The sequence below is a fragment of the Dromiciops gliroides genome, chromosome 3, assembly GCF_019393635.1.
Source record: "Dromiciops gliroides isolate mDroGli1 chromosome 3, mDroGli1.pri, whole genome shotgun sequence".
NCBI classification, from domain to species: Eukaryota; Metazoa; Chordata; class Mammalia; order Microbiotheria; family Microbiotheriidae; genus Dromiciops; species Dromiciops gliroides.
Genome location: NC_057863.1, coordinates 19704873 through 20858305, shown reverse-complemented (window position 1 = coordinate 20858305; position 1153433 = coordinate 19704873). Strand labels below are relative to the sequence as shown.

Genomic DNA, 1153433 nt, shown 5'->3' with positions numbered 1-1153433 from the left:
TTTTATGGCACTGTGTAGCATTCATATTAATCTTCGGTTACTTGGCCTTGCTCCTGAATTTCTTTATAAGATCTAAATTGTTTGATGAATTCCCTGTGCATCTACATCAATCTCTTTAGATACATTTCATTTTTCCTTCTTGTTGAAATTATTTCCTTTTGTGTCATCAGAAAGTCATCCTTGAGTACTTACCACTCCTCCTGGGCTTCATGAGTCCTCAGAAGCATTTTAGCCTCTGGACTCCTACCTATCTTTCCTCTAAACTTTCCCCAAATCTGCATGTCAAACTATGCCTAGATTTCTTCTCCTCTATCACAAAGCCTTGAACGGTGTGTTTACTCCCTACCTAATTTCCCATCATTTCTGTCCCAGTTAGTGAGAATCATATTCCAAATAGAATTTTCTCTTGTTGATCCCCCCACTTTTTGAAAAATGAAATGATCACTAAGCAAGTCAAAAAGTTATTAGTTCCTCTGCTTTTGGCAAAGAGAAAGAGAAAGTTCCTCGGATGTCTGGAGAGTTGAAGTTTTTCCACTACTATATCACTGTCTACTACATGTGCCAGGAATTTGATCTATTTCCCAAATTCCTCATCTAGTTCCTTTTTCAGTCCAGGTGGTATGTAGTTTACTCTGACAATAAAATCACTTCTATTCTCCTTTGCTTTGACCATCATCCTAATATTCTGTCATCCCCCACCCATCAATTTCTGGATTGATGATGACACCCTGTAGTACCTTTTCTCCATCCTGTTTGTTTTGAATGAGTTTGGTCAATCTAGAACCATAGACCAGGCCTGGGGTTCATCCCACAAAGCCTCAGTGATGAATTTTTGGGGTTAGCTTTGCCCATTTTGTTGGTTACCTAAACTTTAGACACATATTTGTAGACATTTGCAGCCATGGGTTTTGTTACTTTCTCTTGTCTTATATATGCCTCCCATGAATTTCTGGATATCTCAGCTATCATTCTTCCTTCTTTGTGACTATATCTAACTTAGGAAATATGAATAAATGATCTCCCTCCTATATCCTTTTTAGTTTAAAGTACTTTTTGGCTGAATTAAAAATTTTGGTGACCTTAGTGATTATCAAGTCCCACTTGATTTGACAGAAGAGGAAACTGAGGACCAGAGAGATTAAATGACTTGTCATACAGGTGGTTAATGAGGAGGAATTTGGATCAGGTTCTCTTTCCAGGGTCAGTGCCTTTTCCTTCTTACCACATTGCCAGATGATGGTACTTGCATTTTCTTGTCTGAGCTCTAGAATAGTAGGGCTCTCTACTGAGGACTAATCTTTGGTTTACCTGAGTGCCTCCTAGATATGGCCTCCGTGCCTGAACACAGAAAATCAGCATTTCCTGTCTTTGGATCCTCCTTCCTCTTCCCTTTGGTTACTCACATACCCTTGCACCAATCTGTTTCCTTTAGAAAACTTGTGGGTGCAGAATCAAGGAGATGCAGTTGAAGTTTGTTGCATCCCATCTAAACCTAGCTTTAAGGGACACTGCTGAGAAAAATTTGTCCAGGCTCCCATGATGTAAGCCAAAGGGATTCAGGCATCTTCTGCAAGCCAGCAGATGCCCAGGCTGTGGTCTATCAGACAAAGTACCTAGAGTTTTCCTGGAATATTTTGATCACTTGGACATCAGTGCCTTCAAATGTACAGAGCCAGTCCCTTTCTCCCTCACTGCCTGTTTGGGTGAATCTTTTCTCTAAACTTGCTTTGCTTCTGTTCCCCTCTTCAGCTCCCCTCCCTCCCAGGGAAGGCTTTGGGAGAAATTAGGTCTGATGTCTATCCTCAGACTTAAGAATGTGGTGAATTCACAAATATAGTGTGGTTTGGACAGGAAGGTGCCTAGACAAACTGGAGTTTGTGAATTGAAAAAGGATTGCCCTTCATTGGGGTTGTAAAAATGTTTTAAATGCATTAACATTTTTTCACAATATTACAAAGGAAACCAAATTCTAGTGAAGTACAGTTATCAAGATATTTTTAAAAAATAGGTTTCTGAACCTAAAGTTTAGAGCCCCTGCCCATAGCAACTGGTGAATGAATTAAAGTTTATACCTCATGGAATTAGAGTTGGAACTCACAGAGTTCTTTAATGAATTTTCAATGATCTCTTCTTTACTGAGTTCAATGAACATTTATTAGGTGCCTACTGTGTGCAAGGTACTGAACTAGGTAATGAGTATGGTAAAATTATTAGGATTCAGCTGACTCATTTGGGAGGGGCCACACCTGGCCCGTCCTGAAGTTACATATGCTACTGAGGTCAGAAGGAGAAGCCTCTCTCCATAGGTGGTTTTTGAAGGACCTCCCCTTTTGGGGGAGAAAAATTGGAAGCTCAGTGAGGGGAGGCTGAGGCTCTTCCAGAGCATGCTCTCTTATTCCCTCTTCCTCTCTTCGGGTGGCGTGAGCAGGAGCAGCAGCAGCCGAGTCATTCAAGCCTGGTTGTAAGTTGTGCTTTCCATTGAAGCTACAAGCTCCAGGTGGTAAGGTACTCTGCTCTTTTGAATAGACTTAGGTTAGAGCTAGGAGGATTAACTGTATTTCCTTTTCCCTATTTCCTTGTCTTTGATTTTATTAATTTCACCTTTGCTGTTTACTTTATTCTTCCTAATAAAATATCTGTGGAACAGAGGCTGTAAAGCTCCTTTCTTATTGGCCTAGGAGAAATATCTAAAAAGGCAGTTTCTGAGGGGAGGGACCTTTAAACCTAGAGGTCCCTCATTATCTCTGGGACCCCAATGTTTAGGCGAGCCACCCAATTAACTCTTCATATATTAAATTTGGCCCCCACATGAGAATTCAAAGATGAAAAGTAATATGGTTCTTGATCTTAAGCAGTTTATAACCCAAATGGGACACAACCTATAGAAATAAGACTATGAGAGAGGCAAACCCCAAGTACTCTATGAAAATTAGAAGCAAATGATAATACTTTTGTTTAGGGTAATCATGGAAGGCTTTGAGCAAGAAGTGACAGGAGTTGGGTCTTGAGGGCAAAGAAGGATTTCAATAAATAGAGATGAAGAAGGAATGTTTTCTAGGTATAGAGACAGAATAGGGCCAACTGGGACAAGATTGAGTAAACAATGAGTTTGGAAAATAGTGTGTGAAGGGGAATCATATGGTATTTATTGATTGTATCCTTTTTCCTCTCATTCCTGGGGCACTCTGATGGGATATTGCAGTGGGACCCCAAGAAATCTAAAATATTCAAACCCCCCAGGCCAAGGGGGAAACAGCTCTCCCACCTCAGGTACGAGGTGTGACAGGACATGACTCTAGTACACTGTAAGCAATAGTAAGGTCTGCAAGAGGATGTGTGGGATATGGATGGATGCCACCCCTCTTAGTTATCTGGCCCCAGTTTTTGCATTTCCTCTTGCTTTATAATTCCCTCCCCTTTCTTTGTTTTGTACATATAAAAGACCAGGTTTTCTCTTACTCCAGTAGGACAATTCTCCATAGTGATCTGTCCTCCAGCCATATGTTACTCTCTTCTAATAAATATCTTTTTATTTTATAAGATTCATGATGAGCCTCTAATTCTTTGGGTGAGTTAGCTCCCACCCCAATCCAGGTCACAAGCACCCCGCCCCCCCAAAAAAAACCAATACCTTACCTGGCTCTGCTCTCTCTAGGCAGTTCCTAGTGTTATGGGGGAAAATGGGGGTATGGATTAGGTGTTAGGGGTTGGGGCTCTTAGGAATTCCTCTTTAAAGAATTACACCCTCTTGCACACAAAAGCAGTTAGAATAAGATGGTAGTTTATTTAGGGGCAAGGGAAGGGAAGGGGGGAGGGAAGGGAAACCATGAAAGAAATCCTTGAACTTCTCATGGGGAGATAGGCACAAAGCAGGAGCATCAGAGGTACCAATCTCCTCGAGCAGGAGACTGGCAGGTACTTTTATAGGGGGCTGATGGGGTGAACCATCTGCCTGTGGAAAGTTCCTTTAGTGAGGGAGGACCATCCCCCACTGGTGGTAGCTGGGGGAATTGGGTGAGGAGTGGAGGACCATCCCCCGCTGGTAGTGACTAGAGGAATTGGGTGAGGGGTGGCTAGGGATCTCTCTTCAGGACACAAAGGCCACAGCCACGCCCAAATTTATCTCCCCAGAGGTAAGGGAGATCAGAATGAAGGGTGGAGATTCCAAAGTTAGCTCAGTCAGATTTGGTTCCACTTATCTCTCTAGGCGTATCTGTCCTCTGGTTTAGTTTCTCAAGGAAAAGATTCCTCAATGTGCCCCAGAGAACTTCTGGGGGACTTTGGTCCCACAACACTAGGCTCCAAAATATCTCCTAACTCTTCCCCCTCTATCAAAACTCCTATTCCCTTAGTGCCCTATTATCAGCTAGCTATCAGAACAAAAATAAACTAAGGTCTATAGGATTAATAACAGATTTGTGTGTTACCTTATCAACCAATTTTAAAAGAGGATGCTTATTAATCCAAAAGAAAAGAATACTTTAACTTTACTCAGAGCTAGCCTGACTCTAGCTCCCCCTCAGGGTTCTCGGGATATTCCTGAGGGTTTGGGGATATTTCTGCTCTAAAGCCCCTAGCTCAAGCTCCCAATCTGGTATGGTCTCTTCACTGTTAACCACCAGAAGTGAACTTTCCTATTTCATTTAGTCAATTAACATTGGATCCCTTTTACAAAGGGATATTTACTTCACAGAGATAGCAAGAATAGAATTACAAACATTTCCTCCCAACACTTGTGGACACAACTCTATCCATACCACCTTGGTTCCTTGAAGGGTGGAATCACACAGCCATTTCTTTTCTTTTTTTAAACCCAGTTTCTAACCCAGTCTTCTGAGGATGACATCATGTGTCTCTTTGCGTTGCCTGCTCCCCAATGGGCATTGCTGCTCCCTGGTGAGCTTTCCATCTCTGCTATTCTGCACTAGATATTGAATCTCTCTCCAGATGGTTTGTAACAATGTAGTTATTTTTCAGTCAGCTCATACCCTGTCTAATATCCAATAGGGAGTAAACCACTCCCTTAAGGGGAGGGCTGCAGCTCTTGTCAGTCACTTTTACTCTCCATTGGGGAAATGTTGTGGTTTGTAAGCTTCTCCCTGCAGTGAAACATTTATATCCTTCCTCAGTTGCTTTCACAGTCAATGGCTATGAAGCACTCCTTAGCCTAGCTAACTACCATAGATAGCAGCTGCATAGGCTAAGGTCACATTTGTTCTTTCACCCATTAAAAACAACAACAACAACAACAAACTAACCTCTTACTCTGTCCACTGAGTTCCTCAGTTCAACTCTTATTTGATTTAGGATCAGAAATCCATTTCAGTCCTTAGGTCTTAACATATCCCCACATAAGCAAATATCCCTAAGGGATATGGTCCTCCTCAAACTGGAAAGAAGCTCTTCTCAAGATGCTCTGTTCTATTCACATTTGCAGAAGGGTTGAGCTGAGCGGAGGCTGAAATGGCTGTTGTCTTTTTCCCAGTTCCCAGCAGGAACAAATCTCTTATCTCTTCTATCTTTCTGGCCTCTCTACATGTACATATAACATTGTTTGTTAATTAGAAAGCATAATTCTCATTGACTTTAAAGTCCAATGGCCTAAACAAATCTCTATCTGTTCGATCTTTCTGGCTGCTCTACATATACATACCTCATTGTTTGTTAATTAGAAAGCATAATTCTCATTGACTTTAAAACCCAATGGCCTAAGCAAAATGGTGCAATGAATCAGTCCTTTTTCTGACCAAGACTTAGATAAATAAGGCAAAATTACTGTCCAAACAATCTAGAGAGCTGTTAGAATTATTTCTTCTGCACAAGTCAAACCACTTTTCAGCTCAAAAATGGCCAGTAACATCCTCCTGATTTTTAAGTAAAATTCGCATTTATTTTCTTGACAATCAGGGTTATTCAAAAACCTAGCACCACCCTAATTTTCCAGCTGTATCTTATGTTATTCCTGTCCAAACTAGACTTCTCTCTGTCTCCTCAATATGTTATGTGCCTCCTGGGTCTTAAGCAGTTTCTCATTCTTGGCATAGAGAAATATTAAACCAGAATGCCCTTTCTTCTCCTCTTTGCCTACTGAATTAATAATAGTTTATATACATATTACATGTTGAGGTATGAGAGAAGGGATTGCTTAATTCTTTTTTTTTTTAACTTATAATTTTTTTTCTTTTTTTGGGGGGGCTGGGTAATGAGGGTTAAGTGGCTTGCCCAAGGTCACACAGCTAGTAAGTGTTAAGTGTCTTAGGGCGGATTTGAACTCAGGTAATCCTGACTCCAGGGCCGGTGCTCTATCCACTGTGCTACCTAGCTGCCCCGGAATTGCTTAATTTTTTATACTTGAGTCACCAGTGTGTAGCACAATGCCTGATCCATAGTAGGTGCTTAATAAATGCTTGTTGTTTCATCGAGAGCAGGGATATTTCCTTGGTTGTCTTTGCATCCACAATGTCTAGCATAGTGCCTGGCATGTAGCAGGCATTTAATAAAAGCTTGTTGATGGATTGAAAACAAGACCTTTCTTCCCTGTATTTTAATTGTCTTCGGAGGTCTTCTGGCTACAACTTTGGATCCATGAAATCCACTCTCAGAAGAAATCTTTCTAAGAAAAGACACCTTTATATGGGACAGTTTTATGACCCTTCTGGAGACAGGCTTGGCAGGGCTTGGAAGGGCTTGGATAGAGAGGAAGCAGGTCCATGAACCTGAGCCGTTGCTGAGAGTCTGTCTCCCAGATGCTGAGGATTAAGCCTGGAAGTCTATGATAAAACCTTGGCTCCAATTTATGAATGTGGGAGCATTTTGGAAGCTTACTCCAAAAAAATTCAAAAAGCATAAACTCATCATTAACTAATAGACATTTCCTCTCTCATAGAAACCTCAGGAATTTTAAAAACTGCTCTGTGGGTGAGAGAAGTTGGAAAAATCCAAGTCTGATTTTGGCCTTTCCCATGAAGTCCCTGTTACATCAGCCGCATCTCATTATTAAGTGTTTTTCTACCCTGAGCTGCAAAAGTCTCCTTGATTTTATCACCAGGATGGAAAAGGCTACTCACTGTTCATCCCTTAGTGTTAGAAGGAATCCAAAATTCACTGGCCTTAGTGGGGCTCTGATAGTTGGAACAGTAATGGGTCCCTTGTGTCTGCTAGACCCCAAGTTATCTTGCAGGAGAGATATACTTTAACTTGGACCTGACCCAGAAATCTGGAAGAATCCATGAGGCAATTTAAGATCTAATGGTAATATGCTGCAAAGACCTTTTGTTAAAAGAAAGGCAGAATAGGTTAGGAAGGGACCCTGGAGGTCATTAAGTTCAACCTAAGGGCCAGAGAAATAAATTGACTTGGCCAGGGTCACACAACTAATTAGTATCTGAGGTAAAATTTGAACCCAGGTCTTCCTAATTCAAAATCCCAAACTGTCTCTTAGGAAACGTGAACTATTTCAAAACAGATAAGTCATCTTAGTGCTAGAAACAGCTAAACTGAGGCACATATCCTGGTCTGATGTAAAGAAGGAAGGCCATTTCATTATGACCTTTCAAGAAAGGATATATACTTACTTCCAAAGAAGTTGTGCAAAGCATGCTCATCTCAGCAAGTTTATATAGGTTTCCTAAATGCAGATTCCCTCTCTCATTTCTCCTATCTGGCTACTCTGGATGCACATTCTTCCAGACACTTCTAAATATGTATCCCCCCCCCCTTCCCTATGGGACAACTAGAATTTTAAAAAAATATCTAGCTTTAGATAACTACTGCTAACTTAGTAGGAAAAGGAAAAGAAATTTGGGGAAGGAGATAAGCCCCTGGGGTTTGAATAATGTAGTCTGTTCTTCTCTGAGAGGAGCATCCTCTAATGGTTAACTATTAACTCAGTAGGAAAAGGAAGGAATGGTGGTGAGGGGGAGAAGCCCCTTGAACAATGTGGAGAGCACATTTGATTCTCTCAAGAGGAATTCAAATGCCACCCCACCCCCCAGATGCTTCATGATGGGCCAAAGCATTGTCCCAAAAGGAAGAAAAGAACAGATATTTTATCCAGCATCATTCTTTTTTGAAAAAAAAATTACATTGCTAGATTTTGTTTTTATATCACTTTAATTTCCCATTATATCCCTTGCTACTTCCACACCCAAAGAGCCAGCAAAGAAGAAAAGAAGAAAAGGGGTAAAGCAGTTGAGCAAAACTAACTACACCAACCAGTCAGTAAAAATTTTTTTTATTAAACTCTTACCAAGAGTGAGGCACTATGCCAAGCCCTGGGAATACAAAGAAAAGTAAAAATAGTTTCTGCCCTCAATGAGATTACATTCTAATGAGGGAGAAACATATAGATAACTAAATACAGATAAGATGTATGCAGACTGGGATTTCAGCATTCAGACCCAGCTGCTCAGACAGGAATAGCCCAGTCCCAGTTGAACTGAGGTCTGTAACACTTTATCCCAAGATGCCAAAGAGGACTCTGAAGATTCAAGGGGGTGGGGACCTGTGAGGTGGAGGTTAGGACAAGATCCCAAGGGAATCAAAACAAGACCAAGCAGGACTGACCACCCTGCCTAAAAGCACAGCAGGGGACAGCCTGGCCCTGGCCCAAAAGCCCCAGTTTAGGAACAAAGGCCGGATAGGACAATAGGCCAAAGAAAATACCCACAATTATAAAAAAAATTGTAAATCCAATTCCATAACTACTTTAAGCAGAAACTCAAAAGAAAAAAATGGATTTTCCATAAAGACTACATGAATTTTACATGAATGAAACCTTGAAACAAGAGATAAAAATGAAATAAACTCTTGAGGAAAGAATTAGAGAATCATAAGTAGATTAGAAGGAGTAGTAAATCTTATTCAAGAAATTGAATCTTTAAAAACTAGAAATCCTTGACTCCATGAGACAGCAAGAACAATTTAAACATTGTAAAGCAAAACAACTTTGACAGATTTAAGAATGCTGAGCGAAACGACAACCAATCATTTCTCCAGAGGACCCATGATGATGCATGTTATTTATATCCTGAGAAGACTCTGGTGGACACAAAGTACAGAGATATGCAATTTCAGACATGGCCACTATGTTCATTTGTTTTGCTTAACTATGTTTATTTATTACAAAGAGTCCCCCCCCCCTTTTTCTCTGGATTAAGGGGATGGGGAGCATGAGAAGAGGGAAGATAGCAGTAATGAGACCAAAAAGAAAGCCACTGTGACATTTAAAAAAAACACACCAAAGAGAACAGAAAGAAGCACAGAAAAGCAGGACAGTTTTGAAAGTAATGTGTAGAATTTATTACATACTTTAAAAAAAAAAAAGCAAGCAGTCTGCGGGGGTGGCTAGGTGGTGCAGTGGATAAAGCACCGGCCCTGGATTCAGGAGGACCTGAGTTCAAATCTGGATCAGACACTTGACACTTACTAGCTGTGTGACCCTGGGCAAGTCACTTAACCCCCATTGCCCTGCAAAACAAAAAATTTTAAAGCAAGCAGTCTGAAATGAAGATTCACTGTTTCATGTGGAATCTTTTTTTGGTGTTCTGCTATGTAGGAAAATATTCTCTTTTCTTGGTGTTTAAATTCATATTTTTTAACAATTGAAGAGATATACAGAAAAATTGTAAGGTAATCTTAGAAGGATAAGGCACTAGCAGCTGGGGGCGCTGGGAGAGACTTCCTGCTACAAGTAAAATTTTAGCAAAGACTTGAAGGAAGCCAGGGATGTGGAGGTGAATGTAGCAGGATTGCAAGAGTGTGTGGACAAGAGTAAAGTGTAAGAAGATTGGAAAGATCCAAAAGGGATAGGACAGGAAAAGCTTTAAAAGCCAGAGGACTTTATAAAATCCTGGAGGCAATAGAGGCATTGGAGTATATTAAGCAAGAGCTTGATATTTTGTGGGCAGATGAGTGAAAGCTGTATTGGAGAAGATATACATTGGAGGAAGCAGAGCAGGGCAGAAAACTATTGTAGTAGTCCAGGCAAGAGGTGATGAGAGCTTGAACTAATCTGTGAGCTGAGTGAGTGGACAGGAGGGAATTGTGAGAAGGAATAAAGCAACCTGCTTTGGCAGCAGATTCCATAGGTGGGGTGAATGTGAGTGAGGAGTCAAGAATGACCCCAAGCCTGGGTGAGTGGATAGTGACTTGACAGTAATGAGGAAGTCTGGAAGAGAGAAAGGTTTGGGGAGAAAAATCAAGAGTTTTGTTTTGGAAATGCTGAATTTGAGGTCCTTAGATGGGACAAGCAGTTTTTTTGTTTTTGTTTTTTATTTTATTTTATTTTTCTCAACAAACATTTATTTTATTTTCCATTTACATGTAAGGGTAGTTTTCAACATTCATTTTCATAAGATTTAGAGTTCCAAATTTTTCTCCCTCCCTCCCTCCCTCCCTTTCCTCCCCCCTCCACAAGATCACAATCAGGTTATATATGTACAATCCACAAGTGTTCTTTTTATCAGTTCTTTCTATAGCAGTGCATAGTATGCTTTCTCATTAGTTCTTTGGGATTGTTCTGGATCATTGTACTGCTGAGAGTAGCTAAGTCATTCACAATTACTCACTGAACAATACTGCTGTCACTGCGCACAATGTCCTCTCAGCTCTGCTCACTTCACCATACATCGATGTTCATTAGTCTTTCAAGGTTTTTCGGGGATCATCCTGTTTGTCATTTCCTGTAGCACAAGTCCATTCCACTACAATCATATAACAGCTTTTTCCATCATTCCTCAATTGATGGGCATTCCCTTGATTCTCAATTCTTAGCCTCCACCAAGAGTTGCTATAAATAGTTTTTGTACAATTTTTCCCCCTTTTCTCTTTTTCATGATTACTATTGTTAACTGTTTCCCTTCCATCCTATTCCCTTCCCCATGATATTTATTCTATTATCCATCTTCTTTCATCCTATCACTCTGCCCTTCCTTCTTTTGCCCCTCTCTCTTTATCCCCTTCCCCTCCTATTTTCCTGCGGGGTTAGAGAGATTACTCTACCCTTTGAGTGGGTACATTAGTCCCTCCTTGAGCCAATTCTAATGAGATTGAGGTCTTTGAGCCAATTTTAATGAGTGTTAGGCTCATTTACTGCCCAGATTAAATAGATTACTCCACACAGTTGGGTGTGTCTATTAGTCCCTCCTTGAGGCAGCTCTGATGAGTTTAAGATCTTTGAGCCTTTTCTGATGAGTGTAAAATTCATTTACTGCCCTGTTCCTCTCCCATCTCTTCCCCCCACTCCATAAGCCTTTTCCTGTTACTTTCCTGTAGGATTTCACTTCTGCCCTTCCCCCTCCCCCAATGAATTCCCTTCACCCCTCAATTTAACCCTAAAGATGTTATCATCTAGTTAAGTGACACAGTGGACAAATCATCACCCCTGGACCCAGGGGGATCCCAGCCAAAACCCGGCCTCAGACACAAGACAGTCGCCCACTGTATGACCCCAGGTAGGGACAAGCAGTTTTAAAGGTACAAAAGGCAACTGATGGTGCAGGATGAGAGTTCAGAAGAAAGACTAGGCTTAGATGGATGGATCTGGGAATCATCTGCATAGAGATGGTCATGGAACCCATAGGAGTTGATGAGATCACCAGTTGAGACAGTGTAGACCAAAAAAGAAAAGAGACAGTATATACGATGAATCATATCCACATTTCCCCATCTCTGCAAAGAAAGAAGGGAGATAAATGCTTCCTTCCTCTTTTCAAGGTCATTTTAATCACTGCATATTTGGTTTCAATTTGTCCTTTCTGTTGTTGCTCCCAATGACACTGGTATAGACCTTGTCTATATACTTGTTCTGGTTCTACTTACTTCATTCTCGGATTGCCCTTCCTTGATGACTACTTGCTGGGCAAGTCTTAGTGGGAATTCCTTTCGTGTACAGGCTAGACTATAGGGTCACTGAGGTCCCTGCTGACTCTTCAATTCTATAATTCATATAAGTTTTCTCCCTGGGAACATTTGTTGTTGTTGTTGTTGCTTGCAGGGCAATGAAGGTTAAGTGACTTGCTCAGGGTCACACAGCTAGTAAGTGTCAAGTGTCTGAGGCCAGATTTGAACTCAGGTTTTCCTGAATCCAGGACCAGTGCTTTATCCACTGTGCCACCTAGCTGCCCCTAGAACATTTTTTAAAGATAAAATTTTATTAAATTTTTTGTTTTCATATCACCTCTTCCCCTTCCTCCTTTCCCAGAGATCAGCTAGTTAGCTCGGTAAATAAAGTACAGGACTCATCAGGAAGACCTGAATTCAAATATAGCAAGTCACTTAACCCTTGTCTGCCTCAATTTCCTTATCTGTAAAATGGGGATAATAGTAGCATCTACCTTCCAGGGTTGTTGTGAAGAAAAATGAGATAATAATTGTAAAGTGGTTAGCACAGCACCCTGGCACAAAGTAGGCACCATATAAATGTTAGCTATTACCATCATTATTGTTATCTCTTATAACAAAGAATTTAAAAAAATAAAAAAGTCCAGCAAATCTAATCAACATATTGAAAAGTTGGATATCATAAATTTCATCACAATAATTTTGTAGCATTCACTTTCAATTGTTTCCTTGTTGTTCTTTCCACTTACATTGTTGTCATCATTGTATATATCACTTTTCCGATTCTGCTTCCTTCACTTTGCATCAGTTCAGATAAGTCTTTGACCTAGGATCATTCCTATAGAAACAAGCTTCCTGTTCAACCAAAGAGTTCTTGAAGTCAGGGATGAATTTTCTGCCCACTTTCCACTGGGACAGAGGACCAAATTACCTGGTAGGCACCAATATCACCATTTAGGACATGGAATTAGATTTCATCTAACCCACTAACTTCAGTGGCAGCAGGAAGAAGATGTGATGGCAGCATATTCAAGCCTCGTCTTATGAGGTCCAGGCTTAAAAGCCTTGGTGAGGAGGTGTAAATGTTCACTCTCACTATAGCTGCAGTTAATTTTGAAAGAAAAAAAAGAAATAGGAAAAAAGTCAATACTCTCCTCTGCTGTTGTGATGTCTCTCTGCCACCCCCCACTTTTCTCCATGGGTTTGTTAGACAAATGAGCCTTGCAATGGAGAAAAGATCCAAGTACAGAAAATCCTCAGAGTTGGATGGTGTGCTGCTTCCTTTAATTTTTTATTCTGTGAGGTTTGCCTCTGATCGGATTCTTTCCAGCTTGGAGATGAGGTGATTGCTTATATAAAGGAGTGAAATGCTACCCTTTATTAGGGTAGCAAGATGGGGGATATGAGAAAGACTGCTCTTGGTCTATCCATGGTGTCACAACCTGGCTTCTCACCCAGTCTTGCCGATGGATGGGAAGTGAAGTTTCCCACCCCCATCTGTTTTTCTAAGTTTCTCTGTCACCCCCCACTTTTCCTTGTGCTGCTCCAGCTCATTGGACTTGTGGTGGAAGCCTCCAGGACTTGAAAAGCACTCCGTGATCCTTCAGTGCCCAAGACCCGGGAGGATAATCTGATATCACAGTACTGACAATAATGATAAAATAATCATAAAAGTTGGCCCCCAGAAGGCAAAATGATGGTAAAACTCAAGTTCCTTCCAGTAGTTAGAGCTTTTAAATAGATTTTATTTATTTTTTTTTTGCTTCTGCCACTGCTATGACTCAGCAGATCTCAAGGCTCTGAAGTCTATTCGTAGAAGCAAAGTTCACATCTGAACTTCCTTGTGCAGAATTGACCACAGACAGACATTTATGGCCAGTTGGGGGGAGTACTGGGCCAGAGCAGGAAAATCCACAGGAACAGACCCCGAATCAGAGAACCATGCCTCAGGATGTTTCCCCACAGCTGGTAGCCAATCAATGTTAACTGATGCCTCTAGAAAATGGCTTCTTGAAGGCTTAGTGGTGGATTGGTTCAAGGGAGACCAATCAAGAGGGAAGGAATTGCCTGTAAAACACTAAATGGATTCAAAGTCTTAGAAAATTGGACCTTATGAAAAGACACCATTTTAGAAATGGGAGAGCCTGTGCTTGTTGTTGGCTGCAATACTAAAAAAAAACAAACCCAAAACACCTTTTTCCCCTTTATATTATAGACTTAATCATAATCAATAACACTAACAGTGATTTGGGAATGGGGCAGTATGGACTAGGCCAGGGATTTCATCAGTGTGGAAAATTATGAGTGAGAAAACTTCTTCTACCTATGGCCCCTGCTCTGGAATTTAGAGTCTTGGAGATCTGCCTGGGGGTTCTAACAGGTTACATGACTTGCCCAGGGTCACCTAACCAGAATGTGACAGACACAGGACATGATCCTAAGGGTGACTCTCCTGATCATGAAGTCACACTGCCCTTCGACATTGAAACAAATCATTTACAAAATGCAATCACTCTCTCTCTCTCTGTCTCTTCTCTTTCTCTTTCTCTTCTCTCTTTCTTGACCTCTTCTCTCTCTCTCCTCTTCTCCTCTTCCCCCTCTCTTTCTCTCTCTCTCTTTCACACACACACACACACACACACACACACACACAGACCTGCAAACTCCAAACATTTGTTAGTTATTAGCATTCAAAAATTTAGCAAGATTAATGCCCAGGAGAAGAAAGTGTAACTTAAATCAATATAAAATCAATATTCTGTAGGAATCATCAAGTAAAAATGCTATTGGCTATAGAAATCCCTTTTCTCCCCACTCCCGAATAAGAGCTCACCTTGCTATAGCACCTTAAAGATGATAAAGCACTTACTTCATAATAGACCTCTGGGAAAAGTGGTACAAAGATAAGGTGGCTCAGTGAATAGAGCACTGGGCTTGGAGTCGGGAAGACCTGAGTTCAAATTCAGCCTCTGATACCTCTTTTTTGTTTTTTAGTGAGGCAATTGGGGTTAAGTGACTTGCCCAGGATCACACATCTAGTAAGTGTTAAGTGTCTGAGGTCAAATTTGAACTCAGGTCCTCCTGACTCCAGGGCCGGTGCTCTATCCACTGCGCCATCTAGCTCTCCCTAGAGTCACACTTGTAAGAAGTATCAGAGAGGGCTGACTCCTGAACTGGGACAAGTCATAACCCTTCCATGGGCCTCAGTTCCCTCAACTATGACTAGATGATCTCTGAGTTCCTGTGCAGCCCTAATCTATGAGGAGTTATCCAAGACTCAGAGAAAGGAGGTTTAAGTCTCTTGCACATAGCCACCGAGCTAATTAGTATCAGAGGTGAGACTTGAATCCAGGTACAGAGCCTTGGCTGTTGATAAATAGCAATTATTTATTAAGATGCATAAATGAAAAAATAATTTGGGACATCTCATCAGAACCATTAAGGAGGAGTTGAAAATGTATGGCTTTTCTTTATTATGAACTCATCATCTTCAATATTATCCTAAAAAAAGAACTTGCTGTTCAATTTGGTTGATGCTCTCCCCACCCTTAGTTAGACTAAGTTTTCCCAACTCCAAGCATCTCTATCCTTTCTTCTTGATGCCTTTCATGACAAATAGAAATCGTTGGGGGTGTGGGGAGGCATGTTGTGTGTGGGGGGAAGATGGAAAATCATTGATCCAGAAAAGGACAAGTCTACTTTTCTTTAAGGGATGTTTTCCTGTGCTTAGATACTGGAGTGGTAAATTAGAATCCTCTTCCATCCTTCAGCGGGGAGTGTGTGTCTGGACAGATAATGGGGATGTTCACTTCATCCCTCCTGTGAATTCTCCATGAAGTTACTCTTTGGGAAAGTGTGCCCAGGCTGGCTTGTAACATGTTTCACTTATAAAGAACTATCCCCATCTGCTGGCTGTAACTAGTAATTAAATGAGTGTTGGACTTCAGGGATGCCTTATTTGGGGGCTGTGTTGGCATTTGAGCAGAGCTCACACTGATCCCTTCCCCCACATCTCCCTCTCCCCTCAAAAGATAATCCTAAAAGTTAGTTCCTAGCAGAGCTTCACAGAGGAGTCCTGATTCATCTTACCTCAGTCATTAGCACTTTGGCTTTCTTGAAATGATTTGGGGTTAGGCTTAGTAATATGTACAGGTTGTATCTTCCTAGGAGAATGAAAGTATTTGGAGGGCAGGAACTGTTTCCCCCCATCTTTGTGTCTGGGGTACCTAGCATGGGGCTTTGCACATTAAAGATTTGTTGACTGAATAAATGAAAACTTCCTCATTGGTTAGTTATGAGTAAACAGGAGCCAAAGTTTGGAGTTGGGTTTGCCACAGGAAAATAGGACAAGAGTGCCCCCTCTTGCTTTATTTGAGTATTCTCTCCAGGTATAGACTTAAATCTCAGAAGACGCACTTCATGTCTTTCATAAAGCACACAGGAGAATCACAGGTGGCAACAAATTAGATATATATGCAAACTAGAATGTTCTGGAGCCAGGTCCTTAACCTGGGACCCACAAAGATCCATAGACTGATTTCAAAGGGTTTGTGAAATTGGTTGGGAAAATAAGCCCATTCTTAATTTTACTAAGCTTTAACTGAAATTTAGTATTTCTGTCATTTATTTAAAAATATGATTCTGAGATGGACTTGAGCAAGCTATTTCCTATTTCTAGACCTTTGTTTGCTCATCTGTAAAAGGAGGCATGGACCAGCTGCTCTGCAAGGTTTTTTCCAGCTCTCATTATGGGAGTCCATGGTCTGCTTGCAGGTGGTGATCATAATGTAATTTGAGAACAAGCACTAGAGAGTAGGAGGGAAGGGCTAAGGGAAGCTGGAGCCATCTTGTATCTCAGGGAAACTCCAGTTAATCTCCCCTGGGACCTGGAACATCAAGACTCTAAAGTGGCACAAAAAAGGGCCTTTTCAAGGCAGACTGTCTCAGAAATAACTTGTTGGAATCAATCTGGGTCTTCCTGTTCTTTGTCTCTTTGGCTAGAGTGGTCTCCAGTATAATTGCTAGTAGCCTATGGCTTTGGGAACCACAGTTGTTATGCAGACCAGATGAATAGAGTTGAGCAATGGATCAGAGAATTGTTCTTGGGGGAAGGCATCGCTAGCAGCTGGTGCTATGTGTAAGGGGCTAAAATTCTAGCTAGTCTGTCTAAAATATCTAATGAGTGGTCGCCAATAAATTATAAGCTTTAGCAACAGTTAGACTTTTAAGCATTTATTAAGGAGAATAAGAATTTGGTGAAGAGAGAGAGAGAGAGGCCTAGATTCAGCTATCTATTAAAGGGAGAGCGCATTCCTAGCTCTACTCTCAACCAGAGTCCTGACGAAAAAGAGCAAGAACACCAGCCTCGCCCCCTCTTCCTTCCACAAGCAAACGTCACTTCCTGATGCCAAAGAGCCACATGTCTTGCCCTCAGAGGCCTTCTCCTCATGGCAGAGCATCCTGCAGTAAATCTCCAGCAGGTGGCATCATTCCAATTGTTACATATGGAAGACTTGAGATTCTTCTGCTGGAGCCAACCCACTCCCCTTTCCATCTATGTGTCTCCATCTCTTCCTCTCTCTTCCTCCCCTTCTTCTTCTTCCCTTCTCCCTCTTTCTCCCTCTCTTTCCCCCACCTCTTTCCCTCTCTCTCCCTCTTTTTCCCTCTCCCTCCACATATTCCTATAACACATATACATACATTATATATCTTGTTCTTTTAAAAATATTTTATTTCTCCCAATTACATGTAAAACAATTATAAACATTTATGTTGTTTTTGTTTTGGGTTTTTTGTGGGGCAATGGGGGTTAAGTGACTTGCCCAGGGTCACACAGCTAGTAAGTGTCAAGTGTCTGAGGCTGGATTTGAACTCAGGTCCATCTTCCTGACTACAGGGCCGGTGCTCTATCCACTGCACCACCTAGCTGCCCCTTATGTTTTTTTTAATTTGAGTTCCAAATTCTATTCCTTCTTCCCTCCCCTCGCCCCTTCCTAATATAGGTTATGCATGTGCAATCATGTAAAACATTTCTATATTAGTCATTTTGTGCAAGAAGAAAGAGGAAGGAAGGAAGGAAAAGAGAGAGAAAGACAAAAGAAAGAAAGAAAAAGAAAGATGAAAATTAGTATGTTTCAGTTTGTATTCAAACATCAGTTCTTTCTCTGGAGGCAAATAATATTTTTTTCATGAGTCCTTTGGGATTCTCTTGGATCATTGTGTGCCTGAGAATAATTAAGTCATTCACAATCCTTCATTGTACTATATTGCCGTTACTGTGTATAATGTTTTCCTGGTTCTGCTCACTTTACTCAGCATCAATTCATTTAAGTCTTTCTAGGTTTTTCTGAAATCATCTCTGTCATTTCTTATAGCATAATATTCCATTACAATCACATATCATAACTTGTTCAGCCATTTTCCAATTGATAGGCATTCCCTCAGTTTCCAATTCTTAGCTACCACAAAAAGAGTTGCTATAATTTTTTTGTACAAATAGGTTCTTTTCCCTTTTTAAAAATGTCTTTGGGATACAGACCTAGCAGTGGTATTTCTGGATCAAAGAGTAAGAGTAGTTTTATGGCTCTTTGGGCATAGTTCCAAATTGCTCTCCAGAATTATTGGATCATTTCACAACTACACCAATAGTTGTGGCCTAGCGCTTTCAACAAGACAACTGGGGTCAAGATTAGGTCAAGCTACTTTCAACCTAGGGAACTTTTTAATAAAAAACTCAAAACCAGTTTTCCCTCCACTCAGGTTCACCTTGGGAACATTAATATCTCTCTTGTGTCTTTATATTTTTTCTGGGGCAAAGAGGGTTAAATGACTTGCCCAGGGTCACACAGTTAGTAAGTGTCAAGTGTCTGAGGCCAGATTTGAACTCAGGAAGTCCTGAATCCAGGGCTGGTGCTTTATCCACTGTGCCACCTAGCTGCCCCCTCATGTCTTACTTTAAAAGGACATGCAGTTATTTTATAAGCACGCAGGCAAACAAAATGTCAACTATAGGGTAGGTTTTATTTTCCCTGGTAGGAAAAAAAAAAGAGCTCTTTCCCAAACCCATAAATGATCAAGTCAACTCTCCTTCTATCTCTCATTATGTAAGCCCACTATCTACCAGTAGGTACTAATCATGATGTAATATGAGATTAAGCACCAGGAAGTAGGAAGAAGAGGCAACTAGACGGTTCAGTGGATAGAGCCTGGGCCTGGAGTCAGGAAGACCTAAGTTCAAATCTGACCTCAGACATTTACTAGTTGTGTGATCCTGGGCAAGTCACTTCATCTCTTTTTGCCTTAATCCACTGGAGAAGGAATTGGCAAACCACTCCAGTAGCTTTGCCAAGAAAACTCTCATGGACAGTATGGTCCACAGAGACACAAAGAGACAAACATGACTGAACAGCAATAAGAAGAGTAGGAAGGAAGGGCTAAGGGAAGCTGGGGCCATCTTGCATTTCAGGGAAACTCCAGTTAATCTCTCCTTGGGATTCCACCATCCACAGGGATTCATAAAGTCCTTTGGATGTTCCCTTTCCCTTTGCAGAAGAACCCCAGGTTACTAAAGAGTCAAAAATCTTTTCCCTTAATTAATCAGTAATCACCTACTACAATGTGCCAGACTCTATGCTAGGTGTTGGAGATAAAAGTTCAAGTACTTGGAAGAAGCCTACAACTAATGGGGGAGATAACAAGTATGTATATAAATATTTACAGCATAGAGATAAAGAGAATAAATAGACGCAAATGCAAGTTAGTGAAAAACTAGGAAGAGAGGTACTCATATGTTTGGCACTTGTAGGGGTCGATACACTAGTACATAGTATCCTACAAGTACCCCAGTATTTGTAACGAGCAGGAAAGGCTTCAGGTTTCAATGGCATCTGAAAGGAATGGAGGGACTCAAGCAGAAGGTCAAGGAAGGAGTCCCTTCCAGACATGTGGGAAGGCTAGTACAAAGACAAGAACATTGGAGATGGCCCACCTGTGTGAGGAAGAGAGATCACTGGGAAGGCCAATTTGGCCACATTCCCCAGTGTGGAGCCATTTCTGATGAAGCTGGAAAGAGAGGATGGGCCCAAATTGAGAAGGACTTTCAAAGCTAAACAAAGGAGTGTGTATTTTATTATGAAGGTAACAGGAAGCCACGGGCATTGAATAAAGGTGTTACATGATCCGATTTGTGCTTAAGGAAAATGATTTTAGCAACATTGTGTGAGATGGAGTAGAATGAGGAGACGTGATACTGGAGTCCAATGAGGAGGCTGGTACAGTAATGGAAGGGAGAGGTCATTAAGGCCTGAACCAAGGTGGTGGCTATGTGAATGGAGAGAAAGGGTTGCATGGAAAACCCCAAAGAGATCAAACATGGATAAAAAGGTCCTATATAGACCAACATCTTCCTAGCAGCACTTTTTGGGATAGAAAAAAAAGAGAAAAATCAAATCAGTATCCATTGATTTAGGAACAGCTAAACAACATACAGTATGTGAATGAACGAGCACATCAAACTTTAAAAAACCCAACATTGATTAAGCATTTATTCTGCGCCAGGAACTGTGTCTAGGTGAAAAGGGAATAATGGAATATCATTGTGCTCTGGGAAAGGACAAATATAAAGAACTTAATGAAACAGGAAGCTTTGTCTGAGTTAATGCTGAGAAAAGAAAAGAAAACTAGGAAAACAATTTATATAATGACTATGACAATGTAAATGAAAAGGACAATAAGATCAATGTCCTGTAATTAGAATAACTGATCTTGGCTCCAGAGAAAGGGCAAGAAACTCTAACACCTTCTGAGTGAGTGGAGGTGATTTTGTTTCAGAGTTGGGAGAGCTCTGCCTGCTGTCAGGCTTGGTGAGAATATTGATTGGTTTGGCTTAAATAGCTGCTTTTTTTTGCTTTGTTATTTTATTTTCTTTTATATTAAGGAAAGGATCACTGAAGATGGAGAAAGGTATATACAGAAATGACTTCGAGATAGGAACACAAAATATTAATTCAACTTTTTAAAGAGATGAAAACAAAAAATAAAAATTCCCACTTGGAGAGAGAGAGCTGCAGAGGTTGGGAGTATCAGATGGTTGCACTTCCAGTTTTGGCCATGACAAGGGCTACATTTGTGGTCTGAAGTTTAGAAGTCCCTTTTCTGTGCCTCTCTATGCTTCCTTTTGGGAAGCTCTGGAGACATTTTGCAAGCCACAAAAATTGACTCTGAGAGTGGAATAACCCCTTTTGCCACATTTGCCTCAGCTAGTCTTCATACCCACAACCTGTGGCCTCTTTATTTCTTATAATCTTACTCCTAAAGAAAAAAAAAACAGTTGCTGAAAAATCAACCTTAGGCACATATTAAAGGTTTCATTGTTGTGGGAATTAAAATTCTTGGCTCTAGGAATGTCTTGAAAGTTGGAATGGCAGCACTGAAGCATTGGGATTTCTTCATTCCATAAAGAATTTTTCCTAAAAAAAATTTCTAAGGAAAAGCAAGTTCCCATTGCTTTGAAACAAGGGTGGCTTTGTGACAAGTCTCTACCAAAAGTCTTCAACAGCAAATGGCATTGTGTGGATGCTCCTTGGACCCATGACAAGGACAACACAAATGCTGGGTTTGTTCCAGGAGTAATACTCTAAAGAGAAGCCTTCTTCAGAGAAAAGGCCCTGTCCATTCAGTCTTCTAGTTGGTAGTTGGTGATGACCTTTCACCCTTCTGAGGGCAACTCAATCCAAAATGACTTTTCTCTTTTCAGGAAAGAGACTTCTTTCTGTCTCTTTTTTGTGTGTTTGGAATTTGAAGACAAAGAGCTCATTTCACAGCTCGGAGCTTTGCCCATTAGGCTGATAGTGTTCCTTTAAATCTTGGCTCTATGCAGCTGGGTTTTCTAAAAGACTGGGCACAGGGAAGCTGTCAATGAGCTATTTCACCACTAAGTGCTGGGAACTTTGTCACAATCCCAACACAGTCCCGATAGTGAGCTGGGATGCCTATTGTTGGGGACCTGGCAATAGGTTGGGATTTTCATTGCTGCCCATCACTGAGCATCAATTCACAGCAGATGGATTACTGAGGCATCAGGAAGGAAAAGTTTCATGAGTCTCCAAAGAAGAATGGGTCTCTGGGGGAGATGGTGTTTATTCTAACTCCTTCCTGTTCTGGAGGAAGTAAACCATCCTGATTTCCAGAGTGGAGAAGAAATAAATTATTAAATTTACTTCCATCTCCACACATGCAAACTGATGACCAACTAGAAACTGTTGTTCATGAAGCCACCAAATAGCCTTGGTCTAAGGGGGTCATAAGCCCTGGGATAACAGATCTAAAGTTGGAGGCTACCTGAGATTTGCTCCCAAGCATAAAGCCATTAAAAAACAAAACAAAACAAAACACGAATGTTCTCCTTACAATGCTGAGTAGTTGCCATCTTGGAGTAGCATAGTCTCCACAGAATCCAAGCTGTGGGTGACCCAAAGGGCAACAGAGAGAGGTACATAATGAGAACAGATTTCCAATGATACCCTGTGTTTAAGAAGTGGCTTAAAGGAATGTTATTGAGGAAATGTATGATGGGAAGAGGAGACGATTCAGTCATGCAGAGAGTGTAAAGAATGAACAATGCCCATGCTCCCCTGGCACCCTCAAATGCTTGATTGTTTGATGCAGGCCCATTAAGTGTCTAGGATTTATTGGAGTATGGTGGGTACTCAAAGGAAGCATCAACCATGATTCCTACCCCCAAGGATTTTTCAATCTCACTGGGGAGAGTAGACATATACCTGAAACAATGAAGCATGACAAAAGAGATTGAATAATCAAATGGCCCCAAAATGGGACACAGACAGCAAGGTCTTGAAGAAGTTACCATCACAGTGAGCTAGAACCATGGCATTCTCCCTTTTGCAATCCATGAGTCAGCTAGATGACATAGTGCATACAGTATCAGATTGGAGTCAGGAAGCCCTGAATTCAAATCTATCCTCAGATAACTAACTGACCAACAATGTGATCCTGGACAAGTCACTTATGGTCTGCTTCAGTTTCCTCATCTGTAAAACTGGGTTAATCATAGTACCTCCCAGGGTTGTTGTAAGGATCAAATGAGATAATATTTGTAAAGTATTTTGCAAACCTTAAAACACTATATAAATGCTGACAGTTGTTGAAGTAATATGTAAATGCTAGCTATTAGTATTTCAGGAGGGCAGAGATTTCATCAATGTGGATATGCCCTCCATTGGTGCCTCCTACTCCTCTGTGCTTTCTCATACTATTCAATAACCCTCCCCGCTTCCCCTGACATATTTCTTCAGAGGCAACTTTCAAGCAGCGGATCCAAAGCTCACCTTGGCAACATCAAGGCCTGGGTTCAAATCCTGTCTCTAATAGAGAAGGATTCTAGCTAAATCCTTTCATTTCTCTGTGAACTGCAGGTGACCTGCAAATCAGCTAAACCTAAACAAGATTAAAATGTAATTGAGAAAAGTTTAACAAAAGAAACAAAAATACAATACAACATAATGTTCATTTGTGGTTTTCTTAAGTCAATTTGTGGCCCACAGGGATCCCTTACTATTTGCATCTAACACCACTACTTTTTTTGGGGGGGGGGCAGGGCAATGAGGGTTAAGTGACTTGCCCAGGGTCACACAGCTAGTAAGTGTCAAGTGTCTGAGGCTGGGTTTGAACTCAGGTCCTCCTGAATCCAAGGCCAGTGCTTTATCCACTGCGCCACCTAGCTGCCCTGACACCACTACTTTTGGCAAATTCTTTAAAACTGTAAGTTGTAGAGAACATACTGATGTGAACTAGTGAAGGGTGTTTCCTCTTCTGAGAGGTCCTTATAAAATGCAGATGATAAATCAGTTTCATTCCTTATTACAGTTCTTTTATAGACCTCCTCCACAGAGGGAGTTCCTTGTCTGAGAGTTCTTGGTAGTAATGAAATTACAGGTCCAGTTCTTAGCCCCTATCCATTCAACTCAAGTTTTCTTGGTCACCCTTCCTTTTTTAGTTTATAGCCCTTTTGATTAGGTTTGGAAGGGGATGTGACCTCCCCCAGTGTAGTAAAAGGTAGAGTCAGGATTTGAACTCATATCTTCTTACTCAAGAGGCAGTAGTGAGTGTCATTCCACTACCCAGCCTTAGACACAGAATATCCATCCCTACATGCTGTATGCATTTGTGCTTGTTGAATTGTAATGAAAAAAGAGAAAATAATGAACAGAGTTCTATGTGAAAAGGGAAGTCGTAAATACACTCTGAAACTCACAAAGATCTTACAGGTGCTAAAAATAACATCCTAGCGGCTGAAGGCAAACCTTGTGCTTTAGATGGGCAGATGGAAAGGTTTAGGGTAGAGGTGCAGAACTCATAAAAATATCCTCCCTTGGATTTGTTTGGAGCTTGTCAAAGCATCTTGTTTAAATGGTTGGTGTTGGGGGAGGGGGAGGTGACATCTGGTATGGCAGGGACATCAAAGGAAGCCCTATTAGTAACAGAATAGGGCATTGCCCCAAAGCAACTTGCTATTGATCAGCTTTCATTACTTCCAGGATAGTTTTCCTTTTTAGATCATGAGAATAGACTGCTTGTATTCTGATCTCTGGCAGGCCAAGAACAGTGGTAGGCAAAGAACAGGTGCTCAATAAATACTTGCTGAGCCAAATTGGTTTTTATACATGGATGGGAAGAATTGGAAGGAAGACAGGGCATGTGGGATTTAGTTCTGGGGCACTAAATGTATAGGGTACAAAAATATGAAATAATAATTTTAATTTGCTACGTTTACATAGAGAGAGTGCATATACTCCCTTAGTAGTCTAGAATTAACTCAGCTTAGCACCTAGCTAGCAGGAATAGTTGCTAAAGCAGGAGGATATCGGTTGGTACACACCAATCCTTGAGCCAGTATAGCAACTTAATCCTGATTGTTGCTCGACTGAATTTGTCTTAATTACTTTTGTATTATTTTCACACTGTCAATTACAAAGTTGATTTGAAGGGCTGGTTTCTCATTTTTTGCTCTGCCATGTTCCTTGCCCAGGACTACACCTAATTACAGCTGTGTACATGTGATCAGTTTAAAGTTGATATGGAAAGGTTAGTGGTGCCCTCTCGCCTTGTTATATCACTGTCTAAGACTGTAATTAACTATAAGAAATGCACACCAGGTGGGAAGTTTGGGTGATGCTCCTGAAGGAAACCATTTGTTGTTGTTGGTTGTTCTTCATTCTCAAAGAGGAGCATGCATGACATGTGGGGCGATGTCATGACTTGCACTGAATTAGATTTAAGTGAGGGAGGACTTTGCAAGGTCACCAACCTTACTCTCTCCTCCAGAGCCAATCTGGATAGATAGATGAGAGAGAGAGAGAGAGAGAGAGAGAGAGAGAGAGAGAGAGAGAGAGAGAAATCAGGAGGACTGGAGATGGCCCCAGATATTTAAGGCAATTGGAATTAAATGACTTTCCCAGGGTCACACAGCTAGTAAGTGCCTGAGGTGAGATTTGAACTCAGGTCCTCCCAACTTTAGGACCAGTGCTCTATCCACTGTCACCTAGCTACCCTCAAGGGAATGGAGATTGCTAGTGGATCATCACTCTGAGGCCTTTAGTGCTAATGAGTAGAGGTAGGATAGTCCACTACACCAAAGGGGCAGGAAGCCAGTGGACCCCTTTCATTTTTTTCATTTTGTCTTGTTTTGTTTGTTTTGTGGGGCAATGAGGGTTAAGTGACTTGCCCAGGGTCACACAGCTAGTGTCAAGTGTCTGAGGCTGGATTTGAACTCAGGTCCTCCTGAATCCAGGGCTGGTGCTTTATCTACTGAGCCACCTAGCTGCCCCTAACCCCTTTCCTTTGAAAGTTACGAAGAGGCAAAAAATTTTGTACAAATTAGAGGTGTCCCAAAGTAGAATGGGCTGTCCTAGAAGGTGGTGAGCTCCCCCTCACTGAAAATCTTCAAGCCAAGTCCAGGTGACTTCTTGTTGGGGTAGAGGAAGTGCTTGTTCAGATATCAGTTGGAATAGGTACCCTCTAAGACCCCTTCCAGGTGAGGTTTTGTGATTCTGGGAACTGGGCAAATGTTTATTTTATTTTTATCCATTATATTGAGCTTTTTTGCCTTGTCATACTCCTTTATCACTCCCTTGTCCTTTCCAGTTGAACCTTCTCTTATGACAAAGAAAAACAATTAAGCCAAACCATCTAAAATGGATACAATATTCTGTTCTGCTAGTCTTGTGTGAAAGAGGAACGAATGAACTGGAGATATTTGGTGAAACTTATCAGACGATGTCCAGTGAAATAGAAATGGATCCCTGCTGCTGCATATTGACTTAGAAAGGCACAAATTAACATTATCCATGTCACATTGTACTTTTCTTTATCTCATTAAACATTTTCCAATTACATTTTCATCTGGGTAGTGTAAAAATATTAACTATAACTAATCTGTAAATTTTATAACTGTGGGCTATATGAAAAATTATATCTATATGAAAAATTACAAGTGGGTCATAAGTCCCTTTGTGGTAGCCATTCAAATGTAAAAATATTTTAATTAACTTGGGGTGCCTAATCTGTGGACTTTTGTCTGGGTATCTGACTGCTAGTAATATAATATGGGCTGTTTATAAAATCCCACACTGCTCCTCCCAAATTGATAAGCAAACAGCCTCTTTTATTTAAAATAATCAAAGCAGGGTTTATTTATAAAAATAAATGTAAACGATAAGGGTAAAGAAATGCAAAGTTATGTGCCCTGAAACTTCGTCTGCTTCCTGGGGTATCTCTCTCGACCCTGCATCTCCTTAGCGTCCTCTGTACCGACCGACCTTCTAGTGTCCCCTTCACTGAAAGGCCCCCTGCTTCATTGCTCTGCTCCTTTCTTCTAACTCCAAGCCCCCTTCACTTTGTCAACCCCGCCCTTACCGTCTAACTTCCCTCTCTGTATTGTAGTGACCCCCCTTTATGGCTTTTCTACTTGCTCTGTCAGTCCCCCTTTTTTCTTCTCTCTTTTCTACCATAGCAACCCCCCCCCCCTCACTGAAAAGCCCCCTGTGTCTCCTTAGCATCCTTGTTCCTCTGGCATCTCTCTACCTTCTCGCTAGCTCTTTCTCCATCCTCTCTGTCAGCCCCTTGAGAACCCCCAGCGTCTCTTTTTATTAATTTCCTCTCTCAGGTGAAACTCAGGCTGACCACCTAAGCTAATTTGCTGGCTACACTAGCGCCCCGGCTGGAGGGCTCAAGTAAGCCATGAGTACCATACCCAGGGCTCGAGGGGGCTGTGCCCCCTGCTGTGCGCTGGGGACCACCAAACAGGCCAAGCCATGGCACACCTGGGGCTTTTTGTCTGCACAGCTTAGCCCGGTTCAGAGACACCCCACCCCCCAGCTGAAATGGAGCGGGAGGGGGAGCTCTGCTCGGGGAGCCTGAGGCTAATTTTAATTTATGTGTCCCCTATGCCTTGAGTTTGACATCTCTGCTGTTTATACATCCTGCGATGGTCCTTAGCCCCTTGGGATGGGTCCTGTAAACTTTGGAGAAGAATCTTTCCAATAATGACCTCCAAGAAGTCAGTCTGGTGTGAAGGAAGAAATCCCAGATTTGGACTCAGAAGACCTGTGTCCAGTTCTTGTCTCTTCTACTTATTATCTAGGAAACCATGGGTAAATCCGTGGGGCTGTTTTCTCATCTGTCAAATGAGGCAATTTTACTAAATAGCCTCTGTTGTCCCTTCCAGTGTTCAGTCTCTGATCCTCTGAGTGCCTTCAGCTCTAGAACGTATGTGGCTAGGGGAGTGAGCGATACTGCTGAGCACTTGGGAGTGGGAACCTTTGAGGCAATGTGATAGAATGGAAAGAATACCAGATTTGGAGATGGAATTCTTGGGTTTTAAGTTTGGCTTCACTATTCATCAATTGTGTGGTCTTAAGCAAATCGCTTGAACCTCCTTGAGGTTCAAGTTTTCTCATCTATGAAACAGAGATAACAACATTTGTCTCCCCTTGAAGAACTACTGCTGGGTCCATAGGAGGTGAGGTGGCCTTTGCCACCCAAGGGGCCCCCTGCCCTGAATCCAGGTATGCAGTTTGGACTGAATTCAGTTCAAGGGGATCCTGACTTCTAATGAAATGAATTGACTTCCTTTTCTCACACTCTTTGACTCATTAAACTTCTACCATGCCACTGTGGGGACAAATTATTTAAAACTTAGTTTAATTCATTGCTAGGCCAAAAGGGAAGCAGTAATAAAAAAAAATAAAGGTAGCTAGTGTACAACATGAATCAGTTATGGGACAGGTAATTTATTCCTACACACAAAAGGAATGTCAAACACAGGACATTCACAGTAGCACATTTCACAAAAAATAAACTGAAGGCAGAGTTCAACAATTTAGCTTATAACTAATGTTATAATTTTCCAGGAAGCTGGTACTTAAACTCCATCAGAAAATAAAGCTGTTTTCATGATTGCTAATTATGCATTCTATATTTCACTCCACCTCTGCAATTTCCAAATAACTTCCAGCACATCTACTGATAAAAGTGGTCATTCTTGGGCCAATCCTTCTTGTCAGTAGCCACCTTCTCCAATAAGAAGCTTTTCCCTGCCAATTACATCTAGTTGTGCCCAATACCTCTGGATTTCTCAAACTTACAAGCCTATACATTGCTGTCTCATGATAGGGTTTCTTAAGATCAGAAAAGAACAACTTACTAGCTGTATGACCTTGGGCAAGTCACTTAATCCTCATTGCCCCACAAAAGAAAAGAAAAGAACAAACACAAAAGAAATAGCCCAAACCCCAGCTCATACCTGACAAGGAAAGGGCATGTGCTTTAGATGCTAATTACTCATGGTTGTATGGAGTCTAAGGGGGGTGGTGGGGTCAGGGATAAGGCCAGTTAGCCAACCCTACCTTCTCCTCAGGAAGCAGTCCTGACCTGATTCACAAATGGAAAGGAAGAAAGAGACTAGTAGGTGGCTCTCTTTTCTATATGCATTGATAAGGACACTCTTTGTCACATCAAAGTGCAAACCCTTTAGCCCTAAGTCACATGATCCCTTTGTAAATTGTAAAGTACTAAACAAACATGAACATGAATTAAATACCAGGGTCAAGGTTGAGTGCTATGTATTCCTGCTTATGAGTGTAGGGGGCAGTATATAGCTTTAGAAGGTCAGTCAGGGACTCTTTCCTGATCAAGCCAGTTTGGTGACAGTGAGGGGAATCAGTGGCAAAGGCAGACATCCTTTTCACTCACTATAGTAGGCTAAACCCTCGTCCTCCCTATTCTCCTTCCTCCTTTCCTCCCCCCACCCCATTCCCACTGAAACCATCTTCTATTGTTAACAAACTCCCTAGAATCCTAGATCATTCTCTTTTACCTTCCTTCCATCTTCTGGAGTATATGAATCCTAGATTTCTTCTGAAGACACTACATCTCTTGAAATCCTCTCTAAGACCAACTTCATCCTGGTGACTACAACAATGGTGGTACCCACAACAGAAAGAGGGGATTTCAGAAGAGGGGTGGGTCTAGCGGGGAAAGATAAAGGATTCTGATTTGACCATGCTGGGTTTGAGATGTCAATACTGAGAGGCAGCCGACCATTTTCTTTCTTTCTTTTTTTTTTTAGTGAGGCAATTGGGGTTAAGTGACTTGCCCAGGGTCACACAGCTAGTAAGTGTTAAGTGTCTGAGGCCAGATTTGAACTCAGGTACTCCTGACTCCAGGGCTGGTGCTCTATCCACTGCGCCACCCAGCTGCCCCCTAGCCGACCATTTTCAATGCCTCTTGCCTCAGCACTGGCAAGAGCCACTTCTGACACATGCTGGCTGTGTGAACCAGGATAAGGCACTTTAATCTCTCAATATTCAGGTGACTTCTAAGAGTATAAATTTCAGGGAACAGTCCAGCAACAGGACCATGCAGTCTCCTCATCCTGGAGTTTCCAATGACAATGAAAACATCCTCTATCTCTATAGGACATACGCTTTGGCCAATGTGAATCTCCCCATCCAGTAAACGCTAAACATGAAATTAGGAAGTCTATCCTCTTCCTCTCTTAAACCTGAGGCTCTTGCTTTTAGTGGATCTTTTTCTGGTTTGCTCGCCTTATCATTATACTAGACTCTCCTGCCCACAACCCTCTCCCCAGAAGGATTCTTACCCTGGCATTTCTGTCAGCTCAGCTCTTTCTGACCTTGCCACTGTCTGCCCATCTTCCTCCCCACCCCCACCCCCTTTAATGCACTCAGCACTTTTGCTGTTCTTTGATATTCTCCAAGGGATAGGAGATTAGAGCTTTACTGAAAATTTGCATCTTAGGCAGAAAAGAGGTCTGGAACACTCTGAGAGGAAAAGGACACAAAGGTCAAAGTGGTTTGGGAACAAAAGAGGAAAGGAGACAGGAAATTTGAATCATGACGTTGGAATAACAGGTTGGAGAAAAGTTTTATCATTTTGTAGCTATAAATTTAAGAAAGAAGAAAAGGTCAGGACAAGGGAGAAAAGGGGAAGGAATTTTATGGTAAGTTGCTTGATTTAAATACAGTAACACAATTCTAGTCAAAACATCCAGCCCCCACTTCCAATAGATAGCTTCAAAGGATGTGAATACATCAGTTTCATGTTTAGCTGATTTGTAGAGAAATCATCCATTTAATATTTTGTCTTAGTAGAGCTCATCAAATGTCCTACTGTAATGGATCAAAGCATCATTTCTCAAGCTAAGGATGAGGTTCCCAGAGAATGAGGCACTTCTGCAGTCCTCACTGAGCTCAGCTAATAATAGCTGACATATTCTTTGTTAAAGAGCTTTGTATACATTATGTCATTCGATCATCATGATGACCCTGGGGGATACTCACATACTAAAAACTGCTCTGTGATCTCATCAATGTGGATATTCCTTCCAACTATGCAAATCAGAACTCATCCACAATGCCTGCTCTTTTCCAATTTCTCCCCTAAGTTCACCAAAGGAGATCCATAGGGAATCTTACAGGGATTGTCCCCAGTTTATAATGAGGAAAATGAGGTTCACGGGGTCTAAGTGATTTGCTCCTAGTCACACAATGAGAAAGTATCAGAGCTAGAATCTCATAATATTACGGATCATTGTATCCTCGATTTAGGGCAGGAAGGGATCCTAGAGGCCATTTAATTCAATGACCTCATCGGCGATTCAGGTCAGATGATTTGTCTGTGGTCACACAGCTAGTATGGGTCAGAGACAGGATTTGAAGCCAGGTACCTCCTAATTCCAAGACCAGTAGAATTTCTGAGCTATGCATCTTGGGCTCTATCTGTGTATGGCCCATGGTCTGAGGTGCTTATCCCAATTCCTGCTCACCCTGATGAGGAAGGTCCTCAAGAGCCTAGCTAGTCTATCCCTCAGGGCTCTAGGAGTACCACTGAGGGGTTGTAGGTCATCTTCACTAGTGTTACAGCTCATGAGCCCCTACTGGTTGTCATCTGCACTTAGGTAGATACTAGAAAGAGATATTAGCTACCAAGGTGGTCTTGTTAGCCCAATGCTCTCTCTGCCCCCGCTGAATGTTTGTCTTCTTCTTCTTCTTCTTCTTCTTCTTCTTCTTCTTCTTCTTTTAGTGAGGCAATTGGGGTTAAGTGACTTGCCCAGGGTCACACAGCTAGTAAGTGTTAAGTGTCTGAGGCCGGATTTGAACTCAGGTCCTCCTGACTCCAGGGCTGGTGCTCTATCCACTGTGCCACCTAGCTGCCCCTTTGCCACATTCTTCTACAAGTGTATACAGAGTCTAAGAGAAAGTGAGCTCAGGCTTAGAAGTAACTTGTAGGTCCTCATCACTTCATGTCCTTTCCTCCCCTCACCCCCATCCCAACCCCACCCTTGTAATGTGCTCAAGAAGTTCCCCAAGAGATTTCTTTGCTGGGCTTTGATAGAGCCAAGGAATTGTATCAAATACGTCCTTGGTTCCTGGTACAGACCTCACCACCAGTTTCTGCTCTCCTAGAAGAGAGATGATAGTATACCGATAGAAAGGAGGGATGGGGGCAGCTGGGTGGCACAGTGGATAAAGCACCAGCCCTGGATTCAGGAGGACCTGAGTTCAAATGCGGCCTCAGACACTTGACACTTACTAGCTGTGTGACCCTGGGCAAGTCACTTAACCCTCATTGCCCTGTAAAAACAAAACAAAACAAAAAATAAAATAATAGAAAGGAGGGATGGTCACCAATTGCTCACTGTGTGGCAGTCCCAGGGTGTGTGTGTGTGTGTGTGTGTGTGTGAAACAGTAGAAGCAAATGTACAATTAGAATGTTCACTTGTTGGCATGTATATTTCTCTATATAGAAATCTATTGGCAGCATACATGTGCTGACAGCAACACTGAGGAAATGAGTGATAGCTTTGAGAATTAAAATGGATATTCGGATTCTCCCACAAGGAAAGGGTCATCTAGGCTGGATTTAGTTAAGATGTGGGTTAGTTTAGAGTTCCAGTCCTTATGCCTACTAGACCATTTGAGTTATCACGTAAATACAGAAGATTAGTTACTGGCCTGGGAGCTCTGTGAAGGCCACAATGATCTGAACTTTGGATCTTCCTCAGCATTGAACACAGAATTCTAAACCCAGCCTTGATACTTGCTTGTTGAATGGATTTCCCAGTTAGGCTGGCAGAGAACTTCTTAACACAGATTCTAGATGCCACTTTACACGGAGGGTAAGACATCTTCAAAAGCTCAAAAATGAAGAATACTTTAAAGGATCAGGAGGGTTTAGTTTTCATTTCTGGCCTTCATTTGTGTTTAGGCTTTACCTAAAATCATGCTCTAAGCCTCCTTGTCATACCCTGTAATTGTGTCAATTGACATAGTCACTATAAACCATATTACAGTTAATAAACAATTCCATAGGAATCATGCTCCTTCACATCTAACTGCATACTGGGAAGGCAAAACCAAAAGAAGGAATTGCCTTTGGATGGTGAGCTATGAACGTACACTTATTAGACACTGGGATTGGGGAAGAGAGGAGTGGCTGCTCAAGGAAAGAGGCAGTAAACTTTGGAAACTCATCAGCCCAAGAGGTTGGACAATCAGGAAGTATTTGTTAAAGACTCCTTGTGTGCCTAGGCCTGTGCTGAGCACTATAGGAGATACCAAGATAGAAGACGTGATACTTACTATCAAGGAGTCGACAACACACGAAGGGAATCAGGAGTAACTAGCTGAAATAATCAAACAATTAAACATGGCACCAGAGGATACATGTTAACATCCAGTTATTTTTAGGCTCTTGCCAGAAGCGGTTATACATTGACAACACAAAAATACAATGCAATCTATTACATTATAACTACGAGACAGTATAATTCAATACAATAACACATAATAACCCAGCTCCCACATATTGTTGATAGAATGTGATTCATTATTCTCCTTCATCTACTCTCTGGTTCAGCCAAAATGCCCGCTTATTAAGGCACTAAGACTTTTGGGACACCATGAGGCATACACATACAAATATATACATTTTCCAGTCATTTTCTATTTATTTATTTATTTGTTTGTCTGTTTAAAGTTCTGAGTTCCAAATTCTATCCCTCTCTTATTCCCTCCCTCCCTCCCCTCCCCACTCCCTGAGGTGGTAAGCAATCAGATATAGGTAATACATTTGCAATTATGTAAAACATTACCATATTAGTCACTTTTTATAAAAAGACTCAAGTAAAAAAAAAGAAACTGCAAAACAGTATGCTTCAGTCTGTGTTTAATCAATATCAGTTCTTTCTCTTGAGGTGGATAGTATGCTTTATCAATAGTTCTTTAGGATTATCTTGGTTCATTGTATTGCTGAAAGTAGTTAAGTCATTCACAATTGCTTATAGAACAATAATGCTGTCACTGTGCACAATGTTCTCCCAATTCTGCTCACTTTATCAGTTCATATAAGTCTTTCCAGGTTTTTCTGAAATCATCCTGCTTGACATTTCTTATAGCACAATAATATTCCATTACAATCATATGCCACAACTTGTTTAGTCATTCCCCACTTAATGGGCATTCCTTCAATTTCCAATTCCTAGCTACCACAAAGAGTTGCCATAATTATATTTTCGTACAATTTTTTTCCTTTCCTCTTTTTCACAGTTACTATTGTTAACTGTTTCCCTCCATCCTATTCCCTTCCCCATGATATTTGCTCTATTATCTAGCTTCTTTCACCCTATTCCTTCTCAAAGGGCATTTGCTTCTGATGTTCAGTCATTTTCAGTTGTGTCCAAACTCTTCTATGACCCCACTTGGGGTTTTCTTGGTAAAATACTGGAGTTGTTTGCCAATTCCTTTGCCATCTCATTTTATAGCTGAGGAAACTGAGGCAAATAAGATTAAGTGACTTGCCCAGTGTCATACAGCCAAGTGTCTGTCAGATTTGAACTCAGATCTTCCTGACTCCAGGTTCTTCCATCTATCCATTATACCACCTAGCTGCCCCCATATATACACATAATATACATATATACTTATGTGTATACATACACACATATATACATTATATATATGAAATTACATAAAAGTAGAAAGATGACATGGCAACAGGCAGAATACGTAGGGTGAATACAAGTGAAGCTCGAGTATGACACTGAATTCGTGAAACCACCTGAGTTATAATCTTGTCTCTGACACTGGGCAAATGACTTAACCTCTCAGCCTCAGTTTCCTCAGCTTTAAGTTAAGGGTATTGCACAGTGTGAGTATAAGGTGGCTGCCTGCCCTAAATACATAAGTTTATGACCTATGACCTTTCTTTGTTAGCCTTTCTCATTAAGGTCCCTAAATGACTTTCACTAGTCTATGGATTTGGGGAAGTCTTCTGCCTACCTGGATTAAAAAAAGATTCATATTCTCTGAAACTTCAGCCTTGTTTGTTGTAGCAAAAATTGGGATTCCTCTCCTCCCCCTGCAGGCACTAAATAGCAGCAGGACAATAGGCAGGTCCATGCCTTCTGTCTGGAGCTTAGAGTACTTAGGGGAAAGGGGAGATCCAGTTGTGTGGGGTCTTAGGGTGTCTTCAGAGTGATTGTAAATAGCAATTGTTTCTGTTTAGGCCGGAAACCCTGAGGGTCTCCCTCTCCCAGATTGTTTTTTTTTTTTTTGAGTAGGTAAAAGAGGCCATTCTTTGCCTCTTTCTATTTATTTATTTATTTTAATGTATGAGGTATTTTATTTTTTCCATTACATGTAAAGATAGTTCTCAACTTTTGTTTATACATGCTTTGCAATTTCAGTTTTTTCTCCCTCCCACCCCTCCCTCCCCCCTCCCCTAGACAGCAGGTAATCTGATATAGGTTATATCTATATATCTCTATACATATACATATATATATATATACACACACATATATATATACACATAATAACATTAATTCTATTTCTGCATTAATCCTGTTACAAGAGAAGAATCAGAGCAGTGATGCAAAACCTCAAATAGAAAGAAAAAAAAACCAACAGCACCCAAAACAAAAGAAATAATATGGTTCAATCAGCATCTATACTCCACAGTTCTTTCTTTTTTTTTTCTTGGATTTGGAGATCCTCTTCCATCATGAGTTCCCTGGAACTCTTCTGTACCATTGCATTGGTGAGAAGAATATAGTCCATCACAGTAGGTCAACACTCAATGTTGATGATACTGTGTACAATGTTCTTCTGGTTCTGCTCATCTCACTCATCATCAGCTCATGTAAGACCCTCCAGGTTTCTCTGAACTCCTCCTGCTCATCATTTCTTACAGCACAATAGTATTCCATTGTATTCATATACCACAACTTGTCCAGCCATTCCCCAACTGATGGGCACCCCCTCAACTTCCAATTCCTTGCTACCACGTAAAGAGCAGCTATAAATATTTTTGTACATGTGGATCCCTTTCCCCCTTCCATGATTTCTTTGGGCAAAAGACCTAAAAGTGGGATTGCTGGGTCAAAGGGTATTCTTTGCCTCTTTCTTATCTAGCCTAATCATAGAACGGCACGGCCTCAGACAAATGGAGAACTAGGAAAGATGTTAACTTTTAAAAGCCAAAGTCTCCCATCATCTGGGGTCATCTCCAGCTGTCCAGATCCATATCTTGCCACTGGACTCAGATGGCTTTAGAGGAGAGAGTGAGGCTGATGACTTTGCACAGCCCTCCCTCACTTCAATCCTATTCACCCACAGGTCCAGACATAGCCTTCTTGACGTCATTGAAGGAAGGACAAACAACACCACTGCCATTGAGACAAGGAACAGCTATTCTTCTGGAGGTATTGAGGAGTACCTTGGAATAACCTCAGGACAAGTATATATTGATTGGCGTCCAGGATCAGAGCCGTGAAATCATAGCTTGGGAGGAGGCACTATGGTACTGGGGAGAGTTTGTTCCGAGTATGAATGTGGAGTTCAGGAGCTATGCTGATGTCCTTGGGAACTGGTGAAAGAACAGCGGAAGTGGCCTGTGAATGAATGTGAAATAAACATTGTGTGGAGGTCGGGATAACCTTCATTCTGAGGTTGCTATTGCCCTACAGATGGTATTTACCAGTATGGAATACACCATGAGACTGGATGTCTAAATTAGAGATTTCTGGTCCACTTCAGAGTTCTCTTTTGGATAAATACTGCTTGCCCAGGAAGGTGCCAGGTGGCCTAGGGCAGTGGGAGATGTGATACTTCCTCCTGTCTCAGCTACCCCTGACTTGACTGTGGGCTCATAGTTGAGACATATGGATTTGGGGGTCATTCCATGTTGTGGTTATAGGGGAATTGATGAGCCCTTTGAAGAACAACATAGAGGTTCCTGGCCCATAAAAGGCGCTTAATAAATGGAGGGAGAGAGAGAGACAGATAGAGAGAGACAGAGAGAGACAGAGAGTATGACTAGAGGATCAACATATGCCTTGGGAACAGCAGCCTTGCTTCCCAGGAATCCCCTGCAGCCATCAAGGGGAGCAACCCTTGTGGAGGAGTGTCCCACCACCACCACCATCACCACTATCACCACTAACTGCTAACCAACCGTGACCAGAAGAAATCCAAATGCTCCTTTCAGAAGCCATTTTCTCAGCCAATCATTCATTTCCCAAATGTCTTTCTCTCCCAAATACCTTACCTTCATTTGTCAGCATTGAGAAATTCACAAACTATCATGTGCCCCTAATGCCTTTAATTTCTTTCTGGTCCAGGACTTCATAATCTCAAATATTGGAAGGTCCCAGAAGGGTAAAGCACTTATTGGAAAACCCATGTGCCTTGGTGAATTTTACTGGGAGACAACCTCTTTCCTATTAGTTGTATTAAAATCTGGCCTTGGAGTCTTACTAGCTGTATGTGCATTTACTATCTTCCAGCAATGTCCTACCTGGAGACCTCATGATTGCATGGAAGTGACCCTGGATTCTTGAAGAGAGGTCCAATACAGCGTAAACTTGAATGAGTAAAGGTTTTAAGGATAGGTCTGACAAAGGACCATGTACCTGGTGTCTGATGGGCCAATGGAGTTAAGTTCTAAGAGGTTCACTCTTAAGCATTTGTCAACTACAACAACTTGTGAAAATATTCTAACAAGGCATTGAAGGTGGCAATCAGGGTTAGTGAATGAAGTGCCTCCACTGATGAAATAAGGATGAAATATTGACATTTATATTGAAAGACATAGGGTTTAGAATCAGGATCCTTGCCTTCTACCACTCACTTCTACCACTAATGAATTAGCCATTGGGACAATGGACAAATTGTTTGCCTCTCTGGGCCTCTGTTTCCTTACCTGTAAAATGCAGGATTTGGACTAAAACATTTTTTTCCTAATAAGATCCTAGCTCTAGAGTTGGCAGGGACCTTAGGCACCATCTAGCAAAACCTCCTTTATTTTACAAAGAAACTGAGGTTTTGGGGGGTTGTGACTTGTTCAAAGTTCTATAGCGAGCAACCTGGTTCTCTGACTCCAGAGGCCGTTAACAGCCTTTCCATGGTACCACACTGTGTCTACCTTATCCCTTTTACTTTTTCTGGTTGCCCACCGAAGATCTGCAAGCCATCCTATTGTCTTTTCCCCAGCATGGCTCATTCCTGTGTTTTGGCCTGAGCCACATTTCTATCCAGCTCTTCCAGTTGCAGGTTCTAAGGAGCATGCTGGGAATTAACTAATGAGATGAAGGTTGTTCATCCTCTCCCCCCGACCCCCAAGGCACTTTGTTTTAAGCTGCCACAAATCAGAAAGTTGGGTAAAGGGAGTGAGTGGACACAGTTAGAAAGCAATCTGGCATCCCCCAAAGGGCCTTGGAATATGGATAAACACAGCAGCTGATTCTGCAACATGATTTCTAGTGAACTTTGGCACCTCTTCAGCATGAGAGCACTGGCCTCGGTTGACTGGTTGTAGATGAGAACAGTTTGCTTTATTGTGGGTCTGTTTCCCCTCCCTCGACAAAGCTCTCCTCCTTGGGTTGTTTATTTTCCTCCATATTCTGTGAAATTTCTTCCATAGCAGTGGCTGCTGTTCTTTTAGGAACCAGAAAGAAGAGATTCTTTCCTGCCAAGAGAAGGAGAATGAGGACATAGGTTAGTGACTAATGTCTTCAACTCTTCCTCCTAAGTTGGAGTGTCCAGCAGCTGGACTTCATTTGCATCTGCCAGGGAAAATTCCCACCCCACTTTCTCCCAGAAGGTGGAAGGTCATTGGACTCAGCTGCTCTACTCAGGGGTTGTTTAATGCTGTGCCCATTCACAGCATCATAGGAGAAAAGAAAGCAAAAACTGAGCCTTGAGAGGGAAAGAGGGAAGGAAGGAAGGAAGGAAGGAAGGAAGGAAGGAAGGAGGGAGGGGGCAAGGGAGGGAGGAAGGAAGGAAAAGAAAGCAGGAGAGATAGAGGAAGGAAGCATTTATTAAGTTCTTACTATGTGCCAGGCACTGTGCTAAGCACTGGGGATATATGTATGTGTATGTGTATGTGTGTATATGTGTATATGTGTGCCAGACCCTGGCTAGGCACTGAAGATACAACGACAAAGACAAAAAAGTCCCAGCCTTCAAGGACCTTACATTTTAATAGGAGATAGAACATGCATATGCATGTGTGTTTGTATGTATATGTATGTGTGTGTATGTGGACATGCGTGTATACAAAAAAAGATACCAAACAACCTCAAGGGTGAGGCTGGGCAGAGTGTGCCACTTTCCCCACCACAATATACCATTTTCCCTCCATTTTCCCAAGTAAATTTATCCCAAGGGTGGAACAAAGCAGTAAAAACAACCCACCATAATAAGAAATTCAAGCCTCTTGAGGCCACTTGGGACCAACTCCCTGCTGGGTAGAGCTCCTGTTCAGATGACGAATTAAACCTTTTGCTATTATAGTATCTCCTGGGGCCGGACTCCCACTGGGGCAGTGCGCCTACTTGGAAATGACTCGGCCCAGCATGTTGTGGGGGCCCTCTCTACATTCTGTCACTTTTGTATGTGTCTCGTAACAATTCCCTGGCTCCATTGGTGAATCAATCATCAACAAATAAATATTCATGGGGCAGCTAGGTGGCTCAGTGGATAGAGCACACCGGCCTTGGATTCAGGAAGACCTGAGTTCAAATCCAGCCTCAGACCCTTGACACTTACTAGCTGTGTGACCCTGGGCAAGTCACTTAACCCCAATTGCTTCACCAAAAAAAAAAAACAACCCCAAAACAAAACAAAAAAAAACAACAAAAAAGAAAAAGAAAAAAAAGGAAAAAACAAATAAATATTCATGTCTACAATATGCCCAGAACTGTGCTGTTCCATAGATACAAGAGGAGGAAAAGACAGTCCTTGTCCTCCATAAGTTTACCACCTAATATGCAAACAAATATATACAAACAGGCTATTTGCAGGATAAATAAGAAATAATTGACTGTGAAGACACTAGAATTAAGAGGGTTTGAGGAAAGCTTCCTGTAAAAGATGGGATTTTAAAGGAATCCAGGGAGGTCTGTAGGCAGAGTATTCTAGTTATAGGGAGAGTATTCTAGCCTTAGAAGACAGCCAGAGAAAATGCCCAGAGCTGTCTTTTTTTGGGGGGGTGGGGTGGGGCAATGAGGGTTAAGTGACTTACCCAGGGTCACACAGCTAGTTAAGTGTCAAGTGTCTGAAGCCAGATTTGAACTCAGGTCCTCCTGAATCCAGGGCCAGTGCTCTATCCACTGCACCACCTAGCCGCCCCCACCCAGAGCTGTCTTGTTCATGGAACATCCAGGAGGTTAGTATCACTGGATTGAGGAGTAAGGTATAAGAGTGGAAAGACTACTAGGCCTGTACCCCAAGAGAAAAAAAGAGAGGGAAGGGACTTGTCTGTACAAAAATTTTATAGCAGCTCTTTTTGTGGTGGCAAAGAATTGGAAATTGAGGGGAGGCCCATCAATTGGAGAATGGCTGGACAAGTTATGGTATATGATTGTGATGGGATACTATTTTGCTATAAGAAATGACATGCAAGGGCAGCTAGGTGGCACAGTAGATAAAGCACCAGCCCTGGATTCAGGAGGACCTGAGTTCAAATCCAGCCTCAGACACTTAACACTTACTAGCTGTGTGACCCTGGGCAAGTCACTTAACCCCAGCTGCCTCACCAAAGGGAAAAAAAAATGACATGCAGGATACTTTCAGAAAAACCTGGAAAGACTTAAATGAACTGATGCAAAGTGAAGTGAGCAGAATCAGGAGAACATTGAACACAGTAACAAGAATATTGTCCTGTGATGAATTGTGAATGACTTAGCTATTCTCAGCAGCACAATGATCCAAGATAATTCCAAAAGACTCATGATGAAAAATGTTATCCGCCTCCAGAGAAAAACTGATGAAGTCTGAATGAAAATTGAAGCCTACTATTTTTCACTTGACGTTTTTCATGGGTTGTTTGTGGGGAGGGGGTGGTTGGTGTTTTCTTTCACAACATGACAAATATGGAAATAGGTTTTGCAAGATTGCACATGTATAACTTATATCATATTTCTTACTATCTTAGGGAGGGAGGAGAAAAGGGAAGAAATAATTTGGAAGTCAAAATTTAAAAAAATGAATGTTAAAAATTGTTTTTACATGTAATTGTGAAAAAATAAAATGTTATTAAAGAAAAGTAGAAAGAAGTTATAAGGATCTTGAATACCTAAAAGGGGAAAATTACTTCACTCCACTCTAGTCTCTTAATAACATGCAAAAAAAAATCTGCCTTTGCCTTCATAGATTAATCATAAACCAGACATTCTTTATTTACAATTAGATCTTGCCTGATTGGAAATGAGAGGATCACATTTCCTTTGGCAGCAATATTGTTATTCAGACAGAGAAAGGAAAAAAATGTTATGATGAAAGGGAATGTTAGAACTTTTGCTAACATTCTACTAGGAGGAAAAAACAGGATCAGGCCAAGGGAAATTAAGTTAATCCTGTTATCTAGAATTTTTTTTTTTGCTAGACAGCTCCTTTCAACTGTTGCCTAATTGAATATGAAACCATTAAAGGACAGAGTTAATTTATAATTTGAATGAAGGAAACTCAATTTGTTTCTAGAAATGGTCCACTAAAGTCTACCACTTTAAATACTCTAAACTTGCTCCATTTTCCCAAGTAAATTAAGCCCAACATTTTGGACTCTAATATTTCTAGCTCAGAAAAGGGTTGGGGGTGGGGGAGAAGGTTGAAAGTAATTTGGTTTAAAAAGAACCATCAAGTGAATCTTAAACCTTTCTAGTTCTATTGTGTTTTTTTTATTGGATTATTTGTAAATCTCTCTCCTCATTGGATAGAAAGATAGCGATAGAAGGAATGTCAGCAATAATTTAGGACGATGTTCACTGAAATAGGCATCCCCTCTACAGAATCCTTGGCAAGTGGTTACCTGGCTCCTACCTGAAGACTGCAAGTGATGCTAGGGCTCACGATTCCCAGAGGAAGCCAATCACACTCTTGGACAGCTCAAATTGCTCAGAAGTTTTTCCTTATATCTAGCCCAGATCTGCCTCCCTTAAATTTACTAGGGTTCAAACTGAAGGAGATTTTTGATGGCATTCCAGAAGCAGTTATAAACCATGTGAAAACATCAGAAATTTAGGAAACTGGAAATTGGCAGGGTTAATTGGAGTTTGTTATTAACTTTGAGAGAAATCTTAGTGTGATCATTATTAAACATGGGTTTTGGCCTGAAATCAAATCTTTATGGAATTATGCAATCCTTTGGGGTTCCTTTTTCCATCCCTTTGTTACTCAGTCGTCCAACCTTGCTTAGAGAACACTCTTTTTCATTTCTGCATTTATCTTTTCTAACTACTACAGATGTGAATCTGTTGGGTGGAGGGGCTATGGCAGAATATGCTACCACTGGCAGTCTCCTCTGGTGAATTCACTGAAACCACCAAGGAATGGATTGACTGCTCTTATGTTGGCTCCTCCCCAATCTGAGTCCACAGCTTAGCTCTGTGGTCCATTCCACATCCTTCTTTTCTGCTAAAAGCTCCAAATCCTAAACTCACTGTAAAGAAATTACTTTTATTATGGACTTAAAAACATCAACAAACATGCTCTTTCCATGTACAAAAACCAAATTGTATATGAAACCATGAATCTCTGTTATTTCAGGGTTTGTTTTTTTTTTTTTTTTGCGGGGCAATGGGGGTTAAGTGACTTGCCCAGGGTCACACAGCTAGTAAGTGTTAAGTGTCTGAGACCAGATTTGAACTCAGGTCCTCCTGACTCCAGGGCCGGTGGTTTATCCACTGCGCCACCTAGCTGCCCCCTATTTCAGGTTTTTAAAAGCACGTTATAGATTTAACATAGTAATTCTAATACTGTCTTGCTAGTCTGTCTCTTTTTAAACTTTCTTTTGTTCTCATCTATTTATTTCATGATTTTCATTGACATTCTTCCTTCCTTCCTTCCTTCCTTCCTTCCTTCCTTCCTTCCTTCCTTCCTTCCTTCCTTCCTTCCTTCCTTCCTTCCTTCCTTCCTTCCTTCCTTCCTTTTTTCTTTCTTTTTCTCTCTTTCTTTCTCTCCCTCTTTCTTTCACCCCCCTCACCATCATTACCTCCTCTTTCTAGTTCTATTGTGTTTTTCTACTGATTGTGAGTCTCTATCCTCATTGGATAGAAAAGTTGGATGCTGGGACTTATTTCCATCAACAATGAAGAAATGAATGAATGAAAAAACATTTATCAAGTGCTTTATTAAGTACCAGACATTCCTGAACTCTAGGGGTAGAAAAACAAAAGACGTCTTTCCCTATCCTCAAGAATCTTACATTCTAACAGGAGGAGAGGATCCATATAAAGGAAGTTGAAGTCCCCTTGCCCCTTGACTCTCAGTCTTCCCACAAATGAATTCCCTCTGGTAACAATAAGTAGAGTCAAGCAAAACAGATCCACACATTGGCCATCTCTAACAACATATTGCTCATTCCTCTATCAAGAGGAAGGAAAGGGTGATTCATCATCAGTCTTCTATACTCATGGTTGTTCCTCAAATGGATGAGTTCTGAAGGTTTCCAAAGTGGTTTTCCTTTATGATGTTGTAGTCATTGTATACACTGTTCTTCTAGTTATTTTCATTTCACTCTGTATCAGTATATTCAAGTCTTCTCTGATTTCTCTGAATCCATTTCATTTGTAATTTCTTATGGAGCAATTTGGAGCTATTTTCCATATTTCATTTCATTAATTTACGACTATTTTATGATAAACATTTATTAAGGACCTCTTTTGTGCCAGGTACAGTGTTAAGCACTGGGCGGGGGTGGGGGGGTGCATATTAAAGAAAAGAAAAAGAAAGGCAATCCCTACCCTCAAGGAGCTAACAACCTAATGGGGGAAGATAATACACAAAAGGAAATGGAGGAGATGGGATGTCAGAGCAGAAAGAGGGAAAGGAGACCCACAAGGGACAAAACAGAGCAGCTAGTGGCGAATAAATTCTGTCAGCATTCTCCATTTGCTGGGACATCTTTTTTAGGTTTTCAAAGTTTTTTTCTAGTTTTTTTTTCTAGTTTAAAGCTCTTTGCTAAACATAAAGCACTGCCATAAATACTCTTGTCCATGGGTCTCCTTTCCCTCTTTCTTTGATCTTTTTGGTGCATGACTCTAGTAGAAGCATTTAGGTCATCCAGTGGATACAGCACTCAGCCCGGAATCAGGAAGATATGAGTTCAAATTGGCATCAGATACTCACTAGCTGTGTGACCCTGGAAATGCCATTTTAGCCCAATATGCCTCAGTTTCCTCATCTGTAAAACAGGGATAATAACAGCATCTACTTCCAGGGTTGTTGTGAGGCCCGGATGGAAAATAAATTTGTAAAGTGCTTAGCATAGTATCTGGCACATAGTAGATGCTATGTGTTAGCTGGTAGCAGTAGCAGCAGCAGCAGCAGTAGTAGTAGTAGTAGTAGTAGTAGTAAGGCAAAAGGTACCCACAATTTGGTGATTGGTTTTTTGGGGAGTATGGTTCCAAATATGCTATATTATATTTTTATTTGTTTTGTTAAACATGTCCAAAATGGTTCCTGTATTTGCTGGGCTGTATGACTTGGACTCTTCTGGTCTGGATCACAGAAAGCTCAAGTGATTTGTTGTTGTTGCTCAGTCATTCCAATTATGCCTGACCCTTCATGACCCCATTTGGGGCTTTCTTGGTAAAGATACTATATTAGTTTGCCATTTCCTTCTCCAGCTTTTTTTTTTTCCCTGCAGGGCAATGGGGGTTAAGTGACTTGCCCAGGGTCACACAGCTAGTAAGTGTCAAGTGTCTGAGGCCGGATTTGAACTCAGGTACTCCTGAATCCAGGGCTGGTGCTTTATCCACTGTGCCACCTAGCTGCCCCAAACTCAGGTCCTCTTGAATTCAGGGCCAGTGCTCTATCCACTGCACCACCTAGCTGCCCCTCCAGCTTATTTTATAGATGGGGAAACTGAGGCAAACATGGGTTAAGTGACTTGTCCAGGGTAACATAGCTAGTACATGTCTGAGGCCAGATTTGAACTAGGGAAGATGAGTATTCCTGACTCCAGACCTAGCACTTTATCCATTGCACCACCTAGCTGCCCTTTTATTTGTTTGGGGGACAAGGATAAATACAGAAATACATATATCCCTGTTAGTTTCACAAATCTGGAACACGACTGGTAAATTCCATGTGCTGGAAAATCCCTATACCTATTATGTGCACACAGTTCTTTCATCTGGAGCTCAGGACTCTCAAAGAACTTTAGTTTGGAAGTAAGATATCATGGTTTGGGTATTTCACTTCCTCTTTTTTCCCCATAAAACCTTTCACCAGAACTGCTTGCTAAATCTTACAGCCAAACTGTGTTGTTTACTTTTTATTTCTTTGGCCCACTGGAATGGTGCCAAAAAGCAGTGTAATAACAGATGTCCAACAAAGGAGGATCCCTGAGGAACTTGACTGACCCACAAACCAACTCTTGAGTAAGTGACGGTTATGTGTATTCAAAGTTATTTTCAGCCATAGCAGATGAGAAATGGACCTCTTGTCACTTCCCTAGCAAAATTATACATACATACACACACACATAACTCATACACATGGGTATAATGGGTATATATGTGTACATATGTGTATATATGGGGTGTGTGTATTCTTTTTTTTTTTTTTTAGTGAGGCAATTGGGGTTAAGTGACTTGCCCAGGGTCACACAGCTAGTAAGTGTTAAGTGTCTGAGGCTGGATTTGAACTCAGGTACTCCTAACTTCAGGGCCGGTGCTCTATTCACTGCGCCACCCAGCTGCCCCGGTGTGTGTATTCTAATAGATTTTTTTTTAAGATTTTTTTTTTTTTGGTTTTTGGTGGGGCAATGAAGGTTAAGTGACTTGCCCAAGGTCACACAGCTAGTAAGTGTCAAGTGTCTGAGGCTGGATTTGAACTCAGGACCTCCTGACTCCAGGGCCGGTGCTTTATCCACTGCGCCACCTAGCTGCCCCCTAATAGATTTTTCTAGAAAAAAGTTTGCTTTGAAGGACTCCCTGTTTTAATATTGTAGGTGTTTCATTGACTGAGATCTCAGTCCTTCCATTGTTGCTGATCCTGAAAAATTATTATTCATGTTTCCTCTTAAATGTAAGGGGCTAAAATTCTAGCTATGATATCTAAAATCTAATGAGTAGTCTCCTTAAATTAGAAAACGTATCCAATCTTTGGGCATTTAGTATTTATTAAAGTACATTAAGGGTTAGTAAAGAGAAACATGTGGATAAAGAATTAGATCTGCTTCCTCTCCCTAATCTGCCTCCCCTGCCGCCCAGCCAAAGTCTCCAACCCCAAAGGCCTGCTTGCTCCATGGCTTCTCCCAGAAGCCTCCTGAGAAACCAGAAACAGGGCCGTACACACACACACACAGTTCCAAGCTAATTGGCTGGTAGCTCTGATTGACAGGTTCCACAAGTGGTTCTATTAGATGTAACTTCCAGACGCTGGGCAACTTTTGGATGCTAAAGTCACATGGTTTCTAAATCACATGCTTCCTCCTCATGGCGGAGCTTCCCTGCAATGCCTTTCTCAACAGGTTGGTAGTGCTCTAATTCTCACATAAATGTGCTATGGAGGATCTATTCTCTATGTTAGCAATCTTTCATCAGATTCACTAGTCCATCAGGAGTACTAGTATATTACAGAATCCCCAAATTCTTTGGCCGGGATCCCAGAGGTCAACTTTTCTAGCCTTTACCTGACCAAGAACCCCCTTTGCTACAGCTGTGACAAGCAGTCATGCAACCTCTACTCATAAGCGTCTAGTCAAGGAGAACCCATCACCTCCAGATATAGCCCATTCCACTGTGGCTGCCTTTCTATGACATCAAGTCTCTTTGTAACTTCCATGAGTTGCTGCTTTTACTTTGGATCTCTGGAGCCAAGCCAGAAAAAGGTTAATCCCTCTTCCAATGGACAGCCAGTTGAGTGCTTGTACAGAACCGATATTCTCCTTGAGTCTTCTTTCCCCCCAGCGAAATATCCCTGGTCATCATGGTGTGGGTGCTAGACTCTTTGGCATCCTGTCTGCCCTGTTTGGATACTATCCAACATTTCATCACCCTTCCTAAACTGTGGCACCCAGAATGGAACCTAATACTCTTTGGTCAGGGTAGCGTGAAATAGGAAAATCACCTCTCTATTCCTCAGATCTCTGCCTTTCTTAACAATGGCCAAGATTTCATTTTCTAAATATACATACCAATGATCAGGTCTTCGACTATTGCTTCTCCAATATAGGGTGCATGCTGCTCCTGCCTATTCATTCCTTCTTCACATCTTTTCATTTCCCTATGAAGCACCTGCCATTTTGAGTCTTCTGGGATGCTGCTGCCCCATGGTCCCAATCATATACCATCACTGGGCAAATGTGAGAATGACTTTTTCAATCACAGGACATTTGGGATCATTATGATACCTGATAAATTCTACATAGCAAGTAAACTCAAGATAGATCATTGTATATCCCAATCTTACCCTTATTTAATGTATATGTCACCCTTGTGTCTCTCACATTCTCCTGACAGAAAGGGCTAAGTATAGCTTGGGGGATTCTTTTGTGTCTTATGGTCATAGGAACAGATTTAGATTTGAAAGGGAACTTTGATACCGTCTAGCCCAAGCACCTCATTTAACTGATGAGAAAACAACATCTCTCTTCAAAGAGATTCATAACTTGCCCATGGTGACATGGCTAATAAGTATCTGAGGCAAGAATTGAATCCAGCTTTCTCCTGATTTCAAGGTCAGGACTCTACTGTATCATGTTGCCTCTTATGTGTTTACCTTCAAGAAACCTTGGAAACTCTCTGCACGGCACCCCTAGTATACCGAGGCCCACTCCCTATTTAAGTAGAGGGCATATAGTTTTCCAGAAAGTAGGAAATTGGAGCTCATAAATTACAGAAGGAAGCAAGTTTTATTGCATGAATAAAGAAAAATGAACAGAACCTTTGGGAGTAGGGGACAGAATCTCGCCAATGAACAGCCTTCTCCCACAGATCTGTGTAAATTTCCAGTCCAAATACAAGTTTCCTGTCTGTGGTTCCTAGTTAAGTGCCTTTGGGGGATGCTCTCTTCCCACTGTACTTAATTGTCCTATGGCAGCTTGGGTGCTGTGGTTCACTCTGCACTTTCCTCTGTCCCCCAGCAGAGGTCACTAAGGTTCACTCTAATCTATGCCTTCAATGGTTTATCTTTATTTTTGCTACCAAAAATCTTTCTTTGACCTGCCCTGACCCTTTGAGCACCAGTAGTTTTTGGTCTCTCCTGAAGGAGGATTCTGCTCATTCATGAACCAATCGTTATTACAATTACTAGTAGGAATAACTGATTTCATTGGTATAGCTAATTCCCATTGAGGAAACTCCTACTACCAATGCAAATTATAATTTTTTGCAATTTACAATCTTAGAGAACTTACCTTGGGCACAAAGAGGCTAAGTGACTTGCCCAGGGTCACACAGTTTGTATGTGAAAGCTACAAGGTCAGCCCTCTCTGTCCAAAGTGCCACTATACCTCTCTCTTAATAATAATCCCATCTCTCATTTACATAATAGTTTGCAAAACCTTCTGCGTACTTGATCTCACTTGATCCTTACAGCGACTCTATGAAATCGTACAGATATTATTGTCATTTTATAAATAAGCAAACTGAGGCTGAAATTTAGAGATGTACCCTACTAATTATTAAGGATTTTGGTTAGGATTTGAATCCAAGGATTCCTGACACAAAGTTCTGTGTATCCCATGTTAAAGACACAGAACTTGGCACTGGGGACTAATTCCCTCTAAGGGGTGAGGGGCTAGTGGATCAAAATGTTATCCCTATCAGGAGCAATTGCCATTTAAATTAAATGTGTAGCTAGTGGATGGAATGCAGGACTGTCAATCATAAAGACATGAGTTTGAATTCTGTTTCAGACATTTACTAACCAGGTGGATGTGTGACCCAGGGCAAGTCACTTGACTTCTCTGTGACTCAGTTTCCTCTTTTGTAAAACAGGGATAATAATAGTACCTACCTCACAGAATTGTTGTGAGGTGCAAATGAGTTCAGATATGCAAAGTAATTTGCAAAACTTCAAGGGCTACTTAAATGCTATTATTATTATTGTTATTGTTATTAGTGGTGGTGGTAGTGGTGTTGGTAGTAGTAGTCGTAATACTAGTAGTAGAAACCCGAAGTCATGACTTTCTTTTTTTTGTTTGTTTTTGTGAGGCAATTGGGGTTAAGTGACTTGCCTAGGGTCACACGGCTAGTGTTAAGTGTCTGGGGCTGAATTTGAACTCAGGTCCTCCTGACTTCAGGGCCAGTGCTCTATCCACTGTGTCACCTAGCTGCCCCAGTCATGACTTTCTTAATGGCATGGTGCCTAGGTAGGGAAATTATTTTTTAGATAAGGTGTCTTAACTTACCTTAAATTATCCCACAGAGGTGACTGCCTCCATTGCTTATGGGTAAGACTGCCGTAGAATTTGGACTCAGTTAACTCTGCCACTTAATAGCTGGAGACAGAGGACTTGGGATCAAAACCTATCTCTGTCACTTAACTAGCTGTGTGGCTTTGTCCAAATCTGTTCGTCTCTCTGGGCCTCACTTTGCTCATCTATAAATTGAGGGGGTTGAACTAGATGATGTAGAATACTTTCATGTCAAGAGTCAGTCAAGAAGCACTTTCTAATTAGATGTTAGTGTAATGATTGGAATGACGCCACCTGCTGGAGACTTACTGTAGAAAAGCTCCTCGATGAAGTGAAGGTCTTTGAGGGCAAGACCAGGAGTCTTTTCTTTGGCGTCAGGAAGTGATGTCTGCTTGTGGGTGGAAGAAGGGAGGAACCTGGCGCTTTGACTGGGTCTCTTTCCTGAGGACGCTGGTGGAGAAGGGAGCTAGAAATACACTCTCCCTTTAATAGATAGGAATCTAGGCATTTTCTTCTCTCTTTACCAAATTCTTATTCTCCTTAATAAATGCTTAAAAGCCTAACTCTTGCTAAAGCTTATAATTTATTGGCGACCACTCATTAGATATTTTAGACAGAATAGCTAGAATTTTAGCCCTTAACATTAGTTCTATTCTTTGGAAATGGAAAATAAGCAAGCCTGGGTAGGAAATAGAATGATTCTGTCTGGGGGAAATCACTGGAGAAAAGAACATGGGGTTTGTGGGAGGCAGCGAGAGGCAGAGGCAGCAAATATCCTGAAAAGCATTTGCACAGTTGGGAATTGTCATTTTCTGCTCAGAAGGCTTCCTGTGCTATTACAAGAGGTTTGAGTATCATACATAAGTCAAGGCAAGACAATCCCTCAAAATCATAGTGGCCAAGATATGGCATGTCAGTTCTGAGCAGGATGCCAGGCTCCAAAGGAAAGAATAACATTTGATATTTGGAGAGTGTAGATCGATTGGTGGTATGTTAGGGGCAAAACCAACCCCAGTGATGAATCTGGCCAAGATTTAAGGGAAGGGAAGGAAGGCAATGTCAATAAGCACAAGGTGGACGTGGTGCTAAGTGTGGTCAAATTGTTTTCAAAATTGACTGAGACCACATATCCCAAATAGTTATGGATGAACAGATCTAAGGCAACAGGGTTATTTTCAACAGTTCCGCTGGAGTAGAAGCTATGCTGATGAAACTGAGCATAGTGGATCCAAAAACAGTGAAGCGATTGGAAGCACAGGGTGTGCTCTACTCCACAGACTCCTCCAAACAGACCTAGAAAATGCACCGGATCAAATCCTAATAGGGAAATCTAAAAAAGGTCACAGTGAGTCATTTGTACCTCTTGTCTAGATTCTCTGAGGCATCTCTACCCAGCCATCCCACACTTCCTGACTCCAGGCCCGGCACTATCCCTATCCACCGCACCACGTAGCTGTCCCATGGAGCCAAATAGACAATATTATATATGCTTGCTTAGCATAGCACCTTGCACAGAGTAGGCACCTAATAAATGTTTACTGAATTGAACATGGTCTTAGATTGGGAAGTCATAATTAGGAGTTGATTGGATGGGGGAGGGGGGTGTAGGGGGAGTGACCTGTGCTTTAGGAAGATCTAATTGACAGCTAAGTAGAAAATGGACTGGAGAGGGGAGAGACTTGAGGCAGAAAGACCAACCGGAGGGGTAGGACTTACCGACTGATCAAATATGAAGGGGTGAAAGGGGTTGAAGAGTTCAGGATGGCTTCTAGGTTTTGAGCCCAGGTGGCTGAGAGGATGGGGGCACTCTATATAGTAACCGGGAAATTAGGAAAAGAGGAGGATTTGGGAAAGAAAGAAAATAAATTTCATTTTGGATAGATTGAGTTTGGATAGATTCAGGTTGCAATGTCCAATAGGCAGTTAGAGATGAGAGACTGGAGGTCAGAAAATGGCTTAAGGCTGCACAAACAAGCCAGAAAATCATCTGCATAGAAATAATAGTATAGAGGTTGCAGGAAAAGGATTCAGGACAGAGCCTTGGGGGACATCCATGGTCTATTAGAGTGAACTAGATGAAAATCCATCTGTGGAGCTTGAAAAGGAATGGTTAGAGGGAGGAGGAGAACCACGGGAAAGCAGTGTCATGGAAACCTAGAAAGAAGAGAGTACCAAGAAGGGGGTGACCAACCCTGTTGGAAATCAACAGTATCAAAGGCTGCAGAGAGGTCAAGAAGGATGAAGACTGAGAAAAGGCCGTTGGTTCTGTTGATTGGGAAATCGTGGGTAACTTTGGAGAGAGCAGTTTCTGTTTAATGATGAGGTCAGAAGCCACACTACAGAGTTAGAAAGGGAGTGAGAGGAAAGGAAGTGGAGGTATGGTGGGAGACACTTTCTTTTTTTTTCTTCTTTTTTTTTTGCAAGGGGCAATGGGGTTAAGTGACTTGCCCAGGGTCACACAGGTAGTTAAGTGTCAAGTGTCTGAGGCTGGATTTGAACTCAGGTCCTCCTGACTTCAGGGCTGGTGCTCTATCCACTGCGCCACCTAGCTGCCCCGGGAGACACTTTCTTAAGGAGTTTAGCCAGAAAAGAGAGAAGAGATACGAAATGATAGGTAGCAGGGAAGGATGGATCAAGTGAGATGGAGAGACATGGGTGTGTTTATAGGCAGTAACAGGGGTGACAGAAGGTAATAGAGAGAGTGGGGCTGATGCTGGAGAGGTGGGATGGGATGTGATCATTTGTGCATATAGAAGAGTTTGCAAGGAGGGCTATCCCTTCACAAGAAACAAGAGGGAAGGAGGAGACGGTGGCAGATTAGTGATAGGAGATGAAGAGGAGGGGAGGATAATCATAAATAGTTAGCATTTCTATAGCACTTTGATGTTTGCAAGTCATTTTTACAAATATCTCATTTTTTCCTCACAATTGTGGGAGGTAGGTGCTATTATCCCCATTTTACAGATGAGGAAATTGAGACTGATAGCAATTAAAAGAGTTGCCCAGAGTCACACAGGTAAGTGTTTGAAGTAGGATTTGAACTCAGTTCTTCCTAAGTCCAGGTCCCATGCTCGATCCACTGCCCCACCTACCTGCCTTAATTTTTTCACTGAAGTATGATTTAAGTCTCTTAGCTGAAAAAGTTGGGGGTGGGAGGGAGGTGTGGAAAAGGCATAAGATGTTTGAGGAGAGATGAAAAGGATTGGGAAAAGCTGCTGCATAGAATGAGAATCAATAAGGGAGATGTAAGAGAACTGCCATGTTGTAGTGAAAACTCTAGTTGAGATTACGTAATATAAATCTGTAGTGGCCCCAAGTCAGCCAGTTTGTGTGAAGGAGCAAAGGCAGCAGCTGTGGGAAATGATGCAAGACCGAGGCATACCAGGGCAAAAACGATAATGGGAAAAGGGGGGAAGGGACTGGAGAGAAGAGGAAAGTGTAGAATTGAACTCGTTTATCAAGGGATAAAAATGGGGAAAGGCGGACAATGTTTAGGTTGAGCTAAAAACAGAAATAATCATAACAACAAAAAACATGTCCTATTATTTTGTCCTACACAACCAATGGTGGTTAAACTGCATTCTTTTTTATTTGTTCCTGTCATCTGTGTCTTTGGAGTATTGGACAATGTCCTCGAGGGATTTTTTTTACTTCTCAGTCTATGGTCTGGTGTGGGCAGTTAAAAGACCCTAGGGGTAGGAGCTGGCTAGTTTTATAACTTTTCCAAGAAGAGCCCTAAAACTTGAACTTAGGGCTCACCTAGATTTTCCCTGGAAGGATGAGCCTAACAGAGCCCCCGGTGCCACTGAACATGTGCCATGGTGCCCTGGTATCCCAGAGGAAACATTCTACTGCCTTGGAGGGAAGAGGCAGCTACAAAAACTTCTATCTCAGACCTAGTCCTGCTGGCAAGGTCTTCGAGGATTTTTACCTCTTCTCCTTTGTGGCTGGGAAGAGAAAATGAGGAGAGCACCTGCAGACAATGCTCCCCAGGGACTCCTCGGATTAAAAAGGTCAAAAATAAAACAAACAAGTAAAAACAGGAAGATCAATAAACAAAAGGAAAAGGGAAAAGGAAACTAAGCTTCCTTCACCAGAGGGAAAGTCCAGTACCAAATCAGCTCACAAGACATGTGCAACTCTCTCTGTGTGAATTTGGAGCTTGGAGACAAATGGAGGCTAATCCTTGGCTCTCGAGTGAAAAACCCATTTCTTCCAATGATCTCTTTAGTACCCGAAACAATCCAAACTAGAGATCTCAAGGGAAACTGAGGTTGATGGGAACACAACAGCTTACCCTCTGGTGCTAAAGCTTCTCTCCCCAAAGAGAAAGTGCTCAGGATTACTAGGCCATCAGGGAAGCCCCATTCTATGGACTTGAAATCCATATAAATTATGGAAAATAGGTGCTATTGTTATCCCTACTTTACTGTTTTAAGAAACTGAAGCAAAAAAAGCTAATAACTGTCTGAGGCTGGATTTGAACTCAACTCTTACTGACTCCAAGCTCAGCCCTCTTTCCACCGAGCCACCTAGTTGCCCTTAGTTTTATAGTAAGTAATTTTTTTCCATATCTGACTTTTGTTTTTCGTTTTGCAGAAATTTAACTTTAGGCATAGAGAATTGGACCTATGATTTCATTAGAATAAACAACACTCGTTTTTCTTTTTTGAGGTTTTTCCTTTTTGCTCTGATTCTTCTCTCGTAACATGGCTAATGCAGAAATATGTTTAATGTGATTGTATATATATAACCTATATTAGATTACTTGCTGTCTTGGGGAGGGGGAGGGAGGGAGAAAAATTTGGAACTAGAAATCTTATATAAACAAATGTTGAAAACTATCTCTAAATGTAACTGGAAAATAATAAAATGTTTATATGGAAAAAAGAATAAACAACACTTTGGTAAGGAAATTTCCTCTGCTAAAACAGATTAATTTCTTTTCTGCCCCTTAGTTTCAGGGTAGCCTGGGAGCACTGTGAGGTTAAATGACTTACCGAGGGTCACACAGCCAGGAAGTGTTGGAGGCAGGACTCATTTTATGTCCACTGAACCCTGTGTCTTTAACTTTAAGCATATAATCTATATCTAGACCAGTGTAGTACAATTGGAGATCCTTATGATCATCAATCCTGCCTTTATTCTTCTTTTGGAACCCAAGGGTCCAGCATAGGGGGTACAATGGACACGTCTTAAGTGTTTATTAAATATTGGATTGATGGATTAATTAATCCTCTGCAACTGGGGGTGTCGTTTTCTGGTTATGCTGGAATGAGTCAACTAGAGTTAATTGCATGCCTACCAAATAGATAGTTTTACAGGGCATTTGGGGTGATTAAAAAAGGTAGAAGAATTGGTCCCTACCCTCCAAGATATTATAAACTTCGGCTCATGAGTGTTTGGGGACAGTGACTTGTACAAGTGAGAAGAGAGAGAACACAGGAGGGGAAACACAGAGGATTTCCTCTTTTTCATTTGGGACAGTAACCTCCTGGCAGAAAAACAATGGGAGAATCAAGGCCGCTTGGTCAATGTTTCTAAGTGTTCAGAGGATGTTAAGCTGGAGCAAAACATAGAATTGGCCTGGGTCTCTATAAAGCAGATGGCTTGGTTTAAAGAAATCTTGTAATAAATCTTAATTTATCTTAAGCCAGTAATGAATTGTAATCATCTGTCCAGAGAATTTAAGTGTTTTCTTTGCAAAAAAAAAAAACCAACTAAAACCAATGAAATAGAAACTCAACACATCCTGTGTGAGTTCAGAAAGCCAGAGAAGATGGGGAGATGGGCTGTTTAGAATATATTGATGTCGTGAAGGAAAGGAAATGATCCAAACCACTACTGATTTCAATCTTCTCTTCAACCAAAAAACTAAACCAAAACCAAAACTTTTGTGGGAGGAGAGGATGCAAGGGGGGGGGGGGGAGTAGGGAAGAGAGGAATCTATACCTTAGACATGTTTTCCTATTCTTTCTCTCTTTGTCTTCCTTTCCAACCCAAATATACCAGCAAAGAAAAGACTATTGGTGTGTGATGCACTAAATGGATATCCATAATGTCCATGGAGAAATCCTGCCTGTTTCATATTGAAGGGTCATCATAATTTATAGGCTCCATTTTAGACAAGGGAGGGAGTGTAGTGTTTGGAAAAGCATAATGGACTTGAAATGAAAATCCATGAATGTGAATCCCAACTAGCTTGGTTGAAGCTGTGGGAGTCAGTAACAACTTCTGTAAGGAAGCCTTAGTATCTTTATGAATAAAATGAATATTACTCATGTGACCCATGTTTCCAGTGGAAAGGAGCCTAGACTCCTCTCCTCTTGGCAGATGGACTAAGTTCAATCTTGGAAAACTACCCTCTAATAGCATGCCCCCACCCAGAACTCTGGAAACCATCTGAATCTCGTTCATTTCTAGGTCTCCCTAAGGGAGGATTCATTGCTCTCACTCCATCCCCTACATAAAGCAGATCTAGCAAGAATGTGATTAACCTAAGTTGAACTTGTCCCCAAGTTTAGTTGGCAAAGTCACGGCAAAGTCTAATTCCTTGCCTTCTCTGCCATAAACAAACCTCCAAAAACCAACAGATGAGGTCCCAGCAGAACACGGGATATGGAGGAAGGAATTCTTGAGTTTAAATCCAGTTTGAGACACTTATTATTTGTGTGAAGTTACTGAAGCTCTGTATGCCTCAGTTTCCTCAACTGTAAAATGAGCATAATAAAAATACCTTTGTTCCAGGGATTTTGTTAGGACGAAATGAGATATTATCTGTAGAGTGTAAAGGACTATATGAATGCCAGCTATTATTATTATTATTATTGTTATTATTATTATTAGATCTGGAAAGTGAGGTGCAGGATCCTCCTCTCTAATGGCAACTGCTTCCTCAAGGAGTCCACTGGAAGCTTCAGCCTGTATCCAACTATCATCACCTTTTAGCAAGTCAATTGTTGACCTGACCTCCTGCCTTGCTAAATTCAAGAAATACCAATACAAGAAGGAAGAAAAACAATTCCTGTCCTCAAGGAGCCTCCATTCAAATGTGGTAAGATAATAATACATCAAAGAGAGAAAGGGGTTGGTTGGGGTAGACACGAAGGTGCTGGAAGCCTAGAGAAAGTCCTGTGGAGACACAAGTGCCCCAGGAAGAGGAATGAAAACATCCTTGGTCTTTGCCTCGTCCTCAAAATGGAAGTTCTTAGACAATCCAGTCAGAGGGAGAGGCTGAGAAGGGAGGGTACTTCTAATGTGGGAAGTAGCCTAGGAGTAGAATGAGCTTCCAGGGTGAAGAGCTTTCTAGAGTATGGTGGAGCAGGTCCTGTTCAGAGATATGTAAGAGGAATGCAGATATAAATGAGCTGGAGGTTTGGGAAGAGCCAGTCAATCCGAGGGAGAGACTGGGAAGGAGAAGGCACTTCCAATACCAGAAGCAGCACAGGGGTGGAGGGAGCTTCCACAATGGAGAGGTTTCTAAGGCTTGGTAGAGAAAACCCTTCAGAGATGAGTCAGGGCAGGCTGAAAGAAGAAACAAATCTCGGAGTTGGATGGAACTTCAAAGGTTCTCTTGGCCAACCTTTACCTGAACAAGAAGATCATCAAAATATATCCAACGAATGTGTATCTAGCCTGTGTTACCCACTTCTTCCAGAGACGGCTCATCCTACTCTGGGATGGCTGTAATTGTTAGGTAATCTTTCCTTAGGTGAATCCTACATTGGTTGATTCCACCATCTGGGGCCAAGGAAATACCCATTTTCTATATGACATCCCTTCTAATCCATGATCTGAGCCATCCTGCACCTTATCAGTCTATTCTTCTACAGGTTAACCAGCCCCAGGTCCTTCACCTGATCACTTCATGATTCAACATGCTCATTGTTTCCTACTTGGCCTCCACTGAGGCCTTTGAGTGGAGACTAAAGCTGGGGTATGAATATGGCTAGGCCTCTCCCCAGATCCAAAGAGAATGGGGTGTGGCTGAAAAATGACTTGGAGCAGAGGGCAGAGACGTACATCCAAATTTCTCTGTATTGTTCATTTATGATTAATTTAATGATTAGATAATTAATGATATTTTACATAAAACTATAACCACTCATAGTTTTCCCCAGCATCTGGGCATAGGGTATCTCACTAGCAACAGCACTTCTCATGAGCCTAGTTAGAATATAGGTTCTTTACCTGGATCCCTTGAACTTGTTTTCTTTCTTCTTCTTTTTTTTTTTTTTTGGTGAGGCAATTGGGGTTAAGTGACTTGCCTAGGGTCACACAGCTAGTAAGTGTTAAGTGTCTGAGGCTGGATTTGAACTCAGGTCCTCCTGACTTCAGGCCCGGTGCTCTATCCACTGCGCCACCTAGCTGCCCCAGAACTTGTTTTCTTAATCCTTGAATAATTACGTCTCATGTGTTTCAATATAATTTTTTTCCTTTATAATTCTATGTATTTTACTTTATGTATTTAATGATCATTTTTATTAATGATTAATTAATAATAATAACACAGCTCCCATAGCACTACAGTTCCTAGACTGTGCACTAATGCACCCCAGGGCAACACAGAGAATCCATAGAGGTACAGAGGGATAAAAAAATACTTACCTAACTACTTTATACAAAGAACTGTTAGGTATTTATTTATTTATTTTTTGGTGGGGCAATGAGAGTTAAGTGACTTGTCCAGGGTCACACAGCTAGTAAGTGTCAAGTGTCTGAGGCCAGATTTGAACTCAGGTCCTTCTGAATCCAGGGCCGGTGCTCTATCCACTGTACCACCTAGCTGCCCCCAGGTATTTCTTTTGACCTAGGGGCACTATAAAAAACAACAACACTGAGACACTAGAATGCTTTGAACTAAGATAAAGATTTTTTCCTTTCAATTTTAATAGTATTTTTTCCAGTTACATGTAAAGATAGTTTTCAGCATTTATGTTGTTAATATGATTATATAGATCACCTGGATTTAATGCAGGTCCCTTATTATCCAAAAGGAGTTTTATGAAACCCTGCATTAATGGGAGTAATAGGAGCAAAATGTCCTTCAAATGAACTCCAGGCTGAGCTCAGATAGTTAGCAGATAAAAGACCCTACCTAGTGACTTCTTTTTCCTCAGAATAGTAAGTCTCTATCTTGTGGTAACATCTGAGTGTCCTCATCCTTGCCAAACCCTCTTTTGGAATCCTGTAGTCTTATCATGATGCTTCTGTGTTTCCTGCATACTTGTTATAACTGAAATTGTTAAACTGCTTTTTGCTTCTGGGTTGATTTCTGTATCATACTATTGAAACTGACAATGCCCTGTAATCAGTGAACTAAAGCCATATATACCCTTAGAAATGGGGAGTCCCCCAATCTTCTCTCTTAGGAGGGAAGTCTCCACATGATCATGTGTTTTGTTATCTTTCTTTTTGGGACAAAAATATATTAAATTGATATTATGTTTTTTCTGTCTGTCTCTGATCTCTTTTCATAGGAGGACAGATATGTTTTTTCTGTCTGTCTCTGATTTGTAGGAGAAATTAAACATTATTTCTCTGATATGTCTGTAGGAGACAGGCAGATAAAAAAACTATATTTTAATATTTGACTATGTTTATAAGATTTTGAGTTCCAAATTTTTCTTCCTCCCTCCCTTTCCTCCCTCTTCCCCAAGATGGCAACCAATCTGATATAGGTTATATATGTATAATCACATTAAACATATTTCCACATAAGTCATGTTGTGAAAGAAGCATCAGAACAAAAGGGGAAAACCTCAAGAAAGAAAAAAAAAAGTAAAAAATAGTATGGTTCAATCTGCATTCAGATTCTACAGTTCTTTTTCTGGATGTGGTGAGCATTTTCCATCGTGAGTCCTTTGGAATTGTCTTGGATCATTGTAGTGTGGAGAAGAGTTAAGTCTATCACAGTCAATCATCACACAATGTTGCTCTTACTATGTACAATGTTCTGGTTCTGCTCACTTCACTCAGCATCAGTCCACTTAATTCTTTCCAGGTTTTTCTGAAATCTGCCTGCTCACCATTTCTTAAAGCAGAATAGTATTCCATTACATTCATATATTACAACTTGTTCAGCCATTCTCCAATTGATGGCCATCCCCTCAATTTCCAATTCTTTGTCACCACAAAGAGAGCTGCTATAAATATTTTTGTACATGTGGGTCCTTTCCCCTTTTTCATGATTTCTTTGGGAAACAGACCTAGTAGGGGTATTACTAGGTCAAATGTTATACACAGTCACATAGCTCTTTGGGCATAGTTCCAAACTGCTCTCCAGAATGGCTGGATTAGTTCACAACTCCACCAACAATGCATTAGTGTTCCAATTTTTCCACAGCTTCTCCAACATTTATTATTTTCTTTTTTTCTCATATTAGCCAATCTGATAGATGTGAGGTGGCACCCCAGAGTTGGGTTTTTTGGTTTTGTTTTGGGTTTTTTTTTGGTGAGGCAATTGAGGTTAAGTGACTTGCCCAGGGTCACATAGCTAGTGAGTGTTAAGTGTCTGATGCCGGATTTGAACTCAGGTCCTCCTGAATTCAGGGCCGATGCTCTATCCACTGCGCCACCTAGCTGCCCCCAGAGTTGTTTTAATATGCATTTCTCTAATCAATAGTGATTGTTGGGGCAGCTGGGTGGCACAGTGGATAAAGCACCAGCCCTGAATTCAGGACCTGAGTTCAAATCCGACCTCAGACACTAGACACCTACTAGCTATGTGACCCTGGGCAAGTCACTTAACCCTCATCGTCCTGCAAAAAAAAATAGTGATTGAGAACATTTTTTCATATGGCAATAGATAGCTTTGATTTCTTCAACTGAAAACTACCCGTTCATATCCTTTGACCATTTGTCAATTGGAGAATGGCTTGTATTCTTATAAATTTGATTCAGTTCTCTATATATTTTAGAAATGAGGCCTTTACCAGAAACACTGGCTATAAAAATTGTTTCCTAGGTTTCTGCTTTCCTTCTAATCTTGGCTGTGTTATTTCTGTTTGTACAAAAACTTTTTTCATTTAATGTAATCAAAATGATCCATTTTGAATTTTGTAATATTCTTTTTCTCTTATTTGGTCATAAATTCTTCTCCTCTCCATAGATCTGAGAGGTAAACTATTCCTTCCTCTTCTGATTTGCCAATAGTATCACCTTTTATGTCAAAATTACACACCCATTTTGACCTTATTTTTGTATATGGTATAAGATGTTACTCTATGTCTAGTTTCTGCCATATTCTTTTCCAGTTTTGAGATAGAGTTTTTAAGGTTTGCAAAAAACTTTACTGATGTTTTGTACTCATAATGACCCTGGGAGGTAGGTACTATTATTATCCCCACTTTACAGATATGGAAACTGAGGTAAAAAGAGGTTAAGTGACTTGCCCAGAGTCACACAGCTAGTAAGTATATGAGGCCCAGTTGGATCTCAGGTGTTTCTGACTGCCAAGTCTGGTGCTCTACCCACTGAACAAACTAAAAACATTATTCTGAGATGGGTTTTCATGAATTTAACTGGACTGCCAAAAGGGTACACATCTAATTCTGCAGCAGCAGTACCTACAAAAGGTCAGGATGAGACATTTTCTAACCCAAGACAACTTAAGAGGTGAGCATGAGAGGTCTGTGACACTGGCTTGGGGGTCAGCTGGGAGCGCATATGGTGGTAGGACTATCAATAAGCCTTGGTGGCATCTGGTAAACAGCAGCAGCAGGAACAGCTGGAACAGCAGCAGCAGCAGCAGCAGCCCACAAAAACAACAGCTTCCAGAGCTCTCAGCCCAGAGATGGCAAGGGGATTGGACAACTGGTCAGAAAGAGATTCCAGGAGACCTTCAGCTGGCACTGGGACCAGGAGAGGGTTTTGTTTGGCAACTGCCTTGCCTAAACCCACTTTTGGGTCATAGTTCCAGGGAAGAGAGGAACATTAGCGCTTATGGCTGCAGGAGAGCAAGAACCCTTCCTCAGTAAGAACCAGAGCAAAAACCAGGAGAGAAATGACTACCCCTCTCCCCAGATGGCATTGCTTTAGAAGCAATGAAAAACTTATATCCCTTCCCCCAAATAGTTCTGAAAAGAGCATCACCCAAAAGCCTGAAGCTTGGGATAGTGCCTCCCAACCCCAAGGTGAGCAGAGCCCAACATTAGCACAAGTTCAAAATCAAGAAATGGGCTAGAAAAATGAGCAAACAAGAAAAAAAAAAGAACCTGGCCATAAGAAGCTACTTTGGTGTCAGGGAAGATCAAGACATAAACTCAGAAGACAACAAAGTAAAAACAATTACAAGCAAAGCCTTGGTTCCCCTCACGCAAGTGCAGATGGGATACAAGCCCAACAAGAATTCCTGGAAGAACTTAAAAAAAAAAGGAGCAAAAGTTTCAGTGGATAAAGCACTGGCCCTGGATTCAGGAAGACCTGAGTTGAAATTTGACCTCAGACACTTGACACTTGACACTTACTAGCTGTGTGACCCTGGGCAAGTCACTTAATTCTCATTGCTCCACAAAAAAAAGAAAGAAAAAGAAAACAGGAAAATTGGAAAAGACATGAGAGCAACCAAGATCATTATGAAAAGAGAATTAAAAACCTGTTTTTAAAAAGGCACAAAAAATACTGAAGAAAATACTACCTTAAAAATTAGAATTGGTCAAATGGTAAAAGAGGCACAAAACTTCACTGAAGAAAAGAACTCCTTGGGAAGTGTGCCTTGGTCATTCCTTATGTAGATTTTAAAAGTTTTTCCAAAAAAAATTTTAATGAAAGTTGAGATAATCCAGCTGGCAAAAGTATCTTCAGTTATCTTTTCACTTTACTTTTCTCAAGTGGAGAATTTTACCTCCCAGCTGCTCAGGGTTGGAACTCCATGCTTGGCAAAACTCCACAGTGGCTTAGTCATCATTGGAACTTTGTTCCTTTGGCTTCCTCCCCTGTAAAGTAGGCCTACGGGGACCTGGTTCAAAATGCAAATTCTCCTGGGAATGGTCACACCTCAAAATTTGTTTGTACTCAGATGTCAGATCCAATTTTTGTTTGAAGCTACAGGAGTAGATGAAGAATATAACCAACCCTCTGGGGTCAGGGATGGCAGTCTACGGGTACAAGGTAGCATAAAGAAAAGGGAATCAAAGTGTAGTGAAGAAACGCTTTGCTGACGGCAAATTCTTGCATGTGTAACCACTATCCCAGAATCAGGTTCTCAGGATTCCCTTGAAAGGTCACTGTTGTCCACTATTGCCATCAACTTAAGCCCCCAACAAATGTATCCTCTCCCCCACCCACACTGTTAGCTACTAATGAGTGACTAGCAGTTCCCTTTAATCAATTAGCTCTTTTTTTTTTTGGTGGGGCAATGAGGGTTAAGTGACTTGCCTAGGATCACACAGCTAGTAAGTGTCTGAGGTTGGATTTGAATTCATGTCCTACTGAATCCAGGGCAGGTGCTTTATCCACTGTGCCATCTAGCTGCCCCTAATCAGTTAGCTCTTACAAAGGCATTCTTATTTCCTCAAGATAGCAAGGACATAAGCACAAACATTTGCCCCCAACATCTTAGGGGCATACTCTTCCATACCACCCAATTCTCTGGGGACAACAGGTTCAGACTTAGCATGGTTTCCCCATAGCACTGTTTCCACCAAGTTCACTGTGCAAATGTTTCATCACTATGACTCTAAAGTTGCCCCTCAGTTGGTGTTGGTCTGGCTGTAAAACCCATCATGGACTCAACTCCTAGAATCCTGAACTCTCAGACTCCCAGAGGACTAGTTCTCTTGGCCTTTTGAAGCTCACAGGGTCACAGCCCCCAACTTTCTACACCTGAAACAAAAAAAGAAAAGCTCTGAGGCAGGCAAGGAGTTGAAAAAGTTTCACTAGCAGAGAGCCCAAAGCCTCTCCCTTCATAGCACTGTCGCTCACTCAATGTCATCTTGCAGGAAGGAACTGTTGAGAAAAAAAATCAAACCAAGAGAGAAGAAAAGGCCAGAGCTGATCAGGCCTTTTAAAGGCACCTCTAATTTCAGTTCCTCAACTGCAGACAACCAAAGAGGCTAACATCCACCTTGTGGTTAGCAGATAGAACCAGTCACACAATGTAGATGCACTCCAAGGTCTCTTCAAGGTGTTCCCATTACAGTAATCACGACCTTCCAGAAGCAGGTTCCCAGTATTCCTTATGGGGAGTTTCATCAACATCACTCCAAGCATCTTCACGGGGAGTTGGCTTCTTGACCAGTCCTCTATCATATGTGTTTTCTTTATAAACTTTTACAATGTACAACAAATATCTGAGTAGCGCCGTGCGATAGGTGGCAGGGAAGCAGCACAATACACACTTGGAATCAGGAAACTTGGCTTCAAATCTAGACCCTAAAACAGTTGTGGGATTGTGGTCTATCTGAGCATCACTTTTCCTCACCTGTGGGGAGTATGGGGGATGGGAGGTGATAATACTTGCACAATATACTTCCCCCAAAGTTCTACCCTCTATCAAAGTTCATCTGTGGTTTTTGTTTTTGTTTTGTTTTGTTTGCCTTACTAGCCCTTAGCACAGTAGGAACAGTCAGCCCATAATAAATGCTTGTTGCTTAAATGACTGACTGCTGCCTCACCAACGGCAGGGAGGTGACTGGATTCTCTGAAGTTATGGCTGTGGAATAAAACCTATAACAAACTCTACTAGGCTGGGGAGGCTTTGATATTAATTGAACTGGGAGATCTGCCCCACAACCGAAGAGGAGACGCACTACTATAGAAAGTGAGCCGCCACGCTACTATGGAAACTGAGGCCAGATTCACCTTCTCACTAAAAAGAAATCTGAAGAAATAAGAAAGGGAGGATGACTGAAGTTCTCCTTGGGGTGGCTAATAAAGGGCTTGCATTGTTCACTGAAAGTCAGCAGGAATCACCATTTCATGGGACACATAATCACTTGGCCTTTTAGTGTTCATGGTGTCAGCAGTCAACTGGGAAGCAGGATTGGGTGGCACAGGAGAAAGACTGCTAGATTTAGGTTTGGATCTTAGCTTTGCCACTTGCGGGACCTTAGACAATTTGTTTATCCTTTATGAAACATAATTTCCTTATCTAAAAATGATAGCTAGCATTCATATGACACTTTAAAGTTTATAGAATGCTTTACATATTATCTCATTTGAGCCTTACAGTAACCATGAGAGGGAGAAACTATTATTACCCCCATTTTACAGATGAGGAAACTGCAGTATCCCGAGATTGTGACTTATCCAGGGTCACAAAGCTAGTAAGTGGCTGAGACAGGATTTGAACTCAGGTTTTCCGGACTGAGGTTGGGTACTCCATCCACTATACCACCCAGCTGCCTCTGAGTAGGCTGGGCTAGATGACCTTGGAAGTTCCTTCTGGCTCTAAATCTATGGTCTTATGATGAACTTAAGGAAAAGACCACCATGAAGATAAGTGTAGATTAGCATCAATAATTGTAGAGAATGAAGAAATAGGGAAAGTCTACAATGAACCTGACTAAGGCAATCTCAGAACTTGCTGACTTCAATGTCATAGGGCATAGGGAAGGATGGTAAAAAAACAAACAAGAAACAAAAGTCTCTTGGAAAATGTGCTCCATGATAAAGTGATGAAAGGAAGCCAGAGCCTGCTGAGGACTCGGAAGTTTCTTGTCTATATATCGTGAATATTTTCTTTAATAAGTGAATCAAAAGGTGGCAGACATGATGAGCCCTTGGCATCATCACCGAGGAAGGAAAGCAAACCAAACCCAAACCCAAACCTCAAACAGGAAAGAAAACAACACCCCAAAAACCCCAGGAAAAAGAAACTGACTACATCTTAACAGAAATGAAAATCGGAAATCACTGGTTTCTTGTGTGGGAATTATTCCTGGATCAACTGTATGTGGTCTGATTATCAATTAGAGCAAAGGTCAATATCATATTGGAAGGAAGAAGATTAGAATTTTAATTAATTACTTAGATTATATTGGCTATTATATTAAATTAGAATTATGCTTTTAATATCATTGTAAATTATATTAAATAATAAAGAATAAAAGATAAGAATAAAAGTTTACAACTACCGCATTAAAATCAATCTGACCAATTTAAACAAACTATTGACTGCAAAGTGGAAAATAGACAAAAGAATATATTTTCTCCAGTAATCATCATTTCTTAGAAATTTTAACTGATGTAAAATAGTCACTATAATAGGGAGGTCAAAAGAGGTCAGAAGGGGGCAGTTAGGTGGTACAGTAGATAAAGCATCAACTCTGGATTCAGGAGGACCCGAGTTCAAATCTGGTCTCAGACACTTGACACTTACTAGCTGTGTGACCCTGGGTAAGTCACTTAACCCTTATTGCCTTGTCCAAAAAAAAAAAAAAGAGGTCAGAAGCTGCCTTAGGCAGCAAACATTTATTCTCCTTGCCAAGTAGAAAAACACAGAACTCTTGGGGCAACTTCCATTTGGAACACAAGCTCATTTTAAAACATTATTAGTGGGATGATAGAACACTGAAAGCCTATTATCCATCCTCCATAGCAGCCAAGAAAGGGAGGAAGGGAAAATGGGTGCATAGAAAATTTGGGATGAGAATCATCTAAGCCAGATTATCTCAAGAGCATTTAAAAGTAAACCAGGAAGACAGGCAACAAAGAAGAGCAAAAATGAATGGTTTTTATAAACATTAATATAGAGAGCTATTCTTGTTCATGACAGTTGAGCCACCATATTTGGAATCTGACATTTCAATTCCTAATGTGCTAGACCAGGCTGTGGGAATGGTATGTAAGAAATTGGAATGTAGGAATAACTGTACCTGACCAATTACACAGAAAAGAAATCCATGCCAAAGGTAACACAATTTGAAAATTACTCAAAGATTAATTTCAAAGCTATCTTAAAGAAGAGAACATATCCCCAAATGGAGAAAAATTCACAGATGCTATTATTATACCAGCTTTCCATTATTTGGGGTTGGATTTAGAATGCTTACTACATGGTTCATTGTCTGTGAGTAAATTCATTATAATGCCCCCATCATATTCCTAGCAGCTAGCAGTAGCATCCTTAAGATTGGTCCTGGGTGGTTTCCTCCTCCTCCTCCTCCTCCTCTTCTTCTTCTTCTCTTCCTCCTCCTCCTCTTCCTCCTCCTCCTCCTCCTCCTCCTCCTCCTCCTCCTCCTCCTCTTCTTCTTCTTCTTCTTCTTCTTCTTCTTCTTCTTCTTCTCCTTCTTCTTCTCCTCCTCCTCCTCCTCCTCCTCCTCCTCCTCCTCCTCCTCCTCCTCCTCCTCCTCCTCCTCAAAGTATTCCACTATTTTCTGGTTACATGTAAAAATAGTTCCCAACATCTGCCTCCACAAGATTTTCAGTTCCAAACTTTTCTCCCTCCTTTCCCCTCCTCCCCAAGACAGAAAGGAGTTTTATATAGGTTACATATGTAAAATCATATCAAACATATCTCTGCACTAGTCATGCAGTGAAAGAAGAATCAGAAAAAAGGAAAAAAAAAACCTCAAAAAAGAAAAAACAAAAACAAAAGTAGAAACAGTATGATTCGATCTGCATTCAGAATCCACAGTTCCTCCTTCTGGACATGGAGAACATTCTCCACCATGAGTTTCTTGGATTTGTCCTGAATCACTGCACCGATGAGAAGAGCCAAGTCCACCACAGTTGATCATCCCACAATGCTGCTGCTGCTTTGCACAATGTTCTCCTGGTTCTGCCCACCTCACTCAGCACCAGTCCACCCAAGTCTTTCCAGGTTTTTCTGAAATCTGCCTGCCCATCATCCCCTACAGCACAATAGTATTGCAATACATTCATATACCACAACTTGTTCAGCTATTCCCCAATTGATGGGCATTCCCTTGATTTCCAATTCTTTGCCACCACAAAGAGAGCTGCTATAAATACTGTTGTACATGTGGGTCCTTTTCCCCAGGCTTCTTTCTAACTGCACTGGAGGGTTAAGGTGGAACTGGAAACTTTTGTTCTACATTTCTATGGCTACATTCAAATCTATGCCCTAAGTAAGATCAATCTTCTCTGGTAGTGAGGAACTGCACTCTCGAATTACATCACCAGTAATATTTTAATGCCAGCCTATTTTCTGTTTCATTTTTGTTGTGACTCTTCATGGCCCAATTTGAGGTTTTCTTGGTAAAGATACTATAGTGGTTTGCCATTTCCTTCTCCAGCTCATTTTTATAGATGAGGAAACTGAGGCAAATGTGACTTGCCCAGGATCACATAGCTACAAAGTGTCTGAAGCTGGATTTGAACTCATGAAGATGCATCTTGAGGACTCCCACCAGGAGTGCCACCTAGCCACCCTCTGTTTCCTTACCTAAAGTGCTTATTTGACAAACAAAACCCCTGCGAGGACTATATCATGTAATTTTTCCTCTTTTTTTTGCCTGCCTTCCTGATTACTTTATGAGGATTACTTGGTGACTTGTTGATTTTTATGCTGTTTTATTTTTGGACAGGGCAATGAGGGTTAAGTGAGTTGCCCAAAGTCACACAGCTAGTAAGCGTCAAGTGCCTGAGGCCAGATTTGAACTCAGGTCCTCCTGGATCCAGGGCCAGTGCTTTATCCACTGTACCACCTAACTGCCCCCTATATTGTGTGTTGACTATAAAACCTTTTAGGTGTTTTAATAATACTCATTTCTATAGTCTTATAGTGATTTCCCTACAAAAGCCCTGTGAGGTGGGTAAAAAAATATTCTCAAGGTTCTACTAGAGGCACTCCTCTCTCTCTATTCCCTTTCTTGGTATTCTCATCAGCTGCCCTGGGTTCAATTTCCTTCTGGATACAGATGACTCAAAGAGCTAGCTATACATCCAGGCCCAGTCTCTCTTCTGAGCTTCAGGCTCCATCACCTGCTGGATATCTACATCTGGAGGTCCCAAAGGTACCTCAAACTCAACATGTCCAAAACAGAACTCATTATCTTTCCACTCTACCCTAGCTTCATCCTAATGCTCCAGTTTCTGATGAGGGTACCCTTGTTCTTCGAATTGTCCAGGCTCTCAACCTGGGAGTCATCCTTGTCTTCTCACTTTCATTTGCTCTCCTTAGCCAGTGAGTTTCCAAACCTTATCTCTTACTGTCACGACTTCTCCTAAATCCATGTTCCTCTCTATACACACATGGCCACCAACCTAGTTTAAACCTTCAGTGCCTTTTGTGTGGACTATTGTAATAGTGCCTCGTTTGACTTCCCAGCAACCATCTTCTCCTATGTCCAGTCCATCTTCCACAGAGCTGATGAATTAGTATTCTTTTGGGGTTTTGTTGTTATTGGGTTTTTTGTTAGGGAAGGGGGCAATGAGAGTTAAGTGACTTGCCTAGGGTCACACAGCTAATAAATGTCAAGTGTCTGAGGTTGGATTTGAACTCAGGTCCTCCTGAATCCACTGTACCACCTAGCTGCCCCCACAAATTTAGTATTCTTAAAACATGAGTCTGACTGTGTATGTCATTCCCTTGCACATAAAGCCCTCTGTTGCCTTTAGGATAAATTACAAACTCTGTTAACACTTGAAGCCCTTTACAATCTTTCTGGATTGATTGCACTATATTTTCCCTCATGACTCTATATTTGATCCAAATGTCCTATTTGCTGCCCACCCACACATGATATGCCATCTCCCACCTCCATGTCTTTGCAGAGACTCTCACGCCTGAAATGTTCTCCCTCCTTACTTCCAACTCTCAGAACCCGTATTGCCTTTAAAGGTTCAGTTCAAGGAGCACCCCACTACTTTTGATTATTTTTCCCAGTATTTTTCACTCTTTCCTTAGAAAATGTGGCTGGTAGAGTTCATGACATATCTCTGAAATGCACAAATGAGGAGGAAACCCTAAGTGCTCCTTCCTCTTCAGTTAGGGTAGCTGCAATGAATGTCCCTGATACACTTCCACCTGCTGCTCCACCTGCTTCAGGGGCTCAGCAAAATGTGATCCAAGGTTGGGGGGAAGTGGCTGTTAGGATCCAGGAGTAGCAGCCCTAGCTCAGAACACTTTCCTGGTCCCTACTTTGTCACGGGCCTCCCCTGTGTCCTGGGGACACGAAATATCATCTAGCCAGCAACTCTATCCACATCCCCATATGCTGCCTCAGGATTTCCATGGTCCACTGGGGCCTGGGTGGCGCAATAGATAAAGCACTGGCCCTGGATTCAGGAGGACTTCAGTTCAAACCCAGCCTCAGACACTTGACACTTACAAGCTGTGTGACCCTGGGCAAGTCACTTAACCCTCATTGCCCCACAAAAAAAAAGAAAGAAAAGAAAAAAGATCTCTTAAATAAACAGAGGCCATGCTGCTCTTCATATGCACCCAAAAAAAGAAAAAGAAAAAAGGTAAAAGGACCTGCTGACTCTCCTAGTGTTGTAATTGCTTTTATACATACATACCTATAACCATATATGCATGTATAAGATATCATATAATTATATATATGTCAACATGCATGTGTGTTTATATGTGTAGGTATCTGTGCAAATACACACATACAACACGTGTGTGTGTGTGTCTGTGTGGAGAGAGAGGTGGGAAAGAGACAGAGACACAGAGAAGACACAGAAAGAGAGAGAGAAGGAGGGAAGGAGAGGGAGAGGGACAGAGAGGTGGAGAAAGAATAAAGAGAGGAGGAGAAAGAGAAAGACAGATACAGACAGAGACAGATATAGACACAGACACAGAGACAGAGAGATAGACAGAGAGAGACACAGAGAGAGAGGGAGGGAGGGATTTATCTGTGTCCAGGACCTCTTTGAGGGCAGACTGTTTAATTTTCATGCCTACATCCTCACTCCCTTACACAGTGCATAGGCAGGCACTTAATAAATCCTTGAAGAATCACCATCCCACCCACCCTTTTTTAGGAAGCCAAGGGTTAAGAGACTCGCCCAAGTTTGCATGCTAAGCCTCAGAGACAGGAAGAAGTGCAGGTTCTCTCTGGCCCTGTAGCCGGAGTCTTGCCACTGCCCAGCCCAGCCCCTGTGTCTGTGTCAAATTCATTCTGTCGGGGCTTGGGCGGGCTGTATCTCGTTTCTTACAGTTCTCCATGTTGGCAGGTGTCCCAAATCCAGTGTGTGTGTGTGTGTGTGTGTGTGTGTGTGTGTGTGTGTGTGTGTGTGTCTTTGGCAGGCCTTGGCTTTTCCCCCACCATCTCTCATAACAAACAACTCTCCGCTCCCTTTCCCGCGCTGCCTTTATTCCTTTTTTCCTTTCATAGAAAGGCCCTGTCTTGTCTCTTCCTTTCCTTGCTCCTTCAGCCTTGGCTGCTGCTCCTTCCTGGAGCCCCAACTCGGGCTCTTTTTTGAAAATCGGAGGAGCCTGACCCAGCTCATTTGTGGGGCTCATTTTGGCCAGTGCCCATATGCCCAGTTCTTCCAGGGGAGGGAACTAAACTGGCATTAATTATTTGAAAGTCAGCGACTGGAGCTTTGAGGTATTGTTTTCTTCTCATTCTCCTCAAATTCAGATGGTAGATTATTTGAACTCAGGAAAATCACCATTTCCTTTTGATGTACGTGTTCTTTGAGAGATAGCATTAACGTGGTGGCAAAGAACTCGTTTTGAATCTACCTTAGACAGTCTTTTAAAAAAATTAATCACAAAAGCATTTTATTATTTTCCAGTTACATGTAAAGATAGTTTTCAACATTTGTTTTCATAGGATTTTTAGTTCCAAATTTTTCTCCCACCCTTCCTTTCCTCCCCTCTCCCCAAGACAGAAAGCAGTCTGATATAGGTTATACATGTACAATCACATTAAACATATTTCTACATTAGCCTTAGGCAGTCTTTAGCTGTGTAATCATTGGCAATTCACTTCCCTCTCTGTTCCTCAGTTTCCCCATCCGTAAAAGGTTAATACCAGCACTATTATTGTACCTCATGGGGCTATCATAAGGATCCACTACACTAAAAATATACTTTTTTGAACCTTAAACAGACCTTCTCAATGAGGTGAATCACGGACCCCTCTTTCAATACAGTGAAGCCAGAATAATGATTGTAAATGTAAAATAAAATACATAGGATTGCAAAGGAAAGCAATTGAATCAAAGTGCAATTGTCAAAACTATTTTTAAAAGCAAATTCAAAGACTCCAGGTCAAGAACTACCCCCCCCTTAAAGGATTTTAGAAATGGCAGCTGTGGTGGTTGTAAAAGGCAAATTTCAGGTGCAATGTACAAGTACTCATTTTCTTGGATTTTTAAAGCTCATCTGATTTAATATGTGACCTCTGCAGTCAGTTAAAAATATACTTTGAGATGACCCAATTAGCACTCACCATTTCCCTTATTGTGTTAAGTTGCAGCATTTCCCTCCTCTGGACAAAGCTTAACTTTCCTTATGTGGGAACTAATGTTAGCAAGGCATGAACTTACCATTTCCTAAGAGCCTGTTGAAAGCTTTATGTAAGCTCCACCTCTGAGCTTGAAAAACAAATATGAATCCAACAGATTACAAGATTGCAAAATCATGCCCCAGTTGGTTTGGGCAACTTATTATTCTGCCTTCCAAACGGAAAAGCTAAGACCAACCTCCTATATTTTCTGTAACCTAACTGAAGGCCCTTCCTGTTGCCTTCAGTGCCAGATCCTCTGGAAAAATTTCCTTTAATTCAACATTTAGTAAGCACATTAAGGGCAGAGGGGACAATGGAAAGAAAACTGAACTTGGAGGCACAGGGCCAGAAATTGAATTCTAGCTCTGCCACTGATTACTCCAATGGCCTGGACAAGTCACTTTCTTTCTTTTTTTTTTTCTTTTTTTTTTTCTTTTTTTTTTTAGTGAGGCAATTGGGGTTAAGTGACTTGCCCAGGGTCACACAACTAGTAAGTATTAAGTGTCTGAGGCTGGACTTGAACTCAGGTACTCCTGACTCCAGGGCCAGTGCTCTATCCACTGAGCCATCTAGCTGCCCCAAGTCACTTTATTTCAATGGGCCTCAGTTCCCTCATCTGTATGAAGCCCCTCTTTGTGGGGAGTTAGGGAGGGAGGGAAGGAGGAGGAGGAAGAGGAGGAAGAAGGAGGAAAAGGAGGAGGAGAAGGAGGAGGAAGAGGAGGAGGAGGAGGAGAAGTAGTAGTAGTAGTAGAAGAAGAAGAAGAAGAAGAAGAAGAAGAAGAAAAAGAAGAGGAGGAGGAGGAGGAGGAGGAGGAGGAGGAGGAAGGGAGAGATATGGAGAGAAGGAGGAGGAGAGAGAGGGTGGGGGGGAAAGACACAGAGAGAGAGAGAGACAGAGAGACACAGAGAGAGAACCCATATAGGTTTGGTGTTAATTAAATCTAGAGCTCTTTGTTTAGATGTTTCCCTTCTAGGTTCCCTTTGTCTCCACCACTCCCCCTATAGCATGGTCCCCTCCTTTACAACAAACACTAAAAAGACAGTAAAAATCAGCATATTTTGCTATTGAAATAAAACCCATTCTAAAGGTACTTACAACGAATAAGCAAAATAAGCAAAGCTAGTTTGCCAGGCAGCAGTGAGAAAGAGGAGGGGAGGAAGTAGAGAAGAGATAAATTCACCTGCTCCTAAAATCAAGTCACCAAATCATCGAGCACCTATTCAATGTTTACTCAGAGATTACTATTCTATTACTGTGTTAAACAGGAAATATTATTAAAGCAAAACGAGTCTCTGTCCTCAAAGAACTTACATTTTAATGTAACAACACATAAAAGGGAAATCACCCAGGGTGAGGGGTGGGGGGGTTGGGAGATAGAGGGATTTGGGTTGTGGACAGGTACCCAAATGGGGTGATGGTGGAAAGGTCTGGAGAGTGAATGCTACAACAAATTCCGTCCAGGCAGATCACTATTTACCAGACAAGGCTCCCACTACTCATGATTATATTCAGTTTGAAGTTCAAATTGACCATTGGCTCTGGCTTGTGTCCATGAAGCCCCAGGGCTCCTGACTCCCATGCTCCTTCAGTTTGTCCACCTAGCTGAAAAAAAATTCACTTCCCATCAGCCCACTTGCCAGTAAGAAGACATATATAAAAGGAGAAGGTTGGATTAAATGATCTCTGAAATCTCTTCTGCCAACATAAACTCAAAGTATACACTTAGACACTGTCAAAAGTGACACAGTCTCTCCTAAGGAGTTTACAATCTAACCAGGAGAAAGAGGTAAGTACATGGATAAGGATGATAGAACCAGTTCTAACCAGAAAGCCAATTGTTTAATTTTCAGTGTGAGCATTTATATCACAGTAATTGGCTTGATTTATTATTTTGTTCATTGTTTAGACTTTTAAAAAGTCTTAATATTCATATTAAACTTAAAGGTATATGTGCATACATGTTTCCCCCAGAGAACCTGGTGGTTAAACATTTACTAGAACATACCTTTATTGCTCTATAGACAGTGCATGAACTCAGCAGGAGGATAGGAAAAGGTTCAGGGAATGAAGTCATCACCCAACTGGAGGCCTGGTGACTGAAAGCTATTGTTGTTGTTATAATTGTTGTTGTTGTTGTGTTGTTGTTGTGGTGGTGGTGGTGATTGGCACTTATATAGGGCTTTGTAATCAACAGAGAGAAAGTACTAAAATGAAGAAGGACTGAAGAAGGCCTCTGAAAGATGACGCAGAGCTCAGGTCTGATCATATCACCCCACTCTTCAATACATTCCAGTGGCTGTCTTTCACCTTCTGGATCAAATATAAAATCCGATGGCTTTCAAAGCCCTTCATAACTGACTCTAACCTAACCTATTTATAATCTTCTGTACTCTTCGATCCAGCGACACTAGCCTCCTGGCTGTTCCTTGCTCGACATTCCATCTTCCAAAAGGTTCCATCCACAAGACATGTCCAATCCTGTGCATTTTCCCTGGAATGTTCTCCCTCCCTATCACCACCTCCCAGCTCCTATGGCTTCCTTCAAATCCTGGTGTCTTCCAGAGACCTTCTTCAGTCCTTCTTCATTTTAGGGCTTTCCCTCTGTTGATCACCCCCTCCTTATCCAGCCTAGTAGCTTGTTTGTACACAGTTGTTTACATATTGGGTCCCCCATTAGACTGGAGCTCCTTGAGGGCAGGGCCTGTTTTTTTGTTATAGAGCAATGACTGGAATATAATAGATGTGTTACAAATGCCAGTTGACTATTATATAAATTTCAGAATATATACACAATACACATATGTATTTATATATATGTGTGTGTGTGTGTGTATCTCTATACAAAATTTTCCTATATCTGGGAGTCCTTTGGTGTAATGGAACTTCAGGTAAGGAAACTCCCCTTAGTAACGCAGACCAGCATTGGCCCATAATCTACAGTCTTAGAGTTAGATGGCCGGGAGGAGAATGATGTACACAGTGACAACAATATTGTTCAGTGAAGACTGTGAATGAACTCAACTCTTCTTAGCAATGCAACGATCCAAGACAATCCCAAAGGACTAATGAGGAAGGACACTATCCACCTCCAAAGAAAGAGCTGATAGTGATTGAATGCAAACTGAAGCATGCTATTTTTCACTTTCTTCCTTTCATTTTTTCTTTTATTTGAGTTTTCATCTACAAAATTACTAATATGGAAATGTTTTACATAATTGTACAGGTATAACCTACATCTGATTGCTTGCCACTTCAGGGAGGGGTGAGAGGAGGGAGGGAGGGAGGGAAGGAGGGATAAAATTTTGGAATTAAAAACTTTTTTTTTTGTTTTTGGTGAGTTAATTGGGGTTAAGTGACTTGCCCAGGGTCACACAGCTAGTAAATGTCAATTGTATGAGGCCAGATTTGAACTCAGTTCCTCCTGAATCTAGGGCTGGTGCTCTAACCACTGAGCCATCTAGCTGCCCCAGTACTCAAAACTTTAAATAAAAATGTTTATTTTTTTTTTAAAAGCTAGCTGGGACATTTGAGGGGTTAAATGACTTACTGAAGGTCATAAAACAGCATCTGTCAGAAGCAAGACTTGAACCTATTTGTCTCTCTTTGTGTGTGTCTCTCCCATCCACATACACAGAGATAAATATATCTGTATTTGTATGTATAAATGTGTGTACATGTAGATAGGAGATATGTTAATTATAATAAAATCTATGTGTGGTATATCATACACGTGTGTACACACATGCACATGTTTGTGAATCATGCGCATATACATGTATCTCCTACTGAGTGGACAGTTCTTTTTGGCTCAATCATCAGTCATGTTCAACAGGAAAGTCATGTGAACCAAGGAACCAACTAGGACCTTTTGGTCTCCTGTGCCCTTAGCCAGGGTCCAGAGCATATGTGGCTGACCAAAAAAGGTTAGGGTACAAACTAAAAATTATAACAACAACAACAATAAAGAGCATTTATATAGTGCTTTAAGGTCTGCAAAGTGCTTTATAAATATTGTCTCATTTGATCCTCACCACAACCCTGAGAGGGTGCTATTATTATCCCTATTTTACAGATGAGGAAACTGAGGCAGACAGAATTTAAGTGACTTGCCCAGAATCACTTAATGATTCTGGATTTGAACTCAGCTCTTCCTCATGTCAGGTCTAGAGCTCTATTCACTGCACCTCCTAATGTGCATGCTCTGTGTGATGTCCCCTAATAGATAGATGATCGATGGATGGATGGATATGGAGATATGCATATACACAAGTGTATAATGTTCTCCATTGCTGCTCACATATACATACATACTTACAGCCATACATAGATACATATGCATGTTTATGTAGCAATATGTAACATTATACCCATACATATTATGCTCGGTAAATCTGTATTATAGGGGAATAACTCTTAGGGTGTTTGACCCCAATAGATGTTTTTAACCTTTGCTAACACATTACTTCCATGGCCCCAGCATTCATGACATCAAATCCAACAATTCCTTGCAGCAGCTGCTCAGTTTCCTTGTGTTCCATTGAGAATTGAGTAACTGATCTTTCACTCTGTGACTCAGGTTTGCCTTCACATTCCTCTGGGGCTCATCTTCCTACCCCACAGATCACAGTGTTCCATGCTTCTCAATCATGTAGCTTTGTGAGTGAATATTTGTGTTGGGGGTGTGGGTGGCGTTGAAGCATTGATTAGGTTGAGGTTATCCCAAGTTTTGCACTTTCCCCAAATTCAATTCAGCCCAATCATTCTAATAATTAATATTTCTCTTCTACTTTAGGCTTAAAAAGTATTTTCTCTACAACAGTCCTGTGAAGTAGACAGATAGTACACTTTGAGGTAGTTAAGTGATTTTCCCAATGATCACACAGCTCCTGAGTGTATGAGGTAGGAATCAAACCTAGGTCTCCTGACTACAAGTCTAGTCCTCTATTTACTATGCATACCATGCTATGTCTTTTCTCTTCCTTTTCAATTCTGGGTCTAGGTCAGTAGTAATTCAAGAAATGTCTTGATGTTCTAACTCAAGTGGCCTGGCCACTGAATTGCATCATAACTGGAATAATATGTATCTTTCATCCACTTTGTTTTGTAGTGTATATTGCTGAGCCAATCTTTTTTGTTTGTTGGTTGGTTGTTTTTTTGTTTTTTGGTGGGGCAATGAGGGTTAAGTGACTTGCCCAGGGTCACACAGCTAGTAAGTGTTAAGTGTCTGAGGCCGGATTTGAACTCAGGTACTCCTGACTCCAGGGCTAGTGCTCTATCCACTGCACCACCTAGCTGCCCCCTCTTCAGTGCCATCTTAAAGAGATTTACAGTCCTTTAAGATTGGCTCAGGGACAGCTAGGTGGCACAGTGGATAAAGCTCCAACCCTGGATTCAGGAGGACTTGAGTTCAAATCCAGCCTCAGATACTTGACACTTACTAGCTGTGTGACCCTGGGCAAGTCACTTAACCCCAATTGCCTCACTAAAAAAAAAAAAATGATGGCACTGAAGTGTTCCAGTCAGTCAACAAGCATGTCTTAAACGTCTCCTATGTTCTAGGCACTTTACTAAGTGCTGGGGACATAAGGAAAGATTAAAAAAAACAGTTCTTTCCCTAAAGAAGATCATATTCTAGTGGGGAAGACAACATGGAAAACAACTGTGCTCTATATGTGTATGGATATGCATGTAGACATATACAAATATATGTCTATATTTGCAGAAATATAGACATACATATACAATAGATGGATACTAGCTAAAATGATCACTTTCTTCTGATTATATCTGGACAGGTTCCTTAGCTTTCCAGACTTCATTTTCTTGAGTGCCAACATAGGGCATCAGTTCCCTCGGAGGTAGGATGCAAATGCAACACTTCCCAAACTGTCACTGATAAAAATAGATGGTGAATGGAAGGTTGGTAGGGCTGTTCTCTCTCAGGCCTATTGGTTGTGTAAGTAAGCATATTCCCCTTTTAGTCTTGAAGTGGCCACTTTGGCCAGACCCAAGGGGCAGATAAGAGAGCCAAGGAGAAGGAAAGTGTTTTAGGCTTTAAGTGGCCCAATTTGCTCTTGAAAGGAACAGGTTACAGAGATTATGAGATGTAAGTATCCATTCTTTTCAGACTTTGAGTGGCCAATTTGAGATTTGTAAGGGTACAGCTGGCTGAAAGCCCTCTCAGAAGGGTCCTATTTTCTGAAATGCCACATGAACAATTAGCAAAGACAATGAACTTTTCCCCTGAGCATTCAGGACCTTCTATCAGGTTTTCTACCCACTTAAGTGTTTTAAACCTAGAAAAACCTGAATCCCAGAGCAGTTTGATCATTATTAGTCAAATAGGTACCATCTGGTTTATAGCTTTGCCTTCAAAGAAGCAAATCTCTATTTCTCATAGAAGTCACCTCTCCATTGCAATAGCCACCAGACCCTCAAGGCTTCAGACCTCTGGCCAGACTATCCCAGCAGCCTCCTAACTGGACCTCCTGAATCAAATTTCTCTCCACTTCCATCCATCCTCCATGCTGTTGCTGAACAGATTTTCCTAAAGTGCAGATCTGATCACGTTGCTCTGCTACTCTCCTTCAATAAACAATGGCTCCCTATTACTTCTAGGATCGAAGATAATGTCCTCTATCTGGCAGTTAAAGCCCTTTCCAGCCTGGCCTCTTATGTGGTTCCCTTCCATTCTCTGTGGTCCAGCTCAACTTGCTATTCTTCCCACAAGGGGCTCCATCCCCATCTCTGTGCCTTTAGCATAATCTGGCCCAGCTGGCTCCCTAGATTTACCATAGCCTCCCTCCTCACTTCTGCTTCGTGAGCTGCCTGGGCTCAATCTCCTCTGGGAGTCCTTTCCTGGTCTCCGAGGGGAACCTTGTCATCCCCTATGGATACCTTCCATTTGTTCTAGTCTAAGTTTATCTTGTCTATACTGATATATATGTTGCCTCTTCCATTAGAATGGAAACTCCCCGAAGGCAGGAACTGTTTTTGCTTTTTTTTTTTTTTCTGGTGGGGCAATGAGGGTTAAGTGACTTGCCCAGAGACACACAGCTAGTAAGTGTCTGAGACCAGATTTGAACTTAGGTCATCCTTACTCAGGACTGGTTGCTCTAACCACTGCACCACCTAGTTGTCTGAAATTTTGCATTGTACCCGGCACATAGTAAATGCTTAACAAATGCTTGTTGATTGATTTATTTGGTAAGCTTGGGTCTCTAACTGGAGGGACAGAATTCTGTACCCAGAAGGATAATTGAAAGCTTTATCACTTTGCTAAGATGACTCTGTTCCTTAACATTTCAGACAGCTTGAGGTGTGTGTGTGTGTGTGTGTGTGTGTGTGTGTGTGTGTGTGTGTGTGTGCCTCCAAGGAAGCCAGACCTGATTGAAGGTTGGTATTCTTTCTGAAAGAGCAGGCCAGGAGATTTCAGCCTGCTGGTGATGGAGGCTGCGGCCAAGCCACGTCCAGCAAAGCAGAGGAGAGAGATGCAGCCAACCAGTCCCCAGAGATGTTTACAAAAGGCTAACAAGCCAGATTCGTCAGGAGCAGCTCAAAGATGCAATGGCAGGGCAGAAGAAGAGGGTGCTATTTCCTCAGACATCATTAAGTGCCCTCCTGCTCTGCCTTTGGGTAAGTCTGTCCCCAGTCATGGCAACACCTTGGATTTCCTTTGTTAAGAGGAAAATGACTGACCAAGGTCATGTCAAGATCTGGCCCCAGTCCTCCTCCTCCTTCTTCTTCATATATATATATATATACATATACACATACACACACGCATACACACATACATATATGTATATACACATACATATATACATGCATATACACATATATATACACACACATATATAATTATTATTATTAGTCAATGAACATTTACTAACCACCTGCCATGTGCCACTGCTTCACTAGTAAACTCACAGACCTTTGGGTCTTGCCAGGACAGTCTCAATTTGTCACTTTCACCTCCCAGCTATCTGGAGGTCCTGGATCTGGGGCTCAGCCCCTCTAGGGACCATAGAATGTCTTCATTGGAGGGGAGCTCAATGGCCATCTTTCCCAGCCCATACCTGAACAAGAAGGCAGACAAGTGGCCATCCAGCCTAGGCTTGAAAGCCTACAACAAGGGAAGATCCATAGCCCAGTGGGATAGCCTATTCTTCTTTGGGGTAGTTCTGACTAGTAGATAGGTTTCCCCCCTTTCATATCAGTCAGTAAGCTAGGTGGTGCAGTGGATATCAAACTTGGCTTGGAATCAGGAAGACCCAAGTTCATATCCTGCCTCAGATACTTACTAGCTGTGTGACCCTGGGCAAGTCACTTAACCTCTGTCTCAGTTTTCTCATCTGTAAAATGAGCATAATAGGGGGCAGCTAGGTGGCGCAGTGGATAAAGCACCGGCCCTGGATTCAGGAGGACCTGAGTTCAAATCCGACCTCAGACACTAGACACTTACTAGCTGTGTGAGCCTGGGCAAGTCACTTAACCCTCATTGCCCTGAAAAAAAATTGTTTTAAAAAAGTGAGGATAATAATACTATCTACCTTCCAGGATTATGGTGCAGATCAAATCAGATGATAATTGAAAAGTGCTCAAACACAGCACTAGGCACACAAGTAAGCAATATGTAAACATTAGTCATTATAGCTATCATTACTATAAGCATTTATTAGGTGCCTACTATGGGCCAGGCATTGTCTTAAGCACTGAGGAATCACTGAAAAGCAAGCCTTGATATCCCTCCTTGAGACTCCAACTCCTGCCATCTTAGGCCAGGCAGAACAAGCATCCCCTTCCATCCCCCAAAGGGATGTTTGAAGTCAGAGTCCATCCCCTCCTTTTACAGATGAGAAAACTGCCAACTGTGGAGGAGATCGTCCTGGGTCTGAGGTGGGATTTGAACACAGGTCTTCCTGACTCCCAAGTCCTTTCATATTCATCCCACTGCACCCACCCTGCCACTCCTGTCAGGACCTTCCAAAATTTGCTTTTATAAAGCTTGTTGAGGCTGGCTGCACACTTCCATATCAGAGCCTCTCTACCATCCCCAGTGGGACGTAGGTACTCTCCTTTGTTCCTCTCTGGGCTATGGGCTTCATCCCCTGGACTTCTGGCTTCACCAGGCCCCCAGGTGGGCAGCTTTTCCTCTTTCTTTCCTGTGTTACCTGTGCATTAGAATGTAAGCTGCTGGAGGGTGGGAACTATCCTCTTGCTTTATATTCTAAATATGATAAATATTCTAAAATTCTAAACATAATAAATTTGTGTGTTTAATGCCATTGTACATATATAACCTATATCAGATTGCTTTTTGTCTTGACGAGGGGGGATGGAAGGGAGGGAGGAAGAAAAATTTGGATCTCAAAATCTTATAAAACAAATGTTGAAAAAAACTATCTTTACATATAACTGGAAAATAATAAAATACTTATATGAATAAAAAATAAAATAAATAACCCCTACAAAACCCATAATAAATTTGCTTTATATACTAAACATAATATATATTGCTTTATATATTTGCTTATTTATATTCTTTACAGTTAGCACAGCACATGACACATAGTAGGCCTTTAATAATTGCTTTTTTTGGGGGGGCAATGGGGGTTAAGTGACTTGCCCAGGGTCACACAGGTGGATAGACAGCTAAGTGTTAAGTGTCTGAGACTGGATTCGAACTCAGGTCCTCCTGAATCCAGGGCCTGTGCTTTATCCACTGCATCACCTAGCTGCCCCTAATAATTGCTTCTTTTTTTTTTTTAAATTTTTTTTTTTTTTTTAGTGAGGCAATTGGAGTTAAGTGACTTGCCCAGGATCACACAGCTACTAAGTGTTCAGTGTCTGAGGCTGGATTTGAACTCAGGTCCTCCTGACTCCAGGGCCGGTTCTCTGTCCACTGCGCCACCTAGCTGCCCCCCAATAATTGCTTCTTAACTGAATTGATTGCATGAACAGCCAGGACTGAGGTGATTCCACAACAACAGGGGGACAAGCTCTTTCTTTTTTCTTAATCCAGAGATTATTTTTGAGACAAATTCTAAAGGTTTTTTTTTTCCCCTGGAATCCCAAAGATTTTTGCCTTCTATATATGAAATAAGATGGAGGGTTTTTTTGGAATTTATTTTGGAACTTGGGAGTCTTTGTCGTTTTACTTGTCTATTGGCCTTAATTGGTTGCAGGCTCAATTAACATTCAACAAGTGTCAGCTGCTCCCTCCCCCCCAACACCCCTCTTTAGGAATCTCCTAATTTGCTTTAGCTGTGTTTTGCCAGTATTCCAAATCATCTTCTGGCTGCATATGTGGTCACTGCCTTCACCAAAGCAGACTCCACCCTCCAGATTTCAGTAGATGAGCTCATGAGTTTTTGTGAACAAAAAATAGCCAACTTTTTGGTTATGAGACTCTCTGGACTTTGCTAGGCTGGTCCTTGCAGGGCCTTTCATTACACTGATGCTCAAAGTGTTTCCACATTTGTCTTCCACCGGCATAGTCTTCAAGACCCTGGGGTCATATTCATACCATGATGAGTCATGATTATGACTTTAGCAGTGGTCTATCATGGAGCCCCAGTGTGGTGCAGTGGATGGAGCATTGTACCCTAGAGTCATAAAGACCTGAGTTCATTCCTGCCTCATACACTCAATAGCTATGTGACCTTGGGCATGTCACATAAGTTCTACCTACCTCTGTTTCCTCATCTATGAAATGGAAGATAATAATGGCATCTATGAGTAGCAGGGTGGTTCTTCAGAGGATAGAGTGCCCAGCCTGGAAGCAGAAAGACTCATCTTCCTAAGTTCAAATCTTGACACTTACTAGCTGTGTGACCCTGGGTAAGTCACTTAACTCTGTTTGCCTCAGTTTCCTCATCTGTAAAATGAGCTGGAGAAGGAAAGAGAAAAGCACTCCTGTGGCTTTGCCAAGAAAATCCCAAATGGGGTCATGCATGATGAGTCAGACATGACTGAAAAATGACTGAATAAAAATAAAAACAACAGCTTTCTCTCAAGGTTGTTATGAAGATCAAATGAGGAGCATCTAGGTGGCACAGTGGATAAAGCACTGGCCCTGAATTCAGGAGGACCTGAGTTCAAATGTGGCCTCAGACACTTGACACTTACTAGCTGTGTGACCCTGGGCAAGTCACATAACCCTCATTGCCCTGGAAAAAAAAAGATCAAATGAGATAACATTTGTAAAGCACTTTGCACAGTTAGCATCCAATTAGTCTGTCTCCTTTTAAAATCCCAAGCCCAGAAAATTCTCCACATCCACATGAAGGCTTGTGACTTCAGAAAAAAAGTTCACAAAGCGGAATTTTTCTTGGGCTCAGACTTACAAGGGATTACAGTTTTGAGGAAGTGAGTAGTCAGAGAAGCAGAGAGGGATGGTTGGCTAAGGCACTGAACTTGGCATAAGGAAGAAGTGAGTTCAAATCCTATCATACACTTAATAGCCATGTGACTTTGGCTATATCACTTAACATCTATCTGCCTCAATTTCCTCATCTGTAAAATGGAGGATAATAATAGCACCTATTTCCCAAGGTCGTTATGGGGATCAAATGACATATTTGTAAAGCATTTTGCAAATCTTAAAGCACTATATAAATGCTAGCTATTAGCATTTGAAATTTTTATTGTAGTTTTATGCTTTCATCCCTGAGGATGGTGCTGGGATGTTAAGAGATTTCCCCAGGGTAATACAGAGAGGATGAGAGGCAGTGAAGCCTAATGAATGGACAACTAGCCTCAGAGTGGGGGAAACCAACTCAAAGCTTACTTATTTTCAAGAAGTTACTTTTAAATCAGATATTGGGATTATAGAATTAGAGCTGGAAGGGACCTTAGAGATCAGTTAGTTTAACTCCTGCATTTTACAAATAGGAAACTTAGGCAAAGAAGAATAAAGTGACTTGTGCAAGGTCACACAGCTAGCAAGTAGTATGGCCAGTCCTAGGTCCTCTGAATTGAAATAGAATTATATTTTTTACATACATAGTTAAAGCTCATCACTTTAATTGTTCCTATCCATTTATTTATTTATTTTGGTGGGGCAATTGGGGTTAAATGACTTGCCTAGGGTCACACAGCTGGTAAGTCTTAAGTGTCTGAGGCCGCATTTGAACTCAGGACCTCCCGACTCCAGGGCCGGTGCTCTATCCACTGTGCCATCTAGCTACCACTCATCTCTTTAATTATTAAAAGTTGAATCAAAGAAACCATTGGCAAAGTCAACAGTCAACCTCTCCCCACCCAAAAACCTGATCAAATTTGCAAACTCAGGGTGTCATCAATCAGGATCTGTGAGAGCCAAGCCCAAGATTATTTGTTACTTCCCCTCACTCAGTTGCTAATGCCCTAGACTTCCAAGATGCTAAGCTCTAGACAGATATTGTAGCTTTGGCTTTTACCTTCTAAAACATTCAGTTGGGTAATTAAGAACACAAGCTGGGGTAAAGGTGGCTCAGACCAGATTTTGGCCTTCCATCTAAATTTACTTCTTTGTCCAAATGGAGTGTTAAAAATATCCAGAATCTTAGAAAATAAATCATTCACCAAAGAAGACTAGGACTTGACTCTCCAGGATATGGTACCTAACACCTCATACCTAATACTGTGTGACCTTGGAAAGAGAATAGGACTTCCCTTTAGGAGACCTGGCTTCTAGTCCTGACTATGCTATTTGTGAGTCACTGAGCAAATTGCCTAAAATTATCTTTGGTTTTAGGGGAGAAGTGTTGCCTTTTCCATCCAGTAAAAACCATCTTTGAAGACTAATGGTCGCAACAACTTTCTCCTCTCTGGCTCTTAATTTCTTCATTGTACTAAATCATTTCTATGGTCCCTTTCAGCTCTAACATTCCATGATATTGTTGTTCAGTCATGTCCAGACTCTTCCTGACCTCATACGTGGGTTTTTTTGGCAAAGATACTTGAATGATTTGCCATTTCCTTCTCCAGTTTATTTTACAAATGAGGAAACTGAGGCAAACAGGGTGAAGTGATTTGCCCAGAGTCACACAACTAGTAAAAGTATCTGAGGCCAGATTTGAACTCAGCAAGATGAATCTTCCTGATTTCAGGCCCAGAGCTCTATCTAGTCACCCCATTCCATGACATTTAAAGTAAATTAAGTGTAATATATTATGTAGGCTACATAACTAAAAATTAGTGTCATGAACTTGTAGGGATCTGGTCAGGTGCTTCATTGAGTTTTTCTAACTGAGGAGGTTCCAAGAAGAAATCATTGGGCAGTATCATCATACCCAATTCTATATACATCACGTGTAGTGTTGACGTACACCCTTGCTTCAGAACCCTTTGCCAGTTATCAGAACTCGACTTTGTAATTTTGCAGACTTGCCAGAGGTTCAGGGAGGTTGTGATTTACACAGGGTAATATGGAGAGTATGAGAGGCAGTGATGACAAATAGCCTCCGAGTGGGGAAGAGCTGGGTTTGCATTCTGCCTATATGACCTTTGGGCAAGTCATTGTGCATTTAAATGCCTTCAGACACCTCTCAAAGATTAGGAGTTGCCAAACAGATGCTGATCTGCATTGGCTGAGGGGAGTCCCTTCCAAGTAAAATCCCTACTCCAATAACATTGTAAGTTTAGCCTCTAACAAAAATGTCAGAAGATGGGGCAGCTAGGTGGTGCAGTAGATAAAGCACTGGTCCTGGATTCAGGAGTACCTGAGTTCAAATCCAGCCTCAGACACTTGACACTTAATACCTGTGTGACCCTGGGCAAGTCACCTAACCCTCATGGCCCCCCCCCCTCAAAAAATGTCAGAAGACTTGGGACTTCCTGACTTCAAATGCAGCCTTTCCTCCGGTAGGCCACATTACCTCCAAAGTTCAGGAATCCATGATCTCAGAGTGCTGGGTCCCTTTCTAGTTTTTCATGTTTCTCCTGTAGCGGATACACAGTCCATGGCCTGCCCCTTCTTCAAGTCTTTCCAACTTGGCATAGCTTTCCAGAGCGTCCACAATGGTTGTCAGGACTTGTTGAGTTGAATTCAATTAGCCAGGCAAAATCTGATCAGACCTAAGGAGAGGCCAAGTCCCATCTGACTGGAGATGTTAAATGTTCCAGGAAAATGACTACAGAGGGAAACATCCTGCCTGCTCTTAAACTCAATAATGACTCTGTGGTTATCCAGCAGTCACATTCACTTTCTCTTCTCTCCACCATATGGCAAAATGCTTCGGCAGAATCTTCTAAGCCTTAGCTACATTACAGCCAGTACTTTCAACGGGGGCTGAATGTTTATCCAGTAGTCAGCTCACTGAGGAGTTAGGACAGCCAAGTGGCACCATGTGCACAGAGCCTGGGACTTGGAGTCAGGAAGACACATCTTTGTGAGTTCAAATCCAGCCTCAGACACTTATTAGCTGTGTGATTGTGAACAAGTCACTTACCCCTGTTTGCCTCAGTTTCCTCATTTGTAAAATAAAATGAAGAAGTATACAGCAAAGCATCCCAATATCTTTTCTTTAATAATAAAACTTTTATTTATAGTTTGGGGTTCCAATTTTTAAATGTTTATCCCTCTTTCCCTCCCTCCCCTCTCCCTTCCCTGATGCAGCAAACAATCAGATATGGGTTACACATGTATGATTATGTAAAACATGACCATATTTGTCATTTTTCTGCAAACTCGATTAAAAGGAAAAAATGAAAGAAAGTGAAAAAGAGCATGCTTCAGTCTGTTCCATCAATATCAGTTCTTTCTTTGAAGGTGAATAGTATGTTTCCTCAGTAGTCCTTTGACACCCCACTATCATTGGTAAGAAAATTCCCAAATGGGGTCATGAAGATTTAGATGTGACTGAATTCACAGATCCCTGTGAAGCAGCATTGCATAATGGAAAAGATAATAGCATTAGAAGCAGAGGGCTTAGATTCATAATCATTCCTCTGCCTCTTACTAGCTATTTGATGTTAGGCAAGTCACTTAACCCTCTCTGGGACTCAGTTTCTTCATCTGTAAAAAGAAGCTGGACTAGATGACCTGTAAGATAACTTCCAGTTCTAAATGTATCCTTACTTGGGGCAGCTAGGTGGCACAGTGGATAAAGCACTGGCCCTGGAGTCAGGAGTACCTGAGTTCAAATCCGGCCTTAGACCCTTAACACTTACTAGTTGTGTGATCCTAGGCAAGTCACTTAACCCTCATTGCACCACAAACAAACAAATGTATCTCTACTGGAGCTCCTAAAGGCAGTGATAAATAATGGTCAGAGAACACTCTGAAAAGACCTAAGTTTCAATTCCCCCCTCTCCTGGGCAAGCTGTGTAACCTCTATGAGGCTCAGGATGCTCTCTAAGTTAGATTTTCTAAGTAATAGATGGTTGTATTTTGACTCAGGGAAGGGAGTTCTCACATAGATGAAGATTTGATATAGTGAGCTCCCTGTTACCAGAGGTATTTAAGCAGAGGCTTGATAACTTGATAACTGCCTGTTATTGAAGTTACAGAAGGGATCCTTGCATCAGTACTGGTTAGACCGGATGGGCTCTGAGGTTCTGTGATTTTTCAAATTGGGAAATGTCTACCTCTATCTATGTATCCATCTATCTGTCTATCTATTTATCTATCTATCTATCATCTGTTTCTTCCTATCTATCCATCTGTCTGTCTCTGTCTGTTTATCTCCCTCCCTCTCTATCTATCTAGCCATCTAGTCATTTAGTCATCTAGCCATCTAGATATTTATCCATCGGCAGCTAGGTGATGCACTGGATAGAGTGCCAGTCTGGAGTCAGGAAGACTCATCTTCCTGAGTTTAAATCAGGTTTCAAACACTTACTAGCTGTGTGACCCTGGGTAAGCCACTTAACCTTGTTTGCCTCAGTTTCCTCATCTGTAAAATGAGGTGGAGAAGGAAATGGCTAACCACTCCAGTATCTTTGCCAGGAAAATCCCAAATGGGGTTGCAAAAAATTGGATATGACCCAACTGCCCCAAATAGATTTATTATATATAAGTGTTGTATAATATAGAATATATTGTATAATATTAGTAGAATTGTTACATATTATATTATGCAGCAACATGCATTATAGTATATAGTACATGCACTATATATTATATATGTTACATACTATAATAGATTATCTCAAAGCTTATATATACATATCCTTACTCCCTCTACTGTCTCTCTCTACTCCCTGCAGGATGCAGAGTCTCCCATTCAGGGAGGACTCTGAGGCTTTACTGTGAAGAAATCCCCTCCCCGTGCCTCTCTAACCCTCTGGTAGAAGTCCATGGCCCACACTCCACAAAATAGCTTCACATCTCCGTTGTGTTACCTGTCTCTTGGAGGTAGCAGCAAGTTTGATTTGAAGGGCCACCCAGAGTTTGGACGATATTTGGTTAGACAATGGAAAACTTTACACTTTCGAAATGGGGACGAGGGCTAGATAGATTTTTTAAAACATCTTTTAACATATTAGTTCCCGGCTCCTTTTTTTCCCCCCTGTGCTTAAATGAACAGGGCTTGGGGAGTGAGCTGGGGAAACAACTCTCCTGCCCTGCCCACAATATAGAGAAAATGTATCTTAAAGAAAACAGATGAAAAGCTATTGCTTTTAAGGGACTTCTGGTGTAACGGAAAGGAGATACCAAGTAGCTTTGGAGCAAACAGATTGTGTTTGAGAAGATAAGAAATATTCATTCAGTCGTCCAGAAAATAATTATCAAGCACCTTCTTAGGCAAATGTGCTCAGTATTAGGGAGCAGGGATATAAAAACTCAAGACAATCACCCTCAAATGGACCTTTTTTTAGGAGGAAACAACATGTACACAGATAAATCAACCCCCCACCCCCATTTATTTATTTCTTTATTCAAACAATCACTGAAACATTATTTAGTTAGTTATTTCAATGCAAAGTATTTTTTGAGGGGGAAGGGGACACAGCTTTAGGAAGTAAGGGAATCAGGAAAGACTTCATAGAAGGTGGCCTTTGCTCTGCACTTTGAAAAGATCTAGGTGTTTTAAGAGGTACAGAGGGGAAAGTATTTTAGGAAAGCTGGGCAGTCCATGAAAAGGCTTAGACAAAGGAATTGGAAGGTCTAGTTAGGCTGGAATGGGGACAGTGGGAGAGGGGATGATGTGTGGAAAGGGGGCTGAGGCCCAATTCTGACGGGCTTCATGGGAAATTAGCATTTTCTAGCCACATCGGCCAATGCCCAGCAGATGAAAAGTCCAGACTCATAAACAGAGCAAAGACGGGATCACAGATTTTGAGCTGGGAGGGACCTCAGACTTGGCCCACATATTTCACTTCACAGAGGAGGTAACTGAAGTCCAGAGAGAGGTTACTGTTTCTCCCCCCTCCCCCTCCCCCTCTCCCCCACATTTACTAGCTGTGTGACCCTGGACAAGTCACTTCACCCTGTTTGCCTCAGTTTCCTCATATGTAAAATGAGATGGAGAAGGAAATGGCAAACTACTCCAGTATTTCTGCCAAGAAAACCCTCAAACAGGGACTTAAAGGGCACAACTGAAAAACTACTGAACGGCAAAGAATAGATTACCCCCCAGGTCCTAAATCTATTGTCCTGTGATCCTCAGTAATGCAGATTAGAGAAAGCAGAATCAGAAATATATAGTCATTCAAAATAATAAGAATGGGGGCAGCTAGGTGGCACAGTGGATAAAGCACCGGCCCTGGATTCAGGAGGACCTGAGTTCAAATCTGGCCTCAGACACTTGACACTTACTAGCTGTGTGACCCTGGGCAAGTCACTTAACCCTCATTGGCCCGCAAAAACAAACCAAAAAACCAACCAAACGAAATAATAATAATAATAAGAAGAATGGGGCCTGGCCCTGTGATTTCAGTGATTTAGGGCACGTCCTGGTGAGACAGCTCCTTTGGCCAATGGAGAAGTACTACACTTAGAGCACTGAGACATAAAGTGATTTGCCCATTATTGTAGGAAAGGACTGTCTCAGACCAGTCTTTTGATAGCTGAGGTTTGTTACTGGAATAAAACATGCAATCTGTAGAAGAGCTGAGATGTAACAAAAAGAAACAATCAGCCAGAGCACAGGAAGGATATCCAGGGAGGGCACCTGCTTGCTTCAGCTGAGTCTGCTCCCCTATCTCTTTGTTCACTGTAACAATCAAGCTTCAGGGGAAAGGTCTTTGTCCTATATTTAAAAATTTTTTTTTGAGTCAGGTGACCTATCACATCTTAAGGATGCATTCAATGCTTTTGAAGGAAAAGAATGAGGCAGGGCTCTGGAAAATACTCCTCCCCCTACACCCAGAATCACTTTGCAAGTATGTGTTGGGGAGGACTAGGACCTAGGTCTTCCTATGAGGATCAACAGACAATATTCTAAAGCACTTAGCAAACAAATGCTTGTTCCCTTCCAAAATAGATAATGTTAATTATATAAATAAAACCAAAAAGCTTTTATACGAACAAAATCAATACTAATGCAATTAGAGGAGAAATTATAGAGTAGGAAAATATCTTTGATCCAATCTCACCGATATGTCTGGTCTCTAAGACCTGTAAGGAATTAACATAAGTATTTAAGATGAAGGACCATAAGGATATGAACCATTTTCAAAATAAAAATTGCATACTATCAGCAACCATATGAAAACCTGCTCCAACTCACTCATAAGAGAAATGTGAATTTAAAAAATTCTGAGGTTTTACCTTATACTCATCCAATCTGGAAAGATGACACAAACTTAGAATAGTCAATGTTAGAAGGACTATGGGGGGACACTTATAGAAATGTTAGTGGGATTGCTCCAGGTATTAATTAATATGGAATGATGTAAGAAGAGTGACTAAGCTGTTCACATACTTTGAACCAGCATTCTCATTAAAAAAAAAATTGTTTTTTTTTTAGTGAGGCAATTGGGGTTAAGTGACTTGTCCAGGGTCACACAGCCAGCAAGTGTTAAGTGTCTGAGGCTGGACTTGAACTCAGGTCCTCCTGACTCCAGGGCCCGCGCTCCATCCACTGTGCCACCTAGCTGCTCCAGCATTCTCATTTTTATGCATGTACCTCAAAGTTGTCAAAGGCAGAAACAAAATTCCAATATGTGACAAAAGAATCAGAGCAGATTTGTTTTTTGTGGTCTCCAAGAACTGGAGACAAAATAGGTCCTTGAATGCTGTTTGGGAAATGAGTCAACAAACAGAGGCATTAAAAAACAATAGAATAGGGGCAGCTAGGTGGCCCAGTGGATAGAGCACCGGCCCTGGAGTACCTGAGTTCAAATCCGGCCTCAGACACTTAACACTTACTAGCTGTGTGACCCTGGGCAAGCCACTTAACCCCAATTGCCTCACAAAAAAAAAACACCCCAAAACCAAAAAAAAAAAAACCCCATAGAATAGTATTGCGCAGCAAGAAATAATATGAGGATTTCAGAGAAACAACTGATGCAGAATGAAATAAGCAAAATCATAAAAATAATCCAAACTATTTACAATGATATAAATGAAAAGACCACTAAAAGGAAGCCCAGCTCTGAGTAATTGAAAACCTCAACATTGGTTAAAGAGATATATCTTTCCCAGAGACACCTTCTCCCAGAGGGACAGGGGACAATTAGTGAGTCCTGTCTGACTCTTTGTGACCCCATTTGGGATTTTCTTGGCAAAGACACTGGAGTGGTTTGCCATTTCTTTTCTAGTTAATTTTAGAGATAAGGAAACTGAGGCAAAGCAGGGTTAAATGACTTGATCGGGGTCACAAAGCTAGTGTCTGAGGCCAGTGAAATCAGGAAGATGAGTCCAAGCCCAGTGCTCTATCCACTGTGCCATCTAGCTGACCAATTAGGGCAGAGGTCCCTGTATTGCTGTTTTTGCTTAGCTGGTGGGGAGAAGGCTGACACAGAAAAGCTGGGAAGGAGAATTTCTAGAAATAACTATTATTTATTTAAAAAAATATTAGTCTCCACCCCCAACCAGAGGATTTTTGGATGGGTAGAATTTGAATGGTCAGAGTTTAGGAAAAAAGGAAGAATTCTATATGGCATAGGTAGAAGGCCTGGTACTTAGTAAGAGCTAATAAATGTTTGTTGACATGACATGACATGACATGCCTCAACTGATGACCCTCAACTCTCAGAAATTAATAAAATTTTTAGGCTTGAATGACTATGGCTCTCCTAGTTTTTATTGCCTGGGAAAAGGTTAATTTCTTATCCCAAGCTGTAGCAAATATTTGCTCTTTTTTTTTTTTTTTTTTTTTTGGTGAGGTGATCAGAGTTAAGTGACTTGCCCAGGGTCACACAGCTAGTAAGTGTCAAGTGTCTGGGGCCGGATTTGAACTCAGGTCTTCCTGACTCCAGAGCTGGTGCTATATCCACTGTGCCACCTAGCTGCCCCTGCAATATTTGCTTTTATAGCAGTTCAATTTATGGCTTTCTCTATGTCTTGGCCTTCGTGAAAACACACACCCAACACAGTGGAGACGTTCTTCTAATTCTTTGAATAATTGGGTCCTGTCTTGCTGGGAACCTTAGGGCCTGAATAATAGGCCCCAAGGACACCCAAACTGATGTGCTCAGAAATTGATAATCTCTGATCAAAAGATTAGAAAATATTAAAAAAAAATAAATCCAGCTACTTTAACGCAATTTGTTATCTGTGAGGACAACATTGTATCAACACATGCAAATGACTGGATGAATCCAAATGGAAGAATTTTAGGGCTGGAAGAGACTTTAGAAATCATCCCTTCCAACCCCATTTTACAGTTGAAGAAACTGAGGCCCAGGGCAATGAGGTGATTTCCGCCAGGATGCCCAGACATGTTGTTTTCTTGTTTCTCTTTCTAACATAGAGGCTGTATGGGGTTTTTTTTTTTGTTTGGTTGGTTTTTTTAAATTTTGTTTTGTGTTTTTTTGCAGGGCAATGAGGGTTAAGTGACTTGCCAAGGGTCACATAGCTAGTAAGTGTCAAGTGTCTGAGGTCATATTCAAACTCAGGTCCTCCTGAATCTAGGGTTGGTGCTTTTTCCACTGTACCACCTAGCTGCCCCTGAGGCTGTACATTCTTACAGCTAACACCATGGACCTGTGAATTTAGCAAATGAAATTAACACCAGGGAGAGACACTTGGGCAAAAAACCTCCCAAACCAAAACCCCTATATCTATCTATCTAATCTATATGTGTGTGTGTGTGTGTGTGTGTGTGTGTATATATATATATATATACATACACAAAATATAAAGATTATATATATATATACACACATATACAATCTTTATCTATATTGTGAGAAAATAATGGGTTTTGGGTTGCCCAGAGGCCCCACTCAAGAGGATAATATTGGGATTGATTGGATTGACTTTGCTGACTAACTCACTTAAAGTTGACTTGATTGAAACCATACCTACTTGAGAGCCTGGCCCTCAAGGTGGGTGTGTTCTCTGAACTCTGACCTCAGCATATTCTGCTCATGGATCACCCTCAAGTTCAGTAAACCAATAGACTTGAATGATGCAAACCAATTAGCTTGGAGCAGTGTGGAAGGGTCACCTCTCCTCTGGACCCAGAGGAAGCTTCCATTCTCAGTTAGGCTCTCCGATGAGCTTGTGGAGGAGAACTTGGAGGAAGAAGCAGGCCAGGCTGAGCTCTAGGCTAGATCGGCCTTTTCTTAACTTTTTGAGCAAAGTGTTCTCTCTTTACTAATATTTGGTATGCTATAATAGATGCTTAATGCCCTAAACTGGTGCTAAAGCTTCTAATTTATATATAACAAATATATTAGAAACCCCAGCTAATTTTCCCTAAACTGGGGACAGAAATAAGGCAACCACATACAATTTTAAATGCCACTATATCATCTATATTTGTATCAGCATTTCTCTATATGTATTTGTATCTGTATCTATATATACATCTATCTATATCTAAATCTATATCTGTATCTATATATATCTCCAGGCTTACTGTAAAGGTGATTAGTTGTATATGGAAACATTTTGTCAATTAAAAAGGTAATGGGGGAATTGACTTATATGTTTGATATATTCCACAGAAGTAACTTTTCTATATATTTGAATCTTACCACCCCCAAATGTTGTGTGTACATCCTGAATGATATTTATACTTAATAAGTTCTTGGTTTATTGGAAAGGCAGAAACTGACTGGTGGTGTGCGCACATAGAGAGAACTAGTACTTTAAAAAAATTGGGGGGCAGCTAGGTGGTGCAATGGATAAAGCACCAGTCCTGGATTCAGGAGGACCTGAGTTCAAATCTGGCCTCAGATACTTGACACTAGTTGTGTGACCCTAGGCAAGTCACTTAACCCTCATTGCCACCACCCCCCCCCTGCCAAAATCAAGCACAAATGGGAAATGCAGTAATATACAATACTGAATTTTCCAGATAACAAGTTTAAAGTACCTTTGTTCATTTGTTTTCAGTTGTATCTGCTTCTTCATGAGCCCATTTGGGGTTTTTTGGCAAAGAGGCTGAAATGGTTTGCCATTTCCTTCTCCATCTCATTTTACATATGAGGAAACTGAGGCAAACAGCGGTTAAATGACTTGCTTAGAGTCACATAGCTAGTAAATGTCTGAGGCTAGATTTGAACTCAGGAAGGTAAGTCTTCCTGACTCTAGTCTGGGTACTATATCCACTGCAGCGCCCCCTAGCTGCCCTTAAAGTGCCTATACTTATTTCATTTGAATAATTTTAGATGGCTGCTGTCCTGCCTCAAACAAAGAATAAGTTGACATAATTTCAGCTTTTTTTTGATAATTGTCTTCTTTATGAATATCCATTATCATAGTCTTTTTTTTAAGGCATAGCAGTCAGATTTTTGTGTGTGTGTGTGTGTTTTTTGCAGGGCAATGAGGGTTAAGTGACTTGCCCAAGGTCACACAGCTAGTTAGTGTCAAGTGTCTGAGGCTGAATTTGAACTCAGGTCTTCCTGAATCCAGGGCTGGTGCTTTATCCACTGTACCACCTAGCTGCCCCCTATCATACAGTATTGTGATAATTTTCTGGTGTATTTTCCTTCTGTATCTTCCTTGTGATTCTTTTGTCAATTCTGCTCTCATCATACCTAGATTTTTCTCTAGTCCATGATTTGTTATGATCTGAGGAACCAGGTTAACTGATTTTGATAAGAATTTTGTATTAAGATTCACAGCAATCCTGCTGTGAGTGAGGAACCAAGACCAATTAAATGAAGAGATGCTATGACCACTTTAGGGACCACAAAGGGCTTTTTCCATTTGTTTCCTGATTTCCAGCTATATGTTAAATATTGCTGTGATCTTTTATAATGGAGTCACTATCAGATATTCAGGTATAAAATTAAATTACTTCTAACTAAAGTTGGCCAAAAGAAGAAAAAAAATCCAGCCTTTAATTCTCTTCTCTCAAGGTTTGAAGGTTAATTGGATACAACTCTTCCTTCCTTTTAACTGCCTTTCTGGTGCCCATGAGACCTGATTGAGTAACTCCCTGTTACTACTGAGGGCACTACCCCCACAGCCATCACCTATATTTTCAGCCCTGGACTCCTTCCTCTCCCTCACTCACCACAATTTGTTTTTTGCGAAATTACTTTTCTTCCCTCACAACTCTGGGATATGTCCTGTTCTCTCTGCTCAGACAGCTACTACCCTAGTTGGGGCCCTGCAGTGGCCCCCATTTGGTCTCCCGGATGCAGTTCTCTTCTCTAATCCATCCTCCATGCAACTGCTACAAAAAGTGGAATTCCCAAAGCACAGGTGGGACTGAGCCATTTCCAAGCTCAGTACGCTCCACTGAACCTATTAGCTTTAGTCCTGTGTTTGGCATTTAAGCCCTTTTCAAACCTGGCTCCAACCCACCTTTCCACTGCAATACATAAAACCCCTCCTAACATTCTTCATTTTAGTCAAACTGGCCTCATTCCTCACCAAGGATGGGCTATTTAGCTCTGGTCTCTGGAGCTTGGGCGATCTAGCCCCCAAACTTAGAATACACTGCCTTCTAACCTCCCTCATTTCAGTGGTTCTCTTCTTGATCCCATTAGGTATTTTCTTGGCAAAGATGCTGGAGCGCTTTGTCATTTCCTTTCCCAGCTCATTTTACAGATGGGGAAACTGAGGCCAACAGGGTTAAGTGATTTGCTTGGGGTCACACAGCTAGTAAGTTGTCTGAGACTGGATTTGAACTCAGGAAAATGGAACTTCCTGACTACAGTTTGGCACTTTATCTACGGTGACACCTAGCTCCCTCCCCACCCCTCCCAAGATAGATTTCTTGTAGCCTTTAGATTGTTGCTACTGTTGTTGTCCAGGGATTCTTAAACTTTTCCCACTCACCACCCCTTTTCACCAGAGAAATTTTTACACCACCCCAGGGTGTATAAGTATAGAAAATAGGTATATATAACCTTTTACTATTACCACTTTTTGGCAAACCCCACATTCAGTTATACCACCCCATTTGGGATTGTGACTCAGTTTAAGTTTTGCTTTAGTTGATTAGTCACGTCCAATTATTCATGACCCCATTTGGATTTTTAAATTTTTTTGCAAAGACACTGGAGTGATTTGCCATTTCTCCAGTTCATTTTATAGATAAGGAAACAGAAGCAAACAGGGTTAAGTGACAGAGCTAGAAAGTATATGAAATCAGATTTGAACTCAGGAAGATGAGTCATCCTGATTCTAGGCCTGGCGCTCTATCAGTGACACCACCTAGTTGCCCACCAAGAATTCCTACTTTCCTTCAAGGCTTAGCTTAAGCATTACCTCCTACTCAAGGCCTTATCTGACCCCCCTCGATGCTAGTGCCTCCCCTCCCTTCCCAGTCACCTTGTATTTATTTTGTATAACATTAGAGGTGTATGTGTTTGTGTCCATTTTATATACAACCTGACATAACAGAGAATCTGCCTTGAAATTTATCAGGATATGTGGGATGTGGGGTACCTGAGCAAGGGGAAATTTCTCAGGCCATTCACAGCTGCTGGTCTCCTTCCTCTTACCTTCCCCCTCACCCCAAGATCACCTCCTAGGGGCAGGAGCTGTTTCAAGTATCTCAAATGCCCTTCCTGGTGTCTGCCCTTTGGCACTCTGCAGAAGCCTATGAACCCTTTTGGGCCGAATGGTTTGTCTACATTCATAACTGAAGGAACAGCTATATTTCAGTTAGAGGTTACTGATGAACAAATATGCCATTTTGGGTCCAAATCCAAGTTCAGGGACCCCTGAAATATATGCTAATCTGTTGACTACAAACCGGTACTTTAAAAAGTGTTTGTTGTCCAGTAATGGGAGGGAAGGAGAAAAAGAAGAAAGGAGGGAGGGAAAGGTGGAAAGGTGTGTATGTGTGGGAGAGAGAGAGAGAGAGATTCTCAAATCATCCAGATAAAAGCATTGATCTGTGTTTGTATACTTTTAAATAATGCTTGGCCTATGAGTAATCCAAAGGGCCTATTCGGCAAAGAAGGCACCTGCTTGTATACACCAACATACTCATGAACACACATTTTATTTATGTAGCCATTTGCAGAGTTGGCCCAGTGGTCCAGTGCTTGTGAGAAGGAAGGATGAACACTGGCAGGCTTTGAGGATCATTCCCATCTTCCTGCACTGTAAGCCACAGTGACTCAATGGGGTCTCCAGTGAGAAGTTACAAGTTGCATGGGACAATGGAAGTGTAGGTAGGAGGGTCTAGAAAACACATCTGTTAAGTTCCAGTGAATCAAGGAGCTTCGCAACTGGAAAGGACCTTGGTCTAACGCTTTCATTTTACAGAAGACGAAACAACTGCAGAGCTTTTAGGTGTCTACTGTCACATGATTAACAGGGAAGTAAGGTTGATAGGGCCCACCTTGAGCCCAGGCATTCTCAATTCCAGTCTAGTGCTCTCTGAAATACAAGAAGTCATTCGATAGAATTCAGTGGAAGTCATGCATAGTTAGAGTTGGTATAATGGAAAAAATAGTTCAAATTCCCGGCCTTCAATTTACTCTACTGAGTGGTACCTCCCCTCCCCCCCCCCCAGCTGCATGGTGGCCTTAGAATCCCAAAGAAGTGGGTTCCAGTTCACAGTCCCCCCCCCCCAAGCCTTGTAAATATGGGTCACTACAACTTCTACTGCTCAGGTTGTAAATGGCAAAGCAGGTGCCATAAAGCATTGGGATCCAGCTCCCTCATTTTACAAAGGAAACTAAGGTTTAGAGACTGCGTGCTCGCGCGCAGGTTTCCTCAGCAGGTGATGGAGAGGTGACCAAATCACGGGATTGGTTAAAACCAACAAACAAACAGAAGGTGGGACTAGGTCCCTCCAGGCATAAAACTCTGATTGTGTTCCTAAGGAAGTGGTAGCTGCATTAGAAAGCAAGGCTTGATTGTTGGGGAAGGAGAAATGGAGCCGAGACCTTAGAAATCGGCCATGGATTCTTTCTGTTTTCCGAAATGCATAAAGCCTGGCGCGCTGCAGTAATACTGTGGGCGCGCGCGCGCGCGTGTGTGTGTGTGTGTGTGTGTGTGTGTGTGTGTGTGTGTGTGTGTGTGTAGCGGGGGTTTCCGCTCTGGGCGCCCTACAGCTCCAGATTGGGGCTCAGCACAGCTGTGGATGCACGCCCGCCCCACTCTCTCTTTCATCCCCTCCCTCTTCCCCCCTCCCCTCTCTGGGCTCCTCCGCTCATTTCTCCCTCCCGCCATCCTCGGGCGGACGCAGAGCGGTCTCCTCCGCCAGCATTCGAGCTCGGTTCTCCCTCGCCGTGGCCCCCCCTTTCCCTTCCAGGGGTCCCCCCAGTCCCAGGCTGCAGAGTGTCGGGGGTCAGGCTCTGAGCACCCCCCCCCCCTTCCCCGGGGCAGTAACCATGAGCCTGGAGAGCGAGAGCCAGGAAGAAGTGAGCAGGTGAGGCGCGCGGGCGCCCGGGGCACGTAGAGGGGCACGCGGCGGGCCCACCTGGCTCCCCACCAGTCGCCTGCCCCCCCCCACCAATCGCCTGCCCCCGGGATTGGCCCGGGGATGGGGGAGATCGGACGATGGGGCTGGTGTGGCCGCGTGTGAGGGGGACGCTTTGTGCCCATTGAAGGGGCGGGGGCGGACGGGCAGCGCGGGGTGCTGGGGGAGGATGAGCGCGCCCGGGGCCTCACGGCTGCCTCGATCGTGCGCCCGGTCCCCACACGGGCGCTCTCTTCGGCTCCCGTGGTCCGGGGATGGAGGCAGATCGTTCTGAGGGGCTGCAGGAGGAGCGGGGTGGAGGACGCTTGGTATCCTCCTTTCTCCCCTCTCGGATCCCTTTTACCCCGCCCCCCTCCGCCCCCCTCCGCCCCCGGGTTCCAGCCGGGTGCTCCTACTGCTTGATCTCCCTGGGGTTTGGAGGCGGGGCGTGGGGAGGGGCCTGGCCTGGGCGCCCAGACTTTGTTTACCCTGGCCTTTTTCTCCTCCGCCGCCATTGGCCCGGGGGTGCCGACCCACCCTCTAGTCGGGGCGGGAAAATTAAAGAGAGCGCGCCGGCTCTCTGGACCAGGGATGAGGTTGGGGGTGGGGTGGGTGGGGGTGGTGAGCCAAGGGGCCGGGGCCCCCGAGCTGGCTTCCTGAGCCCCAGGCAGGACTCTGCCGTCACCCTTCCCCCCCCCCTCACACCTTATTCATCCCTACCCCCATCCAGCTAAACCCCATCTTCACTCCCGCTCCCTCCTTCTACCGAGGAATCGCGCTCCCCGCTCAGCTGGGCCCCGGGCACCCTGCGGCTCCCAAGCCACCTCGCCACTTTTGCTGATGGGAGGCCATCCCTGGGATTAGAATCTGCGAGATTTGTTCCCCAAGGGCTAGTAGGGCGCCCTTGATGGCGACCCAAAGTCTTACACTCAGTCTGCATAAACTCTTGCTTGTGAGGCTCCAGCCTTCCTTCCCCTTTTCCTGAGGCTAACCAGGTTTACTCCGACCGCACGGAAACAGCCTTGGCCAGTGCCCCAAGAGAGCTGGTGTTTAAGGCCGTCCTTACAGGGGTTTTTACTTGAAATCAGCTTCCTATTTTCTGTAACCCACAGCATTTCTAAATAGGGAGATTATTTTAAATAGAAAGGCTTTAAAAATTAACTCATTAACCCCTTTTGGATCTAACCTGAAATTTTGTCCTTGTATCCCCAAACGCCTCACTTTTTTCGTTGTTCGTTTCAGTCGCGTCTGACTCTTCCTGACTTCATTTGGGTTTTTCTTGGCAAAGATATGGGAGTGGTTTGCCATTTCCTTCTCCAGCTCATTATACAGATGAGGAAACTGAGTCAGACAGGGCTAAGTGACTTGCCTAGGGTCACACAGCTATCGTCTGAGGCTGAATTTGAATTCAGGTCCTCTTGACTCCAGGTACAGCCTTCTATCCACTGCCACCTAGCTGTCCCTTCACTTGATAAATGCTTATTGAATTGAATTAAACTCATTGGCTCTTACCCTCTTCCAAAATTTTGTGTCTTGGCATGTAATTGTGGATAGCCTATGGGAACATTTGATTTCGGGAAGGCAGTGATCAGTCAACACTTGGCAGGCCTTTATTAAGTGATTATTGTGTGCTAACCTATGCTAAGCATGGGGGATACAAAGAGAGAGTATCATTTAGAGCAGGACTTGTTCATGGAATTTGTATCATGGACCCACTGGGCAGGCTGGTGAAGCCTGTGGACCCATTCCCAGCATCACATTTGTAAATGCATAAAATGAATTTAATAAAATTTAAATTTAATAAAAAATTCATTTAAATATATAACATTACAAAGGAAACCAATTACATCAAAATACAGGTATGACGATGAGGGTGAGGATACCCATTGGACTCTGGGTTAAGAAACTGATTTGGAGGAACCTGTTCTAATTCACCTGTACGTATCGGACCTGTACACTCAATCTGGCACCGCCATCGTTGGCAAACTGTCTTGGCTCCTGAGTACAGCATGTTATTGTGACAGTAGTTTGGATAGTTCACTTTTCTTTTTTCTTTTCTTTTTTTAGTGAGGCAATTGGGGTTAAGTGACTTGCCCAAGGTCACACAGCTAGTAAGTGTTAAGTGTCTGAGGCCGGATTTGAACTCAGGTACTCTGACTCCAGGGCCGGTGCTCTATCCACTGCGCCACCTAGCTGCCCCCCCACTTTTCTTTTAATTGGTTCTTTGAAGTGTGAGTCTTGTCTGAACTTTGTATTTCCTTTTAGGGTCTAGCACCCTGGGAAGGGAAAGGCAGGGTAAGGACAGAAAAGGGTATAAATGTTTTTACGTGGCACCTACTGTGTGTCAGTGGTTAAAGGACATCCTAGGGTCACATAGCCAGTCAGTGTCTGTGGCTAGATTTGAACCCTAGATCTCTCCATCCACTGGGCTACCTAGCTGCCTATATACCTGTTGGCTTTTGAGATGGAATGTGTGTGTACATGTATATAGGATGGTAGATTTGGAGCTGAAAGTTATGGCAGAGACTATCTGCTCCCACCTGTCATTTAATAGATGAGAAAAGTGCCTTGTCCAGGGTCTCCCAAAGGTAGTGTCAGGTGAGATTTGAACCCAGGTCTACCTGACTTCTAGTGCACCCTGTCCTCCAGAGCAGTATATGTGTGCTTGTTGTCTTCTGTCTTTTAACAACAGGGCCAGTTTCATTTTTGCCTTTGTATTCCCAGTACCTAGAACTATTCATGACATACGCTAGGTGCTTAATTCATGCTGATTGATTGATTGAATAACTGTTGAGTTGAATGTCTTCAGACAAGATTCTCCTTGTCATCAGAGGCAGCCTTATATAGCTCTTTCTTCTGGCTGCCCTTAATCTGGAGCATCTCTTGAGAAGTGCATCTCCTGCATTGCAAAGACCCTGACCAAAGCCAGCTTCAGAAGCCAAGAATCTTGACTTTCAGACTGGAGAATTTGGTCACTGCATTGTCTAGGTAAGAGGCCAAAGGAGGCTGAGGCTGAGAACATGGCTCATTGAACAGATGGATTCTCTTGACAGCATTGACACTCTCCCGAGATGGCTTTGGCTAGCTCCTCCCCAAAGAGGGAGAGCCAGAAGCTTCAGCCTTTGTTATTGAGTAGAGCGTGTTTGCTGTGGCTTCTGCCTCTTGGGAGGAGCTCAAGGCTAATGGGATTTTCCCGGATCAACATACACGAGACTTGAAAAGGGAGTTTTTCTGTATCCATAGTGAGATGAGTCATTCTGTCTCTACTGCTAAACTCTGAGGATGTAAAGACCTGCGAAAACAGCCTCTCCCCTCAGAGAGATTATATTCTAGCTGGGAAGATTTGAAGTAAATGACTAGATTCTGAGAGGAGATAAAAGGCAGTCCCAGAGGGGAATTTAAAGTGGGGGCATTAAACAAGTGATAAAAATGTTTGGCAAGTGTTTGAAAACATAAAAAATGACCTAAATATTGTGGTATGTGGTTCACAAAAGCCCACGCTGGTCCCAGGCAGAGTTAGTTAGTCTGTGGTCTGCATCCTTCTGCACCCTCAAGTAGCCAGTGCCTGCTCAGAATTTCCTGCTGCCAGACTTTCCTAACATTTCTGTCTTGAGGACAGAGGCTGGTCATCTTTTGGCCCTTGTGCTCTCAAGACCTATTTAGATCCTTGTTGAATTGAAACGAATTCTTTTGCCCCCCTCCGCCATCAAAATGTATTTGACACATAAATGAAGAGAGCTGATTCAACCACAGGCTTTCTGAAGGCAATGTTTACTTCTTTCTTGGATGTCTTCCTCTAGGGACTTGATCCTTCCTGCTCCTCTCCGGCTGAGGGAGGTACAAGATTATTTGCAAATTCCGGTGAGAGTTTGACTTTGGAGAACAAGGGAGCCTCACGTGGCTTTGGGGAGATAAGGTTGTTGATTGATTTACACCTGCAAAGGATCTCTGGCCCTTTGTTAGTCTCCCCCTTCTATAGAGTGAAGAGGTCATCCAGTTCAATCCTCTCATTTTAGGGGAAACTGAGGCCCCTGGAGGGGAGGTGACTTATCAGTGTCGCAGAGGAGATAAGTGTCAGAGTGAGGTCTTGAATCCAACACAACAAATTTTCTTTCCCACGTAACATGCTGTAGGAAATACGAAGTGAATCTACAGGGTGAGTGGAAGAAAAAACACATTTTTCAGATCAGGATTTGTTTTTTTAAGAAACGGATGCTTTGGTGTACATATTTACCAGAATGAACGTTTATACACAAATAGAGGAAATCTTTAGTTTATCTATGTCCTGTGTATACAAATGGGAGCTGCCCTCCCCTACAGCTGAGGCTGCTGCTGGGGCAGGTGCTCTTGTCTTTCTTTGGCTGCTGTAGACCCTGAGCTCTGGCCTCTTTCTCCCCCCACCACCCACCCTTTTAATCCTCTCTCTGATGATGCCTGTCTAGTGGCAGGCCTGCTTTGCAGTGACAAGGGGAAAAAGGAGGGAAGAGGGACGTGACCAGAACTTCTTCTTTCTCCCCTACTCTCACTTCTATTTCCTAACTCCAGAGCTAGTGGGATTAGCATCCCTAGACACTCCCCTCCCTCCAAAAACAATGAATAACAGGTGAGGTGGTTTGGGAAATAGCATGGGGATAGTGGGTGCAGTGCTTGTCATGGAGCAAGATGGGGCCTGAAGTCAGGAAGACCTAGGTTCAGATGTGGTCTTGGCCAGCAGCTCTGTGACATTTAGTGCTAATAAACCTTAAGGTAAGTAATTTAACTGCTGTCTGCCTCAGTTTCTTCAACTGTAAAATGGGTCTAACAATAGTCTACCTCCCAGGGTTGTGATCATGAAATTACACACACACACACACACACACACACACACTCACACACTCACACACTTTGCTTAGCACAGTGCAAGGTACTTGTTGGGTGTTTAATAAATGCTTATTCCCTTCTCTTCCCATTGGAGTCGGGAAGTACTGGGTTCAAAGCCTCCCTCTCTGGGTGACCATGGACAGTCCATTTAACCTTCCTTATGCTTAGTTTCTCATCTTTAAAAAAGAGTAAATCACACTTCTGGTACCCTCCTCTGGTTGGCTCGGGGGATCAGTGGAGATCATGGGTGTGAAGTGTTTTAGTAAATGTTAAAAGCAGCCCTATGAATGCCATCGACGATGGTGATGATGACATGATGATGACCACTGATGGAAACGAGACAATTTATTCTGGCAGATTTCCAGTTTGCCATAACCCCTCTCTGTCTGTGGCTCCTCCCCCTCCCCCAAGCCCTCATCCTATCCCCTGCCATTCTGTCTTTGTCCACTCCTCCCTCCCCAGTCACACAGCTTGCCTCAGGCCATGGCCTACATCTAGGCCAAAAAGCAGTTTAACAATTTCAGTTATAATAAGTATGGAGGAATGTAGGACTTGGAGTTGGGAGAGTGTTTTTTCCCACTTATTGCCTGGCAGATTGGGGTGTGTGGTTGGTGAGGGACAGAAAGGGAGGATGGGGTAAAGAAGGAACCCCACTGTTCTGTTGCTAGGGCATCATCCCATGGTAGGACACTCGAGCTCTTTTCCCATTAGGCTCTTTAGTGGTAATAAAATACAAGACTTTAGGTACATTATGTTTTCTGCTCCCAACTATGGGTCTGGCCAGTAAGTAAACCCCAGTATGTAGCATGGAAGTATTGGGCAACATGGTTTAAGAAAGACATCGATCAGGTGGGGGGGTGTCCACTGAAGGACAGTCAGTATGGTGAAAGTCTTTGGCTTCATACCATATGAAGATCTGTCTGTTGAAGGAACTGGGGGTGTTTAGCTTGAAGAAGAGAAGACTGGTGGGGAAAAGGGGTGGTGGTGGTGAACGATAGTTGGATCTGAAGACCTGTCTGGTGGGCAAGGGATTAGTTTAGTTCTATTGACCCTAGGGAATAGTCAATAGAAGTTGCAGAGGCAAAGTAGACTTGCTATCTGGCTAACCATTAGAGATGTCCAAGGTAGAGTGGACTGCCTCTGGGGGTGGGGTGTGGATTCTAGCTCCCATGGGTCTACAGAGGCTCAATGTCCACTCATCACTGTCAAATATTAAAATATAGTTTTTGTATCTGTCTGTCTCCTACAAACAGATCAGAGAAATAATGTTTAATTTCTCCTACAAAATTAAGAAACAGATCAGAGAAATTATAATATCTTAAAATATCTCCTACAAAATGAACTAGATCAGAGAACATGATACCTGTCCTTGTATGAAACAGATCAGAGACAGAGAAACATAATATCAATTTAATATTTTGCCCCAAGAAGAAAGATAACACAACATGATCATGTGGAGACTTCCCTCCTAAGAGAGAAGCTTGGGGGACTCCCCATTTCTGAGGGTATATATGGCTTTAGTCCAGTTTCAATAGTATAATACAGAAATCAACCCAGAAGCAAAAAGCAGTTTAACAATTTCAGTTATAATAAGTATGGAGGAAATACAGAAGCATCATGATAAGACTACAGGATTCCAAAAAAGGGTTTGGCAAGGATGAGGACGCCAAGATGTCACCATAAGATAGGGACTTACTATCCTGAAAAGAAGCCACTAGGTAGAGTCTTTTATCTGCTAGCTATCTGGGTTCAGGTTTGGAGTTCAGTTGAAGGACATTTTGCTCCTATTAACCCAGGGTTTCATAACAAATACTTTTGAATAATAAGTTACCTCCATCCAATCCAGGTGATCCATATATTCATATTAACATCACATAGGTTATAGTTGACATTCATTTTGGGCTGTGTTTGGGACTTGGTGGCCACTGGATCCTCTTCAAATTTACCAGCTTTGTTAATTCTGAGGCCTCTAAACTGACCCCCGTCCAGTGGTCCCTTGGAGAGTGAGTGGTCTCCAACGCCCTAGTTATAAGGTGGCTTTGACTCAAATACAGACTCTGCAAAGACATCATTATGGAGCAGATTCAGTGGATCTAATTTACTTCCTCATTTCAAGTTTCGAATCTTTGCAGGCAGCAAGAAAAAAGAGATTACTCAGAGAGCAAAGGTAGTGGCTAAAACAACCAAAGATACTTGGTAGGAAGTCAGGTGACTCCTTCCCCCAGCCCCATTTTATTTCTCCCTTGCTGCCTCATCTTTGCATTTAGCAAATACATTATACAAGTATTATAGAATTATGAGATGGGAACCAGAAAGGATCTTACAAGCCATGGAGTCCAACACCCTCATTTATCATTTCCTCAGATGAGGAAACTGAGGCACAGATGGGTGGTTAAGTGATTTGCCCAGAGTCATTTAACTTGAAATTGTTTGAGGTGGGATTTGAACCCACCTGTTCTTGACTGCAGGTCTAGCCTTCTATCCAGTATGCCATTCTGTCTCATTGAGAGTTTCCCATTTTCAAAATGAAAGTGTTCTACCCTGGGAGGCCAGAGAGTTTCTGTTGCATTTTCTCTCTGTGCAGCCAGGGAAGCTGACAACCTGGATGTGTGAAACAGAGTCAGCAGCTAAACAATTGTGACTGACTTTCTAGATGAAGAGGATTGAAACAACAGTGATGATAACCCAAACATAAAAACCAAAAAGGAGCATTTTCATATAGGCAGCAGGACACAAAAGATGGTTCTATGGGAACCCATCAATCTCTGTTTCAGGCTGCTTGCCTTTATCTATGTTACTTTCAAAACTGTCCTGCTTGACTGTGCTTCCTTCTGTTCTTTTCTGGGCATTTTAAAGAAATGTTACAGTGGCCCTGTTTTTTGACTATCTCTGTTGTTAATTCCCTTCCTCCACCTCTACCCTCCCACTAAAAAACCTAGAGGAAGAAGGAGAAAAAAAAAGCAAACCCTTGTAACAAGCAGGAAAGGGCATTTCACAAACTATATCTGTCGGGAGACTGATGTGGGAGCACTGCATTTTGGTGATGGGATTCCTGGAACTTAAAAAAAAATCCAATGTCTTCATTAATTCCGTTTGTCTTTATACCACACTTCATTTCTGGGGAGTTTCATGTCCAGGTTGAAAACACATAATAAAGAAGAGCAATTCCCCAAATGCACTCACTCAGATTACACATTCTGCATTTGTATATACTGTTTTTTGGCTTTGGTTTTTGCGGGTCAATGAGGGTTAAGTGAGTTGCTCAGGGTCACAGCTAGTAAGTATCAAGTGTCTGAGGCTGGGTTTGAACTCAGGTCTTCCTGAATCCAGGGCTGGTGGTTTATCCATTGTGCCACCTAGCTGCCCCTCTGTATACACTGTTCTGCCCCTGTAGCCCCTGCTTCTCTGCTAGAGGTGGCATTTGTGTTTCTCTATCTGTACTGACACAGGTTTTAAGCTGACCTGTTCTGTACAGATTGTGCATGAGCTATTTGCTCCTTTTTTTTTTTTTTTTTTTGCTGAGGCAATTGGGGTTAAGTGACTTGCCTGGGGTCACACAGCTAGTAAGTATTAAGTGTCTGAGGTCATATTTGAACTCAGGTCCTCCTGAATCTAGGGCCAGTGCTCTATCCACTGCACCACCTAGCTGCCCTGATCCTTCAATTTAAAACAAAAGAATCATTCAGTTCCATTTGTTGCATAAGACAATTAGGGACCAACAAGCCAAGCTGGTACTGGTTGTCATGCCTGGCATCCCAAGATGTCAGAACCACCACCACCATTGATCGAGGTGTGAGTTCAGGATTCAAGGTTGATATTAGAAAGTGAGCATGCTGGTAGTTCTTAGAAATTGGAGTGTGTTAACAAACTTGGGAATCCCTAGGACCATGAAATGAGTCAGTGGTATGCTTCCCCTGTTTGTAGACTGCTGAGTGTTCTCAGCAGTCTCTTGAAGAGGAGAGTGGGGAAGATGGGGCAGGTGAGTCAGCTGCTAGGGCAAGGAAATGTGAGCTTGTGCAGAGTCCCAGAGGAGCAGAGGATAATGGCTTGGCCCTCTCCCAGGGCTTTATCGGTGACCTCTTTGTGGACATCTCCCAATTTCTCCTCTGATCCCCTGGCCAGCATCTACAACTGCCTCCTCAGTGACTCCACCAACTCCTCAAACTGAACATGTTTAATATGGAGCCCCTCATCACCTCCCAGACTTCCTCCCTTTCTGGACCTTCTCTGGGTCTCTTAATGGTGTCACCCAGAACGATTCCTCAGACTCATCTTTGAATTCTTCCTCTGCCCCTCAGTTCTGGTCAGGGACTAAGTCATCAAGTAAATTCTACACCAGCAACATCATCTCACTGCAATATACTCCTCCCTTCCCCCTGTCTTCCCCGCCACCCCCCCCACCCCAACCCCTTCACTTCTTTTTTTTTTTTTTTTTTAGTGAGGCAATTGGGGTTAAATGACTTGCCCAGGGTCACACAGCTAGTAAGTGTCAAGTGTCTGAGGCCGGATTTGAATTTAGGTACTCCTGAATCCAGGGCTGGTGCTTTAACCACTGTGCCATCTAGCTGCCCCTTCCCCCCCCTCCCCTTCACTTCTTAATTCCCTCTTTCTTGGACAATTGCTTGAAATAGCCTCTTTTTGGTTTCTCTGTCTCCAGTGTCTCCCATCCCCAATGGGGCCTTCACCCCCAAACCAAAGTAATCTTCCCAATATATAATGTCTAATTATTTCCTTTGATGTGCACCTCATTGCCTATTTAAATTTAAAAAATTTAATTTTTACCAAAAATCTCTTCCTCCCTCCTTCCCTTTCTCTTCCCCTCCCTCTAGTTTGGGCAGGTGTGTGTGTGGAGAGACAAAGCCATTGTAACAAATACGTATAGTTCATTAAAACAAATTTCCATATTGCCCATGTCTGGGTGTCTCATTCCGTCTATCACCTCTTTGTCAGGAAGTAGTATGCTTCTTCATGGTCCTTGAGTCAGGACTGATAATCATGTCAATTGGAGTTCTTAGAGGGCAGTTAGAGTGGCACCATAGTTCATAGAGTGCAGGGCCTGGAGTCAGGAAGACTCATTTTCCTGAGTTCAAATCCAGCCTCAGACACTTACTAGCTGTGTGACCCTGGGCAAGTTACTTAACCCTGTTTGCCCCAGTTTCCTCATCTGTAAAATGAGCTGGAGAAGGAGATGGTAAACCACTCCAGTATCTTTGCCAAGAAAACCCCAAGTGGGGCCATGAAGAGTCAGACATGACCAATCAACTAAACCAAAGCTTCTTAAACTGTGGGTTGTGACCTCATATAGGGTCCTGTAACTGAATGTGGAGGTTGTGAAAAATTTGGCCGCAGTAAAAGGTCGTGTATACCTGTTTTATGGATCTATGTGTCTGGGGTCGCATACAAATTTCTCAGGTGAAAAGGGGTTGCCAGTGGGAGCAGTTTAAGAAGACCTAGATCAAACAAGAAGAGTTTTAGGTCTTTCAAACACGTATCTTTAAGATGTTGTTACTGTCATGGGGCGCAGAGCACCCCAGAAGTTCTCTGGGGCACACCGAGGAATCTTCTCCTTGAGAAACTAAACCAGAGGACAGATAACGCCTAGAGGAACCAAATCGGACTGAGCTAGCTTGGGATTCCTACCCTTCATTCCGGTCTCCCTTATCCTGGGGAGATAAGTTTGGGTGTGGCCACCCCTCACCCAATTCCTTTAGTCACTAACAGTGGGGGATGGTCCTCCACTGCTCACCCAATTCCCCCAGCTACCACCAGTGGGGGATGGTCCTCTCTCACTAAAGGAACTTTTCACGGGCAGATGGTCCACCCCCATCAGTCCTCTATAAAAGTACCTTCCAGTCTCCTGTTCGAGGAGATTTGGTACCTCTGAGCCATGTGCTTTATGCCAATCTCCCCATGAAAAGTCTAAGGATTTCTTTCATGGTTTCCCTCCCCCCACCCTTCCCTTCCCTTGCTCCTAAATAAACTATCACCTTGTTCTAACTAAGTTTTGTGTGCAAGAGGGTGTAATTCTTTAAAGAGGAATTCCCAAGAACCCCAACCCCAACCCGTACCCATTTTCCCACTATATCATTATTATATACATTATTGTCCTGCTTCTGCTCACTTCTCTCTGCCCTCAGTTCATACAAGTACACTGTATGCCAACTTCATACAGATGGGACTTTCCATCAGTGCTTATGGCCCAATTTGCATCCACACACCAACCGTTGTTCTCCCCCATTTCCTCTTCAAGGGCCTTTCCTGGCTGATTTCTAACCGCCTTTCCTACCTTGGTTCCCGTTCCTATTCTTCTTGTACTCTGATGTTCTGGCTATTTGCCGATCTCGATGCTTCTATGAAAGAGCCCTCCAGAGCAGAGAGGCATTTTCTCCATGCTCTGCCTTTTGGAATCAGATCCTGGACCAGGATAACAAAGAGCTTTGAGTCCCTGCCATGTGATAATTTCTTGAAAGAGCTGGGAATATTTAGAGAAGAGACGACTCTGTGAGACTTGATAGCAGGGTTCAGATGTTTGAAGGGCTGGTATGTGAAAGAGGGATTAGAATGTAAAGTCCATCTTGGATGTCATTTCCCCGGGCAGCCTCTTCTTCAGCCTCCCAGCCAGAAGCGACTCCTCTCCTAGAATCTCTTCTTGTTCCTTGCTGAATTTCTCCCATGTACAGATCACATAACCATTCATTCATGCATGCATGCATGTATGCATTCATTCATTCATTTCTCTATCCATTCATTCATTCATTCTTTCATTCATGCTTTTGTTTAGTCATTCATTTATTAATTCTTTTTAGTTTATTTATTTGTTAATTACAGATTGAGACTGATAGGTACTGGTAGGTACAAGGATCATCTAGTTCACCCAGACAACCAAACAAGCATCTCTGAGCAGCACAGTGACCTCTTCTGGCCACCACTAGCATCTTTATTGTATTTTGCCTACTCATTAAATGAGAATTTGTTGGACTCTCCTCATGTCAGTCAGTAAACATTTATTAGTCACCACCTCTGTGGATACAAAGAGAAAAGATGGTCCCACTCTCGAGGAGATCAGAGACTAACAGGAAGAAAACTCACAGACAATTGTGTACAAACAAACTATAGGACAAATTGGAAATAAGCAACAGATGGAAGGGACTAGAATGAAGAAGAACCAGGAAAGGCTTCTTGTAGAAGGTGATAGGGAACCTCGAGAGCTTATTGAGTTGGTGGGGAGAAGGTGGCATGGTTGGCTCTATCTTTTAGGAAGATCACTTTGACAGCTGACAAGAGGATGTATTGGTGAGAGGAGACACTTGTGGCAAGCATTCCAACCAACAGGGTGTTGCAGTATTCCAGGCATGAGGTGATGAGGGTGATGTGAACGTCAGAAGAGAGAAGGGAGAGTATCCGAGAAATGTTGCAAAGTTAAAATCTAAAGGCCTCGACAGTAGATTGGATATGTGTATGGGGGGGTTGCCAAGAGGGGAAGTGATAAATTGAGGATGACACCTAGGTTTTAAGACCGGGTGCCTGGGAGGATAGTGGTGTACAAAATGTGGGCAGCTTGGTGGTGTAGCGGATAGCACACAGCCTGGAGTCAGAAAGACCTGGGTTCAAATCCAGCTTCAGACACATACTAGTTGTGTGACCCTGGGCAAGTCACTTAACCCTGGTGGCCTCAGTTTCCCCATTTGCAAAATGAGCTGGAGAAGTAAATGGCAAACCACTTCAGTATCTTTGCCAAGAAAACCCTGAATGGGGTCATGAAGAGTCAGACACGACTTAAACAACAACAAGAATGTCAATAGGGAAGTTTGGAAGGAGGGAGGATTTGGGAGTAAGATAGTGATCTTAGTTTTGGACAGGTTGAGTTTAAGGTGCCTATGAGACAGCAGATGTCCAACAGGCAGTTGGAGATGTGAGACTGGACAGGTGAGGGCTGGGTAAATGGGATAAGTATAGTTGAGAATCATTAGCATTGAGATGATTATTGAATTCATGGAAACTGAAATAGTAGAGAGGAAAGAGAGAAGAGAGCCTGGGATGGGACTCCCATGATTAGTGGGCTTGACCTGGAAGAAGATCCAGAAAAGGAGACTGAGGAGGGGTCAGAGAGGTAGGAGGAGAAGCCAGAGAGAGGAGTGTCCTGAAAACCTAGAGAGAAGAGAGTATTAAGGAGAAAGGGGTGATGGCCATTGTCAAAGGCTCCAAGAGAAGTCAAGAAGCATGAGGATTGAGAAAAGACCATTGGATTTGGCGACTAAGGGATCGCTGGTGATCTTGGAGAGAGCAGTGGGAATGGAATGAGGAGATTGGCAGCCAGGCTGTGTTGTACCAGGTGGGACAGTCAGAGTTCTAATGACCTAGAGCTCTGAGAGCCAGGAGTAGAGCAGATAAATAAGAACAGAACAATGATTCTGTATTTGCATCTGGGTGGCTTAATGCAAAAAGTGCTATATTTGGAGGCAGGAAGAGCTGAGTTTACCTCCTGCCTCAGACCCTACAGCTGTGTGACTAGTTAGCCTCATTTTTCTCATCTGCAAAATGGGAACAATAATAAGTACCACCTCTGACTTGTGAAGATCAAATGAGATAACATATACAAAGTGGTTTGCAAACTTTGCAGTTCTGTATTAAATGCTAATTTTATTATCATTACCTAGAATCAAATGATCAGGGACAAGGGAGAGAGTTATGCTATCTCTATAGGTGCTAAAGATGGTTCCCCGGAAACAGTACTGGTTCTCAAATGAGGTCCTGAGTTCAAATCCCATATGACCTTAGGGCAAGTCACTGAATACGCTGTTTCCTCATCTGAAAAATGAGGACTTGAACTAGATGACCTCTGAGGTTTACTCCAGCTCTGGCTGGGAAGAAGGGCAAAACCACTAGGTGAGCAGAAATTCATCTGTTATCTAGAGAGAATGGACGAAAACAAACAAAAAAACCTGTTTCTACAAACATTTCCATAGCTTCTTTATGAGAGTAAAAAATTGGCTAAAACATGATGTGAGCAGGATGTGAGCTGATTACACCCTTAAAAGCAAAAAATGCAGGGATCATCAGGAAATATGGAAAGAAATGGGAAGTGATGTTGGAACGATGTTACTACACAAGCAGCCTAACTAGACTGATTTTTTTTTTTGATTAAAAAAAAAGACATGGCATAGAACCTCTCACAAGCATGTAAAAGGATAGAGACAAAAATATACAGTGAATGTGTTGTTGTTGTCATTAGGTAATTATACTCTGTATTAGATATAGTTCAGGTTATATGGCCACATTGGGAAGTCTGAGGAGGGTTTTTTTTATTGTTGTTGAAATGGTTCAGTTTATAGGTTAAAGAAACCAAACCAAACCAAACAGTCCATCAGGCTAGAAATGCCCTCCACCAACAAAGATTGTATCCCATCTGTGACTTGGGAACTATGCCCCAGGAAGCCGAGGCATACACAGGTTGAGATACTTGAAGCCAGGCTTTATTGAGTCCAAACTGAATACTCTTACCGCTACATCTGAGAGAAATGTATTGGGACCACAAAAAGGAAACAAAAAAAGATTTAGAATCATAGTCATCTAGTCCCAGTCATAAAAAAGTTATTATCCCTAGGCAACTTTTTTTTTTTTTTTGTGAGGCATTTGGGGTTAAGTGACTTGCCCAGGGTCACACAGCTAGTAAGTGTTAAGTGTCTGAGGCCGGATTTGAACTCAGGTCCTCCTGACTCCAGGGCTGGTGCTCTATCCACTGCGCCACCTAGCTGCCCCCAAAAGTTATTACAAGAGAGCTTTGACCTAGAAGAAGTTCCTAGGATTTAGACCTGGGAGATATCTTAGATTGGCTAGTCCAGTCCCTTTATTACAAGTAATAAAGTGACTTCCCACTGCAATGGTGAATGTGTTCTCCAGGTTACTTCTCTTTCCATGATGGAGAGTAATTATTTAGACTTTATTCATTGTTAACCATGTTAACACTCCATTTCTGTGGACCATCCAAAGGAAAACATCTTCTTTGTAAGCAACATTCTTGGTAATTGTATTTACTATTCTGGGAATTTATTTTCAGTATTTTTAGGAAAGCCTGGCTAGGTGGCATCATTGTGCATAGAGTGCTGGGCCTGGAGTCAGGAAGACTCATCTTCCTGAGTTCAAATCCAGTTTACTAGCTGTGTGACCCTGGGCTTCAGTTCCCTCCTTTGTAAAATTAGCTGGAGAAGGAAATGGCAAACCAGTCCAGTATCTTTGGCAAGAAAACCCCAAATGGGGTCTTGGAGAGTTGGACATGACTGAAAAGTGACACAACAAATTTTGGGGAGAACATTTTATAATGGGCATCTTGAAGAGTAGTATAACTATCTCATCTAGAAAACATTCCAATTTAACATCTTCTCTCTTTTCTCCCCAGTTCTAGCTGTTTCTCCTCCCTTTCTAGCGGTTACGAAACTCTCTCTTCACAAGAAAGAGGTATGGTCATTTTAAAGCGATGTGTATTTGTTTGAAAGCTGAAACTGTACAACATCAGTCTCCATCTTTTTGGTAACTGATTTGCTTTTTCTTGGACAAAGACAATGTTTTGTCAACCTGAGCCTATTTGCAACGTCATATTAATATAGCTCCCAACAAAAATGTCCTTTGTGGTTACTTGAAAATTAGAAATGAACAGTCCTTGGTCAATTTTTAAAGATAGAAAGAAATATGAAGTCAACTGAGGCTCCCTAAAGAAGTTGGAAAAGAAACCTGATGAAAAATCAAGTAATTTTTTTTTAAAGGATGCAATAAAAGTGATGGTAGAAATGAAAAAAATCAGTATGTAAAAGTTAGAATAATGGAAATGGGAAATAATATCAAGAGCTGATTGTTTGAACACTCATTAAATAGCTACTTGGTCAGTAAAACAATAGAACTGAGGTGACCAAAATGAACAATGAAAGAGGTGAAATCCCAGTATAGTATAAAGAGTGATGAATTGGAAGTCAGAGAAATGGGATTTGGATTCTGGCTCTGCCACTTATTTACTGTATGTTAATACAGTGACCTTGGGCAAGTCACATCTCTTGTCTTCAGTTTTCTCATCTGTAAAATAATAATAATTTGTATAGTGCCTTAAGATTCACAAAATACTTTACAAATATCTCATTTACTCCCATGACAATCCTAGGAAGTAGGTATTATTTACTCTGTTTTACATATGAGGAAACTGGGTCAGACAGAGTTTAAGTTACTTGCCCAGGGTCAGTTTCTAATGCTGGAGTTGAACTCAGGTCTTTTGGACTCCAAGAGTAAAATGGAAAGTAAGGAAGTTTTGGGACCCTTCCTTAGTGAAATTGATTATCCTAATTTGAAAAATAATAAATACATCTTGTGTCAGGGGTATGCTGGTAAAATTTTAACAGCTGGCTCTCTGATATGAAAAAAATATATGTACAACACACTTTTAAGTTTCTTCATTGTTACCATTTTCCTCATCGATTTCTTAAAATCTAGACAATCAACAATAAATCAAGCCCTGATTGGTTCTATCTGTCAATTTCCAAGGTGGAAATTCTCACACTGAAAACTTAACACTTGATTTTTTTGAGCTTATAAGAACTGATTCCAGAACATCACTATGTTGTTCTCATTAAATTGTCAAAAAAAAATAAACACAAGTGAGAACTCTTTTTTTTTTTTTTTGGTGAGACTATAGGGAAGAAGGTATAATCTGAAACAGCTGGGAGAATTGCTTTTTTTTGGAGGTCAGTCTGGCTGTACAGTAGAAGAGTTATGAAACAGATCTTCTGTAACTCATGACACAAAGATCTCATTAACTAGAGTATATCCTAAGCATGTAATTGAAAAAATTTAAAAATAGCCATACAAAATTTTTCATAATTTATTTGTAAAGGAGGAAAAAACAGATATAAATGTAATATCCAAAGGATGGGGAGTAACAAACAAACTATCCTGAAACAAGTTAGTGGGATGTGACATGCCCACCTCATTTAAAGTGACAAATGTGTGAGGATTTCCAGGGAATATGGAGACAAATGAAATGATCATGAAATAATTCTCAGTAAAGGATGACAAGAGTACCATGAACAGACAGATTTTCTATCTTAAAAAGCAAACAAGTCTATTTATGTATTCATATGTATTTTCACGCATACAGATGTGAAAGGACAAGAGCCCTGAGAAAAACAGAATGAACATGTTGTCGATATTTGTTTATCAAGGAATTTTTTTATTATAAGTCATTCAGGTAAAAAAAAAAAGTAAGCAGCAATTGTAGAACAGTTCGTGTTGGTGGTGGCCAAGAAGGTAGCGCCTTTTCCTCAATGATTCTCCCAAGGATGACTGCAGGGCCCCACTAAAAGCAGGACTGGTGGTATGGAGAACACTACTATTCCCAAGGGTTTGGGGTTTATGGTCCTGGGCTATCTCTATTGGGCTCTAAGAGGCAGTGGTAGTTAAGGTGAAGGGAGGGTGGTTTGACTATCATGGTACATGCTGCCTCAGGCCAGTACAACTACCCCATTGGTGGCAACTGGCCAGAAGCTGGTAAGGAAGAGTGACACCAACATAGGATTCAAGTAGAGTCAGTAGCATGAATTTCATCACAGACCACCTGTGCTAGGTAGCTCAATTTGGATTTTTTAACTTTGGAAAAATGTTTATTTTATTTTAATTTATGGAATAAAGCAAGCATTTTTATAATGTAGCATAATAAAAAAGATTGAACATGAAACAGCAAATCTGTCAAGTACAACTCCCTATTCCTTTTAAATATACATTAAAATTATCATATACATTTCTTGTTTTCCTTTTTTCTTTCCTCCCCACTCCCACCTTAGAGATGGTTAACATTAGACACAGATATGTATATATGTGTGTGTGTATATATAATATCATTCTATACATACTTCTGTTTATTAGTTTCTCTTTGGGTGCAGACTCATCTTCCTTCATAGGTCCTTTGTACTTAATTTGGGTATTTATAATAGTCAAAATTACTTATTCTTTCATTGTTGTTATTAAAGCAATGTTGCTTTTACTGTTAAAAAACCAAGCCATTCAGGTTATATAATCATGTTGAGTTCCTTGGAGATTTTTCGTTGTTATTGAAATGGTTACTTTTGGGTAGCTAGATGGCGCAGTGGTAAAGCATGGGCCCTGGATTCAGGAGTACCTGGGTACAAATCCGGCTTCAGACACTTGACACTTACTAGCCGTGTGACCCTGGGAAAGTCACTTAACCCTCATTGCTTTGCCAAAAAAAAAAAAAAAAAAGGAAATGGTTACTTTTATAGTTTTCTTTTTTTCCAAACAAACAAAAGGAAGCCATCACATCTCCTTGTTGGACCAGTGTATCAAGGATAAACTCCTTGTCAAATCAGGAGTGTTTCCCTCCACATGGTGGCCCCGCCTTATTTGCCCAACCTCATCTTGTATTATTCTCTAGCTGCAGAACAATAACTGTTTTGCCAGCTACCTCAGAAATTATCTAGGCTGATGTCCTCATTTTCCAGAGGGGGAAATTGAGTCTCAGAAAGACTGAACAATTCACTACTAGCACAAACAGTCCATCAAGATAAAAGAGAAAAACGTTGGGCTGATTGTGTGGTTAAATTGGCTGTTGGCTCTGGGCCCTGCCAGACTCTTGGTATAGGAGCTCTTGTCTGCTCTCTAAGTTCCACAATAGGTCTAAAAACAGGTGTTCTTTTGTCTGCTTTATTGCTTCCTCAGTAACTGTGAATGTGAGCTCCAGGCTGGCCACACAAAGCAAACAGTACAGTTTCTTTTGTTTAAAGTAGAGTCTGGTGACTAAGGAACCAAGTCAAACACTGCCCTGCCCTGCCCTGTTGTGGTTTTTTTTTTTTGAGTGTGTGATGATTTTTTAGACTGCTTCTACCTAAAATAATTTCCTTGCCACAATGTAAGCCAACTATATTTTAAAGGCATCAGTTTGAAATCCAAACCTTGTTTTTATGACATGAAATAGTCGATGTAGAGGGTTTGAGATTGGTGTTAGATAAAAATCAGTGATTGGATTCTGAACGTAATAGATGCCATAGTCGGGTTGTGGCTTGTTGGGTTAAAATGACATGAATTTGAGGGTTTATACCTGGCTTACTCATCTTTGTTTTTATTCTTGTATTTTGAATTTTCTTTCTTTCCCAAATTTAGAAAGTATATCAGAGAGTCTTGATTCTTCTGAGGATGCTTCTCCAGAGCTCCAACCAGGTATGGAAGCGACTTTTATTGTTTCGTACTAGAGCTTGCTATAATGGAGGTCAGTCAAAACACCTGAGCAGATTGCTTGATGAGTCCTGTGTTGGGCAGAATTAACCCTACTGGCCCTGGAGGTTTGTTGTGTTGCCTGCTTATGGTTTTATTCTATACTCTGTAGACACAGCCAAAGTGTGACTGTTTTTTAAAAAAGGCAACATTTTGTTACCTGTAAAATGTTTTCAAAGTTACTAATTATAAATCCTTTATTGTGGGCTTGGAATCTATGCCATCATTTGGGACTCACTTCAGAGGCTGCTTCTGGCTTTGCCTCATTGTTTTTGCCCTCCCTACCCAATTACTTTGTATTTTGTTGTTGCATATGCTTCATGTTTTCTTCTCTGTGCCTAGGTTGTATCTCTGCCATGGAACAGAAGTTTCTCTAGGGCAGACATGTTTCCTTTTGGTCTAATTGTTTCTTATTGCCTATAGTAGGTACTGGATTGAATTCAGTTTCCTAAATTGAATTGCATTATCTGCTGTCCAAGCTTTCAGAAGCTTATGCGTGAGTTAGGCCTTTATTCCAGGCTGGCCCTTTCCTTCCAGGAAGCACCAGGCTCACACTTGTGCCTGATGGAGGGACACCAAAACTCTTCCCAGATATAATTGGTCTAAATCCTGGGGTGTTGCTTTGCAAGTAGCCAGTGATTATGCCTGACAAGTCATGATTCAGCATAGCCAAGGCAACAGAGGGTACTGTAATTTCTTTTGTTGGCTTTCTTGTATTGAGGTGGCATAGCCTTAGTGGAGAGAGTGTCGCGTTTCTAGTTAGGAAGATTTGGGGTTCCAATCCTGTCTGTGACACTGGCTGGGTGATCCCGGGCATTTCTGTTAGCGTTTCTGTGCCTTGTGCAGTTTCCTAGGCTTGTAACCTGCCCCAGTATTTCCTCATTGAGGAAATCCCAGCTCTTCCTTGGCACGTGCAAACTGCTTACACTGTGGAAGGGAGGCTAGCAATGAGGTGGCCAAACATCTCTGCAGGCCAGCGTGATTGCATCTATTTTGGAGGTGGCACATTTGCCATTTCTCCCTCAAAAATGATTTTCTATGGTTGGTTGTCGTTTCAGATGGACATTTTATAGTGCCTTCTTTTCCAAGCTCCTAGTGAAATAAAAGGGCTAACAGGTACTATTGAGGTAGTGAACCAACTCTATCCTGGCTGATGTAAGACATGCTTAAAGGGTATGCCCTGAATTTGTTGGGCTAAGTGAAGGATGTTGTTAAAGGGGGAAAATAGATCTGAATAAAAATCTTCATAACAGTGTAATGGCAAAGAAAAGGGAAACAATGCTCAGTAACTGGAGAAGAGCAAATCAGACTGTGGGATTTAAACACAATGCAATATTTTTGCACCTTAACATATGGCAAAGATGAAGGCTAAAATTAAAAATGAGAAGGATGCTGAATTTGGAGCCTGAATGTCTCCTCCTGGCTCTGACAATGACTACTTGGGTAATCTCAGGAAAAACCATTTTACTTCTTTAGGCCTTACTTTCCTTATCTGTAAAATGGGCAGATTGCACTATACGTCCTAAATCCTGTGACCCTCAGTCATGCTGATTAGAGAGGGCAGAATAAGAAGCACAATATAAACAGCGAATACAAATAATAGGGATTGGGCTGGGACTTGTTATTTTGCTGACACTGGGAATGTCCAGATGAGAAAGCTCCTTTGGCCAATAGAAATGAGTACATTTTCCCGAGTCCTTCTAGAGAGTCATCTAGAGCACCAGAGGTTGTAGCTTGCCCATTACTGTAGAAAAAGCAAGAGTCTGGCCAGGCCCTTTGGGAGTTTAGGTTTGATACTGAAATGAAATGCAAAATTTGCAAAAGATTGGACAGTTAACCAAAGGGGATTTAATTAACCACAGCAGGGGAAGGAGACCATTATGATTCACCTCAACACTGCTCCCCACCTCTTTGTTGTCACTCAGTTGGTAGTTCAGCTTCCTGGTAACTGGCAAGAGGACCTAAAGACATATCCCTTGTGGTTTTTGGTTCTCAGGCAACCTGAGGATGTCCTCAGAAACTTTTTTTTTGTTGTAATTTTTTTTTGAGAGGCAATGGGGGTTAAGTGACTTGCCCAGGGTCACACAGCTAATAAGTCTTAAGTGTCTGAGGCCAGCTTTGAACTCAGGTCCTCCTGAATCCAGGGCTGGTGCTTTATCCATGGCACCACCTAGCTGCCCCCTGTCCTCAGAAACTTTAAAGGAAAAGAACTGGCCCAGCATACATACCCGGGATCTCTGACAGTATGTGTCAAGGTTGGTCTTTGAACCCAGGTCTTCCTGACCCTTGGCAAAACAAAATCCTCATGGAAAAGTTATATAGATGAACAAGAACTCAGAAGGTTATGTGAAAATGTTATTAAAATTATAGTAGGGGCAGCTAGGTGGCACAGTGGTTAAAGCACCAGCCCTAGATTCAGGAAGACCTAAGTTCAAATCTGGCCCCAGAGACTTGACACTCACTAGCTGTGTGACCCTGGGCAAGTCACTTAACGCTCATTGCCCCACAAAAATAATATATATATATATATATATATATATATATATATATATATATATATATATATATATAAAATGACATTAAATAATGACATCAAAGAAAGAGGAAGGGGGGCAGCTAGGGGGCGCAGTGGATGGGGCGCCGGCCCTGGATTCAGCAGGACCTGAGTTCAGATCCAGCCTCAGACACTTGATACTTACTGACTGTGTGGCCCTGGGTAGGTCACTTAACCCCAATTGCCTTAAAAAAAAGAAGAAGAAAGAGGAAGCATGAGCATTTGCTTTGCTGCTGGTTCCTACACACCATGGGACTTTTCCAATAACCTTTCATAGTTTTTTTGGCTTGGCAATGGGGGTTAAGTGACTTGCTCAGGGTCACACAGCTAGTAAGTGACTGAGTCCAGATTTGAACTCTGGTCTTTCAGACTCCAGGCCCAGTGCTGTATCCACTGTGCCACATACTTGCCAGTGTTTGGTGTTGGGAGAAAATGGGTTGGCTGTGTCTTGTGCTCCTCCCACCTAACCAGCTTTCTTCCCTTACTTCTTAGCATCAGCTTCCCCTGGTATGCAGTTCAACCACCAGGTGGCACTGCTAGCCACTGACCTGATCCTATTCATCAAAAGACTCAGGCCCTGGAAAGTCCCTTGCATGGTAGTTATGGTCAACTCCCAACGCTACAGGGAGCTGGCAGGAAGACCTAAGCTCGCTATGGTTCTCAAGAACTAGCGGCCTTTAATTCATAAACTCTGTCTTTCTTTGAGGAGCCTCTCTTGACCTGCTATTCTAAAGGATGTGGTTAGTTTAGATTTATGTGATCAGAGTAACTCTGAACCCCGCTTCCAACAGGAAGGCCCACCTTAAATGAGCCCTAGTTATATAAGACTATTGTATAATAACATCTACATCACAAGCAAAAATAGATAAGCTTAACTATAAACACTTCATTGTTAACTCTTTAGTATAAAGTCAATCAAGGAAATGTAATGGGGTCTGACTAACATGGCTCCAGTCTCAATCAGTAAGTCAATAAACATTTATTAATCACCTACTATGTGCCAGGCACTTTGCTAAGTGCTAAGGATAGTGAAAGAGGCAAAAGATAGTCCCTACTCTCAAGGAGCTTACAGTTCACTGGGGAGAGTGGGCTTTTTTTTTGTTTTTTTGCGTGGGGCAATGAGGGTTAAGTGACTTGCCCAAGGTCACACAGCTAGTAAGTGTCAAGTGTCTGAGGCTGGATTTGAACTCAGGTTCTCCTGAATCCAGGGCCGGTGCTTTATCCACTGCACCACCTAGCTGCCCCAAGAGTGGGCTTTTTTAAAAACAAAAATCTTTTTCTCTCCCACCTCCCTGGTCCCCTGCTTCTCCATTGGGAAATTTTTTATTTTTCAGATGAGGTAAATGAGGCCCATCCAGGTGATATGACTTGCTTAAAGTCATCCTGTGAGCAGCAGAGGGGGAGGGTGGGGTCTGTGTGACCCTTCCAGGGTAGAGAAACTGCTTCAGTAGCTTCTCCTCCCAGTGATCTTATTCCTTCCAGCAAAGAGAAAGGGGCTGAAGACAATAGCACATTTTGGGATTGGAGATGGAAATTATCTGGCTAGATAACTAGAGAGCAAGGTTAGGGACTAGTGGAGATAGCCAGCTGGATCTGGTATGCCAGGTTTGGGGGGTGGGGTAGGAGTGGGAGGGGAGAGGAGAGGATAGCCTTAGTTATATATACTCTAAACTTGTACAGGCCTGAGCAATAGAAACTGCCTTTGTAATTCACCTCAGCTGCATATGAAATAGCAGTAGACTGGAGGATCCCAAGCTCTGAACTTTTCCTCAGAGTGGAAAAAAAAAATCAGGGCATGATCTTGGGTTTTTTTTTTTTTGTTTGGTGAGGCAATTGGGGTTAAGTGACTTGTCCAGGGTCACACAGTTAGTAAGTGTCAAGGGTCTGAGGCTGGATTTGAACTCAGGTCCTTCTGAATCCAGGGCCGGTGCTCTATCCACTGCGCCACCTAGCTGCCACATAGGGCATGATCTTGGATGGGAAATGTTTCCTCTATTTTTGCCTTGGGGAGGAGGGAAACTTAGATTATCTTGGAGACAAGATAAGGTGGCACCATTTCATCCAAAGTCATTATTTGAAATTTTGACCAAAGAACAAAGATATTTCTCTCTCCTTGCTGCCAAGGAGTAAGAATTCTTTACAATTTTTATTGATTTTTTAAATATTAGAGTTATTTCTTGATGTACTCTTCTATAGCAACCCTCTATTGTGTTCAAGAAAAAGGGTCAAGCAAAACTATCTATGTATGACCCATTTGGCACCTGCAGTCCCCCACCCCCTTCTCAGCTGAGAGGAGGGAGAGATGTTTTCATCATCCACCCTCTTGGAATAATGTTAGTCATTGCCTTTGGCCAAAGTTCAAAGTTTGGGGTTGTTTTCAGTTATGTTTTTGCAGTCACTGTCTTCTCTCTTCCCACTACCTCAGTTCCTATGAGTCCCCCCTTTTTTTCCCCAGAATTCTTCATATTTCTTCTTTATTAAGTGCACAGTAATATTCAAATTCATTTACATGTCACAATTTATTTTCCTAATCTCCAAACTATGGAGATACATGGGCATACATATTGTTTCCAGTTGTTTTAGGGTTTGTTGTTACCATAAAAAGTTATTGCTATGAAGATTTTGGTATGTATGGGACCTTAGATCTTCTTGGGGTTTGGAGCTAGTTAGTGGGATTGGGGGTGTGTGAACAGTTTAGTGGGAGTCTTCTGTTCTTGCAAGGCATGCTTCTGACTTGTGTAGGAGTTTAATAAACTAACACAACCAAACAGAAAATTTGGCATTAATTAAATGAACTTTAAGTTGTCTTCAAATGTTCTTTTAAAAATTTTTTGATGAATATGTGTTATGTGATTTTTATTTAGGAGAAGATAGTTCCGAGAGCAGTACTGAAACAGAGTCTGGTGAGTTTCAAACGATATTTATGGGGAAAAAACCTATTAACAATAAATTATTCTTAATCAGTTAAATGACTTAATCAAATGACTTTAGATCTTTCAAGACCCAGGGATCCTCAAATGTCTGATACGCAGAGGTGATTGTGATTCCCACTTCATTCTTATTTGATGGACACCATTCTTTTCTATGATTATTCAGAATAAGTGGGCATGCCATCTCTTTTTAAACCAAAGTCATGCCCTCTGGGGCTTACCGATCAGGAGATTGTTGTCATGGACACTTTGCCATCTGGGAAGGACTGTTGGTGTAGGGAAGGCCCTCCAGGGGTTCACACAGCAGATAGGCTTGTAATTGGCAAAAGGAAGTGGCAAAACAGGATGATGCGATGAAGAATGATAGGAAACGTTGCTATGGGAACAGGTAGACCTCTGTTTTTATTGGCCCGTGTTCACAGCGGCCCATGTTTGTGTTTCATGGTTGGTGCCATTCTGAAACTAATTAGGATGTTTTGCTTTTGTAGAGAGTGAAGAGTCAAGGCTGGAAATAGGAAAGTCAAGTAAGTGCACACTGTTTCTTACTTTTATTTTATTTTATTTTTCACTGTTAAAAATAACTAGAAACCTTGAGAAGCTTCAGGCTTAAAGTTTTCTGGTTCATCTGTCATTGTACTGTCATTGTACTGTCATTGACCATTTCAAATGTTTTTTTCATTTCAAATATTTTTTTTTAAGTGAGGCAATTGGGGTTAAGTGACTTGCCCAGGGTCACACAGCTAGTAAGTGTCAAGTGCCTGAGGCCCGATTTGAACTCAGGTCCTCCTGAATTCAGGGCCGGTGCTCTATCCACTGCGCCACCTAGCTGCCCCAACAAGGAGACATTTTGAAGTAATCATCCATTAGTATTTATTAAGCTTTTTCTGTGACATTGTGACTAGAAGGCTGGCTTTGGAGTCAGACCCAGATTCAAAAAAATGGGACACATACTAGGGGCAGGTCTGGGCAAGTCAGGAGGCAACTCTCTAAGCCTGTGAAATGCATAGAAAGTAAGTGACCTGCATTGGTGGAGTGAGTTTCCTCTTCTGGGAGTTCCCTATACTGATGATATCCCAAGAGTGATCGATCCCTGCCCCAGAAGGTCAGGCCCAGTGGATGAGGAAGTATCTTACCAATGGCTGCCATCTTGAGAGGCAGCAAGGTGCCCTGGAAAGAATACTCCATCTGGAGTCGGCCTGGGTTCTAAGCCAGGGGTTGGGACCACAAAGCTCTCTCCTAACTCTGAATGTGTGATCCTACCTGTGTGGCCCAGAGTGAGCCATTCCTTCTCTGAGCCTCAGTTTCCCTAGCTTTAATACTTGCTCTGCCTGCCTTCCTTTGTAGTTGGAAGTTGGATCAAATGAGGTACTATAAATAAATGCCTTTGTAATGCATAAAGGGCCAGGTAACTATGCTCTTATTTTCCTTGTGATAATAGACTCTTTGCCCAGAATTAGCACAGTATGCCATAGTGAGTCAGAAATCAAAAAAAGCATGTTCTTGTTGAGGGAAAACCTTGGCCCATCCCCTGGGGCTAGGCAGTTGAGTGGAAAGAAAGTGGATGCTGGAGTTATAGGACCTGGTTTAAATCCTGGCTTTGCCACTTAATACCTCTGTGACCTTGGACAATGAACCTTTGTGGCCCTCAGGCTCCCCTGAGGTAGAATGTGGAGGTTGGACTCTGACCTCAGAGGCCTTCTGTAGCCTCAAGTCTGTGCTTCGGTGATTCTCTGGAAAACAAGGGACAAGGACATTGGCTACAGGACAGGGAGGTCATTGGGGGCTTAAGAGCAGGAAAGATCTGGAAGAAGTTGAGGAATGATATGGGCAGACCTCAGGCACTTCTGAAGAAGAGCTTGGAGCTGGTCCATGGGACTGAGCTGATGGGAATTCGGGGTGGGGGTGGGGTGAGCAGCACTATGAGCTCTTCATCAGGGAACAGCGATAGCTACTGTCTTCACTCCTTACAAACATGTCATTTATTTGTCAACAATGTCCTACATTGAATGGAAATGGTTGAGGTTTGGTTTTTTTTTGATTGTCTATCTTACATGAAGTTAACTATCTGTCAGGTACCTCTGACTTGGCCGGGGGTGGGGGGGTGGCACAAATAAATTAAATCCACAAGTAATACAAAATTAGATTTTAACCATGTTTTGTACCATTTCCATGGTATAATATTTCCAATATTTTTTGGCTTTTGACTGATTAGAACTTTCATTCTCTATTCTTCTTTCCCCTGACAAAGTAGCCAAAATGCAAGGTACCAAAAAGGAGGGAGCTAGTGTAGCTCCTGGATAGCAAGCTCTTAAGTGATTTAGAACTGATCTTATGATCCACCCTCATTATAATAGTTTTGTATAATGTTGTTGTGTTTCAGTAGTGTCCAACTCTTTGTGACTTTATTTGGAATTTTTTTTGGCAAATTTATTTTGCCATTTCCTTCTCCTGCTCATTTACAGATGAGGCACACAAGGTTAAGTGACTTGTCCAGGATCACACAGCTAGTAGGTTTTTGAGGCTGGATTTGAACTCATGAAGATGATTCTTCTTGATAAGGAGGCCAGTGCTCTGTCCGTGGTGCCACCTAGGTGCCCATAAATATAGTAATCCTTAAACAGTCTTGTCCAGACTTTGCCATCTCCTCAAGCTGTCATCCTGTATCTCTCCTCACCTGAAATCATAGAAGACAGCTGTCTAAGCTTGCTGCCACTTCTTCCTCTTGTATTCAGTCCTTTGCAATTTGGCTTCTGACCTCTTCTGACCTCATTACTTGCCTTCTCCAGAGTTACCAGTGATCTCTTATTAACTATCAAAACTGATGGTCCTTTCTTAAGTCCTCATTCTTTTCAATCGATGGGCTGACACCTGGCCCATAGGAAGGTCTTAACAAATGCTGGTTGAATTGGACCAAATAGCCGAATTGCATGTCCTCATTTAGAAGTAGATGTCATAGTACAGGGATCCAGAGACCAAGAAAACTGACTGACAACAAGAATTCTGGCTGGAGGCAGAGAACAGTTAAGGTCATGTTAAGGTAAAACAGATGGGCAACCACCCAACCATTGTTGACTCAATAGCTATTGCGAAAGAGGTAACAGTGAAGCAAGAGAATCTGTTCTCTTGCTATAAGTGAACTTGGCCTTGACACTCGTTAGCCTAGATAAGCCAGGCACCAGGGTCCTTCTTCCCTGTCACTGTGTCCCAAGGTCCCCTGGGCTTTACTATCCATCTGACCCCTTCTGTACTGGGGGTTCATAAGCTGGGGATCTATGGATAGGGATTTCAGAGGATCTGTGAACTTGGATGGGAAAAAAACAATTCCATCTTAATTTGCATTCATTTCTAAGGGAACTTGTGCTTACATTCTGTATGGAATCTGGGGAGGGGTTCAGGGGTCTCCAGGCTGTCAAAGGGGAGTTGATGACATAAGTTTCTTTTTTTGTTTTTTTTTTTTTGTGAGGCAATTGGGGTTAAGTGACTTGCCTAGGGTCACACAGCTAGTAAGTGTTAAGTGTCTGAGGCCGGATTTGAACTCAGGTCCTCCTGAATCCAGGGCCAGTGCTCTATCTACTGCGCCACCTAGCTGCCCCGATGACAAAGTTTAAGAACACCTTGCACACCTCTAGGCATTGCCACCTGCCCTGCCAATGCTGCCCTCAACCTCCTGAGCCTTGCCATTTGCCCTGCAGCTGCTCCCTCGAGACCACCAGACCCTGCCTGGCCACAGAGCTCTCTTGTATGTGTTGTCTCTCTCAGTCTAGAGTGTGAGGTCCTCAAAAGCAGGGACGGTCTGTTTGACTATTTATATCCCTAGCGCCTGGCACCCGGTAGTGAGCACTTCATAAGTACTTTCTCGTTCATTTTTCATTGGCTCCTAATCTGTACAGCCCTCTGACCCAGCTCTGGGGGCTGCTGTGGCTGGGTTGAATGACACTGGCCTTGCTGATGCATGCTGGACTCGGTCATGGAGATTGCTACTGCCCGATGTTTGATGACTTGCTTGTTGTCCCCACAGGTGAGGAGCACACTGAGTCTTCCACTGAGGAGTCTCCCACTGAGGAGTCTTCCACTGAGGAGTCTTTGTTCTGCCAAGGTAACATGAAGTCCTCCCTTTGCTACCTCCGCTGCCCATGAGGAGCCCTCTTCCTTGGAAGGTTCTGATCCAGAACTTGTTAGGATGAGTGAAACAAGGATTGGGGTTGAGCTTGAGCAGAGTAGTGGAGAGTTAATGTTCCTGGTGGGAGTGGCTTTGGAGAGGGTGATATGGAAAACTGGGTTGCAGAATAGGGTCCGTATTGCACTCAGTCAGTCAGCAAGTATTTTTTTTTTGAGGGGCAATGAGGGTTAAGTGACTTGCCCAGGGTCACACAGATAGTAAGTGTCGAATGTCTGAGGCCGGATTTGAACTCAGGTCTGTGCTTTTTTTTTTTTTTTGCGGGGCAATGGGGGTTAAGTGACTTGCCCAGCGTCACACAGCTAGTAAGTGTCAAGTGTCTGAGGCTGCATTTGAACTCAGGTCCTCCTGAATCCAGGGCTGGTGCTTTATCCACTGTGCTACCTAGCTGCCCTGAGTCAGCAAGTATTAATGAAACACCTACTGTGTGTCAGGCACCATGCTAAGCACTGGGGACACAAGGAAAGACAAAAGACAGTCCCTGTCCTCAGGCTAATGGAGAAGACAGCCTACAAGTGACTCCATACCAACAAGACACATCCAGGATGAATTGGGGGTAATCTCAGGGGAGGTAAGGAGATGGAGGAGAATGGGGAAAGGCTTCCTGCATCAGGTGAGTGTTTGGTGCTAGAAGGAAGCCTGTGAAGTGGGAGGCAGAGATGAGGAAGGAGGAGAGGGTTCCAGGCCTGGGGGCCAGTCAGGAGTCGCCCTTTTAAACTGGGCACATCCTGTACCTTCTTGAGCCTCAGTTTCCCGATTTGTGAAAGGAGCCAAGGGAGCTCAGTGACATAAGGTGGCTTCCAGCAGATCTCACCGACTGTGGACCATAAGGCCAGCTTGTCTCTAGACCAGTGGGGCATGTTGTGGGGCTTCAGAGGAGAATGTATGTGGGAAAGGAGGTGAGGAGGCAGTGTGGGCAGGCAGCAAGCATTTATTAACCACCTACTATGTGCCAGGCACTGGGCTAAGCATGGGGCATACAAATACAGGCAAAAGAGCTTGCGTTCTAAGTGGGGGTGGTGGCAGCATACAAAAGGGAGTTGAAAAGCTGGGCGTCAGGTATCTTTGAGGTACCAAGAGGGTCCAGAAAAACAGAATGAAGGTTGGCTGGCCCCGAGGAAGAAGGTACCAGCGTGGCAGAGGGATGCTCCAGGATGATAAGGCTGCAGGGGTGGAGAGCTGTTCTCCCCTAGGCAGTTTGGGGAGGTCCAGGGTGGGAGGCAGCTGAGGCATGGGGGCAAGGACTAGGAAGTCAGAAGTCAAGAGGGGAATGTGGGACAACAGACAGACATACAGTCAGGACTTGGGTTCAAATGCTATCTCTTTTATTTTGCTGCGTGACCTTGGACAGTCACTTCATCTTCTGGTCTCAATTTTCTCCTCTGTAAAATGGGATTAGAATATCTTTAAGGTCTCTTCCACTTCTAAATCTACAGTTTTACAATGCTTTGTAATCTATAAACTGCTATAAAATAAAAGGTATTATTAAAAAGCAACCATTTTGAAAACTACATTTTAACTTATATCCATGATTGTGATATAGACATTTTTTTTTATTTTTGGACCCAGATCATGATTTTATTCCTTTAGGGAACTGTGAGTATGGAAACTCCCTTCACCAATGTACATCACCTCATGATAAAGCTTTAAGGGATGGCTTGGGTCACTGAAATAACTTGCCAGAGGGTCACATAGCTAGCATGCAGTAAAGCTGGAACCCAGGTCTTCCTGGCTTGAAGCTTCACTAGGTTGCCTGAGATGCAGAATGGAATTCATAGAAATGGTTTTCTGCCATTTGGAGTGACTTGGACATCTTATAGTGGCTGACACCTGTGCCTCAGTCTGCTGACCATTTATCTTTTAATTTAATTTTAATGCATTTTTCCTCCCGTTATGTATAAAAACAATTTTTTAAACATTTTTTCCTTCAAATTTTGAGTTTTCCATTTTCTCCCTCCCCCCCACCATTGAGAAGGCAAACAATTTGACATAGGTTATACATGTGTGATCATGCAAAACACATTTCCATGTAAGTCATGCTGTGAAAGAAAACACAGACCGCCCCCCCCCAACGAAGTTATTCACAGTAGATCATCATACAATGTTGCTGTTACTGTGTACAACGTTTTCTTGGTTCTGCACATTTCACTTTGCTGTCCATTTAAAAACTTGCCATTGTGCTCTGAGTGTTTGATTGTCTACAGAAGCTCTTGTTGGCTTTCCATTTACACGGTATGTTCCTTTACAGTGGAAGACTTTACCAAAGAAGACTTTCAGCCTCCTTTCCAAGAAGGTACGGCCTCAACTTCACAACTGGTTCATTTCACAGAATGTCAGTCACATTCCTAGAAACTAAGCAAGCTTTTCTCTCTGTTTTTTAGAGTTTGGCATTCCTCCCGTGCATTGTGAACACTGCATTGCTGAAAATGTAAGTGGACTCATGATCAAAGGGGCTTTTTTACAGAGGAGCCTCAACCAATGGTTGATCACTGTGCATTTATCTTCTTATCTTTAGAAGCAGAATGAGCAGGTGATGCCCAGGCTGCTGTCCAGGGGACAATTTTTGTAAGTGATCCTGATTGTATATTAGGGCGACTTCATGTTATTTAAGGCTTTTAATCCCTATCCCAAACTAGAGTCTCTAACTACTCATTTTCAGATTGTTCTGTGGTGTTGCATGTGATAGTGAATGTTACTTGAGGGTAGACACTGGGCTGCCCCCTTCCCTCCTCATCTCTGCTTTTGGAAACCCTAGCCCACCTTCAAAGGCCTGCCCAAATGCCCCCTTGCCCCTGAAGTCTTCTCTCATCCTTCCAGCCTAGAGTGATCTTTTCTTCTTTGTGTCACCAGTGGCCCTTTGGGGTAGCTATTTCTCTCTTTAGTCTCATCCTGTCCTGATTCTAGTCTGGTGTGCTCTGTAATTACTCAACAGATGGATCTTTACTTTGCTACCTCCTTGTGAGGCAGCATGGCAGCACAAGAAATGGAGAGGTTGGGCCTTTGAGTTAGGACTATCTCTGTTTGAGTCCAGGGCCTGCCTGCCTCTGACAGATACTGGCTGTGTGACCCTAGGTATGTCCATGAGGCCCAGGTGTCTCTCAAAGACCAAAAGGGACAGAAGAGCTGCCCATCTGTATCACGAGGTTCTTAACCTGGAGTCCGTGGAGTCTCTCTGTGTGTGAGCATGTGGATATGTGTGCCCATATACATGCACATGTGTTCTCTGTGTGTATGCATATTTGCATGGGTCTATGTGTGCACATATTTGCATGTGCACCATTCATTGTGTGGGTATGCATGTGCCTCTGAGTGCACATGCATGAGTGCATGTTCTATTTGTATGTGTATGTATGTGTGTATTTAAATGGGTGTGAATGAATTTGCTTTCTTTCATGTTCCTTTTCTCCATCTAGAAATATTCTTCTGAGACAGGCTCCATTGGCCTCACTGCCCTGTCACAGACAAAGCTTAAGAGCATCAGTAGTAGAGGGAATCTTCACAGTGGGATATTACTTCGCTGACCACATTTCAGGGTCAGATCCCACTTATTCCCTCCCAAATTATCTGCACTGTCAGCTCTGTGAGGGCAGGGACCAGGAATTCATTATTTTGGTACATCTTCTAAGTGCTAGCATGTACATTGAACATAGTAGGTGCTTTTTCTCTGATTATCTCCAGTTTCTCTTTCTTACACTATGGTTGTTTGCTTGTCATCTTCCGTTAGACCATGAGCCCCTCGAGAGCAGTGACTGTCAATTTTTTGTCTTTCTTTGCATTCCCATCACTTAACACAGTGCCTGACACATCATAAGCACTTCATAAATGCTTGCTGATTGACTGACTATTTTGGGTGTGCAGACCATCATTTCATTGATGGGAACTCCCAGTGAAGAAACTCCCCTAACCAGTGCAGATTAGCCCCTTGTGGACTTGGGGTATTGCCTGGACGGGCTCAGAGGTTGTGCCTAGAGTCACACAGCTTGATATTTCAGAAGTAGAACTTGAACACAGGTCTCTCTGACTCTGAGGCTGTCTCTTCTCTACTTTATACTGCCTCTAGTAGGCACTTTGAAATGGCTATGGAAAGGGGGAATGAGACCATTCTTTCTCTTAGTGTTTTTGAAGTAGGTTAAAAACTTCAAGAGCTTTGAAGCCACCATCTCATGAATAATATAGACACAGTTTTAAACAACTCAATGATTAACTTAAACATCTAATGTAGGTTGAAGGTGGACTGTGAAGGAACGTACCAGTGTGTCCGGACAGGCCTGGTCTTTGAAGTCAACAAGAAGACTGACATCAAGTATTCCATCTTGTCCTGGAGCAAATATGCTGACTTGGTGGTCAAGCCCTGGATTGTTGGAGGGCCCTTATTTGATGTGAAATGTGACCCAGCCATTCTCGTCTCCATCCAGTTTCCACACTCCCTTTGCCTGGGCTGTAAGTGTCCTTGAGCCTTCTCTGCCAGCTTAGAGCTCTCCTCTCTGTGCTAGCCCAGCAGCCTCATAATTGTCTCTTTGTGTGTCTTTGCAGACCATGAATCCTCAATGACCTTCAAAGTGTTCCACATCACAAAGTCTGGTCCTGCCCTCGAATCCACCATAGATCACTCTACCACCCATGTCAAGTGGCATGTGAGCTCCCTTTCTCCAGTGGGGCCAGTCATTCAAACCCAGGAAACTGTGCAACATCATGGGGCGGTGATTTTATACAAAGTTATTGATGACCATCCATCCTTGTCCTTTCGCGTTTACGTTGCCACCAATAACGACTCCTTCATCAAGGTAAGGCTATTTAAAGTGTCTTCAAAATTCACTTCTACTTGGCCTTCAAGGGCCCAATTCAGCTTTTAGATGCTACTGTAAAGTTCAGCTTTATTGATTTGGGGCTCCTAATACCAAACCTCTGAGGGAAAGAGGCTGAGTGTCCAAGTACAGAGTCCTTAAGACCTTGGGAAAACAGAGTTTGCTTAGGTGGATTGACATGAAAAAGAATGTAGGGGCAGCTAGGTGGCACAGTGGATAGAGCACCGGCCCTGGATTCAGGAGGACCTGAGTTCAAATTTGACCTCAGACACTTGACACTTACTAGCTGTGTGACCCTGGGCAAGTCACTTAACCTCATTTGCCTCACCAAAAAACAACAAACAAACAAACAAGAATGTGGGCAGTTTAGTGGTGGAGGAAAAGCCCCCCTTTTCTCCAGCCGGGGCATGTTTCATGAGATCATGATCTAGATATTGGTAGGCCTGTGAAAGGGAGTTCTGAGCCAAGTGCCCTCTCTAAGCAGAAGTCTAGGCTCAGAATTTACTGAGTCAGTGAGGAAGATGGCAATGAAAAGCAAACCCAAACTCTTTTACTAGATAAACAACAGCAAAGAGATCCACAGTTTAGGCTACAATTCAGTAAAAGGCTGGATTTTGTCCCTAACTACAAGCCAAAACAGGGAGAAACGTTGGTTGGCATAAAGGTGGCCAGATGGTGCAGTAGTTGGACAAGGACTGGGGTAAAGGAGAGAAAAACCCAGAACTTAGATGCGAGACTGCCCATATCCCTTCAGTTCCCACCAAATCGGAGGCTTCTTCTAACCTGGCCCATATCAAGAAGGGGAAGATGTGAGGCCCTCCTCTCTCTGCAGAGACCACAGAGTGAGCAAGGGAGCCCCTTGTAGAGTTGGTGCCCGTCTAGACCATTGTGGGTGGGTGGCTCCTCCTGCACTCCACCATTATCCTCGGTGCTATTGTGATAAGAGACACATGGATGGGGAGAACAGAAACAGAAAAGATGAGCTGCAGTGCCCAGTAAATGATTCACTGCAGCCAGTATTTCCTTAAAGATGCCCATGTGGGAAATGTGCTCTGCCAGGCTCTTCCTCAGGTCAATTTCACAGATTTTGGTTTCTTCTGTTGTTTCAGTTCTGAATATGTTCTTCCCCTCTCCCCTATCTAGGGAGCTGTGCCTTCTAACAAGGATTAAAAAATAGGGGGGAAAAAGACACTTCAGCACCAATCAGTGGTTCAGTCCAGCCCTGGGGCTTCAGCTGCTCTGACTCCATTCTTGTAGATGGCATCACATTTTAGAGAATATGTGTCTTCCACCCCAGAATTCCTTTGGGCACCTTTGTAAAGTGAGGAGGGGAGGGAGATCTGCTTGCTCAGCTCCTTCTCCAGGCCTAGGTTCCTCATTCTCATACAAACATTCAGTATCATTTGGTTTATTCTTTCCATTGACATGCTTCTAGTAGCATAAATTGTTTTTTTTTTCTGGGGTAGCTAGGTGGCGCAGTGGATAGAGCACCGGCCCTGGAGTCAGGAGGATCTGAGTTCAAAGCAGGTTTCAAACACTTGATACTTACCAGCTGTGTGACCCTGGGCAAGTCACGTAACACCAATTGCCTCACCAAAAAAAAAATTGTTTTTTTCTAATTCTGCTCACCTCGCTTTGCCTTAGTTCAAACGAATCTTCCTATACCTCTCTGAATTCTTCATCTTTTTTTTAAAAATAGATTTTTATTCTTATCTTTTGCTTTTGCATCATGTAGGTTTCTCCTTGTATCCTTCAGTGAGAATCATCCCTTACAAGGAAAAAAAAACACTTAAGAAGAGGGAAAATTCAGCAAAACTAATCAGCCCTCTTTTTTAATCATAAAAGTATTTTATTATTTTCCAGTTACATGTAAAGATAGTTTTCAACATTTGTTTTCATAAGATTTTGAGTTCCAAATTTCCCTTCCTCCCTTCCCTCCCCCCTCCCCCAAACAGAAATCAATCTGATATAGGTTATATATGTACAATCACATTAAACATATTTCTGCATTAGTCATGTTGTGAAAGAAGAATCAGAACACGAGGGAAAAACCTCAAAAAAGAAAAAAAAAGTAGAAACAGTACGGTTCAATCCACATTCAGAATCCACAGTTCTTTTTTTCTGGATGTGGAGAACATTTTCCATCACAAGTTCTTTGGAATTGTCTCGGGTCATTGCATTGCTGAGAAGATCCAAGTCTAGCACAGTTGTTCATCACACAATGTTGCTGTTACTGTATACAGTGTTCTCCGGGTTCTGCTCACTTCACTCAGCCTCCATCCACTGAAGTCTTTCCAGGACTTTTTGAAATCTGCCTGCTCATCATTTCTTACAGCACAATAGTGGAAAGAAACCTGATGGTAGATGCCCACACTCTACAACCACGGGCCCCCAAGTTCTGCCGAGGAGTCAGGAGAGGCGTCTCCTCTTTGGGGCCAAGGTTGTTCTTAACAGTTTCCAGCATTCACTCTCGATGGTTTTGTGGTTCTTGTTCTTTCTGTTTACGTTGTCCTTGTGAATATGGTTTTCCTCATTCCACATATGTCGCTTTGTTTCAGTTCACTGCAGTCTTCCCATGTTTCTTTGTATTCATCATGTTTGTCATTCCTTATAGCCCAAGAAGGTCCCATTACATTCATCTGGCGTCCTTGAGGTAGCCATTCTCCACTCAATGGCTGTTTACTTTGTTTCCACTTCTTTGCCCTCATAGAAAGTGCTGCTAGGGACATCTTCTTCTGTGTGGAGACTGTATCTTTCATCTCCTGCGAGTCTGTGCCTAGCAGTAGGAACTCCCCATTGAAGGGGTTATGGACATTTCATATACTTTTTTTAAAAAAGCATAATTCCAAATGGCTTTCCAGAATGGCTGGGCTCATTGCTGACCCCCCTAACACCTCCCCTACACCCTCCAGTGCCCCCCTTTCCACAGTCCTTCTAGTACTGACCATTTCCATTCTTTGTTTACTTTGCTATATGAAATGCTAAAGACATTTATGAAGCACTCACTGGCCATGAGGCATCTGCCCTCTTCATCACTCATCCTTGATGCATATGTAGCTTTTGTCTTTTTAACCTCTAAATCACATGTTGAAAACCAAACATACTTTTTGTGACAACTGAGGTAAGGACAGGAAAGAAAGATTTGACTTTAAAAACCAAAGCAAACCAAAGCAAAAAGACCAGAATCAAGTGATTTAAGCTCTAAATGAGACTCCACCTCTCTGAACTGGTCTGCCGTTAAAAATATGTTTAAATATTTGTCAGAGCATTATACGTTTATTTTTTTCATAAAAGCCCTACAAAACCATTAAAAGCTCAGTAGTTTAAATGAGACGGGCAATCATATGGATTAATTAAAGATATGAATTATAGACGTTTTCCTTAAAATTGTGGCTTTGGGCCCCATGTAATTATAACAATCAAGTTTTTCTATGAAGAAGAAAACAACTTCTCTCCTTTGCAAAGGGTTGGGGAGAGAAGGTGTGGGACACTGCATGTTTGGAAACTCTTGTCCATCAGCTGGTGTTGATAAACTGCGTTTTTACTCTAATATTCTTTATTTTTATTCTAATAACAATAGTAAAAGCAAGCATTGATATTGTGCTTGAAAATTTGCAAATCACCTCACAAATGTGACCTCATTTGTTCCTCACAACAACCCTGAGAGGTGGGGGCTGTTGTTATCTCTATTTAAAAAAAATTTTTTTTGTGGGGCAATGAGGGTTAAATGACTTGCCCAGGGTCACACAGCTAGTAAGTGTTAAGTGTCTGAGGCTGGATTTGCACTTGGGTTCTCCTGAATGCACCACCTAGCTACCCCCTATTTTTTGCAGTTGAGGGAACTGAGGCAGACAGTGGTTTTTAGTAGGAGGGGAAGAGGAGGAATAGATTTGAGAATGAAGGTGATGTGAAAACAAAAATTAGTAATAACAATTTAAAAAGAAAATAAATGAGCATGTATTTATTAAAAACAACACCAAAAAAGAACATTGTTCTGTTTTTTTCAAGTGTACAAGGTTCTTTGGATTTATGGCTTCCAAGTGTTTCTTTGCTGACTGTCTCCTACTCTCTGTCTTGTACAGAGCTAGTTATTTATGTTGTATACCTCTTTAGAATGCATGCACCTGGAGGACAGGACTTCTGTGTGTTTTGTCTTTCTTGGCATTTCCAGTGCTTAGGACAACGAATGCCAGGTTGTCCAACTGGCCCTTGGTGATTAGGCCTGGCCCTTAGCACTTACACAGATAGTGTGCTAGAAATGTTTTAAAACACTTTCCCTTTTAAATCAGGTTAATGAAGCCAGCTCTGTCTTCTGATTTGCAGAGTGATTTACTCTGGGAATCTTTGTTCTCTGATAACATGGCTGGATACTGCAAACCTTCCAAGGCAGAATTCCCACAGATTTGAATTTGTGACTTTGGGATTAATAAGGTGTTTCCCTAATCATTACCTAAGAAAAACAAGGAAATGAGCCTTTTTCAAACCAGCCAAAGGAAACTTTGATGAAATTGAGGCCCCATCGAATAGAGGCCAACAGGAGAGGTCTGGTTTTTTAAAGGAAGACAATACACTGAGGAAGGAAGTGCCTTTCATCTGTTATTTTTAGGGTCTGTGGTTTGGGGGCGCCCTTTTTTCCTGTTTGACAGAGAGGGAAAGATAGACCTGACCTCTGCACTCAGGAAACCTGGCTGGGTGCTAGTTCTGGCTCCAGAGCTGCCTTCTGTGACCTTGAACCATTTCCTCATTTGTGATCTTGGAATAATAGTCTCCTCTGTCAGCCCCACCCCCTCCCCTCACCCCCAATAAACAGCTAGGTGGTACAGTGAATGGAATGCCTGCTTTGGAGTCAGGAAGACCTGAGTCCAAATTTGGCCTCAGACACTTACTAGCTGTGTGACCCTGGACAAGTCACTTAACCCTGTTTGCCTCAGTTTCCTCATCTGTAATATGAGCTGGAGAAGGAAGTGGCAAACTGCCCCAGTATCTTTGCCAGGAAAACCCCAAATAGGGTCACAAAGAGTTGGGCCTGACTGAAATGACTGAACGACAGCCACCCCCAACCCCAGCCCTTCTGCCAGATATGACAGGAAAATGAAAGGAGAGATCAATTTCTGTTTTTGTTTTTTTTGGGGGAAATGGGGGTTAAGTGACTTGCCCAGGGTCACACAGCTAGTAAGTGTTAAGTGTCTGAGGCCGGATTTGAACTCAGGTACTCCTGACTCAGGGCCGGTGCGCTATGCACTGCGCCACCTAGCTGCCCGAGATATCAATTTCTGAGTAGAAACAGACCCAGAAATAAAGGTAATAGAATTAGTCTGTCTGGTACCTGCCACCCTGAGAGTCCACAGTAAATAGATATTAATCAGGCTGAGAAGCAGTCTGACCCAGGAGAGAAAGAACTGCTGGGCAGCCTGCAAGTCCCTAATGGGAATCTTGCCCCTGACCCATCCTGGCTGTTTGATGCTGGGCCAGGAAGGCCCATAGCATGTCTGGGTTCTAGGCAGCACCTCCAAGATGATAAATTACAGAGAAGAGACCAGTGTGCATTGGGGGAATAGCTCTAAATCACAAGCCTACATGGATCAGAATCAAAAATGGTACCCAATGCTCATTCACTCCACACTGTAGGGAATGAAAGGCTTTCAAAATGGAGACCCAGGGAAAGAAATCAAAGCCATGGGGATAATCCTTCCTTCCTTCCTGGCCTGTGGGCTTGGAGCTCTCCCAAACATCCTTTCAGCAAGCTGAAGATGAGTTTGCATCCCAATACTTTTATCCATTGGCGTCCAGAGAACTGCAGACAGCAGGAATCCCACTGTAATTGCTACTTGCCTGCCCTTGGAGTGTTTCTCTCTAAACTCCACTGAAAAACACAACAACAATGGAGGTAGGATCATGATAATGATAGAGACCATGGTAATGGAATTTTTCCCAGCTCACTCAAGGATATCTATAAATGGCTGTGGTGTCCCCAGGCAGACCCCCAGGGGGATCCTGCTTCTTTTTCCTGAGTTCCTGGTCAGGGTCAGCAGCCTTTCTAACTTCAGAAAATGCAGCTAAGAGCCAGGCTGGTGGGGCAGGTGCCCAATGACTCTGGTCTTCCTTTAGACTTCCTCTCAGGGTTGTCTCTGATGAATTTCAGGTTAATCTCTGTGTTTGCTTCTAGGATATCGCCAAAGCTGTCAAACACTCTTCCAAGAAGTTCATGAAGATCGACAAGCCTCCAGGTTGCCTGAAACTGCTAGAGAATGGGAAACGGTACCGCCTGGTCAGTGAGCCAGAAGTCGAGATCAACCCAGAGGTTGGTGGCACCTTTGGGTTCCATAAAACACCTGAAATGAGCAATGTGCATGGGTCACTTTGGGGTCTGGCATACAATGGGAATTTGGGGTAACTGCTTGTGGCCCCCTCTCCCACAACCAAAAAAAAAAAAAAAAAGATTGCTCCTCTTGGAAAGTTAATTGTTTTGAAAAGCAGAGTGTGAAAGAGCAGACTGAGAGCTGATCTCCAAACCAGGAAGAAACCCTGGGTTTGAGTTCCAGCTCTGACACATTCTGGCTTTGTGTTCTAGGCAATCACATGACCTGGGGGTTCTAGATAATCCCCCAAGACAGGGGTTCTTAGCCTAGAGTTCTTGACTTAAATTGGGGGGGGGGAATTACATCTTTAACTTTTGACTAACCTCTAATGAAAATTTAGCATTTCCTTCCCTTGTGATTCCAAAAAATTATGCTGAGAATGTTACACAGAGGCTTTTAGTTCCCAGGTGAGTTCATTTGTTTAATGCATAATAGAGAATCAATTTCCTTTGGAATCCTATGTATTTTATTTTCTGTATTTTAAATCGGGAATCTGAGAAGAGGTCCATTGGGTTTCCCGGGCTCCTAAAGGGGAGTACATGACACAAAAAAGGAGAGGAACCTTTGTGGGAAAGTGACATGATAAAAAGAAGTGGGACAATGGAGGCAATTTCCTCTCCTAATGACAAATTGTCTTCCTGAATGGTTGGAGCAGTCATGCTCAGCTGCACCCACCAGTTTAATGGGCATTTCTTCCCACAGCCCTACCAGCACTGACTCTTAGCATTTTATCAGCTTTGCTAAAATTCCAGCACTTTGGGCAATGTGCATCTGTGACTCCACGTTTGCCATCTTCTCTTCCTGCTTCATGATGCCCTTGGTGCTAAGGTGTTCTGCCATCAGTAACTTATGCATTATTTTTTAAATCTTTTCTCTTAAAGGAAATTGAATTTGTTGATGGTTCCCTTCTAAAGTTGAAAAGTTACATCGAAGTCTTTTTGGAGCAACCTTTGGAGTTTAAGTTGTCTTTAGTTGAACTGGATTCGGAGGAAATTGTATGGAAAGCCAAACTCCGAGAATGTGAGTGTTCCTCATGTTGGACAAGGTTTCTTTGCTTATGCTGAAGTGAAGTAGTGCTTGTATTAATCTTGGTTCAAATACAGCTCCTGGTGAATACTGGCTGTGTGACCCTGGGCAGGTGACTTGAGTTCTCAGTGTTCTCGGCAGTTCCTAAGATTTTAAGTTGTAGAAAAGGCATTGACTTGCATTGGTGGAGGACATTTCATCACCTGAAAATTCCCTACTCCGGTGAAATGAAAGGCCCTGTCCCTATCCCTGTCCCTCTTCATGACCTCTCCTTGTAATATTTAGAATTCTGGTCTTTAGATGAGGCAATCAGAACCCATCCCAGAGAACATAAATAGCCCTTTGCTTTGAATATGAGTGGATCTGTTGAAAAGGGAATTGGCTTATTTGAGGAGGTTAAGCACTTCTTGCTGGAAGTTGGAGTGGAGGTGAGTGGTGGACAGTAAGCGCTGGACAGGATATTATATAACAGATTCATCATTACATAGAGCTTGCATTTGAGCTTGCATTTCATGATCTCTGAGGCCCCTTCTAACTTGTTAAAGAGTCTGTGATTTTGAGAAAGCAGCCAATTGTGATTTTTAGAGACCCTTCCCTTCAAACCCATGTTTACTGATCAAATCCTTTTATGATACAAAAAACATGAGGTAATTAGTCAACAAACTCACTTCTTTTCGTGTTCTAGCAAATAACCTATTTTTTAACTACTTGGTCTTTTGGTCTTAATTCATATAGCAAATGATTAGAACAATATAGAATCTCTGAATTTCAATTTCTTTTATTTTCATGGACAGTGTTTATATACTCGATTAGTTGATCAGTTGAACACTTGTTGATATTATCGTGAAATCCCCCTCTTCCTCCATAAAGCTATCACTGCCAGCTCTTCGTTAGTTATCTGTGCCTAAAACCTCATGCAGCTTGCAGCACAGGCTGATGCCCTGGATTTTCCCAGCTGAATACAAACAACAGCATTCAGGGGAAGTCTTTTCAAGAGATACTAGGGCTCTCAAAGCCACATTGCTTTACCCTGAAGCTGTTAATCAGGCACTGCCACTACATACAGGCATGCACAGGCACCAAGTCACGATCAGTTTAGGAGTTATGAGTTTTCTTTGTCTACTGTTTCTAGACAGCCCCATGAGGGAGAGAGCCTGGTGGGGGTAGCCCACATAGGAAGTATGACAGCAGCTCCTGCTTTCTTGCTTAAGACGCACCACCTAATTGTGTCTGCATTGCAGAAACATTATGGGTTTTGTTTTTTCTCAAGTGCATGTAAACAAATATTTTTTACATTCATTAAAAAATTTTTTTGAGTTCCAAATTCTCTCCCTCTCTCTTGTAGAGAAGGCAAGCAATTTGATATTGATTATACATGTGTATATTTGGGGCAGCTAGGTGGAACAGTAGATAGAGCACGGGGCTTGAAATCAGGAAGACTCATCTTGAGTTCAAATCCTGCCTCAGATATTTAATTAGCTGTGTAACCTTGAACACATCACTTAATCCTGTTTGCTTCAGTTTCCTCTTATGAAAAATAAGCTGGAGAAGGAAATGGTAAACCATTCTAGTATCTTTTCCAAGAAAACCCCAAATGGGGTGCTAAAGAGTCTGACATAACAGAAATGACTCAACAACAATAGACAAATGTGAAGTCACACAGAACATTGGAAATATGTCATTTCAGTCTAGTTTCAGAACATCAGGCCTGGGTATATAGAAATGTTACTATAAGAAGACATTCTAAAGTCAAATAGCATCAGAATTCAGAGCTAGGGGGGACCTTAGAATTAATCTCTAGTTCAGCTCCCTATATATATATATATATATATATATATATATATATATATATATATATATATATATATATATATATATATATATATATATATATATTTTTTTTTTTTTTTTTTGCGGGGCAATGGGGGTTAAGTGACTTGCCCAGGGTCACACAGCTAGTAAGTGTCAAGTGTCTGAGGCCGGATTTGAACTCAGGAACTCCTGAATTCAGGACCGGTGCTTTATCCACTGCGCCACCTAGCTGCCCCTCAGCTCCCTATATTTTACAGATGAGACTGAGTCCCAGGGAGGTCACACAGGTAGCATCAGAAACTGGGTTTGAACTCAGCTCCTCTGACTCCAGAGTCAGTTCATTCTATTGTACCTCACTGCCTCTGATTTGGGTCTTATATGTATGTTAGGTGAGTGATACTGGTGTGAGTGATTCTCTTCTATTTTTGCAAATAACTCAGTTGATTAATTATACACAGAGCATCTCAAAAGTCTTAGTGCCGTGGGGGGTGAGAATAGAGGGAAGAAGAGAAGTTGGAATACAAAGTTTTAAAAAATTGATGTTAAAATTTGTTTTTACATATATTTTGGAAAATAAAATTCTATTCAATACCAAAAAAAGTCAGTGCCATTTTAAGCTGTTAAAATGGCACTAAGACTTTTTGGACATCAGATTTGTGTGTGTGTGTGTGTGTGTGTGTGTGTGTGTGTGTGTATACAGGGAATATATACACACATATATACATGCACATATACATACAGGCAGGGCATTAAATCCTTCTGTAATTTGTTTCTTTCTGAATATTTCTTTGTGAATACACACATCTCTCTGAACTTAGAAATGGTATAGGCTTTAGTGTAACTGTGGTGATACTCATCAGCCAGCCCTTCACTCTCACAGTTACTGTTTGTTAAGATTGATTAGAAATTGTACACATGTGTTGGTGGGGGGAGGGGGAAGGAAGGGGAAGGTTACAGATCCATGTTTTATTTCTTCCTGGGACCTAGAGGAAGGTGCAGCCCAGAGCTCTGTGCTGCCCATCTCCCTTCCAACTCTTTGGACAGTATTGATGTATGAAAGCCTAGTCCTCACTCTTCCATTCTCAAAGCTTTTCTACAGCCACGACCCACTCTGAGACTTGCATCCTTCAGTTTTTCTAAACAGACCTTGCAAAGTTCAATATTACCAGGCAGAGAAATGTATTGTTTTTCTTCTTATTCCTGGATTTGCATAAGTCAATAAGCCTTAGAGTAAATGACTTTATCATGCAATGCTATGACTATGGAAATAATATGCATGAACCTATACAGTAATAGTAACAATAGTATGAAGAAAAACGATGAGATTTCATTCCTTATTCAGTGGGTAATGGCTTTTAAGTTTTTGCAGGGTAGAGGTAGGGATAGAGGGAACTTGGATAAGACCATTTCTTAATGCTGAGATGTGAACAGTATCCACCCCATTCTTTTTGTCCAAAGTCAGCTCATTCCTAAGGGTTTTCTAAAACTGTTAGGACATTTCTATCAGAAGTACTCAGGGAAAAGGGTTGAATTGAAAGCTTGAATCAAAATAGAATGTCCTGCCTATTTCCATGTGAGAGGCGAAAAGAAATTGAGAATTGTGGGTAAGGGAGTTGGTTTTCAGGGAAATTTCAAAGAAGCAAGAAGGTTTTAGGAGACCTGTTCCAAAAGCTGTTGCCTATATCTTAGCTCCAGATCCCCAAACCCAGCTCCTATATGGTGGCCTTGTCCTTGCAGGAAGGGGCCACAGCCAGGAAGCAGATGACTGCTGAGAGGGAATTGATAAGCTCCTGGAAAATGGAGGCAGAGCATTTCAAGCATTTCATTCCATTTTAGGAATCAAACCAGTTCAAAGGTCAAACCAAGGACTACAGGAAATATCAGATGCAGAGGCTGGGCAGGAAAGTGTGGTCTAGGTTTGGGGGTAACAGGTCCAAAGTCAAGGAGGGGTTCACAGAGAGCAAGATCAAGAAAATGACCCAAGGGGTGAGTGGGATGCTCACTATAACTCAGTTCCATTCACTAGACATTGATGAAGGAGGGCCCACTGTGTGCAGAACACAATGATGCCTGGGTGTTTCCTGCAGAGTCAAGCCAAGGCCAGCTGTGTGGGAGCTATACCCCATAATGGCAATCCAGTGGTGGGTTTCCTGGACATGCTGCCCACAAACCAAGCCCAGATTGTCATTCTTCTGGTGGGAGCATAGGATTACTTCTCTTCCCCTGGCATCCCCTAGTTCTCCTGTTATCTTCTTCTCCAAAATACCTTTTATTTCCCTTTCAAAGATATTCATCTTTGGATGTTTTAACAGGTGACTGGGTCCAACATGATCAGAACCAGAATATTCAGAAAAACAGCAGCAACAGTAAGTTACCACAATTGGCATTTATTGGGCATGATAAACAGAGTGAACCTCCCCCCCCTCAGTCAACAGATTTATATACATTCTGCCACCCTCTGTCTGTAGCTTTTGGTCTTTCACCCCAATACCAAAGCATTTGAAACATCTGTTGAGTTGGGGCCTGGGGTGGGGGTGGGGGGACACTTTCTGCATCTTGAATCATCTGTAGTTTGTTTTCTGTCTGAATATCGACTCTTTCTGCATTCTGGGAGGAAGAAGGGCTGGGGATGAAGATGAAAGAAGTTAAAGGTCATTTGTTTTCTCTCTTCTTTAGTTACCAGAAGAAGGAAAAGAAATGACAGTTTATCTGAAGAGGACTTGTACAGGAAAAGAAAAAAGCAGACTGATACTTCAGGTGTGTAAAATGGTCTGTTTGGTTTTAGTGCCTGTGCTCACACCAGCAGTAGGAGTGCTCACTTAACCTGCCTCCTTGCCTGGAATTCCTCTGTCCATCTCAGGCTGCCCTTCCCACTTCTGCCCCAGTAACCATCAGTCTGACAGTATTCTTTTTCTGCACAAAACCCAGCAGCACCCCCCCCCCCACCACCCTACCCACTGCCTCCAAATACAGTCTGGATTCCTCAGCTTGGCAGTCTAGGCCCTCCACGAGATGGCCCCAGTTTATTCACTGTGGCCCCCACCAGGCCCTGCCCTCTTGCCAGTCAAGGCCCCCACCAGTCCTCTGAGAAATCTCTGCCTTTCTCCTGCTTCTGTGTCTCTGTCTGTTGAAATCCTGCTCTTCTCAAATGCTACCTGTTTCAGAAAGCCTTCTCTTACCCTTCAATCCCCGCAGAGGCTGGCTGGCTGGTTCTCGTTCTCTCTCTCTCATCCCCCCTCTCTCCCTTTCTCCCTCCCTCTCCCTCTCTCCTCCGCCAGAGTTCTCTCTCTCTCTCTATGTCTCTCTCCCCCCCTCCCCTCTCCCCTCTTTCTCCTTCTCCTTCTCTCTTTCCCTCCTTCCTTTTCACCATCTCTTCTCCTGCTCCCTCTTCTCTCTCTCTCTCTCCCTCTCTTTCTTCCACTTCCCACTCCAAATTTCCCACTTTGGGCTCCCCAAGCTCTTTGTCAGTATCTTATGTCTCTTGTGGCGCTTTTAGTTCATTCATTTTGGTCATGTCTGACTCTTTCTGACCCCTTTTGAGGGTTTCTTAGCAGAGATACTATAAGAATGTGCCATTTTCTTCTCCAGCTCATTTTACAGACGAGGAAGCTGAGACAAACAGGGTTAAGTGACTTGCTCAGGGTCACACAGCTAATAATTGTCTGAAGCCAGATTTGAACTCATGAAGATGAGTCTTCCTGACTCTAGACCCCCAAACTCTGTGCACTGTGGTGCCACCTAGTAGCCCACTTAACCAGATTTTATTTTGTGTCAAGGTTCTTTGTATACATCTTTTGCTGATTAGTATCTGAGTCTCTTGAGTAAAAGGGACTTCTTATTTTTTATTTATTTATTTTTTTGGTGAGGCAATTGGGGTTAAGTGACTTGCCCAGGGTCACACAGCTAGTAAGTGTTAAGTGTCTGAGGTCCTCCTGACTCCAGGGCGGTGCTCTATCCACTGCGCCACCTAGCTGCCCCGGGACTTATTATTTTTGTTATTTTATTTTATTTTATTTTTTTGTGGGGCAGTGAGGGTTAAGTGACTTGACCAGGGTCAGACAGCTAGTGTCAAGTGTCTGAGGCCAAATTTGAACTCAGGTCCCCCTGAATCCAGGGTCACTACTTTATCCATTGCACCACCTAGCTGCCCCCTGTTTTTATTATTTTAACAAATAATTCAAGAAACATTAGGAGGTCTAGTCAGTGGTATGCTGGCTCTCTACCTTCCCCGAAATGTACACCTGACAGACTTTAAAGTCTATCTGCATTATTATTTTTTTTCCTTTTTTTTGAAGGGCAATGAGGGTTAAGTGACTTGCCCAGGGTCACACAGCTAGTAAGTATTAAGTGTCTGAGGCCGGATTTGAACTCAGGTACTCCTGACTCCAGCGCCGGTGCTCTATCCACTACGCCATATAGCTGCCCTGCATTATTATTTTAAAAATTTTTTTAAAAAAACTTTTTGTGGGGCAATGAGGGCTAAGTGACTTGCCCAGGGTCACACAGCTAAGATTATCTTCATTATTTACTTATTCTCCATCACTTTCTTAAATCTGGACGATCAACAAAACAAATCAAGTCCTAATTTGTAGCAATTGCCAGTTTCTGCAGTGTAAAATGTTCCCATTGGAAATTTAACATTCATCTCCCCAGTCTGAGCTCACTCCAGCATACCCCTGGGTATAGTGGATTGATTGTCGGATCTGAAGTCAGTAAGTACTGAATTCAGTTCTGGCTTCAGACACTCACTGGCTATGTGACCCTGGACAAATCACCTAACCACCCTCAGCCTGTATCCTTATCTGTAAAATGGGGATTATAGTAGCACCTACCTCCTAGGGTTGTTGTGAGGAGCAAAGGAGATTCAGATGTAAAGTGCTCTGCAAACTTTAATATTTCATAAATGCCACTTCTCCTCCTTGTTGTCTTACTCTTCCTCCTCCTCTTTTCCTTCTACTCCTCCCCTCCCCCTTGTATCTCCCTCCTCCTCCTCTTCCTCTTCCTCCTCCTCCTCTTCCTCCTTCTCCTTTTCCTCCTCCTCCCATGCCTCTACCCTATCCTTTTCTTTCCCCTTCCCCTCCCTCCTCTTCCCCTCCTCCTCCTCCTCCTCTCCCCTCCTCTGCCCTCTTAGTTTGACAAATGGTCTAACTGAGGCTCAGGGAAGTTAAATGACTTTCCCAGCATCACACAGGTCATAATCATCAGAGGTGACATTTGAACCCAAATCCTTTTCACTGGATCACACCATCTTCCTAGATTCATCTCAATTTCTCATTTTTTCAAGATCTCTGGGAAATCTCCATTCTCTTACAAGTTGGTAATACTGTTTGCAGGAACACAAAGAAACGATAGTTGTTTTCCTGTGAATCCTCACATTCTTCCACAGGAAGATCTTCTTTTAATGTGGAGATGTGCTTTGTGAAGATGAGACCCAGCAGTGCTAATGCCTCCATACAAGACTGGGGTGCTGTGGAGGGCAGTTGGACATGCTTGGGGAGAAAGGGACCTAGTGAAGAATTTTCTTTTTGAGTTGAGTTAATTCTTGTTCCCCCCCCCCCCCCAATCAAGTAATCCAGTACAAATGGAAAGAATGATCTTATGGAATGTCTTCACCATTGGAGAGTTTGGGGTTCTTGTTTTCATGATGATTTTATTTTATAGGCTTGGTGTGGTGGGAAGAGTAGTGCATTGAGACTCTGAGAACCTGGAGGCAGACCCCTGGTCTGCCACTTTTTCTCTCTCCTCCTTCTCACTGATCTCTCTGCAGCCTTTGACACTGCTGATCATCCCCTCTTTTGATACTTTCTTTTCTCTAGGTTTTTGGAGCACCCCTCTCTCCAGATTCTTCTCCTACCTCTCTGACCACTCTCTGACTCCTTTGCTAGCTCCTCCTCCAGATCATGCCTTCTATCAATAGATATCCCTCAGGGTTCTGTTCTGGGCCCTCTTTGTTTCTCCCTCTATAGTACTGCCCTTGGTGATCTCATCAGCTCCCATGAATTTAATTGCCTTCTCTATGCTGATGATTCTCATATCTACCTGTTCCTGCCCCAGTCTCTCTGCTGGTCTCCAGTCTCACAACTCCACCTGCTTCTCAGAAATCTCAAATTGTACATCTAGTAGACATCCTAAGCAACTCAACATGTCCAAAGTGGAACTCATTGTCTTTCCTTCTAAGCCTCCTCCCCCAATTAGTGTAGAGAGCAACACCATCCTCCTAGTTCCTAAGGCTCCCAACCTAGAAGTCATACTGGGCTCCTCTTCCCATATCCAAGCTATTGCCAAGGCCTGTCCATTTCACCTCTGCAGCATCTCTTGTAGATTTCACCTCTGCAGCATCTCTTGTAGATTTCACCTCTGGAGTATCTCTTGTAGAGTTCACCTCTGCAGCTTCTCTTGTAGATTTCACCTCTGCAGCATCTCTTGTAGAGTTCACCTCTGCAGCATCTCTTGTAGAGTTCACCTCTGCAGCATCTCTTGTAGATTTCACCTCTGCAGCATCTCTTGTAGATTTCACCTCTGCAGCATCTCTTGTAGAGTTCACCTCTGCAGCTTCTCTCAAATATACCACCTTCTCTCCTTTGACACTGCACCCACCATGGTGCAGACCCTTATCACCTGGATTATTGTCATAGCCATTGGGGCATCTGCCTGCCTCAAGTCTCTCCCCCTCTCAGTCCATCCTCCACTTAGCTGCTAAAGTGATTTTCCTAAAGTGAAGTCTGATCATGTCATGTCTTACTCGATCAAATCCAGTGGCTCTGTATTGCCTTTAGGATCAAATACAAAATGCTCTGGTTGGCATTTGAGGCCTTTTATGACCTGGCTCTCTTACTTAGTACCTATTACTTCTCTCCCCATATACTCTTTAATCCAGTGACACTGATTGACCTCTTGGCTGTTCCTGGAACAAGAAGCTCCAACTTTTGCTTGTTGTCTCCCCCATTAGATAGTAAGCTGCTTGAGGGCAGGGACTGTCTTTTGTTTCTTTTTGTATCCCTAGCACCTAGAAGAGTACTTGGCACATAGTAGGTGCTTACTAAATGTTTATTCATTGATTGCCTTGGGCAAGTCATTTAACCCTGCTGGATCTCAGTTTCCTTGAATATAAGATGTGGAAAATAGATGACTCCTAAATGGTGACTGTCTTCCTATTACTTCAACATATAGGTTGGAAAGCTAATATTCTGGGGAGTCTAGAAAATACCAAGCCAGTGTTTATCTGGTGCTTTACAGTTTGCAAAGAGATTTATGTCCACTTATCATGTTTTATCCTCACAGTAACACTATGAAGTAGGTCCTGTTATTGCCCCATTTTACAGATGAGGATACTGAGGGCCAGAAAACAGCTACACAGCTGGTATCAGAGGCACACCTCACTCCCAGTCTAGTGCTTTTCCCACTGTAGCACAATGAAAGCATTCTCACAGTGACAATGTACCACTTGATAGCTTCCTTTCCCAATTCCCATTTATCCTGTTTACATCTTGTTTGCATGTTGTCTCCTCCTTTAGACTGTGAGCTCCTCTAGGGCAGGGACTGTCTTTTGACTTTCTTTGCACTTGGCACAGTTCCTGGCCCATACTAGACGCTTAGTAAATGTTTATTGACTGACGTCAGAGGTCTCTCTTTTCATTATAAATGATTATAAGTGATCAGATTGCAGTCAGAACTAATTGCCAAAAGCCTCCTCTGTTTTCAGATGCCCCCAAGAAGGACGCGCTATTAGATAAGCAATTGATGAATCTTGCTAAGAAATTCGGGAAGGAGTGGATTCAAGTTGCCATTGCCAACTTGGGATTAGAAATTGCTGACATCGATGCCATTCAGGAAAAGTATGAAGACATCACGGTTTGCAAGTTCAGGATGCTGAAGAAATGGCAAGAGAAAGAACGGGATAACGCCACTGCCAGGAATCTCTACAACTGCCTAGAAAGCGATGCTTCTTTGGAGATCCTTGGTATCTTGAAAGGTATGTGGAAAAGATCCAGAAATTACAGCGATCCCTTCCACATTTTAGGGGGTGGGGTGAGGCTCGGAGCATGGTGGCCAAAAAAAAAAGGATCTAAGAAAATCTTTGTAAAATTCTTTGGTCCTCCCTTTCTATCAGAGAAGAAGTTTGAATTATTCTGATATGAAAAGATGATATGTTGATATTATACAATACCATACATATATTTTATGCATTTCTGAGTTTCTAAACCTTTTCTGTTGTCATCAGCTGACCTTTGCTTGTCATCTGGGTCTTCTGCAAAAATCCCCCCAGATTCTCATTTTATTTTTTTTCTATTTATTTAGAATTTAATTTTTTCCTCAATCTCATTTAATTTCTTATGCTGAACCTGTGATATATCAAAACTCCAATGGGGAAGGTTGCGATGTGGAAGGGATAACTGGACTTTAATCAAAGATCTGACCTCTTTGATCAAACATGACTGGGCTCTATAGGACAGGACATACTGTGGGGTTATAGACATGACATGCATATACACACATATACATACATATTTGTGTTAGTTACATCTTCCTAATTCCTTTGATCTATAGATCATCATGTGGCTTTCTAAACTATGCAGCTCCACCCTCCTCCCCTTTTTATAGAAAAATTGGCATGGCCCTACCTGACTTTCATTACAAATATCCAGAGAGTTTTATGCCCCACTTTCTGGATTTCTTCACCTCACTGACCAGAGTTTTGAGATGCTTCTCCCCGTGGCCACCTCTGCCTATTGGTGAGTGCCTGGCCCGGAGCTCCCAGGTAATGCTCACCTCATTCCTGGGACTAGCCCTCATTCTTGAGACTTCTCTACCAGCCTTGCCTTTTTCAATGCTGTCTTCTCCTACTATAATGTAAGACTCCTTGAGCGTATAGACTGTCTCTGTTTGCTTATATTTGTAATCTTGGCATGTATTCCAGCCTGACAAATGGTAAATGCTTAATAAATTCTCGATCCACACATCCATCTATATGTTAGCTCATCATTTATTCTCCTAAAAATTTTATTACAATGTTCTAACAAACTTCAAAAATACAAGAAAGTCGATATTTATTGACAAAATCCTTTACACTTTTCATATGTTACCTATAAAGATAATAACCATAATAATATTTGTAATGAGATGAATAAGCTTGTTTATGGCACAGAGTGTTTCAAAGCTAATGTTGGTGTCAGAGATCCTGCTAATTCTGCCTCAGCTTATAATTGAGATCAATATGCTGTCTTTTTAAGAGCCAGAGCAGAAAAGCTCATCATATTTGTCCCTGACAAATAGGCTTCTTGTCAGTTCATATTTAGAAAGCTCAAGGTCTTTAAAATAAAATTATAATTGTTGCTATAGAAGCTCTTGAGATGGTGCTGCCCAACCACATAGTTAGTGGGCTCTTTACTTTCTTCAATTTTATTTGCAGGGTAGATCTTTGTAAAATTAGGAAACATAACATTTCATAAATTAATTTTCTTTTCCTACCTTGTTCACAACCATAGAAAAGAGAAAGAAAGGGGGAACGATAGTATGATGAGGTGTGTTGACAACAGTAGCATCAGGCATCAACCCCTGTTCCCCAACCCCAGAAGAAGGCTTCCCAACCAGATGTTTTGAAACTTCGGTTTTAAAAAACATTACATGTATATGTACATACAAGTGCATGATGGATAACGCATACATTAATAGTCAATATCATGCTTTCTTATGTGTTTTAAGTATTTAAAAATATTTCTCTGAGAGCATGTCCATAGGCTTCCCCAGGCTGACTACCAGAACAGTCAAGGATAACCAAAAAGATCTCCTACCCCTGGTTTCCAGTTACAGATTCATCATATTTTCCCTAATTTCCCCTTTATACAATATAGAGTAAAACATTTAGATTAATTACTCCTTTCAATGAAGACAGACCAAAAGATACTTCTCCCCTCACTTACTCTTTTTTGGGTTACATTAGGAAACCAAACAAACATTTCAGGGCCATGTGGTGAGCACCATGTTGCTCCTTCCTTTATTTCCCTCATCTTTGTGGTGATGGATGACGTTAGAGCCATCTGGCCCATTATTTTGTTATTTCATCCTTGGGCACCAAATAGATTTAGAACAGCCTGGTAGTGATGGATCTTGGAGAAGACAGAAGCCTTTCATATCATAAACTAAGTGGGGCTGGGTTTGATTTGAAATTTGGAATGGATTTTTCTTTTCCCTCCAACAAACATGCACTTGAAATTGATCATGTATGTGTACATACATGTATATATTACTTCATTGTTTTCTGCATATGGGTTCTTCAGTAAAGGGGCCCATCTTTGAGTAGCAGGACTTATCTGTACTTCTTCTGGAAGTTAGAAACTTGCCTGGAGCACCAAGGAGTTGTTCCTTGCCTTGGGTGACAAATAGGACCTTGCTGAGGAGAGACGTAAAAGGGAGGGTGGACACTGAATTTAAAAGATAGATAGCTAGATAATATTGTTTTTTTGCAGGGCAATGAGGGTTAGGTGACTTGCCCAGGGTCACACAGCTAGTAAGTGTCAAGTATCTGAGCCTGTATTTGAACTCAGGTCCTCCTGAATCCCAGGGCCAGTGCTTTATCCATTGCACCACCTAGCTGCCCCCGATAATACTGCATTTCAATAGAATTGATTTCTTTTGTGATCCTATTTGTTCTATTTTATACATTTAAAACCTTGGTTCACAATAAGGGTCCATAGGCTTTAATGGACTGACTGCCCAAGGGATCCAGAACACAAACTTTTTTTTAGAAGGCACCTCTGAAGTGGATAATGCATGGGCCCTGAATTCAGGAGGACCTGAGTTGAATACAGCCTCAGATACTTGACGCTTACTAGATGTGTGACCCTGAGCAAGTCACTTAACCCTCACTGCCCAGCAAAAAACAAAAACAAAAAAAGCCTCTCTGAGATAATCAGTCCATTAATTTAAGCAATCCACAAGCATCTGAGCACTAGGACCAAACACTGAAGATACACAGAGAGGCAAAACCATACAAACAACCCTTGTCTGCAGGGAGCTTCCATGCTAATAGGACAAATATGTACATAAAGAGTGATCCAGGCAGCTAGATGGCCCAGTGGATAGAGCACCGGCCCTGGAGTCAGGAGTACCTGAGTTCAAATCTGGCCTCAGACACTTAACACTTACTAGCTGTGTGACCCTGGGCAAGTCACTTAACCCCAACTGCCTCACTAAAAAAAAAAAAAAGTTAGCCATAGTAGATGACAGGTAAGCCTTAGAGGAGTGGGGAAGGCTTCCTGAACAGAATGCCTTTGAGCTGAGTCTTGGAAGAACCCAGAGATGTCAAGAGGAAGAGACCAGGGAGGAGAACCTTTCAGATATAGGGGACAGCAAATGAAAATACAAGGAGGTAGAGGATAGAGTGTCATTAGCAAAGAACAAGAAGGTTGGCATCAGTGGATTGGAGAAGGTGTGGAGGAGGAGGGGGTAGCAAGGAAATTGAAAAGGAGGCAGAGGTCAGACTGTGAAGAGCCATTAATATCTGTGAGGCCACTTATCTTGAAGCTTGTCAGGGTATTTCATGCTGCAGAGAAGGGGCTGGTGTATGCTAATAGGGGGCTCTCTCCACTGATCTGGTATTTAAATCCCATTCATTCCCAGGTATATCCCCAGCAGCACTGGACCTTCCCTTGTAGCCAATAAAAATCATTGGACAAAATTAACCAATACTGTGACCACTTCTGCGGTATGCACAGTAGTATCCCCATATGCTCACGCCTCTCTTCAGAGAGGAAGGAGACATGTTGAAGGAGGGAAGCACATTGGAAAGAGGCGCAGATTGGTCTCTGCATAGTCACTCAGGATTTGACTTGCAAGTCTTGCAGGTATCTCCTCTAGTTCTGTTTTTTTTCCACTCTGTACCATGAGCAAATTGCTTAACCCCGTTTGCCTCAGTTTCCTCATCTGCCAAATGAACTGGAGAAGGAGATGGCAAAGTACTCCAGTATCTTTGCCAAGAAATGATGGAACAACAAAAACCTGTTCACAAAGTCGATTAATTCCTCACATTCACAACTTCTTTCAGTTAATCAATAAACATTTCTTAAGCACCTAGCAGGTCCCAGGCACTGTGCTAAGTGCTTCAGAAATCAAAAGAGACAAGAGACAGTCCCTGCCCTCAAGGAGCTCACAATCTAATGACACAGCTATATTTCCTTGCATTCACATGTGTCTTTCTTTTTTCACAGGTTTCTTGGAGTAGATATGAGGTCTCAGAAGAGGAGCTACAAAAACAGGAACCTCAGGAAGCTTTCTGAAGAGTTTAGACCATTCAAAGTGGCCATTATTTGATGCATTTGTTATTAATGCCAGTAAGAAAGCTAGCCCAAATTAACACAAATGCACCTTCCTTCTGTTATTTAATACAGAACCTGACATGCACTTTGGCACACACTCACACACACTCTCACACACACACACACACACACACACACATGCATGCATACACATGCACACTGTCTCCTATTTGTCCTGGGATTCCTTCTACCCTGGATAGTGTGTATTTTTTAAATGGGATTTCATTTTCACCTGTACCATGGCTAAGCCTTGAGATTGATTGGATGGCAAACAGCCCACTTGCTTTAAATTGTTGAATCGTGTTCATCCTCACTCAGGGTGAATGGAAAGGAATGGAATTCCCTTTTACCTTCATGACCATGTACAGATTAAAAAATGATTTTCTTCTGTCAAAGACTTTCAGGCTGTTTATTTCCAAAGGGTGTGTACAAGTCAACCACTACAGTCACTTAACTTTCAAGCTGAAATTCCTGCCTTGCCAGGAGCAAGACACTGACACCTGAGTGAATCCAAGGAAAAATTGTCATCTCTTCTTGTGGAAGACATTCCCCAAGGAATTAAAGGCCACATTGGCCCTCTTTACTTATTGATCTGTTCTTTTGTGTGATACTATTGCAAAGCCCATTGGCCCTCTGAATCTGGTTATTTGAGGGGTCTAGAGTATTGCCAATTGTATTATCTACAATCATGTGTGAGAAACAGGAATGACTAAGAGATCTTTGGTCTGTATAGAACTGGAAAAGAGGAGGCCAATGTCAACAGGACCTCAACAGAAGTGAAATACGACTTTCACCTACACTGTTTCATACACTGTATTAAAGATAACACTCTTGGCTGTTCAAAAAAACAATTCTTGCCTATGGATCTGGATTATTTTTAATATTCAGGAATCCATTTGGAATCTGTTTCTTTTTGATATGTGATGTAGCTAGAAAACAAGGATGGGGGGCAGGAAGGGGATGGTAGGCTTTTTATACTATGTGAATGGGCTAAGTTTAATTTTTATTTTGAGAGTTTTTTAAATAAACTAAATAAGAAATGTTCATTTGAAGAATGAAATAATGTAATAATTTCCTCTGGTTTTGTCTGCAATTTGTTCACAGATGGGAGAGGAGAAAAATAAATCTGCTTATGTATAGAAGTGTGTGTCTCCTTATTCCCATATATATTTATGCTGATTGTATACATTGGTATTGTAAGGAATTAATTGTGATTTGGAGTTTTTATAACCCCATCTTTGCTTCATCTTGGTCAGACTGAAAAGATACAAGCTTTAAAAGGCTACGAGAAGATGGGTGTGTACTTTAAGAGGTTATAGAACAAACAACACAAAAAACATTTATTGAGTCAAAGTATCAAACTAAGTACTTAAGCCTCATCTAGAAGTTCCCCCATGACCATATGGATGTGGCCAAATTATAATGGGGGGGGGGGAAGGGAGAGAAAGAGAGAGAGAGACAGAGACAGAGACAGAGACAGAGACAGGTGGTGGTGAGTTTGTGTTGTTGAAGCAAAGCTGGCTCATTAAGCCAGCTGAGCTGGAAACAAGTTTAGAGTTTGAGTTAGTTTTTGCCAGACCCAAGCTGTTCTGAGTGGTTGAGGAAATAGAGCTTATTTGAGGTACCTGGGGGCCTTTTTACCCTAGAGATTTAGGTTCTAACTATCTGGGAAGAGGGTAATATTTTTCTCTTTCTCTATCCCCTTTCTCATTGTACCTGGCTTTATTAACTCCACTTGTGTTGTATTATTGTTCCCATTAATAAAACCTGATTTGTTTGTGGAAAAGAGGCTATTAATCTCCTTTCTTATCAGTCTGGGAGACAACTGAAAAAGGCAGTTTGGAGAAGGGGAAACTCTGGACCTAGAGGTCTCTCATTATTATCTGAACCCAATATTACCGTGAGCTGCCCAATTAACTCTCCCCATCCTGAATTTAGCCCTAACAGTATCTAGGTGGTGATGTCTCATCTTTTGCTCCTGTTATTAATGAGAAATAGCATGAAATACACTTCAGAGGGACACAGTTTTGGAGTCTGGAGCAACCAGGTTAAATGACAGTGTGCAAAGTCACTTAACTTTTCCTGACCCTCAGATAATAAACCTTATTGGGATTTGTGATTTCTTTCACATATGGATGCCCTTGGTGAGGAAACTACCTCGATCCACGTAAACAGGAAACGATTCTATAGCTTATCTTAAAGAATCATTTGGGTACTGGAGTTCAATGCCTTACCCAAGAGCACACAGGCAGGAAGTGTCAGTGCCAGTTTTTTGTTTGTTTTGGGATATATATATATATATATATATATATATATATATGCCAAATTTAATATGGGGAGTTAATTGGGTGACTTACCGTAATATTGGGTTCAGAAAATAATGAGAGACCTCTAGGTCCAAGTTTTTTGTTTGTTTTGGGGTTTTAAAATACACACGCGTGTTTTTTACTTCCCCCACCCCAGTTACATGTTAAAACAACTTTTTTGTTTTGGGTTTTTTTTTTTTTTTTTAGTAAGGCAATTGGGGTTAAGTGACTTGCCCAGGGTCACACAGCTAGTAAGTGTTAAGTGTCTGAGGCTGGATTTGAACTCAGGTACTCCTGAATCCAGGGCCGGTGCTCTATCCACTGAGCCATCTAGCTGCCCCGTTAAAACAACTTTTTAACAATTTTTAAAAAAGTTTTGATTTTCAGATTCTATCCCTCCTCTCCCTGAGATAATAAGCAATCAGATAGAGGTTATATGCCTTGTGCCAGTGTTTGAATTCAGATTCTATCACACCTGATACTCCATCTACCAGTCTGTGTTACCTCTTATACTTTCTCACTAACTTTTTTTTTTTTGCAGGCAATGGGGGTTAAGTGACTTGCCCAGGGTCACACAGCTAGTAAGTGTCAAGTGTCTGAGGCCAGAATTGAACTCAGGTACTCCTGAATCCAGGGCCAGTGCTTTAACCACAGCGCCATCTAGCTGCCCCTCTCACTAACATTTAAAAATATGATCATTGGGGGCAGCTAGGTGGCATAGTGGAAAAAGCACCAGCCTTTGATTCAGGAGTACCTGAGTTTAATTCTGGCCTCAGACACTTGACACTTACTAGCTGTGTGACCCTGGGCAAGTCACTTAACCCTCATTGCTCTACCAAAAAAGAAAACCAAACCAAAAATAAAAATATGATCATTTCAAAAACACAAACACCAAAGGATGACTTTAACATAAATTCCTTGGCCCCAGAGTCCAGAATTAGGAATAGTAGCTGAAAGGGCATGGAAGTCTATTGGCTTGATAGAAGGAACATTTTCTTAATAGCCAGAGCTGTTCAGAAGAGGACTGGACAGCAGGCTCCCATTTGCTGGGAGTCTCCAGATGAAGGTGACCGTTTGCAGAAGGCAAACCTGAGGGGGTTATTCTGGATGGCCTGTGAAGTCCCTTCCTCCTCGGAATCTTTGCAATTTGAGGATGCTCAGGTCAGTATGGCTTCGTTGCAATAACCCTGCCCTCCTCCAACTCTGACTTTCGGTGGTTCTGTTTTATCAGCTGTAAATGGGCAGATACTTAGCAGGCCTGCCCACGTTATCTGTGAGGATCAAATAGGAGTAGGGATGGAATGAATTTTTGGTAAACTTTTGTCTTTTGTAAACTTTATGTAAACTTGTTTTAGTAAACTTTTTTCTTTTCTTTTGTAAACCTTAAAGTTATAGATAAAAGTCAGCACTAAATAGTTGTTCCTAATTTATTCATTCACTTCCCTTTCTGGGTCTGAGTATTATCTTTAAAAAGGAGGAGTGTGTGTAGGGTGTGGGCAAATTAACAAAAATTCAGGCCTTATTAACCTGGTGTCCATGAACATGCATGTATGTGTATATGCACGAACACACTTTATATACATACATGTGTGTGCATATGTAGTTTTTTATAATTGGTTTCCTTTGTAACCCTATGTGGTATTTTATGGACTTAAAACATTATTCTCAGAAGCACATAGGCTTCACCAGATTGGCCACCAAAGGGCTCCATGACACCAAAGAAGTTAAGAACCCCATATGTTAGGTGACTTCTTTTCTTTTTTCTTTTTTTGTTTTGCGCAGGGCAATGGGGGTTAAGTGACTTGCCCAGGGTCACACAGCTAGTAAGTGTCAAGTGTCTGAGGCCAGATTTGAACTCAGGTCCTCCCGAATCCAGGGCCAGTGCTTTATCCACTGCACCACCTAGCTGTCCCAGGTGACCTCTAAGGTAATTCCTACCTCTTATATCCTGGGATTTCTTTGATAACATGAGCCACTTTCTCTAGCTCAACTCCAGGAAAGTTATTGTAAACAGTCCTCTGAACATTTATAAAAAGTAGTTTAGAATCTTTTTGTTTGTTTTCTCATAACCTACCCCAAATGCAAGCCCATCTTAGAGATATCTCTCCTCTGTGTCTCAGAGCATGTGCTACTAATTATAAACAGGCTGATGGATAGCTAGCCCTCCAAAGTGCATCTGTCACAAGAGAGTCTCCAATTTATTAGATAATAAATACAAGTTACTTTTCAACATCCTTCCACGACAACTAAAAAAGGCATATAATTAAATATTTCTGAATACATTCAAGTGTTCCACATTTCACATGGCATTTACATACAGAAATAGCTTATAAATGACTTGTTTTTTCTATCAAAGTAAGAGAAAGGAAGATGTTTAGTCAGAACATTCACAGTCATTGGTAATTCTGGTCACGAAAACCAAGATATTCCATCTATTGTAAGCTTAGTGAAGTACACTGATTGAATAGTTCATATTGAGAACAACCATATTCTTCATGGACTGGGCAATGCAGAATGTAAACAAAGGCAATATAAATAGAATAACTTAAGCAAGATGAAATAGAACCCAGACAATCCCACCCCTTCCCTCCTTCCCCAAACCATTCCCAGTAAAAACTGGGAAATTCCTTTGGAATTTCAGTGATGGTGATGGTTTTCAGTATTTAAGCTTTACTCTTTTTTTTTTTTTTTTTTTTTTTTAGGCAATGGGGGTTAAGTGACTTGCCCATGGTCACACAGCTAGTAAGTGTCAAGTGTCTGAGGCCGGATTTGAACTCAGCTACTCCTGAATCCAGGGCCGGTGCTTTAACCACTGCGCCATCTAGCTGCCCCCTAAGCTTTACTCTTAACTCAAAGATCATGAAGCCATTGGGTGATGAGCCAAGTAGTTCATCATTCTATCAATGGTCACAGCCCGGATTCTAAAAGCATGAAGGAGGATGCAGAGCTGGACTTTAGTCTTGTAAAAGTCAGGTTCTTTGGGTGAAGAGGTCAGTGGCACATTTTCACTGTTGAAATTCAGGGCCTAGGACAGTAAAAAACAGAGCAAGACATAGAATGCATCTAAGAGGAAAACAAATCCAACAGGAGAAATGGGAGAAGCCAGTGCTCAGTTCAGATCCTCCATCCTACTTAGCATTTTATAGCTAGAACTGGATGGGATCTGAATCCATTTAGTCCAACTCCCCTCATTTTGTATATAAGGAAACTAAAGTCTAGAAAAAGGAATTGACTTGTTCAAGGTTGTTGTTTGTCCTTCATTCCTGAAGAGGACCATGACATTGAGGTGATGTCATAGCTTGCAGTGAATTGAATTTAAGTGGAGTACTATGCAAGGTAACCAACCTCACTCTCTCCCCCAGAGCCATCTGGGTCCAGTGGCAAGATCTACATCAGGAGGACTGGAGACATTTTCAAGAACGATCCAAACAATGCTGGTCTGTGACCACCTAGGCTGGCCTCAAAGAAGAGGTACCAAAATCCACCCCAACCACGTCTTTGCAGACGTGGGGGCTACTGCTGAGAACATCACATTGGGGGCAGGGAGAAATGTCTGGGTTTATGGAGATGTTTTTTCTTCTTTCTTTCTTTCTTTACATTTTATGATAAGGGCTAACTGTTTGGGGGAAGACAATAGGAAATATAGGTGATATCAAACCAAAATATATTAATAAAATTGATACTAAATACTAGGACTTCTGGGGGGCAGAGGCAAGATAGTGGATGAAAGGCTCTGACTTCCCAGAGCTATCCCCTTAAACCCCTCCAAATTTCTTCAAATAATGCCATAAGAATTCCAGAAGCAGCAGAAACCACAAAAGGATGGGGTGAGAGAATTTTCAAGCCAGAATACTGTCAGACTGATGGTTACTGGGGCAGAAGTGGGAAGGGCAGCCTGAGATGGACAGAGGAATTCCAGGCAAGGAGGCAGGTTAAGTGAGCACTCCTACTGCTGGTGTGAGCACAGGCACTGAAACCAAACAGACCATTTTACACACCTGAAGTATCAGTCTGCTTTTTTCTTTTCCTGTACAAGTCCTCTTCAGATAAACTGTCATTTCTTTTCCTTCTTCTGGTAACTAAAGAAGAGAGAAAACAAATGACCTTTAACTTCTTTCATCTTCATCCCCAGCCCTTCTTCCTCCCAGAATGTAGAAAGAGTCGATATTCAGACAGAAAACAAACTACCGATGATTCAAGATGCAGAAAGTGTTCCCCCCCCCCAACTCAACAGATGTTTCGAATGCTTTGGTATTGGAGTGAAAGACCAAAAGCTGCAGACAGAGGGTGGCAGAATGTATATAAATCTGTTGACTGAGGGGGGGGGGAGGTTCACTCTGTTTATCATGCCCAATAAATGCCAATTGTGGCAATTTACTGTTGCTGCTGTTTTTCTGAATATTCTGGTTCTGATCATGTTGGACCCAGTCACCTGTTAAAACATCCAAAGAGGAATATCTTTGAAAGGGAAATAAAAGGTATTTTGGAGAAGAAGATAACAGGAGAACTAGGGGATGCCAGGGGAAGAGAAGTAATCCTATGCTCCCACCAGAAGAATGACAATCTGGGCTTGGTTTGTGGGCAGCATGTCCAGGAAACCCACCACTGGATTGCCATTATGGGGTATAGCTCCCACACAGCTGGCCTTGGCTTGACTCTGCAGGAAACACCCAGGCATCATTGTGTTCTGCACACAGTGGGCCCTCCTTCATCAATGTCTAGTGAATGGAACTGAGTTATAGTGAGCATCCCACTCACCCCTTGGGTCATTTTCTTGATCTTGCTCTCTGTGGACCTCTCCTTGACTTTGGTCCTGTTACCCCCAAACCTAGACCACACTTTCCTGCCCAGCCTCTGCATCTGATATTTCCTGTAGTCCTTGGTTTGACCTTTGAACTGGTTTGATTCCTAAAATGGAATGAAATGCTTGAAATGCTCTGCCTCCATTTTCCAGGAGCTTATCAATTCCCTCTCAGCAGTCATCTGCTAAGGGCTAGCACATTTCCAGCTACCTCATCTGCTTCCTGGCTGTGGCCCCTACCTGCAGGGACAAGGCCACCATATAGGAGCTGGGTTTGGGGATCTGGAGCTAAGATATAGGCAACAGCTTTTGGAACAGGTCTCCTAAAACCTTCTTGCTTCCTTGAAATTTCCCTGAAAATCAACTCCCTTACCCACAATTCTCAATTTCTTTTCGCCTCTCACGTGGAAATAGGCAGGACATTCTATTTTGATTCAAGCTTTCAATTCAACCCTTTTCCCTGAGTACTTCTGATAGAAATGTCCTAACAGTTTTAGAAAACCCTTAGGAATGAGCTGACTTTGGACAAAAAGAATGGGGTGGATACTGTTCACATCTCAGCATTAAGAAATGGTCTTATCCAAGTTCCCTCTATCCCTACCTCTACCCTGCAAAAACTTAAAAGCCATTACCCACTGAATAAGGAATGAAATCTCATCGTTTTTCTTCATACTATTGTTACTATTACTGTATAGGTTCATGCATATTATTTCCATAGTCATAGCATTGCATTTACTCTAAGTAATAAGTCATTTACTCTAAGGCTTATTGACTTATGCAAATCCAGGAATAAGAAGAAAAACAATACATTTCTCTGCCTGGTAATATTGAACTTTGCAAGGTCTGTTTAGAAAAACTGAAGGATGCAAGTCTCAGAGTGGGTCGTGGCTTTAGAAAAGCTTTGAGAATGGAAGAGTGAGGACTAGGCTTTCATACATCTATACTGTCCAAAGAGTTGGAAGGGAGATGGGCAGCACAGAGCTCTGGGCTGCACCTTCCTCTAGGTCCCAGGAAGAAATAAAACATGGATCTGTAACCTTCCCCTTCCTTCCCCCTCCCCCCACCAACACATGTGTACAATTTCTAATCAATCTTAACAAACAGTAGCTGTGAGAGTGAAGGGCTGATGAGCATCACTTCAGTTACATTAAAGCTTATACCATTTCTAAGCACAGAATATGTGTGTGTGTTTCAATATTCAGAAAGAAACAAATTGCAGAAATATTTAAGAGAAGGTGTAGTAATCCCCCACCTGTATGTATGTGTGTGTGTGCATATATATATGTGTGTGTGTGTGTGTACTAGTTGTACACACACACACACACACACACACAAATTGGATGTCCCAAAAGTCTTAGTGCCATTTTTTTTTTTTATATATAATGAATGGTTTGAAGCAACTAGGGATGTTTAATTTGGAGAAGACATGGGGGAAACACAAGACAGGTCTTTAAATATTTTCAGGGCTTTGATTCGATTAGACTTGCTTTAGATTGCTTTATTTAAGAGTTGGGAGATGAAAGAGATGTGGAACTAACAAACAACAAACTTCCTAATTTCCCTCCCACCTATTTCCCTCAAAAATCTGTTTATGAATATCTGAAATCTTGGTTCCATCCTTCCCTGTTCCATAATACTCCCTGGATATAGAGAGCTCAGTCAACCAACTCCTAGACCTGAAAACAATTTGTTGGGTTCCTCATCTCTCTATTCTCTCACCTCCTCTGCCCAAGGATGGGCTTGCCCTTCAGCTTGAATGCATGGTGGAGCCCAGAGAGGAAACAGGGAGAGGGGAGAATGCATCACCCTCTGTGAAGGGAGCTGGGGAATAAAGAGTAGTGAAATGAGGGCCCCCATAGCTAGGATGACTGAAAGGAGGGCCGGGAGCTAGGGGAAAAGGCATAGGTCCCCCAGGGAAGGACCCAGCTGCCTCAAAATCCTCTCGGGGTGAGTTGCTGTTGCTGCGCTTGCCCTTCTGACGCCGGTTACAGAACCAAACCCGGACAACATCTTTCTCAAGTCCCAGCTCCTCAGCAATATTGCTGATCTGTTGAAGTGTGGGCTTGGGGCACTGGAGAAACATGCTCTCCAAGTTTCCCCGAACTCCGTTCTCAATGCTTGTACGCTTCCTCTTTCTGGCTTGCTGAAGGACTGTCTCAGCCTTGCAAAGCTCCTGAAGGTGGTCATTGTCATTAGCTGCTTCTAGCCACTTCTGTAGCAGAGGTCTGAGCTTACACATGTTCTTGAAGCTGAGTTGTAGTGCCTCAAAGCGACAGATGGTAGTCTGGCTAAAAACCTTGCCAAAGAGAGCCCCCAAGGTTATCCCCACATCAGCCTGGGTATAACCCAGAGTGATCCTCTTCCGCTTTAGCTCCTTGGCAAACTGCTCCAGTTCCTCTGGGGAAGGGGTCTCTTGTGGCTGCTCGTCTCCACTCTCCACCGGCTCAATCTTGGTGACTTGAGCTGTAGCGCCGGGCTCTGGGGAACTGTCCTCGGAAGGGCTCTCTACCCCGGGACCTGTATCGCCGTCGGGGACCGCGATCTCCTGAGCAGGCTGAGCCATCACTCCCACATTGGGCTGAGGTTCACAGTAGACACCTCCTCCCCACATATCGTACAAGGGGTGGCACGGGGCCATTCCCCATCCGTCGGGTCCTGGTCCTGTCCCGGTCCCACCGGGTGGGCCTTGAAAGCCGGGCCAATTCCACGTAGGTTCGGACCCTCCAGCCCCGCCACCGCCCGGCGGGGGCGAATAGTATTCAGAAGCCAGGTGTCCGGCCATGCCTTAGTGCCATTTTAACAGCTTAATAAGTTAAGAGTTCTGCTTTCTGTGGTATTTTGAAGCATTTAGGTTATGGCTTGCAGGTATCAAGGTAGTGGTAAACCTTGTGCCTGTTGTTAATAATGTTTGTTAGAGATAGAATTAGACAAAGCTGTAAACAGTATGGGGCACTCATGTTATAAATTCTTTAAGTTCAGGTAAACTATGAGATCTTGATTTTGATATTCCTCTTATTGTCCTATCATTAATAAGATCAGACCCATAAAGTCTGAGGTAGTTTTTACTGCATGGAATAGTTATTAGGGAAGTAGAATTTGAGAGAGTGTACCAATTTGTATTGAGATCTGTTTTGTAAGAGATTTTAACAGGGACATCGGAGGAGTCTCTACAAGTAATTTGAAACCCGAGAAGTAAATCTACTGAAGGCTTGTCCTGGAGACAAGACATCTTCCAAACTGTCCCCCAAAAAGAGTTCCAGAGACCAGACAACTATATGGGACATCTGAGATCCAAGATGAAACTGCTAACTGAATGGACATTGGGAGTGCGTTACTGAAATTATAAAGAGACTTGATATTAGCTAATCCTGTTAACCATGCTTGATGCTGTAGTCTTTTGGACCTTTTCTCAGATTCCCGATTTAAAATACAGAAAATAAAATACATAGGATTCCAAAGGAAATTGATTCTCTATTATGCATTAAACAAATGAACTCGCCTGGGAACTAAAAGCCTCTGTGTAACATTCTCAGCATAATTTTTTGTAATCACAAGGGAAGGAAATGCTAAATTTTCATTAGAGGTTAGTCAAAAGTTAAAGATGTAATTCCCCCCCCCCAATTTAAGTCAAGAACTCTAGGCTAAGAACCCCTGTCTTGGGGGATTATCTAGAACCCCCAGGTCATGTGATTGCCTAGAACACAAAGCCAGAATGTGTCAGAGCTGGAACTCAAACCCAGGGTTTCTTCCTGGTTTGGAGATCAGCTCTCAGTCTGCTCTTTCACACTCTGCTTTTCAAAACAATTAACTTTCCAAGAGGAGCAATCTTTTTTTTTTTTGGTTGTGGGAGAGGGGGCCACAAGCAGTTACCCCAAATTCCCATTGTATGCCAGACCCCAAAGTGACCCATGCACATTGCTCATTTCAGGTGCTTTATGGAACCCAAAGGTGCCACCAACCTCTGGGTTGATCTCGACTTCTGGCTCACTGACCAGGCGGTACCGTTTCCCATTCTCTAGCGGTTTCAGGCAACCTGGAGGCTTGTTGATCTTCATGAACTTCTTGGAAGAGTGTTTGACAGCTTTGGCGACATCCTAGAAGCAAACACAGAGATTAACCTGAAATTCATCAGAGACAACCCTGAGAGGAAGTCTAAAGGAAGACCAGAGTCATTGGGCACCTGCCCCACCAGCCTGGCTCTTAGCTGCATTTTCTGAAGTTAGAAAGGCTGCTGACCCTGACCAGGAACTCAGGAAAAAGAAGCAGGATCCCCCTGGGGGTCTGCCTGGGGACACCACAGCCATTTATAGATATCCTTGAGTGAGCTGGGAAAAATTCCATTACCATGGTCTCTATCATTATCATGATCCTACCTCCATTGTTGTTGTGTTTTTCAGTGGAGTTTAGAGAGAAACACTCCAAGGGCAGGCAAGTAGCAATTACAGTGGGATTCCTGCTGTCTGCAGTTCTCTGGACGCCAATGGATAAAAGTATTGGGATGCAAACTCATCTTCAGCTTGCTGAAAGGATGTTTGGGAGAGCTCCAAGCCCACAGGCTAGGAAGGAAGGAAGGATTATCCCCATGGCTTTGATTTCTTTCCCTGGGTCTCCATTTTGAAAGCCTTTCATTCCCTACAGTGTGGAGTGAATGAGCATTGGGTACCATTTTTGATTCTGATCCATGTAGGCTTGTGATTTAGAGCTAATCCCCCAATGCACACTAGTCCCTTCTCTGTAATTTATTATTTTGGAGGTGCTGCCTAGAACCCTGACAGGCTGTGGGCCTTCCTGGCCCAGCATCAAACAGCCAGGATGGGTCAGAGGCAAGATTCCCATTAGGGCCTTGCAGGCTGCCCAGTAGTTCTTTCTCTCCTGGGTCAGACTGCTTCTCAGCCTGATTAGTATCTATTTACTGTGGACTCTCAGGGTGGCAGGTACCAGACAGACTAATTCTATTACCTTTATTTCTGGGTCTGTTTCTACTCAGAAATTGATCTCTCCTTTCATTTTCCTGTCATATCTGGCAGAAGGGCTGGGGTTGGGGGTGGCTGTCGTTCAGTAATTTCAGTCAGGCCCAACTCTTTGTGACCCTATTTGGGGTTTTCCTGGCAAAGATACTGGGGCAGTTTGCCACTTCCTTCTCCAGCTCATATTACAGATGAGGAAACTGAGGCAAACAGGGTTAAGTGACTTGTCCAGGGTTACACAGCTAGTAAGTGTCTGAGGCCAAATTTGAACTCAGGTCTTCCTGACTCCAGAGCAGGCATTCCATTCACTGCACCACCTAGCTGTTTATTGGGGGTGAGGGGAGGGAGTGGGGCTGACAGAGGAGAGTATTATTCCAAGATCACAAATGAGGAAGTGGTTCAAGGTCACAGGAGGCAGCTCTGGAGCCAGAACTAGCACCCAGCCAGGTTTCCTGAGTGCAGAGGTCAGGTCTATCTTTCCCTCTCTGTCAAACAGGAAAAAAGGGCGCCCCCAAACCACAGACCCTAAAAATAACAGATGAAAGGCACTTCCTTCCTCAGTGTATTGTCTTCCTTTAAAAAACCAGACCTCTCCTGTTGGCCTCTATTCGATGGGGCCTCAATTTCATCAAAGTTTCCTTTGGCTGGTTTGAAAAAGGCTCATTTCCTTGTTTTTCATAGGTAATTATTAGGGAAACACCTTATTATTCCCAAAGTCACAAATTCAAATCTGTGGGAATTCTGCCTTGGAAGGTTTGCAGTATCCAGCCATGTTATCAGAGAACAAAGATTCCCAGAGTAAATCACTCTGCAAATCAGAAGACAGAGCTGGCTTCATTAACCTGATTTAAAAGGGAAAGTGTTTTAAAACATTTCTAGCACACTATCTGTGTAAGTGCTAAGGGCCGGGCCTAATCACCAAGGGCCAGTTGGATAACCTGGCATTCGTTGTCCTAAGCACTGGAAATGCCAAGAAAGACAAAACACACAGAAATCCTGCCCTCCAGGTGCATGCATTCTAAAGGGGTATACAACAAAAATAACTAGCTCTGTACAAGACAGAGAGTAGGAGACAGTCAGCAAAGAAACACCTGGGAGCCACAAATCCAAATGACCACATGCACTTGAAAATAAGAGAATGATGCTATTTTTGGTGCTGTTTTTAATAAATACATGTTCATTTATTTTCTTTTAAAATAGTTATTACTAGCTTTTGTTTTCACATAGCCTTCATTCTCAAATCTATTCCTCCTCTTCTCCTCCAACTAAATCACTGTCTGCCTCAGTTTCCTCAACTGTAGAAAAATATAGAGATAACAACAGCCCCAACCTCTCAGGGTTGTTGTGAGGTTCAAACGAGATCATATTTGTGAGGTGATTTGCAAACTTTCAAGCACAATATCACTGCTTCCTATTATCTTTATTATTAGAATAAAAAATAAAGAATATTAGAGTAAAAATCCAGTTTAGCAACACCAGCTGGACAAGAGTTTGTCCAAACATGCGGTGTCCTACACCTTCTCTCCCCAACCCTTTGCAAAGGAGAGAAGTTGTTCTTCTCTTCTTCATAGACAAACTTGATTGTTATTAATTACATGGGTCCCAAAGCCACAATTTTAAGGAAAACTTCTTTAATTCATATCTTTAATTAACCCAAATGATTCCCCATTTCATTTAAACTAGTGAGCTTTTAAGAAAAAAAATAGGGGGCAGCTAGGTGGCACAGTGGAAAAAGCACTGGCCCTGGATTCAGGAGGACCTGAGTTCAAATTTGGCCTCAGACACTTGACACTTACTAGCTGTGTGACCCTGGGCAAGTCACTTAACCCTCATTGCCCCTCAAAAATATAAAAAATTAAACTAAATTTAAAAAAAAGAAAAAATACTTATAATTTTCTGACAAATTAAAAAAATATATTTTTAACTGCAGACCAGGGTCAGAGAGGTAGAGTCTCATTTGGAGCTTAAATCACTTGATTCTGGTCTTTTTGCTTTGGTTTGCTTTGGTTTTTAAAGTCAAATCTTTATTTCCTGCCCTTACCTCAGATGTCACAAAAAGTATGTTTGGTTTTCAACATGTGATTTAGAGGTTAAAAAGACAAAAGCTACATATGCATCAAGGATGAGTGATGAAGAGGGCAGATGCCTCATGGCCAGTGAGTGCTTCATAAATGTCTTTGGCATTTCATATAGCAAAGTAAACAAAGAATAGAAATGGTTGGTACTAGAAGGGCTGTGGAAAGGGAGGCACTGGAGGGTATAGGGGGGTGTTGTAGGGCGGGTGGGGGGTCAGCAATGGGCCCAATCATTCTGGAAAGCAAGTTGGAATGATGCTTTTTTTTAAAAAAAAAGTATATAAAATGTCCATACCCCTTTAATCCAGATTTCTTACTGCTAGGCACAGACTCGCAGGAGATGAAAGATACAGTCTCCACACAGAAGAAGATGTTCCTAGCAGCACTTTCTATGAGGGCAAAGAAGTGGAAACAAAGTAAACAGCCATTGAGTGGAGAATGGCTACCCCAAGGATGCCAGATGAATGTTTTGTTTTGTTTTGTTTGTAGGTTAATGAGGCTTAAGTGACTTGCCCAGGGTCACACAGCTGGTAAGTATCAAGTGTCTGAGACTGGATTTGAACTTGGGTCCTCCTGACTCCAGGGCCAGTGCTCTATCCACTGCACCACCTAGCTGCCCCTGGATGACAGATGAATGTAATTGTGCTATAAGGAATGATAAACATAATGAATACAAAGAAACGTGGGAAGACTGCAGTGAACTGAAACAAAGCGACATATGTGGAAGGAGGAAAACCATATTCACAATGACAACGTAAACAGAAAGAACAAGAACCACAAAACCATTGAGAGTGAATGCTGGAAACTGTTAAGAACAACCTTGGCCCCAAAGAGGAGATGCCTCTCCTGACTTCTCAGCAGAACTTGGGGGCCCATGGGTGTAGAGTGTGACATCTACCATCAGGTTTCTTTCAAGAGTGATGATCAGTTTTGCTGAATTACTTTTCCTTCTTCTTATTTTTATTTCCTTGTAAGGGATAGTTCTCCATGAAGCATACAAGGGGAAACCTACATAAAGCAAAAGATAAGAATAAAAATCCGTTCTGAAAAAAAAAAGAGGAAGAAGAATTCAGAGAGGTATAGGAAGATTTGTCTGAACTAAAGCAAAGTGAGGTGAGCAGAATTAGAAAAAAACAATCTATGCTACTAGAAGCATGTAAATGGAAAGAATAAACCAAATGACACTGAATGTTTGTAATGAGAATGAGGAACCAAGCCTGGAGGAGGAGCTGAGCAAGCAGATCTCCCTCCCCTCCTCACTTACAGAGGTGCCCAAAGGAATTCTGGGGTGGAAGACACATATTCTCTAATATATGATGCCATCTACAAGAATGGAGTCAGAGCAGCTGAGGCCCCAGGGCTGGACTGAACCACTGATTGGTGCTGCTGAAGTGTCTTTTCCCCCCTATTTTTTAATCCTTGTTAGAAGGCACAGCTCCCTAGACAGGGGAGAGAGGAAGAACATATTCAGAACTGAAACAACAGAAGAAACCAAAATCTGTGAAATTGACCTGAGGAAGAGCCTGGCAGAGCACATTTCCCACATGGGCAGCTTTCAGGAAATACTGGCTGCAGTGAATCATTTACAGGGCACTGCTGCTCATCTTTTCTGTTTCTGTTCTCCCCATCCTTGTGTCTCTTATCACAATAGCACTGAGGATAATGGTGGAGTGCAGGAGGAAGCACCCACCCACAGTTGTCTGGACAGGCACCAACTCTACAGGGGGCTCACTCACTCTGCTGCCTCTGCAGAGAGAGGAGGGCCCCACATCTCCCCCTTCTTGATTTAGGTAAAGTTAGGGACATTCACCAAGGTGATCTGTTTCCCAGCCAAACATTCTGTATAGTAGTTTGGAACTATGGCCAAAGATCTATAAAACCATGTATACTGTTTGACCTGGGAAAACCCCTACTAATGTAATGATTGGAATGACACCACCTGCTGGAGAGCTATTGTAGGAAAGCTCCTCCATGAGGAGAAGGTGTCTGAGGGCAAGCTATGGGGTCAGGTCCTTGGCGTCAGGAAATGACGTTTGCTCGTGGGTACTGTTAATCAAAGCTATCAGCTAATTAGCTTGGAGCTTTATGTGTGGGGACAGGACATTTCCATTTTTCACAGGAGGCTTGTGAGGCTGAAGAAGGTGTGGCTCACTCTCTTTCTTCAGGACTCTGGTGGAGAGTGGAGCTAAAAATGCACTCTCCCTTTGATAGCTAGATGAATCTAGGCCTTTCTTTCTCTTCACCAAATCCTTATTCTCCTTAATAAATGCTTAAAAGTCTTGCTAAAGCTTCTAATTTCTTGGCGACCACTCATTAGCTATTTTAGACAGACTAACTAGAATTTTAGCTCCTTACACTAAGTTGGTATCCAAAAAGAAATTAAAAAAACAAAATGCAAAAAGTTGAATTTGAAATTGGGGAGATGTCTATCAATTGGGGAATGGCTGAATAAATTGTGGGATGAGATTTTGATGAAACACTATTGTGCTATAAGGAATGATGAGCAGGATGCTATCAGAAAAACCTGGAAAGAGTTACATGAACTGATGGAAAGTGAAATGTACTGTATACAAAATAACAGCAATATTGTAAGATGATTTGTTGTGAATGACTTGGTTATTTTCAGCAATACAATGATCCAAGACAACTCTGAAAGACTTATGAAAAATGCAGTCCATCTCCAGAGAAAGAACTGATGGTATCTGAGTATAGATTGAAGCATAATTTTTTTGTTAGTTCCTTTTTCTAAAGTTTTTTGTCTGTTTTCTTTAATAACCTCACTAATGTAGAAATGTTTTGCATGACTGCACATGTATAACTTATATGTAATTGCTTAAAATCTTTTTTTTTCCTTGAGGCAATTGGGGTTAAGTGACTTGCCCAGGGTCACACAGTGTCAAGTGTCTGAGGCTGGATTTGAACTTACGTCCTCCTGACTCCAGGGCTGGTGCTCTATCCACCGCGCCACCTAGCTGCCCCCAGAATTGCTTAAATTCTTAAGGTGGGGGTTGAGTGGGAAGGTAGGGAGGAAGAGAATTTGGAATACAGTTTTAAAAATTGATAAAATTTGTTTTTACATGTAATTTGGGAAAAAACATAAAATTCTAAATATTAAAAACAACAACAACCTCTCCCTCTCTTCTTAATCGACAGGGACATCTCTATGCCCCATTTTTCAGCCTTGAAGAAGCTACAGAAGATGGACCTTTGCCCCTTTCTCCCCAGAAATAAGATGGGGGAAATGTAGTGGGACACTCAAGAAATTCAAAAGATTCAAACCCTCTTAGCCTAGGGGAAAGCAGCTCTCTCCCATCTCAGGAATGAAATGTGACAGGACATGACCCCAGCATGCTGATAAGCAATATCATGGTCTTCAAGATGATATACAATATATGGATGGGTACTGCATATCTTACCGATGCCCCATTATTCCAAAATCCCCTCCCTGTTGTTGCTTTGTAATGCCCTTCTCTCCCTTTTGTTTTGTAAAGATACAAAGATACAAAGACAGGTCTCTTATTCCGGTGGAATAAGGTGATCTGTTTCCTGGCTCCTAATAAATCTCTTTTTATTAAAAAAAAAAAAAGATATAGGCCAAGTTAGAAGAAGACTCCAATTAGGTGTGAACTGAAAGGATATAAGCAGTCTTTTTTTTTTTGGTGAGGCAATTGGGGTTAAGTGACTTGCCCAAGGTCACACAGCTAGTAAGTATCAAGTATCTGAGGCTGGATTTGAACGCAGGTCCTCCTGACTCCAGGGCTGGTGCTCTATTCACTCTACCACCTAGATACTACCTGATATGAGCCATCTTGAATCTAAGCCCTGGGTTTGTCTCTCCTTTACCCCAGTCCTCATACAGGTACATCAAAAAGACAATCTGTCCTGTCTCAGATTCTGGGATCCAACAATAAACAGAATATAAAGTTTGCCTCTTGTCCCTGGAAATATATCAAACTGCCTCCCAACCCACTGTTTGACTCCTGAACCCATATGACGATTTTTTGCAATCTTTGTTCAGTGTATGGATGTCTTTTTGCTGTTGTTTATCTAGTAAAAGAGTTTGGGTTTGCTTTTTTTTTTGTTTTGTTATCTTCCTCACTGATTTAATCGGAATAAATTCTGACCCTGGACTTCTGCCTAGAGTGCACTTGGCTCAGAACTCTCTCTCATGGGTCTACCAATGTCCAGACCCTGACCTCATGAAACCTGCCCCGGCTGGGGAAAAAGGGGTCTTTTCCTCCACCAGTGAATTGCCCACATTCTTTTTCACGTTGATCCGCCTAAGCAAACTCTGTTTTCCTAAGGGCTTAAGGACTCTGTACTTGGACACTCAGCCTCTTCCCCTCAGAAGTTTGGTATTAGGATCCCCAAATCAATAAAGCTGAACTTTACAGTAGCATCTAAAAGGTGAATTGGGCCCTTGAAGGCCAAGTAGAGGTGAATTTTGAAGACACTAAATAGTCTTACCCTGATGAAGGAATCATTATTGGTGGCTATGTAAACGCGAAAGGACAAGGATGGATGGTTATCAATAACTTTGTATAAAATCACTGCGCCATGATGTTGCACAGTTTCCTGGGTTTGAATGACTGGCCCCATTGGAGAAAGGGAGCTCACATGCCACTTGACATGGGTGGTAGAGTGATCTATGGTGGATTCGAGGGTGGGACCAGATTTAGTGATGTGAAACACTTTGAAGGTCATTGAGGATTCATGGTCTGCAAAGACACACAAAGAGACAATTATGAGGCTGCTGGGCTAGCACAGAGAGGAGAGCTCTAAGCTGGCAGAGAAGGCTCAAGGACACTTATGGCCCAGGCAAAGGGAGTGTGGAAACTGGATGGAGACGAGAATGGCTGGGTCACATTTCACATCAAATAAGGGCCCTCCAACAATCCAGGGCTTGACCACCAAATCAGCATATTTGCTCCAGGACAAGATGGAATACTTGATGTCAGTCTTCTTGTTGACTTCAAAAACCAGGCTTGTCCGGGCACACTGGTACGTTCCTTCACAGTCCACCTTCAACCTGCATTAGATGTTTTATGTTAATCCTGAGCTTTTTAAAACTGTGTCCCTATTATTCATGAGATGGTGGCTTCAAAGCTCTTGAAGTTTTTAACCTACTTCAAAAACACTAAGAGAAAGAATGGTCTCATTCCCATTCATTCTCTCATTCCCCCTTTCCATAACCATTTCAAAGTGCCTACTAGAGGTAGTATAAAGTAGAGAAGAGACAGCCTCAGAGTCAGAGAGACCTGTGTTCAAATCCTGCTTCTGAAATATTGAGCTGTGTGATTTTAGGCACCACCTCTGAGCCCCTCCAGGCAATACCCCAAGACCACAAGTACAACAGGGGCTAATCTGCATTGGCTAGGGGAGTTTCTTCACTGGGAGTTCCATTCATCAATGAAATGATGGTCTGCACACCCAAAAAAGTTAGCCAATCATTCAACAAGTGTTTATGAAGTACTTACAATGTGTTAGGCACTGTGTTAAGTGATGGGATTGCAAAGAAAGGCAAAAAATAATGTCATTGCTCTTGAGGGGCTCACCATCTAAAGAAGGAAACAAGCAAACATCCATAGTGTAAGCAAGAGAAACTGGATATAATCACAGAAAAAGCACCTACTATGGTCAATGTACATGCTAGTACTTGGAAGACATACCCCAAAATAACAAAGTCACAGAACTGATGTTCTAGCAGGAGAGTAGATCATTTGTGGGGAATAAGTGGGATCCAGCCCTGAAATATGGTCAGTGCAGTAATTTCCCAGTGTGAAAACTCCCTCTACAACCGATGTTCTTAAGCTTTGTGACAGCATGATGAGGCCAACGGAACCCTTCTCAGAATATTTCAAGATAGAGAAAATAAAAAACAGTAACATGAAGGAAAGACACTGCATTCAAACAGGTCAATTAAACACACTACATATGCACAACAAATACACATACAAATAGAACATGCACTCATGCATGTGCACTCAGAGGCACATGCATACCCACACAATGAATGGTGCACATGCACATATGTGCACACACGCATATGCACACCCACACACCCACACAAAGAACATGCATGCATGTGTGTAAGACACATATACTCACATATGCAAATGCACCATGCATGCATGCATGTGCACACACGCGCTCACGCACACACACACACACACAGACTCCACAGACTCCAGGTTAAGAACCTCATGATACAGATGGGCAGCTCTTCTGTCCCTTTTGGTCTTAGAGCGATACCTGGGCCTCATGGACACACCTAGGGTCACACAGCCAGTATCTGTCAGAGGCAGGCAGGCCCTGGACTCAAACAGAGATAGTCCTAACTCAAAGGCCCAACCTCTCCATTTCTTGTGCTGCCATGCTGCCTCACAAGGAGGTATACAGTACCAAACTAAAGATCCATCTGTTGAGTAATTACAGAGTACACTAGACTAGAATCAGGACAGGATGAGACTAAAATAGAAGAGAGAAATAGCTACCCCAAAGGGCCACTGGTGACACAAAGAAGAAAAGATCACTCTAGGCTGGAAGGATGAGAGAAGGCTTCAGGGGCAAGGGGGCATTTGGGCTGACCTTTGAAGGTGAGCTAGGATTTCCAAAAGCAGAGATGAGGAGGGAAGGGGGCAGCCCAGTGTCTACCCTCAAGTAACATTCACTATCACATGCAACACCACAGAACAATCTGAAAATGAGTAGTTAGAGACTCTAGTTTGGGATAGGGATTAAAAGCCTTAAATAACATGAAGTCGCCCTAATATACAATCAAGATCACTTACAAAAATTGTCCCCTGGACAGCAGCCTGGGCATCACCTGCTCATTCTGCTTCTAAAGATAAGAAGATAAATGCACAGTGATCAACCATTGGTTGAGGCTCCTCTGTAAAAAAGCCCCTTTGATCATGAGTCCACTTACATTTTCAGCGATGCAGTGTTCACAATGCATGAGAGGAATGCCCAACTCTAAAAAACAGAGAGAAAAGCTTGCTTAGTTTCTAGGAATGTGACTGACATTCTGTGAAATGAACTAGTTGTCAAGTTGAGGCCGTACCTGCTTGGACAGGAGGCCGTAAGTGCCTCCTCACCTCCTTTCCCACATACATTCTCCTCTGAAGCCCCACAACAGGCCCCACTGGCCTTGAGATCAGCAGGCCTTATGGTCCACAATCAGTGAGATCTGCTGGAAGCCACCTTATGTTACTGAGCTCCCTTGGTTCGTTTCACAAATGTCCTCATCTGGAAGATGAGGGGTTTGGGCAAGATGGGCTTATAGCTCTACATGGGGTAAGTAGAGTCTGACCCCAACACCAGGGTCTTTGTATGGATGAAAAGATAGCAGGGTACACAGGGAATGCACAGATGGCCTTAAAATAAAAAAGACTTGGGTTCAAATGTCATTTTTGCCACATACTGGCTATGTGCCCCTGGTCAAGTCACTTACCTGCTCCCCCCCAACTCTTTAAGAAGCAGCACATCAGGTATGAGCTACGTTGCTAGAGGAGGTTCCTCACTGGGAGACCCTTAACAGGGAACTCACAGATCCACCACACACACACACACACACACACACACACACACACACACACACACACACGTGTCCTAAAAGCTTTAGTGCAGTTTTTTTTTTTGGTGAGTCAGTTGGAGTTAAGTGACTTGCCCAGGGTCACACAGCTGGTAAGTGTTACGTATCTGAAGCTTTATTTGAACTCAGGTCCTCCTGAATCCAGGGCCAGTGCTCTATCCGCTGCGCCATCTAGCTGCCCCTTTAGTGCAGTTTTAAGCAATTCAACCTTAAGAATGCACTGAGACTTTTGGGATACCATGTGTAATTACATGGGCACATATGTATGCATGTCTGGGTCTATGTGTGAAGGTATGTGCAGGTATATCCCTATATATGCAGGTCTGTAATTTCATTGGTTGAAGCAGCTCCCACATAATGAATCTCTACTAAATGCAGGTGGGGCAGGGGAAAAGCAGGGAGACAGAGAGACAGAGACAGCGACAGAGACAGAGAGAACAGGCAGGTAAAGGGACTTGCCTAGGGTCACACAGACTGCGTGTATGAGGTGGGATGTGATTGTAGGTCTTCCTGACTCTGAATTCTGTATAGGTATACTTATATGTATACATACAAGTGAAAGTGATTTTTTCACTAACACTATTTAGAATCAATTTTATTAATATATTTTGGTTTGATATCACCTATATTTCCCATTGTCTTCCCCCAGAGAGCCAGTCCATATAAAATATAAAGAAAGGGAGAATGAAGAAAAACATCTCCATAAACCCAAACATTTCTCCCCGACCCCAGTCTGATGTTCCCGGCATTAGCCCCCACTTCTGCAAAGGTGTGTTTGGAGGTGGATTTTTGTACCTCTTCTTTGAGGCCAGCCTTGGTCATCATAGACTGGTGGTGTTTTGAGCATTTTTGAAAATGTCCCAGGTTCAAGTGCAAATTCACTTGCTGAGAATTAAGGAGCCACTAGAGGGCACTGTGCTCTCTTTTATAGCTCATCTTTTCAAAGTTGACCAAGAAGACGGGAAGAAGATTGGCAGCGGGGACAGATGCCCACCTCCTTTCCCCACTTCAATTCCTATTCAGGGATAGTTTTCTACAGAGATTAGTGATGGGGAGTGTCTGATCTTGCTTCCTTTTCATGCTGCAGCCCCCAAGGAAAGTGGATCCCCTTGAGAGTCCCCTGGTACCAACACAGGTTTTAAGGAAAATGACATTGGGAATATCCTTTGGTTTACAAGTCAACAAGCATTTACTTAGTGCCCGCTCTGTGCCAGGCATTCTGGTAAATTCTGGGAATATTGGAGAGCATCTGGACAGAAAGGATGCCACTATGATGTTGCCTTCCTCCACTGTGGCATTTTTCAGATCATGGTGCTCCACAGCTGGGAGGGACTTTCAAGATTCTCCATGCAGGGATTCTTCATCTTTTTGGTGTCATGGATCCCTTTGGCAGCAGGGAGGACTGCAGGAATGTTTTAAAAATATTTAAAATAAAATAAGGAGAGGTACCCAATTATACTAGAGTTACTAAATTTTTTTTTTTTGCGGGGCAATGGAGGTTAAGTGACTTGCCCAGGGTCACACAGCTAGTAAGTGTCAAGTGTCTGAGGCCGGATTTGAACTCAGGTATTCCTAAATCCAGGGCCGGTGCTTTATCCACTCCGCCACCTAGCCTCCCCCTAAAATATTTTTAAAAAATACATTTTAGAACCCCAGCTTAAGATCTTTTGATCTAATATGCCCCTCTCATTTGACAGAGCAGGCAGCATCTCAGCAGACTGGTTGGCCTGATGACTTACTCTCCACTTGGTACAGTGAATTTGTTTCATCCCTGGCACACACATCTGATCTTGTGGTTACCATGAGTGTCTGAGAAAAGCCTTCCATTGCTCACCTAGTGTTAGGTCACACTTGTTCAAAATGCTGGGGTACTACATAGTTGAGGTGACCACCTGATGGGTGTGAGATTGCAGGGAGGGGACTAGGGCAAGAAGGCCTGGGCTACTTAGTCTTGCCCTTGTATCTTAAAGAGGAGCATGCTAGAGCTGGGAAGACCTGAGTTCAAATTCCTCCTCAGGCTCTTTCTATCTTTGTGACCCTGGGCAAGTCAGGCATCCTCTCTAAAACTCTGTTTCCTTATTTGTAAAATGTGGATGAAACTAATAGCACTTACCTTACAGGGTTCTTGTGATACTTAGATGTGATAACAATTATATACATGTGACATATTATCTATCTATCTATCTATGCACGCATATAGTAAAATAGATAAACCGTATGGGATGAATGAACTATAACATACAACATGTCAAACTATATGTAGTATGTATGTTATATAAAAATTGGTATAATATGCAATACATGCTGTGAAGCAAGATGTGTAATTCTGAGAGATTCTCCCAATCTTCTCTCCGCTGTTCAGGCCACTGTATCATATTCTCTCAAGTTCATTGGATTCTAGACCTAGAGCTGGGAGAGGCCCCAGTGGCCATCTGGTCCAACCCCCTCATTTGATAAATGTTCAAACTGAGGCTCAGGGAAGTTAAATGACTTTCCCAGCATCACACAGGTCATAATCATCAGAGGTGATATTTGAACCCAAATCCTTTTCACTGGATCACACCATCTTCCTAGATTCATCTCAATTTCTCATTTTTTCAAGATCTCTGGGAAATCTCCATTCTCTTACAAGTTGGTAATACTGTTTGCAGGAACACAAAGAAACGATAGTTGTTTTCCTGTGAATCCTCACATTCTTCCACAGGAAGATCTTCTTTTAATGTGGAGATGTGCTTTGTGAAGATGAGACCCAGCAGTGCTAATGCCTCCATACAAGACTGGGGTGCTGTGGAGGGCAGTTGGACATGCTTGGGGAGAAAGGGACCTAGTGAAGAATTTTCTTTTTGAGTTGAGTTAATTCTTGTTCCCCCCCCCCCCAATCAAGTAATCCAGTACAAATGGAAAGAATGATCTTATGGAATGTCTTCACCATTGGAGAGTTTGGGGTTCTTGTTTTCATGATGATTTTATTTTATAGGCTTGGTGTGGTGGGAAGAGTAGTGCATTGAGACTCTGAGAACCTGGAGGCAGACCCCTGGTCTGCCACTTTTTCTCTCTCCTCCTTCTCATTGATCTCTCTGCAGCCTTTGACACTGCTGATCATCCCCTCTTTTGATACTTTCTTTTCTCTAGGTTTTTGGAGCACCCCTCTCTCCAGATTCTTCTCCTACCTCTCTGACCACTCTCTGACTCCTTTGCTAGCTCCTCCTCCAGATCATGCCTTCTATCAATAGATATCCCTCAGGGTTCTGTTCTGGGCCCTCTTTGTTTCTCCCTCTATAGTACTGCCCTTGGTGATCTCATCAGCTCCCATGAATTTAATTGCCTTCTCTATGCTGATGATTCTCATATCTACCTGTTCCTGCCCAGTCTCTCTGCTGGTCTCCAGTCTCACAACTCCACCTGCTTCTCAGAAATCTCAAATTGTACATCTAGTAGACATCCTAAGCAACTCAACATGTCCAAAGTGGAACTCATTGTCTTTCCTTCTAAGCCTCCTCCCCCAATTAGTGTAGAGAGCAACACCATCCTCCTAGTTCCTAAGGCTCCCAACCTAGAAGTCATACTGGGCTCCTCTTCCCATATCCAAGCTATTGCCAAGGCCTGTCCATTTCACCTCTGCAGCATCTCTTGTAGATTTCACCTCTGCAGCATCTCTTGTAGATTTCACCTCTGGAGTATCTCTTGTAGAGTTCACCTCTGCAGCTTCTCTTGTAGATTTCACCTCTGCAGCATCTCTTGTAGAGTTCACCTCTGCAGCTTCTCTCAAATATACCACCTTCTCTCCTTTGACACTGCACCCACCATGGTGCAGACCCTTATCACCTGAATTATTGTCATAGCCATTGGGGCATCTGCCTGCCTCAAGTCTCTCCCCCTCTCAGTCCATCCTCCACTTAGCTGCTAAAGTGATTTTCCTAAAGTGAAGTCTGATCATGTCATGTCTTACTCGATCAAATCCAGTGGCTCTGTATTGCCTTTAGGATCAAATACAAAATGCTCTGGTTGGCATTTGAGGCCTTTTATGACCTGGCTCTCTTACTTAGTACCTATTACTTCTCTCCCCATATACTCTTTTTTTTTTTTTTTTGTGGGGCAATGGGGGTTGAGTGACTTGCCCAGGGTCACACAGCTAGCAAGTGTCAAGTGTCTGAGCCGGATTTGAGCTCAGGTACTCCTGAATCCAGGGCCAGTGCTTTATCCACTGCACTACCTAGCTGCCCCCCCCACATATACTCTTTAATCCAGTGACACTGATTGATCTCTTGGCTGTTCCTGGAACAAGAAGCTCCAACTTTTGCTCTGGGCATTCTCACTGACCTTTCCACATGTCTTGAACTCTCTTTCTTCTCTGCTCTGACTACTAACATCCCTGGCTTCCTTTAAGTCCCAATTAAAATCCCACCTTCTGCAGGAAGCCTCTCCAACCCCTCTTAATGCTAGTGCTTTCCCTCCATTAATGACATCTTATTTATTCTGTATAGAGCTTGCTTTGTATATGTTTGCTTGTTGTCTCCCCCATTAGACAGTAAGCTGCTTGAGGGCAGGGACTGTCTTTTGTTTCTTTTTGTATCCCTAGCACCTAGAAGAGTACTTGGCACATAGTAGGTGCTTACTAAATGTTTATTCATTGATTGCCTTGGGCAAGTCATTTAACCCTCCCGGACCTCAGTTTCCTTGACTATAAGATGTGGAAAATGGATGACCCCTAAATGGTGACTATCTTCCTATTACTTCAACATATAGGTTGGAAAGCTAATATTCTGGGGAGTCTAAAAAATACCAGCCAATATTTATCTGGTGCTTTACAGTTTGCAAAGAGATTTATGTCCACTTATGATGTTTTATCCTCACAGTAACACTATGAAGTAGGTCCTGTTATTGCCCCATTTTACAGATGAGGATACTGAGGGCCAGAAAACAGCTACACAGCTGGTATCAGAGGCACACCTCACTCCCAGTCTAGTGCTTTTCCCACTGTAGCACAATGAAAGCATTCTCACAGTGACAATGTACCACTTGATAGCTTCCTTTCCCAATTCCCATTTATCCTGTTTACATCTTGTTTGCATGTTGTCTCTTCCTTTAGACTGTGAGCTCCTCTAGGGCAGGGACTGTCTTTTGACTTTCTTCGCACTTGGCACAGTTCCTGGTCTATACTAGATGCTTAGTAAATGTTTATTGACTGACGTCAGAGGTCTCTCTTTTCATTCTAAATGATTACAAGTGATCAGACTACAGTCAGAACTAATTGCCAAAAGCCTCCTCTGTTTTCAGATGCCCCCAAGAAGGAAGCGCTATCAGATAAGCAATTGATGAATCTTGCTAAGAAATTTGGGAAGGAATGGATTCAAGTTGCCATTGCCAACTTGGGATTAGAAATTGCTGACATCGATGCCATTCAGGAAAAGTATGAAGACATCACGGTTTGCAAGTTCAGTATGCTGAAGAAGTGGCAAGAGAAAGAATGGGATAACGCCACAGCCAGGAACCTCTACAACTGCCTAGAAAGTGATGCTTCTTTGGAGATCCGTGATATCTTTTTTTTTTTTTTTTTGTGAGGCAGGTGGGGTTAAGTGACTTGCCCAGGGTCACACAGGTAGTAAGTGTTAAGTGCTCGAAGCTGGATTTGAACTCAGGTCCTCCTGAATCCAGGGCTGGTGCTCTATCCACTGCGCCATCTAGCTGCCCCAGATCCATGATATCTTGAAAGGTATGTGGAAAAGATCCAGAAATTACACATTCTGGGGGATGGGGTGAGGCTAAGAGCATGGTGGCCAAAAACAAAAAAAAAGGATCTGGAAAATTCTTTGGCCCTCCCTTCCTACCACAGCAGAAGTTTGAATTGTTATGGTATGAAAAGATGATATGTCGATATTATACAATACCATACATATATTTTATGCTTTTCTGAGTTTCTAAACCTTTTCTGTTGTCATCAGCTGACCTTTGCTTGTCATCTGGGGCTTCTGCGAAAGTTTCCCAAAATTCTCATTTAATTTTTTTCCATTTATTTAGAATTTTATTTTTTCTTCAATCTCATTTAATTTCTTATGCTGACCTGTGATATATCAAAACTGCAGTGGGGAAGGTTGCAATGTGGAAGGGATAACTGGACTTTAATCAAAGATCTGACCTCTTTGATCAAACATGACTGGGCTCTATAGTACAGGACATACTGTGGGGTTATAGACATGACCTACATATAGTAGACTTCTGCCAGTTGCGGACGACCATGGATCAGTGCCTTGAAGAGCCGCAGGCCACAGTGTGGCTGTGCAGTCCAATACGGGAGCCGCAGTTCCTGCCGCAAGGAGGACATCGGAAAGTTGTGCTCTCTGTTGCCCCGTCAGTTCCTGCGACTCATTTGTTTTTCTTCCTCCAGAGCTTGAAGGCCCATCTCAGCTGTGCGCAAGCTGCCCCTGAGTACTGAATTCCATCAGGCATGGTCCTTGGCCATCTCCTCCCAGCTGCCGGTGTCTACTCCCAGAGCCCTCAAGTCTCACTTGCATACATCTCTGTAGGGAAGCTGGGGGCGTCCAGCAGGTCTTTGGCCTGAGGCTAACTCGACATAGAGTAGGTCTTTAGGAATGCGCTTGTCTTGGATGTGGTGCATGTGACCGAGCCAGCGCAGCCGTCTTTGTTTCAGTAGTGTGTAGCTGCTAGGAAGTTGTGTACCTTGGAGCACACACATATACACACATATTTGTTTTGGTTACACCTTCCTAATTCCTCTGATCTATAGATCATCATGTTGGTTTCTAAACTATGCAGCTCCACCCTCCTCCCCTTTTTATAGAAAAATTGGCATGGCCCTCCCTGACTTTCATTACAAATATACAGAGAGTTTTATGCCTCACTTTCTGGATTTCTTCACCTCGCTGACCAGAGTTTTGAGATGCTTCTCCCTGTGGACACCTCTGCCAATTGGTGAGTGCCTGGCCTGGAGCTCCCAGGTAATGCTCATCTCATTCCTGGGACTAGCCCTCATTCTTTTTTTTTTAATTATAAAAGTATTTTATTATTTTCCAGTTACATGTGGAGATAGTTTTCAACATTTGTTTTTATAAGATTTATAGTTTCAAATTTTTTCTCTTCTTCCCCTTGAGAGGGACATAGAGATATGGCCCTCCACTGAGATGGATAGTGCCCCCGCCTTTGGCCTAGTGATCTGATCTCAAAGTCTTAAAGCCCCTTAGAGCCCCCTATTTCTCTCTCTGTTTTTTCTCTAGAGAGAGGCAATAACAGGAAGCTAATATCCCCCTTTCTAAATATAGGCATATCAACTTAAAAATTGCTTCATAGGGTCTGTACTGAGACATTAGGTAGATATGATAAATTGTTCCTGAAACAGGAAATTTTGCAAAATAACTTATGGCTGAACCCCTGAGGTTGGGGCACTCTGACCCAGGAGAGAGACTTATCTCTGAACAACCCAGCAGAGAGACTTATTGCTGAACATCCCAGGAGAAAGATTTATTGCTGAACATATAGTATTAACCCAATTACCACATTTTGCTCAAATTAGATGTCTGTAAAGAGTATAAAAACTGCTTGGTTTCTGAATCTCAGTGTGTCACACCTCCTGGTTGTCCCAGTGAGTGTGGTACACTTTTCTTTTGAAAGAAATAAAATCAGTGCTTTGGCCTCCTTTCTCCTCGAGTCTCGATTACAGGGGTCAGTGGGTATACTTCCCATCTCACCCACCCTCACTATCCCCCTCCCGAAGACAGCAAGAAATTTGATATAGGTTATATATGTACAATAACATTAAACATATTTCTGCATTAGTCATGTTATAAGAGAAGAATCAGAGCAAAAAGGAAAAAAACCCTCAAAAAAGAAAAACAGAACCACCAACAAAAGAAATATTATGGTTTAATCTGCATCCATATTCCACAGTTCTTTTTTTCTGGATTTGGAGAGCCTTTTCCATCATGAATCCTTTGGAACTATCTTATACCATTGTGTTGCTGAGAAGAATCAAGTCTATCACAGTTGATCAACACACAATGTTGTTGATACTGCGGACATTGTTCTCCTGGTTCTGCTCATCTCACTCATCATCAGTTCATGCAAGTCCTTCAAGGTTTCTCTGAAACCCTCCTGCTCATCATTTCTTATAGCACAATAGAATTCCATTACATTCATATACCATAACTTTTTCAGCCATTCCCCAATTGATGGGCAGCCCCTCAATTTCCAATTCTTTGCCACCACAAAAAGAGCAGCTATGAGTATTTTTGTACATGTGGGTCCTTTTTCCTTTTTATGATCTCTTTGGGAAAAAGACCCAAAAGTGGTATTGCTAGGTCAAAGGGTATGCATAACTTTATAGTGCTTTGGGCATAATTCAAATTGCTCTCCAGAATTAGCCCTCATTCTTGAGACTCCTCTACCAGCCTTGCCTTTTTCAATGTCATCTTCTCCCACCATAATGTAAAACTCCTTGAACATATAGACTGTCTCTGTTTGCTTATGTTTGTAATCCCAGCATGTATTCCAGCCTGAGAAATGGTAAACACTTAATAAATGCTTGATCCACACATCCATCTATATGTTAGCTCATCATTTATTCTCCTAAAAATTGTATTACAATGTTCTAACAAACTTCAAAAATACAAAAAAGTCGATATTTATTGATAAAATCCTTTACATTTTTCATATTTGTTACCTATAAAGATAATAACTATAATAATAACAGTAATGAGATGAATAAGCTTGTTTATGGCACAGAGTGTTTCAGAACTAATGTTGGTGTCACAGATCCTGCTAATTCTGCTTCAGCTTATAATTGAGATCAATATACTGTCTTTTTAAGAGCCAGAGCAGAAAAGCTCATCATCATATTTGTCCCTGACAAATGGGCTTCTTGTCAGTTCATATTAAAAAGCTCAAGGTCTTTAAAATAAAATAATTGTTGCTATAGAAGTTCTTGAGATTGTGCTATCCAGCCACATAATCAGTGGGCTCTTTGCTTTCTTCAATTTTATTTGCAGGGTAGATATTTGTAAAATTTGGAAATGTAACATTTATTTCATAAATATATTTTCTTTGCCTACCTTGTTCATAACCACAGAAAAGAGAAAGAGGGGGCAGCTAGGTAGTACAGTGCAGAAAGCACTGGCCCTGGATTCAGTAGGACCTGAATTCAAATCTGGCCCCAGATACTTGACACTTATTAGCTGTGTGACCTTGGACAAGTCTCTTAACCCTTATTGCCCCACAAAAAAAAAAAAGAAAAGAGAAAGAAAGGGGGAACAATAGTATGACGAGGTATGGTGACAACAATAGCATCAGGCATCAACCCCTGTTCCCCAACCCCAGAAGAACGCTTCCCAACCAGAAGTTTTGAAACATGGGTTTTAAAAAACATTACATATATATGTACACACACACACAAGTGCATGATGCACATTGTACACATATGGATAAATTCAAATTCAATATGCTTTCCTAAGTGTTTTAAGTATTTAAAAATCTTTCTCTAAGAGAATGTCCATAGGCTTTCCCAGACTGACTACCAGAACAGTCAAGGATAACCAAAAAGATCTCCTACCCCTGGTTTCCAGTTACAGATTCATCATATTTTCCCTAATTTCCCCTTTATACAATATAGAGTAAAACATTTAGATTAATTACTCCTTTCGATGAAGATAGACCAAAAGATACTTCTCCCCTCACTTATTCTTTTTTGGGTTACATTAGGACACCAAACAAACATTTCAGAGCACCATGTTGCTCCTTCCTTTATTTCCCTCATCTTTGTGGTGATGGATGACGTTAGAGCCATCTGGTCCATTATTTTGTTATTTCATCCTTGGGCACCAAATAGATTTAGAACAGCCTGGTAGTGATGGAACCTGGGGAACACAGAAGCCTTTCACATCATAAAGTAAGTGGGAGTGGGTTTGATTTGAAATTTGGAATGGATTTTTCTTTTCCCTCCAACAAACATCCACTTAAAATTGATCATGTATGCGTGCACCCATATGTATATATTGCACACAAGTATATTTTACCTCATTTTTTCTTTTTTGATTTCTGCATGTGGGTTCTTCAGTGAAGGGGCCCATCTTTGAGTAGCAAGACTTATCTGTACCTCTTCTGGAAGTTAGAAACTTGCCTGGAGCACCAAGGCATTGTTCCTTGCCTTGGGTGACACATAGGACCTTGTTGAGGAGAGGTAATAGGGAAGGTGGACGCTGAATTAAATACACACACACACACACAGATACAGAGATAGAGAAAGAGAGAGAATATTGCATTTAAAGAAAATTGATTTCCTTTGTGATTCTATGCATTCTATTTTATATATTTAAAACCTTGGTTCAGAGAAAGGGTCTATAGGCTTTAGTGTACTGACTGCCCAAGGGATCCAGAACACAAACTTACTTTAGAAGGCACCTCTGAAGTGGATAATGCCTCAACCCTGGATTCAGGAGGACCTGAGTTCGAATACAGCCTCAGATACTTGACACTAGCTGTGTGACCCTTGGCAAGTCACTTAACCCTCATTGCCCCGCAAAAAGAAAAAGAAAAACAAAAAAACCCCCAAAAAAGACATCTCTGAGATAATCATTCTATTGATTAAGCATTCCAGAAGTGTGTAAGCACTAGGGCCAAGCACTGAAGATACACAGAGAGGCAAAACCACACAAACAACCCCTGCCTGCAGGGAGCTTCCATTCTAATAGGAGAAATATGTACATAAAGAGTGATCCAGAGGGGCAACTAGGTGGCACAGTGGATAAAGCACTGGCCTTGGATTCAGGAGGACCTCAGTTCAAATCCAGCCTCAGACACTTGACACTTATTGGCTGTGCGACCCTGGGCAAGTCACTTAACCCTCATTGCCCCGCAAAAAAAGAGTGATCCAGTGTAGTTGGCAGGTAAGCCTTAGAGGATGGGGGAAGGCTTCCTGAATAGAATGCCTTTGAGCTGAGTCTTGGAAGAACCTAGAGATGTCAAGAGGAAGAGGCCAGGGAGGAGAACCTTTCAGATGTAGGGGACAGCAGATGAAAATACGAGGAGGTGGAGGATAGAGTGTCATTAGCAAAGAACAAGAAGGTTGGCATCAGTGGATTGGAGAAGGTGTGGAGGAGGAGGGGGTAGCAAGAAAATTGAAAAGGTAGAAGAGGTCAGACTGTGAAGAGCCATTAATGTCTGGGAGGCCACTCATCCTTGAAGCTTGTCAGGGTATTTTACACTGCAGAGAAGGGACTGGTGTATGCTAATAGGGGGCTCCCTCCACTGATTTGGTTTTTTAAATCCCATTAATTCCCAGATATATCCCCAGCAGCACTGAACCTTCCCTTGTAGCCAATAAAAATCACTGGACAAAATTAACTTATACTGTGACCACTTCTCCTGCTATATGCATGGTAATATTCCCATATGCTCACACCTCTCTTCAGAGAGGAAGGAGACATGTTGAAGGAGGGAAGGACATGGGAAAGAGGCCCAGATTGGTCTCTTCACAGTCACTAAGGGTTTGACTGGCTGTTGCTGTTATTTTCATTTATATTATTGCATGTTTCTCATCTATTTTTCACCTAGTTCTGTTTATTTCACTCTGTACCATGAGCAAGTTGCTTAACCCTGTTTAGCTCAGTTCTTCATCTGTCAAATGAACTGGAGAAGGAAATGGCAAAGCACCCCAGTACCTTTGCCAAGAAAACCTCAAATGGGGTTACAAAGAGTTGGGCATAATTTCCTGGGTGAGCCAAGATGGTGAAGGATAGGCAGTGACTCCTGGGAGATTCCCCCCAAATCCCTTCAAATAATGCCATAAGACAATTCCTGGGGCAGCAGAACCTATAAAATGACAGGATGAGATCATTTTCCAGCCAAAGGTGACTTAGAAGTTTGGCAGGAAAGGTCTGTTATACTGGGTTGAGAGTGGAGTGCAGATCAGGGCTGCACCATGCACACCCAACCCCAGTCCCAGAAAATCAGTCCACCAGAACCTTTGAATCAGCTGATGCAGTGGCTACTTCTGCTTCATTTTTTAAATGGTTCTCTAGGGTCTTGTATTTGAAAGTCAAATTTGCTATTCAGTTCAGGTCTTTTCATCCCAAATATCTGAAAGTCTTCTTTTTCATTAAAGTCCCATTTTTTCTGCTGAAAGATAATGCTGAGTTTTGCTGGGTAGGTGATTCTTGGTTGTAATCCCATTTCCTTTGCCCTTTGGAATATCATATTCCATGCCCTCCGGTCCTTTAATGTAGAAGCTGCTAGATCTTGTGCTATCCTGACTGGGGCTCCACAGTACTTGAATTCTTTCTTTTTGGCAGCTTGCAATATTTTCTCCTTGACCTGAGAGCTCTGGAATTCGGCTATAATATTCCTAGGAGTTTTCTTTTTGGGATCTCTTTCTGGAGGTGATTGGTGGATTCTTTCAATTTCTATTTTAGCTTCTTCTTCTAGAATTTCAGGGCAATTTTCCCTGAGAATATCTTGGAAGATGGTGTCTAAGCTCTTTCCTTGATCATGGTTTTCAGGTAGACCAATAATTTTCAAATTATCTCTCCTGGACCTATTTTCCAGGTCGGCAGTTTTTCCCAGAAGATATTTCACATTGTCTTCTATTTTTTTATTCATTTGGATTTGCTTTATTGTGTCTTGGTTTCTCATAAAGTCACTGGCTTCCACTTGTTCTATCCTAATTCTTAGGCAATTATTTTCATCAGAGAGCTTTTGTACCTCCTTTTCCATTTGACTTTTCAAATTGTTGACTTTTTTCTCATGTCTTTCCTGCATAACTCTCATTTCTCTTTCCATTTTTATCTTCAAAGTCCTTTTTGAGCACCTCTATGGCCTGAGACCAATTCATATTTTTCTTGGAAGTTTTAGATACAGGGGCCCTGATGTTGACATCTTCCTCTGAGGGTGCCCCTTGGTCTTCTTTGTTACTGAAGAAACTTTCTATGGTCCCCTCCTTTCTCTGTCGGCTCATCTTGCCTTTCTTTTACTAGACTTTTAGCTCCTTAAAGTGGGGCACTGTTTCCAGGCTGCAGTATCCCAAGCTTAAGAAGTTTCAGGTGGTATGATTTAAGGAGAATCAGGTTCTTCCCTCACCTGGCCTGTTTCCTGGTCCTAGATGACCCCAGACCAACTTGCCAATCAACCAGCTTTGTGTGTTGTGGTTGTCAGCTCCGATGAGCCTGTGCCCCTCCCCCACCTGGGCCACTTCTATTAGAGCCTACCACCTGGTTCTCAGTAGGGGTGTGAAATCCAAGTTCTGCCTTAGCACCAGCATAGACCCGTGTAGTCTCTCCCTTGCCCAGGGCTCAGCCCACTCACCAGACTGTGAGCTTAGTTCCAGAAGACACTGGTGCTTCAGCTGATTCAGAGGCTCTGGGGGTCTTCTTCTCTGGTGAGGACTTCCTGAGACTGGATCTGTGTCAGGATGACTGTGGGGTTGGGCTGGACTCCTGAATTAGCACAGCATCTCCCTTCTTCTGACCTTCCAAGCCATTCTTGGTTAGAAGATGATTTTAGCACATTCTTCTGTGAGTTTTGCTGCTCTGGGCATTTTCCTATGACTTTATTTGGATGTTTTTTGGAGCGATTGTGTCGGAAACAAGATATTCTAAGAGCAGGGAGGAGAGGAGTCTATTCCAGGCATGGGAGACATCCAGTGGAAAGGCATGATGTGTGAAAAACAGCAATAAGAATAATCTGACAGGTAGCAACTAGGTGGTGTAGTGGATAAAGCACTGGCCCTGGATTCAGGAGGACTTGAGTTCCACAGTGGCTACTTCTGGAACAGCTCACAGATTGGTGAGGGGGTTTAGTAGTTGGCTGGGGGGAGATAGCAGGGGTCTCTGCTGGTGCTGATGTGGAACTCTGTTGTGTTGCCCATACTTGGAACCAGGAAGTAGTCTTGAGCGGTGGCCCAGGTTGGGGAAGAGCACAGGCACACTGGAGCTTGCAACCACAGTGAAACAGAATTCTGTTCCCTGGTTAAAGAACAAGCAGGCCTGTGGTTACTTACATACCAGAGCATAGTCCAGGGGAGTGGAGAACATGCCTCTCCTTAAATAGTATCACTGGGGCCCCCCCGAAGCTTGGGACAGTGTGCCCTAGAAGCAGTGCCCCACTTTAAGAAGGAATTAAAAGTAAAAAAAAAAATATAGGCTGGCCAGTGAGCAGACAGAAAAATGCAAACACTAGAAAGTTTCTTTGGTGACAAGGAAGATCAAAATACACACTCAGAAGAAGATAACAAAGTCAAAGCTCCTACATCCCAAAGCTTCTAAGAACATTATGAATTGGTCTCAGTCCATGGAAGTGCTCAAAAAGGACTTTGAAGGTAAGGTGAGAAATGTAGAGGAAAAAATGGAAAGAGAAATGAAAGTGATGCAGGAGGGTCATGAAAAAAGTCAACAGCTTGAAAAGCCAAATGTAAAAGGAGATACAAAAGCTTTCTTAAGAAAATAATTGTTTAAGAATAAGGATTGAGCAAATGGAAGCTAATGACTTTATGAGAAATCAACACAAAATAAAGCTAAACCAAAAGAATGAAAAAATAGAGGGCAATGTGAAATATCTCCTTGGAAAAACAGCTGACCTGGAAAATAGATCCAGAGGAGATAATTTGAAAATTATTGGAATACCTGAAAAAAATAAAAACCTTAGATATCATCTTCCAAGAGATTGTCAGGGAAAATTGCCCTGATATTCTAGAAGCAGAAGGTAAAATATAAATTGAAAGGAGAAAATACTGCAAACAACCAGAAAGAAACAATTCAAGTATTGTGGAGCCACAGTCAGGATAACACAAGACCTAGTAGCTTCTACATTAAAGGATAGGAGGGCATGGGATATGATATTCCAAAGGGAAAATAACTGGGATTATAACCAAGAATCACCTACTCAGCAAAACTGAATATAATCCTTCAGGGTGTGAAATTTAAAATTGGATATTAGATCATAAATCTCCCCTACTTAACTTTTCCCTTAATTTATCTCCCAGACTAGTAAATGGAAGAAGCTTCTGGTTTTCTAGATAGAGCCTTTATTGTATATAAGGTGTTGTTGATTAGAAGGATAGGAAAGTAGAAATACAGTAGAAATCGTCTTAAATCTAGGCTTAGTCTATATTTCTTATAAAAACTCACCAAACCAAAAAGGCCACCTTTGGAGTGAGGGAGACCGTCTGTGCCGCACCGCCAGGAGTCCCGCCAAGCACGCAAAAAGGCCTACCCTCGTTCTCTCCACCCCGGAAGTCAAAAAACCCGGCAGGCAGTCTGACATGCGCAGCAGGCGGACTGTACCCGGCAGGCAGTCTGACATGCGCAGCAGGCGGACTGTACCCGGCAGGCAGTCTGACATGCGCAGCAGGCGGACTGTTCATCTCCTCCCCAAAAGGGTGGTCCTTGAAAAACTGGCGTCTTTCAGTTATCCTAACCGACTGTTAAAAACTTTCATATTTTACCACATTTCCCCCCTTTGCTTCCTCAAGAAATGGAATGTTTCCTTGATGGAACAGTAAAAAGAATATAATAACTTTTGCTGACTAATAATATGCGAACAACAATACAGAAAAAGAAGAGAGGAAAGTTTTGTCCAGAGGGGCGATTTTTTTTTTTTCTTTCCTCATGAACCGACGCTTTGACATTAGTCTTGCAAAGGGAGAGCCTCTGCAGAGAGTACATGTTACAGATAGTATATAACAGAAAGGAGATAGTAAAAGCTAATAAAGCAAAACAGTTCATATAAAGTCTCTGAGTTCTCTTGTCTTCTTGAAGTGGTAAGATGTCATCAGGAGGAAACTGGATTCTGGTCTGGAAAACTGGATTCTGGACTCTGGTCTGGATTCTGGACTCTGGACTCTGGTCTGGAAAGCTGGATTTCTTCTTTAACTGTTTGAATTGCTGTATTTTTTTTTTTTTACTAAACCTTAGCATAGCATTTTGCAATCAGTAACACTTTTTACCACCATGTGTCTGGATCAAAGTCAAATTTAGTATGTGTTCATGACACCTGAAAATGTTATGGAAAGGTTATCATACCATATCTCATGGTTCCGAGACAGCCAGTGATTGTGCTAGGCCACAGGTGAATTCAACTGAGTGAGATAAAAAGATAAGTAAGTTCAGTTAAATTAGGTTAAATTAGGAGGGAGAGAGGATGAATACTGGACTGTGCCTAGTAATTGTGCTCTACATAGTCACCATCATAAGCAAACCATGGACTTATGTATACCTGTCTCTCCTTTTGTTGCACATATATTCTCTCCAGGGCCTGCATCAGAGTTCACAGCAAGTTAGTCTCTGAAATGATAAGTTTCCATATTTCTGAAATCTCATTAATTTCACCAAAGACAATATGATGGTAAAAATGTGTGCTATGCTGCATAACTGAGAATATATTAGTGATATATACAATAATGTGATCCTTTTCCTTAGAGAACCTTGAACCAAGAAATCTGCTTTGGGCATTTTGAGCCTGTTTTGCTAAAAGTACTGGTTGTGCTCTGGTGTTAATTTGGGCTAGCTTTCTTACTGGCATTAATAACAAATGCACCTTCTTTCCATTATTTAATAAGAACCTGGCATGCATGTACACACACACATGCATGCATGCACATGCACATGGTCTCCTATTTGTCCTGGGATTCCTTCTACCCTGGATAGTGTGTATTTTTTAAATGGGATTTTATCTTCACCTGTACCATGGCTAAGCCTTGAGATTGATTGGATGGCAGACAGCCCACTTGCTTTAAATTGTTGAATCATGTTCATCCTCACTCAGGGTGAATGGAAAGGAATGGAATTCCCTTTTACCTTCATGACCATGTACAGATTAAAAAATTATTTTCTTCTGTCAAAGACTTTCAGGTTGTTTATTTCCAAAGGGTGTGCACACAAGCCAACCACTACAGTCGCGTAACTTTCAAGTTGAAATTCCTGCCTTGCCAGGAGCAAGACACTGACACCTGAGTGAATCCAAGGAAAAATTGTCATCTCTTCTTGTGGAAGACATTCCTCAAGGAATTAAAGGCCACATTGGCCTTCTTTACTTATTGATCTGTTCTTTTGTGTGATATTATTGTAAAGCCCATTGGCCCTCAGAATCTGGTTATTTGAAAGGGACTGAAATATTGACAATCGTATTATCTACAATCATGTATGAGAAACAGGAATGACTAGGAAATCTTTTTTTTTTTGTATAGAGCTGGAAAAGTGGAGACCAATGTCAACAGGACCTCAACAGAAGTGAAATACAACTTTCACCTACAGTGTTTCATACACTATTTTTTTTTTTTAGTGAGGCAATTGGGGTTAAGTGACTTGACCAGGGTCACACAGCTAGTAAGTATTAAGTGTCTGAGGCCGGATTTGAACTCAGGTACTCCTGACCGGTGCTCTATCCACTGCGCCACCTAGCCGCCCCCATACACTATTAAAGATAACATTCTTGCTTGTTCAAAAAACTATTCTTGCCTGTGGGTCAGGATTATTTTTAATATTCTGGAATCCATTTGGAATCTCTGTGAGTTTCTTTTTTATATGTGATGTAGCCTAGAAAAAAAGGATGGGGGTGGGTGGGGAGGGTAGGCTTTTTATGATATGTAAATGGACTTAGTTTAGTTTTTATTTTGAGAGGTTTTTTAAATAAATATACTAAATAAGAAATGTTGATTTCAATGAACCTTTGCAGAATGAAATAATGTAATAATTTCCTCTGTTTTTATCTGCAATTTGTCCACAGATAGGGAAGGAGAAAAATAAATCTGCTTATGTATAGAAGTGTCTGTCTCCTCCTTCCCATATATTTTTATGCTGACTGGATATATTGGTATCTAGATGATGATCTCTCATCTTCTGCTCCTGTTATTAATGGGAAATAGCATGAAGTACACTTCAGAGGGACACAGTTTTGGAGTCTGGAGCATCCAGGTTAAATGACAATGTGCAAAGTCACTTAACTTTTCCTGACCCTCAGATAATAAACCTTGTTGGGATTTGTGATTTCATTCACATATGGATGCCCTTGGTGAGGAAACTACCTCGATCCAAGTGAACAGGCAACCACCATTCTACATCTTATCTTAAAGAATCATTTGGATACTGGAGTTCAATGCCTTAACCAAGAGCACCCAGGCAGGAAGTGTCAGTGCCAGTTTTGTTTTGTTTTGGGGTTTTAAAATACACACACACACACACACACACACACACACACACATCTTTTACTTCCCCCACCCCAGTTACATGTTAAAACAACTTTTAAAATTTTTTAAAAAAAGTTTTGAGTTTCAGATTCTATCCCTCCTTCTCTCCCTGAGAAAATAAGCAATCATGTAGAAGTTATATGCCTTAGTGCCAGTGTTTGAACTCAGATTCTATCATACCTCATACTCCATCTACCAGGCTGTGTTACCTCTTATACTTTCTCACTAACATTTAAAACTATGATCATTTCAAAAACAAAAACACAAACACCAAAGCCTGACTTTTTGCTTGGCCTCAGAGGCCAGAATTAGGAATAGTAGCTGAAAGGGCATGGAAGTCTATTGGCTTGATAGAAGGAACATTTTCTTCATAGCCAGAGCTGTTCAGAAGAGGACTGGACAGCGGGCTCCCCTTTGCTGGGAGTCTCCAGATGAAGGTGACCATTTGCAGAAGGCAAACCTGAGGGGGTTATTCTGGACGGCCTGTGAGGCCCCTTCCTCCTCGGAATCTTTGCAATTTGAGGATGCTAAGGTCAGCATGGCTTCGTTGCAATAACCCTGCCCTCCTCCAACTCTGACTTTCGGTGGTTCTGTTTTCTCAGCTGTAAACGGGCAGATACTTAGCAGGCCTGCCCACGTTGTCTGTGAGGATCAAATAGGAACAGGTATGGAATGAATTTTTGGTAAACTTTTTTTTTTTTTGGCTTTTGTAAACCCTAAAGTTATAGATAAAAACCAGGACTTAATGGTTGTTCCTAATTTATTAATCCACTTCCCTTTCTGGGTCTGAGTATTATCTTTAAAAAGGAGGAGTGTGTGTAGGGTGTGGGCAAATTAGCAAAAATTCAGGCTTTATTAACCTGGGTTCCCTGAACATTATCTATCTATCTATCTATCTATCTATCTATCTATCTATCTATCTATCTATCTATCTATCTATCTATCTATCAAACTATTTCAATATGATTGGTTTCTGTTATATTCCTATGTGGTATTTTATGAACTTAAAAAATATTATTCTATGAAGCATATAGTCTTCACCAGATTGGCCACCAAAGGACTCCATGACACCAAAGAAGTTAAGGACCCCATGTGTTAGGTGACTTCTAAGGTCATTTCTATCTCTCATATCCTGGGGTTTCTTTGATAATATGAGTCACTTTCTCTAGTTCAGCTCCAGGCAAGTTAATGTAAGTAGTCCTCTGAAAGTTTACAGAAAAGTAGTATAGAATATTGGGTTTTTTTGGTTTGTTTTCTCATAACCTACCCCAAATGCGATCCTAACTTAGAGACTTCTCTCCTCTGTGTCTCAGAATGTGTTACTAATTATAAACAGGCTGATGGATCTCTGGCCCTCCAAAGTGCATCTTGCTGATTGGTTTCTCCCCATGGCATCAGGGAGTATGCTCTGTAAATTTGCCCAATGTATTCAATGAGAAACAAAATGCCTCCTTCTTGCTTTTTCATGAGGTTGTAAGTTTTCAGTCCATTTTCTCATTAGGAGACCACAGGGTTCACTGATTTAAAAGAATAATCATAATAAAATAAAATAAAGTGTCCCCAAGGGAGAGCTCAGTTTTCAACAGTTGGTGTAGTTTATGTTCCCCATAGCTGGAAATCTCTCTTTGGGGCTAAATACCCATTTAAACATGTCAAATGATTTGCTACTGGGTCTCATCCTGGCAGGATATTGAGGGATTTAGCACTGTAATCATAGGCATTAAGTTCAAAGAAGGGCCCCTCATTCCCATCCCATAAGCTATAGCTCAAAATTGTCTGCTAGTGGTCCCCCTTCTGGTAGGACTAAATACTCGTACTGTGTTTGGATTTCTGGGATGATTTAAGATATCAGTACTGGGGAATACACTTGAGTCCAACCCTATGATTTTTATAGCCAAATAATCTGTAGGAACAGGGATGAGAATCGACTTGTCCAAAGTCACCCAATTTACACCTCTGTCATGACCAATGGCTATAATCTTACAGCCCTTAGAGCAGGATAGGTTTCAATTAAATCAAATTAGTTTAAACTAGACCAAAGTCTTCCTAGAGTGGAGGTGACTTGGTCATTGAAACTTGGACTAGGGGAAATGTAAACTTTTGTTGGTCATACTTTGTCACTGAGTTGGTGCCCAGTGACATGATGTACCTCTTGTCTGACAGGCTCATCATGAAGTTGGCCATAGGATAAGGACATTTTCAGCCACATCAACTCATGAAAACTTGCTCAGCTAAGACATAAAAGGATTGAAATCTCTATTGGTGGAGGGAAGACTAATGCCAATGGAATCCTAGATCTTTGGAGGATTGAAGGAATTTTAATCATTATTTAAGTAACTTCTTCCAATGACTTGATTGGCAAAGTGGAAATAGAGTTATATTTGCAGCCAGAAGACCTAGGTTTAAAGACTCCCTTGACACCTACTGTTTCAGCCTGATGAAGTTATTTTTACCCATATTTTCCTAAAGCAATTCCCTAAGTCAAAGGCATCAAGGTTCTATGGAAGGAATACTGGCTTTGGAGACAAGGGACCTAGATTGAAATCCTGATTTAGGCGTTTCCTACCTGTGTGATTTTGGGCAAGTCATTTTACTTATTATTTCCTCATCTGTAAAATGAGGATATTGGACCAGATGGCTTCTAAGGTCTCTTCCAGCTCCACGTCTGGGATTTTATGGTCCTTTATACCATATTCTTTCTGTCCTGTTCCTTCAAAATAAGTAGCTATTGTCCTTGTAAAAGACAACCTGCAGAGGGGTTTTAACTTCGAAGTTTCTTTTCAGCTCTGAAATTATGATTTGAAGTAAATTATTGTGAAGGCAATCATCTCCAGTTAAGGGAGATGGGGGGAGGCATATCGTATTTGAAGGACAGCAATTACTTAAGTCGTATTTATATTATTTTATTTAACCAAAACAATAAGCTCATAGATTCCAGATCTTTTCTTCCACAAACACATAATTACGTTGAAATGAAACAAGCAAACATGCAATTTTGAATTTTTACCCATTTTAATTATAAGTGGGAAATTTTTTTCTTCAAAGCAGTATTTAACATTAAAACATTATTTCCTTTAAAACATTATTATTTTGGCTACGTGAGATGTTTTTCCTTCAAAAATTAGTATATTTTGCCCATTGGAAATTGAATGTAGTTAACTCAGTCTTCCTCCTTGTTTATTCTTATAATAGAAAAAAAAGGATCTGGGTTCAACTCTCAGTTGCACTATTTCATACCTGGATGATTGTGTAAAAATCACTTCCTTTTTTGCACCTCAGTTTCCTCATCAATCCATAAGAGGGGAAGGTGTTCCACACACCAAACCCTAATTTATGTAATTCTGGGAGGCCTAGATCAGGATTGTCAAAATCAAATAGAGATAAGGCCACTAAGATATAATAAGGATCCTCAGGTTGCATATTGACTTAGAAAACCACATATTAGCATTATGTATGTTCTGTTGTATTTTTATTTATTTTGTTAAATATTCTCCAAATACACTTTAATACAGTTGGGCCTCACCAGGGAGTCTTGCTTGAGTGCCAGCATCTATCTGGGGAAGATGGAAGTAGCAACTGTGAAAAGCTGATTGGTTGGCGTCATCCAAATCCATTGGCTTTGAAGGTGTTCTCAAGTTGAGTTCACAGTCTAGCTTCTGAGAACAATACCTTCTTAAGGGATAGCCAGGTGTGATTACAATCCAGTTAACTTGAAGTAGGCTAATCAGCAGTCAATCACTCTCACTTGATTCAATCAGTCTAGATTAATCTCCAGGTGGGTCTTTGAGTATCTGCTAAATCCCATTATTTCATCACACAACTGGAGGGATAAAGTAAGGCCTCATGTAGAAGGTGGAGCCCAGGCTTTGCTTTAAAGAAAACAAAGGGTTGTAAAAGACAGAGGGGAGGAGTGAACACAAATCTCTCACTGAGACTTGGTTGGATGGGCCCTTCACTGGAACATAGCTCTGGAAGGATGTTTCTCATTCAAAAGAAACAAGATAGGTTATTGTGGGGAGGGGAAGGGTGGTTGCACATCTTCAGAAGGTCTTCTCATGACAAAGTCCAGGAGGGAAGCATGGTGGAGGTCAATGGAAGCAGAAATAAGAGTCATTGTCATTGGAGATTTCTGCAGACCATTTTTACACAAAAGGGGAAAGAACGAGGAGTGCGGGAGATAAATACTAAGCCTGTGTGATGGGAAATATAGTGTTAAGGGACTTCATGTATCCAAATAACTGCCAGAATTCTTCCAAATGTAGAGAAGCTAATAAATGCTTGATTTGCTTCCATGCTGATTTCATCCTTTGAAAGGTGGAGAAACCAACAAAGGGAATACCATTATAGACCTACTCCCAACCAACAGGGTGGAACTGACTGATGGGGTGGAGATGATGGGAACTTTGAGAAGAAGGGAACATTTCATCTAAGAGTTTGTGATTGAGAATGAGAGGAAATCCAGTCTTGCACACATTTGATTTTGAGGAAACATTTCAAAGGATTTGTAGGAAAGATAGGTAGGACCCTATGGATTAAATTTTATTTTATTTTATTTTATTGTTTTTAGTGAGGCTATTGGGGTTAAGTGACTTGCCCAGGGTCACACAGCTAATAAGTGTTAAGTGTCTGAGGCTGGATTTGAACTCAGGTACTCCTGACTCCAGGGCCGGTACTCTATCCACTGCACCACCTAGCTGCCCCTTGGATTAAAATTTTATAGAGGGAGCCAGATAGAAGCTCTCAACAATAAAATTCTGAAATTACAAAGAAAAACGATGCTGATGAGAAGGGAAAATTGGACATTGTCTAAACATATTGATGTGCATAAATAGAGAACACACCAACCAATAGGTCTTTTCTTTTTTCTTTAAAGACATTTTTTGTTTCTTTAAAAACAAGATGGAAGCAAGATTCAGCAAGTAAGGCTGAATAAAGAATCATCTGATCATCCTGTAAGAGTAATGTTAGGAGACTCACAGCTTAGAATAGGAAAACCAAGAAGCCCCAACATAATGGTTTTATGTAAAATCTAATTTGGGGAAATTTTAAAAAAATCAAAGAAGAGATAACAATATTTCTTGGGATGGATAGGATGATAATTAACAAGAGAGACAGAATATCTTCTCAATTTGTATTTTGCTTGTTTACTCTGCTAAGAAAAATTATCTTTGAACTGGGACAGAACAAAGATGGTTAATAGGGAGTTTATACTCAAGCTACAGAAGGGGTACCAAGAGAACATCTAGCTGTCCTTGATGGGTCCAGGTCACCTGATCCAGAAGAACTCCAGCTTTGAGAACTGGAAGACCTGGAAAATGTGATGGCTGAGACACCACCAGCCACTTTTGAAAGACCTTAGAGAAGCCAGTAAGTCGACAAACATTTATTTGATGGGAAAGATACTTCAAGATTGGAGGAAGGGGATTGTCCTGATTAAAAAAAAAAGATTATGGAAATGCTTTGCATAACTGTACATGTATAGCCTGTACCAAATTTCTTGCCTTCTCTAGGAGTGGGGAAGAGAGAGAAGGAGAGAATTTAGAACTCAAAAATTTAAAGAAACAAATGTTAAAAACTTTTGTTTACTTGTAATTGAGAAAAAATAAAATAAAGATTAAATGTTTAAAAAATGACAGAAGCATTCAAAATATAGGTCAATGAACTTGAGCATGATATTTTATTAAAGGGATAGGTTGTGAGCAAATAGGCGAAGGAAATATTGAGCCCGATGAGCCAGTATGGCTTAATCCAATATGAGTCATGCCAGGCTTGCTTGCTTTTGGTGTGGTCACTAAATGATTAGATCAAGGAAAATTTGTAGAGTCAGGCTAGTGGGAATGGACAGATTATATGAGGAGTTTTGAAGATAGGAGAGACCTAGGGATGTATATAGGCAGTAGGGAAGCAGCCAGATGATATGGAGAGAATGAAGAGAAGTGGGACATGATGATAAAGGGCCAATCTGCTGGAGAAGACAGGAAGTAAAGGCTTACTCATGCATGTAGAGAGAGGTTGGGCTTGGCAAGGAGAAGGACCAGTTTTTCATGTGAGATAGGGATGAAGGAGGAGATCGTGACAGAAGGCATCTAGGTAATTTGAGAGGTGGAGCAAGAAGGGAGAAGAGGATCTTTTAGATGAATAGCCCCACTTTTTTCAGTGAAGCATGAGACAAGGTTCTCCGTTGAGAGGGTGGGGAGAAGGGGAACCACAGAAGATTGAGGAGGGATGAAAAAGTTTGGAGAAGCTGCTGTGGTGAGTAGGAGAGTGAGTTCATTGTTATTATATAATTGTTTTTCAGTAGTGTCTAACTCTTTGTGACCCCATTTGGGATTTTCTTGGCAAATTTTTTGGTTTGACATTTCTTTCTCCAGCTTATTTTACAGATAAGGAAGCTGAGGCAATCAGGGTTGAGTAACTTGCCCAGGGTCACACATCTAGTAAGTATCTGAGGCCAGATTTGAACTCGGTTCTTCTTGACTACAGGCCTGGAGCTCTATCCACTGTGCCCCTAGCTAATTAATTTAATTAGGGAGGTGTAAATGAACTGCCTCATGGCAGTGAGGCCCAGTTGGGATTATGAAACAAATTTATATAGGACTCAGATGATTTTCTCCAGCTTCATTCAGTTGAACATGATGAGTAAAATCAGTGGATGATGGGAATAACCCAAGGCTGAGGCTTTTGTAATACAAGATCTTTGTTAGGCTAAGGGGCAAGATACTTGAGAGAAGAGGATGGTATAGAGGGTTTTTTTGCTTTGTCTTGGTTTTTTGTGGGGCAATGAGGGTTAAGTGACTTGCCCAAGGACACAAAGCTAGTAAGTGTAAAGTGTCTGAGGCTGGATTCAAACTCAGGTCCTCCTGAATCCAGGGAAGATGCTTTATCCACTGCACCACCTAGCTGTCCCAAGATGGTATAGAGTTCTAACTGGCTCACCAAGGGGCCAAGAGAGGTAAGGGAGAAGAGCACAGTTAGTGCAGTGGTGATAATCTAGGAAAGAACAGAGAGTTTATGGTATTGGCTGTCATAGTGAGAATTAAGAAGGTTTGAAGTTTCAAGTCCCAGGGAGAGGTGAGAAGATAGCTGATCAGATAACAAAACTTCAGAGTTCATGAACATGAAAGTGGAGCATTTGTGGGTGATGGCAGGGCAAAGGTGTGACCATCAGTCACACAAACAGAATCTTTGGGGTTAGAAGGGGCCTTGGCCACCATCTGGTCCAACCCACACCTAAATTAAGAATAGATTCTCAACGTAGAAAGGCAATCCAGCTTGAAAAGTTCTCCAAATGGAAAATCTGAAGTGAGAAGGAACCCACTTCACCATGAGGTGTGTTTGGATCTATACAAGTTTGGACAGCTCTCATTGTTAGGAAGCTTTTCTAACCTTAATTTGCTTTTTTACTACTTCCAAATAGGAGGACTTCCAGAATATAGTTCTGCAGATGCATAATGGGTCCTGGACTGAATAGGAGGTTGAGGGGAGTCTCCCAAGGGCATGTATGGAAAAGCATGAAGAGCTTCCAGTGATCCCATGGTTCCCTCCAGCACAAAGCAAAATATCATTTTATTTTATTTTATTTTTATTTTTTGCAGGGCAATGGGGGTTAGGTGACTTGCCCAGGGTCACACAGCTAGTAAGTGTCAAGTGTCTGAGGCCGGATTTGAACTCAGGTCCTCCTGAATCCAGGACTGGTGCTTTATCCACTACGCCACCTAGCTGCCCTGCAAAGTATCATTTTAATGCTGGTATCCTTCTGGTGTTCTTATACCTTCCTAGTACAAGAGGTGACATAGAATAATGGAGAAGGCCAGAATACCACTTCTGACACCAATTGTGAGACCCAAGGCAAATCACTGGACCTCTCAGTGCTCTCAGGCATTCCTGACAGCTCTACAAGCTGGTGAGTAGGTGCTGACTAGCATTGGTGGAGGGAGTTTACTTGAAGGGAATTCCTTACACCAATGAAATCAAAGGTCTGGTCCAAAAAAATAAAAAGTAAAAATTATTCTGGTCTAGAGATGGCATGGAAAATGGAACGAGGAAGTTCAAGTCTCAAGATCATAGATTGTTTTATCACTATTAGAGTCCCAGCTAACTCTCAAATCCTGTGCTTCACAGGTGAATTCTGACCTGTATTGATGGAGAGAGTTTTCACAAAGGGAGCTCCCTACAACTTTGAAATCACAGGCTCACATTGCACAAAAAGAAAATATTGCCTCCTGGTGATATTCTATGGCTTCAAAGCACAGGACATCACAATATCTGTATCATCAAAACTTTATTCAAATACAAGAACAAAACTTCACAAGGGTCTTAAATTTATTAGATAATAAATACTTGAATAAATATAAATAAATATAAGTTACTTTTCAACATGCTTCCACAACTTAAAAAGGCATAAATAAATATTTCTAAATAAATATTTCTGAATAAATATTTCTGAATACATTCAAGTGTTCCACGTTTCAGACAGCATTTACATACAGAAATAGCTTATAAATACTTGTTTTTTCTATCGAAGTAAGAGAAAGGAAGATGTTTAGTCAGAACATTCACAGTCATTGGTAATTCTGGTCACAAAAACCAAGATATTCCATCTATTGTAAGCTTAGTGAAGTACACTGATTGACTTAATAATTCATATTGAGAACAACCATATTCTTCATGGACTGGGCAATGCAGAATGTAAACAAAGGCAATATAAATAGAATAACTTAAGCAAGATGAAATAGAACCCAGACAATCCCACCCCTTCCCTCCTTTCCCAACCCCATTCCCAGTAAAAACTGCTATTGGTAAATATCTCATGGAAATTCCTTTGGAATTTCAATGATGGTGATGGTTTTCAGTATTTAAGCTTTACTCTTAACTCAAAGATCATGAAGCCATTGGGTGATGAGCCAAGTAGTTCATCATTCTATCAATGGTCACAGCCCGGATTCTAAAAGCATGAAGGAGGATGCAGAGCTGGACTTTAGTCTTGTAAAAGTCAGGTTCTTTGGGTGAAGAGGTCAGTGGCACATTTTCACTGTTGAAATTCAGGGCCTAGGACAGTAAAAAACAGAGCAAGACATAGAATGCATTCTAAGAGGAAAATAAATCCAACAGGAGAAATGGGAGAAGCCAGTGCTCAGTTCAGATCCTCCATCCTACTTAGCATTTTATAGCTAGAACTGGATGGGATCTGAATCCATCTAGTCCAACTCCCCTCATTTTGTATATAAGGAAACTAAAGTCTAGAAAAAGGAATTGACTTGTTCAAGGTTGTTGTTGTTTGTCCTTCATTCCTGAAGAGGACCATGACATTGAGGTGATGTCATAACTTGCAGTGAATTGAATTTAAGTGGAGTACTATGCAAGGTAACCAACCTCACTCTCTCCTCCAGAGCCATCTAGGTCCAGTGGCAAGATATATATCAGGAGGACTGGAGATGGCCTCAGATATTTAAGGCAATTGGAGTTGAATGACTTACCCACAGTCACACAGGTAGTAAGTGTCTGAGGTGAGATTTAAACTCAGATTCTCCCAACTTCAGGGTCAGTGCTCTATCCACTGTGCAACCTACCTGCCCCTACTTGTTCAAGGTCATGCACATAGGAAGTAGCAGAGCCAAGATTTCAACCCAGATCCCCTGACTTCTAAACCACTGCACTTTCCCCCATACTATGCTACCTTTTTATTGATTTCCCAAATCCCAAACTTGGTCCCCTAACTGACTTCCAACCAGATGGCTAGACAGAAGAGAAGACATTATCCAGGGACAAGGACCATTAGAGAACTTTGAAAAGTCTCTAGAAGCCATTTGGTAACCATCAGTAAAGATGGTATTTGCTACAATTCTCTCTTGAGTATTCTTATATGTGTTACATTAAGAATTATGCTCATATTAGAATCAGAATTGATTCATGTAACTGATCAGAGCTGTCTATCTTAATAATCTCCTGTCACTGGTGATTCTCCATTCAGTTTTTCCCCCAGACTCTTCATCCCATTTCAAATGGCTTTATATATACCTAGTTTTCCTAAGTCAACAAGTCAAGTCAAAAAGCATTTATAAGTGCCTGCTATGTGCCAGGCAGTGCTAAGCACTGAAAATACAAAGAAAGGCAACCCTTGTCTTCAGGGAGCTTATACTGTAATGGTAGGAGACTACATGCCAATAACTTGGCTAGCTTCAAGATTATATATATATATATACATATATATATATATATATACACACACACACACACACACACACACACACACACACACATATATACAGAGAGAGAGAATAATAGAAGGTATTTTGAGAGGGGATGGCATTAGTAGATGGGAGAGTTGGAATACATGTTAAATCCCTTCCTAGTAGTCTACAAGCTCCTTAAGGGCAGGGACTGTTTTGTTTTTGTCTTTGTATCTCCAGTGCCTAGCACATAGTAGGCACTTAATAAATGCTGGGTTACAGCTTAAATGACTTGCCTGTGGTCAATAGCACATAGTAAGCACTTAATAAATGCTGGCTGAAGGGGCAGATAGGTGGTACAGTGGATAAAGCACCAGCCCTGGACTCAGGAGGACATGAGTTCAAATCTGACCTCAGATACTTGACACTTACTAGCTGTGTGACCCTGGGCAAGTCACTTAACCCTCATTGCCCTTCAAAAAAAAAAGAAAAGAAAAGCTGGGTCACAGGCTGAGGGACTTTCCCATGGTTACACAGTTTGTTTCAGAGGTCAGACTCTAACCCACACCACCTGACTGCACAGCCAGTGCTCTTTCCTTTGTACCACACTGCCTTATCTGTTTACAAGTTGTATTCCCTTCCAGGCAGCTATGTGGCACTGTGGTGGATAGAGTCCTGGGCTTGAAGTCAGAAAGATTCATATTCCTGATCAAATCTGACCTCAGACACTAGTTGTTCGACCCTGAGCAAGTCACTTAATGCTATTTGCCTCAGTTTCATCATCTGTAAAACAAGCTGGGAAAGGAAATGGCAAATTGTTCCAATATCTTTGCCAAGAAAACTACAAAATGGGACATGAATGAAAATGACTAAACAACTGAATTCCCTCCCTCCTCCCTAACCCATACCAGTGGACTCCAAGGTCCTTGAAGACAAGGTAATTTTGCCTTTGCACCTTCAGAACCTAGCACAGCCTTGCACATGAAGTAAAAGGGCAGCTAGGTGGTGCAGCAGATACAGTGCTGGCCCTGAATTCAGGGAGACCTGAGTTCAGATTTGACCTCAGGTACTTATTAGCTGTGTGATCCTAGGAAAGTCATTGCCTCAGTTCCTCATTTGTAAAATGAACTGGAGAAGGAAATGACAGACCTCTTCATTATCTCTGTCAAGAAAACCCCTAATGGGGCCATGAAGAGTCTGACATGACTAAAAAATGGCTGAACAAGAACATTGGATGGAATCTTATGAAGACATGGCATTTGAAGTATTTTTCTCCTCTCTACTCCAGTGCTGGGCTCAGCTGAGTATCATTCAATAAATCCCTGTGAGTACTAATATATCAAGGACCCCCGTTCTCTTGTCATCTGTAAGTTCCTGGATGATTAGGGACTGTCTTTTCAGTTTTTGTATCCCCAGAATTTAGCAGAGTGTCTGGCAGGAGTACTCATTTAATAAAGGCTTTTTGACTGACTGACATATAATACAAGCAGATAAACACAAGCAATAAAAAGATTTCTACCTGCATCATCTCATCAACAGAAGCCAACATATTTTGGTCCAGAGAAATCTGCCTTGTGGGGTCCTTTGCAAGAGTTTCCTTGATCGAATTAAATTCAGCCTTATATGTCTCCAGGTCCTCATAGATGCTTCTAAGGCACAATTCCTGCAGGATATAATGTAAGGTTTAAGGAAATACAGAAATTTACCAAGAACTTTAAAATAAAATCACAACAGGGGAGAGTTTCCTGTTTTACCTTAAGTGTCTCTCTGGAAACCAGGCAACTTTCATTCTAGAATGAGAGAAGTCAGATATTAGTGATCAAGTTTTGCCCCACTGGGTTAGAAATTAAGTTCATTGGAAGAGGAAAACAAAAGACAAATGTCATCTCTACCTTGGCTAGTTCTGGGGGTAAGCAGGCCCTCAATGTGCTGGTTCTGACCTCGGTGATGTCTTCATGATCGATTTCTTCCGAAGAACAAGAGTAAAGTTCAAGCTTTTGTCTTGCCTGTAGAAAAAAGGCACCAGATAGATCAGCCTTTCCAAATGACCCATTTGTCGAATTTCACTAGAGCATTAGGGGAGTAGGTCATGGTGGACCAGCTTGGGACAGATCCGACTGCTCTGGCTACCATCCTCTTGCCCTGTTTCAAGTTTTGTTCAACCACAAGAAGCAGCCCCTTTCAGCCATGTGTACCTTCCTTTTTTCCCTCCACTTCGGCAGACATGCTTCTTTCAGTGACATGTTTTCCATTACACAAACACCATAAATCATTTCAACAAACCACGCTAATCAGTACCTACCCTGCTGTGATACTTATGGCAAATAATATTTTCCCCGAGATAAAGCTTTTTTCAAGGGTAACTTTCTTTTCTTTTCTTTTTTTTTTTTTGGTGAGGCATTTGGGGTTAAGTGACTTGCCCAGGGTCACACAGTTAGTAAGTGTTAAGTGTCTGAGGCCAGATTTGAATTCAGGTCCTCCTGACTCCAGGGCTAGTTCTCTATCCACTGAGCCACCTAGCTGCCCCCAAGGGTAACTTTCAAAGAAGGAAACACTAAAATTGCTTTTTTTTTGTTTTGACCGATGATTTCATGTGTGTAGGGAACTTCAGCTATGGAAATTCCCTCCAACGAAGCAGATTGGCATTTGTTTTTAACTTCATGGGATTGGAAGCCAACTGTCAATTGAATCATTCATTTAGGCCTGGAAAGAACCATAGAGATCACACAGTACAGGCGTTTTATATCAAAAAGGTAGAAACCAACTTCCTTTTCAAAGTTACACTGCTGCTCCTTGTAACACTGCTCCAGTGAGTTTGACAAAGTGAATGCTGTGACCAACCTGAGACTGAATACCAGAGCCTTTCCAACCCAATTACTGTTACTCAGTGTAAACTGACAACTCTTTTACTTGGAACATATTTTTCTCTTAACTGGAAACAAAATGGCTTGTCTTGATTGGATTTGGAGAAAATCCAAGCAATATATGATAAATTCAATCAAAACATTTCCTGCTCCCCCCCCCAAATGCTATTGAATACTCTGAAATGGCTAGCATCATTAGCACAGTGGCTAAAACACCAGGCCTGGAATCAGAAAGACTTGGGTTCAAATCCAGCCTCAGATACTTCCTAGCTACATGAGCCTGGGCAAGTCACTTAATAATAGCATCTACCTCTTAAGAGTTGTTGGGAGAATCAAATGAGATAATAATTGTAAAGTTGTGATGGTGCCGTATAAGTATTAGCTATTATTCTTATTTTTATTCAAGTTTGGACTCAATGACAGGTTCACTACATACACTAAGAAATGTTAAAGGAGAAAGCCTGGGTTCGAAAGGGACCTCATGGTACGGAAGTGAGATTGAAAGGCAATTATACAACAAGCAGCAAGAAAATACCCAAGGAAAGGTTTAATACAGTGTCTGGAACACATACAGAAATGGCAGTTCTTCTGCAACAGACCAGATTGAGCACTTCCAAAAAGATATGGCTTGCTCTTGTATTTTAAAATGAGAAATTCAGATATTAAAAAGAGCCGGAGGGGCAGCTAGGTGGCGCAGTGGATAAAGCACCGGCCCTGAATTCAGGAGGACCTGAGTTCAAATCCAGCCTCAGACACTTAACACTTACTAGCTGTGTGATCCTGGGCAAGTCACTTAACCCCAATTGCCTCACTAAAAAAAAAAAAAAAAGAGCGGGAAATAACACTGGAGTGTGTATGTGTATGTGTGGTCTATGATTTAATTGTATGGAAATCCCCTCTGTAGCTTCGAAGCTACAAATTCTAAGTTGGAGAGTCTCTAAGGTCCTCTAAATCTTTTTTCTTTCTTTCTTTTTTCCTTTTTTTTGGTGGGGCAATGAGGGTTAAGTGACTTGCCCAGGGTCACACAGCTAGTAAGTGTCAAGTGTCTGAGGCTGAATTTGAACTCAGGTCCTCCTGAATCCAGGGCTGGTGCTTTATCTACCATGTCACCTAGCTGCCCTAAGGCCCTCTAAATCTTAGAGTTTCATGTCTTAGAAGACCAAGGTCTTCCTTCCTTTAAGGGGCTCCCTCAATTCACTGTGTCTTGATGCTTCTTAGATATATTTAAACTTGGGGAAAACAGGCAATTTCACTTACAAGATTTCCCAGTTCACAGGTCTGATGTAAGTGCTGTCAGCAGGAGACGAACCACGTCAAGGAAACACAAGGCAAAATAGAATTTCTGCTCTGAATTAGCCACCCATGTTGCTGCTGGCCATGAGACATTGCAAACACCCTTGTCACTCTACCTGCCGCTTCCACAATGATAGTACAAATTCAGCAGCACCCTCCTCTTGGCCAATTTCAGGGCAATTCTTAAACAAGCAATTGATCAATTGGTGCTGTTCACTATTCTCTCCCTTAATGATAGTTAACCAATTTCCTAATCACTCTTTTAAGAGTGGGGGAAATGAAAAAAAATTTTTTTTAATCTTGCTGACCACCACCTGGGACTTTGTAAGACTTAAGAACTCTGATCAGAGGCAAGACCAATCGCAATTCCAGAGGACCAATGAGGAAGCAGGCTACCCACATCCAACAGAGAGATGACAGACTCAAGGAGCAGAAAAAGACATTTCTGGACATTTTTTGAAATGGCCAACATGGAAGTGTGTTTTGCTTAGCTATACATGTTATTTATAAAGTTTTGGTTTTCCTTTATTCCCCCCTTCCCAGTGGGGGCAGGGAAGGAGAGAAAGATAAATGTTGTTTTTTTTTTCTAGTTGGAAAAAGTTAAAAACTTTAAACATTATTTTGGCCCATTTAGGTACTGACAAGTAGAGGCACATTTTAAAGCTACAAGACCCTAAATATCATATAGGAAAAGAATCTTTGCTTTACCTTTTGAAGAGTGTTGCTTACAGCCTCCAACAGGTTCTTGGAGCCTCTGAGACAAGGGTGCATGTTGGGTTCAGGCTGAGTTACAGGCAGACTCTTGGCCCAGTCGACTTGGCTGAGGCCAATAAGTGTGGCAAGGAGGAAGATATCTGGAAGGGAAGGTGTTCATCTCAAGCTATCTTTTGCTCCTCACTAAGAGGCACTTGGCATTTGCCTCAGCAGGGAATCTACTTTCATTCTTTTGGACCCAGAGCTCTTTCATACCTTATTTACTACTTCCTTCCCCAACCCCTCCTCCCCACCTCCACCCCTAAACCAGCCGGTTCAGGAAGATCTCTGCCCGGTTCATGTCATTAACTTTCCTACTTCTCTCGCAGCCCAGCCTGCCAGATCTCCTCTTCTGTGAGCTGCCTTCTTTCTATCCCATCTTCCTTTCCCTCGATACTCTCTCCCCTAGCCCCATTCTATTCTTCAAATCTCTTTTCTCCAAAAAAGAGAGAAAGATTCTTTGCTATATGTTTCCCCTGTTAGAGGGGAGCATCCCTGTGGACACTGACACCATGTGGCAAAGTCAAGGATTTGAATGAAGCCGATTCATTTCGGTCTTATTTCCACCCCCCCCCCCCCCCCCCACGATTGGGCTCTCCAGCCAAAGGATTTCGATTTGCTAGGTCCTCATCCAGCTACGGAAGACGTTCAGTCATAGGCTAAGAAAGGATCTTAAAAGGTCATCAGATCCAATCCTCTCATTTTACACACAAGGAAACTAAAGTCCTTTGGAGCTACCTTCAGACTCCGGATCTACCAATCTTTCCCCTTATCAGAAGATCACAGATAAAGAGCCTATCAAGTTCAACTCCCTCATTTCCCAGTTGGGTAAACTGAGGCTCAGGGACATCAAGTGATTAGTCCAAGTTAAGAAGCAGAGTAAGGACTTGAACCCACGTTGTCTCACTCCCGATTCAGCATTTTCCCTAACTCTACCATTCATCAACTCCCTTCCCCCCACCCCCCCCTTTAACAAATAAGGAAACCGAGAGCCCAAAGAGATACCCAAGGTCACATGGATACTAAATCGTGACATTAGAACTCAGCTCTCTCCTATTCCAGCTCCATTGGGGCCCATTACAGCGCCCTGTTTCTGCCATCAGATCTCCCAAATCTCACTCCCTCACCCCCTCCACGCCCGTCCTCTCTGCCCCCTTTGCCTGCCTCCTCTCCTTAGGCTGAAGCCGGCGGGCTGCAGGGCGGGGCGAGGGGCGCGGGTCCCGTTAGTTACTCACGTTGGAGGCTAGCGTCGCGGCGTGGGCCCATGATGGGAGCGCAGCGGTGACTGGCGGGACTGAGCTGGGAGCGGCGGTGCAGGTGGGAGCCGTTTGGAAGGTAGACGGGGGCAGCCCCTTTTATACCGACCATCGGGACTTTCCTGGGGCCCCTGGGGCCCCGGACTCTTCGCGTCCCCCTCCCCCTCTTCTCCTCCCTTGTCCCCCTTGTCCCCTGCTCTCTTCTTTCTGTCATTCTCTCCCAAGCCCCGTCTTTCTCTACATCAGCCTCTCGGTCTCACGTGGAGCCGGCTTGAGCGGGACTCTTTCGGATTAAGTCCCCGAGCCGCCCATCTCACTCATCCCGAGACCAAGCCCAGCTCGGGCCACCCCTCCCCGCCCCGCCTCGTCCCGCCCCGTCCGGTTCTGTCCCGCAGCTCGCCCGGGATCCACCGCCGCCGCCCCCGGGCAAAACCGAAAGCGCGTCCCGGGGTTGGGGGTGGGGCTGGAGGGTACCTGGCTCTGGAGGACACCAGGACACGGAGTCCAGAGAGGGTAAGGCGCTTGCCAGGGGGCGCACAGCTGCTGGGGCCAAGAGCCACCTGGACCCGCAGACTGAAGGGTCTCAGCATTAGCAGTCTCTGGGTCGAGAAGACCTGCATCCAAATCCCTTTCTTAGCCTCAGTTTCTAGGGAGTTTGTGCCAGTTTTAAATCTACGATCCTATTGGAACCTGTAACTGAATTTCATTAGGGGTGTGTGTGGGGAGTGTCAATGAACTTGTTTTTGTTTTTTAATCAAATATTTTGATAACTATTCAATGTAATTGGTCATCTTCGTAATCCTATGTATTTTATGCAGTTAAAACATTTTTTTTTTCTCCTGAGAAAGGGTTCATAGGCAGCACCAAATGCCAAAGGGGCATTGGCAAAGCTAAGAGCAGGTTTTACCCGTTAGACCAACACTTTTTGTTTTGTTTTGTTTTGCAGGGAAATGAGGGTTAAGTGACTTGCCCAGGGTCACACAGCTAAGTGTCAAGTGTCTGAGGTCGGATTTGAACTCAGGTGCTCCTGAATCCAGGGCCGGTGCTTTATCCACTGCATCTCCTAGCTGCTCCCCCCCCCCCCCGCCCCTTTTCCACTTTTTTTTTTTGCCTGTTTTAGACCACTGATCTTGTGGCCTCACTACGTGCAAGGGGGAGGGGGAAGTCAGATCCATATGTTATCGCAGAAGGGTTGGGAACTGGCTTTGTGATTTGCAAATATAATATGCTTATATTGTAGAACAAGGATCCAAAAAGATCTACACTGGCTTTTGGACTGAAATCCAGCAGGCAGAAATGCAAAGGTTGAGGATTAGGTTCAAAAAATCAGCGTAGCAAATTCGAGATGGGGGAGGTATGCTTAGAGAGCAATTGTTTGATACAACAATAACAACATCTAGGGGGTTCATGCACTAAGCTTAATATGAATCATTGGTGTGAATTTGTTGTTTAGTCAAATCTGACTCTTCCTGACCCTGTTTGGGGTTTTCTTGGCAAAGAGCCAAGAGGGGTTTCCCATTTCCTTCTCCTGCTCCGTTTGGCAGATGAGGTAAACTGGGTTAAGTGACTTGCCCAGGGTCACACAGTTAAGTATCTGAGATCAGATTTGAATTCACAAAAATAAGTCTTCCTGACACCAGGCCTGACACTCTGGGCCGATGGCGCCACCTAAAACCCCATTGGAGTACTTCGTGGGTCAAAGAGATCTCGGCTAGGGAGAAGCTGGAACTGTGATTTCATTGGGTAGGGAACTCCTAGATGGGGAAATTCCCTTCACCAATGCAGGTCAGCCCCTTTTCTGCCACTTAGTCTTGGAGAGTGTAGGAGAGGCCACGCGTCCAGAAAGAAGGAAGTGATCGTCTCTGAGTATTTTGTCCCAGTCATTGCACACCTGTAGTCTTGTGCTTCCCTTATGACTGCTGAAGCGGAAAGAGATTAATGAGGGTCGAAGTGTCCAGAGAACGTCAACACGGATGGTTAAGGGTGTGTGTCCTCTAAGAAGCAATCGAAAAGGGATCACGTGGTCCACTTGTGTCTCTCTGTCATGAGCAGAAGGGATTCCTTGGGTTTTGTTTGAGTTGGGAAAGCAGAACCCGTAGCAATTATGAAAAGACAAATTGAGACTTAATTCTAGGAACAACTTCCTGCCAAATTGAGCTGTTGTGGGAGGTGGAGGGCTCACCCCAACTGGAGCAGTGGGTGAAGGACCCGTCATTGGGGGATTCCTTGGGGCAGATGGGTTGAACTGGAAGGATACTGCTATTCCTTCCAACTCTGACTTGCTAGAACTCTTCAATATACACTATCTCATTCCAAGCCCTGGAGATAGGGACTTACTGGTGTCTTTATCCCCATCTGTGAGCTGGAGAATCTGAGGCACACCCTGGTGAGGTTACTTGTTGTGGAGCTCACACAGTGGTCATAGAGGTAGCTTGAGGCAAAGGCAGGCCTGGAACGCCCCCAGCTATCATGCTCTCCACTCTGCTAGGTGACCTATCCTGTTTTCTGTGTGCTTATAGTCTAATAGAGGGAAGGGCAAGTATATATCAAAATATAGAGGCCAAATATATGTTAACAAATATATATTTGTGTGTATAGAGAGAGAAAGAGGGGAGAGGGAGGGAGAGGAAGAGGGCCAGGTTACAAAGGACAAAAGGCAGCTAAGATGGGATGCTGGTTTAGAGTCAAAGGTCTTGGTTGTGAATTATTTAGGCTCTGCCATTGTGTCAAACTTTGGGCGAATACCTGGAATGATAGTTGTTGGTCTATTTTTTGTCCTTCTATCTCGAAGAGCCATGACACTAGGGCAATATCATGACTTGCAGTGAATTGGATTTAAGTGAGGGAGGATTGGGAAAAGTCACTAGCCTCACTCTCTCCTTCAGAGCCATCTGGGTCCAGTGGCAAGATAGATATCAGGATGACTGGAGATGGCCCTGGATGTTTAAGGCAATTGGGGTTAAGTGAGTTGCCCAGGGTCACACAGCTAGTAAGCATCTGAGGTGAGATTTGGATTCAGGTCCTCCTAACTTCAGGGCCAGTGCTCTATCCACTGCATTGTCACCTAGTTGCCCTTACCTGGAAAGGTATAGTGCAAAGAAACCTCCTTTTTCTCAAGTGTAAAATGAAGAGTTCCGATGAGCCTTAAAGTCCTGTGGGCAGCTCTTAATGATCTAGGGCTTGGATCATCGCGCTGTTTGGAAGAGTAACAGGGGCTGCACCTGTGATCTCATTGGTATGGGAAACTCCCAGATGAGGAAAGTCCCTCTACCAATGCAGGTTGACATTCTTTTTGCCATTTATAGTCTTGGAGCACTGGACATTTAAGCATATCCAGTGCCTAGAGCACTGAGAGGTTATGTTCCTTACACAGTATCACATAGCAAGTATGGGTCAGAGGCTACCTCTCTATCTATTACACTATGTCGCTTCAAGGTACAGTGAACACACACACACACACACACACACACAAACACACATTTGCTTAGTGTCTCCTAAGTGTATTGCCAGGCACTCAGTTGACTCTAGAAGGATTTTTTTTAGTGGGGCAGTAAGGGTTAAGTGACTTGCCCAGGGTTACACAGCCAGTGTCAAGTGTCTGAGGCTGAATTTGAACTCAGGTCCTCCTGAATCCAGGGCAGGTGCTGTATCCACTGTGACACCTAGCTGCTCCTGACTATAGAAGGATGAATGCAACATCATCCTTGCTCTCAATGGGGAAGGGAAGGGAATGAGTATTTAGCTATTACCTACTATGTACCTAAAGAGGATGAAAGTATGAGGAAATAAATGCCTTCCCCGCCTTTGTTTGCAGGGGTGGGAACCTATGGTTGGGGAACACCATTCGTGCTGTGAGACTTGGTTACGTTTTGTTGAACTCTTTTTTTCCATCTTTCTTTTTTATTCTTTGTTACAAGAGATGGCTCACTGTGTAGAGGGAGGGGAGAAATCCATCCAGAAATGAAGATGTAAAAACAGAAGATGGTGCCAATTAAATTGAAGTCCCCAAAGACAAGGTGTGGTGAATTCCACTGTCATGGATGTTCTTATCGGAGGCAGTCCCAGAGAAGCCTACCAAGAGCTGGTATTCAGAAAGTGGATGTACGGCTTAGCTACAGCTCTGGGTGGGCTTGGGCGCTTGTCCCACAAGGACATTCTGCCCAGCTCTACTTTCACAAGCTGATTTCATTTTCTCAGAGCTGGTTGTGTGTTATCTCTCCTGGACTATTCCCTTCCCTTTTGGCAAAGGTCGGCCTAACTCCTCTAACCTCAATATAAGAGAACCTAGACTCTTTTGAACCCTGCCCCCCAAATTTTGAAGCTGGCTACCATGTCCTTGCCCCACATTGACTCTCCTCTCTACTAAATACCCTCAATTCTTTCAAGCAATCTACATATGTCAAGGTTTCAAGGCCCCTTACTCTACTAACTTTTTTCTGGATGAAATCAGAGTGTCCCCTAAGGTGTGGCACCAGAAAGAAATGCAATATTCAAGAAGTGAGCAATATGACTATCCCCTCCATTCTGGATACGATGCAGCCTATGATTGTGCTAGTAATTTTAAAAAAGCTATTATGTCTGGGGGGCAGCTAGGTGGTGCAGTGGATAAAGCACTGGCCCTGGATTCAGGAGGACCTGAGTTCAAATACAGCATCAGACACTTGACACTTACTAGCTGTGTGACCCTGGGCAAGTCACTTAACCCTCATTGCCCCACAAAAAACAAAAAGCTATTATATCTGGAGAGCAATTTGGGAACTATGTCCAAAGGGCTATGGGGCTGTTCATACCCTTTGACCCAGTAATAGCACTACTAGGTCTGTATTCCAAAGAGATTATAAAAATGGAAAAGGACCCACATGCACAAAATATTTATAGCAGCTTTCTTTGTGGTGGCAAAGAATTGGAAATTGAGGGGATACCAATCAATTGAGGAATGGCTGAACAAGTTGTGGTATATGAATGTAATGAAATACTGTTGTTCTATAAGAAATGATGAGCAGGCAGATTTCAGAAAAAACCTGGGAAGACTTAAGTGGACTGATGCCAAGTGAAGTAAGCAGAACCAGGAGAACATTGTACACAGTAACAGTAACATTGTGTGATGATCAGCTGTGATAGACTCAGCTCTTCTCAGCAATACAATGATCCAAGCCAATTCCAAAGGATTCATGATGGAAAATGCTCTCCACACCCAGAAAAAGAACTGTGGAATTTGTAAAGGAGAGTACCTTTTTTTTTTTTTTTTTTTGGTGAGGCAGTTGGGGTTAAGTGATTTGCCCAGGGTCACACAGCTAGTAAGTGTTAAGTGTCTGAGGCCAGATTTGAACTCAGGCTCTTCCTGAATCCAGGACCAGTGCTCTATCCACTGCACCACCTAGCTGCCCCCAAGAATTGTGGGATCTGAATACGGATTGAATCATACTATTCCTACTCTTTTGTTTTTTGAGGTTTTCCCTTTTTGTTCTGATTCTTCTTTCACAAGATGACTAATGCAAAAATGTGTTAAATGTGATTGTACATGCATAACCTTTATCAGATTGCTTTCTGTCTTGGGGAAGGGAAAGGGAAAGGAGAGAGGGAGAAAAAATTGGAACTAAAAATCTTATAAAAACAAATGTTGAAAACTATCTTTTCATGTAACTGGAAAAATAAAATACTATTAAGATTGGAAAAAAGCTATTATATTACATCATTGACTCATATTGAGCTTTCAGTCCACTTAGACATCCAGATCTTTTACACATCGACTGTTGTCTAGCTAGTCCCTCAAATCTCATCTTGTTTTGTGATTGTTTTTTGGAACCCAAGTACATGTATCTCCACTAAACATAATTTTTATTAAAAACAGGACAGTGTTCTAGCTTGTGGAGATCTTTTTGGATTCTGAGTCTGTTATCAAAGAATTAGTTAATTTGATAGGTTATGAGTATCTCCAGTGATATATCCAATTAAGGGAAGGAAAGAAGAAAGAGACCAGAGATACAACAATGATTTGGCAGATATCGTTGGGAGTTGATTGTTTAAGAGCCCCATTTTTCTTCATGCTAAAAATTCTCCCTCCTTTTGAATGAATATGACCTAATCTTTTTTGAACCTAAATATAAACCAAAAAAATCTTTTTCAGATTATAATGCATTTAGCAACATAACATAGAAAAGCAAAGACTATATGGAGTTCACCTTTGCCTTTAAAAAATTCGGCTTGTGTTAGTTCCAAAAGTTTTCAAAGCATGTCTGAAGTTTTGCATATTAATGATGATCCTTATTTAATATAGAAGACAGATAAAATCTGAGTTTAAATCTACTTTTGTTACCAAATAGCTATTTGACCAAGGTGGGGGTGGGTGGGAAGTCACAACTCCTATGGGCCTCTCATTTTCTTATCTAGAACTCTAGGATTGAAAGGGTCCTGAACTTTGGAATTTGGAAATGATGTGCAAACATGTAAAAAAGCTAATGGATATGGATGACACTGGAATTTATAAATTCTAAAATAAAACCTGAAACAGTTTTTTTAGAAAAGGGGAATCAAAGGCATCCTTAAGAATTACCTTGTGTGATTATGTGACACACAGAGAGGCAACAGGCTGGGGTGGAAAGGGAGCTGAGTTCTGGTTCTTTGAGCTCTGTCACTTTACTGTCAGTTACATTCCTTCTTTTTGAGGGTGTCAGGGTACTCTTTTCTTTAGGTATGTATAATTAGAGAATTTTCAAATAGCCTTATGGGGCAAAGGGACATGGTTTAAGGAAGGAATGAGAACCTCTTGTGTGCAATCTAGTTCCAGCTCCCAGCAGGAGAGCCCTCTCTGGGCCATCTATGGTCTATTACCTTGGTCTATGGCCAACAAAGACCAGAAAAGAAGAATTTAATACAACTAACCCATTCAGAGTGGCACCTACCAGGCTTAAAGGTCAAGACTGTATTGAAGACCCAGCATCAGCTGTTAGTAAACTGATGACAATTTCCAAGAGCAGTGATAACTGATTATCCTATTTTGACATCCGTGACTGAGTGAACCTTAGAATATATGACAAAAGCAATTTATTTTGACTGATATTCAGCATTATCCTGAGCTAAATTCACTTTGCCCATTTTTCTTCCTCTCTTCTTTTGTCTCCCTCTCATTTTCCTACTCTTTCTGTCTATGTCTCCTTATTTCTCTTCTCTTCTCTTTCTTTGGCAGTTTATTTATTCTCCCTCTCCTGCTCCTATCGGATTTTTTCCTTTCCTCCTTTCTCTCTCTTTTTTTCTCCTGTTTCTTCTTTTCTCTTCTGTTTCTCTGATTAGCTGGTCCCAATTTGCAATCAGAATATATTAAAAATTATTTGTTGTATTTTGAATAAACTTTGTTTGATATTGTGAATTTTAAAATGAAATTTTATCCTTTGTCTCTCTCTGTCTTTCTCTTTCCGTCTCTCCTTCCTTCCCCCCATACACACACACATACACACACGAATGCATGTACACACACACACACACATAACTTTAGTTAATCTCCCTCAAAAAAATGCTGATGAAATTAAATTGCTTTTAGCTTAAACTGTAAAAGGCACTGGTGGTAATTTTTGTGTGTATGTGTGAGAGTCCATATCCAGAGTTTTTTATTTCCACATTTGAGCTACTCTGACAAAATGTATTGGCTACAGAGAAATTTGGTTAGTAGCTAAATTTTTGTTTGTTTGGTGTTTTTGGTGAGGCAATTGGGGTTAAGTGACTTGCCTAGGGTCACACAGCCAGTAAGTGTTAAGTGTCTGAGACCAGATTTGAACTCAGGTCCTTCTGACTCCAGGGCTGGTGCTTTATCCACTGCACCACCTAGCCGACCCTCAATAGCTAACTTTTTAATGAAACTTTCATTAAATGTCATCCTTTATATTGAACACACATATATTCCTATATTATTTCCCTCCCTTATTTAATTGGTTGTATAAGTTTATTTCATGCTGGATTATTTTTTTCCATAAGGAAATTGGCATAGTTTTCTCTAGACAATATTATCTTCAGTAACCAAAGACCAAAGAAAGAAAATATTTTTTGGAAATTTTTTATCATAAACTTAAAAAATACCACCTTTATTTCAAAATCTCTCTCCCCTCTCCCTGCCTCTTTCCAGAAAGCCATCCCTTGTAACAAAAAACAAAAAGACATCTTTATAGTTCAGCCAAACCAACCTATGTATCAGCCACATGGGCAGTGTATACAAGATTCCAAGCCCATAGTTGTCCACTTGTGCAAGGAAGGGACGGAGGTGCATTTTTCCAAATTCTTTTCCAGGACTGAGATTGGGCATTCTAATTTGCAAAATGTTGTTTTCTCTTTCTTTTTTTCTTTCATCCTTTTCCTTTGCACTGTCGTGGTCATTATGCATCTTTTTTTCCTGCTTTTGCTTACTTCATTCTGCCTCCAATGATGTAAGTTTTTCCGTGTCTCTCTGAATTCTTCACATTTGTGGCTTCTCTCAGCACAATGATATTCTATGACATTCATGGACCACAAGGAAGCACGTGTTCTCAAAACTCTGCGGATTGATTCTTTGTCAAGAGAAATGAGAATCACCTTTAAGTGACTTCCCCTTCTTTCCAGCCATCCCACTCTCTGAGGTGGCAGAACAGAAAAAGGAAAGAAACTTGTGGTTCAGAAGGAGTTTTTGTTTTTATCTACTTCAAGGGAGGAGAACAGTGTATATTTCTGTGTATACATTTTCCTTCTCTTATAGGAGGTAAAGTCCTTGAGGGCACGTTCTATTTTATCTTTATCTTTACCTCTCTAGTGTTTACCACAATGCAAGGCGTAAGGGAGATATTTATCTATTTGTTTATCTATTTACTTATTTATTTGTCTATCTATCTGTTTATCTATCTATCTATCTATCTATCTATCTATCTATCTATCTATCTATCTATCTATCTATCTATCTATTTGCAGGGCAATGGGGGTTAAGTGACTCGCCCAGGGTCACACAGCCAGTAAGTGTCAAGTGTCTGAGGCCAGATTTGAACTCAGGAACTCCTGAATCCAGGGCCGGCGCTTTATCCACTGTACCACCTAGCCGCCCCCATAAGGGAGATATTTAATAAATACTTATTGATTGATTAGTTGGTTATTCAATCCTGGTTTAGGTTAATTGCTTCTATTCAGGGTGACTGCTTTGAAGCTAGTTCAGAATGGGTACAGCAGTAGACAAACATCAGAATAGGAAAGAACATCAGAGGTTATCTAGTCCAACCTGTGCTTAACCAAGAATCCTGACAGACAAATGGCCGTGTAATCTATGCTTGAAGACCCTTGGTAGAGGGAATCCACCCCCTCCTGAGGCAGCCTGGGCCACTTTTGACAACTCTGCTATTAGGAAGCTTTTCCTGACATGTGGCTAAATTCGCTTCTTTGCAACTTTGAGGCAGTAATTTATGATTTACCTCAGACACATTTCCTTACTTAATTTATGGGTATCATAGTAAGTTCAGCTTGTTGACCAAAGTAAATGCCTCCACCTGAAAGGATGCAGTTTAGAAACCAAACTTCTTTAGCCAAAGTAGCTTTTGCTATATGTATCTCCCTAGAAAAAAAAACCACGTCCTTTTTGCTGACTAATCATCAATTAACGAAGAGTAGCTTTGCTTACGCTGGAAAATATAGGAATGAGTCATTGTGGTTAGGGAATACCCTACATACCCATTGCTCTGGTTAAAACTTTAGCTAATTTTAAACTGATTAGAGGAGTGCATAGCAAACAATAAGATGCTTAGCTGTCTGTTTCTGATTCATAGGAGATAATATTTAATATTTGGCCAGAAATTCCTTACCCAGAAATGATAAATTGATCACAATAGCCAAATAATCTTGGCTTTATTCTAAGACCAATTCTTTTTTAGGCATTTAAGTAAAAATCTTGAAGATTACAGAAAGAAATTTGTAGCATTTCTGTTAGCATGTAGTGAATACATTTCACCCAATCACATATTCTACTAAACATTTAAAGTAATTGTAACATAAAATAATAGATAAGTTAAGGGTGGATAATTTTTAAAAGTCTAGGTCTGCCGGCCCATGATTAATTGAGAAGCACACAATAAAAATGACTTTGCTTCTTTCATCTGAGTATTTTTTCAATAATATGTGTGATTTCATTGGTCTAAGGAGCTCACATTGTGTAAACTCATTTTACACAGATAGACCTCCAGCTGTTCTGGAACTCAGTCTTACAAACTTGTCTGGGGCACTGAGAAGTTGTCAATCAACAAGCATTTATTAATTGTAATGTGCTTAGCAATGGCAATGCAGAGAAAGGCAAAAACAGGGTCCCTGCCCCCAAGAAACTCACATTCTAATGCAAATAAGTATATCTATAATGATAATTACATATAGCTGTATATTCATATGTATGTGTGTGCATATATATATATATATATATATATATATAGAGAGAGAGAGAGAGAGAGAGAGACAGAGAGAGAGAGAGAGAGAGAGAGACAGAGACAGAGAGAGAGACAGAGAGAGAGAGAGAGAGAGAGAGAGAGAGAGAGAGAGAGAGAGAGAGAGAGAGAGAGAGAGCCTAGTAAAGGCCTCTTGAAGAAAGTAGGAAGTCAGTAAGTGGAGGTGAGCAGGGGGGACATTCCAGCTATAAGAGATGGTGAAAAGGCTCAGAGTTGGAGTGTTATATGAGGGCTACAGCAAGAAGGTCAGTGTTTCTGGATCACAGCCAAAGTGGAAGGGAGTAAGGGATGGGAAGACTGGGAGGGAGGAAGGAGCCAGGTTGAGAATTGAGAAAGGCTTAAAAACCCAGGGTATTTCATATTTGATCATGGAGGTAATAGGGAATCAATGGAGTTTTCTGAGTGGGAGAGGGAGATGTTGGGGGTTGGGAGTGTAATCTGCTCAGAGCTGTACTTTAGGAAAATCACTTTGGAAAGACTTGAGGCAGGAAAACCAAATAGAAGGCTGTCATAACAAGCTATGCAAAAACTAATGAGAGTGTACTTATGTAGTAGCTGAGTGAGTGGAGAGACAGGGATGTATACCAAATTTGGCATAAAGATAGAGATGACAAAACCCATCAACACATTGGATGTATGGAGTGAGTGAGAGGGGAGTCTAGGGATGATTGGGAGAATACTGATGGCTTTGACAGTAACAAGGAAGCTAGGAAGAGGAGGAGGCTGGAGGAGGGGAAGATAATGAGATATCAAACCAATCAACAATTATATCAGTAGGCTTCTGCCAGTTGCAGACCCATGGATCAGCACCTTGAAGAGCCTTGGCCATCTCCTCCCAGCTGCTGGTGTCTATTCCCAGAGCCCTCAAGTCTCACTTGCATACATCTCTGTAGCGAAGCTGGGGGTGTCCAGCAGGTCTTTGGCCTGAGACTAACTTACCATAGAGTAGGTCTTTAGTAATGCGCCCGTCTTGTATGAGGTGCACATGACCGAGCCAGGGCAGCCGTCTTTGTTTCAGTAGCATATAGATGCTTGGAAGCTGTGCGCATTGGAGCACTTCTGTGTTGGTGATCCTATCTGACCAAGATATGCCAAGGATGCACCGAAGGCAGCGCATGTAGAAGCTGTTAAGCTTCTTCTCTTGTCTAGTGTATGTAGTCCATGTTTCGCTGCCATAGAGTAAGGTACTCAGGACACTTGCTCTATAGATGGCAAATTTGGTTTGTCTTGCCAGTTTACTGTTTGCCCAGACACGCTTTTCGAGCATGGGACTCTAGGTGGTGCAGTGGATAAAGCACCAGCCCTGGATTCAGGAGGACCTGAGTTCAAATTCGGCCTCAGACACTTGAACAATTATACCAGATATGAAAAAACAGAGCTTCTTAGTGAACCATTGGAGAGACAGACTACACTATCTCCTCCTTTTCTCTCTTCTCCCCTTCCCACCTCCCCCAGATATTTTTGTTCAAGTGAAATCAGACTAAAATGAAGTTCAGGAACACTTGAAAGGAGAAAATATACCACAAAATCTTGCAACTTAAGGATATGTGTGTAATAGACAGGGTGGGGAGTCACTTCCATCTTTGCTGTTGTTGATGGTGATCATGATGGTATTTTTAAGGGCTGAATTTTGTTGCTTATGCATCTCCTATCTTTTCTTAGTCTTAGCTATTGAGCCACTGCCAGCCTTCTTTCTAGCTGACATTCTGATTCACTGCCTGTTGGCCAGGAACATGATGCCTCAACTCTCCAAATTGTCGGATCTAGGCAACCACATAAACTCATTGTATTTTACATGTATGTGAACCACACGTACAAGCATGCATACATGGTGTGCACACACAATGCACAATATACATTACATGTATGTGCTTTACATATATTTAAATGTGTATGGATATAGATACACCCTTGTGCATATTATCTTTCTCCTTTCCCTGAATTTATCTGACTCTCTGACATGCCTAGTTTTTTCCCTCCCATTCCCATTTCTTTTTTTCTCTGTCTTTACTGATTATAACACAGTATAATATATGTATGTGTATATTCTGGATCCTGTTAAATTGCTCTGAGGCTCAGAGAAGCCTAAAGAAAGCCCTAGAAGAGATAAGGGAAGGAGATGGGTAAGGCATGTGACTGCTGCCACCTTGCTGTAACAATGAAGGCTCATGTCCTCAATTATACAACGCGCATATACATCCATGTTATAATATACAAGTATATACAGACATACTCATGAATGGTAGCAACTCATCAAAATAGAATAATAGCCTTGGAGTCTAGAAGATCTGATTTGATGCTCGTCAACTCTGTGTAATCTCATCTGCTTGGCCTTATCCCAGACTTCACGTTCACCTTCATATCACATTCCCAATCTGTTGCCAAGTCTTGTCATCTCTACCCTTACAATGCTTCACAGATCTTAGCCCTTCTCTCCACTCCCATGGCTATGGTCTTAATCCATTCTCTCATTGCCTCCTATGAAGATTATTGCAAGAGCCTTCTCAGTGATCCCACTGACTCAAGTCTCTCCCCACTCCAGTCCTTCTGACATAAAAAATGCCCATCATTTTTCCTTAGGTTCAGAGCTCTGTGACTCTTTTTTTTTTCTTTTGCAAGGCAATTGGGGTTAAGTGACTTGCCCAGGGTCACACAGCTAGTAAGTGTTTAAGTGTTGTGTCTGAGGCCGGATTTGAACTCAGGTCCTCCTGAATCCAGGGCTGGTGCGCTATCCACTGCGCCACCGAGCTGCCCCACTCTGTGACTCTTATACTTCAAAACTCCCATTGGTTCTCTATTGCTTTTAGGATCGAATGCAAACTCCTCTCCTTAGCTTCTAAAGTCCTTTAAAACCTGGCTCCAACTTAATTTTTTTCTCCACACACATACACAACTATATATATTATATATGTCGATATGAGCACATATAAATATATGTCTATATCGACTTTATATTTATTCTCTCTATATTTTTGTACTTGCCTCTCCCCATTAGAAGGTAAACTCCTTGTGAACAGGGATTGCTTTATTCTTTTTACTTGAATCCTCAGGCCTGTACACTTAATAAATACTTGGATTGATTGATGTAACTAACCTCTGAGTGCCTCAGGTAACCCCCTATGCCGCAATCCATTAAATCATAGAGGGTTTGCTCTGCAGCGGTGAACTCCTTTTGGGATTTCCCAACACAGATTGGCAGAAACTTTAAATGCTGGGGAGTTGCCTCAGGCACAGGGAGGTGAAATTGACTTTCCCGAGTGGTTCAGCTGGTAAATGTCAGAACCTTAATCTTCCTGCCTAACTTAGCATTTTCTCCATAGATACTCACCCTCCTTCCCCTCCCTCTCTTCCTTTAAAAATAAAGTTCATGGATCCCAGCCTAAGAACTCCTGAGTGTTGTCGTTGTTCACCCAGGGACCGGGTGGCGATTTGCTTGTGAAGTGGATTTAAATGAGGTAGAATTATACAAAGTCATCAGCCTCACTTTCTCTTCCTGATTCACTGAAGTCCAACAGCAAGACAAAGTCAAGACAACTGGCTATGGCCCAGGGTGCAGTAGATAACCTTGATGTCTATGATGTCTGACCAAACTTTAAGCACTCCACAGCACCCGATTCATCTGCCTTGATGGCTGCTGGAACAAATTGTTCTCATTCACCCATTCCACTGGGGGACGTCTTCACATTCTTGGGGTAGACATCCCTCTAACTAATCTAATCCAGCAGGGTTTTGGACAGTTGCCACCAGCTTCCCTTTTTCCTCACCCTCTTTTCTAGTGCTTTCCTGAGGTCTCTCTAGGCTTCAACATAATTTGAAGGGCCTTATCTTCATTACTGAAGTGGGGGTGGGAGATGGTAGGAGTTGGAAAGGAGAATGGAATTTAGTAACTCTAATGGAGCTAGGAGTTCATTCATTAGTTCATTTATTCATTCATTATTCATTTGTTTATTCATTCATTCATCCATCCATGATGAAGACCTATTCTAATATCTCATGATATTACATGAACAGATAATGAGATCATACATTGGCATATTTTGGGGAAGGAGAAACATGGGCCAGGAAATATTTTTATTCTAAAGAACCTTCATTTGAAAAATCTAACTCCTTAGTTTTACACAGGAGTAAACTAAGGTTCAGATCTGTAAAAAAAATCACACAGAAAGTGAATTCTTTTGCCTGCCAAAAACCTGCATGAAATAGAATCAAGGCAGTGTCCTAGCATTTTCCAGAGGAAGGTTCATGTAGTTAAACAGGATTGGATTGCCAATCAATGATATGGAAAAGCATCAGGGTAAAAAGCTTTTATGTCAGTTTTGATTATTTAATCTCTGCCATTTCACAGGTGCATCTTCTCTGTCATGCTGTTGATAAACAATGACAGATGAAGTGACCTGAGAGGTTCCCACAGCTTTTGGAAATGAAAAGAGAGAAGCTAAAGCAATGGGAAGAATAGCAATGGACCATGGCTGATCTTCACATTGGCTTCTAAATAAAGATGTTGTGGCCCAAGAGTGCTACAACACCATGTGTCTTCTGGATCCTGAAAGTGTCACATGGATCTGGCCTTGCTTGTGATGTCACAAGTCCTTCCACTCCTCATGTTTCATATGCCTTTAGACAAGATGGCATTGGGGGTTGGGCATTTTCCTCAAATTATACCTTTTGTGTTATATGCCTCTTCTCCAAAGGGAATGATTTCTTGTCAACTTCTTGAGGGCAAGGGATGTTTTGGTATTGTCTTTGCTTCCCTGGTGCCTGGCATACCGTAGGTGCTTAATAAATGTTGATTGTTTCATATAGTGCTCCACATATTTAGTAGTATGGTGGTAGTTGGATTTAGACCCTGGTGTGACTAATTGAGTGGAAGTCGCTTAACTATGCTGGACCTCAGTTTCCTCTATGAAAAATGAAGGAGTTTGCTTTCAGGTGGTGCTTAACTGTCTCTGATAGAATATACTTATAACAAAAGACATGTTTGGTCAGGGTTCAGTAGATTATTCAGTCCCCTCCTTTTACCACCTATATTGAAGTTTTGTATTTATTTCATATATTTCCTGTCCTGTTATTTCAAAGAAAGACCTAAATTCTTTCTGAAGTATTATCTAGTGATTTGTTTTTCTCCAAGGGACTTGTAGGGGTAGGTTTTTTCCCCATTAGCCTTAGTTGATGGTAACGCCCAACCAGGTTGGCATAACTTAATTTCCAGTATTATGGGCTCCTTTGTTGTATGTTCTTGAGTGTTGATTTGTGTTTTGGACTAATAGAGAGAAACTCTGCTGCCTTAAAATCCAATAAACAGTTGAATATTCTCTTCAAAAAAGCAAAAAGGAGGGTGTTGGACTAGATAACTGGATAACCTTCTAACTTTGGTTGGAAGATAACTGGATAGGTCCTTCCAACTTTGATATTCTATCATTAGAAAATTAAATTCAAAGAAATCTTTAATTTGGTTAGCAACTCTTGGGAGGAAAGAAGGAGCACTGGGTTGGGGTCAGAGAACCTGAGCTCAATCCTTAGCTCTGCAACGTCTCATTTGTGCAAAATCGAGCAAATCTCTTCCCGTTTTGGCTTCAGCTTGCTCATCGATAACAGATACACTTAACAACAATAATAATGCTGGCATAATTTGACTTTTTTAAAAGCATCTGGGTCATAATTATGAATATAAATGAGTATTCAAAATAATCATTTTAGCATTTTCTGTCTAACAAGATAGAGAAACAGCCTCTTAGTAGAGGACTTATGGAATAAGTTGTAGCTACAGCTAATGCGATGATTTGTTTTGTTTGATTACTTCTTTGTTGCTTTTATTTTAGGGAGTGTCATTGGGAAATAACAGAAATTTGAAAAAACACACACCCAGTAACACAATAATAACAACAAACTATTTCATCCCATATCCACCATCCTCCATGACCATCACCTTCTAATCTTAATTTTTTTAATTCAATTATCCAGAATTTCTTCTTTCTTCCACTCTGGAAAAAAAAAGAAATACAAAGTCCTTGTTACACATGAGGATAGTCAAGCAAAACAAATTCCCACATTGGCCATGGTAAAAAATGTGCATCTCTCTTTGCATATTACTTTATCATCTCTTGGTCATGAAGTGGGCATCATTCATCATCAGTCCTTGGGAATAATGGTCTTAAATTTCTGAGAATTGCTTGTTTTTATGATATTGATATTATAAATTAGTTTCCCCATTCTTCTCACTTCACTCTGCATTGGTTCATAAAATCTTTTCTGAAAACATCCTTTTCATCATTACTTACAATACTATAGTATTCCATTATATTTATATACCATAATTTGTTTATCTATTCCCCAATTTATAGTCGCTTCCTTAATTTCCAACTCTTTACTAAAAAAGAGTGCCGTTATAAATATTTTTTGTGCACATGGGTTCTTTAACTTTTCCTTTGATCTCTTTTGAGTACAGGCCTAGAAATAGTATCTCTGAGTTAAAGGACATGTTTGGTTTAGTAACCTTTTGGATATAGTTCCAAATTACTTTCCTGAATGGCTGGACCAATTCATAGCTCCACCAACAGTATCTCTACTCTTTAATCTCTCTCTACTTACTGGATCTGACAAAGAGAAATCCTTGAGGGGGAGGGAAGAAAGGGGGGGGGACAGTGGTCCTACTTTCAGAAAGTATTCTTCAGTGGTTATGTTTCTGTTCATACCACAGACCATGACTTTGCATGATGTCCTCTCTAATTTCTTGTTAAAGCTTGTCAAAAGACCTGAACAGGGCCATCCCTATTTAGGAGATGTGACTATATCATGACCATTAAAAGTAAATAAACAATCTCAAATACTTGGAGTAGAGGAATTGTATTAAAATCCCATCTCATACCATTTAATAACATATGATCTTGAGTTAGGAATTTCATGTCTCTGGGCCTTAGTTTCCTTCTCTTTAAAATATGGAATTAGATGATCTATCATCCCCCCCCCCACACCTTTTGCTCTAAATCTATATATGAGGACATGTCTTATTCAAATGAGAACTGTGTTAGAAAATTTCAGATCACAGTATTTCAGAGATAATCAAGAAAATCAGACTCATTCCCTTACAGTAAGAAAAAACAATTTAAAACCAAACCAGCATTAGTTAGCTTCACTGTCCATTTTATTTATCAGATGACCTCAAATGACTTTTGGATGTTCCCATGGAGTGAAAATATTCAAATGATTGTATTGCATTGCAGGCTTGGAAAGAAGTTTTCAAAGGGAAGTGTTAAACATGCTTTAAGCAATAGCAAAACCTTTAAAAAGGCATCTAAAATATAACTATATAGAAAGTATGTAAAAAAGTCCCCCTTTCAGGGACTGCCTTGAACATATCAACACTCATTTGATGTACAAGAATGCACGTTAACAAAAAAATGCACACGGCAAAGGGAGTCATCACTGATATGGTTTTGTTCAGAAGGTTGCCCCAAAGCCAAGTAGGTCTAAACGAAATCTCCATAAGCTTTTCTGGAGACCCAGAAATTGGTACCCTTTGAATCAAGCCTTCAGATTAAAGTATTATTGTGAGGATTTGAGAGAGTGCTTGTACAAAATGGTTGGTAAACCACAAAACTATATAAAATGGCTATTGTTATTCTTTGAAAGATACTGTAACAAAGATAACTTTGAAGATTAAATTGTTATGAAAGCTATAAAACAAGGTGTACTCTGTTGTCATGAAGGATGTCCAATGCAGACTCAATTTTTCAATTAAACATTTATTACATGTCTACTATGTACCAGACAGTTTTAGGAGGTAGGGATACAAATGCAAGGACTCAAAAGGAACTTACATTTTATGGGAGATTTGTACATATACAAATATATACACCATAAATAAGTAATATGGTTGACCCAAGCTTGACTTTCTGAAGCTCAGGCCAATTTGAAGACACCGACAGTTCCTTCTATTCATTCTGCTAATGGAAAGACTCCTTCCAGTTGCATGGTAGGTCAATGAAGAATGTCCACTCATACTCCAGTCCTTGTGATTATCCCAGAAACAGCTCTCTAGTATCTTGCAATGGGTAATACCTTCTTTGCAAACAGATGGTATTTGCACATTTGCCAGACCCCCAACACTCTTCCCCATGTGAAAAATTTTCCATCACTGGCAAATAGTCAGGGGTATACTTTGGGCTTTTTTTCTTCTGAAAATTTATGATTTATTCTGCAGCCAACAGCCTAGCACCCTCTGCTAGGAGGCAGGAACCAAATATTTAGCCATCAGTCCTCTGAAATAATTATTGAAAACTTGCATGGATCCAAGTCAGGAAATCCTTCATTGTTATTTTCCTTCTTTAAGAAATAGTATTTTATTTTCCCCAATTACATGTAAAGATAGTTTTCAACATTCATTTTTGTAAGATTTTGAGTTCCAAATTTTTCTCCCTCCCTCTCTATTCTCCCCCTCCCTAAGACAGCAAGCAATCTGATATAGGTTATACAGCATAATCATGTTAAACATATTTCCACATTAGTCATGTTGTGAAAGAAAAATCAGAACAAAAGAGAAAAACCACAAAAAAGAAAAAAACAAAAAACAAACAAATAAAAAATGTGAAAATAGTCTGCTTCAATCTGCCTTCAGACTCCATAGTTCTTTTCCTGGATGCCAGGAACATTTTCCATCATGAATCTTTTGGAATTGTCTTGGATCATTGCATTGATTAGAAGAGCTAAGTTCATCATAGTTGATCATTGCACAGTGCTGCTGTTACTGTGTACAATGTTCTCTTGGTTCTGCTCACTTCACTCAGCATCAGTTCATGTAAGGTTTTTCTGAAATCCACCTGATCATCATTCTTATAGCAGAATAGTATTCCATTACATATACCAAAACTTGTTTAGATATTCCCCAGTTAAATGAACATTCCCTCAATTTCCAATTCTTTGCCACTACAAAGAAAGCTGCTATAAATATTTTTGTACATGTGAATCCTTTCCCCCTTTTTATGATCTTTTTGGGATATAGACCCAGTAGTGGTATTGCTGTGTCAGAGAGTATGCACAGTTTTATAGCCATTTGGGCATAGTTCCAAATTTTCATTCAGGATGGTTGGATCAATTTACAACTCAACCAACAATGCATTAGTGTCCCAATTTTCCCACGTCTTCTCCAACATTTGTCATTTTCTTTTTTTGTCTTATTAGCCAATCTGATAGGTGTGAGGTGGTACCTCAGAGTAGTTTTAATTTGTATTTCTCTAATCAATAGTGATTGAGGACATTTTTTCATATGACTATAGATAGCTTTAATTTCTTCATCTGAAAACTTCCTGTTCATATCCTTTGACCATTTTTCAATTGTAGAATGACTTGTATTCTTATAAATTTGATACAGTTCTCTATATATTTTAGAACTGTGGCCTTTATCAGAAACACTGGCTGTAAAAATTGTTTCCAAGCTTTCTGTTTTCCTTATAATATGGGTTGCATTGGTTTTGTTTGTGCAAACCCTTTTTAATTTAATTTGTATTTCATAATGTTCTCTATCTCTTATTTGGTTTTAAATTCTTCCCTTTTCCATAGATCTGAAAGGTAAACTGTCCCTTTGTCTCCTAATTTGCCTATGGTATCACCCTTTATATCTAAATCATATACATGTTTTTGACCTTATTTTGGTATATGGTGTATGGTTGTATGGATGTTGGTGTAAACCATGCCTAGTTTCTGCCATACCATTTTCCAGTTTTCCCATCAATTTTTGTCAAATAGTGAGTTTTTATCCCAGAAGCTGGAATCATTTACTATGTCATTTACTAGTCATTTACTATGGTGTCTTGTGTGCCTTGCCTATTCCACTGATCTGCCACTCTATTTCTTAGCCTGTACAAAATAGTTTTTAATGATTGCCACTTTATAATATAGTTTATTTTGTTTTGTTTTTTTGTGGGGCAATGGGGGTTAAGTGACTAGCCCAGGGTCACACAGCTAGCAAGTGTCAATTGTCTGAGGCTGGATTTGAACACAGGTTCTCCTGAATCCAAGGTTGGTGCGTTATCCACTGTGCCACCTAGCTGCCCCTATAATATAGTTTTACATATGGTATGGTTAGGCCACCTTCTTTTGCATTAAAAAAATTAATTCCCTTAATATCCTTGACCTTTTGTTCTTTCTGATGAATTTTGCTATTTTTTTCTAGCTCTATAAAATAATTTTTGATGGTTTGATTGGTATGGCACTGAATAAATTAATTTAGGTAGAATTGTCATTTTTATTATATTAGCCCAGCCTACCCATGAGCAATTGATATTTTTCCAATTGTTTAGTTCTGATTTTATTTGTGTGAAAAGTGTTTTATAATTGTGTTCATATAATCCCTGGGTTTGGCTTGGCAGGTAGACTCCCAAATATTTTATATTGTCTACAGTTATTTTAAATTGAATTTCTCTTTCTATCTTTTGCTGCTGGGCTTTGTTGTTCATATATAGAAATGCTGATGATTTATGTGGGTTTATTTTTATATCTGGAAACTTTGCTAAAATTGTTATTTATTTACTTTGTGGGGCAATGAGGGTTAAATGACTTGCCCAGGGTCACACAGCTAGTAAGTGTCAAGTGTCTGAGGCTGGATTTGAACTCAGGTCCTCCTGAATCCAGGGCTGGTGCTCTATCTACTGCTCCACCTAGCTGCCCCTAGTTGTTAATTGTTTCAACTATTTTTTTAGTTGACTCTTTAGGACAGGGGTATACTTTGAATACAATCTAGAATAGTCTTCTTGGGTCTCTGAAGTTGCATAAGCCTTGTTCTTTCATTTGATTCACCAGTGTCATACAGGAAAGTCTAATTTTCCACCTGTCTGCACATCTCTGAACTTCATCATGATCTCTGGAGTCTCATCATCCCACAAGATTACATCACCTTGAAACTTATGCCTCATCACTACCCTTTGCCCCAGGGCCCCTTCCTGTCTCTAATTGGAGAGGGTGGAGGCTGGAGAGTGGAGAGCTCCTCCCATATCATCTCCCCTCCCCTTCTTTTCAGTTTCATTCTACATGTCATTTTCCCCACTAGAATGTCAGCTCCTTGAGGGCAGGGACTCTCTTTTGCCTTTCTTTGCAGCTACAACACCTACCATATAGAGCCTGGAACATAGTATGCACTTAATAAATGTTTATTGACTGACTGACTGAAAACAGCTGATGGAGTGTGAACTTATAAGCAGTCCCACATATTTTGGTGAAAATCCCAATTATGCCCCCAATAAGAACTTTTGCAAGTTTGACAAAAATGATTTACCAAAGATTACTGCTTGCTTGGTAATCAACAAATACCTGATTTTGCTTGAATGGCCTTTCTCAGGCCAAAAACAAAAAAGAAAACAAAAGAAAAAGCAAAGATAAAGAAAATCTATTTTCTGTCTTAGAAATCCAGAGCTTCCCAGACCAAGTGGAATTCTGCCCACAAGGATTTAAGACATGGAATTGACTAGGCATCATTCCCTTTCTCTGAAATAAGAAGCCAGCTATCTTGGGTAGAAACTCTTCCATCATTTCCTTCATACATAAGGCCATGAAAATGGGGTCTGAACAACATTTTCTAGGGATTTTTACATAGGGTATGCCAAAATTTCTCTAGAAGCACCTGTACCATAATGCAACCTTCTAAGAGGTGCAGGCGAATTTCCCCTGGGTCCTATTCCAAAGGGTGCCTCAAATTTCTTCCAATAAATTCCTGCGATTTCAGGGTAATCTAAATAGAACTGCAGGTTTACCCAACAAGTTCAGTTAGGAAACTGACAAAGTCAAGTTCTTGGAGTTTCTCAGAACATAGGCAGACTTTACTCTATGAAGATTTAAGGAATATTGGTTTCACAATAGGATAAGCAGTGTAGGTCTGTTTAAATGTGAAAAGAACCGCCCCCCCAAATTTCTCAACCAGGCACCAGAATTCTAGTGATACAAACTCCATATTTCTCATATTAGAATCTATATAAATATTTACACAAGATTAATGAATATGGCAAGTATCACTCAAGGAATCAATAAATGGAAAATTTACAAAATTACCTTGATAGAACTAGATTGAGAGGGAACACATCCTGGTATAATGATAGCTAACATTTATATAGCACTTTCTATGTAATGGGCATTGTGTTAAGTGCTTTATAATTATTATCTCATTTGATCCTCACAACCTTGGGAAGCAAGTGTTATCATTATCCCCATGTCACAGATGAGAAAACTGAGGCAAAGAGGTTAAATAACTGGTTCATGCAACTACTAAATGTCTGAGCCTGGATTTGAACTTGGGTCTTCCTGTGTTCTACACTCTGTGCTACCTAACTGCCCTAGGGGAAAAATCAACTGTACAATTATGGTCTATTTTTTCTGGTCAATTTCTCACAAATTAGGATATCAAAAACTTCAATTCCAAGGGAGAGCATCTTTCTAGTCAACCTCTTAAATATAAAGGGCTTAATTTTATTTTGCAGGAGACCCCACATGTAACATGGTTGACTGGTACCATTCTCAGAGAGCTGGGGAGTTATATCTTACCATAGGATTCTCAGGTATCCTGAAGGATCTGGGGTCTCTCTTTTCTGTGCCATCATTTAAACTCCCCCCCCACCCTTGGATGTATCCTCTCATTTTTAGGGGCTCAGTGACTAGCATCCCAATTCCATTTAGCCAATTAGTATTGGATCACTTTTACAAAAGAATATTTACTTAGAAGCTATAGCAAGAACAAATATACAAACATTCTTTCCATCACCTCAAGAGACATAATCCTCAATCTATCCATATTTACATTGTCTAGTTCTTCTTGGTTACAAATAAGTTGATGTAGGCTGTGTTATACCAGGAGAAAAGTTCCCTCACACCTCAACGAGCTCAACCCTTTGCTAATCCACAGGCTCCCAAGAGTGAGTTGTCTGCAGAAAGGGGGAGGTCTGTCTTTAGTTACCCCTTAAAGAAGTCCCCCAAAGCCTGATAAGTGGAGTCATGCATTATACATAGGGGACTTATTTCAAGTCATGCATTTAAAATAGGCATTAAAAATACAACCTTGACTCTGTTTTCTTCGCAGCCAGCCCCAGGAGCTCACCATCACAGAAGCAAAATGGAGACTGATTGATTTGGGTTGGAGGCATTTACATAATGGGGAATTTCTCACTGAACAAAAAGCCAATCCCATAAAAACAGATGGCTCCTAGCTGACAGAAACCAGACTCAACTCTCAGATGACTCTCTTGGATTTCTCCTCCCTGTACAAGCACTGACTGACAAATTTCTCATGCTGGTTTTCCCAGTCCTGGCCTGTACTTCTATTCTATAGGCTGGAAAATGGAAGTTAAGTGGCTTGCTGAAGCCTTCAAATAGAAGCAGAGGAGTTTCAAGATCTATCTCCTTCTATCACACCCTACTGAAGGTGCCAACAGAAGCTAAAATCTTTTGGTGCAATTCTCCACTGGATACTGGTGTCACCATATTTTTTGGGGGACACATGAATGACATTCTGTATTGATGTGAGATTCCCTTTCAGCACCAGTGAGACCTAAACACGAGGGTGCATTAGAAGTGTAGATACCAACTGAAACTGAAGGAGCCAAGGAATAGGATGACAAAGACTCTAAGACCAGAGAAGACTCCATGGAGTCACCAGATCACTAAACTCTGCAAAAAAGGCAGTCATGATAAAGCTTCAGTAAATCAAATTGCATAACTTCTATAATGTATCTACCCATAATTTAACCAGTAGAAAATTTTCCTTCCATATAACTTAAAATCGAGCCGTCTTCTGTCACTCAATCCTTAATGGAAATGGAAACTGTTAAATTGCCCTTCTTATACTAATACTTGACAAGATTTCAGAAAATCCTGAAAAGACTTGTGTGAACTGATGCAAAGTAAAATGAGCAGAACCAGGAAAACATTGTACACAGTATCAGCAACACTGTATGGTCAACCAGGAATGACTCAGCTCTTCTCAGCAACACAATGATCCAAGACAAGTACAAAGGTTTCATGTAGGAAAATGCTATCCACATCCTGATAAAGAACTGATGGACTCTGAATGCAGATTGAAGCATATTCTTTTCACTTAATTTTTTCTTTTTCATGGTTTGTTTCCTTTTGATCTGTCTTCTTTTACAACTGCGATTAATATGGAAATATGCTTTGCCTGATAGCACAAATATAATGCATATCATTTTGCCTACCAGTTTTGGAAGAGGGGAGGGGAGGGAGTGAGGGAAGGAGAAAAATTTGGAACTCAAAATCTTGTAAAAATGAATGCTATGTGACCTTGGGCAAGTCACTTAAGCCCCATTGCCCTGCCAAAAAATATTAATGCTAAAAATTTTCTTGTCATGTAATTATACTATAACAATAATGTCTGACATTAGATTGTAAGTTCTTTGAGGGCTGGGACTGCTTTTTAACCTTTTTGTATCTCTAGCACTTATCTCAGTGTCTGGTACATAGTAAGCACTAAATAAGTGCTTATTGATTGATTGACTGATATTTATATATGGACATGTTCTACAAGTCCACGTCTCTAGAATCCCTTGCTACCCTTAGGTTCAATGACTATCTTTGGAGTACTTTTGCAGTAGCTCAAAAGAAACATGAGATGCACAAATTTAGACATCCATTTTAAATGATCATATGAATTATTTGTGCCTGACCTGTGGTAGATCCTTCTGAGCTCATACTGGTCTGATCAACCACAGTCACACTGTGTCTGACCCTGATATAGTGATGTCATTTTGGTTCTCTCGGATTACAAAGTTCAACAACCATCTTGGGAGTAATTAATTATGTAATTTATGACTTGAGTCCCCATCCAATAGTTCACTATTTCCAGTCAGATAAACCCAATGGCAAAAGCCTTTAATGAAAATGATGTAAATAACAAGGAGGCAAACACAGATTCTTGGAACCTATACCCTATACCTCCAGAGGAGTTATAATCAAATTTCCCTTTAATCCCTCTGATTCCTCAGTAGAGAGGTAAGATGGAGTCACTTCAGAGCTCACAGACAGTGGTAAGTGCTTAGGATATCTGCCTCTTAGAATTTCTTTCTAGTAAGTCTGGTAGAATACCAGTTGAACTAGCTAGCCTGCTGCTTCCCCTGCACTTTTATGTAGACTGACACTTCTGCCTCTTGGAAGCCTCACATTAAATTCCACTTCCTCCAAAGGCCTTTGCTGATTTCTCACCCCATTCATTGTTGATCCCCAGCTCTCTGAAATCACTTTGTATTTATCTTGTCTATATCTTGCACTTATTTTTCTGTGAAGATAGTGAATTCTCACCATTAGAACAGTAAGCCCTTTGAGGAGAGGAACTATTTCATATTTGGTATTTACACCTAGAAGTTAGCTCATGATAAATAAATAAGTAAGTAAGTAAATAAAAATTAAAAAAAATAAATAAGAATGGCTAAATCCTCTCCCATCTCTGGAGTCATCAGGTTCTAATTATAGTTCCTGGGTTCAATTATTCCATGGCCACAATGTTCCACGTAGCCCTCTTCTGACTGAATACTCAACCAATCCCTTCCACTCACCCAAACACTGTGGGAAATAAAGTCCTAAGGCCAGCCCAAGTGCATCACTAACTTTACAAAACAACTTACATACATCAACTTATTCGATGCTCTAAACAACTCAGCACGAAGGTACAACACTTCGAAGGTGCTTAACAAAAGTTTGTTGAATTGAGTTGCACTTCACGACCAGCCTCAGTCATTGCAATTAATCTGAGCTTAGATGTTTCTCTTTTTGGGGGTCTGTTTGACATTGTGGTAGACATTGGGAATATCCTTTCCTGGTTCTTTTTTCTTCATTATATTTTTTCATTCAAGTTTTTTTTTTCAAATCTCATTTTTTGGAATTCTGAACATTCATCATTTCTTCCAGTGCAACGATCCCATGCCATGATTTACTTAGTGATTTCCTAATCAGTGGGCAACCATTTTGTCTCCAGTTTTGCTACCACAAAATATGCTGCTCTGGATATGTTCGTATACATGGGACATTAATGGTGTTTTGAACTGACCTAGAGTGCCAGAATTTATGTGTCAAAGAGTGAGACCAGTTCAGTTGCTTCTAAGATGATTCTTTAGGGCTATAGGGTTACTACTAGAAGACATATTCTTGGGCTAATTCCAAATTGTTTTTCAGAAAAGAAAATGGACCACTTCCCCATATCCTATTTTATTGATTTGCAATCTTTTCTGAGTTGGGCAAACTTTGTGTTCTAGAGAGTCTTCCAGCACCTCTGGTGATTTCTTCCTCTATATTTGACATCATGAATCTATTTTAGAAAACAGAATATTCTCATTTTACAGTGAGGAAATTGATGTCTGGATAGAAGTGATGCCTAAAATCCAAAATCCACTAATGGATCTAAGGTCTGAGTCCATGTTCTCTGAACCCAAATTGAGGACTCTTTCCAATGCTCAGCACAATGCATGGTAATCATGAATGCCTAAGAAATGCTTGTTGACAAATTCGACTCCCTTTTCCTAAGCTTATTGTATATTATTCACTTAAGACAACTATACTTGGGAAATAGGATTTAGAGTTAGAAAAGACCTTAGAGATCCCCTAGCCTGGTGTCTTCATTTTATAAATGAGGAAACTGAGGATGGCAATTGTCCGAGGATCAAGTAAATGACTGAATTAGAATTTGAACCCAGGTCCTATTCTCTGCCAAGTGAAATGAGTGCAGAGCCTCCGTTTTACATTCCTTTCTATTTCTGCAAGAAGCTGGTCCGATGCTGACTAGATGCTTACTCCTTCATGCTCTTTATTCTTCTGCCCAGAGAAGGATGCCAAACCCAGTGCATGCATTAAGAAGGCACCAACCTGCTCCCAAACGGGGCTGGGCTGAGATTGAGGGATGTGGAGGCTGAGAGGAATTCTCTGAGGGGGCTCTTTCCGGGATGTCATCAACTTGCAAAGTACTTCCCCTATAATTTGTGGTTGAGAACATTGTGTGAAGTCACTCTTAGCCAGAATTGTCATGTAAAAAGGAAAGTGCTGGATCCCCTTCCCTCTCACGAGCCCCATTTCAACAAAGGACTTGTCAAGAGTCTGGTGGTGGGCAGTTCCAGACCTACTGACTGAATCCCAAGCGAGGGAGGTAGCAGGAGGTCAAAGGATAGTTTCTGGCTGCTCTTGCCTGGGAGGAATGAGGACAGCAGCCTTTTGTGTCTACTAGAATAAAAACTTCTAAATGGGCTGTCTCATCTTTGACTTTCCTTAGAGTCTAGTGGGTTTTTCTTTTCCCAGCTAGCATAGAGTTCCCCCGAGCTAGCATAGAGTTCCCCCAACCTCCACCTTTTTTTAAATGAACAAATTTATTTTCTCCTTCTTCCCCTTCCCCTAATTGAGCAACAACAAAACCAAAAGATAAATAAAGCCTTTGTAACAAGTAAAGAAATTCTTGTGTCAGCCACATCCAAAACCATAATTCATTCTACATCTTTGTCAGGAGGTCATCTTCTGTCCTCCAGAATTGGGAGCAGAAGTCTCAAACCTTTCAAAATTGTTCTTATTTATAATGTTGCTATTGTCTACATTGACCTCCATGTTATTATTTTTTAATTCTTTATCGGTTTTCTCTGAAGCTGCACATTTCATCATTTCAAATAGTGCGATAATATCCCATTATATTAATATACAGTGCAGCTAGGTAGCACAGTGGATAGAGCACTGTGCTCGGAGTCAGAGAGACTCATCTTCATGAGTTCAAATCTGTCCTCAGACACTTACTAGGTGTGTGATCCTGGGTAAGTCACTTCACCTGGTTTGCTTCAGTTTCCTCATCTGTAAATGAACTGGAGAAGGAAATGGCAAACCACTCCAGTATCTCTGCCAAGAAAACCCCAAATGGGGTCATGAAGAGTTGGACACAACTGAAAACAAATGACTCATATCTCTATACCATCATTTGTTCACTCACTTTCCAACAGATGGGCACCTCCTAGTCTCCAGTTCTTTGCCACTGTGACAAAGAGATGCTATAAATATTTTTGTAAAGGTCAAAAGGAAAGCAGTTTCATGACATTATGGACATAGTTTCCAATTGCTTTCGAGAAACCTAGCCTAATAGTGTGCATATAACAGTTGCTTTAATAAAGGCTCGTTGAATGAATGAATGAATGAATGGGCTGAGCAAAAGTTAGCAAAAAGAGTATGTTATAGAGGAGACCAATGGTAGAAACTCATCTCAATCAACCAACTGGAATAGGAACTAGATCTGTGATTTTATTGACATAGGGGATTCCCAGATGAGGAAACTCCCTCTACCAATGCAACTGGGCACCTCTTTGGCAGCTTATTTTATTTTATTTTTTTAAGTGAGGCAATTGGGGTTAAGTGACTTGCCCAGGGTCACACAGCTAGTGTTAAGTGTCTGAGGCCGGATTTGAACTCAGGTACTCCTGAATCCAGGGCCGGTGCTTTATCCACTGCGCCACCTAGCCGCCCCGGCAGCTTATTTTAGAGAGCTTCCTAGACTCATACTGAGAGGTTGACTTGCCCAAGGTCATCCGGACAGTGTGTGCTAGGGGCATCACTTGAACCCAGGGGATCCTGGCTCCAAATCTAGTCTCTATCCTTCATGCCTCTCAATTGATGAATTAACGATAATTTTTAAGCTCCTTCCACAAGCCAAAGCACCATGTAACACCCTCCCTCTCAAAGGGGGAGAGACAAAACCTAAAGTGAAACATTCCCTGCCCTCTAGGCTCTTGTATTCTTTCTTACTTACTGCTAGGCGACTGGATGAATCATGGAAGAACCCTGAGCATTTGTTTCTTCTTCTGTAAAATGGTGCCAGAAGTCAGGCCCTTTCTTTCCAATTGATCATTGCATCTCCAGGATCTGATGAATAGTAGGTGCTTTTGTTTTGTTCAGTCATATTTTCCAGTTGTGTCTGACTCTCCATGGCCCCACTTGGGGTTTTCTTGGCCAAGATACAGAATAAACTCTTAATGCTTCATCATTTGGATGAAAAGAAGCTCCTAGTTTCATAGACTCAAAGCTCTGGGGCTGGAAGGGCTTGCAGAACCCAACACGCCACATATGCCAGTTTTTTATTATTGATAATAAGTTTTCCTAGGTGGAAAAGGCAGGATGATGAAATGATTTCATTTGACTTGGTTGTGGCAAGGAGAGTCGAATTGACTTTCAGAAGACGGTTGATTATTGGGGTTATTTGAGGGAAGGCGGTTTGGTACATCCTTCAATTTAATTCAAATTAATTCAATAAATGTTTGTTAAATATGCCAAAAAAGGAAAGGCTCTGCCTTCAGGGAAGTTATAGATTTGAGTTTATTGCCTATTGCAAGACCCTGAAGAAATGGAATTTTGGGGAATAGGGGTGTGAGGGAGGCTCCAGGAGTGGGGAGGTCTCAGGTAGGGAGATGGGAGGATCATAGAGATGCCCAGAACTCTCCATCTTTCAGCAAAGGCCAAAGGAGCAGGAGAACATCTTCAATGAAGAGGAAGTTAGAGTCCTCACTGTATGTATGTTACATTAAAGCAAACCAACCAACCAATCCTTCTGATAAGCGAAGGCTCTTGGCTTATTTCTGGGGCTGGAAGAGTGGAGAATGCTTGCTCCATCTCATTAATAACCAGCCAAATGATCTTCCTGCTGCAGCTTAGTTTAGAGTGTGAATGCTCAAGATAACCTCCTGACCTCTTCTTTCTCCAAATAAACTGTGGGAGCTGCCATAGATATAGGGCTCTCCGGGGTAGAGATAATGACAGTCCAATTTGTTTGTTCACATCTCCCCGTAGCCCCAGGAAGCTATCACTTTTCTGTCCAATGTTGACAATTACCCATTGCAGGCAACTTGTTGGAGGGCTGTGTGATATTTCAGATAGCGTGTGCCATTCCAGACAGTATGTCAGAACTTGAATGTTCCCTGCTCCTCCCGGGGCCAATTCCTGAGAAGCACTCCCTACCTCCCCATTCCCAGTTCTATCTCTTTGACAGATGAGAGGACAGGAAGAACAGAAGCCACCATTAGGATAGGAAAGCGGCCAGAAGGAGCCATGAAGATGAACTAAGAGGAAATCAGCTCATGGGAAGGGTTTTTGTTAGTGGTCAATTACACTGTGAAGGAAGTCAGTGGTAATGGACCAGTTTGTCATTGCTGTCTCTCCTCTGTATAAGAGGAGAAGGCTGGACCAGATGAACGCTAAAGGCTCTTGCAGTTCTTAGCCTATGATGTTTGATCCTGAATGGATAGAGTTCCTTGAATGGGAGCAAATGGGGATTAACATTTTCCCATTGCCATGCAATCCAAATCTATAGGCTTCTTCCCATTTTCTGAGTTTATTGGGTTAACCTAGGTTTACAAAGTCCTTATGTAATACAGTTCTCTCTTCCTCTCTGTCACTCCATGTTCATCACCTTCAACCCTACCTACCCTCCTTTGAAATCTAGCTCAGTCCAATTTGAGAGTCTGCTGTGTACAGAACACTAGAGGGATGAGACAATAAACACCATTGAAGTAAATCATTGGGAGGTCTTGGGGAAAGAGGCTGTAACCAAACTGGAGGCAATCAGGGAAGTTTTCCTGGGAAAGATGCTCCCCCTGAGAAAGGTGGAGCAAGGACATTATAGGCATGGAAAATAGCATCGTCAAAGATTTAGAAGTGGGATATCTGGGGACTGAAGGTTGACTGACTGACAGCTGGCCTTTTTTTTTTGTTTTTTGGTGAGGCAATGGAGGTTAAGTGACTTGCCTAGGGTCACACAGCTAGTAAGTGTTAAGTGTCTGAGGCCGGATTTGAACTCTGGTCCTCCTGACTCCAGGGCCGGTGCTCTATCCACTGTGCCACCTAGTTGCTCCCAACAGCTGGCCTTTTCATACGCTGTTGAGCTATAACTTCTTCAGACCTTTTCTAGAGTCTTCTTGCTTCCTTGACATCTCAAAGGTTTTCTTTTCCTTTACATTTCAGTGTCTGTCTTTTGCCCCTTCCAAACTTCAGCTTTATTTTTAAGGCCTGTGCAAAACTGGAGACCACCTCTGATGATTGCTTTCTGGATTTTTATGAATGGAGTTTGTTAAGCAAGAAGGAAATGAGGTGTTGACTCAGCTGTTTATACAGTTATTCCTTCCACATTACGACTTTCCCCATTGTGATTTTGATATATCAAAGGTCGGCATAAAAAATTAAATGGGAATTCTTTGGGAATTTTGTTGGACCCTCAGATGTCATGTGAAGGTTAGCAGATGATACAGAAAAAGGTTAGTAACTCAGAAATGCTTAGAGTAGAGTATTCTATAATATCAAAATATTTTCTCGGGCAGCTAGGTGGCGCAGTGGATAGAGCACCGGCCCTGGAGTCAGGAGTACCTGAGTTCAAATCTGGCCTCAGACATTTGACACTTACTAGCTGTGTGGCCCTCGGCAAGTCACTTAACCCCAATTGCCTCACTAAAAAAAAAAAAATTCTCTTTTGATACCATAAATATACGCAATTTCTTCTTTGTAACAAAGAGAGAGCCAAAAAATTTTACACAGATTTTCCAGATTGCCAAGGTGCCATGTCCCTAACCCCCACAATGTGGAAGGTTTAACTGTACCTTAAGAGAGCTTAGTCTGATGGATGGAGCACTGGGCTTAATGTCAGGAAGACTTGGTTGCAAATCTTTCTTGAGACATTTCCTAGCTGTGTGATATCCCTTCACAATTCTGGGCCTCAGCTTTTTAATTTGCAAAATGAGGGGAGGGGGGCGGCTAGGTGGCGCAGTGGATAGAGTACCAGCCCTGGATTCAGGAAGACCTGAGTTCAAATCTGGCCTCAGACACTTGACACTTACTAGCTGTGTGACCCTGGGTAAGTCACTTAACCCCAACTGCCTTACAAAAAAAATTTTTTTTTAAATGGGGGGCGGGGGCTTGATCAGCTCTGAGGTCTCTCTCAGTTCAAGATTTGTGATTCTTCTGACCAGCTCCTACAGATGTTTGGAAAGCAGGTGAAATTACAGATGTGGTCAGCCATGTTTTGTTTGGGTTACTTCAGTTACAAAATAGATGTAAGGGAATTTTCGCTTAGATTTGGCTAATGGACTCAAATCACAGTTATGGACATTTTATATACCAGTGACATTTTGCATTCGATCTCTACACCTATTGCTAACTCCTTCTTGGGCTTTCTAGTTTTCTTTTCTATGAACATGCTCGGTGTTAATATGTCTGTTTCAATATAGAAATGACAGGAAGGCAGATTGGGTTGCTGAGGAAGTTCTAAATTTCCTTTCTGTCAACTTGCTTCCTTTAATTCTGGCATTTCAAATCCCTACATTAACAAGATTCTTTTTGACTGAGTAATCAAACCTCGGAGATGCCCACTCCTGTATTTGCAATGTGTATTTTCCAGACTCCTGCCATCCCCCTTCAAGTACATCACACATAGCAGAGTGTTGGTGGATGTGCTTAGAGTGTAACAGCAGAAACTGCTGGCTCCTCGGGCCTGGGTTGCTCATCCCCTCTCACTAAGGGCAAAGTCCTAAGTGGGGCAGCTAACCTCCAAAGAGAGGTCAGGGTCCTTTTCCTTATTGTCTGTGGCTGTTTAGAACCTCACCATGGAGTCCAAATTTAGGTTTGGCTCAGATGTACGGTCTCCCCTAAAGGGAAGTAGAAAGGCATCAAATATATGTCTTCTAGGTATACTATAGCTATTTATTTCCTCCACAGAAGAAAGGCACACACACACACACACACACACACACACACACACACACATACACACACGCAAACCCCATAAGTGCACATCCCCAAAGACTTAAATATGAAGTAGCTGCTTATGCCTATTATTATACTCTCCTGGGAGGAGAATATGAAGCATTTAGTGCTACTGTTGAAGAGGCCTTTGGACTTCATCTTGGGTCTGCATTGCCCCGCAAAGTCAATATCTTCTGGCAAGCTAGCCCGGGATCTGGACTTGTTCTTTTTGGTTGGTTTTTGTCTCCGCTGAGGTAGATGTCTCCCAAAGCTCAGCTGGCACTGACGGAGGAGCTCAGCAGGTTCGGAGGGAGCCCCTCTCGAAAAGGCCTTAATTTTTTATTTTTTAAAGACTGCTGTCCTCTTGTTGTTCTCATCCCAAAGCATTGTCTTTCAGCACTGAGCCACCACACCTGGCCCATGGGAAAGCGCCAAGGCAAATGTATCACTGGAAAGGCCACAGACCTAAGGACAGACAGCACATGTAACATTGGAAGAGGCCCAACTTCAGGCACATTCCAGACTTTAGCCTGACCTGATCAGTCAGTTAATAAAGGAGGTAAATAAGGTAATATATTACCTCACTCTTCTGAGCCTCTGTTTTCTCATCTATAAAGTGAAGAGGTTGGACTAGATGACCTTTTGTGTGTGTGTGTGTGTGTGTGTGTGTGTGTGTGTGTGAGAGAGAGAGAGAGAGAGAGAGAGAGAGAGAGAGAGAGAGAGAGAGAGAGAGAGAGAGAGAGAGAGGCAATTGGGGTTAAGTGATTTGCCCAGGGTCACACAGCTAGTAAGTGTTAAGTGTCTGAGGCTGGATTTGAACTCGGGTCCTCCTGAATCCAGGGCCAGTGCTCTATCCACTGTGCCACCTAGCTGCCCCGAACTAGAGGACCATTGAGGACCTTTCCAGTTCTAGGTCTTAAAGGACATTATACTTTGTAGAGAGGAAAGAGACCATTGGAAAAAATTTCCCCCTAACATATTATTTAACCAACTTTTCTCAGCCCCATAGTTTACTCTTCAGAAAACCTTCATAGAATCATAGAATTTGAGAGTTGGAGGGGCCTGCAGTGGCTACCCAGTCCAACCTCCATGTGAAAAGAACACCAATCTATAACCTACCAACAAGCCTGTGTTTGAAGACCTCTGTTGTAGGGGAGCCCACCTCCTTTCAAGGCATCCCATTCCACTTTGGGATGGTTTTAATTATTAGGAAGTTTTTTCCTGACATCTCTCAGAGGCTCTCTATTCCTTAAACTTTGACATTTTTTGGATTCTCTGTTGAAACAAGATTTCAAGGAAGAGTTGTCCAAATGGGACCTTTGAAATAGTCAGGGAGAAGTTTCACAAAAATGTAAGTAATTGAAAGGGAGGAGATTCCAAGAACACTGAACTTGGAGTCACAGGACCTGAGTTTGAATTCCAGCTCTTTAATTTACTACTGTGTGACTTTGGTCAAATCATGGCACCTCTCTAGATCCTAGTTTCTTCATGTAAAACAAGAGTGTTGGAACCAATGTATTTTAAGGCCCCTTCCAGTTTTAAATCTAGTTCTAGGAACTAGACGGTTTTTGGAGCTGTCCGGATGGAGAAATTACCTCAGATGCCTCAATAGGATTATAGCCCTGTTACACTCCCTTGAAAATGGTGTATTAAGCCCCAAACATCTAGGAAAGTGATGTCCTTCCTTGGATGACTCTGGGTATTTCAAGGATAGTCAAGAAATTCTCTCAGTGAATTAACTAAAAAACTACTTGAAATATTTAACAACTTCAGCAAAATTGCAGGATATAAAATAAACCCAAAGAAATCATCAGTATTTCTGTATGTTACCAATAAAGCCCAGTAGTAAGAGATAGAAAATGAAATTCCATTTAAAATAAATATAGACAATATAAAATATTTGAGAGACTACCTGTCAAGACAAACCCAGGAACTATATGGATACAATTATAAAATGCTTTTTTGCACAGATAAATATCAATTGCTCATGGGTAGGCTGAGCCAATATAATAAAAATAACAATTCTACCTAAATTAATTTACTTATTCAGTGACATATAATCAAACCAACAAAACATTGTTTTTTAGAGCTAGAAAAAAATAACAAAATGTATCTGGTAGAACAAAAGGTCAAGAATATCAAGGGAATTAATGAAGAAATTCTCTTAGTGCACTTAATGACCCAAGTCCAGAATTATTGTGGGGATCAAACAGCATGATATTTGTAAAGTGTTTTACAAACCATAAAGCTTCATATAAATGTTAACTGTTATTCTATGGCCCTTTGAGGTCTGTCCTTTCAAGCCTGGGGTTCTGTGATTCTCCCAGCAAGGGTCACAATGCTAGTAAGTACCTGGGGCTGGAGCCTAGGTCTTTATATTTTCTATCTGGTGCTCTTTCTATTCTCCTGCCCCTGTTTTTTTTTGGGGGGGGCAGGGCAATGAGGGTTAAGTGACTTGCCCAGGGTCACACAGCTAGTAAGTGTTGTGTCTGAGATGGATTTGAACTCAGGTCCTCCTGAATCCAGGGCCGGTGCTCTATCCACTGTGCCACCTAGCTGCCCCCTTGCCCTGGTTTTGAATGTTACTGCAGTATGTATCAGGTTGGACTGTGGAGCCTGAAATGTTCCCCCATGAGAGCCAGGGATCGTGATACTGTATCCCCTGGGTTTTGCTCACTATCCCACAAAAGGGAAGGCTCTTGCAGTCAGCCTCCCTCCACTCCAGGCTAATCCAATTAAAAGGGTGCTTAGTTCTCTGCTCTCATACTCACACCCCAGTAGCATAGCACCAGGGTTGGAAGCAACCTCAGAGGTCATCTAGTCCAGCCTCCTAATTTTGCTGACTGGGAGACTAAGGCCCACAGAAATAATGGGATGCTCCAAAGGTCACACGGTAGTAAGTGGCAGAACATAGGTTTTCTCATTCTAGATCCAGTGCCCTTCTCGCTGCATTTGGTTAGTAGAAATGCCTCAGATCTGGCGGAAGGAAAATTTTTCTTCTACTCTATAGTATGGAAGGACAAATATTAAATATACATATGCTGTATTTTTCTCTTCATTTACAGGCATCCATATTCCCTTCTCCATCTTTCTGAGGATGCATAAAATGTAAACATTAGGGCAAGCTATGAATGAATTCATTTCTCTCTGATCTTCATTTTCAGGAAGTCAGAAGACCGGCTGCTTCTGCTCTCAGAAACTATCAGTCAAGTGCCGTCTTGCTCTGTGGGAGACACTTCCACACTCTGGTGGTGTCGAACTCACACCTGGGAAAATTTCTCAGCCTACACATTGCTGGGTGTTTCAGTACAAGTTGTCAGTGAGCCGATGTGAAATCTGAATAGGAACAAAAGGAGAGGGAGCAAAACGGGGCAGTACAAAGCTGTCATTTCAGAAGAGATTTCTGTGACATCACAGAAATTTCTCCTCTCTAGAAGATGCCAAATTCTGTGGAGTTGTGTGAGCCCTCCCCCACCACCTTAAAGAGAGAAAGAGGAACAGGTAAGGGCTCAGCTGGATTCTCCAGAGCATTCTGGAGAAGTCTTGAGGATAGTCCACAATTTCTAGAGTTGAACTTTCACAGTGGTATTGGGAGGCATAAACAAATTTTTTAAAAAAGTATGTCTTTTGTTTTCACATAACCTTCATTTTCAAATATGTCTTTTTTCCTCCCACTACCCAATGAACCATTTCTTGTAACACAGGCTATTTTTTAAAAAGAGAGGGAAAAAAAGCAATTTAGCAAAACCAACCAATACTTCGACTGCATCAGATACCATATGCAATAGTCCACACCTGTAGTCCACAACTTATGCAAAGAAGAAAGAGAAATTAATTTAATCAACTCTCCTCAGGGCCGAGCTTGCTTAATAAAACTGTAGAGTGTTCAGGTTTCGGAGGGTCATTCTTCCCATTTACATTGTAGTAGTCATTGTGTGCATATTGTTTTTCTGTTTCTGTTCACTTTGATTCTCTTCATGAAAATCTCATATTTTTTCTGAGTTCTTCATGTTTATCTGTGTGTGTGTGTGTGTGTGTGTGTGTGATTAAGGAATATTCCTTTATAACATAATTAGTTTTGCCATTCCTCAAACCTTGGGCATCTACTTCATTTCTATTTTTTGGTTAACATAAAAATTTCTGTTATTATATTTCAGTATATATGATACCTTTCTCTCTTTGATCTCCATAGGCAAATATATCTAGTACCTGGAGCTTTGGGTCAAAGATACTCTTGTCACTTTTTAAAGCATAATTCCCAATTGCTTTTCAAAGTGGTAGAACTAATTCACAGCTCCACTATCAATACATTAGTGCACCTGTCTTTCTATAGCCCCTTCACCATTGACTATTTCCATTTTTTGTTATCTTTGCTAATTTTCTGGGTATGAGGTGAAATAGAGGTTAATTTTTACTTGGGTTAAAGCTGTGTATTTAGTCTGTGAGCGGATAATTCTTTTTTCATCAGCAAGACTGAATCTCAACTGGTGTTAGGTGGTACTAGTCCATTGTCTTATGTCATGCAGTGAATAAATTACAAATACTATAGTAAGATTCCCAGGCAACCCCAAAATAGCGCTCTGAGACTGAAAATAGTTTGAAGTCTACTCTCCTTGTTTAGCAGAGAAAAAACGCAGTTTCAAGCTAACAACCTGCAACGATTCAGAACTCAGTTCTAAGTTCTATTTAGAAGTGACTCCATTTCTAAGAGTAAGCCTTAAAAATAGGCTATACCCTTTGAAGGTATGTTATTTTAAAGACATATTACTCTAGGCTTCTTAGGGTCATAGATTGGGGGCTGAAAGGGACCTTAGAGGTTATCAAAACTAAACCAAACATTTTATGGTTCACAGGATCAGAGATGTAGGGCTGGAAGGGACCTTAGATATCATCTAGTGCAGTCTCTCTCATTTTACAGATGAAGAAACTGAGTCTCAGAGAGGGAAGAAAATGACTTGTTGGGTGATGGAGAGTCAGGATTCAAATACAGGTCATTGTGACTCCAAATCTAGGGTTCTGATCTAAGGCTCAAATCTCATCCTGGAGACTTATTATGTGACCCTAATAGACAAATTATTTCATCCATCTGAATTTCAGTTTGCTCATATGTAAAATGGACCTAATAGTAGTACCTACTTCCCAAGGTTGATGTGATAATAAACTGAGATAATGTACATTTGTTGGTAACCCTTAAGGCACTAGAATGTGAGTTTGTTTTTCCTGATATTCTTATTGTTCTCTCTCTTTTCTTTCTATATTTGATAGGTTGTAGCTATCCTGGGACATGTTACCTTCCTATTATTATTCTTTTTGATCTAATGTTCAGCAAACAATTTCACAGTGGCTAAAATGTTGTTGTTGTTGTTGTTTTATAATTGAATAAAAGTGCCAAGATATAACTTAATAATAAAAACAAGAAGTAACAGTAATAAAACAACCTCTGACATAGACTGGTGACTTAAGTTCTTGATGCCCCAGATAACTCTCTAAGACTGGAAGTTGCAAATAGACATTGGTAGAGGGTATTTCCTCTTCTGTGAGTTCCCAATACCAAGGAAATTACAGGTCAGGTCTAGTCCTGATGCTTTTCTATTCTTTTCTCTAAACTATTCTGTCTGTTCCTAGCTGGGAGCCAGATTCAGGGGAATATAAAGTGTTAGAGGGCAATGACTCCTGCCTGCGGGGTCCAGCTTCCTTATAGACCTAGGAGATATTTCATCTGTAATAGTTCAAGCAGGGAGAATGTGTCTAATCCAAAACTCAGGGTCAGAGGTGAGGCCCCTCTGAACAGCCAGGTGATTTTGAAATCAAATAATAGCTTTGAAGATCTTGAGAACAGGAAAGGTAATTAAAACTCAGCTGTTGAGGCTATACAAGTGCTGGGGTTGGAAAGAAATGTTTACCTTAGGGCACCAAGAGCTGAATTGGTTATTATTTTTTTAATGGTTGATAAAGCATGAAGCATTGGCCTCAGGGGAAGCCCTAGGAGATGAATCAGCATGAATATAATATAATTCTCAGGGCTTCCTGGAGATCTTAATTCATCCATCCATCCATCCATCCATCCATCCATCCATCCATCCACCCATCCATCCATCCATCCACCCATCCACCCATCCATCCATCCACCCATCCACCCATCCATCCATCCATCCATCCATCCATCCATCCACCCATCCATCCATCCATCCATCCATCCATCCATCCATCCATCCATCCATCCATCCATCCATCCATCCATCCATCCATCCACTCATCCATCCAATAAATACATACTTACTTCTTCCAAAGTACTTGGAATACAAAGTAAAAAATGAAACATTTTCTGTCCTCATGGAGTTTGTATTCTACTGGGAGAAACATCCCATATAGAAGCCAGTCCAAAATAGAACATTTCCAAGTAGAAAGAGTGCTAATACCTGGGGTGGGGGGAGGGGAAGACATCTGCTAGGTGATGACAACTGACCCGTGCCTCCAAGGAAGCTATAGATTAATTATCAGGCAAAGGTGAGGAGAGAGATCACATTGTAGACATAACCAAATGCCTGAGGGAGAGACTTGGATGGGAGATGGAATTTCATGTAAGGGCAACAATACATAAGGCAGTTAGATGGGAATGGAGAATTGTAAAGGGGAATAAGAAGAAGTAGAAAGGCAAAGACAGGAAGGACTGTGGTTTTGTTTTTTTGCAACACAATTTCAAAATCCATGTAGGGTCTCATATAATGCTCCCATTGGGCATCCTTTAAAAATGCCGCCAGGGTTTTAATTGGTATATTTTGTTTTGCCATCACCTTAATTTCTACTTTTTCCTCACACTCCTCCCTCTTCTTCTCACCCTAATTTTTTTCACATCAAGCTTCTTTTCTTGTGTTCAGACAGAACACAGATGGTTCCAGTAAAGTCATCTCATGGTGCTGAGTCTGACTGTAGATACTTGACATAGTGAGACCTTTCCAACTGCTTTTTTTCCCTCTTCCTCCTTGGGTCTCTCATCATTCATTTATTGAATGAAGGACGAGAGTTTTACAATAACAAGGAAGAGAAACTCTTTGCAGGGGACACGTAAGCTAATGTGCTAGAACACAGATTTCCCATAAGTGTTTTCATTCAAATTTTCTTGGGGGCTGCCCTCTCTGTAAGAGATTATTAATGACTAAATTGAGGTGTTTTTTGCCTTTCTTTGTAGTCTGAGTCCTTAGAACATTGCCTGGCACATAGTAAGCACTTAATAAATATTTGTAGCCTGACTGATTAACTGAACTATTTCAATACCTTTATGTCTTCCAATATTTGGATCAAATGATATTAATTAGGCCCCAAATTCCTATTATATTCAATAAGGATTGAATGAAATAATTCATATTTGAATATTCTATACAAATAACATTTAACAGATTTATTGAGTACCTACTATGTGCTATGGGCACTGTGTTAGGTGAATGAATAAATTCAAATGTTTTCTATGTGCCAAGCCCTGCAAAAGCAAAGATGGTCATTGCCCTTAGGGAGTTTACTTTCTAAGAGGGAGATGACACAGAGAGAAATGGTGGGCAAGGAGGTACACTAGATATGGTGAAAATATCTAGGGGAGTAGCTTGATACAATCCTTCCTTCCAGGAGCAATGGATGAGTTGATTTGGTCCTGGCTACAGAACCGGAAGTGGGGTAGGGATAAAGTAAAGAGTAAATCTGAAGTGGCAAGGCAGTTGGTGAGAAGATGGGCTGGGAGCAGTGAGAGTCCAAAGCACAGTCATTCTCCAATACATTATAAGTTCCTTGTGGGCACACTGTTTTTTTGTTTGGTCTTTATATCTCTAGGGTCCAGGAAAATGCCTCAGTTTTTAGGGGGGTACTCTGAGGGGTCCCTAGACCTGTGTTTTCAGCAGGATAGGTAACTTCTGTTGTGGAAAGTCCCTCTACTGACACAGATCAGCAACGTCTCCCTAACTTTTGGATTTAGGGAGATGCCTTTGGGAGGGGCAGCGAGGGGTAAAATGACTTGCCTGTGGTCACATAGCTAGTAAATGTCAGAAGCAGGATGTGAAACTAGGTGACTCCCTATTCAATATACCATACTGCCTATCTAGAGAGCATTTAATAAATATATATTGGATTAGCTTGATTCACCTATAAGGGCAAGGTTGAGGATTGCATGAAGTTATAAGATCAAACCTGCAACCAAGTTGAGATAAAAAGTTTAACAATAATATGTCAATAACGCAATGTCTTCATGAGCTCATCCATGTCAGTATTTCCCTCCATTGGTTCATATAGCAACTTGGCTATAGTTTTTTTATCCTATTAAACAATCAACAAACATTTATTAAGAACTTACTAGTATGATTACTAGTACCATTAATAATAGCTAGCCTTTATATATCACTTTAAGGTTTGTAAAAATGCCTTACAAATATTATATCATTTTATCCTCAAAATAACTCTGGGAGACAGGGTTATTATTATCCCCATTTTATAGATGAGGAAACGGTGTCAGTTTATGAGCATTTATTAAGTGAGACAGGGGCAGTCAGGTGGCACAGTGCATTGAGCACCTAGCCTAGAGTCAGGAAGACTAATCTTCCTGAGTTCAAGTCTGGCCTCAGACACTTACTAACTGTGAGACTGTGGGCAAGTCACTTAACACTGTTTGCCTCAGTGTCCTCATCTGTAAAATGAGCTGGAGGAGGACATGGCAGACTAAGAAAACCCCAGATGGGGTCAGGAAGAGTCTGATGTGGCTGCAGATGACTGAACAAGAACAACATGTGTCAAGAATTGGTATAGGGATATTGGTATATTCCTGGGGATACAAACAAAAGGCAAAAGCTAGTCCTTGCTCTTAAGGAATCCATAGCCTAATGTGCTAGGTAACATGAAAAGAACTATGTGTAAACAAGGTATAAACAGGAGAAAATGGAGGAAATCATCAGAGGGGAAAGGACTAGCATTAAGGGGGATGAGGAAAGGTTTCTTTAACTCTAATTCTGAGGCAAAGCTGCCCAGGGTCACACAGATAGTAAGTATTTGGGATTGAATTGGAATTCATCATCCTGATGCCAGGCAAAGTGCTTTACTTACTGAGCCACTGAGGTATCTCTGTGTCAGGTACTGTGCTGATTGCTGGGAATATAAAGAAAACTGGATTTCTTTTTCCTTTTACCTCCAAGCCCTGAAAGATTTATCCAACGTGGTTTCAGTCTTTAGATCTTTGTACATGCTGTGGGCTTGGTTGAGGTAGCCTCTGAAATCCCTCTCAGTTCTAGATCTAAGAACTTCTGAACCTTTCTACTACCCCATGATTAATTCACCTTCTCTTCTTATCATTCATTTCCTAGATGACATCCGTTGTGTAGGGCATTGTTGGAAAGTTGTTGCAGCTGGCTCACACTCACAATGTGTCTCTCCACTGCCTTTTTTAACCACCTGTAAATTTGATTCTCTGTAGACTTTGGTATTCTAATTGAATGAAATCCACCAAATATTTATCAAGTACATACTTTGTATGTAAAGCAGTATGGCATAATAGAGAACTGGCCCCTGAGTAAGAAAGATCTGGGTTCAAGTCTTCTCTCTGACACATACTATGACACTTGGCCTGTAAGTGGACAATTCTTGAAGTCTATACATTGTAAACAGGTACCAATGTGCAATGATAAAGGGAATTTCTTCACTTGGAGCTCCCTATACCAATGAAATCACAGGCATAGTTCAAAGGGGAAAAAAAGATGCAAGGCTCTATCCCAGGTGCTGAAGGTACAAGGACAAACTGCAAAGCAGTGGCTGCTCTCAAGAAGATAACTGGGTGATTTACAACACTAAAATGGTTAAGTATATGCATCTCTTGGTCTGGGAAAGTCCATTCTCAGGTCTTTTTTTCTCTGACCTGTGCTCAGAAGAGGAGGGGAGAAGGTAAAAAGTGGCTCAGATTTTAGGATACACAACCATATGACAGAAAAATAACTAAAGAATATGAAGAGGGTTTGGTATGAGTGCATGAGTATCATTAAAAGCCACGTGCAACTGAATTTTTCATCCCTTTTGTTTTTCCTTTGTATATTGTTAGGCTGCTCTCTTGTGAATTGCTTTTCTTGGGAATGAAATGATTGAATCCTTTCCCATCTAATCTTTTGTCAGTTACCAACATATAGTAAAGAGACTGGTTTGATTTATCTCATCTGATGGACATGCCATTAAATAGTGAAGTGGCCAAAGGTGGTCATTTGGAAGGAGAAGGGAAAGGAAAAGAGGAAGAATCACTTCATAATATGGACAAACATCCAGATTGAGACATGGTAGTTTGTTCAAGCTGCTACATGATACTACTGGGTAGAACCATGGAGTTAGATTTGCTTTTATTTGTCTACTTTCCTATTGACAATGAAAGCCTTCAACCAAAAGGCTTTGGATGGTATGAAACTTTAGCGAAAGAAAAGCTAGTCCTGAACTAAGCAGATTCATTCTTCTATTGAAAGGTCACACGTGTGACCTTTCAATAGAAGTGTATTATTTCAGCTGGCCTTGGAGATGGACATCCTTTGGACTGGTCCTTGGATAATCTCTAATGAAGGACTATATGTATGGGTGTGTGTGAAGTAAGGTGGACTGTGGCTATTGCTTGAGGGAATAATACAGGTCATCCGTACTGGTTTCATCTTAGGAAAAGGATGAGTACACCCGAGCTTATGAGTGTTCAGTGTTTTCTACTTGCCTTTTTCCTTATTGTTATAACCTGTTTCGTCTAAACAATTTTCACTATGATCTATTGGTTGCATAAGGATAGGTCGAACGAATTGGGGATATTTATTCTGCTGCAGCACAATAGTTGCTTTTAAGTCTTTGAATGACTGTCACAGTAGTGAAGAATTGGACTTGTTTGGCAAGGTTTCTGAAGCCTGAACTTTTCTGAATAAGAGTTGAAATTGAAAGATGTTAGGCTTGACATAAGGAAAAATTTCCTCAGTCACCTTCATGGCTGTTGGAACTAATTATTCTCATCTACCCATTCCATTGGGGGAATTCTTCACATACTTAGGATAGATATGCCCCTAACCCACCAAATGGTTTGAGGACCATCAGTTCCCCTCAACCTGACTCAGTCCATCTGCCAAGATGATTTTACTGGAGTGTGGCTGCTGCACATCTTACAACTTCTTGGAGCTTCAGGTGAGAGTTAAGTGCCAGGTGGACACCAAGGGTGGATATACAGCCTTGAAAAGGGTTCAGCCCTCACACCAGAGCTGCTAGTCTTCCTTGGACATCCATACACACCTGGTCTTCAAGTAGAGGCCAGCTGACCACCTTTAAGGATGTTCTGGTGGGGGTCCTTGTTTCCTCATTCAAGTAAGTGTTGGACATGACCTCTTTCCAGCTTTAATATTCTATGAATACAGTTCACCCCACCTTTCTTCACTCTTCAGGTGAGCAGTAGGAAAAAGGAACTTCTGAGTAAGGATAGAGAAGGTCTGAGTACTAAAAGTCAAGCCACGTCAACAATCATTTATTAAGTGCTAACTATATGCCAGATTCATAGATCCCCTTGAAATCTAGGTTAAGGATTTCTGATAATTAAGGAGAAGAGAAAGGAACTTATGATGGGGCCTTAGGAAATGCTTAGTGGGTAGGTCATAGATGAGGAAACAGTAGACTAAGAAAGAGCATTTGAATAGTTAAGAGAACTAAAAGAGAGCAGTGTTATGAAAACCTAGTGAGAGGAAACAGTATCTAGAAGAAGAAGATGACCAGCCATGTGCAATTTTGTAGAGGGGTAAAGAAGGATGAGCATTGAAAAAGGTCCATTGGATTTGGTAAATGAGAAAATGAGTAACTTTAAAGAGAGCAGTTTAATTTGTTTGTTTTTGGTTTTGATTTTTGGGCTGGGCAATGAGGGTTAAGTGACTTGCCCAGGGTCAAACAGCTGGTAAGTGTCAAGTGTCTGAGAGTGGATTTGAACTCAGGTCCTCCTGAATCCAGGGCCAGTGCTTTATCCACTGTGCCACCTAGCTGCCCCCTTATTTTTTGTTTGTTTTTTTGTTTTAGAGCAGTTTCATTTGAATGATGATATTGGAAACCAGATGGCAGAGGGTTTTTTTGGGTAGTATTTTATTTCTGATTACATGTAAATATTGTTTTCAACATTCATTTTTGTAAGATTTTGAGTTCCAAATATTTCTCCCTTCCTCCCTTCTCTCCCCTTTCCCCAAGATGACAAGCAATCAGATACAGGTATTATATCTATCTATGCATATGTATGTGTATAAGTTGTATATGTATATGTATGTATAACATAGTTATATATATATATACAATCATGTTATACATATTTATATATTAGTCATGTTACAAAAAAGAATCCGAACAAAAGGGAAAAACCACAAGAAAGAAAAAAATAACAACAAAAAAATGAAAATAGTATACTTTGATCTGAATTCAGACTCTATAGTTCTTCTGGATGTGGAGAGCATTTTTCATCATAAGTCTTTTGGAATTGGCAGAGGATTTTGAAGAGAGTGAGTGAGAGATTGAGTCACGGAAGTTTCCTCTGCTAGTATCTGAAATCTCAGGAATTTGAAGGACTTGGGATTTCAGGGACTTTTTAGAGGAGACTTTTCCCCATGCCTCTCAACCACATCCTGACTCTGATATACATCTTTCCCTGGTATTTACATATGCGTTACCTTCTATCCATAAAAAATACATTTCATTGCCTCTAACATCTCATTGCAAAGGGAAAATCCTTAGGATTGGAGCTGGCTCATGAAAAGATCTCTTTTCCCCACTTAACTTAATGAATGATACATTCAGTTCAAAAGGCCTGGGTCCCACTCACCATCCTTCCCTCCCATAATAGGGTTCCACTATGAGTCAGTCCAACTTATTGTTGCTTCAAGTGGTTTGTTTGTCTTGGCTACGCAAAGCGAAGAAGAATGATTGATTCCGCATCTGTGAACTGCTCATTGGCTTCAGAGGGAAACTCCCAAGCAATGCCACTTCAGATTTTGGGGGGTATTTCCTTGGTATAGCACCAGTCATAATATCTGGTTTTGGAGCTTCTGTGGTTTGCAATCCAGAAATACTGTTATCAGAGCTGAGATCGAGTGTGCCATCCAGGCTTCTCTGTATTTTCATTTCTCCTATTCTCTAGGCTTCTTAGGAAACACCCTAGGTACCATGGGTTGAAGTTCTTCAGCTTCTTTAGGAAGTGTCATTTCAGGGTCTGGAAACTGTTTAGGTGATTATTTTAGTTATTCCCCCAACATCATCACAACACAGTACAGGTAGTTCCTGGTAGAGGTGAAAAAATTATTATCAAATAATACACATATAATAATGAACCATAGACTGGGAAGGGACCCAAAAAACTTAAAAATCTCAGAAATTGAGAGTGGGAATGGACCATCTGGTCCAACCTATACCCAAGGAATCCTCACTATAACATATCCAGCAAATGGTTGATCAGCCTCTACTCGAAGGTCAGGGCACTGAGGATGGCTGCTATTGTTAGGAAGCTTTAGCAGATATCAAGCAAACTTAAGTTTTCCTCTTTGGAATTTCCACTCATTTCTTCTGATCCCACACTTTGAAACCAAAGGGCGAGGATTTGGCACTTAAAGGCCATCACAGTCTTCTTCCAGTTTACCTTGGCAGGTTTTTCCCATGACCATCCCTCAAAGTCTCTATGCTCCAGGCAAAGTGGCTGGGTCAGTGTCCACCTCCTGTCTTGGCTCTTTTGCACAAATAGTCCCCCATGTCTGAATGTCCCACTTCCTATTCACCTCCAGCTCTTCAATTCTCAAACTTTTTAAAGTGCAGCTTAGATGCTGCCTCCTACATGAGGCTTTCCATCATCCCTCCAGTCCTTAGCAATAACTTCCTCTTGAAATAATTCTGTATTACTTTGTATACAAATTGCACTCACTGATCTCTGGACTCATTGTATCCACTTAGTAGAACATAAGCTTCTTGAGGTCAGGCACCATTTTATCATTGTCTTTGAACAGTCTCCTGAACAAAAGTCCATCTGTCAGATGAGCATTTATTAAACATTTTTTTTCTGCCAGATCATGTGCTCAGTTTTGGGTATTACAATGGGAGACAAAACCAGATGAAGCCCCCAAGGAGTTTACATTCAAATGGGGCAGAAAAGATGAAAAAAATTGTATATACATGCTAGATTTCAAGTAGATGGAAGGCAATACCAGAGGGAAGGCACAGGTCAGGATGGATATAGGAAAGGCCTTCTGCACAGGATAGGATTTGAGCTGAGTCTTGAAGAAATCCAGGAAAGCTAGGAGGTAGAGGTGAGGCTAGAGAGCATCCCTGGAAGGGAGAGACAGCTAATGCAAATGTCTGGAGTCTGGAAATTTAGTGCATGTTCAAGGAATGACAAGTAGGCTGGTGTCACTGGATGGAAAAAAGGGTAAGAATCTTCCTACCAAAGAAGGTAGGAAGGGGACAGATGGTAAAGGGCTTTAAAAGGAATTAGAGGGTTTTATATCTGATCTTGGTGGGAATAAAAAGCCACTGGAGTTTTTTGAGTATGGCAACAACATCACCAGTGCATGAGTGGAAGATGGACTGGAATGAGGAGAGACTTGAGGCAGAGAAGGCAGAAAGAAGCCTATTGCAATAGTCCAGGGAAGAGGTGATGAGACTCTATATCATGGTGGTGGCTATGTGAGGACAGAGAAGGGGACAGATAAGAGAAATATTGTGAAAGTAAAAATGAAACAATATGGCAAGAGATTGACTATGTGAGGTGGGTGAGAGGCAGATGATGACACCAAGGGTATGAGCTTGGATGATTGGAAAAATGATGGTACTCTCAACAGTAAAAGAAATATTTGGAAGGGGACATGATTTTTTTTGGAGAGAGGAGGTATTAAATTCTGTTTTGAACATGTTGACTTTGAACTGCTTATGTGAAACCAGCTCAATATGCTCGAGAGGCAGTTGGTGATGCTGGAAAGAGGCTAACTGAGGAATCGTCTATGTAGAGAGGGTAGTTGAACCCATAGGAGTTGATGAGGTTGTCAAGGAAGATAGTGTAGAGGGAGAAGGGAAGAGTACCTAGGGCAGAATCTAGGGGGACAACTATGGTTAGTGGGGGCAACCTATATGAAGATTCAGCAAAGGAGATTGACAAGGATCGATCTGAGAGGTAAAAGGAGAACCATAAGAGAGTAGAGTGACCAAAACCTAGAGGGGAGAGAGTAGCGAGCAGAAGAAAATGATCAATAGAGAAGTCAAGAATAATGAAATGAGGATGGGAAAAGGCCATTAGAATAGGCAATCAAGAAATGATTGCCAACTTTGGGATTTGGCAGTTTAAGTTGAACTATGGGTGCAGGGTGTTAAGAACCAAGGGAGATTGTGTACCATATACCCACTTACCATAGTGTTGTGATTTTTTTTCTAGCCTTCAGTGGCACTTGAATAGGAATAAAGGAAGAAGATTGGGGAAATATTTGGGATTTGGCAAAGCATGATTGGAGACCAAGGGATAAGAGGGTCATGTGCAGAGGTTAGTGTAGAGTTGAACTGGTCACCAAGGGGTTGAAAAGGGGGAGGAAGAGAGTAGAGCCAGTTCAATGTGTTGACCTGGGGATAGACAGAGGATTGGAGGGATTAGAGATCATGAGGAGGATGAAGAATATTTTGAGGGGTCATAAGGCTGAGTCAATGATGCAACAATAAAAAGTTAGGATCAGATAAATGAAGTTCAGACTTGATGAACAGGAAGTGGAACACTTGTGGGCAGGATCAGTATATGACCATCTTTGTATGTAGTTGGGGTGGAATGGAGAAGGAGGACAAGGTAATTAAGCAGATGGAGGAACCTGGAAGTCAAGGGAATTGAGAGTGTATCGGTGTGTATGTTGCAGGACCTCAGTATGGTGGAAGGAGTTGAGGTAACAAGGAATTCTGCGAGTCACAAGTTGAATTCAATGAAAAAGAAAGAATACTGGGGTTCCAGTTAATAATAACTGCCAGTTGAGTGATAAATTTGGATTGACTGAACTACAGAGGAGGAGAGATTGCTGAGTGATAGTGGCTGAGGATCCCAACTTACCAACCAAGACCAGACATTTGCAGGATGAGTGAAAGTGCTACCAGTATTAGAAAGGGTAGCCCAGAAAGTTGTGTCATTAGGTGGCACCAGGTCTAACCAAGAGCCAGAAGATCAAGGGATTGACAAAGGAAAGGGTTTAAGATATTTGTTACTTAAGGTGAAGACATTGCATAGAAAGATCAGGAAGAACTGGAATGGAATAATGATAGCAAGAGTTGAGGGAGATGGGAGTTAGAGATGAGGCAGTAAAGCTTGAGCAATGCACTTTATATAGTGACGGTCAGGGGGTTTGAGAACCCTTAGAATCCAGAGAGTAAGAGAAGGTGGGAGGATACTAACCTATGAAGAAAGGCTTGGGCAGAGGTCATCAATTTTGGACTTCATTTATCTAATCATAACTTTTTATTGTTGCATCGACTCAGCCTTATCCTTGGTCTCCAATCATGCTCTGACACATCCCAACTATTTCCCCAATCTTCTTCCTTTATTCCTATTCAAGTGTCACTGAACGCTAGGAAAAAAAACCACAACACTATGGTGACTGGGTATATGGTACACAATCTTCCTTGGTTCTTAACGCTCTGCACCCATAGTTCAACTGAAACTGCCAAATCTCAAAGTTGGCGATCATTTCTTGATCATTTTCTTCTGCTGGAGAGACATCTATTGCGGGAAGCATAACAAATACCATCCAAGCACCTACGACATACAAAGCATTGTGAAGATTTATTTTACAAAGAAAGAAACTGAGGCCTGGGGAGGTGAAATGATTCCCCCCAAGCCACAGAGCTAGGACTCAAACCAGAGTTTTTGTATTCAAAAACCTTGCTCCTTCCACTATGACATACTGCTTCCCCAGCTGCCTAAGAACATCAAGAACGGAGCCCAAGGTCTATTGGTGAGTAGCTGAAGACCAGCATTTCACCTCCTTCTCTGTGGTGATTTCTCCCATGCTTAGCATGGCTAGTCCTAGTCAGGTTGCGGCAGGAACGAAGTTGCAGCTTTTCCAGTGCCTTTGGACTCACCTGAGCTTGTGCCCCACTGACTTCTGTCTGGGTGAGTGGGATGGTGGAAGGGGTCTGAAGTGGGGAGGAAGGATTTGCTTTAAGGTCCTTGAGCTTAAAAAAAGACCAAAAATGCAGCTAGCTTGGCCGCAGCCCATATTCCTTTTAGTCCCTAGATATGTCAGATGGCCATTTACTTCTATTTAGCCATAATAAATGAGAGAATCAAATGAGGTAATACTGGTAAAGCTTTTAACACTGTGCCTGGCACACAGTAGTCCCTATAGAAAGGTTTGATGAATGCTTGTTTTGTTATATGAAGGAATTCTTTGGAATGTAGACATCTACTAGCTCAGGTGTGAAGGAAGGTTGGATTTCTAGGTTTCCTGTTTTCTATGGCGTCCTTTTTCCTGATCATGTTACTCACCTCTCTGAGTTTGCTTCCATCTGGTGCTGATAATTTTAGCAAAAGGGGAAGAGGAACAAAGAGAATAAGCATTTTATAGGGACTACTATGTGCTTGGCCCTGCAATATACCACCTGTGTGACCTCATTTCTATGAGCCTTGGTTTCCATATACTGAGGAAACATTGTGGCACAATGGAAATAACCCTGGGGAGTTAGGGATTAGAGCAGACGGTCTCTGTGAGACCCCCTCTACCTCTAAAATTAGGTTCCAATGAATGTCACAGAATGCAAGATGACCCAATGATCTGACAAGCCATGTTGCATTTAGGAATTCAAGAATAACATTTCAGTGATAGGGTTACCATATCCTATTGTGTATAGATGCCTTATTTTTGATAGAAACATTTCTGCTACTGGAGTGAATATGGGGACAAAGCTAGAGTATATTGGCACAAAATCCTTGTTAATGCTTCATCATGTTTATAGAACTCCTCTCCTCTCCTCTCCTCTGGAGAGAAGCAATTGTCCTATGTAGTAAGAAAGAAATCATAGATTTAGAGCTAAAAGGAAACTTGGATTCTATCTAGTCCAATCCCTCCATTTTACAGCTCATAAAACTGAGAGCCAGAGAATTGAAGTCTCAGGGGTCACCCAGGTTAAGTGAATGGCCAAGGTGGAATTCAAATTCATGTCCTGTTTCCAAATCCAGCAATCTTTCCACTGCCCCAAGCACTTCTGGGGTTTTTTGGGTTCCTTTTTCTTCTTACAATTGTTATGACTCTACCAGGTGTGAGATTTGGGCCACCTACCCTTCTTGATTGTGAATTCCAGAATGACTGTCCAATCTCACTATGACTTAGAAATTCCAATAGAAGCCTCATTGACAAGGGGCTCTGGTTGTGGGGGTGGGGCTGGATCCCTGCACTCTCCATAAGCACATTGGCTGAGGAATGACATCATAGGTCTTCCCCCTCTCTCACTTCTGGCACTCGTTACCACCAAGTCTCTTTGGCATTTAAAATACATAGATTTTTAATCTATTGGTCACATTTTCTCTTGAGTTTCATTTCATGGAATCTTAGACTCAGGGCTAGAAGGGTCCTAAGAACCTGACATTTCACAAAGAAGAAAACTGAGGCCAAATCAAGGTTACCCATTGAAAATACCTGGAGTTGAGCTAAGTTTCCTTCTTCCATGTTGCATGGGTTTCTTGTGGAAGTAATGTTTCTCTGCAAATTCTCCAAGGTCAGGTACTGTCTCATCTAAATAATGCTCTGTGGTAAATGGTTGAATGCTTGTTTTTGTTATAAAAAGTTATTTTATTTTAGGGTATAAATACTCACTGGTCCAGGAATGGAGAAAAATCAGATCTCCAGGTCTCCTCTTGTCTATAGTGTCCCTTTTCCTGATCATCTTACGAAGCTCTCTGAGTTTGGTTCCCTCTGGTGTTTATCACAACAGAACAAGGCCATTTCCTGTAGCTTGAAGCTAATCTCATTCAGTATGAAGCAGCAGCTATTTACAAAGATTGATTAATTCAGGGACAAAAATAATCTTTTTCATAGTCTTATGTCTTCTAGGAAAGGGGGCCTCTCACACACCCTCTAATTTGTCCACAAAGCTTAGGAGTTAGATGAGGTCAGAAAGGGTCAAAGGTAATGGTGTATTTTTTTAAACAAAGCACACTCATGGAATTGGCATCTCTTCCCCTTTCATACTCCAAAGTGAAGTGTAGGGGTGGGGAAAAAGAGAATGGTAGTGGGGAGAGAGACGAGATGGACTTTTCCCACTAGTGAGTAAATGGGCTAGGTCAGAAGTACTACACAAGGAGAGAGGAAGAGCATACAGGTTTCTCTCTCTCTCTCTCTCTCTCTCTCTCTCTCTCTCTCTCTCTCTCTCTCTCTCTCTCTCTCTCTCACACACACACACACACACACACACACACCAGCCAGGCACCAATCCCTCAGTCTTGCTTTTTTGATGCCAATTCCATGAGTGTGCTTTGTTTAAAAAAATACACCATTACAAAGGATGTGATGGGGGAGCAGGGACAGTGGCCAAATAGCACCTAATGCTATCTATCTGCAGAGCCCATTATGCCTTAGTAGAGATCTGAAGAAGAGTACCTGTATTATGGGTCTGAACATTGACCCCTCCCATTACACCTTCTCTCCAAAGGCTTTCTTTTTAGTGTGTATCACAGTGCTGGGCACCTAATAAGCAAATATATAATAAATGTTTGTTGACTTGTTATGAGGAGAAAAAACCTTGCCAGATTTTCACAGGAGCACATTGGAAAGGACTGAGCTTTTAGGTTTTGGCTTGCCTGGTTTGTGTGTAGTAACTTACATGTTACTTACTTATGTAGTCAACTTCCATGTTGTCTCTCCTATCATAATGTGAGCTCCCTCAAGACAGGGAATGGATTTGCATTTTTTTTGTATACTAATTTCTTAGTCTGGCACATAGCCAAATGCTTATTGGCTAACTGTTAATTATCTCCAGTTTATCTTGTATTTAACTTGTTTGTACATAGTTGTTTGCATGTTGTCTCTCAGATTAGATTGTAAGTTCCTTGAGGACAGGGACTGTCTTTTGACTTTCTTTGCATCCTTAGCACTTAGGACAGCACCTGGCACATAGTAGGTACTTAATAAATGTTTGTGGACTGAGATGATCTGAGAAAGGTATCTTGGAGGAAGGGAACAATTCTTTATTAAACACCTACTATGTGTCAATTATTGTGCTAAGGGTGGTGAGTTTGGAGGCAGGAAACCTTCTCTGGATGGACCTTGGTATTATTTATTTTACTAATTTCCTACATTTTGATTAAAGTTTATACAACATGTCCTTGAGTTAGAGGTGAAATCAATGAAGCACTCAGCCAGTGACATAACAAAGTAGAATTTCCCTAGCAGGATGGAGTTCAAGACAAAATTATTGGGTAGTCAACACAAATTAGCCCAAGACTAATGAGAAGAGTAATACTACCTACCATTGGAAATAATTTAAAGGGATAGAGACAGTCAACTCTCTGAGAATCAGAGAGAGCTTGATGTTTTCCCCAGATCATTTTCTGACATTTGGTGCTAAGAATAGCAAGGAGAGATGTATGTCTATGAAAGTACTTTACTACTGAATAGGGTTAGATGTCTTCCTACAAAGGCATTTAGGATCATGGTATTTCGGTGGGTTGGGAGGAACAGAATAATTAGATGGTCTGCCCAAAAATGATTTTGAAACTAGGAATGCACAATACAAATCTTCTGATACCTGATGCTTATTCTTTCCTCATTCATCTGTTTTTGAACAATAGGACCTGCTTTGACCCTATCTCACCTTTGACTTTTTTTTTTTTAGGGAGGCAATTGGGGTTAAGTGACTTGCCCAGGGTCACACAGCTTGTAAGTGTTAAGTGTCTGAGGCCGGATTTGAACTCAGGTACTCCTGACTCCAGGGACGGTGCTCTATCCACTGAGCCACCTAACTGCCCCTCACCTTTGACTTTTTAAATTGGTAGAAATCATTTATCAATTACAAAAGTTTCTAAATCTTTGGAGTTGACTCTACATGAAATTGCCTTTGGAGCTACCCTAGGAACTCAGAATCCTTTTCATTTCACTGAATATTGGCTCTTGGGGAACAAATCTTGCTTCAGATCAATCACTCAGTAGACTCTTCAGTTTTGTTGTCTGCTTTGGATCCTAGCTAATCTAGCTAGTTCCATGACCCCTTATCTCGACTCCACACTGTACTCCTTTTTGTTTCCTCATGTTGGTTTTGTGAAGGCAGAGATCCAAAGGGGAAATGGTAACTAAACCTGCAGAGAAAAGAACTAATGACAATCTCTGTGGTCCAGCAATAGGCCAATTGGCATTGGGCCAACTGGCTTCATAAACTGGGTAAAGAAGGATATGCTATTAAACACTTGAGCAACAGACAAGGCTACAAAAATGAAGTTAGGGCTGCTCTGTAAAGGTGCATGACAGTTTCATTGGGAGAGAGTAACATAGGCTATGGAGCTTGTGTCAGAGAATCTGGATTCAAATATCAGTTCTTATTTTCTATGTGACCTTGAGCAAGACACTGTACTCTCTGGGCCTCAGTTTCCCCATTGATAAAAGAAAGGATTTGGAGATTACCTTTAAGGCCTCTTCTGGCTCTTCTTCCCAGGACCCTATGAATTTAAGAAGAGTTTACAAATCTATAATTCTGCTTTGAAAGAGTACAATTTGATATATACAAACTATATCAGACTGCTTTCCACCTTGGGGAGGAGGAAGGGGAGGGAGGGTGGGAGAAAAGAAAAATTTGGAACTAAAAATCAAGTGAAAACAAATGTTGAAAACTATCCTTATATGTAATATATAACTGGAAAATAATAAAATAAAATAAAATAAAATAAGATAATAGTGTAACCCCCCCCCCCAAAAAAAAGAAAGAGTACAATTTGATTTTATATGTGAATAGCCTAGACTGGTCTTTGGTTTACCACCTAATTGCTTTTTCATTTGTCTTCCAGAGCTGCATAGTTACAATCCTCAAGAGGGAGGATGTTGGGAGTAGTCTTCCTAGTCTGGCTTCATTCATTAAGCCCTTCCAGGGAAGGGGGCATTAGAAAAGAAAGAACAAAGATTGTCATGAACACTAAGGGAAGAGAACATGCATAGCTCCCACTCTAATGATAATGACTGTCTATTATAGATCACCATTAAGAGTATTGCCACATACTTTATGTGTGGTATCTCATTTGATCTTGATAGTGGTTCTGTGAGGTTAAATGCTATATTTTTATCACCCCCATGTTGCTCAGAAAGGTTCAGCAGATTTCCTGTCATCACACATACAAGAAGGGTCAGAGGCAGGATTTGAACCCAGACCTCTCTCAGGGTTCTGGCTTGGGCCCTATTTTCCATACCTTTATACTATTTCATTTGGTGATCTCATCAGACCCCATGGATTCCATGATCACGTTTTTTCAGATGACTTGCATATCTCTTTATCCAGCGCTAGTCTTTTTCCTGAATCCTTTATTACCAACAGCCTATTGGACATCTTGAATTCAAAGTCTCTCAGCATGTCTGAAATGGAACTCTTTATCTTCTCTTCAAACCCTTTCTCTTCCTAGCTTCTCTATAACTGTTGAGGACAGTACCATCTTCCCAAATGCCCAGACTCCCAACCCAGGTGTCATTCTCTCTGATTCAATGATTTGCCCTGCCTCTCTTTCATCCCCTCATATCCAATCTATTGCCAACATTTGTTGATCCTACCCATTATACATCTTCCATATGTGCCCTCTTCTTTCCTCTGACAATACCACCCTAATACAGGCCCCCATCCTGTTATTTCTTGATTATTATAATAGCCTTTTGGCTAATGTCATTCCTTTAAGTCTCCAGTCTATTCTCCTCCACTCAGCTATAAAAGTGATCTTCCTGAAGTATGAGTTTGTCCATATCCCATCCTTGTTCAATCAACCAAAGTGACTTTCAGGATCAAACACAAAATTCTCTGACTTTTAAAGCCCTTCCTGACCCTGCTATTTCCTACCATTCTAGGCTTCCCTCCATAGAGTCTAAGATCCAGTGACTTTGGGCCTCCCTGCTGGTCTTTGCACAATACACTCCATCTCTGGACTGCATATTCACTTGCTCTCTGGAATACCCAAAATTCTCTCCCTACTTGTCTTTGCTTCCTCCCAACTTCCCTCATTTTCTTCAAGTCTCACTTAAAATTTTACCTTCTACAAGAAGCTTTTCCCAGAATCTCCTATTGCTAGTGCCTTCCCTCCGTGGTTATCTTCAGTTGATCCTGTCCATAGCTCATTTGTCCATAGTTGTTTTCATGCTGTCTATCCAATAAGACTATGAGCTCCTTTAGAGCCTGGATTGTCTTTTGCTTTTCTTTGCATCTCTGGCATTTAGCACAGTGCTTGGAACACGAGTAAGGACTTAACAAATGCTTGTGACCTTTACCATTACTTCTCTGCCTGGCTTGGTAGAGAGGTAGATTAGTACTAAATATTATCATTGTGTGACCGTGGAGTAAATCATTTAACCTATTGATGCCCCAGGTAAGTCTCTAAGACTTAACTTTAAAAAAAGTTGGAGTCCGGTTGTTCATTTGCCTGGTGGAGAAAATTTTTACACTGATACATTGATGAAATCAAAGGCCAGGACGCATTCCTCTAAACAAAAGTGAAGTTCACAGTAAAAAAAAAATTAAAAATTACCCTCTGTGGTCATAGGATTTACTCCTGCCAATTCTTAGATAAAGGTTGGATCTTGAATAAGAGCCTCTGAGTGGTGCTTTTCATCATAGTCATCAGACTATCCTAGGTGAGACAATTGATTATAGGGTAAGAAGGGATGTGATTTCATACGTGGAAACTAAAGCAGCATCAAGGGATGTGTAGAAACTTTTTCAGTGTTTTGGGATCTATCGTTTCCCTGGCTGAGTGTGTGACTTTGTGTGTCTTTGTTAGAATCTAATCAACTGGATTTGGTTCACGAAGACGTTAGTCATTTCAGTTGTGTCCAACTTCATGACCCCATTTGGGTTTTCTTGGCAAAGTTACTGGAGCAGTTTGCTATTTTCTTCTCCATTTTGATGAGGAAACTAAGGAAAATAGTGTTATTTACCCGGGGTCACACAGCTAGTGTCTGTTTTTAGGGCAATGAGGGTTAGGTGACTTGCCCAGGGGTACACAGCTAGTAAGTGTCAAGTGTCTGAGGCCAGATTTGAACTCAGGTCTTCCTGAATCCAGGGCTGGTGCTTTATCCACTGTGCCACCTAGCTGTCCCCATCTTGCACTTGTGGAGTTGATTTTGTGAACCTGTAAGGTAACATTTTTATGAACAGACCTGAGATTTCATTGGTACATAGAGTTCTCCATGAGAACCTTCTTCTACTGATTGCATATTATCAACCATCTTTCAATTTACAGTCTTAGGGGCACCTAGATGGTGCAGTGGTTAAAGTGCTGGCCCTGGATTCAGGAGTACCTGAGTTCAAATCCAGCCTCAGACACTTGACACTTACTAGCTGTGTGACCCTGGGCAAGTCGCTTAACCCCCATTGCCCCGCAAAAAAAAAAATAGAGTCTTAAATCAGGGCTTCTTAACTTTGGGTCTATGAGTTGTTTTTTTTTTTAATCTGGATAAGCATATTTCAGCAGAAATGGGTTTTTGTAATCCTTTATATTTTGTTTTAGGATTTAAAAAAAGGCATTTTGGGGTGAGAAGTGGGGTCTTTAAATTGCCAAAGGGATTTAAGACACAGCCATATCTTAAAAAACTGCCTGGGGATACTGAAAGGTTAAATGATGTGTCTAGGATCACACAAACAACATCTATCAAGTAGAACTTGAACTCAGGTCTTCCTGACTCAAGTATGTTCCCTAACTACTATATCACTTGCCAAGATGACTCAGCCTATTGGATTATTTCATCTTATCAGGGTAGATGAGATGTCTTAGTCCTTGTATAGACTTTGAAATCCTTAGTCTATCATCCGACTTGTTATCTCCTTCTCCAAGATTTAACCATCTGCCTTTTAGGTCATACTTTAAGTCCTGACGTGTTTGGGAACAGGGACAGACTGGAGGATGGCACTGCATGTTCTCTTGAGCCTGGGAGGAGTGGGAGGTTTCAACATTCAACATCTTCTTTTCACACTCATTCCATCTTCTGGTCCTCATAGAAGCCTATATTCTTCTGGAAGGCAGCCCATCACTTGACATCTGCTTGAGAGCTGGGCACTCCTTTTCCTGTTGTACAACCCCCTGGATCAGGAGGAGGAGCCTGCATACTCTCCTCACTCCTCCCCTCCACGACTGCCACCAACTTTCATCTATCTCTATTCACTCTCTCTATGTCCTTGTTGCTCTCACCTCCCAGAAACCAAGCCCTTCTCTTCCCTTCTTTAAGGAGTTCAGGATTTGGCCCACAGTCTTTCGCTTTACCTTTGCCTCTCCTGGGGGCTTCAATATTGATAATGAACCAACCCAATAAGGTCTTTCCTAAGGAATCCAGAAAAGTCCCACAAACCAAACCAATTTGCCTTCAAGGCCTTATAGTCCTGTATCCTATGATCCCCTCACCGCCAGTACTCCTTTACTTATCACTCCCTTCTCAACCTCTTGGAATCTGGCTCCCGATTCAGCCATTGAGTTGAAGCTCTTCGCTTAACAGGTTACCAATAAATCAGTCAATCAGTGAGAGGCATTTCTTACATTGCTACTATAGGCCAATCCCTGTCCAGGGTACTGAGACTACCAAGATAAAAATACCAAGAAAATACCTGCTCTCAAGGAGTTTATATACTATTGAGGACGCTTGTGTTGCTACGTGAGATATTTCTTGCAACAAATATCTGCTACTTCTAATTCAACCATCGACAATAATAACAGCTAAACTATCAGCTTAGCTAACAGGGATGCATCACCTATTATGTGCCAGGCACTGGGCTAAGCACTTTACATATTTCATCTGATCCTCACATGTACGTTCTGTTATTATCCTCATTTTATTAATGAGGAAACCGAGGCAAATAGAGGTTGTGACTATTATATGCCTACTCTGTGCCACATACTGTACTAAGCCTCAGGGATACAAAGACAAAAATGACACATTGATCTTTTCTTTTTTTCCCTTTTTTTCTTTTTTCTTCTTTTTTTTTAAAGGGCAATGAGGGTTAAGTGACTTGTCCAGGGTCACACAGCTGGTAAGTGTCACATGTCTGATTATCTTTTCATCTGATCAGTTTTTCTAAAGTCTCATTATCCTTGATCTTTATACCATTAATGACTCTAAACAGGACACCCTTAACCTAAATATTCTCTCCCTTGGTGGCCTCTGTAATGGTGTCCTTACCTGTTCCTCATCCAAACTGTCTGACTGCTCTTTAACAGACTCTCTCCCCACCCCTGCCCCCAGATTAATACTCTTATTCCTTTCCCCTAAGTATTTTTCAATTTCCATGACTTCCTTCACCCTACTGATGATGTACTATTACCCTTAGCTCCATTTCCTCCATCATCTTGGACTTGTCATTTCCTTTCTTCCTTCTCCCCTTTTCTCCTATTTTTGTTGAGATCATGATCCTGCAAATCACCCAAGCTCACAGATTGGTAAATCCTCTTTCCTTTCATTCACCCCCTCATATCTAAGCAGGCACCAAGTCCTGGTGATTCTCTCTTCCCTGGCACCTGTCTCATCTATTTTCTCTTGGCTCACTCTGTCACTGCCCCACTTTAGGTCCTTATCACCTCTCATTTGGACTATTGCAATAACTTCTTAATTGGTCTCTTTGTTACCAGTCATTCTCTTTCTAATCTGTCCTCTGTGATACGCCAGAAATACTCTTCCTAAGGTGCAGGCCAATTTTCTTATTAAAAACAATGAAATTGGAATTGTTTATCTGTCAGATTTATGGGCAGAGGAAAAAATTTAGAACCAAAGAAGATATAGAGAGCAAAAAATATATAAAATAGATCATTTTGATTATATAAAACTAAAAAGGTTTTACACAAACAAAACTAATGCAACTAAGATTACAAGGAAAGCTGAAAACTGGGAAAGAATTTTTGAAACAAATATCTCTGATAAAGGTCTCATTTCTCAATTATATGGAGAACTAAGTCAAATTTGTAAAAATACAAGTCATTCCCCAATTGATAAATGGTGAAAGGATATGAATAGGCATTTTTTTCTTTTTTTGGTGGGGGGGGCAGTTTTCAGACAAAGAAATTAAAGCTATCTACAATCATATGAAAAAATGCTCTAGATAACTTTTGATCAGAGAAATGAAAATCAAAACAACTCTGAGGTATCACTTCACACCTATCATAGTGGCAGATATAGCAAAAATGGAAAATATTGGATGTTGGAGGGCATGTGGGGAAGCTGGGACACTAATCCACTGTTGGTGGAGTTGTGAAAAGATCCAACCATTCTGGAGAACAATTTGGAACTATGCCCAAAGGGCTATAGAACTGTGCATACCCTATGATACAGCAATACCACTACTAGGATTATATCCCAAAGACATCCCTAAAAAGAGAAAAAGACCTCTCTGTGCAAAAATATTTATAGCAGCTCTTTTTGTGATGGCTAAGAATTGGGAATCAAAGGAATGCCCATCAGTTGGGGAATGGTTAAACAAGCTGTGGTATATGATGGTGATGGAATATTATTGTGCTATAAGAAATGACAAGCAGGATGATTTCAGAAAGGTCTGGAAAGACTCATATAAACTGATGTATAGTGAAGTGAGCAGAACCACGAGAATGTTGTGTACAGTGACAACAATATTGATGAAGAACTGTGAATTACTTAAGTATTCTCAGCAATACAATGATCCAAAACAATCGCAAGGGACTATTGATGAAATATACTATCCACCTCCAAAGAAAGAACTGATATTGACTGAAGCATGCTATTTTTTATTTTCTTTCATTTTTTTCTTTTATTCAAGTTTTCTTATACAAAATGACTAATGTGGTCATGTTTTTCATAACTGCACATGTATAACCTATATCTGATTGCTTATCACCTCAGGGAGTGGGGAGAGGAGGGATAGAATTTGGAACTCAAAACTTTAAATAAAAATGTTCATTATTTAAAAAAATAAAGTGTAGGTCTAACCATGGCATGTCCTTGATGAATAAATTCCAGTGGTTCTCAATTACCTCCAGAACTAAATATAGCATCCTTTGTGTGACTTGGAAGTCTTCTCACAATTTGGCCCTTCCCTACCTTTCCAGGCTCTTACCCTTTTCCCCTCATTAGAATATAAGCTCCCTGAGGCCAGGGATTGTGCTTTTGCTTTTCTTTCTTCCCCCTGGCTCTTGGCACAGTGTAATGGCAACTAGATGGTAAGGGAGACAGAGTGTTGAACATGGACTCAGATAGACCTGAGTTCCAATCCAGCTTCAGGCACTTACTGGATGTTTAGCTTTGGACAAGTCACTTAGCTTCCACCTGCCCTGGTTTCCTTATGATAAGGATAATAATGGTACCTACTTCCCAGATTTGTTGTGAGATGTAAATTAGACAGTATTTGTAAAGCAATTTGCCAGTCTTAAAGTGCTCCATAAATGCTGTTATTGTTAGTAGTAGGGGCTCAATAAATGCTTGTTGGTTTATGTAGAACAGACCACTGACTGTTCCTTGAACTTGACCTTCTATTACTTCCTGCTTCTTCTGGGTGTGTTCCTGAAGGCTTGTTGGTCCCCATTTCTGGGTGCCACTTGATGTTTACTCCCTTTTCCCAGCTCCAGAATCTGGTTTTTAAACTTTGACCTTTGGCCCAGATACCACTTCTGCTTGGTGTCCGTCTTGTTCCCTCAGACATAAACATTCTCCTACCAACCCCCTTTGTCAGCTCTCCCTTTCACTTTTTAATTACACTTAATGGTATAATTTTATAACCTGTACCCTTTCCAAACTATTTGAGAGCAGGGACCGTGTTATTCTTCCATCACCAGCACCCAGCAAAGGGATTGAACTTCTGGAGGAGATGGGGTTTCCATTCCTGAGATTTTCATGGGTTAAGGGACTCCCAGAGGGGGAACTTCTTCTCCTAATGCTGTTGGCAACTCATTTTAGAAAGTTGTTTTAGAAAGTGAGAGGTGAAATGATTTACCCATGGTCACACAGCCAGTATGAATCAAAGGTGGTGGTGAGGAAAGATCGCACATAGTAGGCACTCAGTGAATACTTGATGAATTCCTGTCAGCTTTGCCAGGAATGATCAGGACAAATACCCCTTGGTGCTGCCCAGGTGTGAATGCCAATGGAGCTAAGCAATGGTAGATATCTACCACATGGTGGGAGGTCCTAGGTGAAGTGCCTCCCATGAAAGAAGGGTCTGGTGTTCATGGGAGCTGGGTGTAAAGGTGGTGTTCAGCCATGGGGCTTTGCCTCAGCATCTCCCCAAGTTTTGGGGGGGTGATTGTGGTGCTCCACTAGTGTGAATAAAAAATTAAAAGGGCCTGAAGTGGGGGAAGAGGGTGTTGTATTGCAAAAAAATGAACCAGAATGAGCACTTAGTTTATTCCCCATCAGTGAATGGCTCCCCAGGCTGGTGTGTGGCTCTAAGATAAGCAGACAGCCAGAAGACACTCCCAGGAGAGAGTAGATTTGGCAATGCCCATTTGGTGAAGCACGGCGCACTTATCAGGGGACTCAGAGAATCAAAGGCAGACTCCTTCCTGGCCTCCTCTGGCAGCAGGAATTGGCTGATTAGATTTAGGAAAGGGGTCAGGAATTTCCCTTGCAGTAAAAGCTCAGGGGTTACCTCCAGAGTGATATCTATCTAGCCCAGCCTCTACAGGGGCCCCTGAGGCAACATTCACTTTACTGGTAAACTTACTATTGGCCCAGTTGGAGTGTATGTGTGTCTGAGAGAGACGGAGGAAGAGACAGGAGGACAAAGACAAAGAGAAAGAGACAGAGAGAGACAGAGAAAGAGAGTCAAGGAGAGAGGGTTTACATATGTATGTTTATGTTCTTGTGTGGGGCAGGGAGGGAGGGAGAGGGAGACAGACAGAGACAGAGAGACAGAGACAGAAAAAAAGGAGACAGAAAGATGGAGACAGAGACAGAGAAAGGAAGAGAGAAAGTGAGAGTGATTGTATGTGTGTTTGTGAGATATAGACAAAGAGAGAGATAGGGAGACTGAGACAAAAAAGAGACAGAGAAATAGGGTACGTGTGTGTGTGTGTGTGTGTGTGTGTGTGTGAGAGAGAGAGAGAGAGAGAGAGAGAGAGAGAGAGAGAGAGAGAGTCAGAGACAGACAGACAGACAGACACAGACAGAGACAAAGGCAGAGAGACAGACAGAGAGACAGGAGACAGACAAAAAGGAGATAGAGAAAGATGTAGACAGAGACAGAGAAAGGAAGAGAGAAAGTGAGAATGCTTATCTGTGTGTATGTGAGAGAGACAGAGACAGAGAAAGATAGATAGGGCGACAGACAAAAAAGAGACAGAGATCGTGTGTGTGTGTGTGTGTGAGAGAGAGAGAGAGAGAGAGAGAGAGAGAGAGAGAGACAGAGACAGAGACAGAGAGAGACAGAGACAGAGAGAGACAGAGACACAGAGAGAGAAACAAAGACAGAGACAGAGAAACAAAGACAGAGTGACAGGAGACAGACAAAAAAGAGACAGAGATTAGTGCATGTATGTGTGTGTGTGTCTATGAGAGAGAGAGAGAACTGGTTGTTTATCATCATGTCTCATGAGCCCCCTGGATCCAATCACCAGAAATGTCCCTCCCCATCTGTTTCCTTTTCCTTCCTCAAATCTCAACCCTAACCGGAGATTGATGGCTTATTCCTTCAAAGTCAGGAAAAGGGCAACCGAGGCCCCGGGCCTCTAGAGGAATAGACACAGAGCACAGCTGTCAGGAAGCACAGTTGTCTGTCGAGCTGTTCTGTGTCTTTGGGGACTTCAGTGTGACTTCAGAAGTGCATGGAAGCCATTCTCTCTGGCTGATCACAAAATGGGGAGGGGTAGAGAGGGGGACTGAAGAAAGCTCCGAAATGTATCAACTCCTTTCTTGAACATACATACATACTCTGGATCTGTTGGGAGTATCTTTGTGTTCTAGACCAACGAGGAATTAGGTGTAGGGTCCAAGATTCTGGTAAGTGATTCTGGTTGTTGAGAACCACATCTTGGGTTCAAGAAGAGATGCTCTGGCTTTTAGGATACATAGCTAAACTTTGGAACCCTGGCTGTGAGCTGTCATTCATTTTTCTATTCATTTCTATTCATTCACTTTCGAGCTTCCTTCAAAGCCCAGCTCAGTCACATCTTCCCATATTAGGCTTTTCCTGATCCTTCTAGTACTCCCTCAAAATTGCCTTGTATTGAAAAAGAGAAAGCGGCCATGGCAGGCTGAGAAGAAGCCCAATCAGCCCCTGGGCCATGCTGTACCTCGAATAGTGAGTCCTGGAAGCAAAATTACCTTGTATCTACTTTGTATATTGTTGTGTATAATAGCAATAAGTAACATAACACATTAAGTTTTGTAAAGCACTTTACAATTATTGGGGCAGCTAGGTGCAGAGGATAGAGTACTAGGCTTGGAATGAGGAAGATTCATCTTCATAAATTCAAATCCAACCTCAGACACTTACTAGTTGTGTGACCCTGGGCAAGTCACTTAACCCTATTTGCCTCAGTTCCTCATCTGTAAAAAAAAGAAATGAACCGGAAAAGGAAATGGCAAACTACTCCAGTATCTTTGCCAAGAAAACCCCCAAATGGGTCACAAACAGTTGGATATGACTGAAACAACTCGATGACAATCAATTACAATTGTTCTCTCATTTCATCCTCACAAAAATCTAGTGAGGTAGGTGCTATTACTGTTATCCCATTTTACAGATAAGGCAACTCAAGTTCAGACAAGTTATGTTACTTTCCTGTGCTTCCACAGTAACTATCTTTCAATAAATGTCTAAGGCAAGATTTGAATTCAGGTCTACCTGATAGCAAGTCTAACACTCTAGCAATTATGCTACCTAAGTTGATACTTATATGTTTGTATAGAATTATAGAATCAGAATGGGAAAAGATCTCAGAGGCCATCTAATTCAGTCCTCTCATTTTACAGATGAGGAAAAATGAGACCCAGAGACATGAAGTGATTTGAACCCAAATTCTTTTGACTCTGAACCCAAATCCAACATTCCTTCCATTTCACCAAGCTGAAATTTATGTAAGCTCCAAAGGGTGGGGACCATTTTGCATTTTGCCTTTGTGTCCTCAGTACCTTGCATTGTACCTGATATGATAGGAGCTTATTACATTTTTATTTATTTTTGCCAAAAATAAAAATAAAAATGAATGGGGTTGAGCCAGATTTGGATACAACTGAAAATTGACTGAACAACAAGGAAGTGAATTATTCAGTCAACAAGCATTTATTCAGTATCTACTGTGTGTCATAAATTGTGCTAAGCCCCAGGGGATACAAAGAGAATCTACGAATTTCCCCCAACATGGGATCTTGTGTCCTTTCCACCACAATACCAGCCCACCCCACCCCACCCACCAACCTGGTTGAATTTGTCTTAAAATGTTGATTTGAGGATATCTTTTATATGACATTTCCCAGGTGACTCAATTGCTCATTAGGAATCTGGAGTCAGGATGACCTGAGTTCAAATCTGGGCTCGGACACTTAACACTTACTAGCTGTGTGAACCCAGCCTCAAAAAAAAGGGAAGTATGTAATTATAACAAGTTTTCATGTTCTCCCCACCTGGTTTTCTATCTGGCTTTCCCTTTTTTGCTTCCCAACTCCTTGCTCACCAGCTTCTTCTATGCTCCTTAGTATAACAATGTAGGCAAAGCCAATATCAGTTAGAGTAAAGGGAGATTTGGATTTTCTTCCTCCCGAAGCTCAGTTCATCCCACAAGAGTGTCACAAAGTCAGAGAAAGAAGCAAGAGAAAGAGAATTTGTGAAATGAGACATATAACTTTGACTCTAAAGACTCCAAAGGAGCAAAGACATAACTGTTGCCAAGAGATCCCCTGACTATGGATGATAGGGCTAATCATGGGCTTCCATCTTGTCTAGGTGGACCATACTTGGGAAGAGAAAGCCCCTCTCCTTCCCTCCAATTCAAAAGTCTTTTTTTTGGGGGGGTCTATGAATAGAATACAGCCCTTGATGCTTAGTGAATGAAGAAATGAATCAGTAGGTGAATCATCTACGAACAAAAATACTAAAGTGGTTTGCCATTTTCTTTTCCAGCTCATCTTATGGGTGAGGAATGGAGGCAAATAGCAATAAGTGACTTGCCCAGTATCACACAGATGAGTGTTAAGGCTAAAATTCTAGCTAAACTGTCTAAAATATCTAATGAGTGGTCGCCAATAAATTATAAGCTTTAGCAAGAGTTAGACTTTTAAGCATTTATTAAGGAGAATAAGAATTTGGTAAAGAGAGAGAAAGGCCTAGATTCCTATCTATTAAAGGGAGAGCACATTTCTAGCTCCGCTCTCCACCAGAGTCCAAAGGAAAGAGCACGAGACTGAGCGCCAGTCTCTTCCTTCCTCCTCCCACTAGCCCGCGTCACTTCCTGACTCCTGGTCTTGCCCTCAAAGACCTTCGCTTCATGGGCAGAACTCTTCTACAGTAAGTATCCAGCAGGTGGCGTTATTCCAATCGTTACAGTCCCCCCTGTTGTTCCTCAAGAAACAAAATGTTTCCTTGACGGAACAGTAAAAAGAATATAATAACTATTGCTAACCAATAATATGTGAACAACAATATAGAAAAGGAAGAGAGGAAAGTTTTGTCCAGAGGGGCGATTTTTTTTTGTCCTCATGAACCGACGCTTTGACATTAGTCTTGCAAAGGGAGGGCCTCTGCAGAGAATACATGTTACAGATGGTATATATTATAACAGAAAGAGAAAAAAAACAACAAAAACAACAAATCAAAACTGTTCATTTAAAGTCTCTGAAAGTCTTTTCTCAGATGTCCTCTAGGTGTAGTCGTGGAATGGAAGTCTTTTCAGGGGTTGAGGTGTGGATACTGGTAATCAGCCAGGAAATTTCCTACAAAATTGAGCTTAACACAACTTTAAAATAGCTTTGTCAATAATCAAATCAAACAATGAAAGTTCTCAAAAACATGTCTAAGGGAATTCATAATCTTAGTTGTTACACATGAAACATATAATAAAACAAAAATTGAAACATTCTTTAAAATTATAATATTACTATAGTCCCCCCTTATGGAGGGTATTTGAGAAGACAATTGCTGTGATATTAATTTTTAAAAATAATTTTTATCTTTGTTTCATCACTTTTTGCATCATCTGCCTAATTATCCTCATGCCATTATGAGAAATTAAAAAATCTAATATAATTGGTAACAGGTGTCAAGGCCAAATTCAACACTGTATTTATCATGACACCTGAGATAATTATGGGGGTTACCATAAAAGAACAGAGAAATGATGGGATATGAGTATTCCCACACTTGAGCAATATGTACTGTCCATGCAGTATGCCAGGCTTAAAATAGGTGGATGGAATATATGTCCATGCCACTGAACACATTGGAGGAAACTGAGTCAGACTTAATCAGATGCATGGGATTGAGATGTCCATGGCATCAGGCATATAGGAGGGAGCATAGAAGCCAGATGTAGGAGTGAGATGGGTGGGATGGATACTTCCAGCCATCTGTACAATATTGTGGGGAAAAATAAAATAAAATATTAAACCAAGAGAATCCAACCTCAACATTTGTCAAAAGCCGTTCCCTCGGCCATACCTTGACTTCATGCATGTCTCCCCTCATGTGACAGTTCAGTGTCTGCTCTTGCATGTATTCCTCTTGTGACTGGATGGCATCTTGGCCAACTGGCATCTGATAACTCAGAATAAAGGCAATTAATGTCTTAAATGATAAGTTCCCATAATCCAAGTCTCATATGGATTTAAAAATTGAGGATAATAAATGATTGCAAAAAATGTGAATACATCTTAACTCAGAACAATATATAATTATGCAACAATTTCAAATAATACCCCTTTTTTTAAACTTAGTATACAATTACTTTTTTTGAAAATTCTGAACATATTTAAATACAAGTTAAAGCACAACACAATCTCAAAGAAAACTTTTACAAATGTTCCCCTCTTTTTTTTTTTTTGGAATATGCTTATCAAAAATAATACTTCTAGAATCAATTTACACTTGCCATGGCAAACAATTTGCCAGGGAAATGCTTTAAAGAGTTTGATCAAATAATCAGTTGAGAAAAAATAACAAAAACAAACAACTCAGAATATGGGAGCACAATACTCCTAGAATTAACATTGTATTATGAAATCAAAACCATGTTTCAAAATTAGATAGATGAATGAATAGAAGAAAATACACGTGGAACAATAAAAGACAGTGAAATTCAAACTAAGGAAATCTAAATGAGCATGAACTTAATATTAATAAGAGTACTATAAAATATAAACTTGATCACATGACTATAAAAAGCTTTTACAAATATTCTCCTTGTTTTAAAAACTAAGCATGACACAATCTCAAAAGCATGAAAATCTCTATGAAAATAAACCCATACCATTAATTTCAAAATGTATATGTAATAGCATAGAAATCCTATGTAACCTCTGAACTGATACTATTACTCTGAGTGAATTCAGAACACTTTTGATTCCGGTATCTAAAATCCCCAATACTCATATCAATACCTTGCTGCTTACTTCTACATTTCTGTAAAATATATACCCTTCCATGGCAAAAGAATCGGAGTCTTGAACTATGTTGATGATTGTCATTCTTATTCGGCTTAAGTTTTTCTTCTTTAACCCCTCTATATTGTCTGTCAGTCTTTTCACCATACAAATGCTTTATAAGATTACTAATTAAAGACAAAAGCAGGTTAGCAAAATTATGAACAAAACGAGCATATCTGGAATTTAAAGGGCTTTTTAAGGTTGTCTCAGAAGCACAGCCAGGCTGGGGAAGGGCTGAGCCTGAAGCTGCAAATGCAGGTAGAAAAAGTTGAGCATGCGCATTAGATCTTTGGACTTCCCGGGCAGGGGAAGCAAAGGGCTTGGCCATGGGAGGAGTAGAGGGTGGGGTCTGGAGAGGAGGGGAGGGACCAGCACAATTTGAATCAGACTTGATTTTGAACTCAGGCCTGGATTCCTCTTCCCCCACTTTGCCTCCAGGTGCTAGGGGATTAAAAGCTTCTAGAGGGTGGGTCATTGCCTCCAGGCATGCAAAATTAAAGCAACAATTAGTGTTAGAACTGGGAAAAGCTGCGGGAATCTCTTCAGGTTTCTCTGAAAAAGCATGGTTGGGAGAGGGAGAGATATTTCCTTGTGTGAGTAAGTTGCTGGCTCTTTTAACAAAAATAAAAAGAAAAATAGAAAATCCACAAAAACAAAGCATTAACATGATCTTATCTCCCATTTGTCTGGTTAAACAGACTAAAATCAAAAATAGGGTAATTAGGGAGTTTAAAAGGTCCATTCGAAAAAATTCAAAGGAGAACACAGCCAGTACTTAGCAGTTAAAGGGAGAGGGAGGGGAAATTTCTTACCCAACCAGAAGATCAGAAGAAGACTGAGGGTTAGCTTTCCTCTTCGTGGTCAGCCATCTGTTAAGGCTAAAATTCTAGCTAAACTGTCTAAAATATCTAATGAGTGGTCACCAATAAATTATAAGCTTTAGCAAGAGTTAGACTTTTAAGCATTTATTAAGGAGAATAAGAATTTGGTAAAGAGAGAGAAAGGCCTAGATTTCTATCTATTAAAGGGAGAGCACATTTCTAGCTCCCTTCTCCACCAGAGTCCAGAGGAAAAGAGAGCGAGACTGAGCGCCAGTCTCTTCCTTCCTCCTCCCACTAGCCCGCGTCACTTCCTGACTCCTGGTCTTGCCCTCAAAGACCTTCGCTTCATGGGCAGAACTCTTCTACAGTAAGTATCCAGCAGGTGGCGTTATTCCAATCGTTACATGAGCCAGATGTGAACTCAGGAAGATGAGTCTTCCTGACTTCAGACCCGGCACTCTATCCACTGTGCCACCTAACTGCCCAAGATTGGCTGCACCTTAGGGCAGACCTGGGCCAGGGGAAAGCTCACCTGGGGTCCCGGTCACCAGGAAGAAGAGGACCATCTGATAGCTTTCTATTTTAACTAATTGTACGTGTAAGTTAGGTGCTAAGCTTAGTTGTTTCTATCTGCCGAAGTGCTAAGAGAAAGCTGGTCTTCTAAGCGCTAGCGTTTTCTGTAGGGGGGATCATTGTGAAAACCAGAGTAGGGAGCCTAGAATCCCATCGCCCCATCAAGAAGGTTCTAAAGGATTTTCTTCCACAACAGTCTATAAGGGAGGGGAGGAAGACCTTGATTCCTTCCTGGACCACTGAAATGTTAAAGAAAGAGAAGGGTTTTCCAGATCAAACCTCCTCCCTACAGGAAAGTTCCAATTCATCAATACAGTGAGGTCAAATACAAAGTCATCACTGATCTCCCTCAAGTTCAGGTCTGGCTATTTCACCTGACCTCCCCCTATCCCCGCCCCACCCCCCAACCAATTCAGCAAACTCCAGTGCCTCTCTATTACCTCCGAGATCCAATATAAAGTATTTTTTTGGCTTTTAAAGCCCTCCTCCGCCTGATGGCTTCTTACCTCTCCAGAATTCTTACGCCTTACTCACCTCTTGGCTCTGGCCATTTTCTCTGGCTACCCCTCCCCCACCCATGCCTGGAATGCTCTTCCTCCTCATCTCCACCTCCTGCCTTCCCTGGCTCAATTTCCCTGCATGCTAATGCCATCGCCCTGACTTACTTGTTTGTACATAGTTGGCTGGATGTTGTCTATCCCATTAGACTGTGAACTCCTTGAGAGCAGGGACTGTCTTCTGCCTTTCTTTGCACAGCAGGGGTTTAATAACTGTTTGTTGATTTAACAAGGAAAGTGAAAAGTGACTTGCCAACTTTGGGGCAAAGTTCTCATTAGAACCAGGATGGGAATCATTGGATTGAGAGTGGGAAGGAACTTCATGATTTTAATTCTGGGGTTCTTGATTTTTTTGCCTGTCCTGGACTCCTTTGGCAGTCATATGGTGAGGCCAATGACCCTTTCTTAGGATAATGTTTTTAAATTCATAACATAAAATATGTAGAGTTACAAAGGAAACCAGCTATATTGAAATATAGTTCATTTAAAGAAAGCATTTACAGACACAAGGTCATGAGCTCATCTAAGCCCTTCATTTTACACTGGAGGAAACTGAGGCCGAGAGAAGTTGGAGAGTGGTCCTAGATCACCCCAATCAGAAGGATCAAGCCTGGGTTTGAGCCTCGATCATCAGAGTTCAAATCTTGTGCTCTTTTTCATAAGATATCACTCTACTCCATAAAGATCAAGGGACATTAAGGGAATTCTGAGTGCTTTTGCAGAAAATACAAATATAATTTTGGATTCCTTGTGCAACAAAATAAAGTGCCCTTCCTAAACAGAGTCAAGAAAACAATATCTGCCATGCCTGCAATGTAAATAACCATGAAATGATAAAAATGAATGATGCAAAATTACAAAGAACAAGCCTGGTCCCAAGGAAAAGACAAGAAAAGACAAAACCACCTGACTCCTTGGTAGAGGTGAGAGATTCACAGAGGCTGGGGGTAATATGTTGACTTTATTTTCACTTTTTTTTCAATGTACAGTGTGTCCCAAATGTCAGTACATTTTTAAGCAGTGAAGACTTTGAGGCACCCTGTATTGATGGTTTTTCCTTGATTTTTAAAATCCCCCCTCAATATTTGTTATACATGATAGGAGATGGAAGAATACTAGGAGAAATTCTGTAAAAACAAAATATATCAATAACATTTATTTTTAAGAAAAAAAATATAATGTGCCCTTCTAAATGAAATTGATAACAAAAATGTAGAGGAAAAGCAAAGCATTCTTTTCCCTTTAGGTGTTTAGCTTAAATAAAGAAAATCCTTTGATTTCTCACAAAGACCTACGTGTTCCATCTTTGAGGCCAAACCTTATAGATCAGGAATCTGGGACTCTCAGAGCAGTGACTTGACCAAAGTCACACAGCAAGGAGACAGAAATGGGATTGGAATCCAGTTTCTCCACCCCCAAACCAAATGTTCTTTCCATTGCCTTTTCCTCTTCACTTAGATCAATTATAATATTACTTCAAAGCTTAAGATCATGTAATTCTATAAAATGCTTGAAGCTTTTTTGCTAATTCGTCTAGTAATTTCTGCAGGAGGGGAGGGGAGGAAAGGTCAAAGATTTTTCCCCAAACCAATGTCCAAGGATCCTTTTTCTTTTTTCAGAGTGCTAGGTCTTTCTTTATGGGGTTCTCATTGTTTGGTCTGATATCCATGAGCTAATTAGAGCCCGAGAGAGACACTTGGACAAACACATTTGGTCATTTTCTTCTAGTATTACAAGTCCGATTAGCCAGCCAATCAATCATTCAATCAATAAACAGGTATTTGTTGAGCATCTACTATATGTGGGACACTGTACTAGATGTTGATTATACAAAGACAAAAAAAGGAAATAATTCATGCCCCCAGGGAATTTATGCAAGTTTACTGAAGCTGTGGTATGGTGGTAATAAGCAGGGTTAGCCAGCTGTCCTTTGTATGGGCTGGGGTACTCCACCCCACCACTCTCTTTACCCCTTTCTGAAGGTATGTCTTTCCACAAGCACTGTGAGTGGAGAGGTTTTCCTTCCAAATTCATCTCTGGGAAAACAATGGGGAGGAAAAAGGCATATACTCCTCTCCAGAAGCAGTCCAGCTGGTCCCAAGTCCTCAGCCAAACTGCTGACTCATTCATTCATGGCTTACCAGAAGCCTCAGAATGGATGTTCCTTTTCCCTTTGGGGAATTGACAAAAAAAAAAAAAAGATTAAATAATTCTTTCTCACAGTTCTGAGCTCCCATCCAGAGAACGGATGGGAGCTAACAATGGATCAAGGTTGTCGCTCCTTTTTTGGGTGCTTCTTTATGACACCTCTGCTACATTCCAGTAAGCACCGACATGGGTGAGCAATGAAATGACTTAGTACAATTTTTAGACTAAAAAGACAAAGTATAGGGGCAGCTGGGTGGCGAAGTGGATAGAGCACCGGCCCTGGAGTCAGGAGTACCTGAGTTCAAATCTGGCCTCAGACACTTAACACTTACTAGCTGTGTGACCCTGGGCAAGTCACTTAACCCCAATTGCCTTACCAAAAAAAAAAAAAAAAGACAAAGTATACAGAAAACTAAAATTAGTGACAGAGGTCAGGTTCTAGAAATGGAAACACCCCTTCTGGAGACAGTGAGATGGAAAGAGAAGACAGGGAAAGTGGAGCACTCACCCTTTGTGGGTCTTCAAAGATGTAAAAAGATTCAGCATAAATATAAAATAAATATTTATATATGTATGTGTATGCATTGTGTGCACAGATATGTACACATATTTATTAATTTTACATCGAGGCTGCATGTATTTTTATACACCCTGTTGTTTCTCCCACTAGAACATAAACTCCTTGACACTAGGCATTTTTTCATTCTTTCTGTTATCTCCATTGCCTAGCATCGTGCCTAGAACACGGTGGGTACTTAATAAATGCTTGTTGATCGATTATTTAGAAAGTGCACACATTTGATGTTGACTTGAGATGCCAGGTGAGTCTCGAACAATCAGAGTTCAGCTCCAATGCTTCATGCCAAGAACTAAAGTACTGGGTTCAAATACTGACTTTGCAATTTACTACCCACTAAACCTTGGCTGAGTCATGTTCTGGACCTCAGTTTTTCTATCTGTAAAATGAGGAATTTGGACTTGATCACCTGTAAGGTTCCTCTCAGTTCTAATTCTATGATATTATGATTTTATTGATGATAAAACATTATAATGAAAATTATACCATGTCCAGGGGGCAGCTAGATGGCACAGTAGATAAAGCACTGGCCCTGGATTCAGGAGGACCTAAGTTCAAATCCAGCCTCAGACACTTGACACTTACTAGCTGTGGGACCCTGGGTAAGTCACTTAATTCTCATTGCCCCCCCCAAATATGCCATGTTCTCTTTCTCAACCTGTCCACCTCTCAAGTCTTTGTTGTCTTTTTTCTCAGGCCAGGAGGATAAGTGGTCCTACTAAATTGTTTAGGGATGTAGCTCAGTTCCTAACAAAGTTTTGGTAGACACTCAGGAGACAGATAAGGGCCTGGGGCAATGAGCTTTCATGAAAGCGAAGAGCTGTTGCTTGTATTTTTGCTTATCGGAAAGACAAAACCCTGTCACAATGAGGGCAGAAATTTGTTTAGATGATTATTGATTTAGAATTCTCCAGCCAGAGACCTTAAAGATCAAAGAGTTCAATGCCCTTCTTTCACAGATGAGCAGATGAGTTAAAGTGGCTTCCCTGAGGCAAAACAGCAGGAGAACTCTATCTGATGTCAGTGGGAGAGCTATATCTGCTTCTCCCTCCCCCTTATACAAATGTAAACACACACATACATATGTATGCATGAGCCTCTATAACTCCCTCCATAATTGAACTCTGGGCATGCATTAAAAATGCAGTTTTATGGCAGAGCCATGTTCCATCCTTCCTAGTTTTCTATCAAATGGTGATACCAATGACTGTGCTGTGTGAGAGTGGTCTTTCTCAGCAAAAACCTAGAATGTTAGTGATATGGCCAGGAGTACATTGTGTACATGCATGGATGTTCAAGAAGGTGGGATGGGATTTGGGAATAGCTGGTAGTTTAGTTTCATTGGAATGTTGAGCATGTGAAGAGGAGTAAAGTGAGCTCTGACTGAAAGGTAGGTTGGTGCTAGATAGCAGAAGTCCTTAAATGCCAGGCCAAGGAATTTGTCTTTTGTTCTAGGAGCTGTAGGGAGCCATTGAAGACTCTTGAGCAGAGGAATAACATGTTCATAGCTCATTTTGGCAACTGTGTGAAAGAAGGTTTGAAAAAGAGAAAGACAGTGGGGGTGGCTAGTTGGTGAAATGGATAGAGCACTGGTCCTGGATTCAGGAGGACCTGAGTTCAAATCCAGCCTCAGACACTTGACATTTACTAGCTGTGTGATCCTGGGCAAGTGACTTAGCCCTCATTGCCCTGCAAAAAAAGAAAAAAGAAAGAAAAAGATAAAGGAAAACGAGAAAGACAGGAGTGAAGGAAACCAGCTGGAAGGCTGCTACAGAACTGTCTCCTTGAGAGGTGAGGATTGTCTGAGTCAGGGCGGTGGTGAGGGCTGCGAGTGGAAAGAGAGGAACAGATGGGGAAGATATTGTAGAAGTGGGATTGACAGGACTTGGCAACTGATGGAGTGGTGAGGGAGGCGAGGGAGGGGGAAGCTTCACAGATGACTCTGCTGTGCAATCTTGTCCACATCACTGAATGTTGCTGCTGGTGGTCACTGCTGGTGATGGACTAGCAAAGAGGACAGGCAATGTTGAGCTCCAGGGTTCAGATAATTGAGATGAAAGAAAGCTTTGAAGGACAGTCTTCTATATTTTATGCCACAGGAAATACTGTGGCATAAAAACCCCTCAGGGGAGGGATGAGGGCGGCTGCTGCTGCTGATGATGATGGAGGCTGCTCATCTTCAGTGACTCCCTCCAGCCTCTGTCTACAGGGAAGGGGGCAGGGGACTTTTGAGGGCCATTTAAGTTCTGGACCCCATGAGCTTAGGAACGAATAGTGGCTTGAAGATTATGCCTTAAAAATGGACCTGTGTTTTGGGGGCACCACCGAGTGGCAATTACAAGGCAAAGGACATGGCTCCAGGTGCTGTGGGATTTACACAATTTTGGTTAGGAAGCTTTCCCTTAAAAAGAAATGGAAGGGGGCAGCTAGGTGGTGCAGTGGATAAAGCATTGGCCTTGGATTCAGGAGGACCTGAGTTCAAATCCAGCCTCAGACACTTGACACTTACTAGCTGTGTGACCCTGGGCAAATCACTTAACCCTCATTGCCCTGCAAAAAAAAAAAAAAAGAAAGAAAAGAAAAGAAAAAAGAAATGGACTAAGAGTTTACAGTAAGGCGTTGGTCTAGATATGGACTGTCCCTGACTGTAGACCACAACCATAAAATGAGATAGCTTGGAAAGGAGGGAAAGGTATAACCAAAGATTCATAGCAATACATTTGTGATAGCAAAGAGCTGGAACGAGAGGAAATGGCTAACATTTAGGAAAAGACTGAATGTTCTATGTGAATGGGGCAGCATGGGATACTGCCACACTGGAAGATGCAACAAATGGGAGGGATTCTGAGAAGCATGATGGCACCCTGTATGGACTGATGAAGAATGAAGTGAGTAGATACCAGAGAGTGCTCTGTGCACTATGGCACCACCTAGCTGCCCATTAATAACGACTGATTGCCGTGGCAGAAATATTCACCCCGGGTGGCTGCCCTCTGGTGCTGAAGCCCTCCATGCTGACTACAACTCCCAGGCTTCTGATGACAGGCAGCACACAGGTTGCTGCCAGGATGTGTGTGAAGGCTTTCCAGCCTCGGCCAAACCCGCCAAGATTTCCCTCCGCTGTTGTTGTTTACAGAAAGTCAAGGTCACCTCCGCACAGGCAGTGATGGTAAATGGTAAACAATCACTCTTGAGGAAAAAAAAATTACCCACGACATGTGTTTAAGCTCAATTTGCTTTATTTTCTCCATCACACCTGGCCTACACACACACACACACACACACACACACACATACGGATATAGACACACACACAGACACAGACAGACATACACAGAGATACACACAGACATACACACAGACACACACACGGATACAGACACACACACACGGATACAGACACACACACAGACAGACATACACAGAGATACACACAGAGATACACACACACACACACACACACACACACACACAGCATCAGGTATAAGGAGGAACATTTGCTTTAAAAAGGCTGAACAAATGCCCCAAATCTCTAGTGGGTTTGTAGTCTGTCCCACTGGGTGGCCATGCCCTTCAAGGAAGCAAATAAACCCATGACTGTCCACATGATGGGCTTCGAACACATACATTTACCAAGAGGGTCAAGGCCTTCCATGAGTTGTGCTGACTTTGTGAGCATCCCAGGGGAGCACGTAACTTGTCCGTCATCCTTTGTTCCGGCTCTATGACCAGCCATTGTCTGCTTCATCAATACAGTGCTTTGGAGGCCAGCTTTTGCCCTGCCCCCTCCCGCATCTCCCTGTTGCCCTTTGGGTCACATCTCATGGTTCCTTAAATCTGGACCATACAACAGCATCAGAAGAATGTGGCTCTTTGTTTTCAGGGAGCAATACCGAAGCATGGAGTTACTGAAAAACCTGAGGTCATGTTCTATTACAGGAACATGTTTTGAATGCAAGGACTGTTTCATTTCTATCTATGTATCCCCAGCCTCTTAGCACGGTACCTGGCATATAGTAGGTGCCTAATATTGCATGCTGATCAAATTTGTGTTTGGATTCAAGAAGGCCTGAATTTAAATCCTGCCTCAGATACTTACTAGTTTTGTTATCCTGGGCAAGTCATTTGGCTTTTTTCATTCTGAATTTCCTCTTCAGTGGGGATGATAATAGCATCTGCTTCCCTGGGGTTGTGAAGATCAAACAAAATAACACATTTATAGTGAGTATTTGGCAAACCTTAAAGCACTCTATAAATTATTTATTGTTTTCATTGTTCTTATAGTACTTGGATCCAATTTTCTGGTAAGCTTTGGGTGTTGGTGGTGGTGGTTGTTGCTGGGCTGCTTTTTAATCTGCAGTTTCTCTTGTCCATTGTCCTAGAGCTACCCGAGACCCATTCTCCGGTTCTCCTTATCCTCAGCAGACATTACACTCTGCTTCCTTTGAGGTCTCATCCCTGGACAAACCTGCATTTCTGTCATCCCCCCTCCTTCTGGCCCTCTCCACTACCCACCTCACTTATTCATCTCTGAGTCCCTCTGAGATCCCAGCACCCCATACTCACCTGCTCTCCTACTTACACTAGGTCAAGACAGGAGGGCAGCAACTCCACTGTACACCCAAAGGCCTCTGGTCCTAGCTGCAAGGGCTGCTTACCCAAAGAAAGTGAAGCAGCCCAGACCCCAAAATGCCCCCTTCTTTCCTCTGCCATTGCCATCACCCTGGTGCAGGCTCTCATCACCTCACACCCTGCTGGTGGGTCTGCCTGCCTCAAGTCTCCTCTATACCAACTGTTTAAGTCATTTTCCAAAGCTCAGGTGGGTCTGACCACGTCACTCCTCATGCTCAATAAACTCCTGTGGCTCCCTATTACCTCTAGGACCAAACGTGAAACCCTCAGTATGGTGTTCGAAACCCTTCATAATTTGCCACATTCCTGACCTTTCAGTCTTATTACCTCTCTCCCACCCACCATGTGCTCTTTGACCCAGCAGTATTTGGAGCTACTCCCTGCTGTTCTTGAACAAGACACTCCCATCTCCGTACTCTGGGAATTTTCACTGGCCATCCATACTCCATGTCTGGAATGCTCTCCTTCCTCATCAGTGCCTCCTTTCTTCCTTCAAATCACAGATTAAATCCCACTTTATAAGGGAAGACTGTCCCAATTCTTTTTTTTTTGTTTTTTTGGTTGCAGGGCAACAAGGCTTAAGTGACTTGCCCAGGGTCGCACAACTAGTAAGTGTCAAGTGTCTGAGGCTGGATTTGAACTTAGATCCTCCTGAATCTAGGGCTGGTGCTCTATCCATTGTACCACCTAGCTGCCCCCACGTCCCAATCTTTCTTAATCCGAATACCATTCTCTTTCTTAATTATTTCCTATTTATTCTGTATGAGCTTGTTTATACATATTTGTTTGCTTGCTGTCAATCCCATCAGACTGTGGGCTACTCGAGAGCAGGGATTGCATTTTACCTTTTTTTTTTGCATCCTCAAAACTTAACTCAGTGCTTGGCACACAGGAGGGGCTTAATGAATATTTATTGACTGCCTGACCATCTCTAAAGTCCCTTCCTCCTCTACTATTCGTGAATGATGACACCTGAATTTGTCTCTGGTTTTACCTCTTGGCTGCCCCTCCACCCAACTATGTATTTCCAATGTTCCCCCGGTTGTTCAGATGGAAACTTCACAGGCCTGGCTAGTGATGCAGAAATCAAAAGTGAAAGGGCTTTGGATTGGCTCAAAAACTAAGCCACAACACAAACACAGTTCTCTACTCCTTTCCCCAGCAGAGCCTAACATTCATTTTCAATTCAGACAGAAGCTACTGACCATCTTTGAGTCTACCCATTTCCTCTTGGCTTCTAGGGATTGCCCGAAGGCCCAAGTCATGGGCTAAACCAGGATCAATTAGAGCAGAAGCTGCTGCCTTGACATTCATATTGTTCTTAGCTTGTTTGTGACCAATCACCAACCCCATTCCCCCCAAGCTTTTATGGGAAATCTAGCCTCCTGGTTCCACTTATTGTCTTTAAATTCACAGTGAAACTGGGGAAGACTCCCATTCATTTAAGAAAAAAAATCCCATTCTTAAGATTGAAGTCAAGGAGAAGAAACTCCAGCTTTGTTTTTTTCACAAACAAATTTTTATTGATAATTTTGTTTTTATATTGCTCAAATTTCCCCCTGTATCCCTCCTTCTCACCCCTCCCAGGGAGCCATGCCATGTAACAAAGAATTTACTTTATTTTATTATTATTTTTTTACCGGGCAATGAAGGTTAAGTGACTTGCCTAGGGTCACACAGCTAGTAAGTGTCAAATATCTGAGGCCGGATTTGAACTCAGGTCCTCCTGAATCCAGGGCTGCTGTTTATCCACTGTGCCACGTAGCTGCCCCAAGAATATTTTTTTAAAAGAAAAAAGAGTAGAAAGAAACCCCAGCAAAAATGATGAATACATTACTCAAATATTGAAAATATATGCAATGTTCCATACTTTGGACCTCTCACCTCTGTAAAGGAATGAGGTTGGACTAGAGGGTCTCATCGCATATCTTTTCTTTTGGACCATTTGTTCTTTTGAAGTTTGCAACATTTACTTGTGATAGTTTTGTGGTGAATTCCCCCCTCCATTTACATGGTTGTAGTTGTTGTTCATGTTGTTCTCCTGGTTCTGCTTACTTCACTCTGCATCAGTTCATGGAAGTCTTCCCATGCTTCCCTGTATTCGTTACGTTCATTGTTTCTTATAGCACAGTACTATTCTGCTACATTTGTATATTACACCTTGTTTCATCATTCCCAGCTTTGATTTTTAAGCAATCAAGAGAGGCACTCTGTTCTAAAAATAGACAAAAGAATTGTAGCTCCAGTGATGCAGTGTGTCTCCTGTGAATTCTACTGGAGGCCATCATGAGAGAGACTTTTCAGTGTAACTAAGTGGGTCTTGTCATAAGAATGAGGCTGTGGCTGTGAGATCACACCTCCACACTACTATGGATGTGAGGCAATCCTTTCTCTGAAGTCTGCCATGTTAGCACTGGCTACAAATGGGAGCTAGGGGGAGGTATAGGGACTGGACCTATGATGTCATTGGTAGAGGGGACTCCCACATGAGGAAACTCCTCCCAATGCAGGTTGATACCTTTTCAAGTCATCTCAAAGGAGGGGTTTTTAACTCGGGAGTCATCATGAAGGGGTCTGTGGGTAGATTTCAATGGGTCTATTAACTTGGATGGTGAAAAAAATTACATCTTTATTTTCACTGATTTCTAACAGAAATTTAGCATTTCCTTCAATAATTCAAAAACATTGTTCCCTTCTCTTCTACTCCAGGATTGCTTTTAGATTGTAAACTCCTTGAAGGCAGGAACTGGCTTTGCCTCTCTTTGTATCCCCAGCATGTAGTGAATGCTTAATAAAGCACCTACTACATGTCCTCTACTTTATTGACTTAACCGACTTGATTTGCTTAGAACACTGAGAGGTTGTGACTTGCCTAGGGTCACACAGCTGAGTGTGTGGCTCAAACAGGACTACAGTCTAGGTCTTTCCTGGCTTCAGGACTGATCCTTTATCTGTTGTGCTTTGCTGTTACCACTACTACTGGAAGGAAATAGCATTTATTAAGCACTTACTATTTACAAGGACTGTGCTAAATGCTGGGAATGCAAATAGAAGAATAAGGTTGGCCCTGCTTTCAGGAAGCTCATCCCCTCATTGACACACATGGGAGTGATCAGGTATAGGGCAGATGGTCAGTTGTGCAGACCTTGGGAGCAGGGCAGGTGATCCCAGGGGAGGGGAACAGGCTGGCTTCCTCTAAGTTTTTCCTTCAACAGCCCCCATTGGTAGTTGGGCTATAGGTAGGTGGGAAAGGGAAGGGAAATCCCCCTAATTATATTGAAAATACAATTATAAACATTAAATGATAATAGTAGGATAATGACTTTTCCCATTACTGAATTCCCACTGGGAAAAAAATCAGGCATCCAGTGAAGATTTCTTAAACACCACCTAAGCACTGGGTTGAACAGCTGGGGATGCAAAGAAAGGACAAATCTGTAAATTCAAGGAGCTGACATTCTAATGGGGGAGATGACATGTGGACAACCACAGGCAACAAGACTGGGACCAAGTAAGTTGGAGATAATTGACAAAAAGAAGGCATTAACATTAAGGGGCATTGGGAATGGCTTCTTGTAGGAGGTGGGATATCAGTTGAGCCTTGAAGGGGGCCAGGGAAGCCAAGAGGCTGAAATGAAGAGGGAGAATATTCCAGGTATGGTGGTGGGAGGTGGTGGTGGTGGTGGGGTTGCTCAGTGAACATGCGGGGAGATGTATCTTGTTAGAGGAACAGCAAGGAAGCTATCTGCACTGGTGGAGGGAATAGTCACACAGGTGACATAAGAAATCCATTTAGATAATAGTCAATATTTACATGGCATTTTATACTCTGGCAAGTTTATAAAGCATTTTCTGTACATGATCTCGTTTGATCTTCCTCTCAAAACCCTGTGAGTTAGGTGGTACTTGTACTCCCCCATTCTCTAGAGCAAACCAAGTAACCTGCCCAAGGACATGTGGCTAGTAAGTGGAATAACCAGGGTTCAAATCTGGTCTCTTCTGATTCCAAAGCCAGGACTCTGACCATACCAAACTATACCATCCCAGGTTGCCTTAATGATATTTATTCCTTCTTATACTTTGGTACCAAATAATTACTTTGAAATTATGTACTCATGTCAAAAACTGCTTGAGGGAGGGGGCCTTGTTTTATTCATTAGTAAAATGAAAAATCAAGGCAGTTTAGTTTGGTGGTTATAGGAGCCTGGAAGATCTGAGTTCAAATCCCACCTCCCATGGCTACTAGCTGGAAGACAATGAGTGAATCGTTTAATTTATTTGCATCTCAGTTTCTTCCTCTGTAAAATGGGGTTAATGTTAATAGCCACCTCACAGGGTTTTGGTGACGATCAAATGAGATGATATATTTAAAGCATTTTGAAAACTTTAAACTAGCTATTGGGATTTAGGATTGGAGTTAGGAAGATATGGGTTCAGATCTGGTCTCAAATATTTATTAACTGTGTAGCAAGTCACTTCAGCTCTGCCTCGGTTTCCTCATTGGCAAAATAAGGGGGTTGGACTGAATGGCCTTCAAGGTCCTTTCCAGCTCTAAGTCTATTCTTTTATTATTCTTTCTCTCCGATCCTACCCTAGGTCCTTGGCTAGTAAGTGTGGGAGATGCAATTTGAATCCAGCTCTCCATGGGATATGCTTTTCCCACTCTACTACACTCCCTTCTCTAATGAGAAAAGAGAAAATGGGAAAGAATCTGTTTAAAGAAAGGTTGGCAGTGGAAGCATCAGCAGATGGGGTATGGGGAGGCCTGAGTTCTAGCTAAGCCCAGCTCCAGTGGGATGGTAGGTCTGAGAGAATGCCATCCCTGTGTCTGTGAGTTTGTCTGTGAAATGGGGATCCCACCTGCTCTTTTTCCTCAGACTCACCAACTAATCCAGGAGGCCAAAAGCAATGCTGGAATCATTCTCTCTGGGTCCAAGGGATCCTTTGGCAAGAAGACAGACAACTTGGGAAATGTCATTAATTTTCAGTTCTTAGCAAGGGATTCCAGCTTTCCAATGGAAAGACATTTTAGTGACCAGGTAATCTAAGCCCCTCATTTTACACATGAGGTAGTTGAAGCCCAGAGAGGCTGAGACACTTGCCTCAGAGGGGAGAAATCAAACTGAATTGAGATTGCTTGACTTTGGGCTTCAACCCTCCTACCACTGATAGGAAGGCTGGCCGAGGTTTCCCCATTAAGGACCAAGTTACAAAAAGGCTCTACAATTCTAAGTTGTGGGAGGGAGGCAGAGAGAGAGAGAGAGAAAGAGAGAGAGTCAGAGAGAGAGACAGAGAGAGAGAGAGAGACAGAGAGAGAGAGAGACAGAGAGAGAGACAGAGAGAGAGACAGAGAGAGAGACAGAAAGAGACAGAGAGAGACAGAGACAGAGAGACACAGAGAGACAGAGAGACAGACAGAGAGAGACAGAGAGGCAGAGAAACAGAGAGAGACAGAGAGACAGAGAGAGACAGAGAGAGACAGAGAGACAGAGAAAGACAGAGAGAGAGAGTCAGAGAGAGACAGAGAGAGACAGAGACAGACCCTGGAAGGTGGGAGGGGGAGTACCTCCAATGATGTCAGGGGTTTGGAGTTGGGAATGACCACAGCCTCTGATTCTTTGGAGTCCCAGGGATTACAAGCACCAACCAAGGTGTGACTTTCATTTTCTGATGCTCTGTGAAAATGAATGTCCCTGGTCTGGTTCATTAGCATGGAAGGAAAATCCTCCACATTTACCTGATACCAAAGTCACTTGACAAGCTTCCTGCCTTCCCCCAAATCCACAATCCTTTGGGAGGCCAGCACTGGTTTAAAGCCCCCAGCTTTTGGTTATTAGTGACCAGCACCCCGCCAGCTGTCCAGACTCCTTGGTGCTGAGGAAATGGGATTGGAGCTTTGAGGTTTTCTCAGCCCAACTCACTTGACAGTGGTGTTTCTTTTAGGAAGCGATACCCATCTGTGTACGTTAAAAGGGGAAGTGGGCATCTTGACTCTTGATTCAATGGGACAGGGCAGAGTGTCTTTGCTCTCAGGCTGGAGCAGCTGCTATGCAAATCAGTCCTGGCCCAAACCTCTTGGGGAAGGTTCCTTGGAAGGAAACAGGCAGAGGATGGGGGATGGAAATGAAAACTGGCCCACACTTCAGATGATTTTGAGGAAGACAAAAAATGTCTAGGACTTTTTGTCTGAAAATAAAGGGCAGAAACTTTCAAAGTCTATTTAATTCTCATTTTTTAAATGCTAACTTGTATTCCGTGGTATCTAACACAGTCTTGGCATACATTAGGCACTTAATGTATGCTTGCTGATTGATTAATTGTTGGAGGAAAAATTGTCTGGCCAGGTTCGAACTCTTTTGTTTTTAATTTTGGAGCCAAATTTAAGGCTCAGTAGTGGGCGGGGGAGATCTATTTATTTATCTATTTGTTTATTTAAATGTTTTTTTGGGGAAATTCTTAAGGATTTTGATGTTGTTCAGTCATTTCAGTTGTGTCTTACTCTTTGTGACCCCATCTGGGGTTTTCTTGGCAGAGATACTGTGGTGGTTTGCCATTTCCTTCTCCAACTCATTTTACAGTTGAGGAAACTGAGGCAAATGGGATTAAGTGACTTGTCCAGGGTCACACAGCTAGTAAGTATCCAAGGCTGGATTTTAACTCAGGAAAATGAGTCTTGCTGACTTCAGGCCTGTTACTCTATCTGATGTACCACCTAAACTACTCAAAATTGGAATGGATTACCTTTAGAGGAAGTGGTTTTCCCCTCCCTGGCTGTTCTGTAGACAGCACCTGGTTCCCCTCCCTGGCTGTTCTGTAGACAGCACCTGGAGATTACTTGGTGGGTTCCTTGTAGTGAGAAGGGTTGGGTGACATGACCTCAGAGGTCTTTCCTGTTCCAAGATTCTGTGATTCAGTGACATGATATCAATCTTCAGATATTTGACAGTAACCTAGTAGAGTGATGACACTGTTCTTGTGAGCTCCTCCTCACTGAAGCTCTGCAAGTGGAGACTGAAATGGTCTGCGATGTGCCAAATTTGAATCCCCTCACTTTTTGATTTCTTCCAATTCAACAAACATTTATTAAGTGCTTAATGTATGCAATCCCTGTGATAGGTGCTAGGACAAATCTACATAAAGAGAAAAACACCAATACAAAACACCTCTTTCCTGTACTGAGCTTACATTCGACTACAGTGTGAATTATGCTGGCTTCAAGTAATAGTAATTTACATTACCTGAGCACCCAGCTGGGCAGCAGGGAGAGAGAACTGAAAAGCTCATTAGGTACCAGGGAAAAGTCATCTAGGGAGTAAGAAGTGTCTATGACAAGCCCCAAGGTGCATAAACCAGGACTGAATAAGTCCAAGTTGATCATATGTGGGGGAAAAGAGTGAGCTAATGAAACTCATCAAATTCAGCTCATGCATATCTAATAAACATCATCTATATGTTTTCGCTCCATCTTAATCATCCCAAAGGAGGACCCAAGAACCCACAGACCAGAAGATTTTCAGTGATTTTCCCCCGCCTTGTGAATAGCAATTGTGGTGTTAGCTCTGTGGTTCTCATCCTATCTGTCATCTCTTTCTTTCTCCCAAGAGCCCACAAAAGCATTTCTTAACAACTCCCATCAATTAACCATGGAAACAGATCAAGCTGATAAGACTAGCTGCCCCATTTATCTTATCCATTCTTAAAATGGCGGCTTCTTACTAGAAATCAAGGTTGGGCTTGGTCCAGGGGACAAAGACAGACAAGGAAGTGGAGGTGGAGGGGTCAGTAGCTAGGGTCAGGGTAGGCAGAGGTTATGGCTGTGGAGTTAGATGACTTGGGTTCAAATCTCCCCTTTGACATTTTCTACCTTTATGCACTTGGACAAACCACTTAACCTCCTTGGGTCTCAGTTTCTTCATTTGTAAAATGGGGGAGTTGGAATAGATGGCTTCCAAGGTTTTTTCCAGATCTAGAGATATGATCATAAAAGAGCCTTTATAATAATAGATTGCATTTATATAACACTTTAAAGTTTCTAGCTCACTGATCCTCACAAAAACCTTGTGCTATTATTACCCCCATTTTATAGATGAGGAAACTCAGGGTGAAAGTGGCCAAATTGGTTTACTCAGATTTATGGAGCTAAAATGTCTGATGCAGGATCTGAACTCAGGTCTTCTTGATTCCATGCCCAGTGTTTGATATACTGTAGCCCTTAGATGAATTAGACCTGGAAGAGGTTTTAGACACATCTAGTCCAGGGGCTTCCTTGTCTGTTTTGTGTCATTTTCTCCTCTTTGGCAGGTTGGTGGAACCCAACTCCTTCTGAGAAGGAGTCTTTAAATTTCTCCTTGCCTTTAAAAGCATCACAAAAGACATCAATTATATTGACATAGTTATCAAACTATGTCAAGCTCAGTTGTTTCAGTTGTGTCTGACTCTTCATGGACCCATCTGGAGTTTTCTTGGTAGAGGTACTGAAGTGGTTTACCATTCCTTCTCTAGCTCATTTTACAGATGAGGAAACTGAGGCAAATAGGGTTAAGTGACTTGCCCAGGGTCATATAACTAGTAAATGTTTAAGCCTGTATTTGAAATCAGGTCTTATGGACTCCAGTACTGTTGCTCTATCCACTGTGCCACCTAGCTTCCCCCTCCCCCAAATATGGCTAAGAACTCCAATATCTTTGCCAAGAAAACACCAAATGGGGTCACGAAGAATTGAATGTGACTCAAAAACTGACCCTAGGTTAAGAAGCCCTGAACTGGTGCCAGTCACCTAGTCTACAGCTGAGGAAAGAGAGTCCTAAAGAGGGGTAGTGATTTGCCCAAGGTCAGAGCTGCAGCTACAGATGAAAGCCTTCTACCATTAGGTCCCCCCATAAAGTGCTGGGAGGCTGGGCTTCTCCTCCTGACTTACCATTTGAAAGGCAGGTTCATTGCCATGTATAAAGCAGGCACACCCCTAATCCTTCTTCTTGTGGCCTACAATTACTTCCCTAAAAAAAAATTTGCTTACTGTGGACTTGCTTTCCCACAAAGGAACAAGCATTTGTATCTCACATGACAACAGACATTAGTGGCGGTCTTGCAGCACAGATGAGAGTCCTTGACTTCATTGAAAAGGAGAAGGATGCTCTTAGTTTAAAGAGACTTTCCACCCCTTTTAAGCCTCAGGTGCCTCCTCCTAGCTTCCCAATTAAATTGTTCTTGATGCAAAGGGTTGCTTTTCTACTGAATTACTAACCAGAGTCAAAGTGTGGGTTGGGGCATTAGCCTCAGAGCTGTAACTATCATAGGGTGAACAAGACTTTGTTCCAGGAGACAGACATTTGGGGGGACATGTTTTCTCCATGGAAAGGGGCAGTCTCTTGGGGGCGGGGCTAGCACTGTCGTCCTTTGGGGTACTGCACCATAGCCAGGGTCCCACCACTGAGATCTCCTCTTCTGGGGTTTGTTTTCTCCTCTAACCTTTACAGGAGTGGGGACTGTGTTGTCCCCTCTTGGCATGACTGTACTTGCGTCTTCTTTCTCTGCCACTGCAGCTATGCATTCTGTCAATTGACTGTTTTTGACCCAGTTAGAGAGAGGTCCAGTTAGGGCTCCGTGTCTCTACGGATGGGCACCTATGTCTGGGTGAGGAAGCAAAAAACACAAGATCGTTGTCATCTCTGCTCACACCAGAGCCACTTACCATTTTTGCTTTCAAAATTGCCCAATGACAAAGTATTTATTTCTTATTAAAGAGGGAAAAAATGTGAAGTAATAAAAAAAGTCCTAACCACAGTAAAGGGGAAAATGGGTGTTTTGATTAATCAGCACGTTGCTCAACTCTTTCTTTATATTTGGGTTAGGGAAACAGAGTCATAGCATTTTGGAGGCAGAAGTACCCTTTGTTGTTCTTAAGCTACTTTTTAGTCATGAGCAACTCTTCAGGACCCTCCTTGGGTTTTTCCTGGCAAAGATACCAGAGTTGTTTGCAATTTCCTTCTCTGGATCATTTGAGAGAGGAAACTGAGGCAAACAGGGTTAAGTGACTTGACCAGGATCACACAGCTACTAAGTGTCTGAGGACAGATTTGAACTCAGGTCTTCCTGACTCCAGGCCTTTTCCACTGTCACATCTAGGAGCCCTAGAAGTGCTCTTAGGGAGCACCTATTTCAATTTCCTTATTTTGTGGATAAGGAAACTGAGGCCTGGGAGGCACTGAAGTAGGTTGGAACTCATAACCTTCCCATTCTCTGGATCTCGGTCACCTGCCTGATGACTCATGGGTAGTAGATGGGTCAATTAACTTCTCCTGGCAGCTGTTTCCTCATCTATAAAATGGGAAGGAGAGGAGGCCCCTCTAAGGTCCCTCCCACATCCCTCCAGGTCCAGATTCCAGGATCCTCCCTGAGTCTGAATGACAAAGACCCATGAGCAGTACTCCGTTGAGCCAGGATGCAAGCCCAGTCTCATGACTTCAATCCCCTATGCCACCTATATGAGTATCTAGAACACAGGGACTCCATTTCCCCTCCTTCCAAGCCAGAATGGAAAGGGAACAAAGGTTTATCAAGCACCAACCATGCAGTGCTAAGAACTTGACAAATCTTCTCTCCTTTGATCTTCATGGCAACCCTTTGAGATAGGGGCTATTATTATCCCCATTTTATAGTTGAGGAAACTGAGGCAGGTGGTGGTTAAGTGACTTGCCCAGGGTCATATAACTATTAAGTGCACAAGATTTGAACTGAGGTCTCTCTATTCTTTCTATCTGCTCTGTGGCTCGTTTCTTACAATCAATTAGCCTTGGTGAATGCTTTCTTATCAGTCCTCTGAAGCAAGATCATTTTGGGGTCATCTCTTGGTAATTAAAAGGTCATTTAATCAGTGCTGAGCCAGAACATTAACTTACATAATTTAATATCATATTAATTGACACTGACAACTGAATATATGCCTCTATAAAAGTATCCTGAAAGATTCATTATCCATCAGCCTACCTTGGGATGAATGGTACATTTCGTTCATGGAGAAATGAATGTAAATACAGAAGGGAGTCTGTTCCTTCCAGGTTTTAAGATCTGTCAAGAGCATGGTTCTCTAAGTACAATCCCATGATTGTGGACCAGTGAGCTAACAAGAATAGCTAACATTTATAGAATTCTTTAATGTTTGCTAAGTACTTCACATATATTGCCTTCATTGGTTCTCACATTAGCTCTTGTGAGGCAAAGCCTATTATCATTCCCATTTTACAGATGGGTAAACTGAGGCAGACAGAGGTTAAGTGACTTGCCTAGAGTTACCCAGTTAGTAAGGGTCTGAGGCCAGATTAGAACTCATGTCTTCCTGACTCCAAGTCCAGTGTTCCATTCATTCTGTTAAAAAGGGAGAGGATCAGGGGCAGCTAGGTGGAGCAGTGGATAGAGCACTGGCCCTGGATTCAGGAGTACCTGAGTTCAAATCCAGCCTCAGACACTTAACACTTACTAGCTGTGTGACCCTGGGCAAGTCACTTAACCCCAACTGCCTCACTAAAAAAAAAGGGAGAGGATGACAGAGGTAGGTAGATGGGGATTTAGAGATCCCAAGACTCATGCTTTCAGACCTAGAAAGTTGAAGTGGTTTGTCCAAAGTCATATGGTGATTTCATGGCAGGGCCAGGACTAGAATGCAGGTCTTCAAATTCCCCACCATGGACACTCTGCCCTGGGTATTCTTTTCCTACTATCTGCCAGGCACATAGTATTTATCGTTTGGTTGATTTCCCCTCACCCTTGGCCACTACTGACATATGAGACTGAGGGAGAGGAAGGTAGCCCAAAGGATCTTTTACCTTGGGATGAAAAAGCTCAAGAGTCACTAAACTATAAAAAAGGCTTTGTCATAGAGAAAAGCAGGGAGACTGAGTGCTGGAAATCACTATTCCCCATGAACAACAATGGTGGTTGTTATTCAGTTGCATCTGAGTCTTTGTGACCCCATTTGGGGTTTTCTTGGCAAAGATACTGGAGTGGTTTTCTATTTCCTTCTCCAGCTCATTTTACAGATGAAGAAACTGAGGCAACCAGGGTTAAGTGACTTGCCCAGGGTCATACAGCTAGTGTCTGAAGCAGTATTTGAACTCAGGAAGGTGAGTCTTCCTGAGTCCAAGCCCAGTGATCTATCCACTGAAACACCCAGCTGCCCAGGTCAACAAAGGTATGCCAGTTCAACTCAGCATTTATGAAGTGCCTACTGTCTGTGCTAGCCCATGGTTAGACTTTGGGTTCAAGTCAGTGGCCAAACGTTTGAAAATATAGAATTTCATAGTTGGAGGGTACCTCGGCATTTGTCTAGTCCATCCCTTCCCTACCTTCCTCCAACATTTGTGACTAGTGGTCATCTAACTGATACTTGAAGACCTTCAATGGGAGGAACCTCACTCCCCACTCTCCAGCCCTTTCCACTTTTTCACTGCTCTCTGAGTTAGGAAGTTATGTTGACATAAGGCCAACATTTGCCTCTTTGAAATTTCTGCTCTTTGTTCTCTCTCTGAGTGACCCTGAGTAAAATGTTATGTTTCCCAAAGGACTTATGTACATCTAATCATTCACATGCATGCAATACATGAGTTTTATATTCCTAATGAAACTATACTGTTTGACTTTCACATGTCAAATGGGATCAGGGATAGGGGAAGGAGTTCAGTTGTCACTTTTCATATAAAAACATCTTGGTCAAGGTAAAAGGTCTGGCAAACTAACATTTTGCTTTTGGAACTGATTTGTCAACAAAAGGTGAGAGGTATTATTTTCCCACCTGAGGCTCCAAGAAGCTGGAGCATGCACAGCAGCCATACCCTGGCAAAACCATCTTGGCAGATGGGCCTCGCACCCACTGGTGAGTTAGGGGGATGTCTACCCCAAGCATATGAAGACTTCTGTCAGAATGGGAAGATGAGGACAACTTGCTCCAATGTCCTTGAAGGCAGCTGAAGTGGGAGCTGTGTGTGCTTATAGCATGGTCAGCACGTTGAAGGCCACCCACTGCTTAGCAGCTCATTGCCAGTCATCTCTTGCCACTGGATTCCAATGACTCGGAGAGTGAAGCTGATGATTGTGTGCAGCTCTGCCTCCCTTAAATCCAGTTCATGTGCAAGACATCATTCTATGATGTCATTAGTCCTCTTCGAAAACAAAGGATCAACAATAATCAATTGGAGGGTATGTGTCTAACATCCACTGAACGTTAGTAACTTAGTAGATCATGCCTCTGTTGACGGTGCTGTTTCTCAGGGGGAATGTTTATCTGATGGCTGTTGTCCTCATTAGAGATTACTTAAGCTTTGTGTTTTGGGATGGAGTCTATGATTTCATCAGTCTTAGTGCTAGGGGCACTGACTGGCCAAGGGTCACACAGACAGGATGTATAGATTACAACTTTCCAAAAGTAGAATGGGCCCAGGAATAGTTGGTCCCCACCCCTTGGTGGTGTTCGAGCAGAAACTGGACGACTACTCTTTGGATAAGTTTTAATGCTATGTGGCCTGGTGGAGAGATCACTGGACTTGGAGTCAAGAAGACCTGAGTTTAAATCTAGTCTCAGATACTAGCAAGCAATGAGATCATGAGCAACTCACTTAATCTGTTTACCTCAATTTCTTTATATGTAAAATGGGGATTATTATAGCACTTACATTCCAAGGTTGTTGTAAGGAAATTAAATAATGTTTTTAAAGTACTTTGTAGGGGCAGCTAGGTGGCGCAGTGGATAGAGCACTGGCCCTGGATTCAGGAGTACCTGAGTTCAAATCCGGCCTCAGACACTTAACACTTACTAGCTGTATGACCTTGGGCAAGTCACTTAACACCAGTTGCCTCACTAAAAAAAAATCAAAAACAAAACAAAACAAAAAAGTACTTTAAAAAAAAAAGTACTTTGTAATCTTTAAAGTTCTACATAAATTCTAGGTTATTATTATGGAGATTCTTTTGGGGGAATTGGTTGGGAATGATAACCAGTGAGGTTGCTTCCAACTCTGCAATTCTATCCTTCTGGACAAAGAAATAGTTCTTCTTTGAGCTCAGAGCAACTTACAAGGCTTGTGATGTCTTACAATACAAGCTCATTGCAAGTTGCTCATGGAACCACATGCAATGAAACCTCTCTGTAGTAAAAACCAGCGGCTGTATGATTTCTCCCTTGGAAAGCAAAGGGGAAGGAACAGCGCCACATCTACCGCTGAACAAAAAGACATATCCTATGAAACAAATTTTCAATTTTTATTTTACATATTTATACATAAAACGTTCCAGGGCAACTCTCTGAATCCAGCTGAATGTTAATAGCACATCTAAAAATGAAGGTCAGGTAGTCAACATTCACAAAATGTTGAAAACTGATTAAAATATCCAGATGACAGAAAGCTACAACTTCACGACGAGGCAGGCAGGTATGGTTTGAACTTGAATAGCACCGGCTTTGACAGCTTCTTCTTTAGAGTGAACTACAGTGAGGAGTAAAAGTAGGCAATGAGAAAGGACGGGTCCAACTGAAAGTCTCTAAACAAATAAAAAAGAAAGTTCAACTACCCTCTGTTCCCAACCATGGTTCGTAACAGCATGGCAACTGCACATTTTCTTCTCATAACTGTATTTTCTTAAAATGCCGGCTATTTAGTGGCACGAGTTAAAATGAAAATAAATTAAGAAGCAAAGGCCAATCACTGGACATGAAGCTTCGGACATCATCAATGACTAACACTGATTTTTTTTTTTTTTGTTTCTTGGTGCACCCCTCCGAGGGCGTATCAGCATTTTACAACCACAGAAGCACAATAGTTTTCAAGCTTGGTCTCCTGGTGTGGGCTGCCGGCTTCATTTGGCTGGCATTTTCTCGGCCAAGTGCTTTTGCTGGCTTTCGGCATGTCTGTAAAATTAATGACAAGATTCGTTACTTTAACTCTGAGAGGAAGAGTCTCTGCTGCCCTCTGATTTTCCAGACACGGCACCAGTTGAACAAAGGGTCAGATCAGCTCATGAAGAAATACATTCCCTAGAGTTGCTGAACTTCAGTCTATGTAAATCAATTCAATTTTTGGAATGTTTCCATTTCATACAATTAAATGTACTTGAATAAGCAGCTAATTCAACTGTGGGGTCCTAGTCACTAATTAGGGTGTCTGTAATGGCTTCTTTACCTTTCTTTGTGCCCTGGCCAACCTTTGGCAGTCAGCCTGAAGAAACCAATGGGCCCCTTCTCAGAATCATGTTTTTAAATACATACATTTCACAGGATTACTAAGGTCACCAATTATATTGAAATATAGTTTTTGATTTTTTTTATGGGGCAATGAAGGTTAAATGACTTTCCCAGGGTGACACAGCTAGTAAGTGTTAAGTGTTTGAGGCCACATTTGAACTCAGGTCTTCCTGAATCCAGGGCTGGTGCTTTATCAACTGTGCCACCTAGTTGCTCTCTGTTAAAATATTTTTAAAAACCCAAGTTCATATATCCCAGGTTAAGAACCCTTGGTCTATAACCTAAGAGATTGGTCATTGGGAAGTGTCAATAATATTAAAAACAACAAGAAAAAAAATTGACTTTGTTGGGAGGTGCTGGGAAGAACAAGGAGAAACAAAATCCAATTGCAAATAAATTAAATAAACTGAAAGAATCAAATGGTCTAAGGCACATGATAGGAATTTGAGGTCAGTATGTTATCCTTCCTTTTACCAAGATTAATAACAGCAATAATAATTAACATTTGTGTATTACTTTAAAGTTTGAACCTCTTGGCTGTGTGGCTTTGTGGATAGAGAGCTGGCCTTGGAGCCAGGGAGACTTGGGTTCAAGACCTGCCTCTGATGCATCCTGGCTGTGTGACCCTGGACAAGTCATTGACCTTTTCAGGGCCTTACAAATTACAATGCAGATTCCAGGGTCAAGTGACTGAATTTTGGCCTCCTTAACTCCAATCAAATTATCAAAGTCATTCCTGAATATTGTTTCCAATCACCTTCATTTTTATGTAAAACCCCAACCCCCTCCCACCCCCAGTCCCCTAATTTCAGGGCTCTGTAGGGCTCAAAGGGTCATGGATGGTCTTGTCATGCACACAAGCAAGATGACCAGGAGGCCCTGCTCTGGAGTGTGTCCATCCCAGGAAGCCTCTCACATGAGCAGGGAGCCTGAGGCTGCCCAGTGTGACAGCAGGCTGAACAGCGGGCACAGGAAGGCAGAATGGCCAAGTGCAAGGTTTGCCTCATGCTAACGAGCACTAATTAAACATGTTGTTTGGAAAAAATGTGCTCAAGGATAGCAAAACACAATGGGTCCACCCAGATGGTTTTTGGAAATGGCCAGGCTGGCCCGAGAAGGGAAATGCAAGCTCTCCTCCGTCCTGGGCAGGGGAGACACAGCCTATTTCCCAGCTTTTGAATGGTTGGGGAGGGATTTCACAGATGCTGCTGAATTGGTGTGAAGCTCAGATAGAAAAACTTTAAGGAGATTGTCATCTCTGGAGAAATACTCTTTAGAGAAGATGGCCCGGCACAAAGTCTCCCTCCCCTGTGCAGAGCTCATGGCTCTGGGGGCAATCACAGATCAGGACAACAGAAGCCAGAAGCCAGGCAGAGAAGTGGGCAAAGACTTCAGTCATCATATGCCAAGAAAAGACATCTGGAAGGAAGGAATGATCCCTTCATCCCATCCATTCCAATGTCGCCTGTGTGTGCACACAGAGCCTGCCCTAGTGGGCCTGACTCCTGAAAGTCTGGCACTAGAAACGGTAAGATGCCCAATGAGCTACCATTTCTGAGACTTCGGTGCCAGGAAGTCAAGATAATAACCCTATAGCAAGTGTCTACTACGTGCCAGGCAATGTGCCAAGCCAACAGTGACTTAGCCAATTCAATTCAATTTAATTCAATTCAACAAACATATAGGACCATAGATTTAGACCCAAAGGGGATATTAGAGGTAGAGTCCAACCTCCTCATTTTTATGGGCCTAGAGATGGTGACTTACCCAAGGTCATACATCTAGTAAGCATCAGAGCCAGGAATCAAAGGAAGACCCCTTATTCCAGATACAGTGTTCTTTGACCTCAACACCAAAGGTACTAATGTACCCTTGTTAGTGTGTATGTGTGTGTGTGTGTGTGTGTGTGTGTGTGTGAGTGAATTTTTGAGGGTGTTGGGAATAGGGCAATAGTCACCACTTAAAATATGTTGTTCTTTTCATGAAAAGCTCAATTGCTGAATCCTTGACTATTTTCTCAGGCTTCACCCTCCTCACCAGCAGCTGTGATACCACTGATCGGCCCTGCACACTTTCTCCTTCCTTGGTTTCTGTGACACTGCTCTCTCCTGCCTCTCCTCTGACCAGCCTGACCACTGCTGTTCAGCCAGCTTTGCTAGGCCACCCTCCACTCTCCTGCGTCCTAACCACCAATGCACGGATGTCTCTGGAGGCTCTTTCCTGGACTCTCTCCTCTGTTCTCTTCACACTTTCCTTCACGGTGATCTCAGTAGCATCCAAAGGCTTGGATGATTCTCTGCAAACAGATCATCTCCAAAGCTATGTGCCCAGAACTAACGTGAGCCCTGCATTCGAGTCCACCTCCCCAGCTGCCTGCTGGACACCTCCACATCCGTGGCATCAAACTTCTTGCATCCCCAAAAGAACTCCCCATCTTTCCCTTAGGACTTGTCTTTCCTTTGGGCTTTCCTGTTTGCTGAGGGCACCCCTCATCCTCAGTGACTGAAGTTCAGAGAGTAATCCTTGACCCCTCCCTCCCCACCATCTCTCACATGGGCTGGGAGGAAGGTAGTATATACAGTGGGGAAAACACTGGTCTTGGAACCAGAGTGCATGGGTTCAAATGCCAGCTCTGACTCTTATTCTCTGTGTGATGTTGGGCAAATCATCTAACTTGTCTGAGTCTCAGTTTCTTCATCTGTAAAATGAAGAGGTTGAATTAGATGATTTTTAAAATCCCTTAAAATTACGTATCTGTGATCTGTCCCCATGCTCTATTTTGAATGTCTATTGGGACCTCATCTGGATTATTGTAATCATCTCTTGGTGGGTCTCCCTACCCCCAGTTTCTCCCCTTTCCAATCTATCTTCCATACAGCTGTCCAATTTTCTTAAGCCACAGATCTGATGAGGTCATTCCCTTCCCCTGGAACTGCTGGTGGCTCCCTATTGCTTCTAGGATAAACTACAGACGGTTTTGCACTTACAGTGCTCCACAGTATGGCTCCAATCCACTTTTCTTGTTTATTTTACATTATACCCCTTCATGCCCTTTGGATTCCAGCCACACTGGACCACTAGTGGTTTCATGGACTCAACATGAACTTAAAAAGGCAGGGTGGTCCAGTGGGGAGGGTTGGCTCTGAAGTCAGAGGATTAGGGGCTCCTCTATTTACCGTGTGTGACTGTGGATGAACCTCTCTGCACTTCATTTTCCTCAGGTACACAATGAGGGATTTGGATAAGATCACTTTTGTTCTCTTCAGCTGTAAATCAATGATCTCACATCATCTCCCACCTCTGTATGTTTGCAAAGGCCATTCCCTCCCCTTGGTTCGTTCTTAACTCTACCTTTCAGGATCCTCTTTTCCTTCAGGTCTCACCTCAGGAGTTACCTCCTCTGTGAAACCTTCCCGGATCCCTTCTTCCTCCTCAAATATTCCCACAGTGCCTTGACTTGGTCTCTCCTTGCCAACCCTTCTCCCTGCAATTGCCACATTGTATCATACTTGGCACCATGTATGTCACAACCCTCCTAATGGAATGTCCTTGGGAGAGTGAATTGTTTCTTTATCTTTCTATCCCTAGTGCCTTGTAAATTTATAATGACATATTTATTACATTATATATTAAAGTTGAATAATAATTAATGATAATTTAAATATATTCAAATATAGCATTATATGATACAGAATTATAATATAGTAGATTGCAATATAGTATAAGAATAATATAATTATACTATATTGCAATATAGTATAGTAATGATAGTTATACTATATTAAAATATGGTATAATAATGATATAGTCATAATATATTAAAATGTAGCATAGTGTTATATACTGTTATAATAAGCAATACATAATAAAATATATTAACATAATTAATCAATATAGTATAGCAATCAATACATTAGTATTATACAAATATAATAATATAATTAATAGGTTTGCAGAATGTAATTGATAAATCAGAGGCATATATTTAGCTTAACAGGACACCTCTGTCCCAGTGCCATTATAACAAATATCTTTAGCCTGTGGTTTCTCCAGCACTTTCTGTTGAGAAGTGAGCATGAAATATTTTGCAACTATGAATAGCTGGGAAAAGAATATTGCTCATCTCCCAATCTACTTTTTGAAATTAGAAAATAGTATTGCTCTTCCGAGTCATAGAGAAGTGGTCTTTATTTTCACCGACAGAATTCATCAGCAGTTGAGAGAGTCCATGTGTATCTGTGCACGTGTATCTTTTAGAAGGCAGCAGCCTCTGTGATGGTTAAGTTGACATCACTATCTTTGTTTTGGGGGAAAGTCACTCACAGTGGGGATGGTAAGGGTGTTGTGGGTCTATATCTAGAAACAGCTGTATTGTTGAAAAGTATTATTCATAATTATATAATATGTAATAACATAATGATGAACAATAAATAGAATGTATTTTATAGTACATATAATTGCTATGTAATTATTAATAATACTTAGTAGTAATAATAAGGTTTACAAAGAACTTCATAAATATTATCTCATTTGCTCCAACAACTCTGGAAGATAGGTGATATTATTATTATCTCCATTTTACGGTTGAGGAAACTGAGGCAGACAGTAGTCAGGGGACTTATTCAGGGGGATGTAGCTGGTAAGTCACTGAGTCTAGATTTGAACTTATGTCTTTCTGACTATAGGCCCAGTGCTCTATCCAGCATGCCACCCAGCTGCTTCAAGGTCAGATGGCTATTAAGTATCTGATACTAGATTGGAACTCAGGTCTTCCTAACTCCAGGTCCAGGACTCTATTCCATTTTGGGGGGTGGGGGGTGGAGTGGGGCAATGAGGGTTAAGTGACTTGCCCAAGGTCACATAGCTAGTAAGTGTCAAGTGTCTGAGGTTGGATTTGAACTCAGGTCCTCCTGAATCCAGGGCCGGTGCTTTATCCACTGCATCACTTAGTTGCCCCCTCAATTATAAATTTTTAAAAAAGAAATAATGATCCTGAGGTTCTGGGTCTATACGGCACCAATGAATTGTTTCCTTCTCAGCATTTGTGTCGTTTCCTTCTGCTCTTAGATTTTGAGCAGGGCTCAGGTCCTGCCTCTTTCAGAAGGTTCCTCCTACTTAAAAATGCATGTTCTATCTCCCTGCCCTGTCCCGCCCCAGAAGATTGTAAATTCCTTGAGGACAGGTAATCTTATTTTTGTCTCTCTAACCCTAGCACCTAGCACATTGCCTGGCCCATAGTGGGTGATAAGGAAATGTTCTGCCAATAAAATTAAATCAGTAAACAGGAATCTTTGCAGTTCTTAGTTATAGATTTGTGCCATAAATGGAAGCTCACTATCCATTTGACTGTGCCATTCTTTGCACTCGTATCCCCTGGCACACTGTTGGCACTTTATAAATACCTGACTGATTGAAAGGAATGATTCTATTTTATTGTGAGGCAGGGAGGTGGTACAGTGGACAAAACGCTGGACGTGGAGTCTGAGAGATTTGAGTAAAAATCCATCCTCAGTTACTTACTAGCTGTGTGATTATTTAACTTTTTCCTGCCTCAGTCTCCTCATCTGTAAAGTGGGGGAAATAATAACACCCACCATATGAATGTAATGGAATACTATTGTGCTGTAAGAAACGATGAGCAGGAGGAGTTCAGAGAAACCTGGAGGGTCTTGCGTGGGCTGATGATGAGTGAGATGAGCAGAACCAGGAGAACATTGTGCACAGTATCATCAGCATTATGTGTTGATCAACTGTGATAGACTAGATTCTTCTCACCAATCCAATGGTACAAGAAAGTTCCAAAGGACTCATGATGGAAAAGGCTCTCTAAATCCAGGAAAAAAAAAGGGAACTGTGGAATATGGACGCTGATTGGACCATATTATTTCTTTTGTTTTTGGTGCTGTTGTTTTTCTTTTTTAAGGTTTTTCCTTCTTGCTCTGATTCTTCTTGTATAACATGACTAATGCAGAAATATGTTTAATGTTATATATCAGATTACTTGCTGTCTAGGGGAGGGGGGCAGGGAGGGGAGGGAGGGAGAAAAAATTTGAAATTGGAAATCTTATCTAAACAAAGGATGAAAACTTAAACAAATAAATTAATTAATTAATAAAAAATAATAATAACACCTACCTCCAAGGGCTGTTATGAGGATCAAATGAGAGCATGTTTAAAGTACTTTGCAAATCTCAAAATGTTAAAAATAAGTGTTGTTGTTGTTGTTGTTGTTGTTGTTGTTGTTGTTATTATTGTTATATCCTGGGATTAAGCACTCTGGCAAAGTCAAGAAAAGGGAACTAGGAAAAACTCTTCTCTACTTTACTATTAAAGCTAAGGTCATGAGAAGTGTGAAGCATACAAAAGGAAGGACTTTTCAGTTTATCCTAGTGAAAATCAGGACAAAGGTATATCACCAGTCTTTGGCTATCCACATTATACAGGGTGGGGTCACAAAGGATTCTGATATTTAATAACTCCTTTATTTTGTTTTTAATTTATAATACCATAACATCATATACAGTATATATAGGAAATGAATTTACATTATGTGTAAAAAAATCAAATCTCATAAATGGCAAAAAATAAAGAAAAAATATTCAAAAAGTTATTAAAACATAATGACTTCTGGCCCACCCTGTATTTACATAGCTTTCTCTAATCCTTCAGTTAACTTAAGGATCTGGGTACCTGTAGGTATGGGGACTGATTCTGCAACCTGTCCTGGGGAATTGCTGTGGCCCAAACCTTCAACACCCTGCAGATGTCCAAATAACAAGTCCATCTCATCTGCCTTAGGCTGGTCCTTGAATGCCAAGCCTACAGTCCCCTGCCAGGATGATCCCTGAAGCCTTTTTAGTAGGCAGAACCATGAGTGCAGTCTTTAAGAATCCAGAATCCTCTCCATAGCACCCGAGGCCAGGGAATAGGAGGTTACTCGAGTTGTCATTATTAGCAAAAATTAATTTAACAAGTTTAACAGTCAAAGAAGAGATACGAGGGTCAGCACCCTAAGCATTATCTTCTCCTCTCTTCCCTGAGAGAATTCTAGGTCACATAAATTACTTAGATAAGTGCTCCTGACAAATGTTATATTTATCCTCTCACATGGACTATGCAAAAGTCTCCTGATTGAACCCTTGACTTCCAATCTCTCTCCTTCCTAATCCAGCCACCATATGTATAATCCTCAGAAAGCCACTTAGTCTGATCATCTCTCTCCCTGCTCACCCATTGCCCATCGCCTTTAGGACAAGCGCACACTTCTTGGGTACGGCATTTAAAGTCCTTCACAATCTGGCTCCTGCCTATCTTTCCAAACTTACTGTCCACTTCACACAACATTTTCCCCGACAAATGGAACTACCTATTTCCTGCCTCAGCATCTTTGCCCAAGCTGTGCCCAGTGCCAGGCATGCCCTCTCTTTGACTTTGCTGCTTTCCTTCAAAGCTCAGACCAGTTCCCTCAATAGCCCCTCCACCTCATCCCCCTTGCTGTTGGTGCTCTCATTCTCCCTGAATTAACACATCTAGACATGTGTGTTTGTGTCATTTCCCCCCCCCCCCACCCCAATGCTTTATTTGTGTCACTGGTTCTTACAACAGTGCCTGGTACAGTGGTAGGCTCGTTGGATCAGGCTGGAGCTATAGATCAAAGCTCAAAGGGACCTCAGAAGCCATGATGTCTAACTCCTTCATTTGACAGGTGAGAAAACTGAGACAGAAGCATGAAGTGACTTGCCCAGGGTCACATAGCTAGTAAGGATCTGAGGCAGGATTTGAACTCAGATCTTTCTGACTTCAAACCTAGGGCTCTATCCACTGCTCCATGTAGACACCTCATCCCAGTCCTTCATTTTATAGATACCTGCCCAAGGTCACATGTCCAGTAAGGGCATAATAAGAAATAGAAGCCAGGTTTTCTGTCTCTGAGTTTGGAGCTCTTTCCAGTACCCCTTGCTGCCCACTATTTCCACTTGCCTGAACCCTTGTCAGCAGAAATAGCCCTTGGCTAAGGATCTAGGGGGCCTGAACTTTTAGTCTTTGTTCTACTATCTAATCCCCTTGTTTCCTCATCCATAAAGTGAGGGGCGGGAGTCAGATGGCAGCTGTTTGTTTGGTGGCAGATTGTAAGTCTACAGTGGTCATCGGAGAAGTTCTGCCAGTCGTGGGCTCCTTGCGATGCCTCCTCTTCTAGGTCCCTGGGGAAGGACACTTAGCATGCACTGCCCAAATAGTCTTTTGGGGCATTTCATTCTCATATGTTCCCTGCATTAGTCATTTGTCTTGTGGGTGAACTGGAGAACTGTGCCATCTGACCAACTTTGACCTAGTTTGTGTCTGAGGGAGGAAGGGATTGGCTACCCCTTGGCAGGGAGGCTGGTGGAGCTCAGGCCAAATGAGAAACTCTAGTTTGTTATTTGCCACAAAGGGAGAGCAATCTGTCAGCAGGCACTGGGCATGGGGGAAGCCAGAGCCAGGAAGGGCTCTTTCCAAGGCTACCTCCCACGAATGGGGAAGGAGGAGGCGGAGAGTGGCCTCCATGGTCTTCCTTCCCCATTGTCTACAGCTCTATTTGGAGGCCCCACTGGGGAGTCTGTCTTTAGATATCACAGTAGGGCTGCCTAAAAGGTTGTGATTCAGAGAAAATGGACAGAGCTTCTGTGGTGGCTAAGAAAGCAATGCATTTAGCAGGACAGGGAGCTGAAAATGGTGGTCATGGATTGGATGGGATGATTTTTATGGGGCCTTTTTTAAAAATCTGCCAATTCTGTAGAGAATTAGCCAACACTGTCATATACCACACACACACACACACACACACACACACACACACACCTGAGCAGGGTGCCACAGTGGCTAGAGTGTTGGATTTGGAGTCAGGAAGACCTGGGTTCAAATCTGGCCTCAGACATTTACTAGCTGTGTGACCCTGGGTGAGTCACTTAACTCTGTTTGTCCCTGTTTCCCCATCTGTAAAATGGTGATGATAGGGGGCAGCTAGGTGGTGCAGTGGATAAAGCACTGGCCCTGGATTCAGGAGGACCTGAGTTCAAATCCAGCCTCAGACATTTATGCTCACGTAGCTATGTGACCCTGGGCAAGTCACTTAACTCTCATTGCCCTGCCAAAAACAAAACAATGAAAAAATGGTGATGATAATAGCACTTATTTTTCAGGGTTATTTTAAGGGTCAATGTGAAAATATTCTTAAAGTGCTTAGCACTGTGCCTGGCACATTCTCAGTGCTTTACAAACAATTGCTGCTTCTGCCGCTGCTACTACTACTACTATTACTACTACTACAACAAGAGCACTACTGCTGCTGCTGTTACTACTACACTACTATTATACTACTGCTACTGCAGCTGCTACTACTACTACTACTACTACAAGAGCACTACTACTACACTGCTGCTATTACTACTACTACTACAAGAGCACTACTACTACACTGCTGCTGCTACTACTACTACTACAAGAGCACTACTACTACACTGCTGCTGCTGCTACTACTACTACTACTACTACTACTACTACTACTATTAGAGAAGGAATTCTGAGATTCCCTAATTTAATCCAGTCCATCCAAGAAACTGATTAATCACTGATTAACCAAGTACCACCTCTGTACCAGATATCATTTTAGGTTCTCAGGACACAAGACAAACAACAAAATCGTGCCTGCCCTCAAGGAACTTACTGTCTCCTGGGGTCGGTGCTGGTGGTACAGCAAGTCCATAGAATACATGCTAGAAATCACAACACTCACCTAGTCAAATCTTCTATGTCGACCAGCATGGCGTCTTGCTCCGTGTGCAATTCATCTCGGATGAGAAGCAGCTGCACCAACTCTTCATTCAAGCCTGAGACCAATGCAAAGACAGACTAACATCAAGATGTGAAAAGCTATGTAAGCCCGGAGGCCCTGACTGTGTCAGAAGAAGAGAATGGCTGGCCATCATTTATCAAAGCCAGAGGTTTCTGCAGGCTTCACTGCTCTCTGTCCTCGAGCCACCGACTTTCGCTTTCAGCATGGTTTTCACTTCACGAATTTGCGTGTCATCCTTGCGCAGGGAGCCATGCTAACCTCTGTATCGTTCCAATTTTAGTGTATGTGCTGCCAAAGCGAGCACCAGCATGGTTTTCAAAGTAGCTGTAATGATCTGGCTGGCCAGGCTTCTGGGGCCTTTCTGGGGCCATCACATTGTAAGACAGTTTTATTGATGTATCTTGTTTTGACACAACAGTTCCTTTCTAATACCCCACTCCCTTAACACAGCCAGATAAACCGATGAACAACAGTTAGACAAATATCTGATGTAGTAACTGGGAATGGCGGAGGTCATAATATCCCAAAGTGATAGCTGACCAGGTCTCCAAACGAGAGTCAGCAAACTTTTTTTTTCTTTTTTTTTTTTTCCAGGGCTTAAGTGACTTGCCCAGGGTCACACAGCTAGTAAGTGTCAAGTGTCTGAGGCCGGATTTGAACTCAGGTACCCCTGAATCCAGGGCTGGTGCTTTATCCACTGTGCCACCTAGCTGCCCCCATCAGCAAACATTTTAAAATAAAATTTTGTTGAATTTTAAAATGAAAAGCCATACTTAGGTTGTGGGATGGAGAAAAACAGGCAGTTGAAGGTACAAAAACAGGCAGGGGGCTGGATGTGGTCCCTGAATCGTGTTTTGCTAACCCCTCCCATAAAAGCAAGCAAGAATGCTTTTATATCAGTCATATGGAACTAACATGGATCATTGCAACAGACTTGACTTCAGTTAGTTTTTAGTATGTTTCTTCATTTATATAATTTTAGTCAATTCAATTGTGTAAATGAGGCTGTCTTCCTTCGGGAAATGCTGCCCATACTGACCTCAGACTCTTGGAACCCTGGCTCCCTTCAAGGTTAAGCCCAGAGACTTTCCTGATTTTCCCAAGTGCTAAGTGATCCCCAAACCACTTTTAACTTCTTATATTTACTTATCTGTGTAGCCGTAGAACATAAACTCTACAGTTTACCCAGGAGAAAGTAAGCTTTGTGAGGTTGAGCAGTTTCATTTTTGTCTTTTCTCTCCCCAGAGTTAAGCTCATTACATGAATACCAACTAAGTGCTTAGTAAATGCTTCTGGGACTATATTGAATTATTCCTGATATAGTCAAAAATTAGATTTGAAATGTATCAAAGTGGGTTCAAGCATGGCAAGAATATTAACGATTTACATATTCTGTCTGCTCTGTACACAGGAGGCATTTAATAAATATTGTCTTGGGTTGTGTTGTCTGGTCTGATATATTATGGACTGGTATAGACTGATACGGTTTGATCTGATCTGGTCTTGTCTGTTTTGTTGGGTTCTGTTCTAGTCTAGTCTTGTCTGATGTGATCTGGTCTAGTCTTAACTGGTCTGGACTAATCTGGTCTGTTCTGTTCTAGTCTGGTCTGGTCTGATCTGCTCTAATCTGATCTGATGTGGTCTGTTATAATGTTTGGTCTAATCTGGTTTCCTCTGATCTGGTCTGATCTGCTCTGGACTGGTCTGGCATTTTTATTTTCACAATACATGGCCATTTCCCCCAACCAGAAAACTGCATGCTAAGTAACAATGTTGAAAAAAAAAAAGGAGTCAGGAGATTTAAAAAAATTACAGTGCCACTAGGGTGGGAAGAGAAATTTCTGTTAAGCAAAACAGGTGGAATTTGGTTTCAAAAAGAGCTAAGACAGCATTATGGGTTTCAAGCAACCTGGTGTTCAGAGCATCATTGTTGCTCTTGGGGAATCTTGTTAACTCTTATTCACAGTATCTGGAAAGAGACCAAGCTGTAAGAAGAAAGGTGTTGGGCCTTCTCCCTCTGAAGCCATCTGGCCAAAAGGCCTTGGTCTTGGCATCTGTGTTTATTCTTTTTGGTTCTAGGTGAAGGGAGTGAATACACCTTGTGAGTTCAAAGGGTTCAAGAGGGTGCTTGACCATCCCAGAACTCCAGGATCCAGGTTCCAGACCCAGTAAAGCATTGATGTTCTGAGAAGCAAAGAGGGACCTCAGCTTGGTGGGACTAATGCTACCCAGCAACTGAGCTAAATTATGAGCTTACTTCTCATGAGAGACCAAGGTGGTACAGGGGAGAGTATGACCCTGACATGCTCACGGGGCATATTTGTGTGTTTGTTCTTGCTGTCTTTTAAGTAAATATTCCTCTTGTTATAGCTATCTGATGTTTTAGTTCAATGGACCTCAGTGTTGGCCATTGGCCCCCTAATAATGAAGGGAACATGGCTGGTGGAGGCTTGAGCTAATCATAGTAGAAAAAGAGACACCCCCAAAACCCTCAGGGTCCCTTAGAATCCTGAGGGTCAGTTGGGGCATCCTGGTTCTGAGAGAGGAAAACAATGACTCATTACATAAGGAGGCCTAGTCTGGGATAAAATTGGGCATTTCTCATTTACAGGGACCCCGCAAGAGATGATTTACCCAGGACTTTCATTTTTGGATACTCTAGTTTTGGGGATCTTAGAACAATTAGCAATCTCTCTCTCTCTCTCTTTCCATCCATCCATCCATCCATCCCTCTCCATGTGTGTGTGTATATATATATATATATATATATATATATATAAATGGCTATAATTGTACAGTTGGTTTTTCTAGTGTGTGTACCTTCTCTAGTCAATTTGCTTTGAGGTGATTTTGCAAAACTTCACATTTCTTGATTTGTTGAATGTTTAAGCATCATTACTCGTTGTGTTGACTGAGTCTAATATAAGAAATATGGAAGTTGCATCACTAGAACGAGCATATCAAGTTGGGAGAGAGAGAAGCAGAATGTAACTTAGAAAAGGACTTTCACGATGATAGTCTTACGCTGCTAAATCATGTCCCATGGTCTTCTATCAAGACCCACTGCTCATAATCCTTAAAATCACCCTGGGGAAAGGTGCCCATAGCCAGCTTCCCAGCAAGAATGATTTTATAAAGAAATAAGAAGTACCAGATTAGTGGTGCCATCTGAAACTGGAGATACAACAGGAAGGACTTAATTAGCCTCTGGGGAGAAGGTATGCCAGAAAGAAAAACAACAGCAAAGACCTGGGATAAAAGCTACATCTATGGGAATAACTCCAACCCTTATGAAGTCAGTCACATGTGCTTATTTGGCCAGTGTTGCCGGAAAGGGTGGGTAAGTGGCATGTTTTTCTCTTTCCATAATGAGAATTCTCCCAGGGAACCTTGGGGTTTTGCCTCAGTAGAATTAGGCTTGTAGGTTTAACTTCCACCTGCGGTGCTCAGTATGGTAGGGGGCCCAAAGAACATAGGGACCCCTGGAGTCCCCACTCTAACTATGTGCCACCATCTAAAAAGTAGTACAGGGGGCAGCAGTGGATAAAGTACTGGCCCTGGATTCTGGAGGACCTGCGTTCAAATCTGACCTCAGACACTTGACACTTACTAGCTGTGTGACCCTGGGCAAGACACTTAACCCTCAATGCCCTGCCCCCCCCCCAAAAAGTAGTACATATTTCTGCCTCTTAGAATCCCAGACATCCTCAAAATTAAGACTCAGACCAGATGCTGCTATCTTGAGGAGGCCTTTCTGGGGTTCCCCAGGTGCCTTCTCCTCCCAGGTTCCCACCCACTCTGTATACATCTTGCATGTACCTATTTATTTACATTTTGTCTCTCCCATTGGGAGGTATGTTCTTTGAGGGCAGAGACTGTTTTGGGCTTTCTTTGTATCCTTATAGTTTGGCATAGACAGGCTGACCTGGCTAAAGCATCAAGGCCCCCGGAAGGAAAGAATAGGGACATCACATGCCAAGGGAGGAGAATGATGCCCCCAGACCATCTGTATTTGTTGTTTCCCTATATTAGACAGCCTCCCGGAGGGCAGGGACTGTCTTGTTTTTCTGCTTGTATCTTCCACATTTAGAATAGTGTTTTGCATATAACTTTTTCATTCATTCATTCATTCATTCATTCACTCATTCATTCATGGTTTAGCATTCTGTGTCTAGCACAAACCAGGAACATAATAAATACTAGTAGACTGGCTTCCTGCTGCTAAAATTATAAATCGCATCAGCATTAATTCAAGATCCAATGTGGGGGCAGCTAGGTGGCACAGTGGATAAAGCACCAGCCCTGGATTCAGGAGGACCTGAGTTCAAATCCAGCCTCAGACACTTACTAGCTATGTGACCCTGGGCAAGTCACTTAACCCTCATTGCCCTACAACAAAACAAAACAAAACAAAAAACCAAAAAAAAGACCCAATGTGAGCTACCCCAAAGAAGAAGGGGCTGCCACTGGAGGTAATGGGTTCCCCCTCTTTGGAGGCCTTTAGGAAAAGACTGGATGGCCACTTGTTGGCTTTGTCATAGTTGGGATTCTTGGCCAGGCATGGGTTTGGAATAGATTGGACTCTGCGATCCCTCTGGAGAGCCTATGAATTAGAACTTCAAGTTGATCCTTCAAAAACTACCGGATAGCAAATTTGTGTTCTCAAGAACAGCAACGAAATGAACAATAAAATGATGAAATGCACTTTCAAGCTCTTCTGTGACTAGCATTCGTAAACATTTATTTTCTATGAAAAGGAACTGTGGACTTTTTTTTAATTTAAGGAAAGATCATCCCCAGGTAGAGAATGAGCAGCTTTACTTACATAAATTTTATAGAACCAAATTCTTTGTGTCCTGAGCTCCAAATAGTTTATTGATGTAAAGAGGTAGGAAGCAGATTTCATCACCCTTCCTCTGAAGTTGTGCTTGACAAGAACACTCCCCTAGCGTTGCCTTGATGAGAGTTCTTAAGTATTTTAACAATTTTTAAAAACAATATCCCAGATTTTGTATGAGCTTTTGTTCTGGTTTTCTCACTTAACTCTCCATGATTTCCTACAAGTCTTCCCAGGGTTCTCTGAATTGGTCCCTTTTCTTATAGCACAAAAACATTCCATTATGTTCATATGCTAGAATTTGGTTAGCCATTCCCCAACTGATGGACACTTAGTTTCCTGTTCTTTACCATATGAAAAAGTGTTTCTATATTTTCGTACCGATGGGGATTCTCTTTCTTTCTTTGAACTCTTTGGGATATAAACGTAGTAGTATTGCTGGGTCAAAGAAGATGCGCAAGTTAGCAACTTTTTGGAACTAATTCCAAATTGCTTTTCAGAATAATTGTACTAAGGCAAAGCTTTCTCTCTTAATCCCTTGTTTGGTCAAGAACTCTTTTCTTATCCATAACTGTATCTATTAATTTATTTGTATCTAGGTCAGGTATCTTTTTTAGGCTGATTGTGGGATATGGTATGTGAATCTAATTTCTGCCACACTGCTTTTCAGTTTTCCCCATAGTTTTTTATTGAATAATAAGTTCTTCCCCCAGTAATTGGGAACTTTATTTTTCATCACTCTGTGTTATCATATTAATGCACTTCTACATCTTGTGTTTCTGATCTGTCCCACTGATCTACTTTGTTATTTGTAACCAGTACTAAATAGTTTTCATAATAATTACTTTTGGGGACTGCTAAGTCCTCTTTTTTCCCATTTTTCCCATTTTCCCATGAGATTTTTGATTGTATGTTTCTCTAGATGAATTTTGTTATTATTTTTTTTAGACCTATAAAGTAACCCTTTGGTAGTTCAGTTGACATAGCATTAAAAAAATGAATTTAGGTAATATTGTCATTTTATTGTATTGGCATGGCCCAACCACGAATAATAAATATTTCTCTAAATGTTTAAATTATTTATTTTCATTCCATTGTTGTTGTCCAGTCATTTTCAGTGGTGTTTCACTCTTTGTGACTTTATTTGGGGTTTTCTTAGCAAAGATTCTGGATTGATTTGCTATTTCCTTCTTCAGCTCATTTGACAGATGAGGAAACTAAGGCACATAGGGTTAAGTGACTTGCCCAGGGTCACACAGCTAGTAAGTGTTTGAGACTAGATTTGATCTCAGGAAAATAAGTCTTCCTGACATCAGGCCTGGAACTCTATCCACTGTACCACCTAATTCCCTGGCCCAGACTTCAATTATTCCCTGGTTTTTATACCCCTGTTCCCCTTTTATTTTCCTTGTTATTATCTATTTACCAAAATTGAAATTTATTTTACTTGTGGCTATGGGCCCTCCAACTTTATTTTTCCTCTTAATTTTTAAATTATTCTTACTTTTCCTTAGACTTGTTTCCTTTTTGAATTTAATGTAGTAATACACTAAACTTGTGTGTGTGTGTGTTCAATTGTCTTTTGTTTGGTCTAGATAAGAATGAGGTTAATGTTATTCCCGCACCTCACCCCTTCTTACATTGCGTCTATTCTTCTTACACACTCCAATTATAAGAAATAGTAAGTACCACATCTCTCTTCCTCATTTCTTTCCTCAGATATTCACACATCCTTCCCTTTTATTTCCTCTGTTAAGGTCATCAAAGCAGAAAAAACAACTCATTACCTCTGTTTTTTCCTACTTAATCTCCACTGTGACCTTTGAAATCATTAGGATTCTAATAGAATATTTTTCTCTTTCTTTTCCATCATATCATCAGTGTTGTGGCATTATCCTCTTCTGGGTTTATATCTTCATTGTATCTTGACCTATAACATTTCTTAATAGCGTTCAGTGAGTATTCTTGGGTTTAATCGGATGTCTAGCCTCAGCTCCTGATTTAGGACTTTTTGCCAGGGCCTCCACCTAACTCCTACAGTCTTGCACGAGGTGGTCAGGTCTTTGGCTCTGACCCTATTTTCCTGGGTTCTTGCCTCTGGTTCCCACTTTGGTCATGTTTGCTCTGAGTAAAGTCCAAGTACCATATACTTGGTCAGAGATTTGTGGTTGGTTATCTCTGCTCAGGGTCCTGCTTTGGTGTCCTCCACCCCCACCCTGGGGGCTTCCTTGGTTGGGACGTTGCCATGATCATCCATACCGCCCGCCCCCAAGGGCTTCCCCAGTCAGAATTCTGCCACAGACCAATGACCTACTCATCTGATTTTGTGCTGTCTTTCAGCAGTCAAAGCCTCTTGCTTTGTTTTTATGTAGTCTTGGGTTGGATGACAGCACTTACTGATAGATCTCTTTGGATTTCTTGGTCATTGGTCGGTCTCCTGCCCTTTTGAGATCTCTTAAGCAGAAGTGGTCTAGAGCTGGGAGATTTTCACACCCTCCTCTTAGCCAGAAGTTCCTATTCCCTCCATATGAGCAGATAAATACCTAAGTGGGTACTCACTTGTTGAATTATTATGAAGAAAGATATCCAGGTTATTTTCATGCTCCGTTTTAAAACACTCAATGTTTTATCACATGATTAACTCAAGGCATAATTACTTATTTCTATGTCAATTCCCTCTAATAGACCATAAGCTCTGGGAAGATCAGGACTGGGATTTGTCTAAAGCTTATCTTTCTGCTAGCACCTAGCCACTGCACTGCATATACTAGTAGTCCACTGCATATACTAGGTGCTTAAAAATGTTTGTTGAATTCAGTTGGACAAAATGAGATGTCTTATACTTACTCTCTATTTGGGAGTGGAGATCGTTGACTATCACTTGTAGCTGCCCAATGGTCATGTCTCTCAGGTCAGTAGGTTTTAAACTTCTTTTCATCAAACATTCACTTATATGAGGCATGTGTGGCAGCTAAAATTGGGAAGGAAAGGGGAAAAAGACTTAAATAGGATGGCTTGATCAAACTCAAGGTTCAGCTGCCCCAAGAGATCCACCCATCATCACCACCACCACCACCACCACCAGCAACAGCAACAATAACACTCAATCAAATCATCATAATCAATTAATCCTCCTCCTCCTCCTCCTCACCCTTACCATGAGCACCACCAGCACCACCATCGTGATTCACATTTATATGACATTCAAGGTTTAAAAAGTTCTTTACTCTCAGCAATCCTATGATTGAGATTATAATCCCTATTTTGTAGATGAACTAACTTGAAACTTAGTCATACTGCAAGGAACTTAGTAAGAGGGGATTCAAATTCAGACTTCCTACTCCCAAGGTCAAGGCACTGTTCATTCTTCCATCAAAAGAGAAGAACATTTATTGCTATTCAGTCACTATTAACTTAGGAAGTATACCTTTTTTTGCAGGGTAATTGGGGTCAAGTGACTTACCCAGGGTCACACAGATAGTAAATGTCAAGTGTCTGAAACTAGATTTGAACTCAGGTCCCCCCGAATCCAGGGTTGGTGCTTTATCCACTGTGCCACGTAGCTGCCCCCACTTTTGTCTTTTCTTTATCTATGTTTATGCCTTTAGTTTTTTTCTCATCTTACTGCTATTACTAAGCATTTCTAGACCTATGTGAATAACAGTGGGGAAAAGGAACATCCTTGCTTTACTCCTGCATTTGTAGGGAAAGCTTCTAGTATCTCCCTGACTGCAAATAATGATAACTTTTGGCCTAGGTCTATGATTAAGTCATTTTTGTGTTGTTTTTTTTTTTTTTTTTTTTTTTAGTGAGGCAGTTGGGGTTAAGTGACTTGCCCAGGGTCACACAGCTAGTAAGTGTTAAGTGTCTGAGGCCGGATTTTGAACTCAGGTACTCCTGACTCCAGGGCCGGTGCTCTATCCACTGCACCATCTAGCTGCCCCATGACTAAGTCATTTTTAAGAGACTGAATTTTTGAAATTCCTTGGGGTTCAAGAGTTTCTGAACATATGGCTAATGGGACCTAGGAAAACCAATTATGCCTTAGTTGCATATTAAGCAATACATATTACATATTAAGAAAAATTCAGTAATTTGTACAAGAAAAATTGGAAGTTTGGTAGGATAGAAGAAAGGGCACTGGCTTGGGATGAGGAAGCTGGTTGAAAATAAAATTTTATTACTAACTCACTATGGGGTCTTGAAATAATGTTTGTTTCAAGACCCCATAGTGAGTTTGTTATCTCTCTTGGCCTCAAGTTTTTATCTTTAAAATGGGGAGAGGAGAGATTGGATGCTATTATGTCCAAGGTTCCTTCTAGTTCTTAAGGTCCTCTTCCTAATGTCAGTTTCCCTTTTGAGAAATCTTTTGCTTCTATAGCTATCATATAGCAAGAGACTAAGTCCTGGGAACAAAAAGAATCACAGTGACCCGTTTCCCAATGACACTGGGTACTTTTCTAAAAAATGCCATTGAGAAATCCAGGATTGTGTAACTCTGAGTAGGGAAGGACTGAGATCACATTGGCCACTTGGCAGCTTTCTAAATGTTTGCATGGTCACTTACAAGATCGGCCACTGGAGATTTTTTCCTGTTTTGTTTCTCCACTTCTACTTGCATCTTTGCCATTGGTTTGGCCATAGCAAGTGCCATCTTGGCCTCTGCCTGCAGCTTCCTTTGTCTGGTAAGGAAATCCATGTCATCCAGGGATTCCGACTCCTCTTCGGTTGTGTCTCTGTCCGAGTAGGAAGAGCTCTGCTTACTCTGTGGGGGGACGAGAACACAACAATCAAGAACTTCTTTACTTTTTCCATGCTCCAGAAAGTGGATGCCTGCTAGGGAACAGCAGAATCTCTCTTCTCTTCTACAACAGCTCTGTATGCCTGAGTGCTTTGGGTTTGAATTGATGCTCACTTGTCCATTCCTATATCTCATGACATGATTTCGGTGTCCTTGGTGCTGAAGGCAGCCCCCCAAATGTCTTTTCAGTCAATGTCAGGAGGAGAAGAAAATGAAACTTTCTGATTTCAGTATGAGTAAAATATGAGGAATATGATGCAATGAATTATAAGAGAGATTTGAATTTGTAAAATTCAAGCTTCCCTTGACTCAAACTTTTTTTTGTTGAGTGGCCAGACAAAATAAAAAAGAATTGAAAGGTCACTCTCAAATTTAATCCAAAATTTATGTAATCTGGGGCACAGCAGGAAGGACCACACTTTGTGGAGCAAATGAAACTGTGACACTCAACGGGCAGAAATGAGCCAACCATCTCCAGGTCTGATCACTAATAGAGAGATCACCTTTGAATAGGGTCTCCCCAGGCCTCCACTGCTCTGCCTTCTCACCTGCCCCTTTTGGATTCCTCATTACCCTATAAGATTCAGCTCAGGGATTATCTACATGAAGCCTTTCTCAGTCTTACCAGTATTATCGCTCTCCTATAAACCTACTGTACTTTAACTGCTCTGCATTTTGTATTTAGGTGTCTTTGTATTGAGCATCACATTGTAAATTTAGAGCTGAAACAGACTTCATAGTCCATCTAGTCCAAACTCTTCTTTCTATTAAGGAGGAAGTGGAGGCTCAGCGGGTTCAAGTGACTTGCTCAGGGTCACACAATAAATGTCAGAGGCAGGATTTGAACCCAGGCCTTCCTGATTCCAACTCCAACACTCTACTAACCTGATGGTCTTTTTGGTGGCAACCATGATGGTTAGAGTTTGTACTTAAAAGCCCATCAGGAAGAAAACACTGCCTCATATTTCTTCCATAGGAACATTTGCCTTCTATTTATTTCAAAGTTATTGCATTTGTACTTTTAATGGATCATAATTTCCTTCCTCACTAATTATAATTTTCCAAGAGTTTAAAAATGTGAGAAATTTCACCCAATTTTTCTGCCACAACTCTTGTCTACGAATGAACTCAATAGCTTAATGAGCTCAGGAAGAGGACACATTGGGGGTTAAGAATCTCCATGGGCTTACCATAGGTGACAAAGGGGTATCCAGGCTTGTTTCTGTCTTACTGTCATCTGCGTCACTGTCTTTGTCACTGCCGCTGTCATTCACAAAACAAATTTGCAAGTTCATCCCGCTTTGTAGCCTGGACCAAAAAAAAAAAAAAAAGCACATTGAGATGTAATTTTGTGGTTTTCTTCTTCTGCTGCAATCATATCATTTCCTTGAGAAAAAGTTTTTCAGGAAAGTACTTCCAACAGAAAGGCAGTGACTATGTGGTGATACAGACAGAGAGACAGAATGAGATAGAGCGAGAGCGAAAGAGAGAAAGAGAGAGAGAGAGAGAGAGAGAGAGAGAGAGAGAGAGCGAGCACGAGAGAGCGCACTAACAAGTATTGGCTTTTGAATCAGGAAGAACTAGGTGTAACTGCTGACACATTGTACATGTTTGACCCTGTATGTGTGGGTTTGAATCCCATGCAAATGCTCACTAAGTCATGACCCTTATTTTCATCCTCTGTGTTGGCAAAGTGAAAAGGAGGGCTAGATTTGGCGTTAGGAAACATTAATAGCTTCAAACTGCAGCAAAGGATTTTGGGACACTACCTAAGTAGCATGTGCTTTCACAAACCTCAAAGTGCTAGGCAAAAGTTAGCTTTGTTATTTTTTATTTTCTTAATCCTGGTAATCTGTTTCAGAGACATCCACATGAAATGAATGGGGAAAGCCTCATCTTCCACCATCTTGCCTGGAGCTGGAGATGATGAACCACTTTCTAATTGATTTCCACTCCCAGCCACAATCAGATTTGCCAGAGTCTTTAGAAGGTCAAAGATGGCTATTACTGACCTGGGTGCTTTCTTGGCTTGGACCCTACATTCCTGCAGTAGGTTACATACAGCTAAATAGCCCATAGCAAATGCCACCTCACCTGGAGGGAAAAGCCTTAAGGAGGAAAACATGGACAATTGTTTTTTTCAAGTAATTTATTATAGGAATGTCTTAGGGGGCCTTGCTTGAGAATATTTGCCAACTACCACCATTGGGAGCTTGTTTATGTCCTTTTTGGAAAAAAAAGGGACCAGTACCCACAAGTACAGGGGCCCTCAAACACTGGAAGTTGGAACTCTGAAAGAGCAGTTCTTAACTTGGGATTTGTGGACCCCATAGGGTTCCATTGATGGATATCAGGGGGTTCATATACTTGGAAAAAATAGCTCTATTTTTGCTAACCTCTAACAGGAATGATTTAAAACCATTCTTTTGAGAAGGGCTCCAAGGGTTTCATATGCCTGCAAAAAGGCTTTGACACATGAAGTCAAGAACTCTTGCTCTACAAAGAATCACTGCTGAGATATTTGGTGTTGCATGCTTGGCCCACAGAGGCTGGAAGACCAGAAAAGCCCTTGGGCCACAGGCAGCTGGTTCTCCACAAATCTCCAGGCAGCTCTGTCTGTATTAGAACTTCATGCCTCTGGGAGTTTAGTCTCCAAAGGTTACTTAAAATACAGTTGTAGCATGGTACTGTCCATGTGCACTTAAGCCCCTACCAGGATCTTATTCTGGGACTTGAAGTGTACGTGGTATTCTTCAAGAGTGCTGGATTTGAAGTCAGAAGGCCCCAGGTTCAGATTCTGATTTTGTCACTTACTTCCTGCGTGACCTTGGGCAATTCTCAAAGTCTTAGGGACTCAGTTTCCCCATCAAGGGCTTGGAGTAGATATCCTTGAAGGCTGCTTCCAGCTTTAAGTCTATGATCAATGCCATTTGATAATTAGTTGAAAAGAACATTTCCCATAGTACTACTATTAGCCCTAGTCTATATTTGATCTTCAAGAAGGGAGAGAAATTAGATCAGTGCTTTTATTGGTAACAGGAATTTCTGAGTGTGGGCATTCTGATCAATTTAGGGAGTCAACTTTCTGCAACTTTAGTCTTAAAAAGTTGCCCAGATCCCTGAAAAGTTAAGTGATTTTCCCAATGTCACACCATATGAGTCCAAGGTGGGGCTTGAACTCAGGTCTTCTTGGCTTCAAGGCCAGTTCTTTAACACTGACACTGTCTAGTGAACTTCCCCCCAGCTTTCCAAGAAGTGCTTATTGAACTAATTTGAGCCAGGTCACAGGGTCTAGAGGATGACGGGATTGGACTCCCACTAGCATTAGTCTCTTCTCTATGGCCAGCAGCAACCTGTCCAGTACCTATGAAATTTTATTCCCAAATAGCATAAATGCTAAAGCACCAGTTCTCATGGCACTTACTTAAGATACTTCCTTTGACTCAAAGCAATAAGGAACAAACATAAAGTGATCCAAGTTGCCAGACAACACAGCAGCAACAGCAGTCTAGTGCCACCTATTGTTGAAATCAGTGATTAATGAAGGTTTTGAGCACCTTTTACTCTAGAACACATCTGGGCTCCCTTGAGTTCACGGTGCTCTCTTCTGCCCTTGGTCAGAGGTGAGCGCTAAGGAATATGGATGTCCATCAGTCAACAAGCATGGATGGAGTGCTTCCTATGTTCCAGGCATTGTCAAACCTATGGCTTCTAGGAAGAGGGGGAAAGCTGCCCTGGTGTCTTTAAGAAAATTGGTCTATGGGGGCAGCTGGTGCATAAAGCACCAGCCCTGGATTCAGAAGGACCTGAGTTCAAATCTGACCTCAGACACTTGACACTAACTGTGTGACCCTGGACAAGTCACTTAACCCTCATTGCCCTGCAAAAAAAAAGAAAAGAAAATTGGTCTACCCATGACAAGTCTTCTCCTGGGGACATACTTCTTTTGCATGAGACTAGCTTATGCTTTGATGCATCTATCAAGACACAGAGACAGAAAAAGAGAGAGAAAGGAGGGAGACAGAGAGACACAGTGAAAGAAAAGAGACAGAAGCAGTGATATACAGAGAAAGGAGACAAAGAAAGAGAGAAAGGAGAGAGACAGAGTAAGAGACAGAGAAACAAGAGAGACAAAGACAGAGAGAGACAAAGATAGAAACACACACACACACAGAATGCACATAGAGAAGGACTGTTTCATACATAATAGCATAAGACCCAAGATCTAGATCTGGAAGGCACTTCAGAGACCATCTTTCCCAACCCTTTTCACTTGTAAAATGAGGAATCTGAGGACACAGGAAGATTAAGGGACTTGCCTGAGGTTACAAGGGCAGTACATATCAGAAGTGTGATTTGAACCCAGACCCTTTGACACCAGACAGTGCTCTTTCCCCATCACCACAGCTAAGTCTTCTAAGGGTTGTAGGTTTTCCTCTTGAACCATTGTTAATTCTGATAATAAGTTCTACAATCCTGTCCCAAGGGATTCCTCCCAGGGGATGACGATTTAGCAGTGAAGACCAAACCAGAATGTTTATCCAATCTAATACTTCTAAGGGAAGAAAGAGTCCAAAGGGAAGTGGGCAAGATTTAGCAGTCAGAGGGAATGAAATAAGAAAGCCCCCTTGGGTAGAAATTCAGGAAATCGCCTTAGTATTTCTTTATCGCCGTGGGAAACTGGATAGACCTTTTTATAGGGTGAGACCCATAATTCCTTACAGAACTAATCACCAAGAATGTGACTCTCTGGAAAAGGAAATTATGTGACATGACAGCGAATGGTTCAGAAGGGATTGTAGTAAAAATACCTTACAATGGGCTCAGATTTCAAGAGGGATTCGTTTGCTTTTCGCAGAGCTCTGAGCATGGATTAAGACGAAAGAGACTGCACACAAATTCCCGGCTAGGCTCTGGGAGCAGCTACTTGAAGTAAGTGGACAGCTCAGTCCTCTTGCTGGAGCTTCTGGCCTGCCTGGCGCAGGGTAATGGACTACATAACCTCTCAGGGTCCCTTCTTGTCCCAGAATGCTTCCTAAGAGGCTGGGGAATGTTGCAAACTTTCCTAGTTTTGCTTAAGAGGTGTTTTTTTTTTTTTGTTTTGTTGTTATATGGAAAGATTCAATGGCAGGGAGCAGTAAATGACTGGTTAAAAAAATGCAAAGGCATAAATAAAGTATTAAAAATGAATGCAGGGGCAGCTAGGTGGCGCAGTGGATAAAGCACCGGCCCTGGATTCAGGAGTACCTGAGTTCAAATCCGGCCTCAGACACTTGACACTTACTAGCTGTGTGACCCTGGGCAAGTCACTTAACCCCCATTGCCCCGCAAAAAAAAAAAAATGAATGCAGTAATAAGTCCAAGTTATTTGGAACTTTGAAAGTAGTTCTAGGCAAAATAAAGAAATACTTTCAGCCTCATTCATTCATTCATTCATTCAACAAGGATTTATTGAATGCCTTCTATGTGCTGTTTGCCATCAATTTAAAGACAACAAAAAATAGAATTTTGATCTCACAAAATTTACATTTTACTGGGGAGGGGGAATAATGTGCACATAAGAAAGAAAATATAAATAAATATGGGAAATAAACACAGAATCATCTGGTGGGAGGAGAGCAGTGACCACCAGGGGGAAGCCAATGCTTGGAGAATTTAGGATTTGGGTGAGGGTACCCAGACCTTTCCCTGATACAGACTCTACCTGCTATATACTTTTTTCCCTTCCCTTCCCTTCCCTTCCCTTCCCTTCCCTTCCCTTCCCTTCCCTTCCCTTCCCTTCCCTTCCCTTCCCTCCCCTCCCCTCCCCTCCCCTCCCCTCCCCTCCCCTCCCCTCTCCTTTCTTTTGCTTTCTGCAGGGCAATTAGGGTTAAGTGACTTGCCCAGGGTCACACAGCTAGTGTCAAGGGTCTGAGGCCGGATTTGAACTCAGGTCCTCCTGACTCCAAGGCCAGTGCTCTATCCACTGCAGCGTCACCTAGCTGCCCCCTCCAATATACTTTTGTAGATGGTTTCATGAACTGTTGCAGTTGGAAAAAATCATCTTCTGTTGAGGAATCCCTCAGAACTTTCCTAGGCTGGTCTTTAGGTGATAGGTGCCCAGCCTATTGCCAGGTTCACATTCAAAGTCTTTCCAGCTCGGTGGGACTTGTCAGGGCTTATATTCTATTGGCAGAGCTTTCAAGAGCCCAAGGTCAGCTCTCTGCTACAATGAGGCATCAGAAACAGGCTTGTTGTGGAGGATCCACTTAATCAGGGGAGAGTTCCAAGGAATCTAAACCAGTGGCCAATATTTAACAACCAGCTCTCTGAAGGAACAATAGGCTTTTCAGTTTAATCTGCATTATTAACATTTTGCCCATCTCTTTCTTAAGTCTAGACAAACACAAAGTAATAAATCAAACCTTGATTTATAGTGTTTGCCAACTTTTGAGGTATAAATGCTCACGCTGAAAATTTAACTATCAGCTCTGGCTACAGCACCCCTCTGAATCCAACTCAGGTTACTCAATTATCATTTGCCCTATGGTGAGTCTTATGTGGACTTGCTGGCTGGGGATTCTTCCCAAAGGTCGGCTTTCTGGTTACCTAAGAAACTGCTCGTTACCTATGCACCATCCAGCCATGAACAAGAAAAGATGAAGTCTCAGAGTCACTGGCAGTGAGGATCAGGGGCCTGAAATCAGGAGATATTCTCCATGGAGAAGGCTCAGTGAGCATGAAATGAGAAATGATCATTGAGTCTTTTGGAGAATTTAGAGGACCTCCAAGGAGCTTTCTGTATTCTAATGATAGAGTCCTAGCCATCAAAAAGGGTGGGGGAGAATGGAGAGAGATTTAGAGTGACAGGAAGATAGGGAGGGAAAGAGAAGAGGGAATGGAGAGTGTGGAGGTGGGGGAGGGGAGAGATGGAGAGAGACTAGAGGCAGAGATAGAAACAGAACAAAAGATAGCCAGAGAGAGACAAGGATAGAGACAGAGACAGAGATGTGTGAGTGTGTGTGTGTGTGTGTGTGTGTGTGTGAGAGAGAGAGAGAGAGAGAGAGAGAGAGAGAGAGAGAGAGAGAGAGAGAGAGAAGAGAAGAGAAGAGAAGAGAAGAGAAGAGAAGAGAAGAGAAGAGAAGAGAAGAGAAGAGAAGAGAAGAGAAGAGAAAGAGGGAGGGAAGGAGACAGAGACAGAAAGAAACAGAGAATGAAAGACAGAGAGACAAGAATAGACAGACTTTCCCCAAAGTCACACACATGTAGTAAGCAATACATCCAAAATTCAGATCTCGACCCTCTTGGACTCAGAATCCACTGGTATTTCTACTCTTTGTTTCTTGCCAGTGTGGATGCTCTTTCCTTGGGTCCAGATCAGAACCCTGACACTTACCTTATGAGATCCTTTTATGAAATGAATTCACCCACCAATGGCCACCCTTCTAAGGATGAAACTTGCTTGCTTTGGCTGGCCTGGTCCTCAGACAGCAGGTATAAATAAATTCCTGTGCTAAAAGCCCTCCTAAAATGTTTAACATGATTGTAACATATAACCTATATCAAATTGCTTACTGGCCTCGGGAAGGGGGAGGGAAGGGAGGATGGGAGAAAAATTTGGAAGTCAAAAAATATCTTTACATGTAATTGGGAAAAATTGAAAATAAAAAAATAAATTTAAAAAATAAAAAAGTAATTTAACAACAACAACAACAAAAAATAAAAAATAATTAAAAAAAAAGTCCTTGGTAAGCTTTGCTTGGTAAGACTGAGTCCTGCTGCCCCTGCTTTTGAAAATCCAGTCTCACCTGATGTCAAAAAAAGGCATCAGAGTTGAACTTTAATGGATGCCCAAGAATAACAAATCATTACAAAGGCAGGTTGTGATTCTTTGCTTCTTCTTGGAAGGCAGTCACAGTCTTCATTGTAAAACCACCACAGGTGGAAGTGTCCCTGTGTTTGGCTTCCATAAATGCATTTTGCATTATCAGCCTGTGAGACCATGATTCCAAAAGCCACATGCCCAACTCTGTTATTCTTGACTCAATATTCCTCGCTCTTTCTGGGACAGGCCATTAAAATACATTATTTTCCATTTATTTTAATGGATCTTTGATGCATTATTCATAAGCAGCATATATAATGAATAATCACCCCTATTTTTATGCCACATCTTTTTTCTATTTCATGAGGATTTCAGAGGGGATGGGGCATAAAATATGAATTACCACTATCCAAGGGCAGCTGTAAACACATGCAATTGTTTCTTAAAACTTGTTGCTTGGAAAGAATATGGGAAATGTTTGGGTTTGTGCAAGATGGGCTTGTCATTATGTCTATTTGAAAGTACCTTCATGTGCATTATATACACACACAAGCTGATAGAGAAATGCAGCTTTGGATTTTGAAATGAGACATAGTCAGTAAAATGAAATTGAGAAAAAAATGTACAATAAAATGTGATGGGTGATTAACTATAGACTGGATCACTTGAGATGTGTGTGTGTGTGTGTGTGTGTGTGTGTATTAGGTAGATGGGGGAGAAGGAAATAAGTATTGATTAAATGCCTACCATGAGGAAAGGGGGGAAAGCCTTTATGAAGTGCCTACTATGTGCCAAACACTGTGCTAAGCACTTTACAAATATTATTTTATTTGATCCTCTTGACAGTCCTGGGAGGTAGAGGTGTTATTATCCCTATTTTTTTTTTGGCAGGGCAATGAGGGTATAAGTGACTTGCCCAGGGTCACACAGCTAGGATGGGTTAAGTGTCTGAGGCCAGATTTGAACTCAGGACCTCCTGAATCCAGGGCCAGTGCTTTATCCACTGCGCCACCTAGCTGCCCTCTATTATACCTATTCTACAGATAAACAGATAAGGGGAGGGAAGAAAACAATAATAATAATAATAGTGCCTACTATGTGCCAGTCACTGTGCTAAGTGCTTTACAAATATCATCTCATTTGATCCCTACAATAGCCTCAGGAGGTAGGTGCTGTTATCCCTATTTTACAGTTGAGGAAACTGAGGCAGACAGACATTAGGTGATCTACTCAGGGTCATACAGCTATTGTATGAGGCTAGGTTTGAACTCAGGTCTTTTTGACTCCAGTCCCAGGGCTCTAGCCCCTATGTCACTTAGCTGCCTCTAACTCTAGTGTGTACCAGATACTGTGATAATGCTTTACAAATATTATGGATTTGATTAGATAGATGATAGATAGGATAGAGATTTAGATGTGTGGGAATTGATATTTCAATCTTCCAGATAAGGAAACTCCCTCTAGCAATGCAGGTCAGTGCCTTCTCCACAAGTCATGGTCTTAGGGAGTCTCCAAGAAGCACTGAGAGGGTCAAGTGAAGGAAGTGACTTGCCCAGGATCACACATTGAGAATGTGGCAAAGACCTGAACTCAGGTCTTCTGAATCAGAAGCTAGCTTTCTTTTGTGCCTCGCCTCTCTAGCAAACCTCAATTATCCTGAAACAAGAGAGGACAGGCACCAGAATCTAGATGCCGATTTGTATTGGGACATAATGTGTTAAATTGCTGACTATGTGCTTACAGAATCTGGCTCTGGTTAGTCTTTCCAGACTGGATGACACACAGTATTCCTCCTCGCAAATCCTATCCGCTGGCGGGCCTGGCCTCCTGGAGATTCCTTGTCCAAGATATTCCAACTCCCACCTCGCGTCTTAGAACCAACTGCCTCCTTTAAGGGCTCAGCTTAAGTGCCACCTCCTCTCATAAGCCTTCCTCCACCCTTCCCTCATTTGCTAATGCTTCCGCTATTCCCTGGGGCAGCTAGGTGGTGCTGCAGTGGATAGAGCACTGGTCCTGAAGTTTGGAGGACCTGAGTTCAAATATTACCTCAGACAATCACTAGCTGTATGACCCTGGGCAAGTCACTTAAACCCAAGTGCCTTAAACATCCAGGGCCATGTCCAGTCATTCTGATACATTCTCTTGCCACTGGACCCAGATGGCTCTGGAGGAGAGAGTGAGGGTAGTGACCCTGCACAGCCTCCTTCACTTCAATCTAATTCTGTGCAAATCATGCCATCACTTCCCGATGTTATGTTCTCTTTGAGAATGAAGGACAAGACATCCAGAGCAGCTATCCCCATCAAATTAGAACATCTGTTTTCTATTTACTTATCTGTGTCCATGGTATTTTCCCCAGGAGAAAAGAAGCTCTGTGAGAGTGAACAGTGTTTAAATTTTGGTCTGCATATCCCCGGTATCTTCCCCACTACTTGGCATAAAGTTGTTACAGTGAAATGTACTCTTTTTCTTTTATGACTGCAGCCAAATGAACGGATGCTTTGTTTAGGAAAACGAACAGCTCTGATCACTGAGGGTGGGAGGAAGGAAAGCAAAGGAGGAAGTCAGAAGTGGGGGGAGCTCGAATTATACTTCAGTCTCTATTCCATTCTTTCTCCCTTTGGATCCCTTGTCTCTTCACCATTTTCTGGTCTCTGCTGCCCCCCAGCTCTAGGTAACTCCTGTCTCTTAGCTTGTTGTTCAGTCATTTTTAAGTCATGTCTGATTCTTTGTGACGCTATTTGTTGTTTTCTTGTGTGTTTTTTTTTGGGGGGGGGCAGAGATACTGAAGTGGTTTGCCATTTCCTTCTCCAGCTCAGTTTTACAGATGAGGAAACTAAGGCAAACAGGGTAGTAAGCTAGTAAGTGTCTGAGGCGAGATTTGAACTCAGGAAGATGAGATTCCAAGCCCCAGTACTCCATCCACTGTGCCACCTAGTGGCCCCCTCTGCTAGCTCCTGTTTAATTTGACATTTTCTTCCCCTTTAGAATATAAGCTTCTTGAGGGCAGGAGCTGTTTGCCTAGCACACAGTAGGTGCTTGTAGATGAATTCAGTGATGAAACAATCCTGGAGTAAATTATGAAGACAGTGCTAACTCTGCTACTATAGTCTACTATCCAAGTCCAACTGTGCCCTAATAGCAGCATGGGAATCCTTTTTACTTATTTTATTTTGTACCTTGTGAGTGGGTCATTTACTGCCTATATGAGGATGATCCATGCATAACCTGTACAGGAAATGTTTAAGTTTCTTTGTTCCTTTAGGAAGTTCCTCTAGTATATTAGGAGTTGTAGCTCTTTAGGGGCTGGCTGAAGAATCAGCCACATCCCTGGTGGCCTTTAAAAAAAACAAATCATCTAGCTGTGTGACCCTGGGCAACTCACTTAACCCTCATTGCCCTGCAAAAAAAAAAAAAAAAAAAAAAGCAAATCTTGCTAAGTCACCACAAGAGAGGTTCCAGCAGAGTTTGACAAGGCAGGGAGGGGGAAGAGATTTCTTCCCCTCTCATGTTAGCATCCAAAGGAACAGAGACCTTTCTGGAGTGAGTCATGACGGGCTGAGTCAGCCATGACAGTCTAGAGTTGAGTTGCAGAGGGAATAGGTTCTGGGAGCCCAGTGGACTAGCTCTTGGGCACTTGTGGGGGTGGATGAGGATACCAAGAGAAAAGAAAGAACACTGGAGTACTGCCTCATTAGACATGTGGTTCCTTGGCTACAGGTGTTCCCTAAGTGGGTGTCTCTCTAATAGTGTCCAAGTAGACCTACTCTGCCTTGGCTCCCCCTTTCTTCTCTCACTTTTCTCCTTTAGGGATTTCATTAATTGGCTCCAATAATCATATCTCTACAGAAGACTCCCATGTCTCTCTCTCATCCCCGGATCATTAGTTTCTCATTTTCAATGGCCTTGCAAGTATCTGTGGCTGGCTGTTTCATCAGTGCCTCAAGCTCCACATGTGCAAAGTTGCATCCATCATACGCTCCCACAAAACAGGCTTCTCCTGCTGATGGCGCCACCATCTTCCCAATCACATGGGTGTGAAACGTCTTTGACTTTCCCTTTCTCCTGTCCCCACGTCCAATCCCATTCCATCCCAAGTGTTGGAGATTTCATCTCTAGATGATCTCTTCATGTGCATCTTCTCCTTCCCATTCTCACAGTGCTCGGCATAAAGCGGTCACTTAATAAATGCATGCTGATTAATTGTTTGGCCATTCTTCATATTATACAGGGACTACTGGAATAGTTTCTTAATTTGGGTTTTCCATCCCAGGTACTTTCTTCTTCAACTATCCCCCACTCCTCTTTCTCCTTCCATCTCTGCCTGATGATATAGTTCCTTCACAATCCAGCCCTCCAGGAAGCATGCCCACAGAGTTTGGTGGTACAGTGATAGAGCACTGGATCTGAAGTTAGGAAGTCCTGTAGCTTACTAGCTATGTGACCCTGGGCAAGTCACTTGACCTCTGTCTGCCTCAGGTTCTTCAGCTACAAAAGGGGGAATCTTAATAGCACCTATCTCCTGGGGTTGTTATGTGGCTAAAACAAGGTAATATTTGTAAAGTGCTTTGCCAACCCTAAGGTGCTATAAAAATCAGTTGTTATTATTATTATGCTAAGAATTGCTCTAGAATTCAATCAGACCAACTTCTTCTTCTTCTTCTTCTTCTTCTTCTTCTTCTTCTTCTTCTTCTTCTTCTTCTTCTTGCAGGGCAATTGGGGTTAAGTGACTTGCCCAGGGTCACACAGCTAGTAAGTGTTAAGTGTCTGAGGCCGTATTTGAACTCAGGTACTCCTGACTCCAGGGATGGTGTTCTATCCACTGCACCACCTAGCTGCCCCCAAACCAACTTCTTGACGATCCTTACACACTGCATTCCATCTTCCATCTATGTGCTCTTGTGTGAGCTGGGCTTCATTTCCAATAAGAGTCAGATTCTGATTCTACATCCAGTTTTCTTTCCACCATGCCATTCAGCGGCAGCCTTGAGACCCTAATTTGGGGAAGGATACTTTAGGAATTGGATAGGGGAAATGGTCTCCCTCCCTAACTCTCTATCTTGTGGTTCAAATTAGAAAACTTCCTTAACCTCCTTGAACAAATGCCCAGATGCAAAGAAATGAAGGCCATGGAGGTAGTAGAATGAAATATCCCTTTCTCCTTTGGGGCTTCTTTGGAGACAGTGTGACACAATCGAGAGGGCACTGGCTCTGGAATCAGAGGTCCTAGGTTGAAATCCTGTTTCTGATTCCTCCTCATTGCATGACCTTGGACAATTCACTTAATCTCCACAGGCCTCAGTTTCCCCAACTGTAAAATGAGGGGAGTGGCAAGTTAACCTCCAAGGTCCCTTCCAGCTTCAGTTCTCAGCTCTTATGATGCCCCACATCCTTTTCTCCTCTTGTTCCTTTTTAGAGTAAGAATTAAAGTCTGGATTCTGACACATGCACAAGCTGAGTGATGCTGGGAATCCAGCTAGCACTGTTAAGTGGCCATAAAACCCTCTCACTGCTCGAAAAACAAGCCGGTTGTGGTTCTGAGAGCTTGCCAGGTTTGGCTCAAACATCACCACAGAAGCCACTTTTAGGATAATTATGAAAGTTTGGAAAGGACAAAAGCTTTTCATCTATGGAGCCTCAGCCTGCACGCCTTCCCTATGGTCCTCTTGAGGGCCATGACTGCTCGGCTATATGCCTGGGTCCATTTCCATCACTAACAAGAACTCACACATGATTACACTTGGAATCACAGGATGCTAATGTGTGTGTGTGGGGGGGGGTAGGGTTAGAGAGCATGCTGGGAAATTCTTTGCCTTGAGTGATGCTTCTTTCCTGGTACCAGGAAAGAAGCATCACCCTCTTATGCATCCTGGCTCCTTATTAAACAATTTCTGTTTCTCTTAACTTAAAGGAAGAGCAAAATAGAACTCAAGCAGCACACATTTTGTAAAACTATAAGGATGCCAGTGGAAGTTTAAAAAAGAGGGAAGGAAGGAAATGTAGGGGACAGGAGAAGAAGAGAGGGAATAGGGAAAGGTGGTCAGCAGAAACCACAATATGAGGCAGCATGGAAAGAACCAGTGCTCTGGGGAGCCCTGCCTCTGACAGTACCCATGTGGCCGTGGGGAACTCATGAGCCTCTGTGGGCCTCAGTTTTCTGTCTGTAAAATGAAGGGGCTGTCCTGAATGGCACTGAGGTTGTTTCTCGTTCCAACTCCAAATGCGATGATCTCAAGCCAAAGCCTTAATGACCAGTGTAGGCGACCTCATGACTATGAAATTATTCAACATCATTTTCATCATGCACCTAACTCTGCAAAGTGCCCAATGAGCTCTTATTGGCCAAAGCTACTCATATTACTCAACTTCTGAGATCCCAGACACTTCTGACCACTATATTCTCCTGGATTCTCCCTCCTCTCTGAGTTTTCCTGACACCGTTCTCTCGTTTCTCCTTCTACCTTGTTTGACCTATCTCAGTCTTATTTGTTCATTCATCATTCATGTAATGTTCTATATCTGTGGATGTATCAAGGGTCTGTGCTGGGCCCTCCTTATTTCTACAGTCTCTTCATGGGGATTCCATTAGCTCCCATGAGTTTAAGAATCATTTCTCTGCAGCTGACCCCAAATCCATATAGTCAGCCCTAGTCTTTCTCCCACGTGTCACATCACAAACTGCCTATCAGACATTTCACAATGGATTTCTCTAAGGCATCTCAAATTTCAGCATGCCCAGGACAGAGTTCATCTTTCCCTTTAAGCCCATCTTTTGTATACCTCCCCTTCTCTCCACTTGTACAGCCACAACCCTAGTTCAGGACCTCATCCTCTCTCCCCAGATTTATTACAATAGCCTCCCAATTGGTTTATCTGCTCTAAGTCACTCCCTATTCCAATCCATCCCCCACACTGCTGCCAAAGGACAGCTATGCCCTCTACTCAATGAACTGCAATGGCTCCCTACTTCCTCTAAGATCACAAATAAATTCCTTCTCAGCCTGACCCCAATCTGATACACTCCCTCACACACACTCCTTTCTAGACAAACTGACCTTGCTACCATTTCTTCTTCTCTCATCTCCATGCCTTTGCAGTGGTCACTGTCCATAGTGAATAGTCTACCTCCTCACTTTTTGTAATCATTGGTTTCTTTCATGACTCTTCAAAATGCTATCTTTTACACGAGGACTTTCCTTGTCCCTCCAGCTACTAGACCCTCGCACACCCTATCATATTAACTTGATTTTTTTGTGTGTGTACATACACACACACACACACACACACACACACATTTGCTTGGCTTGGTTGATCTACAGGGCAGCCATTTATAGACTTCTCCCCTCCTTAAGCCACCCAAAGTACATTTTTATGTCATTAAGCTAATCTGTGAGCCTTTGTCCTTTTAGGGATCTGTGGGCTCTCTATGGTTGAGCCACATAATAAGGCAATGTAGGTGGATTCCCTTCTCCATCTGAATGTATTCAGGATCTTTGATACCTGTGGAGTTGCCTGCATTTCAAATAAACAGAAAAGTGAGACTGAGATTTTTCTGGCAGGCTTGACTGGAATTACTATGGATCATCCTGCCAGTAGGCCTGGACTGAGCTATTATTTATTGTTAGGAAGGTGTTGGCTTTGTTTAGAGCTGGAGTTCTTAATCTAGGGGCCATGAATTTTTATTAAAATATTACAATAACTATTTTAAGATAATTGGTTTCCTTTATAATTTGATGTATTTTGTTTAAAAAGTATTCTTCTGAGAAGGGCTGCATGGGCTTCACTAGACTGATGAAGGGGTCCAGGACACAAAAAAGGGTAAGAATTCTGGGTTTTATATCAAAACAATCTCGTACTGGCTAAGAAGTAGAGAGGAAGACCAGTGAAATAGAATAGGTATGAATTACACTATAGGAAATGACTAAAGTAATCTACTGTATGATAAACCCAAAGATTCAAGCTTTGGAACAAAAACTCATTATTTGACAAAAATTGCTGGGAAAACTGGGAAACAGTATGGCAAAAACTAGGTATAGACCAACATCTCACAGCATATAGTAAAATAAGATCAAAATGGGTATATGATTTGCACATAAAGGGTGATATCATAAGCAAATTAAGAGAATGGGAATAGTTTATCTGCCAGATTTATGAACAGGGGAAGAATTTAGGACCAAAGAAGATACAGAGAGCATTACAAAATGTAAAATAGACAATTTTGATTATATAAAATTAAAAAGCTCTGGCACACCCAAAGCCAATGCAACCAAAATTATAAGGAAAGCAGAAAATTGGGAAAAAATTGTTGCAACAAGTATTCTGATAAAAGCCTCATTTCTCAAATATATAGAGAGCTGAGTCAATTTTATAAAATTACAAGTCATTCTCCAATTGATGAATAGTGAAATAGGTAGTTTTCAGACAAAGATAATCAAAACTATCCATAGTCATATGAAAAAGTGTTCTAAATCATTATTAATTAGAGAAATGAAAATTAAAACAACTCTGAGGTATCACCTTACTCCTATCAGAGTGTCAAAAATAATGAAAAGAAAAATGTTGGATGTTGGAGGGGATGTGGGAAAACTGGGATGCTGATCCACTGTTGGTGTAATCGTGAACTGATCCAGCCATTCTGGAGACCAGTTTGGAACTATTCCCAAAAGGCAATAAAACTGTGCATACCCTTTGATCCATCAATACAGCTGGATATCCCAAAGAGATACCCCCAAAGAGAAAAACACCAATTTGTACAAAAAATATTTATAGCAGCTCTTTTTGTGGTGGCTAAAGAATTGGAAATCAAAGGAATGTCCATCAGTTGGGGAATGGCTGAACAAGCTGTGGTATGTGTTTGTAATAAAATATTATTATGCAATAAGAAATGATAAGCAGGATGATTTCAGAAAAACCTGGAAACACTTATATGAACTGATATATAGTGAAGTGAGCAGAACTAGGAGAATGTTGTGCACAGTGACAGCAATATTGTTCAATGAAGAACAGTCAGTGACAACTATTCTCAGCAATACAATGATCCAAGACAATCCCAAAAGACTAATGATGAAGCATACTATCTACTGCCAAAGAAAGAACTGATATTGATTGGACACAGACTGAAGCATGCTATCTTTCACTTTCATTTTTTTCCTTTTATCTGAGTCTTCTTATACAAAATTTGTAATATGGAACTGTTTTATGTAACTACACATATATAACCTATATCTACTTACTGCCTAGGGGTGGGGGGGAGGAGAGGGAGGGAAGGAGGAATAAAAATCAGAACTCAAAACTTTCAATTAAAACATTTATTAATTTTAAAAAAAGAACTCTTGGTCTTAGAGGAAGTGTGGTGCAATGGCAAGGGCCTTAGATTTGGATCATTATTAGCGTGGATCTTTCTCATCCCACTGTAAAATGGAGATGATCGAATCCCTTACCTTGTAGGGCTGTGGTGAGATCCTCAGACTCAGAGCTGGAAAGGACCTTCAAGGTCACAAAATCCAACTCCACCCCAGTTGTCCCCCCACCCTCTTTTTGTTTACAATCAAATGGATCGGGGGCAGCTAGATGGCGCAGTGGTTAAGGCACCGGCCCTGGATTCAGGAGTACCTGAGTTCAAATCCGGCCTCAGACACTTAACACTTACTAGCTGTGTGACCCTGGGCAAGTCACTTAACCCCCATTGCCCCGCAAAAAAAAAAAAAAAAAACCAAAAAACAATCAAATGGATCAAGCGAGTAAATATTCCAAGCATATGACAAGCCATTTTTCATTTTCTGGCTCAGACCTATAGGGTTTTCCCAGTGGGGAAATTCCCTCCACCAATGCAGACTCTTAGGGAGGTGCCATGGAGAGGCCCTGTTAAGTTGGCAGCTAGTTATATGGCAGTGGTAGTAATTGATCATGGCTGTATGAAAGCCTAAATCAGTTTCTTTCAATTCCCAGATAAAATCTCACCTTCAACAAGAAGTCTTTCTTGATCCCCTCCATTCTAGGGCCTTCCCTCTGTGATTGGCCCCAGTATATCCTGTCTTTATATTGTTTGGCCCGAGTTATTTGCATGTTGCTTCTATTAGATTGTAGGCTCCCTGAGGGCAGGGACCATCTTTTGCCTCTTTGTGCCCCCAGCTCTTAGCACAGTGCCTGTCTGGCACATGGTAAATATTCAATAAATGCTTGTTGACTTGACAGCTTCTCTTCCTGTATCCTCACCTCCCTCCTTTTTTTGCAAACATTAAGGGGCTAAATAAATGTTGACTATCATTGTTGGTTCCCCCATCCCCCCCAATAATGATGGATGGATGGTGGATGTTAAGGGATGCTGCTTCTCCTTCCATCTGCTGGGCACACACCCAGCCTCATATGCAACCAGCACACAATGGGATTTAGGGCTTTGGTGATAAAATCCCCAGGGCCACCCACTGATGATGCATCTTCATCTTTAAAGATGGATACTTCTTAGAAGATACTTTAATTAACATTCTCCTGTCCAGTGTAGCCATTAAAAAATATAAAAAGCAGCCCTCTGGCCCTTTTTTCTCTGCTTCCCACTCCCTTATAATAAATGCAGGCAATTTAGTCCTCATGGGTGACCAAAAAGAAAAAAATCACAAGGGAGGGTCCAGCTGGTGAGGCTGTTAACTGCGTGTCAAAATGAGCTGGCACAAAATTAATTGTACGTAATTAAACGGGGGCCAGTGACATTGCTTTAAAGACAGCTATTTATTAGACAAAGGAATGCTCCCTAATAGCAATTTGCTTCTCTTTCAGCTCTGGAAAAGGAATAAAATTACTTTTCATAATTCATTTGGTTTTGATCAGATTGAATTTCTTATATCTCCTCCCTCCCCTCTGCAAAAAAGTTATCTTTCAAAAGGGCAATATTTGAGAGCATCAGGGGGTAGGCCTTGGACATCTGGGGATGAAACAGCTTAATAATCATTGTGAATTCTCCAAAAAAGTCCTTCATTCAGCTGTCTTATTTGGAACACGTGACCATTTGGATATAACTCAAGTTTATACCTTAATCCAGGAAACTAATTATATAAATAAAACAATGATAAGTTCCTAAAGATTCTATGTAGGGCTCCTATAGAAGATGTGTTAGGGTGAGCACCCTTTTCTTTCCATGGTTTGCCAGACTAAGCTATCATACAGCTTTGAAACAAAGCTAAGTTTTCCACACTCCACTTGCAGGTGAATGAAACCATTCTGGTCCCATTCCTTATAGGAAAGCACACATACCTTACTGCTGATACTGAAAAGCAAATCCTTTTCTTTCTCCAAAAATCACTTTGTTTTGATTGGCCAGGTAAACCTAGTCATGGAGGCTTGGGTTTGGTTTTATCTATATACCACACACTCTCCTACCCATGAACATGCTGTTGATAATACTGTATCCAAAGAATCTGAAAGGACTTTTAAAAAAATCTTTTTTTATTTGACTTTAAATATTGAGTATTCTACTTGTATATTCCAGCTTTGGAAAAGGATAAGAAAGACAAGGGAGTCTAGATTTGAAGGATGTTAGAATTGTAGTGACATGTAAGCTGTGATCCCCACCAAAGCAGCTGCTAACACACCCCAGGCCCCTGGGGTATCTCTGTTACTGACAATCACCCTCAGTGCCTGGAGAATTGCAACATTTCCTCTTCTCAGAGCACAACCCCATTAATTACATTTATACTTTATGAGTATGGATGCCCCAGACACACAAGTGAACATGAGGGCTGGGGTGAGATACGAGAAGACAGGAGAAAATCTTACTCATTAAAGGGGCTTTTTGACAACATTAATTTTCCCCCAAATGCCACAGACCCACAATATAAGGCAAAACTTCCATGTTTATAAGATAAAGGCTCATCCCGTCCTGTGTTATTTTAGTACTGAAAGTTTCCGTCCTTTAGATTAACAAAAGGATAAACAGAAAGTTGTGCTAAAGTATCTGTAAACCTGATTTTAAAAAAGTATAACTAAACATATTTCTGTTTTGGGGGTGGATTGTGATTTTTTTGGCACACAAAGCTTCCAGTAAAGAAACTCTATCAATGCTCATTAGTACATCCTTTACAACTTGTTCAATCAATGGAGACACTAGAAGTTGAGGGGCTTGATGAGGGAGGGAAGTCACACGATGTTGGGGCAGGACTTGATGGTCAGGGTGGTGCCCACCTCTCCAATCACCATGCCTGCCTTCCTGATTTGGAGAGACCTTTCTTCAGGGGGTTTTTTCTTTGCTGATTTTTTGGCCCTTTTTTCTTCTTTAAAATTTTGCTGTTTATTTTTTTTTAAAAAGCATGACTAAGGCCAAAGCATATTTTTTTGAAAAGGCCTGGCTGAGGCTATTTGTGAATAGCTTTTTGAATTAAAAAAAATGCCTGTATTTTCTCCCTTTCAGGTAAAGCCTCACTCAGGGAGCAGCCAGAAGGATGAGCAAGGAAGATATGGGGGAAAGGAATGGAGAAAGAACCAATCCCTCAAGCATCGGTAGGACATTCAAAGTCCTTCTGGAGGTTATTGTAAGTTTCACTTCCACTTATATTATGCAACCTGTTAGACTTGACAGAAAAGCAACTTGGTGAGCCCACAGCATCCTGGAGAGCCTAGTGATCAGAGAAACCAACTGAGAGGCCATCACAGACCAGAGAAACAGGAAATAGCTGCTCTCTAAGCCCCTGATGCTGTTTGAATATGATTCTTATTGATACAAAGTTTACTTACAACAGTTAATGCAATTTGTATAAATACTAGAGTGAAGTAATCAAAACAAAGGGGAAAATCTATAGCAGATGCCAACGACAGAAATGGAAAGAATGGCAATAGGAACCCAAACTGAATATTGTATAATGACCAAGCTTGGATCTACAAAACAGATAAGGAAATGTATGCCCCTTCTTTTTTTTGTAGAGATGTGGAGTACTACATATCCTGGTGTATCTGAAGACTGGCTTGCTTACTTTTGCTGAGAAGCTTTGTTTCTTCTTTATTGTAAGATAAAGCTCTCTGACTGGGGAAGAGGGATGTGTCTGGAAATGAAGGTGATGGCAAAACAAATGCCATTGATAGCACATTTTTTTAAAGGTAAAATAAACCTTGTTCTTGGAAAGCTAAATTAGGCACAGCAGTATGATATCTGCCATCTTGCTCAAGTCACTATCCAAGAGAATATGCCTGTTCTTGATTGGGCACATTTCATCAGAAGAATGACCAGATCTTGACTTATCCAGTGCTTTGCAAAGTCTGGTCTGGGGACCCACAGGAGTCCCCAGACCCTTTCATAATAATTCTGAGGCATTTTAATTTTTGATATGGTCCATATAACCTACATAAACAAAAGTTCTCTCTTGGAGGGCTCAATTATTTTTAGGAGTCCTTAGACCAAAAAACTTTGGGAACCACTATTCTAATCCAACCCACTCATTTTACAAGTGTCCTAGGGAGACCCAAGTAAGTTATCAATTTATTGACCATTAGTTTCTCTGTGTGAACTATTGCCTTCAGAATAGTTGGCTGTCTCTCTCTATGTGTTTACACATAGGTGGTTATGACTCATACAAAGCTTCAAGTTTCCAATGAGTTCTTCCAGGCCTCTGGAAAGAGATTCAGTCATATATGACATTAGTGTATTTCCCAGGTTTTGCCCAAAAAGTAAACTAAAAGTGTTAATATTCCTTAAAATGCTTAACTTACACCCACAAGATAGAAGAATTACCCCTAAGTATGGAAAAGCCCAGGTATTGTCATTGGGGGTTATTAACTATAATTTCCACTCGTTGAATGCAATTCTGCCTGATCCCGAACAAAGTTGGAGCACAAGAGCCCCTTATGTTCTTTACAGATGCTGTAACACAAAGAGCCAATGCAGAGCTAATGATATAAGATTTAAAGGTAATGACTTTGTTGGATTGTCTAAGAAGGCCATGTGAAATCTTTGATATGTTCGGTTGCTGGATGGTGAGAGTGTAACTAAACCCTGCTTCTGGAGGGTGGAAATAATTCAAGGAAGATAAATAACTCAGAACATGGGACAGTTTATCCTGAAAGAGATCCAAAGAGGTTAATTTATTCTCAAGACATGTAGTGAAAGTGGTGTGATGGAAAGAACACTGGATTTGGAGTCAGAAGACTTGGGTTCAAGGCTAGCACTGCCATTGTGTGTGTAGTCTTGGCTGTTACTTGCCCTCTTTAAACTCTCAACTACAAATGAAAGGGGTGGAGCAAATGATGCTGGAGGTGTTCTTCAGCATGAAATCTATGAATGTGTGACTAGAGATTCTGAAACAAAACTAATTTGTCAGAATGTTTGTAATTATCCAGCTTCATCATCCATGATGGTCATAGAGCAGCTACAATTGAACTCTTAATACCTCTGCCTTTGGAATGGTACATGAAGATACTGTCTGGAAGAGCAGCTAGATCGATTGACATGGAAGGAATTTGTTTAATAGATGACCATTTTGGGGCAGCTAGGTGGTGCAGTGGATAGAGTCAGGAGTCGGGAGTACCTGAGTTCAAATCTGGCCTCAGACCCTTGACGCTTACTAGCTGTGTGACCCTGGGCAAGTTACTTAACCCCAATTGCCTCACCAAAAAAAACCCCAACAACAAACAAACAAACAAAAAAAGAGATGACCATTTTTAAGCCTGTCAGGAATTTATTTTTAATATATTTAAAAGAGGCAAAGATTCCAAAAGAATGGAACAGATCATGAATAGTATTATTGGGGAAAAAAGATGAACTAGAAGATATAAGCAACTAATCCATATACTACTTTCTCTTCTCCATAAAATCTTCATGACGGTGGTCTGCGTATTTAGTAAGGGTACCCTTGATGAAGGTATGAGGAGGAGACAGGCTGGCTTCTCCAGGTGATTTTCTCACAGACCACATCTTTAACTGACTGGAAGGTGTAGAGATTATAGTCTCTGTGGTTTGCTAAAACCATCTGACTTGTAAAAACTAACTATCATCTTCAAGGTTCTCCTTAAACAAGATGTCTCCCATGAATCAAAGATCACAGATACAGTCAGAGAGTTTGAATTCAGAGATTGCCTCGTTGTCAGGTGAAATGTAAGACAGAGAGACATCCACTTGCCAAAGGCAGGGTCATGGAGGATGTCCCCTGTGAAATACAGATAGAAGTGGAATTTTCAAGTGAGGGAGGCTCCTCCTGTGCATTGAATTAAACTTCAGAGTACCATTGGCCTCCTTACTAAGACCTAAGCTACTCAGAAGACCAGCCTAACAGTACACACAGAACAAACCAAGTGGATGACCGGTACATGAAATCTAGATCAAGATACATGTTTGGGAACCTAATTCACTCAATTACTACATCAAAACATTCTAATTTTCTTGAACAGGAATGACAGATGAATAATGGGGTAGGTCTAGAACAGAATAAGGGTATAAGAGTGTGCTAGATTATATCTGGGAAATTACATATCATTCCCGGCTACCAAGGTCCTTTTAAAAAAAATCACCAATATTTTCCCAGTGATATTATCATAATCTCAGAAGATTCAAAACTGAAGTGACCCAATGGTCCATGAAAATCTGCGAGGATACAAGGTGACTTGATGGGGGCTTTGAGACCATTGTGAATCTGGATCTAGAAGCCAAATTCCTAGTTATAGCTCTTCCTGGCTATAATTTTCCTAGGTACTGATACTGTATTACTCTTTTCCCCTTTGGAATAAAAGTACAGGTTGCTTATAGCAAAATGCAAGTGATTTTGTTGTTGTCCAGCTGTTTTTTGGTTGTATCTGCCTCTTGGTGACTCCATTTGGAGTTTTCTTGGCAAAAATGCTACAGTGGTTTGCTATTTCCTTCTCTGGCCCATTTTACAGAGGAGGAAATTGAGGAAAACCAGGTGAAGTGATTTGCCTTGGATCACACAGCTAGTGTCTGAGGGCAAATTTGAACTCAGGAAGATGAGTCTTCTTGACTCCGGGCCTGGCACTCTATCCACTGTTCCACCTAACTGTACCCACACAAGTGGTAAGTTATAGCTAGTAATGGTCTCACCTTGAGCTTCCAAATTCCCCTTTATTTAGAAACTCTAAATGAGATAATATTTGTAGAGCATACTGCCAACCTTGGAGTACTACATAAGGCTAGTTATTCTTATTATAACCAGAGTTTAGATTTTTTTTTCAGGGCAATGAGGGTTAAGTGACTTGCCCAGGGTCACACAGCTAGTAAGTCTCAAGTGTCTGAGGCCGGATTTGAACTCAGGTATTCCTGACTCCAGGGTCAGTGCTCTATCCACTGTGCCACCTAGCTGCCCCTGCCTCTGACACTTATTAGCTGTGTGACCCTGGGCTAGTCACATCAATTGCCCCTAAAAAAAAAAAGGCATGCAGGGCCTTATCCAATCAACACTTGAACAGGGTGACTCAATCCTACCCTTTCAAATACAAAATCATAACTGATATGGGTTTATAAATTCAACTGGGGAGTGTGGGTGAGGAGAGAGACCGCAGGGCACAAGGACCCTGGGGAACCCCAGGGATACCAAGAGACAGCTGGGAATGGGGGTGGTGAGCCACACCATAGGATAGCTGCTCATTTTAATGGTTTACTCTTGTGAATTAGTTGCTGAGATCATTTGTTTCCACTCTGCTGAAGGAGTACAGGTGATGTCGGTGCCCTCACCCCAGCTGCTCTGCCCTCTTTGTACCGACTGCTCCCTAAGGGCCTTAAAACCTAAAATAAATTTAAACACTCCTACAAGAAAATCCACCTGGGGACAAGTGAGAAAGAGAGTCACAATGGAACTCTGAGTGTGGACCTGGAGTTCTTAGAACCACCTTCAATCCTCACCATCCATGGGCATCATAAGGACGATGCTGGCAGCTTTGGGAGGGCTTAATGGAAATGTTGGTGGGCTGCCACCTTGCCTTGGCTGCTTTGGGGGTGGCTCAATTCCATTCTGGCAAATGCTAAGTCATAACTGAAATGGGTCTAAAAAAGTGAAAGATAGAAAGCTGACCTCAGACAGCTTGGCCACTGGAAAAGAAAAATTTAAAAAACAACCCAGTAACAACTCAGTAAACTACTTTGTATTTAGATGACCACTGGAAGGACACCATTACCCCAAGCTTTTACAAAGTCATGCTTCATTTAGGACATACTGAGTCCGACTTTAGGCAGATGTAAAGAACAATTAGGCAGCTGTACACGTGCACACAGGCATATCAAGGATGAGGACTCCAAGCAACAGTTGACTCACCGGGAAGAAAGGCTCGGTTTCCCACTTTTGCTGCAGCTGGTATAAATTCCTGGACCATCATCAAAGAAACTCCCAAGTGCCAACTTCTGCCTGATGGATTCTCTCTCATTCTTCTGTGCCTAAAATTTCGGGAACAGAAGCAAAGGTACCGATAAGTGCGCCATGTCTGCCTTCACTGCTGTTTCTTAGGTCTGTAACACTAGAAGGGATTATGCCCACGTGGCGGGCTTATAACAAAGGTAGCAGGGACATTTGCGGGAGGCTGAAGTGAACTAGGAGGTGCTCTGGCTCAGTGCCCTGGGCTGCTCCTCTCTCTGCAATCCATTTTAATTTTTCATTTCATTTCAGCCTTTCTCTGGAATGCCTGTTATTCATTCTCTTGGCCCAGTCTGGTAGGAGGGGACAAGGTGATTCTGCCTTTCTCAGATGGCATTCCATCTACATGGGAGATATCTTGCATGCACCTGCTAATTTACATGGAAGCTTTCCCATTGGAATGTAAACTCCTTGAAGGCAGGCCGCCAACACTCACAAGATTACCTGGCACATAGTAGGTGCTTGATCAATGTTTGCTGATTCATTGATTGACGGGACTATGAGGAATTCCCTTTACTTGTCAACTTGTCTAAATAAAGTTAAATGGGGAAGGGATTCCCTCCAAACCAAGAGGTCTTTGTGTCAATGACATGGAGTCATGGATTTAGATCAGAAAGGGACCTCAGAGGTCATCTGACCCAATGCCCCCATTTTACAGGGAGGGAAACTGAGGCTTGGGAGAGTTAAGGTCACACAGACATAAAGGGTGGAACCAGACTCTAACCGAGTCTTCTGATTCCCAGTCACTTCCATTTCCAAGCTGCCATCTTGCATATCAACCCCTTCTCCCTGCCCCAACATTCTCTCCTCTAATCAACTAACCAACATGCATTCATTAAGTCCCCACATTGCACCAGGCACTCCTTCCACCCTCCTGAAGACCCATCCTGACGTTGCAAGGTTTGGAATATAGGAAAAGGATAATCATTAGCATTTACATAGCACTTTATAGAACACAGGTGATTTGCTATTTAAAGCAGGTAGGTAGCAGAGTGAGTAAAGCTGGGCCTGGAGTCAGGAAGAGCAGAGTTCAAATCCTGCCCTAGCACTTACTAGCTGGGTGACCCTGGGCAACTCACCACTACCCTGCTATTCAATGTAAGAATTCAAATAAATATTTGTTAAATAAGAAAATAAAATTCCCAATGATATATTTGGCACCGATGGTGTAGCTAAGGACAATATTCTTATTTTGTTTTGTTTTGTTTTGTTTTTCTGTGGGGCAATGAGGGTTAAGTGACTTGCCCAGGGTCACACAGCTAGTAAGTGTCAAGTGTCTGAGGCCAGATTTGAACTCAGGCTTTCCTGAATGCAGGGCCAGTGCTTTATCTACTGTGCCACTTAGCCGCCCCAGGATGACATTCTTATTGAAAAAGTTGGCTAATATCCTCTAGAAGTTAAAAGACCAAGAAAAAAAAGATTCAGGAATACGCCTTTGATTTCATGATTTGTAAGATTTAATCTGACAGTGGGGCAGATTTCTAGATATTTTTTCTTTTTTTCTTTTCTTTTCTTTTCTTTTTTCTTTTTTTTTTTTTTTTTGGTGAGAAAATTGGGGTTAAGTGACTTGCCCAGGGTCACACAGCTAGTGTCAAGTGTCTGAGGTAGAATTTGAACTCAGGTCCCCCTGAATCCAGGGCTGGTGTTTTTATCAGCCGAGCCACCTAGCTTCCCCCAGATTTCTATATTTTAATTTACACTGAGCATTAATTAGTCAGTCCCTCAAAGCTAACACTTGGCTCCACTCTATAACCATGTCCTCCTACTGTGAGGCAAAGCAGTAGAGTGGAAAGTGGAACAGTCTTGAAGTTATGAGTACCTGGGTTCAAATTGTACCTCTGAAACTTAATTACCTGTGTGGTGCTCGATATGTCACTTTCCTTTAATGAGCTTGTTTCCTGCTCCATATAATGAGGATAAACAATAACACCCACCTCACTGGAGCAATTGGAGAAATGTATGGAAAGTGTTTCACCAAGTATTGTACACATGCTAAAATGCTACGGAAGTGCTTGCTCTTTATTATTATCATCCTTATTGTTGTTGCTTATCCTATTCTAAGGCCGTTTTCTGAGTATAGCAGGATGCTTATGACTAAAAAAACCACAACATTTCAAAGATCTATGATTTTGTGAGGACGGAGACTCCCCCGACTGGTACATTTTATAAGCCTTAAATTAATATGTGATTTAGAAATGATGGAAGCTTTTAAAAAAACAAATAAAACTAAAAAACCTGGCCCAATATAGATGTACATATATACACACTTATTTATCTATAGGTATATATGTATAGATAGATAGATGGATGACCTGGGTCTCAGCTTCCTCATCTATTTGTCAAGGCCAGACAAAATCCATTCATATTCACAGTACCCACATCATATCTTCCCACCAAGCTCACTGCCTCCGGCCCTTAAAGACCCTCTCTTTAGATTCTCACGTGCTCCTACATCTTTTTCGGGGGCTTTCGTCTATGAAAGCCATTAGCCAACTCTCTCTGTAAGGATGCTGACCTCATCTATAAGACCAGTCCCAAATATATCATTATATATTGTAATTTCTTTCTTTCTTTTCTCTTGGACAATTCCATTGGGGGCAAATACAATTCCAAACATTTCAAATAATGGGTTGAGGCCAAACTTAGCATCACTTATTACGCAAGTGCTGCAGCCGGGGCCAGATGAATCTATTTTTTCCTGAGTGAGCCCGTGGGCATCTATATGCATTTGTAAGTTTCAAAGCCCCATTGTTTCCCCAGGAATAGCATCCTCTGGGTTCTTCCCTCCTCTGACCCCATGAGCCCAAATCAATGAGGCAGGGAGGGGAACAGCTGCACATCGCCCATGAATCTCCCCAGAACATGGGGAGCTTTGGCAAATCTCTTTTTTGGCTGTGGCTGGAACAAGCTGTGCCCATTTCAACTCTGAAAAATCAACTTTTCGAAGTACTCTAAACACACACGGGGGTGGGGGGCATCTTCAGGCTGGTTGTGATCATGAAAAGCAAAGAATCACTGATTCCCCTCCTGAGAGTCGGAAGGTGTCTCAGAGGCTGCCTCGTTCAACCCCCTCATTTAGGGAGGCCAGGAGAGGTTGAGTCACTTGTCCGACGTCAAGCCGGCAGTAAGCATCAGAGGTGGAATGGATTCTCTACCCTCTGGTTCCAAATCCCTTCTTTCCACTGTAATTGAGGTGCAGAGTCTCGTCTTTATGAAGCAGGAAAGCAGTTCAAAACCCCCCAAAACAAAAATCATCTTTGGATTCAGCTGTATTTAGCCCTGGGCTATCACTGCCCATATCTTCCTGCTGAATTCCCCTGTGCCACTTTCTGTAGCAAGACTGCCAGAGCTCACAATGACTAACAGGAGCAAAACTGGAACTTGCCCCTGGCTAACAGAGCTTTGCCACAGGGCACCAACATGGTGGGGGAAGGGGAGGAAAGGGAATCCTTCCTCCTATCTATCTCCATCTCCACCCCTTACTTCATAGTCCTGAAAAGTCATGGGACATGATGACCCCTCATCCCCACTCCAGCAGCCACTGAATTCCTGCTTTCAAATACAATTGCCCAGGCAGAGGTCTGGCCACTATAATGCTTAACGGTAGGGCTGTAAGAGCCCAAGAACCTTTCGGAAACAATCCAATTCCCCCACTGCTCCTTCCCCACCCCACTCCCCTCCCCCATGCTTATATTTGTAGTCAGCTAGGTGGGGCAGCGTAGAACAGAGGATTTGAGTCAGGAAGATCTGAGTTAAAATTTTACTTCGGACACGTACTAGCTGTGTGACCCTGGGAAAGGCCCTTAACTTTTCTCAGCTTGTTTTCTCAACTACAAAATGGGGATCATCAGGTTGGAGCTGGAAGGGACTCCAAAGGAGATCTAATGCAACCATCTTGTTTGCCAGATGAGGAAGCTGAGACCCAGGTCATCCATCTGTCTGTCCCTCTCTCCATCCATCTGTCTGTCCCTCCCTCCATCCATCTGTAGATACGCATAGACATATATACATATGTGTCTAAGTATTGCACATATCTGGATGTATGCCCAAAGTCACAGAGGTAGCATTGGGACCCAGGCTCTGATCCCAGAGCCAGAGCTCCTTCTACAGGCTTCTTTCCAATTTTATGTGAAGAAAAAGAAGTCCCCATGTGTTAAATGACTGGCCGAAAGTCAGTGGCAGGAGCAGAATTTGAACCAAGGTCTTCAGACTCTGAGCCAGCGTTATGTCCACTGTGCCGATCTAGATGGCCCCACTTCCTCCTCATGGCCTCTTCCCCTTTCCCAGATGCCCTTCCTGCTCTTAGATCTCTGGGTGCTTCTTTTATCCCAGTAACAGATGCCTTTTTCACTGGGTCCTTCCTCTTGGCTTTCATGAGCATCAACAGCCTCATTCAGGCTTCACCTCCTCATGGTTGGATAAGAACATCAACCTTTCCCTCATCCCCGCGACTCGATGACCACCACCAAGCTCTGTTCTCAGCCTGTCTCTCTCCTCCTCAGGCACCCACAACGACTTCTGATGGACTATTTTCATAATCGATTATGAACATAAATATATATGCACATGAATATATTTTTTTTGCAGGGCAATGAGCATTAAGTGACTTGCCCAGGGTCACACAGTTAGTAAGTGTCAAATGTTTCAAGCCGGATTTGAACTCAGGTCCTCCTGAATCCAAGGCCAGTGCTTTATCCACCCCGCCACCTAGCTGTCCCCATACATGAATATTATTAATAATAGCAGTACCCTGATAATTTCTTTAGTAAAATTCGAGGCACTTTCATATATGTTAGCTAATTTGCTTGATTTCTTGGAGGCAGCTAGGTGATGCAGTGGCTAGAGTTCTGGGCTTGGAGTCAGGGAGACCTGAATTCTAATCCTGCCCCTGATACTTACCAACCCTGGGAAGTCACTCAACTTTTTTGAGCCACAGTTTCTTCATCTGCAAAAAGAGGTGGTTGGGGTAAATGGACTTTCAAGTCCTTTGTAGCTTTAAATCTACCCTCCTCTGATGCTCACAGTTACCTACAAGGTAAGTAGAGCAGGTATTATAATGTATTATTTTATAGGTAAGGAAATGAGGATCGGAGAGGTTGAGGACCTTGCCCCAAGTCATTGGGCTAGTGAGCAGTAGGGCCAGATCTCGGGCTCAGGCATCCTGACTCTCAGTCCAGGGGCCTTTCTCCACTCCCAAGCTGCCTTTTTACTAAGGAATGGGACAACTTTGCCCTGGAAAGGACCTTCAAAGCCATGGAGAAGAGACTCCTGAAATACATCAAAGGGTGGGACCCAGGCAGCCTGGGGAGTCTGAGGGAGGACCACCCCTCCAATCATGATGCAAGGGAAGCTGCCCACAATCATAGGCCCCATTTCACAGGACTGAAGACATCCAAGCTCTCCATTTTCCAGATTTGGCTCCCATCCATCTTGGCAGGCTCCCCCACATCCTCCACCTGTGACCTCCTAGTTGCTTCTTACACATCACCTTCTGTGTCCTACCTTTATGCATGGGATGTAGCCCAAGAATCTCAGAACTGGAAGATTCCTAACTTGTCCCAGAAGGGACTTGTCCAGGGTCACACAGCTACTAAGTATCTGAGGCAGGATTAGAACTCAGGTCTTCCTGACTCTGACTTCCCTTTGACTCTTAGAACCCTTAGCTCCCTTCAAGGCCTAGGTCAGGTGCCCTCTACTACAAGAACTTTCCAGATTCACCCAGTTCTTGGTGCCCCTCTGTGCCCCCTGCCAGATTACATCACATTAATTATCTATATTTTGCTGTATACCCTTAGTAGCAGAAGGTTATACTGGAGGACAGGACCTGTTTGTTTCTGCATCCTCTGCTCCTAGCGCGAGGCCTGGCCCATAAGTGCTCAATAAGAACTTGGTTGAAATAAACAGGAGGAGAAAACTGTCAGCCTCCGAGGTCTAGTGCTTCACCCACAGTCCCCCAGCTCCCAAGGGTCTGGAGGAAGTGTGGCCGCTGGGCAGAGCACTAGTTCTGGAGATAGAGTGCTTCGTGGTGGTCACAACACAGACTTCACGCTTAACATAGAATTAGAGCTAGAAGGGACCTCAGCTGCATTACAGATGAGTAAACTGAGGCTCAGAGAGGTGAATGCTAATAGTGTTTTGAACTGTCGGGTCTTAATGGATATATGTTAAATCAGGTCCAAAGAAGGTTTTCTTTTTCTCCCTTAATCCTTAATTCCTTTAATTGCACATTAGGTTGTTTTTCCACAGGCCCTCAGGTGCTCCTCCCCTCCAAAGCAGTAAATAAGCATTAAGCACCTACTATGCACCAGGCACCGTGCTAAGAGTTTTACAAGATATATACAAAATAAATAAGAAGAGAAACGATAGGAATAAATAAATAATTCACTTCAAGGATCATTTGGGGAGAGGGGGCGCATCAGCCCTTGGGGAAGATCAGGAAAGAGTTCCTTACTTTGCTTCATCAGATCAAATCCTAATTCCTCAAACTAGTCTAGTCCTACCTTAGAGATCCAATGTTTGTTTTCTCCCTTCACGATGTCCAAGAGGGCTTCCCTGAACCCCTCAGAGAAGCCTCTTTAGGTCTCTTTGGTGCAAGCCCCACCGCTTCCTGGTTCTATAGCTTGGCCCAGCTAGAAGGGACCTGAGAGGACATCAGATCCCACCCTAGAGTGGCATACTGATCACTAGAGCCATCCCTAAGGTGGGTCAACTGGACCTCTGTCCCAGAGTGTCCACATTCAGAGAACAGGATGCTCCTCAGCAGGTAGAAAAACAAGTGAACCTAGCATTAGTTAACAAGAATAATTAGTTAAATTAGGAAGCTACCAGTTGGGGCCCTTCCTCCCCCCCAGTGACTAATTCAGTTCAGGTGAGCTCTCCCACCTCCAGTTGGCCCCACACAGCCGGCTCCCTAGTCCTCCAGCAAAGGCCTCCTGGTACCCCAGGGCATGGCTTCCTAACAGTCACTCCCTACCCCATTGGGCCATTCCAAGGCCCAAAGTTTCTTTCCCCCACCCTTGGCTGAATTCATTTTACAAAGTTGTTTTGAGAGCATCTTCCATGATGCTTTGGCCTATGCTCAGAATTGCTTTTTAGGAAGCTGATACTATCCTTTCCCCCCACAAATTTATTGATACAAATGTAAGGTTTAAATAGCTATATGTGGACGAAAATGTTATCCACATAGACATATATTCTCTCTCTCTCTCTCTCTCTCTCTCTCTCTCTCTCTCTCTCTCTCTCTCTCTCTCTCTCTCTCTCTCACACACACACACACACACACACACACACACACACCCTTCCATTTGAATTGACTTCACGTGGCACATTCCCAATAGGTCCCAGAACGAGGCTAATTTAGTTCGTAAGTTGTTTGTGTTCTTCCCAGGTTTTGCCATATGGTCTGTTTTGAAGCAATTAGCATGAGCCCCCGGCCTCCCTGGGATCTCCAGCCTCGTGATTTCTGGCATCCTCACCCTCGGCAGAAGCTGCAGGGCATAAGGATGTGAATCCGGATCCCCTGATGCACAATGCTATTCTCTAATAAAAGAAGGTTCCTCTTGTTCCCTTCCTTGGCCATGTGAAGGCAGCCCGGTAGGAGTAGAGCATTTTACTTAAGTCATGGGCTACCCATCTGAAAAATCATCTGGAATCATGGGGAAGATGTCACCAAACCATTTATACCCTTAGACAAAGCAGCCCCATGCTACAAGGACCCTCCCCCAGGAGGGCAATGACAAAAATACCTGTCCACAACAACTCCCTTTGTGGGAGCACAACTTTGGAAACAAAGTGGGTGCCCATCATCTGGAGAATGGCTGGACAAAGAATGTTGTGTGAGTGGACAATAATGGCGCACGGTTGGGCTAGAAGAAGTAGAGAATGTGAGGGACCAGAATCCTGTGCGACCTTGGGCAGCCCCCCTGGCTGCCTCATCTGTAAGACTGGGGAGAGTGAGGTCCCTTCTGGATCTAAAGCACGACCAATAACTATAAGGTTTCTTCTTTTCCTTTGCTGTCATCGATTAGACACTTGTCCAGTCTTTACTATTTATGATTCTTTCTGATCTCTGAATCGTAAGTCCCCATACTAGACACTTAGGAACTAACTGGTTAGCAAGGGGAAGCCTGGAAAAGGCCTCTTGCTGAAGATGGGAAGTGAGCTGATTCTTGAAGCAGGGGAAGAAGACAGGAGGCAGAGGTGAAGAGGGAGGGCATGCCAGGCATCAGGAACAGCCAGGGCAAAGGTGTGGCTGGGAGACAGTGTCATTTGTGAGGAGCCAGGGTACATGGATCTGAGGGTGCACCAAGGGGTACCTAATGTTGGCTCCTGTAATCCAAGAACAGGCTTCCTGAGAGATTCACTGTTGTGGCTTCGTTGGTCCAAGATGTACAAACATGATCCTTTGGAATGGAATTGTTGAAAGGGGAGAAGGGAGCTCAGAACTTGGTTGAACTTCCTTATTTTACAGATGAGGAAATTGAGGCTCAGAGAAGCTCATTCCTTTGCCCAAGGTCCCTTAGCTAGTTCATGCCAGAGCCAGAGGTAGAATTTGAGTCCCCCAGCTCCCTGCTCAGCATTTTTTCCAATCTACCACCAGGCTTCACATATCCCATAAGGGCAGGGGAGCCAGGAGTCCCCTGTGCCAGCCCACAGAAGACCTGATGAAGTTGGGGAAACTGAAGAGCCCGAGAGAGGGGGTTCGAGGGCCTGTGGCAGGTGCCCTGCTCCTTTTTTAGTTTGGAGAGTTTTGCAGAGTGCTGGCATGTTCCCAGGCCCAGCAGAGGAATGGGGACCTTGGACACAGCCCAACTGATTTTTAATAAGCAGAAGGGTGAGAACTGTTTTTTTCACTATGCATCCTTAAATATAAAATACCTTTGCATGGGGTAGCCACTGCCAAATTGGGCCAGATACGACATTACTCTATGAGTACTATGTATAGGCTTATTGAAATAAAATATTTTATTCCAACACCATAAAACAAAGCCATTAAGCAAGGACCCCCTCCACAAGGTGTTGTGATGGGCAGAGGGGATACACAATTGAAAAATGGCACCATCTCTAATAGTGAGGCACTTACAACCTAGAAAGGTTTGTATGAGAAGGAGCATATTTCAGAAAAGGGGGTGAGAGGGTTGCTAAGAGAGATGAAGGCAAAGTGTTCTCTAGGAGAATTCTCAAGGAGGGTTAGAGTACCACTTTCAGGGGTTGTTGGGAAATCAGGGAAGGCTTGATGAAGGAGGCAGCTCCTTATGTCAGCTTTGAAGGAAGAGAAGGATTGTTTGCAAGGCAGAGATGAGGAGAAAATGCCTTTTAGCTGGGGAAGGGAGTGACTTGCAGGAAGCCATGGCAGGAACAAGCAATATCTAGTAATCTGGGATGTCCAGGGAGCACCTTCTCCCCTGATCCAGGGGGATCGAAATCATTCAGTTTTGGAACTGTGCTGGGGCTGAGCCATCCTGATTGGTGGGCGCGCGAAAATGCCCTCAAACCACCATCAAGAGCGGGGCCCAGACCGTGATTCCTATCCAATCCTCCCATCCACCTCAGAGTCTTGTCACCCGTTCCATCCTTCCCTTGCATTTCTCCTCTTGCTCTGTTTCACTCGCCAGTCCTGAGCCTTCACCCTTCCCTAAGTGTGACTCTCCTTTATGTGTTGTCTTCCTTTATTAGAATGTGGAGGGCAGGGGCTGTCTTACTTTTCTGCTTTAACTCTTAGCACCTGTTCAGTACCCAAAGTAAGTGCCTAATAAATATTCACCCACCCTTAGTTGCTAGTTTGGCTGGCATACAGGATGCAGGAAAGGAAACATGTTTGTCAAGGTTGGGGACGGGTGGTGGCCAAAGACATGAAGTGGCCACCATCGTAACAGGTATTCATGGGGTCCAGGCTCAGGATGCTGGCATATCCAACTGACAGGATTAGGGTCTACTTAGGGGAATTTAGGGGTTAAATGAAGGAACCAAGAAAGCAAGCAATCACAAGGTTCAGTATCAGATCCTAAAATGGGGATATGAAAATCAAAGACAGGCCAAGTTTTCCTCCTGTAAGACAAGACCAGGATCAAATGTCAGACTGGGTGCTAGGAACCTCTGAGGTCATCTTGTTTACCTCTGGGACTTCCTGCATAAACAACTCTTCAAGGCCAGTCTCAACTTTCTAATTCATCCCCTCCTCCCAGCCCTAAGACATAATTTCACATTGCCAGACAGTCTCTGCTACTGAGGTCATCTCTATCTTATCCACTGGGATATCTTTGAAGTATAAAGGAGAGTCTGCCCATCACCACCACCATCCCAGCATCCACACCACAGCCAACACTGATGCTGCAAAACACATCCTAACTGTTCATTAAAGTTTTGGCTGCTCAGCACCCAGGCAAATCCAACATCAAAGTCAAGTCCAATAGTTGAAGATGTAAAATCAAAGGAAGCAGGCCTGTGAGTAGCCTGTAAGGATCCTGGGAGATATGATAACAATAACAATAATAATGATAATTAGCATTTATATGGCACTGTAAGGCTCCCAAAGAGCTTTATTTATGCTATCTCACTTAATCTTCACAACAACCTAGTTCTATAGGCACTGTTACTCCCATTTTACAGATGAAACTGAACCCAATTTGGCCATCACACACTTGTCTCATCAGACACTTGTCTGGGGGCAAGATTTGAACTTAGGTCTTCCTGCCTCCAAGTATAGCCCTCTACCCACTGTGCCACCAACTTACCTGAAAGAGAAAACAGAATGGGGGGGATCAAGAAAAGGGAGAAGAAGGCAAATGAGGGAGAAAGGGAAGATGGAAAGATGGGGAAAAGACAGGTACAATGTGAAAAAACTGAGACCAACTTTGGAATTATAATTCACTCGACAACTTAATAATTGCCTAAAACATGCAACTGTCCTTGCCTTTTAGCAGCCGCTGCCATCAAAGGGTGCGTGATAACAACAAAGTCTATACAAAGTCATTTCAAGAAGGCAAGAAAACAGTAGTGGGGGATGGGAGTTTGAATGGCTAGTCCGATTCAAAATGTAGGTGGGAGGCCGACTATTGAGGGCTTCGAATGCCAGACCGAGGAGTTTATATTTTATCCTAGAGTCAGGGAGGAGCCCCTGGAGATTTCTGTCTGGGCAAGTGACAAGATCGGGTCTGTGCTGCAGCAATATCAATTAGGCAGCCATGTGGCAGATAGGCTATAGCATCAATATCCTAAAAATGGACAATGTTGCCGACTTTTATGAACTAATGAAGAAAGAAATGAGCAGAACCAGGGACAACAATGTATACAAAGACAACAGTCCTGTAAAAACAGACAAATCTCAGAGCTGTAAGGACTATGATCAATACAATGCCCATCCATGGCTGCAGAGGACTGACGATGAAAACATGCTTTCCATTACAGAGAGGTGATGGGTGTGCCTTAAAGTTAAGGCACAGGATGATAGATACAGGTATACACATGTATGCATATACACACACACAAACACATTTTGTATATAGCCATTGGTACAATTTGTTTTATTTGATGATGGATATTTGTTATGAGAAATTTGTTTTTCTTTCTTTTATTCCCCCAATGGGGAATGTGTGTGTGTGTGTGTGTGTGTGTGTGTGTGTGTGTGTGTAGGTTCTTACTGTGAAATGTTGTATACAATTGTATACAATTTCAGATGATGTCACCGTAGTATTAATTTTATTGAACTGTCTTTCTTTGTTTCAAGAGACTTCTCATAAAGGAGGAGCAATCCGTACATGTTTGTAATGTAAAAGAACACCCCCCCCTTTTAACAAAAAGATTGAGTGGTGGTGAAAATAGAGGGGGTGGGGAGAGCACAAAAACAATGAGACCAGCTCAGAGATAATAGCAAAGTCCATGTGAAAGATGATGATGGTGGTGGTGGTGGTGATAGCTCTCATTTCTATAACACTTTAATGTTTGCCAGGCACTTATAATTCGGTGCTTTTAAATATCCCTATGAGTAGGTGTTATTATTATCTCCATTTTACAGACAAGGAAACCGAGGCAGATAATGATCAAGCGATTTGTTCATAGTCCCGTAGCTAGCAAGTGTCTGAGGTAGGATTTGAATGCAGGTCTTTCTGACTCCAAGTCATACATGCAATCTACTTTACCACCCAGCTGCCAGATGACTCTGGTGGAGAGAGTGAGGTTGGTGACCTTCCACAGCCCTCCCTCACTTAAATCCAATTCAGGGCAAGTCATGACATCACCTCCCCAGTGTCATGGTCCTCTTCCAGAACCAAGAACAAACAATGACAATGTTTCAAGTAACTCAAAGTCCCTTCAGCACTATAAGGATGGGAACCTGTGAGAGCTAAGAGAGGAGACTCCTACTTCTTTCTCCCTTCTAATTTTATGGTAAGAGGAATCCTTAGCTATGATGGCTACTATTTATTGTGGCTTCTAAAAAACACTCATTTCTATTCATCTTCAAAAGAACAAAAGCACAGCTGTGAGTGAGTATATCTTAAATATTGTTCTTTCTAGCTTTACCCAGGCCAACTGTAATTTTTTATTTAGATATTTATACACACATTTATGTATATATATTTTTTAAAAATAGTGCAGGTGAACCTTTTTTGCCTGATCAACAGAGCCCATCAACATCCCTTTAATGTAACTCAGAATGACCTTTTGGGGGTTTTGTTTTCTAACTTATACCTACTTTCTTTGCTGAAAAAAATCAGAGGCTACTTTGTACATAATTTCCATCATTTTCTTCCATCTTCCTCACTCAGTATAATTTGATTTACTGTCCAACAACGGCTGCATATCCGCTCAATTTTGCAAGTCTACTGGGTACGTACAGTGATATTTGATTTGATAAGCCCATGAGATTGGCTTTCTAGTGTCTGCTGGCTATGGCCTGAAACCCATCTATTTCATGGGGAGTTGCTAAAAACAAATTAAGAGATGTTAAGTAGTAAAGAAAGGAGAAAGATGGTCTGGATATTGTAGATGGAAGACTCTGGAAAGCCAGCTGTCTCCTTCAGCATCCCATCTGGCTGGAAATGAGTTTTTAGAAGCCACATTTTTTTATTACCATATCCCCATTATTACCAGACAACAGTGCTGTTCCATCTTGTCGGCCATTAGGCCTTTCCTTCAGGAAAGGGAGCAGTTACATCACCTTTTCCTTCCTCTGCCACCAGAGAATCTAATTTTAATTACAGGGAAGTGACCTTGACTAGAGGACTGCTTTGTTTGCTTTCCAAATGCTCCTGGTAAAAATCAACTAAAGACATCCGTCAATGCCTTGTCCATCAATACAACTGGTCTGTACAACTCTATGCACAACCAACAGATGTGCTCATTCACACATCTGAGGAGTATCTCATTTTTGCCGTAGGCAAGAAGATAGCAAGATATCAGGGGAGAAGCTGTTAGAAAATGACAATAGTAAATTCTCCATGTTTTATTAGATCCTCTTTCTCATCTGATAAATTCTGTTTTTGTCATGTGTATTTCCCTGGCAACTCATCAGAGGCCTCCAGCCTAGTGGCACCTTTTAGAATGGGACCAGCACCCAGCTAGGGTGCTATTGGAATAGCGATTCAAACCAGGAATCTGAACTCCCTTTGCCTGAAAAGGTGGGCATACTTGTAGTTAAGGGAGAAAAACATACCAGTTATATGGATACCACATACATGACATTTCTCATTATTAAGAACAGAGCAAGGGATATAAATGTATTCTGGAAATCTCTGGCCAGGGACATGTCCTGGGAGCCTCATCTATTGGTCCTTTGTATTAACCATCAGCCTCCATTTCCTTTGAAATCAGCCTGAACATTCCTTAGTTAGAATGAGATAATGGTTCAACAATGCAACTCTGTTTTGTTTGCCTTTTTTTTTTTTTTTGGGGGGGGTAAGGCTATTTCAGACTTGGTTTCCTGCTTTTCTTTTCGATGTTTCAGATTACTGGCATACTGTTCACTTGTTCCAGAAACCTGGAACTGACTTTTCTAAGTCTCAGAAAGTCAACACAAATCAATACTTGATCTCCTCGGCATTGATAAGAACCGCTTACATTTTCACAAGCCCATCTCGATGTCTACTTTGTGTGTTCAGGGCCAATGAAGGAATGAAGTTCAAGAACAAAAATATCACCTGTCAGCATTGTAAGTATCATGGAAATTAATCCCAGGGGTGTTTTTTGAAGGGGTCCACAGGATATGGATTCTACTGATTGTCTGCTCTCCCAGACTTCTTCCCCACAGGAAGGTAGCAGCCAAGAGGTGTTCAGGTTTTGTGACTTGGGAACCTGTCACCCTCTCTTGGTCTCACGTTGCTGTTCTGTATAATGCAAGATTCCCAAAGGCTCCTTTCTGCTCTGAAAAATCTGTACTTCTTTCTACATTCACTCCCTATTTGGAGCCCAGGAAAGAAGTGAAAAGGAAAACTGAAATGTTTTTTTCTGTTGGGCCTTACTCTGTCCCAAACATTTTTAATATTTTCGAGTAAAGGTTACTCAAAATACATAAAATAGACCTTAAAACCCCCATTTGCCCACAAATAGTTTTGCAATATAGAAAAAATTACATTCTACAAAGTCAGGTTTAAGGACCATGAGGTGAGGGCAGACAAAAGCAGAAGACAAACACTTCTCTATTTTCAGCATTTCAATCTTCAAAAGAAGTTCAACCCACAAAATAAGAACATTTGGTCTCTTTACAAATCTTTGTGATATGTTCGATTGACAGAGGGGTAATGAATAAAGTCAGATCGACATGGGTTCAAATCCTGTTTCTGACACATATAAGCCATGTGACTATAGGTAAATCACTTAATCTCTTAGTGGTGCAGGCAAATCTATGATTTTAGGTCATAGGCTAGCAGATTATCTGCATTTGTGAAGGGGGAACCCATAAAATCAATGTTCAAATTCAAGTGGGTAATTTATTCCATGAAAAGTAATTTCTAGACCTACTGGGGCAGGACTCCAATCCAACCACATCCCTCACCCCACCCTGTGAACTCTAGTTGACTTCTGAAAAATTAGAAGGGGGAAAAGGGACGTGGCAAGTGTCTGTGGACAGACAAGCCTATACTCGAAGTTAAATGTCATGACCTCAGCCATATAACTAAAGCTATTTTTACTTGGGTCTGTTATTACCCGACAATTACCATATTTAAAGTTCCCAAAATATACTAGCTAACATTAGAAAGACTTAACTTATCAATTATGCTCCCCCTCCCCAAAAGCTGCCCCCCCCCACCACAATCACCTTTCCACAATAGTGACTGTCATATTCTGGACAATAAATATCACCTATCTCAAATACAGAAGAGGAAACAAAACTTTCCAGGATGAATTTACTGCAGGTGAAATTTGTCATAACATCTTATGAGAAAACTTTGCTGATAAGTGCTCAGGCAACATTTTCCAGACTTCCACTGATGAACCATGGAGATGGTACCCAACACATATTGCCTACTTTTTTTTCTGTAAAATGTAATGAAAAAAAGTCTAGAAGCCGAAGAAAAAAGAAGGGTTTTCCCTCACCCCCATGCCCACCTGAGATCAGGCATGTAATTCACTCATGAACTTCATTTGGCCTTGCTGGATGTCACAGGTCAAGCTACTTACCAAGGGTGCACTTGGGCCTCCATAAATTTTAGCTCTCTCTCAGCTAGGGAAAAAATCATGCCATGACAAAGAGTTCAATGGGCTCTTTTCCCGTCTCTTACCTTTTTATAATTCCCCTCCATGTCCATCGTGGACACTTTGCCGATGATGTCAGCCATTCCATCACTGTCCAAATTCATTCTTTAACTCTTAAAAACCTCCCAGGAGAGAGAAAACCCCCAGTATCCCGAGAGGCTTATTGCCGTGCCCAGAGTCCAAGCATCTTTCCGACTTTTCATCCTTTGAACATCAAGAACCAGGAGAAGACTAAACTGTGGCTGGTGTCCTTGTGGTTGGGTCTACCAGGGACGCCAGCCCACACTGACTTCCCTGCCTATGTTCCTCATGCTGGCATGGGGACAGCTGCTGGTCACCGGACACAGTTCCAAGCCGACTCCTTCCTGACACCTGGGCCTGTTGAGTGTCTGTTCTTGCCACCATCGGCTATCACCTCCCTCCGAAGAAGTCAGCCTCTCCGAAGCACCTTCCCTGCCCCTGATATAGGAAATGAGAGCTTCCAGGCTAGGGCCAGCTGACTCCTCAGTTCAACACTAACTGTGGGTTGGAGCAAGAGAGCAACCGTGCTCTGAACTGATGGCAGAGCAGGATAAAAATAGCCAGAAACTTGCCTCCCCGACTTCCCCCGTGTGGGGTGAGCCGGCCGGGTATCTTATGACAAAACCGAATTGGCATGACTGAAGTCTTTGGGGCTGGGAGAGAGGGGCTACAGCTCTGTCTATCTCAAGCAGCATGTTTCCAAATCAGACAGATGTCAACACCCCTCTCCCTGTAGCAGGCCGGAACAATTTAAACATTGATTTCTAGCAGAGGGAAGCCCTTTGCTCCCAGAGCCAGGCCCTTGTTTCACTAATAGAGTCAGGGGCTGGGGCAGGAGGGCAAGGGGCTTGGGGAAGAGAGGGAGAGGAGCCGTCAGCTTTTCTTTCACATTCAGGCTGGCCCTGCCTTGTCACAATAGAGGTCTCATCTTGCTGTTGCTCACTTGAACCTTTTCCCATGGCTTCCCACTCTGTTTACTGACTAGATCCAGAGGAAAGAATTCCACAGCTGGAGGATGTTTTGGTGCAAGAAGCAAAGGACACACACACACACACACACACACACACACACTCCCCTCAAATAGCTCCTAACATTCTTGAAAAATTCTTTCCTGTGTTTTAGGCTGGCCAGGCTGGATAATATTGGGGGGCGGGGGAGGAGGCCTCTGAGGTTCCTGCCAGCTCTGTATCCCTGATCTGATTTCACTGGCTTGGCCTGTCACAAATGCCAGCTGCCTTTAAGGATTTATGTCATCCAAATTACCTTGTATTTATTTTTTTACACGGCACGTCTTTACTTTGCCTATATTTAATAAATGTTTTTTTGATTGATTGGTCAATATACTTGTAGTTGTCCATGATTTTTCCCTGATAAAATGTAAACTCCTTGAGGTCAGGGGTGGCTTTATTTTTGGCTTTAAATCCCCACTGCCTAGCGAAGTGCTTGGCACATAGTAGTGTTTAATAAATGCTTGATTGATCTAAACAACGAGGGAAATGGAATGGGGATTGTCGAAGGCAGTGATGGGTAGGTTGGACAGTGTCTTGGAGCTGGAGAGGTTACGGTTCTTTCTCAACCAGCATTAATAAGCTCCTTTCACTTGCCAGGCATTGTGCTAACTGCTGGGGAATACAAAGAAAAGCATAAATGCTGGGCCTGCCCTCAAGGGGCTCACCTTCTAATAGGGAAGACAACATGCAAATGTCTATGCATGAACAAACTATACACTGTATCTCTCTCTATCTAAATCCTGTATCTATCCTCTATAGATACTGTATCTATCTATAGATACAGAGATAGCTCTATAGATAGATACAGTGTATATATATATATATATATATATATATATATGTGTGTGTGTGTGTGTGTGTGTGTGTGTGTGTGTGTGTATGTGTACACACACACACACACATCTATGGAATTTGTTGTTTGATAATCAACAGAGGAAAAGCACGAACATTAAGGAAGCCTGAGAAAGATTTCAGGCCTCTGCAATAGGCCTGGAGCAAGGCAATGGAATCTAATTGCTGCACCTTGCTAATGACCACTCTCTGCTTTTTTCTTTTTAATTTGGGTAACTCTGCACATTAACCAACCACTGGAAACAGAGGGAGGTCTCTCAACAACAACAACAAAAAAGAAAAGTAAAGAAAAAAAAGAGAGAGAGATTTACTGGAGACATTCTCGTTCAAATTCTCCTTCGAGGCCACTGTTGAACTGTTGAACATATTCCAAGTAACAAGAAGAAGAAAAAATGGGGAAAAAATCATACTGCTCCACTTTGACTCCCTTTCCTTCCCCCTCCTCAAATATTAAGAAAACAACAGTCCTAAACATCTTATAGGATTAAGCTAGTGGGCATATATAACCTTTTAAGATTTCTAATGCACTTTGCATATGCTATCTCACTGGAGCAGACATCTCGGTTCAATACGGAGGGAAACTCACTCTGAATCTCTGAATCCAGACCAGATGAAAGCTCAGTCCCCAGAGAGCCTCAGCCAGTCTTTGGAGGAAAAGGGAACAGAGATAGGTCACAGTGTGGGCCCAGAGCCAGAAGGGACCTCAGAGGGCATTAGTTGACCTCCTCGTTCTCTCCTCCCCTCACCTTTTCTCTCCCCTTCTCTCAATCTCTTACTTGGTATTTTCCTATCTATATCCATACTGTTTCCCCCCAATAGAATGTAAGTTCTTTGACGGCAGGCACAGTTTTCTTTCTTTCTTTTTTTTTTTTTAGGCCTTCTATCCTTAGTGCCTGGCTGAGTAAGTGACTGTTATTAAGTGTTCGCATGTACATCAACACATACTTTCTTTAGCTGATGATTTCTTTACCAGGGTTGATCTTAAGCAGGAAAAGTGACTTGTTTGAATCAGATTTTCTTTCTATTTCCCTGGCCCAAGTTAGTGCTTATTCTCAGAGGTTGTTGTTTGTTTGTTTGTTTGTTTTAATGAAGAATTCTGTTTTCATAGAAAAAGTAACACCAAGTGGGGAAGCAGGATGCTCTCTTTGTTGACTGTCGCTATGGGAAACTGAGCTGTTCTGATCATTTCTGAGCCATATGAAGACAAAGGCCATATGTGATCTTTGTATACATTAAAGACAGTTTCCCCAATCCTACCTTGGTAGGAGGTAGGTTGTTTTTAAAATCAAATTACAATGAAATCTTAAAATGTCATCCTTCCTTGAATCAATGCTTCTCAAATGTGCTTAAATTTTAGAAGAGCCAAACAGCCTAGGGTATTCTTAAACTTGTAAGCCAAAATCAGAACTAGGTGGTACAGAGGATAAAGAGCTGGGAGTTTGGAAGACCTGAGTTCAAATCCAGCCTGAAACATTAATTAGCTACGTTAACATGGGCAAGTCACTTAACCTCTGTTTGCCTTAGTTTCCTCATTTATAAAATGGGAATAATACAACCGCTCTCAACAGGGTTGTTGTGAGGATCAAATGAGTGAACGTGTAAATCATCTGGCAAATTTGAAAGTACTATACAAATGGTAGCAATAATAATAATTGAGGCAGCTAAGGTGACTCAATGGATGGATTTTTCCCTCAATTTACCATTTGGCCTCCCTTTGAAGACTTTTAGGGTTGGAAATTCACATCTTCCCAAGGCAGTACTGTTGATATTTGAACAGCTCCATGATAAAGTGGATAGATAGAGTGCTAGCCCTGGAGTCAGGAGGATTAGAGTTCAAATCTGACCTCAGATACTTCCTAGCTGTGTGACCCGTGGCAAATCACTTAGCTCTGTTTGCCTCAGTTTCCTTATCTGTAAAATGATCTGAAGAAGGAAACAGCAAACCACTCTAGTATCTCTCCCATGAAAACCCCAGATTGGGTCAAGAAGAGTTGGGTATGACTGAATAACAATATAACGTAAATTAATACCAACTTCTTGAATGCTTCTCATACCACCCATGATCCAGACTCTGGGTTACAAACACTAAACCCTAACAACCTCTTCCCTCAAGGAACTTGAATATTATTAAGTTTTTCTGAGTACTGAGCTTAAATCACCCCTTTGTAAGTCCACTTATTGTTCCTAGTTAAGCCAGTGAGGCTCAAATTAAATCACCCAAAACACTGTCAGAGCAATGTTTATGTATTTTGAGTAACCCGTGCCTCAGTTTCCCCATTTTAAATTCACAGTGTTGAATAGATGACCTCTAAGATCCCCTTTGACTACAGCACTATGACTCCATAAACTGCATTTCTGCCTTTCCATTCTGTTGGCCCAGTCTTCTCCCCTCCACTGTTAATACCCCAATTCCATTTGTTGTATAAGCTGACATCAGATCTGCAGCTCTGTTTTCCAATAAACCACATTTTAAAACACCCATTTGAGCGCAGCCTGATGAATAACAGATCAGTCATTTCCAGTTTAAAACCCTTGGTTGGCTCAAAATGACACACGTTCCAGACATAGAAGTCCAGAAAAGTTGGAGATCATTTATCTTCCACTGCAACATCTCAGTTAAGTAAAAATATGGAAGACCATAGTCTTAAGGGGTGGCTCTGGTATGGTGGCTTAGGCAAATGGGCCACATGACACCATCTGCAGATAGGCTCCAGATACCATCTGAGAAGCAGCGCTACAAACAGTGCTGCCAAATCTGCTGAGACTCAGCACACACAAACTCATTAATTAAGCCCCTATCGCAGAACCTCCCCAAAAGAAGAGAAACATGAAATAGTCTCTGCCCTCAAGGAGGTTACATTCTACTGGGAGAATCTGATTCATATATGGATAAGTCAATAAGTGCAAATAAACAAAGGGATGCAAAGACATTTCAAGAGGGAGAGACCATTAACCCCTGGGAGGAATCAAGAAAGAACTGAGGGAGGAGGTGGGTCATGAGCTCTGCTTGTTTCCCCAATGGAGCTGCCTTTGTATGGCCAAGCACACAGGCTGGCACACAATCAGTGCTTAATTGATGCTTATTGATGGTCTGATTGATGTGAGGAAAGCTAGGATCTCTGAGAGGCAGAGGTGAGGAGAGAGAGAGCATTCTTGACAGGGAGGTCCATGTGTGCAAAGACATGAAGGTAGAGATGTCATGTTCTATGTGGAGAACAGCTCAGCTGACCAGAGAGATGGGAATGGAGAGTGCTTTAATATAAGCCATGGGGGGAAAGTGGTCTCCAGAATAATCCCTTAGGAATTATGTCCCCCAGTCAAGTTACCACACCTTCCACCTCAATGGGTGACATATGTTCTAAAGCTTCCATTGATGTTCATCTCCTAAAGTTACACATTTTGTCAAAAGTTGCCATTTCCTTTAAAAGATCTTAGTCGTAGCTTCTATTCCTTCCTTCCCTCTGTGCATTTTCAGTTTTCTCCTTGGCCAGAGAGGAGAAACACAAATAAACAAGCAAATGTGCAAGTAAATAGATAAATGATAGATATGGTGATATAGATAGATGACATAGGTAAATTATAAATGTGATAATAGAGATAAATAGATGATTAAGGAAGGAAGGAAGGAAGGAAGGAAGGAAGGAAGGAAGGAAGGAAGAAAGAAAGAAAGAAAGAAAGAAAGAAAGAAAGAAAGAAAGAAAGAAAGAAAGAAAGAAAGAAAGAAAGAAAGAAAGAAAGAAAGAAAGAAAGAAAGAAAGAAAGAAAGAAAGAAAGAAAGAAAGAAAGAAAGAAAGAAAGAAAGCCAACAAATCAGCCAGGCTCATCTCTTGTGATGTTGAGTTTTTGTGTGTGAAGCTGTGATCTCTTACCCTGTGGCTGAGAAAAAGGGGGATTGTTTTACAGAGATTGTGAAACCTCTCTTGCCCCCTAAAGCATCTGTGCAGGGATTTATTCTGATCCAGCTGTCGCATTTCCTTCCCTTCCCCCATCACCATCCTCTTCCAGAAGGAGACAGATTCTTTAAAGTTCAGCTTCTGTTAGCATGGATGTTGTTTTTTAATCCCTGGGGTCTGGGTCCGGATAAAGCCCAAGTATGATCTCAGTATGATCAAGGGATGAGTACCAGCTGGATCCCTATCTCACATCTGGCTATGGAGCCAAGTCCAGCAGAAAGTCCGTTTCATTGATTTCAGCATCCATCTAGTTCCTGATGTGTTACTTGGTGCTAGAATATACATGTACTTTTTTTGAAGCCCCTCTTTGAGGTACACCACATGAATACATTTTTTGGTGTCCTGTCACATGATTATACACTTGGAAGTGGGAGGGATCTCGGGGTTATTTAGTCCAACCTTTCCATGTACAGAGGGGCACCTGAAGCCTCAAGATATTTAAATGTCTGGCCCAAAGTGACACGTGGCTGAACCTGTGGTCTATACAAGATCCTACAAGTGTATCTTTTCCCAAAAGCAAGCTACACACTTTCACAATTCCAAACAACAAAGGAAGAATGACAAATAGGTAGTTTCTGACCTTACAAACTGTGTAAACTGGAAACATTTTGCTTTTCTTTTTTAATCCAGCTTGAAACACAAATGTTATCTCTACAGAATAAAATGCAGACTGTTTTATTAGAACTTGTATTAAAAGACTGTGTTATCACATGTACCATATGGGCCAATAACATGAAATGTCACACAAGCAGGGCTCAAATAATACCATTAACTGGTCTGTGAAAATGTGATGTTGGGTGAAATGGTGTTATGAGAGGCAGTCAGTTCCATGGAAACAAAGCAATCTATAAAATGGGCAAGAGGCCAAACAGAAGTTCTCCCTGGGTTTGGTTCTAATGTAATGAAGTAACTGAAAGTTGTGGTGATCAGTCTACCAAATAACTTATTTCCTAAGTGCCTTCCATGTGTCAGGTTCCAGAGATACCAAGACAAGAATGAAAGGGTCTATGGAGCTTCTGTCCTATGGTGGAAGACAACGGACCAAGGGCTGAATAAGTATATACCAGGAATACAGAAAGGACCGGTGATTTATTTGTATCCAGAACTCCCAGGAGGGGAAACGCCCTCTACCAATGAAAGCTGGTGCCTGCTCTGAACTTCTAGGGTCAGACAGTTGCACAAAACATTGAGAGGTAAGGGATTTCTCCAAGTGATTTCACATGGTCACTATGTGTCAGGGGTAGGACTAGAACTCAAATCTTTTTGGTTTAGTCACTGCCTCTTTCTATACAAAACAGATACATAATAAATAACAAGGGAATTTGGGGTCGAAGTCCTGGCATTTGGGCAGATCAGGAAAAGTCTTAGGCAGAAAGCACTATGCTTTAATAAAAACGATGAGTTCTTTTTTTTCTTCTTCTTCAGGGCAATGAGGGTTAAGTGACTCGACGAAGGTCACACAGCTAATAAGTGACAAATGTCTGAGGCCAGATTTGAACTCAGGTTCTCCTGAATCCAGGGCTGGTGCTTTATCCACAAAAACATGAATTCTAAGAGGCAAAAGAGTGAGTGGTGGACATGGTCAGGGGCGGGGGGGCAGTATTCAAGGCAAAGCCATGGACATGGGATGTGGTATCTTTTGTTGGGGGATAACAAAAATATCATTTTGGACCAACCAGTGTCTGGAGGGAGTAGGGGAGAAATGGGCTATAAGTCTGGGATGGGAGGTTATAGTCAGGATGTGAAGGGCTTTAAATACCAGGTGTATTTAATGTATTTTATCCTAAAGTTCACAGGGAGCCACTGGCCTTTAGCAGGTAAACAATGTGAGGGAAGCCTAGAATATTCCATTCAGCTAGTTTTGTCACCATCAATGACAGTGGAAATGAAACGGTCAGGATTTGCAATAACTGGAATGTGATGCCGTATGTGAAAGGTGGGATAATGCAGATACACAGAAGATGGGTCTGAAGAAGGAGCTTGGCATCTCAAATCTTCTCTCCTTCCCCTCCCCCTTTCTATTTTTAACCATTGCAGGCTGGGGATTCTTTGCAGTAAGCAGCCAAAAAGACCTAGGGTGTCCTGCTCTAAATTAAACTGGTGTCATCACACTCGACCCAGTTTTCCCCATCTGTGACCTAGTTTACAGACCTCTAATTCATTTACTAAGTCTGAGCACAACATTTCAATCATCAGTTTAGAAAATGGTAAATGCCTCCCCCTTCTCCCTGGGGGTTTGGTATTTCAGAGGGGAGTTGGTTATTGATGGAATTGTAAAGTTGGAAGGGACCCTCAAAGATATTCGTGCCAATCCCTGACTCCCAAAGGATTCATGCTACCACAAACCAGCCAATGGTCATCTGGGCCCTACCCAAAAGACTCTGGTGAGGGGAGTGCATTGTCTCCTGGGGCACCTTTCACCCTTGCTCCTGCTTCAGTTGTTGTGTCTCCCCCAAGTCTCCCCTTTTCTGCTTCCTTTGAGCAATCCCCACATGACTTGGACTCAGGGCCAGATTATTTGGCCTCACCTGGAAACTCTCAGCATCTCACTCTCCTCCCCAAACTGTGGTCCCCAGAATGGAAAAGAACAATCCTTTGGGGGTATGGTGTCAGATCTGGGCAGAGAACTTCCTTGGATACTCTTGTAACATTCTGACGCTCTTGGGAAATTAAGCGAATCAAGTAAAACTTTTTATAATAGCCAGAGGAATCGTTAGGGAAAAGAAAAAAACCACAATGGCTGAGGAGGCCAGTACTCAGTGGGATGAATAACTGGGCAAGAATATTAGTCAGGTGGTCTGACCCCACCCCCTCATTTTATCGATCAGGAACTTGAGGCCCAAAACCCCAGGGATAGGACGCAGTACAGTCAGGATTTGAACCTGGATCCTTCACCCTTACATTCTGTGTTCTTTCCACCATGTCACAATGCCCAGTTTGTATGTGGGCCAAAAGCCCTCCTCAGTGGACGGCTACAAGCTTTTTCCAGGCAATTCATTGGCAAACCAGCTGATTTCCAATGCCCCAGTTTTGCTACAAAGCCTTACTGTCCTGCCCAGTGCGCTGGGATGGGGCCACAGACCGGAGCAGCTCAGAATGTGAAAGTGCTGGGGGCTGTTTGGGGAGCATCTCTCTGGGTGGGGTTTGGAATTCCAGACTCCGAGGATGACTCCTTGGCAGCCCCTTCACAGCAGAGCCCAGCAGGCCTCCTGAAGAGAGGAGAGACAGGGCCGTAGCCCCTTCCCAACACCCACTCTGCCATTAGCCAAGAGCCAATTCTGTGCCAGAATAATGTGGGACTTTAAAACAACAATAAACAAAAGCAATAGTGGCTGGGGGCTTGGGGGAAGGGATGGTGTTAGAGAATAATTTCCAAACACGTGTACCTACATCCAACTTTGGGAAAATAAAAAAAAATTTTAAAATGTAAATTATACCCTTCCCCCTAACTTCCAGGTTGATGTTATTTTTCTAAGGTGTAGGGAATTATTTGGAAGGGACAGCCTCTTAAAAGGTGCCAAGATGGATTCTGAGGACAATGCTCTTCCCTGAAGAGATTGGCTCCATTCCAAGAGTGGAGAAAGGAGGTCGATAGCTCCATCTCTTAACACAGCTCCAACCGTAAATGACATGGCCCTCAATAACCTCCTCATCTCTAATATATTCCTAAGGGGTGGGGGTGGGGAAATAAGGAGTGAGCCACTTTGCGCCAGCTCCCAAACCCAGGGATTCAGGGGCTCTGGAATACTCTGAATCACCCAGATTGCTTTGGAATTATTCTCTGTTCCCTCCTCAACAATACGAGGTGTAGAAATAGGCTAGAAGCCAAGAGAGGACCTCCCCCTTCTCTATTCTCAGGGCTAACACCTGAGTACAGGTTCTAATGATCTCTCTGGGTTTTTGTGATCCTAATAACACTGATTTTTTAAATGGAGGTTCCTGTGTTCTCACACTTGATCCACAGACCCGGTGAAGTCTGTGATTTGTGGATGAGGAAATTGAGGCTGAAAGAGATCGAATGACTTACCCAGCAACACAAAAGCTGCTGCGCTCCATCCACTGAGCCTCCCACCTTGCTGCCAAAGCAACCTCTTTACAGGTCTTCTGACCATCCTCTTCCCTTTTTAATTTCCTGCTGCTGCTACCCCCAAAATAACCTTTGTAGTTTTCTAGACATTTTCCTGTCCTGCCATTCCTTTTTTAAAAATTGTATTTATTTATTTATTTTGGTGATGCAATTGGGGTTAAGTGACTTGCCCAGGGTCACACAGCTAGTAAGTGTTAAGTGTCTGAGGCAGGATTTGAACTCAGGTCCTCCTGACTCCAGGGCCAGTGCTTATCCACTGCACCACCTAGCTGCCCCGCTGCCGTTCTTTTGACAAAAAAAAAAAAAACCAACACACCAAAACAAGACCCCATCAGTGGCTGCCTATTGCCCCAAAGCAGTCCAAATTTCTCCTCTACCCTGGCTTTCCAGGCCCTCCACGATCTGGTCTTGCCTCACCTTTCCAGCTATAAGTTCTATTTCTCCCTTCCTCAAACACTCCTCTTCCTTCCCCCCTCCCACACCCAGGATCTCTTTTCTTCCAACTCTTCACCTTAGAATCATAGAGCTGGGGCTATAAGAGGGGCTAATTCAACCCCTTTCCCTATTTTATAAGTGAGGAACCTGAGGCCCAAGGAAATGCAGTGACTTGTCCAAGGTCTCATGGATACCCCTAGTAAGCATCTGAGGCAGAATCTGAAGTCAGGTCCTCTGACTTGCTCTTGTTGAATCCCTAATCATCCCCCAAAGCTCATTTAAAATGCCTCCTTCTCTGGGAAGCCTTCTCTGATGCCCTGGCTCAGGAATCACTTACCCCCAGGCCCTTCAGCCCTAAGTTTATAATTTTATGCCCTCACATTGTGCTTTGTTTTGAACTCTCTAATACACTAATCATGCAATAGTGTGTTGTTGTTGTTGTTATTATTATAATAGTATATGCTCAATTCACTCCCAGGAAGACTTCTCCACCTTGCCCCCTCTGTCTTCCTCCCTCCCTTTCCAGCTCCATTTGTTGTCTTACCCCCTTTGGAATATAAGCTCCTTGAGGGGATGGATTGTCTTGTTTGCTTAAATTTGTATACACAGCACTTAGCATCATGCCTGAAACATAGTAAGAATGTGATAATTTCTCTCTCTCCTTTCTTTTTCTTTTTTTTTGGGGGGGGGGGTGAGACAATTGGGGTTAAGTGACTTGCCCAGGGTCACACAGCTAGTAAGTGTTAAGTGTCTGAGGCAGGATTTGGACTCAGGTCTTCCTGAATCCAGGGCCGGTGCTCTATCCACTGTGCCCCCTAGCTGCTCCTGTCTCTCTCCTTTCTTTCCCTGCCTTCTCTTTTTCCATCCACCCATCCATCCACACTAGATGCCATAAACTTTAGGTGAGGGAGGAAGGAGATGGCACCTCATCCAAAGTTACCATTTTTCCCAGTGTCTAGCACAACCTCCTGATCACAGTAAGTTCAGCATGGAGAAGGCACTGAGTTTTGGTAGTTAAGATACCCAACCTCAGTCTTGAACTTCAATCAGTTAACCAACAAGCATTTATTAATCACCTGATGCATGCCAGGAACTATGGTTAGTGCTGGAGTGAAACAGTCCCTGGCCTCAAGGAGCTGATTCCCCACGAGGAGACACCATGGACACTGGCAGAATGAGCATGAATAGACAGGAGGTAAGCCTGGATGGGAATTCACTGGATTTCTTCCCCATCAAATCTTTACAACCACTTAGCCTCTACACCTGGCCAAGGTCTCCCTGGCAATGAATGCCTCCCTGGCATCCCCCTTCTTTATTCCCCAAGCTGCTGCCATCTTTTCTCCTGCATGCACTGTGTTTAGACTCTTATTATTCTGTGACTCTCTTCCAACTTGGCCTCCCACTCCCCCCCACAACGGGGAAGAGTAATGTTCTACTCTACATTGAAGGATCCTCTAGTGGGCCTAGGCCTGCATATATTGGTGTAAGCCATTCTCTTCATCTAGAACACTCCCCTAGCTTTCTCTTTGACCCATCTGTTCAAGGCCCAGCTCAAACACCACCTCCTCCATGAAGTCCACTCAGATCCCCAAGCTTGAGGATATAATTTGGTTTGTTCTCTTCTTCTCATGGCATTTATCGATCATATTAGAGGCATTTAGCCCCTTACCTCATCTTCACTCCTAGACAGTAAGCTCCAAGGACCAGGTTTTATACAACTTTGCCTCTTCACTGTGTCTTATAAATACTTAAATACCTAAGAAATATTTATTGAATGAGTGAATTGCTCAACCAACAGTTCTGTGTTCCACAAAAAAGCACTGGATAGGCCCTGTGAGGGATGTAAAAATGCAGAAAGCAAAATCTTAGTCCTTAATAGACAACAATATGATATTGGAGGACTTAAAACCCCCTCTCTGACTGTTCTGCAGTCACTAAGGTTTATAAAGAAATGCTGGAGGCTCATCTAATGGCCTCCGAGTCTGGTCAAAAGTTGCAAGGCCTCTGCATCCTAGGCCCAGGTTTTCTAAGCATTCCTGTAATGAACTAGAGCTGGTGCCAAGCAGAAGCTGTCTTCCCCTCCCATATCCCAGGCTGCCCAAATCCCACCCCCAGGCTTCCCAACAATGAATTCTTTCCTCTTCTTTCCTGGCTGGAGGCTATTGTCCCCACATCACTCCTCTTCTAGGAGGAAGCCAAAATCACCATCCCACTTCCCAAGGGCAGTAGGCCAGTCCCCTTCAGACTCCCTGTCCTGCTGGACACCTAGGTACACTCTGAGAACCCCTGGGCCCTCCCATCTGCCCCTCCATCATACCAGTAGAACTTCTGGGACTTTCTAGCCACCCTTCAGATGAACTGTCTTCCTCATTAGTGTGAATTCCTTGAGAACAGAGACTATTTGTATTCCCAGTTCTTAAGCATGTTTTAAATGTCCATAGTCTACTGAAAATTCTTCCTAGATCTAAAAAGCATTAATGTTTTTGTGTTGACTATTTTTAAAAAGATTTTTTAAATTTTTCTTATTTTTTTTTGTTTTGAATCAATAATTTAGGACTAACATTAAGTTTTCTAGGCCTGGCATCTGCTAAGCATATCAGTTATAAAATTTCCCTTCTTTTTATGAGTTATTTCATATTCATCAATTAAAAATATTTAAAAATTTTAAATATGTAGATATTTTCCTTTAGTGAAGCAGAAATTCCATTTTTGTGGTGCCTGATCTTTGTTGTTGTTGTTGTTGAATATTTCGAACACCATCGGCACTGGAAAATGCTTTCTGGACACATAAAAAGCATTTAATAAATCCATTTTCATTAATTTATTCGCTCATTCATTCATCACAGAAGAGGTTTGCAGGTGACATTTGCTCTAAGCTCATTTTGGGGGCTATATCTTATAACCAATGTTTAATCTTTTAGGAAAGAGAAGGGAAGGAGGGGGGGGAAGAAAGATTCTATTGTGGGCCTCTTAAGTTTTACTAATTAAATATTTTAGGACATAAAGATGTGTTCAGACAAATAAATAATCAGACATACATATATAATAGATTGAGTACAATGGGAAAAAATCCTCAATTTGGAATCGGGTGAAGCCAGGTTTGAAACTTGACCTACCATAGATTTGCTATCTGTGTGACCTTGGATAAATTGTTCTAGGAACCTCAGTTTCCTTAACTGTAAAAAAATAGGGAGGATGAACTAGATGTTCTCTGAGGTCCCTAGTTGCTCTTAATCTGATCCCCATAAAACAGATGCATAAAAAAACAAAACCCACAAAAGGCCATTTGCCATTTCTCAGGGTCTAGGAATGTAGCTCCTATTCATATGACCTGACAACATCAAAGCAACAAGACTAATCCAATGGTTAGTCATTGGTTACTTTGGAAAATAACACATCAAATATTTTTATAGTGAGTATGAATAACTGCTGCCTTCCGAAGGGACTTGATAAATAAAAGTTTTGCATTAAAGAGAGCATTTCTCCTTTTATTTCTATCCTTTGAGTGTGGGCCACAAATGGATGCTGTAGAAGACAGCTCTGAAAATGAACTTGCCTCTAGTCAAAGCATGCTGGCCTTGAAGTTAGAAAACTTAAGTCTGAGCCTTCCCTATTAAAAGATGTGTGTGTGTGTGTGTGTGTGTGTGTGTGTGTGTGTGTGTGTGTATGTGTGTGTGCGTGCGCGTATGTATGGGGGGCAGCTAGGTGGTGCAGTGGATAAAGCATCAACCCTGTATTCAAGAGGACCTGAGTTCAAATCCAAGAAAGAAAGGAAGGAAGGAAGGAAGGAAGGAAGGAAGGAAGGAAGGAAGGAAGGAAGGAAGGAAGGAAGGAAGGAAGGAAGGAAGGAAGGAAGGAAGGAAGGAAGGAAGGAAGAAAGAAAGAAAGAAAGAAAGAAAGAAAGAAAGAAAGAAAGAAAGAAAGAAGGAAAGAAAGAAAGATGGAAAGAAGGAAGGAAGGAAGGAAGGAAGAAAAGATGTGTGCCCTCAGTTTCCTCATCTGTCAAATAAGAATGATACCAGCTTCACGGAGTGATAGAGACAGAAGAAGTAGAAATGTGCTGGATAGAAATGTGAATTATTGATACTAATACCAATGCAAGTGTTTTTATTTTTAAACCAAGGGATTTGGCAGTCTTCTACTTCTGGAAGGAGGAAAGCCTGCACCAAAAGCATCCAACCCAACATACATCAGTCGGGCACCCGGTGAGTTAAACATGGTAGATTTGAAGACAAAACAAAGACAGTTACAGTCCCCAAGAAGCTTACAGTCTACAGGGTGAGAGTCAGTATGGAAAGAGATAAATATGCACCTAATCATTTGAGGAAGGCTAGCCAGAGCACTATAATTTGGGGGAGGATGGAGAAGGTGTCCTAGCATCCCAGTAGGAGTCCGTACACAAGTGAGTCTTGAAAGAAGCTAAGGATTCTGAGATGGAGATGAAGAGGGAGTGTTTTCCAAGTTTGGGAGGGAGGGACTGCCTCTACAGAGAAACAGAGTCAGGGGTCAGAAAGCAGAGGCCGGGCAATGGCCAGTTTCACTGGAATGCAGAGTGCAGAAAGTGGAGTAATATAAAACCAGGAGAGTTTCTGAAAGGCATTGAATTGCTGATCTCGCAGCTGACTAAGGCAGCCTTACCTGGCCTTGCCTTCTCCCCGTCATGTCAATGATGGCTTAGGAAAGCATTCCTTCCCCAAACCCAGTCATTCATGGCCTCTGGTTTGACTGTAAGGCCTGGATTTTTTAGATGAATTTGTATTCTCCTTCAAGGAGAATGGACTTCCCCCCCACCGTGCCCCCTCCCCGCTCCATGTACCCAAACAGCAGAGGGGGCCTTAAAAGAAACTCCCCTTTCATGACACTTCTAACTGAAGAATATCATTAAGATGCAGAATCCAGTGCCCATCCTCTTAGTAATGACCCACTTCTGCAATTCTTTTTCTTGGGAAGGGCTGAGCGGCATTATTAGAGGGACCATGTTAATGGACAAGCTGGAGTTCTTTAAGACTAAAGCCTAATGGTCTAATCACTTCCCATCACTCAGCCCAGATGCCAGAGAGGAACAATGGGCATGTGCTCCCACTGACCCCACAACTCCCAGTGGTGGGTCTGGAGGAACCGCTATTGCCATTAGGATGTTACAAATCAATACACCAACTCAACCAGTATTTATTTACTAAGAACTTGCTTTGTGCCAAGTACTGTGCTCAGTAGAGGGCATAGAAAGGCAAAACAGACCTTGTCTTCAGGAGCAAGTGGCACAGCAGCGAGTCCGATCCCATGGCTGAGGCTTAACCCCGTGGGAATTCACTTAAGCTCCCTGGGCCTCGGTTTCCTTAACTGTAAAATAGGTGGCTTCTGAAAACCGTTCAAGCTCTTGAGTTATGATCCTATCTTCCAAATTGGAAACAACGATGCTAAGTCAACATCAATATTTAAAAAAACAAAAACATTTCTCTAATGCTTCCTAATAGCCTTGTGAGGTGGGCTGCATGATGGCTCCTATTTCACTGAGGAGGAAACTGATTTCAGAGACATTAAGGGACTTGTCCATAGTCACAGGATTACTAAGTGGAAGTGTCAGGATTTGAACCCAGGTCCTTCCTGATTTCAAGTCGAGTGCTCTTTTCCATTACATGATCCCTATGCAATGAAAATGGAGAAAACATTTTCTATGGCAAGGCATAATTATATGGATTGTAAATCCAGGTATTTCAGCCTTGCCCTCTTTGGGGATCCCTCCTCCCCTGTCACTTCCATCCTAGTCAATGAATGCACAGAATCCCAAATGCTAGAAGCACCACTCCGAAGACAGAATAATATTTTTCTTCATCTCCATGAGGGGAGGACCCCCTGCCACATACCTCCTGCACCTGAAACCCCATCTCCTGAGAGAAACACCTGCTCTGCTCAAGTAACAGGTCCCATGGAAGAAGGCACAGCCCAAGTTATGGAATTACACACTTCGTGTCTGGGTAACACTCTGTCAAATGAAATCATACCCCCACCAATCAACTGCCAGCACTCGATTGGCAGCGTGGCCAGCTGCTTAATGCCACAATTAAAAAATAAAAATAAAAATACAGCTTAGCTCATTATTTGTGATCACTGCACTGTTCAGGCTACCGTAAGAATCCAGGAAATCCAGAAGGAATGGCTCTGAACCGAGAGCCAAGCTCTACAAAATAGACTGAATCCAACTCGTTTCATAACTCCAAACATCAAACTAACATGGGCACCAGCCGCGAATCGACTAAAAAAAAAGCAGGGTAGTTTGCGTTGGGTTCTAAAGCCTGAGATTTTCCTGCTACGTCTATTCCCATTTCAAGGCAACATCCTTGTTTAAAAAAAAAAATAAAAGGAGTCCAGAAAAAAACACAGATGCAACTTGAGACAAGTACAAGACCGTAGAATGCAAAACACAGATCATTTTGTAAACGCCTAGTTTCAATTATTGGCCCCTCTCCCTGTAATTAGCAAAGATTTGACTCCAAACGTGGGGGGTGGGGGAGTGGACCCATTCCCACACTTGAACCCGAGAAGGCAAGGCCATAAATTTTGGCATTATATAATGCTGAACAGAATATTTCCCCCTCTGTACCCCCTTCTCTAAAATTCAATTACATTTAAAGTCTCCCCCCTCCCCCAGGCACATAGAATGTGCGGAAACTGATCACCTCTATGGATTTCCCCAGCACTTGAAAGGCCAAAGAAGCAGTATTTTCTGCTACATTACTCCCAGAAAAACCTAATTACAATTCAGAGGTTGTTATGCTAGAAAGGAGAAAGCAGAGGGCTGCAAGATCCCTGGGAAAACGGGCAAAAGGGGGGCAACCTGCTGCTCTGGGGAAAGGCAGGCAGGCCTCTCTCTCCTCCCTGAGGATGCTTGTCCTCTTACCTGGTACGAGCAGTTTTCCTGGTGTACCATCTCAGTGCATCATAGAGGGCAGACACCAACGCGGAGGAATGGGCGCGGAGTGAGTGGGAGCGCTGAGCATCCACTGGAGGAGAGGAGAGAGGACAGGGAGAGAGCCTTGCCTTCCTTCCTTCCTGCCTTCCTTAAAATGGATGCTGTTTCTGTGGCTCGCACTGCGGCAGTGGTACTTGCCTGCCTGCCTGCCTGCCTTCCCCAAGAGCAGAGCCCGAGCAGAGCCGAGCAGGGCAGAGCAGAGCCGAGCTGAGCCGAGGCGAGGCGAGGCACTCTCCCCGAGAAACCAGCAACGAGGCTTTAATAACATGAGCCAGGGCTGTGCTGGGGGAGGGGGCTCACTCATCACTGGCACAATCAGCCAATTATATTATAGGCACAAAGAAAAGGATCAGGCCCGGCCTGCTGTGACCTTCGGGTGCTTTATGAAGGCAGCCAACTAATGTGGAAATGTGCTAGCCCTCATTAAAAGGAAGAAAAAAGGCCAAATCAAAGAGATCCATAGGCACCTCCCTGTTGTTGCTGACCACTTTGACCTCTGGTGGCATCCTACTGGAACAAAACAGTTGTCCATAAAATGACATTCATAAAAAGATGCCTCAAAAAATATTTTTTGAAGTTTTAACATATGGAGGGGGGAAAAATCCATTCTGGATTTGGTCCCGCAGAGATAAGTATTATGGGTGGTGGTGTTTTAAAAACTGCTACAAGCTCTTTCAAAGCCAAGAGCCATGATATGTCTGTACTCATAAAATACTATTTTGCAATTTATTAAATTCCTGCTTGCATATGGGCTTTTGTTTTTACAACAGTAAACAGCTACTGGGCTTTCCTTACCCAAATTACAGTGGTAATTATTCCATTGGATGAAAATAACTGTAGTTTGTTCATTTTCAATATGCAAATTCTTCTAACTCAAGCTTTGGGGGACTCCTGCTTTTTACATCTATGTTTGCTTAATTGGAAACTGGAAAATGCCACATGAGAAACTGTGTTTCTCCGGACCTTGAAACAGATAACAATTATACCTAAAACTTTATAATAAAAGAAAGGCTCAACAATGGGAGCCAGTAACTAAGGCAGAGTTACCTGGGCTTTCCCCCAGGGCACTGAATTTTGAGGGAACGGATGACATTTGCCATCTTTCCATAGCTATAAACAATAGGGCTTGGCATCTAGTTAAAAAGAATAATTAGTAAAGATAGGAAGTCCCTCCCCTGCCCTGCCCTACTGGACTTATTACCATGGCAAAACATGCAATATAACAACCCAGGCAGCCATCAAAGATAACACAAGTTTCTGTATTTCTACAATACATTTGTGCAAATATACACTATACCTGACTCCACCCCCCACCCCCCCACCCCCGCAGAGTCAATTTCTAAAACATTTTAATCCCTTTTTTTTGGACGTAGGAAACAACTAGACCCAAAATCTTCTGAGAGAAAAGGACCAAATTAGGTGATATTTTCTCTTGAAAAATGAAAATATATTAAATAGAAAATTCTTCAATTTTCTCACAGCACCAAAGAGCTTTATTTATAGTGTTGACTTATGGGTACTCAGTATTTGTACACTGATTGATTAAAAGACTACTCCCCCACCCCCATTCTTCAAAAAGGATATTGTCCATAAGTTGTGTTACTGAACAAAAGTATCCATTGACCTATCTCACAATCAATAGAAACCAAAGGATTGGAAAAAGCCATGTCTTCCCCAGTTAGCTGCTAGTGAAGGAAGACAAAGCCCTCCTAAATAAAATCAGCATGTTTGACAAGTCTCCATATCAAGAACAATCTGACAGATTGTTATGAACTCACGCTAGGAATTTTGGTTAATGTGTTTTTAATTTTAAAGCAATTTTCTAAGTTTCCCTGAAAGAAAATAGAAATTCACAGCCCAAAATATTGAAACTCAGGTGGAAATGGAGACCCAGATGTACCCCCCAAAAGTGCAATGGAATGCAAATAAATGTGTAAACCTTCATTCATTCATTTTCTTATTTATTTGTTATTATTTTATTTATTATTTGTTTGTTTATTGTGCACTGTGTCTCCATTCTAATTTTTAACATTCCACCTGAGTTTGGTCATGGCTCACCACCATTGCTGGCTGGTTAGTGAAGAAGTCTTAAAATGAGCCTGGAAGAGGAAGAAATTCTCTTCTTACAAGACATGCCGAGCATCCCCTGCCCAGAAAATCTCCCCCCTCCAAAAAAAAGATCCCACAGGCATTCTCAGCCCATCTTTCTCCACTACCACATCTGTCTCTTTCTGCCTTTTAATCCTGCCCATTTTAAGAGGGCACAGAGAAAACAAGGTATCAGAGTCAAAAAGGTGAATGTCAATGAGTGGTGAGTGGAAAACAAGAAGAACCGAGATTTTTATTCCATTCCACAAACATTGATTAGGTTCCCATTGTGGTCAGGGAATGATGCAATTGCAGCCATGGCACAGTGGATTGATGTTAACCCCAGAGTCCCCAGGAAGTCCTGGGTTCAAGATTCCCCACCAAGACGTACTGGCTGTGTGACTTTGGACAAGTCACATAACCTCTAGGTACCCCAGACAACTCTCCAAGACTATACAGTACAGAGCAGGTGCAACTCCCATTCCTGGAGGGAATTTAACTCACAGGGAATTCCCTAGATAGATAAAATCACCGATACAGTCCCCAAATGTTAGGCCACTGGGCCATTTGTAGGGGAAATATAAATGAAATTCAGGTGTAGAAGATATGTATGGGGAATGGACTAGCCATATCTGCATTCACCAATACCAACTGCCCTCAATAGGGACCTAAATCCAAGAGACCTTTCCTACCCCCACTCGCTTCTGCCGAGCCCCTACAGCCGCTAGTCCTGGGAAGCAACTCTTTCAAAGATGTGGGTTGGGCTCCCTGCCTTCAGTCAAGTGACCAACCAGCATTTATTAAGCACCTATTATGTGCTGGACACTGTGCAAAGTGCTGGGGATATGAAGAGACCAAAGGCAGCCCCTGCCCTCTGGGAACCTTCCACATCAGCCACAGCTACTGAAGGCCAGGAAAAGAAAGTCCTCATTACCAAAGTCCTTGGCACTGTCAGATGGCTCAGCCGATAGGCTCTTATCAGCAGAAGTGACAATAATGAAGATGTATCACCCACTGATTAGTCACTGAACCCTGAGGACCACTGTGACTTTCTCATCGGATTTACTAGCAAAACTCTCCCTCTACCCCCCCTTTGTATGTATATTTATATACACATAACGTATATACACACATTTGTACATATAACACAGATGTACAATACATCTTATAAATACATATTTGTACACATACATGTGTACACAATGAACATGTATATGTATATATATATATCAACACGGGTGTGTTTTACATACAAATGTACACATTTGTCTGTGTTATCTCTGCCATTAGAGTGTGAAGTCCTTGGGAGCATGGATTTTATTTATTTATTTATTTGTTTGTTTGTTTGTTTAAGTTTTCAACCTTTGTTTAGATAAGATTTCCAATTTCAAAATTTTCTCCCCCCCTCCCTTAGACAGCAGGTAATCTGATATAGGTTTTATATATATATATATGTATATATATACACACACATACACACATATACACATACATACATACATATACACATACACATACACACATACATACATATGTATATATATAATAACATTAAACATATTTCTGCATTAGTCATGTTATACAAGAAGAATCAGAGCAAGAAGGAAAAACCTCAAAAAAAGAAAAACAACAGCACCAAAAACAAAAGAAATAATATGGTCCAATCAGCGTCCATATTCCACAGTTCCCTTTTTTTTTCCTGGATTTAGAGAGCCTTTTCCATCATGAGTCCTTTGGAACTTTCTTGTACCATTGGATTGGTGAGAAGAATCTAGTCTATCACAGTTGATCAACACTCAATGTTGATGATACTGTGCACAATGTTCTCCTGGTTCTGCTCATCCCACTCATCATCAGCCCACGCAAGACCCTCCAGGTTTCTCTGAACTCCTCCTGCTCATCGTTTCTTACAGCACAATAGTATTCTATTACATTCATATACCACAACTTGTCCAGCCATTCCTCAATTGAAGGGCATCTCCTTAACTTCCAATTCCTTGCCACCACAAAAAGAGCAGCTACAAATATTTTTGTACATGTGGTTCCTTTTCCCTTTCCCATGATCTCTTTGGGAAAAAGACCCAAAAGTGGTATTGCTGGGTCAAAGGTATACACAGCTTTATAGCCCTTTGGGCATAATTCCAAATGAGAGCATGGATTTAAAAAAATATATCCTTAGTGCTTAAAACATTCTCATTCATTCATTCATTCATTCATTCATTCATTCATTCACAGTACCTGCCTTCAATGAACTTGAAAGAAATACATTAGTTAGAGAAAAGAGACACTTACCCAATCCCATCTTTCTCAGACTAACTACCATAGCAGACTAAATAATAAATGGTGGTCTGTTGTCCCTTTCTGCTTTGATGGGGCTAGACCCGCCATTTCATGAATACAGAGAATCCCTGGGTGAGGAAGGTCCTTCTACCAATGATGAATGACACCTTCTCAGTAATTTTTAGTCTTGGAGAGCTTCCTAGACAGAGCATGGAGAAAGGGTATGTGACTGGCCCAGGGTCATATAGCCAGTGGGGTGTCAGTGGTCCAACATGGCACTTCCTGACTCCATGGCCAACTCACACTACACATAACCACAACATGTCTCTCTGCTACCTGAATACCTTAGTATCTGGGTTCTGGACTAAGAAATTCTAAGTGTGCTTAAGAACAGCAGTTCAAAGAAGAACAGTCCCTCTTAAAGTCTATAAGAATTTACTCAGGGTCATCAGAAGGGCCCTCAAAAGACATGTAGCCTCCACCTCTCATTCTACAGGTGAAGAGACTGAGCCCCAGAGAGATGAAGAGACTTTTGAATGGTCACACAGAGGCAGTAAGTAGCAGAGGGAAGATTTGCACAGGGTTCCTTGGGCTCCAGACCCAGCACTCAGCACTTAATGCAGGTTCTCCCATTGTTCTTGCAGGCCCTGACCCTCCACATGCCAGCAGTCTTCACAAGGTGCTATAGCTGAAAAAGGCCATCACTTGATGGTGATGAACCTCACTGATCCACGTGAGGCTGTTCCTTAGACATCAAGGCATACACACATGGTCTGGCTCTGAGCCTGCATGTGTTCAGTGACTTCAGAGGGGCAGGATCTACCAGAGCTGCTGTTTGGCTGCTATCACCTTGGTGACATCTCACATCACTCTTATGCTATATCGAGTCACCGGAATAGGTCTTGAATTAATTAAATGCAGTAACCATTCCATGATTGTTACATATGGTATAATTTCCAAACTCCTTCTGTCTTCACCATCAAATCTATCCAGTGGTAACTCAGTTCACTGCAGAGTATAAACCCCATGACTTTATCCACACCAGGATAGAGCACTAAATTTGCCATTGGGAGGTTCTGGATTCAAATCCTACCTTAGACATGTATTAGCTGTGTTATTCTGAGCAAGTCACCATCTCCCTAGGACTTAATTTTCTCATCAGTAATATGACCAGGTAGGACTTAGGGCCTCTGAGGGACTATCTGTTTCTAAATCTGTAGTCCTGTGATCTATGAACATGTCCTGTAGCATGTAAGTGTTTTCAAATCTTTTTTTAAAAAATCATTATTTTTATTGTTGTTTTTGGTTTTTGCATTGTTACCACAGTCCCCAAAACTGCCCCCACTACCAAACCCTTCTTTTTGACAAAATGTATGGGGAATTAGACAGTAGCACTTCCCAAAGAGGAAGACATGTTCTCTAACTCCCTCCTTCAGGGACATGTGTGGCCTCTTGCTAAAGGAAATGCAGTGTTCAGACTCTCCTGAATGGTTCCTCGGCCCCTGTGTTGAAGGCTGTGCATGTCTTTTAACAAGGGGCCAGGGCTAGATGCTTGCCCAGTTCTATGGGAAATGTCCCAGTCAGCTTTTTTTTTCAGGGCAATGAGAGTTAAGTGACTTGTCCAGGGTCACACAGCTAGTAAGTGTCAAGGGTCTGGGGCTGGATTTGAACTCAGGTCCTCCTGAATCCAGGGTCAGTGCTTTTTCCACTGCCCCAGTCAGTTCCCTTTTCAAAAGAAAAGCCCTGTATATAGCATTCCCTCAGAGAAGAGGAAAGAGGGCCAGGAGCCTCACAAATAGGGTCCCTGCCCCCCCCCACCCAACCCCCACTGAAGGAGGAGGGCACTTGTGTATATTACATAAGTTCTTAAAGACATTTATCATGAGTCATTGCCTTGAGCCCCAATGTTCCCCCACTCTTCACACTTGCTATTCTATGAATAGTGGAGGTGACTCAGAAACTGCTTGGGAGAGAACAGATTTCTGAACACTGTAGCCCCAATCTTGTCAAAAAACACACAAGGTGTAAACAAGATTAAAAAAGATCTCAAACTTCCTTCCTTTTATAGTCATTCATCGAAAAGGACTTTGTGCACTAGCTCACCCTGTGGCTTGCTAATGCAGAAAACTTTTGAAGGGAAACCAGATGTTTAAAGATTATTTAAGCCAGAAATATTTCCCAAAATAACACTAGATGATATTTTTAACTAAGTGAAGTATATCAACGAAATTTTACTTTGTGTGTTGGGGAGCAAACTTCAACAAGGATTTGGGTGATTTTTTTCATTACTTTCCCTTTGAGGCAATGGGAGGATAGAATTTTAGAACTGGGAGGGACCAAGGAGATTGTTTGGTTCAAATATCTTCTTTCACAGATGGAGAAGATAAGGAAATGACTTGCCTAATTCTCATCAAATACTTTTTATTGCTATCTTGCCTTTTCATAACCTTCACTTCCAAATATATCCTTCCTACTTTATTTACCCAATGAGTGAACCTTTGTGACAAAAAATGTGGACCCCCCCCCCAGTTCTGGCAAACAAATCTTCACTAAAACAGAGGCTGACAATATGATCTCCCACCTTGGCAAAGAAAGGATGGGCTATATTTTCCCCACTCTTCTTCAGCATCAGGATTGGTCATTAAAATTACTGAAGCAGTCAGAATTGTGTTGTTGTTGTTATTGTTCTTTCCATTTACATTGTTGTAGTCAGTGTGTATTCTTTCCCTGCTCCTGGTTATTGATTTTGCATCTGATCCTATGTCTTCCTATGCTTCTCTGAATTCCTCAAGTTCATCACTTCTTACAATTCAGTAATATATTGCATTATATTCATGCAACACAACTTGTGTAACCATTTCTCACAGGAGCACAGTCTTACAGAAATGAAGGGAGAAGACAGTTTCAAGAATGGAGTAGTGGTGAACAACAATATAATTGCATCATTGCTGGATGAAACAGGCTAAGGAAGATAGCCCATTAGGCAAATGGAGCCAGCAACTCCTTGATGTGGGTATTCTTCTGATAATGCAGACCACAACTGATCCATGTGCTCAAGTCTGGATTGTCTGAGGTGTGGGAGGATGAGAACAGGAAAATTGAGGTCATTAGATTTGGTGACAGCGAAGCAGTTAGTGACCTCAAAGGGAGCTATTTCAGTGAGGTGGTGGTGATGGACACCAGATTTCAAAGGAGTGAGGAATCAGCAGTGTGAGGAGCTGGATGGCAGTGAGTGGAGACAAATGTCAGAGGCAGAAAGGGCATCAGCTTTAGAGGGAAAAGGGGTTGAGTAGAAGGTGTTTTTGTTTTGCTTTGTTTTGTTTTTTAAGGATGGGAGGACCTGAACATCTCTGTTGGCTGAAAGAAAAGACTGAAAGAGCAGAAGGAAAGTAGGGAAGACCAAGGATATCAGTGGACAGGTTCTTAGTGAGATGAAGCCGAGGACCCCTTCTCAGAATAATGGCTCTAGGCATAAAATCAAATACTTAGGATTACAAAGGTACTCCATATATCAAAATATGGTTTCATAAATATACATATATACATATGTGTGTGTGTGTGTGTGTGTGTGTGTGTATATATATAAAATTTTTTCAGGGCAATGAGGGTTAAGTGACGTGCCCAGGGTCACACAGTTAGTCAGTGTCAAGTGTCTGAGGCTGGATTTGAACTCCTGAATCCAAGGCCAGTGCTTTATCCACTGTGCCACCTAGCTGCCCCTTCAAAAATATTTTTAATAGGTTCATGGATCCAGGTAAAGCATCTTTGACCTAGAAGGAGTCTCTGGGTGATGGCAGAGACATCTTTGGGTCCTAAAAGATACTTTCCCACAATTTTTGTCTATCCCTGGTGAATCCTGGGAGCTTCCAGCAGTCACCGCCACAGCCAGACCAGCCAGACCAGGTGCAGGGACCAGCAGGGAGGAGGAGATAAGGGAGGTATCTTCTATCTTCCTTCATGGCATTCACTCTGGAAAGGAACAAACCAATCTTACCTCTATGGTCAGTTTCCCAAGTGAGCACAATGAGGTGTACTCATCCCCAGTATCTCAGGAGGTCACTGATTATTGGAGCTGAGAGGGACCTTGGGGATCATCTAGTTATTTTAGAGATGAGGAAATTAAAGCTGGGTGAGGTGGGCTCAGCTCTTCTGTCCATTTGTTTGCTAATGATAGAAATTCGTTGAAAAAAAAAATGATTCCACAATTCAGACTCTGTCTGGGGCAAACTACCAATTCTCAGGAGATCGGCATCCCTAGCTCATCCACCCCTAAGGAAGCAGAGGCTGAGAACAGATTTCTTCACTTAGAATAAAACTCATTCACTTTAAAGCATAATTACTCAATCACCCAACAATTTACAAGGCTTCCCTCAGATCCCTTCCTGTTTTGACAGGAGCAAGAGAGAATAACAACAATAACAACAAGCATGTATATGGCACTTTAAGGTTTACAAAGGATTTTACATGTGTTATCTCATTTGATAGTTACAACAGCCTTGTAAGGTGGACTCATTATTATTCCCATTTTACAAATGAGGAAACTGAGGTCCCCAGAGGTTAAGTAACTTGCCCATAGTCAACAACTAGTAAGTGTCTGAGCTCACCTAGCTGTCTACATAGGCAAAAAGTCAGTATATGGTAAAGAGAAGGAAATTGGGTATGATGTAATGCCAGGTGGCACACTATATAATTCTTTCTTATGAAGCAGCTAGGTGGCATGGTGGATAAAGCAACAAATCTGGAGTTGGAAAGGCCTGAGTTCAAATCCAGCCTCAGATACTTTATTAGCTATCATGTCACTTCTTTGACTACCTAAGTTATCTGTTAAATAGGGGGTAATAATAGAATGTGAGGAAAAAATGAAATAATATTTATAAAGCACTTTCAAAGCTTAAAATGTTATATAAATGCTAGTATTAATGATGTCTATATTATGTTCTATGATATTACATATCATATTATTAGGGAAGCATAGGTAGTACAGTGAATAAAGCACCAGGCCTGGAGTCAGGAAGAATTGAGTTCACATCTGGCCTCAGACATTTACTAGCTGTGTGACCCTGGGCAAGTCATTTAACCTTGTTTGCTTCAGTTCCTTCATCTGTAAAATGAACTGGAGAAGGAAATGACAAACTACTTCAGTATCTTTGCCAAGAAGACCCCATATGGGGTCATGAAGATTCTAACACTAATGAAATGACTGAATGACAACAAAATGAGAACATTATAATATGTTAATATATAACTTATTAACACATATGTTATTGTTGCAATCATCACCACTATCATCCTTGATCACTGCAGATTGAGACAATTAAAAAGTTTGAGAAGGGGCAGCTAGGTGGCACAGTGGATAGAGCACCGACCCTGGAGTCATGAGGACCTGAGTTCAAATCCGGCCTCAGATACTTAACACTAGCTGTGTGACCCTTAACCCCAATTGCCTCACTAAAAAAAAAAAGTTTGAGAGACATAGTTTCTGGGTAATTTAATCATTTTATTAATAAGGCCAGTGGGTTATTAATAAAAGGATGGGACATGGCCATCTCTTTTAGACCAAAGACCCCTAATGGCAGTGGGGTCACAGTTTATATGCCCTTCAAAGAGGAAGTACTCCTGAGGGGGTGGCAATCAACTAGGATTGGTTAACACAAAGACGGATGTGGGCTATATTAAGATGAAGGTTTTGGGGTATGTGACTTAGGTCACTCCAATCTTGGTCAAAGAGACATCAATTTCCATATCATCTGTCTTCCTAATAGGGAGAATCCACCTTTTACCAGGCCTGTCTGAGCAAACATAATGAGCAGGAATACATCCTTTAGCATAAACTTAGACTTTCTTTTACTGGCTGATTAGATCTTAGCCTGAGTAAATCTCTAAGAGAGATTTCTCACACTGGTTGATTTCTGGATGAGGAAGTGGAAAAGAGGAAAAACCTTGGTGCTAATACAATAGTTAGTTATTAAATATGAGAGAAATATTCATTGCTCACAAGATCAGCAACTATTCTTCTATTTTCCCCAGGGTACTGAGAGGTCAAGTGACCTTCCTCAAGTCACACAGCCAGTGTACGTCACAGCTGGGATGAGAACCTAAGGTCTCTCCTACCTCTAAAACCCAGCCCTCTTTTCCACTGGGCTTTTCCCCTTATATATATATATTACTGTAGAAGAGGAGCTACTTGTATTGAATGCAGCAATGCATGGACCCAGACTGCAGAGAGGAGAGGGGGCTTTTCTGGGGAGTTGCATGCTGCACAGTAATACCACTAAGCATGATTTTGGAAGGGTCAGTTTTAATATAAAAGGGTTTCCTTGTCAGAAGATGGAGAGCTGACCTTGGAGTCAGGCCCTGGGTTCCAGTTCTGCTTCTGGAAATATGTCTGTGTAACCTTGAGCAAATCCCTAACCTAGGACCCAAGTTGTGTACTAGTTGCTAATGTACATGGGTATAGAGTTTAACAACTAGTTTCTTAGGCTAATAAAAAGCACAAGCATGGAACAACATAGGTGAACACTACCTCCCCTGCGGCCTCCACCATTGGAGTGTATGATTGAGATTCAGTAGGAAGATCAGGCCCACTCAAGAAGTGGCCACTTCATACAGTCTCTCTTGCTTCATGAGCTTCTATGAGCTCTTCTTGGTGAACAGAAAAGTGGGTTTCTGGGATTGTTTTAAAAAAATAAGTCCATATTTTTCATTGACTACATGAATCAAGTCCTACATCTTGTCCCAGCACAGTCGCAAACTGACTGTATGACTTTAAAGAAATAACCTCAGGCCTCAGTCTCTTCATTTGTCAACTGGTAGAAGAATGACCTCACTCAACTTACAAATTTGTCATGAGGACAAATGAGAAATAGATGGATAGATGAATGAATATAAAAGGATTTATTAAGTTCTACTATGTGCCAAGTACTGTGCTAAATTGAATAGGAATATAAAAGCCAAGACAATCTCTGTCTTCAAAGAGCTTACATTTTAATGGGGGACATGACACTCTGGCAGAAGTAGTATCCAGGGAGATCTTTGGTGCAGAAAGTTAGAGGAATGATGCATGGGTCCATAGGGGAGTACATTGATACACTCTATCCCTGAACAATTGCAGAGTTGATTTGACCATGGTTCATGATTCCAGAATCAAGAGGAAAGGATTAATGGTCAATGGGCAGTTTTCAGAAGAAGAAATCAAAGTTATCAATAGTCATAGAAAAATACTCTAAATCACTAGTAATTGGAGAAATGAAAATTAAAACAACTCTTAGGTATCACCTCATACTGATCAGATTGAGAAATGGGACAGGAAAAGAAAATGACAAATTGCTGGAGGGTATGGGGAAAAGCAATGACACTAGTGCATCATTGATGGAGTTGTGAAATGGTTCAACCATTATAGAGAACAATTTAGACCTATGCCTGAAGTGCTATAAAACTGTATACTTTGAGGCAGCTATACTGCTACTAGGTCTATATTCCAAAGAGACCAAAGGAAAATGAAAACGATCCATGTGTACAAAAATATTTATAGGAGCTCTTTCTGTGGTGGCAAATAATTGGAAATTGAGGTCATACCCATTAGTTGAGGAATGGTTGAACAAGTTGCACTTTTATATGACTGTGATGTAATACCTTTGTGCTGCAAGAAAAGACAAGGGGGATGGTTTCAGAAAAACCTGGGGAGACTTATATGAACTGATGCGAAATTAGGTAACTGGAACCATAACACTGTACACAGTTAACAGCAATATAACAATGATCAACTGTGGAAAGCTTAGCTGCTCTGATCAATACAATATGTGAAAATTCCAAAGGACCCATGATGAAAAATGTTATCCTTTATCCTTCCTCCACAGAAAGAACTGATGAGCTCTGAGTGAAAACTGAAGCAGACTCCCCACCCCCTTCCTAATTTTACTTCATTTCCCTGCCCACCCCCAAAGATGGTTGATGGGGAAATGTTTTTCATGACTTCACATATATAATGGAAATTGTATTTCTTCTCTTTTCTTCACCCTTCTCAATGGGTGGTAGAGATAGGTGAAGAAAGGGAAAGCATTTGGAACTGGAAATAAAAAATAAAAAGGGGGAAAGAGTGGGAGGTGGAAGGATGGAGGGTTGGAGAGTAAATGGTAGGTGCTGGGGAAAGGCAGTTAGATAAAAGGAGATGGTAGGAAAGTGGCAGTCCTCAGTTAGGATTGAGTGGGCAGGGGGTGCAGGGGGAAATAACTCAGGGTAGTAGCTCCTCTGGGATAGTGAGATGGCTAGCAAGGAAAAGATGGCTGGAGAGTAGGGAGGGAAGTGTGAAAGTGCTTTGATAAAGCTAAGAACACTCCATAAATGCAAGAAGGAATTTATTAATATCAATAATAATATTGATAATAATTTAAGATTTTTAAAGCATTTTACAGATATTATTCCCTTTATCCTCACAGCAACCTTGGGGTTTAGGGGTTATTATGACCCCCATTCTACTGATGAAGAAAATGAGGCAGAGGCCAAATGATTTGCCTATGGTCACCCAGCTAGTAAATGTCTAAGGCTGAATTTGAACTCAAGTTTTCCAGACTCCAAGTCCAATGTTCTATCTACTGCACCACCTAGATGCTTCATAATAAATAATCTAACTATTATTATTAAACAGTAAATAATACTATTAATAGCATTACCACCACTCCTGATTTCAAGATTTCCTTTCACACTTCACTATCCTTTTCCTTAAATGTTGGCTAAATTCTCATCTCAAGGAATTCAAAAGCTTTCAAGATACTTGGAAGTATATTCCATAGGTTGAGGAGTAAAGTCTACTTTAGCCTGACATGACAAAAGTAGCCAGGTGGTGCAGTGGATAGAGCATTGGACCTGGTGTCACTAAGACCTGAATTCAAATTATGTTTCCAGCCTTTTATTAGCTGTATGGCCCTGGGCAAGTCACTTAACCTATTTGTTCTTCACTTGTCTCTATGGGCTGTGGTGAAGATCAAATAAGAAAAGAGCAGTAACATACTTTGCAAATCTGAAGAGTTTTATTCATCTTGTTCTTATACCGCATCTAGCTTGGATTCCCTGAACATCAAAATGCTCGGGGTCATTCATTCATGTACTTGCAAACCGCGCATAAGATTTCAAGTTCAGATTCTCCCACTTTCAAACTGTGTGGCCCTGGACAAACCACCCTGAGCTTTCTGGGCTTCAATTTTCTTATCTGCATAATAACAGGATTCACAGTAAGCTTCCTCATTAGCTCATTTACACTTGCATTATACTTATAATGGAGAGGTAGCTTAGCTAACTGCAAGGCAGCAAGGTTTGATGGCAGCAGAGAACAAATACTGGCCCCAGAATGAGCTGGATTCAAGTTCTTACTAACCAAGTGACCTTGGTAAAATCACTTCATCTCTGTGAGCCTGAATTTCTTTATTTTTACGATGGAGACAGGATTATTTTATGGAAAATCTGTCTTGAGATGTGTTTGTGGGAGGAGGGTTGTAGGTGGCATGTAGGTGATGCTAAAATAAGAGAAATTGCTTAAAATTTATTTAAAAAAAATTATTTTGATTAGATCGAACAAGCTACTGGATGCCAGCTGCCATTAGAGATACAGCATAGTGCTCCCTTTGGAGTCTGAGGACCTGGGTTCAAATACTGAATGTCACATAATACCAGTCTAACCTTGGACAAGTCACTTAAATTCTATGGGTCTCAGTTTCCTTATCTGCAAACAAAGTGTGCAGGATTAAGTGGCCTCCAAAGTCATTTTCAGCTTGAAACCTATAATCTAACATCAGCTGAGATGCTTACTTTAATACTGAAAAAAAGACTATTGTTTATGTCAGGCCCAACTGGGACTAGTGCCCAGAGACCCTCTTTTGCTGAGATCCAGTGACTTTTAAGTCTTTGAAGCCATTCTTTGAAGTCTTCTATGTGTTTTTTCATAACTTAAAGCCTTCATCTCTGGGGTGGTTGGAGGGATGGAGTACAGACAGGATGGAGAAGGCAGGAGTCACTACAAATTCTCTGGGGAATTCTAGGTTTCCTCAGACATAGGCTGAAACTCAATACTTTGGACAGCTCTATTGTGTCCCAGGCCCGTCACTATCTCTTCCCCCTCCCCATTCCCTCCTCCCCTCCCTGCCATTAATCAGAAACTTTGTCTCAACAGCATATGCCCAAATCCTCATTGATTGGCTATGGTCTGAAGCCACCTCCGCCCCTTCCCAGCCCAACACCCTATATTCTGCCCAAAGCTGATTGAAATTCCCACAGAGTTGGAAATGGAGATGGATTCAAAGGCTAATTTGGGCAAAGTTTGCATGTTTCTGTTCCAAATTTGTGTCAACTTCTAAGGCACAGTCCTTTTCATGGGGCTGTTTGTTAGGCTGTGGCTCTGAACACAAAGCATTAATCCCAAACCAGGGAACAGAAGAGACTAAAAGTAGTTTAAACACGCCCAGGGAAATGAGGAAGGTTCTGAATGAAAATAAATGTTTAATGTGATCGTAATGGACAACCATGATCTAGGTTCACCCCATTCTTATTCCTTTTGGATAACATGGGTACACACAAACATGCACACACACACACACACACACACACACACAGAGGTGTGTATATAAATACTTAAGTATGTATAGCGATTCAAAGACATGTAGCATAAAATTCTGATAGCCATCCATCCATCTTACCTACCTATTATCTATCTATCTATTATCATCTATCCATCATCTATCTATCTCTCCATCCATCCACCCATCTATCATCTATCTATCCACCCATCCATCCACCCATCTATCATCTATCTATCCACCCATCCACCCATCTATCTATCATCTATCTATCCATCCATCCACCCATCTATCTATCTATCTATCTATCTATCTATCCATCTATCAATCTATCTTTACTAGAAAAAAAGGTTTATTAGTTTATGGAAGATGAAACTTGGTAGGCAGACTTTTAAGGGAAACAATTGACCTTCATCTTGTAAAAAGGTGCCCCCTAGTGGATAAGTGTTTTCAATCAGTTTCCACATTGAAGGGTAAACCAACTGACTTCTCTGGAGCTGGAAAAGCTCAGTGGATATTTAATCTACGTCTTTCCCTCTAATATAGAAATGTGGAGACTGAGGCTCACAGAGGTAATGTGACCTGGAAAAGATCCCACAGATAATATATGGCAGAACCAAGATTTGAACCCAGGTCCTCTGACTGCAGATGCAAGCAATCTTATTTTTTACTATGCCTTGCTATTCATAGATAAAAAGGGTATGTTTTCCTGAAAATTGACTTGCTTTCCAGGACATTTTAATGTAACAAACCTCAGCTGTACATTTTTGTACAGACACATATGATGGAATTTGTTTATTCGGTAATTCTGAACCTGTGATTTTTAGCTGTGTTGGGAGCTCCCAGGGTAGAAACTCTTTTCACTGATACAGGTTGCCAACACTGGGGTGCAGTAGAAGTTTAGAGAAGTGTCCCTTACCAATGGCCACACAACTAGCATGTGGGAAGCAACAGGCATGGTATCCAAGCCATCACTGCAAGGCTAGGTCTCTGGTCACCATGCTGTGCTGCCCCTCTTTGAAGTCAAACCAATCATTGACGCTAAATTAACAAAGCTTTACAGAAGAGGTTCTTAACCTGGGGTCCATGGTTAGATTTCAGGAGGTCCATTAACTTGGATGAGGGAAAATGGCAGCTTTATTTCAATATAATTGGTTTCCTTTGAGGTTGTATGTATTTTATGCATTTAAAAGTGATTGTGAGAAGGGGTCCACAGGCTTTACCAGACCGATGGCCAGAGAGATCCAGGACATACAGAAAAGTTAAGAACCCTTGGGGCTTTCTCTCTTTGCCAATTATATACATTCAACTTTCTAATTGAGGTAGCTATGGCAGAGGACTGGGAGGCCCCCTCAGTCAGGACAAGCAGGGGTCAAGTAATGCTTCTGACATGGAAGCTGGCTGTATGACCCTGGACATGTCAATGTCTCAGAGCCACAGGTGGCTACTTAAAACTGTCCACTGTAGGAGAGGTGCAGACTTTGCACCTATGGAGAGACTTTCCTCAATGGGGAGATTTTAATGTTAAAGAAATTACTGGTCTGGACACAGCTAACTAACCACTAACTATATATACACATACAAGTAGACAAACAAATAAAGGAATGAATAAACAAAGGAAAAAGTTTATTAAACAACTCCATTTTCTTGGTGTCCAAGAGCACATCCCGAACTAGGAATTGGAGGATGACATGTGACCAGTCATATAATCTCTCTGGGCCACAGTTCCCTCCCATGTAAAAGGAAGAGGTTGGACTCCCTGACCTCTAAGGTCTCTTACAGTTATAAATCTATGATCTCATGAAAAAATAATGACATATGCAACTGAACTAGGCTCTGAGGTCATTATTTTTGTGTCATCCCCTTTTACCTCTTTTTAACTGTTTAAGAAAGTCGATTTCATAGACTGTTTAAATAAGTAGATTTCATAGATTGTTTAAATGAGTAGATTTCATAGACTGTTTAAATGAGTAGATTTCATAGATTGTTTAAATGAGTAGATTTCATAGACTGTTTAAATGAGTAGATTTCATAGCGCTTGGAAGGAAGGAACCTTAGTGAATAGCGTTGCCTCTGCACCCCGCCCCCCTTATACAAATGAGGAAACTGAGGTCCAATGAATCCAGTGAATACTTAGCCTAGTGTCTGACACACAGGAAGCTCTGAATAAAAGCTTGCGGATCAATCACTTTGCCAAAGATCACAAAGCACCTTGGGTAAGTCACTAAATATCTCTAGGCCTCAGTTTCCTTCTCTGTAAAATTATGAAGTTGGACTATAGGATGTCCATGGTCTTTCCTCACATTAACATTCTCTAATTCTGTGATTTCAGAAAGAATAACGTGAGTTAGTTATGACATTTGTCATACTGTGAAGATAAGGACTAGAGAGATCAAAATAGCAAATGAGAGTTTTTGTTGCCGCAAGTTTGTCTTTTTTGGAAGAAAGTCTGACCAAATCATTAGCTATTTCCTAAATCTGACAATCTCTCTCCTTCATGTCTTCCCCCCATGTCTGGAAAGTACTTTCTCCTGACGCACACTGCTTCTGGCAGAATCCCTGGCTTCTTACGAGACTCAGATGATGCATCAATTTCCTAAGGAAAGGCTTCTTGGACCCCCTGCATTGTGAGTGCCCCCTTTCTCCTTAAATGACCTGCCTTTTACTATTATCTTTACAAGCTGGTTTGACTCCAGTGGAATATAAGGTCCTTTGAAGCTTGGGGATATTTTTTTATTTTGTCTTTGTAGTCCTAGTGCTTAACACAGTGCCTGGTGCATTAACAAGGCCTTAATAAACCCTAATTGGATTGGAAACGGAAAATACTAAATAGCTTTTAAAAACAATGAATGAAAACAACCCAACTATTCAGGCTGTGGCTTCTTTCTCCCCTTTGTAGTCTATTGACTCACCTTGTTGTTAGTCCTTTTTCAAAGAGGACCAATGATGAAGAGAGAGAACACTCTAGGCACGGGCAGCTAGACACAGGATGCTCCATCCCTTGATTTTGTGCCTTCACTCTGGCTGTGCCTCTTGCTAGAATGCCCTCTCTCCTTCACTTCCATCTTGCCAAATCCCTGTATTCCTTTATAACTCAGCACAAGCATCACTTTTTACATAAAGTCCTTCCTGGTCTCTCCCCTTGTTAGTCACCTCTCTTTGTTGCCATTTAGAAATCTATTTTGTATATACCCAAAAAATGTTACTGCTTTCTTCCCCTAGTTGACTGTAAGTTCCTTGAGGTGAGGAACTGTTTTACTCTTGTCTTTGTATTCCCAGCACCTAGCTCAATGCCTGGTACATGGTGTGTGCTCGATGAACATTTGTGGGTCGATTATTTCTCATTTCTAAGTTACTCTGATTTCTGAACAATAAAAATAATTCTTATAAGAGATTTAACTTACTGTAACTCTTAAAGAAAATGGAGATTGTGTTATACTGTTGTCTTTGGATTCTAAAGGTGATGTCTCCCAATGAACCAGCCACTAATGTTCTCGTAACTTGGTCACCATGTTATTTTAGTCAACCCCATCAGAATTTGGGTACTAGGGCTCCCATCTCATAGGGTTCTTCTATTGAATCAGTATTGATTATTTGTAGCACTATTCCCCCATGTTTGTTGGGTGACATCATATCCACAGATACTTCATGTGACTAGTGCCAGCATGTAGATGCCTGGTAGAAAGAGGTAGCTACATAATCCCTATTTCAGAAGGTGCTGCTTCTCTCTCTGGCATGCATTACTGCCCATGAGTTGGGATTCTTTCTTTGCCTAGAGGCTATAATTCCCCCAAGTACACCTGAAAGGTCATGTCAGCTCTCCAAACAGTGGAAAAACAAGCACAGACTTACTTCTATGCACAGAAATACTTTCAAGGAAATAGAAAATGCCTCTGTTTGACATGAATGACACTAATCTGCTCCTGTTTCAATTGGGAGCTAAATGCAACTTGTGGGATTTTTTTCAGGAGCAAAATAAACAGCTCTGAGAAATGATAAAAGAAGAATGGCTTAAAAAGCCAAACTATGGTATGCATGTAATGGAATGACATCATACAGCAAAAAACAAATGCATATGAGGACACATGAGAAATAGAAGGAGTTGTAGGAATTGATGCAGAAAGAAATAGGCACACCCTGAAGACCAATATACACAATTAACAACAGCAATGGAAATGAATGAAATAATCACTAAAAGGAAGTTGAGCGCTCTCTCTCTCTCTCTCTCTCTCTCTCTCTCTCAGGCAATGAGGGTTAAGTGACTTGCCCAGGATCACACAGCTAGTGAGTGTCAAGTGTCTGAGGCTGGATTTGAATTCAGGTCCTCCTGAATCCAGGGCCGGTGCTCTATCCACTGTGCCACTTAGCTGCCACCATAAGTTGAACTCTTAGTATTCAAAAAACCAATGAAGGTCCCAAGAAACAGATAATTCATTTTATTTCCCTCATCTATAAAATGAAGGCTCTGCTTTCAATGGCATCAACCCTTTGATCTGTGATCTTCTGAACCTATCCCCTTCACCACTGAAGGACAATGGTGAACAGTCAGAATAAGATGCTGCATACATTGGCAGGGGCCACTAGTGAATTTGCTTCATTGTTTTTCTTTGTCACCAGAGAGTGATCATTCCAGAGTCAGGGAGGTGTATTCCCAGAAATGATTTCGATAGAAAGGCAATAGATATCAATAGTATTGGAGAGCAGGAGAAATTTATCAGATTTTCCCTGATCCCTCCCTCCAACTCAGCGGATGAAATTATAGAACATAAAGGGCAGGTAACAGAAATAACCCCTAGGTGTTAAAGTGGGAACAAAATTTGTTACCCTTTGCAAAGCATGAAAAAAGTCTTGAATAAAAACTTATGTTAATAGAAGGCTACTGGTCATTGACTGGTGGAAGGCTCAGCCAAGACCTTGTGGGTCCTTTAAAATTCAAGACACATTCTCTAGGGAGTAAGTCAAGGCAAGAGAGAGGACTGTGAGCTCTGGCAGCTTGGAAGAGAGCCAGCTATGGAAGAATAATCCCACTCTTGGGAGAGAATTGCTCAGGGCCTATTGAGGTGGGAGCTTGGGTCAGTATGGGGGGGGGAGCAATTCTCTCTCCTCACTCTCATTGTCCATGGAATCTCGAATGGGAGTTACTCTCCCAGTTGGAGACTATGCCCAGCGGGGAGCCAGCAGGGGGCCCAGTGGAAGAACTCTGAGAGCTGAGCTAGCCATGGAAGTCAAGAACTGATCTATGGAGAGGAGAAGCCAGAGGGTGGCCTGCTAATCACCCTACCCTGAAGAGACCCTGAAGGGAGGGTGAGACAGAGAGCAGAATGAGCACATCAAGAGATGAGAAAGGATACCGGAGCCCTGTCCCACGGGAGATGTGATTATCAACAATTGGATTCTATGTATGTGCCCAATCTATGTGCTGACACTGTACTCATTTTCAGAAGAGTGTACTCTGAGTTTCTGATGGGGTACTTTTGAAGCTCCTTTTCATTTGATGACATCTTTTTTAAAAAATTACTTTATTTTTAGATTAACAGCCTTTGAGAGATAAGTGGGGGTTGGGTGGGGGAATAATCCCAGAGGGGGCTCTACATAATAAAACTGGGAAGAAAGAAACAAAAAGAAGGAAAGGAAAGATGGAAAGAGAGAGGGAGGGAAGAAGAGAAGGAAGAAGGGAAAATGGAAGGAGGAAAGAAGGAAGGAAAAAACAATTAAAAGACCAAAATAATCAAATCAGGCTATGGCTTCAAGCTTCAATCTTCTTTTCTTTTTGGTGACACATTTCTACATTCCTCCAATTTCTGTATAATAAATAAAATTCTCCTAATAGTTTAAACCTTTCTAAAACCAAGAGGAACAATAATACTGGCTTCTAACTTCCATTCATCTTGTTTTCAGGTTTCCAAAATGCTTTTCCCCACAACAACCTTGTGATATGCCCTTCACGCAAATAAGAAAAAAATCAGACAGAAATTGAGTAGTTCACCGGGTTTTTGATGCTCTCAATTATTTCTTTATTTACAAATGACATGGTTAAGATGTTTTTCATTATTTTGAAAATTCCCATCATCAGCTAAAAGCTTGAAACTGAAATCTGATGATAAACTAAATTACCTTCCTCCACTGCAATCAGCTTCCATCAATTACCTTGTTTGCATGAATAGTTAATTTCTCTCCCCCCTCCCTCCTTTGGAAAGGAAGAAGGGAGAGAAGAAAAGGATGAAAGAAATCAGAACGAGATTCACTTCATGAACTGTAGCCATTCCCTAAAAATTTAGATGGAAAAAGACTGTAATTCTTTGGCATTGGAGTTCTGGAAGAGAAAAATAATTTTACTTAATGAGAGGGGAAAAAACCCAGCAACAACTAGTGAAATGAATCCTGTCGAGGAAGGATTAAGATAATTTACAAATGACCAGCAATAGAGCAACCTGGACTTAAAATGATTGGGCTATTGGACATGTATGATCAGGAAGGAGAATAATACAGATAATGATCTGAGGTGTAAAGATTTCCCATATCTGGGCCAATCACCCAGGGTCTAACCAAAGTGTGGCATTCCTGTGAAAGCTACTGCCAGATGTAAACAAAAACATAAAATATGTAACAAGGACATAAAAAATGAAAGTCACATTCCTTTCTCTTTTATTCATATTATTCTTCTAGTTTCATTTGCTTTGGCCCATTGACCTCTACAGAAAAATCCTATTGCAAAAACATTCAGCATCTTTCCCTTGGAATTCATGTGAACACTTGGAGGGATTCTCTAGCGTTATCTACCCAGACCCCTGTCCCTGGGCCACATTCAAAAAAATCCTTTCTGGATCCAATAACCAAGATAACAGCCTCAATAATAAAGACTCAATTAATATACATTTATTAAATGCTTACCATGTGCCAGTCACTGAGCTAATCTGGGCATTAAAAGGCAAAAGTGAAGTAAGCAATTTTTTTGGCTTTAATTAAAAATCAGGAATGTAATTTGGAAACCGTATGCTATGGTTCAGTCCTTCAGCCATCCAGTAATTAAGATTAAATTTTTTAATCTTACATATACATATATATACATATCTTAAATATACATATACACACATACACATGTATACATTAAACCCATGAATAGCAGTGGTCAAGAATTTATTCATCACCTTCTCTGTGCCAGGGACTGTGCCAAGTGCTGGGAATACAAAAGAAGGCAAAAGGCAGAAGGTAGTCCCTGATCTGAATTTACCATCCAGTCGGGGAGACAATAGGCAAACAGCTCTGAAAAAAGATGCATTTGGGATAATCAAGTACAGAAAAGCACTCAAATTAAGGGGGATCATGAAAGCCTTTCTGTAGAAGGTGGGATTTTAGTTGGGACTTGAGGGAAGGCAGGAGGCAAAGGTGAAGGGGGAGGACATTCCAGGTTGGAGATGGTTCAGTGGTTTTTTTAGTCATGTCCTACTCTCTATGACTCCATTTGGAGTTTTCTAGCTCCATTTCCTTCTTTAGCTCAGTCTTCCAGATAAGAAAACTGAGGCCAATTGGGCGAAGTTCCTCAGGGTCACACAGCTAGTGTCTGAGGTGGGATTTGAACTTGATTTCAGGCTCAGCACACTATCCACTGCAGCGCCACCTAGCTGCCCAGGTAGGAGGTACTCTGAAAAGACCTCTGAAAAGGAGTATCCCTAGATTGCAGAGTACATTGTGGAGAGGGAGAAGAGTAAGGTGTAAGAGCACTGGACAAAGAGGAGGGGGTCAGGTTATGAAGGCCAGAGAATTTTGTATTTGATCCCAAAGGGGATAGGGAACCACTGGAGCTCATTGAATGGGGGACACGGTCAAACATGTACTTAAGGAGGAGTAATCTGACAGCCGAGTGGAGGATGTAGTGGAGTATGGATTTGAAGCAGGGAGACACACCCTAGTATAGGCATAAGGAGATGAAAACCTGCAACAACCAACATTTATGTTCCAGGCACTGTGCTAAACTCTGGGATACAAAAATAGGCAAAAGATAGTCAGTGTCTTTGAGGAGCTTACAGTTTAATGGAGGAGACAACATGTAAGCAAATATATATAAAGCAAGCTTTGTACAGGATGAATAAGAAATAATTTAGAGGGGAAAACACTGGAATTAAGAAAGGTTACAGACGGCTTCCTGTAGAAGAGGGGATTTTACTTGGCACTTAAAGGAAGCCAGGGAAGTCAGTAGGCAGAGTGAGAGAGTTCCAGGCATGAGAAGATGGCCAGGATGGTGGCAATCAGGAGAATGCCTAGGATGGTGGCATTCAGGAGAGAGAAGGGGGCATTTCCAAGAGATGTTGCAAGGGGCAGCTACATGGCATAGCGGATAAAGCACCGGCCCCTGATTCAGGAAGACCCAAGTTCAAGTCCAGCCTGGAACACTTGACATTTGCTAGCTGTGTGACCCTGGGTAAGTCACTTAACCCTCATTGCCCCACCAAAAAAAAAAAAAAAGAGAGAGAGAGAGATGTTGCAAAAGTAGAAAAAAAGGTAGACAGGGTGTGGCCACTGTTAGATGTGTAGGGTAAGAGAGAACAAGGAATTGAGAACGACATCTAGGTTGGGAGGCTGGGTGACTAGGAGGATGGTGGATGGAAACAGGGAAGTTTGGAAGAAGGGTGAAGATGGGGAGTAAGAAAATGAGTTCAGTTTTGGAGAAGTTGAATGTGGAAAACAAGGGCTGCTGGGATGAATAAAGTGAGAACAAAGGGAAAGGGAGAGTGGAGAAAAGAGAGGAGGAGAAGTTAGCAAACAACTGCCAGGTGGGAGACGCCAAGAACATCTTTGGGAGAGAAAATGGGAGGGTGGGGGGAGACTCAGAGATTTAAAAGGTTCTGAAGCCTTAGGAGAAATAAATGCTTCTTTTACCAGGCTTTTCTTCCCTTGGTCTGTAAACTTCAGTGCGTTACCACCTCTTATTTACTGTCCTTTGTAATGCTAATGTGATAGTTAATCATTTCCCCCAGCTTTTGGACTACTCTTTATTCCCAGATCTTTGGAGTTCCCTCAGGAAGGGATCACTCCCAGAAACATTACCTTGCGACTGATTTTAGGGGGAAAATTTCCAGCCTAGTATCCATCTAAAGCTGTATATATCTCAGATCATAAGGGGTGTGGGGCTGTGGGGGTGTGATGCCTTCTAGACTAGTGAAGTTTCTATAAAACTGGAGCATAGTGAAATTGGCTTCCTGGCACACAAAATCTAGGTGACAGAAAAATGATGTATTACTTTCTCTTTTATATGTTATCTAATAAAGTAGAGCACCTCTGTAAACGTGTGAGAAAAGTTAAACAGAAGCAGTTAGGTGGATTTCCACAATGCAATATTAATAATAATAGAGGTAAACATTAATAAAGTGCTTCAAGGTTTGCAAAGCAATTTATATACATTATCTCCTTTGATCCTCACAGCAAACCTGTGGAGTAAGTGCTATTATTATCATTCCTATTTTGGAGATGAAGAAACTGAGGCAGAGAGCAATTGAGGGATTTGTTCAGGATCACACAAGTGTCTGAGGCAGTATTTGAACTACATTAGAGATGTCAAACACACATCCCCAAATGTAGCTTGAATAAAATTAAAATGTAACTGGGAAATAATTCACAAAATAAAGAAGAACAATAATACATAGACAACATTACATTTTCAAAGAAGTCAGTATATGCCCTTAGGGATCCTTAGGTAGGGATTAGAGGCTTTTTTTTTCCCTATTGAGTTTGACTCCCCAGTAGCACACTATGCAGCTACCCCCCTCACTGAAGAATAAGGTCGGAAGCCTGTGCCAGGTTGGAGTCTTCTAAATGGCAGAAATGAACACTCCAACACAAGAGTAGAATGAGGGTCTTAAGCAGAAATTGACAGCTTGCATTAAATCCCCACAATGTTGTCATATAGAACCCTTTATTTGAAAACAGTACTAATGCAGTAAAAAGAATTCACCTTCAGGTCAGCATGAGTTGATGCAAATCTGATCTAATCAGTAACAAGCAAATATCTTCTTAAAGAGACCCTTCAGAGAACGTGTCTAATTGTTTCTTTGATGTAAGCCGGAGAGGAAGCGACCAGTCAACACTCAAAAACATCTTCACACTAATAGGAAAATTATTGCTTTAGACCTGGTTAAGGACTTTCCAAAGCAATTTTCTTCTGGTGGAAAACAGACACAATTCAAAGTCTACGTTGCTTTATATCAGGCTTAAGGTTATTAAAAATCTATTCAGTTCTCAGTTCTCTGTCAAAAACTCCCTGTGGCTTTTTTCCCCTTCTTAAGTCCCCCAAGCCTTCCCAGCTGGTTATTGGAGTCATTTCTAATGCTTGAAGAAAAATTCTTCATAGGAAGTAAGTGCTGTGTCACATTGTCACTTCATTTGTTGTTCTTGTTTTGGTTAAATGAGGTCGAACCTTAGGTGACTAGTCTATCTGCAGTATCTGACTTCAATGGAGAGTTCGATTTCATAGTAATGAACTCTGAGGGCAATACCTTGCTGAGCCCTAATCAAGTCGCTTATGCAGACTCAGGTGGGGCTGACCCAGCCTCTGAAGGTTTTTGTTGTCAAGACCCCAGCATGGTGCAAGGGTTAGAGACTAGGCCTGGGGTCTAATCCCACCTCCAACTCTGGCTAGCTGTCTCACCAGGAACCACTCACTTAACCACTTCCGGACTTAGTTTCTTCATCTGTAACCTTTCAGGGTCTTTGTGAGGATCAAATATGGTCATCTGAGCAAAGTGCTTTGTAAACTTAACTGGGAGACATTATTATTATTATTTTAATTGTTATCCTTATTCTCAAAGTCATTAGACATCCATTGGTCCTAGTCAGGGAAATTAAACCAATTTACCAAATTTTACAATACTCCTTTCCTGAGCATGAAAACAAAGCCAAGGAACAGGAAAAGGTGGGGGAAAACCAGAACCAAGATTATTTCGTGGCCAAGGCATTTAGGGCATTTATTCAGGTCCTACTATGTGTCAGGTAGCGCGCTAAATGCAGGGGGTGCAATGTCAGGCAAAATTGGTCCCTGCCCTCAAGGAGCTTACAATCCAAAGAGGGAGACAACATGAAAACAGCTACTGACAAACAAGCTCTAGATCGGGTAAATTGGAGAAAATCTTAGAGGGAGGTATCTAGAATTCAAGATGACCGGGAAAGAGGTTCAGCTAGAAGTTGGGATGTTAGCTGAATCCTGAAGGAAGCCGGGAAAGCCAAGAGGCTGAGGCAAGGAAGAACCTGCCGATCATGGGAAACAGCCGGTAGAAATGCAGGTGGGGATGTGGGGTGACTCGTTTGAGTTACAGAAGGAAGTGACTTATCCAAGGAGATCCCACAAACAATTGATGGAGCCTCCGACTCTCAGGCTGAGGCTTTGTCCCAATACCGCAGTGCCTCTAATCAGCAAATACACCACCAGGAACTAATAATTAAGACAATAGCCTTGGTGGTAAATAGTATTTGAAGCTACTGATTTATTTCCCTTCAATTAAAAACCAGGTAAGTGCTTCCAAAACCTTCCGCCTCGGGGCTGTGGTAAGTTCGGGCGCGCGATCTCGCGGTGACTGTGATTTTTTTTTCCACTCCACCATTTTCATCACCTCTATATTCTGCCTTCCTCCCTTCCTTTCCCTCTCAAAAGAAAGGGGGGAAAATCTCTTGTTAATTATTCTCCTGGCAAGCACTTTCTGCTGCCTTTGATGACACCCTCTAGTTCAAGTCTCGACTCCTCCCTGACAGCTTCCCCAGGCTGCCAGCGGCATTTTCTTCCTTCTCTCTGAACACCTTGGCACTTACAGTGACTACACCCCACCATTTAGCACTTAATTATGGGGCACCATAAGCAATGTGTCCAATGCTGGATTAGAGTCAAAAGAACTGGGTTAGCAGGAGGATGCACACAGGAGCATTCATTAAATGTTTGTTGATTGAGTTTTGATTGACTGGGTTCCAGTCTTGGCTTTGACAATTAACTGATTCAATTAAGAAGTATTTGACAGGCACTTACTAGAAATCCGGCACTGTGCTAAGCCTTGGGGATCCAAACCCCCAAACCAGCACTTAGCACAGTGACTGGTACACAGTTGGTGTTTAATAAATGTTTATTGATTTAAACCAACCAAACAAGATGAAGCAGTCTCGTGTCCCAGGAGCTACCACTCTGGCGGGGAATACCTATGACAGAGGTGGGGTGCAGTCTAAGTCTACACCTATGATTCTAGGAAGGTCACCTCACCTTTGTGAACCTCACTTTCTTGCATCTTTTGCCTCACAAGGTGAGGAAAACGCCTCAAATCTTAATGCAGTTTAGAAATGCAGGCTATTATTGGTGAACCTTCTGGGATCTTAAAGTGCATTCTCAACTGGTTTCTCACCCTAAAATAGATTTTCACAAGATCCTAGGTCTACTGCTGGGTTGGAAAGAGCCTTAAAAGTCAGCTACTCCAACCCCCTCATTATGCAGATGAAGCCCATAAGAGTTGAAACGATTTGTCTAAGATCACTCAGGCAGTCGGGTGGCACAGTGGATCCAAGGCACTGGTCAAAGAGTCAGGAAGACATGAGTTCAAATTCTCTCTCAGTCTCTTACTAGCTATGTGATCCTGGACAAGTCACTTAACCCGAATCTTGGCTTCAGTTTCCCCATCTGGTGTAAAATAAGGGGCCTCTAGGGCCCCCCATCTCTAAATCTGTGATTCTCTGAATTGAAAGGCCCAGGCCACACAGATAAGTTGCTGAGCTAGGATTTGAACTCCAATCCTGGGACAAGCTCATCCCTCTTCCCACGATACACATGGCTGCCGAGGGAGGGGGAGGGGGGGCGGGGCAGGGAGCAGCCCAAAAGCATTTCGTTACAGGAAATCTAATAGACACACTGGCTGGCTTCACATTATGGGTTAATACCCAGAACCACTGTGTATAACATAGATTCTCTGGGAAACGTCGTTCCACCTTCCAAAAAGCTGTCTTCCCCAGGCTCTTTGGAAGTGCAGCCCATTTGTCAGTTGGGAGGCTTTTTCCCTTCCTGCTGTCCCCCACAGAGCCCGGCAGTGCCGGCCAGCAGTGTGCTTGAGAATCGTGATGGCTGATTGAACATGTTGCTCAGCCTTCCCTGCAGCAACCCGCAAAACAACAGCAACTCAAGCAGGCATAGAATATTCAACCTCGCAGCACCCCGCTGAGATCGCTGTCCGCATTTTACAACTGGGGAAACTGAGGCCCAGAGAACAACGGCGATGGCGGGTCCTCTATTTGAACCCATCTCCGGACTTCACTTCCAGCAGATCTTTCTTTGACAGCTTATTTTATCTTTTATTCTGGTTTCTTTTTGTCGTTATACCCAATCCTGTCTGCCTGACTCCACCGTTCCCACCGAATCCTCCCTAGTAACCAAGAAAAACATTGAAGCCAGACTGGCTAATGGAGACCAAGCCTGAGAGCATACACCACATTCCTCAGTGTGCCGAGGCATGTAACCAGTGTCCACCTCATTCACTTAAAGATGGATGTTGGGTAGGAAATTAACACAAATGGACCAGAAGATTTCCTTCTAAAGCTAAGATTCCGTTGTCCAAATGTCACACTAAGCCGGCGCCCACCAAACAGCAGTCACCTTCTAGCTACCTGACACTCCCTCCTCACAGCATCTGAAACTTCAGAAAAACACGGCAACATCATTTATATACTTGGCACCCAGGGAAGAAGGATGGGGGAGAAACATTAAGACTTTTGAAAGCAGGTGTGCCGGAGGGTTAGCTGGCATATACTCCATGCCGTTCATTACTCATCTATTTATACATCAGCTCAATAGAACCCCAAAGAAAACTCCCTTTCTTCCGGAGGCACAACTGTTAGTGGAAAGCTGAAGCACTTTCAAGACTGGCCCACAGGCAGTGGGTTTCTTGGTGTTTTCAGTTTTGTCTGATGACAAAAGGATCTTGGGCTGATAGTTTGGGCAAACTGTTGGTGTTGAGCATAATGAGTCTGTGTTATCAGAAGTGCTTGCTATTGCAAATAAAAGCAGCTACTTTGTCCCAGAAAACACAGTTGATTGATTGCATCACTGTGTGCCTGGTACACAGCAGGTGCTTAATAAAGGGTTGTTGCGGCAGCTAGGGGGAGACGTGGATATAGCAACTGGCCCTGAAGTTGGGAGGACCTGAGTTCAAATATCACCTCAGACACTTACTAGCTGAGTGACCCTGGGCAAGTCACTTAACCCCAATTGCCTTAAACATCCGGGACCATCTCCAGTCCGCCTGTTCTGTATCTTCCTACTGGACCCAGATGGCTCTGGAGGAGAAAGTGAGGTTGGTGACCTTGCACAGCCCTCCCTTACTTCAATCCAATTCACTGCAAGTCATGAAGTCAACCCAATGCCATGGTCCTCCTAGATAATGAAGGACAAAGAATAATAATAAAGGCTTGTTAGTCATATTTGAAGGTATTGATATGCTGTGCCTATGTCTATTCTGCCAAAAAGTAAAGAATACATATTTACTCCCATTTCACAGATGGAAACTAAGGCTGTGAGAGGTTAAATGGCTTTCTGATGATCCAAAAGCTAATAAGGGCGATGTGGGCAAGTCCTTTAACCTCTCTCAACTTCAGTTTCTACATTTGGAAAATTGGGATAATAACATCACCTGCCTCATACAGTCATGAGGATCAAATGATATCCCCGTTTGTACTAGGTGTCAGTGTTAGGTTTGACCCCAGGCCTCCGGGCTCAGCATCTAGCGCTCTAACCCTTATACTAAACTGCCTTCATTAAACCAATTTACCACCAGGGCCTGATAATCAAGGTAATAGCTTAATGCCATTTGTCCCCTTTAATTAAAACATCAAGACTGAGCTTCTAAAACACCCCCTTCCCCTTCAGAGGGGAGTCCTTAAATCCCTTTCATATCTTGTGCCTTCAATCACCCTTGAATTGAGATTTTCTTTTCTTTCTTTTTCTTATTACACTGTCTTCACCATCTCTGAAGTGAACCCACCTCCTTCCTTTCTCCCTTCAAAAGACAAAATCCATTGTTAATTATTCTCCTGGCCCGGCAGCCCATCTCACCAGCTGGGAGGGCAGGAGAAGTGTGGGGAGTGAGGAAGGCAGCCTCACACTCAATTTCCTCTTGATAAACAGCTCTTTGGAGTCCTGTGGCTCAGGCTGCCACCACTTCTTAGAAATCATCTCTCTCTTAGACCCCAGATGGAGACACACAGTTCTAGAAATTCTCAGTCTCCAAGTCATTCTCCTCATCCCACCCCCACTTTCTAGAAACTGCTATGTTCTCAGATATGGAAAGGACCTTATCTGAAATGGTCTGCCCCTTTCACTCAAGGTGTCACTATCGTCTCTGCTCCCCAGTTCCAGGCCCAGTACAGGGCCCCTCAATCAATGCTTATTTGACTATTTCAATTTTGTCCCCTATGGTGAGCCTTCATTTTTATAGCTACGAAGCATGAAATATAGGCAAAATCATGATGATGATAATCATAATAATTCCCTACTTAAAATTTACCTAGAACCTTAAAATTCCCGGTGTGTTTTCATAAACATTGTCTTTGACTTCATTTTAAACTCCTAACAATTTTGTGGTGGAGAGAATCTCTTACACTCTCCCTTTTATAGATCACAGATCTGAGGCCCAAAGCTGCTAAAGGATTTGTCCAAAGTCCTGGGCTACCAGGCTGTGGAGACTGGAACTTAGATCTTTTCTGCCTATATAAGCTCCACATTCTTTCTACTATAGACTGTACTTCCCACATTTTGAGAGATGAGGGCAGAGGAGATGGGGAGCTGGCTTCAGAGGCAGGCAGACTGGGATCTAACTGCTGCTGCTCACACATATTGGATTGTGATCACTGTCTAGGCGATTGTGTGGAAAATGATTAGTTGCAGAGAAGTACTGATTGACACTGATGGAGGGAATTTTCTCACCTGGGAGGTCTTTACGCTAATACAATTCCTCATGCCTTGTAGGTCTGGTGAAAAGAAATGAGGATTTAAAATGCCTGGCTTGACTATCTCATAGGTTTGTTGTAATGCCAAAATAGATGAAAAGGTCAGGAGAGAGGTTAGTGCTGGACTAATAAATCTAAGAATGAACTGCATTGAGATGACAGTCAAGTTCATGGGAGGTGAAGGGAGGTTTCTCCTTCATTCTGAAGAGGACCAATGACCTCATGGATGACTTAGATTTAAGTGAGGCAGAGTTGCACAAAGTCATCAGCCCAAGTTTCTCTTCCAGAGTCATTGAAGTCCAGTGGCAGGACAAAAGTCAGGATGACTGGTGATGGCCAAGATGCAATGGATGACCTTGGTATCTTGGATGTCTCCATAGCTCTTGCTTCAGCTGCTTCCATGGCCACCAATTCTCATCCATCCATTATGCCGGGGGAAGTCTTCACATGGTGAGGGTAGATGCCCACCCTAACTCAGTGATGGATTTGAGGCCTATTGGTTTCCCTCAACCTGATTTAGCCCTCTTCTGAGACAGTTTTACAGGGGGATGGCTGCTGCACATGCTACAACTTCTTGGAGCCATAGATTAGAGTGGCATGAATCAAGTGGACACCATAAGTGGATGAGCAGCTCTCACAATAGAGGTGCCAGTCCTCCTGAACTGCCCCCCCACCCCCTACAATACAGAGGGAGAAGAGAAAAGGGTCCAGGAAAGAGATATTGGAACATCCATTGTTAATGGGGGTGATCTGGATGAAAATACAGTTATGGTGACTGAAAAGGAGCAGTCAGATAGGTAAGAAGAGACCAGGGAAACTGTGTGTGTGTGTGTATGAGAGAGAGACAGAGACAGAGAATATTAAGGAAAAGAGGGTGATTGATAGTCTCAAAGGCTGCAGAGAGGTCAAGAAGGATGGGGATTGAGAAGAAGCCATTAGATGTGGCAGTTAAGAGATTGTTAGTAACTACAGAAAGAGCAGTTTCAGTTAACTTATGAGGTTAGGAGACAGACTGAGAGGGAAGGAAGGGGAAGCATCAATTGTAGATGGTCTTCTCTCGGGTTTGATATTTGGACCAGCACTGTCTGTGCACCATTAGACAATTCCCTTAACCTCTCTGGGTCTTTGCTTCTTTATCTGTGCTATGTGGGGGCTGATGATCCTGATTCCAGCTAAATCCTTAAAGCTATAATACTATTAGCTATTATTCTCATGATTACAGAAAAGATTACTCTCAAGAGAGGTTCTCTAGAATAAAGCTATCTCCCTAACTTCACAAAATGGCCAAAAGGTGCTGGTTGATCTAGTTCCACAAAGTGATTCCCAACCAATTATCCTGTACAACAAATGCTTCCCCTGGTGCCTATCCCTAATAGTTGCTATTCTACTGAACAAAAATACTTGATTATGTATTGTTTGTATTGTTGTAAAAATAACAGCTCACATTTGTATCTCCATGCTAATTTTTCTGGGCCCTTTCACATCAATTATCTCATTTTATCATTATCATAATTAAAAGGGCTATGCAAATGTGATGCAGGTGGGTTGGCCAGTGAGTGGCAGCTCTCTGAGCTGCCATTTGGGAAGGAAATGATTTGACAGGAACTGGGTGTCAGGCTACTCTTCTGCAATTCTACTAGTTTGTAATGTAAAGAGATGGGAATTGGGGCCATGGGACCTGAATTCAGATCCTGTCTCTGACCCTCACTACTTGCATCATTTTGGAGAAGTCACTTTCCCTTTATGGCTTCAATTTCCACATAGTAATCGAAAGGGGGCAAATTCAATGACTTCTAATGTGCCTACCAGCTTAGATCTAGCATCCAAGAATCCCACCCCCCACAAACAAAACAAGACAAACACAAAGTAAAACTAAATATCCAATCTCAAGTTACCCAACTCCCTGTCTCCCTATCTCTTTTTGTATCTCTCTCACTATCTCTATGCCTCTTATTCTATGTCTGTGTTTCTCTGAAATATTTAAATTATCTGTGAGTTCATGGATGTGAATGCTTCCCCTAGCAATGTAGATCAGAATTCAACCATGTCTACTCATCCCATATGACATATGAAGGTGATACTGAGTTCTTAGGGGTCTGATGAACAGAACACAATCTACTGGCAAATTCTGCCAGAGTGCAAAGGATTTGAGTATAGTCTTAGCAACAGATTGTGTCTGTGTGTTCTAAAGGCCAGTCCTGTTGAGTTTGAACAGGTTCATCACCAGGAGACTGGCCGCTTGGCTAGGAATTTCTTGGCTATTTTCAACCATGAAGGAAATAAAGTGCCTGCGTACCCCAGGATTGCAAAATCTTGGGAAGTAAAAGAAAGAGGTGGGGTGTTATGGCCATGGGAGTCTCCTCTTCTCTCTTCCCAACTAGTTTTGAAGAATTTAGTTTTTTCCCCACCATTTGTTTGTTCTATACAAAAAGACCAAGCTTCAGCTGTTTCTTTTTTCAGTCCAGAAAACCCAGAATTTGATTTCTCCAAATTTAATCAGTGTAATCCACCAATCAACCAATCATTTATTAAATGCCTACTAAGAACCAGGCACTGTGCTAGATGCTGGCCCTCAATGAGCTTATATTCTAATGGGGAAGAAAATATATTATAAATGCACACAAGCTTATTCAAACATGTATAGCCACACAAAGACGTGTGCTTATATACATACACATACATGTGTGCACATATATTTTCCATATACATGTATACTGAAGTATGTGTATATATTAATTATATGTTTATAGATATATATGTATATGCATGTGTCTATATCTATGTATATGTATAAAATGGGCCTTTGATTTCACTGGTATAGGGAACTCCTGGATAAGGAACCCCCTCTACTAGTGCAAGCCGGTACCTTCTCTGCAAATTATGTTTGGTGTGTTCAGCTGTTTTTCAGTCATGTCCAACTCTTCTTGATCCCATTTGGAGTTTTCTTGGCAAAGATACTGGAGTGCTTTGCCCTTTCCTTCTCCTGCTCATTTTATAGACGAGGAAACTGAGGCAAACAGGGTTAAGTGACTTGTCTAGCCAAGGTCACAAGCTAGTAAGTGTCTGAGGCCAGGTTTGAACTCAGGAAGATGAATCTTCCAGACTCCAGGCCCAGCACTCTATCCAATGCAGTGCCATCTAACTGCAAACTATAGTCTCAGAGTTTTCTAGAGGTTAAATGACTTGTGCAGGGTCACACAGTCAGGATGAGTCAAAGGCATGACTTGGACCCAGGTCCTTTTGGCTCTGAGGCTGCTCTCTACTCACTACATTGCTTCATATGTGTCAGTATATGCAAAAACCATACAAAACAGACATCAGGTAACCTTAGAAAGTGAAACTAAACTCCCAATGCAATAAATACCACAGTGCCATGTGTGGTCAGAAGAAGAATGGAGGTCACTGTTAGCTCTGTGACCTTGAAAGAATCCCCTAACCTCTCTAGACCACAGGAGGGAGCCGGGCTCGAAGATTACCAAGGTCCCTTCCAGGTCAAATCCAGCAGATTCCTTATGGATTATCACCATTATTAGCTATTTCCAGCAATTCACTAGCAACAGTCTAAGAAGTGGGATCTAATCCCATTCCAAGGCTGATTAGTAAATTACTTCCATCATTCTGCTTTCCTACGTTAGCTATAAGAGGGAGGCTTTGGGGTGGGAGAGAGGCTTCCTTGGTATCCATCCAGTTCCATTTTTTCCTTAGGAGGAAAGAGAACTAGAACAGAAGGAAGCCATGAGCATAGCCAGCTCCCTTCATATTCCCAATGCTAACGACTGCTTCCCACCCACAGCAAGAGTCCCTCGGTGTTTGTTTGGCTGCTCAGCAGAATTGCTGGGATTTTAATGCAATTAAAAAAGATCCACTGTGGAAGGCTGATAATATTCCCATTGCATTGTGTGTATTTCTATAGCCTAGGGTTGAGTCAAACCGGAGATTCAAAGCCCAGTCACACATCCTTCAGATAAGGGTTTTTAAAGGAAATTCCTGGTGGGTTGTGAGTGACTCACTCATCATTTTGTTCCCCCGACATCACTCTGTGGAGGAGCAATTCTTGGAGAAGGAGGTGAAAAGAAAGGAAGGGAAGGAGGGAGGAGGGAAAGAAGGGAAGAAAGAGAGGAAGGAAAGAAGGAAGGAAGGGAGGATGTAAAGTAAAGAGGGAGGGAAGAGGGAAAGAAGGAAAGAGAGGAGGGGATGACAGAAAGGACAGGAATAAGGGAAAAGGGAAGAAAAGGGGAAAAGGAGGGAAGGAAGAAGGAAGCAAAGGGTGAAAGAATGAAGAAAGGAAGGGAGGGAGTAAGAAAAAGGAAGAAAGAAAAGCAGGAAAGGAGACAAGAAGGGAGAAAAGGATTATCAAGAAGGAAGGAGAAAGTGAAAAAAGAGAAAATGAAAGGGATGAAGGAAGGGAGAAGGAAAGAAATGAGGTTTGTGAAGATCTAAAAAGAAGTATCCTGTAACATCTGTCTGGTGGAACTCCTTAATACCTATGGAACATGAAAACCCATCTAATGTAATGTTTTCTTTTTCTGTGTGATGAATACACACACACATACACACACACACACACACACACACATCCCTAACTTATAAAGAATTGTCCTTCAAAAGTTTGAAAGTTTGGGGGCAGCTAGGTGGCGCAGTGGATAAACCATTGGCCCTGCATTCAGGAGTACCTGAGTTCAAATCTGACCTCAGACACTTGACACTTGCTAGCTGTGTGACCCTGGGCAAGTCACTTAACCCTCACTGCCCGGCCCCCCCCCAAAAAAAAAAAGTTTGAAAGTTGGTAGTTTGGAACTTGGGATGCATTTTCCCATAGAAACTATGTTATAAATAATGATTGAGTTCCTAAGCTAGTCCCCCAAAGCCTATTTTATTGAGTTAAAAATATGGTACATTTTCTTTTTCTTTCTTTTTTTTTTTTTAGTGAGGCAATTGGGGTTAAGTGACTTGCCCAAGGTCACACAGCTAGTAAGTGTTAAGTGTCTGAGGCTGGATTTGAACCCAGGTACTCCTGAATCCAGGGCCGGTGCTCTATCCACTGCGCCACCTAGCTGCCCCATATGGTACATTTTCAATGGCAAAAAATAGCAGAAAGCAATTTCATCCCAATACTAGTTATTACATAGGCCAATAGGTTATTAAATATCTTTTTCTTTTTTTGTGAGGCAATTGGGGTTAAGTGACTTGCCCAGGGTCACACAGCTAGTAAGTGTTAAGTGTCTGAGGTCAAATTTGAACTCAGGTCCTCCTGACTCCAGAGCTGGTGCTCTGTCCACTGCGCCACCTAGCTGCCCCAGGTTATTAAATATCACCAAGAAAATGGAATACAAAATAGATAATAAAATTTAAGAACCTACCACTTTAAAAAGAACTGGTACTTGAAGAAAAGCAAGTTTAAAGCCCAACTATGAGGAAGTTCTGTCCCCTGAGTATTAGGGTCCTCTGCCCTCTGAAGCTCAGAGTAGCAGATGGCTCATATGGGGTTTTCAAGGAGATACAGATGTCACTGACGTCCAGATACAGAATCGTCTTGGCTTCTTTGTACCTAGGATAGCTTCCTATTGCCCAGCATGAACCAGAAGACTTCCTAGGGACACCTTCTAGGGGATCACAAGCAGATGGGCTCTGGGAAAGGTGCCCAGGATAACCAGAGGCTCCAGCCATGCGGCTTCAGTAGGAAGAAATGTCAGGCGGCTTGTTAGCTCTCCCACCTCCTAACATGATCAGCCAAGAGCACCACTGGCACCAGCTTGTATTGTCTTCATAGAGGACAATCCTAGCATGGAACCCGAGACTGGTGAAGCCCTGCGGCTCATGGCTAAAGCTACCACAGCTCAACTGCTCTGGTTTCCTTTTCATGGTAAGAATTAAAGAAGGAAGAACACAGAAACTACGAAACTGGAAACGTCCTGCGGGCAAGGATCAAGTCTTACCTTTCTATCCTCTGATACTTAGCACAAAACAGTGCACGTCGAAGGCACTCATTTGTCATGCAACAGAAGATCTGAATGAATAAAAATCACGAGGAGATGCTTAAAAGAGACAGCTAGATGGCACTGTGGATAGAGCCCTGAATCTGGAATCAGGAAGACCTGAGTTCAAATTTTGCCCCAGACACTTAGCAAATTACTCCTCTTGGCTTTAGAGCTGTGAAAATGAGAGGGTTGGACTGAAAGATGCTCATTTCCTTCAGATCTAAATCAACGATTCTATGATATTAGTTCCTTATTGTATCTAATTCTACTTAAAGTTTTTTTTTCTTTCCTTAATATAAGCCCATCACTAACTGTTTGCCCATTTTGTCTGCCCTGTGCCCTATGCAGGTTATGGAAAGAATAAGAGAGCAAGGTAAAGGAATAAGGCGTTGATCTCACATTAGTAAAATGAGTAAGAGATTGGGTGAAGTGAAATGAATCTGATATGCAGATGGGCAAAAACATGGGGAGTGGGAAGCCCCCAATTCTCTTATTACAAAGAAAGGAAACAGCTGTGGAAAGGAATTGAGAGATAAAGAAGTCCAATCATTCACAAGTTGTGGGCTAATGACTCCTGGGAGGCCCCAGTTACTGATCCACGAAACCCAAAGGATTGTAATTTGGATCTTCATTTAACTCAAAATGTGCAATGTGGCTTAGTATCATAGATAAGGAAACAATTTCTGTAGACTGTTTAACATACTTGTATATACATATTACAATTATTTTTAAATTTATATAGATGTTATTATGATTAATAATATAAATTCCTTTTAAATCACAAATAAATTCATGGTAGCCTTTATTTAGACTTTATGTATTTTCTTAATCATTAGAAATTAATGGTACAACTACTATCACATGGGGGTATGGAAAATTGTTTTGATTGTTTAAATGGGTCTTTATACTCAAGAAGATTGGGAACCACTGATCGAGTCTTGCTGTTGTTCAGTTGTTTCATCTTTGTGATCCCATTTGGGGTTTTCTTGGCAAAGACACTGGAGTGGTTTGCCATTTCTTTCCAATGTCATAGGTTCATAGATTTAGAATTGGAAGGGAGAGTCTAATCCTTTCATTTTATAGATGGGGAAACTGAGGCAAACAGGGTTAAGTGACTTGCCCAGGACCACACATCTGGTAAGGGTCTGAGGCCAGATTTGAACTCAGGAAGATGAGTTTTTCTGATTCTAGGCCTGGCGCTCTGTGCACTATGGAACCACCTACCTACCCATGATTAAGTCTAGTACCCTTATTTTACAGATCAGAGAACCAGGATTCTGAGGTTAAGAGATGGGAAATGTTGAGACAGAAAGGGTTCTTGAAGAGCTGGCCACTAGGTGGTGCTGCTGATTCAGGAGAGCACGATGCTGTCGAAAGAAGGGGGGATTTGCAGGCGGAGGACAGAGGTTCAAATCCCGTCTCTGCTTCTTATAACCTGGGCGACCCGGACAAATCATTTAGCCTTTCTGGGGCTCAGTTTCCTCTTCTGTAAAATGAAAGGAGTAGACCCTCCCTTCCAAATCTAAAGCTATGAGCCTATGACACTGGGGTGGGGGTGGGGGCAGGAAGAGGAGCAGAATGTGCAACTGGAGCTTTTGCAAGATCGCACTCAGCTCAGGGAATGCCTGCACACACTCCTACCTATCCAGATAACTACACGGAACAAGTTTTGCCAAAGCCAACGTTCTTAGAGTTGAATCAGTCTAGGAGTCATCTCAGACCTTCCCTTGCCCTTTTCCCGGCCACCTGCCTAGTTGCAAGTACGATTCATTCTGCCTCCATAACCTTTCTCACATCCACCCTCTTCTCTCCACCTTAATCCAGGGCCTCACTAGCTCTCTCCTGTATTATTTCATTAGATTCCTACTTGGAGCTTCCAATGTCTCCCGTCTCCAAATCAATCTTCCCATAGTCGTCAATGGGCTATTCTCAAAACAACGCCTCGCCCTTACTTTAAAAAATCTTTTGTGCTTCCTTCTCGCCTTTGAGACAAATGCTGAAATCCTCCTTGGCCTTATATTTGAAATCCTCCACAATCTGGTCCCCACCTACCTTCCTGGTCTTGTTTGCTCCTACAGCTTCCTTCTCGATCACCCTGTGTTCCTGTCAAATGAGCCCAGCAGCTGTTCTCTGTGTATGGCGTTCCACCCCCTGCTTCTGGGACCTTCCACAGTCTGTCCTTCTTGCCTGGAATTCACTCCCTTCTCTTCCTTCAAAAAACCATAGCCACCACCTAATGGAGGCCCCAGCCGGCCAGTTCTGGTCGGTTCATAAACACTTTGCGTCACCGTGTGGATACTTTGCATTTTCTCATTTGGGTACCTAGCGTTACCCCCACTGAAGGCAAGGACTCTGCTGCCTTTGCCTTTGTGTATGCACCCAGGATGGAGCAGGTATTTAATATTTGCTGAATTGAATTTCAGGCGAGCATACCTGTCCCTTTATTGCTACTACATGTTATCTTGCTCTCCTACGCCCCAGTGTGCCCCGGCTTATTCTTGCGCTATGGCCATAGATAAAAAGAAATCGGATTCCTTACTTAACCCTCCTCGGATGTGGCAAGCAGCCAGGACGCTAGACATACCTGTGGTCTGGAAAGCATGGGCTGTTCACCTACATCCATCACCTAGGGGCAACTAGCTGAGGGAATGGAATCCTTCTGTTGGTTACTCAACAGGGTACAAAGGTAAGGAAAGAAAGACTCCTAAAGACAGAGATAAGGGGATGTAGGTCAATCCATTGTCCTGGCTAATAGCCCTTGGGTATTACCCCAAAGGAGGTTGGGCTTGACTAGCAAAAGACAGTGAAATGGCAAATCCCAATGGCTTCCTAACAGCAGTTTAAAAAAAAAAAGAAAGAAAAAGAAAATGTGTATTCCAGGGAAAAGTTCAGCCTTGTAGGCACCACAATCCCATTTTTATTGTAGACTATTGTCCTGGAAACTTTCGCTGTTTACTAATTGTTTTTGAATACTAGGTTGTTCTGAAACTGGAATAAAGATGGGGGAGGGGGACAAACAGAAAGTAGGTTTTCCCTGAGAGTTTCATTCCATTCATTCATTCTGTCTCTTTCAGTAAGTTATTAAGTACCTACTAAGAGGCAGGCACGGTGCTAGCAATAAAAAGGAATTGTCATCCCTGTCCTCAGGGACCTTTCGTTTGGATGAGAATTTTCATTTGAAAATATGGTCTATAAGTGGCTAACACCATCAGCCCAACGGTACTAATAGTATCAACAAGATGTTGGGAGAAACCCGGGAGAAAAGTACTCAGGGTGAACTCCCAGTGGTGGAAAGACACAGAATGGCTGCACAAGATGGTTTAGAATCCATATCACTGGGAGGAACATTTAAATGGATGAGGGAGATCACAGATCCATTTGAAATTGCTTTACTGAGTGCATACAATGTAATCAAAGTGCTACACAGAATGAAAGCTCTTTGAAGTTAGGATTTGTCTTGTTCTTTGTCTTTATACAGAGATCAGCTAGGTAATCACAAAGGAAAGAGCACTGCGCTTAGAGTCAGCAAGACCTGAGTTCAAATCCAGCCTCAGACACTTAGTAGTGTATGATCCTGGGCAAGTCCCTTAAACTCTGTTTGTCTTAATTTACTCACCTATAAAATGGCAGAAACAATACCACCTTCCTCAGAGGGTTGTTGTGAGGATCAAATGATATAATACTAGCAAAGCACTTAGCGCAGTAACTGGCAAACAGTAGGTTCTAAATAAATGCTTATTCTCTCACCTTCCCTTGGTATTCCCAGGGCTTAGACATTTCTGGCAAATAGTAGCTTCTTCTTCTTCTTTTTCTTTTTGGGTGAGGCAATTGGGGTTAAGTGACTTGCCCAGGGTCACACAGCTAGTAATTGTTAAGTGTCTGAGGTCGGATTTGAACTCAGGTCCTTCTGAATCCAGGGCCCATGCTCGATCCACTGTGCCACCTAGCTGCCCCAAATAGTAGCTTCTTAATAAAGCTTTGATGAATGCTAAATGAATGAATGAATGAATGTCAACATTTAAGTAATACTTTACCCTTTCATTGAAAATGTTTCATGAGACAACAAGGAAAAGCTAACGAAAACTAAGGAGGCAGAATGCAGAGGCCTAGAAAATTATGGGGAACAGGGTCTCAAATAACAAGCCATAGAGATTAAACCACATCATCAAATTAGGTTTTGTACTGACTGGAATGATGGAGACGGTTACCAGCAGGAAAGGGAAAATTCCTCACCTTCCCAAGCATTCCAGGACCATCCCGTGGAGATTCTGACACTAGAGTGCATCAATTTGGTGCAGTGGAAATGTCTGAATTTGGGTTGAATCCTGTTTTGGGCACTTGCTCTTGGGTGACTTTGGGCCTCATTCCAGGGCTCAGTTTCCCAAACTCTAACATGAGATGACTGGACTAGGTGATCTCTGAGCCCCCTTCTGGCCCCAAATCTGAGATCTTCTTCCATGTGATGAGGGATACGACCAATGCCTTCTCCTAGGACTCAGAAGCAGTTCTTTCAGGGCCTGTTTGAAACCTTCCTGAAGGAAGGTTTGAGGTTGAGCCGTGGGTGTGGGCCTACTGGGCAACGGGATGCCAAGAGCCAAAAACAACAGGAAAATCCAGCGTTAGTCATGGAAAGAGGGAATTATACATGCACTGTTCATGGGTCTTTGTTCAGACTAAATGACCTCACTTGGGAGAAATGGACTGGGCCTCTAGTCCAGAAGATTTCTGACTTGTTTATCTCTATATTTAGCGTCCAGAGTTTGGGCTTTTTCCTCAGTTTTCCTGGGGTGCACCTTTTGGCATCTTCAATAGTAATTACCAGGTCAACATCATTATCTCTTCATAGAGTATAAGACTCCAAGGAGCTTCAAGACCATGTTGGCACACAGTTTCAGTGGATGCCAACTTTAGTGTGTGCCAGGCTTTCTAATATTTGTTAATAGATGAGAAGAGAGGAGGGCAGAATGGACGATACCTTAGTAAACACATCTTCCTGGAGCTAGATCTCATGCTTTATTAGAGAAACAAGTTCCCCAGATGTCACAGGATCCTAGACGGGAACTGGAGGAGACACTGGAGGTCCAATGTGTCTCATTTTACAGATGGGTTCGCGGGGGCCCTGGGAGAGTAAGTGACTTAGCACCAGGTCACATAAGTAATAAACATCCAGAATATTTGTGTTTTTTTAAAAAACTGGGGAGCCTCTATAGAGTCCCACAAAGTTGTGTCAAAATCAAAATTGCCCAGACATATGGTTTAATCAGTTTAAGGTACTCCCACTGAGAAAATTCCTTCTACTAATGTAGCATGGCACCTGCTCTGCAATCTGTAGTTTTAGGGGATTTTCTGAGGCACCGAGAGGGTCAGCCAGCCAGTATGTATCAGAGGCAGGACTAGAACCCAGGTTCTCCAGAGTCCGAAGCCAGTTTTCTCTTCAGTACTGGGCATCTCACTTGGCTTCTATTAAGAATCACATGGGGAGAGATGGTGCATACCTGTGCTATAAGGAGGCAATAAGTGGAAAGATACACTAGCTTTGGAGTTGGGGACCGAGCTTTAAATCCCACCTTCACACCCACAGACAGGTCACTCAATACCTGTCTGTGGCTCAGTTTCCTCACCTGTAGAATACATAGGTTGAACTAGATGACCTGTAAGGTCCCTTCTAGCTCCGAATCTATGATCCTCTGACTCCCTCCCCCAATTTTCTCACCTGTAAAATTGCTCTAATAATTCAATTAAACAAATGCTTATTATTTGACCAGCTCTGTAACAAGCACTTGGAACACAGTTGAGATGGCTTGTGTTCTCAACGAGCTTATGTTCTAATATGGTTGGGGTGGGATAAAGAAGAGAGATAGATAGGGAGGTCAGCAGCAGGGGGAGGGGGTGGGGAGTCCCAGTAGTCCTTAGGTTTCAGAGGTAGCATGAACGGGAAAGCCCAGGGGGTTCTTGGGGTGCATTGGAAGGCAGAAGACAATGTTCAGAGCTCTAGAGGTACAATCTATGCAAAAATAAGGAGGCAGGTGATGGAATGCCCAATATGAGTAACAGAAAGTAGGCCAGTTTGGCTGGAACATAAAGCATATAAATGGGGGTAATGTGACAGGCAGGAAAGGGAGGTGGCTGCCAGATGGGAGAGATTTTGAAATGGCAAGTTGAGGAGTTTACATTTTATCCTAGGGGCAAAAGGGACCTATGGAATCTTCTTGCGCTGGGGGGATGTGGTCAGATTTATGCTTGAGGAAGACTATTTGGACAGCTGTGTGGAGGAAAGGTGAGGGAGACTGCTAGGGCTTACTGAGATATCTATTCTTGGAGGGCAGAAGGGCCACATTCCTTTGTAAATTGCCTTAACCTTAAGCTCTCATTATTCAGAAACAGCAATAGTTACAACAATGATAAATCCATATGGAGGCACGTATATAAATGTTAGGGAATTCCCCAACATGAAATGCAGATAGGATACAAGTACTTTGTACTGCTCTTGGAAACAGAATAAAAAACAAAAACAAAAAAACAAGTAATGATTAAGTTTTATACTCTCATAATTTCATATGACTAGAATTCTATTCTATATCTATGGGAAATATATTTTATTGGAGAATTTCTTGAATAATTCTAACAGTTAAGCAAACCCTGCTGCCTTCACTTAAAACAAATGTTTAATATCCTTGTAATGTATAATCTACATCAGATTGCTTGCTGGCCTCAGGAGTGGGGAGGGAAGGGAGGGTGGGAGAAAAATTTGGAACTCAAAAAAAATATCTTTACATGTAATTGGGAAAAAAATTAAATTGAAGTGAATGAAATTTTAAAAATAAAATAAAACAAATGTTTGACAAGAACTGGGAAGAAGTGAAATCTTAAGGACAAAATGAAATAAAATATGAAGAGTATTAAGAGTTTTTAAAGAATATTCCTCCAATCAGTGAGGAAGGGGAAACCACATTTCTTTGTTCCTGATTTCATCGCCAAGCTGTGGAGGGCTATGGTTCAGCACTTCTTCCTTCAGGCTCTCAGTTCCAGGATACTTGGGCTAAACCATCATCCTAGTTCCTTTCTGTTAACTTAAGGATAGACAGGTCTGGCTCACTACCTTGAGCCTGCCTTGGATGCCTAAGAACTGTTAGAAAGTGTTTTAAGCCACAAGATCAGTTCAGATCCTCGGAAGGGAGGACACGCTATTTGCTCCCACACAATCTTCCTCCTCAGCATTTTATGTACCTGTTCAATTTGGAAAATGTTTAAATCCTGAGGAGTTATAGGTATGTTCAGATGGAGCGAGTATTCATCAGTTCATTCAAGGAGAGAAAGCCCATAAACAATATATATATTTCCCTGACCTCTTCTCAAAAGTTTACTTTGAAAACCCATTGCCCAAGAGAAGGAGCTTTGGGAGTCAGAGGACCCAGGGGCAGATCCAGCAGCTGTCACTTTCTACCTGTGTAAAGTTGGGCAAGTCATGAAACCTCCCAGGCCTTGTCCTTATCTGTAAAATGAGGGGTTGGATAGGTGGTCTCTGAGGTTCTTGACATTTATGATCCTATGAAATTTTATGAGATCATGGCTAGGTAGCTTTGTGGTGGAGTGGACAGAGTCAGGAAGACCCGAGTTCAAATCTGGATTTAGACACTGATTCTGGTCATGTCACCTGATCTCTCCCAACTTCAGTTTCCTTATCTGCCAAATGGGGGAAATAATGGCATGTGCTTCCCAGGCTCATTGTGAGGAAAAAATGAGGTATTTGGAAAGTGCCTATTGGTCCTCATTTTCTTCCTCCTCCTCCTCTCCCTCCTCATTATCTGCCTCTAGGCATACCTCCTTAAGTCTCATTCTCACTGGTGGGCCAGGTCCTCAGAGAGCAGCTATCACACTTACTCAAGGTTCTATCAGATAACCCAAAGATACTGGGATTTCTGTACTGTTTGCTCACAATCCACCACCAGTGGACTTCCTATTGATTATCAGGAAGTAGCCTCAACTAGCTTTTATAAGACACATTTATAGAATAATAATAATAGCTAATATTTATGTAATGCTTACTCTGTGCTATGTACTATTGTAAGCACTTTACCAATATTCTCTCACCTGATTTTCATAATAACCCTGGGAGGTGGATGCTATTATTATTCCCATTTTATAGATGAGGAAACTGAGCCAAACAAGTGACTCACCCAGCATCACAATTAGTAAGTGTCTGAGGTTGGATTTGAACTCAGGTCTTCCTCACTCTAGGTCCATGGCTCTTATTCACTGAGACAATTAGCATTAAAGCATACCCTAAAAAGTGTAACCTCACCTCCCTTTCCTTCCCTCTCCCTAAACAATTTTTTGTTATGAGCTTGGCTGGAATTCTTTCCCCATGAGTCCACCACTGGTATGGGGAAAGCCATTTTCTTCCTTTACCTTATAAATAGTGTGGGTTAGAAAAATAGGGCAAGGAGCTACAATTTGATCAAAAATCATTCAAAAACATTAAATTTTTTGAAAGCAAGGGCTTTGTAAATCCTTTCGCCAAGGCCACGCTCCCTAAATGCACAAAAGCAGATGGAAACAAGTCTTTGAGGGAATTTTGCAAATGATAACCTCAAAGGGAAAGAGGAAGGAAAAAAGGCTGGGTCCACATTAACAAATGGAATTCTAAAGCTCCCCAGACCCCCTTTTTATAAATTCAGTGCATCATTCCATCGAATGAAAAGTTGCTGTAAAAACTAAATTTTTAATAACTCACTAAAAGCATTTCAATTCTCAGTGGAGCCTCAGCCTTGGTATGGAGTTGAACCATGTTTTGCCAGGAGAATGGGGTGTTTGATGGGTCTGCTTAAAGGAAAGGAGACAGAGCTGGGTCCTCGACCCAAGTGACACTCACTTTTGAGAAAATGGAATCAATTTTCAGGTTGGGCTAAAATCAAAATTAACCACTGTTGGTTTTTCTTTTAATTCTGGGGATTGTTGTTCTTTGCCAACCAGCCAGAGATGCAGTTCGTGAGACAACAAACACGTATATACAAAGAGAACTATACACAGGAGAAAGAGGAACTAATTAACAGAGAGAAGGCACTGGGATTAAGAGGGGTCAGGAAGGCTTCCTGCAGGAGGTGGGATTTTCATTGGGACCCAAAGGAAGCCAAGGGAGGTCAGTAGGTAGAGAGCATTCCAGGCATGGGGGGCAGTCAAAGAAAATGTTCAGAGCTGAGAGATGGAGGGTCTTGTTCAAGCAACAGACAGGAGGCCAGTGCCACTTGATTGAAAGGAGTGTGTGTCAGGGAGTGAGGTGTAAGAAGACTGGAAAGGTAGGAGAGGACCAGGTTATGAAAGGCTTTGAATGCCACACATAGAATTCTGTAATTTGATTCCAGAGGCAATAGGGAGCCATCAGAGTTTGTTGAGTGGGGGGGGGGGTGGCATGCTCAGAATCGTGTTTTAGAAAATCACTTTAGTGGCTGAATGAAGGATGGACTGGACTGCGGGGAGACAACACAGGCAGACTCCCCCCCTCCTCAGCAACTATTATAGTGGTCCAAGCCCCTTTATGCTTTCTGCTTCCTGATTTTCCTGGTACTGAAATGTTGGGTAGTAGACTTGGCTGCTTTCTCTCATCTATTTGCCAGATCCACTAGACTCCCTCTGAGCACTGTCCCTACCCCCTAATCTTTTTGGGTTTTTTGTTTGTTTGTTTGTTTGCAGGGCAATGAGGGTTAAGTGACTTGGATTTGAACTCAGGTCCTCCTGAATCCAGGGCAGGTGTTCTATCCACTGTGTCACTTAGATGCACCCCCCCATAATCTTGACCTTGGTTTGGCAGCTGACTTCTAGTCTCTTGGACAATTGACTTTGCTTCCTCTGTTTCATCCAGAGTCAGTTCTATATTTCCGACACAACATGGTAAACCAATAATCCTTTTATGAAGGTGTAATTGCATGGCAATAGTGGTGACCCCAGAAAACTCTGCAAACTCAAAGATACAGAAGAACTGCTTTCTGGCATTATTTGAAGGTGTTGCTCCTCAGGAGCTTTCTATATCACAGGTCATCACCAAAAAAGGAAAAAGGAACCATCAGCACGTCCCCCACTGAATATCTGAGGGGCCATACAGCACAGTGCATATCTTTCCAGCCTCCTTATAACCATAGCTAACATTTGTTCAAAATTGCAAAGCAATTTTGAAATACTGTCTCATTTCATCCTCACAACAACTCTGAGGAGTAGGTACTATTATTATGTCCTCACTTTACAGATGAAGAAACTAAGGCAGATAGAGATTGCGTGGTTCGTCCATAGTCACACCCTGATTAAGTGCCTGAGGCAAAATTTGAATTCATGTTTCCCTGACTCCAAATCCCTTCTTCTCTTTGTTCCTCACACATGATACCAACTTGCTCATTTCAATCCCCCTTCCCTCACCTCTGCTTCATATCTGCCCTATAGAATCCCTCTCTTCCTTTGAGAAACAATGCAAGCACCATATTGTTGTTGTTTAGTTGTTTTGGTCATGTCCAACTCTTTGTGACCCCATTTGGGGTTTTCTTGGCAAAGATACTGCAGTGGTTTGCCATTTCCTTCTCCTGCTCTTTTTACAGCTAAGAAAACTGAGGCAAATAGGGTTAAGTGACTTGCCCAGGGTCACATAGCTAATAAGAAACTGAGGCCAGATTTGAATTTAGGAAGATGAGTCTTCCGGACTCCAGGTTCAGCACTATCTGCTGCAGCGCCACCTAGTGGCCTGTAAGTACCATCTTCTACATGAAATCTTTGCTGGTTTTCCCAACTGCTAAAACTAACCAAACTATCTTATATTTATTTATATGCATTAGTTTATTCTTTTTCTATTTACTCTGTATAGACTTATATGTGTCTGTGCTATCACCTCATTGAAATGTAAGGTCCTTGTGAGTAGGGATTATTTCATAGCTTGTATTTATTAGAGTACATGCTTTAATAAACTCTTGTTGATTGAGGAGCTAGAGTTTGACTTGGGTTTGGAAAGTTCTGGGTTCAAATTCTGCCTGTGATACTTCTAAACTTTGACTATGGCCAAATTCTCTGGACCTCAGTTTCCTCCCCTATACAATGGGGATAACAGAGTCCTGTAATTTCTGTTTACTAGGGTTGTTGTGAAGCAAAAAGGGAATAGTGCTTGGAAAACACTTGGCAATCCTTAAAGTGCTATATAAATATCAGTGGCCATTATTATCATACTCCCAGTCCACTGCTTGAAAAATTGAACCCAACTGGACCACAGAAAGCAATAAAGATAAGGAACTGAGAAGAAACGAGGGAACATCGAGATAAACTGATATGGAAGAAAGCAAACTGAGCCAGAAAAACAATCTACACAATGACCACAATAATGTGCATTGAAACAGAATGAAAATCCTGATAAGAAGTAATGACCCTCGGGGCAGCTAGGTGGCACAGTGGATAAAGCACCGGCCCTGGATTCAGGAGTACCTGAGTTCAAATCCGGCCTCAAACACTTGATACTTACTAGCTATGTGACCCTGGGCAAGTTACTTAACCCCCACTGCCCTGCGGAAAAAAAAAAAAACAAAAACAAAAAAAAGAAGAAGTAATGACCCGGGGCAGCTAGGTGGCGCAGTAGATAGAGCACCAGCCCTGGAGTCAGGAGGACCTGAATTCAAATCCGGCCTCAGACACTTAACACTTACTAGCTGTGTGACCCTAGGCAAGTCACTTAACCCCAATTGCCTCTCTCTCTCACACACACACACACACACACACACACACACACACACACACACACACACACACATACACACATACACACACAAAAGAAGTAATGACCCTCTTCGGGCCCAGAAAACAGAGGATGAAACTCTACCTCTACCTTGCCATAGAAAGGTGGAGGCCCACAGGTACATAGTATGGCATACCCTGTTTGACAGGTTGATGTGCCAACTGACTGCTCTTGTTTGTCTTTGTTATAAGGTAAAATTCAGGGCAGTGCTTGGGAGTGCATTTGTGCGAAGCTGCTGTGTATGGTGTAAAAATAAAAGGCATTAATATGATAAATAGAAATGACATTAGTTAAGAGTAGCAGCACAAGTGTAGGCCTGCGAGTAGCTTCCAGAATTTTTCAAGGAAGGGGCAGCAAAAGGTGAATATTGTTATTGGCAGCTCTGGAGCTTCACCAGTGGAACTTTATAGGCAAAGGATTCGATATATCACTGGGATTAGATTCTGCTGAAATCCCATGCAAAGTAATTAATTTGGGCTCCAAGTTTGCAGTAAGCTTGAAACTATTTAAATTTGTTGAGTGAAGTAGTTCTTCCTTGAGATTCACCACAAACTCAAGAAGCATCTCAGATCTTCTGAGGGCTTTGAAGACTGTGGTGTTTGTGCACTAGGTATGTAGCAGAGTATAAAGTATAGAAGGCTTGGTTTCAAATCCTCCCTGGCTGTGTGGCATTAGCCCAGTTCCTTAACCTTTCTCCACCCCTATTCCTCTCCTTCTCTCTCCCCCTTCCCCTCCCCTCTCATCTCTTATTCTCTCTCCTCTCCTTTCTCCTCCCCTATTCCTCCCCTCTCCTTCCTTATTCTTCCTCTCTCCTCACCTCCTTCCCCTTTCTTCTCCTCCCCATTCCCCTCTTTCCTCTCTTCTCCTATTCCTCTTCTCCCATCTTTCTCCCTTTTTCTCTCCTCCTTTTGTTCTCTTCTATTCCTTTTCTCCCCTTTCTTCCCCTCTTCTCTCTACTCTTCTCCCATTTCTGTCTTTTCTCAGTCCTCTCTCTTTTCTTATCATCCCCCCACCACTCCCCTCTATACACCCACAAAATGAGTTCATTCTAGATGGCACCATAAGGAGACTTTGATAACTCTATGAGAACCCGCTGGTGCTCTGAGGACAACTGGGCACTTTTTGACCAACATTTATCATAAAAAATGATGTGCACTTAGATTTTTTTGGCTTGTATGTAGTCATTGATCTTCAATGACTATAACTGCAATAACACACATATTTGAATGTATTTTCCCGGCATTTAATTCAAGGTTTGTACTAGACAAAAATAAACCTCATATTTCAATCTGGACGGTACCTTAGTAACAGAGAAAAATGAAAAAAACATGGTTTGCTTTCAGGGACTACCCAGACCATACCAGGAAAAAAGGGGAAAAAGTTTTATAGAAAATGAAACCTAAAACTATCAGTTTGTTATAGAAAAAAAATCAGGAGAAGGCTATAAAACATTCCAAGAGTGCGTCCTAAAAATGAATCTGATAATTCCAACTGATTAATTTTCTATAAACACAATATTCATTCTTTTGTGAAAGAAAGTATGAGCTCTTCCACAGCAAGACAACACAAGGCTCTTTTGTGTCTGCAAAGAGCCAGAAGCCCTGGGAGCACACACTGGGGGTTTTGTTGCCATTTCTAAGAAACACTCTCTTTATTATCCAAATTAATCAACAAAATATATCTTTGGTTAAGTTGAAATAGGTGGCATTGACGGCAATCATTTGTTGTTGTAGATTGTTTTCATTTAATCCAGCTCTGAAAGTTGACGTGCGAGATATTTACTGTCTCTCTCTGCCTCCAAACAAAAAGCCATTTCTCTGCAGGGAAGGCTTTCGGTATTTACTTTCTGCTGAACACATCAGGATTTACCATGGCCCAGGCCTCTGACTGTCACCTCTTGTCTGCTGATCAATATTTAATCACTGTGCAGGTATGTAGAGGAAAGGGAATATTCCCTTTGTTGATCATATGCCTTTAATATGAAAAAGCATGGAGATATTTTTTATGGAGATCTAATGATAAAAAAACAAAACAGTATGAAACCAAAAAGCTACTGAGGCAGACAGAGAGACACACATACAGAGAGATAGACAGAGACAGAGAGACAGAGAAGGAGAAAGAGAAAGAGAGAAAGAGAGAAGAGAGACAGACACAGAGAGACACACAGGGACAGAGACAGAGAGGGAGAAAGAGAGAAGAGAGAGACACACAGAGACAGAGACAGAGAGAGAGAAAGAGAAGAGAGACAGAGAGGGAGAAAGAGAAGAGAGAGACAGACACAGAGAAACACACAGAGACAGAGAAACAGAGAGTCAGAAGGAGAGACAGAGAGAAAAAGAGAGAGAGAAGGTGAGACAGAGAGAGAAAAAAAGAGAGAATATTATTATGAAATTTTAAGTGTATGGTGGTCAATAGATACAGAAAACAAATATTGCAATTGTTTTCTTTGCATTTTCACAAGTATCTTTGGGCTCAATGTGGCACAGATTGAGAAGGAAGTAGGCAACTAATGCCCCATTTTTAATTCTAATATTGGTGCATTCACCATGTGGAACATAAAGCCATATTAGCAAGCATAGAATTTAGAATTGAAAGAGATAAAAGTCACACAGGTCCAGAGGCAGAAGGGCCCTCAGAGAACAAGGAATCCAACCACTTCATTTTAAAGATGGGGAAACTGAGGCCTAGGAGGTGAAGCAATTTGCCTGAAGTCACATAGGTACTCAATCAGAGGCTGAGCTGGGATTTGAACCCAGGTCCTCTGAATCTATAGCAAGTGCTCTTTTACCTTCTACAGGAGGAGACATGATGCAATAACTAGGAACAAACAAAATAGAAACAGGGCGGATAGAAAGTAATCTCACTGGTGTGGGGGGTAGTGCACCTAAGACACTGTGAGGTAAGGAGTGAGAGCATTCCAGGCTTGGAGGCAGCCAGGGCAAAGGAGATGAGAACTGGATAATTAGTAGAATTTTAGACTTAAAAGGACTTTAAAGAATATTTACTACAATCTCCTCATTTTACAGATGAGGAAACTGAGGACCTAGAAGGCCCCAGTGGCACTAAGGCACTTGGGTAATTACCACTCAGTCCTACAAGACCATAGTTTGGTTAACCAAGCTTAACATTTGCTAAACAAACTACCCAATTTTTTAAAAATAGTGGTAATACTGAACCTATCCCTTCCCTCAAGTCCCTCCTTGCAATTTTCTTCTCCAAATAAGTTCACTATGGATTTCTCAGCTAGTAGGTAGGTAGAGACAAAAGGCAGTATTCCCAAAGAGGTGAGTCATAACTAGACCTAGGCAAACTGAGTGTTGCCCCAGGGGACTGATAAGTTGTGGGGGTAGGTAGGGTTAACACTTCTGCCCCAGGAAGGTCCTTTAAGAGGCTTACTTCAGCTTGTAGTCCCTGGCTCCCATCATTATAGTTAAAACTCTGTGGCAGAGAACAGAAGTTGCCACAGCCTCATCTCTTTCCTATAACTTCCTGCCTTCCACTACCCATACAGCAATACCACAATCTGGCCATTCCCCAATTGATGGGCATTGACAGTTTTCAGTTCTCTTGCTACTATTAAAAAGTGTTGCTATAAATATTTGGCTTTACAGGCACACTTCATTTTATTGCAATTCACAGATATGGCATTTTTTTTTTTACAAATTGGTTTGTGCCAACTCTGTGTTGAACAAGTCTATCAATGCCATTTTTCCCATAGCATGTGCTTACATTGTGTTGTTCTGTCACATTTTGGTGATTCATGCACTATTTCAAACTTTTTCATCATTATTATATCTGTTTTGGTGATCTGTGATGAATGATCTTTGGTGTTGCTGTTGTAATTGTTTTGGGGCATCACAAGCCGTGCCTATATAAGATGATAAATTTATCTGATAAATGTTGGATGTGTTCTGATTGCTTCATTGGGGCTGTCCCTCCATCCCTCTCCCAACCTTGGGCTTTCCTATTTCTTCAGCACAACAGTATTGAAATTAGGCCAATTAGTAACCTTACAATGGACTTTAAAGTGATCAAGTGAAAGGAAGAGTCAATCTGTGCTACAAATCTCCTTGTTATCTTACTGTAAGAAATTGCCTCAGCCACTCTGACCTTCAACAACCACCACCCTGAGCAGTCAGCAGCCATCGACACTGAGGCAAGACCCTCCACCAGCAAAAAGATTACTATTAACTGAAGGCTCAGAGGCTGGTTAGCATTTTTGAGTAATAAAGTATTTTTAAAGGTATGTACACTGGGGTCATTTTTAGACATAATACTATTGAATAGTTAATATACTACATTATAGTGTAAACCACTTTTATATGCACTGGGAAGTGAAAAAACAAATTGTGTCCAACTCATTGTGACCCCATTTGAGATATTCTTGGCAAAGATATTGGAGTGACTTGCCATTTGCTTCTTCAGCTCATTTTACAGAGAATGAAGCAAACAGAGTTAAGTGGCTTGCCTAGGATCACACATTGACTAAGTGTCTGCGGTCAGATTTGAACTCAGGAAGAAGAATCTTCTGGACTTCAGGCCTGGCACTCTGTCCACTGCGCCACGAAGCTGCCCAACAACAGCAGCAGCAACATGTCGCACACTTAATGGATTATATTATAATGTAAACAACGTTAATATGCACTGGGAAACAAAAAAGAATTCTGTGACTTGCTCTATTGTGATATTCGTTTTATTAAGGTGATCTGGAACCAAACTGCAGTATCTCTGAGGTATGCCTCTGTATGAGACCCTTGTTTTCGTCATTGACCTTTGGGGCATATTGCCTAATGGTTGAATCACTGTGTCAAAGTGTATGGCCATTTTAGTTACTCTCTTCAAATAGTTACAAATTGCCTTCTGGAATGGTTGCATCAATTCAAGCTCCACCCACAATGCATTTGTGTGCCCATCCTTCTACAACCTCTCCAATATTGATTATTCCTGTCTTTTGTCATCTTTGCTAATTTGCTGTCAACCCTTTCATTTTACATATGAGATAACTGGCGTCCAGAGAAGTTAAGCAATTTGCCCAACACCACACAGGTAGCAAGTAATGGAAATGGGATTTTTGGAGATGCTGACATAAACAGTCAATCTTAGATTCTCAGTGGAAAAGCACTAATGGTTTGAAATATAACAAACACAGCTCCAGTGAGCTGGTCACTGGGGTCATGCATAGTACACTTTAACATTTTCTTTTCTTTTCTTTTCTTTTTTTTTTTGCAGGGCAGTTGGGGTTAAGTGACTTGCTCAGGGTCACACAGCTAGTAAGTGATAAGTGTCTGAGACCGGATTTGAACTCAGGTCCTCCTGAATCCAGGGCCGGTGCTCTATCCACTGCACCACCTAGCTGCCCCAACATTTTCAACAAGATCTTCCAATTTTTAAAAAGGAGATTCATTCATTCATTTATCAAACATTTACTAAATATCTACTATGGGTCAGCAATGGGGATACAAGCTAAAAATAAAACTGACCCCAACCTCAAGGAGATTACATTCTGGGGGAGGGGGAGGGGAGAGGCAAGGGGTATGTATTCACCAAAAAAAAATTAAGCATACAAAAATGTAATTTTCAGAGGGAGAGAGACAGAGACACAGAGAGAGACAGACAGACAGACAGACAGACAGGGACAGAGACAGAGATGCCAAAAAACAGTGGTAGTGGCATTTGATGTGAGTGTGGAAGGAAAATTGAAATTCAACTGTGAAAGGGCAAGGAAGTGCATCATGTGCATGGAGGATGCAAAGGCATGGCTATTGAAGCTGGAATGTCGTTTACAAGGTGCTGGAAGCAGGTCTGTTTGTTTGGACCTGGAATGCCCAAGGGCTGAAGCCAGATCAGGAAGGACTTTAAAAAGTCACCAAGGAAGTTGTATTTGCTCCTAAAACAAGAGGGAGGCCAGAGCTTCCTGAGCAGGGCTGTAACTGCACTTTCAGATCATCACTTGGGCGGCTGTGTGGAGGACAGATCCGAGGGATGGGTTCATTCCCTCAGTACTTGACTGAGAGGACAGCTGCACTCAAGTAAACAAATACCGGAGACTTTAACAGGTAATTAGTGTTTACAAGGTTAGCCCAAAGAGCATTCTTCTTCCTGTTGTGTGTCTACTAACCAGCTAGACTAACAAGAATGAATTATGGGTATTTGGCACAGAGCAGTCATTTCAAAGCTCAGAACACCTTGGATATTCAGCAGCACTTGGAGACATCATTAAAACAGAGGGAGGAGACTTGAGAGGCCCCAGCTCTCCAGACACCTGGCTGTCTGTCCCTGGAAGTGGAGGTTCCTTCTCTGGTCCCATGATGGCGTCCCCTGCTTCTGTGCACCAAAGGTAAGGGTAGAAGGAAGTGGGCCTTCATGTATGGTGGCTGAGGAGATTGGAGCCCAAGCTCCCGGGCCATCTGAAGAGCCCATCCCTGCCCCCTATTATCCCATATACTCAGAGTCACAGAATCCCAGAGCTAGAGCTACAAGGCACATCAGAAGCTGTCTACTTCAGTCACCTCAGACTGTACAAATTAGGACATGGAGGCTCAGGGAAGTGGCCTGACTTGCCCAACATTCCAGTACTGCAAAGGCATGGAGATGGGCATCTGAACTTCAATTTAGTGGGTACTTATAGAATGAGAGATCCTTAAGAGGGACCTCGCTCCACCTCCCTGACAGGATGGAAATCACTTCAATGCCTTCCTCACACCAAAATGCTGCTCGAACAGTGAAGTGATGGGAAAAAGTCATAGAGCTCAAGTCGGAAAGTGACCGGTTCAAATCCAGCCCAACCACACAGACTCCTGGAGCCTGTTTCCTCAGCTGTAAAATGAAGGCACCACTTGTGGATAGATTTCTAGATTAGGAATCAGGAAGACAAGCCCAGATCCCGTCTCAGACACTAGCTGCATGACCCTAGGCAAGTCACTTAACCTCTATCTGCCTCAGTTTCCTTATCTGTAAAATGGGGATAATAATAATCTCACAAGGCCTGTGGTGAGAACTAGATGAGATAATGTATATCAAGCACTTTACAAACCTTAAAGTCAAATGTTATAAACATTATTTATAACTTATTGCTATCTATCTATCATCTATCCATCATCATCACTGCCACCACCAACCACCACGACTATCAACAACAAGAAGCCAGAATTTTTAACATGGAAGAAGCGACCTATTTCACTGTGAGAAGACAGACATTAACCCCAGAATAATTAAAGTTTTGAGTCTATAGCTCCTCATTAGTGTGGTTTTATTTCCAAACCTCCAACTCCTTTTAGAGGGGTGAGGGGATTTCTAAAGAGAAATAGACACAAGGAGGGAAATGAGGCTGGGCTGGTAGTGTTCCTGTTGTCTATAGGGCCTTATGCTGAGAGCTTCCTCCCAACTCCACAATGTGGTGTATATTTTCAGCTGCCATCCAAAGTAACTCAGTTCTCAAGAAATTGTTGGGTATTCTGCCCCAAGAGATAGGAATATGATGAATTCAGAGAGACAAGGCAAGATTTCTATGAATTAAGGCGAAGTAAAATGGGAGCAAGAAAGGATACGATAACTAAAACAATGTAAATGAAAAGGATAAAGAAAATGAAACGGAATGTGATATAACCATAAAGGCCAAACTTGGCTTCATCAAAGAGATGAGAAAATGCATTACCCTCCCTGCTTCCCAGAGGTGGGGGACAATGGGTACAGAACACTGCATATGCTTTCAGACATCACTGATGCACTTGTTGGTATTACTTAACTGCTTTCCCCTTTTCTTTAAAAATTTTTTTGTTAAAAGGGATAGGGGAGGAAAAAATCCTCAATGAAGGTAATGTTAAAGCAAAAGAAACAAAATTTAAAAAGAAATGATTGTCCAAATTCCTTCTCGTCTCAAGGAGACCTAACTTCCCAACTTTCTACAAAAAGAAAACACTAACAAGGAAAAATATAGAGGATCATGCTGAAAAGGGGGCAGAAGTAATTAGTTTTCTTAATGGGTTCAAAGAACTTCTTTCCTGTTTTCACATGAATTTGTTTTTTTGGTTTTGTTTGTGGGGCAATGAGGGTTAAGTGACTTTCCCAGGGTCACACAGCTAGTGTCAAGTATCTGAGGTCAGATTTGAACTCAGGTCCTCCTGAATCCAGGGCCAGTGCTTTATCCAATGCGCCACCTAGCTGCACCCCACATGAATTTGAAAATAAGAAAGAACAGAGCAACCTTTGCCCTTAAAATAAAAATTCCAGAATAAAAGAGAAGATTAAAAGCCTAAGGGATGCAAGCAATTCTTTGACCTAACTTTTTTGGGTTAAGTGACTTGCCCAGGGTCACACAGCTAGTAAGTGTCAAGTGTCTGAGGCCGGATTTGACCTCAGGTCCTCCTGATTCCAGGGCCAGCGCTTTATCCACTGTGCCATTTAGCTGCCCCTGTTGTATTGCTTTATCTAACCACCATGTGGGTGCTTGCCTTGTGTGAGTTCTCCATAAAATAGTCTTTTAGGCAAACACATATTTGGCATTTGAACAATGTGACCATCCACTGGAGCTTCATGGGAAGAGCACTGGATCTAGAGTCTAAAGGACCTGGTTCAAATCCCACCTCTACCATTGGGTGATCTTGGGTAAGTTACTTAATGTCACTTTCTTCATCTGTAAAATGAGAGGGTTAGACTTAGATGGATTCTTTTTTTTTTTTTTTTGGTAGGGCAATGGGGGTTAAGTGACTTGCCCAGGGTCATACAGCTAGTGTTAAGTGTCTGAGGCTGGATTTGAACTCAGGTACTCCTGAATCCAGAGCCAGTGCTTTATCCACTGCACCATGTAGCTGCCCCTTAGATGGATTCTAAAGTCCCCTTAAGCTCTATATCTGTGAGCCTCTGTGATATCAGTACACATAGAATATATATGTACAGAGCAATCTATATTGGTAATATAGAGATACAGTCCTATTTTAGGAAGAAGCTTAAGGTCTGTAAAGTCTAAGAACTTTGCCATTTCTAGGAGTCAAGCCAGCAAAGGTGGTCAGTGGGAAGGAGTGTGGATGGATTAGAAAATCCCATCCCCAGTGAGAGGGAGCTCAGAGCATAAACTCATCTTCTGGGGAGTCAGAAGTTTCTTCTTACTATAGGAAGTCATCAGATGAGTTAGTTTCTGACTGGTAGATTATATTATCATACTATAGAATAAATTATTTATTATAGATTATATTATTTCTGGTGGACAAATTACATTTTTTTTAAATCACAGACTGTCTTCGACAGACTCAATGAAATCTGAATACTTGTTATATTGGTAAGAGTGGAGTTGGAGGGCAGGCTCCCCTGGGAGTCCTTTCTCAGGAACAGATGCCAAGCAGATTCCTTTAGTTCAGGCAGAGACCCTGTTACCATCCACTGGGCTGACCCTGGTTTGGAGCTAATCAGGAGGATTTGGCTCCAGAAGTGCCCACAATCTGTCCCTTTTCCCAGATGCTGAGTTCATTGTCCCCTCCCCTCTCTTTTAAAAAGGGGGTGATTCATCATTTAAAATTTTTTTTGTTCTCTACGCATCCCTGGACAGGCTTTGTGCTTTTCCCCAACAGACCCTATGGAAAGCAGGTTGTTATTTCCTTTCTATTTATATTAAAATGAGCATTAACAACATAATAAAAAAATCTGAGCCCATTAATTTCTGTTTTGATGTTCCAGGTTCCATCTTCCAGGTTTCCAATAAAGGGATATGAGACTAGCTAGCTTGCCAGTCATTCAAGCAGACTTTCTAGTCACTGAAACCAAGAACCACAAATTATAGGGTCACAGATTTACTGCTAGAAGGGAACTTAGTGACCATCAAGCCCAACCATCTCATTTTAAAAATGGAAACTGAGATCCAGAGTGCTGAGGTGATGAGCCCAATGAGGTCACAGAAATAAGCGACAGCGGCAATATTTGAACCCGGAGCATCTAATTCTAATTCCAGCATCTTTCCTCTGTGTCACGAGGCCTCTTGGTCAATTTTGGTCCTGAACAAGTTTCCACTGATTCCAATGAGCATGCCCAGGACATCCATAACAAATGTGCCTGGCACTATACTGCAAACTGGGGCTTCAATGCCCAAAGGAACCAATCTTTGCCCTCCATGGGGCACACATTCTACTGGAGGAAAGAGAAAAGGGAAGCTACCCGCCTTTGAGGCAGGCTTTAAGCTGCTGGGTGGGGAAGTTCATTGAAAATATTATCAAGTAATTTTCTAAACACAAACAACCACTTGGAAGATATTCTTTCTTCTTAGCTGATAAAAAGCAGGAAGGTGAATATATCAGGGAATTAGAGATCAAGAAGTGGACAGGATAACAGATGCCATGTAGCCTAACCCCCTCCTTGGGCAGATGAGAAAACTGAGACTCTGGGATATAAAGGGACTTGGGCAAGGCCATGGCAAGTCAACAATTAAGCACCTACTATGTGCAAGGCACTGTGCTAAGTGCTCAGATACAAAGAAAGGCAAAAAAATAGTCCCTTCCCTCAAAGAGCTCCTAGTTGAATGGGGGAAGACAACATCTAAACAACTATATACCAACCAGATATATACAGGATAACCTGAGGGAAGATACTAGTGTAACGATTGGAATAACGCCACCTGCTGGATACTTACTGTAGAAGAGTTCTGCCCATGAAGGGAAGGTCTTTGAGGGCAAGACCAGGAGTCTTTTCTTCAGGAGTCAGGAAGTGACGCGGACTAGTGGGAGGAGGAAGGAAGAGACTGGCGCTCAGTCTCGCGCTCTTTTTCATCTGGACTCTGGTGGAGAGCGGAGCTAGAAATGTGCTCTCCCTTTAATAGATAGGAATCTAGGCCTTTCTCTCTCTTTACCAAATTCTTATTCTCCTTAATAAATGCTTAAAAGTCTAACTCTTGCTAAAGCTTATAATTTATTGGCGACCACTCATTAAATATTTTAGACAGTTTAGCTAGAATTTTAACCCTTAAACAGATGGCTGACCACGAAGAGGAAAGCTAACCCTCAGTCTTCTTCTGATCTGCTGGTTGGGTAAGAAATTTTCCCTCCCTCTCCCTTTAACTGCTAAGTACTGGTGTACTGGCTGTGTTTTCCTTTAAATTTTTTCGAATGGACCTTTTAAACTCCCTAATTATCCTATTTTTGATTTTAGTCTGTTTAACCAGACAAATGGGAGATAAGATCATGTTAATGCTTTGTTTTTGTGGATTTTCTATTTTTCTTTTTATTTTTGTTAAAAGAGCCAGCAACTTACTCACACAAGGAAATATCTCTCCCTCTCCCAACCATGCTTTTTCAGAGAAACCTGAAGAGATTCCTGCAGCTTTTCCCAATTCTAACAGTAATTGTTGCTCTAATTTTGCATGCCTGGAGGCAATGACCCACCCTCTAGAAGCTTTTAATCCCCTAGCACCTGGAGGCAAAGTGGGGGAAGAGGAATCCAGGCCTGAGTTCAAAATCAAGTCTGATTCAAATTGCTCTGGTCCCTCCCCTCCTCTCCAGACCCCACCCTCTACTCCTCCTATGGCCAAGCCCATAGCTTCCCCTGCCTGGGAAGTCCAGAGATCTGGTGCGCATGCTCAACTTTCTCTAACTACATTTGCAGCCTCAGGCTCAGCCCTTCCCCGGCCTGGCTGTGCTTTTGAGACAATCTTAGAAAACTCTTTAAATTCCAGATATGCTCGTTTTGTTCATAATTTTGCTAACCTGCTTTTGTCTTTAATTAGTAATCTTATAAAGCATTTGTATGGTGAAAAGACTGACAGACAATATAGAGGGGTTAAAGAAGAAAAACTTAAGCCGAATAAGAATGACAATCATCAACATAGTTCAAGACTCTGCTTCTTTTGGCATGGAAGGGTATATATTTTACAGAAATGTAGAAGTAAGCAGCAAGGTATTGATATGAGTATTGGGGATTTTAGATATCGGAATCAAAAGTGTTCTGAATTCACTCAGAGTAATAGTATCAGTTCAGAGGTTACATAGGATTTCTATGCTATTACATATGCATTTTGAAATTAATGGTATAGGTTTATTTTCATAGAGATTTTAATGCTTTTGAGATTGTGTCTTATACTTAGTTTCTAAAACAAGGAGAATATTTGTAAAAGCTTTTTATAGTCATGTGATCAAGTTTATATTTTGTAATACTCTTATTAATATTAAGTTCATATTCATTTAGATTTCCTTAGTTTGAATTTCACTGTATTTTATTGTTCCATGTGTATTTTCTTCTATTCATTTGTCTATCTAATTTTGAAACATTGCAAGATGGTTTTGATTTTATTATACAATGTTAATTCTAGGAGTATTGTGCTCCCATATTCTGAGTTGTTTGTTTTTGTTATTTTTTCTCAACTGATTATTTGATCAAACTCTTTAAAGCATTTCCTTGGCAAATTGGTTGCCATGGCAAGTGTAAATTGATTCTAGAAGTATTATTTTTGATAAGCACATTCCAAAAAAAAAAAGAGGGGAACATTTGTAAAAGTTTTCTTTTTTCAAAAAAAAAGTTTTCTTTGAGATTCTGTTGTGCTTTAACTTGTATTTAAATATGTTCAGATTTTTCAAAAAAGTAATTGTATACTAAGTTAAAAAAAGGGGTATTATTTGAAATTGTTGCATAATTATATATTGTGTTCTGAGTCAAGATGTATTCACATTTTTTGCAATCATTTATTATCCTCAATTTTTAAATCCATATGAGACTTGGATTATGGGAACTTATCATTTAAGACACTAATTACCTTTATTCTGAGTTATCAGATGCCAGTTGGCCAAGGTGCCATCCAATCACAAGAGGAATACATGCAAGAGCAGACACTGAACTGTCACATGAGGGGAGACATGCATGAAGTCAAGGTATGGCCGAGAGAACGGCTTTTGACAAATGTTGAGGTTGGATTCTCTTGGTTTAATATTTTATTTTATTTTTCCCCACAATATTGTACAGATGGCTGGAAGTATTCATCCCACCCATCTCACTTCTACACCTGGCTTCTATGCTCCCTCCTATATGCCTGATGCCATGGACATCTGAATCCCATGGATCTGATTAAGTCTGACTCAGTTTCCTCCAATATGTTCGGTGGCATGGACGTATATTCCATCCACCTATTTTAAGCCTGGCATACTGTATGGGCAGTACATATTGCTCAAGTGTGGGAATGCTCATATCCCATCATTTCTCTGTTCTTTTATGGTAACCCCCATAATTATCTCAGGTGTCATGATAAATACAGTGTTGAATTTGGCCTTGACACCTGTTACCAATTATATTAGATTTTTTAATTTCTCATAATGGCATGAGGATAATTAGGCAGATGATGCAAAAAGTGATGAAACAAAGATAAAAAATTATTTTTAATAATTAATATCGCAGCAATTGTCTTCTCAATTACCCTCCATAAGGGGGGGACTATAGTAATATTATAATTTTAAAGAATGTTTTAATTTTTGTTTTATTATATGTTTCATGTGTAACAACTAAGATTCTGTATTCCCTTAGACATGTTTTTGAGAACTTTCATTGTTTGATTTGATTATTGATAAAGCTATTTTAAAGTTGTGTTAAGCTCAATTTTGTAGGAAATTTTCCTGGCTGATTACCAGCATCCACACATCAACCCCTGAAGAGACTTCCATTCTACGACTACACCTAGAGGACATCTGAGAAAAGACTTTCAGAGACTTTAAATGAACAGTTTTGATTTGTTGTTTTTGTTGTTTTTTTTCTCTTTCTGTTATAATATACACCATCTGTAACATGTATTCTCTGCAGAGGCCCTCCCTTTGCAAGACTAATGTCAAAGCGTCGGTTCATGAGGACAAAAAAAATCGCCCCTCTGGACAAAACTTTCCTCTCTTCCTTTTCTATATTGTTGTTCACATATTATTAGTTAGCAATAGTTATTATATTGTTTTTACTGTTCCGTCAAGGAAACATTTTGTTTCTTGAGGAACAACAGGGGGGACTGTAACGATTGGAATGACGCCACCTGCTGGATACTTACTGTAGAAGAGTTCTTGGCAGGAGGAAGTGACGCAGACTAGTGGGAGGAGGAAGGAAGAGACTGGCGCTGACTCTGGGGCTCTTTCCTGGGGACGCTGGCGGAGAAGGGAGCTAGAAATGTGCTCTCCCTTTAATAGATAGGAATCTAGGCCTTTCTCTCTCTTTACCAAATTCTTATTCTCCTTAATAAATGCTTAAAAGTCTAACTCTTGCTAAAGCTTATAATTTATTGGCGACCACTCATTAGATATTTTAGACAGACTAGCTAGAATTTTAGCCCTTAACACTAGCTTTAAAAGGGACTAGGAAAGGCTTCTTTCAGAAGATGGGACTTGAGTGGAGATTTCAAGAAGAGAGGGCAGCCATGAGGTGGATACGAGGAGGGAGAGCATTCCAGCCATGGGAGGCAGGTCATCCTGAGGATGTGTCAGAAGTGACATCTGAACCCCGGCTGTTGGCCTCCAAAGTCATTGCTCTTTCTACTGTACCGACAATTCTGATTAGCTGAAGAAAACCCTGCAAACCTTTAGAATGAGGTTTATTAGATATGCTGTAGATCTTAGTGCAAAAAGGAAGTCTCACCTTCATTTATGAGTCAAGAGAATTCATGACAGATGCCATTAAGATTCAAAGAAGGAAAACCTTCTTGTAGCACTAACTTCCTATAGGAAGGGGATGGAAGAGGCAGCAATTTCACCAAACATTTTCTAATAGACTTCTCTGAGTTGATACACAAACCGACAGAATTATTCAAGACGTCAGGAAAGAAAGTGTCTAATTTTCCATGTGATCAGACTAAAGTTGCTGAAAGGGGTAGTTAGTTAGTAGCCTTATAATCTATGACACATCAAACATATAATTAGCCTGTAAAAGAACTCTGGGAAAATTAACGAGACTTGAGAAAATCATCGAGCCTGACAGTGAAGGCAGACAACCCAAAGACAAAGAATTAGTAACGATAAAGGCCTCTGTTTACCTGAAATAATCTTTTCACTGAGCTCAGTGTCAACTGTGTTCAAGACTATGGTTGGTCCTAATTAACATTTTACTTCTAAGGAGTCAAATAAACAATGACAGCTCTGAAACTCTAGAAAACAATCTCTTTTCCACTTGTGTGATGAGCTTCAAATTCTAAGTGGTGAATTTTTCTGCAGGAGTGAATGCTTCATGGGGATCTATGTCACAACAAGTACCTCTTCCTGGCATTCATTTGGTAAGCCGCCTCTTTTATCCATACCAGTGTGGGGGAATGGAGGTGCAGCAGAAAGAAGGCGAAATATGCCTTGGACTCAGTCAAGAAAGGGGAGAATGCACCTCCTTCTTTTCCACGTAGGTATGTGGGGGGTTATGGGAAGAGTTCAGGAACCATTAGGCTTAGTTGCTATGTTGGGTAGGTTTGCTAAACTTCCTTTTTGCCTCTTTCTTTTTAATTATTTGTTACAAGGAATCAGTCTCAGCTAGAGAGGTGGAGCCTATGAGTGAGGTGGCCAAGTGGAGAAATCTCTGGAATTAGAGTTAGGAAGACCTGATTTCAAATTCTTCTCCTAATCTGTAAAATGGTGAAAATAATAGCTCTTACTTTTCAAGGTTGTTGTGAGCATAAACTCAGTTAATATTTATAAGATACATCATAAACTTTAAAGCATTATAGAAATATGATTATTATTACTTACACATAGGGAACATTTTTTTAATTTTGGGGGGCAGGGCAATCAGGGTTAAGTGACTTGCCCAGGGTCACACAGCTAGTAAGTGTCAAGTGTCTGAGGCCAGATTTGAACTCAGGTACTCCTGATTCCAGGGCTGGTGCTTTATCCACTGTGCCACCTAGCTGCCCCCACATATGGAACATTTGTCAAAATGCATTGTCAAATTTTACCACTATTTTGCTTGACTACCTTTGTTTGTTATAATGGGAAATTCTTTGGAGGTAGTAGGAAGAAATAAAGGAAGGAAATAAGCATTTATTAAGCACTTACTATATATGTGATGCCCTGTTCTTTGCAAATATTCTCTCATTTTGTAAGTGCTTGTACTGTAAAAAATGCAGTGATAAAACATATTTCAAAAAACAAAAGATGGGTTTCTGGGGTGGGGAGGGAGAGGGATATATTTAGTTTTGAAGGTGGAAAAAAAAAACCTTGTCCCCCCCATCAACTCTTTTCTAGAGGTGAGAGGTCCACAGTTGTTGTACATTGCATATATTACTCAGACCTTTTTGACAAATTGTTAAATTTTGTTGATATTTTTCTTCTTTCTCTCTCTCTCTCTTTTAAAAAAAATATAATTGTTCCATGGTATGGCTCTCTGGAAAAAGAAGGGGAACTGAGATAAATTCTAACAATACAAGAAATAAAAGATATTAATAAAATGTTAAAAAACCAAAAATTTCAAGAAAACTTTTTAGAAAGAATGAATGCTACATATGGGCTGGAGGCCTACAGTCTCAGACCCAGTGAGTTGATTTGGTTTACTTGACCACATTTAGTCAAGGGTGGGGGGGGAGGAATCAATGTGTGGTGTTAGAAGGCAGTGACAATGAAGTAAAAAAAGAGCATCAGTCAGTCAATCAACATTTATTGAGTACCTACCATGAGCCAGTCACTGTGCTAAGTGCTAGGGATCCAAAGAAATCCAAAAGATGGTCCTTGCCCTCAGGTGCCATCACAGTTTAATGGATCAACGGTAGAACTTTGTTTGGGGGAGGGGGTGCTGTTGTTAAAGGGATATACTGGTGCAAAGAGCACTCAGTCTTGGTGGTATAGAAAGCAGGTGAAAACTCACTTATTGGACCCCCCTTTGTAAATGGGCATGGGAACCTTTCATGTAGAACCGCACCTGTGTCTCATTTCCTTACAGGCAGATGGAGCAGCCTTAGCCAAGGGTTAGAGGGAGGATGAGAGACCTGAATTCAAATCCCATTTCAGGCATTTACTGTGTGACCCTGGGCAAGTCACCTAACCTCTGTTTGCATTAATCATTTAAATCTCTCTGGGCCTCAGTCTCTTCTTCTGTAAAATGGGGGTGGGGGGGATTAGATGGTCTCTAAGATGACTTCCAGCTGTGATCCAGTAAGTTTGTCACAGGTTAGAAAAGGAGAGAATTTACATACATGATCTCGTTTGGTTAAATTTACATACATGATCTCATTTGGTTAAATTTACATACATGATCTCATTTGGTTCTGACAACAACCCCAAGGGACATCAGCTCATAAAAAGAGCTAGAAGGAACCTCTGAGGCACCCAATGCTATCTCATATACCTTAAAACCACAGGAGGTAGAGTGCTAAAGATAAAATACAAGCTCAACAATTACCGTAATTCCTGAGTTCTGTTTAGTGAACTTCTACTTCCTATGTCCTGATCAGTTGGACTATGGTTATAGCAATTACTTACATTTATACAGGGTTAGGGTTTGTAAGGGACAGTTAGGTGGCTCAATGGGTAGAGTGCTGTGCCTGGAGTCAGGAGGATTTGAATTCAATTCTAGCCTCAGATACTTAGTAGCTGTGTGACCCTGGGCAAGTCACTTAACCCAGTTTGCCTTAATCCATTGGAGAAGGAAATGGCAAGCCACTCCAGTACCTTTGCCAAGAAAACCCCATGGACATTATGATCCAAGGGGTCATGAAGAGTCTGACGTGACTGGACAACAACAATGGAGTTCATAAAGGAGAATGAGCTTGTAAGGTATGCACTGTCATCATCATTATCATGGCACACATCTTACACATGAAGAAACTGAAATTCTGAGAAATGAAGTGATTCCCCAGCATCACACTGATGATGAGTATCTGCTGGGATTTGGATCCATTTCTTCCAGGTTTGGCACACTTTCCCTTCCACCATATTGCTCACTGATCTGGGCTCCTCTATCATCGCTGCCTTTCTCGGCTTCCTTGTAGCTGTCAATCTCGATGACAAAGAAAGCCTTCATTGCTGGGGTTTTTGTTTGTTTTGGTTTTGGTTTTTTGTGGAGCAATGAGGGTTAAGTGACTTGCCCAGGGTCACACAGCTAGTAAGTGTCAAGTGTCTGAGGCTGGACTTTAACTCAGCTCCAGGCTTCACTGCTATTTCATTAGGATCACAGTCTTGTAAGAATTAGGTCTAGGGGCAGCTAGGTGGCACAGTGGATAGAGCACCAGCCCTGGAGTCAGGAGGACCTGAGTTCAAATCCCACCCCAGACACTTGACACAACTAGCTGTGTGACCCTGGGCAAGTCACTTAACCCCCATTGCCCCTCGCAAAAAACAAAACAAAACAAAACAAAACACCAAAAAAAAAAAAAAAGAATTAGGTCTAGAAGAGAAACTAGAGAACATCCAGTCTCTTTGTGAGGAATTTTTTTGTTTTTCTAGCACATAGTAGGGGCTTGTTGATGGATTTGATAGTCCAACACTCTTGGGTATAATCTGTTGTTTTAATCAAATGATCAATTCATAATTGTTTAATCAGTGTTTACTATGTGCCAGACAAAGTTAATATGGAAAAGTAAAAGCCAGCCCTGCCTTCAAGAAGCTCCCCTTCTAATGGGTGAGACTGTGAGTAGGTCCATACAAGACAGCTTCAGAGGAGAAAGAAGGAAACATGAGAGGGGAAGGGGCAGTGGCTGGGGGTGGGGGGAGGGAAGAGGAAGAGGAAAGGCCTCCTGCAGAAGGTGGGATTTGAGCTGAATCTTAAAGGAAATCATGGATTCCAAAGGAGAGAGGTGAGAAGGGAGCACATTCTAGGCATCTGGGACAGCCAGGGCAAAATCGTGGAGATGGGAGATGGAGTCTTAGCTATGAGAATGACAAGTGGGCCAGAGAGTGAGCAGAAGAATAACTTGTGAGATGATTGAAAAAGGCTTATTTGTTTTCGCTGTTTTACTGAAATAGAGGTTAGTCTTAAAGTACAGTGACAGCTTTTGCAAAGGCTGGGTTGTGGCTTGGTGTTTATATGTTGGGACAGGCAGGGATATTGGAGAAGAAGTGAGGTCTTTGTCGACAATAGCAAAGGAAACAGTGTGTGGGGGTGGGAGGTCGGTGTAGGGGTGTGTGTGTGTGTGCTTGGGTGACTGGCTTAACAGAGCTGGAAAAGTAGTAACAGTTGAGCAGCTGCTGAGCTGTGGGCTGAAGGGAGCAAAGGAGGGGGCCAGGTAGGAAATCCAGTAATTAGGGCAGGGGAGGGGTGGGAGAGACAGAGACCACAAGATCTGAACTTCCAAGACCTGGGGGAATGAGCTCCTTATAGCTCAGAAAACCATTTTCATTTCTAAGGCTTGCTGGGCCTTTGTCATTAAAAGAACAGAGCCTGGGAAGGTATGATAAGGCCATGAAAGTCTCTCTGGGCCTCAGTTTCCTTGTCTGTAAACTGAGGAGGCTGCTAGCTAGTCTCTAAGGTCTGTTGCAGCTCCAACATTCGATAACTGTGTGATGCTCTGTGAACACTGCTTAAAATCCATTTATTTCTCTAGGTTAAAAAAATCCTTTGAGTTATTTGTCTGTTGGTTTCCTATTATGTTATCATCCCCACTAGGGTCCAATAGACCCAAACCCTGAGCTTGATTTGAAAAATAGGCCCAGAACAATTCAGCAGATACTGCTTTGAATGAAACTTGCAAACACTGTCTGACATTTACCACTGGGAGGAAGGTTTGTGTTTGGGAGGCCCCACTGGAGAGTATCTCGGAGGAGAAGGAGGAGTCCTTCAGAGAGAGAGAGAGAGAGAGAGAGAGAGAGAGAGAGAGAGAGTGTGTGTGTGTGTGTGTGTGTGTGGAGTGGGGGGGGGGGGAGTGAGGACAGTGTGTGGGAGGTGAGAGGCATGAAGAAGGCCTGGCCTACAAACAGGTCTCAGACACTCAGTGGATCTGCACCCTATGGCAACTGACAAATCTGAGTCTCAGTTCCCACATCTTCAAAATTTGAGATCAGAGGTGATAATGTATGCATATTTAAAAACAACAGAAAGGTCCATGTCACCACTGTTATCACCAGCACCAGCACCATGCCCCTCCTTCAGCAAACTTCCTGCAAGATGGGTTAGTGGAAGGCTAACCATAAACACAGTTTCTGCTCGGCACCTCAAAATAACTAGAGCCAAAAAACAAAACAGCTAAAAGAGGGGGAAAGAAATACTCCCAGGGCAAAAACCCCTCAGCAAATGTCTGAAGAAATAAGCTACCCCCCAAACATCAAACAAAAGAATGAATAAATAAATAAATAAAAGAAAGGAAAGAAAAGAAAAAAGGGAAAATGTTCATAATGAAGTGAAGAAATATTATGACGTAAAAGAGGTCAGAGACAGCATAAAAGAGCCTATAGAATTCTATATTAGGAGTGAAGGAGACTTATGTTCAAATCCTACCTCTGAAACTTACTAGCTTACACCTTGGAGGAATCACTTAACCTGTGGGCCTCGGGTCCCTCCTCTATAAAATGAGGGGGCTGGACTAGCTGGGCTCTGACATTCCTTCCATCTTTAAAGCTATGATTCAAGGCTCTAACTTTGGTTTTATCTCAGCAGATTTATAAGCAAGTCGCCCTGAAGCCTTTCTTGGGGTCAGACACCCTCAGAGGCATAGGGTCTATCTCTTGCATTAATACTCCAGGACTTCCCTGCAGCTGTGGACAGGTAGCTCTGCTTCAGCCTTTAATTATTTCCTTCCTGCTCATCTGTGAGGAGGCGTGGGATGACTCTTTCACCCCCTGGGTCCTCCACCTACCTATTCATTCTCTCCAGGGAGGAAATCTGGCCTTTTCTCTTCCGCATGAAATTGTCTTCGTCTGTATGGCTTAAATTTAAAGTTCCCTTTCAATATTTCTGGCTTGCTCTTTCCATGGCAAAGCAGAAAGAGGGAATACAAAACAAATCATTGGTTGACTTTTAGGTGTGTGAGGAAAACTGTGATGTTCTCTTTCCAAACAGAAAAAGACTGATTTGGCAGCTGTTTCTATCACTCAGGCTAACTCTCCTATCAATTTCAAACTTACACAGAGAAGATCTCTTTCCTAAAGCAGATTAAAAATACAATTATCGATGCCTTTTGTTGCTTCTTTTCCAAACATATTCCTGCTCCATTCCCCTGTCCACCAAGCCATCCCTTGTAATAATATCAAAAGAGAGGGGGAAACAGGTCAGCAAAACTTAGAATAGAATCTTACGGTATATGTGATATTTCATACCCACAGTCCCCCATCTCTTTGATGAGTCCCTACACCCCCAGAGGGTCATTCAAATCACATTCCAAAGGGCTGGGGCACCTAGATGTCATAGTGGATAAGAATACTAGCCCTAGAGTCAGGAAGACGAATTCATATAGAGCCTCAGACAATTGACACTAGCTGTATGACCCTGGACAAGTCACTTAACTATGATTGCCTCTGGCAAAAACAAACCAACAAAACCATTCCAAAGTATAGTGATAACAGACACCCCCCCCCCCCCAGGTGCTCCAGGATGTAATCATTCACTTTGTTAATTAATTAACATATTTCATTACCTGACACTGGCCCTATCTTCCTCTTCCTTTTGTCTTTGTGACAGTCTCTCCATGTTTCTGTCTCTCTGTGTTACCAATTCACTGCTATTAACCAGAGGAAGTAAAAAAAATTTTTTTTTTGTAAATTTCCAACCAAGTTGCTTTTTACTATTGTAGAAATCTCAGGTGACTTTGTAGCAAAGGTCAGTGTCCATTAACAGAAAATGTCCCCTTCTCCAATAATATTCCTTTAATATCAAAATGAAGAGGAGGAGGGAAAAAAAAGTGCACAGCAAAGAACAAAAGAAAACCTAGAAGGAAGCACAGAAAATTTGGGTTGTTTTGATAACAATGTATAGGATTTATTATGTAGTTTTTTTGTGTAATGGAAATTTATTGTTTGGTATTGAATCTTCATTTATGTTCTGCTGCCTATTTGGAAAAGTTTTTTTTTTCTTTTCTTGTCTTGCATTTAAATTTAAAATGAATAAAAAACTAAAAAAAAATTAGTGAAGTGACATGGTATAATAACGATATAACCTAAAGGTCTGTAAAGAATTGGTTTCAATTTTATTGCTTCCAAAACATACTGGCTGCATGACCCTGGCCAAGTCCCTTAATCTCCCTATGCTCTTAATTGATCAGTCAATAAGCAATTGTTAATTTCAGTTTGGGGATGCCATGTTGGAGATATCTCCAGGACTTTTAATCTGGAATGTCTAACAGGGAACTATGGAATCAGGACTACAGTTTAGGGTAGAGACTAGTGCAGGATATAGAGAACACGGGGTCGCCTGTTAAGAGATGACAATTAAATCCATAGGAGCTGATGGGTTCACCAGGAGTGAGAGAATAAAGAGAGAATAGAAGAGGTCTCAGAATGGAGCCCTGGGGAACAGCCATATTTGGTGAGCATGATATGGATGATAAGCCAGAAGAAGACACTTTGGAGTGGTCAGAAAGGTAGGGGAGAACCAGGAGTGAGGAGTGTCCCAAAACCCCCTAGAAGAAGCCAATGTCAAATGCTGCAGAGAGGCCAGGCATGGTGAGGATGGAGAAAAGATCACCCCAATGAAGACTTGATCACTGGTAACTGTGGAAAGGGAAGTTTCAGTTGAGTGATGAGATCGGGAAACCAGATAGGAAAGGGTTAAGGATTAAGAGGAGAGGAAGTGGGGACAGGAAAGAAGTTTGGCTTGGAAAGGAAACGGAGATCTAGGGGCTAGTGGGGCTCAGTGAAGGCTTTTTAAGGATGTGGGAGCTAACTTTTCAAGATGTCTTGTAGAGCTAGAGTAGATTTCCATTGGTACAAGGAATCACCTTACCAAGAGTTCCTTGCATCGGTAAAAATAACAAACCAACCTAACTGAATGAATAAATGGATGGATGAATTAATAAATGAATGAATAAACAAACAGCTAAATAGATAAATAAATGAATGGATGGATGAGTGAATGAATAAATAAATAAAATCATAGGTCCAATCCAAAAAGAGGGGAAGGGGAAGGAGAAAAAAAGAATGATATCAAAGTAGCAAGCAGAGGCAGCTGCAAAGAGCCCTGACCTTGGGGAGAGTAGATTGTGGTTAGAATCCTGGCTCAGACAGTCCTGGGCTCTGACCCCGTCCACTGAAACTCTGTGAACCTCAGTGCAAATGGAAGGGGATGGTTTTGATGGACTCTTAAGATCCCTTACACCTCAGGATCTATGATCCTCATAGATAAAATGGGGGAAATGATACAGGTACTATCTGCCTCCCAGGGCTGAGGCTGGGAGAGAGTTTGGTAATCCTTAAAGCTTCAAAGAAAGTTGTTACGGTAACAAAAAAGCTTTCTGAGTTAAATTTTAATACAATGAAACCATTGTGATCCAATGCAACAAAGATTTATTAAGTGACTCCTGCGATGTGACTGAGTGAGAGATACAAAGTTTGACCTGAGGTTTTCAAAGAGCATATTATCTTGGGGAGGGGGGAGGGGAGGATACCCAAGTAACAAGATGTGGGGGCAGGGGGGGGAGGGGGAGGAAGAGGAGGAAGAGGAGAAGGAGGAGAGAGAAAAGGAAAAAGAAAGAGAAGGAGAAAGAGAAAGAGAGGAGAATGTTCCAAGCAAAGAACTAAGACAAATTTGTTTTCATTTTGTATACTATGTATGTAGTTGCAACGTTCTTCTCGCCTCCTCCATTACAGAGTAAACTACTTGAAGGCAACAAGACTGTTCCACGCTTCAATTAATCAATAAATATCTATTAAGCACCTACCGTGCGCCAGGCATTGTGCTAAATTCTGAGGATACAAAAAGAGGCAAAGTATAATCCCTGACCTCAAGGAGTTTACCATTTAATGGGGTGGGGACAACAAAGAAATATGTACAAACAAGCCTAGTGCAGGATAAATAGGAGGTCATTAACAGAGGGAAAGCACTGGAATTAAGAAGGGGTGGGGGAAGGCTTCCTGTAGAAGGCGAGGTTTTAGTTGAGAATTAAAGGAAGCCAGGGAGGTCACTAGTTGGAGTGGAGGAGGGAGAGTATTCCAGGCAGGGGGACAGCCAGGGAGAACGACAAGGGATTGAGTGCCTGGTTGGTGGAACAGCCAGGAGGCCACTTGTCTTCTCTTCCCCTGAGCACAGTGCCAGGTATATAGAAGCCCTTTAATGCAAGTGTGTTGATTGGTTAATTGGAAGAGGGAGACTCCAGCATCTATTCGGGGTATATTTGCTCTATCCTTGCATATTTCCATGGCTTGTCTCACCCACTTTATGTAAGCCCCTTGAAGGCAGGGGATGCTCCACCTTTGTCTTTGTGCACCTAGTGATGAGGACAATGCCCAGTACATAGTCCCAGGTGTTTAATAAATGTTTGTTGATTAGTTGATACTTGAAAGGGAGTAGTATGAGATAAGGCTGGAAAGGCAGAGTTGTATAGACTTCTGAGAGCAATGAATGCTGTTTTCAGGAGTTAATTGTTTATTCCATAGAAGACAATGGGAGTGAGGGTGACATAGGATCAGGAACTTTCTCTTTCTTTCTTTCTTTCTTTCTTTCTTTCTTTCTTTCTTTCTTTCTTTCTTTCTTTCTTTCTTTTCTTTCTCTCTCTCTCTTTTTCTTTCTCTCTTTCTTTCCTTTCTTTTTGTTTCTTTCCTTCTTCCTTCCTTCCTTCCTTCCTTCCTTCCTTCCTTCCTTCCTTCCTTCCTTCCTTCCTTCCTTCCTTCCTTCCATCCATCCTCCTTCCCTCCCTCCCTCCCTCCATTCATTCATCTGTCTGTTTATTCATTGGCTGAGAAAGGTCCTTGAAGATCATTTTCGTGTAGAGTAGGGATATGATCAACATGATATATTGGGACACTCCTCCAGAAGTAGGATGGGTTAAAACAAGTTAGTTTAAATTGATTTTAAGAGGTAGCTTAGATAGTGAGGTGAATAGAGTGCTAGACCCAGAGTCAGAAAGTCCAGAGCTAAAATCTGACCTCAAACACTTACTAGCTGTGTGACCCCAGGCAAGTCACTTGAGCTCTGTTTGCCTCAGTTTCCTCATCTGCAAAATGGGAATAATAATAGCACTGAGTTCACAGAGTGGTCGGGAGGCCCAAATGAGATAGTCTTTGTAAATCACTTTGCAAACTTAAAGTACTACGTCAATGCTAATTATTGTCATCACCATCGTCAGTTAGAAACTAGAGAAAGCCAACACACTGTGTAAGTGCCTACTATGAGCCAGGCACTGTGTAAATGCTGGAAACACAGAGAAGGGGGAAGGACAGTCTCTAATCTCAAGGAGCCCATCATCTAATGAGGGAGATAACATGGAAGTAACTACGTAGAACCAAGACAGACGGGAAGTTAGAGATGTTGCCATCCACTGAGGAGAAGCCCATAGCCCAGCAGTGATGCTTTCTTTCCTTATGTTCATGACAGGATCCCTCCTTCCCTGGGGCTACTTGTTCACTGAAGAAAAGCCAGTGTCAGGTGCTCATTCTGGGAACTGAGTTCAAGTCTTTGGGTCTATTGGTTCTTAGTCTTTCCCTCCTATTCTTTTTTGTTTTGTTTTGTTTTGTTTTTTAGTAAGGCAATTGGAGTTAAGTGACTGGCCCAGGGTCACACAGCTAGTGAGTGTTAAGTGTCTGAGGCCGGATTTGAACTCAGGTCCTCCTGACTCCAGGGCCAGTGCTCTATCCACTGCACCATCTAGCTGCCCCCTCCTATTCTTTTTAAAGGTAAAACCGAGGGTATGACTTGTGTATATTACAGCATGATAGATTTAGGGTCGGAAGGGACCTCAGAGGTCATCAAGTCCAACTCTCATTTTATAGCTAAGGAAATGGAGACCCAGAGAAATTAGGTGACTTGTCCAGGGTCACACAGATAATAACTGTCCGAGGAGGGATTTGAACCCAAGTTTTCTTGATTCCAAGTCTAAAGCTCTATCCATTACTAGGAAGCACTAGGACGCTTAGCCGTGCATGTCTTAATTGTCTTCAAGTACAGCCATAACAACGTTGTCTCCAGTGGGAAGCCATCTCTAATGCTCTGGCAAAAAGTCTAATTGTGTGGTTGACTATAAGGACCCAGGAAAATGCATTTCTCCCTTTCTACCCTGCGTTCTCTCACTTCCAAACTGTATCTACGGAGGGATTACTAAAGATGATACAATGGTTTTGTGGACAATCAAACCCCATCATTGCTTATTTATGACTCACAAAGGATTCTGGGACCTCTTGCTTCCCATGAACTAACTCTTGCTTTCAAATATTAGGTGGTTTTCTTGGGGGGGGGGAGGAAAGGAAGGAAAGAAGGATTGAAAGGGAGAAGGGGAAGATGAAAGGTGAAAGGGGGCAGGGAGTCCCCCAAATAGAGTCATCTTGCAAGACAATATTACTCCATTTAGGCACTTTCTATCCTTTGTTTATTTAATAGAAAGGAAGACATTTGGAAGGGTCTTCTTTGTTGGAGCTCTCTTTTGCTGTTCCTTTTTGAGTCTTAGAGATTATGGTTCATATTTGCTTTCATCCAAAGCAAAGAAGGCTCTATCCCTCTGGACACTGGTCCAGCTGACAAAACCCTTTCCTTTTTATGGATTACAAGAAGTAGCCCATTAGTCAGCAACTGATTTCTGCACATTCAGTCATTTAGGAGGATTTTATTGCCCATGTCCTGGGAGATGAGATAGATTCCTTTACAATCTGCCTTCATTGTGGGAAGGATGCCTGACTCATTCATGGTGGTTTCTCACCAAAATAAACAAAGAGAATCTAAACCAGTAAAAAGAAAGAGAAGCTTCAACTAAAATCTAAAAAAGAGAAATTGGCTTACCCCCCCCAAAAAAAAAACCCACAAACAAAACCCCTTTCCCTTTTGTTTGCCATGTATAGCAAATAATCATGGATTTAGAATTCCATATGAGAGCACTGATTATTAAGCAATTAATTGTTAATATGGGGGAGATATAGGATTTATCCCCTTGTGAAACCTTATTAGGCCTGCATCTGAAGGCCACTGCTCTCCAATTTTGTTCAGACTCCACCCAGGTAGAGAAGCTCATTGTGTTCTACTTTGGTTTTGGTGGGGATCAATTCTTTGATTAGATTGCCCAAGACTGGGTGGGTGGGGGTGACTTGAAAGTAAAGTCCCATCTCCTGTTCCTCATTAGAATAGGTTCACTTCTCATTATAATATTCATTTTCTCTCATTACTTGTTAACCAATTAGAGTCGAATGCCACCCTCAGGAACACCCACTCTTCCAAGGGCATATAAGCTTTGAGTGGGTTCCGTGAGGTATCTTGGCATTCAAGAGTGACACTGGGGGGCAGCTAGGTGGCACAGTGGATAGAACACCGGCCCTGGATTCAGGAGGACCTGAGTTCAAATCCGACCTCAGACACTTGACACTTACTAGCTGTGTGACCCAGGGCAAGTCACTTAACCCCCATTGCCCCACCAAAAAAAAAAAAGAGTGTCACTGACCCCTTTCATTAATAATCTGTTAGTTCATTTTACCAAGGAAAAAACTGAAATCCAGAGAGGTTAAGAGACTTACCCACAATCACATCAGAAGAAGTGTCTAAAAGAGGCAGGATTTCCATTGAAGTCTTCTTGCTACAAGTCTAGTACTCTTGGGACCCTAGATCTAGAAGTGGATAACACCTGAGAGGTCTGCTAGTGAAGTACCCTCACCTCGCAAATGGATAAACTGAGGTGCTTGGGGAGGCTAAGGGACTTGGCCAAGGCCATATATGCAGTAAACATCAGTTATCAGGAAGGGTTAGAGCCTAGGTCCTTTGCTTCTAAGTGGACCACACTGCCTTCAGCATTGCCACTTTTCAGAAAAGAAAACGGTTTCAGAAGTGAAAATAACTTGGTCAAGGTCCCATTTGGGTGAGTAATTTATCCAAGAAACACATGCATCCCCATAGACTTGGCTCCGCTTTCCTTGTGCCCATAATTCTCTTCCCTTTCTCTACTTACTCTAGCTATCAGTTACTATATTTTACTAGATAATCACCCTCCCTCTTTTCCAGTCCCTTCCTTTCTAACTAGCCCTTCCCCCTGTTTCTAATGGCTCAGGCTTCCTCCCACACTGACACCAGCAGTTCCACAGCCATTCTATCCCCTTGATCATACCCTCTACTCTCCGCAGAGAAGATCTGGAAGGACAGAGCTCAATGACTGGATGACTTAGCTTACCAAGGGGGCTGGTTCCTAGAACTTAAGCAGATACGATGATCAGGTGGATTTCAGAGAAACCTGGAAGGACTTACATGAACTGATGCTGAGATGCGCAGAACCAGGAGAACATGGTACACAGTATCAACAATATCATGTGTTGATCAGCTGTGATAGACTTAACTCTTCTCAGCAATATAATGGTCCAAGATAGTTCCAAAAGACTCATGATGGAAAATGCTCTCCAAATTCAGAAAAAAAGAACTGTGGCATCTAGATGTAGATTGATCCATGCTATTTCTATTTTTTCCTTTTTATGGGTTTTCCCTTTTGCTCTGATTCTCCTTTCACAGAATGACTAATGCAGAAATATATTTAATGTGATTGTACACATATAACCTATATCAGATTGCTTGCTGTCTTGGGGAGAGGGGAGGGAGGGAGAAAAATTTGAAACTAGAAATCTTATAAAAACAAATGTTGAAAACTATCTCTATGTGTAACTAGAAAATAATAAAATACTTTAATGAAAAAAAAAAACTTAAGCAGATGTTTGCAGACCTTCAAAGAGAATGAGTACTTAATAAAGGACTACTGATTGATGGATATACAGGCATTCCTTGGAGATATTTGGGGCTCAGTTCCAGACCACCACAATAAAGGGAATATAGTAATAAAGTGAATCACATGAATTTTTTGGTTTCCCAATGCATATAGAAGCTATGTTTATACTATACTATAGTCTACTGTGTGCAATAGGATTATGTCTAAAAAAGCAATGTACATATCTTAATTAAAAATACTTTATTGCTAAAAAAAAGCTAACCAGCACCTGAGCCTCCCCTGACTCATTTTGCTGGTAGAGGGTCTTGCCTTGATAACTGTGGCTGCTGATTGACCAGAGTGGTAGTTGCTGTGGCAATTGTTAAAAATAAGACAACAATAAAGTTTGCCCCATTGATGGACTCTTCCTTTCACTTGAACACTTAGAGGCCATTGTGGGGTGATTACTTAGCTTAATTTCTTTTCTTTTCTTCCTTTTTTTTTTTTTTTTTGGTGAGGCAATTGGAGTTAAGTGACTTGTCTAGGGTCACACAGCTAGTAAGTGTCAAGTATCTGAGGCCGGATTTGAATTTAGGTCCTCCTGAATTCACTGCGCCACCTAGCTGCCCCAGCTTAATTTCAATATTGCTGTGTCTCAGGGAATAGGGAGGCCCAAAGACAGGAAGGCTGGACAGTCTTAGATGGCCATGGTTTGTGATGCCCCAAAGCAACACCAACAATAACATCAAAGATCCCTCATCACAGATCATCATAACAGATATCATCATATTGCAAGTTACCAAAATGTGACACAGAGACATAATGTCAGTACTTGCTGTTGGAAAAGTGGCACCAATAGACTTGCTTGAGGCTAGGTGCCGCAAACATTCAATTTGTTTAAAAAAATATAATATCTGGGGCAGCTAGATGGCTCAGTGGATAGAGCACCGGCCCTGGAGTCAGGAGTACCTGAGTTCAAATCCGGCCTCAGACACTTAACACTTACTAGCTGTGTGACCCTGGGCAAGTCACTTAACCCCAATTGCCTCACTAAAAAAAAATATATATATATATATATATAATATCTGCAAAGTGCAATAAAAGGAGATCTACCTGTACAGAAGATGCTGACCTCACCCTTTGTCTTCACAGTAGCCCCATGAAGATCCTGGCCTATCTATGCAAAAGTTAATGGTTTTCTAAAGTTGTTATAGCCGGAGTAGTCACCATCCTGTAATCTTCCTAGTCCAAATTTAGCTAGGCTGGTCTTTTTTTCTTTTTGCGGGGAAATGGGGGTTAAATGACTTGCCCAGAGTCACATAGCTAGTTAGTGTCAAGTGTCTGAGGCCAGATTTGAACTTGGTTCCTCCTGACTCCAGGGCTGCAGCTCTATCCACTGGGCCACCTAGCTGCCCCGCTAGGCTGGTCTTGAATAACAAATATCACCAGTTGCTATGGGACTCAGCAGATAGACTGAAGGCAGGAAGAGCTAGGTAGGTTCAAATTCCGTCTCAGACACTAACTGTTGTGACCCTGGACAAGTCATTCATCATTTCCTCATTTCTAAAATGCATAAAATAATAGCACCTCCCGAGGTTCGACTGTGTGCTTTTGAGTAAGTCACTTAGCTCTCTAGACCTGCTTTCCTCAGATGAAAAATGACGGTGCTGGATTATGTGATTTTGAAGGCTTTTGGCAAACTCTAAAGTCTAGGATTCTAGGTCTGTGTGTAGACAACCCAGGTTCTGTAGCTCCCCTCACCCCCAAAGTCTCTCTACCTAAATGAGGTACATTAGATACAAGGCATCATGCTCTGGTAAATAGAGCACCAGACTCTTAGTCAAAAAGACCTTGGTTCAAGTCCTAACACAGATGCTAGCTGTATGAACCTTACTTAGCAAGTCACTTCACCTCTCATAAGTAAAATGAAAGGTTTGGACTGGATAAGCCTCAAGGTTGGCTCTAAATCTGTTTCACGTAGCTAGCATTAGAGTAGGATCCAAAACCAGTTCTTCCTCGCACCAAGCAACGCTCCATCCACTGAACCTGGCCACCTCTACAGCCTACCTCTATATAACAATGATCTTTGCCAAACCATGAGATTTTTCCTAAGTCCTTCTCACGCAGTGATGAGGCAGCTGATTCATTCAGTCAGTCAACATCTGGGGAACCATCCTTGGAAAGCACCGAGTTGAGTTGTGGGGCAACTGACAGGGAGGCTCAGTACTAGAAAAATGCCCTGGTGCCTTATTCAAGAAGAGTTTAATTCCATTTTTACCTCTCAGCAGCCAGGTTTCTTTTAGACCCCGCTTAACAGATTGCAAGCAAAATCAATACAAAGTAATCACAGGGTGCTGATAACATTAACGGCTGAGAGAAAGCAGGAAAGGCCTCTTGTATGAGGTGGTACTTGGACAGATTTGGCTTCTGGGAGGCTGAAGGGAGAAAGAAATGTTCAGTGAGCATATCAGCCTCGCAGGATGGATAGGATTTGGTTCAGTGGCCTTGGAAAACTGAAGGAAATGGGGCTCCAGCCCCCTCCCCCACTAACTAAACTCTTGATCCAAAGTAAGTTCTGATCTTTCTGGAAAATAGCACTAAGGATCCTGCCAGTTCTATGAATGCTTTGCTTTCAATAGGTAAATATTGAAGGGAAGACATCCTTAGTTTAGGAATGGTGTGAGCAAAGGCAAATTCTTGAAAACATGTTCAAGAATGAAATGGCCCATTGGGAGAACTAATGAAAGGTTGGCAGGGGCATTGAATGCCAGCCTAAGAATTGGAGGTTCATTTAGTGAGTAATAGGGAGCCATTATAGATTTTTGAACAGAGGACAGAAGAGACTGATCAGAATTGTACAGTAGAAGATTAACCTTTCCAGACTAATTATACACTAATCCCTCCTTCCCCATGCTCTATGGTCCAGCCACATTGGCCTTTTCCCCATTCCTTGAACATGACATTCTGTATCTTGGCTGTGTAACTTAGTACTGTCTATTCTACCATGCCTGGAATGCACTCCCTACTCATGTGTTACTCCTTTACTTTCGTTAAGACTCAGCCCATGTGCTTCCTTCTGTAGCATGTCTGTCTTGGTCTCCCCAGTGCTCTGTGCCTGCCCCTTCAAGGCTACCTTGTAGCTACCAATTATTAGAATATATGATGCATCTATTGAAGTCAGGGATTGTTTCACTTTTGTCTTTGTATCTCTAGTACCACCCAGAGTACCTGGCACATAGTGGGCATTTAATACTTGGAGAATGGATAAAACAGACACACAGAGTGAGATTTTGACAGGAGGTGGGGAAGAATTCAGAATGCTTGTGTCATAGGGTCCCGATTTTCTCAGTTCTCAGATGAGTGAGGTCACCTTCTGAGAGGAAAGAAATGGGATATACTCAGGGGCTTGAGGAGAAAGGAAAAGGTCAGAAACCTGCATAGTAAGGAATATGACAGTGAATGAGTCGAACCAAGATGTGTTTGTTTTTTTTTTGTTTGTTTTTTGTTTTTCTGCAGGGCAATGAGGTTTAAGTGACTTGCCCAGGGTCACACAGTTAGTAAGTGTAAGTGTTTGAGGCCGGATTTGAACTCAGTTCCTCCTGAGTCCAGGGCCAGTGCTTTATCCATTGCTCCACCTAGCCTCCCCTGATGCATTTCTTAAGAGCATCTTTCTGTAACCTATATGCCAGGTACTAAAAATGATGGAGATACAAATACAAGCAAAAAGACAGATAGTCCCTGCCCTCAAGGAATTTACAATCTAATGGGGGAAGACAACAGGGAGAAAAGGATTACCAAACAGTAGTAAGGACCCAGCTGAAATTATATACCATGAAATTGCCATGGATTGAATTACAGACTTCCTCCAAGTGTCCAGCAACCCAAGAGCAGAGAAAGCAGACTGTTACCCAAGTTTGGACACTAGTCGGATTGTGGCATAGAGGTTTGTGTGAGATTGTAGAAGGTCAAGGAGGCAAAGGATTCCAGGGCAAGTGATGAAATCATCATTGATGTGGTTGAGTATGGTTGGCCAAACTGGGTAGGGAGTTAACCAAAGCCAGAAGTGGCTGAGTCCAAGAGGATAGGAGAGGAACCTCAAGGAGTCCCTTGAGGACTTTTTAGTGGTCACTAAAAAGATAAATAAAGAGGGTGAGTAGGAATGGGTGAGTAGAAGAAATGGAAGTACTGAAGCTATTGTAAGAGAGGAGAATATCACTTCATGATCACGGAGACAGGTGGCAAAGAATTGGAAATTGAGGGGATGCCCATCAATTGGGGAATGGCTGAACAAGTTGTGGTATATGAATATAATGCAATACTATTGTGCTATAAAAATGATGAGCAGGCAGATTTCAGAAAGACTTAAGTGGACTGATGCTGAGTGAAGTTAGCAGAACCAGGAGAACATTGTACATAGTAACAGCAACACTGTGTGATGATCAACTGTGATAGAATTGGCTCTTCTCAGCAATACAATGATCCAAGACAATTCCAAAGAACCCATGATAGAAAATGTTCTCCACATCCAGAAAAAAAAAGAACTGTGGATTCTGAATGCAGACTGAACCATACTGTTTCTACTTTTTTGTTGCTGTTTTTTTTTCTTTTTTGAGGTTTTTCCCTTTTGTTCTGATTCTTCTTTCACAACATGACTAATACAGAAATATGTTTAGTGTTATTGTACATATATAACCTATATCATATTGCATTCTGTCTTGGTGTGGGGGATGGGAAGGGAGGGAGGGAGAAAAATTGGAACTAAAAATCTAATGAAAACAAATGTTCAAAACTATTTTTACACATAACTGGAAAATAATAAAATATTTTTATGATTAAAAAAATAAACTGAATATGGAACAAAAAAATTTAAAAAATTAAAAGATCATGGAGAGACAGCAGGGTCAAGGGTTGGAGTGGTCCAAGGGGTTGCCCTCTTGCAGATAGCTAGCTAGCTATACTTGGTAGAAGAGGGAAGTATTGCAGATTTGAGGAAGACCATGCATCAGGTGCTGAAATCTGTGAAGAATTCAGCCTGATCTTTAGCTTGGTAGACAATAGTAATTAAAATAGGTAGAGGATGGCATGAGAGCATGCTGGGTACTTCCAAAACGAAGAAGCCATTGAGTGAGAAAAGAGGCATGATTTGGATTGTGGCTGACATCTTGATAGCACACAAGGTTTGCAAAATGCTTTCCAGGCATCGTTTCCTGTGACCCTCCCAACAATCCTTGGAGAATAAGTGCTGCAGGGGGTGTTGTTACCATTCCTTTTTTTTTTTTTTTTTTTGGCCGGGCAATGGGGGTTAAGTGACTTGTCCTGGGTCACACAGCTAGTAAGTGTCAAGTGTCTGAGACCGAATTTGAACTCAAGTCCTCCTGAATCCAGGGCCGGTGCTTTATCCACTGTGCCACCTAGTCATCCCCACCATTACCTTTTGATACATGGAGAAAGGGAGGTTGAGAGAGGTTACTTCTCTGGCTTATCACTATAAAACCAGGAAGTATCTAGGAAGGATTTGAACCCAGGAATCTCCTGACTACAAGGGCAGAGTTCTTTCTATTACTCCTCAAAGTAGCAGAGGTGTAGATAAATCCAGACGCATATACACACACAACATACATATACATAACACACAATACACATGATATACATCTATACCACATGTATATGTGTGAATATACACATATGTACACATACATACAAACACATTTATTTGGACATGAGTGCTGGACATATGAGTTGCTGGCAGAAGGAACTCATAGTGTGGAATCTCCCTTCACCAATGCAGTCCAACTACTACTATTCTTCAACCCACAGTATTAAGTCTTCTGGGACACTGAGAGGTAAAGCAACTTTTCCAGAATCATAGGTACTATGTATCAAGAGGCAGGATTTGAACCTATATCTTCCTGAGTCTGAGACCAACTCATTATCCATGGTATGAGATTGTGATCATGTGAGGTGACATGTCAAAAGCTTTCAACCACAAATAAGCTATGTTGGGTGGCTTTTCATCCACATTACACCCACTAACCAGAGGTGTCCCTAGAGGTGTCCAGATAAATGTCCAGAAAAAATATATGCCTGACACACATTTAAGTGTAAACTCCCTCATTAATATTTTTCCCAACATTTTATTAAGTTTGGACAATCAGCAAAACAAGACTTCAAGCCTTGATTTGTGTAAATGTTCACACTGAAAATTTAACAATCTACAACTAAGGTGTCCACCTTCAAGTACAATATAAAAGGTACTTCTGATTTACTGTGAATCTGTCTTGTATGTACAGAGTTGTTTGCATAGTCATGAGCTTCTTGAGGGACTTTCTTTGTATCTCTAATGATTGAGACAGTGCCCAACGCATAGTAGGTGCTTTATAAATGCTTGTTAATTTATAATTCACATACACGAATCTATGTTGTGGACATATAATTTACACACATAACTCACACACACGTTTCACTATGGCACAGCCTGCTCTAACATAGAATTATTTGATATATGATGGCTCTGCCTTGGACCTTGTCCAAAGGATTTTATGGTCAGATGTAACAAAAGAAGGAGAGTAATAGCACCGTTGTGCTTTAAAAATAAAAAAGGTCTCGCTGAATGAGCTGAGAACAGCATTATAACAAGGCTGCAGGGCATTTATTTTCTTCTTTTTAATTTCTAAAGAGTTTCTTTAAATTAGCATTAAATTTTCTGCTGATATATTTAATTCTGAGTTCAATAAAGTACATTTTAAAGTTTGTAAAGTCCAGGGAGGGCCTGGCCATCAGCTGCCTTAGCATCAGCCCCCTGCCAGGCTGGGCCCTGAAACCCTTCCAGGAGGGGGTCCAGCAATGCCCAGACTTGGATGTACAATTGGAAGGTGAGTGCCCTGAGTCAGCTCATTAGCAACCTCTGGAGATGGACAATGAGTTTGACTCTGAATTTGAATAGAAGGAAGGGAGGGGGCCAGACTGCATTTAGGATTCAGAATGGAGCTTTCAACTATCCCAAGAGGCCACCTCTTGGTGCAAACCCCCCCCCCCCCTTTGGAAAACCACAAACATTCTCTTATCTTAGAACCTCATCATTCAACTGAAGCTGTTCTGTCCAGAGTGACCCATGGCCAAATCCAATGCCCTTCCCACAGTCCTCCTGAATGTCCTTGACCTCTCTGCCGAGTTTGACACAGGTGATCATCTTCACCTCCTGGATAGTCTTTGTCCTCTACTTTTTTCTGCCACGGTTCTCTCCGGATTCTCCCTTTTTATTCTCCTCTGCGGCCTTTTCTGCCATGTTATCCTCACTATAACCATGGGTATCCCTAGGAGTATGCTGGAAAATGTCTGCATGACATATTTTTAAGTTTAAACTACATTGTCAACATTTTCTCCATTTCTTTCTTAAGTTTGGACAGTAAACAAAGTAATAATTCAAGTCCTGATTTATGTAAATGCTTCACTGAGAATTTGACAATTGGTTCTCACAAGCTGATTTGAGTCGGCTCCCAGGCCATTGCCAGTCATCTTTTTTTTTTTTTTTTTGCAGGGCAATGAGGATGAAGTGACTTGCCCAGGGTCATGCAGCTAGTAAGTGTCAAGTATCTGAGGCCAGATTTGAACTCAGGTCCTCCTGAATCCAGGGCTGGTGCCTTATCCACTGGACCACCTGGCTGCCCCCATTGCCGGTCATCTTGACATATGTCTTGCTGCTGGACTCTGGAGGAGAGAGTGAAGCCGATAACTCTGCACAGCCCTGCCTCACTTAAATCCAATTCACTTGCTAGTCAAGACACCACCTTTTTGATGTCACTGATCCTCTTTAAGAACAAAGTATGGGGGCAGCTAGGTGGTGCAGTGGATAGAGCACCAGCCCTGGATTCAGGAGGACCTGAGTTCAAATCCGGCCTCAGACACTTGACACTTACTAGCTGTGTGACACTGGGCAAGTCACTTAACCCTCACTGCCCTGCCCATAAAACAAACAAACAAAAAGAACAAAGTATGAACAAGGACAAGCTGGCTCCAGTCCACTTGGGGGTGGTCCCCTAAGGGCCTTTCTTGGGCACCCTTCTCTTTTAATTTTATATCATCTCACTTGGTGATTTCTCCAGATCCCATAATTATCATCTTGATGTACATGATTACTAGATCTCATATATCTGGCCCTAGGCTGTCTAATGAGCTAAAAATAACCTTTCACCAACTGCCTCTTGGACTTCTGAAACTGGATGTCTTGAAGGCATGTCAAGTTCAACGTGTCCAAAAAAGAACTTACTGTCTTCCCCTCTCCCCTGACTTTCCATTCCCTCTTTCTAAAATTCCCTAGAACTCTCAAGGACACTACCATCCTTCCAGTTCCCCAGACTCACAATCTTGAGATGACCCTCAATTTTTCACTCTCCCTAACCCCACAACCCATTGGCAAATCTTGTCATTTCTGCTATTATAACATCTCTCCTATGCATGCCCTTCTCTGTCCTCACAACAGCTAGAACCCCAGTCCAGTTCTAATAATGCAATCGCTTTCTCATCAGTCTCTCTTTTCTAGCCTCTCCCCACTCCAATTGATCCACCACTTAGATGCCATGGGCACTTTTCTAAAGCATAGGTCTGGTCAGACCACCCCAGGCCCAGTGAGTTCTTCTAGTGGTTCTTTGTTATATTCAAGAGCAAATATCAAGTCCTCCTTGGCACTTCCTACAACACTATGCCCCCTTCCAGCCATTCTCTGACCCAGCTACACCAGCCTGGCTGTCCCCCATGCTTGGAAGGCTCTCCCTCTGCAGGTCTCACTTTTAGTTTCATGGACTCCCTTTAAGATTCAGATCAAATCCCCCCTTCTGCAGTGTCTGATTGCCCCCAGCTGCTAGTGCCTTTCTCTCTGAGATCCCCTTCCATTTAGTCTCCATCTTGTATGTACCTTGTTGTTTTCATGTTCTTCCCCGCTTTAGAAATATGAGTTTCTTGAAGGCATAGACTAGTTTTTACTGCCCACCCCCTTTGCTTTTGGAGGAAATCAGGGTTAAGTGACTTGCCCAGGGTCACACAGAGTCTGAGGCTGCGTTTGAGCTGAGAGGAACTTGAGAGATCACAGGCTATCTGTACTGGAGAAGGGAGCTTCCACAATGGAAATTGAAGATCCAAGACCAAAAATCATAGTCATTCTAATAATGCTAGCTGACATTCATAATAGAGTGATCTTTTGCTTCTGAATGCTTTATCCTTAACTTCCTCTGATCACAATAACCCCGGAAAGTAGATAATTCAGATAGAAATCCCATTTTACAAATGAGGAAATGATAGATCTGAACAGCCCTGAAGCTCACACTCCCAGTAAGATCTTGGAGCCAGATTCAAAAAAGCTCAGGGAGCCGTCCCACTACACCTAACTGCCTCTTTCTGAATTTCAGTAGAAATTTTAGGCAGGATGCAAGATATGAAAGGTTCCTGACCTTAGGACTCTGGGACTCGAGTGTGAATTCTCTCTGGTCAGGTATCAGTTGGACTAAGAGAACTTCTAACGTCTGTCTACCCCAACTTTAAAAACTCTGTGATTTTCAGATGTCTCAGAAAACAAGTGCTAAGGTGGTGCTCCAAAATTAGTGCCAATGCTCCAATGGATCTGTGATTACATGATTATTATATTAATAACAACACCTATTTATATAGCACTTTAAGTTTACATAAAACTACTGAGAGCTAGTGGCTAATACAAATGCTAAAACAACCAATTGTGCCTTTCATCAAATCTCTGCCTGAAAGAACATGTGAAGAGTTTTGAGGATTTCATTTCTTAGATTTGTACTGATGCCTAAGAGAGGTGCCAGGGGGTAAGTAGAATTTTAAATACAGCCTTCTTTTTTAAAATTTTATTTATTTTTATTTATTTATTTTGGTGAGGCAATTGTCAAGTGTCTAAGGCCTAATTTGAACTCAGGTCCTCCTGACTCCAGGACCAGTACTCTATCCACTGCAACACCTAGCTACCCCCTAAATACAGCCTTCTTAATCCGTCCTCAGACACTTGACACTTACTAGCTGTATGACCCTGGGCAAGTCACTTAACCCTCATTGCCCCACCCCCCCAAAATTAAATACAGCCTTCTTGAAAAGGACCCATGCCACTCATCTTTTCCTTCAATCAGAGACTTTTAACCATGGATCCCCAGAGGACTTGGGATAAGGACAGAATGACATATTCCACCCCCCCCTTTTCCGCTAACTGAAACTTAGCATTTTCTACAATTATTTAAAAATATGATTCTGAGAAGGCATCTTATAGGTTTCACTAGACTGTCAAAAAGGCTTACAGCACAAAAGAGTTCAGAACCCCTGGCTTAGATTAATACCTTCCCTTTTAAAGCAGAAAAAAATATAACACAAAGTCACTTGTTCTTCGGAGGCCTTTCTGACTCAGTCATCTCCACCACGATTGGCTTTCTTTTCTACAAAAACCCTTTGTCCCTCACAACTTTCTCTTCTCACAGTTAACTCTTGACTGGATAACAGTACAAGGTAATAAACAGATACAAGGCAGAATAGCCAGATTCCTTTATTTAAAGTGAAACAACACACACACACACACACACACACAAAAGCTCAACCCCAACCCTACTCTACTCCACCTTTTTTTTTTTTTTTTGTAGAAAGCATATCTTCTCAAAGGAGACTTTTGTATCAAAGTCATGGAAATAAACAGTGGCACCAACTGGCAGAAAGAGATCATTTAGCTCAACCTCATTTTACAAAAGAAACTGGGTTCCTGAAAGGTGAGGGCCCTTCCCTAAGGTCACCCAGGTAGTATGACCCAAGATTTGAAGCTGAATCCTCTTGACTCTCGATCTAGTGCTCCTTCCATCACACAATGGATTTCTCCAGGGACCATATCCCTGTGTTCCACATAGATAAAGTACAGACAAAAGCATTGTAGGAAGTGGGAAGGGAACAAGCATTTTTGTTTTTGTTTTTTTAGTGAGGCAATTGGGGTTAAGTGACTTGCTCTGGGTCACACAGATAGTAAGTGTTAAGTGTCTGAGGCCGGATTTGAACTCAGGTACTCCTGACTCCAGGGCCGGTGCTCTATCCACTGCACCACCTAGCTTCCCCTTTGGGAACAAGCATTTATTTTGTTTGTTTGTTTTTGTTTATGTTTTGGGGAAGGGCAATGAGGGTTAAGTGACTTGCCCAGGGTCACACAGGTAGTAAGTGTGAAACCTCTGAGCCTGGATTTTAACTAAGGTCCTCCTAAATCCAGGGCCGGTGCTTTATCCACTGCTTTATCCACTGCGCCACTTAGCTGCCCCCAAGCATTTATTAAGAGTCTACTACATGCAAGGTACTGTACTAAGTACTTTACAAATATTGTCTCATTTGACCCTCACAACAACCCTGTAAGGTATTATCCCCATTTTACAGTTGAAGAAACTGAGGCAGACAGTGGTTAAGTAAGTTGCCCAAGTACACACAGGTAGTAAATGACTGAGGTCACATTTGAACTAAGGACTTGTTGACTCCAGCCCTAGAACTCTATCTATTGCACCATTTGTACAAATATGCATAGAATTATATGATTAAACTGTCTAGCAATCACAGGCATCTTTGGGTTCAGATGCTCTGTTTGCTATTGCTTCTCCCCAGTGTCTGGAACTACCACCTCAGTTTTCTGAATGCTACAAGTAGAAAAAGGTGATGTCTGGGTCCAGGGGCAGAAAGCCATAGAATGTGGTGATGTTGGGATGGGAGGAGGGGAGGAAATGGTAACTAAGACCCTGAAGACAGTTCTCAGGAAAGCAAATAGTAAAGGTAAGGCACCAGGATAACATTCCAAGTAATTCCCACTCTGGGAAATCAGGGGAGAGTTGTAGGATTCTAGTAGCATTGAACTTTGGAACTGGAGTTTGATGGAACTTACGCTGAACTTTCAGAAACCTTGATCGGGCAACCTACAAAGAGTGGGAATGAATGTCTGAGAATGTGTTCATGCTGAGTTGGACTCCTTGCCATTATCATAAAGCATCCTGCCAACTGTATTTTAGGTGGCTAAAAAAGAGAAGCTCTAAACATTGGCTTGCTAAAATGTAAGATAGATTAAAGGCAACGAGACCTTGTGCTTTCAGAGGTGGCCTCAGAACCAGTCAGACCTGGATTCAAGTGCAGCCACTGGAACTTCAGGTTGTGTGACCCTGGGCAAGTCACTTAACCACTCAGTCTTCTAGGAAACTCTAAAACTAGAATTTGCAGGAAGGCAGCAGACTACACTAGTGGAGGGAATTTCCTTACTCTGGGAGTTCTCTCAACCTTTGAAATCACAGATCTAGTCCCTAGATAATTATCATGTCAATGGCCTGGGATAAGCATTGAGAATGAGGGTGTATAAGGGTATGTGTGTGTCTATGTGTGTGTCTGTGTGTGTTTGTTTAAAAGAGAGACAAAGACAGAGGGAGAGACAAGAGGGACAGAGAAGGGGAGGAGGGAAAAAGAAAGAGACACGGAGAGGTGGAGGAAAGACAGCTTGAGAAGGAGAGAGGAGGGAGATTTGAGATTCAGTCCTTTTGCCTAAGGCTTATTAAAGTTGAATAATGGGCCCAAAGTTATTGCTGGTTAAGTAGTAGTGGCAGGGTTTGAGGCCCCATCTCCCAAGACCAACACCCTCTTTGCTATCCCATGTTGCTTCTCCAATGAAAAAATTTGGGCAAAATTGATACCATTTCAAAAATGAGGATTGCTTCCATGATTCACTGAGATTCCAGAGGAAGAGCCTGAAAGGCGAAATGTAGAGGAAGGAACTGAAGAGGCAATGTGGTACAGTGGAAAGAACCCTGCTTCCTGAGTCAGAAGATCTGGGTCCTAATTCTGCCTCTGATGCTGTCTCCCAGTCACCAGGCCTCAGTTTCCTCACCTGTAAAATGATGGGGGCCCTGGAGTCAGGAGGAGCTGAATTCAAATTCGGCCTCAGACCCTTGACACTTACTATCTGTGTGCCCCTGGGCAAGTCACTTAACCCCAATTGCCTCACCAAAAAAACCCCAATAATAATAATAATAAAATAAAGGGGGTAAACGAGATGGCCTCCAAAGCTCCTTCCAATTCTAGCTCTGTGATCCTGAGACTACATGACCTCCTAAATCCCTTCCAGCTCTAAACCAACAATCACTGCGTCTCATTTTCCCCAGCTGCTTCCTATACACCATTCAACAACAAGCACCACCATATTGAACAACTTCTCTATGGGACTCCAGCCTTAGTCATAAGTTCAGCTTGTGAACAGACTTAATCCGAAGCAATAAACCCACTGTCAACAAACATCAAAGCACAGGCCCTGTGCCGATGGATGCCTGGATTTCTAAATATCAAAATTTCAAGTGTACCCGGATTGCACAAATGTCATCACCAGGGATACAACAGTAAATAAAAAACTGTCCCTTCACTGTCAGGAAAGGCTAGGAGGAGATATTTTCTCTGTGAAGGACTAAATAGAAAAGGGGGGGGGGAGGCTAAGCCATTTCCTCAATACAAGTGGGAGTATTTGGCTTTGATGGAAAGATTCCATGTCTTCAAGTCACAAAGAGGAGAATGCAAGTGGTAAACTCAACAGCCATAATTAAAACATTTTTATGTTATGTTAATTTAATATGCACTTTCTCTGGGGAGTCCAGGCGGTAGCTTGTGCAAGCAGCAGCAGCCCCATTGAAAGGTGGCCCCTCCCCAATGGTTCCCGTTTTTTTCTAGGAAATGCAGTTACTATCCTCACCCCTGGTGTCAGAAGTGCACGCACCCAATTTCCACTAGCCCCAGGGCCCTGGAGCCTGAAAATTATACCTGCAAGGCAAGCATTTTCTGCTGCTTCCTTACAGCTGTCACACAGAGAAGCTCATTTCAACTCTGCCCCTCAGTTGCATTGGAGGGCATCATTAATGATTTTAAATTGCAACTGGTGCCCTATCTCAAAACAGTGATAAATGGGGAGCCCCAGTCTCTTTTTTAAAAAAGAAGAAGATATCTGTCCTTCTCTCATGGGCGAAAAGGGTTTGGGACATGTGCTAACCTGTCCAGGATTCCTATTTCTGATGCTCACATAGCAGCTCTCGCCTTCTTTCCCTCCTTCTTCCTCCCCATACTCCTCCCCCTTGTCTGGGTTTCCTGAATTCAAGGCAGTTGCCTCTGGGAAGGACTGAAGGTGGCCCGTTATCAAAACCGGGAGGCAGGCACCCTGAAACGAATCAGGCTCCCAGAAAGACAACCGCTTCCCTCTCCCAGAAACCAGGGCAAGTCAATTTCGCCCGGTCTCCCAGCCAAACAATAGCGTCAATTTCAGGACAGCCCCAAGTCCCTGCGGATGAAAGAGAACCGTCCAACTACGGAACATATAAGAGGGCGAGGTGCCTTCCTGCTAGCTTCGGGGCACTGGTGGAGGGGTGGGGAACCCCTCAGCAGGGGGAGTAAAGCCCCCACCCCCAGCAGCTACGTCTCAGGGACTCTCGCGGCGGCGGCAATTCCCGCCGCCTGAAGTCTTCCCCTGAGCCGCCGGGTGTAGGTGCCAAGCATCGCCCCTGGTGACTCACCCCACCGGGTAGCACCGCGCTTGTCTGCAAAAGTCCATACCAGGGGGATGAGTCGCTGGTTCCCTGAATCTGAGACTTTGCGTGGCCCTCTCTCCCTCTTCGTTTCTCCCCTTCCCTTCTCCCCTCCCGTCCCCTCAACCCCCCAATCCTGAAACGGCAGATAGCTCAGTCTACAGAGAGTGTGAGCAAACGATGGGAGGGAATGGGGGACGGCACCGGAATGAATGGGCCAAGATCCTCGCTCTTTCTGCGCACACAGTATATTAAGGACAACCCAGCAACTTACCGAGGTGGAGTTGGGTTTCCCTTGGCTCTGGCTGCGCCCCTCCTGTTCCTGAAACTGTAAGCCGGCGAGATGCCTTTCCAAAGCCTCCCAGTCCATAGTGGGGAGCTGGGGCTCCTCCTTGAGACAAGTCCCAGTGTCCAAGGGGTGAAGCGGGAGGAGCCCCGTGGGCCCGGGGCCCGGGCCGCCCAGTCTCCCCCCCGCAGGCCGACCTTTCTGCAGGGGGTTGGGGTGGCCTCCCCGGTGTCCGGTCAGTGGCCGATCGGCCACCACCACGTTGCCGTTGTGCCTGAGGTCCGGAGGGGGATGGAGGTTGCCGTTGGGGACTGGGGGCGGCATGACGGTGCTCCGGGCGCCGGTGCCGGTACCGGCGCCGCCGCAGCTGCCGGTGGAGGTGTTGCTGACGGTGCTCCTGCTGGAGGTGGGGGGCTTCACTCCCCCCAGCTCCCTCGCGTAACTCCTCCCGTTGGCCGGCTTGGCATAGCGGCCGTGCCCGGCGATATGCCTGAAGTCCCTGTACCCTTGGTCGTTGTTGTCCTCCTCCTCTTCCTCCTCCTCTTCCTCCTCGTCCTCTTCTTCTTCCCACTCATCAATCACCTTCTTCTGGTAAACCTGGAAACTCTGCTCCTCCTCATAGTCCTCCAGAGCAGCCACCAAGTCCAGGCTCCCGGGGGAGGAGGAGGAGGAGGGCGAGGAGGAGGATTTGCACTCGGAGCACGGGGTCACTTTGCTGGAGTCGGACCGTGAGCTGGAGCGGCTGCTGCTGCAAGCGTCACTGGCTAAATCCATCCCATCCTCTCGGTAATCCTGGGCGGGAGCAGAGAGGGAGACACACAGTGAGAAGAAGGAGAAGGAAAGACTGGTCAGAATTAGCCGCCAAGCCGGGCATCCACGGGGAGCGAGACTCCCTCCTGCCGGCGGGCTGGCTGCAAGGCGGCGGCTGCTGCTGCTGCCGCCGCCGCGGGTCCGGGGAAACCAAGTCTCCTCCTCTCCTCGTCCTCCCACCCCCGACCTCGGGGCCAGGAGGAGACCAGAGCCAAGCCGAGTGCACTCCCCGGCCGCCCAGGACTCCACTTGGAAAAGGGGCACTTGGGCGGAGAGCAGAGGCGTCGGGATTTCCTTTCTCACCCCACCCAGTCCTCCCCCCACCCCACCCCGCCCCCTGCTAGTTCTTCCTGAGGACCCCCAAGAGACAGAGGAGGGTGATGCACAGCAATGGACGCTCGGAGACTTTTAATGAAGCGGGTGAGAGGGAGAGGGAAGCTGCTTCTTACAGTTTCCCGATTGGAGCTCCTCTGCGCCCCCCTCCTCTAAGAGACCCCCACTCCCCACCCCAGAGACACCGACACACAACGTTTGTGGATACACTTTTACATCGTCTTGGAGGGAGAGGGGGCACGGGCAGCGGGGCAGCCACTAGTTTTGTATTTTGCAGCTGGCTACCGTTGCCCCTCCTTTCCTCATCCCCCCAACCCCCAGCCCAGCGGGAGGGGGGGGAGGGGGGGTCTGTCTGTGCACACAACTATGACCGTGACTTTCTGCGAGAGAAAGCGGCAAGCGGGGTGGGGCTTGTTGGTCCTCTCTTCCCCTTTCCTGCCCCCACCCCCGCCCCGTCTCGTCTCCTGCCTGAGTGTCTGCACCCCCAGCTCCCCAGCTAGCCGGGGCGCTAGAGGTATCACCTGCCTGGGTTTTTTTCCGCGCCTGCCCCTTCCCCCTCCCGCCTGGCTGGGACCCGGGCTGGGGCTGGGGCTGGGGCTGGGGCTGGGACTGGGGCTGTGGCCGGGGCCGGGGCTGATCCGACTCTCACCCGGCTCGGCTCCGCCTCGTGGCCGGCCTAGGCTCCCGGCTCTCCCTCCTCCTCCCTCCAGCCCCGCCAGACTGGGCTGCCCCAGCCCTGAGCCGGCTCATGCCCAGCGGAGCAGCAGCGGGCGGAGCAGCCGGGGCACCGGCACCGCCACCAAGAGAAAGCTTCCTACTGGTGACCAAAACCCCGTCCCGACTACGGAGCATGCCCAGATCCCAGCCTGGGCGTTTCAGGCACGCAGTCCGCTCCTCCCGGTTTTCGCTGCAGCTGGGATAGGGGTGGGAGCTAGGCAGAGAGATTCAGGGGCCGGGCTGGGATGGGGCCTTGAGCCTGAACCCTGGGCGGGAGAGACAGAGAGAAAGGGGGTGGGGACAGGGCCCGGGGGAGGTGGCACCGTGGGGAAGAGCCCCTCAGCACTAACAGACTTCCCCCTCGGTCGCCAGGGTTCCCTGCCTAGGTCTCCAAGTGCCAGTCACTCTAGGGATGCCACACGTCTGCAGACCGGCGGACAGAGACACTCGGCGTACGCACACGCACGGTGGCAGAGAGAGCGGGGCCATAGCCCGAGGCCGGTGGGAACCTCGAGGTTCTTGGCCCGTGGATAAAGAAGGCAATCCCCGGGCGCCGTGCCCTATCCAGATTCATTCAATCCCTGGCAGTGGTCCCAAGCTAGTACTTCAGCTTGCCCTTAAGGGCTCTGGACCTCTAAATGCTCTAGCCAGTGGCGCTGGGTCAGTACCAGGAATCTCCCCAAACAGAAGTCTCCTCAAGTCCCCGAGTGACCCCATGTTGGAAATCTCCTGTTTGGGAGCCCGGATGACGTGCGCTCAGTGTTCACCATCATTTCCCCCTCCCACCCACCAGCCTCCTTGCAGCTTCCTCTCCCTGCTTTGCTTCTCTCCGGTCTTCCCCCCACCCCCACCCCCCATTCCCTTTCAAAGTTCAAGTGCCAAACCTGTTGCTGCCTCTGCCTTCCTTCTCTGACTCCCATGGGGAATACGTGACTTCTGGGAGGAAAGAAGGATGCTGCCTAGTTCCTGGTACACAACATTCCATCTCCTGCCTCCATCCAGTACCTCTGCACTGCCTATGCCCTCGTCTCTCCTCACCTCTGCCTCTGAGAACCCCTTTGTCCTTCGAAGTCCAGTTCAGGGGCCCCTTCCCATGGAAGACCTTTGCCCCCTCCCAGCTGTTAGTGGTCTCTCTGTCTGGAAACTGCTTTGTATTATTTTGTGATTGATTGTGTATCTGTGTCCTGTGGGCAGCTAGTTGGCACAGCAGATAGAGTGCTAGGCCTGGACTCAGGAAGATCTGAGTTCAAATCTGACCTCAGACACTTAAGAGCTGTGTGGTCCTGGGGCAAGCCCCTTTGCCTCAGTTTCCTCATCTGGAAAAGGAGCTGGAGAAGGAAACAGAAACCATTTCAGTATCTTTGCCAAAATTTGCCCACATGGGGTCATAAAGAGCTGACGTGACTGAACAGGAAGGCCTGTAGAGGCTTGGCTACAGTACTTGACCAGGTATCCCAAAGATGTGGGTGCCAGTCTTGCCTCTGGCACTGCCAACTCTTGTGACCACAGATGGTGATGCTGAGTTTTGCCCTTGAGGTTGGAATCATAGTACCTGAGGTGCAATCCATCTCTGCCACTTAACTTGGGCAAGTCACTTAATTTCTCTAGGATTCAGTTTCTTCATCTGTAAAATGTGGGATTTGGGTGAAATGACCTGTGAGCTCCCTCCAGCTCTTAGCAAGCCTTAAATAGAAGCCAGCAGATTGATAAAACTCTGCAAGTCATCCTCTCTGAGCTAGTTTTCTAATCTGTGAAAAAGGGATAATAATACCTGCAGTCCTCACTCCACAGGGTTGCTGGGAGGCTTAAATGAGCTCCTGTTTGTAAAGTACTTTGCAAAGTTTAAAAACAATCACCATCTAGGTATCAGTTATTACTGAATTGATGTAGCATCCCCCAGTGGAATATAAGCTCTTTGAGAAGACATTATGTTTTATCTTTGCATTCCCTGCCACTAGAACAAATAACTTGGAAATAGGAACCTCTTGATAAATACTTGTTTGAATGAATGAGTGAGTGAGTGAATGAATGAATGAGGCACCTTCCAGTTTTGTTCTTCTGGCCAAGGATATTTTCAAGAAAGGAATCACCAAAATCTAACTTCTGGAAATATGCAATGATCTTCGTCTGGGAAGTTCCCTTGGTCAGCCACTGACAGCTAAATGATTTTGAAAACTACTACTTAACTTGCAAAGATGATGGTGAAACAGTTTTGTCCTGGTTGTAAATTAAGAGCTGACTGATTCTTCCCAAGGTGTTGGATCCAGTCTGGCTCAGCTAGACTGCAGAAGTTGTCTTTGGAAGAGTTAGGAATGAGGAAATGTTTGGAATTCTTTAAAGGAGAGGGTGGCTTCATTTACATTTCTGCTTGAGGTCCCATTGTTTTTAAAGATTTCTGCTAAGTGAGAGGACTTTGCTTTCTTGGGTGAGTCTCTAAGAGGGAAGACAGGCTTGACTATTAATTTATCCTGATGTCTTGGTCTTGTAAAATTGCTTGCTTCAGTGTTCTGTGCCCGACTCTCTAAAACAGAATAACTAATTATTACTTTAATACGGGTCTTTTACGGTGGTTTCCATAAAACAGCTCGGGCCATGATCTTAACAAGGCTTGATTGTGTCAAATTGCTGAGCCTCATGTCAACTGGCTGCACGCCGATGCTACCACAGCAACTGCTGAGTTTAACAACCTATTAAAGGCCGTAGCTAACAGGGTCACATGTTGTTAGTTAGCATATAAAATAACTGTCTTTCAGATGCCCAAGCCCGACACTGCCACTCCTAGGGCTCCAAAAGTCCTGCAGCCACACCTTGGATATAGAAACAGAGTCTGATTAAGTTAATAAAAAGTATTTTGGGCCCGTTTTTCACCTCAGGGTCCTTCTTCCCTTTTCTATCCCCACCCAATGACATCCAATCACCCACAAGTAGGCTATTTGCCTCACATAGAAGGTATCAAGGTGTGGTAGGCAGAATCAACAGGACTAACCATAATTATTTCTTGACATTAGCCATAGTTGGTCAGTTTCCTCATCTGTAAAATGGGGTAGTACCACCTGTAGTACAGTCTTCAGAGGACAATGAGTGTAAATTCCTCTGCAAAACATTAAACTTTTAGAGTTTCCTTCAACACAGCTCAAGTACTACCGCCAGCATGAAGCCTTCCTGGATCCTCACAGATGCAATGCCTCAGTCCCCTCTCCCTCTCCAAATTACCTGGTATTTATTTGGGGGTATTTGCAGTTCAGTCATTTTTTCAGGCAAGTCCAATTCTTTGTGACCCCATTTGGGATACCTATGCATAAACACGGTGTCCTCTTGCAAAGAATACAAGCTCTTTTCGGGCAGGGTCTTTTGCTTCTGTCTTTGTATCTTCAGGGTCTAGTCTATTGACTGGCACATAGTGAATAATAAGTGCTTGTGGTTGATAATGGCCATTCAAGGGTTATCTAAGTGTGAGGATTATTGTTATTGTATCACCTCCTCCTACTCCCCGAGCTCGCGTGCGTGCGTGTGTGTGTGTGTGTTACCAAAATAAACATCTAAATCAAAACAGAACCAAAAACCAACCATTCGTCCTTAGCATCACCATAAGGGCTCCCTCCTACAACCTTTGCTTATTTCCCAATATGTTGGTGTCCTCCCTAAAAATATACCTTGTAGATATTTACCATTTACTTGGCTGTGTCCCTGATAAAATGTAAGTTCCCTGAGGGCAGGGATTGTTTTGTCTTTGTCTTACTTTGACAGTGCCTGGCATGTGATAGAGACCACAAATGCTTGCTCTCCTGAATGGAATAAAATGTCAGGCCATTCACATACTTGGCTGCTTGATGTCTTTACCCATATGGTAAACATTCAGCTAACAAGACAACTGACCTAAGGAGAATGTGTTTGGGAAAGTACCTCTACTGGGGGTGCCATGGGGGCAGGCTGATATATCAGACAGCACCAAAGCAAATAAGGACGGCCTGTGAACGAGCCGTACTTGAGAATTCTCTCAGAGGGCTCAGACAGCCTTGATTAGCTGGACTTGTCCCCAATTTCACCTTCTTCTCCCAGGGGGCCTGCTGGCCCACTTTTCCTTCCAGAGGCAGTCTCTTGCCAGCAATCATCTTACCTTGGCACTAGCCCTGGCCCCTCCCAGACCTGAAGGGGATGGGGGGGGGCAGGGAATAAGGGTAGACAGAGAGAGAGAGACAGACACAGACACAGACACAGAGAAAGACAGAGAGACAGAGACTGAGACAGAGACAGAGACTGAGACAGAGACAGAGGAGAGAGAGACAGAGACAGAGAGAGAGACAGAGAGGCAGAGACAGAGAAAGAGAGAGACAGAGAGACAGAGACAGAGAAAGAGAGAGAGAGAGAGAAATATAAGGCCAATGGGAAGGTAGAGCTGACATGGTTACACTGGTAATTTATTTTTTTCTAGTTTTTACTGTGGTGACTTTGGGACCTTTATTTTCCGCTTGACCCCTTGGAGGGAGGTATTAAGTAAGGATGATGTCACATACTTAAGTTAGGGTCTTACTTGGGTTATTTTGAGTTTTGTATCGCCAGCACCTAATGCAGTGCTTGGCTCATAGAAGGTGTTTAAGAATGCTTGTTGAATGACTAAATATCTGGGTAGAGGGGCTAAATTTTGAAAGCATTTTACAAACATTTTCCAAGGAAGGAGTCCCAGAATCTTGGCTTAGTGAGGTTAGGATTGCTATGGGTCACACAAGAATGGAGTGGCAGAGCCTGGATTTGAGCCAGAGTCCGTTGACTCCAAATCTGGTGCCCTCTCCAGGGAACCGTCCTGTTTCCAGTAACTAGTGCAGCCTAATCCGAAACCTGCAGGCCCCTGAGATGACAGGTAAACATCAAAGAAAGGGTCCCCTGACTCCAACTGCCATCCAAAGAAGTCCTCAGCCCAAGTCTATGCATGGGCTTCCTTGAGGCATATTTTATTTTTATAGAAGGAACAGGAGACAGATGACAAAACCAGCATATTCTCCCTCCCTCTCTCTCTCTCTGTCTATGTCTCTCTGTCTCTCTCTCTTCCTTCCTCCCTCTCTCCTTCTCTCCCTCCCCCCACAGACATATATCATTCCCCAAGTAAGTGGTTTGATTGTGCAAAGCAAGTAAGATTACCGGGTCCCATCATGTCCTTTCTAACCAACCACAGCTTTTAATAAGGAACACAGGGCAGTAATGGACTGGGGACTTAGATCTTATCCTAGTCAACTGTTCAGGACTCAGCTCAGGTCCCACATGGAGCCTGATGGCTGTCCCTCCCTGGCATCATTAGTGCCATGGGGCAGCTAGGTTGTGCAGTGGATAGCTGTGTGACCCTGGGCAAATCACTTAACCCCAATTGCCTCAAACATCCAGGGCCATCTCTAGTCATCCTGATGTATATATTGTCAATAAACTCAGATGGCTCTGGGGAGAGAGTGAGGCTGGTGACCTTGCACACCCCTCCCTGACTTAAATCCAATTTACTGAAAGTCCTGACATCCCCCCCCTCGCCCCCGCCCGTATCTCTTTGAGAACAAAGGACAAAAAACAACCACCCCAGTGCTTTGGATCTTCACCTCTGAGACAACTTCCTGTTATATATTTGTTGGCACATAGCTGCTTGCTTGTTGTTTCCTCCATTAGAAGGTACACTCCCTGAAGGCAGGCATTGCTTGTGTCTTTCTTTGTATCCCTGGTACACAGTAAGCCCCTAATAAATGCTGGCTCACTAGAACCACAGATCAGAACCAGAAGGGACCTTAGAGACCTTCAACTCCAACCCTATCATTGGACACATGAAGAAATCAAGGCGAAGAAAGCCTGGGTGACTTGTCTAGGGTGAGGTAGCTAGTAAGTGCAAGGGGTCCCATTTCATCATTTGTAAATTGATGCCCTTTGACTAGGGGATGGCTATGAAAACTGTGGAATATAAATGTAATGAATATTATAGGCCTTTATAGCAAACAAAGAATAAGAGAGATTCTAAGAAACATGGGAAAATTAATATGAACTGATGCAAAGGAAAGAAAAGTAGAAACCCAGAAACAAATATGCAATGACTGCAATAATATATATAAAAAGGACACTGAGGGGCAGCTAGGTGGAGCAGTGGATAAAGCACCGGCCCTGGATTCAGGAGTACCTGAGTTCAAATCCGGCTTCAGACACTTGACACTTACTAGCTGTGTGACCCTGGGCAAGTCACTTAACCCCTATTGCCCCGCAAAACAACAACAACAACAACAACAACAACAACAACAACAACAACAACAAAAAGGACACTGAGACAAAGCTCCAACCCAGATAATCACAATAACTGATCTTGGTCCTAAGGAGAGTTGAAGAGATGTAGCTTCTCTTTTTCCTGAAAAGATGGAAAACAAGGGGACCTATGGGTACTGAATATAGTATATTCTGTCACAGGTGCTGCCTAGTTCAGTTGGTTCTGCTTAAGAATGTCCCTTTTGAGGGCAGCTAGGTGGCGCAGTGGATAAAGTACCGGTCCTGATTCAGGAGGACCTGAGTTCAAATCCAGCCTCAGACACTTGACACTTATTAGCTGTGTGACCCTAGGCAAGTCACTTAACCCTCATTGCCCCACAAAAAACAAAAACAAAAAAAGAATGTTCCTTTTTATAAAGTCCATTAGATTGGGCTGAGTTAGAATTGAGTATATCTGGAAAGGACTGCTCTATGCAAAAAGCATATTTCTTTTGGTCCGGACCAGCTATTTAGCAGTTTTAATCAGTTTGGAGTAAAGAAACTTCTTCAGCCAAGACTTATGAGCAACTATTCTGACTCACAGTCTTAAAGTTGCCCTGGAGGACACTTAGAGGTTAAATGAAGGGTCATACAGTCAGTATTTACTTAATTTCAAGTAACCCCTGAATAAATGAAACTTTAACAGATTAAGTCATCATGGAATTGAGATGAACTATTTTGCTTTAATAGGGAACTGATTTAGAAGGACAACTAGGAGGTAAAGTGGGTAAATTACCAGACCTGGAGTCAGGAAGACCTGAGTTCAAATCTATCCTTAGAAATTTAGTAGCTTGTGACCTTTAAAAATCACTTAACCCAATTTGCCTCAGTTTCTTCATCTGTAAAATGAGTTGGAGAAGGAAATGGTAAACTACCACGGAATCTTTGCTAAGACCCCTAAATGGGGTCATGAAGAGTCAGACAAGACTGAAATGACTGAGCAACAATAACAAAAACTGACTTAGAGACAGGAAACCAAGCAACCATTTCTCTTAATGGATCAGTGCTAAAAATCTGGGTTGCACTAGAATCAGTACTAGATGTGACTTCCCTGAAAAAAAAGATATCATGGCATATCCATCAAATCATAAAAAATAATAAAAAGTAATGAAACAATGGATATAGGGTTGTGGAGAAACAGGTACATTCATTCCCAGGTGGGAAACTGCAAACATGTAGAATACTTTTGGAAAGTATTCTGGCATTACATAGCAAAAGTTACCAAAGCAATCATACCCTTTAGCCTAATATTTCCATAGCAGGTAATATACTCAGATAGTGTAATCAAGGACAAAAAAAGTGCTATATGCTCAAAGATTTTCATATCAGTCCTGTAATTAAAAAAAAAAACTGGAGGCAAAGGAAACACTCAATTAGGATAATGGTTCAATAAACTGTGGTACATTAAGGTAGTGGAATGCTAGTCAAGCAATTAAGACTGACAAGTATGAAAAATATGGAAAAATCTAGAAAGACCTTGATGAAATGATGCAGAGTGATGAAAATAGAAGCAGAAGAGTGAATACCCTCACTACAACCATAAGAGAGGAAAAGTGAATAAGAATGAATAGCCAAAGAATTCCCATGAGGACTTCGAGGGAAACAGAAAACTGCTTGTACTTTATGTGTTGAAATTAATTCATTTAGATGTAAACAGTTATCAATCATGGTTTATTGGATGTGCTGATAGTCAACATGAAATGCTTTATTTATTTTTTAAAATAGAAAGCTACAGAAGAAATGGAAAACATTCAAATAAGACAAAGGAATAGATGGGAGTAGATTTAGGGACTGCCACATATTGACATACTAGAAAGCACCGGGCTTTTTTACCTTGGAAGGGTGAAAGCTGTTCAAACAGAGACTCCAAGTTTCTGGTTTCAGGTGCTGATGGACGCTGGACTATAAACTTTGACTGAGGGATTCTGAGGAGATAGCGCTATAATAATATTGCATATGGGAGAGGTATGCATTTGTTGGGGAACTCATTCAGCCATATATATGACCACTGCATGTCTAAATTATGAAATGAAGCTATACACAGGTAGATGGATGGTGTAATAGATTGTTGGATCTTTAGTCGGGAAGATTTCAGTTCAAATCCTACTTCAGACACTTACTAGCTGTGTGATTCTAGACAAGTAATTTAGCCTCTCAGACTCAGGTTCCCCGTATGTAAAATGCAGATAATACTAGTACATACCTCGTGGAACTGTTCAGATAAAATGGCACAATCCATATAAAGCATTTTGCACAAAGGAGACAACAGTTCTCAAAGGAAGAAATCAAAGCTATCAATAATCATATAAAATGTTTTAAATGTTTACTAATTAGAGAAATGTAAAGTAAGATAACTCTGAGTTTCTATATCATACCCACCAAAAAAGAAGGAAAACAGACATATTGGAAGGGCTGTAGAGAGTGGGCTGAGAGTGGCGGGGTGGGAAGGCACTTTATTACATTTTTGGTCAAGCTGTGAATTGGTTGAGCCATTTTGGAAAGCAATTTGGAACTATGTGCCAGTCACTAAACTGGGCATATCCTCTAATATTAAAAACCGTTCACAGGTAAAGTAATTTTATTTAATAGGAAAAAAAATCCTGCCAGTTCTTAATCATGATAGCTTGCCATGATGTTAATGTTTGCAAAGCCCCTTTACTCATTGTGACTCTGAGAGGTAATTAATACCATACCAGCAGTAAATATTCTCTCAGGTACTTGGTGAGTGTCCTTCAAATGATGAGTAATATTCAATCGACCACCTGGGCAAGAATGGTCAAAGCCTTTTTGTTGCTTTCACTTTAGATAAGTTATGTAAGTACTTTGCAAACCTTTAGTGCTTAACAAATATGAGATGCTAAAACTATCATTAATTTCGTTATCTCCAGGTTTTGGAAGCATTCCTGGTATAGGTCTGGGCAGGAAATGTCAAAATAATTAGAAAAGGTAAAGATGATGTTGACCCATTAAGGATAACAATAAAATGTCCAGAGAAGAGACGCATAGTTTATGTTTATTATGCAAATCTAAGACAAGTAACATGCCTTGAACAGATGGCCCTTCTAACTATTTCTATACATCTAGATGTGGCCACTTAGTGATCTCTTAATCAAGACTATCGCCTTAGAGACCATGGGGAAAAATCACCTTTGAAAAGAATTGGATGGGAACTCAAGGGGGCATCTAGTCTAACCCTTTTATTTTACAGATCTCTAGGGAGATTGGGTGAACTGTCTAATGCCACACAAGTAGCAGGCAGTACAGCTAAGATTGGCATTCAGGGTCAGCTAGGTGGCGCAGTGGATAAAGCACTGGCCCTGGATTCAGGAGGACCTGAGTTCAAATCCAGCCTCAGACACTTGACACTTACTAGCTGTGTGACCCTGGGCAAGTCACTTAACCCCCTTTGCCAGCCCCCCCCCCCCCCCCCCCCCCCCCGCCAAAAGAAAGATTTGTATTCAGTCTTTTGGACTCACTTTGGAGTCTAGCACACATTTTAATAGTCTTAAGAGATACCCCCACCTTTATTTTTGTTCAACTCCCTAAATAATTTTATTTATTTATTTTTGCGGGGCAATGAGGGTTAAGTGACTTGTCCAAGGTCACACTGCTAGTAAGTGTCAAATGTCTGAGGCAAGATTTGAACTCAGGTCCTCTTGAATCCAGGGTGCAGTGGATACTGCACCACTTAGCTGCCCCTACTCCCTAAATAATTGAAAACACTCTAGGCATCCTCCATTAATCAATTAATAAGCAATGGTCAAATGCCACATCAAGTCAGCTGTTGAGTCTTTTTAGTTCCACCTTTGTGACTTCTCTTGTGTATGCTCTCTTCTCTTTGATACTGCCACTACCCTGGTGTAGGCCCTCATCACCTCACACAGGAGTATTTTGATAGCCTTTCCATCAGGCTCATTGCCTCAGGTCTCTCTCCTGGCTTCCTTCAAATCCCCACTAAATTCCCAATTTCTCTTAATTCCTTTGCCTTCCCTCCAGTGATTATTTCAAATTTTTAGGTGCAATGGATAGAGCACTGGGCTTGGAACCAGGAAGACTCATCTTCCTGAGTTCAAGTCTGGCCTCAGACACTAGGTGTGTGACCTTGGGCTAGTCCTTTAACCCTGTTTGCCCCGGTATCCTCATCTGTAAAATGAGCTGGAGAAGGAATGGAAAACCACTCCAGTGTCTCTGCCAAGAAAACCCCAAGATGGGGTCATGAAGAGTCTGACACAACTAAAATGATTCAACAACAAAAACTGTATATAGCTTGTTTGTACATGGTAATTTGTCTTCCCCAGTTGATTGTGAGCTCCTTAAGAATGGGGACTGTATTTGACCTTTCTTTATATCTACACAGCTTAGCACAGTATCTGACACATAATAGCACTTATAAGTTGTTGTTTTCACTTGTGTTTGTATGTGTATGTGTGGTAAAAAAATATGAAAGTTTTTAACAGTCGGTTAGGATAACTGAAAGACGCCAGTTTTTGAAGGACCACCCTTTTGGGGAGGAGACGAACAGTCCACCTGCTGCGCACGTCAGACTGCCTGCTATGCACTCGACTTCTGGGGTGGAGAGAACGGAAGTGAGGCTTTGGCCTGCTTGGCTGGGCTCCTGACGGCGCGGCACAGACGGTCTCTCTCCAAAGGTGGCCTTTTCGGTTTGGTGAGTTTTTATAAGGAATATAGACTAAGCTTAGACTTAAGACAATTTGTATTGTGTTTCTACTTTCCTATCCTTTTAATCAACATCACCTTGTGACTACCTTGACAATAAAAGGTCTATCTAGAAAACCAAAAGCTTCTTCCATTTACTAGTCTGGGAGATAAATTAAGGGAAAGGTTAAGTAGGGGAGATTTATGATCTAATATCCAATTTTATATCTCACAATGTCTACATGTACATACACATGCACAGGCACATATAAATGCATGGACAGCTAGGAGGTTCAGTAGATAGAGTGCCCTGCCTGGAGTCAGGAAGACTCATCTTTGTGAATTCAAATCCATCCTCAGACACTTATTAGCTGTATGACCCTGGGCAAGTCATTTCAACCTGTTTGCCTCAGTTTCTTCATTTGTAAAATGAGCTGGAGAAGGAAATAGCAAACCACTCTAATATTTCTGCCAACGAAACCATAAATGGGGGCACAGAGAGTCAGACATGACTAAAATGACTGAACAACAATATGTATGTGTGTGTACATATACATATACAAATACAAAAATGTGAGTTAAAGGTTGGGTGGCAGCTGGGAGGTGGTGCTCAAATTGAGCTCTGAAGGAAATTCAGCATTTTAAGAGGCTGAGGTGAGATTTCAGGCCAGGCCTGGGGGATGGCCCCAGCAAAGACCCAGAGATGGAAGAGAAAATAATTTCTATGAAGAACACGATAGGCATTTGTAAATCAAATTAAGAAGCATTTATAAGGACCAACTAAGCAGCAGGCTTTGTGCCAAGCATGGAGCAAGAAGCAATATCCCATTGTCTCAACAACAGAAGAAATAGGCTGAGATTATCCCAGACCAAGGCTGCTCAGTGACATTGACTATAGCTCTAGACATGAAATCAAGAAGACTAGGCTTAGGTGTGTGACCACAGGTATCCATTAGTCACCTTTCTCCCAGCCTCAATTTCCTCATTTGTAAAATGGGGTGGTGACAGCTGTAGAACCTACCTCACAGGCTTGTTTGGGGCTCAAATGAGAAAGTAGGTAAAGCACTTTGTAAAGGTAAAAGTGAGTTGTTATAAATAGTTCTGGGCATTGGCCATAGCTTAAAGAAGACTCCCTTGCACCCCTTTTCCCCAACACTTTTCAATTGAATATTTTTCTAAAATCACTGAAAGTATCTCAACCTTCAGACCTGTTTTATTCTTTATAAAACCATGGAATTGTACTGTCTTGAAGAGAAAAGGAAATTTCTGGAATAGAAATAAAAGGCAAATTTCTTGGCAGTTTTCAATATGTGGAATACAACTCCCAGATGGAAGATGGTTACACAGAGTCTATCAAGGATGAGTGTCAATTGAGGGTATTGCAGTTCATGTCAGAATGAAAGCACGAGGTATGGTTGGAGGCAGGAGACCTGGCTTCCAACCCAGACTCTGCCACTTACTGTCAATGGAGCCCTGTATAGTTAGGTGGTGCAGTGGATAGAGTTCTGAGTCTGGAGTCAATAAGACTCATCTTCCTAAATTCAAATCTGGCCTCAGACACTTATTGGCTATGAGTCACTTCACCCTGTTTGCCTCAATTACCTCATATGGAAAATGAGATGGAGAAGGAAATGTAAAATCACTCCAGTATCCACCTAATCAGAGACCAGGAGCAGCAGGGGGGGTTGGATCCACCTGACCAGGAAGATCTAAGTCCTAGGTTCATTTTTTTTTTTTTTTTGTGGGGCAATGGGGTTAAGTGACTTGCCCAGGGTCACACAGCTGGTGTCAAGTGTCTGAGGCCAGATTTGAACTCAGGTACTCCCAAATCCAGGGCTGGTGCTTTATCTACTGCGCCACCTAGCCGCCCCCTAGGTTCAATTTTAAGACATCCTGGCTGGAGAAATCAGTCAACCTCTCTGTGCCCTGGTCCACCCTTGGGTTTCCTCACTTGGACATTTATATTGATAAAGTCACAGGTATAGTCCTTATCCCTAGTACTGGTTAGGGACATGACCACCTCAGCAATTCTGACTCACTGGAAATAAGTGGAAGAACACCAGGTTAGTCACCTAGAGTAGATCATTTGTTTCTTTGGGTATAACAATCTTTTCACTACAGCTAAACTTAGGTTCAAATTTCTGGCCTGGTCACCTCTGGGATATTATGGAATTTGGTTCACCTCTCTGGGTCCCTGTTTCCTTCTTTATAAAACAAGGCACTGGGATTAGAGCTTCTTAACTTTCTTGATGTCATGTCAATCTGGTGAAGCTCTTCTCAGAATAATGCTTCTAAATGCACAGGATTACAATGGAAATCATGCTACATCACAGGCATTGTGCTAAGAGGCAAAACCAAAAAGCCTTCCCTGTCCTGAAGGAGCTTACAATCTAATGCTGGAGAGAGCATACAGACAGATCTATACAAATGGAGCTATATACAGGATAAACAAGAAATAATTAAGAGAGGGATGACCCTGGAATTGAGAGGGGCTTCTGGGAGAAGGGATGTAAATTGGGACTTAAGTTCAGTTATAAAAATATATAATTTGTAAAGTTCACAAACCCAAGAGGTCAAGAAGCTATGGTTAGTTTTAACACTGAGATGATATAATAGCTACATTCTCTGAGCGCTCTTAGGTTTACAAAGTGCTTTAAATAGGTTTTCTCACTTGATCCTCACAAACACCTGGTGAAGAAGTCATTATTATTATCATCACTTTACAGATAAAGAAACTGAGGCTTAGAGAGAGGTCGGGTGACACCTCTGACAGGATCATACAACTAGACCCAAATTCTCGTTAGCCTATTTACCTGCTGTGTGACCTTGGGCAAGTTGCACCCCCTCTCTGGACCTTGACTTCCTCATCTGTAAAACAATAGAGATGGACTAGATGATACCTAAGGCTCTTTTCAACTCCAGATTCTAAAATCATAAGTAAAACAGTCTGAATGTCGATCTGGGTTAGGATCAAAAAGGTCCCAAGGAATTCCAAGGGGGATATCCCTATAGGCAGGCAGAATGTTCTGAGCAGACAAGTCAGTATCATCTATAGTGGAAAGGGTCTTAGAAAGAGATGATCAAGTCTAGCCCCAACATTTTGTATATTTTATGAATGAACACACTGAAGGGAGGTGACCTGCCCAATGCCATCCAAGCATCCTGTACTGGGAATTAGAGGCTTCGAGGCAGACTGAAGTCCATTCTCTAGGAGCATTAGCACAGTAAGCCCTGGTCCCAACCTTGTCTGGGATTGAACCAGAACCAGAGAGATGTGTCTCTGTGCAGGCCAAGCATGAGAGCAGCTACAAGACAGGAAAATTGGAGAAATCAAAAAGAAGAGCTTGGAGCAACTGGTTTGATGATCCCTGCCCTGCCCTGCCCTGCCCTGCCCTGCCCTGCCCTGCCCTGCCCTGCCCTGCCCTGCTCTGCCCTGCCCTGCCCTGCCCTGCCCTGCCTTTTCAGTGACATAAACACATGAATGGGGTAGTGATCAAAAGATGACCTACATCTGAATCATGGTTCTGATAGCGAAAGGAAGTGTGGGGTGATAGAGCAAGGAAGACCTGATGTCAGACACTTACTGTGTGACCCCAGACAAGTAACTCAGCCTCTCTAAGACTCATCTGTAAAAGAAGGGGGGTCAATTAGATGTCCTCTAAAGTCTAGACTGACCCTACTGATTTATAAAGCAAATTGTTCCCCCATGCTTAGGATGGACTCCCTCCTCAACCCTGCCTCTAAGAATATCTAATTTCCTTCATGAGATCTTTCCTGATTACCCCCACTCCACAGCTGCTAGTGTCTTCCCCTGAAATAATCATCTTGTATTTCTTTTGTTTGTATACACACAGGTGTATGTGTGTATAAAGATATAGATGTGTGTATGTGTGTGTGTATGTCTGTGTGTGTGTGTGTGTGTATGGATGCATGTGTTTGTGTTTCTCCTTGATTTCAGGGAGTGTGTCATTTTTGTCTTCCTATCCCCAGAAATCACCTAGCACAGTGCTCAGCACATAGTGGACACTTAATAAATGGCTATTAATTGGTTGATTGATTTCAGGCTTTATAGTTGGGGAAAAAACAAACAAACAAACAGACAAACCAAGTCCTTGACAGTGCATAAACTGTCACATCATTTTCAGGGCGAGGTCAGGACTGAAATCGCCATTTGAATGCAAGCTACACAGTGGGTGAAATGAGCTACATTTCTACAAGGGTCAATGTTCCTTAAGTGCTGCTGATTGATTAGATTTTTAATTTTATTAATCGCAAATAAATAACTTGCCTTCCATTTTATTATACAATATTATGGCTCATTGATGTTTCAGACAACATGCAGATTTGCTGACTCTAACAAATACCTTTAATAGGAGGACATATGTATGTGATCAATTAATCTTCTCAATGGCAGCCACATTAACATCTTCCCAATTAGCTTTTCAAAACCCAGACATATGTGTAAGCAACAGAGCATGGATGACTGGTGACCTTGCCCCATGGCATTCTGGGTAATATATTATGATAACCTTCAGGAGTTGGCGCAGAGTGAATGGATGGGTTCTATGTACCAGTCAAAGAACTTAACATAGCCAAGAACTGGAACTTGGAACAGAGGGAGGGAATTAGAAGTTCTGTTTAGTAATGCAAGACAGGCTCCATGGTGTTGATTAATTTTTACTGATTTTTAAAAAAAAATTAAATTCTTTGTTATAAGGGATTATTCTGTAGGAGGGGGAGAAAGGAGGGATACATTGGGAAATGTCGGCAATATAACAACAAAGGGAAGATAAGGACTCAGCTTGTGAGTACGCAAGGAGAACTCCTTCTAACCAATTCTGGTTAGCCATCTCCTGAGAGATTAGGTGACTTGCCCAGAGTCACAGAGCCTTTAGAAGTCAGAGACAAGAGTTGAACCCAGGTCTTCCTGTCTCAGAAGATGCTACTCTATAAAAGTAAAAGATAACTAATAATATATTTTTAAAAGGTACTGTTAAAGGTAACAAAGAAAAGCCTTGCTTTTTTGCATTAGAAATAGCAAATACTAGAATGTTTGACTCCACGCTGCTTCTTGTCTCTGACCGATAGCACTTTCTTTCTACCTCTCCTATCTTACAGAGATACAGAAGAAACTTTACAATTTGGTCTGTGGTCATTTTAATTATCGTTTGTAAATTCCTCCATTCTAGGCTTTCCTGATGCCTCGCTGCATCATAAGAGGTATCCTGGGTTCTTGAAGGCTGATAGAAGCCAGGATGAGGTAAGGCTTCCCAAGCTAGAAACAGGACGAATCAATGACATTTATAGAGCTCCCTAAAGGCTTGCAAAGTGCTTTGTGGTTACTAATGAATATGATTCCAAAATTGTAAATAAAATTCAAGCAGAGAGAGGACAGCAAGGTATCCAAATATTATGCACTAAGATTAGGTTGGAACAGGAGGCATGCAAGGCCCCACCTTGGAAAAACAATTGACAAAATTAATCACATGGAAAACCACAGCACTCCAAGTGATTTGCAAATGTCTCATTTTAGCCTCTGTGAAGTGAATACTTATAGATATTATTATCTCCATTTCCATCTCCATGCCTAGGTACTGGCTCTTCTCCATCCCTGGATGCCCACTCTCCTCACCTCTGCCTCTAAGAATCAGAAGTCTCCTTCAAAATTCAGCTCAAGCACCATTTGCTACCAAAGGCCTTTCTTTCCATATCCCTTCATTTGCTAGGAGCCTCTGTTCAATTCTACCTTAGAGTTTATATTTTGCATCTGTTTTTCATAGACTTATATTGTTGTCGTTATTTGTCCATTCTCTAAGAAGACTGTGACATAGGGTGATGCCATGACTTGTACTGAATTGTATTTAAGTGAGGGAGAGCTGTGCAAGGTCATCAACCTCACTCTGTCCTCCGGAGTCATCGGGGTAAAGTGTTAAGATATACATCAGGATGACTGGAGATGGCCCTGGATGTTTAAGGCAATTGGGGTTAAGTGATTTGCCTAAGGTCACACAGCTAATAAGTGTCTGAAGTAAGATTTGAACTCAGGTCCTTCTGACTTCAGGGTCAATGCTCTATCTACTGTGTCCCTCATAGACTTATATAATATACTAAGGAAGACCTGGGGTCAAGTCCTGCATCTGAAACATATGTTACCTTGAGCAAGTTACTTAAATTATCAGTGTGCAAGGCAAACATTCAAAATTGTAAAGATGCTGACTTGTGTTGATAGAGGGAGTTTCCTTATGGTGATGTGGTGTACTTTACCTTACTGTGATGTGAGTTGTCTTCTCAGAATTCTAAGGGAAGCAGTTACTGAAGTTACTGAGCAGTTACTGAGTCTCTGACTCAGTTGAGACAATTGTTGTGGCACTTGTGAATGTGACACCCTGAGGTAAATCAGGCAGATATGAACATCGGAAGTGTTGGGGACAAATATAATTTATCTGATTATAGACAGAAGATCAGAATTTGATTCAGTCATAAGCTAAGGTGGGGTCATTTGCAGAGAAGACTCAGAGTCTGAACCCAAGAAGATAAAAGATGAGAGAAGTAGAAGGAGAGATTTCAGAAGGTGGAAGTGACACATGCATAATCTACATCTGATTGCTTACTTCCTCAGGGAGGGAGGAAGGGAGGGAAGGAAAGAGGGGGGGATAGAATTTGGAACTCAAAACTTTAAATAAAAATGTTTATTTAAAAAATGGAAGTGATGGATTCTACAGCTGCTGCTGAGAAGTAAGTCAAGATGAGCAGATGAATAGTTTGGAAACAGAATCATTGAAACCGCTCAGCCGATCATTAGTGTAGCTGAGTGATGTGTTACTCAGGCATGCTGTAGATCATCTCAGCTTAGCTGTGGGAGCATCTATTCAGTACAGAAGCTACATTCAACAAGGGACTTTATGGTCAGTTTCTGAGACAGAAAGAGAATACTGAAGTTTTCTGTTCCAGAGATTGTATGTTGCCCTGTGCACATTGGGTGTCATCACTCATGTGACTCCTTGAAAGACCCAGTGTGCCCAGTCTCCCTCAAATGCTGGGAATGCAGGAACCAAGTTTATGTGTGGATTGTGGTGCACATGCTTTAATATCTGAGTACCTGTGATATGATTAATATTCCTTTTGCCTTATTGTTAATTAAATGGATAGGTGTAAGATGTAAATGTATCATTAAAAAAAAAAACTTTGGGGGCGGCTAGGTGGTGTAGTGGATAAGCACCTGCCCTGGATTCAGGAGTACCTGAGTTCAAATCCAGCCTCCGACACTTGACACTTACTAGCTGTGTGACCCTGGGCAAGTCACTTAACCCCCATTGCCCTGCCAAAAACCAAAAAACCCCCCAAAAAACCACTTTGGAATTTTCTAGATACTGTCCATCTTACTCTATCCCCCTTTTCTAGCCTTACGTCACTGTCTCTTTGCTGTGTTTAAACTATCTGTCTACATGCCATTTAAAGTTACTGTTTTCCTGCTTTGTATGTATCCTGCATATGCCTATTTATGTATATTTTCTCTCCCCTACAAAAATGTAAGTTTCTTTTCAAAGTGATAACAGATTTCATCTGGAAAAACAAAAGATCAAGAATGTCAAGGGAAATAATGATGATGTTGATAATAAATAATGATAAACAGGCAACAAAGGAGGCCTGGTAATACCAAGTAGGTCTCAAACTATGATGAAAAGTAGTAAGTCTCATATATCCAAGATATATGAGGAATCGATGCAAATTTACAAGAATAAGAGCCATTTCCCAATAGATAAATAGCCAAAGGACATGAAAAGGAAGTTTTTAAAGAAAAAATACAAAACATATTAAAAAATTAAAAAAACATATTAAAATGCTCCAAACAAATAATAATTAGAGAAATTCACATTAAAGCAACTGAGTTTCCACCTCACACCCATTCTATTGCTAAAGATGACAAATAAGGAATATAAGAAATGTTAGAGGACAATACTGCTGTTACTGTATCCAACATTCTCTTGGTTCTGCTCATTTCCCTCTTCATTATTTTGTGCAAGTCTTTCCATGTTTTTCTAAAATCAGCCTGCTCATCATTTCTTATAGTACAGTAGTAGTCTGTCATAATCATATCACAACTTATTTAGCCATTCCCCACTTGATGGGCATCCCTTCAATTTCTAGTTCTTTGCCACAACAAAGAGAGCTGCTATAAATATTTTAGAGCATATAGGTTCTTTTACTTTTTCCCTGCTCACTTTGGGAAACAGAGCTAATAGTGGTATTTCTAAATCAAAGAGTATGCACAGTTTTATAAATGTTTGGGCATAATTCCAGATTGTTCTCCAAAATGGTTGGATCAGTTTACAGTTCTATCAGCAGTGGATTAGTGTCCCAATTTTTCCACATCATGTGTATACTCATTACCCAGTGATACCACTATTAGGCACATCCACCCAAAAAGAGTAAAGGAAAAGGAAAAAGACCAATATGTGGACAAATATTTATAGCAGCCCTTCTTTTCTAATAGGAAAAAAGGGAACTTAAGGTTGTACTCATTTATTAGGGCATGGCTAAATAAATTATGGTACATGAATGTAATACAATATAATTCTGAAATAAAAAATGAAGAAATGTGCCATTTCAGAGAAAACAGAAAGTCTATATTAACTGAATCCAAATTAACTAAGCAAAACCTGAGAGAATTTATCCAATGAAAATGACACTATGACAAAAAGCAATTTTGAAAGACTTTTGAACTCTGATCACTGCATTGACAGACCACAATTCCAGAGGGCTTAGAAGAACCTTGCTACCCAAACTCCTGACAAGAAAGTGATGGATGTAAAATGCAGAATAAGACATACTTTTAGACATGGTCATTGAGAGAATCAATGACCCAGTTACTTGAACTGAATTACTTGACCATGTATATTTGTTATGAATTTTTATTTATCTTTTTTACTTTTTTGTTCAGTTGTGGGTATGGGGGAATAGAAAATAAATGCTAGTTAATTGAAAACAATTTAAAAGAAGATAAATCCCTTGAGAACAGAGGCTGTTTTTGCTTTTTATTTAGATCTTCAATACTTAGCACAGTGATTGGCACATAGTAAGAATTTAATAGATGCTTGTTGATGGATTGATCTATGTTATCTATCAATTGATAGATGAGTATTAGGGCTTGTCCAAAAATAAAGCTAACAAAGTTAGATTTATGAGCAGGAAAGAAAGGAAAATTTAACTCAGAAAAACCACAAATGAATGCATCAGGGAAATCAGCTATGAGTTGACTACTGAATAGGAGGGGGAAACCTGAAAAATAGGCAGGCTGAAAAGGGACCTAAGGGAGAAGGTAGAAAGCAAATTAAATGTGAGTCAGAAATGTGGTCTGGCCCATTTCAAACATCTCCATTAATGTGCTGTGGCTTCAGCAAAATAGCTCAGTTGCACAGAGAGTTGCTGCATGGCTAATGGCAAGGGCCAATGGCTAACCTGAGCCTGACAAACCCTTAGCTGGGTCTATTCTTGCTCACGTGGCAACCAGTGTTGCAGAGACAGACTGCAAGGAGTTCAAATAAGTGGGGACAAAAATAATCAGAGGAAGGGATTGATTGGAGAAGGAAGATCAAAGGGAGCCAAACACAGAGAGGCTGGCTGGCCAAGAGTCAAAAAGAAACAAGCTATTTGAAGAATGTAAACGGTGAGGCAAGATAAGAGATGAGAAGTCATAGGGTGGAATTGAGCCAAGAGTGAAGCTAGGCTAACTAGCAGGCAAGAAAAACTTGCTGACAGCAAGCTAGGTATGTAGGATGGCATTTGAAACCAGCTTCATATTATAGTTTAAAACAGGATTTCTCCTAAATGGACAATATTATATCAGAATCTTGAATAATCCTCCAAAGAAACAGACGATATATGAGGCTTTCAAAGCGAATTGGGGAGAGTGAATTCATGGCAGGATAGGTCTCATGCCAGCTTAGCTGTGCACTAGCTGAGCCTTTGTCTCTAATGTACCATAAAGGTAAGGTCAAGAACTCCCCAATCCCACCAGATTTTTTTTTTTTTTGCAGGGCAATGGGGGTTAAGTAACTTGCCCAGGGTCACCCAGCTGGTAAGTGTCAAGTTTCTGAGGCCGGATTTGAACTCAGTTACTCCTGAATCCAGGGCCGGTGCTTTATCCACTGTGCCACCTAGCCACCCCCCAGATTTTTTTTATAACCAGTCAGCAAAGTCTTCCCCAGTGATTACAACTCACAAAATACAAGGAGCACAGGGAGTAACAGTCTAGGAATGCCCTGGTGCTCTGGGGTCACATTTTCAATTTTCATTTAAATCCTTATTTGGCTTTTTTAAAAGCCCTGAACTAATTGTCTTCTCTGGACCCTAGACCTGACAGTCCAAAAGCTAATTTGTATGAATGTTCTTAATATCACATTTCTAAACCAGACTTAGCAAAAGTAATTAAAATGATCAAAGGAATGAAATAGCATCTGTGTATGCATAGACTAACAAGATTAGGATTTTTTCATCAGGAAAAGGGCAAAGCTGAGAGGACATGATTGACAAAACATTCCAGGTAGGCATGAACATGTCTGTTAAGTCCCAGAATTCTACAACTAGCTGCCTGGGTAGGGTTAGGCTATATCATTCCCACAACAAGCAGCCCACCCTTAGGAGTCACAGAAGACAAGCCCTGAATAGGGAAGTATTGGAGAAGGTGGTATAGATGCTGGAGGCAAGCTTAGAACTGACTTTTGGGGTGGGGATGGAGGCAGAATGTTATCCATTTTGTTACCCTCTGATTGCTCACCCACCCCTTAGGTTCAAGCCATCACCCTTTTGGTGTTATGGCTCCCACATTGGAGACTCCTTTATTAGAGCTTGCTATATAATAAACTACACATTGTGGGAAATAGGGCTATATAATGTGGATCCTTCTTGTATTGAAATTAATTTTATTACAGTAAATATCAGAAGGACAATGTTATAAAATTGTTGAAAAGAAGATGGGCCAGTTCTGTGGTGAGAGCAAGGGCTAACCACGTCTACTAGAGTTGACAACCCTTCTGTTCCATTGGTTTCCATGACATATCATGAGAATTAAAAGACCCTAAGCATATTGGATGGACCTTCTGTTGGGGTTTTATGAAAGAATATAGACAAGAAATACACAGGATTAGAAAACACAGCTGGGTTCCAACTTGCATCACTGAAGGACATTGCAAGTGTCCAAGGCAATGAAACCACATATCCACTGTGAGTGAGTAAACATTTATTAAGCACCTACTATACATTATGCACTATGATACTTGATGGGGATACCAAGAAAGGTAAATGACAGTCCCTGCCCTCAATGAGTTCAGTCTAGTGGGGAGACAATAAGAAAATAACTATCTGAAGAACTTTGGAATTGATTGCATGACATGGGAGACGTTGCTTAAGGACTGCCCAGTATGGTGTACCTGCATCAAAGAAGTTGAGTGAATCAGAATTGAAGTAGCTCAAAAGAAACTCAAGATGTGCAAATTTAGAGAATTCACCCCAAATGTTCACATGGACTACTTGTGCAAAGCTCATATCAGTCTGATCAGCTACAGACACACTGTAACTTGACTGTAACATAGGGGTGTCATTTGTGTCATCTTCAAGAATGGACAACAACTATGAGAAAACAAGATAAATACAGGATAAATTAGAGAAAATTAACTGAAGGAATTCACTAGCATGGACCCACTGTGGGGATCCCAAGAACTTCATTATGGAAAGATTCCAGTGAATTGGAACAGTAAAAAGAATTCAATAAAAAGAGGTCAATGTACTAAAAGGCTGTCAATGTGATGTTTAAGTGGATTGAGTACTCTCTGCTCAACATGACCTGCCAGGAAATAAAAGACATTTTTGGCATAAATTAGGTTTACACCAAATGTTTATACCATATACCACAATAAGCACCAAATAGATATTAGACCTAAATATAATAACATAAAAGTAGAAGAGAATACAATGTTGCTCACTTATGATGGGGTGGAGGAGGGTAATTCTTAAGTAAAAATGGATATGAGGAGAACAATAAAAACTATGTAGGCAGTTTTGACTGCATAAAAATTTAAAAAATGTTTTTAGAGGAACAAAACTCACATTGCTGGATGAACAGTTCATTGGGAAAAATCTTTGCAACAAATATCTCTGATGATGGTCTGATAGCTAAGATATCAGCTATCTGGATATCTTAGGAACTGATAGAAATACATAAGAATAAGAACATTCCCCAGTTGATGAGATCACAAGATTATGGATTTGGAACCCTAAGGGACCTTAGAAGTCATCTGAAGAGGACCCTTTATTTTATAGATGAAGAAAGTGAAGCTCAAAGAGACCGACTTTCTCAGGTGAGAGAGGTGACTTGCCTAAGGTCATAGAGGTTATAAGCAATACTGATGGGAACCTGGGTCTGCTGACTCCAAAGCCAATGATCATCCTACTCTACCATGCTCTAGTGTTATCAAAGGACATGAACAGGCAATTTTCAAAAGAAGAAATGTAATCTATCAACAGTCGAATGAAAGAATGCTCTAAATCATTAATAAGAGAACTATACATCAAAATAACTAAGTTTTTACCTCATCTGCATCAGATCAAGAAATATAACAAAAGATTAAAATGGTAAATATTGAAGCAACTTTGGGAAAACAGGCACATTAATGAACTAACTGTTGGTAGAGCCATGGATTGGTTCAACTGTTCTGGAAAGCATTTCAGAACTATGTCCCCAAAACTCCTAAACTGATCCAGTGACCGATCTTAGGCAGATAGCCCAAGAGGCCAAAGGTCAAAAAAGGGCCTCATATATGTAAAAATATCTATACCATTTTTGTATAACAAAGGACTGGAAGGAAAGTAGGTACCTTTTGATTATGGAATGCCTGAATAAATTGTGGTAGATGGATATAAATGAATACTTTTTGTCCTGTAAGAAGTGATGAATGTCACTTAGGAAGACTTGTATGAACTGATGATGCTCATTGAAGAAAGCAAAACCAGAACAGTTTAACTATGGGCCTCCAAAATGTAAAAGAAATAAATGAACTTTACTGTACTATAAGAAATGGTGAATAGGAAGAATTTTGAGAAACTTAGAAAGATTTATATGAATGGATGCAGAACAAAGTGAGAAAAACCAAGAGAGCAATTTACCCAGAGACAATAAAAATTCAAAAGAAAACAACATAGACTTCAGAATGCTAACAGATGTAGGGATGGTCATGACTGAGGACGACTGATGATCGAGCATGCTTACCCCATCTCAGCAGATGGGGAGGCAAGAAGCAGACATCAGGGGAGGGGGGAACAGTGTAGATACAAAATGAGGCGGACATTTTCAGATATGCCCGATGTGTTGATTTCTTTTGCCAAACTGCACTTATTTGTGTCAGGGCAGCTGGTAGCCCAGTGGATAAAGTGGGTCTGGAGTCAGGAAAACCTGACTTCAAATCTGGCCTCAGACTCTTACCAGCTGTGTGACCCTGAGCAAATCACTTAGTCTCTATTTGCTTCAGCTTCCTCATCCATAAAATGGGGATAATAATAGCACCTACCTCCCAGGGCTGCTGCCAGTATCTAATGAGATAATAATTGTAAGGTGTTTAGCACAATGCCTGGTATGTAGTAAGAAATATATACATCTTTTTCTTCTTCTTCTTCTTCTTCTTCTTCTTCTTCTTCTTCTTCTTCATCATCATCATCATTGCTGTTTATTACAGGAAAGTGCTCTACTGAATTAAAAGTCAGAGTCATTGGGAAGTGACAGTAATAAAACACTGGCCCTAGATTCAGCAGGACCTGAGTTCAAATCCAGCCTCAGACACTTGACACTTACTAGCTGTGCGACCCTGGGTAAGTCACTTAACCCTCATTGCCCTGCCAAAAAAAATGACCCATAAAATAGATTTCAGATAAAATAATTGATCAAAGGAAAGTTATGACAATGCAGTTAGAGATTTTTAAAGTGACTCAGCCTTTGAGGGGCTACGTGGAAATCAAAAGGAACCACATTCAGCTTCCTCTTTTACCACTTCTACACTCGATGACCTTTGGCAGCACACCTCCCTCAGCTCTCTAGGCTATCCATTCCCTCTCTATAAAATGAGGGGAGTGGAGAAAGACCTATGGACCCCTTCCCAGAATCCTATTTTTAAACAATTTAAGGAAATGCAAAATTTGAGTTGGAGGATAGTAAGAATAAAGATATATATTTTCCCCCATTCAAGTTTATGGATAGTTTGAAATCTATCCACGGACCCCTGGGCATCTAGGGAACCCCAGGGAAGAACACCAGGATTAGATGCTCTCAAAGCTTCTTTTCTCTGCTGAACCCTCTGATCCCATGAGCTATTTCTAAATGTGCCTCGGTGTCCAAGTTAGAGACCAGTGACTGGACTGAAGAAACTGTCGGGATGGCCCAGTACAGCATTTCTAGTACTTTGAGGGATTATCAGGGAACTGTGGGGGAAACTGTTAATGTACTTGATAAATTAAATATCAGGAAGGATCAAAGATGGCGGTGAGGAGGTGAAGACAATCTTGAAGCTTTTAATTTGATGTGCCAGAGATGCCAGCTTGCAGAGACAAGCGCCCAGGGCCAGCTGATTCCATTCAGGGAGTTGTGAGCTCCCAGAATCAATCTTCTTTGATATTAGCAGCGCTTCTCAATGAGAAAAGATTACACAAAGACTAAAGCAAATGGAAGTATTTCCAAAATCCTGAGGTGTTAGAAGAGCTCATTGGACATGTCAGAAACTCTAGTGATGAGAACAGAAGCTATGCTTTCGGAAAAACTATGGGTTGCATATATGGAGTTCATAAGTCTAAAAGTCCTAGACGGTCTATGCCAATTTAATGAGAAGTAATAATCAATAGCAGAATGGGATTAGGGATTGAGGGCTGGCCCTGGGGCCAAATAATCATTCAAGAAGCATTTGTTAAGCACTTACTATTCTAATGACAACCACAAAAACAATAATAATAACATTTGTGAGGCGCTTTAAAGTGTGCTAAGTGATTTACAAATACAACCTCATTTTCTCCTCACAACTCTGGGAGGTAGGTGCTATAATGAGAACTATGATGAAGATAATATTAATATTATTATTAATAATAGCTAACATTCATTTAGTGTTATTATCTTTGGCGGTCCTCTGTGCCTGGGATGTTCTCCCTTCTCTATTCAAATTACTGACCTTCCTGTCTTCCTTTCAGTCCCAACTAAAATCCCACTTTTTATAGGAAGCCTTCCCCAAACCCTCTTAATTTCAGAAGTTCCTTCCCTCCTTTAGTTATTTTCTGTTTATTCTGTACATCATTTGCTTTGTATATATTTGTTTGCATGTTGTCTCCCCCATTAGACTGTAAGTTCCTGGAGGGCAGAGACTGGGTTTTTTGCCTCTTTTTGTATCCTCAGCACTTAGCACAGTACCTAGCACACAGTAGGCATTTAATAAATGTTTATTGAATGAGTGAATGAATGTTTACTACATGCTGGGTACTGTGCTCAGCATTTTATAGTTATTATCCGATTTTATCCTCACAACAACCCTGGGGGGTAGGTGCTATTGTTATCCCAGTGAGGAGACCAAGGCAGACAGAGGTTAAGTGACTTGCCCAGGGTCACATAGATAGGAAGGGTCTGAGGTGAGATTTGAACCCAGGTCTTCCTGACTCCAGTCCCAGCCCTCTATCCACTGTGCCAGCAACTGCCAAGTTACTTGGCCTCTTGGTACCCCCAAATAACCCTCTGAGACCGTGAATTGTGGAGCCTCTTGAAATGCCTCATCCTCAGGAAAAGCCCCAAATATATAGATATGACCTTGCATCACTGAATACCCTGATTTTCTTCCTTTCCTGCATCTGTGTTTTCCATGACTCACCTGCTAGGCTCTTTCCCTTTCCCTTCTTGAGTAGTCTATAAGGTCGGCTTTAGGGGCACATATAACAGTGTTACAGCAAGGTTCTGCTCGTCGTGCTATCTGCCCTTTGCAAGCCTCTTGGTTTTCACTTGGTTTTCATGAATACCTTGCGAGCAGTGATGCCCGTCCTCACCCAGGTAGCACCAGCGGTGAATTGCTCTTCATATCAAATGAGATATTATTTGTGAGAGGGCTTAGCATGGTGGCCGGTGTGGAGTGGGCACCATATGAATGCTTTCCACTTTCCCTTCCTTTATGGTAGAGTGGGTTGCCCCAGCAGTAGCGTAGGTTCGGAGGACAAAGGTGTGTCTGTATTAGAGTGGGGGATACAACCCATGTATATTTTCTGATTGGCTTGCCAAGCTGGGGAGTTAAAGAAAATAAGACTGCAGAGGGTTTAAATTAGTTTGGGGGTGACTGAGACTTTCCTACTGGATGCAAAAATTAAGGGGCATTGACACCACCATGCTGCAGTGGCCTTTTACCCACCATGACCTGAGGTAGTGGCTGGAATGTTGTAAGCATCTAAATGCTTTTTCTTTCATTCATTTATGGCCTCTTCCCAGGGAACTTCCCTGACTTGCCCAGTTCATAGCACTGAAGCCTTGGGCAAGACATCACTATGTTAGAGTCAGTTAGAGAGTATGATTGTCCCTGACAGTGACTTCACTTCTGTTAATAACCCTCCACCCCACAATACACACATATACATGCATACACAGACATACACATGCTTTGACACAGGTGCAAAATCTATCAGTTATGACTCTGGGAACGTCCAAGAGATGGTAGAGACAGCATTGTTAAAAATAAGTGGTACCAATTAAAATATGGAGGGCATACAGGTTGGGATTTTGTGGGCCGAATTCAGTTAGTAACTTATTTGCTCATCTGAAAGGCCTAATTAAAAGGAATAATAAAATGCCCAAATTTTCTTCAATAAAGCTAACCCTCTCTTGTCTTCTGTTGGCTCCTGGAGTTACTCTCTTAACAAAAGGAATAAAGATTTCTCCTATTTATTCATGCGGTTCAGCTGGCACCTTTTAAAAAATGATACATGTGGGCTAATTCCTATTGACCCTTTGCAGAAAGAAATCACATCTTGTTATTCAAACCACATGTGTCATTTTATAGCTAAATCAAATAGATCTCCTTCTGCAGCAATGAATGACTTGAAATACATTTGAATGTGGAAGGTGAGGGAGCACAGATATGAGGGCTCATGGATGGAAGCTACAGTTACCTTGTAATTTGGGGCAGTGAAAAAGTAGTTTATAATGGGAACAGGAAGCCAATTGATTTTGAAACAGAAAATTCTCCAAGTGAAAAAAAAAACTAAACTAAACTTAATGGAGTCCACTGAGTTAGTTCATTGGTTTATCTATTTGGAGTAGGAAATGGAGACAGTAGACAGTGTGCTGGACTGAGAACTGAACAGGAGGGGGAGAGCTGGGTAGATTGGATTTGGGAAGTTACATAGGGCTTTCAGTGACCTCCAACCTGCCCCTGACACAAAGATCCCTATTGTGAAGGTCATGATTCTTCCATTGATGCTGCATGACTACAAATCCTGGACCAACACAATTTCTAAAAGATCAAAGTTACAGGTGTCTCAAAGAACAATGGACACTCACATCCATTGAAGGCTGCAGCACTGGGTCACAACATCTTACTCTATGATGACTTGCACACGAGAAGTGATTGATGTGAAAGTTATTATCAGATAATATAGAATTAGAAAGGAGACAGACCAGTTACATATCAGAAATGAAAGATAACAGATGGGCAGCCCAAATGATCCACTGGTACACATGAATTGTTCAAAGACCTAACACAGCATACTTAAATTTTTTGGTGTTAAGACCCCTTTATACTCTTAAAAGTGATTGCAGGGGGGGCAGCTAGGTGGTACAGTGGATAGAGCACCGGCTCTGGATTCAGGAGTACCTGAGTTCAAATCCAGTCTCAGACACTTAACATTTACTAGCTGTGTGACCCTGGGCAAGTCACTTAACCCCAATTGCCTCACTAAAAAAAAAAAGTGATTGCAGGGGGCAGTTAGGTGGTGCAGTAGATAAATCACTGGCCCAGGATTCAGGAGAACCTGAGTTCAGATCTGGCCTCAGACACTTGGCACTTATCAGCTGTGTGACCCTGGGCAAGTCACTTAACCCTCATTGCCCAGCAAAAAAAAAGTGACTGAGGACCCCAAGAGTTTTGTTTCTGTGGGTTTTATCTGTAGACATTTGCCATAATAGAAGTTAAAATATATGTATTATTATGAAAATAATTTTTACTTCAAAGAGCCTCAAAAGAGTCTTGGGGACCTCCAGATTCCTCAAGTTATGGGTGATACGGGAAGGGAGGGACAAAAATGGGATAGGATCTGAAGACAGGGACAACATTTGATCTGTACCATCTGAGAAAATACCCATAGTGATGAGGTCAAAGATCAGCTGAGGAAGAAAAGCAACAAACAAAAATTCAGACCCTATGTTAACTCGAACCTTTGCCCACTTTAGTAATAACACCTTATGAACAGAGTGCTGGACATAGAATGAGAAAGACCTGAGTTCAAATCCTGTCTCAGACATTTACTGGCTAGGAGACAAGTGGACACATCATAACCTCGGACATTTGACACTAGCTGTGTGACCCTGGGCAAGTCACTTAACCCTCATTGCCCTGCCAAAAAAAATATCACCCCTCCTCACAGGGCTCTTTTGCAGAACAATGAGTTAGCATACGAAAACTTTGCAAACTTTAAAGTACTATTTAAATACAACTTATTATTATTGTTGTTTACGTTGCTTAGCAACTGCTCCCATGAAACTGGGAATGAACCATAGTCTTGGAATGTTTATTAGTGTCATACAATGGAGGGAGGCCAAAACTTGGAGTCAAAGTTTCCAGTTCAAATCCTCTCTATGACATTTAGTATTTGTGTCACCTTGGGCAAACTGCTCTCCTTCCTCAGTTTTCACTACCCTCACCTGTATAATGAGAATGTAGACTTCCTGCATCTAAAATCCTATGATTCCTTTGAACATAAATGCCCCAAAGTGGCACAATTCATATGGCCCCTCCCCACAGAAACACTGTGAAATACTATTACAAGTATTATCAGTCTCCTGTTTTCAGAGAAGGAAACTGAGGCCCAGAAAGGTTCAGAAATTTGCATTTGGTCATATGGCTACTAAGTCTCATAGGATTTGAACCTATGTTTTTCTGATTCTAATTCTGTCATGACATAATGGGAATGGTTAAGTGAACTACGTTCTTGAGTTCAGTCCAGCCTCAGACACTTACTAGGTTTTGTGACCCTGGGCAAATGACTTAACTCAGTTTGCCTCAGTTTCCTCTTCTGGAAAATGTGCTGGAGAAGGAAATGGCAAACTACTCCAGTATCTTTGCCAAGAAACCCCACAAAAATGGGATCATGAAGAGTAAGACACACTTGAAAAATGACTGAATACCAACTAAGTAAACTTTGGCATGTCATTGTTATTGTGTTACATGATCACAGAATTTCAGTGTTAGGGGAAATCTTAGTTTAATGCACACCCATAAAAGCATCCTCCTTACAGCATGACCTGACAAGTGATCACCCCCTCTGGGATGCAAGATCTCCAGTGAGGAGGTGAGCCTCTGCCCTGCAGCACTTCATTCTTTTTTGGGGCAGTTTTCATTGTTAGGAAGTTTTTCCTGCCATCTAGCCTAGACTCACCTTTTTTCATCTTCCATTCACTGCTCCCACTTCTTTCTAGGGGGGCCAAACAGAGAAGTGTAGACCATCTTCTGTGGGATAGTCCCTCACAGACTTGAAGCTGGCATTTTAAAATGGCAAATATATGGACTTGAGGACTCATGAATTTAATTTCATTTACTCATAAAAATTATGTTAAATAGGAAAAGCACAGAACAGAATAGCTTGTACATACCGATACAACTATGCCTAAGTGTTTTTATGTCCATTAACATAAAGCAAAAGACAGTTTAAAGTCATGAAAATTACAGCTTACTTTTTTGGGGGGCAGGGCAATGAGGGATAAGTGACTTGCCTAAGGTCACACAGCTAGTAAGTGTTAAGTGTCTGATGACACTTTTGAACTCAGGTCCTTCTGAATTCAGGGCTGGTGCTTTATCCACTGCACCACCTAGCTGCCCCCATAGATTACTTTTTTAAAAATTGTTTTTATTTTTTGGAGGGGCAATGGGGGTTAAGTGACTTGCCCAGGGTCACACAGCTAGTAAGTGTCAAGTGTCTGAGACCGGATTTGAACTCAGGTCCTCCTGACTCCAGGGCCAGTGCCTTATCCACTGTGCCACCTAGCTGCCCCCCATAGCTTACTTTTTAAAAAAAAGTTTTGTTTTTTTTAAGGTTTATACTAATTGGGATGGGGAAAGGAAAGACTGTTGACCTGCTGAAACTTTAGATGGGAGCATAGAAGTATTGACTTTTTGCCCTAGGAAAGGGATAACATCAACACTTCATGGTTCCCATGAATTGTGATGTCTCCAATCAATGCCAAGTTCATTGGATGACTCCAAAACAAACTCACAGAGAAAGAGCTTATATAACAAGATCAGATACAAGAACACATTTTCTAACAGTGAGAACTCCCTAACTCTGATTTTGTGGTTTTCTTCAAAGATAAGTCAACCACATGAAGAAGGTATAAGGACTCCAAGCCAAGATGTAGGCACAATTCTGACAGACTAACCTCATTTGTTGATAAGGTAATCTGGCTAGTAAATAAAGGGGATACTTTAGGCACCCCATACTTAGAATTCATCAAAGCATTGATACACTTTTTCATTGTATACTTGAGAAACACAGGCTAGAGGGCAGCTAGGTAGGGCAGTTGATAGAGCAATGGCCCTGAATTCAGGAAGACCTGAGTTCAAATATGGCCTCAGACAGTTAACACTTACTAGCTGTGTGACCCTGGCCAAGTCACTTAACCCCAATTGCCTCACAAAAAAAAAAAAAAGAAACACAGGCTAGGTGAGAACAGAAGTAGGAGGATTTGGAAGGGGCTAAATGATTAGATCTGCCATTAATGGTAACCTGGAAAGTGGTAGTGGTAGGTTTCTCCATTGGAATACTTTCTTCTAGGGATTTGCCCTTGACCTCTTCTCGTTAAAATTTCTTATCTAATGATTGGCTTGTATAAAGGCATATAAAAAACATGGTTGTCAAACCTATAGGTGACACAAAACTTTTAGTAATAGCTATTGTTTGGACAGAGTCTGAACCCCAAAGGACCAACTCCAATAAATTAGAACTAATAAAATTAGATCAATTTAATGGGACTAAATGTCAAGTGTTCCTCTTGGGTTAAAAACAAAGTTAACTTTTCAAATAACGAGATGAGGGATGTGTAGTAAGATAACAGTTTGCCTGGGGGGAAAACCAAAATAATGGTTTTTATGGACTGGAAGCTCAACAATGAGAGCCAATGATGTGAGATGGCAGTCAGTGAAAGAAGGCGATTCTATATTAGGTTGCATTAACAGAGGCCTATGATCCAAGATGAGTGGGTCAGTCTTATTGTGCCCTGCCTTTTCTTCCAAATGTGATAGCTTGTGGTCGACTTTGGGTACCACATTTTAGGAGGCTCATGGCTAAGGATGGAATGTGTTCAGAACAGGAAAATCAAGACGGTCAAAGAACTAGAGAACATGATGGATGAGGATCCACTAGGGTGGGAACAGGGGGTGTTTAGCTCGAGGAGAAGACTTAGAAGGGGAATGAACATGTAAATGCTTTCAGAGTAGGCATCACTTCATTCTTTGTTTGGGGATGCAAATGTCCAGTGTCTAGCAGAATTCCAGGCTTAATGAATGTTTGTTAATTAATTAAAGTATTTGAGGGGTACTCATGTAAAAGGGGGATAAGACTTGGTTTGCTTGGCAGCAGAGGACAAAAGTAGGACCACAAAGAAATTGAAAAGATCTAGGCTGAGACTTGAAATTGAAATTGCCTCTATGCCACTTCCTGGCATAGAGGTGATGGACTCAGGATTGAGCCATATATTTTTTTGTACATGATCAATGTAGTGATTTGTTTTGTTTTACCCTGTATATTTGTTATGAGGGATTTATTTTTGCATTTTTAAAAAATGGGCTAAGCAGGAGGGAAAGAGAAGTGGAATTTTTAACTGAAAAAAAATTAAAAGATTTAGGTTTGCAAAAAGAAAAAAAAACTTCCCAAGATAAGCACTATCCAAGAGAAGAATGAATGGATTGCCCCAGGAAGCAGAGGGATCCCCCTCCCCAGAGGTCTTCAAGTAGAAGTTAGACGATCACTTGTTCAGTGGATTCTTGGCCAGATGTGAGCTGGATCAGACAACCTCTGAGGTCCCTTTGGGCTCTGATGCCACAAGCCCATGAATGTCAGTAAGCATAGAAATGGATTTAGAAGGAGCTCTCTGAAGCTCATTCCCTGAAGATCTTTCAAAATAAGGTAGACAACCATTGGCTTGGGTTGCTATAAGTATAATTCTGCCTAAAGGCAGAAGATGTTACCCAATGCTCTCTTTAAATCCCTTTCTCATTTTATGATTCTATGAATGAAATTCATCTGACAAGCCCAAGGTGATGGAAATTCCAGAGGGGAAAAGAAACCAAAGAAATGTTAAGAAACTCAACTTTATCCTGCAAATAGAAATCCTCCCTGCCTGTGGAGTCTGTGCTGCACTCTTAGAGATTATATGGACTTTTTAAAAAGTACCCTATTCTCCTTTTTTTCCCCTCTTCTTCCTCTCTAAATACTCTACCCTCACCTGACTTTCTGCCAATGCTAGTCCTCAACTGCATTGCCTTGGTTCCAGCAGTTTAAAAAGAAAAATCAAAATTAAGGATTTGGGATCTTGCTCATTCCAAACCTTACCTCCATTTGGAGTAGGTACCTAGCACCATCCCTTGGAGAAAGCCCATCGAAGGCTTATGGGTCAGCATAGATTCCTTCTTTGATGTCCTATTGACTAAGATGTGAAATTATACAAAATTTGCCTTCATTCTTTAGTTGGTGCAGTGCACGGGTGTCAAATACATAGTCTACACAATATTCCTGAGTGCAACCCAAATGTAATTAGGAATATAATTCCCAGATTCAAATGTATTTCAAATGTAATTGGGAAATATGAAAACAAACAAAATCAGATTAAATCATAAATGTAATTCAAATATGAAAATAAAATCACAACAAAACCAGATGATATTACATTCTAAAACTAAGTTGATGTGTGGATCAGTGGTCCCCTTCTGTTTGATGCCCCTGCTGTATATTGGGGCTGGCTTTGAAGTCATAAGATCCTAAACTTAGAACAGGAATGCCTGTATAGTCCACCTACTCCAATATTCTCACTATATAGATGGGAAAAGGCATAGTGGCTTGTTAAGACCACTGAGGCGAGCAAGCATTAGAAGCAGGATTGGAACCCATTTCCTCTGACTCAAGAGTCAATGACTCTCTCCATGACAGGTGAAGTCAGGAGGACTTCATTAGGTCTTCCTTTTGACCCTAGCCAAGCATTCAAATTCTACTACAGAGAGCGCAACTCTGAAAAGATGGCCACATTGTTCCAATGCCAAACATATGCATGCCTAAAAAACTGTTTTACTGAGAAGTCACACAAGGCAAAAGTGCACACAGTGGTCAGAAGTGATACAAGGGCACTCTTAAGGACTCTCTGAAGAACTTTGGAATTGATTGGGAGACATGGGAGACACTGTCCCAGTACTGCCCAGCATCGCATGCTGTCATCAAAGAAGGTGCTGTGCTCTATGGACAAAGAGGAACTGAAGTAGCTCAAAAGAAATGTGAAACAAGCAAATTTAGAGAATCCACCCCAGATATTCACATGGACTATTTGTGCCTGACTCATGGTGGAGCATTCAGAGGTTGTATTGGTCTGATCAGCTACAGTTAGACAGGCTGTAATTTGACTCTAACATAGTGATGTCATTTTGGTGTTTATTTTATTATTTTTTTACTAACCAGATGATACAGAAGATATTAGATGTATGAATATGGGCAAATTGTTTACCCTTTCAGTGTCCCAGGAAACTTCCCAAGACTGTTAAATTACAGATCAGCCTGTTCTGGATGGCTATGGAGCTCCCTGTGGCAATTAAATCACAGGTTGAGATTTAAAAAAAAAAAGACCATCAACAAATGGAATCAGTGTCCACTGTATACAATGCAGCTCTGTTCGGAGATTACAGCAATGAAAATCAACCAATCAATCAACAAGCATTTGTTATGCACCAGTCACTAGGGATATGATACGAAAACAAACTAGTTCCGTTCCTGCCCTCCAGGAGAGTAAATCCGGACCACCAGCCTCCCGTTGAAGAGGGAATTAGGCTTTAGTTGTTGATGGGATTTCCTTATCCTAATTAGGAAGAGAAAGTCTAGCCTCTGGGGAACTGGTCACCGGAGGTTTTGGTGGAATTCCGATTGCCCTGTGGGGATGCCTTCCAGACGGAGTGTTGCAGATTGCTATTGGAGAGCAGAATTGTAGTGGAGTTTAACAAGGGATTGTGTCCTTTTAAATATTGCCCACAAGTAAAGCTTTTATTGAATTTTATGGCCCAAATGTTTCTCATTTCATTTTAATCCTAAACCTGAATTACTAGACTGGCCTGAGCTAGGCTTGCCCCAGAATATTTGGCATTTTTCTGTCAAGGTTGTTTGCAATGACTTCACAATTAAATTCATTGTTGAAGTAGGGGAAAGGATGATGCCAAAAGAAAGGGAGCTCCAAGTGCATGGATGACCACATAAAGGACTCGGTATCCTGTAGCCCCAGCACTTTTACCCAGAACCCTCTCTGTGGAATAAGGTGGAAATCCCCCATTCACTCTGTAATGAATACTTAAGGAACTTGACATGGAAAATTAAAAAAAAACAACAGCAAGCTTAAGCACCCTTAGTTCTTAGTGATAGCTTTAGAAAAGCTGGATCACCATTGTAAGGAAAATGAAATCATTCTTGCTTATTAGGCAATTAGAGGGAGAGGTGAATGTGGTTTTTATTTTTCAAGGACCATGCCTTAAAGGCAGAGATGGCTTGTTAGATCTAATAGAGATCACAGGGATAAGAGCAATGCTAATGGGAACAAGGACTGATAGGCTACCAGTGGGAAACATGATCTTTAACCCAGAATTAACCCTAATGAAAATTGGAGAAGATGTTAAACCCTGAGGAGGTTAAGGATACCAGGGAGGAGGATAGGAGTAGCGATGAAGAGGAAGATGGAGATTTGGCTCCAGTGAGAGGGAAGCCTTGGCTTGATCCCATTACTACCCCCTGGGATATGACCTCTTAGGGGATGACTTCCTCCACCAGGGAGCCAGAAGGTGGATGGATTGTCACTACCAAGGATGTTAGAAGGCCTGGGGCTGTGTTATGTGCTGGGCATTCAAAGAAAGGCAAAGAACAATCCCTGTTCTCAAGGAGCTCACAGTATCACAGGGGAGGCCAATCCAAATGGCGAGGCATAGACACGGTCTATACAGAATATCTGATGACAGTCCAGAAGGGGGTGTATCCTGGGATGCTCCTGAAGAGCAAGGATCAAGGTTCACCCAATGCTCAGGCATTTCCAAGTGTAGGACCACAGAAGCCAAGTGTCCCAATTGAGTCACTATGACTTGGGAAGGCAGATATAGTATCAATGCTGTATGGCTGCAGGTCGTGCTACACTGCTAAACAACGAGGCTCTCCCAAAGGGCAATACAGAGACAACTTGGAGTCCTTCCCAGTTCCACCTTCTTCACCCTGCATATCCAGCCAATTGCCAGATTTCAGAGGCCAGGTTTCTGCCTCTATAGCTCTTGATCCAACTCCTTTTCACAATTCACAAAGCTACTACCTTAGTTCAGGAAATCATCCTTTCTTGCCTTGATTATCTCAACAACCTCCTAATGGGTCTCCCTGCCTCTAGTCTGTCACTACTCCAGTCCATCCTAGACAATGCCATCAAGGTAATCTCCTTAGGAAGAGACATCCCTACTTAATCAACTCTAGTGACTTCCGGTTGCTTCTAGAATAAAACACAAACAACTCTTTTTTAGTTATTAAAGCCCTTTATAACTTGTCCTCAAACAGTCTTGCCAGCTTCATTGACTCATTCCTTTTCTCACACTGATCCAGCCAGCCTGGCCTCTTCTCTGTTCCTCTAACACAACACTCCATCATCTCCATCTCTGTCATTTTCAATCGACTGATCCCCATGCCTAAAAGGTGCTTTACTCCTGCCTATATTCAACAAGGAGATCTTCCTTGCCTGTGTGATCCACCAGCTAAGCACCCGAGTGCACAGAGAGCATCCCATGTTTGCCATGAGGAAGTGATGTCAACAAGCTAAGCCTTAGTTCCCTGAGCCAACCACATCTCAGAGATGGTCCCCATACTTTTGGGGGGGCAGGGCAATGAAGGTTAAGTGACTTGCCCAGGGTCACACAGCTAATAAGTGTCAAGTGTCTGAGGCCGGATATGAACTCAGGTCGTCTTGAATTCAGGGCCAGTGCTTTATCCACTGTGCCACCTAGCTACCCCACCCCCAATACTTTTTAAGGAAAAAAAAAACACAGCCTAACTTGCATGAAGGCAGGGGTTAGGATATTGCTCCTACCATAAGAATTTTTCTCTTCCTTTACAACATAACTCAAATACCTTCTTCTACAAGAAGCCTTTCTTGTCCCCCAAATGTGGGTGCTGTTCCTCCCAAATTAGCTTGCATTTAAATACTTTTTATTTATTTGTATTTGTTCTCTTTAAATTTATTCTGTATTTATTTATGGATGTTTTTGATGTTTCCCCCATTAGAATGCAAATTTCTCTCTCTGGGGTTTGGTAAAGTTACTGGCTCACAGTAATGACTTAACAAATGCTTGTTGATCAATTGAAAGGATGGGAGAGGAAGCTAGGGCTAGGAGAGAGGGAAGGAATTATTATTCCCATTTTACAGATGAGGGTACAGAGCCTCTGAGAGAATAAACGACTGTCCCAAGGTCAGAACTGGGAACTAGAATCTTCACCTCCAAATACAATGGGACAGAACAGGTGGGGGCTAGAATGGGGAGTCAAGTCTTCCATCACTAGCTATGTAACCATCTAGAAAGTGGGGCTGCTTTGGCCCTGTAGCACCTTGTAGGCTCAAACAGACAATTTCTCTGTGAAGTACTTTGCAAATCTGTAATGTGCTTATGAAATGTCTCTTGCTAATATAGGGTTCTGTCTCTTCTTCTATGCCAGATCTCAATGCTTTTTATCAAGCATCAAGTGCATTATGAAATATTTTTATATCAAAGGAAAGTGGCCAACTGGTCTCCATTTCTACAGAACACAGGACAAGAAGAAAGTAGTTTAAGCGGCATCATGAGGGATGTGAGCTAGGTTTAAGAACTCCTTAATAGAAGAAAGAGTTATCAGTTACTGGAAAGCTGCACCTAGGGAAGATGTGGAGATTGCCTTTTTTTTTTCCAGGGCAACAAGGGTTGAGTGACTTGCCCAGGGTCACACAACTAGTGGAGGTTGCTTTTTTATATATACACTTTTTTTTTTGGTGAGGCAATAGGGGTTAAGTGACTTGCCCAGGGTCACACAGCTAGTAAGTGTCAAGTGTCTGAGGTCCTCCTGAATCCAGGGCCAGTGTTTTATCTGCTGCGCCCCTGGAGGTTGCTTTTGAAAAACCTGGTGAGTTTTTCTTGGTCAACAGTAGGTTAGACCTCAGTGGCTGAAGCTCTGTATGTCGTTTTTGATCTCTGTGGTTCTATAAATATGTTATTGCTATGTTCTTTAACCGAATTATTATTTTGCCATGCCAACAATATCATCGTAGTATCCCATGATGAACTAAGGGATAGATTATGATTCTCATTTCAAAGATACAGAGTGACTCACAATGTAAATTAGGTGTTTAAAGTAATAAATCTTCAGCTGAGCATTTCTCCTTGAATCTGTATCATGTAAAGAAGCACAATCATTTTTCTTTCAAAAAAATCCCTTCATGTTGCTTCCGAAAGAACCCAGTTTGTTCTTTTCAGAAAGTTACTACCTTTGTTGGCTGGGCTTTGGGCCGCATCTATATTGGAGGCCCAATGGAGGTCTAATGGAAAGATGTTAATTCAATTCGGAGTCAGAAGCTTTGGATTTGAATTCCAATTCAGACACTTTTCCTGGGTGAGCTCAGACCAATTGTTGAACCTTTCTGGGCCTGGCATAACAGCCAGGTTAGACCAGATGGCCCCTGAGATCCCAGCTCTATACCCAGAACCCCACTTTCTTGATCGTATCTGATGCTGAATGGAGATGAGAAGGCCGTCTTAGAGGCTTCCCTCTCTCCTAGATTTTGAAAGCTGAAGGGAATGTTTTGCTTAGCACTTCAGTCATTCTGAATTTATGAGGCCTGATGGGAGGCCTGTGTGACTCATGGGGTCAAGAGCACACCTTTCTGTTGAATTCATGAATAATGGGCCTTCGGACCAGTCACCGAGAAAGGGAAGAGGGGAAGAGGCCTTGCTTCAGAAGATGCCTGAAGACGAAGCAAAAGGACCCAGAAAGCACCAAGGGTAGATGGAGAACTTGTTAGTCAATAATAAAAGGAATTCTTTAGTGACTGCTCAGATGAATAAATATTTTAAAAAGGCATGGAGTATGTCAAGAATTTTAATCCAGCCTGGGTGTTCACTCCCCTCAACAACAACTGCTGAGAAACCACTGTCCTCTGAATGATTCATGGGCTACCAAGAATGGTAGCAAGGATCCCATCCCAGACATGCAAAGCGAGCTTCCTCTTGTTCTATTTCCTCCGATGTGAACGAGGAGGGCCACAGGTCCTCCTGTGGGCCCTCCCATCCCCTTCCATTGCCCCCGAGCTTCATAAACCTCTGGCTAAGATCACAGGAAAAGCATCATGAAAATGGCTGACATTTATATAACATTTTCAAAGTGCTTTACACACATGATCTCACTGGATCCTCTCAATAACCCTGTGAGGTGCATGCCATTATTATATCCATTTTATAGATGAGGTAAACTGAGGCTCAAAAAGCTTAGGCGATTTGCTCAGAGTCCTGCTCGGGGGTGTGGTCATATACACAAGCCCACACAAATCTATGCACATGTAATTCAGCAAGGGTTTGAGGATCTGGGAAGTATTATAGAAGGAAGAAGACTGGATTTGGCTTCCAAAGACCTGAGTTCAAATCCTGAATCTGCCTCTTACCAGCTGTGTGATTTTGGGCAAACAACTTTTTTTAAGTGAGGCAATTGGGGTTAAGTGACTTGCCCAGGGTCACACAGCTAGTAAGTGTTAAGTGCATGAGGCCGGATTTGAACTCAGGTACTCTGGACTCCAGAGCTGGTGCTCTATCCACTGTGCCACCTAGCTGCCGAGAAATGACTTTCTTAATTAAATGAAGGGGAGGGGGCCATGCATCAGAGCATCTCTAGAGTTCCTTGCTAACCCTAAAGCTGATTGTTCAGGTTCCTCCCTTCTTGGTGCTAAGGATCTCAAACAAGTCACGACCTCTTAAAGGTCTACTTTCTTTACATGTGAAGTAAGAATGATATTTTGAGGGAATTTCTTTAAGACTTCCCCCTTCCCCTTCCTGTGCCTCAGTGTCTTTGCTTGTAAAAATGAGAATAACAGAAGTCCAAAGGGTAAGTGTAAGCGGTACAGCATCAGAGAAACATGACATTACCATTGAGAAGAGACCGCATCACAGATTTGGGGCTAGAAAAGCCCTTGGAAGTCACCTAACCCAACTCCCTCATTTTACAGTTGAGGCCTGGGGTAGCTAAATGTCTTTCTTGAGGTCACCAAGTATAAAGAGCATTGCCTCAGGAGGAACAGGGACTGGGTTCAGATTGTACCTAGGATAATGACTGCATGACCTTGGGCATGTCATCTCATATCCTCGGGTCTTGCTGAATTAAATCACCTCTAAGATTCTTTCTGGCTCTAGGTCTATGATCATGTGATTGATGTCCCAGAGCTGATATTTGAACTTAGATCTTCTCACTCCAAAATCAGTCTTCTTGCTACTGTTATCACGCTTTCTTCCTGGCCTAGGGGATAAAGGTCTGGCCTTGGAATCTGGAAGACATGGGTTCAGGTTTTTCCTTTAGTAGCTGTGTGACCCTAGGCAAGTCACTTCACCCCTCCACAGTAAGAGATGAGCTACTGACCTGCCCTGGTGGTGGTGGTGGTGGGGGGGTGTCTTTCCACACCAGGAGGTCCCTACACCGATGAAATGCCTGCCCAGACGAAATACAACAATGGCTAATAATAGCTAGCATCGATCAGGGGTTTTTTTAGGTTTGCAAAGCATATCCCCTGTGGGACCTCTTGTGACCCTCACAACAACCCTGGGCGGGGGGAGGTGCTGACATTTCCCCCGACTGGCTGAGGGTCACACAGCTAGTAGGTTCCAAAGGGTGAAAACCAAAACAAAAAAACAAACTTGCCCCAAGTCTTTCATTCTCCAAGGCCAGGCCTTTACCCTTTTCTGATAACCCCTGGTAAGAAAAGCCTTAAAAGTTTGAGAAAACCGAGCTGTGGCTGAGCCGGCTGCATTCATTCCCTCCTCCCAGCCCCGGCACGAGCTGCTTCCTACGCCGAGTCTAATCGCTGCCCTGAGCTCCGCTCTCCAGAGTCCAGGTTGCAAATTGCAGCCTTGTGCCCCCCCCACCCAACCCTGTTCCCTGAGTCCACGGGGCTTTCTGACCTCTCCACTCTGAATCAGAGGCTCACGGGGTTTAGAGCCCCTCCCTCCAGCCCCTCACTTTGCTGGAAATCAGTTGCCCCCTGCCCAGAGACTCCGGTCCTGCCCTGCCCTGCCCTTATTTCACATCCACGCCCTGTAGGACCAACCCCAGTGCCTGCGTCTCTCAGCCAGAGCATGCCCACAGGGGTTTTGAGCACTTGCAGAGGCTTCCTTCCCTCGGTGCCCAGGCCCGACTGGCTCTACACCGAAAGCTCTCTTCTGAGGGGTCTGTAACTTAGCCGGCTCCACTTACCCCCTGCCCTTGCTCAGATTAACAGCCTCCTCTGGGCACAAGTCCTTACATACATCATCCAGGGGCCCCAGCCGCACGGTGGCAATGCCCGATGCCAGTCCTGGTGCCAATCCCAGCGCCTTCTGTAACCTTGATGGTCCGTCCTACCCTGGAAGTTAGAGGCAGCCAGCTGCAGCTGCATACCTGCCCCTGCCATCCACGGGCAGCCGGGCTCCTTCCCTGCCACTCAAACTTCTACCAACTAAAGCCCTTGCACCCTCCCCCAATGCCAAGCCAAGCCTGCGGGGCTGGGGGCCGCCGGGAGGGCACATTCCAAAGGGAAGATCCATGAGCTCACCTGCAAAGCAGCCCGGATCGCACACTGGAGGCTGAGTCTGCTGCAAAACTTCCGAGGGGGTGTCTGCAGCCCAATCTCCCGGACTTAAAGGGACAGGGCCCTTTTCACCATATAAGGAGAGAAGCAGCTCTTTCCAGGGCTTCCTGGAAACCTGGGAGGCCAGGGAGGGTCACCACCTTCCTTTGGAATGCCACCGTTTAAGCTTGCCTGTGTAGGATTTGAGTCCCCTGTGTGTGTTGGGGGTGGGGGAGGGGAGACTTGAAAGGAGAGGACTCTGGAGCCCAAGGCCTAACACAGGACTGGAAATGGAAGACACAGAAGGCATCATCTAAGCCAACTTCTTTTATAGTTCTGAGGGTCACACGAGGTCCCATAGGGGATATGCTTTGCAAACCTAAAAAACCCCCCTGATCAATGCTAGCTATTATTAGCCATTGTTGTATTTGGTCTGGGGAGACATTTCATCCGTGTAGGGACCTCCTGGTGTGGAAAGACCCTCGACCAGGGCAGGTCAGTAGCTCATCTCTTACTGTGGAGGGGTGAAGTGACTTGCCTAGGGTCACACAGCTACCAAAGGAAAAACCTGAACCCATGTCTTCCAGATTCCAAGGCCAGACCTTTATCCCCCAGGCCAGGAAGAAATCGTGATAACAGTAGCAAGTAGACTGATTTTGGAGTGAGAAGATCTAAGTTCTGGCTCTGGAGGAGCCAGAGAATCAAGGGGGAAGTGACTTTTTCCAGGTGGAAAAGGTAAGATCTTGTTAGCATCACTTCAGGGCTAGAAGGAACCGGCCTCTTAGGTCACCTGATCCTACCCCCTCATTTTACAGATGAGGAAACTGAGGCAGAGGGAGGTTAAAGGGAGACAAGTAATAACCACCAGGAGCAGAGATCTGAAGGCAAATCCTCTGATTCCAGAGCCAAGTCAACAAGCATTTATTAAGCAGATACTGTGCTAATATAGGGGGATACAAAGAAAGGTGAGAAACTGCACCTCTTCTCAAAGAGCTCATCTCACAGGGGAGCCAAGCACAAATAGTATGGATAAAGTCCAGATAGCAACAGTGACAGGATACCAGCATTAGCAGAGGATACTGGGAAAGGCTTCTTGCTGAAGGAGTGATTTTTGCTCTTTCAACCTCGGGAAGGCTCCCGGGGAATAGATTCTGAGCTGGAAGGGACCTTATCTTCCTTTATAAAGGAGAAAGCTGAGGTCCAAAGGGTTAAGTGAGTCAAGGTCACCCAGTTGCAGAGAGAGCTGGGATTTGAATTCAGATCTTCTGCTTCACTTTCTTTTTTTTTTTTTTTTAGTGAGGCAATTGGGGTTAAGTGACTTGCCCAGGGTCACACAGCTAGTAAGTGTTAAGTGTCTGAGGCCGGATTTGAACTCAGGTACTCCTGACTCCAGGGCCGGTGCTCTATCCACTGCCACATCTAGCTGCCCCTTCTGCTTCACTTTCAAAGGATGGAAAACATTTTTACATCTGAGTTGCTCTTCCCATCGCAGCAGTGTTTCTTGGGAACAGGGACCTTCCCACAAATCTGGGAAGGAACAGCTTCATCAGGTCCTCTCTCCTTCCTTCTATTGCCAGTCTTTTTTGAAAAAAGACAGCTACGCCCACTGCCTCCATTTCCCCCATGTTGTTGTTTAGTTGTTTCAGTTACATCTGACTTTCCTCGACCCCATTGGGGCTTTTCTTGGCAGAGATATTGGAGTGGTTTGTCATTTCCTTCTCCAGGTCATTTTATAGATGAGGAAACTGAGGCAAACAGGCTTAAGTGACTTGCCCAGGGTCACACAGCTAGTAAGTGTCTGAGGCAGGATTTGAACCCAAGAAGAGGAGTCTTCCTGAGTCATGGCCCAGCATTCTATCCATTGTGCCATCTAGAAACCCATACATTTCCCCCATACATGCTGTCTTCTCAACCTTTGGCATATCCAGATTTGCATTTATTCAATTTTCATTTCATTCATTCGAGCATTTGTGAACTGCTTTCTATCATGCTACTCACTATGTTAGGTACCAAGGGCACAATGAAGAAGCATTCCCTGCATTCAAAGAGCTTACATTTTGTTTTCCCCGATGGAAACTGAATCACTTGACCACCCTGATTCTCACTTTCCCTATTTGTAAAAGTAGAGGGTTGGACTAGCTGGCCTCTGAGATCCTTTCTAACACTAGACCTATGTTCTTATGGGCCATTCACAAGCTTAGTCCTCCTTGGCATTCAAGTAAGAAGGCAAGACTGTTCCTCCCCACAAAAGGTAGTGAGATCGATGGGGCCCTCACTCTTCAGACACATTGGGTCTGGCATCTGATGTTGAAAGAATTATAGAGTATGGGTTCCCTTTGGCTGGTCCAGAGGTTAAGGTCATCTGGACATATCTTGTGACTGAGGTAGGCAGCAGGCCCCTAGCCAGCCTGGGCTCTTGGATCACACGCACAGACACACAGACACACACGCAGACCCCCACCCCTCTCTCCTTTCCCCCACTTCTCTTTCCCTACCACTCCACTGACAGCCACAGTTAAAGTGTGACAACTTTGTTTACCTTCAAACAGGCAGGGATTAAAACCTGAATGTGATTAAACAAAAAAATTCTGGTGATCCTTCAGTGAAAAGCTGGTCTATTGAAAGGGGGGTAGATTAGAAGCAATTATGTTTAAGAAGTAAAGAGGTTTGGATGAAGTCAGCAGGGGGTAGGGGGTGGGGGGTGGGGTATGCGGAGCGCCAACATCCCTGGCTCGGCTCTCCCTCTCGCCCTGCACCCACCTGCCTGCTGGACTATCTGGATAGATTTTGTTGACTTAGAACTAAGAGGGACCTTAGAGGTCAACGAGTCCTACCCCCTCATTTGATAGGTGAGGAAATCAAGGCCTAGAGGAATCTATGGATTTGCTCATGTTGTCTCTAGAGCTGGGATTCACACTCAGATCCTCTGACTTCAAATATAACATTCTCTCCACAGAATAATACTGTTCCCTTGACTCCTCCAGCCTCACCTCTGCCCTTCTTGATTAGCTAATAGCCCTGCTGGCTTGTTAAATAACTTTTGGCATTTAATTCTACTTAGCTCACTTCTCTATTGCATACATTGCAGTTCAGTAGAAAAAAACAAAAACAACAGCCCTGGTTCTGGAATGAGAAGACCTGTCAGGAATTAGCTGCATGACCTTGGGCAAGTCACTCACCTTCTCTGAGGCTCAATGATCTCCCCTGTAACTCAAAGGGGTTAGACAAGGTCATTAAGTAGGTCAGCTCTGGCAGTACAAAGAGAGGCAAAACTGGTATTATTTAGAACACAGCTTCTCAACTTTTTGAGTGTCTTAGAACCCTCTGCCAGTGAACCCTTTTCAGAATAATGTTTTCAATGTTAAAACAAAGTAGCCCAAGTTACAAAGGAAACAGTTACACAAATCCCAAACAATAACAACAGGAAGATCACTAGAGCCCAGGTCTGGTGGGAAGTTGGGAGGAAGGGATGGATCCTGTTTGATCTCCTTGGCCTCCCCTCTCAGGTCCCTAGCAGCTCTAAAAGCCAAGATCCTAATGCATAATCACACTTCAAGTCTACAGATCTTAACTCCGGTAAATGGGAAGGGAAAAAGCTCTAGGAAGGAAATGGATACTTCCCCTGCCCCCAACCCCACGTCTGTTCATCCAGGAGGCAGCCCACAAATACTCGCTGAAGGAAGGGGAAGAAAAGGGGTGAATTCTTGCTTCACCATCTCTTCTTTATCCACTGACATTCCTTTCCTTACAAGCAGTTTTCCTCCTAGGACAGTGGCCAAAGAATGCCTTTAAAAGTTAATCATTGGCCCTTAAGCTTAGACATTGGCATCTCGCTTCTGCCCCTCCCCCATCCAGTCTTCTACCTCTCCCCCATCCAGTCTTCTACCCCTCCCCCATCCAGTCCACTCCCCATTGCCTCTCATTATCTATGAAATTCTGTTCTCCTAAGAGGGCCATGAATGTGATTCTCCTAATAGAAAGCAGAAACCTATCTAAATGTTTGTGAGACTTTGGGTAAGTCTTCTAACTTGCTGGAGCCTCAATCTCACCATCTGCAAAATGATAGAATTTGAACAAATGACCTTTGAGGTCTCTTCTTGTTCTGATTCCTTTGCGTTTATGCTCTCTATGCTTTCGTTGTTGTTGTTTATTTGTTTGCATCTGTGATTGTGTCTGGAAGGAATCCCCTCCACTTTTGGTTTATAATACTACAGATCTGCTTTGGCCACACGGCTAGTCACACAGATAGTATATGACAGGGGTAGAATTTGAACCCAAGTCACTCTGCCTTTAAGGATGATTCTATATTCACTGGACCTGGATGGCTAGCTCCATGTCAAATGTCATTCTGTGAGGAAGGGGATTTAATCCCAGTCATCAATTTTTCCTTTCCAGTGACTCCCCCAATAAAGCCTTTTCTTGGTTTCCCTCCCCCATCCAGCTACCATCAAGCCTGCCTTCTCCCTTCCATGCCGGTTTTCATGAAAATGATGTCTACAGGGGGCAGCTAGGTGGTGCAGTAGATAAAGCACCAGCCTGGATTCAGGAGGACCTGAGTTCAAATCCAGCCTCAGACAGTTGACACTCACTGACTGTGTGACCCTGGGCAAGTCACTTAACCCTCATTGCCCCACAGAAAGAAAGAAAGAAAGAAAGAAAGGAAGGAAGGAAGGAAGGAAGGAAGGAAGGAAGGAAGAAAAGAAAATGATTTCTATTTCTTCAAGCCCATCATAGCTTGGCCCCTTTCTGCCAGTCTTGTCTTCTTATACCTTATTCGTCTTCAGGTACTCTGTGATTCAGTGGCACTGATCTCTTTGCTGCACCTCACATGAGGCCCTCATCTTCGCTGACTCTCCACTATGCCTGGAACTCTGTTCCTCCTTATCCCCACATCCTGCCTTCCCAGGCTTCCTTTGAGCCTTGGCGAAATCCTCCCTTTTGCCAGAAATCCTTCCCTGTTCCCCTTAATGCTAGTGCCTTCCCCCGGAGCTTATCTCTGATTTACCCCGTATGCATTTTATTTGTGCACCATTCTATGAGTACCCCACCTCCCACCCCATTACATCGTGAGATCCTCCAGGGTAGGGACTGGTTTTGCCTTTCTTTGTATCTCCCAGAGTTTAGCACAGTGCCTGGTATACAGTCAACACTTAATAAATGCTTGATGTCTTGCCTCCACTCTATCCGAATTCTCTTCTCAGCCTTTTACAATTTACCTTTTGCCCCTATGGAGACTCTTTTCTCCAAAGTCCCCAGTGACCGACCTAAAGCTCAGCCCAATGGCCTTGTTCCAGTCTTGTGTTTGTTCTGTATATCTGAGAGGCAACCACCCCTTCCCTCCTTCTGCATCGCATCTACCAACTTGGCTCAGCATGCCCTCGCTGTTCCTGCGTCCTTTGTCCTGCTCCCTCTGTAGAGCTTCTCCAGGGGCAGCCTCGGTCACTCTCAGAGTGACATTATCACTTTTAAACCGATGACTTCCAAACTTTCATCTCCAGACCTCTTCAGCTCCCCAGTCTGAGGGTTCAACCACCCATAAAGCATTTCCATCTGGCTGGGAATAGAGACACAGCTGGGGCCCGATTCGAAAGGATGGCAAAGTTGGTCGCATTATCCAGATTCATACTGCCTATTTCCACTAAGCTGGAACCAGATTCCTACGTACAATACACTACGTCCCTCCTAGCTACTCTAAGAAAAGCACTAGATGAATATGAGCTGCCATGATCAGCATTCCTCAAGTTTGGATGATTATATGCTGAGGTGTCTTATATATGGCGATGGCTTCCTAAAACAAATATTAAAAATGGTATCAAGTCCAGAGGAGGAGACGGGCTAGGGAGGGAGCTGGTTCTTTTGTCTGGATGGGAAGTTCCAGGGAACAGAGACAAAGAAAGCCCCAGTGTCCAGGCAGGTGGGTGGTCTTACTGGCCTTAGTGCATGCCCCGATCATTTCTGCCTTAGTTTCTCCCTCTGGCATGAACATCTGATTAAAATGGCTCTCCATGGGAGACAAAGAAAGGTAATTGAGAGTCACAAGGTGATCCCCCTGCAGAGCTGATAATGGAACCTGAGCCTCTTAGTGACGAGATGGATATAGGATAACACTTCCCTGTTCTCAAGGTTCTGGAACAGAGCCTCTGCTAAAACACAGCTGGGGCCACGGTGAGAAGTCACTTCTCTCCTACAGTCCCTGTGTTACTTTTTAACCTACAGAGTTCCCAGGGATTAATTAGGATCTGCCAGCAAAGCAAATAAACCAAAGGTGCAAATTGTTTGTACCCAGAACAAGGAGAGCCCTGGAGCGATGGAGACCTGTGCTCCAATGGCTAAGCTGCCTTAGCTCATTCTTTCATCCCACATCAAGAGCCCGAAGGGAACTCAACCACCTTTAAGTTTCACTCCCACATTTAGTAATAGAGAAATGAAAGTCCTAGAATTTCAGTAGACTTGTCCAAGGTCACACAATCAGTAAGTGGCAAGGCCAGGATTTGAACTCAGCTGCTCCCAGTTCCAGTCCAGCCCTAAGCAGCAAAGAAATTTTTCCTTACATCGAGCCTCAAGTGCCCATCTTTGCTACCTCTATCCATTGCTCCTATTTCCATGCTCTTAGGCAGAGGTTCTTAACCTGGATTCCCTGAACTGGTTTTTTTCTTTTTTAAACATTTTGGTAACTAGATTTCAGTATCATTATACTCCTTTGAAATCCTCTGTGTATTTCTCTGCATTCTTTTGAGAAGTCCAGACTGCCCAAGAGGTTCACAGCTCAAAAGAAGGCAAAGAACTCAGGTTCTGGGACCAAGCAGAACATGTTTAAACCCCTTTTCCAACTGGGATAAGACAAGGAAACTTTCCCCCTTCTTCACCTCTATTTCCCCAGTAATGCCTTTGCAGTAGGCAGCTGGGCAGGGCAGTAGACAGAGTCTAGGGCCTGGAGTCAGGGAGACCTGCATTCAAATCCTGCTTGAGACACTTCCTTCCTTGCTGTGTGACCCTGGGCCAAGTCATCTAATCTGTGATCTGTGAAATGGGAATAACAGTTCTTGCCTTCTACTGTTGTGAGGATGCAATGAGATATTTGTGAAGTACTTTGCACAGTGCCTGGAACATAGCAGGGGCTTCATGAAAGCTACCTACCTACCCTCTGCAGTGTGACTCAATAATAACTGCTATTCATATAGACCTTTCAAGTTTTAAAAATGCTTTATCTACATTATCTCATTTGAGTCCAAGAGTCCCTTTGGGGTTTGTTTTTGTTTTTGTGGTTTTTTTTTTGCGGGGCAATGAGGGTTAGGTGACTTTCCCAGGGTCACACAGCTAGTAAGTGTCAAGTGTCTGGGGGCAGATTTGAATTCAGGTCCTCCTGAATCCAGGGCCGGTGCTTTATCTACTGCACCACCTAGTTGCCACCCCCGCCAAAGCCCCTTTGTGAGAGAGGTGCTTGCTTATAGGAATCTTTACCTTAACTTTATAGATGAAGAAATGGGTAGATGGCTTGGTTATGGTCGCACAAACTAGTAAATGTCAGACATAAGATTTGAACCCAGGTTTTTCTGATTCTGGTTCTGTATTGCTTACAATCACACTGTTGCCCTCAAGTCAGGAAGGATTGGAGTGACTGTATTCATTTAGTACATTGTTGTGCATTCAACAAATGCTTGTTATTGCTAGGTTGAAGAGAAGAGCCAGCCACAAAAGGCTGGATTCTGCTGGGCACCCTGCAGCTGATTGAAAAATTACAAAGGGGGCTCTACATCTCAGTGACTCTAGCTCCTATTCTAGTGAGAACACACAATATATTCAACATTATTCAAAGCATGCATGATCTCTAGGGTGGCACGAGTGTGCTCTCAAGGTTTCCAGCAGACACCTTGGCATTTTCTCCTTCACAAAAGTCCTTCACCAGCAAACTTTCACCAACAAAACTTTCAATTCCCAGGCGGTTAGCTGATGTGGATCCAGATGAAGATTTACTGATAAAAAACAGAAGGAAACAAGTCTAGATCACATTAGATTTTGAGCTCCTTGAGGGCAGGGATTGTCTTTTGCCTCTTTTTGTATCCCTAGTGCATAGCATAGTGCCTGGGTCGTGGTGGACACTTAATGTTTATTGACTGATAAGAAAAATAACGATGACACTAGGTGTTATTATTATAATTTCCCCCCTTTGGGATTCTCAAAGGCTATGTCAGTGAACCATAAGCTATAGCAGATTCTTTTCTAGGTGAGAATATTAGCCCTGTGGTGAGCCGTGTGTGTCATCAGAGGACCAGTCTTGCTGAGAACTACTGGAATATTGGCCAATAAATGATAAATTTGGGCTGATGAAGAAAATGTAATCAAAATAAATCTAGTTGACATTTATATAGCACATTGTAGGTTCCAAAGTATCATGCATACATTCTCTCACTTGATTCTCATGACAACCCTAAGAGGTAAATTGTGTAGGTCCACCCATTTTACAGATTAAGAAACTGAATCTCAAGGAGGTGAGATAACTCCAGTCCAAGGGAGCCCAAACAGGGACCAGGGTGTTTTCTAACTCTGTTCTTATGAGAAGGGTGTTCGTCTATTCAGATGCAAAATAAAATTAAACTAGAACGCCAACCTCCCCCTCCCCCTAAAGTGAACTCCGTGGTGGTATAGAGATGACCCTGGTCACAAGTTTTTAAAGGGCCCCATCACTGAGTGTGTGTGTGTGTGTGTGTGTGTGTGTGTGTGTGTGTGTGTGTGTGTGTGTTAGGACCAGTCTAGCTAAATTTGGAGAGGACTCATCAACAGGAATGGCAGACAACTCTTCCCCCTCCCCCAAACCAGGGTAATTTGGTGGAGGTAGTATTAATCAGTAGAAGAGCAGGCTCTGGACTTGGATTCAAATCCTGCCTCTGATGCTTGCTATCCATATGACCTCAGACAAGTGATTTACCCTCTCTGAGCCTCAGTTTCCTTATCCGAAAATGAGAAGTTTGAACTAGGAGGCCTTCACTGTTTCTTTTCAGCTTTAAATACATGATCCTAATGATTTTGAGTAAGGCTTTGTACAGTTGTTAGCTAAGTTGGTGGAGGGAATGCTCATACAGATGGGTGGATGGCTGAATGAATGAATACAAAATATTTATTAAGCATTTAACTCTTTGCAAAACACAGTACTATATACATTCTGGGGCTATGAATATAAAAGCAAGGCAAATTCCTGCTCTCAAAGAGCTCACCTTCTAACCAGGGGAGACACACAGGAAGCTCCTTTGAATCATCGAAGAGGACTCTTGGCCAACCAGTGCCTGCTTAGTTGTTAGCCGTCTGCCTGGTTCTTCTTTCTACTAACCAGATTCCCAAGCTCGCTCTTTTAATTTGCTCTAAGGAGGAGCACTTGCCAGCTGGGTAGGCACTCCGTGTGGAGAGCTGCTAGAGAACATTCTGGCACATCTGAGATATGTGGAACTAGCTGTCAAGAGCTCAATTTTATAATGGAGAACAGTGAGTCACTTACTTGGCATGTAAGCTATTTCAGAAGGGGCAGAGGTCAGTAGTCTTTTTTTTTTAGTGAGGAGAGTTGGACTCCTGAGCCAAAACTCTTGCTAATTCATTTCCATCTTTGGGCAATCAAAACCACAGCCTTCCTTAAATTCCCAAGGAAATTTTACATGTAAGTTGGAATAACATTCAGCTTGGCTGGCTCATGAACAAACCATACGTGAAGAGATGACTCCAGGGCTATCTTTGAAAATAATCCTTACGGGGTGCTGCAAACCTGAGAGGCAGAGGGACTGGGAAATCAACTTGAGGGTGAAGATGGCCAAAGAACTTAACCTTTTGGAGTCTGTGAATCTCTACTATAAGGCTGCTAGGAGGGTTAGAGGCAGGTGTTTGCACAGTATCTCATCCCTACAAGCTCCTAGAGAAAGGCAAGTAGCAAATGGATGAACTCTGCTCTATCCTTCTCTGTGGTCAGTGGTGGCTGAGAAAGGAGCTCATTTTTCTGGAATCTTTGGGGGTATTCCAGATTGGATGACACCAGACAACATTTAGGCATTCATCTATTGGCAACTGGAGTAACTGTCAGTTTTCTAGGGTGGGGAAAAGCAGCAATAATCAGTCAGCTGTCTGGATGATGTCAGATCATCTGTTGGTTAGAGCAAAAGTCAAAATAAATACCAAAGTAGAAGAAAGGTTATATGAAAAGAAAATACCTGCATGATTACAGAAGTTATGATAAATCTGATTAAACATTTTGTCAACTCTGAAATAGGGAAAAAAGACAAAAGTAAAGAAGGTGACTCTAGCATCATTTTAAGAGATATTGTTAATTGATAGAAAACAATCACCACAAAAAAGAGGTAGGAAAAAACCTCAAAACCACTCCATGGAGAAACATGTAATCTCTGGTGGAGCAGAGAGACACTGTTCAATTGCACAACACTTCAGAGGAGAAGGAAGGGTGTGAATGGCAGTTATGTTACTATCTATGTGACTTCTCAGGGCCTCAGTTTCTTCCATGGTAAAGTGAAGGGGTGGATTAGAAGACTTCTGAGGCTTTTCTAAATAATAGTAATACTAGCATTTGTAGTGTTTCAATGTATGTGAAGTGCTTTAAAATATTATCTTATTTGATTTCCCCAATAACCCTGGGAGGTAGGTGCTCTTATTATCTTCATTTTATAGTTGAGGAAACTGAGGCAGACAGAAATAAAGTGACTTACCTAGTTAGTAAGTATCCGAGGCAGGATTTTAATTCAGATCTTTCTGATATCAAATCTGGCCTGCCTCTGCTACCTCTCTGCCTAGGAGGAGATTGGGATAGATAAAAATTTAAGTCACTGAGTTGTGCTTTCTAAAAAGTCTCCAACTGCTTGTTGCAAAAGTTCATCTTTTTTAAAAATTTTATTTTGGGGAGGCAACTGGGGTTAAGTGACTTGCCTAGGGTCACACAGCTAGTAATTGCTAAGTGTCTGAGGCCGGATTTGAATTCAGGTCCTCCTGACTCCAGGGCCAGTGCTCTATCCACTGTGCCACCTAGCTGCCCCTAAAAGTTCATCTTTTAAATGTTAGTATTCTCCTAGTAATGCCTCATGATTGTGGGTCAAAGAATGCCACAATCTTTAAATAAGTTCAAATTTCAAATGCCCAAAATGTTAATGAAAAGATTGATTTGCTATGGAAAGTTGAATAAAAGATATTATCAAGGACATGCATGCCAGGAAAAGGAAGGGGTGTAATCAGGGACCAAGAAAGAGAGGCAACCTCTGGATAGCTAGAGTGTGTCACTAGAAAAGAGAGAGAACTCCAGTTTATTGGGTGAGTCCTTTATGGATGGATCCTTTATGGAGGGTTCATAGAAAGACTTGTTTAATAAGAATCACAAAAAATGAGAAGCATGAAAGGCTTGTGAGGGAATGACTATGGAGAATTCATTTTATCCAATTGCTCTTCAAGTTTAATAGCCACTTTACTAGTCCTTCCTAGAGACAAGAGATGCTGTTACTGTATCTTTAAGGAACAATGGAATCTCCAATAGTAATAGATTATCCTACTTAGCCATCCATGAATCAGATTCTGTTTTCTCTCCAGATATTTGGAAGGTAGAATGCCCTTGCTAGGGTAAATACTTGAAAATTATCTTCATTACTTCCTTTGATTGAATGGTGGAGGAAAAGATGGCTGGGTTATAAATTATGTGAAATAAAATAATCTTTGTGTAGTGACTTTGTCAACTCTAAAATCCATAGAAAGGAAGGGTTTTTATCAAGTATAGTATTGATGGCATACATGTATAGTGCAAACCAATATACTAAACTGACAGAGGCAGAGGATCTTACTCCTTATGTGGCCTTGAACCAGTAATTCACCTCCCCTAAGCTTCAGTTTCATCATCAGTAAAACAGGGATAATAATACCTGCTCCCTTCTGCCTGTCTTACAGGGTTACTACAAGGATCAAAGGAACCTGCTTCCTTTGAATAAATTTTATTACTGTAAAACACAGTACAACAGAATGTGAAGGGCAAGTAGGTAGAGTTTGAATGAGAAAGCCTTGTATTTGAAGTTTGACACCCACTAGCTTTGTGACCTTGGTCAAGTCACCCAACCTCTCTTAACCTCAGTTTCCTCAGCTGTAAAAATAATTATTGTATTATTGGGGATGAAAATACTTATTGTCTCTGCTTCATAGATTGTTGTGAGGTTCAGATGAGATAATACATAGAAAATAATTTGCAATAAAATGTCTGTTATTATTGAGAAATTATTAAATTATAAAGAAATTATAAAAGAATGAAGATGCTATCTGTATCTGATAAATAGAAGCATAGTATATGTATAGAACAATTTTACAGCTGTTTGTGTCTAATTGTCATCTCTGGGTGGGGGAGAAGGAAGAAAAAAGAAAAAGAAAGAAATTTATATGATAATTTTGTTGTATATTTGAAAGGAATAGCAAATTATACATAGTAGATTTGCAGTTTCGTGTACAATCATCTTTATTGTACTGTTAGAGAAATGCTTGTTTTATTCCATAAATTAAAAATCAAATTAAAAAAAATTATTACTACTTATAAGAGGCAACTCTCTAAGTTGAAGAGAAGGGCATTGTTAGAGGCTCTTTCCTCACTAGCAGTTGTCTGCTCCTTTGAAGGAATAGGTCCAGTCACCTGCTCCCTCCAATTTTTTACATATTGTATTTCTGTACATCTCCCTTGATAGAACACAAACTTCTCTAGGGCAGGGACTGTTTTGCTTTTGCCTCTGTAACCCCAGAACTTAGCACCATGCCTTGTACCCAGTAGGTATTGATAAATAACTTGGTGATTGGTTTTCTACTATGTTCTTTTTTTGTTGGTTTTTTATTTGTTTGTTTGTTTTTGCGGGGCAATGGGGGTTAAGTGATTTGCCCAGGGTCACACAGCTAGTAAGTGTCAAGTGTCTGAGGCTGGATTTGAACTCAGGTACTCCTGAATCCAGGGCTGGTGCTTTATCTACTGCACCACCTAGCTGCCCCCTACTATGTTCTTTTAATATAGCTTAATAGCAATTTAAGTCTTTCAATTTTCTGCTCCTCAGTTTCTTCATCTATAAAATGAGTGAGTTGGACTCATGAGTCAATGATCTTCAAGGTCCTTTCCAGCTCTGAGTCATACACTCCTATGATTTTATGATTCAACTGGCACAGATGGCCTGGGTATACAATAGACGCTTGTTCACTATATACAATGGTATTCCAGAATTATCGTTTTGTTCTCAGGTCTTCAGAAACCTTTATGTGTGGTTTAGCTTTTATCTGAATGTGATAAGTATCATTTTTCTCCTTTTGCATCAACAATGCTAACAGATTCATATTTCATTGCCTCTTCAGAGTAGGAATTCAATATTCTAAGCAGAGTAGTGGGGTGTTTGTGTGTGTGTGTGTGTGTGTGTGTGTGTGTGTGTGTGTGCATGTGTGATAGAGCTTAAACAAGCCACCCAAAGCAGGCAAGTTACTAGAAATTTTGAAATTTCATCAGAACTGTTGCTAGATTTCAACTCTTCTTGAAAGTCAACCTTTCCCAATTCAATTAAAAACTGCCTAGTTGACCCTAATAGTGATTTATGGCTTACAAAGCAGTTCATGTTGAGCCTCACAACAACCCTTTGAGGAAGGTACTAGAGGTATCACTTCTGTTGTACATAAGAGGCAGCTAAGACTCAGGAGGTCAAGGTCACACACTCAGTAAGCAGCAGACTCTCTGCTCTGTTGCAGGAGTGGACATGTTTGTGGAAAATGAAACCTAGTTCTTGAGTGGCAGTGACTAAGAGGAGAGAGTTTGTATTTGTGTCCACGTAAGCCTCTGAGGACCATCCTTCAGAGTCACGTTGATGTTCATTTATCCATTCTCTTATTATTGTTGTTGTTGTTGTTTTTTTTTTTTGCAGGGCAATGAGGGTTAAGTGACTTGCCCAGGGTCACACAGCTAGTAAGTGTCAAGTGTCTGAGGCTGGATTTGAACTCAGGTACTCCTGAATCCAGGGCCAGTGCTTTACCACGGTGCCATCTAGCTGCCCCCGCATTCTCTTATTATTGTATGGCATATTTTAGAATATATGAGGTGGGATGAAAATAGTACAGGACTTAAGATCGAAAGTCCTGAGTTTGAGTCCCATCTCTGCCTCTGTGTGACTTTTGTTTAAGTCTCTCAACTTCTATGGGCCTCAGTTTCCTCATCTGTAAAATGAGGGTCTTGAACTAAATCCATCGATAGGAATTTACCAAATGTTAAGGGTTAGGGATATAAAGAAAGGTAAAAATGCAAAAACAGTTTCTGTCTTCAAGGAGATTCCATTCTAAAGGGAGGATACAATATGGAAATAAATAGGTCCATGAAAGATAGATCCATACAAAGGAGAAGATGTCCAAGCACTAAATGACATGATCCTATGTGAAAAGGTTTAGGATAAGTAGATGAGAAGTGAAGATGTTTTTTAAGGGCAATTTCCCCATTCTTGTGTAAGGCTGCGTTTACCTCACCCTATTCCAATGAAATGAAGGAGGCTCAGACCTCTCCACTGAATGTCAGTCATTCAAAGGTGTCAATAAGGTACAAAAATTCCTTCATTAATTTGGGAACAGTGAAATACTTTAATCACTGAATGTGTTGGGATTGGTTGAAAGAATTGGACCCACCTTTGTTCCTGTGTATTTAAAGCATTTCAACCAGATATTTGGGGATCTAGTTTAATGGTGGTTAAACAAATGCCCCATTCATTTGGTGGTGGTGGTGGGAATTGAGTTCTCTTTCTCTTCCACTCTACCTCCAAAGTGATCAGAGGATGGCTTTATATACTTTGTAAGATTTGGAAATTTCATCAGCATCACTAGCAGCATCCAGGGGACAGAGGCAGATGATGGCAGCCCTTCTCACTGGATACTGAGATGTACACTGTGGATAAACTAAATACACCAAGGAAAGACATTTTCCATACTCTACGAGGGCACTGACCTTCAGAACCCAGAAATAAGCTACACCTAAGGGGAACTTCATGGGAACTCCATGAAGAGAGAAGAGGACTTTCAGTCATCAGAAACTGAGTTACACTTTGGCCACATATGTTCTCTAGGTTTGAGCCCATGTTCCCCAGGGCCGTTGTGTGTGAGGATGTGTCCCTTTTCAAAGGAATGTTTCATACCAACTCTTCTTACTATACAGTACTAGTATATGTCTATTTCTAAAAGCTAATTAACTCTGGCTGGCTAATTGATAATCACTGGGGAGCATATGGGATGGGGACTTGTGATCAACAGTATGAAAAAACTTTCGGTGACTCATGAGTACCTGTAGAAGTCAGTGGAGTAGTTAGCTGCCCTCTCCATACCCTGCCTACCAGAGCTTTGGGGGATTGGGGCAGCGGCCCACAGGAACTGTTACACTAGGTATTTTCTCATTTAAACCTTTCAATTCTCTAGGTCTCAGTAACTTTGTGAAAGGAATTTGGACTATCTCATCTTTATGGTACCTTTCAGCTTTAAAATTTCTTGATATGCTACTGAGTCTGTTATCTTGGTGGCACAAGTAGATACGAATCTCTTATGTACAGTAGCTAGCTTGAGAAAGCATTGAGAGTTTTGTGTAGCTTAGGCTCTATGTGAATGTGATGTGCATCATTTCTCCTCTGTAGTAGCCTGTAGTTAACATTTCATTACCCTCATCAGACTAGAAATTCAATCCACACCTCCATTTGATCTACTCTGATTTGAGACTTTTGCTCTAGGTTCCAATGGAACTTCCTTTACCCCTAGACACTCAATGTTTTTCTAGCAGATGTAGAGAGAATGATTCTTATAATGTCAATTATTCAATGGACTCAATTAGGGAATAAAAATGTAGTGTTTCAATAGCCCTGGGAGTTAGCATTGACTATTTTTATACTGACAGCCCTGAGATGGAAAACAATGCAGATTTTTTAATGAATTTTAAAAGCCAGAATTAGCAAGGAATGGCTAGGGCTTTGAGCTAGATAGCAATAGCCAGAGCACAGCCCTCTTTTCTCTTTCTCACCCACAATTCTTCTGGCTGCTTTATCTCTCTGCTAGGTCTCACTTACTCACCAAGGTAGACTTCCCCTCAAGATGCCTCCTGGTCTAGATCCCATGCCATGAGATGCCAAGAGATGTTAAGGATCAGTGGTGAAAATGAAGTCCTCATGGCTACTCTCCCCAGTAATAGATTCAGGTGTTGGCCTCTCTGGTCCCTATCCCCCTCTGCCTTCTCTTTATACTGTGCCCTTTAAGACCTTCCTTTGCTGTTAAACTAAAATGATCATTGATCTAGGGTTGGAGTGAAGATCTAGTCCTCCTCCTTATTTTTCATATGAAAAAATTGAGGGACCGAGAGGTCAGGTGACTCGTCCAAGGTCATACAGGTAGTAAGTGACAGAGCCAGGATTGGTACTCAGACCCTCTGGCTCCAAACCCAGAAATCTTCCCACCATACCATCGTTCTTCCTTACCTTCCTCTCTCGGTCCTAGAACTTCCACCGTCTAGCACTGCTTGGAGCCTAATTTTCTGCTGGAGACACCCCATTTAGTGGTAGCCTATCAACCATGCAGATCACAAGCAATGCCTCTCTTCCTACTCTGTTCTACTCCAGTCAATGTGTTCCCATCTCACAAGGTCTAGCCAATAAGTATTTATTAAGCACCAGCTGTGTGTCAGGCACTGTGCTAAGCACTTTACATATATTAGCTCATTTGATCCTCACGACAGCCCTGAGTGATAGGTGCTATTATTATCCCCATTTTACAATTGAGGAAACTGAGGCAGAAGTGAAGTGACTTGCTCAGATTCATACTGTTAGTAAATATTTGAGTCAGGATTTAAACTTGGATCTTATTATCTACCTCTATCTATTGCACTAACTACTGGACTTCCCAACACTTGGAAAGTACAAGTGAACACTGGCTTTTTTTCTCTTCCTCCTTCTCCCCGTCAAGTAATCACTTAATTCTTATACATTTCTTTTATGACATCTCTTATTCCTGCACCCACCCACTAAGTACCTTTTCATTGCTCTTTGTGTGACATTCATCTGTAATTCATCTGAGACTGGCTATAATTCCATGTTGTACTGACATCAACATCTTTTCACATATTCACAAAATTGCTTTTTTTGTTAAATTAAATTTTTTCTTTTCTTCTCTTTTTGCAGGGCAATAAGGGTTAAGTGATTTGCCCAGGCTCACACAGCTAGTAAGTGTCAAGTGTCTGAGGCCAGATTTGAACTCAGGTCCTCCTGAATCCAGGGCTGGTGCTTTATCCACCATGCCACCTAGTTGCCCCAAGTTTTTTTTTTAATTAGAAAAAGATCAAGCATTTAATTTTATCTCTTTTCTCCCCTACTACCCCAGAAAAGAAAAATAGCCCCCTTAAAGCAAATGTGCATTGCCAAGAAATCTGTATTTCCCTACTGGCCATGTTTGGAAATGTATATATCATTTGGTGCCCTGAGTCCATCACTTCTCTATAGACGTTCTTTGTTGGTTCTCTGGAATCAGGGTTGGTCATGACATTGATCACATTCTTAAGTCTTTCAAAGCACAGTTGCTTTTTTCAGAATCACATACATCTCCTTGTTTTTACCTTCAGTCAGCTGGTCAGTCAAGAAGCATTTGTGAGGTGATTGCTAGGTGCTAGGTACCTTCCCAGAGCTGCAGGCTTCCCGATGACATATGAGCTCGTGTTGTTGACACAGGAAGAAAGAAAAGATCTGTCTTAGGGCTATTTGCCTTGTTTGAAAAGGACTGGGTTTCTTTTGTAATATTACTTTGCCAGGCCACCTAGTCAGCTACAGAGCTGGGTTGGATTTCATTGTAACAGTGGCCAAGTTTCACTTGTGGTTGAAAGTAAGTTCTCTTCTTTATTATTTCTGATGAGATCATGTTTACAAAGGACTTAGCATAGTGACTGGAACATAGTAGGTGCTTAATAAATGCTTGTTTCTTCCCCCCTGCAGAAAAGGGAATAGAATCTCTCATTGGTAATGGCCAATGGGGGGAAGTTCTAATTCATTCGTTTTTAGGCTCTTTGGATTGCTCTTTTGTCCTAATGCTTTGGCTCATCGATCCATTCTCTTATTACTGAATGAACAGGTTGTTTACTATCAATGATACTCACTCGGTTTGGTGAAATTTGACATTTAGGCTCATTGGGCGGGTCTTTGTATTTCTGGTACTATGCAACCATACACTTCCAAAATGATCAGGAATAGACATCATCCAAAGTTAGGAAAATCCAGAGAGTTCTCTCAACAACCTCTCTCTACCCATATGAGAGGAAGGCTGATGGATAGGACCAATTTAGAGAGAAGACGTCCTGCTGTGAAAGTTGGCACGTACAAATGCGAAATGAGAAGGCTGTTGTCCTGATGTAGATATTAGAGAGATCCCTTCATGCAAATTAGAATGCCCAGCAAAATTGTTTGGATAAATTACACATCTGGATGGATGGGGACTAGATAAAAACTATGCTATGTGAATTTGTAGCTGGGCATTTATTTACTAGTTTCTAATGTCTAATCAAGTATGAAGGAATGAAATCATTTTTTATAGAAGTTGGCGGACCAGTTGGAAGATTAACATTTCTAATGAGCATAAATTGAATGTCAATTGCAATCACAGACAATTAGAGCTGGAAAAAGCCTTTGGAGTCATCTAGCCCAATCTCCTTATTTCAGAATTGAGGAAACTGGGATCTCTCAATGTAATTATGACCCAGAACTGAAGTTTGGGATCCATGGACTGGTTTCAAACTTGTGGTTTTACTTAAAAAAGAAAAGCTCTCTTTTCCCATCTGTCAGCCAGTAAAAATTTACTAAGCTCCCACCACATGCCAGGCAGTGTGCTAAGTGATGGGGCTTTAAGAAAAGCAAAAAAGAAATTCCTTGCCCTCAAAAAGCTTATAGTCTAACAGGGAAGAAAACGTTCAAATGACTATGTACTAACATGATATAGACAGATATGTCTGAAATAATCAATGGAGACTAAGTAATGGAATTAAGGGGGATCAGGAATGGCTTTTGTAGAAGGTAAGAAGCCAGGATCCAGCTCTGAAGAGGGAGACAATTCCAGGTATGGGGTTCAGGCAGTGAAAATGCTCCGAGTCAGGAAATAGAGCATCTGGTCATGGGAAGAGCAAGGAGGGCAGTGTAATTTTGGTTTATGTCCCAATCAGGGCTTCTGAGAATATTAGACTGGTTTGTTTCACCCCCTCCCAAGGCTTTCCCTGGGAATGTTAACCTTTCCATGCCCAAGATTCTTTGACAAAAGGAAAGGGCCATCTAGTCCTATGCAAGCACTCTGACTGACTGTTGAATATAAGTCAGGCTTGAGTTCATGTGACAGAAAGCACAAAGGATGCAACTGAGTCCACACACAATAGAAACAACTCCCTCTCTGTCTCTGGTAAGACATCACCTCCTCCAGAAAATAAAATAGCTGTTTAGCAGTGAGGTAGCCATGGATAGAGTTCTGGACCCAGGGACAGGATGACATGAATTTTGATGTAGCTTACTTAGCTCTGTGACCCTGAGCAAGTCACTTAAGTGCTGCCTGCCTCAGCTTTCTTATCTGTAAAATGGGGATAATAATAGCACGTACCTACCAGTGTTGTAAAGATAAAATAAAATAATTGCGAACCTTTAAATTTTGTAATATTGTCTATAGAAATCATACATGTATATATGCACATATATAGAGCTATTATATAGTCACTAATAGTAAAAGCAGTCATACTTTTCATTTATATGGGACTTCCAAGTTTACTACCCAGGGTTGAGTGTTACCTCCTCTCTAGGGGTCACAAAAGGTGGAAGAGTAATGGGAGAAGCAACGGCTTTGGAGTCTGTGAACTAAGTAACAAATATTTTGCTAACTACATTTTGACATAATTGGGTTCTCTGTAATACTGTGCATTTGTGCATTTAAAAACATGATTCTGGGAAGGGGCTCACAGGCTTCTTTACTAGACTGCCCAAGGGGCTCGTCAGACACATAAAAGGCTGAGGACCCCTAGACCAGGGGAAGCCCTAAGGTGTAATTACTGTTCTAGGGTTACTTGGTACCAGTGTTACCACGGGCAATTCATGACCTTTCTGGGCCTCAATTCCTGATTTCGAAAATGGGGCTTTCGGACCAGATAGCATTTGAGGTCCCTTCTAGGTCTAAATTGATGACTCCATGACTTGCTCATGGTCTTCAGACTCCATGTAGCAAACTGTTGGAGATGTATGAACCAGTAGGGAAGGTGGAGAGAGGGGGTTAGATTTAGATTTTCAGGGTAAAAAAGTAAGAAAAAAATCTTTGAATGGACTGAGTAGGCTTTAGATAGAATTTCTTTGCCCATGATATTCCTTGAATTTTTGTAATATTATGACTGAATTTATGAAGTATCTGACAATGGTTGAGTATATTTACTGTTAGAATTGATTATGAAATGAAGAACTAAGGGGCAGCTAGGTGGCACAGTGGATAGAGCACTGGCCCTGGAGTCAGGAGTACCTGAGTTCAAATCCGGCCTCAGACACTTAACACTTACTAACTGTATGACCCTGGGCAAGTCACTTAACCCCAATTGCCTCACTGAAAAAAAAAAAAAAGAAATGAAGAACTAAGGGGTGGAGGGATTGTGCCTCTTCTTGAACCAATAAGAATCACACTCAGAGAACCCAAGATCCCAACTGCCTCAGAAGGAAGACAGAGCAGTAAAACTATGATCCTCATAGGCCCTTGGTTTTGTTTGGGGATTTCTTTTATTTTTATAAAGTCTACTCAGACCCTCATGACTTCTGATGTAACTCCCTCCTTGTCAACTTTCTCCTTATCCACTAGCTCCTGAACAGGGTTAGGGAGTGGGAAAGTGTGGCAGTGAACACACCTTTGGCCCTGAAAGGGGTAAGGTGAGTTGGGCACAAGAGGCACCTAGGCAGAAGTGATGTAGGAGTGATGTCAGGGCCTGGCTAGAGGGAACAGCAACAGAGACAATATGGCGGCAGGCACTGAGCCAGCTTGTGTCTCACCCTCCAGCTGTTTTCCTGAAGTACTCCTTAAAGTGAGAGCCTGGGAATGAGCCAGGCCCAGGGGCAAGTGAAGAAGGCAGGTGGGGCTGATCTGACAGTGGAGCCAGAGAGAAGGGAGCCAGGCTCTGGCCCAGGCTGCTCCTTAGTCTAATGTAGACAGACCCTAATGAAGGTCCCTGAGTCTCCTCATTTCCTACACGTCGATACCTCAGAGGCCATCTAGTCCAATTTTTCCATTTTACAAATGAGAAGACGCATGCACAGAAAAGCAGAGCCTCTTATCTAATGTCATACAGGAAGCAAGTGACTGATCTCAGATTTGGATCTGAGTTCTCTGACTCCACATCCCGCACATGTTTTTTATGGAACTAATTGAGGCACCTTCATTGGTTGTGAGCACCAAGCCTTCTGTGAATGGAAAGGCCCTGAGGCTGGGCACCCACCGGCTAGTGCCCCTTAAGAACTGCCAGGAGCATCCGAATTCTTCCCTTCAAAACTCTTCTGAGCTCAAGAATTGCTGCGAGTTCTTCTTCGGGAAGAACTGGGCTTCTGGGGGGGTGGGGCTGGCCTGTTCATTGAGTGGGCTGGTTGCCTGGGAGCATTCATGGGCTCAAAGGAGGTGCCAGCAGCGGTCACTTTGATGCATTTTTGATATTATGATTAAAGAGCTCTGATGCATCAGGCTTTGGTGAAAAACCTCACCTCAAGTGTATCCAGGAGCAAGGGGACAGTCTTTCATACGTGGATGGGAGGGAATCACAAACCAAGAATCTGATTGGATAAATCCATATTGAATTTCGATTAAGTAAACAAACTTTTCCCCTTTTCTCTTCCTCCCTCCCTTCCCTCCTTCATTTTCTCTCTCTCCTCCCTTCCTTTCTCTCTTGCTTTCTTTTCCCTTCTTTTCCTTTTCTTCCTCCTCCTCCCTCTCTCCCTCTCTCTCTCTCTCTCTCTCTCTCTCTCTCTCTCTCTCTCTCTCTCTCTCTCTCTCTTTCTCTCTCTCTCCTACACTGGTGCTTTCATCACTTCACTGAGCTCACATTGAGGACCTCCCTCTATCAATGCTTATGACCACTTTCTCAGCTATTTATTGCTTCCTGAGGTACCTGGGGGTGGGAGATGGAGTTGAAGAGAGTTGTCCAAGGTCACACAGACAGTTTGTATCAGAGGCAGAAGTTGAACCCAGATCTTCTTGATTTGAGGTCCAATCCTCCTTACTCTTGCCTCTCTCAGTGAAAAAAGGCAACTTGGTCTGAGATATTTGACATTTGCCTTTTCCTAAAGCCAATTCTTGTCCTTCTGGAGAGCTACATCATACACCACAAAGGTCAGCACTGCTCACATCTTAGTGAGGCAAAGTCAAATGGGGAGCAGGCTTTTCCCATTAGAAGGTGAACTCCTTGTTTGTAGTTTTATTTGTATCCTCTCTGTTTAGCATAATGTTTTTCACACAGTAGGCACTTAATGCTTTCCTCCATGCAAGATTCATAGAATCATTGAAAGTGCAATCCTATTCATTTAATTTCTATAGATGAGAGGAAAGGGAAGGAACAAGCATTTATCAGGTACCTACTATGTGCTAGGCACTGTGGTAAGGCTTTACAAATATTTCATTTTACCTCACAACAACCCATTAGATTGTAAGCAGAGATTGTCTCTTGCCCCTTTTTGTATCCCTAGCACCTAGCCTGACACTTAGTAGATGTTTAATAAATATTTATTGACTGAGGTAGGTGCTATTATTATCCACATCTGACCATTGAGGAAACTGAGGCAGATATGAAGTGACTTGTCCTGATTCATACATTTAGGTATGTGTCTGATAATTTTCACTACTTTTTTTTGGAGGAAATTGGGGTTAAGTGACTTGCTCAGGGTCACATAGCCAGTAAATGTTTGAGGTGAGATTTGAACTCAGTTCCTCCTGACTCGACGCTGGGTGCTCTATCCACTGTGCCACCTCGCTGCCCTTTCCCATTAGTCTTGTTGGCAGATGCTGTAGGTGCCCCTACAATGAGACAATCTATTTACAGAAATAAGCAAAGATTCAAAGAACCGACTTTGAAAATAATTTATGAAATCACCATGATAATGCATAAGAGGAATTTTGCTGAATCCCCCTTTGATCAAAGCTCAGTGAGGGGAACAAGCCAGGAGCAGAGAGTGAGCCCCCATAATGTGCCATTGTAAGCGGTAGGTTCACATTTGCAGAATGGGTATTTTTACAGTTGCTTATTTCTTTTCTTTTCTTTTTTTGCTTCCTCTCTCAGCTCTCCCTTTATTCTCTTTGACTCATACTAATTGTTATGCAAACACAAATATAATTATCAAATTTTAATTGCACCGTCACAGACACTGTTCAGAAGAGGATGATAAAATAGCATTTGTGATCCGTTAGTGACTTTTGGGCTGTTGCTGTGGCTACACTTGGATAAATGAAATGCTTTCATTTGTCTTAGAAACAGCCATTATTCTACCTGTTTTATAAAGGAGATTATCTATTACCATGAAGTTTCATCACCTACTTTGTTGATACAAACAAATACAAAACCTTCCAAATTTTTCTCATTTCCTCAATGTTTTTCGATGTTTATTTGAAAGTCCTCAATTTCTCTTGAACCCTGAATGGCCTTTCCAATGGAAAGGAGGTGAGGTTTTCAAGGCTAGCCCACCACAACATCCTTCAAACAATGCTCATAGTAGCCCTGATCTTTGAGTAGCTCTCTCAGGATCTATGGGCCCTGGAACCCTGTGTCTTGAGTGTCTAGGGTCAGGGAACAGGGAGGTGAGGGAGGAGGTCATAGAGGAAGAAAGTCAAGATGTCAATGGGAAAAGACTGAGCAGAGATTTCTACCTCAAAGGAATGTGAGTGCTTTGGGTCCAAGTGCCTTTGAGGAGCAGTGACATAGGAGGCTTCTGTTATCGGTGGTCAGGGCAGCAGAGGCCACTCATGTGTCTGGGTCAACAGTTACAAGTAGTAATCCTGTTGTCCTGAGTATCCCACACCTCTCTCAAATCAAGTTTTAAAGACAAATTCAATTAAAAGAGGGATGGGAAGAGACTGAAAACAGAACTCAGATGTAGAATGCAGAGTCCAGGAAGGGGGAATATTCTAGCATACCACTCACCATGGTGTGAGAGAGCATGTATGGTAGCTTCCTTTTTTAATTAATTATTCTTCCCAATTCGGCAGCTAGGTGCTACAATGGACAGATCACTGGACGGAGAGTCAGGAAGACCTGACTTCAGATTCAGCTTCAGTCACTTACTAGCTATGGGAACTAGCTGGGCAAGTATCTTAACCTTTGTTTACCTCAGTTTCCTCATCTATAACATAGGGATGAAAACAGTACCTATGCCTCAGGGTTGTTGTATCTGATGAGATAATAATTGTGAAGTGCTTGGCCCATAATGAGTGCCTTGTAAATGTTAGAGAGGATGAGCATGATGATGAGGATGGTGGGATGAAGATGGTGGTGATAATGAGGGTGAGGGTGGGGATGATGAGATGGGGGTAGTGGGGGTGATGATGAGGACGTTGATAATAATGATGGCGATGATGTAGATGCTTAGCTCAGTGTGTTCTACTTTCTGAAGGAAGAGATATGTTATCAGCAACTTCTAAGTTTTGGCACCCTGGGGTAAGACCCAATCGCCCTGCCCTAGTTATGGCTCCAGAGGTCATTCTAAAGCAAGTATTTGGGGAATGCCTGTACACCTGAACGTAATTCTAATACAATTATTTAGAATTTAGTTGGATCTTTTTTGGAGTTTTGTTATGGAAGGGTCAAAGAGTGGTCTTGCCTAGAAGGAGGGTCCCTCTTTAATGCAGCATTCAGAGTAACAAGGCTTCAGAGTTGCTGTGATGTCTTTCTTTCAACTGTGTAGGAAAGTCTTCTCAGCTAATCCCATAATATTTTCAGTAGAAAAAAAACATACACTGATACCTTTCAAGACTGGCCCTTACAGCATGATAGAATTAAGAGTGACCTAAGCTTCAGTCCTGTTTCACTAGCTGAGTGACCCTAAACAAGTCTCTTAACCTCACTTTGCCTCAGTTCCCTCATCTGAAGAACTGGACTAATCATAGGATCACAGATCTAGAACTGGAAAGATGCCCCTCCCAAATGGGTCCAGAGCTGGAAGGACAACCCCCCAAATAAAATAGGTTATATTCCATATATTCATATTCATCCATATTCATTAATTTATCTATCTGTTTATTTATTTATCTACTTATTTGTCTATTTATTTATCTATCTATTCAATCATTCACTTATTTATTTATTTATCTATTTATCCCTCCATCCATCCATTCATTTGTTCGTTTGTTTTTGTGAGGGCAATGACAGTTAAGAGACTTGCCCAGGGTCACACAGATGATGTGTCAAGTGTCTGAGGCTGGATTTGAACTCAGGTCTTCCCGAATCCAGGGCCAGTGCTTTATCCATTGCAGCCCCTAGCTTCCAGCCCTTTCCTTTTATGCATGATGAAGTTAAGGCCAAGGGAGGTGGTGACTCCTGTGGGATCATGCAAGTCCCAACTGGTAGAGCTAGGCTTTGAGCCCAGGTCCTTTCACTCCAAACGAGTTCTCTTTCCACTGTAGAAATCAGTAACACTTGCCTTACCTTTTCTGTGGTGTGTGTTGTGACAAAGCCATTTTGTGCACCTCAAGGCCCTCTCTAAATGTGAATTATTAGCGTGGGGATCATTCTCTGCAATGTCAAAACCTGGGGATATGCTGTGACTCATCCATTGAACGTGTGCCCAGCTGAGTAATTTGATTTACCTGCAACTTGGAAACAATGTTAAAAACAGAGCTGGATGAAATTCCAATGTTGCCAGGTGAACAAGAACCCTAATTTGATGCTGGACTGAGCAGAAATAAATCCTCATTCTATCCACACCCTGCTTAGCTTCAGGAATTGGCCCAGGGGCTAAGTTATGGGAAGAAGAATGTTTCCTTCATGAATCAGTAGGTAACAAACAAGGAACCAGCTTACTCGCTTCCTACAGGAAGTCCACCTGACTCCCTCCAGGTGCTGGTGCCTTCTCTTCCTTCTCCAAATGATCTTGGATTAATTTATGATTTATTTGGCATTTATTCATGTGTAAGGAGGCAGAGACTGTTCTGTTTTATCTTTAGGTCCCCTACATATTGAACAGTGCTTGACACATAGCATCAGACATAGAAATAGGGATTCAATCTGTGATTTCAGCGCTCTAGAGAATTCCTGGGTGGTGCAGTGGATGGAGTGCCAGGCCTGGAGTCAGGAATACCTGAGTTCAAATTTGTTTGTTTTTGTGGGGGGCAATGAGGGTTAAGTGACTTGCCCAAGGTCACACAGCTAGTAAGTGTCAAGTGTCTAAGGCCAGATTGTACTCAGGTCCTCCTGAATCCAGGGCCGGTGCCCTATCCACTGCACCACCTAGCTGCCCTCTGAGTTCAAATTTGACCTCTGACACTCACTATATGTGTGACCCTGGGAAAGTCACTTAACCCCATTTTCCTCAGTCTCCTCATTTGTAAAATGAGCTGGGAGAGGAAATGGCAGACTGCTCCAGTGTATTTACCAAGAAAACCCCAAATAGGGAGAAGAGTTGGACAGGACTGAAATTGACTGAAATGACTGAACAACAGTGTAGATGGGCATGACCAGCAATTTAGCGTCTTATGCCTCCTAGCACCGAAAGGTGAAGTGACTTGCTGAGGGTCACGCAGCTTTAATGTACCAGAAGTATGACTTGAATGCAGGATTTCTACAATCTAGGTCGTGCGCTTTACTTTGCCAAGCTTCCTCTCATTCTACTACAGAGTTCATCTCTAACTCTATGGAACTTAACAAATTCGGACTGACTGATGGATGGAAATGGGTTTATTTCATCATATATTTTCCTTTCCAGCCTGTTGACCAACATTTTCCTTAAATAGGACTTTTCAACAAAACAATGCATGTTGTCAAAAAGCACACTGCAAAGGAATCCATTGCCCAGAAACCAGGAAGATGAGCATGGCTGGACACTTGAGATCTGTTTTCCAAAGAGCAGCATCTTTGCCTTCTAGCCTGTCTCCATAATCCACAAAGAAACACATCCGCGGGAGGCCACAGCAAGCCCATGGCTAATATTCCAGGGAGGACTCAGCCCTCTAGTCTATGGGAACAGTGACCCGGGGTTCTTTGATGCCCAAACCCTCAGTTCTAATGTTACCAAAAGTTTTTTTCCTATTCCATTGGATACTTCATATTGAAATGATTCTTTTCACAAAAACAGCCTCTAAATAGCATTAGCTATGCATCAAAAACCACTTTTTCTTTGACAAATTTAAATTCAGGGCTAATTTTTTTGGATCACTGAAAAATTCTTGAAAAAAATAGGAGGGCTTTTTTCTTCTTATTGATGGAGATGCACAGATCAGTTGCTGACATCATAGAGGAAATATGTATCCAGTGGAATATAAGCTTATTGAGAGGAGCAAGAATTTCTTTTCTTGCTTTGGCATTTGAAGGGCTGGCATTGTACCTTGAATATAGGAGAGCAGGTATTGCAGTGTAGCGGCAAAGACCCAGGATTTTGAGGTGGGAAGCCATGAGATAAAATCTTGCCCATGACACTTACTAGTTGTGTGACCCTGGGTAAGTCATTTAACCTTTTGGTTCCTCAGTTTCCTCACCTGAACAATGGGAGGGGTATGTGTATGTGTGTAGGTTTGGACTTGGCTTCTATGGTCCTTTGTACCTTTAAATCTATAATTTTATGCTTTTAAAACTAAATTTCAGAAACACCCAAGAATAGAAAAAAACAAACAAACAGCATTTTGACTATATCCTTATAGCTTCTGGGGTTATTTCTGTTTTCATTAAAAGACACCGATCTCCATCTCCTCCCTTGTTTGAAGAGGCAGGATGGCATTACCCAAAGATTGGTATGCATCCAATTAATTCATTTTCTGATAATTTTGTATCCCAGGCTGCTAAACAAAAGCATCCCCTCAAGTTGTCTCCCAAGCTGCCAAGGAGGAGGATTTCATCTATCCTATATTTTTGTATCCTTGAAGTTAAAGTGTGATCTCAGAATTTGTATTCCTTTGTGTGAAGACTGTTTCTACTTGGATGAAACCCAAACTATTTTTCAATAACATTAGCTCCTGGAATATATTAAAACTAGTAAAATGATTTTGGGTCTGACAACCACAACATAGGTCCTAACTGAAAACAACTCCCCAGGGGCAACTATATTCAGAGATGACTCAATCAGGGTAATGATAGATCATACTCATGCTGGAGATAAACAGTGGCGAGCCCAGCTTCAGGCATATTGGCCAAAATAAATATACATCTTTTCCCCTCATCTCTCGGGGCCTTGTGGCTTCATGTTCATGGCACTCACCACTGTCATTCAATCCAACTGATGGCATGCCTAGTGTGTGCCCCCCTCCCCAACCCCACAACATTGGGTCAAACTCGGTGGGATGAGCTCCTTTGTTGTGGTGGTGGAATTTAGGTAGGATGAGAACATTGATAGAAACCACATCCTGGTTCTATATGACTTGGAAGCAAAAAGAGAACTTTAATTTTGCTTCTCTGGCATGTTAATTGGCAAGGAGAGCCCTGAACCCAGTAGGGGAAAGAGGAAAGGCAGCAAATGCATGCCTTCACCCTCATCTTTCTCTTTGTTTGAGCTCCCGGTTCTTAGATGGTTTGGTTTGAATAGGTAAATTAAGGAATTTAGGGCATCTCCCGAGGCCCCCCCCCCCCGAAATATCTGAGATTGGGAGGCATGAGGAGAGAATGCTTAATGGCAGACAAAGGAGTTCTGAAATCTGAGATCTCAGCTTCCCAGCACACAATGAGATAGTTTCATTAAAATAAATACTTGTTACATGGACAAGAGCCAGAGAAAACATTTGTTGTACAGACTTATTTGTTGTAAGTAGATTAACAAAACACTGTTACTTTGGGCCACCATGCTGGGACATGGAAATAGCTTTGTTATAATTTCTGAATAATAATATTCTCTATAATGGGATTTAATCAGTACTCTATGATGTTGGAGGATGCAAAATAAATAGAAGATCTAATCCTTGCCCTTGAGGAATTTAAAGTTTATTTGGTGGAAACAGAGCCAGTCCCCATTAGTCCCCACATGCACACATATACACATATGTCATTGAAAATCATGTATTATGTAAATATATTGAGAGAGAGAGCAAGAAAGAGAGAAAGAAATAGAGAAGGAAGTGAAAGAGAAAGAGAGAAAGAAACAGAAGAAAGGAGAAAGAGAAAGAGAGGGAAAGACAAAAAGAGAGAGAAAGAAAGAGGAAGAGAGAAAGAAAAAGAGAAAGAGGAGAGAGGAAAGAAAGAGAGGAAGAAAGGAGAGAGAGAGAGAGAGAATGAATTGCTGCCATGTAGACTGAATCCACAGATCCTAAAGGGATGTCTAATTCAGAAACTCTGAGAGTCTGGGATCAATCATGGAAGGCTTCCTGAACAGAATGAATTTTGAGCCTGTCTTTGAAGGAAAAATAAAAAAAGAATTTTCAACCTCAGAAAAAGAGTGTCATTATAAAGCTAAATAAGATATCTGTTCAAAATTCACTTGTACAGCATAATTTGTAACTGCAAAGACCTGGAAAGAGTTTTGCCATCCAATAGTTGGTGAATGGCTGAATAAACTTTTATATTAATGTTCAAAAATACCCCAAATGACATTAGACATAGCAAATATGAGTGAGAAAAGGAAACTTAGAAAGACACAAAACAATGTGGAGACCAGTGACTATGACCATAGGAAAGGAAAACTGCATACTGTAAGGGGCTAAAATTCTAGCTATGATGTCTAAAATCTAATGAGTGGTCGACTTAAATTAGAAAACATATAGCACCAATCTTTGGACATTAAGTATTTATTAAAGCATATTAGGGGTTAGTAAAGAGAAATACGTGGATAAAGAATTAGATCTGCCTGCTCTTCCTAACCTGCCTCCCCTGCCACCAAGCCGAAGTCTCCAACCCCCCAAAAGACCAACATTTCAGCGGCTTCTCTCTGAAGCCTCCTGAGAAACTGGAAACAGGGCAGTCCACACACACACAGCTCCAAGCTAATTGGCTGGTAGCTCTGATCGACAGGTGGTTCTAATCTTCTCATGGCCAGAGCTCACAATCTCCCTCCCAGCAGGGGGTGTCATTCCAATTCTCACAATACATAGAGATGCTGCTGCTACTGCTCTTCTGTTACTACTACTACTACTACTCTCCTAAAATATAAGAGATAACAGTGACGATAACTACCACCACAATCACGATAAAAATAGTAGGACACATTAAAGTCAGCATTTAAAAGTTAAAAACAAAATTGATTTTTACAATAACCCTTTGAGGTAAATCCTAAAAGTATTATTATTTTCATTTTATAGATAAGGAAACTGAGGCTGAGAGAAGTTAAATGAATTGTCCAAGGTCACATTGTTCATAAATTTCTGGGACAGGAATCATATTTAGTTCTTTCTAATTCCAAGTTTAACATGTTATACATTAGACCACCTAGCAACCTTGAGTTTATGTGCATAATAAATTATTTTATCAAAAAAGTAAGGAACATATCACTGTTGAGGTGGAGATGGGAAGCATTTTTGGCTGGCCAGAACACTAGGAAAAAAGCCCCAATGTTTTCAAAGCATGCAAAAGAGATTCAATTATAAAGTGTCCCATAAAGAAATAAAGAACAATTTAGATAGATTGAGGAACATTCAGTGTTCATGGCTGAGCTGGGCCAATGTAACAAAAATGACAATTACTATCAAAGTTAATTTATAGTTTTTCTATTATTCCAATCAAATTAGCAAAGGAATGCTTTGCAGAACTCAAGAAAATAATTTAAAAAATTCATTTGGAGAAACAAAAGTTCTACAATATTAAGGGGAATAATGAAAAAGGGAAGGAATGAGGAGGGAATAGTACTTCTGGACTTCAGACTATCTTATAAAGCAACTGTCATCGAAACCAGTTGGTTTTGGTTAAAAAATAGAGATGACTAGAACAGATAAGACAAGGGAGAATCAGAAACAACAGATTTAATAACTCAATATTGGCTAAATTGGAAAATATGAATTACTTGGGAAAGAACTTCCTACTCATTAAAAATTATTGGCAAAATTAGGAAGCAATTGGGCAGAAATTAGAGAACATTTTTATGCCGATTTCCAAAATAAATTAAAATGGATATGCAACCTAAATATTAAATATTAATATTAAAAATACCATAAAAATTAGAAGAGAAACTAATCATATATTATGCACAGCACTGGGTGGGGGGAGATGAATTCTTTCTTTCTTTCTTTTTCTTTTTTTGGTGAGGCAATTGGGATTAAGTGACTTGCCTAGGGTCACACAGCTAGTAAGTGTTAAGTGTGTGAGGCTGGATCTGAACTCAGGTCCTCCTGACTCCAGGGCTGTTGCTCTATCCACTGTGCCACCTAGCTGCCCCTGGGGAGATGAATTCTTAACTAAATAAAGAATAGAAAAAATTATAAAAGATAACAAGAATAACTTCACATGAAACAAAGTTAATACATCTGCTATAAGAAGAGATGCATTTGAGTGGGAAAATATTTGTATCAAAATTTGCAGATGAGTTTGCCATAAAAGATATATAGACAACTAAAAGATACACACACATATGCACACATTTAAAAGCCATTTTCTATTAGATAAGTGATTAAAATATATGAATAAATAGTTCTCAAAAGAAAAATGGCAAATTATTCACAATCATGTGAAAGAATGCCCAAATCACTAATATTGAGAGAAATGCAAATCAAAATAATCTTGAGGTTTATCTTTTACCCTGAAAATTGGTAAAGATGACAACAAATGTGAATAATCAATGCTAGAGGGGTAGTAGGAAGATAGACTACATCTATATAGCTCAAACATTTTCATTGTAGTCATTGATTTCATTGACTTTTTCACTTCTTTCTCTTCTTTCTGTTTTCCCCTTTAAACATATTGTTATATGAGATAGTTCTTTGGGATGGGTAGGGGAGGAATATTGGAAGACTATCTGGTGATGTTAAAATCCAGTTTTTTTATTGTTATTGTAGATGGCACTTATACATGCTAAAGCCATATTGTGGCTGAGAAAGGTAGATCAAAATGGCTCTTGGCTATTGTTCTTGCTCAACTTAATTTGCATGCTTACTGAGGAGGATCCTGGGGGTGGTGGGATTTGTAGCTCTTCCTCCACATAGCTCTTGTGGGTTTTCTTTGGCAGAATTTTCAAAATAAGTTCTGGGAACACAGAAACACCACCAGGTATTAAACAGCAATTATGAAGAGCTATTTTACCTCAAAACAAATAGTTGTTTAGAATCTAGATTTTGGATCAGTATCTGTGCAGGTAGACAAAAGATTAGGTTTAATCTTAGCTTGGAGATGAATCTAGTAAATAGTTCTAAAGAACTGAAGCTCAGAAGTTGGTAACAGAGAGGAAATTGGCAACTATGAGACCAAAGGATATGCCTGGCAGAGACGTGATCTGTATCAGAGACCAGAGTTAGTATGCTTAGTGGAAACACAATAACATTACTATGGATGTTGGCAGGCCTGTAGAATCATAGGAATGAGTTTCCTTGGCCACTTATACACCTAGCACACACATCTTTTCTATTTGTATGCTCTCCATATGTTTCCATTCTTGGTATGTGCCTTTTCATGAAGATTTCCTGACCACGTGTTTCCTATGTGCATATACTCAATTAGTGTTCCTTCTGTGTGCACATTTCCTCACTGATGGAGTAGTGACCTATGGGATGCCAAAAATGCATAGGGGAATATTTTCCTATCTTTTATTTTGCCATAATGTTTAAGTGCCTTATGGTTGAATTAATGTCTTCTGATTGGTTGATAAAAGTAAATACGCTTGTGGGGGCTCTTACATTACAGTTTTGAGTAAATGCTTTTATATAAAATGCCATAAACCTAAGGCTGCTTTTCTGGTAGACCACATATGAAGAGGCATGGCAGATACCGCCAACACTTTTAGCTTTCCTAAACACTTATAGGCTCAAGAAGCATTTAAATACATTCCTGAATGATAGATGGACAGGAGACTTCTTTAGGGGAGTAATGACTCCTCTAAGCTTACTCTCTCTCATGTAAAATACAGTTTTTCCTCTGTCTAAATGTTCCCTCTTTCAGATTTCAAGAGTTGCTGCATACTAAAGTTCATGAGAGTTTTCAACCATAACTGGAGAAGGGAGGAGAAAACTGCCCACATATATTTGCTGACTCAGATATCACAAAGACTAGCAAGTATAATATAGGAAGACTATTAGATAGGACCAATGACTAAGAAGAAATAATATTTAAGAACACCAACAATGAAGCATGTGATATTTATAACCAGATATTTATGATCAAATACACAAAACTGGAGGTTTTAATGCAAGTAGGTAATTCAGTCTCCTAGATACCACTGAGACTTGGGCTGATGGGACTTATTATAATCCCTGACATTTAGATAGCATTTATCCTTGAAATATTTAAAGGATTATCACACAAAAGAGCAATAGGACTTGTTCTGCTTAGTCCAGAGAACAGAACTAGGAGTAGCAGCTGGAGGTTAAAGAGGCACAGATTTCTGCTTGATATAAGGAAATACTTCCTGACAACCAGAACTTTCCCAAAGTAGACTTGGCTGCCTTGGGAGATAGTATATTTCTCTTCATTGGAGGTTTTCAAGCCAAGATTGGATAACTACTGGTTGGGGATATTGTAGAAGAGATACTTTTGGGGTTCTGGATTAGACTTCATGAGGTACCTTCCAAACTGAAATTCTGTGTGATTCTATGAATCAGGCCATTGGTGTATGTTTATCTTGATCTCTTGGCTAACTTTCTTAACCTTTAATAATGTGTGGCATGATTTTGTTGTTGTTGGTTTTTTTTTAGTTGTTCCTAACTCTTCATGACTCCATTTGGGCTTTTCTTGGCAAAGATACCAGAGTCATTTGCCATTTCCTTTTCCAACTCATTTTACAGATGAGGAAACTGAGGCAAACAGGGTTAAGTGATTGCCCAGGGTTATCCAGCCAATAAGTGGCTGAGGCTAGATTTCAACTCAGGAAGATGAGTTTTCCTGACTCCAGATCTGGCATTCTGTCCACTGAGCCACCTAGCTGTCCTATGTGACATGGTACAAGGGCATAAAACAGTATTCCATCTCCATTTTGGAAGTTTCCTAATTCTGGAATAATTCTGTGTCTCAGTATATTAATTTGTGTTTATCATTTGTCCAATGGTGACAAGATTTCCCTTCCCAGGGCAGTGCCTTGGGGGCCATCCATAGTTAGTGGGTTTGATCTGGAGGAAGATCCAGCAAAGGAGAGCTAGAAGGAGTAGTCAGATAGACAGAAGGAGAAGTAGGAACAAATAGCATGTCAGAAACCTTGAAAGAAGAGAGTATCGAGGAGAAGAGGGGGAGCAACAGTGTCAAAGGCTGCAGAGAGTTCAAGGTCAAGAAGGATTAGCATTGAAGAAAAGCCATTCGATTTGGCAATTAAGAGCTCAATTATAACTTTAGAGAAAGCAGTTTCATTGGGAAGTTCGAATTCAGGCTCAGGCACTCACTAGATAGATGTCTGATGCTGGGCAAAGTTGCTTAATCACACTTAGCCTCAGTTTCCTCATCTATAAAATGGGAATAATAATAGCCCACAGAATTTTCGTGAGGATCAAATGAGAAAATAAAAGAACTTTGTAAAATTTAAAGCATGATATAAATCCTAGCTATTGTGTATTACATGGTAGAAAAAATATCCCATGTGTCCTTTATAATGTTCTAAGTAGTTGCTAATCCTAGAAAACATTTTTCTGTCTTCTTTGGGGAAGTGGAGGTGGATGGTGTTTAAAAGCTCCATGAATTAGAAGGCCCAAATTCTTATTTTCATGATATTAAAAAAATAAGAAGCAGCTGGACACCAGCTGTAGGGCTTGGAGTCATTATTATTGTGTTGACGAAAAATCGTGATGTATTTTGAAATCTCCCTAGAATGAAGGGCTCACAGCACAAATATGAAATGCCACTATCTCCAGGTCATGCCATTCTGCACAAAAGCAAATAAACAGAATTGCTTTATTCACCCATGTAGATAAATTTAGCATCTTCCACAGAGATGAAGACCTAAGCTGGATATCATCCAATAACAGACAGCTGAACATCAGGACCAGGGCAGGACCACAATTACTGATGGATAGATCCAGCTTGCTAGAATTCCATTTCGAAACAGATGTTCTCCAACTGGAAATGTCTCAATATAAAAATAACTATTGGAGACTGACAACGTTGTCATTTAAATATGGATGGCAGACATATAGACGCATTTTCATCCACTATTGAGATTTAATCATCAGATTTCAAAGTTATTCTCTGTGTGATAGACAAAGGGTGGGGAGGGAATGGGGTGTTGGTGTCCTTGGCATCTTTGATGGCTCTCTACAGGGAGAGGACTGAGAATGTTCCCCTCCTGGGAGAGGGGAGGAGGTTCAGGCCAATGAAACCAAACAATAACTGTATCTATAGAGCATTTGCCCTTCTCCTGTGTGTATCTACTCCATTTTGGTTTAGGTAGTAAGACAATAAAATCCTATTTAAGCGTACCCATTTTACAAAGTAGAGGAATTTTTATATATTATCCAACTGTACTCAAATATAGGAAATATCAGATTTTATTCATAAAACTCGTTCCATCAGCAAGTTCTCTGAACCAAATTCCTCTCTCCACTGCCTCCAAATGTCTCCCCTTCAAACAGTGCCAGAAATTCACTACTTTGCCTTTGTTATAGTCTCTGGAATTTCAGATTTCAAAATTTGTTTGCTTAAGCAAGGATTGTTCTTTAAAAAAATTCAAAAAAACCCTAAGGGCTTGTGGTATAGAATGACCAGTCATTGACACCTTAGTATGAATCGGTGTTTAAAGACTTAATTGATTTAATTGATTCAAGTGTTAATTAATTTAACACTTAACTGAAATCCTTCCATTTTAGGGAATGGGGACTTTTGAAGGAAGAGGGGTGCTGTGGAAGGAGGACAGATCCAGATAGGGTGCTGTAATTGTGGGTGGAATGTGGGGGAAGAGTGGCTGCTTGGGGAAAAAAGGGACTATGATGAGATGTGAGGACATAAGAAAGACAAACTTGGTTTTCTTTGAAATTTTGCCTAAGATCAACCCTTTCTTTCCCCAGCTGTCTGATCTTTCCTCTTTGCTACAAACACCCATTTCCCCCTGCCTTCCTAGACTGGAATGGAAGATAATGACAGATTGGCTCTCCCCCAATTTTCACAGAGATCCTCATCTGAGAATATGCATCAAGGTGCATCAAAATGTTTCCTCTTTGGAAATATCTTGTGCCTTATATTATAAAATCACTTGTGAAGGAGAAGTACCCATGATCCTTGAAGCATTTATTTTGACAGTAAAATAGACGTTTCTGAAGGACTTAGTGAGCTTAATTTGATAAATAGTAATTAGCGGTGGTTTTAAATAGAAGATTATTTCAAGAACGGCATAGGATCACACTGTTTATCTCCAGCATAATCTAAGTAATTAACTACTCTCTTGAACCCTTCTCTGTTAAAAGGGGAAGGTCCCATCTGTTTCCTTGGAAAGAATCTTTGGAAGAGGAAGAGACCCCAAAGGTTACATCTTGGAAGACTGCTCATGGCCCATACCTCTTTCTGTACATGCGAATATGATCCCACAAGTCTATTAACACACATCCATTCCTCAGCCTCTTATTAGTCCTAGTCTCATCATGAGGACTAGAGGGGAAACAAAAGTGATGCCCATCTCTTAGGCATGGCCTCATTTTCAAGCAGAGAGACCCTGAGGAAGGGACTCTCGATTTGGCAGTTAAGGACAGTGCCAAGTCAATGCTCATGCTTTCCCTGTGTATTATTCCCCATTTATCCTCTAGATAGCATGTTTGTCCACCAATGTTTGCATGCCATCTCCTCCATTAAACTGGCAACTGCTTGCATGGAGGGACTGGCTTTGACCTTTCCTTCTCTCCCTAGCTCTTAGCATAATGGCTGGCTTATAGTAGGTGCTTAACAAATGAGGTGAGGAGAGGCAGTGTAGAACAGTGGTTGGGGTGCTACCCACAAAATTTAGAAGACCTCAGTAGTAGTCCCACATCTCACTCATACTGACTGTGACTTGGGCAAATCCCTACCTCTAGGTGGTCCCAGGAAGCACTCTGAGATCATACATTATATAGAAAATGCCCATCTGCTTCAGGAGGGCTCCCTGCACTCAAGAAATCACAGATCTGGTCATCAGACCGGGCTTCAAAGCTCCTATCTGCCACTTAACCTATGTGATCTTAACACACCACTTTACCACAGAGAGATTAAATGAGGCAGATCGTCTCAAAAGCAATAAGCTGCACCCAGAAACAAATCAAACCCAATGACTGTTTGTGGCTCCTTTTTTTTCTGATAGAGAGCCTCTAACTTAATGCGGGGTCTCAGTAGATGACCAGAACCGTGGCAGAAGACCGGTCATCACTGACATCACCATTTCCTGAGCCCTCCACCAGGTGCCATGGAGATGTTACAGAGAACAGACACAATGTGGCCCGTGACCTTGACAGACACACAATGAAAAGGGTGAAAGACAAAACCGTAGAAATAAATCTGTCCATAGACACGTCTAAAATGAGAGTCAGAATGGAGGACTGGAAAAGAACACTTGTCCAGGAGACAGGAAAACCTGCTGGCAGTATGATGTAACCTCTCCAAGTCTCAGTTTCTTAATCTGCAAAGTGGGGATAATAATACTTGCCACACTTTCCTCTTAGGGCTATTTGGAGTCTCAAGTCACCATTCTGCAGTCTTTAAGCTTCTTATGCACCCCAGCTCTGGTTGTTCATGAAATCTGAGCTTAGGTCTTGGGTCTGCCTCACCCTAAGTGGTCACCTTGCACAAATTTAGTGGCAGCATGGAGTGAGAGTTTGAAGGGACCTCAGTTGTCACCATGGACAACCCCCCCTTATCTCATAAATGGGTAAACTGAACATCTGTAATGTTGAGGGGTAATAATTTGCATGCATGTGGTGCTTTAAGGGTTCTGAAGCATTTTACAAATAGCTCATTTTATCATCATGATAACTCAGGGAGGTAGATTCTATGATTGTCCTCAATTTTTTTTACAGATGAGGAAACTGAGGCAGATGGAGGCCAAGCAACTTGTCCGGGGTCACACAGCTAGTGAGCATTTGAGACTGGATTTGAACTTGGGTCTTCCTGATTCTAGGTTTGGGTCTCTAACCATTACCCTACCTTCCTGCCTGCCTGCCTGCCTCCCTCCCTCCCTCCCTAGATGACACAAGTAATCAGTGGCAGAGATGAGATTTGTATTCTGGTCTTAGGATCCTTGATTGAGAACTGGGAGCCACCGTAGAGGCCAGTTAGATGGAATGCTGCTGCTGCTGCTGCGGCTGGCTGGCATTTCTCTGGTACCTTAAGTTTGCAAAGAAGTACAGAAGTTACCTCATTTAATCTCTCTGAGATAAAGTGACTTGTTAAGGTCACAAAGGTTAAGTGGCAGATAAGAACTTTGAAGCCCGGTGTTGTGACTTCAACCTAGGACTCTTTGTCGGACTGATTCCCAGACTGCCTTCCCTTTTGTGGGCTGCCTGCTTTGGAACTCTTAATGCCCTGTACTAAGGGAGGGGCAGTCAGTGTTTTCAAGAAGCCTCTGCCACATAGCAGTAGGAGAGTGGGGCTTGCACTTAGGACAGCCCTGAATTCAAATCCCATCTCTGACACCTACTAGCGGTGCGGCCATGAACAAGTATTTAAACCTCAACCTCTGTTTCCACATTTATAAAACAGGGAGGATGATGGTAGCCTTATTTCCCTTACAGCTGAATGGTAACAGTGAACAGGGCACAGTGAATGGAGTCAGGAAGACCTGAATTCAAATCCTGCCCCAGACACTCACTAGCTAGGTTTCCTTGGGCAAATCACTTAATCTCTTCCAGCCTCAGTTTCCTCACTTGTAAAGTGGGGATTATTATGCTATTATTATAGTACCTATTTCCCAGAGTGGTTGTGAGGATCGAATGAGATGAAATATATTTTGCAAGCCTTAAAGTACAATATAAATGCCAGCTATAAGTATAGTCTTATAATTATAATTCTTAAAGTACTATACATTGTAAAGTGTGGGCCCAAAGTCACAAAGGGTTTTCAATATTTAATAACTCCTTTATTTTTGTTTTTAATTTATAATACCATAGCATCATATATGGCATATATAGGAAATGAATTTATACTATGTGTGAAAAATCAAATCTCATAAAAGGAAAAAATAAAGAAAAATTATTTTCAAAAAATTATTAAAGCATTGTGACTTTTAACCCACCCTGTGTATACATATGCAACACACACATAATATATACATAATCTACATGGACATATAATATATACACTATACATATACATACATATACCTACATACTCATACCTATACCCATACTCATACACATACATATACATTAACATGGAGTGCTATGAAGAGCCCCACTATCTGTCATAGTGCCCTTAAAATGTAAACTCTGTGTGATTACGGATTATTTCCTTATCTGTATTTGTATGCCCAGCATCTAGCAACAAGACCTAGCACATAGTTATTGCTTAATAGATACTTGTTGATTGATCAGTTTGGCAATTAGGAAGTTCTCTGAAGGACCAGTTTCAATAGAGTGATGGAGCTGGGATGAACCCTTTCAAATTGGGTGATGCCAAAGGAGAGCAGACATCACTGGCTACTTGTTCAAGAAGTTTGGCAGTGAATCGGAGAAGAACCTTGGGATGCCAGCATGAAGAGAAAGTTGGGTGAAAGGAAGGGTTTTTTTTGTTTGTTTGTTTGTTTGTTTGTTTTTTAGTGAGGCAGTTGGGGTTAAGTGACTTGCCCAGGGTCACACAGCTAGTAAGTGTCAAGTGTCTGAGGCCAGATTTGAACTCAGGTCCTCCTGAATCCAGGGCTGGTGCTTTCATCTACTGCGCCATCTAGCTGCCCCGAAAGGAAGGTTTAAAAAAAAATGGCAGGGGACAGCTAGGTAGCGCAGTAGATGAAAGCACCGGCCCTGGATTTGGGAGGACCTGAGTTCAAATCTGACCTCAGACACTTGACGCTTACTAGCTGTGTGATCCTGGGCAAGTCACTTAACCCTCATTGCCCCGCAAAAAAGAAAGAAAGAAAATAAATGGCAGGCATATGATTGAGGAGCTGAAGGAATGCCCATTTCCCTTGTAGTGGGGAACCCAGACTCCTGGGTGCCCCTCAGCAGCTCAGAGGGAGTTCACTTAAAGCATTTCCACATAAGAACGTGCACACCTCTAACCAGCATGTACAGACACCAGGAATTTGGTGTGACTCCTTCTTGGAGCAAACTCCACACTTGTTAAGCAAAAAGTGTGAAAAGTTCGGCATCCTTATACCATTAGCTAAAAGTTCATCTGTGAAACAGGGCACTTAAAGGGCATGGAGAAATCCATTGATTGAGCCAAATTAAGAGATGCCGACCAGCCAGACACTACGTGTCAGAATGATGACACAGGACATGTCGACACAGAACTCGGCTGTGACAAGACATCTAGATTCTCTGTCCCTTGATATGAGCCTGGTGCTTGTTAAGACATTCATATACATCTTAAACAGACCAGTTTTTTTTTCCTTTTGGGGGTAGCGCATTGACAGAGACCAAGACAGGGACAGATTGACAATGTCAGTGGGCAGTAGAACAGGAAAGAAAAACTCTTTCGAGTCTCCATCATTGGAGAACTGAGATTTTTCAGTTCGTATAGAGAAGGAGAAGGAGGTAGCACAGTTTACAAGGAATTGTCTTAGCACCAACTCCAGTGGCTCAAACTGGAAATGAAACAGGGTCGGGGGAGGGGAAGGCATCTATTTGTAGTTTGGGGATTCCCCCCACCTCTTCCCCAGAATGTTCTTTCCCTCTTACCTCCTCTATCAGAGGTGAAGAGTCCTATGCATTTTGTTGGAATATTAAACTGAGAATGATGTTTTCTGCCCCTAGAAGTCATTCCCTTCTTTCTCACATGTGAATCTGAACCTCAATGCATCGATCCAACATGTGAATATCACATAAACATCTTGGTGCACTTGCCATCCACCAGGGCTAAGAGCACTGGCAAGCTGTGTGACTCTAGGCAAGTTACTTAACCTCTCTGAACCTCAACATCCTCTCTATAAAATGAAGGGTTGAGATTCGATGATCTTGAGGGCCCCTTCTAGCTCTGAAACTCCAATCCCATGACTCCTTCTGTTTCAGATGCTGACAATTCCATTTCCTTCCTGAGCTCATAAAATTCAACCAACATTTGGCACCTATCGGATACAAGACACTGGGGCTATCAGGAGAGGGCCTATAGTCCTTGCCTTTGAGGAACTTACATTTGTGTGTGTGTGTGTGTGTGTGTGTGTGTGTGTTTATATCATGTATAATGATAGATACAAAGTACAGAGAGAGTAATTTCAAGATAGTCACAAAAACTGGTGGGTATGGAGATGAGGACATGGTGCCTCATTGGTGTTTTGAAAGAACATAGGGATTCTGAGAGGAAGAAGGATGGAGTGAGTGGATTCCAGGCATGGGGAAGAACAGGTACCCTGATAGCCCTAGGCCCCTTTGGCTAGAGCAAAGCGTGTAGGAAGGAGAGTAAAGTGAATAAAAGTGATGTGATCTTTGGCCACAGTTTATAATCAAGAAAGGATACCAGCATCCAATGGTGACACAAGGACATCTTCAAGTTGCCAATAACATTGGAAATTTGGTTCTTAATTCCTTGTGAATTGACTACAGTTTGATGAGACACCCCATTTCAGTTTTTGCTCCTCGCAAAATTTATCTGGTCAAGCTTGTAGTGTGAGACAGGGATTGCTTAAACTGTTTTCATGGAAGAGAGGGGAACATCATTTTTGTTTGTCTTGTTTTGTTTTTACAGGGCAGTGAGGGTTAAGTGACTTGCCCAGGTTCACACAGCTAGTAAGTGTCAAGTGTCTGAGGCCAGATTTGAACTCAGGTCCTCCTGAATCCAGGGCCAGTACTTTATCCACTGTGCCACCTATCTGCCCCCTGGAACATAATTTTTAATATGATTTCAGTTAAACTGATATGCTGCTGGCTTTCTCTAGTATCTGGCATTTCATCCTTCCCTGCCCTCCCCGACTCCACTTAGCCCTGCCTTGCTTGCTGTCCTCTGGTAACAAAGGCGAGGGTCAGCTCCTCAAAGTTTTCCCATTATTCAACTCCAAAAGCAGTGGTTGGAAATGTTCCTGGTGAAATGTCCTTCTCAGATATACAGAAGCTCAGAGGTGTAGCTAATTTTAAAAATCAATCCCAATATACTTCATCATCTGATTTCATCCGAGGCTCAAAGCACTTTGTTCTTCAAACTCAGTTTTCACCTTTGGTTGATTTATTGATCCAATAGAGGTGTCTAACAATTGTGAACATCTAGTTTACACATTTGGCTGATTCTGTAACTCAATCATGACAGTGGATGTCAGAGAATGAAACATCTCATTTATTACATTAATTGATATTGATAAACATCCCTCTTACACAAATAAGATAGTTTCTACCCTCAGAGAGAATATATTTTAACAAGGGAAGACAACATTAAAGTAGAATATGGGAGGTGAGAGGAGAATCTTGAGGCTTCATGGTTTGGAAAGTTTGGGAAGTGATGCAGAGAGCCAAAGCTGGGAAAGGTTAAGGTGAAAGCTCATCAGAGCTTGGGTGTCCCGGGAACAGAGTCCAAGGTACCATTTTGGTGGTAGTGGGTGAGAGATGGGGATGATGGCCCGAGTGTAATCTGCATGGTTTGGGAATGGGGATGGGTGGGGAAGTGGATCAATGTCTCTATTAAATGTGCTTCTCATTTAAAAAAAAAACAAACCCATGTTTTTTGATGGGATTTTTTGTTTTGAATCAGACCTGTGATTTCTTTGGTATAGGGAACTCTGAGTTGAATCCCTATACCAATGCAGTTGAGCACTTTATTGGTAATTTATAGTCTTGTAGAGATACTTGGGACACTGTGTAAGTGTCTTACTTAGGGTCATAAAGGCAGCATATGTCAGGGACAGACTTGAACCCAGGTTTTCTTGCTCCAAGACTAGCCCTCTGGCCACTGTGCAAAGTGTCTCTCATTGTGTAAGTCTCAAAGTGTCTCAATTGGGAATCATTTTGGAAGAAAGATTATAGCTGATTGGTCAAAGGACTTCTTAGGAATCAGCCTTCTGTTGTAATCAAGTGAATTAATGAACTGATGCAGAACCAGATCTCCGGTCACAGAGATCAAACTGAAATCTAGAAGGAATCTTATATGTTACTAAATCCTCGTTTACAGCTGAAACAGCTGAAGCCCAGAGAAAATGAATGATTTGTCCAAGGTCACACAATTATTAAGTGGGAGGAAAGGTTTGAGTCCTAAGTCCAGCACTCTTTCCATTGAACCACAATGCCTTCTTTAGAACCTGGGCCATCTGCTCAAGCATCCCCATCTTGAGATCAATCAGTGCATGAACACTTATCCAATATTTCCTCAGCATAAGGGACCATGTTGGGAGTAACATTGTATGAAGAAGAATAAAGGTTCCCCCTTGCCTCCTTGAATCCGGCCCCCCCCCCCCCCCCCCCCCGCCAAATCCCATGAGCCTTACCTATGTCTAGAGAACCATCTGGGGTTATCAAAATGAATTCAAATTTCAATCAACTTGGAAAGAGTCCATTAGCCATGAAGATGTTCCTCTCCAGGGTTGTGATAAACAGCAGAAATAACACTGTTACTCCACTAGATGAAAGGTGAATGAGGAGTGATGAGCTTGCTCTAAAGGTTTCTAAAGGGAGAGACTGCAAAATGAACCTTGCTTGGTCAGGGGTTTGTTTTAGTTCTTTAACTTGTGAGAGCGAATAGCTCTGTTTTGTGTGGTCTGATCTGTCTATATGCAGAGAGATGTACCTAAACTGGGCATGGGCAGGTTTCCACGACACCCTTGCAAATGCACATTCTGTACTCTGTTAATCTCTTGCTATGTCTAACTAAGCCTTTCCCCTTAAGAAGAGCAATCCCTCCCACCCCCATCCCTCAGGTGCGCTAGTATTCTGTACAATTGATTTCTTTCTTAGAGGTTTGTTCAACATCTTTCCCTCAAGGTGAATTCCTCCTTTAGCTGTCCAAGATTCATGGGCTGATAAATCTCTGCTCCCTAGAGAGTCATCTTCCCTAGCAGATAATCTCCTCCAAATAGATAGTCACCCATACAATTTCACTTATGACCCAAACTCACACACACCTCTCCTTCCTCATCTCTGTCTTAATGTTAACGCCTTCCTCTATGAGCTTGGCCAGCCTTCCTGGCATTAGAATTGGCTGATAAAACTTCCTGGTTCTGAGCCATCTTGAGAAAAGGAACCCTTGTGACTCATTCTTAATTAGTTTTGTCATAGAATACACCTACCAGAAGAGTCAGTGGGTGTCTGGCCATAAGGCAGGAAGTCCTAGGTTCAAGCTCCTCCCCAGACACAGACTGCCTATGAGACCATGGGCAAGTCACTAAAGTCTCAGTTAGTTACCTGGGCAACTCTCTAAGACTGTTAAGTTGTAGGACAGATGTCCAGATGTCTTTCTAGAAGGTGTTTTCTCACTAACATTGAAATTATAGTTTCAGTCCAGAAAAAGTGGCTAACATACACCCCTATTTTATTTTTTAAAAAATTGTTCTATGTTCACATAGTGGTCTGTCTGTATGTCTATATTTCTTCTAGGTGCTTTTTTTGATTCTGTGTGGTCCCTCACCCTAGGGGACAGGGTTTTATCTAGTATCCAGGACTGGATCTGAACAATGGGGAAGGGGATGAACAACCAATGATGGTGATAATCACAGTATCTCAGTGATAGAAGGGACCTCAGGGGGCATCTAGTGGGTTGTTGTTGTTCAGTCATGTCTAACTTTTCATGGCCCCATTTAGTTTTTTTCAAGGATATTGGAATGGTTTTCCGTTTCCTTGCCCAACTAATTTTACAGATGAGGAAACTGAGGTAAACAGGGTTAAATGACTTTCCCAGGGTCACACAGCTAGTGTCTGAGGCCAGATTTGAACTCAGGAAGATTCATCTCCAGGTCCAGCACTCTATCCACTATGCCTTGTAGCATCTAATGGGACCCACACCCAAATAAGAGTCCCTATTTTCTATTCTCAATACATTTTCATCTAGGTTTTATTCGAAAACCTCTAGTGGGGGGAAACACACTAGCTTCTAAGGACCTCTTTCACACTTTTGTATAGTTCTAATTACTAGAGAGTTTCTCCTTTTATTATGCCTCAGTTTCTCCCTTTGAAAGTTCATCCTATTGCCCCCAATTTTTTCCTTTGAGACCAAGCAGCACAAGCCCAATCCTTCTATACAATCACTCTTCAAATACTCGAAGACAGCTATTGAGCCTCCCCAAAGTGCTCTCTTTTCCAATCAACAAGCATTTGTTAAGGATGAATCATCCCCAGTTTATTTAACCAGAGGATATGATTTTGAGACACTTCACCCTTGATGCCCTCCTTTGGACACTTCATCCTATTGACATCCTTCCTAAAAACATGGTCCCTAGAACTGAACATGAGACTTCATTGTGGTCTGGTCAGGGCACTGAGCTTCAGGTCTATAATCTCCTTGGTCCTGGGCACTGTCCCTTTCTTGACAGAGCCAGATGGATGACACAGGCAGCAAGAATCCACCTCCTGCTTGCTGGTGGGAGGATTTGCATCCATCTTTACTTGCTAAATCTTGTTGTTTCTATCTTCACAACAACTCTCATAATCCATCCCCTTCTCTCCACTCATGTGGTCATCAATTAAAATCCTTATCACCTCTTTATCAGACTACTGCAATAGACTCCTACCTGGTCTTCCTAACTCAAGTCTCCCCATAGATGCTAAAATAATCTCAGATGCCTCTCTCTACAATGCCTCCTCCATGAAGTGACAAAAAAAATAGTGTTAACAAAGCACTGGTCTGATCAGGTTTCTCCCCTGCTCAAATGCCTTTGTGGGCTCCTATTTGACTCTAGGGAAAACAAACAAACCAAAATAAAATTCCTCAGCCTGGCTTTCAAGCTCTGCCACAGTCTGGCTCCCACCTGCCTTTCCAACCTTATCTCATGTTTTTCGCCCTCAGGTATTTTGTGGAATAACCAAATTGGAATTATGGATGTTTTCTGACCTTGTCTCTGAATTTCCAAAGATTCTTTCCCAAGCCTGGAATGTATGCCTTCCTTTCAATTCCATCTTTTAGAAAGCCCTCCTTCAAATGTAACACCCTACAGGGGCAGCTAGGTGGTGCAGTGGATAGACCACTGAGCTTGGAATGGGGGAAATCTGGCCTCAGACACTTATTACTGGCATGTGACCCTGGGCAAGTCACTTAACCCTGTTAGCCGTAGTTTCACATCTGTAAACTGAGCTGGAGAAGGAAATGACAAACCTCTCCAGTATCTCCACCAAGAACCCCCCCCCCACACACACCTCAAAGGGGTCATGGAGAGTCAGACATGACTGAAACAACTGTCCTATTGTTTCCTGATTTCTCTAGTGATCTCTCCATCCTTGAATTACATTGTATTTACTTATTTATATACATGCCATATGTTCCCAGTAAAATGTATGCCTAGTATAGTACTTTGCACACAGTAACCAGCTAATAAATGTTGAATTGTATTGTGATCATTCTGACATTCCATAGGTTCATCTAACAAAAAATAAGCCGACAACAAAAACCCAACTGATAAGCAATCTGGGTTTTAAATCAGAAGGCCAAGTTTTGAAATCTGGCTTCACCAACCACTGGTTGCAATGAGAAGATTTTACAAGACACATTATGGTATAGTGGATAAGGCAACTAGACTTGGAGTCAGGAAGACTTGAATTTGAATCCTGCCTCGTTGGCTATGTCAACCTGAACAACTCACTTAATATGCCTATACCTGAATTTCCTTATCTCTAACATGAGGAGGACAACCTCTGACATCCCTTCTAGGCCTACATTTTTGATTGGACCCTATGATTTAGAACCAGATGAGACCATGGGTACCATATTCTAGTCCAATCCAATATCCATCAGATGTTTATTAGGCACCTTGTATGTGTCAGTAACTGTTCTGGGGAGACAATGAATAAGGACAGTCCTTGACCTCATGGACCTTAAGTCGAAAGGGAGAGACAATACATGAAAGGAGACAGCAAAGTGTGTGTGTGTGTGTGGGGGGCAGGATACCAGGGAGTACCTGGTGTAGGGGGTGTATCCATGGAGTTGAAACCAGGAAGGGTAGTAGATGCAGAGTGGAGTAAGGAACCAACCTCTTTATTTTATAAATGAAGGAACTAAGACCCAAAGAAAGGACATTACTTACATGACATACAGATATTAAATTGGAACACTGAGGCATAGATTTTAGAATTGAAAGGGATATTAGTGATCATCCAGTCCAATCCCTTCATTTTACATTTTTTGGAAACTGAGGCACAGAGAGGGTAAGTCACTTACTCAGAATGTCACAAATAGTAAGTAGGATCCTAGAGGCAGATAACTGAGAGGTAAAAAGGTGCCTTAGGCATCATCCGCTCCTACTCACTCCAGCTAATTTTTTAAATGATGGGAAGACGCACCACAAATCACAGATAGTAGCAGAGGAGCAATCTCTTGCCTCCATGATTCTCTTTCCCTTAAACAATTCATATGCTTGTTGGGTAGGACCAATGAGACAAGGCAGCAAAATTCATTCATTCATTTATTTACTTATTTATTCATTCATCCATTTATTTATCTATCCATTCATTCATTTATGTATGCATGTATGTATTCATTCATCTATCTATCTATCTATCTATCTATCTATCTATCTATCTATCTATCTATCTATCTATCTATCTATCTATCTATCTATCAATTTATTTTTCAGGGCAATGAGGATTAAGTGACTTGCCCAGGGTCATATAGCTAGTAAGTGGCAGGAACATTTCATAACCATAAAGCACTACATAAAAGTATGTGATTAATGGGGATAATGGAATGTTTTCACTGTGGCCCCCATCAAGACCTGAATGGACTGGCTAAGGATGAATGACAGACTCCCTTGGGAACATCAAATGTTGAGTGCATCATATATTCACTTGAGGAGCTTCATAAAAATTGCTTGTACTGTTTAATGTATTATATTGTGTGGGGTATTAGGTGTAATGAAATATCTGGAGCTGCTACAGTCTATGGTCTTGTCAACTTTTCTTTCTTCATTCAAAACTCAGGTTCCCAGGCAGTACACACTAATGCTTGCTTGTAAAGTAATACTCCCAGTCCAAGAGGAGGAGGAGGAAGAAAAATTCATTGCATGTGTGGGGAACAGAAAGAGAGGTGAGGGAAGGAGAGGGGTGAGTCCAGCATCTCCAGACAACACATCTGAAGTGATGAAGATTTTCATCCTAGCCATGAGCTCTGCCCATTCAAAATGAAGGGACTGTCTATAATGGGAATTTTATGCCTGGTCAAAAAAACCCCAACCCCCTCCCCCCCCAAAAAAAAAACCCAAACCAAGACTTCCCAAGCTGGTGGGGATCTATTTGGAAGTAGCCGAATAACCGAATCCCATAACATCTCTCCACAAAATACCTGAAAGGACAATCTTGGGGTCATGTAGGTAATCCAACATTTAGAGCTAGGAAGGACCACAGAGGTCACCAAGGTCAACCCAATCCAATTAAGGAAGCACTTAGTCAGTGTCCCGTATGTACAGGGAGCTACATTTATAAAAACAAAAGCAACCCCCTGCCCTCAGGGAGCTGACATTCCACTGACAGATAGAATGTAAATAGAAGTGTCCTGATTTGAAATTGTGTCCTCTGCCTCTAGATTGAAGACTTCTTTTCTTCATGGTGCTGCAGTTTCAGAGACAGAAGGGATTTTAGAGCTTTTGTGGTCCAGTCCTATAGATATGGAAACTGAGGCCCAGGGAGGCAATTTGCTCAATGTCCCAAGAAGTAAAAAGCTGAACCAGGATTCATGGTACCATAGGGTTATGGGTATAGAGCTGTAAGGGGCCTTATGATCCATCTGGTTCAACTCCCTCATTTTACATATGAGGAAACTGAGACCCACAGAGGTTAAAGTGACTTGCCCAAAGTCATACGAGTAGTGACAGAGATGGAATTAGAACCTTAACTTGGACTTTCAGGATACTTCTGTCTCTGTGATAACTTGGAAGTCAATCAATCATCAATCAATCATCCAGTCAACAAACTTTTATTTATTTATTGTTGGGGCAATGGGGGTTAAGTGACTTTCCCAGGGTCACACAGCTATTAAGTGTCAAGTCTATGGAGCCAAATTTGAACTCAGGTCCTCCTGAATCCAGGGCTGGTGCTTTATCTATTGTGCCACCTAGCTACCCCCAACAAAATTTTATTAAGTGCCTACTAGTGATAGGCACCATGGAAAGATAGGGCACAGAATCTGTCTCCCTGCACCTTTGGAAAAGGCTTATGGGCTCTGAGTCCAGGTTGTGAGACTCTTCCTACATACAGAGAAGGATCAGGTCATCGAATTTTTACAAGTTTTTTTTTTTTTGGTACAGTTTTTTTTGGGGGGAGGTAACTCATTGCCCTGCTTCTTGCAGCTAAAAGACATATCATTTCTCCGGCCTTCCCTTTGCTCTCTTTATTCTCTCTCCCCATGCTCATCTATTCTCTCTGCTATGAGCTAAACCACTGGGGAATATGTCAGTGATGGAAGAACGCTTCCTTCTCTCTTCTCCCCAGACCTGAGTGCTATCACTAAAGAGCTGAAGTAGGAGGGAGTGGAGGAGATGCTAAACCAAGCAGGAAATGAATCATGCTGGAGCCCTTCCCAAGTGTCTGCTTGGCTTTGTTCTGGGCATGAATCAGAAATACCTGTGCCTCCACATGGACTATTCAGTGGCTAGAAATAATAATGATCAAAGAAAGAGACTCCAGTTAGCTCTGAAGGCAGTGGGCAGGGGATGGATTGTGGGGTTAGAGTCGCACAGGACCTTCGGAGTCATGGGATCAGGAGGTCACAGGAAGTGACCACAGAGATGATAGGTTACAGATTTAGAGCCGGAAATGATCTTAGGTGACCTGGGAGCACTGCTTCAGAATCGGACGGGCTTTTAGAGATCATGGCGTCATGAACTCGGAGCTGGAAGTCACCTCGAAAGTGATCCACAGCATCTTGGCCACATCAATTTCATGACAGACAGGATCTTAGAAATCACGGCATCATAAATCTACAGCTGGAAGCGTCCTTAGGACCCACCAGATGATGGATTTAGAGATGTAAGTGACCACAAAAGTCACTGCAGCCGGGAGTCACCACCATGCTCATGGGATCATAGATTGAGAGCTCAAAGGGACCTCAGAGGATCACAGATGGAGGACCTGGGATCATTGGATCTTAGATATTCACCTGGAATGGGTCCCAGAGGTCATCAAGTCTGACCCCTTTAGTAGATAAGGAAACGGCGGGTTCAGAGAGTTTAAACTCTTTTCCCAAAGTAACAAGATGTAATAAAAAGCAGAGCTGGAACTCAGAGCCAGGTCCTCTGATCCCAAATCAAGGGCTCACTCCATTGCACCACCCTAGGTCTAAGGGACTCAATGCATTGACTGAGAGGTCAGTGCTGCTTCTTGGGTTTTAGATTCTCTTGTTTCTTAGAGTATCACAAGTGCTCAGTGTAACATCTGCTAGTGACAGCAAAAATGCTTTTGACATCATGTCTAATCTTATTATTTTATTCTAAAATCTTTTATTGATATATTTTGTTTCTTTTATCAGGCATTTCCCAATATACTCTTTTTTGGGGGGGACAGGGCAATGAGGGTTAAGTGACTTGTCCAGGGTCACACAGCTAGGAAGTGTCAAGTGTCTGAGGCCGGATTTGAACTCAGGTCCTCTGGAATCCAGGGCCTGTGCTGTATTGACTGCACCACCTAGCTGCCCCCCCATATACTCTTCTTTTCCCCCAATATACTCTTCTTTCTACTGACTCCTCCCTTGTAGCAAATTTTAAAAATGATATTAGCTCACATTTATTTAGTGCATAAGGTTTACAAGGCACTTTTCACACATTGTAGGCAAAACTGACCCAACCAATGCCGACATCCAGCACTGTATGGACCGTTCCACACCTGCAGCCCTTCCCCCCTCCCTTTACCAAAAAGAGGGAAGTGTGCTCCTCCAGCTATTCTCCAGGACTAAACTTGATGGTTACATTTCATGTGACTCATATGCTTTTTTTGTTTTGTTTTGTTTTTAGTGAGGCAATTGGGGTTAAGTGACTTGCCCAGGGTCACACCGCTAGTAAGTGTTAAGTGTCTGAGGCCAGATTTGAACTCAGGTACTCCTGACTCCAAGGCTGGTGCTCTATCCACTGTGCTACTTAGCTGCCCCCTCATATGCTTTTGAATATGACTTCCTTTCAGTTTTGTGTAAGACTCTACTAGGTGCCTTCTCTCAAGACTGCCCAGAGGTCATCTGGAGAGAGGTCAGATCTCTTGCTTCTTAGAAGGAGATAATTTCACTGAAATACATTCAATGACATCCCCTTGTTTCCGGTCTGGTTTTAGTTTCTCTGGCTCCATCACAAAGATGGGGAAGTGGTTGCTTACAAGAAAGGGGTGGGCTACACCAAAGAGGTAGCCAACACAATTGAGCTGAAGAGTGCTGACTTTGGAGCCCAAAGACCTGATTCAAATTCTGGCTCATACAGTACCTAAATGACCTTGACTTTCACTTCCCTTCTCCAGACCTCATTTACCTCATTTAAAAATGGTGGTGGAGGGTGGAAAGAAAGATTAGATTAGATGATCTTTAAAGTCCTTCCAGGTCTTAGTCTATGACCAATAATAGGTAGGTATTCTTCCTCTTCCTCAAAAAAGTTGATTAAAGTAGGTCTGAATTAAGAGTATCCAATCAGAGGCAACTAGAGATGGTGCTTGTGATGAGCATGGATGGGATCTATACTTTAAGGAACTCCCAAAGCAGCTGCAGACTATTAGGCAGACTAAAAAAACCAGGAGCTTTTGCTTTTTGGAAATTACAGAAGGAAGTAGAAAACTTCCTGTTGATTCACCAACACTGTTCATTCATGTGTATTTCCTAGAATTGCTGAGAAACACAATAAAGATCCTTCTTAAATCAGACCCCATTCATCCACCCATTCAGAATTGTCGGAATTCATTCTGGGCCAATCCGAAGTTTACCTCTACACTATCTATGGAGAAAAGGTTTGCTAACAATCACAAGAATGCTAATAATACAAATCTATAGAGAACTTTAACGTTTTCAAATTCAGTCCAGTTAACAGTAAGAAAATGATTGCAGGGTCCATGGTTAGTCTATTTCAAGAGAATACATTTATAAAAACAATTTCGTATTGTGCATTGTTTGTTTGCAGATGTACACGTCAGCCTCCTAATTGATCTTTCTCTTACCAGTCTTTCCATTCATCAATCTCTCTGTCACATAGTAGCCCAAATCATTTAATGTTTAGGGCTGGAACGGACCTCAGAGGCCATTATTTTACAGATGAGGACTTGGGGCTGGGTAAGAATTGAGACCAGCTCTGCCTCACAGGCAAGGTCAAGACACCACCCTTGTGATGTCATTTGTCTTTTGCAAGAACAAAGGACAAAACCCAACAACAATAGATGAGGAAACTGAGGCCCTGTAATGTTAAATTACATAAAATATCAACTCCTCAGCTTGCCATTCTAGCCTTTAATATTTTGGCTCCAGGTTACTTTTCCAGACTGAATTCACCTGACTTCTTTCATATGCTCTATATTGCAGTCAAGCCTGCTATTGCAAGCACTCAGCATTCTATCCCCTGCCTTCCCTCTTGCACTCCCAGAATGTGCTCCCTCTTTTCCTGAAGTGTTACCTACTTTGCTTCAAGGTTCAGCTCAAATCCTCCTTCTTACAGGAAGTCTTTCCTCATCCCTTAGCTGTTAATGTTCCATCTCTCTTCAGATTAATTTGGATTTATTTGTCTGTGCAATAAGCTTTATGAGGGAAGGGTTTTTGTTGTTGTCTTTGGAGCCACGAGAACCTTGGACAGCACCTTGAACATAGGAAATGCTTAATAAAAGCTTGCTGAATTAAATTGAAATGATTTTTTAAAAATCTATTCATTAAACCCATGCCAAGACGGACTTGTTAACAGTGACTCCCAGTCATTGTTATCTATTTGAAAATCATAACGCTGTGTTTTTATGTAGTAAAGCTGATAAGAGGGAGCCCTTACTTACTGGACTGGGGTATCTGCCCACCGGCAGGAAATACACCCTGGCCCCTTATGTCCCAGCACTCCCCACTGGTCCTCAGTAACTCTGAGGGTGACTCTTCTCTATTTCATTTTTCATTAATTCAGAGTGACAATTCCAGAGACACAGCCTTGAAACAGAAACATGGTAGTGTTAGTTTCTCATTTTCCAGATGAGAAAGCTGAAGGACATCAGGGTTGAGAGATATGGCCAGGTTCCTGTTGCAAGCACAGCATCTGACTTCCTCCTCTTGGCTTCAAGTTTTGTCTCTGATATGGACTAGCTACTGGGAAGTTCTTTTTTTTTTTTTTAGTGAGGCAATTGGGGTTAAATGACTTGCCCAGGGTCACACAGCTAGTAAGTGTTAAGTGTCTGAGGCCGGATTTGAACTCAGGTACTCCTGACTCCAGGGCCAGTGCTCTATCCACTGCACCACCTAGCTGCCCTACTGGGAAGTTCTTAATCTCACAGTGCCCTAGCAAAATCTCTAAGACATTGAGTTATAGAAGAGTTGCTGATCTGTGTCACTGAAGAGAGTGTCCACGGTGGAAGTCTCCAATTTATGAATGAAATCACATATCCAGACTTCCCCCTTCCCTGCTATAGTACCTTCTATCTACAAATATAATACTGGAGGCAGAAGACATTGCTTCAAATCCCATCTCCAATACTACAAATCAATTCGACTTCCCAGGCCTCAGTTTCCTTTTCTGTAAAATCAGTAAGTTAGATGAGATGCCCTTTAGGTCCTTTTCAGCATTAGACCTATGTGCCAATGTGTAACAGTACTTCGAGCATAAGGAATAGAAGTTAAGACTGTCTGAAGGTCTTAACAGCAATAATAAAGGAGACCTCAGGCTATATTGCTACTAACACCAGATAAGGACTATTTAAAAAAAAAATTGACAGTGATGATTGGAGAAAGGTGCTGATGATGGAGAGGGAGGAGGAAGGAAGAATTGAGTTGCCAGGGAAATGAAAGAAAAAAATATTCCTTTTTCTCTTGCCTCTCACACACATTTCTATATCTACATAGGTCATTATCACCACTTCAGACTTCCTTTAGCCCAATAACACCTCTCTGCCTCTCTCCTCCCAAGACACACATAAAAATGCCAAATCCAAAACAAACAAATAGAAAGACCTTAAATTACCAAATCAAAGATTGGGCCCAATTTAAACTTTGTAGGCATTTTTATGGAGACTTTTTATAAGATTATGTGATATTAAGGTCAAAGGAATGCTAGGGTATTTTTGTCTTCCATGCAATATTATAATTTGTTGGAATGAAATCTTTCTGTGTGCTTTAGACCATGAGCAGGAAGCTGCTGGGGAAATGTGATTAAAGCTTGAGAAATATACGACTTTAATCTCGATATCCCTGTATTTGTGCAGAGGGAGACAGGCAGCCTAAGCTAGAACGTTAATATTTAATACGCTATGTCAAAGCCATTGGCTGGTTTGGTCAGACCAGTCAAATGGTCATTTTAGTATTTGTGTGTGTCTCAACTGTGTGTGTATGTCAATATGCATATGCGTATCTGTGTGAAGTTGTAGAAGTCCCGAATGTCAGAAATGGAGGGGATCCCAGGGAACATTTGGTCTGACCCCTACCTTAGACATGGCTCCTGTCTGTCTATTTCATCATGAAGTCATCCAGCCTTTGGTTACAAATTTTCAATGATAGGGAGCTCACTGCCTCTTAAGGCAGCCTCTTCCATTTTAGGGTAGCCCCAATGGCTAGGAAGCTCCTTTTTATACTGAATCAAAAAGTCCTTCAGTGTAACTTCCACTCAGTGGTTCTACCATTTACATATTGTAAAATATGTCCAATCCTTCTCCCAAGGAAAACTCTTTAAATATTGAAAAGAACCACCAAGTTCTTGGGCTTCTCTAAGCATTTCCAGTTCCTTCAAACCCTTATCTTAGCTTATGGTTTCAGGTCTTCTCACCATCATGTTTAGCCTCCTCTTTATCCCTACTGAATACAGAAAGAAAGGGGATTCTCCCTGGTGGGTGAGGTCCCCCAGATACCCCTGTTTGTGGATGGTATTGTGATGATGACATCATATGCCCAAACACCTAGTCTCCTAAACTAGACTCATAAGTCTGACATACATACACGTGTACAGTACATGTGAGTATGTATTCATGCACACATGTATGTGTGTGTATATTGTATTCCTTATGGCTAGAATGTACCTGCTCCCTAATCCTCCTTACATAATATCTAATATTTATATAGTGCCTTAACAATAATAATGATAATGATAGCTAGCCTTTATATAGCTTTTTGTTTTTTTGTGGGGCAGGGCAATGAGGGTTAAGTGACTTGCCCAGGGTCACACAGCTAGTAAGTGTTAATTGTCTGAGGCCAAATTTGAACTCAGGTCCTCCTGAATCCAGGGCCAGTGCTTTATCCACTGCACCACCTAGCTGCCCCCTTTATATAGCTCTTTAAAGTTTGCAAAGCACGTTTGAAAATATAGAGTATAGATAGATATAGATATCTCAATATACATATATGTATATGTACATATAAAATTATACAACATGCTATATATAGTACATACACATATGATATAGACTACATTGTATATATAAAATATATCAATATCATACATAATTGTCTAAATATTGTATATGTATATAATTATATATTGTATACATAATATATAATCACATGATTATATATTACACAATTATATATTGTATACATAGTATATAATTATATAATGTATGATTATCTATATATATACACATATATACTATATATACATCCTATTTTAGATGGGCACAAAGTCTACAAGAAATATATTGTATATTGTATAATTGTATATATACACAGATGCACACATGTATATATACATATACATGTACATATGTGTATATGGGGATACCTATATCTATCTATATCTCCCCAGTACTTGGCACATAGTGCTTAATAAATGCTCATTGACTGACACAGCACTTTGTAAACTTCAAAATACTTCACCAATATTAATTATCACTAGTGAATGTGCTTTATAAACTGTAAATTGCCATATACATTGTAGCTATGGGAGCTATTGACTTGGTTGACTTTCTTACTCATCTATTTTGGGTTTTGTTCTACCTCAGCCCTGTTTGTTCTGCCCAGCTCAGTCTGAGGAGAATCTACCTGGTCAAGTAAGATGGAAACAATAGGAGCCTAGTCCTTTAAGCTCCCTCTGCTGTCCGTCAGTGCCAAGTTTCTGCCCAAGCCTGGCACCTGGCTGGTTCTGGATCCAAGGATCGAAGGGCTATACATTCAGAGCTAGAAGGTGCCTCCCCAGTCTTTCTGTCCTGAACAGAGCTCAGCTACTCCTTTCATTGGCCTCTCTGTTCTCAGGTCTCACGTCATTGAAGTCTCTAGCTCTGTGGACTCAACCTGACAGATGCATGCTGTTTTTGGACGATAGTTCTTAGCTCTGTGCTCCTCCTTCCATCTTTTGTATGTGTCATTTACAAATATGAGCTTGTTGAACAGTTTCCTTGACTAAACATTGGTTTCTATCCTGACCCTTTTTTTTTTGGTCCATTTTGGATCATTGGTAGTTGCAGTATGTGTATTTCATTTTTTACAGCCTTCCATTAAGAAATAGGATTGTATTTATCATTCACCCAAACTTTTGGAAATTTTAGCTCAAATACATAGGATGGTTGTTGTTGTTGTTGTTTGTCCATTGTTCTCAAAGGGGACCATGACATTGGGAAGGTGATGTCATAACTTGCAAGTGAATTGTATTCAGGTGAGGCAGGGCTGTGCAACAGTACCAGCCTCATTCTCTCCTCCTGAGCCATGTGGGTCCAGTGGCAAGATACAGACTGGAGTTGGTCTTCACACAGGAAAGCACTTAACAACATGCTTTCTTGCAGTGTTCCATTCTGTTTCACTAGAGGCCACTAGGTGGTGCAGTGGATAGAGTGTTGGGCCCGGAGTCACAAAGACCAGAGTTCAAATTTGACTCCAGATGCTTACTAGCTGTGTGACTATGGATGAGTTACTTAATATCTGTTTGTGTCAGATTCCTCAATTATAAAATGGAGATAATAGCACTTACCTCCCAGGGTGGTTGTGAGGATCGAATGAATGAACATTTGTAAAGTATTTGGCTCAGTGTCTATCACATAATAGGCACTTGATAAATACTTATTGATCTTATTGCCTTCATATCAGGAAACACTGATGAAAGAGATCCTACTTTCTATGTCTTCCTGACTTGCCACTGTCCTAAGACTGGGTAGATGCTCTGAAAAGGCTTGTTTATAGTAGAATGCAAACTCTCTTAGGGCAGAGACTGTTTCATTCTTATGTTAACATCCTTAACTGGCCTTTGAAACAGGAAGACCTGGGTTAAAATACCACCTGACACCTAACTCTGTTTCTTTGGTCAAGTCATTTAGTCTTTCATCGCCCCGGGATAACTCTCTAAGACTTTGAGTGAGTGAGAAGGCGCTGATCTGCGTCCCTCCAAATGGGAAATTCCTTTTCACTATTGACAGCCCATTTCTTATTGACAATACTTTTTACCATGCAACAATCCCCACCCTTAGCCCATGATCTAGCAAAGTGCTGGGTATATAGTCGGAGCTTTAATAAATGCATGTTAAATTAATTGATGAATAATTATGGAAGGTTCATTAGAACAGGTATAAAGGATGTCATCAGGAAAATATATGATAAAAAAAGAAGATATACTGGTCATGTGGCAAGGTAATAATAAATGCACAGCATAGATACTTCAATGGTATCCTCATGATAGGGCAGCTAAGTGCTACAATGAAGAGAATGCCAGGCTTGGAGTCAGGAAACCTGAGTTCAAATCTGGCCTCAGATACTTACTAACTGTGTGACCTTGGGCAAGTCACTTAACTGTTGTTTTCCTCATATGTAAAATGGGGTTAATGATAATACCTTCCTCCTAGAGTTGTTGTGAGGATATGATGAGATAATAATTATATGAGATAACATACGATAATCCATGAAATATCTGAACATATAATTAAATGAGCTAATAATTATAAAGCACTTAGCAGTATCTGACACATAAGTGCAATATAAATGTTAGCTTTTATTATAACTGTTAGTATGATGATGATTTCAGGAGGAAGCAGGAACATCTTCTAGCCCATTGGGTGAATTTGTGGGCAGGTATGGACAAAAGTTGTACAGGTGGGTCAGGCTGGGATGGGTTGTGTTTTTTATTGGCAGGATCATACAAACTGACAAGATTGTAAATCTATTTGAGTTCATTAGTAACTCAGATGCTATTGATAACATTTATGTCATCATTTATCTCTCTCAGGGTGAATACTATACATTATATTTGTAAACCAAGCGAATATATTATTGCATATTTAAAGAGAGAGCATCCATCCAAATACCTTACGAATGCAAGGTGTGAAGGTCCGGATGCTGAAGGAAAGGACCCTTGAGGTTAATACAGGAGTCCTAGCCTGCATCCTCTCATGATATGACTACTTCCAAAGTCCAGATTTTGTTAAGAATAGGAAAATGTATAAAAATCCTTAAATATTCATTAGATTCAGCATTAATATTATGCAATAATATATTCAGCTAAATCTTGGAAACATAGTGGGAGAAGCTCCTTGCTTAAATCTTAGTTTTCTTTGGCTCAATTATTCAAGCAATTTGAACCTTGGAAGGGCAAGTCTTCTCTTCCTAAAGGTTCTATGGAACCTTTGGTGTCAGGCTAGAGATCTTATTTTCCAAAATTAAATAAAATAACTCATATTGATGTTACATTTTATGTTTACAGAGAACATTTTTTACAACAACCCTATCAAGGTATGCAGACTCAGCATAGGTTCTCATAGCTAAGGAGTATCAGGGTCAGAATTCAAACACAAGTCTTTGATTCCAAGGCTAACTCTTTTCTCTTCATCATGCTGCTTCTCTCCAAATCCTTCATATGCCAAAGTACTCACACAAAGACTGACTCTAAAGTAGAAATAAATCAATTGAGGTTTATGCAATAATATTTTTGCTTGGTCTAGATCTGAGATTTCATTGATGTAATAAATTTCAGGTGAGGGAATTCTCTGTTCCAATGTAAATCAACACGTACTCTGAAACTGACCATCATAGGGAGCTGCTGGGGATAGATGAAGGGATTGAGATTTTCCAGAGGTGAATGGGACTAGTCCAGGGTCAAAGAAGCAGGTACAAATGACAGGTGAGGCTTGAAACTGGGTCAAAGGACACAAAATCAGAAGTACTTAAGGAAAGATTTCCGTATGTGTTGTGGTCTAACTAATTAACTACTTTCAGTAAGCAGTGATGTCATTCAACCCAAAAGTCTGGGGCCACTGTAGAAGGTGAGATTCATTCCATTCCAATTCATTCTATCAAGTGTTTAATAGGCACCTACATGGTGAGTGGATCAGGGAATAGTCATCCTTAGAATCAGGAAGACTTAGACTAAAGTCCTTCTGTCACATATGAGCTGGTTGATTATGGGAAGGTCACTTGGTCTCTAGACAATTCTACATAAATCACAGATCTGCATTGTCGAGGGAAGTTTCCGCACCAGGAATTCTCAATGAAGTCATAGTATGGATATCCTAACTATGTAAAAGGTTCTGTCTGTCCTTTGTTTCATTCCCTTTGCTCCATCCCCTAAGAAATATTCTGCATTGGCTCATTCATGGAATTACCTAATCAAATAAATCAACAATTATTTATTAGGCACCTGCAGCATGCCAGGAACTAAGGATACGAGGTACAAAGCATGAAGCAACCCCTACTTTCAAGGAGTTTATAATCTAATTCTAAATTATTGAAGTATTGCCTGGTCTTTAAGACTCTAAATGAGGAATATCACTGTGCACCCATATTCTCTTTTTATCCATGCAGTCTTTAGAATGTTCATTGCTCTTCTCTTTTCAGCCATGAGTGGCTTGGCACTTTTCTTTAATTTTCCCCCCTGCACCATAAGAAAAGGAAGGAGGCACTGCAGATAACCGGTGGGTATTGTCATAATTATCTGCATGAAGCTCAAATTCAAAGCTGGTTTCAGAAAAAAAAAAGACAATGACTAAAGATGAGAAAGGGAAAAAAGTTCTTGTTCTTTTTTTTTTTTGCTTTTTCATGTGGGTAGTATTCCCATCTTCATGCCTACACCGTGCTTCCTCTTTAAGCTATTGGATAGTAAATTCCAATAATAATTTGTACGGAGGAGATAAGGGAAAGCAGCTGCTGTGGTCTCCGCCCTCCCCCCCCCCCCTTGCTGTTCAGGGCTTTCTTGGTGACCATTTCTCTAGGACTCAGAGGGTGAGTCTGAAAAGAGACTTTGATTCACTGGGCATCAAAAAAGGCTTAACTCTTCCCAGCAGCTGCCAGAATCAGAGGGAATGAAATGTGGTGGCCAAAGATTTCAATATAATCCTCACAAAATGACTACACGATGCCCCCAAGTCATCTGAACTTGGTTTTAACCCTTTAAGGGTCTGGAGATCTCTGAGCAACATTGGAAGATGAGACACTGATCTCCCCCAAAGCCTATCCCCTCAACATTTTCATGATTCGACCTTTAGTAAGAAAAAAAAGCAGCTCTGTGTCTCATTTGAATTATTCATGTGACTCTCTGTTCTACCAATTCTAGCCTACTTTGGAAATCATTAATATGTCATGACTTTCTTTCATTCTGTCATTCTCCAATTTTAAAATGACTTTCTGATTCATTGACACAAATTCATTTTTCTATGTTTCGTTCACTATTATAGAAACAACATGATTGTAGGGAAAAGAACAGTGGACTGAGAGCCATTAAGCTGGGTTTGCCTCTGGGCTCTGGTACTTAATGATGGCATGTGTGTGACTTTGGGGGAGTTGTTTAACCTTTCGGAGACTCAGCTTCTTCAGATGTCCAATGATGATGATAGAAATATAATTTCAAGATGGAAGGGGATTTGGAGGTCATTGAGTAAAACACTCCCATTCATAGATGAGGAAACTGAAGTCTTCAGAGATGGCATGATGGCCAAAGTCAGTCAGTCAGTCAGTCAATAAGCATTTATTAAACATATATATGTGCCAGGCATTGTGCAGTATGGTGGAGTTACCAAGAAAGGCAAAGACACCGACCTTGTCATTAGTGGTAGATTCAGGATAGGAATCCAGGTCCTTTGCTTCCATATCTAGCATCTTTTCCACTGGACCATAATGATTGTAGGGCTTTCTTAATTGTGTAACCATTGGTAGGTCACTAACCCCCTGGGTTACAGTTACCTTATCAGGAAAATGGGTTTAATAACATGTATCTGCACAGCACAGGCTTTGGTGAAGAAAGTGTGTTGTAAATGCCATATAAATATGAACTGTTATTATTGATTCTCTTGTATAACCTTATGAGGATGGATTGTCCACTGCTGAAAATCACATCCCTTCAGAATCAGAGACTCCATGTCCAAAGGGATGACTGCTTGGAGACATTCATCTAGTAATAATGCCTCTGAAATTCTATCTCAGAGTTTCAAAACAAGTGGACACTCTCTGTAGATGTGAAAATCAACTAGTGAATAAACAAGGAAACAGGAAGTCTAGCTTTGCAAATAGTATCTTGTTTTATTCTCACAAGGAAGACCTGGGTTCAAATCCTGCCCTTGACAGTATTGACTGGCTCTGTGTCATGAGCATGCTACTTAACCTTAGCCTCAGTTTCCTCATCGGGAAAACAGGGATGATAAAACCTGTAATAACTAACTCCCACGATTGTCAGGAATAAGAGAGTGCTTAGCTCTCTTAGCGTACCTGACACATAGAAGATTCTTAAATGCTTGTTGACTGATAGATGAAAGGGTTTTGCAAACCCTTGAGCTCTCTAACAAATAGTAGTGATTGTTGCCCTCACTTTGTGTAAACAGCAGGATTATTGGAATCTGGAAATTTGAGGCATAGAGGGACAACTGTTGAACCAGCTAGAATTGTCTATTCATCTCAGACTGTCTTTTAATTTCAAATCAGTAAATATTAAGTGCTCACTCTTAGAATTGAAATGTCAGTGTGAACTAAAAGGGAGGGGAGCAAACATTTATTAAAGTGCCTATTTATAAGTTTATAAGTTTAATTATTATTAAAGTGTTAGGTACTGTGCTAAGTGCTTTAGGGATATTATCTAGAAAAGGATTCTCATTGGTAACAGGAGGGAGGGAGCTGGAATAACCAGGTTCTGAAGTCTCTTGCACATTAAAACCTACAACCCTTTTCTCCTATATAAGCTCCCCACCTCAGATTTCCAACTGCGATCCTCTAGGCCCTTGAAGGTACAGGCACTTCTTGAGCCTTCTGTTGAAGTGGCTTGTAGGACTCATCAGAAATGGGTCAGAGCCTGCTGAATCCTCTCTAGAGCTCAGCTACGTAGGGCTCTCTGGTACATGCTGGGGGATAGTGAAAGCAAATGACTTTTCCCCCTGGGATTTGGAAAGTTTGAAATGAGAGGGGGAGGAAGGAAGACACAAGGCTGAATGTGATTGTAATTGCCTGGCTGGTGTCATCCTGGTTCTTGGCTTTCTGCATCCCAATGTCTGTCTCCCGGAGAACAGACCCATCACCATAGCAACTGCATCCACGTAACGCACCTCCGAGTGCCCCTCGAGTCCTTTTACTCCAGTCTCCTCTATGGATGGCACTTATTAATTTAAAATCAAATCTAACAATTAGCTTGTCAACAGGAGGCTAATATCTCTCCTAATCCCCACTGTTATACTAGTGGTTGGAAGATCCAGTAATATCCATACTGTTTCCTGGGAGTAAAGTGACATTTGGCCCGCAGTAAATTTCTACCAATAAAATTGCCATCTAAGCGGGTAGAGTTTTATCATCATTTAAATTATTCTCCACACTTGACGTGTATTTATTGGTCAGCTTAGATTTGGTGACAGATTTGCTTTGGGTCACATGGAGTGTGACTAACGGCCTTCCCTAACAACCTTAACGACAAGCTTGGAAACGGAGCGTGGTGTAAATGCACATCATCATCTTCTAATAATATCTCTGGGCTCATTATAGAGAAGCTCAAATAAATGAAGGGACAATAATCGGAATGCCAGAGTCCATGGAGAGCCATTGATGGGCACCAGGAGGCTGTTCCTAGCCTTTAGAGAAAGCTTGGGCTGTACCATATAGAGGTGTGCTGGTTTCATGGGACATTTGAGTTTCTCTGGACTTCAGAATCCTGAAAAGTATGTGTGTGTGTGTGTGTGTGCACATTCATTGTTTCTTCTTGGTTTTAGTTTCTTCTTGACTTTTTTTAAATTTTACAGGGCAATGAGGGTCAAGTGACTTGCCCAGGGTCACACAGCTAGTAAGTGTCAAGTGTCTGAGGCCAGATTTGAACTCTGGTCCTCCTGAATCCAGGGCCAGTGTTCTATCCGCTGCACCACCTAGCTGCCCCCCAACTTTTTTTTTAATAAGACAAATTACTATGATAATTATGATTCTCTTTCCCCCTCCTTTCCCCCATTTTGTCATTACATAGTCTTGTTCAGGGCTATCAAAGTTCATTTGTTGTTGTTGGGTGTTTGATATGAGCAATTATAGGTTAGAGATTTAGAGATCATTTAGTCTAACTACCTCATTTTTACAGAGGACAAAACTGAGGCTCAGGAAGCTTAAATAACTTGCCTCAAGTCATATATGTAGTAGTGGTGGGGTCAGGGTTTAAACCCAGATCCTACATCAGCTTTATGTACATGTGGCAGGGTAGTAGTCTTCCTGTAGCATGATTGGAGAGGCACCCCAAAGTTCTTATCTTCTCACAAATATTTTATTCTGCCCTCACTCCCATGCTTGAAATTGCCACCACTGAAGTTACTACACTTTTGGATAAGACACTGGATATTTAAAAAGCACAGGTTACATGTGCAACTTTGTAGGGAGGAGAGTGGAAAGAGGAAGAAAATGTGAACTTGCCGAAATGGACAAATGGGATTGCGATCTCATCTATGAGGTTATTCTTTCCTATGATGTAATGCATCCATGCCTGCCCATCCTGTGAAACTCTTACCCAGAATTAAACAGGAGGAGGAAAGCAGCTGACTGCTTTGCCTTTGGGAAATCTGCAAAGTGTCATTGGTGACCCCACAATCTCTCAGAAACAAAAAGCCATCTTTTTAATACCAATATTCTAGCAGTGATATTGGATGGTATGGTGATGAGTCCTGGAACATCCTAATCACCAAAAAACTGAAAATGAGCTTCACACAGAGGTGCATGGTGAGTGTGAACAGGCTGCCTCTTCCCCTCCCTCCCTCCTTCCTCTGTTCCCTCCCTTCCTCCCTGCTTTCTTTGCTCCTCTCTTCTTTTCCTGTCTTCTTCTCTCCCTTCCTCCCTTCCTGCTGTCTCACTATATGCTAGCTCACCAACCTCCCATATAAGCCCTGCCCTTCTGTACAAATGAGTGTAGGAAAAAAGGAGAGCATTAACGAATTATTACAAAACGCACAGGAGAAAACAAGCAAACAAAAAGGAGTTGGGGGTACAACAGGGCAAATTTGTTTCTAATAATAATAGATAGCATGTATATGGCGCCTATTGTGTGTCAACCATTGTACCAAGCACACTACAAATATTATCCATTTGATCCTTACACCAGTGCTGGCGTGTAGGTGCTATTAAGATTTCCATTTTACACTTAAGGAAACTGAGGCAGACAGAGGTTAAATAACATGTACAGGATCTCACAGCTAGTTAGTGTCTGAGGTTAGATTTGAATTCAGGTCTTCTTGATTCCAGGTCCATCACTCTACTTCACAATTTAGCTCCCCATGTTTAAATTTTTTTTTCACCATGTTAAATTTTATACACACACATATTTTAAAAAGCTCCATATCTCGTTCATGGCTTTATATATAACCCTCTTTTTGGGTTCTCTTTTGAAAATTGCAATGTTCATGTTTGTTTATAAAATTCATAAAGTAGAAAAATTTAAAAAGAAAAAAAAGAGTATGGACTAATAACATGGCTAGAATGAGAGAGAAATGATGGATAGCCCACAGATTCTACCAGCATCCTTGGAATGTCAAAAGAAAGCAGCAAAGGCCCCCTCTAGTGCAGGCAGGGGGTCCCCTGTGGTGAATTTATTAATCTACCAAGATCCATTAGTACTATTGCAGACATCAGGTGATCAGATTGTTATGTGTCACCTGGGGAACTGGGGCATTGTGGAGGAAAGGCAGTGGGGAGTCCTAGGTAGCTAGAGTCAGAAGGCAGCCTGGGGAACTGACAAAAGGAAGTGGGGGATGGTTGCAGAAAGGGCAGGGCAGTGGAAAAGACAATTATTGCCTAGTTTGCCTTTTTGCCTGAGGCTAAATGACACTCTACAACATTATCTTGTATAAGTCTATTGTGCATATGTAGACAATATATTTACTGTCTTTTTAAAAAAAATGTGTCAGAGCCAATATCTCTTTTGTGTCCTTGACTGTCATCCATCATTTAGATATCCATGTGTCGGTTGCACTGAGCCCTACCAAGCCCATCTCTAAGCCTGGTTCTTATGCCCTAATCACAGAAACCCGACACATGGTGTCACCTTCAGAAGCGTCTGTAAGGAATGAGGATGCTTTCCACCCACACATTACCTTGTCAGAAATATCGTTAGTAGAGGTTGAAATAATACAGAAAGCATAGGGATGCATTCCAGGATGTCAGATAAGGGGAGTTATGGTGCAAAAGTACCATTAAATTTATATCAAGACGTCAAGGGTCTGTGTGATTTCATTTGTGTGAGAACTCCCACCACCAACACAGAACCAACTTAGCAGAGAGTGATGCAGCGGGGCTCAAGGCTCAGCTCCTCTTTGGTGACTCGTCTTTGGTCACACAGCTAGTAAGTGCCAGAAGTGGGATCTCAGAACAGGTCTTCCTGACAACTGACTCCAATATTGGAGATGAAGTGTTTTTACCCCAAAAGGACTCATGAATAGATTCCAAAAGCTTAATGAAATTGGATGAGAAAAAAAGCATATTATTATCTTTAGTCTTTGGCCAAAATTTAGTATTTTCTTCAATTATTAATTATATTTATGTACACATATATACATACATGTACACATGCATGTATTTATGAATATATATGTATACACACATATATGCATATATATGTATGTATATATTTTGAAAAGAGGTTTACTGATTTTGCCAGACTGCCAAGAATACACAATTGAAGAATTTTCACTCCAGAGACTATATTGTTTTGTTTCTTTATTAACTATGATCAAGTATTCAAAGGGATCCATGATCTATCTTATCAATTTGCATCCACTGAGATTGATCACAAGCCAGCTATGTCTGATTTGTCTCAGGGGGCAACTCAAAATGCCCAAACCCTACCTAAATCCCTTCTGACATTGTATTATTTAACATAAGGATATCAAATGCACCAGAAAACTTAAGCTACATATTTTGGGGATTATAGGATAGAGGCAGCCAAACGGTTTGAGTCTGGAGGGAGAGAGCCAACTGTAATAGGGTAGGTGCTGAAAGAAGCTGGTGAGAAGGGTACCCAGGCTCTTTAGCTGTGTGACTCTGTCCAAGTCACTTAAGCTCTCTATACCATCTTTGCAATGAGTTTCTCTGATAGAGGTCTCACTTCTATATAAAGAACTGGTTTAAATTTATTGATTTTTCATTTATTTATTTATTTTACTGGTTTAAATTTATGAGTAAACTATTCTTCAATAGACAAGTGGTCAGAACATATAAACAGGAAGAAATCTAAGCTATCAACCATAATATGGGAAATTATTAGAGAAAGGCAAATCAAAGCACATTGAGGTCCCACCTCATACCTATCAGAGTGGCAAAGATGTAGAAAATGACAAACGCTGGAGGGGCTGTGGGCAAACAGGTACACTTGAGTACTCTTGCTGGAGTTGTGAATTTGTTTGGTTGTTCTGGAAAGCAATGTGGAGCTATGCTCAGAGAGTTACCCAAAAACCTATTTGGCCTATACTACAAAAGGATGAAAGAAAGTAGAAAAGGACTTCTCAGTATAAAAGTATCAAGAGTAGCTCTTTTCATGCTAACCCCACTGGAAACAGAGAGAGAAAGAGAAAGAGAGAGAGAGAAAGAGAGAGAGAGAGAGAGAGAGAGAGAGAGAGAGAGAGAGAGAGAGAGAGAGCGAGCACTCTATTGGGGAATGGCTAAACAAATTGTGGCATGTGAATGTCCAATTTAGGACCCTAAGGAATGATGTGATGGGCAACTTGAGAGGAATCTGGGAAAGCCTCTATGAACTGATGAGGGATGAAGCCAGCACAACTAGGAGAATAGTCTCTACAGTGACAACACCAGTCTAGTTTGATCAATACACAGTGAGAAGCCAAGAGTCCAAAAGAATAAAGATGAAATGTACCACTCACCTCCTGCCAGTGAGGTGATGAACTTCAAATACAGAGACATGCATTTTTGGACATAATTAATGTGGGAGTCTATTTTCTCAGACTATATAGATATGTATTAAGTGACTCTTTTTTCAGTTTTTAAAAAAATTTGATCAATGTACCATACTAACTCTCCTTAACAAAATGAAACAGAGATTCATACATTGTCACACAAACACACCGATCTATTTTTGGTTCAGACCTGTGAGATCAACCATGTAGGGAACCAGTAATGGAAGCTCCCTCTTCCAATGATCTTACCTGTGATCTATAGTTTTGGAGAGTTAGATGGGGACATGTAGCAGTTAATTGTTTGCCCACGGCCATGCAGCTGGTACGTGTCAGAGAAAGGATTTGAACCCTCCTGCCTTCATAACCCCTATGCTCTGCTGCCTCTCACATGTGCCCTTATAACCCCCCCAGGAGGTAGGCAGATAAATGAGCATTTGAAAAATGGCAGAGACAATCATTAGGTGAGGAAAAGATGGAGATATGAGGGAATGGATGGGAAGGAGAAGGAGTGCGAATAATTAGTTTAGACTCTAGAGAAGAGGCTCTTAAAGCTGGGGTCTGTGATTTAAAACATGTTTTAAGTATGTTTCAATATAACTGCTGTCATTGGCAATTCTAGATATCATGTTTTATGCTTTTAAAACGTGAATCTGAGAAGAAATCCATAGGCTTCACCAGAGTGATTGCCAAGAGGTCCAGTTCCCAGTAAAGAGGTCAGGTATGTCTTCTTGAGAGGATGGATATCTACCCAAGTGACAACAGATGCTAGTGTGAAGGATTTGGGTCCACCTCTCCTTTGAAATGAAACTTTTCTTAACTCTGAAGGTGTAGGAAGACAGCTAGAGTGGTGCGGTTCTCTGACATACCATTTTTTGTGATTTACATGTGAATAGGTTTCTAATTATTTATGAATGGCAATTAAAAAGAAGAATATTCTATACTTTATGAAAGAAAAAAATAGGAAAGCATGACCCAGACTGATGATAAGGGGCAATTTTCTAAGATGAAATTTTGACAGTCATTTTTTTTGTGAGGCAATTGGGGTTAAGTGACATGCCCAGGGTCCCACAGCTAGTAAGTGTCAAGTGTCTGAGGCAGGATTTGAACTCAGGTCCTCCTGAATCCAGGGCCAGTGCTCTATCCACTGCGCCACCTAGCTGCCCCTTGATAGTTATTTCAAACTATTCGAATCAAGTTGCAGAATAGAGCATTCCTCCTCCCAAGGGTCCCAGATCTAGAAGTGACAGGGGCCCCAAAGGTCATCTGGTCCCCCCTCCTCGTTTCTCTAGGTCACACAGGCAGGAAGTGTCGGCCCTCTGGCTCCACAGCCAGTGTTCTTTCCACTACCCGATGTGGTCTCACTGCAGGCACCATCTAAGATCTAGCAGGTCCCTCATTTCCTCCCCCTCCGCCTCTACTTAATTCAGTCCAGTCTCTTCTTTATCACCACCAGGGTCAAATACAAAATCCTCTGTGCAGCTTCCAAAGCCCTTCAGAATTGGTTCCCTCCTACCTTTCTCGTCCTTCACTTTCCTCTCTACCTCCATACTCTTTGATCCTGTGACAATGGCCTCCTTGCTGGTCAATGAACATGACCCTCCTTCTCTTGATTCTGAGCATTTTCTCTGTCTGTCCCCTGTGTCTGGAATTCTCTCCCCATCTCATCTCTATCTCCTGATTCTTTGGCTTCCTTTAAGTCCCAGCTAAAATCTTATTATCTACAGGAAGCCTTCCCCATCCTTCTTAATTCTAGCCTTCTGGTATTCATTTCCTATTTAACATGTATATAGCTTGGTTGTACATATTTCTTTACTTGTCTTCCTCATTAGATTGTGACCGCCTTGAGACCAGGGATTGTCTTTTGCTTTCATTTGTTTCCAAGACACCACCCTCCTGATGTCATTGGTCCTTTTCAAGAAAGGACAAACAACAACAATGTTTCCACACGTATGCCTGGCACATGGTAGTCACTATTAATAAATATCTATTGACAGACAAAGAAGTAGGAACTTAGACTCAGGGACTTGGGCTCAAGTTTTGGGGCAGCTGCTTACTCCTAAAAGACCTAAAAAGTCATTTCTCTTCTCTGGGACTCAATTTTTTATTTGTAAAATAAAGGTGTATGATGACCTGGCTTATAACGTATCTTCCTGAATCTATCATTTCAAGTATGAAATTATTGGAATTTAGCAAAAGTTAATCTTATGAAAGAGACCTAGTTCATTTGGGGGATTCTCCTTCTTCTATAATCATTGCGTTATTATCCATTATTATTTATATGTATATATTCATTCAAATCTTGAATAATGTCCACAGAACTCAAGTTGGCAAATAGTGGATTCTGTCTTTTGGGAATCTTCACCGTTCACTTGTAAGTGTCCTTATCAGAGCTTTTAGCGCAACAAAATCCTGTTGTTGTTTTTAAAGTCTCAGATTTTAGGGGCAAAATGAAACAACTAAATGCAAATGTAATTTCTCACTTTGTCCAGCTCAGTGTGTGAACTACGCCTAGCAAAGACCACAGCTATCAGTTAAATATTCCGCTGGTTTATAGAATGTTAACACTGGCCACATCTACTAACTAGTTCTGACATCCATACAACTTTAGCCCCCTCCTCCTTCCATATAATTTAACTTTTTTTTTAAACTTGCATCTGACTCTTTGTGATCCTGTGAACCACAGCACACCAATACTGTCCATGGGGTTTTCTTGGCAAAGATACTGGAGGGTTTGTCATTTCCTTCTCCAGTGGCTTAAGGTAAACAGAGATTAAGTGACTTGTCCAGGGTCACACAGCTAGTAAATATTTGAGTCTGGATTTGAATTTAGGTCTTCCTGACTCCAGGCCCAGCTCTATCCACCAAACTATCTAGGCCTCAAACTAGCTGCCTCAACTCTACTGTTAGCTAAGTCTTCCTAATTATTCTGAGATTTTGTGACCTGCCCTTGCCCCTATGGCAGCTAGGTGGCAGAGTGGATAACACATTGGCCCTGGAGTCAGGACACACTAGCTGTGTGACCCTGGGCAAGTCACTTAACCCCAATTACCTTAAACATTTGGGGCCATCCTCCAGTTGTCCTGATGTATATCTTGCCATTGGACCCAAATGGCTCTGGAAGAGAGAGTGAGGTTGGTGATCTTGTTCTCCCTCACTTAAATCCATTTCAGTGCAAATCATGACATCACCCTGATGTCATGGTCCTTTTTGAGAATGAAGGACAAACAACAACAAGAAAATGTGAGTGTTCTAAGTTACAAGCTTGATTTGGGCCAAATTAAAAAAAAACTATAAATTTCTTATTTCAAAGTTTCTAAGGCCAGAGAAATTGTAAGACAAATGATTTCTATTATATTCATAATTGGTTTACAATTTTCTCTTCATCTGGCAGCTTCTTTTCCATTGGTACTAACGGCAAATTGTGACGTCCTTAATGCAGTTATAAGAGCATAAAAGCGTTTTAATGTAGTTGAGGCCGTAATTAAGCTTTCACATTGCTTGCAATGATGGCAGTGAAGCTCAGCCTAAAAGAGTATCTTCATGCAAATGGAATCAGAACTGGTTTTGTGGGGGGCAATGTTATTATGAAACAATATCCTAATGAAAACTTAAATTTTGATCTCTATTGGGTATGCTTTGAATAAGAACAAGGACAGCAGCCTAAATCACCCTTATTCTAGAGTTAACATATCAAGGCCCATTACTCAGAGAACATTTGTGTGTTACTCATAAAACAATGAAATAAACTCCATAATGGAATGGGGAAAGCATGACTTGGGATTTTGAGTTGGCTCCATGTTGTTATTTTTTAATGCAGAATTCTGTTCTCTTCCCTGGGGCTGGTTTCTTATTATTCATCCTCTACTCTGCCCTAGAGACATTTGTCTGTCCTGGATGGTTTAAATCAGATGGTCTCTCAAGGTCCCTCCAAGATATTTTCTTTTTTGATTCTATAAACTGAAAAAAAAATCCTATCTCCAGGCTCCTGGGTGTTTGTGCCTGAAATATTGATGTAACGTTTCAGCAAATCATTCTTCTGGAAGATGAGAGAGAATGATGACAGAACCTTTTGAGTTGGATGGGGCCTCCGATGCCATCTAGATGACCTCATAGCCTCAAAAAAGATAACATATCCAAGAAGGAACCATCGAGATTCAGCTAGAAGACCAGTAGTGAGATGTGACCTAGTGTGTCCAGAGGGAGCCAAGTTCATTTTCGGATAGGAAACATTTTTATACAATAAGCCTAAATAGTCTTCTTTACACTTTAATCCATTGGTTCTAGTTTCTGCCCTTTCGGAGAACAAGGAGATTCCATTTTTCACGATAGCCATTCAAACACAGAAGTCACCTATCATGTCTTAAAGTCTCTCCGACAGGCCCAAGACCTCCAGCTCCCTCAGCTGATCCTCTGACATCATTGACATCCTGATGGCTCTCCCCTGGACAAACAATGTCTTTTCTAAAATGTGATGCTCGGATCTGAACCCTAGAAAGATGAAATTAACCAGATTTGCTTGAAAGCTGTGTTTGTTGAGTATGATCTAGGGTGAGATGCTAGGTCAAAACTTTGGCTCTTCCCTCTGCCATTTTATTCCTAGTAAATGAAAAATTCTTGCATATGATACCCAGGTTCTCCTCTTTATCTCAGTCTTCCTTCCTTGGGCACAAGAATAGGAGATAGAAGGTCAGAAAGGGGAACTGGGACTGATTTTCTTGGATCCAGAGTTGGGTCACGAAGGACAAATTAAACTCAAAATGCCCTCTTGGAAGAAAATGCAGCCTGATATAATGAAGAATCAAACCTGGAATCAGGAGACCTGATTGTGAATACTGGTCTTTCCTTCTTAGGGACCATCTGTTCTTTTTTTTTTTTTTTTTTTTTTTTTTGCAGGGCAATGAGGGTTACATGACTTGCACAGGGTCACACAGCTAGTAAGTGTCAAGTGTCTGGGTCTGGATTTGAACTTAGGTCCTCCTGAATCCAGGGATGGTGCTTTATCCACTGTACCACTTAGTTGCCCCTGAGACTATATGTTCTTGAACAAGTCACTGGCATTGTGGAAAGAGCACTGGATTTGGTACCACTTCAAGATCCTGGTTACTTAACATTTCTTAGTCTCAGATTTTAAGTACTCATTATCTTTCACTTGTATTATTATAATCACTGGGCAGGTACATGGTGCCATAATGCAGAGTGTGGGGCCCAGAGTCAGGAAGACCCGAGTTTAAATCTGCCCTCAGATACCAGCTGTGTGACCCTGGACAAGTCACTTAACCCTGTTTGTCTTAGTTTCCTCATCTGTAAAATGAGCTGGAGAAGGAAATGGCAAGCCACTCCAGTATCTTTGCCAAGAAAACCCCAAATGGGTCACAAAGAGGCAGACATGATTGAAATGACTAAACAACAAAATTTATAATCATTGCCAGGGTCTTTTGTATCCAATCAATTTTCCACCCATTGCCAAAGTGATCATCCTAAACCCAAGAAGTGACTGTGTTACTTACTCCTCAGCTGAAAAACTTTTGGTGGCTCCCAGTCCCTTTCAGAGAAAACCAGACCAAGCCATTCTTCAGTCTGGCATTTAATGTCTTCTACATGAATCTGTCTTAATTTCTTTTACATCTTTTCTATTCCAGCCAACTAAACCATGAATGGTTTTTCAGTCTTTTCTAGCCCCCTCCCACCTCCTACCGGCCACCACTCATGTCTGAAATGCCTTCCTGTTCAATAGCGGCCTGTTGTCATCTTTCTCCTCTTTCAAGCTTGGGTTGTGGGTTGCCTCATTCCTGGATCCTTCTCTTTTCTTCAGTTAAAGGTCATTTCTTCTTCCTTAAGTTTATCACAGTCCTTTGTCTGGATCTCTCCATTCTACCTCGAATCATGTTTGTTTGTTTATTTAGATTGCCATGTGGATAAGTTAACATATAGCTAGACTGATAGATAGATGATAGGTGATAGATGGAGAGATTGATGGATAGATAGTAGATAGATGGATGGATGGATGGATGCATAGATAGATGGATCTATCAGGGAGGCTCCCTTCAGATATGGGACAGACTAGGAGATCCCTTCTAACTCTGGAATGAGGTGATTCCAGGAAGACAAAACATATTTCTGTATCACAGAAGACCTGGGCTCTTGTCTTGTGCTCTGTTATTAACTCGAACTGTTACTCCAGAGAAATCACTTAGCCTCTCTGAACTTTCATTTCTTCACCTGCAAACTGGGGGTGGGAGCACCCATGGAGGTCCCTCATCAGGTTGCCAGGAGGATTTTCTAAAGGTGCTATATGTGGCACCTGAACAAATAGGAGGCGTTTGGTGAACATGCACATCACTATTGTCATTATGAAGAAAAGGAATGAATGAAAAAGCAATTATTAAGCAGAGGCAGGTAAGAGGTTTTCTATTAAGTGCCTCTTGTTTGTCAGGCACTGTCCTAAGTTCTGGGGATAAAAGAATGAAGAAAACAAGATAGTCCCTACTCTCAAGACACTTATATTCTAATGGCAGAAGACATAGAGAGGAGCTGGAGGGGGGAGGGAAGAGGGAAGGGGGGAAAGGAGGGGGGTGAGATGGAAGTAAAAGGAGCAGCATGGGTGAGGATCTTTTTTTTTTCTTTTTGCAGGGCAATGAGGGTTGAGTGACTTGCCCAGGGTCACACAGCTAGTTAAGTGTCAAGTGTCTGAAGCTGGATTTGAACTAAGTTCCTCTTGAATCCAAGGCCAGTGCTTTATCCACTGCACCACCTAGCTGATCCTGCTTTTTAAAAGAAATTATTTTTATTTTTGAGGCAATTAGGGTTAAGTGACTTGCCTAGGGTCACACAGCTAGTAAGCGTCAAGTGTTTGAGGCCAGATTTGAACTCAGGTCCTCCTGACTCCAGGGCTGGTGCTTTATCCACTGTGCCACCTAGCTGCCCCTAAGGCTCTTCTTGATGAGGTTCTTCCAGGCACTTCCCAGTCCTGGAGAAGACCTCAGGGTGGAGCCATCCTCAGGTGAGCAAGGCAGCTGGTGAGCAGGTAAACTGACCAGAGCCTGAGAATCTGTATAAGTGTCCTATCTCCCTTGTTAGACAGAAAGCCCATGGCTCCATGGACTCATAGGATCATAGACAGAGCTGGAGAGGACTTGAGTCAGTCTACTCTATTCTGGGACAACTGTGTGGCTCAGTAGATAGAACACAGGATTTGGAGTCAGGAAGACCTGAGTTCCATTCTAGCCTTAGAAACTGAATAGCTGTATGACCTGGAGCAAGTCACTTAACTTCTGCCTGCCTCAGTTTCTTCATCTGTAAAATGGGGACAATAATAGCCCTTACCTCCCAGAGTTATTGTGAGGATAAAATGAGATAATATCTGTAAAGTACTTTGGAAAAGTTAAAGCACTACATAAATGCTGATTTATTATTATTATTATTATTAAAGACCCATGTCCTTTGTGAGGTCATAGAGTTCCTTCCCTCCCTTGAACACTGTATTCTAGAACTTCTAGTCTATACCACTAAATTTTTTTGGGGGGGGCAATGAGAGTTAAGTGACTTGCCCAGGGTCACACAGCTAGTAAATGTCAAGTGTCTGAGGTCATATTTGAATTCAGGTCCTCCTGGATCCAGGGCTGGTGCATTATCCACTGCACCACCTAGCTGCCCCCTATACTACTAATTTGAGACACTATCCTATATTGTTGTTGTTATTGCTAGCATTTATATGGTACTTTGAGGTTTGTAAAGCATTTTGTACTTATTATCTCATTTGATCTCACAATAGCCCTGGGAAGTGGGTGATATTATTATCTTTATTTTACAGAGAAGGAAACTGAGGCTGAGAGAGGCGACTTGTTTATTATAGCTAGTGTCTATGGTAAGATTTGAATTCAGATCTTCCTGACTTCCAGTCCAGTGTCACAGTGTATATAGCATTCTATATCAGCTGGACTCATCTCTCTGCTGAGAGGAAAGAGGTCATCAAGATCAAGCTGGAAGAGATCACAGAGTTCATCTGGGTCTACCTTCCTTACTTTACAGCTGAGAAAACTGAGGCTCCTGAAGTTGCCTGAAGTAGCATGGTGGCAGAGTCTGGGTTTTAACCCAGGCCCTCTGGTTACAAATGTAGCTCTCTTTCCACTGACTGCTCCACACTGCCTATGCTTCATTATTGACTCTCTAGGACTACAAGTGGGCTTTGCAGCTACCCACAATTCTATTGCTCTGTCTCATCAGTTAACTCTTCATAATATGCTCCTTGGGAGCAGGAGTGTGTGTGCTTCACCCTTCTCTTCTCCCCTCCCTCCTCCTTTGAAGCTTATGTCAGTGTTTCACATACCTAGGTGTTCAATAAATGCTTCTTGACTGGGAGGGCGATAGTCCAACCCTGGCCACCCCAAATCTCTGAGAATTTCTATTCCAAGTGAATTCTCCATCACTATAGACAAGAACTCAAGTGTGGGGCAAGAGATGCAGCAGGTATCCTCTGAGTTTCTCCCACCATAGAGATTCCAGGATTTTCTGACGTAAAATAAACAAGGTCAGAGTAGGGAACCTCAATAAGTGGGGAAGATGGATGATTCCATGACCTTGTAAAATAACAAAGGAAACCTTTGGTTTGAAATCAGTGGAAATGATAGAAGTTCCAGACTTGTGCCAAGCGGCCTTTCTCTCCTGTTTGCTCCTGAAGCAACAGACACCAGCAGCCTGCTCATTGATCTCCATGAAATGAACTTTTTAGATAATCTTGATTTGGTACCATTATGGGCAACAGCACAACACAATGGCAAGAAAAAAAAGGTGCAGACATAGACTCCAAAGAAAAGAGGAAATCCTGAATGAATGGGGTGGCTGTTTTTTTTTAATCACATAGAAAGTTAAAAAACCTGACTACAATGAAAGGTTTTTTCCTGAAATTGTGATCTAGATCATTCATATTTCTTTCTTTCTTTCTTTCTTTCCTTCCTTCCTTCCTTCCTTCCTTCCTTCCTTCCTTCCTTCCTTCCTTCCTTCCTTCCTTCCTTCCTTCCTTCCTTCCTTCCTTCCTCCCTCCCTCCTTCCTTCCCTTCCTTCCTTCCCTCCCTCCTTCCCTTCCTTCCTTCCTTCCCTCCCTCCCTCTTTCCCTTCCTTCCTTTCTTCCTGCTTTCCTTCCAAATTTATTATGATTTTATTAACATACAAACCAATCTTATATGTAGAATAATGCTGACAGAACATACATAGATATTTCTAATTTATAAAATCACCACAATCATAATATTAGACCTTCCTTTTGGTTCAGTTTCTCAAAATGTGGTGCTTTTGATGTCCCTGATCCTCCTAATTATTTTTCAACTACTTATCTTTTTTTTTCCTTTTACTAATCTGCCCTCCTACACATTACTAATTGAGCCAGTCATCAGTGGCAAACCAGCCTCAGAATATTCATGAGAAGCAATGTAAGGCAGAATGAAGAGAGGAGAACCAAAATAACAATAGCAAATGACCAAAATACTGAAAAGGGAACCGACACTAAAAGATCCTTGAACTCCAATGAAGGTAATGGGTGCTTGTAAGTCCAGATGACTGACAATGAAATAGATTTTCCTTCTTTCACTAGGGAGGTGGTGGCCTAATGGGGAAAACAACATGGCAAACATTGCTAGATATTGTCAATGTATACATTTATTTTGCGTAATTTTCTTCTTTGTCATAAGAAAGGCTTCTTTGTGGATGGATGGGGTATTGAGAAGTGACTAAATTTTAAAAGGACCCTTGATCTCATTCATTTGGGTGTTGCCTCCAATGATGTAGATAACAATGCATGCATGCATAGCTGCCCACCCTGTGCGACTCTTGTCCATATTCTCCCATTAGTTAAAAATAGACTGTCCACTCAATGTGCTGAAGGTCTTTCTTGCTTTCTGTAGACAGTTGTTTCATTTGTGTCCACCTCTTCCTGACCCTATTTGGGGTTTTGTTGGTAGAGATAGTTTTCCGTTTCCTTCTCCATCTCATTTTATAGATGAGGAAATTGAGGTAAAAGAGTCAAGTGACTTGTCTAGAGTCACACAGCTAGTCAGTGTTTGAGGCCAGATATGAATTCAGGAAGGTGAGTCTTCCTGACTCCAGACCCAGCATTCTATGTTCTATGCTGTCACCTAGCTGTCCTGTATATATAGAGGGGGAGAGGGAGAAAAGGAGTAGTGGGGGGAGAGGAGAGGAGAGGAAAGGAGAGGAGAGAGGGGGAGAGAGAGAGAGAGAGAGAGAGAGAGAGAGAGAGAGAGAGAGAGAGAGGGAGGGAGGAGAAAGAGGAGGAGGGAGGAGGAAGGGAGAGAGGGAGGAAAGAAGAGAGATCTATATCTATCACCATATATATGTATGCATGTGTGTGTGTATACACATGCACACACACATCTTGTATTTATCTTGGATATACCTATTTACACACATCTCCCCCCCCCAACAGAATGTAAACTTCTCGAGGAAAAGCATATTTCATGAAGTTGGGATTTAATAAATCTGCTGATTGATTACAATAGTTCTGCTCTTTCATTTTACAGACAAGGAAACTGAGGTTCCAGGAAATGACTGGAGTTTCCTGAGGTCGGTGGTTTTGCTGCCTCCCAGGAAGAGGGAAGAAATTGGAGCCCCTGGATGAAGCATCCCCTCTAGCAGACAGCTCAGCACCTTCTCTGAGAGTCAGAATCAGAGAGAGCTGCCAAGAGTTCTGAGAGGTCAAGTGACTGGTTTGGCTAAAGTCGGACGGCCATGATGTGAAAGTGCTTAACAGTGTCTAGCACATAGTGGGTGCTTATAACTCTGGTAGGATTTGAACTCAAGTCTTCCTGCCTCTAAGATTAGCACTCTTTCCACTGTACCACTTGACTTTATTGACAATATTCTCATTAAAAACAAAACACATGGGAGACACATCCCAGACTGGAATCGGTAAATGACAAAAATAGTCCTATTTGCAGGCATACAAAACTATAACCAAATGAGCACTTTCACTTTTCCCCCTGCATATGTTTTCCTGTGGACTGCCTCTGTCCTAAAACAGTAGTCCAAGCTAAGGACTTGGCGCTATATTTGATTATCTCGGGGATTGCCATGTGTTTCCTTGTCCAGGGAAGTTGCTCTGCTTTTGAGATTATGCCTCTGAGCATTGTCTGATGCGTTGTAAATGTGGAATTACACTCACTTAGGAGGCAAGGCAAATGCTCAGGACTCCTTCAGTAATCGAAACTAGCCGTTTTCTTGATATTTCTTAGAAATACAACCTGATTTCTGGTCCATTTTGTGATGTAGCTTATGTGACAGCGTTACTATTTTCAAAAGATGATGCTAAAATAAAAAGCCCCATTCAGACTCTCTCTCTCTCTCTCTGTCACTCTCTGTCTCTCTATCTCTGTCTCTTTCTTCCCCTCCTCTGTCTTTATGTCTGTCATATTTTTCTCTGTCTCTGCTTATTTGTCTCTGTCTCCCTCGCTGTCTTTCTCTGCTTCTTTGTCTCTATCTCACACACTCACGATTTCAACTCTACTCCACAAAACTGGTGTTAAAATTTAAGAGCATGACTGTTCTATGATAGCTCTTAGATAAATGAGATAGGCAATGACAAAATCCTCAGGGTCCACAGCTGTTTGGCCTTTAGCTGAATCTGCATATCTTGGTATGAAGGTCCAGTGGGGGTGGGGCTGTGTGGCCCTTCAGCGGAGTTAATGGTTACCAACCCCTTCCACGTGCTATTTGCCACCTCACCCCCCAATTCTTTCTGGACACAGCTCTGGGCCAGGTAGCTTGTTTCATCTGACACACTCTCACCGACTGATCTGGGCCATGGTATCACATATCTTCTGCTTCTAGTGGGAATGTTAGAGGCAGAAATTTTCTGCAAATCCTAAAGCATTGTACAAATGCAAGGCCCTGCTATTAAAGCTCCCACTAAGATGTCGCTTTCCAAATACACTCTTTGTTCTAGAGTGATGATAATCAGGGCTGGGTGATTAATCATTCCAAATGTTACCAATTCAAATCAATAGTAGATAATTCTAAAAACAGCACGGGCTGTTCATGTTTTAAAAAAGCTAAGGCTTTATTAAGGGACGCTCTGAATAGGCGTCTTGATTGGCAGCCCCATTTCAGCCTTAACCCTTGGGATTACACTGACCACAGTCTGCTGTGGAAGTGAAAGGCTTTCCAATGTTGGTGAGGTAACCTTCAGGCCTGGGGAGCATGCTGCTTGTCACTTACTCCCAGAGGGAATCGAAGGCATTAGAAGATCAGTCAATGACCCTTTGGGGCCATTTCTCAGTCTACACTGAAGCAGTAGTTCTAAGTTTTCAATGGTTGTTTTGTCCATAAGGATACAGTCAGGGAGAAGGTAAGCTCTGGGCCTTCAGGAAATGAATGAATCCCACCACTCTCTGCCAGGCTTCAAGGCCATTACCTTTTCTTGGCCTGACATCTGGGGCGAATACAGGGGCTTTCATTTTAGGGTCAGAAGCTCAAAAGTCACATTAAGGCTTCTTTTCACACATCCAGTCCAAAAGACTGTGGATTATCTTCTCTATTTAACTTCTTGGACTTTTCCTCAAAAATGCCCAGCCTGCTGCCAGAGAGGTAACAAAGCTCCCTTTTCCTTGCTTGTATCTTCGGGTACAAAGATTAAAATCAAATCCTGAAGATGGAAGCCATGGGATAACTCAAATCACCCAATGAACAAGATTAGCTATGACCTCTCAGAGAGCCACTCAATTGAATTTCCAGTATGAAAGCCTTTGAGGGATTTTCAAGAGCCTTGAGGCAAATAGAAGACCAGGACAAACTGTAGGAATTTACAATTTCATGTAGTATTGGGATTACATGCCTTTTTAGACCCAGGAAATGAATAATTCAATGTGATAGGAGGAGAGACAGTGAAGCCTAGTAGTTAGAGCATTGGCCTCCCTCCATTTCCACCTCTGACCCCTACTGGCCTTTGTCCAGTCAGTAGGGAGAAGATGTCCTTCTATATCAATTTTTCTCATCCACTTTCCAAAATTACTGAGATCATGGTTCCGTTTCCCATCCCTACATATTACTATGCAACATGCAAGAATTCTGTGTAATAGAATTATCACAGAATGGTGTAGTGAACAGAATGACCCTGGACAAGTCACTTGACTACCCAGCACCTCAGTTTTCTCATCTATGAAAGGAAGGAATCAGACTCCATGGCTTCTTCTGAAGTGAAGGATGAAATAGGATTAATGTTATTATGTGTATATATATGTGTGTGTATATATCTATATGTATATGTATATGTATAGAGATATATAGATATAACCTATATCAGATTAACTGCTGTCTAGGGGAGGAGGGAGGGAGGGGAGGGAGGGAGAAAAATCTGAAATTGTAAAGCTTGTATAAACAAAAGTTGAGAACTATCTTTACATGTAACGGAAAAAATAAAATACCTTATACATTAAAAAGAAAAAAAAGAAAAAAAAAGAAAAAAAATGAAGTGAATGATGGCATCAGAGAAATATGCAAATAAAAAAGGGAAGATGCATGGGTCATATGGCTAGAATGGGGAGAACTTGGGCACAGCTGAGGTGTGCCATTATATTCTCCCATTTTCTAGAGAAAGTGAGTGTGGAGGGCCCTCCAGTGGTAAACTTAGGGGAGGATGAAATGAATTGGCCAGCATGGATGGGCCATTCTCTGTGGGAGATCCTGGGTCCACCAGAGTATTTGAGTATACGCTTCAACTATTACACTATTCTTTCCTTGTATCACAGAAGCTAGCACAGTGCCTGACGCATAGTAGGTACTCAATAAACCCTTGTTGACTGATGAAGGCAGCAGTGACTGTCATATCACAAAATGCTGAAAAGGACTTTATGAATGGATTGGTAAGGTCTAAGTGTGATTCTGTACAGTTGAATGTGCAGGCTTAGGATTGGGCTGGCTTAATGAATGGCAGAGTTATCCAAGAGTCAACATTAGATAAAATAAGAAAAGAAATGAATGTGAATGGACTGACTTCATAGGATTCTCCACTTGTGCCCTTAACCAACACCTCACCATGTTTCAGAGGTGACTGAGTTCTTGAAGGCTACTCTACTGGAGTGGTACTCTAACTGGTCCAACTCTTCTGGAAGAGTCTTTAGCAATGGATTGTGGACCCATGTTGAGAGAAAATCCTCATTAGAAGATTCATCACCCATTGGATACCTTTTTTTTCCTCCACAGGGAAATGGGGATTAAGTGACTTTCCCAGGGTCACACAGCTAGTAAGTGTCTGGTGTCTGAGACCGGATTTGAACTCATGTCCTCCTGAATCCAGGTCCACTGCTTTATCCACTGCACCACCTAGCTGCCCCTGAATGACTTTTAAAAAAATGAACCTACAGAATCTCACAATTGGAAAGAACCTTAGCCCTGGCCATAGCAACTCATGAAAACCTTCTGTGAAACTGTGAAGTAGATATGGTTTGTATTGGCCAAGGGGCCTCCCACACATATGAAAAAAGGTCTTCAAATAAGCACAGATACTGTGGTATGGACATGTTGGACAACCAGTGCATCTTACCAACTTTCTTTTTCACAATAAAGTCATAGGAGATTAATTGGAGAAAGCCTTAGTCTGATTTGGGCACTTGCCAACTTGGAACATTTCAAACTCTACCTGCCACTACTTGGCAGAACTGCTTAGCATCATGCTTGGCACATGGTAAGCCCTCAATCAATGCTTTTGATTTGGTTTGTTGACTACAGGTGGGCAGCTGCACTTCTTGGATGGAAGCCAACACAGACGGACTCTGACTAATTTCCAGCATCCTAGGGTAGAGAAATAGTCTTGTGATATGAGTAGGTGAATAAAACAACCCATAGTCCTTTGCTGGCCAAGCTTTTCAGCAGTGATATTAAAATAGAGATTCTTCTTAAGTGATTTTGAACAAGTCATTACTGTCATGCTCTTTTCTTGGTGGTGGGGCAGAGCAGGGAGAATGGTTGAGTGGGTAGATTATGGGACTCAGCATCAGGAAGAACTGGGTTCAAGTCCTACCTTTGACATATATTCACTGTCTGACCCCAGGAGCTCCTTCTCAGGGCTGTAGACCACTCTAGACTATACTTTTCAGAGACAGTGCTGACCTCCATTGGTAGAGAGAGTTTCATCACCCAGGGGCTCTCCATATCAATGATATCCCACACCCAGTCTCTATGCAGACACTTTGATTGTACTTTTATGTGTTCATATCTCCCCTGATAGAGTGTAATCTCCTTGAGGGATGACCACATTTCTCTCCTTGTATCTCAGAACACAGTGCCTGACATACAGTAGGTACTGAAAAAGCCCTTGTTGATTGATGAGCTATGTGGTCATGGGCAAGTCACTTAGACTGTCTGAGCCTCAGGTTCCAGAAAATAGGGATAATAATACTATCTGTGTATTATCTGCCTAATATGATTGTTATGGGGCTCAGGTGAAATAGTGTGAGAAAAATGCTTTTTAAATCTTAAAACACTAGAAATAGGAGCTTTGACCTTGCCAGAAATGGAATCTTGTGGATGAAAGATCAGATGAGGATCATGGGTATAGAGCTTCAAAGGACCTCAGAGGTCAATGAGTCCAGCCAGATGGGGATACCAAGGCACAGGACCACAGATTTCATGGAATGGTGGCATTAGCAGGGAATTAATCTTGGTGCTGTCTCTCTGAGACTTCTCCTCATTTATACTCTCTACATCTTGTTTGAGCATCATTGTTGATGTGTCATCTCCCCCATTTGACTGTGAGTGCTTTGAGAGAAGGGACTTTCTTTTGCTTTTGTCTGAATCCCCAGAACTTTGCACAGGGACTGATTCATAGTAGGAGAATAATAAATGCTCATTGACTGAATTCACAGATCACATATTTTTAACCATTTTCATTTTTCAGATGAGAAAAACGAGGTTTAAGAAAAGGAGGGGACATGCCCAGGGCTATCAGCTAAGAGAGGCTGGACTAGAATTGCAGTCTGCTGCCTTCCCGTACAGTGCTCTTCCCACTGTACCCCTTATAAGAAAGAAGAGATGTTTGGGCAAACTGTGATATCTTCATTTTTAAAAAAATTTTTTGCTGAGGCAATTGGGGTTAAGTGACTTGCCCAGGGTCACACAGCTAGTAAGTGTCAGGTGTCTGAGGCTAGATTTGAACTCAGGTCCTCCTGACTCCAGGGCCAGTGCTCTATCTACTGCTGCACCTAGCTGCCCCCCCGTGATATCTTTATTGATGATGATGGCAGAGTGCTAAGACTTAGGGTACTGTCCATTCTGGGGGTTTCTTCCTACATATGTGCTGGGAAAAGTATGCCTTGTAGACAATTTTTGGCATTGAGGACTGGAAGAAGAAAGTACTAGGGATTATAAATAACTCTTTAAACACACACACACAACTTCAAGCAAACAACCAAAACACTTAAATATATGTGAAGATCAATGAGAACTGTATCCATTCTGAGTTTAAATTCTCTTAGAATTTTTGTTCATACTCAGAAGCAGAAAGGATCATACCCTGGTGAACTTGGTTGGATCTCAAGCCACAGGTAACTTAATAAACAGGATGAGAAGGTCCCTAAACTATCATAAATCATTGACAGTTTCCAAATGTACACATGTGTACCCACACATATAAAATATAGATGTACACCCATGCAAATATGTGTGCATATGTAGTAGAGTAGATAGAATGCCAGGCCTGGTGCCAAGAGACTCCTCTTCATAAGTTTGACTCTGGCCTCAGATACTTACTAGCTGTGTGATTCTGGACAAGTTACTTAACCCTGTCTGCCTCAGTTTTCTCATCTATCAAATGAGCTGGAGAAGGAAATGGCAAACCACTCCAGTATCTCTGCCAAGAAAATCCCAAATGGGGGACACAATTCAACAACAAAAACAACACTTTAAGAATAGTAGTTCAGAGAGTTTAAGTGCTCTAGGTATCTATAACAAAGTAAAATCCTTGTTTAAACTTGTCATTCTGTTTCATGATCCTAACTTTAAGGTTTACAGAGCACTTTACATACAACAACAATCATAATAATAGCTTGTATTTATATAATACTTTAATGTTTGCAGAGTGCTTTACAAATATCATCTCATTTGATCCTCATAACAACCGTGGGAGGTAGTTGTAATTATCCCCTTTTTACAAATGAGGAAACTGAGGAAGCCTGAGATCTAACCCCAACCCTACTTGCCCAGGTTCACATACCCAGGATTTGAACTCAGGTCTTCTTGATTTGATATTTGATGCTCTGTCTACCGACCCACTTAGTTTCCCCTTTGAAATCTTATTTGATCCTCATAATAATATTATGAGGTAGCTACTACAGGTATAATTTTCTCAGTTTTACAGTCAAGGAAACTGATTTTGAGATGGGTCAAGTGATTTGCTCAGGGTCACTTAGCTAGAAAGTGTCAGATAGGTGATATGAACACGGTTCTTACTCTGAATCCAGGTCACCATGTTGAAGGATTGTAACTTTCTAAGGAATTGAGTAATTTGGATCATTTGGTTCACTTCTGAGGGGTCAGGAATATTCCTTAAGTTATGATTTGGGGGTCATTGCTTGGCCTTCCTTTGTATCTCCAGAACTTAATGCAGTGCCTGACATATAGCAGAGCGTGTTGGTTAAAAGGACAAGTCACTTCTCTTTGGGCTTCAGTTCCCAAATTTGTAAAATGAAGAGTCTTGACAAGATAATCTTTAAGTTTCTGTCTAACCTAACATCCATGATCTTAAGATCATAAGATAAACTTAACTTAATGGAAGGAAAAACTTCCCATCAATAAGCTCTATCCCAAAGTAGAATGAGCTAGCTTGGGATGTGGTATGTTTCCCATTACTGTAGGGTTTAAGCAGTGGCTGGCTGACCATTTGCCCAGTGTCCCATAGAAGGGAGCCTTGCTGAGGTCCAGCTTGGGCCAACTGGCTCCTGAGGCTTCTTCCAACTTGGGAATTCTGAGATTCTATGCCAAGGGCAGCTCTTTGAAGCATCCTGTATTTTGAAAGCTTCTTACCAATGGCACCACATCAATAAGCAGAATCCTTCCCAAACATGATCGTTAGCTTAGGGAATACTCAGTAATTATCTTCCCTAAACCTAAGGAGCCAAAAGGACAGCTAATGAAATATTGGAAAAGGTGAGATGATACTTGGCCCCCAGTCTATCCTTTGGATGTAGTTTGTGTGGGTCCATTTCTATCATATTGCATTAGTCACAGGGGCTCAAAAGGAGAAATTACTTTAATATACCAGAATTCTCAGTGGGCCCTGGGAAAGCCAGGCGATACATCTTCTGAAAAATGTAATCCTTTGATAAATTTATCTCATGCTAGTTTGTTTCCTGGATAAAACATGCCTCTTGATGTGTGAATCCATGTTTAGCCTCCAGCTGGCCTGGCATATCACATATGCTGATTACTTCTTCATTTAAATTTCAGGAAGGAAAATAGCTGTAAATTTCATGATTAAACTGAAAGTGGCATTCTTTTGCAATGCCTTGTCCATATTAGTTGTTAACTTTCAGGATACTTAGAATTGATTTTTTTCTTGCAAATCTAATTTTCTCTTGACTATTTATAGATTTTCCCCTTCTCTAACTTTAGTGGAAAAAATAGAGAGTTATCATTGTAATATTAGTTATTGTTTTGCTCTATCTCCCAAAAGAGGATGTGGTGCATTGGATCCCCTTGTGAAATTATTTCGATGGTCCTGACTGTTCTCTGCCACAAATACCCAGTTTTTGACACCAGTGTTTTCTCTTTTTTTTGATGTGTTTTTCTTTTTTTTTTTTTTGACATCAGTGTTTTTTTTAGGTGTGAAATATGCCCATGAGTCAGTGAACACTACAATCTCATAAGACCCACAAGGCAATAGAAAGAAATATGGTGACTGTATATAGACTATCACAACATTCCAGCTCTATGTCTATGATCATAATTATTATTTTTATGCAAAATACATAGGGTCATTGACCTAGAGCTGTCAATCATCAAGGATGTATATGACTAGGGAAGATGGGGGCCAGCCATGCTTTCAGAGTGAGGTGTTAGTATTTAGAAAATATTGAAAGGAATTAAGGGAGGAAAATCTTGGGTACATTGGGTAGACCACCTATGGAGGAATAATGGAAAGATGTGGAAGAAAATCATGGAAGGAGAAGACATTGAATGTTGTGAATACTCTAGTTGAGGTAGTCAAGTCAGTGACAGAATCAATGCAATCATGGACCCATTGAAATATGGAAGAATGTCTAACAGTAGTATGGGCCTGTAGATTTAAAAACAACTTGAAGAAATCCTTAAGACTTTTTTTCCTATTAGGGAAAATTTTGTGCAAGAACCTCAGCAAAAAATTATATCTTTCCCCCTAATATTTAACACTTCAATGAGAGTTTTGCTCAAAAGAAAACAAAAATTTTAGTGTCCCCACACGCTACCATTTTAGTATGCATTTCCTAGCCCCTTGATTTCCCCCCATTTTCCTTTCTGATGTCTAAGATCTTTGGAAAGATCTCTCTCAATTTATATTTCGGCACCATTCCCTCTAAATGCAGAATGCTTTGGAGCCTGTACAATGAATGTAATGAAATTATGTAGGGAGATCAGTTAGAGCTCTCTCCCAGCATTTCTTGGGTATTATTTCCTGGGGATACAGTGATGAATAGGCTTTTCTCTTTTGAGGTGGGATTTTAGCACAGAGCCTAGAGCACTGAGCCAACCAAGAAACCAATAAAAGCTAGGGGAAGTATCTAATCTAAAATTAAATTTCTTCTTTTGACTACTTCTGCTACTGACTTGTAGTCCTGCATTCCAGATAGTTACATGATCTAGGGTTAGAACATTACTTTTAACCTCTATCATATTCCTGATTGTTAGTCTGTATCCCCAAAAGCTTTTTCATAGACTTGTCTAACAAAATCCCACAGGAGCTATGTGGGGACTTTGGAAACCATATTTACCTCAATCCCCAAATAATCCCCAATGGACATATACACATAACTAGGGGAAGGACAGAAATCTAGGTGAACAATGCAGGGCTGCTGCTTTCAGCCCTTATCCCACATTCCTGCCATCATTTGCCATTTCTGACAACAACAAAATCTCTGACATTTGTGCTATGTTCTGGCTTATACAGATCTGGCTATTTCCCCTTCCTATATTTACTTGAGGGAAAATGTATTTGCACAATTTTTACTGGGTGTGATTCTTGCATGCTTCTACAGAGGGTATGGGAAATGAATTTAGTTTCTCTTTGGGAGCCTGAGTTACCAGAATATAAAATTAAGTGATCTTCCTGTTGACTAAATTTTAAAAAGCTTATGCTTTATTCCCATTTCTCCTGGAATCCAATGCATCCTAGAAGAGTGTGTACACGTCAGCTTGGCATTTAAAACCCTTCCCAATCTGGCTCCAGCCTATGTTTTCAGATACCACCCCTCTATTTACATTTTTATGTTCTAGCCAAATCGGTCTGTTTTCCATTGAGCTTAGCCCTGGGCCTTAGCCTTCTACTGCCTTCCTCCATGACTCTGAACAAGTGGCCCCTCCATGTCTGAAGAAATGGATTCCCTTTTCACTTCTGCTTCTTAGGACTGTTATCTTGTTCCAAGGTTCACTTCAGGTTATGGGATCAGAAATTTTGAACAGGAAGGACCCTCAGAGGTCATTTAGTTCTATGCCCTCAATACATAGAGGAAACCAAAAGCAAGAGAAATTAAACATCTTGTCCAAAGTCACAGCAGGATGGGGGATATTTCAATAGGGCTATGATTACATTGATTCCACCACTGACTACATTTACAATTGTTATGTTTCCATGAGATGTCATCTTAGATTTTGTATATCCAAGGCAAGGCAAGGCAAGAAGCATTTATTAGGCACTTATTATATGCCAGGCACAGTGGTAAACTCTATCTGAGCAATCTTCTATCTGTCCTCTTTAATGGATGGAATACACGCAGTGCCGTGTCCTATAGAAGATCTTTCCTGATCTTCTCTAGCTGCCAATGCCAAAAATTACTTTGTATATGTATACTCTGTATGTGTATTTGGTATGTGTTTATTTATATATGTGCATATAGATACTTGAACACGTGTATATACGCATACATATGGATATATGTGTATGTGTGTGGTGCTTACCTCCAGTAGAATGTAAACTCCTTGAGGGTAGGCATTGTTGAATTTGTGTCTCTTTATCTCTCTAGCACGTAGAATAGTGCATATAAAGGATAAGGATAGGGATGGGATTGTAATTTTATTGGTATAGAAAGAACTCTCATGTGAGGAAACTCCCTCTACCAATGTAGGTTGACATCCTCTCTGCAATGTATCTCTGAAAGTTTCCTAGAGCACTAAGAAGTTTAGTGACTTGGCCAAAGCCACGCAGGGAGCATATCAGAGATGGGATTTGAACCCAGGCCATGGTAGCTTTGAGATTGGTTCTCTATTCCCTTCTCCATGCTGCCTCTAATTGCCTCAGAAATGCTCATTGAATAAATGAATAATCCAGTAGCTATGGCCATGTGCTGGGTTTGCTGTGAAAACATATCTGCTTTTCTGCAATGGGGTGAAGCATCTCCAAATGCAAGACTAGAAATTTAGGCCTTTTGTTTGTTTCACTTCATCCCTCCCTTGTGTTGTCAAATTTGCATTTGAAGTGGCCATTAAAGCATCCCCTCCCAGCCAGATGACAGTCTCGGCAAAATCTGAGAAATCAAGAAAAGGGGGAAAGGCCAGGAAAAGAATGGATCCAAATATGGTGATTACATTGCAAAATGCCTCATTCACATCTAATAGACACTTAAGCGAGTGAAGAACTGTGTCACCAACACAGCTGAGCAAAGCCTGCAATCTGCCCCAGTGAAGCTCTGGGGAGTGAGACTGTGCGGTCTAGACAAGATGCTCAGAAACAACAACTACTTCATGGTGGGGCACGTAGGCATGAGGGAATATCTGTTAGCTTCAACAGGAAAGCCCAGTTTCCCAGGAACAAAAGAACAACCGATCTGGGCTCTTTGCCTTCCTTAAATTGCCCACTGAAGTGTGAGCAAGTCTCAGTTTCAATCTGACAACTTGGTATGTTGGGCTCATCTGCCTTCTGGTTCTCCAATAACTTCTGAAGGAGATGACTGAATTTGTACAGAACTTCTACCTTGCTCAAGACAAAGCTAAACCTTGATTTGTGGCCTTGAAATATCATGGTAGCTGATGAGAACAGGATCCTGGATTTAAAGGGGGAAAAGATCTTAGAGACCAATGGACCAGCATTTATTAAGGAGCAGGTACCATGTGTGGCCTGAGACACAAAGATAGGAATGAAATGGTACCTGCCTCCAAGGACCCAGTTGTTTAGCCTAACTGGGAGACAACAGGTGCATACGCGAACATATACAAAATATTCCCAGAAAATATCCAAGGTGATTTGGCCCAGGGAGATGAAGGGCTTTAAGTAGCTGGGAGGGTCAGGAAAGAAGGCATGTAGAAGGTGATGCTTGAACTGAGACCTAAAGGAGACCAAAGTGTCTAAGAGGGAGCTGCCAGGAGGGAAGTCATTCCAGTCATGGAGGACTGTCAACACAAAGGTAACAAGATTGGAAATGGAGTCCAGTTTGACTGGACTATAAAGGTAGAGAATATATCTAGCTCTTTATATATACTTATATGTGTATATACATACATACATATATATACACATACACACATATATACATATACATGTGTGTATATATCGATATACATGTGTATCTCTCTCTCTCTCTCCATATATATATATATATATATATATATATATATCTGGAGTTCCATATTCAAATCTGGCCTTAGACACTTACTAGCTGTGTAAGTCTGGGTAAGTTACTTAACCCTGTGGGTCTCAGTTTCTTCATATGTAAAATGAGCTAGAAAAGGAAATGGCAAATGGCTCCAGTATCTTTGCTAAGGAAACCCCAAATAGGGTCATGAAGTATCAGGTATGACTGAAAAACAACTGAACAACATGGGCTACGTACTGTGCTAAGCACTACAGACCTTACAACTTTATATAAATGTTAGCTATTGTTATTCTAAAGGGGGAGCAATGTGTTATATATCTGGAATGGTTGTATGACTGCCACATTTTATAGATAAGGAAACTGAGATCCAGGAAAAGAAGAAACTAAAAGGTATAAATAGATGGGAACTATGGAAAGCACAGTACATAGGGTACTGGGCTTGGAATCAGGAAATCTCAACTTCATATGTTTACATCATTTATCCCTGTTTGCCTCAGTTTCCTCATGTGTAAAATGAACTGGAGAAGGAAATGGCAAACCACTCCAGTATTTTTTTTTTTTTTTGCAGAACAATGAGGATTAAGTCCACTCCAGTATTTTTGTTTTTGTTTTTTTGCAGGGCAATGAGGGTTAAGTGACTTGCCCAGCTGTGTGTGACTTACACAGCTAGTAAGTATGTCAAGTGTCTGAGGCCACATTTGAACTCGGGTCCTCCTGGATCCAAGGCCGGTGCTTTATCCACTGCGCCACCTAGCTGCCCCCCACTCTCCAGTATTTTTGTCAAGAAAACTCCCCCAAAATGGGGTCACAAAGAATTGGACATGACTGAAATGACTGAACAAAAACAAAATGGAAAGACTGCTAATGGTGCTGGGTATCTTAATCGAAAGGCAGAAAAAACAACTCCTGAATCTAAATAACAGCTCTGATGACGATTCTAGAATCATCAGACTACATAGCCTCTCTTGTTCACTTTTGGATTAAATAGTCACAAAATGGAATTGGACACTAGGAGCTATGGAGTGTAGAGGAAAGAGTTCCGGATTAGACATCAGCAGAATTGGGTCTAAATCCTGGCTCTGCCACTTATTCTTTGTGTGACCTACAAAAGGTCACTTGATCTTCATGGGCCTCAGTTTCCTCATTTTTAAAATGAGGAGGTGGACTACCCAATCTTCAAGGTCCTCTTCATGATATTATGGTGAGACTACAAAGCAGTGCCATGGTCCTAGTGTTCCCTACTGCTTTTGTTACAGAATGACAGAATCTTATGGTTGGCAGGGATCTGAGAGGTCCCCTAAGCCAACCCATCCCTATCCCTCTAGAGTATCCTAGATGAGTGGTGTTGCTGGGGTGGCTTCGGGCACACTATTTTCTGAGGCTAACAATGCTAACTGAATCTAGATCCAGGATTGATTTTGTCCTGGGAAAAATTTTTACCCTGAGGAGCTTGTTGGATTCATTTAGTAGAATGGAAGCACCCTTGAGGGAAGGGCCTATTTGATTTTTGTCATCCAGGAGGATGACAAATCATTAATAATAATGTGTTATATAATATAATAATATATTATACGATAACAGGATATAATTATATAAATATAAATATAATATATAATCATAAATCAATGTGGAATCAAATTTAACAACTTCCCATGCTTTCAGTAAGGAGGTGCTATTTCACATCTGGTATAAATCATTGAAATGTAGCCTAGTTTTTAGCTATTCAGGCCTCGACAAATGAGGGAGAGAATACTGGCTTGTCAAGTGGGTGAGGGAAGTGGAATTGGGCTGTCGGACTGAGTGCCCCCTGAATCAGCAGGGCATACAGCACCGTCCCAATTCAGTGACCCTTTCCAGAAATGGTGTGGCCACAACTGCAGCATATTTTGGGTTCTGCCTTCTCTAGAGGGACCCTTGGTAGAGAATCCAAGGCTGCTGGATGGACCCACTAAGAGGAACGTCCCTTCTTTACCTGGAGTCAGGCAGAAGAGGATTCATGGGCACAGAATAGGTTCACTGTCATTAACCTCCTACTCATCTTTCCTGGTAGGGATGACAACATCCAAACACAAACACACCCTTTAGAGCATGACTGATTTATGCCATAGACGATCACTGGCTGGATTTCTTTGTAGGGTGATTTCTGTCTAACTATTGGCTAACATGGCACTGGTGCCCCTTATACCAGGGCCAAGAGAACTGTTTCATTAACCATCCAGAGAAAAGATGCTGCTTTGAAGTTGAAGACTGATCATTTCCTGCCCTGTTTGATCACTTGAATACAGAGTGATAGGAATACATAAAAAATCAAAACAGTTGACACTTACTGGGTCATTACATCCATCCCCTCTTCCAACCCTGTGAGGAATGTAGTATAGGCATTATCAGAATCATCATCAGGGTGGAGAGATGGGGCTTTGTCCCCAGGAGAAGACTCTGAGGAGACTGCCAGCACTGAACCTCCCATTGCTTTCGGCAGTTCTCTAGGAATGGTATTTGGTCCGAGACTTGAAGGGAACCAGGAGTTCCAAGAGGCAGAGGGGAGAAGGGAGAGTATTATTGGGACCCAGACATGAACAGAGTGTGTGTTGGATGAATGGTTGCACCCTGAGGCACTGCTGTGATGCCACTTCTGATGAAAAGGGGAGGGCTAGTGACATTGTTTGCTCCATGATGTGCAGGCAGACCTGGCCCAACATCTACAGGTACACCCATACATGGGGAACAGAGGCAGAAAATTATCTTCACCCCCATCTCTTCTTGCCATTCTCCATATTGTGCTCATAGAGACTTAGGTCTTTTTGGAAGACATTATGCTGCTGCCCCCACAGCCCACAAGTCTGTTCAGATCTTCCCCATCCTTTAACACTCTTCGCTTTTCCCTGCCATTCTCCCAAGCCAACATTCTTTAACTCTCCTCTCTTTCACTACCAGACTTTTAGAATGAATGGTCTACATTTTCTGCCACTACTTTCTCATTATGAGCTATCTTCTCAACCCTTTGCAACCTGGCTCCTGACTCCACTCTTCTACTAAGAAAACCAATCATCTCACAAATGCTAAATCCAATAGAATTATCCTCCTTGACCTCTCTGCAGCTAAAGTCAGGAGACTGAAATACCATTGACCACCTCTTCTTCCTGGATACTCTTGAGTTCTATCACACTGCCTTCTTGCCTTCTCTTTGTTCTTCTCTTACCTGTCTGATATCTCTTCCTCCTCCTTTTCATTTCTTAAAAAAAAAATATATATATATATATATATATTTTTTTTTTTTTTTTTGTGAGGCAATTGGGGTTAAGTGACTTGCCCAGGGTCACACAGCTAGTAAGTGTCAAGTGTCTGAGGCTGGATTTGAACTCAGGTCCTCCTGAATCCAGGGCTGGTGCTTTATCCACTGTGCCACCTAGCTGCCCCCACTGATTTGCTTAATGTCACACACTGACCATAGAGGCTCTGGGATTCCAACCCAGGTGCTCTGACTCTGGATTCAGGTCTCTTTCTATGAACAAATAATGATTTTCAATGGTTTTGTTCTCATAACCTTTTTATGCTCTTAAAAATTGCTGAGGACCCTGCCCTGAAGAGCTTTTGTTTATGTGGGTAATATCTACTAATAGTTACCTTATTATAAATTAATATTATAAATAGTTTTGATCTTATACACTCCCCGAAAGGGCCTTCGGATGCTGAGGATTTCCCCAACCCATTTTGTCCTATGCCGTGTTCCAACCTCAAGGAAGCCAGTGAAATGCATCTCTGCTGGATGAGGCCTGATCCATGCAAATGAACATGATTTCACCGTTGAGAGTGGTATGGCTTTATACATAAATAAGGCTGGTGGGAATGGAGCGTTCATACGAATGGCATTGCCAAGACGAGCTGAGAGATTCTGCTCAGAAATGGGACAGATTGAAGGAAGCTCTGCCAAAGGAACAGGAATCAAGAAGGGAGATCACTTGGAGGAGGAAGAACACAAGTTTACGCCCAATCCAGATAACAGTTTAAATGAAGCTAAGATCTTGCAAAACACGAGTGACTTCGATGTCCCGTTCCCTTAGAAACCTGCCCTGCTTGTCTTGCTTTCCTCAGATCTCCACAGAGCTCCATTTGGACTTCTTCATCTTCAAGGGCCATGGATGTGGTGCTCCTGGGGGTTCCCTACACACATTCACATCATGACCCCTCCATATCTGAAGTGGGATTCAGGTCAGGGCAATGGGCATTGCCATGTGCCAGGCACCATGCAAGTCACTGAGGATGCCAGAACAAGAGAAGAGTAGTCCCTACTCTCAGGGGTTTACATTCTACTCGGGGAGAGGGAGACACTAAAACAGCTCTACTTGGAGAATTGCTTTGGCCAAAAAATACATCATACTGCAGACAACCTGTTGATAAATCTCTTATATTTGACCTTGAGTTTCTCCTTACTCTGCTTTGCCCCCATCACATCCTCCTTTATACTTTGTTTATTTAATGAGCCTTTCTTTCCACTCCCTCCAATAGTATGTAAGGGGCAGCTAGGTGGCAGAGTGAATAGAGTACTGGCCCTGAAGTTGGGAGGACCTAAGCTCAAATCTCACCTCAGACACTTACCAGCTGTGTGACCCTGGGCAAGTCACTTAACCCCAATTGCCTTAAACATCCAGGGCCATCTCCAGTCACCCTGATCTATATCTTGCCACTGGACCCACATGGCTCTGGAGGAGAGAGTGAGGTTGGTGACCTTGCACAGCTCTCCTTCACTGAAATCTAATTCAGTGCACGTCATGACATCACTCAATGTCATGGTACTCTTGGAGAATGAAGGACAAACAACATAGTAATAGAATGTAAGTTCCTGAGGGCCAGACTGCCCCACTATTCATCTTCTACCTCTCCCAGAATGCCTTACTCACCAAGGTTGTTTAACAAATGTTTGCTGAACTGAGTTTTGACCAGCAGAGCCTCCAAAGGTTATGCGGTCAGGCCTGCTCATCCATTTTTGGGTTGGGGACATCCTGAGACTGTTACTTTATTCATTCTACAAAGCCCAGGGCTAGATGACATCTGACAGATCACAAGCACTTGACAGTCCCAAGACATCTACAAGAGGTAGGTCAAGAATGCAGCCCAACAGATGGGCTGCCTCAATTAACCACTAATGAATTGGTTTAGCTAGAAGTCTCCCTGCATGATGACAGAGCCGAGCAGTATGGGGAAGATGTTTCACTGATGGGGACAGCCTCGGTGGTCCATTTTGGCTGGTAAGAAGCTATTACTCACGCCCATAAGCACCAGTCTCTTTTGCCCTAAATGTTGCTTTTGTTGTTTGTTTGCCTTTGTTAATTAGCATTAATGGTCATTTATTCATTCGTGTGGAAAGGTGGGATTCTTGAATGTGCTAGGACAGGCTGAAGTCAGTCTGGATAAAAATAAAAGTTGGTATGTCTATGGCTCTTTAGCCTAGCAGATGAGACAGAGGGCTGTCCTTGGAGACAGGAAGACCTGTGTCCAAATCCTGTTTCTGTGTCTCATAAAATAGACATTGCTGGGCAAATTGCTTCATCACTCTGAGCCACAGGCAAATCTCAGAGACTATGTTATAGACAGGCTATAATCAGGATTGGTGGATAGAGTCACCACTGAGGAAATCCCAGGTCCTGAATTAAGATTATATTAAGATTCTTGCTTGGATTTCATCCGGGGATCAAGACAAAAACTCCTCCTGGTTCAGAGTCTTAGGAAGTGCCCACCATTGTCGGTGTCAGAACCCAGAATGCACATGGGACTCTCCTCTTCCCAGGCTAAGGCAGTGAAGGTGCATCTTGACCACTGAACATTCTCATGGGAAAAGAGGAAGTAGAACTGGGACTCACCATGAATGAACTTCATGGAGTCTCTCTGACAGTGCCCTGCTTCCCACTCTCCCCCATGTTTTCTTCTCCCAAAAGGTGGAAGCCAATTTCTAAAAGTAACTTGATTTTATACCTTTAAGAATCTGCTTTCATACTGGCCAGGTCCTCTGCAGGGTGCACACCTGCCTTTACCGCCTAAGATGTCTGTGTCTCCTGCAGTAATTGCTTCTCAGTGGTTACTATGAAAAGAAGCCAGACCTCTGGGCTCTGCCTCTGTGGATTGTTGAGATGGCAGGTTCATAAAGGGTTTGATTTGGGATGTTGAGACACAGAAATGATCATTCGAACGAACGCTTCTGTACCATCACGTGATCTCCACCACACCCCTGGGGGCAGGTGCTATTATCATCCTCATTTTATAAAGGAGAAAGTGGTGGAACAGAGAGTTAAATCACTTGGCCAGGATCACACTGCCAGGAAGTGTCTGAGGCAGGATGGGGAGCACAGATTGGGGACTCTTAACCTGGGGTTCATGAATTTAAAAATATTTTGGTAGTTGTAGGTATTTTATTTTATGCAATTGTAAACATTATTCTGAAATGGGGATCAGAAACTTTCCTAGGCTGCTAGAGGATTCCATGGCATTACCCACAAAAAGGTTCAGAAAAACGGATCTAGGCTTTCCTGATTCAAAATAAGTAGTTTGAGTCTCTCCCTTTGCAAGGCACTGGGTTTGCTACAGGGTCACACAGGAGGGAGTATAGCACAGTGAACAGGGCTCTGGATTTGGAGGGAGAATATGTGGGCTCCAATCAGGCTGTCTGTGTGGCAATCACTGAACACCTCTGGTCGGCTTCCACATTTGGAGACTATGTGACCTCTGAGGTCCCTCCCCACCCTAGACCTATGAACTGCCAACTGAGGCTGGGTCCAGATTCAGGGAGCATTCCAGCTGAACCAAATGGTGCTTCCCATCATGCTGAGCATCTCTCATATAGTTGTAGAAGTTATTTATTTCTATAATTATGTTAGCTCAAAATTGGCAGAACCCTTTCACAATGAATATAAAAATGGAAGCAAGGCAGCTGTGTTGACATTGCTGGTTTGGCCTTGTGCCCTGTGTCACCCACAGTAGACATTTCTCCATTAACTTCGGTCCACTCTTCTCCTGTCCATTGCCAAGATGGCGCCCTGCCCATTCCAAAAGCCCAATGTCAGCTATGTGACTAATACGAAGGCTTTGAATGAGCTGCCCAAAACCAGGGTCACTTCAGGAGTCTTTTTGATGTTTTAAGGACTGTTCATTCTTTCATTAACAAGATGACAGAGGATGGTTGTCACTTACAGCTGTAAGACAGATATTCTTATTAAAACACACTCGCCTGCAAAGGATGCTGCTGTCCTTTATGAAAGGGGCAGCCACTTCCTAGTTCCCCAGATAGAAAATGCAGTGATTAGGGTCATTCTTGGAGAACACTATTGCTTTCTTTAAGGAAGGTATTGCTCTGGGCATCTGGGACACTAGTGAGGAGCATAAAGGAACAGAAAAAAAGGAATAAAAAAAGAACAACACCTCCCACCCCCAATAAACCAATGGTATTGGATTAAAACCTGAACTTGTTATCAGAAAGACTCAGGACTCATGGGGGCTTTGTTTAGCTTCCTCGATCCGTAGAGACCCAGATGTGTTTGCTGAGGTTCCCAGTCAAGAAGCAGATGATGCTTCTTTGTGTCTTGTGTGAAATCCAGATGCTGTTCATATTAGCATATATCAGGTAAATTTGGGACCTTTTGACCTATTGCCTCTTCTCTGACATATTCCTTACTTCCCCCAATTCCCTGCCCTGCCCTCTGGCTCACTCCCTTACTACTCCCACTCCCACCCCCAGCTCCGGGGCCCTCCTATGAGAAATCTGTGCCAGCCATCACATCTGCCACAGGGCCTTGAGACTAGATGTGCTTCCACTTTTCACGTGACTGGGATTTTCTTTGTACAACAACAAGGAACAACCAACTCCCTATTTTATTTGTTTTTATTTGTATTCTGAACTCAGAAAACACCAAATGGAATGAGCACTTATATACATGTGGTGGGGACAACTGCAGGTCTCTTTTATGAGCTACTTGCTTTTAAAAATAATAATCAGCATTTACATAGTACTTTATGGCTTGCAAAATACTTGAAATGTTATTTTATTTGATCCTTCCAACAACCTGGTAGAGTAGGTGCTATTATTAATTCCATTTTGTAGATGATTGTAGAACAAAAGAAGTCAAGAGATTTGACTGGGTCACACACAGCTCATAAATGAGGTCTGGATCAGGATTTGAACTCAGGTCTTCTTGACTCCAAATCCTGTGCTTTCTCCACTGTGCCACCCAGCTGCCTCTTTAAATATGTAATTAGATCAATCAGCAGTTTTCCAAGCTCTCCTGCTTATTTAGCCTTCTTTCTGGCTTTTCCTCTGTTCTTTTCTCTCCATTAAAAAAGTGCTATATGTCCTATCAGATAGTATCATAAATAATATGAACATATATATATATATATATATATATATGGATATATGTATCCATCTTTCCTGAGCCTCAGTTTGCTTATATAAAATGGGGATAATGATAGCCCTGATCTTTCAAAGATGTTCTGAAGATTAAATGAGATACTGCCCATAAGTCCTCCACCAACCTTCAGGTGCTATTTATAAATATGAGCACTTATCATTATCTTTGTGATGCATCATCTTGAAACCCTTTATCAGTCTACATGATCTCATTTGTTCCATTGGCCCTATACAGCATCTGGACTTTCATCAAGCCCTCCTGCAAGATGACATCAACTTGGATGACACCTCACTCCTCTTCAGGACCCCCTGCCCTAGCACCCCTCCCTCCCTCTGATTGGAGAGGGGGGAGGGTAGGCAGTGGAAAACTCCTCCTAGACCGGCCTTTAAGGAGGGCAGCTAGACCTGCTCACTCATTCTTTCCCATCTGGTTTATCTCCTCTGGACTACAGCTAACACTTCTCCCTTTTTATGTGCTTTCTCCCCCATTAGATTCTGAGTTCCCTGAGGGCAGGGACTGACTTTTGCATTTCTTTGTATTCTTAAAACTCAGCACAAGGACTAGCACATTGTGTTGTTCTTTTGTTGATTACTCATGTCTGACTCTTTGTGGTCCCATTTGGGGTTTTCTTGGACAGATACTGGATTGGTTGCTATATCATTCTCCAGCTCATTTTGCAGATGAGAAAACTGAGGTAAACAAAGTTAAGTGACTTGCCTATTTGGACAAGATCTTTGGGAAAGATGCAATCTGCTGTAGCTTATCATAGGTAAAAAGCCTTACTGTTTTCTTCTCATTCTTATATAGCTAGGTGGCTCCATACATAGAGCCTGAGTCAGGAAATCCTGAGTTAAAATCTGGCCTCAGACACTTACTAGTTGTGTGACTCTAAGCAAGTCTCTTAATCTCTGTCTGTCTCAGTTTCTCCAACTATTAGAGGGAGGTAATAATAACACTAAGTGTGTGGGATTGTTGTGAGAATTAGATGTAATAGTATTTGTATTTGCTTTAATAAATGCTTATTTCCTTCTTTCTAATGCCCTCTTCAAAGATGCCCTAGGCACATGAATAAATGATTCTCATAAAATGTTTTAAACAGATGAAAAAATGGCAGATAGGTCCATAGCACCAACCTTCTCTTGGTAACCATTTGGGGATGTAAGAGAGCTAGAATTGAAATCTAATGGCTTTCCCTTGCATTGAAAGCCCAAATGGGAGGCAATATTATGGAACCGACCCTTTGTCTAAATTCAAGCTGTGTCCTAGAAATGTGGGCCATTTTATGCTGAAAATTGATGGGTCTCATCTCAGCTACCTATGGACCAGTTCCCCTGCCTCCTACCAACTCAGCTGTCCTTCTTGAGTCAGAGACTCCAGTCAAAGGTCTTGAGTGACTTGGAAGACTCTCTGTACATATCCCAAAGGGGCACTGTCCCAGGATTTCTTATTTTTTCAACCAAAACTGTCAGTTTGGAAGTGATGGGACAAAACCCAAACTGAAGATTCATCCCATATCAAACACTGCACATTTTATATTTCTTAGACAAAATGAAACCAGGATGCAGAGTTGGGTAGGTCACTTTTGTGCAAGCTGTGAGATTCATGGCCAGATTATCAATGAAAACAAACAAATAAAGAAACAGATAAATCAATAAGAACAATCAACCTACCAAATAAATACATAAGAGGAAGAAGGGATTCTGCTTCTACAACTACAAACATTTGTTTTGTGGCTCAAATAAGTTCCTGGCAAATAATCCCTCTTCCCCACAAGATGAGCAGCTTGAAGTCATTGTTCTGCAAAGACCAAAGGGTACCTAAATACAGGAATGGAAAACTAATTCTCATTGAAAGAAATGATCTTACAAAAAAAAAAAGAAAGAAAGAGATGAGCTTAATGTGACTGTATCCTGGACTCAGGTTATATGAGAAGGCAGACCACGCATGGATGCCATCAGCCAATAGTGTTCTTGTCACAAGCACTAGGAATTCCTCAATTTCCATAAGCCAGAGGCAGGGTGGATTCCCCAGGGGGATGTTCCACTCTGTAGCAGGAAGATTAAGGCTGTCACATGGGAAGCATCCTCTGTGATTGTCTCTTATGGTCCCCTTCTACCTCTCCTTTGTTCAGTTGTTTGTACATTGGCTCCACCTCATTAGACCATGTGCTCCTTGAGAGCAGGGACTGATTTTTGATTTTCTTTGTATCTCTAGTGCTTAGCACAGTGCCTGGAACATAGTAGGTGCTTAATAGATGCTTATTGACCCACTAATTTGGGAACCACAGTCTCTGAGTTCAAATCTCAGCTCTACCCGTAATGCATCTATGATCTGGGACAAGTCATACCTCCTCTCGGGGACTCAGTTTCCTCATCTATTGTCCTTGAAGAGGCCCAATGACATCATGAGGGTGATGTCTTGACTCGGAAGTGGATTGGATTTAAGTGAGCCATGGCTGTGCAAAGTCACCAGCCTCCCTCTCTTCTCTGGAGCCATCTGGATCCAGTGGCAAGACATAAGTTAAAATGACTCCCTCATCTGTAAAATGGTAATAATAAAAACACCTACCTTGCAGGGCAGCTAGGTGGCACCATGGTGCATAGAATGCCCTGCCTAGAATCAGAAGACTCCTCTTCCTGAGTTCAAATCTGGCCTCTGACACTTACTAGCCGTGTGACCCTGGGCAAGTCACTTTACCCCGTTTGCCTCAGTTTCCTTATCTGTAAAATGAGCGGAGAAGGAAATGGCAAAACACTCCAGTATCTTTGCCAAGAAAACTCCAAACAGGGTCACAAAGAGTCAGACTTGACTGGAATGACTGAACAACAACTAGGTGGCCTATGAAGTTCTTTTTCTCTCTCTATATATGAGCCTCTGACCTCTGAGGCCTCTTCTAGATAGCTCTAATCAACAAAGAAATTCATTAATAGTGGACTGTGACAGACTCCGTGCTAAGTGCCAAGGGTACAAAGACATCCATGAAATAATTCCAGGATTTTGGGAGGTTCTATGCATTCATGGGTCCCCGCCCCATCAGAATGTAAGTCCAGACATAATATTTATAAGATGAATAAAAGGTATTTTAGAGGGTGAGCAGCTGAGGAGATCAGGAAAGATTTCATGGGAACAGGAGCATGCGAGCTGAGTCCTGAAGGAAATGAGGGATCCCAACTTGCAGGGTGAGGAGGGAGGGCATTTCAGGCTTCAGTGAAACCCAGTGCAAAAGCGTGGAGACTAGAGATGGAGATGGTGATTACAGAACGCTCTGCGGGTGAGGAGGGTTGGATGTCAGAGTGCAAAGAGGGCAGGGATGCATAAGAAGACTGGAAAGGGAACCAGCAAGTCAACCACAGAGAACATCAGTATCAGTAATAATAAAGACTGACATTTACAGAGCACTTTAAATCTCAAAAAGCACATTATCTTATTCATTCAAAGTGATAGTTGGCAACGTTGAGGGTTTTCCAGAGTGAGTGCAAAATGTGCAAAGCATTTTGTAAACTTTAGGAAGACCTATATAAATGTCACTTACTATCATTCTTATCATTATTATTATTGGAAAGGATTTAAAGCCTGTTTATGTAAGGACTCTATTTGGTCTCTGGCCTCATGAAGTTCTCCCTTTAAAACAGAAAGCAAAGGCCCTCATGAGTAATTTGTTTTTGTTTGTCTCTTTGTTTTTTTGCGGGGCAATGAAGGTTAAATGACTTGCCCAAGGTCACACAGCTAGTAAGTGTCAAGTGCCTGAGGTCAGATTTGAACTCAGGTCCTCCTGAATCCAGGGCTGGTGCTTTATCCACTGTGCCATTTAGCTGCCCCCCCACTCATGAGTAATTTAACCTCAAACCAATACTGATGGAAGCTTCAGCCCATACATACGGTCTCTCTCCTCCCTTGCCCTACTCCTATCTCTCTCTCTCTCTTTCAAACTCCTTCTTTCCCTCTCTGTCTCCCTGTCTTTTTTTTTTTGTGAGGCAATCGGGGTTAAGTGACTTGCCCAGGGTCACACAGCTCGTCATTGTCAAGTGTCTGAGGCCGGATTTGAACTCAGGTCCTTCTGAACCCAGGGCCAGTGCTGCCCCTCTTGTTTTTTTTACTGGGCATTATCTTTAGAGCTGATGAGGTTACTGTTTGTCTCCTGATGAGCCATGCTGCAAAGAAGGAACCAATTTTGATGACCTGATTCCTGGTGATGATTTAATTAATTTTTACCAAACCCCAAGTATGGTCATCTGGACCATGTGCCTTCCAGGAATGCATTCAATATTTCCATCTCTGTGACATCACAGGAATCCAGGAGCAAGGCTCTTAGCAGTTTTACAAGACATGACTCAGAAACAAAGTCATGTGGGATGGAAATGGATCCCTATGGCATTCTAAGGGCTGTGGGCCTTATTATATTAGAGGAAAGAGGACTGGGCTTGGATGTGATTTCAGTGGTGTGATTTCAGTCCCAGATGAGGACATTTCTTTCACCAATGCAGATCTGTCCCTTTTCTGCAAATTTGAGTCTTACAGAGTTTTCTAGATGATCTGGATGGCCGTGGCCCGTGGTAATGCAGACAGCGTATGTCAGAGGTGAAATTTGAATCTAGGTGTCTTTAGTTTTGAATCTGCCCCTCAATTATAACAGTGTGTCCCAAGTGCATTATAACTCACATTTAAGTCATGATGACGCCTCACTCTGGTGTGCCTATAGTATTGGAAAGCCTGCCAATGGGATCTAAGCTTCAGTGGGTATGAGAAAGCAGGAAAAACTTCAAGTGTAGCCAAATTATTAATCCTCTGTCTGTTGTCTGGTTCCAACCTAGCTAAATTGGAGCAGTTGTTACGCCACAGTGCGTTGAAGTTTTTGGCCACCATTGCTGTAGAAAATTAGCTACCGAGTCATTCTTGTTGTTACTTCATGATTGGATTTGTGGTTTCATTGGTGTGGGAAACTGCTGGTGAGGGAGGGCTCTTCCCAATTCAGACCAGAAACTGTCCTGTAACATAGAGAGTTGCCCAGACCAGAGCAATGAGAGGGTGCCCAGGATCATGAAACCAGAATGTATCAAAGGCAGACCTTGAACCCATATCTTTCTGACTCTGAGATCAGCTATTGACCCATATGCAGTGTTTGGATTGTAAGCTCTGTTTGTAGTAGGAGTCACACACTTCACTCCTGCCAATAAAGTCCCAAATTCTTAAAGTATTATAGAAATCTATTTTTAACATTAGAATCTGAAGCAAAACCAAAAAGAACCATGACATTTCTTTGGTTGAATTAAACTATCCCAAATCCCCTGGTTTGTTTTAAAAAAGAATGAGAGGGATTATATTTTATAGCATTAAATGCATCTATCTGGCATCTTTTTCTGCAAGGATATTTGCAAAGGTTTGTCAGAGCTGGTAATCGAGAGAGAGAGACAGAGAGAGAGAGAGAGAGAGAGAGAGAGAGAGAGAGAGAGAGAGAGAGAGAGAGAGAGAGAGAGACAGAGACAGAGAGAGACAGAGACAGAGACAGAGAGAGACAGAGAGAGACAGACAGAAAGAGAGAGAGAGAGAGAGACAGAGAGAGAGACAGAGAGAGAGAGAGAGAAGAGGGAGAGGGAGGAGGAAGGAGAGGAGTGGGGCAGGAAGGAGAGTCAAGAGTTGGAGAGGACTCAGGTGACCAGGAGATGTTGGTGCCATAAATAGGAAGGACAAAGTTTGAATCGGTTAGCCTATATTTAAGATATATTACATTTGACTTGTGAAACAGTTTACCATTTTGACTCACAATGCCAGTTGTTAAGCATTTTCAAATGGTTATGGGAGCTTTTTAAAATTTTATTTATTTTATTTGGTAGGAGCTTTTTTAAAAAAAATTCTTTTTAGCAGCTTTAAATTAAAATCGGAACATGGACAGAGGCTAGAGATACAAATATCTCACAAAAAACATAGGAACCTATCATCAATCTTCCAATGAACCTCACCTAATTATCACCTTAAACTAACAGTGAATGGTAATTGTGCGCCTTAACTTTTATCTGATACATTAGACAAAGTCCATGGTTCTCAGGACAATTAGCAAACTAAGCAGTAACTTGAAGAATCTCTTGCCAGGAGGACAAACTATGGAAACTCCAGATCTTGATGAAGAGGACAGATAGGCTGCCTCCCACCCCATCACTTATCTAGATTTACCAGTCTCAGAGTAGTAAATTTTGCTAAATTTCAAAAAATGAAAAATGTAGGTTTGGGTCCCTGCTTATAAATTAAATCCATTTTGCTTTGTTATTTATCAAAGTGACATGTTGTTTTCACGTCTTCAGCTATACCATTTTGGTGCAATAGTGACCATAATGTTTGTGATGCTGGAAGAAAAATGTTTTTTTTTTTTTTTTAAAAGGTACCATCATCACTGTACTTCTGACTCACTGTCATTTCATCTAACAATCCATAATGACCTAGAAATCACTTTTTTAAAATGAATTTTGAAAAGAAAATAGGAAAGTGTGAATGGCACCTGCATAACATCTTGAAGCCCTTAGAGAACTGTTTAGAAACATCCAGATGTTTGGTACCACACGTTCAAACATTGGGCTGTTAGGTGTCATTTTTCTAATCCTCCCACTTTAAAGATGAAGAAAAAGAGAAGTAAGATTATTTGTTCCAGCTAAATAAAGAAATGGATTTGGTAATCTTGGTCTCTGGGGTGTGGCTACTCTAACGACTTTCTTGGTAACCTGGAGAGCATCATGAAGCTTGGGATCTATGTGTGTATGTTTGGTAGGAGCAAGAGTTGAGCAGCCCCACTTGGCCACAGGATCCATCTGTCCCTTGCTCGTAGACCTTCTCCCTAGTGACTTCACATAGTCTCTCTCCAATCTCTAAAGGCTGTCATCATAAAATATTCCCAGTTGACTGGCCTCATGGGAATTTCCTGGGGTTTCTGGACAGAGATCATCTGACCCCATTTGTCCTCTTCCTAGGTGTGGAACTGTTGTCAGGAAAAAGGAGTTAATTGGATTCTTTTATCACAGAAGCCCAAGTGCATAAACCAATGTCCAAAATGGTCCCTTTGGGGTTTAAAGGAGTGACTTTGTCTATGAATGTGGACAAGGAGAAAAGTCTAGATTAATATCTAAAATGTTTTAGGATCTTTTGAGATTATTACTATATTTTATATACACTTTAATATCTTGATTTCTTCATTTCTACATTCACAAATAGGGATGATGAAAGAGATTGAGACTCTGATAGCCTATAAAGGAAATGACAGTGAGTTTATTCTTCCTTTTGCCGATTGAACTGATTCAGGGCTGGCAGAGGCCTGAGGACCTATAAAATGTAGGAGGAACTAAAGACCTGGGCCTAGGGTAAAGGGTGACCCTCTTATACAAATTGCTGCCATAATTTGATGGTTTGGTGAAGTTGCTATGGCAAAGAAAAATTCACTGCCAGGTCTCCTGACACACAGTCTTCTGTTGATGAACCTTTCTGAACTTAGCTAATGTGGTCCTCCCCAGATGGATATTGCTGAACTGATATTCCAAGACCTTCAGGCTTGAGGGGAGCTACTAGGACTTCCTGTTATGACCTCTGAGTACTCAGGTCATGATGTGGCACCAGAGGGTGCTATCAGTAGAAGATCCAGGTGTGGAAGTTAAGTAAATTGCAGAAAAGTTAGGATGAGTTCTTTATCCCTGGAGAAGAGTGGGCAGATGTCTACAGCTGCCATTGGACAAGAATAGGTTTTGGTCACACTCATTGAACATGAAATCTATGCTGGGGATTGGAATATGGTATGGTGCAGTGGTTCCCAACATGTTTTTTCAGTTCCTCAAATCCCTTTCAATGACAAAAAGTGTTGTGAACCATAGGATAATTCAATATACTGATCATAATATTTGTTATGTGTTGTTCAGTCATTTTTCAGTCATGTCCGACTCTTCATGACCCCATTTGGGATTTTCTTGGTAAAGATGCTGAGACAGTTTGCATTTCCTTCTCTAGGTCATTTCACAGATGAGGAAACTGAATCCAACAGGGTTAAGTGACTTGCTCAGGGTCACACAACTAGTAAATATCTGAAGCTAGATTTGCCCTTAGGAAGATAATTCTTCCTGACTACATGACTGATGCTTTATCCACGGCACCATCTAGCTGCCCTATTCTCTCTCTCTTTTTTTTTAGTGAGGCAATTAGGGTTAAGTGACTTGCCCAGAGTCACACAGCTAGTAAGTGTTAAGTGTCTGAGGCCAGATTTGAACTCAGGTACTCCTGACTCCAGGGCCAGTGCTCTATCCACTGTGCCACCTAGCTGCCCCGCTGCCCTATTCTTTATGACTATTTACTGCTAAAGGTGTCATTAAATTTTTTTTAGCATGAACTCCTTGGACCATCATTGCTACACTGGATTAAATGATATCTAAGGCTTCCTCTATCTCTATGTCATGATCTTCAGAACTCTGGAAAAAGATCCACAAGGTTATATAAGGATGGAAGTTGTGTAACTCAACAAGGGTGGTGACAAAAGGTGACACCTTCTTCGGGTGCAGCTCTAATCAAAGGTCTCTGAGCACTGCTGATGAGAGCTAGCGTCCCAGCCAGATAAGAATAGGAGCTCCTTAGGTATATGGAAAGGGTGTCCAGAGATGGGAGGTCCCCCAGTGGTTTCCAGTGTACATAAAAAAGGATGCCATGGGAGGGTATCTATGTGAAAGTAAGGGGAGTTGTGAGAGCATACTCTAAGTGGGGGCATCACAGAATTATTATTATTGGAGATGTCAAAGAAGGCAGAGTTGCTGCTGGATGAGGCACAGAGACCTACAGCTGAATCCATTAGAGACAGTTCTTCATAGCTGAAGAACTATGTGGGAATTGGAGCTAATCTAATCCATTTCTTGCTGCACGATGTTTTTTTGTTTTTTTGTGGGGCAATGAGGGTTAAGTGACTTGCCCAGGATCACACAGCTAGTGTCAAGTGTCTGAGGCCAGATCTGAACTCAGGTACTCCTGAATCCAGGGCCGGTTCTCTATCCATTGTGCCACCTAGCTGCCCCCTGCATGACGTTTTTTGAACCTATTTTTTCTTTGAACAAAACTTTCATATTTTCTTTGCAAAGCACGTGGAAATGGAGAATTGATGTCAGTGTTTGGGGCTGCCCAACAAAGAGATTTCCTCAGGTTTTCTGAGTTGGAGCATGAGCCAGCACAAGTGTGACACCTTCCATAATTAACCTAGATCATTTATGCCATGGATGCATCTGAATTAGGATTGCATTATTTAAAAAAGATCTTATGATATCATCATGGATTATTCTGCATCTTTAACTAGGTAGTGGAGAGGAAAGGGCACCTAATCAGAATCAATTTAGTATAGATTAAGCACCTACTATGTACCAAGCACTGTGCTAGCTCCTGGGGATAAAATGATACAATGAATGAGACAATGTCTTTTTTTGCAATGAGCTTATAATATAATATGTTAGAAGGTCTGGGTTTTAACCTTGGTTCTCCCATTTAACCAGTTGTATGACCTTGGATGAGTCATGTGCCTTCTATGAAAAATTTTTGTTGTTGAATTGTTTCAATTGTGTCTGACTCTCTGTAACTCCATTTGGGGTTTTCTTGGCATTGGAAATGGCTTGCCATTTCCTTCTCCACCTCATTTTACATATGAGGAAACTGAAGCCAAAGGATTAAGTGATTTGCCCAAAGTCACCCAGTTAGTAAGTGTCTGAGGTCCGATTTGAATTTAGATCCTCTTGACTCCACGTCTGGCACTCTATCCACTGTGCCACCTAGCTTCTCTTCTATGAGGTAGAGTTTCATCACTTATGAAATACAGGTAATAATTTTTCCACCATCTACCTCACAACTAGATGTTTCTACAAGCCTCAGTTTCCTTATCAGGATGATGGGAATAATAACACTTGGGAGGGATATACAAATATAAGGAGTACTTTAATCAATTATAGATTTGGGACTGGAAGAGTCTTTAAGGATCATTTTCTCCCAAACCCCCTCATTTTACAGATAAGGAAACTGAAGGATAAAGAGCAGGGAGTGAGTTGCTGAAGGTGATATAACTAACAAGAAACATAGCTGGAATTTGAAACCAGGTCCTCTGATGTCATATATTATGTTCTTAAACTCTGCCTCTTCTTTGGGCAAAGTGGCTGCTACTTTCACTGGTGCAGATCATTGCCTATTTATTTTTTCTGTGTAGTGCTTGTTCTCATCCATTCCTAAATCCTTCATGGAGGGTCTATCCACTGTGCTGTCAGCCTTTTACCCTATTTTTTTGTATTTGGTGGACCTTGGCACACCACATCATTTTATAATAGGGGATCATTTAGTAGAGTTGTTAATGAGCAGCTGAGGAATAAGTAGAGGATCCAAATAAGGAAAGGTTAAACTGATTTCCCAATTTGGGTGTAGGAAGGAATTTTTCCTCTGGGTGTTTTGCTGCCTTCATTACATGGATTGCACACCTCTAGGTGACTGCATTATTTAATAGACTGATGTAAATGAAGTTGCCTTCCATGCAGAAAAGGAGCAGGAGTCTACATCTTAAAAATACCATTCCCAAACAAGACTGGCAGTCCAAATGACACAATGGTTAGTTTCAGGGCAGATTGGAGTGAATAGGCAAATCCCTCTGATTGGGGGAAGAGCTTCAGCTTTGGCATCTTAAATGTTTCATGGCTAAAGGACCAAAATAATCAAGAAGAGGAGACCCAATAATACTGGAAGATGCACTTTATAAGTGTTTTCAAAAACCATCACGAGCCAGAAACCCAGAGACCAAAGAGGAAATTCACTGGAATGATTCTTGGAAGCAATGAGAGAAAATAATGCCAATTCTAAGTTAAAATAAGAGCAAAATGTTCAGGCATTCCAAACCATCATCCTTCCACAATGCAAACGCCAGAAAGATTGGTGATTTCATTTACTGTGGGGTTCTGATGAGGAAATCAGTGCATATTGAGGGCCACAACTGGCCCGTGATTAAGGAGACATGTCTGAGGGAGTTGCCCAAGGCAACCTTGAACCATGCATCACATCTCAGATGTGGAACTAAAAGGGACCTCAGAGACCCTTTAGTTTTACAGATGAGAAAACTGAGGTTAAGCAACTTGCCTAAAGTAACGGAAGCATCAGAGGTGTGATTGGAAGCCAGTTTTCCTATCTGTAAGCCAGCTCTTCTATCTTTTCTACCAACAGAAGATGGGATACAAATGAACAAGAAGAACACATTTTCACAACATAGCAAGATTTCAAAAGCACTCTCTCCCAAATGACCATATGTTATGGAAGCAGGTATTACGTGTCCCATTTCATAGGATTCTAGGATTTGGGAGGATTTAGGCACCTAGGTGGCATTACAGTGAATAGAACCCTGGACCTAGGGTCAGGAATCTCTGAGTTCCAACCCTGTCCCGGACTCAGGCTGTGTGGTCCTGGGTATGTCATTTGGCTTCACTTCAGCCTCTGTTTCCTGATTTTGATAACAGGGATAATGATAGCAACTATTTCTTGGACTTTTCCAGAGGATCACATGAGATAACATATGTAAAGGCTTTGCAAACTGTAAAGTGCATGAGAAATGTTATTAGAGTTGCAAGGAATCTTAGAGAGTATCTGAAGCAAGCTTTCATTTTCTGAATGAGGATGCAAAGCTACTGAGTGATCAAGTTAGTGGCCCAAGCAATCAATGAGTTAACATTTGACAGGGAGGTGGGAACACTGAGAAGTTCATCAGCTGGTTGGTGGGGTGTGGTGGGCTTGGTCAATGGTGATCCATTCTCTTGGCCAAATGCGGGACTGTTCAGTTGGAGAGTTCTATGAGCTAAGTCCATGCTGATGGACGATCGGCTGAAAGGCAGGGATAAAGGAGATGCTATACTGAGTGCAATGCCCAAAGTGACTCACATCTTTCCTTGATATGTTTTCTGCTCCTTCTGATGCCCTATTTCCATCAAGGCCACTGCTGTCCTTCCAAGTTTACAACAGTCTTCTTTCTTCTTTACCTTCCACATCTGATCACTTGCTGGGTCTGGTTCATTCAATCTCCATGTCTCTTATGTCTGGCCCTCTTTTGCTCTTGCACATCCACTACCATAGTTCAGGACTTTATCACCCCTAGACATGACTATTGCAATAGAATCCCATGGCTAGGAAGTGTGGTAAATGGAGGACCAGGCCTGGTGTTATGAGGATCTGAATTAAAATCTGGCCTCAGACACTTAGTAGCTGTATGACTCCTTAACCCTGGCTGCCTCAGTTTCCTCATCTTTAATATGTTCTAGAGAAAGAGATGACAACCCACTCCATTATCTTTGCCAAGAAAACCCCAAACAGGGTCACAAAGAATCTGACACAGTAACAGCAACAACAAAACCCAAATGATTTTGTAGCTTCCAATCTTTTCCTTCTCTAATCCATCTTCCCTACAGTTACTAATCTTCCTAAAGTATGGATTTGTTCTCTCGGCTCAAGACACTTCCATGGCTCCCTATTGGTTCTAGAATAACACAGAGTTCTCTGGAATTTAGAGCTCTTCACATGCTGATTCTAGCTCACCTTTCTGGACTCACTTCACATCATTCCCCTTCACACATTCTATATTCTAGCCAAAATTATTTCCTTGCTCTTCTCTCAACTCAACTCTTCCATCTTCCAACTCAATGCATATGTATGTGCAGTAGGTCCTCCATAAATGCTCATTGATTCTATCTGAATTGAAGTACCGTGGTACAGTGGCTAAAGGGTTGGACTTGGAGTCTAAAAGGCTTAGGTTCAAATCCTGACTTTTACACTTGCTAGTTGTGTGAAGATGGGCAAGTCACATGGACTCTCTGAGACTCAATTTCTCCATCTGTAAAAATGATGGGATTGGATTATATGGTTTCTCATGCCCATAGTCTCTTGAACTCTATGATCCTATTAATTAATATGGTAGTGAGTCATTTAGTGCAGAGAGGGAAGTCATTTTGTGACTTAGACAATAAAGAAATGGATTGTACAACGTTTTGTTTCTACCATTTTGGAGAGGGGAGGGAGTGTAGAATTGTCTGTGATGCATACATGAAATGTGCCTATAAAAGTTGGGGGAGGGGGCAACTAGGTGGCACAGTGGATAAAGCACCAGCCCTGGATTCAGGAGGACCTGAGTTAAAATTCGGCCTCAGACACTTGACACTTACTAGCTGTGTGACCCTGGGCAAGTCACTTAACCCTCATTGACCCACAAAACAAAACAAACAAAAAAATTGGGGGAATTGGTGCAGGAGGTAGGCTGTGATCCTCACATTAAGAAAGCTGGGAAAGGATTGCCCTCTGAATTCCAATATGGTACCACTTGAATCACTTCTCCCTCATGGAGGGGCAGCAATTCCAGGCTTATTTCTTCCTGGCATTTCTAGGCTTTGAGAACAAATCAGGAAGATGAAGGCCAGAAGCCATTCTTTGAAGCTCATGATTAATGGCCTCCAAACCCCCACCATCACCAACTTCACAAGGCTATTTAAGAACAATTGCATTTATGGGGATCCAGAATTTAATTTGAAGACCCAAACTGAGATTGTCACCAGACAAATGGCCCAGCGAGGAAAAGACTGAATGGAAAGAGAATAAAAGAAATGGAATGAAAGAAATTAGTAAGCAGAGTGTGTTGTCACTGAGCCTATGAAGATGGCTTCAGTTTTCTCACAAAGACATTTATGGGAACAATTTCTGCAACAGCCAAGTGCTATTACCTAAACAACCTTACCAACAATATAATCTGGAAGGCTTGATTTTCAAGCAATAAGAGACCCCCAAAGCCACTAATTTGGAAGTGGTTTCTGGTGCTGGCTCTGCCATTAACTTCTGGTATGACTTTGGGCAAATCACTTCTCCCTGGGTTTCTCTTCATCTCAGTTTTCTCATCTATTAAAATGAAGGGGTTGTAACAGAAAATGTTAAGGGGACCTCTTGGGTACAAATCATAGGCTCCTGTTTGTCCAGGCTGTCATTCATCCCTGGAATATCCCAGCTGTCAATGCCACCTGTCAAAAAAATGCCTCCTATTTCTTTTGTCTAGACCTGTAGAGACACGTATTGTTGCACTTCAATAGAATGTCAGCTCTTTGAGGATGGGGACTGTTTTACTCTTGTTATTGTATCCCTAACATCTAGTAAGAATAGTCTGGCACATAGTAGGTACTTAATGAATGCTTGTTGACTGAATGATTGTGTATTTCCAATGTCTCTTGGATAAGGCAAAGCCTAGTAAATATGACCCCAGAATGATGGGAAGTTTTATCTTCTGGAATAACTCAGTTTTGTAGGAGTACAATTTGATGAGCCTGGAAATCATCCTGCAGGCCTGGTTATGAGGTCCGGATCCCTGCTTGGTCGCCCACTCAGGAGTTGATTTAACATGAGAATTAGACCTCAAATGAGCACTGCGGCTAGGGTACTCTTGGCCAGTGTAGATTCCCATCAACACTTTCTAGTTCCCCATTCCTCATTCCCACTTATGTGAAGAGAAGAAAGGTTAGCACCACATCAAAGGACTAGCATTTAGAATTAAAATAAGCTTTAATTGAAATCTGTCAGGCTGATTTGTTAGTTCAGGTTAGCCTTTCCCAAAAAACAGCTGTTTGGCCACTGGCAATATCGTGTTATTTACTTACAGAAACTCCCATATCTTACCTATTATCATTTTCTGACTGATTTTGTGAAGCCCTTGTGCTTTATCTCAGATTTTATCATCCTGGCCCTACTATTAACCAGCTGTGAGACTGTGGGTAAGTCTCTCCACCTCTGAGCTGTTTTTTATGCATAAAATGAGAGGTTGGGGGTCATTGATTTCAAAGGTCCCTTCCCACTCTGAAGTTTCAGGATTCTTTGATTCATGAGCTGAGTCTCAATTATGTCCCTTCCCTTATGACACCCAAGAGTTCAGGAACCAGTTCAACTTCATTAATTAATCGCTGTGTTTTTTAATTCATTTTGCTGGCATTTTTATGTCTGTGCATGTGTCACTGTGAAATTTAATGGGGCAGTTCAGGAAGCCATCAGATGAAGATCTTTGCAAACTGGAGCGTGTTCTGGAAGCCTGCTGCTGGTAGGGCTTTTCCACTTTCTCCATGCTGGGCTCAGTTCTCCCTTGTCTGTCACGTAAGCACCTATGAGCCACACAATAACTGGGTTTATTCCTATGGCCCATAATGATTTTCCATATCCAAGTTGTTCCCCAGGCCTCTAGTGCAGCATCTCTCCAACATACCCCCTTCTCTCCTCTGACATGGCCTCATCACCTCGTGCCTGGACTATTGCAAGAGCTGCTGGTGGCTCTGCCTGCCTGGCATCTCTCCCCACTCCAATCTATCCTCCATTCAGTAACTAAAGTGATTTTCCCAAAACAAAAGTCCAACCATGTCACCTCCCTCCTCAACAAACTCCAGTTGCTCCCTATCACCTCTAGGATCAAATACAAATGACTGTGCTTGGCATTCAAAGCCCTCCATGACCCGGCCCCCTCCTACCTCTGTAGCATGCCTGTACCTTCCTGCCTACCCATACTCTTCCATCCAGTGACAGTGGCCTCCTGGCTACCCCACAAACAGGACACTACAGCTTTCTGCTCAGGGAATTTTCTCTGGCCATTCTTTATGGTGGGAAGGCTTTCCTGCCTAATCTACATCTTGGGGCCTCTCTGGCTTCTGTCATCTTCTACAAGAAGCCTTCCCCATCCTCTCCCAATTCCTCCTTTGTATTATGTATCCGAATATAGCTCCTCTGTATCTATTTGTTTGCATCGTGTCTCTCCCATTAGACTGGGAGCTCCTTGTGGGCAGGGACTCTCTTTTGCCTCTTTTTGTGTCCCAAGTGCTTAGCACAGTGCCCAGCACACAGGAGATGTTTAATAAATGTTTGTCATCAGACCACAAGGCGAGAAGATTAAACAACCAGATTAGCACCTCTTCACCAACAGACATGGGTCACATGGTGGTGGCCTGTTCTTTTCCAAGCTGACCCCTTTTTTCAAACAGATGTGGAGATGAAAGGTGCCTTCAGTTGTATCTGTTCTTATGGAAAATCTCCAGATAAAAAATAAAGCTAGCCCTTCACCTGGATGAGGACTCTTTTTTTTCGCAGGCAATGGGGTTTAAGTGACTTGCCCAGGGTCACACAGCTGGTAAGTGTCAAGTGCCTGAGTCTGGATTTGAACTCAGGTCCTCCTGAATCCAGGGCCAGTGCTTTAACCACTGCGCCATCTAGCTGCCCCCTAGACAAGGACTCTTAACCTGGGGTCTGTAGACTCCTAAGCTGCATGAGTGCATCTCAGGCATTCCAGGGACTTGGATGTGAAAAGAATGATGCTGATTTTCATGAATCCATTGTGATTTTCTGTATTTTATTTTATTCATTGAAAAGCATGTTTCTAACAAGGAGTCTCCAGGCTTCTCCAGACGCCCAAAGGGGTCTGGGGCTATGGCACCCACAAGGTCAAGACTCCCTAGAATAGATGCTTAGTTGATCTGTCACTGTGCCAGGGAGATGAGAGACAACGCCAGTCCTTCTCCTCCTGGAGGTCGCTTCTACTGGGGAAACCAATGTGTTTGCCTTTAGGCAAACACAAAATAGGTGAAGGAGGGTCATCATAAATGGAGCCATCGTTTTGGGGGAAACTTGAGCTAAGCCTAGAAGGAAACTAAAGGATCTGAGAGTTGGAAGATAAAGAGATCTGGAAATATCAGGATTCTGAGAATAAAGGAGATGATGCGTGCAGATGATTATCTGAATTTTTCATGTTTCAGTTTGTTAGCTGGTAGCCAAGATAGCCTCTGGGTTGAATGGATTCGGAGCAGTTGGAATGGAGCATGGACAATTATCCCTCTTCTTGCACCTGGATCCCAGCAGAGCTAACTCTTAATCCTCTGCACTCATGGGACATCTGACCATGTTGAGGTGAAGAGGGCAGGCGAAGAAGACGAGTGACCAATTCACCGACATGATGCTCTGGGGCCCCTGAGACGGCCTCATTAAGGAGAGGGCCACCCATGCTCATCAACAATTAATATCAAGCCTTAGCCTCAGGATACAGGGTGCTGCATTTGGCTTTCTGGAGTGGGGTATGTTATACATCAAAAATAGATAATTGCTGTTGTTTTTTTACAGCTCACTCAGACAAGTTGGGGAAACCTGCCAAGAAATGAGTCACCTTCGGTGTAGGCAAATTTGCCATCCAGGTTCTCATGCCTCAATTCGATGCCTGATATTGGAGCTACAGGCTTCCTGGGGAAATGAGTCAATAATTATCTTATTACTTTGAGAAGTGAGGAGACATGGGGGGAGACAGAGAGGAACATGCAGAGAGTCAGAATGAGAGAATACCTCGGTATTTGGGCATTTTTTCCTTTTTGTTTAAAACAAAATTGCAAAAAGAAATTATGTAGTAGCTCAGATCTATTGTGCCAAGACACACAGAAGACCAAGACTTGTGTTTCATTAGTTCTTTCCACAAAGATAGGAACTTTTTGATGCTACTTCTTATAGGAACATTAAGGATCCCATCCAGGTCCAGAACAAAGAAACATGGATGAACTCCCCTACTTCTTTCATGACCTCATTTTTAGTATAATCTCATTGTATCATAGCAGAGACATAGGGGCAGATAGGTGGTGCAGTGCATAGAGCACTGGCCCTGAAGTCAGGAGGAAATGAGCTCAAATCCCACCTCAGATGCTTACTAGCTGTGTGACCCTGGGCAAGTCACTTAACCCCAATTGCCTTAAACATCTGAGGCCATCTCCAGTCATACTGATCTATATCTTACCACTGGATCTAGATGGCTCTGGGTGGGGGGAGAGTGATGTTGGTGACCTTGCACAGCCTTCCCTTACTTAAATCCAATTTAGTGCAAGTCATGGCATCAGCCCCATGTCATGGTCCTCTTCGAGAACAAAGGACAAACAACAATAGCAGCAGAGGCATAACTGGTCATTTTGGCACCCTAGGAGAGCTTCCCAAAAGGCATGAAGGGAAGCAGTCTGAATTCTTCCTTCCCATCAACTTCAAAAAAAATTGATCAAGTGTATATAGGGGAACCCATTATGACACTTGGAAGCCTCTGTCTGGGTGCTACAGGGCAAGGAGAGAGAGAGAATAGTTTACCTGCAGTATGGACCACTTTGTGGAGGAAGTGTACCATGGGGAAGTTTACTGTTTTACATGATGATTCTTGCTAATGAATCTAAGCCCAATCATTTTTAGGCTATTTGGGGTATCAAGTATTATCAGATCACCCTTTAAATTTGAGCACTTCGGTCAAAAATCTAGTCACCTTATCCTAGTTATACACCCACATATGTCCTCTTTGGAAGGAACCTTAGAGAATATCCAGCTCATTTCCCTCTGTTTACAGATAAGGAAACTGAGACAGCAGAGAAGAAGTGATGCACTCAAGGTCACATGGCTAGTTAGTGAAAAGGAATAGAACCCAGGACTTTAGATGCCTCAGTTTACTGCTTTTTTTTTGTTTGACACTACGGTGATTTATTCCACACATTGGTGCTTTGAGGGAATGATACCAAAACACCAAAGAAAAAAAGTGCTTGGACTTTCACGGTTGACTTGTACTGATACTCTCATGACCCCAGCATGGGTGACTCTTCCACAGGTGGGGTTATTACCTAGGGATAGCCTTGGGAAAAATTGTGACATTTTGTCTTTGTGGGCCCCATGTCTCATTCCACAATCTTTCCTTCCACTTGGCACTTCTTGCCCCTACACTGCCAAGATCCCTTCAGGCTCTGGTATTCTCTGCTTCTCTCTTGTTCCCTGTTTCCAGACAGTTCCTCATATATAACTCTCCATCTCCTACATTTGTACCTCTGTACTGGCCACAGCCCAGGCCTGGAGTGCTCTGCCCCTCCCCTCCCCCTCTTCATCTCCCTTCCTTCTTTCCAGACTCAGTTGAAAGCCTTCTCCTGCCCACCCAGCAGCCAATTCCTTCCTCTCTCAGGTTGTTTTCCATCTACTCTGTGTGTATCTTACACATAACTGGTTATTTTTATGTTGCCTTCCACATTGGAGTATAAGCTTCTTGAGGGCAAGAACTGTTTTTACCAACATTAGTGTGGTGCCTAGCAGGTAGTAAGTGCTCAGTAAATGCTTGTTGACCGAGAAGGATCTATTGTCATTCATTTATACCAAAGTGTAAACCACACCCCCTTCTCAAAAATCCTGTTACTTCTAGGACAAAATACAAACTATCTTTCTGGGTTAACTTCCTATTATTTCCATACACACACACTCCACAGTTCAGCCAAACTGTCCCTCCAGCTATTTCTGAAATTGGGAGTGCATCTCGTCTTCTCTTGTCTTTGCCCACCTTGTCCTTCGTGTCTGCAATAAATTCTGACCTCACCTGTGCCTTAGAATCCTTCAGTTTCTCCAAGGCTCAGCTCACTTGCACCCTTCACAAGAAGTCTTTCCTGGGAGGGCCAGGTACTAGTAACCCCCAGTTCTCAAATAAGTAACAGTTGTCCCTATTTCTGTACATGTAGCCCTTGAGGCCAGTGATCATTCAAAATGGTCCCCACAACCCCTGGCTAGTCCTTTGGTTTTTGCTGTAGGGATGGAGCTTCAAGCAATCAGCCCATCCCTTAGTCTTTATTTCTCACCTGACAGGTGCTGTACTGGGTGCTAGGGCTACAAAGAACAAAGAATGAAGTAACACCTGCTCTCAAGGGGATTCCATTCTAGCCAGGGATATTTACATTTCTAACGGAAGAATGAAATGATTTGTACCTTTCTGGAGGAATACTGGACCATACCAAGTAGAAGGTAGAGCACATGGGGCAAGAGGTTGCCTAGCCTCCCTCTATGCAAGTTAGATTCTTAAGGCCAAGATAAGGTCAACACATAAGAAGAAAGAAGAGAAGATTCTGGAGAATAAATGTCACTATGTTATAGCTCTGAGAATTGTGGGCATCTGCCCTCTCAAATCACCTCTTCTTGTGCAGTGGCAGGGGCTGGGAATTGAAAGGACTGCCCATTGTCTGCTCACAGTTGTTTGACCTTCATTCCTGAAGAGGGCCATGACATGGGTTGATGTCATGACTTGCAGTGAATTGGATTTAAGTGAGGGAGGGATGTGCAAGGTCACCAACCTTACTCTTTCCTCTAGAGCCATCTGGGTCCAGTGGCAAGACGTACATCAGGGTGACTGGTCCTGGATATTTAAAGCAATTGGGGTTGTCACTTTCCCAGGGTCACACAGCTAGTAAGTGTCTGAGGTGAGATTTGAACTCAGGTCCTTCCAACTTCAGGGCCAGTGCTCTATCCACTGTGCCACCTAGCTGCCCCTTAAAAAGAATATTGGAGAAGTTTAAGTGAAGAGTAAATAATCACTACCCAAGGCAACTGCCCAAAGTACCGGACTGGGATCACTGGCATTTTAAGGTGAGCTCAGTATTCAAACTTCATAGCTGCGCTGCCCTTGTGTCCACACCTTTAGCCAACTGTAGCCTAGACAGTAACTCTAAGTGACTCTCATTTGCTATGGAATGGATTGTGGTAGAAGAGTACTTCTTGCCAAGAATTGATGGCAGATGCCAACAAAAAGAAAATCATTTAAGTCACTAGGGGAAAGTTGGCATTTTGAGACAGCTGAGCTCTGAGGCTCCTTTCCATTCAAGGGGTTTTCATTCAGCTCTTCAGACATTTATTAAATACCTGCTGTGTGTCAGGCACAGTCCTAGGCACTTAGGACATAAGCAAAAGTAAATTGATCCCTGATCTCAAAGAATTTACTTCTACTGGGACGATAAACTACACACACAAGTAAAGATAAATAAGCAAACATATGTTTATGTAAACGCTCAGAAACAATACGTGTGTGACATAACATGTGTGTGTAGGAAGCTTGGCATGCTCTGAATCAAAAGTCCAGACGGGGCCCTTGCATATATGAGAATGACGCGTACAAGGGTTGTAGGCAGGACATGCAATGTTTATTTGGGGGCAATAGCCAGCAGGCTAGTTTGAAGAGAATGGAGCCAGCAGTGGAAGAAGGATGAAACAGTACCTTAGGATAGGTAGGTGGGAATCAGACTGTGGAAGATAGCAAATGTCAGTCTGAGAATTTCATCTGTGATGGAGGCCAAACCTTTCCTCCTTCTCTCTTCTCTCGGTATCTGACAACACATAGGCAAATTCAGGAGATAACAACAGAGCTTTGTGTGTTCAGAGGCCATTGTTTCCATCACTGAAAGACTGGCCTCAGTGCCAGGTATAAAAATGGCATCCAAATGGATGAACTAAACCAATGGAGTTCATATTGAGGGAATAATATTATGGTTAAATCTATAAACAATTGGTTTTTCTCCAAGCTGAAGACCTTGTTAATGAATTTCCAAGCGACGCTCCCCCAACTTCCCTTGGCCAAATGTTATTCAAGACTCACGGTTCACAGATTGCAGCTTCCCCAGTGACGGCCTGGGTATAGTGTATGATTGATCACTGCTTAACTTCAGCCAAGCGCTAAAAGAATCACAAACCCTACCGGCGAGTCTAAGAGCCACCCGGCCTATAATTTCAAGTGCCAAAAGCTACCTGCGATGGATGGAATCCAATATTTTCATTACCCCTCTCTTCAATTAACTTTGCTTTATCCTCGTCAGGGAACATGTCTTATTGTCACTCAGTGTCAGAAGGCAATTAACCCATTGACATAACATGTGAAAAAAGAATGTTCAAAGATAAAGAAAATAAACCTGGCAAAGATTACTGGGCTATTTCCTCGATTTATTGCTATGCTGTCAAGACCCTGGATTTTGTGTGTTTTTTCTTTATTTCTTTATTTTTTTGGAAGTGGTGTTTCTTTTGTCTAGCTAACATGAAGAAGCTGGTGAATTAATCTAATCCACAATCTGGCAAACTGATGTGAAGAGTGGCAGCATCCCGGGCCTCCAGGACCACTCCTCAAAATGTGTCTGTTTCACTTCTTGGCACAAAGGAGCAGCCGAGAGTCACAAGAGGCTCCATACCTGGAGCTGCTTCAGGATGTATTTTGGAAGACACCTTGGGTTGTCACTGCTAGAACGTTTTCCAGAAATGGATGCCTATAATCGGGAAGTCAGGAGGAGAAATCTCTGGAGCAGCTGTCAGTAGAGATAGAAACCAAACCCCAGAGCCGGCCTTGATTGTTTATGCTAGGAATTTTTAGAAAAATCTTTCTGACATGGATCTTAAAAAAAGGGAACCAGGGAGTCTAGAAATACAGTCTGTGAACATTGCCTTCATTGCACCAGCTGCGTAGCCTCTCTGGCCAAACTGTACACCGAGGAGGTGAATTAGTGGTGTAGCCAATGAGGTGTGGGACTTGGGAGACAGGAAGATCTGAGTTCTAATCCTGTCTCAGACACATATTACCTGGGTGGAACTGGCCACGTTATAACTTTTCTCAGTCTTGGTTTCCCTATCTAGACATTATGGACAATAATAGCATCCAACTTCCATGGCCTGGATTGAATCAGATAACAAATACGAATGCTTTTGTAAGTAGCAGTATAGAAAAAATACTAGCTATGTTGTTATTAACATAGCATTCTCTGGAATGCTTATTTCTGACATGGAGTCACCCTTGAGGGGTCTTTTGAGCAGGTCCAGTTTGCCTATCCTAGAGCTCACTGAGCCCCTTACTAGCTGGGTGGGGGTAGCTTCCTTTGATTGGCTGCTTGTCTTTAAAATTGCTGAGACTGAGCCAGTCACTTGGTTTTTTGCTGTGCTTTTTCTGCCATCTTTTTGGTTTTGTTCTATTCCATCTTTTTAGCCACGCCCACCATGGATGCCGTGAAATGAACCGGGGAGGGGAGAAGGACTTGCCTTCCCCTCCACCTCTCTTTTCCCCCCTGCTCTGAGAAATTAATATTATGGGGTTTGGTTCTGTTCTGCGTCTTTAGTTCTAGGTGCCAGAGGTGATGCCCACAGCACTCAGGAGTTAGAGTCATGGAGCATCCCAGGTCCACAGTGACCCTGGAGCCATGATTGTAAGTGGGATGGTGCCGTGGGCCAGCTGTCCCAGAATGAGAGGCCTGAGAAGCCAGAGTTCCTGAGACTTGAGCCTTAGGAAACTTTTTGGACTTAGAACTGGGACTGTGCTCTAGGAGAAATAGGCCAAGACGTGAACCTCTTTTCCTTCCCTTCCCCAGAGACTGCAGTGGTGCCGGTGGAGGGAAGAGGATTATGCTTCCTGTCTGTGGGGAGTAAATGTGTCTATTTGTGATTATGCCTGCTGAAGTAAGTATTTTGATGCAAAAGCAAATCTTACCGTTAGTGGCTAAGTGGAACTGGGTGCGAGGGACTAGCCCCTACAATTGAGGAATACCACTTGGAATCACTGGCAGAGAGCCTAAACGCTGCCAGGCCTCGTCGGGGTGCCAGAGAACCCTGAGGGTGGGGCAAAATATAACCCACTGGGCCTCTCGGCAGTGAGGGCCAGGGTAGCATGGGTGACACTATGATTACAGGATCTTATAGATAATGGTTAACCTCTTTAAGGTATGTCTTCTTAGGCATCCTAGATGATGACCCAAGTGGTTTGAGTTTTAGCCATTCAAGTGAGGACTTAATTACCTGTGGTGGGGACCTTCTCACAGTCAATTAGTTGATCAAAAATACTCATTAAGCATCTATTTTGTGCCAGGATTTGCTCTAAGTGCCCTGGATACAGAGGGGGGAAAATGGAATGCCTCCGCCTGGGGAGGCTTCTCTTGGTCCCCTCTCTTGGTCCTGCCTTCCTAGCCAAGGGCACTCTGTACTTTTTTTTTTTTTGGCAGGGCAATGAGGGTTAAGTGACTTGCCCAGGGTCACACAGCTAGTAAGTGTCAAGTGTCTGAGGCCAGATTTGAACTCAGGTACTCCTGATTCCAGGGCTGGTGCTCTATCCACTGTGCCACCTAGCTGCCCCTGTACTTGGTTTTTGTAAATGTCTTGTATGTACTTCTATATGTGTAAGATAATTTATCCCCGCCCCCGCCAAAAAAAAAGTTGGGGAAGGGAAGCAGAGAACTGTCTGGGGTTAAGGCAGGGGCATGGGCTGTTTCACCTTGCTTCCTTTATATCTAGGAGTGAGGGCTCCTTGAGGGCAGATTGCATGATTTGCCTTTTGTTGTAAACACAAAGCTTAGCATCATACCTGGTACACAGTAAGCACCTAATAAATGCTTGTTTACTGACTTTAGAACCAAATTGGGCAGGTCTAGTGTGATCATCCCCTATGAACATGGTCCATGCTTCCAAGGCAGGAGGACTGATTTTACCCTAAAACGTAGATAAATGTTACTTAAGTCTTTCTCATATAAAAACCTGCTATTACCCATTCTTTGGACTTTTGCCTTTGCCTATGAGATTGAAGTGAAAAAAAAAAAAAGGAAGTTGAGGGAAGAGTATAGAAGGGGGCCTTTTAATGTTCTTTTATCCCACTTTGTTACTAGCAATAAATCCACACTTGCTGAGGACAGGATAGGTGGTGGGAAAGCTCTGCTTAACGTAGTGGGTCAGGGAAAGAAAGAATGCCGCAAAATACAAGGTGGCAGATCCCTAATGGCTTCAGAGGAAAGACCGTGGTGACTAGTGAGTTTTCTAGGACCTTGAAATCTGGCAGGAGGTCCACAACCTTTCTTATCTGAAGTCTTCATACCCCAACCTTCTAAAACCCCAGGAGGAGGTTGTCTGTCCTAGTGACTTACACTGGGGATTATTCCTGCTCCCAAGAGAAGAGCTTGCTTCTGCTGCAGCTGAGGGAGATATATTCTTGGTATTTCTGGGACACTGTACAAGTTTTTCACCAGAAATATTGGGTTTTCTGTTCTAGGGTACTGTTAGCACGGGACCATGCTTCATGTACAATGTGGATTAAACAGGCCATTGTGGGCTAGCCTGGGATCCTCATCATTATATATAACAAGGTTTTTTGTATTTTCAATTTAAAAAAAGACTTATAAGATCACTTTGGGAATACAACTTTTTTTTTGGAAGTTGGAGACTCTTGGTATGGTTTCAACGTGCAGCCTGAATGACTCTTTAGCATTCAGGAGGTGGGTGCATCAGTTCCTTTCCTAGGCTGAAATCCAAAATCATTACCAGAATGGCAAGGAAAAATTCTTCAACTCTAGGCTTGTCCAAACATTTCTGGCTTTGCTAATGGTTGTAAGATGCCACGTTGCCTTTACCGAATGCCAGACACATTCAGATAAGAGATTAGAAGCTTTTTTCCCCATCCTGATGAAAACAAATCAGCTCCCACTAAAGGCACTAGGGAGAAGAGGGAATTTTCCTGTTTCTGAGGATATAGTTACTAGAATGATTTGCTCGGGGATTGTTGGAGTTCAGTGGACTCCCTTTTGTAACTAATCTAATACTATGATATGACCTCTAATGAAGGTCAAAGTCGCAAGACCCCAATGAACTGTCCAGAGGTTTTGATGATAAAGCCAAGGATGGGGAATATTGTGCCCTGCTCTAATCAACGTTTTATTATTCTCTGGGCACGAGAATTTGTGGAATGCTTTGTGGCAAACACAAATCCATGCCCTTTGCAGGATAATGTGAAGGAGCACTAAGCCTTTCGGTGAGGCACATAATTGGGTCGACTTATTACCTTTCAGACAGAATGCAGATCTGTTCATGTCTCTAGGGGGGGAGATTAAAAACCTGGAGTGTAATAACACATCCTCATCAGTGATGATGAGAATAAGTGAGGGAAGAACAAAGCAACAAACCCTCCTGACTTCTAAATAATAAACATCATTTTTTTAAAAAAGAGAAGCTAAAGGAGTACTCATAAAAACAATGGCCTGCAAGTATTTCTTGGGAAGAGACAATAAAGAGAATACTAAGTGGAAAAAATGGGAAAACGGGAGAGCTAGCATCAGATAATGCAATCATTGCAAGGGGGGGTTCTGAATTATATGCATTCTGCTTGGTGTTTATGGGAAACTTGCAAATTTGATTGGAATGTGATCGGTGATACTAGACATGGGCAAATTATGCAGTAGCAGGGGCTCCTAGAGGGTAGATATTCAGCCAAAGGATAAAGGTGTATTTGGAGTGGGGGAGGAGGATCATTAGGAAAGTGATGAAGTTGATATGAAGATGCTTCTGCAGGCCAACAGACTTCACCTTCCTATGGAAGAGGAGCCCAAAGTGCTGAAAAGATTCTGAGACATTGATTTTCAGGAAGTGATTGATTAAGGAATTCCTGGCCTTGGGAGATTTAAATTATAAAGGAGCGTTTCATATCTCAGAGCTATTACCAAACCATTTTCAAATGGGTGACTCACTTCATTTTCTCTGCTTTGCAATGCTCTGGGCTCTGAGAACGCTCCCATTTCTTTCCAGTTGAAGTCAAGCTTACAATAAGCTATCAACTTCAGCTAAACTCATTTTCAGAATTAATGTCAGGAATCTTTAGCTGAGACTAGGATCATAAAAAAACAGTGGAAGCATGATTTTAACAATTACTTGTGCTTTGCTAAAGTGCGAGCATAGGAGAGAGTCGACAATTGCCAATTACTGCCTTGCTATTACATTCATGGGGATTAGATACTGGCTGGTACCACCCTTCAGTGCTTCCATGGATTTGTGATCTCATCAATGTGGCTAATTCTTCAAATGGTACACATAGCCCATTGATGCCTTCCTACCCTGTTTGCTTCTTGTCCATGCCTTTTCCATACACAGATGGCCCATGAAACATGCTGGAAACCTTCTAGATTGTTAACAGTGAAAGATGGAATAAGTATAGACTTTGGGCCATCTGTCTGTCTATGATTTATCCCTTTCTGTCACCACATGATTGGACCTCTTCCCTTTCTGATCATAATCTCCTAGATCAGGAGTACCATGAACTTCTTAAATTTTTGTTTATTGATAACTGTATTTCAATTTAATTCAATATAATTCCTTTTCTTTGGCACGTCTATGTTTTTTATTTTATCTTTTTAAAAACACGATTCTGAGAAAAGGTCTGGCTGCACCAGACCGCCAAAGGAGGTCCCTGGAACACAAGGGAAAGAGAAGAATTCTGCCCTGGATGAGGTCTTTTGGGCCAATTCTTGAGCACAAGCCAGGGCAGTTTACCTGTAGCAAACCACCTATGCATTTCACAAATATCTTCATTCTCCTTCCAGACATCCACAAACTTGATTCTTTGGAGAGTGTGGCATTCCTTGATTTATAACCTGATAGCATCAGCAGGAAAACATTGTTTTTTTTCTTTTTTTGCAGCACAATGAGAGTTAAGTGACTTGCCCAGGATCACACAGCTAGTAAATGTCAAGTGCCTGAGGCCGGATTTGAACTCTGGTCCTCGAATTTAGGGCCAGTGATTTATCCCCTGTGCCACCTAGCTGCCCCTAATACATCAATTTTTAAATGATGGACTTTTATTTCAGGGAGTAACTTGGGATCTGTGAGAAGACTGCATATTTCCCCTGAAGCAATTCAGCCTGCTGTCTTATTATTTTAGTTCTGGTCCCATCTATTTGTCCACCTGTAATGAGTGTAATATATATATTTGGCGCTGATCCATGGTTGTCCACGACTGGTGGAAGCCTACTACATATATATATATATATATATATATATATATATATATATATAAAATGTATATCTTGCATATGTCTTGTGTGTATATAGACCTAGACAGACACATACATATACACATATACATATACATACATACATACACACACACACACACACACACGTATATCTTGAGGGACTAGCTCTGGGGGATGTCCATGCAGCTGATACCACACCATTCTTAAATTTTCATCACTGAGAAAGTTCAGCCTCAACCCTGATCACTTCATGCATGTGCTCAAGAGCCTTCAATGGCTTTCTTCTGCCACTAAGTCTGAATTCTTTAACTTACAATTTTAGGCCCACTCCAGTCTACTTTCCCAAAATAATTCATTGAACTGCCTCTCATCCACTCTATACCCAACCTAAACAAGACAATTCACCATCCTCTGAACACACACCATGCTTTGCTGTCTCTGGACATTTTATTCACACCCTTCGCTATACCTAGAATACTTTTCTCTCTGTTTTCATCTCCAATTCAATTCAAGAAACATTTATTAAGCCCCTACTCTATTCAAGGCAACCCTAATGTTAATTATCCCCGCCTCTCAGGAGCTTATGTTCCATTGAAATAGCCAAGGGGCAGCTGGGTGGCACAGTGAATAGAGTACTGGGCTTGGAATCAGGAAGACTCCTTTTCCTGAGTTCAAATCTGGCCTCAGACATTTAACTAGCTGTGTGACCCTGGGCAAGTCCCTTACCCCTGTTTGCCTCAGTTCCTCATCTGTAAAATGAACTAGAGAAGGAAATGTCAAACCACCCAAGCATCTTTGCCAAGAAAACCCCCAAACTGGGTCATGAAGAGTTGGACATGACTGAACAATAAAACTGAAACAACCCACCTTTCAAGCTTGGTTCAAATGTTATCCTGAAGTCTTCCCCGATTTCCCCAAATGAAATTGATTCATTCCTCTGTGACATTTCCACAGCCCATTGTTTGCATCTCTCCTGGGCATTTCTACTCTTTTTTGTTGTTGATCATCAGAACTTACATCCAACTTGTTTTCTCTCTCTGGTTAGACTAGAAGCACCAGGGCAGGGAACTTGTCATTTGTATTTATAACACAGTGCTTTGTATATAGTTGCAATAAATGTTGATCAAAGATAAAAATCAGATAATATATGTAAAGCATTTTGCAAACCTTAAAATTCTCCATAAATGTTATCTATTACTATTAAAAAACTGAATGTCAAAATGTGAAATAGACAATGGAAGCCAAAAAGATGAAATTTAGTCTAAAAGAGTAATTAATAACTCCATAAACTTAATCCGAATTGGCTGCCTTTATACAATCAACAAATCAACAAGCATTTATTAAGTCTGCTTTGTATATTTTATATTTCCATACAAGTCAACAAGCATTTATTAAAAGCCTACTATGTGCCAGTCACTGTGCTAAGTCAAGAATAAGAAAACATTTGATAAAGTTTTTTTTAATTCAAGAGTTTTTTTCATCCTTGCTGCTATGTCTATATCATGGCTAAAGACAATACTAGCATTGTCTGAAACTACAAAAAGACAATTACCCAATAATTAATTAGGGTCCTGTTTATGCTTCTGTTCATAAATTATCATTGTTTTTCCCTTTTAATTAAGTTGTCCTGTGCTCATTAAAATTCATTTGTATCCAAAAATGTGAATTTTAAAAATATATAGTTCTGACCTTTAGTTGTTGCATTTTATAGTAGAAACATAGACTATCAGGGCATACATAGGGAGTTTGTACTAATCAGACACAGAACTCAATGAGGCACAGAGAAATGGAAATACACTTAGGTCCTGATTAGTGTGAATAATGACTCCCATGGAGTGGTCAAATGTATTTGAATTCACATTATTTGAAGTTGTATTATGTAAAATATGGTGTGGAGTTTTACCTTGGTTCCTTATTCCAATTGGTGACTGAAGAAAGGGGTACTTCCAATAGTAGTCTGAGGGCAATACCCTCAAATCCTATGGTTTTACTTAAGTATTTGCCCGTGGTTTTTCTTTAAAGTTGAATCAGAAATACCTTTGATTCTTGAATTTGCTAATGGTTCTTTCCTGCTACTTAATTTCACAGGTAGAACACAATGCCAAACACATCTCTCCGAACATAGTTGGAGAGGTGGTTGGAATTTACATTTTTTCTTTGGACTCCAAGTTTCAGGAAAACACACTCATAACCCTTTCAAGCTGTGGGGCCAGGTGTCTGGCACAGAAATGTTGTCTCTCTTTTGGTTTTAAAGTTATGTATTGTAAAGCCTTATTTGCATAATTCATCAAGACTGAAATAAAACGCTCAATTTGCATGGTCAAAAAATGCTTCCTCAACTGTTAAATTACATCCTCCACACAGACACAGGGTCCTCATGAGGAAATAATTTGAGCCCTAAATGAATCTGTTAGCTGTAGCCCAAAGGGATGTCTAATGCATCCTCACAAAAGGTGCTCTGTCGGCACTGACAAACTGTTTTGCATTTGGCGGACTGTATTTGGAAAATGGGAGGGAAAGGGGTCACCTTGTTTCTGCAGGTATATCTTTTAAAAGGGGATATTCTTTTCATTTCTAAGAGGGGCCCCAGGGAAGAAAAATACTCTGTGGGTACAGAAGTCCTCATTTTGCCTGTACCTGCCATTCTCCTGGGATTTGGGAGAATAACTCAGTGAAACAGCCTTTCTTCTGCAAGTGCTAGTCTAAGTATCATGGAGACCTGAGTTCAAATCCAACCTCAGAAACTTACTGACCCTGGGTGAGTCACTTTCCCTCTCTGTGTCTCAGTTTCCTTATGTGTAAAATGGGAATGATCGTTGCACTTACCCCGTAGAGTTGCTGTGAGGATCAAGTCATTTAACATAAAGTGCTTTGTAGACTTTAAAGTGTCATACCAGTGCTATGTTGCTGATGCTGTTTTTGCTGTTGATATTCTACCAAAGACATGTAATCATTTCAAGGAGAGACAGAGACAGATAGAGTCTATTCCTCTCCCACTTGAAAAATGATCTGATTTGCCAGGTCCACCAACATTTTCTTTGGGATGGGGAGGGATGTCCAAGAATTGATAGAAAGCGCTGGAGATAAAAATATGGCATGCTTGGTCATGTGACATCTTACCAAACCTTAGCTACTGTTAATGGCAAGGTGGATGGTCTTTCACTGGAGTGAAATAGTGGGAAAATCTCTGGCTCTTGAGTCCATGGATCTGGGTTCCAATCCTGCCTTTGATGCTTACTATTTGTGTAACTGACCTTGGGCAGGTCACTTGGCCTGCCTTTCTTCACCTGCTAAATGGAGGGGTTGGACCAGATGGTCCCTACTGAACTTCCTTGTCTGGAGAATGTTGACAAAAATAATGCAGTTCTTGCTGGGGGATCGTTCCATATTTTACACAGTGGATTTTAGGAGACATTTTTCAATAGGGTTATAAAAGACATAGGGATTTACCAATGTTTTGGGGAACCAGATTGAACTCCTAGGTCCCAATGCTCATCCTCTCATGTTCCTCTTCCTTATTAGCTTCCTTGTTCTTAGCCCCCATTTGGTGCAGATTAGTTCCTTGTGATGTATTTTAAAGACTATGGGTTAAGGAGGAGGGGCCACATTCCACATGGTGCCAATCAGGTCATAGATGATTAACAAATAGGAAATAATCACTACAAGAGAGGTAGCTTTGGCATGGGGTTTGGATAGCAGGCACTGGAAGACTTGGGGTCAAGACCTGCCTTTAGTACACATTGGCTGTGTGACCCAGTACAAATTGCTAAGGCTCAGGGGGCAGCTAGGTGGTGCAGTGGATAAGGCACTAGCCCTGGATTCAGGAGGACCTGAGTTCAGATCCAGTCTCAGACACTTGACACTTACTAGCTGTGTGACCCTGGGCAAGTCACTTAATCCTCATTGCCCTGCAAAAAAAGAGAAAAGGGCCAAATTTCTAAGGCTCTCTGTTTCCCAGGCCACTTTCTAAGGCTAGAAGATGCAAAGTAGGTGTCGATCTGCTTTGGTGGAGGGAGTTTCCTTCCTGGAAGTTACTTGCATGGATGAAATTACAGGTTAGTTCCCAAAAACCCTCACTTCGAGAAAGAGGCAGTGGAGTATAGTGGCTAGTGATGATAATAGATAATAATGATGATGACGATAACTAGTATTTCTATAGCACCTACTCACTGTGATAAGCATGCTATCATTATCTCATTTGATCCTCAAGATAACCCTGTGAGGTAGTGACCATTATTATACTATTTTACAATAGAGGAAACTGAGGCAGACAGATATTAAGTGACTTGCTCAGGATAACATTAAGTAAATATCTGAGGTTGTATTTGAACCTCCTATCTCCAGACTCAGTTCTCTACTGTGCCATCTAGTGGGCTGGGCTAGATTCAAAACTCGCTTCTAACACTAGCTGTTTGATTTTCAGCAAGTCACTTAACATCTCCGGACCTGAGGCAACTCCCTATGATTTATCTTCTAAGTCAAGCGCTGGCCTGTGGTGGATGAAAGAAGAAATAACTGAGGAAACAAAGGTTTGATTTTCCGAGACAATTTTGATTTATTAAGCAACGCGTGCCAATCACCTAACAAATAAGGACCAGGTCCCTTCCTCCCCTTTAGGCTTGACCCCAAATACAGGGGAAGACAGACTTTTATGTGTCACAAGGATGGAATATTTAGATCATTAATGAGTTTTGAAATATACATGAAGTCAGATCATGAGTCTTCAATAGCCTGAAAACTGGCCAGTCTTGTGACATCTTGACAAGCCCTTTTGTAGCCATGTATCTCCAACAGGAACATGGTGAATTTTACAGTCTGGCTGGGGAAGAGATGGAAATATACTCATCATTTCCATTTCTTCTCTTCTTGTTTTTATGCCCTTCACTGCTGCCGTTGATGTAACTTAAGAAGGGAATGTTTCAGAACTAAGGAAAGGAAAAGTATAGTGGGATCAATGTCAGCATCCAAGAATGGGCTTCTTCATTCTTTGTTTCTTTTTATCCCTATCACTGAACCCATTGTCTTGCACACAGTAGGCATGTCTGGACTTGTTACTGAATTGGAGAGGTATAACTTGCTAGTAACAATTGGAGCAGGGGTAGCTCACTTCTGGAAGGGCACTGAGGGATAAATCAAAGAAGACCCCATAGAGGGGATGGCACTGAGCTAGAATTGATATAACAGCTTAAGATTAGCAGTGTTTTACAAGTATTATTTTATGTTATCCTCACAATGACCCTGGGAGACAAGTGATAATATAATTCTCATTCTGCAAATGAGGGAACTGAGTCAGAGAGTGATTAAACGACTTGTTTAGGGTCACACAACTACCAAGTGACTTGGGTGGGATTTGAACTCAGGTCTTTTTGCCTGCTGGGCAGCTAGATGGCACAGCAGATAGAGAGCTAGGCTTGGAGTCAGGAAGACCTGAGTTCAAATCTAGCTTCAGACACTTACTAGCTGTGTGACCCTGGGTCAGTCACTTAACCCTGTTTGCCTCAGTTTTCTCACCTGTAAAATGAATTGAAGAAGAAAATGGCAAAGTACTCTAATATCTTTGCCAAGGAAACCCCAAATAGGGTCACAAGGAGTCACACATGACTGAAATAACTGAACAACAACTTCTTGCCTCCAGGTCTAGTGCTCTCTCCATTGTACTACCTGTCCACTGAACTGAGTCTCTCTCTATACAAAGCTCAAAGCCCAGGTGCTTCTGGATCCTCCACTGATTTTTCCTAGTTCTGCCCTTTAATGCTGAGCAGAACATGTCATATTCTTGTTTACTGTTTCAGCTCTTCAAATATGAAAAGAGAGCAATTATGTCTTCCTTAAGTCTTCTCCAGGCTGAACATCCCACTTCCTTTAATCCAACTCCATATGTCCTCTCCTTGCCCTTGCAGATTATTTCATTTATTGTATTTGTATTCCCCGTGCCCACCACAGACAGCACATAGTAGGTGCTTAATAATGCTTTCTTTATCTCCCTCCTCTGTATACCTTTGATCAATGACCCTCTTAAAATATGGTCCCCAGAAGAGAATGGCCTAGTCCTATGCCATCTGCACAGGGCAGAGTTCAGCAGCACTATTGCCTTCTCCTTGGAGAGAACAGTTCCAGAGGAACTTAACTGTTGGGCTCCTCGGCTCAGGGTCATTTATCCTGCATCCCTCCTCCCCGCTGGGAGTTAGTGATTTGTGCATCTGTCTATTTTAACCTTCTAGACTGTAAGCTTCTGGAGACCAGGGACCTTGTCTTATTCATCTCCATATTCCCCATGGTACGTTGCCTCTATCAGGCATTGGTTGGGGAATTGCATTCAATAAATATCTGTTGAATGAAGTAATGCATAATTGATAAGGTCAGGAGAATGGAGGCAGATACACAATGTCCTTTAGAAAGCTTGGGCTCTCCATGGCAGCTACCCCTGCTGCTTTTACACATCTCCTACTTGCATCTACATCCTCATATTTCTGACGGACAGTGGTAGCTCGGATCACAATGGCTGTTTTAATAGCAATCATAGCTGGCATTTGCAAAGCACATTACGGTTTTGTAATTGCTTTGCAAACATCTCTTTTTTTTTTTTGGTGAGGCAATTGGGGTTAAGGACTTGCCCAGGGTCACATAGCTAGTAAGTGTTAAATGTCCAAAGCCTTATTTGAATTCAGGTCCTCCTGAATCCAGGGCCGGTGCTCTATCCACTGTGCCACCTAGCTGCTCCTGCAAACATCTCTATTGAGTATCCCAGTGGACAGAGCCATGGTCTGTAGTCAGGAAGACCTGAATTCAAATCCAGCCTCAGACACATATAAGCTGTGTGACCCCAGGCAAGGCACTTAACCTCTCTTTGCCTCGGTTCCTTCATCTGTAAAATGGGAATAATAATAGCACCTACCTTCCATGGATGTTGAGAGGATCAGATTAGATAATAATTATAAAGCACTTAGTGCACTGCCTGTCACATAGTAAGCATGATATAAATGTGAGTTATTATTATGATTATTAAGCCCTTATCACATGCCTGTGAAGGAAGTCCTCTAGGTGTTGACTCCCATTTTTGAGATGGACTTTAGGATTTTTTAAAAGACTTAATTTCTTTGAGCATTTTAGGACTTATATTTCACTTCCTTTACAACAATCTCCTATAATGCAGGCATTATTGGGCCCAATCTTACATGAGGAGATGGTCTCAGAGAGGCTAAGTAACTTGCCTATTCTTGCAAAGCTAGTAAGCATAAAAGGGGAGACTTGAACCCAGGCCTTCCTGACTTCCAGCTCTACTTGCTCCACCATCCCATGCTCTCTTGTCTGATAGGAGGGACAGACAATGGAAATGGCTTAACAAGGTTGCCTGGGGTAGCAGTGGCTCCCAGGAGCACTCAGGACTCCCAGCTTCTCAGCTGGCAAAAGCCGTTTCCACGATGCTAAATATATGTAGGGAAAAGGAAAGAGACAGTCAAAAATCAATCTGCATGCTTTTAAACATACACATTTTTGGCATCATTTTGAGAAAATGATGCCAGAATACACTAAAATGCATTTTTTTCCTGTCTCCATCTGTATATTTAGCATTAGACACAGCTAAAGTGAATTCCCAAACCAAGTCATTTGGCATTGACACAAGCAGGTTAACCTCTTTGATGCTCAGTTTTCCCATCTGTAAGATGGTGATGATGCCGGCCTTGCCTTTCTCAGAGAGTTCTTGATGAGAAGCAAATGAGCTAATCTAAATAAAAGCTCCTTTAAGAAGCATTAAGATGCTACACAAATGTAAGGTGTTATTTCAATTACTGAAATTATTAAAGCATTTCCATTTCAATACTTGAATGAACTGGACATTCCTTATGACAAAGAAGCCTTTTGAATCTTTTGTGACATTTCTCTGATTTTGGGTTATTTTAGGTGACAAGTAGAACAAAGTAGACTTTTACAGCAAATGGCATTGCAGACATTTATCAGAATGGGGAGAAAAGTTGGCTGGAATTTTACAGATGAAAACTGCTTCTCCTTTTGTTTTAATCATCTTTTCCTGAGAAGGTCAGTGCTTCTTCAAATGTTAAATAAAAATTCCAAGATTTTTTTGGTGTCAGGAGAAAATTCCAGTTCCTATAAATTGGTGTCCAGCACCAAGTAATAAAAAGCCATCCCAGGTTCTTAAAAGAGATGCTTTTGTTGGGCCTCCTGCTGGCTCTGTGGAAGGTGGGAGGGTGAGGACAGATATAGATCATACCTAATAGTAAGCAGAAAGGCTGGGGTAAATCCAGTCAAGTGGGATCAAAATAATGACTCTTTATGGCTTATCATGGTTTTCACGGTAATGCATTAACAGTCTGGGGCTGGGGGGCAGTTAGGTGGTGCAGTAGATAGAGCATCAGCCCTGGATTCAGGAGGACCCGAGTTCAAATCTGACTTCAGACACTTGACACTTACTAGCTGTGTGACCTTGGGCAAGTCACTTAACCCCAATTGCCTCACCAAAAAACCAAAACAAAACAAAAACCAAAAAACAAACAATCTGGGGCTGGCTTGGCTGCATAATTCCTATTCAACTGGAGAACAATCATGAGATTATAGATTTAGAGTTGGAAGGGACCTCAGAGATGATCTAATTCAGTGCTCTCATTTTACAGATGGGGAAACTGAGGTCCATGGAGGTTACTTGAGGTGGCAGAGCCTGGATTTCAGCTTAGTTCCCATGACTTTGAATCTAATGCTCTTCTCACTGTACCATGTTTCTTCCTCTCATCACACAAAAAAAAAAAGTTTAAGAAAAATCCTTTCCTTTTGTGTCACAATAAATATAACTGATTCTCACCATGCTGTATTTATGACAATATCCTTGGGAAAATGTAAGTTTTTCTTGTTTTGAAAAGCAAATTATGCAACTTAATTCCAAACAACAAAGAAAAAATGAATAATTGGCAGCTTTATGACATTAACAGCTACGGAAAACTAAAACCTTCTACCACCCTTTTAAACTAAAACAATAGTATTAAAATCAGCTCTATAGAGCAAAATGCAGAAAGAGACTTTATTTGGAATTGTATTTAAAGACTAAACGATCATAATTTTTAAGCAAGAATTATCGAAAAGGCACCATGTAGCATATATAGCAGGACAGCTAGGTGGTGCAGTGGAACTCCAGACCTGGAGTCAGGAGGACTTGAGTTCAAATCTGGCCTCAGACTAGCATGGGTGACCCTGAGCAAGTCACTTCATTCCTGTTTGCCTCAGTTTCTTCATCTATAAAATGAGATGGAAAAGCAAATGCCAAATCACTCCAGTATGTTTGCCAAAATATCCCAAGTGGGATCATGGAGTGTTAGACACGACTGTCTCAACAACAACAAAAGGCACATTCGGTAAGAATAAAATTGGGCTTGGAGACAGGGAACCAAAGCTAGAATTCAGGCTCTGTCATCTGTGTGACCTTGGGTAAGTCACAACGTCTTTGGACTGTTTTCTCATTTATAACATGAGAGGTTGGATCAGATCATCTCTGTGGGTCCATTATCTTTAAATTCAAAATATATGACATGAAAAAATCTGAAATATGACATGAAAGGCTGCGCAAGTGTCCTCAATCAACGTCATTAACTAGCTTTGGGAAAATATGAGACTGGGTGATATGATGTTACATGGACAGTTTATGGATATAGGAATAATAATTCACAACAGCAATAACAGCTAGCATTTCTTTAGTGTTTTAGGATTTGCAAAGTGCTTTATAAAGATCTGATTTTACCCTCATGATAACCCTGGGAGGTCAGTGTATTATTATCCCTATTTTGTAGATGAGAAAACTGAGGCAAACAAAGGTTAAGTGAATTGCTCAGGGTCACACAGCTAGTGAGTTGGTAGGATTTTAGTTCAGGTCTTGCTGACTCCAGGTCCAGTACTCTACTCAGTTACCATAGGGTTTGGTTATCATGTCTAAATGGTTCCTTAATTAAAATCCTCTTCTGTTGCCTCATTATGAAATAAAAATGAATGAAGAATTTATTAAGCATTCTCTATGTACAAAGCACTATATTCGGGATCCAAATAGAAAAGTAAGACAGTCCCAAGGCTCAAGGGGTTGACACTTTAATGGTGGAAGAAACACCTATGGTAATCATGCTAAGCCTCCAAGTCTGTACTAGCAGAACCCAAGCTCTAGCAGGTTCTAATAACCTGGAAAGACTCTGTGGATGGGCCCAATGAGTCTGGGAATGTCTGTTGTCTGAGAATCAGCCTTGCTAACATCAGAGAGAGATTGATTACTGGGTTGGCTGCAGATTAGGGATTTGGGGCCATAGTAATCCCCACTGGCCACTTACTAAAGTTACAGAAGATTTGTGACGTGCATTGATAGAGTGCCCACAGCACCAAATGATAGATTCTTGTGGTATTGGGGAAAAAACTTCAGTTAATGAAGACAAAGCCTCCAGTTATGTATATTTATAAGAACAACACTGCCATTTAACTAACCACGTTGCTCACCTGAAAAAAAATCTTCGGTGGCTCCTAATCACCTCTAATAGAAAGTATCAGCTCATCGAGCTGCCATTAGAGGTCCTTGACTAACTCAGAATAAACTTTCTTGCCTAATTTCTCATGGAATCACAGAATCTCAGGGTTGGAAGGAACCTTGAATGATATTTGATTCTGGCTTGGAATGAATTTAGCAATTCATCTCTAATCTTGGTGCCTCCCAGATAGCTGAAATTCATCATCTTCACATCATGGAATCCTTACCCTCATTCTAGGTTCAACTCAAGTGTAGTCAAGTAGATAGAGCTCTGGGCTCGGCACTGACTTCCAATCCATTCTCACTTATTTATGTGACCTTGGGCAAGTCACTTAACCTCTGTTTGCCTCAGTTTCCTCACCTGTAAAATGGGGATAATAATAGAACCTACCTCCCAGGGTTGTTGTGAGGATCAAATGAGATAGTAATTGTAAAGCACTTAGCACAGTGCCTGACATATAATAGGTACTATATAAATGTTAGTTATTATTAGTTATTATTTTTGTGTCCCTTCTTCTGAGAAACCCTCCTAGTTTTCTAGTATTTTTGGGTTCTGTCCTTCCTCAAATTGCCTTACATTTTCTTTCTGTGTACATGTGGTATCACCCCACCCCCCGCATTAATCACTGGATATCTATTTTGAATTGTCATCTATTTCTCTATCTATCATCTATCTGTCTGTCTATCTATCCATTTATCTATATATCCATCCATCTATTCACCTGCCTATCCCCCCCCTCTGTCTCTCTCTCTCTCTCTCCATCCCCCTTCTCAATTTTCCCAAATAGAATTTGAGCTCATTAAGGGCAGGCACTATTTTACATCTGTTCTTCTTTCCACAGAACATAGAATTTAAGCTCATTGAGAACAGACACAATTTTATGTCTGTTCTTATATCCACAGAACCTAGCACAATAATTGGCATTTACAATTTATCATTCTTTAGATTTGTATATCAAATTAATATTGAAAGTAAGCTTCTTGAAAGCAGAATCTGTTGGCATTGGCTTTTGTTTCTCTAGAACAATGCTGTGCCCATAGCAGATACTTCGTAAATATTGCATTGAATTAAGTTGAGTTTCATAGAACAATCAGTATCTCATCTTTTCTGGAATTTTCTCAGCCTAAGACATGAGTTTCTGCAATTAGAGCACCATTGAGAACTGGAAGGGTCAACACAGTCCCCTTGTCCTCACCTCCACAGCTTCCTTCTCTGATCTAAAAATATCTAAGCAATAAAGATCAGCAGCTCATCTCTAATTCTGAGAGGTGAGTGGGGGTTAAATCTGAAAGGTTAAATCACTTCTCCAGGGTCACAAACTGACATGAATCAGAGAAAGAATAATCTCAGATCTTTCCAACTCAAGGCTGACCCTCTACCCCATGATATACTATGTTATCTCTCACTGGATGAAAGAAAACATTTAGGTAAGATACTATTTCTGCCCTCGTTGAGCTTACCATTGGATAGAATTTGATTCTTCCTTTTTGAGCTAAGAGAGGAGGAATCCTTCCCCTGACCTCCTTCCCTGGTTTCCAAGGAGCCAATGCTTATGTCTGTCTTCTCCTAAAAAGTGCTTTTCAGTTGCTATAGCAGCTCACAGGTCTGGGAATTCACAGCGAGCTAACAAGTGGGCAGGTAGAAATTTGTCCCCCCATGGTGGGGCTTGTCATTGTAATAGCTGGATCCCCCTCCCTGGGCTTGGCAGGGCCTCTAAATGGGGCTGTCTGGTGCTAAGAACATATGTGTGCAGAAGGGCCCTGGTCATGTTGATAATTGAAATGATTTCTCCTTCCCTAATTGGCCTCCTGCCACCCAGGAAACCTATAGATGGATGCCCTGTTGCCTCCCAATAGCCCATTTTCTACTTCTAAGTCAGGGAAAATTGGACTGCCCATATTTCATTTACCTGCTCTCTGTAGTATAGCTTCCATTGGCTTTATCAGTGCTGGGCATCTGCTACTATTATTTTTGTTTTTATTTTGTATTTCTAGAGCACTATTACCTCTGGTATAATTGACATTCCTTATCCTGGCATTCAAAGCCCTTGGGAGTCAGGCTGCAGCCAAATCTTTCTACTGTCTCCCACTTTACCATCAAACTACTCTACTAGTCCAAGAGCATTGATTAAGAATGAGGAGGGATATTCAAACATAGATCTCCAGTGTTTTCCTCCTCTACCAGGGGTCCTCATATTCTGCTTATCACATCATCCATACTTGCATAGTCTCATAGGGTTCCAGATTTAGAGATGTAAGGCACTTCATAGGCTATCTAATTACCCTCTTCATTTCACAGTTGGAGAAACAAAAGTTAAGGGAGTGACTTGCTAAGAAATCCATAGCCATTCAGTTTCCAAGGTAAAATTCAAACTCAGGTGTGCCTGGCCCCAAGTCTAGTGCTTTTCCCACTGAGCCACCTACATCTTGCTATGTAGTGGGGTTCTAAACTCTTCCTGGTTTCTGTTTTAGATAGAGCTTGCCAAGATGTTCACGAGGAAATGGAGAATTAGATGGCAGAGCAAATTGGACAAATTTTCATTTTTCTGCAGTATTATTTTCCTATGGTGCAGAGGTATTGTGGATGGAGAAGCAGCTCTAAAGGAAGGAAGACCTGGGTTCAAGTCCTTTCTCTGACACTGACTAGCTATGTGACTCTGGGCAAGTTAGTGTTCCAGGCAATTTGTTAAGACCATAATTTGTAGACCACTGGTAGAGGGAGCTTCCTCATTGGTGGTTACATATATCACCAAAATTATAGGTCTGTTACCAATGACATTATCATAACAATGATACTTTAAATAGTACATATAGCTGGAGTGACCACTTAAATCTTCTTCCCATGTTTCTCTTTGAAATTGACCCTGCCTTCTCGAAGATGTTCTTCCAAGTAGGAGAACACGTTAGTACAAGCCTAGTAAAGACCCTATGTCTCTCTGAAGTCCTCCCTAAGTCAAGAGAGGCTCATTATAAGATATTTAACTTGAGGGGATGGATTTTCAGACCCCTGAATTTATAAATACTTTGATCAGCACTGGTGAAGAGAATACCCCTGTTGGTGAAATTACACAACCTTGAACCACTGAAGTTTGCAAAGTGCTTTCAGATATATCGTATTGCCTTATATTCATAACATCCCTAAGAGGTATGCAATATAAATATCATCATTCTCTATTTTAAAGGAAACTGAAAGTTGAATGACTTACCCAAAGTAATTTAGAAAGTTAGTAGCAGAACCACAGGTTCCATGAATGGTACTATATTATGCCTACTACACACAACATTGAGGAATAATGACAACTCACATTTCACTCTTGCCTTCAGATTCACAAAACAATTCTATGAAATTGATAGGATAAATACTATTCTTCCCCTTTTACTGAGAACAAAATTGAGGTTTGGAGATATTAATCTACTACTAAGACTACATTAATAGACTAATACTAATTTATATATCATTTAAAAATAATTAGCATTTATATAACAACCATGTGAGGTAGGGGCCCTTATTATCCTCATTTTACAAATGAAGAAAATGAAGCAGGTAGGTCACACAGTAAATGAGTGTCTGAAATAGGGTGTGAACTTAGGTCTTTCAGATTTCAAGTCCATCAGGCTATTTACTGGGCTACTGGGATGCCAAGAAATGATTTGTACAGGTTATCATAGCTCATTACATTAGTTCCTCATTGTATTCTCTTCACCAATGCTAATCAAAGTCTTTGTAAATTTCTGGGCCTGAAAATCCATCCCCTCATGTCAAATGTCTTTATAATGAGCCTCTCTAGACTTAGGGAGGACTTCAGAGAGACAGAGAATCTTTATTAGGCATGTACTAAAATGTTCTCCTTGGAAGAACATCTTTGAGAGTGCAGGGTCAATTTCACAGGTAAGCATGGGAAGAAGACTTAAGTGGTCACTCCAGCCATAACTAAACTAATAGGCTTATAGCTAGACTATATACTAGACTTCATGACTTCTGACTTTACCACCAAAACTCTTCCCCAGCATACTGTCAACCAGGTCTGTCTCCCTAAAATAGTAAACACTTTCCTAGGAAGTTTATTTCTGGGAAGACTAATTTTCTCTCTTCCTTTCTTGACAAATAAGATATACTTAAAGTAAAATGTGACACCAAAGACACCCTACGATGTTTGCCCTGATTTTCTAAAGGGAAAAATGGCTTCCCATTTGGGAAATTATAGCATATGTCACAGGGCAAATCTTTCTTGACAGAATCGTTTTAATGGTAGGGTGATAATTATAAGAGGCATGTGGAGAATGTTGGGAATATAAATGCTGAGCATTACATATATTCAATAGAACCATTGGTTTTGGTCTTACTTCAGTAAACAGACTACCCCTTTCATTTGGTTAAATCATATATATCACAAAGAAAGAAAAGAAAAAAATACACCTTGGAAAAGCATCCAATTAAGTTCTCTTTGGCAAAGTCTAAAGACCTGTTTGCTCCATAAAAAAAGCGTGTAATGGCTATTAGTGTCAACAGGAATTATGAGCCTCTGTGGAGATGGAGAGGCCCCCTTAGCGTGCAAACGTTTAACAAATATCGACCATCTGTGTCCACAACTGTTGTTTCTTCTGATGGAGAAGGAGAGGAGGGAGAAAAGGAAGACAGAATGGGAACACTGTGATCAAGGCAGCAGATAAGAAACACCTTCCCATTGATATCAGGGCCTCTGGGAGTCAATGGAAGTCCCATTCCTACTGATTTTTCATAACTATAGAAGCTGGTAGTCTTAGCATATATTATATGAAAAACTACACAAAACAGTTTGGCTCATCCTTTCCAAGATACTGAAAGTCTTAAGATGAGGAAGAAAGAGGAGGGAGAATGTTTATGTTTCTTCATTCGGTGAAAGGCTAAGGAAGGATCTGTGGGTTACCAGTAAACTGATTGAAATAATGATAATTCACAAGAAAGATGAGATAAGAGATGAGCCATCCCATGAGCAACCCAACCTGGGTTTTGTGTCAGTCACTAAGTCCATCAGTCAGTCAAAAAATATACCTAGTATGTTGAACAGGTCACTGGTCCTAAGGTGGGAAAGAGGATTGAATAGTCCAATCAAGGAAACGAATGCTGCTTCCTGACTTCAAGTTATTTACAGTCTACTTTAATGCATAGCATGACCACAGATGGAAAAGATAGAAAACCTTAGCCAAATCCTTGAGCCTTCTTGTGCCTCAGTGTTTTCACCTGTGAATTCAGGATGTTGTATTCTGTGGCTTCTGAGCCTTCCAGCTCTAGTTATAACATCTCCTATCTATGGCATCTATAGTCTATGATTACACAGCCCTTTCTAAAGAAGCTGTTGGGGACAGCCAAGAGGAGGAAAGACCTCCTAGGTCCAGGGGCAGCATCCTGTCTTGCCTCCTCTCTTTGTCTCCTTTCCCAGCTGGGGCTGCCCAGAACCATCCAAGCTGCTTGATTGCTCACATAGTTTGGAGGACATGGGAGTTCCCAACTCTCCCTCCTGATGGAAAGGCTCCAGGCCTTACCATCTGCCCTCTTCTAGTCCTTGTGGACCCATGAGCGTTGTCATTGAACATTTAGATGTAGCCTAAGCATGACTGGGGCTACCATTTGCCCTCCTGATGAAACTCAAAACTTGCAGACCTGCAGCTAACCTTCCTTGTATGTGTTGTGTCCCCCTAGTAGAGCAGAAGGTCTTTGGGAACAAGGTTTGCCTTGCCTTTTCTGTTTCTTTGCCTGGTGCTCAGCACCATGCTTGGCATAAAGTGAGGGCTTAGGAAGTTCATTTTCATGCATTTCATCCATTTGTCTTCGGATCCTCAACCTTTTCTAAACAGAGACTTTATTTGTGTTGCTCCAGCACTGGCATCTTGCCACTTTCCCTGGTTCAGCCCCACTCTGCCCCATCAGGGGCAGTGACCCTCTTATCCTACCGGATCATGCCCCACTACCAGGGAGAGTTAATTCACTTTTCTTTATGACTCTGTCCTGGGACTGAGCCAGCCTGAATGTAGGAGAGACTACAAACAGACCTGACTCCTCATTTCAAGCAGGCCCAAACTCGGCTTCACTTACAACCCAGTCTTCCACTAGGACACCAGTGTCTGCCCAACATGGGCTTCTTGTCCTCCACCCTGCCCATTGCTGAGCTTTCTGCCTTTTGTTCTCACTCTGGGAATAGAATCCATGTCAATGCTACTGGAAAAGGGCACGGTCGTCCATTGCCTTATGGTTCCATTCCCATTTCCTCGGAGTCCTCGAATCAAAACTCCTTTCCCTGACTTCCATGTTCAAAATGCAAGCTCCCTGAGTGCAGATACTGTTTCACTTTTGTATTTGTATCTCAATCAGAATTTTCAATCAGAATTTTTGTATTTGTATCTTTTTTTTGCGGGGCAATGGGGGTTAAGTGACTTGCCCAGGGTCACACAGCTAGTAAGTGTCAAGTGTCTGAGGCTGGATTTGAACTCAGGTCCTCCTGAATCTAGGGCCGGTGCTTTATTCACTGTGCCACCTAGCAGCCCCCTTCAAATTTTTTTTTTTTATTTTTAGTGAGGCAATTGGGGTTAAGTGACTTGCCCAGAGTCACACAGCTAGTAAGTGTTAAGTGTCTGAGGTTGGATTTGAACTCAGGTACTCCTGACTCCAGGGCCAGTGCTCTATCCACTGCCCCACCTAGCTGCCCCTCAATATATTTTTTAAAGTTCGTTATGCCAAGTTAAGAACCTTTGCTCTAGAGGCAATATGACATAAGGAGAGAATGCTAGAAGTTGAACAGAGAGCACATTTCTCAATCGTGAGTCTTGTCTGCTGAATCCCTGCCTGATCCCTGTCCTGTCACATCATGTAACATCCCCCCCACCCTGGTCTTAGTTTCCTCAAGGGTAAAATGAGGGAGTTGAATTAGATGAACCTTCAGATCTCATCCAGCTTGAAATCTTGTGAAATCAGTCATAATATCATTGGGGAAGGGGCCAGGAGAGCATTTAAACTTTAGTCATGGATGGGGAGCAATGTTTGCTCATAAATTGAAATATCTGCCAGCCAGAAGTCATGCATAACTGGCCTACCATCACACAGCCTACCAGTTTGGACTTGGAAACTGCTGAAGGCATCATGCCAAGCCCTTGAGTTTTCAGATGATTCCTCAGAAGAAATGAAGATTTCTCAACTCTAGATATCAACAATATGACTTTCTCATTATGGATGTAGTCCTTTAGTGTTGCAAAACACTTAATTTGTATGATGTAATCTGATTACAAAAGCATTTGTAGAGGCAGCTAAGCCAGGGCTGTTATAGCCCAAAGATACTTAGACCTGTATCGAGAAGGTCTGAGTTTAAATCTGGGCTCTGTCACTACCCCATTGGGTGACTCTGGACACTGACCCAAGTCTCTTCATCTGTGAAATGGACCTCATGGTATTTCTACCATCTACTTAATAGGGTTGTTGTGAATGTAAAAGGGTCTGAACGGCTGTACTGAAGTCACTGGGCAAGGACCTGCATGTGTATTGTTCTATGTAGTCAGTATAATTAACTTGTGACAGGTATACACACTCATCATGCACTCACACATACTGGGATATTTACTGGTGTATATATATATATATATATATGTATGTATATACATACATATATATATATATGTATGTATATACATACACATCTGTACATGTATATATATAACACACACATACATACACACATGTATGTGTATAAGCATACACACACATTATTCTTATAATATGTAGAGAACTCACTTCATAGTTAAGAAGTCCTAGATTTGAGTCCAGCTTCTGATCCATCCTGGCAGTGAACCCTTTAACCCATTAGTGACCAAGGTAAGTCTCTAAGACAGAGTTTTCCAAATGTGGTCAATGGACTCCTTGGGATTATTAATCAAGATCCCTTTAAGAGGTCTGTCAGGTCAGAAGTATTTTCATGATAATACTAAAATTTTATTAAACTATTAAATATTCCTCCCTTTCCCAACTACATATATGTGTGAGGGGAGATTTCCTTCATATATTTCAACCAAAATAACAATGTACCAGAGTGAACATTGAATCAGATTTGAGGATCTGGCCATCTTCCATTAAGCTAGACATTAAAGAGACTTAAAAAAATATATAGCATAATGCCATTCTTATTGCTTAATGTATTTTTTGTTTTAAATATGCTTTTTTTCCTTAAAATATATGTACCTTGTTATGTTATGTACCTTGTATAACATGCAGGGACTACAAACTTTTCTTTTTTTTTTTTGGTGGGGCAATGACGGTTAAGTGACTTGCCCATGGTCACACAGCTAGTAAGTGTCAAGTGTCTGAGGCAGGATTTGAACTGAGGTCCTCCTGAATCCAGGGCTGGTGCTTTATCCACCGTGCCACCTAGCTGCCTGACTACAAACTTTTAGGGAGGCAAGATGTACAAGAAGATTACATGTAAGATAATGGGTGTGGCTTTGGCATATTTTGAATGGATATCTATGGAATATCTTGGCAAGTGTCATTACTGGGAAATTTCCACTATAGCATCAGTATCAAGAAAACTCTGATCCATTATTTGGGTTAAGGATGGAGGGCATAAGCATTCTTCATTTTCGCCTGGCAACATTTATTGTTCATTAATTATTTGCACAGCTTGACTAAAGGACATGCTAAGAACTGGGATTCAATGAGGCAAATGAAATAGTACCTACATTCTACTGGGTGATACTCACCAATGAATAAATATAATATAGTTTGAAGATGTCCAGACCATTAACAACCAAGTGTGGGGATCAGGAAATACTTCCTATAAGATCTAACACTTGAGCTGAGCCTTAAAGGAAGTCAAGGATTGTAAGATGGAGAAATGAGGAAGGAATGCATTTTAAACATGGAGGACAATCTTGCAAAAGGATGCAAATGATATAATAGTAAGTAATCCATTTTTGTAAGAATATATGAAATATTTTGTTAGGAAAGGGAGAAAAGTAACTGAATGAAAGTTTACAGTGTAGGATCCCTTTAAATAGTGAGCTCCCTTGGCATGGGGCAGCTAGGATAGAGTGTCAGGCCTGGAGTCAGGAAGATGAGTATTCCTGAGTTCAGATCTAGCTTCAGACACTTACTAGCTGCATGACCTTGAACAAGTCCCCTAACTCTGTTTTCCTTAGTTTTCTTGTCTGGAAAATGAACTAGAAAAGGAAATGCCAAACCACTCTAGTATCTTTGCCAAGAAAATCCCAAATGAGCTCATGAAGTGTCAGATATGACTAAAAATGACAACAACAACAACACCTCCCTTGACACAATGAAAACATGATCTAATTTGCAACCATCTTGATTTGCACACCAGCATTCATTACTGAGGCACAGAGTTACTGATATTTGTAAATTTCCCACTGTAAAACCTAATGGTAATAGACTTACTTTCAGACCAAGACATTGTATTTTGAGAATGTTGCCTACTTCCTAAAGGGGCTTTGTGATCTATCTGACAACCCAGAAAAAGCCACATAGCTATATGACAATGTGGAAAGCAGGTTCTATATAATTGACTTGGGGCAAGGAGGAGTTTTTCTAGTGGGTGGTCCTTCATCCAAGGTGCTGGAGTATATGGTATTTTTCTGAACCATTTATGGTTCTTTAGATCCTGACTCTGCTACATGCTTCTTTGGGAAAATCAATCAATTTCTTTCAGCCTCAGTTTCCTCATCTGTAAAATTAGACCATTGGACTAGATTATTATTAAGACCCCTTCTTACTAGAGTCCTATGAACTCAAGGTAAGTCCATTTTGATGTCACTTTCTCTCCCCACTCACCACCCCTAGTTTTTATTCCTAATGAAAATGAGGGTACTGATAGCCAGAGGAATAGGATAACAAAGGCAGCCTGTTTACAGAAACTTGGCAAATAGACACCCATAAAAATAAAATAAAACAGCTGACATTTATAGAAGGCTTTATATATACTATCTCATTTGATTCTCATGACTACCCTGGGAAAAAGCCACTCTGGGTATTAGTATCTTATTTGTCTCACCTTTTTCCACTGTAAAATGGGGGAGCTGGTCCAAATGGCCTTTTCAAATTGCTTGCAATTCTAATTCTATGATATTCTGGTCCCCAGTTGGCGGATGAGGAAACTATGAAGCTCAGAGATGTTTAAGTGGAAAGAACATGAGCTCTGGAGTCAGAGGACCCAGGTTTGAATTCTCCTTCAGGCACTTATTACCTGTGTGACCTTGGGCAAGTCATTTCATTGCCATGTGTCTCAGTTTCCTCCACTATAAAGTAAAGGGATTAGACTGGGTGGCCTATGAGGTATCTTCCAGATCTTGGTCTGTGTACCCTTTGGTTCTCTGACTTACTCATAGTCACACCACTGGTAAGTATCAGATGTGGAGCTGCTGCCCAGGTCTTCCTTTATCAAAATCCACTGATTTTCCACTGTGCCATATTGTTTTACAATGGTCAAAACATGGTGGGAGGAGGAGAGCTTTACAAAGTAGAAAAATCAAAGAAAAAGAATTTTAAAATGGAATACTTGGAGGTTCATTAAACCCAAACTACTTGGATCTCCAAGATTTACAAGTGGGAAACAAACCACCCCTGTAACACCATGGTAAGAATTCTCACTACATCTGTTCAGGAGGTGGCAATGAGAGCAGTGAGCTATCATTAAAGTGCTGCTGGCCTCTCGAAATTTTCCTCAAATCTTGTCAGCAGGAAAATCATTAAACAGCAGGAAAAGGGAAACAAAAAGGATCCTAAGTGGAGGGGGAAAGAAAGGGAAGAGAAAGAAATGAGAAGGAAGGGGGCAAGGAGTCATGGTAGTTGTTGGACTGAAGATGATGGAAAATTCACTAAACACAATGAATGAAAGGAAGGATGGGAGGAAAAGGAAGCACAAGGTGGGGAGATCCATCCAGAGGACTCAGAAAGAAGCCCAGTTATGAAGTGCAGGAAAATGGAGGAGGACCTCCTACTTAGAGTTCATATAATGGGGGGGGGGCAAGAAGCAAGGAATGTAGGGAAAGCAAAATAGAAGAAAGACATGCAGAGAAAATGGAATAATGTCCTATGGATCAGAAGTTTATCTTAAAATTTAATTTGCAAAACAATGGGCCAGAAAGCTACTCTCTGCATGTGTTTGCCAGGCCATTAGGGTACCATTACTGAGCACAAGGGAGCAGTAATTTACCAAATAGCATCTCTGCAAGAAGAAATATCCCCTTTGTAGTACTTAACTTACACCCCAAGAGTAGTTTACTTACTTGGCAAGCATGAAGTCCACTCTGGTTTTGATTTTTTTCCAAGGTAGAAAAATAGAATCATAATATATCAGCATTAGAAGGAATGGGTTTTTGTTTGTTTGTGTTTTTTTTGGTGAGGCAATTGACTTGCCCAGGGTCACACAGCTAGTAATTAAGTGTCTGAGGCTGGATTTGAACTCAGGTCCTCCTGAATCCAGGGCCGGTACTCTATCCACTGTGCCACCTAGCTGCCCCAGAAGGAATGTTAAACACCATCTAGGTCAACTGAACTAGTATCCCTTCGATCACACAGTGAACAAAATACTTTACCTGGAAAGCTCCAAACTGAAGGGATGAATTACCACCATTGAAAGCTCCCTCTGCTTTTAGACAGAATTCATGGTTAGTTAGCAGAGGTTAGGTGGCACAATGGTTAGAATGCCAGGCCTCAAGTCAGGAAGACTCATCTTCCTGAGTTCAAATCTGGCCTTAGGCACTTAATTAACAGTGTGACCCTGGGCAAGTGACTTAGCCCTCTTGGATTCAGTTCCTCTTCTGTAAAATGAATTGAAGAAGGAAGTGGCAAACCACTCCAGTATCCTCGCCAAGAAAACCCCAAGTGGGGTCAGGAAGAGTCAGACACAACTCAAAAATGACTCAGCAACTACAACAAAAAATGGGTAAGAAGGTTTTTTCCCTTGCCTAAATGTATCTCTGGGACCAAACAGAATGAACTCTTTTCCATGTGATAGCCCTTCAGGTATTTGAAGACAGTTATTCCCCCATCTAAGTCTTCTCCAGACTCAACATCCTTAGTTTCTTTAGCCAATCCACCTGTCAAGATAATGGAATGTGGTAGATGAGGAGATGTAGCAGATACTCAGGGGCCCACCTGGAGATTGATCTAAACTGATTGAATTGGGGAAGAGCGACTGACTGCTGACTGGCTTACTTCTGGTTAACTAGATTGTAAGCACATCTGGCTAGTACTTAAGAGGGTACTTAAGAGGGTATTGGTCTCAGAAGCCAAAACCTTGAGCTTTACATCAAGACCACCTTTGGGTCCAATGAACCAATGACTTTGAATGACGCTAGTCAATCATCTTGAAGAACCTCCCATTTCTGGGAGGGGAACATGAAGGAGGAAACAGACGCTGGCAAGAGAGTTCTTCCTCTTTTGGTGTGAGACATCAGCTTGGTGGCAGAGAACTTCAGAAGTGGGAGGTTTAGGAAGGCGAGGATTTCCAGGCTATAAGAAATCTGTTCTCAATCTTTCTCTTTCTTTTACTATCTTTCAATAAACCCTTTTAAAAACCCTAAAATAGTTTATCATTGATTTTAGTCAGTTTTCCCCCAAAACTGGGGGGACAGATTAGAACCCACATTTAGAATTTTAAATTACACACACCAATGGCATGAAATTGAGTCCCTTCTTCATCCTCATCCTGGCTCTCCTCCTTGGACGCTCTCTACTGTGTTGGCCAGCACTGAATGCCATACTTGGGATGTGGTCTGACCAGGGCAGGATACAGCAGGACTACCACAACTCTCTAATCTTAGGCACAATGTGTTTCTTAATGCCAACCCAGGTCCTATTAATATTCTTGGTTCCCATATCATATTGAGCTTATGGTCCACTAAAATCCTCAGATTGTTTTCAGATAAATTTTTCTAACTGTGTACCCCCTCCCCATTTTATACTGATGAAGTTGATTTGTGTATAATATTTTATGTTTTGCCTCAATTACATGTTAAAATGAGGTTGGTTTTTAAACCCCAAGTGTACAACTTTACATTTAACCTTTCCACATTTCATTTTACCAGATTTGGGCCAGTATTCTAGAAATATATTCCATGGAATGACTTTTTAAGAAAGATATCCATAGAGACACTTATCTCCATTCCCTTTAATTCAGCATTCTGGAGTGATAGTGCTCAATGGAGAATGTTTTCAGAAATCAAAGAAATTATACCTTGACCTTCAGTGAAATTACTGCTTTCCCAAGCAAGAACAATGTGTACCCTTTTCTTTTTTAGGCTATTAGATACGTGTGGGCAGGAGGTGAAGATGACTGATGCTGGATAATGATTCCCATTTGACTCATTTCTCTTTGATAATTAGTCATTTGGAAATGTTAAATTTACTTGTATTTCAGCCAAATGTTCCTCAAGTTTGACTGAACGCAAAGGTTCATTGTGAAAAAACCATTATCCCATTGACTCAATGGCAGAAATAAAAAATAACCTGACTGAGAAAATGACTCTGCATTAAAATGAACTGGCATATGAAGGAAATGCCCAATGAGACATGGCATGGAAGTGCAGATGAGTGGTTCCATTTGGGTGCTCATCTCTGTCAGAGGTGGTCACGGGTGTGGATATCTGAAACCATGTAACTTCTAACTTCATGATGGAAGTCTCCGACCTTTGCATGGTCTAGTTTCTTTAGAGGGATCTCAGAGATCACTTAGCTTAGTGTTGTCAAACTCAAATAGAAATAGGGGCCATTAAGCCATACCTAAGGATTCTTGTGAGCTACATTTGCCTTAATGTGATCTATGTTTTATTGTATTTTTATTTATTTTATTAGATCTCTCTCAATTCCATTTTCATCTGATTTGGGTAACATTCAAGAGCTTCGGTTGATCTAGCCTAGTTTGTCTGAAAGCGACTTCAGAAGTAGTCCAACCCTCATTTTGCAGTTGAAGAAACTGAGTCCCAAAAAAGTAAAACGACTTTACCAAGGTCACACAGGGATAAGTGAAAGAATCAGGTTTCAAGATCCTCTGATTTCAAATCCTCTCTCTACTATACTAGAAATTTGCTACTCTGCCATGTTCTGCTCCCTTCTTGTAAGTGTCTTGTCTGTATATGGAAATTATGTTTAGCTAAATCAGGCTGATCAAGAAATATGATAATGAATGATGATGATCATCAAAAACCCTGACTGGTTGTCTTCAGTGTGTGGCCGTGACATTACAACAATTGGCATAGCCTCAGCCACAGAGGGAGTTAGTCTTTGCTTTTGAAACAGTTCGCATTCTCCTTGAAGCAGTAGAGGACCAGGGAATGAATTGATATCTTAAAAACAAGTAGACAGCTATTCATTCAACAAACAAATTCAGTCTTTATACACGTATTTTTTTTTTGCAGGGCTAATGGGGTTAAGTGACTTGCCCAGGGTCACACAGCTAGTATGTGTCAAGTGTCTGAGGCCAGATTTGAACTCAGGTACTCCTGAATTCAGGGCCAGTGCTTTATCCACTGTGCCCGCCCCATACACTTAAATTTACAGGCACTGTCCTAGGTGCTAGGAATATAGGCAACACAGGGGACCATTCCATCTTCTAGGGATTTACATTCCACTAGAGAAAACAACATGTATATATAAGCACATACACAAATGCAAAATAGATATAAAGTGATTTGGGGGTGAGGAGGCTCTCCAACAATTGGGGGGCATGAGTAAATACTCTTCATTCATTTGTCTGTTTATTTCTCCATCCAACTACTTACAACTGGAAAGATACAGAACTTCTTTTTCTCAGAGACTGAGTTTGCATTAGGCCTGTTTATGATGGGGCAAATGGAAGTCAGGAGAATTACAAGATGGGGATAGACACAGCAAAAAAAGAGGACTATCAAGGAGACTGCTCTACACTGCTCTACACGAAGTCACTTTACTTTTTTGGGCTCCAGTTCCTTTTGTTGTGAAATAAAACTGTCAGATTAGTTGGATTTCAGAAGTTCCTTCCCTGCTCTAGATGCCATCACCTCTCTCTCTCTGTCTCTCTGTCTCTGTCTGTCTCTGTCTGTCTGTCTCTCTGTCTGTCTCTGTCTGTCTCTGTCTCTCTGTCTCTCTGTCTCTCTGTCTCTCTCTCTCTCTCTCTCACACACACACCTGTTTAAAGAAGGTGTGGGAATGAGACATTCTCTTTCTTTTTCACTGACTTTCAGCCATTTAATTTAGCGAGTTGGCTGGTGCCGCCTCTCCTAAAAGCATGGCTTCTTTTGTCTGCACTGAAATCATGGAGAAATCTCACAGGATTCATTGAGACATCTCTTTGTATACATAGTAGGTCAAATCATATCACCACCGCCTAACTCCATTTATAGAAACTGGATCTGACATGCCTTACAAGGCAGACAGTCATCCTGTGCCTCAACTCCAGCATCATGAAAAAGGTTTTCTCCATTTTTTCTCATCAAGCAAAGGCCTGTTGCATTGCTAATGAATTAGGCAGCTTATCCTGTGTCAAACGACATTTAGCTCAACTCCACAAATGTCTGCCCAGTTACCACCCACTGTGAGCATCAGAAAACCACTCAGTGGTTTGGAGAAGTCAGTGCTTTCAATTCCGAACAGTGTAGAGTTGAAGCAAAAAGAAAACCCCAAAGAGAAAACAGCAGTAAGCCCTAATGACTCTAAAGACCATTACAAAACTGGCAACAAAATTAACTCACAGTGTGCGCTTCAGGCTTTCAATCCACAGAGCCTTGGTTGGGTTCATTAGCTTCCTACTAAAACTGAGGTCTTAGAATCAATGTCAAACATGTTTTTTAAGACTATGAAAAAGATAAGAAACACATTCTACTTATGAACCCAGGTAAAATGGCTAACATTGTTTTGAATCAATAAAAATACCTGTACATACAGGTACATGCATAAGGCATACCTCATTTTATTGTTCTTTACTTTACAGATAATTGTTTTTTAAAAATTTCCTTAAACATCAAAGGTTTGGGGCAAACTTGCATTGAGCAAGTCTTTTGGCAACATTGTCCCAACAGCATGTACTCACATTGTATCTGTGTCACATTTTGGTAATTCTCATAACATTTCAAAGTTTTTCATTGTTATTATATCTGTTATAGTATTTTGTGATCAGTGATTTTTTATGTTACTATTGTAATTGTTTGGGGGCATCATAAGATGGAAAACTTAATTGATAAATGGGTATGTTCTGACTGTTCCAATGACCCACTGTTCCCCTTCTCTCTCCCTCTACTCAGACCTTCCTATTCCCTGAGACATACTATTGAAACTAGTCCAATTAATAACCCTGCAATGGCCTCTAAGTGAGCAAATGAAAGGAAGAGACAATCGATGCTGCAAACTTCACTGTTGTCTTATTATTAGAAATTGCCACAGTCACCCCGACCTTCAACAACTTCCACCCTGATCAGTCAGCAGCCATCAATATTGAGGCAAGACCCTCCACCAGCAAAAAGATTATGCCTCACTGAAGGCTCCAATGATGGTTAGCATTTTTGCAATAAAATGTTTTTAATTAAGGTAGGTACATTGCTTTTTTAGACATAATCCTATTGCATACTTAATAGACTACAGTATAGTGTACACATAACTTTTATATGCATTGGGAAACCAAAAAAAAAACACACACAAAAATAGTGTGACTTGTCTTATTGAGGTTTTTGCTTTATTTTGGTGGTCTGTAACCAAACCCTACAATATCTCCAGGGTATACCTCTATAGTATTTCACTTAATTCTTGAGAACTCATGCAGTGAAATAGTTTGCAGATGAAGAGACTGTATTCAGAGATGCTAAATGACTTACAAATTGGTTGAACTGGGATTAAAATTCCTGATTATAGATAAGCATTGTTTTTTCCTGTTCTTTCCCCTATCATCAAAACTCTTCCCACTTGTCCACAGCTACTTCTTCCTTTGAAGTGGCTATGAAGGGGTGGCTAGGTGGCACAGTGGATAAAGCACTGGCCCTGGATTCAGGAGGATCCAAGTTCAAATCCGGCCTCAGACACTTGACACTTACTAGCTGTGTGACCCTGGCCAAGTCACTTAATCCCCATTGCCCCACAAAAAAAGAAGTAGCTATGAAGATGCTCCTAACTATACACTGAAGTGGAAATTTCAGGTGCCCATAGGAAGAAGCCCAGGCAATTTTCAGGGCATCATGGGAGAATGCTCCAGCAGTCATGCATTGCTGACCCTGTAGACACTGGTACCTAAGGGTTGTACATGAATACTCAAGGCAATGATCAGTAAGAGGTATCACTAATTCTGCCTCTGATTATCAGTCCAGTAGTCACATCTACATTTATGCCTCATGAAATGGCAAAGGAACTTGGTACAAGAATGTGACTGGGGAGACATTCTCTTCCTAATGACACTGATCTCATGAGGACTCTCACACTTGTATGTAGTAACCACTAGGCACTTTGTGAATGGGCAGTATAACATGTTATCAAGAAGTAAAAGAAATAACAGGATAAACAAATCTCTTTACTTTAATATATCTAAGACCTGAAATTTCATTGGTGTGGGCCCTCCCTCTATGGATGGATTGCTCTTACCTTCTATAACTTAGTAGATAATTTTCTAAAATGGCTATAGTTGACTAATTAATCAGCCTAAAACCTTGAAACCAGCTTGGAGTTGAGCCTTCTTAAACTCATCCAAGTTGAGCTCAAGACAATAAATTTCTGGTAAATCACTTAATCCATGTTGGAAGCTTTTGCATTTTGATAGAATTTGCCAAAATTTTTACACTGCTGATGAAAGGTTAGAAATAGCATTTATTCCATGAAAAAAAAGAAGAAAAAAACACCTTTTTTCTAATTTTTTTGACCCAGGGGAAAATAGCTTACTGACAATTATGTTCAGAATATCAACAAAGGTCATGGAATAGTGTCATCTTTCCCAGACCAAATTCAATATTTATCTTTTCACAGAATCTTTTCTCAACCTTTGCCTATTCTGCAAAATGATAATCTTGTCTTCTCATTGCTGAGACAAAACTGAGGTCAGTTTCCTTCCCTGATCTGTGATGAGTTTTGCTTTCTATACTCAGATGAACACTTCTGCAGAGAGATTGTCATTTTTATTTCCCATGCTTCCCTGTGAAAACATTCCAAAGCTGGCCAGAGTACATGTCCACGTTGCATGCCATTTGTACTCAAAATGCTCCTAATTGGAAATACTGCCTTATAAGAAAGGAAACTCATTTTCCTTGCTTGTACATAATAGGTGATGTCAGCTGAGCACTGTCTTTCAGTTTTCTAATTTGTAACATGATATGATGACATTTTTTTGGACAGTCACTAAAATGATCTATGACCATAAAGATACAGTCTCATGGTTATAAGAAAGATTTATGATTCTGGTTATAACCAATATTTTACTCCCTGGCAACATTATAGGCATGGCTAGAAGCCCGACAAAATCGAAATAAATGCACAGAATGAGCAAGCTTGTCAGGTAATAAAGGAAGTTCTTCAAATAAATGGTAAGGTTAGGGAAGGGGCTGAAGTCTGATTACAGAGCTAACAATTCTAATGCTATTTTACAATTCTTCCTCAAATATTTCCAGATCCACATCTGCCTGTTGTGTTTGGGAAAGTAATTTTACTCTTCAAAATAAATGAAAAGGTGGGAAGGGTTGGCTAAATGCCTTTTAAAGACAGTCATCCTATAATTCTACATGCCATAATTTGTTTCTATGGAAGTATTGACTTTTCCTGAGGAATGGTTGTTTTTGGTTCTAGAAATGGCTAGATCTGAAATCCTCCTTGATGTTCTGTGTGATGATGTTTTAGAAGGGAATGGGCACAATTGAAAATGCAACTACTGCCACATTGACATTCAACTTGAAGAACACAAATGCCCCCTTCAGTAGGAGCATGGACAGGAAATGGTGATTAGGAAACTCAAGGTCAACTGGGTTGCTCCAAAGCCCTTGTCCAAAGCAAGGTTCCCAATTAAAATGCTAGGGGAGACAGAGGGAATATCACATAAAGAGCAAGTGCAAATTAGGGAATTTTGCATTTCTCCTTTTGCAGCAATTAAAGTCGCCCCCACTGAAGCTAATGTACATATTTTTGCTGCCAGGTTAGAGAAACAACAATGGGGGCAGGAGGTGGAGGGGCTTTCCCTAGAATCTTTATTCCTGCTACTCTAACGATGCTTCTAAAAGACAGGCACAATATGGATATTTCTGACCTCGCCGTTCACTTTTAGTCCATTCCAATTAAGCTGGTTTAGTCCTCTTAAAAAAACACATTATCCAAAAACAACATTTAAGAGGGCGAAACTGGTCCTCATTTTGAACAAGAGGAACATACGAAATATATGACAAAGCAAAAGGGAAAGATGTCATGGACACATTTATCAATGCATCATTGTAATGGGGGCTTTGACATTTTTAGTAGGGAAAATAGAGGTATCAGGACTAGGTTATTGAGACACTGGGATGGAAGGGAAAGAACACTTGATTTAGAGTCTCGGTTTGACATGGGTTTGCCTCCCAGGTCCTCTATGTGTTAGATGTGTTACATTAGACGTATTCTTTCTTTGAGCCTCAGACTCTTCATCTGTAAAATGGGGATAATATTATAGTTTCAAAAGAGCATGCCTTGGAGCCAGGAAGAGTTGAGCTCAAGCTATACCCTCTGACTCATACTGACTGTGTGGATTTGGGTAAGTCATTTAACCTCTAAAGCATCTAGACAGAGTAAATGCTGACCTGAGTTGGTAGAGGGAGCTTTCTAACTTAGAAATTCCTAATGACAAGGGAATCACAAATCCACTTCCTACCCTCTACTTACCGTACAAGGTTCTTGTGAAGCTCAAATGAGATAATCTCTATAAAGGGATTTATAACTGTAAGATACTATGGATATTCTCTTTTAAATTAGCATTTAATATTTCATATGATACAGAATCTCATCAACAGAAGTCTCCTTTTTATTGTGGCATATTGTACCCTCTCTGTGTCTTCTCATTCTTTGTAACTCTTGCCCAAATTCTGGAAGAGACCAACACGGCAGAGACCTTCCTATATATCTATGGGTATGGGTACCAACATTACAGATGCTCAAGCTGCCCATCTCTTTTCCCATGTTCTTACTACAGGATGGGCCTGTTTCCTTTTCTGGTCATACATTTTACCACTGGTGACTATAATGCTCCTTCCGGCATATTGGACAATGTTGAGATACTCAACAGCATAAAATTGGTAGGAGGAAAACAAATGGTAAGGATTGTTTCATTCTTTGTACCTACAGCATCTAGCTCCATGCCTAACATATAGTAGGGGCTTAATAAGTGCTTGTAGATTAATTGACAAAAATTTATTTATCAAAATGACAGAGTATAGGTCAACTTGTGAGGATGGGTATGAATGCAGGGATGTGAAGGAGGCCAGGGAAGCAGCCAGCAGTTCACTTTGGATGGTACACGGAGTGTAGGAAGAACAGCAGTACTGAGTAAAGTGGAAAGGGGACTTGCACCATGATTGTGGAGAGTGTTGAATCCCAGGCTAAGGAATTAATATAATATCTTATAGTCGATAGAGAGCTATTGAGAGTTTTTAGAAAGGGGGGAGACCTAATTAGACTTGTGCATTAGGATTCTTATTTTGGTCTCCTAGATTCAAATCTCTACTTGTATCAGAATCACAATAACTCCAAGTTGGAGGGAACTTGGAGATCTGGTTAACTCGGAGCCCTGACTGATAATCCTGCCAAGTGCTGATTTTTCCTCTGCAGGAAGACTATCAATAATGGGGAATGGATCATATCCTGAAGGAGTGGATTCTAAATTTTGTTATTGTTGTTTAGTCATTTCAGTTGTGTCCTACTCTTTGTGCCCCCATTTGGGGTTTTCTTGGAAAAGATGGTGGAGTGGTTTGCCATCTCTTTCTCCAGCTCATTTTATAGATGAAGAAACTGAGGCAAGCAGAGTTAAGTGACTTGCCCAGGCTTACACAGCTAGTAAGTTTCTGAGGCCAGATTTGAACTTAGGTCTTCCTGACTTCAGGCTCAAAGCTCTGTCTACTGCACCACTTACTTGACCATATTCCAAATTTGGACATGTGGAAATTTATTTTGATTTGGGGACCCTACCTTTAGGCTGAGATTAGAAAGCCTTAGGCCCTCAGGGTCTCTCCCCCTCCTCCTCAGCTTCAGCTGAGCCAAAAAGCCCCATGGGCTGTACAAGATGCCAGGTCAGACAGCTGGGGGGGAAAAAGCCCCAGCTCCCTCCGACCTGAGCGGAGTGGTGAGGCACGTGATACTGGAGCATCCCCCCAGCCCCGGCCGCAGCCCTGACTGGCAGATTAGCTTGGTCTGTGGGGGCGCAGGAAGCCCCGAGATTTGAGTGGAGAGAAGAAAAGGTATATATAGACCTGGGAGTTAGAAAGCAGGGGGTTTGGTTGGACAAGGACGGATGAGAGAGGCTGAGAAGAGGTTCGGACAAGGAGACGGGGGACAAGACAAACAGCAATGCAGGACTAGGAGCAAAGGCGGCAGAAGACAGACTGAACAGGAGGCAGCGGAGAGCACAGAAGCGGTCAGCACAGGGTATAGGTTGGAGAAAGTGAAGATTAAGAGGAGTTAGAAGAAAGTAGCAGAGCAGGGAAAGTACATACCCTGAGGCGAGAGGCGGCTAATGCCCTTATTGTATTAAAAAAGTTCAAAGCGCAGCAAGTGGGAAAGAGACGTAGTGGAAAGAGACCTCAGGAAAGCAGTCAGGTGGTACATTTTATTTCCCCGTATTCCTAATTTTAAATAGTATCTCATAAATAAACTCTGCTTTGATTATTTAGTTAAGAGGCTTCTTAATACTTTGCTTATGAGTTTGGGAGTGGAGCAGTGTGGTGGAACTTTATAAACGGCCCACATCAAATTAATAGCAGTCAGATAGCCTAGCCAGTTAGTCAAGAGTCCCAGAATTAGTACCCCAATCAAATTAGTCCCCCCAAATTAGGCTAGTCATTCAAAATATCTTACAGACAGCTCTAATAGTGTACAGTACAACTTGCTACAACTTCCACCAATTACTCTTAGTGGGGAACAAATCTGATTTCCTTTAACATGATCTGAAGATGAGCTCTCACATTTCCCTCTAGGTCTTCTATTCTCCTGGCAAAACATTCCCCTTGATCTTTTTATGGACTAATAGTGGATTCTCCCCAGTTCTGATCATCCTCTTCTGGATATGATCCGGCTTGTCAATGACCTAAAACATGGCACCAGAATTTACTCTAATACTCCAGCTATTTTTTGATCATAGAAGAAGGCACTGAGTGTATGATTATACCCATGGATCTGGATACAATGGCTCTAGTTAACATGAGTAATCCAATTTCAGTTCAGCATTTTGGGCTTCCATGTCACACTGTTGATTCATATTGAACTTGAAGCCCACTAAAACTTTGATTGTTTTTGATAGAAAATGTTGTCTAGAAAATGTTTTGAAAGAAGATATATTACCAGAAAAGGAAACAGGCCCATCCTGGAGTAAGAACATGGAAAAATAGATGGGCAGTTTGAACATTTGTAACATTGGTTTTGGACTTGTGCAACTGATTTTTGAACCAAATGTAGGATTTTACACATAACTCTTTGAAGATTTTAATTTTTGTTAGACTTAAGTCATTTTTTTAGCGTATCAAGAACTTTTTGGATCTTAACTTTTCAAATGACTTAGATATTATTCCCAGCTTTATGCAATCTGAAAGCTTAAAAGGCATGCCATCTATGCTTTCATCCAAGACATTGATTAAGAAGTTGATCAGCATCACAAGGGATGGATCCCTTGGGTACCCCAGTAGACATTTCGCTTCAGGTAGACCTCAACATATCTCTTTAAATTAGTGAATTTACCTGTTTGGATTCCACTTGAATCTGTATTATCATGTTGTTCATACTAATATTTTGTCCTAAGGATAGCCTGAGAATTTTTGCCAAGTGCAGTTGTAAAATCCAAATATTTTATGCCTATAACATTCTCTTTTTCTATCAATCAAATAACTGTGGAAAAAGGAAATATAGTTCATCTGGCATTAGTTCTTGATGAAACCAGACTGGCTTTTAAGAATGCAGATTTCCTTTCTAAATGATCATAAACCCTTCCTTAATAAAACATTCTGGAATTTAGGCAGGAAATGAAGTCAATATGTAGTACAGAGGACCACAGGGTTAATCTTCTTAAGCCATTGTCTTGATCATGTCAATCCTCTGCTCCCTCAGGTTCAGAATTTATGCAAATTTCCTTGCCTGGAATCCATGGAACAGCACAAGATAGCCCCAACCTACTTTTCCAACTTCTCTTACTACTTAAAGAGAGGAACTCTTGTCTCCACTCTACTCCGTCTCCTGACTTGCCTCTATTTCTTCCACCACTGAGACTGCTGACATTCACAAAAGCAAGGCAGTTTGATTCCTATAGAGTATCATTGAATTTCTACCACCAATCAGTATTGCTCAGCCTGGTCATTCACCTAATTTAGTCCAATACAACTCAGCCAACTCTACATTAAATACCTCTTTGTGTCAAGTGTTGGGCACTGAGGATGAAGATGAAGAGTAGCATAATCTTTGCCGTCAAGGAGTTCAAACCCTATCTACCTTGGAGGGCTTCCTATTTCCAAAGATCAAATCCACTGTCAAAGCAGAATGTTAGCTCCCTAGTAGAATGTAATCTTCTTATAGTCAGGGACTGCTTCATTTTTATCTTTGTACTCCAAGCAACAGCACAGGACCTTGGCATGTGGTAGGTATTTCAGAAATCTTTTTGGAACATTGGATGAAAACTACAAAGATTTAACACATTGGATAATATGAAAAAGAATGAAAGTCAACTCTGAAAGCAATTCCAAAGTAAGAGCCAGCAGAATGCTTTGAAGAACATGGTATATACAACTGGGAGAAATCACCTGCTCTTCTAAAAAGGCTGATGCCCATTTGGATGCCCAAGTTTAAGTATGCATGTTTATATAATAATCCTTGTTATTTCAGACTTTTGGTGTTGCTAGGCCCCTGGTTGTCTGAAGGGTTCTCATTGGCTGGACTTCACATCTTTTATCTCTAGACTCAAACACCAACTCTTCTGGTTGGCATTAAAAGTCCTTCAGAAGGGGCAGCTAGGTGGTACAGTGGATAAAGCACCAGCCCTGGATTCAGGAAGACCTGAGTTCAAATGTGGCCTCAGACATTTGACACTTACTAGCTGTTTGACCTCGGGCAAGTCACTTAACCCTCATTGCCCTGTTAAAAAAAAAGTTAAAATCCCTCAGAAACAGGTTCTAATCTATGTTTTCAGTTTTATTATATATCATACATTTTTTTGCTTACTCTATGGTCCGGTAAAACTGGCTCACCTACAGCCCTCCATGACTTTGCACTGGCTGGCTCTCATGTCAGGAATGTCCTCTCTCCTCCTGGCTGCCTCTCAGAAACCTTAATGTCCTTCCCAGATTAGCTCAAGCACTACCTTCTATATGAAGTCTTTCTTGCCTGCCCTCCTCCCAGCTGCTAGTGCCATCCACAATTGCCTTGTATTTGTTTTGTATATCTTTATGTGTTCATGTCTCCCTTGGTGTGTAACATCATACTTAAGCCCATGAATCTTTTTTGTTCTAATTTGGGTTTGCAATTTGATAAAATATCAATGTTCAGGTGCCATGACATAACCCCAGTCGCTTCACTTTTTGGTAACTGGTAGAATTTTGTTCAAATCCCAAATCTGACGATTTTAATAACTCAACTAGTTGAAATTGTATAGACATATGTGATACTCTGAAGTTAGTTCATTCAAAGTCAGTTTTCCCCTTCTCTGGTTCATAGGTACTTGAAGTATGATGATCAAGACTTTTGACTACATACAAAGAACATAGAAAGAAAAGTAGGCAGTCCTCTCCAAAGAAACCTTTAGTGGCCTCCGGCCTCCAATTTTCTCTAGGATAAAATACCAAGTCCTTAGCCTGTCAGGTAAGGCCCTCCATAACTTGACTTCAACCTTATTTTAGGTTCCTTCCCTTCACACATTCTGTGTTCCAGCAAACCTTGATTATTAGCTGGATTTTGAATGGACATATTTCCTGTTTCCATATGTTGTAATGCACATCTGTATGCATTCTCTTCTCATCCTTTCAGAATCTTTTTTCCTTCAATGTGCAGTTCAGGTCCCACTTCTATCCAGGAGCCTTCCTTGGTGTCCCCAAGTGAAAATGTTCTTTCCCTCCTAAAATATTCCTAGAGCGCTTTGCCTCAATTTTTCTGTTTCCTTATGATTTTGTACCTTCAATTACATTTACCTACACACGTTGTATTTCTCTCCTCCCCTTAAAAAAATTCCCACCATCCAATGAAACTGGCTAGAACTGGAAGGAAGGAAAGATTCTCACAACATCTCTAAGAGGTGGATGCTATCATTATCCCCATTTTACTATTGAGGAAACTGAGGCATACAGAGGTTAAGTAACTTGCCCAGGGTCACAAAGCTATTAAGTGTCTAAGGCTGTATTTGAACTCAGGTCTTCCTGACTCCAGGCCCACCACTCTATCCCCTGTACCAAGAATGAGCCACTTTTATTTTTGTCCTCAGGATCTAGCAGTATCTTGCACATAACAGAAACCTAATAAAATTTTATGGAATTGAATTGAATAGGACTCCTGGGCTATTCAACTTTGATCACTGTTTTCACAACAAGGGAAACATACAGTGTATTCCTTGGGTCAATTTCCTCATTTCGGTTGCAATTTTGAAAGATGTAGAAGTTGACTGAGCAAGTCAATGAGAATGTAGAATGAGACCTGTTTGTTTCCTGGATTGGAGGGATCTTTCAAATGGCAGAGTCAGAGAATTCTTTGCCAGAGTATATAGTACCATTAAGTATATCTAGCAAGTTAGAGGCTGGATAAAACTGCTAGGTAATACAATTCCTACCCTCAGGAACTCTGTAACTATGGTTGTTTCAATAGGGGTCTCTGGGTCACTAAATGCCAACAGAACGGCACTTTGAAAGAATAAAAGGCCATGGAAACTATGCTGAGATAGTGCCCAATGGAAACCTGAAGCTTCAGCATTTCAAGCCTTTGGGTTGATAGTTGCTGGCTTAAATAGGGATATGATCCATAATTCTTTTCTACTTTCCCTTCCTTTCCACTCCCCACCCCTTCCTCTCCTCCTTTCCTTCCTCCTAAAAACCAATGGGAAGGAACATAAAAGAAAAGATAGAAATAAAAGTAGAGCAAATGACCATCCAGCATACCAAAGAAAGATCTCAAAGCACCAAGGAGCAGATAGAATGTCAGATGATTGTAGGATCACAGAATTAGAGTGGTAAGGGGCCTTAGAAATTATTGAGCCAAATTCTCTCATTTTACAGATGAGAAATCTGAGTCACAGAGAAGTTAGATCATTTCCCCCAGGTCATACAGGTAATATGTGAGAGAGGTGGGGACTGAACCCTACTCTTACAACTTCAAATTCAGTTCTCTATCCACTGTATGATATTTCCTGTGGCAAGCTCATTGGCCCTACAGATCCAAACCCATAAAATTGAAAACCTTCAGCTCTTGAAAAAAAATGTGCTCTACATATCTCAAAACAGTTTTATAGTTTCTTTTAGCTTTATTATTTCTGATTTTCCCCTTGAAACTCTCTGAGTTTACCAGTTTGGGACATGGAAGATATTCTCCCCTCCCTCAACCCTCTAAGAAGCCAAATTGCACAAGACATTGGGGTGTTAGATCCTGTTTGTCCAATTATTTGACATCACAAATCTTTGTCAATTGCTTTAGGAGAATAAAAACACTGCATTTATTTCCATTAATTTTTTTGGGGGGTGAGACAATGTGGGTTAAGTGACTTGTCCAGGGTCACATAGCTAGTAAGTGTCAAGTGTCTGAGGCCAGATTTGAACTCAGGTCCTCCTGAATCCGGGACTGGTGCTTTATCCACTGTGCCACCTAGCTGCCTTCCTCCATTAATTTTTAAAGTAAGAAATGATTGGGGCAGCTAGGTGGCACAGTGGATAGAGCACCGGCCCTAGAGTCAGGAGTACCTGAGTTCAAATCTGGCCTCAGACACATAACACTTACTAGCTAGGTGACCCTGGGCAAGTCACTTAACCTCAATTGCCTCACTAAAAAAAAAAAAAAAAGAAATGATTGATGATTTCTCTATTAAAGCACGGCTGATATTCCTGATGGAGGTGAACCCGGGCCCTCCCTGGTTGGCTCTGCTAGTAAGCTCCCGCTCACCAACCAACCTGGAAAAGCCTTGGATTAGGGTTAGAGAACCAACCTAGCTGAGTGTGGAGAAACTTGGCTCTAAATGGCTGGCCAACAGGCAGTGGGATCCAGGTCTGAAGACACAGGACCTGGGCTTAAGACACCCCTGAGAGTCCTTACAATCTGTGTGACCTTGGTCAAGACACCAAATCGCTCTGGTCTCTGTTTCCTTATCTGTAAAATGGGTGAGTTGGACTAGATGGCTTCCACCCCTAGATCTAAGATCCTCTGACCATAATGATGATGGTGATGAGTCTCTCCCTTTTGGAAGGACCCTGTAATCAACTACCTTTTCTTTTTTCTCTTTGTTTATATTTGGCATATACTTAAGTACGTAAATTCCTTGTTTCATTCTTTGCATTTATGTCCCTGGTGCACAATATGTCCCCAGTACAGTGCTTGGCACCTAGTAGGTGTTTAATAAATGCTTGATTGATAATGACTGATGGGAATATAGCCTTTAAAGTTTGTGGAGCACTTTATATACATGTTCTCATTTAAGTTTCACAACATTCCTACAAGGTGGTATAATTATCATTGTCTTCCATACGTGGCAACTGAGTCTCAGAGGAGTTTTATGATTTACCCATACTTACACAGAAAGCATCATAGACATAATTTCAACCCAGGTCTTTCTGAATACAAGTCTAGAACTCCATTCCTTATAGGTATGGAAGACATCCATAGAAATGATATTATATCTCTTTTGAGGTACTGAGGTATGAATAAGGTTATGAGGCAGCCAGGTGGCAAAGTGAATAGAATGCTAGAGGTGGAGGCAGGAAGATGGGTTCAAATCTGGACTCAGACACTTACTATGTGGTTCTGGGCAGCCACTTAACCTCTGTCTGCCTCATCTGTAAAATGGTAATGATAATAATAATATCCATTTCCTAGTTTTTTAAATGATATACTATTTGTAAAGTACTTTATAAATCTTAAAGTTCTCTATATATACTATTATTAATAATATTAATTAATTAACAATAATCCATGTATTTCTTTTATGTATTTAATCTTTTCTCCCCTCCCCCTACTCAGAGACAGAGGTCTGACCTGTAGAAATATCCATAAATCTATTAGGGACCAGGGAAATTTGTCATCTTTTCATAGGATTGGATACAGTGGATCTATGAAAATACATTTTAGTAACTACTGCCAGAGAGGTATATTAATCATATAAAGGGAGAGAGCAATGGGATAACCTTATCTTCATTCAGCTCTCAGACCCAACTATGCTCCTCCACAGAAAGCTCTTAGGTTACAGTGTGAGTGTGTGTGTGTGTGTGTGTGTGTTTGTGTGCGAGCACATGTGCCCATCATGAAACTTTTATGCCTATGTCACCATCTGCACCAGCCCTTGGTTGAATTAATATCTCAAAAACACATCTTACCCTTTTCCAATTTTGTTTACTACACATTTTTATATTGTCAATTTCCATTGAAATCTCCTGTCGTCCCTTCAGTCTGTGGAATTCACAAGGACATCTATAAAACCATCATTGCAAACTGCATCACTACTTCAATTATTTGGATCAACCTTCTGTTGAGTATCTTTATTCCTGAGTTCTTCCAGAAGACTGGCGGGGGTGGAAGTGCTTTTAGCTCACCTGCAGCCCGTTACACTAATGAGTTTCAAGGCAGCATTTTATCAAAGCCACGCACGTGTTAGAGCCTTTCCATGATTGCTCCTTTTTCGAAGGGTTAGTGTTAGTTATTAAAGGAGAGCTCCGTTTTTCCTTCCCTTGACTGGGAAGGAAAGTTGAGGGCCTTCCATAAAGGTTCTAGAACAGAAACAGCTGGTGAACCGGCTAACGATGCATTGCTGCATTGTTAACTTAAAGCTGTTATACGCCTTGGTAAACACATAATGGGCCTCAAGAAATTAAGAGAAAATTAAAATGTAAATGTTTACCCAAACCATATTTCCTTTGTCTCTTCCTTGAATCTACTACACCTGCAACCTATGTGTAAATAAAGTGCTGTCTTGGCATAAAGAAGGCCCCTGTCACCATTGTGGTTATGCAACAACAAGCAGCAAGAGTCTCCCTTGTCCCCATCCATCATGGATGGAGCTCAGGCAAAATTACGCCTGTGGAGCTCCATGAGGGGACTGAGGCTGGCTCCCCTCTTTAGGAATTAGAAAAGCTGGGTTCCTTTTGGGTTGGTGGCCCGCTGTGTGTTCGAAATCCTCCTCATGAGAGTAAAAAGCATGTAGGCAAGTTGTCAGTTCCGAATTTCGCTAATTGATGGGAGGTAATGGTTAAAATGCATAACCCTCTGCTTAGCTGCTTTCGGGGAGAGTGCAATAAATAACAGCAGTTGTTACCGAGAGGAATCCCACAGCATGGGAGAGAAAGAGCCTTTCTCAGCAACTTCCACTAGATGAATGGGGCTGCTTGGAATAAATAACTTTTTTCCCTGATTCATTAAGCTTACAGTCATTGGGGAACAGGGCCCTTAACTCATTGTGCAGAAGACTGGGGTGCTACCCTAAGAGAGCCTCTCTCACTAACACTAGAGGAAAGTATGCCCAGGAATTACAGGAAAATTAAGGGTCAAAATCCACCCTGCATGAGGAGAGAAAAGAGGAGAGAAGAGAGGAAAGGGAAAGTTACAGAGAGGAAGAGAGAGGAAGAGGAGAGGAAGGGAGGGAAAGGGTAAAAAGTAGGGGCATGCTGGCTAGCAACTGGAGGCCCTGAGAGCTCGACCACTTCAGGAGCTCTTTTAAGAAAATTCTTCCATTCTCGCACTAATACAAACAAATAGGAACAGCAGCCACTCTAGCAACTCCAACACAGGGATTTGGCCAATTTCTGAATCTGAGTTCTATTTCGCTAAGAAATTATTCTAAATCAGCATGTTTCCCGAGTATCCAAGATTAATGGTTATTTGATTGGCTTTGAATGCACTTTAGGGGTCACTTACATTTTCCTTTCTCTTGACAGATTTACTAAAATTCAAGCAATTTAAATATCTATATGAAGACAGAGACAAAGTTAGAGAAAGTGAGATAGAAGTTGATGAAGGGAGGGGAGAGTGCCTGCATGGGCACTTTGATGGAATTTGCTTGTATTTCAGTTCTATATCTTTGCTATTTTCCTCTTAGAATAATAGTGGAAAGATGGGCAATAGTGTGGGGGAATAGATGCTACCTATTAATGCATCTCTCATTATTTTTCCTTATATATTTCCATCTATAATCTATTTGACTCTCTCTTTCTCTTTCTCTCTCATCTGTCTCTCTATTCATTTCTCTCATATATTTAGTACTATAATGAAAGATACCCTCCTCAGAGTCCAGGTCTAGGACAGATCGATTCACTGTGTATTCATTATCCCAAGCCTTAGAACACTGCAGAGATCTATAATAATTCAAAGGAGTTGGGCCTGTCCATTCACACGGGAAAGACCAAGCAGATGAAGCAGGTCTATTTCTCAAATTTAAACAAGCATTTAGATGGAGAAATGCATGTCCATCCAAATATAGAGCTTGTTATCACTGTATGTACATGAGACAGTACAGATGGACAATCAGTTGGGCCCAGAGTTGAACAAAAAAAGGAGGGTGACCCCTTAGGATGAGCTTAAAGGAGGCCAGGAACAAGATTTTCATGACTGGGTTAAAGTTTGCTTCAATGGAGGGAACTTCAGAATTGATAAAATCATAGATGCATGGGACTTTTTGAGTCTTTTGTATATATTTTGTATTTGTTTACATGTGGACTTATTGTTTCCCCCAATGGGATGTAATCTCCTTGAGGGGAAAGAGTGCTCTCTTTTTGTCTCTGTACCCCAGTACTTGGCACATAGTATCTATTTAATAAATACTTTTTGAATGAATGAGGTATGTTCTTGTTTGTGTCTATGAGCATAAGACTGTGTGTGCATAAACCACTCCCACTGCCCCACCCCCTCCAGACTTTTTACACACACTTGTATATGTATATGTATATATGCATATATGTTCTGTATGCACATATATTCTATAGGAGGGTATATGTGAGTGCATTTATTTCAACTATCTTAACTTTTAATAAGTCATCAAATTCTATGAGAAAGATTCATGATTTTTTTTTTTCAGTTTGGGGAATTCCTTTCAACAATGCTCTTCCATGATTCCTCACCCTCTTCCTGACCATCTCCTCACTGCTGCTAACATTCTCCCTCACTGAAACCTTGGACTCTGCCCCAGGTCTGTTTTTGCTTACCAGGCCTCCATGACACTTCCAAGAAATCTTCACATGCTCTCCCTCACTTTTTTTTTTAAAAGAACACCACAGAATTTATTACCTATCAGACTTAAGGATAGTTGCATAATTTATGAATAAACAAAAAACAGAAAGCATTTTGAGGTATAAAATAGATAATTTTGATTACTTTCAACTTAAAAGGTTTTGTACAAATAAAATCAAATGTAGCCAAGATTAGAAGAAAAGAAGAAAATTGGGAAATCAATTTTATAGACAGTTTCTCAAAGTTCTAACATCTCACATATGTAGAAAACTTTGTCAAATGTATAAGAATATGAGTCATTTCCCAATTGATAACCATCAAAGGATATGAAAGGGTAGTTTTTCAATGAAGAAATGAAAACTACATATAGTAATATGAAAAATGCTCTAAATCATTATTGATAACAGAAATATAAATTTAAACAACTCACATCTATCAGATTGTCTAAAATGACAGAAGGGGAAAATGACAAACTTTGGAGGAGATATGGGAAAATTAGGACACTAATTCACCTATGGTAGAACTGTGAAGTAATCCAACCATTTTAGAGAGCAATCTGGAATTATGCCCAAAGACATCTAAAACTGTATACCCTTTAACCTGGCAATACCACTATTATTTCTGTATTTGAAGGCGATCAGGGAAAAGGGAAAATTGTCTATATGTTCTGTTAATATGAATGTATGGATCACTTAGATTTGATGGATCAGCCTTATTATTCAAAAGTATTTTATGAAACCCTGGATTAATAGGAGCAAAATGCCCTTTGACTGAACTCCAGACTGAACCCAGACAGCTAGGAGATTAAGTCCCTATCTGGTGACTTCTTTCCCCTCCTTCACTTTCTACCTTCTCTTTACATGCTATCTCCAAACCCCCATTAGAATGTATGTTTCTTGAGGGAAGGAACATCTGGTTTGCTTGTATTTGCATGCCAATATATAACATAATAACTGGCACATAGTACACACTTAATAAGTGCTATCTATCTATCTATCTATCTATCTATCTATCTATCTATCTATCTATCTATCTATCTATCTATCTATCCATCCATCCATCCATCCATCTATCTCTCTATCTCTCTATCTGTCTATCTCTCTATCACTGGTTGGATTCCTGAAAACTTGAGTGATTTACACAGACTTATAGCAATAACAAGTATCAGAGATGGTGTTTGAATGCAGATCTTTCTGTTTATAAACTCCAAACTCTACCTATTGTACCAGGTTTCCTTTCAGAAAATTATAACTTCTCACATTTTCCTGGAAGTAGATACCACATATACTATGACAAGCTTTATCAGTGGAGAAACCAAGGCTCAGAAAGGCAGATATAGAATTCCAGTTCTCTTATCCCAGAACTGAGTGCTTTTCAAATTACAAAATGCTGCTTATAAAGCAAAAATGCTGCAACAGTTTTATGTGTCTAGACACAGTCTGAATTCCTATTAACTTTATCAGAGGTGTAACTATGGTGGGGTGATAAGAGTCTTGGTCAAGGGCATGAAATTTAAAAAGTACTGATAGCTTTTGCATTTTAGTTGCATAGAAATAATTGAGTGTAGCATCTAATTAGCATAAATAATCAGTTAATACTTGAACTAATAAATAGAAGTAGGTATAGCATAATTTCACAGATTTACCTATTTGTGTCTAATGGTAGCCATCTCTAGGGGGAGGGAGGGAGAGGGAAGAAAAGGATGGGAAAATTTACATGATACTTTATTATATATTTAATATATTTATATAGGATAAATATACTATATATTAAAAGAAATAGCAAGTTGTGCATAATAGATTTGCAGTTTCATGAGCAATTATATTTTTATACTGTCATAGAAATGATTATTTTATTGCATAAATTAAAAATAAGATAATATATTTTTAAAAAAGAATAATTAGTTAAAATAGGATGCAGTAAGATGGAAGGCTGGTTGTCTTCTTCACTCACTTTGCTTTCCCTCTCTTAACACAGGGTATATTTTATGCTATTTGCCCCAAGCCTATTCTCAGGTATGGGGGTGTGTGTGGGGGGGTAGGGGGGGTGGACAGAAAGTCTGCACTGAGGCTTTTGTCATATGGAAATCCATTGAGGTAAAATGTGGTTATGACAGCCTTGTGGGGTTCTCTATTCACAAATCACCAGATTCCAAATCTTTAGTATCCACCTTCTTCTGGATATTCAGTAAACATTAAAATATCATAATCAAACAATCCAGAAATAAACCACAAGTTCAGTTAATTTATTTCATCAACTCAGTGACCATTTTTGTCTTTCTGACCTTTGTCTTGTCAATTTGAAAAGTAACATTTTGCTTTCCTTCTCCCCTGCCAATTTCCACTTGAAAGGTTATGGTTCCTTTAATTTACAACTAAAATTCTTTGCAAAATAACTTTTAAAATATTTCTTCCTTATAAGTTTCTAAAATTAGCACTAGTAGCCATCTCTCCTGGATGAATTTCCAAGGACATCTCAGCCTTCTACTGACTTCATTGAAACAGATTCTACAGTAGCTGAGTAGGGACAGACTAGAAGAGAAACAACATTTGGTGCCTGAATCTGAAACCAATTTTCAGGGTTTTTAAAGTTCCCTCTGTGTGATCCTAGGAGACACTACTCCTTAATTACTTTATTTCGAGAAGCAGGTAGGAAAATTCCTGTGGGTAAAAGGACTTCTCATGCATTCCAAAGATGATGAAAAGAAAATGTACTGAAGTCCAGACAATTCTTGGAAAGGAATGCATTATCATATGCTCATTTAAAAATATCTTCTTTTATAATATGGGTATCATTAAATTTCACCAGATGGAGAGGCTAATACTGACATTCAGAAAGGCAGTAGTTATGCCTGCCATAAAGGAGCCCTAATTTGAAATTTTAATATGCTTTGAGAAATATTATGGAAAGAGCTCTGGACTTGGAGTCTGGACATCAGAGTGGAAATGTATGCCTTCTGGCAAATCAATTAATTTCTCTCAGCCTCAGCTTTCTTATCTCTAAAATGGGGAGAATTTTGGGGGACTCTACCTAACTCATAAGGTTGTTTCGAAGAAAGCATTTTATAAATCTGAAAAGTAAACAAATACGATATTTTATAGGTATAGGGAATTCAAGGTGTGAAAACTCTCTCCGGTAGAGGATTGACCTGGCTAACTGTGGGAGGTCAGGTACCAGTGCTCATCCCACAAATGCTTTGACCATCAGACTAGAGTAGGAACTTAGCAACTGTCCTTCTGAAACCCCTCTCTGTCTACACTGGCTAGTAGCCCAAGGGCTAAGACCCTTCTGAGTCTCACTTCTATCAGGAGGAGATAATCTACTAAACATTGAGGAAAGCGGAGCCAAGATGGCGGAGGAGAGGCTGTGACTCCCACAAGCTCCAGATAAACCCATCCATTCACGCCCAAATAATGCAGTAAAAATCAAAACCCAGAACAGCCTAATGTACATAAGAACAGAGTGAGACTATTTCTCCGCAAAAGAGGCCAATTCTGATCACCTACTGATCAGGCAGAAGAGCTCAGCGCGCAGTCTGGACCCAGCCAGGGACACTGCTTCCAGCGCATGTCAGAGTCTTCAGCACCAGCAGCTTCTGAGGCTCCGATCATGGACTGGTGAGGGGGTTCGGCGGTAGGCCTGGGTGAAGTGGAGGCAGTATCTACTGGAGTTGGGGCAAAGCGCCCTGGGTCTGAACCAGTGGGCTGAATCGAGTGGTGGTGGCCCAGTGTGGGAGGGGTAAAAGCATGCCAAGCTTCCGACCATAGAGAATCAGAGTTCAATCAGACTTCTGTTTCTGGGTCAAAGAGAAAGCGGCTGTGATTACTCACAAGCCAGGCAGGCTGAGAAGAAGCCCAATCACCCCCTGGGCCATGCTATAGCACAAACGGTGTGTCCGAGAAGTAGCGCTACACTTTAAGGAGTAAAAAGCCAAGAAACAGTAAGCCAGGATGAGTATGCAGAGAAAGCAGAAGACCATCGAAAACTTCTTTGGGAGAAAGGTAGACCACAATACATCCTCAGAAGAAGAAGATAATAATAGGGTCAAAGCTCCAACATCCAAAGCTTCCAAGAAAAATATGAACTGGTCTCAGGCCATGGAAGCTCTCAAAAGGGACTTTGAAGAGAAAGTAGGAGAGATAAATATTGAGGAAAGCCCTAGGGAAGACTTTATCTGGCTTGGGATTTGGGCAAGCCTTGGAATTCTCTCTCCCATGTCCATCCAGGGATTGCTAATCAAACCAATATAACTTTTGCTACTATGTAGGGAGGTGATAACTGTAGGCATTAAAATTGGCCTCAGGCTCCCCAAGCAGAGCTTCCCCTCCCCCTGCATTTCAGCAGCCAGGGCCTCTGAGTCGGGCTAAACTGCAAGTATGAAAAGCCCCTGGCATGGCACAGATTGGATTTGAAGAGGTCCCAGGTGCCCAGCAGGGGGCATGGCCCCTCAAGCCCTGGGTGTGGTACTAATGGCTCACTCGAGCCCCCCAGCCACTGTACTAAGCGGTCAGCAAATTAGCTTGGCATGTGTCTGGGTGTGGGGAGCCTGAGATTTGAGGGAAGAGAAGGGATATATAGCCTGGGAGGCAGAGACGCTGGTGGGGGGGAATCACTACAGTGGAGAGGAGAGAAAATAAAAGGGGGACTGACAAAGCAAGCAGAGGACACGAAAGGGGGGTTGCTATGGTACAGAGAGGGAAGTGAGATGTAAATGGGGGGGGTCAACAAAGGGCTTGGAGTTAGAAGAAAAGAGCGTAGCAGTGAAGCAGAGGGTTTTGAGTTAGAAGAAGCTTGGGACTGAGAAAGTTGGAGAGGACTAAAGGCAAACTGGTCCAAGCAAGGTGTGGCTGCAGGCCCCAGTGGCAGTGGCCAGCATACCCTCCAGTGGTGGCAATGGCAGGAGAGAAACATTAAAAGTTAGGTCGCAGGCAGCTAGATGGTGCAGAGGAAAGAGCACTGGCCCTGGAGTCAGGAGTACCTGAGTTCAAATCCGGCCTCAGACACTTGACACTTACTAGCTGTGTTACCCTGGGCAAGTCACTTAACCCCAATTGCCTCACTAAAACCAAAAAAGTCAGGTCATATAGCTTTGCATTTCTTTACTCTTATTTCTTACATTTATTTTTATAAATAAACCCTGCTTCGATTATTTTAAATAAAAGAGGCTGTTGCTTATCAATTTGGGAGAAGCAGTGTGGGATTTTATAAACAGCCCATATTATGTTAAAAGCAGTCAGATAGCCAGCCAAAAGTCCACAGATCAGGCCCTCCAGCTAGTTAAAATATTTTTAACATTTGAATGGCAACCACGAAGGGACTTATGGCTAGTTATAATTTTTCTTATAGTTAAAATTTTTCAGATATAGCTATAATTTTTCATAGAGCCCACAGTTATAAAATTTACAGATTAAGTTAAGTTAATTTTTTTTTTACTCATAACAATCTACTGCCCCATGGCTCCAATCAGAAGGCTCCTGCTTCCCAGTCATAGGCTTCTTGGTCCCATGCTTCCTTCCAAGGCCACCATGCCTGGCTCTCTCATGCCAAAACCATGCTAACTACATGTTACTCCAGTCTCACCTACTTTTCTTATTATATCTTCTGTAACTTCCGTTCTATTGTTAACAAACTGCTCCTTTATGTTAGAACTATGCTCTCTCTCAGGCAATCAATTAATTACTTTGTGTATATGTATATATTTTGTATATGTACATGTATGTATACACATGTGTATGTATATGTATAAACACATATATTATTTAGTCATCTATTCACATGGTTTTATGTCCCAATAAATTATTGGTATAGCAATACATTGGCAGGGAATATTAGCTTTTGTCTGTGTATTCTTGGTTTAAAACAGTGTCTGGCACATAACAGTTGCTTAATAAATTTTTTTAAAAAATTGAATTGATATAGATTAGCAAATGTCTCTAGAGTCCTTGAGAGTGCCCTGAGACACTTTTCATTATAATGAACTATAATGAATTAAAATGGATTATTAATGCTAGTTTTCCCTTTAAGAAGATAGTGGAAGACATTGTACATGGTAAGCAGCAAACAAAAAAAAAAGGACATTTAATACATATTAGCAGACATGAAATTGTAGGTTACTGACATGGTAATCATCTACAAATGAGTGAACTGTATATAGTCAGGGCATCTATTAATTAGAACAAAAGTAAAAGTTCACACCAAATTTCAAGAAAGGGCAAAGAAAAGAATACAGTTTTTTTGGAATTGTGATTAAAATAGCTCCAAACTGAACTCTTTAGACAGTCCTTGCCTCTGAAAAAGAGAAATTGACAAAAGGACAGACATTGACTTTATCACCAATTCTTTTAAAAATATTTTATTGATGCTCTTTTAAATGATTACTACACAATGACCTCACCCATTAAAATTCTCATTTGCCCAGAATATGTAGCAGCAAAACAAAATAAATCATCACATTGACAATATCTAAAAATGTGTGTTTAATTGTGCATTTGTATTCTACCATCTTCCAACTGAGAGGAGGGAAACAAATTTCATCATTAGTCTTCTGAAGTCATGCCTATTGCCACTTTTTTTGCAGGACAATGAGTGTTAAGTGACTTGTCCAGGGTCATACAGCTAGCAAGTGTCAAGTATCTGAAGAAAGATTTGAACTCAGGTCCTCCTGAAACCAGGGCTGGTGCTTTATCCACTGTACCACCTAGTTGCTCCCTTTAATGATGTTTAAAAAGATAGTCGCCACAATGAGAAAGTCAAAAGAGGAAGTCAAAAGACACAAGGCTCTGCCTGAAGAGGAAGGATATGGACCCCTTGAGGGGGAAAAAGCTGCTTGACCTTCAGAGACTGATAATGTTCATCCACACATTCCATCAGGTGAGAGATCATTCAGGAGGGGGAAGAAAAATAGAAGAAATAGAACTTGGTGACTCTGTGACAAAATAATAATGATGCAATTATTTTTCTACATTATAATAATAATTGAGAAATCTAGAGAGCTGGCCTTGAAGCAAGAAAGACATGGGTTCAAATCCTCCCTCTAACCCATACTAGCTGTGTGACCCTGGTTAGTCATATAACATGTCAGCACTCTTGTCAACTCTTGAAGGCTCTTGAATTTGCAGAGGAGTCATTGGCTTACATCGTTGGTGGGATCTTGCTTCCCTGGGATTTCCCTATACTCATGAATGCACAAGACCAGTTCCTATCTCTCTAAGACAGAAAGATACCAAAATATGAGAATATTATTAGAAAGCATGGGTCCCAGCATCCGGAAGTTACCTCACAATTCATGGACTGCCTTCAAGTCACATCAATCAATGGACTTGAATGCTACTAGGCAATTCGCTTGGAGCTGTGTGTGGGGACCACCCCTCTTCCTGTCCTGCAGGGAGCTTCCTCTCGAGGAGACTCAGGATCTGGTTCTTTTGTTCAGGAACAAGCTCATGGTGGCAGAAGAAGCAGGCATCTTTCCTATCTTTCTGAACTTCACATGTTCTCTCTTTACTCTTTAATAAATGCTTAATGCCCAAAGACTGGTACTAAAGCTTCTAATTTAAGGTGACCACAGATTTAGTTTTACTCATCACAAAAAGAATGGGGGAAAATAATGGGTAGCCTTAATATTAAAAAAAATTCAACCAAGGAGACATCAGGAATTATTGACCCATATGCTTACTTTCTCTTAATTATAGCATCTTTTTGAGAATGGTTTACATATATATTGAGAAAATTTTTGAAGAAAATATGAAAATAGGCAGGTTTTTGTAACAGGTTACCTGCAGATGGCCACATCTTCACACTCACACAATTGACTAAAAGGTATAGAAAATGGAAAATTCCACAGTGTTTTCTACAGTTTTAATTTTTTGTTGATTACTCTCCTCCCTTGCCCCAAATAAAGACTTGATATATCAAAACACAGCCAATAATATATCTTCTGTGCACATTAAAATCTTTCAAGATTCTTTGATAGCTACAAGAGTTAGATTTATCCAACATTAATGGGATTATCAATACTGAGTAAGACCTAAAAAGAGACCTATGTTTACTAAAGTTCTCCACTTAGTCACACATGTCAATGACCACACCTTTGATCTTGACATTACTCATAATTGTTCCCTCTCCATGATCCATAATTCTAACATCCCTCTTTTGGATCCTAATCTTCTATCTTTCCATATCTTCCTCTGTCTAACTTCTCCCAAACTGATCTATAGTTGGAGTGTTCACATCTCACCCTATTTGTGACCTTGAGCACCCCAAGCCTCAGTTTCTTCATGTGTAAAATAAGGGAGATTATCAGAGATGTCAGACTCATTTCTATGTGGCCCCTAAAATCACTGAGTTTTTATTTTATAAAAATACAATACAATAATAAAATACAATAGAATATAGATAATGTTCATTTGTGGTTTTCCAAGTCAATGTATGGGATCTTTTTCTGTTTGGGTTTGACACCAATGGTCTAGATGACCTTTGAGGTCTCTTCCAGCTCTAAATCACTGATCCCTTTCTTCACATTCACCCCCCAAATGTGACTACTTGGCTTTTTTCTTAATCTCCCAATACCCTCACCCCTGCTCTAGCCTCATATCCCTCCCTTTCCAGTATTGATCATATAGTTAACCAGTTCTACTTTATAACATCTTCTACTCTTGAAATCTTTAGTCATTTTTCTCACTAATTCTGAACTCTTACTTACCCCCATCTTATTCCTTCTTAGTTCCTACTCATATGCTGCTAAATGCCTGAAGAAAGTCATGAAATCATGCTGACTGGGTCTAGTCTAAATATATGTTATCTGAACTCCAGCAGGCCCTCGGTGTTCCATGGCTATCCTTTATCTCTTTATTCCTTGGGTCTCTATCACATTCCCTATGGTGGCTGCTCCAAAACTTCTCTTCTGTCTTCAACCTTACACTACCCTCTTCTTCTCAGTAAAGGACTTCACCCCTTTACTGAGAAATCCACTCTGGCCTTCACGTCCCTTCTGTACCTCAACACTTCTAGACATTGTTACCTCTGATAATAACAGCTAGCATTTACATAGTGTTTTAAGATTTGCAGAATACTTTACTTATATTCTTTGATCTGATCCTCACAACAACCCTGAGTGCTATTATTATCCCCATTTAATAGATGAGGAAACTGAGGCTGAAAGGTTGTGACTTGTCCAGCTGGTAAATATCTGAGGGAGAATTTGAACTTAGGTCTTTGGGACTCCAGACCCAACCCTCTATCCACTGTACCATCAACTTGCCAATTTCTGAATATAAGATGACTCTAGTACTTGTGATCACTACTTGTGATCTCATTCATTTTTTGTCTCCTTTGGAAAAATACCCCTTATATCATTCCTTTGCTTTATCAACTGATATCTTCCCTAACATCTAAAAACTTGTTAAGACTCCATCATGGTCTCATCATTCTTTTCTTTTCTTTTTCTTTTTGGTGAGTTAATTGGGGTTAAGTGACTTGCCCAGGGTCACACAGCTAGTAAGTGTCAAGTGTCTGAGGTCAGATTTGAAGTCAGGTCCTCCTGACTCCAGTGCTGGTGCTCTATCCACTGTACCACCTAGCTGTCCCTGTCTCATCATCCTTAAAAACCTTCACCTGATGCTTTCACCACTTAAAGTTATCATCCTATTTCTTTTCCCCTTTCATGCCTGAATTCCTAGAAAAAAGACATATATTCTTGTTGCCTTTATTTCCTCATCTTCCCCAACCACTTCTTAATCTCTTACAATCTGGCTTTTCACACCATTACTCTACCAAAACATATCTCTCCATGGTGACCAATCATCTTATAACTAAAATAATAATAAAAGTATCTACAGTAATAAATATAATGACATTTTCTCAATCCTTTTCCTTCTTGAGTTGATCTTTTTGAACATCCTTCTCCCTGGATACCTAGTCTTTGGTGACACCACCCTCTTCTGTCTTTCTGCCTACATATCTGCTCCTTCTTATATTCCTTTAACAGATGGTTGATACCACATCTTCTACCCTACTGAGAGTGACCCATAAGGCTATGTTTTAGATTTTCTCTTTTCTCTCTACATCTTTGCACTTAGTGAACTCATTCCTTTGGGTTCAAATGTCACCTTGATAAAGATAGCTTCCATATCTATACTTTACCCTAATCCCTCTGTTTTATAAACCAATCCGCATGAACAAATTTTAGTACATTATACTAAATGCCACTTTCTCAGGTTGTGATCACAACTAATACTTCCAAGTCATTGGAGACAAAGACTGTGTAGAGGCTTCCAATACCAAAGATCCCTGATGCTTAAACACCTTGGTCACATACGATACCTTTTTTTTTCATACATTTTACTTTTTTATGGCTGTATTTTTGCTGTGTCAAGGTTGTAACTATGAAATATTCTTCAGCTTCTTGTCTAATGTGGCACATTACATACAGTAAATTATAGCTGTTGTCACCTATGAGGGTGTGTTGTATGCTTTAGAAACAAAAGGTCCTTTGAGAGAAAAAGTTCACTGTTACCTTTTTTTCTGTATACCATAGTTATTTCCTGAGATATAGCACCCCCACCCCAATTCTCCCATAGACTAACTAAGCACAACCAACCAATATGTCAATTGTTTCTGACAGCACATACAACTTTTGTATCAATAGGAAGGGAGAGTATTTAGGAAGGTTTTTGTTGTTGTTCTGTAAACCACTTTCATTTAAAAAATGTGCTGTGAACTCCAAGAGTAATACTATAGTACTCATAATATTCTGCAATTATTTAATGCTTAAGACAATAACAAATTTTTAGCTTGAAACCCTTGAATCCCTAAATTGAAAACCCTGCTCTATATTGTTCATTACTAGGCAGCTAGGTGGTGCAGTGAATTAAAGCACTGGCCCTGGATTTAGAAGGACCTGAGTTCAAATCTAGCCTGACATGACACTTACTAGCTGTGTGATCCTGGGCAAGTCACTTAACCCTCATTGCCCTGCAAATATATATATGTGTGTGTGTGTATGTGTGTGTGTGTATGTGTGTATATATGTTGTTCATTACTATTTAGAGTTCACTACCTTTTAGTATGTTTATTTACATTATTGTAATTACTGTTTTCCTAGTGAATCTACTTTTGTTCTGTATCAATTCCTATAACCTTTCCTGTATTTCTTTGAGTATATATTATTTCTTATAGTGGAGTAAGATTCCCTTATATGCATATATTATTTTGTTTCTCTATTCCCCAAATGATTGGTACTCATCTAGTTGCCCCGCCCCATCCCCAAAAGAATGTAATTCCCTTGAGGGCAGGTATTATTTCACTTTTGTCCTTATAAATGCAGTGCTTAGCAATGTGCCTCCCACATAGTAGGTATTTAACAAATATATGTTGATTGATTTCTTTCTGGTTTTTTGTTGCCAGAAAAGTGACAGCTATTGTATATTTTGATTTATTTGGCTTTTTTTTTGTGATGGTGGGAGGATGTATGAGACCTTTCTGTCTTTGCCTTTCCTTGGGTATATAACCAGTAGTTAAACATTAATTTAAAAATAAATATCAAATAAATTAAGTTACAGGATTCCCAGGGTCTGGGAAGGGAGAGTATAGGGGAAGTAAAGTCCTCCCATCATTAGTGGGGAAAATCTGCCAATTTGTGGTTAAATGTGCCTTTTCTTATTGGTGACCTACCACAAAGTGATTGCTTTTCTCTCCTTGAAAACGTAATGATTGTACTTGTAAAACTCCCCCTCCCTACTCCAACAAGACTGGATAACCTTTGAATTCATCTTGTTTAAAAAAAAAAAGCGATTCCTGGTATGACATTTTTTTTTCTTTTTAAATCTCCAGCCTCTACATCAGAATGCGTCTAATTGCATGTCAGTGCTGTACTGGCCTCTTCTCATTTCCTTCTGAACAAGGACTCCTCATTCTTCACTGCAGCAACATGGATAATCTCCCTTGATCCATGACAGCCTGTGGATCAGGTCACAGCCAAAGATAATGTTTAATAATTTGTGTCAAGAGGTAAATGAGTTTGTGCCTGTTGGCTTCAGCGAGATGCATCGTTCTAATTTAATCTGCTGTGAATTGCCTTAATACAATACATGCACGAGTTTCCGCTGTTTGTATCTGTACTTAGACTTGGATATTTAAAGCTGATAACAGTTCATTCCCCCTAAGTCCCCTGAAGATGCTTTTCTAGTTTGATAAGAACTTGGACAAACTTAAACGAAGTCATAAAAGTTAATCTGGTGCTATGTTGTGTTCATATGTATTTAGGTTGCGTCTTTCCTCTCTCTTTCTGCAGAAGTCACAGCTTATATAAGTTGGTTCTGACAGGATGTCTGGTGCAAGAGTAATCATAGAGGGAGGGGAATGAAGAAGGAGGGAATTGTCATGACGGCCTCAGGAAGCAGTAGGATAGACTAAGAAACTAAGGACTGAGAGTCCAGGCTGGTACTGGGGTCAGGCATGGCCAGTGCTCTGTTACTCTACAGAGAAGAATATAGGGATAGTTCATTCAATTCAACTCCTCATATATTTTATAGTATAAAACATATGGAGATGGAGGGTGCTTAGAGGTCAGGTAATTCAATCCCCAATCTCTCTCTATGTATACACACATTATATAATAGATAAGGAAAATCAAAGTTAAGTGACTTGCTCATGTTATGGGGGGAATAGTGGAAGCTGAACTTAGGTCCTGTGATTCTGTGTTCATAAAGGACCAACTGGCAGAAGCCACATGGAAGAGTAGAGAGCGAATGAATTTGGAGATAGGAATAACTGGTTTTGATCCTGTCTCTAACACCTCTGATCTGTGTGATCTAGGGCAAGTGGTTGAACTTCTCTCACCTGTAATTTCTTCCTTTGTAAAGTGGGGTTCTAATCTTAGACACACATGTATGTAGAGCATACATATATGTTATACCTATAACACACATATACAAGAAATACATGTATACATATTTGTATACATAAAATTCATTTCGTCCCAATCGCTCTATGATGTGAGAAAAGTGCTATTATACACAGATATGTTTATAAGCATTTTGTGTGTGTGTGTGTGTGTGTATGTGTGAATCATGGTTAAGTAATTTGCCCAGGGTCACACAACTAGTAAGTGTCAAATGTATGAGGTTAGATTTGAACTCAGGTACTCCAAATTCCAGGGTCAGTGCTATATCCACTCTGCCACCTAACTGCCCCTATAAGTACTTTTCAAACTTTATACATGTTAGCTATTATTATTAATGTATAAAAGTCTCTATGCCAAGCATTGAACATACATTTTTTAAAGGACACAAGAGGGTTACATTTTCTTTCTTTTTTTTTTAAAGGATCCAACCTGTGGCTTCATTAGTCAAAGGAATGTCAGGGAAGAGTGAAACAACTCTGTTAATGTAAGTCATTATAGGCTCTGTAACTTTTGGTCTTAGAGAGTTACCTGGGGTCGATGAGAAGTTAAGTGACTTGCCCAGGGTCACACAGTCAGCATGTGTCTGAAATGGGACTTGCACTCAGGTCCTGAGGTACTAAACCAAGCTGCTTCATGAGTAGAGCAAAAGTTGGTCTGTAACCAATTGCCCTATTTACCTCAGTGTGCCATCTTCAAAATCAACATTGAGGTAAAGATAATGAATGAATAAATGGATACATATTCCACTGCCACATGCAAAAAATTCTAGTGATTCTATAGACACACACAAACATTGTTTATTTCAATCAGCTTTCTATCTTCATTAATTATCCCAAACTGAAAGCAGGGGCCTCAGAAGTATCTTAAACCTCTTGTATTTCCATGGCAATTGCTGAGCAGACCCATTTCCCAAGAGTGTAGGACAAGTAGTGAAAAATAATCCTGGAAGTGAAGGCACATGCAGGAGGAATTCCCTTCCTTAGGGTGGGAAGGCAGGGCAGAGGATCACAAGTTTTAGAGCAAAAAAGGAACATGAAGGGCAAGATATTTAACCTCCTTATTTTTACAAGCTGAGGAAACCAAAGTGCATGGAGGACTTGGTCAGAGGTAGGATTTGAACCTAGGGCTTCCTGACTCAAGGTCCAGGGCTCTCTGCAGTGCAGCACCATCTAGTGACTTCTGGCCATGGCTTGTAGCATTCTACACCATCTTATTCAAAGAAAATAAAGTGGATCTCTCCTTGAGAACTCAGAGCTGCCAGTTGGATTTTCATAAAACAAACTCTCCTCATGTTATAAAGCTCCATTATTATTCCTTTTTCCTTCCTTCTTTCCTTCCTTCCTTCCTTCCTTCCTTCCTTCCTTCCTTCCTTCCTTCCTTCCTTCCTTCCCTCCTTTCTTCCTTCTTTCTTTTTCTTTCTTTCTTTCCCTTCCTTCTTTCCTTCCTTCCTTCCTTCCCTTTCCTTCCTTCCTTCCTTCCTTCCTTCCTTCCTTCCTTCCTTCCTTCCTTCCTTCCTTCCTTCCTTCCTTCCTTCCTTCCTTCCTTCCTTCCTTCCTTCCTTCCTTCCTTCCTTCCTTCCCTTCCCTTCCTTCCTTCCTCTCTCCCCCTCTCCCTTTCCTTCTCCCTCCCCGCCCTCTTTCTACCAGACTTGACATTGTTGGAGCAAATTCCTGCCACCAGGCTCTGTGACCTGTCATCTCAGAGGCTTGCAGAAGGTCACTCACCGGGAGATTTACTTGTCTGGAGTCACACAGCTATATGAGTCAGGGGCAGGGCTTAAGCTCAGGTTCTGACTAAAACCAGCTAACCCTGATTTTTCATCTGCCCCCCACCCCCACCCCCACACTACCCACAAGGCCTGCTTGTTTTAATGCAGTGTTCTCTCCTATGACTGAACACCTAGACACCCAGCAACGGCAGTAAGGAAGACATGTTTCCAGCTCCCGGAAATGGTTACAGAATATAAGATCATGAAATAGCTGAAATAATTCACTGTTTTCATTAGAAACGTGCACATGAGTGTACCAGAAGACACTGAGATTTTTCTTGGTTCTTACTCAATAATGGGTCCGATAAATCACCCACTGATTGCCTATTACATTCGGGAGATTGCCCTGGGAATGACTTGCAGTAAAAGCCTCAAACTCCCAGTCACTTGTGTGCAAACAATAAACATTGTTTGCCATTTTTATATTTATGCCAATGATTACAAAATAGGCAAAGCCAGACGATATTTGGGGAAAAGCAGCATCCTGCATACTTATTGCAATCCTTAGGAAGAAAATTTCATCCATTCTGAATTGATCATATCACTGCTCTGCAAAGCTATAATGGGAAATATGCAGCAATCTGAGAGACCATTTATAGTTTTGCTATCAATTATATGATAATGAAGTAAAGAATGTGAGCTTTCTTAACACTGAGATAAGGAATGCTTCCTGTTTTCTCACAAATGCCATTTCTTCATATGTAATTCAGTCCAATAGAAGGTTACTGATAAAACTGAAACTAGGGTTGGGCATTCAGGGCTTTATCCTGGGGTAGGGAATTTAGAGGGGACCCACTGTACCTTCTTGGAGGTGCTTCTTCTATTATTTACCCAAACCCTGGCAGCAATGGTCTCTGTAGAAAGGGCCTTCCTTCCTTCCTTCCTTCCTTCCTTCCTTCCTTCCTTCCTTCCTTCCTTCCTTCCTTCCTTCCTTCCTTCCTTCCTCCTCATCTATACAGTGAGATAGTTAGACTTAATGGCCTCTGAGGTCCATCTCTGCCTCTATAATTCTATGATCTAACTGGGAAGACAAGATATTCCTATAAGAAACAATTAGTCAGTGATTATGATGAAAAATATGAGCAAGTGCAGAACTGTAAGGTCAGGAGGGATAGCTTCTTGCAGATGTAGGAGCATCTTAAACTGGTCCTGAAAAGAATCCTTGGACTTGCCTGAGTGGAGACAAAACAGTGGGTGAGGCCAGAATGGGGCAATTATCTCTAGGAAATGTTCTAATGGCTGTGGTGGGTAATTAATCAAGGTTATTCTCAACTCTGCCTTGACACTTTGCATTTAAAAGGATAATTTATTATTATAAGTTGTCTGAAGCTTCTAAGTCTTAGTTAACAGTGAATCCAAAAAGACTTCGATAATTAAAATATCCCTACTAGGATCATAATTCTAAAAGCATGAAGGTGTCTGTATTGAATGCAGTTACTATGGCATATAAATGGGGTCTCAGATCCCCCTGGAGGTGACAAGAGGGGTCTTAAAGACTGGGGTGGCAAAGGTTGAGCATCTGCCATATTGGAGAGGCTTTGAGGGCCAGCCTGGTAACAGGCTATATCTTCATTCTGAGGATCAGCTCAGCCAGCTCTGAGAGCCAAGTCCTCAGGACCTGTCTACTTGGTGAAGCAATTCTTTGCTTTTGGAAATTCATGAAATGAAAAGTATTCACTTTATAAAAAACTAATATTATTTTAAAATTTTTGAATTTAAAGACCACCTAAAAAGAACATTCCCAAACCCAAACTAGAACAGAAAAAAGTGATTATATGAAATGGAGAATATCATGTACTGCTTGGTTATTCAAAAGTGCCTATTGAAAAATAAAGTTTAAGAAATTCAATCTGTTACTTTTATAGTTGGCCCGCTGGTCTGTATTCTGAACTTCCTTTTGTTCATTAAAAAAACATATTTCCCTGACTCTTTTTTTCTTTTTCTTCTTTTTTTGGGGGGAATGGTGGGGACATTAGGTGGGGACAGGAGAAGGATGTAGTTTCAGTTATTTGGGAAATAAAGCAGTAATACTCATATGATGACTCAGGCTATCAGCATGTCGGTACTAGAGAACTGGCAGAATAGTACAGTAGTCTAACCAGTGAGTACTAGGAGTACACATGTGACTAGAGTCTATCAGGAGCCAGCTTTAACTTTATGGCCAGTGTACATCTGGAGGAGCAGAGAACCTTCAGGGCATGTTCACATGAGGGATTCTGTTGGTTATAGTATGCACATGTGCTGGAGAGAAAGATCAGTGGTCACTACCACCAAAAGGGAAACCCTTTGGACTCAGCTGCTTTGGCATCTACCACACGCCACCATGCCTAGTATATAAGAGCAATGGGATAAAGAATCTGAGGGGTAGAGGCAGGTAGGTGGTGCAGTGCATAGAGCACTGGCCCTGGATTCAGGAAGACCTGAGTTCAAATCTGGCCTCAGACACTTGACACTTACTAACTGTGTGTCCTTGGGCAAGTCACAACTCCCATTGCCCTGAAAAAAAAAAAAAAAAAAAAAAAGAATCTGAGGAGATCAAAAAAGAAGTCAATCCAGGAAGGGGAATAGAGTCCCCATGGATCAAGGTCATCAAGGAAGGGAAGCCAAATTCTTCAGGTCTTCAATCAACCCTGGACAATAAATGGTCAACAATGCCATACTTCCCATGGTCTCCTCACCGTGGCCCTACTCTCTGACCCCTTCTACCCTACCAGAAGCTTGGACTCCCTTCCCTGCTTCGTTCTTCCCTCTTCCCCTTCCAATAGGTGGGTGGCAATTATTTTGCCTGAAACGAGGCCCTCCCAATTGTTCCTGAAGTCTTCTAAACACATCCCCTGACCAGAGTTAGTATGACCAAACACTATTCATCCACAGTTACTCTGCCACCCTCTGAGGCAGCCATCATTCCCTACTGCTGGCCACCCCCACTTGCAGACCTCCAGAGTGTGTGTCCTCCGTGAATGCCTACTCTATTTTATTTTCTAATCACCCATCATTTTCAAAATGTAAATGAGCAAATTTAAATATCTTGTTCTCAACTTAACAATTTTATGTTTCATTCCGAGCTTGAAATAAAGCTACCCAGGTGTTCTCTTATAAATAGGACTACATGAATTTAAACAAACCTTTGCATTATTCATTCTAACAAAGGAAGCCCAAGTCCCTGCCCAGGATATAACTAATTTTAACTCTTAAAAAAATAAACTCCTGAATGTAATTAGCACATCACTAAGTATTTTCTTTAACACATGCATCAAGTTTCGACTTTGAAATCATTATGTCCAATAGACAATTATTCTGAAACCCACTAAAAGTTATCTGTCATCTCCTTCCTGCTATAGTGACTTTGCATTATCATAAATTGTTTTAATTCAGGCCTTTGGCAAACAATTTAAATGAGACTGGCAACACAACGGTGCTAATCTCATGGCTGAAATATTAAAAACTCCATGCATGAAAGATTCATTGCTCTCCAAAGAGCCATCATCCTGGAAGGGAAAAAAGAGAAAAAAAACCCAACCTACCACCACCTCAAAGCTGGACTCCCAAGTGATTTGAACAAAAGCTGCCTCTCCCCTCGACACTTCAATACAATGGATTCTGATCTTGATGAGAAGACAGATGTGCCTCAAGTCTATCTCTTCTCATGCTGATAGGGTTTCCCCATAAGGAGAGAACTATGACTATCCCAGCCTAAATACAGATGAGGAACTTAGAAGGTATCGTGCTATTTCGCTGGGAAACTAGCAACATCAAAGAGCACCCAGTTGTTGGCAGCTTAATCAGTCCAAAAGGAAGCTAGAAAACCTTAGCATATGAAGTGTTTGGAGTTGGTTGTTTGCATTTTCCTCTTCATCTGATTCCGGGAGAATCAGTATGAATCTCAGCTTACAGTAGGCATGGATGGGGTGGGGGCAGCACATCTGGTGAAGCACTTTTGGGGTCTCTGGAGGAAATGAGAATCCTGAATCACAAGAACCAGTTAAGGACCTTTGGATGATCTAGTCCAACCTCCTCTTTTAATAGCTCAGGTCCTCAAAGGAAGCTCAGAAAGGCTGAAGGGACTTTCCCACTGTTGCCCAGCTACATAAGGGCAGCACCAAGGCTAGATGCAAGTTTCTGGGTGCCCTGCCTGCTTCACTGCATTGCCTCTATAACTGAAAGATCCCCTTTCATCAGTTGCATTTATTTCCCACATTCTTCGTACAGCCAGTGAAGCAAATTACGAATTCAAAACAGGCACCAGACCAGAGATCCTGTCTTATTTAAGCCTGGGGCAATACCCTTAGCCAAGTTTTTAAGCTCAGAGGATGTCTATTTCTTTCCCGTGTGTCTCTTCTTTGACACAACATTTCTTTGATATGGTTTCTGTAGAGCTGCATGTTTTCATCTATAAAATAGGTTGGCAGGTTAAGTTCCCAAACAGAGTGAGTCTTGTAGTGTAGTTTTGATCTAAAATGTGCTTTTCATCAGCTGTCCCCTCCTCAGTTAATCAAACCTCCCCCCTGAAGAGGCAGGATAGTGTACTCTGAGGATGAAGGACTGGATTTCGGGCTCAGGATAACTGGGTTAAGATTTTGCCTCTGACACATATTGGTGATGATGCAGTGGGCAAATCACTTAACCTTGCCATGTGCATAGACAACTCTCTAAATGACCTAAAGTGATCATGGAAAGGGAAGAGATTTTTCGACACAGATAAAATCTAAGGTCTGAATTTTAAAAAGATAGGACCAAAAATATTTCCCCATTGTTTATTTTTGAAGTATTACTTCTTATTTTTATTTATTTCTCCTTAAAATATCAGTCTCTTCCAGAGATATGCCATCACCTCAATCCAATGAGTCCTGGTTTTACATGTACAGATGGATAAATGATGGAGAGGTGGATAGACAGAACATTAATTCAGCACTTAATATGGTCTAGACACCTTTCTAGGCTCTGAGCTTAGAAACACAAGGGAACAGTCCCTACCCTCAAGGAACTTCTATTCTAATGAAGAAGTGAATGCAAAAAAAAAAAAGGTTTTCCACTTGAGTGGGGAAGTGACATGTTGGCATTGTGGAATGGTGGTGTGAAGGGCTGGATCATAGCAAGAGAAGGCAAAACCTCCCCCATCAGAGTTGGGGAAACTAAACAAAGTTAAACCCTAAGAGCAACTGGGAGCAGCATACAGAGTTTCACACTGGAAATTCCCATCTCTTTACTGAAAAAAGGGAGAATTTGTTCTCAATCTATGACTGATTCTTCGTTACTCAAAGTACAACTCTATTTATGTTGTTCTTTGCCGTTGTGTTATTATAGTCATTGTTCTTCATGCATTGTTCTTCTGATTTGCCTTGCTTCACACTGCCTCGATTCTCACCAGTCTTCTCATGTTTCTCTGAATTGCTTGTTTGGTGTTTCTTATGGCATGATAGTATTCCATAATATTCAAGGATTAAAATTTATTTTCCATTTGATGGACACCAAGCCATTCTCCATTTGATGGACACCTACTTAATTTCTAGTATTTTTCCTACTTCAAGAAAAGCTGCAATGAATAATTTGATATATAAAAGGACTTCCTTTCTATCTATCTTTGTAAAGGCTATAGTTTACTTGCCTTCTTCAGATAATCTCCAATTATCTTCCAAAATGGTTGGATCAATTCATTGTTCCACAATGTATTAGTATGCTATAGCCTCTTGAACAGGGACCATTCCTGTTTTTTGTCAACGTTGCTCCATATTTACAATATCACACAGCCTAGCTACTTTCACAGACTGATTTTATGACACTTCTCTTCTCTCCTAATTAGTCAAGTGGAAATACTAACTATTTTGCACATTTCAGTTTCCATTTCCCACCCCGGTACATTTGGTTGTGTGATTTCCTTGAGGTCGTGAACTGTTCCACCATTATTGTGTTTTGTGTCTCCTTCACCCACCAAAGTAACACACTCCATAGCTCTTTTATAAATATTTGTTGAATATAATCTTTATCCTGAGTTCTTCCCTATGCTTTTTATCCTAAGAGTTCTGCCAGTTTATTCCACATAATTATATTTATATCTCAATTGAAGAGGAACTCAGTCTACCTGAATATTTGTGTTCATGCACACAATCACAAGCATTTCATCCCACCCCCCATTTTACTTAAACGTGAATTTCTCTGAGGGTAATGCCAGAGTTTAAAAATTCCTTCCATTGTATTGAGTTCCTGGTTTCTAACCCTAAGGTGGACATTAAGGGCCAGAGAGCTGTAGTATCAGGCACAGCAGGGCTTTATTTTAAGCACTTTAAGCAAATTATCTACATTCTTCTCCATTAATTTCACAGGTTTGTACTATATGTACACTGACAGGGATGATAGATCTCTTAGTGGGGAAGGAGGATAGAGCATCTTTTTTTAAAGGTAAAAGTCATTTGAATAAAACAAACCTTTAAAGCATTCCCTTTCCAGCTCATTGGATAAATCACTTTAGAAAGGATGCCCTGAGACCCCTGTTTTGAGCTTCATAAGTACTCCATTCTGCTTCTCAACCTCAGCATAAATCCATGCTATGTGTTTAACTAAGATTTACTAACGCCAATAAGGTAGAACCCAGGTCCCATTTCTTTTGACAAAATTGTGTGTTTATGTCCTCCTCCTTTGTTCCCTTTTAGCCTAAGAGTTCTGCCATCTTTATTCTACATAATTTTATTTATATCTCAATTGAAGAGACACTCAGCTCACCTGAATATTTCATGTTATTTTAATTCTTGCACTGGGCTCATTGTATAAGTAACTGCCTACAGCATTCTGACACCCTCCACAGAAAGACATCAAATTAAACTTTCGAAGTTAATGGCAAGGCTAGGATTCTGTCCTGTGATCCTAGACAAGATATTTGGAATTTTAATTGGCTATTATTTTTTTTTCCAAAGAGGGTTACTGCAGCCTATTTCCAATGGAGAAGTGTTCAAGAACAATATTCTCATGAAGTAATACCTACCTGTCTGGCTTGCTGGGAAGCTCAAATGAAATAGTTTATGTAAAACACTTTGTAAGCTTTAAGGCACTATATAAATGTCAATTATTATTTGTGTATTTCTTTAGAAAATATAGTTACATATATTTCTAAGAACAAATGTGCAAATATACATCTGATACCATTGCTATTGCAATTACCCTCTGGGGCTCTCTCCCTTTCTCAAATCTTTCCGCACTCTACTCCTTCCTCCACTCAACTCTCAAAGGGATTTTCCTAAAGGGAAGGTCTGACCATGATCCACCTCTCCCTCCCCCATATACTCTACTATTTTCCATCATTTAATATAAATTTATTTATTTGGTATTTACAGTCTTCCCCAACCTGTCCCTTCCCATATGTTCTGTCTTATACTTTACTCCCCTCCATCTACTCTCCAATCCAACAATATTGGCCTCCTTGTTCTTCCTCTCTTGGGACCCTCCATCTCTTGAATCCACACTTTTTCAGTAGTTGCCCCCTAAGCCTGAAATACTCTCCCTTCCTCAACTCCACCTTCTGGATTTCCTCCTGGCTTCCTTCAGACAGCTCAAATCCCACTTTCTATGGGTGACCTTTCCCAAGCCCACCCACTACTAGTGCCTGCCCTCAGAGATGACCTCCTATTGACATTGCATATACCCTGTAAGTGTGCAGTTGTTTCTGTGTCATCTCCCCATTAGACTGGGAGCTCCCTGAGAACACGGACTGGTTTTTGCCTTTCTTTGTATCCCTAGAACCTCACACTGTGCTTGGCTCATGGTTAAGTTCTTTAAAAATGCTTGTTGATGGATATTTAGAAAGTCTTTTGCATAGTCTCTCATCTGAGCCTCCAGCAACCCTGTGAGGTAGAGAATATGTAAATCAATCAATAAGTATTGATTAAGCACTGTGTGTTAGACATTGTGCTCATGGATGGGATACATAAGTAAGCAATCTCTGCCCCTGAGGAGCTCAGAAACATCATGAGTGTGTACATACACATATGTAATATACGTAGGTGTTTTCCTGACTCCAACACTATATCCACTGTACCACTTAGCTGTCTTTTTTTCTAATAGAGTTGTACAAAAGGGTTCAGAAACGACTGGCTTAATAAGGCAGACTTTACAATAGATGGCAAGAAAGGGATGTCAATACTAAGATCCTTCATAATGTTGACAAAGTCCTTTGGGAAGCAAAGCTTCCTGAAACACCACTCTGCCTAAGAAAACACATGGAAAGAAAGAGAGAAAGGTGGGGGTAGAAAGAAGGGGTTAGGGAGAAAAGGGAGAGAGGGGATGAGGGAGATAAGGAAGCAAATTAGCTACTTTGAAGAAGTACCATTAGGACCCACAAAAGCCCAACTTGTAGGAGAATAGCATGTCTTGGAGACAATGACAGCTGATTGGTCAATATAACATACGGAAACCAATGATATGGTTATACTTTCTGATCACAGAAGCCATGTTCTCCATAAAAGTCAAGACAAAGTTACAACCAACCATGGAATGAATAAATAGTGACTGGGATCACAAATTATAGTCTTCCTTGGTAGGCAGTGAATACTGGGCTTTTGGAATGTTACATTGGCAGCAATACCATGAGTAGTGTCTGCTTTTAATCCAGTCTCTCCAGTTTATTAGTAATTATTTAATTATATATAGGATTAAAGGAACAAAGATTAAAAGCTAGACAGCCCCTTTGAGGTCATTAACTCTAATCCCCTTATTTTAGAGATGATGAAAATGAGGCCCATGAAAGTTGTGACTTATCTAAGAGTATAGGGCTAGTAAGTGTCTGAGGCAGGATTTGAATTCAAATCTTCTTGACTCCATATCTGGTGCTATATTTTCTACACCATGCTACCTTATGGATATACTATTTCATAACTCCCAGTTGAAAGTCACCTTTTTGATCACCATCATTAATAGCATCACTACAGAACAAAATATTTCATAGAATCAGATGATGAGAATTAGTGGAGTCCTTATACCTCAACCCTAATCCCCTGTATGTCCACTTGAAGACCTTCACTGATGGTGACCCCACTAACTTCTGAGGTAGTCTCATCTGTTTTCAATGGTTGCTATTATTAGATCACCATTTCTGACCCCAAACTTAAATTTGCCTTTCTGTATCTTCTATCCCTTGCTCCTAGTTTATTTAAGCAGAATGAGTCTAAACTCACTTCATTGGAACAGTTGTCCAAATGTTTGATGTCAACTAACAAGCTCAGTTCTGTTCTCTTTCCCATATTAGGCATCTCTAACTCTTTTTAAACCAGTTTTATTAAGGCTAAAATCCAGGTAAATTATGCTGAAAATATTTTCCTTATCTACTAGCATAGTAATTCTGTCACACACAAAAAGGGAATGAAGTCAATGTGGCATGCATGATCTGTTCTTGATAAAGGGTCACTACTTCCCTTTCTAAATATTCACATACCATCCCTTTAATAATGTATTCTTGAATTTGGCAGGAATCCAAAACAAGCTCAGTGGATTTTTGTTTCGAGGACTTCACCTCATTTTTCTTTGGGAATACTTTTGCCCTTCTTTAGGTCTGTGGCACTCCTTTTCTTTACCATCTTTCAAACATCACTGGGATTGCCTAGTAAATATATCTAGCAATATTTTAAAATAAATGCTGTAATTTATCTGGGCTTTGTGATGAGCTCAGTGATGGCAGCTAGGTGCTCTCAGAAGAATTGCCTCATTTATCTTATGTAGTAACTTTAATTGGATGGGCTTATTATTGTAACTTGGATTGAGTTTGATCTTTCCATCTTTCCCTAGGTGTCTTCTCTACCCTCTTGTCTATATTAATAAGCTTTCTCTTTTTTTGGCATGCTATCACCAAATTGTCTTTCTAGATGTGCCCTATCCTTTGACTTAACTGGGAAGAGGTATCTCCACTGGAGATAGAGAATCTTCTATCACATATTGTTATCTGCCAAGAAAAATCAATCCCTTGCTTCCTTAGCTCCATAATTTCTTTTTTATTGGTTTTGTATTTTTCACTATTGAATGTGTTTCTTCTTCGGTAAGGTCTAAATCTTTTTAAAAACCTAATATTTAGTAGTATATTAATACTATTTAAATGGATTCTTATAGATAAAGCACCAGCCCTAGATTCAGGAGTACCTGAGTTCAAATCTGGCCTCAGACACTTGACACTTCCTAGCTGTATGACCCTGGACAAGTCACTTAACCCCCATAGGCCCGCAAAAACAACAACAACCAAAAAAAAAAAACCTCAAACTGTTTAAAAATAAATAAATAAATAAATAAAGGGATTCTTATCAATAATCCCTTGTGGTGTAACAAAATGCTAGACTCACTGTGTGAGCCTGGGCCAGCACTAAACCTCTGTGAGCCTCATTTTATTTATCTCTAAAATAGGGAGAGAAATACTTGTAGTAACTAGTTCAAGAATTGTTGGAAGACCAAAAAAGAGATAATGAATTCAAAGTGTGTTGTAAACTGTAAGGCTTTATTAATGACTACATCATATCAGCCATTATTTTAATGATCAGTATGTTAGTGTCCTTTATTTTTAAAAATTAACATCTAGGAAAAGCAGCTGAAATCGGGGAGAAAAACACCTTGATATCTTTCAATGTGATACTCCTTTTTAAAATTTTTCCTTTTACAGAAGAGTTAATTTAGACCTAGACAGGTTAAGTTTTTGGTCAAAGGTCACACCTAATATAAGTTACTGAGTTGGGATCTGAACCCAGGTCTTCTTGACTCTAAATCCAGGCAAGTCAAATTAACAGTCATGTACTATACAATAACAAAGTGCCTGGCCATGGGTGAGCACAGTTCTTGCCAAGAACCTGAAGCTCTTCTTTTTCCCCTTTTACCTTTTGTTGAGGAGGGATCACTTATCATGTTATTTTTCTGCTATCCCCTTGCTATAGCTTTCCCATTTTTTACGTAGCATTAGAAACTGATCTTGATGGGTCAGCTGCTCTTCTTTTACCTCCAGTGATGGGGCTCTTGCTGTGTTCTCCACCAAGACCATATCTGGCCTTTTTATCTTCTAGTATTTTTTTCTTTCCTCCAAACCTTAGATATTTCTTCTTTTCTCTGTGCTTGCTTCTTTCCTTTTATTCAACCAATAAATATTATGGCTCCTTCAACAGCCATTGGCTCCCCTTCTTTTGTGTTTCTTTTACCTCTCTTTTCTTCTGTTCATATAATGATGAGCTTACTATCTTTTAGCTTGTCTCTCTAAATTTTTATTGAATAGTCTTTTAAAACACTCTATTCAGAGCTCTTAAAGCATATTTACAAGCAAATATCATCACTATCATAGAATTTGTTTTCTTAAATGGAAACCATCTATCATCCAAATAGAAAAAGACTACACCCCCAAGGCTAAAACAATGGACATCACTAATTATCTTGGTTCAGGCATTGAGACTTTCTACTGCATTTTTACCTGGATATCTTGGAAAAATCTAACCTGAAATCAACCTTGACAGGTTTTAATGAGAATGGATTGTGTATTCTCGACAAACTCATATGTGTTAGGGCTGCTCATTGAGATGGAAAGTGTTGTGAAACAGATTTATTGGGGGAACAATGAAAGATGCTTAACAGCCCACAAGAAAGGAGTAGTATCAATTGTCCTTTGTCATGGCTGGCAAGGGCTTTGTTTGGATTTCCACTGGCAGAATGTGTTTTTGGATATTAGGAGATTATTCTATTCGGTGCTGTCCAATCTCTCAGAATTTGCCATTCAACACATTCATGTTGTTTACTCAGAGGGTGTAGTGTATTTTCAGCATACACCAGATATCCAATGCCAGCTTTTAAATTGAATAGAGTAGTTTTACACAAACTTGCCATCTGGTTGAGTCTAAACATTAGACATTAAAGGAACATTTGGGAGGGGGACAAGGGAGGGAACAGTTCTTGTCCTTAAGGAACTTATATTATTATTATTTTTTTGGTGACGCAATTGGGGTTAAGTGACTTGCCCAGGGTCACACAGCTAGTAAGTGTTAAGTGTCTGAGGTCGGATTTGAACTCAGGTCCTCCTGAATCCAGGGGCCGGTGCTCTATCCACTGTGCCACCTAGCTGCCCCAGAACTTATATTCTAATGGGGGGTGGGCAACAAGTACACATGAAATCAATATGAGTATACGGTAGATACAAAATAATTTTGTGAGAGGAAAGGGCACTAGCAATGGAAGAAATTGAATCATTGGGTCAACAAGCATTTATTAATCACCTGTTGTGTGCTAGGATACAAAGACAAAACAAAATAAACCCTGCCTTTAAGGAGATTATGTCCTGACGGGAGAGACTTGGACACATGTAGGCACCCATAGCAGATCCATACAAAGCAGATACAACACTACCTTGGGGAAGAAATATCAAGAAAGGCTTTGTGTAGGAGAGGCCATCTTTTATTTCTTCAGTGTGACACACTGGGAAGTCCTTACTGAATGTTAACTGAAGGGATGAAACTAGCAAGTGCAATTGACATCTTTCTCACATTTCCCCCCTTTTTCTCCTGTTCTCAGTTTGATATCCATTTTCTTTGTCTATAAAATGGAGGCCAATCAATCAACTCAGCTCACTTTGCCTTTTGTTTTTAATACCCCAAACTGAAATGCACCACAGAAGAAGAAGGAAGGATGAAGAAAAATCGCTATTTTCAAATGCAAATGCAAATTTGTGAAAATCATAAGAAAAGCACATTTAGGCTCTCTGGGTACCTGACAGTTTTCCCTGAAGGTGAAGGCCTGAAGGCCCCTATGTTCTGAAGACTCTCTTTGGAAACCGTAGGGTTTTCATGTAAGGCTGACTTGGGCATAGCTAGTTTGGAAAGCTGGGAATAGTAACTTAAATGAAAACACATTTTGCTGTAGGAAATATTCATTTGGCTAGAAGAGGCCATGTTCTATGATCTCTCCACATTAGGGAAAATTAATGCCTTGGGGAAAGAGTTCAATTAGCCAGATAATAAAAGCTCTAGGTTACTTCATCTAGTCATGGGGATAAAATGGGTCACATTTTTTTCTCCAAGCAAGAAGGTGCCTTAAAAATTACAAAACAATTTCCTCAAACACAGGAGGAAATTGAGACTCAAAGGAGTTGAGCAGTTTTACCAGTCATATAGCTAGTTAGTAGCATAACAGGAATTCCAATTTAGAGCTTCTGACACCAAATTCTATGTCCTTGCTTTTTAAAAATGAAAGTGGACAAAGGAGGTCAAACTTAGCAAAGAGAAAGATTAGGAGAGGTAGACCAATTTTATTGATTAAATAGTTCAACAAATACTTATTGATTACACACAATGTACATAGCCCTTGGCAAGGTGCTATCACTGGTGAGAGCCCCTGGCTTTGAGTCCACCCTTCTGCCCATTTCAGCAAATGGCCAGTAAAGAGTCATTTGAGTCAAAAGATTTAAAGTTGTGTGAGTTGACATTGCCCTGAGGGAATGATATGTTTTGTTTGTTAACAAGTATGAACATCATAAAACCATTTAAGTTAACTGTCACTATTACCATCTGGAAAATGGGGATAATCACAGCCTTTACCTCCCTGGATTTTTGTGAGGATAAAATGAGACAGCTCATGGAAAGCATTTTACAAGTCTTAAAGTGCTATATACCAGCTATTATGATTATTATTCTCTTCATCATATTTAATAACTTACATTAAATTAATAGAGAACCAATATGTCATTTCTTACAAGAATCCTTGGTGGTCTATTTATTTTATTTTATTTTTTGTGGGGCAGTGAAGGTTAAGTGACTTGCCCAGGGTCACACAGCTAGTAAGTGTCAAGTGTCTGAGGCTGGATTTGAATTCAGGTCCTCCTGAATCCAAGGCTGGTGCTTTATCCACTGTTCCACCTAGTTGTCCCATTGGTGGTCTATTTAAATGCAGAATGAGTTAACTTCAGAATTCTAAGGATGGTAATGAAAACGCACAAGGCCAACTCTGTGTAATTATGACTACTGAACTTGGCCCTAGAGAAGGTATGAGAACATGTAATTTTTCTTTCAGTAAAAAGAAAAGAAAAACTAGCTAGCTAAGCAGCTAGCATTTATACAGTCCTTTAAGGTTTGCAAAATATCAATGTACAAATATTATCCCATTTGATCCTCACAATGACCTTGGGAGGTAGTTACTATTATCTTCATTTTACAGATAAGGAAACTAAGGCAGACAGATGTTAAGTGACTTGCACAGGGACACAGTGATTGAGGCTAGATTTGAACTCAGGTCCTGATTTCAGGTTCTGCATTCTATCCAATGCACATCCTAGTTTTTAAAGAGGTGGTGGGGCATGGGTGTGGAATCCTATATGCTATTGGATATGAATGGAGTGTCACTTAATTTCACTTTAGTTTTTCTTTGTCACAGGGAAAATCTCACTATAATAAAGATTTTTATAATGATCGATATGCTTTATTTTTACATCACTTTCTCTCAGACACATATACACAAATACATACATACATACATAAACACACATACACACTAATCCACCCCCAGAATCGTCCACTTCTCCAAAGGAAGGCATGAGGAGTTTTCCTTTCTTCCTAGTTTCGCATGTGTAGTTTTACAGAAGATAAGCACTTTTCAGATGACCAGGGCTTTATGTCTCCTGGGAAAGATGACTCTACTCTGAAGCTACTTCAGCTGGAAAAGAAGAGGCTGGCTCTCCAGATGTCCAGGAGCTGAGTCCACTTAGGAATCACTAGCCGGGCTTCTTGCCACTGCATTCATTGCAAATCCTGCCCCTGGATTGCTAGCAAGCTCCCCTAATTAATTGTGTGTGTGTGTGTGTGTGTGTGAAATCATTGCCAAGCCCACCTCCTTTTTACACAGAAAGAAACCTATCTTCAATCTAATTCCAAATGAGAATTTGCAGCATTATAATCTCAGCAGCAAGGGCCATTAGGATTAGTGGCTGGAAATGCAAAGAGAGCACGGACAAGTGGAACTCTGCATTCTACTTATTTGCTTTTAAACATGACTGGAGCACATGTGTGCACAGGTTCACTCCACTGGACATGAGCATCTGCTATAGAATGCTAGTACCTTCTAGCACACCTGTGATTTTTTCCTTCTTTCCTCCCTCCCCTCCCTTTTTCTTTCTTTCTCTCTCTCTCTCTCTCTCTCTCTCCTTCCTTCCTTCCTTCCTTCCTTCCTTCCTTCCTTCCTTCCTTCCTTCCTTCCTTCCTTCCTTCCTTCCTTCCTACAGGCCATCTTCCCCCATATCTGGAGTTCACTCACTCCTCACTTCTCCCTTTTGGAATGCCTCTTTTTTCAGAGCATACCTCACTTACCACCTCCTACCAAAGGCTTTTCTTCATCCCCTTTCTGATCTTTTAGTTTTCTCCTCTGTAAACTCAGGTGTCTTTCTGGCTCTAAAGTTCCTTCCTAATTTAAAGCTATGATCCTCTATGATCTTTAAAGTATCTTTTGAAGATAATTCAGAGAGGCAGCTAGGTGGCTCAGTGGATAGAGCACCGGGTCTGGAGCTACAAAGACCTGAGTTCAAATCTGACCTCAGACACTAGTTGTGTAATCCTGGGCAAGTCACTTAACTTGTTTGCTTTAATCCACTGGAGAAGGAAATGGCAAAACACTCCAGTATCTTTGCCAAGAAATCACTATGGGCAATATTGGTATGCTCTTATTCATGGGGTCACAAAGAGTCAGGAATGATTGAACAACAATAACATAGATAACTCAGTTAATAGTTTAATGGTTGCATGATCATATCCATATGTAAAATCTTTCCATCCATGTGAGATTGCAACTTAACTACTTCTCATCCTATGTGACTCATTGCTCATGCCTTCTCATACATCCTCTCTAGAGGACTCACCCAAGGTGATGGGGGGAATTCCTCTAGATCTCTTGTTATTATATCAGGCCGCTGATCTTTGACCAATTGTCCAACCCAGAAAGCCTAGACTATAATCACAAGGTATTAATAAGGAGTTAAATTAAGTATAAAGTTATATCAATGTCCTGAGGCCTTTGGGGGAAATGAATACCTTTTTCTGATTTGGAATTAAGGGGAACAGCCTCATCTGATGATCAGGAATATAAACATCTCACCTAAGACCTAAGGAGAAAGAGATTAGTTCTGAGGGCATGATGAGACAGGAGTGGGGAGAGCAGCTTTCTTTCACCCTACCTCCCATTGCCCATGTGACCTCTCCCATGTGAAGTTACTGGATTGGGAGAAGACACTACTCCAGAGAGACAGGGATACAGAAAGGCCATGACTTAAGAGGGGATATTGTTGTGAGGAACAAGACTTCTGCTAGGAGGGAAGAGAACTAACTTTGGGAAAAAGCAGACCTTGGGAACACAGCCAAACAGCCTGTTCAGAGGAGACATTGAACCTAAAAGGAACTCCATGAGAACTCAATAAAGATGGAAAAGACTTCCAGGGCCTACAATCCCAGGAGTTGTTGAGTTGGTTTTGCCCCATATATGCCACTTTTTCCATGGACAGTATATGTATTTGTGAGAGTGTGCCCCAGGTTTGGGGTAGGAGTTATTTTGCAGCTATCATTTGTTTGTTTGTTTTTTCACTATTATATCTTGGTAAATTCCTTGTCTAGGAACTAATTATGTCTATGGTCTTACTGTTAATGACAAGCACCTTGGTGAGGGGCTCATGATTTATATCATCTTAGGAGTAACCCCAGTGCTAGCCTAGAACCAGAGATGTATTTTTTCTCTTGGGTAGTCAAACTAAAAATGCATTTGGAAATTTGGGGAATTAGCTTATAGGAGGTGCTAGGTATTGGTACCAGTACAGGTCTCATGTTTTACATTTATTTTCTCTAGTTACATAACCATTCTAACTCATTTCCTTAGTCTTCATTTTCTAGAAGATAATTTTCTGCCACTTCTTACATGTAAATCATCACTGTTCAGATGCTGTCCCCTGGTTGCACCCACAATGAGTGTATCCGCTGACCCTTCAGCCATCCACAATTTTGATTTTCCAGAGATTGTGGTGATCCATGAGTCAGAGCTGCATAGTGTTTCCAGGAGATTATTGGTGTTTAAAAAATATATGAATTTTTGCCACAGGGAGTAGTTTGAGATAATTGAAATCTATGCACACTTTCCCAAATTCATTCAAGCCCATTGTGCTTGTCCTTGTCAATTTGGGTGTCAGAACATTGTTCATTTGTAGTTTCTGTCTAAACTATGTGTATATAGACATGTATAATGATGAACAGATTTTTGTCACAAGTATCTAGTACATACATATTTATGTATTTGGTGTCTTCCCCATTAGAATGTAAGCTCCTTGAGGGTTACAGGAATATAGAAGGGCCTTACTTGAGGGAGGACATAGGACTATGGGGTTTTTTCTTAGCACAGTGCTTGACACATAGTAGGTGGTTAATGAATGCTGAATGACTCACTGACTGATAGCTGGCTAGACCACAGAAAATTATAAACAGATAAAGTTTGTATTTAGAACAACTTGGTACATCCACTGCCAGTTCTACCATGATCAGAGCCCAAACTTAACAATTCCAAATTCCATGCTACCTTTTTACCCCTCTGGGCACTGGTCATGACCATGTGTCCACAGCCTTCCCTCAGATCTGTCAGAACTTATCTGTCTGGGTCTCATTCTCACAGGTCCATGGTGTCTTCCAGTGTCCTGTTTTATCTTGGTCAAGTCTTCTTACATCTCTGAGTCTCAGTTTGCCTCTAAGACCTTTTCCAATCCTAAATCCATGATCTTAATTTCTGAAAGGCCATGGAGATGTAAAAGGATCCAACCTCAGGAAGAGCCAGGTTCAGGTCCTGTTCTTGACACTGGGCTGCATGACCCTGGACAGGTCATTCAGCACTCTGGACAACTCTATGAATGTAAGTGGAAGAGAAGCTGCTTGACCTGCACTGGTAAATTGAGCTGCCTCACTGAGGAAATCCATATACTTACTCATGGTTATCGTCAACTAATCTTGTATATGTCTTTTTGTACACAGTTTTCATTAGACTGAGAGCCCCTTGAGAGACTACTTTTGCCCTTTAAAAAAATCTCCAGGATTTAACATAGCGCCTGGTACACAGTAGGTGTTTAATAAGTACCTGTTGACAGACTGATGAAATGATACATCCAGGACATTTATTCATGCAACAAATACTTATTAAGCACCTACTTTATATCAAACATTGTTAAGGGAGATATAAATGATATCTAGGACTTAGTGACTAAGGCAGACACTAGATTTATATTTCCTTATGGTTTTTCACATGGCTCTTACACTGCATTGGCAAGTTCTCTTATTCAGTGTAGATAACAGGTTAATCCTTCCATTGCTCTCAAAACAGGACCACATCTTTAAATTCTCCATGATGTAGGTTGACATTGGCCCTTGAATGCCATTGTACTTCTAAAAGAGGATGCTGCCAAGGCATAATTGGTGTTAACTGATCAAGGACTTTTGGGGCAACCTTTCATTTAGCAAGGGTCCCTGAATGCCATCCCTTTGTATGTGAGAGTGATAACTCAGACAGTCATTGTTATTTCTGTGTCTGGAAAGACAAGAATTCTGAATGATAGTTTGGCCTTCTTGTTCCGGAGGACTGAGCATAGGATTTCCTTCCCCCTCCCCCCCATGGAGTTCACACACTTATTACCATGTGACCCTAGACAAGTCACTTAACTCCATTCGACTCAGTTTCCTCATCTGTAAAATGAGTTGGAGAGGGAAATGGCTCCAGTATCTTTGCCATGAAAACCCCAAATAGAATCACAAGTCAGACATGCTTGAGATAACTGAAGTTGTTGCTGTTGTTGAGTTATGTCTGACTCTTCTTTGACTTTGGCAATTAAAATTTTAAGCCCATAGAAGATTAGAAATGATCCATTACAAGGAAGGGCAGGGGTTATGCCAGGTGCTCAACTGTCATCTTACTAATGTCAGGAATGAGAAGGACAAAAAAGCATAAAATCACACACAAGGACTGAGAAACAGAATTCTAGGGGCTGCTCACACACACACACATATATACATACAAACAAACACATATATACATATATAATATAACATTACATTATGTTATATATTAATATATAGTAATAGGAAAAACCTTGTAATTTTTGCTTATAATGATCATCCTGGGGCATCAAGAAAAGGCCAAATTTTGTTCAATATGCATTGTTTAAGAAGGCAGTGCGAGGTAATGATTCATTTTTAGAAAGACTTCCATATTCTCCCCCCAAATTAAACATTAAAAGCAGCCTCTATCAATCCTCAGTTTCCTCATCTGTAAAATGGAGCATTAGGGGTTAAATTAGAGAATTTTCAAGACCTCTTAATTGTTTTTTTAACATCCTATGATTCTTTACTGCAGGTTCTGGATAGAGAGATTTTATTTTATTTTTTAAAAATTAACCTTAAATTATTAATTAAATGATTACATATTAATTTAAAAAATTAAGCTTAAATGTAAAAAAAAGAATATCCTTCTTTTAGACATCTCCTTTACTTAGGTCTTGTTCAAAGTATATAAATTTCCCTTTAAGCTTGTTTATTCTCTTATTCAGATTAGTTTTTTTCCCCAGAATGTTGAAATTTCTAATGGAGATTCAAATAGATGTAACTACTTTATTTGGGAAAGATAATTTTATGTAACAATGTATTTATTACTAGACCAATATTCTACATCCTACAATATGCTACATACTATAATGGATTTTAATTAATTTGACTAATACTACTCTGAAGGAGATAAAGAGGCTGTGTGATCTTAATAAATGCTTATGCATTCATTCCTCTTCAAATTAGCCCCTCTGGACCTCAATTTCTTTGTCTATAAAATGGGAATGGCATCAATTTCTGCTGCACCAAACTCAAAGGCCTGTCATGGGGTTCCAGTGAGATCACAAAAATAGCACAGAGTTCTCCTGATTCCCAGGGATATCCCACCTTGTGGCATTTGTCACCAGTCAAAGAAAACCAAAGACAGCATTTTACAAAATTCTGATCTGCAGCAACAGAATCTTCAGTAACGACTTGTTACTGGGCAAGTTAAAAAAAGTAAGCTCTTCAAAGGCAATGACTATTTATTTCCCCTTTGCTTCCCCAGTGCCTAGTACACAGTAGATGTCAAATGAATGCTCTGTGATGATCGGCTGGATGTGGTTCCTTAGTTGTAGAATCCTTGCTGTCTTCAGTCAAGCCAGTGGTGATCATGAATAAACAAAGTCGAATTTAGTCGTGCCACATAATTTCCCGTTACTACCATCGTGAGTTGACATTTATGTGGAACCTTACAGTTTACAAAGTGCTTTGCATATATTTCAATGGAAATAGCTAAGACCCAGGCAGAAGTAAATAGTAGAAATCGAATTGTCTGCTAATCCTTTCTCCTCTAAGGCTACAATCTAAGGCTCCCATCGGCTCAGTATTTGTCTTGTATGTGTTGCTGTATGTATATAGAACCCTATGACAATGTAAATTGGTTGAGTGCAGAGCTGGTGGTTTTGTTTTCTTTTTCTTTTTATCCCCAGAACTGAGCATACTGTCTGGCACATACTAAATGTTTAACGAATGTTTGTTGTATGATTAATATGGGAAAGGCAATGTGGAGAAAAGCTCAGTTTGGAATTAGGTGGGACCTAGGTTTTGATTTGAAATCTCATACTTCCTAGCTTTGTCCAAGTCAATTTACCCTCTAGGACTTAGCTTTTTTATCTGTTAATGAGGGATGGGCAATTCCTATAGTAGCCACTGTGTAAGGCTGTAAGGAGATAGGTATAGTAATTATGTGCCTAGAGTACTGTGTCTTGAGACAGGAATATCTGTATTCAAATTTCTTATGCTTAGGATCTTAAGACCATAGATTTAGAGTTGAAAGGGACCTTAGAGGTCATCTAGTTCAATGCCCTCATCTTACAAAGAATGAAAATGGGGCACACAGAGGTTAAAAAACTTGTTCACAGTCACACAATAGTGGAGCCAGGACCAAGTGAATACTCCTTTTCAATCTCTCTGAGACTGAGTTTGCTCATCTATTTTTTTGAAGGATTGATGGCTTTAATTTTTTATTTAAATATCATGATTTAGGAAAAGGGTGTGCTATAAATCTTTGAATTGCAAATATTTAATATAAATGTCAATATGAATATTTCTACCATAGAATCAAGCAGCTATGTAAACAAACTCTAGGCACAAGATTTAAAAGATTGTAATCCTAGAGCCAGACACCTCAAGTTAACTTTTTTTGGGGGGTGGGCAATGAGGGTTAAGTGGACTTGCCCAGGGTCACATAGCTAGTAAGTGTCAAGTATCTCAGGCCAGATGGGAACTCAGGGGCCTCCTGAATCCAGGGTGGTTGCTTTATCCACCAGGCCACGTAGCTACCCCTCCAGTTAACCTGTTGAAATGAACTTGGGACAAAAGCGATGATGGGAAAATGTTAGTAGCAAGTGGTGATCCTCATTCTAATGGCCTTTTATTTCCACCTCCCACCTGGGTTTCCAAATTCCATCTACCATACATACAACATTGTAATAATTTCACTTTTCCTATAAACTAATGTATATCAACATGAAAATAATTCTTTCAAAGTGACATACAAACATATGACACACACAAATCCTACTGAGTCTTGTATCTTAATTAGGGAAATAGGGATTCTGGAGTCTTAAGTTTCCCCATCACCAAAGGCAAGGAAATATAAACACTACCCACATGAGACTGTTAAAGACAAAAGACAAACTGCTACAGAAAAACAGGATATTGTTACAGACAAAAAACAAATTGTTACAGAAAAACAGGAGATTGTTACAGAAAAACAGGAGATTGTTACAGAAAAACAGGAGATTGTTACAGACAAAAGACAAAGAATCAATTAATAAGCAGTCTTGGGTTCAGCTAAATATCTCTTGAGTTTACCAGTATCCAAACCCTACTGAGCATTGCATGACAAGTACTTCCAAAAGAGAGGGTTCTGAGATGTCTGCATACTCTAGGTAGAAAGCTCCAATGTGTATCTGATTGCTCTGTGTGCATAGAGCATTGATTTTGCTGTGCACCTAAGCCCTGCACACAGTACGTGTTCAATGAATATTTACTGAATTAAATATAATGGAAGGCATTATGGTACAATGGGGAAAGTGTTGGGACCTCTGGTTTTATGCCTCTGGGGCCATTTCTGTTATTAACCAGCAGTGTGCCTTTCTGCCTCCCCTCCTCGGGAAAATGAAGGGCTCAGACTGGATCCTACAGAATATTCTCTTTACCTCTAAAAGCTATGCCTAAGTCTCTCTCCACTGGTCTATCAGGTCAGGACTAATTAGGCAAGGGAGGCTACAACCTTCATCTCCAAATAATTTGAAGAGGCTTTCACACATATTGGGGTGGGGGTGCTGTTCCCTGCCTCCCCCCAAATAATTTGCTTTGGCTATGAAGATGACATGTCCAAACTAGTGATTGCCAAACATGTATGTCACACAACCTTTCAATAACCAAGGTCATGTCCCAACCATTGAGGTTTTTCATCCACAATATTAACCAAATAACAAAACCCTTAGTTATTTACTCTACAGACCTAGGTCAAACTTTTAAAACAGATTATTTGCAAAACATATAGAAGAGCACTCCTGCTTGGGCTCTGTGACAAGGGCTTGGATGTACCTTCAAATTCCTCAGTAATCACTAATCCGCAAGTGCTCTCCTTGGTGGTGGGCTAGTGTTCCCAGACCGCCACCCTCAAACCAAGTGACAGATACAAAAAGCTCTGGTGCTACTCATAGCTGTCACTGACATATTTACTCAGTTGTAAATCATTTCAAAAGGTGTTCATCATTTGGTTATTTCCCAGGAGCCAGTGGGTACCATTGGCCGCAGGATTTCAGTGACTGAACTGCTACTGAGGAGGTTGTGAAGGCAAGGCTTTAGTAACATTCCCTCAGTGAAGAGCCCAAGGAGCTCTCCAAATCAGAAAATCTGCTTCCCAACACACACACACACACACACACACACACACACACACACACACACACACACACAGACACTCGTGTGTGTGTGTGTGTGTGTGTGTGTGTGTGTGTGTGTGCAGGATAGGCAAAAAGGTCACAAAGGGGTTTCAATATTGTATCACTCCTTTGTTTTTTGTTTTTAATTTACAATAACATAACATCACATACAGTATATAAGGGAAATGAATCTATAGTATGTGTGAAAAATCAAATCTCATAAATGGCAAAAATAAAGAAAAATAATTTTCAAAAAGTTATTAAAATGGGGGCAGCTAGGTGGCGCAGTGGCTAAAGCACCGGCCCTGGATTCAGGAGGACCTGAGTTCAAATCCAGCCTCAGACACTTGACACTTACTAGCTGTGTGACCCTGGGCAAGTCGCTTAACCCCCATTGCCCCACAAAAACAAAAAACAAAGCAAAACAAAACAAAAAGTTATTAAAGCATCAAGAATTTTAGCCAATCCTGTATGTGCATACATATACATAAACATATGTCCCCATAAGCAATATAAAAAACACACACACATACACACAGATATCTAGATCTGTATATATATATATATATGTATACATATATACATTTAGATATAGATAAAGCTGCATGTTAGATATACAGACATGATACATACATCTATGTATGTATAATATGCATCCTTATTTCTATTATGCTATTATATTGTCTTTTCAACTCCTGCTGAGAACTATTAGCTAAAATTACTGGTTGACTGTTCCTTTTACAAATAAAGTGGGTCCATGGGATGACCAGGATTTCAACACTGTAGGGAATCAATGAATTTGAATATAAGAATAAATAAAACCAAAGGACTGTTGAGATATACATAGAGACATATAGTTAAGTAAACACTGGCTGTTAGTATGCCAAAGGCTTTGTAAAGCTCAGCTACAGAAATGTCAGCTCTTCTAATTGCACAACGCCTACTAAAACATTATCCATTATCAGGACACAGAAATGGGAATCTGGACTCTTGTGGTTCCATTATTCATTAGCATAATCTCCTTTGTAATCATGGTCAAATGACAATCGGGGCATCTGCCATCATTCTCCCCTTACCTTTAGCTACAGTCACCTATTTTACTGGAAAGATATTCTGAGATTAACAGACATAAGGGATTTTGTAGGTGACTATTTCAGCTGAAGTGGGGAAGAGAACAGTCATTGGTTTCCAAGATTGAAAATTAGCCAACTCTTCCTATTCACCTTTAACAGGTGAGTAAACAGAAGCCGAAAACTAAAGAGAAGTGATCTCTGTGTCAGGACCCAGCATCAGGCAGTGGCCCAGTGAGAGTCTGAAGTCACAGCCATTGAGTTTGGGGGCTGATGTTTATCAGGCCAGATAGCTTTCTGTCCAATATCCCTCTCATGCCCAGAAGTCCAGTTCCAGAAGCATTAGAAATATTCTTTCCTTGAGAGGGTTACTCAGAATATTTTGAGTATGACATTTCTACTTGAACATCCTGTGATCACCAGAAAATCAGCATGTCCCAAACTGGGCTCATCAAGGATGTCCCCATCAAAGAGCTTCCTTGACCTCTCCACCGGTAGCCCACATGATTTGAATGAGTAACCTAAGACTCCAAAGCTTGCCATCATATTTGACTGAATTCTCTTCACCCTGTCTCCCCCCATAACATGCCAGGCTTTTAAATCCTCTAGATTTCAGATATCTTCATCTTCAAGATTTCACCCTCATTTTAACCCTTTCTTCTCTGTTTCCATAGCACATGCCTTGGCCCAAACCTTCATCACTTCCAGCCTAGATTATTTTGAAAGTCACATTGCTGATTTCCTTAAATCTTGTTTTCTCTCCTCTGTGGCACAAGATGAAAGCTTCTGGAAAAAAAATTACTTTTATCCTGTCACTTCCTTGTCTACCTGAATACTCAAATGAATTTAAGATCTCACCAATGTGGGTGGACGCTCCCTCCAAGGATGTGCCTCTCAACCCACCCATGCTTGTTCACCCTGCCTGTCTCTTCTCTTGCCCATTCCCTCTCATAAGTTTTATACAAGTAGTCCACCTTCCAGTTTAGTCCCCTTCTCTTTGTTCCTTTGACGTTGAGAAGACACCAATGACATACATGAAGTTATTTATCCCTCCCTCTTTCTCCATGACCTGCCCATCTTTTTCATTCATCTGTTTAATTTAGAAAATGCTTTATTTGGATTCTCTTTCATTTATTCCATGCTGGTAATGTGTTGCAGCTTGCTTACTCCCATTGCATGCCTACAATGCCTTATCACGACCTGAAAATATCAACTCTAAATATGTATGGCTGACTTTTAAGGCCCTCTAAAATCTGGTCCCAATCTCCTTCTCCACTACTCACTAACACTGAGACTTTGCTCCAGTCATGCTGGTCTCCTTGATTTTCCACACGCATTTCATTTTTAAAAGCCTATCTCAGTTATTTACTGCTATAAGAATTTCATACTTCACAAAGTCGTTTTTAAAGACTCAGAAGAAAATAACTATAGACTTTTCTCATTCAGTGGCGATATGCTAAAAAGTGAGAAATTATAATCATCTTAAGTCTGATTTTTTAAAAGTATTATATATATGTGGGTCAAAGGCACTCATGTCCAAACAATTCGTACTTGGCAAAGAAGGGCAGAGAATCAAATTGGAATGTATGAATGGGGACAGAGGGAAATTTCTACCACAGGCCATGCATCTATCCTTATTTTTTCCTTTATGAATTGACACTTGTAATTAGGAGCTTAAGGAAATGGCCAAGGCGATAGGAGATGAGGTCCTGAAATAATGTAGAAGATAGAAGCATTCCCCTTGTAAAAGAACTCCATCCTGCCTTAACTCGTCTTGGAATGATCTCACTCACAGCCTTCCCTTGCACCAGTTTATCCTTCGGAAGTGAAATCAATGCCTTTTTCTCCCATGAAACCTTCCCAGGGTATTCTACCTCTGGCTGATCTCTTCATCTTTGAAGTAGGCAGCTAAGAAAGAGTCAAGTCAGGAAGGAGATACTCACTAACTGTGTCACCCTGGACAAGTCACTTGGCCGCTGTCTGCCTCAGTTTCTTCCCCTATAAAATGGGATAATAATAGCACCTACTTCCCAGGATTGTTGTGAGAATAGAACCTTAAAGTGCTATATAAATTCTGATACTATTATGATTATCTTCTATTAGACTGACAAAGAATATTATACATTTTAACACCAGATGGTAGGGAGACTCATTCTTACTGCTATTCATATTCATGCCCCTTTGTCTTGTTCTAGTCCCGCCCTGCCCCCAACTAGATTACAAACTCCTAAAAGGCAGAGACCAGGCTTGTGCTTCTCTTGAAACCTGTTAAGTACCTAACATAGGGTCAACAGTCAACAAATAATTTATTCCTTGAAAAGTATGGCGGGTGAGGGGGAATTCATTAAATAGGAAAATAGAGTACATTGTCAGCAATTAGAAGTCTACATCCTATGCAGAGATAAGCAAAACCTTTGTTACTGAAAATCTGCTTTCAGAAATGGCTTGGTGCATTCCAGTCTTGCCTCTAACCTTACCATGATGGTTGCATATCTTTTAATCAATGAAGAATTTAGTTGATTACTCAACTTCATCCTGGTATGTGTCATTGAAACCTTGGGGGAGAGAGAGGTATAGAGCAGGAAAGGGGCTGAGAGACTAAGTCTAATCATCTTATTTTAGAAGTGAGGAAGTTGATGCTCAAGAGTGAAAAATGAGTTGTTCAAGATCACACAAAGAGAAGATCTGAACTAAGTTATCTTCATCCCAAATCCAGGACTCTTTCCATGACATTAAAGAAACTATCAGGCAGACCATCCATAAACATCAATTAAGCACCTACTATGAATCAGGCACTATGCTAAATTCTGGGTATACAAAGAAAGGCAAAAGACAGACCCTGGTCTCAAGGAGTTCACAGTCTAATAGGGGAATTGGCAATATTTTAATACAGAGAGTCTTGGAGCATAGGATCTGTTTCATTTTTGACTTTGTAGCCCTGGTACCTAGCACAGTGTCTGGCACAGAGAGCATGTGGAATAAACACATTCAAAAATTGAATCAAATGACTATGAATAAAAATACCTAGATGACTATATAATGACCCGAAGTTAATTTCTAGATTCTCAAACACAATTCTATGGGAGACTTTTCAGAAACAGAAAAACATAGACTCATTCTCTCTACCCCTCCCCTTCCTTCAGGATATTTCTCTGAATAAAGTTATTAGCCTATTTTTAGTTAATCTTTCTAACCTTTATTTTTCTTCTTTTGGAAATCTGAAGCAATTTTCTCTTACAGTGTAAAAAATTATCAGTTGTCCTTTTTTTGCATCTTTTTCATATTCATAGAGAGAATCACTGCCCTTTGAACAAGACAATTATTCACTATAAAGATAGAAATGAGTTTACTTTCCCTACGGTTCTGAAGTAATTATATAAACAAAATTTTTAGGATGCAAGTGAGAATAGCTGAATAGAATGAGTTGTTGGCAAAGTTAATTGGCCGATCTGCTTATGGAGATCTAATTTGGAATGTCAATTGAATCTTTGGAAATTATTGCTTATTTCCTTTGAGGATTATTTATTGGTACATGCAATTTGAATGTATAATATATAGTTTGCTCACCTCTGTCTTATGGTTTGATTAGGATGAATTCTCTCTATTATGCAGGTTTTAAAAATTCATTCCTTAATCTGTTTTGTGTTTTTCCATTGTTAGTTTAAGGAAAGCCCAGCAAATGTTTGAGTGAGGACACCATTGCAATCATAAGCAGAGAACTCTTTCCTTTCTCCTAATTCAATTATTTACACACTTGAATGACTCCCAGTAACCCAGTGGGCTTATTGCTAAGCAAGAACTCTGTGGTCAAGAATGTGTAACAGTCGATGGATTTTCAGCCTCTTACCTTGGCATTCCATTTAGGGCCCTAGAAGAACTTCTTGTAACTGTGAAGTACCACAGGAAGGGAAATGATTGTTATTTTTTATAGCAAGACAAAGAGGAAGGCTGACAGCAAGTTGAAAGGACTTCCTGTAGAAGATTGATGGGAGGACATTGATGAGGTGGCACAGTGTGCTGAACTTGGAGTCACAAAGGCCCGAGTTGAAATCCTGTCTCAGAAACTTACTGTGTATCTCTGGGTAAGTAACTTAACTTCTCCAGCCTTCAGTCTCCTCTTCTGTAAAATGAATGTGTTGGATTTGTTGGTCTCTAAAGTCCCTGTCACTTCTATGTTTATGTATTCATAGAATGTTAGGTCTAGAAGGGACCATCCACTCTATATTTTTTCCATTGCAGAACCTCAGATATTGAAAGAAACTTGAACCTTCTCAAATCATTCAGCCTTAGCTTGAAGACCTTCAGTGAGGGACAAACCATTACATCCCAAAGTAGCCCATCCCAGTTTGGAATAGTTCCAATCATTAGGAAGTTTGACTTGATATCAAGGCTAAATGTACCTCTTTTGAAACTTTCATCCACTGTCCTCTGGGAACAATCAGAATAAGTCAATTCCTCTGCTGCATGAAAGTCTTTCATATACTTGAAGAGAGCTTGAAATCCTCCCTCAGTCTTCCCTTCTCCCAGCTAAACAGCCCCAGTTCCTTCAACTAATGCTCATATTGCATGATCTTTATGATCCTCATAATCTTCCTTTGAATGCTCTCTAGCTCTTCAGCATCCTTCCTAATATGTGGCATCCAGAATGGAATCCAGTATTCCTGAAGTATTCCAAACAGGTCAGAGTACAGTGAGATGATCGATCACCTCCTTATTCTTGGAACCTACACCTCCTTTAAGGTAAGCAGAGATCCCACGAGCTTTGGGGGCCAGAATATAATTGACTCATAGTGAATTTGAAGTACAGTAAAACCCCCAGATCCTTTCTGGACAAATGGATCCCTAACCATATGTCTGCCATCTTGAACTTGCTTTGTCCCTTCATTTCAACTTATGAAGAACTGCAATGTAAAGAAGGGAAGGAACACATGGAGAATAAGTAGCTAGGTCAGAGAAATGCCAAAGAAAGTCAAACTTTCTCATTAAAAATAAATAAGGCTACTAGGCCTTGTCTTGGCATTTGTTTTTAAATGAATTTTTAGATAAAGTCAATCCCATTGGAGTAATTACACAGGCTATGAGAGTTCGGTCATCAATTGTAGAGTATGCAAGAAAATAAATCACATCTTGAATAAAAAGTCCATTCTGAATCTTATCCTAGATCTCCAGGGCCCTTTTCTGAACATACTCATTGCTCAGATTCATAATTGTTGAACTAATGTAATGTTTTAATTGCACTTATGCCTCAGCACACACTCTTGTAGAGTGAACTATAACACTAATTGTTTTCACGTTTTGATTAAGCTACATAAAATAACTTCCCATCTTTTATTTTAAGCATGTTGCCCAGATCCAGTCACAATTGAAGTTAAATACCCAATGAGAGGCTCTTGTGGAGGAAACAGGTGTCAATGTTGCTTTCTATAGGGGCAGGGAGTAGGACAGCCTAGAAAAATCTCCTTGACTTGGTTATATTGAAATGGCTGACTGACAGCCATTGGGAGGGGTAGGAACTGAGGATGAGGAGAAAGAGGAAGGGAAAGAGCCTTAAAATAACTAGGATGATGGGACCCATTAAGCAACAAAAAGAAAAAAATTGTGAGTCAGGAATTAATATTGTTTAAAAGTCTAGCCAAGGGACTTTCATTTGAAGAAATGGGAGAGAGTTTATTAGTATTTGGGCAAAGTGATATATACACATGCATTGTGTAAATGTGTGTGTGTATATACACACACAGATATAGGAAACAAACATGTATCTATATGTGAATTTATGTATGTATATATACATATGTGTATATATGTATGTGTGGATTAGAGCTCTCATTTACATATCGCTTTAAGATTTGCGAAGGACTTTGCATACATTATTTTATTTGATCCTTACAACCTCTCAGTTAAAAAATGAGCACAATCCACCCCCAATATGTGTCTATTTGCTTATTTATAAATTACATACTAAATGACAAATTACATAATTCCTTAATGGCAGTTCCTCTCCTCTGTTGGTTATCTCCAATTTATCTTGAATATATCTTGTTTGTGTATAGTTGTTGACATGTTGTCTCCCCCATTAGACTGTGAGCTCTCTGAGACCATGGACTGTTTTTGCCTTTCTCTGTTTCCCCAGTATATTGACTGACAACATACATGTAAGAATTGCTGTGTAATAATAAAACAAACAAATCCAGAAATTTTAAAAAGATAAGACAAAATTAAAATAACGTTTGATCCTAGAGTCATTAGAGGGGCATCGGAGTTTGCTGAGTCAGGAGTGAAATGGTCAGACGCATGTTTTAGGAAAATCACTTTGGAAAAGATGGATTGGAACATTGGGATACTTGAAACAAGGAGACTGTTGTAATAGTCCATGTAAGAAGTGATAAGGGCCTGAACTCTGGGGGTAGTCATGAGAATGGGGAGAGAGGGGTGGTTAAGAGAGTTGATGTAAAGAAAGAAAGGACAAGATTTGACAATTAATTGGTTGCGGTGAGGGGGCGAGTGACAGTAAGGAGTCAGGATGGGATTTGCGTTGTAAACTGAGGTGATTGATTAAAAGGATAGTGAAGTCTTTGTCAGTAATAATCTCAGAAAAGGGGTGGATTTAGAGGAGAGGAAGAGAATGTAATGAAATCTTTGATGAAAGCCCCTAATCTTGTGTAACTTTATGGGTCCTACCAAAAAGGAAAAAGGGAAGGAGGCACTCTCCTCTTTCCTACTGTTTCCCTGTGAGAACCAGGGCGTCACCCCCTGCTGAGAAAAAGAGGTGAACTTTCTGAGATTTTGAAGGTCAGATTGGCGTCTTGGAAGTTGCCTCTATTCATAGACCACCTGTAAGTCATGTCAATCAATGGACTTGAATATTACCAGCTAATTAGCTTGGAGCTATGTGTGAGGACCGCCCTCTTCTGGTTTGACAGGGGGCTTCTGGTGGAACTGAGGGGAATTCAGTCTCTTGGAAAGCTAGGTGAAGGCGTCTTTCTCTCTCTCTCTTTGCTAATCCCTAATATATTTTAATAAATGCTTAACAGCCTAAACTGAAGCTCCTAATTTATAAGTAATTCCTAGCTGGTTTCTCCCCACACACTGGGGAGGCCAATAAGGACACACACATTAGATTTTAACTATTACGGCTCCAAACAGAAATCTAGGCTTGATAGGGACGGTAATCCTTAGGTATTAGCTCACGTTCTCTCGGAATTCTCTCCAAAGTCCACAGCCTCTGGTACTAGTGTTTGAGGACCTTGTGGGGTTGATGTTCCATTGAAGGTGGACTCTCAATTGTTAAAGGCTCATAGGATGCAATGGGACCATGCCAGCAGACAGTTTCTGAATGCAAAACCTGGCAAAGATGTTGAAGACAAGGAAGAATAGATTGGGAAACAGCCAAATATTACCCCTCTATCTCTCCATAGAAAGTCTATTAGGATCATAAAATATTGCCACTAAATGAGATCTTAGAGATGATCTAATCGGTGGAAGGATAGAGGCAAGATCACAGTGTCAGGATTTGAACTCAAGTCCTCTGGCTCCAAGTCCAAGGCTATCCCCACTACACTGTACTCTTTGATGAAGATGAGATATAAAAATTGGCCCCCTGGCTAGGAACACTTCCAAAGGAGTATGTGGGTGAACTCTGAACTTACTGAACTCTCCTAGGCAGAGAGAGCTAGCAGTAAACTTTAAACGATGCGTATGCCACCTTAAAGCTGGGGCTTGCTTTGCTCAAGGTCAAATTCCTAAGACATTAAAAGAGGGCTATGAGATTACTATCCACAAACAGAATGTAAAACAGCCATTTGCTCCTAAAAAAGAGAAGAGAAATAAAGGAGAAATCCACTGTGCCAAAAAATTAAGTAATATCATCCCTAATAACCCAGTTTGGAAATTAATGAACTGTAGGAATCTGCAGAGTCATCTTGACTTATTTCAGGCAGAAAACACTGATGGAATTCTGCACCAATGCATCATATGGCTTTTTAATTGTTCTTCTGAATGGTCTCTAGTTTTAATTTCTACACGATACGTGATTTTAATAAACTCACACCGAATCTTAGGCAGTGTCTGACAGAAACTGCAAATGTGAGTGCTACTGAAATACAGGGTTGAGGTTGATTCTTCTAAAGAGAAAAAATAGTGTTGTACTAGACAGGATTGGATGCGGTGATCTCTAATGACCAAAGACTTCTATTTTTGAAGAACTTCCTTATATCAGGTTGTCATTTCTCTTTCTGGAAGCATAATGTGCAACAATGATACAAACAAACAAAAACTTCTTAGTGTCTTATCTAGATCCTAGCTTCTTAAGCTGTGGGTCATGACTCCATATGGGGTCATGTAACTGAATGTGGGGGTTGCAAAAATTTGGTAACAGTAAAAGGTTATGTATACCTATTTTATATACCTCTATATCCAGAGTTGTGTAAAAATTTCTTGGGTGAAGAGGGGTTATGAGTGGAAAAAATTTAAGAAGCCCTGATCTAGATGTCCAAGGCATCAAGGATGTGTGAAAGAAGGCAGCATCATAGGCACGTCACCTTTAGATAGCACTTGGAAATTTACCAAAGCATCTTCCCCACACCAGGCCTGTGCAGTGGGCAGGATTGTCACCCCCATTTCACAGATGAGAAAAATGAGATTCATGGCAGCTAAGAGATTCAGAGAGATTAAGTCCATGGTAAGCCTGGTATTCAAACCCAGAATATCTAATTCTAAATTCCATGTTGTTTGCCGTATATGCCCTATACATTCTGATACGTGAGAATCAACTTTTGTGTTGTTGTTCTTCAGTTGTTTCAGTCACATGCAACTCTCTGTGACCCCATTTGAAGTTTTCTTGACAGATACTGGAGTCATTTTGCTGTTCCCTTCTCCAGTTCATTTTACAGATGAAGAAACTCAGGCAAGCAGGATTAAGTTGCCTAGGACCTGTAAGTGTCTGAGGCTGGATTTGAACTCAAGGAGATAAGATTTTCTAACTCCAGGCCTTTCCCTCGCTCTATCATTAGCCAATAGTACATGGACTTTAAAACATTTTTCTCTCTCTTGCTTTCATTTCTGTCCATTAGCTTCCACAAACAAAACAGAATTAAATCTAGAGTTCCCCAAATTCCCTGAAAAGAAAACAAAACCATCATTAGGGTGGTAATCTTTTGTTTTCTAATTAAGAAACAGACAAAACAGCACCTTGAATAAAGCAGAGGAGATCACAAACGCTCTTCTACCCAAGCTCTCACAAAACTGTTTCTATGGTTTGAATTATTTTTTTTGGGGGGGGGGAATGACCTGGTTAATGATCAGAGAAGAACTGAGGGATCCATGTCTGTAATCCCTGAATTGTTCATTGGCCAAGTCTTGGCTGAAAGATTTCCCCATTGTTGCAGGTACTGACTCTACCTATGGGCTTTAGCAGGACCAGCACACTTGTTCTCTTTTCCTCCTTTTTTTTTTTTTTTTTTTGCGGGGCAGTGGGGGTTAAGTGACTTGCCCAAGGTCACACAGCTAGTAAGTGTCAAGTGTCTGAGGCCGGATTTGAACTCAGGAACTCTTGAATCCAGGGCCGGTGCTTTATCCACTGCGCCACCTAGCCGCCCCCTCCTCCTTTTTTTAAAAAAAGAAATTAATTTTTTTCAGTTAATAATTTATTTCTTCTCCTTGCTGTTGCCACTGTCAAGGGGGGAAAACACAAACCCTTGTCACAAATATGCAAAGTCAAGGAAAACAAATTCCTACATTGGCCAAATAATTGAGGCTACTAAAGACAGGACCAGCTAGTTCTTCGGAAACAGGACTTTAAGCCCAAAGATCCCAATCGTGGGGAGGCAGGGGAGGAGAAGAAGGTTAGTTTTTTGGGACAGGAATGATTGGAGCAGAACAAGGAGCAGGGAGTGGGGGCCATGTGTCAGTGCTGACAGTGCTAGAATTGAATGATGAATGTCGCAGCAGGTTTTAGACTGTACCTGACTTATTGTGAAGCCATGTTGTGTGAGACAATGTTGTTTGGAGTGTTACTGTGTCAGGAATTAGTATTTTGATGAATTGCCCTTCCCACTGCTCCCAGTAGGTTATAAGATTCTTGAGGGAGAGGGATGGAATAGAACTGGAAAAGCACTTATTAAGTGTTTGCTAAGATGACAATCGTGGTGCTAAGAATGGGGAGAAAAAAAAAGGCAATCAAGACAAGTCCCTGGTCTCCAGGAGCTCACATTCTACTGGGGTGGGGGGAGACAGCATATAAAAGAGGGCCCGTGTTCCCATTAATTTCATAGCATATGGAAATGCCAACTAGTACTTGGGCAGGGAAAGTAGGAGAGCCCAGAGGACCTTGGGGAGTAATAACTGGGCAGATGGTCTCTGATGAAGAGGATAGGACATTCAAGGGTCAGAACAGAGTGGGATTCTGGGATCTTTCCAGCACAAGGAGGGACCTGGCAGTTGGCAGGCTAGAGCAATGGAGGGGAAGGTCCCTGGATCCTTGCCACGCTAGACTTTTTGGACTTTGTATCCCTAGTGGTTTTTTATGTGGTAGATAGATGCTCAACAAACTTGTGTTGAATTAATTATTTATATCAGATTACATAAAGTATCTGATATATGTTAGAGCAATTTTAAAATTATACCTCATACCAAGTAATTTTAATTTGGTGTACTTGGCCCCATGCCAAAATGTCTCAGCTATGCTGAATTTCACTGTAACTGAAGCTATAACTAGGACAGGGCAACTGGGGCTTTGTCCCACAGCCTTGACATGGAGGTGGCAGATTTCATCACTTTAGAGGTCCTCTATATTTCATGGTCCTTAGTCAGCCCTGTGCCTCCTATAGGATGTAGCTTTCCCCCTAAAATATCCTCCCTTCTCCCTCCCAGAGGGCCAGCCCTTATAATAGAAACTTATTTTTAAAAGAAAAGTAAAATAGGAAAAGAATGCCCCCCCCAGCAAAACCAACCAATAAATTGATGAAATCTGACATTTCAAGCTCTTGAGTTTGTTCTTAACAATTTCACAATATTCATCTCTGAGTGCTTTGTGGGAGTGGTTTTTCCATTTATGAATGAGATCTATAAAGCACTTTGCAACCTCAAAATGCTATATAAACACCAGCAGCTACATTGTTTTTGTTGTTGATATCCTTACCCCAGCCTTTATGCCCTTCCTTCCCTTTTAGCTACTACTCCCATATCTGAATGATGAGCTCCTCTCAGAGAAATACAGGCATCATATGACCAGAGTCTTAGAACTCAGAGACCTCTGAGACCATATTGTCAAATCACTGCATTTTACAGAATAGGGACATGTAGCCTGGAACCAAAGGCTAAGATCACACAAGAACTCACTGTCCGAGCTAGGTTCTGAATCCAGATTTTCCCTGGTTGCTCAAATATCTAGAGACTTAACAAGAGGCACTAGGGAACAAGCATTTATTAAACACTTACTGTATGCCAGGCACACTGCTAAGATATATTTTCAAATATAATCTCATTTGATGCTCACAAACTTGTGAGGTAGGTGCCATAATAACCCTCCTTTTACAGTTGAGGAAACCGAGGCAGACAGAAGGTGTGGCTTGCCCAGAGTCATACAGCTGGTATTTGAGGCCAAATTTGAGCACAGGTGTTCCTGACTCCAGGCCCAGAGCTCTATCCACTGTACCACCTGGCATCACATTTGGGAGAAGCCAGAAGGACAGCATTTCCTTTGAGCCTGATAGCTTATTTACATGATGGTCCTGCTGTCTGATTTCTCTCAGGCAATGCCTGATTTTCTAAAATTCCCTATAGTGATTAAGAGGCTGTCTTCACAGGCAGAAAATAACGTTCAATAACTCAGAAAACATAAGTACGGCCAAGTGGAATAGTAATCGCTGTTTTCTGCAGTTCTCACATGCTACAAAGGTCTATATCAGCCGTGAACTCCTAGGCTCCTTTCCTGCCTACCTGCTTACCCTCGTACAAGATGGAAAAAAGGCAGACAATCCTGACCTCCCAACGAAAACCCAGGCATCCTTTCTTGCTAAGTAAATCTGCTAATAAAGCCTCCATGCTAAGGAGAGCAGAGAAGATGGTGGGCATCCCTGCTCAGCCTGCCATCCAGATTATCCTGACACTTCTGCCTACACTACCTAAAAGTGGAGATTTGGGGGAAATCATTTTATTAACCTCAGGTGATATAGCATGTGAGTTTTCATTATGTCTAAGCTCAAACTCGGGCAGATTTGATTCACTCGTGGCCTCCTGGGCCAAGCAGGCTGGGGAAATGAAATTGCTCTGGGCTGGCTGAGGGTGTTGATGGGAAAGGGGAGGGGGCATGTTTGAAGTGGGCCTTGTTAGGCAAGATGAACCCCAGTTTTCTTACCTCCCCCAGAGGAAAGGGTTAAATACCAATGTGGAAATGGACCAGGGGAAAGAGACCCTACATTTCCAACCAATATAAGGGGACAAATAGGCTTTCAACTTCTCACCCTTCCCTTCTCCCACCCTCCCTCACAATGAAAGCCATTTCATAGAATCAAAGAGCCAGAGGCCATAGAGGCTAACCCCTTCACTTTACAGAGGGAAGAAGCTGGGGAGCAAAGGGGGGGAAGGGATTTGCCCAGAGTTATGTAGGGGAGTAAGTGGCAGCACCAGGATTTGAAACACTAGATTCAAACTCCCATGGAGTCAGTGGTAAAGTGAAAAAAACCCAAATTCTGGATTTAGAGAACTGAATTCAGATGCTGACACTGACACTTCCTGTGCCATGTAGTCCAAATACTTCATTTTACAAGGGAGGAAACTGAGACCAAGAGAGTTAAAGGGACTTGGCCAAAGTCCCACAAGGAATCACTTCATCCCATTGTGCCTCAGTTTACTCATCTATAAAAGAATGGGGCTGGATTAGATGACTTCAAAGGGTTGAATATTTACAGCTGGGGAGGTCAGGGATGACTTCATGGAGTAGGTTGTTCCTGATTTGACCTTGGAGGGGGGAGGATGATTTCCACACAAGGAGTGAGTATAGTCCAGTTCTTAAGCCATGATCCCAAGGTCCATTAATAAGGTTCCGATTCAAAAGGAAACCCACTGTCAGTACTCCTGTCCAAGGGAGGTCAGAGTCACTCCTGCCCCATAAAGGTTCTGAATGAGAGCATGCAGGAAGTTATTTTTGAGTCCAATGTTGCTGATAACCCCCTGATTAGTTAAGGAATACAGAATTAAATGGCATTTCACTTCTCCGGGCCTCATTTGTATATTTATAAACATAAAATGGGGGCTGGGATGGGGTGGGACTAGATAGTAACTAAAGCTTCTTTTGGTGCTAAACTTTTTAATTTCTTGAAATAATATAATTCACATTTGTATGATGCTTGGCACTCTGCAAAGCACTTCCCCAAACTTTACCTCATTTCGTCCAAATCGCCCTAGGAGGCAGGTGCTATTATTATCCTCAGATCACATGAGGAATCTGAGGAGGCTCACAGGGGCTTAGTGACTTGCTTGCAGTTAGACAGGGATGAAATGTGTCATTTATTCCAGAAAGATTCCCTTATTCTACTCTCTTGCATTTATGAAGGCAGGAAGGAAGACAGCCACATCACAGAGAAATGTTCAACATCTTTCAGTCCTTTGATCAATTTACTTCCTCCTCTGCCATGATTATTCCTTCCAATAATCCAGATTCCAGCCCAGTTATGCTTTTACTTCCCATATGACCTACCTGAAATCCTCTGTTAGACCTGCCACTCTGCCTTCTGGGAGGCTTCCAGTGTTTTCTCTTTAAGTCTCAGTTAATCACAAAATCATATTAAACTAAACTCTTCTTTCCCTGAGAATCCTGGTTAGCTCAACCTTTATGGAAGTGAGTTTTACTGAATTATTGTTTTGAGTAAATAATTATAATTGCAAAGCATTTAACAATTGACAATTTAACAACCATTTAGGGACTACTTTGTGCAAAACTCAGGGTACCAAGGATCTGGGTTACCAAAAGAAAGAGTCTCTGCTCTCAAGGAAATATAGAGTCTAACAAATATTGCTTGAATGGATTTCAACTCTGTGCACCTAAAGCAGTGGTTCTCAAACTTTTCCCCTTAACAGCAGAGTATTCTGTGCCAGAGAAATCCCAATTCACTAAACATCTCAGTTAGTGACAAAGATGGCTCCCAGACAGCTGGGCTTTGGGATTAATCTGACTTTGTTGTTTGCTTCTTCATGATTTCTCTAGGAATCAAAAGAGAGAGGGAGGCTTTATGCCTCCGAGGTAATGGTGACTTTGTTTCCCAATGCTGAACCTAGAAGGACAGTAAATGAAGCTGGGGGAGGAAGCTAGGGAATTTAGATGACTCCAAAAACTCAGGACACATCAGATTTACATGATCCTCCAATGGAGATTCAAACCCATACAATTAGAATATAACAATTTGGAAACCTAAGGGTTCAGTGGAATAAAAAGAAGTACATTGAGAGTAGTGACAGCTAAATTTTTGTATCCCCAGTGTCTGACACACAGTAGGAAATTAAAAAAAAAACTTGTGGGATTGCACTGAAGGAAACTCAGAAATCACCTAAGCTAACTCCTTCGAGGTAGAAATGAGGGATCAGAGCTTTAGACTGCTTAATGACTTTCCCAAGGTCACACAGCTAGTAAACTAGTTGATGAATAGATCTGGAGTGTCAAATTGAATTGAATGAATTCATTCATGTTTTTTGTGAACTGGACAAACACCAAAATAGTGGCAAGGGAGAACTCGGGAGAGATTTCCCATTTCCCACAAGCCAGCAGTACAACATTTCAGTGTGTTGGAGTTAAATCCCTTCCTAGCTCCTTTTTCTCTCAAAGCAGGCCCATCGAGTTCTTATGCAGAATAATAGTCTTTAATTCAACGGCTTCTCAAATTAAGGTTGATTGCTATGTCTGGGCCATTCTCCGCCCCCCCCCCCACCCCATTTGCCATTTCTTCATTTGCTGTCTTTGGAAAATTTCAGGTTTATTGAATGGCTGACTTCCTAGGCTGAGATATTCTCTAATTGGTCAAAAAAAAACCAGTCAATGCCAAGGTCCTCTTTAAGGAGCTGAATCCTTTTGTTTGGTAGCTATAATAATCAAGCTACTTGAAGGACATCCAATAGACAGTGAACACAAATAAGGAGTATACCAGCACCATCAGGTCAATCAATATGTTTAACAAGAGTTAAGAAATAACCCTGCCTGTTTTCCCACAATCATCTCTGGGAACATCCGAAGCCAGGCCCTTGTTTGTCTGCAAGGATCTTGAACCATACTTTGAAATAAGCTATTATATATACTGGAATCAAGATTGGGGAGGAGGGGGCATAGAAATTGTGAGTGAAGTGCCAATGACCTCATTTATAAAGGAAAGAAAACCTGTTTTTACAATATTTTAGAGCAAAGAACAGATGGTTCAAAATAGTTCTCATTCTCCATTTCTACCTGCTAATGTTAAGATAAATTTTCCTTGGGATTTATAATAGAAAAGGATCACAAGAGAATGACATGAAGCCAAGGGACGTGGGTGAAAATGGATTCAGCCTCTGTTCAGATGCTTTGTTCCTACAGTGTCTGTGAACACCTGCATTTCTATTTCTTTTTCTTTCTTTTTTTCTCTCTTTCTCTCTCTTTTTCTTTCTTTCTTTCTCTCTTTCTCTCTCTTTTTCTTTCTTTCTTTCTCTCTTTCTCTCTCTTTTTCCTTCTTTCTTTCTTTCTTTCTTTCTTTCTTTCTTTCTTTCTTTCTTTCTTTCTTTCTTTCTTTCTTTCTTTCTTTCTTTCTTTCTTTCTTTCTTCTATCCTTCCTTCCTTCCTTCCTTCCTTCCTTCCTTCCTTCCTTCCTTCCTTCCTTCCTTCCTTCCTTCCTTCCCTCCCTCTCTCTCTCTCTCTCTCTCTTTCTCTCTCTCCCTCCCTCCCTCTCTCTCTCTCTCTCTCTCTCTCTCTCTCTCTCTCTCTCTCTTTCTTTCTTTCTTTTTTGAGGGGAAATGAGGGTTTAGTGACTTGCCTAGGGTCCCACAGGTAAGTACTCATCAAGTGTCTGAGGCCAGATTTGAACTCAAGTCCTCCTGACTCCAGGGCCAGCACTTTATCCACTGTGCCACCTAGATACCCCCCAAACACCTGCATTTTTGATGGAAGTTTCCAGTCTTGCTCTGGAAGCTTGGCATGTGGGGCTGCCACAGATATTCTGTAGAGGTGACTTCAATGGATTTGGCTCTGACAGAATGCTACATTCCAGAAAAATGGGTTCCAGACTTGTAGCCCCAACAAAGTAAATTGTACAGGGGGAATAACATTTGCTTTTTAGTATTAATAGGATTTCCCCAAGGATGCATTTTCTGTCAATTCCTGTGATTAACAACTATGGCTCCAAGTGATACTTTATGATTTCCTTTATTCACATTTTTTCTAAACTTATTCTTACATATCTTCCAGGGTCCCTTTTAGCATAGGAATTGCTGACATTTCTGTCTCCCCTCTGCTATAACCCTCCATATTTTTATTTAAAGGGAAAAATAATGGAGTCAATATCTATACCTATATCTATCTTGATATACATCTATAGATATATATCTATATAAATAGACACACAGCCACACATATATATCTTCTAAGGATATTAACAAGATGCATAATCCATTAGAAGCATCAATGGTATCATGGAAAGTGCTCTGGATTAGTGGCCAGAAGCCATGGGTTCAAATCCTGACTCTCTAGCCTCCTCCCTGTAGGTCTTTGGGTGATTCCCAGTCTCCCTGGCCTCAAAGAGTGTTGGCAGCTTACCTGTGAATCCACAGCTAAAAACAAGCAAAATTCAAACCTAAGTCTTCCTGACTCCAAATCTGACCCTTTAGCCACTAAACCATTGGTCACATAGTTGCTATTAACAGAAGCAGAGAAGTAAAGGACAGGCAGGATTTTGGAAAGATACTGATAAGTTTGGTTTTAGACACACAATTTGAAGGACTATAGGGATAACCAGGTAGAAATATCCAGCAGGCTGTTTGGAATGTGGACTTAGAGATCTAAGGGAGAGGTTTGGGCCTGAAGACCTCCCTGGGTCTCAATTTCCTCATCTGTAAAATGGACTTGAAGTCCCATCAGGTCAACATGCATTTATCAACTATGTTTCACTACCACTGTGCTAGGAATCACTTTGAGAGATCAATTCTTAAAAACCAAAAAGTTTTTCAGCAGTCAAAATTTATGGGTTTCTTGTGTGTGACCTAAACCCTATTATCCTTTGATTTAATTTTATTTATTTTTCTCTTCTAAAAAAAGCTTTTCTGACAATATTTTTATTTTGGTTTTATAGGTAATTTGTTTGTTTGTATCCAATTTAAAGAGTCTGGAAAAGTATTTCTCAATGAAGAAGTAAAACCTTAAAAAATGTGCTAAAGATACAAAGAACCTGCCATCCCCCCTTAAACACACACACATACACACACACACACACACACACACACACACACAGGTTATACTCTTAAGGAACTCAGTCTGATGGAGTAGACAACATATATAAATAACTATCTGCCAAATATATATACACATATAAATAAGTATGTAAGTATATATATATTTATATGTATCTATATGTATATATGTATACATGTGTATATGTATATATGTGTATATATAGATACACATATATCTATATATATACAGAGATAGATTAGATAGATAGATAGATAGATAGATAGATAGATAGATAGATAGATAGATAGATAGATAGATAGACAGACAGACAGATAGATGATAGATAGATGGATGGAGAGGGGGGGATATATTTGGAATGGAAAGGATTCCTGTAAAAAGGGAAATTTTAGCTAGGAATGGAAAAAAGTCAGGGAATCCCAAAGGCTAAGAAGAGGAGGGAGAAAATTCACATCATAGCAAAGATAGAATCCTGGAAAGGGAGACAGGTTGAAATTCTGCCTCTGAAGCTCTTTAGCTAGGAGCCCATGTGTAAACCACAGAAATTTTCAGGTGAAGTTTCTTCATATGTAGCATGCAGTAAATAAGACCTGTGATATCTACTCCATAGGTCACTGGGGCATTCAAAAGAGATTGCATAATAGGAAGTCTTTTATAGACATGAAACTGCTATATAAATATTAGTTCTTCTTCCTTTAAACCTTGTAGTCACCTTGAACTCTTCCCACTTCATCACTGTCACTTCCAATCAGTTGACAAGCCTTGTAAGTTGGGCCTCGACAATATCTCCCACATCTCTCCCTTCCTTTATAATTCTGTTGTAGCCCCCTCTGTACCATCCCCGCCCCCAGCCCTCATCACTTTTCAGCTGGACTCCTATAATAATCTACTAATTGGTTTCCCTGCCCCAAGCTATCCTGCATACTGATGCTCACTTCATCCAAACACACCACACTGGTCTGATGCTGGTCCCACCCAAAGTTTCAGCAGCTCTCCATTATTGACATGATAAAAGAAACAATCTTTATCTTCCGTTTAAGGCCCGATCTTCGTCCAAACTATTTTTCTTCACAAGGCAGTGGGGATGGCCATAGAGAAGAGAGTATTGGAGTGGGAATGAGGACATAGGGGTTCAAATCTCCCTTCAGATGCTATGGAATTGTGGTCCCATCATAACCTCTCAGGTCCTTAATTTCTTCATCTTTGAAGGGAATCATGGTACTTGAATATCTCACAAGAATGTTGTGAAGAAATTGCTTTGAAAATCTTAGTGCCTTGTATGAATCTGAATCATATAATCACAGCCTTAGAATCAGAAGGGACCCTGGAAATTATCCTGTTTTAGAGATGAGGACTCTGACGCCCAGAGAGGTGGAATCAATTCCCTAGGACCACACATCCATATATGCCTGAGATGGGCATCAACCCAGCTCTCTCAAGTCCCATGTTCTAGCCATTATACACAACACTGCCTCTTTATGCTTTCCCGCCACTCTTCTTCATGTTCTCCCTGTTTCAGCCAAATTGGATAACAACACTTTATCTTGCCCTTTCCTTTCCTGCCTTGTTTCCTTTTCTCATCTGTCCTCCATGTTTGGAATAGATCTCCACAAACCCCTGTCCCAAGGCTCCAACTGCTGAAATCCCTCCCTTCCTCAAAGCTGAGCTCAGAGATCACCTCCTTCTTCCTTCCCCACAGTTGGTCATGATTTGTCCCCTGTCAAATTTCTCACTCCACTTTGGCCATGTTTCTGTTTTGTGCTTTCCACATTGTCCCTCTCATCCTAGTGATTGAGGTATATTTCTGATCTGCCCATTAGACTATAAGCTAGAATTTTAGCCCCTTAACAGATGGCTGACCATGAAGAGGAAAGCTGAACCTCACTCTTCTGATCTTCTGGTTGGGTAAGAAATTTCCCCTACCCTGTCCCTTTAAACTGCTAAGTACTAGCTGTTTTCCCTTTAAATTTTTTTTCAAATGGACCTTTTAAACTCCCTAATTACCCTATTTTTGATTTTAGTCTGTTTAACCAGACAAATGGGAGATAAGATCATGTTAATGCTTTGTTTTTGTGGATTTTCTATTTTTCTTTTTCTTTTTGTTGGAGGAGCCAGCAAAGTGCACACACAAGGGAATATAAATATCACCCCCTCTCCCAGCCATGCTTTTCCAGAGAAGCCTCACACTCCTGCATTTTTTTCAAATTCTAATGCTGAGAGATTTTCTAATTCTGCATGCCTGGAGGCAACGACCTAACCTCTAGTAGCTTTTAATCCCCTACCAGTGAGGGTAGGGCCCGAGTTCAAAATCAAGTCTGATTCAGATTGCCCTGGTCCCTCCCCTCCTCTCCAGACCCCACCTTCTACCCCTCCCATGGCCAAGCCCACTGCTTCCCTGCCCAAGAAGTCCAGAGATCTGATGTGCATGCTCAGCTTTCTCTACCTGCCTTGGCAGCTTCAGGCTCAGCCCTTCCCTGGCCTGGCTGTGCTTCTGACTCAACCTTAGAAAGCCCTTTAAATTCCAGATATACTCGTTTTGTTCATAATTTTGCTAATCTGCTTTTGTCTTTAATTAGTAACCTTCTAAAGCATTTGTATTATGAAAAGACCAACAGACAATATAGAGGGGTTAAAAAAGAAAAACTTAAGCTGAATAAGAATGACAATCATAGTTCAAGACTCTGCTTCTTTTGACATGGAAGGGTACATATTTTACAGAAATGTAGAAGTAAGCAGCAAGGTATTGATATGAGTATTGGGGATTTTAGATACCAGAATCAAAAGTGTTCTGAATTCCCTCAGAGTAATAGTAGCAGTTCAGAGGTTACATAGGATTTCTATGCTATTACATCTACATTTTGAAATTAGTGGTATGGGTTTATTTTCAGAGATTTTCATGCTTTTGAGATTGTGTTTTACACTTAGTTTTTAAAACAAGGAGAATATTTGTAAAAGCTTTTTATAGTCATGTGATCAAGTTTATATTTTATAATACTCTTATTAATATTAAGTTCATATTCATTTAGATTTCTCTAGTTTGAATTTCATTGTCTTTCATTGTTCCATGTGTATTTTCTTTTATTCATTCATCTATCTAATTTTGAAACATTGCAAGATGGTTTTGATTTCATAATACAATGTTAATTCTGGGAGTATTGTGCTCCCATATTCTGAGTTGTTTGTTTTTGCTATTTTTTTCTCAACTGATTATTTGATCAAACTCTTTAAAGCATTTACCTGGCAAATTGGTTGCCATGGCAAGTGTAAATTTATTCTAGAAGTATTATTTTTGATAAGAATATTCCCAAAAAAAAAGAGGGGAACATTTGTAAAAGTTTTCTTTTTTTTTCAAAAAAGAAAGTTTTCTTTGGGATTGTGTTGTGCTTTAACTTGTATTTGAATATGTTCCGATTTTTCACAAAAGTAATTGTATACTTAGTAAAAAAAAGTGGGTATTATTTGAAATTGTTGCATTCATGAGGGACTACCCCTATGGACAAAACTTTTCTCTCTCCTTTTCTATATTGATATTATCATATTATTAGATAGCATAGGATATTATTTTTGGCTGTTTCATTGAGCAAACTTATTCATTTTTGAAATGAAAGCAAAGGGGGGAATGTGGTAAAAAATGAAAGTTTTTGAAGGACCACCAGTTTTTGAAGGACCACCCTTTTGGGAAGGAGACCATGACGAACAGCCATGCACCTGCTGCTGCCCGGGAGAGCGTGGCCAAGCATGCAAGACTTCTGGGGCGCCAGCAGGCACACGGATGTTCGTCACGCTCTCCTCCCCAAAAGGGCGGTGCTTCAAAAACTGTCAGTCCTTCAAAAACTTTGATTTTTTACCACAGGGGGCCTTTCTGAGCTTGCTTACTTATTCTAGCAAGGGTAGATTTCCATCTCCATTTGGAACTCTCTATGTGCAGCAAGGCTCCACTGGAAAAAATTTAGCATGTCCTATGTGCTTCAGGGATCCTGAGACAGCAATCTTTACTCCTAAGCATTTCAGGGGAAAGTGATCTGTGTGACAGCTTTCACTCAGTAACAAATATGTATCAGGCACCAACAAAGTGGTAGGAGCCATGGAAGATACAAAGAGGAATAAGGCTCAGTCCCTGCCTTCATGGAGCTTACAATCTAGAAAGGGAGGTAAGACAGGCACATAATTAAAATAGAAGGCAAAATGCAAAACTACAGAATACAAAACATTGTTAAATATGTACTGTGGACAAGGCACTATGTTAGGCTTGGATAGAAGAGTTGACTTCAAGCTGAGGAAGGTATCATGGGGAAAAGTCATTGAATGCTGTCCTTGAGGAATGAATAGGAGTTAGGCAGTCAGAGCTAATGGGAAAAGGTATCAGGAATCACATCATGTTATAGGTAGTCAACCTGAATAGTACAATATAATACAACAAATATTTAGAAGGTACCTACTATGTGCAGAGCACTCTGTTCAGTAATAGAGAAATTCAAAACTTAGATAAGACAGGGACTTTGCCCTCATTACACTTACAATATAGCAAACAGGTAAGATTCCAAGACAGGAAGTCATACTTTACAATATAAATTCACCAGGAAGTTAAGAAACAAAATTGCTACATGAAAACCAAGGGGGATGGTTATTACCAAGTTGGGAGATCAGGGAACTGTAAGATTCTGTGGCATTCAGAAGAGACAGATAGGTCTATTAACATAACAAAAGACTATAATTTCTATGACAATAGGAATGTGTGGGCCGAAGTTTGTCATAGGAAATTAATATGAATTATTATATTTTGATATGCTGCAGCAACAAGAAAAATGAAAAAAATGAGTCAAATTAGTCAGTTATGGAAGATAGAGGGTCATAGTCATAAAGTTGGGAGTGACCTTAGAGGTCATCAAATCAAATCCCCTCATTTTATTTACAAAGAAACAGAAGGACAGAAAGGTTCCATTACTTGCCCAAGGTAAAGCAACAAATGAAGAGGCAGAGATAGGATTCGAGCCCAGGATTATTTGAGGCAACTGTTAATCTAGTGGATAGAATGCTGCGCCTGGAATCAGGAAGACCTGAGTTCAAATCTGACCTCAGATACCTACTATCTGTGTGAACCTGGGCAAGTTACTTAACCTCTCTTTGTCTCAGTTTCCCCACCTCCAGGGCTGTTGTGATGACTGAATGAGATAATATTTAAATAGCACATAGCACAGTGCTTGGCACACAGTAGTAACTATATAAATGTATATTCGTGTGTGTGTGTGTGTGTGTGTGTGTGTGTGGCAATTAGGGTTAAGTGACTTGCCCGGGGTCATACAGCTAGTAAGTATCAAGTGTCTGAGGCTGGATTTGAACTCAGGTCTTCCTGACTCCAGGGCTGGTGCTCTATTCACTGCACCACCTAGCTGCCTCCATAAATGTATATTCTTTCTACTACATCACACCACTTCTCATGATGATGTAAGCTTTAGAAATTTGTCTTGTTAGGGTTGGGCCAAGAAGGAATGGGTGATTTAGAAGCTGTGCATCCTTGGGTAAGTCACCCTCTCTGCACTTCAATTTTCTCATGTGGAAAATGAGCAGGTTGCACCTAATCTTTAAAGTCCCTTCCAGCTCTATTAATATACATATATTCTGTGGGGAAGAAGAGTTTGAATTTGTTTTCAAGAAAATGTAAAAGCAACCACCAGAAGGATGTAGCTCTAAACAAAACACCAGTAGCATGGCCCATTGTGAATGGCTGGATCACCACCTAGACTGGTTATTGTACACTGTGAAAACAATGACCAATTCACTGCTGAAGTAACACTCTTTCTCTCTATTCTCTTGTTCTCTGTCAGTGAACTCATCCCATGGGTTTAAGCACTACTCTGTTCAGATGCTTCTCAAGTCTATACATGCAGCTGTTGACTCTCTCAAACACCAGTCCTGCCTTACCAACTGCCTGTTGGACATCTCCAACTGCAAGTGTCATAGGAATTTGAACTAAATGTGTTCTAACTAAAGCTTCACGTTTTGCCTGCAAGAGCCAAAGATCTTTCTAATTTCCTTTCCAGTCACTCATATTCTCAGCCTCAGGGTAATCCTTGATCTCCCCACATTCCTACCTCATAGCCCCTTTCTTTGGACAATTTTATGACCTTTCTTACCTCTAAGCCCTTCTCTCCATGAACTCAACCACCAGCCAAGATAATATCCCTATCACATTTTGTTTGTGTAACCCTAACAGGCCCTCTTTCCAGTCTCTCTAATCCATCCTTCACATAAATGTCAAATAGCTACCCCTAACAGAGTTCAGATCATATGACTCCCCTGCTCCAAAGTTTCAGTGGCTCCTATTGCCTTCGAGACAAAGGGCAGCTCCTCTATTTGACATTTCAAGTCCTTCTCTCTCTGGCCTGATCCTATCTTTCCAGAAGGATTTCCCATTACTCTCTTTCATATACCCTACATTTCAGGAAAACCATTGTACTTGCTGTTGTCTGGACATGAAAGTCCATCTCCTACCTTCAAGCCTTTCAATAAGCTGTTCCCCCTATTCCTGGCATGCTTCTCCTTCTCACTTTTTCATGATGGAATTCATAGCTCTCTTCAAAACTCACCTCAAATGCCATCTTCTGCATGAGGACCTTCATGACCCCCCAGATGTTAGTGTTCCTCTTAAATTAATAAAAACAACAATAGCAAGCATTTCTGGAGCACTGGAAGATTTTCAAAGTGCTTTACAATATTATCTCATTTTATTCTCACAACAACCCTGGCAGGTAAATGTGATTGTTATCCCCATTTTATAGATGAGGAAACTGAGGCAGGTAACAGTAAAATGCCTTGCCCAGGGTCACATAGCTAGCAAGCATCTGGGGCTGGATTTGAACTTAGGTCTTCCTGACTCCAGGTCAGGTGCTCTATTCCCTGGCCGACTAGCTGCCTCCAAATTTCTTAGTAGATAGTTTATTTTGACTTCTCGGTGTACCTAGTGCTTATTCCAGTGGAATATAAGATGCTTAAGTGTAAGGCCTATTTCATTTATGTCTTCATATCGCTTGTACCTAGCAGATAGTAATAATAAATACTTGCTAAATAACATTTAATTGCCTGGGATTCTTTTTCTCCACTTTCCAGCTTGTTGATTTGTTTACCATCCCAAACCAGCCATAGTCAGCTAAAGTCTTCTAAAGCCATTAAGACATCCCTGCTTGAAAACTGGGGCAAATCAAGGCTGTTTAAAGAACCAAGATTGGGTCGGACCAGCACCAAATGATTTAGTCTTTTAAATCCCCATAAGATTATGATCATGACTACGAGTTGGCATGCCAAGCCCTTCACAGCCTGGCTTCTGTCTATCTTTCCAGACTTATTGCACATTATTCCTCCTCATAGACTCTGTCTTCCAGCCCAACTGGCCTTTGAGTTGGTCACTGCCCAAACATTCCATTTCCTTGATCTCTTACATTATATTCTCCATGGTGCCTAGAATGGCCTTTCTACTCACTTCTCCCTCAGAATTCCTGGGTCTCTTCCAAGGCTCTTTAGCCACCACTTCCTAATACAACCTTTCCTCATCCTCCCAGCTGGTAATGCTCTCTCCCTCTTTAAATGATTTCGTATGATTTTGTCTGGATGTTATAATTACTCATCTGTGCACATTTTATATTCCTCCTGCCCTCAGTGGAATCTAAGTTTCTTGAGGACATAGATGGTTTTATTTTATTTTTTTTTGTCCTCAGACCTCAAACACAGAGGACACTTAATAAATGCTTGTTAATTGAACTGAATGAACATTGGATTGCCTTCAAATAAGACAGGCTTCAGCAACATTGTGCAAAGCTAAAGTTGATCCGCTTGGAAAGCAAGAGGACTGATATTATTTGCTGAATTTCTCATGAATGGTGTTTGGGACCCCTCTGATAACTGGACATCATTTTTAGAATAAATATTCCAAATATTTTATGTCTATAACATAGAAGTATTTACCTTAGAATATTTGGCAAAATCCATCCAGGAGACGACATTATATGATATCTATATCGCTGTGTTCCTTCAATAAGATGATTGAGTATAGTTTGTTTTTCCTGATAAATTCCTTTACTGAAGGCCTGCACAGGTACTTGAAGGCTGTCCCAGCACTGCCATATCCATTCAAGTCTCCATGCTTTGAGTTCAATCCTAGTGGCTCTTTGCATAGCCTTTGCCAAGGACCAGCCTAGCTAGATTTAGCAAGGCTTCTTCACAGGATTGGTTGCAGGGTAATGAATTTTCTAATCAAAGCAACTCCCAAAGACCACCCAATAAGTTATACAGAAGTTGGCACAGAGTTGGTCCAATCCATTCATAGTGTAATCCAGGCTCCCAGCCAAGCCTAGAGCTTGAGAACCTCCTTACTGGTAGAGAGAATGCTGATGCAATACCATGCTGTCAGACAGCCTGTTTGGCTGAGGGGCAGTTTTGTTAGAGAGCTTTGGAGATAAGAGCCATTTTTCATTCTTTTAGGACATATATATGGGGTTCCAGACTTTTCAGGACCAACTCCAAGGAAGAGAAAGAGAAAGACTCTCAAAGACTACCAGAACCCCGCCTCTGCCTGCCCTGCTCAGCCACAAAACAAAACCCAGTCTCCAGAAGGGTGAATAATACTGGTTTCAAAACACCAAAATAGTCTGCATAAAGGAGATGTAACAAATTCTCCAGAATTTAAATTAGCATGGGGGGGGGATAGTGTCTGCCCAGCTGAGGGTTTACTAATTGGACAAGATGAAGAAACACAGCAAAATTGATTAAATTAACCCAGACTAGATTCTGGCTATGTCACATATTTACATATTCAGAGCACATAATAGGGTCATGTGGCCATTTAATGTACACATTGTAGAAAAAAAGTTTAATGGCCCTCCATCGTTGTATATGGCATTGTAGTGCCAAATAGACCATATCTATAGAAGTCCTGTAAAGTTTACAACGTGTGTTTTTCTCAATAGCCCTGGGAGATAGAAAAAGAAAGTGTGATTAAATCCCATTTTGGAGTTGAGGACACTGAGGATCTGAGAGGGCAAGAGATTTGTCCACAGGGACAGAGTGAACAAAGGTCTGGGAGCAGATCTCCTGGGTTAAGCTACATTTAAAAAAAATTATTTTATTTTATTTTGTCTTTATAAAAGTATTTTATTGTTTTCTAGTTCCAGTTTGTCTACTTTCTGCAGTACTCCTTAGCTCCTGATATGGGATAAGCTTAACGAGTCATGGTCAGGATGAACAATTTTAAAATTCCTCAATTTAATTTAAGTGAATCTTTTTTTTTTTTGTGGGGCAAGGAGGGTTCCATGACCAGGGTCACACAGCTAGTAAGTGTAAAGTGTCTGAGGCCAGATTTGAACTCAGGTCCTCCTGAATCCAGGGCCAGTGCTTTATCCACTGAGCCACCTAGCTGCCTACCCTCAACTTAATTTAAAATGGTATTCAACCCAATTTAATGATTTTCTTTTATTAGATATATACATTCAATAATTAGGTTAAGCTGATTGGGAAAACATCCCATGGAAAAGTAAAGTGGGTATTTTTTCTGTAGAATGGCTTTGGCACTTATTCCTAATTACATGTCCTTTTTTATACAAATCTCATTTCCAAATATTTATTTTAAAGAAAAAAATCTTTCCTTATCTTCACAAAGGAAAAGGTTGAGAATTGATTTTAAATAATTATTTCCAACCATATTTTGCTTTGCCAAGCTTTATACATTTGTAAAAGTCTAGAAAGTTATTTTAGAAGGAAAGAAAATTATATTTTGGTAGTTCAGAAATACAAATAAAAAGTATGATAACTATCCTTCAGAGCTTGTATAAGAATATGTGTGACACAGATAGCCAGATCAAGTAACAAAAATTAGTAAATTACTATCCTACTTGTCCAGACTAATCACATGTAGGATAGTGAGACTAGAGGGAAGTGGTTCAGGGGATAGAACACTCGACCTTGAGTCAGGAACACCAGGATTCCGATATAGATTCAGACACTTAGTATCCATGAAAACTTCTGTGTGCCTCAGTTTCCTTGTCTGCCAAATGAAGATAACAATAGCACATATACCTCCCAGAGTTGTGAGGATCAAATGAGATATTTGTAAAACACTTTGCAAACCTTAAAGTACTACAGAAAGGGAAGATGTTATTGTTACTGTTTTATTATCCACTGTGAATCAAAATGAATTTGCATTTTTAGGAATATATTAAAATCCCATTTATCTTACATTGCTTAGCAGGGGTCCAGGTTCAGCATACAATTTCCTGCACTGACATCTATAATCATTGATCATAAGGGGTCACTTAAACTAATAAATGGTTATCATTCACCATAGAAGTATCAAAGAACCTTGACTAATTAATTTGGTAATTATTCTTCCCTCTTGTGGCTACTGGGCAATGTTCAGTCATTAGTCAGAATGCATAAACTTTTTGTTTCAGGAGATATAGAAATTTATCATGACTTGAGGGAAATATTGACCTTGACTTTGCCTTTGTCAGTATTTTTCCCTGGGGTCAATAAATCTCAATATTTACCTGACCATAAGTGAAGATCCATTTACTGTAGACCTAGGATATCTCATTTAATCCTATATTTCTAAAGACATAAATCACCATGTGAATAAAAAGTACACCCACAATTTGATATGTAGCACTGAAATGGCCCCCAATTCTCCAACTGTTAACTACCATGTCAGCCAGGATCTAGTTAACATGGGCCAAAACAAGTAGTTTTTTTCACTTAAAAAAAAACCAAACAAGCCAGATTAGCATTTTTTTTTAAATAAAAGGTATATCTGATTCTTCCCTTTATCATCTGATGGGGTCATTTAGACAACACTCCCTATTGCCTTACCAGGTCATCTCACTGTGCCCCAGGTTATTTCTTGTGGGAGAATTTTCCTCAACTTCTCAGAAGTGTTTATTTACTAATTCTACAACCATTTCAATACAAGGAGCCTTAGAAATCACATAGTTCCACCTCCTCAATTTACCAAAGATTGAGGTCTAATAACATAATATAACTGATGCAAGTCCATAAGGTTTGGTAAATGGTGGATCTGGACTACAACTCTGGTGTTCTGCTTTTTACTCTTGTGCCCTTTCCACCATGCTAGGCTCCATCAATCATAATGGTTTTGTGTTTATCCTTACAGATCACAATGGGGCAGGAACAAATACAAGGATGATAGAAGATTTTTTTTTCATCTCATTTGCCTTGGTTTGGCCTTATGCAGACATGGCCTTAAATCATCTCATTTTGGTTCAATATTGAATGGCCTTCAAAGATTTTTGCCCTCAGGAATATTGCAAAGAGCTGATGTTGTTTGGGTTCATAAACACATAGAGGAGATTGACATGCCTAATGATTTTCATATTTCCTTACTAAGGCCACCATGTTGATTTAGAAGTAGCCCACTGAGCCAGAGAGCAAAAAAGGGTACAGATTGTATTCATAACAGGTCACCCCCCAAAAAATTATATTTATAAAAATATATTATAAATTAATATTTATAATTTAATTTAATTAAAATTATATTTATAAAAAGCACTTTCCTCACATCAACCCTGTGAGGTAGGGATCAACACTGCAAACCTATTTTACAGATAAGGAAACTGAGGCTCAGGGATGTAAAGTTATTTGCTTAGGGTAACATAGCTAGTAAATAACAAAGCCGAATTTTCAATCCAGTTCTCTTCCCTTTGAGTCTAGCGTCTTTCTAATATATGACACTGCTACGCTGTAAATGTTTTAGTTCTGGCATTTTCTGGTCTCTCTTAACATTACCCCATTTCCAAATTTTTCCTGACTGTGATTTGTACTTGACTGTGATATCCTTGGATCCAAATATGGCAGGAGATAGTAGTGTAATTGTCCAATAATGTAGAAGGAAGAGTTTTTGTTGTTGTTGTTCAGTCATTTCCTACTTTTTGTGACCCCATTTGGGGGTTTCTTGGCAACTATACTGGAGTGGTTTGCCATTTCCTTCTCCAGCTTATTTTACAGATGAGGAAACTGAGGCAAACAGGATTAAGTGACTTGCCCAGAGTCACATAACTATTAAGTATCTGAGGCAAGATTTGAACTCTGGAAGATGAGTCCTCCTTACTCTAGACACCACTCCATCCACTGTGCCACCTAGCTGCCCCATAAAGCCCATTCAATTTCAGACATGGGAAGATGCATGAAAAGTAGGGGAAAAAGTATTAGTGAAAGCTATGATTGAAAAGGGCATGTATTGGTCATGTAAACCAAGTCTGGGATACCTGATGGGCTGCTCATGGATTACATTAGTTTCCTTGAGACATCGGGGAACATTGACTGAATTCCCTATGACAAACTTAGGGAAAGACTAAGAGGAGAGTGATGTGTAGGTATTGGTGAGTTGCTATCTATCTTACCAGAAGGTGCTTAGATGCACCATTCCCCTGGAACATGGTAGAGTCATTTAAGGTCTACAAAGAGTTTTACATACAAGGGGTATGTAGAAGAGTACATTCCATTACATATAGATTTAGAACTGGAAGGGACCTTGGAAGCCATTGAGCTCATCCCCTCATTTTTCAGAGGAGAAAACTGAACCCGAGAGAGGTTTAATGATTCTGCTCAGGATCATACAATTAGTAAGTGAATGAGGTTAAATTTGAACTCAGAATCAACTCATGTTGTTGATTCTTGCAACAGCTCTATGAGGTGACCACTATAGTCTTTATTACCTCCATTTTACAGATGGGTAAACTGAAGCACAGAGAGGTTGTGACTCATCCAGGGTCACACAGCTTGTAAGTCTGAGGTAAGATTTGAACCCATGGCTTTCTGACTCCATCTCCATTACCTGCCCCACTGCCTTTTAAAAAGAGCAATTGATTTCAATCTGACATAACTCTCAAGAAATTGACTTTCCAACTGAAGTTCTTAACATTATTTGAAGGTGTATTTTGGAGGCAGATTTGGTTTTTACTTTTTCTAGTTTGAGGGCTTGGGACAAGATAACTGTCGCAGTAGAGAAGTTTTGATGTGACCTGACCCAGGGCAGCAAGATGTTGCAAAGTAAACAGATGAGTTTGGATAAATGAAAATCAATACATAAAAGGGGCCTTTTTCATCCTATTGATCTAAGCTCAGTGGGTAATGGCTGAGTGGTATGTGGAATGGTGTTAACATGGGGCTGGTGTGAATCTCATTCATGGAGAGTACAGACAGTAAAGTGGGGGAAAGGAGCAGGCAAACAACAAACCATAATGAGCTCTTTCCAGCAGACTTCAGTAATTTTTTGAATATTGGTGATCTTATCATGAGACCATTAGAACCTTCCAAGATCCAAGATAACCTTCCCAGGGGGGCAATAATGATCCAAACTGAGGAAGTATCTGGGGGAAGTTAGGTGGCACAGCCCTGAATTCAGGAGTTCAAATCCAGCCTCAGACACTTGACACTTACTATCTGTGTGACCCTGGGCAAGTCACTTAACCCTCATTGCGGCCCCCCCCCCCCCCCGCAAAACTGTGGAAGTGTCAGGGGCATTTCAGAACAGTCTCAGAGGCACCAAGAGGACTGTAGCTGCATAGATTTGTTTGTCATGTTCAGGTACCATGCCTTACCTACCCCTCTTTGATGGCTCTGGGATGAGGGATCCTTTGTGGGTGGGGAGCAAGAGAAGCGGCCATGTTTGAGTTTTCCTTCAAACAAGAAGCTCGGTCAGTGAGTGTGTCCTGCTATCTGTTTGTTATAGAGGACAGAGGTAGTGGTCAACAGCTGATCCTAGAGTCAAGAAAACCTGGATTCAAGTCCTGCCCTACCCAGAGCAAGCTACTTTACTCTCAGGGTACCAGGCAGTCTTCTATGTCTGAATGCTGCAGAGCAGATGTTGACCCGCATTGGTACAGGGAGTCTCCTTATCAGGAATTTGCATTATCAATGAAATCACATTTACTGGTGGGGAAAAGTCATTCTCATGGCTTACTCAGCTGGGCCCTGTTGTCAGTCCCATTTTAACAGAGATGGTGATTAAAACATGGAAATGGATCTCATATTTATCTATTAATTTTAAATATACTTATAAATGGACATATTACCTCCTCTGATAAAATGTTTGCTTCCTGAGGTCTGGAACTGTTATGTTTTCTCCTTTAAAGTAACTCAAACAATGTTTGCTACATAGTAGATGTCAATAAGTACTTATTGACTGCTTAATAAATACATATCAACTGAGTGATAATATTTTTCTTGTGATGTTTAAAATCTAATGTGTGTCCTTACCTGCTCCCTCCCCCAAGTTTTGGGGGGAAACTAGCTGAGATTTCCTGATAAATTCAGCAAGAGTTTAGGCTTTTAAGCATTTATTAAAGAGTAAAGATAACACATGGAGTACAGTAAAGCAAGAAAAGCTTATCTCCTTTACTCTCTCTCTGCCACCAACCTGAAGTCCCGGAATGAAAAAGGGTGATCCTCAGTGGCTTCTCCCAGAAGCCCCTTTGAAACAGGAAGCAGGGCCATCTCCCCATACAACTCCAAGCTAATTGGCTGGTGGCATTGATTGACATGACTTACAGGCAGTTCTATAGACCTAACTTCCAGATGCCAGGCAGATTCTGGCTGCTTAGTCACATGCTTTCTTTTCAGGGGGGCATCACCCTGGTTCTCACACTGTCTTTCTCAGCAGGGGGTGGCACCCTGATTCTCACATTATCCGGGAGATGATTTCAGAAAGGAGAGAAGGCTAAGGGCAGAGCCCAAAGAACATCAGTAGTCAGGGGACAGGAGGACAAGTTGAGGCAGAAAGGTGACAGTCACTAGGGTGTTGGATTTGGAGTCAGGAAGACTTGCAGTGCCTGACCCATTGTGGATGCTATATGACACATATTACCTTTCCTTCCCCTTCCAAGTTAAAATCCTGCCTTACATACATACTAACTGTTTGGCCCCTGTAACGATTGGAATGATGCCACCTGCTGGAGACTTACTGTAAAAGAGTTCCGCCCATGAAGCGAAGGTCTTTGAAGGCAAGACCAGGAGTCTTTTCTTTGGCGTCAGGAAGTGATGCGAGCTAGTGGGAGGAGGAAGGAAGAGACTGGCAGCTCGGTCTCACTTTTTTTCCTGAGGACACTGGTGGAGAGGAGAACTAGAAATGCGCTCTCCCTTTAATAGATAGGAATCTAAGCCTTTCTCTCTCTCTTTACCAAATTCTTATTCTCCTTAATAAATGCTTAAAAGTCTAACCCTTGCTAAAGCTTATAATTTATTGGCCACCACTCATTAGATATTTTAGACAGTTTAGCTAGAATTTTAGCCCTTAACACCCCAGTTTTCTTTGTAAGATACAGATAATCATAGCGCTTACTTTACGTGATAGGGGTGAGAATCAAAGGAGTTAATATATGTAAATCACTTTGCAAAGCTTAAGGTATACTATAAATGCTCATTTATTATTATTTTTATTATTCCCTTGGAAATATCACCTAGGCCTCCTCTTGGTGGAAAGTGGGGGAAATCATTCTACTGAGCCATAAACATTGAACTGCCCCTACTGTTGGCAGAGTTGGGGGGAGCACATGATTTGGCACTGACACCTCCACTAGTTATTTCTAGTCAGTGGAGTGGGCCTGGAACTTGGACTTGCTCTTATTCTTCCTTCCTATTGAGAAGCAGAGACTTTAACACATGCCTTGCTCAAGTTTTTACAATATGTTTTAAGAGCTAATTTTTTTCAGGATTATAAAAAAATTGGCATTTTCACCTCACAGATCTTTTATATAATATCACATTTTTACCCATCAACAATACTAATTACCCTCATTTTACAGATGAGGAAACTGAGGCTCAGAGAAGTTAAATGTCTGGCCTTAGGTCATATGATCATAGATTTTGTCCTGGAAGCTACCTCAGATCTGGTTCAATCTAGGCAGCTAGGTGGCGCAGTGGATAGAGAGCTGGATCTGAAGTCAGGAAGACCTGAGTTCAAATATCCCCTCAAACACTTGGTACCTGTGTGACTCTGGGGAAGTCACAACCTTTGTCTCCCTCAGTTTCCTCATCCATAAAATTGTGATAATAATAGCACCTATCTCCTCGAGTTGTAGTGAGGCTTAAATGAGACAATATTTATAAAGCACTTTGCAAACAGTAAAGGAATATATAAGTGAAATTCTTAATTATGATTGTTCTTGTTTTATTTGTTGTTGTAATTACCTTATTTTGCAGATAAGGAAACTCAAGACCAGCTAGAGTAAGTGACTTGCCCATAGTCACATAAATAATAAAAGTCAAAAGGGAGATTTAAGCTCGAGTCTTTGGGATTCTTATAACTTCCTTATTGACAAGAATAATGACATTTCCCCCTCTACAGGGAATGCCTTGCAAAGTTCCATGTGCAGCAGCTCCTTTGATTTCCACAAAGAAAGAACCCAAACAATTACAGACATTTTGCCACAGGCATAAAGGAAAATAAATCATAAAACTCCAAAAGCTCATATCAACCGCCCTCCAAACTTGCATTCTATTACTTTTTGATTAGTGATTTCTGATCCATAACCTAAGCTGGTGGCAATGAAACCGCTGAGCTTTGAGACAAGCCTTGTAAAACCTCGGAGGCCCCTGGGAACTAAGTACCTAGGACAGCACCATCTCCAGACAGCTGGCGGATTTTTAAGAGGGTGTAAAGAACGTGCCGGAGCAGTAAACATGATTGAACACCTTTTTCTTTTTCTTTTCTTTCTTTTTTGCAGAAACAGCTAAAGCGTCCCTATTAAATTGTGGATGTTTTTTAGAAGAAAAAAATAGAACTTACAATGTTCTTCATTAGGACTTTCAGATATATAACTATTAGACATATATTTCTAAGAGCAAATGTGCAAATATACATCTGATACCATTACTATCGCAATTACCCTCTGGGGCTCTCTCCCTTTCTCAAATCTTACCCCCTCTCTACTCCTTCCTCCACTCAACTCTCAAAGGGATTTTCCTAAAGGGAAGGTCTGACCATGATCCACCTCTCCCTCCCCCACATACTCCACTATTTTCCATCATTTAATATAAAATTATTTCTTTGGTATTTACAGTCTTCCCCAACCTGTCCCTTCCCATATGTTCTGTCTTATACTTTACTCCTCTCCATCTACTCTCCAATCCAACAATATTGGCCTCCTTGTTCTTCCTCTCTTGGGACCCTCCATCTCTTGAATCCACACCTTTTCAGTAGTTGCCCCCTAAGCCTGAAATACTCTCCCTTCCTCAACTCCACCTTCCGGATCTCCTCCTAGCTTCCTTCAGACAGCTCAAATCCCACTGTCTATGGGTGACCTTTCCAGAACCCACCCACTGCTAGTGCCTGCCCTCTGAGATGAACTCCTATTGACAGTGCATATACCCTGTAAGTGTGCAGTTGTTTCTCTGTCATCTCCCCATTAGACTGGGAGCTCCCTGAGAACACGGACTGGTTTTTGCCTTTCTTTGTATCCCTAGAACTTCACACTGTGCTTGGCTCATGGTTAAGTTCTTTAAAAATGCTTGTTGATGGATATTTCTTTCTAAACTTTTGGAATAATAAGGTACAGTGACATAGTTATAGAATTTTTTTTTCTTGTATTCAGTCCTATGATTTTATTGGTGTAGGAAAATCCCACATGAGGAAACTCCCTCCTCCGATGCAGATCTGTGCCTGTTCTGAAATTTCTGGTCTGAGAGTGTTGCTGAGAGCATTGAGAGATTAAGTCATTTGTAAAACATCACGCAGCTACCACAAGAAGAAGTATTTAAATCCAAGTCATCCAGGCTCAGAGGCTGGCTCTCTGCACCATACCAGACTGCCTTCAACTCATGGAAACTACATAGTACAATATCAGAGGAGGTATTGGGTATAATGAGTAGGTACTGGACTTGAAGCCAGTAAGATCTGAGTTTGAATCCCATCTCACTTATTGTGTGACCCAGTGCAGGTCTCTTAATCTCTCTTTGCCTCAGTTTTTCTTATTTTCCAAAGGAGTATAGTAATAGCCCTTGCTTCACGGGGTTGTTTGAGGATCAAATACAATATAACAAAGCAATATAGAAATGTAAGCTGTTATCATCAGTGGGGTGTCAGAAAAGATTGGGCCTCAAATCCCACCTGTCATACTACTTATGAGAGGGGTAAGACCCATTTCAAGTTGTCATTTCCTTGTCTTTAAAATGTGAAAATAATACTCACATCACCCACCTTATAACATTATTATGAAGGTGTTTTATAAACATCGCATTTACCCGGGCCACCAAAATAGTCACCCTATCATGCTCTTAGCCTACCAGTCAAGGTGCTATAGAAAATCAAGTTATTGTAAAATCTATAACCCTCTGAGGTTTATTAAAGAGGCAAAGGGAAGACTGTAGTACAAGTAATACAAAGCAAATGCTCAAGTTCATTAAAGACAGCAGTCTGGAACGGTGGATAGAGTGCTGACTTTGCAGGCAGGAAGAGCTGGGTTCAAATTTGGCCTCAGACACTTAGCTGTGTGACCCTGGGCAAAGTCATTAAACCTCTCTTAGGTCATTTCCTCCTCTGTAAAATGAGGGTATAAATTCAATGGCTTCCAAGGTCCCTTCCACTTTAAAATCTCTATATAATGGAATCTATGATTTTAATAGATACATCCATGTATTGCAAACATAGAAAATGATTCTCATAAACAAATAAATTTATACATATTTATATAGAAAATATATTCTCTTTACATATATTTATTTAAAATATATTTCATTCATATAAAATATATTCATGTGCAATGGGTGTGGTGTGGATGGATGGATGGGGTCCTGTTGTTGGCCCATGTAGGTTATGTATGTCTACATGTGTCTGTCTCGGTGTGGATCAGAGAGGCAAGAATAGACATCTCTAGCATCTCTTTCCCCTGCCCTTGTCCAAGGGAGACTTTGATTCATGCTAGGAGGGGAAGCAGAAAGTAGGAGCTGGAAGTCACCATTCTACTTTCCTCAGAGAAATAGGTAGTGGGCAATAATTACATATATATGCTTTCTTAAAAATTATTTGTCCAGGGGAAGTAGTTTCAGGTTAAAGCTAAGCTCCTGATTGCTGTTTATTAATGGAAAAGGGGAAAGGAGTGCCCCAAGCTTTATATCCAAAGCTTGACTCCTTTTCCACCAGATAGCCTATAGCAAAGAAATCCATTTATCAAAATTGATGGCAGAAAAAGAAATCAGAGAAAGTGAACATAGGAGAATATATATGAGACAGTATGAATTGAATTAGCTCTCCATTTGGAATAACAGCTCAAGCAAGAGAAAGTCCCAGATCTCACCCAAGAGGAAATTTCCCAAAGTCTCTAGTATAGTACATTGGGAATGGGGACATGATTGGATTTCTACATGTCAACTTCTTCCTAGTATTTTTGCCTTGATGAACTTGAAGAGAGGTTGAAATAGCACATCTCTCTCAAAGCTAGAAATCAGAAGAGACAGGCTCTCTTCTCCTGCTTTTAGCAACTCCACCTTGAGTACCACTGAATAATCAATTTCTATAATGAGAATAAAGTTCAATATAATTGGCCCTTTGGGCTAAGGGCTAGATTTGTATGTATTGATTGATAAATTCTGGTTATATATAACATATATTATTAGATCATAAATATGTAGACACATGTGAATATGCCTATATACACATATATGCATATGTACATGCATATATGCATACATATCTAAATATACACATATGCATACATAGACATATATTCATGTATGTATGAGATAGCAGCAAGACCTGAGTCCAAACTCTGACATACACTGGCTTTGGAACCCTGAACAAGTCTTATAACTTCTTAGTGTCTCCAGGAAAATTTCTAACATTATAAAATACTAAGAAGATAACTATTTGTAGTGGTAGAGGAAGTTTACTCATTAGGAATTCCTTACACTAATGAAATCCCCCACCTTCCAAAAAAAGGAAATTAATGGATACATACATCTCCAATTCCCAGAGCTTTTAAAATACTCTAGCTTCAGTCATTCCTGAGAGAACATGCTCCTTAGAAAAGACTTACTGTATTTTCTAGAAAAAACATAACTCCCATAGGATTTAATTTTTTATTAAATGGCAGGGTAAAAGATTAGAATTTCAGACTTCTCTCAATTTTCTAGCAGAATCAGTTCAAGGATAATTCCCTAATGTTATTTCACCAACAATTATTGCCTTTTAAAAAGTGTCCAATAAATATATGCCTTAGCCAATTATTTTCACCTTGGTTCAATCCCCTAAATTCCTTTACTACCTATTACAAAGAGCTATTATAATCTTCCTAAACCAATACAAATTAAAATGAAAAACCAAGTAAGTCCAACTATTATCAACCTGAATTCACGTATGACTTTCTATATTCATGGACACGCTTCTTTTTCCATGAGAGAGAGTAAGGGAGCTAGCAGAAAGTCCTTGGGCCAGAGCATTGTACCTCAAGTCTGCCTTCTTTTGGCAGCTTCATGATTCCATTTTGGAGAGATCACCAGGTTTTTGCTAGCTGGACATATGATCTTGTTGCAGAGCAAGGTGGGTCTTGAGAAAAAGTTGACTTTTTTCCTTTTTTAGGGACGAAGACACTGTCCTCTGAGTGGACAACTTGCCTTTTTGTTCATGACAAGGGACAATGATTAGTCAGAGGCACGTGGACTAGGGGAGGGGAACCAGTGACTGAACATATAAACACAGGCAAATAGACATGACTGCATGTAAACAAAATTGAGTACATTTGTCACAGCTTCCCCATCCTTCATGCCCAGGTCAGGTTTATCTTGAAAATTTGTTCAATTCTCCATATCACTTTGCAAACATAATTGCAGTGAAAGAATGCACAATACTTTATGTTTCTTTGGCAGAAGGATCCCGAAAAGTTGCGTCTAATATATACATAAATGTTTGGTTTTTAAAGAAAAATATTTTCCAATTACAATTTAGAGAATTTTCCCATCAAATGTTATTTAGAATCCATTTTTTAGCATGCAACATCATTATTTCTGCAATTTTTGCCTCTCTTCTGTACATTTAGCCACTTTTTATTGAACCTGTGATTTCATTAGTGCAGGAAACTCCCAGTGAGGAAACTTCATCTAACAACGAATATCAGCACTTGTTCTGAAATTTTCCAGGTAAATGGATAGTAGTGCTTGGGTAAGATAAAACTGGAGGCCATTGCTGCTTTAAAAGAAAAATATCATCCTCTAATAAAGCATTCCCCAGGAATGCTAAGCTAAGAAAAGATATAGTGACTGACACACTCGATTGGAATTTTAATATTACCAAACAAAACATCTATTATACATCTACTGTGTACATGTTCAAAATAGAACTTGCTATCTTTCCCCTCACCCTGCCTTTTTTTCTAACTTTCTTATTTCTGTCCCAGGGATCATCATCCTTCTAGTCACCCAGCAGTGTAAGCTAGGAGTTGTCCTTGGTTTTTCACTAGTCCTAATTCAGCAGAACTATTTAGCTGGAAAGTCTGTTTGAGTCTACCTCCATAAAAGTTACAGAAACCATCCCCTGCCCTCCACTACATAGCCACCCTTATCACTTCTCACTTGGCCTCTTGCAGATAGTCTCTTACGACTGAGCTTCCTGACTTAGCTCTCTCCTCTCTAAACCATCTGCCACACAGTTATCAAAATGATTTTGTGAAAGAACAGGTACTTTAAGGTAGATCATAGGGCTAGAGTTAGAAAGGCCCTTGGAGGCCCATTATTCCAAACACACTATTTTTACACACTAGAAAACTAAGGTCCACACATGTAAAGTGATCAAGGTCAAATAGGTAATAAATGCCCAAGGGAATATCTGATCATGTCATTCCCTTCTCAAGAAGCTTCGATGGCTCCTTACTTCTCTAGAATGAAACAGAACCTCTTCTTTTAGGCATTTAAACCACACACAGAGACACACACATACACTATATATAATTTCAGCTATTTTTCTGGAGTGATTTCATATCACTTCTCTGCCCACACGGTATATTCTAGCCAAACTGACCTACTTGATGTTTCTTATAAATGACATCCCATCTTGTGCCTTTCCATATGATATGCTTCATTTCTGGAATTCAGTCCTGGCTCACTTCTGTTACCATTCTTAGTTTTTGTCAAGACTCACCTGACACCTCCTAGTATTGTCTTATGGGTTCATGCTGTTCCTTTCCCTCCAAAAGAATGTAAACTCCTTGAAAGGGGGAATTGTTTAGCTTTTGTCTTTGTATACTTGGAGGAATCCAGCATAGTGTCTGGCATATAGAAATGATTTTGGAATGAATGAATGAATGAATACCTCTGGGCTTGGGACACAGAAATAAAATGGAAATTGTCCCTCTTTTCAAGGCATTTATATTCTCCTGGGAGACATGATATGTGCACAGATAAAGACAATGCACGTACTAAACAATTTCAAGAGGGAAAGAGCCTCAACATCTCAGAGGCAGGAATGGGAAGATAAAGGAAGGCTTCCTGTAGGAAGTGACAGCTGAGCTGAGTCTTGAAGGGCATAAGCATTCTGGGAGGCTTCCATTGCCATTCAGGGCTATGGACAAGGGAATACTTTTTTTTTATGCAAAGGAAGATGGGATGCCCACTATTATCAGAGAACTTGATTTGGGTTGTAATACTTATTCTTAATAGACTCAAAATATAATGCCAATTTAAACATTTTATATCCTACTTCAATTTCACATAGCTCCCAATAAATGTTTCATGATCTTTATTTCATTAGTAGAATCATCTTCCTTTGTACTTTTACTGGATTTAATACTTTTTTTCTTACCACAAATGTTCCCATTTTCATTTCTGAGAATTTTGATTAAAAAGCAAAATTTTTTCCTCCTTTATATTGTGAGTACAAGTCAACATAGGGCTGCTAGATGGCAATAGAGCACTGGACCTGAGGTCAGGAAGACTCATCTTCAAGAGTTCAAATCTGGCCTCAGACACTTACTAGCTGTGTGATCCATGGCAAGTCACTTAACCCTGTTTGCCTCAGTTTCCTTATCTGTAAAATGAGCTGGAAAAGGAAATGGCAAAGCACTCCAGTATCTTTGCCAAGAAAATACCAAATGGGGTCATGAAGAGTTGGACATGATTGAAATGACTGAACAACAACAATAAAGACCTTGAACCTAGGTTGTCTTGAGCCCAAAGCTGGCCCTTGCTCCTGCATACAGCTTTATACATACAAGACTATACACAAAGTAATGTGGGTGGAGCATTAAAGACTGAGGAATACAGTTGGGGTACACAGCAGGAGGCATTGGCCATAGAATCAGAGTTTGTTGAATCTCAGAGTAATCTAATCTCCTTCTCAAGGCAAGAATCATCACCATATTCTTGATGAGTGATCATTTCTGGTCATGGGCAGCTTATTACTTCATAAGACAATATACATGGATTGCTCTTATGGTAAGAAAGGTTTTCTTTGTATTGAATGGAAACCTACATTTTTGCCCCATTGAGTCCTTTGGGACCAACCAGAACCAGTCTAATATTCTCTTTGCCAACTTTTCAAACATTTGGAGAAATGTTTTGCTGTTTGAAATCCTTCCTAAATGGGCAGTTCTTGAGGCTAAATACTCCACATTGATTCAACTATCACTTCTCTGTCCTAGTTTCTGGTCTCTTCTCATTCAGATTATTCTCAGAAATTCTTCTGAGCAGGCTCCAGTTTCTATAAAAACATGACACCCAGAATAAACAGGATACTCCAAGTGTGGTCTGAGCACCCTTTGTTCTATACTCAAATACCTGTGTTAATGGAACTTAAGTTTGCATTAGACTGAGTTTGGGTTTGTTTTTTGGGGTTTTGTTTTGGGTTTTGGTTTTTGGTTTTGTTTTGTTTTTGTTTTTTTTTGGGGGGGTGCAGCTATGTACAGTGGCTTACTCATATTGAGCTTGCAATTTTGTAAAACTCACAAGTATTTTTCCTATGAACTGCTATCAAGTGATAGTCCATTCAATGAACCCCTACTCCTACCTCATTCTACATATTGGTAATAGGTTTTTGAAACTAATTGTAGAATTTTATATTAATCCTACTTAACTTCATTCTGTCAAAACTGGCTCATTGATCCAGCTTGAAAGATCTTTCTGGATCCCTGAATTTCATCCAACCTTATTTGTATCAGCTTCAGATTTCATAAGCACACCATCTTCTACATCCCCATCCAAATTATTGATCAAAATATCGAATAGAACAATATTTAGGAGTAAGCCCATGGCATGCCTCCTCCCCAGATTGACATTGACCCATTACTCAGCTTTCTTTAGAGACAGTACTTTTTTTGTTTGTTTGTTTGTTTGTTTGTTTGTTTGTGGGGCAATGAGGGTTAAGTGACTTGCCCAGGGTAACACAGCTAGTAAGTGTTAAGTGTCTAAGACCAGATTTGAACTCAGGTCCTCCTGAATCCAGGGTCACTGCTTTATCCACTGCACCGCCTAGACAGTTCTTTAAAAGCAAGGAATTCAGCTATTTTTAATTCAGCCCATTTTTCTACATCTTGTCCATCAGCAAATCATGAGAGATTTCTCAAATGCCTTTTTACCAACCAGTTACATGTGCCTATATCATTTATCTGCTCCATGAGTCTGGTAGCTCTATCACATGTCTGAGACAATCTGTGCCAACTTACTAAATGGACTCCAAACCCCATTTGCCTATGTTTGTCTTTTTTCCTTCCTCTCCTTATCCAGCCTCTCTGGATCAAAACCCTTGCTTGGTTAGGGTTGCAATATCTGTCGAAAGCTTTCTGTCTAATGTGGCCTCTGGGTCAGTACTGTACCTAGGAGCTCAGACTGTATCATCTCACACACACACACACACACACACACACACACACACACACATCTCCACACCCAAGAATACTATCCATGCTCTCTATTAAGTTTTCTGCTATCACAAAATCTTGAACGGAGCTTGCATTAGGTGAAAAGCACATCAGTCAGGTAATTGCCCTCCCTTGGAAACCAATTCCACTCATTACACTATACAATTTCAGTGCTGTTAATTGCATCTCATTTCTAGGCAGAGCAAAGATATTAGAAACTCTTACTAATTCATCTCCTGCTGTCAGTAGAAAAACATATCCAAGACAACACTTTAGTTTCCTATACTTCTTTTAAAACAAAAGGTCTCTCCTTACAGCAGGCACTCAGCCCTCCCATCCAAATTTATATGAGATCCCTCATTTCCAAGTACCTTAATAGGTACAGTATTAAAAAGAAAAAAAATGAGCTAAGAAGTATATTTTGGAATAATTTACTGTCATTTGGTGAGAATTTTCAAGCATAATCCTGACTTCTCAGATTAAATGTGATGCCTACAAAAAGAAAATCACATGAAGACCAAAATGAAAGGAAAAGAAATAATGTCCCCTTATAAAACATGAGAATAGAACTGAAAGTTGGGAGGAATTACAGACAAGGAGGGCAGCTTTAAAAGTTATAAATGGGGGGCAGCTAGGTGGCGAAGTGGATAGAGCACCGGCCCTAGAGTCAGGAGTACCTGAGTTCAAATCTGGCCTCAGACACTTAACACTTACAAGCTGTGTGGCCCTCAGCAAGTTACTTAACCCCAATTGCCTCACTAAAAAAAAAAAAGTTATAAATGGGATTGATTACATATTTTTAAAAAGCAAACTGTACTTAATAAATAGATTCATGTACAATGGAAACATTCATTACATTTGATGTTTGTTAAATTCAGGATGTTTTTCCTAAAAAAAGGAAAAGATATATTTTTTAAAAGACTCTTACTATTTTTCTTTCCTGAACCCATACTGATATTCACCACATGATTAATGTTTGGAAACTAATGGCAGGTAAAAGTTAGATGGAAATGGATGCTTGTACCACTTCTGAACTGACAGAAATATTAACTCTTGTCTGACTGTGAGTGCCAGGGATCACCAAAGGCAGGTACCAAGTGAGGAGCTTGTCATAGGAGAGCTGAGGCAAGGGGAAGGGATGGTGTAGAATGGACAAAAGAAGGGGAGAAAGGCTCATAGTAATCAAGGCAGAGCAGACAATCTAGGTCCATTGCAGCAGGTTTGAGAAGGGAGATGTAGATGTAAGAAGGAAGCAGTGGGCTGGAAGAAGGGGATTAGGTGAAGCATTTAAAGACTCAGGCAGGAAAGAAAGGACAAGAGCTAGTGGCTTCATTTGCTTGTCTTCTCAGAATAATCTAAACTCACTTCAGAGATTTATAAAACCCTAAGAAGGACCCACAAAATGAACCCTCAGGGCTATCTCAAAGCCACTAACAGTAAGGTATGAAGTGGCGCTATCACACCGGGAACATCAAACAGTCCCACCTTGTCCATGCAAAACAAATGGAATCCAAGGTACAATACACTGAGTCTACTTAATAGTCTTGGTTGATTGTGCTCACTCAGTGAATTTGAGAGGGGGGGGGGTCAGCAAGAGTCAACATGGCAGGGTAAAAGGTCCCAGTGATAAAGATGATCTTAATCTCAAGTCAGTACTTTACTTCAGCTAAGGTGTTCCTTGGTAAGGCAGGAGACAAAAGCCAAGGTTAGCTCACTTGGGACCTGCAAGTAGAAACAAGTAAGAGTACTGGGTTGGAGAACAGAATCCAGTGACTGAAAAAGCTGCTGCCGACAATGAATGGATTGAACAGCAACAGGGCCTTGCACACAGCAGGTGCTTACTAAGTTATTGTTGATTGGTTAATTGTAGAGTAATTAGAACTGCCTGCTTTAATGGACATCATTAGCCTATGGTAGGGTAGATATAGCCTTATTGATTCTTTCCTTTCTTTTTAATCAAAATGCAAAACAGGATCATGTCCTGAGAATGGCTCTTGTAGCTGACAGAAGCACAGATTCTCAGGGCTAGGAGGGACCTCACAGCTCATCTAGCCCAACTCAGAGCTGACAAAGAGTCCATTATATGATATATTCAACAGGTGGATATTCAGCCTTGTCTTGAATAAATCCAGTGAGGGGGAACCCTCGGACTCCTGAAGCAGCCAATTCTACTTTTGCATGGCTCTAATTATTTGGAAGGTTTTCCTTCCATCAGGATTAAATTTGCTTCCTGGAAACTTGTACCTATTGCTCCCAGTTCTACCCTCTGGAGCCAAGGAGAACAAGTCAAATTCCACTTGAGTGACAGTCCTTTAAATAATTGAAGATGGTAATCAATAACAATGATAACAATATCGAACATGCACATCTATGACTTTAAAGTTTGCAAAGTACTTTACATATATTATCTCATCTGATCCTCACAATAACTCCAGGTAGGTACTATTATCTCCATCTGACATATAAGGAAACTGGGGCACAGTGAGGTTGACTTGCCCAGGTTCACACAGCTAAAGAGTGTTTGAGGCATGATTCACACTCAGGTTTGCCTGACTCCACATGCAGCACTCTTTCTACCTCACCTGGTGCCTGTAATCATCTCTTCTCCAGGCGAAACATCTTTAATTGATCCTCATGTGACATGACCTCGAAACCCTTCCCTTCCCCAGTCATCCTCCTCTGGATGCTTTCCACGTCATCAGTATCCTTCCTGAGATCTTACCAGATTGCCAACTTTATGACAATCCTATGCGGTTACTGGGGCAAGTTCTAGTATGCTCATTTTTACAGAAGAGGAAGCAAAGGGTCTGAGGGATGCCTGGCCCATAGAAGGCATTTAATAAATTCTTATTATTGATTAAGTGAATTGTCCATGATGTAAGTGAAAGGACCCAGAGGGCCCAGGTTCAAAACCAAACTCTGTCACTTGCTACTGGTGTGACTATGGGTAAATCATTGACCCTCTGGGGTTCTCAGTTTCCACATTTGGAAAATGAGGCAGCTAGACCATGTGGCTTCAGAATATAGGGCTCAAATTTAATATGTGGAGTGTTAATTGGGTGACTCACCAAAATATTGGGGTCCCAGAAATAATGAGGGACCTCTAGGTTCAAAGCTCCCTCCCCTCCAAACTGCCCTTTTAGATATTTTTCCCAGGCCAGTAAGAAAGGGGCCTTACAGTTTCTTTTTCACAAAAGGATCAGATTTTATTACTTGGGGATTAATTAAACAACAAAGGTGAAATTAATTAAAATCAAAGATAAGGAAATAGGGAAAAAGAAATACAGATAAATTCTCCTAACTCTAACCTAAGTCTATACAATCCCCAGATCGTTTCCAATTAAGGTAATTCAAAGGAATGCAAGGCTTTTGTGTTCACTCACCATACCTAGAACATCTGCTAGTTTCTCACACCACCGGAAAAATGGAGGAGAGAGAGCTGGAGCAAGAGTGTTCCAGGAGCGACAGCCTCCCCTCAGCAAGCATTCAATCTTCCTCTCCCAAAAGGGGAGGTCCTTCAAAAACTGCCTATGGAGAGGTTTCTCCTTCTGACCTCAGTAGCATATGTAACTTCAGGGTGGGCTAGGTGCGGCCCCTCCCAAATGGGTCAGCTAAACTACAATAATTTTTACCACTAGAGGTTCATTCCATCTCTAGATCTATGACCTAGTAATAATCATACAGCAAATAAGCCTGTTAGATGGGTCTTGGACTCTTGTCTCCTGATCTCAAGACTAGCATTCTCAGTGCAACATTCTTCTTCTCCCATACCATTTCCTTTATATAGATAATGTTCTTGACATGCACCCTGTCATCCTCAGCTTTTTTTTAAACTAATAAAGTTTCCTTCCAATAATGTAACTGAGGGGTAGCAAAACAAGTCTTAAAATATCTCAAATTTCTTTATTTTTTTTCCTTCTTGGCTACATGATCTCTGAACCATGCAGGTGGAGCAATTTTCCCCAAGATTTTCACATCTTTCTCTTTCTCCTGTGGGGAGTGATGAATATGATAAGTTGTAGAGCAATTGGCCTCTAGGGACAGCTAGATGGCATAGTGGATAGAGTGCCAGGCCTGGAGTCAAGGAGACTTATCCAAGTTCAAACCTAGCTTCAGATACTAGCTATGTGACTCTAGAAAAATTCCTTAATCCTGGTAGTCTCAATTTCCTCATCTATAAAATGGCCTGGAAAAGGGAGTGGCAAACTACTCCAGTATCTTTGCCAAGAAAACCCCAAATGGGGTCATGAAGAGTCAGGCATGACTAAAAGAACTTAATAACAACTGCCTCTATGTCCAAATTCTGGTGCTTTAGGTGTCACCTCTTTCATGAAGCCTCCCCAGATTTCTAGATAAAAATCTCTGAGATTGTGCTGGAAGTAAGCACGTCAGTGAAAAAGATCTGGACAAGATGATAGAATTAAATAGCATGAGTATAGTAAACAGCAATAAATGTTTCTGGAAGGAATGCAGAGAGAATGATGTAAAGGACTACAGCTGGCCAACTGAATACCTTGTGCTTGAGTTAAAAAGTATTGATTTAATCTTCCCCAGATTAATAGATCTGGAGTAGCATAATCTAATTAATAATGAAAGTCAATCAAAGTATGAGTCCCTATCTTTCTAATTGGCCCACCCATTTAACTAAACTTGAAATGGCAAAGAAGATGTATGCATGAGATGGGCACAAAAGGTTTGTCTTCTTGAAATAAAATCATAAGTAGTAATGAATCAAATACGGTTTATTTCCATGGTCCATTTCATTTAGTCTTCTCTGTCATATCACTACAAGTTATAGAACAGTAAAGTCCAGGAGAAATTATAGATGAGAATCACCCCAAGGGCAATGGAGAGGTATATGGTGGGTGTGTGCAAGATGCAAGGCATTGCCAAACAGACATTGTGCAAGAGAAAAAGTGAAAAGGATATCATCAAAGAAATATATGATAAGAAAAAAAAAAGAATGATGGGCTGGTCATTTAGCAAGAGTGAGGGTAAAACGATAGATAGTTTATGTATCTATGCAATGTCAAGAGACTGCTAATGTCCTCCCCCACAAACTACTTTATATTAAACTATGTTGTATTCATTTCCTTTTTATTCTGTATAAATGTATATATGTCCTTGTATCTCTCATTAAAATACAAATGCCTTAAGAATAGGGATTATTTCCTTCCTTCCATGTAATTTAAAATTCTAAATGTGGGTTCTAATCTGTTTCCCCAGTTTTTGGAGAAACTGACTAAAATCACTGATAAAACCAGTTTAGGTTTTTAAGGGTTTATTGAAAGATAGAAAGAGAAAGATTGAGAAACTGTGAAGTCCTCTGGAGTCTCTCTCTCCTCCACCACGGTGAAGTCAGGAACCCAGAGACAGAGCTCCCTGTGCAGGCTCTCCTTCCTCCTTCTTGTCTCCTCCCAGAAATGGGAGGTTCTTCAAGCTGGTTGGTTGCCTAGGCCAGAAGTTCAAAGTTTTTTTAGATTCTGAGAACCATGCTTTCTTAAGTACCCTCAAGTACCAGCCAGATGTGCTTAGAATCTAGTCAACTAGTAATCCAGTCAAATCAGCCAGTAATCCACTCAGGTGGGCTCCTGAGTACTTGCCAAATCTCATCTGTCACATTCCATTATCTTGACCCTTCCTTCCTTCCTTCCTTCCTTCCTTCCTTCCTTCCTTCCTTCCTTCCTTCCTTCCTTCCTTCCTTCCTTCCTTCCTTCCTTCCTTCCTTCCTTCCTTCCTTCCTTCCTTCCTTCCTTCCTTCCTTCCTTCCTTCTTCCCTCCCTCCCTTCCATCCTTCCATCCTTCCTTCCTTCCTTCCTTCCTTCCTTCCTTCCTTCCTTCCTTCCTTCCTTCCTTCCTTCTTCCCTCCCTCCCTCCCTTCCATCCTTCCATCCTTCCTTCCTTCCTTCCTTCCTTCCTTCCTTCCTTCCTTCCTTCCTTCCTTCCTTCCTTCCTTCTTCCCTCCCTCCCTCCCTTCCATCCTTCCATCCTTCCTTCCTTCCTTCCTTCCTTCCTTCCTTCCTTCCTTCCTTCCTTCCTTCCTTCCTTCCTTCCTTCCTTTCTTCCTTCCTTCCTTCCTTCCTTCCTTCCTTCCTTCCTTCCTTCCTTCCTTCCTTCCTTCCTTCCTTCCTTCCTTCCTTCCTGTGCCTGGACCCCCATCTCTTGGCTTCTCTGGTTTCTTTCAAGTCTCAGTTCAAATCTCATCTTCTGTAGAAAGGCTTTTTCAATCCATCTTAATTCTAGTGCCTTGTGTTGATTATTCTTTATCTTTTTTGCATTTACATTTATCATAGAATCTTGTATGAGTTTTAGAAGAGTTTTTTATTGTACTTTACTGACTCAAACTTTTTTGGGGGGCTAATAACAATAAACACAGTAAGATCATGTGTTCCCCATACCTTTCAATCAATTATGTGACTACAAAAATGTGGTCTGTTGGAGAGAATTGTCTACAAGAGCCCATGTATTCCCTTCTTCGATTTTCATCAAGGACACTCTAGGTATGTACATAAATTAATCTCAAAAATCTTACAGAGATGAACAAGTAACTATATAAATCAGTTGTTGCTAATGTCCTCTCAGTCACCACTTTTGGGTGATAATACTCTTAACACATTATTTTTTTATTTTATTTTTTTGGTGTGAGGCAATTGGGGTTAAGTGACTTGCCCAGGGTCACACAGCTAGTAAGTGTTAAGTGTCTGAGGCCAGATTTGAACTCAGGTCCTCCTGAATCCAGGGCTGGTGCTCTATCCACTGCATCACCTAGCTGCCCCTTAACACATTATTAATGAATAATTCTGCAGGAGAAGTAGTATGAAGACTTATCAGAGAGGTGGGGGCCAATCACAAAGGGAAAGTGAGGGGTAACCAAAGCCAAGAGATCTAGAGGAAGGCCCCTTGCACTATCAGTGGGTTGCTTGATGGGGATTTATGGGAGGATGTGAAAGAGAATTAGGTTAGGTAGCAATCTTCAGCAGTGAAGGGAATACCCAGACTGATGAAATCAAAGTCTATTAAAGTATTGAAATGTTGGAGAAATATTATTCATGGTTACTTTTAATCATTTCACATACCCCCTTTGAAATATATATTAAATCCAGCCCAGATTTGTTTTGTGTATAATTTGTCTAGTCCAGCTACATTTTTTAAATTAAATTTTATTTTTTTCAATTAACAAAAATCTATTCTCTCCTTCCCACCTCCCTTCTCCCACTGAAAACAAAACAGCAAAAACCCTTGTAACAAATATACATAGTCAAGCAAAACAAATTCCTGTATCTGTCCTGTCCAGAAAATATATGTCTCACTCCTCACCCTGAGTCCATCACCTCTCAATCAAGAGATGGATTCTCTGGAATCATGGTTGTTATCATGATGATCAGAATTTGTAAGAAGTTCTTCAGTTGTTTGCCTTTACAATATTGTTGTTTCTGTATAAATTGTTCTACTGGTTCTGCTCTCTTCACTGCATCAGTTCATACAAATCTTCCCAGGTTGCTCTAAAATGATCAACCTCATCATTTAAAAAATTAAAAAAAAACATTTAATAGTCGCATTTAAAATTCAACATAAACCTTAAATTCAATTTAAATATTACCAAATTATGTTTAGTTTATGATCATAAATTTTGAAGTTAGACTACAACATACTTCACACAGATACCTTTAGAGACTTTACAAGCAAGGTTCTGACAGAAACAAATTCCATCACCCTCACCACGGACTTAGGATGTTTCACTAGGTCAGCCCATTAACAAATATTTTTAATTCCTCATTAAACACTGCTTTATTTATTTATTTATTATTAAATACTGCTTTTAATGAAAACTTCAAAGCACTAAGTGGATGACATCTGATTAATATGCATGTATTCATAGAAACACTACCAGTAATCACCCTGAAACACAAAGAAAAAAATCCAAGGCATTGTCTTACAAAGCATGCTTAAAGAGTTAATGGTGTCCTTGGTCTTGATTATCTCTGCGTCCCAACCTGCAGTCCTTAGATTGGATCCCTCCTCTACTGCATTCCCCATTACCAGCTTCCTCCTTTGCTCCAGGTGAGGTCATATCTGTTGGGGATTGTTTCCCTTTCACCAGGTCCACACTTTCGGCAGCCGAATTTGGATCAGAGGAACTAATTTCTTTCTGTTTGTTATGATGGCATAAAAAAGACTCCCAACCTTTCAGTCTTTCTTCTCTTTCTCTTGCTGTCTCCTCCACCTGAAAATCAGCCACACCATCCCATACTTCCACGTTTAATTGACGACCACCAAACCACCTCCCATTGAGGCTTTGTATACATAGGTCAGCTTCTTCTGGTTCCTTATAGGACACAGAGGCCACCCCATCTGGGTGTCGGTCAAAGAGAAGGACCTTCTTTACTTGCCCAAACTTTTCACATTCCGTTCGGAGGTCTTCTCGGATCTCATTTAGTACCATTGGATCGGCCTCGAAATCCTTGGGGTGGAACATATTCTTGATGATCACCACCCGCTCATGCCGCATTCGAGTACTCTTGGCTTTCTTTTCAGGCTGCCAATCCAGCTGTTTTTGTTGCTGAGCCATCTTTTTTCGGTAGTCTTTGCATTTCTTCTTCTTTTTGCTGGCATCGTAGTCTCCCTTTAGCTGAAACTTTGCCATTTCCACATGCAATTTGTAGCCTCTGATTTCTTCATCGTCCAGAAGTTTTGATGCTAGATTCACAGATTCCCTCTTCAAATAACAGCAAAGTCCATCTCCTTTCAGATTTCCTTCTTTATCTTTATAAAGCTTGATTTTATAGTTTTCCGTGTGTGGGTCTCTCATGATGATGCCGTACTTGGACATGAGCTGGACAAATTCATCCTCGGTGATGTCTGGGGGTAAGCCAGTCACATACGCGTTCGTGTTTTGGTCTTCCTCCACATGAAACCATCCCACTTCAGGCTTTCTTTTTTCACCTTTCCGTTTCTTTTCAGCGTTTTGGGTGGCTTTGGGATCTGTAGGATTTTGTGAAGCTTTGACATCCCCATCAGTCTGTTCCTCTTTTTGCCCACGGGAAGAAGAGGAGCTGTTAGCAGGGAACCCGTAAGTAGCCTGATAATTGGCCAGGAAATCTTCCGTGATCCTAGGGAACCACGCCTTCTCGTCCGGGTCCCACTCGTAGGCGGTGCCATCCACGGGGTCCACGAAATTGTATAGGTCATCATCGCCCTCGGGGCCCTCTAGCGAGCTGCTGGCCGTGACCTTGGCCTCCTCTTGAAGCTGTTGGAGCCTCAACTGTTCCTTGAACTCCTCATTGACGTCTCGCTCGCAGCTGCTCATATCTCCGCTCTGGGCAGGCGCCTCGGGCGAGCGCAGTCCTGGCAGGACCTCCCGACCTGGGGAAGCAGCAGCAGCAGAAGCAGGAGCAGGAGCAGGAGCAGGAGCAGGAGCAGGAGCAGGAGCAGGAGCAGGAGCAGGAGCAGGAGCAGGAACAGGAGCAGGAGCAGGAGCAGGAGCAGCAGCAGGAGGAGGAGCAGGAGCAGGAGCAGGAGCAGGAGCAGGAGCAGGAGCAGCAGCAGGAGCAGGAGCAGCAGCAGGAGCAGGAGCAGGAGCAGGAGCAGGAGCAGCAGCAGGAGGAGCAGGAGCAGCAGCAGGAGCAGGAGCAGGAGCAGGAGCAGGAGCAGGAGCAGGAGCAGGAGCAGGAGGAGCAAGTCCAGGAGGGCCGAGAAGCACATCCAGGAGGAGAGGGATATTCTCTATTTATCTTATAGGAAGCTTACAAATGCATATAGATGTTTGCACCTTGTTTTCCTCATTAGGACAGAGGTGGTCTTTTGTCCTTATTCAAATCCCCACTACTTAGCAAAGTGCCTTGTACTTAGTAGGCACTTAATTCTATTGATTGACTGCTGGGCGACTAGTAGATACTTAGTAAATGCTTGTTGATTGACTTGATTAAGTAAGTGATAACTAGGCCCCCAGCACCCGGGGTGAGGACATGAAGAGTCTCCTAAGGATGTATTATGATTTGCATTTTTAGGGGGAACACCACTGCTGTCAAGACCATAGATCCATCAGAGTATCACAGCATGATTCCCACAACAACCAGGGTTTTTAAGGGACTGAAGTCAGGGTAAAAAAAAATGCTATTAAGAGGTTTGTATAAATACCCATTTGGAAATGATGAAAACCATAGTGTATGGTGTCTGTTTTCTCTCCAATCAGGTATATTACCCCTAATTATGTATATCTAAACTTTTAGCTGAAAGCCACAGCTTGTTCCAAACTGAATTAGCTGAAGTAATTGAAAACCTCATACCAATTATAAGAGAATAAATTGTGTAGAGCTAAACATTGTGGACACTTCCAATAGAATGAGTTTTGTCAATACAGACATGCCCCACCTAATGCCATTAAATTTTTTTATTTTGAGAAAAACACATTAGGGGATAGTGACATAGGAGCAATTCTGTAAACAGGTATGTGTGTGGCGGGGATGAGATCCTAAGGTTCTCAGAAGTTTTGGTTGTAATGCCAACGATGCCATCATGAAAATACCCTCCTTGGGGAAACATTCTGAGGGGAATCATAAAGCAAAGAAATTCAGAGTTTATGCAAACGTGACAAACAATGTCTGTTTATTGCCACACCCTGTCTTCATTACAGCCTAGCCTAAATAGCTTCATAGACTTACAAATTATTACATAGTAAACAGTTTTGAGGCAGAACACTTATATTCACAAAGAACAAAGATAGAAACAAAGATAAAGACAGGGAGAGGCAGAGAAAAAGGAAGGAAGGAAGGAAGGAAGGAAGGAAGGAAGGAAGGAAGGAAGGAAGGAAGGAAGGAAGGAAGGAAGGAAGGAAGGAAGGAAGGAAGGAAGGAAGGAAGGAAGGAAGGAAGGAAGAGAGGGAGGGAGGGAAAGAGGGAGGGACAGAGGGAAGGAGAGAGGGAAGAAAAATATGAAAATAATTTCTTTTTATATCACCATCATTTTGAAATACGTCTCTTTCTCCTCTACCTAAGGAACCCTCTTTTGCAGCAAAGAATTGACAGAGAGGGCTAAAAGGGTTAACAGATAACCTATCATTTGTAGCTAAAAAAGGGTTAACAGATAACCTGAGGCTTGAGTCCTTATCAATAGTACCAAAAGGGTTAACAGAGAAACTAAGGTTTGTGTTCTTTCAATAACCAAGAAGGTTAGTCCCTATCAACAGAGACTGTAACTAGGACCATTAACCATTAACAGCCATTAATATTCCTAGATGACAAGACACCAAGAAACCAGATCTTAAGTAAAAAGATATCATGAACACAGAGACCTTCAGGCTCTGACAAGTTTAAGCCTGTCTTTAGGAACATGCACAGAGAAGGTCAAATGTGTCCTTAGATTCACCTTATGACGTGTAAATCCCAAAAACACACCTCCAAGGAAAAAGGTACCCACATTGGGGGTTGTCTTAGGACCCCAGGAAGTCCAAATTAGGCTAAGACCTCCCATGAACATCCCACAAGGAGGAGATTAAGATAATGAGGAGATGGGGCAGCTAGGTGGTGCAGTGGATAAGCACTGGCCCTGGATTCAGGAGGACGTGAGTTCAAATCTGGACTCAGACACTTGACACTTACTAGCTGTGTGACCCTGGGCAAGTCACTTAATCCCCATTGCCCTGCCCCCCCCCAAAAAAAGATAATGAGGAGATAACCTACTTTTTTTTCACTGTAAATATAACCATTTTCCTCTCCCTATTTCAGATACCTCTCTCCTTGAGCAATTCTCCCTGTGGCTTCACAATATTGCAATAAAACTTGGGAAATGGAGTCACTGAGTCTTGTAATTCTTTTGGGATGCCTCTTGATCAATTAAATCCACGCCCACCCCCACTTCATTTTGAAAGAGAATGGAGTTAAAATAAATTCAACAAAACTAACCAACACATCAGATGAATCTGGTGGTCCACATAGTCCACTGACCTTTGGAAAGTATTGACAGAAGCACATTTTCTCATTTCATCTTTAGGGTCAAGTTTGGGACATTATAAATATGTAGCATTCAGTTAATTTTCCCCTTATTCTTTCCTTTTCCATTGAATCATGCTGTCTCCTAAGGGCTCCTCTCTAGTGCTTTTCAATCGCAGGGGACATTAATGTGATGGCATCTTTAAGATGAGGACACTTATTTGAAATATAGATCCAGACACTGAATTTACTGAGGCTATAGAAAGAGCATGACAGAGTGGACTTTAAGTCAGCAGTTCTAGGTTCAAATTCTGGTTCAGATATTGGCTACTTTTGTAACTCCGGGAGAGTAACTTTTATTGGCCTCAGTTTCTTCATCTGTAAAACAGGAATAAAAATATCTGTAATACGTACCTCTCAAGGTTGTTGTGACAACCAAATGAAGGAACATAATAATGTGTTTTTAATTATTTATTTTATTTTATTTTATTTTTGGGTGGGGCAATGAGGGTTAAGTGACTTGCCCAGGGTCACACAGCTATTAATTATCAAGTGTCTGAGGCTGGATCTGAACTCAGGTTCTCCTGAATCCAGGGCCAGTGCTTTATCCACTTTGCCACCTAGCTGCCCCACCCCATAATAATACATTTTTTAAAACTTAAAGTACCTCATAAATGTGAACTATTATTTATAGAATGAATAAAAAATGAGATGACCACTTATTTAACTCTAAGTATATTTGAATGTTATTATTAAATAAGTTCCACTCCTAAAAGATCCTTCAGAAGAGGGATATTACTTTAAATTTCAAAATATTATTTCTCTTTTTTGCAGGGATATTACTGAAAATAATATTCACTCATTTATTTAGCAACCTAAAGTTTACAAAGTACCTTTACAATGGAATCTATGAGGTAGCTCATATATTACTGCCATTTTTAGAGATGAGGAAACTGAGTCTCAGAGAGGTGAGTTGGCTTACAAAGTCACACAATTGATAGCTGATCATAAATCAGTTCTCTTATACAACATGGGTTTTAAAAAATGTTTGTTGAATATATTTCATGATTTCTCCCTAGGTTCATACTTTGATGGATTTGTGAACTCAGGGATGTGAGTGTTCTGAACCACGGGGATAGTCTCTCCCCGGCTATGGAAATTCTACCCTAAGCACATTTAATGTTACACCTGAACCAATGCCAAGTCTGGAAGTCTGGCAGAGGAGAAGCAAGCAGAGCATAATAGTCAGAGAACCCATCTTGGAGAGAAGACCAGGGTTCAAATTCTTCCTTGGGCACAATACTAAACCATGTGACCACAGGCCAGTCACTTCACATGCCATTCTCTTTCCCTCTTTGCTACTTTCTATGAGTATAAGTTACAGATGAGTTGCTGATCTTCATTGATGGAGAGTGTTTTCCCTTCAGGAATTTCTCAAACTGATGAAATCACAAGTCTGGACCCCACCAAAAAAAAAGTCAAAAGAAACCAAAATGACTCAAATGGGCCAATTCTGGCTGTTCTTAGCTGGTCTTTCAGATTCCTCATGAGCTCAACTCATTAGGCATTTTCCCCCTGAATCCTCTAAAGCAATTTTTGGTGATCATCAGACCCACCAGGTAAAGCTAAGCTAAATTCAGTGCAAAGTTTTAGGATGGCAACGTGAGAAACACATATAGAATGAATGACATTGCTCAGATACAACTAATTTTAGTAAACGCCATGAAATGTGTCTGTCTAAACTGAGCCCAATCTTGCCAATGAGAGAGAGAAATTAAGTAACTTATAATTTATAGGCCCCTTGTGTCTTCCAGGTCACTAGGCTTCCCTTTAAAAGCCCAGAAGAGGGAAAGAATCTAACATCCATTCACTCACTCATTAATTCATTCAATATATGTCAACCTGACTCACTGCAGAAGTCTTTGTGACCTCTGTATTCACAAAGCCAGATCTAGGAATCTGGGAACATTGAGCAAATGCCACAAACCAGACAGAGCAAAAGGTGAGAAACCCATACTAAGGTAAATTAATGGGGCAGGACACTGCCCCAGAGAGGAGAAAGAGAAACCCCAAGACACCAGCATCAGGATGATGCTTTGAAGTAGGGCAGAAATGCATGCCAGCCCACCATCTAGTAGCTTTCAATTTTTAATGAATTATTCTGGTTAATTATTTTCCAAGGGCTTTTTTCCCCTATTTGATTGAATGACTATAAATGCTATCAGTGCCCATTAGATTTGGCACCTTGGGGCAAAGTCCCTGGTACCCTGCCCTAGTTATAGCTCTCTTTGTTTCCTAGCTAGAGAAACTGAGGCACGGTGCTTCTGGTTGGATGGTAGAACTATAACTGTATTTCTGTGAACTGTAATTGTAATCCTAGTTCTTTCATCAATAGCCTACTGAATTTTAACTTGAATGACTTTAGATTAGTCACTTATCATGAAGACTACCTTGAAAAACACCAGTAGTTTTCTGGTTGGATAGAATATATGGCAGGGGTGGTTACTAATGTCTTAATCTGTAAAGTAAGAAAAGTAATTTTGCAATGTATAGCAAGGAAGAATGAAAAATATTGTAAGCTACAGTGTTATCTTATTGCAAAATAATAAATACCATCTATTTTGTTGTGATATTTTTATTCATTCTGCTCATACCCCTGGGGACACTTGTTAGCTTGAAAAGGGTTTTCAGTACTGCCTGACTTGACTAATCTCCACCCCCATGTCCACATTATTTTTAAAGATGTAGAATCAAATAACTGAAGACTTACTGAGGGCATTCTGCCCCCCACCCCACCCCTGCATTCTGATTATTTATCACCACTATGATTTTCTTTTCTGTTCTGTTCAATCATTTTCAGCTGTTTCTTACTCTTTGTGACACCCCCCCCATTTGGGGTTTTCTTGGCAGATACTAGAATGGTTTGCCATTTCCTTCTCCAGCTAATTTTACAGATGAGCAAACTGAGGCAAACAGTTCAGTGACTTACCCAGAATCACACAGTTAATAAGTGTCTGAGGCCAGATTTGGACTCATTAAGAGGAGTCTTCCTAATTCCAAGTTTAATGCTCTATTCACTGCACCACCTCACTGCCCATGGTCTGCATTGTGTTTAATATTCTTGGGTTCATATCCCAAATCTATATATTGTTTTTATTTATTTTTTTGGTGGGGCAATGGGGGTTAAGTGACTTGCCCAGGGTCACACAGCTAGCAAGTGTCAAGTGTCTGAAGCCAGATTTGAACTCAGGTCCTCCTGAATCCAAGGCCATTGCTTTATCTGCTGTGCTACTTAACTGCCCCTATTTATTGTTTTTTTAAACAAATGAAGGCAAACATTGAATAAAATACTGATTCAATGATAAACTCATTCCCTTTCATATTTTGATGCAGCAGAAGCATGACAGGTAGAGGAAAGGTATACACCAGTGGTGTCAAACTCAAATAGAAATGGATCTCTACAACCCCATATTAACTTACCCCTCCCCAATTATCATTATCTATGTTGTATTATATTTTAATTTATTTTGTTAAACATTTCCTAATTACATTTTTTTTGGCAGAGCAATGAGGGTTAAGTGACTTGCCCAGGGTCACACAGCTAGTAAGTGTCAAGTGTCTGAGGCCAGATTTGAACTCAGGTCCTCCTGAATCCAGGGCCAGTGCTTTATCTGCTTCACCATCTAGCTACGCCCTAATTACATTTTAATCTGGTGTAGCCTCCATTGGAGAATTTCATAGCAGCTGCAAGTTCGACACCTCAGCCACAAGCAGCCCCAGCAAGCAAACATATTCATGATTCTGTAGAACACAGCCACCAACTTAATCAAAAGAGCCCTAGAATAAAGTGGAATATTTGTGCCTGACTCTGCATTAAGAATTCATCAATTCTCTCCCTGGAGGTGGATAGAATTTTTCATCATGAGTCCTTTGGGATTGTCTTGGATCATTGCATTGCTGAGATTAGCTAAGTCATTTACAATTCTTCATCATACGATGTTGCTGTTACTGTGTACAATGTTCTCCTGGTTCGACTCACTTCACTTTTTATTGGTGCATGTAAGTCTTCCAGGTTTTTCTGAAATCATCCTGATTTACTTTCCTCTGGGTGTTCAATTGGTCCATCTACAAAATGAAAGCATCTGACCAAGTCCCTTCTGGCTCTAAGTTGATGAACTTCTGATATTGTGAATTGAATAGCAAATATCAAAGTAAGTATGATCTTACAAATGAGGAAACTGAGGCAGAGCAAAGTTAGATGGTTTGTCTGGAATCACATAGCCAGTAAATGCCAGAGATGAGATTTACCGCCAAGTCCTCCAGCTCCTGCCTTTGAAAAAACCTCCTAAATTATCTCAACCTCTGTTCTTCCTTCCTACAAAATGTGGTTAAATTAATTTTTTCTAAAGCATCACAAATCATGCTACTCATTTAATCAAAGATAGACACCCGACATTTGTGTAGCATTTTAATTTATCTATCTTTAATGGTCTCTTATAGAATAAAATTCAGTTTATTCATGCTAGCCTTTGAGTCTCTTCACAATCTGGCCTCAACTTACCTTTTCAAAATTGCCTCCCACTACTCAACAACACAGGCAGCTAGGTGACACAGTGGAAAGAGTGTGGGGCCTGAAGTCAGGAAAACTCATTTTACTGAGTTTGAATCCATTTTCAGACACTTATTAGCTACATGACCCTGGGTAAGTCACTTTACCCTGTTTGCCTCAGTTTCCTCATCTGTACAATGAGCTGGAGAAGGAAATGGTAAACCATCCCAGAATCTTTGCCAAGAAAACCCCAAATGGGGTCACTAAGAATCTGTCAGAACTGAAATGACTAAACAACAACAACAACAACACAAAACCCTCTTTTCTAGGCCTCTGGTTGCTTCACTGTCTGTCCCCTTTTGCTGATAAGATACACTCAATAAAATATCCTCCCCTCTCCCCTTTTAATCTGCCCAAATCCTCTCTATTCTTCAAAGTCCAACTGCAGGTCCACCTTTGGTGGCTCAATCTACCTGTGCTCTTTTGTCCAAGTCCAAGCCTAATTCCTTTTGTGATCAGTGGTGATGAACATTTGCATAAAGGCCTTCTGAGAATTAGGTGAAGACATGAGAACAAGGTGAATAAATGTAAAGGACCCCCACAAAAATTAAATCCATGGCCCTGATCTCTTTGGTGAGGCTGATCCTTGGAAGAATTCTGGGAGAGATGGACTTAGGACCAGGACTAACATGCCAATGACTGATGATAAGAAATCACCAACCCAAATGCAAGTGTGCTATTTACATGTAAATTCCATGCTAAGAAAAGCAGAAGATCTTGTTAGAGCCAGCAGGGACTTCAGAGGCCTTTCTGTCCAATCCCACAAAATGGTGCATTCCACCCTCAGGAAGCAAATGCTAACAGGAGATGGGGAGACCAGCATAGGGTTGCCACAATTCTGTGATGTCCTGGGCTGGATTGGCATTATTGGGAGCATAGATTGGCTCCCCCCAAACACAACTATTGCTGTTTGTTTGGCAGATAGAGGGCTGGTTTCTCTTTATTTGGGAGCAATCAGAAGCGTTCTCCCATCACACGGAGCATTGTGTAATGAAAAGCTCAACCCAAGAAAGCCCACCTGATCAGAAAGATAAACACTCTTCATAGAAAGGCCACATTTAGCATGATAAAAAGAGCAATTCACTTTTCTGACTTCCTCTTTTTTCCCCTGATCCCATCCTGTCAGACAAAATAGCAGTCACACGTGAAATATTTTCAAACTCAAGCTGGCAGGTTTATGGAAAATGACTCTAAATGTCTTTGAGCTCAGACCAACTCTCCCAGCTCTAGATTATTCATGATAAGCATGAGTTCCAAGTCTTGGCATTGTCAGGTTTTCCTATTAATTGTTAATGTAACAGCTAAGTCTCCCCAGGGTGTGTGTTATTTTCTCATTTATAAAATCACAAGCCTTGGGATAATCCCTCATTAGATCAATAATCTCCTCATCAAATAAAGGCAACACGGTCCTAGTGATGTGCACAGTAGGTAAAAGCTTCAAAAATGCAACATCCCTATTATTGGGTACACAGATCCTTCCTCAGTCACGGTAAAAATGAAATAGTCAACTCTCTGGTGGCTAACACCATTCTTTCTGTTTGGAATGAATCCCTATTTTTCCTAAGCCCCCATCTCTCTCTCTCTCTCTCTCTCTCTCTCTCTCTCTCTCTCTCTCTCTCTCTCTCTCTCTCTCTCTCTCTCTCTCTCTCTCTCTCTCTCTCTCTCTCTCTTCCTGCTACACTCCTACACTGAATGCCACCTCTTCCCTGAAGTTTCCCAGATCTTCTTTCTTGTTGGATCACTCATGGCTCTTTGTACTCCTTCCCCTTGAGATGTTGCCATAGAAATGTTATGGGGTTTCCTACTTGGATGCATATTTTATGAATCTCTATGTGTGTCATCTCCCTGTTAGACTGTAAGCTCTCTGAAAGCAGGGGCTGTGTATCAATATTATCTTTGTAATTACCAAAGACCCCAGCCTACATCTTGCACATGTCTGATAGGCACTTAATGCAAGTTACTTTCAGAAATGCAGGATCTAAGTTGGAAGGAATCTCAGAGTCTGTTGGGTCCAGTGCAAATCTGAACCAGAATCCTCTGTACAGAGTACAAGGGGAGCAATAGGTGAAAGCAGTAAAGAGCATGATGCAACCTCATGAGGGCTGCTCAGTGGAGTCAGAGTACAAAGAATACTGGGCTAGGAGTCAGGGAGACCTGAATTCAAATGTGACCTCATACACTAGTTGTGTGAACCTGGGCAAGTCACTTAACCACTCTTTGCCTCAGTTTACTCAACTGTAAAATGAAGATGATAACAGCTGTTGTGAGGATAAAGTGAGATACTCTGTAAAATGCTCAGCACAGTGGCACACAGTCGTTAAAGGTTTGCCCCTTCTTGCTCTTCCCTTCATGGGATCATAGATTTAGAGCTGAAAGGAACCTTAAGAAGCCACTGAATGACGGGGAGGGGGGACGGGGGGCCAGCAAATAAGTCCAAGATTCTATAAGTGACATGCCCAGGATCTCACAATAAGTTTCTGAGGTATGATTCAAAACTGGATCTTTGATATTCTTTTTTTTTTTTTGGTGGGGCAATGAGGGTTAAGTGACTTACCTAGGGTCACACAACTAGTAAGTGTGAAGTTTATGAGGCTGAATTTGAACTCAGATCCTCCTGAATCCAGGGCCGGTGCTTTATCCACTGTACCACCTAGCCGCCCCGATCTTTGATATTCTTTCCATCACTTTGCCTCTCTCAAGGAATGTTTTCCTAACTGTTAGAACAACACCAAAACAGAATGATTTCCTTTAGAAGAGAGTCCCTATCACTGGACATATTTAAACATAGGTTTGAGAATACTCACTTTGCAGTCACAGGACCTGGGTTCAAATCCTGCCTCTATCTTTTCCCATCTGGATGATGTTGGGCTGTCACTTCACTTTTCTGTGACATAGTTTTGTCTTTTGTAAGATGATGACATTGGATTATACAATAAATATTAAGTAAGAAAATGCCCATCCCATAGTGACTGATTATGGGGAACCCCCTTCCATAAAACTTTATGAAGGTTAATAAAAGCTAAAAGCACGCCAATCTTAATTTCCTTGAAAAGGCCAAAGGGGGGGGGTGCCGCAGCTAGGTAGCACAATGGGTAAAGCACTGGCCCTGGATTCAGGAGGACCTGAGTTCAAATCTGGCCTCAGACACTTGATACTTACTAGCTGAGTGACCCTGGGCAAGTCACTTAACCCTCATTGCCCCCCCAAAAAAAATAAAAATAAAAAAAAATTAAAAGGCCAAAGGAAAATAAAACCCTTCAGAAAAACAATCAAGCCATTCTCCATGGCCTTTCATTGCTGGTCTCTAGGACTTCAGGAGAACGGTTCCTTGGCTCTATTTGGAAGCGGGCAACGACGAGGCCCAAACATGTCATTAACCTCCATCCTCATGAGGCCATATCCCATTAAGAGTGGAAGAAAGAATAGGATCTGCTGATGTATTTCTTGCCCTGTCCTGATTTTGAATCCTTGAACACCAGACCCTTGGTATCTCTTTCAATAATAACCTCCCTTCAGTGACCTCGTCAAGACCCCCATCACGTTCTCATTCTTGGAACTTACCTCATGAGATCTGGGTTCCATTACCTGTTTAAATAAGGGTAGATGGGGGAGAGGGGTTCTGAGGGAATGACGTCCCTTCCTGCCCCCAACCAAGAGGTATAAAGGGGGGTGAGTGAGGAAAACTGATCTTTCCCCCTACTTTGAACACTGATGCCTTGTTAGGGTACAGGAAAGCTAGGGTTGCAATGAACCTGGTAGCAGGACTGTTGGATCTCCATAATCAATCCATTAACAATATTTATTGATTGGCACTGAAGGAGGCACTATGGTAGCAACAAAGAACTCTAGGAGAAGAAATCATCTATGATTTCAGGAGGATTATCATTGACAAAAGGAGAAAATATAAGCAGTATATATATGTGTATATGTACATATATGCTTATATATACATATATACATAGATGAACATATAGCACCATGAATATGCACACGCGTATATGTGTATGTATATATATATATTTAAATGTACATAAAATTACATAGACACATAAATAGCAGCACAATTAGTGAATAGAATGATGTTTATGGAGTCAAGACAACTGGGTTCAAATTTCATTTTGGGCACTTACTAGGTGCATGGTCATGACAAATTATTTAACCTTTCAATGTCTCAGTTTCCTCATCTCTAAAATGGATAATTATCTCTGTAGCAATGAATTCAGAGGGCTGCTGCAAGAAAAAAATACTTTGAAAACTTTACTACTACACGTAAAGAAGAGCAGATTGGAAATATTTATTATTTCTCCAAGTAGACCTAGATTGTGTGTGTATATTGTCTAAGTGGCCAATTCCATTGACATAATGAATTCTTAGTAACCCTTTTAATCTGGTCTCATTCATGGTTTTAACTCTGCAGGCCAGAACTTGAGAGGAAATGCCAAAGCCTGCTGTCCAAGGAGAAATCAACGATGCTGGTTACTCTTGAAATATATTGGGCAGGCAGTCAAAAGTCTGTCTTAAAATCCCTCTCTCCACCAAGCAGATTTTTATTACTAAAGAGGGCATATGAGCAATGGCGGCACACATAATGAATGTGACATTTGCCCTCACGGTTACCGCTCAGCCTCTTTCCTAATGGTTTCCAGGTAGCCTTCAGTACAAAAGTCACAAAAGAAAACCATATTTTGCCTCCTATGTGATCTGGATATACTAGAGACAGTAAGAGTGTCTCTTAGAAGTGCAAGTTAATGATAGCCATTTTGATTAGGGTTGCCAAGAATCAATTATTTTAACCATTGCTATTAGAAATAAATTAACACATCGTCAAGAATATTTCTCAGGTCAAGAAGATAGGTGCTAAGAAGCCTAGAAAAATGTCAAACAATATCTTTTGCGGGTAAATTCCCTGATATCATGAACTGACTACTAACAAAATAATTTCTAGTACTAAAGGATTACTTTAAAAATTTTGTCCAAACCTGTAGTATTATTGAAATTCAGTCAGTTGTTTTTATTCAGTCATTCTTAGTAGCATCTGACTTTTTGTGACTCTTTCAGGGTCTTCTTGGCAAAGATACTGGAGTGATTTGTCATTTTCTTCTCCAGCTCATTTTACAGATGAGGAAACTGAGGCCAGAAACATTCAATGCCTTTTCTGGGGTCATACAGCTAGTAAGTGTTTGAGGCCAAATTTGAACTCAAGAAAATGAGTCTTCCTATCTCCAGGCCTGGCACTCTATCCACTGTGCCACCTAGCTGCCCTTTTATTAAATAGGTAACTCTTGATGAGAAAATGTCTTTAGTTTTAGAGAGATACCTGGGGCACTGACAGGTTAAATTGTCTTATCACAGGTTTAGAGGTGAATGGATACTTAAGGGCCAATGAGTCTAGTGCCCTCATTTTTATAGATGAGAAAACTGAAACAGACACAGGTTAAGTGACTTAAAAAAACTCATCAGCCACAGGAACAGCAAAAGCAAACAACCATGGACCAGACCAAACCTGACCAGTATATCACCCAAAAGCAAATAGGAGAGGTTCTGGGGAGTACCGTCTGGTCAAGCCAGCATTCGCTATAGGAGACCAGCAAGGAACAGACTTAGTAAGAACATCATGATTACATCACAAGAAAATGAAGATGGTCCTACTGTCAGCTGGAGCCATAAGCGGCTCCTTCTAGTCACATGTGTTTCCTGAGGATGTTCCCATTCACATGTACACTCTGGTCCTTAATGTTTCCTAAGTGTGTGCCTCCCGTATGTGTGTTCCAGAGCTGTCCACTATTCATTGTTTGTGTAGGAGGGTGGGCCTTAAATTTATGGAAGCTTTGCTTATTTTCATACTATGCTCTTTCATTAAATGCCTTTGGTATGAATTAATTGTGTCTTTTGTTTGACTAGTAAAAATAAAAACATCAGCTTCTGAGCTTTATTTTTGCTGTTGTTTGGAGTAGATGCAGGTCTCCCAAGAACCTTGAAATTGTTTTTTCTATTTTTCTAAGGGCCACCCCAAAAGCAAGAGGAGGGGTTCCCAAGATGTTACACATTTTTAACAGCTTTCTGTTCTCTCTTATTTTTCCACAGAAGCTTTCAGACTTGGCTGTCAGGTCACATCAGTTAAGACACACACTTAGGAGGTGCTTATCATGCAAACACAACTAATCTGCTTTTCTTCTGTTTAGCTTGGCTGCCTGTATAGCCTTCCAGAGCGATATGATTCAATAAACTTGGCTTTTATAAAAATTGAGTTAAGATTATAGAAAATTATTACTTCACACACTTCAGATATCTCCAAGGATTAGAGCTTCCTGCCATAGAAACACAAACCTGCTTAAGGTAAAGAGATACTCTTGTTTTGTTCTGAGGGGAAGACACATGTTAAGATTGGCCAGCTATTGTGGGAATAGCTGAAGGGGAGAGTGAGCTTCCTTATTAGTACATTTTGAATATTTCATTAGATAATGAGATAAAGCCTGCATTTACATCCCTAAGGCTTGAAATAATGTACCTTGTCATGGGAATGAACTTTGCCTTCTTCAAAACCCAAAGGCAAGCTGCTTTATCTGTCTCCCTCAGTTTGCTCCTAACCATTTAAATGATGACCCAAGAATTCCAAGGAGATACTGATGAAATCAAAGGCTATATTGCAGGAATTCATGGCAAGAGCAAGAATAATAATTCAGCAAATTTCTAAGAGATATGTGTTTGAAAAGGAAGCTAAGAATAACCTTTGGGATGGATATCACCAATATTTAATTCAATTAGACTAATATGTGCTATGGGCACTTTATGGGTAGGGCACAGGGAATACCAAGCAGGATTAGAGACAGTGACCTCAAAGAGGATTCCATCTGCTGGAAAAAAAAAGATGCATAGAGAAAGACTCTAAACATAATTGAGGTACAAAGAAAGTATAATTGTACAGTGAAAGTAGTACAGAACCATAACTAGGGTGGGGCAATCATGGCTTTGATTCTGGACACTACAATTTCATGGGTGATTAAAGTAGAAAGAACTTCACAGGTCTATTCATAGCACCTCATTAGCCAGAATAATGAAAATAAAATAGCAACAAGTTAAATTAAATCCAAACTAAATAAAATAAATCAAAAGAGAAAACTCCATGAGGAACATATCACAGTCCCCCCTCTCCTTCTCAGCCCAGGTGAACATACTCCTCTCCATCCCTTCATCTTCCAACTCAGTTTTCAGTAGTGTCTCCATATTAGAGGCTACACCCTAAATTTGGTTTCCCTTAGTAATGATCTCATGGAGCCTGGAACATGTTTTGACAAGCCAACATGCATTTATTAGTTTTTACTGACTGCCCAAAGTGTGCTAAGCCCTGGGGAATACAAAGAAAGGTGGTTTTGCTTACAGTAGCAACCTCCCGGGTAACTCCTTCCTTGACTCTTTCCACAGCACTTCCAACCCCAAATATTAGTTATATTCTGAGAATGTGATTGTAGATCACAAAGAAAGGATATCTTTATTTGAACATATGAATTATAATAGTTCAATGAATTACATCAGTATTCACTGTTTTAAATTTGGGATATAGTATCTCTGATTTAATGTGAATTTCTGGGTTCACAGAAAACTGTAGTTCTAGATGGATGTTTCAAAGACTGACATCTATGTAAGTCTACCATATCAATCAAGGTGTGATAAGCTCTTTCTATGTTCCTACCTCCCTGTCCCTGCCACACAGTCATCACTATTTAGTCATAGGAGATGAAAGAGATATGGTTACTGCTGCCATTTTGTTCTCCATAACAAAAACCTCATTAGAAGTGTGAAGCAGGTGAGAGGGACATGGGAGTGGTAGAGTCAGACATTGGTGGCATCCAGTGTTCTCCAAAGGTACTTGAACTCATATCATTGTGTGGATTTTAATGCCTCAGTGAATGGCACACCCCTGAGATCTGAACTTTGGTAATTGCAACTTGTTTCCTGAAGAGTATCTTTGATTTTAACTGGGTGCTTTGGTTTCCTAAAAGGCACATTTCTGGGGAGGAGGGAGTAGCATAAGAGAACAAAGACTTGGAATTGTGATCATGGTAACAGCAAATAGCATCTCTCCTACCTTCATTCCCTGTGACTGGGGGAGATCCAAGGCATAAGAGCAAGTGCCCCCCATGGTACTGTATCCTTCCCTCATCTTATACTCCCCAGCTCTATCATTCATCATGGTTGAGAAGGTCTGCACCTGGACTCTTTTTGTCAAATCATTGGCTTAACTCTATTTCCTCTGGACACCTCTATTTGCTCAAGTTTTAATTCCATTCAAGGATGCTGGCAGCCAGTCTTTCCTCTCCTAAGCACTTCTTCCTTTTCCCTGGCCCTATGTCTCTCCCCCAGGCAAATAGACCATGAGCACTGATTTGATCCTTTATTTAAATAGAGCAGAGGACAACCAAAGACTAGGTGTTAGATCAGGAGGAAAAAAAGTATTATCAGCCCAAAGGAAATTAGTTTAGAGAGATTTTATACCAAAGACTTATTTTTGAGAGCACAGAAAAATGTGAAGTCTAATTACTTGGCTGAGTTTGAGCTGCCTTTTCAGCTTGTACTAGACTCTGGCTCAACACAAACTGTGCTTCCCCTTGCATACAAAATGAGCCTCATTAATTCAGCTTTCCTTCCAAGTCCATTGGGAAAAGGCTGAAGTTAAACTGGGTGGGGGTAGTCTTCCCTTTGCAACCATGTCCATGAGTTAGAGGTGATGCCTTAACCCTGCCTCTCTCTGCATGGACAAGGGTCCTTTCTGTTCCTGTTGGGTCACTAGGGCAAGCTTGGAACCATTGGACCTTCTGTTCCCAGCAGTATTGTCTGCCCTGGGAAATGTGCTATATGAGAGAGTACCTACTGCTAAGAACTGTATGGAATTCCAAAGCCATTTAAAGGAAGTCATGTTCATTTACCTCTCCCCCTCCCCTTCCTCTGGGCTTTGGCTGGGTGGATGATAAAAACAGACTTGATTCTAGGATCATTGCTTTAGAGGCAGTAGGGATTTCAGAAGCCATCTAGCCTGCTTTCCCTTCCCCCACACAATTTACAGATGAAGAAACTAAGGCCCAGAAATGTGAAGTTACTCCTTCATTTCCACACAGGCGGCAAGCTTGAGCTATTAACAAATGCTGGGTTTGGTTATTAAAACAAACACATTTATTAACCAATACCAAAGAGTTCTGCATTGGTTCTTGGAGAAAACATACTAGATGGTTCTTTGATGAACATAGTTCCATCAAGTGAGCACTGAGACTGAAGGTGCGATGTAATCTGGGTTCTACTGCTACCTCTGACACAGGCTGTGTGAGCACAAACAAGTCACTTAACCTCTGTCAAGCTTTGTTCTTTTAATGGGATTGACTTTGATTCCTGGCAAAATTCTAGTTTGTTATATAACTGAGTTGGTTAGTAAACAGCCAGAAAATGAAGCCGAGATGAGATATTTGTAATAATATTTATAATGATGATGATGATGCATTTAGCACAGTGCCTGGAACAAAGAAGCTGCTATATAAATGCTAGCTATTATGATCTATTATTAATCACAGGGCCCACATAGCTTCATCAAGAAAAGACTGTAGCAACCCAACTTCAATTCCCTTTTTGATGGGGGTACCTAGAAGGGTAAATCTGGGAGATGCTATAAAAATGTTTTGCCTAGACTTTAGGAAAAGATTTGATAAAATCTCCTGGGTTATGCTTACAGAAAAAAAAAGTTGAGAGTTGTGTATTAGACAATGGTAGAGACAGATGGATGCAGAACTGGTTGGATGATCCATCTAAAGCACCTAGGTAGAAGAGTGGTCATGAGTGAGTCAATGTCAGAAAGTCACCAGTAGGGGGCCCTTTGGCTCCATGGTTGACTCAGTGCTATTTAATATTTTTATCAATGACTTGGATAAAAGTACAGATGGAATGCTTATCAAATTTACAGATGAGAAAAAGTGTCATCTTTGACTATTTGGGAGAGAAGAGAATAATAACCATATTTAAGTGGGAGGAAGGGACTTGTTCTACATTACCAAAGGTGGTGGAACTAAGAACAATGGGTGAATTGAACCCCCCCCCAAAAAAAAACAAAAAGCCTATTTGGCCTTAGATAAGGGGAAAAAATCTAAAAATGTCAAAAATGTGGAATGGCGGGGGAGGGGCAGCTAGGTGGCACAGTGGATAAAGCACATGTCCTGGATTCAGGAGGACCTGAGTTCAAATCTGGCCTTAGACACTTGACACTTACTAGCTGTGTGATCCCGGGCAAGTCACTTAATCCTCATTGCCCTCAAAAAAAAAATTAAAAAGATGTGGAATGGGATGCCTCAGGAGGTAGTAGATTCCCATCTTTGGGGAGGGAGCTCCTTAGCATTTTTAAACAGAGGTAGGGTGTCAGGCATGCTGTAGAGCAGAATTGTTCATAAACATGCAACCCTCAACATTCCTAAGTGAGGCCAGAATCCAATTTAAAAGTATTTTTATAAAATAACAAAATAAATTAAAATGCAATAGAACATAGATAATGTGAACATGTGAAACCTTAGGTTACTCAGAAAATTGTCACATCTAAATTTCTTTTTTGTCCTAAATGTTTAAATTAAGTACCATTTATTTCAGAATTAAAGAGCCTAGAATCATGCAGTGTCCTCGATATGCACAAGAAGTCCCTGAAACCACAGGGGGTGAGTGGAATGTGTGGATCGGGAGTAGAACACAGCCTCAGGAAGAACTCATTTGGGGCCCTCTACCATAACTAGTCTGATTGCTTTCCTTAACTCTGGTTTCCTATTGCTAATGGAGGTTGTATCTAAAATTAAAATGAATTACTTAATTTTTACATTAAAATTAGCAATTTCCACAATGTCAGTCTTTGTCAATTAAAAAAAAACTGTACTCATAAGAAACTCATAGCAAAGCTCAGCTCTGGATTCTGAGGAGGGAGGGCAGATGAGAAAGGGAAGAAAAATGAGGGGAGTGGAGAGAGAAGAGGGAAAGAGAAGAAGGAGAAAAGGGAGAAGAAAAATGAGGAGGAGGAGGGAGAGAGGGAGGGGGAGAGGAGGAGAGGGGGAGGGGAGGAGAAGGGGAAGGGAGGGAGAGGGAAAGAGAAGAAGGAGAAAAGGGAGAAGAAAAATGAGGAGGAGGAGGGAGAGAGGGAGGGGGAGGGGAGGGGAGGGGGAGGGGAGGAGAAGGGGAAGGGAGGGAGAGGGAAAGAGAAGAAGGAGAAAAGGGAGAAGAAAAATGAGGAGGAGGAAGGGGAGGGGAGGGAGAAGGGGAAGAGGGGAAAATGAGGGAGAGGGAAAGGGAGAGGGAGAGGGGTGTTAAGGGCTAAAATTCTAGCTAAACTGTCTAAAATATCTAATGAGTGGTCACCAATAAATTATAAGCTTTAGCAAGAGTTAGACTTTTAAGCATTTATTAAGGAGAATAAGAATTTGGTAAAGAGAAAAGAAAAGGTCTAGATTCCTATCTATTAAAGGAAGAGCGCATTTCTAGCTCCCTTCTCCACCAGCGTCCCCAGGAAAAGAGCAAGACAGAGCGCCAGTCTCTTCCTTCTTCCTCCCACTAGCCAACGTCACTTCCTGATGCCAAAGAAAAGACTCCTGGTCTTGCCCTCAAAGACCTTCACTTCATGGCGGTGCTTTTCTATAGTAAGTCTCCAGTAGGTGGCGTCATTCCAATCATTACAGGGGGAAGGAGAAGGAGAAGAAGGAGGAGCAGGAGAAGGGGGAGGAGGGGGAGGAGGAGGATAAAAGAGTGGAGAAGGGAAATGGTAAAGAAGAAGGGGAGAAAGATGAGAAAGAGAGGCAGAGAGCAAGAAGGGAGAAGCGGGGTTGGGGGAGGAGGAAGGAAGCATTTATTAAGCATTTACAATGTGCCAGATAATGTGCTAAAGCCTGGAGATACAGATAATCATCCCTGCCCTCCAGGAGCTTACATTCTAATAGGAGAAGATCATGCATGAAGGGGAGTTTGGGATAACAACCAGGCCCCTAGCAAGATAAGCCCAAAGCTCACCTATCACAGCTGAGGGATCCAGGGGCAGAGTCCACATTAACAGAAGATGGAGGTAAAGGTGCTTGTCTGAGTAGATAAAGGAGAGCAGTAAATTGGGATGATTATTTTCAGAAGCAGATTAGAATTCCATATCAAGAGCACAAACTAAAATTTAGAGGCAAGATGGTGGAGTAGGTAAGATAAGTCCTTTGCAGTTAGAAAGAGCGATTTTGAGTCCAGTTATTGTAATATAAAAGGGGCAGCTAGGTGACAAAGTGGCTAGAGTGCTGGACCTGGAGTCAGGAGGATTCCTCTTCCTTACTTCAAATCTGGCCTCAGATGCTTACTACCTGTGTGACCCTGGGCAAGTCATTTAATTCTGTTTGCCTCAGTTTCCTCATCTATAAAATAATCTGGAGAAGGAATTGGCAAACCATTCCAGTATCTCTGCCAACAAACCTAAATGAGGTCAGAAGGAGTTGGACATGACTGAAGTGACTCTATAACAAAAAAAAATCAAGAACACATTTAATCACAAGCACACAGAAGGGTAGAAGTAATCATAAACCTAATTTTGTTAGTGGTGATTTCTTTCAGCGTTCATAAAGTGAAGTATGCTTTCTCACATTTTAAAAAGCATCATAAATGAAAGGCAGCCTGGTACATTGGAAAGAGAGCTAGTTTGCTCTGAAGACGGAAGACTTAGATTCCAATTCTCCCTCTGACATTTGCCTGTTGTTACTTTGGGTAAGTCATTGAATTCCCTGAGCCTCAGTTTTTCCACCTCCGAAATAAGAGATTGGACTAGGTGATACTTCTGGGCAACGGGTTCTTTACAGTTTCTGGTTTCTGGAAGTTCTTTTCTATCATTCATGGACTATTCATTAAGTTCCCTCTAAGCATGGCCTCTCTTTGATAGACCTCTTGTTGATCAATGAATCCAGTCTGTCCTTGACTCCCAATGATGTAGACAGTATGGGTGATCCTGGGATGACTTTTAGGAATTCAACTGAATATAAGAGCTCTTGCTGTCCCAGTGGTAGAGACCCGGCCAAGGTCAAAGCTGTGGACTCTAGAACATCATACTCTGCTTTCTCAAATTCCCTCCCTTCTCAATTCAAGAGATAACTTTTTTTTGGGGGGGGCAGGGCAATGGGGGTTAAGTGACTTGCCCAGGGTCACACAGCTAGTAAGTGTCAAGTGTCTGAGGCTGGATTTGAACTCAGGTCCTCCTGAATCCAGGGCCAGTGCTTTATACACTGCGCCACGTACCTGCCCCTCAAGTGATAACTTATAAATGAACTATGGTGAGATATCATTGGCCTGAATTCTTCTCCAATATCATTCTATTCAAAGGTCCTTTCTTACTTAGTCTAGGTCTTTTGATTCATTGATTGATTAAGAGATATTCTCACCTACATAAGGTGTTAGTGCTAAAATGAGTTGAGATGATTTCCACTCCACCCTTATACAGGTTGTTCCAAAGGTTGGAGTGCAGTTTTAAGATATTAGAGGTTTAAAAAGAACTCAGATTTGGGGGACACACTATCTATAAAATGAAAGGATTGGACTAGATGATTTCTGGGGTTCCTTCCAGCCCCAGCCTCATTGATCCTCCAGTACTGTCATTTTCTCGTTAGCTTAAGAGAGAAGCTTCTGATACTTACTTCATTGGTGTTTGTTTGGTTCCCTGAAAAACAATGTTTTGCTGTTATTCTCTGTTCTTGGGGATCTTTGACAGCAGTCCTGAAAGCCAGGGCATCAGTGGCATTCACAAGCCACTCCTGTCATTGTACTTTAGTAAAACAAATGCAGTTCCACGTCCATCTTTCCTATCTAATGTGACAAAAATTCCTCCCAGGCTTTATTTATGCAACTTGTATCCTCAGCCTTAAAATGTGGTAATTTGATTTCACAAAGGCCTCAGGCAGCTGAGTATTTCTTTTATGATCCCAGACCCCATCAAAGAAATGTTCTAACCTATTATCATGTTTGACTTTTGGTAAATGAAGGGATGTGATATGGAAATGCCTCCTATTTCATGGTGAAGGAAAGGAAGGAGAAGATGGGAAGACTGGGTTAGCTGTTGACGATTCATTTGTCAATTTTGTTCCTGAGTTTTCTTTATTATTTTCAATTCCCATTGATTCCTCTGTTACTAGATTGATGGACAATAACTGTGACCATGGGATCATTCAGAGCCAGAAGATACCTTAGCAGCCATCTGGTCTGACTCTTTTCATTTTACAGATAAGTAAACTGAGGCACAGAGAGAGAGAGAGTGACTACAGGGTCACATTCTTTCTCTCTCTGGAAGTAGAATGTATATTGCACTTATAGTTAGAGGACTGGGGTTCAAGTCTCAGTTTTGACATTTCCTACATTTCTATGTACTAATATATTCATGCATTTCAGATCCAAAGGAATGTGTGCCACAGTTACATTTTTATCTTTATGTCATTAGCACCTAGCACAGTGCCTTGCATGTACATGGTGCTTAATAAATGCTTGTTGAATTGAACTCTACTTGCTTGGGGCAGGGGGGACAGGCATCTGGTAAATATCATCTGGTAATCATATTTCTTGTGTGGTAGCTCCTATGCTAAGTGTAATAACCACCCTAGATAAAAAGGATGTATTTCTGCTGTTGGAGAAAATGCTGTTGAAAATTAGTTTAAAATACACTTGTAAAGACAATGATTCTTTATCAAATCAAAAAAATAATAACTATGAAGAGTACCTGATCAAAAAGTTTACAGACCACTGGGCTAGATGGCCTCTCAGGTCCCTTCTAGGTCTCTTCTGGCCTCTTTGATATGATACTTATCCTCTGAACATCCCATGTCCATCCCACCTCCATATGTTGCTCACGTCATTCTCCTCATGAAGAATTCCCTCTGAACTTAAATGTCAGCCATAATTCCAGGTGTTGTTCATATCCTCCTCATCCTTGAACCTTTCTTCCCTCTCCTCTCCCCTCCCAATATGTGTCATACTTTTTGTCTGCACCAATCATTTGGTATTTAACATAGGAATCCCTGTATTGTATTTTACTGGATCACTAATGAAGCCTACAGAGTTGCTAATCAAAAACTTGAATAAAAACATGTTTATCAAACTTGTAGATGCCACAAAGTCAAAAGGGATACTGGACTTGGTTAATGATAAAGTCAGAATTCAAGAACTGTCCATTAGTTAGAACATTGGGTCAAATCAAAATGATATTTACAAAATACAGGTTTGACCATGACAATGTTGATAGTAATATGTAGATGATAATGGTGCCTATACTGATGGTGTTGATACCAACAATGGAAATAGGCAATAAAGAGATAGACACTGGCGAGAAGTTATCTTCTTTCAACATATTTGTGATCTTACTGTTGTGGGGAGCTTTGTATGATACATGTCCTCTCATAAGTCATCCAAAGTGAATCTCCTCTAAATTCAAGGAACCTTCTATAACATCTTTTACCACAGATATTGAACAAAACCATATGTGATCAATTCTAGGGCATCACTCAGAATATCTATTCACTGTCTTTTGATCTCACTGACAAGGCCACTGCCTTGTCAACTGTGCATCTCACTGATGATATCTCTCATATCATTTCTTATATGCATCATACCTTTGTAAGCTGCAGCATGGAGACACACTTTAAGGAAGAAGCTCTAAAGTACAGTAAAGGAGTTAATTCCAACCTCTTTGCAGCTCAATTTTGAGCATGCAGAGCTTATTCTTGACTGCTAAAGTAACCAGGTATCTATGCTCTTGAGTATATATCTCTCTATCCAGATTCTCATGTGGAAGGAAGATGGGTACTGTGGATGCACCTTGATGAATGAGGAATTTACACACATACATATGCATAGTCTTGTCTAGTAGGTAGCATTAAAAGTGTTTCTTCTGCATAACTCTTACTATAGATTATGTAATAATATTTTCTCTTTCCGTTCATCAATTCCTAATGCTGAAAATCTAAATCCATTTTGAAGAAACCCATCAGGCACTTTGTTTTACTGTACAGTACATGCAAATGAAAAAGTTAAGTATGTAATCCAGCCAAGTTGCTGATCCAGCAGTATACCTAAGCAACAATGAACACACTGTTTTCTTTAGAACCCGTTGTTAACTGACACCTGGGTTAGAATTACATAGTGTCTCATTGTATCCTACCATTGTGTTCTCCTGCAGAACAATTTATAAGTGGATTGTTGGTAAGAGGCACGGTGTCACTACACAATTGCTAATAGCTACGTTTCATTCTCCTTTAGAACCTTTTGTTGGCTAACCCATTGAAAAGAACTACACAGTGGCCAGTCCCAATAACCAAACACTTCTATTTTTTTTTCTTTTTGTCCTTTAGAACCTTCTGTTCTTTTTGTTAGCTGAAACTTGGATAAGAACTACTCAGTGGGATAAGCACAATGGCTTAACAACTCCATTGTATTCTCTTTTAGAACCTTCACAGAATCTTTGGTCGGCTGACATGTTGAGAAGAACTACACAGCCACCAATCACAATGGCTAACAGTTATGTTGTATTTCCCTTTAGAACCTTTTCTCAGCAGATACCTTGAGAACTGCACAGTGGCTAACAGCTACATTTTATAGTCCTTCCAGCTAGTCTTTAATTAGCAATGGAAAAAAGGAATAAAAGGGACCATTGCTTGCCAAAATGGTACCCTACACTTGTGAAGAACACAATTTTTTCTGCATAAAAAGAAAATGTCAGTTTATTTTTCACTATCTCAGAGACAGGTCTATCAGTGTGATATACCTGAGTGCCTTAGTTAAAATATTTAAGAGCATAATCTAAATGGAAATGAGCATTGCTTTTTTTTTTTTAAGATTATGACTCTCCATACACACAAACTAGCTTGGGTCTTCTAATGTGAAAGGCAGTTAAAAAAAACCAACAACCCAAGACTTGACTTTTCTTTTTCACCAGTTAAATCAGAACTGTCTATTTAATTGATAGTAAACAGGATACTAGGTTTAGAAACAGCGCAATGGACAAATCCCTATTTTGTCACTTACTGAATGCTGGATTTTAGGAAATCACTTTATTTCTCTGGGTCCAATTTCCATGATCTATATAATGAAGGGGTTAAATTAGATGACCTCTAAAGGATCTCTCAACTTGAAATCTTATGAAACATAAAATGTACCAAATTATATCATATTCTTAGAATTATTGTCTTTAGGTACTAACAATTAGTTTTATAGTAATTTGAAGTGATAAACAATTCATGCACATCATGGAATACGACAATCTCAAAAGGAAGAAAATCACAGGTGATTTCAGTTCTGCCTCTCTGTATTGTCCTCCCAGTGCTCCTAGCTCTGCCATCCAGGGACAAGAAAAATGAGACTAATCCCTCTTCTAATTGCCAGCCCTTCAAATACTTGAAGACCATTATCGTGCCTCCTGTCAGTTTTCTCCTTGCTAGGCCAAATATCTCCATTTCCTCTACCAATCTCACATAACTTGGTCTGAAAGGCAATTTCACAATTTCGAAGACCCTTTTCTCCAGTTAATCGCTGACCTATCTAAATATAGTACCCAGATGTAGGCTGATTAGTGGGAAGCATAGTAGAGCTATCACCTCTTCTGTTCCGGAGCCCTTGGCTCTCGATGGAACCTTAAAACACATGATTTGTTATTGTTGTTGTTTGATGGAAATATCCAGCAGATCATATGCTCCCTGAAGGGAAGGGTCCCCAATATCTAGCACAGTGCTGTGAACATAATTGGTGCTTTACATATTTATTGAATTGAATTAAATTGAAATAATTAAACTGAAATTAAATTAAATTAAACATCACGCTATTGACCTATGTTGGTATTGTAATTCACTAAAATGCCTAAATTTTTTTCAGATAAATTATTATTACCTTTGTACAAGGCAAACTATATTTGTAAGTTTGGTTTCTGACCCAAAATATGTCTCTATATTTATCCCAATTAAGCTTCGTTTTATTAGATTTGACTCCGTGTTCTAGACAGTATATATATCTTCTTGTATGCTGACTGTGTCATTCAATATGTTAATTATACCTCTTAGCTTTGTGGCATTTGTAGATTTGATAAGCATGTCATTCTCCAAGGAACACATAACATTATTCAATAGTGTAGGGTCAGGGACAAATTCCTATGACATTCCATTAGAAATCTCTGCCTGGGGGCAGCTAGGTGGCTCAGTGGATAAAGCACCGGCCCTGGATTCAGGAGTACCTAAGTTCAAATCCGGGCTCAGACACTTAACACTTACTAGCTGTGTGACCTTGGGCAAGACACTTAACCCCAATTGCCTCACTAAAAAAAAAAAAAAGAAACAAACCAAGCCAAACAAACAAAAACAAAAAAGTAAAAAAAAAAAGAAATCTCTGCCTGTGTTGACATTGACTTACTTGTGAGTAATCTTTGAGTCTATCCCATCGTTGAAGTTCTTCCAAATACACCTACCTTTATTACCATCTAGTCTATATATCTTCATCTTGACCAAAGTGATAGCATGAGAAATTTGGTCAAAGATTTTGTTAAAAGTATTTGCCAATTCAAATGAATTTCTAATTAGTGAAATGTGCAAAGAAGCCATTTTTAAGTTGCGAGACCTCACCTTTGTCTCCTGAATTCCAGAAGAATGGAAGAGAACACCTGAGATCTATTTATGAAAGGTTACATGGAATTGACTATAGCAAGATAAACTAGCTTTCTGAGTCTACCATAGGAGCACAGGATTTAGAGCTGGGAGGAATCATGTGACTGAGGGCATCATTTGGTAATTGGACCATATGAGGGAGGAAACAAATGATTTGGAGAGTAAAGACATGGAGCTCACAAATTACAACAATAGCAACAACTGACACATGGAATAATGATAATGCTAAGAAGAACGATAACAGCTATAAGAAGATCACAGCTTACATTTAATATGCATCTTTAGAATCATAAAATAGACAGTAGTGGATTAGAAAAGTGTTCTAAAAAGCCCTATAGGATATTAACAAAACACAGGGGTCATCCCTAACAGCTTTAAAGGAGCATGATATCTATTCTTAGAACACATTATAAAGTGGTTTAAAAAAACTTTCGAAATACTTTCAGAACAAGCAGACATAAATAACATTGCTGAGTAATAGTCAAGGCTGACAACATGTACACATGATTGGATTTGCTGAATGGATATAGTCTACTGAAAGACCAATAAGGGAGCCAAAAGTACCTCCATGGGCCACATCCACACAAATTCAGCCAAGAATATGTTGACAGAGAAGCATTAGACAAATGGCTGAGTCATGCAGAGCTGTTGCAGAAGCAACAGGGCTTTTGAAGCAGCTAGGTAACACAGTGGATCGACCATTGGACTCAGAGTTGGGATGACCTGGGCTCAAATCTAGCCTCAGATACTATATGTGAGAGCCTGGGCAAGTCACTTAAACTCTGCCTGTTTTAGTTTCTTCAGCTATAAAATGGGGTTCATAAAAGTATCTAATTCCCAGAGGCGTTATATGGATCAAATGAGATATTTTTAAAGTGCTTTGTGAACCTATTTGCCTCAGTGTCCTCATGTGTAAAATGAGCTGGAGAAGGAAATGGCAGGCCATTCTATCTTTGCCATCGCCCCCCCCAAAAAAAAAACCCTACCCAAGTGGGCTCTCAAAGAGTTGGACGTGACTGAAATGACTCAACAACATTATAAACTTTAAAAGCACTACCAAAATGCAATCATTGCTTACAACAAGAAGTCAAAACCAGATTATCACCAGAAATCACAGAAGGGTTCTCTCTAAAGAGACCAGGCTTAGTGATCAACATAGATCATGTAAGAAATGACAGAAAATGGGTAGGACACAATTTCAGACTGAAAAAAAATTGAGCACCTGTTGAATACCTAGCAAGGCATCAGCTGGTGGATAGAATTACCCATCATTAGCTTGTTCTCTTTCATGGACTAACAGATATCCTGGAGACATCAACCAATAAACTGTACTGCAATTGGATCTTTACCACAAACTGCACTCTTGCCCACAATTGCCTGGACATGCCATCAATCCATACAAACCCAGCAGGAATGTTTAGAGGCCACCAAATCAAATACTCATGATCTGAAAGCCAGAAGGAAAAGCTTTCAAAGTATCCAGATATTAGCAGGAGAGGGGAGAATTCTGTAGGAGAATGAAATATATTTCATGTTTGCTGCTGGCCTGTCTACTCCTGATTTTGGTTTTGGTTTTTTTTGTTGTTTTTTTTTAGTGAGGCAATTGGGGTTAAGTGACTTGCCCAGGGTCACACAGCTAGTAAGTGTTAAGTGTCTGAGGCCGGATTTGAACTCAGGTACTCCTGACTCCAGGGCTGGTGCTCTAACCACTGCGCCACCTAGCTGCCCTCTACTCCTGATTTTGTACCGCAGACGTTTTCTATGAGCCTGCAGAAGACAACCTTCCACCCCACTACTGTTATTTAACTGCAAAAAGAACTGATTTTATCTACCCAGGAATTAAGTCTAGAAAAGTAACAGCAGGAACAGTCCTTGTCCCAATACTTTCTCTTCCCAAAGCCTATTAAAGGTGTTCAAGAATGAGATGACAATAATATTGATGCCTGACATTTATGTAGCTATTTAAAATTTGCAAAGCACTTTTTATGAATGATTCCACTGGAGACTAATTAGTACTGTGAGGTAGATATCACCGTTACACCCATTGTACAGACGAGGAGGCTGAGGCACAAAGAGGTTAAAGGGACTTGTCCATCATCACATACCTAGCAAGTATTTTCAAAGGGAAAGCACAATAGAGGTGATTTTAATTTCAAGGACATAAGCTAAATATCCAGTCTTAAAATTCATTATACTTGTTCACAGAGAGCACTAAAAAGGTCATGGATTTCCATAGGTCTTTTCTCCTTCCCTCTATGATTTCTTGTGGCAAAAATTATCTGTGGTATAGGCAGCTTTTGCAGGACCTCCCCTTTTGGGGGAGAAAAGATTGAACACTCCCTAAAGGGAGGTTAGAGGGCACTTCCGGAATGGGGACTGCTGTCCTGGTGGTGCTGGAGCAACCTTAGACTGGCGGGCTGTTCAGGTGTTGGGTGAGTTACTTATGGAAAACCCTAAATTCCTTTGAATTAGCTTAATAGAAAATGGTCTGAGGATTGCAGAAGCTAAGTTTAGAGTTAAGAATATCTATCTGTATTTCTATTTTCCTATTTCCTTATCTTTGATTTTTATTAGTTTCACCTTTGTTGTTTAATTAATTCCCAAGTAATAAAATCTGATCCTTTTGTGAACTAAAGCTTAGAGGCTCCTTTCTTATTGGCCTGGGAGAAATATCTATAAAGGTCAGTTCAGAGGGGAGGGTTAAACCTAAAAGGTCCCTCATTTTTCTGGGACCCCAATATTAAGGCGAGTCACCAAAATAACGTTCTGTATATCAAATTTTGGCCCTCACATTCTTAAATAATTTTCTTTTGGGGGGAAGGGCAGAGCAATGAGGGTTAAGTGACCTGCCCAGGGTCACACAACTAGTGTCAAGTGTCTGAGGCTGGATTTGAACTCAGGTCCTCCTGAATCCAGGGCTGGTGCTTTATCCACTGCACCACCTAGCTGCCCTCTTCTTCAATCAGGACAAATCAAATTGACTTAGGCTACTCTCCAGAAATCCATGCTCCTTAAATGTCCACTGATTCATTAGTATGTATTGATAAGCAAAAAAACAATATATATGATCAATATTGATTTTTTGAAACTTCAAAATTATGAATTTAAGTTAATGACTTCTCTGCAAAAGGATTCTGTTCACATCCCCCTCTCCCCCTCTCACTACTTGTTGCTCTTAGGAGAACATTCAATATTGAGCATAGGAAAAAGAAGACCCCAGAATACTCATCGTGCACCTGCGGCTTTGCCAGGAGAGGTGGCTGGGAGAATGTGGGTACTCTCTAGGTAGACGGCAGGCACTTCACAGATAAATGAAGCATTCCAATTTTTTTTGACAGTTATCAAAGTTGATTTTGGGGCAGAAAGTAGCTGACATTGATAAAGACTTTTAAGACCTATAAAGTTGGCTGGTATTTTGGCCATCTTCAGTCTATAATGTTTAGGAAAATGAACTGAGGGCAGTTGTCCACATTTGGACAGACAGCCCTGTCTACATTGTGCCTTATTAACCATGTCATGTTGTAGTTCTCCTCTTCACATCATTTGGCAAGATTTGCTCTAGACAAATGCAGGGACTGATTTATCCTGCAGACTAACGAGCTTCCGTGCTCTGCAAGAGAGAGCAGCTTGCTAAGCCTAGGTCAAAGTCATTAGCAGCTGAGTGGGAGGAGCTATTCTGACTGGGGAAGTCTGAGAAATGACAGAAGGGCTTGGTGCAGAGAGAGCCCCCAAGCTTTGAAGATTCACAGACCCATGATGACTGCCATGGATCCCAAAGGAATAACTCTGAAACACCCCCATCCTCCTCCCTTGCTTCAGTTTCCTGTTTTCATGATGATGAGAACTTTCAGGAGGTGACAGAGGGAAATACCTTTCAAAAGAAATCAATTCAATTCAATCCAATTCAATTTGACAACTGTTTATTAAGACTGCAGAAGATTGAAAATAGTCCCTGCCCTCAAACGAGCTTACCTTCTACTCAAAGAACCAACAAGTACAGTAAATACAAATATCATACAAAGTATTTTGGGGAAAAGGAGGCTAACAGTTGCTGGGATCGGGAAAGGCCTTTCTGCAGGAGGTGATATTTGAGTAGAGCCTTGTAGGGAACTAAGAATTCTACAAGACAAAGGAAAGGAATAATAACACTCTAGACCTGGGACTCAGCTTATGCAGAGATATGGAGGTGGGAAAGAAAACATTTGGTCCAGAGAGCAGAAATATACCCATTTAGAGGGAATGAGTTGAAAGAAGAAGAGTAATATGAAACGATTCTAGAAAGACAGGTTCAGGAAAAATTGTGAAAGACACTGAATGCCAAAGAAAGGTGTCGTGTATATTATTCTAAAGGCAACAGGGAGCCTCTGAAACTTCTAGAGCAGAGGATCCCTGTGATCAAACTTTCACAATAGAAATGTCAATTCAGTCATTATGGGGAAGATGAATTAGAGGGAGAGGAGAAACTGAAAACAAGAAAACCAATCAGACCAATCAGAACTCGCCATCCCTGGTGGAGCGAGGGCTTCTCTTGGCTTCTGGTCAGTGCAGGACCTAAGCCCAGGTCAAAGCAGGCTGGATTTGGAGAGCCATTTATATGCAGTGTGCTAATTTACAGGATTTTTTTAGGACTTTTAAAGAGGCCGAGTCACAGAAGGAGTAGAACCTTAGGCCTGAAGACTGTGGGTTCAAATCCTCCTCTAGACACTTATTTATTGTATGGCCTTAACTTCTCTGAGACTAAGTTTTCCCATACATAAATGGGGATAACAATGCCTGCAGGAAAAAAATCACAGGATTATTGGGAGGAACAAGTGAAATAATGTCTGTGATGACCTTGGTAAACTTTTAAATTCTATAGAAATATCTATTATTGTTTATGTTATTATTAGTTTTAATAATAATAATAGCCAGCTATTTAGAAATAGCTCTATTGATATAGAACTTTACACATATTATCCCATTTGATGCTTACAACAATCCTGCAAGAATCTGAGGCAGGCACAACTTAAATGACTTGCTCAGGGCCCCAGCCAATAAGCATTTGAGACTGGGTTTGAACTCGGGTCTCCCTAATTCCAGGCCCAGGGCTCTTTCCACTGTGGCACCACTAAGCAGATACACAGTTTCATTAGTCTGAGAAGCTCCCGGTGAGGAATATCCTCAACTTGGTGTGCAGAACTCCTGTTGCGGAAACTCCTTTTACCAGTGCTGACTGGCATGTGCTCCGCTATTTTTAATTTTAGAAAATTGTCCGGTCAGTCAACAATCAGGCAACATGCATTTAGTAAGTGATTTCTCTGACACCTTTTCTACAACTTATAGTCTGAGAGAATTACCTAGAATCCTCAGGGGCAAAGGGAATGTAGGGTCACACAGCCAGTAACTGGCACAGCCAGAGCTCAAGCCCAGGCCACCTTGAATCCAAGACTGGCTTTATCCATTACACTACACTGTCTTTTAGGAAAATGTGATTGTGGCAGACAACAATGGGGAGTGACATTTCAGGAGTGCCTTAAAGTTTACAAAACCCTTTCCCCATGCTCTTTCCTTGAGGTAGGCTGTGCACCCCTATTTTACAGATACAGAAACTGAGGCTGAAATACGAAACAATTTGCCCAAGTCCACACAGCTCGTATCAGAGCCAGCCCACAAGGTTTAGACCCCAAGCCCCTGAGGCACTTGTTGCCACAGAAGGAGAGTCTTTATTGCCAGAGAGGAGAATCCCTATCACTGGTCTGTTTGCACTTAGTACAAAGAAGGCTGGGTTTTCAGTAAAAGGATCTGCATTCTAATCCTGCTGCTCCCACCTATTACTTAGTCACTTTGCATAATCACTTAATTTAGTCTCTAAATCTCAATTTCCTCCTCTATACAATAAGGGGTTGGACCCAATGACCTTCCAGGTCCCTTCTCTCTCTAAACTGACCCAGATCAATGACCTCTAATTTCCCTTGTAGTAATGATTCTGTTATTCCATGGTTTTAATGGCTTGTTTCTAATACAAGGTCCAGACACTTTAAAAATTCTTTCACTTATCACTTAGTTATAAAGGAGGGAAAATCAATGGCTAATCCATTGGTGAAGTTTTTAGTGTGGCCAAACAGGCCATTTTCCCCATTACAGCATTATTTTCTATTGCTATAGTAGGAAATGGTTGTTCTAACTTTTTCCTCCAGATACTAATTAAGTCATACCCACACATCCATTTAAATCTGTCACTATGCCCCAGCAATAGCAACGGCCTTATTTTCCATTTGCATTGTCAGCAGGAGGGCTTGGCCACTTGGGGCTACCTCCTCATTCTGGAGAAGCATAGAGGTAGAGGTAATTAGGGAAAGGAGGCCTGGGTTTTACTTCTCCCTCTACCACTGACTAATGAGGAGACCCTGGGCAAGTCACTTCACTCTTCTATTTTTTTATCTGTACCACAATTGACTTAGACTAGAAGGATCCCAAAGTTCTCTCTTGGCCCCAAAATACACCATTTTCACTGATCTCTCTTTTTTTTTTTTCACTTATTTCTTTTCAGACGTCACTTGGCTTGTATAATAACCTCAGTCCCTGAAAGTGAATTATCCTGGTGTTTCACTGAACAGAACCACAATAACATTTAATTCTGGTGCCTGGAGCAGGCAACAGGAAAGATGCTCTCAAATCAGCTTTTAAAGGCCAATTCAGTTGAGGGTATAGACCTCAGATCTTGGGACACAAGGAGTCACTAGGGGAGGGTCACTAAGATATGGCCTCATAGGATTGGGGAGAGAAAACAACAAGCTAGCCACCAGGGAGCATGCTGTCATGATAGGTACTAGACTTGTGATTTCTTTGATATAACTTCCTCTACCACTGTTATTGTTCAGTCATTTCAGACACGTCCAACTCTTCGTGACTTCATTTGGGCTTTTCTTGGCCAAGATACTAGGGTGGTTCACCATTTCCTTCTCCTGCTCATTTTACAGGTGAAGAAAGTGAGATAAACAGAGTCAAGTGACTTGACCAGGGTCACACAGCTACTGAGTGTCTGAGGCCAGATTTGAAACCAGGAAGAGTAGTCTTCCTGACTCCAGGTGCAGCTTACTATCCAATGTGCAACCTCACTGCCCTCAATGTAAATCCGTACCTACTTTACAGTTGGTGCCAGGAGTTAAGTGACATGCCAAAGTCACACAGCTATTTGTGTAATAAGTAAGACTTGAACCCAGGTCTTCCTGACACCATACTGCCTGTCATAGGCACACAGGAGGTACTTAATAAATGTTTATTTAAGCTCATAAATAACAGCCCCTGGGGGAAAAATTTTAGTCAGGGACTAGCTAATATTTATCAATGAATCAGATCTTCAGGGAATGGGTTCTCCTCTATTGGAGGTTTTAAAGAAAAGGCTGGATGCCCATTTGTTGGGTGAGTTGCCATGGTGAGCTTATTCAATCTAATTCAATCAAATTTTATTAAGTATATGCCAGGCACTGAACCAGGTGCTGGGCACAAAAAGAAAAAAATATTATCTTTGAACAGGTGTGTAGAGGACAGCTAAGTGTTCTCTGGGTCCCTCCAAACTCTGTAGGCTTCTCAGGATGTCGTACTTTACAAAGCAACTTGGAGAATGAATGAATGAAGGGGAAACATCCATAACAGTTCTGGTTATGTGCAAAAGCTGATGGGCGAAAGGGGGCCAAGTGGTTTCCCAAATCCCCTGGCAATCACTGGGGATTTGGAAAGACAACTGTCCCCCAATTCCACCCGTCTACCCCAAATTGACAAATTGATAGACTCCATTTTCATCTGAACTGGGCTGTCCTCAAGGTTGTGATGGGGAAGGCTGAGGAAACTGTTCCCCTGCCAAGATGGTGGATTCATTTCAATTTACCACACATTTATCATTTCCTACCATATTCCAGGAGCTGTGCTGAGTGTTGGGGAGACTGTCTTGCCCTCAAGGAGCTTCTATGTGGATTGAACCCAGGTTTGATTCCATTGTGATGGCTGGGGCAGTAGGCATAAACCCTGATAGGTGGTCAAATGAAATCCAGATTGTGGGGCCAGGATAATGTGTCCAAGTTTTGTGTAACAGAATTGCCACCCTGGCAAATCAGGGGCTCCGAGCTTCTGTTTCATAGCTATCTGTCCTTCCTCTGTATTAAGGAACTCTCTGCCTCAGCTAAATTGTCTATTGCAGCCTTGCTCCACATGACCCCAAAGCACCAGTTGGGGATACCATCGAGTTCAGTGGCTCTTTCCAAGGTGAGAAATGTGCATAAGAAATCAAAGTGCATGAGAGATCTGCTACCACAGCACAATATAGCCTGAAGTTTCCTTTGTAGGGGTATTTTATATGTGTCAATTTATGTTTACAACTCCCAGGTACAAAATAGGAACTCAATTCTTCCTAGCCATTCAAAAGGTGAGGGTTTGGGACAGGAAGAGCCTCCAGGGAGGCAAGTTGGCTTCGTTGATACAAACACTTCATTGGGAAACCGTACTCATAGATGTGGAGCAAGAACTTAGAGGTCATCTAGTGCATCCTCCTCATCCTATAAGGGAGGCTCAGTGTCCTGAGGCTCAAGGTGCCGATGTTACCTCTTCTAAGTCTTCTTGTCACTAAATGTGTTAGGATGTTGAACCCAAATCTGCCTCCCTATAACTTCCAGGCACTGGTCCTTTTGCCACTTAAGCAGATACTGTTTTGAATTACTACAGAATTATGGGATTTTTCAGGCTGAAAGAAACATGAGAGATCTTATTATCTCATCTTTGATTTTACAGATGAGGAAACTGGCACTCCCAGATGAGTGCAAAGTCTGATAGATACCACAGGGTTAGCACCAGGACTTGGGTTCCTAGTTAGGAAACAAGGACTTATTTTCCTAGTTCATAGCTCCTCTGGGGGGGTGTGTGTGCGGCAATGAGGGTTAAGTGACTTGCCCAGGGTCACACAGCTAGTAAGTGTCAAGTGTCTGAGGCCAGATTTGAACTCAGGTCCTCTTGAATCCAGGACCAGTGCTTTATTCACTCTACTACCTAGCTGCCCCACCCCCCAGCTCCTTCTTACATAGGTTTGCACATAGCAAGCCCTTGAGGGCTGGAGGTAGGGCCAATTTGAATTTGTATCCTTCTCTACCATTCACACTGCCTATTATGCCACTTTTGTGAAGTACCTTCTTGTCAGGGACTCTATGAAATATGATTTTATATTCTCTATTGCACTGATAATTATATTCAATGAATAGGAGATAGGGTCAAACTCAGAATCAGAATCACAGTATTTTAGCCCATGAAAGGGATTTCAGAATCAAAGTCCTAGCTGTATCTCAAAGCAAAAAAACAAATCCGTCTAAAAACACATCAGAAATGGGTCATTCTGATTGCTTAAAGGCTTCAGGTGATGGAGATCTGACTACCTCATGTGGAAACTCATTGCATTTATTGATTTATTGATTCATTCATTCATTCATTCACTCACTCATTGCAGGGCAATTGGGGTTAAGTGACTTGCCCAGGGTCACACAGCTAGTAAGTGTTAAGTGTCTGAGGCTGGATTTGAACTCAGGTCCTCCTGACTCCAGGGCCGGTGCTCTATCCACTGCGCCACCTAGCTGCCCCTTCATTGCATTTATGATAAGCTTTCATGGCTAGGGATTTTTTCCTTCCATAAAAATCTGAATTTATCTATTTGCTATGTTTAGCCAATGTTCCAATTCTATCCTCTTAGATTGGGAAGAACAGGTCTAATCACTTCTATTTAACATCCCTTCAAATACTTTACTCTTTAATAGCTTAAAGCCACACTAAGACTTTTGGAACACTTTGAATTTAGAACCACATTAAGCCTTTTGGAAGGCCCTGTCTTTGGAGCTAGCAAAAATGCAAGCTAGACATTCCCACTTCATTCAATCTATCTTCATACGCCATGATCATGAGGCCCATTCACCACATGGATGCATATTTCTGGATGCTCTCCAGGTTCATAATGTTCTTCCTAAAGGGTAGATCCAAGGAACAAACACAGTGCCCCAGATGGGGTCTGCCCAAGGCATCATATATCACAGCTGTCATCTCCTAAGTCTTGGCCAAGGATTCTTGTAATGCATTATCTTCCTTTCCTGACATATTACACTGGTGAAGCCCATTGAGCTAGCAGCCCACAAGAATCCTTAGATCTTCTTCAGCTTATAGGACCACAGATATAAAAGCTGAAAGGGATCACCCTCAGAGCTCGTCTAATCCAATGCCCTTCTCCTGTCTTGTACTTCTGAAATAATTTTTTGGGTTTTTTTGGGTTTTTTTTTGCGGGGCAATGGGGGTTAAGTGACTTGCCCAGGGTCACTCAGCTAGTAAGTGTCAAGTGTCTGAGGCTGGATTTGAACTCAGGTCCTCCTGACTCCAGGGCTGGTGCTTTATCCACTGCGCCACCTAGCTGCGCCTGAAATAATTTTTAAAAGCCCAATGATAGAATTTTAAATTTATCTCAGTTACATTTCATCGTATGACATCTGGCCCAGTGCTCTAACCTGTTGAGATCTTTTTGGATCCTGGCTCTGTTATTCAATGTGTTAGCAATTGCTCACAGCTTTATGCTGTCCATTCACAAATTTGATTATACCTTGAACAATATCTTTGATCACAATGTTAAATAGTCAGTGAGCAAGTATTTCTTCCTGGGGAAGTCCATTAGGGATCTCTTTGCATAATGACATCAAACCACACTGATGACTAATCATAGGCTCAGAAATTTAGAAGTGGAAGGAACCCTGGAGGCCTTCTTTAATCATCTCATTCATAGCATAGATCATATGTGTATATTTGTTTGCCTAGGTGTAGAATCCCCATCAAAAATTCCACACCGATACTTCATCATGGTGTGGAAGTTGCCCTGGGACAGAGGACTGTGGTGTTCATAACAATGGGAGGGAACAGCCAAGTCCTTCTCCCCAGTCGTATCTATGCCTAATAGTCCTCTATCACTCTGGAGTAACACCTGGCTCCCATTTAGCCTGTTTGTTTTGTGAGTTTCACTCAAGGTCGTCAGAAATCAGAAGACTAGGGGCAGCTAGGTGGCACAGTGGATAAAGCACTGGCCCTGAATTCAGGAGGACCTGAGTTCAAATCTGGCCTCAGACACTTGACACTAACTGTGTGACCCTGGGCAAGTCACTTAACCCTTATTCTATCACCATCCCCCACCAAAAAGAAAAGAAATCAGAAGACTAGTGAAGAGAGTCTGAAACTTATCTTCCTCCACTGAGTGCAGTAGACTCCTTTCTTTTGATAAGCACCCAGGTCTGCCACAAATGTGGCTCCAAGCTAACTAAAGTGCAGCGAATAAACAAATGATGTTTAATGCTTGCAAACTTACCTCATGGTTGTAGTGATGGTAGAAAGAAGGGAGATAAGGAGGGAGGAAAGAAAGAAGGAATGAGAAAAAAAGAAAGAGAAAAAAGAAAAGAAAGAAAAAGGAAGGAAAGGACACAGGTGGGGAAGATGGAAGGAAAGAAAGGAGAAAAATAGAGAAAAAAGATGGACAGAAGGAAAGAAAATGTATTAGGAATTATGCTAAGTAGCAGAGTCCAAGGTTCTGGTAGGTAGGATGATGGCCCAAGTGGAGAAGCATGGCATGAAATGGCCAGAAGAATGAGATGTGTTATACTGTCAATGTCTTCAAAAAATGTTTCTTGCATGAACTGAGGAACATGCCCATTGCTTAGAAATGCTAATAATCTATTATTCGTTAAGAATTGGTGTAGATATGACGTTTACCATTCAGTACCAAGGAGAGAGCCAGCATCTGAGAGAGTCATGCTGAGGAAATAGACAAGCATAAATCAAGGAAGTAGGCATAGGAAGTTGGGACATGGCCACTCTAGGGATATTTTAGATTGATCTCAGTCTTACTTTACTCCTGACTTGTGTTATTCATGGGAAGAATTCATGGGAAGATGGTTAGAAGGAAAAGAGAATAATGAGGCAGTTAGGTGGTGTAGTAGATAGAGACTTAGACTTGGAATTACGAAGATATGAGTTCAAATCCTGATCAGATATCAGCCATGTGATGCTGAGCATGCCATTTAATCTATCTCAGCCTCAGTTTCTTCATCTGTAAAATGACATTAATAATAGCACCTATGTCACAAAGTTGCCATAAACACCAAATGAAATGACATGTGTGAAGTACTTCATAAACTTTAAAACACTATAGAGATGTTAATTACTACTACTACTACTACCACTACCACCACCACCACTACTACTACTACTACTGAAGTAGTAGCAACTCCTGTTTTTATAGGGACTTCAGGTTCACTTAGTATTTTAGATGTATTGTACCATTGGGCCTTGCAAGTCTCACCTGTATCTCACCTTCTTTGTTTACCAACAGTGTCTGACACATCGTAAGCTCATATAGTAATTAATGATACTCACAACTTTGTGAGCCAAAAAATCAAGGCTCATTAACCCCATTTTACAGATAAGGAAACTAAGGCTCAGAGAAAGTTAGAGATTTGTTTGAGGAAATAGTTGCATTATGACGTAAATCTAGACTTTTTGACTTCAAATCTAATTCTCTTTTTTAATTTTTAATTAATTAATTAATAATTTTATTTATTTATTTATTTATTTGTTTGTTTGTTTGTTTGTTTGTTTGTTTATTTATTTATTTTTGCAGGGCACCGGGGGTTAAGTGACTTGCCCAGGGTCACACAGCTAGTATGTGTCAAGTGTCTGAGGCCGGATTTGAACTCAGGTACTCCTGAATCCAGGGCCCGTGCTTTATCCACTGTGCCACCTAGCTGCCCCCTAAATCTAATTCTCTTTACCAGATACCAAAGCTGTGAGACCCCTCTCAGATTTCTTTCTCACCAAGAAAGTTTCCTATCTAGTCTATCCTTTGTTCATTCATCCATTTGTTTCTTCACTCATTCATTCAACCACAGATAGATGGAATGCAAGCTCCTCCATCAGAATGTGAGCTACCTGAGTACTTGATTGTTTAAATTGTTTTGTCACCAGTGACTAGGACAGTGCCTCACACATCTGATGAATGAGACCCTTGTGCTCACTTGAGGCAAATTCCTCTATATGCACCCTTGATTCCATCTGCTCAAATCTTCTTTTTCTAAATAAAAGTATTTTAGTATTTTCCAGTTACCTGTAAGGATAGTTTTCAACATTTGCTTTCATAGGATTTTTGGTTCCAAATTTTTTCCCCCACTTCCTTCCCTCCTCAAGTCTTCTTTACCAGGTTGTCCTTACTCCCATCCCTATTTTCTAATCCTCAGTCTCTCCCTATCTGCTGGCTCTTTTTGGCTACCTACAGACTCATGTCTTCCCCCTTCTTTAAAAATTCTCATTAGAAATTACCATGCCCACTAGTTATCATATTATATTTCTTCTCTCTTTCTCAGATTCCTAGAGAAAACCATCTACACTTGAAACTTACCCTTCTCCTCTCACTTCTACACTCTCTGTAGTCTGTCATCTCATCATCCTCCAAATAACCAATGATTTTTTAATTGGAAAATCTAATGGCCTTATTTTCAATCCTCATCCTTCTTGACCTCTTCACAACATTGGAAACGTTCCTCTTGGATTCTTCCTTTTTTCTGAGTTTTCTCAACCTGACTTCCATCTTGGTTCTCTTTCTACTCGTCTGAAAGGCCTTTCTCAATTGCAGTCAAACTCGCCCACTTTCTGGGCCTCATAGACCCCACAACACCTCTCATTTCCATGCCTTTGCCATGGCTAGCCTCTATAACTGGTACATTCTCCTTCCCAACCTCTGCCTCTTAGAATTCCTGGCTTCCCTGAAGACTTAGATAAGCATTAGCTTCTTCAGGTGGCCTTGCTGGTTCTCACCAGCTAATAAGTACTTTCCCTCTCCTGCCACCTTATTTTTATTCTGTACAGGGCTCCCAATAGTATTGTCTCCCCTAATTAGAATGTAAGATCCTTGAGGGCAGGAACTGTTTTGCTTTTTCTTTGTATCCCCAGTGCCTAGCAGGGTACATGGAACATAGTAAGTGCTTAAAAATGCTTGCTGATTGATTGGTTGATCATTAATCAATGCTTGGTGATCGACTGGTTGATAGATGATCAATCAATGCTTGGTGATCGATTGATAGATCATTAATCAGTGCTTGGTGATTGACTGGTTGATAGATCATTAATCAATGCTTTGTGATTGATTCAATGATCATTTGACAAGTATTTGTTGACTGTCAGATGTATCATAGCTAAACGAATCCTTATTTCTGATTCCCAGGCCAAGAGCTATTGCTGCAATTCCAAGCTTCCATGTTCTACTCTATTTTATCCTATTCTTTATCCTTGGAAATAAGCAACACAATTCACCTTGTGACTTGGCAACAGAGGCAAACCCCTCCTAATTTGCTTACTCCTGATTCTAGCCACAGGTTGCTTCACCAGAGAGGAAAAGGGCCGATACTGTGCTTACTGATTTGTGAGGACCAGCATTAGACTCACAGGCCAAGGTAGTCCAATGACATAGAAAACACCCAGAGTCACATCCTTTGTCTACCTCTGTTTCCTCATCTGTAAAATGGGAATAATAAGAGCCTACCTCCCAGAGTTGTTGTTGGGATCAAATGAGATCATTGTAAAGCACTTTGCAAAGGGGTACAAAATGTCAGTGATGATAATGATCATAGTGACAAACTCTGATGCTGAACATCTATGTGACATCACAAGGCCCATAGTGTCTCTGGGCCAGTTTCCTCATCTGCAAAATGAGAATACAAATACCAGTAGTGCCTACCTCTCAAGGTTGTTATGGGGCTCAAACTAGTGTATGAGGTCCTCAAAGGTAGGGACTATTATGCTTTCAGGTCCCACATGCTTGGAATGCTGCAAAGAATCCCTCTCTTCCTGCAACATGCAGCCCAAATGCCACCTTCTACAGGGAACCTTTCTTGATCTCCCTCACTGCTAACACCCTCTCTCCCAAACGAAATTGTGGTGAACTGTTGTTTCATTTATTCCATGGATGGATGGATATATATTCTGCATGTACTTTTGTATGGCATTGTTCTCCCCATAAGAATGCAAGGTCCCTAGAGGGTGGGATTGTTTCATTCCTTGTGTCCCCCAGTGCCTAGCAAAGTGCCTGGCACATAGTAGGTACTTGAATAAGACATAGAAAGCACCTTGTAATCCTTAAAGCACTCTGTAATTGGCAGCCATTATTACAGGTGCTGGAAAGAGTTAATATAGGGACTGTTTCAGGTAATAGAGGCTAGAAATGTTGGGGGGGTGGTTTCCAGGTGTGTGCACAGCACACTTCACTGCTTCCCCAGAAGTCCTGCTGCGTCCCTTGATGCATCGATCCTAGAGGATTTTCTTTGTAAAATGTACCATTTTTACACTAAATGTTCTCAATAACACCTATTAGTGTTCTGCACTGAAATAAACACAGTCACGCAGCTGCAGACATGAAATTGAACATTTGCATGAAATCATTTAAAATCCCAAGTTCAATAATATTTGAGGGGGATGGTTTCAAGCAGAGAGAAAAAAATCAGGCCATGAGAAGGGGAGCCTTTAAGAGCTGAATTGTGTTGGCAGGGGAGAGCATGTCCACCCTAATGGGACAATTTAAATGCATAACTGTTAAAACAAACTCTTTAAACTATTCCCTGCATGTCCTGACATTCATCACGTTGACTAGCAAGACATCAATTTTTCATAAAATACTGTGTAACTGAAAAGGAGACATTTAAGGGAAGTGGGAGGGGGATGGGACTGGCTCGTTCAGCTATGTTCCTGATGATTTCAGTATTTTATATGGTGATTAAATGATTGCATGGTGGGAAGAAACAAAGGGGGTACTTCTAGCTTTCCTGCTGGCAGTATTGTTTATACACTATATAATATTTATATATATATAGAAAATAGATAACACTAATAGAACAGCTAAGGTATTACAAGGAATATATACGTGTATATAAATACATATATACACACATGTATATATCTATGCATATCTGTATCGCTGCACATCTTTATATGTGTATATTTGTATGTATGCACATATATGCATGTGTGTGTATATGCACGCACACACATGCACATGCACACACATACATATGTGTATGTGTATATATGTATATGTATATGTATATATCTATATCTATATCTATATCTATATCTATATCTATATCTATATCTATATCTATATCTATATCTATATATCTCCCATCATCATCCTGCCCCAAGGCCCCTATCCACTCACCTAAGGCTGAACTGGTGTGACTCTTGGGAAAATGGCTTGACTGCAAGACGATGTTTAAACAATAGCGCGTTTGCGTCTGCCTCAGCAAACCCTAATGTCCACAGTTCACATGTGGTACTGCTGGTTACAGTTGGGTACAACTCTGTTGGGATGAAATGGAATACCCACAATGCCCCTTTCTCATCAAAGGGAGAAAAGGTTTGATGGAAAGAGATGTTTCTAGAAGGCTGCTTTTAAAGTTGCCCCCAAATGATTCACTATCAGAGGGGAGGGTTCACTGGACCACTTTACTACACTTTATTCTTTTATTTTGTCCCCACTCAAAGCAATCCTATGGACAGTCCTGGTGCACTGTGGTCCATGGGGTCACAGAGAGTTGGACATGACTGAACAACAACAAAGAAACCAGGAATTATTGGAAGGGTGGGAAGATCATATTCTAGACGTGGAAGGGACTTCCAAGTTATCTAATCCAACCTCTCCTCTACTGAGGCCCAGAGAGGTTAAGTAGCATAGATACAGGGATGATCCAGTTCAATACAGAAGGTATGAAGGGGAAGCATCACCCTGCTGGTGACTGGCAGAGCTGAGATATAAAGCTAGATCCCAGACTCCTTGTGGGTGGAATTTTATCAGGAAGGAGGTAAGCAGTGGTGGATTTAGTCTTGAGGTCAAGCAATGCCTTCAAGCAATTAGAGTTATTCTAGCATGGCATGGACTATCGTGGAATCCCCCCAGGCATGTGCTGGAGCCAGTTTGATAAATTTTCAGCGTCAGCATTTACATCTCAGAAATCGGCAAATGCTACAAATCAGGGCTTGATTTATTGTTCTGTTGATTGTCTAGACGTAAGAAAGTGATGAAGAAAATGTTAATAATGCAGATTAAATTTAAAAGCGTGTCCTGCATGCAGTTTCCTCTAGAGAAGTGGTTGTTAAGTATTTACCAGCATAGCCCTGATTCCATTTCTTTGGAGGTCTTTGCAAAGTCTGAACAAACCCTTGTCTAGGACACTGTGGAGAGGACTCTTATTCTCCTTTGAGATGGGCTAGATGGCTTCACTTCCAAGTCTTTGATTCTGTGATAAGTCTATCTGCCCCGCCCCCATAGACATTAAACTTCATCATTAGAACTCTTTGAAGGGGAAGGTCTGGCTCCTGAAGCAGTGGGTTTGGTTTCCCTCCACTAGACATCTGTAAACAAAGCCTGAATGGTCAAGGAGTCTGTGGAGAGGATTATTTTTCAAGAATAAATTGGCCATGGGGCAGCTAGGTGGCACAGTGGATAGAGAACTTGCCCTGGATTCAGGAGGACCTGAGTTCAAATCCAACCTCTGACACATGACATTTACTAGCTGTGTGACCCTGGGCAAGTCACTTAACCCTCATTTTCTGGCAAAAAAAAAAGAATAAATTGGACATGATGGCCTATGAGGACCATCTGAATTAATTTGCTACATTCTCCCCAACCTCAGCTAGATGTTAAACTTGCTGAGGGCAGGACCTATATCTTATTTTTATTTTGTATCTACCTCAGTACTCAGAAGAATACTTTTGACACATTGTAATATTAAGGATCTGTAATTTCTTCTGGGTAGGCAGTCCTACCGATCAACCAACAAGCATTTATGAAGCCCTACTATGTGCCAGACTCCACATTAAGTGTCAGAGGATACAAAGACAGAAGTGAAGCCTTCAAGGAGCTTAGATTCTAATGGCAAAGAGGAACTCATGTAGATCCTAATCTTATCCCTCTGAGACATTGCAGCCAATTTTTTGAGAGTTATTCTGGATAAAAAGTTCATTATTCTGGTGCCAACCTTGCAATGAACATTGAATGCAGAAGGTGCTTAATAAATGTTACACATTCAACAACCATGATGAAACCCTGTCCTGGTATGAACTTCAGCCACAGTTTTCTGGAGTCAACAAACATTTGTTCAATTCTATTTGCCTGGCACTGTGTTTGGCCCTGGGGGGACCAGGACAAAAAGAAACCGTATCTATTCTCCAGGAGATGGCATCTGGAAGATCCAATGCTCAACAAACAAAGAACTAACTCAAGGTGCAAAAACATCTCAATCCAGCTTCATCTAGTCAAAGTCTGGAGTTCACAGTCAATTATCAACAAGCTTTAATTGAGAACTTAGCATGTGTCAGTAGAACAAATATTCACTTTTGTCTTTGCAAATGTGAGAAACACTCTTGACTGAGCTCTACTTTGATTAAATAGAAAGGGGGGGCTGGTTCTTTGCTGGTTATGCTTGCTGGTTAATCAGAATCAGAACTCTCTTGAATTTGAAGGCAACAGGAACATTGATAGCCCATCCATTCTCACATTCATCATCAATCGTACTCATCCCACATTACCTGTTAGCTTGTAATTTATCTTTTTTCTTTATTTTTATTAATCCATGACTTGTACAACTGTAAAAAGAAACTGCCCTCAATGATTTGCCTAGCATAAGAACTCCCATAAACCACCCTCTAGTAAATTAGGCATTTTCTTGTAAATGTGGTTCATGAGGCCATTAAAATTTACCCACGTGAAAGTGAGTCTTATTTGACACCTTTATAGCATTAATAGGGGCTCAGATATCAGCTCCTCCTTAAGCTTAGGTACAAATGGCTGTGGATGAAGCAGGTCTAAGAACACCAGCAGCTCACATTTATATAGTGCTTTAAGGTTCAGAAAGTGTTTGGGTTACATTATTAGTCTAAGTCATGTATGCCTTGTATGGCTATAATTTCAACTGCCATTCATGCGAAAGCCAAGGGTGTCTCAGGAAGAATGAACTGGAAACAATTGACTAGATGTCACTTTCACCAGAAGGGAGGGAACAATTCTATCTGCCATGATACTATGGCTGTAGTGGTCTGGGGGTCCACATAGGGCTCATGCTTCTGATGAAAAGGGGAGATATAAATGATAAATGTCAGCTTGAAACATGTCAGAAAGAGTTTGAAAACTGACTGGTAACAGAGAAACTGAAATCTATTTCCTGATGTGACGGTCATATGGAATACATTGGGAGCAAGTGAAAAAATGAAAACTCTACCCTGTGTCTTCATAGACATGGGAATTTGTGCTATCAAGTTTTGCTCTGTATTTAAGTGTTTTTATCTATGTGAGGATTGGGCAGCCTCAGATTTTAAATATGTGGCGGACTCTATGGGCCAACCCAACTGACCTGCTTTACTGTTTCTCACAGATGATTCACCATTGTGTCCTTGTACTAGAGCCCACTAAGCCTAGAGCACATGCCTACCTCGCCTTGGCCTCTTAGAATTCCTTGTTTTGTTTTGTTTTAATTTTTTTATATATATATATTTGGTGGGGCAATGAGGGTTAAGTGATTTGCCCAGGGTCACATAACTAGTAAGTGTCAAGTGTCTGAGGCTGGATTTGAACTCAGGTCTTCCTGAATCCAAGACCAGTGCTCTATCTACTGCACCACCTAGCTGCCCCCTTGTTTTGTTTTTTAATCAGCTCAAATGCTACCCTCTACGTGAAGCTTCTTTTGTTCCTCAAAATGCTCCTGTTTTCCCTGACAAAGTTATTGTGCTCTATGTGAAGAGCACTAGATGTGAAGCCAAGAGGATCTGAATTCAAATCCAGCTATAGATACTTGTTTAATTAATTAATTAATTAATTAATTTATCTATTTATTTATCTATTTATTTTTAGTGAGGCAATTGGGGTTAAGTGACTTGCCCAGGGTCACACAGCTAGAAAGTGTCAAGTGTCTGAGGCTGGATTTGAACTCAGGTCCTCCTGACTCCAGGGCTGGTGCTCTATCCACTGAGCCACCTAGCTGCCCCTATAGATACTTGTTAACTGTGTGACACTGAGCAATATCACAATATCTACCTATCTCAATTTCCCTATCTGTGAAATGGAAATGGTAATAGCACCTACTTGGAGGGGTTGTTGAGAGGATCAAATTTGCTTGGCAAATCGTAAAGCACTACATATGTGTGAACCATTATTATGATGATTATTGTTGTTATTATCATCATTAATCATTGTTGTTGTTGTTTCTCAGTCGTTCAGTTGTGTCTCACTCTAGGTGATCTGATGGACTTTCTTGGCAAAGATAATAGAATGGTTTGCCATTTCTTTTTCCGGTGTGTGCCCATTTTGATAGATGAGGAACTGTGGCACATAGGGGCTAAGTGACTTACTCTGGCTCACAGCCAGTACGTGTCTGAGGCTGGATCTGAACTTAGGTCTTCCTGATTCCAAGTTCGGTGCTCTATCCACTGCACCACCCAGATGTACCACCATTATATATTTCTTCCCTGATAAAAAGTAAGCTTCTTAAGGGAAGGACTGTTTAGTTCTATGTATTTGTATCACTAGCATCTAGCAGAGTTCCTGTCATATAATAGGGCCTTAATTAATGTGTGTAAATAGATTGGCTTCTCAGAGATTTCCAGAACACTCTGGAGACCAGAACTCAATGGCCAGACTGTCTCAGACCAAAGTGTATATCCTGCTGTCTTCTCTCTAATTCTCTCTACTCTGTCTTCTGTCTTTAAAAAGGAAAAAAGAGAAGGGAGGTTAATTGGGAATCTTTGGAGGATAGAATCCCAATTCTACGTACTTTGCCACTGGCCAGTATTCTGAAAAATTGAATTGGAGCTGGGTTCACCCACAGGAGTAAGGTGCCAATGTCTGAGCAAATAAGATAATCAATTCTCTCCTTAGTCCAACTCATCTAATCTATTCCATCCACAGAGTACAGCTCTCAAAAAGTTAGGACATTCATTCAGTGAGCTGAGGTTTGGAAAGTGCTTTATGCCTAATATGTTATTTGTGCCTCACAACAGCTCTGTGTGGTCTAAATGACTGATATTATTGTTCCCTTTTAGAGATGAGGCTCAGTGAAGGTATCTGGCTCATAGAGGCTCTCATAGTTGACAAGTGTCAAAGGCAGGATTTACAACCAGGTTTTCCAGACACCAAGCCCAGTATTCTATCCATCATGAAATACCACCTCCTGCCTCTCCAAAGAAGTGTGGGAACACATAAGGCATCAACATTCAAAGTAATTTATAGGCAAAAGATTCCCAAATGGATATAAAGAATCGAGGGAGGTAATATCAGGAAAGCTGGTAGTAAACACCGACAATTCTTCAATTGAATTCAATTTAAATTAATTAATTTAATTTAAAACTATTTATTCAGTGCCTACAATGTCCAAGGGACCATTAGAACGTACCTTCCTTAAGAGCAGGGACTAAATTTCCTTTCCTTGCACCCTTGGTGCTTAGCATACTATCTGGCATATTAGTAAGTGCATAATAATAATTGGTTATTCATTGATTGCAGCAGAAGGCGATACACAGATAGATGTCCCAGAAATCCTGTTGTAACAAGGGGGAAAGACAGATATGTAAATAACTATAACAAGAAGAGAGGACACCATAGTGAAGAATACAAGACTATGCCAAGCACTATGAGAACTCTGAGGAGAACTTCATCAAGGGCCACATGGCATCTAAGCTGAGATCTGATGAAAGAGCAAGAAGTACTTCAATGAATGGAGATGAGTTTGGGGAAGGGACTCCATTCCAGCACATGAAAAGCAGAGAAATGACAGTGCTTGCAAGGGCCTGGTGCCAGGAGAATACAGGAGAAGTCTGTGGGTTGGAGAAATATTCAATTCAGTTGGAATGTAATGTATGCGGGAGATATGAGTGTGAGATAAGGTAGCTTAGAGCCAGACTCTGAAGAGCCTTGAATGCCAGGATTAAGAATTTTTACGATCATAACGACATAGAAATAGAGTTGGGAGGGACCTCAAAGGTCATCTGGTCAAAGTACTTCATGTTACAAATGAGAAACTGAGGCCCAGAGAGGCAGGAGATAGGCAACAGGGAGCTATGGGAGGTGTTTAAGGAGAGGAGAGATGTGAACAGACTTGGGCACTAAGAAGGCTAGTCAGACAATAGCAAGAAGGATAAATCAAAGAGGGAGGGAGTGAAAAAGTATTTATTAAGTGCCTACTATGTGTCAGGCACTGGGCTAAGTGGCTTACAAATATTATCTCATTTGCTCCTCACAACTCTGTGAGGTAGATGCTATGATTACCCCCAGTTTACAGTTAAGAAAACTGAGATAAATAGAGGTTAAGTGACTTGTTCAGTCATAAATTTAGTTAAGTGTTTGAGGCTGGATTTGAACTCAGGTCTTTCTGACTGCTGGTCCAGAGCTCTACGTACTGTGACACCCAGCTATCGCTATCTCTATGAAGAGACCATAAAATGGATCCTGTAAGACCAGTTAAGAGGGTGGTATAATAATCCAAATAAAGATTAATGGAGGGGCAGCTAGGTGGCACAGTGGATAAAGAACTGGTCCTGGATTTAGGAGGACCTGAGTTCAAATCTGGACTCAGACATCTGACACTTACTAGCTGTGTGACCCTGGGCAAGTCACTTAACCCCAATTGCCTCACCAGAAAGAAAGAAAGATTAACGGAGGCTTGAAGTGAGTAGACATAAAAGGGTATAGAAAGAAGGGGATATATCTATGAAATATTATTGAAGTAAATTCAACCGAACTTGGAATTAGATTGGACATGTGAGATAAGGAAAAGAAAATGGCCAAAGGAACCACTGAGGTTGTGAACCTGGGCACTTGGGAAGATGGTGGAACCTATGTGCAGGAAATAAGGAAAAGTAGGAGATTGGGGGAAGATGAGCACAGTTAAGATTGGACTTGAGGTGCTGGAGATGGACAAGAGTGATGGCGTTGCAAGGCTTCAGCCCCTAAGATTGCCCGATTTTCAGTTTTTGTCAGGCTAGAAGTGGAGAGGGTGGTTATTGGTGTTTATACCATTTATAACTCATATTCAACACTGCCAGGGATACTTCAGGCAAGCCCAAGGCTGCAGATGCAGAAAGAAGAGGGATTTTTCATCGTTAAATCATAGCTCAATGGCAGCAACATTTTTAGTTCAATTCAACCAACAATTTATTAAAGACCCACAATGTTACAGGGGATAGAGATGCAAAACAGTCTCTGTCCTCTGAAACCTTACATTCTACTGGTCAGGGATGGTAGCAGAGGGGGTCAGCATGTGTCTAAATAAGTATAATACAAGGAAATATGAGAAGGGAGAATATGCTAATATCTGTGGCAATCAGGATAGGTGTTGTAGAGGAGATAACACCTAAACTAGATGAGGCACCTAGATGGATCAAAGAATACAATACTGGACTTAAAGTAAGGAAGCCCTGAGTTCAAATCCTCCCTCGGACACTTACTAGCTATGAGAACATCAGTTTCCCTATCTATAAAATAGTGATACTAATAGCACATACCTTTTAGGGTTATTGTCAGGTTGCAGTTTGAGAAATTATGTAAAAATGTTTTGCAACAAAGTGATATATGAATGATTACTACTACAATTATCATTTTATGGGGATATACATATGTTGCCCACACAGTTCATGTGTGTCTGCATGGGACCACTTAGATGGGACTGAACATTATAATGATTAAATTAAGCCTTACTCAGGCATGGATCCCTGAATATTTGAATCATAGATTTAGAGCTGTCAAGGACCTTGGGACCATCCATTCCAATCACTTCATTTTACAGATGAAGAAACTGAGGTCTAGATAATTTAAGTGACTTGCCCAAGGTCACATAACTAAAAGGTAGCAGACCTAGGAAATGAACTCAGGGACTGATTCCAAATAATTTTCTGGTAATACAAATTCACAGAGTCAACAGATTCACTTCTGAGTACAGGAATTATCAGATCATATATTTAGGTCTAACCTTCTCATTTTACACAGAAGGAAAGTTCACACAGGTCCAGTGGAAATCTCCCAGTCCATTTAGGATGGAGTATCAAGTGTGTGAAGGAGAGTGATATGAAAAAGCCCCAGCAAGGCAGGCAGGGACTAGATTATGGAGGGACTTGATTGTTCCTCTATTAGTTTATTGGCTCTAGGGGCACTCTCCTTCCCAACTGTCACTCTCCCCTCAATAACTCCATGACTTAATGGATTTTACACCAGAATAACTGAGTTTGTCTCTCAACCCAGCTATTTACTACCTGTTCTGTTGAGGAAGTGACTTTTCTCTGGGCTTCAATTTCATCATCTAAGAGAGAGTCAGGCCAGATGTTCTCTAAGGTCCTGTCAGCTCTGTATCCTACCAGCCTTTATCCAAAGTAATACCTCAGCTCCCACAAGGACTCACTAGCCTTTCCTTCTCAGACTGCCTCCCATCTATTCTATGCTTCTTTTGTATGTGCTTAGTTATTTACATATTTTCTCCTATATTAGAATTTGAGCTCAATGTAGACAAGGACTATTTTTGCCTTTCTTTGTATCCCTGGTACTTACCATAATACTGTGATAAAATAATGGGATTCGGCAGATGCCCAGGGATCCCACCTAAGGATTGATTTAATAATATTTGAATTGGGTGAGACTGTGAAACTAAGTACCTACTTAAGGGTGATTGGATGGAGACCACACCTGGCTGGCCCTGAGTGACATGTTGTTTTCAGAGGCATGTTGTTTTCAGAGGCGTGTCGTTTTCAGAGGCGGTATACTACTGACATCAGCAAGAGATCACTGTCAACCAATCAGCTTGAAGGACCTCCCCTTTCGGGGAGGGAGAGAAGAACTAGAAAGCAGAGGTTAGGGGGCTGCCTCTGTCTCTTTTTCATGGAGGAACTGGAATGGCAGCAGATGGGAGAAAAAGGAGGGTCCCCCTGGTCATCTAGGACTTTTGAGGTGATGAGAGATTTCACATGGGCTGCTAGGAAAAGAAGAAGGTTTCTTTTTCTCTGGCTATACTGGATAGATCCAAGCTAGGATTTCCATGCTATGAGGAATCTGTTCTCAATCTCTCTCTCTATTTACTAACATAATATTTTAATAAATCCTTAAAAGCCTAAACTCTTGCTGAATTTATCAGTGATTTTTGCCAGCTTCCCCCCATAACTGGGGGGGGGCGCAGATTAGAAACCACATTTAGATTTTAAACAGTACCTAACACATACAGTTATCCTTTTTCATGTGACAACTTTCCCCATCATGGTTTTGGTATATCAAAGGCATATCGGCATAAGAAATCAATGGGAATTTTGGGGGAGTTTGCAGAAGCATCACATGAAATATAAAGGTCAACAGATGACACAGAGCCTATGATCAAATGTTCAACCCAAGTTTTACAATAAGGTACTGTTAACACCCCCTTAAAAGAAAAATTAAAAAAGCAGATTTCTTCTCTGGTAGGAAGGGAAGGCCAAAAAAATTTACATGGATTTTCCAGATCATGGGGGACACAGTGTCCCTAAGCCCTGTGATGTGTAAGGGATAACTGGAGTAGATATTTAACAAATGCTCATTAACTGACTGACTCCACTTCCAACTCAGTCATTAAAGTGAGCCTATTTTGGGTCATATTTATGAGGCAGTAGCCATGTTCCTGTGGTAGGACCTCAATGACAACTCGTTTCTAGTTCCCACCCACGCATGTGGTAATGCCACATGAAAAAGGGGGACATCATGGTGACTGCACTACTACTCAGAAACCAACTCAAATCTTCCAAATCAGATAAAGTCCTAAATATCAGTTTGGGGAATTAAAATTAGTTATTTCCAGTAATTACAAATTATAACACTCAATTTTACGCATAGATAGTTAAAAAGACACTGAGGGCTATAAAATCATTGGTTAATGAAAAGAACATCCTAATGTGTTTTTAAAAATTTATTGTTGCTGCTATCAGAGAGGACCACAGCCACTATTATGCATGTGTAAACAACCTCCATGAAAGCTTAATGTGTTTTGATCATCCATTTCCATTGTCTGGATGAAGCTCTGGTGCCCGGCTATGTCGTGTAATTAAGATCCTTTTGCTAGAAAGAGAAGGAAAGACAGTTATCAACTAATTTATGAAAGGAACAGGACAGATCTTCCATTACAACTAAGAACAGCAGGAGGAATTCTGGGTTTGCTATTGACATTATTAATTGCTCCTCCGAATAGCTAGGCAGATGCTCAAATACAAAGCACACATGAGAGGCTGGTCCCTAGGTGATGATAACAAACCATGGTTTTAGGAATCCAGTTTTCAAACTAACTCCCAATCAGTTGTTTCTTTGGTCAAGAGAGTGCAGAGACTTACTTTCCTCAATGGCAGCCCAAGAGTGACAAAGAATACAATGCAAATCAGACTGGAAATCAGCTCTGATTCTCAAGTACAGTGGTACCAGCCTAATGAGAAGCAAACAAAAGACTTAATGGAAATTGACTTGTGAATTTCTCTATTTATCCCCTTTGTTTTGTCTTCTTAGGAACCTGTGTTTGTGGGGAAAATTTGTGACTGTAGTTACACATCAGCTCCCAAATGACTCATAGACTCATGGTTTTAGACACAGAAACAACTGGAAAGACCATTTAATTAGGCTTTTCCACTGAATTAATTTGGTTATGAAACATCCTGGGTCTTGGAGAAATTGCTGAAACCTATAAATGACTTTGGAGGTCTGGACATATGGAATATTCTCAAGGGCAAAGGGGAAATTTTTGGACCAAGATAAAATAAATTAAGCTTTATTCATTCTGAAAAACTGCTTCTTATTTGTCTACATATAAAGCTTCAGATTTAATATTTTAGATGGGAAAATATCACTAGTATCAAAATTTTCTCATAGGCCACTTTAGTCACATCCATAGAATACAAAGACATTACAGAACAAGGTTTGGGAAGTGCTACTATTTAATCTAATCCCCTCATATTATAGATGAGACAGCATAGGCCCAAGGGAACAAGGTAGGTTGCTCAAGATCAAATAGCAAGTAAGCCAAAGAGCCGGCTCCTTGATGCCATATACAAGGTTGGTTTGTCTGTCTTCCAACCATAACTAATATTTTAGAAATGAAAAATAAACAAAAAGGTCAAGTGACCTGGTAGTCATTTCAGGAGGGTGTGGTGTTAAAGTAGAAACATCCCTGGCTCTAGTCAGAGGACCTGAGTTTCAAGCTTAGCTCTACTGCTTATTACCTTCACAATGTTGGCCTTCACTGTTGTCATCTTTAAAATAAGACTACTAGATGATAGCTGAGATTTCTCCTAGTTCTAAATATATGATCCTATAAATGTCTAAGATATCTTTAATCTCAAAAGCTTTTAGGATCAGAAGAGACTATATTAACTGTTTAAAAAAAATCTTTGCAGCAAATTCCTCTGATAAATGTCTGATATCCCAGATATATAAGGGATCAATTGTTGTTGTTTGTCCTTCAGACTTGAAGAGGACCATGACATACATATATATATATACACACACACACACACACCATGTACTTCTCCCTACTCCCATCCCCAAGGGCTATTGATGGTTGCCTTCTCTTTGTTCATTATTTCCCATTTCTCCTTTATATAGTTTATTTGCATCTTGCCTCCTCCACTAAACTCTGAACTCCCTCATAGTAGGGGCTCTCTCTTACCTTTCTTTTTATCCCCATTGCTTAGCCTGGACATAACAAATGCTTATAATATTTACTGAATGACTGAGTTATCAGGAATCTCTTCATTTGCTATCTATATTTCTTTACGGACTCCCATGAATCTGACTGCATACACTGCCTTATGTGTGTTTATTGTACCTTGAATGGCTACAATAACATATATATATATATATATATATATATATATATATATATATATATATATATATATGTGTGTGTGTGTGTGTGTGTGTGTGTGTGTGTGTATGTGTGTGTGTGTGTGTATATATATATATATACATATATGGAGAGAGAGAGATCTCAAATTAAATTTGTCCAAAGAAAGAGATTTATCTTTTAAGACCACCCCTGAGATCAAAGCATGGAGACCTGGAAGGGAGGGAAAGCCCTGAAGTGGCAAGTTCTACTTATAAGGAGAAGTGATAGTTTGGTAATTGTAGAAATTAACCCCGAGTTCAGTAACATAGTAGCTTAGAGTATAGGTCTACCCAGTGCTTCTCTGTGTAGACAAGAACATCAGTGTATTTATTAAAGGCAAGGGTTTAATGTTCCTTATCTATTTATAAGGAAAAATATAAAAGGCAAAGGCTTCTTCCTAACAGTTTGTGGATTCTAAGGGAAATAGATTGAGAACAAGGAGGGATTGTGCTCTGTATATATTATAAATTCAATAAATATTTTTAACATTTCATCCTACATGGATAATGGGAATCCAAATGTTATAAGTAATATATAATTTTTTGAAGCGTAAGGGGCATGAAATGATGAGTCATTGAGGATGATCTATAAAACTCCTTTGGCATTTTAATCATCAGATTTCCCCATACCGACAATGAATCCATTGTAGTGCATTGGGAAGAGCATTGGTTTGACATTAGGAAACAAGGCCCCCACTCCCAGCTTCATTGTTATCTGACTACATGGTCCTGGGCATGCTTTTCCCATTCCTAATTTACTCTTCAGTAAAAATGGGTGTCCCTTAGGGAAGAGGCTATTGAGCTGTCCTCACACTGTGGTGCTGGAGATGCACAGTGAGTGAACACTGAAGGACTAAGGCGTTGGGGAGAGGGGCTACAATCTTCTCTTTATTCTGGGACGTTACTGTGAACTATCAGAAGGTGCCTCTCTTATAGGGGCATTGCCTCTCTTGACACCACAAGCACGGGCTTTTTTCTTATGCAGAGTCCAACAGACAATACATGCTGATGATACTCATCCAGCAGTCCCATGGCATTTGGTTTCTTTCCAGAAAACTCCAGAATGCAGGATGATTTTGCTGAGTCTGGAGAACTATAAATCCCTATGAAAATGCAGGACCCACTATAAAAGAATTGTGTTGGTTGTTTACACATAGGGAGTCTTTCTGGATCCCCCTCAATGCCAATGCCTTTCCTCTGTTGATTATTTCCTACTTATCCTGTATATAGTTTGTTTGTATGTATTTGTTTGTCTGTTGTCTCCTATATTAAATTGTGAGCTCCTTATGGGCAGTGACAATCCTTTACCCTTCTTTTTACCCCAATAAATAGTACAATACCTAGTATATTTTGCTTGTTCAGTTGTTTCAGTCATGTCCAACTCTTTGTGACTCCATTTGGGGTTTTTTCAGCAGAGATACTGGAGTGGTTTTCCAGTTCCTTCTCCAGCTCATTTTACAGATGAGGAAACTGAAGCAAACAGGGTTAAGTGACTTTCCTTGGATCACACAGCTAGTAAGAGTCTGAGGTTGGGTTTGAACTTGAAGAAGATGAGCTTTCCTGACTTGCAAGCCCAGCACTGTATTCACTGCTCCACCTAGCTGCCCTACCTGGTACATAGTTGGTGTTTAATAAATGTATATTGAATAACAGGACTATCATGAATCTCTTTGTTGTCTGTGTTTCTTTATGGAATCCCAGAGCCCTTTGTGGGGTTTTTTCCACTTTTCTTGGGTGATATTACAGCTATCCATTACCCTATTCACATTTGTTATACCTTGAATGCTTGTATAGGACCCTGTTATCTATATTTGCAGAGACCTAGATTTAGGATGTGATAAGCTATATATGAAAATCTCCCAAAGTAAATCTGCTCCCCAGAAAATAATCATCTTTTCAGGGTTGCCCCTGAGACTGAGCCTGGCCCATGGAGACCCAAAAGAGAGGAGTGCTCTGAAACAATGGGTTTTGCTTATAAAGAGAAATAATAGGCAGGAAAAGTAAGCTTTAAAATAGCATTCTGTATCAGACTTACTGACAGGAAAGCCTCTCTCCTCTGAGGCAATCCAGTTATAAGTGAAGATGAAGGATGAGTAAGTGCTGATCTTCTGCAGAGGGCAAAATCAGCTATACCATCACCTTCCAAATCTCTTAGCTTGTACTTTGCTCAGTTATACCTTCAATTTATAGAGTTTAAATCTGTTGTACATTTTCTGCACAGTGGATGCTAATGTTACTGATGCTTTGTAAAGGGATGGACGACCACAAGCTAAGGGCTAAAAATACACAAATTCATTCTGGATTATGTAGTTCCATGAGAAAAAGAAGAAAAGTCATCCAAAGGAAATGAATCACAATCCCCAGGAGAGGATTATTTCTTTCAACACATTAAAAACCAACTGCCTCAGTGAGTCATTGACTTTGTTAGCTACCTTTAACAAAAAGCACCATCCTGATACAGGAGCCATCACCTCAAGGCTAAATAAATTTGCACATTTGATATTGCATCCATTTTTTCTTCAACTTAAGCTTATCTTTTCATGTAAGTTACATGTGGGGATTACAAGAAGCCATTTACAAAGGGGAAAATAACAGTCCATCCATCCTTGATGGATAGTTGAAAGTCAAGCTTACTAAATTCAGGGTGATGATAGAGAAAACATTTAGTGAGGTAGTATTCAGTCAAGCTATTATTGGGCAGAATAAAATGATCAGAATCACCAGCTGTCATCCAAATGTCTAGTTTTCATCGATCAACTCACAAGCCATTAGTAAGCATCTGCATTGTACCAGGTATTCACCCTTCAAAATCAGTCTTAAACTTCCTAACTTGGCACGCTAGCCTTTCCGTAATCTGACTCCAATGTCCCCATATAACTGCCGTACAGGCCTTCTCTGTGTTCCTCAATCCCACCTCTTCATCCAAGCACACATTCTCACCATCTGAGAAATAAATGCTATTTACTCTTTTCTTCCGGCTTTTGCTTAACCAAGATTTTCTTTTCATTATACTTTCATAGTTTAAAGCTACACTAACACTTTAGGGATAGTATGCACACATTCACACACATATGCATGGATACACATGTGTCTACACATACATATATATATGTATGTATACATATACACAGATACATACATATACACATACACCATAGTTATTGTTGTTCAGTTGTTTCATTCATGTCCAATTCTCAGTGACTGCATTTGGAGTTTTCTTGGCAGAGATACTGGAGGAGTTTGTCATTTCCTTCTCCAGCTCATTTTACAGATGAGGAAACTAAGGTAAACAGGGTTAAATGACTTGTCCAGGTTCACACAGCTAGTAAGTGTCTGATCTGAGGTCAGATTTGAATTCAGTAAGGTGAGCCTTCTTGACTTCAGACCTCTATCCAATGCACCACCTCGCTGCCTATATATAGATATATCTATACACACACATACATATATACACATATGTATATGCAAGTACATAAAAGTAGCAGTATATATACACACAATATGTATGTGCCTATATATACATATATAAATATACATATATATGCATAGGCATAGACATAGACATATATATATGTATGTGTACGTGTATATGTGTGTGGGGGGGGTATATCCTATTTGGTACTTACTCTGACAGTCACAAACACAATTCCACTGAAACTACTCTTCCAATCTTCTGGGTAAAAAGTTGATTAGTGGAGGGCAGCAATGGGAAGCAGTGAGCAGAGATACACTGAAAATATCAGAACAGAATCACTGCCTATTACACACAATGGTGTGAAGACTAAGGGGTTGTGGATTAGAGCACAAATATGAAAGTATCAGTCTTGACCAGTCCACATAGGAATCCTACCTGAACTTGATAATCAGTCACTAATCCAATACAGCTCTTACAGGATCTCAAACTGTATTATAAAGCAGTAATTACCAAAACAATCTGGTACTGGCTAAGAAATAGAGAGGTGGGTCAGTGGAATAGAATAGTTATAAATTACACTACAGTAAATAACTATGGTAATCTAGTATATGATAAACCCAAAGATCCAAACTTTTGGAATAAACACTCATTATTTGACAAAAACTGCTGGGAAAACTGGAAAACAGTATGGCAGAAACTAGGTATAGACCAACATCTTACACTGTATACTACAATAAGGTCAAAATAGGTATATGATTTATGTGTAAAAGATAATACCATAAGCAAATTAAGAGAGGATGAAATCATTTATCTGTCAGATTTATGGGCAGAGGGAAAATTTAGGACCAAAGAAGATACAGAGAGCAAAAAAAAATGTAAACTAGATGATTTTGATTACATAAAATTAAACAGTTTTTGCACAAACAAAACTAATGTAACCAATATTACAAAGAAAGCAGAAAACTGGGAAATATTTGTTTAAATAATTATGTTTGATAAGGGCCTCATTTTTCAATTATTTAGAGAACAGAGTCAAATTTATAGAAATATAAGTCATTCTCCAGTTGATAAATGATCAAAGGATATGAACAGGCAGTTTTTAGACAAAAGAAATTAAAGCTATCTACAATCATGTGAAAAAATGCTTTAGGTCACTATTGATCAAAGAAATGCAAATTAAAACAACTCTAAGGTATTACCTCACACCTATCAGAGTGGCAAATATAGCAAAACCAGAAAATATTGAATGTTGGAGGGGATGTGGGAAAGCTAGGACACTAAACCACTGTTGGCAGAGTTATAAAAAGGTCCAACCATTCTAGAGAGCAATTTGGAACTATGGCCAAGGGGCTATAGAATTGTGCATACCCTTTGATCCAACAATAACACTGCTAAGTTTATATCCCAAAGACATCCCCCAAAAGAAAAAAAGACCTGTTTGTACAAAAAGTATTTATAGCAGCTCTTTTTGTGGTGGCTAAACATTTGAAATTAAAGGAATGCCCATCAATTGGGGAATGGCTGAACAAGCTGTGGTATATGATGGTGATGGAATATTATTGTTGTATAAGAAATGACAAACAGGATGATTTCAGAAAGGCCTGGAAAGACATGTATGAACTGATGTATAGTGAAGTGAGCAAAATCAGGAGAATGTTGTACACAGAGATAGTAATATTGTTTGATGAAGAACTGTGAAAGGAAACTATTCTCAACAATACAATGATTAAGAAAATCCCAAAAGACTATTGATGAAACATATTATCCACCTCCAAAGAAAGAATGGATATTGACGGAACACAGACTGAAGCATGCTATTTTCCACTTTCTTTCATTTTTTTCTTTTATTAAATTTTTTTTTGTACAAAATGCCTAATATGGTAATGGTTTGCATAATCGCACATGTATAACCTATAAAGAATTAATTATGATTTGAGGTTTCTATGACCCCGTCTTTGGCTAAAATTAGAAACCCCAGGGGCCCTCCCTGGATGGCACAGTGCAGCTGTGGCACACATCATTACCACACGCCAATGCCTACATGGGCCTGGCCAAATTACCATGATGACAGCCTGGTGAGGGTAGTCAGGTGACCTTTGGTGTGTAGAAGCTGGGAGGCTGGCAATTCTACAGCCTCCTGTTAATTCTGTCAATCAGGGCTTCCAGCCAATTAGCTTGGGGCTGTGTGAGTGTGGCCACCCTGTTTCCTGTGAGAGAGGGGTTGCTAGGAGAGAGGAGGGAAGAGAGATTCACTCTGGCATGAGTGGTGGAGGGAGCAAGACACTGGAGCACTGTACAGCAGGTTCTCTTGAAATTGCTGATTTCCGAGTGGTGGCAAGTTGTAGATCGTATCTTTTTCCTTCCCCTGTTCCCTTTTTTCTTTATCCTTAGTTCTATTAACCTTATTTGTGTTTTAAATTTGTTCCCATTAATAAACCCTGTTTTGTTTTTTAAAGAAGCTGTTAATCTCCTTTCTTACCCCAATATTATGTTGAGCTGCCTAATTAACACTCCCCAATTAAAATTTGGCCCTTACAAACCCATATCTGATTGCTTACCACCTCAGGGAGGGGGGAAGGGAGAGAGGGAAGGAGGGATGATGACTGGAACTCAAAACTATAAATAAAAATGTTTATTGCCTAAAAATAAATAATAAACCTTAAAATTAATTTTTTTTAAAAAAAGGAAAACATTGTTCACTGGGGAATATCATTATTTTCCACTGGCTCAGGTGCAAGCCCTCCTTCTATTAACTTGAAACCAAAATTGTTCATGTTTGGAGCCTTGTGAGCCTATGTGCTTATAAGGGAAGTCAGTAAACAGGGTACAAGAGGAACTGAAATTCTATATCACCTGGGTGGGGACAATCTGTTAAAAGAGTGAGAAGTTCAAGGGTACCTATGCCATTGGTGGAAGGAGGGACCCTTTGATGCAAGGGTTGCCTAGGCAAAGAAGAACATATTTAAAACCTAAAATTTCTCTGCCTATTTACATGATTAGAACATCATGCTATGGAGTCAAAATTCCTTATACCAGATCTACTTGCCTATGCCAATTATTTCAACCCTCTACTCCTCGGTTTCCTAATAGGGGCAATATAGTAAGTAGTCTCATGACCAAAATAGGGACAATAACATTTCTCATACCTCACTTGCTTTCTGCCAAGTGAAAATGTGACAATATCTGACTGGTCAAACCACAAGTAGAGCATAGTTTTAGGAGCACATTGTAGGAAAGACATGAGACAATGTTGTGAGGTGCTTTCTTGAAAGAATTTGGCTTGTTTAGCCTGCAGAAGAAAAGATTTGGGGTAAATGTGACAGCTATTCAAGTTCTTGAAGGTTGATCTCAGAGAATAAGGATGAGACTTGTTTTGCTTGGCCCCAGGAGACAGAACAAAGAAGTAATGGGAGGAAGCTGTGGAAAGGCAGATTTATATCTTGTGTAAAAGTAAGCTTCCTGACAAAGCAGATTGGGCTTCTTTTGGAGTAAGTGAGTTTTCCCATCACTGAAAGTCTTCGACCAAAGGCTGAATGGCCACTTATTAGTTTTGGATACTGGGAATTCTTGGTCTAGTATGGGTTGGACCAGGTGGCTTCTCAGAACCCTTCCAAATACCAGATTCCAATGAAAGAACTTTGTCAAATGAAGGACTCTAGATAAACTGCAGGGATTTGGTCCATGTAGTTAATCAAATTAACACTTCCCTTCCATTTCCAGCTCCCAGTTCTTAGACTTTTGTGAATATCATTCCCAAGCAGATTCCATTTTTAGCTTTAATTTGGAATTGGAGGTCCTTGTTGTTACTTTCCCAACTCTAATTAACAACGTGTATGCTTGAGAAATGTAGCCGAGCTTATTTTAAGAGTGATGTGATGTGTGTGTTTTCTGTCTGACTGTCCTATTTAATTTGTTCTCTGGCTGAGAAATTAGAGATAACAGCTGTTAATTACTGGAAAAGGTAAAAATGTTCCTTATGGACACAGAATCCAGCCATGCATTTGGTGACCAGTGGAGCTCTAAGGGATTCAGAGGTCATTTTGTCCTGTGACCTCATTTTATAGACAAACCACCAGACAAGGTCTGGAAATAGTGAATGATCTAATGAAGGCCACAAATGTAGTAAGTGGCGAAACCAAAATTCAAACAAGGGTCCTCTGACTTAACTTCTGGTGCACTGCCCACTGCTTCATACTGCCTCCATTACACATAGTTTTAATATTGCTTTGTTATCATTATTCCCATTTAACCATTGAGGAAACGGAGGAAAACAGAAGTTAAATGATTTCTCCAGGGTCACATGACTAGTAATGGTTTGAGGACAGATTTGAACTCAGTTCTTCCTCATTTCAGGGCCAGTGCTCTATCCACTACTGTGCCAAGCTGTATAAGTCTGATCATCTCAAACACTTGCCCAATGAGTTATAGTACCCCCATGATTTCCAGGACAAAACTCTCCTGTTGGACATTTAAAGCTCTTCATAATCCTGCCTCTTCCTCCCCTTCCAGGCTTCTTGCATTGTATTTGCTCCTCTCCCCGCCATCCCACATTCTATGACCTAGCCCTACTGGTTTCCTTGCTGTTGTTCTTCACACAGGGTGTTACACCTCCCATCTCTGTGTCTTTGTATGGGTTGTGCCCCATGGTGGGCTACTCTGCCCCCTAGTCTCCACTTTTTCACTTTCCTGACTTCCTTCAAGACTCAGTTCAAATTCACATTCTATAGGAGGCCTTTCCAATTTCCCCAGCTGCCAGTGCCTTCTCCTATTAGATTAACTTCCATCTATTAGTATTTGTTTGCTATGTACCCAGTTTTCACTTGTTTTTCAGTCGTGTCTGACTCTTTGCGATCTTATTTGGGGTTTGCTTTGCAACGATACTGGAGAGGTTTGCCATTTCTTTCTCCAGCTCATTTTACAGATTAGGAAACTGATGTCAACAGGACTAAGTGACTGGCTCAGGGTCACAAGGCTAGTAAGTGTCAGGCCAGATTTGAACGCGGGAAGATCCCCTCCATTTGAATGTGAGCCTCTTGAAGGTAGGAAGTGTTTTTGCCTTTGTTTGTATCACCAGCAGAGTCCCTGACACAGAATAAACACTTAATAAATGCTAGTTGAATAATTGATGAAAAGGAAAAAACAAATAAAGAAACAAAAAGCCCAACCACCCAGCTATATTAACTAAACCTTCAAGATCTCTGCCCTTGATGCTCATGAGTTGTGTGACTCTACACAAATCCTTTAATTTCTCGGCCTTTGGCTCATCATCTGCAAGATGGGGATCAAAATAGCATCGGGGGACAGCTAGGTGGCGCAGTGGATAGAGCACCGGCCTTGTAGTCAGGAGTCCCTGAGTTCAAATCTGGCCTCAGACACTTAACACTTACTAGCTGTGTGACCCTGGGCAAGTCACTTAACCTCCATTGCCCTGCAAAAATAAACAAACAGGGGCAGCCAGGTGGCGCAGTGGATAGAGCACCAGCCCTGGAGTCAGGAGTCCCTGAGTTCAAATCCGGCCTCAGACACTTAACACACATTTGCTAGCTGTGTGACCCCGGGCAAGTCACTTAACCCCAATTGCCTCACTAAAAAAAAAAAAAAATAGCATCGGACCCCACCCAGGTATGGTAAGGAGATGCTGAACAGGATATACGAGATGAGATACAGAAATACTTTGAAGGAGAAGCTTCACAAATGGTGCCACCCCCTTCATACTCCAGAGAAGCATCGTCCTAGTCGTCAATGACAGAGCGGTCCTGTCAGGGAATATTCCCAGATTGGGATGTCTATCTGTGGAATGATGCCAACATCGAAAGAACAATTGGATTATCCTTCATATCTTGTGGCAGAAGCTGTCAGAAGTGCCACTGTCTAGTGCCCTCACAATCCTTTTCTCTCTGGGAATCCCACATGCCAGGTGTAGGATTGGTAATGGGTCCTGTTGGCATTCAGGTTCAACTGGTTTTGGAGCTCTGTCAGTTCCAATTCTTGCCATGAACATGAATGCTTGATTTACTGAGTCACTGCAGTGGATGGCTGAACTATAAGCCTATTAGACTCTTCTTTATTTTGCTGAGAAGGTTTTAAAACATAATCAGCAAATCCTCTTATTCAGCCTGGCAACCTTGGAGGGAATGGACACACACACACACACACACACACACACACACACACACACACACACACAGATTTCTCCAGGAATGATCTAAGCAACATACATACTGCACTTGATTTTATAGGTAAAGGACCAAGTGAAACTCACAAATATCTAGTCTATGCCTCACATCGAACTGAACACTGGGCAGCCATTCCTTCCCATTAGAAGGGCCAGAACACGTCTTCAGCCACCATACATAATTTCCTGGATTTGGCTGAGCTCCAACTAATCACTCATTTAAGAAGTGCTCACTATGTGCCAGGATCTATGGGAGGAACCAGGGATGCAAAGATAAAAGTGACCTAGGGCCTACTTCAAGGAGCTTATTAGGTTCTTCTGGACTCACTCGCTAAATTCTCTCACTTGTCTGGTTTAACTTCCTTCCTATGGGCAGTGGCAATGAAGTGTTTGTTGTTGAAGGGAGCTAGAAAGGCAAACAGGAAGTCATGTGGAGAACCAGATGGGAATATGGCATTCTCCAAAGATATATATCCTCAGGACTTAACATGGTGCTTGGAATATGGTGAAAACTTAATAAATGTTCTATTTCTCTCCTTCCTTCCTTCCTTCTTTCCTTCCTTCCCTCCCTCCCTCCTCTTTCCCTTCCTTCCACCCTTCTTCTCTCTATCTGTCTGTCTGTCTCACTCTCTCTTTCTCTCTCTCTCATCCATTTTATTTTCATCATACCATTGTGTGCTGCTATAAAACTGCAGGTTTAGTACACATCTCCTATCCTCCTATTATAAATTATACTGTGATGGCAATGCTGGAAGGAGATCTCTCTCCTTAAGTCCATATGATTCCACATAGCATGAAACAGAGGAAAGAACAATACCTTAGGAGTGAGAAGACCTGGTTTCAATTCTCACCTCTTCCTCTTTCTACTGCAGCCAAATGACTTACTCTCTCTGAACCTCAGTTTCCTTATGTGAAAAATGAGAGGAATTGGAGTAGAAGGGTCTTTACCATTCCTTTTAGCTTCATCATTCTATGATGTTATGATTCTAATCAGCCAAGTACTTATTAAATGCTTGCTTCACATATTGCTATTTGAATCTGTAATGCTCTCTAAACACAAACTGCGTGCATGTGTATGTGTGCACATGTGTGTATGTGTGCACACGTGTGTATGTGTGTGTGCATGTGTGTGTGTGCGTGCATATTTATATTGAAAGAAAAACAAAGAGACCAGAGTTTGGTTCAAGAATGTGTCTTTTCAATGAGGAAGGAAACCATTCCATTTTGATTGAGTTCTAGTGAAATAAAAGATAACAATTTGAATCTGTTTTCCAGTTTGGATTCTGGTCTGCTTAGATACCCTCCCTCATTCTTCCTCAGGCACTTTGCAAAAATAGATCTCATTATCAATAGCTCACGACCTGGTTTTATTCTTCTGGCAGAATAAGGGTAAATGATACCAAACACTCTTTGTCTAGAGGATAAGTTTGCAAATCCACGTCCTGGGTTAAAATAGCCCTCTAAAATGTCAAGACTGATAGTTGGGAGAAAGATTTAGAGATGGACCTCAGAGGTCACTTTGTCCAACTCTTCCATTTTATAGATGAGAAAACTGAGACCTACGGAGGTGAAGTCACTTGCCCAGGGTCACATAGGCAGATCCTCTGACTCCAGAGCCAGCCTTCTCTCTTTCATTGCTACAGTGCTTCTCAACATGAAGTAGACAGACATCTTTGTTTGGTAGCTGTGTGGAGCACTGGATAGAATACTGAAGCAAAATAAAACAAAAACACCCCCAAAACAACCTGAGTTCAAATCTGGTCTCAGACATTTGCTGCCTGTGTAACCCTGAGCAGGTCAATTTAACCTGTCTGCCTCAGTTTTCTCATCTATAAAATGAAGATAATAATAACACCTACTTCAGAGGGTTGTTGTAAGGACCAAATGAGATAATACTTGTAAAGTACTTTGCAAACCTAAAAGCTTTAGATAAATAATGTTAATTGTTGTTGTTGCTATAGATAAACATTCCCAATTGGTGGAATTATTGGGTTGGCATTATTTCAAGGGATTAAGGCCTTATGGATGAGACCTTAATAAGGATGGATGAAGAGAGGAAGGAAAAGAAAAGGGAAGAAAGGAGAAGGGAGAGGAGGGGAGGGGAGAGGAAGGGATGGGAGGGGAGGAGAGGGGAGTGGGAGGGAGAGGAGGGGTCTCATTAGATCTTGAGTTCTGCCCTGCCACCATCCTGAGTTTGATATCAATAAGCAACTGTTGTCATCAGACATTATCCACCCATGATTAGCTCAAATGCTATTTTATGCATCCATAGGGTCTGTTGGCCCGTCAAATGAAAGATCCTTGGTGTTTAGGATTTCTAAGTGCCGGGTGGTAGTTTAGTCATCTCTATGTTTTATCTATCTATCTATCTATCTATCTATCTATCTATCTATCTATCTATCTATCTATCATCTATCTATCATCTGTCTATCTATCTGTCCGTCTGTCTGTCTCTGTCTATTCATCCATCCATCCATCCATCCGTCTGTCTCTCTGTCTGTCTATCTATCTATTTATCTGTCTGTCTATCATCTACCTACCTATTTATTTTATCAGTTAAACACATAACATTTTCAAAACCCAATTTCCCTTTATGTCTCTCACCTCAAATTTTCATTTGCACAATTTCACCCAAGGTTCTGGTCTTGACCTGTCTGTCTCCTACACACTTAGCTTGGATGACCTATTTTTTTTTTCTCCTTAGGGGCATTTGTTCACCTGTCTCTATATCTTGCTTGCACATGGATGTTTGCCTGTTGTCTTTCCATTGGCATGTAAGCTCTTTGAATGCTTTGTGTATCCCTGGCACTTAGCACAGTGCTAGACACATAGTGGGTGCTTGATAAATGCTTACTGGTGGAGACATGGACACATGGCCAACTGTGGTCTTCACCAAGGATATGTGTACATGCATGCATCCATGTTAATATACATACATCCACTTGAAAGTGTAAACACCCATGTGCACACGTACATCCTTGTGCACACATAGTTGAAAATAGGCAGGGCATCATAATGGTATCTTCCAGAAATTTGAGCACATGCTAATTTTCACTGTAATCAACAAACTTAAAACATTTATTCCAGTAACTGACAACTTCCTGCTTTCAAGAGAAAAAAAAAAAAAGGAATATTTTGCAACATGTTGCCAATTATATACCACAGTTTGAACATCTTATTATCCTTCAATTTAGTTCCTCTGAGACATATTTTTAAAGCCTTAATAGAGCTGGGCACGGTGGCACCCAACTGTCATCCCTACATACCAACTGGGGAGGCTGAGGCTGAAAGGTCACTTGAGCTCTGAAGTTCTGATATGCCCATTATAAGGCTAAAGAATTAGGGTCTGTGCCATTGGGCACTGATACAGTGAACTTCTGGGTGCAGGGGTCCCAGTCTGCTTATGGAAGGGCAAAACTGTCCAGATTAGAAATGGAGTGGGACAAAGTTTCTGTGAGGATCAGCAGTGGGATTGGGCCTATAAGTGTATGCTGTACTTCCAGTCTGGGTGAGATGAGGAGAACCAATCTCAACAGATAGACAGATGAATGAATGAATGAATGAATGAATGAATGAATGAATGAATGAATGAATGAATTGATGGATGGATGGATAAATGAATAAATTAATGTCCTCAATAAATTATTGTCATATTCTAAGGGAGCGACTCTGTCTTGTGCATCATTATATTCTCCTTAGAACCTTAAATTGTGCCTCATGCATAGTAGGAGGCTAATTTTATTGTTAAATGTTAGCATCAGCACATTCCAGGATAATAAACAATTATTCATGATGTGAACTGGACAGTAACATGGTTGTATAGAGTTTTCAGTGGTTGAATTGATATATCTGAAGAGTAGTCATTAATTATTTGCTATTAAATGGGAAAGAAGTCTCCAATGGGATGCCACAGGGATTTCTCCTTGGCCCTATGCTGATTGAAATTGGTATCAATAACTTGGATAAAGGCACAGTAGGCACAATAACTACATTTTCAAGGGTAGCTAACATATTCAATGAATTGTGACAGAAAAGATCTTTATTATTCTAATATTAGACCAATTGTAATAAGATCACATTCAAGAAAATTGTCATCTTGCATTCAAGTTCAAGAATAAACTTTACAAGTAAATATAAAGGAGAGACGACCAGATAGCAGATCATTCCAGTTAGTCAAAAAACATAATTGTGTGCCTACTATGTGCCAGGCACTTTGCTAAGTGCTGGGGCATAAATATGAAAGAAGAGTTCCTGTCCTCAAGGGCTTATAATTGAACAGGAGAAGACAATATGCAAAAGGAAGTTGAAAGGGGAAGAGAGGGGAAGGTACACAGTGTGAGGACAGCTGGATTCATTTAAAAAAGATATACGAGCTGTCATAAAAATGATGAAAGGGATGGTTGGAGAAACCTGGGAAGACATGTAATGATCTGATGCGGAGTAAAGTGATGAGGACAAGGTGAACACCTTATACACTAATGATAATGCTGTAAAAAGAAGAAAAAAACCTTTGAAATACTTAACTCTAATCAATGCAATGAGCAACCACAATTCCAGGGGAGCCATGATAAAGGATGCTATCCATCTCCTGACAGAGAGGATAGGGACTTAAAATACAAAATAAAACATAGATTTTTGGACGTGGACATTATAGGAATTTGTTTTGCTTGAGTATGCATGTTTAGGGCTGTGTTTTTGTTTTGTTTTTTGAAGGGGGGATACTAGGAAGGATAGAAAATAAATTTCTGGTTATTAAAAAATTAGAATTAAAACAAAAAATGATGCAGGGATCTTCAATGGACTATAAGCTCAGTATGAGTCAATAGTATGATTTGGCTGCCAAAAAACTGTCAGGTATAATTGTTTTTATTATGAGCTAGAGAACATACAAAAAGAAGGAACCAAGATGGTAAAGTGGTTGGGATCATGCCATAAGAAGATCTTTTAATGGAAGTAGGGATGTTAAACCCAGAAATGAGAAGGCTTGGGGCAGGGCATGATAATTGCCTTAAATGATCTGAAAGATTATAATGGGGAAAGAGGGGTTCAATTTGTTATGGTTGACCCCAGAAGGCAGATTTTGGATCAGTGGATGGAAGCGGCAAAAAACCCAAGATGCTCATCTGTTGAATTCCTTCCTCTTCTTCCAGACACCTCTTTCAGATGATACCTCCTTTACTGGGCCTATTCCTTTCCTCTACTCTCCCAACCAAGTGAAAATGCTCTTTCTCACTGAATACATTGAAGTTTAACCCCTAGCCCTGTCCTTTGTACTTAGAATCACACTGGGGGCAGCTAGGTGTCACAGTGGATAAAACACCAGCCCTGGATTCAGGAGTTCCTGAGTTCAATTCCAGCCTCAGACACTTGACACTTACTAGCTGTGTGACCTTGGGCAAGTCACTTAACCCCCATTGCCCCACCAAAAAAATAAAAGAATCACACCAAATCAATCATTATGTACTCTTGCCACCTTCTTGCCACACTGCCTTATTCCTGGCATTCTAGTTCCAGCTGTGGGGCCCTGTGCTCTTGATGAATGAGAGTTTTCTATATCTAGGTAGTCCAGATCCACTATGATGCCCTCTAGACATTTTCACACCTTTCTGTCTCACTCCACTCTCTACCTCTTACTAGCAACTCTAAGCAACAATAATTAAATTAATACTCTCATTCCTGGAAAGGACATGTCAATTGATTCCCTGTTGACACCATCTATCATACAGGTGACTTTCCAGAAAGAAAAAAAAAAACACCTCTCTGGGTTCTACTCCTATGTATGTTGTCTTCTGTTATTAGAATGAAAGCTCTTTAAGGTCAGAGAATGTCTTCCTCACTTGTATTTATATCCCTAGTGCCTGCAACATACTATGTGCTTAAATAATGTGCCTTTTCATTCATTCATTCATTCACTCATTTGCTCATTCACTCATTCATTTATTTTCTCCAGTATCAGAGTTATGTGTGAGTATGTCTTCCCCCACTTTCTATTAGACAATAAAATTCTTGAGAGCAGGATTCAGGATGTATCTCTTTCTGTCTCATCAGTGCCTAGCATGTAATAGGCATTTAATAAATGTTTGTTGGATTGAATGGAATTGAATCTAATTCAGTTTCTCAGATCATCATAGTCTTATTAATTTCTGAATTTACTTCAGAGTGGGAATTTTCTAATCAGACAAAGAGCATGGTGATAAATCTCCACAGGTTTCTCCTTGATTCTGAATTCCCTAGTGGTATTAGAGCTTTCACTCAGCTTTATCTGACTTTGAAATGGATCGGCATATAACCTGCCCAGTTTGCCAACCCTTTGAAAGATTGATGAGCACTAAGCTGCACATACACGTGATTCAATTCTCACATGAAATTCTAAGTGAACCATAGTTCTTATCACTGTGTTCACATCCATGTTTTACCACCAAATGACCTCATTAATACAGGTCTTCAAATGTCCAAGTCACTTGTCTCTTATTTATTCTTAGCAGGTTATGTCATGCCTTTTTCTTCATGGCGCTGTCTTTACAAATTACTTTGTAGATTTGCTTATATAGCATGATTTTAAACTGCTGCAAGTTTCAGCCACTTTCATAGCAATGCTTGTGCGAAGCCCCTATACAATTCTGTTGCACAGACATGCCTTATGTACTTTAAAGACATTGGCTCAATACTCCAAATACTGTCTGACCTGGAAAGAGTATTATAAGGCTATCAAATCTCTAGTCTTCAACGTCCTGATACCTCCAAATGATTTGCCATTTCATTGATGTAGTTAACTCCCTCCAGAGATGTAGATTATACCCCTTCCATGCCTGTTCATCTTCTGTGACTTGCGTCTCTGATCTCCCTTAAACCCATCACACAGGAGTCCATCAACATCCTGGGTATCTCCTTCATTGAATCAATGGCCCAGATCCTCCCTCCTTCAAAAGATCTGGGATCACATGGTCCATTTAAAATTTGGAGGATGACCCAAGGAGGCTCTGTTTCTTTATTGGGCTCCTCTCTCATATGGAAAATCCAGCCCCAATATCAAAGGTAAATGGAGGAAGAGAAAAACACCCGAGCTTGCAAACCCTGTCCCTTGCCTGGTCATGGTTTGTCCCTTTAGTCAGTAAGTAAGCACAATATCCAGAACTCCCCCAGGGGCTGGAAAATAATGGCAGTAAATAGCCTGGACTCCCAATGAGAGGACAGAGGAGCAACCCTTGGTATCGTCATCAACGTTTGCTTTCTGTAATTCATCAACATTCCCCTCTGGTCTCAAAGGGAAAATAAAAATAACTCAAATAGAAAACAGAATGATACATGATGGGCCATGGATACATTTGAGTTCCCTTGACACTGCATAGACACACAGAGCACATGGGCTCTTCATTGTTTACCTTCTTTTTTTTTTTAGTGAGGCAATTGAGGTTAAGTGACTTGCCCAGGGTCACACAGCTAGTAAGTGTTAAGTGTCTGAGGCCCGATCCGAACTCAAGTCCTCCTGAATTCAGGGCCAGTGCTCCATCCACTGTGCCACCTAGCTGCCCCATTGTTTACCTTCTTGCTTTACTAAATGACCAGTCAAGTTTTTTCTTGGTCCTACACCTCTCTGACAATATCTTTATATACCATCTCCTATATAATTCCTTCTATAAGCTGTCCTCCTTGCATTTCTCCATTGACTTTCTGGTCATCTTCAACCTTTTTCCTTGGGAGATTGGGGACACTTCTAATGTAATTTTAGGCTGTTTTAGTATCTTTAGCTGTTTATCTACATGTTGTCTCCCCCATTAGAGTGTGAACTCCTCAAAGGAGGGACTGTTTTTGATTTTCTTTGTAATCTCAGCACTTAGCATTGTGCCAGAAACATTATAAGTGCTTACTCAATACTTACTGTCTGGCTATCTAATAACTAATAATAGCTAACATTTATATAGCATTTCCTGTGTGCTGGGCACTGTGCTCAGCACATTCCAGTCACTATTTCATTTGATTCTCACAATGATTTGGGTGGAGGGGGCAGAGTAAGTTCTGTTATCATCCTCATTTTATACATGACAAAACTAAAGCAAGTGTTAAGTGACTTGCCTAAAGTCACAAGGCTATTTAGTGTCTAAGGCCAAATTTGAACTCATGTCTTCCTGACTCTAGCCTTAGCACTCTCTCCATTGCAGTGCCACCTAGCTGCCCCAGGTTGTGACAATCTGTTGTCTCATTGGGATGTTGATTTTTTTTCAACCTAATTTTTCAGACTTTATGTTTATCTTTATTTCATTATATCATACATTTTGACCCATCATTTAAGCTCCTTGAGGCCTTTTGGATCCTGACTGTTACCTAACAATCATCATGTTCTCTCCTCCCCTAATCCTGTTCTCACACTAAGGGACTTCATCAATACATATTGATTCTCCCTCAACTGACTCACCTCCCATGGGTTATACCTCCACTCCACCTCAAACACACACAAAGATGGTCATACCTTTAATGTTGCCATCACCTACAAATGCACCACATCTATGTTCAAGAATTCTGAAATTCCTTTATCCAGCTATGATCTTGGCTTTTCACTTCTCCTGCTGTCTTTTCTTTTTCTTTTTCTTTTTTATTTGGCGGGGCAATGAGGGTTAAGTGACTTGCCGAGGGTCACACGGCTAGTAAGTGTCAAGTGTCTGAGGCTGGATTTGAACTCAGGTACTACTGAATCCAAGGTCATTGCTTTATCCACTGTGCCACCTAGCTACCCCCTCCCTCTGTCTTCTTTTACATAACTTTTCTCTTCATCCATGCTGTGACCTTCTGTCCCTTGACAGTTCTCTCCCAGGCTATTTCCCCTGAACTCTCTCTCCTTGACTCCTTGGTGAACCAATTTAACACTGCTCTCTTTTCTTGAATCCTTTAGCCCCTTAGTATTTCACCTATTACAAGGCCTCAGCCTTGGATTGCTCCTAGAATTCACTGACTTCATGCCAACACACATGCTGCTAAATGAAGGTGAAGAAAATCATGCAACCATTCTGAATAGGTCTACTAAAAATTTATCTTCCATAACTTCAATCGAGCCCTCACTGCTGTTAGGAAATCCTGCTATATCTCCCTTTATTAATTCACTATCCCACCCTGCAGCAACTCTTCCAAACCTTTTCATCCCTCCTCAAACCTCCATGGTTTCCCCACTCCCTTTTAGTCAAGTCTTTCATACTTTACAGAACTAATACTGAGATTATTTGTTGTGAACTCCCTCTTCTCCCCTCTACTTCATCTCATCACTCAGATGCCTTCTCCCAATCTCTCTTCCTTCACCCTTGTCTCACATGATGAAGCGGCCTTATTCCTTACCCAGGTTAACCCCTCTACTTCTTCAAGAAATCCCATTCCATCCTGTCTCCTCTGATAGATCATCCCCTTTGTTGTCATCCCTACCTTTTCACTTATGTTCAATCTCTCTCTCTCTCTCCCTCTCTCTCTCTCTCTCTCTCTCTCTCTCTCTCTCTCTCTCTCTCTCTCTCTCTCTCTCTCTCTTTCTCTGCTCATTTCCTACTACCTACAAATGTTCCCTTGTTTTCCCTATCCTGAAACCCTCACTTGATCCCCACTATTATCTTACATTTCTTCTGCCCTTTGTAGCTAAACTCAAAAAGGCCACCTACAGTAGGTGCCCCCCCCTATTGTCTTGCTTCTCACTTTTTTCTTAACTCCTTACAATCTGGCTCCTGACTTTATCATTCCATTGAAACTATTCTTTTCAGTTATTTATTATCCCTTAGTTGCCTAATTCAATATTTTTTTCAGACCTCATTCTTTTTCACTTTTTTGCAGCCTTTGACTCCATTGATCATTTCCTCCTTTTTGAAACTATTCTCTCTCCAAGTTTGCAGGACACTGGTCTCTCCTGGTTTTCCTCCTATTTATCTTACCTCTCCTTCTCTGTCTCTTTTGTTGGATTCTGCTCCAGATCATGCCCTCTAGCTGTAGGTGTCCCTCAGGCTTGGAAATAGGAAGACCTAAGTTGACATGCCACCCTTGGCACTTATTAGAATGTGACTTTGAGCAAGTGACTGCAATTTTAGGTACCTCATGCAACTCCCTGGGTTGCATCCATGAAGTCAGAGGTGTCAAATATGTGGGCCATAAGCTGCATTGCAGCCTGTAACACTCCCAAGTGTACCCAAACCAGTTTAAAATGTAATTGGGAAATGTTGGGGTTTTTTTTGAAATACATAAAAATATATTAGAACTTGGTTATTAATATGTGGTATTCTAAGTCAATATTCAGCCCCCAGAGATCTTTCTGTATGGTTTAGTGGCCCCCATTTCTATCTGAGTCTGATATCATTGCACAATATTATAACAGCTTGTGATCTGCACTGATGGAGGGATTTCCTCATGCTGGTGAAACCACATATCCTATTTGTTCCTATTTGTCTATCAAAAAAAAAATCAATTAAGTTCATCATTAAAATTCCTTCATGACTGTTTCTTCTACATTTCACAAACATTAGTTATGTAGCCATTTAATTTTTTCAAAGGTGATCTTAAACCCAGGTACTCTGCAAAAATATGTGTGGTATGGGGCAGTGGAAAACACACTAGATTCTGATGATCTGGGTTCAAATCCTGACTCTATTGCTTTCTATGATCTTGGACGAATCACTTCCTATCAGTGAGCCTCAGTTTCCTCATCTGTTAAATGAGGGTGTTCAGCTACATGAACTTTAAAATTCTGTGATTTCCTAGAACTTCTTTTTTATCAAATAAATAAAGTTATACCTCTCCCTTGCTAGTTTCTCTACATGCAGATGTCTGACTGATAAACTGTGGAATAGTCTTTGGGGGTCCCTCTCCTATACTTGGATTTCATTAGCCTCATTTTAATAACTAAAACCATCACTGCTAGACAATGAAACATTTTGAATTCCAGTTATATTTGATAATAGGAAAGCTACCACTTTCTCCCCTGAAACAAGTCTCTTTCTTTATGAAAGCTCATTCTCTAAATTTGTATTAAGGTGCTTTATCTTAAATTTGATCTAAGCCAATTCAACTAATGTGGATTGCATTGAGATTATGGGGAAAAGAATACATAAAACTAGGTTGGTTGTTCAGATTTATTTTTCCTTAAGATATTCAATTTGGTTTAAAAGAATTGAATTCATATGCCATGTTCTCTTTCATAGGCATTGTGAGAAAGTATAATTTAGAATTGCTCTCTCCTTTTGCACGGCCACTGCAAGACATAATGGGGGCTCTCAATGCAGTCTTCTGATATAATGAACCTGCCGTTCTACCCATCTGCCCAGATGTGAACTGTTCCTCCAGGTACAAGGTTAAAAACATAATGAGCCAAATTCTCTCAGGATCCAAACTACTCCTTGGCAGCAAATTAGGCATCTTTGGAAGCTTAACTCTTTCATGCCACTAGAAATACTTAGAACAGTGAATCATTGCTAATGGACCAAGAGAGTTGATGCCATTTCCAAAGTCAGCTAATTAGTTGCAGAATAAGTCAGGTGCTGGAAGACTGTAGCACACTCCCTTTGGGAGGCAGACAGATCTCCACTTCCCAACTTCCCTCCCCCTCCATATACCCAATAGTTATTAATTATGAAATATTGACAAGAAAATCAAAGCCAAAGGTTTCAGACCAAAAAAAATGAATGTGGCCCAACAGTCTGAGTAAAATAATAGCACAAAAGTAAGATGAAGGTAAGAAGGAAATAATGATGAATAAAAGAAAAAAATTAATTAAATGCTTATTTACAAATCACTTTGATACACTCAGATGACACATAGAAAATAGAGGCAGTTCTTGATCTCAAGGACTTCCCATTATAATGGAGGAGATAAAACATAGAGGACTTCTCAGCTATAAGTCTGATGGAAAGGTCTTATGGTCTTTAGTGGATAGCAGCAAAGTAAGTGGTAATCCATTGGAAGTACAAGACCTGCCCTGATCTGAATGGGGTAGAGTTTACATTGAGTATAAGGAGATTGGAGGGTGGTAAAGATAAGGGCTAAGTTCTTTGTATCAGGGTAGGGTATTTCCAGCATGGAAATTCCTTCCAGTTATACAACTGATAATTAATAAGCATTTATTTAACATCTAGCATGTGCTAGACACTATACTGGACTAGATTTTTGTAATAAAATGTGAGATTTAAAAAAAATAATTCAATTTTTAAGAGTTATTTGCCTAATAAACACCTGTTTTTCTTGGAGGGGTTTCTAAACTGCATTTCTCCACAACTAACACCTAGTCTCTAAAATTAAACAGTAGATATGTTTTGCATGTCTTCATATGTATAATCAATAGCATATTGGTTGCCTTCTTAAGGGATGGGGGAGGGGCAGGAGGGAGGGAGAGAATTTGAAGCTCAAAGGTTTAAAAATGAGAGTGACAGAGAGAGACAGAGAGAGAGAGAGAGTGAGTGAGTGTAGGATATTTCTCAGAAAATTTTAACCTCAAACCCAGCCTCCCCACTCTCCTTGTTTCACCCTGGGAAAAGAAACAGTGGGGAGCTGCTCAGCTCCAGTATCAATCAAGAGAGAAACATGGAAGTGAGGTGTGGAGAGGGGGGCAGGGTGCTGTGGAAGAGGTGGGATAGAAATGATCCCCTCTCTCAGGAATCGAATACAATTTTCAGTCATGGGTAAGTGCTAGGCACCAGAAGTACAATAGATGCTTATCAAGCTTCCATTTCATGCATCTGAGGAAATTGATTTTCAGATTTCTGAGGACTGAGTTATCTGATCAGGTGTAATATCGCTTTCCTGGGCACTAATGACTAAGATGAATGTTCTCAGCTCTTGCTGTTTGGATCTAGCCATTTCCTTGTTTGCAAGCTCAGACAGTGATAGCATTGGGTGGCTCAGGGTGAGATAGGCTTTCTATTTGGAGAGAGCTATTGATTTATGCCCTCTGACAGGCTTTCATGAAGTAAATTATGAGGCCCTTTTTATTCTTTTACAGTACTTGTTGAATTTCTTTAAACTCGTTCCCTCAGTGAATTTCCTTTTCTGAAGATGCCGCATGTCTACAGAACTGCTCACATCACCACAAAGTCAGCCAGTTGCTACAGTTGCTAAGATCAATTCATGGTGACTTCCAAACTTCTTTTGCCTCCAAGGTGGCTCCAGTTGCTACAGAACAGCATCAAGAATTGGCAAGTGCTTGTTGGAAACATTCTAATGAAACATTCATCTTGTCTTTGGGAATAGAATGACTCCAGCAACCAAGCCATTTGGTCCTAGCACGCTTCATTGGGAAAACCAGCATAGTGCCAATTCAAGATGATCTTCATTTCTGTTGTTGCTTCTTCTTTACCTGCCACCAAGACCCACCATCTCCCCACTTCTTTTTTATATGTTCCTTCCTGACACATTTTCAGAATACTAAAATCCTAGCTCATCTAATATTAAATATCTATTGTATTTCCTGGGCATGGAGACAAATGTTAAGTCATTTATTATTATATAATTGTTAGATATCCTGACAAATCAGATTTATAGCATCATAGATTTAGAGATGGAAGAAATATCTTTGAGATCATTCAACCTAGGGGGCAGCTAGATGGCACAGTGGATAAAGCACCAGCCCTGGATTCAGGAGGACCTGGGTTCAAATCCGGCCTCAGACACTTGACACTTACTAGCTGTATGACCCTGGGCAAGTCACTTAACCCTCATTACCCCGAAAAAAAAAAAAAAGATCATTCAACCTAAACCCTTCATTTCACATTGGAGGAAACCCATCCCCAGAGAAGTCCAATAACTCAATCAATGTTTCAAAGGTAATAAGCAGTAAAGTTAGGATATGAATATAGATCCTCTGACTCTACATTCAGGATGTTCTCTGCCTTAACATGCCACCTCCTATTAGAACAGAGAAGAATAAAAAGTCATCCTTGACTAAAATTTTCAACCACAAGTGCATTGTTACCTGTAATTTTTCCAACAAAGACAACATTTTACCCTCCAAAATTCCAATAGGGAGAATCTCATTTTAAAAGCTTATTTTTTTAAATATAGGGGAAAGAACTAAGATTTTTTTTTCTGAGAAAATCATTAACAAATGCAGAAATATTCTTTTGGTGAAAGAGAAGGCCCATTGCCTGCCTTCATAATATACAGTTTTAAAAAAAAAACCCTATGAATTAATGCAGTGATAAATATTACAGATATAGCCTCTAGATATATAGTAGCATGATGTTACTAATTCAGATGCAGGAAGAGTCTCAAATACAAAATGGTTCTTTAACATTAAGAGCCAGAATTAGAAATGCTTACGTTAAAGCACATCAACCCATTTCCATTGGGTATTTTCAGTAAAAATTGGCTAAATTTATTTTGGGGGGACACGGAAATTGTAGAGTAAATCCAGCTGAAAGAACAGATTTGTTTTCTATGCCATAAGTCAGGAAGTTGTAGAATTTTTCATTCAACTTTCTTGTGTTTAGAATTTCATCAACAGGAGAATTTTGTATGGCTGTAAGAAGTCATGGAAATTCATCGTTCTTGCTGAAGTGAAGTTGATACTTATTCAAAGTGGGGAACAGTGGGCATGATTGGGAATCAATGATCAACAAGCACTGGTTAAACCCACACTACATGCCAGTCACTGTGATTACATATACAAGTGAATCATGTCTTTGACCTCCAGTTTATATTCTACCAGGGAGATAGAACATGGAATTGCAACACATAACCAACTAATAGGCAAGAGAAATGGCATCAAGCATGACATTAAAGTGATTCATAAGTCAGTCAGTCAACATATGAGTGCTTACAATTTTCAAGGCACTGTACTTAGCAATGGCATGACCAAAAATTTGGGCCAGTCATGTAATAAGAACAAGAGGTAACCAATAACAGCTTTTGTGATCCATTGGTACTGACTAAATGTCAAAAGATCAAAAGATGTAGAAGAAGACCTCTAGGATATTAAATGGAGAACAAGGTAAAGAATCACACCCCACTAGCTATCATCTTACAGCTTTTCTCCCTTTCTTAGTTAAATTCTTTGATAAAGCTATCTACAATTAATGCCTCCATTTTCTCTCCTCACTTTCTTCTATACCCTCTGAATTCTGATTCTGACCTCATCATTCAAATGAAATTGCTCACTTTAAAGTTACTAATGAACTTTTAATTGCTAGTTCTAATGCTTTGTTTTTTCTTGATCCTCATCCTTCTTGACTTCTCTGCAGCCTTTGACACTATTGCTTACTCTCTTCTCCTGGATACTCTCTCCTATCAAGGTTTTTAACCATACTGCTCTCTCCTTATTTTCCTAACTTATCTCCTTTTCGATCCTTTCTCAGGCTCCTTTGTGTACTTTTCATCAGGGTCACATCCACTCCCAAGGCTTTGTCTTGGGCCTTCTCTTCTCCCTTTATACATTTTCATTTATCTTATCAACTTCCATGGGTAAAATTATCATCCCTATGAAGATGATTCTTTTATCAATTTATCAAGCCTAGGTCTCTTTCCTGACCTCATCTCATATCACCAACTGCCTATTGTACATTGGAACTGAATGTTCACAAGACACTTAAAAATTAAAATGTTTAAAAGACAACTCATTGGTTCTTCCCCAAATCCTTCCTTCTTTTGAACTTCCTTATTACTGTTAAAGCCAGCACTATCCTGCAACCTTGCAGCCTCACTGTCATCCTTGTCTTCCCACTCCTCATATCCAATCTGTTGACAAATCTTGTTGTTTAAGTCTTCAGGATATCTCTCTTATCCATTCTCCCTCTCTTCACTCTCACAAGCCATCATCCTGGTGCAGGCCTTCATAGCTTTAAGCTTAAACTGCTGCAAAGGCCTTTTGGTTGGTCTCCTGCTCTTGTCTCTTTCCATGTTAATCAGTTTTCCACTCTGGCCAAAGTGATCTTCCTAAAGTGCACGTCTGACCATGCCACCCTCTATTCGGTGAAGTCCAATAGTTTCCTATTACCTCTAACATAAAATAGAAAATATTTTCTTTGGATTTTAAAGCCTTTCACAATTTGGCCACTTCCCACCTTTCCAGTCTTCTTAAGCTTTATTCTCCTACTGGAGATAAAATCCAGGGACCCTGGCCTCCTTACTGTTCCTTCCACATCGCAAGCCATCTCCCAATGTACTTTTCGCTGGTTAGTCTTCAAGCCTAAAATGCTTTCTCTTCTCACCTCTGCCTCTTAGCTTACCTGATTTCCTAGAAGATTCAGCCCAATTCCTACCTTCTGTGAGAGGCTTTTTGTACCTCCCTCACTGCTGGTGTCTTCCCTCTGAGATTATGTCCCAAAGACTATATTTATCTTATGCAAATATACCTCATTTTATCTTATTTATGCAAACATACCCCATTCATGCTTTGCAGATTTTTAAAAATTTCTTTTACATTTTTTTTTTTACAAATTGAAGGTTTATGACAACCCTGAATCCAACAAGCCTTTTTTCTTTTTTTTTTAATTTAAAAAAAAAACTTTTGCAAGCCATTTTTTTCAATGGCTTTTGGGTGCTACAAACCACTGCACCCATATAAAATAGTGAACTTAATTGATAAATATTGTGTATGTACTGAGTGCTCTACTTACTTGGTTACCCATCTCTCTCCCTTCCTCAAGTTTCCCTATTCCCTGAGACACAACAATATTGAAGAATATTATGTAAAGTTAGGTGATAAAGCAGCAGTAGGATTTGTGAGGATTGACTCTAATTTTGAAAGAAGTTCTACCTTGGGTAAATGCTATCAAACAGCATCACATACTACAGAGAAAACTTTGATGAAAGGAAGAGTCAACCAATAAGGCAAACTTCATTGTTGTCTTATTTTAAGAAGTTGCCACAGACACCCCAACCATAAGCAACCACCACCCTGCTAGGTCAGCTGCCATCAACACTGAAGCAATACCATCCTCCAGCAAAAAGATTATGACTTGCTAAAGGCTCAGATGATGGTTGCATTTGTGGGGAGGGGTGGGGCAATGAGGGTTAAGTGACTTGCCCAGGGTTGCACAGCTAATAAGTGTCTAAGGTCAGATTTGAATTCAGGTCCTCTTGAATCCAGGGCTGGTGCTTTATCCACTGTGCCACCTAGCTGCCCCCCACCCCGGATGGTTAGCATTTTTTAACCATAAAGTATCCTTTAATTAAGGTATATACATTATTTTATTGCACACTTAATAGACAATAGTAATTTTATGTGCACTGGGAAACCAAAAAATTTATGTGACTTGCTTTATTGTGATACTCAATTTATTGTAGTGGTCTGGAACTGAACCTGCAACAGCTCTGAGGTATACCTGTATGTACATAGTTATTTTCATGCTTTCTTCCCCATTAAAATGTGAGTTTCTCGAATGTAGAGACTATGTTTTGCTTTTGTTTATATCCCTTATGCTTAGTACAAGTCCCTGCTACAAAATACACATTGAGCAAATGCTTGAAGATATTGTTGACAGGGAGGGCAGGCATTGTTAAACTGCAGTGTTGAAAGGACTACCCACAATGATAATATGGCAGCATTTCGGATCTGTCCATATATTAGTATTTCATGAAAAATAAAAACATGTTTATGTATTTTTTTATAAAAGAAAGAAAAAACACCAAATATCTTAATAGTTTTCACAAATTTTAATTTGTGGTTCATTAACAAATGAGGCTATATGGTGAGATAAAAAATTCAAAAGTAATTGATGATGTTAAATCCAAAAAAGTTCAAAGGGGAGGGAGAACATGTGTAAATGACTTTAAAATTTCTTGTTGATATTTTTTGGTTTTTTTATGCCTAAATTTCCCTTTGCATCCTTTTTCTCCCCTTCCCAAAGAGCCATTCTATATAACAAATATTTTTCAAGGAAAAAAAGAGGAAGAAGGAAAAAAATCAGTAAAACCTATGAATAAATTGAAAAAATCTGAAAATTTATGCAATGTTTCATATCTACCAACCTCCCACCTCCTTGAAAGGGCAGATGAGAGTATCCTGTTATATTTCATATTTCCCAACACAATAGGGAAGAATTTTGTCATTCAATTGTCTCTGTTCTAGTCTTAGACACATTATTTTTATTTGTGCAAAAGCTTTTCAATTTCATGTAATCACAATATCTAGTTTATCTTTTATAATTTCCTTTATGTTTTGTTTGGTTAAGAACCCATCTCTTATCCATGGAAAAGACATATGATCTGTTTTTCTTCTAATTATTTTATATGATCTTTAATATTCAGGTCACATACCCATTTTGTATTTATTATGGAATATGGCATAAGATGTTGGGTGAAGCCTAATTTCTGCCAGATTGCTTTCTACCTTTGTTATGGTGGAAAATGGGGTACAGGTTTGGGGTACAGGTTGGGGTTCTTAGGAATCCCTCTTTAAAGAATTACACCCTCTTGCACACAAAAGCAGTTAGAATGAGATGGTAGTTTATTTAGGGGCAAGGGAGGGGAAGGGGGGGAAGGGAAGGGAAGGGAAACCAAGAGAAATCCTTGGACTTCTCTCGGGAAGAAAGGCACAAAGCACATGGCTCTGATGTACCCATCTCCCTGAGGAAGAGGCTCATAGGTACTTTTATAGAGGACTGATGGTGGGGGGGGGGGGGTGAGGAGGGGAATGACCATTTGACTGTGGAAAGTTCCTTTAGTGAAGGAGGACCATCCCCCACTGGTGGTGACTGGAGGAATTGGGAGAGGGGTGGCTATGGATCTCTCAAGTAATCTCTCTCTTCAGGACACAAAGACCACAGCCACACCCAAATTTATCTCCCCAGGGGTAAGGGAGACCAGAATGAAGGGTGGAGGTCCCAAAGCTAGCTCAATCCAATCTGGTTCCCCTTCTCTCTCTAGGCGTATCTGTCCTCTGGTTTAGTTTCTCAAGGAGAAGATTCCTTGTTGTACCCCTTCTGGCGTGCTCTGGGCCCCATGACACTCTTCTACTAGTTTTTCTTAAATAAGGAGCTCTTTTCTAAGTAATTTGTATTGAGGTTTATTAAAGATTTGGTTACTTATTTCCATGACTGTTGATCTCCCTTAACTAGTCACATATATTAACATATGTAAAAACTATACAAATGATAGCTCTTGCTGTTGCTATTATTGTCTTTTCCACTATTCACTCTGTTTTAACCATATTGTTTGTGTTTGGGTGGCTCACAGTGAGTGTAAATAGCAAGTCTTCCTGTTCTGACAATAAACTGAGGGTTTTCCCCTCCTAGATGAATTCTTTTGTGAAGTCAAACTAGGCCATCTTTTGTCCCAATTCTTACCTAGCCTTTAATCATGGATTGTGTATTGCCTCAGACAAACCTAAACCTGGGAAAAAACTTAGCTTAAAAAGCCAGGGTATTCCACTATATCCAAGACCATTGCCAGTTTTCCTGATGTATGTCTTGCCACTGGACTCTGATAACTCTAGAAGATGACTTTGCTCAGCCCTGTTTCACTTAAATCCAATTCACTTGCAAGTCAAAACATCACCGTCCTGATGTCATTCTTTTCCAGAACGAAGGACTAAAAAGAACAAGAACAAACACTTCTTTAACCAATACCAGATGGTTTTGATGACAGATGATTTAAACATAGTTTGAGATCTGGAAGTGTAAGACACCTTATATTGATAAGCAAGGGCAGTATAATATACTAGAAAGAACACTTACTTCCTGACTCTGATACTTGCTAGTTGTATGGCTTCCCTTAGCCTCAATTCCTTCAATTTCAAAATGGGAATCATAATGTCATGGGGTGCAGAGCACCCCAGAATTTCTCTGGGGCACACCGAGGAATCTTCTCCTTGAGAAACTAAACCAGAGGACAGATAACGCCTAGAGGAACCAAATCGGACTGAGCTAGCTTGGGATTCCTACCCTTCATTCTGGTCTCCCTTATCCTGGGGAGATAAGTTTGGGTGTGGCTGCGTCCTTTATGTCCTGAAGAGGGATCCGTAGCCACTCCTCACCCAATTCCCCCAGCTACCACCAGTGGGGGATGGTCCACCTTCATTAAAGGAACTTTCCACAGGCAGATGGTCCACCCCCATCAGGCCTCTATAAAAGTACCTTCCAGTCTCCTGTTTGAGGAGATTTGGTACCTCTGAGCCATGTACTTTATGCCAAATCTCCCCATGAAAAGTCTAAGGATTTCTTTCATGGTTTCCCTCCCCCCACCCTTCCCTTCCCTTGCTCCTAAATAAACTATCACCTTGTTCTAAGTTTTGTGTGCAAGAGGGTGTAATTCTTTAAAGAGGAATACCTAAGAACCCCAACCCGTACCCCATTTTCCCACTATAACAATAACATTTGTACTACTTACCTCCCATTTGTAGAGAAAGGGCTTTGTAAACTTGAAATAATGTACAACATAAATGTTAACTACTATTATTATTTATCAATCAGTTCATATGTGTAAATGCTTATGTACTCAGTGCCTCTTGCTGGGATAAATGTTAGTTAAAACTACTTAGTAACTTGGATCACTTCCATGGGTGTGGGATCATATCAGTGTGAACACTCCTTCCAGTGGTTCAGATTGCAACCCATCCCTCTCTTCTCATCCCTTTGTTGTGGGCCCAAAGTCCCCCAGTAGTTCTCTGGGGCACATCGAGGAATCTTCTCCTTGAGAAACTAAACCAGAGGACAGATGCACCTAGAGAGATAAGTGGAACCAAATAGGACTGAGCTAGCTTCCTGTAATGGTGGGAAAATGGGGTATGGGTTGGGGTTAGGGTATGGGGTTCTTGGGAATTCCTCTTTAAAGAATTACACCCTCTTGCACACAAAACGTAGTTAGAATAAGGTGATAGTTTATTTAGGAGCAAGGGAAGGGAAGGGTGGGGGGGAGGGAAACCATGAAAGAAATCCTTGGACTTTCATGGGGAGTTTGGCATAAAGCACATGGCTCTGAGGTACCAAATCTCCTCGAACAGGAGACTGGAAAGTACTTTTATAGAGGCCTGATGGGGGTGGACCATCTGCCCGAGAAAAGTTCCTCTAGTGAGAGAGGACCATCCCCCACTGGTGGTAGCTGGGGGAATTGGGTGAGGAGTGGAGGACTGTCCCTCACTGGTAGTGACTAAAGGAATTGGGTGAGGGGTGGCTACAGATCCCTCTTCAGAACACAAAGGCCGCAGTCACACCCAAATTTATCTCCCCAGGGTAAGGGAGACCAGAATGAAGGGTAGAAATCCCAAGATAGCTCAGTCAGATTTGGTTCACCTTATCTCTCTAGGTTATCTGTCCTCTGGTTTAGTTTCTCAAGGAGAAGCTTCCTTGATGTGCCCCAGAGAACTTCTAGGGTGCTCTGCACCCCATGACATTCCGAACCTCCATCCTTCATTCTGATCTCCCTTACCACTGGGGAGATAACTTGAGAGAAAGATGGCTTGAGAGATCTGTAACCACCCCTCACCCAACTCCTCTAGCCACCACCAGTGGGGGATGGTCCTTCCTCACTGTGAGAAATGGGTAATTGTCTCCTCTCAATGTGGATATAATAGTCAGTCATACTCCCCTGACCTGTTTGTAGGACAAAGGTCTCAGATCCCCTCCTCCCCCTCAGGTTAGCAAGGTCACATGGTTCAAGGAGCCCTGGTCTCAATTAGGTCCTCTCCAGAGTTCTGTCCATATAAGGAAGTATAAGGTCCACTCCTGAGTTATGCCCATACAAGGAAGAGGGGTGGGAATACTGTGTTCCGATTAGCTAGTTTTTCCGAGTAGATTGTAACCCTGACCAGTGATGAAAAAGGGGACGGTCCATTTGCATTAGGGACTAGGGAATAAAACAGGGCCTGCGAGCCCCCTTTCGGGGCACCCACTAGCTGCACACTAGGGTGCCTCCTTCTCATGAGAAGAAAATAAAGCTTTTGTCACCTCGCTGCTGAGTTCCTGAGAATTATTGAGAAGAGGATGGATTTTTCCACAGGCAGATGGTCACACCCCCATCAGTTCCGTATAAAAGTACCTGCCTATCTCCTGCTCGAGGAGATTGGTACCTCAGAGCCACGTGCTTTGTTCCATACCTATCTCCCATGAAAAGTCCAAGGATTTCTTTCATGGTTTCCCTCTGCCCCCCCTTCCCTTCCCTTCCCTTCCCTTGCCCTTAAATAAACTACCATCTTATTCTAACTGCTTTTGTGTGCAAGAGGATGTAATTCTTTAAAGAGGAATTCCTAAGAACCCCTACCCCTAACCCAACCCGTACCCCATCTTCCCCCATAACACCTTGGAACTCTTCTCCATGTCCATAAATCTTTCACAGGAAATCCCCCAACATATAGCCGTTATGGGCCTAGCATCCCAGAAGTTCTCTGGGGTACATCAAAGAACTTTCTACTTGAGTAACTACACCAAAGGACAGACACACCTAAAGAGATAAGTGGCACCAGATATCAGGATTGAACTAGCTCAGCTACCACCCTTCATTCCAGTCTCTTCCACCCCTGGGGAGATAAGATTAGGTGTGGCTGCTGCCTTCCTGTCTGGAGGAGCAGAGGGATGGCTTGAGAGATCCACAGCCACCCCTCACCCCACTCCTCCAGCCACTACCAGTGGGGGATGGTCCACCCCTAATAAGGGAACTTTCCACAGTCAGATGATCACCCCCATCAGTCCTCTATAAAAGTACCTGCCTGTCTCCTACTCGAGGAGATTGGTATCTCAGAGCCACACTCTGTGCCATGCCTTCTCCCCATGAGAAGAAGTCCAAGGATTTCTCTCTTGGTTTCCCTTCCCCAGCCCATAAATAAACTATTCTTTTATTCTACTGGATTTGTGTGGAAGAGGGTGTAATTCTTTAAAGAGGAATCCTTAAGGACCCCAACCCCAACCCCAAACCCCCCATCTATTTCCCCATAACATAGCTAAGGATTGCTATACATTGTACAGACACCAAGATCTGCTTGTGCTTTGGTCCTCCCTTCCTCTTGGCATATGGATTCTCGGTCTCCTTTTCCAGACAAAAATTAGTAGGATGACTTCTCCTCCCCAGCTCCTGGCTTCTCTCATACAAGTTATCACCAGCACCCACTAAAGCTATAAGTAAGACCATATTTCACTAAATTGATTGACTTCTGAAGCCATACACACACACACACACACACACACACACACACACACACATACACATTCCAGAATTATCTTATGCCTCTTTCTTTCACAGGCTCTATACTCCATCCTAACTAGCCTCTTTGCTTATGACCTTTGCACAGGTCTCCTTGAACACTTCAAATGAACTCTCTCTGCCTCTCAACATACTTAGCTTCCTTCAAAGTTCAGTTCAGGTGTGACATTCTATAGAGGAAACCTTTCCTAATTTCTCTAGTTGGTAATGTTCTCATCGGTCTAAGATGATATTTTTCAAAATTTAATTCTTTTTAACAAATTCTTTCTTTTAATCAATAAGCATGTATTCTTTCCCTCATTGCCTCCTCCCCCCCCCCCAAATAACTCTCAAAACAAAATCCTTGTCACAAACATGCTTGGTCAAGAAAGATAAGTTCCAACTATCTCTACATGTAACTAGAAAACAATAAAATACTTTTATGATAAAACAATATGATAAGTTCCTACATTCATCATGACCAGTAGAAAACAAGTTTCTTTGAAGACAGGGACTGTTTCACATCCCCAGCCCTGAGCAGAGCCCTTTGTATAGAGCAGGCTCTAAATCATTGCTCGTTAACTACACTGGCAGCTGTGGCAACTGTAACGATTGGAATGACGCCACCTGCTGGAGACTTACTGTAGAAGAGTTCCACTCATGAAGCGAAGGTCTTTGAGGGCAAGACCAGGAGTCTTTTCTTTGGCATCAGGAAGCGACGTTGGCTAGTGAGAGGAAGAAGGAAGAGACGGGGGCTCTGTCTCGCGCTCTTTCCTTTGGACTCTGGTGGAGAGCGGAGCTAGAAATATGCTCTCCCTTTAATAGATAGGAATCTAGGCCTTTCTCTCTCTCTTTACCAAATTCTTATTCTCCTTAATAAACGCTTAAAAGTCTAACTCTTGCTAAAGCTTATAATTTATTGGCGACCACTCATTAGATATTTTAGACAGACTAGCTAGAATTTTAGCCCTTAACACAACAATATCCCTGGCAATCGTGCCATGGGATGTTTACTTGAAGGAATTGAGAATATTTGACTTGGAGAAGAGAAGACTTGCGGAAAACATCTTCAAGCATTTGGAAGAGCCATTGTTTGGGAGAAATTAGATTTGTTCAACTTGCCCCAAGAAAGCCAAATAAGGACCAAGGGGAAGAAGCGGCAGAAACATAGATTTAGATCCTACCCCCAGAAGGAAAAAATGTGCTAATAATTAGAACTACCCTAGAGTACAATGGGTCGTCCTAGAAATCCCCAAGCACAGAGTGGATGACAGGGCATGAGGAGGGATTCTTGTGTACGTGCACTTAAGACTAGATGGCCTCAGAGGCCCCTTTGAACTTGTATCCTGTGATTCTCTGATCTCTAACCGGTACTCCGCATCTTACATGGTTATATAGAAAAAATATATAAATATGAGGTATTATTATCAGAATTAGATAGGATTTGAGCTGCTGAAGGGCAAGGTCTGTTTCATTTTCCTCTTTGTACATCTAGGTATTAGCATCATTCCTGGCACACAGTAGATACTTAATAAATGTTACTTCATTTTTATCATCATCATTATCTTTATGTCAAATAATGCATATATGTGTATATATATATACATATACACACAATAAGTAGCATATTGCACTTACTACATTCTAGCTAATATATACATATATGCACATGTATGTACATGCTTATGTTGGGCATAAGTTTAAGATGTGTGTGGATATATATGTTTATATAAGTATGTGCATGTATGTGTATATAAATCTACATATACACATATACCTATGCATATAGAGGGGTATATATACACATGCACACATATACGCTGTATTTTACCATGTGTGTATGTGATTTTTTTATTTTACGGAAGAGTTCCCTATGCCATCTGTAGCACTATATCTATGTCTATATCCATAGCTATATATCTAGCTACACTTTTATTAAACATGTACTTATTAAGCCCAATATGGGTGAAGAGTTAAAGGGACACTGGAAATTTTTGATTACCCAACAATCATCACCAATCCTGGAAAATACAGCCCTAGGGACTGGTATCAGCTTTCACAGGGAAATAAGGACACTCCTTTCAATCCCACAGGAAACTCTCTTTGCATAATGGCCCCATTCTGTGTTACTTACCTGGGCCAACTCAGCAAAAAGCCATTCTATTTGCACGAACGATGTGCTAGATGAGGCAGCAGCAGTGGCCAGATTCCTTAAACATCCCTACCTACATTGGAGAGTAATTCATTTTCCCCCCAACTAATCCACCATCTTTCAGAGGGATAGAAAGGAGAAAGTACACATGAATGACCTACAGAGGAAGGGGTTCTTTCCCCAGGATAGTTCAAAATAGGTGGCAAGCAGGATCATGATTTCCTCTCAATTGCATAGCCCCTCTGCTTATTAAATTTTGAAGAGGTTATCAATTTGGAATATCACCTAAAGAGTTTATGTTTCATAATTTTACTTTATCACTGAAATATTTATGCAAATATTCAGTGTAGGAAGATGCTGCCAGATGGAAATGCATAGCTGTGGAATTCTTCGTGGCATTTCCGACAGAATATATAATACCAAATCGCTTTATGCTAATGTGTTCCAATGGAATACATATTTTATAGCTACTTTGAAATGCAAATTCTAAAGATTTGAACACTTCAGAAGCCATGCCAATGCAAAATAAAACAATAGAAAAAATAGAAGTTAGATCTATAAATTACAACCATGTCATATCAGTGGCATTTTGGTAAAAGTAATGAGCCATGTCTTCACTGGCTTTGTGTAAATACATTTAAATCTTTAAAATAAAAGTGTTTTTCTAGGAAGATTAATGTTAACTAACATCCGGACATATAGATATAGCATCTGTCAAAGATCTTGCTGTTATAAAATACTGTCAAGTATACTTAATTCTGTCACTCCCCTTTCTCACCCTACAAATTTCCATAATTGGTATGTCCCTTATAGTTTTGTTGTGTCCCCATTGCATCTGGAGTGCCAACAGATTGGAATGGGAACTTGGAGTACTTATCTAAAAAGGACTGAGTCTTTAAAAAGTTGAAAACTGGATTCTGTGGGAGGTGATGAAGATGAAGATGAAGATTTGGAAAGTCTACAACTTCTCCAGGTAGTTTATTTCACTAAGTAATAATTGAGGTGTAGCATGATATAGTGGAGAGATAGCTGGGCTTGGAATCAGGAAGACCCAGTTTCAAGACCTGCCTTTGCTACATACTAACTTTGTGGCTCTGAATAAATCACAAGACAACTTTCTAAGACTTTATATTGCAAAGAAGGCAGTGATCTGCATTTGTCAAAGAGATTTCCTCACTGGGAATTCCCACCCGGGTGAAATCACAGATTTGTTTTTTTTTTTAAATGTGTGTGAATTTTACTGGAGAGTGCCAATATCATTTGTATCACTATATTTATATCTATCTGTGTCTATATCAGCTCTATCTATATAAATATAAACCTATTTCTTAGGTACCTACTATGTGTCAAGTACGATGCTCAATACTAACAAAGACTGATAGAAATTCAATCTCTTTTTTAAAAGGTCCTTCTCAATTCTTTTTTTTTTTAATTTTTAAAAATTATTTTATTGTTTTCCAGTTACATGTAGAGATAGTTTTCAACATTTGTTTTTATAAGATTTCTAGTTTCAAATTTTTTTCCCTCCCTTTCTTCCCTTCCCCCTCCCCAAGACAGCAAGTAATCTGATATAGGTTATATATGTACAATTACATTAAACATATTTCTGCGTTAGTCATGCTGTGAAAGAAGAATGAGAACAAAAAGGAAAAACCTCAAAAAAGAAAAACAACACAACCAAAAACAAAATAGTGTGGTTCAATCTGCATCCATATTCCACAGTTCTTTTTTTTTTTCTGGATTTGGAGAGCATTTTCCATCATGAGTACTTTGGAACTATCTTGTACCATTGTATTGCTGAGAAGAATCAAGTCTATCACAGTGGATTAACACATAATGTTGATGATGCTGTGTACAATGTTCTTCTGGTTCTGCTCATCTCACTCAGCATCAGTTCATGCAAGTCCTTCCAGGTTTCTCTGAAATCCGCCTGCTCATCTTTTCCTACAGTACAATAGTATTCCATTATATTCATAAGCCACAACTTGTTCAGCCATTCCCTAATAGATGGGCAACTCCTCAATTTCCAATTCATTGTCACCACAAAAAGAGCAGGTATAAATATTTTTGTAAATGTGGGTCGTTTTACCTTTTTTATGATCTCTTTGGGAAAAAGACCTAATAGTGGTATTGCTGGGTCAAAGGGTGTGCACAGATTTATAGCCCTTTGGGCATAATTCCACATTTGTCTTGTGTAATTTAAGATTCTAAATGTGGGTTCTAATCTGTTCCCCCAGTTTTGGGGAAAACTGACTAAAATCACGGATAAAACAAGTTTAGGTTTTTAAGGGTTTATTGAAAGGTAGAAAGAGAAAGATTGAGAACAGAATTCCAACAGCATGGCAATTCTATCTTTCTTCAATTTTCTTGTGAAGTCCTCTGCCGCCGCAAACACCACCATAAAGTTAGGAACCAAAAAGAGACAGACCTCTCCATGCAGGCCCTCCTTCCTCCTTCCTGTCCCCTCCCAGAAAATGGGAGGCTCCTCAAGTTGATTGGCTGGTAGCCTTGGTGGACAGTACCCATACACAAACGTTACTTCCTGATGTCAAGGAGAAGCCGCATGGCCTTGCCCTCTGAGGCATTCTCCTCATGATGGAGCTTTCCTATAGTAAGTCTCCAGTAGGTAGCATCATTCCAATTACTACACTCTCCAGAATGGTTGGATCCGTTCACAGCTCCACCAACAATGGATTAGTGTTCCAATTTTTCCACAACTTCTCCAACATTTATTATTTTCCTTTTTTGTCATACTACCCAATCTTATAGGTGTCAGGTGGTACCTTAGAGTTGTGAAATTCAATTTCTTAATGAAATTACTATTTGATGGAGGAGACATGTACCCTATGTAAATACATACAAAAGAAATATAAAACGAAGAGGTACAAAATAGTTACATACAAGGTAGTTTAGGAAGGCAGTACCTAGTGGTTAAGGGAATCAGGAAAGGATTTATTCAGTTGCACCTTAAATGAGAAGGACTCTGTGAAGTGGAAGTAAGGAGGGATTGAATCTAGTCATGGGGGATACCAGGGCAAAGGCATAGAGATGGAAGATGGAGTGTCTTATGTGAAGAACAGAGAGAAGACCAGTTTGGCTAGATCCATGAATGAGAGATGGGGCGTAATGTCCAATGAGGCTGAAAAGACAGAGCCAGGTGGAGGTTCCATTTTCTTCTAGGGGTAATAGGCAGACATTGGAGTTAATTGAGCAGGGGAGTCACATGACTCAAACTTATGTTCAAGGATAATGATTTTGGCAGCGATATATGGGACAGATTGCAGTTGGTAGAGAGGAGGCAAGATCCGTTAAGAAGCTGTTGTAATAACTAAGGCAGGAGTTGAAAAAGATTTCAACTGAGGTGATATCTATGTGAGCAGAGAGAAGGGATCAGTTGTGAGAGATGTGGTAAAGGTAGAACCAGCCAGACTTGGCAACTGATTGGACATGTGGGGTGATGAGGGAGAGTGAAGAGTTGAGTATAATTCTGAGGTTTCAAAGCTGAGACTGGTTAGGTGGTAGTGATTTGCATAAATATTTCAATGATAAAGTAAAATTATGAAACGTAAACTCTTTAGGTGATATTCCAAATTGATAACCTCTTCAAAATGTAAGGGAGTAGTTGTTGACACTGATTTGACCCTAATTTGAGTCTTTTATCTTGTAACTCATTCTGAAATATTAGTAAAGAAATATTTTGGCAGCTAGTTGCTATTTCAAAGAGATCTGACATTATTGGATCACCAAAATGGATTTACATGAAAAAGGTTAAAATAATAAAGCAGCTAATGTGACATGTTGAGCTTCTAATAGCCTCTCCAGCTCTGGACATATGGACTTTGTGATCTTAATCTGTTTTCAAATTGTGAATAAACATCCAGCTATACTTCCTAGGTCACTTGATTTTTGCTCTATTTTCTTAAGGAAAAAATATATTGAGCTCTGGGGATAACTTGACAGATCGAGTCACTTGTAGATGGACTTTGTTTTCAAGAATGAACTGGACAAAATGAACTCTGAAGTTTCAACTTAGACTCTATGGTTGCAATGTCTCTGTGTATCTTGGTCTCTGTCTTTCATTCTCTATTTCCCATTCTCTCCCTTTTTTCCTTATCTCTGTTATTGCCTTTATTTCTATGTATTTTAAAGGAATTGGGGGCTTAGCCTTTGTTAAATATATGTCAAACAATTTCCTTTCAGCAAGATTGGTTTAATTTAAAATTAGGAATAAGCTTTTCCCCAAAATACCAAAACATTAATAAAATTCTTATGAAAAAATCTCTTTAGGTTTTATTCATTTTGCCAGATTTGTGATAGATATTATTTGCATTTTGAAAGAAAGGACATCTTGAAAAGTATGGTAGTTCTTGCCTATAGTTTAGGGTTTTTTTTTTCATATCCTGGACTGTGTGAGAAAATCATTAATAATAGGGGTTTGGGACTTCCAGGGGCCCCAAAACCACACCTACCTTGAAAGCTTTATTCCCACCAGAGGATCTAAACTATGACATCAGCATGACTGCACCAAACTGCCCTCAAATCCAGTGAACCAATAGATTTGAGTGATGCTAGCCAATGAGCTTTGAACAATGTTTCTGGGCAGGCTTTGCTCCTGCCCTCTGCGAGCTTGCAGGGCCACTCACTCTCTTGGGCATCGGAACTGGGTGAGTGCAGACACAACTCCCTAGGGTTTGCCATTTTCTCTCTTCTCTAGGCTTTCCTATCTTACAGAGCCATGTGTGCTCTCTTTACTGATATTTAATATACTTTAATAAATGCTTAATGCCCCACACTGGTGCAGTAGCCTCTAATTTCTAAGTAACAAATATATGATAAATCCCAGCTAATTTTCCCTACAATTGGGACAGAAATAGGCGACCATACATTAAATTTTAAACGTCACAACTGGGATTATGATTTCATTAATATAGGCTAGTTCAAGTGAGGAAATTCCCTGTACTAATGAAGATTAGCACCTGTTCTGCAATTTATAGCCTTATAGAATTGCCTAGGCACAGTGTAAGGTTAATTAAGTTACTTATCCAGAATATTACAGTAAATGTCATAGGCAAGAATTCAACCCAGTTGAGATTTTAGATTTCTGTGTTTAGTTCAGACTTTTTTCTATGCCTATATTTGATCCTATATCACTCAACCTCACTGGGTCTCACTTTCCTTATCTGTAAAATGAGGGTATTGAACTATCAGCCCTTTGGGATCCTTCCTACTTCCAGATTTATAATCTTATGACTGGAAAAAAGATATAGGATGAAAACTGATCCCATTCTTTCCTTATCCCCTTATTAAAATCCCCCATCATGATCATGTATAGAATCCCTTCTTCCATGTGATGCTTGACTCCAAAATCTTCTTACAAGTAACAAGTCTGAGTCTCTATACAAACTCCATGAAAATGTCTTATACACTGAGGCAAAATCAGAGTAATTTTCATCTTTCAACACAAAACCTTCACTGTGCTACTGAATCCATGTGTGTGGGACTACTAAAGAGAAGTGGAAGAAATCAAGCTTGCCCACATTCACATGGTTACCCAGCTCAAAAGTGAAGCTCAGAAGAATTATTTTGCATAGCAAGAATATTCTTCCCTATAAGGCTCCCACTCCAGCTAATCAGAAATGAATCATGTGGCTCCCAACACATTTGAGGTAAATTAGGAATCACCATCTGTCACAGAGCTTTTCTTCCTAAAATTACTCTCCCCCTTTTAAATTAAAACATGTTTTAATTAAATATAGACATGTCAAGAAGCACTGTGTATCAATTATATGACTGAGAATATGCTTTCATTTTTTATGCAACATATAAACCAGAAAGGATGCCATAGCTCTTCCCATGAGAAATGGTCAGTTTCAGAACTGAAAAACAAAGAGCTATGCCCACCATTCATTTCACCTTCATCAAAATGAAATGCAATTGAAGGGGAAGCCTGATTTATGGAAAGGTTGATTGTTTTTATTTTCTGGGTTTGGGAAGACATTTTTGGAAGAAATTTCAGAAGTGACTGTACCTCCCTCTCTGCATCCAAATCCCCAGTGTCACCAAACTGTTTCTAAACTATATATTACTAAGGACAATCAATGAATAAATCAATGAGTAAGCATTTATTAAGCACCTGCTCTGTACCAAGGACTGTGGGAAAGAGGAGGCAAATGACTTATCCACAGTGACACAGTTGACAAATGTCTGAGGTGAGATTTGAACCCAGGCCTTCCTAATTCCAATAAAGCCATGCTACCTCTCCCCTAAGGCTTCTCCCCATAGGTATCCATGATTATTGAAAGTGAATTACTTTAAATCCACTGTGTGGATTACTTTTAATAACATCTCATTTTATGAGAATTAACTAAATCTCATTCAAATAAGAAAACATAAAAGTGAAGAAATATATCTTTTGGTTCTTAAAGCATAAATATTAGCTCATCATTTGAAGCTCATCATTTGATAGTGGCTCCCACATCTGTTCCACTTATATATTTGTACTTTCATTCATTGAGGCAACTGGGTGACACAGTGGATAGAGTGTGGGACTTGGAGTTTGGAAAAGCTAAGTTCAAATCCAGCCTCAGACACTAGCTGTATGGTCCTGGGTAAATCAGTTAATCTCTGCCTCAGTTTCCTTATCCACAAAATGGAGATAATTATAGTATCCACCACTTAGTTTTATTGTGAGGGATAATGGCATAATATTTAAAATGGGGATAGTGGGATGGGATAAATGGGGAAATGTTTGAAAGTGCCATATAAGACCTAGCTAACTTTTATACCAGGACCATCATGAAATGTTATTTGAAATGATGCACAAGAAGCATATATGTATTCAAGGTAAATTTTAAGCCAAATATCTTAATGAGCATATTTGGGCAGGGAGTGCAGGTGTGTCTAGACCTATGATTTAATCTCTGCACTAAAAACAGGCAATATTGTGACAGATATACAGTATCTACCCTCTCTTGGACAGACTACTTAAAATTAATGTGTGCATAAAAGATGAGGAATAAAGTAGGTGGGTCTTGGATTAAAAATAAATGAAGTGAAAACTCAAAAAAAAAAACCAGGCAATATTTCAAATAACAAAACTTACCCCAAATAGTCCAAAAACATTATAAAACCTAATTGCTTTGCAGTAACTGGGGGTGGGGAGAAATACATGTAGACACTAGAGTTTGGCAAACAAAAGATTGCCTAATGGAGGCCATTGGTATAATAAATGTTTCTTGGATTAGACTGGAGTATTTATAGGGCAATGGTTGGTGCAGCTTCTGTCCAAATTACTTATTTCAACTTCCAGCTCAGCAGAGTTTGAATGAGCTAAGTTTCAAAATATATCCTAGTGGGTAACTTCCTGTTCAACATGGTATTGACCAGTCATTTGCCAGAGTCATGGTTGTACCCATTTAGAGTAGCCTAGGAGTTCATAGCCCATGGATTAGGATGACTAGTTTTGAGCTTATCAAAGAAAACTTGTTTCATGAAAACCATTTAGCTTCCAATTGTGTCTGATTAGTAGACACACAAAAATAGTTGTATGATCATCTTAATACAATCTCTATTTAAATCCAACATGGGTATTTACAAAAATCAAACTCATATGAAAGGCACCCAAAGAGTAAGATACTTGTTAAGTGATAGCAGTCCTGAGTGACAAAAAGTTTGCTCAATAAATAAAAGTTTTCATTTGATAATGTATTGCTGAGAAAAGTTACAAATCATTGTTTTCATTTAATATACTTACTTAGTAATATGGATTTCTGTACTCACTAAATTTTGATTGGAACTTAAAAATATGCCATTACCAAAGTTGGAATTATATTAAGAGGTAGCAGAGTGATATAGCAGATAGAGTGTTGGTCCTGGAATCAGAAAGACCTGACTTCAAATTTAGCTTTTATGAACTTGATAGATATGTGACCTTGAGTAAGTCACTTTACCCTTGTCTACATTCGTTTCTTCGTCTGTCAAATAAGGATAAGAAGACTTCACTCCTACCCATGGTTGTTGTGAGGATCAAATATGATAATATTTGAAGGCATTTAAAAAATGTTAAAGCACTTTATAAATGCTATTAGCTAATATTAAGAAGCAGAGACATAGCTAGGAATTCGGATACCCAGACAAATTCATTTGATCTCAGTTTGGGGATAGTTGGAAGGGACAGCTCAGAGAAGAGCCCACAGCTTTGATGCAGTCACTCTGGGAGAGGGGCTGGTGTTCTCCTAGAAAGCATATCCTTTGCTGCCAGTCCATGCCCATGCTGATATTCTGACCTTCTCCCATCAACCCCGAGGAGGATATTGGCGGGCAGAGCAAAGGAGGTGGAGCAGGTGACAGTTAGGCAGCATGAGGGGGAGGGAAGACTATCCCTGGAAGAGGGCATTAGATGGATGGGAAGACTAATGTTTAGAGAAAGGGCAGCCCCTTAATGTTGCAAAGCCCAGAAAGGCCTACCCTAGTTTGAGTCTGCCAGCTATCTTTGGTGTTAAAACAGTAATATTCATTTTTCGTCACTTTAACCATACCAGAAAAATAAAAGATTTCTTCACCAAAAATGAATCTACATCAGGGGAAACCTTTTATTGATCTGCCCCAACCAACTATATTCTTTTACTTATTTTATGTCTACTCAACACTTTAGACTTCTATAGTTGTTAGCACATACAGATGAACAGGAAAGTGGTAATGGGGAAGCTTAAGTTGTTGCACTAGTAGTACACACTTGCATTTCTGTCTGACTTCCAAATGTCATGCTGAGAGAGTATTTAAGTGGTCAGAAGGACTACCACCATTGCCAGTATTTGAGATAGGCTCATTTATAATTCTGTGGACATGAAACAATATTTGAGGAGAGAGCTGTCAAATCAAAAAACATTTATTAAGCACCTATTATCTTCTAGACACTGTGCTAAGCACTGGGGATACAAAAGGAAGGTGGGCTTCCCCTAGCAAACACACAACCAAATAAACAAACAAAAAATTAAAAACAGTCCATATGGATTCTAAGAGGGGTCAGGAAATCAGGTAGGACTTCATCCTGGTAAGAAAGCTTAGCTACAAGAGTCTCAGGGTGCTTTCATTCATTTAGACATTGGTACATCCTCTTGGAGGGCCACCTATCCCCAGTACATGACACAGAGGATGTGGGGCCATAAGGTTTCTAAGGATGTCTTGTATGCAGTCATGCTGCCCTGAGGTCCCAGTATGCTCTATGCTGCTCAGACACTAGCCTGCCATGACTCTGCATGCTCCAGCAGCATACTTTCCTGCCCTCTTGATAATCCAATAATAAGATAATCTGATTAACAGGTATCAAACATTTCTGAATATAACAGACATTGTTTGTGATCCATGACATGAAACATCTTAAAAGAATTTGGCTCTTAGATGAGGCTCACTATTTATAGGCTAACATGTTGCTGGGTTTTCCTGATCTAGAGATAGCAAACTGAAAGCTGTCACTAAGCTAAGCTCCCTCTGAAGCACAAAGGAAATAAACCCACTGATAAAGAAGGGAATGGGGCCAAGATTGGCAGTCTTTGCCTTCTGATGAAACTGAAAGCCTGAAGAGGAGAGCTAAGTCCGGAAAGTTAGGAGTGAAGACCACTGTGGGGATCAGTTTCACTTGCCTTGTTCATGGGCTATAGTCAGAATCATTGGGTAAACCCAGATTTTGTTTATTTTTAACCAAACCCGTGATTTTGTTATTTTGAGGAAATCCTGGTGAGAAACTCCCTCCACCAACTGAAGTCAGCACTGCTCTATAACTTGCTTTAGAGCATGGATTCTTATCCTTTTTTGCACCCACGCTCAGAATCATTTGTTTAAATGTATAAAGTAAGATGCATGGGATTTAAAGAGAAATAAGTTACATCAAAGTTCAGTTATCCAAATATTTTTATAAGCAAGTTCAAGGACCTCAGAAAAAAGAACCCCTGCCTCAGAATACTGGAGTGCTTGCAGCGCTAGAAGGTTGTGATTTGCCCAGGGTCACAAAGCCAGTCTGTGTCAGGGGGCAGGATTTGTCTTGATGCCAAGGTTGGCTCTCTAGCCTCTAAGATCCAGTGGATTTCTCTGGTCAAGATGAACTTTCTAGGGGCAGCTAGGTGGCGCAGTGGATAGAGCACTGGCCCTGGATTCAGGAGTACCTGAGTTCAAATCTAACCTCAGATGCTTGACACTTACTAGCTGTGTGACCCTGGGCAAGTCACTTAACCCCAATTCTCTCACCAAAAAAAAAAAAAAGATGAACTTTCTAGCAATGGAATCATAGGATGGTTTTGATGAATGGCATGGCTCCTCTGCCTGCCATTAAGCATCCGGCTGGCTATGCATAGGGATGCATGACAGCAGGATATCCAGAGAACAAGCAGACAGAGAAGGCAGCAAACACTGAGGGAACACAAAGCACCAGAGCATGGCCCTGATGCTTTGGAAGCACCACTCATTGGTAGACCCACAATTGGCCAGTAGAAATCAGAGATAGGTAGGCTGCAATTCTTATCTTGGCCACACATGAAGAGGGAGCCATAAATGGCAAAAAAAATCTCTAAATGGCAGTCAAACAGAGGTTATGGATGAGTCAGAGTGGGGAGTACTGTAGGTCCTATCCTATACTATAGTCACATGGGTCAGATCCATGAGTCCTGTCACTTTAAAAAGGGATGGAATGACCAACAAATTCTTAAGAGAAGGCTTCCTGTCACCTCTTGAAACATTTTTTTAATCAATTAGCACCTCTTAAACACCTACTATGTGCTAGTCACTATGCAAAAAATTGAAGATATAAAAGCAAACAAAAAGCAGGCCTTTCCTTCAAGGAGGCAATGTGACATGACTTGTTCTTGAAATATTTTCAAATGATGAAGATAACAACTTTCATATGGGAGGCTTAGACACAGTTTCCATCCTCATTGTCTGGAGAGGCCAACTCTTGACTCTGCCTCAAGTCTCTCCTGAAACCAATCCATTGTCCACTAAGCTGCCAAGGTAATTTTTCTAAAGCATAAGCCTGAGCCTGTCACCCCCACGATTCAAGGAGCTCCAGGGATCTCTGCTATCTCCAGACTCTAGAATAAAATCATCTGATTGGCATTTTAAGCTCTTCACAACCTCCTACATTTCAAGCCTTTTTACACTTTCACTTCCCTCCAAACCCTTTATGATCCCACTACAGGGACCTCCTTGCAGGATGCTTGAATGAAAAAATCCCTTGTTCCATCTTCCAGTCTCTGGATGGATGTCCCCTATGCATGGAATGTTCTGCCCCCTCATCTCGGCCTCCAGTTTCCCTGTATTCCCCCAAGGCTCAGTTTTCATCCTTCTGCAGAAGCTCTTTTCTGGTCTCTTAGCTCTGATTTATTCAAATTTCCTCCACATGCTCTGCATATATCTTGTACATATCTGTATATGTCTTGTACACATCTAGATTGTTACATGTGGTCTGCCTCAGTAGACCATGAGCTCCTCAAAAGCAGTGACTGTGTTCATCAGTGTGTACATGTGTTTTTGCTTCTCTTTTTATCTCCAATGCTTAGCACAGTGACTTACACATCACCTAATGCTTAAAAATGCTTTTTGATGACCGACTGTGATTCCTTTGACAGTACTTTATTTTTGCAATATGCCCAATCACAATGTGATATATTTCCCATTTGTTTTTTCCCTAGGTATGCTGTGACCTGGACCACACTTTCCCAAGTCACTGTGGCCCTATCATGTGTTAATCAGTCAATCAATTAAATAATTAATTATAGGAATATCATTGAGGAGCTTTTGGCCATCTCTTCAATACCTTCCTTGGCTCAATCCAGCAAATAGTGTTCATAGTAAGACTTCATAATTGAGTGGTTTGACCATATGTACAAATAAGTAAAGCTTGTCTTTGAAAATCAAAGTGCCAGTGTTTACTTGAGAAAAATTATTAGAATTAGTACATTGGCCCTTCATTTAATTTGGAGCATTTTTTTTTCACAGAAAGAGGTGATGGAAATGATGCCAGAGACTCCTTCTGAAAGCTCCAGAGTATTTATTTTCATTTCTAGACTGAAATAAAAGGGGAAATATCATTAAGAAAGGGTAAGTCCAGCAAACACTTACATAAGTAGAACCTGCTGGGGGAATGTTAACATGGGTTTTGCATGGGAAATAATAATAATAACTTACAATAGGCCTTACCATGTGCCAGGCACTGTGCTAAGCACTTTACAGTATTTTCTCATTTGATCCTGACAACAACCCATGGAAGAAGATGCTGTCACCCCCATTTTACAGATGAGGAAAACAAGACCAATTATAATCTACAAAGGTCTGACAATATTCGAAGTATTGTGTTTAGCTCTGAGTACCATGTTTTAGGAACAACATTAAAAAGTCAGAGGCCATCCATTGGAAGGCAATCAGGACAGAGCAGAGCCTCGAGTTCATGCCATATGAGGATTGTTTGAAGGGACTTAGGAGAGGGATCTTAGCGGCTCATGTGAGCTGTTTGCAAGAAGCTAAAAGTCAGCTACACTAAAGAGAGATTATATTGGTTCTGCCTAGCCTCAGAGGGCAGACTGAGGAACAATGGGTGGAAGTTAAAAAAAAAAAAGTTAAAAGTTTAGGCTTGAAGTTGGGGGTGGGGGGCAGCTAGGTGGTGAAGTAGATAAAGCACCAGCCCTGAATTCAGGAAGACCTGAGTTCAAATACGACCTCAGACACATGACACTTACTAGCTGTGTGACCCTGGGCAAGTCACTTAACCCTCATTGCCCTGCAAAAAGAAAAATAAATTGGGGGTGGGGGTGGGGGGAGCAGCTAGGTGGCACAGTAGATAAAGGACCAGCCCTGGATTCAGGAGGACCTGAGTTCAAATCTGCCCTCAGATGAATGATGAAAAGCCATTTTTACTAATTAATTTGCTCACTGCTTATGTAATGAAACAGTCACCAAGGATGTGATGTTTACAACTGGAGTAGGCACTTGCTTGCAAGATCGAAGCTTGTGATTTTGCTTTGGAAATTTTATGTATTGGGAGTAGACCATGGAGATGAATATCCACAGTTAAATTTGGATGCCCTAATGCTCATAGAATTTAAATCACCATCAGTCAATATGACAGTCACATGGCTCTATGTAAAGGTCTGGGACCTAATGGGGGCGGAGGAAAGCAACACGAACTCATTTTTTATACTTTACAGATTATGAGAGTGAAATCAATAGCCATCAATTACAAAAGAATTAAAGGGCCATGCATCAGACTTTCCAGTGCACTATTCATGTGTCTCCATCTTCGAGAACTGTGTATGTGTCCACAATTCTAATGCTAAGGATGAAACAGCATTGGTTTCAAGATATGTTGGAGAGACACAATGCTCTGTGGCTTCAGGGAAAAGAGAGAATGCCTCACTCAAAGGACAGTATTTCTGTAATGAGATACACGCAATTTAAATTTTATAAGAGGATAATTTCCCAAGGTAAAATCCAGCCAATTTGTAATATGTGGTGTGCTGTATGGAAAAAATAAAGGAAATATCTATTTACTCCCCAAATAAATGCTTTTGTTTTATTTGAACCTGGGATTTCATTGGAAGGGGAGCCTGCAATGAGGAAATTCAATCTAACAATGCCTATCAGTCACTAGTGTGCACCTCCTAGTATTAGATAGTTGTCTGGGGCACAGGGCACTTCATTGACTCTTCCAGGTGACCCAGCCAAATGGGACTTGGACTCTAGTCTCTGCAGGCATCAGGGTACTGATCTATAAATTGAGGGGGTAAGACTGGATAGACACTAGTTTCATTCCATTTCTATAATCCTTTGATGAGCCTAAGATCTTCCAATAGAAATCTGGGAGGTAAAAACACGATTAAAAAGGGAAGTTCCAAACCAGCTCCAATGAGCCCATGGCTCTTTCCCTTTTTTAATTCAAGATTCGTGGCTCTACCTTGGCTTAAGCATCTCTGGATTCTTTATGGGGCAGTGTTCTATATCACCCGTCAGTTCAATGACTAATGAAGCACGCTGAAAATTAACCAGGTCAAATTTTTTAAAATTTGTATTGCAACAGAATTGCAGTCTTACAAATCCACAAAGATTCACATTTTTAACTGTCATGCCTTAAAATCCTGCCATGGCACAGAAGAATGCCAAGGGATCACCAAGCACCCTAGCCTGGGAAACCACGGCTCCTGCACCCTGGGGCTCTGCCTGCTTGCCTTGGGGCTTGTGCTCCTGGAGACCTATTTGCCCAATGCCTTCAAACTTTTCTTGCTTGCTCTTCTCACTCATGTTGGTGATTTGATCCTGTTTGCTGCCTGCTCTGGGTAGAATGATTTGTTTTTCAACAATTCAAATCAACACAATAAATATTAATTGTGTGCCTACTATGTGTCAAGCATTATGCTAAGGGCAATTGATGCCTTTTTAGACTATCCCTGTAACATCCACTGGCCAAAAGGATCCCTCACCTTTAACAGTTACAGCAAAATAAGTCCCCACAGGCCCATGTTCACCTCATTCCACACACCGCCCCCCCCCACTCATGGCCAAGAGATGGTGGGGAGGCCTCCTTATGTTGAAGTCAGCACGAGACCCAAAGGTGACCAGGTGTTGGAAGCTTCTCAATATGGGTCCCCTTCAATGACTGTGGACGTCATGTGCATAGTTTTCCTATCTCTGCTTACTTGGCTACATGTTCCTTCACACACATCTTTGTAAGTTGCTTAGAATTTTCCATATTCATAATATCTTGTGAAGCAATAGATTCCATATATTCATATCCCCAACTTGTTCAGTCAAGACCCATAGGCAGCAATGATGCTTCCACTTCTTGGCTGCTATAAAAAATGTCACTACAACTCCTGGGGTGTGTGTGTGTGTGTGTGTGTGTGTGTGTGTGTGTGCATGTGATTTGTAATCTAATTCCATTATCTTTGCAGGAAGACTTACATGTTTGTAACTTTAGGTTTATCATTCAGTAGCATATTCTCGATTTATAGAAAGTAATTTTTATAGATTTGCACATTTGTACTGAACTTGTAATTTCCCCTAATGTCTATATACTTACAAGTAGTCCTCATGACATCTCTCTATTGTGTCTATTTTATTGAGTGAAATTCAGTTAATTACAGTGGTCTATTGACCAAATATTTGCTTATAAGACTCCCAGAATTTCCCACATGGCAAAAATCTCTTACTAGAACAGTGTTGATAGAGTCTGACAGAGAATTCAGGAAAATAATTCAAGATCAATGAATTGCTAATATATTAAACAACCACAAAAAGCTGGGGGGCTAATCCACTGTTGGTGGAGTTGTGAAAAGATCCAACCATTCTGGAGAGCAATTTGGAACTATGCCCAAAGGGCTATAGAACTGTGTATACCCTTTGATCCAACAATACTACTGAAAGGTTTATATCCCAAAGACATCCCAAAAAAGAGAAAAAGACCTATTTGTACAAAAATATTTATAGCAACTCTTTTTGTGGTGGCTAAGAATTGGAAATCAAAGGAATGCCCATCAGTTGGGCAATGGCTAAACAAGCTGTGGTATAGGATGGTGATGGAATGTGATTGTGCTAGGCAAGCAGGATGATTTCAGAAAGGCCTGGAATGACTTGTATGAACTGATGTATAGTGAAGAGAGCAGAACCAAGAGAACATTGGGCACAGAGACAGCAATATTTTTTGATGAAGAACTGTGAATGACAACTATTCTCAACAATATAACGATCTAAGACAATCCCAAAGGACTATTGATGAAATATACTATCCACCTCCAAAGAAAGAACTAATATTGATGGCACACATACTAAAGCCTGCTATTTTTCACTTTCTTTAATTTTTTTTCTTTTATTCAAGTTTTCTTATACAAAATGATTAATTAGGTAATGTTTTACATAATCGTACATGTATAACCCATTCTGATTGCTTACCACCTCAGGTAGGGAAGGAGGGATAAAAATTGGCACCTCAAACTATAAATAAAAATGTTTATTTCTTTAAAAAGATGCAAATTAAATTAAAAAAAAACAACAACCCCAAGATACCTCCTCCATGTAAAGCAGGGAACCACATGCTGGGATGCTTTTACCTCAGATGAGATGTTTCCAATTCTCTTACTTTGCCATCATAGATCCATGTGAAGATGCTTCTACTCAAGATATTCTGGACTTCTCTCAAACTTGTCTCACTTCAGTTCTCTGATGATTTGTGATCTCATAGATATGGATATTGGTTCCAATAACTCAGATCCCAGCCCATCCACAACCCCTAGGAATGATTCTTGTTCATGACCTTCTGAAGAATAACATCCTGGAAGCCTTCCTTCTGAAACCCCCTTTCTCTCCACTATCTCACACTGCCTAGAATAGCAAAGGTTTTTAATAAATGTTTGTTGAATTGTATCAGATTCCTGGTCTCCCTTTCTTTCTTTCTTTCTCTTATTTTTAAAAAATTTATTTGTTTGTTTATTTATTTATTTAATTTATAGTTTTTGGTTCCAATCTCTATCCCTCCTTCCCTGCCTCCCCTCTCCCGTCCCCAAGGCAGCAAATAATCTAATATGGGTTATACAAGTATCATCATGCAAAACATCACCATACTTAACACTTTTTACAAGCAAATTAAATCATAAAAAAGTAAGAAAGTGAAAAATAGCATGTTTCAGTCTGTTCCATCATATCAGTTCTTTCTTTGGAGGTGGATAGTATGTTTCATCAATAGTCCTTTGGAATTCCAAAGTCTTGGATCACTGTATTGTTGAGAATAGTCAAGACATTCACAGCTCTTCATCAAACAATATTGCTGTCTCTGTGTACAGTGTTCTTTTAGTCCCGCTCACTTCCCAATATATCATTTTATACATGTCTTTGCAAGCTTTTCTAAAGTCTCCTTTTTTACACTCTCCCTCTCCATGTACTTCTTTCTTGTCCTTTGGATAATCCTGGACTTATTTTCTTTGGAGAGTCAAACATGAAACAATCCCAAATTTTAGAACTCCTCATGGCTTTTACTGGTGACACAGATCTGCCACTGCCCCCTTCCACCTGTGTACTTCAGTGGGGAGGTGGCCACTTATTTATGAGAAAATGAAACACAACAAAACAAACCCAGACATTACCCATCTCCTTATTGGTGAGATATTCTGGATAAAATAGAATGGCAAAAATTATAGAAAGATTAAGCTATACATAGGAGTTAATAAGAAGAGCAAAGTGGTCATTAGAAATCTAAAGAGTAGAAATCAAGATGTTTAGAAAGGGACTTTATTAAAAAATCAGAAATAATGGGTATCATAAAATTAGAGAATTTCAGAATCAGACATGACTACAGTACCTATAGAGCATAATCTATAACTGAAAAAACAATTGCCTCTACATCATGCCCAAAAGGGGATTATCCAGCTTCAGTTTGAAGACAGCCAAGGAAGCAAACCCCACAGACTACAGGAAGCAATATACTCCACTTGTAGGGTTTTCTAATTGTTAGGAGGTTTGTTCTGACTTCAAACCTCCATTTGCATTTTCTAAAACTTTCACCCATTGCTTCTAGTTCAGCCTGGGGCCAAGCAGATTAAATCTAAAGCCACTTTCTCAGGAGAGCTTTTCCAATGCCTGAATATGGTTATTCTATCCCCTCCAATTCTCCTCTTCTCTACACTAAATGTCCCATGTTCTATCAACTGATTCACATGTCATAAATCATGATAGATGTCCTCCTCTGGACCCAGTCCAGCTTCCTAAAAGGTTTCCCATCACAATGTTGAGCACCCAGGAAGGAGCTCAAAGATTGGATCAGTTACCTTAGAGAAAATGAACCATCTAGATACCTGGAGATCTGGTTCCTAATTATCTTGGTGGATAACAATGGTCATTCAAAATAGTGCCCAGATAACTGTTTGAAGATATTTCAGGATTGTTAATATTAATATAGCTCTGATTTACAAATGACAAGCCACCATTCCAGCAAAGAGTGTGCTAACACAGGAAAAAATGACTGCCAGAAATTATAGTAAAGTCTTGTTACAACATGTCTCTATTACACTGTTTCAAATACATCTCCAACCAAGGAAGGAAAGAAGCAAAGAAAATAAATTGTGCTAAGCACTTTACAAATGTTATCTCATTGGATCCTCATAGCAATGTTGGGATGTAGGTACTATTATTATCCTCATTTTACAATTGAAGAAACTTGACCAAAGTCACACAGCCAGTAAGTTTCTGAAGTCAAATTTGAACTCAGGTCTTTCTGACTCTTGGTCCAGTGCTCTATCTAATGCACCACTTAGCTCCTTAACCATGTTCCTCAAAATAATGCACTCAAAGTATACACTAAAGTCATTTTTAGCATAGGTAGAAAGGAAATATTAGTCTTCTCCCTCAAAACCAACACTACAAAGGAGACTCAGTGTGCCTAAAATGGTTAATGCTCTAAAGCTAGGGTTTGGTTTTTACTTTTAAATGAAATGAAATTCAATTTTATAAGTATTTATATACTAGATGCACAGGCCCATACGAGATGCCCAAATGTCTTTTATTTTCAATTAATTCTAAGGGATTGTTCTGAGCAAGATAGCTATGTTTAGAAGTGTAGCTAACCCCACAGAAGTATGAACTCCATTCCCATCTCAAGTAGACAATGAATGTAATTATTTCATTTCATCTTCATGGTAAGAAAACTTAAGGGAGACAAGCACTGGATTGTGACATTGGGATGAGGCAACATGAGTTTCAAAAAAGCATTTGCCATTAGAATGCTACTTTTGCAGACTGAAAGGTCATTACTCCTGAGTGAGATATCTGAACACTTCTGTCTGGCTTTTAAAGATTAAACAGGGGAATGGAAATGTACATACATATGATTTACTCTTCAGAAAAAGAGTTTGATATCTTCTAAATAAACTTTCCATCTTACCAGGGTACAACTTTTATACTCAAATGTAGAACATTCAAAATGTTTTTTCCCCTGGAAAATATAGGTCTCCAGGAACTACCTGGGTAACCTTGGCCAAGTCACAACATATGTCTGAGCTGTTTTTATTCCTCTTTCATAAAATGAAATGGCTAGATCCCCAGAGCTGATACCTCCAGTTCTAGGGGTACATTATTGGTATACTAATACTACATAATTAATACTACATGGTGCTATATAGTATTACATTAATACTATATAACCACTATTATATAACTAGAATAACCTAATACTATTATAACTCAGGAGCCCGCACTGGTGTTTTTCTCATTGACAGCCAGGCAATAGACATAATTCTAAGCAAAGACATTTATTAAGATGGCAGAGTTAGAGTAGTAGCTAGAAAACATTCTTCCCATAAACCTCAGGTACTTTCTCTTACTAACACATAGAATGTCCCTGGTTCATTATCAGTCTTTATTCATTGACTTTTCTATAGCTCTTGAAACTGTCAACTCTTTATCTACCAGGCTACCCCTTTTTCCCTTTCAGTTCTACAACCTGTGTGACCACCCTTTCTTTTTATCCTTTGTTTTATCATCATTCCTGTCTCTTTGATTAACTGTGAGTGCCCCCCACCCCAAGCCTCTGTCCTTGAGATCTCTTCACTCTCTAAATCCTCTTCTTAAAAATCAGATCAATTCTCATGTGTTCACCTCCTGACAAAGAAGTGATAGACACAATGCAAAATGAGATATACATTTTTGGACATGGCCAATATATGGATTTTGGTTTTTGCTTTATTGCTTTAATTTTTTTTGGTAAATATTTTAATTTAAATTTTAGAGCTCCAAATTCTATCCTTCCTCCCTTCTCTCCCCTCCTTTCTCCCTAAGTCAGTAAGCAATAGGATATAGGTTATACATGTACAATTATGTAAAAAATTATCACATTAGTCATTTTTTATAGTTTTATTGCTTTTGTGTCACAATGGAAAGTAATTTATACTTGGGTAGATGGGACTTAGAAGGAAGATAGAAAAGGTAATAGTGATGCCAAAAAAAGAATAAAAGAAAGAAAAAATGGTATTGAAATATTTAAGAAAGCAGAGCGTGAAAAGAAATTCAGAGGGATACATAAACAAGCTGGAGAACTTGTAAACTAGCATGTGGGTTTTATTTTTTAAAGCAATCTATTTTTAATAGGGATTAATAGTCTTGTGCACGGTTGCCTTTTTATTTTTTATGAAAACTTTCATAATAATGAGTATTAAGTTTAGAATAAAAATATATTTTTAAAAATTCCCTTGAGTTAAAAAAACATCTTGGGGCAGCTAGATGGTGTAGTGGATAGAGCACTGGCCCTGGAGTCAGGAGTACCTGAGTTCAAATCCAGCCTCAGACACTTAACATTTACTAGCTGTGTGACGCTGTGCAAGTCATTTAACCCCAAGTGCCTCACTAAAAAAAAAAAAAAGAAAGAAAGAAAGAGAGAGAGAAAAAACATCTTTATGTAGATGGCTCCACAAACTAAATAGCTAGTCCTTATCTCTCTCCCCAGTGCCAGTTCTGCATCATCAGTTGCTTTATGGATATCTTTACCTGATGTTCTGAAGGAATCTCAAATGTAATACATCCAAGGGGATCTGATTATATTTACCTCCATACTCATCCTTTTTCAAGCATCCTTTTTTTCTGTGGAAAGTACCACTATCATCTACAACCTATGAGTCACCTTTTCACTGCCCTTCTTACCCACTCAATTACCTAATCATCATTTGTATGTCTATAACAGGGCTTCTTAAACTTGTTTCCATCACAACCCTTTTTTGCCTGGTATGGAGGTATATTAAAAAAGGTACACATAACCTCTTACCGTCGCCAAGTTTTTTGTGACCCCCCCCCCACATTCAGTTACATGACCCATATATAGGGTCACACCCCACAATTTAATAACCTTGGGTCTATAGCATCTGCTCCATCCATATGTGCACCTCTGTAGTTCAGGTCCTCATTATTTATGACCTGTACTGTTGTAATAGACTTCTAATGTGTTTCCTTGTTTACAGCCTTTCTCTTCTCCAATTCAGAGAGAAGGAAGGAAAGAAAATGGTACAATCCCTGTAGCTGATGAATTTACAATCTACTGAAATCAATTGAAATTTAGGGAAACCCCTCCAGTGTTTTATAATATTCCTTGATCACTTCTTGATAATCTAATAAAATATCCATTATAGAGTCACCCTATTGTTATCTTAAAATTTTTTCATTATACTTTCATTTGGATTAGGAACATATCAGTTTCTAGGGTCTATTACAGAAGTTGGACTGCATGTTCAAGGTCAAGAAGAACACAGACATGACATAGAAATTATAATGCCATCAAAAACAATTTTAAAATTCAATACCTTTCTTCAATAGTCATTATGGAAGCCTAGCATCTATTAATTTCCTTATATGTGCCAGGCACTGTGCTAAGCAGCAAAATACAAAGAAAGTCAAAAGATAGTCCCTATTCTCAGGGAGTTCACAGTCTAATGTGGAAGACAATATGTAAACAACTATATATAAACAAGACATTTGCAGGATAAATTAGTAGTAGTCTCATAAGGAAGACATGGAGATTAAAGAGAATGGGAAAAGGCTTGGACATGTCTTGGCTTAGGAAACAGTCACTAAACATGCAAAAACTTTAAGGATCATTAATTTAATCAAAGTGGAGACATCCTGCACCAACAGAGTTCATAATCCATTCAGTACTTTGAAAGCCAAAGCCTTCATCATTCATCACTGTAGTGCCAAGCCAGTGGTGAGCCTTTCAGATTTATCCAGGCTGGACCTTGGTCAAAAGGCACTCAATCCATCACTGGGACCATGCTCAAAACTTTTCTAGCCTGGGAGAGACTGCCAGATGACCTTGAGCTTTGCTGGCAAAAGCTCCAAGAATTAAAGGTCATCTCCACATCATGCTGTAGGATGCAGAAATATGTTTAACATGATTGTACATGTATGTATTATATCAGATTGCTTGCTGTTGTGGGGAAGGGAGGGAAGGGAGGAAAGAACAAAAATTGGAGCTAAAAATATTACAAAAATGAATGTTGAAAACTATATCTACATGTAATTGGAAAAAAATTAAAATATCATTAAGATGAAAAAAATTCTTACCCGTGATTTTATCTCCAATGATAAAGTGAAGTTCATTATCTAGATAATAAGCATGCTTCAAGTCAATCCTTTCTCCAGAACTATGGATTCCCTGAGCTGGCCACAAGAGTTAAAGAGTGAGTGAGGCTAGAATGAACCTGTGGAAAGTAAATATCAGATATAGTCACCTGTGGGAGCTTTCCAAGAAAGGAAGAGGGTAGGTATGGACCCAAAATGATGAGTGACATGGAGCCTGCCTGAATTTTGACCCCACCTACTTTCCTTGCAATCAGATTTTGATAAGAAAGCCATATTCTTGGGCCTGAGTAGAATCAGAGGTGTCATCCAGTGCAGCCATGAGAAGCAGAAGGCATAGTCAGATAAGAACAACCAGTGGAATCAAGGGGGATAGGGGTGGGTCAGAAAGCACAGGAGCAAGAGCCAGCTAGGACCTCCAGTATCCAACCTAGATATAAAACAAAACAAAACAAAAAACAACAAACTAGAAATGAGTGGGATATTTCTGTCTCTGTCTCTGTCTCTGTCTTTCTGTCTTTCTGCCTCTCTCTCTCTGTCTCTCCTTGTTTCTGTCTCTCTCTCTTTTTGAGGAGAGGCAATTGGGGTTAAGTGACTTGCCCAGGGTCTGACGGCTATAAAGTGTCAAATGTCTGAGGTCGGATTTGAACTCAGGTCCTCTTGAATCCAGGGTCAGTCAGTGTTTTATCCACTGTGCCACCTAGCTGCGCTCGCGCTCGCGCTCTCCTCTCTCCTCTCTCCTCTCTTCTCTCAGCAGTAGGGAAAGGCTTATATCTGACAGACACATGAACTGTGTTTCTTTGAGATTCTGAGTTTTGGCATGCCTTCAAATAAAGGAGGGATTTGGGCTGTTTGGTTTCAGAGGAAGCCTGGGGTACTTAATCCACTGTGGATGGTTACGTGTATTTGGTTTTATTCTTTTCTTTCTATGGAGTTCTTTAATATATATGTAAATGGGACCCATATGTACATACATAATTATAGTTATGTGTATGAATATGTCTATACATATAGATGTAAATGATACCCACTTCTTTAACAATATGCATTCATATATATGCATATATTAAAGAACTGGATATCCTTTATATTTATATGTTTATGTATGTGTATATGTATATTTACACATACATATATACACATATGTTAAAGGACTGAATATAGTTTGTGCCTTTTCATAAGATTTCAATTAAAATATAGCAGAAATGGAAGGGAAAGGATTTTTCTAGTAAGACGGAGGTTGAGCCAGAGGAAATCCTGTTGGATAAATCTACATATCTTATATCCTTAGATTATTAATCTGAGATGAGTACTGCAATCTACAAAAGGTGCTGAGCTCAGAGAAAGAGGTAGCCACCTTTTTGAGAACAAGAGAGAGCTTGTGGGGCAGCTAGGTGGCACAGTGGATAGAGCACCGGCCCTGGAGGACCTGAGTTCAAATCCGGTCTCAGACACTTAACACTTACTAGCTGTGTGACCCTGGACAAGTCACTTAACCCCTATTGCCTCACTAAAATTTAAAAAAAAAAGAGAGAGAGAGCTTGACATTACCCCTGCCCCAAGCACCCTTTAGTGTTGGGCAGAGTGCATACCCTTCATGGATAAGTCAAGACATCACTCCATGATATCATTGGTCCTCTTAAAAAACTAACAAACAACAACAAGCCTATGTATGACTGATAACACAATCATTAATAAACAGCACTGGGCAACTAGTCCACAGTGCTCCCTCGCGGTTAATTTTAGGAAATTGGGTATATTGTTTTCAATCTAAACATAATGAATTGGTTAAAGAAATAACCATTTCCATATTGTGTGGTTTTCTGGGCCTTTGAGGGGGAAAGATCATCATGTTCTCAGAGATATTGTAAAATAATACATGGGTTCTCTGGGGCCCAAACACAATCTCAGATTTTTTTTTAAAATCAAATAATCTATTTTTCTGTAACTGAAGGTTCTAGTGGAATCAAACAAGCCTAAATTCTGAATTAACCTAGTAAAGGATTTGTAGGAAATATTAAAATCTTTTCTTATTTACTGACCACATTTACTATGCAAATCATTTCCTAAAACTTCCATTATAAAGAGGCTTATGTTTTTGTGTGTGGATCTGAGCAAACAGCAGCTCTATTCCCTGAAAATGGCACCAAATCTTGATAAAAAGAAACAGCAAATGGACAACAAGGAACAATGAGTCATTTTTTAAAAATTGTTTTCTCTTCACTCCTATCTCTGCTTGAGTAACTCAATCACTCACTTAATTGCTTTGTATTTAAGTATTATTCTATAGTCTGTGGGGAATTCTATGTTCTATTAAGGGGGAAAGCAGACTTCCTCTGTTTTTCCCCTTCTCAGCCTGAATAACATGAAAATAAATCTAAAGTATTAAATGAAGGTGAGTTATCGGTTAAAGCCTCTTGCCACTGTGTGTGCGTTTTTGTGTGTGTGTGTGTGTGTGTGAGAAAGACAGAGACAGAAAAAAATGAGAGAGGGAGAGAGAGGGAGAGAGAGGGAGAGAGAGAGAGAGAGAGAGAGAGAGAGAGAGAGAGAGAGAGAGAGAGAGAGAGAGAGAGAGAGATCCATGATTTAGGTGGCATTTTTGTTGGTAGTTGCAAATTGTGATAATTAGGAGAGATCCCCTAGAAAGATAAGTACAGCATAGGACTGGGAAGGGGCATTGTCAATGGGAAGTAGTTTTTATAGGAAGCCACAACATTCATCTCTATGTTGATAAAGGATGGCCAATGAATCCAAAATGTCACACAGGCATGGGTCAGGCTTGCATTTTGCAGTCCGAAGGGGAATCGATAGGACCAGCTTTGCAGGGCAAGTCTACTTCATTATCTATAGATCAAGGTGATCTCTGTTAGAATAAACTGTCAACAGAGAAAACCTATGAAATACTTCACCACTTAATTGGCCAAAATTAAGCCATTAGCTAACACTAAGTATAACCTGATAAATGGAGTAAAGAGTAAATTAGATTATGTAAGGGGGGGGGGGTGGAGGCAAAATGAATTTTACCATTAATTACATTCAGAAGCTAGAAACCAGCAATGTACCCAATATATTTTCAACTCTGGACATGTTTCTTCATATATAAAATTAAGAAGTTGAACTAAAGGGCTTTTCAGGGCCTTCCCAGACCTAAATCAATGATCTTGTGAGCCAAGAATGACTTAAAACTCTGAGGGTGCCCTTACTGAGACTTAGAATTCTTTCTCTACTTGCAGTCATAGGTTTCAGTATTAGAGGAAATTGTTCACTATTTGGTCTGAGACATACCCACCAGTTCTATGGAAATAGATATCTAGAAAATGTCTGAGGTGAAGAAACCACCCTCTCACAAGTTAAATTAAGATCAGTATATTTATATATTGTCAAAAATTAAATATAGTTTTTATTTGCTTGTCTTCTACAAAAAATGTATAAACAGATCAGAGAAATTAATTTTATATCTCCTACAATTTGTTTCCATACCTGTCCTCCTACCAAAAAACCCCCAAAACAGATCAGAGACAGACAGGAAAAACACAGTACCAGTTTATTTGATCATGTGGGGACCCCTTCCAGAAAGGGCTCAGAGACTCCCTCTTTCTGAGGGTATATAAGGTGCTTTTTTTGCTTACTGGTTACAGGGTGTTGTCAGTTTCATTAGCATGATGTACACTAACCCAAAAGCAAATACTATAACAAGAATGGATATAATGCAAAGCAGTTTTAACAATTTCAGTTATAACAAGTATGGAGGAAATATAGAAGCACCATGATAAATAAATTACAGGATTCCAAAAAGGTGTTTGGCAAGAATGAGGACACCCAGATGTCCCCATAAGATAGGGACTTACTATCCTGGGGACAGAAGTCACCAGGTAGGGACTTTTATCTGCTAGCTATCTGGGTTCAGTTTGGAGTTTAGTTGAAAGACATTTTGTTGCTATTAACCCACAGTTTCATAAAAAAAATACTTTTGCATAATAAAGCACCTCCATCAAAGGTGATCAATACATTCATATTAACTATATATATATATATATATATATATATATAGAGAGAGAGAGAGAGAGAGAGAGAGAGAGAGAGAGAGAGAGAGAGAGAGAGAGAGAGAGAGAGAGAGAGAGAGAAAGAGAAAAGTTATAGGGAGAACAGGGCATTGAGTTGGCACAGTGGGTAGAGTGCTGGGCCTGAAGTCAGTAAGCCTCATCTTCCTGAGTTCAAATCAGGTCTCAGACACTTATTAACTGTGTGACCCTGGGAAAGTCACTTAACCCTATTTGCCTTATTTTCCTCATCTGTAAAATGAGTGGGAGAAGGAAAAAGCAAACCACTTCAGTAGCTTTGCCAAGAAAACCCCAAATGGGGCCACAAATAGTCAAGCATGACTGAAATGACTAAAAAAATCAATCATAGGGAGAGCACACTAGCAACTAGGAAAATGAGAAAAGGTCTTATGAGAGGTACAATGTATAGAGTGCTAGACCTGCAGTCAGTAAGACCTGTATTCAAATCCGGTCTCAGATACTACCTGTGTGACCTTAGGCAAGTCACTTAACCACTGTGTACCTCAGTTTCCTTATCTATAAAATGAGGATACGAATAGCACCTACCCCCAAGGTTATTGTGAAGATGAGATAATATTTTATGAAAAGTGCTTTGCAACCTTAAAGTTCTATATAAATGCTAGTGATTATGATGCTGGAGGTGGCATTGATGCTGGGCTCTGAAGGTGATATAGAAAATCAGACATAGCCTCTGATCTTGTCTATCTCAAAGAGACCCTGGCCTAGCTGTGTTCCAAGCTGCAGCTGCAGCCTGTAATCTCTGCTTTGTGAACTTGTCTGTCTCAGACAGGCTCTGGCCTTGAGGTACCCCAACCACAACACCAAGCCTCCCTTAACCCTCCCTTAAGAATACCCCAGCTACAACGACAAGCCTTCCCTAACCACTAGGCACCACTATGCATCCTTTGTTTGGTGAATAACTGACCTCATCTTCATTTGATAAACTTGTCACTATACCATGCCTACTCTTTTTGCATATAATCAGGTGAGCTACAAGACTCACTGCCCACTGATGGAAGACTGAAACCCCCTTTGGGCCCACACATAATAATCTCTCTCTCTCTCTCTCTCTCTCTCTCTTCTCTCTCTCCCTCCACCTTGAGTACCTGGCTGAGTATTTTCTGTGTCAATTGTGCCATAACAAAGGAAGCTAGGAATTCTAAGAGATGGCGGTAAAATGTGCATTGTGAACATAAGAGACTACCTGGATAAAAACTTGGAGACAAAGGTTATAATGTTGTACATAGAGAAGAGCTTCCAAGCCACTTTGACTAACATGGAGAGTACATGAAGGAGAGTAATATAAAACAAAACTAGCAAAGGAGGTGAGAGTCATTATGGAGGCTTTGAGGTAACAGCCAGAGGATTTTGAATTTTATCCTGGAGGCATTGATTAGGGAGTCACTGAAGATTATTAAGTATGGGAGTGACAGAGATGCGTTTTTTGTTTGTTTGTTTGTTTGTTCATTTTTAGTAATATCAACTTGGCACTTGGGTGTAGAATGGATTGGAAAGAAGAGAACCTAAAATCAGGAAAAACATGTCAAAGACTTGTAATATTTCAGGCAACAGGTTAGATCATGTTTTCCTAAACCCAGAAAAGAGGCCTTGCATGGGGAGAGAAGTGAAAGAGTCTGAGATGCTGTGATATTGAACAAGTCACGCCATCTCCGCACTCCTCAGTTTTATCATCTATAAAAGGAGATAGTTGGACTAGATGACCCCTACCACTTCCAAAAGGTACAATTAAGCTAGATGACTCCTTCCACTTCCAAAAGATATAATTGGACTAGATGACTTCTTACACCTCTTTTATTCTTTCTTTATTTTTTTTTTTAGTGAGGCAAATGGGGTTAAGTGACTTGCCCAGGGTCACACAGCTAGTAAGTGTTAAGTGTCTGAGGCCGGATTTGAACTCAGGTCCTCCTGACTCCAGGGCAGGTGCTCTATCCACTTCTTACACCTCTTAAAAAGAGAGTTGGAATGGAGGACCTCTACCACCTCTAAATCTCTTGCCCTATGACCTTGTACACAAAGGATAAACAATTGGCATCTTGCTTCTCTTTGAGCACCAGAACCCAGTGGATTTAATGATGAGTAAATCATAGTTCTATTAAGGGAGCAGTAAATATCAGGAGACTTTATTTAAGCTATAACTTGTTGGCCATTCCAATTTCAAAATTTAAGTTTCCTAATAAAAATTCTCCAACAAAGATAAGCAGGCTGCAATATAATCATCCTACTTCCTCTATGGTAGTGGCAGTTGTGTGGAACAGCAGAGGCAATATCATGGTCCCTGGGCACTGACCATAAAAACAGGAAAATAGAAAGTACCCTGGTGGTTTAGTGACACAGAGCAGGATATAAACTGGCCAAAAATGTGTTAAGAAACCAAACTGCTCTGCCGTTATACTAATTCCTTCCCCTACCTGTTATAACATGGTCCAGCAGTTGTTTTCATCTCAGATTTCTGAGCTCTTCAATCTCCCATCATCCTTGCAATCACCGACAAAGCAGCTTCTGTCTTTGTGGACTAACTCCGGTATGTTGTTTAAAGACTATAAGAGGGGGGCAGCTAGATGGCGCAGTGGATAGAGCACCGGCCCTGGAGTCAGGAGTACCTGAGTTCAAATCCGGCCTCAGACACTTAACACTTACTAGCTGTGTGACGCTGGGCAAGTCACTTAACCCCAATTGCCCCTCAAAAAAAAAAAAAAAACCAAAAACATAAAGACTATAAGAGGTGCAGCATCTCATTGAGAAGTCTTCACCACCTTATTGAACTACCTACCTTCAAGAGAACAGGCAAACTCAGGAGTTTGGGAATGTTATTCAAATATTTAGCATCAGTCATTTGAAATTCAGAGGCCCATGCATGTTTCTTCAGAAACAAGAGTAGAGAGGCTTCCCTGCTGTTTTCTCTACCACCACCAAATTTTGTCCACAGGTATTCTTCTTAATTTGGGAAATGGCAAGACCTGAGACATATAGAATGTTTGATTTGGGAGTCAAAAAGATACCTTCCTCAGGCATTTACAACATCTGTGACTCTGGGCAAGTCACCTTTTTGAGCCTCAATTTTCTCATCTGTGAAATAGGCATAATTTAGTACCTAGCTTATAGTTTGGGCAACTAGGTGGCACAGTGGATAGAGCACCAACCTTGGAGTCAGGAGAACCTGAGTTCTGATCTGACCTCAGACGCTTACTAGCTGTGTGACCCTGGGCAAGTCACTTAACCCTGTTTGCCTCAGTTCCTCATTTATAAAATGAACTGGAGAAGGAAATGACAAACCATTCCATTGTCTTTGCCAAGAAAACCCCAAATGGGGTCATGAAGAGTCTGACACAATTGAAATGATTGAATAACAACAAAAGTTTGTAGAGTTGTTATTGGAAGAAAATAAGATAATGTATGTAGAGTGATTTGCAAACCTCAAAGAATTATAGAAATTCTAGCCATTACAATTATGTACTATTAATACTATTATGTATTATAACAATGTTATTATTGCTTTTATAATGGGGAGGGGGTAGACCAGTGATTTGAGGCTAGGATTTACTCAATGAGCAAACTCCTCCCACCAGTGCAGAACGCCACCAACTCTGCAACATATAGTTTTAGTAGTCAGAGAGGTTTAGAGGCTCGCTCACTCAGGATCATACAGCCAGTATGTGCCAGATATTGGTGTTAAATCCCAAAGTAGATTCTCTGTAGATTCCTCTAATGGCATTTATAACAACAAAAACAACAACAACAACAATGAGCCATAAGGCAAAGTATTTAAGCTGCACTTAGACTGAAACAAAAGAAAGCTTTCTTTTCAGAAGGGTTTTCTGAGGCTCCTTTTTGGGTGGTTGTTACTATTGTAGTCAAAGGATACACAAAGAAATGAAAATTGTTCTCTCCCTTCAGCTTCAGCTGTCACTGAATTCCTGAATTTCAGCCAGTTTATCATGTTGGAAAATGGCTTAAATGAGGATCTTGCACAAATAATAAATCAGTGGTGAAGGGACTTTGAAGGACATCTTCCTTCTCTGCAGAAGGCAATAGTGGCAAACACCCTGGGCACACAGAACAAGAAGAGATGAGGAGAGGATTCTTCCTTTTGGAGGAAGGAGAGAGATGGGACTGAATCCTGTTCCTCCCATTTAGTAAATGTGTGACCACTCAGCTCCTTGGGAATGAGATGCAACAAGCATTCATTAAGCACTTATGGTGTGTACAACAGTCTGATAGGCTGGGAATAAGAAGTCAAGTGCATTGAGGGAGCTTTTATTTACACTCAGAAAGTGCTTCATGAATCTTCGAACAATATAAAACTTCCACTATTATTACAACTAGGTCCCAATTAATACAAATAATGGATTCCTCTGAAGTAGTCACATGTATTTGAATTCTTACTATCTGAAATTCTAACTCTATAAAATGTGGTTTTAGGCTCCAGCCCATTGGAAATATGTATCACAAAGCTGAATAGTGTAACAATTTTGGGGGATTCCTTATTTGTACTACTCAGGACCTAACAACACCTTACCCTCATTTCTTGAATTACCCATTGGATAATTACATGCTAATAATAATTTGCAATAGCACGGCATAAATAAAAAAGACTGGATGTAAAATGTTTCTGCTTAGGAGCTATTGACTCAATAATATCGAGACAAGACATTCCAAGAGAAAACTGATTTCTATCACACACCACACCTGGGTAGCCCAAAATCTAAGACTGCACTAAAGGCTATGCATAAAAATTAATTCTGAGCAAAATTTTCCCATTAAATGGAATTTCAAACTGATAAGAATTGCCTCCATTGGCAAACTGGGGGTAATTCTTGATTTTCTGGATCATTAAACCCAAATAGATATTTCCCAAATAGACATTTCTCCACATTCCACCATGGCAGTTAAGAAATCATTTTAGTTTAGGTGATTTTTCCACAACAGCTACTTTGGATAGGGTTTTTAAAAATTCATTTGTTTGTTTGCTTTGGTTTTTAACAAAAAAGCTATGATAAGGTGAAGGTTGATTAGAAAGCAATTTTTCAATAGCTCTTTTTTCCCACTTGATAACCAGTAAGACTTTTTTTCAAGAGGAAAAAATGGATGGGTGGGGGATGATATCAAGCAACACACAGCCCTCCCTCTGAGAGATGGAAAAGACCTTGAAAAGTATATCTAAGGCCAGCTTTATTGTACTCTTCTTAATAGCTCCACCTCCCATTGACTTAAATAGGACCACATTTCCATGTCACATCTGAGTTATAATTGATATAGAGTTTCAATGCAGGGTACCATCTGAGCCCCTATCATCAAAGTCTTCCTCACCATTGCTTTAATTTACTATCATGATGTGGTTAACCTACCCTGCGAATTCATCCCAAAAGATACTGAAATTCCTTGTTATAGCTGGGACCTCTTTGAAGCATGCTCTACCGCATTGAATTTCTGTCCCAAATAGCTGATTTAAGCCCTTGATCTAGTATAGCAGGTGCCCCATTCATTGTGTTATCATTTTATACAGTCTGTCCATAAAAACCCCAAGAGAAGAATGCACTGTCTGTCCATGAAAAATAACCCACTGTCTGTGGCTCATGGAAACAGCGATAGAATTTTAAATACCTGGGAAAAGCCAGGTGGAGCCGCAAGAAGTTGGTGTTCTGGTGTTTTGATACCAGTTCCTCTCTTCCAGTGGAAAGGTAGCATTAAAAAAAAAAAAAAAAACCAGTAATAACCTAATTAAAAATGCTGCCTAAGAAGGCCCCCCAAATTAAGATGTTTTTGTCAGTGTTCAAAACAAAAGCCTCCAAAATTAAAATAACAAAGTAGCCTGACTGCTGGCGAGAAGTAAGGAATGCATTATTAGCCCCAGCAGTAAATGCCAAATATAATATACTACAGCAATAGTCTTCTGTTTGACTGTGGCTGCTTTATTTCTTGTTCTTCCAGGGCCCCTGCTGTTAACTGTTCATCTCCCATCAATTTTCTCCTCATCAGCAGTTGCCCTGGTCAGGCAGAAGGATCGTTTTTGTTTAATTAAATGCCCCAACTAATAAGGCAAAGTTAAGCAAGTGCAGGCATGCCTCAAGCATCAGGACTCCCATTTTAGCAGGGAGAGCAGCAATGGTGAGGTTCCTAATAATCCTTGAATTGGCTTATTTTCAACAAGAAGAAGGATATTCTGTACCAAACCACTCCTCTATACCAAAACCTCCGGGATGTAATCTACATGAAAGTAACTGTTATTGATTTCCATGAAAGGGAATTCAGTCATTGTAACTTCAAAGAAATGATGCACGTGATGAATTTCCCACAAAAATCAGAACAAGGAAACTAAATGTTGCTCTATGAATGGTAGGGGCGGTCTCATTAAAGATCAAGTTGAAGGGAAATATGATTTAAATGTTGAAACGTTTGGAGAAATAATCTAAAGTGTTCCTTCATCTGAGACGAAGCATCTTCAATTGAAGCATCTTCAATCATCTGGGAAACAAGAATGCCACTCACTTATCTTTATGGAATCCTTAATTTTATATATAGCTTGTATTCACTTGGGGTTATAGATTTAGATCTAGATTAGAACATAGAGGTCATTGAATCCAAGACCTCATTTTACAGATGAGGAAACTGAGGCCCAGAGAGGTTAAGTAATTCTGAGTACCACACAACAAACAAGTGGCTGAGGCATGATTCAAACCCAGATCCTCCCATGCCCAAGTCTGGCATGCGCTACAGAATACCTCTTTTCCATGTATACAGGTTTTCTTACCAATAAAACATAAGCTTATTGAAGGAAGGCTTAAGAGGTAGTTTAATAATGCTTGTTGAATTTCACTATATTGAACAGCAAAAAGAGGGGGAAGAGTAATGAGTGATATCTTTAAGGTGTATTAGAAGTAAATAGTTCTTCCACAGTCAGTCAGTCAATAAACATTAATTAAATATCTACTATGTGCCAGGCACTCTACTAAGTATGGGTGATACAAATAAAGGCAATGCAACTAATGAATTAGAAACACGTACAGTCTGATGGAAATGGTGGCATAAAATTTCACTTCTTTCTAAATAGGGAAAAAACAAGATTACTATGCAACATCATCGCCAAGATGAGAAAAACACTATGCCATGGTCATCCCTGGACAAAAACAGGTGATGGCTCCACACCTCAGCCGGGCTACTTGTATGTCACTAAAAGATGAGATTGGATGGAGTGGTTCCTCAAAACATTTTAGTAACTCCAGCGTAAGAAAATGAACAAGTATCAGGCCTTCTCCTAAGATTACTGCTCTTTGGTGGTAACAATTAAGATACAGATCATTGAATCCTTACTAAGTCTGAGGAGTAGAAGAGAGTTTTGAATTAGGGGATTATCTGAATTACAAACTGTATAGTATAGATTTTAATCTTTAGAGTATGTATGCTCTTTTGAATAAAGATAGCAAAGGAGTCTTATATGGATCCCTAAGGGGTATACTTTAGTGCAAAGAAAAGACTTAGAAGCAGCTTGGTAGAGTAGACAGAAGGATGGCCTTAGAGTCCAGGAAGTGCTAGGTCTTTGACATATATTGGCTGTGTAAATGTGGGTAATGGGATCATAGACTCAGATCTAGAAGGGACCTTCTAGAAGGGACAGTCAACTCTAACCCCCTCATTATACAGGTGAAATAAAAAGAGGTCTGGGAGTGAAGTAACTACTCATTACCTGTGTAACAGGTGGTGATTAGCAATGGTGAGATTTGAGCCCAAGTTCTTTAACCTCTCAGTGAGTGCCCTAGACAACTCTCAGACTATACAATATAGGATCATGCCAAATGAATGAATGAATGAACAAATGAATAAACAAAGGCAATGAACTGTAATTGACGTATCAGCTGTTTTGGCGAAGTAAGTTTTTCTTTAGTGTTAGAAATGTAATTTATTCTCTATTGTCTCCAGGATCAAATACAAACACTTTGATTCAACATTTAAAGCCCATTACAATGTGCTCCCTTTCCAATTTGCTGATACGCTGCTTCCTTCCTTGCACTATGATCCCTCCATACTAATCTCCTTGCTATTCTGCACACATGAAACTCCATCTCCCATTACCATGCCTTTGTATTAGCTGTACTCCATGCCCAAAATGCACTCTCTGCTTACCTTGGAATCCCTGAATTCCTTCAAGAATTAACTCAACTATCACCTTCTTAATTCAAGTTTTCTCAGTTCTCCCCCTACTTCCCACTCTTAAGATAGCCCCTCCCCAGACTAGTCTATATTCATTTTGTATGTATCCCATGTATATTGATATATGTTTCCATTGTTTCCCTTATTGGAATGCAAGATTTTCAAGGGCAGGGATTATTTTGGGTTTTCTTTCTATCCCCAACTTTGAAAAATAAATGCTTAATAAATGTTTGTTGATTAATTAACTTAAGCAAACATTTCCCCAGAAATCGTGCTTTGATACTAGTTTTTTTTAAGAAACTCTTTTTTCCCCCTGATAGTTCAAAGATAAATTTTGATTTATTCCATCTAAATGACTACACAAAATCTGAAACCTAAACAAGTGGTTTTCACTGGAATCCTTTTTGGTACAAGTAATCAATTTTTGCACTGGAATTAAATGCCCATCAGTGTGCTTTATGTTGCAAGAAACTGCCAGGGGTTGGGAGTCTTGTTTGTGTTCAGTGTGGGTGTGTCTCACCAACACAATCCAGGCTAAGCAAGGGTCCTGCCACATTGCTGATACTAATGGCAATCTTAGGGTTTTATCTGCAGCTGCTATTGGTTGAGCTCTGTGATAGGAAAGGAGTTATCTTGTCTCTCATTTCTCAGGTCAATCTGTCTGTCTCTGAAATTCCTCAGCAGTCCTGGTTCTATTTCTCTTGAAACAGTGCTTCACTGTATGAATCCAAGAGAAAGTATATCACTTTTCTCCATGCCAACATAGACACACATGTGGACATAGGCACACATACAATTATAGGGGAATAAAAGAAGCATCATCATATTAGTTAGGCTGACACCAAAATAGCATCTGGCAAATATCTGGCAAAATTACTCACCCTTCAGCCTAGTATTTTAGGATCATGAGTTTAAGAGCTGAAAGAGATCACAGAGATTATCTAATCCAGAGATTCTTCATCTTTTTGTATCACTGATTCCTTAAGAATTTGAGGGAAATCTTTGGACCCCTTCTCAGGTTTTTAAACAATTGAAGGAAATACTAAGTTTCAGTTAGAATTTAGTGAAAATGAAGATGAGATTTTTTCCATCCAAGTTTATAGACCCACCTGCCTGAAATGTTTCTGTTCTTATCCACTGTAACTAGAGGATTTGAGTTTCTATCAACCAACAATATCAAAAGAAGCTTAGGGAAGGTAACCAGGGACCATTAACCATTAATATCCATTAATATTCCTAGGTTACAGGACACCTAAAAACCAGATCTTAAAGTAAAGAGATATCATAAACAGAGAGACCATCTGGCTCTGAAAAGTTTAAGCATGTCTTTGTGAATATGCACAAGGAACACCAAATGTGTCCTTGGGTTCACCTTATGATGTCTAACCCCCCAAAATACACCCCCTAGTGAGAAAGGTGCCCACCTTGGAGGACATCTTAGGACCCCAGGAACTCCAAATTAGGATAAGACCTCCCATGAACCTCCTACAAGGAGGAAATTAAGATAATGAGGAGATAACCTCTTTTCTCACTATAAATATAACCATTTTCCTCTCCCTATTTGAGATACCTTTTCTTTTCTCCTCTAGTATTCTCCCTGTGTCCTCACATTATTCTATTTTTTAAATAACAACAGGATTTTTATTATTTTTCAGTTACATGTAAATATAATTTTCAACATTTGTTTCCATAAGATTTTTAGTTCCAAATTTTTCTCCCACCCTCTCTTCCCTCCCCCCTTCCCAAAATGGAAAGCAATCTGATATAGGTTATATATGTACAATCACATTAAACATATTTCTGCATTAGTCATATTGTGAAAGAAGAATCAGAACACAAGGGGAAAACCTCAAAAAAAAAAGAACAGCCAAAAAGTAGAAACAGTATGGCTCAATTTGCATTCAGAATCCACAGTTCTTTTTTCTGGATGTGGAGAACATTTTCTATCATGAGTTCTTTGAAATTGTTTTGGATCACTGGACTGCTGAGAAGAGCCAAATCTATCACAGTTGATCATCTCACAATGTTGCTGTTACTGTATACAATGTTCTCCTGCTCCTCTCAGTCAGCATCAGTTCATGTAAATCCTTCCAGGTTTCTCTAAAATCCTCCTCCTCATCATTTTTTACAGCACAATAGTATTCCATTACATTCATATACCACAACTTGTTCAGCCATTCCTCACTTGATGGGCATTCCCTCAATTTCCAATTCTTTACCACCACAAAGAGAGCTGCTATAAATATTCTTTTTTCCCCTGCATTAGTCATATTGTGAAAGAAGAATCAGAGTACAAGAGGAAAACCTCAAAAAAGAAGGTGGGGGGATGGCCCAAAAGTAGAAACAGTATGGTTCAATATGCATTCATAATCCACAGTTCTTTTTTCTGGATGTGGAGAACATTTCTATCATGAGTTCTTTGAAGCTGTTTTGGATCATTGCACTGTTGAGAGGAGCAAGCCTATCACCATTGTTAATCACACGAAGTTGCTGTTACTGTGTACAATGTTCTCCTGGTTCTGCTCCTCTCAGTCAGCATCAGTTCATGTAAATCCTTCCAGGTTTCTCTGAAATTCTCCTGCTCTTCATTTCTTACAGCACAATAGTATTCCATTACATTCATATACCACAACTTGTTTAGCCATTCCTCATTTGATAGGCATTCCCTCAATTTCAAATTCTTTGCCACCACAAAGAGAACTGCTATAAATATTTTTGTACATGTGGGTCCTTTTCCCTCCTCTATGATCTCTTTGGGATATAGACCTAGCAGTGGTACTACTGGGTCAAAGGGTATGAACAGTCCCCTAGCCCTTTGGGCTTAGTTCCAAATTGCTCTTCAGAATGGTTGGATCAGTTCACAGCTTCACCAACAATGCATTAGTGTTACAATTTTTCCACAGCTTCTCCAACATTTATTATGTTCCTTTTTTCATATTAGCCAATCTGATAGGTGTGAGGCGGTACCTCAGAGTAGTTTTAATTTGTATTTGCCTCACAGTATTCTAATAAAACTTAGGAAATTGAGTCACTGAGTCTTGTAATGCTTTTGGGATGCCTCATGATCAGTTTGATGAATTAAATCCATTACTACAGTTACTTCATACTGAGGACATGATCAGACATGTAGGAAAGGAGAATTCAAAGAAAGCAGTGTCAGGAAAATGTAGAGCAGAGAGAGTATCCAATAGGAGAAAGGAATGAATAGTGTTTCAGAAGAGTCCTGAGAAAAATGAGGAAATGTCATTAGATTTGATAAGTAAGAGATCCCAGGTATTCTTGCAGAGGGCAATTTCCATTTCCTTGATGAGGTCAGAAGTCCAAAAGTTTAGAAGATGGGTGAGAAAAAAGTTAGGAGGAAGTAGAGGCATCAATTTTAAATGGTTTTCTCAAGGCAATTGGTCATTAAGGGAAAGTGAGATAAAGGATCATAGCTAGTATGAATAGTTATATCAGGAGAGCGGCTTTTATTTGTGGCCATGTGGGTGGGGGAAACTTGGATGGGTGGGTGTAGCCAAAATGGAAGGAGATAATAGGTTGGTAGAGATTAAAGATAAGAGAAGGTGGGAAGAACAATTGGGGCAATCTGCTAGAGAATGGAGGAGGGGGTGGGAACAGGCATGTAGAGGGATTGGCTTTGTCAAGGAGGACCAATAGAATGGGATGTGAATACTATGTCCAGCTACTGGGGAATGTGAAAACAAAATTATGGTATACTCATGTCATGTGTCTGACACTTAACTATGCTTGTGACCTTCAGCCTTAGTTTCCTCACTTGTAATACTTACACTACCTCACAGGGTTGTTAAAGCAAAAGCTCTTTTTAAAAACTTAAATATATATATATATATATATATATATATATATATATATATGTGTGTGTGTGTGTGTGTGTGTGTGTGTGTGTGTGTGTGTGTGTGTATGAACTGTTGTTAATGTATTGTTATTGATAGCACTGTAAAAATGACAGGAGACTATAAGAATGCATATGTGAAGCAGTAACATAATAATAACATCCACACTGATTGTGGATGTTACTGAGTCATTATGTTGCATATTCATTCATTGTGACTATGTAAAAATAATAACAGAAGCAAAATCTAAAAGATTCACAGAAGAGAAATCAGAAATAAAACTATAGAAATTTCCTTCTTTGCTATCATTTTATTTGTTAATAGTCACTTAAAAACAAATGATACTTAACTTTACATTTAATTCTTTATTTTGCTTATTTGAGTGTTTATTTTTGTTGATAGTTTATACATTAAAATAGTTGGTTATTAACTGCAGAATAATTTTTTTAATAATATGCATCTGCAAAATTGTAAATATGCATAGGACAAATGACATCTGACTGCAAAGTACTTCAAAGAGGTGTGATTTCATCTCTGTTCATAATGCCTTCACCAATGCACGTTGCAGCTTGTTGAGTAGATGAGCCTTTGAGAGTTGCTGTGACCAAAAGTTTCACTCATCCTCTGGTGGCTAACCTGGTTGGTGCCTTTGACTTTGCTAGGCTGATTCTTGGGTGACAGACCTACAATCTATCATTGGGTGTATACTAGAGCCTTTAAAATATGTTAGGTCAATCTTTTCATAGATACAATCTTTTAAAAATGATTGTCTCAGCCCCTGGCCCTAAAATAGCCATCACTGCCACTAATATTACCAAGCCCTTTCTTCCTACCTTGAAAAAAAATAGCTCTGAACTAATAGCCCTTTGGCAGGACAGATTACTCTAGACATGTTGAAGCCCAGTAGTTTCCACTTACGTGGATCTGAAGATTACTCTTCACAGAAATACCCTGACCAATGGGGACAGGGTTGAAGTGACTTGTCATTTTGACATCATGCACCTAATTCTCTTTCCCACACATAGCAACCAAGATGAAAGCCTAGCAACAGCAACTGGCACACAAGGACAAGATGGTTTAAAATAAACACCCTTCTCTGTTGGCATTTGCAAGGGTTTTTTAAAAAAAAAACTTTTTTCTTTATCTTTCTACCATTTAAAATATAAATGTGAATTCATCTGAAGGAACTGCAAAACAAATAAAAATGTGTGATAGTGAAGAGGGTATCTGGTAAAAAAAATCTGAAGAGAAAATGTTAAGTGCCAACAGGTATTTATGGTTCTCTCTTTACTCCCACTTGAAATTTCACTATGGAATAGATTGGAAGGATGCTCTTATGAATTCCTAAAAATGTGAATGTGAATCCCTCCCTGTGTATGAAAAGTCATTTCCAGCCAAAAGTCTTACTCTCCCATTGTGACCTTCAGGTTGACCATTGTGTGCTAATACTGAATCTCAAACAGGCATGGACTCTATCCCATGATACTAGAGCCACAAATAGGAATTTTTGTAGCCAGTACCATAAAAAGTGCCCAAAGAAGGCTTCACAAAGTATGTCCAGTAGCCTCTAGCATGAGACAACTGCTACTTGTCTAGCAGTATAGGATGGGGGAAGATCTTACCCCAACTTTTCATTAGGTGATTTCCAAATTTTAATAACTATTTGTTCTCTCTATGGCAAGTGAAAAATGAAATGACTAAAGAAACAAAGGTTCAAGCTTCTGAACATACCAATTTATTAAGTAAAGCATGTCAATTACCCAACAAATAAGGACCAATCTCCTTCCTCAGCTTTGGCACTGGACCCTGAATATGGGAGGAGGGAGATGGGACAGATTTCTATACATTAAAAACAATTAATCAACTTAAGACCTATTCATTAATTAACTAGGATACAAAATTGGGTGATCTGATTTACATTTGGATTAAAAAGTAGAGACTTTTAAAGTTGGGAGGGGGAAGAGTACAGATTAAACTCAAAGCATTCATTTTCGCAATAAAATTTTATTTGGGAAACATAAGAATAATGAATAGGGAGAATTTAAAGGAATTTTAAATTGTGGTGAATGGATGTGATAAATACTATTGTGCTGTATGAAATGAGGAAATAGATGATTTCATAGAGATATGGAAAAAACTGGTATAAATTGATACAGAGTCATGTGAGCAGAATTAAAAAAAACTGATTTATGCTATAACATCAATATTATAAAAACAAATAAATTTGAAGACATAGATTGGTTAAAAATAAAATGGGCAGAATTAGGAAAATAATCTTTATAATAACTATGATATTGGAAAGCCAAACAACTTTGAAAAGTATAAGAACTATGATTTATACAATGACAATACATGATTCTGGAGAAACAATTAAAACATACTATCTACCTCCTGACAAAGAGGTGATAGATTTAGGGTGGTAGATTTAGAGGCATACATTTTTGTATATACCCAATGAGAGAATGTTTTGAATGACTGTGTATATTCATTACAAAGAGTTTCTTTTCCTTTTTTTTTTTTAATGGGGATGGAGGATGGAAAGCAAAGAAAATTGATTTATGTTGAGGTAAAAAACACTAAAAATAGAGAGGGGACAACAGATGTAGATTTTTGCATGCAGTTTTATTTTATTTATTTATTTGTTTTGTATGTACTTTTAGAAGAGATTATTGTATTATTAGTTTTGACTCAATTTTACTTTGTTATAAGAGCTTCCTCATAAAGTGGGAGTAGTATGGAAAGGTTTGTGATGCTGAAGCAAAACACATAAATAAAACTGTCTTAAAAGATTTTGAAGGGAATTGTTGTCTAATATAATTGTCTTATCAATTGATCAATCAACAAGCATTTTAAAGGCCTCTAATATGCCAAACACTGTGCTGGGTGCTGGGGCTAAGGAGACAAAAATAAAAGGGATCCTGTCCTCAAGGTGTTTATATTCTATTGGAAGAAATAATAAAGCTCTAAAAATCATTGTGTCTGATATGTGATAATCAGGACCAGTATTGAAGCAAACAGAAATGAATACTCAAGGAATGCAATACCCAAGATAAACCTTCTTTGGAGATAATAATAACCAGCATTCTAGCTTTTTGAAGTGCTTTACTTTTGAGCCTTCATTTGATCCTCCCCACAAACTGGAGTGGGGGGGGGAGGAGTATAATTATCATATACCTTTTACAGATGAGTAAACAGAGGCACAAACAGGTAAAGTGACTTTCCCAGGGTAAATAGCTAGTGTCTGAGGAAGGATTTGAACTCAGGTCTTCCTAATTCCAGGTGTGGCAATCTATCCAGTGCTCTAACTAGTTGCCAAAAAGTTGGCCATATTATATGTCTATGTTTAAAAATTCTCCTGCTTTAGTTTGGTGATTACTTGAAAGACTTGGGAGTAATTAATTTTCTTAAACCTGTAAAAGTGCCATTTCATTTCTCTGTGCCTCACTGTCTTCATCTCTCCAATGGGGACAACGATCCTTTTCTTTAGAGCATTGTATCAGTTTCAGTTAGTCATATTCCAATGAAATGATAAACAGCTTCATTTCTTTCTCCCCATTTGGGCCTCTTCGTAAGAGCACAATCAGGATGTGAGCACTGTCAACTCCTCAACTATCAAATGTGTGCTGATAGTGAGAAAACTTGGAAATGGAAGAGGTTCTCAGGAATGTCTCAAACACGTCTCCTTTGGCAGCATTTTAGCATCCTGGTGCTGAGCTGGTGGCTGACAGCAAATAAACAGTAACACTTCTTAGTCTAAGTAACTAACTTGTGAAAAAAAAATGTCTGGAACAATAAATAACAAACTCTTTTAAAATGTAGAGACTGAGAAGCAATTCCCTTGGGGCAAGGGGAAGCCTGCTACTGATGTCTACTTTGTAGAAGGAATGGGAGGACTTTTCAGATATTAAGGAACCATGGCTAGACCTCAATATTCACTCCACTGGGTGACACGTAGCCCAGTTCTCATAGAAGCCATCTGACACAATGCATCAAGTGCCGGATTTGGTGGCAGGGAACTCGGGTGTGAATCTCTGACTCTGTCATTTACAATCTATGTGATCCTGTATAAATCACTTCATCTCCCTGGGCCTCAGTTTTCTCATCTGGAAAATGAAAGGGTTGACCTCTGATGTCCCTTTCAGATTGAAATCTAAGTTCCTAAGATCCCTTTGTACTGAGTCACTGCCTCTTCAATGACCTCTACATTTCTTCTGTGTCTAAATCTCTGATCTTATGATCTATTCTTCCAGGGCAAATCAAGGTATGATAAGAGATCTTGAGTCTATAAAAAAACCCAGCTATACAATGTGGTCTTCATAATGAGTATGCAAGCCCCTGACATTTCTCCACTCTAACTTATTCAGTTGTTTCTGTTCATAGGAGGGGTTTGCCAGGCTTATCCAGTATGCTGGCTTTGTTATAGACATTTACAAAGATGGGATACCTCAAAAACCAGTCACACCTGTCTAGCAATGAAGATACAGTATATAAAAACCCACGGATCTTCACGACATTGAAATCAGTGTTTGAATTCTGAGAAAATATGGGAGATAAAATTGGAAATCCTCAATTGGAGAATTAGCTTACCAATTCATTTTCATATGTAGGAAACCTCCCTCATTTGTTTTTTTTTTATATATTTGTACTTTATAATGGCATGATTTAAGGACTGACCCTCCTGAGATAATAGTAACTTGTATTTATGTAGCCCTTTAAGATTTGAAAAATGTTTTACACACATCTCATTTAATCTACAAGCAATCCTTTGGGTGAGTGGTAATAGTAACCCCATTTTACAGATGAGAAAACTGAGGCTCAGAGAATTTATTTTTTTATTTTTTTTTTTGCAGGGCAATGAGGGTTAAGTGATTTGCCCAGGGTCACACAGATAGTAAGTGTCGTGTGTCTGAGGTCAAATTTGAACTCAGGTCCTCCTGAATCCAAGGCCAGTGCTTTATCCACTGCGCCACCTAGCTGCCCCTAGAGGCTCAGCGAATTTAAATGACTTGCCGAGCCTCACCCATCTAGTAACTGAGGGGCAATAGAATCCACGTCTTATTTATTCCAAGTATAGCTCTCTATCCACTCCTCTTGATTATCCTATATTCAAATTCAGGATTTGTTAGTAAGACATAGGCTATGTGAAGAAGGGGAAAGATTCAGATTTCATAGAATCAAGTTTGGGGAGTTGGAATAGACCTCAATGGTGACAGAGTCCAACTGATACCCACTATAACACACCCAGTCACTTACTCAGCCTCTGCTTAAAGATTTCTGAGGAGAGGAAACCATTCATCTCTTGAGTTACATTGAATTTGAAAGAGCTCTCACTGTTAGGGTGTTTAGAGTGTTATGACTGACATCAGTGCAGAGAAGCTGGCTGTAAGTCCTGCTTTCTGTTCCTGCCTTTTGCTCCCTCGGCACCTCAGGCAAGTTATTCCATCTCTTTGGGACATAGCTTCTTCATCTATAAAAAGGAGAGGATGGATTAGATGCTCTTCAAGGTCTCTTCTATTTCTGAATCTTCTGAGCCTAGCCAAATGCTGAACCAAAGAATTTTGTTCTATTAGAGCACAGATCCTTAATCTTTTTTTATGTCATGGACCCTTTGGACAATCTTGTGAAGCCTATAGACATCTCAGAAAAAAAATGTATTGAAATACATAGAATTACAAAGGAAACAAATTCTGTTGAAATACAGGTAATATGTACATACATATACATTTATTTATGTGCACACATATGTATATATTTATATACATATATAATTTGTTTAAGTTGATAGACCTCCAGGTTAACTCTGTTCTTAGAGTTCTAGTCAAGTTACAAGACTAATTCTAGCCCAGCCCACAGTCTGTTCTTAGAATCCAAGAAGTAAAAGTCCTCTACCAATTGGATCTTCCAGGTGTGCCCTGGTGCCAAGTCACCTGGAGAGTCTCTGGAAGTTCCAATGACCATCTAAAGAACAGATTCTGCCTTAAAATCTAGCACAGTTTAAAATTCTAGGTTTCTCTGGATAAAGTGTGTGTGTGTGTGTGTGTGTGTGCTTGCATGTGTTTTTCTTGAAGATATGCATGAAGAACTTAACATGTTGTAGTTGGAACTCTTAGTATCTAGAAAAATAACTAAATGTGTTTGGCAGGATTTGTATAATTTTTCAAGTTTTTGCAGCATATGCAGACAATATCCAAATAAAGTTATAAATCATGCTGTGCCACTCGAGAGTGCTGTTGAAAAGAAAAATGTCATCTCAGATCTCCGCCAAAAGGTAGGCTATAAATAAATGCCCATATATTCTCAAGTTACGATCTCTAAAGCTGTTTTACTGCTCAAGGCAGGGGGTGGGGGGGAGGCATACATTTTAAAAGTATCTTGTTAGCGGTTCTATCTTTTGCAAAACTCATTGCAAATTCCCAGGCAACCCTGGCTGTCCATGTAAGTCATTGGCATTTAATGTTTATGGAAAGACGAAACTCTATAAACATCCTGTTAGTAGTAAAACAAGGATAATCTCCTAATTTTTCTAGTTGACAAAAAACTCCCCCAAACCCAAGTTTATAATTTTAGGAGATCCACTCCTTACTCAAGACAAGAGAGGGTGGAGCAGTATGTTTAGTGGCGCATGGAATGGAATGCTCTTTTCTTCCATATATCAACCTGAAGAGGCAGGAACAGGCCTTGGGTATACACTGCCTCCTGCTCCCATCCTTAGGATAACCAAGTACTATTGATAGCCCATATACCTGAACCTCTGGAGACAGGGGCATCATCTAGCATTACCATCAACCATCATTTTTATAGTATATATGTATGTGTATGTATGTGCATATATTATTGTTTATGTATATGTGTGCATATGTACATGTGAATATATGCACACACATGTAGAGTGTATATATCTATACTTTATAGTGTGTATTCTATATGTTTGTATGTGTATACACAATACATGTATATATTATATAATATATAGTTATATGCTTTATAGTTTATATGCATAGATATATGTATAGTAATATAGTATATGTACTTTATAGTATGTGTATATATACGCATACATATATACATGCATGCATACACACATATATATCTCTATCTCTATCTTTATCTATCTACCTATCTGTCATCTATCTATCTAAATTTCATTCTTATGACAGAGCTGTGATATAGGTCCTACTCTATGCTTATAGTCTAGTTAGAGAAACTGAGACTCAGAAAGATTAAATGAATTTCCCAGGATCAGTCAGCTAATACAAATTCCTGAGGCAGTATCTGAACCCAAGTCTTCTTGAACCTATGTACCCTGTTGCTTCTCATATAAAGGAGCTAGATGGTATAATGGATAGAGCATTGTACTTGGGGTCAGGAAGACCTGAGGCTAATCCTGCCTCAAACATTTCCTTGTTGTATGACCCTGAACAAGTAACTTAAATATTCTCTGTCTCAGTTTCCTCATTTGTATATTGGGGATAATGATAACATGTACCTCATAGGTTCAGAGTGAGAATAGAAAGAATCAACATATGTAAAGCACTTTGCAAACTTTCAAATGCTGTATCAAAACTAATTACCATTGTTAGAAAGTCTTCTTATTTAAGTAGAGATGGGGATAAAAAGGATCCCCTTGGGACTGCCCCAATTCAAACCCCTATCATGAAGAGAGTCCTAGATCTTTCTCTGGTCTTATCCTATAGGATAGAGTAGATCAGATTCAGCAAACACCTGTGGGCCCAAAACATTTGCCTCAGATTTTGTCAATGACAGGAAGAATCAGTCACAGGTATGCCATGGGGAAAAGAACATGGTCTCAGAAATTCATGTTAGGCATGTAGCAACAGCTGTGCCTGGGGTATTGCAATCATGCTCACCCAAACACTCTCTGGGTGCTCGATGTGCCCAGGCCCCTGAGGAGCTCTCCAACAGGAACACAGACACAGCACACAACTAAGAGAACCCACATGAGACAAGCTTTCATGGCTGCCTTCTTTGGATGCCAGTCTACTACCAGAGTGCACAGATGGAGAGAGGTAGAAATACATATGGGAAAGCAAACTCCTATGGCCCAGTGTTTCCTCTGTGGCCTTTTCTATTCTTCTTCTCACTGTTGCATAATCAATCACTCTGCAGCAGCAGTAGCAGCAGCAGCAGCACATGCTAGATTTTGAGATGGAAAACCTAGGCTTACAAACTAGCTCTGATACTAACTCCATGGGTATACAAGTCACTTACCTTAACTCTCTGAGTTTTCATTCCTGTAAAGTCTATAAAAGGGGGGTGTGGGATTTGATCTTGAGGGCCCTTCAAACTCTCCCTCAGGAAGGCCAACATTAAGCACTGATTAAGCATATTTTAGGCACTGTGCTAAGTGCTAGGTCTACAAAGAAAGACATAGGGCAGTCTTGCTATCAAGGAGTTCACAGTCTAATGGGAGAAAAAAAATGTGCAAACAACCATGCACAAACAAGATTTATATAGGAGAAGCTGGAGCTAATAAGCAGAAGGAAGGGGGGATTCTGTGGTCCCATGATACTATGACCCTAGCTGGGAAGCATGCTCCTCTTAAACAATCATTAATGGCATCTCTTCCAGAATAAGAAAATGGCTACGTTGGCTCGCTCTTGCTACTACTACCTGTGGGACATTGGCTTTCAATACTAATCACCCAATAGGCATGCCCTCATAGTAGTCCCTGTACTTCCAAGTATTGAAAACTTCAGGCATAAAAGAATAAAACTCTTGTTGAGATCAAGGGCAAGGCTCAAGGGCATGGCTCAAGGGCATGGCTCAAGGGCATGGCTCAAGGGCAGGATGAGCCATGCTTCAATTATTCCCAGATAGGGGCATTTTTATGTGATGGAAATGGAGACCTCTTCAATGGTATCCCCAAATCCCCATCAATGGGAAGCAAGGAAATCAGTGCCTGATGCATATCTTCCATATCAGACAGGATAGATAGATAGATAGATAGATAGATAGATAGATAGATAGATAGATAGATAGATAGATAGATAGATAGACAGATAGACAGATAGACAGACAGATAGATGATGGATGATAGATGGTAGAAGAAAGATAGACAGACAGATGGATAAATGAGATAGATACATGGATGATAGGTGATCAAAGACAGACAGACAGAAAGACAGATAGATAGATAGATGGATGGATGGATAGATAGGTTTGGGTGTTTTTGTTTTGTTTGTTTTCCAAACCTAGATTCCTAAACAGTTTTTGGCCTCCATGACACTCCTGACCCTTTGAAAACAAATTCTGATCCCAACTGAAAAGCAAACAGCCTTAAATGACCCCATTCTGCTTTCCTCACAAAAGAAAACCCAATTCCTGTATAGATTTAACACATGCATGCCAACTATAAAAGCATGCATTTGGCGGGGGGGGGGGGGGAGGTGAGATGAGGATTAAGTGACTTGTCCAGGGTCACACAGCTAGTAAGTATCAAGTGTCTGAGGCTGGATTTGAACTCAGGTTCTCCTGAATCCACTGCACCACCTAACTGCCCCCAGAACATGCATTTTTAATATTTTCTAATTATATGTTGCCTGTTTCAATGTTGAATACATGTCCTCAAATATACTAAAAGGAGATTAAGTCAATGAGTTCTTCTTCTTGCCTTGAAGCTTCATGAATTTTTCAAACCTTACCCTGTCCCCAGGTTGACAAATTTCAAATTCTCCCCTTTTTCCATTTCAGTTTTTTTGAAATAAGCACCACAGTCCAAATATCTAGGGTTTTTTTCCATCCAAGACAGAATTAAGGAAGGGAATGAACCCTCAATTTGTTGTGATACATTTGAGAGAATGCTGTCAGTTAAGAACTCTTCTTGCACATCCCCCAAAGAGAAAAAGACCTATTTGTATAAAAATATTTAGAGCAGCAATTTTTGTGATGGCTAAGAATTGGAAATCAAAGGAATGCCCACCAATTGGGGAATAGCTAAACAAGCTGTGGTATATAATGGTGATGGAATATTGTGCTATAAGAAATGACAAGCAGGGTGATTTCAGAAAGGCCTGGAAAGACTTGTATGAACTGATGTACAGTGAAGTGAGCAGAACCAAGAGAACACTGTGCACAAAGACAGCAATTTGTTTGATGAAGAACTGTGAATGACTTAATTATTCTCAGCAATACGATGATCCAAGATAAACCCAAAGGACAATTGATGAAACATGCTATCCACTTCCAAAGAAAGAACTGATATTGATTGAACACAGACTGAAGCATGCTATTTTTCACTTTCTTTCATTTTTTCTTTTGTTTAGGTTTTCTTGTACAAAATGACTAATATGTTAATTTTTTCATAATCATACATGTATGACCCATATCTAATTGCTTATCGACTCAGAGAGGGAAAGAGGGATAAAAATTGAAACTCAAAACTAGAAATAAAAATTTTTATTACTTAAAAAAGAAAAATATAGGAGGGGACAAAAGGCATTAATAAAACTTATTAAAAATAAATAGTTGAATAATAAAGAACTCTGCTTGCATTGGTAGCCTTTCGATTTGTGACCATAATGGAAACAGTCTATTTGGCAGCATTTTGCATGTACACGCACAATGACAAAGGTAAAAGGCATCTTGATGCTTCCCAATATAGAGTTCTGGCTACCTGAGAGTTATCCTGAGAGTAATAGACTTTCTAAATCTAGGAGTTAATTTATACTTAGGCAATCTAAAGGAAGAATGAGGGATAAGGAGGAGAGTCATCTTCTATTTGTCTTCTTTCCCTTATGCATTAAATGCTTCCTGTGTTTGATTTATAATCTTTCTGGTCCAACTGCTACACTATATTGTCAACACTGACCTCCCAGAAGAACAGCATGGCTTTAGGCCATAGCTTGGAATAGTCGAAGCATGGAAGATCGAGAAATGCAGGGGATAAAAATCGAGCCTTTTGAACTTCATTCATTTATATAACACTGGATACCATCAGGAGTTGGGGAATAGGTTTAGCTGCACAGAGATGCTCATAAAGACCCCAAGGCTTCCTGTGTGATGGGGTGAATAGTTCTCAGTAATGAAAAAATTGATGCTTTCCTCTCTACTCCATACCCATCACAAACAAGGAAGTGGAGCTGTACAAAAGACTGTCTCCTTTTCTAATCTGGAAGAAGTCATGATTGTGGATAATCAAAAAGTAAACCTAAAAACTAGAGTTATAATGAGGAAGGAGGCCCTTCCATCTTAAAAGATTGAAGCATGAGACAAAGGGAAGGTACAAGGATTCTGGAATAAAATACCACTGAGAGAGAGGGGGAAGGACAGAAGGACAGGGAGAGAGGGAAGGAGGAGGAAGAGGGAGGGGAGAAGAGGGAGAGAAGGGGAGTGGTAGAGGGGAGGGAGGGAGAGAGGGAGGGAGGGAGAGAGGGAGGGAGAGAGAGAGAGAGAGGGAGGGAGAGAGAGAGAGAGAGAGAGAGGGAGAGAGAGATGGATGGGGAAGAGGAGGAAGGAGAGGGGGAGATCATCTGTTAAGCCAAGGAACAGTTACAATCTGCCAACACAGGAATAAGAGGACTAAGAAAATCTTGTTCCTTCAAGTATTGAGCAGTGAAATAAATATCTTCTGGTTGAATCTAATCAGGCTGATTTTTGTATTCACCTCAGACTGGAAATGTCTTCAGAAATCTTTGAGACATTTATCCATGAGATGTTGTAGGCTGAGCAGCTTCACACTTGAAATGTAAAGACACTAATGAGGGCACAGGAGAGATACTGACTTATTTGAGGAGCATCTGCACCACTCTGTGAACTGACATTGCTCCTGCTATGGCCACCAGGGTCATGGTAGTGTCAGAGGAGTAAAGAGGGCATATGTAAGAGATGTAAAGAAAATAGAATTTGCAGAATTTGGTGACTGATTAGATGGAGGGGGTGAGAGAGTGATGAGATAAGGATGACACCTCGGTTTTGATCTTGGCTAACTGTAGGGAGTGATAGCCTCAACAGTAATAATAAAGTTAGCTAGAGGAAGAGTTTTGGACATGTTGAGTTTAAGATGTTTATAGGACATCTGGTTTGAGATTAATATGCAGAAGGCAGACTGCAGAGAATCAATGTGAGTGAGAGTAGATTAAGTAGGGATACTGATTAGCAAAAAGAAGGGATACAGGATGGTGGCTAGTAGGATAAGATGGATCAAGGGAGAATTTCTTGAAGATAAGGGAGACATGGATATGTCGTAGATCATAAGGAAGTGGCCAGTAACAAGACAAATACTGAAAATTAATGAGAATAGTGATGATAGGGGGGCCCATCTACTGGAAAAGATGAGATGGAATGAGATTGCTTATGAATGTAAAGGGATTTTCCTTGGCAAGGAGAAAGGCCATGTCTTTGTGTGAGACAGAAGTTAAAGCAGAGATAATGGCAGAAGCTATTTGGATGATATGAGGTGAGGAGGATCAGAGAACAGAGAGCTCTTAGTGAACAGCCTCAAATTTTTACAATGAAATATGATGCAAGATTCTCAACTTGGGGATTAGAGAGGGGGGTGCTAAGGGAGGGAGGTTAGAGGAGAGATGAAAAAAATTGGAAAAGTCACCATGGTGAATGGGATCTTGAGTCAATTAGGGTGGTGTAAAAAGATTGCTATGTCACAGCAAGGGCCTAGTTGAGATTAGTACATTTATTAACATAAATTTGCAGTGGATTCATTCAGCATGGTTTCATGATTTGATCCAGATTTATTCAGCAATTCCTGTGTAAGAACAAAGTCAGAAGGTGATAAGGGACAGAAGTTTTTCAGGATAATAGGGAGAAGGGGTGAGGGACTGAATCCAAGGTTCTTCTTGATGCTTCTTGACCCTCTATCCACTAGATCATGCTGTTGTCTGTATAGCTTATTAAGATTTATTTTAGCCAAGCAGAAGATAAAAATATTACCTAATCCGGATACTAAGGAAGTACACTGTCTCATGACTTACCTCCTATAAGTAGAAAGCTAACGTGGAAGCCAGGACGTCTTTCCAAATACCCCAAAATTCTACTAGGTTCTCAGAGATTCTAAGGCAAGAGCATGCATTTTCATCTTGCTATTTATCCCCAGTGCCCACCTAGCACCTTGGACAGACTAGATCTCACTAAATGTTGAAATGAATTTTCATCTGAAGACACCATGTACTTTGCTCTATTTTTTCCATGGTAACTTTTTTGTTGTTGTTAAAGATTCAGAAAAAGCAAGATGTTTCAAGCATAAATGAAGTAAAAGGCAATATTAAGGTGTAGGAAAATTGAAAGTATAAGTCAAATGGATAATTTGGGTTTGTTTGGTTGGTGAATTTATCAGAGTAGGGGGCTTTTCAGGTGTAGAAGCTATGTCAATTGCTACCTATTAGCAACTCTGTCATTTTAGGATGTTAGAGAATTCATCAGGGGTACTGGGAGGTTAAAGTATTTTACCCATGATCACACAGCCAATATATGTTAAAGGCAGACTTTGGACCTAGGTCTTTCTGACACCCAGGCTAGCCCTCTATTTACAATGTCATGCTGCTCTCATCTTTAACAGTATCAGACTTAAATATACAAAGCTAGTGTATGCATGAGTGAATGTGAGTATGAGTACAACAAGGGAAAGAAGTTGACCTGTGATTTGACTGATAGAGGGAATTTCCAAGCTAAAGAAACTTTCTCCACTACTGTAAATCTCTAACTGCTCTGTAACTTAAAGTCTTAGAGGACTGCTTAGATAAATGAGTGGTTAAGTGACTTGTTCAGGATCGCCCAGCAAGTGTGTATCAGAAGTGAGATTTGAATTCAGGCCTTCAAGAATGTAAGAACAGCCCTCTATCCACTATGCCACACAGCTGAGGATGGCCCAGTCCAAATGTGGAAAACTTGAGGAGTTGTCAAAATCATTAATACATTGGGGCAGCTAGGTGGATAAAGCACTGGCCCAGGATTCAGGAGGACCTAAGTACAAATCTGGCCTCAGACACTAGACACTTACTAGCTGTGTGAGCCTGGGCAAGTCACTTAACCCTCATTGCCCTGCCCCCCCCCAAATCATTAGTACATTAGCTTTTGTTTCAAATAAAAGAAATAAACAGTACCTTTGTGACTACCTAACCATCATTGTTGCTTTTATCTGTCTTAATAAGGCCATTAAAATGAAGTTGTCAAATCTTCATGTTTCATTAATTCCTTTATTTATTCTGCTTAAAAGAAGTACCCTGGTATTTGTATTCCTTCAAGCCCTCTTTCAACCTATGTTGCCACTTTGGGAGGCTTTGAATGACCATAAACAGTGTTCTGAATTCAGGCAAGGCCCATATGCCACTTCACAAACAGGCTGGCCTATCTACAAATCGGCAGGCCTATTGAAAAAAAGCAAGGCCTCTTTATAAACAGGCAGCTTTCCACAATTAGACCAGAGCATCTGTGGAGTAGCTAGTTCTCGTTTCATAGGCCTGTTCTATCAGAGAAGGCCAGAGTTATTATGAGAGGAAGGGAAGTACCAATTGTCATTTGCAGGCCTTGAATTGCTTTGTGTTTGTTCCATCCTATTTTTCCTTTCATAATTGTGGGATTTTTTGAAGGGTATAACTGTGGTAAAACATCATCCTTTACAATCACCTAATTCTGTCACAGAGGAAAGAAAATATTGTGGGTGCTGAAAAAGAGAGCTTTGAGCTACTTGGTGGCATGGAATAAAATGGGCACCACTCCAAAAGGCCTCAAAGCTAAAGTGGAACTGACAAAGTGCCAAACATCTCCTTGGCATTAAGTTTTCACTCATTTTTTTTCTTTTGAGTTAACAGCTTGTGAAAATAATAATGTGATAATGCTCCCTTATATTCCAAAGACCTCAAAGAACTATCTCATTAAGCTTCTTTTTCGGTATCTCTTTGAGACTGATAAGATGGCAGTTGTGGTTGGTAAGGAAAAACAGGCAAGTCAGGTGATTTGTCAAAGTCAATGAATTCCACCAGGCTCAGGGTTAAGAATAAAACTTGAGTTCTGCTAACTTCTCTCTCCAGTCTTCTCCATACAATATTGACTTGTCTGTAAGATTCTTATTTGATTTCAAAGTAGGCTTCAGCTATAAGTAAGCATCATACCGAGTAGTTCATAGGAACATTGGTTTGGGGCTAAAAGGGACCTTGGAGTCCGTGTTGTCCAATCTTTTTCTTCTACAGTTGAGGAAACAGCCACACAGGTCCTGAGTAGCAGAGATGGGATTGGAATTCAGGTTCTCTAAATCTAAATATAGAGTTCTTTCTATTGTATCACATGAACTTCATGTCAAGCCCATCATGAGATAGGCAGAGAGTTTGTCATTGTCAGAATTTGAACTGACCTAAATTACTTACTTAGAAGGGAATGGTTATTTACTTTGACCTACTAGTGTTTTCTACAAGTGAAATATCAATCCCTTTAGCCTTTTGTCATATTCTCTGTTTCTTGCCCACCATCACCACCAATTTTTAATCATCCTTGTGCCTCCTTGCCAATCTCTTCTCAGTCCTCAAGATCCAATACTCTGAAAAATGTTCAGCATTACTATTAGTGCAATTCCTTTAGCACCCTAAATTCTGCACTCTCTTCTATGCTCTCAGTAGTCCTTTCTTATATTCTTTTCTCTTCCTTGATTCCCTTTCACTCTTTTCCCACTCCTTTCTTCTCTTTCTTTCCCACCAAATCCAAAAGTGATGAGTGGAGGATATGCTCAGAGCTGCCTGAAATCTCCTGTAATCCTGGGTTTCTCTTTGTTTTTATTTAAATCAATCATCATGCAAACACAAACCAACACAAATGATATCTTTCCCTCCAATAAATGACTCTGAGCCCCAGAAAGCTTGTTGTCTGAGAGTCACTTATCACCTGTGTACAGGGCCAACCTACCCAGTGCTCTCCTGACTTTTAGTGCTCTCCTAACCTTTTCCATACTGAATCTTGGGAGATAGGAGGCCTCTATGAGGCCATTTATTCCAGCCACTCTCCCAAAGCAAGAGTTCCTTCCACAGCATATCAGGCATACAATCATTCAACCCCTACTAAAATATTTCCAGAGATTAGAAACTCACTAATTTATAGGCCTATTTCTTTTATTTAAATTTCTTTTATTTTCAATTCATGGAACAAAAAAGTATTTCCATAACACAGTGGAATAAAAAAAAGATGATTATATATGTGAATGGGTTGAAGAGTGGGGAGAGAAGATAAGGTAATGGGATAGGCTGAAAAGGCCTGACTATTTCACTGCTGGGCAATTTTAAGTATTAGTGGGTACCCATTAACTGTAGAATGGCCAGATTGTTACATATTAATGTAGTAAAACAAATTTGAATAAATCAGAGAAACTTGGGAAGACATGTATGAAGTTTTATGGGTGCATCATTAGGAAGAGAAAACAGTAGAAGAAGGAATCAATAATTGAACATGTTAAATTAAGTAAAATGGAGGAGTTTGAGTAGATCTTCTCTCTACATCCTCTTTTTGGTCCAGTCGTGGAAATATGGCGATATGATCATTAAGCACTACCCGGTTCTGATGCTATGATAATATGATCAGTGTCCTGCCTCTGGATTCTGATATTCCCACACATATAGCACTGGAAGACAAGCCTGTTATTCACTCAGGTAAAATCAATACATTGCTCCAACATTCCTTCCCTAGGTGACCTAACCTTGCTTCCCATGACCTAACAACCTTTGGGTCTTCCCTAGGCCAATTCTTCCTTGGTTTTACCCTGTGGAACAGTACCTGGCCAGGAGTTTCCTGAGGGAAAGTGAAATTTGCAATTGAGATAGACGTGTGTGTGTGTGTGTGTGTGTGTGTGTGTGTGTGTGTGTGTGTGTGTATACAAATGCCTATGTAGAAAATTTTGCTTCAGGAGGAATAGTTCTGGAATGTAAGGAAGGGTCTCAAGATCAACATTCTCCTCTTAGAGTAGAATTGGCTGGCAGGGAGGGGTGTCACACTCAATCACAGAATTGTATTTGATTGATAAGTCAGCTCCAGTCATGTTTGGCTATCAAGTATTGAAGCTCAGGGGCATGTTTTACAGGCATTTAATGAGGCCTCCAGAGTCTTTAGTTCACATGGGCAACAAAAGCCCTCTGAGGATTTGTGGGCCAAGGAAAAAAAGCATTGTGAGAACCTTTTTACACTGGCAATTTAAAAAATGCCATTCAACTAAACTTAAGAACTTCTACAAACATCTGCTGCCACCGGAATGCTAGAAAGGATGGAGGTGGGTGGCAGGAGGGAGAAGCATGTTTACAGCTTTAGAGTCGAGTGGCTGTGAAGTGGACTGGGCAAAGCCAGGCATTTTCTAGCACTCAGGTGACTTGTGTGTTTTCATGGATGACTGAGAGGATATCACAAATGTTTGTGGTCTGCTCTGCAACAATCATTTCTGATCCAATAAATATGTAGAGAAGCACATCAAAACGACGCGAAACAAGCCAAACAGCTGTGGCTATAAATCCAGAGACATTGTCAAAAGGGCAACACAAGTAGAATGTTAACCAAGAGAGAATGAATTGCTGAATGAGGGGCAGCCATCCCAGCCCATCTCTAATTAGAAAATAGATTTGAATTATGGCACAAATCTTGGATCCAGTCGATCACAGTATTACAGCCTAATGAGTCAGGATGATTTATTCAAACTTCACGGGCAGCACTGAAAGGGTGCAGCTCTTCTTAAAAGAGCAATCAATATGTAAAAAGCCCCTGTGCATGCCCCCTGGTGGTGCTAACGGCACTATGTGCTTACCTATAAAATCAGACTCATTTTAAAAGTTGGAAAGAAAGGAACCTCAAACAGCAGGTATCCTAGACAGCCCCATGATCTTCCTATACCATCATCGATCTATTCCAAGTTACCTACTAAGTAAACATTCAGATATTTTCTGGGAAACCAAAATAATTAACATATACCTGTTGTGCCTGAGAAATGAAATTTAGATTCATTCTCTTAAACTCAATACCATGTACAACGTCAATGCAGAAATGCCATTTTTAGAAAGTGGCATTCCCAAATACTTACTCTAACAAACACCAGTAATTATTTTGGAATTATTTATACCTATGAGGATTGTATATAATTAACTTGTGGGACTTGTCTAAGAAATCTGTATTTTACTTGACTTTTTTTCCTTTTGAAATGGAAGACAAATAAGGAAGGGATGGGATTTCACATAACAACATTATCAAAAACTAATTTTCTCACAACTGATTTTAAAAGAAAAGGTTTAGCATAAACACATTCCTCTGACTACCCTACAGTACTGATTTATTTTAAGAGATTATCAATTTTTAAAATGATATATTTTTATAATTTTCTCTCTAATTTAAAATTATATAATTCCATAAACATCAATATAGCTGAACTTCTTAGCTATTCAAAATTTTTCATTTTTCATTTTATTTTATTTATCTCTCTCCCCTTACCCCTCTTTCTCTCTGCATTTCCCTCTTCCCTCTCCCTCTCTGATCATAACATCTGAATTATATTATTAAGGCATTATTAAGGAGAGATTAGATGACTCTATTTTTTCAGGTTGTAACAGTTTAACAAGTATACTTTTAACTAAGTAAATATTTCCTAATGAAGGATAAAAGTATACTTGCATTACAAAAGACAGAGAACAAGGGGATCATGCCAATCACTTTACAAAAGGATATCACTGCATTTTTTAATTTATCAGAAATATTTCCTTTAGATATAAAATGCCATTTTTCCCAGAAAAATTTAATTTGGAAGATAACCCCCATGATTCCAGATAGAGTTATTTGCTATGTTTCAGTTTGCCAGAGGGTATCCTGAATTCCTAAGGCATATATATATATATATATATATATATATATATATATATATATATATATATATCCAACAGTCTAAACTTATTTCTACTACTCACTTGTTGAAATATTGACATGACCAATAAGTGTAAATCAAAAAAATTAGCAATTAATATGGGGTGAATTACTCAATTTGAAAGAAAATCACTTTTCCAAAATTAGTGACCAATAATTGTCGCAACAAAATAGTATCTTAAGAAAGTCATGAAAAATATTTGCAATTTACCAACACTACTTAGTGAAGGGAAGCCCTACCATACTCTGATTGCCTTTAACTTGACCTCATCTAGAGTAAAGCCTTATGTTTTATCAGTAGCATGTAAAAATATGGTCCATGTAAAATGAAAAATATTTTGGAGCACTTACATTGTCAGATTTTTTGTCCTGGCCAGACTCCCATAAGATTTGTTGCTGTCCTGAGCTCTCCATGGTTCTGAAGAGAGTGAACCTTGCCCATTTGAAAGGAAGGAGTTGTTTATTTGGATGGCAGGAGAGAGAAATCCATGAAGTATTTTGCTAGAAAGTAAACTTATCTGAAGAATATCTCTAACACACACACTACAAAGAAGGTGCTGCTGCCCTTCGGTTATCCAGCACAGCTCTTAAGTGAGACTGTACAGCAGGAATCTTCAAACACCAACTAAAAAAGTGGTGAGCTCTTTGGAAGCTGGATTTAGATTGAATTTCATCAATTCTCTTCAAACTGAAACACACACAATAGAGAAGCCAGGATTCCAGACAACTACTTGATCCTAATGCAGAGCCCAGGCTCCCTTCAGTCCAGAGTTGCTAATGCTTTTCATCCTGTCAAATGTTTTTATTTCTAAAATAAATAAATATGTAAAATGAGACCTAGAATTCCATAGCTGTGGTGGACAAACTCTCCTCACTTAGGGCTGCTGCACTCCTGCCATCGCCTCTGCTTGCTGAGACTTAGCACAGGCAGAAATGAGGCACTGGTGGCTTTCACAGATTATCTCTTTCTGAGACTGAACTGTTAAGGAGCCACATGACACCCAATGATGTCATCTCTAAAACAGGTCACAGTGGCTGCTGTATGGAGATGAAGCCTTTCTAGTGAAGTGTTTGGCATAATGATTTCCTTGAAAACCCAGTGGAACTAAAGGGCTTGGTCTTTTGCTAACACACTTAACTCTGAAGGGAAAATCAGACTGCTACTCATATACCCATCAGAATCACTGTGCAAGCCACAGGCAGCTTTTTTTTTTCTGCTTAGGAAAGGAATTTTAATGCACAGTTGCTCCAATTTTAAAAGGGGGTTTCCTTTTCCCACTTAGGGAGAACAGTTGCAACAACTGTGGGAAGAAATGAAATGTGCTTTTAAAACACCTTCTTGTTTTTGCCAGATGTTTTCTTTATAATCAACTACAATTTTTAACAGTCTCTGGAAATTACAAGATAAAAATGAGTGGATTTATATTTAGGATCTAACCAAATATATCTTGAAGGAATAAAAAAACTACTTCTGTAAGGCAAACACTTATAATGGTCTGGTTTTTTTTTTATTTCAGAAAGGGTTTACCATGCATAGATTTTTTTAGCCTACAAAATCATGAACTCTTCAGTCTTTAGTTCATGTGGTTTTAATTAGTCTGGGTATGTAATTCATAATAGATATTATATGCAGATATCGCCTTTAATGAATCATTCATGTAAATTAGGAAGTAAAAGATTCCATTTCATATAATTTATAACTTTAATGCTAGCCAGAATACTTAGTCATACTCTAGAATGCAGGATTTTCTGGTTATAATTGACATTCCCTCTTGCTAATACATAAAACATCTCATCCCCTTTTATGTTCATTAAATAACCAAGACTTAACAATAAAGACCACCTCTAAACTAATTTGTTAAATTTTGTAAAACAGTAACCATTAACACAGTGATATTCTCACTTGAGGAAATTCTCATTTTGTGTGACTCTGGGGAAGCATCTATATGCTTCAGTTTTCTGAAATGTAAAGAGGGTATCACAATAGCACCTTTCTCAAAAAGTTGTGAGGATAAAATGAGATAATATTTGTAAAGTTCTTAGCACAATAGTAGATGCTTAATAAATTCTGATTCCTTTTATTCTTGTGGGGGGCGGGGAATGAGGGTTAAGTGACTTGCCCAGGGTCACACAGCTAGTGTCGAGTGTCTGAGGTCAAATCTGAATTCAGGTCCTCCTGAATCCAGGACCGGTGCTTTTATTCACTGCGCCACTTAGCTGCCCCTTTCATTCTTAATATAAAGAAATGTAAACAGGGAGAAAATCATAAACACAATTCCAAGTTTAATGTAAACTTCTAATATTTATGTGAATAAAACCTATGACATCAGTCCAAGAGGCCAACTTTTCTTCCCAATGTAATCAAGATAGGTGTGATCATGATTTTGTCTTTGTATCTCCAGCACTCAGCCTATAGTAGGCATAATAAATGGTTTTTGAAATAAATATTTCCTGGTGCACCAATGTACAAATAAATTAACAAAGTCTATCTATCCCTTTGTTAAACAGCCGGATTTAAAAAAAAAAACAACAAACAAACTTCAGCCAATCAGACACATTTTGAGTATTGAAGGAATACGGTCATTTTTTAATTACTTAGGATATTCTCAAGCCCAACTTAAATTCCATTTCCTCCCAGAACCTTCCCAACAGTCTTTTTTGCTCCTCTCTAATGCTTTTATATGTAGTGATTTGGATTATAGCTGTTAATGCTGGAATCTCATCCTCCTATTGAACTGTAAGTCCCATGATGGCCAGAACTATCTTCTCTAAAACTTTGTATCCTCCTCAGTATGTAGGACAATGTTCTGTGAACAGAAGGGGTTTAATAAATGTTGGTAAAATTCTAATTCTGACTTGAAAGAGAATGAATAGAAAAACAATTTTCTCTTTCCTTTTTTGGTAAAATGAGGCACTAGGATTAGAGCAGGAGTTCTTAACTTTTTCTGTCCTGGAGCCCTTTGACATTCTGGTAAAGCCATAAACCTTTTCTTAGAATGATATTTTAACGCATAAATAAATTATGAAGGGACACCAATTATATTGAAATATAGTTGTCAACTTTTTAAAGAAAGTTCACTGACCCCATGCTAAGAACTGGTGGACTAAATGGACTCTGATACATAATTCTTGCAAACCAATGAGTTTCTAAATACTATCTCTTACTATTGCATTTTCTCCCAGAACTGTCTATTAAAATATAAATTATAATATAATCCATAGTTCAAATATGACAATTAGGACAACTTTTCCTTAAAATGAGGATAACAAAAGAATTTTTCTCTGCCAATATACAATAGGAATGTTTTGATGTTTCAGTTCTCTCTGCCTTATCTTTTAAATGACCTAACACTATCCAGTTGCAATTGGCACTGTCCATTGTGATTTAACATCAGGAAAATCTGTAACAGCCCCTTCAAAATTATTTTTTAAATTCTCATTAAACTACATGTGTATCGTTTCACATTTTTGTTCTGAAAGTGATATAAACTCTTTGAGATATCAGTTCTGAGAGTCTTTTTTGCTACGTCAATCATTATTTATTAAGCATCTGTTATGTTTCACGTGTGGTATTAAGCAATGGAGACACAAAGGTAGTGTAGTAGATAGATAGAATGGAAAGGCTTGAGTTCAAATGCTACCTTGTACACTGACTAGCTGTCTGACCCTGAGCAAATCATTTCACCTTTCTCAGTTTCAGCTTCCTCATCTAAATAATAGGGGTAGTAAGAGCATCTACCATAGAGGGTTGCTATAAGGACCAATTGAGAAAATAATATGTACAGTACATTATTAACCATAAGTACTATATGAATGTTAGGTATTTTGATCTACATCCTTTACACAAGTTTCAGGTGCCTGAAGATAACCCTAGCTGATAGAAGAGGTGCTATGGTCTTTCAATGGGCTGGGGGTAGAACATTTCCTTTGGAGTTAGACCTTCAAAGTGTTCTAATCTAGCTATACCCATATTTAGAATGCTAATTTCAGCTAACACTGTAAATATCTACTGGGAGCAGGGAAGGTAGCTCTTCTTCAAGAGAGAGTGGAAAATTACTCCCTTCTGATTATAGATAGTCTTATGGTAAGTGGTTCTTTTCCCTAAAGAAAAGTTATAGGAACTGCTGAGGCAGATAGAGAGGGCAGACCAATAGCTTCCCTTTGATTAGCATTTGAGTAGTCTCTCACTAGAAAAAGAATAAATCCTGGAGGAATTTTGATACCAAGTAAAGCAACTGAGCCCCAGGGCTATGTCCACATGATAGAAAGAATTTCATGATGACATTAGGAGAAACAAGGTGAGTTCATTTTTCACTTTAAAGGAAAACCTTCAAGTTCCATAAGGGGTTACTGGGGGGTTGTGGATAGAGGACTGGACTTGGAGTCAGAAGACATGAGCTTGAAACTTACATCAGCCACTTACTAGACTGCATCATTGAAATGGGCAAGACACCTCCTCTCTCGTCCTTAGTTTTTTTCCTTTGTAAAATGAAGGTTAGCTCTAGGATCACTTCTAACTTTAAATCTCATGATCTTACAAACAAGATTGTTGTAGTTGTTCAGTCATTGTCAGTCATGTCTGACTCTTCATGGGGTTTTTCTTGACAAACTTACTGGATCGGTTTGTCATTTCCTTCTCCAGCTCATTTTACAGAGGAGGATATTGAGACAAACAAGGTTAAGTGACTTGCCCAAGGTCACACAGCTAGTAAGTGTCTGAGACCAGATTCCTGCCTCCAGATCCAGCACTCTATCCACTTTGCCACCTAACTGCCCATAAAAATAAAATTAGCAAATGATAAAAATGTTAACAGTTAAGTTCCAGTGAGAAAGAAGACAAATCCCACCTAAGTAAGGTTATTTTGTTGTTTGCTTTGCTGTTCTGGTCCAGACTGGTGATTTTATTGATGTAAGGAACTTTCAGTGAAGAAATATCTTCTACCAATAAAGATTGGTGCCTACTCCACAACTCATAATCTTAGATACCTGTTTGGAACACTGGGTACTACAAGGCTCATAGAACCAGCATGTGTCAGACATAGAACTTGAACCTGGGCCTTCCTGATTCAAAACTGGCTCTCTAAGCACTATGGCACACTCTCTCCCAAACTAACTTAATTCTTTTTTTTTTAATTTTTTTTTTTTAGTGAGGCAATTGGGGTTAAGTGACTTGCCCAGGGTCACACAGCTAGTTAAGTGTTAAGTGTCTGAGGCTGGATTTGAACTCAGGTACTCCCGACTCCAAGGCCAGTGCTCTATCCACTGTGCCACCTAGCTGCCCCCTAACTTAATTCTTTAAAACTGGTGACTGTATATTTAAACTGTGACCATATATTTAAACTATTGTCTTTATCTTTTTAATATTGCATCTATTAAAAAATGTGAGAATAAGGAGGAAAAGCGCATCAATTCCAATCTCAGGCAATGGATCCAGCCTGCTGACCTCACCAAATCACCATGATTAACACAGCACAATCACCTGGAGGCACTTTATACATATACACACATGCATATACATACACATGCACACATGCATGTACACACACACACACCAATATAACATGCCTGTGTAGATGTCTATGAATATATGCATATACCTGTATATGTATTTGCATTCATACATAATATATGTATACATATAAATATATTTGCATATATGTATATAATTTGTGTATTTACTTCTTTTGAAGATGAATGTCTCTTTATAGTTGATACTGAGAACCCAGTAAGTAAAATGATAAGAACAAACATCAGGGCAATGTCTAATTTTATCATTCCCTCTTCCCAAAATGACCTTGCATCATTATAAAAAAAATTAAAAAGGAAAAACATTTTGTAACATACAAGTTATGTTAGTTTTCTTTTTGAACTACCACTGGGGGAAATGTCAAATCCTCCTTATTAGAGTTTACCATTACATAACCACAACATCCAAGGAACATGCCAGGAGTTGGAGTTTTTTTTAATTCATATGAAAAAATTAAAGGCATAATAGCAGTTAGGTGGCAACAATTGGATAGAGTCACTGCTCTGGGGACAGGAGGACCTGAGTTCAAATTCAGCCCCAGATACTTGACACTTATTAGCTGTATGACCCTGGGCAGGTCATTTAACCCTGATTAGCTCTCTCTCTCTCTCTCTCACACACACACACACACACACACACACACACACACACACACACAAGGCTAACTTGACCTATACTATCAATGACCACATATATGATGCATCTACTCAGAATAGGGTGAGAAACAGAAAGGTGTGATAGATCCTGAGCTGGCCTTGGAGTTAGGAACAGCTGGGTTCAAGTCCTGTCTGCCTTATATTGGTTGTTTGAGTATCTCTCTGTGCCCTCTGGCAACTTTCTACAAAGATTCTTAACCTGAGATCCCTGGATTTGTTTTGTAAAAATACTTTGCTAACTCTTTGTCAATATAAATTGCTTGCTTTGTAATTCCTATTTTTGTTTTTTTTACGAATTTAAAAACATTATTCTGAGGACAAGAAGTCCAATGTTTCACCAAGTTCTCCAAAAGTGTTTATGATTCTATGCAGTCCTGACCATGTGTTGATCTGCACTGTCTAGGAAAGTTCCTTGCTGGGAGTTAGCTGTACCAAAAAAGTCACAAGTTTGGTTTATCAAAAATGTGCAAGACACCCCTTACTATTTGCTGAATCCTTCCTCTTTAAACAGCACTTAAGTTGCAAGAGCTTCCATCCAAAAGCAAAGGGTTGGTAGTGATTTAATCCTACAGGCTTTGAATCTAACCATAAGTAGCAGCTTTTACTGCCACATCACTGTCCACAGACATTTTTCATCTGAAAGCTGGGCATTCCCTCCCACTGAACTCCCTCCTACTTTCTCCTTGAGCCTAGAATATCATCCACACTCACTGACATCAGGAAAAAGCTTCAACGTGATCATCAAAGCAGGGTCTGTAACAGAAGCCCTTCTCTGTGTTTAATTTAAGGAGCCAGTGATTTATTCAACTTCAAGCCTTGTCATAAGGACATGATGGTGGATATAATCTAAGTACAGATGCTGAGAATGTGCTAGCAGTGCTCTGGAAAAATATAAGTCCTTCCTGCAACATCTTTCTCAGATAAAGAAGTGGTTAATCCAAAGGTCTTTGAATCCATACGTGGAAGATCAATAGGCTCTGAGCGTGTGCTGGAGAGTTTATGTCACCCCAGATGGATGAGTCAGCAGTCAAAAGATGGCTTCTAAAGCCAGCCAATTCTCTTGAATATGGCACCTGTTCAATTTTAGCAGCTTCTCCAAAATCAAGCCCTCCCAAAGCTTAATTCAAAGCATACTTTTAAGCCATGGAAGCTGGGAGAAAAATATCTGGAGAATTTTTTTTAATCCATTAAGTTTGTTAAAGGGATAATATTGGTTGACAAGTATTACAAAATCATAGGATCTTGAAGTTGAAAGGGTCTGTAAGGATGTGTAGGATTAGAAGAGACAGAGTGGGAGGGGCATTCCAGGAAGGGAGGGAAGAAGGAGAAAAAGGCACAGAGCCAAATTATACTTGTAAAATACCTTGATGGATCTGACCTCAGCAGATACTTCCATTCAACAAATCAATACTGTACAAATATACACTGGGACCTCAGTAAAACATGGCCCTGGATAGCTTGGAATTTAAGGTAAGAAGTGTCAGCTCAGAGGAGACTTTCTCTCACACTATCTCGTGTACAAACATTCCAAAGACTCATCTCTGTTCCTGACACCTCGCACTCCATTTCTCATTTTTGTGTCTTTGTACTGACCAGCCTTCATATCTGGCAAGCACTCTCTCATTGACACTTTCTAGAACCCCTCCAGTCCTTCAAAATGTAGCTCAATTATAACCTTCTTTTTCCATGACATTCCTCCCATCCAATTGCTAGTGCTATCTCTCCATAACTACCTTGCAAGTATTTTCACTTTTTTTCTGTATATGTAGCTTTTCCTTCTCCCTAAAGAATATAAGAATATATCATTGACCATAGGGATAGTTGCCTTCCTTGTAGTTGTCACAATTGAAATGAAGATCAACTGAGGCACAAAGTTGTGTGCACATTCACTTTACTGGTAAAGCTAGTGATTACCAATAAAATGGGTCTCTCAGCATTCCAGTCAGCCAAAAGCCCATGAAGTAGGGCTTACTAGCCTATCTGTCATTTTGAGAAGTACAAGAGAACAAAGAACAGGAAGCATCACAATTGGAAAACAATATGATTGACTAAAAAGTCTGAAGTATCATAGGTAGTGGAAAACAATATGATTGGATGGGAGTCTGGAAGGCAGGGCCAGCAACAACCTCTCCTTCCATCTTTTTGCTAGGAAAACTCATTAGTGGTGTCCACCTGCATGGCTAGTTAGTGTCAGTGATAGCAGACCAGGCTTCCCTGAAGAACAGCCAATGCCAGAGAGATAAAAAACCAGACTCCCTAGCATCCAACTGCAGCCTTCAAGGATAAGAGATTTCTTCTAATTGTACAAGGGCAACTAGTGACACAAAGGTAACAGTTTTCTTTCTTTCTTTTTTTTAATTTTCATTTTATTTAGAATTTTCCCCAAGTTACATGTAAAAAACACAATTTTTATTCACATTGATTTTTTTTAAACTTTGTGTTCTAAATTTTCTTCCTCTCTCCCTCTTCAACCACTCGCTATGAAATCAAACAATTCAATATAAGTCATACATGTGCAGTTATGCAAAACATCTTCACATTAGGTTATGAAAGAAAATAGACAAAATAACTTTAGAAAGAGGAGCTAACAAATAAAATTATACTTCAATCTGTATTCAGATGCCATCAGTTCTTACTCTGTTGAGGGTTTGCATTTTTCATACATCCTTCTGATATCATCCTGCTCATCATTTCCTTCACAGTTACTATTGCTAACTCTATTTCCCTTCATTTTATTCCCCCCTTGATATTTACTCTATTTTCTATCTTCCTACACCCTATCCCTCCTTAAAGTGTTTTGCTTTTTACTGCCCTCTCCCACCAATCTGCCCTTCCTTCCTTCACCTCTCCCCCTTCCCCTTATCTCTTTCCCCTCCCATTTTCCCTCAGGGCAAAATATATTACTATACCCACTTGAGTATGTATGTTATTCCCTCCTTGAGCCAATTCTGATGAAAATAAGGTTGACTCACTCCCCTGCTCCTTCCCCACCTTCCCCTCCACTCTATAAGCTTTTTCTTCTTTCTTTTATGTGATCTTCTGTTCCCCAGTCTGCCTTTCCCTTTCTCTTTTTTTCCAATGCGTTCCTCTTACCCCTTAACTTTATTTTAAAGATGTCATCATGGTTCAGCTAGGTGACGCAGTAGACAAAGTATCAGCCCTGAGCCCAAATCCGGCCTGAGACATAAGCCATCCCATCATGCGTGCCCCACAAAAAACAAGGATAAACAAAAAATAAATGCTTTACAGATATCATCCCTTCATATTCAATTCACACCTGTGCCCCCTGTGAGAAAGTTCTTATGAGTTAGAAGTATAATCTTCTCATGTAGGAATGTAAACAGTTTAATCTTTTAATATCCCTCATGATTTCTTTTTCCTGTTTACATTTTTATGCTTCTCTAGGGTCTTATATTTGAAAGTAAAATTTTCGATTCAGTTCAGGTCTTTTCATCACAAATGCCTGAAAGTCCTCTTTTTCACTGAAGTCCTGTTTTTCCCCCTGAAAGATTATACACAGTTTTGCTGGGTAAGTGATTCTTGGCTGTAGTGTCCCAGTTCCTTTGCCCCTTTGGAATATCATATTCCATGCCCTCGGGTTCTTTAATGTAGATGCTGCTGGATCTTGTGTTATCCTTACTATAGCTCCACAGTATTTGAATTCCTTTTTTCTAGTTGCTTGCAATATTTTCTCCTTGACCTGGGATCTCTGGAATTTGGCTATAATATTCCTGGAAGTTTTCCTTTTGGGATCTCTTTCAGGAGGTTATTGGTGGATTCTTTCAATTTCTATTTTACTTTCTGTTTGTAGAATTATCAGGGTAATTTTCCCCAACAATCTCTTGGAAGATGATGTCTAAACTCTTCTTTTGGTCAGGGTTTTCAGGTAGTCCAATGATTTTCAAATTATCTCTCCTTATTCTATTTTCCAGGTCAGCTATTTTTTCAAGGAGATATTACACATTGCCCTCTATTTTTTTATTCATTTGGATTTGCTTTATTGTTTCTTGGTTTCTCATAAAGTCACTAGCTTCCGTTTGTTCAATCCTAATTCTTAGGCAATTATTTTCTTCAGAGAGCTTTTGTATCTCCTTTCCCATTTGGCTTTTCAAGCTGTTGACTTTTTTCTCATGACTCTCCTGTATCCCTCTCATTTCTCTTTCCATTCTTTTCTCCATCTCTCTAAATCTTCCTTCTCTCTCTCCTACTTTCTCTTCAAATTCCCTTTTGAAAGCTTCCATGGCCTGAGGCCAATTCATATTTTTCTTGGAAGTTTTGGATGCTGGAGCTTTGACTTTGTTATTATCTTCTTCTGAGAGTGCATTCTGGTCTACTCCCCCCCCCCCCCCCGCCACTGCCAAAAGCTTTCTATAGTCCTCTGCTTTCTTTACCTACTCATCTCAGCTCAAAAGCAGATGTCTGATTGAAATCTGATTCTCTATGGTCAGAAGCTTGGCCTCCCTGTGTCCCTCCCCCACTGGGCTGCTACCACTAGAGTCCACTCACTGGATCAGAACCTAGGCGCTTTGCCCCAATTCCAGCAGAGGCCACAGCCAGGGCCAACTGCCGAAGCTCCTCACCAGTCCATGAGCCAAGCCTCAGAAGAAGCAGCTGGCATTGAAGACTCTGAAGTCCTGGAAGAACTGTCTGTTCCAAGCTGGGTCTGTACTGTGTGCTGAGCTCCTCTCTCTAACAGTGGACTGAGTTCCAGAAGCAGCTGCTGCCACAGTTGAGTAAGTGGTTCCCAAAGCCTGGTTCAGTGGGGCTGGGGCTGGGGCTGGGTCCACTAAGCACACTCCACTCTCACCCTGGTACAACAGACCTTTACTGCTGACCCTCTAAATTGTCTTTGGCTGGAAAGTTATTTCACCCTGTGCTTTTATGGGGGTTCTTCTGCTCCAACAATTGTCCTATGGCATTATTTGAGGGGATTTGGTGGGATTTGGGGGAGAGGTCAGGGAAGTCATTGCCTTTCTTCTGCCATCTTGGCTCCACCCCCAAACAGTTTTCTTTTAATTAAAATGATTTATAGGTAAATTTAACTTTTAAACTTAACTCAGAGAAGACAGCTGAACTTCTGGACTCATGAACTTCTGAGTATAATTAGAGACAAAGAAAGATGGATCTGGCAGTTGCACACTAGAATAAATTACAGGATGGAGTCAAATATAAAATACTAAATCAATATTGGATTTTCTCCTAGTGTTATACATGGCACCTAGTACAATACCTGACACATAATAGGGTCTCAATTAATGCTTATTGATAAGCATGGCCCAAAAGCAACTTACACTTGTAAGTTGTAAATTACAGTCTTTAGAGCACTGGACTTGTAGTCAAGAAGACCTGAGTCCAAATCCTTTCTCAGATACTTTAATTCAGTGACCCTGGGTAAGTCACTGAACCTCTCTGTGCCTCCGTTGTCTCATTTGTAAAATGGAATTAATAATAACAACCCTTCCGGGGTTACTGTGAAGATTAAGTGAGATAGCATACAGAATTTTCAAACTGTAAAGCCCTATAGAAATGTTTACTGTTAGAGCAGCTAGTTGGCGCAGTGGATAAAGCACTGACCCTGGATTCAGTAGGACCTGAGTTCAAATATGGCTTCAGACACTTGACACTTACTAGCTGTATGAACCTGGATAAGTCACTTAACCCTCATTGCCCAGCAAAAAAGAAAGAAATAAAGAAAAGAAATGCTACTGTTTATCATTAGTTGTTATTACTATATTATTATTATTTAGTATAAAACAGTGCTTCAGCAAAGCTCCAATATACTTAAGTCATTCCCTAGTCATTTAGTAGAATATAAACCATTGACTGATAGAGCTTGTCTTTTTGTATGCATGCCATTGCAGAACCTTAGACAATTAAGATACCATGGAGATCGTGTCACAGGGTCATTGAATCACAGCATCACATATTCCAAGCTGGAAGGAACAGTAAAGGTCATTAAGTTAAAGATCATTCATTTCCATAATTTTCAAGATGAGGAAACTAATTTCCAGGTGGTTTTAATGATTAGCTCATAAGTAGTTGAAACAGGGTTTGAAATCAGGTCCTCTAATTCCAAACCCAGCAATTTCCCAACTGTACCATACTTCCCCCTGTGGCCATATTTTGCAGGTGGTTAACGGAGGTGAAGAGGCTAAGCCAAAGCTGTCAGCAAAAATGTGATCTGTACCTATCATTTTACAAATGAGGAAACTGAGGTAAAATAAAGACTTCCCCTGGGTAACACAGTGAATTAGAGGCAGAGTCCAGACTGCAGCACAGATCTCCTGAGTCTCAGTACTCATATAATTTCCATAGTACCTAGCATATTCTATTTAGATAATAATATTTACTCCTCCAGAAAATCTATATACACCAACATATTTATAACAAACATCTTTGTTATAGTAAAGAATTGAAAACATAATAAATGCTTACTTATTGAGGAATGGCTAAACAAATTGTGATTTATGAATGTGCTAGAATATTACTGTGCTGTAAGAAAGAATAAATATGATGAATACAAAGAAGTATGGAAAGATTTACATGATCTAATGCAGAGTGAAGTGAGCAGAGTTAAGAAAACTAAGAAAATGACTGAAACAATGTAAGAAAGAACAATCACAAAAGTGAATTTTCAAAACCTCAAAGAATAATCATAACCCCAAAGAACACATATGAGAGGACACCTCCCCTTCTGTTTTGCCAATGTGGGAGGTATATGTATACACATGTATACACATACATATGTGCATATATAAATGCATACATATACACGTATGTTTACACATGCATATTTTAAGACTTTTGATATAGTGATTGGTTTTGCTGATTTTTATCTACTTTTCCTTTTCCTTTAAAAAGTTCCCTTTGTTTAATGGGATGGCTCACTGGGAGTAGGAGTGGAAGCACACTGGAAGAAATTTAAGATACAATAAGGCAAAAGATATCAGTGAAATTCTTGCAGAATATTTACTCCTTCAGAACGCAATGGGGACAGATTAAAGAAAGGCAGCAAATCTTGCTTTGAAATAATTTCCAAAAACTTTTGCAGTATCAGTGAATTATTACTAATATCAAGAATGATTCTGTTATGATATATGATATTATAAAATATGATGCAATATGATATGTTATGAAGCTGTCCAAAAGGGAAACAGGCTCTCTTGAGAGGTGATGACTTCTCTCTTCCATTAGTGACTAATTTCAAGTGGAGGCTGGGTGGCCACTTGTCAGAGATGTGACAGGGGATTCATGCCTCATGTATGGGTTGGACTAAATGACTTCTGAAGTCCTTTCCAACTCGTATAGAGGATGATTCTATGAATACATTTGCCATACAGGACATCTGTAGATTCCATTAAAGTGTGATTCCACCATTGTGTGCCATCACAATTGGACAATATGAGAAATAGGATAATTTTTAAAGTGCCAAAGCAACTCCATCTATTGAATTAACCATACATTTCCCTTATTTTGCAGAGTAAAAGTACTGTGTGACTATTTTCCCTCTTCCATTACCATTGATCCATTTCCTAACCATGAAACTGTTACTAGTCAAAACTACTTTTGCTAAAACAGAAATTTTCTATTGCCACACGATATATTATGGTATGAAGTTACTTAATATGCAAATTGCTAATATAATTTAATATTATCATCCCTCCTGTTGCTCTTTAATTTGGCCCTAAGCAGCTGAGGATTGAGGTTTTAATCAAAGAGCATTGAGAAGGTAATTTATAAGCTCAAACAAGGCTTTTTCCCCCAATCATTTTATCCACTGTTTATAACCCACCAATCGTGAAATTGTCATGGAAACAGATCACCTTATTACCCCTCCTGTGGTTATATTCTGGTTTGGTGCGTTTTTTGGATGTTACATCTGGGTGGGGGGGGCATACTGAAACTTAAAACATAGGCCAAATCTATATTCTTTCTATTTATTTCCATGAACCACAATGACAGTGATGATGGACTAAACTGATAAATATGGATTTCTGGGTTGTCGCAATATGCAGAAGTATCCATCACTCCAACATCAGTATTATTGAAGATTCAGCTAAGTAAACCCAGTTGCCTGTTCAGAGCATGGCTGGAAGATGCAGCAGTCAAAGGTAGTATTCCAAATTGGGTTCCATATAATCAAGACAAGCAGATAGTAGAGGGAGATTATTTTAATCAGGCATGGAAGTTTTTATCACATATTGAGAAGCAGGTCAGAAGGTTAGGGTTCAAAATAGGCAAAGACTGTCTTACTCAGATAAAGAGGAGTCAGGCATAATGAGAACTACAAAAAGAGAAAATGAAATACCAAGGACAACTCATGGGCTCTAATCCCAGGCTTACTCAATTGTCTCTACCCTTTATATTGAAATCATAGGTAATAGAGTTGGAAGGAAATTAGACTAGTTCAACAATTTCATTTTATAGGTGATGAGGCTGAGGCTTGGGGTGAGTTGCCCAAGGTCACACAGATAAGTATCAGAGGCAGATTTTTAATCCATTCTTCTGACTCAAGTCAGTGTTCCTCCTACTATACCAGGCTACTTCTCATATTCAGCTATAATAGGGAAACAGGCACTTTTACCAGGCTAATATCCCTCCAGATCCACAGAATGGTAGCATGTGAGTTTCTATAGGGTAGAGACTACTTTGTTATCGCCAGCATTTGGCAGACTGACTGGCATATGCTAAATACTAAATAAATGCTCATTGAATTGATTTATCATGATCCCTAAGCCTACAGTCTCCTCATCAGAAGGCAGGAACACCTTTTCAGCTCCAACTTGGGTCAGTATCCTAGAGTTTATTTGGCAGTTTGGCCAAGGACCATATCTTCTTTTTTGATCCTTCTCTGGAGACTCTTTGTTTACTGATCCAGAGAAGAGAAGCTGCGTGGGGCTGAGCCTGTCAACTGACATGTATTGATCAGTATGATTGAAATTTGTAATCATAATGATTATAGTTGGCATCTTTCTGCCACCCTGTGGGTAACTGTAGCCTAAGTTGCCAGCCTTGTGAAGATACAGTTTTGACATAAGGTCAACATGGCTGGGTTGAAAATTGAAAAGAAAAATCTATGGGTGTTTTGCCCATGTGACAGAAACATATATAGATATTTGGACCTTTCCATATGATGACAAGATGTTTTTTATTGAGATAGTTGGGGGGCAGCTAGATGGTGCAGCAGATAAAGCACCAGCTTTGGATTCAGGAGGACCTGAGTTCAAATCTGGCCTCAGACAGTTGACACTTACTGGCTGTATGACCCTGGGCAAGTCACTTAACCCTCATTGCTCCACCAAAAAAAAAGAATTATAAGAGATAGTTGGTATAATTTAATCAATCAATAGAGTCATGAAAATATCAATGCAACCTAGGAATATAGAAGATTCTTTATAATGACTGTCACTGTCCATATACATTTGAAATAGTTTGTTTTGCTTTTATAGCAGACCATATTTGAAAAGTTTTCTATCAAAATTGATTCTAAATTCTCCCAAGCTTATATTATGTTAGCTTATCTTATTCATCAAAGAATAATGTGCCCCTTCCCTTAACATAGGGAGAAGAGCTGATTGTGGTAGGATGAAAAGATGGCCCTCAGGATACCCCTACTCTTGTAATGGTGCCCTCAATTGTAATGGCTTCATCTCAAGTGGAAGGGAAGGTGAGACCTCCTCTTTTCAAATGATAAAGAGCTTCTGTGTGAGTCTAGAACTTAACTTTAAAAAATCTGTCTGGAACTTTAAGAGAAGAACTATTCAAGAGCTGTAAAGTCATGAACTATAAATAAGGCTGATGTTAGCACAATAATATTCACCATTCTTGAAATATGAACAGATAAATATACATATGAAATAAGCAGCAGAAACAAAAGCAAGTCTCTGAGTCTTTGAGTCCATCATCCAAACAAAATTTTGAACACAATTAAAACTACCTAAAAACCATTAGCTATCTCATTGTCTCCGCTGTCTATGATAAAGAAATACTGAAATGTTCTGGCAATTGAGGTCGATAACAATAGCTAGCAAAGGTAGGTGCAAAATCAATGAAACCAACCCCCTAAACCACACAGGAGAAGTGATTTCTGACCCTCCATTGATAGAGTTCAAATATAATCTTACAAAAATGATTCTAATGGCATTCACAATGCAGGCAATCGAAACGGCCAGCCTTCTATATTATTTTTCACTCCCAAATCATGAATTAACAATAAGAACGTCAAACCCCAATGCTTTCCTAAATGGTGGAAGAGAGACCTCTAGTGGTACTTCATCTTCTTACATCAACCAAATGAAAACACTTGCCTGAATGAAATCCATGTGTACTAAAAGCATTTCTAGTGTCAGCCCAGAGTAAATCCTTCTTCAGTATTATTTAACTGACTATGAGTTTCTTTCCTTGCCTCCTCTTTAAAATTCATGATGTGATAAAAACTTTTTATCAAAATAAATACAAATAAATTATTTTCAAAACATCTCAAATAATATGACGTCGCATTAATTTTCTCCCTAAATTCATACTATGTTCCAAATGCTTCAAAATCTTTTATAACTGAACAAATGAGACTATGAAGGTCAACAACAATGGAAGGTGTTTTTTAATACCTGTGGATAATGATTTAATTTCTCTCCCAAGTGTTTCTTTTTTAAAAAAAAAATGCCAAATGAAGTAAACCAACCTACTGACATTTCCTGTTAAAATTATTGAATTCATATAACTCTACAACATAAATTACATAGATGATCATTTTCTCTCATATTGTGTGCAGTACATATATGCATATATGTGAATATGTACATATTTACATGTGATATAATGGAAATGAAAAGCTTTCTCACACGCTATCAAAATCCTTGTTATAAAAGGAGTTTTAGTATAATGCTGCCTTCATAAAATTTGACCAGCTCAGGATACCAAGAATATTATGACCGTGAATAAGAAAAACTCCAACCAAGGTTAATGTAGGGAAATCCAAGTTTCTCTCATTACACATTTCAGATATATTTCAAGTACAAAATGTATTTCTTCTTAAAAATCCCTTTTGCTTTACAAATTCAATCTCTATTTGGATGCACTAGAGATGCCCCAGATCAATCACTTCCTATACTTGTAAACCGAGACCTTTTATTCACAATCTAAACCAAGTCTTTAGCTCTCCTTAAGAAATTTCTTTTATGGCCTCAAAGCTCTGAGTATTGTTTGTTCATATCAAAGCAAACCACCACCACCACCACAACAACAAATAGCTAGATGACTCACGGGTGTGCTACCATCCGAAAAGGTGTTCATGCTGATGGAGCTGCTCATCTTATCAGAGGAGACAGAAGGGGGAGATGGGCTCCGCTTCTCCAGGTGATCCTGATGGGACAGATCTTGACGTTGGAGATATTCTCGCCATGCCCTCTGGATGCTGGGACCAGAAGGAAAACACAGAGACAACGGCTGATCATAGTCTAATAGAAAAATATCAACGTTCATAGAGCATTGACTTTGGAGAGAAGGAGGTTCTAAGGACACCAATCCTAACTGTGCCACGAACTGTTTTGGTGTTTTTATTTATTTGAGGATTGATCAAATAAGCCTAAACTATGCCAATGTAGTGCAAAAGTTATCAGTCAAAAGCTAACTCATTGGGGGTGGAGCCAAGATGGGGGGGGGGAAAGACACTAAGCTCACAGGGCTCCTGATACAATAACCCCCAAAATAGCAATCAAAGAACCCTTGGGGCAGAAAAACACACAAAAATACGGGCTGAGAGTTTTCTCCAGCTATAGATATATTTCAGGGGGCCGTGCTGGGCCATGAATAAAGCCTAACCCCACAATAGGGCCGACACACCAGACACCCACCAGAGGAATTTGCCCCAGTGCCTCTGAATGGGTTGCAGCACCAGTGTCTTCTGGAACGGAGGGCGCAGTTGGACTGAACGGCTGGCCTGGAGGGGGGTTAAGTGCAGGGGTACCAGTGGATTGGGGGGGAAGGATTCGACTGTCTCACCCCAGCGGGCAACCAGGATGAAATCCTGATCGGTGGGAAACCCAGGTAGGGGAGGGGAGCAGGGGAGCAGTCTCATCGGAAGCTGAGAACCACACCACAGAAAGCTTGACTGGTTGGTTTCTTAGTAAATAGGCCTGAGGTTATCTCCGGACCTGAGAACAGGCCAGGTGAGATTAAAGCCTCCCCCCCCCCCCAACCCCAAACACCTGGGACCCTCTGAAGCTGAGAACAGGAGTGGAGCCGAGAAGCAGCCGCCCCACCCCCCCTCCCAGTGGAGAGTTTAAGATCAAGTGAAAGCGAGGCCAGGCAGGCTAAGAAGAAGCCAAATCATCCCCCAGGCCACGCTGTAGCTTGAACAATGTGTCCTGGAAGCAGCACCACACTTAAAGGAGTTAAAAGCCAAGACATAGTAAGCCAGGATGAGCAGGCAGAGAAAGCAGACCATTGAAAACTTCTTTGGGGGTAAGGTAGACCACAATACAACCTCAGAAGAAGAAGATAATAACAGGGTCAAAGCTTCAACATCCAAAGCTTCCAAGAAAAATATGAACTGGTCTCAGGCCATGGAAGCTCTCAAAAGGGACTTTGAAGAGAAAGTAGGAGAAATAGAAAGAAGTTGTAGAGAAAAGGAGGAAAGAATGGAAAGGGAAATGAGAGCGATGCAGGAGAGTCATGAGAAAAAAGTCAACAGTTTGAAAAGCCAAATGTAAAAGAAGATTAAAAGACTGTCTGATGAAAAAGCTAACTCATTAATAGGCATGTGTGGTTTCATTTTGTAACTCTCATACAAAACAACAAGAACAATTTATATAAAATTTTAAAGTGTGTGAAGTTTCATGTGTTATCTCATTTGATTTTCCTAACAACCCTGTGAGATAGCTATTGTTCTTATCTTTGTTTTGCAGATATGGAAACTGAGGCTAAAATAGGAAAGATGACAGGTCCATGGTCACCCAGCTAGTGTCTGGGGAAGGTTTTGATATCAGGCCTTTCTGGTTTCATATTTAGTTCTCTATCCACTATGCCACCTCGCTACCTATCATATATGAGACTACATGGTTAGGGATAAAATCGTGTTATAGATGTGAAAACTCTCATTCTTCTAAAGGAAGAATTGCACTTAGCACATGCTACTTTCTTTTTAATTTACATTTTATGTTTTGATATATATATATATGGCTCCCCCAGATGGTGATGGGTTCCCCCTAATTGGAAGTCTTCAGATAAATATTGGGTGTCCATTTGAAAGGCAAATTGCAGGGGGATTTTTGTTCATAAATGGCTTAGAATATATAAGACATGTTCCTTCCAACCTTGAGTTTCTGAGATTCTTTATTCTCACCTCACCTACCAGACTCTAAGTTTCATAGGTGTCATGGATAAGGTCTTATTCATTTCTAAATCGATCTGAAGACTCAGTACAATGTCTTATACAATGTAAGTGCTAAAGGATTCTTGAATGATTGGAAAGAAAGGTAATAGTTCAATGTATGTATAGATGGTTAGATCCATCCAAGCTGTATAATTGGCCATTTCTATGGCAAACTGCTCTCACTGTTTCAATTGGTTGGCTGGGTCAATGCAATTTCTTTCAATTGTCTAGAACACAAAAAGATTACCTTACAAATTGCTATTTGAGTGGATGGAAGTGTTTTAATGATATTTATTAAGATTCTATTTTATTTCTCAGTGAAAATGCATATAAGCTCCTATGAAATGATAGCTTTCAGTTATGATTTGTCATGCTGGGAATAATACCAAACTGAACATGCTCATGGGGTGTTTACAGAGTGGATGCTTATAACATGATGACTGAGCTAATTTGAGAGATGAACCACCCTCCCATATTCCTAGATATCTGTGAGTTTTCCCAGTGACCTCCAATTAATATAAACATTTTCCCCTTTCAGATATTATATGGAAATAGGTTATTGAATATAAGTAATGAGAAGGAATATCAGAGAGAGTAGAAGGCACACTAGCCTTGGAATTAAGGAACTTGAAGTCAAATTCTGCCTCTGTTATTTACCACCTATGTGAGTTGGGGCAATTCATTAAGCCCTTCCTTTGATAACATACTTATAATGACCTCTATATCATATTTCCCTATTAGACTGCAAACTTCATTAGGTTTAGAAGTACCTAAAATAGTGAGTCATTTACAGTATGTATGTAATAAATGTTGGTTACACTGAGTAGAATCAACATGGTATAATGGAAAAATCATGGAACTAAGAGTCAGATGACTCAGGTTTAAATGATGGCTTCGCTAGTAACTAGCCCTATGACCTTGGAAAAACTGCTTTCCCTTGATGTCCATCAGTTGGGAAATGACTGAACAAGTTGTGGTATATGAGTGTAATGGAAGATTACTGAGCTATAAAAATGATGTGCAGGCAGATTTCAGAAAAACCTAAAAAGACTTACATGATCATATGCAAAATGAAGTGAACAAAACCAGGAGAACAACAATAAAAGCATGTCTACTAATCAACTGTGAATGACTTAGTTATTCTTGGCAACACAATTATTCAAGGCAATTCCAAAGGACTCATGGTGAAAAATGCTATCCACCTCTAGAGGAAGAACTGATGGAGATAAACACATACTATTTTTCACTTTCTGTATTTTTTTCATTTTTTCTTTTAGGTCTGTGACTTCTTTTACAACATGACTAATATAGTAATATGTTTTGTATGATTGACCATGTGTAACCTATATCAAATTGTTTACTGTCTCAGGAAGGGGGAGCAAGGGAAGGAGAGAGAAAATTTGGAACTCAAAGTTTTCAAAAAATGAATGTTAAAAAATTTTACATGTACCTGGAGGAAAATAAAATATTTTTTAAAAAAGAAAATTGCTTTCTCTCATTGGGACTTAATTCATTCATTTGTAAAATGAGAGTTGTAGGATAACAATTAAGGCATAAGGTTCAGCTTATGCAAAGGCATGAAAGCAAAAAATGGAACATTGTGTATTCCATTGTCTGGAATATAAAGTGCTTTTCAGAAGATTAAATTGAAATAAATGTGGAAGAAATATTGGAGATATGTTGTGTTGTAAAGGATTATAAATGCAAAAAATATGATTTTGTATTTTATCCCAGAATAATTAGTGAATAACTGAAAATTCTTGAGCAGGAGAAAGATATGATCAGACCTTTGCTTTAGGAATGTCAATCGGACCACTGATAAGTTTATATACTGAAAACATCCAAAAAAAAGACCTATTTGTACAAAAATATTTATAGCAGCTCTTTTTGTGGTGGCTAAGAATTTGAAATCAAAGGAACGGCCATCAATTGGGGAAAGACCAAACAAGCTATGGTATATGATGGCGATGTAATATTATTATACTACAAGACATGACAAGCAGGATAATTTCCAGAAAGGCCTGGAAAGACTTGTATGAACTGATGTACCCTGAAGTGTGCAGAATCAGGAGAACATTGTGCACAGAGATAGCAATATTGTCTGATGAAGAACTGTGAATGACATAACTGTTCTCAGCAATACAATGATCCAAGACAATCTCAAAGGACTAATAATGAAACATACTATCCACCTCCAAAGAAATAACTGATATGGATTGAACAGAGACTTAAGCATGCTATTTTTACTTTCTTTCATTTTTTTCTTCTATTCAAATTTTCTTATACAAAATGACTATTATGGTAATGTTTTACATAATTGCATATGTGTAACCTATATCTCATTGCTTGCCACCTCAGGGAGGGGTGAGGGGAGGAGGGATAGAATTTGGAATTCAAAACTTTTTTTTCTTTTTTTTTTTTTTGGCAGGGCAATGGGGGTTAAGTGACTTGCCCAGGGTCACACAGCTAGTACATGTCAAGTGTCTGAGGCCGGATTTGAACTCAGGTCCTCCTGAATCCAGGGCCAGTGCTTTATCCACTGCACCACCTAGCTGCCCCCAATTGAAAACTTTGAATAAAAATGTTCATTAGTTTAAAAAGGAATGTCACTTGGCAGCTGTGTGGAGGATGGATGAATTTGGCATATAGTAGGTGCTTAATAAATCTTTATTGCTTGATTGGAAGTAGAGGGAAAATACTGGAGTCAAGAAGGCCAACTAAGAGGCTATTTCAATAGTAAAAGTGAGGGTTGAGGGGGGCTGATATGAGGGTGGCATCCTTGTTAATGGAAAGAAAGTGATGGAAGTCAGAGATGATATAGAATTAGAATCAATAAGACTTGGCAACTGATTGGACATGGGGAAAGGAAAAGGACTAATGAAGAGTCAAAGAGCACTTCGATGTATAAACTCAGATCACTCTAAAGAGTACACTGACAGAGATGGGGAAGTTAGGGAGAGGAAGAGGTTAATAGGGGGAAGACAATGAGTTGTTTGTGCTATATTAAATTTGAGATGCTCATAGAATCTCTAGGCAAAGATGTCTAATAGGCAGTTGGAGATGCACTATTAGAGGTTAGGAAAGAATGAGGGATCTAATATATAGATTTGAGAGACATCTGCAGAGAAGAATGCTGAACTTCTGGGCACTGAAGAGATCACCAAGAGAGAAAGTTTAGAGCAAAGAGGTTCTAGGACTAAGCCCTTGGGTTCACACACACACACACACATACAAATACACATACACATACACACACACTCATGGATGTGGGACAAGAATGACAATCTAGGAAAGCAGATTTAGAAGTAATGGTCAGAAAAGTAAGAGAAGAATCAGGAAAGAGCAGTGTTTATGAAAGCCCAGGGAGGAGAAAATATCCAGATGACTGTTAATCTGTTAACAACCATTTAGTAAGTTCTATGTGCCAAGAAACTGTATAAAATACTTTAGAGAGATTAAAAAAGGATGAGGATTGGAGAAAAGTCATTAAATTTGACAATTAAGACTTCAGTTGGAATTAGAAAAGAAGCAGTTAATTAGAAAATATTTCTAGCAAATTTCTCTTACAAAGATCTGACATCCAACATATATGGAGAATTGGTAAACTCATATAAGAGCAAGATTCACTCTCCAAACTATGTGGGGAAAAATTATGAATGGGCACTTTCCAAAAGAAGAAATCCAAGCTGTCAATTACCATATGAAAAAGGTTCCAGATTACAAGTAATAAGAAAAGATGCCAGTAGATAAGGAGACATTAAAGATTAGAAAGACAAAAAGAAATTGCAAGCTCCCAGAAGAGACAGGATTAGGAGTCAAGGGGTTGGTGTGGACAAAGAAGAGCCAATTAAAAGAGATCTAATCCAACCTTCTCATTTAATAGCTAAGGAAATGGAGGCCCATAATCATTGGTTTTCCCAATGTCACCTAGATAGTAAATGTCAGGGCTAAACTTTGAACCCAGGTCCTCTTACTCTAGTAACTATTGCTGAGTGATGTAATAGTTAATTAGAGAAGAAAAGGGGGAATGTGATATAGTGTCGAAATAACAGATCTATGATGGATAGAGCTATTTGTTTGTGGAACTTCTTCCTACACTGAAGAAAGTGTATGGTTAGGGGTAACCCTGATCCGGAGTTTGGCAAAGAACAATTGGGTGCTAAGACAAAGGGGCATGGGGCTCAAGGATGAAATGACCGACTATCAAATCAAGATTGAAGAGAAGAAGTGAGGTCAGAGAATAAGTGATGGACTAGGAGAACAGCCTAGCTAGACTACAGGTCACTGTGAGCATTATAAATAATTATAGGAAGAGTGAGATAGAGAGAAGGAACAATATGAAATTATTCCATAGAAGGAAATTCCAGAGTTCAAGGCCACTGTTAAAATCTGACCAACCCTTTGGGGGCTGAGCTAGAGTATATAAGGCATGGGCATTAGGGAGAGTTTTGGGATGGGAAGTCAGGCTGCTTAAGGGGACATCAACACATATACCAATGTCACTGATTGTGAGGACTGATAGGAGGGGTGGTAGGGAGAAAAATGACAAGTTGAATAGGAGAAATTTCAAAAAAAGTTCACACAACAAATTCAAACCCCAGTCTCCTGCAATATTAGCAGCTCTTTGCTGGCAGAGACTAAGTACCATAAATAAGTCTATCTTTTAAAAAAATCTTCCCATAGGGACTATGAAAGTACTAGCCACTCAATAGCCTCTCAAAAACTGTTCAGGTACTGGTTTTTTTGGAAGGCAAAGATAATAAAGGAACATGGAGGACATTAAAGTCAGAACATAATTTTATAAATTTTCTTATAATCACATTTGAAGAAATTGAGGCAGAGTAAGGATCTGAATGTGAATTTCAATTCAGGTATCCCTGACTCTAGGCCCAGTGCTCTATCCCAAAACTTCTAAAACTGTAGGTCATGACCCCATATAGGGTTACATAACTGAATGTGAGGGGTTGTGAAAAATTTAGAAACAGTAAAAGGCTATGTATGCTTATTTTATACACCAAGGGTTGCATAGAAATTTCTTGGGAGGGGGCAGCTAAGTGGATCAGTGGATAAAGCACTGGCCCTGGATTCAGGAGAACCTGAGTACAAATCCGGGTTCAGACACTTGACACGTACTAACTGTGTGACCCTGGGCAAGTCACTTAACCCTCATTGCCCTGAGAAGAAGAAGAAGAAGAAGAAGGAGAAGGAGAAGGAGAAGGAGAAGGAGAAGGAGAAGGAGAAGGAGAAGGAGAAGGAGAAGGAGAAGGAGAAGGAGAAGGAGAAGGAGAAGGAGAAGGAGAAGGAGAAGGAGAAGGAGAAGGAGAAGGAGAAGAAGGAGAAGGAGAAGGAGAAGGAGAAGGAGAAGGAGAAGGAGAAGGAGAAGGAGAAGGAGAAGGAGAAGGAGAAGGAGAAGGAGAAGGAGAAGGAGAAGGAAAGAGAGAGACAGAGAAAGAGAGACAGAGAGACAGAGACAGAGACAGAGAAATTTATTGGGAAAAAAAGGAGTTGAGAATGGAAAAAGTTTAAGAAGTTCTGGTCTACCATTGTACCACTTTGCTATCTACTTACCTAATCTCCCTGTACTTCATACTACTTCTTGAGACTTATTTACTGAATCCTAGATGGTGTGTTCTTTACCTTGTACTGGAAGGTTCTCACACTAAGAGTTCCTCATCCTAAACAAAAACAGAACTCCTTTATATATTCATATATACTATACATATAATGTCATATACTTTATATTGTTGTTGTTGTTTGTCCTTCATTTTTGAAGAGGAACATGACATCAGGGTGATGTCATGACTTGCAGTGAATTAGATTTCAGTGAGGGAGGACTGTGAAAAATCAGCAACCTTACTCTTTCCTCCAGAGCCATCTGGGCCCAGTGGTACGATATATATCAGATGACTGGAGATGGCCCCAGATGTTTAAGGCAATTGGGGTAAGTGACTTGCCCAGGAACTCACAGCTAGTAATTGAGGTGAGATTTGAACTCAGGTTCTCCCAATTTCAGGGCCAGTGCTCTATCCACTGTACCACCTAGCTTCCCCAATGCTATTATAAAGATGGTTCTGAATTAGAGAATTTGAATGTTGGAAGAGTCCTCCATGGCTACCTTGTCCAACACAGACACAAAAGGAGTCTTCACTATCTTTCAAGAAGACTTACATTTGGTGATGGAAAATTTTATGAGAAACATCCAGAAGACAAAATTCCAGGTATCAGAGTTCAGAACTTTTTGTTGGGAGGCATAGAAATCACACACTTAATATCTAGGAAACAGGTTAGAAGGAGGTCTAAAAAGTAACAGCCTAGTACTCTACAATCGTGGCAGTATCCATAGCCAGTAATGGACCAGTTCAATAAAAATAAGTACGAATCATGATGGTGGTGATGACGACAATGGCAACAATAATGATAGTTGATACTTCTGTAGCACTTTAGTGTAGGCAAAGCATAAATTATCTCATTTGATCCCCACAACCTATGGCAGTATATGTCATTCCCAGCTTATCCAGAGGTGGCTAAGTAGTAAGGGAGATCCAGTGGTGGACTTGGAATCAGCATAACCTTAGTTCAAATATTGCCTCATAAACTTACTAGCTCTGTGATGCTAACTGAGTCACTTAAACTCTCATAGTCTCAGTTTCCTCAACTGTAAAATGGGGATGATAATAGTACCTATTTCATAGAGTTGTTATGAGGATCAATAAATTAGCATGCAAAGTACTTTAAAAACTTTAAAGTTTATGTATATATGTATTATTATTATGTCATCAGATAATTATGTGTTTATACATACACATTCATATAGGTCTATATATGCATGTATATATATGTCTATGCATGCTGCTTATTATAACTATATTTTATAGTTGAGGAAACTGAAGGCTAGAAAGGTTTAGTATCTTGTCTGGGACCTGTAGCTGGTAATAACAGTATCTGAAATTTCTATCACACTGTACAAGGATTATTGTTCCCATTTTACAGATGAGCAAATGGAGGTCAGAGAAGTTTAGTGGCTCGCTCAGAGGTCTCCAAATCAGCATAAAAGGATCTGATATTTCTATACTGTTTGACAGATTTACAAAGAACTTCCCAAACATGATCTCATTTTATCCCTACGATAGCCCAGTGAGGAAGGCATTACAATCCCCATTCTGCAGATAACTGAGGTTTTGGCAAGTGAAGTGACTTGCCCTTAATGACCACAAATCAATCTCATAGTTGGGATTTGAATCAAGTTGTCGTCTCATTCTAAAATGGACACTCTTACCATTATGCCATAAGGCACTGAACTCAGTTTTCACCTGGCCTTTTTTCACCTAAAATTCCAGTACTCTTTTAGACTATATTTGACCCTCAATGGTATAGGCACACTATATTTAAAATACAGTTTCTGTGAAGGAAATGATTAATATGGTGGCAAGCATCTTTAATTTCTGTTAATGCAGAAGAACATGGAATTTCCCTGGGGTCATGTTGATAGTGTCCACTCCTGGAGAATATTTCCTATTTGGAGCAAACCCATCCTAGCAGGGCTAGATGCAGTAGTTAATAATAATAAGGAACATAAAGTAGAGATGGGCCATACAAAAAAAAGGATACATGGGGTTCAGACATTCTCCAATGTCCCCATATTGTTACAGTCCTGACCAGATGAGATTTAGCTCATTTTCCTGGAGTCTAATCCACCAGTCAATAAAACCCTTCTCTCCATTATTAGGTTCATAATTATCACTCCATTCCATCTGGCAAATGTACTTCCCTTCCCTCCTTTGGAGGGAAAGATGGTGCTTGAGGTACAGGATGGGCCTGCCCAGGTGCTAGAGACATAGGAGTGCAGGTCAAGTGGCTTTTCTAATTGTGCAAAATTATAATAATTATCTGATGACATAATAATAATAATAATAATCTCCAGTGGCTGCCTATTGCCTCTGGGATCAGATACAAAATGCTCTGCCTAGCATTTGAAACCTTTCATAACCTCGCTCCCTCCTACCTTTTATACTGTACTCCCCAACTTATATTCTTCATGGCTGTCCCGCAAATAAGGTCCTCCCTCTCTTGGCTCTTAGAAATTCCTCTGGCTATCCCTAATGCCTGCTATGCTCTTCCTCCTTCACATTGATTACTGACCTCCATGACTTCCCTTAATTACCAACTAAAATCCTACCTTCTATATAAAGCCTTCTCTGTCTCTTAATTCTACTGCCTTCCCTCTGTTAACTATTTCCTATTCATTCTTTATAAAGTTAATTTTGTATATATTTCTATGCATATCATCTCTCCCTTTTTCCTCCCTTCCTCCTTCACAGAAAAGGACTTGACAGACTCCCTAAAAATGTTGTTGATACTTCAGGGCCTTTTGGCATTCCCACAGAAATCCAATGTGCTTATGTCCTCAGGTGAAACCTAGCTGCTCCTTCCCTCAAGCCTTATACCTAGAACTCAGGAAATTAAATATAAAAGGAAACTAAAAGGCATGGTGAAGATTCAATGCCCAGAAAATGTAAGAAAGCTCATTGAGCTCTGAGGAAAGTTCTGCTATTTATTTTTATTTCATCTGGGTTTTCAGGCAAGTTAGGAAAACTCACAGGGAAATATTTATGCTGTCACTCTTCTTAGAACTAAACTTTTGCATATTTACACCAGAGGGCAGTGTGACATTTTAAAAGCACAAAACTGAACATTCCGCAGCTCAAGTTGGCAACATTGATGAAGTAAATTCATGTGCGCTTTCCAAATTCCCCCTCGAGGGGAGATCTGCGCTGGAGGCTGGTGTTGGACATTAGTGTCTTTTTTAAATTAGAGGCTCTTACTCTCAGGCTATTGTTTTTAGCTTGCCTCCTTTCACTGAATACAGATGGTTACCTGATAAACAATAAACTTCATATCTGTGCTAATGTTACACAATTTTAGGGCAATTACATTATACTAGATTTATATTGATTATACTTTTTGAATGAGTCAGTCAGAAAGCATTTATTAAGGACCTACTATGTGACAGGCAGTGTGCTAAGCACTGGCAATAAAAAAAAGCCAAAAATAATTCCAGTCCCTGACCTCAAGGAACACACAGTCAAATGGACATCCTTTCATTTGGGCAAACTTAAAGAGCTATGTTATTATTGTTCTGTCACACTGTTATCTATCTCAAGTGTGGTACATTGGGCAAAACAACAGACTTGAAGGCAGGAAGACTGGGCATTGTATCCCACCTCAGACACTTGGGTGACCCTGACCAAGTCTTCCCTCCTTGATCTTTAGTTTCCTCATCTATAAAATGGGGATAATTAGTAGCACATATCTCTCACCCTTGTGAGGATCAGATAACATAATGTATGTAAGACATTTTCACATCTTAAAGCTACGTATAAATGGGATCAATTATTGTTTTCTTGTCCTACAAAGATTTAACATATAGTAGGCCTAATGAGTGCAGATAGGATACCCTGATAAAGATGAGGAACTCCAAATGTTCCTATTTTTATGTGACAATATATTAATTGCATCTAGCACTGAAAAGCACCACAAAGTGGCCTTGGCGACATCTATAGTAGAGGGAAAGGAGTCAGTCGAGTTATCCACATCAGGAAAACAAAGTGGAAAAGTGCTGATTTTGCAGACTAGACAGATTGATGCGCAACTAGACAGATTGCTCATTGAATTAGTTAATCTAATTCTGAGGCAGCTATGTAGTATAGTGGATAGAGCACTGGGCCTGGAATAAGGAAGACCCAAGTTCATATCCAGCCTTGGATATTTACTATCCATTATAAGTAGGTAAGCTACTTACATTCTATCTGCCTCAGTTTCCTGAACTGTAAAACAGGGATAATAATAGCACCTACTCTGCAGGGTTGTCCTCAGGCTCAAATGAGATATTTGTAAAGTTCTTAGCACATGGAAGATGCTTATTTCCTTCCTTCACCTAAATGTGACTATATGTTAGGGAGGCATTGAAGAAGAAGTGTGAAGTTGGTCCAGAGTAGACCAGAAAGAAGAGATAGGGGCAGATTGATGTGGGAAACCACACAGAGCTTTCTATGGTGCCAAGCCTCTCCCTACCACAAAAGTCTATCATTTGAACCCTAGGGCCCCACTGGTGATGCCACATGCCTGAATTCTGTGACCTCAAAAGAAACAAAATACCAAGGGGCCTGAAGGGATGGGGAAAGATGTATGACATGACATCTCCTTTTCATACCTGGATCCATTGATGTTCCTGTAGCCATTCCAACTCACTTGGCTCTGAACAGGAAACTGTGGGCTCTTTATGGAATTCCCAGAAGCTGGAGTTGGAGGGGACCTTAACACTTGTCTAATATAGGCCAGGGAATTCCCTCCTCAATGCTCTTAACACATAGTCATCAATCCCCCCCTGCTCAAAGACCTTTTCCATTCTCTTCTCTCTCTCCCTCTCTTTCTCTCTTTCCTCTTCTCTCCTCTCTTCTCCTCTCTCCTCTCTCTCTTTCTCTTTCTGTCTCTGGCTCTGCCTCTCTCATGTTAGATGTGACTGGTAACCAAGAGGATATTGTCAGCTTCATTTGACCAGAGCAGAGTTGATCTAAAAAGTACAGACACGCCTCTGCCTCTGACCTTCTCAAAAAAACTTGGCTTCATGTCCCACCTCTTCCATTAGATTGTAAGCAACTTGAGGACAGAGACCATCTTTTGCCTTTCTTGTAACCCTAGCACTTAGCACTATTTCTGGCACATAGTAGGTGTTTAATGTTTATTAAATTATTAAATTGAATTGAACTTCTGATACACACTGGCTGTTTGACCCCAACCAGGGAAGTCACTTAATCTCTCAATGTTCTAGGCCAGTGGTATCAAACTGTTAAGGCTAAAATTCTAGCTAAACTGTCTAAAATATCTAATGAGTGGTCGCCAATAAATTATAAGCTTTAGCAAGAGTTAGACTTTTAAGCATTTATTAAGGAGAATAAGAATTTGGTAAAGAGAGAAAAAGGCCTAGATTCCTATCTATTAAAGGGAGAGCACATTTCTAGCTCCCTTCTCCGCCAGAGTCCAGAGGAAAGAGCGCGAGACTGAGAGCGAGCGCCAGTCTCTTCCTTCCTCCTCCCACTAGCCCGCGTCACTTCCTGACTCCTGGTCTTGCCCTCAAAGACCTTCGCTTCATGGGCAGAACTCTTCTACAGTAAGTATGCAGCAGGTGGCGTTATTCCAATCGTTACAAAACTCAAATAGAAATGGGGGCCACTAAACCACACATAAGGAACCCTTTGGACCATCTACTGACTTAGGAAAACACATGATTGTTATTAATACATCAATGCATTAAAATCAGAAGTTGTTATTGTTGTTCAGTTGGTTCAGTTTGCCTGACTTCATGATCCCACTTGGGGTTTTCTTGGCAAAGATACTGGAGTGTTTGGCCACTCCCTTCCAGCTCATTTCACAGATGAGGAAACTGAGGCACACAGGGTTACGTGACCTAGGGTCACACAGCGAGTAAGTGTCTGAGAGCAGATTTGAAATCAGATCTTCCTGATTCTAGGCCCAGTGCTCTATTCACTATACCACCTAGCTGTCCCTTAAAATCAGATAGGGACTACATTTAAATATGGTTTCTGCTGCATTTTGAACGGTTGTAGGTCATATGTGCTATGGGCCTCATGTTTGCGACCTCTGTTCTAGGAAATGCTTTAAGATTCCAAGTTGCAGACAAATTACTGAACTGCCTGGGCAAAAGAAATTTTCTCATCTAGAAGTTCCCCACGTCAATGAAATAGCAGGTGAAGTCTTTCTCCCCCAACTCAAATAGTCATGAGAGCTGAGATTTCAATAGTCCTCCCACTGATACTATTTGAAACTCTTCCACTCACGCCTTCATAAGGCGTACTAAGTCCAATAAAATTGATCAATTAGGCCTGTGATGATACACATCTCTGCTGGTCCTCAGATGGTAGGCATTCAACCCATTTTCAGCCCAACCTGAAGCCATCCTATTTGGGTAGAACTATCTAGAATTCATACTCCACTAGCATGGCCCTGGAGGTGGGCCTAGGGCCATTTCTCTATCAGGATGAGGCATTAGATAGGATTCCAATGGAGAAAGATATGATGCTGATATTTCTGAAAAACAGGAATGAAATTGAATATATGCTCAGCAGAGAGTGTTAAATGATTGTATGTGAAAAAAATGTTTTAGGTCCTTTATACTTGGGACAAGATGTGATTTTAAAAGAGGGGCACAGATTTGTATGTGGTTTGTCAAATCAGTCTTTGTACTTGATGGCCAGCCCTCTGTGCTGAGAAATGTCCACCTTTCATTTTACTCATCTTTCTGCCGACATTTGTTTAGCTCTCTGGCTATTAAGACTACAATAGTCTCTTCTTTACACTCCTAGGCTGAAAGCCTTCAATTTTCCCCCTTTCATGATTCCTCTTTCCTTCACTAAATTTTGTGACTTGTGAGACTTAAATTTGCTTATTCTTCAGAAAACCCGACTTTCTCGACTCCAAATGACTGCTTTCTAAAGGAAGTACGTTCTTCATTCTCTTGGCTTTTTTTCAATTGTGTCCTTTGATCTTTCAAGTCTAAAACCTCCAATTACCTCTTAATATTTGCCGTCCTATTCCAGGTCCCTTCTGTATCACCATTTCAGCATGCTTTTAAATTCCATTAGCAATCCATCTCTCTGTTTATATAGTTTTTTTTTTAATTCAAAGTCACTTTATATATCATGCCAAACACTTAGCACCATTATATTTTCTGGACTTATTCCTATCAATAGCCCATACTGCTCAAAGGACAGCTTATGTTTGGGCAAATACTCTTTTCTCTTTGGGGGTGGGAGGAACAAGATATGACCAGAATAGCCATTTCACTGGTATTGGGAACTCTCGGGATAGATTCTTGTTTCTCCAGTAGACATTAGCAATTCATCTGTATTGGAATCACTCCATTAACAAGCATTTATTGGGGCAGCTAGATGGTGCAGTGGATAAAGCACTGGCCCTGGATTCAGGAGTACCTGAGTTCAAATCCGGCCTCAGACACTTAACACTTACTAGCTGTGTAACCCTGGGCAAGTCACTTAACCCCAATTGCCTCACACACACACACACACACACACAAAAAAAACCCAAGCATTTATTAATTTTCTACTATTTGCTAGGCACCATTCTAGGCTCAGAGTACACTTAGAAAGAAATAAAACAGACCCTGCCCTGAAAGAGTTTAAATTCTAATGATGCAGTTAGCATGTCCATATACTGATACAAAGTAATTAATAATCTTAGAAAATGACCTTGGACACTGAATTATTAAGTGACTTCTTCATGGTCACCTAGCTAACATCAGAGGCTAGAATTGAACCTAAGAATTCAAATCTTCCTGACTCCAAGACTGACCACATTATACCATTATGGTGCCCATAGCTTTCCCTCCCCTTTCATAGAATCATAGAATCTGTTGAAGTAAAAGGAAATTTAGGAATCACTTAGTCCAGTCTCCTACATTTACAAGTGAAAAAAAAATGAGGAGGGGGAGGGAACAACGGAGGAGGGAGAAAAGGAGAAGGAGAAAAAGAGAAATAGAGAGACAGGAGGAGGGAGATGGAGAGACAGAGAGGGAGAGGGAGACAGAGAGAAGGGAGCAGGGAGGTGGGGAGAGGGAGAGGGAGCAGGAGAGATTGACTGTATTTCAGTGTCTGACTTCCTCTTTCTGGATTATCATTTCTATATATAAATTCCCATAGTCTTTCCCCCTAATTTATCATTTTAATTCTTAGGGACACAGTGTTGCATAGCAGATAGAGTTCTGGACTTGAAGTAAGGTAGATCTAGATTCAAACACAGCATTTGAAACTTAGCTTGGTGACCATGGGCAAGTCATTAACATCTGGGCAATTCCAGGCAAACATGATGGGAATATATTTCCCATGGGAAAAAAGAGTAAATATTTATTCATTAATAGTTTGTTTTTTTCATCTGTAAAATGGTCATAGTGAAGCTTGTAGTGCCTCCCTCGTGGAGTGATTATGAGTGACCAATGAAATAATGTCTGAAAAGTGCTTTGCAAATTGTAAAGTATTATATGAATATGAGACAATATAATTATTCATTTTGAAAATGATTTGAAAAGTGGTGGTGGTAGTGGTAAGGATGGTGCATCAGGTATAAGCAGGCATGTGCTTCAAATAGTCTTCAAAACAACAAGCCTAATTGATCATGATGCTGGCTTGTATTTCATCCTGAGAGATAACATTATATGCTCTGGAGAGGGTTTTTCCACAATGTCATCAGCTGATCTTGTACGTGGGTTTTCTGTTGTTCTGTATGTAGCCTCTATGTCACATCTCCCTGCTATACCAGGATACCTCTCACAAATGGAAAATACTACAAGGCTTATCATCCCCACTTCATAGATAAGGAAACTAAATTTCATAAAGGTGGAATAACTTGCCTGATGTTACTCAGCTAGGAGATGGAAGAGTTGAGTCTTAAATCTAAGTTTCTTGATTCCAGGAATCAAAGTATCTTAGGAACCAAGATCTAGAGTTGGAAGGGACCCCAGAATCCAGCTAGGTCAATACCTTGATTTTACAGATAAGGAGGTTGAGGGACACAGAGGTTAAGTGACTTATTCAGTCACACAGTTGGCAAATGTCTCAGATAAGATTGAAACCCATGCATTCCTGATTCTAGGTTCATTGACCATGCTGAGACACACAGAGAGGCAGAGGCAGAGAAGGAAAGAATGGGAAGGGGGGAGGGGGGAACCAGAGAGAAGCACAGATCCCAAGTAGGATGAGGACAGGCATTGGACTAGCAGGTGGTCCCCTAACCACAATCTAACTTAAAGTATCAGTTGACCATGGTCCCATCCCACCTGGGGCTACTCTGGAGAAGGAGGAAAGTTTCTTTGGTTGGAGGAGATTTCATGGAGAGGGGGACTTTCAATGGCTTCATGGTAGCTGTTGCCCGGGAAAACGGAATACTTTAGGGCCCTAGACTCCCTAGGGACAATAATGTCTATTAAACACATTCATACTGTGTCATTTGAAATAAAGGATACTACACCTCTTTCTGTTCTAAATTATTGGGGAACTAGACTGGGGTTTCTAAGATATTGCTACTTATGAATTAATGGCTACTGTACCCATTTAGGTAGTAAGAATTTATTAAATCATATTAAATGTTAGGAGAGCATTGACTACATTTAACACAAGCCAATACTGCCCCCCCCACCCCAGCACCACATTGTCTAAGAGAAAGCATATGGCTCTCAGCAGAGTTCTGAAACTCTACATTACCTAGAGAGAGAGAGAGAGAGAGAGAGAGAGAGAGATCTCAGCCTTCCTCAGCTAGTGTCCACCCAGAATGGCATTCACATCACAATCCCGGTCTCTTTTCCACTTCTGATAGAGGTGTCTCTTATACCCATCAAAGCTAATTGGCTAGAATCATTCAACTCTATTGGTTGACATGACCTAAGTGTGGTCCATATTAAAATGAGTTTTACCTTTGACCTAATGATATAATGACTTAATGAGGAAGTGTACAAAAAGACCACTTGGGAAGGACAAAGCAGGTTATGTCCAGGTGTGGCTAATCTCATCTAGTCAATCTCCATTTCTATTGATCCACCCATGGGCTGGTCCTAAAAGGGATTAGTTAAGGTTTCTAAGAACTATGCTTTCCAAAGTGGGGTCCCTGAGTCCTCTCAAAACCCATTATTAATAATTATTTTCTCACAATTCCAAGAAGTAGTTTGGCATAGCTTTTAAATGATCATTATGGTAGGGGCTAGTCTAAGATCTTTGTCTTCCAAAATCCCCATAGGGTACCCACTATATTCCTGTTCTTCCTAGCTCCAACCCAGCCACAGCATCTCAGATCATAAAAGGACTCCCAAGGCTCCAGCAGGAACAGGCCACAAGGAGATCTTCCTCTCATGCCCCATCCTCATTGCTTACTCTTGACTGGATTCTGCTCCTCCTATACTCACCACACCCCCAGAAGTAACTCAGAATCTTCCTCTATTCTTAACCTCTCAACAATTACTTCCATCCCAAAATTAATTGGCAAGAGACATGGCAACTCCTACTTCTTGGCTGAGCAGGTATCTATCAACTATCATCATTCTGATAAAATGGTATATCAATGGGCCTTGTCAGTTTATCTGCTATGCCTTCTGGACTCTAGACAATGACCATTCTATGTGCCAATGCACCCTAAAGATTCTTGGGATTGTCATTTTCTTTGCCACTATAGCTAAAGGACTCTTGGATCATGCCATCTGCCCTGAAATTAAACCCTCCTACATGTGTTATCTCCCCTAATTACAATGATCTTCTTGTGACTTTCTTTGCTATTTGTGTCTTCAACAATTAGCACAATTCTTGGCACATAGCAAGTGTTTAACGAATTCTTTTTTTCATACTCTTCAACTTGTTTTGGACAAAGAAATGGAATTCTTAGTTATAATTCTGTCTGCTCTGATTAGACCAAGAGACAACAGGATAGCAAGAAGGGGGAAAGAAGAGAACAATTTTCTAATGGCAATAAGGAAAGATTTTGAAGTGGATGAGATTAAATAGGACACATGTGAAGGGAATCAAGGAAGCTGATGGTTGAGCTGAAATTAACTTAGAAGATAGAAGAAAAAGAACAACATGTGCAAATTCCCTCAGAAAAAAAGGTAGAAAAATTAAATTGGATCAGAAAGTTCCCCATAGTGTCCACAAGGTGGCAGAAGTAGCCCAAGACAGCTTGGTGAGAGGTATAGGACATTAGGCAGTACAGGTTCATAAGGGTGACTAAGAGTAGACAGTGTGGAACCACGTATATACACAGGATTGTCATAAAGTCACCATTTGCAACTCAGGCAAAACCCCCACAAGATCTGAAATGTAGTATCACAAATGTAATATCACAAAGAATATTTTGAGATTACTCACATTTTCACTTTCGATTCCAAGGGCTGAAGATTGAGGTGGTATTTTTCAATATTATTCTCCATATCCATGGAAATCTGGTGGCTGGAAGAATTAATATTGTAATGTTAACTTAAGTAGATGCATTCATTTTCAAGTCTAATTGATGTTCATTTTACAGAGTTGCCATAAATTTAACTTTGTTTGCCTTTATATATGAACAGATTATTAGGATTTCCTAAAGATGGATGTTGTAGGAATAAACAAAGATGACAGAAGAAAAATGCAGTTTCGCCTCCTCACTCTTCTTTTTTTTTTTTGTATGTTATCTTAATTTAAAGACAAAATAGTCATATATCCTGAGAGAAGAACAAAAGAACCAAGATTTGCAATTTGCTCTGCATAAACTAACTTTTTTGGTGCTCACCACAATCCTGTCTGTTAGGTATTATTATATCCATTATATGGATGAGAAAGCTGAGGCTCAGAGGGATAAAATAATTTGCCCATAGCTATATGGTTAGTAGATGTTAGAGGTTGTGTTCAAAATGCAGGTTTCTTTGATTCTACCAGTGGTCCTCCCATGGAACTAAACAAGATGTGAGAAAAGACTTATTAGGAAATCACTGAGAATCCTTTGACATTTACCCATTGGAAATTTTGGAAGAATTTATAGATGACTATATAGAGATATTGATATCATTGACTCATTGTCTTTTTTAAAAATATTTTTATTTAAAGTTTTGAGTTCCAAATTCTACCCCCTCCCCTCTTTCCCCTCCCCTCCCCGTGATGGTAAACAATCAGATATAGGTTATTCATGTGCAATTATGTGAAACATTTCCACATTAGTCATTCACTAATTCTTTTTTTTTTGGGGGGGGGGGATGAGGGTAAAGTGACTTGCCCAGGGTCACACAGCTAGTAAGTGTCAAGTGTTATGAGGCCAGATTTGAACTCAGGTCCTCCTGAATCCAGGGCTGGTGCTTTATCTACTGCACCACCTAGCTGCCCTCCATTCACTAGTTCTTTTTTTTTATTTTTGGTGAGGCAATTGGGGTTAAGTGACTTGCCCAGGATCACACAGTTAGTAAGTTGTCAAGTGTCTGAGGTCGGATTTGAACTGGGGTCCTCCTGACTCCAGGGCTGGTGCTCTATTCACTGTGCCACCTAGCTGCCCCCATTCACTAATTCTTAAGGCAAGTTCAATGGTTCCCAGAAGGAGCCACCAGATTGTGCCCTAATTCAAGGACAGCTTTGTTACTAATCAGTAAGAAGGAAAGAGAAAACAGGAGAGTAGGGGAGAAAGCCCTGAGTTTGATGTAATGACTTTAACCAAGGAAGGAAGAAAACAAGCATTTCCTAAGCCCTACTATGTGCCAGACATTGTGCTAGGCCCTTTACCAATATTGTCTCATTTGATCCTCACAATAAGCATGGGAGATTAGTGCCCTTATGATCTTCATTTGTCTCTGACAAAAAATTATCTCTACATTGAATTTATCAAGCAACATGGATCTTTGGGTCCTAACAAATCTGGGTAGTTCACCCTTTTGCCATTTGTCTCTGAAAATGGAGGCAGAGAGAGGTTAATTGATTTGCTCAGAGTCACATAGTTAGAACATGTCTGAGACTAGATTTGAATTCAGGTCTACCTTCCTCTAGGCTGGCTTCTTGCTGCCTCTAGATTAAGGAAAGACAGATAAAGTCAGTCAAACATTGTGGAGACTTTTCATCATATTCTAATGAACATTCTGGAGAGATCTATATTCTTGTTCCTTCTATGCAAACACAGCCATGATGAGAATCCGTGTTGACCATTATGCAACAATAAATAAATATTTGTTGAGTACCTATGGCAGAAGAGACTTTCTACTAGGCACTTTGGAGTATTCAATTTAGTGAACATTTAGTACCTATTTACTATGTGGAAGGCATTGTACTAGAAACTGGGGATATGAAGACAAAAAAGTCATCACCCTTGCCCTCAAGAAGTTGAGTATACAATTAAGATTCTAAATAATAATAATAATAATGATAAGCATTTATATAGTGTTTACTATGTACTAGGCACTGTGCTAGGGGCTTTGCAATTATTATCTCATCTTATAGACTCAACACTGGAAAGTAAGTGCTATGATTATCCCCATTTTACAGATGAGGAAATTGAGGCAAACAGAAGCTAAGTGACTTGCCTGGGGCCACAGCTAGTAAGTGACTGTGGACAGATTTTAACCCAGGTATTCTGACTTCAAGCCCATATATTTATCCATTGATCCATCTGGTTGCTATCACATACAAATAAATACAAGACAAATTGAAGAAAAGAGGCTTCCTATAGGATGTGATCCCTTGAGCCTTGAAAAAAAAAAGTGTGGATTCCAAGAAATAGAGGTGAATATGGAATATATTACAGTCATGGATAACAACCTGTGCAAAGATATTGACCTGGAAGATAGATTAAATGTCAAATTTAGGAAACAGCTGGAAGGTCAATTTGGCTGGTGAATAACCTGGGTTCATGTTTCACCTCTGATTGGGGATAATGTGGAGTCCCTAAGCCTAATCCTTTCCTCCCTTCCCTTTATCTCTACCCTCCTCCCTTTCTTGCCCACTCTCTTTTCCATATCTCCTTCTTTAGATAAGACAAGGTGACATGATGACTGCTCTCACAGGGGATCTACAATTGAACAGTGCATCAGAGAGTTGTAAAGCAAGACTGTATGTGAAAACAGAGGAGAAAGGTCACTGGGAATCAGGGAGATCAGAAAGAGATAATTAGTAGAAAGGGGTGGGGTAAATGGCATGCTAAGAGAACATTCATCTTCAAATATCCTTATGAGAGGGCAGAGGTGGAAAAGTTCTTTCACCATACATATACACATAAAGTTTTAGGTGTAGTTTATTACGGCAATGGGGTCAATTGGCATGAGCATACATATATACACAGAAACATATACATGCATGTGCACACACAAGGCACCATTCAGGGTTTATTTCCTAGATTTAAATTAATAATGAGCATCAGAAGAGAAAAGTTCAATGAAAACAATGAGCCATGTTTGGAAAGCCATTGCCCAGGGAATTATCCATCATCAGTCCATCACTGTCTAGCCAACAAAAGATCGAAAATGTATCTCTGGACAATTCTAGTATAATACTAATCTCCATATAAATAAATGATTTTCAAGTGTCACCTACCACAAAGAAAAATAACAAGAACCCCCCCCCAAAAAAATTGTTATTCTTATATAGGTATTGGGAAGGAAGTGGAGAAGAGGAAAAGAGCCAAGGCTAACTTTGAATTGTCCATATTAATTGGGACCTGGGATACCACGATCCAGGAACATAATTTTGCCTCATGAACTGAAGCTTTCTCAACAAACTCTTCACCAAAAGTTCTAACAAATAACAAACAGCCAAATCAAAAAATTGGGTTTTTACTTCTTGCCATTCTGGAGCAGATTCCAAACAGGAATCAGGGTTACCTTGGAGCAACCCAGGATCACCGTAGGGCCCCCTCTAAGGATGAACCATTCCTACAGTGAATTTCTGAAGCGACATGGAGCCTTGAGGCCCCCAAACATGAGTACTTGGATATTTCACTCATTTTTCTTTTGCTTCTAAAGCAGCTAAATGGAAAAAGGGGAGCAGGGCCTTCTTCTATCAACCAATTTTTGATGTAACAAATCAAGCAGAAAACATTTATTAAACACTTACTGTGTGCAAGGCAGTAGACATACTATACCTGGCATGGGGATCACAAAAATCAGTCAATTATTAAGCATTTACTGCATGTCAGCACTTTGCCAAGTGCTAAGTATACAAAGAAAGGGAAAGAGTCCCTCTCCCCTTGGAAAGGGGGGAGACCACAGGCAGGTATATAAAAGCCATAGAGGAAGATTCTTTCATTTGACAGCAGTGTGCAGGATGGATGGGAGAGGCCTAGGGGCATGGAGGCCAGGCCAAGACCCTAACTATACTGAGGAGTTTTTTTAGTTGTCACCCAAATCATTCCCATATCTTTCCCTTCTAAAGTAATTAGCTACTAGGAGTTTAGATTGGTGCTGGCCTCTTCTTTTTTAGATGGCACCTGATGTCTTTATGGGGTAAAGGGAGGGAACAAAAGAAACTATAATTTAAGCATCCTTTAATTTAGTAAAATATATGTCTGATGGTCAGAGAATTTAAAAAATGAAGCATCTATATTTATACAGTATATATAATATAAATATGCAACATATTTGTAATGTAAGGAATTAATTATGATTTGGGGTTTCCATGACTACATCTTTGCTTCATTATGGTCAGGCTGAAAAGATGTAATCTTGAAAAGCCTAAGAGAAGATGGGTGTGCTCTTGAAGAGATTATAGAAAAAAACATTTATTGAGTCAAAGTATCAAACTAAGTATCTAAAGCCTCCCCTAGTGGTTCCCTTATGCCCACATGGGCCTGGCCAAATTATAATGGGGACAGCCCAGGGGGTCTGTTGAACCAGTTGGAGACTCAGCATGGCTAAGAACTTCCCCTTTGGATTGAACCAGGGAAAGACTGCACAGCTGACTCTCATTGAAACTACGGACTCCATGTGGCAGTGAGTTTTTGTTGTGGAAGTGAGGACAGGTCTTTGAGCTAGCTGAGTTGGAAGCAAGTTTGGGGTTTTAGTCAGTTGTTGCTAAAGCCAGGGAGCTTATTAGTTTTCTCTTCCCCTATTCCCTTTCTCGATGTCCCTGGCTTTATTAACTCCACCTGTGTTGTAAATTTTGTTCCCATTAATAAAACCTGGTTTGTTCACACTGGCATGAATTCTGTGCCTTGGATTACTTTAGAAGGTGTATCTCAGAAGCCCCTGGACAGCATCGTTGCCCATCACTACCTTAGGAAGAATATATAGATATAGATATATTGATATAGATATATGATTATGATTTTGTACTTTAGCATATCAGTCTAGGTTTGGACAGAGTCATCTGTATTTCTTCATATTCATATTGCTATGAAATCTGTAAATAGGATATAAACTTTTAGAGGTATGAACTTTAGGGTTTTCTTTTGTTTTGTTTTGTTTTTTTAAGCAGGGAGGGCATTCAATTTAAAAATGCTTAGCAACTATGTAAACAAAAGCACTAAAGTTTTGTACTTGCAGCTTTCTACCCTAAAACATCTGATTTCTTTTCAAAAACAATTTGTGTATATATGTGGAATAAACATTCATAATTACTTTTTTTTAAAAAAAACCTGGTTTGCTTGTGGAAAAGAGGCTGTTAATATCCTTTCTTATTAGTCTAGGAGAAATAACTAAAAAAAGCAGTTTGGAAGGGAGGAAACTTTGGATCTAGAGGTCTCTCATTATTTTCTGAACCCCAATATCATGGCGAGCTGCCCATTAACTCTCCCCATACTAAATTTGGCCCTTATAGTATAAACATATATACTTTAAAATATAAATTAAGTGGGATACAATAAAAAGCAGGAGGACTACTGCCAGCCCTCTCAACCAAAAGAACAACAACAACAAAGCCAACAACAATAACGATAATGAGGTACACACTCAGTAGAAGGACCCAGTCTGGAATCAGGAAGACCTGAGTCCAGATGTGGCCTCATCAACTTATTAGTTTTGTCACCCTGAGCAAATGATTTAACCGCTGTTTGCCTCAGTTTTTTCATCTGTAAAATGGAAATAATAGTAACACTTACCTTCCAGGTTTCTTGTGAGGATCAGATGAGATAATATTAATAAATCTCTTAGCAAAGTGCCTGGCACATAGTAGGGTCTATATAAATGTTAGCTATCATCATCATCTTGTTCTTCAAAACTGATATGTATCTGCATATATGTGTGTGTATATATAGACACACATATATGCATGTGCAATGTGTATATATATATATATGGGAGTACCTACTGTGTTCTGGGCCCTATACTAAGCACTGAAGATACAAAGAAATTACAAAAACAGCCTATGCTCTCAGGTAACTTACATTCTGCTTAAATAATTCTAGTAACAAGGAACTCATTCCTCCACCAAGAATCATTTCATTGTTTGACAACTCTGGTAGTACCTTCTCAAACTCAGGGCCAAACTGATGCTCCTAGTTCTACCCTGTGGAACTACCCAGAATAATTATAAAACCCATCTCTCACAAGATATTTCTTCCAATATTTGGAGATAAATACCCTGTAGATGATCTTTTCTATAAGAAAACCATCCATGTTTGGGGGCCTCAAGTTTCCATGTTGCTTCAGAAATTAATTGTAGGGAATGGTTCATTCTTGGAGGGGGTCCTACAGTGTTCCTGGGATGCTCCAAGGAAACCCTGATTCCTATTTGTAATCTGCCCCAGGACAGGGGAAATAAAAGTCCAACTTCCTTCTTTGGTTGTTTGTTATCTGTTACAACTTTTGGCGAAGAGTTTAGTGAGAAAGCTTCAGTTCATGAGCTAAAATCATGTTCCTGATTCAGTATAATCATCCATTGTTTCTTATGGTTTCTAGATTCCTTACTTTCTTGGTAACCTTCCCTAGGTATACTCAATTTGCTGGTGCTCCATTTAAAATGTGGTACCCAGAATTTTCAAAAATGCAATACTCTGATTATGATGCAATACTTTGATTAATCAGCTAGATATGGAATTTATTTTTAATGACCCTTTTCACACTGTTGACTCATAGCAGGTCTGTAGTCAATCGAAACTCCATATTTTTACACACGAGTTGTTATAAATCCACACTTTTCTTCAACCCTAGACCTGTCTGACTAATGTTTTGAACTTAAATCCAGGATTTTACATTTGGCCCAGGTAAATGTTATCTTGTTGGTTTCACTTCATATTTTCAGTCTTTTAAGCTTATATTAAATCTTGATTCTTTCATCCTCCACATTAGGTAGCTTAGAGCTAGAAAAAACAGCACAAATCACTTGGGCCGACCTCCTCATTTTCTGTACATATTTTTACCTTTCCTATGACTATGAAGCAAGAACACTTCACAAACAGGACAGTATCCTAAGGCATTTTAGCAATCAAATACTTTTTAATACTTACTTTTCCAGTGTATATTTTCCATCACTAACTTGTTCTATTGTTGGCTGCAATCTTTTCAGTTCTTCCTGTAAAAAGAAAATGAAGCTTGATTATACACCTTAATGACCACACTCATTTGATCATATTCAACAACCCCAAATTATATGTATATGAAAGATTTCTGACCTCATCAGCACAAATCTTACAGTGTGGAAATTTCCTCTACAGATGTCAACTACAAGAGGCAAGTACCAGAATGCTGCTTGAGGCACATAGAGGTTAGGTGACTTTCCCAGGGTCACACAACTAATAATTGACAGAGGAGGAATTTAAACCCACACCTTTTAGAATCTATTGCCAAACACTCTATCCAAAATACCGTGCTGCTTCTTCAGGAGGCACAGACATAGACACATTTTCGGGAGATAAAATTCATTGAGAAGAAATTATAGATTAGAACATCATGATAGTAGACCTATTGATGAAAACTGATGTTTGTGAAGAGTTCAAATAAGCAATGCAATACCTCAATCAGTTAAGAACAAATGATATATCTTTCTCCCTTCATCAGAGAAAGGGAGACTATGGGCATGGATGTTGCATACCCTGTCAGACTCAATTGATGTGCTGGTTAATTTGCTGAATTTCCTTCTTTTTTCTTTCCCCCATTTGAACTTTTTTTCATTATAAAGGGTGGCCTTATGGATAGGGAGGAGAGGAAGAATAGATATATTTTGAAATTATAAAGCAAAAGATCTCAATGAAATTAAAATTAAATTATTTTATCCTAAAAATTAGAGAAGTGCTCTGCTTTTTTCCTATAGTAAGATAAGCTTTTAAGTGTTAGCAAAGATAGTTCTTCACTGAATCATCCATATGTATCCACCCATTATGACCCTATCTGTGGGGTTAGCACTGTTACTGGATATTTTAAAAGCCCAAAGTCTTCTTAGCAAAAACAACTAGACTATAAAGATATGTATTGTCTAATTTCTTATGTGGAAATCTTATTTACTGAAAGAGGCAAAAAAAGTGAGGACATTTTTGTGAGAAGAAAAAAAGCGGTTTGAGGAGAAAACAGTTTTAAAAGGACCTGAAAGAAAAGCAGCGTCTCATACAAGTGCTTGAGAAGATACACAGGCAGGAGATGCTCTGATTTGACACAGAAGGTAGAACAGAAAACCAAGGGAATTAGAAGGTAGAAGCTAATCTAAGAAGCCAACAGAGCTAAGAGGTGACAACAAGAGAAGCAGTGACTGAAGATTAAGTGGAGTCCATTTGGGATAGACTAAGTAGAGCCAGGCAATCTCTGTGGTTGATTTTGGGAAGCTGATCTATCTGATTGAAGGAAAGTTCTGATGCTGGAAGCTGACTGGACAGAGCATTGTCCTCTGCCATTTCAAGAGATGACTGGATAAAGCCTGCCTTGCCCTCTGGTTCTGTCTTCAGCTTAAGATAGAGGAAGCCTCTCAGAAGCTGACAATATTACTCTGGCTTGAGAGAGTAAAACCCGTAAAAACCTAGAGAAATGTCCTAAATAGACCTGCAAATCTCAGGCTCAGGAACTGCTTTTCATTGAAAGGGTATAATACTACTGCAGTGCCCAACCAAGGCGGCAGGTCTGGGAAGCTCTGTAGATCCCAGACTTAAGGCTACTGTGGACTAAAGCAGCTTACCTCTGCTTCACTGGCCTAAGAATAGCAGAAAAGCATGTTCATCTAGAAAGAAAGTGGATAGACTCAGATTAGCAGCAGACCCTCTCAGTAGCTAGCACACAGTGCAGACTATCCCCATAAAGAGACCTAGGGTAGGCAGACCAACACCTCAAAACTCAAAACTCACTCAGCTAGGAGTTGTTTCAGACATTATAGATACTATATGCATGAGTAGGAAGTGAGACTGAAGCTAATAAGTGAACTGTCATGTTATATTATGTCTATTCTCTCTTTGTCTCTGGTTAATAGGTTCCATCACTAAAATAATAGCTACCATTTATAGAGTACTTTAAGGTTAACAAAGCACTTTGCTTGTTATGTCATTTGATAACATCTCACAGCAGTAATAACATCTCACAATGCATCTATGAGGTGAGTACTAGTATGTATCCCCATAATCCACTTTCCATCTACTGTGCTGCCTGGTTTCAACTCCTTGGAACAAGATACCCTTCTAGGATAAGCTCATGAGCCTAAACTCACCACCATATTATTGATTCAAATCTTGACTGATTCCATTTCTTTCAGCCTCCTCTCACCTCTGGAGGTGAGAATACCAAATTCCTCACAACGCCTTCCTTTAGAGAGGAAGTACACTCTCAGATCACTCCACTTTTCAACTGATGCCTTGCCTGGTTTCAACACTATGTACAAGATGCCCCCACCCTGGGTACCCTTTGGGGTCCCCTTCCCCCTGCTTTCCTGCCTCCTTTTGTGTGTTGTCTCCCTCTTTAGATTATAAGCTCCTTGAGGGCAGGAACTGCATTTCTCTTTATTAATTCTATCTCCAGCCCTTAACATAATGTCCGGCATGTTTTAGGCACTAAATAAATGTTTACTGGACTGGATTGGGTTTTATAGATAAGTAGACTGAGCTCAGAAAGGTTTGGTGACTTGGTCACCTCAAGGGTCTGAAGCAGATTTTCAAATCAGATCATCCTGATTCCAATTCAAGCATTCTGTCTACTGTATCAGCTCGTTACTTCCCAAGACCTAATGAATTAATCTTGGCTAATTTGTTTAGATGAGTATCCACTAGTGGGGGACTGAGGAGCTAAAGTTATGGATAGTTAGTATACACTTTCTTGCACCATCATTGCCCCTAGGATCTTAATTATTTTTAGAGTAGTATGAATAGCCTTTGGGAAACCATCTTGACTTTCCACATGAGTAAGTTAGTCTCAGCCCAGGAAGAGAGTCTTGAGAGAGTTCGGAGTTGACACTACATTAATGAGCTACATATAGAATTCATAGAGTCATAGGTGGATAGTATTACAAGGGACCTTAAAAGAATCTCTTCATAGGATCATAGATTTAGATCTGGAAGGGACTTCAGAGGCCATCAAGTATACTTCCTTCACTTTAAAGGTGAGAAATTGAGGTTCAGACTTGTTGTGTGACTGCCAGGATCACTTAGCTAATAAGTATCTGAGGAAGGATTTGAACCCATGTTTATTGATTCCAAGTCTAAAAATCTATCTACCTTTTTCATGTCACCTCTCCTGAAACCATCTGTCCATGGATTAACATTTAGGCTGCTCTCTTAATATCTCCATCTCCTACTTTCCTCATCAAGAGATTAATCGAGATTCACACTGTTGATCCATGGGTAGATTCAAGGTTAAAGCCTCCTTCTTGTGGTTCCTAACCCAGCTACCCCATTCAATGGCATTAAATCAGGTCTCATAGGCAGTTCACACTGGCCTAAGCTTTTGCAAAACATTTTTACTTAAGGTGGTGCTATGTTATGATAATAATAGTAACTGACTTGAAATAATGTTTAGCATTTGAAAATCTGCTAAATTATTTTTCATGTGCTATCTCGTTTAAACCTTCTAACAACCCTATGAGGCAGGTGCTTTAATTATGCCCTTTTTTTATGAAGAAGAAAACAGAGATCCAGAGAGTTTTAATGAATGACTCATTGTCCCAAAACTACTAGTGTGAAGGACATCATTTAGACTCTGTGTGTGTGTGTTTTCAGGACTTGTCTATAACAGGCACATCTTAAAGTCTGAAGTGGGCAACCCATGTCTCACTTTAAAATTATGTAACAAAAGTTACATTTTCATTTCTTGACTTTAATGAACAAAATGCATTGAATAAATATCCACCCTAAATATATTTCCCAGGGTGCACCTTCTAATAAAATGTGCTGTGGACATCCAAATTTTGACCCAAGTCTTCAAATCCAGTCCTGTATCCACCACACCATACACCTTCTTTTTAAAAAAATTTTATTTATTTATTTCTTTAAGTTTTCAACCTTTGTTTAGATAAGATTCCCAATTTCAAATTTTTCCCTCGCTCCCCTCCCTGTCCCCCTCCCATAGACAGCAAGTAATCTGATATATAACATTAAACATTTCTGCATTAGTCATATTATACAAGAAGAATCAGAGCAAGAAGGAAAAACCTCAAAAAAGAAAAACAACAGCACCAAAAACAAAAGAGACAGTATGGTCCAATCAGCGTCCATATTCCACAGTTTCTTTCTTTGGATTTGGAGAGCCTTTTCCATCATGAGTCCTTTGGAACTTTCTTGTACCATTGAATTGGTGAGAAGAATCTAGTCTACCACAGTTGATCAACACACAATGTTGATGATACTGTGCATAATGTTCTCCTGGTTCTGCTCATCTCACTCATCATCAGCCCATGCAAGACCCTCCAGGTTTCTCTGAACTTCTCCTGCTCATTTTTTCTTACAGCACAATAGTATTCCATTACATTCATATGCCACAACTTGTCCAGCCATTCCCCAGTTGATGGGCAGCCCCTCAACTTCCAATTCCTTGCCACCACAAAAAGAGCAGTTATAAATATTTTTTACATGTGGGTCCTTTTCCCTTTTTCCATGATCTCTTTGGGGAAAAGACCCAACAGTGGTATTGCTGGGTCAAAGAGTATGCACAGCTTTATAGCCCTTTGGGCATAATTCCAATTGCTCTCCAGAATGGCTGGATCAGTTCACAGCTCCACCAACAATGCATTAGTATTCCAATTTTTCCACAGCTTCTCGGACATTTATTATTTTCCTTTTTTGTAATTTTAGACAATCTGATAGGTGTCAGGTGGTACCTCAGAGTTACCATACACCTTCTTAAAGAATAGCAGAAAGAACACAGGAATTCAAGTAAGAAAGGCCTGACATTTTCCAGCTCTGTAAATTTGCTTGATACGGTGGTTACACTAATATTTGCACTAAGCATCTCCCACTATTATGTGAAGAAAGCTTAAAATCCAACCCTAAGTCACTAAGTTATATTTTGGATCTAGCATCCAGCTACTCAACTTCATTAAAGAATTGTGCTCCTTGGAGCAGCTAGGTGGCACAGTGGATAGGGTGGTGGCCTGGATTCAGAAGGACCTGAGTTCAAATATGGCCTTAGACACTTGACACTTACTAGCTGTGTGACCCTGGGCAAGTCACTTAACCCTCATTGCCCTAAAAAAAAAAGAAAAAATAATTGTATTCCTCTTCTGTCTATAAAACCTTGCTCCAGGCAAATTAGCTCCTTTTTGTGCCCATCTCCCCAGTCTTAATTTTAAGAACTTCACATAGAGCACTTTGAAAAAACTTACCTGGTATAGCTGCATATGGTTTATTATTATTATTGTTGTTGTTGTTGTTATTTGTGGGTCAATGAGGGCTAAATGACTTGCCCAGGGTCACACAGCTAGTAAGTATCAAGTGTCTGAAGCAGGATTTGAACTCAGGGCCTCTTGAATTCAGGGCCAGTGCTTTTTCCCTGTGCCACCTAGCTGCCCCTGGATATTGTTTTGTGAGCAAAAGAAGGTATAATGTAAAAATCCATGTCTCATAGAGGTGAAGGGCAGGTGCAAGGAAGGGTTTGGATGTATTGACTCATAGTTCTCACCATAAATGAGTAGGCAAAAAACCAGAAAGTTCAGGGTGTTTAGAGGTTTTCCCTCTTAGAATGGGTTCTTTGTATCACTTTCGTATTCCCTTTCTTCTGGGATATGGAGTGTTACAGGAAATGTTTTACCTTACAAAAAGATGCCAGCTGGCCTCTCTGGCAATCCTTTCATTGCAGGGAGCTGTGGGAGAAGACCTTCCATGCAATGTTCCTTTAATTCAACTTCCTACATTCTATGAAATCCTATTGAACAGAAGGTCAATGACTACCCAGAACATTCTGAACAGCTGCTCAACTGACAATTTGGAGGATTGATTGCAGTATTTGGCGATTTAAGCTAACTATATGGAAATGCCACAATGGCAATTGGCAGGGAGGCTTTTTTAACTCTGTGTGTATCTATCTGTGTGAATGTGTAAGTGAGAGCTATAGCAAGAGACAGACAGACAGAGACAGTTGGCAGAGAGGAAGGTTTTATTCACTAGGACCTTATTCTGTCTACTCAACTTACACTGATCTAGGACTGTGATTGCATAGGTTTGGGGCTCTCCAGGACAGAAAACCCCCTCCACTGTTGCAGATTGGCTACATCTTCCCTTCTTTATCTTAGAGAATTGCTTGGACCACTGAGAGGTATTTGACTCACCCACAGTCAATGTGTTTCAGTGTGTTTCAGAGGTGGGTCTTGGACTCAGGTCTTTCTGACTCCAAGGCTGGCCTATCATACATTGCACCATGCTGCTTTTCATTATACTCATAGCTTGCTGAATTCTAGTTTTGGGGAAATGTAATATGAAAAATCTCTGCCACTGTGTGTTCCCTCCCACCAATTCTACCCCAATCGTTCTTCCTTCAGAAAAACAGAGAAAACTCCACAGGTCAAAGAAATCTCAAAAATCCTCTTCTTGTCCTCTGTTCTGTACCCCCCAGATACCATCCTCTGCTTCCTTTTCCATTAAATTGATATCTTAGGGCAGCTAGGTGGTGCAGTGGAAAGAACACTGGCCTTGGATTCAGGAGACTGGAATTCAAATCTAGCCTCAGACACTTGACACTTACTAGCTGTGTGACCTGGGCAAATCACTTAATCCTCATTGCCCTGCCCCCCCCCCAAAATGTTATCTTATAAGGGGCAGAAAGTAGGGTTACTTATTGATTCCTTAGTTCTATGTGGAGGCAGCTTCTTCAGCCCATTCACCACGCAAAGCAGCATCAAATACTTCTCTGACATTTGTTGCCTATACGACCTTGACTAAACCACTCAGTCTCTGCATCTGTACAGGACAATAGACTAGATGACCTCTGAGGTTCCTTCCAGGGGACATAGGCAGATAAATGATGCAGTGGGTAGAGGACTGTTCCTGGAGTCAAGAAGACCTGAGTTCAAATCTGACCTCAGCCACTCACTAGAGGGTGACCCTGGCAAGACACTGAACCCCCTTACAGCCTCAACTGTAAAGAGGGGATAATATTCGCCCCCGTCTCCAGGGCTTTTGAGGATCTGATGTGAAATAACATTGTAAGTTATTTAGCAAGTGTCTGGCACATAGTAGACACTTAACAAATGCTTGTTTCCTTCTTCCACATCTGGAATTCAGTTATTCTTCAGCTGTGTTCATATAGGGGATGCTGGAAATCCTCTTCATAGTGTTCCTCTGCATACTCTTTGCCTTCCTTGAAATCAAGTTTTAGCCACTCTGTGAACCTGATCTTGAATTATTCAAGTGCAACAACGACAGAATTTCACATACTTATTCCCTTCCTTTCTTCACAAATGAAATTTGTGCTGTGAAAATTTAGGATATATCCACAAGTATAACAAGTATAACCACTGTGTAATTTTTATAAGACACCATAGTTCAGCAGTAACAGATTTACTACTGGCACCAATGTTTCTGGTGTCCTTAGACCTGCCTGTCATTGCAAGATACGTAGGCAGTATCTGGTTGACAGGATTGTGAATGCAGAATTTTACCTTTTGGTTTGCTAGCTTGGTCCTCCTGCTCTTGTCCTTGATTTGTTTTCCTCTCACATAAATATTGCAATGCTAGTTAGAAATCTTATCACTTCCAGCCACTTAGGCAAGTCATTGGCGCTGTCCAGGAATCAACCTGCTCCTTGGTTTTTCCCATCAAATATCTACCTTCCGATCTCACAAGACATGTCCTTTTGACAGATTGAAATCTGAAACTCCTCAAAATTGCCTTCTTCTACCATGCATTTGTGTCTGAAAGCTAACCTTTTAACCTTAGGATTTGCCACTTTGGACATTTTCTTGCCAGCTTATTCTAGAATCAGGTATGATCATTTAAACAGAAATTATCTGCAATCTACTTTGTTCATAGCTTTGGGTGACAAAAACCTACACCAGCTACATAAATCATAGTGTGTATTTAGAATAATTTATTTAAACCTAAGGATAAGTATTTTCAAAAAGCTAAAAAACAAAATTGTTTTGACATGTTTGAATGTTAAATTGTTCAGTTATAAATCACTGGGCATTGTTTTTTAGGTTTTTTTGTATTTTTCTTAAATGAAAGTGTAATAAGGGTAGTACAAAGGGAATACTAATGTTTGTATAATTTGGTAAAGCAGAAGATGTAAATCTATACTAATTTTGGCTTTGCATCATTAAACATGAACTATTGCTTTATTGCTCTTTGCAACAAATTTATGGAGCTGGTTGTGTTGCTGTGTCCATATAAAGTGATTCTGATGTTTTGCCCTCAGACCCCAATGGTTGTAAATGATAGCCCTTGGTGACACGCTGGGATGTCGTGGTTCCAATCCACAGCCTTAAAGAGATACATTTCACAGATCTAGACTATGAGTGACCCCGCTGCAAACTCGAAACTTCAGAAAATTAAAATTGGAGAGACTCCAAACTCTGTTGGAATAACTGTGTGAATTACAATGCCTCCATAAACCTTGCTATAATGTAAATGTACTTTCAATTTACTGCCATTTCCCTTCTCCCCTGCTGTGAATTTGGACATTAACAGTCATATCATATAACCCTCCCCTTGCCAAAACAAGGCATGAAGATAAAAATACAAGATTCATTTTCCCCCCTCCCTGAAGTGAAAAATCCAAATCTTTTTTTCCCTTTCACCACCATTTTTCTGGGAGAGTATAAGTTTTGTTTATGTTTTATTCATTAATGTTTTTATGGATGACAGATCTGTAACTTTCATAGAGCAACATTACACTGCAACTGAGCATGATTTTCTTTGGGGGGAACTCTAATAGTGTCATCAGCAACTCATTAAAGGCTTCTCAACTCGGTTAGGGTAATAAGACATGTAAGAGACAACAATTAACTTCTGACGGTGTTCTCATTTTCTTTCCAATACTTTCCATGTTTATTCTGAACTTCTTCAAGTACCTCATGAAGACCTTCTGTGACTCAATAGGAGGTGAGTTATTCTCCATACCATAGATTAATTTTTGTAGTTTTTGCTCTACTGTCTCAGGCACAAGGAGACAATTCCCACTGTATGGAATATGACAAGGTGATCAGAGTTGTTTCAATATCATCATTTCTTTCCCTTCTTACTTCTTAACAAGGTTCTTTTTAAAAGCACCATTAGATACTATTCTCTTGGCTGACAACATGAGAGCAGAGCTGAGACTGAATTTGTTCACCCTCGCCACCCCCCCAATATGAAAAAGATTCAGACACGAACAAGGTATAGTTTTCTAGGTCATTCAATCTGGGCCAGTTACAGATTTGTTAGGCATTCAAAGAGTGCCCTGTTAGGCCTTTAGAACCATCATGTGAACATGGCTCCTGCCATATACTGTGATTTACTACTTGGTATCTTAACTGAAGTTTCTCTCCCCTTCAATCCATCCACACACTTATCAAAAAGTGATGGCGTTAAATGTGTGAGGTCTGACCATGTTCCCCTCCCCCTGCTCAGTAAATCAAGGTGGCTCCCTATCAACTTTAGGATCTTCTGATGGCCATTTGTGGCCCCAATCTACCCTTTTCAGTGTTATCACACATGACTCCCTTTTATGCAGTTTTCAGCCAGCCAGACAGTATTCTATGGTTCTTTATAGACAGTGTTCCTTTGTCTGTCACCTACTCTTTTTTTATCTAAAATTTTATTGTTTTCCAGTTACATTTAGAGATAGTTTTCTAGATAAGATTTCTAGTTTCAATTTTTCTCCCCTCCCTCCTTTTCCTCCCCTCTCCCCAGACAGCAAGTCATTGGATATAGGTTATATATGTACAATCACATTAACATATTTCTGCATTAGTCATGGTATGAGAGAAGAATCAGCGCACAAGGAAAAAACCTCAAAAAAGAAAAAAAAACCAACAACAAAACAATAGAAATAGTATGGTTCAATCTGCATCCAGATTCACCAGTTCTTTTTTTTTTCTGATTTGGAGAGCATTTTCCATCATAAGTCCCTTTGGAATATCTTGGACCCTTGTATTGCTGAACAAGCAATCAAGTCTATCACAGTTGATCAACACACAATGTTGTTGATACGGTGTACAATGTTCTCCTGGTTCTGCTCATCTGACTCATCATCAGCCCATGCAAGACCCTCGAGGTTCTTTGAAATCCACCTTCTCATCATTTCTTACAGCACAATAGTATTCCATTACATTCATATATGACAACTTGTTCAGCCATTCCTCAATTGATGGGGAACCCCATAATTTCCAATTCCTTGCCACCACAAAAGAGCAGCTATAAATAATTTTGTACATGTGGGTCCTTTTCCCTTTTTAATGATCTCTTTGGGAAAAAGACCTAATAGTGGTATTTCTGGGTCAAAGGACATGTACAGCTTTATAGCCCTTTGGACATAGTTCCAAACTGTTCTCCAGAATGGTTGGATCAGTTCACAGCTCCAGCAACAATGCATTAGTGTTCCAATTTTCCCCACAGCTTCTCCAACATTTATTATTTTCCCTTTTTGTCATATTAGCCAATCTGATAGGTGTCAGGTGGTACCTCAGAGTTGTTTTAATTTGCATCTCTCTAATTCAATAGTGATTTAGAGCATTATTTCATATGGCAATAGATAGCTTTGATTTCTTCATCAGAAAACTACCTGTTCATGTCCTTTGACCATTTCTCAACTGGGGAATGACTTGGATTCTTATAAATTTGACTTAGTTCTTGATATATTTTAGAAATGAGGCCTTTTTCAGAAGTACTGGCTATAAAAATTGTTTTCCAGATTTCTCTCCCCCTTCTAATTTTGGATGCCTGGCTTCTGTTTGTACAAAACCTTTTTAATTTAATGTAATCACAATCATCCATTTTGCATTTCATAATATTCTCTATCTCTTGTTTGCTCATAAACTACTCTCCTTTCCAAAGACCTGAGAGGTAAACTATTACTTCCTCTCCTAATTTACCTATGGTATCATCTTTATGTCTAAATCATGTACCCATTTTGACCTTATTTTAGAATAAGGTGTAAGATGTTGGTCTATGCCTAGTTTCTGCCATACTCTCTTCCAGTTTTCCCAGCAGTTTCTGTCAAATACTGAGTTCCTATCCCAATAAGATGGAGTCTTTGGGTTTTCTGAACAGTACATTACTAAAGTCACTTACTACTGTGTCTCCTGTGCCTAACCTATTCCATTGATCTTCCATTCTATTTCTTAGCCAGTACCAGATGGTTTTGATGACTGCTGCTTTATAGTAAAGCGTTCAGATTTGGTACAGTTAAGATACCTTCCTGTGAATTTTTTTCATTATTTACTCCTGTGATATTCCTGGGAATCCTTAGTTTCCTTCAAAGTTCAGACCAAGAGGTGCCCCCCCCCCATGAATCCTTCCTTGGTCCTCTGAGATGTAGTCTCCCTCCATTAACTCCTATTTTATTTTATATAGACTTAGATGTGAAGATGTTGAATGGTTTAAATGTAAATTCCTCGAAGGCAATGGCTGGAGAATTTGTGTATTTCTTTCCCCAGTGTCTGCCATATGTTGTTGTTCAGTTGTGTGTCATTCTTTGTGAATTCATTTGGGGCTTTTTTGGCAAAGATACTGGAGCAGTTTTGTCATTCCTTCTCCAGCTCATTTTACAGGTGAGGAAACTAAGGCAAAGAGGGTGAAGTGACTTTCCCAGGTTCACACAGCTAGGCAGTATCTGAGCGCCAGATTTGAACTTAGGAAGATGAGTCTTCCTGATTCCAGGTCCAGTTGCCACCTAGCTTCCCTACAGCAGGTGCTTTTAAAATGCTTGACGGGATTGAGGGATGTCTATCAGGTGGGGAAATAACTGAAAAGGCTGTGGTGTGCGATCATGGTGAAATATATTGTGCTGTGGGAAAGATGAGGCAGGACGACTTTCATGAAAAACTAGAAAGACTCTATGAAACTGGATGTATAGTGAATGTGAGTCAGAAGAACCAGGAGAACATTGTGCACAGTGACAGCATTAATGTTCTATGAATGATTTTGAATGACTTAACTGTTCTTGGCAATACAATTATCCAAGACATCCCAAAGGACTAATGATAAGCATACAATCCATCTCCAGAGGAAGAAACTGATATTGATGGACAGACTGAAGGATGCCTACTTTGCATTTTTCTTTTTTTTAACTTGTCTTTTTATATAAAATGATTAATATGGTAATGTTTTACATAATTACACATTATTACCTATATCTGATTGCTTACCAACTCAGGGAAGGGGGAGAGTAGGGAGGGAGGGAATGAGAGAAGGATAGAATTTGGAACTCAAAACCTTAAATAAATAAACAAACAAACAAATAAGTAAATAAAATGCTTGATAGGGCCTGTCTTCATATGTGCTGTATAGTCTCTAGGGAAGTTTTGTGCACTGGGCTGTTCTCTAAACTGCTTGACATTTTGGGTACACAAAAAGACAGAAGGGTAGTGTGATATAAATGTAATAGTCACAATGTCAGAAAGAAATAATATCTGAGATATCTTTTCTTTAGCCCTCCTCTACACTCTCATGCATACTGGTACTAAAGATAATGTGATCCAGCAGTAGTAATACAACACTAACTAGGCCATGTCTTTGGATAGGAAACAACTCCAAAGCAATAGTTTCCTCAGTTTAGGATTGAGCTTGGACCTCTAACTTACTTTTATATAGTATCTGCAACCTCTTCATCTTGAAGTCTTTTAAATTGTACATTGCCTGAGTAAGGAATGGTGGCTGCAGGCTTCCCAAATGAGTCTATCAATCTATCCTGAGTGTTCATGCAAAACGGTGACATATAGTCCATGCAGCTAAATGGAGAAGGCAGCAATCTTCAGTACTGGCCAGCCTTTTGAAGGAATAGCACATGGTCTTGGCTACCGCCTAAGGATTTATGGTTTTTGTCTCTCCACTTCTTAAAACATATAGAAGAAGACCACATATCATAAAACCAACATGAGTGCCATGGTCTCCAAACTTTTCTGTTACTTCTGTAAGTTTCTGTCAGCTAAAAATAAAAAATAAACATTGGAGCATGAAACTACCAAAATGCATATATTAAATCATTTATAAGTGATATAATCGGACTGTACTAAAATTATCTACATTGTAAGACTTGTTAAGATGGAAATTTAAAAAGGATGAGACCAAAAATTGAATGTTTTATCCAGGAGTAAGATTGAGTCACTGGAAGTTTACTCAGTAAAGGAATTATATGTCAGATCTGAGCTTTAGGAAGATCACTTTTGCAGCTATGTAGAAGAAGGATTGGAGTAGAGAAGAGACTTGAGGCAGGGTATCCAAGTAGGAGACAATGAAATAGTCTAGGTCAAGAGATGACACAGGCTGAAATCAAGTGACAGTTCCTTGAGAGAAGAGGAGATGAAAGATGTAAGGGGATATGGAAGCAAAGCTAACAAGATTTGCCAGTTGATGGTAGATGAGATATATGGTGAGAGAAAGTGATGAGTCCAAAGTTATGGCTAAATTGTGAGAATCTGCATGTCTAGAAAGATGTCAGGGATTTTGGAAGTAATAGGGAATCCTGGAAGATAGGTAGGTTTAGATATAAAGATCATGAAATATCTATGATGCAAATCATAACCCATTCAGTCCTACTTATCTTTTTCCTCTCTCTGATTCATGTAAAATTGAAAAAAGGAAAATGGAGTTCTGACTCACCCCCAACCATGTTCAGAGGGTTGCCTGCTATAGGAGGGACATTGAGGGCAAGCTATGCGTTAATTTGGAGAATCGAAGAATGGTTGCAGGGCTGCTATAGGTAGCTGACATGAAGAGCCAACACCTTGCTCAAGGTGGGGTGCATGATTTCCATCGCACAAGTAGGGTGAGAAGTTGGGGCGACATTTGGAGATAAGAGTAAGTGTGGTCATATTGGAGATAAGGCACTTGTTGGTTATCACATTGACATTGGCTGTGACCTGTCTTTCCAACCTCCAATTAGCTGATTACATATGTTGGGGTTGGACCATGGCCCTCCTTGTCAGATGCCACTTGGTTGCCACTTTGGAGATGACTGACCTATAGCAAAGAATAACTTCATTTAAAATTTATGCCATTTGCACTAGCTTTCTGAAGTATATATATCACCTTGACTGTTTTTCTTTCTTGATTACCCCAATATCCATTCAGCTTCCAAGTTCTAACAATTCCATAAGTATCTCTTTCCTGCATGTATCTTCTTCCCTTCATCACCTTTCAGATCCAACCACCTCTCACTACTATGCTATTGCAATACCTTTGGAATTGGTCATTGAAATATTGTGATAGTCACTGAACTTTTCCATTGTTTCGCCTCTCTAATTCTATCTCCACACAGCTGTCAAAAGTCTCCTTAAACATCTATCAGTCAACAATATTTATTAAACATTCCTGTGTGCCAGTCAACAGCACCTTCATTGGCTCTATATTGTCATTAAGATAAAAGAGGAAGTCTTCAGTCTAGTATTTAAAACCCACTACAAACTAGCTCCATCCTTTATTTCCAGCATTTGGGGGGGGGGCAGGGCAATGAGGGTTAAATGACTTGCCCAGGGTCACACAGCTAGTAGGTGTCAAGTGTCTGAGGTTGCATTTGAACTCAGGTCCTCCTGAATCCAGGACCAATGATTTATCCACTGAGCCACCTAGCTGCCCCTAATCCAACATTATTTCTTACTACTCCTTTCATGTCCCCTAAATTTCAACCAAACTGGACAATTAGCTATTGTCTGAAATTGATATTCCACCTCCAACTTTAGAACATAGTTTTACTAAAACTGAATCTCATATCTGAGGTTAATTTTTTCCTCACCCCTTCCATTGAACACATCAATCTGTTTTGGCTGGTTGATGTAGGACTCCCTATAAACAAACAGCAGTCCATTTAAGGGTAGAGATCATTACCATCTCTCTCTCCATCTCTCTCTCTCTCTCTCTGTCTCTCTCTCTCTGTCTCTGTCTCTCTCTCTCTCTCTGTCTCTGTCTCTCTCTCTCTGTGTCTCTCTCTGTCTCTCTCTGTCTCTCTCTCTGTGTGTCTCTCTGTCTCTCTGTCTCTCTCTCTATCCAGAATATTACTCTACGAGGCAGTGATGGCTCACATACATGGTGTCTTATCAACACCTGTGGACTAGTGGATTGATCACAGATGCTTAAAAATGCATGAATGAGTGAATTAATAAATGATGGAACTTAAGAAATATACATTTCAAACTTTAGTGAGCCCCATGAATATTCATTTGCAATCATATTAAATAGAATTGCAAGTAGTATTAAGTGGCATGTGGATAACATGAATTTTCAGAAAGCACACATTAATAACTGAGAGAATAAACAAGAGGAAGTGAGTTTTTTCTGAAATAAGAAGAGGAAAGCCAGAGAGAGAAGAGAAGATGATGGCACATCTTGTTCTAGGGCGTATAACTTGAAGCAACCCAAGAGAATACCAAGTCTAGAAGCTCTCAGAGTGTGGCCTAAGGAATAATGGGAGACCTTGAGATCCTTTCAGGGAGTCTGCACAGTCAAAACTCTTTTCATAATAATACTAGGATGTTTCTAATATGGCAAATATCAATACAAGCAAAAACTCATTAATTTCAAGAATGTGAAAGATTTCTGAGACCAAAAACTTGGAGAACTGCTGATATGGTCTGCACCTCTCATTTTACAGGTGAGGAAACTGAGGCCAAGGAGGGTTGAATGATTTGCTCAAGATGACACAGCTTACTAGCTGTGAAGGTGAATTTCAACTCAGACCTTCCTGACTCCAAGTCCAGGTTGCTATCACTGTACAACCAATCTATGACCTTAGGATCACAATTTTAAGAACTAGAAAGGATGAAAGGAGTCATCTAGGGTAATGGGGTCAAACTCAAATAGAAATGAATCCCTGTGGGCTGCTTATTAACTTAGCTAACTACCAATACATTCAGAATGTCTGAGTTATGCCGTTATTGTTTTAGAATTTGATTTATTGATAACTTTTGTTTTAAATCACTTAAGTTGTTGGATATTGTACACCCCACCCCCAGTCAGACATACCTTTTTATCAAAGGAAAATGGTGAAACAAAAGGAACATGTAGTTTAGTATATGCACCATTCTGTCTCCATTGCATGCTACCTCTCAGAGGAGAGGAGGGAAGTAATAACATCTTGTTTTTTTGTTTTTTTCAGGGCAATGGGGGTTTAAGTGACTTGCCCAGGGTCACACAGCTAGTAAGTGTCAATGTGTCTGAGGCCGGATTTGAACTCAGGTACTCCTGAATCCAGGGCCGGTGCTTTATCCACTGTACCACCTAGCCGCCCCATAAGTAATAACATCTTAGTAACATAGATTGAGATCTGAATTGGACCGCAGAGGCCACTAGTTCAACCCACTCATTTTTAGATGAAAACATTGGGGTCCAGAGGAGGTGTAGTGATTTGCCCAAGAATACACAGGAAATAAATGGAAGACAGAGCTCCCCCAAAACTGAACCCTCTCTTGGAAAAAAGAAAAACAGGAAAAAAAAACGCACCATACAAAGACCACTTCTGACAATGTAGACAACATTCTGGTATAAACACCTTTTTCTCTAACATCACTAGCCAGAGAACTCAGAACTTTGTTCATCATAGTAAACATTCATTATATATCTCCTGAACCCATCACACTACACACAGCAATGCACAAGGATCTGAGATAGGAGACATTTATGTCATCCATAATGCATTATGTTTAAAGATGCGATTACAATGTTGTCAAGCACTACCTGACACCCAAATTTAGGGAGGTCACATGCATTTAGGAATTGTAGCTCAAGGGAAGGAAGCTTGACATTTCATAAGGGAATAAAAAAGGCACTAGATTCCTATGCCTCAAAATATCAATGAAAGTAGTTATAAGCCTTAATAGACCTTGGAAATCAATTAGGCACAGTTTTTTGTTGCCTAACATTTATGATAATTACACGTTCACCAGAACAGAATTTACTATGGTCATACCTTGGGGTTTCCTGATATCTGAGGAAATGCGTATTCTCAAGGTCAAGCATATCATCTTCTTCGCCCTACCCTAACAACCACCCAAGTCTGATTTGACTGATTCACAAGCATCCCATTACTTCAATCTGGATCATTTGGAATTTTTCCCTGTTAACTCATCTCATAACACCATCTCATTAAGCCTCCTGACTTCAGCATCTGTCTGGTATTAACTGAAATCAATCTAATGTATGTGCTTAAATGACCCTTGTGTCACCTTTCCTCTCCAATAAGCAAATAAGGGCAAATCCAGCACATGTAAGCACTCTCCTTCCCTCCCCCACTCCTCATGCACAAACTTTTGTTTGGTTTTTATTTGGTTCATTACTTTTTGGATGCTTTGGTCTAATAAATAAATTAAAGAATAATTTTAATTGCAAAGCTATCAAGTCATTCTCCAGTTCCCAAAAACTTAATATTTGAACCTGTTGGGGAAGTTAGTGTCCCAAGTATGCTATCTAGCAAAAATCCACCTTAAAATTCCTTCCAATATCAATCAGCATGTCTCTCTTTCTCCAGTGGAATGAAGTTTGAAATGGTACGGAATATGCAACTTTTTGCTGCTTCATTTGGAATGCTTTTAGTATTTTCCAGCTATTGACAAATACTCCAAAGTCTTCTGCCTGGCCTTTAAAAGCCTTCACTCTAGCCCTTCGGATTTCTCATTAATTCTCCTTCACATGTTCTCCATTAAAATCAAACTGGCCTGCTTCTATGTCTAATTCCAACTTCACATTATAGTCCCCCCAACTACCTGAAGACAGTTATGTCCTACATCAAGTCTTCTCTTCTGCAAGTTCCTTGCCTACTTCCTTCAAGCAATGCTCATATACGTTATGAACTCAAGGCCCTTCACTATCCTTGTTGTTCTCCTCCAGATCCTCTCCATTTTACTGATGTCCTTTCTAACCTGTGGTGCCTCAGAACTGCACATGCTATTCCCAAAAAGGTCTGACAAAGCCAGAGTACAGAGTGACCACCCAGCCCCTATTCTGGAAGTTACATAGCTCAAGATTCCAATAGCCTTTTTGGTGTCCATATAATATTGTTGGTAACACTCAGAATGCAGTTCACTAAAAACTCCATCTTTTATAGAACAAGACTAATCATACTTCCCCAATTTTTATACTGTAAAGCTGTCTTTTTTACTCATATGATAAACTTTATATTTATAAGTACTGAATTTCATGTTATTATTTTTAACCTAACCACATCTTTCTGTATCTTTGTGGTCATCCAGTGTGTTAGCTATCTTACCCAACTTGCTGTCATCTGCATATGAATGCAATGTATGCCTTTATCAAGACATTGATAAAAATGTTTAAACGGCACAGGAGCCAAACACTAATTCCCTGGGACACTCCACTAGAAACCTCCTGCCAAGGTGGTCATTGAACCACTTACAAAGACTGTTTGAACCTGAATACCCAAACATTCTGAATCCATCTGATTATGTTATAACCCTGTCCATATGTTTCCATATTCTCTACAAAAAGAGTATGAGATACTTTATCAAAATGTTTGTCAAAATCTAAGAAAACCATATGGCTATAGTTCCCTTCATCATTCCCAATATTTCCTTCATATACCACTTTAGCAATCATCTCAAAAAGAAAATGAAGTTGTTCTGACATGTTTATGTCAAAAACATCTGGTTTTTGCAGTCATACGTGTCCCTTTCTCGATGTGCACCAATCTTCTCTTTAATGATTTGCTCTAGAATTTCCTAGAAAAGGAAGTTAAACCTATTGGACTACAATGATAAACTCTTATTTCTTTTCTTATTTATCAATCGGGACTACTTTGCCTTCCCTAATTCTGTGGTTTTTCTCCTGTATTGATGATTTAAAACTCTCAGTAAATTGGCTTAGAAAGCACATCTGCCAGTTCTTTCAAGTATTAAGAATTTTGTTCATCTGCGCCCAGGTAAACTGAATTCATCAAGGCCAGATAGAAGCTTCTACTTATCTTGGATAACAACTCTTTGTTTGGCATTTTTACGTTATTTCCAGTTATAAGACCATTCTTCTTTACAAAAAAAAAATATAGACAAATAAGAATGCAAGCAGTTTCTCAGTTCTCGGCATCCCAACCTCACCAAGCAGAGGTGTTACCCATTGTGGTGATCCTCCTTTTTTCCCCAGTATAACTTTCCATACTCTTTCTTATTCATTAGCTTCCCTCACTAAGTTCAGCTCATTCTGATTAACTTTCCTGGCAGGACCATACAACATTCTTAACCGTCATATATTTCATTTTAAAATAAGCCTTGTTGGTATCTTTCCTGGGCATTCACTTTAACCTTCCTCGGACAAATCCTATTTTGCCTTTCAATTGAGTTGTTACCTTTATATTCTCAGAATTTCCTCTTAAGTGTCTCCATTCCTTCCTGGGCTGACTTCCTTGAAGTATTTTGTTTCATTAGCTCATTTTTATCTTTCCTCTGGAACCCTTCAAAATCTGTTTTTCCCAATCTAGACTGCATATCAAGCTATCTCTCTTCTACCAAATTTTTTCTCTTCTATCAAATACTCTGAGACTGACTGGTCACTTCCCCTGAAGTATCCCATCATCTCTATCTCAACAATCAGTTCTTCCCTATTAGTGACAATCAAATCTAGAAGAGAATTTCTCTTATTGGTTCCTCCACCTTTTTTGAAGAATGAAATTCTAAACTAAGGCAAGTCAATAAACAAGTAGATGCTTTCTTTTATCCTAGAGAGCTCCAGCAGATGTTTGGATAATTGAAGTCCCAACTTACTGACTCATCATGTCTTAGTGCTAGGCTTGTGCTCTGTCCTTTGAGTTCTTTTTTTCTATCTATTTTTCCAATCTGATGACAAAATCGATTGGTTTCTCAATATTTTAATCTTCACCAAATATTCTTCATCATGCTTCCTCTAATCTGGGTTCCTGGATTTCTCTATATAAGGATACTCCTTAATTACACAATGCAACCCCACCACACATCCAGAGCTATAGTCCAGTCATGAGTTTTATTCCATCAAATTCAATGATGCATATGATTGTCAAATATATTCCCCCTTAAATTAGGACTATTTCTTCTTAATTGCTTGCCTAAACTTTGGTCATTTGTGTATAGAAACTCGAGACCACGAATTTTACTCCTATCTCCCTGGTTGGATATTGTCTCCTGTAAATTTGAAGGTGTCAAAACTGCTCTTCCTCTTTCTTTTATGTGGCTATTATCTATAGTATCTATTATGGATGGACTGTATATAGGCAATCTTCTCCATCCTCAGTCATTTTAGCTAAAGCCTTTTTGATTAGATTTGTAAAACATATAGCATATACATTTTTATCAGTCATTTAGGTACATTTTGTCTCTAGACAGAAATCGGCCAACTGTATTTATAAGCTGTGATGCACAAATCCTAATCTCATCACTAGATATCACTTTTTAGTAAGCTATTCACTTCCAAAATTAATCATTCTCTTTTGCATCCTTTCCCTTCAATGGGCAAAAGTGAGGAAAACATAACATGTACCCTTATGGTCTTTAGTTGCTTGATGAAGGAAATGCATGGGAAAGTGCATTGGTAATGATAAAGTTCCAGACAATGATAAAGTGCAACAATGGTGATAGCAACATATATATTTATATAGCACTTTAAGGAAGGTAGAGTAAGAATGTTATTTACTTGTTCCATATAAGGAAAACTGAGTCTCTGAATGGTGAAATGAGGGAAAGGTGTGATATGAGGTACGGTCAATAATGATATATGAGGGATTGGAATTGTTTCTTTATAGCATGTGCCTGGCACATGGTAAATGCCGTTAAAAATGCTTCTTGGATGCTTCTGTAGGGCAAAACTAGAATCCATGGTTAGACTTGCAAAGAAGAGGATTTAGGCTTGAATAAGCAAAAATTTCCCAACAATTATTTGTCTAAAAGTGGGATGGACTCCTTCAGGAGGATGTTGCTCCCTTTTCTTGGAGCAAAAGTGGATGAGCTGCTTGAACATGCTGCAGTATAAGTTCTTGCTCAGTTCTAGGTTCGCTCTGAGATTCTGATTCTGGACTTATCCATGATCACAGATTTTGAAAACCAGAGCATTAACCATTACATCATGATGTCCCCGTTTCCTCCCGATACATCAGAAATATAGCCAAGCAACAGGAAAGGCCTTAATGAGCACCAATTTGGGGATCTCTGAGGATGGGCTCTTAGAGTCATGGGACTTCAAAGGCTTCTGCAGGTTGTTTCAACTTCAAGGAAGCTGTCATGATTTATAATCACTTCAGTGACTCCCTGTAGAAAACCACTCGAATGCAATCACCTTCAGGCATCTTCCTCCAGGACCTCGGACAGCAGCCACGTGATCACTTTAAAATCCCATCTTTTAACAAGTGTCCCTTAGCCCTTGAAGCTTCCCTCTCAGCAGAGGGCTTATGATACTGGACAGCCTGACATGTAGGGGAAAAAAATACCTTTGTGGCTATAATTACATTTGTTTTTTCTTTCTCCTGCCTTAATTTACATGCCTTCTCTCCTCTCATTCTCAAATTGATTTTCTGCTTCTGGTAACTGAACTGTTTGTTTCCCTCCCAATGCCAGATTTCCCTTCCATATTTCTACAAAATCTCTGAATTCAAATCCCGGAAGAAGTAAATGAACAGAAATTTAACTGAATTGCACATTTATTCTTCTCTGGTGCACCCATTCTTAGCTCGCTTTTTCTAAACACTCTGTAGAGCTTTTCCCATCTCAAGTTGACACAGTGGGAATAAAAAGAAAATTGTCAGACTCTTAAAGGGGCACGTTGTTGAATTCAGATGGATTAAAAAAGCAGGAAAATTCATACTAGGCTTTTTTTTCCTTTTCTCATTTCTTGCATTCAGACAGAAAAAATTTAAATAAGAGGAAATGAACTAGCTGTAAAAATTTCTCTAGAAAATCCACTTAGATAAAAGGAACTTTTCCTATTAGAAGGGCCATTTTCTGCAGTAATGAGCCCTGTTGGTTTGACACTGGCACTATGACTTCAAACTTGAAAGTGAAATAGAAATACACAGGGAAAATGTCCTTAGAAGGGATCAGACTATAATTTTCAAATGAAGAATTAAGACTTCAAAACCTCACAATGGTCCTGTTTGGTAGGCGCTGCCCTTTGAGGTAGGTACTGATGATCCATCCATCAACATTCAGAGTTTATCCTTTGCCTCTTAGAATATTTAGCTTTCTTTAAACCCCACATCTTGCAGAAGGCCTTTTGGAGACTTTCATGCCATTCTATGCCATCCCCACCACCCCACAGTTGGTAGAGCTTTCCACTCTAAAGTGACCTTGCAATACTCTGTTGTTATCTTGTATGTGCTAATTTTCATATGTGTCTCTTCCTTTAGAATGTAAGCTCTCTGAAAGGGCTATTTTTTCCCTTTCTTTCTATTACCCAGCATAGTGTCTGGCACTTAGCAAATGCTTAAGAAGGGTTTGTGGATTCATTGGAGTTCTTGATATACCAAGGAAAGAATTTCAGCAAAATGCATTACCACCTAAAAAAATGTCTTGAAAATTATTCAATAGCCTCCTCTCTAAGATCTTAAATGACAGTTCTCGAAGATCACACACCTTATCTATCAAAGTATAGAGTCCTTGGTCCTAAATTTCTGCACATTTCAGTCTAGTAGGTGAAAAATCCATCTCTTTAATTGGTAAAGTGAGGAGCGATACTTTGGATAGTCAATTTCCCTGAGCATTCTAGCTTGCCTCACTACCTTCATATATTATCACAGCCAGACCATTTGCTCCCCTTTTCTTCAAAAAATGTCATTATTATCTTTCTGTCAAGGGTAGCTCGAGGAGGTGACTTGCTAAAAATTCTTTCTTTTATTTCCAAACCGAAAAGCATGCTGATTGGAAACTGGCTGTGTGGGCTCTCACCCAGACATTTGTCTCTAAGAAGAAGAAAAAAATGCATGTGTGTCACTCAAGAAGCAAGACACAAGCTAGGGTAGAAATGCTGAGACTGAGCAGAAGATGAGGCAAAGATCAGGAAACAAAGGGCATCCTAATGAGTTCCTTTCAAAATACTGCAGGGTTACTGACTAATGAGGATCCTGGCAGGAACAATGATAAGGGGACTGCTTGTTTATTAAGGAACTATTCATGTAAATTACTTGAGTGATGGTCCTACAAGCCGGCTGCTAAGATTCCATGGATAAGATAGGACTTAAGGACACAACAGACATTAAACAATTTGGCTAATAAATTCCAAGAAGCAAGATTTGAGGGTGGTGGGGGTTTTTTTGTTACATGGGTTGAAGGAAGGAATGAAAGAAAAAGAAAGGAAGGAAAGAAGATATCTCATCTAATCCTCACAACAATCCTGTAAGGGAGATGTTATTATTATTATTCCCATTTTACCCATAAGTAAGCTGAGGCAAACAGAGGTTAAGTGACTAACCCAAGGTCACAAAGCTAAGAAAGTGACCGAGGGCATATTTGAACTCAGGGCTTCTGGACAACAGTCTTGGTACTCTATTACTTGAGTTTCCTGCCTCTGAAGGAACAATAACAGCATTTTTTCCTCCATCAATGAACAATATACCTTAATAAATTGCACAAGATTTAACAGGAAGAATAAAACAAACAAAAAAGCATCTGCCACTATTTATTTAATTGGATTGTTGACTCCTCCCTCCTCTACCACCAGCACCTTTTCCCCAAGATTCTTTTAGTCATTGTTCATTCAGCCAGCCAGCCAGTCATTAAGGGCCTACTAGACTACAATAAACTGGCCACAAGAGATACAAAGTTAGAAATGGTTCCTGTCTTCAGGCAGCTTACAATCTAGAGGGGGTGGGGGAAATGAATGAGGCATATACGAAGATAGCACCATCCATGATAGTGATGATGATCATAATCTTCATCTGCTACAAGAGAGGTATCAGAGATTCTTTCAGTAATCCTATGGAAGATACATTTATACCACTATCCCTTTACAATGACAAAAGGCAGTCATGTATCCAACTGGGCAATAGTATGCTAGATGTTAAATCTGAAGGAATAATAGTTGAAAAATATTTGTTCTAGGGCTGATTCTACCTGAATTCTATAGAGTATAAGATGAGAATAATGAAAATGACAAAGTCAATAATTATAATAATGGTGATGATGATGATAATATAATAACAGCAACAACTAGCATTTATATAGTGCCGTTAAGTTTGCAACATACTTGACATACGTTACCTTATTTGAACCTTTTAACTACTCAAAGAGAAAGGTGCTATAAGTGTATCACTTCTATTTTACAGATGAGGACATTTCTAAGCCTCTGATTTGATCACACAGCTAATACCTGTTGAAATAAGGATTTGAACTCAGGTTTTCCTCAGTTTGAATTTATTATTCTATCAATAAACCAACAACTAATGAGTGTTTAAAGGGGCCACTATGTGCTAAACATTGTACAAAGAATGATACAAAGAATGAAACAATTCCTACTTATAAGGAGCTTATGATCTAGTAGGAAAAGCACCAAGCACATAAAAATATATTCCACACAAAAATGAAGTGAATACAATTATATAAAAAGTAGTTAAATACAAGGTCTCGAAAGGGAAGTCACTAGGAATTAGAGAAACACAGGAAAGCCTCAACATAGAAGATGGTGCTTAAGCTATAACTGAAAGGAATCGGAGATCCAATGAGTCAGGAATAAGAAGGGAATGTATTCCAGACATGGAGGGGGCATGGACACAAAAGATAGAGTGGTGTGGGGAATAGACAGAGAGAAGACCAGCTTGATAGATCACAAGGTATGAGAGGGAGAGTAATGTCCAATGAGACTGGACAGACAGTTTGAGGCCAGATAATATAGGACCTTAAAAATTAAATGAAGGAGTTTCTGTTTTATCCTAGATTCCATAGGTAGCCTCTGGGGGTGGTTGAATGGAAAGGTCATGTGGTTAGATCTATACTTAAGGAAAATTACTTTTGCCACAGTATATAGTACAGACAGAAATGGAGAGGGAATTGAAGAGGGAAACCTATTAAAGCTGTTGTGATAACCTTGTGGAGATGTTCCATGGACAAGGCAGAAGTTCCTGAATGGAGAGTAGCAGTTGGATGCAAGAGATATTTTGAAGGTAGAAATGACAAGAATTGGCAACTGATATGGGGTGAAGGAGAGTTAAAAACTCAGGATAATGCTGAGGTTACGAACCTGGGAAACTGGAAGTATGGTTGTTGCTCTTCCAGAAATAGGAAAGTTGGAAAGGGAAAAGGGTTTGGAAGAAAAGCTCAGAAGTTCAGTTTGGGACAGCTAGAGTTTTAGGTATTTTCAGGATGTCCAGTTTTAAAAATCCAATACTCAACTGTTAGTACAAGACTGAAGGTCAGTGGCAAAGAACTGGAAATTGAGGGGATGACCAACAATTGGGGAATGGCTAAACAAGTTGTGGTATATGAAAGTACTGGATTAATATTATGCTGTAAGAAATGATAAGAGGCATATTTCAGAAAACCCTGGAAAGACTTACATGAATTGATGCTGAGTGAAATGAGCAGAACCAAGAGAACATTGTACATAGTAACAACATTGTGCGATAATCAGCTGTGACCGACTTAGCTCTTCTCAGAAATACAATGATCCAAGACAATGCCAAAGATTCATGAAATATAATGTTCTCCACATAACAGAAAAAAAAGAACTATGGATTCTGAGTGCAGATTAAAGCAGAGTATTTTTCTTTTTGCTGTTGTTTCTTTCTGTGGTGTTTTTTTTCCTCTTGTTTTGACTTTTCTCTCACAAACATTGCTAATGTGGAAATATGTTTAACATGACTGTAAATGTATAACCTATATCAGAATGTAGCTGCATCAGAAGGGGGACAGAGGGGAGGGAGAAAAATTTGAAATAAAAATCTTCCAAAAGTGAATGCTGAAAGCTATATGTTTTTATGTAATTAGAAAAAAATAAAGGTCTGATAAAAAAAAAAAAGAAAAAAAAAAGACTGACAGTCAGGGGAGTTTGGCCGGATATACAGACATATGTATACAAATTATATAGGAACTATAGAGACATATGTACATATTTTATATGCATATATGTTGTTGATAGTGCATAAATACACATGTGGGCTTATATGTCCCAGTCTCATCCTCTCCTCTGACTTCCCAATCATTCATCACCAGCGGCCCTTTGAACTTTTCCAACTAGATGTCCCAGAAGCTCTAAAACTCAACATGTTCAAAATGGAAATCTATATATGCGTGTATGCAATGTACCTTTCCATTGTGTGTGAGCATATATACTCATTTTATGTGTTATATAGATGTATCTATATATGAGTCATATGCATAGAAGTAATACTTAAACCCATGGGAGCTGATGAGATTACTAAGAAGGAAAGGTACAGAGGGAAAAGTAAGAAGATGTGGGTCAGAACTTTGGGGACGACTCAGAAGGCATGATATGGATGATGAACCATCAGAGGAAACTGAGGAGAGGTCAGATGAAGAACCAAAAGAGGAGGATCAGGAAACCCCAGAAATTAAAGAGAATCCAAGAGAAGAGGAATATAAAAATGTAGGTGATAGGTTGAGGATAAAAGTCCAAGAAAGACCAGTAGATTTGGTAATTAGGAGATCATTGGTAACTTTTGTGGTATTTCTTGTGAGAAAGGTTGGAAGCCAGATCACACAAAAAATGAGAAGTGAGTATGTGAAGAAGTGTATACTGTTAGTGTAGGGCAGCTTTATTCAAAGAGTTAGTTGAGAAATGGAGAAGAGATAGAGGATGATAGCTTCAGGGATGATAAAATCTAGTCAATATGTACTTTAAAGGATGGGAGAGATAAAGGCATATTTGAAGGCAGTAGAAGGGAATTGGTAGTTTGGAAAAGGTTGAAGGTTAGAAAGAAATAATGACTGAGGATGCAATCTGCTGGAGAATTTGGGAGGAGATGGGATCTAGGTGTATATGTAGAGGAGTTGCAATAGCAGGGAGGAGGGCTATCACTTTGTCAGAGACTTGGTGGGAAAGAGAAGAGATAGATGATATCAAAAGGCTATGATATGAAGAGAATGAGAAAAGAAAGAGTTCATGGTGAGTGGCTTCAATGTTCCCTCAATAAAATAGAGGCACCATCCTTGGCTGAGGGGGAGAAGGAAAGTCATATGGGTACTTGAAGAGCAAATAGAAAGTTTGAAAAAGGTCTGTGAGGAATGAGAGTAGGTGATCCATTTAGGAGGTAATAAAGGACTGTTTTGCTGCAATGAGGACTCAGTTGAGGTTGGATAACATGACTTTGCAATATATCCAGTCAGCTGACTATCCACTGCCTTCAGAACTCAATTGCTTGTAAGTACAACTGAGGAGTCGTGTGGTAAGAGTAATCCAGAGCTGAGGTTTGGCAGAAGAAGAAAGAAGTGAAGGCCAAGGGAGTGAGGAATTAAAGAAACATGTAGCATTCACTGTGTTTCCTGGCCTCCCAAGGAGACACACAAAATTAATTCATATGGAATGATTGGATAAGAGGTCAAAATAAAAGAGATAAAGGAAGAACTAACTATTTTACCACTGTGGAGATATGGGGCATAGCTTCATGGAGAAGATGGCATTTGAGTTAGCAGTTGGGATGGAAACAGGTAGAACTGGAAGGGGGAGTCATAAAAAGGGTAAGGGAGTAACAGAAGGATTTGAGGTAGAAGGAATGGCAGAAAGGTTGATGTCATGAAAGCAGGTCTGGTCAGAGGCTAAGTGTAACATAATGTAAGTCAAAAGATAATAGATCACAGCATCTTCAAGTAGCAAGGGACCTCCTGGACCTAAAAAAGGATCCTCTTTACAACCTGTCCAAGCTGTTGTTGTTGTTTGTCCTTCATTCTCGAAAAGGGCCATGACATCGCGGTGATCTCATGACTTGCACAGAATTGGATTTAAGTGAGGGAGGGTTGTGCAACCTCACTCTCTCCTCCAAAACCATCTGGGTCCATTGTCAAGATATACATCAGAATGACTGGAAATGGCTCCAGATATTTAAGGCAATTGGGGTTAAGTGACTTGCCCAGGGTCACAGAGCTAGTAAGTGTCTGAGGTGAGATTTGGATTCAGGTCTTCTTGAATGCAGGGTCAGTGCTCTATCCACTGCACCACCTAGCTGCCCCAATGTACCCAAGCAGCCTTTCCTTGGACACCTCCATTGTTGAGGAAATTGCTACCATCTGACAATCCATTCCATTTTTTGAAAGTCACCTGCCCAATCACAATCACACACAAACATTTGTCCTTTTATGATGCTTAACCCTGGATCTATCCATCTTCTACTCATTCCTCCTTCTTCCTTTCTCTAGGCCCCAGCAGAAGCAATTGAATCCATCTTCCACATACTCTTCAAATACTTGAATACAGTAATCAAGTACCAGCCCATTCTCCTTCTCCAGGCTAAATACACAAGAATGAATAATATGCTAAAAGTAGCAAAGGAGGTTAGAATCAGGGAAGGCCTTGAATGCCCAGAGAGTTTGGTTTTTATCTTGGTAGACAACATGGAATCCATCGAAGGTTTTGAGCCTGGGGATCACATGACACAATGTGCAGGATTCCTTTAAAGGGAAGAAAATTTTGAGGCCGACAAATCAATGTTTTGCTGACTGGAAATAGAATAAGAATTTCCTTCTCCCCACTCCTTTTTCTTTTTGAGATCATCTTATTTCTTCTCTAATTCTGATAAGAACACTAGCTCTCAGTTCCCTCTTGAGTCACTGTCTTACCTCAAGCTGTTTTTCTGGCCACTCTTTTTGAAGTGTTACCCTTACTTTGGCTTGCAGTTTTTCCTCCCTTTGAATAAATAGAAACCTAGGACTTAGGGCAGGAAGGTACTTTTGGAATCATCTGAGCAGAGAAGCACAAAGATTCCAAAGCTGATAAGGGCTTTTTGAGGCCCTCTAGTTCTTTTCTTGAAATAATCTCATATCTCTTTGTGTATACTTAGAAATGCATAGATATAGATAATCTATACCTAGATTACAGATGAGAAAACTGAGGCCCAAGGAGGTGAGTGACTCACCTAAGGTCACACAGGTAGTGTCAGAGGGTGGTACTTGAATACAGATCCTGTAAAGTGCTTATTACCATGCCTGGCACATAGCAGGAGCTTAATAAATGCTTATTTCCTTCACCCACACTCCTCCTCCAGGCCTTTGCACAACTGTGCCCCATGCCTGGAATTCTCTCCCTAAACCTGCATCTCTTGGGCTCTCCAGCTTCAATCAAAGCTCAAATTACTTTGTACGTACTGGTCATAATATTTTTTAGCCTATCTGGTGTCTATTATCGCCCAATAGACTATAAGCTTATTAATGGCAGAAATTATTTTCATTTGTCTTTTTATTCCCATAGCCTAACACAGTGCCCTCTGGGCATAGTAGGCATTTAATAAATGCTGCTTGTACTAAACTGACTTGTCAAATGCCCACCCCAAGCCAACCCAATCTCCCCCCAAAAAAGAACAGAATTAATTATGTCTGATGCTTCTAATTGAAGGGTTATACCTCTTTTTTTCCTCTGATGAATCAATATTGGACATACATACTATGTCTGAGAAGCAGCAGGAAAAAGAACATGACTTTGGAGGCAGAAGACCTGAATTCAAAATCCTGCCTCAGAAGTTTCAAAGTATACTTAATAGCTCTTAATAAAAATGTGGATAAGTCCCATATATCAATGCTCTTCCTTTGACACCTAAGGAAACTGAGGTCCATGGTGCTGAAATAATTTGCCTAAGGTTTCACAGACAGAGTCAAAAACAGGACTTGAACCCAGATCCTCTAACTCAAAATCAGTGCTCCTTCCACTCTACATCAAACCCTCATTTTCCAGAAGGAACTCACAACAGAAGAGCCAGTCTTGTAAACATTCAATTGTCTCCAGTTATCTTGATGGCTATGATATTAGCACACTAAGAATCAGGGTCAGGGAAATGAGACCAAAGAGCTATGAAGACACTACAATGTGAATAAGCAGGAGGCAGTGGATTGCCGATGATTAATTACATACAGTAGGCCAATAAATGTTTACTGAATTAATGAATGAGCGAAAGATGTCTTCTTGGGTTGTTCCTTTCACATAAAGCATTCCTAGACCCCATAGGCAGGCAGTGATCTGTCTGTCCTCTGATCTCTTAGCACTCATTATTTATGCTCCTCATTTAGAGATTCATAACATCCCTTGCATTTTTTCTAATTATTACTATTTAAATACTGCCCTCTCATTTACCTCTTCATGTGCTGAACTATTCTCTCCTCACTAGGTTAAAAGGTTCATGAAGGAGGAACTATGACCAGGCTAGATGGGGTGCACTGGCCAGAGTGACTATGCTAGACACCTCACCTCATCTCCTTCATCTAAAACAGTGATGGAGTTGGCTTAGATGACCTATAAGGTCCCTTACAGCTCTGACATTCTGTAAGTCTGAATCCTTCCACTTTTTATGACTCTGGCACCTAAATAAGGCCTGAAGGCATTCAGTGATGACTTGGCTGATTAGACTGGATTTGTTTTAATAAGCATAGTCACTCTGGCCAATGAGCCCCAGTCTAGCAAAAGAGAAAGTTCCCTTCCCCCCAATTTCGGAAGCTGCAATGCAAGGAATGCTTTAGCAAGGACCTCTTTCAAATGAAAGGTCTCTGGACTTGATGTCCATGAAGACTCAATGAGCTCATTTTTTCTCACTTCTCTGGGGCTCTACTCCTACGCCCATAAACTGCACATTCGTTTATCTTGTCACAACTCTGCTAAAGGGTAAATTTTAAAATACTGACTCAGTACAGGAGCCCTAATTGCCACCAAACAAGATCATTTGTTTTTAAAATGTATGATACAAATAAAGTGGGATGAAGGGTTGGCATTTACTTTCCTGTTTGTTCAGTCCACGGAAGCACAAGGAATAAATCAGTATGATTCCCAAAGGATTAATCCAATGCAAGCAAATAAGCATTTATTAAGTGCCTACTAAGCACAAAGCTAGGGATAAAAAAGAATGAACAAAATCATTCATCCTGTCATAAATGCCTTCTGTGTGCCCTGGCATGCAGCTAGTGCTGGGGTTAATAAAAACAACTAACCAATCAAGAAGCATTCTTTCTAGATGCTAGACACTGTCCTATGGACCAAAGAGAAAATTGACATCCCCACTCTCAAGGACTTTATAATCTACTTGGGGTGATCATCATGGGAACAGATAAATATATTCATTATAATTTGAGGAGAAGAGACAACAGTAACACCTAAGGAGGTCAGGAAAGTTTCCCAGTAGGTGCCATGTCCATGAGATAAAGCTTGAAGGAAGTTAGTGATTCCAAGGTGCAGAGAAGGAGGGATGCATTGAAGGAATGGAGGACAGTGTTTCCAAAGGTAAGAAGCACAAAACAAAGCTGGGTTTGGGAATAGCAAGTGGGCCAGCTCACCTGAAAAGCAGAGTGTCTTAAGTGGGCTAATACGCTTAAAGGGTTGGACATTCAAGGTGAGAAGCTCAGTGTTTCTATTAGCAGCAATGGGGAATGGATCCATTGTAAAATTCTTGAACAAGAGAATGACGTGGCCAAATTCATGCTTCAGGAAGATTATTTCAGCAGATGTTTGGAAGATGGATTGGAGACAGCTAGATTTTAAGCATAGAGAAGGGTTAAGAGGCTATTATAACAGTCCAGGTGAGAGGTGGTAATGGGGGCCTGAACTAGGGTAGTGCCCATGTGAGTGGGGAACAAGGGACAAAGCGGTTTCCCCAAAGAACCGATGAGAAAGGTAAATCCTACACAAAATCATCCACCCAAGATTTAGAGGGTATTTGGAGTCCTACACTTCCAAGGTTTGGAATTCCCAAAGTTTGGAATCTTTGCTGTAATGCAAGGGTATGTCATTGGGCAAATCAGCCCATGTCTTTGATCCTCAGTTTCTTCATATGTAAAGTGAGAAGTTAGATGAGTTGAACTCTAAGGTTAGAGGAGTCCTCTAAATTCCCATGAATAATCCCATTTACAATGAAAGCAGGTATTTCATAATTATTAATGAGTTGTTATATGTATGTATCCATCCATCCATCTATCTATCTATCTATCTATCTATCTATCTATCTATCTATCTATCTATCTATCTATCTGTCTGTCTGTCTGTCTGTCTGTCTGTCTGTCTGTCTGTCTGCTGTCTGTCTGTCTATCTCCCACAGCTCAGCCTTCCTCCCCTGCCATTGTTCTTGTGGTCTGATTAGAAATTGTTTTAAAACTTTAATAACCTGGTCTATTGCTCCTCTCAGCAATTTTATCCAGAAGAGTTCAGGGCTGTGACCACTGTGAAACTCATTCTGATAACAAGAAAGAGACTCTTAGAGCCCCACTTGCCTTCCCCCCCCCCCCCAAGAAAAAGTTATACTACTCATTCTGCTGGCACGTTTTTTATATGGTTTTGTGGGGCTTTAGATTTCCTCATAATCTCTTCATCTCAAAAATACCCAAGCTCTCAGATTTCATAGTTTATCATTGAAAAGAAAGATGATTGAAAAGAAAACAAAAAACCCTTCTTGGTCTGTAATTTTTATCATCCAGCATAGTTTGAATGCTACAGCCAACAGGGTATTGAGGAAAGGCTGTGGAGCAATATGGCAACCATGGGATATTAAACTATGCTATGAAGTTACATCAATGACACAAAGGCAGAAAAGGACTTGCAAAACAGGACATGTAAATACAAACTACATATGTAAATATGTAGGACTAAAGCAATACAGGAGTATAGCAGATTGTAATAATATATGATGGAGACAAATGTGTGCTCATACTGACTCAAGATCTTAGGAAAAGGTGTATTCTGAAGTAAATCCAAGCATCTCAAATGTTTGTTGTGGTTTGGGTTTTGATGGGCAAAGATGACACTTGCCTTACAGTAGAGATAACGGCCATGTGTTAGCAAAGCTCAGGGCATTGTCTACACTGAGAGAATGGTCCATTCATGCTCATGTACTTCTCTGCATTTGATTGGAGTTAGTATGTATTTTTATTCTTATTATTCTACTTTTTTTACACTGTATTATATCAGAAAGGTGTTCTAGATCTCTTTGTATTCTTCATCACTGCCCAATTAATTGTATTTTGCTATTTCTTTTTGGTTTGGGTTTTTCTTTTTTATTTGTCCAGCACCAAAAGGGACTCCCAAGTAAAGTTCCTTCAACCACTGCATATCTGTAACTCATAATGTTTTAGTGTTTACTGGGACCCCAAGAAGTTAAGTGACTTGCCCAGGGTCATACAGTCACTATCTATCACTGGTAGGACTTGAACCAGTTCCTTCTGACTCAGAGACCAGCTCTCTATCTACTATGCTGTATTGTTCTGATTACATTAATGTCCTATGAATTATTTAATTACTCCCCTATCATTGGACAAATAGCTTATTTCAAAGGGTTTTACTCCCTCAATAATATATTGTACAATAATGCATTTCAATTATATATTGAAAATCATTGAGCAGCTAGCTCTTGGTTTTGTTAGGTTGATAAGATTATATTAAAGTATATCATTTAAAAAAATAAAAGACAAAAGACAATATCCCTCAAAGTAGAAACTAGGGGGAAACCAGGAAATTGGCATATTGAGGCCACAGCACCTATATGTCAGGAAGGTATAATTTAGTCATGCAAGATACCCATAAGAGCCCTTAGGTCTTGAGAAACAGCTGTCACTTAATGAGAAGAGCACTGAATTTCGCCTCTGGGACCTGGTATCTTATGCTAGCTCCATTTATTTTTTCACATTTCTAGTGACCTGTACAAGTAATTTTAACCTACCTAGGCCTCAGTTTCCTCATGTGTAAAATGAATTGGGACTTGATGACCTCTAAGAACCTTTCAGCTGCAAATCTAGGATCCGAAGGTCCTGTGAAAAACAGGACAAGAAAGACCCACATTGAATTTGTCCTTTTTACAATATGGCTCAGGGCAACTGAGCCCAAGTAAGTTGGATAAAGAAGGCAAGTTGAAAATAGTAGGTGGGTAAAAAGCAGGCTCTAGTTTTAACAGAAATTGATGAAGGATAATTCCCAAAGGGAACACAGAACAAATGAACTATTCAGATGGATATGGCCCTGGCTTTAGTATATTCAGGGGGAAAATGTCCAATACTCACTCAAATTAGCAGAGCTAGCAAAAAAATCATGGGTGCTCAAATGATGATTTTTTTGTGCTCCAAGTTAGAGCTGGTCCTCTATCAGTAGCTATCAGTAGTTAGCTTTTCTAGAAGTAGTGATAATCTATACTGAGCCAACTACACTCTCCTGCCTATGCCCAATGGCACATATTTGTGAGGTGATTAATGAGGATGAAGGATATGATCTCATTACAAGATGATTCTCCCAGAATATTGCAGGAATAAGAGGTTCAGTTCTAGTGTAGAGCAATGGAAAGAGACCTGAATTGTGAATTGGAGCATTTCTTTTCAAATCCCAGTTGTTAGTTTGTTTTTGTTGTGGTTGTTGTGGTTGTTGTTATTGTTGCTGTGTTATTTCAGTCATGTCCAACTCTTCATGACCCCATTTTGGGGTTTTCTTGGCCAAGACGCTGGAGTGGTTTACCATTTCTTTTCTACAGCTCATTTTACCCATGAAGAAACTGAGGCAAACAGAGTTAAATGAATTGCCCAGAGTCACACAGCTAATAAGTGTCTGAGCTAGATGTGAAATCATGAAGATGAATCTTCCTGACTCCAAGCCCAGTATTCTATCCCCACTGTCCCAGCTAGCTGCCATAGGACCTTAGGCAAGTCACTTAATTTCTATTTAGCTTCTGTTCTCCTCTTTCATAAAAGAGGGATCCTCTAGAAAATGAGAAGAGCTCTAAGATCCCTTCCAGTTCTTAGTCCTGAGATCTAATCATTGGATTCTGTGACCTTTTGTTTTGATAAGAGCATGTCATTCTGTTTGGTCCCTCCTTTGCAGAAGTCTTTCCTGTCTTTCCCTGTCCCGGACTAGTGTCTTCTCTTTTCAGATTCCCACCATCTGATCTTTGTATACCTACATATCGCATGGTGTCCTCCCCCATTAGAATGTGAACTCCTAATAGCAGAGGCTGGTTTTGCCTTTCTTTGCATCCTCAGCTTTTAGTTTAGCACATATAAGTGCTTAGTAAGAGCTTGGTTGACTAGAGCCCTATTTCTAAAAAGAAATATAAGCACTTTCTACAGAGAAAAAAATCACGAGCTCAAAAGATTTGAAAAGTAAGTCTGCTGAAGTTCCAACAGAAGAAATGATTAAAGGAATAGGAAGATCCAATGTAATAGTGAACCGGACCACAGAAGAGATTTGCAATTCAGCTAAATTCAACAAGTATTCATTTAATGCAGTGCTAGGCATTGGGGATACTTAACCAAAACAAAAAAGCTCCTGCCCTCAAGAAGCTTACATGCAATTGGGGGAGATAATATGTGTAGATGAGTAAAAGCAACGTATATACCATCTAATAAAGTCATTTTAAGAGAAAAAGACTACTAATAAGTAGAGCAATCAGGAAAGGAGATGGCATTTGAGGTGTATTTTAAGGAATCTAGGAATTCCTACACTTTGATAAGTGGGTTTAAAAATCAACCTTATGGTCCCCCTCTGGTTCTATCTTCTTCTCTCCCTCAGTTTCCACTTATAGATAGGGATCCCTTGGGAAATGGCTATTGATTATTTGAGATACTTAGATATGATCATAAAACTATGGCTCATGAGCCACCACCAAGATGCACATTTTTAATAGGCAGCAAGTAGACAGAATTAGCTCTAAGCAAAGCCTTTATTGAAAAGACAAAAAAAGAACAATAGTAAGAAAACATTTCCCAATTGAACCTGGGCACAGTGTCCCATGGCTTTATTTAATGTGAGGAAGAAGAATGAGCATATACATAATGTATAGAGGAAGACACATAGGGAACACATATAGCCCAGGAAGTCACACTCCCAGTAGTGCAGAAGCCTGTGTTTTTCTCATGATATACTCATTCTTCCTCCCCTAGGAGCAATGTCATTGCTGGGAATAGTGTTCATCTTGTCCCTACAGCTCAATAATCAATTGTTCTCTTCTTGACCCATGGTAATCACATTCCTCAAAATGTTCTACTGCCTGGTCTCTTTTGGGGATGCTTCCTACCAGGAGTAGTGTCTCTAAAGGACAAGTAACTCCCTTGCAGGACACTATAGCCAAAATGGAGAGTAGTTGGAGGGAAGGGAAGAGACACCAATTTTTCCTTTTCTTCTGAGAAGCAAGAAATAGTTTGAGAATTGGGTTGAACCTGTGGTCTCACTGGTACAGAGGAAACCAAATGAGGAAACTCCCCTCTACCCATCCCATTCGCTGCTGGGTAACTTTATGTTTTTTAAAAGTGGCCTGGGGTTCTGAGAGGTTATGTGATCTGCCCTGGGTCACACACCCAGGCTTTCCTGACTCTGAGGCCAATTCGCCATCCATTATGCCATTCTCCCACTTGACCACTTACAGAATAAGCACTTAAAACATTTGTCCAATTAAAAGGTAGGAATTGAAGCCTCAGAGAAAGGGAGGATTATGCCCTGATCAGGCAGTGGGGTGATGCTCATCCCAAATCATGGCTCAATGAATAAGAAGACTGGCCCTGGTGATTGCACTGGACAAGATGCTCTGTGTAAAAATGAAACTGCCTCATTTCCCTTCTTGAGTGACCTGAAACTTCGATCAGGAGGAAAGAAAAAGGACACCGTGGGCCACCCAAAGTTATTTCATTTCTGGTTAACGATGTACACAGAGCTGAAAGGGGCTTCCTTAATGGCCCATTTCGTTGGATAGTAGATCAACAACAGCTATTAGGTAAGGGTCAGAAAGCAGCTTGAAACTTTATAGCCAATTAAAAATCCATTGTACCTTATACAAATAATCTGTTTTGCTTGTCTGTAGGCTCAGCTGTGAGCGCTGAGCTGAAAAGAAAGCCATTCCCACTAAGTCCTTTTCACAAATAGCACATGCAGCAATCTTCACAATTATGTTTCTTTACTGTATGTAAGGAGTGTCCCTAAACAAGTACCATGATTTCAACATAGAAAATGTGCTTAGCTCTGAAATCCCAAATATTTTCCTTCTTTGCAGCTTGAAATCAGAAGAAAAGTTCTCTTTTTCTTTTTACAGAATTCCCAGATTTCAGGGGCTAAAGGACCCTCAGAAGCCATCTAGCCTAACCCATGAATGAATGAGAGTCCCCTCTCCTGACAAATGGTCATTCAGTTTTTTGCTTCAACACCTCCAATGAGAGGAAACATACTCCCTCCTGAGACAGCCCTTTCCACCTCTGATTAGCTCTGATAGTAGCTATTGCTAATGTCTAGCCAAACTTTGCCTCTCTAATTACCATCCATCTCTCCTAATTCTGACTCTAGGGACAAGGAGTGTAAGTTGGATTCTGTCACATGAACACTTGAAGTCAACAATCTTGTTTTTCCCATTCCCACTAGTGACTCCAAGCCAAAAAGCCAAAATTCCTTTAAACCAATCATTATAGGGCAGAGGATGGTAATCAGAATGCTTACGTTTGCCATCCTATGTGCACTCTTCAGCTCATCAAACTCCTTGCTTCAATATGGCATCTAGATGGAACATGGTCTTGAAGATGTGGCCTGACCAGAGCCTCCCAGCCCCCCCTCATTCTGAATGCTCTGTCTCTGACATTACCTTTCTTGGCAACCACAACTCAGTTGACTTCTATTGAGCCTAAAATCCACTAAAACTTACACATCTCTTTTTTTCCAGGTTAACTGAGATCTAGCCACATCTAGCTACCTTGACTTGTGAAGTTGAATTTTGGAAGTCAAGTTTAAGAATTTTACATTTCTATCGAATTCTACCAACATTTTTAACCTCTCAGTTTTGGACACAGATATTCATGAAACCTCGTTAAACTTCCATTTCTACCTATATAAAATGTAAGAATTAAGGCTAATATTAAGTTCCCCTTCAGAATTATAATTCTATCAGTCTATGACTAGTGTTATATTTTGTTGTTGTTCAGTCATGTCCAATTCTTCATGAACCCATTTGGTGTTTTCCTGGCAGAGATACCGGAGTGGTTTGCCATTTCCTTCTCCAAACCATTTTACAGATGAAGAAACTGAGGCAAAGAGGTTAAGTGACTTGTCCAGGGTCACAGCTAGTAAATGTCTGAGGCTGGATTTAAACTCAGGTCTTCCTGACTCCAGGCCTGGCACTCTATTCATTTTTTTTTAATTATATTTTTTGGGGGGGCAATTGGGGTTAAGTGACTTGCCCAGGGTCACACAGCTAGTAAGTGTTAAGTGTCTGAGGCCAGATTTGAACTCAGGTCCTCCTGAATCCAGGGCTGGTGCTCTATCCACTGTGCCACCTAGCTGCCCTCTATTCATTTTTAAACATCCATTTAGAAGATCCAGCCCCGAATCTGAATGTAAATTCCTTCAGGGCAGAGACTGGCTCCTTTTTTGTATTTATACCTCAGGTACATCAAAAATGCTTGATAATTTATTGACTGCCTCTGTAACCTAAGTCTCCTGTCCTAACAGAAGATTTACCACTCTGAGTTTAGATGAAGAATAATGAGGAGGTGATGAGTTTTTGTCTGTTTGCTTTCTTCTGTTATAGCACTGTCCCTTTCAATTCTAAATGGAATTAGATTCTTATTCAATCTGTCTCTAAGGCAAATACATTAAGAGGAGATAAACTTTCTTTAACAGATCACCCAGCAGCTCTTGCAGTACAACATTAACTTTGAAAAAGCAAATTCTACAAGTCTTGGTGGCTTCACAAGGTCCTGGTTAGTGACAGAGTTTTCTAACTCACACCATCACATCAACTCCAAATCTTCTCTTTATAAGATGATTTAGGAGTATCAATATTTAGGGACAGAACTGCCAAGTCAGGTTAAAACCAACTCCAACTTGGGTATATGCAGGCATAATATATATCTGCACAAATCATAAGTCATATTAGTATTAAAATCCAATCAGTAAGGGGCAGCTAGGTGGCACAGTGGATAAAGCCTTGGCCCTGGATTCAGGAGGCCCTTAGTTCAAATCCGGCCTCAGACATTGGACACTTACTAGCTCTGTGACCCTGGGCATGTCACTTAACCCCCATTGCCCCGCCAAAACAAAACCAAAAAAAAATCCAATCAGTCTATTACAACTATATCTAAAATTGGAGGAAGGAAGGAAGGAAAGGAAAGCAAAAAGGAATGAGGGAGGTCGAAAGGAAGGTAGAGAGGGAGAAAGAGAAAAAGAAAGAAAGGGAGAAAAAGAGAAATAGAGGGAAGACAAGAAGGAGGAAAGAAGGAAGGGAGGAAGGGAAAGAAAGAAGAAAGAAAGAAGAAGGAAGAGAGGGAAGGAGGAAGCAAGGAAGGAAAGAACAAAGGAAGGAAGAGAGGGAGGTAAAGAGGGAGGGAGGGAGGGGAGGAGGGATAGAGGTAGGGAAGGAAGAAACTTCCCTTGGGCCCTCATTCACTACCAAAAGAAATCCTAATAACGTGGGGATCAGAAAGACCATACAACCCTAACTGTATATTCCATTTCCATGACCACAAGACATAGTGAAAAGGCTGTTGGACCTGTAATTAAGCCACGTTCTGGAATCTAGGTGCACCACCTCAGCCTTTGAATTCCATTTAACCTCTTGGGGCCTTAGTTTCCTCCTCTCTAAAATGGAACTAAAGTTGGACTAGATGACAGCCAGGGCCCTTTGCACCTCTAAGTTTACAATCCTATGATTCTCTTCTGCGGCTGCCATGGGTCATTGGTCAGTAGCAGCTTCCTAGTCCCTGCCTTGGAATCAAAGTCCTTTTCTAATCATTAATAACTGTGACTTTGGGTCTTTTAACCTCGCTGAGAGTCCGTTTTATCATCTGTAAAATGGGAGTGGAAATAATCTCTATAGGGCCTATTTCATGGGGTCAAATAAGATAAAGGAGGTGAGGTGGTTTGAAAACCTTAAAATGCATACAACTAGCAGTTCTTGCCCTTTAGCGCCCTCTGGGGATGGTTCCAGCCACAGCAGGGGTTAGTTCCCCCTGCTCCACCAATCTTACTTAGCTCATTGACTTTCCCCAAACTTCTCCAAAAGCCCAGGACTCAGAAAGGCCAGGCAGAGCTAACTTTCCAGGTTCTTTTCATCAATACCCAGCATCTCCTACTGTTAAGGATCAGAGAAACTTGCCTGAGTAGGGAAATGTACAGCCGGTGACCCATGGGCGTTGAATTACAATTTCACAGCCCATCTAGTTACCTTATAAGCACCGAAGGCAACAGACTCCTTCTTGGCTGTGTCTTGCTTGTTTAATGGGATGAACCTCATTTTAAAGATTACTGGAGAGCACTTTTCATTAGGTTTTATGGGGCCTCATTTTCCAATTTGTGGCATTAAGCTATTTGTGGCTCACCCAGAGATTCCCTGCACTCAGAGGGGCCAACAAACACCTGTGAGATAGGGCTTCCAAGATACCTTCTACCACTCCCACACAGGCCTCTTTCTATGTGTTTCTCTGCTGGGCATTAATTTTGAAAGGGAGGCACGATTGAATAGTTCCTTCTATGCCTTGCTAAATATGAAGAATTAGAATGGGGCAGGAGACAGAATGTGAGACCTGGGGCAGCTAGGTGGCACAGTGGATAAAGCACCAGCCCTGGATTCAGGAGGACCTGAGTTCAAATCCAGCCTAAAACATTCGACACTTACTAGCTGTGTGACCCTGGGCAAGTCACTTAACCCTAATTGCCCTAAAAACAAAACAAAATAAACAACAGAATGTGAGACCTGACCATCGGGTTATTTTTGAAATTATCAGAACATAGGCCTAAAGCAGGAAAGAATTTCAGATGTCATCTAATTCAACCCCCTCCTTTACAAATGAGGAAACTGAGGCCCAGAAGAAGTGACTTAAGACAGATCTCATAGAAGTTATCCCACAGACAGTTTTCTCTGTGGGCTGGAGGATGGGCATATTATCTGGGATCTCCTCCTGTAGAATATATAACAAAATCACAAATGATTCTTTTGTTTTTATATTTTTTTTATAAAAGGGGTTTTAGAACTGCAATTCAGATCTGCCAGATTTGACAGTTTAAGTAGAAGTGGGGGAAACCACAGTCAAAATCTCATTATCAAACAAAGTCTATGCCTTGTCATTTGTGTCCCAAGACCAAGACCCCCAACAAGCTGAGTCAGGTCAACAATCATTTATTAAGAGATTACAATGTGCTCTGGGGATGTTACCAAAAAAAAAGCCCTGTACTATTAAAAGCAATTGTGATCTCAAGTCTTCAGGAATAATTAAGCCTCTTGAAGATTGGCCATGAACAATCCCCAAAGGACTAATGATGAAAATGACGAAGCATACTATCTGCCTCCAGAGAAAGAACTGATATTGTTTGAATACAGACTGAAACATGCTATTTTTCACTTTGTTTCTTTTTTCTTTTCTTCAAGTCTTCTTGTACAAAATGACTAATATGGGAATGTTTTACATAATTGCACATGTATAACCCATATCTGATTACTTACTGCCTCAGGGAGAGGGAGTGGAGGGAGGAGGGGAAGGAGAGAGGGATAGAATCTGGAACTTAACACTTTAAATCAAAATGTTTTAAAATTGGAGGGAAAAAGATTGGTCTTGAAAACACACAAACAGCCACTGTCATAGCATTTCATAAAGAGGCAGTAGTCCTTGGCAAGGGAAATCCAGGCTATAATCTTGGCTCTGCCACTCCTAAACTGTTTGGCTTTGGCCAAGTCACTTATTCACTGGGCCTCAGTTTCCACATCAGTAAAATGAGCCACTTGGCCTCTAGCCCCCTCAAAGCTCTAATCCTCCCAAATCTAATCCATCACAACAGTCGCCAAACTCTGTAACTTAACTGTTTTCTCCCTTAACTGTGTGAAGGTTGGATGAGAAGCCCTGAGGCCCAGGGACAAATCTGACTGCAGCTGACTGCTTAGCATCCAATGTACTCAGTTAGCAAAGCTATTTACTTACATTTCAGGAGTATTCTCTAATGGCCTGGAATGGCCCATTTACAAACACAGTCCATTGGCTATGATGTGGGTTTAAATAAGGAGTCTAGCAAGAAACTGATAAAGGATTTGCAATGTTCTTGTGCTCTTGGAACTGATGAATTTACACAATTATTGCAAGAGAAGTCAACTTGTAAGTTTGGACCTAGGGGGCAGCTTTGTGGCACAGTGGATAAAGCACCAGCCTGAGATTCAGGAGGACCTGAGTTCAAATCTGACCTCAGACACTTGACACTTACTAGCTGTGTGACCCTGGGCAAGCCACTTAACCCTCACTGCCCCACAAAAAAAAAAAATTCTTGATTTGGAAGATATTGCAGCTAATCTGGTCCAGTCCACCTATTTTACAGATGAAGAAACTGAGGCACAGAGAGATGAGCAGCTTTGCCCATGGTCAACACTGGTACTAAGTGGAAGATGCAAGATAGGAACCCACAGCTCTGACTCCACCTCCAGAATTCTTCTCATGCTGCTGCACTGTTTTCCCAAGAAATATCCAAGAGGGGAGGCAAAACTTTGGCTTCCCCAGGCAAGACTTCATTCAGAGACCTTGACCAAGGGCCCCAAATGTACAGCAATATGGCAGGTGCCACAACTTTCCAGTCACCATCACCAACATCCTCCTCTAAACAAGCAAATCTTAGTCACTTTATCTCTGCCTCAGTTTCCTCATATGTAAAAATCAGGATAATAATAGCACCTATTTCTCAGGTTATTGTGAGGATCTTCCCTTCCCTTCCCTTCCTTTCCTTTGTTTCTATCTTTATTCAGATGTAAGACTTAGTGTGCGCATTATAGTTATCTCCAAGTATTTGTCAGTCAACAAGCATCTCTGAAGCACCTACTACTGTGTGCCAGGTACTATGCTAAGCACCAAAGATACAAAGAAAGGGAAAACACCCAGCTCCTTCCCCCAAGGATTGGTTCTATTATTGTTTGTCCTTCATTCTCAGAGGACCATGACATCAAGGTGATGTCATGACTCACACTGAATTGGATTTAAGTGAAGGAGGGCTGTGCAAGGTCATCAACCTCACTCTCTCCTCCAGAGTCATCTGGGTGCAGTGGCAAGATGTAAATCAGAATGAGTGGAGATGACCCCCAATGTTTAAAGCAATTGGGGTTAAATGGCTTGCCCAGGGTCACACAACTAGTAAGTGTCTGAGGTGAGATTTGAATTCAGGTCCTCCCAACTTCAGGGCCAGCACTCTAGCCACTGTGCCACCTAGTCTGATATTGGAGACACATGCAAACAAGTATATACAAAGAACCTATACACACGATAAATTGTAAATAATCAGAGCTGATGGACACAAGAGGGACTTGTCCTGCTTGGTCCCAGAGGACAGAACAGGGAACAATTGGGAGACATTGAAAAGGGGATAATTTATATTTGATATGAGGGAATTTTCCAAAGCAATAGAATTATCCAGAAGTAGAAGGAGCTGTTGTTTGTTCTTCATTCTCAAAGAGGACCAATGACCTCAGGAGTTTGATGTCTTGAATTGCAAGTAAATTGGAGTGAAGTGAGGCAGAGCTGTGTGAAGTTGCCAGCTTCACTCTCTCCTCCAGAGTCATCTGAGTGGTAAGACATGGGTCAGGATGACCATCGATGACCCCAGATGCAGTGGGAGGCCTTGGTCTTTGTCAGAAGAGGCTACCTTAATAGGATATGGGTTTCTCCCACCATGGAGGTCTTCACTCAAAGGCTGGATGACATGTGAGGTAGAGAGGGTCTTGTCCAAGGTCTGGGTAGGACTAGCTCAGAACTTCTTAAACTTTTTCCTCTTGAAGCCCCTTTTCTCCCAAGAAATTTTTATGCAACCGGGATCTAGAGGTCTATCAAATAGGTATAGAAATCAAACATTTACTGGCAAATCTTTGCCACCCCCACATTCAGTTACAGAACCCCCTATAGAGTTGTGACCCACAGTTTAAGAAGCTTTGGACTAGCTGACCTTCGGGGCCCCTTCCACCTCAGAGACTCTCTGACATACATAAAGGAAGGAGAACTAAAAAGGATTGTAGAGATAGGAATGCTGGCTTGCATTTATAGAGACCTGTTAAGGTTTGCAAAGTGCTTCAAAAGTCTTGCTTCATTTGAGCCTCACAACAGCCTCGGGGCTGTTATTAACCCCATTTTATAGGTGAGGAAGCTGAGGTAGACAGAGGTTGACTTGTCCAAGGCTAGATTAGAGATAATCCAGCATGACCTTCTTATTTTAAAGATTAGACCAAAGCATTCTTCAAGTAAGGCTTCTTCATTACCCCTCAAATAGCAACACAGATGCGACTGCCTACTATACCATGTTTATTGACTGACCGACTGACTGGCTGACTCACCTTATGGTTCTGGTGGGACCCCACCACCACCCCTCCACACTCTTTGAGCAAGAACATTTCATTGACACTTCCCATGATGTGTTAGACAAGACCTCATTCTCATACTAGAAAGACTATTCAGGTCCACAAAGGGAATCCAAAGAGAGCAGAAAACCCAAATCAGGTCACTTGTGAGCTTGTTGTCCAACCCCTAAGGGGATGGTGACAACAACATCAACAACATGGAGAATGAGCCAAGTGTAAAGTGGTTTGCAACATCTAAAAGTCCGTGGTTATGACTCAAATAGAGAAGGGGGTCTTTGTGGACCCCCATTAGCTATCTGTGGAGAAAACCCTGCCAGAGACAAGAGAAGAAATGCCGTGCCATGTTGAAACAATTCTCTAATGTGAAGCCTGGTGGTGGAGGGACGGATTTCAGACACATGCTCTGTGTCTCTAGATCCAATGTAGTATTTTTAACCTTGACCAGAGTGTTCTCAGTCTGGCTTCATATTAACTTGTAACAGAGATAGAATCATCCTGTTAAAATAGCCACAATATTAGTTACCTCTGGGCAATGCTGTCAGGCTTTATAAAGCACTTTGTAGCTCCCTGGATAAAAGCCGAGCTAGGCCTGCAATGTTATTATTTATTAGCTCGGAGGGCTATTTGGCTAACCCTCCATGTGAACTCACTCTAATAAACCGACTCTAAAGGCCCTCTGAGCTATAAATCCCTTCTCCCACTTCCCTTCAGCAAAGATGGAGGGAACAAGATGACCGCGTGCCATTTGAACCTTAAAGAGGGTCCCACACTCAGGCCCACAGCAGTGGAAGAATGGGGAGGGAGATCCCATTGGACTCAGTCTGGACTCACAGTGAGGTCCCAGTGCCCAAGTTCTAGTCCCATGCCCTGGCAGAGTTGTTTTCTTTTGATCTAAACCTGAAGGTGGAAGAATCAATTTAATAAGCATTTATTAAATGGTTTACTATGTGCCGGACAGGAGGACTACAACAGTAAGAGGAACAGACCCAGTCCTTAAAGATCATACATTTTCCTAGGATGAAACATGTACACAGATATGTAAATACAAACCACACCCATAAGCACAAGATAAGGGGGCAGGGGGAGACTGAGGGCAGACAGTAACCAACAGCTGGGGATCTCATAGGAGATGGAACCTGAAGGGAGCTTGGGGTTACTAGACGAGGTGTCAGGATGGCAGTCCAGAGAAGTCCAAGGAGTCTATCCCAGCCTTTGGCCATCATCCTGTGTGTTGAGCTTAGTGTCCAAAAACTTAGACTCAAATCCCGCCTCTAATACTTATCATGTGACCTTGGATAAGGCAATGAACCTCTCTGATGCTTGGTTTCCTCCTCTATAAAAGAAAAAGGTTGAAACACATGGTCTCTAATGTTTCTTCTGGTTCTCAAGATATGATCTCATGATTGACTTCTGGACAGATATTTTGGAGAATAGGCAACGTTATTGCCTTAAAAAAAAAAAAAAGATTAAATGACTTGCCCAGGGTCACACAGCTAGTAAGAGTCTGAAATCAGATTTGGACTCAGGTCTTCCTGACTTCAGCCCCAGCACCCTATTCACTGAACTACCTACCAGCCTTTACAATATATAAAATTATTTCTTCACTTTGTGACATAGGTATTTTTATTCTCATTTTGCAGCTGGAGAAACTGAGGCTCAGAATTCTAGGCCAGGCTTTCTTGTCTGTCTTCCCACTTGCTGATTAAAATGTAAACACTTAAAGAGGTATTAAGCCACTTCCACATGGATGTGATTGAGTTTATTAGCTCCTCCCCCTGAGGCTGAACTCCTGGACAGAAAATTGACCTGCGTCTCAGAATAAGGAGGCCTGGATTCAAGTCCCTTTTCTGCCACATTAGGGTTCCAGGACCTTGGGCGAGTAACTTAATCTCTTAGACCCTCAGTCAACTCTCTCTAAGACTAAAAATTTCAGGGCAGGTGCCCACCAGTCTTAGGAGTCCTCCTGAGCTCTGGTGCCAACCTGGACAGGACTGAGGGCTGAAGGGTTTGAGGAAAGGTTCTGTGGTTGTACCCTCTGATTAGACTCTGCTAGGAAGGACAAAGATCAGCCACAGTCCTTTGGATCAGGGGGAAATGGATTGGTTGCAGGTCATGTGATTGACAGTTTCCCTATCACCTTTACCTTCCAATGCCAGGGGAAATATTCAGTGTGGTAAGGAAGACATGATTTCAAATACAGCCTCAGAAACTTCCTACTTCTGTATCCCAGGACAAGTCACTTAAGCACGGTCTGCCTCAGTGTCCTCATCTGTAAAAGTGAGGATAATAATATCACCTACCTCCCAGGGAGAGTTGCTGTGAAGATAAATATTTATATTTGTAAAGTGCTTTGCCAACCCAAAAGTATTTTATAAATACTAGCTATGTTATCATCCTCATCGTTATCACCACCACCATCAATCATCATCCCTCAGATCTGTATGCAATGACATTTTTCCAGGACTTTTGGGGGCAATGATATTTTTGCTGGACATGAGTAACCCAGTGGTTAACTGAGCCTCCTTAAGAGTTTTAAAGAAAGAAATCTAGGAGGTGGAGTACAAGTGACCTGATTAGTCATTTTTGCTTCCTTTCCCCAAAATTACATTTTGGATGAGGTTTTGGAAAAGCAAATTATTTACCACCTTCGAAGGAGAACAAATAGAGAGCCAAAGGTTAAAAGTTTTGATAATTTGGAAAGTTTGAGATTAATCTTCTTAAGGGAGATCTTTTATTTTTTCTTGTGTTTTGTTTTTTGGTTTTGGTTTTGGTTTTGGTTTTGGTTTTTTGTGAGGCAATTGGGGTTAAGTGACTTGCCCAGGGTCACACAGCTAGTAAGTGTCAAGTGTCTGAGGCTGGATTTGAACTCAGGTCCTCCTGACTCCAGGGCCGGTGCTCTATCCGCTGTGCCACCTAGCTGCCCCTCATCTTTCATTTTTCAGTAAGTTTCCTAAAATTTAAGAACAAAAGAGCTGAAGTCAACCATAGATCATGTGGCAAAATGATCATTTTGATAACATACAAGGAAGCCCCGATCTAGGCAGAAAAAGGGATCTGAGCAAGGTCAGTTGGCCAGCTTGGGACAGCGAAGCTGAGGACTTAGCACTTCTAGAATGCTGTTCTCTGTTCTTTATTCCCAACAAAAACCTTGTTATACCTGCATAATAACATATACAAACAAGTGAATGTCATTCTTTTTTTTTTTTTTTTTTAGTGAGGCAATTGGGGTTAAGTGACTTGCTCACGGTCACACAGCTAGTAAGTGTTAAGTGTCTGAGGCCGGATTTGAACTCAGGTACTCCTGACTCCAGGGCCGGTGCTCTATCCACTGCGCCACCTAGCTGCCCCGTGAATGTCATTCTAAACCCTGTACCCTGCTGTATGAATTCATAAGAGTTAAAGCATGACTATGGTAACTATTCTATTTGTATTGTTTTGTTTTGTTTTGGATTTTGGGGCAGGGCAACAAGGGTTAAGTGACTTGCCCAGGGTCACACAGCTAGTAAATGTCAAGTGTCTGATGCCGAATTTGAACTCAGGTTCTCCTGAATCCAGGGCTGGTGCTTTATCCACTGTACCACCTAGCTGCCCCCATATTCTATTTGTATTTGTATGGTATCAATAAGAAGAAGCATAGAAGCAGCCATCATGTAAAGGAGAGAGAGCTAGCCTGGGAGTTAAGAAGACCTGAGTTCAAGTCTGGCCAGTGACACATACTGTCTGTGTGATATACGGTAAATCACCGAACCCTTTGGTGTCTCCAGGCAATTCAATATTACTAGAAGTTGCAGGACAGAGACAGATCTGTACTGGGAAAGGGATTTCCTCATTGAGAATGCCCAATAGCAATGAAATAACTTTTTTTTAAAAAGGCAATATAGAAGTTAGGAGATAGATAGGTCACTGGACTTGGGGTCAGAAAACCTGGTTTTGAATTGTCTCACATTCCCTGGGTAATCTTCTGCAAATCACTTTATCTCTCTGGGCTAATAATTTTAATAATACCTACCTCAAAGGATTATTTCAAGGAAAGCATTTTTGAAACTGAAAAAAAGTCATGTAGATGTGTTTTGATTACTTTGTGCCATGTCTTATCTTCCTCTGTTAGATTCTAAGCTCCTTGAGATCATGTATAAGCATTAATCAATGTATCTTGCCCCAGTCCTTAGGTGAGTACACTACACAGAGTGGGTGATTAGGCAGTGTCCGTTGGGAAAGAGCAGACTAGGAGGTAGGTGCTAGTCCCAGCCCCCAATATCAGCAGAATGAAGTCACATTTGCAAGAAATGTTCTTTGCAATGGGATGTTGTCTGACACCTTCAGCAACATTATCTAAACTTGTTTTCTTCCCATCTCATAAAATTGACAGAATGACAAAAAAGCCCTGTTACAATGACCAGCCAGCCAGCCCGCCCCTTCCCCCAATCCCCACATCAGTTTAAGGACAAAATGGTTATGCTAGTTTACAGCTCCTAGGAGACATTAAGGAGTGAAAAATTGGCAGCTCTTTCAGAAAGTGCGTCTTGTTAGACGGGAAGTATCTTTTTACACAGAGCAGTAGGATTGCTTTGCAAAGGAACTTAGGATAAAGTAGGACAAAGACAGCCACCTCGTCTCCCATGGTATTTGTAGAGCTGAGAGAGTGAAGACTTTTATGTTAGAAAGAAAAGACTCTTTAAGATCAGGATTATGTGGGGTTGTTGACTTATGCTTGGCTGTAGCTCTTCTCTACTGATTTCCAGTCCTCCCGGAAAGATACCCCAGAATTTTCAATCACAAATTTGGTGATGTTTGAGTCATCTAGAGTTCCTTGAAACATCTGGCTGTCTTATATTAAAGGAGCCCCACAGATAGCTAGATTACCGGTCACTTGGATTAGGCCATTCATTCCAAAAATCACTTCAGTTCTGACAAGTTTTGAATTGAAATGGGTCTTCTCAGAATGGCCTCGAGCAGTCACTGGAAAATCTAGTCCCAGTGGTCCCATTTTCTGGTCTAGATCTCTGATACCACTAGGGAAGGGAATTCTCAGTGAGGGAACTCCTTCTATAAATACATGTCAACAAACACTCTGCAACTTATGGTTCTAGTTACCTAGGGCATTGAGAGATTCAGTGACTTGCCCACAGTCATACAGCTATGTGGAGCAATGGCTAGAGTATCGGACATGAGTTCAAATTCTCCCTCTGACACCTAGTAGCTATATGACTTTAGCAAATCATTTAACATGCCTCAGTATGTTTCCTCATCCCTAAAAGAAACTCTAGCAGAACCTCCATCCCGGGGATATTGTGAGAATCAAATAATCTGGCATATATGAATTCATTCAGTAAACATTTAATAAGCACCTACTATGTGCCAGTCACTAGGTACAAAAAAAGGCCAAAAAAATAGTCCCAGCTCTCAAGGAGCTTACAATATATAAAATATTCGCAAACCTTAAAGCACTATGTAAATGCTATTATTATAATAATAAGTGCTAAATATTATAATTATATGTCAGAAATGAGACTTAAACCTTGGTCTTCAAATTCTAATTTGGCTAGTTCTTTATGTACCATGGTGTCATGGTGATGTGAGAACAATGTGATTGCAATATTTGTTACCCCAGTAATTGTCATGGTTGATTGGAATTATCAGCCTAGCTTGGGGTGAGAGGGAGCGTGCTATCTCCTTCCTCCCACTCAACTCCATGTACATCCTTCCTGAAGATGCAATAGTTGAAATAGAATGACTTTCCTTGATAAAGATGTATTACTCATTGGTCAAGGGTAACAGCTGACTGCTGTTAGAGCAAACTCCCACAGAATTTGCCTTAGGAGATGAAATTGTTTCCATGTTTCGTTGACCTCTAGCTTCCCTTCCATGCACTCCCCCAGGATTCAGGTTTCTCTTGGATGAACCCAGTCAGACTCTTCTTCTTTTAATGCTTCAAGGGTCTGTGACTTTGCTAGTGAGGCTACTTTCAATATTTATGAAGCTCATAACAAGGTTAAGTGTGTTACCAATGGTCACATAGCTAGCAAGAGCCCAGACTCAATTCTCACTTAACTTCTAAATGTGGCATGCTTTCTATTATATCTGTCAAACAAAATGTATTGAGTGTCTACTACATATAAGGTACTATGCCAGGCATGGAGTCAAAGTAAGCATACATATATGTGTGTGTGTGTGTGTGTGTGTGTGTGTGTGTACAGCGAGAGAAAGAGAGAGATTATGTGTATACTCACATATATGTATATATGTAGGTAAATATACATACATGCTAATTTCCCTGCCATCCATTCATCAACAAGCATTTATTTTTAATCAATAAGCTTTATAAAGCACCTCCTGTGTGCTAGGTTCTGGGGAAACAAAGACAAAACTAAAGCAATCCCTGACCTCAAGGATTTCACATTTCTAATTGGGAAAACAAATGTGTACAGATAAGTACATATAGAGTAGATAGATACAGAATAATCTTAAGGAGAAGGCTCTAGCAACTGGGGGAACCAAGAAAGGCTTCAAGTAGGTGGCAGTAGTTAAGCTAGACCTTGAAGAAGCAAAGAATTTTAAAAGGGGGAGGTGAAGAGACATAGAATACACCCCTCCTCTCCACCAACAGCACTTTGCACATAAAAGGATCTTAAGTAACTTTGTATAACCCATAACTGATTGTCATCTCAGGGAGGCGGGAGTGGAAGGAGGAAAAGAGGGATAAAAATTGGAACCCAAAACTCTAAATAAAAATGTTTATTACAAAATTTAAAAAAATCTTTGTGCAATTAAATTTAGTTCCAAAATTTAGTTCTGGTAACTCCTCTAGAGAAGGAATTAATTTTCTTCTTGCTATGTCTTTTCTATCTCCTAGCATAGTACCTGGCACATATAAAATACTTAATAAATGCTTAATTATTGTTTGATTGATTTTTAAAAGTTTGTTGAGTGTGTGACCCTGGATAAGTCACTTAATCTCTCGATGTCTCAGTTTCTTCATCTGGAAAATGAAAGGGCTAGACCAAATGACCTTTAAGGTTTACTTTTAGACCTTTTTTGTGTGTTCCGTTGTGTCCAACTCTTTGTGATGCTGTGGCCCACAATGTCCATGTGGTTTTTTTGGCAAAGATACTGGAATGAGTCGTCATTTCCTTCTCCAGTGGATTAAGGCAAACAGAGGTTAAGTGACTTGCCCAGGGTCACACAGCTATTAAGTGTCTAAGACTGGATTTGAACTCAGGTCTTCCTGACTCTAGGCCCAGTGTTGTATCCACAAAATCCAAAGCTTCTTTAAACTGTGGGTCACAATTCCATATGAAGTCAAATAACAATGGGCAGGAGGGTGTCACAAAAAATTTGGCAGCAATAAAAGGTTATGTATGTCTATTTAAAAACTTACATACGCAGGGTCCTGTAAAAATTTCTCAGGTGAAAAGGGATCATAAGTGGACAAAGTTTAAGAATCCCTATACTAAGCCACTTGGTTGTCTCCACCCTCTAGCCCTAAATCTATGAGATTATAACTGAGGTGCTTACTGAATTCTCATTAAATGAATTGAATTAAAATGAGCTTATCTCTATTTTTAAAACATCATTTAGAAAGGAGAAAGGACAAGAATTTTAAAGTCAACAAACAAAAGATACTCCTCTCCCTCACAAAAAAAGCCCCAGTAAGGAGGGTCAACAGCCACCCTGATGTTTACCAATGTTAAATAGAATGAAGATGAAACCACACAAAACACAGAGCCCCCAAGAATTTATGTATAGAAAAAATGTTTTTTCATCAATATGTGTGTCTTTGTATGCAAATCTATACATCTGTCACACATATGTATATATATAAACACTATATATAAGACATATACTTGGTAGCCTGCCAAGATAAAAAAGATAGCTTTATGAATCTCTGGATGCCCTGAATATATCAATCGTGCATTTGGTCTCCATGAAAGACTCCTCTAGACCGATTGCCATATAATTGGTTTCTTCGGTGAGTGAACAGAAGAAGGAATGCCAATCAAACCAGCATTGCTTTGATATTCAGCTATCCAAAATGTCACGTTCTTCTTGTTCAGTCATTTTTCCACTCATGTCTAACTCCTCGTGACCCCATTTGGGGTTTCCTTGGCAAGGATGCTGGAGTGGTTGGCCATTTCCTTCTCCTGCTCATTTTACAAATGGAAAAACTGAGGAAGACTGGGTTAAGTGATTTGTCCAGGGTCACATAGGGAGTACGTCTTCCTTCCTAAGATAAGTCTTCCCAATTTCAAGTCCAGTGCTATATCCACTGTGCTATCTAGCTGCCCATAAGTACCATCAGCCTATAATAAACCATGAACCCAAGCTCTTTTTATGTATACATTCCTGTACCTTGGTCTCACTACCCAATTTAAAAACCTCTCACATGGATGCCATCTAATGGCATCCCACTTCATCTGTGAAACTCTCTTCACTATTCATTCTGAAGACATTGAATTGCAATCATGTCCCAAAAATGTAAAGAGGAGTAGAAAAAATGAACCCTCATCATCTCTTACTTGGATGCTCAGAATGAACTGGGATCTTGCTCAACTGCCATCTGCTTATCTCTACAAATAATTGATCTGCCTGTGCCCAATGCCACCCTCTCTCCAAATCCTTCTTCATAGAACCACCATTTTTATGACATTTCTATCCATCATTTTGTTGATATAGGGAATTTCCAGGAGGGAGAACTCCCTCTGCCAATGAAAAAGTAGGAGAACTCTCTGCATTTTCTAGTCTTAGAAAGCTGCCCTAGAACCATGGGAGGTAAAGCAACTTGCAGAGGATTCCAAAGCCAGTATTCATCAGGGATGAGACTGGATCAGCCAGCTAGCTGAGAGAAAATCCCTTAACCACCCTGTGCCCCAGACAGCTCTCTGGGATGTCTCACTTGAGTTATAGATGGAAGGCAATCTGCAAGGAAATCCTAGGTAATTGATTCTTCTTAGTAACTAGCAAAGGGATATGCATGTAGTAGATAGCTTGCAGCCCATTGGTACTGGATCTGTGATTTTATGATTATAAGAAATTCTCCAATGAGGAAACCCCCTCCACCTGTGCAAGACCAGTCATCATCTTCTCTGAACCATGTAGTTTCAGGGAGTTGTCTATATCACCAAGAGAGCACAGAAAATTGCTGGACTTGGCCAGGGTCAAATAGCCAGTGTGTGTCAAAACTTGGTCCCAGGACTTGAACCTGGATCTCCCTGATTTTGAGGCCAGCTCTCCATCTAGTATGCCTCACTGCTTCTCAGCTAGATCAAATTCACTTCAAAGCTAATAGCTATTAAATATCTATTTGTACCAGGCACAGTACTAGCATCTGGAGATATAGAGACTAACGTTTAGAAAGTCCTGAGGAAACTTACCTTCTCCTGAGTGGCATAGCATGTGCACAGATAAATAAACGGGAGAAAATCTCAAAATGAAGAAGTCACTGGCAAATGGGTTGGGGATGGGAGGAGTGAGGGAAGGCAGTACCTGAGCTAAAGAGTCAGAGGCTATTGCTATATTTCAGGTATGAGATGATGAACTAGGGTGGCAGCCTACAAGTAGAGAGATGGGAGCAGAAAGACCTGGCGAAAAGAAATGGACAAGACTATGAAGAGAAGCATCCATTGCACTGTTATTGGGAAGAGCTGAATTTGTCTTTAACAAGGTCAAATAAGCTCTGTTGCTAAGGACAGTCATCAGGATCTTGGAAATAGTCTCCATCTAGTGAACCTTTTGCTGCCATGGCAGTCATTGTAATGAAATTAGCCCTCCTAAATATTTCCTTAAATAGAAATGTGGTATTTATAGTCACTGTACCTTAGTGGTGGGCTAATCCAATCCCTGTATTCTACAAATGAGAAAGCTGAGGCTCAGAGATGGGATAGAGCCTTAGGTCTTGGATTCCCCCAAGTCCTTTCCAGTATGCTAGTCCTAGGAACTTACAAAGGCTAATAATGCTCTGAGATCCTATGAGGAACTGGTAGAGAATTCGTGTTTCCATGGTTGAATTCGACTTTTATACAAATGGCACTAATCTCCACTATCCCAAAGGAAAACAAAAAGATCAATTTTATTTCTTGCTTTATCAGTTATAAAAATGAAACAGCAGCTCACTCCTTCAGGGTGTGTGTGTGTGTGTGTGTGTGTGTGTGTGTGTGTGTGTGTGTGTGTGTGTGTGTGCATAGAGCTACATTTTCCTCCAGCCTGTGTTATACTTAATAGGAAGAACAATCAACCTTCTTTCTTTCCTTGTGTCACCTGAGCTGTATTGTATTGCAGAAATTATTATAATAGCCCCAGATGCGTAGGGAGAATGGGCGTCACTCAGAGCAAGTAGCAATTATACTATGTGGGGAAATACTGGAGCATCTGGGCCACATCTCGGAGAAGATTTTTGAAAGCCTGTAGATTTTTCCAAGATGAAAAAGGAGTAGCCAGAAGACTTTGAATCTGAAGCAAAAAGTTAAAATATTTTATCCATAAGTTGGCCAAGAATGATTTTTTCCCACTATTCTGAATTTGGCTGATTGCTGAGCTCACAGTTCAAAAGAAAAAAAAAGGAAATGAGACTCTCAAGAGATGTGCAGGGAAATAGGGAAAGCATCTCTAAATACAGCGATGCCAAAGAGGGTGACTAAGGAAAACATCACACCTTTATTAGGTGAAAAACCAAGGCTAATATTAGATGGCACCAAAAAGGCAGATGATTTCTGTGAGCTTTTATGGATGCTCAGTCTTTGCAGAGGCAGCTAAGGGGAAATCTATCATCAGCACAAGGTTAGAGGAAGCTCTCTGCTGTGGTGGATTATCACACATAGGGCTGCTGTCTCTGAACCCCATGAGTAATGGACCATAGCGGCTCATACGGGCCAGGCTTTGATGCTCAGGCCCATCTGACTGCCAGAGTCAAGTGGCTTTCCCCTACATAGTCTAGTAACCTAAAAAGTCACCCCATGAATGGGAGATTCCAAAACTAAGCTAAAACGGGGCAAGACAGAGAGAAAGAACTGAGAGTGTGGGGTAGCAGAAAAACTGGGACATCATTTTTAAGAGAGAAAGAAAATTGGATGGGAAGTCAGGAGACCTGGCTTTGGGTCCTGGCTGTGCCACTGATGCATGTGGGGAGCCTCCTGTAAGGCATCTGAGAGTACAGTACAATGGTAAGAGAGCTGAACGTGAAGCTATGAGAGGCCATAGATCTGCCACCTACTGCTTGTGTCATCTTGGACAAGTCTCCCCGCCCCCTTTTTTTTTAAACAGGGGAATGAGGGTTAAGTGACTTGCCCAGGGTCATACAGCTAGTAAGTGTCAAATGTCTGAGGTCAGATTTGAACTCAGGTCCTCCTGAATCCAGGGATGTACCACCTAGCTGCCCCTTAGACAAGTCCCTTAACCTATATGGGCCTCAGTTTCCTCGTCTACGAAACGAGGGGGTTGGAATAGATTATCTCCAAGGTCTCCTCTTACTCTAAATCTGTGATACTGTGGCCTTTCTGGATCTCACTATTCTCATCCATAAAATGAGGTAGTTGTACTTTAATAATTTTATCTTTGGCAGCCAAGGATTTTTTTGAATCAGTGGGACAAATCCATTTTATTTGTTTTTGCTCTGAAGACCCCAGAGGTCCAGAGTCTGGAAGAAATTAAACCAAGGCTGAAAATTATTTAAAAACTGAACAGATGATAATAGCAGAAGTATACTCCAGGCTAAGGATATTCATTGTTCTTAGACCCTATATTACAATTTTATGTGAGAAAAAGGATGCTGATGTGATTCACTCTTCTTTCAATTCAGGGCATGCCTTCTCAGCCCTCGGCATTCACCACCTGGCTGCTCTCCTTGGGAGTTCTCTGTCAGGTCCCCATTTCTTTTCCTCCTCCCACTTTGTCTCCTACTTAGAATGTAAATTCCTTGTGGGAGGGTTGTATATATGTATATTCCCAGCATTTAGCACAGTTCCCACAGCAGGCATTTAATAAATGTTTGTTGATCATCGACTGACTGACTGACTCCTCCAAATAAGCTACTCTAGTGACTGACCCCAGACCGTGCTCTACATTCCTAGACTTTGTTCTAAGTCTTGACTGTGGTTCTTCCGGTCTCCCACTGCAGCCCAGATGCCTTGAACCAGACCCAACAGCCGGCAGCTGTATACTACAGGCAAACATTAAAAAGTGTTCTCTCCTTCCCAACATCACTGCCTCCTCAGGAAATGAACATCACGGTCTATGTGCTACTGTTGAGCAAAAGCTTTGAGCTTTCCTCAAACACAGCTACGCTTAGGAGGCCACTGCGAGTGTTAAAACACTCTCTAAAAGTCAGTCACTGTTATTATTACTGTATTGGTCTGTCCCTATCTATCCTCCCACCGGCATGGGGAGCTGCGCCAAGAGGAAACTGCCTCTACCAACACCTATCACCACCTCAGGTTCTGAAATCTAGAGCTAGAAGAGAACATTTAGTCCAATGCCACGATCATTATTATTACCACAGAGTAAGCACCTCCATGCTGGAGTCCAGGATTATTTGGCACCCTGTGTGCCTTTTTCGGGAGTCACATTAAAAAGAAACCCTCCTGGCCCCAACTTATTAAGCCCTTGGCACCTTGCCTTCCTGCCCTCCCAGCTGTGCATCAGTCCAGTGGTGCTCATGGCCCCACGGGGCATTTTTCATGCTAAGTCAGTCCTGCCCAGAGTCAGTGGCTCAAAGGTTTAAGTATATGAAGATATATCATTTGGAGGATGGACTCATGAACCAGGATCAACCAGAAGAAGTTGCAAAGATGGAAATAAAGTGTTGACACAAGGAAGATCTCCCTGATTGTTAGAGGCGTCCGAAAGGTAGTGAGAAGTGCCCTTTTCTAGGCAGGTTGACGGGATTTACCTGAATTCCACTGAAATCCCACATGTAGTTGGTTGGGACTTGGTGCTTTGGTATGAAGATGAAAGAATTTGGAGCTTTGGAATGACATGGCAAAGCCTGGGTAGTCCCTTGGTCTTCCCCCGACTCCTGACAGTGGCAAGAGGAAAGAGAGAGTTTCCTTCTCTTTCTTTCTCTCTTCCTTCTGGTCTCTTGGGCTCTGGTGCCTTTTCCATCACATGTGAGTTGGTCACCATCATTATTCTCAAGATTAAAGGTGACCACTCAATCTGAAGGACTTAAGACCTCTCTTACCTTCAGGGTCATCTTCAAACCCGGACATGTCCAGAGAACAACTGAGGGTGACCTCTTCACAAAAAGAGAAACAAGATGGAAAAGGTACTCAGACTGGAGTCAGAAGATCTGAACTCAAATCCTGCCTTTGACACTTAATATACTTAGTGGGTAAATCTTTTCTCTGGGCCTCAGTTTCCTTATTTGTAAACAAAGAGGAAAAGACAGCCTCTGAGGGCCAGCATTAGATCGATGATTTTATAAACCCACTAGCCTTGACCCAAATGGCTTTTGGCCTCCATGCTGGTGGCCATCCCATACTGTATTTGGTAGAGAGGGCAAGATGGCACGGCCCAGGTGCCTGCAGCATTTCTCTTATCAGAGAGATTTTTTTGACTCAGCTCAGAAGTGAAGAGGCATGTACTAAAGTTTCCTAATGACCCCAGAAACCATTTTTCTAAAACGCCAAATAATTCTGCTGCTATAGCCTCAAATCCAAGTACTGTTCTCCCCCTCTCAAATAAATTAGCCTTAGTCTACTACCCTGAGCAATCGGATTGGCAAGGCCATAGGGGGAGCAACCGGGGGAATGTGACCCGGAGGCTGATGAGGTGCTCGACCCATGTTGAAAATTGCACATTCAGAGGCAGCACAGTCGTGGATGAAGTCACGGCCAAGTGAGGGTAAGGAGGAGCAGAACTTGTGCAAGCCGCTCCTGTCGGAGAAGCTGCTGCCAAGGAAGCTCATTTCTCACATGCTGCAGCCCTTGAAAAGGAAGGTAGCGGTAATCGGATGGTGGAGTGTGCGCTCTCGTGCATGCATGTGTAAGGGTGTGTGCGTTGCTGTCTTAGCACTGAAAATGGTTGCCTAGCAACCTGTCCTTGCACGATGCCATTATAATTTCCACCTGCTGGAGATAAACATCAATAAAACTATTGCTTTGGAAATAAGAGAGATAACAAGATGAAGTTTTCCCTCGGCATGAATTTACAGCAAACTTGCAAGATGGGGACCCCCAGAGACACACGTGCACTTATTAAGAGAAAACGTATCTCTGTATTCACACAGAGACACATATATGTATGTGTGTATATACACACATATACATATACACACAGTATTTCAAAATGTACTCTGGCACAATGAAAAACAGTCACAGTTTTGCTGGGAAAATTTGTATATGTGTGTATATATATACACGTGTGTAGAAACACACATATATAAAAATATACATATTCATATATAGTGTTTTTTCAATGGAAACCACAGAACTCCCATCTTTATTTAATTATTTGTTTGTTTATTTATTTATTTTACGGGACAATGAGGGTTAAGTAACTTGCCCAGGGTCACGCAGCCAGTAAGTTTCAAGTGTCTAAGGCCAGACCTGAACGTGGGTCCTCTTGAAGCCAGGGCCAGTGCTCTATCTACTGTGCCATAAGCTCCCATGGATATATACATAGAGAGAGAGAGAGAGAGAATTTCAAAATGTACTCTAGCACAATGAAAAGCAATCAGCTTTGCTGAGAAAATATACATATGTGTATATACACATATGTGTGTAGAAACACATTTATAGATATCTACATGTACATATACACATATACATGTATATATACATACACATGCTCCAGTGATAGTGGCCTATCATAAATGATGTTGAATTTCAAGTGCCAACCCAGTCGGTTGCAGACAAGAGAAAGCAGCACCCGTGTGGCGCATCTGAGAGACATGAAAAAAATGGCATGCTTTCAGAAATGCTTCCCCCACTGACCTGCCACTGAACCCAAATCAGCAGCATTTAAGACCCATCTCCAGCTCCCGAAGACCCTGTTGAAAGGTTGCTCCTGGGAGAGGAAAAGTGCATAAATGCCCACTGATGCTTGGCAGCATCACATCCCCTGTTTAGGTTTGTCAGCTGGACTTCCAAGAGATTGTTTCCTGACTCAGAACCTCCCTGTGGGTGTGCTGCCACCAGGAAGCAATGACTCTTTGGCCATAACTCTATGATTAAATGAATAGGCTTATGGTATAGGCACAATAGGTATGGGCTCACCTTGAGTATTTCACCATTACAGTGGCATGATGCAGCAGATCAAGAAAAATAAAAGACCCTTGCATTTGAGGTTAAAGGAGATCTATTTAAATCCTGCCTCTCCCCCTCAGTAGCTGTGTGATGTTGGCCACATTCTTTAACATCTCTGGGTTTTAGTTTCTCATTTGTAAAACATATGTGTGTGGTGGAGGCGGGAGAGGTGAGGTTAGAATAGATTACTATTAATAGATGACCCCTAATAGTACTAAACCTAAAACCGTATAATGAAAAACCATTGCAGTATAAAAACATATACGGAGTTCCAAAGACCCAACTTAAAAGTTAAATTTTAGAACATAATTTATTTGTAAACTGGGATTATTTGTAGATTTTTTTTTAAGTTTTCAAGAAATAACTCCCTAGTTATAGTTTGATAACTGTGTTTCTAATCCTTATCTTTAATTAACCTCAGTATAAAGGAACCTGGTCATATTCCCAGAAGTGATTTGAATGTCTCTAAATTCATCCTCTCATGCACATTCTCTTGAAGTTAGAGCTGGGAGGGATTTTTTCAGGAGCCCCAGGACTTCAGCCCTGGTCGGCTTAAAAAGTCTTTGTGGATTCTCACACTTGGTTGCCACAGAAAATCCTTAATGAGATCTCTCTAATTGCAATGAGTAACCTTATTCACTCAGAGGTGCTTAGTATCCCTGATATCTATTTCCTGAGTTTTTTCCAGCTATTGTCCAAAGAAGAAATGGCTAGAAAGAAGAAAAAAAATCTCTCCAGTTCCCTAATCCTACTTTTCCTGGTCTTCAAGAGGTAGTTGTTGTTTAGTCATTCCAGTTGTGTCTGACTCTTCATGACCCCATTTGGGGATTCTCTTGAAAAAGATACTGTAATGGTTTGCCATCTCCTTCTCAAACTCATTTCCCAGATGAGGAAACTGAGGCAGAAGGGGTAAAGTTACTTGTTCAGGTTGACACCACTAGTAAGTATCATTGATCAGTTCTGAACTCAGGTCTTCCTGACTCTAGGTCTGGTGCTCTACTGACAACACCACTAGTTTCTCTCATTCAAGTGGAGGAAGAAACATAAACAGGGCACACAATATGGTCTCCTTACCAGCGGCATGAAACCTATCTGAATGTCTTTATGTTAATTTCACATGCCTTAATTTATTCTTCCAACACTTGGATTAGACCTGAGACCTAAGAGTTTCTTCCATCCAGCTAAAAAGGAAAATTATAGTCATATTAGGTGTTATTATGTTAAAAAAAAAACAAAAGCCTGTGTATCAGGTATGTTGTAGAAAGGGTTCTTATTAAGATATAGATTAAACTAGACAGCCTCTGAGGTTCATTGAGACTTCATGAATATGTAAGAAGGGAGTGATATTTCACCCTCAAAGTAGAAAGAAGCCTGTCCTTTCCCAAGAGGAATCTTCAGCATAACTTCCAGATAGCTGCGAACATTGATGGGAATTTAGTCATTCTCTAGCTGCTGATTTAATTCTGTAAGAGGAATTCTTGTGTTTGATTTCCAAAAAGAGGGTTCGTCTTTTCCATAGAGCATCATGTTTTAAGTATTTTAAAATAGAAAGCATAAGAAACCATTTTAAAGGGTTAAAGCAATTTCATGACATATCCAATATACAACTAACAGACATACAATGCTATTTTCTTTCATCTTGGAACAAATCATATCTACATCCTTCAGAACCCAAGTAGAATGTAAGCTCTCTGAGGACAGGCACTGTTTTGTCCCTTTGCCTTCTGTTTTTATAGGCACTTAACAATTAGCTATTGTATCAGATTGGCTAATATGACAAAAAAGGAAAATAATAAATGTTGGAGAAGCTGTGGAAAAATTGGAACACCAATGCATTGTTGATGGAGCTGTTAACTGATCCAACCATTCTGGAGAGCAATTTGAAACTATGCCCAAAGACTATAAAACTGTGCATACCCTTTGACCCAGCAATAGCACTATTAGATCTTTATCCCAAATGGATCATAAAAAAGGGAAAAGGACGCACAAGTACAAAAAGATTTATAGCTGCTCTTTTTGTGGTAGCAAAGAATTGGAAATTGATGGGATGCCCATCAACTGGTAAATGACTAAACAAGTTGTGGTATATGAATGTAATGGAATACTATTGTGCTATAAGAAATGGTGAGCAGGCAGATTTCAGAAAAAACTGGAAAGACATATAAACTGATGCTGAGTAAAATGAGCAGAACCAGGAGAACATTGTACACAGTATCAACAACATTGTGTGATGATCAACTGTGATAGACTTAACTCTTCTCAGCAATACAATGGACCAAGATAGTTCTAAAGGACTTATGATGGAAAATGCTCTCCATATCCAGAAAAAAGAATGGTGGAAACTAGATACAGATTGAACCATGCTGTTTCTACTTTTTTGTTTTTGTTTTTTCAGGTTCTTCCTTTTTTTCTTATTCTTCTTTCACAACATGACCAATGCAGAAATATGTTATCAGATTGTTTTCTGTCTTGGGGAGGGGGGAGGGAAGGGAGGGAGGGAGAAAAATTTGGAACCAGAAATCTTTTTTTAATAAAAATATTTTATTTTCCAGTTACATGTAAGGATAGTTTTCAACATTTGTTTTCATAGGATTTTTAGTTCCAAATTTTTCTCCCACCCTCCCTTCCCTCCACTCCTCCCCAAGAAGGAAGGCAATCTGATATAGGTTGTATATGTACAATCACATTAAACATATTTCTGCATTAGTCATATTGTGTAAGAAGAATCAGAGCACAAGGGGAAAACCTCAAAAAAGAAGGGAAAAACAGCCAAAAAGTAGAACAGTATGGTTCAATCTGCATTCAGAATCCACTGTTCTTTTTCTCAATGTGGAAAACATTTCCTATTATGAGTTGTTTGAAACTGTTTTTGGATCATTGCACTGCTGAGAAGAGCCAAATCTGTCACAGTTGATCATCATACAATGTTGCTGTTACTGTGTACAATGTTCTCCTGATTCTGTTCCTCTCAGTCAGCATCAGTTCATGTAAGTCCTTCTAGGTTTCTCTGAAATCCTCTTGCTCATAGTTTCTTACAGCAAAATAGTATTCCATTACATCCATATGCCACAACTTGTTTAGCTGTTCTCCAATTGATGGGCATTCCCTCAATTTCCAATTCTTTGCCACCACAAAGAGAGCTGCTATAAATATTTTTGTATATGTGGGTCCTTTTCCTTCTTCTATGATTTCTTTGGGATATAGACCTAGTAGTGATATTACTGTGTCAAAGAGTATGACCAATCCCATAGCCCTTTGGGCATAGTTCCAAATTGCTCTCCAGAATGGTTGGAGCAATTCATAGCTCCACCAACAATGCACTAGTTGGAACTAGAAATCTTATAAAAACAAATGTTGAAAACTATCTCTGCATCTAACTAGAAAATAATAAAATATTTATGATAAAAACCAATTAGGTATTGAATAGATGACTTTAGAAATTTTAACTAAAATTTTTCTGCAGATAAGTTCTGGCAACTTCACAGTTTTGCCTGGAATCATTATTAGATGTTAGGTTTTTTTTTTTTTAACTAAAGAAGATATAGAAGCTTCCAGAAGTCAGTACTGTTATTGAAAACAGGCTGTGTACCCCTCCCTCCACTTTCTTTGCAGAGGCGGATGTCTGAGTACAGAACTTGCATATGTTAGGGTTTTTTCAATGTGATGGCTGGTTTTTCAGAGCTGATATTTTTCCTTCCTTTTTATTCTTTCTTATAAATGATGACTCTCAAAGGAGGGATATATGGATATATTTTGAAATATAGGTGATGTCAAAACAAAAGATATACATAATAAATTTTTAAACAGCTGTGTGGTATGTTTTTACATAAAGTTCCAAATCATGGATTTTTTAAAAAGAGAGTTACTTACCAGAGCACTTGTTTTTGAGACAAATGGGAGCAGGCTGACTGTGAACTGTGAAAGATCCCTGACAAGTCTTAATTCCCTGTGTCCTGCTAGTCTTCCGATTAAGTCCTAGATTTGAAGGTTTGGGAGGTAGCTTAGTGGTCACCTAGTAGAGCTGACATCTGGGAAATAGTATCTTTTCCATCTCAGACAAATAGCTCATCTTTCCTCATAGGCTTCTAGCAAGGAGACACTCACTCACCATAATATGAGGTAGTCCATTCTGCCACTTTGGGACAGATCTAATTTTTAGGAAGTTATTCCTTAGGTCAAAGCTAACTCTACCTTTTTACCACTTGCCCCCATTACTCCTTGTTCTGTCCTTTGAGGCCAACCAGACTAAGTCTGCTTTCTCTTCTAAGCTTAATGTCTCCACCACATGGTGGTCCTTGAAAGACAGATATCAAGGTATGTGAGAAACTCAAGCCTGAGCCAGCTTTCTTCTGCTGCCAAGGACTGTGCCCCATCTCAGTTTCCCCTTCCACTGCCTTCATTGCCTCCCCCTTTTCTTCCCATTTTCTAGCAATTGTGTACTCAGACAATGCAGAATAGTTTTTTATATTCAACTAAGGAAAACATAGCTAGGAAGGTAAATCTTCTGGAGAAAAGATAATCAAATACATGGCCAAGCCAAATAGAAATGACTTTTTGATTATTTGCTCTTGCAAAATATCCCTTCCATGAGCTCAGATAAACAGGGACTGGCTATAGACTTTTCAGTGGAGGGAAATAATACCAATAATCCATCTAGGTGCCCTTTAAAACCTTCCCCAAGACACTGCCCACCATATCTCCTATTATGTCTCTCCTGGTCCTTTTTGGAATTTCAGTGTGTTCCTTACTAGCAAAACACACTAGCAAGAGCAGCATAGGATGATGGGAGAAGCAGCAAACTCAGAGTCAAAAGGTTCAAAAGGGTTCAAAGCCAACTCAGATACTAGTTGTATGACTACAGTTTAAGTCCCTTGATGTCTCTCTTCCTCAGCATCTTCATCTGTAAGCAGGAGATGATAAGAAAGGGTGAAGGAACAAAGACTTATTAAGAACCTACTTGGTTCCAGGCACTGTGTGAAGAACTTCACAAAAATGATCTCAGTTGATCCTCATGGTGGTGGTGGTTGACCTTCATTCTTGAAGAGGACTAAAATGACATCATTATGTCAGAGTCAAGGTAGAGTGTGTCTGACTATGGTTGATCAGACCAATATGAGCTCATAAGTTTCTATCACAGATCAGGCACAAATAGTTCATATGAACATTTGGAGTGAAGATTTTCCTAAATTTGTACATCTCATGTTTCTATTTCATTTGATCTCCATAACAACCCTGGGAGGGAGATGCTGTTATTATATCAACTTTGCAGTTGAGGAAATGGAGGCAGTCAGAGGTTAAGTGACTTGCCCAAGGTCATAGAAAAAGGGAATATCTGAGGTCAGATTGGAACTCAGGTCTTTTAGGGGATCTGCAAGATAAAAATTATTTGCATAATAATACCAAGATACTAGTTGCTTATTTTTGTTTCTTGTGGGTTTTTGCGGGTTTGTTTTTTGGGGGGTTTTTTGTTGTTGTTGAGGCAATTAGGGTTAAGTGACTTGCCCAGGATCACACAGATAGTAAGTGTCAACTGTCTGAGGCCCAGATTTGAACTCAGGTCCTCCTGAATCCAGGGCCAGTGCTTTATCCACTGCACCACCTAGCTGCCCCCATGCTAGTTGATTATTAAAATACTCTTCCCTTTCCTAATCTGTGTGCAGTCAGATTCCCTTCATACACTTCAAAGAAAACAACACATTGAATGCAGAAGCAGATATGAGAGTCTAGCTGTCTTCTATTTAATCAGACAATAAAGAGATCTGCAAAAATTTACAAAACAATGCCACCCTTCTTTTTTTTTCCACCCTTCTTACTAAATATTTTTTTAGAAAATATGATTATTTTAAATAGAATGTACTATTCATGTTAACATATAATAAGTTCATTATCATTGTTTTAAATGAATTCATAAATAAATATTCTTTAAAATTTATCAGTTTTAATTTCTAATATGGTAAATATCAATAGCTATATCCTCAATAATTTTTAAGAGTATAAATGAGTCCTAACACCGAAAAGCTTGCTGGTCTAGAAAATGGCTGAGGTCCTTCATACCTCTACATGTTAATAAATATAAATCCTATAAATCTTAAAGAATGGTCTAAGGCATAGAAAGGTTGAATGATTTTTTTTTCAGGGTCATACAGCAAGTGTCAGAGGCTGGATTTGAACCCAAAGGTTCCTGACTCTGAATCTGTCCATTTTATCCCTAAGTACCTCCCGAGGTCAGGAAGACTGGAGTCAGGTACAAAACTATGGAAAGACCACTGCATTTGAAATCAGAGCACCTGCACTTACAGCTAATGTCTGTCTCTTTCTTGCTATATGACCTTGAGTTCCAACCCTGAGTTTTTTCATCTGAAAACCGTTTTGGTGGTCTATAATTTCACTAGCTAGCATTTTTATAGCACTTTCAGACTTTAAAAGTACTGTACTTTACTAAAATTATCTCATTTGATCCTGGGATGTAGGGGCTATTATCATCTCCATTTTATGGATGAGGAAACTGAAGCACTGAGAGGTTGGGGGGTGCCCAGGGTCACTCAGCTAGTACACGTCTGAGGCTGAATTTGAACTCAGGTCTGACTCCAGCTCCAACACTCTATCTACTGTGCCACTTAGCTGTCTCCACTGATTCAAATTGGAACTCCTGTGTAACTGAAATCAATAGCAGGAAACTCAAGAGACATGTCAGCCAAGATAGCCACACTGCAACCAGTCTGGTGATGAGTGCCCACAACTTTAGCTAGGTTGGTCCTTGACCAACAGACATACAATCCATCACCAGGACCATATGTTTGTAAAATTAGGATAGTAATTGCTTCCACAATCTACTTGACAGGGTTATTGTGAGGCCCAAATAAAACAATGTGTGCAAAGTGCTTTGTAGACTGTAAAATATTACATAAATGTCAGCTACTATTTTCATTTTCAGATTCAGGAATATCTGTAGGTGAGAAAACCTATCCATTCATTCCCTCACTCAACATGAACACGCCACGTACGCAAAGCATTTATGTTGTTATGGGGAAAGCAAAGAAGACAAAGGACCTGGCTGTGACCCTGGAGGAATTTTCCAGATAGGTGGGAAGAAAAGATAGATGCACGTGAAACCATTAGAAAGAGATTCCAAGGCAACATAATACCAAAGGTGGCACCTAGCCAGCAGATGCCTCCTGGAATCAGCTCAGATGTGTACAAGCCACGGGACCCATGGGCAAATCACTTGACCCCTGCCAGGTTCTTCATCTCTAAAATAGGGGTAATAGTAAATACTTGCCTTTTGTGGCAAGTGGGCATGCTAATGAAAGTATTACAGAAAACAGAAACTGCTATGGATATGCTGGTTATTATTTCCAAAATGTGGCACATTTAAGATATTCATTGATACCCTTTCCCATTGCCTCTGGGAGAAAGTAAAAATCCCTTTATACAAATTACATGCAAATATATACATGTGTGTATTACATATTCCCGTTGGTCAGTTGGTTGTTGTCCTTCATTCTTGAAGAAGACCAAAATGACTTCAGTATGTTAGAGTCAAGGTACAGTGTGTCTAGCTGTGGCTGACCAGACCAATATGAGCTTGCAATACTCTACCATGAGTCAGGCACAAATCATCCATGTGAACATTTGAGTTGAATTTGTGCATGTTGTGTTTCTTTTGAGCTACTTCAATTCTGCTTTGCTCATAGCACCTTTGCTGATAAGGGCATACCATGCTGGATGGTCCTGTGCCACTGTCTCCCATTATGGTACAATCAACTCCAAAGTCTTAAGAGAGACCTTGAGAGTGTCCTTATATCACTTTTTCTGACCACCATGTGAACGTTTGCCTTCTGTGAGTTATTCATAAAATATTCCTTTAGGCAAGTGTACATCTGTGTGTGTTTGTGTGTGTGTATGTCTGCCTCTGTCTCTCTGTCTCCCTCTGTCTCTCTGTATGTGTCTCTCTGTATGTGTCTCTCTGTATGTGTCTCTCTGTTTCTCTATGTGTCTGTCTCTCTGTCTCTGTCTGTCTCTCTGTCTCCCTCTGTCTCTCTCTGTACGTGTCTCTCTGTTTCTCTCTGTGTCTATCTCTCTGTCTCTTTCTGTCTCTGTCTCTCTCTGTACATATCTCTCTGTTTCTCTCTGTGTCTGTCTCTCTGTCTCTTTCTGTCTCTGTCTCTCTCTGTCTCTCTGTATGTGTCTCTCTGTTTCTCTGTCTCTTTCTGTCTGTCTCTCTGTCTCCCTCTGTCTCTCTCTGTACGTGTCTCTCTTTCTCTCTGTGTCTGTCTCTCTATCTCTCTTTGTCTCTCTCTCAGTACAGCATAGTGGAGAGAATTAGTAATACTTGGCTTAGAATTGGTAATACTTGGTTTTGAATCCCTACTCAGACACTACCTCACTATAAGATGGGGATAAAATGGAGATAATAGTCACACCAATCTCATAGGAAGCTTATGGGGATCAAATGAAATAATACAAAGTGTATGCAAATCTCTATATTGCTCTCATATGTGTATGTATATCTGAGAATTAGGCCTGTAATTTCATTCCCGTAGAGAGATCCTGAATGATTTTATGTATGTATCCACACAGACTAGTATGGATGAGAGGGAAGATTTGAACTTGGGCCTTCCAGACTCAAAGACCAGCTCACTTATCCACTAGAACAGGGCTTCTTAAATTTTTTCCACTCACAATCCTTTTTCACTGGAGAAATGAAATGTTTTCCTGATTATGTAGGTATATAAAATAGTTACATGTAACCTTTTACTGTTGGCAATTACACCACCCGTAGCCAGGGTGCTAGGCCTATGCCATACTGCCTCTCGTAGGCATGAACCACAAGCCATCTATATGTGTGGTGTGTTCAGGCTCCTATTTGTAAGTGGATTGTTATTGATTCTCCCTGAACAAAGCCCCAGGGACCTGAACAGCAGCTGTTTGCCTCAGGTTGTCTGTAGGGGTCCAGACACAGATCACACCATTGGAGGAACTGGGTGGTGGTGTCTGGCCTTCCTTCTCTTGAAGAGGAACAGTGACATCAGGAGGGTGATGTCTTGACTTGCAAGTGAATTGGATTTAACTGTGGTAGGGCCGTGTAAAGTCATCAGCCTCAATCTCTTCTTCAGGGTAATCAAAGCCCAGTGGCAGGACAAAGATCAGGAGGACTGGAGATGACCCCAGATGTAGCGGGACCTTTTTAAGCTAATGTCTTTCCCAAGTCTGTTTGAGGTAACACCCATTCAGTGATTTAAAGCTAAGTAAGAAATGAGGCAAAAAATGGCCTAGTTTGCCTACTTAAAAAAAAAAAAATCAAACTGGGAGGGGGAGACCCTCAGGGTTTCTGGTCAGAATAGAAACAATGGTTATTTATACTCACTCTGAGCCACCAAAGCCAAACAATGAACAAGTGAGGTTTGGGCTGGGACCTATTGTTGGCCAATGGATGAGAATCAGAGTGATTTGGGTTTAAGGCAGAGTCAAGTAGCTCCATGTGAATCCCCAGTTGCCTGATTTTCCAGTGGTGTATTTCAAGAAATCATAAATGGAACTACATGGGGCAAAAGAGTAGATTGTCTTTGTTTTTAATGATAGAGTAAATAAGTAAGGAAGAGGAAAAAATCTAGCTGGTAAACCCCAAGATATCTTGTGAGGTTTCAGGAATCAAAATTTATATTCTTTTGGGGAGACCACGCACAGGTAACAGTATGATTCCCCATGTGGACTGAGGGAGAGGAAGGAAGAGAGGGAGGGAGGGAAGGACGGAGGGAGGGAGGGAAGAAGGAAGGAAGGAAGGAAGGAAGGAAGGAAGGAAGGAAGGAAGGAAGGAAGGAAGGAAGGAAGGAAGGAAGGAAGGAAGGAAGGAAGGAAGGAAGGAAGGAAGGAAGGAAAGAAAGAAGGAAGGAAGGAAAGAAGGAAGGAAGGAAGGAAGGAAGGAAGGAAGGGGGTAGGGAGTACCTGTACCCCAAAGTCAGTCTAAAACTATAAAACTATATTCTAACCATGCCCCCCACCATGCCTGAGAAACATAATTACGTTACAGGTTGGTCGGCTTAAGCAGAGAGGGAGTGAAATCAGTACAATGATGAACTTGGAGTCAGGTAGACCTGAGTTAAAATCCTGCCTCACTCACTAGCTGTGTGATGCTTGGAAAAGCCTTTAACCTCTCTCAGCTTCAGTTTCTTCATCTGTAGAATGGGGAGATAGCACTTAGCTCATAGGGGTGTGGTGAGGATTAAATGATACAACATATGTAAAGTGTAACCTTAAAGCACTCTATATGTGAGGTACGATCATAAGGAGGACGGCATTGATGGTGATGATGATGACTGAACATCAATCAGATTTCACAATATTAAAATGATCAACATAGTATCAATAGCAGCCAGCATTAAAATATATGAATAGATATAGCAATAGGTTTTAGATTTCACTATTCATTCCTACTATTTGAAAGATGCCCAAGTTCAAAGGTATTAAATCAAATGAGTAAATGTTTTTGTTTTGTTTTTTCTGGATCTGAACCATTGGATTTTTTGTTGTAGAGAACTCTCAGCATGGAAACTCCCTGAACCCAGGTTTTATGTACTCTATGACTGGCTTTCTATCTCTATGTCCAATTAGTTATAAAAAAAAAGCAATTTAGATCTGTGGCAGGAGACCTGAATAACTCACTTATTTCTCTATGCATCTTAAAAAATCAAATGGATTTTTCTAATTTATTTTCAAGGTCAACAACAATCCATTAGCTAGTATTTACTGAGCTGCCATGTGACACACACCCTTCCACAAAGATCTTCTTAGCTTCGTTGTGTGACTAATAAATGCTAGTGCAAAGTCTCCTATGAAGTTGATGAGTTTTATTATGACTAAATTTTGAGTTGCTTTCCGGAATTTCAAGTGATTTACAAGTTTCTGAAATGTGAGACATTTAATATTTATCAAAGTCCTAAGGAAAATGGCAACTACACTTGGGTACGATAAAACTAAAATAGACTGAGGGTGATTGGAACATGCATTTACAGTATTTATACATGAATAACAATGGAGAGGGCAATAAAAAGAAATAGTTCTTTCTTAAAACACTATAATTTGAGTACTTTTGTGATCCAATAACAGAAATATATTATGGCAAATCAATTTTAAATGAGTCAATAAATAAAGGCCCATGTAAAATTTTGACAGTGCACACACAAGTGGAAAGGAAAACTCATTAGTGTGGGGCAAGAAGAAATGATTAATTACCCTTGTTCACCTCCACACCAAAGAAAGGACTGAAGGAAGCAGCTAGTGTAGATCAGACCAAGGAGTATACCCAAGTGTTTAACAAATGCTGTTAACTGCCCCCAAAATGAAAAGAATGTTTGTTTTATTGATCACCATTGCCTTATAAGAGGAAAGGGATATGAAAAATTTGGGAACTAAAAGTGTTAAAAAAAAAAGTCATTTACTTTTTTCCCCTCTGTATTGACAGAGTATCCAAAAATCAATCAATCAACAAGCATTTACCGAGTGACTTCTCTGTGCTAGCACCATTCTAGGCACTGTAGGGAGAGAGACCAAAAAATAAATAGTTCTTGCCCACAAAGAACCTGCATTCTTTTAGGGAAAGCAATGCATACACATACAAGTAACTGCCAAATTTATACAAGTAAATGTATTGCTTTAGGGGCTGGATTTATAGGCAGATCAGGAAAGGTGGCGCTTAGCCCAGCTTTGAAAGGAGGTGATGATTCTCAAAGGGGTAGTAAAAGCTTCTTTGATAAAGGTAATTGGAAACCACTGGAAGTTAAGGGATGCTGGCACTGTTCCCCAATAGATAAGCAGTCAAATTATATGAATAAACAGTTCTCAAGAATTGCAAACTCTTCACAACCATATAAAAAGAATGTTCCTTACTAGCTGTGTGACCCTGGGGTAGTCACCTAACCCTGATTGCCTCAAAAAAATATCCTAAACAACAAAAAAAAAATGCTCCAAATCACCAATAAGAAAAGCATCATTCAAAGCAACCCTCAAATTTTTACTCACACTCTGAAAATTGGTAAAAAATGACCCCAAAATGGAAACATCAATGTTAGAGGGGTTGTGAAATGATGGGCACACATACATTGTTGGTGGAGCTGTGAAATGATATAACCATTTTGAAAAACACTTTAAAATTATGCAAATAAAGTGATGAAATTTTTTTTGTGATAGAATATAATGGAATATGACAGTGCTGTAAGAAATTATGTGTGTGCTGAATGCAGAGACGCCTGGAAAGATCTTTATGAACTGATAGAGAGTGAAGTGGAGCCAAGAAAACAATCTACACAAAAACTACAAAAATGGAAACGGAAAGAACAACACACCCAAAATACAAAGTGAATGTAACAAAATGGCAAAGATCAAGAAGAACTCAAATGAAGAAGTATGAGAGGATACCCCCCGGCCCAGCATTTCATGGAGGCAGGAGTCCCATGGCTATAACATATGGCATAGGTTTTAGACCTTTTCAATGTATTAATTAGTTTTGCTGATTTTTTTTCTCACTAAAAAAATACCATTTGTTATATGAGATAGCTCCCTGGGAGGGGGAGGGGGAAAGGGAAGGATACTTGGGCTCATTATGGTGATGCAAAAGACAGAAGACATCAATAAAAACTTCCTTAAAATAAAGAAAATGAGGGAATGGGAAGGGGGGATGTTGGGCCCTCATAGGGACTCTTCCCTTTCCTCATCTGAAAAATAAAGGAATCATATCATCTACCTCAGATGGTGCTAATGTAATATCTAACATATTATAATAAATACATGAATACATACTATAATAATGTGATATGGGTATATATGGCATAAAGTAATATATGTAATATAATAAATAGGATACATACTATAATAATGTAATATAAATATGTACAGGATAATATGGTAATATATGAAACATAATAAAGTAATACATATACTATAAAAATGTAACATGTATATATAGTATAATAAGGTAACATATGTAAAGTTCTTTGCAAACCTTAAAGCTCTATATCGATGTGAGATCATTACAATTACTCTATTTCTTCCCTCACCTTCTCAATCAGAGGCTAGTTGTTAACAGAGTCAGTGTACCTGCTTTTGTCACAATTGCCTGCTTTGAATTTTCTTTTCCTGACCTTTAGTACAGGGGCTTAGAACCCCACAATCAGCCCCGTTAAAATTCTCTTCAAAATAAGGGTAAGAAAAGCAAAGGGTATGATAAGCAAAGACCTCCTTGGCCCTCCTGGGAGTAGAGAGCACAGGTTATAGATGGATGGAGCTTTTAATGCTTGGCATTTGTGACTTCCCTTTGTCCCATTGTGACTGGCTGCTCATTCTCTGGGACCCAGCTGTTTATTCATTGGTTCTCTTCTATGTCCCAGAGGGTGAGCTTACCATATCAGTAACTTCCAGACAAGCGAGTTGTGATTGTTTTCACTGGTTTTCTGATTTTATTTCATTTTCTAAATAAGCAGTTATTGGGGAAAGAATGTGCTGACAAGGCAACATGGATATTAGGTAGCTTGGTCGTTCTATTTCTCATGAATTATTGAATTGGCTTTCTGGCCCCAAATCAGTAATGAGAACACCCCTCTAACCCCATCTCTGCTACCTGTCGAGAAGCTGGAATCAGAGCCAATGTGTGCCCACAACACTCCAGCTGGGCAGCTAATTACGCCCTCCTCACGAGACCCAGAATCCCAGCATGACTCAGGTGGTGCAACCTCAGACAGCAGGAGATAGGACTATAGTTTAGGGAAATGAATGTGATATCCCTAAACCAGGAGGAAGGGGAAAGAAGTGGAAGGCAGTCCAGTGCTGAGGCAACATCTGGAGAATGAATCACCCTCTCTTTCAGAATATCTTCCCCATACTCTGTCCTCTGAGGGAGATTTTTTTTGGGGGGGTGGGGGGGGAGGGAATGGGTATTGTTTCTTTTTGATACTGCTCTCCTGGTTCTCCTCCTATCTGTTTGATCACTCCTTAGTCTCCTTTATACTCCTGATATATCTCTTGCCTCTGGACCCAGATGGCTCTGGGAAGGAGAATGAAGCTGGTGACTTTGCACAGCCCTCCCTCACTTAAATCCAATTCACTTGCAAGCGAAGGCATCACCTTCCTGATATCACTGGTCCTCTTTGAGTACGGACAAATAACAACCCACTACCCGTGGGGTTAAAGGGCACAGAGAAGGAAAAAGGCATGTATTAAGCACCTACTATGTTTCAGGCACTATGTTAAGTGCTTTACTAATATATTTCATTTGATCCTCAGCATCAACCTTGGGAGGTGGTGCTATTATCTTCATTTTCCAGATGAGGGAACTGAGGCTGACAGAGACTTGCTCAGGATCACAGATGATGTCTGAGGCTACCTGACTCCAGGTCCAACACTCTATCCACTGAGCTACCCAGATGTCTACCAGTGTCTCCCAAGGTTCTGTCACCATTTTCAAGTCTTGAAAGTTAAGAGAAGAGCCAGGAGAGGAAGAGAGCTCTCCAAAAGTGGACTTGACTGCTTCTGAGATAGGGGGTTTCCCATCACTGTAGGTCTTCAAGCAAAGGCTCAATGAGCAGTTTTCAGGAATGCTGTAGAGTGAATCTGTGGCCATCCCAAAGAGTAAATGGCCACTGAAGTCCTTTGCAACTCTTAAATTCTGTGATTCCATAAAACACAGGATAGTATCTGCATAACTCTAGCCTTGCTGCTAACTAGCTATGCAGCAGGACCTAAACAGGATAACCCTTAAAACTTCATCTTCTTCTCAAATTGCATCAAGCCGAAGTTTGTGACTGCCTCATCCTCAAGCAGTCACTTACCCTAAGCCTCTTGGAAGACACCAACCTATTCCAAAATGGCACCCTGAGGGGCAGCTAGGTGGCACAGTGGATAGAGCACCGGCCCTGGATTCAGGAATACCTGAGTTCAAATCTGGCCTCAGACACTTGACACTTACTAGTTGTGTGACCCTGGGCAAGTCACTTAACCCCAATTGCCCTGCAAAAAAAAAAAAAGAAAGAAAAAAGAAAAAAAATGGCACCCTGAAAGTGACATTAGCCCAAGTTGGCAAGCTTCCAAGCTTCCAGGGATGGTGCTGCGCTTCCTCCCTGCCTTTCCAACTAAAACCTCAGTATTAGCCACGATACAGGCGGCTAATGTTCAGTGTTCTGCCAACGCTATCCTGCCCAGAAGCATCCAGGAGGTGCTCTGAACAGAAAAGCCATCCCATTAAAAAACAGCCTGGAAAAGGAAGCAGCATGTAAAGCCGTATGAAAGGCGCTAGTCCCCTTCACTATCTGAATGAGCTATAGTTTATATGAATAATTCAAAAACAGCTCCAGACAAACGATCCTGGGTTTATATGGAAATAGAAAAACCTCCGGAGTCTGCCGTTCTTTTGATTCTTGCCTGGTTCACATTGAGTACTGTTTTCTCTGGGGTTATTTCTTCTCTAAATGTGCAGTCAATAAGGCAAGAGCCGCCTCCGATCGCTCCTGGGTGACAGCCTAAAGAGGAATCATTGTTATCTTCTATTCATTTTCACCTTGTAAATTATTCATTTACATGTATTGGGCAATTGGGTGAAAATTAAAAATAAGCAAATTAGTCTTCATTTGTTTATGTTAATTATTCCACGGGCTCAGTCGTTTGTATTATGAGACGCTGGGAGGGCTGAAGCTGGAGGCTCTGCAGACATCAAAGAAATGAGCGTGGCAAGACTGGCTTTCAAGAGGGCTTTAGAAGCAGGGCATTGGTGCCCAGATGGTTTAACTGCCATTATGGCTGACATTCAATGTCTTAATTATTGCATTACCCCAGGCTTGTTTCAGTGGCATATTGAAAAAATGGATGCTTTGGTATTCCTAAAACACAGATATGAATTTGTCACACATAGTACACATACACCGCTCCCCCCCAAAAGAAGGAATCTCCCATAGTCCCTTGTTGCTGTTAGGATAAAATACAAAACTCTCAGAGAAGGAGTCCCTGCATCCAAGTTTTACCTCTCATGCACACTAGCTATATGAGCCTGGTAGTATCAGTGCTCCAGGAAACTGTTGCAGAGAAGTTGGTGATCTGCATTGGTAAAGGGAGTTTCCTCACCTGGGAGTCCCCTATATCAACAAAATGACAGGCCCAATCACTAATCTATTCCCTATTCTTGCATCTAGAATTCTATACAATTTTCCCCTCAACTAGCTTTCCAGTATTTTTTGTATTATTCTCCTCTAGGCATTCCCCACTCCGGGAAAACTGGCCTCCTATGTCTTCCTCATCCATCGCTCCATATTTCAGATGCATTCCCTCCTTCTCTCTGCCTCATTGAGTCCCCGGTGTCCTTCAAAGCACAGCTCAGGTGCTACTTGCTACAAGAGAGCTTCCTTGTTCCCCCTACTTTTTAGCAATCTCTCTAAAATTACCCTGAAGTACTTGATATATGGGCAGCTAGGTGGCGCCATAGTGCACAGAGAGCTGGGCCTGGAATGGGGAAGACCTCTTCAAAACTGATCTCAGACATTTACTAGCTGCGTGACCCTGGGCAAGTCACTTAACTTTGTTTGCCTCAGTTTCCTCATATGTAAAATAAGCTAGAGAAGGAAATGGCAATATCTTTACCAAGAAATCCCAAATGGAGTCACAGAGAGTCAGACACTCCTGAAATGACTGAACAACAATTTGATATTTATTTTTCATTAATTAATAATAACCAAAGCTAGTATTTACCTGGTGTTTAAGGTTTTCAAAGTACTTTGCAAATATTATCTTATTATCCTTACAATAACCCTGGATATCATTTTCTCCATTGTACAAAGGAGAAAACTGAGGCTGAGAGAAGGGAAGGGTCACACAGTCAATAAATTTCTTGGTCCAGATTTGAACTTAGGTCTTTCTGACTCCAGGTCCAGTGTTCTATCCACTGTGCTATCTAGGTGTCATTTACTGACTTTTGTATGCATGGTAACCCATATCTCCACTCCACCCTGTAGAACATAAGCCTTTTGAGATCAGAGATTGTTTCATTTTTCTCTTGTGTCCCAGTACATAACATTGCCTTGCACATATTAGGCAATTTAGAAATACTTGTTGAATTAAATATTTACATAGAAATTCTGAAGTTTATATAGCCATGCCATTATTCATTAAAATGAATGTACTCAGAAAACTACCACCTTTTTTCCCCTCTCCCATTCTGTGCAAATAATTACATAGATTTCATCTTTCTTAATATGTTGGGAGCCAGTATACCAAGGATGGGAACCATTAAGGTGGGAACTCTCTCCACCAATACAGACAGCAATACATCTATTACTTACAGTGGTGTAGGGTTGCTTAAAGCTTGGAGCAGTTAAATGGTTTATCCATGATCACTCAACCAGTTTGGAGTGTGATGTTTAAAATCTAAATGTAATGTTTAAAAAATCTAATGTGTAGTTGCCTTAAATTACAAGCTTTATCACCAGTCTTTGGGCAGTAAGCATTTATTAAAGCATACCAGGTATTCACATAGAGTTCAGAAAGTTAAGAAAAGGCCTATCTAGCCTAGAGTTCCAGCCTGGTCAGGTTCTTCCTCAAGTCCTCTGCCACAAGCGTGTTTCAACCATAAACTCCTCTCAAACTGAGTGTGGAAGCTTTTTATAGGTCTGGAGCAGAGTCAATCATTACACACTGTTTCAAGCTGATTGGTAGGTGTCATCCAAATCCATTGGTTCACTGGACTTGAAGGTGGTCTCCTGTTGAGTTCAAAGTCCTTAGCTTCTGAGAACAATACCTTCTTAAGGGCCAACCAGGTGTGGTTACAATCTAATTAAGTTGAAGTAAGCTAATCAGAAAAGTCAATCACTCTCACTTAATTCAATCATTTTATATTAATCTCCAGGTGAGCCTTTGAGTATCTGCCAAATCCCATTATTTACTCACAGGAGGCAGGATTGGAACCCGTTTCCCTGACTTCAAGCCTAAAACCTCTTCTCCAACATGTGCTAATAAAACCACAAAATAATGGCAGCAAGTTCAAAAAAGAGTACCTTGCTACCAAAGGCAATTCTTTCCAAGCAGTTTATACCAACAGGAGGACATGCTATAAGCCTGACAGAAGAAATTAGGAATGATCATTTTAAAATATTCGTGTTAATGGACTACTTGGTAGATGTGAAAGACTGTGATATTTAAAATTTCAGTCAAAACTAACTGAAATGTTCCAGCATATGTCTCTCTAACTCAGTCTATTCATAGTTTATTTATTAAATTTCCACTTAAATTGTTGTATAATCCTTTTGTTATTTTATACTGACGTTCTAATCTGAAGAGAAACAACTTGAACTAAAAACTGTTCAACCATACAAATCACTTTTAGTTCTTATTGTTTCTTCTAAAATATCTCCTTGATGCCTGCTTCTTTGTACATCACTGTTACTTCCCAACAATCATCTCTGCCTCTAAACTCTCCATTTTAACAAATAAGTAAAGTCAAGCAAACAAACCAACAAACTGACCATGTCTGAAAATGTGTTCTTCAACCCACACTTTTAGTCAACCATCTCTCTACTGCAAATGAGATCCATGCTTCCCCAGTCCTTACGAGTTCCATGAAGTCACAATTGGGCGCTACATGGTCTTTCCATTTTTTCCTTAACTTTACTGTGGTTTTTCTATAAATGCTCCTCCTACATCTATATATTTCATTCCATATTGGTCTTTCCAATATGTCTTTCCAAGTTCCTTTAAATTCTAACATATTTAAAAGAAATAATCTGTGTTTATATATAAGTTCTTATAGAAATACTTATAAATTATGTAAAGGACTTGTAAATGCATGTTGACTTGATTTTGCAAACCTGAGAGCACAATATAAATGTTAGCTACTATGATTATTATTATTCCTCATTTCATGCTGTGTAATAAAATCCCATTACCGTCATACAACACAATTCCTCAGTCAATGGGCCCCCTGACATTCTAGCTCTTTCCTAAGAGAAAATGTGCTACTAAAATTATTTTTGTGTCTACAGGACTTTCCTCTCTTTGACTAGGTTGAGATATGTGCTTAGCAGCACAACAATTCCCCAAGTGAAACTTCAATTTTTGCTCATAAAATACGACTGGAATTTGATAGCATTTAAAAGGGTACTATCAATCCTATTCTCTTATTCATTTCAACCAACAGAGTCAGTGAGTTAACAGGAATATTTATCAGGTTAAACCACAGAACCTTCTAAAAGAAACACATCAGAAATAAATAGAGCTGGAGACACAGGCGATAGCATGTTGGACCTGGAGTCAGGAAGACCCGAGCTCAAATCCCCCTCTCAGTTATGAGCTGTGGGATCTGAACAAGTAACTTAATCTTTCTTAGCCACAGTTTCCTCATCTGCAAAATGGAGATAATAGCACCTACCTCACAGGTTTGTTGTGAGGACCAAATCAGATCACATGTGGAAATTGCTTTGCAAACCTTAAATCGCTATTTAAGTGCTTTTGCTGTTCAGTTGTTTCAGTTGTGTCTGACTCTTTGTGTCCTCAACTGGGGTTTTCTTGGAAGAGATACTGGAGTGCTTTGTCATCTCCTTCTCCAGCTCTTTTTTGTAGATGGGAAACTGAGGCAAACACAGTTAAGTGACTTGCCTGGGGTCCCACAACTAGTAGGTGTCTGAGGCCAGATTTGAACTCACAAAGATGAGTCTTTTTGACTCCAGGCCTGACATTCTACCACTTAGCTGCCCCATATAAATGATAGCTTTTTGTTTTGTTTTGTGTTTTTTTTTTTTTTTTGTGGGGCAATGAGGGTTAAGTGACTTGCCCAGGGTCACAGAGCTAGTAAGTGTCAAGTGTCTGAGGCTGGATTTGAACTCAAGTATTCCTGAATCCAGGGCCAGTGTTTTATCCACTGTACCACCAAGCTGCCCCATATAAATGATAGCCTTTTTATAACAAAGAATGTTGGATATGGGAGGGATCCTAGAATCATACAGCTCTACTAAGTCATTTTGCAACTGAAGACACTGAGGATAAATCCATTTCAGATTAGCAGTGCTCACACCAAATAATCACATGATAGGATGGACTTTTTATAGGAAAGAAAAGCTCATGTACACTACAGTTTCATTGATTCAGCCCCAGAGTTGGAACAGCTATGGAGTATGCATTAGTGACATTTGGAAAGTTTCCACATAAGGGAAGAGGTGAAGCTAACAGTTCTTGAGAGACTAAAGGACGCATTTTGATTAGAGTGGGCTGGGTTTGAAAGTCTGGTGAAGGCTGTGGAACCTTCCTGGACCATGTCTGTAAATGTCTAACATAAAACACACAGGATTACAAAGGAGCCCAATTACACTGAAGTATAGTTACTGAAGTATACATTTCTAATAATAAACATTTTTATTCATAGTTTCGAGTTCCAAATTTTATCCTTCCTTCCCTCCCCACCCCCCTTTCCCAGTGACAGTAAGCAATCAGATATGGGTTAAAGTATATATATTTTTAAATAAACTCAATCTTAGCCATAGCACACCAATAACAATGGAAAAGGGGGGAAATGAAATCAAACCAGGTATTTGGCAGGATGTGAGAAAAAAACACTATAAATTGAAGATGTCATTGAAGTTTACTTAAAATCATGGCACAAGCTGAGAGAACAGTCCTACCACCTCTCTAGGCCTCAGTTTCTTAATCTTTCTTGCTCTAAATCCTTAAAGGCAACAAATTTCGTCAGTGTTCACTTAGGGAACATTTTTTTAAAAAGCAAACATCCATTGAATATTCAATCATAAATGATATTTCTATTCATCAAAGAAACTAAGCCAACTTAATTTTTAAAAATAACAACTAAACTTTACTCCAAAATTACTCATATAAAATAAAATGTAAAGGGTTACATTTTCACTGTAGTAATAACCAGGAGCATGTAAACATAGTTTCCATGATTGTTATTTTTAACTTGATGATGAGCGTCTGAGGCCGGATTTGAACTCAGGTCCTTCTGAATCCAGGGCCAGTGCTTTATCCACTATACCACCTAGCTTCCCCTTAGCTTGTTTTTTAAAAGCACTATTTTTTTTATAAACTCTTTCACATAAAGAGCCAGCGATAGGCAAGACTGAAAAGCTACTTTTGTGTTTTGGAGACACTAGTTGTCCAAGTATTTTGCCAACCTATTTCATTACTACCCAGATACATGGAGTATAGCACATGCGGGCTCTTGATTCTATAAGTAAATCTAAAGTAACTCAGTTAATTCTGCAGAGCCAAAACTATACCCAGAGAAAATTCAGTTAAGAGGGAGGGAAGAAGCATATAACTCTGATGTGGGGGTGAAGGTAAAGGAACAATAGGATGGGAAAATAGGGAGTGTGGTAGCACAGTTTTACTATGGGTAGACTATCACCAGAAGAGAGCATCTTGTGCTCTAGAGAGTTTGCTAATTGAAAGAAAGAACTATGGTAAAGCAACCTCCCAAAAAGTAAGTGAATTGTCCCCTAGCACCACCACCACTCCCTCCACCGCTCAAGTCAGCGCCCTGAAACAAAGTCCCATTTTTCTTATACCTGTTAGTTACATCTCTGACTTTAGACAATACTAGATCAGGTTCTGTTCTGTCCAATATTTTGGATTTCTTTTAAAGGATAGCTATACCTTAAAAACAAAACAAAGCAAAAAATATTAAGCAAGTGTCATCCTTGGCTATTACTATTGTTATTGTTGTCGTTGTTATTTTCAGTGCTAGGAAAGAGTCTGTTTTTCCCTCTTGAGAAGCAGCCACAAAGAGGGAAAGGGGGGAATGGAGACTGAAAGGTAACTACTTCCTCAGAATGCATGCCTTCTCACCTGCTGAAAATGATGGCTCTTTATGCCTTAATGAATATTTAAGCACAGTCCCAATTCCAGCCTCAGATGTATAAATCATACCCCTTTTGCTAAATAAGCAAACTGTCTTCTCTGCTCTCCCCCACACCACCAGATTCTAAAGGTTGCTCTCTCTCTCTCTCTCTCTCTCTCTCTCTCTCTCTCTCTCTCTCTCTCTCTCTCTCTCTCTCTCTCTGAAGGTTTCTAACTCAGATGAACAAATACACCTTTTTTACCCAGAAGCACCAAAGGAAAAACACATTCACCTGAAAAACCAAGAGGGCAGCCTTCTATAAGAAAACCCCCAGTCCTGAGAAAGACCTGATTCTAATCACTCAAAGGAAATGGAGAAATTCCCCATTGACCAACAAGGATAACAATATGGCACCTCTGAGTGCTCTTGGTTCACTTAGGTTAATAACTGACAGGAAGTTTTAATTATTTATAACAATTCTGAATAGTATCTTTTGTAATAGTTATAAAACCTTGGTAAGCCAAATCTACCTGTCAGCTCTCAGCTATTTAATCTTTACTGAAAAATGGGATGGGACCATGAGCTTTAGGGCAGAAACTCTAGGGTTCATGAATTAATGACAAGAGAATATGTACATTTATTTCCCTGGTGTTCCAAATGACTATGTGGGCTCTCACCACAGCAGAATCATGGTCTATATGCTGAGGCCCTTTCCAGTCCTAAGATTCTATGATTCTAAGATTCCATTCTAAGGTTCCAGTTCTAAGATTCTATTCTAGCATGGGGGTAGTAGAGAGGTGGGAATACAGTGTTTGGAGACATTTTGCTGGGCAGCCAGGTGGCCTATGGGCAGCTAGGTGGTACAGTTTATAGAGCACTGGGCCCAGAGTCAGAAAGACCAGAGTTCAAATCTTCCCCAGCTACTTATTAGCTGTGTAAACCTGGACAAGTCACTTAACTCCTTCTTGCATAAAACTGAAGAAGGAAATGGAAAACCACTCCAATATCTTTGCCAAAACAAAACAAAACATAACAAAAATACCCTTTAGACAATTGGTCCATGGAGTCAAAAAGAGTTGGACACAACTGAACAACAATAGCAAAGGGGATTGGCAAATAATAGGTGCTTAATAAGTATTGACTGATTGATTGATTTGATTTGTTAGAAATGCCAAATAATATGCTTCTTTGTTTTTATATATGAATTACATTCCTCTTGTGGACAGAAAATCATCTCTGTGTAAGGCAGATACTTGAAATCCCGTAACCCAAAGACCTTTCAGACCACTACAGAGCAAAAAGATGTTTAAGCCCCAGGGGATGTCTCAATTATTTTAAATTACTTTTGATATAAGATAATTAGGGGGTGGCTAGGTGTCACAGTGGATAGAGCACGGGCCCTGGAGTCAGGAGTACCTGAGTTCAAATCTGGCCTCAGACACTTAACACTTACTAGCTGTGTGACCTTGGGCAAGTCACTTAACCCCAATTGCCTCACTAAAAAAAAATTAGTATGGATAAGCCTTTGGATCACACTGTAAAGAGAGGTAACTTAAGGTGTGCAGCTCTGCCACTCAAGGACTATAGAACTTTGGCAAAACGCTTCATCTTTCTGTACCCCAGTTTCCTCATCTGTAAAATGAGAGGCTTGAAGCTGATAATCTCTTGAGGTATCTTGAAGCTGAAAATCTATTTTCATAATTAAGGTTAACAACAGGGCAACTTCCCTCCCACTATGAGCTTAAAAATGTTGTATGGGACTACCCTCTGTCAAGTGTCTCCTAGCTACCCTGGCATTCCTACCTGCCCACATCCCCTGAAAGGTATAAACACACATCAGGAATCTGTGATTTGGCTGGCCCATTATCAGTGTGGTTTCTAAAAGCTCCCTGAATTAGCTGATCATCTCTGAGAGTTGTTAGAACTGAAAAAGTCATCCCTCTGTAGACTGTTCTCCAGACTCAATGTCCCTCATTCCTTCCTACACCATTGTTTTAAGTCCCCACAGCATCCTCGATGGCCTCTTCTGGATTGTTAATGAGGGACCCAAACAGAATCCTATCCTCCACGTGTGTCCCTCTCTTCTCGATTTCCTTTAGCTTTGGCCGTTCTGTAGGTGCATTTTGAGCTCCTAGAACATTGAAATACCCAGATCTTCGGAGAAAAATTTGGAACTAAAAATCCTATGAAAACAAATGTTGAAAACTACCCTTACATGTAACTGGAAAATAATAAAATACTTTTATATAAAAAAGAAATACTCAGATCTTGTTTTACCTGAACAATGGTCTAACTATAACCACCCACCCCAGAAGCTTCCCCTCCCCCATTTCTGCACTACAATCATTGTTCTCTTGAAGAAAGGAGTTGAGACTACATATGCATGTGTGTACTTAGACACACATACATATGTACATACAACTTAAGTTTCATCTTATGAGATTTGGTCCATCATTTTAGAGCAAGAAAATCTTTTTGGATAGCGACCCAGCCATGCAATATGTGAACTGTCCCTCCGAGCTTTGTGGCATCTATAAATTTTAAAGGTGTACTATCAGGTACATTCATCCAAATAATTGATGAAACACATACACATACAGAGAGAGGAAGAGAAGGAGGAGGAGGAGGTCAAAAAGAGAATCCCTCCTTGAGAAAAAAACCTCCAAGTAGACATGGATACATTAACCAATATTCATCAGTCCACTCATTCAACCAAATTCACATTGACTTATTTACCCAGCGGACATCTTTTTAGGCAGTCAGGTGTCCTAGGGGATAGGACAATGGACCCAGTTGGAATAAGGAAGATCTGAGTTCCAATCCTCTTTCACTGTGTGACCTTAGGCAAGCTACTTAACCTATACCTCTCTCAGTTTCATCTTCTATACAATGGAGATAATAATAGGAATTTGTGAAGAGCAAATGTAATACGGATGTATATAGCATTTTGCAAATACTAAAGCATTGTGTGGTGATAGTGATTATTGAAATGTCCACAAGGATATCTCATGAGCCCTTGCAAAATGCTTTGCTAAAATCCAGACACACTATGTTCATCATGTAAATCCTTACTTGATGCAAAACAGAAGCTTCAACTTATGGGTGAATCCACCCATAAGAGCTCACAGTGATTACTGCTCTCTTTTCTAAGGGCTCCCAACCCAACCTGTTAACTATTAATTCAAGACTGTTGCCAGGCTTTAATAAGTCAGGTTCACCAGACTATTCTTGAAGGAATCAAGGTACTTTCTTTCTTTTGAAGTCTTAAGAACATTCAGGGTTAGTGGTTAACCTTCCACATAGTTCATTGTAATTTTATTCAAATAATATATGCAAAACAGAACAACAAAGGGGCAACCCACTTAACCCTATTTGCCTCAGTTTCCTCATCTGTAAAATGAGCTGGAGGAGAAAATGGCAAACCATTCCAGTACCTTTGCCCCCCCAAAAAAACCAAATGGGGTCATGAAGAGTCTGACATGACTGAAATGAACAACAATATTCCAACAATTCATATCAATAAAGAAAATGTACAAACCTTTTCATTCATTGACCAAAATTGCTCCCTATGCCATTTATATGGATTGACTTTAATAGGGACCTTGTCATCATGAAGAGATTCTCAGTCCTTCCTGTCTGGGTCAGCTTCTTCAAAGAAAAAGGAAAGGACTTTGATTCAAAAGAGATTTACTTTGGTTTCTTAGAATCATAGAACATTTGAACTGGGAAAAACCTTAGAAATCAACTGTTCTGACTCATTCATTTTACAAATTAAAAAACTGAGCACCAGAGAGGTCATGGTGATGATAATGATAATAATAAGATGAATGGAGTACTTTAAGTTTTGCAAAACAGTTTATAACCATTCTCTTATTTTATCCTCACAACAACTCTAGGGGGTGGAGACTATTATTATGACCATTTGACAGATGGGGAAACTGACAAAGACAGCAGTTAAGTGACTTGCTCAGGGTTATACAGCTAATAAGTGTCTGAAAATGGATTTAAACTCCAGCCTTCCCCTCTGCAGGTTCAGTGCACTACTCATTGTACCACCTGGCTTCCTCATAGCTCACTAAGAGGGGAGTTAAGTCAACTAGTCAATTAGCACTTATTAAATACAAACCATGTGCCAGGCACTATAGTAAACACTAGGTACAGAAAGAAAGAAACAGTCCCTCCTCTCCAGGAGCTCCAAAGTCACATAGTTAAATTTCAACTCCTACAAAAGCAATCCTTCTCTCTCTAGGTCCTCTTGCTTATTTCATTCATCCAACCTATACCTCCTCAACCTGGTTTCATAGTCATACATTGATAGCTTGAAGTGATCCCCTAATTTCATAGATGGGAAAATTGAGGCACAGAAAGATTAAGTGACTTTCCCAGGGTCACACAACTAGTATCTTCCTCGCTCTAAGTCCAGTGACCGGTACACTATTACCATACTGCCTCACAATTTTCTTTTTAAAAAATGTTTAAAATTGAAAAGGAAAACAACTGAGGCATTGAGAGTTTCTTTGGATCATTTCTTTTATAAATTACATTCGTTATTCTAAGTGGGGAAAAATGACCCACAAAAAGACAACCTTTTGTACTTGGAAGATCCCATAAATGTATTTTATCCTCCACATCATAAAATTCCTTCCTTGTTTCTTCCCAAAATTCACCTGGATCTTCCTTTGATTGCTTTGAATAATTAATACTGATCTTCTTCACAGACAAGAAGTGACATGAAAACCTTGATGCCTCTCACTTGGTCTGCCTCCATGCCACCATCCTCTTCACAACCTTCTCTCTTCTGTTTCTGTCTTTATTGGTAGGGAGTCACCATGGCAACCATCTGAAATAAATCAATTCAGCGACTGTTTTCTGGATGTTACAGGCCTGCTCTGAGGTCAGATTTCAAAGAAAGCAGAAAACTGAAGTTTCTGACACATGAATGAAATGGATTTTTTTTTCTGTTCACCTGAATAATATCTGTGAAAAGAATCAGAAGATGATCTCATCATTATATACTTCTTCCAGTGAGGCAGTTGGGGAAAAAAAAAACCATCACTTAGAATTTCTTTTGAAGACATTTTTAACCATCTGAGATCAGAACTGAAGCTTATCCTGTCCATAACATATTTAATGGATAGAAAGGGTGGACACAAAGCAGCAGTAGTGTGGGGAAAAGAAATTGAGTTCAAATACTGGTTCCGCAACCTTGAAGAAGTTGTTTATCCTCTGCAGGCCTCAGTTTCCTCACCTATGTTCTTACATTGAAAACAGCTTAGATGAGCAGTTACTGAGGGACCCAAAGGAAGGAAGCAAAAAACAAGCTTTCATGAGGGAAGAGATTCCTTGGTGGAGCAGGGAGAGCCTCTCGGAAGGGGCACCTGAGGGTATCCCTGAAATGGGTCACCCTGGATAGCTAGAAGTCAAGATATGTTGTGAGGGACTATTGATAAAGATGAGAAGGGCCCCAAGGGAAAAGCAAGGAATCCAGAGATTTGTCTGTCTGGGCCAAGATCAAGAATATCCACCTCATTGTGCCTGTTTGGTTTCATTCTGCGCTACTATAGGGGCACTTTTGCAAACTGGATGAAGAGTAGCAAGGAGGAAATAAGACAGATGAGCAGAAAGTACAGGGAGGTAGATTTCTACTTGGTTTGATGGAAAACTTCATGCAATTAAAGCACCCCCAGAATGGAATAGACAACGTGTCCTACATCACTATCATCTGGAAGCTTTCACTGATCACTTCTAGGTAATGTTTCTGAAGAAATTCATATTCAGGCAGAGGCTACACTGCGAGAGGGTACTTCCAAGTCTGAAGGTCTAAGTTTCAGTAATGTGTGAATTAATTGGGATAAAGAAAAATAATTAAATGTATTAACGTGAAATGAAGTGTACAAATCCTCACATCTTGAAAAAACTTTTTGTTCTGGACTTTGTTCTCTTTTGTTACAGTTACTGATTTTAAATGACTTGGCATTAAAGCATAAGAGTTTGACACATATTCTTTCATTTTTCATCATGAGGTCCCACTTTCAACACATTGGATATTAAATATAGCTTTGACAGATTCCATTTTTACAAGTAGAGTCTTGATTATAGTAAACCAGGCAAGATCTTAGGCCAGTGAACAAGTTATCTCCACCTCTGCTAAACTTCTTAACTTTTCATGACATGTACACAAGGTTGTATTGCAATATTTTGGGATATTGCATTTGAGAATTTATAAATTCACCAAAAACATGCTCTCAGTATATTAATATATTTTTCAGAGTTCAACATTTCTTCAATGAGGATAAGACTTTCAGGTCCACTGGCAGTAAAACATTTGCAAAACATTTTTGAGGGGTGAATGTTTTACAATCTGATGAAGATATCCAGATCTCATAAGCTTACTTTGACTTTTTCTCACAGTGGTTTTTGAATTGTCTTGAATGAATAGAGTTCCACTGGTGCAAATAACCTTTCTTCAATTTTTAGTACTCTAGTTTTGGTTTTTTATTTTGTTTTGTTTTGTATTTTGGTGAGGAAATGAGGGTTTAAGTGACTTGCCTAGAGTCACACAGCTAGTAAGTGTCAAGTGTCTGAGGCTGGATTTGAACTCAGGTCCTCCTGAATCCAGGGCCAGTGCTTTATCCACTGCGCCACCTAACTGCCCCCAGTACTCTAGTTTTAATATTGCTTTTCATATGACAAAGTTTTAATTAGGTTGTTTCACAAAAACAATTTGTCATTTCTTGGTGTTACTTTCTTCCATTTTTTATTCTACTTTGTGCACCAGTGCCACTGATCCTGTTTCATTATAAGCTTGAATGGTCTTTAAAGCTTTTGATTTTCTCATACCAACAACTGCTGCAATATCTCTAACAGATAGTGAAGTGTGCTCTTAAAGAGCTGCAACTAATGTACATTTCCTTGGAGTTATGAATATTCATTCTTTAAAACCACAGAGTTGAAAACACAGCAAAAGATAGAAGTGAAATATCTGTCTAGCACTCATCTGGCAAGGATCAAACTAAAGGTGGGGAAACCAGTTCAGTCCAGTTTCACCTGATCAAGGTCAGACATTAGCCAGGTGTCAGCAGAAACATGTACATGCCTATTGATGTCTCAAAATAAAACCATATAAAATTATTGCTTGTTACAAGTAATTCACACGGTATTGTCGATGTTCCAATAAATTAACTCAATAGGCTACCTTGACGTGTCTGTGCTATACGTGTTTTCTCATTCACTTCATGCTTCCATTATAAATGGTTAGACGGATCTCTTTCTCATTGCTAAGGTTTCACTGAGAAGACTTTGTGATGTTCTGGCCCTTAGGTAGTTAAATCCACTATCATCTATGAACAGGGATATTTCAAGCATCCCATCATCACTTGGGAATCATTCAATAATCTTCAATAATCAAAAATCTTTCATAATCATTTGAGCTCACACTTACAGCCTGCCTTAAAATATTTTACGCACAACTCTGGGAGGTGAGTACTATCCCAATTTTATTGATAAGGGAACTAAGAAATATGTAGATTTGGCAACTTTCTCAGCATCACATAGCGAGCAAGTTTCAGAGCCAGGTATCAACATTAGGCTTCTTGCCTCTAGGTTCCATCAGTAACCATGCCATATTTTAGGTGGGTATATGTGGACAGAATTAAAGATTTTACCTCTCATCTCTTTTACACTGTATGATGCCAATATTCAGTAGAGAGTACAAACATCTCCACTGTCTAGGATGCGTTGGAGATTGTGAGAACCAAACATTATAAAAAATGAAACTGATTTTATCTTAACAAACAGGAATTGACTAATTACAGATAGAGTCATCTGTGTACAGTCAGATCCTCAAGTGGTTAGAACAAAGGTCCAAGTAAATATCCAATTAGAAGAAAAGATAAAATGGGAAGACTCTGCATAAGATTCCAGCAGCAGCACGCCTTCCTCCTCCCCAGTCTGTTTAAGCAAGCTGTCGACTTGGGGGGGAAATGAGAAATTGATTAAAGTAAAGCTGTTGACTCTATTACCATTTCTTAGAGAACTTTAGTTTTCTGCCAAAGAGTCATCACATTAAAGACACTGAAATAGATCAGAAATTGCAAGAGCCAGCAAATACATCATCTCCTTGACATAGCAGAGACATGTGGAAGGCAAGGGCAGCATCAGATAAGAATACAAATTTCAAAACATCACAGAAGAGGAAGACTATGAGCAGGAAGGAAGACTTCACCAAAGGTTAAAGACTAGTTGAAAACATAAAATGTGGATTCACAGTGCTTGATATGAGACCCAGGCAAGCCAAACCATTCCAGGAACATGTATAGATGAAACCAGGAGGAAAACAAATAGACACAATATGGAACAGATCTGCCAGCATTTTTATAGTCATCTATGTTCATTAGTGACAATCATTAGGTACAGATATAGTCAATTCGCTTAGTACAAATATTTGCAATTCATCAAAATAGAAGCAGATTACTACATGATGAAATAACATTTATGAAGATGAAGTAGGGAATAGTGGCTGGACTGGACCCAAACCATGTAGAAGAAATACAAGATGGAGGCAACAGTTTTCCAAGCTCTCCTAGGATTGATTTTTAAAATATCTCAAAGAAGGAAAGATTCCCAAAGAAGATAAAATGTATAGATGTTCCTTTTACCAAAATGAGACAACCAAGTAGACTTTAGCAACTCATGACCCATCTAAACACAAAACTCTGTATAATACAAATAGTTTCTAGTTACAAATATTTGCACATCACTTCATATGTTCTCCTTCAACGAGCATTTATAAAGTGCAAAGTATGTTCCAAGTGTACTGCTGGGTGCTAGAAACAGAGAGACAAATATCAAACAGCCACTGTCCTAAAGAAGTTTATATTCTATTTGGGGGACAATGTAAATGCAGGAGAACACTAAGAGGTGGAGGATACTAACAAAGGCAGGATCCGCATAGGTTTTATTTAGAAGGTAGCACATAAGTTGAGATCTGAAGGAATCTGGCCATTCTCATAGGAGGAGATGAGGAAAGAGTGTCTCTTGGGAATCAAGGACTTTCCATGCAAAAGCCTAACAAAGAAGTGGTAGCTCAGTGGCACAGTGGATAAAGCACTGACCCTGGATTCAGGAAGACCTGAGTTCAAATCCGACCTCAGACATTTAAACACTTACTAGCTGTGTGACCCTGGGCAAGTCACTAACCCTCATTGCCCTAAAAAAAAGAGAGAGAAAGAGGATGCCATGCATAAGACAAAAAGGAGTAAGCACCAATTACATGTAAGGCACTGGACTAAGTGCTTTACACATATGACTTCATGTGATCCTCACAACAACCTTGCAAAGTAGGTGTTAGTATCCCCATTTTTATAATTTAGGAAACTGAGGTAAACAAATTAAGTGACTTGTCCAGGGTCACACAACTCTGACTCCATGTCCAGTGTGCTATCCACTGAGCCACATAGTTGTCTAAAACATAAGAAACAGTTGGTTGACATGAGGCAGGTATGCATGAAGGGGAATAATCTATAGTAGGGTTTGAACACTCAGCTGGTGCAGGATTGGGAAGGACATCGAATGCCAAACAAAGGAGTCTCTATTTTATCTTAGATGTAATAGGGAGCCACTGGGGCTTTGGGCATAAAGAAGTAACATGAATAATCCTGTGCTTCAGGAATCTCAATTGGGCAGCTGTGTGGAGGATGGAATGGAGAGTAGAGACACACGAGGCAAAGAGGTTAACCAGGAGGTTAATGCTCACGTTTCCTCCATCCATAAACAACTCCACCTTGAGAAAGTAATCTCCAATCAGTATCTCCACTCATCAGTACCTTCTGCCCTGATGATTGGATCCTTGGACTAGAGGGCAGGGTCATGAGTTCCAGGGCCTCTATTTAAAGAAGCCTCAACATTGTCTTCTCCCCATTTCCCACCAGCTACACGGATTTTGGACTTTTTTTATGCCACACACACACACACACACACACACACACACACAATGAATACATAACCCTTCCTCTTTTTCGGCTTCCTCTTGTATGTTGTCTTCCCCAATTAGATTGTAAGTTCCTTGAAGACAGGTGAACACCATTCTTGGCATGCACACTAAGCTAGAAAGGCTGTCCAGTTGGTGAGCCCTCTCCTTTTAGGCCAGAGTAGGTAACAGAGGGCTTCTGAACTCTGCTTGAGACCATGTGCTCTCTTAGAGACAATCTGCTTGTGGTAAATGCCAGGCAGTCAATCCTTTTTTTTTTTTTGTGGGGCAATTGAGGGGTTAAGTGACTTGCCCAGGGTCACACAGCTAGTAAGTGTCAAGTGTCTGAGGCCGGACTTGAACTCAGGTCCTCCTGACTTTAAGGCTGGTGCTCTATCCACTTTGCCACCTAGCCTTCCCCACACGGTCAATTCTTTACTAACATTTAATGTACTTTAATAATAAATACTTGATTAATTTTGCTGGAATGTTTTCCCTATTATTTTTTTCTTCACTATGATGGGGTGATATTTTTTATAAAGATATTGACAAAATTCTTTCAGGGCTTACTTTGTTTTTACTGATTTGTTTTTTAAAAAAAGCATTTGGGTACAGCTAGGTGGCACAGTGGATAGAGCACCAGCCCTGGAGTCAGGAGTACCTGAGTTCAAATCCGGCCTCAGACACTTAACACTTACTAGCTGTGTGACCCTGGGCAAGTCACTTAACCCCAATTGCCTCACTAAAAAAACTTAAAAAAAAAACATTTGACTCCAAAGACCAATATGAAGACTTGAACAAACTCCTCACACAGGATGTCTCCTATACATATATGAAAATTATACAAGAGTACCAATACTAAGATTATTTCCACTGAGGACTGTATTTTTCCCCTTGGAGAGATGCTTCAGAGAGTCACAGAATTTAGACATGGTAGGGGCCTCGGCAGCCATCTAGTCCAACCTGTAATGGACATCCAGATCCTGTTTGAAGACCTCCAAGAATGGTGACCCACCACCTCTAAGGGGGAGCCATTCCAGTTATGACACCGATGGAAGATTTCTGGACAGCCAAGCCAAATCTGCCTCATGGTAGCCTCTGTCCTTTGCTCTTAGATCTGTCCTCTGGGACCAAAGAGAAAACCTGAAGAGGGTTCTCATGTCTACCCCAAGTCTACTTTTCTCTAGGACTGAGCCCTTTCATATACAAGCACTGACAAAACTTACCAATCTCCCAATCTTAAATGGAGTAGAATTTTCAAACACCTGTTAGGCAGGTCCTGGAGTCAATGTAAGAAAAAGTCATCAAGATTGTGAAATAGCTACAATTTCCTACTATAGATGCCATGGTTGACTTCAGTTTGTCACAGCTCAGACAGAGGCACTGTCTACTTTGAACCACTGTCTTGAATCTTTTATTTAGAGGCATTTGGCTGAGGGTTTTTTCTGTGCAATAGAATGAAAAAAATGTTCTTCTGAAAAACACTGTTTTATGTCAAGAATGAAAAATCTTTCAGTCCACATTATAGGAGCTTGAAGAAGGCAGTTGGGGCTTTTAAGGATAACTACTACATATGTCCCCTTTCCAAGAGCTGCCTTGCTGGCAGACACATTTGTCCATCAGTTTCAGCTAGTAACTAATCAGTCAGCCGGTATAAAGCTGTACATCCATGGGTAAAAATGGTCAAACTAGTTGGGACTTAGTGATGGAGAAGAATACACCGTTATCAGGACATACATCAGGTAAAGCAATAACATCCAGGCAATCATATTTTAACCTCCCAAACATTTGGGGACTTTGTCAAAGGGCCAAAGGGTCCTTACAGAGTCAAGTGTAGGTTGAATGATGTCTGTACAACTGAAGTGATTGGTTGTAATGGTTGGTTTACTTGAGTCATCTCAACAGTCGATTCAATTCACTTCATGGTCAATCCTATTGATGAGGCTGTAGTCAATTGTTAGTACAGACCAGGAGAAAGAATCAGCAGTGTGGATACCCTGAAGTGTGGCTTTAGTTTAACTTTGCGAATTACACAATCACTGAATCTCAGACTGGAAAAGATTCCAATGGCCATGGAGCACCTGCTTTACTTTGTGCATCTATAACCATACCTGACACACAGGTATCTTGCCCTTGCTCAAAGACCTCTGAGGAGCAGGAACCTACCACATCTCATGGCAGACCATTCCAATTTTGTACAGCTCTCATTATTAAGGAGTTTTTCCAACTATGTCACCCATTCATTGCCCTTCGTTCACAGAATTTCAGTTGGCAGAAACTTCAGAGGACAGTAGATACAAACTAAATTCTTCTTAGCACAGTACTTGGCACACAGTAGATACAAAAATGCCAGCTGACTTACATGTGTAGCCTTTCAAATATTTATATGTCCTAATTGTGGTAATATTAAGTTTTAGAGAATGTTTCAATTTCTGTTTTTATTATATGTTTCATTTTACAATGGTAAAAATGGATATAACAGCAACTGTATCTCAGGGTTACTGTGAAGATCAAATGAGATAATAGTTTTGATACTTAGCAACTTAGTGGAGTGCCTGGCACATAGGAAACGCTTTGTTAATGCTTAGTCCCTTTCATTCCTTTGCTTTTTTTAGAATGTTTGTCCTTAGTTCCTTCCACCTAAACCTGTATGCATACTCTTAATTCCCTTCACCATCCTGTTTCCATCCTCTAGATGGCCCCCAGATTATCAACATTTTTTCTACTCTTTGATGCCCAAACAAAACACAATTTTCCAGTGAGATCTAATACATGCAGGGCATCATTTTACCTTTCCTCATGAGCTATGCGGGAAGATGATGTTGATAAAGCCGTCTAAAACTGTGCTTCTCCTTCTGCAAGGAGAGGTGCACAACTTTGTCAATTGGCCCTGAGACCTTATTAAGAGATGTTCAGGTTGGGTCTGCTCAGGTGGCCCTGAGTCTTTAACAAGAGATGTTCAGGGGCAGCTAGATGGCGCAGTGGTAAAGCACCGGCCCTGGATTCAGGAGTACCTGAGTTCAAATCCGGCCTCAGACACTTGACACCTACTAGCTGTGTGACCCTGGGCAAGTCACTTAACCCTCATTGCCCTGCAAAAAAAAAAAAAAAAAAAAAAAAAAAAACAACAAGAGATGTTCAGGTTGGGTCTGGATATGCTTTCAGGTAGCTCTCAAAGGAAGAAATCCAAGCAATCAATAGCCGAATGAAATAAATGTTTCAAATCACTAATTAGAGAAAATTGGAATAATTCATAAAAACAACTCTGAGGTTCCACCTCACATCCCTGCATTGGAGGGGTTGTGTAAAAACAGGCATGTTTATTCATTGCTGGTGGGGTTAGGGATTAGTCCATTCATTCTGAAAAGCAATGAACTTTTTTGGGAGGCGGAACTATGCCCTCCAAAAATTACCTTCGACCCTTTGATACAGCTATGCCCTTCTAGTAACCAGCCATCTATGTCCTATTCGCATCCAGTCTCTGGACAGGCCCCCCACAATAGTACATGGTGATAGCAAGTATCATTTCTATTCTAGTGAGATGGGCAATGATGTTCAGGGCATCATTTTCCCTTTCTTCATTAGCTATGCAGGAAGATGATGCTGTTAAAGCTGTGTAAAAGACTAGAGCAGGCATAAGAAATGACAAATATGAAAGACTCAAAAGGAAATGAGAAGGGACAGCTAGGTGGTGCAGTGGATAGAGCACCAGCCCTGAAGTCAGGAGTACCTGAGTTCAAATCTGGCCTCAGACACTTAACACTTACTATCTGTGTGACTCTGGGCAAGTCACTTAACCCCAATTGCCTCACAAAAAAAAAAAAAGAGGAAATGAGAAACTGGATAAAGTAATGAAGAAAGAAGAAGTAATGAACAGCAGAACAGTAGACACAATAAATTTAATAATGGAAACTAAAAATCCCAAAGAGGAAGATGCATGCTATATAATTATAACAATGGCTGTTGACTCCAGTGAAAGAGAATTGGAAATGTATCTCCTTCCTTTCTTCCTAGAGGTGAGACTCTACAGATGTGTAATCTGGATACAAGCTCAGACATGACTGGATAAGTTGGCTTTGCTTAACTATTTTTCTTTGTTTAAGGAAAGGCTCACTACAAGAGTGGCAGTGAGAGAGAGGTCAGAAGGCAGCACATTATAAAGGGAAATAACTGCAACATAAAGAAAAAAGGCATCAATAAACAATTTTTTAAAGCTGGGGCAGAGCCGAATCTCACAGTCCCACTGTCTTATAAAGTGCCTAAAAGTTGTCCATAATAAAAAGCATATTTTTAAGTAAGACTGTTTTCACATACTGCTTTAGAAAATGAACAGAAATATCTAAGTTCACTCCTCCTTTAATTTTGTTACCTGAAGGCCCAAGTGTCAACAGAACAAATTTAGGATTTCATTTTTTCCATTACTATGTTGGAAGTGCCTTTGTACAAAAGATCACTCAAAGCCCATATAAAGAAAAAGCCAGTCCTGTTTTCATAGCCTTTTCAATCATGAAAATCAATTTCTGTAAATGGGTGACTGGGAATATACAAATTTACCTACACATTAATTTGGTTTCTTAAGGAAATGAAGAAATGCATTGCGAAGACTCAGCTATGCAAAAGAACAATTACTATTGGTTCATGGATGAATGACAGCCAGATCCTCTAATCAAATACTCAGGTCTCAGATTCAGGACCTTATTGCTTGAAGCAAGTGGCTGCTTTTAATGCAAACATAAATCAATATTTTATAGGGAAATCCCAAATTGCTTCTCATAAAAGACAAACACAAAGAAAAAGGCCTCCACGGTAACATATCAATGATCAGTTTGAGGGAGAGCTGGAGGAGAATGGGAAATGAAGCTGAATCCTTGGGATTGGAAAGACTAGAGCAGACGAGGTGTGAGCTGAAGAGTTGAGACTTAAGGGCCCTTGGAGATTGTGTCGACCAACTTACTCATTGAGCAAAAGAAAAAACCAACCCCAGAGGGCAAAGAAGCTGGTCAGTCATACAGGTCGCAAAGAGCAGGAACAGGCTTCAAACCCATATCCTCAGTGCAGGAATGAACCTAGGGATTCTCTCACCTGGAGTAAAAGCAATCGGAGGGCGGCACAGGAAGAGGAGCAGGCACATCCACCCCTATGAGTCCACAGGTCCAGTGTGTTTTAAGGGACTGGTACTGGGGGCACCTGCCCTGAAAGGACCAGTGGAGTATTGTGAGGAGATTTATAGGGATGGTGATTATAAGAAGGAAGAAGTACACTCTTTGTGGGGGGAGAGACGGGGGTGGGAGGTGAAGCATGGCCCTTTAGTGCCCTTGGGCAAAGCCCTATTCAACTTGTGCTATTCATTGTCTGCCTTGGACCAGTTATATGGGTGCTCATTCCACTGTACTATATGACCACTAACTGTTTGCTTTCTCTATTATGAAAAAGGGACCAGGTTCCCTGGACCCATACCAGAGGCTAAAAGGCCATACAAATAAATCTGCTTTATGTGGTCCCAATCTGGCTATTTCCAAGAATTTTTCAGTCTCATTCACCTTCATTCTGCCCGCTGTTTTCACTACAGGCACCATAGCTTCTGATAAAGGTACTTAACCTTTGTTTGTGTTATAGATCCCAGTGCCCCCCATGGAGCCTATGGACCCCTCTGAATAATGTTTTAAATGCAGAAAATACAAGGAAACCAATGATCTTAAAATATAGTTATCAAAATATTCATTTCTATTCAAGTTCCCAGATCCCCAGAAATCTATCCATGGACCCCTTGGGGATCTGTGGACCTCAGGTTAAGGACCCATGACCTAGATGAGATGTAATCAATGAAAGCTTGGCAGGGAAGCTCCCTTTCCTAAAGCTGATGTGTAGTATTTGGCACCAAGTGTTCAATGCAGTATTCGGTGTACAATTTTTCATCTGGCTGACCACACTTGTATTTCAGTGATACATCCACTGGGGATTTCATACCTCTTTTTTTAAAGCATGGAAATCATTCAAATGCTTCATCAAGGCACTTTTGTCTGGGAAAAATTGGGTGGAGATCTTGGGTTTGGTTTTTGATTTGGTGAAACTGTGAGTGTTAAGAGATTAAGTGGAGCAAGGTCATATTCTAATTGTATCACTATAGTTTTAATATTGTCTTCTTTCATTTCTATTCTTCAATCAATAAATTGACAGGAAAAGAAAATATACTAGTCACATGGTGGCATTGGCACCCTTGTGATGTCAGGAGAAATCAAGGGAGACTATTGGCTTGTTGGCTGGACACCTTGTGGCAAAATGATAAAAGATAAGAGGCCATGGATGAAAGTCACACAAGATGAACAGGTATGAACTAACTTTACATTGCATTGGTGGAGGAAACTTCCAAAATGATGAGATCACAGATCCGTTTTAGTATTTGAATGCTGAAACAGAAATACTAGCAACTTGTCATAATAGAGAGAGGGTTCAGCTTGGACATAGAGAATCCTGGGATTGAAGCAATGTCATGCCGATTGTCTCTTAACCTCTATCTGTACCTTAGGCTACATATCTATCAAGTATGTGCTGGGCATTGAACTAGTTATATAGAATATAAAGACAAAATAAAACATCCCCTTCCCTCAAGGAATTTACACTCTAATGGAGAGGGAGAGGAGAGAGAGAAGGAGAGCATGTAAAAAAATATGTGTAGGGGCAGGTAGGTAGCATAGTGGATAAAGCACTGGCCCTGGAGTCAGGAGTACCTGAGTTCAAATCCAGCCTCAGACACTTAACACTTACTAGCTGTGTGACCCTGGGCAAGTCACTTAACCCCAATTGCCTCACTAAAAAAAAAAAAATATGTGTAAACTAAATATGTATGAAGTAAATACAAGGTAATTTGAGGAGTGTCCCTGGTAGCTGGTTTGTGTATTTAGACCATGAAGTATTGATCTCGAGAATCATTATGCAAAATAAGACTGGAAGGGTGGATGGTACCATGTTGTAAAGGCCAAATAGAATGGTTTGTATAAGAATCGACGGGGAGGAATTGAGCTGCGAGTGAATAGGTCAGGTCTTTGATTCAGGGGAAAACCACTTTGGCCGCCACATGGAAGGTGTTTTGGAGAAGGGAGAGATGTGAGGCAGGGAACCAAGTAGGAGTCTACTGCAGTGGTCTAGGCCAGGGGTGAGGAGGGCAACTAAAACCAGGATTTGAATACAGAATCCTTACTTCAAGTTATACTTTGTCTGAATGTGAGCTCCTTGAGGACAGGAACTGTTTTTATATCCCCATCACGTAGTACAGTTCCTGGATCCAATTGGTGACTAATAACAGTTTACTGAGTGAATGGTTGACCCTGTATTCAAACAGGGTCCCTCCACCATAAAATGCTCCAGAATCAGCATTGTCTTTCATTGGTGACATTTTCATTCAGTGACAGTGTGACTTCTCAGAAACAGCACCAGATTGAGCATTAAGAGAAACCTGGATCTTAATCTCATTTCCGATCTATTCTAGCTGTGTGACCCTGAGCAAGTCACTTAACCTTTATGAGCCACTTTTTCCTCATCTGAAAATAATGCTCTAGGAAAACTGCAAGGGCAAAGGAAGATCCCTGTCAACTGGAGTGGAGCAAAGATGGGTAGAAGAGAAGACCAAGGAAAATTTCAGAGGAATGTGGTTTGAGCCGAAGGTTGGTAAGTAATTTGTAAGGCAGAAATCAATCAATCGATTTAGTAATTTAGTAAATGCCTACTGTGTGCCAGGAACTGTGCTAAGTGCTGGGGATACAAAAAGAGGCAAGACAGTCCTTACCCTCAAGGAGTTTCCAATCTAATGAGGAGATACGTGCAAAACAAATATATGCAAAGCATATAACTAGGAAGTAATTAACAGAGGGAAGCCCCTAGAATTAAGAAGGGGAGAGTGTATTTTAGGCACAGGAGAGAATCTCTATGACTTGTCCAAAGGTCAAAGGCAGCTCATGCCTTTGGAAAACTTCAAAAGGGCAGCTTGACTGGAATGGAGAGTATAAACAGGACATTGTCTCTAGACAAGTAAGTGGAAGTCAGGTGCAGAGGGCCTTCTTAGTAATGGCTGGAGAGTTTGTATTTTTCCCTAGAGGTAATAGGGACCCACCAAAGACTTTGAGCAGCAAAGAAATGTGCATAACAATAAAACTGCCTTCTAGAACCACTCCTCACCATTCCTGGGAATCTTCAGACCAAGAAGCTCCTTCTCTGGCCATCACTCCCACAGATCCATGAAATATAATCTTTGTTAAGGACAGGGAATGTCAAACTTTGTCTTTGGTATCTCCAGCACCTAGAACAACGCCCGGCACATAGTAGATGTTTAGTAAATATTTTAAATTTATTTCTCCATAACCAAATCTCCACGGGGTGATTATTTTAATAGTTGTATAAAAGATATATTGGGGTGGGGAGACTGGAGCCAAGGAGAATATTAAAATAGTTCAAGTGAGAGATGATGAGAATCTGAAAGAGTGGATGCTGTGTGAGAAGAAAGGAGGTAGATCTGAGAGAGAGTGCAGAGATAGGGTCACCGACAATGAATTATTATAAGCTGCTTGAGGGGAAGGACAGTTTGCATTGGGTTTTGTAATCCCAGAATCCAACAAGGTGAATAGCACGTAGGAGCACATAATAAATGTTTGTTGACTGACAAGACATTGGGGGAGACGAAAAGGGAGAGAATGCATTACAAAATCAGAGCCAGTGAACCTGGGTGGACCGAAAGAGAGGTTATTGGTGATAGAAGCATGGTAGCCGAGAAGATGGGAAATTTCCAGAGAAAGATGAGTTCAATTTTGGCCAAGTAAGTTTGGTGCTGCTAGTGAGATATCACATAGAAATGAGTTATTATTATTATTTAAGTAAAAGATCACAGTCATAAAGAAACAGGCGCCCTGGCTGCAACAGCTTCCCATAAATATAATTAAAAGGGGAAAAGTAGTGATGCTTTGCCACACATTTAGGGCTCATATTTTTAGGGGGCATCATGGCTTTCATGATGCATTTGTCAAAATCTGGAGATTTCAGATAAAGGTTAAAAAGACTGGTCTTTATCTAATCTTTTTTTTTTCTTTATAGATTGAAAGTATGAAATAGGAAAGGTTCAGATCACCAATGCCCAGGATATTCCTTCATTTTCTTTTATACCTTTACTCATAAAGAAGCAATGAAGGGCAAATCAATAGTTTTATGTAATATTTTCTGCACCAAAGTAAACTTAATAATTTGTGGGATCTTCTAGGGCTCAATATATTTGTGAACGCCAGGATCTGCCTGCATGAGATTTAGAAGTGCTCTTCGCTATTGTGCTATCAATCCTTAATATGTGAGATATACGAAGATAGCTCTGAGGTTAAGATCATTAGAAATTAACTTGTAGTCATATCCTGCCCTTCATGGATTAAATAGTGCTTCACACACACACACACACACACACACACACACACACACACACACACACACACGCACGCACGCACGCACACACACACACACGCATGCACACCACTTTTTTCCCCCTTTGGTTTACCTAGGAAACCTAATCTTGATGATTTCACTGCAAACCTCAAAAAACATCCTCAAAATGTGAGCAGCACAATCCTTCAATGCAAAGAAGTAGTGGACCTCCAAATCCAGGACTGACTACAAGACGGCTTGCTCTCATGACAAACTCCTATATTCTATCACTTACTAGGAGGAGGATGCTGGTGAATATTTAACAACCAGCTCTCTGAGGAAACAAAATATATTCATAAGCCAATTTCAAATTTAATCTGCCTTATTAACATCTTCTCTGTCCCTTTATAACTTAGATAATCTAACAAATTGAAGTTCATGATTTTCACCATTTTGTCAATTTTCAAGGTGTAAATAAATGTTCATGCTGAAAATTTAACAATTATCTCATGAGCTGGTCTGAGCTGCCTTACCATTCCTAGAGGGGTTAGTAAGCTTTCAGGCTTTAGTTATTTAATCAGTGAAATGGATATGATAATACTTTACTTACCTGCCTTAAAGCAAGGAACTAGGTTCCTCCAAGATTTTTCTCCTTTGGTTTACATTCATCCAAATATCTCCAAATATCTTTTTTTATGCAATTGGGGTTAAGTGACTTGCCCAAGATCACACAGCTAATAAGTATCTGAGACCAGATTTAAGCTTAAGTCCTCCTAAACCCCTGACAGGACTGGAGCTCTATCCACTAGGCAACCTAGCTGCCCCATCTCTAGTTATCTTAAAAGTTAGCCTTTAATGAAAATGCAGCAAGAAGCCTCCACTACTTCAATTTTCACATGATATTTCCCATCATCATGATAATTATTGTTATTATTAATAATAGCATTTACACAGCACTTTAAGATTTGCAATGCACTTTACACCTCACTTAAATCTAATTCATTCACAAATCAAGACACAATCTTCGTCATGGATCCTCTTCCAGAAGGAAGGACAAACCACAACAAACAATCAAACCACAGCAACAAACCCTCACAATAACCCTGAAAGGTAAGTGCAACTATCAGCACCATTTTTACAGCTAAGTAAATTGAGGTGGGCAGAGATCAAGTGGCTTCCCTGAGGTCACACAGCTAGTAAGTGCCTTAGGCCACATTTGAATTCAGGTCTTCCTAATGTCCAACACTGTGCCACCTAGCTCCTTGAATCGAGTTAAGACTTTGGAAGTCCTCATGAAATGTAATCCTCTGGAATTGCTTGACGAGATGAGTTAGCCAGCCACTACTCAGTGGCTGAAAGAAAGGAGATTGGAACAGGTAAATTTGATGGGAGGAAGTCCACAGCCAAGTTGATGATGTAGAATTCTGCTCAAGAAGGACACCCTTAGCTATGGCAAAAAAAATACACACATGAGTACACCAGGTATATAATGCTGAGAGGCAGCCAGAAGCAGGTAGGCAGCAAGAAAGACCATCAGTCAGTCAACTAGAATTAATGAAGCACCTTTTATGTTCCAGGCATTGCGCTAAGCTGGGGAAGTCTGTTTCATGATGGCCCCCAGGAGCCTCAGCGGTGCCTAACCACTCCTGGGATTCTCTTCTTTGGCTTTCTATACACACAAAAGCACTTGACATATCCGACTGACACTTCTTGACTGATTTACTCAGGGAAATAAAGTCTTAGCATTTTATATCACTACAGCTGGTATATGTACAACAGTTATTCCCAACTGGATTGTAAATAATAATAATAGCTGATATTATGTTAGTGTTTTGAGGTTACTAAAACACTTTACATATGTAATGTGTGGCCCTACCAACTTAGTCCCATCTCAGCTTCTCTCTGGTTCAAAAGTACAGTTTTGATGAGTACTCATTCTGAAGTTATGGCTCTGAGCTCTACCCAATACATGACCACACCAAATTGTACCAGGTGACACAAGAACTCATCAAAAGGGATGGGAGATTAAAATAAAAATGAAGGAAGTGAATCATACAGAGTTATCCCTGCATGGTACCAAATGCCTGCCAACTGCCATACTTTCAGGGTAGAGTGCAGTCAGCTCCCTAGTCTAGTCACTGTTTCATCAAGGTGGTAGGAAAATATAATCCAATGCATTTCCCTCTCAATCTGGCCCCAAAGTCCAACCATTGTTCATTTCTCTTGGCAGGGTACTGATTTCCTAGCACATCAATCTAAATGGTGCTGATTTCTTATGAACCAGAAAAACCCTGAAGCCTTTTCTCCTCTCAGAGTCATTGGCATGGTATCAGTGTGGTGACCTTTCTTCTCATAAATCCCATATCCATAGGGAAGAGGAATCCCTCTTTCTCTCAGTCCACATCTCACCATCTTTGTTTTTATTGCCACCTCACAGAAGACTCCTGAGGGTGGTTTTTATTTTTTAAATCTTGCATGTTGCAGAGCCTTCTCCCCAGTATAAGTCCATACCAAACGATGTGCCTACATTACAGACTCATACGCAATCTTCTGGGAAATGTAATCCAGAGAATTTTCCCTCATATGCACATACTTCTGCTAATGTATAGGATGGAATTGAAAATATCCCAGGAATTCAAAAGGGGAGTAAGGGTGGGGCAAAAGTATCTATAGTAAAATGGGAAATGATGATCAAAGACCAAAGACACCCACCCAGTTGCAAGAAGGGAAAGATTATGAACCATTAAAATGGTCTTCCCCAACATCACCTTAATTCATAAACAGATGAGTTATTGGACTAGAAAAAGAGAGATGACCTTTGTTGTTTTCTTTATTAAGAACAGTTCATTTATTTATGCTGACCTCCTAGTCAAGGAAAGGACTAAGATTTTAGGATTCTAAGAAGTGCTTCTATAAACTGAAAGATGGGTGTAAAAACAAATCCAGGAATTGTTAAACTATTTAAAGTCTAATCTCTAGCATTTTGATCAGCAAAAAAAGCATTATTAAGTGCTTGCTATGTGCCAGCAGTCATGCCAAAAGGTGAAAATACAAATATAAGCAGATAGTGAGATAATCCCTGTCGTCAAAGAGCTTAATTTATAATGGAGGAATAGAACACATAAAAAGGGAGGGGGTAAAGGTACCCAGCTCAGGGTCCTGTAGAGAAAGTCCAGAGTGAGTATGTGCTGGAGAATAATGAAACGTAAATTCCTGGGCACCGTGCTTTAAATGAAGGTTCGGAGGAGCCATCCTATCAGAGAGATGGGGATTGGGCGGGGGGGGGGAGGAGTGGGAGAGAGAGAGAGAAAGAGAGAGAGAGAGAGAGAGAGAGAGAGGAGAGTAGAGACGAGAGAGAGAAGAGAGAGAGAGAGAGAGAGAGAGAGAGAGATCACAAGAATACAGGGTACTTCCAATGTGTGAATTCCAGGGCTGGAGTAAGCTTCAAGGATGAAATGGCTCAGGGCAGCTAGGTGGTGTAGTGGATAAAGCACCAGCCCTGAATTCAGGAGGATCTGAGTTCAAATCTGGCCTCACACGCTTGACACTTACTAGCTGTGTGACCCTGGGCAAGTCATTTAACCCTCATTGCCCCCCCAAAAAGGATGAAAGGCTCCTGGGCACAGTTAGAGAAAGCAAGAGAGCATCATGGAGAGAAATAAGACAACAGTGGCTTACCTAACCCTCCATAAATGGAGGTTCTAATTTTATGCAAAATAAATTGTATGCAAACAGAAAGCCCCCCAAAGAGAGCTTTGAGATAAAGTCAGCAACTACTGGATGTGCCATCAAAGCAAGGCTGGCTGGTAACCTGCTCTTGATTGGAATGAAGCCACCATGTGAAATACTATATGTGTTTCCCTGTAGGGCGGGTTCTCTACATTTCTATTTAATCATAAAAAGGTCAGTCAATAAGCATCTATTAAATACCTACTATGTGCCTACACCACCAAGAATACCAAGAAAAGCAAAAGACAGTCCCCACTCTCAAGAAGCTTACATTTGGTACATCCAAAATATGAGCAAATGTCTGATTCTGTGGAAAAGAAACACTAGATACCTCATTAGACCAGTGAAAGGTTCCAAGAGAAAGAGCGGTTCAGGAAGACAGTTAATGCTTCTCTACAATGTTGTAGTTAATGTAAGCAGTGCTGAGCAGAAGCCTATAAGCTGGCTTTGATTGTAAGCAGAAGCAGGCACTCTGAGGGAAGCTGAGGATTACCCCCAGAATAAAAATTAAAGATTTTCTTGAAATCAAAAAATGAAAACTAGGATTGAATTAAGTTGCAATCAATAATAGTTGAATTTAGAACAAGGATGATTCCAATTTAAACCTCAGGTATTGAAAAGAGCTCTGAAGCTCAAGGATGCCTGGGTTCCATTCTTGGCTCTGCTATTATTAATGTTATGCCATGGGCAGGCAGTTGTCACCGAATTATGGAATCTCAGAATTGGAAGCGCCCTGAATTCCATAAGCTCAGATTGGTCTGATCAGCCACAATCAGACAAACTTGTACCCTGATCCAAAAATAATGGCCTCCTTTTGATCTTCCACAATCATGAAGGACAAAACCAACCATATGACTTTCATTTGATCCATCTTGCTTCAGTTTCTTCATCTAAAATGGAGAAAATAATGAGCCTATCTATCTTACAGTGAATCTGTGAAGAACAGTCAGTGAACCAACAAGCACAGAGCAGCACCAGAATTTAAGAAGACCTTGAAGGACCCAACTGTGTCAATGGACACAGTGTATTTGCACATATTAGAAAACAGTAGGAGGAAAATTTTATTTCATACCCAACCCACTACAATATCTGTTTCCAATTATTTGTATTTAAAGATCATTGTACACATAACATAAATTGTGGTAAACTTATGCAATTTTTAAAAATTGCATCTATTGTCACAATGTTGTGCCTAATTATCTAATGGATGGTGTCAGGTATAGTGCTACAGGGTACAGTTACCCTGTCTGGGTACCAGACAGGGCCAAGAAAAAAGAACAGCTGCAGCCCTTAAGAATCTTACTTCTATTGGAGGTAAACAATACATACATTAATACACATATGTCTCCTATACAAACATATGTATATATTTGTATAATATATATTGCATGCACATGTCTCCTGTATATACACATAGATATGCATATGTAATGTATATCTCTTCTCTATACATATATGCATGCATATATGTAGTCTACATACACAAATACATGTCCCATCCATATATACATGTGTATATGATATATAAGATTATTATACACGTCTCCCATATACATATATACTGTGTATATAACATATAGTATATATGCACACATCTCTATACATACATACATACATAGTGTGTATATATCATGCACACACGGGTCTCTTATATAACACTCAAATGTACATGTGTATATGTTGTTGTCCTTCATTTAAAAAAAAAAGATGAGTAGGCATCATGGGTGATGTCTTGACTCGTGCATGATTGGATTGAAGTGATGGACTTTAAATGATAAACAGAGAATCTTGCATTGACTCCAAAAGCAGTGGAATCCATTGGAACTTGGTGACCAAGTAAGTGACATGGTCGGACCCTTGTTTTAGAGTTGGAAGCCATGTTAATGACATTTGGAGAGGGGAGGGACTTTGATGCAGGAACCCCAAATAGGAGGCTATTGAAATAGGCCAGGTAAGAGGTAATGCAGACTAGACCTATTGCGGTAACCCTGTGGTAGAGGTGGGAGATGCAAGAAACAGAGTGGAGATAGAATCAACAATTCTTGTCAATCACATGGATATGTGTGTGAATCAAGACTATATCCCACTCGTGAACCTGGGTGATAGAAACCAGCGTGGTACGCTTTACAGAAATGGAAAGTTCAGAAAAGACAGGGATTTGGGGAGTTGCGAATAATGAATTCTCTTTTGGATCCACTGATTTTTGAAAAGTCTCTGGGACACCAGGTTCCAATGGGCAGTTGGTGATACAGGGCAGGAGATTAGAAAAAAGACCAGGGCTAGATACATCAATCTGGGAATCATCTGTGCAGATGTAAAAATTGAAGCTGTGATAATAGACGAAGTCTTGGAGAACAAGAGCAGAGGAGAAGCAAGCCTAGGATAGAGCATTGGGGCATTTCCACTGATGTGGGTCAGGATCTGAATTATGACCCAGCAATGGAAACTGAGGTATTTGGAAAGCCAAATGAGGTCACGTATGAGAAAGTGTTTTGGAAAAGTTAGAAGCACAATGTAAATCTGAATTTGCATTGTTATTTTCTCCTTAAGCCTCCCCAGCTGTGGGGCCTCCTCCACAGCTGTCACAACTGTTTTAATGTCAAGCCTACTATTTGCCCAAGTTACTCAACATGCAGATTGCCTGGGATTTAAGGGCTTAAGCCTGCCAGGAAAAATGCCAGGACTCTTCCTTCCTGGTTGGCAACTCCAGTGATGCTGGAATATTATGAATCCTAGTCACCTTAGACAATGTCACAGCTCTCCTTGCTCACCTGCATACCAGTGTAGCTAGCCTCCATCCAGCGATATACTGGTAAATGTTTAACAACTGACTCTCCAAAAACAATGCACACACAACACATTCTTACATTTAAGATAATTCATTTGTTATTACTAATTCATTTTGTTTATTATTAATTATTAATAGTGTTGTTTGATGTTATTAATGCTATGTTTAATGTTTTTAATATTTCCTTCAACTTTCTTAAGTCTAGAAAATCAACAAAATGATAAATCAATACAGGATTTACAGCACTGGCCAATTTCCAAGGTGGAAATGATCACTTTGAAAATTTAACAATCAGCTTTGGCAAGCCCATAGGGGCTCACTGAAACCCACCTCAGCAGTCTCACATGTGGACCTCTTTGCTTCCCCTCTTCCAGCAGAAAAAAATGTCACCTTCTAGCCTGAATATTGTTTGGAATTCCAGTGCCTTCAAACATACCCAGAACACATTGTTAAGTTAGGCAATGGACTTCATGACCATGGTAGTCCATATCAAACTACTGCTTGAGAGGCTATTGTCCAAATTTTTGTAGACATACGCTCTCCTTATATGAGAGTTGTTCTTGGAAGGCTGAGAAGCACAGTCACACAAACATGAAGGACCTTAGAGATCAATCAGTTGAACCTCATCATTTCAGGGAATGAAGAAACTGAGCTACCATGAGGGAAAGTGACTTGCCCTAGGTCATAGCATCAAAGATCTAGAGTTAAGCAGGAACTTGGAAGTCATTTCATTCAACCATCTCATTTTACAGATGAGGAAAATTAGGCCTAGAGGAGTTAAGTGAGTGGTCCAAGGTCACACAGCTAATGAGGATCTTCACTCCAAGTTCAGCATTTTTCTATTGTACCATGTACCCTCCCATTGGTCACATACCTCTGGTAGCTAGGTGACAGAGTAATGAAGATCTGAGTTCAAATTCCACCTTAGATACTTACCAGCCATGTGACTTAGGGTGAGTCATTTAACCCAGTGGTGTCAGACTCAAACAGAAATGGGGACCACTAAACCAAGGGTCTTTGAGGGCTGCAAATTGACTTAGATAATCACATATTAACATTACCTATGGTCTATTGTATTTTCATTTCTTTTGTAAAATATTTCCCAATTATATTTTAAAATCTGGTTCACCTCTGACTTAATCACTATCTGCCTCAGTTTCTTCTTCGATAAAATGGGGATAATAATAGCACCTACTCCCTAGAGTTGTTGTGAGGATCAAAATCAAATGAGAAAATATTTGTAAAATGCTTTTCAAACCATATACTACTATAGAAATGCTTGTTGTTGTTATAACCCAGGTCTCAGAGCTGCCCCATTCAGGGCACTTTGTACTAGCTCAGACTGATAAAGAGTACAGTGAGTCTTTCCCCCTGTTAATAGGAAAGAGGAAGAATATAAGAGAATGGGCATTTAGAGAATAATAAAAACAATAATGAACCTAAATGTTTGAAAAAGGTTGATGAAGCTCACACAAATCCATGCAAATTAAATCCTAACAGGAAGTTAAGTGTTCACCCCCAGGAAAAGATTGTGAGTCTTCATTGTATATTTCAAGATTCAGTTCAATTCAACAAATCAGTATAAAGTACCTACTATGTACAAGGCCCTATCCTAGTCTCTGGGAATACAAAACACTTCCTGCCCTCAGGGCTCTGATTCTATTCGAGGGTTAAAATTCTTATCCAAGTAAGTCAATATAAAACATATACAAAGATATAGCAGCTAATTTCTGGAGGGAAACAGCACTAATGGCCAGAAGGCTCTTGGGAATGCCTTCTGTAAGAGACGGCACTTGAGCAATGTCTTAGAAGAACAAGGGATAGCAAGAAGGGGAGCAAAGAGAAAATCATCTCAAATGTTTAACCTACCTCCCATTCAAAGGCACAGAGGGTGATGGGATGCTGCATGGAGGGAATTTCACAGAACAGAGTAAGCTAAAAGAAGTAATGTTAAAGGAAACTAGAGGGAGTTATGTTGGGAAGAGTTTTCAATGCATTTCATTATCGGTAGGCTTTAGATTATAAGAACCTCCTACTGACATAACCTTGTGGACAGTTTTCAGACCCTACTACCAACAAAGGTCCAACCATTGACCCTTACAAATGACCCAGAGGCCTCAGAGCCCCAGGCATGCATGCAATGTGAGTCACCAATTTTACCAGAATGTAATTCCTTGTCTCCTCCAACTCCATATTCCTCAGCCTCAGTCCTTGTTCTCATTCTTGGGTTGTCCCTTCTTAGACACTCTGACTCATAGACCAGCCTCTTCTCCAGAAAGATTTCCAAATATGACTCATTCCAGAAAGCTGCTTCCTTAACTAATCTACTGATACTCTCAAGGCCAGCCCATTGGGGACCACCCAGATTCATAGCAGATAATATGGTTGATAATGGACAGCCTCAGAAATTCTCACATTTCTTTAAGGCTGATGGTTGCTAACAGTGTGGTGATGTGGGGCTTGGGGGTTCCCCAATTTTCCTTCTAGGCCAGTCTTCTGGGTCTTTTGTAGTTGATCAAAAGAGAATCAATACTAAACCCACACAATCCCTTGAAATAGAGAACTTACATAAAGTGCTTTGCAGACTCTCAGTTGTAATTTTCCCTCTCTAACTTTCCCAATGCCCCTTAATGCTTATTCCTTCCCTCTGCTCATGATCTCCAATTTACATGTGTTTATATAGATTTACACATGCATCTACCTACATGTGTATATTCATGTACATATGTGTGTGCAGATATATGTGTATATGCACATATGCATATACATGTGTGTACACATATAGTTTGTACAGAGTCGTTGGCATGTTGTCTGCTCCATTAGACTATAAGCACCTCAAGGACAGGGATCACCTTGTGTCTTTCTCTGTATCACTAGTGCCTCACACATAGATTAATAAATCCTTATTGACTATTATTATTCTTATTATTTTAATTTTATATTCAATAGATTTTAGGTAGAAATTACTCTAAGCTAAATCATTGTCTTACCCTTATTTTTTATATTTAATATCAATCATAAGTTGGGCAAATGGATAGTTTTTATCGATACCTTTTAGACAAAGGCACCTAGGTCGTAAAGTGAATAAAGTGCTGGACCTTGAGTCAGTAATAAACTGAGTTCAAATTCAGCCTCAGACACTTACTAGCTGTGTGACCTTGGGTAAGTCACTTAATATCTCTTTACTTCAGTTTCCTCATCTATAAAATGGGGATAGTCCATTGATATTGTCGTAGTCAGTGTATATCTTTTTTTTCCTTCTTCTGCCATTTTTACTTTGCATCAGCTCATAGAAGGCTTCTCATGTTTCCCTGCATTCTCCATAGTCATCATTTCTTAAAGCACTGTAGTCTTCCATTCCATTCATGCAATCTTGTTTAACTATTCCCTGACCAGTGGGTATTTCCTTTGCTTCCAATTCTATATTACTGCAAAATGTGGTGCACCACACCTTTGTATCTTGTTCAAAGAAAGCACAGTCTCAGAAACATCACTTGGCCAGTTCCCCAGCTGCCACCTCCAACCCCTGATGGCCAATGTCTAGAATGCTCTCCTGCCTCACCTCTGTCTTCCAGAATCCTTAGCTTCCTCCAAGGCTCAGATCTAACTTCACTGCTTATGCCAGACGTTCCCTGACTCCCCCAGCTCTTAGTGCTTTCCTCCACCCCCTAAAATTGATTTCATATTTTTCTACCTTTCCATGTTTTCCCTCAAGTAGAAAGTAAGCTCCTTGAGGGTAACAGCCATTTCATTTATCTTTTTTATACTTAGCATAATGTCTGACAAATAATAGCGGCTAAACAAACACCTGTCAAATTGAAGCAATGGCAGGAGAGATTCTTTTTCTCTCTGACCACATGATGCCTTTGTCTTCTTTCCTCCTTCCTTAGTATCAAAAAAAAAAATGAATGAGTCTGAGTTGAAGCCAGACTGGGTTGTCTTTTTTTTTGTTTTTGTTTTTGTGGGGCAATGGGGGTTAAGTGACTTGCCTAGGGTCACACCTGGGTTGTCTTATAGACTGTGATGATGGTGACCTGTAAATGGCAGTTTCAAATATTGCCCCCTACATCCTTTCAAATAATTAGAAATTAAAAGATCCTTGTTCTTCCTTTTAAAAAGCACCAGTAATAACTTGTACAAAATCAATGACAATAGCCAACCATACGTAAGCACTGCAGGGTTATGGTAATGCCAAGATTAGAGAAGTAGCATTTATTATTATACTTCTGCATTGCAGCAGGATCTTTGATATGCTCTGTGGAGAAAACCCCAAGTACCCCCCACTGGGTTTTAATTAAATATCATTCCTACTGAGTTAATAAGCATGCTATCTATCAGTAACGTGGCTTTCCCTTAATGTTACAATAATAATAGTTCAAGCTGTGTTTGGTAATTACTGATAGAAGATTTGATAAAAATTATTTCATTGCTACTCTCCTCCATCTGTCATTACCTAGCATAGCATTCCTTGGAAGTCCGTGAACAATTAACCTTTCTGCAGCTAATGCTTTGACAAAACAGGAGTGTCCCAGAATCCAAGTTCACCTGGTAAATAATGTCACCAGGAAGCACCTCTATTAAACATTCACTTGTTTCTTTATAATAGGTATAACTAAAATTCATGCCCAAATGGACCTGGGACCTCGTCCATTTGGAAGTTCCTCCAATAGTTCAGATGGTGACCCTTTTATTCCTGTCTACCTTGTGTGATTCCAGTCTGCCCATGTTCTCCCAGAAGTTGGCCACAGGGCTTAAGTTAGCCACTCAGCACATTAGAGGACTTTCTCAACTTTCTCTTGATATTGAGAAGAGACCAGAAGAACACTTAGATGATCCATCCATCATCCCTCACGAGACATGTCCATCTTCTCCTCTTATCATACATTTTCCTGATGAAGTCTTTTGTGCCTGTTCCCCAAAATTCTTCACTGGTCACATGTTACTCCCTGCTCACACCAGCCATGGGTCTCACTATTTCCCTCTCTGTAATATCCTCTTTCAGTTTTTCAAAGCTCAATGTGCTCCATCTCTCCTTGCTGATAGAATATTGATATTTAAAAGATGAGTCTGGTTCTAGAAGAAGCTTGTGGTCATTAAAGGAGCCATGCCATTTCCTAAGAGCATTTTTATAGCTCTAAAGATAGCAAAGCTCTTTCTATCCACATCATCTGATTTTAGCCACCAGGCAACCCTGTGAAGTAGGGACTCCTGGTACATCTATCCCCATTCTGCAGATGATATCACTCCTCTGCTGGGTTTGCTTTTGACTCTTTGTATTTCTCCATGCCCCAGGAGATTGCTCTCCCTCAAAGTTGCCTCTGCCTTTGCAGCCTTCTCACTCTGAAAAATCCTTCTGCTCTCCCCACCCTCTCTTCCCATTAGTGAGTTCCTCCTAGTACCTCCATGTTGAGGAAGCACCAAGGCCAGCCATGCAAACTCCTTCCTTTACTCCTCTCCCAGTTCAGCACCTGACTTTCTAGACTCTTCCATGCCTGAACTCCCCAACCCTATCCTATTTTTCAGTTCCCTTTTATGAATTATGTTCCCCCACTGGAATATTGGCTCCTTAAAGGTACATGCTTCCTGTTTTACTTATATTTGCATTCCCAGTGCTTAGCACAATGGCTGGCTTGTTGACTTTAGCGTCAAAGTGGTTAAATAATTTGTCCATGGATACCAAGGTAGTATTATCCAAGGCAAGATTTGAACCTTCATCTTGCTGATCTCATACCCAGTGATCTATCCAAAGAGCCAAGCTGCTTCTTGCTCTTTTGATTCATGGGATCACAGAGGTAGAGATGGAAGGTCATCGAATGCAGTCCCCTCATTTTACAGATGGAGAAACTGAGACCAAGAAATGTTATTTACTTGCCCAAAGAAAGTATCAAAGGCAGGATTTGAACCTAGGTTTTTCTCTCTCTAAGTTAAGTATTTTGTCCACTATGCCACACTGTTTCCTTTCCATGAATATTTATCTATTTCCTACTATGTCAATCCAGATAAACCAAGCATCCGGAAGGTTTGTTGTTGTTCAGTTATTTCAGTCATGTCCAACTCTCCATGACCCCATTCAGAGTTCTGTTGCAAAGAGACTGGAGTGGTTTGTCATTTCCTTCTCCAGCTCATGTTACAGATGAGGAGACTGAAGCAAACTGTGTTAAGTGACTTCCCCAAGGTCAAACAGCTAGTAAGTATTTGTGACTAGATTTGAACTCATCTCTTCCTGACTCTAGAGCTGATGCTCCATCCATTATGCCACCTAGCTGCCCCTAAATTTACACATAGTTTATTTGGCATGAGAGTCATTACTTGTTATCACTGGACACTTGGTGGTATCACATAAGTATTGACTTGGACATATAATTATAGGATCTGGAACTAAAAGGGACCTTGAGATCAGCTCCCTCTCTCTAAAACTGGAGGGCTGAGAGGTTCGATGATTTTCCTAAGATCATAGAGGTATTAAGTCTTTGAAGAGTCAGTAAAGTTACTTCTCAGCTGGAAAAAAGCAGATTCTCTGATTCCAAATCTGGGTGTCTGCTACCCAGTGCCATGATAACTTCCATATCACAAACATCCTGTATCTAAAGCTGGAGAGGTCCTGGCATGTCATCCAGCTCAACCCCCTCATTTTATGTTTTTAAGTATTTATTTTATTCTGAACATAAATGAAAGAAACATTTCCATAATACAGTAGAATAGTACTAGAAAATAATCCTTCCCCTCCCCCCTCCCCGAGGAAGCAAACAACCTGATATGGGCCATACATGTATAATCATGTAAAACATCACGATGTCACTTGGTAGAAGCAAACTTAATCATAAAAAAATGTAAGAAAGTGGAAAAATAGCATGCTTCAGTCTATGTTTAATCAATATCAGTTCTTTCTTTGGAGATGGATAGTATGATTCACCAATAGTCCTTTGGGATTGTCTTGGATCGTTGTATTGTTGAGAATAGTCAAGTCTTTCACAGTTCTTCATCGAACAATATGGCTGTCTCTGTGTACAATGCTCTCTTGGTTCTGCTCACTTCCCAATACATCATTTTATACATGTCTTTCTAAGCTTTTCTAAAGTTATCCTGCTTGTCATTTCTTATAGCACAATAATATTCCATCACCACATACCACAGTTTGTTTAGCCATTCCCCAATTGATGGGCATTCCTTTGATTTCCATTTCTTAGCCACCACAGAAAGAGCTGCCATAAATATTTTTGTAGAAATAGTCTTTTTTTTTCTTTTGGGGGGTGTCTTTGGGATATAAACCTAGTAATGATGTTGCTGGATCAAAGGGTATACACAATTTTATAGCCCTTTGGGCATAGTTCCAAATTGCTCTCCAGAAAGGTTGGATCTTTTTACAACTCCACGAACAGTGGATTAGCACCCCTGCTTTCCCAAATCCCCTCCAACAACCAATATTTTCTGTTTTTATTATATTTTCCCCTCTGATAGGTGTGAGGTGATACCTCAGAGTTGTTTTAATTTGCATTTCTCTGATCGACAATGATCTAGAGCATTTTTTTTCATATGATTATTGATAACTTTGATTTCTTGGTCTAAAAACTGCCTGTTCAAATCCTTTGACCATTTACTAATTGGGGAATGACTTGTATTTTTATAAATTTGATGCAGTTCTTTATATATTTGAGATATGAGGCCTTTATCAGAGATATTTGTTTCAAAAGTTCTTTTCCAGTTTTCTACTTCCCTTGTAATCTTGGTTAGATTAGTTTTGTTTTTGCAAAAGCTTTTTAATTTTATTTAATAAAAATGACCTATTTTGCATTTCATTTTATTCTCTATATCTTCTTTGGTTCTAAATTCTTCCCCTGTCCATAAATTTGACAGACAGACAATTCCATACCCCCTTAATTTTCTTATGATATCATCCTTTATGTGTAAATGATGTACCCATTTTGACCTTAGTTTAGTCTACGGTGTGAGATCTTGGTCTATACCTAATTTCTGTCATACTGCTTTCCAGTTTTCCTAGCAGTTTTTGTTAAATAATGAGTTTTTGTTCCAAAAACTTGGATCTTTGGATTTATCATATTAGATTAATATAGTAATTAACTATAATGTAGTTTCTATATATTGTATTCCACCGATCTACCCCTTCATTTTAGACATAGGAAAACCTGGGCCCCAGAGAGCAGAAATGACCAACTTAGGGCAACATAGGCAGGAATAATCATCTTGACAATTATAAGAGTTTTATTTAATGTTTTGAAAACACTTATATGAATCATCTCATTTGAGTTTCACAACAATCCCATGAGGTAGGGATGCCCAATTTACAGATGAAAGAAATGAGGCTCAGGGAGATCTTGTAACATCTAGTCAATATGTTGAACCCCCAAATTCCTAACTCCAAATCCAATCCTCTATCCACTATGCCACCCAGGCCCATGGAAAGTGGCAGCTACCTGCTGTATCCAAACTAGGTCCTAGATACATGTCTAGCATCTTGAATGTTAGTTTCCTGAATGTATCTTAATTCATTAACCTGCCCATGTTGATTTATGGTAGCCGCTCCCCGCTCCCATCTTTGTTTCTGTCTCTCTCTGCATCTGTCTCTGTCAATATTTCTGTCTTTCTCTGTCTCTCTGTCTCCCTGTCTCTGTGTGTATCTCTCCCTTTACCTCCCCTTCTCTCTCTCTCTCTCTCTCTCTCTCTCACACACACACACACACACACACACACACACACACACACACAAAATCTCAAGTCAATAAGGCTGAAAGCCATGCTAAGCCTGCCCATGGATTCCCCCCTGGGGCTCAGAACAATGCTTGGTGTTTAGCTCACCCTGGTTCTGTGTCCTATGAGCAACATCAAGCTAGTCTATGCAGGCAGCAAATGCTAGCTTGTGTGTGACAAGCATTTTCAATGAAGTTGAAATAAAGAGCTTTTAAAAAAAAAAAAACGAATGCTAGGGAGCTCACTCCTTGAAAGATAACCCCCCACCTAGGTAGAAAGCAACCTGTCACTGTTTTAGGATAGATTCTCAGATTTGAAGGGACTCCTGTGTGCTTAACTCCCCAGGCTAGAGACTCATGAAAGCTCCCAACATATTTTGAGCAGTTTTTCTCCACAGAGATTTGTGGAGGAAACTTGAATGTTAAGAGGGAGATGGAAAGGGAGAGGGAGAAGAAGAGGGAGGGAGGGAGACAGTGAGAGAGACAGAGAAAGAAAGAGACAGACAGAGAGAAACAGACACAGAGACACAGAGAACATGAGATGGGAACCCATCAATGCATCAAAGACTTGGAATTTTCTCGATATGGAAACTCCCTTCACTAATGCAGATCACACCCTATCTGTAATTTACAATGTTACAAAGCTTTCCTAGATTCAGCTCAGTACAAGCACCAGTATCCCTCAGACTCAGGAAGGACAAATGACTTGTCCAGGACCAAGTAGTTCATAATTCAATAAAGAGGCAAAGATGGAATCTGACTCCAAGTTAGCATTCTAACCACTGAGCAACACTGTTCCTTTTATCAGAAATATAAGAAATCGGATGGCAATTCAAAGAGGACCCACCTAACTCCTTATTTTATCTCTATTCGGTCCCATAAGCCATGCTGCTGAATTAATTTAAGCATAATTTTCTACTTCCTGTCAAACTGAAAATGGACTATTCTGAAAGAGAAATATCCACTGCTGCATTTCCTTCTGGATTCAGTGGCCAGCTGGGCTTGAGGCTGTTTTCTCTGTGATAGGACAAATTCCAATAAAAGACTATGATGAAGGAAAACCCTAATAATAACAGACATCATCAGCATTCATCTTAGGAGTCATTCCCCATTCATCCCAGCTCCCGTTGAGATTTAAGCTCTGCTTAAAATGCAAAAGGGGAAATAGATTGAAGAATTTAGTTTATTTATTTACTTTACAGTGGAAATTCTATCCTCCTACCCAAAGACTTTTAACGAGGTCTTGACAACCGAAATTACTCCTTCTCCTAGCAAAGAGCTCAGGGAGAATGAGACATTAATGAAGAGTATGGTTTTCTCCCTTCCTTCCCACTTATGAAAGCGATATTTACAAAGGGGACTCAATAAGGGTAGTCTAGCTCAGAGGAATGCGAACTCTGGGTAGAGCCAAGCCTAAGTAATCTTTTGGGTCAGTCAAAAGTAATGGTGACAAAAGCCAACATTTCCATAGATGGGGTTGGCCAACAACATGACATCCTATATATCATTTCATCTGGTCAATGATTCCTTTGTAACCACTACAGGTTGATGTAATAGTAACAGCTAACACTTATATAGCACTGACCATCGTGTGCCAACCATTGTGCTAAGTATTATCACAGTTGATTCTCACAACCCTCTGGGAGGTGGGCTGATATTATTATCCCCTATTTTACAGATGAGGAAACTGAGGGCAAACTAAAGTTAGATGACTGTGCAATGGTCACACTACTGTGAGTGTCTGAGGCTAGATTTGAACTCAGGTCTCCTTGACTCCAGGCCCAGCACTTTAACCACAGCATCACCTCATGTCACAGATGAAAAAATGAGGCTTAGAGGTTTGTAATTTTCCCAATCAATAAATCAATTAACATGAATTTAAATGATTGACATGCACCAGGCACAGTACATGCTCTGTACCTTGATAAAGCTACACATTTCATGCTTGAAGCAGGATCTGAACCTGAAGCCTCTTTTCCCCAGCTCCAATACTTTTTCTTCTTTTTTTTCTTTTTTCTTTTTTCAGGGCAATGAGGGTTAAGTGACTTGCCCAGGGTCACACAGCTAGTTAAGTGTCAAGTGGCTGAGGCTGGCTTTGAACTCGGGTCCTCCTGAATCCAAGGCCAGTGCTTTATCCACTGCGCCACCTCGCTGCCCCTCCAATGCTTTTTCACTAAGTCGCATTGTCCAAGAGTGGCCAGCTCAGTGACTCCATTTCCCTTGAGTTGGATGGAAAGAATTTTTCTTTAAAGTCTTCAAAATGCTTTACAAATATCATCATTTTATCCTCCCAACAACCCCTCCCTGGGAGTCAGGTGCTATTATTTTCCTCATTTTACAGATGAGGAAACTGAGGCAGACAGCTTTGAGGTGAGTTGCCCAGGGTCACACCTATAGTAAGTCTGTGTCTAGGTCCAGTGTTCTATCCACTGAGCTGCCTCGTACACTCAACAACTGCCTAAGATGCAAACAGAATTTCTCGGAGTCAGCAAGTCTGGATCTGAGTTGTGGCATTAGAATTTGCTAACTGTGTCTTATTAAAAGGCATGGCCTCTGTCAGGGGTGGCAAGGCAGTAGGCCAGAAGGTGGAGAAGCGGGTGTGACTATTCTGAGGTTTGTTGGCATTTGAATTCTGGACTTTTGAAAACTGCTTTTCCAGACACAAAGAATGTAGTGACAAGGACAGAATGAGAAGCCAAAGGACAAGAGCAATTTTTGAGGGTAGTGATCACAGATGGCCACCCCCTCAAATCATGAGGAAACATTCTCCTATCTCACCTACCAGTCAGGCCAGTTCTGAACCCTTCCATTCATGGGAAGGAGAGAAAAGTTGTTGTTCAGTCATTTCAGTCATGTCTGACTCTCCATGACCCCATTTGGGGTTTTCTTGGTAAAGAGTGGTTTGCTATTTCTTTCTCCATCTCATTTGACAGGTAAGGAAACTGAGGCAAACAGTGATGACTCACCAAAGGATCGCTCATGTAGTATCCAAGGCCAGATTTGAACTCAAAGATGAGTCTTCCTGACTTCAGGCTTGGGACTCTATCCACTGTGCCACCCAGCTGCCCAATGTTGGCCTAATTAGTAGCAAAATTGGTCATGCTTTCTGAAGTGTGACCTAAAGCATTGGGAAATACTGTTTCACTGATATATGCACCACCCAGATGCTCTCCTCCCCTTGATTATTTACATTCACCTTCTTGTCCTCCTTCAACATTATCTAGATGTACTAACAGTCAGACATAGGTCACTGACCACAGTATAACTAATGAAAACCATGCTAGCCAGCCTGATGCTAACTGTCAGCTCAGTTCAGCTGTGATGATGGGAGAGTGCAGAGGAAGAGACATCCCCTACTCATGTCCTGTTATGTGACTCATAATTATTTCTAATGCAACCTAAGATTCCTGCGTACTGGGCAATTATGAGGAAAGCATTTTGTAAACAGTGGAGGGCTAGGCAAAGTGAGTAATTCATTATGATTCTTATGGGCCTAATATAGTAGGTGCTTAATAAATGCTTATTGACTGGCCATTACTGAAATACACCTCTCTGACTCAAGTCAATTTCAGTAGTAACTAGAAATGCGGACAACATGAAGGCATGATTAGGGGTAGATAGTAGAGAATAGTATAGTAAGGATAGAATAGTAATGCCCAAACCCCCTGACTCTAGCTCCAAGCATTTGGTCACATCATTCTTTTTTTATGTTTTATAGGGCCAGAACCCCTGGGCTTCCAGCTGAATCTCTCATTTTCATTTAAACTTCCAGGACAGAATAAAAGGAAGAGAAGGAAAGGGAAAACCACAAAGAAAGGGACAGTTACATGTGTTCTTGATGATCTAAAAATCAGAAGCCATTTTAAGGCTTCAATCAGTCAGCAAGCACTAATTAACTGTGTTTCTCACAGAGCACTGGGTTTAGAGTCAGAAAATCTTCAATTCAAATCCCATTTCAGATACTTACTAGCCAGGTCACCCTGGGTAAGTCACCAAACCTCTGTCTACTTGAATTTCTTCAACAGTAAAATGGAGATAATAATAATTGCTACCTCCCAGGGTTGTTATGAGGGTCAAATGAGCTAATTTCTATGAAGTACTTCGCATAATGTGTATGGTGCACAGTAGGGTACTTAATGAATGTGTGCTTCTGGGGCAGCTAGATGGCACAGTGGATAAAGCACAGACCCTGGATTCAGGAGGACTTGAGTTCAAATATGGCCTCAGAAACTTGACACTTACTAGCTGTGTGACCTTGGGCAAGTCACTTAATCCTCACTGCCCAAAAAACAAATAAATGTGTGCTTCCTTCCTTCCTTCCTTAACTGCTTAGCCTTCTGCTCTGTGGATTTGGGGAAAATACCACACATAACCCAAGGCAGGAGTATATTCTTTTCTCCTATAATTTCCACGCTTTTCTCTCTCTTTGGATTGAAAGTACAAAGCAGCTCCAAATTTAGCCCAAAGAAACTACATAAAATGATTTAGAAACAAGAAGTCTTGCGTGAAATTAAGGCCAGTGAGAAGTGTGAAATGCAAGAATTGTTCCCACACCAGAGAACACCAGAGCACTCAGCATCCGCTTTCTCTGCAGAGATAACCCAGGGTCCCAGTGAGCTCAACCAAAGAATGTTCAGATGCCATTGCTCCTCAAAAATCTGCCCACCAATTACCACATGTGATAGCGAGCTCTACAGGGACTCAGCCACTCCTTCTGATTTTCGGGGCGGGGGTAGAGGGTTGGAAGAGAGAGAAATCATACTTCAATGCTGCTTGGCAGCCAACTTTGGCATTGAAAACAATAGTTTCAAGGGTTCCTCTTCTGGCCACTGGCTCTAACCGGCTTGTGCTGTCGAACATTTACACCTTTTCCTAACCAATTAGGGCCTCTTAATTTTCCAACATATAAGAAGAAAATCTCTCAGACTTTTTTTCTCCCTGATTATGAGACCATTAATCTTACCTACTACTTCAGGCCCCAGAGGTTCAATACAATTTATGCCGTCAGAGATCATGGAGTAAGTCAGAGTTAATTATAAATAGAAGGCTCAGAATTCTGGAATGCTTCCTTCCAGCAGGTCCCTCCTGCCACCACCTCCTGGATTCTGACAGCTCTCAGCAGTGGAGTGACTGTCTCAGCCTGTTTTATCTTAGTGCCCAAGATAGCGTTTCACAAGCTGAATATTGTCAAGTTGGTCGCTATCTCTGAACTCCATGCTACTTATCAAACAAACATAAAGCAGTCCCATAGGCGACAAAACCCAATATTTTACATGATTCCTGGAAGAATATTCATGGACTTCTTGGCAACAAGATCTGTCACTGGGGTCTCTATGAAATTGCTTTCCCTCCTTCCCTTTGAATATGTTTGCTGTCCTCATGATAAATCTACGGTCGATTCCATGCAGAAGAAAAATGGTTAGGACTTCTCCACTTGCCGGAACTGGAGACCACATCCATCATCCCCTAGCGACTCTTTTACTTCTAATTACCACACTTCACTCAGAAATTTGACTCCAAATCATAAGCCTAAGGAGAACCTGGGTTTTCATTTACAGAGCTCCAGCTAAATATCACTTTTTTTTCCTGAGCCATATTTCACAGTCAAGAGAACAGTCACGGGTGCTCCTTAAACCAAGCAGAAAATATGGACATTTGTCTTGAGACTTGTTTTTTTTGCTAAAATCAAACCTAAGTTCACCTACATCCCATCCGCCCATAAGTTACTAGAAGATTACATTCACCAAGCTGCCACATGGCATACTCTGGCTTGAATTAATTACACATTAGAGAGAAATTTTCTTAAATGCGCCATTTCCTCAGGAACATTCGACAGTTGATTTAAACCTATCTTTTGGGCAAGATAGATCTTTCAATACAGTCCATGCTTTGCTTCAGCAAAGAAAGCTTTCTCTCTCCTCCCCCTTCTCTCTTCCCCTCCCCCACTTGTTCTATCACTCTTTAATATCCCCCCTCTATTCACCTCTCTTTTCCCTCTCTCCCTCCCTTCATCCTTCTCCTTTCTTCCTCCTCCCTCTCCTGCCTTTCTGTTTTTATTTTAAAATAATAATAGCAACTATGCACATAGTACTTTAAGGTTTACAAAGTGATTTACAAATATTATCTCATGTTATCCTCACAACTCTGTGAAATAGTGTTACTATTATCATCCCCATTTCACAGATAAGGAAACTGAGACAGACAGTTGCTATATGACTTGTCCAGGGTCACAAAGCTAGTAAACGTCAGAGGCAGGATTTCAGTTTCTCTTCCTGACTTCAGAACCAATTCTCTATCTATTGTTCTACCTGGCTACCCACTTCCTCTCTCCCCTCCTTTCTATTACTTCTTTTTTTTTTTTAATTTTTTTTTTTTTAGTGAGGCAATTGGGGTTAAGTGACTTGCCCAGGGTCACACAGCTAGTAAGTGTTAAGTGTCTGAGGCTGGATTTGAACTCAGGTACTCCAGACTCCAAGACCAGTGCTCTATCCACTGCACCACCTAGCTGCCCCCTTTCTATTACTTCTATCTTCCCCAGGTTCCTCCTATTTCTTTCTCTTCTTCCACTCTTCTTCCTTCCTCTATCTCTTTTTACCTTCCCTCTCTCCTTAATTCAATCTCATTTTTCCACAATCTCTTTTCCTCCTTCTCCTTCTCACTTACCCTCATTTATTTCAATTCTTCTCTAACTTCAGCTTTTCCCCTTCCAGGTTCTACTCTAGTAAGATCAGGGAAACTATTCATCTTGGATTTCATATTAACTTTGTGCAAACAAGCAAACTAGTTCACTAGTCAATGAAGACAGGGTGGTACAGAGTTTGTATTGAATATAGCTGAGGTGTCTCAACTCCCTTGATGCACAAAAGTGAAGTGTGTGCATGTCAGTGTGTAGGACAGACAGATTTGTCTGTGAGCCTTCACATAGGTTAAGGTAATATGTGGTTTCTAGGACAATTGCCAGGACAGTCTGGCTGATGGTTCTAGATCAATGGCCAGGACAGTCTGGCTGATGGTTCTAGACCAATGACCAGAATGGTCTGGCTAATGGTTCTCAGGCATGCTCTACAGTAGTTTTTTGGTAGCAAGGTGAAAAACCTTGTGGATATGGCCCTGGAGGGTAAGGTTTTAATATGCCCATTTTAAAAAATGCTTTTTAAATAATTCTATGAATCCCAAGAAAAGGAGAATCATGAAAACAGACTGACTGAACTAATGGCCAGACCCAATTGGCAGGTAGGTTCAAGAAGCAAAAATAAAAATAAATTTCGTTTTATAGATCAGGTCAGGGGAGAAGTCAACAATCAGCAAATGGCATCATTAAGATTACTAAGCATCTACTATGTGCAGAGCACTAATTATGGCATTGACAGAAAAGAGGTTAAGAGAATTTGGATTAATGGTCTAGCCTGTCTGTCACCCCTTAGAGGTAAATATTTTCCCCAAGTATCAAGCCTAGTGCTTTACAGGTGAAGCTAATCATAGAAAGCTGCAAGGCAGTGACCTCTGACCTCTCAGTCCTCTCTTGCACAGCCCACAAGGACTCCAAAAGCTGGTAATTATCTCAAAATCATTATGAAAGTCAAACTGACATCATTCTCCCAGGAACTAAACCTTCTAAAGTGAAAAGAAGATAGCTTATCACCAATTCTTCAAGATCCAAGAAGCTGATTTTATTGTGGGGAGGGGGGGGTTGTTGTTGAGTTGTTTTTAGTTGTGTCCTACTCTTTTTTTTTACTTAATAATATTTTATTTTTCCAATTACATGTAAAGATAATTTTGAACATTCATTTTAATAAGATTTTGAATTCCAAATTTTTCTCTCTCTGTCTCTTCCCTCCCCAAGACAGCAAGCAATCTGATATAGGTTATACATGTACAATCTTGTTTAACATAGTTTCACATTAGTCATGTTGTGAAAGAAGAATCAGAGCAAAAGGGGAAAACCACAAGAAAGAAAAAAGCGAAAAGAGTATGCTTCAATCTGCATTTAGATTCCATAGTTCTTTCCCTGGATGTGGAGACCATGCTCCATCATGAGTCTTTTGGAATTGTCTTGGATCATTGTATTGCTGAGAAGAACTAATTCTATCATAGTTGATCATTGCAGTGTTGTTGTTACTGTGTATAATGTTTTCCTGGTTCTGCTGATTTCACTCAGCATCAATGCATGCAAGTCTTTCCAGGTTTTTCTGAAACCCACCTACTCATCATTTCTTACACCAAAAAAACTATTTTATTACATGCATATGCCACAACTTGTTCAGTCATTCCCCAATTGATGGGAATCCCCTCAATTTCCAATTCTTGTCCACCACAAAAGAGCTGCTAAAAATATTTTTGTACATGTGAGTCCTATTCCCCTTTTTTATGATCTCCTTGGGATACAGACCTAGTAGTGGTATTGCTGTGTCAAAGAAGATGCACAATTTTATAACCCTTTTGGGCATAATTCCAAGTTTCTCTCCAAAATGGTTGGATCAGTTCACAACTCTACCAACAATGCATTAGTGTCCCAATTTTCTTACATCTTCTCCAATATTCATCATCTTTCTTTTCTTTCATATTAGCCAATCTGATAGGTATTAGGTGGTACCTCGGCATAGTTTTAATTTGCATTTCTCTAATCAATAGTGATTTAGAGCATTTTTCATGACTGTGGAGATTTCAAATTTATTTATACATATATATGAAGAAATATGAAAATATATATCTTCATATTTCCTCATATACCTTCATATTTCCTGTTCATATCCTCTGACCATTTATCAATTGGGGAATGACTTGCTATATTCTTATAAATTTTAATAAGTTCTCTATATATTTGAGAAATCAGGCCTTTATCTGAAACACTGTTTGTAAAAATTATTTCCCAGCTTTCTGCTTTCCTTCTAATCTTGGTTGTACTGGTTTTGTTTGTGCAAAACCTTTTTAATTTAATGTAATCAAAATTATCCATTTTGCATTTCATAATCTTCTCTCTCTCTTATTTGGTCACAAATTCTTCCCTTTTTGATAGATATGACAGATAAACTATTCCTTTGTCTCCTTATTTGCCTATGGTATCACACTTTATGTCTAAACCATGTGCCCATTGGGATCTTATCTTGGAATATGATGTGAGATGTTGGTCTCTGCCTAGTTTCTGCCAGACTGTTTTCTGTTTTTTTCCAGCAGTTTTTATCAAATAGTGAGCTTTTATACCAAACTCTGGAATTTGGGGGTTTATCAAATAGATTACTATGGTCATTTGCTACTGCATCTTGTTTACCTAACCTATTCCACTGATCGACCACTCTATTTCTGAGCCAGTACCAAATAGTTTTAATGATTGCCACTTTATAATATAGTTTTAGATCTGGTATGGCTAGGTCACCTTCCTTTGCATTTTTTCCATTAATTCCCTTGATATTCTTGACCTTCTGTTCTTCCAAGTTGTGTCCAACTCTTTGTGACCCCATTTGGGGTATTCTTGGCAAAGATACTGAAGTGGTTTGCTATTGACTTTTCTGACTCATTTTACATTTGAAGAAACTGAGGCAAACAGAATTAAATGACTTGCCTAAGGTCACAGCTAGTAAGTATCTGACACCAGTAAGAATATGACGCCAGATTTGAACTCACAAAAATGAGTTTTCCTGACTCCAGGTCTGGCAACTTATCTATTGAACCACCTAGATGCCATGAGAGCAGAGACTGTCTTTTCCATTCTTTGTATCATCCATGCTTAGCATGGTACCTGGCATGGAGTAGGCTATTAATGAATGCTCACTGATTGAGAGGCAAGTACTTGCTATATGCCAGGCATTGTGCTAAGCACTGGGGTTACAAAGAAAAATGGAAAAAAATAGTCTATCCTCAAAGAGCTTACATTCTACTGGATGATTTGATATCGATGATATAGCACATCTGGGAAGGAAGGTGGTATTGGACAACGAGTTCTAGATTCAGTCGAGTGATCTGAGTTCAAATTCAGACTCTGCAGCTTCCTGCCTATGTGACATTAAGTAATTAATTCACTTCATTTCTTCTAAGCTTCCTTTTATCTAAAATAAAAGAATTGAGCAAACTGACTTCTAGGGTGTCTTTCTTCAGTTCTAGATACAACAATCCTGATCCTTTCTCCTACCCTTGCCATTCCCTGCCCTACCCCAACCTCAGCCCTTGCCCTATATCTCTAAGAAGAGAACCTTCAGACTCTCATCAGGGAGGGGCCTCCCTTCCCTGGTCTTTCCTTGCTCCCAAGTTGGAGAAGCTTTAACCTGAACCATGGGAGCCCTCAAAAATGTCAGTAATTAGGTAGTTTGGAAAGGGGCTGTGTTTTGTGGGAACACAAAAAAGATCCCTTCTTTTTCCTGACATTGATCCTTATTGAATTCTCACAAGGGCTTGTGGAATGGCAACTCTTCCTACATTGATGTACCTTGGAATGTGAACCATGAAAACCTGTTTGCCATAGGAAGAGGCAGTCACTGAAGGCTCCCGAAGCTGAGTGCTTCTGAAGGACTTGGAAAACAGAAGGAAAGTGAGGAGACTTGACCATGCTCCTTAATGGAGTAGAGGGTCAGATGTTTACAGAGTTACAAGTGCTAATCACTTTTTCCTGTTTATCTTTGTTATTAGAATATGAAATGGCCCTTTCACAGAAGGAGCTCATTCTAGTAGTGGGGTAGAGGATAAAATAAGGAGAAGGATAAAATAAGGCATCCTCAAAATAACATTTACAATTCATTTACAAGTTTTGCTATCCATGATATACTGTTGGCATGTATACTGCTTTTTTAACACATATTTACTGAAATAAAAAATTGTGGTAATTTAAAAAAAGAAAACTAAATGAGATATGTTTTGCACATGTTGTGTTGGAGATGTCTTTGGGATATCCAGTTCAAAATGTCCAATAAGCAGTTCATGATGTGGGATTGGAGCTCGGGGGGGATACTAGAGGTGAGTATATAGATCTGAGAACACTCTATTGTATAGAGATGAAAAGTGAACCCATAAGAACTAATAAAATCACCAAGTAAAAGAGCATAAATCAAAAAAAGTGTTGATGATCCATGATAGAACCATGAGGAAGAGTCACAGTTAGTGGGCATGGCATAGATGAAAATGCATCAAAGGACACTAAGAAGGAGCAATCAGACAAGAAAGAAGAAGATCAGGAGAGAACAGTGTTATGAAAACCCAAAAGAAAATAGCCTTGAGGGGGAAAAAATTATCAACATAGTCAAAGGCTACAGCAGAAAGATCAAGAAGGTGGAAGATTGAGAAGAATGCATTAATGGTAACTGAGACATGCATTGTCTCATTTATTCTCCACAATAGTACCATGAGGTGAGTCTCCAAAGTATTCGTATTCCCATTTTACAGATGAAGAAACTGAGACTCAGGTAGCTTAATGGACTTACCAATTGTAGAACTAGAAGTGCCAAAATCAGGATATGAATCCAGGACTATGCTGACTCCAGGTCACAGAGTTAGTCAATTACAGAGCAGAGACTTTGATACAGATCTTTTGACTCTCACCACAGCAAGACTCTTTTCATCACTGGCTACCTCTTCTAGGGCTGACTACCTCTTCTTTGGCAAAAATTAAGTAGCACCCTGGTCAGCTCCTCAGGCTGCACAGTTCTAATGATATACAAAGAGTGAATGATTTATGGAAGTCTCAGAGATGGGCTCTAGTAAGCAATGAAACCCCTCTCTGTTCTGCTCTCAAAGCATTTTCAATTAAAAGCTTTGTTTGGGCAAAAAAAGAAATGGTCTTGGTGATCTTTTGCTCTTCTGACTTCTTGGGGGGGGGAAGTAAAATTAAAACAATCAACATGTTATTATTCTTCTGAGGTAGTCTCCCATTCATCAACCAGATGTTTTTCCTAAATCTTAAAGCAAGTGGAAGCTCAGTGATTGATTAAGTGACTGACATAAGGAAACTCATGGTTTGTGAACACCCTAGGAGGTAGGGATTTCTAAGTCTCTCCACCCACACCAACAGCAGGAAAATAAAATAATGACTTCCTGAAGAGGCAGGCAAAGGGGCTTGTCTACACTGCTCCATTTCCTTCAGTTTATGCCTAATTCCTGGACTAAAGAACTATATGGCCAATATCAGAAATGTGAGGTCCCACAGCTTCTGGATGTCCAAGGAGTCAGCAAACACAGATTGCCCTGCACTGGATGCTAAAACACACACACACACACACACACACACACACACACACACACAATGGGACAGTTTAAAATAAACCATTTTGCTCATTTCAGAGTTGATTCTGTAACAGGACAGTGGGTAGTGAAGTTATGAAGATAGTGGGATATTTCTGCTGAGATAATCTTGGGGGATCAAATACCAACAAATGTTTTCAACACTCTTTTGAAGCTAATCTGTATATTAAAATGTAAATCCTTCTTTGACTTTCTTCTCCTTTTCCCAACTTAACTAAGCAGGGGAGTAGAATTTATTTTAAAGTCTAGATAAATAGAAAAATGTCCTTTTATTTCCTTGTTATCTGTTTCACACAAGAAGGAATTAAGACATCAATTAAGTCCTAGGATCATCAATTTTGAGCTAAAAGAGAGGTTACCTAGTCTAGTCTCTTCATTTCAAAGGCCATAAGATTATAGGCTTATAACTAGAAAAGACCTTAGAGGTCACCTTGTCCAACTTCCTTGTTCTATAGATGAGGAAACTGGAGTTCACAGATGTCAGATGACTTGCTCAGGACAATACAGCTAGCTAGTATTTGGTAGAGCTGAACTATGAAACCACATCCTCTGACATCAGACCCATATTTCTTTCATCTATACCACAAAGTAAGGAAACTGAGGCCCATCCAAGATGAAGAAGCTACTTAGCCAAGGCTACTCAGAAAATCAATGACAATTGGGATTTGAATCAAGGTTTTCTGATTCCAAATCCAAAGCCACTATATCACTTTTTTGAGGCAATTGGGGTTAAGTGACTTGCCCAGGGTCACACAGATAATGTTAAGTGTCTGAGGTCAGATTTGAACTCAGATCCTCCTGAATCCAGGACCAGTGCTCTATCCATTGTGCCACCTAGCTGCCCCTACTATATCACTTTTGGGTGTGTGTAGTGCCATCTCTGAGAGGGCAGAGCAGGAATACCATTTAAATAGAGGCATTTTGATACAGTGGGTAGGCCAGTGGATTTGAAGTAAAATGACTTAATTGATAATCACATGACTTTCCCAGATCTGTTTCCTCATCTATGAAAATGAGAGGAATGGACTACCTGATCTCTAAGGTCTTTACCTGTGTTGACATAGCACAGAGAATAAATTATTGGGTGGATGTCAGAAAGACTTGAGTTCAAATCTCACCTTAGACACTTTTTAACTGTTACCCTGTGCAAGTCACTTAACCTTTTGCCTCAGTTTCCTCATCTGTAAAATTGGGATAATAATAGCCCCCATATCCCAGGCTTATTGTGAGGAAAAGATGAAATATTTGGAAAGGGCTTCACAAACCTTAAAGCCCTATGGAAGTGGGAGCTATTATTAATACAATTACAATTGTATGATTCTGTGAATAAGGAAAAGCACCAGCCTAAGTCACGGAAGCTTCCAGCTTTGTCTTTCCTCATTCCTTGGGATCACCTTGTCTTCTCCTTTCTTTATTTTAAATGAAGGAAGTTTAGGGTTTAACCAGGGGTGATTAACAAAATACTTGCAATAAATTCAGACATTCCTTTTAACCAGTTTCTCCTTGACAGTTGCTGACCAAGGAGGAAAGTGCTAAATTTCATCTCCAGTTTGTCAATATTTACACTCTGTAAATAAAGCAGCTATCTCAACAGCTAGCTTGTTCAGCTAAGAGGAGGGTCCTTGGATTGCAAAGGTTCTCATTTCACTAGGGTGATCCCAAAGTAGTTAATATCCTCAAAAGCCAATGCCAATCTTCCATTTCTTTTAGTCTCTTCTTCTATAGGACATGTATACTTATATATCCTGGGACTAATTCCAAAATCAAGGAGAAAATGCTCAGCAAGATCACAGGAGGATTCAGGGAATACCAGGAGGAGAAGATGGAGTCTTTCTCCCCATGTGCAAAGAGAGTCATTAACTCTGGAAGAAGCTGTGCACACCCAGCTCACAGTTCCCATCACCAGAACTTGCTGTAGTAGAAAGAGATAGTGTGTATGGAGTCAGAGGACCTGGGCTCAAACCCTGACTTTGCCACTTTATGTCCATATGACTCTACAAAATGGTGGAGTAAAAACAGATGCCTTCTAAGGTTCCTGTGGACTCTAAATCTATGATCCAATGAACTCATCATCCCCCACCTTCTCTGAAACTTACAGTCCTAAAAAGTTGCCTAGAGCACTGAAAGGGTAAATTACTTCCCCAAGGTCACATAGTCAGGACATGTTCGAGATAAGACTCAAACGCAGGGCTTCCTGGCTCCAAGGCTAGATCCTCTCATGTTGCCTCAACCTTTAAGTGTGTTTTTTTTAAATAGCAAAGTCCTCTAGAGCAGAGGTATCAAATACACAGGCCACAACACTCCCATGTGCCACAGGAACCAGATTAATATATAATTGGGAAATGTTTAACAAAATAAATAAAAATACAACATAACAGGGATAACATTATATTTTATTTTTTATTTTCCTCGAGTCTTGTAAATTTAATTAAATATATTTTAAATTGAAAAGGGAGCAAGAGAGGGGAAAAAACTACCTTTGTAAATCTACAGATGCAGAATAATATTACATTTTAAAACTAAGTCAATATGCAGCCTCTAAGAATCCTTACATACCAATTAGTGGGCCGTGTTTCCATTTGAATTCGATACCACTGGTCTAGTGCTTTTAAAACTGACATTAAAAACAACCAAAATGTTGTTAAGTTATATGTTAATTTAGGGAGAAATGACCAGCAGTTACTTACTGGATCTCTCCTATCTCATTTGAGGGTCCAATGAGATAGAGGCAATATAAATATTACAGTCTATTCATAAAAGAATCTTGAATCTGTGAAAACATCAGCCACTCTCTTCCCCTTTAACACACACATATAGATGCAATGGCTTCTTTATTTGGAACCTACCTTAAACCAGTGCTCCATTCATCTAATATGCCACACATCCTTATCAATTCAACATAAAAGCTGTCACCATTTTGGTTTGGTATTATTTTTAGCATATCACCATCCACATGGATATTCCCTTTCTTTGGGACAGATTACAATCTATCCATGTCCTTTCACCCCATGCAATTCCTGTCCATATTCTTCCATAGCTCCTCCATAGAAATTACTTGAGATCTTCTAGGTGTTTTACATTCTGGCAATAGATTTGGGCTTCCAGGCTGGCCATCTGTTACCCTTTCCCAGCAACACATGACCAGCTAACTCTGATTCTAATCATACCTTTTCTCAATGATATTTCTTATTCATTTTCATTAAATGCCCTTTTTTGAAGAACTTTAAAAGGCATAAAATATAGTCTTCTCCACATCAGTGAAAACTCAATATCTAAACATAAACATGACACTCAAATAGAAAACTCTAGTCATATGATATACTATGCCTTGTTTGAAGAGATTGGCATCCACTAAACTGATGAATCAGATTGGCTGGATGCTGTGTAATAAAACATCGAGAAAACACTATATCTGCCTTCAGGACTTGCACTTGAAATTTTTAACTGTCCCCATAACCCTATAACAAAAACCATATGTTTCAGATATCATAGAATCTTCGAATTAAAAGAAACTTAAAATGTCTTCTTATCTAACTACTTTTCCAATGTATGAATGACCTTCTCTGATATTCTCCAAAAGCATGGCATCAACCAGCTTTTATTTAGATACTTCCAGTGATGGTGAACTTACTATCTCCCAATGAAGCCCATTTGGCTTTTGGACCATTATAATCGTTAGGAGGTTCTTCTCTGTGGTGAATTAAAATAAGTCTTTATAAATTTGTAAATTTGTAAATTTGAAGGTGATTCAGTTTCCTGGGTCAGATTCCATAGAGATGTTATCATTATGGAAATCAAAAACCTTCTTAAAAAGCAAGTCCAAAATGTTTCATAAATATTTTATTTCTAAGCAACAGGTTAAGTTTTGATTATTTTTGTTGTTCAAAATCGATCTGCAAAATCAACAGAAAATATCTTGGTTCTGTGGTTGATGAGGGTACAGGTCCTAAAATGCTCCCAAATCAAAGCACAGGCAGTGATCATTGCATTTTCTATGTAATTTACTCACAAAGTACTCTGATGGCAGAATATCGCACACTTCAGCAAGCTTTTCAAAATGTACACTAGAGCACTTGTTGGAAGCCAGAAAAATGAAAACAAAGGTCATTATTTTTTAACTACGAAAGATAGAATTCTCCAGGTGAGATAGCTTATTTCCTGTATCCATTGGAAAACGCCCAGCTGTGCTTGCAAATAAGTAATTATTAATTCAATTTGCAAAAGGAAGACTCATGGCCTATAGCAGCATCTCCTGCATGAACTTGTGTGACATCTTGTGTGACCTGGTGTCTAGCATTGTGTTCTGCACATAGGGCTTATTATTTTACAAATGTGGGAATTCCCTCCATGAATGCATATCACAACTTTCTCTAACTTACAGTCTTGAACAGTTGCCTCAGGTCCAAAGAGTCTGGGGGAGCTTGCCCAAGATCCTGTCTGCTAGTAGAGTCAAAGGCCAGATATGAACCCAGATCTTCTGACTTCCAGGTCAAGCATTTTATGCATCTAGTCCTTTTCTGCACTAGCCATTTAATAACAGCTTCTTGAGTTGAATTGAGTCACCTTGGGGGCAGCTAGGTGGCACAGTGGATAAAGCACTGGCCTTAGATTCAGGAGGACCTGAATTCAAATCCAGCCTCAGAAACTTGACACTTACTAGCTGTGTGACCCTGGGCAAGTCACTTAACCCTCATTGCCCCAGCAAAAATCAACCAATCAATCAATTAAACAAACAAAAAGAATTGAGTCACCTTGTAAATAGCATCCTTATAAACGAAATGTTGACATTTCATCAGTGACAAAAGTGGGTCCCACAAAATGTCACATATGTTGTTCATGCAGGAAATGGAACTTAATGGCTACTATAGGCCATTAGTCTTTTTTTTTTTTACAAATTGTGTTCATAATTACTTATTTGTGACCCCAGATGGACATTTTCCATTGGATACAGGAAATAAGATATCCCACCTGGAAAATTCTATCTTTCATAGGTAAAAATGATGATCTTTGTTTTCCACCCCACCCCACTCTGTCTATCAACACACATTCTAGTAACTAAACCACCTGAAATCCATCTCTTATTCCAACTTTGGGAGAAAAGGTAACAATAAAAGAGCAGCTTCTACTTTTAGACTCCAGGTAACTTTTTTTTCTTAGCAAAAAACACTTATTTTTAAGTAAAAAGGCAGACAGAGCATCTGGTTAGTTACTGTGGTAAATGAAGTTGGATCAATTTAGGTAGTGATAGCAATAGTTATATAGGGAACCATGACATTTTAGTATAACACCTTCTCAAAAACCTGAGGCCTATTCTGAAGTAGAACATGCAAGAAGTCACCAAGTTTTTCAATTTCCTCTATTGTATACCTTAGAGCTAAGAACTCTGTGGTGACATCAATAATGGAGAACAATTAAGTGATTCATTAAATATGATCCTATGTGCACTTTTACAGTCATGGTTAACCATTTATTTGTTTGATGTAAGAGGTTCTTGACTTCATTAAGGACACGTGTCAATAGGTAAAAATTACATTTCCAGAGAGAGGCCTTACATCTCTTAGGCAGTAACCCAGTCCAGAATTTTCTCTTTCCATACTTCTCTTCACCTATTGTCTTGCTACCCTGGAGAAGCCCAGCCTTGAGGGTCTCCTCTCTTGATTGGTAAGTCTCCCCCCTCACCTCACCTTGATGGAAGAGGCTAAAAAGTTGAGCACATAAGACTTGAATTATCAATTCTAAGGTTTGTGTTCTTAAAGTAACCAAGAGGGTTCAAGTCCCTATCAACCAATATTATCAACAGAAGCTTAGACAGTAACCAGGGATCATTAACTATTAATAGCCATTAATAATCCTGGATGACAGGAAACAGAAACTGTACCTAGAAACCAGATCTTAAAGTAAAGAGATATCCTAAACAGAGAGACCCTCTGGCCCTGACAAATCCAAGTATGCCTTTATGAACATGTGCAGAAAAGACCAAACATGTCCTTAGATTCAACTTACGATGTTTAACCCCCAAAACACACCCCTAGTGAGGAAGGTTTCCACCTTGGAGGACAACTTAGAACCCCAGGAAGTCCAAATTAAGATAAGACTTCCCATGTACCTCCTTAAGGAGGAGATTTTGATAATGAGGAGCTAACCTACTTTTTCTCACTATAAATATAACCATCTTTCTTCCGCCTATTTGAGACACCTATGTGTCTTCACACAGGTCATCTCCCTGTGGTCATCACAGTCCGATAAAAAAAAATTGGGAAACTGAGTCACTGAGTCTTGTAATTCTTTGGGACACCTCACAATCAATTTGATTAATTAATTCCAGCCCCATATCCACCTTGCAAGGCCTCTAAACATGATTCATCATGTCTTTCACCTTGCCTTTGCCTACGGATACCTCCTGGTATTTTCCAGATCCTACATGTGCTGAGTGTTCCCATTAGAATGTAAACTGCTTATGGGTAGGGATTGTCTTGCTTACTTATATTTTTACGCAGAGCACTTAGTACAGTGCTTGGCACAAGAGTTTGATGGAAAATGTTTAAGAACTGGCTCTCCAACAACCACCAAAAAACAACCTACTTTTAGGCTTAATCTGAATTATTGGTATTTTCTCTATCTCTTTCTTATGTCTAGACAATCAACAAAACAGTAACTCAAACCGTGGTTTGTAGTGTTTGCCATTTTCCAAAACGTAAATATTCACACTGAAATTTTAACAATTGTCTCAAGGGGGCAGCTAGGTAGCACAGTGGATAAAGCACCGGCCCTGGATTCAGGAGGACCTGAGTTCAAATCTAGCCTCAGATACTTGACACTTACTAGCTGTGTGACCTTGGGCAAGTCACTTAATCCTCATTGCCCTGCAATCAAACACACACACACACACACACACACACACACACACATACACACCCCAATTGGCTTAAGCTGGTAGGAGCTGGCTCACCACATCCCTTAATAACCCTTCATTTTGATAGCTTACATAGCTAGTTAAGACCCCACCTCACCCAACTCACTAAAGTACAGAAACATTCACAAGATAACCAGCAATTATCCTTTTAAAAAGATGCATAGGGGGCAGCTAGGTGGTGCAGTGCATAAAGCACTGGCCCTGAATTCAGGAGGACTTGAGTTCAAATCTGACCTCAGACACTCAACACTTACTAGCTGTGTGACCCCAGGCAAGTCACTTAACCCTCATTGCCCTGCAAAAAAAATAAAATAAAATAAAATAAATAAAAAGATGCATAGACAGAACTTTAATCCATGGATCTGATCATTGTTTGCCCACACTATGAGAAAGAAATTGCAATATTAGATCAGAAAGGAACCTCAGAGATTATTTTTAAAAAGCAATAATGATAAAGATGATGAGAAAAATAACCCATATTTCTATAGTATTTTAAGGTTTAAAAAACACTTTGTACTCTTTAACATAATAATAATAGGCCATATTTGTATAGAAATTTAAGGATTGTAATGTGTTTACTTCACAACCCCATAAGTGGTAGAATCTCCATTTTACAGATGAGAAAACTGAGACCTTGCCAAGTCCCATAGCTAAGTAAATGTTAGTTAGGATTTGAACTAAATTTGCTCCCTGACCCCAAATTCAACCCTCCTTATACTACCCTTTAACACTAAAGTCCTTTCAAACTATAATGTTCTATGAAATGATAAATATAGTCCAATACCCTTATTTTCTAGGGGCCGTGGCAAGTTCTAACCCAAGGTAATACAAGGACAATCAGTGAGGTATACAGTGTCTGCTTTTACGTCTAAAGCATCAAGATTATATGCTTACTCTCCAGTGCAGACTTCCCAAATTTCTCTGTGGATTTGTCCTTTATCTCTCTTTCTCCCTAGGTACTAAGGAGGATAAATACTATTATCAAGGTATGCTGAGGAAGTGAATATATTTTAATAGGATTATGATAAGAGAGAATTTTTATCCTGTGACTTTGACAAAGAGAATAGAGAGAGAACAACTTGTGTTTTAAGATCAAAGAATAGACATTCAAATGGAAAGAGGATTATCTTATTAGCATGCTACCTGATGGAGCACTCTCAATGTCATGTTTCTTGTTTGGAAGGCGGATGGGCTCCAGGTGAATGTCTTTGCAGAGCTGCTGGCACAATAAGCATTTAGCAAAAAATAAAAATAAAAAACCTGGCCACTGACAAAGACATCTATTTGCATAAAGAGTGTTATAGAACTGTAGGCAAATCGTGCCAGATGTGATTACTCTTTTTCTGAAGTTGAAAGGAAATCTAATGGACCACTAGCTAAAGGTATACAGCTGCTAACACATCTAGCAAGCATACAAATAATGTCTAGGAAAATCTAGCCCAAAAATCTGCTTGCAAAAGCTGCTGGGAAGAAACATTTCCAAATGGACCATGAAGCCATTTAGTGGGCACACCCTTTTCCACCCTGAAAAAGAAGAGTAGCTAATTGAGCTTAGGGGAAACCATCTGGCCACACAGGAGGGAAAAGGCTGGGTTTGGGCTCACCAGAACCTCTTCATATATAGTCTTTTAGTAAGAGAAGGCAGCACTTTCCCCATTAAATACTCCAGAATACACATCCAAAGGATTTGAAAATACTCAAGGCAAGAAAATAAGTACAAATGTGCCCAAACAATAACATTAAGTCTTAACTCGTTTCAATAGTTCTCAGGGAAATTTGGGGTGAAAGAAAGAGAATTATGGGTAGCATTTATTTAATGCTTTGAGGTTTGAAAACATTTCACAATTTGATCCTCACAACCCCCCTGGGAAAAGGATCATCCCCATTTTACAGCAAAGGAAACTGAGGGAGATAGTTAAGTAACTTGGCCAGGGTCATACAGCTAGTAAGTGTCTAAGGCTGGATTTGAACTATGGTCATCCTGACTCCCAGGGCAGCCCTCTATATTCACTGTGCCATTTAGCTACCTTATCCTTAATCATGAGTCATTATTGACCAATATTTAGCAATAATGGTAGAAATCTATTACACTGTAACACGTTATTTTGTCTTTTGGGCTATATCCTGTCTCCCAAACCATAAATTCATTTAATAAAAGCTCCAATCTCTGACAAATCTGGGGGGGAGGTGAACCAGAGAGATGACATCAAAGGTCTCTTCCTGTTCTGCAATTCTATGATATCCTGATTTGAGAACACTGGTGGCTAACAGAGGTTTTAATCATGTCTCCCAAAACCACTGTTTAGGGAGTTCCAATATCTCCATTCTTCTCAAATCCTCAAACCCATTGGCAAAAAAAGGGGTGGATGGCAGGCTTTGCTATTTCAATATGACAAAGATTTCTCAAGCATGGAAGGCCTCATGCTTGGAGACAGAGCTACAAGGATAAAAACTAAATCATTCCTGACCTCAAGGAGCTTATATTCCACTAAGCAAACATATGGATAGGTAGGTAAATATAGATTACATACCAAGTAATAGAAAATAATTTCCAAAAGGAGAGAGTATTAACAACTGGAAGAATAACCTGAGCTGGGACTTGAAGGAATCTAAGCTTTCCCAGAGGCCAAGGAAAAGGGTAAAACGCTTTGAATTCTGGACTCCTACATGACTTATTGAAACTTTTCCTCCTCAATTCTTTGTAGGAATAGAAAAGTAGATAGTAACCATATAGCATCCAATAGAATTCTGGGGGTAACAGTGGCAAGAAAGATTCATGAGTCCAATGAAATCATTGATTTCTTCTAGAAAGACCTCAAATGCTACATCTAAAACTGAATACTTGAAGACTAAGGAATTGCATTGTAGACATTTTTCCTTTTGTTTTATTTTCCCTTTTCTTATATTGTTGGCTAAATTTTTTTTAAAAAATTATAAGAATAAAAAGAAATTATGTGACCTAATGCCCCCCTAAAGAGAAGGGAGGCTGGTATAGAGTGGATAATAGGATCTGAGCATTATGAAGGATGAACAAAGAGATGAACTGAAATCTTTAGAAAATTATGCTGCACCAGAGAACCATTTAGAAAGCATTTGCAAAAGACCATCCCCTGAACACATTAAAACCTAAGCAACCACGAGAATGGGAAAGGAAAAAGAAACTGAAGCTGGGAAGTGGAAATCCTATCATTTCTCATTTCCAGTTATGATCCTTTAGAAGTCACCACCTAATGAGCTGGATAGACTTCAAATAAAGCTTGTCCGGGGCAGGGGTTGCTGCTGGGAAATGCTTAGGATCCACCTGCAAAACTGTCATAGGTGACTAATAAAATGATGGGCAGGGGGAGATGATGCAGTCTTGCTCTCACACAGCAATGCTGGGATGAGAATTTGGGAGAAAGTCTCTGAAGGGAACAGGCAATTAAGAAGAATCCAAGAGCCGGCTTCTCAGTCACTGGGGAAGAATTAAGTTAAGAAGAGACTGAAGATTCAGGAAAATAGGAGAGACAAAAGACAGACTACCACAAGCTAGTTCTAAATGAAACAGCCTGAGCATTTGAAATGAAAAATGGCCAGACTGATAGCTGGGAAGCCAAAGATCAAGGGAGATTACAGCGATGCAGCCAATCCCATTTCATTTCTGTGGACATCTACCCAGTCATTACTAACTGAGAATTTTATCATATTCGAAGAGGTGAGACCCAGGTAAACTGCAACTCCTAAAAAGTTGGATAAGAGAAATTGGATACTTCAAGGATTCCCAATTTTATCAGTGAGGGCTCTTCCCTCTGCCTCTGAAGATCAGAAACCCCTACATTCCATCATGTTTTAAGTGTCTACTATATACTACTATATACCAGGCACTACTAGGCACAAAAAATATGGAGAGAGACAGAGACAGAGACAGAGGCAGACAGAGAGAATCATCCCTTCCCTCCAGCAGCATGCATTCTACTAGAATTTCTGTTTCCTATGCCTTACTATCTTCATGAGCTGAGGGGGCCCAGGCCCCCAGCCCCATTCTAACTTGGGTAAAGCCAACAAGAAGCCAGAGTTGAAAGCATGCCCAAAATAGGCATTGAAGTATGACTTACATGGAAAAGGAAAATACATTAACAACCTAAAAATAATTTTGAAATGTCCATGAAGCAATCATATCCAAAGACACCTTGTTCAAACAAAAAAATAATAACAATTCTACCTTATATTATTATGGTGGCAAAAATCGAAATAACACCAGTGCCCAGAATTATACCAATTACATATGAGATTATGATAAGTATTCTACACTAAGGGATCTCTTGAGAATAAATCCCTAAGGAGAAAAATAATAATTTGGTTTATTTATATTCTGGATCATCTATAAATATGAAGCTAAAAGTCTTCTTTTCTGACTTCTGTTAGATTTCTATGTATAGTTTAAAATCTATGACAGCTATCCAAAATCATTTGGGGGAAAATCAGTGCACTTTAAAAGTCAAAAAATTACTTTGGTTCAGTTCCCTGAAAAGTAGAAAGGTGAGGTGGCTTTTGCAATACATGTGCATGAGCCCAAGCAAGCTGCCAACTGGAGTAATTTGAATCAGACAAAAAATAGTTTGGATGCATTGATAATTTTTAAAAAAAGAAATGGTCCGTCTTTCCTACAACTCCAGTCAATCTTACGCTGAGGGTTGTTGTTTGTTCTTTGTTTTTGAAAAGGACTGATGACATCATGATGTGATGGGTAACGTCTTGAAATGGATTGAAGTGAGGCAGAGTTGCACAAAGTCAGCCACCTCACTCTCTCCTCTAGAGTCATTGAAGGACAGTGGAAGGACAAAAGTTGAGGTGACTGGTGATAGCCCTGAACACTGTGGATGAACTTAGCATCTTTTGTCTGCTCCATAGCACCTGTTTCAGCTGCTTTCATGGCCATGGCAACAAATTGTTCTCATCTGCCCATACAACAGAGGAATGATTACACCAGATCAGAAGGAGGCACCAGAAACTCAGATCAACTTAGACTGCACCCCCACAAAACTTTAGTGGAATCAAGTACATGGTCTCAGAGTTACAGAGTTGGAAGGAGAGTCAAAAGCCTCTTAGCCAAACCAAACCTAGAAAAGGATCCCCTCCACAATGCAGAAGACAAGTGGTCATACAGATTTTGCTCAAAGACCTCCAGTGGGGGGCACCCACAACTTCCCACTTGTTAGGAAGCATTTTTTTCTCCTTCTTTCAAACATAGATTTGCTCCTTTGCACCTCCCACCTAGTGCCCTGGGTCTGTCCTCTGGGTGAAAGGGAAACAATTCAAACCCCTTTTTCATGGGATGCTCCTCCTTGTCCTTGAGGAAAGCTACACTGGCCATCCCTTCCTCCACCTCATCTTTTGTGCATGGGAAAGATCTCCAGTTCATTCCACCAATTTCTATATGGCTCAGTTTTGAGGCTCTTCACCATCCTGGGCACAATCCACTGGACACATTCTAGTTTGTCGATGTCCTTTCTAGACTACGATGGCCAGGACTGAACATAAGAAGTTGTCACCTTCCCATCCAGCTGCATTGGTTGATTTGCTTTTTCCTTGCCCCACCATGTTTCTCATATGGGAAATGTTCTGCTTCTTTACCCTCACTTCCTACAGTCCCTGGCTTCAATCAAGACTCAGTTCAAAAGCCACCTTCTTCCTAATTCCAGACCCTTCCCCAAATTAGAGACTTTCCCCAACTATTTATTAATACACTCAATTCTCAGAATGTAAACTCCTTGAAAGCAGACATTTTTTGTTCCTTTCTTTGAATTCCAAATTCTTAGCACAGTGTAAGTCATGCAATCAGCCCTTAATAAATGCTTCTTGAATAACTAGACAAAACAATTCTCAATACAGTCTAAAGTGATATTAGCTCTATTGGCTACCTTGTCACTGTTGACTTATACTGTGTTGAAAGCTACTCAAACCCCAGATCTTTTTTTTAGATGAACTGTTCTGTGTTCACGGGTTGACTGGACCAACCATTTTAAGCATTCCAACAAGGCAACTGTTTTGACTGATATTTTTCACAGAATTGACCAGCTGCTTTATTGAATTGATTACCTTGGCTAAAATGTATAGAGAGAGCCTCCAAGGGAAAACGATGCCAATAGCAGCCAGAGAATGTGACTGTGTTGGGGAAAAGAAGAAACCCAGAACTTAACTGTGAAAGAAAATCCATGAAGCACACCAGGTGCGCTTCCCACCAGGGCATTGTCCATCTTCAGTTTCCATGGAAATGTGTGCTTCTGCACATCCTCTTGGTACATCAATGAGACATAGAGTAGAAGAGCTGAAGAATGTTGGACAATTTGTTGAGATGTAAAAATATATGATCCTAGCAGTGAGGGATGCTTAAAATCATAATGATAGAAAGATTTGCGATGTTTTGGACTATTCTGTGGAAAAACTATGGAGAGTTGACAAAGTGGTTGTATAAATTGTTCTCCTTCATTTTTGTTCACTTCACTCTGCATCAGTTCATATGAGTAACCATAAGCTTGTTGAAATCACCCCTTTTATCATGAACAAAAATAAAAACATTTTGAAGAAAAAGGGAAAGAATATCTATGGATTCTATTTTAATACAGTTATTCCTTCCACATCATGATTTTCCCCATGACAGTTTTGATATATTGCAGGTCAGCAAAAGAAATTAAATGGGAATTTTTTAGGAGTTTTGCAGAAGCCACAGATGACCCATAAAGACCAGCAGATGACACAGAAAATGTTTAGAAACTCAGAAATGCATAAAGTATGTGTAGTATTGTATAATATCAACATATTTTATCTATTATTACCATAATAATTCAGACTCCTCTCATATGAAGGGAGAGCCAAAAAATGTTACGTGGATTTTCCAGATCACAGGGATGTTGGCCCCTAACCCCTGCAATATAGAAGGGAAAACAAATGTATATGGTCTTTTTTAAATGTTGCTTTCTAGAAAATGCAAAGGGAGAATATAATTCCCATATCAAAGCCCTTCAGAATATAAATGTAACTAGCAAGAAACAAAATGTGTTCTTAACGTGCTCTTGGAGTAGAATGAGAGATGTGGCAATATATAAAGTACACACTAGACTAAGAGTTCAAAGATATGGGCCCAAGTCAAACCTCTGACACTTAATTAGCTAAGTGGCCTTGGACCAGTCACAGAACTTACACAGAACTCAGTTTTCTCATTCATAAAATGAAAGGCATTGGCTATGTGTTCTCTTTGGTCCTTGTCAGATCTAACATGATATAGTGGGTATAAACAGCTAGGTGATTCAGTGGTAGATAGCTGGGCTTGGAATCAAGAAGACTCATCTTTCTGAGTCCAAATCCAGCTTCAGACACTTACTAGATGTGTGACCCTGAGCAAGTCACTTAACCCTGTTTGCTTCAGGTCTTCATCTGTAAAATCAGTTGGAGAAGGAATTGGAAAACCATTCCAGTATCTTTGCTCCCTGGGCCTCCAATAGAGTCACAAATAGTCAGACACAACTTAACTCAATAACAACAACAACATGCTGGATTTGAAATCATGAAGACCTGTGTTCAAATACTGTCTTGGGCTGTATGACTCTCCCTAAGTCACAAAGCCTACATCAGTCTCAGTTTCCTCATCTGTGAAATGGGGATAATGATAGCAACTACCTCCCAGGAATATTGTGAGGATCAAAGGAGTTTGTCATATGTAAAGTTCTTTGCAAACCTTAAACTGCCATACAAATGCTAGCTATTTTTATCTCTCTAGGCCTCAGTTTCCCTTTCTATAACATGAGGGGTTCAGGTACTCTTCCTGTGATCCTATCAAAACGTTCATACAATAATAAAAGCAGCCCACATTAGAATGCCACTTTAAGATTTCCAAAGCACTTTCTCCACAGCAACTTGGTGAAGTAGTTAATGATGAGGATAATTAGCCCCACCAAAGCTCAGAGAATTCAAGTGATTTCCCCAAAGCCACACAGCTAGCTAATAAGAGACAGGGCCAGAATATGATGCTAGGGCCTTAGAAAACCCAGTTCTTTGTCCACTGCACCGTGCTGGTGGTAAACTGGCTTTCTAAGTTGATAGGGCAAATAGAGACCTCAGACCTCAGACCTAGAAAGCTCTAGGTTCACATCCTGCTTCATGTGTGCATGCATGCACACGCACACGCGCACGCGCACACACACACACACACATTAACATACACTGCACAAGTTACTTAGTCACTTAGTACTCTGGACAGCTCTCCAAGAATGTAAGTTACAGATAAGGTGGCATTGGTAAAGGGCATTTTCTTACTCAGGAATTCCCTATACCAATGAAATCACAAATAATAATAGCTAGCATTTAAATAGCACTTTAAGGTTCACAAAGCACTTTACATATGGAAAATTCATTTGATCCTCACAACATCCCTGATAGGTAGGTGCTATTATTATCCCCATTTTACAGGTGATGAAACTGAGGCAAATAGAGGTGAAGTGACTCACCCAGGGTCAAACACCTAATGAGTATAAGAGTCAGAATTTGAACTCAGGGCTTCCTGACTCTTGGTCCACTGTCCTATCTACTGTGACCTATAACTGCCTTTATTCACCTAGTTCCCTATTCTACACTTTGTAGAACTCAAGTTCCTCAAGAGAAGGGATTGTTTTGTTTTGGTTTTGCCTCTGTAGAACTAGCACCTAGTACAGATCCTTGCAAAGGCTGAACTCTTGGTAACTGCTGGCTGAATTGAATTCTTGTTAAGAGGAGAACATCAGAGTTTGTTTTGCTTTAAGTATATTGGTGCTTCCATTGACTGTGGGAGAAGACAAACAATTGGGCTTGCTTCTGCACTGGCAATTCCTTTTGTGGCTGATAAATACACTCATTCAGGTCAGTGGACCATTTCTTCAGATGAAAATGTGACTTTGTTCTCTATTTCCCATCAAGAAACTTGCTGGCAGAGGTGCCAGTATCATTAAGAGTCATTTCTGCTAAAAAAAAAAAAAAAAACTGTTCCAAGATGAATGCTTCTGGTACATTGCCCAGGATGGCAGAAGAAGGTTTGGACTTGGTTACCTTTGTCTAGAGAGAAAATTAATGCAAAGTAAAAGAGCTAATAGACCCTTGATTGATTTATGCTGACTCCTTAAAGACAGCAGGAGAGTTGGAGTCTTAGACTGTGTGTAGTCCATTTGTAATGTATGAGTTTCTATTCCAGATTCCTCCAGTTTCAATTATATTCCACCAAAAGCTACAGACTGTCTCCTTGGAGGTTAAGTATATTCCTCGGGTTGAATTCATTCCCTCTTCAGGAAAACTAAATTGCCTGTGGCACTGTGAATGCATTGTTATGTGGAATAAAAAATATAAACAAGAAGCAAATATTTTAGACCTAAAAAATAAGAAGAACCTAGCTATTAAATCCCTACTCTACTGAGGAAGCAAAGCAATTGTTTACCCCTAAGAATTGCCATTTAAATTCAGTTCATGTATATCAGATGCCTGGGCATGATATGAAGATTTATGAAGCAAGTTCTTACCTTCAAGAAACTTCCAAGCTAGCTGGGGAGAAATAAGGTAAGAGAGATAGCCAAGGATAGTGGAAGGAGATTTGGGAAGCAAGAGGTCCTTGATCCATTCCTCCCTTTGCTATAGCCTTACTGAATACATCTGGGCAAAGTCACTTTACTTCTTTGCCTGCATCTATAAAATGGTTGGTTGGAAAGAATTACCTCCCATGTCCATTCCAGATCTAAGGGTCTATGTTCCTAATTCATCCAACACTGGCACAGGCTCTTATTTCCTCATGCCTGACCTATTGCAATAGCTACTCATGGGTCTGCCCGTCTTAAGGCTCTACCCACTCCATTTCATTCCTCCACTCGATCATCAAATTAATCTTAAAGGGCAGATCTGACCATGTCACTCACACCCCCATTCAATAAACTCCATTGGCTCCCTATCACCTCTCAGATCATTTTTTTTTCAAATCCTCTAGGGTTTAAAGTTTTTCATACTCTGTCTCCCTCCACTTTTCAGTCTCCTGACACCTTACACTCTCCCAGGTTCTTTTCAATCCAATGACTTTGAATTTCCAGCTTTTCCTTGAACAAAGCACTAACCTCCAACTAGGGACACTTTTACTGGCTGTCCCCCAGGCGGCTCTCCCTCATGTCCAACTCCTACTTCCATAGCTTCCTTCAAGTCCCAGCTAAAATCCCAGCTTCCACAGAAAGCCTTTCCCAGGCTTTCTTAATGTTAATGTCTTCCTTCTATTGATTATTTACCATTCATTCTGTATATACCTTGTTTGTACATAGTTATTTACCTATTGCCCCCCCCCAATAGATTCTGAGCTCCTTCAGGGCAGGGATTATCTTTTGTCCCTTTTTGTAACCCCAGCACTTAGTGGATTGCCTGGCACATAGTAGGTGCCTAATGAATATTTATTGGCTAGCTTATGTAGAACTACAGCTAGGTCCCCATTATTTCAAATACTAAATCACCAAAGTGGTTGTGTTATTTAAATTCACTCACACATTCACATATTTCCATTGGGCTGAAATCAATGAACATATTTTAAATAATTATTGATTCAAATAATGTGAATTCAAATACATGTATTTCACAAACTAAGATAAATGTATGGGGGCAAAGTCAGGACAATAATAAATGTGATGATAGTTTTGAAATAGGAAAGCATTATCAAAAGATTTTGAAAAGGAAATCGCTACAATGTTCCGAGTAAAAGATACTTTAGACAAGACATTTCATTTCTTGGGGCCTTAGTTTCCTCTTTTGTAAAATAAGGGAGTTGAACTTGATGATTTCCAAGGTCCCTCCCAATTCAGAACCTTTGATTCCCTGATCTTTCTCATTCTAAAAGAAGGTAGGGAATAAAACAAAGTAACATTTGCTTGGTTAAAGTATGAATCTGACCTTTACTCTACCACAAGGGAGGTTTAAATAATCAGGGCGTATTTTTTCCCTTGACCAAGACTGTGATTTCACTGGCCTGTGGGACCCTAAATGAAAAAACTCCCTCCTCCAGTGTAAATCAGCACTTGCTTCAGAATGTTAGCATCTCAGGAACTGTCTGGGGACATTGAGAGGTTAAGAGAATTGCTCAGTCACACAGACAAGATGTATAAAAAGGCAAGATACATAAAAAGAATTTGAAGCCCACCCTTCCCAACTACAAGATCATCTCTCTATCCATCACACCATACTACCACACTCAAACAAAGAGAAAAATTAGTGTCATTCCTTAATAGAATGCTGAACTCCCATCTCATGAGCAAAATCAGGTATTGAACCTCTACCAACTGAGGGAATAAATATTGCAATGCCTCAAAACTTTGAAAATGAGTGATTTCATCTGTGTTCAGCAATATAGATCTCGACCTCTCTGTGACTTCGCAAATAGCCTTCAATGCTAGCTATCATCAAAAACTTCCTCACCTTCAGTCACTGTGGTGATGAGCATCTGTATATTTGGCCACACCAGTTCTCGGGTGAGAATCATAGATTTTAAAACTTGGTAGAACATCCTAGAGTTTGGGGTCCAATTTTATAGCCTTCAAGAAGTCAGGATATTCATGCCCCCATGAGGTATCCTGGGTATAGAGTAAAGCTCATATGATCAAGGATTTAAAGCTAGAAAGTACTTTAAAGGTCTAGTCAAGTCTTCCCATTTTATAGATGAGTGAATTGAGGCCTTTAGTCTTCTCTGAGCTAAACATCCCCCAGTTACTTTAACTGATTCTCATATGGCCTGAGCCTTAGGAAGTAACTGGAACACCCGCAATTCAAATCCAGGTCCTCTGACTCCAAGCCAATGCTCTTTCCTTCACAGCATATTATGTCCTCTATGCAATATAAAGTAGGTCAAGCATGTTATTCCCAGTATAATCTGTATGTGGAGTCATTTTAAAGGGTTCAAGGCAGGAAAGATGTGTAAGTGATGGGAGTATTGAGAGCTGGGTGACCCAGTGAATAGAATGCTAGACCTAGAGTTGTGAAAACCCCGATTTCAAATATAGCCTCAGGACACTTAACTAGCTGTGTGACGCTGGAAAGGTCAACTTAATCTGACTATCCATAGTTTTCTTCATCTGTAAAATGAGAATACGAACAGCACCGAACTGTCAGGGTCACTGGGGAGGATATTATTGTAAAGTGCTTTGGCAAACCTTAGCTAATAAATGTTAGCCTATGACCATGTGATATGGGGAGGAGAGAAGAGGAAGTGAATGGGACCTCAATATTAGTGAATTATATAGCAAGATTCTTGGCTGAGAAAACTGTAAGAAGGGATGTTACAAAGCCTTGAAAAGTGTTGGACAGTTTATGAAGCAGCTGTAATGAGTGGGATAGTGAATTGATTAGTGTACAAAGGTTGCCTTGCTGCGGTGAGGGCCCAATAGGGATTCTGCAACATAAATTTGTAGAAGACCCAGTCAACATGATTTCATTATTTTCTCCAGCTCCATTTAGCAGCACCTGAGTAGGAGGAAAAAAAGGGGGGGGGTGATGGGAGCAGTCCAAGGTTGGGGTTTGGCAAGGCCTTATCTAAGAGAGGACAAGGGGTAAGGGATTCCAGTATAATGTGGACTAATTCACCAAGGGGTAGAGATAGGGGAAAGAGGGGAGTATAACCAGTCCAGGAATGTTGTCTGGGAAGAAACTCAGGGGCTGAGGGATTGAAGAATAGGGTGAGGACAAACTCAGCTTACACTTCATTTCTGTTTGAGACTTTGCCCTATTGAGGCTATGTTTGAGACCCTAGTTGTAGCACCTCTGAGGCTAGCAGCAGCTCCAAACCATTTTGGAGGCAGCAGCTTAGTGGAATTAAAAGACTTCCATGATAAAACCAGCTCTGCAAGAATTCACAGTGTGACCTTATATAAATGAGAACCTCTCTAAGCCTCATGGAAATAAAGTACCTGCCCTACCTACTTTACAGAGTTTTTAGGAAAATCGGGCAAAATTAAGAAGAGTGCTTTGGGAGGTATAGCTGTATACAGTGGTAGTAGTGGTGGTAGGGGTTCTTATTATTAAATAACATGTATAACACATATAATACATGATATAGAATAATGATGTAATATGATATATATATAAGATGATAATAAATAATATAACTCAGGAGCTAAAGTTTTCAAAGCACTCTCATATTCTTGATCTTGCCTGATTATCTCTGTTAATATAATAGGTATCAAATATTCTGATGTGAATATATTATTTATTATATGGTAATAATAATTATACCATGTACAGCTCCTTTCCAAAGCACTCATCTTCTTAATCTCACTTATTAAAATATATATCATATATAACATATAATTATGTATTATAACATTCCATGTAACATGATATTTATTAAATATAATAATAAATAAGAGATTGTATAACTATACTTTCCAAAGTACTCTCATGCTTTGAAATATATTATCATATTATATAGCATACATTGTAGCATAACATATATAACATTTCATTATAATATATGACATATAATGTGATATGATATTATTATTATACTACCATGTCTAAGTCACTTAAGAACTAAAGACTGCAACACAATGAAACATTCTTATAACATTTTCTGAGGGATTGTGGAATTGAAAAAAGAAACTCCAGCTAAGCCTTAATCTCAGGTTCTTAGCTTAGGTGGGATGTTTTCCCATCTTTTGCATTCACTTTAGTAAGTCCTGAAGAGGCCAACGACTCAATGTTTCTCTCTCACACACACACCCAGGGATCTGATTTAATGCTTCTCCACAAAGTGTATGAACTTTTGAAACAACAGCAATTTGAACCACTAGATTTCCAATTCCCGTGAGACTTGATGTAAGAAAATATCCTTTACCACTCCCATTTCTACTCCAATTAAGTTGGGAAGCAGCACAGAAACTCACTTGATTTTTTATTATAATGGTTAGGCTTTGCTCAGTGTCTTTCGACAGCTTTGCTAAGGCTAAAGTTCGGTGGCAAATAGGACAAACCCTCTCATTGGTTGGTCTTGCATTAAAAGTCCTCTGCTTGCTAAGACTTGTAGAACTGTTTAAAAATGTCAAAAGTAATCTTCCTCCAAAGGCCTGCTGCTGACTGCCACCTCCCTCTTCTCAGGAAAGAGGTGCTAGGCTCTGGATCTGAATGCGGCCTCCACTGTTGGATGCTTACTGCCTGAGATATTAGCTTTGCTGAACTGGTTTTCTTTGCCATGAGTGAGATTTCTATTCTGAGCAGGGATACTTAAAAGTGACAATGATGTCCAAAACAAAAAGAAATGTCAATAAAACATTTTAATGCGTTAAAAAAATTCACATCCACATACATAAAAGCATGCAACTTAGGATGAATGATGACACTCATTCATTCAATTTGGAATCTCACTTTTAAAAAATTCTTATTTCGGGGGCAGCTAGGTGGCACAGTAGATAAAGCACCAGCCCTGGATTCAGGAGGACCTGAGTTCAAATCCGGCCTCAGATACTTGACACTTAACTAGCTGTGTGACCCTGGGCAAGTCACTTAACCCCCATTGCCCCTCAGGGAAAAAAAAAAACAAACAAGCAAAATAAATTCTTATTTCCCTATTCCATTTGAATACAATTAATAAATGTCATCTAATCTAACCTTCTCATTTTACAAAAGAAGAAACTGAGGACCAGAGAAGTTAAGTGACTTGCCTAAAGTCACCCAGCTTAACAGCAAATGACAGAGCTGGAATCTGACCTCGGTGTCCTGTGCCTTAAGCTCATAGTACCCTTCTCATCACATGTTTTCATCTGTGAAAGTTGGAAAGAGTAGAATTGAGGTCCAATGTCAGGAAAAATGTCCTAATTACTAGAGTTATCCAGAAGTAGACTAGATGACCTTGGGAAAGAGTCCAATCCCTTTCCACCCCCTGCCCCTGCCATGGAGGTCTTCAAGCAAAGACTAATATGGCTGATCACTGGACATTTATGACATTGAAGAGATCCTTCATCAGATGCTTTCTGAGGTGTCTTCCAACTCTGAGACTCTGTGGTTCTTTGATTTTCACTGAGTCTCATCCATAAAATGGGGTTAATTATCTCATCTACTTCTCAACATGTTGGAAGGAGAGAGCTACAAAGGACTAAGTAAATGTGAGTAGATATTACTAAAACAATCAGCAAGCATGGCATGTAAAGGAATCATTGCAGCATTGACAATCGCTTTTATATGTGTTTCAATTTTGCCTGACACTCTTGCAACAGGTGTCTTTTTATATTACTAAGTCAATTCAAAAGATGTGGGTTACAGGAAACAATCTTGAATTTTCTACAAAGCTTTATTCAGCATGAAGCCATGGGCTCTGTTGTACACATCCACTCTCAGACTCAAGGTGACTTCCCCTATTTTTTTGAGGGGGCAGGAAGGGAATAGTTTCAGGGTAATCTGATGAACCTTTGAGTTATGAGGCCATGAAAATTCAAGAGGTTCATTTTAAAACAGTCCTCTGACCTTTCTGCTCCTTCATAACTCAGAATTGCCTGCAGTTAAAAGTGCATGCTTGTCAGGCAGCTAAACTTGAAAAGGACAAGCTTCTGGCATTCTTGGGGGAAATGCAGAGAGCTGGAGGTCAGCATCCTTAGTGCTGCTTCATATGCAGGTGGGACCCACAGAGTTATGATCCCATCCACATGGTGATGATGACTTCCTAGGCTCCAACCTGGGAGGCAGCATACTGGGAAGATGCTGAAGGGGCCTCAGAGACCACTATTCCAACCCCTTAATTTTAGTGGTAGGAAACTAAGATCAAGAGAGTTAAAGGGATTGTCGAAGGTCAAAGTTGTTGTTGTTGTTTGTCCTTCATTCTTGAAGAAGACCGTGACATCAGAATATCATGATTTTCAGTGAATTGGATTTAAGTAAGGGAGGTCTATTCAATGTCATAAACCTCACTCTCTCCTCCAGAATCATCTGGGTCCAGTGGAAAGATATATATCATGATGACTGGAGATGGCCCCAGATGTTTAAGGCAATTGGGGTTAAGTGACTCGCCCAGGGTCACATAGCTAGGAAGTGTCTGAGGTGAGATTTGAACTTAGATGCTCCCAACTTCAGGGCCAGTGCTCTATCTACTGTGCCACCTAGCAGGAGATGAGCATCAGAGGTAGGGCTTGAGTGGAAAGAAGGATGAATTTGTAGTCAGAGCATCTGAGTTCAAATCCTGACTTTGCCACTTACTACCTATATAGCCATCAGCAAGTAATTTCACCTCTCTAGAGGTATTAGTTCAATGAGAGGTTTGCACTCAATACCCTCTCTGGTCCTTCCCTCCAGCTGAGTCTCTGATCATATGATTTCTACTCGGCATGTCCAACCTGTCTGGAATGCTTTGGATGGGGTTAGTGGATGAGCTAGAAGGTAGAATTAGATGAATTCCTCAGCCCCTCCCACCTCAGAATCCTGTTAGGTCTTGTGGAATGAGAATGACCCTTTCCCAACAACACATGTTTGCCACTGTCTTCTCCAATTCATTATCTGGCCAACTTGAATGTCAGACCTCAACTATTCCCTGCAAATTTTTTTTCTAATTCCAGTTTGGTTTCTCTATGACACCCTCTTTGAGTTCGTATGTACTCAGGGAATGCAAATGTATTTTAATAATATTTACCATTACAAATAAATTATTCATTTATTATCATTTATTAATGACCTTATACATATCAAATAATTTATAGAGACAAAACTGCTACTGAGAAAAATCATCGAATATATCCCAGAACCAGGTATGAATTCTTTTTTTTTGGATTATCCACTTAATAGCTATGTGACCCTGGACAAGTCACTTCATCTCTGTTTGCCTCAGTTTCCTCAAATGTAAAATGGGGATAATAATAAAATCTAGCTCCCAGAGTTGTGAGGATCAACTGAGATAATATTTGTAAAGTGCTTAGCATAATATCTGGCACATAGTAAACACTTAATAAACGCTTCTTTCCTTCCTTCCTTTCTTCCACACTTCCCCACCACTGAAGTCTTGTTAAAATGCTTCATTGTGGTGGGGAGGTAATCTAGGGATTTCTCCAACCGAGTAAGAACAGCAGATTTTTCCAAACTGAAAATCCACTGAACATATAGGTCCAATGACTTACAAAATGCCACTCCAATGCCAATCTAACTGAATCAAAGAGAATTATCGCCAGGGTGATGAAGAGCTGGGGATTTTTAAGCCACAACAACTCTCAACAACCAAGTACTTAGGTCCTAGAGAGGTTTTTAGCAGGAAGGGACATGAGAAAACATCTAATCCACTTCCCTGTCTTACAGATACAGAAACTGGCCTTAGTTTGTGTATGGGTAGGCTTGATCATGGTCAGGAACAGTAGAAAGAGCACTTGGAACCAGAGGACAAAAGTACAAATCTTGTTCTGTCACTTCATACCTCAGTAGTCTAGTTCTGGAAACTTTACTGACTCCTACAGTTCAAATCATTTCACCAAAAAGGGCCACAATTTCCTCATCTGTAAAATTAGGGGGTTGGGCTAGATGACCTATAATATTCCTTCTAGCCCTAATTCCTATAATGCTAGAAAACACATCCCAAGTGTCTTGCTTAAGAGGTCAGTGGCATGACCACTGGGCCAGTTTTCAGGCTGGTCTTGGGGTTTGACTTTACCCAGAAATCAGCTGGAATCATGGACTCATCGATCCTAAAGTTCCAAGAAATCTTCAGTGATCACCAGGTCCATTTTCTCCCTGCCTGCAGCCAGGCAGTTCTACTTATAAGCCAGAAAAATTGTATAGAGGCCAAACTAAGCCTAAGTCACACAGTAGAAGACTGGTTGATGTTCAACCCTCCTCCATCCTTCCTGCTCTGTCCACCATGTAATTCATCCCAAACTGATCTGAACAAGTCCTGTGCTAGAAGAGATGCTAATTCCCACTTGGCTGAAGGAAGGAAGAAAGCTAGAATTCTTTCCAGACTACTTTGAAGAAGGAGGCCAAGAAAGATTTTAAGGATCAGTTTCACAGGCCTCAGTCGGCCTCCACTTGGTCAGTTGAAAACAAAACCAAGAGTGTTTTTCATTTGTGTGTTTTGTTTGGACCTTCCTTTCCCAGTCCTCATAATCTTTGATATTTCTGCCAAACTTGGCAGTGTTGAGTCCTTTCCTCTTTCTCTCTCTTTTCTCTGGGTTTTCATAACATTTCTCTCATTTGGTTTTCCTCCTACATGCCTGACTGCTCCTTCTCTAACCCTTTGGCTGGTTCATCATCCATTGTCATGCCCTCTAATTGTGTGTGCTCGCTTCATTCTCTACAATCCTGGTAACTTCATCAGCTTTGTTGGGTTTAATTATCATCTCCATGCAAACAACTCATGTATTAATAGATCACATATCAATATCCCATCCTGGCATTTTGTCTGAGCTTCAGTCCTATATCATAGATTGGGCATTTTAGGCTGGATGTCCTATAAATATCTCAAACTTAACATGTCCAAACTAGAACTTATCTCCTCTTGCCCCAACTTTCCCCTTTTCCAAACTCCCCTATTTCTGTTAAAGGTACTACTTCTGATCTCCCAAGTCATTAAACTAGACATCATCAATTTCTTACTCGCTGTCACTCCATAAAGCCAATCATTAGCCAAATCCCTGCCATCTCTCCCTCTACTTCTCTTAAATTCAGACTCCTCTCTGTTCACACACCTACATTCACACACATGTTCTTTCAGACCTCTTGCTTAGATATTGCAATGGCTTCCTTCACTCAAGTTTCCCTCCACTCCATCCCATCCTTCACACATCTGTTAATGTGATTTCCCTTAAGTGAAGGTCTGCCTTTGTCACACCCCTACTCAATTAACTCCTCTTTCCCTCTAGGACAAAATACAAACTCCTTTATTTGGCTTTTAAAGTCTCACACAACCAAGCCCAAGTCCTATCTTTCTATCCTTATTATAAATTACTCCCCTCTCTCATTCCACAGTCTAATCAAACTGGCTTTCTCTCTGTTCTTTACTCATGGGACTCCATCCCACATACCTAGAACATACTTCCTTGTCACTGCTGCATCCTGGAATCTTTCTCTTCCTTCAAAATGCAGTTCAACCTCCTATATAAAGCTTTTCCTGAACCCTTAAATGGTTAATGCCCTCCATTGCTACCTTGCGTCAATTTTGTATTTATTCTAGACAGCACATCCCTAAAAACTTAGGCCCATTTTACATTTTAATAGCTTTAAAAATCCAACATATACTCACAGAGGTGCATGCCTCTCCATGAATACAGTGTAAGCTTCTTAAGAACAGGGATCATTTCATATTTTGTATTTGTATCCCTGGCATTTGGCATGGTGCTGTGTATACAGTAGAAATTTAATAAACCCTTACTGACTGTGATTTCATTGGTGTGATGAGCTGTTGTGGTTAAGTTGTTTCAATCATGTCTGACTCTTTGTGACCCCATTTGGGGTTTTCTTGGCAAAGATACTGGAATGGTTTGCTATTTCCTTCTCATTTTAAAGATGAGGAAACTGAGGCAAACAGGGTTAAGTGACTTGCCCAGCATCACTGAGCTAGTAAGTGTCTGAGGTCAGATTTGAATTCAGGAAGATGAGTCTTCCTGACTCCAGCCTGGCACTCTATCTGTTGTGCGATGTAGCTGCCCTGGTATAATGAATCCCTAGCATCAAAACTTCCTCCATTAGTGCAGGTTTGGACAACTGATCCATAGACCATGGTGTTGTCTGGATGTTGAGATGTCAAGTGTTTTGGCCAAGGTTACATGGCAAGTCCACAGTGCCAAGGGGTATATGTTACTTGCAAAATTTACCTTTTCTAGATTCCATTCAATGGTCTTTAAGGAGGAAAAATCCTAACCACCACCAAGGGTCCCAGAAGTACTCTCTATTAAAAAGGTTAAGGCTGCAGGAGAGGATTGCAAATTCATCCCTTATTTATTGCCTTTTCTTGTTTTTGTAGCTGTCAGGATGACTAATTATCCCATATAGGATACCATCAGGAAGTTAGCTCCTATACATGATGCATGACAGTCTCCTACCTAGCTCACTATTACACACCCTTAGTTAAAAATCTGGCAGCCCCAGTTAAGCACAGAGTGTAAATTGTGTGGCTTGGCCAAGATGAAATATATATTGCTGAGTCCCTGGTCTTACCTATGCATGAGGAGTTCAACCCGGTATCTATGCACACCGCTACTAAGATAATGTAAGTCAGGTTCTTACTTGAAAATTTCCTCTTCTTATATACCACATGCACTAATGTAGAGTCACTTCAGTTCAAACAATCAATATTCTTCCATATTCTATAGGCAGATTCTTTAAATTCAGGAAATTCTGCCAATACTTTCACTGCACTGACTCGTTCATCTGTTTTGTAGGAAAAATAAATAGGTTTTTGGTCACCATGTTGCAGAGCAAACCCATGTATAATTAATTCATTATACATTTCTCAGGAAGGATAAGATAATAAACCAATGGAAAAAATCATGGACAGTATTATTATGCAAAAAGATAGTTGAGAGGTCATAACCAATCCATAAGCATACTTTCTTCAGCTTTATGAAAATCTTTATAAGAATACTCAATATTCATATCAAGGGAACTGAAGATGAAAATGTCAGAAGGAAACTCATAGACTTTAATGAGTCATTTTCTACAGCAGACCACAGCTTTACAGTTACACTGAAAGGTGCAGAAAATCCAAGATCCCTCTGTGTTTGTTGCTGCAGGGAGGGGGGAGGGGAGGAAGAAACATTCAATTTCATAGAGCAAAATGCTACCTTAAAAGCTGTCCTCTGATGAGGAATGTCATTCATATGCTACTAAAACACAAGGTTCTAAGATAAGTTCAACTACCCCCTTATTATTCATGTTGATAAGAAAAAATCTTGAGATTTTTGCTTGTCAAAAGTGTTTGCCACTGTGGAATTCATGCATGGAGTACAGATGAAAAGGCAACTCCTGGTTTGTTTGGTTTTTTTTCTGAGACTGGGTCTCCATATCTCTCCTGGACTGGAAGTACAGCAGCCATTTATGGCCCTAAACCAATGATGACAGGTATAAAAGTTGTTTTTCTAACAGCCCTTCCTTTGGTAACCTGGTGGTCATGTGCTCACAAGTCTTCAATAGATAGATGTCTTGCTTACTGCAGAAACCTAATCAGCTTTAGCCCTACTGTAGCTCAGAACTCTAGAACCCAGGGGATCCACCAGCCTCAGCCTCTCTCAGTAGCAGAGATTACTGATATGAGCACTTGCACACACACACACACACACACACACACACACACACACACACACACACAACACAAACACCTGGCAAGATATCCCCTATTGATGGTGAGTTCTCCTGCTGTTAATGACAATTGCATTGAGCTGTTTGCAACAAAGCCCAGAATATTGTGTAGCTTCCTCAACGAGGACCATGTTTGTTCAAAAATATCCAAACCAAACCCAACAATCTACATAAGAAAAAATTAAATGAACAACAAATGCTCGTTGTCTGGTTTGTGGCAGGCTCTGCAATCACAGAGTCACAAGTGGCCTTAGATAGTCTTGTCCAACCTCACCCTGAACAAGAATCCCTTCTACCAATCCAACAATGAGTGGTCATCTAACTCCTGCTTAAAACCCATCCCCTCCAGGAGCATCCCATTCCATTAGGGAACAGAGCTGCTGGTAAAATGGGATTATCCCTTTATACCAAGCTTGACTCTACCTTTCTGCAACATTCTAGACATGGTGCTGTCATCTAACTCAATTCATTCCACAAACATTTACTGAGGGCCCACTAGGCATAAGATAAGCTCAGAGAGATGTGATCATCAGAAGGCAAAAACAAAGCAATGTCTGCCCTCGGAGGGGAGGGGGTTACATTGTGATATCACACACACGTGCTATCTGCCTGTGTACAAGTAAGTCAAGGAAAAGTTATTTCAAGAGCCAAAGGGTGCTAACAATAAGGATTCAAAGAGGCTTCATGAGGGAAGGGAGCCAGGGATTCTAAGAGGCAGTCATGAAGAGAAAAGGCTAGGGGAAGAAGGAGAGAGCCATATAAAAGGAGCACAGTTCTCTTCAACAGGCAACCTCACCTGTTTTCTTCCTCCTACTCCATTTACGATCCAACCCACTGTCCATTTGTAGTGTTCTTCCAATATTTTAGATAGGGGTGTGTGTGTGTGTGTGTGTGTGTGTGTGTGTGTGTGTGTGTGTGTGTGTGTGTAAAGAGAGAGGGGGGTAAAAAGGGAGAGGGAGAAGCAGAAAGAGAGGAGGAGGAGGAAGAGTGAGAGAAGAGGAAGGAGTAAGTACAGGGGGATGGGGAAGGGAGAGCGAAAGAGGGAGAGAAGTGGGATAGAGAAAGCAGATAGAGAAGGGGAGGGAAAGGGAGAAGAATAAGAGAAGAGAAAGAGGAAAGAGAGAGTGAGGGAAAGTAGAGGGAAAGGAAGGGGAGGGAAAAGGGGAGGGAGAAGGAGGGAGAATAATGGGTCCAGATTACAGGTAAGGACACAAACTTCCCTCCTCTTAGCACAGAGGTACAAGACTACTAGGGCAAAACATTGCTCAGATTTCCAGACACATTCACCTTATCAGCTGTTTTTGCTGAACTATATTAACTATGTTACAAATGATATTTCAAATTTTGGGGGGGTGAGGGAGGAAAGGGGAATATTTCCAAAACTGACCATAATGTCAAAACAAAAAGCATCAATAAATTTATTTAAGGGGGGAAGTATATGTGCACATACCTGCTGATGCCAATGAGCCTTCCTGACTCTAGCCCTGGCACTCTACCCACTGCACCACCTAGCACCTGTTGGGTGCTTAATGCACGTTTGTTGACTTTGCCAGTTTGACAAAGTCTATTAACCCCTTCTCAGAAAAAACGTTTTTAAATGCATAAAATAAAATCAATTGGAGTACAAAGGAAACTAAATATTGAAATATAGATATCGGGAGCAGCTAGGTGGCGCAGTGGATAGAGCACCGGCCCTGGAGTCAGGAGTACCTGAGTTCAAATCTGGCCTCAGACACATAACACTTACTAGCTGTGTGACCCTGGGCAAGTCACTTAACCCCAATTGCCTCACTAAAAAAAAAAAAAAAAGAATCACCAGAAATATAGATATCAAGATATTTCTTTAAAAAAAGAAGTTGACAGAGCCCAGTTGGACAGCCCCTGCCACTGGCTGCCCATCCAGCTTCAAAACCAAAGCTAAACAATAGTCAATTTTCAAGGGGAAAACCATTCTTCCACTCCCAACCTCGAAAGCTTGGTTGCTGTAAGGAAGGTGCTTAATAAGTTCTAAGCTGCTCTATAAATGTGAGTTATTATTATTTTCTCCCCTTTTTGTAAGTGGCTGGAGGGTGAGACTAGTTCATTCATATTCCCCCACCCTGCTCCCCATCTCCATCAACTTGGACCCAGTTCTTGGAATCTGTTAGACCCTGAGTGCCTATCTATTGATGAATGAGCCAGTTACCCCAAAACCTATACCCATGGTCATGTGGGTATTTTTCTTTTGTTTTATTATTTGTTTTGCATCTTTTTTTAAACTTTGCAACAAAAAGGGGGCATCCAAATTCAGAATACCCACCTGCTCCAAATTCAGTCAGAGAGGAAGCTAGCATTTTTTTAGCCCACGTCCTTGTGGCTATTTTTAGCTCAGCTACTCCATGGTGGGATAGTTTGAATCCTTTGAAGAGGCAGCAGAATTGTTTCTGGACCTCCTGAGAAGAGGCAGAATGGTGTCTAACATCACCTTGTCCTACTTCAAGTTCTGTTTGAATGCTCATAACCTGAGAAATCACAAGTCACCAAGCAAAACTCAATCCTTTTTTTCTGACTACTTTAGAGATAGAAACAGAGTTCAATTAGTCCATTAAGAAACAAGTAATTTTGAGCAAACTGCTCCATACATTGCACTGTGCTAGGTACTCTGGAAGATGTAAACAAATTCTCAAAAAAGTTCCTGCCTTCAAAAAGCTTACAATTTCCTTAGGGAGGTAAGTCAAATGCAAATGAAAAAAGCAATAATAATAATAACTACAGAATTTTGGAGAGAGAAGGGACCTCATCTTCCAATCTGGTCTGACCTAACCCCCTATAAGCATCCCTGTTCCAACCCACTCAACAAGGGGCTGTTCAGCCTCTGCTTGGAAACCTCCCAACTTCCAAATCAGCCATTGGGCTTCAGGACAGCTAGAAGGGGTTGGGAGTTGATGTTTTTCCCGGCATCGAGCCTTAACTACACCTTCCTACACTGTGTTCTTGGTTCTGTCCTCATGGGCCAACAGAACGAGTCTAGTCCCTCTCCCACTGGCAGCTCTCCAAAAACTTGAATAAAACTAGCATGTTGTCTTCAGTTTTTTCTTCTCTAGGCCAAACATTCTCAATCCCTCTAAGCAATACTCTCTGACATTGACTCCAAACAGCTAGATATCACAGTGGAAAGAGTATTGAAGCTGGCATCAGGAAGACCCAAGTTCAAATCTGTTCTCAGATACTATCTATGAGACCCTAGGCAACCTGCATTAACATCTGTCTGCCTTCCATCTGTAAAAAAAAGGAGGGTAATAATAGCACCTACCGTGCACTTTCCTCCAGATTCCCAGAGTTTGGTTTGCTTCAATATTTCCAGTTCTTGACCACCCAAGAATCCAGGATGGCATAACTTTCCCTGATATTTACTACGTGTGTGTGACCTGGAAAAATCATAATAATAGCTAACTTTCACAAAGTACTCCAAAGTTTCCAATATTGTTTATCTATGGTGATCCTCATAACAAACCTGTAAGATGGGTGAAATTATTATCTCCATTTTTCAGATGGGGAACCTGAGGCAGAGAGGTTAAGTGATTTGTTCAGGATCATACAGCAAGAAACTGTTGGAGGCAGGATTAAAACTCACGTCTTCCCTTAATAAATGTTGGAGAGGCTGTGGGAAAATTGGAACACTAATGCATTGTTGGTGGAGCTGGGAGCTGATCCAACCATTCTGGAGAGCAATTTGGAATTATGCCCAAAGGGCGATAAAGCTGTGCATACCCTTTGACCCAGCAATTCCACTTTTAGGTCTTTTGCCCAAAGAAATCATGGAAGGGGGAAAGGGACCCACATGTACAAAAATATTTATAGCTGCTCTTTACGTGGTAGCAAGGAATTGGAAGTTGAGGGGGTGCCCATCAATTGGGGAATGGCTGGACAAGTTGTAGTATATGAATACAATGGAATACTATTGTACTGTAAGAAATGATGAGCAGGAAGAGTTCAGAGAAACCTGGAGGGTCTTACGTGAGCTGATGATGAGTGAGATGAGCAGAACCAGAAGAACATTGTACACAGTATCATCAACATTGAGTGTTGACCTACTGTGATGGACTATATTCTTCTCACCAATGCAATGGTACAGAAGAGTTCCAGGGAACTCATGATAGAAGAGGATCTCCAAATCCAAGAAAAAAAAAGAAAGAAAGAACTGTGGAGTATAGAAGCTGATTGAACCATATTATTTCTTTTGTTTTGGGTGCTGTTGTTTTTTTTTTTCTATTTTGAGGTTTTGCATCACTGCTCTGATTTTTTCTCTTGTAACAGGATTAATGCAGAAATAGGATTAATGTTATTATGTGTATATATATGTGTGTGTATATATATATATATGTATATGTATAGAGATATATAGATATAACCTATATCAGATTACCTGCTGTCTAGGGGAGGGGGGAGGGAGGGGAGGGAGGGAGAAAAATCTGAAATTGAAAAGCTTGTATAAACAAAAGTTGAGAACTATCTTTACATGTAACGGAAAAAATAAAATACCTTATACATTAAAAAAAATTTTTTTTAAAAAGTATAAAGTTCAAAAACAAAACAAAACAAAACAAAAAACCTCACGTCTTCCTTAATCCAAGTCCAGACCTCTACCCGGTATGTCACTTAGCTGCCTAATGTGCCCTCTCTGGGCCTCAGTTTCCTTACCTGTAAAATGGAGGAATTAGATAAGACGATCTCTAAGATCCCTTGTAGATCTAGGTTTTAGGAGCCAATGTATATGGTTCCTGCTCCTATCTCTCAACATGACAAGTTTAGTTCTGGATTTATATACACCAACTCCAAACAAGGTGTTCCATAATTCATGATCATTTAGTCTTGATACGAGCTGGTCAATGGCCAGTTGTCTTCCTAGGGCCTAGCTTTGCTCAGGATCATTTAGCCACTTAGGTCATTCAGCATTAGGGTCCTGGGCTGTGGCCCACACAGCTGAGACATAGGAAGGACCCTCAGGGAGAGAGAGTCTGTAAAGAAGCTGAGGTGGGGGTGGGGAAGGCAGAGAACTGGCAAGGTTTGGTTTAGACCCATGGGGCTGGGGCCAATGGAACAGCAAGGTTCATATGTCTTTTAAGCAATTGAAAACAGTGCAAGTAAAGATAGGTAAGATACCAGAGCTGAAAGGTTAGATCTGGGGGAGAGAAAGTAGATTTTTTGTATGTACACACAAATATACACATACATACATATACAGCTTCATAAGTATAAAGGAAAATAAGGCGAAGATGTTTTTGTTCATTTTTCCATGGAATTTCCCGAAGTGGATAATTATTAAGCTAATCAAGTTTAATTGGAACATTTTAAAATTACATTGGTATGTTCCTTAACTGCTTCCTCATTATTCTACAATTTGGCCCCATTCCCTACTTAAAATAATCTGGCAAGCCTTCCCACCACCGTCCCTAACTCTGCGCACCCTGCTCCATCCACCTCTCTTCCTCCCCTCTCCCTTCTCTCTACCAGTCTATCGCCAATCTTTGACAAGCTGCATGGGGTGTTAAAAGAAAATAATCCTGGATCTGGTGGTAGTAGATCTAGGTTAACCTGGTTCTACTTTTTGTTACCCATTTATTACCTGTATGACCTTGGGCTATTTCATGCTATTTTTTGGTTTTTTGTGTGCTCATCTATAAAACAAGAGGATTGAATTAAATGTTCCCTAAGATCCCTTTCGGCTCTGAATCCTAAAAGAAAGATCCAAATCTTTAAATACTGGCTCAAAATTGAGTTCTTGCAGAAGGAACCCCTCAGAGTTGTGATTAATGCATCTAACCCTGATGACTTTGCACTCATCTCAGGTCCATATCAGTTTGCAGGCAATGTGCTGGGTTCTGAGAGGAGGCACTTATTAAGTATCTACTATGTGCCAGGCACTTTATTACGTACTTTGCAAATATTATCTCACTTGATCCTCACAACTCTGAGGGGTAGCTGCTTTATGATCCTCATTTACAGCTGAGGAAACTGAGGCAGACAGGGGTTAGGTGACTTGTCCAAAGTCACACAGCTTGTGAGTCTCTTGGGTTGGATTTGATCTCAGGTCTTCCAAGCCCTGCTCTCTATGCACTGTGTTTTATCCACCTAGGTGTTTCTGGAGATATACATCAAAAACAAAACAAAAAACAGTCCCTGCCCTCAAGGAGCTAATATTCCAATAAAATAAGCAAGGATATACCATTTTGTACCTAACAGAATCTCAAACTACAGCCTCAGGAAGAGCTTCCCAGTTTGGGTTTCCAAAGTCCTCTCAAAAATGTTCCTGACCCCACTCAGTTAGTCTCTCCCTTTTGATCAATAAGAATGTATCACATGTTTCATTATTTCCTTTGATATTCTTGACTTTTTGTTTTTCCAGATGAATTTTGTTATTATTTTTTCTAGCTCTATAAAAAAAAAGTATCACATGAGCTTCCATCATAGTGAGAACAAGAACAATTGATTTAAACTAGAAAACGTCACGAACTCAAAAAAGCCTCAAAAGACAAATAGTATAAAATATATCAAATATAACCACTGCCCCAGGGCCACTTCCTTGCATTCTCCAAATGCCAGGCCCACAGCTAACTGGAGCCAAGAATCTGATGTTGTGAGCCTATTCTATACCTAATCTAAATTGATGAGTACAGTGGGTGTAGAACTTGCCACCAGTGACCTCCAAAAGCATTGCATCTAAATGCTGGCAATAGCTGGTTCTCTTTCCATTAGATGAGTGAGGACCCGCCCCCCTCCCCACCTGCATCATCCTGCATGCACAACATGGCATTTGGAAGGTGAAGGCTCAAGTGCCGTGAGACTGCATCAGGCTCTTAGATCTGGCATTAGCTCTGCCATGGCACCTCTGAATCAATCCTCTGGTCTCCCATTGGCAGGAACAAGAAAATACCTATCACTAAAACACTCCCCATGGGACCCAACGAGGCTGACAAACACCTGGCCATGGCAGGAATTCTTCTTTCTCCCCATTTGTATCTTCCTCTTCCTGCTCTCTATCCTAACATTAGAATATTTTCTCCCTTCATCTCCCCCATGATTTGCACCCTCCAATCTGGCTAAGTCCATGACATGAGGGTCTTAAAGTTGCGCCGGAGGTTTCCACTGCTGGCAGCTATTGCAAACCAGTTCAGAGTAACCCAGGATCTGTGTCAACTAATACATACTCATTACATGCCTTATACTTAGTTCATTTCATGTATGTAGATTATCTCCCCAAGAAACTGTAAGTTTCTCAAGGGCAAAAGACCATCTTCATTATTTATTAGAACTCTGACTCAAGAATCAGAAAAATTCGCCCCAAATCCAACCTTTGAAATTTACTGCCTGTGTGACCCTAGGAAAGTTGCTTGACCTCTGTGGCCCTCAGTTTCACCAGCTGGAAAATGAAGTGATTGGTCTAGATAGCCCCTCCCCCCCTTCTAGCTCTGCAGCTCTGAACCTAAGATCCCATGTTCAGTCTGCCCTAAATCCTATGATGCAGTGATCTGCCCCCTGTGGATGCTCAGTAAATGCTTATTGGATAAATGGTCTCCTAACATTGATATATGTTCAGTCTGCATGGTATATTTCTCTACCTCAGCCTATGAGATTTAAAAAATGAAATATTTGGAAAGACATCCTCAGGCACAAGAAAAAGTATCATATCTGATCTGTCCAAGCATCAGTCATATCATATGGAAACTCTCACATGGGATAAGGGAGGGTGGTTGCAATACTTTCAGGTATTATGTATAATAAAAGTCATGTTTTAAATATATATATATATATATTTTTTTTTTTAAGCTGGCAGAAAAAAACTCCATTAGAGACATATGGCAAATAGACCATCCTTTTCCCTCTCTAGTGAATCCTTACAAAGTTCCCTATAAAATGGCACCAGACTTTTTTTTACCTGTAACCAAACAATAAAACATGAACATAAGAAAATAAGAATCTTTTTTGTCTGTGTTTCTGGCATCGGACAAAACAATCAATTTTTAAAGTCACACACAAGAACAGAGATTTGGCAATCTGGGTTAATGCTGCTTAAAAGTCCTGCCCCATTTGATACTTTCACTGCACATTAATATTGTCAAATGTGTCATTAAGTCTTCAAACGCTCCTCTTTCACAACATCATAAACTCTCCTTCAAGCAAATTTGCTTTCTCTCTCTCCCTGCCACAGCACATATTTCATAATATTGGAAATGAGTGAGAGCTAAAATTAAGATGTTACATACAGAGAAATCCACAGATGTCATATTAAAATCTTGCACCAAATTTTAATTGCTACTAATGGAGCATACCATTCCAAAGAACCCTCTCTGCAGTCAAAATATCTTTACCTTTGGATAATTCAAAATTTGAAAACAGGTTTTTAAATTTAAAGTCATCTAGGTAATAAAACAAAGTTATGACATTTTAAAGCATTCATAATCACTTCATTTTTAAGCATACACTTGTAGAACGAACAAATATTAGAACTTTTAACTCCCAAAATAATTCTAAATACAGTATACAGCCTGAATTCCAAAGTAGGAATTTTCACTGGTCTGATCAGTTTTCATGTTTGCTACTTTTCTTAGTTTAAAAAAAAATAGAAACTAATGGATTGCTTTTATCAGCAGTAACACAAAGTCAACATCATTAATTTATAACTGATAAAACATTTAGACCATATCAATACCTATTTCTTTTTCTTTTTAGTGAGGCAATTGAGGTTACGTGTCTTGCTGGTAAGTGTTAAGTGTCTGAGGCCGGATTTGAACTCAGGTACTCCTGACTCCAGGGCCGGTGCTCTGTCCACTGTGCAACCTAGCTGCCCCAATACCTATTTCTTAAATATAGACTGTCCCCAAAAGTATTAGTGCAATTTTAAGCTTTTTAATCCTTTTAATTAAAAAAAATTATATTAAGGAACCACTGTTGGTGATGAAGTATGTAATACTAATATCATTTGCATGGTTTAAAAAGTTAATACTTGAAGCTATCCATTAGCAAGCATTTGTTAATTCCATACTATGTTCTCAGGACTGTACCACCGTCCTATGAGAATTAGCCTTTTACACACACACCCAAGTACAGACACACAGACTGGTGAATTCCATCTAAAATCTACCATTTCCAATGTCTCAGAAGCCCATCACCAGTGAGTTCAGCCTACTTCCCCTTTTAGTGTTTTTTGACTGGCTATGATACTTCACCATCTTCATGAAAATTAGTGACCATCCATCTCTCAGGAAACTAGTGGAACATGGTATTAAAGAGACGTCATTTGCTATTAATAAGAAATGAATATAATGTAAAAGTAGATAGAGTCTTTCTATTACACAAAGATGAGAAATCATAAAAACCAAAAGAAAACTGCTGTGGGTTATTTTTCCCCCGATAGCACATAGCTCACTATGTTCCTAAGCACTGAGCCACTCCAGGTTTGAATATGATTTAATCTTGAAAAGAAGTATTTTAAATGGAGTGGAGTGTCCACAAAGCATCTCTATGGCTGAAGAAATCATAACCTCATTGAAGTCTGAAATAGACTTTGCACCACTAAATCATTACTCTCCACCGCTAACAATGCCAAGTCCTGGGAATGTAAATCTCCCTAAATGAGAAATGAGATGCTGGATTGGATTATTAATTGCTGAGCATTCCCTTCATTTTAGACCTCCGTGGCACCCAGGGGAAATGTGGTTTCGTAAGCCCACATTTTCACAGGACCTTCCGAGTCCAATAAACACATACATGTCATATATGTACAGAGTTTGATATGATTGCTACATGTCAGAAGATGTAGAGAGAGACTCAGCTACCAGCAAGCAACCCTCATGTACTTATTATTCAAGGACTAGTATTTAGAATACCTACACTGGCTGTTGAACATTGCAGCTTAAAATCCCTATGGGCTTACTGTGAACCATAACCACATTTTTCCCCTCAGTGATTACTGAGTTAAAAAAGAAGCGGATAAGGCTGTACAGAAATTCTCTACCAGCAAAAAGCATAACTCTTCTGCCACAATTTTAAACAAAACCCTATTTTTTCCCACCCAGGAAGGAGAGAAGAGAGGCTGCTGTTATTGTTGTTATTTTAATAGGTGTCTAAAACATTAGGTATGTGTAAAACTGTGAGGGGGTGATGCCTTTGCTCCTAACTGTTAATTTATAAGATGCTTGCCAATCTGGATGGTGAATACTGTATCTAGCCATAAAAGTCCTATCTCCTTGAACATTGCTTCAGTATAATTTTCCTATGCACACACATGTTTAAATAGATAGATGAATAGATAGATGATAGATAGGTTAATAGATAGATGATAGGCAGAAAGACAGACAGACAGACTAACTGACCACCTATATGTACACAGACATTTACAGAGATAGAAATATATTCAGACACAAAACCCTAGACTGGCAACTAACACTACACTGTGCCCTAGCCCCTCTAGATATCTTTAAATTCACTTTATTCCAAAGACAGACAGTAAAAATAAAAAACAAAAGACCCAACAGACAGCTCTACACTACAAACAACAAAGTAGCTTATTTAGGAAATTAAATACATTACCAGACGCATCTTGAAGTTTCTGGAGCACCTGCAGGTAAAAGGAAGCTGTGAATCTGCTGTCAGTACCAGTATTCCGTAATCTCACAGAGACCGATGTGAGTGTCGGGGAATATCTGGCGAGTGTGAGGCTGAAAATCCTTTTGAGTTGAGCTTACTCTAGGCATCAGAAAGCCTCAAAGAGGGAGGGAGAAAAAAAAACCCAGCAACCCACAGACAGCTAGATGAGAAACTTCTGGCACCTCTCCAACTCAGGAATGAATTCTCTGTAATTTGGAGATGGATAGTGATGGAAATGAAAGGAAACCTCGATTTCCAGATGAATTGGATCGTGCCTTAGTGGCCATGCAGAAATGTGCAGGTAGCAGTCTCTCGGCTCATTTTAAAACAGTCATCAAACAACAATACTGAAGGAGAGAGAGAGAGAGAGAGAGAGAGAGAGAGAGAGAGAGAGAGAGAGAGAGAGAATGAGAATTAAATGACATCCTTTTTTAAAAAGGGAAGGCTACTCTAGTCAGTTCCCGAAGATGACTATGGAAACTTTGGATACCTCACTCCATCAGTTACACATTTTATTAATCCCAGCACGGAGGTAAACTAGAAAATCTAATTCCTTTTATGTAGAAAATGGGATTTATTGCTTCTTTTATAATGCACTTCAGACATATAAATACATAAATTTATTTATGGGGTTTGGGTTGCTTATGTAAAATTACCACTGGACAGCTCAGATAAAATGCTAAAAAAAAAAAAAAAAGCTAATTCACAGTTTTTCAAGCAAGTGGGAAGGGGTGTTTTTAATACTCAGGAGCAGAAGATAGTCCAGCTATTTAAATTTTGAGCTGGAAGCAAAACCGGATGTAAAGGAAGAGACCTGAAAAACTGACACATGAGAAATATGGCTCCACACGTGAATATTGAGTGTGCAGGTGGGTACAGTCTATAAATACATAAATAATTAAGGGCAAGGAGAAAACAGCTTTATCAAATTAAGTTTTTGGAACAACAGCTGAGACTTTGGGGGTAAGTTTGCAAAAAGGTTAATGATCTATGGAAACAGCCTGCAGTATTTCACAATGACTAAAGAATACCTAAAAATGGAGTTTGCCCAGCCACATCTGTGTCTCCAATTGTATTAAATGATGTCAGATGTCATCTCCTGGAAACAATGTGGACTCCAGGACTGGGGCAGGAGGTGAAACTTCAAAAAACCCTTGATATAATCACAATAAGCACTCCCTCCACCAAACTGATACTAATACCACCACACCTGAATGTCTTCTTGGTGGGGGTTTGGGGGGGGGGCAACAACAACAAAAACTAAATAAATATATCAATACCGTATAGTCAGCTTTCTCCTAGACCCAGAAACATGAAGAATCTTAGAAATCATTTCATCCAGCCCCTTTCCACCACCACTACCCACATAGATTATAGGCAAACAGGGTGAAGTGACTCGACCAAGGTCACACAGTTACTATGTGTCTGAGGCTAGATTTGAGGTCTGCCTCACTCCACACCTAGAGCTCTATCCACTGAACCACCTAGCTTCCCTATACCTGGCACATAGTAGGCACTTGTTTAATGAAAGTCTCTCACATGTTGTTCATTTCCCACCTGGAGAGCACTCCTGGACTTCATTATGGTTTCCAGAAACTTATGATCCTAAAAAATCACATCAACTGACACCCGCACCTCCTCAGTCCCCCATCCCCTAGGGCCCCATCTCTCTCTGATTAGAGAGGGCAGATGATGTACATCAGAGAGCTCCTCCCAGATCGTCCATTCAAAGAGGGTGCCCAGGTAAGCCACCTCATCATTTCCTACCTGGCTATATGATTTCTTCTGCCCTGCCTCCCACACCCCTCCTTCTTATATGTTGTCTTCTCCCATTAAATTGTGAGCTCCATCAGGGCAAGGGCTTCTTTTGCCTTCCTTTGTATCTCCAGTGCTTAGTACAATGCCTGGCACATAGTAGGTGTTAATAAATGTTTATTGACTCTGTATTGTGGAATGAATCTACAGATGAAGAGACTAGTTTGCCCTAAATAGGATCCATCATCATAAATTCATAGATGTAACAGACCCTAGAGTTCATCTGTTCAGGAGCTCTTAACTGGTAGTATGTGAACTTGTTTCTAAAGCTATCTTGGGAAGTGAGTATCAGTATAATGTGTTTCTTTTATGATCCGATGTATTTTATTTTGTTCATTTAAAAATGTTATTCTGAAAAGGGTTCCATAGACGTCATCAGACTGTCCATGAGAAGAAAAAGGCTAAGAACCCCTAAACTAGTCCAACCTTCCTTTCTGAGGATGAGCAACTGAAGTCTAGAAAAGGAAAGTGAACGGGCCAAGCTCAAGCAGGTTGTAAGCAGCAGTCAGAATTTGAACTCAGATTCTCTGGGTCCAGATCCATTATCAATTCTATCCCAACATGCAGCTTCAGCAGATGACTGGTTCCATTTTACAGATGATGAAAAGGTGTCAGAGAGAAGGAAAATAGATATTTCTGACTCCAAGTCAGATACTCTTTCCACCACCCAAGTCCTCATACGAATGCATAAAGCTGTTGACTATTTTCTTTCTAGTCCCTTTATAGTCTAGTCCCTTACACAATCCTATCCAGCATTTTCTTGGCTTTGGGGGCCATACATGATCAATATTCAGGGTATGATCTTGAGCTGGAAGGGAGGGATCAACATCAATCCCATCGGGATCTCAAATTTACTTCAATGAAGTTCATCTCCCTGGGGTTTTCTCCTGATCTGCAAAATGAAGACCATAATGCTTGCACCACATACCTTACAAGGTTGTGACAAACAAATGAGAAGACACCAGCATTCTACTGATGTAAAAGTGTTTTATGTAGTAGGGAGCAATATTCTCAGGTTTGGGTTGCTCACTTCACTCTGGAGTATTGTACTCCACATATTGTTTGCTGTATGTGTATGGATGGATATTTGGATTGGTAAATAGATAGGCACACATATATACATACACATATATTAATGTGTACATAAGTGTGCATTTGCCTAGAGTCATGTATACATACATGCATTTGCACTTATACACATGAAGGGGTTGCTTCAGTTAACAATACCTTACCATTACTCACATTGGAACATGAAATTGATTTGTGTTAGGTAAGGATTTTCTGGTACATATGGAAAACCAATGGGGAAAAGAGGAAGGAACAGATCCTGAATGGCAACCCCAACAAAGGGGAAAGAGATAAGCTTGGCCAGAAGTGAAAAATCATAAAGGCACCTACCTACATAGAAATGAGATATATAGCATGATACTAATGTCACCAAAATCCTTGGAAGTATCAATGATTTAACATCAAAAATAAATATTGGGGGCAGCTAGGTGGTGCAGTGGATAAAGCACTAGCCCTGGATTCAGGAGGACCTGTGTTCAAATCTCACCTCAGACACATGACACTTACTAGCTGTGTGACCCTAGGCAAGTCACTTAACCCTCATTGTCCCACAAAAAAAAAGAAAGAAAAAGGTAAATATCAAAGGATAGAGCACTAAGTAAGGTATTTTTCATCTCCCCTGTTCCTGTCTCTAAGAATCACTGGACCTATCCATGTGTCCTGCAGTCCAGTCCTACTATATGGGTTGTCTCCTTAAATTAGAATGTGAGGGGCAGCTAGGTGGCACAGTGGATAAAGCACTGGCCCTGGATTCAGGAGTTCCTGAGTTCAAATCCGGCCTCAGACACTTAAAACTTACTAGCTGTGTGACCCTGGGCAAGTCACTTAACCCCATTGCCCCGTAAAAAAAAAAAAATTAGAATGTGAACTCCCAGAGAATAGGGAATATTTTGCTTTTCCATCTGTAATCCCAGCATTTAATATAGAGCTTAGCACCTAGATAGCACTTAATAAATGCTTTTTGATTGATTCATTCTTACACACAAACAGAAAGGGACATTTTCTTTATTGTATTCTGACCAAGTGACCTCAGCTAGTTTCATGCCATTTTTTTCATTAGTGCCCAAGTTCAATCTGAGTATGCTTAGAGCCCTGACCCCCTAGGAAAGATAAGGTTATCATCAAAATAAACTACCACCCCATCCTTGTTTCAGCATTTCATGAAATAACAAATCCATGAAATCAGAAAAGATTCCATAGGCATAACATAAACCAAATTAAATAATGTAGTATCCATAAAAGGCAAATTGAGTCTCTAAGGCAAGCTCCCACTGATATTTGAACCTGAAGGTCTGATTTGGGGAATATCGTCATTCTTTTTTTGTTTTGTTTTGTTTTTTGTTTTTTGTTTTTTTTGCGGGGCAATGGGGGTTAAGTGACTTGCCCAGGGTCACACAGCTAGTAAGTGTCAAGTGTCCGAGGCCGGATTTGAACTCAGGTACTCCTGAATCCAGGGCAGGTGCTCTATCCACTGCGCCACCTAGCTGCTCCCAAATATCGTCATTCTTGACAAGTGGTCCACAAGGTCAGGTATTTGGGGTAGCTGGCATTAGTCCAAATGACAAAAGTATTCAGGGCTATAATTATCATCTCATTCTTCTTATCATTTTGATGGAGTTCAGATAAAAATCATTTGAGGACAAGTTGTCATTTTCATATTTAATGTTATCTAGATTCTTGAGCAGGGAGATAAAATAAATTGCCTTTTGTAACTTAGTAAGGATAGAGAGATGTAAATTCATCTTCTGCAGGTTCTGTGAAAGCTTCTTTGGGACAATTTGTAGCAAAAGGAATGATGGGAATGATGTGTATTTCATAATCTTCCCATATGGTTCTAATTTCTTTCACTAGGTCTCTATATTTTGAAAGTTTTTGTGTCATAAAATTTGTAAAGTATGAAAAGCTAACATGACACCATTTATTTTACAATCCTAAATTTTTATGGATAAATGTTATGACCATGTGATTAGAGGCAACAGTCTTACATGTACTATTGTACTCTGGTTTCAATACAGTTGTTTTTTTTTTAATTCTCAAGGATATTTGGTGGGTTGTCTTACATCGTCAATATTTGTCATGGTCATTGATAATGAAATAATAGTGAGCTGTTGGCTTATTATTCTATCGTTAATACTGTTATTATTTGTGTTATTATAGGTCGATCACATAATTAAATGGCATGTGTGAAGGCAATTCTTCTTTCCTGACTCCAAGAAATATACCCCAAGACTCCTGATAGAAGGGAAGGAACTCCAACTCAGAGTACAGCTAGGAACAACAGGTGGGAGTAGCACACATCAAAACAGCCACTTAATAACAGGACCAAAAAGTAACTGGGACCCCCTATATGCAGGCAATGACCCAACCCACAAATCTTCCTACTGAGAATAGAGGATACTCTCTATTTAGATGCAGTATTTTACATTTTTTAACTTTGATCCACAGGGGTTCAGTCTCATGGGTCACTGGTTCACAATGAAGTGGATACCCTATGCATTATTTTAACTACCAATGGATTATTTTAATTACTCACACTGAGTCAAATCATAGCTGGAATCCACAGTATTACGGGGCCTGGCAGGCCAATCTCAAAGATCAGTATTTGGTGACCTATGGGATGAAATGTAAGGAATAGTCAGTCTATTGATAAGTTTTTTATTGCTAAATATATATATATATATATATATATATATATATAGCAGTTCTTTCATAGTGGCAAAAAAAATAAAACTGAAGGGACACCTATAAAAATGTGGCATATGAATGTAATGGACTATTATCATTTATTAAGAAATTATGAAAGGGAAAGCTTCAGAAGAAGAATTGCATGAACTCATGCAGAGTGAAGTGAGAAGAACCAAGAGGGCAAATTGTACAATAAAAACAACATTGGAAAGATAAACAACTTTGAGAGAAATGAAATCTGATCATTTCAATAAGCAACCATGATTCCAGAAGGGTAAGGATAAACCATGCTATCTATTTCCTGACAGAGAAGTGATGAGCTCAAGTTGCAGAATGAGATTTTTAGACATATCCAATACATGAATTTCTTCTGTTGACAATGTTTATATTTCTTACAAAGGTTTAATTTTTCTTGTTTTTTTTTCCCAACAGGGGAAGGAGAGTGGTAGGGATGGGAACCAAATGGTTGCATATTTGAGAAAATTAAAAGGTTTTGTTGTTATGATGGAGAGAAAAATTGCACCTGTTGTGTCAGGCAAGTTAGTCAATAGGCAATTGCCAAATCTGTGCCCAGACATCAAGGGGAGGCCAGACAGCTCCCCCACCTCAAGTTATATCCCTTTCACTCCATTATCACTCCAATTTCACCCACAACAAAAGGTAGAACCTGATGCCTACACATTGCCTGATAAAAACTGGCAGGTCATTAGCCACATGCACATGGACTGATTCACCACAGGTGGGCATGGCCACTGAAAACTGATCCATTAACTTGAGGGTATTCAACAAATGCTGACTTAAAGGACAAAAGGAGATGGCATATTCTATAACAGCCTCCTGTCTTAGAAGCAGGATTGTAGAGCCCACAAATCTGCTCAATAATCTCCGCATTAAGGGTGGATATGAGAAATCTTCTTGAGCTCTGAAGGAATCCCTCCACATTGCCCACTAAGGGACTGTTTTTGTAAGGTAGGGAGATGCCCGTTGAGCAGGACACCACAAAAGCCACCTAAGCCCAGTTCATGGGAGATCCCTGGCAAGGAGATCCATAAGGAATGTTCACTGTGCCAGGAATGCGAGGACTCATTCCATAGGGTGAAATATTCTAGAGGGTTCCAGGTACCACCGCGTCAAGGGTTCTTAACCTTTGTCATGTGATGGATCCTTTTGGCAGCCTGATGAAGCTTAGGGGCTCTTCTCAGAAGAATTATTTAATTACATAAAATAAAATACATCCCATTTGAAAGGAAACATCATATTTAAATAAGGATGTATTTTTCCCATCCAAATTGATGGATTCCTGAAATCTTTCCATTGTTAATAATCCTGTCTTAGGGGCTAAGGCCAGACCTGATCATTCTATTCATCAGCTGAGTCAGAATTCTGGTCCTTTCAGGCAGGAGTGCCCATACTCCATAGCAAAACCTGTTCCTCAAAAGTCTGTGATGACTCGTCCATCTCTGGGGTCTGCCCTAGAGGGGCATTGAAAGTAGAAAATGGCTCTGCCACTGTGAGTCATGCTCTGTTTAGGAAGGCAGACAGTGCTATATAGGACAGGAACATAGACACACGCCTATGATTCAAGCAACCACTGGGTCTAAAGAAAGGTAGGTCCCTCCTAAAGAAAAGGAAAATAGTCTGAATGCTCCAGGTGAGTAGAGTTGGGTCGGGACCAGGGAATCTGCTGAGTTTCCAAGTATAATGTATTTAGGAAGAAATAGCAAAGCAGTTGGAAGAGAAAGGATTAATGCCAGGATGGTGATAACCTATGGATCAGAAAGCAAAACACAGTAAGAGTAGGGGAGTTGAACAGGAGGAGTTGCAAGACTCCACCTGTCTCCCAAAGTTTTAGCCTCTTATGGTGATTTTTATACAGAGGTAGAGGTAGACATAGATGTAGATATAGACAGAGAGACAGAGACACAGAGAGAGAGAGAGAGAGAGATCAGTGGGACCCTGGGCCTGGTCTCCTGTGCTCCTCCTGGATGAGCCATGCTAATCATGCACATGCATACTACAGACACCTATGACATACTCACAAAACACCCTTTTCCTACTTAATCTTAGCATGAGGACCTCAGGTCACTTCACACCATTTTCCCCTAATAGCACCTGGTAACTTCAACTTCTCCTACCACTAGTCATCATAAGACTCAGCATTTGTGACCCCATTTCGGGTTTTCTTGGCAGAGATACTAGAGTGATTTGCCCTTCCCTTCTCCAGCTCACTTTACAGATGAGGAAACTGAAGCAAACAGGGTTAAGTGACTTGCCCAGGATCACAGAGCAAGTAAGTCTCTGAGGCCAGATTTGAACTCAGGAAGATGAGTCTTAACTGATTCCAGGCATGGCACTTTTCCCACTGCACCATCTAGTTGTCTGTTCCAAGTTTAAGCAGTCCTAATTATTAAGAATGTTTTTTCCTGACCTCAAAATGAAATTTGCCTCTTTCCAACTTCCATTCATCATTCCTCCTTCTCTCCTTGGGCCTTAATGGAACAAGTCTAATCCCTCTTCCCTCTGACATTCTTTCAAATACCTGAAGAGAGCTATCATGATTCCCTTGGGTCTTTTCTCCCCTGGGCTAAATGGCTCCCATTTCTTTTACCAACCATTATTCTGCAATGGACTCACGCCCCTTCCCATCTGGCCTGCCCACATCTAAAAGCCCTCCAGCTTATCACTGGCCATTCTAAAATGCCAGGATCTGAACATAACACTCCAGATGTGGTCTGACCATACATTAACCTCAACACCCCACCTTTGTTACCTGGCACCCTTTCCCAGAGATTGAGGCTTAGGGTTAGCGAGCAGGGCTTCAAAATAAAGGGAAGAATCACCCCTTAACACCAGTGACTGCTGCATGATTCTCAAACCTACTGTTTAGGGAAAATCCACTTATGGAGGCCAAGAGCAGTGTTTAAATGCTTTGTTCCTCCTCCTTTCTACCTCTGTCAATCGAATGTAAGCACCTTGAAGACAAAGAATATTTTGGTTTGGTGTTCCCAATGTCTGGTATGTTGCCTAGCATATTGTGCATGCTTAATAATGTTTTGTCCAATGAATGAATGAATAAATGAATAACTCAGGGAACAGAATTTACCATACTTGAAAATATGTTCCCCTTTACTTAAAGATTACAATAGCATATATACTAGTAGAATATATACATATATGCTAGTAGGATATATATATATATAATATATAGTATACATATATATACATATACACACACACACATATATATATACATGAAACTAATAGCTATCCCTCAATAGATAAATGGTCAAAGTATATAAACAAAGAACTTCAAAGTATCCACAACCACTTTTTAAAATGTTCCAAATCATTAATAATAAGAGAAACACAAATCAAAATCATCCTGAGGGTTACAAAAAATGGCAACATTCAGTGTTGGAGGTGGTGTGGAAAGAGAGATAAATACATTGTTGTTGGATCTGTGGTATATATGGCTCAACCAATTTGGAAAACAATTTGGAGTTGTGCAAATAAAGTGACAAAACTTTCCATACCCTTTGAACCAGAGACTCCATTAATGAGGTTATATCCCAAGGAAGCCACTGATAAGAAAAAAAAAGTCCCCATTTTCTCCAAAATATTTATAACAGTATTTTTATGATAACTAGGGATTAAAAACAAAGTAGATGTCTATCAGCTGGGGAATGGTTGAACAAATTGTGGTACATGAATATAATGGAGTATTACTGTGCAGTAGGAAATGACATCTGTGACAAGAAAACAATCTACATAGTAACTATAATAATGTAGATGGAAAGAATAACAAACCAAAAAATGAAAAGCAAATGTAACAAAATTATAAAGGCCATGTGGAACTTGAATGAAGAGATCTGTGAAGCTGCCCCTGACTTGGTCCACAGGTATCACACATTACAACTTCTGAGACTTTTTCAATTTATCAGTCAGTTGTGCTGACTTTTTTTCCTCTCCAAAAAAAAAAATTGTCATATGGGGTGGATCTCTGAGAGAGAGAGAATAAGGACTACATGGGATATTATAGTGACAGAAGAAACAGGAAGCAACACTAAAAACGTATTTTTAAAAAAAAGATCCCACTAGCTAAACAAGGCTCTTGTCTTTTCCTTCAGTTTTCAGACTTGAAAAAACAGAAACCCTACTTCTTGAAGCCCAGAGAGCTAAAGACAGACAGCCTTCTGTGAATCAAGACGGACCCAGAACGTGTGCAGAAATCCAGATGAAAATTATAAAGTGTTGATTTACTCTTGACATCTCCTTCCCAAGAAAAGAGATTCTGGGTTTGCATTTAGGGTTGCTTTTTTTGAGCAGGAGGTTCAAGTGAGCCAAGGGGAGGAGACAACATAAATGGAGGGAGCCCATTTTGACTACTTGTGCTACTTCCCCTTAGATCTTGGGAGTATTTATTCCTATGGCTTCTGAGCTGCAAATATGGTAAGGGTCAGTTTTCCATTTATCTCTGTAATCAGTCCACTGAGTTCTATGAGGGAGACTTTGACACCTCCCCCCTTTTTTGCTTTTAAATCCTTTTATTTATTTTATTCTGAACTTGAGAAATGAAACAAGAATTTTTATAACATGTAGAATAGAAAAAATGATGATTATACATGAAACTGTAAATCTCATGTACAGTTTGTTATTCTTTTAAAATATAGGGTAAAATTATCATGTAACTTTCTTTCTTCTTTTTTTTCTTCCCTCTCCAAACTTAGAGATGGCTAGCATTAGACATATGTGCATTCTATACATACTTCTATTTATCAGTTCTTTCTCTGAAGGTAGATATTGTCTTCCTTCATATGTCCTTTGTATTTAATTTGTCCCTTTTTAAGACATTCTAAGACTCATTCTCTCCTAAAAGGGGATGTTTCCCCACTCATTTCCTCAAATGTTTAAACTCTAGGTCACTCAAGTCCAAGAGTGTCTGGCTTGGTTTTGTTGGGGGTTTTTTAAGTGCAACAAGGTGTTGTTTTTTTTTTTAATTAAAGCTTCAGTGATCCAGTCGTGGTTATTTTTTCTGAAAGAGAAGCCATATCAGTTCTTCCAGTCAGAACATTTCATAATGGAGGCCTCATAGACTGCTGTGACTAACAATGACAGAAGGGAGCTTCTTGCAAACCTTCTGTGTTTATTTAATACTCATTCTGCCCTCCTAAGACCAAGCCAGGAGGATGAATGCCCTCTGGTTAGATCAACTATTTGGATATTTAAAGAAGACAGTTAATGATTCAGCATAGAGCCTGACTTAAGAGTTTAAGATTAGTATTTTTCCCATCATTCCATTTTGGTTTTAAAATGTGTTCCTTTCAGGACTGTGAAAAAACTTATTACCAGGTAACAATCCAAATGCCCATGTGCAGATGTTTGTACTGCCCCCACAGTCAGAAATGGTTCACGTGGAAACAGGGCATATCCACTGTCCCTACACTCATCAGTAAGTGATTTTGAATAGACAACGAAGAACCAAAATGATCGTGGGTGGGTTTGTGAGGTTATTTCACAGATGCCATCTGCCCCTCTCTGTAAAGTTGGTTTTAGTGTCCTCAGATCACCTGATAATTTTGGTTCATCGTGTGAGTTTATTGCTCTCCTCCATGTTGTAGCCTCCCTGCCTTCCTTCAGCTGCACCTCCCACAGTAACAAGGCCATTCCCCATCCTTTTCCTACCCACCTCAGGCAGAATCACTAATCTCTCTTGAAATGATTTCACATCCATTTGTGTATTGGCAGCCATCCCTTCCACATCACTGGGGTTCAGGTGTGGCACCATCAAGATCTGGAAAATCCCTGTCAAGCCCTCCCTTCAGACCAGAGAAGGTCTACTTTTTTTCTTTTTCTTGGGTGAAGTGTTTGCAGTATTTTATTGTAAAATTTGGGTTAAGAATGTGGTCATAGGCTCTGTGTCATATGCTGACCTTCACGTAACCATTTGTGGCTCCCGCCGTGCAAAATTGCCCCAAAATTCCCATTTCATTTCTTATGCCACTCTACAATACATTGAAACCACAATGGGGGAAGTCACAATGTGGAAGGGATAACTCTACTTTTATTTGACTCCCAGTGGCAAGTAAGCTCCCCAAGAGCAATGATTGTTTCATTTTTTGTTTGATATCCTCAGTGCCCCATGCATCCTAAGCACTCAATAGTTAGTGAATTAAATTCTGTTGATGTTGAACTGGATTCAATCAATCAGTGAGTGTCAGGTGCCTACTATGTGCCGGGCACTGAATTGAATCCATTGTTCCAGAGAAGCCAAGAACAGCCACTAAACCCTCGATTAATCTGAAAAGCATGTGTCTGCTTTGATACAGTGTGGGCACGTGGATAGCTTTATTCACTACAATCCCATATGGGACTCACTTTATATTCTGAAATAGAGGCATTTGTGAGTGACCCATTTAGCAGCTGGCAAGCAACCGTGGCCAGAATGGCTCTGAGTGTGGAGGTTTCTGGTGGCTAGCTAGTCCCAGAGGCAATAATCCCACGATCAAGCCAGGAACCACAGATGTTAAACAGCCCAGCCCCTCCATCATTGCCTGAATGGCAGGAAGCCATGGAACTGTACCTGAAGCCTTGGCCATGGAGTTATTTGGATGGTTTGACAAGCCCTCTATGTTTGGAACAAAATCCAGAGCTGAGAACAACAGGCTGGGATGGGGATTGATGATGCCCTGCCACTAAAGCTCTTCACAGAGTTCCAGCACCGGTAGGTAGATTTCTTTCATGGAAAATAATCATGTGGTTCTTCTCCCTTGCTGACTTGGAAGTGAGAAATTTCATATTCCTCTGGCATTTGGGCAGCTAGGTGGCGCTGGGATAGAGCACCAGGTCTGGGGTCAGGAAGACTCATCTTCCTGAATTAAAATCTGGCCTCAGACACTTACTAGCTGTGTAACCCTGGGCAAATCACTTAACGCTGTTTGCCTCAGTTTCCTCATCTGTAAAATGAGCTGGAGAAGGAAAGGGCAAAGCATGCCAGTATCTCTGCCAAGAAAACCCCAAGTAAGGTCACAAAGAACTGAATATGACTGAGAAACAACAACAACAAAAACGTGGCATTTGGGAGTCAGGGTATTGCAATGGGAACCTTAAAGGTCTGATTTTGGTAGTTGAAGAGCCTGAGATCCAGAGAGATTAAATAGTCACTGACCGAGTTGGGGTTCAAACACAGGTTATGTGATTCCCAAACCAACCCTCTTTCCCCTGCTCAATACTTCCTAAATTTATGTAATTGTGCTAATTGCAATGACAATAACAATAATGGGGTAGGGACCAGGCTGGTGATTTCATTGGCATAGGAACTCCCAGGTGAGGAAATTCTTTCTAACAATGCAGGTCAGCATTTTTTTCTCTGAGAAAGTTGCCCACAACATGGACAGAGAGGTTACCTAAGGTCACACAGCCAGCATCTGTCAGAAGGAGAGACTTGAATCCGGGTCTCCTTGACTTCAGGCCAGCTCTCTATCCACTAGGGCCATGCTACTATTATGACAAAAACTATAATAATAGTAATATCACTGGTAGCTAGAATAGCTAACGTTTAGATAATAATCCTCTGTGCCAGCCCAGAGAAGCTGTTTAGTTCATAATTGTTGGCACGGGTGACTCCTGACCTTGAATCCCAAACTATCTGAGTTGGCCTCCACCTCTGGCCATAAGAAAGCTAGATGCCAGGTTGGCCAGGCAAGTATTATTCACCTGAGGATTTTCTGAGGAAAAGAGAGCATCGGTCTTGATGTGAGGGTGCCCCCCTGATAAAACTAATGACTAGAATCCTTTCAATACCTTTCAATGTAGGCAGTCCATATATTTGACTACAGCTTTTGATCAAGATCACAGAGATGGGTCACCCATGCTGCAGAGTTGTTTTCTGTAGCTTCCTTTACTGACAACTTCTCAAAGAGTCACAGACTCAGACCTGGAAAAGACCTTGATGGCTTAATCATATAAGCTAATATCCCCATTTTACAAATGAGGAACTAAGACCCAGAAAGGAGAACAGACCTGCCTAAGGTCACATGGGGAGTATGCAGCAGAGCTGAGACTTAAGCCTAGGTCATCTGCAAATCCATCGTTCATCCCATTGCAATACCCTGACTCCCAAATGCCACGTTTTTGTTGTTGTTGTTTCTCAGTCATATTCAGTTCTTTGTGACCTTACTTGGGGTTTTCTTGGCAGAGATACTGGCATGCTTTGCCCTTTCCTTCTCCAGCTCATTTTACAGATGAGGAAACTGAGGCAAACAGCGTTAAGTGATTTGCCCAGGGTTACACAGCTAGTAAGTGTCTGAGGCCAGATTTTAATTCAGGAAGATGAGTCTTCCTGACCCCAGACCTGGTGCTCTATCCCAGCACCACCTAGCTGCCCAAATGCCACATGGACAGTATGTTATTTTTCTGCAGTCCTATATAAAGCATATGTAGATCTTTCAGGTCCTTAAAATTGCTTTTTGGAACTTTAAGGTCAGTCCATTACTTTCTATATCTTAAACCCAAATAAGAGTCAACAAACTAAGTCATAACCCCTTTCCACTCAGTGGATCATTAGAAAAGAGAAAGGGGAACATTAACCACAGAATTTTAAGCTATAAGACTTCATAGAATCATAGATATAGAATCAGCCAGTAGGGACCTCTGAGGCTTTCTGAAACAAACCTCTCTTTTTACAGCTCAGGAAACTGAGGTCTGGGGAAATAAAATGACTTGCCTAAGATCACTCAGGTAGAAAGTAACAGCAGAGGTTAAGCTGGAATTCAGATCTCATGTTTCTCCCAAGCTTCCTCATGGAGTAAGATGACATTACACAGTGTGAGTTACCAAAGTCAGAATCTCAAAAGAGATGGTCTATGAGCCACTAGCTCTTCAGACTGGCAGCAGCATATGGTTGAGGTCATAGCAACTGACCCCTTTACCACCATCAATGAACAAGTTTGGTTCAGAAAATATCCATGTGGGTGTATGGCAGGCAGCATGTTGCTCATGATGAAAGAATGGGACTCTCCTTAGCTAGTTCCCCATTACTTTAACCAGGATAATAAAAACAAAGACCATAACATAATCCATGACAAGGAACTAATCAACTTTTATGATAAAATACCCATCTCAGCAGGGCAGCTAGATGACACAGTGGATAGAGCACTGGCCCTGGAGTCAGGAGGACCTAAATTCAAGTCTGACCTCAGACACTTGACACTTACTACCTGTGGGACCCCTGGTAAGTCACTTAACCCCACTTGCCTTAAACATTTGGGCCCATCTCCAGTCATCCTTGCCACTGGACTCAGATCACTCTGGAGCAGAGAGTGAGTCTGGTGACCTTGCACAGCCCTCCCTCACTTAAATCCAATTCACTTCAAATCATGACATCACCCCAATGGCATGGTCCTCTTAGAGGATTAAGGACAAACAACAACAACAACCCAACTCAGTGATTAAATACTGGCTTATTGGCAACCCTACCTGGCTGCCAATGGCTCATCTTCATGCCTTGTGTCTTCCATCATAGTAAATGCCATTCTTGAAGATCACATGTGTCATATGTAGCCGGAAGGATTTAGAAGTTTTCTGTTGAGAAAAACAGCATCTGGTTTGTGGTTCTTACCCATGGGAATGAAAAGTCATTGAAATAAAAAGGAAGGCTTTTTAGATTAAAAGAGGAGAGACAAAAACACACCAACGAAGGACATAATCGAAAATTAGTTTCTGTTTTACTGCAATGAATGAGGGCATTGAGATATGGTAACAAAACCTGTGGCATTCAATTCAAGTTACCTTGTTTCAAATCCTTACTCTGACCCTTTTTACCCATGTGACCTCCTTATATGACTTCAGTTTTAGTATCTACAAAATGAAGAGGCTGGACTCAATGACCTATAAAGGTCCCTTCCAGCTCTAAATTCTATGAACATACTTCTTTTTTTAAAAAAAAGTAACAGAAAGGTAATATTGTATGAAGAGTTCTTCTTTTGTAATAAAAGTGGAACAAGCTAAAGCAATGGTCTTTAAAAAAAAGAAAAGGGAGTTCAATTAGCAATTTCAAAAGTGACAACCACCTGAGAAAACATGATTACCACAGAATGTGGCAGTATGTGAACAATTACTAATGAAATAAGGAGACCTGAAAAAATTCATCCCTTCTTTGTATGCTAACACAAAAGCTAATCAGTGATTAATGTCACTCCAATGATGGCCTTTGAGAATCCCAAATTTCTGTGGCCAAGAAGTCAGAACATTATGGCTAAATTCCAAGGTGGAAAACACATACATTCCCCTTAATTTATACAGCTTACATACTATCAATGTCAAGGACAAATGTAAATCTCAAATTACAGAGGATTATGGCAGGACTCAAAGTAGGGATAACATTGTCCAAGTGCCCCTTTGTCAGCAAAGATTAATTGAGATTAATATTAGGTCTAGTTTTATTTAACATTCATTAATGATCTGGAAACCTCATGTTAATTAAATTCACAGATGAGTCTAAATTAAGTAATGCAGTTAACAACTTGGAAGTTAGGAGGGGAAAAACACAGAAGCCTGGGAGAGAGCAGAAATTTAGGCAAAAATTTATAATTTCCAACTTGGAAATTCCACAGGAAATAAGGAGAACAATGTTCTGAATGTAATTTATGTGTGCTCTGAGGAGCCTTGTCTCTACTCCTCTCATATATGAGTCCTCGGTGTCTAGAGTTGGGTTGCTTACATCTCCTCTTAGTGGTTCTAGGTATAATCCCTGATGAATCAGAGGTGATGCTTTAATGCCATCAGCTTGAGCTCCACACTGGTGTTCTTCCCTACAAGGTTACCAGTGGAGAAGTATAGTCAACTGGCCTTAAGTAGCTTTTAGAAAGAGATATTTAAGAAGATAATACTGTAATAATAGTGGGCATGAAGCATTGTACTAACTCCCAAGACTAACCTTCAGAATTCTGAGAGCATTTAAGGCAGTTAGGTGGTACAGTACACAGAGTGTAGGACTTGAGCCAGAAAGACCTAAAATGGACTCTTTTTACAGACATTTCCTAACTGCGCTAGCCTGGGCAACTCATTAAACCTGTCTATCTCAGTTTCTTCATTTGTTTAATAAGGATAATAATAGCACCTACCAGGATAAAATGAGATAATATATGTAAAGTTCCCTTTGCAAACCTTAATGCACTATATAAATGTTAAATACTGTTATTACAGTTTTCACAACTCATCTTCTATTTGGACAAAATACTTTTGTTTTGCTTCTTACAAAGACAGATAAATCATTAAGTGTACAAACAAAGTAGCAAAAGAGTTGGGATATGTTTGAGGGCACAAATAATAACTAACATTTATATAGTGGTTTAAATTTTGCTAAGTGTCTTATTTAATGCTCACCATAGCTCTGTGAGGTAAGCACTATTATTACACCCATTTTACATAAGAGGAAAATGGCCTCCAAGATGTTAATACACAACACATGCCTTTCCCAAAGCTATACAACTAACAAGGATCTGAGGTAGTATTTAGCTTCAATTAAAATCCCATCTCCACTGACCCCCAATCCAGGGATCTAACCATTGGACCATGCAATCACTCACAAGTAAAGTGATCACATCTTATTTCTGGCAGAGGACAGTATTCTCCATGATGTGAATCAGATTTCTTGGGCACCAAGAAGGGGCCATACCTCCTCCTTTCCCCTTCCCAAGTTCACCTCTGGCAGAATCTTCCATTCTATCTTCTACCATCTGTTTATAAGAGCCTGTCTCCTTAAAAAGAAGACATATGACAGGAGAAAAGAGCTTGTCCATCTCAACCACCTGCTAGGAGCCTCACAGTCCCCACCCACTCCCCTTCTCCCATATCGAATCCCATGACCCTTGAAAACAGTGCTTCTTAATGTTTTTGTGTGACGAGAGACAGGATGGAACTACTTGTAGGAGAAGACATTCGGTGTTCTCCTACCATGTGGGTGGAAGCAGGCTCTTTCCATTGGCTATGTAGCCAGAACAGGCTGCATCTTTAAAACCACCAGACACAGTCAGATTCAGATTCAGATTCAGATTCAGAATCAATCAATCTCTCTCTCTCTCTCTCTCTCTCTCTCTCTCTCTCTCTCTCTCTCTCTCTCTCTCTCTCTCTCTCTCTCCTCCCCCCCCCCACTTATAACACATGAGTGTCATGAACTAAGTTGGGTATGGAGAAGGGCTACAATTAACCTCCCCTTAATTTCTGTGCCCCCATAAAATAGGCTTATGGACCTGATCTGTCTCATGTGTACTTTTCATTTCTAGATATAGGCAGTGGAGTCCCAGGACTAGAGAAATGCAAACCATGGTGACCTAGAAGGCAGGAGGCCAGGCTGGATGATCCTGCCAGCCCAGCACAGAAGCCCTGAGAAGCCAGGATGCCAGGGTGCAAACCCAGGTGGGCTTTGTACTTGGAACTTAGTGAGACTGATGAGATTAGATAGATAGATAGATAGATAGATAGATAGATAGATAGATAGATAGATAGATAGATAGATAGATAGATAGATAGATAGATAGATAGATAGAAGACAGATAATATAGCCTATATTCTTAGGTTCTGAGCTAAATTGTGAACCTAACTGCCCTTCACTCCCCAGAGACTGAGTAGGTACAGGGGGTGGGAGGAGGTGAATTACACTCCCATGTGTTGGAGGGAAGTTTGTATATTTGTTCTTGTTACACATTTGAAGTAAATATTCATTAATAAACTCTAATTCATTAAGTAGTTAAATGGACTGGGGTACAAGAGACCCTAAAATCGGGGGAGCACAACCAGTGGGTGCTCAAGCCAATGACAGAGAAACTAGGGTGAAATGTAACGTCCCCACACTTTAGGCAGCCGGGACCAGGGTAATCTATTCAGGGCAGCTAGGTGGCGCAGTGGATAAAGCACTGGCCCTGGATTCAGGAGGACCTGAGTTCAAATCCAGCCTCAGACACTTGACACTTACTAGCTGTGTGACCCTGGGGAAGTCATTTAACCCCAACTGCCTCACTAAAAAAAAAAAAAAACAAGGAAGGAAGGAAGGAAGAAAGAAAGAAAGAAAGAAAGAAAGAAAGAAAGAAAGAAAGAAAGAAAGAAAGAAAGAAAGAAAGAAAGAAAGAAAGAAAGAAAGAAAGAAAGAAAACAATTCAATTCCACGAGCATGTATTGTCTCTTCTTTGCCCAGCAATAGGCAGCATGGCACTGCTGGTTCCTGATCCAGGAAGGTGTGGGTACAAGTCCTTTCTCTGACACATGTGACCCTAAGCAAATCACTTAACCCCTTAGTGCTATAGGCACATCCCTAACACAGAGCCACAGAGCCATCATGGATCTATATTAATAGAGGGGATTCACACACCAGGAATGAAATCATGGACACATCCCCAAAGTAAATGTATAAGTAAGCACAAGGCACTGTGCTACATACCTGAGACACAAAGTAAGCTGTAAAACAGTTGTTACCTTCAGGGTTCATGGCATCACTGGGGGGATATGACATTATCCAGATCAAAGGATTATAGATTTGGGGTTGGAAAAGTCCTTAGAGGTCCCCCTAATTTTATAGATGAAGAAACTGAGGCCCAGAGAGAAGTACAAGATAATTGGGGGGTGGGGAGAATGCTGACAACTAGGGTGAACAGGAAGAGCTTCCTGGAGGAGGTGGCAATTGCGGTGAGCCATGAAGGAAATTAAAGATTCTAAGAGGAAAAGGTGAGGGGGAGCGGGGGGCATGTATTGCAGACATGGGGCATAGCCTGGGCAAAGGCTAGACGTGGGATGCCATTTTGTGTGAATAGCCAATGGGATTGGTTTTTATATGCTAGTGTCTGTGCTCTTTGAAATTCTATGGGACTCTTTTTGCACTGAGTGTAAAAGAAAAGCTTGATGTTACCTTATCTTGGGGAAATGCTAGTGTGCCTTTGACAGAGCAGCAGGTTGCCTCAGCTGCTACTGAGCTCTGGGTTCATTTTAATTGGGAACAGCATTGTAGAACGTTTGCTCAGAATTCTCAGATGAGAAGGGATACCATCCAAGGAATGGAAAGTAAGTGGACTGTGGTGAGTTGGAAATAAACTGTCCCCAGGGCAATATCAGAGCCCCAGATGCTCACTGCATTGTTCCATGTTCTCTATAGGTGTGAGACTTTGACTATATCATGCATTTAGAGAAATTAAATTTAAACCAGGCATCTAATCTCAGTACAAGGATCTAAGTGGAAAAAGCTGAACTCTGAGTAACTGAAAACTCACTGAAGGTCCCAGAAAGCAGATAACGAAACAAACCTCACTCCTGGCCAAGAAGCTGAGACTATGATGGGAGGAAATTTTTACCATCTTTAGGCGTGATTATTTTTCTTTGTCGCGAAGGATTCCATCTGAAAGAGAGGCAGAGATGACTGCTATAAAGACAAAAAACATCAATAAAAATGATTTCTCTCATCAAAATGTTGGACTAGATGGCCTCAGGTCCCTTCCAACTCTAACATCCTATAGTTTGATGGTCTCTAACTTCTACTATTATTGTCTGAACCTCCTTCCTATGCCTTGTCAGTATCAGACTGACCCAAAGATGCAACATAATAGTAACTGACATTTACATAGTGCTTCACATAGATTATCTCATCAATAGCAACAAACACCCTGTGATGTTATTGGGTGTGGTTATCTCTACACTACAAATGAGGAGCCTGAAGATAAGAAAGGATAAAAAAGACATTCCCAAAGTAACACATCTACTAAGTATCTGAGGTAAGCTTTGAATTCAGATCTTTCTGTCTCCAGGTCCAGCTCACTATCAACTATACCATGCTACCTGTTAATTATCTTTAAATGGTTTCCCAATTGCTTGCCCAACTATATTTGATTTCCTTTGAATGTTCAATAGCAATACAAAAGTAATGATTGCTGAATGGATGTACGGGTTCTTGTGCTCTAGCCCTAGAACCTGTGGCCCTGGGCAAGCTATTTAATCTCTTCCAGCCTCAGTTTCCTTGGATGTGAAATGAGAAGTTTGGACTGAATTTCCCAATTACTAGTGGGTTTTTTATTTTAGTTATTTTATTTTTTATTTATGAAATAAAACAAACATTTTGTTATATACCAATTTCATTAATGAATATGGATGCAAAAATCCTAAATAAAATACTAGCTAAAAGATTACTATGATATATTACAAAGCTTATATATTATGGCAAAGTGGGATTTATACCAGGAATGCAAGGATGTTTTGATATAAGGAAAACTATTAACATAATTTTATCAATAATAAAAGTTTTAAAAT

General features: G+C 40.9%; 4 protein-coding genes and 1 non-coding gene across 10 annotated transcripts; 1 reads left to right on the top strand and 4 right to left on the bottom strand.

Moving 5' to 3' along the window:
* Window positions 1-98335: 98335 nt before the first annotated feature.
* Window positions 98336-155445, top strand: LOC122745310 (NACHT, LRR and PYD domains-containing protein 1a-like). The gene is made up of 17 exons (XM_043990522.1): window positions 98336-98564; window positions 113851-113909; window positions 117609-117665; window positions 123138-123176; window positions 123692-123727; window positions 127222-127299; window positions 129629-129673; window positions 129762-129808; window positions 129896-129945; window positions 131603-131820; window positions 131914-132164; window positions 138352-138486; window positions 139426-139564; window positions 143695-143748; window positions 144059-144139; window positions 149085-149354; window positions 153589-155445. The coding sequence occupies exons 1-17, from the start codon at window positions 98527-98529 to the stop codon at window positions 153600-153602; spliced, it is 1611 nt and encodes a 536-aa protein (XP_043846457.1). The 5' UTR covers window positions 98336-98526; the 3' UTR covers window positions 153603-155445.
* A 7105-nt stretch (window positions 155446-162550) lies between these two features.
* Window positions 162551-163585, bottom strand: LOC122751985 (POU domain, class 5, transcription factor 1-like). Its single transcript, XM_043999251.1, has one exon. The coding sequence runs from the start codon at window positions 163583-163585 to the stop codon at window positions 162551-162553; it is 1035 nt and encodes a 344-aa protein (XP_043855186.1).
* Window positions 163586-202004: 38419 nt separating this feature from the next.
* IL12A (interleukin 12A) lies at window positions 202005-210289 on the bottom strand. The gene is made up of 6 exons (XM_043997139.1): window positions 209935-210289; window positions 208655-208800; window positions 205682-205795; window positions 205544-205579; window positions 205309-205452; window positions 202005-202668 (listed from the first exon to the last, which is right to left on the bottom strand). The coding sequence occupies exons 1-6, from the start codon at window positions 210167-210169 to the stop codon at window positions 202501-202503; spliced, it is 843 nt and encodes a 280-aa protein (XP_043853074.1). The 5' UTR covers window positions 210170-210289; the 3' UTR covers window positions 202005-202500.
* A 92141-nt stretch (window positions 210290-302430) lies between these two features.
* On the bottom strand, window positions 302431-1132715 carry LOC122749242 (schwannomin-interacting protein 1). Of its 6 annotated transcripts, XM_043995506.1 has the most exons (11): window positions 1132524-1132715; window positions 965454-965518; window positions 958430-958510; window positions 939383-939533; window positions 473180-473983; window positions 347942-348060; window positions 324091-324208; window positions 322667-322864; window positions 320947-321070; window positions 313203-313296; window positions 302431-303097 (listed from the first exon to the last, which is right to left on the bottom strand). In XM_043995506.1, exons 1-11 carry the CDS (start codon window positions 1132530-1132532, stop codon window positions 303046-303048), a joined length of 1815 nt encoding a protein of 604 aa, XP_043851441.1. In that variant the 5' UTR covers window positions 1132533-1132715; the 3' UTR covers window positions 302431-303045. The 6 variants fall into 6 exon arrangements, with proteins under 6 accessions (XP_043851441.1, XP_043851442.1, XP_043851444.1 ...); XM_043995507.1 differs by lacking the exons at window positions 939383-939533; window positions 958430-958510; window positions 965454-965518; window positions 1132524-1132715 and adding an exon at window positions 922289-922870; XM_043995509.1 differs by lacking the exons at window positions 939383-939533; window positions 958430-958510; window positions 965454-965518; window positions 1132524-1132715 and adding an exon at window positions 516938-517033.
* Window positions 313462-313566, bottom strand: LOC122752254. Its single transcript, XR_006356036.1, has one exon. It is a non-coding gene; the product is annotated as a U6 spliceosomal RNA (small nuclear RNA).
* Window positions 1132716-1153433: the final 20718 nt, after the last annotated feature.

What these genes read in the sequence shown, in the direction of transcription:
- LOC122745310 (XM_043990522.1), top strand. Translation starts at nt 98,527, where the DNA reads ATGAGCCTGGAGAGCGAGAGCCAGGAAGAAGTGAGCAG. An exon ending in CAGTACTGAAACAGAGTCTG is followed by an intron (nt 123,177 to 123,691) that starts GTGAGTTTCAAA and finishes TTGCTTTTGTAG; the next exon opens with AGAGTGAAGAGTCAAGGCTG. An exon ending in CTGTCCAGGGGACAATTTTT is followed by an intron (nt 129,946 to 131,602) that starts GTAAGTGATCCT and finishes CATCTAATGTAG; the next exon opens with GTTGAAGGTGGACTGTGAAG.
- LOC122751985 (XM_043999251.1), bottom strand. Translation starts at nt 163,585, where the DNA reads ATGGCCGGACACCTGGCTTCTGAATACTATTCGCCCCCGCCGGGCGGT.
- IL12A (XM_043997139.1), bottom strand. Translation starts at nt 210,169, where the DNA reads ATGACAGAAAGAAGAGAGCAGGGGACAAGGGGGACAAGGGAGGAGAAG. An exon ending in TAAGCAACACTCTTCAAAAG is followed by an intron (nt 205,796 to 208,654) that starts GTAAAGCAAAGA and finishes TTTTTTCTACAG; the next exon opens with GCAAGACAAAAGCTTGAACT. An exon ending in CTGTTGATGAGATGATGCAG is followed by an intron (nt 202,669 to 205,308) that starts GTAGAAATCTTT and finishes TTACTGTCCTAG; the next exon opens with GCCCTGAATTTCAACAGTGA.
- LOC122749242 (XM_043995506.1), bottom strand. An exon ending in ATACCCCTTTGTCACCTATG is followed by an intron (nt 322,865 to 324,090) that starts GTAAGCCCATGG and finishes GTCCCCCCACAG; the next exon opens with AGTAAGCAGAGCTCTTCCTA. An exon ending in AATCTCCAGTGGCCGATCTT is followed by an intron (nt 321,071 to 322,666) that starts GTAAGTGACCAT and finishes TCCCAATTTTAG; the next exon opens with CTGCCACACATGCCTCATAT.